General features: G+C 38.2%; 3 protein-coding genes and 1 non-coding gene across 6 annotated transcripts; 3 read left to right on the top strand and 1 right to left on the bottom strand.

Annotated features, from left to right (window-relative positions):
- The first annotated feature begins 230,551 nt into the window (after positions 1–230,551).
- On the top strand, positions 230,552–951,133 carry LOC114214759 (uncharacterized). The gene is made up of 8 exons (XR_015768493.1): positions 230,552–232,429; positions 377,656–377,704; positions 431,634–431,679; positions 526,161–526,234; positions 642,067–642,114; positions 759,855–759,954; positions 841,658–841,697; positions 951,032–951,133. It is a non-coding gene; the product is annotated as an uncharacterized LOC114214759 (transcript).
- Positions 951,134–959,688: 8,555 nt separating this feature from the next.
- ZBTB20 (zinc finger and BTB domain containing 20) lies at positions 959,689–1,000,684 on the top strand. The gene is made up of 3 exons (XM_088024574.1): positions 959,689–959,872; positions 987,679–989,283; positions 999,980–1,000,684. Exons 2-3 carry the CDS (start codon positions 987,699–987,701, stop codon positions 1,000,399–1,000,401), a joined length of 2,007 nt encoding a protein of 668 aa, XP_087880700.1. The 5' UTR covers positions 959,689–959,872; positions 987,679–987,698; the 3' UTR covers positions 1,000,402–1,000,684.
- Positions 1,000,685–1,030,362: 29,678 nt separating this feature from the next.
- On the bottom strand, positions 1,030,363–1,042,383 carry TIGIT (T cell immunoreceptor with Ig and ITIM domains). The gene is made up of 4 exons (XM_028110492.2): positions 1,042,124–1,042,383; positions 1,040,776–1,041,105; positions 1,038,654–1,038,760; positions 1,030,363–1,030,716 (listed from the first exon to the last, which is right to left on the bottom strand). The coding sequence occupies exons 1-4, from the start codon at positions 1,042,368–1,042,370 to the stop codon at positions 1,030,483–1,030,485; spliced, it is 918 nt and encodes a 305-aa protein (XP_027966293.1). The 5' UTR covers positions 1,042,371–1,042,383; the 3' UTR covers positions 1,030,363–1,030,482.
- Positions 1,042,384–1,119,849: 77,466 nt separating this feature from the next.
- DRD3 (dopamine receptor D3) lies at positions 1,119,850–1,152,756 on the top strand. 3 transcript variants are annotated; one of them, XM_028110693.1, is made up of 7 exons: positions 1,119,850–1,120,119; positions 1,130,238–1,130,350; positions 1,139,413–1,139,555; positions 1,146,807–1,147,003; positions 1,151,129–1,151,264; positions 1,151,364–1,151,411; positions 1,152,560–1,152,756. In XM_028110693.1, exons 1-7 carry the CDS (start codon positions 1,119,850–1,119,852, stop codon positions 1,152,754–1,152,756), a joined length of 1,104 nt encoding a protein of 367 aa, XP_027966494.1. The 3 variants fall into 3 exon arrangements, with proteins under 3 accessions (XP_027966494.1, XP_087880697.1, XP_027966493.1); XM_088024571.1 differs by adding an exon at positions 1,148,071–1,148,148 and having other exon boundaries at positions 1,151,066–1,151,411; XM_028110692.1 differs by having other exon boundaries at positions 1,151,129–1,151,411.
- The last annotated feature ends 677 nt before the right edge of the window (positions 1,152,757–1,153,433 follow it).

The following is a 1,153,433-nucleotide window of genomic DNA, read 5'->3' as shown; positions in this document are numbered from 1 at the left end:
TGGATTTGTCTTTGAATTACTCATGGCCTATGTTTTTATTGCCAGGTTCTACCTTATGGCCCACTATGTAGTTTCTTTCAGCTTTGCTTCTACTGTTAACTTCCCACCCTTATGTCTTCTAAATGATTGTCCCAATATGCAGAGTTGTATATTTAAGGGTAAAGGTTATAACATAGGGTGTTGGCAACCCATTCTTCTCAAAAAGGCTGTGGTTGGGGTAAGGGAAGAAAGAAAGTTAAAAGGTGAAATTCATAGACAAAACTGATTGTTATCCAACCTTTCTGGACATTAACAGCTTAACATTCCCTCCTCCCTTGCTTCTGCAAAATTTTTAATGGTCTTTACTTACCTCTGGCCCATCCTTCGCTCTGTCCTTGGCAACCACTTCTTTTTCCATTTACTCTTACGCATCAATGTTCTAAAGGTTCTGTCCTCGTTCCTACTCTCCTTCTAGAGAAATTCTTGAGCAGACTTCTGTATAATCAAAAGAAGCCCTTGAAACCAAATGTGTCTATCTGAAAAATAAATGTACTGTTTCCCTACATATGTATTTTAATTGTTTCAAATGTATGTTGGATTTTCTGTTGTAATTAAAACTTTAATGTTAAAAAGGATTTCTCATATGTAAAAAAGATTGACATTTGTACACCCTTTCATAGTAATCCCATCCTCATTCCGAGCTTTTGTTACTATCTGAAAGCCAGTGACTCCCAAATCTACATCTGACTTACTTAACATATATGTAGAGAGAAAGAAGTATGTGCCAGACACAGGGCTATTCATTGGGGTTACTGCAATGATTAAGATATAATCTCTCTCTCAAGGAGTTCATAGTCAGGTGGACAAAAATGATCAGTAAGCGGGTAATTATAGAGTGTGGTAAGTCCCCAATCAGAGGCAAGCCCGGGGGGTAGTAAGTGTCGGGACCTTAAGGAATCAGATCATGGAGAACTTTTCAGAAGAAGGGATAGCTAGTGGATATCCAAAAGATAAGCAAGCATTGGTAAGATCGGTAGTTTTAAACCATCATTATGCATTAGAAACATCAAGGGAGCCTTTGGAAAATATAGATGTTAGGGCTCCATACCCAGAGATTCTGATTTCATTACTCTGGGGATAGGTCCTCAGAATTGTTATTTTTTAAAGCAATTAAATAATTTTAATGGGAAAGAAGAGTTGCAAATCACTGGCTTAGGTAAAGCTGAAGATAGGCAAGGACACTTCAAGCTGAGGTATTAGCATGTTGAAAAGCCTGAAAGCAGTAAGAGCACTTACCTCAGGTCCAGTTGCTTAGAAAACAGATTCTGAGGTATATATTTGCATGAGGGTTATTTATAAGGGAGTACTTTCTAGAATACCACCAATAAAAGAATGAGAGTAGAGGATTGGGTAAAAAGAAAAACTGACAGAGATCTATGGGAGCTCAGACTTATGGGAGGTTTGGAGCTGGGATAGCCCTTAAGACTTATTTGCATCATGACAAGAAGGCTGAAACCCTGCACCTCTGCATCATCAAGTGATTCAATTAGACTGCCCCTGGGAGGGGTGTGTGGCCTTGGACAAGGCATCTCCCTTCAACCAAGGACAATTTCCAGAAGAGCGTATCAGCTATAGCCTATCCGCAACAACTGTGGGATGAATACATTCCTTCTGAAGAAGGGATCTAGATGTTACATCATAGCATCCAATATGGGCCACGTTTGCACCACTTAGAGTCACCTGATTCATATAGTAAGTCATTCCATCTGAAAAGAGCTCCTTCAAATGTCTGGGTAGTCTCTCTTGTTGGAGAAATTTACAAGAGGAAAGTGAGTAAGGTGAAAGTCAGCCTTTCCCAACAAGGTTGGTCTTAAAATTGAAATTGACACTCATCGTCTCCTTCCTCTATGATTCATTCTAGATTCTTTTCACCCTAGTCTGGTACTTCTCATGGTCTAGGTGGCTTACCTAGTAGGATGATTTAGAGAGTCATCACTGAGTTCCTGGGCTCCTGGTAACCATGCCATACTACAGCTGCTGCACTTGTCCATTTCTTTCTTTTTTTAAAGAAATATTTATTTATTTATTTGAGAGAGAGAGAGAGCAAGCACAAGTGGGGGGAGGGGCAGAGGGAGAGGGAGAAGCAAACTCCCCGCTGAGCAGGGAGCCTGAGTGGGGCTAGATCCCAGGACCCTGGGATCATGACGTGAGCTGAAGGCAGATGCTTAACCAATTGAGCCACCCAGGCACCTCTGTACTTGTCCATTTCTTGATTAAAGTCAAGATTTATTCTTTCTGGACCCTACTGTGTAGTAGTAGCCTTACCTCCTCCTAATGATCAGTCAATGATCCCTACCAATATTGTGCTTCCTGTCCTTGCTTGCTAGACTCAGCATGAGGAGATTTAGGTTACCATGTAGTAGTCATAGCTTAAAGTTTAACAGGACTCTTAAAGGGGGAATAAGAGATCCTTCCTTTAGGATCCAGTACTTAGTATAGACCCACAGAGCCATAAACACATGCTTGAGAATAATACATTCCTCAACTGAGTCACCGGGACTGATAAGAGGAGTCATATAAAACAAAGAGCCATATAAGGGTCTTTGTTACTGCACCCTGAAACATGGTGCCCCATCCTCATAGACTATCATCTGCAAGCCAATACCTCAGCTGCCCTTTCAAAAGTCAATTCCGTCATCTCTCAGACCTACAACTTCCAATTAGTGCAGAATGTAATAGGCCCAGCGGATACGTGGTCATGCGCCCACTGCTGCAACACCATTGTTTGGTCTGAGGCTGTGCTCTACAGTATATAGTATGGGTAGATCAAATATTCCTGTAAATCTTTTTTGTTTGTTTGTTTTTCTTGTAAACCTTCTTATGGTGGTGCTAGAAGAAGCCCTGTAGGAAGGAAAGGGAACCTATCCCAAAATATGTCACCTTCCCAGTTGAAATGAATCACTAATTTCCAGGACAGAAAGATTCCAATGTAATCAACTAATCACCAAGTAGCTGGTTGGTGTCCTTAGGGATGATTATCATAGAGACTCAGCATTGGCCTCTGTTGCTCGCAGGCTGGAGAATTAGCAATTAGCAATTAGCGATGGCAGTAGCTTCAACAGCCTTAGTCAGTGAGGACTGATACCATTGAGCCAATTCCTTGTGACAATCCAAGTCCATTCATGCATCCATTATGCCAGCACAGGAGTGGCCAATAACAGAAGCTGGATGACATCAGCTGGCCGAGTCATTTTGTCTACCTGGCTACTTAGTATCTCTTCCTTGGTAAATGCTCTTACTAGGGATTATCATGAAATGCAAAGACATTCAAACTTCGTCTGTACTGCCATAGACAGATGCACATGCCTCTTTTCAAGACCTCCTTTTCCCAGATTTATTTTTCTCCTTCCAATCCTGTAACCAAACAGGTCACTTCCTATAAGTTCCTATTTATCTTATTTCCAGCCATTTCTTTCTTTCTTTCCCTGCCCCCCAAAGAAGTAGAGAAGCAGCTGTGTCCATCTGAAGCTGTACTCAGTGGGAGGATTGCCCCATATTGCTGACTTTCAGGGCATCCCTGAAATGGAGCTATATTTTCAGCTTGGACCCACATACAAAGCCAATTCACCAATGAACCAGGTTTGTCCTTTTCCTCCTATGTCGGTGGGTCAGCCCCACTGGCTCCCAGGTGTATGGCAAGAGTTATTTTGTAAATGATATTTGGTCTCTAGCTATTTACTGCAGATGGCATGGCTTTGTTCTAGAATCTTAGGAGTCCATTTTGCAATTTATCAACTGGGGCTGACAACAAACCTCTAACAGTATCTTTTCCATCACAGATAACTACCATTATTTCTGCAGGACCATCTGTGCCAGACTTGCTGCAGAATTCTTTCCTGCTCTGGGCCTTAATCAAAGCTAGTAGTCCTTCTGTGTCTCACCACTTGGTGAATGGGTTGAAACAATATTTCCCAGTATGAAACATGCCATCCCCAGAACCCAAAGAAACCTTAAAAGTGTCGTGCTTCTTTCTTAGGGATGGAAGATACAAGATGCATTAATCTCTCCTTGTCTTTGGAAGGAATATCCTGGCATGTCCCCAATGACTATACTCCTAAAAACATACATGTCAGAGCCCTGAATTTTCGTTAGATTTATCTCCAATCCTTTGGAGTGCATGTGTCTTACCAAGGCCTCCAATGTATTTGCTATTTCTTCTTCATGCAGTCCAAGTGGCATGTCACAGATACAGTGGACTGATAATTTTCTGAAGAATAAAGGGTCTAGGTTCCTTTGGATTGTATTATACCAGAGGACAAGAGAGTTAGCATAGCCTGGGGCAAGACCATTATATATGGCTGTCCAGTCCCCACGAACACAAACTGCTTCTGATCCTTCTTCCTAAAAGGTATGGAAAAGATCCCATTGCCAGATTAATTGCTATATATTATGGATCTGAAGCTGTGTTAATCTGCTCGAGCAAAGATACCACATACAGCCATAGCAGTTGCAATGGGGGCTACTACTTGATGGAGTTTGCAGAAGTCCACTCTCGTCTTCGAAGACCCACCTGCTTTTTTGTAGAAGTCATACCAATGATTCAAATAGGGGACATGATGCCACCCATGAATTAATTAGTTTGCTCACAGATAGGAAAGTAATCTTGGCAGGTTGAAAGAGGGATGTGCCAGTCCAAAGACAAAGAACCAATATAGCAATTCTTCCAACTACCAAGTATGTCCCAGTTTTATATCTGGGAATCAGAGAAATAATTATGTAGTGAGTCAATGGACCTAGTGAACTCACTGTGAGATAGAACTAGACCAGGCTTCCACTTGTTAATTGGCTCCTATATGCTGCTACTCTAACTGATGCCACAATGATCCTTTAGGTCCCTGGATATCACTATTAACTTAGACCCTGTCTACAAACCTACTCAAAATAACTGAATATTCTCATTTTTCTCAGGGCATGATTATTCTAATAGTCATAGGTACCTGGAGGAAGTACTAAGGGAATCATTATCACATATGCTTAATAAAGGGTTGAAGGTCTCTCCCTCCTGGAGACCTGACTTCTCCTTTAAGCAGTGGGATCTGGGCCTGAGAGAACTGGCTCAGTGTCCAGAAACTGAACAAGAGATTTTGACTTTTTATTACAGTAAGTTCTCAACCTCCTGATTATCTAAATCTGACTCCTTTGATTGCATACATATAGCATCCTTTGTTAACTGCCTGTGGTACACTGTGTTTTATTAACCATCTCCTTGGTCCTGTGTGGGTCAGGCCTCCCTGGCTATTACTCAGACTGGCCATTTATGATGATCATTGTGACTACCTTGCTTTTGATAGTGAAGTGCCACCACCTGGCCTCTATTATCTTGCCATCCTCTTTATTGTTCTCAGGGTTCCCAATCCTGTGCCAGCATCTTCCACCGTCAGCCCTCGCCTACAGAGAACAGTCACCACTGAGTACCTCATTTATGCTGGTGCTCCTCTCATCAGTGCACCCTTTATCACTCCGGTAAATGGAGTGTTCAGTGGACCCTTAAGCTGGTTAGCAGATGGATTTTCTGCTTTGCATAGTACACCCACTCCAGCACATCCACTTCTCTAAACCTTTTGATCTCTTCTTTCATCATGTACCAGAGAAGGTCTGGTATATTTAGTTAGTGTGTACCAAAGCTATTTCCAAGCTTCTAGGAGCCATTCTAGCTGCATGCATGTCTCCTGGGTCCTTGACAGGGTATTAAGTCCTGCACCAATGGAGAATGTTCCATATAAATTCTCCCTTATCCAAACTTAGGTTTTACCCTCATTCTCCCACACTCGCCACCTTGACCCAGAACCTCAGGATCAAGTCCATACTTTCTCTCCTGGTCCTATTGATACATGTTGACCAGGTCTTGCAGCTCTTTGTGTGTACAGTTCCTTTCTTTTGCTAGTAGAAAGACCAAACTCTTCCCCAGCCAGTTACATTGTGTCTTGAACCCAGTTATTGGTCTGGTGGCCAAGAGGGAAGGTGGAGATAATGAGGGGAGGTGTGGGCGTATAGGTTATTTTGCTATCTTGCAAGCAAAAAGAAGTGATAACTTCCCTGTTCAGGAAGGAATAGGGTACTTCTCTGGGTGCAGGGGAAACTGAGGATTCAAGATTTCCAAGGGCATAAACCTAGATAATGCACCATCTTAAATCTCAGAGTCTCACTCCTTTGCAATTAAGGCCATGAACTTGGTAAGGCAGATTTACCAGGTTGACAAATTAATCTTCTCTGGAACTCTGCTGTACTTAAAATCATATTCTAGCTCTGATCCTCAGCTTTTCTACCCTCAGGCCTTCTGGCTCTCTTGCTTTGCCCTAACTTTGAGATTAACCGCTCTCAGTCCTTCATTGCCTTTCTCTAATGTCTGATAGCATTCAGCCAAAGCCATGGGATTCCATAGTCTCTATATTGACTACTCTCCTAGAACCTCTCAATCTCCTGAGACAGTACACCTGCCAATACATTCTCTTTCAGTTTCCATCCCAGTTTACCACTGATGATATAACTTTTGCACTGTTCCAGCATTCCAGGAGTTATCAAAATTCCACCTGCCACCAATAATGGGGTTCTCATTTCCAGCTAGCCAAAGGATAATATAGTTCAAAAATCCCATTTTAAATCTGGTAGGGACAAATCTGGTAAGAGCTGTTTTAGGTCAGACTTCCAAGGAAACAGACTGTGCGGCAGAAATGTGAATACAGATTTATGCAGAGGGCTCTTAGGAAGAAAAAAAAAAACTTGTGAAGGGGGAAGAGGAGCAGGGTTAGGCAGAGGGAAAAGTTTGAACAGCAAGGCAGTTCTAATAAAGACTCAGCCAATCCTATGGGAGAAGCTCTGACTTGGAATGGCCTTCAGAGTTGTCCATTTTGAGTATTGGGCTTTATACCCCCTGCACTGACCAGTCATGAAATGCAGGCTGCTTCTGGAGAGAGGTGTAACTTTTTTCATGGCAACTCCTTTTGGTAGAAGGCAATTTCTTTAGAAATTCTCAGCTATCAGTGGGCAATAGCCAGCACTTCTAGTAGTTATGAAAATGTATGCCTTGATTCCAAAGGAAAGATACATGTGGGAGACCACAGGATTTATCACAGCATGTGTTTTTGCCAAACTGTTAAGTAGTTCAGTAGGGCTCAACATAGAGAGGGAGAGAGGTATACAAGAAGGCCAGATGGGAAGGCAGTTGCCAGATCAGGAAGAGCCTTTGTCTTGCAGTGGCAGCCTCCAAAGAATAGCGATGTCCGAAGGGCACTTGGACATACAGTCTGGAGTTCAAGAGAAAGACCTTGCTATGGAGTTACTTATGTCTGAGACACTGAGTTGAGAGTCATTAGGGAAAAGAGTGACCTGAGTTTCCATGCCAGCTCTCTCCCTATTACCTCAAGTCCTCTGAACCTTGGTTTGCTCATCTAGAAAACCCTCACAGGGTTGTTAGGAAGAATGAGAGGGATAATTCATACAAAGCACTTCAATAGAGCTCTCTGAAAACATGAAACCTTTACATGGCATACCGAACCATTTCCAGCTTTGTTTGCAAGCCAACCAAAGAACTGATCCCGAACTGATAAAACTTCTATTGCTATTTATCCTTTAAAAATACCTATGAAATAAGTGTGTGTGCATGGTAGGAGGGAGCTTTATTATGTACTATTTGTCTTTCATAGCTGGAAAAACTGAAGGCTGAGCTGTTTAGCTCTTCAGTTGAAGTTGACCGCGGGATGAGTCAGGATAAACAATTCAGATCCTTAAACTCCTTGTGCCACTGGGCTCTGTAACAACCAAACTCATAACCCACTGGGAAGAGAAAAGGACACTGATGTATCATGTTAATCCTGTAACAGATGAAAGGAACTTCAGGGTCATCTTTCTGAGATGACTGCCTGGGGGTTAGGCCCCAGGTGTTAAGAAGAGCAGATATTATAAGGTTTATTGAGAAGAATGTGACAGGGATGCATTATCAGGTGACAGGGTGATGAGGTGGGTGATAAGATTGCACCTCGGCTCTGAGGTCAGTCTCAGGTTGAAGGAGGCAATGTATGTGTCACCCTGGTGGGTGTGAAGAATTTCCAGTGACTTCTCTCTGGAGCAAAGAGATGAGCTGATGAGCTTCCGGTCTAAGGCAGCAGCCTCCCTCTCCTGGGTCCAGTCAGTTTTTTAGTTTCCTGCCTTCTGAGAACCGCCTCCCCCCGTTTTTTTGTTTTTTTGTTTTTTTGTTTTTTACATAAATGTTTCAGGGAGGGAGGGTGCAGAAGCAGCCCTGGAAAATCCCAGCTTTGTCGTGTACAAGACAAAGCTACAAATATAACATAGATGATAAGGGGTGGGCATCCAAATAGTGCTGTGGGGGAAGGGGTAGAAGCACTGAAAAGAGAAGGATTGGCTGGAGGGAGAAGGGGAGGAGGAGAGACATGACTGGCAGCAACTATCAAACAGAAAGATTTATCTGTTTTCTGAGAAAAGAGGAGGCAAGGTGAAAGCAGAGCTTGCTAAATATAAATGTCAGCTGCGAGCCTGAACCTCAGAGTAGTGAAAATAGTCCTTGACAAAAAACGAAAAGAAAGTAGTCACCAAACTCCCATTTCCATCAGAGTTTTATTATTATTATTATTATTATTATTATTAATTATTCTAACCTCTCTTTTTGGTGTAGAGGAAGAGATACTGGTAAATAATATAAATCAGGGCTTCTCCCACCACCCTACCCCCAAAACCAAGAGTTGAACGTTTAGGAGTGCACAACTGATATGAATCATCTGGAGAGTTTGTTGAATATTCATATTTGTGGACCCACCTACAAAGATTTTAATCCAATAGGTCTGCAGTGGCAACCAGGACTATGCATTTTTAGCCAACTCCCTAGTGATGCTGATGTGAGGGGTCCAATGATCATACTATGGAAAACACCATTCTGCCTGGTCAGTGCCCATCTCAACCTTAACCCAACACTCAGGGACACTTAGAACAAATAAATACATGTTTACATGGCCAATCCAAATAAAAAAAACTGGATAAGAATGGTACTATTGGTATAGACACTTATCCTTTTCTTTGAAGGGTTTCTTCTAAACTAGGAATCTATAAAGGATAGCTCTTTCCAGAACAAAGGATAGTCTGCCTCCAAGTTAATTCCCATTTCTCTCCTAGGAGGTAACTTTGCAAGTCAGAAGCTTTATTTTAACCTTCAAAAAATACTAAAACTTAGTGTATACTCTGTTACAGGGACAGTGTCAAATCCCAGCTCAGACTGCTCTCCTCATTTCCCAAAAGCACCTGGAATTGCCAGATCCCTTAACAAAAAGGGTAAACTAATTTTATCCCAAAATAGTGCAGAATGGAAACATAAAATGGACAGGGTTGTTTCAGTAGGGATTGTTTTTCTCATCATTTTTCTTCTTCTATTTGATTTTATTTTTAAATAATAATAGTAGGCCAAATTTAATTTCTGTCTTCTTGGTTATTAACCACCCAGGAAAGCTTTCTCTTCTTCGATTTGATCGTTAAAACTAATATTGCATTAGCAGTTTGACGAGGAAAGCTGGATCCAGCATTGACCTTTTAATAACTCAGAGTCGTAACAGTGAGGCAATAACCAATGAAAACAGACACGCCTCCTGGGGCACGCTACCGAGACTGGGATCTTCGGGCCTCTGAGAGGTTCTCAGAGAGGATCCGTCTACCTTTGCACATCCGGGCCCTTGGAATTTGGGCCAGGCATTGGAAGGCTCATGGGCGATCATTCCATTTCATGTTCAAAAATGCTCTCATATCTCTGATCTTTGTAAGTGAAAGAAACTTTGTCTTGAATCCAAATCTCCTTCCAAATGCTACACCATTTCTTTTCTTCTTTGTACAACCAAACTTTTTTTCCCTTGCTTGCTCTCTCTCCTTATTGCTACCTCTTAGTTCTCAACTCAGTGCAGTCTAATTTTCAACCCACCACTGCTTTGAAACCTTTCCTGCTAAGGGCACTGATGTTTTCAAATCCAGAGGTTACATCTCCTACATATCTAACCTGACCTCTGGGCAACAGTCAATACAGTTACAGCTCCCTTCTCTGACTCTTTGATACCAACCTCTCTTGTTCTCCTCCAACTTTATGGCTTTTCTTTATTAGATTCCTATTTGCTGGCACTTCCTCCTCTGCTTACTTGGTCTCCTCTAAATGTGCGAGTTCTTTGGCCCTCTGCACTTCTCTATCTCCATTCTCCCAGGTGATCTCATCCAGCTGCATAATTAAAATACCATCTACGGCCCAATTAATCCACAGTCTACACCTCTAGTTCTGACCCCTTCTCTGCATTACAACCTAATGTATTCAACTTCCTACATAAACGTATTAGATCCAAATGAAACTCTCAGTCCCCCCAAATATTATACGCCTTGTCTTCCCTCAGTACAATAGCCCCATTCACTCACTCACACAGCCCCAGACCTAGTTGCTGTCCTCGATTCTACCTCCTTTTGTCACTGCCTGGATCCAGTCTCCCTAACTGCACTGCCTCACCTTAATCCAAGCTGCCAGCACCTTTCAACTATACTGCTGCGTTAGCTCCTGCCTGTCACTTCGCTTGTATCCTTGCATCCATATAATCAGCTCTCTACAAAGCAACAGGATGATTGTTTTAAAATCATATACTGCTCCCTTGCTTTGCACTGGCTTCCAAGCTCCTCCTCAAGGTCTTCAAGACCCTATGGGACTTTGTCCTTTCTAGAACCTCTCTCTCCCCTTGCTTCAGCCATATTAATCTTTCTGTTAATTCTCTTTAAAACTCCAAGCTCAGTGCACCTGGGTGGCATAGTCGGTTAAGTGTCCAACTTTTGGTTTCCGTCATGATCTCAGGGCCATGAGATCAAGCCCCGTGTCGGACTCTGCACTCAGCATGGAGTCTGCTTGAGATTCTCTCTCCCTCTCCCTGCCCCTCTCGCTTGTGCATGCTCTCTCTCTCTCTCAAATAAATAAATAAATCTTAAAAAGAAAAGAAAAGAAAAGAAAAACACAACCCTCCAAGCTCATTTCCCCTGCAGGGTTTTCAACTGTGGCTTCCTCTGTCTAGAACAACCTCCCCCTGTCTCTTCATGTGATCAAATATTTCTCATCATTTGGATCTTGGTTCACTTGTCACTTCCTCCAAGAGGCCTTCTGGCTACCCTAGGTAAGATCGACCCCTCACACCCTAGATGCACTGTCATATCACCCTGTTTTGTCTTCTGTGTAACAGATATCATGACCTGAAATCTTGTTCATTTTTTAATGGCCTATCTATCCCCCATGCCCACTAGATTGTAAGTTCCATGATGGCCGTAACCAGTGTTCAGGTCAATGCCTAGCAGATAATAGGGACAAAGAAAGTACTGAGTTTTAAATTCTAGAATGATGATACAAATCATATATTAGATTCAAAACCATAGAATATTGGCAATGGATGAGCCCTTTAGAATGTCTTTTATTTTATTTATGGTAGTGGTCCCGGTTGAGCCCTATCTGAAACTCAAGTAGTCTAAAGGACTATCATAAATTACTGGGTGGGAAGCTTCTTGGTGTCTGTTTTATTGATTTGCATTAGTGGAAGTTACCTGTAAAAAGGAAGTCTGTGAGAAAATCCAAAGATTTTGGGAGCAGCTATGGAGCGGGAGTAATGAGGTGAAAGAGGGAAGAAGGTTTCTCAGCCAAATCTGAAACGCTCGGGACCAAGGGAACTACTCCCATGGAAGGGAGTTACGAGTTTGGTTTTTGTTTTGCTTTGTTTTGTTTTTTGATTTTAGAAATTTGGTAAAGCAGAAAAACATAAGCAATGCTGATTCAGTCCCCAGGTGGCAAAGTGGGCCACTGCACTGGGAAAAAGGCACCTCTGCATCTCTGTTCCCCTGTGGCTCCCAGTGCAGTGTGGAGAACACTGATCTCTGGGACATCTGAAGAATATGCTGCTTTGGGAGACACTAGAAACAGTCCTCTGGGCAGAAAGTCAGAGTCCTCCCTTCTCGGCTCTGCTTCCTTAGGATTAGCTCTTGTCTTAGGCTACCATGTTTACAAATGACTATGGCAGAACCAGGCACTACTACCTCCTTTCTCATTCATGTCCAGGGGGAAGACTGTGAAAGTTCATTGCTAGGAATTCTAGGGAAAAAAATATCTCACTCTCTCTCCTCAGCTTTGACCCCAGTCAAAGGGGATGGGCATCCCCTAAACTAAGATTGGCAACAGTGAGAGGACTGTGGCAAGTGATTTCTTTTCATTCATTCATTGGCACTTATTGAGCACCTGCCATGTTCCTGGCGCTCGTCTAGGTGCTAAAGATGCCATGGTGAACAAAGTGTACAAAATCCCTTCACCTGTAACAAGATGCCCAAGATTTCCAAGCCACTGACTTTATGGTTCTATCTTGGGTAACCTACTCATTTTCTGGAAGTGGGGGAATGTTCCCAGGGTGACTCTTTTCCACACCACAGTAGAGAGGAAGGGACCGTTCAGTGACCAGTTCTCCTCATTTTTAAGTCTGGCATGATGTGACTCCCCTGTTACAAAAAGCTACAATCACCCAGAGCAAGTGCCACCTTTCCCCTGAACGCAGAGGTTGTCAGCTGCTGCAACTCTTTGTTTTCCCCCACTCTCCAAGCTGTACCCGGAGAAAGGAGATCGAGAGGCGAGAGGGCAGATGCATGGATGGTGGGATTATGGCTTCCTCTGGACACGAGAGAAACTTTGCTTGTGCCCTCCTGAGAGAGGAGCATTCACTGCATTTTGACAGAATGATATTCTCTGCAGATATTTCATTTTCAGGCTAGTGGACAAGTGAGGCATCAGAAGGAAGAATGCTGATGGAGGTCTGGGTAAAGGCAAGAGAGCTGATAAACATTTCCCTTCTGACAGTGTGAAAACACCCACATCAAGGATAAGTAGCTTGCTTGAGAAAAGTAAAAGTCAAAATGAAGTATGAATTATTGATTGTCAGTAAGTCAGGAACTAACATTCTACTTTTACCCCCACTCCATCTTCTCTAATTTTGGCAATAATTCAACAGCCTCTTTCACATCCAGAAGCCAACCCTTCAAATACCACTTCGCTATTTTCCTTTTACCCTCCTTTTTCATTCTCCTTCTTATTTTCTCTCCTTCCCTTTCATCCTCTCTCCCCCTCCCATTCGCATTTCTCTCATTCTCTTGCTCCCCTCTTTTCCCCTCTTTTTGCTTTAGGATGTATCCTAGCAACAGCGATTTCAATTTAAAAAGGTTGGGAAGGGCCACCAGTGTTGCCAAGGTTACCAGTATTTCCTGCTGTCATTGGAGGAAGTAACTCCTGTGCGGATCACAATGGAATCAGATGCCCCAACAGGACACCTTCCTTGCTATGCTGCCTGTCTCCTCAACATCCAGATAATGAGAGGGCCTTCCTCAGCAAAAAGTTTTGCCAAACTGTCTCACAGTATCTTGGATGTTATCAGTTAGTGAGAAACTATTCTATAACCCAGATGTTTATAGAAAAGTTTAGGGAAATGTAAAATAGTGATTATGGCAATAATAAGATTTCAAAATCATTTTAGAGGGCAGCAGTTCTATGCATTTGAGGTATACCATCAGATTTCCAATAGCAAGATAACAGTATTGTTGGTCAACAGAGCCCCTACGGTGATAATGACTCAATATCAGATAATTTGCCTTTTAAAAATATAATAGTCACAGTAATTTGTACCTATATACCATCATTGAGGTGCTATATCCACGTTAAAAGATAAAAATATCCAAAATTAACCATCATTATAAAAAAATAAAAACTCATTTGGCAGGATCTTTTCTATTCGTCATAAAAAGATAGCCATTAGTGTCCAGGAACTAATTTAAAGACTGTTTACATTAGGCCTAGAGCATAAACATGAGGCCCAGAAGACCTAAGACCAGCCTCCATGTGTGGCCCCAGGTCTGAACTCACATTCCCTAGATCACTCAGGCTAAAACATCTATGACTTTTCTATGTCATAGCACCCTACACTGGCATACCCCCTTACAAAACCCTCAATACTTCCTATTTCATCCCCACAATGGCTATGTAAGGTTGCACTTTCCCCATTTCACAGTTGATCAAACTAAAAGCCAGGGACTTGGAGTGACTTAAGCGGCAGAAGACCTGGTACCAGGCCTTCTGACTCCTAACTCATGGTATAGCACCTTCCTCCCACCAGATTCTGATGAAATAGTACCTATGCATGGCTTCTTCCCCTGCTTCCTTACTAGTTCCTCCTAGAAGCACTTCCTGCATAAATCACTTGCACATGAATCCTCCTCTGGGGTCAACTTCTCGGAAACCCAACTCCTACAACTCCTATCATAATGCTTTTTCTCCATGGCTCCATCTGTCCCTATTCCCTTCCCTTGACCCTTCATGCCAGGGGTTGGTAATGGTTCCCACTGTTGGTAGCTCTGGCATGCTTTCCCAGTCTTGGTGGTTCCCTTAACTCTGTTCACACTCACTCTTTTAGTTCTTTAGTTGAAGTTTCATGAGGTACCTTAGTTGGTTTCTGTTCAATGCAGATACCATAACTGTTAGAGCCTCTTCACTGAGCTCCCCAACTTCTCTTTCACCCTTCCTCTCCTTCAATCTCTTCTCCATAGACTGGCTGGAGTGATATTTTAAAATCTTAATTAGGTCATATCATTCCCCACGTAAAACCACCAATGGATCCCCACCATGCACAGACAATGGCCAAGTTCCCTGCCACCATGGAGCTCTTTCATGCTTCAGCTGGTATCTTCAGCCACAACTCTGACCACTTCCTTCCTAATATACTTACATCGCAGCAATACCAAACTCCATGTCATTCCCAACACAGACCAGGGGTGCATCTTACCTCTGTGTTTTGGTTCAGCTCATGCTGTTCTTGAAGTGTAGTGTGCTCTCTTCTCCTCCAAATGTCACTAACCGATTCCTCCAGTCCAAGCAAGTGTCATCTCTCCAGGAAGACCATGGTTGCTGGAAGATACAAATTCTTCATTTATTAATTTTTATACCATCCATTTCAGCCTGACACAGAATAGAAAGCATGTTGAATGAATGGCCTTTCAAGGAGTGAAAATGGCTACTACTGACTAAAACACCTTTATAAACCCTCAATGATTACTGGAGGTATCTCTAAAAAGTGAACCAATAATGTTAATAATTGCCATTTACTTGTGCCAACTCTGTACCAGACACTTAAAACATACTGTTATTATTTAATCTTCACAACAAATATAAGGTCTCATTATCCTTTTTTTAAAGCTGAGAAAAATAAAGCTCACAAAGATAAGAAATGTCCCTTAGGTCACACAGTTAATAAGGGATGGACTTGGGATTTGAGTACTGGCATGTCTCTCTTCATTCCTGGGACTGTGCTCTCCCCTTTAAAGAGAAGCATCTACATCATAATGTAAAGTTGAGCTGCACCTATGACCTCACGGGGGGCAAAGCCCTCACTCCACTTCCGTTCCCAGCCTTCCAGTCACCATGAAGAAGAGAGACATTCGTTGGTTTCATATACCCATGTTTATCTTAAAGTCACAAAACTTCAGCGTCATTACCAATGCTCTGTCTGTGCATCTATTTCTAGCTATTTTAGAAGGTGTTTTGTTTGGTGGCATTTCATCTAAAGAGATGGCAGAAGTAGAGACAGTCAGATATTTACACGGGACAAATAAATCCTTCCTATATGCCATACACAATAAAATACTCATGGAACATTGCTTCCCTGCAAGAGCTACTACTACAGCCCGCATCCTGTGAATGTCTTTCACTGGTTCTCTGTAGGACTCAGCAAGGTCCTGATCACATGCTGATCACACACACAGAGCCAGATTCAGACAATTAAAGTCATGATTTGTTTTCGCTACCATCAGAACTTGATAACTAAATGGTAGCAGTAGTTAATGTAGCATTTTATAAGCAACGGTGAATTACCCATGGTTAGTGACTAATAATAAATTAGTATGGTTATACTGGACACAGACAAAAATGTCTACAGATGGGGAGATCATGTCACAAGCTTGAAAAAGAGAAAGTCGGAATCAGGTTACACAAAAATCGCACAACAGGCAACTCAAAAAAAACAGATCTGCCTCCTTCTGACTTCTGCCTACCTCAGAGCCTCTTTCTCCACTTCACGATGTGGCCACCGCCACAGTGAGACAGCTCTTCTCTGCCCTCTGTCACCCCAGTGAAGGGACCAACTTGTCCTGGCTCTGCCTAGGACTTTATTGGTTTTCTTACTGAAAATTCTGTATTTACTACTGAAAATTTGACTTCTAGTTATGGTAATTGTGGTAGGCAGAGTAATGGCTTCCCAAAGATGTCTGAATCTTATTCCCTGGAACCTGTGAATATATTAGCTGACATGAAAGGGACTTGGCAAATGGAAGGATCTTGAGGTGGGCCTTATCTAATCACACTGGTCCTTAAAATCAGAGAACTTTTTCTGGCTACAGCCAGAGAGCCATGCGGCTGACAAAGAATGGTCCCGGAAACGCAACATTGCTGGCTTTGAAGACAGAGGAAGGGGGCCCCTAGAAACTGGAAAAAGCAGTGAAATGGATTCTCATCACACCTCCAGAAAGAAACACAGCCCTGCTACACTTTGATTTCAGCCCAGTGAGACCCACACTGGAATTCTGACCTATAGAACCGCAAAAATAATAAATGTGTTGTTTTAAGCTATAAGTTTGTGGTAATTTGTTATGGTAGCAATAAAAAAAAAAAAAAAAAACTAAGAGAGGAACCAACTCATCTCAGTTTGCCCAGGACTGGCCAAGTTTTAAAACTAAAAATCCCATATCCTGGGAACCCCTTCAGTCCTGGACAAACCAGGACAGTTCATCACTCTACCCCTGTTTTTCATTCCCATAGTTTCTCATTCAACAGATCAAGAATGAAGCCTCAGAGTTTGTATTTCTAACATGTCCTCAGGACATAATGATGTGCTTCTGAGGACCTTACTTTTCAACCACTGTCCTAAGAGACAAAGACCTCTGGGACAACCATGAATCGAGTTTCATCTGTTCACCCACATGCCAGGCATAGATAAAAATGAAATGGGTTTGTGGGCAGGTATCAACTACTAGAGCTGACCAAATACACAACTCTGAGATCTTCTAGATGTGCTAGAGCACATTTGGAACACTTCCATTTCTGCCTTATATAAACCTTTGGGCCCTGGGCAAGTTACCTACTACTTTAACTCTCAGAATTGGAGCTAAAATATGTAAACCAGGTGGCTTGATGTCTACCATATGACATTGCTCAATAAATGAATAGCCACGTAAGAAACCAGTCATTTCCAAAGTATCATTCATGCAGCTCAGACACCTAATAAGAATGTGGAAGGGGAAGGTGGATCTTTGCCATTCACCCTTGGTGTGAAGACCTGAAGTCTTGGTTATACTATTCAAATTCAGCAAATTCCCACCACAGTTTGAAAAAAAACATAGGTTTCCTGGATTCTCCTATTTTTCATTTATTCAGAGACATGTTTGAAGCCCCTCTTATGTACAAGGCATCAAGTTAAATGCTGTAGTCTCTTCTAAGTCTAGGATTCATCAATTATTCAACATATATGTATTAAGGACCCACACAGTATGCCAGACAATATTGTCAGTGCTGGCATTACGATGGGCAAGATGACAGAAAAGATCTCTGCTCCCAGACAAGTCATATTTTAGGGAAGCTAAACAGTAAAGAAAACAGAGGAGAGGAGAAAAGAGGGGAATGAGAATGTCAGTGGTGTTATGTACTATGACAAGATAAAACTCGCCAGGGATTGCCTTATAATAAAAAGGTAGTTTGAGATGTCCTCTATCAGGAGGTAGCATTTGAGCTGAGATCTGAACAACTGGGGGAAACCATTGCAAACGGAGGAACAGCTAGTATAATCTAAGAAGGAACGGAGTTTGGTACATACAAAAAAGTGGCCAAAGGAAGAACAATGTGAATGGATCATAGTATGCAATGGGGAGAGAGAGGAGATGGAAGGATTCTCTGAGTCTCTGATGTTGTAGATCCTGGGTTGGCATGGATCATCTTTGGCAGCAGGAAGCTTTATCAGGCAGAAAAAAAAACCCTGACTTTAAGGTGTGTTTTCCATCCATGGTTAGTTTCTTACGCCTGCTATTCGGATAGCTAATCTGGTTTCTGTTTGTAGGAGGCATATGTTATTGTCAGTCAAACATCTCTTTTTCCTCTTTTTCTAGAAGAGGAAGCAGTTCTCCTCCCACTCCCACCCTCTGGTTGGTTGGGGTAAGATTCCAATACTAGTGCAGGCAAAACCAGTCATACATTTCCTGGGATTTTCCTAACTCAGGTTAACTGGAACAGCTCTTTTTCCTCACAAGTCATGGAGCTATAAAGATAAAATCCTGAGGCAGGTTCGAGACATGGTTGCAGCCTCATGGGGAAAGCTGGTGTTAATGAGTGAAAAGAGAGAAGCAGAGCTGAAGTATGGGGAGACAGAGACAGAAAGCTGAGGCCTTTACTTCTCTAGATGAAGGCCACAGGACCCTTCCCCCACTAGTGCCATAGCTTGATTCCCTGAGCCAAAAGTTTCCTCTGTGGTTTAAGATAGCGTGAGTAGGGTTTCCATCATTTCAGCTGAGTTCTTACTGTTAAACTATTCATGATTTCACCTTAAACCTGAGTGTTTCCCAATTCCTGTCTTCCTGGCCTTGCCCCAGCCTTCCCAGGCATCCAACCTCTGTGTATGCAACTTTCCTTGATTCTCCCAATGCTGAGAAGGGGTGGAACATAGCTGTTAGAACCTGAGCTTTAAAGAAACAGATTTGTGACTGAACTCCTGCTCATTTTAGACTAACTACCTGGCCTAAGTCAAGTTACTGAACCGACCTGAATCCCAGTTCCCACCTGTAAGAAAATGGAGATAATACGAGTGCTTGCCCACGAGTAAGTGCAACCCTTTTGAACTGGGAGATGTGGTGGTTAAGTGAAATAATGAAAGTAAAGCACACAGCACCATACATGGTTGCCTTCATTATAACTCAGCATTCAGATGCTACTAGTGCCCCTTAACTTCCCTTTGGGGTTTGCTTTCTGCTGCTGGCCAAATGGAATACAATTTCTTCATTCTTTTCATTTTCTCCCCCCTACTGCCCTACCAACAGTGTTATCAGTCCATAATTTACAAAAGGAAAATTGGACTGTATGCCCATGCAGATCTAAGTAAAACTGAGGTGTGTGACCCTTGGTGCTGGTGCTGCGTACTTGAGATCACTGATGCTATTTGAGATGCTGTGTCATTGCTCTGCTCTGACATGAGAAAGAGTGAGACTGGCTGCACACAGTTTCACAAAGTGATAGGTGTTTGGAATTGAACTATGAGGCTGTTCTACTACTGGGAGTGTTGACAAGATAATATATGCAAAGCATTTGGTCTGCTTGGAAGGCAGGTATGAGCAAAATACAAAGTGGGATTAATTATTGATTATCTGTGGGAAGGAGGAATAGAGAAGCAGAAACCCATACTTCTCTTTTGGCATATTTTACTTTCTGCCTTGTGTTGCAATTATTTCCCTATCAGACTGTAAACTCTGAGATGAGGGGCTTTGCCTTATGAATTGTTGCATCCCCTATAATCCCTGGAAAATAGGAGGTTTCTGACAAATGTTGGTTAAATGAATGTTGAAAGAATAATTAGAATACATGGTTAATAACAAAACAACAATTACTTTGTGTGAAATAAAGAATAAGCAAGTAAGAAGGCAGTGTGATACTGTGAGAGAAGAAAAAGCTTTATGTTCAAATCCAAGTTCTTCCATTCGTTGGTTTTATAAACTTAGGTCAATACTTGATATATTTTATCTTTCTTTTCATCTAAATAATAGGAAGTTCAGTGCCCACTTGGCATGTTTGTGATCAGGATTAAGTATAACAATGTCCAGAACTGCTATAAATGATAATATAATTATCTGTAGAATCTTAATGCTCCAAGTTATATTCTAGGTAACTCTGTTTGTATCCCTCCGGTCAACCAGATTAACTCTCTGAATGGCCTTGGTCAGATGCTTCCTTAAAATGGCCTGTTTCCCTCAATTACAAGTGGAGAATATTGCATCTTAAACTATTTTTCTTTCTCTTATTTTAAATGTAATTAAATCAACATTCTAGGCCAAGTTAAAAAAAAAAAAAGACTTCACACTTACTGTACTACAACTGGGCATATCTCCTGCTTTGGTCAGGCATTCCAGATGGCTGCTGCATTCCCTTAGCTGTTCCTTTGCTTGTGAGGTTTTTCTGGGATTGAGTTTGTTCTTAAGAGGCATCAAAGCTCCTTGATAAAACATGGCAGGTGTTCTTTAAAATGCTCTTTAAATTTATCACTCAGTTAAAAAATGCATAGGAAGCAAATAAATCTGTTTGTGGATCCAACTCAGGAAGAAACTAGAGTGAGAGCACAGATAGTTCACCAGTAAGTTGCTCACTAGGCCCAGCAAACTCTCAATCCTCCAGATATTTTTGCTTTGACTTAGGAAGGCAGCAAGGTGTTGCCACCCCCACCTCACCAATATGAATGCTCCATATAACCAGCAAATCATCCACTTCTTTATTCTAGGCCAGTTCCAGAGAATTTCTGATGGGCTACTAGATGGAAAATTCAGGGTTTTGGAAGGGGGTGGGGGATGCAGGGCTTCCAGCAGGCTGGACTCGGAGTAAAGCTCATAAGAACTAAACACACATCAGTGGTGGTCGACTCTTCTAGTGAAATGTCTTTTTTGTACCTCATTATGGTAAAAAGAAATCATTGTCTTCAATTTTGAAGCACCACACAGGGGTGCCTGGCTGGCTCAGTTGGTAGAGCATGGGACTCTTGATCTTGGGGTTGTGAGTTCAAGCCCCATGTTGGGTGTAGAGATTACTTAAAACAAAACAAAACAAAACAAAACAAAACCAAAGTTGAAGCACCACACAAAACCTTCCTTAATATAGTGTCCCAGGTACAGGGAAAAGGGAATCTATGAATAACATCCTGTGTTTCTCCTTCACTCTCACACAGTTACCACACAATACTGCCACCAGAGGTGTGGACTTTCCGTATATCAAACAATTCTCTGATACCAGCTAGGGGTTCTACAATTCAATTCAATTTTGACACTATCTACCTGGAGTTAGTGTGCATCCCACAGGTAAAGGGCTCAAACTCACAAGATTGCCCCAACTTCAGACACCAATTGCAAGTCACAGGTTGTCACCTTACTTTTGACCAATTGGCTTTAAATAGGGACTCCCATAACCCCTCCCTGGGTTTGATAATTTGCTAGAATGGCTTATAGAACTCAGAGAGACACTTATTTATATTCACTGGTTTATTATCAAGGCCATAATAAAAAATATGAATAAACAGCCGGATGAAGAGATCTATAGGGTGAGGTCTAGAAAAGTCCTGAGCTCAGGAGCTTCTGTCCCTGTGGCATTGAGGTGTGCCACCCTCCTTGCATGTAGACTTGTTCACCAACCCAGAAGCTCTCCAAACTTGGTAACTTAGGGAATTTTTACGGAGGCTTCATTGTGTAGGCAGAATGGATCATTATCTCAATCTCCAGGCCCCTCTTCTTCCCAGTGGATGAGGGGTAGATCTGAAAGTCCCAACCTTCTAATCATGGCTTGATCATTCTGGAGACCAACCCCCATCCTGAAGCTATCTAGAAGCCCACCAAGAGTCACCTCATTAGAGCAAAAGACATTCCTAAATTCCAAGGGATTTAGGAGCTCTGTATTGGGAACTGGGGTCAAAGACCAAATATTAGAACAAATGTTCCTACTACTCTTATCACTTAGGAAATTAAAGCGTTTAGCTTTGTGCCAGAAACTGGAGACCAAGACCAATACATATATTTTCTATTATTTCACAAAATTTAACTATAAATAAAACACAAAAAAACAGAGTTGTTACAGATGAAATGAGAAAGAGTCCTTTAGATTCTGCCTTTAGCTCAATTTTCCAAAAGTCAGTCTCCCATGAACAAGCAATTGGTCAAATGACCAGCTAAAAGAATATATGTGCTGTGTGGTTTTCATTTGGTCTTCATACAGTGTTTTAAGAAACGTCCAATTTGTTTCTGACCAAGCTCCCTTCTGCTGCAGCTGGAGACAGCAGAGAATAGTGAGGTTTTTTTGGAAGCTTTCATGAGCCACAGCTGTGATGAAGGACCTTTCCTATAGCCAGGAGTTCTGTGGCCTGATCCACCTCACTCCCCACCACCATCACCATGGGTACAATGAGTCCACTCTTAGTGATAGGTGACTGTTTCCAGTGTAATATGTGGGTGACACCCAGTTTGGTCACCACCCCTTCCCAAGCTCCCAGGGCTCTTCTGCTATCTCATGGCTACCCAAGAATCTCAACCACAGCTGTCCATCTGGATTCTACCTTCCTGCCACAGCTGCCCATTTCCCTAGGCCACTTCCCCCAACACCCTTCTCTTCTCTCTTACCTTAGAACCTATTTGTTTTCCAAGGTGAAAGCTAGTTAAACTGACAAATGGAGTGTATTACTCCTTCCAGGAGGCATATTCATATTTTAGTGAGTGACTTATAGAAGAACAGCCTATAAATACTAAAATAATAAATAGCTCTCATTTATTGTGCATCTAATACACATCAGGCACCAAGAACCACTTTACATCCATTATTTCTGTTCTGTGCCACAGTCACACAGGGAGTATATTTGCCATTTTACAGAATGAAGAAACTGAAGCAATTTGCCTGAGGTCCCAGATCCAGTAATGGACAAAGCTAGAAAATGATTCTGGGTCTAGTTGGTTTGATCTGATTGAGCATCTCTAAGCAGGACTTGAGGAAAAAACAATAATCACAAAGCACTTTCAATGCCATAATTGTAAAATAACTTGAGGGTAAATAGGGTTCTCGATGACTTTTATATCACACCTCATTGTAGTTTCCCTTCTCCATCTTAGAATAGGCAGCTCTTCCTGTCAAGACAATCTTGACCTAAACTAAACACTTTACTGGTCATCAATCCCAAGGTAAACAGATCTAAAGAGTTCTCTTGACCTCAAATCCCTGTAGGTCTTGAACACAGGGTTTCTCTGCTTTCTCCAGTTTAGAAATGAGGATCTCACAGGACAGATCATAAAGGACTGAGAAGTCAGGTGAAAGACAGAATTCCATTAAAGCTGAGGATCAATCCTGTTGCGCTAAAGGTACAGCCCTCTGTGACCACGGCAATGGCCAGGCAACCCAGGAAAGCGCAGCTTGGTCTATGAGGAGAAATAGGGTGAGACGTGTAGGGAAGGTAGACTTGGTGAATTCTTAAGAAGGGAAAGATGTGAGCCAGGAATAGCAGGGCAGTGAATTCAGAAATGATTAGTCTTCAAGTGATGTCCAAAGCTGAGAAAAGTTGGAAGTTCTATTTAGGTAACTGCTCTTCAGTTTTATTACGAACAAAGATTCTCACACCCCTGGTAAAGCAGAGTTTATTATACCTAAGGCAATAATCGTGAGAGTATCTCTGCTGACATTATACTGGAAAAAGGATGAGAAAGAAGAATATTATGTATGTCCCCAAGGCAAAGCTAAAAAGGAGGAGGCCAAAGACACTGGGTTGTGGTTGTCAAAGGGCACAGACCCACATCCCCCTACTTGCCGTAACTTTCCATCCAACCACCTCCCAACACACACACACTCCCTTTCCCCATCCCCACCCCAGTGAACTGGAATCCACTGAGCATCTTTTCTGTGGGAGGCCTTGGGTTTGGTAACTGTGAGAAATACAAAGATGCATGAAACAAAGGCTTGGCTCTGTGGTATTTCCTAGACCCTTAGAATCACAGAGCTGAAAATACAGCATTTCAATCACTTTGAATTCTTGCAAGTCTCTCAAAGTCAACCTTTTTTTTAAGGGTCCCACTGCAAAGTCTGTGAACCTAAAAATAGCAGTCACTAACATTCTGAGACTCTACACTCTACTGACTACTTCATATGCATTCTCTAAGCCTCATAGAGACCCTCTGAGAGAGGTATTATTATTATTCCTATTATTTTACGGATGAGAAAACTGAGGCGTAGAAAGGGTAATCAGGCTGGAATATTCAAGGAAGTCTGACTCCAAAGCCCATGCTGATATTTACCCTACTGCCTCTCACTTGCTTTATACCAGAAGAGGTGAAAGCCAGAGTCTGGTTTCACCTTTATAACACTGGTACATGGCAGGCACCCCATGGTTTCCCCGAAATCCTAGTGGGTAGAAGGACAGGCAAGGCAACCACTCCATATAAGAGAAATTCTGGTCTTTTTAAGAAGGCTAATGCGATGATAACAAACAAGGAAATGGCCCAGGGCCCAGAATTACAAAGCGGGTGGAGTCAGTCTATTTTCTGCAGGCAATAATACACTAGATCCCTAAGGCAGGTAGGGTCGCCATGTGGAGAAGGTATGGAACAACTCCTTTTTGGAGAGCTGTCACGATGCAGACCATCTCTTGCTGAGTTCCAAATCTGCCACTTACTAACTGTGTGACTTTGGACAGGTCACAGCCTCTCCCAGTTGTAGTCTCCTCATCTGTGAAATGATTATCACCGTGCCTGCCTCAGGCCTGTGGTGGCACTCAACAGAATAACACATGCAAATCGATTAAAACACTGCAAGTGCTCTGGCAAAATAAGCTTTTTTAAGTTTTCAGTTATTTCCAGTTCCATGGAGATTTCCTTTAAGTTATACATCCCTGTTCTATCTCCCTGCCTCTCACTACGCCACAGTTTTCAACGTTCAAGGATAGAATGTGATTTCTTTGTGATAAATCATTCAAACAAGTGGGTGAAAAAGTGCCATGGAAAAGAGACCAGGATGCTCATATCGACAGCTATGTGGCACCTGTGACAGCCGCTCCGGGTACCACCTTCTTCTCACACCACGGGCCTCAGGAATCCTGAGCCAGGTGGCAGGGAATCCTGCTGTTTGCTCCTGGTTTTCATTTCTGCAGGCTGATGCTCAGGGAGAGCAAACTCCTTCCCTATTTGCCTGAGGGGGGAGATGCCTAATTATGCACCATGCTTCTGATTTCCCTCTGGAAGGCTGGCGCCAGGGCCTGAACTCAGCTCTCCCCCAAATCTCCAGAGACACAAGCTCCTGGAAAGCCTCAGCCATCGCCCTTCCCCCACCATGCATGCGCACATGCGCGAGCAGCCTGCACCCCGCCCCCCCAACACAGACAGACAATGGCTGTGGGCACCAGTCCAACCCCACCCAATACCACCACCCTGAGACCGGGATTGAGAGAGTCAGGAAGACATGAGGGGACTGGAGAGGCGCTGCTCTGCACAGAATAGCTCTTGGGGACCTGACCAAGCCTGTTTTAAATATTCCGTTCACATGTATATTCCACCACCGTACTGACAGTTTTTCCCTGGTGAGCAGGCCCTGATTTTCATATTTCTCCTCGCTTTTAGAGAGTTTGCCTTGTAGGAAAAAACTCCCTTCCCCCCTCCCTGCCTGGTATTACCCCTGAGAACATTCCTGACTAAGGCTGTTTCCAGCCTGCATTCCCTGCCCCCTCCTTCTATTGCTTGGAGAAACTATACAGTGAAAATTCAGAAAATATTTCATCCCCTTAGGAAAAAGCGATTTGAATGTTTTAGCAAGGAAATCACTTCAAAAGCATTTGCTTCCACTCACCCCCTCCAGCAGCCTGAGAAGCCAGGAAATGAAGGCAGATTCTACAGAACAGACACCATCAAAGAGTAAATCAACACCCCAGGGACTGCAGTGAGGGCCATTCTGTTGCATAAACACCCAGCCACAGCCCATTAAATGGAGCTGGTTTAAGCAAATCACAGGGTTTTCCTCTGGGCTTCTAACCCCAAGGGCTCCCTTTACTCCCGAGTGGCTGTCCACTGCATCTTTCCCTCTGGTGTCTGAAGATTTCATCCATATGGTTTCCATTTCTCTTTCACAAAATGGATAATGTTGACTCTACTAAATAAGAAGAGTCTCCCATCCAGTGTTGTGGCACCTGCTACCAGCATCACATCCATTTACAGCTTGATTGATTCTGACCACATATTACATTACCAATTTGATTTTCTTTTTTTCCCCTCCTCCCTTCTCTGCCACCCTCCTTCCTTCCTTCCTTTCTTAGAAAGAGTGGAGGTTAGAAAGAGGTGAAAGAGGTGACAAACTGTAACTACAGTAAAATTATGATCTGTTCCTTTCAAATCAGTGGCTCCAATTAGCCTTTAAAGCAAAGACCAATCTTGAGCTTTCTATGAAAGACTGTGGGTTTCTGTCCCTGGGAGAGAGGGAAACTATGGTCCAGCAGCACCTGGGCACTTGCTTAAGATGAAGAATCTCAGGCCCAAACCCAGACCGACTCAAAGAGTCTGAACTTGAACAAGATCCCCAGGTGATCCAAATGCAAGTTAAGGTTTGAGAAGCACCGGTCTATGGGATGGTGACACATCACATACACATACTTCCAGGATTTTTCCTCACCATAATCCCACACTAAGTCATAGGGAACAATCTCTGCTGCTCTGTGTATAAAATTACCAAGTTTAGAGTGGCTCTGCTGACAGTATATATACACAGGATTCTGCACAAGCTCAGTGAACTATGGGGGGCTGGCATGTGGGGAATGGAAGCACTAGGAAGGGGCCCATAGACTCTAGACTCACTGACTCTGGAAGCCAGTGCTGCCCAGTAGGTCAGCTTTAGCTGAGAAGACTCACCAGCAAGATAGGCTGCCCCAAGCCAGGTCTTATCAGCTGCTTCAGAGCCTGTGAGCCCCTGCTGACTCTAGCATCATGGAAGCAGCCCTGGACCAGAAATCAGCAGACCTGGATTCAAAGTCTCCTTTCATCTCATCCTGGTTTTGGGCAGGTTACTAGATCTATCCTCAGTTTCTTCATCTCTACAATGAGACTATTAATACCAGCCTAGTTTGCCACACAAGTTAGTTGTGAGGATCACATGAAACAACATATTTCAAAACACTGTAAATCATGGAGCAGTATTTAATTATTATTTATTATTGTTAATTAGTATAGAATCATAGAACAGAGGTAGATTCAGATTGGAAGAAAATTAATAGATCTAATCTCCCTTCTTAAATAGGAATCCCTTTCTTGCTAGTAAGAGAAATCACCAGCTGATTCTCTCCTGTAACATCTGGAAAAAAAATAATAAAAGGATGGTTGGATGAATGGACAAATGAACATCTGTTGAGCATGATTACTGGGTTAGGTGCTTTGCATATATTCCACAGATGTTCACAAGAGTGGGAGCACACAGATATCCTGGGGTGGATGCTGTGAGGTACCATCCCCTTCAGAAATGAAGGACTTATTCTTCCAGCTACCAGGAGTGCTGCTGGCAGAAGGCCCTCAATTATCAGCCCACTTTGGGGGATTACTTGGGCTAAGGAGAGTTGCTTCCCCCCAGGCTGCATCCAACAACTCCTCAACACGAGGGTATCAAAGGCCCAGCTCTCTTCTCCAACTCAAGATGGCTCCAAAGGGTCATCCCATCTGTGTTTTCCATTGAGGCTGCATCAAAGCTCTGTTTGTCCCTCTGCTCAGTCCTGCTTCCTTTCCTTCCCTTCTCTAGGGATTCATTCCAAGAGTACTCCCTAATAAACCACCTGCTTGATAATCTCCATCTCAGAGCCTGCTTCCCAGAGAAACCATGATAATTTCTTATGCTTTGAGCCTATCATGTCAACCTCACACATTCACTGAACAGCCTCAGGATCAGAGACTATCAGAGACTCACAGTGAAACAGAGACTATTCTTTCAAAGCTGAAAGAAAACTTGGGGATCATTTCACCCAACCACTTCATTTAATAGAAAAGATTGAGTTTTCATACTTTGACTAAGGTCACCTTGCTAGTTAACGACAGAGCCAAAAGTAAACCCCAGGCCTCCTGACTAATGATTTGGTATTTTTTTCTATTGCGCAAGAACACTGCCCTCGAAAGAGAAAAGGCCCAGCACTACACCTGAGGAAGAATGTAGCCCTCGACATTAACTTACAGAACTGAAGAACAAAGCATTCAGGAGCAAACTCTCCTGCCATAGTTTTTGGTACGTTTTCAAAAACAGATACAACAACATTTTGAAATATTGCTGGTTTCCTGTTCTTTCTTAAGATAGGTAACCAGATACATCAGTTTGGCTGGGCCAACCTCCATGGTTGATGACATATTTGGGTTGGGAGGTAACCCAGGACAGATTCAACAGGCTCTGTTCTCAGAGCTCAGAGGGCCTGCTGTAGGTAAACACAAACTTGAAGGTGTCGGAAATAATTTCTGTGAATTATTATCCTTATATAAGGCAAAATGATCATAATGTAGACTCTGGGTTAAGACACAGAGCAAGCCTGGAGAATGAACAATGAGAGCTCCAAGATGTTGCTAAGAAAAGTGGAGACACCTATGGTTCTTCTGAGCTTGTAAATAGGGCATGGCAACTTTTCTTTCTGTAATAGATGGGATAGTCTCTCCTCTGTACACCCATAGTACCCTGTATGGTCTTGACGACGTACTGACCACACTGGATTATGATTATTCTTCATAGCCCTACCTCCCCCACTAAACTGAGTTCTTCACAGTCAAGTGCCATGCTTACTCACCCGAGTGCCAGCCTGTGATTAGCACTGAATGAAATGTCTGCCAAATGCAGGGGTAGTTCAATGAATGAACAATGTTATGGTCTCCTCATTCTTTCCTCAAAATATCTCGCCCATAAAAGCTGTTTAGGGCCCAAGGATTTTAGGAGAGGTGGAACAGAGAGGGACTTTGAGAATTATCTTGCGTTATCCCAATATGTTTTACGTTTTAGGAAAGGAAGCCAGAGGACTGAAGAGGTGGAAAGATTGTGACCTTATGCTATCAAAAGAATCATGTTTTGTTAGGGTTGTAAACAGGATCCACATTTTAGTAGTCCATGTTTTTGTCACCTTCCCTAGATAAAGATTTCTAATTCTTTCTTAGGTTTTAAATCTCCCCATTGAAACCTGCAATATGCCTTGTGGTCTGAACCTCATGATAAAACTAGAGAAACAGGGCCCAAAGCTACATTCATAGAATAAGGGTCTTCTGCCATTGATCCTTCTGCTTGTGTGAAATGGGATGAAGAGCAGCTGGGATGCCTACCTCGGTCTTATTAAACAGGGAGCTAATCTGATCAGAGGTTCGGCTTAACTGAGGCTGACTACATTTCCTCAGGGTTTTTGCTGTCCCAGAAGAGGAGGGGAGTCAGGATGCAGATCAGAAATATAAGTGCTTTCACTGAGGCATGCCTAGATTTGCAATTCAATTCAGCAAAGAGAAGAAAAACAAAAACAAAAAAAGATGGAATAGACTACGGTGTTGAGGCTGAATGCCACAGGGTCACTGGGCTCCTTAGCTGTGACCGTTCAGAGGGTAGGGAGTCACGGACCTAGGGCAGGGTAAGAAGCACCAAATGTATTCTGTCACTCTGGAGAGAGAAGTGCCTCCTGGAAAATGGAGAAGATTGCCTCACTGGTTTGATTAGCAGAAGGAGCTGGCTGAGACAAGCTGGGGTAATCCTATGTGTTGCCATTTTCTCAAACACCTCCAGCCTCTACTATTGTTATCACTGGGGATTATCAAAGCCAAGCCAGGTGGAACTGGACAATCATAGAAATATTATCGGCCTGTTGTTTTTTGATTTTGTTTTTGTAATGTTACCAGGTTCCAAAAATATGCTTTGCATGAAAGTATTTTTTATTGCTAGCATTAATAACATACCTTTGAGGAGCTCGAAAGATAGTGCCAGCAAAGAATTAGCAGCAGGTCGCTGACAGTAAAGCTCAGAATACAGGTGGGCTTACAAAAGAGTAGAGGTCAGGCACCCCGGGACGGGGGAGCCCTCAGTAGTAGAAAATGAGGAATTAAGAAACTGCAAGATGAGAAGGAAGTAGTCGAGCAGAGAGAAGCCTTCTTTCGCATTAATTTAATCTGAGAAATAATTTAGGGATATTTATCAAATTGCCATTTGATAAAGAATTAAGTGGCATAACTTGATTACCTGATTATTAAACCCAAGAGCTGAAACATTTTCTACACCGGACCAAATGTATCTCTGATCCTAAAACTGGAGGGACCAGTATTAAAATTCCTCCCCCTGGGATATCCTAGAGCTGGAAGGTATACCTTAAATGTATCCACCCAATGGAGACGAAATGGCATAAACTATAATAACCTCACTTTGCTTAGGCAGAATAGGATACCAGAAGTATCCAGAATATCCACCTAAAGACCACAAAGCAAGTATAGTAAACTTAATTATGCCTAACATTTGAGTAACCCTTTACATTTTTCAAAGTGCTTTTGCGGCCCTCTTAGCTTCTTGCAGTTACTGCAGCAAGTATGACAATACTGTTATATCCATTTTTCCATTGTATCTCTCTCCCTACTGTCATGTTAATTAATGGCAAAAGCTACATAGGTAAGCGTAGGGTCCAGATTTGCTCATTAGTTCTTGGGCATTCATTTCTTTATAACACAAAGCCCAGAATTTAATTTTAGACATGGGCTTTTTGTACCCAAACTATGCTCTATGCACAGTGGAGAATCTGTCCACCATGACAGTTCATCTTGGGAAATGAGGACTCTCAGGACATCTGCCCCTGTCACCACTGATCAATTCAGGCAAATCACTGCAACTAAATACAGCCAGAGGAGCCAAAGAGGACCATTAGTGTTCTAGTCCAGGAGTTACAATATAACCAGCAGATAATTCACACCGTGTTGAATCAGCCAAAATAGAGCACACTACACTTCATCACTGTGGGCTTTTGCACAATCAAATGACAGGTCCTGATGCAAAGCCAGAGAGGCATAAAGAGGAGATAAAAAGCTGCCCTTACCTCCTTTCTATTTCATGAGACCTAGATAGAATTGATTTCTAGAAAAATCAACTTAAAGAGTCATCAGCCTCAGGACACTTGATATAACTCCTGTTGCCTTTAGAAATAGTTCTAAAACTCTTCTGTAAGACAACTTTCCTTAGATCTTTGGCACAAGAAAAAAAAAAGCTTAAAAATATATGTCAAATATATTTAATATTGGTTATATCTGGAGAATAAAGTTGTGGGGGCACTTTTCCTTTCTAATTGTTATATGGTTCATAATGTTTCAATTTTAAAATACTATGTATTAATCAGAAAATATCAATAAAGACTAGAGAGAGACAGAGAGACACGCATACACAGAGATGGACAGACTACATAGGTTCTAGGCCAATGCTATCTATTACTTTAGAACTAAAACTCAAAGTCAGAGAGATAATCTGGTTTGTCAAAAGTTACACAGCTAGTTTGCAGCAAAACTAACTTATCGAATTGACTCAAGCTATTGAAGTTTCTTCTTAGTGTCCGTGTGGTTAAAGAATGGCAGATAACTCTAAAGACCCTTCTTGCTGTAATAACCCATGGTTCTAGCAACTGGAAGGTAATTTGAAAATATCATCCCCCAAAGGGCAGTCATATTATCTCAAATGAGACATGTCTGTGAGTGACAGGGGACTACTATTAATAATTATTCCTAGACACCCGGTATAAACCAGAACCCTCTAGGCATACTGGGTCATATGGTGACCCTGTCCTTAACAGACGATCAAGTTGCAGGCCTTCATTAGGATTTCAAAATGTTTATGTCTATCTGCCAATATTTCGGAGAGCAAGAGGTGCCACAAAAGGAAATAAACTTTAGCCTATTAGTACCTTTCCAACACTTTTGGAGACATATGAAATAGGGGAACAAAACTTGGGCAGTTCACACTCTTTCTGTTAACTAACTGAGGTCAGAATTAGAATAAAACATTAAATGAGTTCTCGACTATGACTAAATGCAGTAAGGTGTGAAGAAGTAAAAACAGTGGTGGGGGAAAATTCTGGGTAGAAGAAAAAGGGATAGAAAACTGACAATCCATAATGAGTCTAGTCACATGATCCCCTCAAAGGTAGTATTTATAACAAAATCACAAAAATAATCGTTCAGGCAACAGGGTAAGTGGATGACATTGATAAAATATTATCAAAGTAAACATCACTCCTCACTGTGACAAGGGAAGTGAAGAGATGTAAGGATGCTATGCAGATATCACTTTCATATGTCCTGGCTTACAGGCTGTTAAATTCCCAGCCATGATAATACATATTAATGGGAGGTTGGAAGTTAAATAAATATAATTTGAGCAAGCCAATTCTCTGTGGTATGCTTTCTGTAATGGATAAAAAGCTAACTGAAATGATTAGTCATTGTAGAAATAAGGCATTGATCATGTAATAATAATAAGACTTAGCTTCCAAACAGCATGAAGCACTATTCAAAAGCAATCAAAGATACCATGTCATTTCATCCTCTTAGCAGCCTTGAGAGGCAGAAATTATATTGTTGTCTCAATTTTATAAGCGAGATGATGGTGGCCCAGGGCAATTAAATAACGTGCTGATTGTTTTACCTTTCCTGGAGAAGCTGGAACTAGAACCCACTTCTCCTGAGCCCCCATTCACCTCACAATCCAGTGTTCATTGTACCTGATGCCTAGAAAAGAAGTGACCTTGAGAAAGCTGTGGGTTTCATGACTTCTGATCATCCCTTTTGGCCCAAGTCCAACTTTTTGGTTTTCATATCCCCTAGGGATAATCCATCTCACTCAGCCCCTACCCATTCACCATCTGACCTGCCATGCTCTCTGAAAATTGCAACTGTGTTTTACCTTTGGAGTAACCAAATTCAATTATAGTTTCTGCCTTTGTGTTTCCTCAGCCTTTTTTCCTAAACAAATTGATGGTGACAGCAGCGATACCAATTCAATTACATACCATCTTCTGGTTCCCAGTAATGATTCTGAGTAGGTCAACAGAGACCAGCTAGGAACAAGAATGACCGTGAATTAAAAAGAAAGGATAAAGAGTGAAAGCCTGAATCAGAAACCCATTTTCACTTACTGGGAAAATTGAAGCCAGCTTCCCTCATAGAATAAGCAGGGTAAATCATGGAAAGAGAAATGAAAGAGTAGTTTGGTCAATTTACATAAGAGGATTTCTGGAAAGGATTAAGGAGCTTTTGCAATTGTCTTGCCCATGTGAGCAAAACCTAAGGGGTACCAAATGAAACAACATCCTATCAAACAAGTGGGAGTTGTAACAAACATGTCATGGATGAGTTGATTATTTTTGGCATTTCAACTCATTGAAAACCATTTGTGACCTGAGCTCTCACCATGTAGCAGGTCCTTCTAGAATAGAGATACTGCAGGGAACAGATAACAAAGTCCCTGCCCCCAAGGTGATTACATTCCACAAAGGACGTAGATGGTTGATGTAAATGCTATGAAGAAAAAACAAAGGACGGTAAAGGAGCCAAGAGTCACATGACAGAGACATGCTAATTTGGTAGAGGGGTCAAGGAGGGCCTCTCTGAGGAGGTGACATTGGAAAAATAAATGAATTGCGGGCCAAACAGGTAACACATACCACCAAATTCATTGAGGGCCAAACAGTAATAACATTTAATTGCTTAACCTTTGTGTGTTGCACTAGCACAGACTTTCAAGGTTACTATTTTTACGACTGTCATCTACCCTAAAAATGACTAAGAGGCCAAACAAAAAATTGTTGTCTCTCAAAAGCTAAACTGAACCCTCTACAAAAATGGAGGTGTTTACCAAATTGAGTGATTTTTTTTTTCTTCTGTGACAATCTTTTAGAAACCAAGTCCTAAATAGTCTCTCTTGCTCTAGTGGATATACCTGACTGTCTACTCTTGGGCAGCTACTTCCCTTTTTGTGTTTATAGACTATTTTTGTGAGTGTCCATATTGTTTATATATTTTAAAAAAGCCCAATAATTTGTTCTGTCATTTTTTTTCTAAATCAGAGTTTTGATTTGCACATAAGAAATCAGCTTATACTGCCATTTTATGTCAATTCAACAAATATTTCTGGTGTAAATACTATTAGCAGGATGTGTTAAGCACAAAATGGGAGAAAAAGATGAATAAAACACTATATCTTTGCTCTCAGACAACATACAATGTAGTATAATAGACAAGTACACAAATAGCTATAATAGGAAGAATTATTTTTCTCTCTCAAATAATTTTTTTTTAAAGTTGAGAGAAGTACAGATGAAGAACATAAATGATTTCAGGGAGGAGGAAAGATTTGAGATGAGCCTTGAGAGCAGGATAGGATTTCAAACTGTGAAAGGAGAACCAGGAGGCATTTCAGAGCAAAGGAGCACCATAAATATATTAATGAAGGTGGAAAGAGGCAGGGCATGTTCCAAGAAGGACAAATACTCCAGTCTGGTGGAAATGAAGGTCATTAGGAGTAAATTCGTGATAAGTAGATTAAATCGTGATAATGGGCTAGGACAACATTATGAAGAGCCTAGGATGCTAAAAGGCAATGGGCACCACCAAAGAGTTTGAACTGGGAAATGTCTCTAAGTGGATCTGGTATGGATTGGGAAGAAGTAGACATAAGATGGGAGACTGGTGAGGAATTACTTCTAAGGTGCAGATGCGAGGTGATGAAAGTCTGAAGTAGAGTGAGGGCACTAGGAAAAATAATTTTTTTTAAGATTTTATTTATTTATTTGAGAGAGAGCACAGGCGGGGGTTGGGCGAGGGGAGAGGCAGAAGCAGACTCCCCGCTGAGCGGGGAGCCTGAAGTGGGACTCAATCTCAGGACCCTGGGATCATGACCTGAGCCAAAGGCAAACGCTTAATCAACTGAGCCACCCAGGCATCCCTAGGAAAAATACTCTTTGAAGAGAAACACAAACTTGTGACTGTACAGTTAATGGATCTTGGCAACTGATCAGATGTGCGGCAAGACAGAAAAAGTATAAACGATAACTGAGAAGGGGCACCTGGCTGGCTCGGTAGAACACAGGACTCCTGATCTCAGGTTTGTCAGCTCCAGCCCCACGTTGGGCATTGAGTTTACTCAAAAAAAGATAACAGAAAACAATGGCCCCTTTGGGGGGGGGATATTAAGAGGAAATAAAGAGTTTCAGTTTTATAAATATTGAGGTATTTCTAGGTCATGCAGGTGAAGGTGAGCAGGTAAAAATCTGGGATTGGATCTTGGGGGAGATTTGGTAGAAAAAATCATTTCAGAGGTGAGAGTTGTGGCCATGGGAGGGAAGCAGTATATTGGGGAAAAAAAACTGTAGAAAGCAAAGGGTAAACAGCAAGTGTCTAATCTTAGGGGGATATTTTTTTGTTAGGTATAGCAGGGAAAAAAAAAAAAACAGAGAAGGGAAGAAATAAGGAGCTGTTAAAGGTAGGATAGCAACTTAAATATAGAAACCAAGGGAAATGACAGTTTCAAGAAAAAAGGCATAGTCAATTGTTTCAGATGTGACTTTGAGATCAAGGAGGCATAGAACTACAGGATTTACTACTCAGTGATGGAGGAAAGCTTGTTTGGAGTAGGGTAAGTATAAGCACATGTGTCCACAAAGGAAAAGGAACGAGAGAGCTTCTGTGAAAAGTGAAAGCTGGGTAAGAATTCTTAATACAGCACCAGGGGAAAGCAATCAACTAACATTTATCCCATGCCTACTTTGGCCCAACACCATGTAGGATACATTTATGTTTTATTATTTAGTTCTCACATCAACACTGTGAAAAAGGTGTTGTTATTATTTTCCATTCAAGATGAAAATCTAAGGTGCAAGGAGGTAAAACAAGTTGCCCAAGACACACATCTATAACCACAACAGGCCTGAAATTCTAGCCCTTGTGAGGCTAGAGGCAAGAGATTCTATAATGGTAGCAGTTGCATAACTGAAACGACCTACCACGTGTGATAGGCTGGAGAAGGAGCTAGAAGCTAGAGCAGGGCTTGGAGGAAGAGGAGTTGAGAGCCTGCAGGTCATAGGAATGAAAGAGAAGGAAAAGAAGGACACAAAGTTGTAATCAGAGCAGGGGATTTCGAGTTCAAGGTCACGAGTGTGGGGTCATTTTTAGTGGGGTAGCAAGAGTTGAAAAAATTAAAGTAAGGCACAAGGGTATTTAGTATAAAGTCTCAACCGCAATGGCTAAATCTTACAGAGGACTAAATCACAAGAAATGTGCTAGTTGAAAAAATATGAATAAGCAGATAAATGATAACTGTGATTCACATATTGAATTTGGAGGTCGAAGTTTTCCAGAATATGAGATTTTTTTAACAAGGAAAGAAAGAAGGAAGGTAGCATAATCAAATGGAAGAACCTTAATGAAGATGTCACCATGGGAGAGTGGACTAAAAGAAACCATGGGGAAGCAAGGACATACTGACCTCTTCTCTGGTCATGGGATGCACCTGGCTGCATTAGGAGAGAAATGATGTCCCTGAAGAAAATGACAAAAGATGGGACAAATCTCTGAAGGCAGGTTTGAAGACAAAGGACATTTATCCACAATCAAAGGACACAGGGAAAGGAACTGGTCGAGGGATGGATAGAACATAAGAGGGCCTTTTAATTGTGGCAGGTGAACTAAATAGGGATGCAGGTATTAGGGAGGAGAATTCACACATAGGGCTAGATCCAGAACAAACATTAGAGGAGCAGGGTCAGGAAGTAAGCTAGAGGGACTTCTTAGCAGTAGAGCTGGGTAAGTCCAAGTAAGTAGTGATTAATGTAGGCAATTGTGGAACTAAATAGCCCCAGTTTTCTAAAAGATTTTATTTATTTATTTGTGAGAGAGAGAGATTGAGAGAAGAGAAAACACACAAGCAGGGGGAGCAGCAGGCAGAAGGAGAAGCAGACTCCCCACTGAGCAAGGAGCCCGATGTGTAACTTGATCCCAGGACCCTGGGATCATGACCTGAGCCGAAGGCAGATGCTTAACTGATTGAGCCGCCCAGGCATCCTGCCCCAGTTTTCTAATAGAAGAGGCAAAGCAATAGGGAAGGAGAACCTGGTGCTTTACAAACTTTCCTCTCTAAGCACTTTATCATACTGATAAGGATCCACACTTCCTGTTGGTATATAAAGGGGGCTAAAGGAACCATGTGAAGAGAACCACATAGCTGTTTGATGTCTCAGGTGGTTAGGTTCACAAAAACAGGACAATTGTTCAGGACTTCAGCTCATGTCTCTTTCCAAATGATGTCACTATTACTTTTTCTTTATTAAACTTATCACTCCTAGCATCTTATTTATATTTTTTTGTTTTTTCATTATCTATATTCCTCTCCCACCCCCACCGCCCACTAAATTATAGGCTAAGTGGGGTCAGGAACTTTGATTAACTCACTGCTGAGTCGCCAGCACCTAGAGCAATGCTTAGTCTACAGCTGATAGTCAATAAATGTTGACTGGCATTTGATTGAATGAATTAAAAAATAAAATACTGGCCAAACGATAGGTGGTAGTCATATAAAAATGTCTAATATTCAGTCCCTGCTTAAATAAGGATCTCATGAAATAGGAGAAACACATCAATAAATAACATAGGACTATAGAGGCACGAAAGAGGACGTGATCGATTCTGCTTTGGTGGGAGTCATCAGAGAAAAAATTGCCGAGTAGAGAGAAACTGGTCTCCCAAATTCAGTGCTCTTACCCCAGGAGAAACAAGCCAGTCCATGGCGGTGAAAATAAAACTTAAAAACTTCTAATTATTTTTATTTCTATTTTGATGTAGGTTTTGATGTCTGTGTGTGTGTGTGTATGTGTATGTGTGTACAAGTATATAATTTTGAATATGTAAATTAACATACCTAGATTTCAGTTGCATGCTCTTAATTTTTGTCTCATGGGATGCACAACTGAAATGTCATCCATAGACTAGGAGATGAGAACTCTGAGCTGTATCTTGAAAGAAAACTAAAAATGTGCCTTCCAATTAGAAGTGAGACAGGGCATTCCAGAATGAAAGCAACAGCATGGATCTATGAAAAATCAAAAGCTATTCTGAGAACTGTAAGACATTCATATGTCTGGGCATTATGATGAGCACAGGGAATAGAAAATAAGCTGGAAAGCTATTCTACTGGAAAAGGGGGATTATCAATAGAGTTATAAGCAAAGGAATGGCAAAATGAGATTTTTATGTTAGATTATTCACATCAATGAAGAATGAATTTGAAGGGTAAAGAACTGAAGGTCTAAACACAAGAAGTATTTTAGTAGTTTGGATGAGAAATGATTCAGGCCTAAATAAGTGCTGGGTTACAAGGTATAGAGAAACAGATTTAGAACATATTTTGAGAGGGGCCCCTGGGTGGCTCAGTCAGTTAAGCATCTGCCTTCAGCTCAGGTCATGATCTCAGTGTCCTGGGATCGAGCCCCACCTCGGGCTCTCTGCTTAGCAGGGAGTCTGCTTCTCCCTCTCACTCTCCCTCTGTGCTCTTTCTCTCTCTCTCTCTCAAATAAATAAAAATCTAAAAAAAAGATATTTTGAGGTAAAATTGGCAAGTGTTGGTGATAACTGGATATGGGTTATTATCACTGAAAACAAAGTTCAGCTGTGAGAACAGAGACCTACAAAAATAAGTACTTGTAAAGAGGGAAGTGTACTTCTCTCACATATGATAGAATTTAGTCTGGGACTGGCTCACTCTCATTAGGAGCCCAGCTCCTTCTTTTACTCCACTACGCCATCCTTGATGTGGACCTTATTCCTCATCATCAAACATGGCTGCTGGGGCCTGAATCATCACTTCCATGTTACAGGCAGAATAATGGAGGAAGGGCAAAATTAGTGCCTGCTTCCTCTCTTTACAGAAGACTTTCTAGAAGACTTCTACCTACATTTCAGTGGCCAAAGCTCAGATATGTTGCTAGATGTAGCTGCAAGGTAGGCTGGGAGACAAAATCTTTATTCCAAGTACCAGAATAAACACTTTGGTTCTTCATTAAAGAAGAGAAGAGTACGGGTACCGGGTGGCTCAGTCAGTTAAGCATCTGCCTTCGGCTCAGATCATGATCCCAGGGTCCTGGGATCAAGCCCCAAGCTGGGTTCCCTGCTCAATGGAGAGTATGCTTCTCCCTCTCCCTCTGCTCCTCCCCCCGCTCATGCTCCCTCTCTCTCTCTTTCTCAAATAAATAAATAAAATCCTAAAAAACAAAAGAGAAGAGTAGATAGCGGATGGCAACTAGCACTCTATTAGGGAGTAAAGAAAAGAAAGAATCATGGATAAATTTCAAGCTTCTAGGTTTAGTAGTCACTAGATGGTGGTGACACCAACTGAACGAGATACTATAAAAGGAAGAGGAAGTTGAACTCCATGATGAGTTCATTTTTGAATGTTGAATTTACAGTGGCTGCAAGACATACAAGTAGAAATGTCTAACAGCAATTAGACACTGAAGAATGGTCCAGAATTAGTTTTGGATGTCAGCAATATATGAGCTCAGATGACCAAGAAAGAGTGTACAGAATGAGAACTGTGAGCTGAGGACAGAACCCTGGTTGTTGGGCAGGATGGGAGGAGGTTGCCAACACTTAAAGGGCTCAAAAAGGGAAAAGAGTCTATGGAGGAGCCATAGAGGCAACAGTCAAAGTTTTCAGGAGAATATTCTGTGCCATAATCCAAAGGATGGAATGGGCAGTTCTGTGAAATGCAGCAGAGAGACAAAATGTGAAGACTGATAGAAAGAAAGCCATTGAGTGCCCTGATTAGAAGTCATCAATAGCACGAACGGGAGCAATTTCATGGGAGTGGAAGGAGTAGAAGCTAGATGAGGTCTCAGTCAGACTTGAGGAAGTAGGGATAATGTCCAGAGCTTCACAAACTTTACTGGGCACCCTAGTCACCTGGGGATTTGGTTAAAAATGCAGACTGTGAGGACAGGCTCCAGATTCTCCATTTCTCACAAGTTTTTAATGATTCCCAGACTGCTGGTCAGCAGACTACACTGAGTAGTAAGGCTATGGACTAGTGGTTCTCAAACATTAGTGTGCGTCAAGATCACCTGTGACTTGCTGAAGCGGACTTCTGGACCCCACCCCCAAAGTGTCTGATTCAGTAGTCTCAGAGTGGGAGGACAGGGAGTTTGTTGGGATTTCTGCCTTCATTTTACGGTTGGTGAGAATAGTGCCAGTGTGTTCACACTCATTGTATTAAACACAAACATCCACTCTAGGCTGGTTTGATACATATCCTCAAGTTTTCTCTTTACATTTTCTCCACCTTAGCCTGAATCATAGACATACTGCAATTCTTATTTAGCCAACCATCTGCACCTAGTTTCACTGTCTATAAGTAAAATCAATGTGTAATACAAAGAAATTAAAATGTCCTAGTATCCCTAGCCAGAATAGTCTCCCCATCTTAAAGGGATGTTTTCTTCTCAGTTGGAAAAATCAACCTACTCCACTCAATCTCTTGTTTGTTTTCTGTGTCAAAATTATTGGGTTACCTACTGATTACCAGACCGGGCCAATTAGTCTGATTAACTCATCACATATTTTTCAACTTCTCCAGCTGTGAGAGCTACTTTTTATGTTGCCTCTTTCAATAAAGAACTCCCCAAGCTGAGACAAATGTTGAGTAAAGTGATAAACACCCACCAGCAGTTTAACCTGAAAACTGACGTAGAGTAAAATAGTGGTACAACTGAGCCATGGGATAGAATTCAGTAAATGAATTGCCATGCTGTATTTTGAGGCTCTGAAGAAGTCCATGGCTCTTGGCACATGTAAATGAAATTGGTGCTATTCAAATGGAATGCCATTATTATTACACTATAGACAGACAGATAGGATTACTCTGGGAAAATATCAAATGTCATTAGATTTATTTGTGTGTGTCCGTCCTCGAGGAGTAGAAATGAGAACGACGATCTGGCAAAGAAGTAGGATACAAAAATGAATAGGATCAGCCCCCTTCACAAGAATATATAACCTAATATTTTCTATCCCTTATTTCTACATCTTCAGGGAAAGACAGTGAGACAGATGAGGCCTTTCTGTTTTTCCATAGTTCTCGTCTATGCTCAGAGTGGACAGCAGGGTAGAATCTGTCAAACCTCACAGTTCCAGCTTTTCTTCTATGTGGTCTCCTGGTTTTTAATGGACAAAGTGGTTACGCTCCAAAGAGCTCCCCAGATAGAAAAAACTTAACCTGATGTCTTACATCTTTAATGAGGGCCACTTTCTAGGAATGGTCACTTTAGGCTTTTATTCTCTCCTCCCCCCCAAAAAAAAGCCACCTGAGAAGCTCCATGGGAAAAGAATCATCTTCGGATAGTTTGGAAAGCTAAAAATATATTTATTGTTGAGACCATGCCTGCATTAACAAGGTGGTTGGCAACCACCCTGTGCCTTGTTCAAAGCCTGCTATCTCTCCAGGCCTCCATCCTGCCCAGCCCCCCATTCCCAGCTTGCTTTCTGATCAGTGAGATTCTCTGTGTCTTTGCATAAAGGTCATGGAATCCTAACAGCTGTAAAACATTCTGAAGGGAGATTAACTAGCTTGATTCCAGCCTACTGGCGGCAATACATGACTCAGAATGAGAATCTCAGATTAGTACTACAGATCATCATCCCAGATGCTAGGAAATTCAGGCACCTGTGTAACCTCTCTTGGAAAACAAGTTATCAATATCATTTTCTCAAAGCTCCTGGGAAGAATAAACAATGAAGTGCTCAAAATTCCCTGATGGAGATGTTCAGTTCCAGCCACAAAAGTTCTAAAGACAGTTATAAGGACCAAAATTCATTCTGTGACACAATGTCTCTTAATTTTCTCGAGAATACATCTAAGATCAATGTAGGAAGAGACTGGATGTGGGCAAAATAAATTTAAAAAACCATAAGATAATTTTCTAAATTAATTAAAGCATAAACTACAGCTGATTTTCAGTCATTTGGATGAATTTGTGAGCTTGGTTGGATCAGGCAATTTGAAGTGTGGTATACACCTAAGGAGTTTGGGAGCAGTGACATGTTTATTTGTGCTTAAATAGAAACAGAGCTAGCTAGTCCCAGCAAGAACTTCCTCCACAGAAACTGCAAATAACCCATCCCCTGGCTGCCAACTAGAAGCTTATTTTAGCAAGAGTAAGTAGGAACAGGATGCCTGGCCAGTCCAGGAGAATTTAGGGGTGCTCTTCCCACACACCAGGCACTCATTAGCATGTCTACTCAGTTTCTCAACTGCCTAACAGCTGCAAACAGACAATAGTGGGAAACTGTCACAGAGAAAGAAAAAAACTGTACTGGAAAAGGCTGTTAATTAAGAAAAGATGGAGGGGGATGTTCTCTTTAGAAAGAAATACAACTCTTCAACAGAAGAAAAAGTTTAGTAACAGAGTTTTGAGAGAAAACAACTCAAAGGAAAAGAAATCACAGTAAAATATACTGTCATTCTGCTCATGATGTTGAAACCATGGTCACTCAAGCATTTACTGAACACCTACTAAGTACAGTGCACCATGCTGAGTTCTATGTGGAGAAAATTAAGTAGGCCATTCTAATCCTTCAGCAATTGGCATTTAATCGTGAGGATAAAATATATATAACCAACAACTACTATGCAAAATCATGAGTTTCAGTCACTTGTGACATGGAACATACCAGCCCTTCAGAACTGTTGCCTCATAAGGCACACTTCTAGGTGAGCCTAAAAGTGTGACAACTTAAGATGCTATCCTTGACTCTGGACAGAATGTTAAACTTTATTTTCATTTGTTTTTTTAAGTGGGCTCCATGCCAAGCCCAATGCAGGCCTTGACCTCACAACCTTGAGATCAAGACCTGAGCTAGGATCAAGAGTCAGATGTTTAAGAGACTGAGCCACCCAGGCGCCCCATGTTAAATGAAGATTGTAGACTCGGGTTGTCTTTTTTCATTCTCCTTTGCTTAAAACAAATCAGCTCAGGAAAATGCCCTTCTATTTGTTGGTAGTTGACTCCCACCACGAGCTATAGGTCATTCTCCCAACAGAGTTCAAAGTTACTATCTAGAATGGTGATAGTAAGAACACTAGGCAACACAAACCAAGGTAAAAGTAAAAAGAACCAAGGAAAGCACACCAAATGTAACTAGGACTCCTGGGGAACCTAATGGGAAAAAAAAGTTAACAAAAAAAGGGAGAGTCATTATAGAATTAAAAATCAGATCACATTTGATGAGAAAGGGAGAATAAAAACAACTTACTGATTGATCATATTACTCTCAATCACCACGTTATGAGGCAGTGATAGGAGTCCCATGTTACAGAAGTAATGGAGACTTAAATGGGTCCCTAAGCAGAGGGACAGGAAGTTGCAGAATCAGAATTCACCTAATAGCCAGTGAACCAACCACTATGCCATATGGACTCCCATTTTGTGGAAACTGTAAGTAGATAGTGGTAGCAATGGATTCCTGAGATTTCCATTCTATGCCCGTGTTTCTTCTCTTACCATAGGTTGGGCCATGCGTGTCAAGCTTCTACAGGCAAAGAACAGCACAGAGTCTGTGTTGGGGTATGTTCTGCCCAAGGGGTTGCAGACATTGCTATGCGCCATCATTCTCTACTTGCCCAACTCCATTATTTCCCTCTTTTGGGACAGTCATCCTAGAGCCTTTGTTTTTCTGGGTAGGCCAGAGTGACTTGAGAAAAAGAAATCTTAACAACCACAAATAATGCCCTGAAGCTCAGAGACCCAGCTCACATCTTCAAGAACAAAGTCCCTTCTTCAGAGTGGCTTCAGTACAACCAGCCAATAGCTACCTGCCCCTTTGGTCTCTGCAGGAAAGAGTTCAGGGTCCAGAGCTCACAAATGCCCTTAATTCAAGTGAATGGACATCCCGGAGGTTGTGGATGAGGAATGCAACATTCATCTGAGGCACGGAGCAATGCCACCAGTCTGTTTGCAGTTTTCAATGACTAACTTGAACCGCTAAGAAAATCAAGGTTGGAGACTAAGTAAAAAGCATGATAGGAAACATCCTGGTTTCTCACATTTTTTAAGACTGGCTCCGAAATTAATTTGCTTAGTGTGTGGATATGCATAAATGCTAATGTTTGAAAGAAGCAACTCCTGGAAATGAGGCTTTATGGCTTTTAAACTCCATGCTGAGTTTCTCTCCTAATACACCCAGAGAATGTATCCAAGGAGGCTGAGAAGGAGGGCACCAATGGGGTGGAAATGTGCTCAATGCAGATGCCACTAATAAATCACTGATAGTTAAGATATAGATTGGATGATGGGTGGCAGATGGAATGGAGGTACGTCAAATTGCTTTTCTCATATAGATTATTGGATTAACAAGAAAGCAGCAGGCAAGTGGTAAACTGGTGTAACAAATTACTATCATAAAAAAAATTTTTTTTTGAACTTATCCCAGGATGGTAATAAGGCTGTGAAGGCCATTAGCCCTCTGGAGGGGTGCCTGAAGCAGGAATATCCTACTGAAATGGTAATACCAGAGAATATTCTCCATACTTCTCCTCCTCTCCTCACTATTGTACTTAAGCACATCCTGGTGAGGGGAAGAGGAAGGGAGAAAGCCAGGCTGAAGAGGGAAATTAAATGTGGCTATCAGCAGGTGTATCCTGCCCAGTAAGTGATAAGTGAAGGTGCGTATCACTCCATTCTGGCAACTGATTCTGGATGCAACCAATACTGCCTCTTTTTTTTTTTTTTTTTTGGTCCCCTCCTTCCCTTCCACCTTTTTATTTTGAAAAATTTCAAACCTACAGAAAAGTTGCACTAGTAATGAGCACCTGATACTATTACAAGATTCACCAATTGTTAATATTTTGCTGTTTGCCTTCTCTTTCATTTTCCTTTACTCTTTTTGTTGAATTATTAAGTGGGAGACATCAAAAATGCTTTACCCCAAATGCTATAGTATGCATCTCCTGAGAACAGGGTCATTCAACATATTCATAATGGAATTTATCATTTTCAAAAAAATTTTTGAAATTTTTATTTCAAAAATTATATAATATACAATCTATGTTCAAAATTCCCAAATTGTATCTTTTATAATTTTGAAAAATCCAGAATACAAACAAAATTATGCATCAGTTAGTCACTGTGTCTCCTTAGTAATTTGTATTCTAGAACCATGCCTGCCCCCCCTTTTTCTTTTAACTTTTTAACTTTTAAGACACTGACATTTTGAAGAGTCCAGACCAGTTGTTTTTTGAAGACTGTTTCTCAATTTAGATTTTTTTTTCTGATCGCTTCCTTGTGATCAGAGTAAGGTTAAATATTATTGGCAGGAATAGCCTTCCAAGAGACACAGGTGATTGTAAGTTTGATCATTTGTTTAAAATGATGCTGCCAGATTTCTCCAATGTAAATGTACCATGTTCCCTCTATAATTAATAAATAGTTCAGGAACTGGGTGATTATGAAGACCAATATTTTGCATAATAGTTTTAGCACGCTTTGATGAGTTTTGTTTGAATCAATTATTACAATGGTAATAGAAAATCATTATTTTATATTCTTCCTACATTTATGGTTGCTATTCTTCTGTAGAAATAAAGCTTCCTTTCTTCTCTCCATCCAGTCCCATTGTTTTTGGTGCCATTATGGCCTCATGAAATTTTACAGGTAAATCTAGTATAATCCATTCCTGCCATTATTTATTTTCATATTCTAGTTGTCTCAAATGTGATCAATCTGGCTTTCATATTTTTTGACATCTTACTATCTATCAGTGCTTGAGCACTTCTTCACTTTTTGGTGCAACTCAATGTTACAGGCTCACCTTGCACTCCACTGTCTCAGAATAAAGCAGTTTTCCAGGGAGTCTTGATTTCTTTGCATGAGAAATGGTAGTTAGAAACCAAAATCAGGATGATACATTCATTCATTGCTACTGAGGTATAATTACGTCTAAGCCCTTTCTTTGAGCCTGGCAAGAGAATATGTATTTTGATAAAGTCATGAGTTCATATTCATACCTCCAATTTTAATCCAAGTTCTCCTTCCCCCTTTCCATATTTTTTTCTCCACTCCCCTACCATAAGAACTCCATCTCCCCAAAACATGAATACAGTTGCTCATTTGCTCAATTCTATAATCCACACAAAATAGTTTCAAACTACCAACAACAGTTTATCTGTGGAAAGAAAAACCCACTGATGATGGGATAGAGTCAGAGTACAGTGTTCAAAATTTACCTGAATTAATTCTGGCTTTACTTCTTTGTGTTCATATCAATTTGATATATAGTTCAATTCATATGTTTCTATTTGTATTAAACATTAGGATTTTACTACATACTTGGTGAATTAATGTGGTTTAACAGTCAAAACCAGGTTGAAAAGTAAATTTAGAAAAGTATCATTTCTTTTTATTATTGCTTCCATTTTATTTCCACCCATCCCCAACAGCCAACCAATCTCCCTAGTCTCTCTGTTAACTATCTTGTGTTCCTTTGGAAGATATTTGTATATATGTGTGTGTATTCTTATTTCCTTTTCTTTCTTACAGAAATGGTAGCATACTGGGGAGGGGGTTGGGGGGATGGGTTAGCCTGGTGATGGGTATTAAAGAGGGCACGTTCTGCGTGGAGCACTGGGTGTTATGCACAAACAATGAATCATGGAACACTACATCAAAAACTAATGATGTAATGTATGGTGATTAACATAACAATAAAAAATTTAAAGAAAAAAATGGTAGCATACTATTTTCTCCTTGCTTTTTTTTCATTCAGTATATTTTGAAATTAAAGCTGCTTTCTAAATCCTCTGATTCTGTTCTATTCAACTTCTCAGGTAATGAACTCATATCTCAGCTCTAGGTAAAATTAGTGGTTCCTGCAAAAAGGAGTTATGAATATGAAAGAGAGTGGATCTGTGTTAACTTTCTAACTGAAACAGGGATTTACGTGCATGTATTACACTTAAAAGAATTCTAAGTGTGGTTCAAATTACCCCCTGAAGTATCAGGTAAGGGTGCTCATTAAAAATTCTTATTCCAAGGCCCTACTGAATCAAACTCTCCATAGGGTAAAGCTCAGGAATCTGAATTTTAAAACTCCCAGATAACTGCATGGACCTTCAGAAAAACATAGGCTGTTATGAGTGGAGTAAATGACAGGGAAAGCCACAGACGTGACTTTATCATGACAAGTCTTTTCACGTGAGTGTTGACGGCAGCTTTTCCTCAGAGAATGGATTTTTTTTCTTTTTTTTGAGAAGTTGAGTTTCTTTTGGAGTAAGCTCTGAGCTCCTGTCCTCTGCTGGAGTCAGCCAGGTAGACAAACTCTGTATCCCTCTCAGATCTTTGAGACAAATTAGGCAGCTAGATGGAGCATACTGGAAACACACTGTTCCTTTCCCTAGCCAACAAATCTCAGGGTAGAGTTTCCAGGGAACATAGTGACTCTCCAAACGTTCAGATTCCAATCTCTGCTACCTTTCAGCCAATGGAAACAGGGGGGAACAGGTGGGTGATAAGGGTACGTATCACCAAACCCTATCACTTCCGCTACTTCTCCCACCTTCCCTAACCCCTTCATATTCTCCCCAAACAGTATGATTTGAAGATGCCTAAGGACACACAGTCCCATCTAAAATTAGCTGTTGTATAAAAGATATGAGATATTCTTTGGGGGAAGGTAGGGGAGATGAATCATCTATTCCATTTTGAGGTTGTGAAAACTGGGAGGCAGAGAGACAGTGGGGATGAGAAGATGACTGGCTAGAGCAGCTTCCTGTTACTGGGAGAGCCCTTTACAACACTGTCCAGTAGTAAACCAGTTCTTTAATAACTCGGTCTTAATAGCCAGTGTTTATCAAGCACCTACTATGAGCCAAGAACTTTGCTATGTGTTTTATCTACTTTAGCTCATTTAATCTTTATAACAACTCCATGAAGCAGATAATATCACCATCTGTCTCTTGCAGGTGAATAAACTGCAAATTAAAGATGTTGTTGCTTGCCCTGATGCACATAGCGAAGCAAGAGCGAAATCTATGTTGCTATCACCAGAACAAAGCCCAGGACTGCTACACAACCGAAGAGGGCCTTCAGAAACACGATTCTTTAGGATACTAACCCAGGCGCCCAGTGTCTCAACCTGCTGACTGCCTGTGTAAGGATCTCCACTTAACACTCCATAGGATCTATCCTTCCCATTCCAAGGAGGCAAAGGCCCAGGAAACTTGGTTGTGGCCTTAGCCAAGCCACCATGCTTTCCTTGGGCTCAGGGTCCTCATTTTGTAAAAACAAGAAGGATGGATAAAAATTTTTAAAATAATCATTTTCCCTTTCACTTCTGATAGCTCATAATCCAAATGCCAAATTCCTGTTTCACATTTTCACACTAAGGTTTTAATAGTTTTGTTTTCTTCCTCTTTATTGTTTTAATATTTTAATGTGCCCCTCTTTATTCCCAAAGGCATTTGAATTCCAAAATAGGCTAACGTATTAACTCTAAAAAAATGAGTCTCTAATAGTGGAAATTTCCAGGCAGACAATCCAACGAGTATTGGAAAGCTGTTGTATCCTGATTACATTTCTTTTCCCATTCTGAGATGACTGTGTTCAGGAAATGCTCTCTGAGAAAAGGCTGGATAAAATGGGAACCAGGCACAGCAATCTGAAAGAGTTGGCAGAAAAGAGGTGAGAAAACAGGGCCCACAAGCCAGCTGGCATAGATGGCAGGGGTCCCTCCCAGGCATCAGAGATTCAGGGGAACCATAGAAACCATATGTGTGAGAAACACTGGCAGAAGAGGGATAGCATATCAGAATCGTCTCCACATGGGGGCAATCCCAGGAGATTTGATACGATGGTGGTTTCCAGAACCCTTGTCTTCCAGTGAGGTGGGAGCAGAAACTCCTCTGCACCCGACCCACTAATGAGACAAGAACCACTTCTCTTGGCCTTACCCCTGCGTGGTTTCTCCTGGTTCAGGAATTCCCCAATGGGTGCTTAGCTGACCAGAAATGACCTGTGTTTCTGTCCACAAATTTTAAGTTTCATGAGGACAAGACAGACATATTGTTATTCTTCACAGCTCAGTGCTCTTCCATATAGCAGGTACTAACTGTATGCTGTATTGAAGGAAGAATAGAAAGTTTTAAGTTGGAGAAACCCAATTTATATTCCAGGTGAAATGACACAATGTGTAGACTTCGTTCTTTTTAACATTGCTTGTAATTCATTCAATCATTCAACAAATATTTATTGAGCCCTACTATATACCAGGCACTTCACTAGAAAATTGAGGCTACAGCAGTAAACAAGATAGGTACTAAGTCCTGCCCTCTTAGAGTTGGAACAGGGAATAAACATGTAAACAAATAAGAATTTCAGATGAGAATTGTGAATAAAATCGTGATATTGTGACATGTAAGAAAAATATATATTTGGTCATCTAGATGACCAAAATATGTTTCATATATATAGATATAGATATAGATATAGATATATAGTCTTCTTCCAAGGTTGCTGGCTCATGGTGCCCCAAAGTCCTTGGAATTTCCTAAGTGTTGAGTGCTAAAGGTATCTTTCATTATGTTAATGAGGTGGCTTTACAAAAGTACCTAAGGATGGGGACTGTTTGCCAGTGGAGCCAACCATATGGTTGGAAAATTGGAACTTTTAGTTCTACTCCCTGACCTCTAGGGAGTAGGGAGAGGGGTTGGAGGTTGAATCAATCACCAATGGCCAATGATTTAATCAATCCTGCCAATTTCATCAAGTCTCCATAAAACCCCAAAAGGACAGGGTTTGGAGAGCTTTGGTGAACACATGGAGAGTTAGGGAAAGTGGTCCGCTCTGAGACAGAATGGAAGCTCTGGGCCCTTTTCCCCTGCCTTGCCCTATGCATCTCTAACGTCTGGCCATTCCTGAGTTATATCTTTTTATAATAAACCAGTGATCCAGCAAGTAAAATGTTTTTCTGAGTTGTGTAAGTCACTCTAGTAAATTACTGGAACTTGAGGATGTGGTCATGGGAACCTCCAACCTGTAACCAGTTGGCTGGGAGCACAGGTAACAACATGGGCTCTTGCAACTGGCATGGAAAGTGGGGGTGCGGGACAGTCTTGTGTGGCATTGAACCCTTAACATGTGGGATCTGATGCCATCTCCAGGTAGATAGTGTCAGAATTAAGTTGAATTGTAGGACACTGAGCTGGTGTTCGGAGTACTGCTAAGGAAAAATAAAACCAGATACAGAAAATGATTGAGATAAGAAAGAGAAAGTACCTTAGGCAGGAGTATCTAGGAAGGCCTGTGAGCAAATGAAAGGCTAAGGATTTGTGAGCATGTTGAACATGGCCCCTGAGGAGGGGCTCAGAAAAAGTTGATGCTATTTCTAAATTCATCAAGAGCTTTTGATAATAGTTATAAAAGCAATATGTGTATTTGCTAAAACATTTGTATAGCATAGTAGGATATTAAAAAAGCAATATTCTCTTCAAACTACCACTTAATCCAATACTGTTAACCATTTTCTTCTGTAGTTTTATAAATATTTTCTATCTATGTACATACAGTAGTCCGTCCCCCCCACCAACCATGGTTTTACTTTCTGAGCTTTCAGTTATCCTAGGTCCATCCTGGTCTAGAAGCAACGATCCTCCTCCTGAGGAATCATCAAAATGTCGGTAGTAGCCTAACACTGCATCACAAGGCTGACATCGTTCACCTCACTTCATCTCATCATGTAGGCATTTTATCATCTCACATCACAAGAAGGGTGAGTATGGTAAGATATCTGGAGAAAGAGGGAGAGATTCACATAACTTTTATTACAGTGTATTGTTATAATTATTCTTTTATTAGTTCATTGTTATTAATCTCTTACTGTGCCTAATTCATAAATTAAACTTTATCATAGGTGTGTATGTGTAGAAAAAAAGCATTATATAAAGGATTCGGTACTATCTGCAGGTTTCAATGATCTACTGGGGGGGTCTTGGAATTATCCCCCACAGGTAAGGGCGGACTACTATATAAATGCATATATATGAATGGCCTTTATATGCAAATGGAATCTCATTCGCTTACTCTTCAGGATCCCTCAGATCCCCTTTCAAGAAAGAACTCCTTGCCCAGTTGCAAGACTTGATAAGCTAATAACCTCTAGCTTTAAGGTGGGCCTCAGCTCTTGAGCCAATAGTGGTTCCCTCAGTGACTGAGCCAGACTATGGTAAAAAGGACTAGCCACTTCTACCCAACTGAGACTTCTCTAATAAGGCACATTTATGTTACATCTGTTTTTGCTTTGCTTTGTTATTAAAAACAATGCAGCAATTAGCATCTTTAAACATGTGTCTTCAGGCAGGACTGAGTGCCTGTTTTTCTCCACCCTCTATTACTGTTCAGTATCTAACTTTTAATCTGTGCCAATCTGATAGAAGAAAAATGGTACTTCACTAACATTTTAATTTGCAACTTCCTAATTATGAATAGTGGGTCAGAATTATTTTATATTTTCAACGCACCATTTGGATTTATCTATGAACTTCCTCTTTGTGTTCTTTGCCCTTTTTCTACCAAGTTGTTGATCTTTTTCTTACTGATTTGTTGGAATGTTTTGTAACAGAAATGAACTCGTTTCCATAAACGTTGCAAGTATTTGTCCCTGTTTGTTGTTTGACTTTTAAATTTTTAATGGCATTTCCCCCCCCATTCAATAGTTTTAATTTGCATGTAGTCAAACTCATCTGTTTTTTCCAATATAGCTTCTGGGTTTTGTGTCATGATTACAAAGTTCTTCTCAGCTCTAATAATATTTTCAGAATTGGTCCTTACCTAATATCTTCAGCTTTTTTCCCTTTAAAATTGGGGTTTCATCTGCAATTTATTTTGATGTAAGTAGTGAGGTAGGATTTCAGCTTTTTCTCACCAAATTATCCTCATCATTTCTGAATATTCCTCTCTTCTACAATAATTCTAGGTTCCTCTTTTATAATAAACTAAAACCACATAAAACTATTTGGCTTTATTTCTGTACCTTATATTCTAATCTACTGACCTATTTTGTTATTCTTCACTGATACCAAAACTGTTTTTTATTATTATTGATTTATCATCTCTTAATAACTACTAGGAACTAAACCCTCTAACTATAACAGGACCAATGTGAGTTGGCTCCTTGAGGAGTCAGAAACTATACCAGGTGGAGTTGTCACCCAAACGAAACTTTATTTGCAGCAAATAAGGAGATCTGAAATGGCTTTCCAAGCCCTGACTCCCCAAGGGTGTCAGGATTCTTTTTATTTAGGGTTAGATGAATCTTTAGATAGGGAGGCCTTGTCATTGGATATAGAGGTGGGCATAGGGTGGGTCATGTTCCTTAATGAAACGTAGCTATACACACATTGCATGTTATGTAAATGAGGCTTATGCTCCTCCTTGGGTGGAGATTTTAGTATTATAATGAGGTAAAGGTAAATGTCAGTCATTCTAGAGGTCACTCCATGGTCCATCTGTGCAGGCCTGAGCTGGGGGTTAAGCTCAAACTGGTCTGGGTGGTCTGGGCTGCATGGAGGTCTTGTTGGGCAGTTGCTATTACTCAAGGGGCAGTTTCGCTTTCCATTTGCCTGAGTTAAAAAGGTAAGCTGGAAAGAAGAAATGGAGGAAAAATGTGGGACAAAGATCAGTGAGTATAAGCAGGTGCAGTACAAGCACGTGGGCAGTAAAGGTCAGGTCTTGGGGTCTAGCTGGTGAGATAATTTTTTAACTCTTTTTAAATTCTCTTCCTTCTTTAGGATCTCTCTGGCTAATCACTCATGTTTATTACCAATGTTAATTTTTTACATTCTTTTCTAAGGATAACTTTTGCTTTTGGGTGAGTAGTGAAAATGTAAATCTAAAACTAATTCAATTTTTCCTTTGATTTATTTTACCAGGTTGAGGTCAGTATTATTTCAAGTTCTCCCTCCAGATTTTACTATTTCAAATGATAGAATTGGATTTCTAGAGGAAACAAGTGCTCCCTATTATACTGTAGCTTTATAAGATGTTAGCACTGAGGGGAAGAAACTAGGTAAAATATACATAGGTTCTCTCTGCATTTTGTCTTATAACTGCATGTGAATCTACTATTACCTCAAACCTATAGCTTTTATTTTCAACTAGTACAATGTCTGATACATAGTATATGCTCAGTAAATGTTACTTTCCTGCCTCAACCCTATATCCCTTCAATACTTTTTTTTTTTAAGATTTTATTTATTTGACAGAGAACGTGCACAAGCAAGGGGAACAGCAGGCAGAGGGAGAGGGAGAAGCAGGCTCCCCACTGAGCAGGGAGCCCAACACGGTGCTCGATCCCAGGCCCCTGGGATCATGACCTGGGCCAAAGGCAGACGTTTAACCGACTGAGCTACCCAGGCGCCCCCTTCAACACAATTTCTTAAATGTATTCTTCAGTTTCTTGGGTAGACATTCATAAATATGTCTCTAAGTCAAATTCAGTTAGCTTTGAGCTAAACTATAAAATTGGTGTTATGCCCCCACATCTTCACAAGAGTGAACTGATTTGAAAAATAGCTATACCAATTAAGAAGTGAATATGCACCAAATCAAAATAACTGGCGACTGGATCATGGGATCTTCTTCAAGTTGGGTTATTTTAATCTTTGCAGCAATTCTTGTCTTTCATCTTTTTTTGCACTTTGAAATTTTTCTACAAATCAGTAGTACCCCTTTTCCTACCCCAGCTGTAGGAAAGACTACATGCGTGAATGCCATGTAGCTTTTTCTCTGCATTTTTAAAACCAGTAAACCTTTATATGCTTAGCACTGTACTATGAAAGACAGATTATTGACAGGGCTAGTCCTAAGAAAAATTGGGAGGTAAATAGCTTGGCTCAAGGCTTGCCTTGAGCCCCCACCCATTTCTCTTTCCAATACCACCTCCAAGGAATTCCTGGGGGAGGGGCTGCAGTTTCCTTTGGCTTCCTAGAATCCCTCTAATGTCAACTCACTGAAACCAGCTCTTGGTCCATGCTCAACATATATTTCCCCACCTGCATTACTTCTCTTCTGTCTGTGGAAATCTTACTTCAAAAACTGCTTAATTTTCTTATTTAAAATATTCTGTATAAGACATAAACGGTCCTTGATCTGAAGCGATATAAATGTGAAACCAGCTGCTGGTAACAACAATCTGGTAGGTTAATGGCCCTTCTATTTTTGGGGAATCAATTATACATATCCTGGTTAAAAAAAAAAAAACAACGGGGTGCCTGGGTGGCTCGGTGGGTTAAACGTCTGCCTTTGGCTCAGGTCATGATCCCAGAGTCCTGGGATCGAGCCCCACATCGGGCTCCCTGCTCAGCAGGAGCCTGCTTCTCCCCTGCCTGCCATTCCCCCTGCTTGTGCTTGCTCTCTGGCTCTCTCTGTGTCAAATAAATATATAAAATCTTAAAAAGAGAGAGAGAGAGAGACACTGTTGTTCTGCTCTGCTAAAGGATGAGGAAGGATAAGACATGATTTCAGCAGAAATACATATTGGGAAACCCCCCTAGTGTTGGTCAGATTGGGGATTAGTGCAGACAAAATCAGTGGTTGTGCCTGACTCATCTCACAAAGTGAACTGGCCTTTGGACAGAAGAGAGAGAAAACTGGAAAAACAAACAACCAAGATCAGGGATTGAACAAAAAGACTAATGGCCAATAGAGGTAACTCTCTAATGCTCCAAAGAGTTCATAATCTTAGAAAAACAGAGAAGGTACAACTACTGCCCCTAAAAGAAACAGCCCCAATGACCTTTGACACCAAAATAATCAAAGCTAAATCTCAAATTTCAATAGGGAATTAGACTCGGATTCAAGTGAACAATCTATCCAAAGCCTATCACTAGGTCAGGAGTAGATTAAGTTATGTCTAATAGTCGTTAGGAGAGTATAAGAAAAGTACTAGTTCCTTCCACAGGCTTTTATTTCTACAGAAAAAAACTTCAAACTTCAAGTTGTTGTCAAACTGTTATCACTCATACTAGCCAACAATAAGTTCAAGAGCTTATTAGAGCACATTGCCTTTGATATGAAGACACTAAACGGCCTGTCTCTATCTCCATTTATCAAGCCCAAATCTTAGGTACTGGGAAGACAAGGTAAAAGAAGATGGTCTTTGGAGTAAAAAAAAAAAAAAAAAAACCTGTTTTATATCATAGGTTACCTATTAAGTAGCTATGTAATCCTGGGGATTTTACCTAGACCACAGGAGTCTGTTTCTTAATTTATAAAATGAGTAGTATAAGGGGCGCAATTGGAAGAGCATGTGACACTTGGTCTCAGGGTTGTGAATTTGAGCCCCACATTGGGCATAGAGATTACATAAATGAAGAAAAAAACTTTAAAAAAATAAATAAAATGAGTAGTATATGACTAACCAATAATTTTTAGTGGGGGATTACATGCAGATAATATATGCAAAATGGTTAGTACCCTGTAGGCACACAACAGGGACACAGTGAATGGTTATGACTTTTATGATCTTGGCACATTCCAGTTCCCTGTGGCCAGACATTTGTCTCCACGTGTAGCTTCTTTAGGTCATAAATAAACCTGTTTTCCAAATTGATATAAAATTCAAAGAGTTATGTCAGACAATGCCACAGTTCCTTTCCCTCAGAGATGATCCTCTCCTTTCAACAGTTAAGGCAAAATTCCTGCTGAGGTAGTCATGGCTTCAGGTGTTAGTCCTTCTTTTGTATTGGCAGCATTTAACCAGATTCTCTTTCATTAATTCAGTCATTCAACAACCTATCTATTATGGCTCAGGCACTGCACTAGGTCAGGAAATACACAAATTAATAAGATCATCTCTGCTTTCCAGGAGCTCATAATGATTGAACATAAAGAAAAAAATGTCTACAGATGTTAATTAAGACATTTACTTTCTATTATAGAATTAAATCTAGACAAACAAATATGTATATATGTTTTGTAGTAAATTCACTTGTCTCATACCATGGGTCTGGTTAATAAAATAGAAACCATGCCAGTTATTTTAGTAGAATTTAATATAGGGATTTACTTAAACAGGTTTTGGAGGGATAGAACAAGGCAAAAGAGAACACTGAGATACCATGGAAGCAATGACAGCAGAATGCAGCTACCACCCATAGGGCTGGGGTAACAAAGGGTAACAGGTTCTCAGAACGAAGAAGTTTGGCGGGTGGCCCCACAGAGCTGAAACCAGCATTCTGAGGGAGAGACACTGCCCAGCTGGTGGCTAATGACTCGGGTGCTCCAAGGGATCCGTGTGGAGTTAGGACTCAGCTGGTATAGGCATTTGTGAGGGAGAAGGTTGAGTATGGGAGTAGGGAACAAACTGCTCCTAGACCTAGTCACTGTGGCTGGGACAAAGAACCATGCCCATGTGACAGCGAGATGAACAGGAAGCCAACAGGAAGAAGCATGACCCTTTCCTTTCCCTACTCCTGCCTTCCAGTCTCCCTCTAGAGTTCTCTATTGGCAGAGCCTCAGGGGAGCCAGCTGGCAAAGCAACAATAGGGTGAGCATGGTCCCAGCCACAGCATCAAAGAGCAGAGTATAGAAGAGTAAGTCTGAATCTGAAAAATAAGAGCTTAATAGCACACTATTTTATTTGTAACACTCTGTTATTTGCCTATGATTCTGCTCACTGTTGTCTTGGGCCAACTTCAATAATGATAAGTTTTTATGTATCAACTGAACTAGGTGAAAAAAGAAAAATTTGAAAAAAAGACTCAATAAAAGTCAAGACACCTTGATTCCAGAACTTGCCTTGCCAGTATGTGGTAAAGAACTTGACCCCAGAACTTGCCTTGCTGGTATGTGGTATAAGAAAAATAAAATAAAATAAAAACTTAAAAATAATATAAATTTTGTATTGTTTTGGAAGGAATCAAAGATCATCCAATCTTGTCTACTTGCTTTACAGAATTCCTTAGCAATTTGATACAATAGGAGTTATTTACTATCTATAGGTAACCTGTTTTGTTTCTCTGTGAAACAGGAGTGCGAGCATAAATGTCCAAAATGTGGTTTGTCCATCTCACCACTCTGCCACCATTCCCCCCACCAACCACACCCAATCATTCAGTAAATATATAATGTTTAGTTATATTAGGCAGTGTGCTAAGCCTTGAAAATGGAGTTCCTGTCTTGAGGAATACTACAATCTATAGAGGACACAGAAAGACAAGTAGCAGATTATGAGTGTTTTAGGTATTCTGATGGGATGTATGCAGAGAACATTAGGCAAACTAATGGAGGAGGATCATTTAATCCAAACTAAATGTGGAGCTTGAGTTGAAACTTGGAAGAATGAGAATTAGCTGAGGAGAGAGAGAACAGGAAGAAAAGAAACAGGAAGCCATTCCAGGGAGAAGGAACAGCATGTGCAAAAATTAGAACATGACGATGTTGTTTTCAGTCCCCACAGGGCATGAAGCCAAGACAGATCACAATGTGGGTCATTACAGTTTCAGTCGCAATTAAGAAATTCCTAGATAGCATTATTTTAAAAGCACTATTATTTCACATAACAAGAAATCCAAAAGAAGGCAGTTCTAGAATTGGTTAATTAGGCAGCTTAACAATATCGAGCCTCCTCCTTTGCAGGATTCTTCATGAATTCCCTCTTTTGTGATTCTCTGGCCTCTCTTTTCATAGCTGCAAGCATCATATCCTCAACACAATGTCTGAAAAGAAAAGGCAGACCTTTCTCCTTGTCCATCTCTTTCTTTAACCAGGGAGAAATATCCTTCCTCAAAGCCTCTGTAGAGTCTGAGTCCATCCCTGCCCCCAGAAAAAAACCAGAGTCTAGAATAAGAGCCTGCATGGAGCTAGTTATTTTGGGGAGAGGGACTGGGATAAGTGGAACAAGTAAGAAGTCAAGTCAATGCAAAGGAGCATTATTAAGCTTCCTACCACCATAAGCAGTTGTGGCTCGGTCCCCCTGAAGTCCTCTGAAGAACCATGTAGACTGCCCTTCAGGGTTTTCAGTCCAAGATAAAGAAGGGAACATTTGTCTACCAGCTCCTGTCCCCCATTAGACAAAGGCTGAACTCTGTTGCACTTCCAGTTGTATGAATACATGAATATGGCTGAGCCTAGTCCCAAAGTGTCCCACAGGGATGTACAGAGATGGTCCAAGGCAGAAAGCAAGAAACTCAGGGAGAAAAAGTGCTATGAGCTACACTTGGATGCACATCTGCTCGTTACAGAGATGGCCAGGGTGAGAAGGTGGGCTGGGAGAACGTGAGGCAGCACTTCCCAGTAGACTTTTCCTCAGTCTCTACTGGTAAGGATCATACCATGGCCCATCCCAGAACTACAAAGGAGGGTGGAGAACAGTGATAATACGGGGCTGCAGACTTATCTTCCAACGTGTTCCATCGATAGATAATGCCTAAAACTGAAAAAAAAAAAAAAGTAGCAGCAATTTAGGCATATTAAAAATATAGAGGTGTATCTCAAAAGAAACAGTTAAAAGTTCTGACAGAATTTGCCTCTGCAGAGCAGGAAATGGGGAGGAAAAACAATATAATTTTTTATGTCTTATAATCTTTGACTCCTTAAATAGAGTCCATGTTTAAATTTGATTAAAGAATTATTAAATTTAAAAACTGTATGTGGGAGCTGAAAGACACTGTGTAAGTTACATAATTCACATGCTTTATACCTTTGAAAGCCACTAGTGGCCCTTAAAATGGCCTTAGAAAGAGCAGAATATATTGTAGTGCCTAGCCTGTAGTAGAGAGTCAAAGATGCTTAAGAAAGAAATGGAAAGAGGGAAGGAAAGAATGGAGGGCTGAGGGAAAAAAACCACCAGCATCATCACCTCACTCCTCTGGTGCAGTGAAAAGGTATCCATGCACAACAAAACCAGCCTGGAGCTTTCAGTTTAGGGACTTTGCTATATTTTTCTTACAATAAAGACAAGAAGGAAAGTCTTGGACTTAGTTTTATCTTTTTGTTTTTGATTCCAAGTGGATGAAATTAAATAATGGTATAATGCTAGAGTCTTAAAATATACACATAAAGAACTTTAAAAATACACATAAAGAACTCCTCTGATAAACACTTATTGTCCCAGGCAACAAAACAACCAACAATCATCCTTGCCAGATCTTAGTTATTTAGTCTTCAAATGCTTCTACATAAATTCTTCAGTAAACAGTAGATGAAAAATGAAAAAGATGACAATTCTCTTCAGCGAAAGGAAAGTAGTCAATGAATTTCTGAATACACTGGAATATCCTTTAATACAATGACATGTTGAATTCCATCTTTGTGTGTTCAGTGCTAACTATGATGCCTTGCATGTAGGAGGTGCTTTATAAATTATTCCTGAAGTGACTTAAACCGTATTGAATGGTGGAATGAATTTGGCATGCTTCCCAGTTACTCTATTCCACATTTACTCTTACCTTTATTTATACCTTATACTTGTGTGAAGACTGGCAAGTTTTCTGAATTCCTTGCTGCAGACCTCAGTTATGAGGAAGAAGAGAAAGAAGAGAAGGAAGAAGAAGGATGAATGTGGAGAGGTGAAAGATGGAAGGGAGAAAGAAAGGGAAAGGAGAATGGGAAAGGAAAAGGAGGGAAGAGAAAGGGAACTGAAGCTTTGAACAGGGTCCTTGAGGAAGAACTGGGGGGTAGCAGAGAGTGGACTACAGGTGATTACAATCGCTCTCTCAACATTCTTCAGCTAGTGGATTGAAGGAAGCTACTTCCACTTTTACAACTTCTCAATATCTTCAAATGTCCCTGTCGCCTTCACACTCATTTTTTTAAAACTTTCCCAATTATGAGCTTTTATCTTAAAAAAGTCAAATAATTTTATTCTTTGAATTTTATTATCTTGATCTTCTAATTTCTTTACTTTTCAAATTCTTAGCAAAAAACTGGTATCAGATAGGTTGGCTTAGGTGCCATGGGAAAACAAGGTTTTACTTCCCAAGCCTGATGGAGTAGATTAAAATGCTATCTTCAAAACAGGCTAAATATGATTCAGCAATGGAATGATGTAAACAAAAATACTAGGCTAAAGAAAACTGAAGTATAGGGGCGCCTGGATGGCTCAGTCCATTAAGGGTCTGCCTTCAGCTCAGGTCAGGATCTCAGGGTCCTGGGATGGAGCCCCATGTTGGGCTCTCTACTCAGTGGGGAGTCTGCCTTTCCCTCTCCCTCTGCCTCCCCCCCCCAGCTTGTTCTCTCTCTCAAATAAATAAAAACTTTAAAAACAAAAACAAAAACCTGAAGCATAGTATATTGAATTGGATTTGAATCTTCTTTTTACTTTTAATAATGTCTACTTTTCAATGTCAATATTCCAATATTTGGAAGAACTATTCAAATTTTGGTGTCACAAGTGAAGTGTGATATGGGGCCCTTGGAGAAATTCAAGATGACAGAGACAAAAATGATTCCAGATTAGTGGAATGAGTACCAGTATGAAGTCCTAAAGGAGTTGAGATTTTATGTCTTAAAGAAAATGCAGAAACCCAAATTTTCACCAGTATGTTTTAGAAAACTCAGTGGACTGGAGAACACAAGTAATTCATAACTACCAGGGAAGTAGCAAAGCGCATCAAAGTGGATGGCATTCATAGGTTTCCATCTTCAGCCTAACTTTATCTCAGGCCCTCATGTTATTCTACTTAGGCTCTATGACTGATCTTTAATTATTACTTATTCACAGATAACTCTCAAATCTATATCCTTCCACTTACATTTATCTCCTGAGTTCCTGATTTAAACATCCAATGGAATATTTCAACTTGTCTTTCTAGATCTCAAATTCAGTTTGTCCAAACTTGGATGATTCATGTCCACCCTCTCCTCCATCACTTGTTCCTCCTTCTGTGTTTTCTACCTAAGTGAATGTCACAGGGTCCTCTACCCAGTTCTTTTTAAGTCATGAACTTGGTAGCTGTCTTACATTTCTTATTTCCCTTTTGCCCCCCTATATAAAAGATCACCAAGTTCTTTCCAATTATACTACCTTAATTGTTTTCAAATACATTCTTTTCTCCCCACCCTTAGCATTATTATTTTAAATCATTATTACAGCGGCACCTGGGTGGATCAGGTGGTTAAGCGTCTGCCTGCCGCTCAGGTCATGATCCCAGGATCCTGGGATCTAGCCCTGCATCAGGCTCCCTGCTCAGGGGGGAGCCTGCTTCTCCCTCTCCCACCACCCCTGCTTTCTCTCTCTCTCTTTCACTCTCTCTCTCGCTCTCTCTGTCAAATGAATAAATTAAAAAATCTTTTAAAAAAATAATTTTTACAACAGTCTCTCACCAGGACTCTCTGCCTCGACTTGCCTGTATCTTATCCATTCTCATCTGAACACAATTCATTCATTCAACAAAACTTCCTGGGAGCCTACCATGTGCCTAGCTCTGCTCTTGGTTCTGGACTTTACCTTGCATGCAGTGTGATACTACTAAAATGTGAATTTGATCATGGGATTCTCTTGTTATAAAGTCTTTAATTTTCCAGCGTCTAGGGTCCTTAGAATAAAATCCAAGCTCCACAGTATAGCTTACTGGGGTCTCCATGTCACGGCCCAGTCTACCTTGTCATTGGCAGTTCCTGCCATTCCCCCTCACCCCACTCCCACTTCATTTTCCAGTGATATTCAGCCATTTGCAATTCCTCCACTCACATGAATACTTCAAAATACACTGCTGGCATTTCCTCCCCTGAGAAACTTTTTTTAACCCCGTCCTACTGCCCTACCAGACTTAGGTGCTTCTCTCCTACTTACTCCCTACATCTGTGCTTACCTCTGACATAGCACATGCCATGTGTATTTGTCAGCTTATGTGTCTACCAGTCCCCCTAGACATTGAACTCTTTATGAGAACACGCCTTATTTTAGCATCCCTGGTGCTTAGCACATAGTTAAGTGCTTGATAAATATTTGTTCACTGAATTTTCAGATAGTTAAGTGTCTATGAGATGACATTGTGAATATCTATTCACTGTTTAAAAGGAAATATACTTCTTTCAGGGATAGTTTGAGATCAGTGGGGAAAATAAGCAAAAATAGATGAAGTGAAGCCATTTAAAACTGCTTATCTGTTTTTGTTTTGTTTTGTTTTTAAAGATTTTATTTATTTGACAGAGAGAGACACAGCGAGAGAGGGAACACAAGCAGGGGGAGTGGGAGAGGGAGAAGCAGGCTTCCTGCGGAGCAGGGAGCCTGATGCGGGGCTCGATCCCAGGACCCTGGGATCATGACCTGAGCTGAAGGCAGACACTTAACGACTGAGCCACCCAGGCACCCCAAGACTGCTTATCTGTTTTAATTAAAAAGAAAGTCACACCTTTCTTGTGAAAGAAGGAGAGGCATTAAGAAAGTAATTTGTGCCCTATTTTCACAGAAGTCTGAAGCAAACAGAAAAGGCAAGCTATGGGCGTTATAATAGCCCGAAGGAGAGATGGTATTGATGTTGTTATTGTTTCATATATATTGAGAACGAAGGCAAGTGATTAAGTTATGAGGGAGAAGCAATAACTTTACCCAGGTTATGATAGGTAGGGCTGGGTGCCCCCCAGAAACCTGATTATAGTCTTTTGCTATATTAAGTTAGCAGTGCTGAGCACAGTGCACCTGTTTTCCATTTCTTGCCCTAACAATTTGCTTTTTGCATTCTGGAGACTGCCTTTCCATGGGAGCACCTGATTAAGTGAGCAATGAACAAAATTAGATAATGATACAGCATCCAAATGAGTCAGTAAGAATTCAACCAAACCACAGTCTAAACCTTAGGAAAACTGTTTGCAACAACCCATATTTATGAGGAAATGGGGAGGGGTAGAAAGCATAATGTAATCAGTGTTCAATGTGATTGTGTTGGTTCAGATAGGAAAACCTTACTAAAGGTGTCAGAAATTTCATCAAACTTGGCATGAAGTAGATCTGCCATCTTCATTCTAATCAGCTGATTCTGCAGAACCATAAAACATGGAACTGAAACAAGCCTCTGGGATATCCTGGTCCAATTCTCTCATTTTAAAGCTGAAGAAACCAAAGCCTAAAGATGTTAAGAAGAGGTTTATTTGAAATTTACTTTGCATGCCCTCCTTCTATGGTCCAAATTAGTGAAAATTATCTCCTTACATTTCAAATGCCCTAATCTTAGTTCAGACAGTTAGGACAGCACAGTTTACAAAATCTCTCGGGTGATTTCTCTGCTCCCATCACAATGGCTATGTTTCCAAGCTGCCCCACCCACTTTCCTGTCTTATCATCATGGATTTATATATATTAAAGATTAACGTCAGACTAAATAGTGAAGCAGTGTGTGTGTGTGCACGCAGGCATGTGTGTGTGTGTGTGTGTGTGTGTGTGTGTGTGTGTGTCTATACAAATTAGTATTGGTAAATTCTTGTCTTTGAGGGAATCTTTACCTCTAAATGCTTAAACTTGGTTAGCCTTTGTTACTTGGAAGGAATAGCAGAACAAAGGAGTTTGTCAAGATCTGTGAAGGCCCAGAAATAAAGTCATGGAATAAAACGTACAGGCAACTGAGTAAATACCCTTTCCAGAACTTCTAATAGATAGCTGAAACTTCTAAAGAAAATACGCTGGGGTCAGAAATCAATGATACAGCTATTAAAAATAATCTCAACCCTGTTCTTCTCTTCTTAGGCTGTAATGCTATACTTGTAGGTAACTGAGAAACAAAGGCCCTCTTCTTAATCTTGGAATTAAGTCTTTTTAAAATATAGGCCTAGGAGAAGGATCCAGGCTAATTCTTCTTAGATTGGAGAGCCCAGGATATTAAGTGTCTAGTGTTAGAAGGATACACAGAGCTAATCCAGACTGTCAATGAAGTTTTAGGGAGTTGCTCAAGCCAGAAGAGGCAATTTGGATTGCAAATTCTGTTGTCTGTCCAGGTAGTGTCCTTTCTGCTGAATCCAGAGAATTCTTGCCAATTTGGACAGTCACAGTTTGTAGTGTGGATTTCTGCCCAGGGAAGCTGGATAGCTACCAATTCCTGATTCACAGAGAACCATCTACACTCCTGAGAAGTTTTCTCTTGGTCATGAAGCACACAAAATGAAGTTTGAAAGGAAGTTCACATGAGGAAAAGTAGTACTGGCAAAAGCTACCAATGGCATAAATAGAAAAGATGGACTACCAGATGATTTGAGAAGTACAAACTGGGTCAACTTTGGAAAAAAGACTGGTGCAGTGGTACAGGGAGAGTTGAAGTTTACCTTGATATCCTCCTAGCTCTACATTATACCTCTTTACTAATTATTGACGCATTAATTAAATAATTGACAAAAACTTATTAAGCATCAACTATATGCAAGATATAGCTGTGCTAGACACTATATGTAGTTCGAAAGAGGTATAAAAATAACTCCTGCACTCAAAGAGTACACTTGGATAGAAAAGACAAGAAAACATGCAAGGTAGAATGTGATCAAGATCAATAAGGTGTTATTTTAGGTGAGACAGAAGCTACAAGAGATTGTGTGTTTAGGAAAAGAACCATGGGACTGGAGCTAGAATTGAAAGATGGTGTGGCAAAAACACCAGTTGCCACTTAATATCCATTTTCCTCTTTACACTTAGGAAAAGAAATCTAATTCTATTTGTATGGAGACCAAATCAAGAGACATTTCCTAGCATACTATATACATAGTTGTAGCCATGTGATTACTTTCTGACCATGAGATCCAAGCAAAGTGGGTGTAGACTACCAGAACAGCTGCTTAAAATGACATGAATCAACAGGCAGAGGTACCAGTTTTTATACTTTTATCTTTTCTTCTTTCTCTGACCTGACACTTTAACATGATGGCTGAGTGATAGAGGCACTTTGAACCAGAAGATAGAAATCACCTTCCAGGATGGTAGAGCAAAAGGGGCATAAAGTGAGAATCTGCTGTCTTTCAAGGTTAAAAGTGTAGATATGGGGATTCCAAAATTATGTGTTGACCAATCATTCAAAAATTCTCAACATAGGGAAGGATGTGCTTTTATGTGTTTTAAATATAAAATTGGAAAAAATTCATCCCCCATTATGACTTAATGAGGAAACATCTTACCATTAAAAAATAAGATGTAATCTCATAACACCCATAAGTTGAATGAACTTAACATGAAGAAAAACTCACATATTGTCTTTATTTTTTATTTCAGCATGGACCAGCAATAATGCTTTTAGAGAGCAGAAGTCTATACACACAAAGGTTTGGAAAATTGCTCTTGGATTTTGGAAATTTAATTCCAGAATAGTATTTCCCCAAATGTGACATTTAGAATGATTTTGATTGGAAAAGAATTAACATTTAATAGATACCAGATGATATAATAAATGAGCTTATTTGGGGTGGTAAATAAGGTTTCACATTACACCTCAATGGGGCAAAAAATAACATTGAATCACATGTTGAAAAAAGTTATCCTGTCTTTTTCTGTTTTCCTTCAGTTCCTCTAATTGGAGGGAGACTTGATTTGGTACTAGTTCATCAGCGATCCAACACTAAGGTAACCTCCCATTTCATAAAGAGGAAGTGGATATCAGTATCAGAGTCTGGCAAAAGTGCAGGTAAGAATAGTTACAATTTAATTAACACTGCTGTTTCCATTATATTTATGTGTATAGTCACCTTTTTTCTAGTAAAATGTTTTCCATTTAAACTAGTGATAAAAAGTTCCCCTTTAAAACATATTTATATAAAGTCCTGAAAAAGTCAATCTATTTAAGAAAATACATTAAGTAGCTAATGTTTTCCATTTAAACTAGTGATAAAAAGTTTCCCTTTAAAACATATAAAGTTCTTAAAAAGTCAATCTATTTAAGAAAATACATTAAGTAGTTAATCATGTAATGGTACTTGAATATACCAAAACTCATGAAGATGTTACATGAATTATTGAGTAAATGGAAATTTAATTATGTAAGGGCCACGAAGAGTTACCTGGCAGATGGCTCTACCCTGGAAACCTGGACAACCAATCAAAATGAAACAACCTGGCTCAGCCAGAAGATCTTGTCTCACCTTTGAGTTCTCTTTGGCCTCACATTTCCTGACTCCATTGCCCTGATCTGGTTTGAACCTAAATCTTGTCTAGTCTTTATCTGAAACTCTGTATTGCTGTGAAGCCTGTCTAATCCTCCCTTGTCCAATCCTGGGCTGCTACCAAAACTGCTGCTGACTTAATTTATTCCTGGTAGGTGGATTGTGCCCTGTTCTGAGCTCTTATGGCCATCTGTACTAGCATGCTCACTCCTCTTAGTTAACTTCAACTCCATGCCAGGATTTACTGTCGATCTGAGACCTAATAAGTACTATTGAACTTCCACTCAAAATTTAAGAGGATAGGTTACAATTAACACATCTTTCAGAAAAGCAAGGAAAAAACATTTCCATATTCTATAACCTTACTGAACCAATCCAGTTCACCTCAGCCTAGTCATTAGCTGTATCATTCCACAAGCTATTTTCCCCAAATGTTATCTTATAAAAATAGATTTTGATTCCATGAAATAAAAGATCATTAAACCTTCCAGAACCAAACCAAAATTTCCTTCTAGTAGAGCCTAGAGAAATATTCAGCTTTCTTCTGCTTTATGAGGTCCATCAAAACTCCTTCAAGTTTTCAAATAAAATTCCTTTCAACAGTTGATTTTTCCCCCTTAAAAATACAGTTCTCTGACTCCAGAATCTCACACTTATTTTAATGGTGAATTATTTTAAAATTTTGTGAAAGTGGCAAGTCCAAACGGTCCTTAAGGTTATCTAATTAACTTCTCATGCAATGTTTAAACTTCTACCAAAAAGTGGAAATGGCTTTTACCTAAAGATATGCTTTACCACTTGAGAGCTTGATAACATTTTTTGTTTTTCTAAAAGTGATGAGATTGCACTGGGATATCTGCATGCTTAGGCTGAGGCTTCTTTCAGTCTGAAAGATGGATGGCTAGGGTTGATGAGATGTGGTATCTGTGGCAATGTAACCATTTTTCTTATTGGAGAACTGGCTGACCTACATAGAGATTAGCTGATGACTTGGCCTCTTTATAACTCTGAACCAACGGAATCACCTGGACCAAATACCAACAATTGTGGTAGCAAAACAGTTTTTTGGGGGGATTTATGTCCTGAAAAATTCAGATGAAGCTGGAACCATTTCAGTTATCACAAGGTTTCAATGTTGCATTTTAATAAAACTAAGTATTTGGCTATAGCTCCTGCTTTCCATTCCAAAGAGAGTAAAAGAGAATATTTAATTGATGCAGGTAAATATGCCAGGCATTTTCGTACATCTTATTTAACCATAACAGGTTGGCAGAAATTCAATTTGAAGTAATTTGCTCAAGGTCACATAGCTAGTAAATGGTTGATCCGTGACTCAAAAATTTAACTGTAATGGTGGATATATGACATTATAATTTGTCAAAATCCATGGAACATACATACAAAGAGTGGACCCTAATGTAAGCTATGGACTTCAGTTAATAATAATGTATATATATTTTAATCAATTTTAATAAATGTACCATATCAATTCAAGATGTTAATAATAGGAGAAATTGTGTGGGAAGTCAGAAGTGCACAGGAACTCTCTATACTTTCTGTGCAAGTTTTTGTAAACCTAAAACTGTTATTAGTCATTTATTTAAAAAATAATAAAAACAATAAAAGATTCACATATATTTAACTGTCTAAGCATTCTCCTCTAAACTCACTCAAATCAGGTTTTCCATGGTCCCAACCTCTCCATCGACGTTGACCTAATCATGGTCATCCAAGACCTCCATATTGTTACATCTAATTCTCAATCCTCATTGAACCTAATTTCTTAATGGAATTAGATACAGTAATCATAACCTCTTTATTGAAACACTTCTTCACTTGGCTTCAAGGTGTCACATTCACATGGTTTTTCTCCTCTTGCCTATACCCTCCTTCAGCCTTTGCTGTTTCTTCTTTTGTCTCTGATCTCTTAATGTTGGAGGATCCCAGAGCTTATTTCTTTTAGCTTCCTCACTTCTCTATCTACCTCACTTCCTTAGTGGTTTTATTTAATCCAGTGATTTTAAATTTAGATTATATGCTGATGATTCTCAATTTCTTATGTCCAGAGATTGGGTCTTTCCCTAACTTTAGACTTACATAAATAACTGTTTAACATTTTGTATTAGACTTCTCCAAAGAAACAGAACCAATCACTTGTTATAAGAAATTGGCTCACATGATTATGGGGACTGGGAGTCCAAATCTGCAGTGTGGGCCAATAGGCAGAGACCCAAGAAAGCCAATGGTGCAGATGAAGATGAAGTCTAAAGGCAGTCTGCTGGAGAATTCCCTCTTCGTCCTTCTGCTCTTCAGGCCTTCAACGCCCTTCAGGCCTTCAATGGACTGGATGAAGCCCACTCACATTATGGAGGGCAATCTGCTTTACCCAAAGTTCATTGGTATAAATGTCAATCTCATCTAAAAATACCCTCCCCAAGTTGACAAATAAAATTAACCATCACACATCTCAAATATAACTTGATCAAATCTGTTCTACCTGTTTTCTTCTCCTCTGCTGGTGCTTCCCATCTTCCTTACCCAACTTTATTTTTCTCCATATTCTGTAACTTGCTCCTTAGCTACACCGCCCATCCCCACCATTAAGATATAGACCCCTTGAGGGCAAGGATTTTTTCTATGTACTTACTCCACCAATTAACAACAGTGCCTTGCACCTGGCAGATAGTCAATCATTTATTAAATAAATGAACTCCAAAGGCCATGCTTGTTCTGGGCAAGCATGTTCAGACTGTCTCTCCAAAAATCAAAAACTTAAAGCTTCAGAAGAAACAGATTCAAAAGAAAGCCCTCATATAAACTATATCTAAATTCAGAAATGAATACAATTTTGTATTGTATTAGAAAGACAAATGCAGGTAATGCTTATTAAATATATATAACGAATGCTGCCACTGTAGTACGGTGCAATGCAATATAAACAGTGTGAGCTTGCTCTTATTAAAACACATACTGCATACAAAAAGAGAAAGATACAAATATTAAGTGTTAGCTGTGATGACTAATGGGTAATAAATACTCCTATATTTTCCAACGTTTTTATAAAAATATAAATTGGTAGGAAAGATTTTAATCTGTGCAATATAATTGTATTTTTGTTCTATAATGTCAAAATTTAAACAGTTGTAGTTCCATTTATGGTGTGCTAAAATAGAAATAAGCTGCTGCATTAATCTAGATTCTTTGTTTTAAATCTTAGAGCCCAGCTAGTTACTTCAAGCAGAAAATTGATGAAAGAGGAAGATCACAGGGGTGCCTGGGTGGCTCAGTCGTTAAGCGTCTGCCTTCGGCTCAGGTCATGGTCCCAGGGTCCTGGGATCAAGCCCCACATCGGGGTCCCTGCTCGGCGGGAAGCCTGCTTCTCCCTCTCCCACTCCCCCTGCTTGTGTTCCCTCTCTCGCTGTGTCTCTGTCAAAATAAATGAATAAAATCTTTAAAAAAAAAAAAAAAAAGAAAAGAAAAGAAAGAGGAAGATCACAGGCTCTCCAGAAGCTCACAACCAGAAGAATCAGGCTAAGGCTCAGCTCTGAGGTTGATTAGCCCTGAATTAGAGCCAGATCACTCCGTCAGTTTCCTGAAGGTGTGATCTGCCCATCTCAGAGCATAGGGAGACAGCACATTTCTCACAGCCTAGGGGACCCAGACAGGCACCCTAGCAACAGCTCCACCATGCCTCTGACTCCATGCCTCTCCACCACACCACCAAAACTGCCGGCAACAGAAATTCTAAGCAGCACCCCCTTCTTAGGTCATTACCTATAGCCAGTGGCAAGGGAGACTGGGAGAAGCATTTAAGAATCTAATATAGGAAATTACCAGAATATAAGAAAAGCATGTAAGAAGTATTGAGTAACCAGTTATGACACAGACCTACACTGAGTTGAGTCTGACAAACTCAGTCCTCAGACCCTCTAACTATTAGGTCTCTGGGTTCAAAGCAGTGGTGTGCAAGAAAATGTTTCATGGCTAGCTCTCAGGGCTAGGGGACACCTGCTTTCTAGCATTTGCCAGTTTCCATGCTGTCAATACTCCCAAAATGGCTGACTTCTGCTAACCACATGCCATCACTGAATTCAGGGTCTGGGGAAGAGATGCACAGCAGCACTCCTTTCCAAAGTGTTTCCACAGAGATATAATAGATATAAATATCCTCAAGAGCAGCACTAAGAATGAAACACAGTAAAACAGAAACCGATAAGCTTGGAGTACTTATTTTTGTTTTAAAATAATTTATTTAATTGAAAATTTATATAACTTAATAATTGATGTTTAAAACCTGGCTCACAGGATTTCTGAAAATTAAAAAATTAGCTCTTGAGAGTCAGAAGAGCCAACTCCAGCATACCACAGACTCAAAGTAGATGATTTTTTTTTTACACAGCTAGTATCTATATAGTCTTAGACATCAAAAATTGTAAGGTTTCCTTTTTCTAAACTAGATAATCTCTTCATTTAAGTATAAACATTCCTAATGTATTCTTTAAGAAAGGAAATGGAGTTCCTATTACCTTCTTTGATTTCTTCCCATCGCCTTTGGGCATATGACTTAATTTTTTGAGTGTCTAATCTAGGGCTTCATTTTTAATTTTCAGCTTCAGAAACTATCATTCTACCCAGCTCTGATGGCCAGTCTCTTCTCGTTCATTAAAGCCTGAAGAGTCAGGGGTTTGCATAAAACAGTGGGACTTATACTTCAGGTTAATTGGCTGTTCATACCCAAGACATCAATTGCTGAATTAGAGGCTTTTCTTTCTTTAGTACCTAACTTCTACCCATTCTCCAGGCCCCAGTTCAGACTTCACTCATTGGAAGAAGACTTCCCTGAGCCTCCCAAATCCTCCATGGTTAGAGGTCTCACCTCCATGTTCCCACAGAAATCCTCCCTTCCCTGTACCATAATGCCCAGGACACTAATCATAAATTTTGGAGACTATCATTTTACTTGTCTGCCTTTATAAATGCTTTGAGGTCAGGGAGCCCGCCTAATTGTCTATTGGCAGTACCTACTTAGCGTAGTACCAGGGACACAGTGGACTTGCAGTTCGTTCGCCCATTCGTTAGTTTATCCTTTCACTACTCAACACATGTTAAGCATCTGCTAGGTGCCATACGATGTTTTATGTGCTAGGCAAATAATAGTGAAAAAAAATCCTGTGATTACAGAGCCAACATTATAAAGGAGGAATATCTAGCATGGACTATGTTGGATGAGGATAAGTTCTATGGAGAAAAAAATGAAAATAATGAAAGGTATAGGGAACGCAAGGATGGACTAGGGGGTGTCGGTGGTGACGGTAAGCTGTCAGAGGAGACATCATTGATAAGTTGAACAATGGCCAGAAGGAGATGAAGAGGCTAATATGGGGATCCAAATACAATTAGGTCCCTCTTTACTTTCATACGACAGGGTAAAATAGGATTTTTTTTTCCCCCGCTAATTCTTCAGACAGGGATTGTTGGATTTTAGTAGGCCTGCATCACCAAGTGGTTGCCTCCTCCAGAGCAGTTCTCTCCACATGGTAGTTTCTCCTTTCTCTTCTTCCTACTTCTCCATTCAAACCCTGCCTCCTCTCACTGCTCTCTGACTCATTCTGCTCTTTTATTCTTGGTCATAATTCTGTGTTCTGACTCATTCAATTCTAATCAATGGAATTTACTTCCTATGTGGCCAGCACTATGCTAAGAGGACAAATTACAAAAAAGCACAAAAAAGCACTTCTACCTAAATATAGACAAAAGAGACATAAACAAGCCCCTCCCCCCAACAAACAACTGTGTCAATATCTTACGACCCATGAAGTGATCTCTATTTTGTTAAAAAAGAAAATGCATAACATCCAGATAAAAGGGGACATACATAATATACATCAAATTGGGAAGAGGTTTATTCACTATCAATGTCTGTATCTTCTGATTATTTTCCAAATCCTGCTCTTAAAAATGACATGATTCTAGCAGTTAGGTAGTAACTGGATATGCATTATTCAGGTACTCAAAGCATTTACAACATTTGTATTTTGGCAAAATACCCACCTCTATTCCACATCACACTGTAACAATTATGCAGTGGCTAAAAACAATGGGGTCATTGTTGGTGAGCAGTTAAGGGTCCCATAAAGGTGAAGTTTATTTTTATTGATTTAAAAAGAACATACAGATTTGTTCAAATTGGATTTTTATTTGTTCAAGTGTTTCTGATTTAAAGGGGCAGTGTTTTGCAAGCATGACTGTATGAGTCAGAGAGAACATTTCCAGCATCCTGGTTTCGTTTTAAAGAAAGAAAAAAATGGATTAGCACTTGAACCCCCATTTGGTGCCAGGCACCATGGCAGATACTTTCCAATATATTACCTTATCTAACATATGCTGTCTCCTGATCTATACACACACCCACACAAATGTGGGAGGGAGGTACTATTACTTGCCTCAGTTTAAATGAAAACAAAAATGAGTTACTCCGAGTTTGAATAGGTTTTTCAATGAGGCATACCTTGGGAGTAGCAAAAATGGGATTCCACTCCAGGTGTGTCTGACTCTGAGACCCATGGTTTTTCTACTTTTCATGAAAGCTTCTCTCAGGTGAGAGTATTATGCTGATAAAACCAAGGCCAAGCCTATGAGGTGGGCCATCACCTTGTATTAGCTTTAGTCCAGGTCACAGCGTACCCTACCCTCTCTCCTCCAGGTTCAGGCTAAAGCCTTACAGATCCAAAGTGTGATTTAAAAAGATACCAAATGAGAATATATAAATTAGATGAGTAAAAACCCATCCTGACCACTGGATAAACAAGAGTAAATACCTACGCTGATGATGGGTCCTCTTTGTTGTGTTCAAAGGCTAACACAACCTGACCTCTAGTTTCTCATAAATCTATGTCACTCTTTGTTCTTCAGTTGAAGGGCACTATCACTCACCATGTCAAAGGAGGAAATTATAAGGATTCTAGCTCTCTAGATCAGGAGAGGAAATAGCTAGATTCATTTTGACTAATCATAGCCGTCTCAGAATAACCAGAAAAAGTTGCCGGAGTTATGCGTCTGCTAATTCACTGCTGCCCTTTGAGGGCTGCCCTTTCAGTGAATCCTGAACTCCAGTCTCCATAGCTGCTGCTTTAGTGTAGAGAATGATGCTGAGTGTGTGTGTCTATGCTAATATCTGGATACACATATGGTAATAATTAGAGTGCTTAATTGATAACGTGATTTGAAAGGGTTCTAATGCTCCTTTAGGGGAAATAAATGAATCTGAATCCCAACAAATTAGTGGTCCTCAATCCGTGCTACAGCTTATGTGTGCACCAAATTTTGAGCAATGTATAAAACTTATTTTTACAATTGAGTGAACACACTGGTCCCTAATATCTGTCAAATGGACCACTGAGCTAGGTGGATTTTGGCACATTTTGAGGAATGAGGTATGACTTGATGCCAAGTAAGAGATAAGAGGTACAGCATTAAGTCAAGCCTGTGGCAAGGAGAAATAGTATGTTGACCAGAATATCTAGAACTTTATGTTGTAAGACAATGGAATCAATGTCACAGTGCTAATGCCCAATGAAGGGGTCTTGAAAAGGGATAAAGGTAAAGCTTAGGAGTGAAGCCAGAACTTACCTCTAGGGCCTAGGTTCTATTTACCATCCACTGATTCTATTAATAAATGTTACTAAGCATTTACTTTATATGATGAACGGGGACCAGTCGTGGATAGAAAGAATAATGGCAATAAACAACCATGGAGCTCAACCAGGGCCTGGAATCAAATGTGAAGAGCATCATAATGCACTGCAATTCTCCGGTCAGCATGTATGTGTCTCTCACCTATACAGGACCCACTGGGGACATTCAGAGTCTTGTAACTTTTAATTACTGATGAGCCTCTGGCAGGTGTGGCTTACCCTAATGGACTGAAGATGTACCAGGTGCTTTTAGTTCTATCTGGAAAAGTGCCCCAGTCAATGGCAAGCCTCTTTAATTGGGCTTTTATCAGGTCCTTTTCTGCTTCCTCAAAGAAGAGGCGGCAATTGGAATGAGATCAGTACAGGTTTTAGGGAGTGCTGACACATGCTTCTGAAAATGAATAGAAGGGGTGGCTTCTTTTGCTATCATTGAAAATCACTTGCTGGAATGAATTTGATATGGATCAGCCACAAAGGCTGTATTATTGATAGATGACACAAATGAATTCATAGCAGCATTTAAGCCTATTGATTATATCTCCTCTTTATTTTGAAAATATTGTATGGCCAGCAGCTTGAGGCATTACCTCTGTGCAGGACATTCGGGAGAATTGGCTCCGCCAAGAGTGAATGGGCAGCTGCTTACTGTACAACCACAGGTGCATTAGTTTGCTAGGGCTGCCACAAGAAAGTACCACAAAAGGGATGGCTTAAACAACAGAAATTTGTTGTCTCACAGTTCTGGAGACTAAACCAAGACCAAGAGTTTGCATCCTTCTGAGGGCTATGAAACAGAATCAGTTCTATACTTTCAAATCTCTTCTGGTATTTGCTAGCAGCCTTTGGTGTTCCTTAGCTTACAGAAACATTACCATGATCTCTGCCTTCATATTCACATGGTCTTCTCCCTGTTATGTCTGTGTCCAAATGTCCCCATATAATAAGGACACCAGTCATACTGTATTAGGGATATACCCTTCTCCCATATGACCTCATCTTAACTGATTACATCTGCAAAAACCTTGTGTCCCAGTGAGGTCACATTTTGTGGTACTGGGGGTTAAAACTTCAATATATGAACTTTGGCGGGGGAGATGTGATTCAACTCATAACAACAGGGAAGGAATAGATAGGGCTCACAGCCTGCTTCATGGAATGACCATGACTGGAACTGCACAGATAAACCTCACAAAATCTGCAAACCCAACTCAGATGTGTATGTAATACAAAATGAGTTATTTGCTCCTTTCCAACTTGTCAATTCTCTGTTGTGGCCATTGAATCCGATCTGAGAGATCTGTTTATTAAGGTTTACTTGTAGAAGTGCTTAACTAAATAGATTATTGAGGTGGAACAGTTTGCTTAGTAAATATTTATATTATATCCTGTTTTTTGTATTTGTTCCATTGTAATATCACAGGCATATTTACAGAAAACACTCATATATAATGAAACAAAACAACTACAGAAAATATTTATGTCACTTTCTCATATAAGATTTTTATTTAAAAATATTAAAGTAATCAAGAAACTCTAGTAAATGCAAAGAAGATTCTAACATGAAGCTGTAAAATCATCCCTGATTGTAAGTAGATTTATCGGCCTCTTACAGCAGTTCTCTTGGCAGTTTGGCTGAGATTGTCACCAGCCTCAAGCTACACTAACATTTCTAATTCTGCCTTCAAGATAGATATTCTACTCTTTCATATTTTACCTCATCATTTGAACTTAGTAGCTGCCTCCCTCAAATATCTGCCTAGGAGATTTGCAGAGTTGTTAGGAGATGATAAGACCTGATTTAAGAGCTGAAATATCTGATTCTTGCTTACCATTGGAGCTCAGCCTAAAATCTGCTGGGACATGTGGTTGTCTAGCAACCAACTAATGTCCTATAATGATCTACAAATTGATGCCTGTGCTGAATGAATGTTCTAGTCCAAACCCAAAGCTTTATATAGTTAATTGAAAGCTAATGTCCTCATTAGTGGCTGTTAAAGAGGCTCAACAAGTGTAGCTTGCATGTGCTAAGTGTTGAATATTTATTAGATATGTTGTTTGATACAGAGTAGGAGGAACTGGACAATCCATCTGGTGGCAACTGTGAAAATGAAATGGTAGTTTGGAATCGTTCAACACGTAAATGTGTTCAGGAGAGTTCATGCCCACCCTACTGTTCACTACAACTGCCTTAATCTACACTGCATCTTCTTGGATCCGGACTTTTTTTTTTTTTTCCTTATTAGGTTCCCAGTATTAAGAAGTCAGGACTGCTTCCAACCTGGCAGGTCGTGCTCAGACTTATATTCCCTGTCTGTCATCTATAGTTCATCGGAAAATTAGCAGAAAGAAAATGTACATTTTTAGATGGTATCTATAAGGTCCTGTGGTTGATATTAAAATAAGGGTAAATTTAACATACATTAAAATGTAAGAATATTATGTTTGCCTAATTTCTGTTCACACAACCACCCTGAGCTTCTAGGAGTCACCCTGACATATTCCTCTTTTGCTAGATTTTTTTAAATCTCTTTTTAAAAGAGATAACTACTTTAAGAAAAATCCACTAAAGCTTAAATAAATGATTGGTACTTATGAAATTACTCAGTTGATATACTGACCGTCTATTATGAATTTAGGATTATGCTAGATTCTGTGGGAGACAAAGGAGTATTCCATGCCACTCCTCCTCATCACCAAGGAACCCACCTTCTTGTCACAAACATGGAACAATTTAAAGTAGGACCCCCAATTATTCCCTTCTACCCTATTCCATAAGAAACCACTCCTTTAACAGTATTCCTACAGAACCTACCTCTATTATTAGCTCCATAATAGCCTTACTTAATTCCATCTGTTCTGGTAAGGTTTCTTCAGGTCAAGGACAGTGTTTTGTACCATGCGGACCTAGTACAATATTGTATTGGGTACAGTATAGTGCCCAAAACATAGTAGGTGCTGAAGTATTTGCTGAATAAATTAATAATGATTCTATTGTACTTTCTCATCCAGCCTGAGTCTATTAATACATTTGTGATGCTTCTAGCTAAGCTTAAAGACATTTCTATGTGAAATTAATGCCATTGGTTGGTGTCAAAACACTGCCTTATTAGTAATCTCAACTAATCAACCCAAATATCAAATCAGTCCATCAGCAAAAATATCTTTTTGGTTGCTCTGTTTGTAAGTACTGCCCAACAAAGTCTTCTGAGGTAATATAAAAGTTCTATGTCTACATTGTCCAGTATAGTAGCCACTAGTCATATGTGGGTGGTGTGACTGAGGAACTAAAGGTTTAATTGTATTAATTGTAATTTAAACTTAAATAGCCACATACCATATTAGCTCACACAGTTCTATATGGTTCAGAATGTGAAGAATCCATCACATTCTGGATGCACTAAATACATCCCAGTGTGTTGCCACAAATAATACACAATTTTACCTGCTTGACTTGTGATGGTCCATATTTCCAAGCATCTTTCTTTGTCTAACAACAGAGACATGGACTAGGAATAGATAGAAGTTTACCTCTATTATGGAAAACTTCCATTCTGTAGTCAGAATTTAACACTACACTTATCAATTTCCTTAATCCTCTAATGCCATTGAATAGCACCCTTGATTTGATAGCAGCTTTTCAGAAAAAAAGAGAAAGTCTCTAATGTTTTAATGACTTTTTAAAATTTCAGAGATATCATGATATGAAAATACTATAACTTCAGATTTTAAAATTGAAAATTATTCAGGCTTCTGATGTAGAAAACACAATAACTCCACTTGTATCTATCATTCTGTCTAAAGAGGAGTTTTAACAGCTACTACATTCTTGAAGCGAGCTCTTTTCTCATGTTTGAAAAAAGTGCAGTTTCAAAACCATAAATGCTGCAAAGGCTGTGCTTAAGCTTTAAACTAATTAGTAATTTTATTAAATGTCCTAGGTTTTTAACATCAGAATCTTTGGAAGCATTAGTGTTGTTCTCCTCCTTCCTCTCTATCCCTTTGAAACTCTCCTTCTTGCCTTTTTTTTACACCTTTCTCCTTCACCAAGTTCCCTAAATTCTCTCCATCTCTGAGGGAAAGTTTTATTATTGATTACTATTGATTGAGTTATTATTATTTAATTAGAACTTTGTTCTTTGATTTTAAACTGATAATTCCCTCAAAAAATAACTAAATTCCGTTGTTTTTTAATTCACATAATTTTCAATTAATTTTGTACTTCATCTCAGTAACCCTCAATGTTTTTTTTTTAAATTGTTCCTAAAAAGTCCTTTCATAGCAAAGTATTGTAGTGTAAAAGATGTATACTTTACAAATACAGAAAGAAAAAAATTGACTTCACTAAAGAAATAATTTGCCTAGACAAAGAATTTTTTCAGACACACCAGGGCTGAAGGCCAAGTATCTCTATGGCTTTTTAAATGTATTCCCTACCCGAAACACAAGTCTGAAATGTTACATCTGGCAATAAAGCTGTGCTCTTCCTAGATAAAGGAAATGACAACCCTAGTAATAAAATAATAATATACATGCTACATTTCCGGATCATTCTCTCACATATATATATATAGTACTATATATATAGTATTTGTCTTTCTCTGGCTGATTTATTTCACTTAGCATTATACTCTCTAGATACATCCATGTTGTTACAAGTGGCAAGATGTCATTCTTTTTTATGACCGAGTGATACTCCATTGTGTGTGTGTGTGTTTGTGTGTGCGCGCGCGCGCACGCACGCACGCACACACACACACAAACACATACACACATCTATCCATTCATCTACTGATGAGCACCTGGGTTGGTTCCACTGTAAAGTGTAAATAATGCTGCAATAAATGTAAGGGTTTTGTTTTAATGTTTTCAAATGAGTGTTTATGTTTTCTGAGTAAACACCTAGTAGTAGAATTACTGGATTATATGACAAGTCTATTTTTAATTTTTCCAGGAAATTCTATACTGTTTTCCACAGTGGCCATACCAGTTTACATTCCTACCAATAGTGCACGAAGGTTCCTTTTTCTCCACATCCTTGCCAACACTTGTTTCTTGTGTTTTTTTATTTTAGCCGTTCTGATGGTTGTGCGACGATAGCTCATTGTGGCTTTGATTTGCATTTCTGTGAAGAGGAGCGATGTTGAGCAGTTTTTCATGTGTCTGTTGGCCATCTGAATGTCTTCTTTGGAAAAATGTTCATGTCTTCTGCCCATTTTTAATTGGATTGAGGTTTGCTTGATGTTGAGTTGAAAAGTTCTTTACGTATCTTGAACACTAAGCCTTTATCGGATATGTCACTTGCAAATACGTGCTCCTGTTCAGCAGGTGGTCTTTGGTTCGGTGACTGGTTCCTTTGCCGGGTGGGAGCTTTTTATTTTGATGTAGTCCCAGTAGTTATCTTTGCCTTTGCTTCCCTTGCCTGAGGAGACAGATCTAGAAACATGCTGCTACAGCCGAGGTCAGAGAAATTACTGCCAGTGCTCTCTTCTAGGAGTTTTGTGGTTTCAGATCTCACACTGAGGTCCTTCATCCACTTTGAGTTTATTTTTGTGTGTGGTGTAAGAAAGCGGTCCAGTTTCATTTCTTTGTTCCTGTCCGGTTTTCCCAATACCATCTGAAGAGACCATTTTTTTCCATTGCATATGCTTGCCTCCTTCGTCAAAGATTAATTGACAATACGATCGTGGGTTTATTTGTGGGCTCTCTGTTCTGGTCTAATGGTCTATGTGTCTATTTTTGTGCTAGTGCCATTCTGTTTTGATTGCTATGCTTTGTAGTATATCTTGAAATCTGGGATTGTGATACCTCCACTTTTGTTCCTCTTTTTCAAGACCGCTTTGGCTATTCGGGGTCTTTTGTGGTTCCATACAAATCTTAGGATTGTCTGTTCTAGCTCTGTGAAAAATGCTCTTGGTATTTTGATAAGAACTGCATTAAATTTGTAAATTGCTTTGAGTAGAATGGGCATTTTAACAATATTTGTTCTTTCAACCCATGAGCATGGACTCTTTCCGTTTGTTTGTGTCATTTTCAGTTTTTCATCAGTGTTTTATAGCTCCCAGAGTACAGGTCTTCCTTCTCCTTGGTTAAGTTTATTCTTAGGTATTTTATTATCTTTGGTGCAGTTATGAATGGGATTGTTTTCTTAATTTCTCTTTCTGCTGCTTATTAGCATATAGAAATGTAACAGATTTCTGTATGTTGATTTTGTATCCTGTGACCTTACTGAATTCATTTATCAGTTCTAATAGTTTTTTGATGGTCTCATTAGAGTTTTCTATATAGAGTATTGTGTTATCTGCAAACAGTGAAAGTTTTACTTCTTCCTTACCAATTTGGATGCCTTTTCTTTTTCTTGTCTGATTGCTGGGGTTGTGATGTCCAGTACTATGCTGAATAAAAGTGGAGAGATTGACTTATTCCTGATCTTAGGGGAAAAGCGCTTAAGTTTTTCTTCCTTGAGTAGGACGTTAGCTGTGGATTTTTCATATATGGCCTTTATTATGTTGAGGTATATTCCCTCTAAACCTACTCTGTTGAGGGTTTTTATCACAAATGGATATCATACTTTGTCAAATGCTTTTCCTGCATCCATTGAAATGATCACAGGGTTTTATCCTTTCTGTTACTGATGTTATCTATCACATTCATTGATTTGTGAATACTGAACCACCCTTGCATCCCAGGAATAAATCCCACTTGATTGCAGTAAATGATTTTTGTAATGTATTGTTGGATTTAGTTTGCTAATATTTTGTTGAGGATTTTTGCATCTATGTTTATCAGAGATACTGACCTGTAGTTCTCTTTTTTTTTTTTTTTTTTGTAGTGATCCTTACCTAGTTTTGGTATCAGGGTAATGTTGACCTCATAGAATGAATTTGGATGCTTTCCTTCCTCTTCTACTTTTTAGAATAGTTTGACAAGAATTGGTATTAACTCTTCTTTAAATGTTTGTAGAATTCACCTGTGAACCCATGTGGTCCTGAACTTTTGTTTGTTGGGAGTTTTGGCATACTGATTCAATTTCATTGCTGGTGATTGGTCTGTTCAAATTTTCTCTTTCTGATTCAGTTTTGGGAGGTTTATGTTTCTAAGAATTTATCCATTTTTCTAGGTTGTCCAATTTGTTGGCATACAATTTTTCATAATATTCTCTTATAATCTTTTGTATCTCTGTGATGTTGGTTGTTATTTCTCCTCTTTCATTTCTAATTTTTTTTTTATGAGTCTAGCTAATTGATTGTTTCAAAGAACCAGCTCCTGGTTTCACTGATCTGTTTTATTGTTTGTTTTTATTTTCCGTTTATTTTTGCTCGTCTAATCTTCATTATTTCCTTCCCCCCTACCAGTTTGGGGTTTTGTTTTTCTTTTTCTAGCTTTTTTAGGTGTAATGTTAGGTGTTTGCGATTTTTCTTGCTTCTTGAGGTAGGCCTGTATTGCTATAAACTTCCCTCTTAGAACAGCTTTTGCTGCATCCTCAAGATTTTAGACCATTGTGTTTTCATTTTCATTTGTCTCCATGTATTTTGTTATTTCCTCTTTGATTTCTTGGGTGACCCATTCATTGTTTAGTAGCATGTTATTTAATCTCCATGTATTTGTGCTTTTCCTAGATTTTTTTTGTGTGGTTAATTTCTAGTTTCATAGCATTGTGGTCAGAAAAGATGTGGTATGACTTCAATCTTCTTAAATTTGTTGAGATTTGTTTTGTGGCGTAATATGTGATCTATTATGGACAGTGTTCCATGTGCATTTGAAAGAATGTGTGCTCTGCTGTTTTAGGATGGAAAGTTCTTAATATATCTGTTAGATCCCTCTGGTCCAAAGTGTCATTCCAAGCTACTCTTTCCTTGTTGATTTTCTATTTGGATGATCTATCCATTGATGTAAGTGGGGTGTTAAAACCCCTCACTGTTACTGTATTACTATTGATTACTTCCTTTATGTTTGTTATTGGCTGCTTTATGTATTTGGGTGCTCCCGTGTGGGGTGCATATTTATAATTATTATATCTTCTTGTTGGTTTGTTCCCTTTATGACTATATAGTATACTTCTTTGTCTCTTGTTACAGGTCTTTGTTTTAAATTCTATCTTGACTAATATAAGTATTGCTACCTGGCTTTCCTTTCACTTCCAGTTGCATGATAAATGCTCTTCTATCCCTTCACTTTTAATCTGCATGTGTCTTTAGGTCTGAAATGAGTCTCTAGTAGTCAGCAAATAGATGGGTCTTCCTTTCTTATTCATTCTGTCACCCTATGACTTTTGATTGGAGCATTTAGTCCATTTATATTCAAAGTAATTATTGATAGATAGGTATGTACTTACTGCCATGTTGTTACTTATTTTATGGTTGCTTTTATAGTTCTTCTCTGTTCTTGCTCTCTTCTCTCACAGTTTGCTAGTTTTCTTTAGTGATATACTTGGATTCCTTTCTCTTTATTTTTCATATATCTATTACTCATTTTTGATTTGTGGTTACCATTACATCTACATATAACATCTTAAGCATTTAGCAATTTATATTAAGTTGATGGTTACTTCAGTTTGAAGCTATTCCTTACTCCTCTTCCCTCCATGTTTTAGGTATATGGTGTCATACTTTACATCCTTTGTGAATCCCTTCACTGGTTTTTATAGATATACTTAATCTTACTGCTTTTGTGCTTCCTACTTTTCTTACTCCTCTTTACAGTCTATCCTTCCCACCCAAAGAGTCCCCCTTAACGTTTCTTATAGGGCTGGTTTAGCTGTCATGAATTCCTTTAACTTTTGTTTTTCTGAGAAACTCTCTTTTTTTCTATTCTGAATGATAGCTTTTCTGGATAGAGTGTTCTTAGCTGCAGGGTTTTTTTGTTGTTGTTGTTTGTTTGTTTCCTTTCTGCACTTTGAATATATCATGCCATTCTCTTTGGCCTGCAAAGTTTCTACTGAAAAATCAGCTGATAGCCTTATGGAGCTTCCCTTGTAGGTAACTGTTTTCTTTCCTCTTGCTGCTTTTGAAACTATCACATCACTACTACTTTTTGCCATTTTAATTTCTATGGGTCTTGGTGTGGACCTCCTTGTGTTAAATTTGTTGGGGGCTCTCTGTGCCTCCTGGATCTAGATTTTGGTTTCCTCCCCCAGATTCAGAAGGTTTTCAGCTATTATTTCTTCAAATAAGTTTTTTGCCCCCTTTTCACTCTTATCCCTCCGGGATTCCTATGTGAATATTACTATACTTGAAGGTGTCACTAAGTTCCCTAAGTCTCTTTTCATGTTTTATTGTTTTTTTCTCCTGTTCAGCTTGTTTTCCATTACTCTGTCCTCCAGATCACTGACCTGTTGTTCTTCCTCCTCTAGTCTACTATTTATTCCATCTAGTGTATTTTTAATTTCAGTAATTGAGTTCATCATTCTTATTGGTTCTTTTTTATGTTTTCTGTCTCTTTGTTAAGGGTCCCACTGAGGTCCTCCACTTTTTTCTCAAGTCCAGTGAGTATCTTTATGACCGCTACTTTAAATTCTCTATCAGGTATATTACTATCTGTTTTGTTTAGCTCTTTTGCTGTGATTTTGTCCTGTTCTTTCATTTGGGATATAGTCTCTTCATTTATCTAACTCTCTGAGTCTTTGGGATATAGTCTCCTCATTTTATCTAATTCTCTGTGTCATTTCTATGTGTTAGGAAAGTTAGCTATGTTTCCTGCTCTTGAAAGTAATGGTCTTATGAAGAAGAGGTCCTGTAGTGCCCTGCAATACAATGTCCCATTCACCAAACCCTGGCACTTCAGGGGTGTTCTCCTATGTATGTTATGTGTGCCCTACTATTGTGGCTAAGCCACTTTTGTCTTCAATGTAGTCATCTTCAGTGGCTCTTTTGCCTGTTGTGGAAAGGATTTAGTCCCTGTATTGTTAGTGGGCATGTCTGGGGCCACCTTGGGTTTGAGCTGAGTCAGACCAGGAGTTTGCCATTGATACAGTAGCACCAAAGTGCAAGGTGCTTTCCCTGTATTGTGCCCTGAGAAGTTTTGTTTTGTTTTGTTTCAGAACCAGCATACTGCTGGTGCTCAACTGGATTGGTGTGTGGTTGTTTTCCCCTCTCACCTGGAATCCTGCTGGCCCCTATTGGCGCTGCTTGCACACTGCCAGGCTTCTGGCACTGCTTTGGATGGCTCTAGTCAAATGCATATTGGAGGGGGTGGATCTGCAGGAGAACAAGAGGGTGGGGTGCATGGTGTTAGAAAGTTAGGTGGAGAGTGTTGTCACTGTGCTGGTTCCTGCAGGTGTCCATGTATGTAGGCTGGGGGATGGGGGAGGGAAATGGTACCTGCCAGTTCTTCTGTTCCTGGAGAAGTCTCCCAGTGATCCCTGTCCCTCCAGCCCATGCTTTAAGATTAATAAATAAATCTCCCTCCTGTATACCCCAGGTGTTGTTTCAAACTGCTGCTTCTATGCTCTATCTCAGTGGGGCTATTTGTTGTAATGTCTCATGAAGGGCAGGGATTCCACCCTCCAAGCTCTCCCAGAGTGAAGCCCACTGATTTTTAAATTTCCAGGTGTTAAACCCGACTGGCTGTAAGAACCCACAATATTTGGCCCCTCTGATTTTCAAAGCCAAATTTGGGGGGGAGGGGCTCCATCTTCCCTATTCCTGAAGTGCCTGGGGTATGTTTCTTTCTTCTCTTCACACTCACAGCATCTCTCCCTCCAGTGGACAGTCCCATGGGTCCATTTAGCTCCACACCATGTCTCTGTTCTTCCTACCCTCTTTAATGTGGCCTCTTCTCTACATTTAGTGGTAGAGAGTCTGTTCTGCTAGTCTTCATGTCACTTTCTGGGTTATTTACACTGATGTGGGTGTTATCTAGTTGTATCATTGGGAAGAGGTGAGCTTAGCATTCTCCTACTCCACCATCTTCCCTGGAAGTTTGAAAGCTTTTTTAAAAAATTATTTTTTTAAAGGTTTTATTTATTAATTTGAAAGAGAGAGAGAGTATGAGCAGGGGAGGAGCAGAGGGAGAGGGAAATGTAGACTCTGCACTGAAGGCAGAGCCAGATGCAGGGCTCAATCCCATGACCCTGAGATCATGACCTGAGCCAAAACCAAGAGTCAGATGCTTAACCAACTGAGCCACCCAGGCACCCTGGAAAGCTTTTTTTTTTTTTTTTTAACAGCATTGTTGAGATATAATTCACATGCCAGAAAATCCATCATTTAAAGTACACAATTTTGTGGGTTTTTTTAGTATATTCACAGACTTGTGCAACCATCATCACAAGCTAATTCCAGAACATTTTCATCACCTCAAAAATAAACTTATCCATTAGCAATTACTTCATTTCCTCCCACCCAGAGCCACAGGCAACCATTAATCTATTTCCTCTTTCTATGTGTTTGCCTATTCTGGACATTTCATATAAAGGGAATCATACAATATGCAGTCATTTGCAACTGGCTTCTTTCACTGAGCATATTTTCAAGGTTCATTCATGTTGTAGCATGTATCAATATTCATTCCTTTTTATTTTCAAACAATAGTCCACTGTATGGACATACTCCATTTTATTTGTCCATTCATCAACTGATGGATATTTGGATTACATCCACTTTTTTGCTACTATAAATAATGCCGCTATGAACATTTGTGTACAAGTTTTGTGTGAACATATGTTTTCGTTTCTCTTGGGTATAGACCTAGGAGTGAAATTGTTCAGTCATATGGTAAATCTATGTTTAACATTTTCAGGAACTGCTGAAATGGTTTTCCAAATATACTATTTTACATTCCCACCAGCAATGTATGAGGGTTCCAGTTTCTCCACATCTAGCAGGACCCATTCTTATCTTACCACATGAAAGTTTAATAAAGGGGAATTTCACACAGAAACATGAAATACAAGAAAGACTTTCCAAAGGTTAACTTGTAGTGCTGGTGAATTTTTCCACAATGACAAAGGAAGAGTTCTATATAGCTGACATTTGGCCAATTTGAGTCCTGCTCTGGAGAACATCTTATCAACATCAGAGGTTCTTTATCCAAATGTATATAATTATCACTATCATAGCCATTAGTATTTTTAAAAAACATACCAAAACTAGTGGTCATTGAACCATGTTCAAAGGTTACATTTTGTCATGATCCAATGTAAGATGGCCTTTCTGTCTAAATTTTCTATATGGCAGGCATTTAAAACAATGCTCTCCACATTTCTCTACCAAAACAAACAAACAAAAACCATCTCTAGGCAAAAAGTGTGTACATACTAAGTATCTGTAATCTCTAAATCTTTGACATAAAAATGTTTACTTTAGATATTACAGCATATTCCATGGTGCCTAGCAAAATGCTGCACATTAGGAACTTGGTAAACACTTACTCAATGAAGGAAGGAAGGAGGGAGAGAGGGAAGAAAAAAGAAGGTAAAGAAAAGGGAAGGAAGAAAGGAAGAGAATGAAGGAAGTCAATTAAGAAATTTAAGAATGCCCTTGGCAAACAGAAATTAATCCACTAGAGTATAAGTATATTCAGAAAGCCAGAGTGTACAAAAATTAAGTACCTCCAAAGTGTATTGTATAATACCATAATATGTGAAGCTTCATCAATATTTGCCTATGTATGACTAGAGATGAAAATAACTGAATTTAAATAACCTGATAGATACCTGTTTCAATGACTAATAGAAATCTTTAATCTAGGGAAATGATAATATATTATTGTTAGGACAATCACAAAAGCTTCTAGGAGAGGATTGGGCACCAAAATTAAACAGATGAGTATAAGAAAGTGTTAATGCTGAATGGGATAAAAGAGAGAAAGGTCTAAAAATTATAACCCTTGAGAACTTATAGAACTAAAAAAAAATTAAATTGAAATTTCCAGATATAAATCTGAGAGATTCCAACAGCCATCACGTTCAGTCTTAGGAAAACTCTCACCGTTAAGTTTAGCCTGTGTGAAAGGAGAAATAGACATAAAGTAGAGGCACAATGATTAAGGGATCAAGAGACATGAGAGTAGAAGAGAGTTCTCTCCAATACCAAAACTATAGAACAGACATCAAGAGATCATGAGTATGAAAAACAAGCCTCTCCCCAAACATCAAATGCCCACATCCTTTAAGCCAGTTTTCTCCTTTAGCAACCTTCCTTCATCTAGAGTTCAAACTGGAAAGAATTCAGTGAACTAATCTGTTTGAAGTACTATATTTACTCCTTTCAAGAGTATTTGTGTTTTATTTAGGGCCGGTATCTTCTGGCCAAGTAAATGATGCTCATTGGTACTCACCAAAATGTCAGTGAAGAGTCAGAGGAGATGTATTTTGAGTAGTCTGGGGAAGGAGTGTGGAGAAAGTGGCAGACAGGACCTCAAGAACTCCTGAGAGCAAACAGCATAGTCATCTTTTGCCAAGTAATCATTACACATGTGATTGGGGGAAAATATGCTACGTACCAAGTAGATACTGAAACTATCGATTAATTGTACTATAGAGACACGGTAGGATATTGAAGGACCAAGAAAATTTGAGGAAGTATAGAATGTAGGCAAGTAGGCTGGGGAAGAATCCATGGAGTAAATTCTAGTTCCTAGAGTCAGAGTCAGGAGATGTGGATTTGAGGCCAACTATGACAAAATATTTGTATAATTCATGTTTTGTTTGTGTTGTCATCTATAGTGTTAAAGCATCATTTTTTTAGAAGGTAAAATCATGTTACTCATACAAATATAAAATGAACCCATGTCCCAGATCTTAAAGAGGGAACCAGTAAGATAATACAACTAGTTCAAAAGAGAACTCAAAGTGCCACACAACCATAGTCAGATAAGGAATGCTGAATTTATAAACGCAAAACGAGTACAACTAATCTATAGCCATAGGGTGGTAATCAATTGCACTCTATCAGGTGCATTTCTATAGGCAGGAATTATTTGCTTTACTATCATTCTTTTCTAAGTTAACCTTTATCTTGGCAGAGTTGTAAAATATCCTTATCAAAGACAAGAACTAATGAGGGCACCCACCAAATTTTAGACTTTCACAATTTTTCCTTATAATAAGTTAGATAATCTCTCAGGCTCTTTCCAATTCTGATAGTCAATTAGTTTCCACAATCAATAAAGGGAAAAGTAAAGAGAAGAAAAAAGAGTAAGAGAAGCAATGAACTGAGAAGTCTCAAAAAAACTTACACACTGGTAATCTAGTCTTGTCAGTAATAACCTTCCTCCTGTCTCACATTCCAGAATTGTGTACTTATTATTAATAGATACCATACTAGTTTAAACAGAAAGGGGAAAAACATAAATCACAAGAGACTCTACATTTATTATACTCATGGATAAATGGCAAAACCTTCATCGCACATTCACTGGATGCCAATGAAATACCATGATCCTTGGTTGAAGTAAAATTTGTTCTTGGTTAGACTGACAAGGGTAATTAATGCTTCTATAGAAAAGCCGTGATCCCAGTTACTTTATGTCACATGAAAGAAAATTCCCCTATCCACTCCTCCCTCATCTGTGGTTAATATTGAGTTATGAATCACACAATGACAGCCCTGCAGAGACAGGCAAAGTGGGGGCTGAGCTAACCCCGCAACATGAAGCACACAGCCAGTGCTGCAAGAAATAGCACATTCACCTTCCCAGAGCACAGCTGAGCAGAATTTCTTAAAGAGGTTTTTGTTCAAGAGAAGGATATCCAGGCTCTTCTGAGGCCAGGGGTTATATCAGCATCTTTGTGCTATCTAGCCAGATAGACCCCTCTCCCATGCACACACATCCCTTTTTTGTTTCTCTCTCTCCAATCAGGGCATGCCATTTAGAAGCAGGCCACACCATTAGTGCTATGGCTGAAAGGAACAATTACATGGAGCTCACACAGAAGTTGTTTAAATTAGCATCTTTAAATTTGCTAACATTTATTAAACACTTCCTCTGCGTCAGGCACACTATATTCATTATCTCATTTAATCCACCCAACAAGCCCATGAGGTAGGCTCTGATATTATCTCATAAGTGGAGACAGTAATTAATTTGCCTGAAGTCCCACGGCTAATAAATGGCAAAGTCAGGCCTCAAACCTGGGTCTGGCTGATAGGAGACTCCACACTGTTAAGCACTGTGCACATAGCTTCATCCCCACCATTCCTCCCTAGTGAGCCCTAACCATACTCGTGGGCAGGTAAAGCGCAATCCTGTTTCCCTCAGAAAGATAAGTGGTAGGTTATTTTCTACCCCTCCGTGCTGAGCATGGCCAGGCATGCTGTCCAGGCTGCAGTAAACTTCAGACCAGAGGACATGTGTGCAGGGAGAAATAGGAGGACCTTAGGAGAGCACAGAACAGATGCTACTCTGCCTCCTGCTCAGTGTCACTTTTTCCCTCAAGGAGCCCTCCCTAATGAAGAGAGAGAGCAAGATTTGCTTCTATTTTTTTTAAGATTTTATTTACTTATTTGACAGAAAGAGACACTGCCAGAGAGGGAACACAAGCAGAGGGAGGGGGAGAGAGAGAAGCAGGCTTCCTGCTGAACAGGGAGCCTGATGAGGGGCTCGATCCCAGGACCTTGGGGATCATGACCTGAGCCGAAGGCAGATGCTTGATGACTGAGCCACCCAGGTGCCCCAAGATTTGCTTTTTTAAAAAACAAAGTATCTTCTGGGCAGTAGGGTTTTCCTTGGGCAGAATAAGTAGATACAATGAGGCCCGAGAGTTCTTCTCAAGATTTCACAATCCTATGTATTAGAATTCCATAATTCCCACTATAAAAATGCTTTCCTTTGTGGCAAGCATTTCCAGGCAATGAAATTAGATCAGATTTTGGAGGAAAACAAATCTCACCTGCGTCCTTTACCAACTGTATAAGTTCCTGACCTCTTCTGAGACCATTTTGTCATTTGTGAAAGGATAACCTAGTGATCAAGAAAAGTTGGGTGTTGGAATTTCCCCCCTTTAAATGCAAATTTATCAGAAATTACTAACACTTTATTGTGATTTAGTTTACCAGATAATCTTACTCTTCAATAGATCTTGGGGAAACGGCTGTTTTGGTAGAAAAAGGAAGACTCAAAAACTGAAGGAATGAAAAAGAGAGGTGACAAAAGTATCAAAGATACAGTTTCCCTAAATCACAAAAATCACCTCAAAAGGAGAGTCCTCCTCTTCAAAATCTACATCATATGTGATGCAGAGAGGAGATGAGGGAAAGGACTTAATACAAAGGATCTGACAATGCAAAGGACACTAAAGTGTATGTTTATTGCCTGGGCAAAAATCTCTTCTCAGATTGTGCAATATTACCTTCAGGATTTATGCACACCTTGAACACAGCAGATCTTCAGAACCACTCAGAGCCCTAGGGCAACATTATATTTAAATAGTCATCACTGTATCTTTACATAGTACAAAATGGAGATGCTGCATTGGTATTTCATTGTTTTTCACTTACAAAAAAGATACCTGGTACATCAACCAACTTGCAAAACAACACAGCTGTAGGTCAAAAGACTAACTACGAGCTCAGAAGACTATTGAGGTAAAAAAAAAAAAAAAGCAATATAGGAACCATCATCTATCATTTCCCCTTCCAGCCCAACTTGCCACCAATATCACTCCCCCCACACATACACTCATGTCCAGTATTTTTTACTATAACAAAGGAATAGAAGGCATAACTAAACTATGTGTATGGCTGTGTATGATTCACTTCTCTGTTAATTAAGACTGGTGTCTTGCATTGCTGGACTCCCAGGGATTCCCCAAGGCCCAACCTGTCAGTAGCTCTGTATCACTTCTTTTCTACTGCTCAGTGTCTTTTCTCCCTGATGCCCATACTGGAAAGAAATTAAAAAATAATTATAATGGATGAGTCTATTTTGTTTGTGCTTCAAAGAGCTTCTGGAAATAAAGCCCATAGAGGAAGAACATTACTAGGATGATTCTATATTTAACTAAGATCTGTGGACTCCCAACTGAGAAAAATGGCCTAAACATCACAGTGAATATTTATCGAGAGCTTACAGGTATGCAAATGCTGGGTTTTTATTTTTCCTGGCAGTCACAACTTCAGACAGAAACAAAGGCACCTTTTTACTGAGGAAAAACGTATTGGGGTAGGAGGAAAAACGCATTGGGGTAGAAGTAAAAAAACCAGGGATTCTCCTCCAGAACCTGATATATTTTATTTGAACAACCCCTTCTGAGTTCTTCCCTCTGAATTGGGTTTACCTGGCTGCCTCAAAGGGTTATGGTGAGAATCAAGAGAGATCCTATATAGAAAATGCTTTATAATCTGTTAAGTGTTAGGGAAATATTAAACTGCACATAAAATCATTAATATACACACCCTAGAACTTTAATGAAACCAAGATGAATGCCACTATTGCAAATAATTTCCATCTTAAAAAAATATACAAAAGCAATAGACACAAATCAAATATTTAAATAAGACTTTCAGGATCTGTGTAGTCAACTATGCTCACCCACTAGCAAAGCATCTCTCTACTCCACCTCAACCTCCCAATACACGTCTCTAGTTCATAGCTCAGAAAAAGCACAATATATGTCAATTTCCAGTATTGCTTATGAACATCAGAAACTGCAACATCAAACCCACTTATGTCAAAGGCTGAAATATGGTGGCAGAGAGGGTGTTTCCAGAGATAAGTCAAAAGCTGAAATATGGTGGCAGAGAGGGTGTTTCCAAAGATAAGTGTAATTAGCACACAATGTCAAAACTTCTCTGAAATTACGTCCACCAGTCTAACCCTTCCATTCTATCTCACAAGTGTGATATGGTGTGAGAGTGCCCTGGGGAACAAGGAGTATTTCTCACCCACCTCCAAATTTCCAAGGTGGGAATCGTGGGTATTCTAATTATTAGAAACATGCTTTAACTGTTGAAGATAAGTAAAACTATATAGACTGTAGCTAAATGCTATTTAAATTGCATCATTTAAAAATGCAACAGTTTAATCAAAGTAGAAAAATTTGTAATACTGAGAATTTTTCAGTATTTTAATAGAAGTTAAACCAATAATAACACTTTAATCACACCATTTCTACCTGGCTGACATTTTTCGTGCTATCTACACGTAACTGTCAATATATGTCATTTTCCCTCACTTGTGGCAAACACTCCCTTTGGGATAGCTTCATGGTTCACGTTGATTACTAATTGATAACTATACCCAACATACAAGAGTAGGTTCTATAAACTATGTCTATACTACGAGACCCTATCTCCAGTTGTATTTGATTAATCTAGTGGACATCTATACCTAAATTCCCTCCTAAGAATTTATACTTTTGAACTAACGGGGCAGAATTACTTTGGACTAAATATTGATGCTTTGAAGAAGTTGTCCATTAACTAAGTTCTCTAGAGCCTCCCTAGAACTTACTCCTCTCAATAGCTGCTTATTCGACTCTCCCTTGAAATTTGTGGAATAGTCTAGTGTGTGTCTAATGCATTCCTTTTCAGCTTAAGTCTTAAAGTTAACATAGCTACTTGCAATAAAAATAATTCTAATATAAAAATTGTTAGGCAAGTTTATTTTTCCTTTGCTTATTGTTGTTGGCAGAATTCTAAAATAACCACTCACGATTCCCACACCCTGGTATGTACTCCCTGTATAATTCCCTCCCCTTGAGTGAAAGTAAAACCTGTGAATATGATATCATTCCTATGATTAGGGTAGTAATCAGTTTACTTTAATAAAAAGGGAGATTATCTGGGTGTGCCTGACCCAATCAAGTAAGCTTCTAAAGGACACTGGGTCCTTTCCAAAGATATAGAGATCTGAAGGGCGTATGGAGAGGCCAGCTGACAATGAAGTGTGAGTGGTCTCTAGAATCTGAGCATAGCCTTTGGCTAAGAGCCAGCAGGAATGTGAGGGCCTCAGTCTTACAACCACAAGGACCACAAGACTTAATTCTGCCAAAAACCACATGAGGATGACCACAAGATTTAACTGGGCCAAAAACTACATGAGCATGAAGACGCCAAGCTCCAGGAAAGAATATAACCTAGTCAACATCTTGATCTTCGAGAAAAGACCTAGCTAACCAAGGCCCAGAATCCTGACCCACAAAAACTGTGAGATAATAAATTTATGTTGCTTGTAAGCCACTAACTTTATGAGAATTTGTTATACAGCAATAGAAAACCAATACAATTATCCATTGTTTTGTCTGAGATTACTTGTGCTTTCTTTTCCTATACATGCAATTATTTGAAAATTGCCATAGCTCTCAGTGGCTATACCACTGAAAGAATCTCTTACTTTATGCTCCCTCTCTTCTTTCCCCTTCCCCTTCTCTTCCACCAACACCTCTGTCCATACTTGGTTCAGCATCCCTGAGAGGTTGGGCCAATCAATCAGCCAGGGTTAGGAAAAAAGAAACAAACTGTGGTTCAGAACCTTGGACAGCAGCCCATGTGCCAGCCAATCCCTTCCTCCATACCTGTGCTCTTCATCTTGACTATGTAGTTTTAGTTCCCTCAAGCATATGAATTATGTTCTGCTGTCTGTCATTCTTTCTGCTTCATACTATCTGTCCTGACAACCTACAATCAGAAAACCAATGGAGGAATAAGACCACTACACAGGTCATTGTTTGCCTTTGTTCATCATTTACACCTATTTTTCCCAGGAAATTTTCTATACTAGTCCAGCCTGCACTGACTCTTCTCATACATTATGTTTTACAGTACTTGTGTACATTATACAGCTCACATAGATTACCTTAATCCCTTCCCCCCATTGACTGTTCTCTTTTCCTAAAATGGTTATAACTAATTCCTTAAGAGAAGAAATAATTTTTTGTACATCAGTATAACTTTGAATACAGATTGGTCTTTACTGGTTGATGGGCAATACATAATATCATCATCAACTTTAGTCTCAGAGAAAAAATTTTAAAAGATTAATGAGGAAGGATTTCCACCCACTGGTGTACACCTCCTATATAATCCTCTTGGTGTGGACAGGACCTGTGAATATAATGGGAATTTAAAAAAAAAAAATCAAATTATGATTTTGTGACACATCTATTCATTAAATTCTATCTTAGATCCAGGTCTAAAAAGATAAGGACTGGATTTGAGGAAATGAAGAAAAAAAAAAAAAACTCATAACACTGGCTAGTTCTATGCCCAAACTTTCTCAAACACCAAAATTATATGAGTAACACGGAGACAAAGGGTTACATCAGAGTGAACAAACTTCCCTGGGGACCCCTCCTGTTTCTTGGGGATGGCGTGTCTAGAGTGGTGGTGTTGGCAGTCAGCATGAGGAAAGGAATAAACCAGATCAGAGTATTTGAAAAAGAGTCTCCCAAGATTTTATTTACTCCCTATGGGAACGGCCATGGAAGTGCCCAGAAACAACCTAAGCTTCCAGATAGGGAAAATTATGCTCCTTAACAGGCAGCATTATATAGATTCATTGTAAGGGTTCTGAGTACTGAAAGTCTTGCTTATTAGGCGGATCCCTCTATTTCTGAACATCTGCCTCAGATTATGCAATTCTTTATCTGACTCTGCATTGCATGACCTCAGCATTTTCTATTTCTGTCAATTTAGGGGCATTCTGACAACAGGCATGACTATACTGTGCCATACATTTAGAGAGGTCAGTTCTTTACTTACTATACAATCTTTTCAAAGCTTACCAAAAGAAAATAAAAATTTGTCTTCAAGAAAAAGTGGTGCATGTAAACATATAATACAACATGAGAAGTGACACAACAGAAATATGAACAAATTGCTGTAGTAGAATAGACAAGGAGAACCCCAACCCCCCAACTGCCAGGGAAGGTTTTAGGTTAGAAGATAAATGGCAGAATAAATTGGAAAAAATCATACAAATAGAAGTTTAAAATTTAGATATTTGGTAGGGGATATTGATAATAGAGGAAGCTATGCAGTTGTGGGGACAGGGAGTATATGGGAACTCTCTGGCCCTTCCCAGTTTTGCCATGAACGTAAAACAGCTTTTTAAAGTCTTTATTAAAAAGCAAATGAATAAACAATTAAAATTAAATATCAAGAATTTGGATATTTTTACAAATAATACCAAACAAAAAAGAATTAAAAATTTCTGAACTGAAACATTTAATGTGGGGGAAAACCGAAAGTTTATTAAAAAGACTGCATGTGTCAAGGGCTTGTTAAGAACAGTGAGGGTAGGGGCACCTGGGTGGCTAAATTGGTTAAGGGACTGACTCTTGATTTCGGCTCAGGACGTGATCTCAGGGTCATGAGGTCAAACCCCACATTGGGCTCCAGGCTCAGCGTGAGGTCAGCTTGAGATTCTCTTTCCCTCTCCTTCTGCCCCTCCCCTCCGCTACCCCTCCCCTGTCTCATGCTCTCTAAATAAATAAACAAATAAACAAATAAATAAACAAAATCTTAAAAAAAAAAAGGAACAGTGGAACAGTGAGGGTAAAGAGTCCTGTTACTGGGGCGCCTGGGTGGCTCAGTCAGTTAAACGTCTGCCTTCGGCTCAGGTCATGATCCCAGGGTCCTGGGATCGAGCCCCGCATCGGGCTCCCTGCTCGGCGGGAGGCCTGCTTCTCCTTCTCCCTCTGCCTACCTGTCTGCCTACTTGTGATCTCTCTCTCTCTGACAAATAAATAGATGAAAAATCTTAAAAAAAAAAAAAGAGTCCTGTTACTGAGTTTAGAGTCAGATGGCATTGCCTCTCTTTCCCCAGATCATTTTCCATGCTTTCCATGTCCCTCTACAGGGACAACTCTGAGTGGTATCTTTTTTTGTTTTGTTTTGTTTTGTTTTGTTTTTGCATGTCAGACTAGGATGACACTGATCCAAACACACACCAACACAGAATTGCAGAGGAAGTCCCACTGAGTCAGTGCCGGCCAAGGAGGACACCAACAAAGGCACAGTGGAAGCCATGAAATGCAGGAAGTGTGTGGGCAGAGGTGTGTGGGAAAGGGATGTCAACACCATGAGTCAACGCCTGAGGACAGGTGGGGGTGGCCATACACAAAGAGAAGACAGAGGCAGAAGGCCCAGTACGGAAATGAATGGAAGAGAGATGAACTGAAGCACAGATGTACAGATGTTAAGTTACAGGATACAGAATAAGGAAGCGAAAGAGAAGCAAGCAGAGTCCAAGAAGTACATGGCAGCAGAGGTTCAAAAACAGAGACAGAGAGAGATTATCCACAATGTCAGTGCAGTGGGGCACAACTCCACAGCTGGACTCTGGGCTTCACAACACTGTCCATTCAGCATGTTCTATGGAACACCATGCCCTAGAAATATTTTCCACTTTTTTCAGGACAAGAACTTTTCTCTGCTTGCTCTCCCCCTCCATCTATTCTGCCATCCCTTCTCTCCATTATGAGATTTCAGCAATATTTCTCTGATCTTGAAAGCACACATATAACAAGTAACCCATTATGACCATTCCAATAATTTTAATGACTTTCATGACTTTCTGATGGGAGCATTGGAACTTGCAGAAGGGAAATGGTTGGCCAATTCTTTAAAGGTAACTGTCACCTGAGAAGAGAGGCACATTAATTATACTCTTGTGATCAAGCAACAATCGCTATTAGGATAGCCAAGAACTGGGCAAGCAGTATCTGCAGCTATATTTAGCTAAGAGCCAATTTCCACTTTGCACTCTAGTTCAGCCCATAATGCCAAAGAGGAATGGAATAGCAGCACCATCAGGACTCCTAAATGCAGCTACAGCATAATGTTGTGATCAGATGCAAGAGTCCTTTTTGGCCTTTGCAGACCTGCCACAGGAGAGTGGAGACAGCAACATAGCTTCTTACTAACAGAAAGAAACTTAAGTCCAGTAGGAGGAGACAGGAACAACAGAAAAATAACTTTTTTCCCCTTCTCTTTGCAATTTCTATAGTCATCTTCTTCTCTCCCTGGAACTTTAGGAAAATGTGTGTCTGTTTTTTTTTTTTCTTTCCAAAAACTGTAAAATCATACAATCTTCCAATGACATGAACCTATCTGCCAAGGTAATTTAGCCCATATCCTACTTACAGTAGAATATCATCAAACAGAAAAGAAAAATAGCCCATACAAATAAATAAAAAAGTGAATTCCTTCATTTGGTCACTAGATTAAATGATAACATACTGCTGAATTATTCTCCCAGGCTAGCAGTTCCAAGCTGAAGGGAAGGGGTAGGAGACTGGGCTGGACTCCAGGTGGGTAAAAATATGCCTAAAAAACTTTTGCAATATCACATCCCAGGGTGAAATCAAGTCTAAGAACCAATCAAAACATCAATCCAAAGGAGCTGGGGAAAGAAGCAGAAACAAGATAGGAAACAAGAGAATGGGGTCTATCCTAGGGGTGGAAATGAAAGCGATCCAGGGCCCTAAGGTATTGAAGTCATTCCTCTAATCCACCTGAGCAGAGAGAGAGCTAGGAGCAAGGGCCAGGTGGCACTAGGTGACTATTCCTTGAACACTTTTCACTGTCTAAAAATTACAACTTGGTCAGGCTACCTATTCCATTGCTAGACAACTCTGTTTACCAGAAAAGATGATCACAAGATAAGAGCCAGAAAGTTCTGCCTTCTCCCTATTATCTCATCATCACATTTATCTTTCTGCAGTGGCAGACCCGGCCTGTACTTTTCTTTTTTCAGTCCAAGCCTTATTCTTAGTTTTTGTTTTCTTCCCTTCCCCGCCCCCCACCAAGTGAGCTCCCACTGGACTTTTGCTTTCCTCAACTATTTTTCCAGGTGCCTGATCCTCTTTTTTTGTATTCATTTTTGACGCTCTTCTTGCCATGCTGAGTGTCGTTCCATTAAACAAGCTGAGTTTGCACACAATCTATAAAGCCATTTTAGTTTCTAACTAGATCCCTCTTTTCCTCCTCATAGAAATTATTCACAATTGTATTCAGAATTTCCTTTTTTAAGAGTTCCCATCCTTTGAGCCAAAGAATAATATTTTGTTAGATTGTTTACTATGGAAGCAAGGATAACATTGTTTCATAGTGAAAAAGACCGCAGGTCCTGAGGTGCATAGAGGGCATGGGTTGATGGCCAAATGAATACTACAATAGATGTGCCCTTCTAGGCGGACCCGGATTCTAGGCGGACCCGGAGACAGTCACCGCATAGAACAGAACAACAGCCCCGCATGAGAAGTGGAGGCTGAGCTGGGCCCACTCACTGGCTGAGTGGTTTGCTTCTGCTGACCAGGCTTTCAAGAGGAGGGATTCTAGTTTTTGCTTCAACAAAATCACAATCTGAATGAGTCATGGATATTTGGGTGGCTTTAGAGTAGGTAAAATCACAAATGTCAAGTCCACAAATGTTAAGAGCCTACAGCAGGGATGAAAACACAAATGTTTATAGGAGCCAGGCAGGAAACATAAATGAGTAACTCAGGATGGATGTAAGACAAGAGCAAGCAGTGAAGTTATGTTTAATTGGGAAGGAATCACAGTCATCTTCATAGCAAACATGGATATGGTACTTACTTAGTACCAGGCACAGGCTGAAGGGCTTTACATGTATTAACTTATTTAACCCTCAAGACCTTTCTATGAAGGGGGTTATTATCTGCAAGTTATTATTTGCCAACTTAAAGGTAGGAAAACTGAAACACAAAAAATTTGAGTTACAAGCACATACCCCCACATAAAGTGGGCATGTCGTACTCAAGTCCCACTAATTGTTGCCATTAAGATCACTGATCCAATACTGTCAAATCTGCTTTTATAAGGTAAGAATTCAAGTTTCTATGTGAAATCTTGGATTTAAGTTATGGATCTTAATCTTTATACACTTAATGGACCAAACGTGTGAAGCATTCAGCCCAAAGGACACTAGTCTATGTTTCTGGTATTTGGCACACTTTCATAAAGGGATCACCTCAAGAATGACATCTTGGCAGTTAGCACTTTCTGCATTTTCTTTCTGTAAAACTATTAGGAGAGACAAGACTAAGAATTCCTTATGAATGCACAAATGAAAAAACACATGAAGAAATGAATGAATAAAAGAAAAATGTCTGGGTCATAAATCCTTTGAGTAGATAGATACATATACCCCACTGCTGCTAAGTAAGAACCATAGTTTTGAAATTCCAGAATAGTGCCAAAAAAACCTATGTGTGTAGCCAATAGAAGGGCATCCAGTGAGTAATAAGCATCTTTATAATTGAGATTTTCAAATTCATTTCTGAATCTCCTACAACCCCACTGCATTACAACCATTTCCACTTGCTTTCCCTCCTCTGCTGCACTCCCAAATGAGGCGATGTTGAAGTCACAACACTGCCTTCCAATCCACCTATTATTCCAGTCCACTCCATTCCCCTGCACCAAAAAACTCTCCAACCACCCCAGGGGCTCAGTCCCTTCTGGATATCCTGACTACCTTACCAGAGGGGGGAAAATAAATTCCTCTCAATAAGAGCATATAATGTAAACACAGTAAAGTTCATGCAGTCCAGTTCCTTCCTTTTTTTAAAATTTTATTTATTTATTTGACACACACACACATACACACAGTGCAAGACAGCACAAGCAGGGGGGAGGCAGAGGGAGAGGGAGAAGTGGGCTCCCCGTTGAGCAGGGAGCTGGATGCAGAGCTCGATCCCAGGACCCCAAGATCATGACCCCAGCCAAACACAGACACTTAACTTGACTGAGCCACTCAGGAGCCCCTCAGCAACTTCCTTTTAAAGGTTAAAATAATTAAGGTGTACAGAGATAAATCAACTGTGCAAGGGTTCATTCTACAAGCAATCTGTGAGCCTCATTCCAGTATTCTATCAGATGACTTGTTGGTTTACTATTTTGGAAACTTGTGGAAGAATTTTAATGTATCCTGAAAGCAAATACAGGCAAAAATCCAGGTAGTTTTTGATTTCTTAATTTAATGTTTTTCCTTGACACCAATATCCCCCCATTTTCTTCCCCTGTCTAACCATTACTCATTGTTCAGGCACAAATTACGAGTACTTCCAATGAGCCTTCCCAGACACCCTCTCCTTATAACATGTTCAACTGAGATGTTGCCTCTTTGTGCTCTACTTTCAAAAGCATTCTCATTACACTGTTCCACATGGCTCTTTAGGTGTTTGCCCTGTTCCCCTCAACTCCTGCCTCGTGGGGACAAAGGATGGGCCTTTTATTGCCGTAAACCTGGGACCTGGCAAGCTACCAACAGATGCATAGTGAGCTGTCAGGAAAAGTTAGTTTAATGAATGGATGAGTAAAGGCCCTTTGGGAGACACAAGGGGGAGCAGATATCTCTACCAAGATGATGAATGTCTGGACAAGAAAATACTTCCTCAGTGACCTTATCTTTTGAGGAAGGCAAAAAAGTGAATCTCTCCCCCTAGACATCTTTCTCTGATGATGGACTCTTAAGGAAAGTGTGATTATTTTACCAAGGATGACTCAAGCACCTATAACACCCATTGGTTTTTACAGATAATTTGTTCTGTTTGATCATGGGCTCCTGTAGAAGGGTCATGGGCAGGATGGAAAAGAGCATTCTTCAGGCTTGGTCCTCATGCACAGTACACCTTAGAACTGGGCTTGCTTACCTGCTAAGAGGTAGCCACGAAAGGTCAGAAAGCTATACAGTGTTTGTCTGCTGTTGTTTTGAGGCACATTTGTTTATGTTTGCATACTTTATTTTGTTTCTCTTTTATTTTTCCCCTGGATCCTTCGGCAAAGTTCTTTTTCTATAATTCACCTGATCTCAGCTGTTATAAAGGCAGAGAATAGTTTTGCCAGTGCTTGTGTCATAAAGAGAGAGCAGCAGTGTCAGCAGAAATAAAAGAACCTCAAAGGCCTGAATACCTATCCTTTGAACACCAAGAAAAAACAGGGTAGAGAATATAGAAATGCGATTTCTCATATACCTCCTCAATATGTTTTGTATTTAGCACTTTCTTTCAATCCTCATGACCACAACCTCTATTCAGAATTGCTTCCAATTTGCATCATTCCATTATCTCCTCACTGGTCTCCCAGGCTCCAAGTCTCACCCCTCCCATCCTCTCACATCTTCTAATCCATTCACACTACGTTTTGTAGTAATCTCTCTGAAAAATTATTCTATTCGTGACCAAGTTAAGCTTCAGCACCATTCTCTTAAAATTCTTCAACATACTTCAACTTCATAGAAGTATGAGGCCAGTATTACCGTGACACTAAAACCAAAGGTATCACGAGAAGAAAAATAAAAAATCAAGATCCCATATAAATATAGATACAGAAATCCTTAACAAAACACTAGCAAACTGAATCCATTAACATCTAAATAGGATTATACACCACGAACAAGGTATATTACCACAGAAATGCAAGGTTACCACAACATATGAAAATAAATCAATACATGACACATTAACAATGGACAAAAACCATATGATTACCTCAGTAGACACACAAAAAAATCATTTGACAAATCCAACAAACTTTCATGATTAAAAATCAAACTAGGAATATAAGGGAACTTCCTCAATCTGATAAAAAAAATCCTCTGTTAAAAACCCATCATTAATATTGTACTTAATGGTGAAAGACTGAATGTTTTCAGCTTAATATGAGGAAGGAGAAAGTTATACATTTTTGCTATTTCTAGTCAAAACTGTACTGGAAGTTCTAGCCAGAAAAACTGGGCAAGAAAAGGAAAAAAGAGATATCCAGATTGGAAAAGAAGTAAAACGATCTCTATTTGCAGGTGACATGATCTAACATATAAAAAAATCCACCAAAAAAACCATTAAAATAAATTATTTTCAGCAATGTTAAAATGATCTTTTAACTAGTAAAATATCAATATCTAAAAATCAATTGTATTTATTATTTATTTTTTTTAAAGATTTTATTTATTTATTTGACAGAGAGAGACACAGCAAGAGAGGGAAACAAGCAGGGGGAGTGGGAGAGGGAGAAGCAGGCTTCCCGCTGAGCAGGGAGCCCGATGTGGGGCTCAATCCCAGGACCCTGGGATCGTGACCTGAGCCGAAGGCAGACGCTGAATGACTGAGCCACTCAGGTGCCCTCAATTGTATTTTTACATACTAGCTATGAGCAATATCAAAGAAAGCCATTTTTTACAATGGTACCAAAAAGAATAAAAATACCTGGGAATAAATTTAACATAAGAAGTGCAAAGTCTTGAACACTGAAAGCTATAAAACATTATTGAAAGAAATTAAAGAAAAACTAAATAAATGTATACATATCCCAAGTTTATGGGTTAGAAGATGTAATATTGTTATGATAGCAATACATTACAAGCTGATCTAAAAATTCAAAATACTGATAAAAATTCAGCTTTCATGCAGAAATTGACAAGACGGTCATAAAGTTCATATGGAAATGTAAGGAACAAAACTGGAGGACTTAAATGTTCTAATTTCAAAACTTTCTATAAAGCTATAATAATCAAGACAAAGTGATATTGGTATAAGGTGAGATACATAAATCAATGGAATAGAACTCAGATTCCAAAAATAAATCCTTACATTATGGTCAACTGATCTTCAACAAGGGTGCCAAGATAATTCAATAGGGAAAGAAGATCTTTCAACAAATGGTACTGGGAGAACTGAATATCTACATGAAAAAGAATGGTGCTGGAATCCTCCCTCATTCCATATACAAAAATTAACTCAAAATAGAAAAAAAAAAACTAGTATAAAATCTAAAACTATAAAACTCTTAGAGAAAAACACAGGAGTAAATCTTTATGACCTTGGATGAGGCAATAATTTTTTAGATATGGCATCTACAGTACAAATGACAGAAGACAAAAATAGATGAACTGGACTTCATTGAAATTGAAAATCTTGTTGTTTCAAAGGCTACCATCAAGAAAGTGAAAAAGTAACCCATGAACGGGGAGAAAATATTTATAGGCCCATATAGCTGAAAAGAGACTTGTATTCAGAACACATAAAGAACTACAACTCAACAATCCAAAGACTTATAACCCAATTTTAAAATAGTATAACAGACTGAACTGTGCTCCACCCCACCCTCCCCACCCCTGAATTCATATGTTGAAGCCCTAACTCTCAATCTGACTGTGTTTGGAGAGGGGGACTTTACAGAAGTAATTAAAGTTAAATGAAGGGGTGCCTAGGTGGCTCAGTTGGTTAAGCGACTGCCTTCAGCTCAGGTCATGATCCCAGGGTCCTGGGATCGAGCCCCGCCTCAGGCTTCCTGCTCAGCGGGAAGCCTGCTTCTCCCTCTCCCGCTCCCCCTGCTTGTGTTCCCTCTCTCACTGTCTCTCTCTGTCAATTAAATAAATAAAATCTTTTAAAAAAATAAAATTAAAAAGTTAAATGAAATTTTAAAGGTGGGGCCCTAATCCAATGGGGCTGGTGTCCTTATAAGAAAAGTTTTGCTTACCTAGCTTTCTCTCTCATCATTTCAACATACTCATCTATTTTCTCCCAGAAGTAGGCATTCTCATTTTTATCTTCCTGGAAATTCATTTTCATTCTTTCATACCCAGTTCCAGGGCCATTTTCTCTTTATTCCCACCAATCAGCAGACTTGATTACTTTTTAATTTGTGCCCATGCTGTATATTTTACATATTTCTGAGCATCTAAGTATTTTCCAAGGATGTTAGAAAATTTTTCCTCTGTGGTCACAGAAACGATGGGGTTATTCAAAAAGATTTCTTTAAAGTTCAACATTTTAAAAAATCCTGATGTGTCAATGATTAAATGAAATTCCATCATGTTTGGCATTTTTTGATAGTATACTACAAATGACCAGGTGATGCCATGGTGCCTTACCTGCACAATAAGGACAGACAGCGTGGATTTCAATGGAGAGACTGGAAAGAAATTTGTCAGAGACTACTTCATTTTATGAAAATATTGTAAACTTCATGGAGAATATGCACATGCTACTGAGCAGAAATAATGTGCATTGAAAGTTGAAAGCTACCATACAAAAAAATTGGCAAGTGCCATATTTTCAAAAGGTTGGTTACATTTGGTGTCTGCAGATGCTGTTCCAACAAATCCTGATCCTATGTGATTTCCCCATAACTTTATCTTCATATAAATCGGTATTTCCTGGTAAACAAATATATACCTTTTTAGTGCTGCATTATGCTGGTTGTATCTTTCAGGGAAAGGAGGCACACTACAAAGCCTGAATTTTTAGTATGATAGCACAGAAAATGTACTCATCGTATTTGCATCACTACATTTTTATATTTTTATATAATTTTGTTTTCCAAATTCAGGTCAATGATGAGAGAGAATTCATATTAATACATTTTACTTATATTAATTTTAATATATTCATTAACACAATTGACTTACATTAAAATCTTCTAAGATATAAATACAAGTCTTTAAGTGTGGCTAGGTAGACTGAAAATAAACTATTGATTAGTTTTCTAGGTACAATCAAGATTAAGAATAGTCATAACACTAATTTTTCTCGGGGTGTCTTGAGAACAGGAATCTAGTAATTCATTGATACACGAACTATTTAAAAGAATAGATATAAGAAGATCTCAAGTCCCCCTCCTCTCCAAAAGTCATCATAGGTAGTGGGTATAACTGAGCCATAACAGGGAACATTGTAAATACTGGATATTAGGAGCAGAGGCAGGTTTGACCTATGGGGTCTGATAACAGCAAGGTAAACATACTGATAATTGACACGTCTATTGAACTTCCAAGTTTAGAAGTCACTTTCACACACCTTGTCTCATTTCATTCTCATAATATAACCTCTGATATTAGTAATGTAGTAATGAAGTTGGGTTTTATCCCCATTCTATAGGTGAAAAAGCTAAAGCAAGGGAGGTTGAATAAATTTTACAAGGTCAAAAAGTCATCCACAGAACCAGAACCCAAGTTTACTGCCTCCTTTCTGGAGCTCTTGCCACTTCCCCATTGTTAAGCTGCAGAGCTGTGTGAAATGAAAGGGATGGCAAATGTGCTTAAGTACACCAGCGGTGGAGAATACCACCTGGAGATTACATTCAGGTACAAGGTACATAGTCCCTATGACTTGTCAGGCTCTGTTCTAGGTGCTGTGAAAACAGTGGTAAGACAATAAGATGATGATATGTTTTTATGTTTCCTTATGCAATTTGATATGTGTTATGATGGAAGGAAGCCATGGACCCACTGACAGGTGATATTAACATATACAGAATATTGAAAGGGTAATTAAGAAATAAAAGATAAGCCAAGGGATATACATGGGAAGCCTTTCCTTCTCCAAGACAAAAAAGGAAAAGTACCTTAAAACCAAACTCTTTGTGGATGAAGAGGATTACCATTCTTGACCTATCATTACAAAAATAACAGTAAACCTTAAAATACACTCATGTCCTGCCTACCAACAAATTACAAGTTTGTTTTCCGTAATCTACTATTGAGCCTGCTTTTTTTAAGGCTGAACTCTCTCTTCTCAGACTACTGAGTGTTGTAAGATCGCCACCTATTCTGTAAAGTGCTACAAACCTTTATATTTTTAAACTTACCATTTTGAGTTTTAAAAATATGTCTTAGTCATCTCAGGTTGCCCTAACAAAATACCTAGACTTGATGGCTTAAACAGAAATGTATTTTCTCACATTCTGGAGACTAGACATTCATAATGAAGGAGCTGGTAAATTTAATTTCTGGTGCAAGCCCCCTTTCCTGGCTTATGGACAACCACCGTCTCAGTTTGTCCTCACGTGGTCTTCCATGGTGCATGTGAGCTCTATTGTGTCTCTTCTAAAGAAGGATACTAAGCCTATCAGGATCAGGGTCCCACCTTTATGTCCTACTTAACTGTAAGTACTTCCTTAGAGGCCCTACCTCAAAATACAGCCACGTTGGAGGTCGGGGCTTCCACATATGAATTTTGGGAGGACATAAACTTTTGGCCTTTAACAGATACTTCCGTTTAAATATTGAATTTTTCAAAAATCATGTTCGGCCTACTTCTCTGATCTTCAAATTTTAAAACCTTTTATCTCATTTCCCTTCAGACTTGATCTTCCCAAGTTACAAGATTTATCATTTTTCCAAATCCTTTTTATTAATTTAGCATCCCTTCTCTAGACCTACTCTTTTTCTGATATCAATTTCATTAAAATATAATTCCCATATAACAAAAAGCACCTATTTTAGTGTACAGTTTAATGAATGTCACTAAATGTATACATCTGTATAACCACATCACAATCAACAAATAGAACATTTCTTTCATCCGAAAAACTCCCTAGTGTCCCTTAGCATTAATCGCCACACTCGTGGCACCAGGCAACCACTGATCTGTTTTCTCTCACTATAAATTAGATTTACCTGTTCTTCATTATCCCACAACTGAAATAATATTTACTTTTTTTGTGTTTGGCTTCTTTCACACAGCATGTTTTTGAGATACACCCATGTTACTGCATATGTCAGTTTCTGTGTCCATTACTGTATAGTTTTCCCGTATTTGTGTGTCATATAAACATCATATATATAGATCACAGTTTGTCCACTGACATGTTGATAGATGTTTGGGTTGTTTCTAATTTTGAGCTATTACAAATAAAGTCACTATAAATATTTGCATGAATCTTTGTGTCAACTATGTTTACAGTTCTCTTGGGTAACTATCTGGGAATAGAACTGATGGGCTGCAACATAAGTATTATCTATAACTTTATAAGAAACAAGCAAACGGTTTATGCAAAGTGGTTGTGGCATTTTATCTTTTCACCAATGTTTCTATATTATCCACAACACTTGGTACTGTCACCCTTAAAATTTTAGCCATTCTAGGGTCTATGTGGTAGTTTTTAATTTTATTTTTAAGAGAGAGCAAGCATGCACACATGCGTGAGCAGGGGGTTGGGGGGGTGGAGGAGAGAGAATCTTAACAAGCAGGTTCCATGCCCAGCATGGAGACAGACTCAGGGCTCGATCTCACGACCCTGAGATCATGACCTGAGCCGAAACCAAGGGTCTAACGCTTAACCAACTGAGCCACCCAGGTACCCCAACTTGCATTTCATGATGGCAAATAATACTTCACGCGTTTATTAGCCATCCACATATTCTCTTTTGTGAAAACTATCTGCAACTCATTTTAAATATATGTTATGCACATTCAGTATATGTATTGTGGATATTTTCTCCCAGTCTTTGGCTTGTCTTCCCATTTTATTATAAAGAGAATGAAACTCTAATTTTGGTGGTGTCTGATTATCAGGGTTTTTTAGTTCATGATGTTGTGCCCTAAGAAGTCTTTGTATAGTCAAGTTGTGAAGGTTTTCTCTTACATTTCAGTGGTGGTATAGATTTGGTTATGTTTAGGTCATTTTTGTGGATTGTGTGAGGTGAGAGTCAACTCTATTTCTAAATAAACATCTGGTTTTTCCAGTACCTTTTGTTTAAAAGAATATACTTTTCCCTCATTGAATTGCCTACGTATCTTTGAGGTAAGTCTATTGAACATCCGTATGTGGGTCTATTTCTAGTCTTCTGATCTATCTATTCATCCCCACACAACACCACACCATGTTGATTACTACAGCCCAATGGTAAATATTGAAATCAAGAAATGGAAGCCCTGTCATATTGCTAGTAATTTTAAACCCTGTTTTGACTGTTCTAGAACCTTTGAATTTCCATGTAAAAGTTATAATTAGACTGTTGATTTCTTCTAAAAAGTCTGCTGAAATTTTTGAGATCCCATTGAATCTATATATCAATCTGGGGACAGCTGGCATTTTACTGAGGCTTGGACATCTTTAGGGGCTATTGCTATTTCTTCTAAAAAGTCTGCTGAAATTTTTGAGATCCCATTGAATCTATATATCAATCTGGGGACAGCTGGCATTTTACTGAGGCTTGGACCTCTTTAGGGGCTATTGCTATTGCTATTAGCCTCGTACCGGGTGGAGGTGAAGTTTCCTTGTGGCTTTCTACAGCTTAAGCAGAAGGGAAAACTGCCTGGATTTTTTTTTTTTTTTTTTTACATTGTCCCAGTCTATGATTTTTTGTTTTTATTTAATCAATGTGCATGTTTCTAACTACATTACAGTTTTTGTCTGCTAATTCTTTCTGTATCTATTCTATCAGTTAATTTTTCTCCTGGTAGTGGGTCAGTTTTTTGTTTTGTGTCAGATCTTCCAAATTTTTGTTGGATGCTAGACACTGTTTTTTACATTGTTTAGCACCTGGATTTTATCACCTTTCTTTCTTCAGCCTACCACATTCATGCAAACATTTCAAGCAATAACTTTAAACATTTCACTGATTGGATGAAGAGACCTACGACTGGATTCCAAACCCAACTCCAGTCATCTCTTTGTATATCTAGAAGTTGAATTGATATTATCTTCCCTAGATACAGTTGAGTATAATCCTTTTTAATATTTTTCTCAACCTATCATCCCTATTATTACCTATAACACAATTATAAATAATCAGTGCTTATATTAATTACTACAGATAACTTATTCTTTCCGGATTATTCCAAGACTTGTCAGTTGCTTGTCATGGAAGGCATGCATATTGACAGTTTCACTCAGTGAGTTAAAAATCAAATCCATCTTCTTTACCAACAGAAGGTCTCATAAAGAATATTTCTTGTTGATTTTTTTTTATTTTTAGAAAGAAGAATTACACCCTAAACATGGTATCTTATATCACCCTTCTTTTATGTTATTTGGAAAAACATAGAGATTTAGTTTTATTTCTAGTCACTTTACAGTCAGATCTTTCAAATGTCTGTTTTTGAAATAAAGTTATGCTACCCCTGCAAAGGAGCTCCTTTTTTCTCCAACTAACCATTAAGTTCAATGTCATGGACTGAGAAAGTTCAGGTAGTGCAAAGATCCTAGTCTGTGGTCATAGCACTAGGGTTTCAGTTCTGCCTGCCATTTTCCCAGCTCAGGTTTCCTCATCTGCATCTATACAGCAATGCTGCTAAGAGAATTAAATGAAATAAGTATATTTTATGAACTATAAAATACCATTCAAGTTATAATCGTGGTTACCTTTGAGACCCTTCCTATAGATGTCTTTGAAACAGGGATTTATTTGATATGATCCTTTATTCATTGATTTGTACTTATTCACTAATTTAACACTTACTGAATGCCCACTGTATATCAGACACTGTTCTTGATGCTAGAGACACAAGAGTAAATAAAGTCAACCAGTCATTACCTCCACAGCCCTTACATTCTAATAGAGACCATTAAACTCTAAAATCCTACCCTTTAGAGACTTTTGCTAAGAAATTGCCCTTTTAGGAGGCTGTTCTATTCTGGTTTATGGAGAGTCACACATGCACTCATTTTTCATTCACTCAGATTATTGGGCATCTCCAATGTGTTGGAATTTGCTATGGATGTATTCATAAAAGTAATGGTCCCTTCCCTTAAATGGCTTAATCTAGTAGGTGAAATAATAATCCAGCAACACTACTACAAGAGAAAAAGAAAGAGGAGCTCCTAAGAAGGAGCATCCAGCCCATGCCAGGACATCTTATCTTCTCAGAGGTGATAATATCTAAGGCCAGGTCTTGAAGGACTAACAGGATTGGTGAGGGAGAGGTCAGACAGGCACTGTGGCAGATAACTGTCAGGATAAGTAGTTCCTATGGTCATTTGAGCAGCTGCAGGTGAGAACCTTGTGGCATGGGACTATGCAATTACAGGGCATTCAGATAAAATCCTCTACAAATTTTGGGAGGGGTTCTCCTTTCTATCCTCCCCAATAATAAAGTACTTAGCAGTCTCAGTTTAAAATTATTATCATCGGGATTTAAAACCTTGGGGGTTGACATGCTAAGTAAATGCCTCACTTCATATTCTAACTGAAGGACTGAATAGGGAGTCAGAATATTCTTGGTTAAGTCAGAAAGGCCTTTTTGACACTATCTTTGCTTGGTAAGACCAGGCAGGTTTTTCACTACAGAACTGTCTTTGATGTTTGTCTTGATACACACTTCTAAATGACTGACCTATAGTTTCTTATAATTCCCTTGACCAATAGAAACGGAACTGGAGCAGAGCTAAGAATGCTAAAGGAGAGTATATAGATTCAGCTGTACGTTTTGACAGCGGTAGTGACTAGAGCAATTCTAATGCCATTCACTCATCAGGTATTTTTCATTTCCAGTTTAGCCGATTCACACTGTATGACTTGAAAAGCTGCTGATTAACCTTGTATCCTTGGTTCTACCATTAGTTGAACTGTATATTTATTTGGGCAAAATATTATTTTTGTATAATTGCCCCAACCATATTTTTGTATACTTTTTACTCATCTTAGGATTCTACACGTCTTACATGTTGTAAAAGCTAGATACTGTAAAAACTGTAGAGTGACCAAAATTTATCTTGCATTATGTCCGGATTCTAATGTGGTTCTAATGCCCTTTCATGGCCTGTGTATGCTGGACTAAGGATTATCAAGAGTGTGGTGTTGGTAGAAATCTGACAGCTTTATTCCCTTCTTCAAAAAGACAGAATTATCTCATTTTTTTTTATGGGAACATGGGCAGTAATTACCCATTGGTTTGCTGACTGAATATAAAACATGCCTTTGTTATGACTCTGGCTTCTGTAAAAGTGTCATCCTTTGATTCAAACTTGAAGGGCCAGATTAAGCTAGTTAAGCTTGGTACTGAGTCTTGAAATAAATCACTAACCCCATAAAGTATTCAATGAGGGGTATGGTTTTAAGATAAGAAAGATCCTCTTCCCCATTCCTCTCTGTGGAGATGACTGTCATCCCTTCATCTGAAGTGTTAAGAATTGTCTTGGGTTGTGTGATTTATCATAAAAACTGGTTCTTGCTGCTCTTTCCAGTACTTCTCCTTTATTATCGATTGATCTGACACCCCCACATTTTACTGATATAATTTGTTCCATCCAGATCCTCTGAACCACGATGATTAGGTTTCTTTCTCAATTCAGTACATTCTGGGATTTAAAACTCCCTTGTTACTGACATAGTACACCAAAAACTATGGCACCAGAGCAGAGAGCATTTGTCACAGCAGAAAAGATCACCAATGCAGGACATTTGGACTGGACAGAGAGCTATAATACTCCACTGACAGTGCCAACATTTGGAGGAGACAAAACCTTTAGTGAGAATCATCTGATGAAGAGCTATCACTGCAAGGCCATGTTTCTACAGTGATATCACCAAGATGGCAGAATAGGAGCTTCCAGCTTCTGTCGCCCTACAAAGATCAACTAGACAGATATCCGGGAACAAAAATGGCATTGGGAGAGCTTTGGAAAGAGAACTTCCCAATTAGAAGCAGTTCCCTTCATGGGGAAAGGGAGAGTGAGGTGAGTTATCAGGCTCCCCAGCCTTTTCGGATACTGCACAAAGAACCCACTTCATTTTCACCCCAGGGACAAGCAAAGCTGAGATGAATAGCTAGGAACAAAGAAGAAAAGTAGGAGCTACCTGAAGTGCCAGAAGTGACTGCATTTCCCAATGATCAGCTCTGCAGACAATCCCATTGGCTTTCACTACTGAAGAAACCCACAGCCAGAACAGCTGCTATGGACCCCTCTGCAAATTTCACTGGGTTTTTGCCTGAGACATTCATATTTACTGATGTTAGACACCTGAGTCACTCCTTCATTCTTCCCGTCCCACCACTGGAGCCTAGGACCCATACAAGCAGCTATTCCAGGCCTCTGCAGCTGCCTGAGTATAAGATGACAGCTTACACTCAGGCAGCTGACCCCCATTGTCATGTGCACAACCATAGCAAAATCCTGCAGCCACAGAAATATGCTGATAGCCAAGGCCCCCACAGCCTCTTTTGGGTCTGGATTCAGCCCTGTCTCCAATCATCGGCCTGCACCACTGGCCTCACCTGCAACTAGCCAAAACCACCGTCCAGCTGTCCAACTGCATGCCTTTACCCAACCCTCATCACTGGCATCCACTGCAATTCCCACTTTCATGGGGAGACTATGCAGCCACAGTTAGTTCAACATATGAAAACCAATTAGTGTGATATACTAATAGAAGGAAAGACAAAAATCATATAATCACGTCAATAGATGCAGAAAAAGCATTTGACAAAATTCAACATCCATTTGATAAAAACTCTCAACAAACTTGGTATGGAAGAATTATACCTCAACATAAGAAAGTCCATATATGGCAAACCCACGCTAACATCATACTCAATGATGAAAGGTTGAAAACTATCCCTATAAGATCAGGAATGAGAAAAGAGTGCCAACTCTCACCACTAATATTCAACATAGTACTGAAAATCTTAGACAAAGCAATTAGGCAAGAAAAAGGAAAGGCATCCAAATTGTAAAGAAGTAAAATTGTTTCCACTAATGACATGATCTTACATAGAGAAAATTATAAAGATTTCAAAAAACTTGTTAGAACTAATCAATGAATGCAGTAGTTTCAGGATAAAAAGAATTAACAAACAAAAATTGGCTGCATTTGTACATACTATCATTGAATTGCCTGTAAAAGAAATAGAGAAAATAATCCCATTTATAATAGCATCAAAAATAATAACTAGGAATATACTTAACCAAGAAATGGAAAAAATCCATACACCAAAAAAATATAAGACACTGATGAAACAAATTGCAGACAACACAGATAAATGGAAAGATACCCATGTTCATGAATTGGAAGAGTTAATACTGTTAAAACATCCATACTACCCAAAGCTATCTATGGATTCAATGCAATCGCTATCAAAATTCCAATGCATTTTTCATAGAAATAGAAAAAAAAAATCCTAAAATCTGTATGGAACCACAAAAGATCCTGAACAACCAAAGTAATCTTAAAAGCTAAAAACATCATACTTCCTGATTTCAAACTATATTATAAGTTATAATCATCAAAACAATATGGCACTGGCATAAAAACAGACACATAGTTTGAAACCAGGCTTTCAAACCATATGATTTCACTTATATGTGAAATCCAAAAAACAAAACAAATAAAACAGACTCAGATATAGGAAATAAACTGTTGGTTATCAGAGGGGGAAGGAGTTGGGAAGGATAGAATGAAATAGGTGAAGGGGATTAAGAGGTACAAACTTTTAGTTCTAAAATGAAGTTGTGGGGATGTAATATACAGCATAGGGAACATAGTTAATAATATTGTAATAACTGTGTGATGACAGATGGTAACTAGACCTATGGGGATCATTTTATAATGTGTAAAAATATTGAATCACTGGGGCGCCTGCGTGGCTCAGTCGTTAAGCGTTTGCCTTTGGCTCAGGTCATGATCCCAGGGTCCTGGGATCGAGCCCCACATCGGGCTCTCTGCTCAGTGAGAAACCTGCTTCTCCCTCTTCCTCTGCCTGCCACTCTGCCTACTTGTGCTCTCTCTCTGTCAAATAAATAAATAAAATTAAAAAAAATCAAATCACTGTGATACACAACTGAAACTAATAGAATATTGTATGTCAACCATATTTCAATTAAAAAAAAAAGACACATAGATCAGAGGAACAGAATCAAGATCTCAGAAACAAACACATGCATATATTGTCAACTAACATTTGACAAGGGAGCCTAGAATACTAAATGGAGGAAGGACAGTCTCTTCACCAAATGCCGTTGAGAAAACGGGATAAACACATGCAAAAGAATGAAACTGCACCCTATCTTACACCACTCAAAAAAAAAGATTAACTCAAAATGGATTAAGGACTTAAATCTAAGTCTTGAAACTAAGACTCCTAGAAGAAAACACAGGGCCAAAGCTCCTTGCTACCTTGGCAATGATTTTTAAAGCACAGGCAACAAAAACAAAAATAAACAAGTGGAACAACATCAAACTAAAAGCTTCTGCATAGCAAAAGAAACAATCAACAAAATTAAAGTGTCTACCTGACACTTAGGCACCTAAGAATTGGAGAAAATATTTCCAAGCCATATATCTGATAAAAGGTTAATATTCAAATTACATAAGGAACTCATACAACTCAAAAGCAAAAAAATAAACAATCTGATTAAAAAGTGGGCAGAAGACATGAATATGTTTCCAAAGAAGAATATAAATGACCAACAAGTACAGGAAAATGTGCTCAGCATCACTAATTGTCAGAGAAATGCAAATCAAAACCATAATGAGATATTACCTCATACCTGCTAGAATGGCTGTTATCAAAAAGACAAGAGATAGCAAATGCTGGTGAAGGTGTGGAGAAAAGGCAACCCTAGCACTTTATTGTTGGGAATGTGAGTTCCAGGGGTCTAATGTATAGCATGGTTTCTATAGTTAATATATCGTATACTTGAAAGTTTCTATGAGTAGGGCTTTGATGTTCTTACCATAACAATAACAACAAATTACATAAGGCAAAGTATATGTTAACCAACCTGGTTGTAGTAAATATTTCACAATATACATGTGTATCAAATCATCACATTGTAACTTAAAAAATGTTATCAATTATATCTCAGTAAAGCTGGGGGAAAAGAATATAAATGATTAGCAAACTTCTTAACAGTGTGCAAAGGCAGGTCTTGAAATTTTTCGCAAAATATTTGAAATACCCCTTAGATAAAATTATTAATAAAAGCTGGAATTGTAGTCTATGAGGAGAAAAAAAGAGAGACTAGTTTCTGCCAACTAAAACTTGGCACGGTGCCGAGTAACAAAGGCATGGAATTAGCCGTTATGCCACAGTAGAACAAAATGGAACAAGAGCAATGTAGGATATATAGACGTGGGTCTGAACTAGAGCAGCATGATTCTTTTAGTCCCTCTAGTGAATGGTTATCATCTGTTCCTCCCTGAGGAAAAACTAGAAATTTAGATCAGATCTCATCATACATCCCTTAGTTTTCTCACGAAGGGTGTGTTAGTTTTCATTGTTGTAACACATTACCACAAACTTGGTGGCTTAAAACACTATAAACTTACTAACTAACAGTTCTGACAGTCATTAAGTCTGGGGCCGTGTTCTTTCTGGAAACTCTAAGGGAGACTATTTCCTTGCCTTTTTCAGCTTTTAGAAGCTGCCCGCATACTCCAACCCCTGCTTCTATCTTCACGTCTTCCTGGGTGATTCTGACCCTCCTATTTATTTCCTCTTACAACATTTATGATCACACTGGGCTCACTTAGACAAGTAGGATAACCTCCCAGTTTCAAAATCCTTAGTCACATGTGCAAAGGGCTTTTTACTACAGAAGCTAATGTATTCACAGGCTCCAAAGACTAAGACTTAGACTATCTTTGAGGGCCATTATTCAGCCTACCACCGTGGAGTGAACTCTCAGTTCTTTTCAGACTGAGGATTAGTTAGGAAGAGTCAATGAATCGTTCTTGTCATCCTTATAATCCACTGTGGCTCCACCTGACTCGGATTTGCTTGTGGTGTCCAAGAGTCAAATCTGAGCAAGCAACATCCCACGTAAAATTGTTTTAGTAAGATTTTTTTAAAATCTAAATCTCATGTGTGAATATATTCCTTCATTCAAGTCACTGATAGAAATTTTGAACTGCCAAGGACAGATCCATGTTCTAGTCAAATGAAGATGCAGCTCATTAAATATTAAACAACAGCTATTAGACAAGTTATTAATTCATCTAATAATCCATGAAGTGTTTTAAGCATCTTATCCTAAATAACATGAAAGAAAAAAATAACCAAATTCTACATTTAAATCAACAGGTACTAAACCAATGATACTTTCCTACTTTAAAATGACAGGAAATCAACATGTTTCACTCATACTTGGTGAATGCGTATTGGCTCCTAGTGATCATCACATTCTCCTCTAAAAGTGCACAAGCCTTCTACTTAAAATTTAATCCCAAATGCTGATAAAAATTAAAATTCAGTTGTTTAGTTAATACTTTCTGGCATTAACAGGTCTCCCTTTAAAAAGTGAAATGGCATATGCAAATCTCAGGTTTCTTACACCTCTCACTGATGCCATGGACCTATACCAACTTCTTATTCTACATAGTTAGAATAATCATTTGGTCATCTCTTTCTCTCACTCTAAAGCTTAACCCCATTCACTTGACCTGTGCTTTAGGCTTCTCAGTGTTTTTCTTATACTCCTATCATCCTTTTATATTTATCTTTTATTTTAGGTCTTTTATAAAAGTTTTTTATACACTGGATGTAGAATGGAATACCTATGCAACTACATTGTTTTCCTCAGATGCCTTTCCTTTCGCCTTTCTCTTTGAACTTTCCAAAACTTCTGTACAGTCCAAATTACATGTAGAGAGCTTTCCACCCTTCATCTATTTTCCCTTTCAGAGTCAAGGAAGCATTTTAACAATTGGCTTTTAAAGTCTAGGGCACATGAATAACTAAGCCCAGTGTTCCTTTTCTTTGGTATTAGGCATTTACTATTATATTAATTATCAGTTTTTCCTTCTAGTTTCCTTCAAGTCTAGGATGGTATTTGCCTATATTAAATCTTTTACTTTCTCAGTAATAAATCACCTCATAGTCAAAAATTTATTAGATGCCCTCCTTTTGACCAAATTAGACTTCCAACAGATTTCGAGGGAGCTGAAGTCTCCTGAAACACCAATATCTATCTTTAGAAGCTGGCATTATAACAAGCTTATTTTGCCTGTTGAGGAAGTCTGTGAAACAACACCTATTATCATTTCAACTTAGTTATCTTTCTGTATCATCCTACTGCCCCTTGCCCTGCTTATGAACTCAAGTTCATGAATTTGCATACAGTTGATATTTTTCATAGGAGGAGCTTCTCTACCTATTTCTAGTTGCTACACTCCTGTCTAGAATCTAAAAACATCAAACGTCTTAATGCCTAAAATTGTGTTTACTTCCTTGACAACATATCAAGTTCAATTTATTACCCATTTGGGGTCCTAATTACTTATCAGTTTAAGGCCCAAGTATCTTTTAGGATGTTTCTATGCTGCTTTCACTTGATAATCCCTGGTCACAATAATCATTTCTAAAAAGAGGTACCACTGCATACACCTGACGTTAAATAGAATCTGCACACACACGCAGACATCCCGCAAAGCCTACCAATGAGAAATAAATTCTGGCACATTTGCCCGGTGGAATATCATGGCTTTATAAAATAACAAGTTTGTGGGTGATGTTGACACATGGAAATAACCACAGCCCTGCATACATATGGGAAATGTTGTAAGCAGCAGATCACCACACTGATTCCAACTATGTAAAAATGAATACATGTAAATTAACCACAATTAGAACATTTGGAGAATGTAGTTGGTGCTTAGTCTTCAATAGCAGCCTCAAGGAATCAAGATTTTAAAACTGCAACTAAGTAACCAAGAAGACCATATCATATATGTACAATAAGACAAATTTATATAGTTGAAGTCCAATGTAATCATTAGGTTGACTCAGATGTAATAGTTGAATCACGGAAATTCTTGTGAAGTAACTGGGACCAAAGGAGAAAAAATAATTCACCTTTTATTTTTAATCTCTTATATGTATGTGTGTGCACACATGCGTGCACATGTGTGTGTGTATCCGGAAAGATCAAAGATTTTAATTGGAGGGTTCATGAACTCCTAAATTTCTCAAATGCAGCCAAAATTAACCTGCATCACACATCAGACTCATTTGGTGTTTTTTGTTTGTTTGTTTGTTTTGTTTTGTTTTGTTTTGTTTTTACATTAAAGGGCATGCCTGGTCCCCTCCAGGCTACACCAATCTTTGTTGACATTCACCTGAGCTGATTCATAGGCATCTTAAGTTTTAAGAACTATAACATTATCATGAAAGATAACAAGGGATCCATTAACTCCAAATCCTGAGTATATGATCATTTCTCATGGTTGTCATTAGATTTTTAAAGGCTAGATGGAGCCAAGAGAAATTTTGAGATACCTCTCTCACAAGCATACTTTTCTACGATAGATGTAGTTAAGTTACACTTTGAGAGATAAGAAAGAACCCTCATCCCCAACTTCCTTTTGAAGAGCAACAGTTTTCAAGGTATATTTGAGAAACAATCCTTTTCCACTTTTTGGCTCAAATAAGATATACTAATGGAATGAACCATCTGAAAGACCTATTTACCACACAGACTGATCAAGTTCAGAATTTGATTTGACATTAACAGGCCTGATTTTCTCAAATGAGAAGCCCTGGTATTTAGTAATGTAGAATGTAAGTTATGCCTACAATCTACAGATCTAAAAACCTTTCCATAATTAATGCAGAGATTAGGCAGTAATCTGTGTCACTGAGGATATCAAGAGTTTTTCTTTTAGAAACGGCAATTCTTAGATAGCAGATATCTTTAGCACAACCAAATCTATGGCTCTGAAAATGACCAAGTTTTGTTCCAAGTTACATTGAGACTATGAACTTCAAGCTTAATAATGATGCTGTGATGGGAACAACTTTGAGGGGAGAGAGTGAGCATATTTTGTATTTGGAGGCCAGTGAATAGTCTATGGTAGGCTGAAAAATGGAATCACAATATGTTACAGTTCGTAACATCAAGTAGAGTCCATTTTCCAACTCCTCATACTGGGTAATCTTATGACTTACTCTGACCAATAGAATTTAATCAATTCTGGCATCTGGGCTGCAGCTTCCATATTTGCCTTTGGAACACTCTACTTCCATGTAAAGAAACAGACTAAGCTACCAAATGAGATTGCATGGAAGAAAAGACCTGGCTTGCCAGCATCAAGGCCCTAGGCATGTGAATAAGACCATCTTAGACCTTCTGCCTGTGACGAAAAAAAAAATATGACTGCAGCTGCATGAGTGACCTCAGGGAAGACCAGCAGAAAAATCACCCAGGTGATCCCAGCTAACACAGAATTTTGAGAAGTACGAAATCACTGTTATTTTAAGCCACTAAAATTTTGGAGTGTTTTGTTATGTAGCAATAAGTAACGCATGTTGCAACTTTATGTTAAGGAAGTAGGAATAAAAACATAGGAAGTCTTAGAATATATTTTAAAACAGTAACTTACTGCAGTAGACAAGACTATATGCTATCCAGATCTCCCTTCAAGGACTTGCTGTCCAGGGGCATGCAGTTAGCAGACAGCCTCCAAATGTCAGCTCCTTCAGAGTTTATCTCAGCTGTTGAGAAATGCCTCTCCCAAGGTCATGCCTTTTCTAGGGCTGTCCATGTTCAGTGGCTGAATGAGATGGGAATACAAAGCCCCAGCAATTTCAGTCCAAAAGATGAAATGCTGATGGGCATCTCTTGCTCAAGAGCTTCCCACTGGGTTTGCCCAAGGCTTCTAAGTAAGTTTGTGAGAATGGTTGTATCAGGGAGAGTTTCTTTGAGATGTAGACTGTGATGGCAGACATTAGCCCCTACCTGGCCAGCTTCTAGGTTCACTCTGATGAGGATCCCCATCATATTCCCTTGAGACTACTATTACAAGGTATGATGGGGAAATGATGAGGTAAGTCTCTACTTACTGGCCACTGGCTGCCATGTTCTTGCCAATTAGGCAAAGAAGGCAGTTCTCACTACTTACATGGCCCCACTAGACTTTTCAGCTTTGTTACTCATAGCACAGGAGTGAAACAACAAGTCAGACCCTGTCTTGAGACTTGCATTGATTTGTTTAAAAAACAGATTAGCTTTATCAGAATACTGAACTACCTACCAAGGTTTTTCAAATCATTTAATCTTCACAATGACTCCTTAAGATGTATTATTCTCATTTGAAAAAAGAAAAAAAACAACAACAACAACAACCTGAAACTGAGTTACTCAAGGTCTTATAGGTATTCAATGATACGGAAAGATTTTAAGCCTGGTCTGTCTGACTCTTTAACTCAATGTTCTTTCTGCTGGCTCACCGCCCTTACAGGGAGGGCTGAGCGCTGACTGGAACAGGAGTATAATGTGCCTGAAGAGTGGGCATGGCCCAAAGGCCCACCATGTATAAGTCTCTTTGCTACAACTAAGTAAGAGAGGGAAAGGGAAAGACACAGGGAAAAGGAATGCACCAGAAAGGAAAGAAAAGTGGGGAGAGGATAATTAAACTAATCAACTCCACGGGAGGAAGAAGGAAGAGTGGCCATAACAGGAAAGGCTGTACAGAAGCGTATGAAGTCCTACAACAGTTGGGAGGAATGAATACAAGAGCCCCAAAACTCTGAATGTGAAGTGGTTGATTCTAGGACAAATAAGAAGTACCGCTTTATTGAGTAAGCGAAAAGAACTCATTATCCCATTGAAATAGTGGCTAAAAATATAAGAGTTATAAGAAAATTTCATGAGCATCAGATCTTTAATGATTTGGTGAAGGAACCCAAGAAATTTGGGGGGTGGCAGTGGAAAGAGAAACCCAAAATGCCCAGTTCCCATAGCCATCCCCTGGTCCCCAGCCAGTGGCAGAATTCTGGGTAGGATGGACCTTACCCTGCCCTAGTTTAGCATCTCCTATATTCATTTACCTCCTTCTGGGAGGAAGAATATGCTGCTTTGGCAAAATTTGTCCTGACGAGTCTTTGGATTCAATTTACAAACACTGAAAATAATCTCCCTTTCTTTCTCCCTTAAAGACAGAGTTTGTCTCCTTGTCTCAAGGTCGCTTTTTTGATGTGGTGTGGGTTAGGAGTATCCAGGGGCAGCTGAGCTCCTTCCTTCCTCGACTCCAGAGCAGCGTCCCTATAAAGTCCAAACCCTCCTAACTTGGGTTTAATGCCTAGATTTTTTAACTATAAACCTCATTTCAGCCCCTAAATTGTGCCTGTGGTGAAGGGGGTTAAATTTTTCATTCTCCCTCTACCATTGGGAGTTCAATAGATTTTTGTTCTATCTTCATCTCCTGCCCCGCCCCTCTAGGGCTGAAGGCTTAAGGTTTAAGTCTCTCTTGAAGAAACGGCCATGCTTCATTTAATCCTGCTGCGGCCAGTCTGCTGTGGATGTCATGCTTCTGATGAGACATTAAATCAAGGTAAACATTAATCCCCCAGGCTGGAGCATCTATGAAGAGAAGAAAAATGTGGCTTCACCTCACAAGAAACACTACAGTCAATCTAGACCCTCTAGTTTGTTTCCCAGACCCCCCAATCTGAAGAATATATATAAAAATGCTCCCTCTGGAAATATATTAGAAGCCACATTTAATTTGGTGGGGAAATATTTTCGCAAATCTTGCCTGAATACAAATGCTTCTGATGAGTAGACAAAAATAAATACATTTGTGCATCAAAACAGAGTACTTCTGCTTACAACAAAGAAGACCACTATAACCTATATTCTTGCATGACCTGGGTGCAGTACAGTGTAACGGGATGCAGACTATATGGGCAATCCTGCAATCCAGTTAAATCACATAAAAAGAGCAAATCTGATTTGAGAAAAGACCAAGGAGGTGCCAGCTCAGGATTGCAATTTCAGACTATCTTTCTCTAAATGTTTTAATTTTTCATATTTTGTTCTAATTCACCTGGAACTTTGATGATCGTTAAGGATATATTTTTTAAACTAATTTTACCAGCACCACTAATTGGAGAATTATTTTTAATTCTGACATAAAACATACATGCTAGGCCTGTATCTACGACCTCTATTCTGTTCTACTGCTTTGCCCATTGATTCCTACACCAGCACCACATTGATTTGATTATTGTGGTTTACTGTATGTTTTAATACCTTATACCCAAAGTCTATTTCATTTTTAAAATTTTCATTGCTATTCTCACCCATTTATTCTTCCACATCAAAAATTTATTTTGTCAAGTTCAAATAAATAAATCTCAATGGGATTTTCATTGAAACTGATTTGGAAAGAACGGACATGTTGCCCTGAAATATATCTCCACCAGGTAAGTCCTTTCTTAAAATGTTTCTCATTTAACAACTGTGAGCAACACCATCTACATTAGTCAAGATTTTTTTTATTGCCAGAAATAGAAACTCAAGTCATCTTTAAAAGAGGGGAGGGGGAGCGCTAGATGCAATTAACCCCAAATTGATCATAGTTCTAAATATAAACTCTAAAACTAAAGTGTTTAGGAAAGGAAAAAAAAAAAACAGGAAAATTTTCCGTGACCTTGGGTTTAGCAAAGTATTAGAGAGGACACAAAAAATATAAGCCATAAAATAAAAAAGTTGATAAATTGAACTTGTTCAAAATTTAAAGCTTCTGTTCTTTGAAAAACACCTCTAAAAAAATTAAAAGTCATGTCACACACTGGAAGTAAATATTTGCAAAACATAAATTTGATAAAGGACTTGTATCCAGAATGTAATCCTCACAAAATAGTAAGAAGCAAATAAACAATAAAAAATGGGCAAAAGATTTGATCAGACGTTCCACTAAAGATAAAGATATGTAAATGGCAAATGAGAATATGGAAAGATGCTTAACATCATTTTTCGTTGAAATCACAATAAGATACTACTGCATACATATTAGAATTGGTCAAATTAAAATATATATATATACATCAAATGCTGGTGAGAAAGCAGAGCAATGGGAATTCTCATTCCTGGTGGTAATGCAAAATGGTACAGCCACTTTGGAATACAGTTTGGAAGTTTCTTGTCACATTAAATATATATTTACCATATAGCTCAGCAATCCTACACTTGTTTACCCAAGAGAAATGAAAACATAGGTCCATACAAAAACCTGTATGCAATTATTTATTGTGGCTTTCTGCATAATCACCAAAAGCTGGAAACAGTCCACATGCCCATGAGCTGATAAATGTACAAACTGTGATATATCCATACAATGAAATACTACTTAGCAATAAAAAGGAACAAACTATTAATACTTGCAACAATGAGGATGGATCTCAAATGCATTCAAGTGAAAGAAGCGATACTCAAAGGTTATACATACTTACGGATTCCATTTACTTATCATTTTGGAAGAGGCAAAACTGTAGAGACAGGATAATAAATCAGTGGTTTCAAGGGAGAAGGGTGGAAGGAGACACACTACACAGAAGCATGATAGAACTTCCTGGTGTGACAGAAATATTCTGTATCTTGACTGTGGTGGTGACTATATAGTCTTTGCACATCAATCAAAATTCATGGAACTATCCATCTAAACAGGGTGAATTTTTAATGCATGTAAATCACACCCAAATAAGGATGTTTCAACAGGGGGAGAGGTATTTATTGGCTCATATTAAGAAGTTAAGAAGTCTGATGTTTTCTAGTTTCAGAGGTATTTGGGGCTGAGTACTTAAGCAAGGTCCTTAGCCATATGTCTCTCGCCCTGCCTTCCTCCATGTTGACTTACTTTTCCAAGTGGCCCACCAGTCACTCCGATCTTTCCATCATCTTTATACTTCATAAACTCAGAATGAGATCCTCTCTCTTTTCCTGTAACAATAGCAATTCCCCCAGCAGGACACTGATTGGCCCTACTTTGGTCTCACACCCATCTCTAGTCAATGAATATCTGGGTGCTGAGGAACTAGATACTCTGGTCACCTTGAGTCATTTGCTCACCCCTGTGGCAGGAAAGATGGGCACATCAGAATTGCTTGGTGTGGTAGAGGAGCAGTTTCCAAAGGAAGGGGAGCCAGGCAGACAAAATAACAGATGTTCTGACACCCTCATTCTTGATTACCACATGTAAGTGATCTGTCTGCCGCTCTTGTTGTGTTCAACAATACACAGGCCTCCCTCCTGTGAGCTGTGTTCAAAGGGATCTGTACAGCATCTTTTAGCGATTTCCATCTTGTAATTTTAGGTTCTCACTTGCAATACATCATCTGCTATGGATACGTCTCTTAACCTTCCCCCCTTTTTCCACATAAGCCCAACCCAGTGTCTGTGGGTTGGAATGTCTCCTCCATGCTGAGAGGCTGGCTTTAGGGCAGAATGCATTCAACCCTTTCCAGTTGGTGATGTGACCTGCTATTTTGGTGACAGCAGTCCTAAGAAGTAACACTGCTGTCCCAATTTGCCCGGTTCTCGATGGATTCACCCAGCGGTTGCCCTGATACACGGCAAGAGAGGACAAGGTCAGCAGGCGAGTTGGACTGACTAGGATAATGAACCTCACCACACAAGCCTACCCCATGCACATGCCACAAAAGCTCTCTTTCAATTGCAAAAACTGATTATATTGTGTGTGATTTTTTCTTAGGCCCCTCAAAAAGCAGTTACACTTTTGGAAGAAACTTTAGAGACAACTTAGTACGAAAGTCTAATTTTACACGTGAGAGAACAGAAACCCTGAAAGCTTCTTGCCTGTGAGCTGGGACTAGAGCCTGCTTCTCCTTATTGACCTGTGCCTTCACCTCTACTTCCTGATGCTTCTCTTTTTCTGAGATTTCCTTCAGGTTAATGATCTGCTCTGAACATTTCTACCACAAATGAATGTAAATGTTTTGAAATGTAAATCAGTCAAGGTTGCCACCGACTTAGTAATAAATTATAATGTTAGTCTGTTATCCTGGGAGGATGTAGAATCTAGTGAGTTTGAATTTCAGCCCTGGTTATAAAAGTTATTAGCTGGGTGACCTTTGTAACTTACTCGACCTTTTCTCACCTATTAAAGGCAAGATAATAGTATCTGCTTCAGAGGGATATGCAGAATAAATAAGATTTTTAGACATTTAGCTTAACACCTAGTATGTAGTCCCTACTAAACAAAATTAGTTATCCTTTTCTCTTTGGTCTATGCTTCTGTCCTAGTCAATAGAGAAGGTTTAGAAAGTAGGGAAAAGCAAAGAATTTTCCAGACAGTGACACTAGAACAAAAAGAGTGACTTCATTTAATGCTGCTTTAAGAAAATAATGGTGATTAACATAACATAATAATAAAAAAAAAAAGAAAAGAAAATAGTGGTCTCAGACTCCCTGCTCAGCGGGAAGCCTGCTTCTCCCTCCCACTCCCCCTGCTTGTGTTCCCTCTCTCGCTGTCTCTGTCAAATAAATAAATAAAATCTTTAAAAAAAATAATATAGTGGTCTCTATATTGCTGTGATAGATGTTAGGTGTTGGAACAGGCAGAGTGGGTGATTTTTTATTTGTTTGTTTATTTATTTGAGAGAGCGCGCACACATGGAGGGGAGGGGGAGAGGGAGAGAGAATCTCAAGCAGACTCCCCACTGAGTGCAGAGTCTGATACGGGGCTTGATCTCACGACCCTGAGATCATAACCTGAGCCAAAAATCAAGAGTGGGATGCTTAACCGACTGAGCCTCCCAGGCTCCCCCTCCCTTTTTTTAGTGATAGTTTTAGGACAAGAAAAGCTACTTTTTTATTTTGCTAGGTAATATTGAAGCTTACTTTAGTATCTTGAACTCTGGGATGATACAGTGGAAAGAAGGTCAGTTCACGATTTGGGCAGCTAAAGGGCAGAGAGGTCCAGGAAAGACTAACTAAAATGACACAAGAATGAAAGGTACAGAGGTATTCTTAGGTAAGGGAGGAAAAAGGAAATGGGAAGGTATCTTGGATTCAGACAGGTAAAGGGTCAAGCCTAAGGAGATCAGCTGAACAGACAGTTGGTATAGGTCAAGGGAGGATACAGTTGCAAGAACAAGTGGCAAGAATCAGAAAATTGACCATCTGAGTCTCACTTATGAGGATCTGGTTCAATAGGACTTTGGGTCATCTGATGGGAATTACTAACAGTGAGCCTGGGTTCCCCACTGCCACTAAGGCAAGAATTTCACACATGTCATGCCCAAGACTAAGACTGAGGTAGACTATGGCAAAATCTAGAGACAAGGTAAAGGGAGAAAGCATTTAGCCCATGATGGGTAGTGAGAAAACCACGTCCCATTTGTGAAGAAGTCCTTCACTGTTTTCTCATGACAACAGATCCATAGGACTTAAAAGAGAAATAAAGAACAGGAAAGCATGATTGTGGGATTTATAGAGATATTTTGATACATGTGCCCAGAGGCATTTAACAAAATATGGCCTTGTTTTCAAAATTAAGAAATTAAGTGAATACATTAGTGATAAAGATGGCATCACAGTAAAACCCAACAGATACATTTATAAATCATTTTCAAGAATACTCTAAGGCTATTAGGGTACAGGTTATTTAGTCAAGTGGGAAGAATTCTTTCAAGTAACTTGCAGTTATTCTATGTAATTCAGAGATGAAAAACTCTATACAGTCATGGACAGTTTTGGAATTTTGGATTTGTAAGGATATATAAGGACCCTGAAAGGGATACCTTTATTGCCTGATATAGCAGAGTGTGTGTGTGTGTGTGTGTGTGTGTGTGTGTGTGTGTGTGTGTGTCTATTTCTGTGTTTAGTAGGTGGCAGGTAGAGGCATGGAGACTACTAAAAAAAAGTTGAGGGACTGAGTATGAAGCAATGGATATGATTTCAGCAATTACGGAAATCATCTGATGGTTTTCAAACTGTGATTTACACAGATCTGAAAACTCTGAGTTGGGATCTCAGTGAATGATCTAAGAATAAAAAGCAAGTTTAACTAGAAGTCCCTGTACTCATTTCAACCAAAGTGATTCTGCTTTTGACGTGTGTTATGGAGACTTGATTCCATAGTATACCTGAAACAAAGGACTCCAATATTTATCTCAGAAGAATTGTAGAGGATTTTCTAAATGGACAAAAATAGATTATTGGGAGTCCTGTTAAGTCCTTTCAGGTTATTTTACTTGGAGAAGCCTGTACCTTCTATTGTCTTTGAGGTATTTTACAACTCTATCAGTTTTAAAATACTTACAGTAAAGCAAATGATTCTTGTCCATAGGAAGGCAAATTATTTGGGAGGGGTGTGAAATATTGCCTTGTGGATACAGACCAGCTTTGCATCTGTTTGTAAACTTATTTATCACCTATACAGTATATGTGTCTTTGAATTCATTTGGGGAACTAAATGTCACATCTTACTGGCTCCCACATTAACTGAGTTAAATAAAAGTCTCTGACATGTGCTTGTTTTATATTAGTATGAGATTCATAGGTTACTTTTTTTAAAAATTATCTTTTAAAACTTACAAGCAATTGGCAGTTGATAGAAACATAATTCACAAAGAAGCTGTAGCCTACTGAATCTAAGTGGCTTGCTGAAGTGACAGTAAATTGTTAGTGTCTGCACTATGACGGTAACTCAAATTTTACCACTCCCTGCCCAGTGTTGACACTGCTCATGTGAGATACTGACCATTGATACTTTAAATTTGATGAGGAAATTTAAACATCTGAATACACAACAATTTCCTGAATGTCGAAGTGTAAAGGTAAAAATTAAATTTGTCTTAGCTGAGAATATGTATACAAAATTTGATTTAAACTTTAAAAGGACATGTCTAGACTGAAAACAAATTATTCTTTACCTCCCCAAGGGAGGCCCCTGGTCCACAAGAACTCTTTGGGTCTAAAGGAGTGACCCTCATCCTGGTTTTTGTTTTTTTTTTTTCCTGCCTCAACACACATGATGGATGAGCCACATGTGTGACACTCCGTGAGCACAGATATGGTGGTCTATCCATTACATACAAATTCCCCATACACTGGCTGTAACTTCCCTTTCTTCCTACACCATAGGGCATATCAGAATGCAAATGAATGGCTGACTATTAAGGGTTTATTCTGAAATACATATTCTGAAAAGGCGTATCATTTGGTAGAATTGGGTATTTTACCAAGTGTAAGGAATAAATTATCTGAACATATTTCACAACCCTGGGACTCAGTAGGTTATTTCACCTTCATGGTTGATAGTCACTGGTTCAGAGAGAGGTTATCCTTTCTTTTGGATAAAAGGAGCAGAAGCATGCATCCACAAAGAAAGGAAAGTGGTAATGAGCAAGGAAAAAACAATGTAAGAGAAAACAAACTTAAAGAGACAATTAGAATGGAAAGAAAGTGGATTTCTAAGGGAGGGTCCTAGAGAAGAAAGTATTAAAGGAGAGAAAGAGAGAAAGGTAGAGACTACATAAAGAAGCCAAACCAGTAAAAAAAAAAAAAAAAAAAAAAATGGATTCCAAAGTAAATCTTTAAAAAATATTTTGTTCTGTTTTCTGATATAGAAAGTCTATACTACTGTTATGGATTGAGCTATGCTCCCCCTCTAAAAAAAAAAAACCCTAATATGTTGACATCATAATCCCCAGTACCTCACAATGTGACTTTATTTGGAGGTAGGGTCTGAACAGAGGTAAGGATGTTAAAGTGAGGTTGTTAGGGTGGGCTCTAATCCAGTACGGCTGGTATCTTTATAAAAGGGGGAAATTGGAAATAGACATGCACACAAGTAGAATACCAAGTGAAGATAAAGGCAGAAATCAGAGTAGTATTTCTATCCGCCAAAGAACATCAAAGATTGCCAGCAAACCACCAGAAACTAGGAGAGACATGAAATAGATCTCTTCCTCACAACTCTTAGAAGGACCAACCCTGATGACATATCGATTGCTGACTCTTAGCTCCCAGAACTGGGAGACAATTTCTGCTGCTGAAACCACCCAGTGTGTGGTGCTTTATTACGGCAGCCCTACCAAACAAATACACTTCCAAGGCAATTGCAGCGGTCCTCAAGAAGATGCGCCCATGTCCATTTGTCAGAAAAGATGGCTCTCTCTGCTATGGATCTAGAAATTGGGAGAGAATTAGGAGCTGGGCAGACAGGGAACCAACAGCTGGACAGAGACTGCCAATTAGTGTTAATTCAATGAAAAAGGAGGAAAATCAGACATTATGTGTATCCAAAACACATTAAAATAATGAGAGGGTTGGCAAGTGCTTCTAGGGTTCAGAATTACATTCCTAGCAGCAAACAGGTCAGGGAAGGTGGAGTAAACGATAAGCCTGGTAAGTCAGGCTTGTCCAGCAGTCGGATTCTCTCCAGGTCTAAAATACTGTCGAGAATGGGAATAGTTACAGCTGAAATGGTAATTTTCTGGGTAAAACAGAACAAAATTAAAATGCATGTTAACTTTTAACTATTCTCTTTGAAAATGTGACTGAGCTCAGCTCTACAAGTTTACACCAGGAATGAATAAAGAGTTACACACTCTTTTCTCACTTATAGGACTTCTGGCCATTATATCCCTACATAGGAGTCCTCACACACCTTTCAAACGGGGAGACGGGACTACTGGCATTATCAAAACTGTAGATTAAACAAAAAATCCAATGTGCATAAGAGTACACGAGGACAAAGAATATAATGATTCCTAAAGCTAGAAAACATTAAAAACAGGAGAGAAAGACTGAGCAGTGAAAAATGTATTCAACCATCAAAAGTATATGCATCAAGGGGTACCTGGGTGGCTCAGTTGGTTAAGCAGCTGCCTTCAGCTCAGGTCATGATCCCAGAGTCCTGGGATCGAGCCCCACATCAGACTCCCTGCTCAGTGGGGAGTCTGCTTCTCCCTCTCCCTCTGCTGCTCCCCCTGCTTGTGTTCTCTAATAAATACTTTTTTAAAAAAAGTATATGCATCAAGAAAGTACAAGAATAATCACATACAATTGTATAAAATAATTTGGCAAATGTCACATCAGATTACAAGGCTAGTTTGACAATACTGAGCTACTATATTATCATGTGAAAACTTCCTACCACGACCCATCCCTCCAGTCATCCCAGAATCTTGCTTTCCTGTAATAGTTCTGTACTGTCAACAAGGCATGACTGATATTCCCTTATGTAGACCATGGTCAGTAGTATTATGGAAAGCAGTGATAATAGACACACTGTCCTGCCTTGAAAATGAATATATGATTTTCTTGACTGTCAGTTGTCAAATGGTTGTTACCAAACTTGCATCACAGTTCCGGTTATGCAAGATTTTCTATTCTGGAATGTGCCCTACAGACATTATGCTCCTCTCTGGATCATTATCCCTCTTTGCTTTTCTCTTTTCTTTGATCTTCACTTCTTGTTCTTTACTTCTTTCTCCCTCCTACTTAGTTGCATTCACTTGCTAAATCAAGTGAATTTTATAGCCCATACTCCTGCTTCTCCAGAATATGGTCAATGGTCCCAGCACCTGTTCAGACAGACTCTCCCTTTTCATTAGGCCCATACCTTAGGTACCCCAACCTTTATTTCTCAAGAAGAGTCCTCTGATCCTAACAGCCTTTACCCCATTGCTGAATAAATAATTGGGGTATATGTCTGCTATTGGGGAGGAAAGTCAGGTTCCCTCCCAGTGTCTTTAAGCATCCACAGCCCCACTTCTATCTGAGACAAGTAAATAAAACCATCTTCACTTGCCCATTTCTACCACCTTTCTCTTCCCTTACTCTTACTACTCACTACTCTTGTCACAAAGAGCATGAGGCTGGAAATCAAAACCCTGGATTTAAGTCCTAACCTTTTTTTTTTTTTTTTGCTCTATCCATGAAAAGTCTAGGAAAAATCCTTTAGCTTTTTTTTAATAAATATTCTCACCTGTAAAGTGGGATTTTATCATCAACCCTACCACACAAAATTGTTGTGACATTGCCTAGAAAATGCCTGATCTGACTGAAAGTTAGGATTAGTTAGAAAAATTAGCATATTATTGCAATCTTGCCTGAGAGAAGTCTATGAGCTGGAGATAGGTGAACCAAACCTTATGTAAAAATTCAGAACAAGTCCAGGTAAGAGAATATTGACCAGAAAGTAGTGTCAGATTTTGAAGTGTTAAACAAATGAAAGAAAAAGATTGTGAAGTTAAGACTATCTGAGGACAGTCTGAGGAAGATGGCATTTGCCCAAAACAAATAAAAGCTTCAGATCATACCACTGCCCCTTTCTGGAATTCTATTCTCACTTCCCTCCGACTGAGCCAAATCTTTTCAGATGATAATTCCAGCCAACATTGATCTTGCCTCTCCCTGACATCCCAGTGCACAGATCTAGATCATTTACTTAGGCCCTTAATTGATTATTGCATATTGTCTTGATTTCTAGGCATTCTTTCATGTTAATATTCAAACACTTCTTAGGTTCCGATGATTTATAGCAGTCCATAGGGCTAAGCACAGTGTTACACATATTAAATGTTATGCCATCCATCTGTCTTTGCAGTCTATCCTATGATGCTTTCAGATTGCTGCTTCTCTTTCCTTGCCTTTGTGTTGTCGTACTTTCTAGGAGAAGCCAATCTCCTCAAGTTTTCCTCTAGACCTTGGAAAATCCTTTCCAAAGTATGCTTTTTCTTCTACATATTCATAATTGCATTCCCCTTTTTCTGTAGTGTTTCTCCGTACTCACCACATTGTCTCCTACTATCTCCCTGCACAGTTAAGCACTGGATGAATCCTCTTTTCAGATATACAACTGATCCAGGTTGATGTCTACAACCTGTGTTTCTATAAACTTCTACTGGGCTGAAATAGCCCACTTCCTGCCTTTCTGACATTCTAAACAGGTACTCCCCTGCTATTTGATAGTTTGCATCATACCATTCACTTTTACAAAAGACCTACAAAACTATCTGTTTTCATTAACAACAACAACAACAAAAAAACTCGAAAGGGGTTGTTTTTTGAAAACAGGTAGAAGGTAAAAATGGCATTCAGCACTTGTTTTGCAGTAAGCCAGTATAAAGGCACAGTGCACCCAGAGCAGCGAGAACTGGTACCGCCAAGCTTCTTTGCAGCATCAGGCTGCCATAGCTTTGAACTGTGTCTCTGAGCATCTCTGCTTTATTTTGTGCATCCCATAGCAAGATGTATCCTGAGGTACCAGAAAAGCCTAAGAGAGGTTATTTTTGGGGTCTGAGAATGCTCAAAAATTTTTTCATATAAACTAATTGTAGTTGCTTTGCTTTACACCATTTCTGTTTACAAAAGATTTCATAGAAACAGTATTGTTTAATTTTATTTATATTCAATTAAGATATAGTGTATTATTAGTTTCAGAGGTAGAGTTCAGTAATTCATCAGTTGCATATAATACCCAATGCTCATTACATCACATGCCCTCAATGCCTGTCACCCAGTTACCCCATCCCCCCACCCCCCTCTCCTCCAGCAAGCCTCAGTTTGTTCCCTATAGTTAAGAGTTTCTTTTGGTTTGTCTCCCTCTCTGATTTTGTCTTGTTTTATTTTTCCCTCCCTTCCTCTATGCTTCTCTGTTTTGTTTAAATTCCACATATGAGTGAGATCAAATGATAATGGTCTTTCTCTGACTGATTTATTTTGCTTAGCATAATACCCTCTAGTTCCATCCACATTGTTGCAAATGGCAAGCTTTCATTTTTTGATGGCTGAGTAATATTCCATTGTAGCTATACATACCACAACTTCTTTATCCACTCACCTGTCGATAGACATCTGGGCTCTTCCCACAGTTTGGCTATTGTGGACATTGCTGCTATAAACATTGGGGGACAGGTGCCCCTTCAGATCACTATGGTTGTATCTTTGGGGTAAATACCTACTAGTGCAATTGCTGGGTCATAGGTAGTTCTCTTTTTAACTTTTTGAGGAACCTCCATACTATTTTCCAGAGTGGCTGCACCAGCTTGCATTCCCACCAACAGTGCAAGAGGGTTCCCCTTTCTCCATATCCTTACCAACATCTATTGTTTCCTGACTTGTTAATTTTAGCCATTCTGACTGGTGTGAGGTGGTATTTCATTGGGGTTTTGATTTGTATTCCCTGATGCCGAGAGGAACACTCTAGTTTTAGATAGTGGGGGGAAACCTGTATACTAGCCAGCACTCTCCTTGTCTCTTTTCCTCAACTAGTAATATTATACCTGTGGAGACTATGCTTCCCATGATGCAATGCCTTGCCTCCCCAACTTCCATGTTACTTCCCCCCTTTTTTTTCTGGTATTATGGATTTTAACTGGATCTAAAAAAGAGGGGTCTTCAAAACAATGTGAATATACTTAACACTACTGAACCGTACACTGAAAAAAATGTTAACATGGTAAATGTTATGTGTTTTTACCACAATTCAAGAAAACATAAAAAAGAGAGCAAGCCCCTGACTGGGTTCAAGGAAAAGGAAAAAGAGAAGACAGCGTTATGGCTACCCCCCAAAAGCAGCAGATAAGTGGCAGAGGGGTAGCTGCCCAAGTTTTTATTTGAAACAAAACTAGGTTTGTGAAAGAAGAAGCAGACCATGAGGGTGAGGAAGGAGGCAGAAAGGTCTTCCTAAGTACTTTCAGTTGAGCATAACAGAGGTAAGCCACCAAATGAGTCTTTTAATATAGAAAGACAGTGTACCTATGGAAATTCCCTCAGATTCCAGCAATAAGTGGACTGTCTGTGTTACTGCAAATTTTCACCTTTTTCTCACCTTCATAGGGACATCTGTAAGGAAAAGACAACTTTATTAGGAGCCACTATCAAGTTGCTGTTTTACAGGAGAAGCCCCTTTTATTTTCATTTTTTTTTTTAAAGACAGCTCATTAAACAAATTTCAAATCAACTTTCCATTCATGTTGAAAATTTTTCAACTAAAAAAAAAAAGCAGCCTGCTACCAAATCCCTGAAAAATTTAAAAACGGATTAGAAAGGGGGTAGAAGAAGCTTTGAACTATCAAGATGGGAAATGAGATGTTCCAGGCATTTTCAAACACTTAAAGCATAGTCTAATAACAAGGGACAAGAAGACAACATTACAAAGAGCCATCCTGGTAAATAAAATTCTTTTGCAACCAGCTTAAGGGAATAACTGTCTTCAATGCTGGCCTAATGAGGGGTAGATTGTTCATTAGCATATAGCCAACATTCTGTTACAGTTTCCAGCTGTGCAGGGGCCTCGAAGAAGAGAATAAAACCATCTTCACTACTCTACTCTACTACTACTACTCTCTGGAATCATCAATCCGTGTATAAAGCTTATGGCTTCTAGAAAAAGATAATCACTCATTCCACAAATATTTACTATGTATACAGAATCGGGTTTGCCTCTTAAATGAGCAAATCAAGCAGCTACTTCCATGGTGTGTGATAGTAGGGAACTTCACCATTTATTAATCAGAAGCCACCTTGACTTTCCACCCAAAAGGCAATGCTCCCATTAATACCAAACCTACCAGTTAATACTGTTTTTCTCATATTAACTAGTTACTACCTTCAGAGGCAAGAAGAAGGAATCCAGTCAAAAGGCAAGTCACGCTAGGAGACATTTTTCTTTTATTTTTATCTAAGTTGGTTTTCCTGGGATCCTACCATATGAAACCATCATGTAGGTGCTGTGAAATATTCACAGAAGAACAAGGCACTATTCTAGCCCTCAAAGGACTTTATATTGGAGAAGGGAAAACTCACCTTGGCCCAAGAGCCTATGGGAGAAAACAACAGAAGGGGGCAGTTGATAGTGGATTAAATTGGTAGAAGGTGGTCTCAGGGTAGTGCCCAGGGTGCTCTCTTAACCCTTTCAAATCCTGGTTCAGCAGTGAGGACACTCTTAGAACATTGCTTTGATCTACCAACTGGAGAAGAGGCTACACAGAGGACTTGCTTTCAATTCCATTCTGGCTGCCCTCCTATCTCTACCAAAGCTGAGGACCCGAGGAAGGTCTGATCCTGGAAAATTAACACCTGGAAATCAGAAAGAAGTCCTGACACAGAGAACTGCACCCCCTTATCAGTTTTACAAGAACACAGACCTGCTTAACGCACTCAATTCCAAGTACCACAGAACGTAGCAAACGCCTTGCAATGATGCAAAATGATATGAGTGGTCTTAGGGAAAAGCAAACACGACTATCCACTGCCTGACAAGTTGACTCATTCACTCACCTCACTATTTGAGGACCTTCTACATGCCAATCACTGGATCTATGTAAGATGCTATATAAGCATACAACCTAGAGGATCGAACCAAACCGTCCAAAACAGATTTTCCAATGCTTTATTAGCCATGTCTCTCACCCTTACAGGGATGCATCTAGGCTGAAACAGTCTAATTCTCAGTGATTTGGACCTGTTCAGTCTTTGACCTTTGGCTTTTTTTTTATTGCTAGTGACATTAAGGATTTTTCAAGATATTGCCTGTGTTATTAGAAACCATTAGTCAAAAAATTAGAATTCATTAGCAGGCAGATAATGTGCTTGCTACTATGCTATATGGGACTATATTTATCCTGCAGTGTAACATATCTGCTTCATCAGTGCAGGAACAGCACGATCTTTCATCTGGATGTAATAGCCTTGAAAGCTTCGTCACTGCAGTGCCACAAAAAGCTACTAAAATGGTTCTTCCTAGCCTCTTTTTGCTGATTAAAAAAAAAAAAAAAGCCTGCACCACCTCCCAAGGGCTTCCATGCAGTTGCTATAGCAACACTATATCTGAGTCAGAACTATTAACAATCACCATGGCAACAAGTGTGTCTCACTTGCCATTTCCAGAAACTCCCTGCGTTTGGACTAGAATCATCACACCATGTAAAAAGGGGTGGAGTTTTCTTCTCACTAGGAAACGGGATACTTTCTCCAAATAACTTATCCAAAAAAATGTTTTAAATAAAAGGAATTATAAGGGAATCATGCTGTCATAAGCTGATCATCCTCTTTTTTGAAATATTATAGTTTAATGGAAATGGTTGATATGTTAATATGGTAGATTCACTTTTTCCACTAGGATTCCGTAGAATCTTTGGTATGTAAAAATTTCCTATTTTTTTTATATTCTCATAACTGTTTTTATTTCTCTTGCCCAGTTCTTTTTGTCTCTGTTAATTTCCCTTCCTTCACTCTCTCAGACACCCTCTTGAATATTTAGCAGAGCAAAATTCTTTAGAGCTCTGTGGATCACACTTGTCAAGTTAGACACAGCAGAAAGGATCACACATATTTCTGAAATTGCACCAATAATGGAGCGTGTGATACTCCATCATAAGAAATGGTCCTAGTGGAGCTGTGGGCACACCCTTTTCCTCTTCTTTATACACAAGATAGTGAGATGGTAAGAATGGGCAGCGTCCAGATTTTCATCCAGTGTGTGGCCTCCACAGTGGTTACATGGAGAATCAACAAACCACAGCTCCAGTCTGAGAACTATTGGATCATCTTTGCACTCCTGTCTCCTCACTTCCCTAGATGTTCCAGAACACCTGTTTACTTCCTGATCCCAGTGCCCTCATCATGCCATGTCATGTCATGTCACACAATGAATTTTCTTGGAATTTGCAACCTGGTTCAGAGCTGCTAAGGCCAGATAAGTTTGACCAGTAGCTTTCAGAACAGGTTTTCATGTGTATGGACCAAAAAAAATGTGCAAAAACATTTTCCAAAACCAAAAGCCAAATTACATCAAATTCCAAGTTGATCTTTTTTTTTTTCTTTTCTAAGTATCTTGTTTAGTGAAAACAGAGATTTCGTGTTCTGATATGCCCTTTCTTCTCTCGGAGCACTCATACCCTGGAGAATGAAGGCAGGCTCCAGAACAAGGAAACTTTAATGCAGAGACCACCACCGTACCAAGGATGGGAGAAGGGAAATGGAGGGAACTCTTTGTTTTACTGAGAATCCTAGGTTATTGACTCTTCATATCTAAGATTTGTTTAGAATAGAAGTTGGAGGAGAGAGGCAGGCAAAACTGAACTGTCTCAGTAAGCCAATGTGATAGGAAGTCCTTGAGGAAAGACTCGCCATCCTGCTGCTGAGAAGTTGGGACTCCAAGGTCAGGGTGACAGGAGGCTGAAAGCTGAGGGCTACCCTGTAGCCCAGGGTAAACAGTCATTCAGAAAGAAAAAAAGTGTTGCATTTTGTAATGGACCCACCTCTGAATGAGGCTCTCGCATGACTCCCCTGACCCTGGATACCCAAGAAAATACAAATTGAACCCCCTTCTCCAGAAAATGTAAGTGATACTAGAATATGTACATTTACAGTTTCCTCTGGAATTCTATAATTCGTTTACGGACTATTTAATTTTTCTAATAAATGTTTTCTCATGTTCTAAATGAAATCAAGCCAAAGGCCCTCTAGGAAAGAAAGCTGCAGTTTTTGTGATGGGGTGTAAGCTGTCAAAGTAATTGTTCAGCTACATAGTAGTCAGCGTAAAGGGCTTCGTCTGGGAGACTCCTACTCTGATTGGCATTTACCAGGGCTCCCAAAGTGTAGGCAAACAGTATAAGCACCAGCTTTGGATTCAAACCCCTTGTTCCTTTCTTTACTAGCTGTGAGACCATGATGAGTCATGTGACTTGATCATACTGACCACCTTTTTCCCTCGTCTTTGAGACAGAGCTAATAAAAATACCTAGTTCACAGAACTGTTCCAATCATTAAATGGACTAATGCATAATGCACCTAGAGCAGAAAAAGTAAAGGTGGTATTTTATAATGAACTGACCTCTGAGTGATACTCAAGACCACTGGCACTCAATAAATACTATCATATTGTAGTTGCATGCAGCTTGTCTACATACTCATTGCTTCCTATTCATACATATATAATTTTTTTTTGCTTCAAAAATTGTTCATTAACTGTATTCATTCATCTCTTCATTCAACAAACATTTATCTCTGAGGGGCAGAGACAAGATGTAGGCCTTGCCTTGTAGGAGTTACAATCATGAAGACTGAGAAAAGTAGGGAAAACTTCGGGAGGGAAAGCCTTGCAAATGATATTTCAGCTTTGGAACTCAAGTGGTTCTTTTTCCCCAGCTGGGTGAAGTAGTCCTGCATCAATCTTTGTGGACCACTTTCTCTAACACAACTTTTAATAGGTAAAAAGACCCATGGGCTTTTGTACTCCATTTGTGAAGCTATAGTATAGGTTGTCCCGATACTGCCATTAAAATTGCCTAGCATAGTGTGTTACTATTGGCTATAAAAATAAAAGTTCCCTATAGACTAGAACTTGGCAAACATAGCTTGATTAAGTTGGGCTATTTTTATTTTATGCTCAAAGGGAAGCAATGTGCCCTAGTGAACCAAGCTGTTTTGAAGTCAGAAAATGGGAGTTTTCATTCCGACTCTGCCACTGACTTATATTTGGAAAGTGCCTCAGTTTTTTCCCCATTTGAAAAAAGTGGAGAAGAGTTTCTGCCCCCTATATTTTATTATAATGAAGGCGAGTAAAAATGTTAAATGTTCTAATGAATCCAGATTCCGTCGCATGCTGTCTCCGAATGGGTACTGGGATATACTGGTTCTGCTGCTTTCTTGTTCTACAAAACAAGAGCAAGTGAATATAATCAATCCAGCCCGACGTAGGCACATGCAAAGAGACCTACCAAGTTCAGAGACTGAATCTTCTAAAAGAATTCAGACATGTTTGGCCACAAAGAAAGAGCAAGTCGGTAGAGAGCAGGGAGCTCCTTCTCTGAGCTCCAGTTCAGACATTTTGTTTTGTTATTTGTGCATTGCTGTAGATTTTTCACAAATTTGCTCCTCACAGAAATTCACATTAGGAAAGAAATTGCTCTGAGATAGACTTCTGCCTTCCATTTCTTCTTTCAAGGAAGCTCAGGGAAGACAGCAAACAAGATTTATCTTTGACACACACATACACAGTCCCACCCCCCTAAGGCCAAAATCATTTAGGTATCACCATCTCAAGTCCTTTTTGGTAGAGGCCACGCTGAGTAAAATCAGCTGTACTGCTGGCCTGACAAGGCCGTGACACTGTCCAGGTCCACCCTGGCCTGGGAAGTCCTGTGACATCAGCTGGTTGCTGGAAGTCAGCAGTAATTCTCAATGACAGAATTCTGCTTTCCTCCACAAAGTCCTTCCTGGTCTCTCCAGCTTGAAGATTCTTCCTTACAAAACCTTCAAATCTGTTTATCTGACAAACTCTTCAAAAAGGTTATTGGTTCTCTGTGGGCAAAAACTCTACCTTATGTTTGTTTTCCTTATAGCAGCTAAGACAAATAACTTGCATGCCCTTGTTAATAAATGTTTTGATTTTAGGGTCCTGTAGAGACAAAAAATTGAGGTACTTGCTGACTGCTGTTGATATATGGAGAAGGAAAACAATTCCGTCTGGGGACAGGGCTTTGCAGTTTCCTTTGCAACCTCACCTACTGAAAATAGGTTATGTTGGAGGGGTATATATACTGAATCAAGAGCTCTCTGGTTATTTTGCCTTATGTATATGGATCTTATTAAGGCCAAGGACACAGACGGCTCAACTCCATCTTGATTAATCAAGCTGTGACTAGATGAAGTAAAGATCAGAAACATGGGCAAAAAATTCCATTTTGAAGTATTAAGATTGTCCCTAGGATTTAGACATTCCCAATGTTATAATACAATATCCAAACTGACTGTTACTACCAGAGATCCACCCCAGACTGGATGGTCCCTCTTACCCTCTGCTAACTAGTCATCCTCAGCATTTTAGTTTTAAAAAAAACTTAGAGTTCTTTGGTTGCTAGCAACAGAAATAGCTCTGGTGAATTTGAGCAAGAACGGTACTATTGGAAAGTAACCAGGCAATGCACATAATCAAACAGAAGGCCAAAGAGCCCAACTTAGAACAATTAAGAACCAGGTAGCTCCCAAAGGTCTCAGCATTATTCCTGTAGATGCTTCAGATGAGTGAGTTTTGGGGTTTTATTGTTTTGTTTTGGCCAAGAGAGAGTGATTAGCTAAGGTTAGGGCACATGCTCACTGCCTGGCTATCCTGGAAAGAGCATCTAGGAGGAGGAACGTCCAGGAAGCCCACGATTCTATAGAAACAGGATGGGCAGGGGCGCCTGGGCGGTTCAGTCTTCAAGCGTATGCCTTTTCGGCTCAGGTCATGATCCCAGGGTCCTGGCATTGAGCCCCACATCGGGCTCCCTGCTCAGCAGGGAGCCTGCTTCCCCCTCTCCCATTCCCCTTGCTTGTGTTCCCTCTCTCGTGGTCTCTGTCAAATAAATTAATAAATCTTAAAAAAAAGAAAAGAAAGAAACAGATGGCACCTGAATTTGCCAACCCACCAAGATTGCACCCAATGTAGGGAGATAATTCACCCCCTTTTACCCGCCAAAATATCAAGAAGTTTTAAGCAGTGGGAAAAAGGATATTGTGTGCCTCCAAACCAACTAACATCCACTACAACCAACACCCCACTTTCTCTTCTGCTGTAGAGGTAGGATTGGACCTACTCTAAGTCTCTTAGCCTTTAATAGAAGAAGTGGGGAAATTATGTATACCTGCTGTTTAGAACATTGCTAATGAACTTGAGCTATCAGCTAGCCTAATTTTCCCAGTACGGTATTCCCACAAGCTTCTGAAATGAAGACTCTGCCTATTCTTCTTGTGCCCCTCTGTATCACAGCACGCAATCCAGGTGCTCAGTTTAGTAACATTTTGCAACATTGATACTATCCCCATCTGCCTTGCTTAGAAGAGGATGATAAGCAAAATAACAGTGGCAGCTTTTAATATTTTCCAAGCTTAACAAAGGAAGGAGGATTCTGTAATATTAACATGCAGTTGGACTGGAATAAGCAACTAAAGCAACTGGCCGTGCAAGGTTTATGATGTCTAAACTCCCACCAAGCTGCTATCATCTCTCCATATGCCTCCCGGTCATTGGGAGCCAAGTTTAGATTTTTCAAAAATCAGGGCAATGCCTTTTCTGGTCACCATACCTGTAAGCAAGCAAATAATGAGGATGACCTACTATTCACGAAATTGGCATGTTTAGTAGCAGTCATCCAGAAAACATGCCAGAGAGCTAAGACAGGACTTGCATTCAGACAAGGCTTCAAAAGAAAGATTCTGCATGTCCATGTTCTGCAATTTCTCTCCAATATTTACACATTAGAATATGACAGCATAATGTATATTTACTCTGATTACTGGGTCATTTTCACTTCCCAGCTATTTGGCTGATAATTGCTATCTACTGTGTTTCCTAAATGCTAAATGAGCAACACGCTAGTGCTGATGAAAGTTGTATGTGCCATTTTAGTGCTGTGCCAGGAAAAGAAACTGGAACCACAGGGGTGCCAATTGCAAAGGGTTTCTCTGTACTGACCAAACCTTAGATCCTCATTTTTTCATTCAATGTTTCAGAAGTTATAACTTCAGTTACACATTTAAAGGAATAAAAATGATATTGGGGATTCATTTATGCTCATGGCTAGCCAACAAACTAAATCCAAAAGATCCTGAATTATGTTTTAATTGGTTCTTTATAGTGAATACACAATCTAAATAATTGCCAACTCTTTCTTCTATTCTATGCATTTATAGGCCAAATTTTGGTTATCTTTCCTGCTGGTTTTCAAGGACTTCAGATGTCTGTACCAACCATAGGAACACACAGCTATGCTTTAAGATGTGGCATTTCCTGCCCAATAAAAACCCTTTGAAAAAGTCTTTCTCCCAAACTCTGAATTTAGAAGCATCCTATCTGCAACTTTCCAGGCCTAGGGGAAAAAAAAAAAAAAAAAGATAAAAGCTGAAAGCTGAGGATATCATGCCTGGCTTTGTTTCCTGAGGTTTGGGGTAAAGATCAGTAACAGTACTGCGCTGTCACCTAATGAGTTTCATCTGCTTCTGGTTTCAGGGGAGCATACATGCAGACATAGGTTTGCAGAATTGTGAGGAATAAAGAAATCAAACACTAAAGAGTTGAAGCAGAGAGTAAACCCATAGTCCTTCATAAATAAAGCTCCATGCTCACCTGTTCAGTTGTAGCCCAACTTTCCCAGTGAGGTACAGAGTGTCCTAGAATGACCAGGGGCCAAGGTATAATGTCAGGAAGGATAAAGGGGGCAAAGCAAGGCTTGGTATTTTACAAGTCTGTTCAAGGTAGGTTACAGAATGGATAATTATTCCCAGTCCTTGCCCAATGGGTACACGAATTAGGCAGATATTGTTAGGAGATAATTACAGGTGTTTCCACAAAACCAACAGGGAAGTTTGGTAGTTTCAGATTATGGTTGCAGAGGTGACTTGGCAGCAAAGAAAACTTAATGTAATTATTTTTTAAGCCACAGGAGAAAAGAGACAAACAGTTGTTTTTAAAAAGTGTCATAAATTGGGGTGCCTGGGTGGCACAGTCGGTTAAGCATCCAACTCTGGATTATGGCTCAGGTCAGGGTTCTGAGATGCAGCCCTGGTCCCCGGGTTAGGCAACATCCTCAGCTGGGAGTCTGTTTCTCTCCCTCTACCCTCCCCCAAGCACACACGTGCTCTCTCTCAAATAAACATTTTTTTTTTTTTTAAGAAGTGTCATGAATTCAAGAATAAGTATTCTGCCATACATGCAGTTTGGAAAGTTAAAAACAGAGTGGTATTACCGATGACAGCCACAAAAGCTACTCCACAACACTACCTTTTCCAACTTTTTCATTTCACCTTGCTTCTGCCCCCAAGTTCCTTCTTTGCACAGGACTGTTTTACCTGGACATACAGACTCTAATTACAAGACAGACATTTGCCACCTTTCACTCTGTTTTGGGCTCCAGATATTTCTGGTGCATCTTGATTTAACCCTTTGTCTTTGTTGTTGGTTTGCTTGTCTGAAACTTCATAGAAAGATAATTGGGCTTGAGTAAGAACATTTGATTTCCATTTCATTTTTACAAGTTAAGCAAGACATTAAATCTCCTTGGGCCTTGGCATCTCCATTTGTAGAATAACATCTAACATGCCCAACTCATAGGATTATTTCAGGAATCATGAGAGAGGGATATAAAATATGCTTGATAAATTGCAAAGTGCAAAACCAATGGGAGTTGGTTATGTTTGCTTGACTTTGGGAAATTTGGAAAATAAAGAAATGCAAACATGGACAACTTCTCTCAGATGCACAGCTTAAATCAGGGCTAAAAACTCTCCTTCCTCATTTCTGTGCACACACCTAGGCAGCTCCCCTCCACTAAGATGGTAGAATGTGTCACATTCATATCTCGTTTTCTGATTCTCTGAATCCAGAAAATCCATGGGACATGGACATACTACTGCTCAGATGCCTTTCTACATTGCTTTGAGTACACCTTCCAAGATGGAATGTGCCGTTCGTCTATACACACACACACACACACAAATACTTTCTATTCTGATGTTCAATTATTTCTGGATGTTCTCTCTGAATGCTTATAGATGGACTGCTAGGAAATCATTGTGTCAAAATAAGGACAATACAGAAAGCAGGATTCTATGGGGGACAGAAGAATACCTTGGATTTATGGTAGGCACAGATCCTGGTGATTGGTGGGTATTTTTCTTCAGGTCTTCTCTGGTCTGGACCTCTCATTTTGTTGGTTTGTTGATTTGTGTTTTTCTCAATCCAACTCCACCTGTGGCACAGGCAGTAGAGAGTACTCCCAGATATAAGCATCAAGGTGTTTAGCAGTCTTTGGTGTGTGGTTGAGCTGTGTTTTCACCCTTCCTGTGTACTCATAAGTATTTCACCATCAAATGAACATCTCTTGTAGCTAACTAGTAAAAGTCTCAGACTTTTGACTCAGAGGACAGGTTTCACTCATTGGTTTCACCCTAACATGCCTGGATTTGTAATGCCGCACCATCTTTGTTCAGGCATGTTTTCCGTGGTACCTAGACAGTGTTACTAAAAGGGACTTGGAGTGGAGGCCACGGTAGATGAAAGAGAACAGACCCTGGAAAACACAGCTCACTAATGCAGCACCCCCTCTAGGTTCCTAGTTCCCATTCCAATGCTCTTACTGTAATACCTGGCTTTCATTTGCTACATGTATCTCATCTACTAGATTTTCTTGTCTGAAAGAGGAATTTTAAAATCCTAGGAACAGAAAAGTTAAAGGCTTGATAATTATGCAGAAAGCAGGGTTGCTGGTGGCAGGGAGCCAGCACAGGATGAGCCCTTGTGAGCACTTCTGTCTTTCCTTGAGTAGCGGAAAGAGTTCAATCACATTCATCAAAGATTAAAGTGCTTTGAGCTGCCCCTCCAGAACACTTGGAAAGAGATGGCTTCTTCTCTGTCATCCAGAGCAGCTTAAGTTTTTCCATCTATTAATTTTCTACATCTGGTATAGTTTTTCCAACTTTCCACCAAAGCTTCCCCTTAAAAACGATTGGTCATTCAGAAACATCCACTTTTCCTTCTCTAAAAAAGTTTTGAGAGGCCTGAAGGGCAGGAAGGGGGAGTATGGGGTCTATCTGGGGGGAAAAAAAAAGTGAAGATACCTTTTGTTTTTAGAAACCCCGGTTTCCTGCTCTGTATCATGTACGTGTAAAAATAAATCTGTAAAAACTAAATAGAATGACTTGTGAGGAAAAAAAACATTCAAGCCTGAGACGATACATGAGTCTGAAACGGTTCAATCCGTTTCAACAAGTATTGATGGACTGCCTACAATGTGCCATCACAGGGTTAGCAGGCTAAAAAACAAAAAACCTACAGAGAGGAGAGTGATTAAGGCTCTCTCACCTACTGTCCTTGGTGCTCTTTTATACCTGAATCTTGACTGACAACTCATGAATTATGAGAAATTTTTGTGGGAAGTTTTGCCTTCAGAGTATCCATTTGCCCTACTCCTGGTAATGGAATAACAATTTTCCTTGGGAAAAGCCCCCATCTACTCTCAATCCATGACATTTGTTACAATGGATTCCATCACCAGTAACAGGGGAAGCAATGTGATGTGAGCTAAGGTGATCAGAGCATGACATTCCCCTAGCTACAGTGATTGGTTCAGGAGAGGGCCCATGCTGGTATCAGAGGAGCCTGAGCTAATCCTTAGACTATTTTCCAGAGCCACCAGGAGACACCCTCTCCCTGTGGAACTTTCTGAGAGCACAGACTAAGGGCCTGAAGCCGCTGGTAACCATATTGCCATTAAAAGAGGCTGCCTTCAGGCACCTGGGTGGCTCAGTTGGTTAAGCGACTGCCTTTGGGCTCAGGTCATGATCCTGGAGTCCCGGAATCGAGTCCCACATCGGGCTCCCTGCTTGGCAGGGAGTCTGCTTCTCCCTCTAACCCTCTTCCCTCTTGTGCTCTCTATCTCTCATTCTCTCTCTCTCAAATAAATAAATAAAATCTTAAAAAAAAAAAAAAAAAAGAGGCTGCCTTCAGTTGGTTAAGCGACTGCCTTCGGCTCAGGTCATGATCCCGGAGTCCTGGGATCGAGTCCCACATGGGGCTCCCCCTTCTCTGTGGGGAACCTGCTTCTCCCTCTGCCTCTGCCTGCCACTCCCCCTGCTTGTGCTCACTGTCTCTATGTCAAATAAATAAATAAAATCTTAAAAAAAAAAAAAAAAAAGAGGCTGCCTGAGGGACGCCTGGGTGGCTCATTCGTTAGGTGTCTGCCTTTGGCTTGGGTCATGATCCCAGGATCCTGGGATCGAGCCCCGCATCAGGTTCTCTGCTCAGTGGGAAGCCTGCTTCTCCCTCTCCCACTCCCCCTGCTTGTGTTCCCTCTCGCTGTTTCTCTTTAAAATAAATAAAATCTTAAAAAAAAAAGAGAGAGCCTGCCTGAGAAAAGACTTAATCCAGAGACAAGCACCAAGGAAAGAATCTTAAAGCCACTGTTTGAACCCTCAGAACTACGTCTTCCAAAAGCCACCCCCCTTGGAATTCCCAAATACTTGAATTTCTTGGGGTGTGCCTGACTGGCTCAGTTGGAAGAGTATGTGATTCTTGATCTCAGGGTCATGAGTCTGAGCCCTACATTGGGTATAGATATTACTAAAAATAAGCTTTTAAAAAAAAGAATTTCCTTTTTATAACCCGGCTTGAAATGGATTTATTGTCACTTAATATTTAGAATACTTACAAACATTCCTATATTTGATGAATTATCCCAAAGATATCAATTTTTCTCCCATTACCCTCAGTTAATTGAAAGAAAAGATAATTATTAAGAAATCCTATCTATGATTTTTATATATAGTTGTATAAGCATGTAATTTATCTTAATATACCTTCCCATCAGGAAGGAACCCACAAGTGAGGACCAAATCTCATTTGTTAATTTGGAGTAAAGGGAAGACTAAACTTAAAACCACTGAACAAGAATGTAAGTTCATAAGTAAGGAGAATGAATATTGGGGTGTGTGTATTAATAGGCACATTTGCCAATGGTTTTGTCAACCCCTTTTACCTGATACCTCTTCATAGAAGCACATCATAATATAAGCACATGTGGGTACTCCTCTCCCCCAACTATGGGCAGTAAGAGACTTACTGAATTCCAAGAGATGGACAATTCTGCTCACTTGCTCTAAAAGATCCTGAGACAATTATCAATTTTTCTACTGCAGTAGCATGAAGTTCACCATCCCTATAAACCTAAATTTATTACAGAATATTTACCATCTTCAAGCCCACCATTCCAAACACTTCAAAGAAACTTCACAAGTCCCTATTATGAATCCTATTAAAAATTAGAAAACTGAGGTTCCTAAAAATTAACTATCTTAACCAAAGGTCAGTTAAAAATGGAGAGCTGGCTATGAAACCATGTCCATATGATCCCAAACCTACAACCTCAACTATATTATTCTCAGCTCATAATATTCTCACCTTCTCATCTTTTGCTCACCAGATTGAGCTCAACAGAATCTTGAGCCAACTAATTCAATTCAGTTTCTTGAGGTTTTAGCCTTGTTCTGTCCCACACTATTCTCTCCTCACCTCAATGCTAGGATCCCCCAACTCTTCAAACTTCGAGGATTTAATCTATCTCTGAGAGCAACTACCCAGGGAAACTCAGCCTCATGGCGAACATAAAAGGGGTCCTCTAGCCCTTTGTAACCCACTGTCCTATTACAAACTCATTATCTTCCTCTTTAACTCAATTCCTCCTCTAAAGCACCACAGCTAAAGTTATTGGGACAGCTTCCTCAAATGAAGGATCATTTAACCAGGTGCTCAGTTCTGCAAATTCCCCTTCCAAAATTACTCCTGTTACTTTCTAATCTTACTACCACCTTTGTTGTACTACCTGTTCTCCTTAGGACTACTGTAAGTCCTTCTAGTTTGTTTCTGATCTTTCCCTTCTCAACTCCTCCTGGAGGGTAACCTAAAAGACACATTTTTAACACATTACCTGCCAGCTTAAAAAAAAACAAAAACAAAACAGAAACTTCATCTTCTCCCACTGTTTACCAAGTAATTTTTTTTTTTTAGAAGTTTTAACATAGTTTCTAAGGACTTCCATAAACTGGCCCCTTCTCTCTTCCTTTACCTCCCTCCCCACATAAACTTTTATTCTGGTTGCTGGCCTCTAAAACTCAGTTTGCTTTCTCAACTCTATGATCTTGTTTACATGGTTTACTCTGCATAAGATACTTTCCCTTGTCTCCACCCACAGTGATTCTATTTCATCCTTAAGGACTGAGATGACATTCCATTTCTTCTGAAATGCCAACCAAAAATTACTCTTCTTCCTCTGAACACCTAGGGAGCTTACGGATATCACCACTTCGATATTTATTCCATATTGTCCTGTACTACAACAATGCAGGTGGGGGATTTCATCCTCTCCACCAAGTATTAAACTTTTAAGAGCAGAACTGAAAACTTACACATCTCTATGCACCAATACAGCACATAGTCTAGTGCACTGGCTATAAGAGATACTATACACTACCTGAATAAATGAAATATATGGAATGAGTAAAATGCTAGGGTAGTCAAGATCCGAGATGGCCCCTAAGGATTCTTGCCTCCGGGTATTCATGTCCTCCTGTAATCCTCTGCCACAATGAATAACCAATAAGATGTTGCAGAAATGATAGAATGCAACTTCGGAAGTAAAGTCATAAAAGATATTGTAAACACCAAGTGACCATAATATAAACTATGGACTTTAGGTGATTATGATGTGTCAAGGTAGGTTCATCAGTGTTTTTTTTAAAGATTTTATTTACTTGAGAGAGAGAGTGCACATGCACATGAGAGGGAGGAGGGTCAAAGGGAGAAGCAAACTCTCCATTGAGCAGGGAGCCCGACGATGGACTCGATCCTGGGCCTCCAGGATCATGACCTGAGCTGAAGGCAGTCACTCAACTGACTGAGCCACCCAGGTGCCCCATCAATCGTAACAAACGTACCACTTTGGTGGGGTATGTTGATAATGGGGCAGGCTATGCCTGTATGAAGGCAGGGATTATATGGAAAAATCTGTATTTTTCCCTTAATTTTGCTATCAAACTAAAACTGCTCTAAAATAATTAAGTCTTTAAAAAAAAAGATACTGTGGCTTCCACTTTGTGTTCTCTTTCATCACTTGCTCTTGGAGAGGGGAGCAACCATGTCATAAGGACAGAAAGGTAGTCCTACACATTGGCCATATGGTAGAGATCCTAACCTTCCTGCCCATAGCCAGGACCAACTTGTCTAGTACACAAATGAGCCATCTTGAGAGTGGATCCTCCAACCCTAGTCAAGTCTTCAGATGACTGTAATGCCAGCCAACATCTTGACTATACTCTTCTGAGACAGAATCACCCAGCTAAGCTGCTCCAGAATTCCTGACCCACAGAAACTGTGAGATAATAGGTCTATGGTCTTAAGATCCTAAACTTCATAATTTGTTACAAAGCAATACATAACTAATACATTAGCCCATCATGGTAGTGATAAGCACAAGAATAAGAAAGTCCAAAAAACTTCCACTGGGTTTGAGAAATATCTGAAATATTTGAATATCTGAGTTGTGCATACAAGGTTTCTCTTTGCAAGAGACCATGAATGAAAGACTGTTTCTAATATCCAGATCTCTGTAAATGTTTCTGATCTGTGAGCCACATCTCTAGGCAATTTTAATACTAATTATCAAGCATATAATAAATACTGGGAACTCTCATTTGTTCAGCATTCCCATATGCCAGAAACTGTTCTAAGATTTTTTTCCCCAACAACCCCAGGATATAGGTACTGTCAATTATCCCCATTTTACAGAAGAGGCCACTGAGGCACACATTGACTTGCTCAAGATTTCAGATCTGGGAGGTGGCAAGGCTGGTTTTGCCTCTAGACAGCCTGGATTTATACCCCACACTGAATCGCTATGCTGTATGAAACATCATACTTCTTTTAAGGCTTGACAATATATGCAACATTTTACAGAAATCATTTAGAAGTATTAAAATTTTTATTTAAAATAAATAAATTTTATTTATTTTATGGTAGCTAGAATCAACTCCTAGATTGGCCCCAGCAATCTTTAGTTGGTTACAAGATGGTTTTACTTTACCTCTTTTAATAGTTAAAATCGTGAAGTAAAGCTGAGAGGCTGTCTCAATCTGAACTCCCTTAAGAGACTCCTCTCAAAGCCTTGAGTATATTTGTCTCCAACCTAGTGGGATTTGAAGCATCCTTCGATTCAAGTTGGGTGCATCAAACAGTGATGTCTGAATCCAGACTGCAGTTGTTGATTTTCTAAATACAGTTCAATCCATATTATTCTTTTGTTGAAATCTAGAAGGAACATGGTAAATAAAAAGAAAGTACAATTTGGGAGATATTTTCATTCAGCCTATTTTCAACAAATGCTATTCAAAATCCCAAGAAAGACCGGGAAATCTGTAAGACCCAGTCCTTAAGGAATTTATACTCTGAGAGTTATAGATTGATTATAACAACTTTTCATTATCAATAAAGATAAAAAAATTACCTCTTGGGTTTATATATATATACATATATATACATATGTATATATATATATATATATTTTTTTTTTTTTAACATTGCAAGCATCCAACAAAATCTTCTACAGAATGGATCATGGAGTAGAAAGTCAATAATAGATCCCTTTGCAATATTCTCAATACAAACTTATCCAATAAATGCAATAAGTATTTTGAAGATGTATTATTTTAAAATACTATATAGAAGATAAATACATGTTTATTAGAAGTAGTGAAAAAAGGGGGCACCTGGGTGGCTCAGTTGGTAAGGGTCTGACTCTTGATTTCAGCTCAGGTCATGATCTCAGGGTTGTGAGATCGAGCCCCACGTTGGGCTCTGCACTTGGCAGGGAAGCCTGCTTAATATTCTCTCCCTCTCCCTCTCCCTCTGCCACTCCCCCTCCTGAAAGAAAGGAAGAAAGTAGTAGTAGTAGTGGTGGTGGTGATGAAAAAAAAAAAAGATTAAAAAAAAAAGACAAAGTGTAAAAAGAAGACAAAGATATACAAAAAAAAAGTCTCTTCCCTCACCCTTCCTCCATTTCCACTCTAAGCCAACCAGTTAGTTTGTCTCTTGCCATACTTTGCCCCACACCCAAAGATTTTCAAGCAGAAGTATACATACACAGTGTTTTGTGGTGGCTGTCATTGTTTTATAAAAATGGGATCTCAAGAATTATAACCTTTCAGTGAGCATTGTTCCTTATAGTATATTATAGACATTCCATCCGGTCAATTGGATAAGACTGAACTCATTCCTGGTAAAAGCAGCATAATGGTCCAAAACTATACATTAGTTTATTCTGCCATTCTTTTGCTGATGGCCATTCAACTCTTCTCTAGATATTTTTGTCACTACAAATAGCACCACAGTTAAACATTCCTGTACATATGGCTTACACTCTGTTTTTATTTCTGCGAGATGAAGTTCTATGGGGGCAAGAGAGGTTACTGGGTCATGAATATGTGTTTTTAAGTTTTAATAGATATATCTAAATTATTTTTCATAGCTACAGTATAGTACTTCACATTGCCAGGTGCCAAAGCAATCTATGCTGTATCCTTGCCAGCACTAGATCTTCTAATTCAATAGCTTAGTTAATGTGGAGCAAAGGGGAAAGACCTGGAATCCCCCTTAAAGGGGATTCACATGGAAGCCAAACCTACAATTGCAGACTACCTGTGGCCATTCAGCTGAGAACAATACAAATGCTGAGGTCCAACTTGGATATTCTACTTCCTGCTGTAAGTGAGATCCTGCCTGACCTCTTGAATTGTGCTCATATCCTACCATAACCTGAGACTTCACTGAATTCCATCTGAACTTTCCAGACACCTGTAAGCCCCTGAAATAGATGGTGTACGCTTAGATACCCAAAAGCCAATTGGTAGCAGCTTGCATGGTGAAGTCCTCAGCACATGTATTTGGACAGGACTGGACAGTGTGAAAACCAACCCCATCACATAATCATTTTAAAAGATATCTCCAATGGGCCATTTAATTTCAAAAAAAAAAGTAGGTTACAAAGTAGTTTTAATGTTGTAAAGGCAATTATTATTTCAGTATAGTTTGAGAACTCAGGAATTCTAGAAAGGTATAAATGTCCATAGGGAATTAGAAGGGTTAACTTTAATATCCAGATGGTTGAGACACTGTAGCCAATTCATATAGTGAAACAGTGTTACTACTTCAGAATATTACTCAAACGGATTCTTTTCAGCTTCTAAAATACTTCTAACCAAATGAAAAGTTAAAAACAACCCGGTGACATTTAAAACATTACCAGCCTCTATCTTTACAATGTGTTTGGAGAGTTTTCTTTTAGAAAATATCCTTCTAATAACCAACAATGGATTGGGATTCAAAAGAAAAAAAAGAAGAATGCTTCAACCTAGAAAAATGTACCAGTCCCTGCTGTAGACAAAAAATCATAGCTTGGCCTTGGTCTGTATGTTTATTCCAATTCCAAATTGGAACACTAGACTATATTGTTCCTTATCTCTCAGTATGCCAAGAAACCAATTATGTTAAATAATATTGCCTGAAGGGATTTTTCCAGAGTCGCTGGAGAAAGATCAATGCAATAACCTAGGACCTTAAACGTCAATATTAGTTTTAGGAAGAACATAATTTTTAAAATATAGTTTTGTTAAATATTTTTCAAAACAGACTCAAGCACTAACATTTTATAACAATATTCCTGTTGTGATCCTTTGGTGTAGAGTAGTTGAAAAAATATAGCAGTACAATCAATAAAGTATAAATACCAAACATTTACTGAAATAATATTTCAAGGAAAACATAAGGCTCTTATCATATCAATCCAAAGGGACTTATTTAACTAACTACAACCTTTAATATAAATATCAATCAGATGGTTTGGATATTCACTCCCTCCATTTCCCACATACTGCAAAAAGCTATACATTTGTCTGACTCGCATAAATAATAAACTGTCCTTCATACAAAGATGAGCCTTTACTGTTTGATCCCTCAATCAAAATGCAAGTGCCAAAATGAAAACCACGTCCCCAGGCAAGAAAAGGTGCACTTTAGGAGATACGGGATTTAAAACAAAATTAATACTGTAAAGTACAAAAAGATTGAAATATATATCAGGGGAATAATATCTAAATAACTTAACATTAGCAAGGGACCCTGTGAGAAAATAATGAGCTATTTAAAACATATGTGCAGAACTCACCACAGGCAGCATTTCTTCAAAGGAAGGGGAAAAGCCTGATTTGGTCAGGGCGATGACCCTAATGGCGAAAGCTCCGGGTTCTATTTCACATTATGCCACTGAGATTGCTGTGAGGACCTGAAGCAGATGCTGTCTGTTGCCGGGGTCCCAAGTATTTTCCATGTACCCCTTCTCAGTATTCATCCACTTAAGCTATGCTATAAATAGCCCTGCTAAAGCCAAAAGCAGAAACATTTAATAGAATTCTCAGTAGGGAATATCCAACAAATACAGCCTATTCTTTAAGTTTGCATTATGCAAAAAAAAAAAAAAAAAAGGAACAAAAACAAAACCACAAACACATGCACACATGCAATGTCTGGAGAGAACGAGGTAACACTTGGCCTCTTCAAAGAGCTTCCTGGTTGATGGAAACATATGGATAGTCCCTCCCCGTCTATATCCTCTCTATTGCCCTCCTTCCTCCATATCCTCAAATAGGAGGAGATGGGCTGAACTAAATCCCAAAATCAATTAGGAATGGCCTCCAGGTTCCTTTTTGGACATTCATTGGCCCAGCAATTTGGAGATTTAAGATATGCTCCAAATATCCATACTCTTATCCACCTTACTTAGATCTCTCAACTTTGCATTGCCTTTTGCTACTCAAGGGTGTGTGAGGCCTGAGCTGTAATATCTAAGCCTGGGTTTTAGCTGGAAGGTGAAAATAATGCAAGTGAGCCTCTTAGCTTCTTTTGTTTTAGGCCATTCAATATACGTTGCTTAGGAAAGGACTTCTCCAGAGTCCAGCTAAATGCACCAGAATTCTGCACTGGAGTCTGGATCCAAAGCTCCAGCCAATAGCATATGATTTTTTTGATTTGCTTCCTCTGAAAATATTTCTTGGAGTCTTCCTAGGTGAGAATGTCCAGCAAAGATATGGATACGGATACTCTAAGTCTCTTAGCCAAATACCATCATTATGCTATTTAAACTGCATAAAAGCACAGTTAACTTGCATACCATTTTGATATGACTCTTGTACAAAAAATACAAACCATACTGTCAACATTAAATAAATACTTACAAATCCTCTAGGAGTTGTAGGTTGAGTCTTCTATTGCCCTAGCAATGAAGCTAGTGGGCCAATATTAAGTAGTTTCTAGTTGGATAGGGAACCACTTCTGAAACTTTTGCAGAGTGTAGACTGCCTGGAGCGCAGTTTTGTCTAAGGCCAGGAGACCAAAAACCATGCTAGGACAATTTCCTGAGCAACTGTGTGACCCCCAAGGAATGAGTCATATTAGCTAATAATATGCCTCCACTTAGACTTTTCTAGAGAATTATATAACTGCCAACCCCTTTCTGGTATTACTTTCTCGACCAATTATCTTACAATATAGATTATATTCCACAAATCTCCATTACTGAAAGTCTAGTATTTCTAGATCTCCAATCAACAGGCTGCTAATAGGAAGTCATCATCCCCTTCACCAAGTAGTTTCTATAAAAGCCAACCACAATTTTCCCCTAAGGAGATTGACAGGTCCTTTTCTCACTTTATGGTGATTTATGTCCATAGAATATCCAAAGAATCTCTGGCCTCCAAGAACAAATAGTCTTGGGGCGCCTGGGTGGCTCAGTCGTTAAGCGTCTGCCTTCGGCTCAGGTCATGATCCCGGGGTCCTGGGATCGAGCCCCGCGCTGGGCTCCCCGCTCCACGGGGGGCCTGCTTCTCCCTCTCCCACTCCCCCTGCTTGTGTTCCCTCTCTCGCTGTGTCTCTCACTGTCAGATAAATAAAATCTTTAAAAAAAAAAAAAGTCTTTGGCCCAATTTGGTAGTTCTTCCTCCTGTTCCTAGTGGTTTGGTTATTACTGGCTTCTAGTTTTCTTGCTTTTGGAGGCCTTCCAATTCCACAGGATGTAGATCAATGTCCCCAAGCCTTTTATCTTCCATATTACACATTTATGTCCATCAGCCACTCACATTAACATTCCCGAAGTCTCTCTTCTCCTCATTACTCAGCTTCCAAGTCTCCTGGCTATCCCGGTTATTCTATGGCTAAAGCTTCAGCTTTGTTAGCCTCTTGAGAACATGTATGTACCTTCTACGCCTTCTGAAGGAGTTTTGGGAGATGCTTTGCAATCATTCAAGAGTCACCAGGTAAAACAATTCCTCCTGGTCTCACATATTATCACCTCCCTATATAGGTGTTCCCTGATACGGCAACAGGCATAAACCCACTACTCTGGTTTAGATTAGAGTGATTCTTCTAGGCTATAAGGGTGCCTCGAAGGGCACTACAGTAGAGTCCTTTGCTATCTCTCAGCACCTTCCAAACCCAGACTTCCTAGGAGCTTGGCAATAAGGCCTTGTGAGTTGTCCCTAATATCTACTCTCCCTTTCTTCCATAGCAAGATTTTTACCTCAGTACCTGTCTACCTAAAAACCTTTCGTAGTCTTCATTGTAGATGAAGATGAATGTGTTCAATGTTACCAACTCAGACTCAGACCACTGGGATTTGAGAAGTGTTGTGTCCCTTCCAGGTCTTGTTTCTAAACAATTGGACAAGCAGTCTCCCGACACCTTCCTACTTCCCACTGGCTACCTAGGAGATAGAAAGAAATGGAACTTCACTCTTAAACCCAGAGATGAAAGCCTGAGGCTGAGTTTGGCAGCACTGTTTTACTGCTCTGGATGACAGGAGAAAGAGAAAAGAAACTCTTATTTAAACTACTGTATTTTGAGCTCTGTTTGTGACAGAAATTTTAATCTGCACATAGCAAATTTCCCTCCCATTTATGTTCATATTCACTCTCCAAATCTTGTAAGTAGGAGAGTTTTCCAAGACAAATAAGTAAGCCTGACTAACAATAATCCTTGATTATACAATTGTAGCATAAAGGACCTAGATGAAGGCTAAGAATAGTTTTATAAGCCTCTGGTCAACAAAGAAACAGACTACATTGCTTATAACTGTTGTGGATCTCTATTCTGCATGTTAAGCTCAAGAAGTTTTCAAGCATCCCATATTCTTTCTTTACAACTGGTCCAATTCAGTATCCTATTGTGGTAGAACTGTAAAGGAGTTTTCTTTACTAGATGTGATTGTTTGAAGAGAGAAACAACTATTCCTCTCTTTAAAAGAAATGTAGGCATGACCACCAATCACACATCCCCCAAACTAAACCTTAGAAGAGGGATTTGCTGAGCCACAGTGATGAAAACTGCCCCCATATAGCTTCTAAATTGTTCCTTTACATCTCAGGCTGAGTATGAAGGTTGACCCCCTGAAGGAAGACAGGCTGTAGTATTTTTCTGTCCATTGGTGATAAGGGCTGCTATTTTCTCTCTGTGGGGTACAGAAGGAGATGGTTTGCTGTAGCCCTCATTGTTTATAAAATAGTGTTAACCACATGCTCTCACCTGAAGTAATAATCTGCCTCGATAATTGTATCACATCTTTTTTTTACCCTTTCCACCTTCTTCCTAGAGGGTCTCATAACACACCATGTCATCCTAGAAGTGACCCATAACTTTTAGGCAGGCCCTCTGGAAGTGGAAGGATAAAACATGAGGGGACTTTTATAGCAGTTATGATCCAGGAAATATCGTGATGGCAACTCTTCAGGCATGTGGAGATATTCCCCCTGGGATTTTTTTTTTTTTTTTTTTTTAGAGGATCCTATGAGCCAGTTTAAGAACCACTTATTTAGGATACACAGACCATCATCAAACATTACTATCAACCATTGTCTGAATCTCAATCTCGCTATATTAGAAATTGTGATTGGAGACAGAAAATCCCTTACCAAGTAACTTTCAAAGGAGAGGAAATGAAATGTAAATTTGTTCTACATTCCTCAACATCTGCTTCAGACATTTAAGATGCCTTCTAGGAACATGCTAACATCCTTTCATCTCTCTTATCAACTTACTTATTATCTCATAACAACAACCTGGAGTTCTTTATGTCATTCTACATATCATTCTAAAGAAGCCACCCCTCCCTTTTTCACATTCTCCCCTCCTACTCTCTCCAATGCCATCTGTATTATACCAGTACTACCCTATAGATTGATCTGAAACACATCATTCTGTTTGTGCTGTCCAATCCATACTGATCACAACTGATATGCATCAATTCCAATATGTTTCACAATCTGTCATGCATATGCCATTTTACTAAACATTCCCAGTGAATGGAATAATAAATGCTGGTTTTTTTTTTTTTTTAAACACTGAGTACAAGATAACAATTACTGTTCTTCAGTTCCTTGCATCATGGCTGACATTAGACACAGATAAATTAGTACTCCACAGGGTGACAAGACACATTGGTATCATTTTGGAGACCATACAACCATAAGTCAATTCATTAAACCTCTTGCATTTCTATTAAACACTAATTCTTGGGAGGCAGACGGCCTTTGGCTGCTTTGATATATACTCCTTTCTGACTTAAGTGCCCTAGCACGATCATTCTAATGAAATGTTCCAAATGGACAAAGGCTTTGTGAAACCAGTACCTTCATTAACACTAAAATGACTACTGTACCCAGATTCACTGTGTATGATCCCTTAAAAACTGATAATCAACTCCATAAAGTAGGTGAGAGCCTATATATTGACATTCACACTCACAAACTTACAGGACTTTTATATTGTTCATCCAAGAACTATTCACTGTGCATCCCCTCCCCCTACCCCAAGCAGTATACTCTGCTAGAATACTGAAAGGCTGTACTCCTTTAGCAATCCCAAAACAATGTCTCAGCCCTATGGCATACTCTTGTTCTGCTCCTTTTCAACTCAGCGATATCTGAATAGTTCACTAGGTGATACCGGAAGGGAAAATAGAGAAAAACAAAATTCTCTGAGTTGTTTTCATAGTTGGATTTATAGAATCCAGAAATTAATGATCCTAAAGAATGTGCATTTTAATATGTTAGGATGTTGAAACTTTCAAATCTATACGGACACACACAGAACTGGAATACAAAGTATTTCCGGTAGGAAAAAAAAAAAAAAGAAAAAAAGGAGAGAGAACACAGTGTTTTGCTGCTTTTAAATGAGCCAGTCAAACAGCTCAGACTGAAAGGCTGTGTGTGTCAGCGTGAGATAATCCTGCCCTCTCTTCCTCTCTCCTGCTTCTCCAGGGAGATGACTCACACCTGGTCACTGCCCTTGATGTGATGTTTGATATTCTAAATTCCCATCAGCCCCACACAGCTAGAATGATGTCAGCACAGTTGACATTGTTAGATCCCTGCTCTGCTTACATCAACTCCCTGTCGCTCGGGCGTCAGATGAGTGTGGCAAAGGGGAGAAGGCATCATCTTCTTAGCAACCAAGCCCACATAGTCAGGCTCCAAAAATGACATCTGGCACTTTGCTTTGGGGATTTCCAGCACTTCCCAGAATCTCAGCCAGATTGGAATACTGCTGCTCTGAGTTAAAAACGTGTTACCTCTCTTCCCCTCAGGATGTGTATACTTTTACAACACTTGAGAACAAAATGCTAATCACCAGAGCACTTTTTACCATAGTCCTCATCCCATTATTTTCTCAATTCTTCTGGGATACCCTTCATTGACTATTTAGAAAGAATCTTATGGTTAAAAAATTTAAAAAATCATCCTTCTACCTTAAATCAAAGATACGTATAATATCAAATTGGATGGAAAATAGAAATGACTGGACTAATTCTATGAATAGTCTCTTAAAATTATTCTAGATACACTGTGGCAGTATTTTTGTGTCTTATATGCTATATTATACCCATTTGGCAAAAAATACAACACAATGAACTCAAACAATTGCAACCTTTAGAGACATTTAATCATATGTTGATTTACTTGGGGAATGGAAGGAGAAGACTTTAGAACAGAGACCCAAGAGGACATTTTGGAAAGTACTGAGCTACAGTGGAAGAACTGTGGTAGCACCATACCACCATTCTATAGCTGTCAGAATTTCCAACAATGGAAAAGTCTACTTTCCAAAACAAATCTAAGTGATTGTGGGTATCTTGACTACTTCATATCAATGGTCCCAATTATTTTGTAGCTCTCTGCTCACTTACTTATTCATCCAACAGATATTTCTGGGTAGGATCCCTGCCTCCATGACACATAGAGACAAATGGGAGAGTTAGGTAAGTAGCCAGACAATTATAGTACTAGGTTATCAGTGCTCTCATAAGAAGTAAATCCAGGGTGCTGACAGCAGGAATAACCAGAGCCCAACAGAGTCCAGAGCCTAGATATGAGAAGTCCTCAGGGAGGGCTTGAGTTTTCATAATTCTCTGTTGTAATACAAATGATTTTCTTAAGTCCTGACACCTTATCTATCAAACACTATTTCCAAGATTTTTAACAAGACAGCTCACTTGCCTCCTGACATGCCCAAGCTACCTTGAGCATCCACATCCCACAAAATGATAAGCAGGTATTACATTTGGTCTCCCATGGCAGGGAAAACGAGAAGACTTCAGAGAACTCTCTTTTCATATCTCAAGAGCTGAATAGGTGGGGGCTGTTGTTTGGGGGATATATACAGAACCTTGTAGTTCCCTTACCCCTCAGCAGATTACTTTTGAAGTCATGTTGTCATTGCTTCTTTACTTAACCCTCACCTTCAAGGGACTGAGCGCTTTGAAAGTATAATGATTCTATCTTATTTACCCCATAGTATCCTCCAGGTATCGCCCACAGTATGACCTAGACTCTGGAACACAAAGGTGCTCAATAAATATGGTTGTTGAATATTTTGTTTTATGCTTCTACATCTCTTCCTGATTTGAATCCTGGCTTTAGATTTAAAACTTGTAGTTTAGAGCAGTGTTTCCTAACCTTTTTCAAATACTAGCCTACAGAGAAAATGACTGGGTTCATAAGGCACCCTGTAGTAAACAGGGGAGGCTGCTCCAGACTGTTAGCCCCAGGCCCTGCCTGTCGTCCCAGGACCTCATCATCCACAGCCTACCCCTCCCCTCCCAAGGGCTCAGGGGATCCACATCAGGACATATTTGAAGTTCCTCAGTTGGGAAGCTCTTCTGGTTTAGAGAAAATGAGAGAACAAGTTAACCTTCTTCCACTTGACTTTTTGTTCCCCAGCTTTTCTTCTTCCACTTGGCTTTTTGTTCCCCAGCTTTTCTTTTCAACATTTTTCAGTGTTTTTCCTATTAATTTTCAGTTTTAAAAATAGGGTTTTGAAACTCTTGCTCCTTACTGGTTGGAATATAAAATGATGCAGCCACTGTGGAGAACAGTATGGTGGTTTCTCATATAATTAAACACAGAATTACCATGCAATCCAGTATTTCTACTTCTGGGTATATATCCCAAAGAACTGGAAGCAGGGATTGAACACATGTTTGTATATGCATGTCCATAGCATTATTCACCATAACCAAAAGATGGAAACTGAAGGGTCTATTAATGAATGACAGAATAAACAAAACATGGTACATACATTGGAATATTATTTAACCTTAAAAACGAAATTCTGACACATGCTACAACATGGATGAACCCTGAAGAAATTATAAGTGAAATAAGTAGTCACAAAAAAGACAAAAACTATAAAATTCCACTTATATAAGATACCTAGAGTAGTCAAATTCAGAAATAGAAAAAAAATGGTAGCTGCCAGGGGTTCAGGAGAGGGGGCAATTGAGAGTTATTATATAATGAATATATAATGAATATGGAGTTTTAGTTTGGAAAGGTAAAAATTCCAGAGATGGATGGTGGTGGTGGTCGCAGAACAATGTGAATGTGCTTAATGAACCTTACACTGAAAATGGCTAAAATGATAAATGTTTTATATATGTTTTATATATATGTTTTTATATATTTTATATATGTTTATACATATGCATATGCATGTTTATATATATAAACAAACATACCCACATTATATATAAAATATGTTACCACAATAAAAGATAGCTTTTTAAATGGTATATTCAAAACACTTAAAATGATTATTACTATAATAATAGTTCATTTGTCCAGACATCATGCAAGGCACTTTGTTTCTCGTCTTACAAAGTAGAGATTGTCAATAAATGTTCATTAGTCTCAACCCCAACCCCTGCCCATCATTACTACCACCAGTGTCTGTTGCCCAGATGGGTCCCTAATATTCTACACATTATGAAATTCTCAAGTCATTTCAAAGTGGATCTCAACTTGACTTCTTTGTCATAAGCACAGACCCACATACTTTTCCATTCTCACTCTTGCCTTAAATTTTTAATAAAATGTGATTGATTAACATTTAAATGCAAACACAAAAGCCTTGATTGACCTGCACTTACACTGATCAATGCTTCCAAGAAATGCAAAAGCTCTAGTCCCTTGAAAATGGAACATAGTTTTGGACTGACAGATTTTCATAGTGTGCTTAGCATTAGATTAACACTTTTCTCATGATGTGTTTACATAGCACAGCACAGAGTTTAACATGACTCAAAGAGCCTATTCTTTTGCTCATTTCACTTGCTGCCTTTCCAAGTAAAAATTACACGTTGTGTGTTTCTCTCTCACCCAGCCTCTATGTCTTCTTTCTCACCTTTATCTTAGACTCTTAATTTAGAGTCCCATTTCTTATTCTTGGATAAGAAAATCAAATTGAGGACAGGTTAAAGAATAATCTTGCTGAGGGACGCCTGGGTGGCTCAGTAGGTTAAGTGGCTGCCTTCGGCCCGGGGCATGATCCCAGGGTCCTGGGATCGAGTCCCACATCGGGCTCCTTGCTCAGCAGGGAGCCTGCTTCTCCCTCTCTCTCCCTCTGCTTGTGCTCTCTCTGTCAAATAAATAAAATCTTTAAAAAAAAAAAAAGAATAATCTTGCTGGGAGTCAGCAGAGGACAGAAACTTGACAACAAAAAGCATCCAATCCTAAAGCCACAAAAAATTCTATGATCAACCCAGGAAAAATGGCCAGGAACATGATTATCCTGTGCCTAAACATGAAGTTTAGCATTTTAATTTCTCGAAGGCACAATACATAATTGAGACAATGTCATCTGGAGCTTATACTTCTGTTGCCTCACCACTGTAATTTCAACCCCTTTCAAGCTGCCAAGCACACAGTAGGACTTCAATTCTGCTCCATAGCACCAGCTTCTTTCAAATCAGTGACAGTAGTCACTGAAAACACATTGCTTAGTAGAGGGAAATGTAATCAACTCTTATCTACAATACTTTCTACATCACTGAGACCTGGCCCTAAAGGATTAGAAAAGTTTCCCTGGAAGAATTACTATCCACATGAAAAAAAATCATCATCATCATCATCATCAAGTAGGAGAGGGTAAGAAGGGGTTTAAAATTTGTCTGGGCAATGGAGAACCATTTAAAGGTTTTAAGCAGGCAGGGGATATGACCAGATTTATATTTGAAAAGATCTGCCATTTGGAGATGAAACTGGATTGAAGAAGAAGACAAATATAGTGAGGTTAACAATTTTTTTTTTTTTAATACAAAGTACTTCTTGAGCAAAGTTTTGGAGGATAAAATTTTGGTCACGGGGAAGCCCTAAAGTTTCACTGGGTCTGGTAACTAATCGTGATCTATCTCGGACCATAAACAACTTCAAACCAGAAACGACCACCAAACTAGATTAAGCCTGCTCATACTCATTCTGCACCTAAAGCATTGGCCCAGCTCCCAGAGGGTATCTTCGCTTTCTAATTTCTTATGGGAATTCCTTCCTGTTTGTTCCATAGATGACTCAAATCCAACATGCTTCAAACCAATGGCCTTTTTCAGCCACTCTCCCTCTCAGACCACAGCTATGCATCCCATACTTTTTTTTTTTTTAAGATTTTATTTGTTTGACAGAGACACAGCGAGAGAGGTAACACAAGCAGGGGGAGTGGAAGAGGGAGAAGCAGGCTTCCCGCTGAGCAGGGAGCCCGATGCGGGGCTCGATCCCAGGACTCCAGGATCATGACCTGAGCCGAAGGCAGACACTTAACGACTGAGCCACCCAGGTGCCCCTATGCATCCCATATTCTTTATTTCACTGAATAGCATTCCCTTCTCTACCAGAGCCTGAAAGCTAGGAATCTTTGTTCTCCTAGATTTCTACACACACACTCACGCTATTTCATTCTATCTCCAAAATACCTCCTAAAATCCTTCCTTCTTTTCTGACCCCATTGATTATGCCATAGTCCAGACCCTGTCATCTTTAATTTCAACTATTATAATAGTTGCTACTAGGCATCATTGTGCTCAGCCTCTACCTAGAATCCCCAGCTTACATTGTTGCTGCATTGAACTTTCCCATATGCAAATCTGGTCATGTTGCTCCCCAGTTTAAAATCCTGCAATGACAAACCAACTGAACCTCTAATTCCTTCATACAGCTCTAATTCTTCGTACAGTTCTTGACCCCCTCGCTAAGCTGTTTAGCATCATCTAGTCACCCCCAACTTCAGCACACCAGCCTTAATTACCATCTCAGATTGAGAAACTTTTACTCAAAAGGTCAAACTCCACTTCCAATGTCAATTTGGAATTGGCCACTCTTTTTGCTCTGTTTTGAAAAGCACTTGGGATATGTTAGGTTCTAACATTTTTGCTGATTGTAATTATTCATTAACATGCCTTCCTCCTACCCCCCAAATCCTAGGTCTTAACTCTGGTTCCATTGGCTCCAGGATGAGTTTTTTGGGGGGCGGGGGGTTCCATGTGCCTTCAAATAGCATGCATAATTTTTTCTTTAAATATTTTATTTATTTAGTTGTCAGAGAGAGCGAGAGAGGGCACAAGCAGGGGGAGCGGCAGGCAGAGAGAGAAGCAGACTCCCGGCTGAGCAAGGAGCCCGGTGGGACTCGATTCCAGGACCCTGGGATCATGACTTGAGCCAAAGGCAGCCACTTAACTGACTGAGCCACCCAAGTGCCCCAAATAGCATGCATAATTCTGTGTGCAAATGTGGGTCCACATATACTGATAACTTTCATCAGCTCTCAAATGTGTCTATGACCTAAAAAAAGTTAAATATCCACTACTGCCCTAAAACAGGAGCCTTTTAAGGGCACTGAATATATTGTGTGTTTTTGTATAACCAGTTTATTGAAGAGTCTGATCTCAGCAGGGCATAAACATGAAACAGTTTTATTTTTCTCTAATCCTTACTTTGAACTATGTTCTGTCAAATCTTCCTTTCCTGCTCTTTGATGACATCTTGGATTTTAAAGCTTTCTGCTCTCTTCCAGTTATTAAAAAGACCAGTTCAGTTGTTTAGTTCCTGAGTCAAACAAACCAACTCTAAAAACACATCTTTGAAATAGCCAAAGAATTTGAATATGGACTGGTATTAAAGAATATCATGAAATTATTAATACTTAGTATAATAAAATTGTGATTATATTTTTAAGTTCCTATGCCTTAGAGATACATATAGAAGTGTTTTTAGATAAAAACTATGAGATACCTGGGAGTTGATTTATAATACTTCAGACAATATACTGATAATCATTAAAGTTGGAAAATAGATATATGGGTATTCCATCATTCCATTTTTGTGTATATTTGAAATTTTTCCTAAGGTATTTTTCTAAATTCAATCCAACCCTATCTAAAACTTCATTCTCACTTGTATCCAGTGGTGTACTAGTATATGTTTGCAAACCAGCTTTACAGGAAAAAAAAAAAAAAAAGCCCTAGTTTGAAGTCTTAGCCAATTTTCATAGTGTAAATACTACCATGGCCAATTCAAAGTTACCAATGTAATATCATTGAATTCAGAGTTGGGAAAAATGCACAGGAACACACTCTACTCAGCACTTCCAACATACCCAATACAGTAAACGTAAATAACAGCATAAAGTAAAATGCAGTAAAACAATTAAGAAGTGATGAGTTTTGAGTATTTATTGCCTTTGCTTTCCTACATTTTTATGTTAGCTGTTACTAAAAATTCAGTTGTATAACTGATCACAAGATTCCTAAAAATTTAATAATCTACTCTCACGAACTGAAATGAGCCAACACCCTCCCCTTTCTCAACCACCTGATACAGTAAAAGTTGAGAACCACTGCTCCAACCTGAACTGATACATCTCTTCCACTTCTTATTCATTGCTGTGAACATACCCAGTTCTTTTCAATCAGGCATAACCAGCCAGGGAAAGGGAGAGGCAAATCACTCCCCTCCATCTGCCACTCTCCCTTCATGTCACTCTGAATCCTTGAATCAGGAGTGCCCCTTGAAGGACATCCTGATTTGCTCCCTGTCTTCCTGAACCCTGTGTTTGTCTCAAAATAGTTATGCACATAACTACAGAATTTAATAAGCGTTTCCATCCCTCAAAAGTAATAGTTTAAGTTTTCACGTATTTTAAAGAGGAGGAGAAAAACATTTTTATTCCTAATAAACACTGTTAGGGTATTGATGCCTTAAATTACTGAATGAGCACTCTGTTGGCTTAAACTTAAGTACAACATAGCCATTCATTGTTTATAACCACTTAAAAATTAAGTAATCCAATCCATGCTGTTACTTACATTTGTCTTTTTCATATTCTAAATCCTGTGACTTCAATTTAACAATGAAAAACTATAATATGTATTCTCACATCCCAGTTGAGAGGACTAGATTTATTTTGACCACTTTTCCCCAGAACAGCATCATGCATTTTAGGTAGAAGGAAGAGACCCAACAGAGTTACACTAGCACAGAATTTTATCATCACTAAAACCATCAAATTTACTAAACAGTACATACCACACTTCCTATAATCTTTAGTTCATTTTTACTCAACTGAAGTAGTACAAATTTACATGGATTTCCATGGTATGAATCAATTCTGAGATGGCACCCTACACCACTCGGCTTTTGTAACAGGTGACTCATCTGTATCCATTGTAGACTCTCCTGACATAGTCCAGACTGACAATGCTGGACGGGATATCTAGCCACCATCTTAATCCCCAGGGATTTTAAAATAATTTCAAAGTACACACCCACACGACCCAGCTAGTTAGTAACAAGAAATATTAGTTAGGACGAGACCTATTTATATAAATCTCATTTAATACTCCTAATTCTGCTAAGTACTATAATACTCCTTTTGTAGAAGAGGATACAAAAGTTCAGTGTTTAAGTAATTTGGTCACACAGCTAGGAAGTCAGAGAGCCTGGATGCAGATAAAATCTGTCTGACCCCAAAGCCTGCAGTCTTTGCCCCAAATCAGGCAGTCTTCCAAATCCAGGGCTTCACTCTGGTCTGCTGATTCAGATGACCAGTCCACCACAACCAGCACCATCTTAAAAGCCCACATTTAAAGCTTCATTAGTGCAAATCCAAGAAGGAGCAAGAAACAAGTCCTGACACCCACTGAAGAAAGTAAAATCTTAAGCTCTTCTGTTCCCCCAAGGCTCTCCTACACCCATGTGAAACTGAAGGCAAAAAAAGCAGTGATCAATTTTGATGCTTGGTATTCTTAGCTGTTCTTATTCCCACAGGTCGGAAGGGGTCTATAAACTAACCCATACAGTGCAGGTCAGAAGAACCTGGTAGGCTTTTCCAGCCTCCAGCCTTCATCTCTGATTTGCTGCTGAAGCCCCACCACCTAGAACAATGCCTGGACCAGCATTAGGAGCTCAAGCAATGTGTTGACTGTATAGAAACTACTTCGGATGAGTAAGAATTTTAACATGGCAAGCTGCCTTACTTAATACAAGATACAGGGCTCCTCTTTTGTTCGCACATACTGATTTAAAAAGGGGGGGTGTCCTTCACACAAGAGAAGGCAATCATAAGCTCAACAAATGTGCTGCATTGCAGAAGCACAGGCTGAGAGGTTGAACTGAAAAAGCAAAAGAGGAAAAGTGGCTTTCCTTCTTGCAAATAAATGTTCCTTGCTTTTACGACCTTTATGCTGAAGATTATTTAAAATATTACTGAAGAATGCAGGTAGGCTGCTGTGAGATAGTCATTCATTTGCTGAGAATTCCCCAGAGGCTTCTAAAGAAGTATGCACAATAATTTTATGTATTTATTTTTGATAGAGGCTTTCAAGGTTTGTGCCCTTGTCCTCAGCAATTTTTTAATGAGTGTATCCGTTACCTCCGAGGGAGACAATTGCTACAACTGCTTGCAATGGTTCCTCATTGACATTCAGGAAGGATCTCAGAGACATTGAGCGTAAGAGAGAATCTGTACAGCCTGTCTTTTGGAAAATAAATGGCCCTGAGTGAGCACCAGGTTGTGGGCAGTTCTGCCCCAGAAGGTGGTGGTAAAAAAATCAAGGAAGGCATACAACATACTCTGGAAAATGAAGGGACTCAAATAAAGACAGGAGAGGTCATTGAAGTACTAATAATGGTGCCGAATTAATACATTTGCTATCATCTTTACCTTCTTTAAGACTTATTTTTGCTAGAGAAAGAGAGAAATAGACCGACCACGAGTAGGGAGAAGGAGCAGAGGGAGAAGCAGGCCTCCCACTGAACAGGGAGCCAAATGTGGGATTGATCCCAGGACCCTGGGATCATGACCTGAGCCAAAGGCAGACGCTTAACGAACTGAGCCACCCAGGTGCCCCTTCATTTTTTTTTTTTTTTTTTAATCAGAGACTAAAATGGAAACTTAGGCTAAAAGTCCAAGCAAAGGAATGCTGGGCTCTTACCTAAGTTGGTGCAGGAGACCCAGCACAGAGGAGCAGGGCAATTGTTCATCTCACAGGATGGCCATGTCACTAAAAAACTGATAGGCACAGTGCTTACCCTAGTTCCAGAGAATCTCACCTATCAAAAACAGAACATCAGCTTTTTTTTCTTTTTTTTTAAACCATACCTGGAGTGGGACTGGTATATAGGGGGACGGGGGCGGGGGGAGGGGAAGGATAGGTCAAAGTCATTGTCACTAAATCCTGTGAGCCAGAGCATTCCAATTAGAACCTAGTCTCTCTCGGTTAGTGTACAATTCTAACAAGTTTATCTTTATGGTTTATAAGACCATAGTATATACTATAAGCAACACATTTTTATCAGCAAGAGGACCTACTTGATCATCTACTATACACTAATAGTGGTAAGAAAAGGTGTGTGTTGTGCCCACAATATGAAAGACAATTAAGAGTGGATACACACTCAAATATCAGAGCAATCTAGAAAGAGTAATGTAGAAATGAGTGCCTGCTATACCCTGATGGCCCTTGAGGGCATCACTGCTCTGCAGAATAATCATTGATGTGCACAAGGAGGACCTGCAGTCATCAAGAAAAGGTTAAATAATGTTCAGCCTTCTTTAATTAAGAAGGCGGCAAAGTGTACAATCCATTTTAGAAATATTTCCTTAATAAAGACCTTAAGTTTTACATAAAATTTTAAGCAGATAAACCTGTTACCTAAAAGGACTTATTTCTGAATGGTTCCAACTCCCTGAAACTATTACAAATCCTGCATTGTAGTCTTCAACATTCCTAACCCGTTCTCAGAGCAGAAGACCATCTGTGTGTTTCCAAGCATCTGAAACTAGTTCTTTCCTTCTTGCTTTATCTTTTAGCTAAGTGATCCAGCCCTTCTCTTAAAACCTATCCCAGGGATCATAGTGCTTGTGGCCACCAAAGCTCCAGGCTATGTAGCTAGCTAGACCTACCTAGTACCTAGTAAGACCTAATCACTGCATCAGTGAGCCTATGGTGCTGGCAGTCATCAGGGATATGAAGGAGGGTGCAGGGATGGATTCGTGAAGGAGAAACCAGACAAGCACAATTATTGGTTATAGCTTGCTATGGGCTGAACTAGATCTGCCACCCCCCAACTCATAGGTTGAAACCCTAACTCCCAATGTGATGGCTTTTAGAGCGAGGACCTTATGGAGATAAACAGGTTTAGATGAAGTCATGAGGGTGGTGTCCTCAGGATGAGATTTGTGTCCTTATAAAAGGCCAGAGAGCTTGGTTCCCTCCCACCCCCCCACCATGTTTAGTATACAGCAAGAAGGCACCATCTACAAGCCCGAAAGAGTTCTTACCAGAACACAACCATGCTGGCACCCTAATCTCAGACTTCCCAAGCACCAGAACTGTAAAGAATTTGTCTAGTTATCCAACCTATGGTATTTGTTATAGCAGCCTGAGCAGGCTAAGACATAACCACTCCACACGACCACATCCAGAAAGCTTTTATTCACTGTTTGCTATCATACCTCTAGAGAAGAATCTCACGTTTTCACCTTTCTATTTGTAGGACAGCATGGGAAGGAAGCAATCTCCCCAGGGAGGGGGCAGGGCAAAGGAGTGAATGATGAGGCTCATCATCCCATATGTGTTTTCATCAACTCTGCTCCAGCAGGCTTTCACTCTATCCTCATATTCCCCTGTGGACACCAGCACTAGGAGTCTGGGCCTCTGTAGTACAGGAGCCAATAATAATGATCTCTATCTTAGGAGAAGGAAAAGAGCAAAACGTAAATACAGAGACAAATAGCGCTACTGGTAATGCGGCAGATTTCCACCACAGATAACAGTTTTTTCAAATATGATCAGATAATCAAAAAGATTCCTGAAAGGGATTACTCCTAAAATTAAAAATAAACTCAAATATTTGGGGTGCTCACTGAAAAGAAACCAAAGTTCAATCCATTGTGAGCCTCCCCTCAGGGTGAAGTCAGAAAAGGCTTGAAGAGCCATGCGGAAAAGCTGTATTCAGATCAAAACTGAGTGTTAAGGCAGCCCCATTTCAATTGGATCTCCTGGAGCCTCCAAGATTTTCAAATGCTCACCCCCCCCCCAAATATCCAAAATATTACCACAATAACCTGTTAATAAAACAAATCTCACTTTGGTGAGGGAGAAAACTGCCTTGACAGTCTTAGTAGCATTAAGATGGGAAAGAGAGAAGCTAGATTTATTGAGATTTTAGTCTGGTTTAAAACAGATCCTTCAGTGAAGAGGGTTAGAACTGGATAGGAATTGTCATATGGTGGTTTAGGGCTGGTAGACAAAGCAAAACAGGTACTTTAAAGTGAGGAGTTCCGAGGTCTTGAGGTGTAAATGGCATTTTGATATTTTCTACTAAAGAGCTGATGGGTCTTTCAGGAAGTTCCTGGAATGAACAATAAAGTAGTAACTTTTGTCTTCCAGGACAAGAGCATCTTGGTGAAGAGTAGAATGTGCTACCAAAAAAACATGGCACTTTGGCAGGAGTTTATTTTGAACTGTGGGCAATAGAGAAGCAGATACAAAGAAAAGCCCTCTTTCCTGCCCCTATTTGTCTAAAAGTAATAAATAATTTGTATTACCGTCACTGAAGGCAACTCTAGACTCATAGCGCAGAGAGGGCACAAGAGGAATCTATATAACTTTAGTAACTAGCCCTTATCTTTCATTAATTTCCCCATGTATTTACCTTCCTATGGTTTGCTTCCCCTAGAACCTCAGAGATCTTTATGTTGTCACTCCTCTAAAAATTGATTGTTCTTTTGTTAAGACACTACCTAAGCCCAAGTTCTAACCACCCACTTTGAGTTACTCATCAGAGTGCTCCCATTTGTAAGTGAAATGCAAATACAAAACAAACTTAATGTCTTTCATTGGTCTAATTTACAGGGCCTCAGCAGGAGAACCTAGGAGGGTACAGGGGAAAAAAACTTTCTTCCCTTACACAGGGGTAATAATATAATATTGATGACAAAAGCAAAGAGTAAACTCAGGTTACTGTAGAAATAAGCTCTGTGGATGATTTCCATTCTCACTCCACAATGCCCCTAATTGTATTCAGTTGTATACATGATGGTTTCCACCCAATAAATTGTAAGCTCTTTCAGAGCAGAGATTACACCGCCCTTCCAACATTGCCCTTTGTCTTTTCTGTCCCCCATATTGTTTCAGCTTCAAAATCATCATCTCTAAGACATGTGTAACTTCTAGAAGTTTCTAGAATTCCCAGCCCTTCTGGTAAGCAAAAAAAGCTACCAAACAAGATAAAGAGAAACACCAGTTGTGGGTTTTCCTAAATGAAAAACTGAAATTATCTTGGATTCCCTGAGCATGTTCAATGTAATTCATTCAGAGAGCACATGTTTTGAGCTAATTTTAACATGGATTGATTGTTAAGACTTCCCAATTGTTTGCAAAACACTGCTAAAATAAGATAGCTTGGGTATGTAAAAGTGTATTGTATTTTTTCCCCAGCAGAGCTAAGTGTTTAAGAATCACAATTGTAAAAATTCCATTTCAGTGTGTCTCTATTTTTATTACACCAGTTTGTCATCAGCAAAACACTGTGAAGTTTCCTGAGGAGAGAAGAGTTCCTTTGCATTTGAAACGCCTAAGAGATGTTTGTAATTATAATGGTTATTTCAGATCTCATCTTAGTCACAGGTGCCCCACAGATGACCTTTCCTATGAACCTTTTAGATCTTGTAAAATGCTTCTCTTTTAGGAATGATGTTGATCTTTTTCTCACTTTCATTACATTTTATGTATCCCTTCATCAATTATTATAATTTACCTCAAATTCCCTTCAAGTTGATGGGAGGTTTCTCAGAGATACCACGTGAAGCTACAACAAGAATGCGCCATGAAAACAATATTGGATCTTTTTACTGCCATATTTGCCACACCCAGCACTATGCCAGGCATGCCGGGCATTTTCTCAATTACTCCTTAAGCCTGTTTTCACATTCCAGATTTTAAAATGAGACTCTCGAGTAACTGTGCTGCAGAGAATGTAAACTTTACCTCTACCTCAAATCATTCAATAACCCTTCATTTTCTTAAGAAATCTGGTTAGGTGTCATGTTTGGGAGTCTAGGGCATGATTATAAGCCAGATTCAACACTGTTCTCCACAGTTGTCAAGTGATGAATTCTGGAGTCTCCTGAAGGCAGTGGAATGGTGTTATATGGGATTGCATAAGTCCAAATTGACCAAAAAACATGCCCCTGGCTCTTATATTTTACAATTTGTTTTCAGATCATGATGTGCACTTTTGTAAGTGTGAGAGGAAAAAAGGCAGAGAAATGCTGCCTCGAGAGATATGGGAGATAAGGTGATCCAGGCCTTTATCCAGCTATTAAAATCTTGAATGGTTTCACTACAATCTGAAAGATAAATTCCAACAGTTGTATTTCCCAAACTGTGGTAGATAGTAATCAATACATGTGTGAAAAGGGCACCTTAATTGCATAACTTTGAGAAAGCGGAATTAAACAAAGTTAAATAGATTACTGGATTTCTAGAGGCTTTAATATGTTCTAAGGGGGATTTCTATGAAATGTTTTCCCAGGTAATGTGTAAAATAGAACACTCTTTCACAATGTATTTCTTAGGACAACATTTAAAGAAAAACCACTGGAAACACAGGGATAAAGAATTAACAAATGATTCCAGGTAACTCTTCCATTCTTTATCAAAAGCAGATGAAATTAATCTTTTACTGAGTCCCATGACTTTGGTAGCAATTATCTAAATAAATATGGTGAGTTATATACCTGTCCCTCACCATTTGCTGCGGTGAGGGGGTAAAAAAAAGTATGTTTGGGGGCACCTGGGTGGCTCAGTCGTTAAGCGTCTGCCTTCGGCTCAGGTCATGATCCCAGGGTCCTGGGATCGAGCCCCGCATCGGGCTCCCTGCTCGGTGGGAAGCCTGCTTCTCCCTCTCCCACTCCCCCTGCTTGTGTTCCCTCTCTCGCTGTGTCTCTCTCTGTCAAAAAATAAAATTTAAAAAAAAAGTATGTTTGTTAGATGGCCTAAAACACATGCCCATTCCTAATGTTCCCACCTCTGGAAAGTGGAAAAGGCAACGAGTCAGCTTCACCCATACGGCTTAAGTGAAAAATCACTGGTTACTACATTGGCGTAATAACAACTGCCTTATACAATTGTCAGGATGAAATAAGAACGTATTTAAAGCATTTCAGCACAATGCCTGGCTCACTGGAAGTGGTAAAAAGAGTGGTAACTGCTATAATCACACCAACAGCACTGCACCCTTTCTACCTATTCAGGGCACGTCCTCTTTAGGCTTCTAATCTAGAGCAAATGCCTCCCCACTGACCTAGCCCTAATCCCATCTCCTAATTCTTCAAACTGCATCTGAATTTCAAAAATGCTTACCTGAGCATGCCCCTCACCTACTCTGTAGAATAAAGTTCAAATACTTGCATGCGGGAAGATTTGTCTAGTGAGAGTTTATCTTCCACCATCTGCCTGGTTCCAGAGCCTCTACATTTCAGCCCTACTGCACCTCATATACCTGAAGACACCACATATTCTCATCCATCGGTCTGTTTAATCAAATTATATGCTCAAAATGAGATCGGCTTCCCCTAACTCTTAACTGCAAAAAGCCTTCAAGGCCAACTACTATCTGTCCTTGATATCCCCCAACGTAATCATTTTCCCTTCTCCGCTCCCATAGACTTTTTTTATTATATTATAGCACTCCTCTATTATAGTACTCCTCACACATCCTCCTATAACAATGACTTGCACAGGTGTATTTCCATGTGTTACTCAGAACTGGTTGTTGCAGGTGAATAGAAACCCAATTTGAACTTGCTTCAGTAAAAAATACGGAGATTAAATTGGAAATATCCTGGGTCATTCATGTAATTCACAGAATAATCAAACTTCAAAAATACCAGAGATATATCCGGACTTCTGGGGAAAAAAATTGCAACTACAGACAAAAACGCCACCAGAATCTTGTTCCAAAGACAAACCTGCCTCACAGTTTTTCTCTGGGGGTGGGATTTCCTTTTCTCTGTGAGGTGAATGGAGTTAAAATTTACATACAGCAAAATATACCTGTTTCTGTTATACAGTTCTAGGAGTGGTGACAAACACATTCAGCCCTAAACCACCATTATAAGCAAAATATAGAACAGTTTGATCACCCTCCAAAACTACGCCCATGTCCTTGTACTCAAACTCTCCTTACAACCTCGGCCCCAGGCAACCACCGATCTGCTTTCTCTCCCCAGTTTTGCCTTTTCCAGAATGTCATATGAAACCATGTAGTCTTGAGTCTGACTTCTTTCACTGAGCATAATGGTCTAGGAGATTTATCCATGATGTTGCATGTATCAATAGTTTCTTGATCCTGCCTTATTAACTAGGAGCTCCTGCGTGATGTTGAATAGGAGTGGTATGAGTGCACATCATTGCTTTCTTTGCCAATCTCGGAGGAAAAGCATTCACTAATTCATTATTAAGTACAGTGTTAGCTGTTCGTTGTTTTGTACATGCCCCTCATGCGGGGGGTTAAGTCTCTTTCTATTCCTGGTTTGCTGATAGTTTTTGTTGTTTTATAAACCACGAATGGATATTGAATTTTGTAGTTTATAAATTATAAATACACCGTTTTTTCATTAGTCTGCTGATATGATGAATTATATGAATTAATTTTCAAATGTTGAACCAGCCTTGCATTTACAGGATAAACCCCATTAGTCATAATGTATTATCCTTTTTTGTATAATGGATTAGATTTTCTAATATTTTGATGATTTTAGCATCTGTTCATGAGGAATAATTTTAGTTTATTTGTAATATTTTGTCTGGTTTTGGTATTACGGTAAAATGAGCTGACAAACGTCCCCTCTTCTATTTTCTGGCAAAGTGTGTATAGATTTGGTAGTCTTTCTTTCCTAAAAGTTAAACTATTACATTTTAGTAGATACAGGATTATTCGGGTTATCTATTCTTGCAGGAGTTCTGCTAGACTTGCAAGACAAAGACTATGTCATTCAGTTATTGACTGAATGGACATAGAGCTATCTGTAATAATCCCTTACCCTTTTAATGTCTATAAAATAGTGACGTTTCCTCTTTCATTGCTGATATTAGTCATTTTTTTTTTCTCTTTTCCCCTCCCCTTAGCTCAGTTTGGGTTTATCAATTCTATTGATCTTCTCAAAGTACCAGCTTTTTGTTTCATTGATTCTCTATTTTCTCATTTTTAATTTCTTTGATTTCTACTTTTTATTTTCCCCTTCATTCTGTTTGCTTTGAGGTTTATCTTTTTCTAGATTCTTAGATCATGGATTTAAGAACTTTCTTTTGTAATATAAGCATTTAATTCTATAAATTACACATATAACATTGCTCTAGATGCACCCCACAAATTTTCATATGTCGTATTATTTTCGTTTAATTCAAATACCTTCTAATTTCCTTTCTGACTTTATCTTTAACCCATGGATTATCTAGAAGTGGCGTTTGTTTTCTAAAATGTGTGTGGATTTTCCAGATATCTTCCTGTTGTGGATTTCTAACTTAGTCCCATTATGGTTAGAGAATGTACTCTGTAATTTCAATCTTTTAAATTTCTTTAGGTTTAATAGCCCAGAACACAGTCTACCTTGATGAAGGTTTCATATGCATTTGAACAGTATGCATGTTCTTCTGTTGTTGGGTAGACAGTTCTATAAATGTCAACTAGGTCAAGTTGGTTTATAGTGTTTGTCTTCTATATCCTTACTGATTTTGTCTTCTCTCAGTTACTGAGACTGTTGAATTCTTCAGCTATAATTGTAGATTTTTCTATATTTGCTTCCAGTTCTAGCAACTTTTGCTTCATGTAAACGGAGATGTGTTAGGTACATATATATTTAGGATTGTTAGGACTTCTTAGAGATTAAATTCTTTGTCATTATGTAATATGCATGAGTAGTTTTAAAGTCCATCATGATTTCCTCACTGAGAGGTCATGAGCAATCCCAGACCCTGAGTTTCACATTTTGGCCTGCATTGCCAAAGAGTGACTCTTTCTCAAGTAAAATGGACTCAAACTGACCATAGTTTAAGTTAGGCACTCAACCCTGGAGCTGAGTCTATAAGAATATGGCATCTACTCTATAAATTCCATGGCTGGAATGAGACAAGGAACAGTTCATTGGGGGATGGATGCTGGGAAGACAGCACCAAAAGTATCTACCATACACTCTTCTAATTCAAAAAGTGCTAAAGTCGTGATGCTTGTCATATTGGTCATGTTCATCCTACAGAATCTAGCAAAATGTTTAAAGAAGGTTTGGCCAAGGCCTTTGTTTTGACTGCTTCTCCATCTGCCCAACCCTATTTCCTTCCCTTCCCCATCAGGTGTAAATGCTGGAAGCACTTCTTGGTATACTTCCTGCACACTAACCTCCATCCCAGAGTCAGCTTTCTAGGAACTGGACAAGTGATACAATTTAAAAATCTACTAAAAGATATAACTTTGCTTAGAATAATAAACATTCAATTTTATAAAATTTAGGACATTCAGAGCACTCAGATTCTCACCATGAATCCTAAGAGAACAGTTTAAGCCTCTCATTTTGCAGAATCTTAGGCCCAGAGGTATTTATAATTTGCCCAAGGTCATATGATGACTCAATGGATAAATGAGAACTAAATCCTTGTTTCTAGCCACGTAGCCATTTACATTTTCCACCATGTTGAAAAATTTGGAGCATTTGCCTATTTCTATATTTTTACTCAAATTAATAACCTATTATGGAAAACACGTTCCAGGCACTTTAATGTCTGTTCTGTATTATCTCATTTAATCCTCAGAGGAAACTTGTGAAGAAGACACAATTATCCCTATTTTGCAAATAAGAGAAATGAAGCCTTTCCAGAAAACTTTCTAGAGGTAGAAGAGCCAATATTTAGATCCAGTTGTTGCTCTATAGAGCCAGTTCTCAACAGCAATACTATATGTACACATTGGAAATGCTTTTGTGTAGAATACATTTTGATTTTCCCACATGTTACAAACCCATACACAAAAGCCTACACAAAATCTGAAAACCTGAACTCATTCCAAATGGTTGATTTATTAACTCAGCATAACTGAGCACTTACTACATGCCAGGAGCCTCAATCAATGGCCAATATATGGTCTCTGCCTATAATACAGAATTTAAGTCTAGCAGGGATATACACATTATTGTAAGTATAAATTTAGTTTAATTCATGCTGTTTCATTTTATATCAAATCATGGTCAAAAAAAAAAGAAAAAAAGGTACAGAATGCTAAAACGGCATTTAACAGGGGGACCTACAGTAGCATTAGAGGGTGAGGGAAGACTTTCTTAAGGGGTAATATTCACTCTGAGAACTAAGAATGAGTACAGATGAGTCCAGTGAAATGAGATGGGGTACTGTATTTGGCAGGTGAAATAGGGATGGAAGAGCAAGGTCTCTATTTCAGTGGAAGAGAACCAGGGTTGTACCAGGGTTCTGAGTGGCTTTGACTATCCAGGCCCCCATCTGTTCTGTTTTGAGCATGTTTTACCCTTTTTGTACCATGTTTTTACAATGTTTGTTCTCTCAGTACTATAATTACTCTGCTTGATGAATGGAAATGAACTATTGTTAATTCTCCTTTTCTTTCTGATAAAGGCACTCATCTCTGTAGGACTTGAAGAAAATGCTGAAAGCAGGCTTTATCCCACTCTACCACCTAACTCATCGACACACATGGCTATATTATGCCTCCCACTCCACCTCTTCATTCATTTAAGTAAGGATTACCTTCTATGGTCCTCATTTGGAAAGGCAAATCCTCCTAGGAGTGAATGAAGCCCCAAAATCTGGCCGAATGTTCTAATGACATCTTGTGCTTTCCTTAGGACCCTGATGAACAGGTGTCAGCAAACTGTCCCCTACTTTGGAAAGACTGAATCCTGAGGTAGCCCAAGACTCAGGACCTGGTTTCCCCTGCTCTGTAGACTGTGAAGGCTTCTCTTCGGTCTTTCGTACCGTGCTGTGTCACTCAGAAGAGTAGAATAGTGTTCAAGCTGTTGATAAGGGCATTTTCCACTCCCCTGCAGAATAGCCAGGCATTCCCACAGCCAGCCAAGTGACCTTCAGATCTAAGAATACTCCTGGAGCTACTCAATCACAAGCTCAGCCCCATCCCGGGCCCACTTGATGAGAAGGGCCATTTCTATTGCATGATCCTATGGTCTAAATTTACTGTGTGACCTGAAAATCCAGGAAAAGACAAGACATTGACAAGAATTAGGGAGAAAAAGGACTCTGCAGAGATATTTAGATTTTAAAAAAGATTCCATAAGGTAATGGAACTAGGTGGCCTCAAAGATGTCCTCCAGCTAAGGTGACCAACTTCCCAGTTTGCCTGAGGTGGTTCTGATTTTAAAGTTGAAAGCCTCAAATCCTAGAGACCCCCTCAGTTCCTGGCAGCGTAAGAAAGGTGGTCACCCAACTTTCTCGGCTGGTCTGTTAGGACGTCCTAATTCTTCCCTTGATACACACAGGTTTAAATTTATGTTTGGCTTAAATGGTAACAATCTCCACTTTTAATTTCAACAGAAATGCAAACATTTTTGTCTTCTTTCTCACATGGGCTTTTTCTTTTTAATTGTCCAGTGTTTTTTATTTTTAAAGATTTTTTTTTTTTTTTGTCAGAGAGAGAGAGAGAACCTGTGGGCGTGAGCACGCAAGCAGGGGGAACGGCAAGCAGAGGGAGAAGCAGGCTCCCTGCTGAGCAAGGAGCCCAATGCAGGACTCTATCCCGGGACCCTGGGATCATGACCTGAGCCGAAGGCAGACGCTTAATCAACTGCATCACCCAGGCGTCCCGATTGTTCAATGTTAGCACTCATTTGCCTAAATTAACAGAGTCAAAGTTTGAGGTTTTATTTTGCCTTGTGAAATTCTTGGATACACCACACGGTGTGGTTTGACTCCGTGTTACGTATGGCATCTTCTACAAGTGGCAAAGCACAGTGATATGACGTCATCAGTGATCTTCCCAAGAGCTGCTCTCCCAGCATCATTTATCTGACAGGGCAAAGCACTTCACTAAATCTAAAATGAAAGGTCACAGGTATTTGTAACTGCTACAAAAATTATCAGCGGTTCTTTATATTAACATGTTTCTGTGACTCTTCCAAATGCATTCCTAGTCTCCACTCAGAAAGGAAGCGCCGACCTCATCCTGAGCTACTATTCTGAAATCTGTCATAGTGACTAAAACCCTTGTTTTCTTCACAAAAGAGAAATCAGATGACCTTTGCTCTGACCCTTGACTTGATATTTACAAAAGCTAATTATGGGGTGGGCAAGTGTCTTTTATCATTCAGGGACCTTCCGTTAAGGTCTAGTCTTTCAAAAAGAAGAGTCGGGGTGCTGTTTAGAGCCGCATACAGTATGATGAAATCTAGAAAGGGATAGTTAATTTTGAATTTTGGCCATCAACATCAATTTTCTCAAAACCAATCAAGTAGAACACAGAGGCAATATAAGTCAGTCATTAAAATCAGTGTTTTGACTAACCAAACAGAATCAGTCATCTGGTGGTCTAGTGGTTAGAGGTCATAGAGATACTCAGCCTGACAGCTTTAGCATTAAACCGCTCATTTTCCACCACTACACCCTCTGCTACTGCATCAGCAAGACAACAACTGCAGGCAACTGTGCATTACTTAAACTCAAAAGGTTACTTGGCTAATAAAAAGAATGCCCTGAAGATCGAGTGCAGTCATAGATCCCCATAGTGCACATAGCTTATTTACCTTTAATACAATCTTTATGCTCATAAAAAGATTTTTAAAGAGTAAAAATTCAGAAGAGGGGAAAAAAAAAAGCATCTGGTAATTCCAACAATAATGGAGGCACACAGCATTCGTTCTCCCCAGGCTTCCCCTGGCGATTTTTTCTCATGGTAGAAGTGGAGGTCTGATTCCTTTTGTTCATTCCAGCCACCGCCCTTTAGCAATCTGAGTCTGAGCAAGACTGCCACGCCCAATCATGGGACAAAGGCAGAAATAGGGGAACTCTGGGCACCGAGACAGCCCGGCTTTATTTATAGACGTGTATTATATTGGTCTCAATGACATGAAGGTGCAAATCAGTTGCTATCTCTGCAAACGAACAATTAAAAACACGGGGCTTAAGATATATGTAGGTTCTAAAATGCTATCTGATCAAAGTATTCCTTTCCTAGAAAGAAAGGGATGTGGCCAAAGGGTTCTCTGATTTTCAGAAAAAGGGTGAATGCTGCCCCCTTTTGACTGTTAAGAGTCATATATACCATAAGCCTTAAACCTGAAACCTAATGCAATGGATAGACTGTGGGAATAAAGATCCTATTTCTGTCACGAGAAATCTGATTAAGTCTTAGCAACTGGAAAGCAGAAGGGGGCTCAAAGTTCATCCAATAAGACTCTAAATGGTCCCTCTCTAGCTTCCTGGAAGATTGGTCATCCTTCATCCAGCCTCCTACCTCAGTTAACCTCTTTTTATAGACTCAATTCTGCCTGGAATAGTCATTTGAGTTTACTACTCATGTTTCTCCCCCTGGTAATAGGCTCCTTGTGAGCTTGGGCCATGTTTTTTGTTTGTTTGTTTGTTTTGGCCTAAGTATCAGAGTACCTACAAAGACTTGTGCATAGTGGGTGCTCAAAAAATAGGTTTATTGAAAGCAAATGTCTGAGGTCAAGATCATAGTCTAGTTATGAATGGCTCTCTGAGCAAAGAGAAGGAGTCCATTTGGGCCTTACAGGATACTCACGTAAGTAGCATACTTTAATCCAGCAACTCTTAACTCTGAGCCCACCTTTCCAATAAAGGTTATGCTTATCTATAGATTACACAGATCTACTGAACTATTCTTTATTCAAATATACACAAAAAAATGGAGATGAAAAACTTAGTCGTATTACACACAGGCATAACACCGAGTGAAATAAACTAGACACACAAGAGTACATTTCTGTAGGAGTCCATTGATATAAAACTCAAAAACAGGCAAAACTAACATATAGCATTAGGAGTCAGGATTGTGATTATCTTGTTGGAGGGCGGTTAGTACTGACTAGAAGGAAAAATAGGGGTGACTTCTAGGATACTACTATAGTTTTATTTCTTGATCTTGATGCTGGCTAGGCAAATGTGTTTAGTTTGTAAAAATTCATTAAGCTATACATTTAAGATATGTGCACTTATCTGTATATTATACCTCACTAAAAAATATTTTTAAGCAGTATCTTTCTCAAATTACAGGAGATGGACTTGCATATTTCCTAGGGTCCATGCCCCATCCCCATCTGGGATATGTCTGCTTTAATTAACAAAACTAATCAGACTCTTTCAGCTACTAGTCAGACATCTAAAAATCCATATATACAAATCTCTAGCAGTAAAGTCTTTGCTTCAGCTCCCAGTTGTTATAGCAACTACAGGGCACCTATCCTTGGGGAAGGCTTGTTCATCTTCCTTCCTAAGATACTATTGCTGACTTGGGAAAGTCATTTCATGCATGTGAGTCCATCTTCAGGGGTGAAGGAGAATACTTTCACAATAAAGAACCTCAAGTTTGCCTCCTACAGCCTCAAATTTTTCATCTGTAAAATTGGAAGTAGACTTCATGGCTTTGTGGGAAGGATTTGCTACATTAAAATTCACAGAGGACAAGACAAGGACAACTTGTTGACTCTTTAAGAAATATTCTAAGTTAGGAAAAATGTCCTGCTCTCAATCAGACGACACAAAGCCATTATGGTGGAACCTTAGGTACAACACTAAATAGCTCTTAGTTACTTCACCTGGAAAATGACCAGATAGACTTTAAGTCACTAAGGCAAACACTTAGATGTGAATAAAGACTAAAAGAACAATACAAAACTCTGCCAGCCAGTGAGCAGAGGTTCAATTTATCCCTGCTGCATGATCAGAATTTTATGACTTGCTGGCCAGTTGCTTTCTTGGCTTTTCACTTTATTACACCAATTTCCTGTGATAGTATAATTTCCTGTTTTCTCCCCTGCCTTCCTTTTACCTTACCTAACCACATTGTGTTGTTGGACCATAAAGTTTTAAAGGAAAGGATTCTGAGGAGACTTGAAGCCCTTTGTGACTGACTGGTTAGCTCTAACAGGACATGTCCTCTGACACACTGGAGGAAAATTACGGAAGAGCAAACAAAAATGCTTTAGCCTGTGTTGAAAGGTACGGCAAAGAAAGGATATTTTAGAAGGAAGGATGTTATTAAATTTGCAGAAGCTAAGCAAAACAATACAAACTAATTGCTATAAAAAAATAAACTGGAGATGATGCTATTCAAGAAAAATCTGGAGTATTTTAAGCATAAGAAAGTCCAGCTTGAAAAACAGGAGCTTAGACCTCAAGTAGAAGTCTGCTTTTAGAGAATAATCAAGTCCTCAAATCAAAGAGGAATACTGCTCAAGGTAGAGGAGCACAGCTCCAGAAAATACACTGATGCCCAAACATAAATATTTAAAAATAATGCAAGTTTATGAAAAGATATAAAGGGGTCAGGAGACATAAAATTGCTGTGCACTGTTCAAGACTCTGGAATAACTGACTAAAGAACAAAGGACTATAGAATTGTTGATATTTAGCCTTTCAGATTTATCTCAATATTCTTGAGACAGTTGAGTAAAAGATTAGACTATATTAAGGACAGTGTGTTGGATGAATAGAATCGCAAAGAATATAAGAAAATAGGAAATTAGAGTAAGCTTTCAAAGACAATAAGAGTAACAGAAGCAACACAAGGTAAGTATCCCTGTAGAAAAGAAGAGATAACCAAAAAAAAGAAAAAAAAAAAAGAAAGAGATATTTTCACTGGGGAAGGCTGAGAGGCCAACGCATATGCCAGAACTGTCCACAAGAAAGGTCAGGGCCATGATGAGCAATGCCACCTCCCAGCTGAAGGGCAGTTGCTTTAAGCTTACTTTAGAGAATCCACCATTTGAAAATTACCTAGATTCAGGTGCATTAATTCCTTTAATAAATGATTTCTTCAGAGTAATAGACTTTGTCATGTAAAGGCAAGCTTTTTCTAGATGGCGGGAAAAGCTTATCAAGTCCTAAAGCTGTATATCCCATCAGACTACCCATGGGAAACACTGGCAAGGGGTGTGTGTGTCCCGAATGCAAAAGAATTATTAGGTGAAATATCTCCTATACCAGTGCTTCTCAAACTATATTGTAAATATGAACCACATGAGGATCTTGTTAAAATGCAGATCCTGATTCACCAAGTCAGGAGCTTGAGATTCCACATTTCTAAGAAGCTTCTGGGTGATGCCCATACCCAGATAATGGTCTATGGGCCACATTTTTAGTAGCAAAGTAAACATGCATTTTTTTAAAGACTTTATTTTTTAAAACTTTTTATGTAATCTTCACTCCCAACATAGGGCTCAAACTCACGACCCTGAGATCAAGAGTCATATGCGCTGACTGAGCCAGCCAGGCTCCCCAAATATGCACATTTTAAAGGGGAAAGAAACATCAGTAGTATGAGACATACCAAATCACCATTAATTCCAGCTAGAAGTTAAATGCCTCCATTAGCAAACAAAGGTAACTAGATATACAGTTGACCCTTGAACAACATGGATTTTGGGGAGTCAAGTTATACACGGAGTTCTGACTGCACCGGGGTCTGCACTCCTAACCCCCATGTTGTTCAAGGGTCAGCTGCAATTCCAGCCCTCCAGAAGTTCACTACTTGAAGAGCTTTCATTGTTTCTAGTTGTCCAGATGTTCTGGCACCATATAAACATGGTGCTTGCAGCACAGAGACCTGACTGACAAGGTAGGGAAAGAAAAATCAACAGCTTACATAAAACACAGAGGCCAGGAACTGTAGTTGCCCCACTGGCATCCCAGCTACACTCCCAGGGGTCAAACCCTCTCCGAGTCACTTTAAAACACTGCTGGCTTCCCCACCACTCCTCGGAGACTCCATCTTTTAGGTTCCTGGACCCAATTCCAACAGGCAAGGTGTATTTGTGGCAGGGGTGGGGGAAATGTCCCCACAGCACTAAGCTATTCTCCAGCACCAGCTGGGTGTCCTACCATTCAACTCCGTTCTGACACTATCTTCCCAGAGACTGCGTCAGATTCCAGAGGGTTCAGTTCGACAGGACTGCTGCTGCCGGCGGAGGTCAGTCACAAGCCTAGGTTGTTACCTGGGCTTCTGACCAACAGGCTACTGATCACAGGTTCCCATGAGCCCCTCCTCAGGTTCAATTAGCTTGCTAGAGCAGCTCACAGAACTTAGAACAGTTTACTTACATTTGGCGGTTTCTTGTAAAAGAATAATCAAGGATACAGATGAACATCCAGATGGAAAAGAGGCAGAAGAGGGGGTGAGGGGCACTTCCATGCCCTCTCCAGGTGCGCTGCTCTCCCAGCACCCCATGTACACCAAACTGGAAGCCTTCCGAATCCTGTCCTTTTGGGTTTATATGGAGGCTTCCTAACAGAGGCAAAATTGATTCAATCATTGGCCACCGGCGATTGATTCAACCTCCAGCCCGGAGATCAGGGGTGGGACTGAAAGTTTCAACCCTCCATTCCCGTGGTTAGTTCTGGCAATCAGCCCCCATCCTTAGGTGGGATCCAAAAGTGGCCTGATTAACATAACAAGACACCTTTGTAAGCTCACTTAGGAAATTCAAAGGCTTTTAGGCTCTCTGTGCCAGAAACAGGATGAAGACCAAATATATAGTTCTTTTTTTTTTAAGATTTTATTTATTTATTTATTTATTTGAGAGAGAGAGAATGAGAGAGAGAGAGCACATGAGAGGGGGGAGGGTCAGAGAGAGAAGCAGACTCCCGGCTGAACAGGGAGCCCGAAGCGGGACTCGATCCAGGGACTCCAGGATCATGACCTGAGCCGAAGGCAGTCGCTTAACCAACTGAGCCACCCAGGCGCCCCCAAATATATAGTTCTTATTATAAATCCCAGTATCACACTCCAGAACACACCTATCTGCCTCAATTGGGCAGAAGGTGGGAGGAGTTCCTGCCTCCTACCGCATGCGGGCTTTTGCCCAGTCCTCTGTCACAAGACTCTGCTCCCACTGGCATTGTCTTGTAAAACCTGAAATTAAATAGCCACTTATGTCAGGGGTTTTAAAATGGAGCTCAGAAGCCAATAAAGAGGTGTACCTTATGTACGTCCTCACCAGGTGGAACGTGAACTTTTGAACTGGACCAAACTGAAAATACTACAAGGAGTCTGCACAAACACCCGCAACTTGCTACAGTAACAGGCTTTTGCTTAGTGAGAGCCTTATCAACCAATTAAGTTTAGACAGGGTTAGTTTTCTGTCACCAACACCAATCAAAATTCTTTGTAAACAACATGTACAAGCATTCCCATTTTGTCCATAAAACCCCCTGACTTTTGCTCCCTAGGGGATCACTATTTGGGTTGCTGCCCAAATCTGTGCACCCTGAATTGCAATTCTTTGATCCAAATAAATGCATTTGCTTCTTTATTGCCTGACAAATTTAGGTTGACAGTCTTCCTTTGTGTCCCATCCTCACTCCCAAAGATTTGCTTCTATCCTTACCTCCTTTCCCTGCCCTCTATCACCACATTCAGTTCCCACTCCTACTTCCAGACCCTAGCTGCACAGCAAAATGCCATAGTAAGAACTGATATTGCCACAGTTAAGACCATCTTGTGAAAAGACCCGGTACCCAGCTGAGTGCTTTAAACGCATTAGAAAAAATAAAACGCTATGTATAAGAAGAAATTCATATATCAGACTCTCTACTAGGTATTGTATTTCAAATCCAGGATATATAAGCCATGGTAGTTACTAGAACTAGCCCTGGTCATAAGCACATCTTATTTATTAAGGGAAAGGAACTAATTTCTCAAAAGTCAACAACTTCTAAATGGACAAGTCCAGCATTTTTTCTTTTTACATTGGCTTTTGTGATACTAGACTCTACAAGTTCTCCTTTGGGTACTAGTTTTTCATTGCTGTCACAACAAATTGCCACAAACTTAGCCGCTTAAAACAACACTCATTATCTCACAGTGAGTGAGTCAGAAGTCTGGGCACAGAATAGCTCACCAGGATTCTCTGCTCCGAGTCTCACAAGGCAGAGATCAAGGGGTCAGGCTCAGCTCACCTGAAGGCTCAGGAGAAGATTCCACTTCCAAACTCATTTTGCTTGTTGACAGAATTCAGTTCCTTGTGGCTGGAGGGACTCAGTTCCCCGTTTTCTTGACACACAAGCCTCTTTATCTTCATACCCAAATGGGCATTTCTAATTCTTCCTTGGCTTGGAGCATCTAACTTCCCCCTTCTACCAGAAAGAGCATATTCTCTAAGGGCGCCTATGTTTAGATTAGGTCCACCTGGATATTGGGATAAGCTCCCTATATTAAGACCAGATGATTAAGAGCCAAAATTACCTCTTCAAAATCCGTTTTTGCTACCTAAGGTAAAAAGTTCACAAGAGTAACCCCCTGGGGTGAAGGTCATCATGCAGGCAAATTTTGCCTAATACATTCTACATCACTGCAACTTACTGTTAGTTCATTTCTACCTCTCCTAAGGTTTTCAGCTGAGTGCATATAATGATCACCTGGAGAGCATTACAAAAATCTGATGCCCAGCCCCTAAAACCAACTAATGTAGAATCTCTGGGAGTGGGACTTGCCTCAGCAGTTTCTAAAAGTTCTCCAGATTGTCCTAATGGCAGTCCAAACTGATCCACTGATCACTCTTTCCTGGATCAGTTTATCAATTGATGTGCTTTTAATCATCACTTCCATGATAATCCTTTTCTGGTCTGCGTCTTCATCTCTGGCCCTGCTTGCATTCCAGAACCAAATCTCCAGAACACCTACTGATGAGGAAATCAGCCCCTCTATGATAATTGGGACTTTATGTCACATGTTCTAAAAATGTCAATCACAACTGAAAATGATCTTCAGTATCTATAGTCTCCTAGGAAACTGCTTATTTATATGTGCCCTTATAACCTAACATACTTTTGAATGTATGCTGTCACAGTACCCTTTACAAAAAGACATTTGAAGTTTGCTTACCCATAACAAAGTCCTTCTCTCCTTTGCTATTGAGTAGCCACTTGGTTCCATATTTCCCACCTGAATGTTTCAGGAGAGCTTCCCACGTGCCTAATACAAACCAATTCTCAGAGAAGTCTGAGGATAGTTTTGTATAAAGAATGCAATCTGGACGTTTTGAGGAACCAGGGCATGATAGTTCCCAGCCTTTGCCAGGGGACACTCCCTCCCTCCTTGAGTAATGCCAGCCTTATGAACAGTAGTCTTGATTTTAAATTCTGAGTATGTTTTCCCCCAGAACAATCTAGAATGATTCAATATAGATATCTTACAATGCCTTCAAATTCAACATATCTAACACAAATTCACCAGCTAGTATGTGGATTATTCGATTGCCAACCTAGACTAAGTGACTAAAAGATTTTTACCAGAGGCTTAACTTACCAGAGCTCTCAACTGAGCCGAATGTTATTTGAAAAAAACAATGGGCATCCACTCTCGATAGATATAGGTTTATCTGTTTCATATTAAATTTTCAGAAAGTCACATATCCTCCAAGAAGCTAGGAACAATTATTATATTCTTCAGTTAACATTGCTTTTATACAACGAGCATGTTAATTTTACAATCAAAGAAGCATTATAGCCCATTGTTTAAAAAGCTAGTCCCACAACCAGACTGCTTGAGTACAAATTTCAGTGTCACTTCTTTGTGATCTCAGACAAGTTACTCATTTTTCTGGGCCTTTCCTCATCTGCAAAATAGGATAATAATGGTAGCTTTTTACTGGTGGTGGTTCTGAAGATTAAATGAGATAATGCATGATAAAGCACTTATAGTAAGCACTTTAAAAAGGGGGTCTTTTTTTTTAATAAAATGGGTTTCTTTAAAAGATTTTTTATTTTATTTGAGAAAGGGAGCACGTGAGCACACCTGTGAGCGTGGGGGAGGGGCAGAGGCAGAGGGAAACTCTCAAGCCGACTCCCTGCTGAGCACGGAGCCTGACCTGGCGCTCACATCTCACCACACAAAGATCATGCTCTGAGTTGAAACCAAAGTCAGACGCTTAACCAACTGAGCCACCCAGGCGCCCCAAGTGTGTGTTTCTTTTTTTAATTAAAAAAACAATGTTACATACTGAGACTTATTTAGCTTAACCCTACAGAAACATTATCACCAATTTGGGATGGCAGTCCAGCAGAGTAAAAGAACAAAACAGACTGCCTGGTTCAGATGCTGGCCCTGCCACTTATTAATTATGTGGCCTGATGTAAAAGTGCTTAACCATTTCCTTACCTGTGTACCTGGGATAATATTAAAAATTACCTCATGGGGCTGTTGGCAGATTAAGACAGTTAACATCTGTAAAGAATTTAGAACAAGACTTGGCACATAATAAGAACTATGTAACCATTTACTATATTTTAAAATGATTAATTTCTCAACTTTTTTCAAGGGTTAATAGAGTTGCTATAATAATAACTACATAATTTATAGATTCAAACTTATTATGAACTTAGTAACTTTTTAGTTACTTTTTTTTTTAAGATTTTATTTATTTATTTGACAGAGAGACAGCAAGAGCAGGAATACAAGCAGGGGGAGTGGGAGAGGGAGAAGCAGGCTTCCCGACGAGCAGGGAGCCCAATGCAAGGCTTAATCCCAGGACCCTGGGGTCATGACCTGAGCCGAAGGCAGACGGTTAATGAGCCACCCAGGCGCCCTTTTAGTTACTTTCTTAAAAGACAGAGTTTATAATTTCACATTTTCTCTCCCTTCTTATATTTTGGAGTTGGTAACTCTTTTTGAAAATTTCTTTCTTAAAGTCCTCATGATATAGCATCTAATTGAAAAATTAATGTTAATATTCTAATCACCTTAAAAACAACTTTGATTTGTTCTCAAGTTTCTATTTTTCCTTAAACTGATCTTTTTGGCTCTGGGATTTTGCTAAAAAATTATTTCATATATCTCTGGAGTAAAATATTTTTTCTATCTTCAGAACAAAAAGTTAGGTTAGTTAAAATTACCTAAGAAAAATGAAGCTTCATGTATTCCCCCCCTTTACCCCGAGAATGAGATTCAAAATCATTGTAATCTTTGTATCTATATAGTTTTCTCTACTTAGCAGATTGAAGTACATCTTTTAAATATTAAAGATATAAGAATTGATTGTGTAAGGACGCCTGGGTGGCTCAGTCAGTTAAGCATCTGCCTTCGGCTCAGGTCATAATCCCGGGGTCCTGGGATCGAGCCCCGCATTGGGCTCCCTGCTCCGTGGAGCAAGCTGCTTCTCCCTCTGCCTGCCGCTCCCCCTGCTTGTGCTCTCTCTCTGAGACAAATAAATAAATAAAATCTTTTTAAAAAATTGAATGTGTAGGAAGTCTTTTGTTGAGAATATCTTCTGATTGGAACTCAAATCTTGAGATAGCTTTTATTTCAATAAAAATGGCATTTGGTGATTCTGTAATATAGTTTCCGTGTTCTAGAATTGTTTTTCTTCCTCCAGTATTCCTAATTATCTTCAGGTCAAAGTTTCTGGTTTCTTTTTCTCTCCTTCCTTCATTCCTTCCTTCATTTCCTGTTCTGTTTTTTTTCTTGCATTACTTTGTTTTTGTAAACCAAAATGTAATTTTTGTTTGTTTATAATAATAGTCTTTATACTTTATTTTAGTCCATACATCGATTTTCTTTTTTTTAATGTTGAGGAAATATTTTATTCTTATCAATTTTTTATAGATGTAATAGATTTTCTTAACATTTTCACTTTCTATATATGCTCAGCACAGTATTTTTGTATTATATATTTTGTATTATATAATACCAATTGTTCCATTACTTAATGACTAAAAAAAAAAAAAACCTTGAAGTTCAGTTACTTCATTTAATAACATCACTATTTCTTCCTCAAAAATGTGTGTGTCCAATTATTGATATTTGTTTTACAGTTGTTTGGAACCCTTTTACTTTACAATATTTTTCTTCTCCTCTTCCTTATTAAAAAAATGAATTTAGCCAGGAAGGACCACTTTGCATCATTTATGACTACATTACTCTCTCAGAGATCTAGCCCACTTCACACATTACTATTTAAAAGTTATATGTTAAAAAAAAAAAAAGAAGAAGATAGCAGGAGGGGAAGAATGAAGGGGGGGAAATCAGAGGGGGAGACGAACCATGAGAGACTATGGACTCTGAGAAACAAACTGACGGTTCTAGAGGGGAGGGGCGTGGGGGGATGGGTTAGCCTGGTGATGGGTATTAAAGAGGGCACATTCTGCATGGAGCACTGGGTTGTTATATGCAAACAATGAATCATGGAACACTACATCAAAAACTAATGATGTAATGTATAGTGATTAACATAACATAATAATAAAAAATAATAATAAAAATTATAGATCCTCTTTACGTTCTTGGAGCATCTTCTCAAATTGTAAAATCCCCAAAAGAAAAAAAAAATAACGGTCATTTTTTAAAACAATTCTGTCTGTGGTGGCCTCCAGATGTGCCTCAGAGGCTTCTACCTCCAACTGTAGGGCGTGTAACCCACCAAGGGTCCAGCTGTAATGTTCCAAGCTCCAACTCTGTGGTTGTCCTGAGGCCATGCTTCCCAAGGGCTACTTCCAGTCAGACTGAACTGGTAGGGATACTAACTGGTCAATTCCTGCATCTGCAAGCCAACTTTAGCTCTAGAACTCCCCAGTGGGCCTTGCTTAGGCTGTTCTGCAGTCTAGGATGCTTTCATCAAACTTCCTTTTGTCCTTCACTTAGAGTCAGACTTGCATCTCTTATGATAGCTCCCACACCATTTTCCCACACCAGCCATTTCCCTAATTAAATACATTTAATGAATCCCTCCTTGTCTTCTGTGTCTTAGAGGAACCAGACTAACACATTGCCAAATATATAGATATATATTTGGAAATACCTACTATGTAGGTCTGATGCCAAAAATAATGGGTTCCCAGAAGGAAACCAGGAAAAAGCAGGACACACACTATAAAGCATTGCTCTACTTAGGTCTTTAGTTCATAATTCAACAAATTTATAACATTCTAAAATAATCTGCCTTTTGGGGGTGTGGGTGAATACCACATATGGTAGAGGGATAATGTCTGTATGATTTCCCATCCACAAATCAGTCTGCCTTTTATTAGCTTCCTATTGTGTTTAAAACATAAACTTCTTATCACAGCCACAAAGCTCTGCAAGGATCAGGTCCCTGCCTGCTTCTCCAACCATATTTGGAACCATTATCACCCTCACTCTCTGTCCTAAGCACACTGACCCTTCACTTCTTAGAACATGCTAAGCCCTTTCCCCTGCCTCAGAGCTTTCCTTCATGCTGATCTTCTGCCTGAATCCCTCCTGTCTCCACTTTTTGTCTGGTTAACTTCTACGTCTTTCAGCTCTTAGCTTAAATGTCCCTCCTCAAACAGGCTTTCCTTGCCCTTCCCCCGCCACCCAGCCTCACAAAAATCAGTTATAAGACCATCTTGCTTTTCTAATAGACTCTGTTGTCTTGACCTCTTAGCACTATTTGCTATTATAATTATTAGTATTTTATTGTGTGTTAAATGCCCCACCAGATTATAATCAGTGAGCTGTCAGGAACCATGACTGTTTTGTTTCCCTTTGTATAGAGTGACTTATATAGTTCCTAGTATTAAGTACCCTATCCATACATGTTGAATGAATGAATGAATGAATGAATGAATAAACAAATTTCTTAAAACATTTTGTGAACAACTAGGGTCATGTAGCTTGATGGAGTATTGTTCTTTTTGTGCTGATTCCACTTTCTGATAAGAAGGAAGAAAACCTTAATCACAGTATGGGATACATTTTGGCCTAAATCCCATGAAATGTATAATCTATGTAACCATGAAATCCTAGAGATACATATTTATCTTGTTAGTAACCAGATTACATGTTTCCACTTTTTCTGGCTTATATGAAAGTAGTGGTAATTGTTACCTGCTCAAATCCTTAGGTACTATTTTGGAAAAGCTTCTCCTCTATACTGATATCTGATATCTATCTCGTACTTGTCAATATTCCAGAGAGTAGACATAGCCTTCCAAATTGTTCTTAATTTGATTAACAGTGATAGATAAGCCCTGATAACAGTAATTTCTTAAAATCCAGCATTAAAAGATCATTTTCCTCTATGGAGAACATTTTAACAGTTCAGTCAAAATTGGAAAAGTACATGCCCTTTGACCAAGCAATCCACTGAGGAATACTGTACTGTCTTATCAACTAATTATTCCCATTTGAGTTATTAAATTTACCCTTTGCTGATATCCTAATCCACACAGGTTTCATATGCATCCTGGAATTGTCTACACAGCAACTCAATTAGCAGTCTTTCCTTCTAGGACAAATGTCTATCCCTGCCTTCTCTATCATTTCATTTTTGTTAATGTTGGTAATAAATTAGTGATGCTGCATTCGCTAGAACAAACAGTATTCCAATCCTGTAATCTCTAAGTGAGAAAAGTCTCAAGTCCCACTGTGAGAGCAAAAAGAATGGTTTCATCTCAACTAGGAGATTCTTAGCCCTTCCATAAATCAGCATTATTATTCTACATGTTTGAGAGTAGTAATCTTATCTCTGTTATGACTGTCTCACTTGTAGTAAACCAATAGGTAAAAGCTTGGACTTTTAGAAGTCCTCAGAGAGCCATATAAAGCTTTCATTTCCATCGGTGTTCTACCTCCTTCCCCAGAACACAGAATTGTGTAACAGGTTCAGTCCCACAACACAGCAGCATTCAAGCGTCTTCATTATCTCATTCTTTCTCAGACCTTCAGGAATGTGTCCCAACCCATGTAGACTCTGTACTCAGGCATGCAATTCTCTAAATAGCAGAAAAGAGGCAATGAAAGAATTAGCCAGAGAATTGGGCAAAGGGAATTAATGTGGCAGTAGGGCTGGTCTCAAAGAGGAGTATAAATTCATACCTAGTCCTGGCTATGTCGATATGCTTAGGGAACTCCTAAGAAGACAAGGAACTATACAGAGTCTCTGGATCATTGGGCAAATATTTAGGTTGTAGTTAGGTTAGTCCAGGTTGAAAGAAGTCCTGAAAGTAAGGACCAGCCCCCAGGAAAAGCAGATTAACAGAAAAAAGAAAGAGGATCAGAGCACCAGGTAATCCTAATCCACACAGGTTTCATGTGGATTAGGTAAATGGCGTAGAGGTTAAACCAAGGCTACCATCCCAGCAGGAAGCTGGACTGCACACCAAAAAGGAAGGAGAAACCCTGGCATATGGACTAGTTACATATGTTGAACATTACTGGGCAAATTGCCACTCACTGCAAAAGCAGGTGGCAATGAGCTTTGCCCAGGATACTAAAACTCAGACTACAGGCCACAGATTATTTCCAGACCCTATTCACTTGTTAATTTGAGCAATTAAAGTCTGGTTTCCACTGGTTCAGGTAGTTGCAGAATTGAGCCTATTGGAGAAAGGGCATTAGAGTTTTGCAACTGGACAAGACTGAGAAAGCAAGAACTAAGCAATTTATATCCCAGAGTAAATGAAGGCAAAAGGACTTGAAGATACATACATGCCTATAGAACTCACATATACCACTTCACAGAAACTAGAATGCTATCTTTCCATGGCAGAGGTATGTTGAGTGATTAAACAGAAAATCCCTGTTCTCTCTTTATTCCTTTGTCCTTGTGAACACACCCACATCTTTTAATTATAAGATTTCTCAGCTACAACTTCTTTATATAAAGTTTTTATGAATGTTTTGTGTCTCTATTCCCCTCCTGAGAACAGGCTTAAAAATGAATGATAAGCAATTCATTTGGTTAATTGGTATATTGCAAGCTATCCACTCTATTTCCTTACTGAAGGTACATAAGCTATCCATAGTAACTCTCTATAGTACCTTACAAGTACAAGTATCTTAGCTCAGGCTGCTATAACAAATTACCATAGTCTGGGTAGCTTAAACAAAAATGTTTATTTCCCACAGTCTGAAGGCTGGAAAGTCCAAGATCAAGGTGCAAGCATTTTCAGTTCTGGTGAGAGCCACTTAATTGTTTACAGATAGTTGTCTTCTCTTCGTATTCTCCCATACTGGAGAGCAGAGACAGAAAGCAAGCTCTTATACTGCTTCTTATAAGAGCACCAGTCTCATGCATGAGGCCTCCATGCTCAAGACCTAATTACTTTCCAAAAGCCTCACATTCTCATACTATCATATTGAGGGATAGGATTTCAAAATACAAATTTTGGAGAACACCAACATTTAGTCCACAACAACATAATCATCTGTCTGGCTGCTTGCCTTGACATCTCCCTTCTACACGCTGCTAAGGCCACTTGAAGGCCACCAAGATGTGTATTCCTCTGGCTGGGAAAAATCGAGAGGTTCAGGTGACCGGCAACCTACCTCACTGCTAGTCTGGCTCTAAGTTCTTTGGGAAGGGCCCTGAAACTTCGAAGTTGGGGGTAATTTTATATATAGTTAATTAGTGGTATAAGTGGTTAGTAGTATAAGTAATAGTAATAAATTAGTAGTAATAACTGAGATCCTGTCTCACTTCTGTGTCCAACCCCTCACTTCCTACCAGAGTTCTAGTAATTGGGTCTATCTTGTTTACTGTGTCTAATTGATTTTATTGATTATATATTTCTTCATTCGTTCATTCATTCATTCAAGAGCTAGTAATTGAAATCTAGTCTATGCTAAACATTATTCTAAGTACTAGGGATACAACAGTGAGTAAACAGAATCCTGTCCTTGGGACTTACATTCTAATTGAAGAGTTATTAGGGAGAGCAGTATAGCTGAAGCAGTGTGTACATGGAGGAAGGTGAAACAAGATGACATAAGAGAGATTTAGTAAAGGGTCAGATCACAAAAGGCCATGTAGATCATGGTAGGGAGTTTGGATTTTATTCTCTGTGGGATGGGAAGCTACTGAGCTGTTCTGAACATGAAAGTAACATGATCTAGTTTGCATTTTAAAAGAATCACTCTGGCTGTTGTGTGGAAACCTCGGGTGGAAGCAAAAAGAAGGATTAGGAAACCATTGCAGTTGACCAGGGAAAGATGGTATTGATTTAGACTAGAATGAGATGAAAAGTGGTTGAGATGAAAAGTGGTTGATTTCTGGCTGGATTTTTAAAGGCAGAACTGACAGAACTTGTTAATGGATTGAACATGAGAGGAGAATAAAAGAAATTGGGGATGATTCCTAGGTTTTTACCTTAGCAACTGCATGAAAAGATGTGCCATTTGCTATAGAAACATCAAGTTTGGGAAGCTCAATTTTGGATTTTGAATATGTTAACTTTGAGATGCCTATTAGACATTCAGATGAAGATATCAGTTAGGAAGTTGGATAGAGCCTGGAAGATGAGGGGAGAGTCATGCTGGGAAGAGATATTTGAGAGTCACCAGTGGTCTTGTATAAACTTTTAAGGAAATATATTTGTCACAATGTTTCCAGGGAAGAATTTATTTCTCCCTGTGATGTAAATATGGTATATTTCTTTGCAATACAAGTCCCAATACAGAGCCTGTAATCGTTATATTCTTTTGATTGCAGGCATCAGAAACTGTTTCTGGAAAGTGCAAACAAAAAGAGGAAATGTATTGAAAGGAATCTTTTGGTTCTCTCACAGAATGAAAGAAAAAGTTGAAATCTCAACTCAAGAAGGGCAGCGCAAGGCTTCATCTTAGTGGTAAGAGTTTGATACCATTAGTACCATTCAGTTCAATAACTTTCAGTCCACCAAGGTCCTAGTAATGCTTTGCAGAGCCATGTCTTCCCACATTCAATTCTTTCATCTATTGAACAAAAGGTTGAAATAAATCTTTGCTATTAAAAAGGTGGTCCTTGGACCAACAGCTTATTTGGAATGTGAATCTCAGGTCACACACTCTAGACTATCAATCAGAATTTTCATTTTAACAAGATTCCCAAGTGATTCATAGGCATATTAAAGTTTGAGAAACATAGAACTAAATGATTATCCGAACTGGTCAGGTGTTTCATATATCAGCTACACTGAGGAAGGTTCTTTGGATTTCTACCCATATAAATCTTATTTAAAATAGAATTATGGGGAGGGGGGCACCTGGGTGGCTCGGTCAGTTGAATGTCTCACTCTTGATTTCAGCTCAGGTCATGATCTCAGGGTCCCGAGACTGAGCCCTGCATTGGGCTCAGTCCTGAGCATGGAGCTTGCTTAAGATTCTCTCTCTCTCCCTCTCCCTCTGGCCCTCCCCACCCCGCCTGTGCTCTCTCTCTCTCAAAAAAAAAAAAAAAAAAAAAAATATATATATATAGAATTACAGGGGTGCCTGGGTGGCTCAGTCAGTTGTGTCCGACTCTTGATCTCAGCTCAGGTCTTGATCTCACGGTCATGAGCTCAAGCCCCACACTGAGCTCTATGCTGAGTGTGGAGCCTACTTAAAAAAAAAAAAATAGAATTACAAATGGTTTTGTATTAAATGATCATAACTAGTTAAATCGTGTGTTTAGTGTACACCTTGATTATATGCAGGTAGGTAGGTTATATCTTGCAGAAACATGATAAACTTCTTGCTATACATCTCATGACCCTCCTTTCCAGGAAGTTCAGAAATACTTTTCAGGCAAACTTCTACTTTGGTGATCAATCTATTTATTGTATATCATGCAGTCTTTTAAGACTCATAGATTTGATATTTTGGCTGTGTCTATGTGCTCTGAAGTAGTCCTTTATTTACACTACATAGCTGCTTTCATTGATCAGAATTCTGCATTTATAATGTTCTATTATTTATACTTTTTTGTCATACTCTTATGACATTATTCTTGAAAACTCACACTATCTACCTATTATAAAAATAATAGGAATGAGAGGAAACCTATAAACATTAATGCTGTTTGAGGAAAAGACATGACAATTGTTATTTGATGGAAGTAAACTTTGGCAGCTCATTAAAATTTTGGCTCAGAATTGTGGTCCAGAAAGCCAATGGATCTTGAAATGGAATGTAACCTGCCTATGAACTCACAGTCCTTAAACAACTTCCATGATCCCTTAAATAATCACGTCCAAAAAATTCTCTTAGAAATATATCTAGTAGATATGATTTAAAGAAAATATGTCAACTATTTAAAGTAGATTAGCTATTGAAACTTACTCCTTAGCACTGTTTGTTGAAACGTGGCCCTTAAATCTCTTATATTAGAATCACCTGGGAAACTTACTAAACTACAGAACAGACCTACCAAATCAGAATTTCTGAGGGTGGGGTCCAAGAATCTGCATTTAAAATAGGTGAGTCTTATCACACTAAAGATGGAAAATTACTCTATTAAACATTCGATTTTTCAAGTTTGGTTTTCCATTGACATTAGTGTCAATTTCCAATGGCTGAGAAGAGTTCACCTTTATTGTTTCACATTACATTTGCTCAGACTCTCCATGTTTCACAATGGAATGACATTTTGACAAGTACATGGCTTATTTTTTTTTCCAATTTTTCCAAAGGTTTTAAATGAATATTTCTTCTTGAGAACTCATTAAGACAATATGTATCAAGGCATAGCACTTCCAGAACACTAAAGAATATTGCCTTGGCCAGGATTGGGGATCACTTTTTAGAGAGGATCACTGATCCACAGTGTTGGGGAGGGAGAAAAAAAGAAAAGAAAAACCAGAAAAGAAGAGATCAACTTAATTTAATATTTTAAAGTAGAAAAGTATTCATCTTTTTAAAAATTTAAGAAAACTCTTTTCTAAAAATTGATTCAACTTTATTATTTTTTATAACACAGGCTTGTTAAATCCACAATAAAGGAGGTGGAAGTTTTCTCATTATTTTACACCTCATATAAAATAATATGAATATTTCTATAGTACTTTCACAATGCTTAGCACATAGAAAGTACACACTCTCTATGTAAAAAAATATATATATGCATAGTTTGAATAAATAAATGGCATATACATTGTACACATTTTTACACACTTTCTTGAAACTGATTAATTTCCAATTATCAATATACCATAGAATTTTTCTGTAGCAATAGAAATCTAACATTCTATTGTATTTGATGTGTCATAATTCACTTCACCAAGCCCCTGCTAATGGTCATTTACTTTCAATTTTATAGTGTTAAAGGCAATTCTGAAATAAACCATTGTACAATTGTCCAGTTTTTGAGGGGACAAATTCCTAAAGTGGAATTGCTGAATCAAAATTCACATATATATATAAAATTTTAAGGGGCGCCTGGATGGCTCAGTTGTTGAGCATCTGCCTTCGGCTCAGGTCATGGGCTCGAGCCCTGCATTGGGCTCCCTGCTCTGCAGGAAGCCTACTTCCCCCCTCTCCCACTCCCCCTGCTTGTATTCCCTCTGTCTCTGTCTCTCTCTCTGTCAAATAAACAAATAAAATCTTTAAAAAGAAAACTTTAATACATATTGTCCTCCTAAAATGTTGATCCAATGCCATTATAATTTATAACTGGCTATTCTCCCACAGTGGATATCTTTGTCAATCTGATAGTAAGTATAATCTCATTATTTAAATTTGTGTGTACCTACTTACTAATGAGAATATGTCCATTTTATAAATTTATTAGCCCACTTATTTCTTTTATGAATTGCCTGTTTTTCTAGTGGCATGAAACAGGAAATTTTAAATTCTAATTAGTAAATATAATACCATAGAAATCATAAAAGACGGAAGTTATTTATAACAAACTGAAATCAAATAAAAGTTGAAAAAGCCACATAAAATGAAACATAGAGAAAGAGAGAGAGAGAGAAGAACAAAGTCATATAAGCAGAGGGATGCATTGAAATGGGCATAGAAATCAAGAACATAACCGTATATATATTTACACAGACACACAGACACATCTCCGCTGTGTGGAGAGTTGCACTGATAAAAGCATAGACAGAGATCAAAAGTAAATGGAGACACCCAAAGAAAATACAGGGCAGAGCAGACACACATGCGTAGGCACAGAAAGTGATAGTAAGATGCATATACACAGCGGTATAGAGAGAAAAAGTCACCTAAAAACATACAGCACAAACACGTGGGGGAAAAATTTGTACACAAAAATATAGAACAGAGAGATGCAAGAAAAGATATGCAGGAAGTAGACTTAGCAACATGAAGATAGGCAAATCAAAGAGGTGCCTTTCCTGAATTAAAACCCTATACTATAGTTTTAAAAGATATGCTTACTAAGGCCTTTTAAATGTATGCGGCCTTATCATCCCTGGTAGCCAAAGTTAGTATGTCCTGCTTTTTCTTCTGCAGATCAGATGATCTCAAATCAAGATATAATCAGACTCAGATTTCCCTCTTTATTTTGAAAAAACACAAAGAGGTACCCTACTAATAACACAAACACTAAATTCTTGTTTTAGCTGTTCCAAATAAATACACGCATAATGTATTCATTTTCTTTCCTCATTTAGACATACTCATGAAACCTGAAAACCTTAAAAAATGGTGTAAATCCTATATAGAGAACCGTAGGTCTCACTGAAGCTGCTCCTTTTACTAAAGCCTAATGCCAAAATCATCCTGACAAATCTACCGTTTTCTGAATTACTGCTGGGAAGGAGATGAAGGAAAGAGCTAAAATAACAACTGGGAATCAAGCATCTGAAGAGATTACAGTAAAGTTAATCTAATTTGTTTATGAAGTTCCCTTCTCCGAGGAGGAAGAGATTTCAAACACTGCTGGTTCTTATAGCCACCTTACTATCGAGTTAATCAAATCAATGGCATGGAAATTCTATCAAACACTCATCAATCAACCATTATGAATGACCAAAACAAACAAACAAAAAGACTTCACTAAAAAACCATCAATTCAGCCTTGCTCTACAGACACCGCCAAAGTATTGCAGGGAGGCATAAATATTTTGAAATATGTTTAAATAATGTGTCCTGACTGCCAGTAAAATTTTTCCAAGCAAATGTTATTGAAAATGTTTGGGCTATCCACAAATGTTGTTACAAGCATTCCTACTAGGCAACTACTGAAGCCTCAGAAGAAATTCTGGCCAACAGGAGAATTCATAAGAAAGAAGTGCTGAGTAGAAGGTGACCTAAGGAAATGTAGTCAGGAATATCCGAGCTGTTGGGATGGTTCAAAAACAAAAGCATGTTTCATGAACGCTTTAGAAACAAATAGCTCTGGCTAAAAACAAACATTTGGACAGTGAGGACACACCCAACAAAAATGTTTGTTTGCTGATACAACATTTTCTTTGGCACATATTTGCCAGAGCAGAAGTGGGCAAAAATAAGATAAATGCAAACATCTCACAGAAGGCAAAATCACAGTAAATTTATAAGTGTAAGAAATATGAGAACATTTGTTTACTGAACATAGAGCAAAAAATAGATATTTATGGCTTATTTAAAGTAATGACAATTTTACCAGCACAAGATCAGAACCCCCAAAAATCCCTAAGTATTAATTCTGTTGTACGTTACTACAGCTTTTACATTCGTGCAATGCCGCATAGTTCTTTTCAATTAACTCACGTAGCAATTCTCTGAGATCAGCTGATGACAAGTATTATTATCTCCATTTCACAGATGAAATATATTAGCTAAATAGGGCTGTTCCTTACCTTATATCACATTTGCCTCCCAAAAAAGATTTATGCCATACACTACTGACTAATATTGAGAAAATAACTCGGATGGTAAAGGAGAGAAACTAGCAATTGTAGGAAAATATAAAAGCTTATTTACTGGTGCATTTCTTTAATAGCAATTTTTAGAATGCCTGTTGTCCACTCTTTTCATCCCATATCATACTCACCATCAGATTAAGTCTTCAAATACATAAAATCCCATTTATTTTTCCATTTTTCTCCCTCAATTCCTTGATCTAGCCAGGCCCCAATTCTAAATGCTGTAGACAGAGGCTCAGGCTCAGACACAGTTGTCTCCGCACTTCTCTGGCCTCGGGTTCCTGATCTCCTTTCCCTCTGCTTCTCTTTTCCCTCCTCCCCTTAAACGTAGTCAAATTCATAGGTCCTGGTATCACTTTTGATCTTCCATGCTGACTCCTTTGCTAACTCCAACCCCTCCCAGGCTTTGTGGCTGGGCTGGGAGGAGAGGGAGAGTACTCTTATTCCTGGTCCCACTTGTCTCACAGCCAAATCCTACATTTCCAACTGCATGATGGAGATCTCCATTTGGTGTTCTCCATTAGCACACCTAATTCAAAATGTCTAAAAGTATTCATCAACTTCCCCTGACAACAAGCCAAATCTCCTCCATATCCATGGATGGCAATACCATCAACTGAATGGTTGTATCTCCCCCAAATCCATATTGAAACCCGATCCCCAGTGTGATGCTCTTTGGAGATGGGGCCTTTCAGACATGATTAGGGTCAGGACAGCAAAACCCTCAAGAATGGGATGAGTGCCCTTACAAAAGAGACCCCAGAGAGCTCTGTTGTTTCCTTTCCAGGTGAGAACATGGTGAGAAGACAAACCCTATGAACTGAGAACAGGGCTCCCACCAGATACCAAATCTGCTGACACCTTAATAGTGGGCTTCCAGCCTGCAGAACTGTGAGAAATAAATGTCTGTTGTTTATTAGTCACCCAGTCTGTGGTATTTTGTTAGAGCAGCCCAAACAGGCTAAGACATCACCCTTCTAATCACCTTCTAAAAATCCCTCCAGCTCCCAGTGTCTGTAGATCTGATCGATAAATCCTATTGATCTTACCTCCTTGATATCTGTAACACACAACAGTCCCTCTTGATTTTCACCAACACTAACCCAGTTCAACCACCGATAGTCATCAACTTAATATTAATATCATTTTACAATTATTTCAATTAGTCATCTTCATACTCCAGCAAACTGAACTGCTTTCTACACTCAAAGCACATTCTACACTTTTCAACTTCTGTGTTTTTGTTTAAGGTCTTCACTTGAACACTGGAGTGTTTACATCTCATCTCCACTTGTCCAACTTCTTGCATTCTTTATGATATAAATTAGTCATTATATATTTGGTACATTCTTGTATAATGCTGTGTAATAACTTTCTTTATTCTTTTAAAATTAGGTTCTAAATATTTTCCTGTGTCATTAAATTTTTCAAATATATCATTTTCAGTGACTGCAAGTAATTTCTCACTTGCCATTAAACATTTTCCTATTGTTGGGCATTTATATTGTGAAATTTGGTTTTGCTATTACAAGTAATATTTTAGTGAAAATATTTTATTACATAAATACTTCTTCACATCACAGATTAATTCCTTAGGTTAAATTCCCAGAATTATTTTGAGTTAAAAAGATACGAATTTTTTTTGTTTGTTTTTATTTTCATTTTTATTTTTTTTTAAGATTTTATTTATTTATTCGAGAGAGAGAGAATGAGAGATAGAGAGCACGAGAGGGAAGAGGGTCAGAGGGAGAAGCAGACTCCCCACCGAGCAGGGAGCCCGATGCGGGACTCGATCCCAGGACTCCAGGATCATGACCTGAGCCGAAGGCAGTTGCTTAACCAACTGAGCCACCCAGGTGCCCTGTTTTTTGTTTTTAGATTTTATTTATTTATTGGAGAGAGAGAGAGACAGAGATAGTGAGAGAGAGAGAGAGAGAGCAGGAGCAGGGAGGAAAGGGAGAAGACTCCCCGCTGAGCAAGGGGTCCAATGTGGGGCTTGATCCCCAGGACCCTGGGATCATGACCTGAGCCGAAGGCAGACACTTAACCGACTGAGCCACCCAGGTGCCCGAAAAGATACGAATGTTTTTAAAATCTCTTTATACAGATGGATGGTCAAAATGTCTTCTATAAAAAGAGTTCTGATTTAAAATTTCAACAGAACTCACATTTCAATTGTGAGATGACTGTTTTCTCCACATCCTCACCAACATTGGGAATTCTTACTGTTTTTAATTTCCCTATTCCAGAAATTAAAATTAGGACTAAATTATTTTTAAATCTACATTTCTTTGGTTATTGATTGTGATAGCAATTATCACTGCTGAGTTTTAATATTTTATATATTTCTCAACTGTTTATAAATCTCATTTTACAAAATGCCTGTTAATGTTGTCTATTTTTCATTAGAGTATTCATCTTGTTCTGATTTTATTACAAATATTACTTTCTCTGAATTGTTTACCATATGCCTAAAATTTTTTATGTGCAAAATTAAAAATAAATTTTAATGTAGTCTAATTATTTGGGTTTGTTTATTGCTAAAATCCTTTGAAAGATTTTCTCTTACTACAATGCAGGCTAAATTTTCCTAAATAACCTTATTTGTCCATTTCTCTTAATCACACTCAAATCTCCATCATCTTTCTATTCTTGCCTTTATAGTTCAATCTTTATAATCTCATCAATTACAATAGTTTCCTAACTCCCCGCATACCTTTCTGGCTCCATCCTAATTTATTTTTCTCAGGGAAATCACAGAAATCTTTTTACATATGTTAATCTGACTGGGTCTTTCCCCAGTTTAAAAATCCCCAATGACTTCCCATTGTTCTCAGGGTAAAAACTAAAATCCTTCACAAGGTGGTATGCAGTATGTTACTTGCCTAACTCTAGCTACCTATCCCATCACAATCCCCACTGGTTTCTATTTCTAGTTGGCTTAACATCTTTCCACGGACGACCTTCACACGGACTGTTTGCCCACTGTGGTCTTTTTAACTCTTTTCCCTCCTATACCTACCTACCTAAAATCCTTGAGGTCTTCACTGAAATGCCATTTCCTCCAGTTAAGTCTTCTCTAACTCACTCAGTACAATTATGTTGTCGTTGTTGTAAACCACAGCTACTTTTCCAACAGACTGTAAACTCTGCAAGGGCAGCTATAATGTTTGACCTCCTCAACACTATTCTTAGTGCCTGCCAAAGTGATCAATAGTATGTATTAAAAGAAAAAAGGAAAGCATATTATTTTACCAGTGCTACACTATTTTAATATGTATAGCTTTATAATTTGTTGTAAAATCTGGTTGGATAATCATCAAATTTATTTTATTTTTAAAATGTAGCTTGAGTATCTTTGCCCATTTATTTTAACACATAAGACATTTTGTCCAATTCAAGAAGAAATATTATCGGTATATTTGGAATGACTTTGACACTATAAATACATGAAAAGACAACTTGATATTTAGCCCTCTGACCCAGGAGCATAACATGCTCTGCATTATTCAAGTCTTCTTTTACCTCCTTGTTTATTTAGAAAAATTGTTCATATAGATCCTGCATATTTTTTTAAATGAGAAATTTTATAGGCTTGTTGTTATTAAGAATGAGATCTTTCTTCTATTATTTTATAATAAACTATTTTACTTCAGTGGGGTTTTACATTTAAATAATTTATCATGAAGATAATAGAGTTCTTCTTTGCCTCACACTCCATCCCCTCTATTATTAACATCTTATATTAGTATGGTTCATTTGTCACAATTAATGAACTGATACTAGTATGTCATCATTAACTAAAGACCATGCTTTATTTAGGTTTCCTTTGCTTTTAGCTATGTCTTTTTTCTGTTTCACCATACCACATTATAATCAGTAGTCATGTCTCCTTCGGCTCTTCTTGGTTGTGATTGTTTCTCAAACTTTCCTTGGGTTTGATGACCTTGACAGTTTTGAGGATACGGTCAGGTGTTTTGTAGAATGTCCCTCAGCTGGTATTTGTCCGATGTTTCTCTCTAATCATTGGTTACATTAGGGTAATGTGTTTTGGCCACAGATGTTTTGGCCACAGAGCTTAAGTGGCATTCTCGTCACATCATATCAAGGGCACATACTGTCAATATGATTTATCACTATTGATGTTAACCTGGGTCACCTGGCTTGAGGTAGTGTTAGTCAGTTTCCTCTGCTGTCTAGTTACCTTTTTTAGTCTCCTTTTCCATACCACCTACTCTTTGGAAGAATCTCCTCTGATATTTTTACCTGAATATTTTTTATATAATTGAAGGTTATCCACTTTAGCATTTATATACTATTTTAAAGTAAACAGTTATCAAAACATTTATCATTTATAAAATATCAATGAGAAATTAAAGTACTCCCATAAACAATGCTCAAGGAAATCTAATTTTTTAATCTTATTTTACAAAAATAGGCTTACTTTGCTGTGGCTTAGCAGTATTTCTATAATTTCTGGAAATACTGAAATTGTGATTCCAATATTTAATTATTTTATAAAATAAGAATAAAAATTCATGGCAAATGCCAGGTTATAAGTCCCAAGGAAAGCCACTTTGAATAAAATTTGATTCATTTAGAAGCACTGATCCTGTATGTGAACAAAAGCAACTTATCCAGCTATGTGCCTAATGTCCTTATTGTGGTAGATTATTTGAGTCTTCACCAAATTTCTCATTTCCTCTGTATGAATTATCTATTGCTACATAAGAGATTACCCCCACAATTTAGTGGCTTAAAACAATAAGCATTTACTATCTCATAGTTTCTGTGGATCAGGAATGTAATGGTTTAGCTGGGTCTTCTGCTACAGGGTGTCACACTGGGCTGCAATCAAGTTGTCAGCCAGAGCTGAAGTCATCTCAAGATTCAATCGAAGGCAAATCTGCTTCCAAGTTCACTCAGTGGTTGTTGGCAGAATCCAGTTCCTTGTTAGCTACTGGACTTAGTAGGAGGCTTTCAGTTCTGTGCTGGCTGCTGGCCAGAGGTCACTCTCATTTCCTAGTCACATGGACTTCTCTAACATGGCATCTTGCTTCATCAATGTGAACAACCCAAGAAGGCAAGAGAAAGAATGAGAAAGTGCCAGCAAGAGAAAGAGTACTAGCAAGATAGAAGTGACAATTTTGTATAACTTAATTATGGAAGGCCTATCCCATTACTTTTGCTGAATTCTATTTATGAGGAGCCAGTCACTAAATCCAGTTCACACTCCAAGGGAAGGGATGACACAGGGTGTGAGTCCCAGAGAGTAAGACCATTAGGAACCATTTCATATAAGCTGCCCACCATATTCTCTCTGTGATGTTCTGCTATAGGAGGATTATACAGCCCTATCTTGTTGAACAAAGAAGTGACATGTTACTTGCTTTGGCTCATGTAACCCAGACAGAAATATCACATTTTATAATGTTTCCAAGCATTTAAAACCCTATGTTATGAAAACTGTCTGAGAGAGGCTGGGACTTCTAGAATGATGGAGTGAGTGGCTTGGCAATCCTCTCCCCAGAAAGCAACAAAAAAATCTAGACATTTGGGAAAAAATATTCTCAACAACGAAAATCAACCAAAGGCATACAATTAAGAAACATCTATTCAAGAAAAACTATCAAACCTTGGGTAAGTACAGTGGAGTTTATGGCATGTTAGCCAGGAGATGCTCCAACACCACCCAAAGGGCAGGCAAGCCATGAACACTATCATCTTCACAGCCCAAGCGGACTGACTTGATTTGGAACAGAGTGGAAAATCTCCATGTCCAGGGCACTGTCAAAAACAATAGTGATCTTGGTGACGATTGGGAGGGACAAGACCACAGGGAGCCTTAAGTTGTGATTAAGGTTAGGGCAAGCAATAGACTGGCAGACTTGTTAGAACTTAACGGGGTGAATGAAGAATGATAGAGCTTTCCTCATACTAAACACACAAATTAACTCAAAATGGATTTTAGACCTAATTATAAGAACTAAAACTGTAAAACTTCTAGAGGAAGATAATAGAAAATCTTCATGCCCTTGGGTTAGGCACAGAGTTCTTAGATGTGACACCAAAAGCATACTTTATAAAAGAAAAGAAAGTTGATAAATTGGATTTTGTAAAAACTTAACTTTTTTTATGCTTCAAACGACAGTAAGGCAATGAAAAAACAAGCTATAGACTGGGAAAATCTGCCCATCATATATCTGATAAAGATTTTATGCAGAATATACACATAACTCTTAAAATTCAGTATGAAGAAGACAACTTAAAAAATTGGTGAAGGATTTGAATGGATACTTCACCAAAGATATGGTTAATAAGCACATGAAACGATGCTTAATCACAGTAGTCGTTTGAACTAGAAAATATAAATTAAAACTGCAGCAAAATACCATTCCATATCCACTGGAATGGCTAGAATGAAAAAAGACAAACAATAACAACCGTTGGCAAAGATATGGAGAAGTGGAACCCTGGTGTATTGCTGTTGGGAATGTAAAATGGCTAGTCACTTTGTAAAAGTTTGGAAGTTTCTTAAAAAGTTACACATGAATTTCTCTTACAACCCAGCAAATCTACTCCTAGGTATCTACCCAAGAGAGATAAAAACATATACCCACGCAAATCTTGGGCATTGACGTATGCAGCAGCTTCACAGGCAACAGCCAAAAACCTGAAACAACACAAATGTCCACCAACTGATGAATAGATACAAATGTGATACATTCATACAACAGAAAATTACTTAGTAATAAAAGGAAGCAAACTACCAATACAGTCTACAGCACAGATGAACCTCAAATACAGGATAGGTGAAAGAAGTCAGACATGGAAGATACATACTGTACGCCCCCTTAATACAAAATGCCCTTAAATGGCAAATTTTTCGACAGAAAGATTAATAGTTGCCGAGGGCTGGTGGTAGGAATGTGGATTCGCTGCAAATGGGGACCAGAGATTTCTTGGGAGTGAAAAAAATGAAATGTTCTAACACTGGGTTGCAGTGATCAGTTGTACAGCTCTGTAAATTTACTAAAAATCATTAAATTGTACACTTAGAATGGGCAAATTTATGGTATAGAAATTATACCTCAATAAAGATGTTTTTAAAAAGTAAAAAGTCTGTGTGTGGTCCAAGTCTCTCTTCTCTGTATCAAGATGACCATTTATGTTCCAGATAAATGCTATTTCAACAGCCTGGGTTGCAAATGAAGACATATGTGGAGCAGAGCTGTAAGCAAACCATGATGGATTTGAACAAGAAAACAACCTTTGTTGTTGTAAGCCACCAAGATTTAGGCATAACAGAACCTATCCCGACTGGCACACTTATTTTTCTAAGAAATAAAATGTATTATGACATACTTATGTTAAATTCTTCCATGAAAAATTTTCATTTAAGGAGTAAAATTGTTACTAAATGTAATTTCTTTTGTGGGTTTCATGACTTCACGGTTCTTTAAAAATACAAAACTTTCTGTAATGGTTCAGTGTTTCATGGAACTCTAAATCATAGGAGAAAATTATTTATACATATTTGCCAAGCTCCTTACTTAGGGATGGGAATATTCTAATGAACAAAATCAACACAACCCCCACCTTCACAAAGCTTATAGTCTAAAAAACTGTTTATTATCTGTATGCTTTGTATAATCTATCACAAATGGATGTGAATTTTATTTTCATATTAATATCAATTCCTTTTATAAAATAAAGAAACTTGGTGATTGTCCTTTCAGTCTAAACTTCTGTGACAATCACTTTTTTGACTTACCGGGTAATTTTTATTTTAATTTGTAGTCAATTTTTATTTCCACCAGTAGGTGGAACCCTTTAGATTTATTTTGTCTCTTTACTTACTGACAGCAATGTATGTCTTCGTGATTTTTCATTTTTAAGAATTATTTTTTCTTTCACTTAATATTAATTTCTAGAATAGAAGTAAGTGATAGTAGGTAAGAATTGTGATTCCACATTCCAAAAAAAGTCTCTACATTAATAGAATGCACATCAGCATATTCAATTAAAGTTTTAAGTTCACGGACACTTCATCATAGAACATTTTTCATGGGGTAAATGCTTAAGACAGACTCTGTACTTGCAATGGAGAAAAAACACGTATGAGCTAATTTTTTTAAATTTATTTTTTTATTTAAATTCAATTAATTATCATATAATGTATTATTTGTTTCAGGGGTTTAAGTCTGTGACTCATCAGCCTTATGCAATACCCGGTTCTATGAGCTAAAATTTAAGAGGCTTCTTTTTTCTCCACCAGGGGTTGGCAAACTTTCTGTGAAGGATAAGATAGTAAATATTTTAGTCTTTGTGGGGCTTAGGGTATTGAAACTACTCCAGTCTGCTGTTGTAGCCCACCACAGGCAGCCATAAACAATGAGCAAAGCTGTGTTCCGATAACATTCCATCTATAATAGGTGGGCAGATTTGGTCTTTGGGCTATAGTTTATCCAGTCCTGCTTCAGGCCAGTGGCTCTCACACTTGAGCATGCATCAGAATCACCTGGGGGGGGGGGTGCTAAAGCACAGATTTCTAGTTTTGCATTTCCAGTTACTGATGACACAGGTCTCTGGAGGGGCTTCAGGACTGTATTTCTAGCAAGTTTCCTGGTGATGCTGATGCTGCTAGTGTCAGAAACATGCTTTACTCAAGAACCCCTACTCTGGCACTATTTCATAATTTCTGCTGCCATATTTTTACAACGTTTTAAAACAGTGAAAATAGACTTTTTCTTAGCATGAACACTATAAGATTTCTTAAAGAGATCATTTGTCAGGGAAAAAGGTGGGGTGGGTGGGAAGTAAGACTGTATTGTGATTTCTGATTCAGTCATCACCATTTATTATAGTGCTGAAGTATTTTGTAATTGAGGGTGATGCTATAGAAAATACATCTTGCATAGAGTCACAAGCTGGAAATGTGCTGACATTAGTGTAAAAAGAAGCACCCACTGCTCAGAGGCAACACTGCTTTCATCTTGATATAGTTTCTGCATTTTTAATGCATATTTTTACAATTAAGGTCATATTATTATATTATAATATTAAGGTCATATTATAAACAATATATATGAATGTGTAATTTGTAATATATAATATGAATATATTATAATATTAATATTATAATAGGATATATGATATAGATTATATTAAGGTCATATTATAATATATAGTATATAATTAATATGTATTATATAATTAATATATTATAATATATAGTTAATTGTATATAATATATACTAATTATATATAGTATATATGGTATAATTATATACTAATATATAGTATATACTATAATATATGATATAATATATGATATATTGTATAAAATATAATTAAATAATTATATAAAATATATAATAATTATATAATTATAGTAATTATAATACTTAATAAATATAATATATAATATACTATATATTATAATATGACCTTAATATTACATATACTATTATCTTAATTGTATAAAAATATATTACAAGATATATTAATTTTGTAATATGCTTTTTTAAGCTTAGTGATCAGAATAATTTCCCCTTGCTATTAAAAACTATTTGTAAACATTTTAATGGATGTATACTATTTCCTTATATATGAATATAAACATATTTTAGAACCAGTCCCACCACCTCCATAATTCTTGTGTTCTCCTCAGTCTTTCCCTTTAGAAACAATCTTGCATGAATTATCACCATTTTAGATTTCTTTTGAAAACAATTAACAGAAGTAGAATTTCTGGATTTTTAAAAAAATATCTGGATATTTTTAAGGCTCTTGATGGATTTTGGAGTTTTTTGGCTATAATTTCACCCTTATCATATAAGAGAGCCCACTTCACTATACCCTATCCAGCACTGGGCATTCCAGGCAGTTTTCTTAACTTATATATAAAACAAAAAGCGGCTGGAATGGGCTCAGTTTTCCCTATCATATTATAAAAGTGTCTGTTTATCCCTTCTATCTCCGGCACCAACCCTATCTCATATTCTTCTTCACCCTATCTCATTCTTCCCATTCCCACTACCATCACATACACCAAATACAATTGCAAGATACCTGGCTTCAGGCCCAAACACTGCCTAAGGCTGCATTCTCTCAGGTGTTGCCTTACCTGGCAGAAACACTTGTACGCCTCTCTGCAAATATGCAGAGCAAAAGCCCCACTCACGGGCAAAACTACACCAGAATGTGGCACTCCAAAGAATGGTCAAGGGACAGAGCTCTCCAGCGCTGTGGCTGTCCCTTCCCCCTGCATGCTGCAGAGGTTCAGTTGAGCTATGGTTGCTGGGAAGAAGCAAATCAGCACAGGGAAAGGATGATTGAGGTTCTACAAGAAGTCACAGATGTGATCCCACGGCTATAGCAGTCCTTGCCCAAGAAAATTTCTCCCTGAAGATTGAATAAAGAATAGGTGAACTTACATGCTTCTGCTTGGCTCGGCTTTGAAATTTGTTTTTGACAAGCTTATGGACAAAGCTTGAAAGAATTGTGTTGTCAGGAAAAATGAAAACTCAGAAGTGTTCTGTGCTGATAGACAACCGAAGACCAGATGAAAAAGAAGCTGTCCCTCAAGATGCCAAGACTGATAGATGACAAACTATGTCAAATTCTTTCTCTACTCCCTTCCCATGGACTACTGGAAGAACAGGGGTATAACCCCAAAGTGATTAAGTTTCCACCACTCAGCAGAATGGAGTCTGAAAGTTGAAATTAAGTTCAGTTGAGAAATAAGAGATGAAAGTTATATTTCTTGCAGCCTGGCTGTGTGGACTGAGATTCAAGCCCAAACTCCTGTTATTTTCTGATACTCTACCACCAGGTATGGCCCCAATCGCTGTGGCTTAAGCCCCCATGAAAGGGATCTTCAGAACTGATAATGGATAAAATCAACGTAAAAAACATGTCTCCACAGTATGAATGTTTCCAAATAACTGGCTTACTGGTGGAAACAATATTGTATTGTGTGTTCAACTGAGTTGATGGTTAAGGGAAGCCCAAACAGTTGATCCACAGGTCACTATGATCACATCCTTGACGGCCTGACCTGACCAAATTTATAGAGAATAACAGCAGCAGAACCAAGTTTCTGTATTTATATTTCTTGCTTGAACTTTATGATGAAAAACATAAAACTGTTCTGAGTTATTTTAACATTAAACACATTCATGCTTGGAATTGGAAAATGCTAATGCTTTCTATGTCCATATGCTGAATAAAATTGAAAGTAAACAGAGCTAGCATATTTTGGGAGTCGCTACTATAGTCATCAAACCAATTAAAAATTCACTTCAAGGTGGTTATTATACTAGTATTTGTTGTTATTTATGTCTGAAGAAGAGACACTTCTGTAGTAGTGTACTATACTACATATATTAACAATATAAAAAGAGCCGAGAAAACTTTTCTATTTTGTAAATGCCAGAATTGTTTCTTAAAGCCTAAACTTTTCAGAATCAACATCTTTTAAAAACATTTTTTAAGGGTTTTATTTATTTATTTGAGAGAGTGTGTGTGAGAGAGAGCACAAGCAGGGGGAACAGCAGAAGGAGAGGGAGAAGCAGGCTCCTTGCTCAGTAGGGAGCCCACCAGCCACTGCTGTGGAGCTCAGAGATTGATCCCAGGACTCTGAGATCATGACCTGAGCTGACAGCAGATGCTTTACCGACTGAGCCACCAAGGCGCACCCAGAATCAATGCCTTAGGGATGAAATCCTTTCTGCACCATTGTAAGTTTAACATTTTCAAATAATAAAATTATGTGTATGGTCATAAAAGCATAATATATTAAGAATAATAATGTTTGATTGTCTGACTCACATTTATATGAGTTTTTTATTTGACCAGATTGCCATAGCCTACTCATAAATTAAAAAGCTTTGAAAGAATTAATAGTACAGTTTGTCCTCGACTATAATATAGTTTATGGTTTCTAACATATTTACCAGTTTAAAGGAAAAAAAAGTTCTATTGTAACAACCTTACCTCTATTATGCTAAATATTACCCTAAAAGATTTTATAGACTAAGACTTTGCTAGGAATTTCCTCAGCCAGTTAACATTTTCCCATAGTTAATAATTGTTTTTATATAAGAATTTTGTCTCTTCAACTAAGGGTAAACACATAGAAGACAGAGAAAATGTACATTGTTCTTTATAGCTCTAAGCATCACATACTTCTGCAGGTTTGAGCCATACTTTGTGCCTGAAAAAAATCTCATTCTGCAAGTCAGAAAGCTTTACATGTACTCTTCTCTTTTCCTTGAAGACACATTAACCATAGAGTACCAAAAAGGGTTATTTAAATGAAAGCAAGCTAAAAGTATTAAATAGTGTATGAGTGGAAAATTGCAGTAGTGGCTATCATGCTTACAAATGTCCCTAACATACCAATGGTGGTCATTCTTACCCTGTGCCATGAGAAGCAATGGGTATAAAGAGTCTTTGTGTGGTCTCAACCTTCTCCAGGATACTGTTAACCGTTATACTGACATTCCCTGTCACCCTTATAAAGCCAAGATCTTCCCCAGAGGAAGTCGTCTTCTTGGATCCTGGATTCTGGCCCAAGTCACATCTGAAATTCCATTTTGCAATTCCTAATCCCATCAATTATCTATGTTGTCTTGCATTTTCTACACCTCTCCATGAGCGTTGTTTAACATTATGGAAAGGTATGAGAAAGTCTTGGCTACCAGTAAATTTGCCCTTCCAATAGATGCCTGGCACCTTCCCCTGTGGTTATACTGCCTAGTTTTGTAAACATTACATTGGCCTTATTAGCCCTACTTAAAGTCTAGAGTACCAGGGATTGAGATTTTTGTATATTGTATGTACTCACACAAGGAGATACATTCTTCCTTATTGGATTTTTGTTTGTTTGTTTGTTTGATCACTCTTTTGAGTTGTTTGCAATCTCTTTGCCTTGGGCTTTAAGGGGACCCTTTCTGGAAGGAAGTCTGTGGCACTTTGAGCCATTCCCACAACCCCATTCTAGTTGAAGCTTCCACAACCTCAGACTTATTTTGAAGAAAGAAGGGAAGTCTGTGGCACCTTGAGTGCCTGCCATTCCCACAACCCCATTCTGGTTAAAGCTTCCATGTCTACAGACTTTGAAGAAATTTGCCTGTGTCAGTTAGCTCTTGCTGTGTGACAAAGAACCTCTAAATCTCAGCAACATTTATTTAGCTCATGTGGGTTGACGAGAGGTTGGCTGATCTACAATGAGCTGAGGGGAGTGAGCCAGTTAGGGCACCTGTGCTCTGTAGGTCTCTCATTCTTTTCCTGCGTCCAGCAGAATGGCTCAGGTCTGTTTTTGCCATGACAATGACAGAAGCACATAAGGATTAAAAAAAAGAAAATGCAAGTCCTCTTGACCTATGCTTACCAGTGACTATCAAAGAATGAGAAAATATATTGTACCTTTTTAGCAGGAAGGATGTGAAGTCTTATGGCCAACAGCACAAATACGGGGAAAGGTAAAGAACTAGAGCCATTAATACAATTTATCACACAGCCACAAGCTTTTCCTTACCCACAAATTACCTTGTTGTGAACCCCAGGATTACACTACCTTTGCTTCACTGAGTTATGAATTAGCATCTAATCCAACAGCAGCTATACAGCCTTCATATATGTTCTTCATTAATTGTAACTATTATTATTAGGATCTTAATGCACATTAGATCTGACAAATGTTTCAAAATTCTGAGAGGAATAAGTCTAGTTCTCTAACAGTCACTAGATTTGTGATGTTAGAGAAGTTTTAAAACTTTCTGTGTCTCATTTTTGCCATTTGTAAAATAGCAACGGAAAAAATAGTATCTACCGCATGAGATTGTTGTGAGAATTCAAATAGATAAATATTATGGGCTTAAAACAGGAATCAGTCACTTTTTCTGAAAAGGGCCTGATGGTCAATCTTTTAAGAATTGATGGACCATAGGGTCTCTGTTGCAACTTCTCAGCTCGGTTGCTGTAGGGCAAAAGCGGCCATAGACAAATGTGAAAACAAATGGGAGTGGCTGTATTCCAATAAAACTTTATTTACAAAAACAGATAGCAGGCTGGATTTGAACTGGGCCCATCTGTAGTAGTTTGTCCAGCACTGACTTAGAAGGTGACTGGCACATAATAAGTTCTAAATAAGTGTTGGCAATTTTTATAATTACTCTTATGTAGCATCATAGCAGGTATGAGGAAGTAGACCAAAACTGATGAACAAAATGTTTCCATGAAACTTTAATGTTTGGTTTTAGTTACTTTCCCTTATAAATGAAGATGATGTTTCTCTGAGGCAACTTACAAAGACCAATGAAGAAAATGGAAATCTATATAGATAACAGGTCCTTTTCCTCATATTAGAAAGTCATGCCTCTGTTGAAGAAATGCCCAGGAATGGTACAGAAGCCTGTCCAATTTCCATTATATACCAGAGGTCACTGAAAGATCTCTTGAAAGGACAAGTGTAACAGTATTCTTGATGGTGCCTGGGGGATCCCACAATTCTGACCAATGTGGAGGTGCAACCAGAATTACAGTCAAGGTTCCTTCACAAACTTTGTTCAGTATTCAATCCTAGAGAATTTTAGCTAGGCATATCAGCAGGTCAGATTTTGAAGGAAGGAAGGTCAAAACTAAGCCCCATCCGAGAAGGGAGGCTTGATCATTTCTTTGGTGTGAAAGGGAAAATTGAAATGAACAATTTTTTTTTTGCATCTGCACAGTACTCCTTTTCTAAGTATTGACTCCCTCAACCCCTGCAACAATAAATTTGCAAAGAGAAAGATGCTTCATTTCTAAAATGGGATCCATCTCCTCGATTTGTTCGGGGGTAGGCTTTGGGGTGGGGGGTGCGTTTTGTCCTGAAAATTTTGTATCAGGGATATAAATAGAATATTTCCCATCTACATGCCTGGCCTAACTGTAGTAGGCAAGTACACATCTGTTGGCAAATATAGTTTGTATCAATGGATAGGGAAGCCAAGGAAATTTCTCTGTACTTTTCTTGGAGTGGTAGGGAACTGTCCTTCCTAATTCTTTCTCTTTGCTGGGAATTCCCCCACTTCCTCCCTTTTAGTTCATGTGAGGATGGCAATGTAGTCAGCGTGTGCTTATCTCCACTAGGAGATCACATCGCTACATAAAGATCCACTCAATTAGTAGGGAAAAAAACTGCTCCTGGCTTCCCCTCCACAACTAGAAAATTAGTCCTTAATCAGACTAACTAAATGCTATAAGTGTTTTTGGGTTCACAGTCAAAATTTTTAAAGTTATATTAAAAATGCATCCCAGTTACCATGGGTAAAGATAAAGGCTGTTTTGTAGCTATTACTCAGGCAGCCCGACACTTTTATATCAGAATCCCTTCTCCCTACTCTCTGCAATCTAGTTTCTTGCTCACCATTCAGGACAAAATTCACATCCCTATTTGCCATGAAGTCCCACTAGGCTAAGAATTCCACATTAAGTACATCCCGCCCTTCTTTGGTCTCGTACCGCATTTATTAGCAATATGTTTGAATGCTGTTTTCACATGGTTTATGGTGCCCCCTTCCACACACTCACAATGCCTTGTGGAAGAGGAAGCCCGAGGGAGGAGGGGTCTTCACAGATTACTCCTTCCCTCAACTCCAACGAACAGCTGACACATGTACCCTTTGGCCAATGGCTGGGTGAGAAGAACTCAAGGTAAATAAAGTTTGAATTAATTAGCTAAGTCAAACAGATTCTCTCTCAGGAATTTGACCTCGAACTCTGGAAAAGAGGGGACAGAGAGAAAGACAAAGAGAAAAATAGACCCAGAAAGTAGTCATATCCCATTAATGAATGGTAGACCATTGGTGCTGGGGTCCCATCAGTTGCCTTGAATCCAGGACAGGTCTCCAGCCCTTATCTTCCTATGACACCATGGCATGAATCTTCATCCTGGAGTTCCACGAGATCCCATCTCTCTTGTTACAGGAATTCTAATGAAAACCCCCAGTGAGTCTCTAAGACTGGAAATGAAAATAACTAACTAAAACACTAGCCATTTATTATATGCTCTCCTGTGTTTTTTACTGCAAATTGCATGCCTGTCTTTTTATTCACTGAGACTATCAGCTCTTTGAAGGCAGAGATATTATGTATCTTCCCAGAGGAGCTAGCCCAGTCTTCAGACACAGTGAGACTCCCAGGAAGAACATATATTAAATTGGAGTGACATCCAATCCCAACATTGTTTCTAAAACCAATTTAAAAATTATTCTAAATGTATCTGTTATATGCTATTTTCAATAATGACAGCTGAATTCTTTCTTTCAGATGTAGGATGTCCTACAAGACTTCTTCCCAGGCAGCAGAAAGAACAGAACAGTTTATCAAACCTATTATTTTCTCCTGCATTTAATTTACTTACACTAGAGACAAGAGAATCAGCCAACAACTTCCTTAAACCACTACTATGTATTCAGAGCACCACATGTTCTGCTGGCAAAACTTTTCATCCCTTGGTTCTTACACAAATAAAAATCATACCTGGAGGTGAAAAAAATACCATGGAGAGGAAGCGTGAGAAATGAGAATGAGCCAAAAAAATTACCAGTTAAGTGTATCCTCAGCTGTTTGAACTCCCCACCTTTAGCTACACCCACCTTGGGGACTAGAAGCAGGGGGGTGGGGTATTATCTCTAAGCCTTCCATCTCCACACTACGTTCTGACAGCACACTAGAGGCTCATTATATATAAGTTTACAGAGTAACTCTACAAGCCTTTAGTTTTCCTCAAGTCTGTGATGTTTTGGCATTTCAAACTATTAATCTTTAATAGAAAAGATAAATCAAAGGCAGGTTACCTTGGAAGGATTTTATTTAGCAATATTCTTAAATTACATCTCATAACTTTCATCCTTCCCTGGAAGTCTATACCTGAATCTGGAACTTTCACAAAATTTTAAAGCTTTAAGTTTAACTTTTAAAACACTCAATAAAGAAGCAAGAAAAGCAACCATGTATTTTTTAAATGTATGTAGGATCAAATTACTTGTACTATTTTTTCTAATTAATAAAAAGAAGAAAAATTGCATGAAAGCAGAGACTATCCTCTCCAGTATGTCCTTTCATTAGAATTAAGTCCCTCTATCAGCCACCACTGCATTTCTGCCTTTTGAAAGCCATGCTAATTCTTGCATTTTATGAAAAGATTGGGAGAAACTGTCATTCCTACCAATTTTTCCTAAAACATGATTTATTCTCTTCTAGCTTTTGTTTCCAGAAAAACAGACATTGTTTCTTTCTGTGTAAGAAATGCTATTGCTATAAATCTCAATTTCCCCCTCCCACTGGAAAATATTACCTAATCTTTTCATACTCTAAATAAAAATTCAGCTGCTAGTACTCAAGAAGTTTAAAATGTTATTTTTCTAGTCTGTGTGTCTATGGCAGGAGACAGGACCAACTTCCATCTAGAAGTTAAAATAGAGCAATTGTAGATGTGATTTGGAAGTATTTTATAGTACACAGCTATTGTTTGGCCTACTGCCAAAACTGGTCTCTGCCTGTGAAGACCCACTCACTCTCTTCTTTCAGTCTAGTGGGGCCTAGATAAGCCTGAGACAATGGAACTCTCCAATGGGAAACTCAATTCAAAACTTTTGCTGGAACAATAAAGAAATATGCATTCTGTCCTGTGGTTGTGTATATTACCTTTTCCAGTATCCTGTTACATAGCAGGCATTTGGCTTGGATGAGACCTTTACCACCCCCAACTCCAGACATGGCTCCTGATTAGTATGAGCCAATCAGAAGAATTCCTATCCGTCTAGCCTGAGATATTGGTTCCAGGATGGGTGATGATGTAAGCTAGTTCTCACAGAATGAAATGCAGGATTTCCATCCAATAATTGAGGGGAAAGATTTGTTCTCTTAGTCTGAATGATGTGCTATGCATCTGTGAGGCCTAGAACCCTAAGAAGGACTAAGAAAATCCTAGAGAGTTTGATTGAACCACATCCGAAACTGCACACTACATCTGGACTTCTATCTGTTCTGTGATCCAGTACATTTATTATCTAATCCAGTTTATGCTTAAGATCATGTATGCCTGAAGTTTTCATTACTATCTCTGCTGTTGCATGGAGATAGCCCACCTGAGAATAAAGCCAAAGTGAAGAAAAGAAGAACCAGGAAAGAGAGCAGGAGAGACTGCTGATAACAGCAAGGAGGTTCCTTCTTCATATGTAAGTTAATATAGTATCCTTTCTTATTTAAATTGATTTGAGCTGGGTTTCTTCTACTTGCAAATGTGGACTCCTGACTAATTCAGCAGTGTTTCTGATTTCTACAATTTATTGGCTCCCAGACTGGATTATTAGTCCATTGAAAGGGCCATCATAAGAACTGGATTTGAAAACAAAACAGAGATGAAACAAATATTATGATCTTTCAGAACGAAGTTGAATATAATATAACTATTGGTCAGAAAACCTTAATTTAGGTTGTTATTCAGGCAAAATCACCAATTTGCTATTTTAAGGGATAGTACAGAAAAAGTTCAAAAATGGCTTAGATAAATTTCATCACCCTCTCAATACCTCATTAGGTGCTCATTCTATATGCTCCCATTGGGTGATTATTACCTATTTTGTACTCCAGCCTCCAAAGGAGGCTCAAGGCCTCCTCTCTCTTCACCACCATGATGAATAAAGAAAGACTGCATGAATCAAGGCCGACAGCTCTGCTGGACTCCAGTGCTAAGGGATAAAACTTCCAATATGAAACAAGAGATTTGACATTGCTATGGCTTCATTCCTCTCTCCACAGTTATCTTTTCGCAATCTCCTCCTTGGGTGCTATCTTCACGGGGAGATCCTATTCTGGACTTTTCTTTTCTCGCATGCATCTGTTATTGTCATAGGAGTTTTGGACTCTTCTTTCCAAGAGTTTTTCTACTCCCATCACCCTTAGGTCCCCTCACAAATGGACAGAAAATCAGAGGAGTCAGACAAGAAGGCCATAAGCTCAATGATTAAAACACAGGCTGGAAGAGAGAGAAGCTATATTAGATGATATTTCAACCAGACTATCAAAAAATATCTCATGAATCAATTTAATCCCATAATAAAGGATATCTCAACAGTAACCTAGATGTCAGTCACAGTAAACTGTTTGACATTCCCTGAGAATTCACTGTACTTTTAAGCTTGCTGAGCCTTAATTCTTCATCTGTTTTAATGGAGATAATAATTGTACTTAACTCATAAAGCTATGGAAAAATTAACTGTGTATATATATATAGTCCTTAAGCATACAGTAAACATTAAATAAATGTTCAGTTTAAGGCATATCTCCACCATGGTCCTTATTAGATTGCAGTAGAATTAACATGTTTCTTTCAGCAGACTGTGTGATAGGTAGACTACTATGGACTATCATAGACTACATGAGGGTAGAGACTCATGAACATTAGTAATTTGTATATATGCACACAATATTTAGCAAAATTAGGAAGTTCTCAATAAACATGTTCGATACATAAATAACTGAATGTTTAGAGTTTAAACTTTGATTGGCCATGAGGGAGAATGCCTTTACAGATATTTTAAGCCATAAACAAATCATATTTAAATCATCATATGTGAATTCAAATAATATTGTAATAATGTGATAATTTTCAAGATTTGTGTTTTGCATTCCTAACGAATTCAAATTTTATATCATCTCTGATTTGAAGGGTAGGTAGTATGGACAACAAAGTATGCAAGCACTGACCCAGTATGTACAGATTAAAGTAAATCAGAGAGTTCTTAATGAGAATCAGGGAATAGGCCTAAATGCCTTTCCTTTTCTTTCCCTTGGTCTCTGGCCCTCTATGAAGAAACACAAATTTATCTCAGGCACATGTACTACTTTCTTACACTACTGATGGGATGTCTGAGGATTGACAGGAAGTAGAAGAGCTAGCAAGGGTTGTGATTCTATGCTCCTGGACCTTTTATTTATAAGCAACCACTCATTTGCTTGTCCCCCAAACAAATAATCCCAAGTTTCTGAGAATAAAACCCCTTATGGCAAGTGTTTAGTTCTTACAGTCTTTCAACAGTACCAGTCTTTCAATGAAATCTTTCAACAATTTTAAATCTTTAGGCTCTGAAACCAGCTTTCTCCCTCCCAGAGTGAGCTTCTCAGCGCCACCCATAATGACAGAGTTGGATGGATCCACTGAAAATTTTTCATTCAGAATGACAGTCCAACAGTCTCACAATGTTGAACATTATTTGCAAAGTGTATAGCCTACAAAGGCTTGAAGGAAATAGTAAAATTAGAGGGCAAGGAAAACATTTTTCATGATGACTTATTTAAAAAGTAGGAAAAAATCTTACCTTTTGGGGGGTTTATGATCTCTAAATAGGCCAAGAAAATCAAGTTAAATATTATGTGCTTACATATCCTTAAACAAACAAGTTTATTGTATATCTGTAAAAGGTGCTGAAAATAGGCATCATATTTTCAAATAGCCAATCTTCAAACTGAAAAGTTTATTGTCTTTTCTCCCTGTGGCTTCTGTACTTGCCAAAGATTTTTATGAGGATAGCTGTTTAAACCTGAATCTCAGGAAGGCATCCTGTTTTGACACTCAAAATGAAGAAAAAAATTAAAAAAAGAAAGAAAGAAACTCAAAATGTCCTTGGCATTTAGAATATCATTTATTTGGGTGCATTTCATAAACCTGGAAACATGAAAATTCTAATTAAGATGTTCAAGAAACAATGGAGTTACTAAAAAGAAGTTTTAAACCAATCTTCTCTGGAGATTTAATACAGAGCAGATTAACTTTCTGCACAAATAGTTTAAAGATGCACAGTTTGAAAAAAAATCTCTAATTTCCTTTCTGCTTTTCCCTATCAGGTGATGATGACTTTAGTATTTCTTTATCTAGAGGCATGATCCCCTTTCTGCAGGGTTCACAAAGATACTGACCTCTGTCATAAAGTCATATTTTTTTCAAGAAATAAACAAGTCACCAAAGGTCTTTTTGTTCCTTTCTGCAAATTACAGATAGACAAAAAATTAAATAGCTTTCTCTTAGGGTGTACACTTCTGAATTTGCAAAGGGGGACAAAGAAGGATCTTGGTGAAGCTCATGAACTTTCTTCTGACTCTAGCTTCCTGGCTGTGATTCTGGATTAGACACCAATGCATTTTCCACTGGGCTGTGAGAGGGATGTAATTAATCTTTGATAAACTGAGCTATTTCCAGACTTTTGCATGGTTTTGATGAACTTAAAAGAACATATTTTAGGACTGTTCTCTACGAAACATTTAGCAATGGAGAAATCCAACTTGCCATCTCTACCTCATCTACCCTAATGTCTACACCTTAGGAACTAGTCCAGAAATCCTTGAGCTATAGAAATTGAGTGGCTCAGTTTTTGGGTTTTGGAATTGCTATATAAAAAAGATTTACTCAAGGGCTGTTGCTAAGATTTAGGAAGTTATGTTTAGACTATTAAACTGGATTTTTAAAATGAGAGCCCTATATTCCTTGGGCTTTTTTGAGAATATAAGGTTGAGAGTGGTAAGAGGTTTTCCGTGATAGGATGAATATTTATCCTTCTGCCAGGGAGTTCCATAATCTAATCCTTATAACCTCTGAATGTGTGACAAAATAAAGGAGACTATGCAGATGTGATTAAGAATCTTGAGATGGGAAGATTACCCTGGATTATCCAGATAGCTCAATATAGTCACAAGGATCTTCACAGGAGGAAAAACAAGAGGGTCAGAATAAAAACAAGATCTTAGACAAAAGTAGAGAGAGATTGGAAAATGCTATGCTGCTGGCTTTGAAGATGGAAGATGGGACCATGAGCCAAGAAATGCAGGTGACCTCCAGAAATTAGAAAAGGCAAGGAAATGGGTTTTCCCCTAGAACCTCCAGAAGGAACAAGGCCTGTGACAACCCTGATTTTAGCCCACTGAGACTAATTTTGGACTTCTGATGTCCAGAACTGTAAGATAATAAATTTATGTTTTTGAAGCCACTAAGTTTGTAATAATTTGTTACAAAAGCAACAGTATCTTCCCAATGTATACCAGATCTATGGACATTCCTTAACTCTAAAATGGTCCACATGTGAACACTGAGGCATTCACTGAACAGTGGAACCTCAGAGAGGAAGAATTTTACTGGGTAAAGCACATTTAAATGATTGTTCTTTAGCATTGTTGTAAATTTTTCCCTAGCCAAAAATGTGATTTATCTAGGGACAGAAATTACAGCAGACCTTAGGACAGTGAAGAAAATAATTTCATTCCTTACTTGATGATTAGGACACAACGTTTGGAGGAAAGGGCTTGTTCTGGCCCAGCAAGTGGATGAGGCAAGAAATATTTCTGATGCCACCACCCATCCACTGCATAAATGCCAAGAGTAAACTCTCATTCATTTTTTTTTGAAAGATCTCTAGAACAAAAATCACTCTAAGATTTGAAGTCCAGACTTCTGAGTCCATAGATGATACTAACACAGGGAAAGCGGTTTGTACACCAGGACTGACCCCTAAGAAACCGAAGAGGGACCAGCTGTAGTGACATATGTGTTAAGTACTAAAGCATTATCTACCTTAGAGAGAGACCCATCAGTTTTTACAAAAATGCTGGATAGAAGAAACAGAATCAATAGAAATCTTCCCTAGTGAGTAAATCAGATATTTTGGTCATGATAAAATCAGTAGGAATGACTGCCTTGACTTAACAAGCATCTCTGAGAATCTTAGACTTATCTTTGGGACATCCTGAATTGGAATGAAGGACATCCTTACTCTATTAGATTATGATTATGAATATTTAATTTGAATATTAAAGGACAGGTAACCTGATTTTATAAGCTCAACATGGTAAAGTGATATATATTATTCATAGGGGTTCCGGTTATGATGGAGTAACTTTTATTAGACTAATTCTGTGCCAGAAACACCTATAAAAGCTGAATAAACTATAAATACATAATCTTATGTATTTATAGGACAGAGGACAGAGCCTGAGTAGAGAGCTACAGGAGAGGACATGGTCTGACTCTGCCAAAGTGGTTGAAACTTGAGGGGCAGAATTTCAGAGAGGAAGGAATGACCCACATAAAGCCAAAACTATGCATTCAATTTACCTTGAGAAGTCTGTGAACTTTTATGCTATATATATATACATACAGAGAGTAACTTGAAGAAATCCACTAGAAAACAGCAGCTATGAGGCTAGAGCTGAGCAGAAATTTCTTGCTTGGGAGCAGAGGATGGAGTTCAAAGATTGCTAAAATGGAGGATAACCTGTAAATACCCAGGCTTTCATTTGAGCCCCCAGAAAGGCTCTGCCTATGGGAATAAATCTGCCTCAAAGGGACATTCTTTTTTTTTTTTTTTTAAGATTTTATTTATTTATTTGACAGAGAGAGACACAGAGAGAGAGGGAACACAAGCAGGGCGAGTGGGAGAGGGAGAAGCAGGCTTCCTGCCGATTTGAGAGGCTTCATCCCAGGACCCTGGGATCGTGACCTGAGCCGAATGCAGACGCTTAACGACTGAGCCACCAGGCGCCCCTCAAAGAGACATTCTTGAATAAACACTAACACAAGCCTGCATCAGGATCGAAGTGATCTGCCTGCACTCTTCTGCCTACCTGAAGAAAACTTAATCTCCATAATTGTTCATCACAATAACAGCATTCAGTAAAAAAGTATATGACATACTAAAAAAAACAGGAATGAATGACTCAAACCAAGAGAAAAACAACAGAAACAGGCCCACAGGTGTGGGAATGTTACTTAAATAAGTATGTTTTACTAAATAAGTTTAATATGTTTAGAGTAACAGGAAAAGCTTAGCCTAGACATGACTCCATCAAAAGGAATCAAATGGAAATTCTACAACTGAAAAATATCTGAAATTAAAACTAAAATGTTAAATTCCTACCTCCAGGCAGGATGCAGAGATAGTAACAGGCCGTAACTCCCACTTGAACTAGAAAAAAAAAAAATCACATAAATTACAGAACTGTATTTTTAAAAACATCAGAAACTTGTGGATACAAAGAAGAATTGCAGAACTAAAATACCAGAGAGAAAAGAGCTTCTCTTGGGTAAGCTGAATTTGCCAACTACATTTTCCTGGGAAGTATCTGTTGTGTCTGTGCATATACTGAGAATAAGGCCTGCCGTAGTCAGTGTGACACTAATAATGTAAAGGGGAAACAAGTAGAGCTTTTGACATTTGTGTGATCTGGAGTGAAGCCCCAAACAATAGCTGGGAAGTCCAGTAGAAGGCCACTCAGCTGAACCCAGCACAAATTACTAACTCATATAATCAGGGGCAAATAAAACAGTGTTTTAAGCCACTAAGTTTTAGAATAGTTTGTTACATAGTAATAGATAAGTTACAAAATTCTAAAATTCCCCAGTGTAGGAAGATGATTCAGATGTCTGTAGTTAAAGAAATTAAATTACAAACAAAATTATATAAACAAATACATAAACAAATAAAATCATTTGCTCTCAAAAAGAAATAGACATGGTGCTGTCAAGGACACCGGTTCTGGCCACTTAAAGACGATGAGTGATTAAAAAATAAAATAACACTATGTAAATTAAAAAGTAAATTTGAAAATTTGAAAAAATCTTAATTTGGGAAAGGAATACTTTTCTAAGAAAATTTAAATTATCAAAATGATTCAGGAGGAGGTAGATAGGTATAGTGACCAAAGACTATAGATTTGAGAAAATAGATAAAGATGTATCCTTTAAAAAAAAAGGAATAAAAAGCATAAGTACGGGCGCCTGGGTGGCTCAGTTGGTTAAGTGACTGCCTTCGGCTCAGGTCATGATCCTGGAGTCCCGGGATCGAGTCCCGCATCGGGCTCCCTGCTCAGCGGGGAGTCTGCTTCTCCCTCTGACCCTCTTCCCTCTCGTGCTCTCTATCTCTCATTCTCTCTCTCTCAAATAAATAAATAAAATCTTAAAAAAAAAAGAAATTATAAAAAGCATAAGTATGGTAAAAGACATAATTTTCCCAACTAAGTCTACAAGGCTAGCCCAATAAAAATCTCAAAATTAGATAAACGCTGAACAAGTTTCACCCTACTTATGAATATCAATCTCTGAATTTTGCAAATTCTAAAATAAAAATATTAGTAAATTAAATACATTCTTTTTTTAAACAGTAATAAAATTAAAAAATTTATTTGGAAATGGAAGAATGGTTCGGCATGAGTAAACCTATCACCGTAATTCAACGCATTAACAGAATAAAGGGAAAATAACTATGATTATTTTGTACATTTAGAAAAGATATTTGATAAAATTCAATACTCATTCATGATTTTTAAGATACAATACTTTGGAAACTATAAATATACAGCAACTCTTTAGCAGAACTTTCTGCAAGAAATAGAAAGGCACAACATCAAAAATTGAGAAATAAGACAAAGATGCACCATACCATAACCACTATTCAACATTTTGCTCTGAAAGTCTGGTCAACAAAATAAAATAAGAAAAAGAAACTATAGATAACACTGAAAAGAGAGAAAAATTATCACTTAGAAGATGATATGAGTTTTGACATAAAATCAAGAGAAATAATGATAACTGTTAAGTGTTTGCTAAGATGTCTGCATATAAAGTCAGTATGTAAACACAAATAGTTTTTCTACATGCAAATAGTAAAAATGGTAATGGAAAAATTATCCTTGTTTACACTTGTGGAAAACAACTATAAACTGTTTTCGTGGTAATGAAATTTTGTGTGATCTATATAAATAAAAGTGTAAAATTACCAATGGACATCAACAAAGATCTATAAATGTCAAATTGCAAGTGACACAAACCCAATTCAAACCACCTTAACCAATTAAAAGCAAATCATTGACTTGTGATAATTAAGAATGATAAGGATATAGTTGGTCCCAGGCTCAACTGGGTCTAGGGACTTAGGGAAATCCCTGAGCTTTTCGCTATGCTGAACATTTAGTGTTTTTGTTTATCCTGTGCTCCTTTGCGGGACTGTTCCTCAAGGAATACAGTCATGTAATTTGGACAGAACCATCAATTATAGTGCCCACCTCCCTGTTGTAGATCAAATACATAATCTAGTCCCTATTAGGACCTTAAATTGATTTTTATGTATTTTTTTAAAAGATTTTACTCGAGAGAGAATGAGAGCTCGAGTGCGAGTGCACATGAGTGAGGAGGGAGAGACAGAGGGAGAGGAAGAAGCACACTCCTCTATGAGCAGGGAGGCTGACTGACAAGGGGCTCAATCCCAGGACCCCGAGATCATGACCTGAGCTGAAGGCAGATGCTTGACTGAGCCACCCAGGCACCCCTGATTTTTATATCTGCTGTAAACTTGAGATTCAATTTCCTTTATTCCCTATTTTCCTAATACCATTTATTTAATAGTCTCTTCTCCCAGTAATATGTGTTGATGATATGTAACATTATCAAAAGGCCATTTATGCATAAGCATGAGTCTGTTTCTGGGTTCTCTTCTGTTCCCTTGTTTGGTTTGCCTATCCTGGGCCAACCCCACACTAGTTAGATTTCTTCTTTTCCACTCCCTCTACTTTCCTTTCCCTAATATCACAATCTTTAGCCAAGTCCATTACATTTTCATTATGTAAATGAGATTTTGGTGGAAACTCATGGCTCTGCTGTGATTTTCCCATTTAAATCAATGGCTTGGGGCAAAACAGAAAACATGCAAGGAAATGAGTGTCTGGGTACAGGAACTTAGGAAAACACAAGCCCCTCCAAATCCAGTGAAATAATTATAAAGGGCTTCATGCTTCTATCATATTGGGGGGTTTGTCAAGGCAAATTTTAAATAAGCATCCAGGGCCTGAATAACTTCTATCACACTTGGGTTAACTGGATTTATTTTTTTTTTATTTTTCAAAGATTTTATTTATTTATTCATGAAAGACAGAGACAGAGAGAGAGAGGTAGAGGGAGAAGCAGGCTCCCAAGGAGCAGGGAGCCCGACGCGGGACTCGATCCCAGAACCCTGGGATCATGACCTGAGCCGAAGGCAGACGCTTAACCATCTGAGCCACCCAGGCACCCTGGGTTAACTGGATTTATAGAAATCTCCCTTTAGCTGCTTTGGATGGAAGTGTCTAACCTTCATAATCGGCATGTTGTCCCAACACACTCTGATGTTTAACTCAACTTTATTTCACTATGAAAGACTCATTTTTCTTTTAATATTTTTATCGGCTATTATCTGCTCAGGTTAATGGTGAGCACATATATAGAAAAGTGGTACTTATCTTTGAGTAAAAAATAATATCAAGTGTATTTCATATATAGTTTTATGTGAGGAGAGGTGCTAAGTTCTCTAACACATCCTGCAAAAACCATCTCAAAAGTCACTTCTTCCATTATTTTCCTGATTTCCTACTCCCCATTCCTCAAGACGTAAACAGTATTTTTTTTTCCGACCTCCCATAATCCTTTATTTATTCCATCATTAAGACACTCTTGTTTTGGCTAGTAATATAGTTTTTTTACTGTTTATGTCTAATTAGTGCCCTTATTAGAATCTAAGTCCTTTGACAGCATCATCTAATTTCATTAATTATTGTATTCAGTATAGTGATGAGTTCAGTGTACTGCAAATATTCCCAAATTCTTAATAGTTAGACATCCTTTCTTCTGTATTCCCATGTTGTATATATCACATATGTACATAGCATAGTAATTTATTCCTTTACTTCTCTCCTAATACACAGTAAACTCTTTGGAGAAAAATGCCAAATCTTGTGTATCTTGAGTTTCTAAGTTCCTGGGGATTTTAAATGCTCATGAATATATATGTTATGTGGAAATGCACTTAATATTTCTTGGATGAATGGATGAGTAAATGGCATAGTGAAAAAAGGAGAAGAGACTCGAGTTTTAAAACAAGTTCTGCCACTTGTGATGGGGATAAAGCATTCAAAGTCTAAGTGCCCTCATTTGTAAACTAGGAAGAATTCACTTACTGCTAGTTTGGCCTCATTTAATGCACTTTGAAACTTTAGGGAATATATACTATTTAAGATCTGTGAAGGCAACAGGTTAGGGTCCTGAAAGAAATTCCTTATAAAATTCTTCCCTAAGCCATCATCACTTTTTTTTTCATTTTCTATCAATCATGCTTTCATCACCCTTGCATTCTTTGTTACCACATAATTCTTACTGTATCCCTTTTCTCAATTCTGCTAATTGCTAAATCAAAAAAAAATCTTTGTTGCCCTCTGATACAATTATGGGATTCTTGCTGCATCTTTTGGGATGTTTGTACTACATCTGTGTGTGTATATGGGGTGAGGTGGGGTTGGTGGTTGAGGTCTGTGGGTGTGCAGTATAAATATAAAACTGAGGTATTCATTATAGACAGAGCATTCTAATCCCAGATTCTCACATCAGGAAAACTGGATATAAATTAGAATATTTTCCAAATACTTATAAAATAGAATATTAGAATATTTTACACTGCTTTCCTAATTTATCATTACAATCCTAACAAGTCTCATGCCAGTACGTTGAATAATACCTTTAAAAACTTGTTGAAAAGGATGAGTTTTAAGTAGCCATTGTCCCTTGGAAAAGTAAGGGATTAACTATTTAAATACCTTTGTTACATTTTACTGAATTTTCTCATGTAAAGCTAATTATTCTCTATGGAACACTTATTACAGTCACTACAGCACTTTCACTAAGATTTATATATAAATTCTAAAATATTTTAGCTTCCAGATTCAATAGCACTTTGTACACTTTAGTGGACTTCAGACTTGACACCTGATTCAGTAATTTTATAGATTCTGAGACGCTCATATTTTCCTCAAAAAATAGATCTAATTGTATTTATGACGTCAAGGCTTTGTACATTTTTTTTTACCAGAGCCAATTTATTTTGCTTAGGTCCTGCCAAAGACCCCAATCAAAGGCGGGCATCTGTGTGCTTCCTTGTAAAATCCTGTTTTATCGAGAACCCTTCTCAGTCAGTTTAGCAAGGACCTACCCCCAGCCCCCAATCTGATCACTCTTCATATATGATCAGGTTCATCATCCTCCACCATTCTGCAGGTGATGTGTGATCACTCTGGCCTGTCTTCAGCAAGAATTCTTTTAGGTTGGTTTAGCTAAAATTTCCACTTACCCCTAATGTTACCTTGTAGTAATTTTCTACCCACTGACCTTCACCTTGCTCCTTGGCTAAAATTCCCACTTGCCCATGATGTAGCTGGAGTTCAGCCCAATCTCCTGCTCCCACTGCAAAATTCTATCACAGTGGTCCTATCTATCTATACTTATTTCAATGGTCCTGAATAAAGTCGGCTTAACCATCTCTAACAAGTGTCATGAATAACTTTTTCTTTAATGCATGCTCTATGTCCCAACTAAGTCTAAGATAAAATTCAGGGATCTTAACATCAAATGCATGTTCAAACTTCAAATACAGTAAATTCTTTGTATCCATGGTATTTTTCATAAAGTCCCTTAATTTGGACTAAATTATTATGAGTTCCCTAAAAGGTGCAACTTATTTTCACAGAAAAAAAATTTTTTCCCTTTGTATAGTGAAAGGTAATCCCACCCACCCCCCCACCCCCGCCCCATCTTACCAACCTTTTTAGGAATCCTTCCTGAGCATCTTGCTGGCCTTGAGCCTCATTTTTTCCCCAATGCCTAAGTATTGGACTAACACTTGGTAAGAATTTGGCTCTGGGGAGTGCTATGTTGAGTGACAAATGGATGAGGATGAAGGTTTTATTGAAGCATCTGAACCGCATTTAATTTTCCGTGTTGCTTTATTTGTTCCTTCTGGCCCTCAGGATATTGAATTTTGTGGGCTCCGGTTGTGTCGTTGGTACTTCAGGCGTTTAGTAATAAGAAACATAATCTGTTTTTCCCGTTAGGATAATATCCTCATTTTTATTAAGGGCGCCTTACTACGAACTGTTTCACACAGTGTTTTTCTAAACCTCCTGAACGGACCAATTTTCCCTTTTGAGCCCTGGTGTTGCTTCGGCGGCCTCTGACCTCCGGACTTGGCAACCTGCAGCCTACCCCGCAGGAATCAAGCCTGATCCAGTGTGGCCTTGCGCGCCACCGCCTCGCCAGACCCTCGCTCCCGCTTTCCTCCCACCGTCCTAGATGCAGCTTCCATCCTGCTGCCTCAGCTGTCTGCGACAGCGACACCCCCTCCTCCCCTCCGCGGCTCCCCCCGCCAGCTCGCCGCGCCAGACAGCGGGTAACCGCCGCCTCCGCTGGGGCATCCCGGCTCCACAGGCCTAGCGCGCTCCAGACACCTGCCTCTCACTGGCCACCGAAGCTGCCCCTCAGCCCGCAGCCCCCTCGGTAATTGGCCCTAGGCCGTCCCTCGTCATCCTCGGCCTCGCCGCGAGTCCCGCCTCCGTCGCCGGGTCATTTAAGTTTATCACAAATAAATAAATAAAGGAGGAAATAGAAATGCGTAGAAAGTAAAAGCAGTCGGGAGGGGGCGGGGGTGGGGAAGAAAAGAGGAGGAGGAGCGGAGGAGTAGACAACCAAACTTGATCGTGTCGGTGCTGACCAATCATGGCTCACTCCAATCCGGTCTGACGGGCTCTCTCAACCAATAGCCTTCTATCTTTCGGATCACTGAACAACGAGATACGATTGACCTCTCCAGAGTGGGCGAAGGTGCGGCAGAGGTGGGGGAGTGGGAAGACTGTCGACCAATCGCCTCTTAACAATTCTCTGAGCGAAGTTTCCGTTCCCCAATGGGGGCTTGAGATAGCGGATTGGGCCTTTTCTAGCCCAATCGAAGGTGGTAGAGATGAGGAAAGAAGCAGATTGGGGCGGGGACAGGAGAGAGGAGGAGGAAGAGTGCATTTTGTTTATGGGCGGCAACCTCACGAGGGGCGTCCCACTCTTATTGGCTCACTGAAGTCAAGAGTGGCATAAGAACAACCCAATAACGGAAAGCGATAGAGGGTTCGCGGTGCGAGGCACCCAATGTGGGCCTTCTGCCGAAGAAGTAGGGGCGGGGGGAAGTTTAGGAGTTGAGGAAAGAAGATTAAAGAGCGCGAGGAGGTAACCCCAAAAACTCTAATTTGTTGTGGGGAGGGAGGGAGGGGTGTGTGCGTGCGAGAAGGATGAGGCGTATGCGAGGCACTGGAGTTGGGGGCCACGGGACGGGAAAGGAGGGGACTGGGGTGGGGTTGAGGGAGCGAGTTAGAGTGGCGAGCCCGCGGGCCGCTGGCTGGCCGAGCGCGCGCGCCCCCGCGCCCCGCCCCGCCCGCGCCCCTTCCCCCCGGGCGCCCCTCCTCGCGCCGGGCGGCGGCTGCGGCCTCGCACGACCCCGGGGAGGGAGGGAGCTCGGGAGGGTCCCGGGTCCCTGGAGGGGGCGGGCCGTCCCGCAGCTGGAAACGTATCTTCTGCCTTCTTTTCTCTACTCCCTGCGCCTGGAGTTGCCGCTTCCAAGAAGAGGAGCTGAGGGGGACTAGCCGGGGCTCAGGAGCTGCTAGAGGCGCCGGCTTGCCTTCCGCCCCCTCCCTCCTCGCCCTCCCCCGCTTGCCGTGGCTCTCGCGGTCTCTGGAGCGTCTTCAGAGAACGGGGGGGGGGGCGGGAGGTGTCCTGGCCCCAGAGCCGCTGGACGCCCCTCCAGACACCGAAGCGACCGGCCCCCGCCCGCTTCGCTGCTGCGACTCTAGAGGAGGGGGCTTGGGAAGGGAAGACACAGCTTTCCTTCTTTCCTCCTTTGGGCCCCTTTGGAAACATTAAAAAATGTTTAAGCTTTTCGATAGCTAAGATAGAATGGTTGGAAGCTTTTTGAAAGTTTAAAAGAAACGCACTCTCCTACATTGTTTAATGTATTACTACTGTTTGTGTGGCTTTCTGGTCCTCTTCCACCAACCACTCCACGGCCCCCCGCACTCCCTCTTCCCCGCCCCCTCCCCGCACCACTCCCCCCGCAGCTGTTACCCTTTTTGAGGATGCTGAAGAGGCAGGAGGCAGGGATTTTCTAAAAGTTCTATTGATAAACACACTTGCACAAACATATGCTAGGCACACGCATAAACTATAAACATTAGCGAAAAACACAATATGGCGTACAGCTACACTACCTAGTGCGGTAATCCGCTGATCTCAACACTGAACCCAGTTGAATGAGGTCACTAGCAGGATGACAGTTCTTGAATAAAAATCTCAATGAAACAGGAAGTAATTTTGGAAGCCTGTGGGTTAAATAACACCTTCAGAATCAGCATTGGCCTAAGCTAAATTGAGCACGTTAACTTTTAAGACGTGTGAAACTTGTCTTCACTACTTCTAGCCATTAAAAATACCAACATGAACCTAAAGGCGAGAGTTTTTCACTGCGTGGTCCTGTGTTAAGTTTCAGCTAATAAAATTAGCAGAGGCCACTTATCCCCCCATGTTTTCAAGCCAGTTCTATCCTAAAGTTACTATCGGAACTTGTTGCTATCGAAAGTTTTAAAACAAATTGTAACGACCATTTTGTTAATAAATTCCATAGCTGTAAACACTACATTTAAATGATAAGCAGTAACGTTAGCAAATTCAGTTCATAAAAGGTTTACCTTCTTACTTCTTGCTCCTAATCCCAGATACTATTTGCTGTCACATGAGAATAGTTAAACTATACCCTCCACTGCCCCTCATATAAGTTTGACCAGTCCAGATTTGGGTACTTTGTGCATTTCAGCTTTACATGTAGGTATTTCTATATTTCTAGGAAAAGAAAAAAAAAACAATTTACATTGATTTTTCAAGTCTTTACTCTTCTTCTTAATCAGAATGTATCAAAGTTGATGCACAAATAGTGCATGGTGATACCACTGTGCCCTCTTGGGAATGGTCTTTCTCAAAAAAGCTTTTGGAATTGCCCTTGAAGAATTGCGGATGTTACTCATTGTTCAGTGCTCAAGGTTTAATTCCTAAGATTGTGGTTGTGATTTCCATTGAGCTCAATTTTGAAGGGATTTAGGCTTAAGAATATATGGTGCTCAAGTAAACAGGTGAGAGGAAGAAGAAAAGTGAATTTTCTAGAAATATATTAGCTGCTCAGTGAGTCCAGCAGTTGGGTATTTTTGGTTTTGTGATTTCAGATCTCACAGACCAGTGGAATACATGCCTTTTGCATATGAAGATCAGGTGACAAGTTAACTGTGTACCAGTCTCCAAAGCAATACGCCCTTTCATGGTGAGGTCCCGATTTTAACAGACTAAAGAAAACAGTTTAAGATTAAAAAGTTGTCAAATTTTATCCATTTTTGGGAAGAAGTCTTTATGCTTATCTCTCTAGTTCAATTAAGATGCCAGTATTTTAAGATTACTACTACAGCAAGAAAATACAGAGATAGTTCATGTGTATACTCACTAGCTACTAAAAGACTATATGAGTTTAGAGAAAAGAAAAACTTCTGTGTGGAAGTTATAGTTCTGGGGGGTATGTTTAGAACTACTAGATGTGATGCCAGTTTACTATGTAGTTAGTTCAGAAAGTTTTAGTGACCCACGGATATCCAACTAATCTTGTCAAATTAATATGAATTTGACTACTTGGTATAGGAATAAAAATCTAAGGAAAAAGCCATTTTAAATGAATTATTTTTATCTCAGTAGTGAAGATCTGAAGAGGAATTTCTAACCAATTGGACTTCCCAGAAAAAAAGGCTTGACTGAATAATTAGGTCAATTTAGAAGAGCAATAAAAGATACAACTTAGTTACTGTAAAAGATCTAAAATTTATGAGTGAATTATAAATTATTTCAAATATTTTAGAATGAGTGACAAAGAGAGACTTCCTTAAAACATTTGGAATACAGAAGTGGAGCTTGATGGGCTCTGCTTTGTTATCTGAAATAATCATGCTTTTCTGAAATGGATGTTTAAATTCATGAAATTGTTCTAGACACTTGGGATGTAACAGTGAACAAGGGATAAAATAACCTGCCTTTGTGGAGTTTATGTTCTAATGTCACGTATAGTTTGCATACTTCAGATTGCTAGGAGAAAAGATTTTTGTATAAAATTTTAAAACCTAGCAGTTTTTTTCATTTTAGAGAGTACAATTTGAAAGAATTTACAGAAGTTTGAGGAGGAGCGGGGAGGTGTTTACTAATTGCCAATGATAAGAAAGGAAGAGCTAACTTTATTTATACCCCTTGTTATTGTCATGAAACATTCTCCATACATTTCAGTAGGTCTTTTTAACTGATAGGTTTTATTTTTTTTTCATAATTTTAAGCATGCCTTTGAAATAAATAAAATGTTACTTTATATTAAAAAAAAATCTGTGTCTTGGAATTTACTGTAAAATTCCGATGGAGCTTTTTGTCTTGTTAGCAAATTGTGGTAAAACGTAAGCTAGAATATCTTAATTTTTTAGTAAGAATTTGTTTTAGGAGTATGTCTGAAAAATTAAGTGCCTAAATCTTTTTCAGTTGTGGTTTTTTTCAAGAGAAGATGGAAATTTGTTGTAATTAATTTATAGGTGACATTAAAGAGAAAAAGAGAGAGGCCTGCAAAAAATGCTTTTGTTATTTAAACCTTTCTTTCAAACTACAAAAGCATTTGATTGGCACTTCTCTGATTTAATAGACCATTTGTAATGCAAGAGGAACATTACAGAAGATTTTAGCATTACTTTAATCATTCAGTCTGTAGGTGTAAAAATCCTAGGTTTCTAACAGAAGGAAACTTGGTACTTGGTTAACGGAGTATATGATTCAACGCTGAGTTTGTTGCTTTAAGTAGTGGGTGTCTCACCTTTCCAAAACCTAGTTCATAGTTCTCAAATAACAAGTTCTGATTTTCGTTATTTTTCTGTGTCACAGTGAGTCTTAATTTGTTAGCCAAATTGGTGTTCAGTTCTGAAGTAGGATAACTTTTTTTTTTTTTAACACACAATTCTCCCACCGCCAGTCCTCCCATCCCCTGCTGCGAAGGGTTTGAATTTCTATACTTACATTAGATCTCTATTTATGCTAATTTGTAGCATAATCACCTCTTCCAGAAAGGGTACTGTATTAATGCACTTTAGAGAACAGTCGAGGTTGCTTCTGGCTATTTGTATACAGACCTGCCAGCGTCTGAAAGCTATAAATAGGAAGATTTAGGAAGAAAAGCAGAGACTATAACAAATGGAATATATTGTCTTAGATGAAATCTTTTTTTAAACAGCAAAGTGGAAGAATGGTTGCTAGAATGTTAAAAACGAAGAGCTTTTCCTAATTCTAATGGGTGATTAATGTGTGTATATGTGTATGTGAGTATACATTTTTATATGAGCATTTTTGAATAAAGACATATTTCAGTATTGGATAAATAATTTCAGTCCTGCCTTGTGGTCCTTAACATGTTCCCAGGTGATTTTGTTTAGCTCACTGTTCCTTACCAGAACTTTGCTCTAAGCAACATAGAAACATAAGCTAATTAAATCTTTGTAAATTTTGTAATAATTTTGGATTAAAAGTTATTGGAAGTTTTTTTTTTTTTTGAAGTATGATTAGCAAGCAGCCCCTGAAATGAATGAAAACTAAAGTGAAGAGCTCTTAGAACCCTGTTTCCACATAAGACAGTTGAAACTTTGGAAAAGGGGTATTCATAGGGTAAAAGACAAATCTTGTTATCTGTCAGATTTTTATAGTAATAAAATAAGCAATAAAATAAAATGACTATTAATATTCATATTTTTAAGGTAAGTGTAAGTATGTGTACACTGCATTTTAAATAAAAATTTGGGGTGTTATTGGCTAGACACAGTCTTTTCTTTGCCAGAGATACTAGGCTGTGTGAAGGCTAACCATCTGTCAAGTGATAGAGACAAAGAAAGGTTTAATATACTAGTCTAAAATTTCTACAAACTTGTTTTGAATTGTATTGTCATTTTGTTTTAGCCTTCGTCCTCTGTGTTGAATATGTACTGGGTCAGTCACCCCACTTTGTTTTATGAACAAACTATTAAAGGTCTAGGTAAGGTTATCATCGCAGCTGATGTGATCCAGAGGCATGATAAAATATGTTTTGATTTTGCTTTCATGTGATGATCAAAAACTCACAAGTGGGCCACCCACTAGCAGTTGTACAAATGACTTCAAGCACACTTATTTTCACCCACCCATTCTGAATTTTGGGTGTCTTAACTCTTTTATATATTCAAGCCTTGTGTTTCAAACCCATTCCTGAGCTGTTTGGGGGTGGGGGTGGGGGGGATGTAGCAATAGGAATCCAGATTGCCTGTTTTAGGTACAATATGGTGTGATGTGAAATTGAAACAGCAGATTGGTGAGAAACTTAGTTTCAAACAAATATAAACTAGTTTGTTTAGTGAAGTCATACACAAAACAGTAGTCTTTATTGACAGGGCAGTGTTTTTTTCCATACCCTCCACATCATGAGGTTACGGTGGTTCTTTGGGCCAGCAGTCTATTTCCGAAGCATCATATAGGAAAAAGAAGCCCTAATGTTGCTGATTGTAATGATATACTTAAATATAGCAGACCGAGGAATTATTTATAGCAGTGCTAATTATATCAATAAAAATAGCAATATTAATACTGTGAGTGTCAAAATCCATTCTTGACAGTATGAGGTAAATGGAACTATAGTCAAACAAAGCAGCCAGCCTGTTTCTACTGTCAGCTCATGAATATGCACTTCAGGAAAAATATACACAATTGGTTTACTGATTTAATCTCTTTTTCAATTACTTTTGACTTTTTAAATTATTTCTAATTCAGACAATATTAAAAAGATTTAGATTTTTAGTTTTGAAATTCTTGGTACCATTTTCTTACTGTCTGTCATTAGTAAGTTTCTAGAGGCTTATGTATTCATAGTTAAGTACTTTATAATTAATTATCAGAAATTAATTTTATATGTATCCCCATTTTTGGAACACAGATTACCATTGCACTGGGAAATTGGAAGAACCTCTAACAATTTACAAAACCAAACAATACAAAACAAAACCTACGACTACCATACATGCACACACAACTAATAAATCTCTGGCTTTATTTAGACATTAAAAAATATCCGTTTCCATGTTTCTGATTTAAGGAAAAGCATAAATTTTATTTGTAGTTTTCATTACTTCCCATCAGTTTTTACAATTTTATGTTATTTAAAACTTATCTTCCTAGGAATACAAAATCATGTAAGTAGAAGTTCCAGGCTGGGCATGTCATATAATCTGAATCTCTGCCTTCTTCATCTTCAGGGTCTCTTTCAGCTCTGATAATTTGAGTATGTTTCTTTTGACACTTGGATCCTTATTTTAGCTTTAGGTAACATGACTGGAAGTGATATGTAAGGCACTGGAAAAGATCATATGTAAAATATTTGACTTTGCTTTTTGCTTTTAGTCCTTGATACAAGTTTCATTTTAGTGATACTTGCTTTCAAATATAGCATATCTGTACAAGTATAGATACATAAAAATTAAGTACTTATAATCTTTTGTAGTTCATAACTGTAATAAACTTACTATTTTTCATAAATTTTTCACGAACTCATTTTCACTCATGAAGATATGTTGCTAACAGAATTTATAAACAGGATTCCTTGCATTTTATTCCACGTGAGTTGCATAACTGGAGAAAGTGGGTAATAAGAGAATGGATTAACTCAGTCATTTTCTAATTCTATAAAATAGAGAAATAGATCTATTCTTCAAAGAAAAAAGGTAAACTTGGTTTTTGTGCTTCTCCAAGCAAAAAATATACTCTGAGTAATCAGGAGCCATTATCATTTTTAACTACTGCATTTGATTTTTGATCCTACATTCTACCTATCCAGGTATAGATTTACATAGAAAGGATGCAAGGGAGACAAAGTTGACTCTTATTTGATGAAGAAAAGTGGAAAGAATCTGTGTTAGAAAAGACCTTGCAAATACTGTGATATCATATATAGAAACAAACAGCCATATGCAATTCATATGTACCTACTTGTAGGTACTTATTTAATGATAACCTCAAAGTTTTCATTTAAAATTTCACTCTCAGTTTGTTTTTAACTGACTCACATTTCTTTTGCTCGTATGAATGGTAGCGAGAGGCTCACAAACATCACATACTTTACCTATTCACAAATGAAAACAGCAGCTGGAGAAAGCTATACAATTCCTGGATCCTTCCTCTTACCTATACCCACCCATAGCTGTAGATATTCTGGTACTAATTACAAACATTTTATAAATCTCCTCAGAGGCAGAATACATGTAAACTGTCCAATATAGTAGGTAATGCCAAACTATTCTGGCCTACCAACTATCCAGCCAATAGGGAGAAATGGCAAGAAAATTAAGATTCACCATAGGGCACAAAAGGTGATATGAGTGCTTCAATGAATTTAAATAGGGGAGAAAATATTCTAAGGGATATTTAGAAGGTAAGCTGATTTTAGACTATTACTTAACTGAAACCCAGCACATATATTGAGGAATTAATGTAAACGCTACTCTAAAGGCACTGTGCCAAAAGATTAGCAAAATTATTGGTGGGAAACATAGTGAAAATGAAATAAAATATATCTGTTCTTGTACTAAAACAATAATAACAACAGCAGCCAACATTTATTGAGCGCTTACTCTGTACCAGTAATTGGTTATAGCTGCATATTCTCCCATTAATTCCATAATCCTACGAGGTACGTACTTTTATTATGGCATTTTTAAAGATAAGTAAGCTGAGCTCAGAAAAGTTAAGTAACTTGTTCAAAGTCACACAGTTAATATATAACAGCTGCAGATTCAAACTCAAGTCAACTCTAGATAACCTAAATTCTTAAACACCACCTCACCATGACTCTATTCTGGGACCGTTTTCACTCAATGTTTGCCCAGATTAGTACTGGTAATTTTATTTCAAGAAAGGCATAGTGGATTTGGAGAAGGCTTCAGAGAAGGGCACAAGGTTAAAGAGCTATAAGTGGGAGGAATGGTTGCTATGGTAGAGTCTGTTTTTAAATATAATTCTCCAGTCTAGAATTATAAATGCTGAGAGGGAATTTGTCTAAAGGTTTTACAATGGATGGACTGGACTGGGTAGATGCTGCCTGATTTGGTTCTGTGGACAGTGGTGGAGCTGGGTAACATGTTAAAGGAGGCTGAGGAAATCTTGAGTAGGAGCAGGTCAAAGGAAGCATTAGATACTGGGAATTCTGGAAGGTAGAGGTCAAAAAGGAGAACTAAATCTAAGCAGATATTGAGTAACCAAAAACATACAGAAAAGAAGGATGAGGCAGAACAGAAACAATATCTTCAAAAGTGGACAGATTCTACTGACTTTGGAAGGCCCTTATGTATATTGTTTGTCCCCTTATGTTTGTTTCAGAAACCAACAGCTGGCTTAAATAGGGGCCATTCAGAGTTTGGGATACAAAGATTGCCCTGGTTTTGGCACACACAGAAAAACATGGTCGCCAGTAACAAGAATTAGGCAGTAAGTTTAGGTCTGTTACAAAGAAATGCAGTTAAACACAGAAACCTGTATGGTAAACCTGAGAATAGCTGTCATTTACTGAGTAGCTAGTGTGTGCCACTCAATTCTGAAATCACTGTTTCCAGGGACATTATTTGCTGCCTGCTGTCCAGTTTTCAAATATAAGAAGGCACCTGTTAGCTTTTCTAAGAATGTGAATGATGAAATAACTTATACTGTAATTTTATTTCATTTCATTATGTAACTTGGCTTTTGATCTCCTCCTTTCCGCAGTATTGGAGTTTTAAACAGGCTCCACAAGACTTAGGTGGAATAGAGTCTAGACTTCTCTTACGTTACTGTAACTTTTCCTTAATTTGTCACTGTACTGAAAGAAAGGTTCAGTTTTATTTGATAGGATAAGTGCATTTCTGTCAGAGTAATAGGCTCAAATGATTAGCCCCGGTAAAGTTAGCATACATGAGTTTGGATTATATTTAGTATAGTCAACATGAGCCAGTGAAAAAGGAATTATAGCAACTTTTAAAGTGAATTTTTGTTACTTCAAATAATTTTAAAGACATCAAACCAATTACAAACAGCTATGTATGCCAAGCCCTTTGTCTACAAGGTACTAGAGACTTCAAAAGTTTTTAAGAGATAAGTATTCATTGTTGAGCTATATTATATGAGTTGGGTCATTGGAATGAAAACAAAGAATAATGAAAGTGCTCTACCACTACTTATATGTCTTTATTGTTCCTTATGACAATATCTGCTCTTTTCTTCAGACTCTTCAGTGCACTAGGAAATATAGTATAATAATCATGTTGTATTTTTTAAATGTATACATCACTAAGAAAAATATACTGTGAAGGTAGAAAGATAATACTCAGTTTATGCATGACACTTTTCCCCTTCAGGTTCATTGTCATGGGTACTCTTGTTCTTCTGGCATCTTTTGGTACCTAATCTTTTTAACAATTATGTTGTTTGCATATCTTTTTAACAGTTATGTTGTTTGCATATATATATATGCATATGTATATACATACATACATATATACATACATAAAACCCTTAGAGAAATACCTTTGAAAACTCATGCTCTCAATAATCTTTCTTGTTCTAGTAAAGGTTTGAGAACAAGGCAATACTGTATTGAAATGGGTGATTTGAGCTGACAAATAGTATGGGAAAAAATGAACAGGATTCCAGGCTCTTCTGATTCAGATATTCTACATTACATTCTCAACATTTGTCATAAAACGAATTTCCAAAGTGTATAAAAGCCAAAAATAAATGGTTGTTGCTTTTCTATAATTTCATGTTATGCATAATACCTCTGTTTCTCTTATTTGCATAATGATGAGTTTTATTATGCAAAAATGGGTACATCCAGTATACAGTAAATTTCAGTTTCATGTTTTATATGCAGTTTAACTCATGACTGAAATTCTTTGATACTCATCACTCAGGAAAGGTAGCATTTAGAATTATACTACACTGAACTGCGCTTCTTTAAGGGCAAGTACCATGTTTTATTCATCTTTAAAGCCCTAGTGCTGAATATAGTACCTGGTACACTGGAGCGATTCAATGTTGATCAGACTCTTTTGTAGCTGTCCTAGGAAGATTACTTGGATCCTTGCTTACCAGGTTATCTATTCCCTTTTTTTCTGTTGACCAGTTCAAATTTAACATTGTTACAATTGTTATTACCTATTATAGGCTTTCTCTGTACTTTTCTAAGACCCAAACATTTTATACATGCTCATGATCTTTCATTCTTTTACTTAATGAAATTCTGTCATGGCAGAAGTTTCAATATAAAATTATATTTACTGTGTTTCAGAAAAGAAATATATCAGATATCACCCATCAATGGTAAGGCAAATCTACTACAATCAATTCAGGATATTGTGTTGAATAGAATACACAGAATTACATTACCTAGTGATTCAAGGATGAAACCCAAATTTCATATCCTATATGATTCCTATCTGGATAGTAGGACAAATAGCCCACAGTATTTTTTGCTGGCAATTGAGATTTTGAACATTTTATATGAGCTTCTTAATTCTTAAAAAAATGTTCATAAAAGTTCATGCAATTAAAAAATAGAGTCTTAGCTTATTTTACCTTATTATCTAAGTTGTTAGAAGTCTAGTCCAGAGAAACACTTTAATGTTAGGTGATATCATTAGCTCTTCTAGAAAGCAAAAAGATTATTGGGCTGTGAACAATGGTAATGGTAATGTGATGTAAACCACCATGCAGCTTGCACGTTTAATTCCTATGTAACACTGACATGCTTTTTCATATTTATAAGACTTGCTAGTTGGATTTTGGGAAACTTAACATGATTGGGCAAAGTCATAATTTGTCTTCCTGCTAATGGAAACTACAACACATTGATTTGAAGTTGTTTCTAAAACAAAAGATAATTATGTCCTGAAATAATTAAAGCTGGGATTGCATTAAAGCTTACTTCAAGTGATTAATAGCTGTAGTATATTTTGGGATCTGTATCTAAAAGCATAAAGAGAACACATTGTCATTTTTATATATTTGGGAATATGCTTTCTGAGGAAAAGTATTGATTCTTGATAATCATTGTAATGAAGTCCCAAACACACCCCAGATCCACATACCTCCCTTCCTATAATATTTTTAAAATTAAGGATTCTGAAAACAAAGTAACCTACGCATATGGCTATTTTCCCCTTCACTTCCAAACGTGACTGCCTTTCTGAATACAATTGCCATGACACCTCAAGCAGAGACACTGCTTTGAAACTTCTACTTTACTTGGGCAAACAACTAGAGAACAGTACTGGAGTTCAGAGATAAAGATCAAAAAACAGTAGACATCGAGAAGAAGAGCTTGGGCTTCAGAGATGTGTGAACCACTAGGGGAAAATATCAGTATTTCTCATTTAAGTATCTAAGTCTCCCCAAATGACTAATAAGCCAAAGTTCCTAAATGTGCTGGCTGAGTTTTCTCTGTCCATGAGACTGAAAAGAAATAGCTATGACAACAAAGATCTTCCTCCTCATGCCTTGGCAGGGAACTGACAGATTCTACCTTTGCATTTCACTGAGTGTGTCTGCCGTTGAGGATGCTACAACAACCAGAACTGAGCTTCAGTGAGCTATCAGTGAAAAATAACAATCCACTTAAGGGGACCTAGTAGTGAAGGAGCCAGGAAGATCAGGTAGGAAAATGAGAGTGCATACTCCAGGCAACTAGTGCTATTGGCAAAAGTAAGTGCAACCTGAATTTGGAAAAAAAAAGCATTTATGGGAATTCAAATTCAGAACAAAAAGAATTTCAAATACTAATTAAAAAAACATCTCAATTGAACAACTCAGTGGAAAAATTGAAGGACAACGTGATCACTGTTGAAATATGAATTAGTGAACTGAAAGACCAAGTGCAAGAAATATATCAAAGCATAGAACAGAAGTAAAATGTGATGAAAATCTTGAATAAAAAGGATGAGTCTTTGAGGTCAGATCGGAAGTCAAAATGTGAATAATAGGAATTATAGAGGGAGAGTTAAGAATAGATGGAGGAGAAGTAAATGATAGAAGAAAATTTCTCTGAGATAAAGATCAGAGTCTGGATTGAAAGGGTTTACTGATTTATTTATTTATTATTATTTTTTAAAGATTTTATTTATTTATTTGACAGAGACAGCAAGAGCAGGAACACAAGCAGGGGGAGTGGGAGAGGGAGAAGCAGGCTTCCCGCTGAGCAGGGAGCCCGATGTGGGACTCGATCCCAGGACCCTGGGATCATGACCTGAGTCGAAGGCAGACGCTTAACAACTGAGCCACCCAGGTGCCTGGGTTTACTGATTTATGATCTTGATTGAAAGAAAAGACACACATAGGGATATCCTTGATAAAAGTTCTGAACTCTAACAACAAATTGAACTATCTTATAAGCTCTCAATAGAAAGAACAAGTTTCTATAAAGGGGAAAAATAGAAAAGTGTCATAGAACTTCTTATCTGCAACATAGCAAGTTAGAAGATAGTGAAATGACATCTACAGACTACAAAGGAAAAATGACTACAATCCAAGAATCAACATCCCGAAAGTTACCATTTGCTAGTGAAGGTGAAAGAAATACATTTAGGGATAATCAAGAACTCAGAACATATAATTACTATACCCCATCTGAAAAAATGCCTCAGAATAGATTATAAGAAAACAACAAATGAACCAGAACAAAGACTTCAAGATGAACAAGATGAAGAAGAAAGAAATATAGTGGTGAATAATAAGCATTTTAATGTTATTGTGTGTGTGTGTGTGTGTGTGTGTGTGCACGCACGCATATAATTTCATTTAAGAGATAAAGATAGGGGCACCTGACTGGGTCAGTTAGTAGCATGTGACTCCTGATCTCAGGGTCATGAGTCCAAGCCCCATGTTGGGCATAGAGATTAAGTAATATTAAAAATAAAAACTATTTTAAAAAAGTGATATAGATGACTTGTAAATATGTAATAAAATATAACTTCAGACTTTTGAAATAAAAAGATCAAATTTCTGTAAAGAAACTTCTTCAAGTACTAAACTGTCTCATGAAAACTTAGTTGGGGGTGCCTGGGTGGCTCAGTCGGTTAAGCGTCTGCTTAGGCTCAGATTATGATCTCAGGGTCTTGGGATGGAGCCCTGTGTCAGGCTCCCTGCTTAATGGGGGAGCCTGCTTCTCCCCCCTCCCCCCTCCCCCCCGCTCATGCTCTCTCTCTCATTTCAAATAAATACAATCTTAACAAAACAAAACTTAGTTGATGGAGGGGATGGGCAGGAGGAAAGTAAAAGAGGAGGAAAATTAATAGTGGAGATAAGAGACAGAAGGATGAGAAGTGGGAGGAAAGTGAATGTATCCTAAAGATCTCATCTATTTAGGAGGAAAGGAAAAGGGGATAAAATCTCATGGTGGGGGAAAAATGTGTTCATTAGAGCAGAAAAGGGAGGTAAAGAAGGGACTACAATAGTGCACCCTATAGAACCTCAGTATTAGCAAGGAGAAAATAGAAGCCAGAGCCACTTGATCAAATAAAAAAGTATGAAAAAGGTAACAAGGAAGCAATAATGTAAAATAAGAAAATACAAGTAATTAGAAGAGATAAAAAAATGCATCAGTTATGTTTAATGTAGATGGACAAAATACTCCTATTAAAGACAGATGTCAGAATGAGTTTAAAAACATAAACCACTCATTATATTACAGGAATAACACCTATGACAAAGTTAAAGAGAAAGCTTTGTAAAATGGTGGATGTAAAAGACATCAGGCCAATTCAAACAAAAGGAAAATAGGAAAAAAAGTGACAGCATTGATACTAAAGAGATACTGTACTGATAAAAGGCACAGTTTATGAAGAAAATAACCCACATAAATCTATATACAGCAGGTTTATTTATAGTAAATAAGTACATAAAGCAACAACTACCGGAAAGGTCCAGACAGTTCTGTTAAATACATACAAATAATGACTAAGAGAAATGGAATATAATTCATAAAAATAACTTAATACATATGTAAAATTCGATGTTCTTTAAATATTTCTTTTGAACATCTCCGTTTAGGTACAAAGAAAACTTTGTGAATTTTAGAAAGATTTTACGAATACATTTTCTGATTATAAGCTAGTGTAAATAGAATTTAATTTAAAAGGTAACAAAAATTATTAACTACTTAGAAATTAAAAACTCCTACATAACCCTTGGTTAAAGAGGAAATCACTTGAAAAACAATGAAAAGGAGACTATTTTATGTAAAAATCTATGGAAAATAGCTAGAGGGGTAGTCAGAGGAAAGCTGATAGCCTTATCTGCCTTCATTATTAAGAAAGATAGAAAATAAAGGGGGCAATCTGCTAACTTTAAGAAATTATAATAATAAGATAGAAGAAGAGGGGGGGAAAAGAGGAAGTAGGAATTAATTTTTAAAAGATGAAATTAATGAAATGCAAAACAAAATATAACAAAATCAGTCTAAAAGCTGGTTCTTTGGAAAGACAAATACAATACATGAAGATGAAAAAACAAAAAAGAAAACGAGCCCAGCAATTCTTTAAAGCAGGAGATAATTGAAAGCATATGTTCACATAAAACTTGTGTTCACCTAAAGCAAATGTTCTTAACAGCTTTATTCATAGTAACCAAAAAGTAGAAGCAACTCAAATGTCCATCAACTGATGTATGTATGGATAAACAAAAATGTGGTGTGTCCATACAATAGAGTATTATTCAGCCATAAAAAGGAATGAATTATTGATTCATGTTACAACAGGAGGAACTTTAAAAACATTATGCTAAGTGGAAGAATCCAGTTATAAAAGGCCACATATTGCATGATTCCACTTATATGAAATGTCCAAAATAGGCAAATCCATAGCAACAGAAAGTAGATTAGTAGTTGCCAGGGCCTGGGGAAGGCAGGATAGGGAATGGCTGTTTAATGGGTATAGGATTAAGTTTTGTGGTGATGAAATATTCTGGAATCAGATAGTTGGTGATGTTTATACAACCTTGTGAATGTACTGAACAACCAAATTGTATACTTTAACATAGTTAAAATGGTGAAGTTTGTGTTATGTAAATTTTATCTCAATGATAATAAAGTTTATGGAAAAGAGAATGAGCAAAACTAGACACTAATTGGGAATGAGAAAGTAGATAAAACTGGAATATGAAAAGAATTTTAAAAGAAACCTAAATGCAACTGGCAATAAATTTGAAGCCTATAAGAACTGGAACATCTTTTTTAAAATGCAAATTATAAAATTGACCCAAGAAGAAATAGAAAATAGATACCTATTAGCATAGAAAAGATTAGAAAGATGACCAAATGTCACTTAAAGGAATAATTTTGATGTGTAATTTAAATTATTCTAGGTCATTGAAAAATATTGAAACCTCTCCTAATTTTACTTAAAACTTAACTGATAAGGATTGTACAGAAATAAATTATAGTCCAGTCTCACTTATGAAATAAATGCAAAATTTCTGTATAAAATACTAGCAAATAATATCAGCAATAGATCAGAAGAATAATATAGCAGGACATAGAGTTTTCCGTGTGTGTGTTTAAGCAGGAATTCAAGCATGAGTCAACAATAGGAAATATATCAGCATAGTTCATTACATCACTGAGAAATATATTCATCTTCAGTAGAATTGCTTGAATATAATAAAGTATTTTCATTCACACCCAACAGGAAATATAATCCAAAATGGGTAAATCCTAAAAATATTTCAATTAACATCAGAAACTAGATAAGGAACCATTTATCACAGTTATTTAACACTAACGAGGAGGGCTTAGCTGATATAGTAGGCAAATAATAGGGGTGACACTAACAGTTGTAGAGAAGAGCTTACAGTCTTTTTGGCTAATCTGCACCTTAAAAAATTCTAGAACTCTATTACTAAGATTAATTGAAAGGCAGTTGGATGGAAGATAATTGAATGAAAATCAATAGGTTTTCTCTGGAAGTAATAGGCATCTAGGGAACTTTTTTTTTCCAAATAGGAAAAAAAAACTCATTTCCCGTAGAAACAAAAGATGAAAGGCTTACATGAAAACAAAACAAAAAACTTGCTAAAAAATCTAGGAAACTATTTATAAAATCTTTATAAAATCTTTTTTTTTTTTTTTTAAGTAGGCTCCACGCCCAGCATGGGGCTTGAACTCATGACCCTCAGATCAAGACGTGAATGGAGGGGTGCCTGAGTGGCTCATTCAGTTTGCATCTGCCTTCTGCTCAGGTCTTGATCCCAGGGTTCTGGGATGGAGCCTGCGTGGGGCTCCCTGCTCAGTGGGTAGTCTGCTTCTCCCTCTCTCTCTGCCCCTCCCCCTCAGCTCATGCTCTGTCTCTGGCTTTCTCTCTCTTAAATAAATACATAAATAAATAAATAAATGAATGAATGAATGAATGAATGAATAAAATCTTAAAAACCTGAGCTGAAATCAAGAGCCAGATGTTTAACCAACTGAGCCACCCAGGTACCCCTAAAGCCTTTTTAACAAGAGTGAAAACTGAGAAAGTTTAAGAATTAACAACTTAATTACATAAAAATAAAAGCCTTTTATATAAAAATAATAGAAATCGTTAGGAAAATATAGATTTGGAAAAGTATTTGAATAAATGTTAACATGAAAGATTTGGAAGAGTTTTTGAATATATGTTAACATTGAATATCTCTTTGATATTGTTAGGAAAAAAAGTTATGAAACAATCCAGTACAAAAAGAAAGGACAATTCATAGAAAAGCAAATTCTGTTGGTTAACATATGAGAAGATGCTCAATTTCACTAGGAATTAGGGAAATACAAATTTAAGTAACAGTGAGGTAGTATGTCTTAGCATTTAAAATTTGTCATAGTCTGATAGGTTCAACATTTAGGGAAGGCGACTTATTTGTTACTGGTGGAAATGTGGTGTGTGTTAACTATTTTGAAATGCAATCTGGTAACACCTATTAAAAATTTCACTTCATAATATTCTTTGATTTAACAACCTCATCCTTGGGAATATATCCCATAGAAATATAAGTATCAATATTTAAGAACATATGTATTTTTTTATTTTGAAGTTGTTACAGCTTGTTTGTAGTGGTAAGAGTGGAAGAAAAAGTAATTCCATTAACAAGGTAATGCTAATAAATAATGTAAATTTACACCATGAATTATAATGCAGTCGTCAAAAGATGTGAATTACAATTATCTCAGGTGATCTGGAGGAATTTCCAGGAGTCATTTGATGAGTGAGAAGAACAAGGTATAGAAAAGTGTTTATAATATTAAATTTTTGTACAATGACAAAAATCCCTGAATATGTGTTTTATATGTAAGATATGTATATGTATATATCTGCTTTATAGCAAAGTTATTTGCAAAGGGAAAACAATATGGAAGGGTGCATACCAAATTGTTAAAATGGATTACTTTGGATGATAGGAAATGTAGAGGGAGAATAGCAGGTAGTCAAGCAATGAAGCAATGACAGGAAAAGAAAAATTGCACTAAAAGCATGTTCAAAATTCCACTTATGCTTTTTAATAAAATTAATTAAATTTGAATATATATGTATGAAGAAATTAAATTAAAATGTTTATAAATACTATGACAACTTTTGGTGGTAATGACTTCATATTTCTAAATATTGGCACCCTCAAAGTGATTTTTTTCTTTACATTTACAATTTCTTTAATTTTGTACTACATACTTCCAGAATTTTCTACATATTCTAAGAAGTCTTTAGATAATCGAGCATTTCAGGCCAAATAAACTTGTCTACAAATGATTGGTAGTTTGAGATCAAATCAAAGTATGAATCCTGTCCGTATCAGGGCTGACATGCAGCCGATATCCTTTGGTAAAACTTAGGTGATATATTTCAGTTTGTTCAAGTGTTCATTTTCTTTGGTTGGTACCTTCTGTTGTTAGTTGTTAAAGTATTTTTAATATTACCCCTGTCAGTGTTAAAAATTAATTATAACAACAATTATGCATGATTGGAAGTCTTGCACATAGAAGTTGCTTATTAAATACCTGCTGACTTGACATAATATTTTAGGTACGGTAATGATTTTAACAGGGTAACAAATGTGGAAATAAAAGCATTTAAAGGTATTTAAAAATAAAAACTAAAAGTTGGCATATATGATTTTTAGGCAAATAACTTCTGTGTCAAGAATCTTAGTATTTAAAAGAGTGTATTTTCCTCACTTCACACAGCCTTTAGGTCAAGTGAAGTAATAAATATTTAAGTGCTTTGAAAAACAATGCATTGTGCAAAAAGTGATGATAATGAAAATCTGAAGGCAGTCATATTTTATATTTAAGAGATACATATTATATTATATATATTTCAAGTTGCATGTTTGATGTTAAGCCTCTTGACATTTCAATAATAGAACATATTACTGATAAAGCTATCAAAGCCTCAGACAGACAAACCAGTGGGATCCATAGAAGGTGTGAATACATTTCATTTCTTAAAGTCCAAGATGAGTCTCCAGAATTTCTATATTTTCCTGATGATTGTGGGAAACTGTTTATTCAGGTATATCTCCTGATGACCTCTTCTTCTAATATAGAGATATTAATGTTTTGTGGGATGTCTGGGCCTTCATCCCATCTGTACATAATGATAATGTTGCATTGTGTTTTGACTTAATAATTGGCCTTGAACAGCTAAGCACAGCTGTGTAATCTGTTGTTATATTTTATTACAAATTCCCTTCTTGTAATTTATAGCTGCAATTACTAGTGACTATAGCATGAATACTTTAAATAGTAAAATCTTTATTATCTTTTAGTTGCCAGACACCAAATTTGCCATTGGCTAATTTTTGAGGGTATGCAACTATCAGGAAATACCTACATTATAATTTGTTAGTTAGAAAAAACACTACAAAAAACACATTCACATTCTTTTTTATAGAAACATAAGTATAATCTTAATTTTCTAGAATCTATACTGTAGAATACTGTTAAAGACACCTAAGTTCTAGTTTGGAGAAAATGGAATATGTGAACGTGTTTTTCTAAGTCAAAATATATTTTTATACCTGACTCTTTCCAAGAATACATCCTTATTTTAAAATTTTCTTGCCCCAATAATTTGGCTTTTCTTTTTTCTGTAAATAGTCTTCTGATTTCACTGGTCTAATTTCCTTCAGTTTCACTACTATTCTTCTAGTAATGGAGACAGTGTTATAAGAAAGCTGAAAAGGTAGATCTTAAAAGAGATAACGGTCTTTGCATTTCTTTGAATAGACCTTCTGCAGCACTAGAAGTAAAAACTACCTGAATTGATTCTTTTTGATACCATGTATTTCACTTAATGAACTCATTCTAATCAGGCATATTTGTATTTTCTGTGTATTATCTTTATTAAATATGAAATTAACAGAAATTATGGTATTTTTAAATATATCTCTCTACTCTTGTTTAGCAATACTAGTGTTGCTAGAGCAGTAGAAGTACTTTTTAGAATATGCTGCATGCATTCTTGGACATATATGCCATTGAAGTCATCTTTTGTTTTTCTGCTTCCTTTCAAGAAAATTTCTAATCACCAGTGATTACTCCCTCAAATACAGGTTGTAGTTTGATGGAGAACAGCGAGGGAATCTTTAAGTAAACTTTTATTCTCATCCTAAAGAAACCAAAGTGATCTTTCCTTAATTCTTAATATACTTTCAGTTTCTTATAACAGGAAGGAAGTTTCTTTCACTTCAAAGTAAACTCTGAATTCCAGTATCTTTTATCAATATCTTCTGCTTCACTATGGGATGGGGTGTAACCAAATCATTATTTCTTTTTTTTTTTTGTTTTTTGTTTTAAGATTTTATTTATTTATTTGACAGAGAGAGACAGCGAGAGGGGGAACACAAGCAGGGGGAGTGGGAGAGGGAGAAGCAGACTCCCCCCTGAGCAGGGAGCCCGATCCCAGCACCCTGGGATCATGACCTGAGCTGAAGGCAGATGCTTAACGGTCTGAGCCACCCAGGTGCCCCCCAAATCATTATTTCTTAATAGCATAATCAACTTTCCAAAACATGGTACCTGTCATTCCATTCAGTGGTCAGGTCAGTTTATTTAGTTTATCCTTTCAAGTCTCTGACTTTATTGAGTCATTGATGCTCAATCTTAAAACCAAGGTTATTTGTATTTTTTTTCTGTTTCTCTTTTGTTTTGTTTTTAAGTGATTTTTAATTTGACCAAATAATGCTTATTTGTTTAAACCATTACATGACAGGCTTAACATTTATTGTTGCCTTGAGTATATCAATCTTTTTAACTTTCATTGTACTTCATACTTGGAAATCAGTGGATAGTATAGATTATGGTCTGTAAAACTAGCAGCATCCCTCTCGTGCTCTCTATCTCTCATTCTCTCTCTCTCAAATAAATAAATAAAATCTTAAAAAAAAAAACTAGCAGCGTCCACATGTAGGAGCTTAGAATGTAGACTCTCAAATTCCATGCAGTTCTATTAATTATCGTCTTCATTTTTTTTAAATATATATTTTTTAAGATTTTATTTATTTATTCATGAGAGACAGAGGGGGAGAGAGAGAGAGAGAGAGAGAGAAGCAGAGGGAGAAGCAGGCTCCCAAGGAGCAGGGAGCCTGATGCAGGACTCGATCCCAGGACCCCGGGATCATGACCTGAGCCGAAGGCAGACGCTTAACCATCTGAGCCACCCAGGTGCCCCATCGTCTTCATTTTTAATAAAATCTCAAGAATGTACATTAAAGTTTGAAAAGTATTGTTAAAGTGTTGTCATTTTTCAAGTGGACTTTAGGTACACAGAATTGGCTAATTATGATTCAAAGTCATTGTTCCATTTATTATCCTCTTTTATTACATTCATTCATTCATTATTTTTAATTAAAATAAATACCTGTGAACCCAAGATCCAACCAAAGAATTAGAACATTAACAATTTACATCCATCTGTATACTCTTCCTCTACTCACATCAATACTTCCCAACCAGAAGTAACCACCGTTCTGAATTTTGTGTTTATTTTCCATTGTTTTTTCAAAAAATAATATATATAGCTATACCACTTATAAAGTTGTGACTAAATATATTAATATGTTGTATTTATCTTTCAACATTGTTATTGAGATTACACATGCATGTTTTTGTAAGTAATTATAATTCATATGGCTAATTTTCACTTTTATATGATATTTATGACAATGCCAAAAGATTTATCCTTTCTCCAGTTAGTGGGCATTTGGGTTGGTTTTCATTTTTTTGTTAATATGAAGAGTGCTGGTATAAACATTCTTGTGTATGTTTCTTGGTGATGTTTGCAAGACATTCTCTTGAGTATATACTGAGATTGGAATTGCTGGATCATAGGGTATATAATTGCTCAACTTTGCAAGAGACTGTTAAATTATTTTTCCAAAATGTATTACCCATTTATACTCTCACCAGTGATATATAAGATATCTGTGTTTTACACATTGTATTTTGTCAGATTTATTAATTCTTGCTACCTGAGTGGATAAAAAATATCTCACTGTGGTCATGATTTGCATTTTCTAGTTGACTATGAAGCTGTGAACATGTATATGTGTTCTCTCCTCTGTAAAATAGTTGTTCATGTCTTTTGCCCATTTTCTTCATTTAATATTTTGTGGGTCTTTTATTGATTTGCATGAGTTCTTTATATATTCTAGATACTAATTTCTTTTCCTGATTCATAGCTTGTCTTTTCATTTCTTTTAGGGTATTCTAATGAATAGAAAAATCTTAATTTTTATCCCTTTAGAAAACAACTTACACTTTAACCTCTACATAATGTACAAAAATCAACTCCAGAGTAAGCCACATTAAAAGATACAAAAAAGCATGAACTATAAAAAAATAATGAAATAGTAATAATTTAGCTTTCCGTTCTCTTACTCATTTGCCTTTTTCCCTTCTCAGATGTCCAGAGCTTGTACAGTGGTGTATTTGTCAGAGGATTGACAAGTATTCTCCTTAATGTAATTATTCTCTAGTAAAGACCCACTTCTTTGACAATTTAATCTGTCTCCTTTCTTAATCCTTTGTGTTTCTAGAAGTGTATTTGTTTTGTTTCCTATTCTCTGTCTATATTTTGATTTTTAAAATAAAAATATACAATCAGATAGGTAAATAATAATGTTTTACTAATAACTCATATATGAAAACATATTCAACTATTAATCTGCTGTTCTAGGTATTTGTTAAATTATGTGAAAGGCAAATGTTAAGGAGAAGTGTCTGTGGGATGGAATGAAAATGGGTGCTCACAAAAATATTAAGAGATGGTGACAAAGAGCTGATATATGAGAGTTTTAATATTTTTACTGTGTGCTGGCCAGATGTCTTTGGGGATATAGATTTAAGAAAGAAGAGGGAAGAACCTTCACTGAGTCACAGTGGATTCAACAGGGAGAAATGTAGGATAGCACAGCACACAGAACTAGCCTATGACAGATCATTTAGAAGGAGCAAGAGTTAGAACTTTATGGAAAATCATACATGTTTTTCATTGATGATTGGAATTTTGAGATGAATTACTAGGACTTTACCTTTAACCGATATATTTTCGCCTCAGGAGTGGGTATTTGGTATTAGAAATTAGTGTGTAGGGAAGCAGAATTTAGAGGGGTAAGCAGTAGTTGGAAAGTGTTCTAGGAAAGCTATGTGAGTGGAAAGGTGATTGTCATCAGGGGATGGACACTTGACATGCTTAAAATGGGATATAACCTATGAGGGGCAGAAATATATTAGAATGCATAGCAATTGTAGGATCTGTGGTCAGAAAGAATGAAGAATAGGATCAATATGTGGATGGTCTTTATAAACAAATGCTCTTTGGAAAAGCCTGAGCATAGACTTTTTGGAGAAACAGGGCATATAAACCATTATGAGGTTGTGAAACTTTTGAATGAATTAAAATCTACGGAGAACTAAGGATATCCTCAGAGATGTAGGACTGTATAGATAAAACTTAATTTATATGAAACATAGGAAGGAATTTTTTGATTGAGGACATTTTTATAGTTTAAGATTAGAGAATGGGGAGCAAGAAACAACTACATGTTAACATTTTGCTAATGAAGATGGAGAAAATAATTAGTTTCTGTTCATTGCATTTGCAATCAAAAGTCAAATGGGAGGGTTCACATTTGAGAAGGAGAATTTGTATATTGATAATTACATATGTATTTACTTATTTTTCAAAACCAGTGCAGCTTTATTGGCTCAGACAGCAGACACTCTCATTGTCCAGCCCACCCCACGCCTCCTGCCAAAACACCCACCTATCTTGATATTTAGATACATGCTTTAAAACTTCAGTTGGACCTTGCTAGTTATTTCATTTTAACTTCCCTTTTCTCGTCATTTCCCATCTCTACCTGCTAATTTTTGCCTTTTGTTTCATGATGAAAATTGAAACAGTTCAACATAATGTTGTTCATCTTTTCTTTTCAATGAAGATATTTTAGATGTATTTGCTGCACAGCTAGCTGCTAATAGTCTCTGCCTTCAATATTTAGACAAGAAACTGAAGTGAAATTCTAAATGCGTGGAAGAGTCCTCCAGGGCACAGAAATATATACTTTCATTAAGATTACAAAAAGACTGGGGCGCCTGGGTGGCTCAGTCGTTAAGCGTCTGTCTTCGGCTCAGGTCCTGATCCCAGGGTTCTGGGATCGAGACCCGCATCGGCCTTCCTGCTCTGGAGGGTGCCTGCTTCTCCCTCTCCCACTCCCCCTGCTTGTGTCTCTCTCTTGCTGTGTCTCTCTCTGTTAAATAAATAAATAAAATCTTAAAAAAAATCACAAAAGACCACTGAACTTGACAAAGTCATTTTATATTCTAATTTAAAAATTTAAAATCTAAAAATGGGAAAACTCTCAAGCACATAGAGACTTCATGGGAAATAAAATGTTTTACTATAAAAATAAACTGAACTTTCAAAATTAACTGAGTCTTGGTGATATTGAAATTTTGTCAATAGAGCCAACTATTCTTTTTATAGGTGCTTATTGGAATATGGAAGGTTTGTGATTGTGTGAATGTAAACATGATGAAATCAAATTTTGTGTTCCTCAAAGCTAAACTCATCTTTAAGAAACTATAATCTCAGTGAAGGTTTACAGTCATTCTTGCCCCACTTCCTTGTGTCAAGCTGAAGAAAAATTGGAAAATAGTTCTTTAAAATATCCTCATTCCACATAGAAAATAGTTCCATGGATTGTCAACTAACATATTTAGACTACCCTACTAACAGACTTTTACTTTATTATCCCTGGGTTGTATTTATTTGCCTCACAATCTGGAACCTTTCTGGTTTAAGTCTCAGTGGGTAACAGACTGAAAATATTCCTTCCATCTTTTCTTTTTCCTTTTCCCAAAGATGGTTCTGTTCTTTATCTTAAATCAGTTTAATTACTTCGGGGGGGAAATAGGTGGTGGTGGCGACTAGGCAAAATGTAGAAGGTAAAATGTTGTGAATTATTGAAATTGGATAATGGGTACAAGAGAATTCCTTCATTGTATGCTATTTTTGTATGATTGAAAATTTTCATAATAATTTTTTTAAATGCGGTCAGAAAAATAAAATTAGCCCAACCAACGATGGGTTTGTTGCCCAGTTAGAACTAGATATGAATTCGGGAACTTCAGGGTACGGACTATGAAATTGACCTTATCTCAACAGGTTATAATTTATTTTATTTAGTATGGTCAGTCCAGGCTTTAAGCACTTTGAATTATTACCTGAAAGGCAAAACTCAGATCTGAAACTACCAGCCAGGGAGCCTGCCATCACTTCCCATTAATTCTCACGTTTCATCCTTTGTCAAATGTCTAGTCTATTTTGTTTCTCTTCTTGTTAAAGTTATTTGTGGCTGTCCCTTGCCATACTAACAAGAATATTTGAGTCTGATTCAAAGGTTTTCCATTTTGTCGCTTTTTTCCCCTTCAGTTTACTTAATTACTGCCTTGAGTCAAACATGTTCTAGTGTGCCGATTCGTTATAGTAGAAAGAGCACTGGATTGGGAGTCCAGAGTTTTTAGTCCCAGCTTTCCATTGATGACTCTGGGTAATTATTTTACTTTTTAAAAGCTTCTAATCTGAAATTCTCTTTAATTTGCCGTTTGGGGACTCTTAACCATTCAAAACTACTTTTCTAAAAATGCCTTTCCTAGATTAAGGCCCTGACACTCTTAAGTCATTTGCCCTTCTGACTTAAATGCATCCTGGTGGTCACATCCCATCAAGTCTTCATTTTATATGTTTACATTCCCCAAACAACTTCTGTTGACTTTTTTAATTGAATTTTTGCAAATAGATATTATTTTTTAGAACAGTTTTAGATTTATAGAAAAAAAATGAGAACATAGGACAGAGTTATCATATATCCCATATCCAGTTTTTATTAATATTTTGTATTAGTATGGTATATTTGCCACAATGAAACAGTGTTTACATTATTATTAAGTAAAGTCCATGGTTTATTTGGATTTCCTTATTTTTTACTTAATGTCTTTTTCTGGTCTAGGATCCCATCCAGGGTACCACATTACATTTAAAGACTTTATATATTTAAAACAGTTTTTGTTTTACAATAAAATTGAGAAGGTACAGAGATTCCCCATATACCCTTTTCCCACATATGCATGGCCTCCCTCATTATCATCACTCACCAAATAGTACTTTATTTGTTTGTTTATTTATTTATTTATTTTTACCAAGCATGAACTTACATTGACACATCATAATTACCCAAAGTCCATTTTTTTTACTTTAGGGTTCACTCTTGGTCTTGTTCTATGGGTTTGGACAAATGTACAGTGTCTTATATTCCTCATCATAATATCATGCAGAGTATTTTCACTGCCTTAAAAATTCTTTCTTCGAATAATGGTGTTGAGTACGGTAAGAGCAAGGAATCCTGAACTTGCAATATTTGAGAGCTACTTCATTCAATTTAGAACTGTTAAATAAGAAATTGACACTTGGGTAAAGTAGAAATAAACACAAGCCAAGATTTATTAAATGCTTACTGTGTGCCTGGCATTGAGCTTATTGAATTTAGCTTCCAAGGGTTTATATTTAGAATTAGTCTGCTGGATTTAAATCCTGGTTTAGTGTATTAGTCAAGGGACCTTAGACCTCACTTTTTTCATCTATAAAAGGGATAATAATAGTACTTACTTGTAGGGTTTTGTGATTATTAAATGAGATAATATATGTAAAATGTTTAACATAGTGTTCATTATACGGTAAAATGTTTGATAAAGTTTGCTTATTACCAATATTTATAATATTTCATTTAATCATTACAAAAAACTTGTGCTATAGTTACTTTTATTTCCCCCAATTTAAAGAAGAGGACAAAAGGCTTAATGAAATTAAGGGATTTGTCTAAAGTAGTAGGGCCAAGATTTTAACTTAAGCAGTCAGAATCCAAAATCCACATACCTTTAATTTTTATGCTCTATTTCCTCCTAATAAGCAAGAAACAGATACAAGGGAATGTAAGGGTTTAAAGAATTAAGTCTTTAAGTGTAGTTTTGAGAATCTGAAGTCATCCAAGTGATTAATCAGCCGTTCTTTCAGAGTTTGTTGGGTGAAATGGTGATCTTGTTTTAATGGCCCACCCAATTTAGACATAGCTATTTTTCCAATATTATTTTGTGGGGTTCTTTTTTATAAGTAGGTAATTATTAAGTTATTTTATAACTATAAAAATAATATATGTACTACATAGAAAGTACTGAAAATATAGAAAAGTGTATAGAAAAAAGTATGATTTTAGTACTCAGAGACAATAGCTTTTTAAAAAAGATTATGTGTACTTTTTACTATTTTAATTTTTTCTCCAGCTTTAATAAATTATGATTGACAAAACGTGTATACTTAGATTGTACAAAATGATTTCTTTTAAAGAGGTACAATATGATGATTTAATATATATATATTTATAATGAAATGATAACGACAACCAAGGTAATTAACATACCTATCACCTCACATAGTTACCTTTTCCTTTTTTCCTTTGTGGTGAGAACACTTAAGATGTACTTTCTTAGCGAATTACAAACGTACAATACAGTATTATTAACTCTAATCACTATTCTGTACATTTTCTATCCCCAGAACTTACTCATCTTACAATATCATTTAGGAAGAAATGTGTTGATTACTGAGGAAATTTAGTGTATTACTGAAAAATATAAAATTACACTCTAAATTTTATTTGAAAGTCATTCTCCACCATGAACAACCAGACTAGCTATTATAAGTTTGTATATTTGTATATTTATATATATGTATATAAATATACACCCATATATTTGTTAATTTGGGTGTATATTTGTTAATTCACTGTTTTTTTCATAAAAAGCTATTTTCTAGGAAAGTGTTACCAAAAAAAAGTGTTGCAAAAATATTTGGCTATACCACTAGAACTGTACCACTAGTGATAATAATGTGATCGCGTCCTTACTGCACTTTAGGCCTAGGTAAATATTTTAATAATATGTATTATCATTAGATTTAACTTTCTTAGTATAAAATATTCTTTTTGTTTTGTTAGTTCTGGCTAGGACTTTTTTTTTTTTTTTTTTTAGTAATTGGGTAACCAGGCTTGATGGAATGATAGGTGAAAGTTCAGTTTGTAACTTACTACATGCAAAATCTTATATGAATTATTTACTCTCTTTGAAGCTCAATTTATTACTGCACAAAATTAGGATAATGTCAAATTATTTCATAGGGTAGCAGTGAAAATTAAATTCAATACTTGATGTGAAGAAATGTTTTAAGCTGTTATGTGATAAACAAATAAATATAAGTTGTTGAGAAGTCAAACACTTTATATCTGTTTTTATTGAATATTTTTGCTCAGTTTTTCCTAATGAGGAAACTGAAATTCAAGGAAAATGAGTAAATTATTTCAGGTCAGAACTAGTGAACGTGAAAGCTTGATTCAAACCCAGACTTGTTTGACTTTAAAGCCCATGTTCTTTCTACCCAAACACCCTTCCTTCTGTACACTTAAGAGATGGAGTGTACCATTCGTGAATGATGAAGAGAAAGATGAAAAGCTAATCTTTCAGGTTCTCATTAGGATACAGTGATGCCTTACATTTATTATTCCCTCCTTTACTTTCTCTAAATATTTTAAAATGATTTGCTTATTTTTTCTTTATAACAGCACTGTGAGTTGGGTAGAAAACTTCATGAGATTTTACATGTGATTAAGTATATCATCGGCTGGTTTTTCTCTACCTCAGGTCACTTATCTGGAAAAAAAAAGTTATGAAGAACATTAATGGTTTATAATGCATTTCACAAATGAATAAAATACAAAAAAAGAAAATTCTTTAGTTAAGCAAATGGGGTATTTCATGTCTTTTAATTGATTTTTTATAGTACCTAGGCAGTCATGATTTCAAATTCACTGATGAGAATTGCCTGCTTTTTACAGAAAATATCTCCATGAAAATCAACATTTAAACATTTCTTATCCTCTGGGGAGGGTTTGAGAAATGGAAAGTTCCATGTAGTTTGAGTAATCAAAGTGGTGTAGGTTACACACAAGAGTTAAATAAAGGGGTAAGATCACAGAAACCAAACTACATTCAACTTTTACGTCAGCTTTTCATAGTGTAGCTTATTTTGTTGCAAGTGCATTCTCTTGTATAGAACATTAGGCATATTCATAGTCTAATATAAATATAGAAACACATTTCAAAATCCAAGTAGAAATTACTTTCAGATTATCAATATCTTACTTTACATCTGTTTGTACAAATAATCAAGGGTTATTGTATTTTCAAAAGCTCTGGAGAGTGTTATCCTTACTGCAAAGGTATAATGGAGGATGTATAAAAACAGTAGCACGTTTTGCAATGCATGTACAGTTAATTGATCATTCCTGTCAGTAATGGAGTTGCCCGAATTTTTACAAACAATAAACAGCAAGTTATGGTGGCACGCTAGGTACATTTATTCAACATTTAATTATTGAGCACTTAATATATTGAAAGCATTCTATTTTGCACTCTATTAAGATATAAGGATGGCTACAACATAACTTTGCCTCCAGGAAATTTGAAATTTTATAGAAGAGATAAGCATGTAAACAACTAACTCTCTTTGCCCTAATAAATATTCTTGATTTTATACAATTAATGTTTCTCTTTCCTGGGAAATAGAACTAATTTTTTATCAAGTGTTCATTTTGTATAGACACTGTGCTCAAGAATTAATGCATTCAGTGGGCTTTGAATAATGCCTTCCACTTTGTAGGTGCTTAACAAATACTCTATTCTTATCAATCTGATATAATCATCAAAACAATTCTATGAGATAGCTATTCTTATTCTCATTTTATAGATTAACTATACAAAGACATGGATAAGTAACTTGCTGAAGGATACATAGCCAGTAAGTATTGTTCAGATCTGAGTCCAATGCCCATACTGTAGAACAGTGGTCTCAAAAATAGTGGGCATGTGCCCTAGGAAATATGCAAGAGGACATATTAGGGTTTGAGAAGATATCAAAACTTTTATGGGTATTTTTTATTTAACAAAACAAAGGTTAAAGTTTACTAATGTTTAGTTAAAGGTTAGTAATGTTTAGTATGTAAGTTGTTGCTGGCAATGTCAAAGTATCATTCACATGCATTGTATGTTATACAAAGCATCCTGAAGGGAGAGTGGGAGTTGATTTGCTCTAAGATTTGAGGGTACTGAATTTTATTTGTGCATTGTTATGAGGAGTCACAGATTAAATTATCCAGTTTTAACTAACTCTTACAAAACAGACAACTGACTGAAAAAATTGAATAAAGACAGAATAATAGTCAAGCATATTTAAACAAGAATATCTGTAATACATATTATGAACATGTTGTCCCCTATATTACAAAGTAAAGGCAATGATGATTTAATCATATTTGACAATAAGTCAGCCAAAAATAATGATAAAGAAGTCTATTTGAAATGTGGATTTATATTCACTTTCCTTAAGGATGAACCTCACCCTTGGTGTGTGATGTGCCTTGAGCCAAAGTGGCTGAAGAATGCATAAAAAATAAGGGGCAATGAACTACATCACATTTATTTGTCAGCAAGTGCTGTTAGAAGATGCATAGAAAACAATGCTGAAGATTTTAAAAAGTAAGTCTTTGAACAAGACTTACTGAAATAAAACTTACTTAAATGAAAGTATCGATATTTCTAATATTTCAACCAATGGTATTTGTTAGGCTGTATTTCACTAATACAAAGAACTTAATTTTTATGAATCGCTAGAAGGGTTACTGGGGGAAATACCTGTTAGGCATCAAAATACTCTTTAAGTAAAATAATGCATTCTGAAAAAAGTATGTTAACATAGTTTTGGAGTGTTGGAGTGGTTGGCTTGGGTAGAAGGGAAAAGATTTCTGGGTAGGATTAGAGAGGTACTTCTACACATGAAATTCATTTGCTCATCATTTATGAGCAAGCTATTTTAGCAAATCAGTTGAAGTCAAAAGTATACAAAGTGCTGTGGGATGTCATTGATGTGGTTAAATTCTTTTTAACAAATGCTTTATAATCTAGTAGAAAACACAGAATCAAATATGGAAGATTCTTAAAATTTTAGTAGAAGTTTTACAGTACTTTATAATAAGAGAATGACCATGAATGGAGTTTCACTGGTTATTCAGTGGCAGAGTATTGAGAAGCAAGATGAAATCTATGGCAGTTATGCATTTTTCTTTTACAGAATCACAGTAGTTCTAATTTTGCTGACCTTTTCTGTCAGGTGGCCGACAATACTATGCTCTCTAACATAAATTTTTGGAAAAAAAGAAACATACTTGATCACTTTTTTTTTTTAAGTAGTGATACTAACAATGAGTGAGAAGGTAACTACTTTTTGAAAGACCCAGGGTATGGGGAGAACATTTTCATATTGAATGTTTATAGTTATTTTCATTATAATGTGATTTTGTTGCCAAAACCAATGTAATTGTAAAACTCTAGTTTCTGCATAGTTGAAAGACTGTATAAAAATAGTATCTGAATACTTTTTAAAACTTGGAATAGAATTTTATAACTTGTTTCAAAATCTTCCAAATGAAACCTTTAAATAGACTTTAAAATTATTTTGTTAAAAATTAAAAAAAATACTGCATATATCTTTTAGTTTATAAGAACAACGGATTGACATCAGGAAAGATGAAAATTTACTAGACAAAGTTCAAGAAAATCTTTTATGTAATTGGTGGTTGGGATTGCAAATTGAGTATTGTGATCTAATAAGCGCCGCCAATGATGCTGTTCTTCCATCTGGAACTACTATTTTGTGAGGCTTTTCTCCCACCATGATGGCCATTACAGTAGGTATCACAATAACCTGAATGTAGTAACAGATTTTCAAATGACTATTTCACATGTAAAACCGATGAAAATATAAAGAATGGTAAATCTTTAACCAAATTACTCTAAAATTTTATTTTTTAATGAGGGCAAAAATGTTTTAAAACTGCTAATAAATACAATGAAATTAAAACTTATTTTAAAATACCATTTATTTCTTCTTTTCTCATTCTTTAAAGTAGCTATTCAATATGTTCTGTAATGTATTTAACATGGTAGTCTAAGTCTATGACTGATAAATAATATTGAGGTGTGGACTTATACTAACCAGTGCCCCGTCAGAAAAACAGAAGTGACTCAAAACAGAGGGACCTTAACCCAAAGAATTGGTTACAAATGTGTTGGAAAATCTGGTGGAAGGGAAAGAAGGTGGCAGTGATACTTAGCAACGAGTATCTACAGAAAGCAAGGGCAAGTTTTGTCACCCAGAGCTGATAGGCACTGTGCTGCTGCGGCAGCTGGAGCACCGCTGCTGTAGCTGTTGGAATCACCATTGCCACTGCTTTGGAGGAAGCCGGGCACCCGCCCTCCTCCCCTAATGGCAAGAGCCCAGCAGCCCACAGTTCCACGGATGCTGTTGGCCTTGCCAGGGCTGTTAGCTCCTGTTCTGCAACTGCAGTACCATTGCTGCCCTCAGCAGTCCTAAGTGCCAGATCCCAAGAGCTCTGTGCTGCAGTGGCTGCTGAAACACCATTGCTGAGATTGCTAGTGCCAAAAGCAGAAGGAGCGGTGGAAAAAAAAAAAAAGGTCTCTCTGATCTTTCGCCAGTGCTTCTCCTTCTGGCAAAGCAATGTGGGAAATGTGGTTTTCAGGTTCCACCACAGAAGAGTATGGGAGGGGTGGGAGTGGAGTTGAGAACCAACAGATAGATAAGTGATCTTTGTAGACTTCAAAATATTTTTAATGATGGGATGTAGAATTTTTAAAAATTGGAGAATCCATTGCTCTAGAGTGTAGTAAAACTACATCTTCAAATTTTATTAGCTTGTTTTAGAAGATGGATTCTGGTTTGTTATCTAAAGCTAGGCTTGTTACTCAGGAAGTAAACACTGGCACTGTATCATTTATTTACAGCCACTATCTGTCTTGATTAGTTACAGTGACATTTCTTACTGGTCTATGCCCATGCCTTATCAGCTATAAATATTTTGTATATCACCCACAACTTTGTAAAATTTGCTCTGATTTATTACTTCTATATATTTATTAATTTAAGTTTTGAAACAATAGTAACAGTGAAAATGTAGCACCTGAAAGACTTCAGAATTTGCTTCATTTATAATATCTAATAATGTTTCATAATACCTATTTATTGTAAAATATATTTTAATATCTGATTAAACTGCTAAAACACAAATTATTTAATGGCACAGTGAATTAATGCATTTATTGGTGGATAGAGTTTAGGTGAAGCTTAATTATTTTAGACAAAAACCACATGAATTTTTTATTAAAATAGTAGCTTAGGGTAGTTTTCAGTTTATTTCAGTTGCAGACTTCTAGATATGACATCATAAGAAGTGTGTACTTGAGTCCCAGACCATTAAATTTCTAAAATGAACTGCATAATGATGATTCATTTCTTTCATAGCCCTTTTCATAATTAATACAGATTTAATTATGGGTAGTGTTCTTCTTATTGATTACTAATAAAACTGTTTCCTCAACTGGTGAGATACTTATGTTCATATTCTACATAGGTTTAACAGATGTTGGGAGTATTATTTGTGTTGCAAAAGGTCCCATTATTACATTTTAAGTACCATAATGTCATCAGTTTGAAACAGAGTAAGACATCTTATTTAATTTAGTGATAAGTCTAAATTTATGGGTTTTCAACATGAAATAGAATTTTTTGATAATTTTATAATTTTGAAATACCTAATGTAATTGTTAAAGTAAAATTTAATCTCATATAATTTTAAAATTTCTATAAGAATCCTGTAAAACATTATACATTCTGATTGATCTATATATATATATACTATGATTGAGATATGTGTATTTGTTCTTAATAGAAATTAAAAAGATTGAGATTTTATGTGGATTCTTTTCCAAAAACTTGCTATGTCCTTACATGTTTAAAAGGTTATGGTTGTAAACCTACAAGTTACTGGGGCTAAATGAGCGTTCATAAATAAAAATAAGATATACTGTTTCTACCCATTTTGAATCATCCCCATGGCCTGTTGCCTCAGAGGAGTTAGCAGGCTGTTATCATGCTGACTCTATTATTAATAACTGGCTTCAATATTACTGGACAGATTGTTATTAATGTTTCCAACCCTTTAATCAAACTGGTTCATGGTATGTTTCTTTCGTCACTTTTGAAAGTTGTTTATATGCTGCTTTTCTTCATTATCCTTTAAATTTTACTTGGAGACAGTTAATATGCTTTTTCTCAAATATATGTGAAATATGTATTGAAATTATCTGGGGAATCCATATGCTCTCAAACCTGTTTCCCATCATTAGTCTTTTTTCAAAATTTCTTCCTAATCTCACCAGTTTATTATTCTAGAAAATTTTTAGAGTAATTTTGTCAAGCCCCTCCCTCAATCCCTCACTAATTCCATTCGGATTGATTTTAGGCCTTACTTGTAACACACTATTAGATACGAGACTTTGGGGCTCATTGTCCTCATTTATAAATGAAAACATTAATATTACCTTTCTTACAAGGCTATTGGGAGGATTAAATGACATAGTACATGTAGCACTAAGCACAGTTCTTGACACATGTAGTAGTGGTGACTTTTAAGAATGAATCTTTACAAATAGTAGTAGCAGCTTTTGTAGATAGGAAGAATATGTAGACCGAGTTTTGCATGTAGAATCACCAAGCAGAACAATGGGGATCTCACCAATTTGCTGGACAAATAACAAGCCGTAGCAATTAAAGATGCCTCTTTTATGTATCTTCTGTGACTTTTATTTTTCCTATAGAATACACTCCATAGTTTCTGTTTCTTTTTCCTTGGGTATTGAATATAACCTGTACATATGAATAAATTATTATGTAAGTGTTGAAACTTTATTTATTTATTTATTTATTTTTTTAAAGATTTTATTTATTCATCTGAGAGAGAGAGAGAATGAGAGATAGAGAGCACGAGAGGGAAGAGGGTCAGAGGGAGAAGCAGGCTCCTCGCTGAGCAGGGAGCCCGATGCGGGACTCGATCCCGGGACTCCAGGATCATGACCTGAGCCGAAGGCAGTCGCTTAACCAGCTGAGCCACCCAGGCGCCCCAGTGTTGAAACTTTAAAGACAGTTGCCAGCACTGTCCTAGATTGTTTAGGAAAGAGGACTGAGCAGGGAGCAGGAAGAGTTCATGTAGTATACATGTCTAAAACATTTTTCTAGAGCCAGGGAAATATTATGAATGACATTTTTATGTTTTTTAATCCTTCAAAATTTATCGTGTCATGAAAGTACTCTCTTCTCTTGTGTTTCTGAAGATATTCATATCATTTAAGATCAGTTTATGGAGGTACTAACAACAATGAAATTACAACAAAACTGTAATTCAGACATTAATCTATATGCTTCTTCCCCATATGACCATATTTCTTCTGTATGTTTGTGGAAAAAAGTGATTGACTCATATCCATATCTGAATCATTCTGTGTTAAAGATATCATTCACCATTTATTGGCCACTATTCGCAATGCCACTGGTCACTCCGTGGAACTCCTGTCTCTCTCATTAAGAAGCTTCTGTGTTTACAAGTGCTACAGTGTATGGGTGAATTTATAGCATACCTTCATTTTCCATCTTGTACTCCTCATTACACTACTAAACAAAGCTGTACAATATATCAAGCTTTCCAGGAGATTTGAAGAGAAGATTTGCATCGCAAAAATATAAATGTCTTAGAAGTTAATATTAGGCATCACTCTCTAAAAAAAAAAAACAAAACTTTTGGCCACCTCGACATTGGGAATTTCTCACTACCCACCTTTCTTTCTTGTCATTCTCCTCTCTTCCTCCTCCTCTCTCATCTCTGTGCTCCCCTACCTTCAAATTGTTACTAATTTCTTATGCAGCACACTTTGACCCCACAAGAAGAATTATTCAGGTCCCGCTTTCTGTACCTAACCAGCTTACCAAGGTATTTTTCTTCAAAGGGGACAGTTCCTCTCCTATGACGAATTTTAGGGCCAACTTCTGACTTATACTTGAACATATTTTTCAATAGAAGTGAAAGAAATAATGGGTACATGAAATGTGAAGGCAAGCTGAATTTTCTTCTCAGAGATAATGCAAATTAAAATTCTGCTAGTTATAGGGCAATACCTTTTTTCCCCAACATTTTATTATGAAATTTTTCATACATAGAGAAAAGTTGAAAAATCTTTTATAACCATTTTTGTTTTTCACAAGATCTTAAAGTAAGAATATGCTTTATATGTAATTTAAAAAATTTTAAATGGTATTTAGAGGTTTATATCATCCTTAGGACTCAAATTTATTGAAGTTTTTAATTAACCAAGGTTTATAAATTTCATGTATTATTGCTTTGTTTTTTCATTTGTTCGTTCATTCCTTTCATTCCTTATTTATTCATTTAAGAAAACTCTACTGAGCTTTAACTATGTTTCAGGTATTCTTCCAGATAGTAGGCTATCATAGCTTAATATGCAGAGTCCCTGTTCTGATGGGTCTCTCAATCCAGTGGCAATGGGAGGCATATTGAAGGACAGATGACTTTGGATAGTACTGCAAAGGGCATGATAAAGGTACTCCCAGTGATGTAGTTTTCATGTAATGTTGTTGTTGTTGTTGTTGTTTAAAACTTAAATATTTGTTGACTAGAATTGAAATGCATTTCTTCCTGTGTAAGGATCATACTACTGGCCTACTATTGGCAAATTATGATTTATCTACAATATCTTCTAGTTTTTCTTGGGACTAATGGAATACGATTTTAAAACGGATGAGCGAAATTAAAATTATCTTTTTTTAAAACATGTTTGAGAATAATCTATTGTCAACAGGGATACAAGATTATAGAGAGATGTTTGGTAAAGGGGACTCAGGGATCTGTTCCTGATCCATCTAATTATGCTGCATAGAATTGACTTTATGATGGTGGCCTCAATGACAAAGTCAGTACTTAGTATAGCACTTAGTCATTTTGGCCCATTAACCCCAATCTCTGCTTTTCACCCATGTACTAGGGCTAAAACTCCTGTTTTGTCCTTCATTGCAGCATGACTCTTTTTTTTTTTTAACTACTCCCCCTCTTTTGGAAGTGTTCTTATGAACAATCTTAAACTATTTCAACATTTTTTCCTGCTTAGCCTCACATGATATAAAAACATTAATGATGCCTGAAAAAGGACTTGGCAAAAGTATATTTGGGATAGTGGTAAATGCTTTTGAAATTGGTTGACTTTTTTTCTTTCCAAAAAAAAAAAAAAAAAGTTTCACCTTTCATGTACTTTTGGAAGTATTCATTTGCCAAAGTACTCTATAACTCTAAGATTAATGAACTTTTATGCTCCAGGTTAATAGCTATCACTGATTTCCACAATCATTTAAGAATTTCATGTACTGTGTATTTGTAGAAGACACTTTAGTAGGCACATTGGGGGCAGTGGATAAAGTGCACTCATTGGGTCTGTAAACCACACTACTAGAGAATAAACTATTTGTCTCCAATCTAACCTCAGTACCTCCCCCTGCTCCACATTTGTCTCCAGTCTAACCTCAGGACATTTCCCTGTTCCATGTGCTCATGCACACACACACATCTTCCACAAGTCACATATTGAACTTAGATATTTATATTTATTTTGTTGGATTTCATTTTTAGCTTTCTGAGGGAGAAGCACAAAGTTTAAGGCACTGCATTACATGGTATATCACATTATGGAGTGGCAAGATTGTTTGCTTACACTAACGTTGTTTACATGCGTGTCTCCCACCAGCCTGTGGAGTCTTCAAAAACAGAAACTAAATCATAACGTTTTATCTTCACTTTTCATCCCCAAGTTTCATGAATGGCACATAATGGGCACATAGTCTATGTTTAGGTAATGCACAAAGATCAGAGGAAGGGCAAATTCTTTCTTGCAGAATGAGTCATTAGTATCAGAGTGTTCAGAATATATCTCTAAATAATTCAAAGTTAAAACCAAGTGTGTAAAATCAAATGATGGTATTATTCAGCATCTCTTACAAATCATTTATAATTGAATCTTTGCTTTTTCGATGCTTTTCTCAGGCTATTGGGAAACAGGGTATTTTTTATTGTATTTTATTTTTTATTTATTTAGTTCTTTAAACAATTATTTACATTATACTAGATATTCGATACTTGAACTAAGGAACCTTTAAGGACTATGTAGGTTTTATTTTTATAAAAAAATTATTTTATTTTTTATTTTTTTAACGATTTTATTTATTTATTTAAAAGAGAGAGAAACAGCATGAGAGGGGAGAGGGTCAGAGGGAGAAGCAGGCTCCCCACTGAGCCAGGAGCCCGATGTGGGACTTGATCCCAGGACTTCGGGATCATGACCTGAGTCGAAGTCAGTCGCTTAACCAACTGAGCCACCCAGGCGCCCAAAAATTTATTTATTTTTTTAAACACAGGGCATTTAAACAAATAATCTGTGGGAACTATATATTATGCAAGTAGGCTTTATACATTGCTAGCACTATTGATTATAGCTTGTTTTTCAGTTCAAGCAAGCGGAAGCACATATTTATGGAAATCTGGAAACAAAGGTGATTGAGTGGAGTTGCTGGACTCTTAAACCAAATGTATTGAGAACTCTGTAAATTAGAGGAGCAAATTTGCACTATACTGTATTAGTGAGTGAGGTATGAGAAATCATCAGGATGTATTGGGTTTGACTCATAAGCACAGAATCTTATGGATAAATGGGGCCCTAGCTGTCATTAGATACTGGGAGAGAATAGGGTGCAAGGATTAAGCACATGAGCTCTAAATCAGACAGGCTGGGTTCAAATCCTATTACTGCTATGCTGTGTGACCTCAGGCAAATCACTTAACCTCTCTGTTTCTTTACCTGAAAGTGTCACTAAAACTAATCTCTACCTCATAGGGTCACTAGGATGTAATGAGTTAATAAATGAAAAGTACTTTGAAGAGGGCCTGGCAAATAGTAAGCACCTAAGCATTAGCTATCATCATAATAATTATTATGTTATCCACTTCAGTTCTTTCCTTTTAAATTTAATTTTATTATTTTTTATATGAAGAAATGGAAACTGAGGATGGTTACATGGCTTGCACAGGGTATACAAACTACTTGTGGCAATTCTGAGACCAAAACCAGTTTTTAACTCCCACTAGGATCCTTCTACCGGATGAAATTGCCCCACAGCATATCAACATACAAAACCACTTAATTTAATAACTATAACTTCCTGAGTCAATTAGGATTATTGTTTCACATGGTGCTATGGTTAATTCAATACATGGGCCTCCTGTCCCAGCAAGAAGAGTGTATCTTGAACTCTAGAAAGTACTGAGAATGTACCACTTACTGTGCTTGGAATCTAGTAAAGTGTGCAGATATAGAGAAAGCGTTGAGGTGTTGTGCATTTTTCATTAAGCCAAAATATTTGTTTTTCTTTTTTAAATTCAACTAGCTAGTTGTTCTTTAGAAAAGGTGAATAGCTTTCACGGTCCTTTACATTCCTTTTGACTCCTGCTGGTAGAACTCAAATAATGTCTTCTTATTCTCTTGGGTTAAAACAAAACGAAACAAAACAAAAATACCTAGAACCTTATTTTAAAAATGAGGACATAGTAATATCTAATTTGAATCAGTCTGTCAAACTGTGAGGCTTGTGTGCTTTTTAAAGTGGCATTTTTCTTCAAACATTTGAATAAAGCTTTAGAGAAACAATAGGGCAATAGTAGAAAAACAAAACTGCCAGGCTGAGCAGTAAGGGGCAAGATGCATGCTGGTACCTCAGGCACACTAAGTGTATTTTAGAAAGGTTTTTCTTAAGACGTGTGACCAAAAGCATATCCCTTTTACTTTATTACATCCCCTTTCCTGTGTATCTGTCCCCTCTTTATTAAGCAACCACCCTTGAGAGGGGCAGAGCACTATTGCAGCACCTGAGAATTGGAATTAGTGGTTTATAATGAGAGTAGAGGGCTGGACTCTTGGTTTCCTACTAGAATTTTCCCAGGAAAATTGTGCAATGTGTGGCTAGACATCATCTTCTAATTTCTGTGCTATAGGTTGTCTACTCTTAAAATAGCTAAAACAATACTGATCTCTATTCTGAGCACGACCCAAGATTTAACTGATTTTCTAAAAGATTTTTGTGACTCAGGTGAAGGTATAGTTGATCTGGTAGTTATATTTTGAAGTAATTAAGTTATATTTTATTAGCTAAAAACTGGCTTTTAAGGGAAAGAATTGATGCTTACATAATACAGTAGTTTTGTTTATGCAAAGGAACACATTCTAATATTTGAAGTATGGTAAAACCATATAAAAAGGATGATTTTACAATTAATATACTTAATATACAATTAATTATTGTGTCCAGATTCAGGGTTTGAATGGGTCAGATGCATTCACAGTTTTTTAATGTAAATTTTCTTTAGAATATTTAACCTCTATTGCGATGTTCCTAAGTCCCATCTAAATGACACACAGCCAAACTGTACAGAAATATTTTAAGGAAGGTGGTTGTCTAGCCAAGCAGAGTCTAATTTTAAAAAATTGGGGGACAAGAAGAGCTTGAAACTTGTTCTGTTTTCTGATGTTTGTAAACCCATAGCTGCAAATATATCACTTATGGGAGAGAAAGGCACCTGGGAGTGTGGAAAAGGGGTGGGGATCATGTGATGTGGTGGGGAGTATAATACCAGCATTATTTTGGTTCTGGCAAATAAAAAAAAATGGTTAGAGGTATCAGACAAAGAAAAACAGTTTTTTTTTCCTTTTAAGGAAGGTTTATTTAGAAGCATTGATTAATTTTATTTTCCCCTCCTAATAAAAGAACAAGGGATTTTTGCTATGGTTTCAGACCCATATTCTCTGAAATCTTGTCCTGCTTATGATAGACGCTCCTTATGGGATTTATTTTTGTTGTTGTAACATTATCTACTATATGCATTGCACCTGTTCATACAGAGTACATTGCATTGTGATATTTGTACAGATAGATGCTTCAAATAAGAAACCAATCTATCTTTTCTAGAGTACTAGTCTATTAGTTAGTTAATTAAACTTAATTCTGTTTTTGTCTGCAATTTTGCATATGGTCTTGATTTATTTACTGAAGAATGATTTCTTCTTTGCAGTTATCAGTTTTGTCTGAGATCAGTTTTCCTATTGTATGGAATCTTTTCTTTCAGAGCCTCCTTTAAGACTGCCTCTGACTTTAAAATCATTACTAGGCTTTTGTCAGAGCAGATTTGTTGACACTCTCTCACATTAAAAAAAAAAATTAAGAGATTGCACAAATAAGCTATGCATTTCACTATTTCCTGCTAATATGCAAAAATGTATTTATGATAATTACATGTACTGTGTGCCAGAACTGAAACAATACATTCCTCATAATGGAGCATAAATAAAGAAGGTGGAGCCAGCTGCTCTTAAACTGTTTATTTGCAAGCAGTAATGATATAGAGAATATACCTTTTTCACTCTGTTAGTCTGGCAATACTGAACCTGTTGCTGCATTAGACGAGTTGCATTTTGCTGGATAGGGGAAGGAGGGCTGTCTGCTGTCTGGTAGGAGGGCTTTGTCTGTGCCTTTCTCTCTCTGTTTCTTTCTGTTTTTCTTTCTCTCTCCTCTTCTCTCTCTCTCTCTCTCTCTCACTCGCTTGCTCTGTCTCTGTCTCTCTCTCCCTCTTTGCCCCCCCTCCCTCCCTCTCTCTTGCTCTCTCTCTCTCTTCCCGTCTCTGTGGTTTGTAAGGTAGGTTGCAGTGTGTGTATATACACAACATCAAGAGCAGGAAAATGGACTCATTAGGGAGGCAGGCAGTCATTACCACTCACACTGTACTTCCAGGGAGACACCGATTATGAGAAGAGAAACTCAGCGCTGGGGAAGAAGGTAGGGCAGACAACTTTCATAAAAAAATCCTGCTTCCTCAATCCTCTCTCTACCTATCATCTCCTTTAGCCCCCAATGCTTTTATTCTTCCTTCCTTGAATTTTAATTTCCAGATTTAAGTTTGACAGAGCTGTTGCTAGCTTAAAATTTGGAACATTTATAGGAGGCCTACCCTGTACTAATTTCCTTCATACTTATTTAAGGGTGTGCCCTTGTGATTCAGTTTAATTACTTTAAAAATAATTGCAAACAATCCTATTTTTCTCACTAAAGTACCAAATAAATCAGTTATCTTTCACTCTTTTATAACAGACCCCTCCGTATGTTTGTTAGTCTCTTTGCTTTTCTTGTCTGTTTATTCAATTCCATCTGTCTGTCTATATATCATGTTGTCCTTATTTATTGCTAACTGGGTGTTGTTAGTTATGTGCCAATGAGTTTTAGCTGCAGTGCCAGTGCGGGTATTACTAAAGTGAGACTCTTGTTCTTTGTTTTACATTGAAGTTTAAAGTCCATATTTACAGTTTAAATCCTTGAAGCAGGTTGAATACTTTTTGCCAGCATATTTATTTGATGGCATTGGCTATAAGGTGAGGGTTAGTCACTGAGGGTGGGTAAGAATCTAGTAATTATTTTTATCATCATACATTCTTCTATATTACATCTGGGGGGTGTATTTTGAAAGGAACAAGGTACTTTGTTTTGTAACTTTTATTTTGCAGATGGACTTTTGCATTTATAGGGACATCACTGGGATTAGTAAGAATGCAAACTTTCTTAACAAACAGTTTTTATCCTAGGACAGTTTCTTTTTAGTATGTTACTGTTTATTTATGCTTGGGGAGGGAGGAGTGGGGGCTGGTCATCTTTTTATGAAGTGGAAGCTATGAAGTGTATCAGGCCATCTTATGCAACAACTGCAAGTATTCATTTAACATTTTGGGGACTATAAATAATGCATTTGTTATTTCAAACATAGTTCTGAGGTGCTTTGTTTTTCCTTTATTTTTTTTCTTTCTTATGGTGGGAAAAGTTGCATTTCACAACTAGCTGACATTGTTGAATAGTTTTCCCATAACACTGTTCTTCGAAATTCAAAGGAGTAGTTAAATAGGTCCATTTGAAATGGACTCTTAATGGAGTTTTATTCAGATTTGTCCGAAAGTAAAACTGCCATTCATTTGATAAAGATTAAGTCAGATAGTGAGATACGCAGATGTTTTGAGCATATACAGGAGAAATGATAAAAAATGGATGCTGATCTATAGAGATCTTTGATAATAACAATCACCTTTTTCGTAATAAATTATTTATTTAATAGAAGTGGCAGACTTTTTTTTTTTTAATTCCATTAGGCCTCTCTGACAACACAAAGAAGTCTATAAAGCAATATTCTTAAGCCACCTGGGATGCTAGGGCAGATTCCCAAACATATTCTCAAGGTTCAAACCTAGTAAAATGTTTATTAAAAATCCATTATTCCAAGAGGGTGGTGAACTTTTGCTGCTAAAAGTCTTTTTTCCCCTTTCTTTTTAAAAATTTATTTGGAGACTTTTAATTTGCTTCTATTGCCTAAAGTGTCTTTTAAGCTGGAAAGGACAGCTTTGACCAAGAACAGAACAAATAGTAAGTACACTCAGGTCCTGTCAGAGATTTTTTTCCCCCAAAGATTTAAAGGGAAACTTTGGGGGGAATCTATTGAAAGCATGTGTTAATGTAGGTACACAGTATGTAGTGTTTCAAATGTGATTTTCTCCATTTTAAACTCTTGACCCAAAAATTTGTTTTAAAACTAACATGTTAAAAGTATGTGCACCTGTCATTTTCTTAACATTGTGAGTACTATCTAAAATTCTACCCTTGTTTTCAAAAGAAATCTTTCATGTATCTCTTGATCAACAATTCTCTTTTTCTGTATACAGGTACATGTGGGGATATCAATGTGCATATATGTGAATATATGTATATATTCTTACACGTATGGGTAAAGAAATCACAGATTCTTTGCAGATATGACATTAAAAAAATTTCATGTTAAGCATATTTATGTTAATGAGAAACAGAAAATGGAGAGGCTTTTAGGAGAAGATGAAAATTTCTTTTAACCTTCTAGGAAGAATAAAAGAAAGTAAAAATTTAGTCATATTTATGGTTGGCTTGATTTTTAGAATGTGTATATGTTTTCTTTTGCATTATAATTCTTAGCCTTCAGTAGATTTAAAATATTTTTGGTATGAAAAGTAATCTTGGCCTCTTTTGGGAGGGACTGTCACAATCTAAATGCTGCAGGGTATTGTAAAATGTGCATAAGTAAACCAGCGTACTCTGCTATATAGGACTTTGGAAAGCTGAAAGGCTTGTGTCACAGGAAGGCTATAGGGTGCCAGAAAACGTCATTAACTAGCTTCAGTAGTTATGGTGGGCCTTTCCTATCAGCACATGAATTCTATTGAGAGCCCCGAAGTCTTGGCCAGGTCACAGTGGGTTTCATTTTAATATTGGAGCGGACAGTTATCTAACACACCCACATGAGGAAGTGCTCTAAAGCAGTTATTTCATGCTTTGCCATGCCCTGTAGCTAAAACAATTTGGTACTGAATGACGTGTGTGTGCTTTTTAACTTCTATCCGGTAAAAATCAGCTTTGGCTCCTTGAAAAGGACCAAAACAGTGGAATAGCAAGACAGTATAATTCAAATGCTAAGCATATGCTAGTTTAAACTTTTTTTTTAAGGTAAGGGAAGAATTACTATGGTTATTTTTAATATAAACACTATATGGTAATTTCCTGGATTTTACTCATTAAGATTTCAAAACTTGCAGATACTTTTCTTCTTCACATTTTTCTCCAGAAGCCTACATTCATCAAAAGGATCACAGCTGCATACTTTCCCCTGGAATGTGAACAAATAAATGGCATTCCTGTTCATTTATCTATTTTTGAATTTTAATGATTAGTCCTTGTGCTAATTAACAAATTCCCGTATTCATAAAATCTGGCACTTTATAAATATCCAATTGTGTGATTATCTACACATGTCCTGGCTTTCTATAAATATAGAAATTATCAGTGGATGTGTTCATGGCCTTGCCCAAGCCTGAGTAGAGGCTGGCCATGCTGCCACGTAGGAAACCAAGTTCAGACCCTGAGCAAATGTGTTGTCCCAGGGCCTGGCAAGGTGTGTGGAAGTAGCTAACTAGTGATCCTTTCTGGCAAAGGAAGGACTGATGTTGACGTTCTTTGAATGCTGCTAGTTCCACTCTTCTTCAGTTTCAGAGGTGGCCTCTTTAGGTCTAAAAGTTGATAATGGATATTAAAGCTGACTTGCCTTGGAGGCCACTTTAGAAATGTATTTTAACAAACTACATTTTTCGGGAGAAAATATACTCAACTTATAGAAAAGAAATAAAATGCTATGTCCATCCCAGGTTCCTTAATCAGTGAGAATCTTATTAGCATGAGAAGTTGCATAGAGCTGAAAAGAAAATCTAAATATTTTTGTTTGTATGGCTGTGTAACTATTGCAAGCAAATTACAGAAGTCAAATATCACTTACAATAGGAATAGTTCATCTTCATCAAGGACAATAAGCACTAGCAGTTGAGCAAGTGCGTACATACAAGAGTTATCATTAAATTAGGAATCAACTCTTTTAAATGATTTTTTTTTCATATTGTGTAAGCCATTTTAGTTACCTCATACAATCATTAGGTATTATTTACAATGATTCAGGAGTCATCACTGGCCATTTGATTCTTTGCTCCAAACTTTCAAATCCCATATAGGATTCCTAGGTATTTGGCAAACTTGAAACTTACAGTTTTCTCTCCAACTTATGTTTTGTGCATTTCCAATGCTTAAGTAATTTCTAACATTTTGCAGAATCCTCAGGGAGTATAGTCAATGTGAAATAGCTAGTAAAATCCTTTTAATTCTTTACCAAAAACCCAAGGGCAGTATCTATATCTAGAAATTCTAGAGAATGCCTGAATTTGTATATTTTCCTGTAACATAGTTATTATACATTTAATCATCAAATAACATTGATGCCAATTACATTTAATGCATCAAAATTATATTCTTTGAGCTCTTTTACTTCTGATTTCAACATAGGCAAACTTTTGAGGCTGTGGGAAGAAATAATATCATCTATCATTACTGTCATGTATGTAGTAACCACTATAACAGATGTTGGGAACAACATTCAAGGGCCCATAAGAAAAAAGGGCTTTTCTGCAACTCTAGCTGTTCAACTGTAATAATAATTAAGTGGTGTGCAAATTATGCTCAAGTTTGGCTTCATAACCTCTCCTCTACTCTAGGATCAAGCCTTTGGTGATTCTACAGTTCACTTGAAAGTAATCAGTTTGACGACATGGTGCTTGCCTTTATGGAGTCTTTTGATACTCAAGTGAAACTCCAGCCGGGGGTGTTTTGTAGTTCAGTTAACCAATGCAACATTTTTATACCTGCTTGAACTCAGGGAAAGTTAACCACTAACTTCCAAATAAGACAAGGGACAAGGAGCAAGGGCTGAATTCATTGACCCACCCAGTTACTAGATGGAAACTGAGGATATTATTATTAATTTCTGAATATTCAGTCTTATCTTTGAAACTGATGGAAAGGGTGGTCATTATAGCATGTTTACCTCCTTGATATCAGAAGTAATTTAGCATTGAATACCTCTGTGTCTCAAGGTATGATGAATTTAATGTACATATCATATGTTATACATTTAAAATGTCAAGAATTTATTTGAAAACTTTCAATATTAAAAAGCTAATGTAAAGATTTGCATTCAGGGGTGCCTGGGTGGCTCAGTGGTTAAGTGTTTGCCTTCGGCTCAGGTCATGGCCCCAGGGTCCTGGGATGGAGCCCTGCATCAGGCTCCCTGCTCCTTGGGAAGCCTGCTTCTCCCTCTCCCACTCCCCCTGCTTGTGTTCCCTCTCTTGCTGTGTCTCTCTCTGTCAAATAAATAAATAAAATCTTAAAAAAAAAAAAGATGTGCATTCAATACATATAGAACTACTTAATGGAATTTGGAGTTTTTAGAAATTAAATAGATTTCCAATAAATTGAAACTAAAATGTAATAATTATGAATTTTATACATAATGGTATTGTTTTGTTCATCAAAAATTCTTAAATCTAAACTTTTTAAAAACCAGGTTTGAATTTAAATTATTTAAATTTTAATTTTATCTAATGGTTAGAAGCCTTTAGTTTTTTACTAAGTGAGCCTGGATATTTGCTATTTTTACCTCTCCTTTCAGAAGTGTTCTCTGAATTACTGTTGTAATCAAATTGTGATTTGTTGTTGGCAAATTCCTTTTATAGTATGAGCTTCTTTCCAGTAAATGAAATGCAACTGGGAGAAAATTAATGTTGTCAGTTTGCTCAGGTACCAAATTAAAACTTAGAAAAAACTTACTAGCAGGAAACTATGCATGTTCTAGGCTATGTAATTTTTCTGGTAGATGTATGTATGTATATGAAAACTGTATGGCTACTATTGAAAACAAAAACACCTTATTTAGACACCAAAGCATTTAAACAGTGAAAATATTATCCTATCTTTTATGTTTAAATAGGAACTAGGCAAATATAGTTGCAAGGGTGGACTTATACTGTGGGGTTTTTTTTGTTTTGTTTTGTTTTGTTTTTAAATACTGAACACACTACAGTGACCTTTGGCCCAGTACTTGGGGTCTGCACATATTTACTAATGTTTCCATCTTCTTACTCAAATGCACCTATCACCTGCACTTTAGGTTGGGTCAAAACAGCTTTTGACCCAAAAGAGCTGGAATAGTTCTTTAGTTCCTCAAATCAACAATGGTTTTATCGCCTCACCTCATCTGGAGAGAGGAGAAGAATAGACAAGATTGAGAAGCAAATGGAGACAAGAATAAAAGTAAAGCTGTGGGTGGAGGGGTAGGTGCTTTTGAAGCTACTAAATTTATAATAAAAGAAAAAGACTTTCTTCCCAACCCCCAGTAGAAGCCATCTGACCTATCCAACAAAACACTCAGTACCTTCTTACACCTCTTGACAATAGGTCTGCTAAATTCCTCCTCCACTCCAAGTTGGATTCCAGTGGTGCCACCAAAAGATCATAGAAGACAAAGTCATAACATCTCACATTTCTACTATATTCACTGCCAGGATTTCTTCATACCTTTTGCCTTTGAAGCCTTAGGTTTGGAGTTGTGAGAAGATTTTCATAGTTGGTGGGCAGATTTCATTTGTTTTGATAAGAAGCCTTCCCAACAAAGCATTCCCAAGGCATGCTGCAAACCAGCATCATGAGTTTAATTAAAATGGATGAAGTGATCGACTGTGTAAGTTTGTGTGTTTCCTCTCTTAAAATAAAATGAAGTCAAATACTTTTTATATAAAACAAAAAACAACTCTAAACTTCCTGTCAGGCTGAATGGATTTAGGTTTCTTTTTACAGAATGGCTTTCTGAAACCATTTCTGTGTAGTGGGTTTGACCAGCACATTCTACTCTATTCCCTGCCCACTTGCTACTTTGCTTTCTAAATGTTGAATGAGGGGCGCCTGGGTGGCTCAGTCGTTAAGCGTCTGCCTTCGGCTCAGGTCATGATCCCAGGGTCCTGGGATGGAGCCCTGCATTGGGCTCCCTGCTTGGCGGGAAGCCTGCTTCTCCCTCTCCCACTCCCCCTTCCTGTGTTCCCTCTCTCACTGTGTCCCTCTCTGTCAAATAAATAAATAAAAATAAAAAAAACGAAACAAAATACCCAGATTCTGGGTTGGTTAGAATTTCAAAAAAATAAAAAATAAAAAAATAAATAAATGTTGAATGGATGTGAATAGTTTGTTAGTTTAAAAAAAAAAAGAAAAAAGCATGTTCTTATAACAGGATCAGAATATATCCATGAAGGTGTGTTAGGACTTGTATACAATAGCTTCAATCCTATCAACTTAGCATGAAAATATGTGAATAAAAGTTTTAGAAACTATTTTTCTACTATGTTGAGAGAAACGCTATGGTGTGGTTAAAAAAAAAAAAAGCACTGTCTTGGAGAACAGGAGGCATTAATTAATGCCAAAAAGGATTTAAAGTGGTTAAATCTGGAGGCCTGGTTTCTAGTCCTGACTATAATGACTTTGAATAAATCATAATCTCTCTGTTCCTCAGATTCCTTTTTTATAAAATGAAGAGAAAGGCTCTTTTTTAGATTTTCTTTTATCTTAGAGAATGTATGATTTTATTTTAAATAGCTATATATGTAGGTAATTCTGCTTGCATTTTCTACTTATAATTCATAAACAGCTGAAGAGAAGTTTAGGTTGGTAATGATGGAAGAATAAAGGGATTTTAGTTGATCTGAGAGAGCACACGTACTTTATTTTTTTGGTTGTTGTCCTTAGCTTAAGTGGATGTCACAGTGCATTATTGGGTCTATTTAATGATTCAGTGAATGCAATATACCCCAAATTGCCATTTGTCAGACAAAGTGACATAATTGCCCATGGTTGGTTTGATAAAGGGGCTGCTTTTAACTGAGTGAAGCACTATGGTTCCACTCCTCCCCACTGGCCACTAGATGGAGAGGCGGTCCATGTCCACGGCTTTGCCCATGGTAAACAGTTCACTTCTGACTTTCCACTGGCAGAGGGGCACTATATTCCTTTGGGCATTTCCATGAACACACAACATGACACTTTGCAGAAACCATCAGAGAATATGTTCTCTTCTATACAGGCATCATGTGATATTCATGAAATGCAAAAACGATTTACTCCTTCCTCAGCCACCATTAATGCTGGTAGACCTGGGAGAAGGCCAGTAATACCACTCTGGTTTTAGTTGTCACAGTAGGGCCTTTTGCTTCTTTCCAAATTGTCCATTTAGAAAGGGCCCTGAAATGAATGTCAGCACGACAGTGCCACCTTGTGTCCCTGACACATGAGCCAGTGAAAAGGAAAGAACAGGACATTTGCAAAAATTTGGCAAATTGTTTCAAGCTCTGCTTTTGCAGTAGCTGCACAAAAATCTATGTTTTAGTGTGTTTGGCAATTCTTAATGCCAAAGGAGAAATTAGGATGTGTGCACTTTGCCCCTTCCTTCATCCCACTGTGTATTAAAAATACTTAAAAAATTTTAGGCACAAACAGGGATGTGTTCAGTTTAGAATTGGGGATGAAGAAGGCAGGGATTGTCAGATACGTGCCTAATCTTACCACTTAGAAAGCCTTTGGCCAATGATTCCAGACAGTGAGGTGTTCCTTCCTGCTCATTCTCAGAGCAACTTTTATATACTCTGGTAATATCACTTTCACGTTGTATTGTTTATAATACATTTTTATATTGTTTTGTATTGTTTGTAAGCGTATCTTCCAACTAAACCATGAGCTTGTCAAGGATAGAGTCTGTGTCTTATTCATCCTTCTGCCTCCAGAACTTTCCATGGCATTCAGCCCAGAGGCACTCAGACGTTTGAGATCTGAATGAATGATTGTCTGGTTGGTTTATAACTTCTTATTTGTTTTATTTTTATTTTTTTGTTTTTAAATAATTTTAGCGTCTTTTCTCTTTGGAAAAATACTTCTGATACTACCTCCTTTCCAAATTTCCTTTTATAAATTTACTTTCTCTCACATTAAAATGACTGTTTCTGTTTTTGATTATGAAGAAATTACATTTCCTATTTGCAAGTGTATATTGTAGTTGACTCTGGGGTAAAGATACTTAATTTCTAGTTTTAGCTTTATAACAAATTTTCTATGTTATCTTGGGTAAGATACTTAACCATTCTAGGTCTGTTTCCCATGCATAAAACGAGTAGGCTGGACTAGTTGATCTTAAGGTACTTTGGACTCAGGGTTTTTGTAGGGGTTGGACACATGTTAGTATTACTGTAGTTGTATATGTGGTTTAACAGTTTTTAAAGTACCATGATAGCTGAAAATTAAATGGCTAGCCTTTGAAAGTGCTATTTGATATTCCGGTTTTAGAAGAGGAAACTAAGGCACAGAAGTTTTTCTTATAGAGGGTTGAACTGCAAGTGAGCAGGGCAAATTGTATTATTAACTGATGGGCATTCCAATTTTTTGTTTAGCTTTTTTGTTTATTTGATTTTGGTTAATTGAGCTACACTTTCCTTCTATCCTTTAACCATAAAATAAAGAAATTACAGTATCTTTAAATAGTAAGATGAACCCAGGCTTTGGTATGGGACTATAGACTATTTGCAATTAAGGACTCTTTCATGCTATTCTGAATTTTTTTAAGCAACACTTACAAATGAGTGCTAAATTTTAAATTTCAGAATTATTGCGTGGAATTTACATCTGGGATTTCAGTCCATGTATTACCATAAACACCAGCAAACACCAGTCTGACTTTGGGCAAGTTGCTTCAGCTTTTTGCTTATTTGCAGAAAGGTAGTAATAAATGTTACCCTTCCTATCTACCTCACAAGGTAATTGTGAGGATTAAAGGAGTTCATGTATATAGAGTTTCTTCATAAATAGTAAAGCCCTGTACCAATATTAATAATATTTATCATTATTACTGTTCTAATTAAAGGAGGATTGGATGATAGAAACCTAAGTCAAAGCAAAACACCCAGACGAATTTTATAAAAAACACTGAAACTAATGGCATCTCTTGGAGTGTTTCTTGGTGATTGTAGGCTCTGGAGATAGATGTTATGTTTACCCTATTACCTATGTTTTGGTTTAAAAACCTGTAATAATAATAATGATAATGTTTATGAATGTAAAATTCATGTTTTCTTTGGATAAATTTTTTTTGCCTGTCATTCGTAAGTTCATTTTTGATGGTGATAAATTTATTAAAATAGAAGGGAAAAATTTAAAATAACCAAATAGGATGAAAAATTTTGTATATCTTTTTGATATTGTGGTATTGGACTCCAGTCTAGTGGTTTTTTAACTTTAGTGTACTCTAAAAATACCTAGTGTATTTGTTACAATTCAGATTTCTGAGCTCCATTTCTAATAGGTCTGGGGTGGAACTCAGGTATCCTGGGTTCTACCTGGTTCACACAGGTTAGAAAACACTACTTTCCTTGGCTCTTGTACATCATAATTAGCTGGGGGCTTTTTAAATGAACAGATTTCTAGCTTCTACTCCCAGATATCCTAAATCATAATCTTTAGATCTAGATTTGGGCATCAATATTTTGCAAAAACTACTTCACAGATTCTAATAAAATTGCAAGGTTTGGGAATCCCTGCTCTTGTTTTTATGGTATATTGTTCAACTATATTTACTGTTGCACCTGAGTTCATTCTCATAATTCACATTATAATGAAATATAATCTCATTTTACATAGAAGGACAAAGTTGATACAGCTGTGTAAGAAAAGTTCGGCCTTGAAAAACAATTACCACTCTTGCCCCTATAACCCTAGAATTAAGGAAAAGAGAAGTTACTGAGCACCTTTCACATAAATTGCTTCATTTAGTCTTTACAACTCTGTTGTATACCCTGGTTTTCTGCCTCTGTTACAGACAAAAAAAAAAAAAACCCACAAAAAAAACAATGAAGCTCATAGATAGCCAGTTTCACACAGCTGTTAAACATCAAAGCCAGATTCAGAGCCTGCACTCTATTATATCATATTATTTCCCCCTAATGAATAAATCTTTACCAAGTTCCTATTCTGTTAAACGATAATGTCTAGACTTGAGGACCACAAAGTGTATTACTGATATGGTGTAATAATTATTACTTTCACCATGTAAAATAAATTGATATATTTTTTTTATTCTGCCATTGAGAAATAACCTTTAGCCAGAGGTAGAATTCAAGTTTTCTGAATGGTCAGAAGGGGTCTAAGTAGTAATCATAATCATAATTATTGAACTGTTAAAGAACATTGTCTATGGGATCTCCTTTAATCCCCATACCTTTGCTATGAGGAGTTTCTTAACCCAGTTTACAGATGAGGAAAACCTGAATTGGGATGGTTAAGTGACTTACTGAAGATTGCAGTCTAGTAAGTGGCAGAACCAGGATTGAACTCTATTTCAATCTAAATTTGACAGCAGTTGGTGCTCTTAACCACCAGTATATGTAATTTTTGACTGTACAGTTAACCTTCAGAGTCAGGCTCTTCTTTTGTTTGGTAAGTACAAGCCACTGAATACTAATTAAACTTTGTGGGACTTAAATTCATTTCCTTTCTAGGGAACAAACCATTTGCCACACTTAATTAATCCAGTATTTTTTTTTAAGTCTTGTAAAGTTTGGTGTTAATAATACCTAATACTTTAGGGACAATCCACTGAAGTGAATAATCTTTTGTTTATATTTTTATTTGAGAGTTGTAACTCTGATGAACAGATTATTTGAATGAAAATTTTAATCTTATCTATTATGACATGCCGTTAAACACAATAATTTCATAGCATAGCCTTTGTTGTTGGTCTTAAAATAATTTATTTATATTTAAGATCCAAAGCAAATATAAATAGCGTCAATGCACAGTGCTTCCTAAAATCTAAAAACTGATTCCTGAGCATTTTTGATGTTCTTGTTAAAAAAAAAAAGCACCTCATAGTATAAAATGACAGCCTAGGTACACAGTAGTGTACAAACTAATACAATTTCTCATTTACTAAGTAAATGAATTGTTACAAATGTTATGTATACGTTTTTATAGATTTAATAATATTTTAAGTACAGTAGAGGTATTAATAATTTAAAGGAGCTCTGAAATTCATTTTTTAGGTGTAAAACTAATTATGATTTTATAAAGTTTAATATGCATATATTTGGGAGCTATTCTTAATGCCTCTATAATTATATTTTAAAAGATGCATTTTTTTAAAAGACCCACTAACCAGGAGATACAGTGTTGTCTTTAGTTGACTTTTGAGTTTATTGGAAATTTGGGTTCTATTTTAACTTCCTTCTCTAAGGGTGGTCTTTTCCCAAATGGCATTCTTTTAAACTCTGTCAAGTGAATGAATGCTATCATGAAGAAAGAAGGGTTAAAAATATATAGTGAAGAAGTTTACCTATACTCCTTTTTCATATGTAGAAATTAAAACATGATTTTTTAGAAAGTCCCATTTAGCAGCAGAGCATAAATTGGAAAATTTGGTCAGTGATTTATTTAGACTCCACAGGGAAAATCCTGTAGGGTGTTTTTGAATATCCTAAATTTATTTTGATTTGAGACCAGCTTAAAGGGCATGTCTATCTTAAAACAGTTCTCCATTTTCCTGAGAAAAATTCCAGTGGAGCTAGTTGTGGGAGGTAATATCCCAACAATGAACCTTTTGGGGCCAAATAAGCAATTTCACACAACTTACTCGCTTTCCTTAAAGCAAAACCTGTCTTGCCCAGTGGGCTTGTTTAATTTTGACTGCTAATTTTATTTCTCTGCAGAGGCAAAGGAGACAGGAAAAAGGAGGGAAAATAACGGATGGCATGTGGGTGAGGTTTTGGCTCAGGGAATAAATTTTAAAAGATCCTAGCCAGTGTAGGGCTACAGAAGGCAGTTGGTGTCTGAAACTTACTCCTGTTTTACAGATTAGGAAATGGATGCCAATAGAGGTTAAATAAATTGGCTAAAGTTACACAGTAGTTTCCAGTGTTGGAGTCGGTCCTGGGAACTATGTTACTCATTGCTTCAATAAGACAATTAGTCAGTCCACTTTCTCTGTAGATCAAGATGTCCTTCTAATATCCCTATTCCCTATTACTTTCCTCGTCTTTTTTCTTTTTTGCTGCTACTATTTTTTTACATCTAAAAAATTCTGCTTATAATTTCAGGTTTAGAAGCTGGTTGAACAAGTTTATTTTGACTATTAAGACCATTTAGAACTAGCTGACCTATAAGGGCGGTGTGTATCATGTCAAGCTTTCTGCCTCTATTTTATTGGTGTATGTAATGAACATGGAACAGAAAAAAAATGGTTTGAATGAATTAGTTCTGAGCTCATGGCACATTTCTAAACATGTAAAAATGTCATGGGCATCTCATAAAAGATAGGCCATTGTTTTTTTGTTTGTTTTTAGATTTACAAAAAAAAAATTGAGCAGATAGTACAGTCTTCATATTATTCATCCTCCCACCATGGATTTACCTTTAGTAACATTTACATTAATACAGTCCATTTGTTAAAATTAATAATTTTAATTATTATTAACTAATATCCATAGTTTTTTCAAATTTCCTTAGATTTTTAAAAATTATTATTCAATTTATTTAAACAACAACAAAAAAAGGAAAAACAGTTTAACCATTTCTCCCCCCATCCCCCACCTCTGGCAACCACCAATCTGTTCTATCTATAAGCTTAGTTTAGTTTTTTTAATTAAAAAATTTTTTTTAGATTCCATGTATAAGAGAGATCATATGGTATTTATCTTTCTCTGTCTGACTTATTTCACTTAGCATAATGCCCTAGAGGTCCATTCATGTCTCAAATGGCACAATTTCATTTTTTATGGCCAAATAATATTCCATTATGTATATATACCACATCCTCTTTTTCATCAATGGACCCTTAGGTTGTTTCCATGTCTTGGCCACTGTAAATAATGTTGCAGTGAAAAAAAAAAAAAGAATAATGTTGCAGTGAACATGGTGGTGCATATATCTTTTCAAATTAGTGTTCTCATTTTCTTTGAATGAATACCCAGAAGTAGAATTACTGTATCATATTATTGTAGTTCTATATTCATTTATTTGAGGAACCTTCATACTGTTTTTCATAATGGATATACCAATTTACATTCCCACCAACAGTACACCAGGGTTCCCTTTTCTGCACATCTTGCCAACAATTATTTCTAGTCTTTTTGATAATAGCCATTCTAACAAATGTGAAGTGATATCTCATTGTGGTTTTGATTTGTACTTTCCTGATGATTAATGATGTAGAGCATCTTTTCGTGTACCTGCTTGCCATCTGTGTGTCTTTGGAAAAATGTTTATATTCAGATCTTCTGCCCATTTTTAATTGGATTATTTGGGTTTTTTTGCTATTGAGTTCTTAATATATTTTGGGTATTAACCCCTTATCAGATATATGGTTTGCAAGTATTTTTCTCCCATTCAGTAAGTTTCCTTTTCATTTTGTTGATGGTTTCCTTTGCTGTGCAGAAGAAGTTCTTTAATTTGATGTAGTCCTAATTACTTATTTCTGCTTTTGGTGTCACATTGAAAAATCATCACCAAGGCCAATGTTAGGCAGTTTACTGCTTATGTTTTCTTCTAGGAGTTTTATGGTTTCAGGTCTTACGTTCAAGTCCTTATTCCAATTTGAGTTAATTTTTATGTATGGTGTATGATAGTGGTCCAGTTTCATTCTTTGTATATGACCAATTTTCCCAGCACCATTTACTGAAGAGACTCTCCTTTTCCTATTATATATTCTTGGCTCCTTTGTCATAAATTAATTGATCATATATATATATGTTTATTTCTGGGCTCCCTGTTCTGTTGATCTATGTGTCGATTTTTATGCCAATACAATACTGTTTTAATTACTATAGCTTTGTAATATAGTTTGAAAGCAAGATGCCTCCAGCTTTTTTCCTCTTTCTCAAAATTGCTTTGACTATTCAGGGTCTTTTATGATTCCATTCAAATTTTAGGATATTTGTCCTATTTCTGTGGAATATCCCATTGGAATTTTGATAGGGGTTACACAGAATCTGTTTATTCCTTTGGATAGTATGGGCATTTTAACAATACTAATTCTTTCAATCCATAAGCATGGAATATCTTTCAGTTTATTTGTGTCTTCATAAGTTTCTTTCATTTATGTGTTAGAGTTTTCAATTTACAGGTCTTTCACCTCCTTGGTTAAATTTATTCCTAGATTTTTTTTTTGTATGATTTTAAATGAGATTGTTATCCTAATTTCTCATTCTGGTAGTTCATTATTCGTGTATAGAAACACAACAGATTTTTGTGTGTTGATTTGTATTCTGCAACTTTACTGAATTTGTTTAAATTCTGACAGTTTTTAGATTATTTATTTGAGAGAGAGAGAGTGTGTATGTGCAGGGTGGAAGGGCTGAGGGACAGGGAGAGAATCTTAAAGACCACACTGAGTGCAGAGCCTGACGCGGGGCTCAGTCTCACAACCCTGAGATCAAGACCTGATCTGAAACCAAGAGTTGGCCACTTAACTGACTGTACCACCCAGATGCCCCAATTCTGACAGTTTTTTGATGCAGTCTTTAGGGCTTTTCTATTATGTCATTTGCAAATAGTGACCGTTTTACTTCTTCCTTTCCAATTTGGATACCTTTTATTTCTTTTTATTGCCTCAATGCTCTGGCTAGGACTTCCAATACTATATTGAATAAAAGTGGTGAGAGTAGGCATCCCTGTCTTGTTTGTGATCTCAGTGGAGAAGCTTTATGATGTTTAGCTGTGTGCTTATCATATCATATATTATATTGAGGTATGTTCCTTGTATACCCACTTTGCTGAGAGTTTTTATCATAAATGAATGTTGAATTTTGTCAAATGCCTTTTCTGTATCGAGATAATCATATGATTTTTATCTTTTGTTACAGTTGTATATCACATTGACTGATTTGCAGATGTTGAAATATCCTTGCATCCCTTGAATATATCTCCCTTGACCATGGTGTACGATCCTCTTAATGTATTGTTGAATTTCGTTTGCTAATATTTTGTTGAGGAATTTTGCATCTATGTTCATCAGGGATATTGGCCTATAATTTTCTTTTCTTGTGCCATTCTTGTCTGGTTTTGGTATTAGGGTAATGCTGGCCTTATAAAATGAGTTTGGAAGAGTTCTCTCCTCTTCTATTACTGGAAGAGTTTGAGGAGAATTGGTATTAATTCATCTTTGAGTGTTTTGTAGAATTCACCAGTGAAGCTTTCTGGTCTTAGACTTTGTTTCTGGGGAGGTTTTTATTACTGACTTTGCCTCTTTGCTAGTAATGAATCTGTTCAGATTTTTTATTTCATCATGATTCAGTGTCGGTAGGTTGTATGTTTTTAGGAATTTATCCACTTCTTATAGGTTGTGCAATTTGTTAGCATATAATTGTTCAAAGTAGTCTCTTATGATCTTTTGTATTTCTGTGGTATCAGTGGCAACATCTCTTTCATTTCTGATTTTATATATTTGAATCCTCTCTTAGTGAGCCTAGCTAAAAGTTTGTCAATTTTTTTATCTTTTCAAAGAGCCATCTTAGAGTTTCATTGATCTTTTTTTGTTGTCTTTTTAGGGTCTATTTCATTTATTTCTCCTCTGATCTTGGTTGCTTCTTTTCTTCTAATTTTGTTTGTTCTTTTTTCTAATTACTTGAGGTATAAAGTTAAGTTGTTTGAGACTCCTTTTGTTTCTTAAGGTATGCATTTATTGCTATGACTTCCCTTTTAGAACTGCTCTTACTGCGTCCCATAAATCTTGATATGTTACATTTCCACTTTCAGCTGTCTCATGGTATTTTTGGATTTCTCTTTTGATTTCTTCTTTGACCTATTGGGTGTTCGGTAGCATGTTGTTTAACCTGCAGATATTTGTGAATATTCTAGTTTTCTTTGTGTAATTACTTTCTAGTTTCATACCATTGTGGTCAGAAAAGAAGCTTGATAGGATTTCAATCCTCTTAATTTTATTAAGACTTGTTTTGTGTCCTAACATATTATCTATCTTGGAAAATGTTTCATGTGTACTTGAGAAGAATGTATATTCTGTTGCTTTTTTTGGATGGGATGTTCAATAAATACCCATTAACTACATCAGGTCTAACATGTCATTTTATGATGGATATTTCCTTATTAATTTTCTATCTGGATGATCTATCCATTGATGTAAGTGGGGTATTAAAGTCCCCTACTGTTATTGTATTGTTGTCTATTTCTCCCTTCAGATCTGTTAATATTTGCTTTATGTTTTTAAGTGTTCCTGTGTTGGGTACAAAAATATTTACAAATGTTATATTTTCTTGGTAGATTCACCCTTTTATCATTATGTAATATCTCTTTTTGTCTCTTACTACAGTCTTTGTTTTAAAGTCTATTTTGTCTGGTATCAGTATAGCTACTCCAGCTTTCTTTTAGTTTCTATTTACATGGAATATCTTTTTTCCATCCCTTCACTTTTCATCTGTGTGTGTCCTTACATCTAAAGTGAGCTTCTTGTAGACAGCCTATAGATGGGTCTTGTTTTTTTAATTCATCAGCTACTCTATGTCTTTTGATTGGAGAATTTAGTCCATTTACATTTAAAGTAATTATTGATAGATATATGCTTATTGCCATTTTGTTAATTATTTCTAGCTATTTTTGTAGTTCTTCTCTATTTCTTTATTCTTCTCTTGCTCTTCCTTTGTGGCTTGATTTTAGTTGTATACTTATATTCTTTTCTCCTTAACTTTTGTGAGTTACCATGAGGTATACATTTACATATAGTAAATACAAAGAGAAAGAGAAGGAAATATAAGCATACAAGTACACTTATGATGAGCACTGAGTAATGTATAAAATTGTTGAATCACTATAGTGTACACCTGAAACTAATATAACACTGTATGTGAACTATACTGGAATTAAAATAAAAAAAAACTTAATAAAAAACTACTAAAGAAAGGCCATTGTTTTTATAAGTCCTAATTACAGTTTATCATTGGATTTTGAAATGACATATGCTACATTTTAATACCTTTTCTCCTAAATTGATGTCATTATATGAATTTAGGGTGAAAAAAGGGACCTCGGTAGAAATATGAATCACAACCTTAGTCTTCCATAAAGGGTTTATAACTTCCCCAAATATTCCCTCTGTTTGGGCCCCATGGGAAAATTGCTCCTTGGCCCTAGTATCACTTTGCTGACATGGTGGGTATATACTGAGTCAATTTCTCACTGATATAATAAATATTTGCTTTAAAAATAGATGAAACTTTTTTGATGTTGAGGTGGCTGTTGAGTATTATCAACTACCTTTTAATGCCATTAATATGGTTCTAGATTCCAAACAAACTCAACTAGAATATGAGTTGTATTTGGTTATCAGCAACTAACTAAACAAGTATGCAACAGAGCACAGAAGTAATGTCATGATATCAGACATGCTACAAACAGGCCCCAGTGCACTAACAAATCCTGTAAATTTTTATTTGGAAATATTAAGAGTTATTCAGAGTACCAATACCCCAGTGTAAGTCAGGTATATGTCCTTATGTTGACACATCTGCAGACTTGGGTTCTATTCTAAGAATTGCAGTTTGAAGTAATCAAGATCAGAAGCAGCTACACATTTGATTCACCAAATGTGTCTTATCTACTTGTAAATAGCAGCTTATTTCCTTTTAGGATCTGATAAGGTGGTTGTTGTTTATATCTTAGTAATATGAGTCTTTGGCAGCAGCACACACAGGCTAATTGTTAGAATATAAAGCTTTGTTAGAAATGGGACATAGGCTTTTGGTAATATTCTTAAATTCACACCAGTTGGCAGGAAATTAAATATGGTTCTTTAGGAAATATATCACAGAAGGCTTAAACTAGAATTGGTTAAAAAAGGAAAACCTTCTTCATAGGCATTTAGTTATTTTCTACCCCTCCAAAAGTAATTTTTCTTTTATCGATGTACTAAGCCTTTGGATGAAAGGGGAGAGTGGCAGCCACAGAATGACAGTGACCTAGAAGTGTAAAATTATAGTTAGTGGAGTTTGGATAATCTTTAGGACACATAACCCAGGATATTTATCAGTGAGCTAAAAGGGGAAATGCTGTTTTCAGCATATTGCAAATAAAATGCTTAATTAAAATTCCTCAAAAATATAATAACTTGTTCCTAAGAAATTACTTTGCTTCTGAACAAATTAAGAGTAGGAAAAAAAAAGAAGAAAGAAAGAAAGAAAGCAAGCAAGCAAGCAAGCAAGCAAGCAGCTGGAAGTTATAAATATTATTTTTACATGTAGGTGCTTTTAATTTTTTAAAGAAATTATTTTTATTAATCCTAAATTCGAGTGAGAGGGAGATGGGAAAAGATTAATTGCCATTTAAATATGCAGTTCCAGATTTGTAGTCATCCTTCTGAACCAGGATGGAAAGACCATAGAAAAAATTATAGTGTGGAAATTATATTTCATGTGGTGAGACACAAAGTCAAGAAGTTTTCTGTTCTAATAAGGTGAAAGTGGTTACCAAAGAAACAAAAGTTTCTTATCACTGTGCCTGAGGCAAATGTGGCATATTAAGCTTAAAATGAATTCTCCTCTCCTGAATGCACACAACTCTTATTAATGTCTTGGAAATTATGCACACATAGGAAAAGAGGAATAAGATTTTCTGGATACATTTGAATAAGCATCCATTGGGGTGTAGGGGCTATCTAATATCTATGGATACATTAGTGTCAAAATGGCCCCAAATCAGTTTTTGCTATTTCACCATTTACTTGGGTTTAACTTTAGACTGAATGACTTGTTTTCCTCTTAAAACAGGCCTTTCTTTTAGTGATAGTTAGGGTCCCTGGTGGCCTGAAAGAGTTAATGCAATTTCCAAGAGTGTCCAACTTACTTCCAGGGAGTAGTGCGTGCATGTGAGAGTCTGGCTCCAGGATATTTGTTCACATCCCAAAACCAATTTGGCACAACTTAAAATGTCTGCTAGGGAGAGGATTCAGAGTGTTGTTAGGCCACGCAATTAGTGCTTTATTTCATGAGCACCAAATTCACCCAGTAGTGTTTTGTTTTAAAGAAGAGCTTGAAATTCACAATAACGGGTTTCATTTATCAGAGCCATATGGGACTCACCATCTTTGGATATATTTGTAAGGCTTTCACAAAGAAGACTCCTTAGGCATCTCAGATTTCACGGATTGGAGGGCAATCTGGATGAATATCTTTTTTGGAAATGATGAACTATCTTTTTCATATGTAGTCTTCAATTCAGTAATCCTTGAGAAGCTCAAGAAAACAAAACAAAACAAAACCAACAGGAAAGAGTTAAGTAAATCTTAGCTTATTAGCTTTTACTGGAACACAAAGGCCATAATTCTTAGATCTGGTTCAAATGCCAAGTATACCTTTGATGTTGAAATTTGGCTGCCTAATCTTTGCAGTTTGTGATGTGGTATTTATGAAAGGGAAGATGGGTTCTAAGTCTCAACCTATTTTTGCACTTTTTGCTAGTTCTGCCATAGTCATATGTCAATTGATCATTGTAAAGCTATCTGCAATATGCGGACTGATACTATAGCATGTGGGTTTTTTTGGTGTCTACTCAAAATTATTTCTTTGCTGTCTCCTCTTTTTCCATACTTTTCTGATCATTAGGGGTCTATCTTAATACAATATTTTCTTGAAAATGTCAATGTAAATTGATTTTTTGGATATATCTTATATTTTTCTAGTGATGTGTAAATTTAGAGATATAAAAATAAAATCAAATTGATCTTCATTTGGCAGTGATTGCTAAGACTTTGATTCCCAGATTCTGTTATCAATGACCTATAAACAAATATTTAAGTGTTTACTAATTAAAAATGAATATATTTTTAAAGCATAGAGTTTTCTTGTGTTCTGATAGGCAACCACTAGATTGTTAGGTATCAATTTTTTGTTTTCTCGGTTCTCTAGACTTTCTTGTAAAGGGCACACTTGATTCTGTTTGATAAATCTGGTAAGTCAGAATATTTACAAGTCATAAATAGTATGTAACAATGGCTATTGACATATATAAAGTCTATGTAAACTTCATAGGGATGATAATTTTATTTTATTTTAAGTTGTTATGGCAAGTTGGTAATTACTTGAAATAACTTGTTCATCTTTAAATACCATTTTACTGTATTCAGCCTTATTTTATTATCCTCTAGTTGATCTAAAAAAAAAGTAACACTGCATTTGCTAATGATGTTTATATTAGCATGTTTTAAGTTTCCCAGAGAATGTCCACTAAATTTTGTTCTGAGTTATGAACATGTTGAATAACATTAAATTAAAATAAATTAAATAAAACATTAAATTAAAATAAAATTTAGTATTCTTGGCCACCATTTAAACTTTATATTGATACCAATGTCATATATTTTAAATACTGTTTCATAAAGATTCAAAAATCTACTCTCTACCATTTCTTCTCTGTTATGCACTTAGACCTTTGTTACATAGCATACCTTTAGAGTGCACACTTATATTGCTATATGTCATTGGCGCCCATAATAGACCAATGAGGCTGCTAGACAATAGGTAGAACATTGGAATTTTAGAATGAGTTATACCTGCTTAAATTGATTTGAGCATTAATTATGCTGGATGGTTGAACATCTCCTATTCTCTCTCTATTTCATTCTTAGTGAAACATTCTTTTTTTTTTCTAAGATTTTATTTATTTATTTGACAGAGAGACAGCCAGAGAGGGAACACAAGCGGGGGAGAGGGAGTGGGAGAGGGAGAAGCAGGCTTCCCGCTGAGCAGGGAGCCCAACATGGGGCTCGATCCCAGGACTCTGGGATCATGACCTGAGCCAAAGGCAGATGCTTAACAACTGAGCCACCCAGGCGCCCCTTAGTGAAACATTCTAAAAATCATTTAATGAGTATAATCAATTGTTAAAATACTCTTAGGATTAAGTTATATTATTTTTCTTTTCCTACAAACATAGGTATTGTGACCCAATGAAGTTAAATGTTGTTTGTTTGTTTATTTATTTATTTACTTATTTTTGATGTAGTGGTCCATGTTCTGAAAAAGTCATTATGGAACTAAACGTGAATTTTTTTTTTTTTTTTTTTGTCCAATGCCTGCTGTTTTCCATAGGGATTTTGAAATATTTTCTTTGGGAAAATGATACAGTGTTGGTATAGTGCTCAGTAGTAACAAAGAAATTAAAGATGGCAGAAAGACTCAAGATAGAATGTGTGGACATAGATACAATGGTATTTCATAGGTCTTTTGATTTATATAAACTGTAGGCTGTGAAGAGAAGATAGACACATGAATCCACAAGAAAATGTGGCTGTAATGATCAATGGTTAATTCTTATGAAAATTCCTACTAAAGTACGGATGATGGGGGAAAGAAGAACAATTTGGTGGAATGTATGTGTGAATGGTAAAATAGTTGCATGTTGAGAGTGTGAAGAAAAGAGATAAGGATTACATGTAGTTTTGGGGCTATAATTGCCTACTTTTCTGCACTTACACTGAATTTCTGTTGTAAGGATGCATGGCTCTTATATATAACGTTCTTGCTATAAGTAGAATTCATAAATCATTTGGGTTGAGCAGGAGTTTTATTTGCTGTGTAGATAGACTTGTTTGATTTTGAGATGTGGTGTGCTATTATTCTTACCTTATGGTCAGCATAAAGTTTATATTGTTTTTGTTCAAATTAAGGATAATTATGCAGCAGATGTGTCAGTGTGTGTGTGTGTGTGCATGTGTACACATGTAAAGGAGGACACTTTCCCTTCCTTCTCTTTGTTTATCTTTGTCTTTCTATCTCTCCTGTGTCAGCTGCTTTTTGCTTGCCAGTTTTTCTTTGTGTCTATCATTTTTATCATTGACTCCATCTGGGTAGAAAATAAGATGCTTTGTTTGTAAATTTTTAATGATTTTTGTTGTTGTTGTTATTTTTGTTCTTTCAACTTGTTTGTACCTCAAGAATTAAGGTTCAAGTATAAGGTGTTTTATTTCTCACATTCAAGAGGTGTTTCTGTTTTCTTTCTTGTCCGTTTGTCCATATGTTTATGGGTCTCTGGTAGTCTCTGCAGTGAGACAGCAGTTTACTATCTGTGTGTGTGTGAAATTAGCTAATTGGTGTTAGCAGAAATATTTTCACATGTTTTATAAGCAAAGTGCAGCAAGGTATATAAACGTAGATATGATCCAGACACACGCATGCTCACGACTGTCACTGCTCATGCATAGGCGCTCAGAAGTAATTAATGTTAATAAGATTTTAATGTGCTTGTGAGATCATAATGAGGAGAAATGAATGCTCTGATTAGGAAAAGGTAACTGTGTGTGTGTTTTGGCTTAGAACAAGATTTCAATTTTTATAAACCGCAATTTTAGAACTTGTTTGTGATTGCATCAATTGGTTTTTATTTTCAAATTAGAGGTCTGTTTAGCCATTTGAATGATTAACCAAATAAATGGGTGAAACCCTGATCATAAGGAATACTGCAGGTTTTCATTTGCAAGGCAATGTTAGTGTACAGCGAGGCTGTGATCATGTCTTTTGCCAATGTACCATTTTTTATGTTGTTTTTTAAAAAGCTTTTTCAGAAACTAGTTGTGGAGATAGAACTCATTTTTATAAATGTAGGTGTTATCTATATGTTCCAGAGATACCAATCAGACACCGTAACTATTGTGTCTGAGATACATTCCTACCAGTCAGTCATGGCGTATTTGGTGTCCAAAGAATCTGTTATACTTCTTGAAATGTTTGTTGGGAAAAATGTAAAACAACCAAGATATTTCTTCCTGAGTGTCATCTTTATGAATTTTAGGGAATTGACATCTTTGATAGTGAAGAAAATATCCCAAAGTAAGCAAAGATGCTGCCGTCTCATCATGGACTCAAATGCTATGCATCAACAGCCGCACTATAGACTGGCTTGAATCCAGCTGGACACCAGGGGTCCTTCTCCACAACAAATTTTTTGAAGATATTGTTTACAGAGCTTTGGCATACATTTGCATTATTATTATTTTTAATTATAGGATAAATCTAAATATCTATTAAGGGCCCTTACCCTGTAGCACATAGAAATTACTTATACATTTGTTCATGTAAATAGTGGGTTAAGATATTCAGATTGTAATCCCTTTTAAAAGTAAGTATAGTGCTGAAATCCAGAAAGTCTTGGATATGAATTGGGATATCAGGTAGCGCACTTTATTTCCAACTAAATCCAACAGATGTGGTTTAGGTTCTTTCTCCCAGGTTTTGGTTGTATTAATACAATCTTTCTGCTGGGGTTTAAAAATGATGATGAAGAAAGAGAAGGTATTAGCATTTATTGTACTGAACAATTCTGCAATTTCTGTGATTCTCAGAGGTGTGGTGGATTTTGCTTTTCATACAGTCCACAAGAATGATGATCATCTGACCAAGAGAGGCATTTGCCATTAATAATATTTACTTGACTTTGTTGGGACTTATGTCATTGAGACATAATTTTACTACAAATTTTGCCCACTTGCAGTTTGTAAAGGAATTCATTGAAACTTGCTTCTGGTACTTGCATGGTTTCCTATTGGAAATTTTCCTATGCAGTCATACATATTTTTAGATTTTCTGTTCTGTGCCATGAGTCTGTCTATTCATATGCCATGATTACATTATTTTAATTATAGAGGTTTTAGATTATATGTTAATATCTGAAGTGTTAGCCTCCTTCCTCACCCCCATCAGCACACTTCTTTTTCAGGGCTTTCCTGACTTTCTTGCTTTCTTGTTATTCCAGATGAATTTTATAATCAGGTAGCAGGCCCCGGGGGAGGGGAGGAATCTTGATGGTATTTTTATTGGAATTATGATAAATTCATGAATTAACATAGGGACAATTAATATCTTTATGAGGTTGAGTCCTCTTACTCAAGAACCTGCTTTTTCTTTCCATTTGTTCAGTAGCTTTTGTGTCTCAAAAGTGTTGTACTTTTTCTCCTTATAGAGGTCTTAAACATTTGTTGCTAAGTTTGTTCCTTGGTGTTCTATGCATTTATTTAACTGGTTATTACTTTTTTTTTTTTTTACAAACTTGCCATCCTAAATTGAGTTTTCTCTTCCATAATATTTTCTAAGTGACTTTTTGTTTCTGTATAGGAAGGCTATTGATTTTTGCATGTTACTTTTGCAAACTCCCACTTTGCAAAAATCTCTTATTATTTATTAGCCTGAGGTGGGTTTGAGCCCTGCTTCTAGAACAATGTCTATGAGACTATGGACAAGTTATTCGGAACCTTTTTACTCTCTATAGAGCACAGGTAAGAAAACCCCAAACCCCCAGACTGTTGGAAACTAAACGAGATCATATAGTAAAGCACCTGTTTTGCCAAACATATAGTAGGTACTCTATTACTGCTATCCATTAATAACATAATGTAATGTGGTATGTTATAGTGTAATATAACATATTATTATTATTCAAGAATGGTTAATATGTTGGATTATTAAAAGTTTATCATCAGTTTTTACTATAAGAATGGGGTGAATTAAGGAAATGAAAAAAAAAACCTTAAACTTTCTGATAAACCTGGGTGATTTAAGACACTTAGGAACCAAAGATTAATTCTGAGGTTAGGGTATTTTATAGCTGTGCACGTATATTTCCATTACTTCTGCTTTAATTATGATTATTGCATGCAAGACTCTTTAGCCTTGGAGAATAAGTGGAGGAAACTTCTTGATCATCTAGAGTGATTATTCAAACCAATTCATGGAGTACATGCATTCTAGCACTTATTAGCTACCTAAGTGGATGTGAGCATCAATTTAAAGTCATGTAACCATTATGTTCTACCTCAAGAACCTGGCAACATTACTTAGTAAACAATGCACTAACTTCTGAATGAACTTTTGTGGAGTAAATATGGAACATATATTATTGATGTAAGCAGAATAATAGTGTTTGCCAGCCCATTATAACACTTGTTATGAAGTTGATGAAATAATAATTGATAAAAATGTAGTTCATTGTAATTGTCTCATGACCTCTCAGCATCTACTGTAATTTAATAAAATGGATACTAACTTAGCAAATACACTCTTAATTCATCTGACACAATCTATTGCTAAAAAACGAAATGCCAGAATTTCAGGGCTCATTTTATTCCTACCTCATGGTTGTTCTGAGTGTTAAATGAGATAATGCACCGGCATTATAATGCTGTTAATAATGATGATCAGGCAGGTGCCTGGCTCATGGTAAGTGTTTGAATATGGTAGTAGTTTTTGTTATTTTTATTTTATTATTACCTTGGCTGGCTCTTCACTCTCACCCCCACATACATATTTTCCAACTAGATATAATCTTAGTAGAAGTGTTGTTCTATGCTTAGAATAAATGTAGGAAACATGTCTCATAATGGTCATTAAAACTAAACATAAAATAACATATTTTATACAATTTTTCAATGTTGAAATTAGCTAAGGTGGAAGTAAGAACTCCATAGCTGGAAGATGCAAAAGCTATCATTGCTTGTGGATGAAATTTCTGAGGAGCTGCAAGGATGAAGAATGATTTTTCTCAAAGAATTATAGGTACATTTTGTCCATAGGTTAGAGTTTTCTAAGTTCTGGCTTAGCACTCAGTATAATTACTCCTCCACAGCCCCATAGAGCTCCTTTGTTCGTTCATTCATATGGAAAATAACATAGAATATGTATTCAGTATAAAACATTGTTCTGGGTAGTGTGAGATATACAAATTGCAAGATTAGTTACATGAACTGTCCCTATTCAAGGAGTCTAGTAGGCAGTTCAGACAGGAAACAACGAGGTTATGTGCAAGGATTTTGGAGCCAGATTATTTGGTTTGAATCCCTGTTCTGACACTATTTGTGTAACTTTAGGCAAGTTAGTTAGCCTATCTGTGTTTCAGTTTCTTTACCTACAAAATGAGGCTGAAAATAGTACCTACTGTTTAGGATTGTCCTGAGGATTCAATGATTGGATACAGGCACAGAATGTAGAGCAATAACATAAGCGCTCAATAACGTTGGTTAACATTATTATTACATAGAACAGAATAAAAAAATGCTGTAAAACAATAAAAACGAAGTAATGCAGTATTGTAGAAGCTGATAATAGTAATTTTCACTATGGCTGGGGGAATGGAATTAGAGGAGCTTTATTAGATGAAGTAATGTTTGAAACCTTGAAGCATGATTTCTGTAGGGCAAGGAAGAATGGAAGGGTAGGGGTAAGTTGATTTCTAGGTTGAACAAATGGTCTAAGCAAAGATTTAAAAGTGGTAGAGAAATAAAAAGTAGAACCTCTGGGACTTTGCAATCAGAAAGACTCATTTCTGGAGCCCAGCGCCACGTGTTAACAGTGTGGCCCTGGACAAAGCAGGCTCTGTTCATGTTCTCTTGTTCTGAGATGTAGTCTGGTAACTCTGTCTAGGCAGTAAGCAACAGCAGTTATAGGGCTGACCTTGGCATGTGATGCCCATTATCCAATGTCTGTAAACCATTATTTTGTCTAGTTTTTAGTAGTTTGTGGCAGGAGACTAAGTCCTGTTTCTGTTACTTCATCATTTTCAGAAGCGGAAGACCACATATTACTTCCACTTTTCTCCTCCTTGAGTTTGGGACCTTTCATCTAATTGTGTTAGCACCCTGCAGTTGGTTACCTTGTTCTGTACTCAGTGCACTGCATTACAGTTTTTAGCTTGCTTATCTGCATCCTCATCACACTGGCTTCTTTGAGCATAGGTACTACGTCTGGTTCATCTTTATCTCCACTACCAACCCACTACTCTTTGGAGTCTGGCACATAGCAGGCAGTTAATGGATATTTTTTTTACTTTGAATTTAATTACTCCAGTTTGTAGTTTTGTGCCATACTGTGAAAGACTTTGAGTACTACACTAGAGTTTGGATTTTATTCAGTAATAAACCACTCAGGATTTTTAAGGTGAGGGAAATTCCTTGAGCCTTTACGTTTTTGTTTGTTTGTTTTTTAAAGAACATAACTCTAGAAGCATAAAGATGGATGAAAAAGGTTAGAGGTTGAAAGTAATTAGATTACTTAGGATTTTAAGCAGTAACAATGGAAAAGAAAGAGCATTGGCAGGATTTGGGGGTTGTTTGGATGGGTGCTGCTAAAAGGAGTGGTGAGAAAAATGACTTATTTTCATAAATCAGTTCCTTTAGAATGAAATATTAGGTGATTTTGTCTTCTTTGGCGCCTAATTAAAGGATTTTATTGTAAAAATTTGCGAACAAAATTTCACAATGTAAAGAAGTAATTAATGGGAAGGGTTTATCTAAATTCTGTTTTAGTTTTTTACTAGAATAGAGCCTGAATTTAGGATATTTTATAATTCTTAAGGGAAAATGGATTATAAGTTTTATTTTCTTATGTAGGGATAATTTTCTATTATACTACAAATATCATTATCTTTCTTTATATACATTTTTCTTCATTATACTCCCTTTTCTTTGTTTTTTTTTAAGATTTTATTTGAGAGAGAGAGTGAGAGAATGTGCGGGAGGAGGGGCAGAGGGAGAAGCAGACTCCCTGCAGAGCAGGGAACCCAATGCAGAACTCGATCCCAGGGTCCTGGGATCATGACCTGAGCTGAAGGCAGATGCTTCACCGACTGAGCCACCCAGGCGCCCATAATCCCTTTTCTGTGGAATGAAATATCTTTCCCTGTTAGTTTTCTTTTTCTGAAAGATTGTTTCTTCTTGTCTTCAGAATATGTTGTTGGTAATGAACTTAGGGCTAAAAGTTCATTTTGTGCAGTTGAGTGGGATAGTATGTGTAGAATGACTTAGAGTGAGAATTAATTTTTCTCAAATATGTTTTAACTTTGATTTTGTAGTACCACTTCTTATCTCTCCCTTTGAGAGAAGTTAGAAGAGCTAGTGAGAGTGTGGAAGCAGTGGTAGAAGTGGCGGGGGGGTGGTGGTGGTGGTGGAACAAGAAACATTAAAACAATTATGGAAACCCTCCAGTGCCAACATTTATGTATACAATATAATAGTAGCTTTTTGAAAAGTTAAGACACTTATAACAAGAACATGTTTACAGTGGTCTGAAGGACATTAGTTAGAACTAATGGGTTGAATATGTGGAAGGAAACATTTCTTCCAATGAGTTCTATTCACTTTGGCATAATCCTTTAAGGAAATAATGCTTCTTAAGAAGGATGATTTAACCTAAGAAAAATGATACAATGTTCAAATCAACAATAGCGTCCTGACAAGGTAGGGGAATATTTTTAATATTATATTCCATTTCTCATTTTAGTTTCTGATGTGAACTATTTCTTACTCCTGTTATAGAGAATGGTACAGACAATGACTATTATTTATTGTATCACCCTTTGTGCTGGTAAATGAACTATGAGGTAAATATTATCTTATTCTTCACAAAAATTTCATAAGGCAGATATTATTTACATTTTATCAATGAAGAATCAAAGGCTAAATTAGATTAAGTAACTTTCATAAGGCAACACATCTAGGTACAGTGTAATTATTTAGATTCAGTGGTATAGCAGGTGAAAATGGATCACGAAGTCTGATATGTGTACTGTTATGTATGATGAAAGGCATTTCTCACTTTTATCCAGTAAACAGAGGAAGATGAGCTTTTTGGAACTGGAGTGGAAAAGGGCCGGGAAGGGAGGGCAAATGTTTGTGTTTTTGACAGTGTAAGTTTATCAGAGAATAAAAGAAGGCTGATGCCTCACAGTGGCTTGTCGAAATTTCCAAAGCATAGATACTGCTCTTGGTACTCCATTAGACAGTGATGGCCAGGGTACCTGAAAAACAGCATTATGCCTTGCTGCAGCCAGTTGAGAGTCCAGGAGCAATGGTGGCCATAGGGAAGTGTTCTTATAACTTTTAACTCTATTTGTAATACCTTTTTACTCTGTTAGAGCCCACGGGACTTTGATGCCATGTAATGAGTGCTGCATCAGTGTCACCACTGATCTGACCTCAAAGTCTTAACCACTGTTCTATTTTGTATAACAAACATACTATTCAATATACTTGCGTCACTTGCAGAAAAACCCAACACCTATTCCTGCGAACAGTGTTAAACTCCAAAGTAACATGAAGCTATAGCCCAGAGGGGGGAAAACAGTATGTAGAATGGTCTCTTACTATGAGTGGGGAACTCCCCAAATGTATAAGCAATTAGAAATTCTCTGTTTCTTTTGCTTGCAAGAATATTCACACCTAAGTGAATTGCGGAGATTAAAAAACCCTGACTCTCAAGTTCAGCTATAAAAAAAATCTAGTTATTTGCCTAAGTTTCAAAAGAATAGTTCCCTAAGTATTTCAAAATGTTCAACTGGCTGCCCTAGCCATTCTCTTTGGAAGCTTCTTTCTCATCCTCATGGCACATCCCTCTGGCATGCATGACCAGCTGCAAGCTAAGCCCTGTGGAATAAGAATTCTTTCATCCCTTTGTGTGATGTGTTTCATTTTCAGAGTTTGGATGATCCTCTTCGGCGGCAGCAGCAGGCATTGTTAGTTTCAATAGGCAGTCTGGATGCACAAGAACAGTCATCATAGAGAGACAGGCTCCAGGGTCCATCCCTTCGTGCCACGGTGCTGTGTTAGATCACTTTCCTCTGCTGGATTAATGGCCAGAGAGAAAGGGAAACAAACTGTACCCGAAGAAGTCCAATTAAAGTATTTGAACTTCACTGACATCCATCCTATTGTTGTCTTAACTTCCTAACCTTTGGTTAATTATTCTGACCAGTAGAAAGGAATAACATAAATAAGGGAATTATCTTAAATTCCCTATTTTCTTTAGTTTGACAAGCCATCAATATTTTGTTATATAAGATGAAATAATAGTGTGATTGGTAGAGTGCAACTTTTTGTTGTTGTTGTTGTTAATCTCTCTCCTAATATCTTCACCAAAGTCACTGCCAGGACTTATTGTATGAAACTGCTAAGCCTTTAAATATTTATCTCTGTTCATAGTCTACACTGCAGCATTAGTTCATTCTGGGCACTTTGGTTTCCTTGAATCTCCAATGGATCCCACTCCCATGCCTCTGATATTCTTTTCCTGGTTAATCAAGAATTCTCTATTTCTGCTCTGTCATCCATGCCACTGTAAGTAGGAAAGTAATTTAGGTTTTTGGCTCTCAGCCTCGTCATTTGTGAAATGACCTCCCCTGACTCTGAAGTTCTGTGTCCAAAATACAAACTAGGATTTCCAGTAGTAATTATTTATATGTATATGATGATTGATAGTCTGCAGAGTGTTGTCATATATTTTATTTATATAATTCTGACCATAGTTCTGTGGGGTGGATGGATCTCCATTTTCCGTTAAAGATACTGTAGCTCAGGGAGGTGAAGTGACTAAACCCATATCAAATAAGTGGTAACTGGCTGAACCTGAACTTTAAATTCAGAATTTTTCCTCTAGTAGGGAGGTTTCTTTCTTAAAAGTCAAATTTCTTCATTGATTACAAGTTTTTGTGTGTGTGAGTGTGTATGTTCATGCTTTGGGAAGGGGCTTCCTTGTAGTTAATTGAATTTGGGATACAATTTGTCACCCTAGTTTTATCAGTGAAGGAGTCTTCTAGGATTTCTAATTAAGAAAGATAAGAAGGAATGCGTTACCTTTCTAGTATAGAATTTTGGTGTTATTGTGAACTCCTCTATCAGATTTAATTGTATTTTTCAATTGCAAATCCATTCTGCCAGAAATCTAATATACCCATATACCTATTAAATAGTATTGTTTGCATTTAGGGAAGGTACGAATATAATAGAAGCCATCTTAGCCAATCCCTGCTTCAAACGAATAGGATACTCTCTGAAAAATGGTGTATTTTGTTTATCTGTTTACTTGCTGGTATGCTTACCTAGAGTCATTTGTGTTTGTTTTCAATTTTGTTTATGCCTGTTGAATGTGCAATTGTAATTTAATTATGCAGACTGATGAAATAGGAGTAAAAAAAGTATAAAGCATTGTTGATTTTAAGAAACCTAAGTTGAATGCTTTGGAAAGACATTTTAAAGTTGAATCACTAAAACACTACAATCTAAATAGGTGTGTAAGTAACTGTGTAAGATTGCCCAGGTTGGGGGTAGGGGACGAATGTAAAAAATCTGGAAGGATCTTGCACTGAATTTGCTTTGCCAGTCCCTTTAATCTCTCAGTGACTTTAAGGAATCCAAAACCTTTAAACTCTCACTGATTTTAAATAGGTGATACGATGTGGTACAGTTTAAGCAAGAAGAATAATGTGACTTAGCAGACCAGGAGTCAGTGACAGCCCTTGGTCCTTCATCAAAAGGTTTGAACTTTACAGGTATAAAGCTTTATGTTTTACCTTTAAATAAACTAAATACGTTAAAATTGCTTTAACCAGCTTCTTTCTGTGTCTCAGTGTCTTGTGTAAAATGAAGATAAAAATAATTTTACCTAACAAGGATTTTTTGGAGTGTGTGAGGATTAAATGAATAATACATGCATAGCACCTAGAACAGTGCTGGTCACAAGTACTAAAAAAGTTGTCTGTCTTCATCATCATCATCATCTGAGATTATCTGCTGTAGGGCTCAGGTATACTTGTATTGAACACATAATTTCTGGATCACTCCTGCCAGTGATTGGAATATTTTAGTAGCAAGACATAATAATTCTGTTTGAGTTAGCAGCAAAACTACTCATTTCCTACTTCCATTGCACCATTTTTTTTAGGATTTATGGGAAGAGGAAATTTGACTGTAGCTGTTCTCAGGAGAGACCAGAAACTATGTAAGTGAAAGGGCTAGGTGTAGTCTCAGCTGAAGACCATTAAAAGGAGAGTTTAACGTGTATTGGTGGAGTGGCGTGGAATGCGTACACAGTACCTACCCGTGCAGAACCTAGATCTAGCCCAGGCATTTCTCACTGAAATGAACACTAAGCTTCATGATTGCAGTCCTCTCATAATTGTAAATAGCAAACAAAGGAAAAGGAAAAAAAAAAGAGTGACAAAAAACCTGTTAGTTGAACTTGAGTAGTTGTGTGGTGGTCAAATGCTAACTGCAACAGTTGCACCCTACTCTATGCCCACAATTCTTAAATGTTTCTGCTAACTGATAGGTTATAGGTTTTCATTATTGAATCCACATTTAGAAATTGCTATTTAGAGGAGAATTAAGCTTTTACCTGTGTTCTTTCTGAATGCTGGCACACACATTTTCGTATCATTTTACATCCTATTTTTCTACCTAAGAATGTGCTCCTTTTTTGAAAGAAGCTCGTGCTTCAGGGTCAGAGACAACACCAACACTGCTGATTGTTTCCCCCTTGGTTTGGATATTATAGTGATTCCAGTGCCATTAGAGTGAATACATTATCAGCCATTTATTATTAATATTGTTATTAGTGATTTATGTAGCACTTCCATAATCTTTAAAAATAAAGCAAAAAAGCAAAGTGGAATTTAAGACATTTTCCAAAGTTGAAAAAATTTTGAGTGGTATGATCTAAAGTTATTAAGTACCCTTTTGTGTTTTAAAATAGTACAAATATCACCATTGGTCACTTTCAATGGCTATCATAGAATTAGGTCTATTTGGTTTTCACATGGTAGTCCATCCTTACCTGTCATAATGCTTTTGATTAAAATGAATATTGTTTTTCTACTTCATAGCCCATCATAACATTGGGATTACCTCAGCTCATACAACATACATTTTCCTACCCATGAATATTATTCAAATTTCTTCTCTACTCTTTCTTTCCTGTGCCTTCATTTCAATTATTATATGTCCTTTCAGTTTCAGCTGTCCTCAGCCTTTTGCCCTGAAGTGTATATTCAGATATATATTTTTTGCTCTTCCTTATGTAATCATTTGTTAACTTGTATCCCTCTTTCTTTTCTTTTTTTTTCTTTTTTTAAGTTTATTATGTTATGTTAGTTACCATACTATACATCATTAGTTTTTGATGTGGTGATCCACTATCCATTGTTTTCGTATAACACCCAGTGCTCCATGCAGTACGTGCCCTCCTTAATACCCATCACCAGGCTAACCCATCCCCCACCCCTCCCCTCTAAAACCCTGTTTGTTTCTCAGAGTCCATAGTCTCTCATGGTTCATCTCCCCCTCCAATTTCCACCCTTCATTTTCCCTTCCTTCTCCTAATGTCCTCCATGCTATTCCTGATGTTCCTTAGGTTGTATCCCTCTTTCTAACCTACACTTTTATTCCTTAGTTTGTTGATTTAAATTTCGCCCACTTTTTTCCTAGCTATGTTATTTCCATATAGTTATTTTACATGAAGAGAGTAGTAGAACTTATAAAAAGTAGGCAGTATCCCAGAAAATGGCAATGTTTATACCAAAGTACAATAGGCTAGGTATTCAGGCTTCTGTGCAGTGAGGACCTACCCATTATACCCTCTGGCTATACAAGATATTTTTAAGGAGATAGAATTCAAGAGAATTTCTTTCTTCACATGAAATTCCTGTCAGTCAGCATGATAGTCAGAACCCCTTGCCAAGCACCTTTCCAGGCAGAGAAAAGAGTCAATCTCAGTTTGGGTATGTTCAGAGTGCTCTGTTCTTGACTCATATCCCTGGTGACCAGCCCCTTGAGAGTTTAAATTTTAGGTTGTGGATTAAGGTATTTCTGTAACTGACTTGGGATGCTTTGCTAAACCCCAGGTGATGGGTTAATACCTCATTAGCAGTGATTTCCTGTGACACTAAAATTGAGGTAGGTAAGCAAGTTGATATTAGTGAATAATAGTGGTCAGAATATCATGGAACATGAAGTTGATATGGTAGAAGAAATGTAAAATTAGGCTTATGCACATATACAGTGGTGCTATTTCTATTTTGTTTAGAAGGAAGTTTGGATATCCTTGCAAATGGCATGAAATATGAAAGTCAGTAACTTGAACAAAATTCTAGCTAAGTTCTCATTTTTCTGTATTGTAGAGATGTAGGGAGGACAATCTAAAGTAAGAATATTAGCAATGGGAACATCCTTCTTTTACTTGTTTTTCAAATTTATATTTTTTTGTTATGTTGAAATTTTTTGCTTTGTTATCTATTGAATGATTGGACAGATGTTCAAATAAAGATCAGATTGATGTCTTTTGTAAAGATCTGCTGGATATATATACATTTAAAAATACATATTCATAACATTTGACTAAGTTGATCAGCTATTAAATTCCATTTAATTATTTGGCTTATCAAATAGCAGATAAGCTATTGCTACCTGAGTTTGTTGGCCTGATATCTATAATTTTATTTAATCATTCATTTATAGGCATTCATTCATTCATTCTTTCACTGGGTACCTATTATGTTGAGGATTGTATGTAGCACAGTAGGGATAGCAAAGATGATTAAGACATGGTCCCTGCCTACTGACATTTATAGTCTAGTGGTTTTTATATAAAACATTCTTAAATTTGGCCTTTACCATAATAATATGTTGGTCCCTTAACTATTTTATATCCAAAAGGTCTAAATACTGTTGTTATGATCAGATTTTTAATTTGCATCTTTAGTGTTCTGTATACTGAATTTAACGTAATGCTAATACCTTTATACAGATTATAATTCCTAAAAGTTAACAAAATATTATAAATATAAAATATTATGGTAAACAGAACTTTATCAAATACTTTTTATAGATTTAATACTGATGTTTAATCATATCACCCTCTTTCCTTTCATCTGATTCCTTCTTTATTTGGGAGAGGAGATGGGAAAGGACAATTGACATTTAGTAGTGCAAATCCAGTGTGAATAGAAAACCCAACAGAAGCCTTTTGGTTTCTACCTGGTTTCTAGTTCTATAAAATGCAAGGTTAAGAGCCACAGGAGATGAAGGTGGAGAGATATGCAGGTGCCTACCATAAAGTATCTTCATCTTATATATGCCATGCTAAGGAGCTAGAAATGAGGTAGGATTCACTAAAGGGTTTTAAGTGAGGAAATGAAATCTTAGTTCTGTTGAGAAAAAAAAAATTTTCAGGTAAAGAGAAGGGACTAGAGTCTGGAGACGAGATAATTAACAGTAATCAGGATGAAGTACAGTGAGGGCCTCAACTGAAACAGCTATGAAAGTAGCTATGAAGTTGTGAGGAACATCAAGAAGGATGGATTCCAGAGATTTTTAAAAAGTGGAATTGATTTTTAGAAGGTGGAATTTGGGGACTGCCTAGATTGGAGGTGGGTGCTGTTAAGGAAAAAGAGAAATTTAGGGTGACTCTCAAGATTTTTGCTTGAGGACCTGGGTAGTGCTATTCATGGAGGAAAGGATTTTTTAGGAGAAACAGGTTGCTGGCCATTCTGAGGTCAGGGAGAAGGTGATAAGGAGATATCTTCCTTATCAGGAGATAAGGAAGGATTAATTTAGTGGAGTTTCAAACATAAATTTACTTTGTTTTGAGAAATCATGGTGTGATCCTGTGACCTGAAAGAGTAAAAATTATGGTAAGTCTACCATGGTGAAGCAGGCTAAGGAGAGTGAACTTCATGGGAGAGTATTGATTAGGGAATTCTAATGGAAAATAGAAAGTTTAGAATCTGATATTTATTTTTAGAATCATTGTTTGCCAGATTTTCCTTAATGACAGCTTTCCCCCATTCTGATACCCAAAAGCTAGACTCGCCCGTTCAAATGTTTTAACCTTATGATGTGTCTGGGAGTCCTCAGGGAACAGCTACTTTAAAGAGTTCTTTATGTGAGGAGGCAATATGGAAATGAAGGCAAGTTCAAGTATTACCTTGTACAAACTACTTAACTTTTTTGAGTTTCCATTTTCTCACCTCTAATAGAGGGTTGAATCAGATGATCTCTGAAAAGCTTTTTAACAGTGAAAATCCTATGATTTTATGATCCTATGAATAACATGACTACACCTATAGGATTACCATCTCTGGAAACTTTAACAAACAACTTCCAGTGAAAGCGGGTGCTTGAACACATGTTTTTTCTTGTTCCCTTCTAGTAAGGAACTAAAATTATAAATAATAGACTAAAAAATAAAAGACTAAAAGAAATGAATTCACCAGCATAAGGAAGAGGAAGCAACTTAAAGAGACACAATTTTTGGAAGATATAAAGGGGATGGAGGAATTAGTAGAACTGAGAAAGCTAAATACAGGTGCCTGGAGAGTGTTATGCCAAGGAGAAAACAAGCCAGTTCATGGTCCAGAACTAGCTCAAGAATTGGAAGACAATAGCTGAAGTAAAAATAAATTATAATTACTGTGCTCAGAGAGATAGGGAATATAGTACTTCCATGAAACATGACAGGATGATAAAAAAAGGAATAATCAGAGAATAAGCATTCTTATAATACTGATGAAATAACTTTAATAGAAGGATCGAATTTTCCTGAGAGTAGAACAAAAAATGAGATAAATGGAAAATGGAGAGAAAAAACAAAATCAGACAAATAATATAACAAGCCCCAATCTGATTAATAGTTCCAGAAAACAGGGGAGAGCAAAGAAAATTATAGGGAAGGAATTGTCATAAAATTATATTCTAAAAATTTTCAGAATTGAAGGACAGTTTCTAGTTTGAGAGAGTCTGCTGGGTGCCCATAAAAATGTAAAGCAAATCTATATCAACGTCCATAACTGGAAATTTTAGACTACCAGCAATATATATATAATAGAACCTTGTAGTTAAAAAATATAGACCTTACACTTTGGCTTAAGAATGAGACTAGTATCTGATGTTTTAATTGCTACATTCAAAGCTGGCAGATGTGGCTTTAAAATTCTGAGGGAAAATCACTTTTAACTTGTAATTCTATAGCTAGTCAAACTATTAATCAGGGTGAGGGCAGGAAAAAGACATTTTTAGACAACTGATCTCAAACTTTACCTTCCATTGTTGCTTTCTCAGGAATCTTTTGTAGGGTGTGCTACATCCAAATGAGGAGAAACTGGGAAGGAAAGAGGAAGACAGAGGATTGAGGAAATAGGTGATGATAATGAGTTTAGAAAGGTCAAGGGAATTTCCTGGACAACAGCTGTGCATTAGTCTTAAGAGTAACCAGTCCTTAGTTGGGCAGGAATATGAGAAACTCCAGAAATGGATATGTTCAGAAGGAAGAATTAGAATTGACAGGATGCTTCATTTTAAGGGTGTGAACTATATTCAGATGGGCTTAACATTTCTGTTGTAGAGGCTTGGAATGTGGTCAAAGTGGCAATACTAACTGTAGGAAGGATACATTGTTACTCAAGGAAGGACATATATTAAAAATATACTAACTGGCTGAATATTGGGAGGATGAAAGGAAAGAAAGTGGGTGTTATAAGAGAGCTAAGTCTTTATCTTTTATGATAGGAAAGTAATAGATTATCTACAATTTACAAATAAAAATTAAGAATATAATTATATTATTTAGAGATAAAGAGATAAACAGTAGAAATAATTTTGATGGGGAATCTCAAAGGTTGGGATATGGGCTGCCATTTTTCTTTTTAAATCTTGTGGTGCTATTTAGTAAACTATATAGATGTATACTTTGGAAACAATGAGAAATTATAATTTTAAAATTTAGAAGATTAGGAATAGAAGCATTTTGAGTTTTGATTTTTTCATATAGAAGAGTAACTCTTGATGAAGTATACATATTTTAGTTATCTGGAGGAACTAAATAATTTATACCTGGTGTTGCTGATACTTGGCCATTCTGTTTCTTGAGAATAGCTATTATTTGGAGGGGTTTCCCCTTATCCCTACAAGGTACACATACTCTTTGCATGGTGAAAGTTATGGTGGGAAATCTTAAGGTTATTGCTACAATTCTCAGACCTTAAGTATATGTTCCAAATAAAAGACAGTCAGTGTTACTGAAGGCTAAGGAAAAGTAGAAACACCATGGGTAGACTTCCATTTGATTGGGTAGATATAGCTGTATAAGGCAAATTAAATATACTTTATATGTTAAACAAAGAATAACATCCCCTCATTCCAAGTAGTCTAAATGCTTAAGATTTTTTCCTATCCAAAACTTCACATGGTTAGTTCATGCATTCTCATGGAATGCTTTTAACTGTTCGCTGACTCATTACCTATTCATCTATAGCTAATATAAAATCACTTTTGCTGTGGTTTACAAAAATATGGAGGTTATGTGATTCAGTGCATGCAGCTCAGAATTTAGATTATCTTTCAATAATCAAAACATGCTTTGCCAAAAATCCAATGAGTGTGCTCAAAATATCAAGTGCCTTTTGAAGTTTTTAAATAAAAAACTCCAACAACAAAACCCAACAATAAACAAACAAAACCCCCCAGAACATGTCTTGTAAACAAAAGGGTTTAGTAGACATCCTTAAACCTTCTTGAAAGAATTTTTAGAACATAAGAGAGGCTAGAAACGGAGACTGAGGTAGAAAAAGGGAATTTCTCCTTGAATTTTTTTTTTTGAACCAAGGACATTTGGTGTTGAGAGGAGAAGGAAGAGAGAAGAAATGAAGAAAGAACATGATTTCTCTCAAAGATTTATTTTACAATTGATTATAGGTTATAAAGGTTTTCATTGATGGTTGTATGGGAGGAAGAATTCTAAGTTTCAATGCTGACACTTTGAAGAGTTGCCCTGTTGTTACAGCTGCATGGGCAGCCTTGCTCAAACATCAATGGTGCATTGTGGCAGCTTGCTCTGCTTCCCTGTTTCTGATGGACATTCTCCAGACAGTGAAGGGCAAAGGGGCTGGCAATGCTGGTAACTGGCATAATAGAAGTTGTTGGACCAGTTTGGAGTATATGTATGTGAACTGAACACTTAGTGACAGCTTCTGTATTATGATCAGTCTAAGTTCAGGGTCAGAAAGTACTTTCTGGTCAATTAATAGACATGGGAATAGATAGATAGAGATATAGATAGATCCCTTTTTGTGGCATAGAGTACGTATTATTTAGTTTTTGTGTAGTGGTTGGTAGAAGGGACTGTTTATAGCCTAAAACCAGTTCAGTAGGTACTCAGATATAAGTAAACTGAAATATTTCCATCATAAATATCTTTTAGTGTTCATTATAATTATTGATCATTTAGGTTATCCTAATTAAGCATTTTCTGCTATTTGTGAAAATCTGTTTCATTTTTTTCAGCTTTTTTCTGTTTGTCCACAATACTCTTAATTTATTCTTTTAGAATCATAACATTTTATAAGGGATAGGAAAAGTCACCTCATACTAAATAGATAAGGCCATTGCTTGGAAGAATATGGCATAATTTTAAGAGGTGATACAGAGAAGGAAGAATTGATGAAATTTACTTTGTTTATATTTTTTTCTGCTGAGGAAAAATCTTCAAAATGGAAGAAGGAAATGGAAATTAATGATTGAATTGGTTACTAAGAGGCTATTTTGGCAAATTTAAAATCAAAGTCCATAGGGTTTGGCAAATTCTATTCCAGAATGATAGTACTAACCATAATTTTGGGGGAAAAAAAGCACCCTGCACATTTATATAATGTGTTTTTCAAAGTGTTGTCAACATATTTTCACTAGATCCTTATAGTGATCCTGGGAAGTAGCCACTACTACTTTGAATAGTAGACATTAGGTCATATCTTTTTATTACTTCTCATTTACTACTCACTGTACCCAGGAAGACACTATTATCTCCATTTATAGATGTTGTTAACTGAAATTAAATAAATTTTTCAACTCATAGCTATCCATCAAAGCACCTGGAATCCAAACCTAAGGAGTTTTTCTCCAAAGGCTATGCTTTTTCCACTGAAATTCATGAGCTCTAGATATGATCACATTTGGAGAGTTGGAAGGTATAAAATACCAGATATAAGCAAATGTGTAAAATCTTAAAATAAAGATGAATTCTGTAACCTACAGAGTTAACTTTATCTCTAGCAAAATTCTGAAGTGAATTAATCAATTCACCCATGTCAATTAAATATCATTAAATGCTTTAAACAGTTCAATTAAAAGACAGAGATAGGGGCGCCTGGGTGGCTCAGTTGGTTAAGCGACTGCCTCCGGCTCAGGTCATGATCCTGGAGTTCCCGGATCGAGTCCCACATCGGGCTCCCCGCTCAGCAGGGGGTCTTCCTCTCCCTCTGACCCTCTTCCCTCTTGTGCTCTCTGTCATTCTCTCTCTCTCAAATAAATAAAATAAAATCTTAAAAAAAAAGACAGATAGACTAGATAAAAAATAGCCAACTATATGCTGTTTATAAGATTACTATATAAATAGAAAAACAGAGATAGATTAAAAATGAAAGGATGGGGAAACCAAGCAAACATTAATCATAAGAAAGCTAGAGTAACTATATTAAAAACAGAACAAAGTACACTTCAGGACAAAGAATATTGCCATAGATAAAGAGGATATACATATCTTAAAAATGCATGCATCTAATAACAGCTTCAAAATAAGGGAAGCAAAAAACTAATAAAAATGAGAGAAAAAATGGATAATTATACTTGGAGATTTAAACACACTTCTCAGTAATTGATAGAATAAATATAGAAAAAAACCAGTAAAGATGTAGAAGACTTAAATAACATTATCAACCAATTTGATTTAAATCACCATTTATAGAATTTTATATCCTGCAGTAGCAAAATACACATTCTTTTGAAGTACCCATGGAACATTCACCAAGATGATCATATTCTAGGCCTTAAAGCAAGTCTCAATAAATTTTAAATGATTGAAATCATACAAATATAGTTTATACAGAACACAATTAATTTAGAAATAGAAAGGTGGGAAGGGCTGAGATGGTAGAGTAGTAATAAGCTTGCCTTGTCCCTCAAACACAGCTAGATAAATATCAAATCATTCTGAATACCCAAGAAATCAATTTGAGGACTGACAGAACAAACTGCACAACTAGAGGGAGAGAAGAGGCCACATCATAGAAGTTAGAAGGTGTGGAGGCTTGGTTTGGGGGAGAAACGGATTGCAAGTGTTGCAGAGAGGGAGCCCTCGTTGCAGAGAGGTGTGTACGAGAGACAGAGAGAGAGAAGCACACAGGGGATTGCACAAGGAAAACACTTTCCCAAAGCCATTGACTGGGAAAATGACAGGGGCTGATTTTTGAGAGTTTTTACAACCATCAGGGCTCAAAGACTGGTTTTGGAGGTCCATGGCATGGCTGGTGTGGAGCCCTGAGGGCACTGCAGTGTTCCTGTGGAGGAGGGCAGATAGGCTGGGGCAGGTAGCATGATCTGAGGATCCCCTGGGATGCACTGGGAGAGAAGTTTCCTCTTTCTTGGAGTGCACCTGGGAGAGGTGGCATTGCCTCTCTGGGGACAAAAGAGCCAGCAGGCCCCATTTCCTTCCCCCACCCCTTAGCATAAACTAACTTCAGTAAGCAGCACAGCACCAACAGTGGCAGCCTAAACTGCTTACACCAAGCCTGGCCCCCCTGCACTCTGCTGGTGCTTCTTTTCTGGGGCAAGTGTGCCTTAGAACCAGTGCACTAGGCCCCTCCCCAAAAGACCAACACAAACATCCCCCCTCCTCTGCAGGCACCATGTCTACTGACCCTAGAGTTCTGCAAGGCTTCAGCTCTCCTGGAAATGGCAACAGGTCTCTTTTAACAGCAGACCAGAGCACACCTAGTTAAAACTCACCACATTCTGGCCAAGGTCCAAACACTGCCACTGCAGGAAAGGAGAAACTGCAGAGGACTTACCTGAGGAAAAGAGCAGCCAGAACACAGCAGCAGAATGCACAGAGCATACACCAGAGACACTTCCTAAAGCACCAGGCCCTGAACAGTACATAAAGCCATTACTCTCAGGAACAGGAAGCTTAATAGGCTTTCCTAACACACAGAAGAAGACAGAAACTTAGACAAAATACCAAGACAGAGGAAAAGAAAGAATAAGAAAAGGTTATGGCCAGGGACCTAATTGAAACAGATATAAGTAATATGCCTGATCCAGAATTTAAAGCAACAATCATAAGGATAGCTGGGCTTGAGAAAATCATGGAGGACATCAGGGAGACCCTTACTGCAGAGATAAGGGACCTAAATACTAGTCAAGCCGAAATGAAAATTGCAATAACCGAGATTCAGAACCAACTGGATTTAATGACAATGAATAAGTGATATAGAAGATAAAATTATGGAAAATAATGAAGCTGAAAAGAAGAGGGAAGGAAAAATATTAGAATGTAGACTTAGGGAACTCAGTGACTCCAGGAAGCATAATAATATTCAAATAATAGGACTCACAGAAGAAGAAGAAGAGAGAAAAAGGGGCAGAAGGTTTATTTAAGCAAATTATAGCTGAAAACTTCCCTAATCTGGGGAAGGAAACAGACATCCAAATCCAGGAGGCACAGAGAACTCCCATCAAAATCAACAAAAGCAGGCCAACACCAAGACATATCGCAGTTAAATTTGCAAAATATAGAGATAAAGAAAAAATTCTAAAAGCAGCAAGACAAAAGAAGTCCCTAACTTACAAGGGAAGACAAATAAGGGTAGCAGCAGATCTATCCACAGAAACTTGGCAGGCAAGAAGAGAATGGCATGATATATTCAATGTACTGAATGGGAAAAATATGCAGCCAAGAATACTCTATCCAGCAAGGCTATCATTCAGAATAGAAGGAGAGAGAAAGATTTCCCAGACAAAAAACCAAAACCAAAACCAAAACAAAAAACAAAAAACCCCAAAAAACTAAAGGAGTTTGTGACCACTAAATCAGCCCTGCAAGAAATATTAAAGGGGACTCTGAGGGGTAAAGAAAGAACAAAAGTGACAAAGACTAGAAAGGAACAGAGAAAATCTCCAGAAACAACAACAAAACAAGTAATAAAATGGCACTAAATTCATATCTATCAATAATCACTCTGAATGTAAATGGACGAAATGCTCCAGTCAAAAGACATATGTCAAAATGGATAAAAAAAAAAATAATATCTATCTATATGCTTGCCTCCAAGAGACTCATTTTAGACCTAAAGACAGCTGCAGATTGAAAGCAAGGGTAATGGACATCAAAAGAAAGCTGGAGTAGCAATACTTATATCAGACAAACTAGATTTTAAACCAAAGACTGTAATAAGAGATGAAGAAGGGCACTATATCATAATAAGGGGGTCTATCGAACAAGAAAATTTAACAGTTGTAAACATTTGTTCTCCCAACTTGGGAGCACCCAAATATGTAAAACAATAACAAACAGAAGGGAAATCATTGATAATAATACAATAATAGTAAGGGACTTTAATACCCCACTTATATCAATGGACAGATCATCTAAGCGGAAAATCAACAAGGAAACAATGGCTTTGAATGACACACTGAACTGGATGGACTTAATAGATATATTCAGAACATTTCATCCTAAAGCAGCAGGATACACATTCTTTTCGAGGGCACATGGGACATTCTCTAGAATAGATCATACACAGGTCAAAAATCAGGCCTCAACAGGTACAAAAAGATTGAGATCATACCATGAGTATTTTCTGACCACAATGCTCTGAAACTTGAAGTCAAGCACAAGAAAAAATTTACATCCTTAACTAAGGAATGAATGGGTCAGCCAGGAAATTAAAGAAGAAATAAAAAAAAAAAAACATGGAAACAAATGAAAATGAAAACATGATGGCCCAAAACTTTTAGGATGCAGCAAAAGCAGTCATAAGAGGGAAATATATAGCAATATAGGCCTACCTCAAAAGCAAGAAAAATATCAAATACACAACCTAACCTTATACCAAAAGGAGCTAGAAAAAGAACAACAAATGAGGCCTAAAGCCAACAGAAGAAGGGAAATAATAAAGATTAGAGCATAAATAAATGATATAGAGGCAAACAAACAAACCCAGTAGAACAGATCAGTGAAACAAGGAGCTGGTTCTTTGAAAAATTAATAAAATTGATAAACCCTTAGCCAGACTTATCAAATAGAGAAAGGACCCAAACAAATAAAACCGTGAATGAGATAGGAGAGATCACAACGAACACCACAGAAATACAAACAATTATAGGAGAATATTGTGAAAAAATTATATGCCAACAAATTGGCCAATCTGGAAAGAATGGATAAATTCCTAGAAACATATAAACTACCAAACTGAAACAGGAAGAAATAGAATACTTGAACAAATAACCAGCAAAGAAATTGAATCAGTAATCAAAAATCTCCCAGTGAACAAAAGTCCAGGGCCATATGGCTTCACAGGGAAATTCTACCAAACATTTAAAGAAGAGTTAACACCTGTTCTTCTCAAACTGTTCCAGAAAATAGAAAGGGAAGGAAAACTACCAAACTCATTCTATGTCAGCATTACCTTGATTCAAAAACTAGACAAAGACCCTATTAAAAAAAGATAATTACAGGCCAGTATCCCTGATGAGCATGGATGCAAAAATTCTCAACAGATACTAACAAGTCAGATCCAACAGTACATTAAAAGAATCATTCACCATGATCAGGTGAGATCTGTTACTGGGTTGCAAGGGTGGTTCAATATTTGCAAATCAATCAATGTGATAACCACATTAATAAAAAAGGATAAGAACCATATGATCATCCCAATAGATACAGAAAAAGCATTTGACAAAGTACAGAATCCATTCTTGATAAAAACCCTCAACAAAGTAGGGATAAAGAGAACATACCTTAACATCATAAAGGCCCACATATGGCCCATATACAAAAGACCCACAGCTAATATAATCTTCAATGGGGAAAAACCGAGAGCTTTTCCTCTATGTTCAGGGACAAGACAGGGATGTCCACTCTCACCACTGTTACTTAACATAGCACTGGAAGTCCTAGCCCCACCAAGCAGACAACAAAAAGAAATAAACGTCATCCAAATTGACAAGGAAGAAGTCAAACTTACACTGTTTGCTGATGACGTGATATTCTGTAGAAAACCTAAAGACTCCACCAAAAAATTGCTAGAACTGATACATGAATTCAGTCAAGTAGCAAGATACAAAATCAACATACAGAAATCTGTGGCATTTCTACACACCAATAATGAAGGAGCAGAAAGATAAATCAAGAAATTAATCCCATTTACAATTGCACCAAAACCCGTAAGAAAGCTAGGAATAAACCCAACCAAACTGGTAAAGTACTCTGAAAACTATAAAATACTTATGACACAAAGAAATGGAAAAACATTCCCTGCTCATGGGTTGGAAGAACAAATATTGTTAAAATGTCTCTATTAACCAAAGCAATCTACACATTTAATGCAATCCCTATCAAAATAACAACAGCATTTTTCACAGAGCTAGAACAAACAATCCTCAAATTTGTATAGAACCACAAAAGACCCCAAATAGCCAAAGCAATCTTGAAAAAGAAAAGCAAAGCTGGAGGCATCACAATTCCAGACTTCAAGCTATATGACAAAGCTTTAGTGATTAAGACAGTATGGTACTGGCACAAAAACAGACACATAGATCAATGAAACAGAATAGAAAACCCAGAAATGGACCCACAACTATATGGTCAGCTAATCTTTGACAAAGCAGGGAAGAATATCCAATGGAAAAAAGACAGTCTCTTCAACAAATAGTGTTGGAAAACTGGACAGCTCTAGCAAAAGAATGAAACTGGACCACTTTCTGACATCATACACACAAATAAATTCAAAATGGATGAAAAATCTAAATGTGAGATAGGAAACCATCAAAATCCTAGAGGAGGACACAAGCAGCAACCTGTTTGACATTGGCCAGAGCACCTTCTTACTACACATGCCTCCAGAGGCAAGGGGAGCAATCAGTAAAACTAAAAGGCAGCCTATGGAATGGGAGAAGATACTTGCAAATGACAAATCTGATAAAGGGTTAATATCCAAAATCTATAAAGAACATGAACACCTCTTTCATCCAATAAATAAGCAGATAAACCATGTATAAACATGTTAACAAAATATTTGTCTTCCTATGGTTTTGGATTGACTTCAGCTTTCTGTTTTAATTGAATTTTGTAGTAGCTTTCATTTTATTACCACCTTTCTAGTGTTACTCTTTCCTGTAGATAAAACTGCATATAGTAATATTCTAGCCATATGTCCATATTAGTTGACATATTGATCATAGCCTTTAATCAGAACTAGCATCCATACGTAAAAATTTTGTTGAAAAGTTCCCTAAATTTATATGCCAATTAGCCTATATTTGTGATACGGTATGTGCTTGAATATTTATGGCAGGGATTATAGAAGGTGAAATAAAATTCAAGAAATGATTGTGAGATGTAGAGGATCAATCATGTAAATACACATATTCCCAAGTTATCTTAATTTGTAAAATGTATTATAAATTGTTTGATAATGTAATGCAAATTTTGATTTCTAAGAGAGTATGGAAGAGAGCTTAGTTCATTCACTCATTTAATCATTTATTTGTCAAATTCCATAGATACCCCCAAATAAGATATCTGATTGTAAGTCAGTGGGTTCTTTTATCATGGAAAAAAAAAACTTTGGGGGGAATTTTGGATGCAATAGATAAATGTTTACTTACTATCTTGGTAATTTAGTAACATATACATGTATAATTAAAAATAATGTTACATAAAATGATATACTATTATTTTTTCAATTCTAATTTTACAGAAGTTTTGTTCAGATTCTTCACATACATTTTTAAAATTAGCATCTTTTTCAAAGTTTTCTTAAGTCTGTCTTTGGTTTTACTTAAGTTTAATTTAGTTATAGCATATTTTAAATCCAGGTTTAATGCTATCGTTTAAAATGTCATCATAAGCACACAAATGCCATTTGCATAACCCCAGGGAATTCTTTTTAACACTGTCCCTCAAGTGTATATCATGACCTCTATGACATAACAATATAATTCTTTGCTTTTCTAAGTGATGTTTCAAAGTCTTATTTACATTGACATCTAATATAATTGTGAATTAAATTGCCCGGAAGAAACACTAAACATGCATTAATTTTTTTGTCTCCATTTTTAACTATTCTATCAGAATGACCTGTAAGACCATCCAAAACTAATACTGATTGAGGTCATTTCTAGTTAATACATCTTTCCCAAATAGTACTTTGTTGTTTAAAATAAAGTAATTGGCGGGCGCCTGGGTGGCTCAGTTGGTTAGGCGGCTGCCTTTGGCTCAGGTCATGGTCCTGGAGTCCCGGGATCGAGTCCCACATCGGGCTCCCTGCTCGGCGGGGAGTCTGCTTCTCCCTCTGACCCTCTTCCCTCTCGTGCTCTCTGTCTCTCATTCTCCTCTCTCTCAAATAAATAAATAAAATCTTTAAAAAAAATAAATAAAATAAAGTAATTGGGAATGTGTTTGATAATACGGAACCTGTCTTCTGAGAAATAACATTGAGTAAACAGTTTGCCTTGTATCCTGATATTTACCATATTTAGTCAATACTTCCTAATTGTCCAGTTGCTAGAGGTATAAAAGTAATCACCAAATTCTCCCTGTCCTCAGATAACATATAGTATAGAGGGAGAGACAGGTAGGTCATCAGATATTTTCAAAACTGTACAATAATTGCTATTGAAGCAAATTACTACAGAGAGGTATTGAGGCATATAGGATGGGCACCTAACCCAAGCCAGGAAAGGCTTCCTCTAGGGCATGATGGGCAAAATGGCACTGAAAAGGTGAGTAGATATTAGCCAGAGGGGGAAGTGTTAAGGGTATTGTAGGAAGAAGAAATAGCTTGTTCAAAAGCTTGGAAATTAAAAACAAAAAAACAAAAAAACAGTGTGTGACAGGTCCATTGGTGTACAGACTTCAATGTGGCTGGAGTGAAGTTTGCAGGTGAGAGTGTGTGAACATGTGAAAGATGAAGTTATAGAAGTAAGCTAGAACATGCATGGATTACTATAAATCCCTTTTTAGATAGAAATCTTTAATATATACTCTTTTGTAGCTCATCCAAAATTACTATTTTAAGACAAGCGTTTAAGAAATGCTCAATTAAAATGTAAATAAAAATTTAAAAATAGTCACATCTTTATAAACAAAGGACAGATTATTGGTTTTACTTCCTGTGTGTGTGAGCAAAGACTGATGAATGACCTTTCACAGTAGTCCTTAATACTTAAACTCTGTGATAGTAACAGTTGTTGAGTTTGATTCATTTTGTGAAGCTTATGGCTGCTTTGAAATGTACACAGTAATAATCATCTCAACATTTGGTTTAATTCAGCCAAGATTATTTATTTTACCTGAAATAGCAGACACTTCTGTTGGGATATTATTACAATTATCATTATTATTTATCAATATATAAATCATATGAACCCAAGTCCCTGACTTTGGCAAAGGATTTAAACCATATTAAGTAGGGTGAAATAGATAAGGGGATTAGGAGTATACTTATCATGATGAGTAATGTATAGAATTATTGAATCATTATATTGTACACCTGAAACTAATATAACACTGTATGTTAATTATACTTAAGTAAAAAAAAATTCTAAGGGCTGATTCAGTACCAGGTTTTGTGGGGTCAACCTCCAGGAGCAGGAGCTCAGAGGGTATCAAAGAATAATTAAGCAGAGAGGTCCTCAATGAAAGTCCTCTAAAGAATCCAGAAGAGCAGCTTACAATGAGAAAGATAAAAGTAAGCATGTCATACATGGACATCATTAAGGACTCAGAGCTGAATAAGCAGCACCCAGATAAGCAAAAGGATTTTCCCCTTTCCTTCTATTTGCCTACCTACCTCCATCACTGATCCTAGAAAAGACCCAGGAAAAACAGGAGATGGAAAAATAAAGAATAAGAGCTTCATATTATTGAAGGCAATGGGGAGGGGAGGTGGGCAAGAAACTGTTCCCTGTATCAACTCTCATTGACTTGTGTCCATTTAATAAATCTGGTTGCATAATTTTGAAAAATAAAATAAAAAGATAACAGAACTTGAGATGGTCTCAGAATGGACATGCTTGTGTTGGGGACTTTTTCTTTTAGCCAAATTAATTCAGGAATAAAGACTAATTGGGTCGAGGGTGTCTGGGTGGCTCAGATGGTTAAGCATCTGCCTTCGGCTCAGGTCATGATCCCAGCGTCCTGGGATTGAGTCCCGCATCGGGCTCCCTGCTCAGTGAGGAGCCTGCTTCTCCCTCTGCCTCTCTCTCTCTCTGTCTCATGAATAAATAAATAAAATCTTAAAAAAAAAAAGACTAATTGGGTCCAAATAAAAATAATAGATTTATCTTGCGTGTGTAGATATACTTCAAGTAAAAAGAGAATTAGTATTTGATATCGAAAATTTCATCAGCTATTAATAATGATTTGTTTTGTTTATTCCAATATCATGATCGCAATGTTATAGGATTTCTATCCCCTCAGTATGTGAGGTTTTTCCGCATGCCGCTTCGAAGAATGAAGAGGTAGACCAGATGAAGAGTAGTGGGCAGCAAGGTAAAGTTTATTGAGTGATAGTACAAAGCTCCCCAGAAAGTGATGGGACTTGAGAGGGTTGCCGTTTTGGCGTTTAAATCTAGGGGTTCTTAAGAGCTCTTTTGTGGAACTATCCTAGCATCTTGAGTGTGGGCCCCTTGTGGATTGGCTGCTAAGGCGTGCCAATCAGGGCTTTGATCACGCACCCGTCCACCAATCGGGTTATTGTTCAGGTGCTGATAGTCTTTTGGGCTGACATTTGGAGACTAACTGCCTTAACTTGTGATAGTGACCAATGTTTTATGGTTAATATTTTTTGTCTCGGGATGTTTTGCTGAAGTGACTTCTGCAGAGGGTGCTAGACAGGATGCTATTGTCGTCTTGTCTAAGCTGTAAAACAGGCTGCTAGTGCTGTTTTGATGTAGCTGTCCCTACTTTATATCTTCTTGTTGGGGACTCTGGCCCTGACTACCTAACTGTCCAACTAACTCCTAACACTGTTATCTCTGGGATCAGGGAATTGCCACAATTCCAGATAACTGCACAGGCAACAAGAGTTGTAAACATCCAATTCCATCATATGTAAGGTAAACCTACATATGAGAGCAAGCTATTTACCTCCAATTAAATCATGATCTGTTTGTGTTGAGTAAATTGTGACAACATTCTGACATAGGTCCATATTCTTTTCCTTTTTTTTTTCATACTCTCTGTTTTTCTGAGTGTTCCCTGTAAAATAGAGTACTTCCAACTTTATATCAGAAAACCCTCAGAATTTTTTTTTTTAAAGATTCTATCCATTTATTTGACAGAGACACAGTGAGAGAAGGAACACAAGCAGGGGAGTGGGAGAGGCAGAAGCAGGCTCCCTGCCAAGTAGGGAGCCCAATGCAGGGCTAGATCCCAGGACCCCGGGACCATGACCCAAGCCGAAGGCAGACACCCAGTGACTAAGCCTCCCAGGCGCCCCAAACCCTCAGAATTTAATAAGTAGGGACATAAGTTATAGTCTGTACTCTTGAGTACATTTCTTTCTAAGGCAATTTTGGTTGCAATACATATAAGCAAACTCAGCAGGAGAAGAGTAGGAGGGAGCTTCTCCATGTTATATTTTTCCACTACCTATCTATAGAACATCCATATGTGGGACAGAAAAGTCTTGTGTTCCCAAAAGCAGAAACTTTTACAGTGTCCTGTTAGTGAGTAGAAACAAGTTTATTAACAATTCAAACATTATATCAATACTACAGTAGAAAAAAAATGAAGAAAAGAATTGATGAAAAGTAATACCAAGGGAGAAGGAAAGTACCTATGAGTTTTGAAAGAACCTACACTTCCTATCTATAATCTTCTTTGCTGTTGGTTCTACTACCATAGCCTCTTGGCCTCCCATTTTGCAGTATGTTTAAAGAAGTCATGGTACTGTGACTGAAGTGTGTGGCTGTTAGAAGGTGGGAATTTACATTAGGATTTGTATTTTCAAGTGGTACATCCATGCATGAGTTTGCTGTAAAAATAAAACTAGCATTTGGAAAGAAAAAATTTCTGAAATCATATCTACGATGTGGTATTCTATTCTGCTTGTTTGAGCTATTGCTCAAGAGAAGATCCTTTTCAGATGCCATACAAGCCATTCTGTACCAAGGAAGCCCACTTTATATAGACTAGACTAGACTGTGCATCTGAGTTTTATTACTCAAGAGATCCATTGAATGTGATTATGTCTGGTGCTTTCTTTCAGTGTTTCCTAACAAAGTATTTGGATGAAGCATGTTTCTCAGTCACAGATGAAGGCAAGGAGGATTGTTTATGATGTGAATGGGTTGCTATTGAAAGTGTCTCAATTGCTTACTTAGTTTTTTAATGTGCAGTAAAGATATGTCTTCTCTGCATCACCTGTCCTAACTCAGACTTACAGTTTTTGTCCTTTCATAAGAGTTTCCCTCATTTGTTGCCTGTGGACCTGGCAATTTATCAAGGGGCCCATGAATTTCGGTAGTTTTAGAGAAAAAAAAAAGGCAATGAAATAAATTTGTTCATGTTCATTTCACAATCACTTCACAACATAAGAAATTATATTTTCACAAGCTTTTGCATACATATACATATTATATATTGTTCACATATTCATATTGCAAAGAGTTTATCTCACCTAATAATGGGATACAGTATATGACATATCTTGGCTAAGATGTCTTTATAAAACTTTCAGATTGTTACTTTTCTGTTATATTCCCAGTTCACAGAAATGTAGTAGTAGTTAAAAATAGGTTCATTGAGGGGCGCCTGGGTGGCTCAGTTGGTTAAGCGACTGCCTTCGGCTCAGGTCATGATCCTGGAGTCCCCGGGATCGAGTCCCGCATTGGGCTCCCTGATGCTCAGCAGGGAGTCTGCTTCTCCCTCTGACCCTCCCCCCTCTCATGTGCTCTCTCTCTCTCTCTCTCATTCTCGCTCTCTCAAATAAATAAATAAAATCTTTAAAAAAAATAGGTTCATTGATGTATAAAAGTACAGGTGAAATTTTAAAATAATTCATAATATTATAAATATAGTGAATATTCTGGAACAATATGGAGTGTATATTTGGTATATGCTGGTAAAAGTGAACATGCGAGTGTGATGATTTCATATAAGTGCTTTAAAAGTACAAGTAGAAAAGCCTAATGATGGGTATCAGCAGTCCTCTCCTCCTAGTTCCTAGTGTTGTCTCTCTCAAACTTTGTCAGATAATCAAAGGAAGTTATTGAAACTTTTTTGTCCTTTTTAATGCTTTCTGGTACAAAACTTGATGACTTTTGTTGCTAAGGGTGAAAAGATCAAAACTACAGAGGCTTAATTCAGAGTTGTACTCCTCAAAGCAAAAACAGATACAAGTAATGCACAGGATTTCTTTAAAACCTGGTAAATCAACCTTAAAGTTAGTGGCAAACATGCTTCAAGGCAAAGGAGAAGAAACTGTTGATAAGATTCCTTTATCAAGGCGCCTGGGTGGCTCAGATGGTTAAGCGTCTGCCTTCGGCTCAGGTCATGATCCCAGGGTCCTGGGATCGAGTTCCGCATCAGGCTCCCTGCGCCTTGGGAGCCTGCTTCTCCCTCTGCCTCTTTCTCTCTCTCTCCGTCTCTCATGAATAAATAAATAAAATCTTTAAAAAAAAGATTCCTTTATCAAACCACATTATTTGATTTTGGATTACATCAACATATTAATGCATTGGGGAAAATAGATATTGTCTAATGTATGTGCTAGCAGATAATTAAATTTCAAGTTGGAAGGTCTAAATCATCTATTGGCATTTGTGCCAAGAATATCTGAGGGAGAAGTGCTTGATGACTTTTAGTTTTGCTTATCACTAAAACCCCATACTCTACAATAGAGATTTGTGTTTGTTTTTAGTAATGATTTTCTGAGCTGTGATGTTGACTGGAAGTATCATTGTTAGAGTATAGAGTAGGGAATCTTGCCCATAGCAAGGTGAAGTTTTGTTATACATGAATCAAAATGGTTTCTCTTGAAAGCCAATTCATAAACTACCTTGGCAAGTATGGATGAAGGGGAGCAATAATTCTTCATAATACTTATAATGTCTATAAAGACTATTCCTATAATTGCAAGTAGCATCATTAGGTTGTATGTATCGATTCTTAAATAGCCTTAACCTATTAATTTAAAGTTAACATGAGGGGCACCTGGGTGGCTCAGTCGGTTAAGCATCTGCCTTCGGCTCAGGTCATGATCCCAGGGTCCTGCGATCGAGCTCCACATGGGGCTCCCTGCTCAGCGGGGAGTCTGCTCCTCCCTCTCCCTCTGCTGTTCCCCCTGCTTGTGCTCTCTCTCTCACTCTTTCTCTTTCCCCCAAATGAATAAATAGAATCTTCAAAAAAAAGTCAACATGATTTTTAGTTGAGATAAGAAAGCAGAACTTTTTTAGAATACAAACCCTCGTGTTAATTTGTTTACAAATTTAGTTTTTGAAAAGTATAATTTCTTTGTATTATTTTGTGGATATAAATATTATTTATTTAATTCAAATGACAGTAATTGTTTTACTTATAATAATAATGGTGTGTGCTTCTTGTAGAAAATTAAGCTGCTATAAAAAATTATATAGGCAAAAGAAAAATATATATGCATATATAAACAGATATTCTTATTTTATATATTCATATATATTATTAGGATCATATGCTACATGTTTTGTGGTTAGTTGAAATTTGATATAGAGAAATAGAGGGAGAATGTTCAAGATGACTGAATGAATGGGATTGATCAGTTCTTCCAGAAAATTGAACCCTGAGTTCCACAGAGCTTTTGGTGATCCTGTGTGTGGCATGAAGATACTTCAGTGAGGTATCAGAGGAAGCCCAAATATGATTTGCTGCTTTTCCCCGTCTCCTGGTATAGCACACTGCTTGCTGAGATTGATGCTGGAAGAATATTCTTCCTTCTTATTCACAGGAACACCGTGTCCCTTCTGTTGCACTGATAGGCCCTATATCCATGCAGAGCAGCAAGAGCTCTAACAGCAATAGCACCAACAAATATTTGAGTGCATATTGTGTCAATGTTTTAGGCTCCTTACAAACATTATTTCATTTAACTCTCATCATATCCACATAATATAATCATTATGCCTATTTTGGGGTTGAAGAAACTGACAGTCTTATAGGTTAAAAGCAGGCTGTGTTCTTAATAACTGCTAAATAGTCAACAGCAACAACAAAATGCTATTCCAGGTATGCTTTAAACTTGGCTCTGCCGATTGAGATTCAATCAGTATAGGGTGGGGCGCTGGTATTAGTATGTTTTAAAAGGTTCCAAGTGATTCTTATGGTTAGCCGCAATTTGAAATCACTGACATAGATAATGACCAAAGTAATTTCATTTTTCTCACAATTTTAATAAATACTCCTTAGTGTCCACAAACAAATGTCATTTGGTTTAGCTGTTTCTTTTTAATTATTAAAAAAAATTTTAATGTTTATTTTTGCCTTTTAGATTAACCTGGTAATAGGACTGAAACACATTAGGCTTTAACTTCTCATTTAAGCTCTGAATCTTAGAGAAAGTATGTGTGATACTTATAAATAAAATGACTGTTTACCTCTGTAAATCAAAACCAGCTTTATGGATTAAGTGATTTTTTTTTTTCTCACTGGGGAATAAAAGAGGGTAAACCAGCCTGGCTGGCAACAACAGGTCAAAGTTCAGTCTTACATTAGATGAAATCTCTTGGAGAGTAAGTCCTGAAAGTAAGGCTTATGAATTTAGGACAGTAGAAATGATGGAGGAGGAATAAGAGACAAAATGTGCGGTAAAATTATCTCAAAACTATTCCGATGTGGTTGGTGATCTCTTCTTTTCTGGTTCCAACTACCTTTTTAGACTTCATTTAAAGAAGTTATCAATTCATTCAGAGATTAAAATACTTGTTTTAAAATCTACCACATAGAAGATGTGCCAATTCATTGTGATATAGAAAATTTGTAAGTCAAGATGTGAAATGTTGTTAACGTGAGACTTTATGGATAGAAACACTATTTTCAGAGTGAAGTAAGGAAAAGGATGTACATTTCTAGAAAGATGCAGCCAAAAACTGAGAAAACCAGAATTTCTGGAGATAGAAGGTAATAAAAATTTTTCAAATGACATGTGTTCAGTTAATTATTTTCTCCTTTTGTGTTAAAACCAAAAGGTTAGATTTAACTTGGTCACTTATGATCAAATATATTGTTCTCTATTCTTCTTTGCATAACTTTTTTTTTGTTTGTTTAGTTGCAAAAATGGAGTATGGTGATAAAGCATGGAAAAGGTGTAGCTTCCTGGTGTAGATCTCATGGACATTTTTCAAATGTTCAAAAAAATTACCTCTTATTGCTGGAATAAACTCTCTGAGAAAAGAAAGAGCCCTCTATTTTCACAGTCCAGGATGAGTTATTATAGGTTTTTCCCCATAGGAAATAGAGGGAAGGAGACCTTCTACACTACTAAATATACAAGTTCACTGTTAACTATTCAAATTTTTGCACATAAATTTAAAGGTATGATGACATGGGATAAAGAGAACTGATTTCTCCAAAAGGAGTTTATAGTCATTTGAAGTTTTTTTGGTCCTAAGCTACAAATCATTTATGTGTTTGCTAATTATCTCATCAACACATTTTCAACTCCAACCCCTTACCCCCCCCCCCAAAAAAAAGTAAAGAGATTCTCTAGTAAATTCCCTGATGGGCCTAAATATTGATCATCATTTTCTTTGGCATGAAAATTCTTCCAAAATGATTCTCAGAAAAGTATGCAATCTAATTTCTAGTATTTGCATTCTCTTTCTCTTTTCCACAGAATTGCATACAATCATTTGGTTCTGTCATCTCCTTGAATACCCATGTCATAGTTTTCAACTGCTTTTCAGTTGTGAAGCATGATAAAATGACTTGAGGACTGGACTTATAATCACAAACTAGAAGTTTGGTTTTGACACTCTCATTTATTAATTGTAACATATAAACTTGGCAAGTAACTTGATTTTTATGAGCCTCAGTTTTATTCCTGATAAAATGGGAATAGTAGTATTTATTCATATGATCATGGTGGGGATCAAGGCAGAGAGGAGAGATGGTAATATGAAATTGCTTTATAAATTTTAGGTGGTATACACATATATGTATTATTATAACTTCAAAATAAATGGCAACTTATGCAAGAGAAGTTTAGAGGCCCACTGAGCACACGATTGTATTTCTAATTTGATCCAGATATTTTTATCTTTCTTGAGTTAACTGCCTTTTTCCTTTTGTGCACCAGCATGGTCTTTAACTCTTCAAAAATGCTTATTCTTTTTACGGTAATCTGCTTCATACCAATCAGTCTAAATAGTGTTCACTCATTTATGGAATTTTTAAATAAAGGACTTATTTAAGTCAAAATACAGGCTCAGAAATAATAACTGATATTATAAAGAATTGGATGCTCCGTGCTGCCATTTGGCACTTATTAACTTACCCTTGCTGGTGCCAGTAGTTGGAGGACTCAACTCCCCCTGAAATATGTTTCAAAACAAAAACTAATATTTGAAGGAAATGAATTTCTCACACAGATGCTCATAAATTTTCTAAAATGCAAATCTGGTCATGTCACCCTTCTACCTGGAAATATCTTCCCTTTGCATTCAAGGTAAATCCAAATCCTTATATTATCCAAAGGTATTTAACCATAAACTGTTTTGTCAATTTTATTTATATTTTCTCCTTACTCCATATCTTACATTTTAGCCTTACCACATTTTTTGCCATTTCTCTTAAACATGCTGTGTACTTCCATGCCTCAGAGCACACAATGCTTCCTCTGCCTAAAGTACCATTCTCTTCCTTTACTATCCAGTGAAATCCTAATAAACTTGTAAAACCCAGCTCAAATACTACCTCCTCTGCAAAGTCTTCCCTGATATTCTGGGAAAGTTAAACACCATTTCAGTATGCTTCCGGAGCACGTGCTTCTAGAATAAGATCAGTACTTTATAAACTGATTTTTGTGTGTCTACTTAACCTAATAGATTATAAACAGAGGCCCTATTTTGTTCTCTCTTTTTGTCTGCCACCTTGGAGTCTTTGGCACATATCAGGCTCTGAATACATATTTGTTGAATGACTGACTGAGTGATTCAGTCAGTGAGTCATTTAGCACTTTGTCAGGCTGTATTTCTTGAAGTAGGAGAAAATCACAACTTTTGAAAAGCATTCACCGCTGTATAAACTACTTATTAACTTGGGGAAAGAACAATTTTTTAATATTTTGCTAATAAAAATCAAACAGTAGTAGATTGATAACTGCAGATCCAGACAGCATCAGAAAAACATCTATAGCTCAGCAAGATTAAATATTTTGGTTCTTAGCTTTGAGAAGAATCATTGAATCATATGGAAAAATTGCTCTTACGGGTAATGTAGTCCAACTCCCCACTTTCTGAATAAACACCTCCAGTCACTTATACTCACCAATGTCTCTGTGAGCAATTATGATGTTAAGTTCTTACTTACTTTGAATTGAAATCTATATCTACCCCATTATTTTAGTATATCCCTTGATACCATGCAGAATAAATCTAATATGAATTTTTCAAACATTTGAAAATGTTCTACTCTAATTATTCCCCCAATCCTGTAAGAAGTAACATTCAATACCCTTGGTTCTTTCAACCATTCCATGATTCTAGTCTTGCACTCTTCCTTGTCTCCTTTCTTAGAATATTATAGTGACTCTGGGTAATTCTGTATCACGATATTGATCATGTCATCTGACCATTGCTGACAAGAGTGGGACTGCTATCTCCCTCATTCTAGATAATGTTATTCTGCCAGCACAGTTTAAGATTTAATCTGATTTTTTTTAATGTCCATATCACATGGTTGAATCATATTGACCTTACTGGAGATACTATCTCTTCCTATCCAAGGAAACAGTAACAGGTCACTGAGATATTATCTAACAATGATGTCAGAGAAGAAACCAATGATCTTCAGTAAAGAGGGAGAATGCAAAAAAAAGAAAAAAAATTAGAAGGGTGAAAATTGTGTGAACTAAATATAAATATAATAAAATGGCTAAAAGCTGTTGAAAATATGCTAAACCTTTGATTTTGCTGCATTTATATTGCAGACATGTTAAGCAAATGTTGATAGTATTGTAGATTTTAGAACTACTGTCTAATTTAAATTACATTTTTTCACATTTCCTTTTAATATAACAACAGTGTTAGTTTATCAAAATCTATTTTTATGAAATTTGTGATTTCTCTAAGGTTGGATGAATTCTTTATATAGAGAAATAAACCTGTTTCAGGAAGACACACCTTTGATTTTATAATAAAAATTCAAGGAAAAATATTATTTACATAGCAAAAAATATATTAAGGAAACTTCACTGGGATGAGTTTAGTCCATTAAACAATTATGTATGTTATTTTTTTCATTACTTTCTTAAATACTTGATAATTTACTAAGTGTGTGAAGTATATTTACTCATTTGGCTGCTTGTGTTTCCATCTATTTATTTGTGATTTTTTAACTTTCTATTGTAAAATCTGTAGAGCCAAGTCAGTTTTCTTCTTGTGTTGTACTTGCTCTTATAGAAATTTATGGGGTTATGCACACAAGGAGCAAGTTTTGTTATTGAAGATTGTTAACTCGGTTTGTGAGCACCTTCAGAATGCAGGGTGTGTAGTACCCACCTTGCTCTTAACAAATGCATCTTGGATTAGTATGTGCTGGTTAACCAACCTTAAAGCTTACAGAAATTTTCCTTGTAGGTCTTTGAACCTATGACATTTATTGTCATACATAGGCTTTAAATTGGAAGTTTAACCCTCAAAAGCTGCTTTTAAAAAAAATACATTTGACTATAACCTGATAATGTGTGACTATGTAAGTGGTAGTGGCACATGTGAGAAATTTCACTGCTTGAATATAGCTAAATTTTCTATAGTTAGAATAACTAAATTAATTATTTAATTGTAATTTTCGGCTCATTTGTGCTGTTTAGAAATTAAAATAGAATTCTCTGTATTAAAATGACAAAGAATAGGGGTGCCTGGGTTGCTGAGTTAGTTAAAACTCTGATTCTTCATTTTATTGATTTTGGCTCAGGTCATGATCTCAGGCTCATGAGATGGAGCCTTAAGACCAGCTCCACATTCAGCATGGAGTCTGCTTGTCCCTCTCCCTCTGCCTATGCGCCTCACCTTCTGCCTCTCCTCCTGCTTACATGCATGCATGCACCTGCGCTCTCACTCTCTCTTTCTCTCTCTCAAATAAATAAAATCTTTAAAAAGATGGCAAAGAAGAAATGTTTTCTAGTGGGTATTTTTAAATAAAAAAATAACACGCAAAGCAAGACCTAAAGGAATAGCCACATTGAGGTACAGCTATGTGTTTTTTGTGCTTATCTATTAATCACTGCTTAAACTTCCCTACTCACCCCAGATTAAGTCGTCCAGTATATTCATATAAGTACTTAAGGCTAGTATGCAGGTCAGCTCCAGTTGTTCTTTAGAACACTTTAGCTTCAGGTGTTCTTGCAAGAAGATTTTTATTTTAAACTACTACCTAAAAGTCCTCTTTACCTAGTTAAAATCCTTGACTTTGGATTCAGATACAGTTTTAACAACCACTTTAGTCAGTTTTCTTGACCTCATGATCTTTGTTTCTAAAATTATCAGATTTCATCAGGCTGTTAAGAGAAAAAATTCTAATATTTTATAAAGAACGCTGAACATTGTGTTTGCCATTAGTAAGAGCTCAATGAATAGCAATTATCATAACTATATTACTATCCAATCAGATTTCTCTGTGTGTCATCCATCTAAATCAGTAACTCTCATCCCTTTAAGATTATCCTGAATGCACTGGTTTTCTTGTACACTTCCTTTGGGGCTGAAGCTGAGTTTTGTTTTGGATTGCGTGCTGTTAATTCTACAGAATATTCTTGTTTGTTTGTTTATTTGTTTATTTTTGTGCTTCATGATAAATTCTGTGAGGTCTCTGGGTTCTTTCAGAGGATTTTTTTTGTCATTCTCTAGGCCAAATTAGAAAAAGAAAATCATTACTATTTCTTCAGTGCGATGCTTAGTTCCCCACAATTTTCTTTTCCTTTGGAAATAGCAAGTAAAAAGTTACAAAGCTTTGCTACCATTTTTTTCCCCATTTTAAAAACTTTGGTAAAATACTTATAACATATTTGCCATTTTAACCATTTTTAAGTGACAGACATATTGTTGTGCAACCAACCCACCATTCATCTCTAGAACTCTTTTCATCTTGAAAAACTGTAACTCTATATCCATTAAGCAATAGCTTCCCATTCCCCTCTCCCTCTAGCTTCTGGAAACCACCATTTTACATTCTGTCTGTATGATTTTGACTACTCTAAAGTACCTTATATAAGGGGAATCATACAGTATTTATCTTTTTGTGATTGGCTTATTTCACTTAGCATAATATCCTCAAGGTTCATCCATGTTGTAGCATATGTGAGAATTTCCTTCCTTTTTAAGACTGAATAATATCACATTATATGCATATACCAAATTTTGCTTATCCATTTATCCATCCATAGACACTTGGGTTACTTCTTTGTTTTTTGTTATTGTGAATAATGATGCTATGAACATGAGTATACAAATATCTCTTTGAGATCTGGCTTTACATTCTTTTTAGTATATACTCAGAAGTGGAATTGCCAGATCATATGGTAATTCTATTTTTAATTTTTTGAGGAACTGCTATGCTGTTTTCCATAGTAGTTGTAACATTTTATCTTCCCATCAGTAGTGTACAGGGGTTCTAATTTCTCCACAGCCTTGTCAACACTGTTATCTATCTTTGTTTGTTTGTTTGTTTCTCATTCTTTCTCTCTGTCTTTTTCTTCCTTCCTTCCTCCCTTTTTCTCTTTTTGTTCCTTTCTTGTAGCCGTCCTAATGGGTGTGAGGTGGTATCTCATCATTTTGATTTGCATTTCCTTAATGATTAATGATGTTAAACATCTTTTTCATGTGTTTATTAGCCATTTGTATATATTCTTTTGAGAAATGTCTATTCAAGCCCTTTGCCTATTTTTCAACCAGGTTGTTTTTTTTATTGTGAGTTTTAAGTGTTCTTTATGTATTTTAGATATTAATCCCTTATCAGATACATAATTTGCAAATATTTTCTCTCATTCTATGAATACTTTCTTTTACTCTGTTGATTGTAACTTTTGATGCATAAACTTTAAATTTTTTCATGAAGTTCAATTTGTCTACTTTTTCTTTTGTTGCTTTTGGTGTCTTATACAAGAAATCACTGCCAAATGTGAAATTTTACCTTATGTTTTCTTCTAAGAGTTTTATAGTTTTAGGTCTTGCATCCATAAGTCATGGATCCATTTTGAGTTAATTTTTGTATATGGTGTTAGATAAGGGTCCAACTTCATTCTTTTGTGTATGGATATCCAGTTTTCCTAGCACCATTGATTGAAAAGACTGTATTTTCCTCATGGAATGAGGACAAGATATTCTGTATGGTATCTGTCTTCTAAAATCTATTGAGACTTAACTTGTGGCCTAATGTATGATCTATACTGGAAAATGTCTCATGTGCACTTAAGAAGAATGTATACTTTTTGTGGTTGAGCAGAGAGTTCTGTGTATGCCATTACCCCATAATTGTTTTTTGTATTACTAACACAAGTGATATGATAGCTTTTTATACCTCAAACATTCCCATTTTTATTCCCAGCAAATATCTAAAATATTTTATGTGCTTTGCTCTCTTTGTAGTGACTGTATAACATATCTTCTCCTGCCTTTCTCCCCTCCCTTCTATATCTACTGCATCAACACACTTTTCCTTTCCCCATTACTCAGATTTAAAAACGTTGGTTCCTCTAAGGACCTTTAAGCGATTTGTTCATAATAACCAATGATATCACTCATTCAACCAATAATTTATTATGTGTTTACTGTCAAGGCCATTTTATAGAGAGAGAATTCAGTCTGCACCATATTACATAAAATGGATGCTATTATTTTGCCTTTTATTTGAGGCTAAAAATTCTATAATGTATCATATATATTGTTATTTTTAAAGAAATAGAACCACTAAATAGGCCAAGAAGTCATGATTCTTACCGCTGTTTAACTCATTTAAACAATTTAAATTTTCCCACTTCCCTTGAAGCTCATAGGAAGACAATTTTGTCCTGATAATATGACACTATCTTATCTTTTGATAAGGATGTTAAAAGCAACCAGTCTGATGTACTCAGGGTTGGATAGCATGCCCTAATTTTTGTTGACTAGTGACCTCTAGAACGTATTACATTTGAGCCCACTTAATACCAAGTCACCTGATGGAAGCACATTTCTTTCCACCAAATCATTTTGTACTAATTCAGTACAATTTTGCCCATTTAATATCAATTGACACTAAACGATTTCCTGTGCAATGTCAATTGAAAATCACTGATTTCCTGCTAATACAGCACTTAGTGTCAATTTCTGTGTGCAGCAAAAGCATTTTTTCAATTAACTACACCATATAATTTTTTGTTTTTAGTTGTTTGCATGGCCTCTCTGATAATAGTTTTGTGAAACAAAGACATAAGAAGGAGAAAAAGATAACTTTCTTCCTTGGCGCTAAATAATTTAAATCTAATGATTTTAAGTCTATAGAAGACCAAATAGCTTATTGGAAAACTTTGGACTATATCAGACAATGTGGTAGTAAACTGACATTAGCTGTAAATAAGATTGTGCATTTTTGGGTATTGTATATACTAAGCTATATGTAAAAAAGTGTTTTGACTAATAAAAAAAAATCCTCACTAGTACGTCTTCTCATGATTTAGCTCAGGAAGACCTACTATTGAATACTTATTAGTGAAAATTATTCTTTTTATTGTAGAGAGATGAGCTAATTTAAATATTCTCATATATTCTTACTAGAAAAATGAGGTGACGTTACCTCCTCTAATTCATGAGAACTAGGAAAGCTTTGTGACCTGGCACAGCTAGGAGTAAGCATAGCTGAAGCTGTTCTTCTGATTAGGTAATATCACTCAGTAAGTGAAAGTATTTCTGTAATACTCAGTATATATCCACTATTCTAAATGTTACTAGGTAGAGGAAGAAATTGGAGTTGACTCTTCCTATCTTAGAGAATTAGAAAGTGCATGTGTGTGTATATTTTATATATATATGTATATATATATAAAATCATTCAAAGCTATAAATAAAATAAATATATATTCAATGATATTAAAGTACTAAGCTATTTAGCTAAATATATTATAGGATACTTAACTAGAATAAGGCATGGCCTCTTCCTATAACAGAGCTCAACATATGATGATAAAGAAGAGATTCATAAGTGAGAAATAATTAAGTAACAATAAACTTATGTGATAAATTGTGGGACACAGTCTGTAAGTAATATATGTCTTTAGATTTTTGAAAAGATCAATCTATACCTGGGATTCTCTAGTGTAAATCATTTAGTTGTACCCTGAAGGAAGCTTCTGGTATGTCTTGGAAAGATGTATAGAATGAATTCTCATTAAATAGCTATGTCTATTTTTTTTCTTTCAGACTTCTTATGCTGTTTGATCCTTCTTATACTGTTTAGCTTCCTGTTGACATTAGCTCTGTTTTGGAATATTAGAAGAGATTTTAACAATAATTCAAATCAATTTTTTTAATGTGAACTACATGTTCACAAGCATAAGTCATGCAGGGAGAGTAGAATATAGTTTTTTTTTTTTCTCTTGAGGAACTTCAGTCATATAGAGTGACATATATAAACAGACAATATCAGTATTATAGGACACTAATTTAATGGTGTGCAACATTGCACTATGAGCAAAGAAAGGGCACCTATTGTATTGTGATAATTCAGGCAGAAGTTCTTGTTGTCTGAAGAGATGTCTGAAATGATCCTTGAAAAATGAATATGAGATGAATAAATGAGAGAGAGAAGACTTCTTTGGTCAGAGGGAACTGCAAGAGTAAAACTATGGAGATTATAACAACATAGTGTGTGGGGGAAGCCATTATACCCAAACATACAAATATTTTACAAAGTTGGGGTCATAATGCATATACTGTTTTGTAATGCTTTCTTCATTTAATAGTATATGCTGGTCATGTTTCTCATATCCTTAATTATTTTTCATAAAACATTTAAAAATTGGTACATGGTATTCTGTCATATGTTTCAAATGATTTTCCTGAATTTATTGTTTGCCTTTTAATTTCGTTTGTTTTTGCTGTGTAGACCTTTTCTTTGTTTTATGTGTTCAAATCTACTATTTAAAAAAATCTATTACATTTTTTCTTTATGGCTTCTGCCTTTGCTTTTATGCTTAGAAAGACCTTCTCCAACTTAGATTAAAAATTTTCCTATATTTGCTTCTAGTTCTTTTATGGTTTCATTGTTTACATATAACTCTTTAAGCCATCTGGAATTTTATTTTGATATACAGTGCAAGATAGGCTCTAAATTTACTCTGTTCTAAATATTTAACCAGTTGTCCCAGCACCATCAATTGAAAAATCTCTGTTTTCCTCATTGGTTTGATATGCATTATTTATCATATGCTAAATACTTAATTTACAAATGGATTTGTTTCATGCCTTCTATTCGATTTCCAGCCTTTCTATTTTTTCTTTTAAGTTCTATCAGTTTCTGTATTCTTTTTGGGACTATGCTATTTTAATTGTTGTGGCTTTTACAATACAGCTGAAACCTATTCATGAGAGTTTCCTTTTATTATGTTTCATTTTAAAAGATTACTAACTATTCTTATCTGGTTGATCTTCTATAAGAACTTTAGAATGATTTAATTAAACTCCCTCTGTCCCCTCTTGTACAGCCTTCAATATCACTGGACTTCTGATAGGGGTTGCATTGGATTATGAATTGTTTTAGGAGAATTGACATATGTTTGTTAGGTGGAAATATTGGGATCCAAAACTTTAGATGACAGGTCCAGTAAAGTTCTATGTAACGATATATTAACCTGGAAAGAAGTGCCTACATTTGACAACAGATGTTTGTTGTTGTTGTTTTGTTTTGTTTTTTTGTTATTCTTATTGTTGCTTTTTAGTCTCTATATTTTCCTTTTTAAAAACCCACATATGTTTTTTATATCAAAAAATAAGTCCTTTGAGGGGCCACCAGGTAGTGCAGTTGGGTAAGTGTCGGACTCCTGGTTTTGACTCAGATTGTGATCTCAGGGTCCTGAGATGGAGCCCCGCATTGTGCGCTGAGCTCAGAGAGGATTTTGCTAAAATTTCTCTCTCCCTCTCCCTCTGCCCCTCCCTGTGTGCACTTTCTCTCTCTAAAATAAATAAATAAATAAATCTTTTTTTAAAAAGTACGCCCTTTGAATTTATTTTGTTTAATCAGTGAACAGAGGTGAGAAGAGGCAGAGCTGTTGCTAAAGAGAAGCACTGGGTCAAGGGAGATTTGTATTAGAGTGAAGGTGATTTATATGTTCTGAAAGTAAAGAGCCAGTGGAGAAGACATTGAAGATAAGGAGAAAGAAGTGATGATTGATAGATCAAATCATAGAGACTTTAGGAAATTACAAAAATCAAGTATACAAGTGGAGGGGGTGCCCTCAAGTAGAAGGATAGTGATCGTGGGTTGGAAGATAAATAAATGAAATTATGATATCCATTGAGTGCATCTGATTATCGTAATAGCTCTGTAATATAGGTATTGTTGTTCTACAGGTGGGAAAATTTAGTTTTAAAGATGTAGATGAAAAACAATTAATTTTCAGAAAACTTTGGTGAGATGAGATCTGGGATTTGTGCAGTTGGGGTAAGAGGCATTTACACATTATAGATGAAATGATTTCAAACTATCAGGAATAATTTGGGATAGATTATCAGTAAGTACAGTACAGTGAACATGCAGAAAGTGGATGAGGGGAAATTGTCATAAATAATCCTAGTCAAAATGGACCTTATTTAACTTACTTCAGTTTTCTCCATTTCTAAATTTCTTGCCTTGCCTCCCAACCGTTAAACATTAGTTATTTATTAAACTTTCCATAGAGCCTTGAAATCTGGAAAAATATTAATTCCTGCATCTTCCATATCTCTCTTAAATGTCTCTAGATATTTAGATATACTCCTGACTTTGCAACATTCATTTACATTAATGTGTTTTTCTATTCATGTAATCTTCAATCTATCCAGCTAAATTTTATTAAGCCACTTACTTTGGGTTAGACATTTTGTTAGTTTGGGGACACAAATATAAAAGAGGTTCCTATTATTTTTGCAGACTCTTCAATTATGATATTGCACAATCTATAAAATTTCATGTCATAGAAGAATTGTGATATATTTATGCAAGTATTACACATATATCAAGCTTGGAAACAGACAGAGTTTATTCTGATTTAAGCCCTTCATTTTACAGGGGAGGAAACCCAGGTTCATAAATATTAAATTATTTTTTCCTATAGATGTTATATCAAATAATCCCTGTTTTTCTCGATAGGTACAATTTTGATTTTGTGATTCCATGAATTGTTTTTCTTGATATATTTAAATATATATAATTTTGTTTTCTTTCTATTATTGCAGAATCATGTATTTGTAATTAGAAAACAATCCTAGGTTATTTTTATGTATCTGATGTAAACCTTCATAATAACATCAAAGAATAAGGGCAACTTTGTTAATTATAATCCCTATTTTAGTAACAGTAGTTTCTAATAGTAACTACTACTACTACTAACAGTAGTAATCAGATTCAATTGTATTTCTTAAGTGAACAAGTATGTAGCATGCTGTGTTGTTTAAAAAATAATAATGTCAATGCTATATAAAGGGAAATTTTATGTAGAAGACTTAACCCCTTACTGTTGTGATTGAAGTGTATGAGGAAGTTCTTCCTAAATTTTTTCTCCTAACAACTTTCTGTACGGTTCTTGTAATCCCCACTATTTAGCAACCAGTTCTTTTCAAATGGAGTGACTTATTAAAATGCAAGAGAGATGTGATGTACATGTTTTACTCGTTTAATATCCAGTGTGAGTTAATTTGTGAGATTGTTTTTCCAAGACACCTGTCCAAGAGGTGTACCTTGTGGGAAAATGGACTTAACCAACAGTTAAGTTTTAACAAGGAGAACTGAGAGGTGGGTTGCAAGTACAGGGAAAATCCAAGGAATAAAATAGAAGACTCTGACTACCCAGTTGCATAATGAGGATAGCAATCTGTTCTTACTTTCATTAAGGGCCTTATCAAATTATTATATTGCAGTTCCATTCCTGCCTCTCCACATAGGTGTAAACTTCGCTGTCAGAGAAGGCCTAACCAATAGCACCTACCATGGTTCCTGGCAAATAGTTAGGGTTCAGCAAATATTTATCAAATGAATAAAAGGAAAAAGGGGATCTAGGAGATCAGGTTTATTACAAGAAAGAAAAAGGGAGGGTCTGAACACAAACACCATCAGGCACATTTTTTTGCCTTGACCAATATTGCCTTCTGGCAACAGTAGTCCTTTGATTTAGTCCTGCAAGAAGTGGAGAACTACAGAAACTTTCTGTGTACTCTAAATCAGTGCATCATAGTTAGGAAATAGAATGTAGTAACAAATATAAATGGCTTGGTTTCTCTGAAAAATAATTTAATAAAATATGTTTATTTCCAAATTACTAGTCATTTAATATTTGATTCAGAAGGGAGAGATAACTTCGAATCATCTTTAAAATCCTAACTGAACCTGCATGGTGAACTAACAATGCTTGGAAATACTGTTTTGTAATGTTCTGTTGAAAATAATACTTACTTTTTTATTGTTATTTCCCCCCCTCTCTGTGTCCATCAGCAGTGTCATGTAAAATTAGGATGGAGAGAAAGAAAAGGGAGGGAGGAAAAAAAGTGTAAAATTTGGAGATAGTACAAAGAGATGAAATGAGAGAGAAGAAAAAAGGAATGAAAGAAGTATAAAGAGAAGTTGTTCGAAACTCCATATTGTAAAAGTTTACCCAAGTTTGAGTTTGTCTATGGGAAGTATTTTCAAACATGAGGTGAAAGCTGTTTTTTCCTCCTTTTTACATTGCTATCTCCTCCCTCCCTTCCTTTTTTCCTTTCTTTCTTCCTCTCTTTCTGTCTAGGAAGCAGTGTATATATATATTTCATTAGAAGGTAGCTATTGGGGGCTTAAGTGGCAAGATCTGACACAAACTCTCAGAAAACAAGTTTCTGTATAGTATAATAAGCCCTGGGGTTTATGCTTCTTTTCTTTTTTCAGTTTTATACATTAATAAAGGAAAGACAAAAAAAGAAGAGGGTCTTTTATTTGCCACAGTCCCCTTCCTTGGGTTCCATTTCTTTCTTTGTTCAGAGATGAGGATTCTGTGTGTTCTCACACAGAACACAGCCGATTTTTCTTTTGCTCTATTTTAAAGGGTATAGTATTTCTTGAACTGAGGGACACAATTTATAATGTAATTCCAAAGTGAGATTTTAATTTACTTGTCATTTTCATGGAAGATTTCTCTAAAATTTTGGCAAGAGATATTTGGTTATAATTGGTCACATTTATCTGTCTTTATTTCAAGGATCTCCATGGTACTGAAATTTCTGTTTAAAGAATTTGAAGAATGTTCAATTATATACAGCCCATGCAGTATATTTACTTATCCCCCCTCTATTGTGTCAGCTATTCCTTTCCAAATGTTAAACAAGGTTGCTAAAAGTTCTCTCTCTCTGTGTGTGTGTGTGTGTGTGTGTGTGTGTGTGTGTGTGTGTGTAGGAGAAACAGAAGCAGAGGAAAGTGGGCAGTCATTGCATTTGAACCAGTAGGCACATTTCTAGGGAAGGATTTTATTCTGAAGATTTTGTTTTTAATTCTACATTTTTAATATGTTTTTAAGGGGTTTACTACAATGTTGTTGAAACTAATTTAAATAAAAATTTCCACCTTTTTGGTTTATTTTTTGTTGTAACCACTTGGGCATTGAGTTAATGTCTGTTTAACTTTTGGATGACCCAATGGGGTGCCTGGGTGGCTCAGTCATTAAGCATCTGCCTTCGGCTCAGGTCATGATCCCAGGGTCCTGGGATTGAGCCTCACATCGAGCCCCACATTGGGCTCCCTGCTCCGCGGGAGGCCTGGTTCTCCCTCACCCACTCCCCCTGCTTGTGTTCCTTCTCTCGCTGTGTCTCTCTCTGTCAAATAAATAAATAAAATCTTAAAAAAAAACCCTTTTGGATGACCCCAAATATTAATAAAAAATCTAAACATTTTCCATTGCTATCTCAGAAATGATACATATTTTCGTATAACACCCAGTGCTCCATGCAGTACGTGCCCTCCTTAATACCCGTCACTGGGCTAACCCATCCCCCCACCCTCTCCCCTCTAAAACCCTCAGTTTGTTTCTCGGAGTCCATAGTCTCTCATGGTTCGTCTCCCCCTCCGATTCCCCCCCCTTCATTTTTCCCTTCCTTCTCCTAATGTCCTCCATGCTATTCCTTAGGTTCCACAAATAAGTGAAGCCATGTGATAATTGACTTTCTCTGCTTGACTTATTTCACTTAGCATCATCTCCTCCAGTCTCTTCCATGTTGATGTAAAAGTTGGGTATTCATCCTTTCTGATGGCTGAGTAGTAGTCCATTGTATATATGGACCACATCTTTATCCATTTGTCTGTTGAAGGGCATCTCGGCTCTTTCCACAGTTTGGCTACTGTGGACATTGCTGCTATGAACTTTGGGGTACATATGGCCCTTCTTTTCACTACATCTGTGTCTTTGGGGTAAATACCCAGTAGTGCAATTGCTGGGTCATAGGGTAGCTCTATTTTTAATTTTTTGAGGAGCGTCCACACTTTTTCGGAAAAAGTGGCTGTACGAAAACAATGAATCAGTGTTTGATCACTGCATCAAAAATTAATGATGTATGGTGACTAACATAACACAATAAAATAAAACAAAAATTTTAAAAAATGGTCCATGTTTTAATGCCAAAAAGTTCATATCCAACTGGATATTTAGTTGCTATCACTATTTTAAACTTGGGATGATCATTGTTTTTAAATAGGTGTTTGTAAAGAACTAAGATTTATTGAAACCTACCTCATTCCATGTACTTATCACACCTTGTGTAACACAATGCTCTGAACATCTCTTTGCATTAAGATAATTAACTCCTGTTGATAGACGATGAAATTGAGGCTCAGAGAGAGTAGGTGACAACTAAGGTGACTCAGGACCTGACAAACCTCTGTCCACTTCTCCATCTCCACTGCTGCTGTCTTAGTGGGAGTTATCGTGATCTCCATCTGGGATCATTGGATTAGTCTTCCTAACTTGTTTCTTTGCTAACTGTCTTGCTGCCTTCAACCATTCTGCATGAAAAGCACGTTTATTCTTAGATAATGTCCCTGAATTCCAGTGGCTTCCCATTTCACGTAGAGTAACATTCTTTATGGTCTCTCTCCTTTTCTCTTTAACCTCATCTCAAATCCACTGTCCTTTTAGCTCAGAACATTGTAGCCACATTGATGTCCTTTTTGTTCCTAGACAATGGCAAGTGCTTTTCTTCTTTGGAGCATTCATACATACTGTTCCCTGATCTGGCCTTCTGCATCATCACATTCTTCTCATTCTTGAAGTCTCAACTAAAATACCACCACTTAAAACAGAAACCCTCTCTACCTTGCCTGGATCTTTGTTAGTTATTGTTAGAGGACCTTCTTAATTCGTAATTCACTGTTTTGTTGGTTTACCATCTATTCTTCCCTCTTCTCCACAGTACACCGAAATCTTTTTGAGGACAGAAACATTCTGTTTTATTTGTTACTCTTATACAGTGTTCAACACTGTAGGTACTCAGTAAATATTTGCTGGATGAATAAATGACCAACTAAATAAATAAATAATAAATATGTTTTCATATTAATTAGATTTGTAGTCATAAAATTTATCCACTCAGCAGTATATATCATAGTCTTTACCATTTTGTGTATTTTCGTTGTCCTTTAGTAAAGTTTAGAATATGTGAAATTGTGGCACTTCTTTTATTTCCTTTGAATATTTTTCCTTGCTAAGAATATGTCATCCTCCTGCTTGGCCAACCCAAAATATATTGTAGCTTTATGTTTTAGAAAAATATCTCAAAGAATCCTAAAATCATAGTGTCATGGAGGTGAATGGCCCCTTCAATCCCATCTATTCCCATTACCCGCCTGGGGCCTGAGCCTCCTCTACAAATCCTCCACCAAGTGGTCATGGGGACTGTGCTTGGACATCACTAGGTCCAAGGAACTAAACACCTTGCAGGGAAACCCATCTAAATATTAATGTATTTTGGTAGTCTGACATTTATGTTTAGAGTTGTAGGTGTTAAATCATTCCAAGTTTCTCCTGTCTTGAATTTTCACTATTTATGCCCTTAGATTAGTTTGAAATCTTTTCAGTTTAACCTAATTTTGTTGTTTCTTTTTATTTAGAAATTCAGTTAAGGTGACTTTCCCCCTGAATTAATGTAGCAAAAAATTAGAAAATTTCTTTTTGATTCAGTCTTTTAGATTGTTAGTAAACTTAATGATGAGAGTAGGAGTATTTGGAAATTTCCTGCAAAATATTTCCATTTATATTTGTTTCCATCTCTCATTCTGCCAATTCTGTTCTTTCAGCCAGTCATTGCATTTATATCAGAATCAATTTAATGTTTTAAGTAAATTTCTGAAATAAATTTATGTTCTTCTTGGTTCCTCTGAAAAATAGGTCCGTTTTATTGATAAAATCAAGTGAAATACCATTTATGACTTCAGCCTCTTCTTTAGGTATTTTTTCCTATATGTGCTTCATCATTTAGTTTACCAAATAATGCCTACTAAATTTGAATAATGGAGGAATACCGTTTTCTGAATCAAAAAAAAAAAAAAGAGAGAAAAGGAAAAGAAAGAAAAGGAAAGAAAAGAAAATTAGAGAATATTTTAAATAAAGTGTGCTATGTGTGTTCTGAATGCCATGACACTTTCATTTGCCAGGACTCTGCTAACTCACAAATAGCGATAGAAAATACTTGGGCCTGGGTTGGTTAAGCAACCGCCTTCGGCTCAGGTCATGATCCTGGAGTCCCAGGATTGAGTCCCACATCGGGCTCCCTGCTCAGCAGGGAGTCTGTTTCTCCCTCTGACCCTCCCCTCTCTCATGTGCTCTCTCTCTCTCTCATTCTCTCTCTCAAATAAATAAATAAAATCTTTAAGAAAAAAGAAAATACTTTACAACATTGCTATTGTTCTATTACTTATCCCTTTTTATCAACTCTCTACTGAACCTTTTCTTCTTTATTAGCTCCTTCTTAGCATATAAACTTGTGCAAGTATCTCTCCCATCAAATATTTAAAAAAAACCCAAACAACAAAATAAGAAGGAAAGCCTTTTTTTTGAAGATTTGCTCTGTTACCACTTTCTTCTCTTTCATTTCTATTCAAAACCTCAGGAAAGAATTTTTATTTCTTCACCTCTCATCTTCTCTACAGCCCACTGAAAACTGACTTCTGTCCTTGAAATGTAATTTAAAGTATTATCACCAAGATTATAAATCATGAAATTGTCAATCCAATAGAATATATTTAGTCTTGGCCTTACTTTATTTCTCAGATGTTTTTAATTCTTTTGACAGTTCCTTTCATTTGCAACTGTGTCCTTCCATTGGTTTCATGATACTGTTTGGTTTTCTCATCTCTCTGGCCTCTCTTAAGATTCCTTTGCAGGTGTTTTCTTTCTGCCCCTACATTTCCTCCTCCTCCTCCTCCTCACCCTCCTTCTTTCTTTTTTCTCTCCTTTTCCTTCTTTCTCTTCCTCCTCCTTCATCTCCCATCTCTCTCCTCCTCCTTCTTCCCTCTCTTGCTCTCACATCATACCTTTTCTTGAGTGATTATATTAACATCTTTGTTTCAACTATCATCTTTATTTTGATAACTTTCAGATCTGTAGCTCCAGCACATATGTCAGCTCCATCATCCCTCTCCAGACTCACACTTACACCTGGCCACTAGATATTTTCAGCTGAATGTTCACTCCATAGGCACTTAAAACTCTACATGTATTTATACATATAACTGCAGATATTTATCTTCACTCTAAAATGTTATCTTTCTCCTGTCCTTTCCATCTCTTCGAATGGCACCATCATCCGCCAAGGTGGTCTGGAAGAACATGAGTTTGCCCTTTCTGTTATTTCCCTACAGTTGCCTTGTAGATCTGTATCCTGGGGTCAAAGACAGATTCAGGGGAGAATGTATGTCTCTGTTAGAGGAAACTTGCCATCAATATCCCACCAATATTGGAAAAATAACCATGGAAATGCTCCTGATAATGAGTAGGTTAAATACAAAGGACAATTCTTGTAACATTGAATGTTTGAGAGATGGAAGGGTTCTTGAACATTCTAAAAATCCCACACATTAATTTTACATATGGAGAAACAGTCCTTGAGGGAAGATAAAGACAAGGTAATGAAAGAAGATGGATTAAAGTCTAGATTTACTTCTGTAATTTTTGTGTCTCTTTAATCTTAGAAATAACTAATTCCTCCTTACCCCCAGTCTATGTAATGACATTTTTTTTTTTGGTAGGGGATAAATTAAGGCATAAGAGTATAGGAGGCAGAGTCTAAACAAAGTATATACATTCATACACCACACACACACACACACACACACACACACACAATATAAAATGTAAATTTCTCCTAATGGAATTTACCCTACATTACAAAATTTGAGAGTTCTTTTAAATTAATCTCCAAAAAATTTACACTGTTTGCTCACTTACCCACCATGTATGATATCTGTTTCCTATATGGTCACTAACCCTGAATATTATCCAGTTTTAAGAAATTTGGCAGTCTGATAAAGGAAAGTGGTATATCTATAAGATTGAACATATTCTTTGACTGCTTTTCTCCGGGGTTATTTATGTTTTTCCTTGAATACTCTTATGTTTCTTGGATTACTTTTTCTTCTGGAACATATTCTTCAGATACATTTTTTCAGGCTACATATTTTTTCTCTGGACTATTTTTAAATATTTGTGTCATTTAATATGAAATATACAAATCACTGTAATAGTCCTTAATTTATATGTTTAAAAATTGTGTGGGTAAACATTCCTTGATGCTTTCCCACCCTATCTGAATCCAAACATGTTAACATACCTTCTGAGCTTTTGGTTGAGGACCAAAATTTTACTTTGACAGAGCCAGTCAGCCCAGGTGTTTATATTTTCCTATTCATCTGTTCTCCCCACCACACTGTTTCATCCTTTTTCAGGCGGTGAGGACAAATCAGGTACAAATCATTGGGCTTTGCTATGATAATTATACTCTGTCTTAGCTTGGGCCGCTATAAGAAAATGCTGTACACAGGTTGGCTTATTAACAGAAATTTACTTCTCACAGCCCTGGAGGCTGAAAAGTCTGAGCTTATAGTGCCAGCAGGATCAGGTTCTGATGAGAACCTTCTTATGGGTTTCAAGCCGCTGACTTTTCATTGTCCCTCACATGGGGGAAGAGCAAGGTAGCTCTCTGGCCTCATCTTGTAAGGGCACTGATCCCATTCATGAGGGCTGCACCCTCATGACCTAATTACCTTCCAAAGGCCCCACCTTCTAATACCATCATATTGAGGGTTAGTATTTCAGCTTATGAATTTGGAAGACACAGACATTCAGTCCACAACAGTCTAAAAATGGCAAGTAGGGGCTCTGTTTGTGCCTGTTCATGTGGCTCTTCCTTCCAGCCTCCTTTTTCTCAGACTACTCTGTGTTACTTATTTTTCTCTTTTGTTTTACATTCTGCTAAGTGCCTATTTATTAGTAAAGGTAATTAGCTTTGGGAAATTATCATAGTTTTGTCTTCCCTTTCCTACTTTCTTCCTAGTAAAGAAAAAACAAAATGGTGAGCATTGACCATTTACCTTTCCCAGCTAAGGAAGTTTGAAGGGCTTTCTAGTCTTTCTCTCTCTCTCTCGCAAATAGCTGTACTCCCATAATAAGGTTTTCACACTTCTCATTAAATGTTTCTCCAAACTGGGGAGTATTAGTAAAGTTTTGGTTAGGATTTTGTCCACTCAATTTTTCAAACTATTTCTGATATAAGAGAATGTTGCAAATTAGGAGGTGTATTAATTGTCTCTCTTTTCTTGGCTACCACTTTTTTACAATTAAGGAAGGAAGTTGTGTCCCTTCCTTTTATTAATTATTGCTGACAACTGTTTTCTTTGGGGAGCTGAGAAAATGGTGGAAGCCTTCAAATTCAATTGATTTTATTTTGAAGATAATAAAATACATAATGTGTGTATTCTCAGTTTTTAAAAAAAGATTTATTATGAAAAATCTCAAATTTACACAAAAGAATGATATAATAAATCACTATGTGTATGTCACATAGCTTCAATAATTATCAGTAAGAGGCCAACAAACCACATCTACCCCCCCCAATTATTTTGAAGCAAATCCAGGACGTCATAGAAATTCATTTGTAAACATGTTAGCATTTCAGATATAGTTTTTTTTTTACTTTTTTTATTATGTTAATCACCATACATTACATCATTAGTTTTTGATGTAGTGTTCCCTGATTCATTGTTTGCGTATAACACCCAGTGCTCCATTCAGTACGTGCCCTCTTTAATACCCATCAACAGGCTAACCCATACCCCCTACCCTCCTCCCCTCTAGAACCCTCTGTTTGTTTCCCAGATATAGTTTTTAAAGTTTTTTCTTGATCCTTAAAAGAGGTTTCTAGAGAAAATCTCTTTGTTGGCTTTAAGTTGGATTACTACTCCACTTCATCTATAGCCTATTTTATGAATTTGTCTAATGAGAATACACAAAAAGTAGAGGAACAGAGAGCATTTGCAGTATCAAACTACTTGCCTACTTTAGACCTGGTCTGTTGTATTTTTGTCATTGAAGTATGTCTACAAATTAATTCATTTTAATAAATATTTATTAAGGTTTTACTGTGCATCATGGAGTTTCTTAGGTAATACAATTACTGCAATGAACCAAGATAATGCTGTCATGGAGCTTATAGTCTAGTGTTTAACTTTGAGAGGTGGCTCTAAGTTCAAAGTGTCTGTTTATCAAAGAATGTTTCTCAGTCTTTTTTGTTTTGTTGTTTCTGTTTAATTTTTTGTTTTTCATTTGAGGTTTAAAACATCTCTCATTAAAACATTGGTGTAAGCATGTCAAGGAGTCTGGTGAAACAAAACAAAACAAAACAAGACAAAAAAAAAAAACCAACTAGCTCTTCATTGTATGATCTCCCTTATAAATTTATAAAGTTGCAGTCACTTATAAGAGCCTGTGGAAAGAACGTCATGAAAACCTTATTGGCTGTTTTAATGACATCACATCTTGTAGTTCTTTTATGAAGGGCATAACATGCAAGGAGTAGGGAGAAGTTTAGCTAGAGCTATGTTTATTTACCTGCTGTGTGATAGGTCTCAGATGCCCTATATGCTATTGCAGGTAGAAATCATTGCTTATTATTTTAATGTAGGTTTGATTGGAATGTGACTAATTACATAAGAGAATTATACAAGAAACATTAAACAGGGATATTCTAGATCTGCTAATTAAGATAAGCAGTATGAGGTAAAAATAAGGTATGGTTTGTGCACAGATAAAGAAACAGACTGTTTCATTACTGTATAATAGGGTTGATAAAGCTTTTTGGACTGAATTGCCAATAAATATTTTCAAGAATAGTTTATGGTATAAATTAATAGCTTAAGATGGCGATCTTCATTGCAGTAGGCCAAGAAAAAGACAACAGTAAGCTGTCACAGAGAGCTGTAAATTGAACTACCTATTGAGGAAATACGTTATCACTGTTTCCCTGGGATTTCTTTTATATTAAGGATTTTAAAATTTTAAATTGTGCACTATTGCATTTGTATTATTACCTGCTTATAACTGCTTCAACAAATATATGTTGAGTAAATTCTATGTTATAAGCATTGTGCTGGAATTTGTAGATACAATGTGATAAAAGGAAGCATGGCTTGTGCATCTTACAGCCTAATTGAGATAGATATGTATATTTCCACACACACATATGCACATAAACATTAAATAATAAAAATATATTAATATTTACTTCTAGGTAATGCTACTAAGTTGTGCTTAGTTTTCTACTGGCAAGAAATATCTAGCTCATTGGGATTCATATTTCGATGATTTTTTCCAAAAATAAAAGTGCTTAAAGTTTTTTTTATGCCAAAAGCTTTTTTTTTCTCTTACACTTTCAATTACAAATTGAATCATTGCTGATTTGTATCCATGAAAGTTACAGAGATGTCTTATTTTGTAGGAAGTTTATAAGCAGTAATGTTTTCCAGTATTGCTAAAAGATGCCTTAGTTGCCTGGAATTTATGCCACCAAGGGAAAACAGTGAAGAGTGAGTTAAAGGATTAGATCATTGGGTTAATTATGTCCTGCTAGAGTATCATTACAATCCTTTAAATAAGAAAAAAAAAATTAAGTTAGAAAATTTTTAACAAGTTAAAATTAACCAGGGACTATAAAGGAAAGTAATTTCAGCAAGATTATTTATGCCCTCAATCAAAGTTTAACCCAAGCAAACAAACAAACCAAAAAAGGTGTGTTTGTGGTATCTTCTTATTTTTTGAAGATGATTCTTTCCATCCTTTGTTCTTTGATCTCTACATGAGGAGAAGCACATAAAGTGGCAATGGGGCCAAGGGTCCTAGATGTCTTGGCACTCATTAGTTATGGCAATTAGCACCATTTAGATTGATATATTTCCAAAATGAAAGCATGACTTGGAGCAGACAAACAAAAAATCATGATGGCATTTGTGAAGGTGGAATGACATTGACCAACACGAAACAAAAGAAACAAAGCTCATCTTTAAAGTCTTGGAATATTTGAAAAATTGATTACATGATAAGACTGTTTCAACATAACTACAATTCCCTGAGAACTTATTAATGCTTTGGTAGCATTAAAATAAAATGAAAAGACACCAGGGCAGTCTGCTTTAATAGCTTGCTGGCTTGAACCCCAATACATAATGTTCTTGTAATACTTTATGGGTGACTGCAATAAATTGGTAGTGAATGTTTTCCATTTTTTTGGCTCTTCGTATCAGATCTGCTCTTAGAGAACATTTTGTTCTGAGAATATTATGAAGGCAGTTGATCTAGTTTAAAAGTTGCTTGACAATTTTAGTATGGTGTTAACTTTTCTCCCCTCCAGATTGTGTGATTTTTGTCCTTTGAGCAGAGGTCAAATTATAGTTTGGACCTTCGCTGTTTACTCACTTATTACTAAATACTTTGTAAGTACTGCCACAAGGAAAGAAAAATCTATTTTTTTCCCAATGCTTTAGTTACCTATCTGTCTTTTAGATAGCAGTTTAAATCCATCCTTCTTCTTGACAGAGAAAACAATTTGAGATGGATTAATTTTGAACTTAGATAGTTTGTTGATGAATCGTTAATGATCATATTCAGAGGTTGTATTAGAAATAAAAAGAGAATCATGATTCACCAAAAGAAATTACTGTATTTTAAACAAAGTGAAGGCTGAGAATTGTCTGGGATTTAGTGAACAGAGGTATCTACTATGGGTGCCCTGAGGCACTTAGTGCATGCTCAATCAGCTTTTTAGTTTTTAAGCAGCAAATATTCATGCTGTACATACAATAAAAACAAGTTACAGACTTAACAGAAATTGAAATGGTCTCAATGTTAATATCAGACCCATGAATAATTAGAGGATATCTGCGTACCTTATTCATTCTTTTGATCTTCAGTGTGCCTAGGAACATTTGTTTCATATAAAAGTTATATTACAAAATTAACGGACTGAAGGTGGAAAGGGAATTTGGAGGAATGTGAAATAAAGTCTGGTTATATACTGAATGCAGGTGGAAGATGTCTGAGGAACATTTATAGAACAAAGTCTCTTCCTACTAAAGTCCAGGCTTCCAAAAGTGACAGGAAGAGTCCATGTGGTTATATAAAACTGCAAAGAAAATTCTGGTCAGACAGAGAGCTCTGAAGAGGTAGTACTGAAGCAGTAGAAGGAAAAACTGAGCAAATAAAAGAAGAATGTGGGGAGGAGCTAGAAATAATTAGAGAAGAAATAAAATGTCTCAAAAAAAATAGGAACAACAAAAATTCAGGGGATGTTGATACAGGCAGTCCAGCTGAAAAAGGATTTTAAAATTGTGTGTGCAGGAAGCAGACATGATTGGAAATGAGGTATTTGGTTTTTCCTGTAAGTTGACAGGTAAGGCATTCTGGGGGAACACACCTCCACACTAGGATTAGTTGCACTTTCGCAAATGTATTTTGAAATAAAAGGCTGGAAGCCAAATGTCTTCAGCCACCTGAAGCACCCAGAGTCTTATGTAATATATGTATGGCCTGTCATGTTTTATGGCATATACAGGAAGGACAAATTACATTTTAAAATTGATATGTGTGTGAGCAAGGTTATGCTGCATTTATGGAGTACCAAAAATAATATCAACAATATTTATAAAAAATATTTATAAATATATAAATAGAATTTAGTCAATTTAGCCTCCGTATTTTAAAAACCCTTCAAAATGTTTTGTTAAATCCCATGAAAGTGGTTTCGGTGACAAAGGTTTCAGATCTTTGCAAATGATAATGAATTCGGAGACACATAATGAGAAACACTGTAGTGAGGTCTAGACAGATTTAGATAAATTAATGACCCGACTAGTTGATGGCAGCCACAGTCTTCAACTTTGAGTAAAGGAATCTTAAAAGCAGCTCAACGAAGAAATATTTTTCTCTCCTTTTTCTTTTTAAAACATTTAATTGTCTTTTTAAAGGGTGATAAAGAAAAGATGAAATGTAGAGACTTCATTGTACTGTACTCATTATATCCTCTCTCCTGCCTTATACATAAATCTATTCTGCTTCTTCACATTGATTCACCTCTTTCTTTAAATGAACATATATTACACTTATAATATATACTTTTTTTATATGAAAGCATATGCCATAATCGTTTCCATTTATGCTCGTATAGTAAGTCTTTTAAAACATTTGTTGAAATATTTGTTTTAGGTGGATTTATTTTACATCAAATAGTTTTATTAAGAAGACTTTCCTTCTATTAAAGGGAAACTTCTTTTAATACCAGAATGAGGCAGAACATTATTGCTACAGTATAACTTTGTATGGTTGGATGCCCTATTGGTTGTAGAACTCTTAGTTAATTTAAATTTTTGCAGGCTGTTAAATTCAGTAAAGGACAGGGTGCAGTCATGGACTGCAGGTTTTTCATCTCTTAGTTATTTCTAGAATTAGTACTTTAATGGGGCGATTTTTATCTTATGACAAAAGTCAGCATTACATTTTGAGTGTTATTTGATTCTTCCTTCATGTATTTGGAATGCTATTTGTAATGTATGGTATTTTTAGGGGAAATCTTTAAATGTTCTTTTCCTGGATAATAGCTTGTATGAGTATAAAGAACTTCATGTTTGAACTTTAGATATAATAGTTCTGATTTCTCTTTGAAAAGAGGTTTAAACCTATGAAGTTTAGAAACAAAGACAAAAGCAACCTTATTTACTGAAAGAGCACTATTATTTTCTAACAGCTTACTATAAAGATGGGGACAGTATATATATTTTCCAATATTTTATATGTATAGCATATATGTTTACACACATACAGTTTATTAAAACCTACAATTATGTAACACTGAAAATATTACTAAATGAAGTTTCTGTGTAATGAAGCTGCTCTTTTCAATGATGTCTTATATTGTGAAAATTGGTTGAAAACTTTTTGTGTAATGAATGCAAACATGAACTCTATTAAAAATGAACATATTTGCATGTGTTCTGCTATACAAACTGAGGAGGCCTGTAAAAAGGATAATGCCATCATTCTGTTCTGTCATCACTGTTCTACTTTTACAATTCAGTTTACTCTCCTCCATACTCAGAAAAGTCACCATCACTTAAAAAATGTATATTCTTACAATTAAAATGTTTGTGTCTTTTTAAAACTGAATATTATGTTAAATATTTCACATATTTCCAAAGAATGTTGTCCTTGTCCTCATTAAAAAAAAAAAAAAGAAAACTGAGAAGAGACATTTTAAACATGGCTAGACTTTCAGATCAAAATAAATATTCAATCTACACATCAGTATAACGAATTTAGGAATTCACTGCATTTTGAAACTTTTTCCTTTAAGACACAGTATTCACAATATTTTGAATAAAAGGTAAGAGACATTTATCCAAAAGATTAGAATCTTTCCACATAATAATTCCTCCAGTTTTATAAACCTAATTTATGAAAAGTTAAGATTTGCAAAAAGAGATAAATTAAGGAATGGTGGTTTATGGAGTGGTGTTTATGGAGTTATGGTTCACAAAATATTTTAAAAGTATAATTTCTTTATAAAATTTGATTTATACTTATTTAACATATGAAAAGAATCAACTCCATAGTCTAAAATTCCTATTTTTTTTAAACAAATGCAACAGTCTATTATGTAATGGAACTTTATACATCCAAATTAGTATTATTCTTTGCAAAGTAGTCACCTTCGGAGATTTTTCTTCATTTAAATGGTATGGCCATTGCTCTAAACATTCTAATGTGTTGGAATTGCCTGTAGAGCCAACAACATATCATTTTGAATATTTTCATTGACAACTACTTTTTAATTTGATTTGATTTTTAGAAATAGTCAAGAATAATTTAGAACCATGTTTACTGAATAGAGCCAAGTTTATTGCCATAGCAAAACCTGGCCTATTCTGACTGGTACAGTTTTGTAAATCCCTTATCATTTCCTCACCTCCAACTGTACAACCTACTCCAATTGAGTGCCCTTTGTCATGTCCACTCCATTCCCAGTACTCTTAGAATTCTAGGACTACTGTTTTGCATGATCAACAAGGGCATTAAAAAAACTATAGAATTTATAAAGCCATTTATCTTGTGTGATTTTGTGCAGTCTCCAAAGGCAATTTCAAAAGAGATATAACTTACAGTGCTTTGAGAACGGTAGAATTACGGAATAAAGGTATTACCTCCCCTCCAACAGAAGATATTTAAGTCTTTGATTTTTGGATACCTGATATGTGTCTTCAGTTCAGTGCAGTAAATATTTATTGAGCATGTATATTATGCAAAACACTATAGTAGGCACTGAAGCAAAAATGCAAATAAAAAATAGTGAGGGAGGGGAATACCCTTCAAAATACCTTTTAGTCTATGACCTGTCTTTCACAGAATGGAAGTTTGAAATTTTAATGGACGTCCAAGACGTAAGTATTCTCTTGGAGTGACAAAGTACTACTTAAATATGGGAGAGGGAGGGATTCGTTTTAACTGGGGCATGACAGTTAAATTGAACCTAGAAGGACACAGATGGAAACCTTGGCAGGTGGGAATGGAAGAAAAGACATTCTAGGAAGAAGTAACTCTTTCAATCGTAGAGCATGATTTATATGTTTCAAAAAATGAAATTTTTACTTTCTAGTCATAGTAAATACTGTACCATTTTCAACTTGACCAGCACTATAGGATTTGCCTCGATTTAATTCATTTGAATCTCACACTCTGTCTTTTATTTCATCCTTCTATGCTGTGCCCTGTTTTTCTTAGTGGTCTTGTCTGTGTCTCTCTCTTACTCTGTGTCTCCTTCCTTTTTATCTTTGTCTTACCTTCCCTATCTTTTCCATTCCTTTCTCATATTCTCCTTTCCATGTTGATTGTCTGTCATAAGGAATTGAAATATATATGTTAAAATTGAAATATATATGTTAAGATTGAACTATAAATCTTTCCCTGTTCTTAATTTTAGAAATAGGTGGTTTAACTTTTCTTTTTAATTAATAGACTTTATTTTTAGAGCAATTTTAGGTTTACCAAAAAACCCAGTAGAATGTACAGAGTTCCTAGATACTCACTTGTCTTCCACCCCCCACCGCAGTTTCTCTATTATTAAATGGCCTAATGCATTGGCATAGTATATTTGTTACAATTGATAAACCAATATTGATAGATTATTCCTAACTAAAGTACATAATTTACATTAGTGTTCACTCTGTATTGTTCTATGTGTTTTGACAAATACATAATGTCATGTGTCCACCATTATAGTATCATACAGAATGGTTTCACTGACTTAAAAATTCTCTGTGCTCCACCTATTTATCCATCTCCCCTATACGCCTCCTTTCCATGCCTCCAAACCCTTGTTAACCTTTATAGTCTCTAGAGTTTTAGCTTTCAGAGTGTCATATACTTGCAGTCATACAGTATATAGCCTTTTCAGACTGGCTTCTTTCATTTAGCAGTATGTATTTAAGATTTCTCCATATCTTTTTGTGGCTTGATAGCTCATTTCTTTTTAGTGCAAAATAATAGGCCATTGTATGGATGCACTATAGTTTGTTTACCCATTCAGCTGTTAAAAGGAAGATACCTTGGTGGGTTCCAATGTTTGGCAGTTATAAATAAATCTGTATAAACATTTATGTGCAGGTTTTATGTGGACATAAGTTTCAACTAATTTGGGCACACACCAAAAAGCATTATTGCTGGATCATATGGTAACACTATGTTTAACTTTGGAACAAATTGCCAAACTGTATTCCAAAGTGGCTATACTATTTTGCATTCCCACCAGCAATGAATGAGAGTCCTCCTTGCTTCACATCCTCAGTAGCATTTGGTGTTGTTAGTTGTTTTGGATTTTAGTCATTCTAATAGGTGTGTAGTGTTACCTCATTGTTGTTTTCATTTGTAGTTCTCTGATGACATAGGACATTGGGCCTCTTTTCACGTGCTTATTTGCCATCTGTCTATTTTCTTTGGTTAGGTGTTTGTTCAGATCTTTTGCCAATTTTTAAACTGAGTTATTTTTCTTATTGTTGAATTTTAAAGAGTTCTTTGTATATTTTGGATACCAGTCCTTTCTCAGAAATGTGATTTGCAAGTATTTTCTTTTAGTCTATGACCCGTCTTTCACAGGACGGAAGTTTGAAATTTTAATGGATGTCCAAGTTATCAATTATTTCTTTCATGGATCATGTTTTTGGTGTTATATCTAAACATTAATTCCCAAGCTCAACATCACCTAGATTTTCTCCTACATTATCTTCTAGAAGTTTTATAGTTTTGTATTTTACATATAGGTCAGTGATCCATTTTGAGAGTTTTTTGACAGGCATAATGTTAGTGTCTGGATTTATTTATTTATTTATGCATGTGGATATCAGTTTTTCCAGCATTATTTGTTGAAAAGACTATTTTTGCCATAGTATATTACCTTTGCTTTTTTGTCAAAGATCAATTGAATATATTTATGTAGGTCTATTTCTGTCTATTTTGTTCCATTGATCTATTTGTCTATTTTTTCACCAGTACCATGTTGTCTTGATTACTGTAGCTTTATAGTCAGTTTGATGTCAGGTAGTGTCAGTCCTGACTTTGTTCTTCAGTGTTTAAGTTGGGTCTTTTGCCCCTCCATAGAATTAGTTTGTTGATATTTACAGAATAACTTGCTGGAATTTTAATTGAGATTGCATTGAATCAAAAGATCAAGTTGAAAGAACTGACATCTTGAGTCTTCCTATCCATGAACATGGAATATCTCTTTGTTTATTTTGTTCTCTGATTCCTTTCATCCAAATTTTGTAGTTTTGCTCATATGGGTCTTATACATATTTTGTTAGATTTATACCTAGGAATTTATTTAATATTTTGGGGCTAATGTAAATATTTTTGTGATTTTACTTTGAAATTTCAATAGTTAATCTGTGGTATATAAAAAAGCAATTAAATCTTGTATGCTTTTTTTTTAAAGATTTTATTTATTTCTTTGACAGAGAGAGACACAGCGAGAGAGGGAACACAAGCAGAGGGGAGTGGGAGAGGGAGAAGCAGGTTTCTGGCAGCTCAGGGAGCCTGATGTGGGGCTCGATCCCAGGACCTTGGGATCATGACCTGAGCCAAAGGCAGACACTTAATGACTGAGCCACCCAGGCGCCCGAAATCTTTAGGAATTTTTAAGAGAAAGCAAGAGTCAGGCATTAAAAGTATACAAGTAGTATAAATACACTCAGTTACTCTTTGCTTTCACATGGTTCCTGATTGTTCTATTTTATATGTGACTAGAAAAGAAACAGCCTCCCATAGTACATTCATAATACTGCTATTGGTTACAGTCTCATATTTTCATTTTCATATTTGAATGTTAGAGTCTGGAATGTATATCAAATATGGCATGGTGTATTTCCAACCACATTATATTAATGTATTCTATTGGAAATAAAAGAGCAGTTCTTTTTCTTAAAAGTAATTTATCTTGTAATACTTTATTTAAAGAAAAATAAAAGTACTCATTTTAACAAACCTCGAAAACACTGAAGAGTACTTTTTTTCAGAATTCTACAACACTGGTAATATTTTGGAATATAAGTTCCTGTGGTTTTTTGATCTGTGGGAAATGATATCGGGATTAGAGAGGGAAGCTCTACACATCATTTCTTCCTAGTAATCATCAAAGGTTGGGAACACATAAGATGAAAGTTTAAGCTAGTTCACTTAAATGTAGACGTAAGTAGTCTCTTCAATACTGCTAGTATTGAAAGAAGAGCTGTTACCCTATTTCTTTCTCCCATTTTGAAACCATTGTTTTTATTGTTTTTGTTTCTTGACTTCTCACTTATTCTTTTGATTATACTATCTATATTACTAAGTTTAATAGATACCGTTTTGAAACATTAACATACAATTCACATATCATAAAATTTCACCCATTTAAAGTGTTTAATTTGGTGGCTTTTAGTGTGTTCAGAAAGTTGTGTAAACATCACCACAATCTAATTCTAGAACATGTTCACCACCCCGAAGATTCCGCAGTGTTGTCCCAGCAGTCATTCCTGGAGATCCAGGGTATAATATTACAGTGATTTTATAACTAACTGCTCCTCTACATAATACTCTATCAAGAATATGTTGATGCTGGAGATTTCTCTCTCTGTCTTCTCTTTTTCAAGCCAACTCTCCCTAATTGTTTCAACTGCCCGCACTATTTCAGGACTTCTCACCATTTTCCATGTTTTTCTTTCCTTTTTTTTTTTTTTAAGATTTTATTTATTTGTCAGAGAGAGAGAACATGCACAAGCAGGGGGAGCAGCAGGCAGAGGGAGAAGTTCCCTGCTCAGCAGAGAGCCCGATGTGGGGCTCGATCCCAGGACTCTGGGATCTTGACCTGAGCTGAAGGCAGACACTTAATGGACTGAGCTACCCAGCATCCCTCCACGTTTTTCTTTATAGGCTTTTTGATATGACCATGTCCTTATCAAAGTGGACTGTCTAGAGTAAGACACAGTCTGTGTGGTCTGGCTAGTGAACATGGGTTAATTGCTGTCTTTTATAGCTGATGTTATTGATCATAAGGCCTTGATTGATACACAGAAATTCTGAAATCTGTCAACATTCCCAACACTCCCACAATATCTGTAGTTTCCCGCTTCTAAGGAGTAATAATAATTTAAAAAAAATATTGGGGCTGGGAGTAGGCAAAGGGAAGATGAATGTGGGGAATTGCAACTAACAAAAACTTGATGTACACCCAACATAACCATAAAGCCTCAGTTGATTCACTACAGTTGCACTTCTGAATTTGCTGGTATCCTGAAAAATAAACAGATTAAAACTAAGGTTGGGAATAGGTGTATATCTTGCAATAGGTCAGACATCTGTGGGGTTTGTGATAGTACTAAATGAGTAAGTGTTATATTTCTATAACGTGTGACATTATCTGCAGTAAAGGAAAATGAGCAAATAATTATATTTTGAAGGAAGGGGATAAAAATGCTTATATCCCATTTCTGCTGAGAGTTTTCCCAAAGTTATTAAATAAAAACAACATTTGTGACTTAGGGTGAAGCTTAGAAAATAGAGGTCTTTGCACTGATTTTTTTTTCTTTAAATGTTAGACTACTACCAGTGGATAGTTTAATGATTCTAAATGGAAACTGGAAAAGCAGGTCTAACAGTAACCAGATGTCCTGGGATTTAGAATGGTATGCAAAAAGTAGCTGCTTATATAAAGTCTTTGAAAACTTAACAATGCTTGTCATTTCTTATTTTCTTTTATGAACCATTTCAAAAATATAATAAAGCACAGAATTAATATAAATACCAAATACCAACACTCATTTAAAAAATGTTAGCATTTACCATATTTGCTTAAGAAAACTTTTACAGAAATTAATCATTACAGAAATAGTTGAAATCCCCTCCTGTTTACATTTCCCCATTTTTGTACCCAGAGGCAACTCGTCTCCTGAGGTTTATATATATAGTTTCAGTCCATATTTTTTTACTATTTATATATTGTAATTTTGCCTGTGTGACCCCATGAAAATTTAGGGTAGTTTTGGATACCAAAAAACATTTACATACATTATACCTCATGGTTTCCAATGTCATGGTTTCCAGTATAGATACCAAGGTGCTCCCAGAGTGCCACAGTGAACTTACAGGTGTGCTGTGAGATATTTTAAAATTTCAAGAGAAACATTGCAGTATTCAACATCTTTCAGACACCACATCAGCCACTATAGTGCTTGAGGTAGTTCACAATTTCAACATTTTAATTTCAGCACATTCTTCTTGATAGCGTTATGTCTTTGAGAAGCTGGTTTTTTGGTAAGTGCTGTCATAGAAAGCAGTATGAAGATTGTGTGAAAATCAGTACACAACAGGGAAAAAAGGTGGCAGTGTCCAATCTGATTTCAAGGTTTGAGAAGTTGTGAAGTGCTCAACAGGCACACACATCCCAATAATAACTAATTTAAGGATGGTTATGTAAGTATTGAATTAAAATATTTTCCTTGCAATTTGTGTTTATTATTTTTTTGTATGACCACTAAGTGTCTGGAACATAAATACTTATTGAGCTGTTTAGAACTAAACTACAAAATAAATGGTTCTGTTAGGTATATTTTTAGGCTAAGTTTGCTGAGAAAACATTACTAGGACACTAAGGGCTCTGTTAAAAAATAATAATGAGACACTGAGGGCTCTTGTGAACTAAGAAATACTGGGTCATTCTGCAACATATTTTGGTTTCACTTAACATTATGTTCATGATTATCTGTTTTGGTATGTATGGGCCCAAGGCATTTTAGCCTCTGTATATAGTGCTGTGTGTTATTCCATTGTGTGACTGAGCCACAATTTATCTATTTATTTCCTGCTGGTGCGCATTTAAGTGTTTCCCTTCCCATCCCATTCATTCCTCTCACTTCACTTCACTCTTTTCTTCATTTTCCTCCTTCCTTCTTTCCTTTTTTCTTTCTTCTTTTTTTTCTATTACAGTCAATTTCACAGTGAATATCTTTGTAAATATCTCCGTGTGTAAATGTGAGAGAATTTCTGTATTTGAATTGCTGGGTTTGGAGAATATACATTTTTAACTTTACAAGGTAATGGAAAATTAGTCTCCAAATTTTTCTGAGTTCCCCTTCTCCATACTTTTTCCAATAATAGATATTGATAGACTTTTAAACTTTTGATAAGAAGATAGGAGTAGTGTATCTATTTGCTACTTTAATTTTATCTTTCTTATAGAGTTGAGCTTCTCATCATATTCTTATGGGCCAATCAGGTGTTATTTTCTCTGATTTTTCCAATTTTATTCTCTCAGCAGTTTTTAACCTTAAAGTTATAATGCTTATTTCTTTATTGATTTGTTGCAGCTTGTTATATATTCTGAATAGAAATGCTTCACTGGTTATATATGTTGCAAATATCTTCTCTTAGTCTATTTCATGTCTTTATCCATGTTTATAATGTTTGGAGTTTTTTTGTTTATATTGAGAGAATGATGGTTTTTCTCATTTAATCTCTGAATATGGTGTGTATCACTAAATGTATTTCCTTTTTTTTGAGGCAAAATTGGTATATAAGATTATATAAGTTTCAGGTGTACAATATTATAATTTGATATCTATATACACTCCAAAGTAATCACCATGATAAGTCTAGTTACTACCCATCACCATAAAATTGAGCCCCTTGACGCATTTTGCACAACCCCTTCCCCTCTGATAGCCACCAATCTGTTCTCTGTATTATAAACTTCTGTTTTGTTTTGTTTGTTTTGTTTTGTAGATTCTGCGTGTAAGTTGAAATCATATGGTATTTGTCTTTCTCCATCTGACTTATTTTACTTAGTATAATACCCTCCAGGTCTATCTGTGTTGTCACAAATGGCAAGATTTCCTTCTTTTTTATGGCCGAGTAGTATTCCATTGTGTATATACACCACATCTTTATCCATTCCTCCATTGATGAACACTTAGGTTCTTTCCATATATTGGCTATTGTAAATAATGCTGCAGTGAATACAGAAGTGCATATATCTTTTTGAATTAGTGTTTTTGTATTCATATTTTCTGATGTTGGCAATTCTTACATTCCTGGGATAAATATTCTATAATTGTTATGTCTTTATGTGTATATGTACACAAATGCACATGCATTTTGCACATTTAGTTTGCTATTTCCTTTAGAATTTTTTCATCTAAGTTCTTAAGTGAGATTAGCATATACATTTCCTTTCTTGCGTTCTCTTTTTTTGTATCAATTTTGCTATCAATTATTGATCATAAAGTTACTCAGGCTTTATATTTCTTATTGTATTGATTTTGTTATGTTGCACTTTTCTGGGAAATTGCCCATTTGATTTCACTTTGTAAGTAGATTGCCCTTTCCTTGTTTAGTATATTCTCTCATAATATTTTAATGTTTCCTTTATCTTTAGAGATACATTCTCTTCATTCCTTAAGTTTAATTAGTGACTTTTTCTTGCATAATATTTAATGATTAATAATATTTTCATCAGTATAGATTGTATTATTAGGTTGAATTTTGACAGTTTCACATGGTTTAAACCAATATTTTACTGTTTTTTTAAAGAACCAGTTTTGGCTTTTTAAAGAACCCATTTTCACTCTCTATTGTATATAAGTTCTGTGTAATCTTTATCATTTATTTCCTTCTTTATTTGGTTTTATTCTGCTATTTTTTAACTTGCTAAGTTAGATCCTTAACTAATTAATTTTACAACTTTTTAACATGTAATATATGCATTTAAAGTCATAGATTTTCTAAGTACCACTTTAGCTGCATCCCACAGGTTTTGATATGTAGTGTCTTTATTGTTGTTTAGTTTTAAATATTTAATTTTTTATTATGATTTTTTGACTCATAGAATATTTATAAATGTGTTTTTTAGTTTCCAAATATATAGGGATTTTTAAACTGGCTTTTTGGCCTTAATTCCTGATATTACTGGACTGTAGTCAGATAACATGCTTTGTATGATATGAATTCTTTGGTGTTTGTTGAAACTTCTTTTATGGATCAGTAATCGTTGAATTTTATAAATATTACATGTTAGTTTGGCAAGAATATGCAGTCCTCGAGGGGAAATGTTTCTACACATCTACTACTAATTTTTTTTTTGCCTCATCTCCGGAAGTATCTTCTGCATCATGATTCACTCTTTTTCTTTCTGCAAAGTTCTGCAGGAATGTCATGTTAGAATGCATTTTTGTCAGCATTCTATCTAAAATAACTGCTTCTTCACAACTTTGCTCTCTTTTCCTTTATCCTGCTTTTTATTTTTGGCATTTATCAGTACAGGACCTTATATTTTATATTTTATATTCATTGTCTCCCTTACTAGAACATAAACTTGATAAAGACAGGAATGATGTTCTATTCACTACTGTATCTTCTGGGTCTAAAATCATACTTGCCTTCAACAGGCATTTAATATATAGTTGTTGACTGAATTAACAAGAAGAGCTGTTTCTGATATTATGGTGATCTTCTTTTTAGTTGAAGGAGGTTGTCACACGAGAGTTCTGTAGCTCCTTGCAGTGTTTTAGCATTCCCTTCTAACCTGTCACCCTAGATCTGTGTCCATAAGAGTCTAAAGAAATCCAGATACTTTTTGTGTTAATTTTTAAGCTTTGATTTTATGTTCTAAAAATAGAGTGTAAATGCTGATTCCTAAGGTGCCCATGGAACATATCTGGGTTTCACATTTCTTTCATGTGACTTTTTACCACCTAGAGCCCTACGAGGAATTCAAGTGTTTTTTATTGCTTCTCCATGCTAGTCTGTAGATTTTTTTCTACTCCTAATCTGATGGATTGGGCATCCATTATTAAGCATGTCTCAGTTGTTCCTCCATGCCTCTCTTTGGCTTTAGGTCCTGTCTGTTGTCCACACATTGGTGTTAATATTCCATATATCATCCTAAATATCTGGATATATGTGAATTTGATGCCCTAGGGTCCAACAAGGCTTTCCCCTTTCCTCCCCCCTTAGCTCTGGCTTTGAATTCTTTTTTTCTGACACTCAGAGATGTTCCTTTCTGTCTTTTATTCTAACTTGGCTCAATTTTTAATCATCCTAAATTATCCTAAATATCTGTGTATTTGAAGTGAAAGAGACATACAATCACATTAGTAGAATATTTACTGCAATTAATAGCATTTCATAGTAGCCTGACTTCTGATAGGTCCGTTAGGATCTTTATGTGAATCTTTGTCAAGTTTGTTTATAGCATGGTAATCCCCTTATAGAAGATGCATAGTAGGTACACTAATGTATCTAGCACTTGATTTGGATCATGTTGCCCTATTTCTTCACTGGATGACATCCTTCTGTGCTGTCATATCCATAATCATATGTGATTTTTTCCAAAGAAAATATCCTTTAACAGTTCACATCATGCAGTGTGTATTTCTGTGTGTGCGTGCGTGTGTGTGTTTGTGTGTGTGTGTGTGTGTGTGGTGGGAGGGAGGAAGAGGGAGAAAAAGAGAGAAGTTAAAGGGTTTAAGTGGGAAGAGAGACTGTTCCAAAGAAAACAATAGTTGAGGAGAAGAGGAGAGCTAGGGAGGAGATGGGAAGTGGGTTAGAATACAGTAAGATAGCTTGTAGTTAAACAAGACAAATCTTTGGCAAGGTTGGATTAATTCTTTTCACCGAGGCAGATGAACTGTAGTAGAGGCAGATAAATTATCCCAATGCCAGTCTGCCCTCCCTTTCAACTCCTTGGACCTGACATCTTTTCCTATGTAGCTAAACTGGTTCTTTTTGCTGATACATGAGTGAAGTTGAGAGGTTTGCACTTAGACTCAATTTTGGTACTTTGTGATTTGTGCTGTGTTCATGTCAGTAGGGGAGAATTAGTCCCTCTGAGTACAGAGCAAGTAGCTATCATCCTGATTGTATGTGAAAGCTTCTGTTCTATCATGTAATATTAACAGGAACCCAGGATCAGCAAACCTGTGTTCTTTTGGAACTGCTTTTCTTCAACATTCTCAATATATAGCAAGAACATAGGTAATAAAGGAGGTATTCATGTCTCACAAGTGAGACATGAGCACTTCATCCTCTTTTGCAAATATTGCAATATTTTGTGATCTTTCATATCAGAAAAGAGAAAGAATCTTCAGTTATATCTTTAATGAATCAGTTACTTTATGAAGCTTTTGAAAATGTTATTTTGCAGATAGATTCAACAATCTTATCCCTATTGTGTAATTTAGTGGTAAGCTTTCTGCATTTATCTTACCTGGGAAGATCAAGCTTTTTATGACCTCAAAAAGTCTGATCCTTGTTTTGTACAGACAATTACCTAAATGTTCCCATTATTTAGAATGGATATTTCAACTATCTCAAGGTTTACTTTTACTAGAATTCTCAAGTGTTTTCATTTATTGAATAGCGAATCCAACTGAAGCAGTTTTTATATTATCTAAAATCTTAATATTTTCTCATTTTATTTGAAAATTTGTGGTTATGTGACATGTGATGTAACTTAAGAGCAAACTTTACGTTTAAATGTTATAGCTTTCACATTTTTACAGATGTCTGGTTGAAACTAAAAAAATATTTTGACACCATAGGCTCTAGAGATTTATGTAGCCAGAAAAGATAAAGTGGAAATGGATGGCAGAAAGGTAGAGTATTGGTTATCACAAATAGAAGGGCTGATAACTTAATGAAAGCTGATTGGCAGTAGAATTTATTATAACAACTGTAAAGTAGAAAATAGAAAATGATAGTGCTACTGATTAATAAATGTTATCTCATGACAATGTGGATCAACATACTATCATTTAGAATCTTTACACACCAAATTTTAGTTTAATTGTGTAGCTATTTTGGTGTTGGAATATAATTTTGAGAAGCATAAAATGAGTTTTAGAATGCCTTTTGAAAATAGTTATCAATCATCATCAAGTAAAAGGGTATTTAGTACTTTGGATATATGAAGGTGTGTTTTACTTGAGAAATTTAGAAGACCTAAAAAAACTTGAGGAAGAAACAGTTCTTATAATAGATGTAATGAAAATCTAACTTGAAATGGCCTGACAACATTTTCAATAAAACACTGGAAGAGGAATCAGTAAACATCTTGAAGACAAAGGAATCATGAGCAACGAACAAAATGAGTTTATTACAAACAAATCATGCCTGACAAAATTAATAGTTGTTTAAAATAGAATTGCAAAATTAGCATGGATAAAGGGAATGTATTTTTTAAACTTCAACCAAGTATTTATTGTGGCTTTTCAAAAATAATTTTAATGTTAGGATACAAATAATATGATGGATTGGATATTTATGGAAAGATGATGATTCTACATAAGGCCAAAATGTCATGCCAAGAAAATGCCTAAATTCATTGTGGGAATAGGTGGCAGTGACAAGGGTGACCGGAGGGGCTTGGGTCCCCTGTAATTCCCATCAATCCCCCCAAAAAGTATTATAATTCATGTAAAAGCAACTTGTATATCTCACAAAAAGAGCTTCTAATACAAGTCCTCATAATACCCCTTATAATTAAATTTTGTTGCTAAATCTCTCCATTCTTTAGGCTTTACTGATGAGTTTAGACCAGAAGTCAACAAATCTGTCCTACTGTTTTTTTTTAATTGAGATATAATTAATATATAACAATATGTTAGTTTCAGGTATACAACATGATTTGATCACCACCAGTAAATCTAGTTAACATCCATCACCACACATAGTTACAATATTGTGTGTGTGGTAAGAACTTTTAAGATCTACTCTCTTAGCCACTTTCAAATATACAGTATAAGATTTTTAAATATAGTCACCATGATGTACATTACATCCCTAGGGCTTATTTATTTTATGACTAGAAGTTAGTACCTTTAGACCACCTTCACCCATTTCACATACAACCCAACCCCCTTCTCCACCCCTCCCTTGCACCCTGGCAACTACTAATCTGTTCTTTGTATCTATGGGTTCAGTTCTTTTATTTGTTTGCTTATTTGTTAAGATTCTGTAGATTCCATTAGATGTAAGCTCAGACAGTATTTGTCTTTCTCTGTCTGACTCATTTCACTTACCTTATAATGTCCTCAAGATCTATCCATGTTGTTGCAAAGAGCAGGATTTCCTTCTTTTTGATGGCTGAATAATAGTCTGTTGTGTATACATGTCACTTTTTTTTAATGCATTCATCCATCTATCAACAGTTACATTATTTCCATGTCTTAGCTATTGTAAATAATGCTACAGTAAACATTGGGGGGGGTGCAAAGATCTTATTGAGATAGGGATTTCATTTCCTTTGGTATATACTCAGAAGTGGAAATGCTGGATCATATGGTAATTCTATTTTTAATTTTTTGAGGAACCTCTATATTGTTTTCTATAGTGGCTGCACCAATTTACATTCCCACCAACAGCGAACAAAGGTTTCTTTTTCTCCACATCCTCACCAACCCTTCTTATTTCTTGTCTTTTTGAAAATAGCCATTCTAACAGGTGTGAGGTGATTTGGTTTTGCTTTGCATTTCCCTGATGATCCTACAGTTTTTGTAAGTAAAGTTTTATTGAAATATAGGCATGCTGATTTGTTTGTGTGTTTATTGCCTATGGCTGCTTTCATGAGATGATAGCACAGTTGAGAAATTGAGACAGAAACTGTATGACCTACAAAGCCTAAAATATTTCTCATTTGACCTTTTACAGAAAGTTTTCTGATCCCTAGTTTAAATGAATGATTTTTTTAACCTTTAGAAGCATTTAGAATTGTCAAATCTGAGCATGTTTGTACACTTTATGAAGGAGGTAGTGAATCTGTCCGTTACTACTCTTAGTTGTATCCTGACTCTTCCGTGTTTCATGGGTACTGACTCATCCATTTCAGCAATAAATATCCAAAATGAGATATGTGACACTGTCACTCCTTCATTCAGTTTCATTCAACCATTCTTGACATAAAAGTTGATGATGATGTATCAATAGGTTTAATGGGGGAATATGAAGGGAACTGTGGTTGAGAAAAACAATGATGTTAGTCTAAGTATCAAGACAGGTTAGGTGTAATTCTCTGGTAATTTATTTTGTTTAGAACTCTCTAAGTGGGGACACCTGGGTGGCTCAGTCAGTTAAGCGTCTGCCATCTGCCTTCAGCTCAGGTCATGATCTCAGGGTCCTGGGATCTAGCCCTGCATCGGGCTCCATGCTAGATGGGGAGTCTGCTTCTCCCTCTCCTTCTGCTCCTCCCCCCATTTGTGCTCTCTCTCTCTCAAAATCTTAAAAAAAAAAAAAAAAAAGAACTCTCTAAGTGTCACCAAATTTATCTTGGATCTTTCTCCCAAATGTAATTATGTTAGGGGCAGAACATTTCTCAGCCTGGGATTTAACTTTAAAAATAATCATCTTGTTCACTGTAAATGCTTGATAAATATTTATGGATTGAATATTAATGACTATTTTTGTATGTATTTATTTTTCAGATATTTGAGTGCTTACTATATGCCAGGCATAATGCCTAGGGGCAAGCAATTTGGCACTGAATTATATGTAGCTATACTGATAGGATCCCTAACGTAGGAAGATAGACAGTGAATGAGTTAATAAATAAAAAAAATGATTGCAGAGAGTGATATCCTGTGACAAAAAGAAAGCTGGTAGTAGAATAAAGAGTGACTTGGGGCAGAAAGTGTGGGTATCAGGATAAAGAGTAATGAGGTACCATTTGAGCTGAGATTAAATGATGAGAAGGGGAAGCCATCATGAAATGATCTGGGAGAAGCGCCTTAGAAGAACCAGTTTGAAAGCCCCCAACAAGTGTGGCCTGATAAAGGAATAGAAGAAGACAAATGTGGATCCTAGTAAGAGTTTGTGTGTGTGTGTGTGTGTGTTGTGTTAATTTAAGATCCACCATGTTTTGTGTTTGTGTGAGAGGGTTAGTGGGAACAGCACATAAGGTTAGCCCTCTGTATATATTTTTAGGTATCTAAATGATCATATTTTCAAAACTGAAATGTAAGTGTCTGAGCTAAAATGAGAGCAATTGAACTGATTATATCTGAATCAATTTTTGTTGAATCCAAAGGAAGAGCATGCATAGGTATTTGGATAGGAATAGGAGAAGAGTGAGAAGGGAAAGCATTGAGATAGAGTTTTGGAGAAATTGGAGATTAGCATTGGTTCTTTGGCTCCAAGACCATGTAGATTTCAATTACATGAATGCTCCTTAACATATTATAGGCCTGAATAAATGTTTGCTGAATCAATGTATATTGGTTTAATCTGATTGGATTGGAGGGTACAATTTCTGCATTAATTGGAAGAGAGGCTACACAATGGAACCAGATTATGGAGGACTTTGTAAACCAAACACATTGGATTTGATAGTGTAAGTGATTGGGAATCAGTATAGGGAATAAGGTAATAGCTAGATGATTTCCAAATATTTGTTTTATTATGGTATGTAGGATGAATTAGAGACAAAAGGAGCTGAGGATGGTATTTTATTCCAGATATACTTTTTTATTTTAACCAGGTTTTCATTCCCAGCCTGGCTTGGCTGCATTGGAATCAATTACTTCATTAAAAGTCCCTGGATCTAATGAAGAAAAGCTGCCTCAGTTACCAAGGTTCTTTCTTGTTACGCATTTTTGCATCTATATTCCTGTTTGCCCTTGCCCAGCTTTCTTTCCTGTTTATCTGATCTTTAACCATTTTCAGGACTCTGAACATTCGGCCTTATTTTGCCCTTTTATATTTGTATCTTACTGGTATCTGCTTGATTGCATTTATATGTAGCAAGTAATTCAGTAAAAATTAGATGGAACAAATTTATAACTGAAAACTTTTCTGTACAAACTATAAAAAAGCTCTTTTTTCTCCTTCCTTCCTTCCTTCCTTCCTTCCTTCCTTCCTTCCTTCCTTCCTTCCTTCCTTCCCTCCTTCCTTCCTTCTTTCTTTCCTCCCTCCCTCCCTCCCTCCCCCCCTCCCTCCCTCCCCTCCCCTGGCTTGTTTTTGTTTCTTTCTTTTCTTTTCTTTTTTCTTTTCTTCTCTTCTCTTCTCTTTTTTCTTTTTTCTTTTCTTTTCTTTTCTTTTCTTTTCTTTTCTTTTCTTTTCTTTTCTTTTCTTTCCTTTCCTTTCCTTTCCTTTCCTTTTTTCTTTTCTTTCTTCCCTCCCTCCCTCTCCATCCCTCTCTCTATCTTTCTTTCCAGCCTTTGCTCATATGGTACACTGAAAATACTAAGGTTGATGCACTGAAAGCAAATGAGATACAAATTTGTTGCTATCTCTGGGAGCACGCAATCCCTCTGTGAGAAGGATACACCAAGAAAATTTTCATGTTGCACCTTTAGCCACAGAAGCAACTTGGGGGCCCTCACCTTTGTGAACTGTTATTGTGACAATATGGGCCATTTATCCTGTTGTCTTGGTTGGCCCATAGACTATATAATCGTTCGATCTTGTATCTCACCAGAACTATTTTAAAAAGGAAATGGAGGGTCAGCTTTTATTGTAGGGTTCTGCATTTACTGAGATAGTGGTGCCTTATTTTTTCATCTGGGCATTTGATTCTGGGAAATTAACAATGGTATATAAGTGCCAGCTACACAGAGGTGGTACCAGTTTTGTCAGCAACTTACAAACAACTCCCCAAATGTGTATGTCTGGGAAAAACAGTATGAATGTGTCTTGCATAGTAGTGAAGAGGTGGACTTGTGTTACATGTGGAACCACATGAAAGAAACCATCAGCTTATGACGGAAACTGAAAATGTAATATTGTTTGTAGAAGTGTAGCCTCTGGCCTGATTGACTAGGTGTGAATCCTGATTCTACCATTCCGTAGAGGGGCGATCCTTGGGGAATCACGGTCATCTCTCCATGCCTCAGTTTACATATCAATAAGATGAGAATAATGACATCTGATATCTAGCTACCCACCTCCTAGTTTTTGTGAGGTTTAAATGAGCAAATACACATAAAAGTATTTAGAATACTTAGAATAAAACCTGAATACAGGGAATTTTTATATATATATTTGCGATTATCTGATAATCTTTAGAAGTAAAGGTGAACATTGAAGAGCTTTCTCTCTGACCCTGACTCCTCTAAGAGTTACAAAAGTGTAAGAAAATTGTTGCGGCTTCTGGAATGTGGAATGATTTGAAAACAGCGCTATTTTGTTTTAAAGCTCAAACTCTCTCTGGTAGTGCAATTATCCTAAAAGGAAACATGCTTAACCTTTAACCAAGACTAAATTAAGCATAGTTGTTTTTACACTGCCCTTTTAGAAGAAAGGAAACAAATCATAAGAAAATACTTCATTATTAGAGATGTCTTCAAAAAGCAACTTTAAACATCCTTGTTATGCCTGGGATGACTGTGTTGTCAGTATAATCCTCAATGTTTGTGCATTTACAATTTTGTAAAATTGGAAGGCAAAGGATCTTGTGGTTGGTCCCTGTGGTGTGAAAATGCTGGGGTTCGGGTTGTACTTTCAAGAAAGAATTCTTGAGACATCTTTAGTGCAAAAAGGTGATTTCTTTTAAAGCACAGGGACAGGACCCGGGACAGAAGGAGCTGCGCTGGGGTTGTGACCAGTGGTGATTAATACACTTCCAGGTTGGGAGGGGGTTAGGGATGGCCTAAGTCTCTAAGGAATTTTGGAAGCAAGGTTTCCAGGACCTTGAGGGGGCTAGCTCTTGTTCGGAAAAGGTCATTTATTACTGTCTAGTAAAACCTTAGTCATGAGACCCTTCAGATGTGTATCGGTGGGCCATGTGCTTGGAGGAAGATTGCCAACATGTATCTTGGAGTGGGGTGGGGTGGGGTAGAGAGAAAGGAAATTTCCAAAGGAAACTTGTTTATGTTTTGTATGTTGAAGTAGACTTACAGGATCCTGGGGCAGGGAGGGGGCAGAATAATGTTAAGCTAAGGTTGCCTTTTGTTCTTAGCAAAGCATCAACTTCGAGGCAGTTGAGTTCCTAGAGGAAGGTCATTTATGACCCCCCAAAAGATTAAAAACCATCCTCTATGGTTATAAATTTTTCATCTTTAATGAAGATATAATTATAAAACCCTATTTACCAAGGCAGGAAAATCTGCTAGTATATCTTAGGTTTTTAGTTAAAAGAATCAAGGCAAAAACTTTATTGCCTCTGGTGAACCCTTAGCTAACCAGAATTTAATTAACCAGCATTCCAGGTAATCGATATTTACTTGTGTCAAGCAGCAGTCATTATTCAATATATTAGCTGAGCTAGTATTTCATCCAGAGAAAATGATGAATTTTATTTACTGTTAATTCTTTTCTTTCTGTCCTTCTACTTTTGGGATTATTAACATTTTCCATAGTTTTGTAATTGTATATTTCTTATGATATGCTTAGGAATAAGAACATTATATAAATGTTCCAAAACCATTATTATATCCATCTCATTAATATAATTTAGTAGAGAGTATTTCTACTCATTCTGTCCAAATGTGTTGTGGAATAAAGTATCTCAAAGAGGATAAGGGACAATTGGAAAGAAGGGAATTTTACTGACCTCTGAAATTTAAAAGTATGTTGTATTTCTTATGCGTTATGCCAGTGTTCAAATTCACATTTACTTTGATGTTTTTTTAATTACTTTTATTAAAATGGCCTAAAAGAATATTTTAAAATAATTGATTTATGGATTCTTAGAAAGCGTACACATTCCAAGCTCAAAAACTTTAAAGTTTTTAGTTGAAGGAGTTTAAGTAGATAATTGAGAAATGCATTCTGTTTGCCTGTTAATAATTAACAGGTTAGACTGTGTACTTTTTATAGTCATTGAGTTTTAATTTATTTATTTGTTGGTGTGTTGGTTTTTTAAGAATTTATTTAAGGCATTCTGCTACTGGGAAATAAAAATGAACAGAGTAAAGCTGCATATAATAGAGGAAAGGGATTGGGTTACTTTTAAAGAGACAAGTGACAAAAAAAGAAATTGACTGGATTTTGGGATTAAAAGAAGTATTTAGTACATAATCTTTCTGAACTTTTCCCCTCTGTTTGGAGGGGAAACTGAAATACCTAACAGCAAGTATGACTGAGTCAAGTGAATAGTCTTTTGTTGTTGCCCCAGAGCCTGGTTCAATGGAACTTGATTTGATCTTAGATGGCTTCATTATGGGGTTTGGTCAGGTCACTTTAATGGATTCTTGGAGAAGTCTACCATAGAATTTATCAGATTCTCCAGCGCTTTAAAAACTCTGGTAATATCCAAACCCAGAATGCATATCTTCATTTTAAGAAGCACCATTATGGACTAGAACTGAATTAGGCTTTTCCAGTCTTCGAGGGACTGCATCTTGTCCTCTTGACCACGTATGTGTAGGTTCTTCCTGATGTTCTTTAAGGATTATAAATTGGTTTTCATTTGCCATTTTGATGATATACAGTCAAACTTCATGTTTAAAATTTTTATTTAATGAAGAATTGTTTTCTATAATTATCAGTAGAGGATAGCCTTTAGCAGTTTCTATTTATTTTGTTGTAAGGTATCATTTGCTTGCTTTTAATTTTTATTTATTTGAAATTGTAACAATAATAGTCCTATCACTGAAACTGATGCATGTTCTATTTGTTTTCTCTTATACTAAATAGCAGGCTTACTATATAAATATAGCTTTAAACTTCTTAAGTTTTCTACATTCCAGGCTGTGCATTTCTTTGAAATCTTAATTAAAGATGTGATTGATTAAAATTTGGCTTCTAGGAATCTAAGAGATACCATTATAGGTGGTTCCTGTTTTTGACAAATCTTATTTTTCTTTCTTTTCTTTTTTTGCTCCATCTTCTTTCTTTCGTTCCTCTTTTATTTATTCTTTTCAATAGAGGTGGCCTTCAAAAATAGGGACAGATAGACCTTTTCAACTGGCTTTCTTAACATTCAGGAAATCTAGTAATATGTCATCTAATCTTTTTCCTGCAACATAGACTAGGTCTTGTTTTAGTGACTTTAATGTTTATAAAAAGTAATTTGTGTTTATTGTAGAAAATTTGGAAAGAAATCACAAGAAGAAAAATATCTGCCATAATCTTAATATCTGAGATTAGTGCTAGGAATAATTTAGTATGTAGGTCCTTACATGCTTTTTCTAATGCATACACGTTTTTTTCTGATACATAGATAGACACATACATACAGATCTACATTTATTCACAGAACCCATTGTGCATAGTCTATATATGTATATATCATATCATAAAAATTATTATTAACATTTTGCAACCTGCTTTTTAAGCTTAATGATGCTTTGTAAATTTTCACTTGCCATATTTAATGAAAGCTTAACATATCACATATCATTTATTTAACTAGTTCACTGTTTGGAATATTTAGGCTACTTTAATTTGCATTCCTTTCAGTATAGATTAATTCTATAGAATATTCATTACAGATAACTATTACAGATTAATATTATTTTATATATATATCTTAGCTTGTGTTTCTTCTATTGTGAATTCCCTGTTCATGTGAAAAAGATGAGATCTTTGTTTTATTTATTTATTTATAGATTATTAACTCTACGATGTCATATACTTTAAAAATATTTATTTGTTTTATTGTTGGCCTCATATTTATTCAAGATATTTTTTGACTTTGAAAAATTTTTAATTTTAAGTAGTGAAATTGATAAATCTTTATGCTTATGTTATATTCTACTGTCTATGTGGCATTCTCACCTTGGAATTCAGAAAATTATATACATAGGTTTTCTTATAGCTCTTTGATTACTTATTACATTCAGATGTATCAATCTGCTTTATATTTTGGTGCCTGGTAAGAGGTAGGGAACAAAAAAAATTCTTTTCCTATGTAATTAGTCTCAATGCTGTGAAAATGCTACCTGTAATGCTTCCCTGTGGTCTGTTCTACTGATCTGTCTCTTCCACTGCCAATATCACACTGTCATCTATATTTCAATCTTTGGTGAAAACTAACCTTGTTCTCTAATCCTTTGCTGCGGGGTCAAAAACCAACACTTGATATTTTTTTTGTTATAACCTCCTTTTTGGTTTTATGTATTTTTTAAAAATTTGAACTAACTATAAAGCATCAGAACTACTAAAGATAATTTTAGTTCAATTTAGTTCAACAAAGACTTACTGAATGTTTACTATATACCAGTTCCTGTGCATGTATTAGGAATACATAAATGAATTAGAAACCTGTGTGGTAGAATCCTTGTGCTAGAAAAATGTATTAATCTGATGGAGGCAGACAGTGTATGTAAATGGTCAAGATAGTGGCCTAATATTGATAACTATTTTTTTCTGATTCTTTTTTACTTTTTTTAATCTATGACTTATTGACTCTAGGCATTTTATATGCTTTTCTTTTTTATCTTCCTTAAAACCCAGAAAAAATTAAGTGACATTGATTTAAAGGAGTTAGATTGACTCAGGCATATGAAATATGATGACATTTTTCATATTCATATAGTCTGTTTACTTTTTCTAATTAATGAACTGATAATTGTGTCTTCCTATTTTCAGTTCTGTAAATTTTTATTGAATATTTGCTAGGCACTATTTAAGGAGCCATAGGGAAAGAAAAATGTATGTCTTTGACAAATTTATAATTTAGTGGGGGAAATTCATTATTTATAAAATAATAGCAATATAATAAAATAATAGATATTGAGAGTATTGTTTGCTGTGTGTGTTGTACAAAGCAAGGTAATATATATTAACTCGTTTACCTCTTATAATAGCCCATCTAGTCCCCTAGATACTTTTTTGATGCTCTCTCTCTCTCTCACTTCATGTACACTTTTTCTTATTGTCACCTCCTTTGAGAAGCTTTCTTGTCCAAACCAATTTAAAATATCTGCCCATGTCAATGCTGTTACCTTACTGTTTGCACTCATAGTACTAATTACATGGCATTATAATTTTAACAGCTTACTTGCCTATTGTTTGTTTTCCACTGCTAGAATGAATATTGAATGGAAGACTAAACAATGGGTTGTAGAAGTTTGCAGTTGTGAAAGAGAAAAGTTTAATATATAAAATTTAACTTCTTTAAGTCTTAAATTTCTTTATCTGTAAATGGATGCAGACTTAGTGCTTGTTTTTTTTTAATGTTTTTTTATTTATTTATTCATGAGAGTCAGAGAGAGAGAGAGGGAGAGAGAGAGAGAGAGAGAGGCAGAGGCAGAGGGAGAAGCAGGCTCCCCGCCTAGCAGGGAGCCCGATGCGGGACTCGATCCCAGGACCCTGGGATCATGACCTGAGCCGAAGGCAGACGCTTAACCATCTGAGCCACCCAGGCACCCACAGACTTAGTGCTTGTCTTATAGGTTGATCAGGCTGTTCATTATTTCACTCAATAAATATTCATTGATCTTAGTATATGGCAGACACTCTTCATGAAATTGGGAATACAGTGAAAAAAGACAGTGTCTGTCCATATGGCACTTCCATTCTAGTGGGGGAGACAATAGATAAAAATTACTTTTATAATGTATCATGTAATGGTCAAATTAATTTTCTCCAAATTAAATTTCTCGACCTCATCCCTACAATCTGAACATTTTTTTCTATTTCTAGTTATTCTCTGTTTATCCATGATTAATGGTTCTAATCACATTCCTCCCAAAAGATTCTAATTTTCTAAAGTTTGGTGTTGCAGAGTAAATGTGATATTACTCATGTATACTGACTATAACAGGACTAGCACCTTCCTTTCCTCAGTCCCATTTATCAGTACAGCCTAAACTCAGGTTTGTTTTGGTTTACTGGTATAGTTTAATGTTTGATTTTTTGTTTTCCCTTCATAAAATATTATTTATGCATATTAAAGATCCAATCAGTTAAAGTCCTTAGATCTTTTTCATTTTAATGTTTTTGTTGTTGTGTTTTTTTGTTTGTTTTTTGTTTTTTTACTGTAGATGCACCGGCTAATAGGATTGGCTTATGTTTATGTATGCGTTTCCATTAGTAAAACTGCTTTTGAGATTTTGAATGGCTGAATCTCTGTGGAGATTATTAGTAGATATGACATCAAGGTCATCATTGAAATTTCATGGCAAATTTAGAGGGATAACTTTCCAAGGACATAAAATATCAAATTCAATTTTTAATAGGAGAATTGTTTCTAGTTAATTTTTTTTTATATTCAGACTCACCAAATTGGTTTTAAAGGCACCTCAACATCCTGCCTGCTTTACTGCTCCCAGTCCTAGGTTTGAGTATATACTATCAAACACATGTGGATGAAAAAGAATTTAAAAGTGACTCATTCATTTTTTGACATCCCTCCCTCCAAATCTGTGTAGGACCCTACAATAATAGCCTTGCTTGCTGAGACAGGAAACATAAAGCCATGTTCTAATGTCAGTGCGTTAGGTACTGTATACCAGTTCAAGCTATATCGAACATGTTACCCTCTGCTCCCTGTTTCTTTCCTTCCATTTACTTTTCATTCTCTGGATTATCTTCCTTTATGCAAATCTCTTTAACCTCACTCATTATTTTGAGGATAGGGCCTGTGTTTTATGTTTGTATTTTTTCTAACTCATCAGTACTTAACCAGTATATTATACCCAGTAGATCTTTGCAAAATCTCTGATAATAAAGAATAGACAAATACATGGGCTAAACTATTTGGGATTACCTTTTTTCAATTATACAAACATAAATGGAAAAACTTTAATTGTGTAAATTAAGAAAGCTTCTAATAATACTGTAATAAATACCCTGGTCTGCATCTAAACCCTGTACACACATTGATTTAAATCATGTATTTGTGCCATACTTTACTTTGTACTTGTACTGCACATACAGAAATGAATGTGTTAGCCTTTTTTTTCTTTTGAAAACTATAGATATTAGTTGGCACACACAAACTCAGCTACCTACTTCTCATGACTAGTTATAGACTTACTGTGGAAATGTAAATTGCTTCCTTAGAAGATTTCTAATTTTAAGTATTTTCTTTTTACAGTCACACAAAAAGTATTAAGGATTGCCCCTTGAGACTCTGAAGACTGAAGGTAATGTCCAGTGATATTTTCTTGAATGGGTTTTGTCTTCCTGAAAAGTTTCATAATATTTAAGGCCTTGGTTTACTGCCTCAGATCTTTATTGCCCTTTAACACATTAAATATCTTTTTCTATGTCTACCTAAAAAATAATCTGAAATTATAAGTCAAAAAAGAAGAACCCTTGTGTCATGTCAGAATGTCTCAGCCTAATTGGGTGTTGCTATACCTCTTCTTCCTTCTATATGGGAATGTATTATGGCCCTTTTCTGTTTTTGAAATCAGTTTGGAACTCTTCTGATTTTATACCTTGCCCTTTTCTTAAATAGACATACTGGCTTAAAACCAAAAAGTTAACACCCATTCCTCCTCAGGAAGAGCTTTACAACTAACTATACTAGATAAAAATGCATTTGTTATAGACAATAAAACTGTGCAGGAAATCGTGCAGATGAGATTTAGTGGCTACTTGTAGTCAGAAGTCCAGAATTTCAGGCAAGAAGTGTACAATAGATTTGTGTTGCTGCATTGTATATAAAGAGCTCATAGGGATTGAAGAAGGTTTCTGAGACAAGAGGGGACTGTAATTACTTTGTTTCTTACATGCATGGTTAGATCTTCCAGCGAGAATAACATGGTAGGGTAATTTATTATAGAAGAGTAAATCACAGATTACATTGGAGGGGGATGGGGTGCTGCGATCCAACCATCAGTTTTGTGAATACATACACTTAAGCATGTGTGATAGCTTGTTTTTAATTTCTTTACACCAGTGCACACCTCAAACATTCCGTTTAGCAGTGGGATATGCAAATTGTTCCAAATGCAGCAGCAGTACTTTCACCTGAATGTCAAAACTGTCAGAGAGCTTTAAATCAAATCTTTATAACATTTTTTAAAAACCAGCCAGCCCCGAGATTGAGGCACCAAACTCACTGCAAAAACTTGATTCCCATGCTTTCAAAATGCTCCAGTATGTCAACAGGGTAATGTCAAAGTTCTAATTCACCTGCTTTCTAATTTTAACCTTTTAAGGATTTTATTTTATTTGGCTTAATTACAGTATTTTCTACAAATTAATGATAAATGCCTTGATTAATAAAACCAAATGTCAGAGAAAATGACAACTTGATGAAAAAATAATACTCGGCAATATTTTAAGGTACAGAAGTACTAAAGATGTACTCTTAAACCTCATACTTCATCAGCTCTTTTTGAAGGTGGGTAACAGCATTATTCTTGCACGGAAGTTTCCATTGCCACATGTGTAGATGCATTTTAGCAATATAGTTCTCAGCTGTTGTTTTTACTACTAACTGTTATAGATAGAAATATATTCGTAATTTTTAATCTCTCCTTTTCCTGACAATATTATTTATTTTTATTTCACAAAATCAAGGTAAACTATATTTTAGGTTGGGTATAGAGATAAAGCTATCATATTAAGCATCCAAACAGCAACGCGGACACGTGCGCGCATGTGCGTGTGCGTTTGTGTTCGCGTGTGTATTTCAAGAAGTCTCATGGTATAAAATGTAGTAGTTTGCAACTGGATATCTGTTAGACTGTTATGAATATTTCACCTGGAGTATTTAAAAATTATTCAGTAAAAGTATTAAATACAAAGAGAGCACCTCCATTTCAAAGGGAAATAGATTTTAATATGGGGATTTCCCTTTTTTCAATGTTTTTTTTTCCTGAGGTTTCATTAAAAGACCTGAATACCAGTAAAGAGTTGTAACTTGTTTTTTTCCTATAAATTGTTGGTTAGATAAAAAAAACCCTAAAGATAAGAAATACGACTATTTTCCCCTTTTTACTGAAAATCATGGAGTTAAAAAAATTTTAAAGATTTCATGTATTTTTCCATCTTCACAAACATCAGGATAACTTTGGGGTATGAATACTTATTTGATTAAATGTTATGCAGAAATAGTACTGTACAAGAATTATAGTCTGTGTTGGTTTTTTTATTTTCATATTTCACAGATGAAGCTGCCAACCAAATGAGGGAAGGCACAGTGGTCTCTTCTGTGTTCTGCTTTTGTTTGGTTTGGTTGTTCAGGGATAAAAAGACCCACATAATGCACTGTCAGTGAAATGGACACACTTGGACCATCTGTTCATGTAATGACATGATGGCCCTACCTATCAACAGAAATTTCTGCCAACTAATGTTAAAATCACTCTTTTTTTGGTAATATGCTGGGAATTCCTAGATAGGGTTTCAGGCATGTTGCTACACATAGTAAGATAAATAGAGGTAAATGTTGGTCATTGGCTTGTAAATACAATTATGTTAATCCCAAGGGAAACATTCTCCAGTGGAGATTTCTGGTACTATTTAAAATTGGAGATGGGTTGTGCTGAACCTTCCTTTAGCTGGCTATAGGTTTTATTGTTTTTGTGTATTGTCTGGTTCCAGACATCTAGTCTGTACTGGTAAAGCTGCTTGATGAGTAGGGGCCACTGACACGGCTGCCCTGACTGCTCACATACCTGCCATGAATAATAGATTTGTCAGCTCGTTACTCATTGCATTGTAACTGTCTCTGTTCCTTCTTAGCTGATCACTGCCCAGAGAAGTTGAAGTTCCACTGTAGGACAAAGCTTCTATTATGTTTCTATACCTGCATTTATTTGTATACCAAAGCATCTATTCTTCTTTCTTCAAATACTGGTAAATAAGACATGCCACACTTCCTTCTCAATTCTTCAATTACATATTAAACAATGTACTTCCCCCCCTCGTTAATTATATTCATCTGCCTTTCACCAATTTACTTTCATATATGAACCAATTAACTTTTATTCATTAGTTACAGGATTTGGTCGAGAAAATACTGACACCTACCTCACAATTCACAGCTTTATAAGTTTCTCATTGAGATTCTAGTTATTTGGGTCAGTACTATAAGAGAATGTCATTTGCCCCAAAATGTTTATGAACAAAGGAGGTAGACTGAAACCCAAAATAATCCTAAAAGACTTTTGCTTGATGGGACATTGTTTGATCCTAGAAATGAGGACAACTGACCAAACCTTATACAGTTAGTCTTTAGTTTCAGGAAGTTGGAGTTGATTTTTTAAACTTTATGCTGGTGCGAACACACACAATGACCAGCAGATGCTCTTTGAAGAATCTAAACCTTATGGAAAATTAAACTTGTTAGACTATCTCTCATCCAACAGGAAAAGAAAAAAACCCTAAAAATAAGTATGTTTTCTAATGGACTTAAAATACATAAATTTCTGGTTTTAGTACTTATAATTTGACCATACCTTCTCTCTAAATGACTTTTTGGTCTTTTTGGAAACTGTGTTCTCTCCTTTAAGCTCACACTGTTTTATTCTGCAAGCTCAAGTAATTGAGACCTTACTGGTTTGAAAAGATTAAGGCAGCTTCCGGAGTTGCCCACTGTAAGGTACCAGTAGAATGATCCGTTTCTCAGTAGGATTCATTTACCTTCATTTCCTTTGCAAGCTTGTGTTTATTAATGAATAAACTACACTCATGAAACACACTGCTAAGTAGATCAATCAAAAGATATCAAGAAAAACTGTGAACATTGTCCAAGATATGTAAGGGATTTGTGTTTCCTGCCTAAATGCCGCTTTCATTCTTCCTCCCTATCTACCATCCCCTCTAATATCCAGGTCTCTCTTTGTATCCTTTAGTGATGACAAGATGTTTTTTATTACTCTAATGAAGTGGGAAACAGATTAACATGCTTTCTTCTTGGGAATTAGATTACTTATTGTAGTACTGTTCAACGTATCTTTGTAATACTCCCCCACCTCTACCCACAGCTAATTAGTGACTTTCAGAATTAGGGAAAATCTTGGTTTTGTGGTGGCTCTGTATTTACCAGTGATCAAGGAAGTGTTACTAATACACTTGTCAGTATTAAAAAAGAATTAAGTAAATAAAGAGCCAGATGGCCGAGCCCAGGACCTATCAAGAACCCAGTATGTGTGGGCTGGTCCAACGGAATGACAGAAGCATATTACCAGGCTAAGTGGAATCAAAGTTAGGCTTTCACTTATAAGAAAAAGGACATTTTTCAAATGTGTTTTCTTATGATAATAGTGATTTACATGTTCAGACCTCATTTGTACTAGTAACATTTGAAAGCATATAGTTCCCTGTATATCAAGAGACAGGAGTGTTTATGTGTATCAGAAAAGTCTCTTGGAACAGGACATGGTGGCATCAAAGCAATGCAATTATGATGTGAGCATTTTTCCTTGTTCAGAGAAGAATGCTGCTTTGTTCTCTCACGAAAGTCTATGTGTTTATTGTTATAACTTACTTAATACATTTTATTTTAATTGAATATTTGTCTCCTCCAATAGACTCTACTATGGCTTATGATATAAAGAACCTGGTTATGTAGATGTTGTTATAGTGTATGGCCAGATGAGGGACTAGTAAATATTCTCTATGTGTTTTCTTATAATAAGAGCATTACAATAGTGGTTATAATAAGATTAACTTAAAGTGAAGAAATTGAGAAAATATATTCCCTCCCTTTCCTATGATTTGTCTTTACACGTATACATATATAAATATCTTGTTTCCTACTGTAATTGCCATTTCCATTTATTTTATTTTATCTTGCAACTATGTACTTTTGGAAGCCATTTTAAATATTTGTGGTTTCTGGGATAGATAGATGGATCAGTGAATTGCTGCGTAGATAAACTGACTAAATAGAATGTACATTTTTAAAGATTTTTCTCCTCACAGCTACATAAATAATGGAGAGAATATTAGCTAACCATAGGCCTCCCATCTTTTTCTCTCCATGCCTTCTTTCCAAACTCCAGAAGATATTTAGTAAATGTCTGCTGTGCCAGGAATTTCCCAGGTGCTAGATATAACTGCTGAACAATAGAGACATAGTCCTTATTCTTGCGGGGCTTGCTGTCTAATAGGAAAATATAATAAACACATAAATAAACATTACAAACATAGATATGTAATTAAATGGATTATTTTGCTGGACTTCTAAATTCTGGCATGAGTTAGGGAATTTATAATGGAGAAATTATCTTCAATGATCTGCCGTATTAATAACAGTAGATCACTTCTAGATTAAAAAAATGCAGGTTGGCCAAATTATTTCAGATTATGTTTTATGGGGTGGGTGGCCTTGGGATGAAGATAGATAAAGCAATACTTGCTTTCAAGGTGAGTCATAAAGAAACCAGCTTTGTAAACCTGGCTTACTATATATGATGCAGGTGACCTCAATATGTGTCTTCAAATCTCAGATTGAAAGATCATGGGAATTTTTTAAATGATAAAATATGAACTTTTATAAAGATTGTTTATTAATAGTCCAGAGTTTACCTGTGAATTGGGTTGTAGTAATGGTGGTAAAGGAGTAGGTGATAGAAATGTATATTTTTCCTTCCTCTTTTTGGACATGTGTGTGGAATATTTTTGTCTTCTGATGAGATTGTTCATTATGCTCCCTTTGGATGTGTGTACTGTTTGGCCTTCCAGCCTTGCATGCTCATTCAAAGGCATTCCAAGTCATTATGCTGGACTTCAGCCTTGTTCAGTAAAAAGGCCATTTCCTCCATCAGCTGTCCACTTGGACATACATCCTTTTTATTTTCAAAAAGATTTTATATGCATTCAGAGTATATTAGATGGATTTGTGAAATTACTCACAGATAATCAGTTTTTTAAAGTTATAATTTGAGCTATGACCTCTCAAACTGTGAATTATAAGGTTTGACCCTTTGGTTCACTGTTTGACACAGCAGCCATTAATTACAGTTTTTAAAGGACATTTTATTTCAGTTAGAATTTGTGTTATGAAAACAGTTTAAGTATTTTTTTTCCTTTAACTTTCAGGAATAAATGCTGAAATGTAAATGTATGTATGTGTGTTTACATGTATATATTTATTTATTTATTTTATTTATTAAATATTATATGTAAATATTTTGCATATAATAGCTATTATATTTGAACATACAAATATAATAAATAGATAACTTGCATAAGCATGCTATAATCAAGTGTATTTATGCATTTATGTATTGATGCATATTTTTACCACCACATTAAATCTGTTATACATACCTATAAAGATTTTTCTGTAATAACCTGTGAGTTAACACTAAGATCATACTTATTTTATATAACTCTGGTGTCAGGAGGAGGTGACTTTTTAACTATGTTTATCAGGGTGACAGAGACTTTACTATTACTTGAATCTAGGCTTTTCTCTTTTCTTTTCCTTGACCAAGGGTACAGAGGTAGGTACCTAACTATGAGCGCCCAGTGTCTGACAGTAATTTGAAAGTCCTTTAGATGGTTCAAAGTAGCAAGATGAGGGAGAATATAAACTGGTCAGGTGGTTTTCACAGAGGTGCGTAGCTCAACGTACTGAGATGAAAAGGACATAGCAGAACGGTTGGTTTAGCTAAATGCAGAAAGACATCCAGATGTATGGATCTTTTTCTGATTAAGTATATAGCTTAGATTGTATTCTTTTCCATTTAGATCCATTGTTTGTGATTTTTAAGGAAATGTTTACCTCTATTTTTTTTCTAAAAGCAGAAGTAAAGGCGGTATATACTAACTAAATGTAGAATTTTCAAGACAGAAAATTTCTGAAATTAATTATAAGCAAATTTTTATTTTACTAAGTACATTTATTTTCAGATTTCCCAGAATGTCCTGGGATATGAATCTACCAGTTTTTCTCCCCACTAGCTTCCATTAATACATAATCAAACAATCTTTTAGATAGACACATTTTAGGAATTTTATTTTCTCATGGCAAAAAAATTAATTCTTTGAACTAAATGTAACAGCTTGTAAATACATCATAGACATTATGAAATTTGAAAATAGTTTTCAGAGATCAGTACGCCAAGAAAAATTCAGTTTAATTTTCAGGTTTTATAAAACTGACCTTGTCCTTGTTTGATAAAGAGATCTAGTCACCTTTTCTTATTCTTCATATTACTTAAGTTAGTACAGGATGACATTGAAAATTATTTTCAATTAGGTCCCAGTCTACTTCCTGAGCCCCTAATTTCCAAACTTCTCTCCCAGTTTTCCTATACTGCCTCACCTTCTTTCCCTAAGCACGCAATTCTTTGTACCCACACTGCACCGTTTGCTGTCTTCTTAACACACTATGTACTGCCATGTTTTATGTCTTTGCTCTTACAGTTCATTCAGCCTGCTGTGGCCTTCATGTGGCCCAGAAAAATGCTGTATCTATTCTCTAATACAGAAGCAGCACCTCTTAATGTTTCCGTCATATTTGCTCACATGAGTATAACCCTTATCTCATTGTAGCACAGTTTTTACTTATGCCTGTCTCCTTTCCCAGATGATAAGCTTCTTGAGGGAAGGGAATATGCCTTTTCCATCTTTGTGTTTGGCTCAGACCAGGTACTCAATAAATGCTTCTTGAATTGTTTAGTCTATCAATAGACTTAGAGAAAATATATCAGTTGTACTCAGAATTTATCCACAACACAAACATAGCAAAAAGGGATTCTTTAAAAAATGTGTCCTAAATTTCCTTTGTGTCACTACATGATTTCCTTTAGGTCTGATCTGAGTACTTGTTTTGGTACTTATATCTGTAGCTCAGTAAGGAAACAAAAGTTGTGTCCTATAAGCTGTAATAAAGTTAAGTACAACTTTAAGACAAAAGACGTTTATTAAGGAAAAAAAGAAGGAGGACCAAACCGGTGACTTGTCAAAGGAGTTTTAGATCTTCACAAGTGAAATAACATGGAAATGGAAGGATTAATACAGAAAGTCTTAGGAGTGTTTAATACTCTAGAATTTTATACCTACCACTATTGATGATTGTACTTAGTTTGAAACAGCTTTGTATATGTATAGACTTACCCAGGATCTGAAATTTAGGCAATAATTAGCCTCTCAAATGGATCTGTTTGGAAAGCTTTATAAAATAATAGCTCCCTTCCCAAAGAAAGATGCTGCTGTGTTCAGGCTGCACTCATTTAACGGTGTCTCAACTGAAACAGGTGCCTTACTTGCTTTGTTCTCCAGGAGCAGCTTTATAGGTTTAAGCACTGAGTATACAGTACACAGTGGCACTATTAACAAGTCAGAATGAGGCCAAGGGAAAACTCATCTAGGATCCACACACCTAAATGCAGTTAGTAAACAGAGACACTAACTCTCATTAAGCATAATTAAACCTAATATTGACTGTAAACTGTTACTTACCTTAAACTTCTCTGTAGAGAGTGTGGAAAGGGATTAACCTAGCAGATTGGGACATTAATTACTACCTCTTTCACATTAAAGTTACCATCAAGAAGGGCTATATTCATAAATAAAACATAGAAGGGATTGAGAGACTGAAAATATGTAAATTTCCTTTATAAAGAGGAAAGAAAAGCCTAAATTAAAAAAAAAAATAAGGGAGCTGTGAGCGATGCCAACCCCAGCAAAATGGAACTCTGGCTAATTACTACAAAAAAATAGGCTGAAATAATCACAGAAATGTGTCCTTGCCTTCTGACTGACAGAATCTCCTTCGCAGGAGACTCCTGTTCAGCTGAGTCCTCTCTTTTTTCAGGCATAGCTTCCTCCACTGCTGAATCTAATGTGGGGTTTGAGGAGCTGATGAAGGGACCTGGGAGAAATAGAATTTCTTTCCTTTTTTCCCCCTAGTCATTAATCGCCCTTTATTTATGAAATTGATTATAATGATTATATAAATGTTGTTAAATTTGTCAGCGAGAAGGCATAGTGCTGTTTTTTGTTCGGTCAAAATGGTCCGGTAACTGGTCTCCTGCTACTATTTAATAATCTCCTTCTTGGGGGCAATCTAAAGAGTATGTTGTGAAGGATATAAAAATGTCAGCTAAATTTAAGATCGACTGTTAGGTTTTTATATTATACTTCTGCCCCAAGGGGGGAGGCCAGGATCTGGGAGATAAGAATTTGAAGAGAAAAGCAAAGTAATGACAATACAAACTTATCTACCAGCCTTAGAATCATCTTCAAAATCTATCAGCCTGTCTTGCCTGCCATGAATGTATTCTGCTTTCTATTACCTGTTTTCTGTTTCCTTTCTGATAAGAAACCATATACTGTACTCATTTATGGACTTTCTTATGTCTTTGCCAGGGTGGGGCTCTAATTTTTGCAACTGAATCTGACCTACAACTTTGCTTATGGTTGTAGTATTAAACCAGAGTTTAGGTTTTAACATGTTGGGCTCCTAGCCAGGTCCTGGTGCTGTCATGCTATTTTATCTTTCAGGTGCTCATGAGCACCAGAGCAATATAGAAGTTGTGCATATGAAAAAGGGAGCCTAGAAATTAAGCCTGTAGCATGTATTCATTTTTTTAAGAGGATGTGAGGTTTAATTTTAGAATAAAACCCTTAATTTTTTCCCATGAATTTCAAGCTAGTTTCACAGCTCATGAGGTGAACTAATGAAACAGAAATAATTAAGGGACAAAAATCTATCCTTCATTTCCCCCCATTGAACAAAAATTCACAAACTGGTTGGATGACAGAGGATGAACAAAAACAATGAGAGTAAGAGTACTTCTATCCTCTGTTCTTGTAATGATCGTGACATTACGAAATAACCATAACAATGGCACTCTTATTAATCAGACATATTTATACAGAATTAGTGTTGGCTTCTGCTCTATATTACCTTTAGTTTTACATGAACTTTTATTATCTGTGCATATCAAAAGAGACATGGTGAATGAACAAAGAAGCCCTGTTATGAGACAAGTATTATTTGACATTTTGGGAAGCCCTTATTATAGGGTTTCCTCTTAAGTGAGAATAACGGGAAGGTTGTCATTAGTTGCACTATTACAGACACTCTGGATTGTTAAAAACAGAAATGGAGCCCACTTTTTTCCTTGAAGAAGATTCATCAGTTAGAACAGTTCGAATGATCCAGGACTTCTGTGATTCGTCCCCCCAAGTCTTCTTGTTTTATCATGTGAAACAATGATCCCATAAAGCATCTCTTTAGATCATTGTTTTTCCTTTGGTTTACAGAGCTAGTTAGCTGTATGGTTCTCTTATTTTTTTAAGATGCATAATCATTTTAGATTTCTGGAAAATCTTTGATTAAGCCAAAATGCAAAAGTTTTGCGAGGTCTATAGCCCTACTGCAAACCAGATGCCTTTTATTTTCCATACTAAAAGAGGGTAGCTCTAAGTAAGTTCTTCTGAGGTCTTGTCCCCAGGCTTATGACAGATCTGACTGGGAATTATGGTGAAAAAAGCATGATTATGGGTAATAAAGGATCTCCTCTTAAAATCATTGGACCTGGACTTTTAGATTGATCAGTAGTCATGTATTTGTTTTGTTTTTTCTTTCTACAGCTTGGGATAAAATTTTAAGTCCAAAGAATAAAAATAACACTGTTAAAAAGAGAACAGGTGAGTCACTACACTTGCAGTACATCAGCTGCCTGAATAAGAACAGTGATTCTGAAAGTGGAGGAAGTAGAGATCAAAATCAGCACCTCTGGGGTCTCTTCAAATGAACCTCCCCCAAATTGACAATTATTGGTGTAGATACTTGTCTAAGAGCCACGGATACTAGAAAACAGTTTGACAATTGATAATTTAGCTGCTTTTATCCTTTTGAAGTTTAAATATAGAGAATAGAATAGAGATTTTATTATTGCAGAATTTCCCCCTAGCCTCCATCACATCTTCCTGTCTTATGTTAACAGACACTAAGTTTGGGGGTTCAGTGAAAAAAACAACAAAACCCCTAAAAACATATGCTCTAAGGAAGAAAAAAGGGCTGCTAATTTTGGGATTTAAACACGTGTAAAAGCAAGCCAAGTTTTCTGAATGAGCCACACACACACTCACACACACACACACACACACACACACAAAATCATTAAACTACTCCTAATCAACCACCGATCCTGCATAGCAATAAGACAGGACCAAACTGTTTTGTACCTTAAAACACTTAAACTGAATCCTTTAAAAAGGTTGTTATTTACTTGCTTATTTGTTTTCAATTTCTAATGTTTTCTATTATACATTTTAAATTGGATGCTAGAAAGATAGGCAAAGTTATTTAACTTGTTGCTATTCTGCTATCTCAAAATAGGAAGATACTTAAAACCTATTTAAAATAGGAGAGATCATCCTTTTCTGGAGTCAGGAGGTCCTTTGGCTTTGAATTCTAGGTTGAAATGTCTTCTCATTTTAGGGACTTTCACCAAGCCATTTATTTAAGACAGGATCACTGTATATACTTTTCTCTTTTTTGCTTTTTATAAGGCACTTACTGCCTAAATAGCACTGGAAGGTGGCTCAAAGCAGTATATTTCCACATGTCTTAAATCCCCCACCAGATTATGAACTGTGGGGTCAGGGAATGTATTACTTATAACTTTATATCTTTATATCCTCGTTAGTGCTGAAGATATTGTAGGAATGTAGTGCATTTTTAGGTGATTCTTGTTTTTAATGTGGACAAGCTGAGGTCAGTGAGGAGAGTCACCAAATTGAAAGGTAATTCAGTGAACTTTTTTAATGCCAGAATGTGATTCATCTTAATTTTCAAATACATAAAATTTTCAAGGAAATAACTTCACCTGTGACTCACAAATCACTAGTTTCTCCTAGTAACCAATTATGTATAGCCCACCTATGACCTAATCTAAAGCTAGTTATACTTTGGGTTTGTACTATGTCCTTAGTAACAAATCCATCCTTTTATTCATTTAAAAACATTTATTAATGCTAACTATGTGTGAAACATACAGATGAAAATATAGGGTGTTTGCTCTCAAGACACCTATGGGCTGCTGGGGTCTCAAATACAAAAGAATTCAGTGAGTATTAATACCTTAAGAAGGGACTAAAAAGGTTACTATGGGAACATAGTAGGAGATCAAGGGAGAATTCATAAAGATAATACTGGAATGGAGATTTGAAAGCTGAATAGGAGTGTGATACATGAAGGAGGTGGGCGGGAGGTGGTGGTGGAGGAGGTGGTTATACTGGGGAGCATTCTAGGAAAATATTAACAGTGTGCAAGAAAGCCCAGAGGAATGAGAAAACCTGACTCATTCAACTGCATCTTAGGGTGGAAGTTAGAAGTAAGGCTACATGGGTAATGTCGGTCAGATTATAAAAGGCCATAAATCCTACACTAAGGAGATTGAATTTTACCTTATAACTGTTGGTGAGTCATTGGAAGATGAATGTAAGATGATATATTCAAGAAAGTGGAGATATAATCTATACCACATAATAATCAAATAGGTATGGAGGATGGTGGAGGAATCATGAGTGAGCCAGCTTCCTGGCTTTGGTGAGTTTTAGTGTCATTTATAAAAAGAAAATGCTGGAGGCACCTGGGTGGCTCAGTCATTAAGCGTCTGCCTTCGGCTCAGGTTATGATCCCAGGGTCCAGGGATCGGGCCCCACATCAGGCTCTCCGCTCAGCAGGAAGCCTGCTTCTCCCTCTCCCACTCCCCCTGCTTGTGTTCCCTCTCTCGTTGTCTCTCTCTCTGTCAAATAAATAAATAATATCTTTAAAAAAAAGATAGAAAATGCTGTTGGCTATTACCCTCTCTCTCTTCTCAACTACACTCAAATTCTCCAGAGATGTTTATCTTCTCCATTTCTGTTTCCTCACCAATACATTCACCAGTTTACCTTCTCTGTTTCAGAGACCTCTATCACTTCACCAAACTCTTATTGAGATCTCTTTGGACATTTGATCTTGCTGATCACTTCCTTCTTTTTGAAATGCTTTTTCTGCCCTTATTTTCCATGGTATCATGCCCTCCTGATTTTTTTCCTATGCCCTTTATTATTCCCTGGTAACTCCTTTGTAGGCATATTCTCCTATATACAGCTATTAAAAGCTGGTAATCCTCGAGGTTAGATTCAGAGCACTTCCATTGATGCCCAGCATTTTGGGTATCTTTGTAGCCACAACACATTGAGATTTTTAAAGTTCTTTTTGGAGGACCATGTTTCAAAGGTTATATTTGAATACATATTTTATTCTTTATTATAAGTGATGTATAATACTCAACACATGCCATAGGGGAACTCATATGGTAACTTTGGTTGTAATTGTACATCTATAAAATCTTCCTGATGTTTATGTTTTAATCTTAGGCAATGATTAATCCTCCTTGAATCTTGAATCCTCTTGAATCTTAGTTTCTTAATCAGTAGTATATGGGCAGCCATCCTAGCTCTTTAAGATTTCATGATGCTGTGGTTTGATATTTTACAACTTGAAAAGGATAGTGAACTCTAAAGGATGTTCAGATGACACTTTGAATTCCATAGTCAAAGTTTATCAAATGTTTGACAGCCTTTTCCACATCTACACTTCACACATTGCATCCTTTATTTAAGATAATTCCATGCTTATGGAAATACATATTCCTAATTCCATGTTTACTTAAAAAAAATTTCAGACAGTTTTTGCCATGACATTTTATCAAAAGCTTTTTAACAATCTGAATAGATTGTGTATTCTGGTTACTGCCCTTACAGATGCTTATTTAACCATACAGGAAGCCCAGATATAAGATGTTCAATTAACCACCTAGAGCTTAAGCTTTTGGGGGATCTTACCCTTTTGTACATATTTTCCTTGTCTCTCTTTGGTTACCAGTGTTGCTTTTAAACTTTTTGTGATTGGTTCCCATTGCCAATGTACTTTCAGTACTCTGTGAAAATGGCCACTTTAAGGACAGGTTAAGTTAGATATTCAGGGCACAGTATTATCCTTGGTCAGTGCCCATTTGATGCTAATGATTTATCTACATCTAGCTTATTAATTAATTTTAGAATGACGTTTGTATTTCTTATTATTTGAAACTAGAATCTCCTAATTTGTGTGTTCAAAATGTATTTGAGGCATGGGAATCTCCTTAATGTTTTCCTACTATAATATGTGTGTGTATACATACATATTTATTTTTGTTATTAATTTAGTAAAACTAATCTTCGAATTTTCCTACTTATTGGTAGCTAATTTATTACTTTGGCATACAAACAAAAACAAAACAAAACCAAAAAAACTGAAACAACAACAAAAGAAAACTCACTTGGTATTGGTATGGGTGTCCCTTGCAAATTTGGCCTCGTTTTTCTTGTTTATTTACCTTACCCAATATCTAACAGATGTTTTTTTCTCCCTTAGGGTAATTTTTACTACATACTTGCAATCCACCTATTATCCCCTCAGACCTTCCACTATGTGTCCTTCTTTTACTCATCTGAGCAATTTTTCCATTTGAAAAATAGTCTTTTCTCTCATATTTCTTTGTTCTTATCACTTAAGCATACAGTGTGATATTCTCCATTTCCATTTTTTTCTTCCTTTATGCTGAGTTTTTGGTCCTTGACATTTTATTGTATAAAAAAGTAAATGGTTGAGCAACTTGTGTGATTTTCTGTTTTAGAAATACTCCTTTAAGGTTTGCTCTCTATCTCTAATTGTCTATTAGTGTTCTTTAGACGAAGTGAGAGATCAGTTTGTCTTAGGTTCTGGAAGGAAAAGAGCTGAATAATTGAGAGCATTTATGACTTTTAGCTTATGGCCTCTTTAAAGTATAGTTACACATAGTTTGGTCCCAAGCTTGTCAGAAATGGGAGAGTTTGTGAAAAAATTAAGTGCAAGTTTACCATTTCTGTCTAGTTTATAAATTCAGATTATTTCTTTTGATATTTTCAAAATGTTTATTATTTCAAACTTAAAATCTATAGGATAAAGACTTTATTCTGCTCTAAATAAGTTACCCCACCCAAGTACAAATGTAAATATTATGCTGTAGTAGAAAGCCATCAGCTGATTTTATCTTCATTTAAAAATTTTTATATATTATTCTCTTCCTTGATTCTGTGGGTAAGGATGGCAGATGAAGCATTATGAGCTGTTTATCACTGCCACACAAAGTCAGTCACAGGAAGTAAAAAATATTTGAACTCTAAAAAAATATTACAATATAAATTCTTCAGACTAGAAACCATGGTTTCTCCATAGATCTTTTCTATAGAAGATCTACCAAAGAGTAAATATTCAGTCAACATAGATTGATGGTAAAAATTCCTAAAGTTTCGCTTTGAAAGGAGCTTTTAAAATAACGAATCTTGGTTAGCTTTAGGGAAAATCTCTCTCCTGAAATGCTATGTATTGAAAAGCACAGATATTTGTGTGGAGGCACTCAAATAGAGATGAGTCCGTTTTTAGTACACTGTGTGGGGAGTGACATGCATGGAAGTCCATTAATAGCAATGTATGTTTTGTTCTTTTCATTTTATTTTGCTAATGAATTTCGTATCAGATTGATGGGTGCTTGGAACAGAAGACAATTTGCAGAAGTAGTTAGAGCAGTGTGCATATCCCATCTAAAGGCCTACAAAGTGATCTTAATTAGAGGTCAAGCTCTAGATAACAAAAGGATAGGTGGAAACACGTGCTTCTCATCAAAGTATGAATTGAACTAGTAACCTTTTGTCTGTGGATTCATATTTCTTTACAGAGGGTGACATCATCTCCTAGGTAGCATTTGGAAATGTGTGGTTGTTACAGGGACCCGGAAGCACAATTGTATTTTTTTTAAAGATTTTATTTATTTATTTGACAGAGAGATAGAGAGAGAGCACAAGTAGGCAGAGTGGCAGGCAGAGGGGGAGGGAGCTGGATGTGGGACTCAATCCCAGGACCCCAGGATCATGACCTGAGCCGAAGGTAGCTGCTTAACCGACTGAGCCACCCAGGCGCCCCAGCACAATTGTATTTTAGGGGATAGGTAAAGAGATAACTTTAAGTCCTATGATATATCAACTGATTACTTAGAAGGGAAACTTGACCACTCTCAAAGCCAATAGCATTCTTGTAGAGAAGTGCTGTTTGGGCAATCAGGTAAGTATCCTTTAGAGCAGTAGTTCTCAAACATTTTCATAATAACCCACTGAAAGAAATAAAATTAAATCATAACCTAGTACACACAGAGACATATATAATTGAAACTAAAATTTCACAAGACAGTATTTACCCTTCCTATGTGTGATGCCTACAAATATGTTACAGTCTATCCTATTTTATCTCATTCTACCTTATGCTATTTTTTCCTTTTCTTTAAAAGTCTACAACCCACTATCTTAATTTCAAGACCACTTATAGTATACCCTACAATTTGAAAAACAGTGTTGTAGAAATCTTTACATTTCCTGGTAAGAACAAGATAAAGACAAAATAACTGAAGAATTGCCTCTAATATGACTTGGTTTCCTTTAACCCTAAGCAAAGCTTAAAATTTCCATGTATGACTATGGTCCAATTTCATTTTAGGAGAAGCTGGCCCCATATGCCAGTCATCCAGGTATAAAGCCTAATTGCCACCTTTCCCCTCCGTTGCCATGACAACAAGGAAAGAGACCCCGAGAACACTATCCCAGTTCACTCACAGCATTTGGATCCAAATACTCAAAGTTGCCTCTGTGGTCCATATTAGGAACTATGTGGTATTATGTTAAAATGAACAGGATTCAATGAGATGAGAGTGAAACACTCTGCTCTTCCTGTCAAATGAGTCATCTCTAAGTTGTGGGATGGTGACTTGGCATATTGGGCCTCTCCCTTGCATGTTGTTGATTGAAACAGATGTGAAGTCAAGTAGCCTGTGTGTTTTGGTGCAGTGCCCAATTTATCATGGTTGTATAAAGTTAACCAAATTCTTGGCTTCTCTTAGAATATTGTCAGAATATTGGCTTCTCAGTGTATTTTTAAGGGCATAGTTACTGATGGCAAGCCTGGCATTGCACCTTAATTTTCTTCATGTCCTTCACCTGAAGTGATTACACCAATTAAATCTAGTCCACTGTTCTCAGCTAAGGGAGGGAAAGGTTAATTGGGGAAAAAAGCAGTTTCTGTAGTGATTTTAATATGTTTTCCTAGTGAAGGACCATTATTTGGCTATCCAGGATACGTACCCTGTTTTCTTAAGTCATCAGGAAACAGGCAGAACAACATTTAGTCACACAGAGGTGAGTTGAGCATGGGCAATTTTCTGCTGTCATCTTTCTCATTCATGTGCTATTCTCATGAGCATTTGTCCACCTGCTTCACTGAAAAGGCTGGGATTTAGCTTCGTTCTTGATTTTGTTACGTTCATCCAGTGACAATTGTAGAATGGCTTAAGTAATGAATTGGAGATTTATATCTGTAGGATCTGGTTGAGCTCTATGAACAGAGCTCAGCAAACTGTATCCTGTTTATTTTGGTCCTCAACCACTTGGTACATGGATAGATATGTCTGACTTTTAGTTAAGAGTGTCCAGGTAGATAGCAGGAGGTATAGCTGTCTTGTTGCTGGCTATTTCCATTTAGGGACTTGCCCAGAAATCTCTAAGCTAAAGTTGTCAGAATTCATTCACAGTCATGGGATGGCTCATGCTACTGTACTAGTTACCCTGGGCTGGTGAGGGGCTGAATGCTTGATCTCCAACATCCAGGTAACCATAGTAGCAGTACTACTGGACCCACCAGCTCTGGTGGGATAGTTGTGTGGGATGAAGCACAGTCCAAGACTCCCACTTGTCAGCCATGGTAAAAGTGGTTTCCTTTGGAATGACTATTAGCCTTTCTATAGTAAAGGAAATTTGTCTACAGCAATGGCAGCTGCAATTGAAGGCACCTTTGTTTCTCTTGTTTCCCAGTATTAGACAGGTCAGGTCGAATCTACCTAGCTTCACAAGATGCTGCTCCAGCCAGGACCCAGTATCTATTCCTCTGATATTTTTCTCAGGTAGTGATTGGCTTCTCATAGTATTTGCTGTTGAGTGTACTTGAGGTGTCACAAATCTTCTTTTACTCTGGAAGAGACTTGTGACTATTCAGTTTTCACTTTCTCTCAGTGTTCTTATTGAAGCATGCTGGGACTGGCACTTCTTAAACTTACTCTTTGTTTGTGTGGATCCATCTTGACTCCATAGTCTCAGCTTAAAAGATACCTCTCCAAAGCAACTTTCTCAGATCATTCTAAGATAAGACCCTCTTGTTAATCCATACCGCAGTAGCATGGTTATTTCCTCCTTAACATATATGGCTCTAGGAAATTGTAGGAGTGTGTGTGTGTGTGTGTATGTATTAATAGTTACATTTACATTTAGTATAACTATTGACATGTTTGAATTTGTCTTATACTTTGTTTCCTGTTTTTTTTCCCCTCTCTTTTCCATTCCTCTATTTCCCATTTCCTGCCTTGTTTTGGGTTACTTGAATATTTTTTATTATTCCATTTTAATTTATTGATTATGCTTTTGATTATATATCTTTGTATAGTTTTTAGGGGTTCTAAGGTTTCCAGTATACATACTTAAGTTTTCATAGTCTTTTTAGAATCAGTATTTTATCACGTCAAATAGAATGTAGAAATCTTGCCACCATGTAAGTTTGTTTACTCTCCCAATTTTTCATTATTATTGCCCTGTATTATATCTACATACATTGAAACCCCATCAGGTAATGTTATATTTTCACTTTTAACTGTTAAACGTATTTTAAAGAACTCAAGCAGAGAATAATAGTTTATTATTTTTACTTATATGTTTATCATTTCTGTTGCTTTCTCTCTATTCTTGATGTATAAAGTTTCTTTCTAGTATCATTTTCCTTCTGCCTGGAGAACTTCCTTTAGTAATTCTTTTAGAACAGGTCTCCTAGCAACAAATTTTTTAGTTTTGTTTTCATCTGAGAAAGTCTATTTCACTTCATTCTGAAAAGATATTTTTATTGAATCTAAAGACTCTATGTTGACATTTTCTTCCTCTCAGCACTTGAAAAAAGGTGTGTTGTTTCCTTCTGGCTTCTATAGTTTCTTTCCTTCTTTTTTTTTTTTTTTTAAAAGATTTGTTTATTTATTTTAGAGAGAGAATGCAGGGGTGTGGAGGAGGGAGACAATCTCAAGCAGACTCCCTGCTGAGTGTGGAGCCCAACGTGGGGCTTGTGGGGCTCATGGGGCTCGATCTCATGACCCTGAGATCATGATCTGAGCCGAAATCAAGAGTCAGACACTTAACCAGCAGCCACCTAGGCACCCCTGGCTTCTATGGTTTCTGATGAGAAATCCACAGTCATTTGAATTGTCAGTCCCCTATAGGTGATGTGTGATTTCCTCTGGATGCTTCCAAGATATTTTTTTCTTATCTTTGGTTTCCACACTTTAACGTTCAAATAAATTGAAATGCTGTATTGGGCATGGATTATTTTTGTTTTTATCCTATTTGAGCTTACTACACTTCTAGAATCTGTAGATTTATCTATTTCACAAAACTTGGAAGTTTCCAAATATTTTTCAAATATATTTTTTAAAGATTTTATTTGTCAGAGAGAGAACTTTTCCAAATATTTTTCAAATATATATTTTTAAAGATTTTATTTATTTGTCAAAGAGAGAGCACAAGCAGGGGGAGCAGCAGGCAGAGGGAGAAGCAGGCTCCCTGCTGAATAAGGAGCCCAATGCGGGACTCAGTCCCAGGACCCTGGGATCATGACCTGAGCTGAAGGCAGACGCTTCACTGACTGAGCCACCCAGGTGTCCCTCAAATATTTTTTTCAGCACTGTACTCTTTTTCTCCCTTCCTTCTGATACTCTAATGACAGAAATGCTGGACTTGATATTACCCCATAGATTCCCGAGTCTTGTTAATTTTTTTCTCTTTGTTCTTCATATTAGATCATTTCTTTGATCTATCCTAAAGTTCGGTGACTTTTTTCTCTGTCATCTTCATTTTGTCATTGAAAGTATCTGTGATCTTTTTGTTGTTTATTTTTCTGTTTCAAGACTGTTCCTTGTTAGAGCATTTTTGTAATAGCTAATTTAAGGTCTTTGTCAGACAATTTCAACATTTGTATCATTTCAATATTTGTGACTGTTACTTGTCTTTTCTCATGTGAATTTGGATTTTCCTGGTTCTTCATATGCCCAGTAATTTTTTTTTTACTAGAATCTGGGAATTTTAAATATTATGTAATGAGATTTTGAGTCTTGCTTAAATTCTATGGAGAACGTTGATATTTTTGTTTTAGCAGGCAATTGATCTAGTTAGGTTCAGGTCAGAAGTTACAAGTTGTATTCTGTGGTTCCAATGCCAGTTTTATTTAAAGATTTGTCCTGTGTATGTACCATAGGTCAGTCTTGGACCTAGGCACAGACCTATGTGTTAATTTTGTTCTTAATTTCTTTTGTATGGTGATTAAAATCAGATCCATATATGTACAGCTTGTGGATGAGCCCAGAATTTCATAACAATTTTATGGGATTATTTTCCTGAGCCCTTTTCTCTTTATGATATCACTGGTATTTTGTAGTTCCCTGCAGCTGCCCTTTTTGGCCCTCCAGCTAGCAAGCAATGGCTTTATTTACTGCACTGTCATGCACATTTCTGTAACTGAGCCCATGTTCAAGGCCAAGTGGTGAGAGGACAGAGAGAGGAAAATAAAAGCAGTGGGAGTTTACCAAATCCTCATGGGACTATAACTATTTATTTTAAAGTGCAGAAATTATAAAAGTATGCATCTAGGTGAGTTTTCAGAAAGTGAATACCCATGCAAGCAGCACCCAGACCAAAAAGCTAAGCATCACCAGACCACAGAGATCTCCTCTTTCCTCCCTACTCACCAAGGGTAACTGCTATCATGATTTTTAATACAAAAAATTAGTTTTGATTGTTTTTGAGCAGTATAGAAATAGAATCATGTGTTGTATTTTCTTTTGCTTATGTTTGTGAGATTCATTTGTGTTATGTTGCATCTGTGTGTAGCTATAAATTTTTTGTAAAAAATTTTCATTGTTTTATGATATTCTTGTGTATGAATATAGTAAAATTTATTTTTTAAGGCTATTCTACTGTAGATGGAAATTTTGGTTGTTTCCAGCTTAGAGCCATTATGGATAGTGGTTGTCACATGCACATGCTTGTATATCTTGTTGTACATGTGTAAGTATTTCTATTCGATGTATACTAAATAGTCACATTGCTGATATACCCATGTTCAGCTTTAGTAGATATTGCCAAATAGTTTCCAAAGTTATTATACCAATTTCTGCTCTCAGTATTACTACATGACAGTTCCATTTGCTCTAATTCTTGACAACACTTAGTTTTATCTGTCTTTTTCATTTTAGCTTTTCTGGTATGTGTGACATGGTAGATGATTATGGCATTAGTTTGCATTTCTCTGATGACTAATGAAATTAAGCATCTTTTCATGTGTTTATTTTCTAGTTAGATATCCTCTTTTGTAATATGCATTTTGATGTTCATTGCCCATTTTATAGTTGGGCTTGTTACTGTTTCTGTTACGGAATTGTTGGTGTTCCTTTATATGGTCTGGATGTGTGTCTTTGTCAAATACACATATTACAGATATCTTCTCTTACTCTGAGGTTTGTCTTTTCATTGTGTTATAGTTGTCTCTTGATAAACAAAAGTTTTCATTTTAATAAAATTTAAATTGTCAATCTCTTCTTTTATGGTCATTTTTTTATATCCTGTTTTAAAAAGAAAAACCTCTGCCTACCACAAGATCATGAAGACATTCTCTGTTGTTGTCTTCTGCAAGTTTTATTGTTTGCCATTAACGTTTAGGTCTGAAATACAAATGTATTTTTTGTATTACATGTGAGGCTTGGGGGTTGGGTATACAAGATTCATTTAATTTTATTTATTTATTTTTAAATGTAGATGTCTAATTGATCAAGCACTATTGAAAGTTCTTTCCCCAGATACTTCAGCAGTAAATTTATCATAAATCAAGTGCTTACATAAATAGTGGACCTATTTCTGGATGCTCTATTCTGTTTCATCAGTCTGTTTGTCTATCCCTGTACCAATAATACATTACTCATTAGTGTAGATTTAGAAGAAATCTTGTACCTGGTGGTATAAATCCTTTACATATATTCTTCTTTTAGATTGTTTTGGTTATTCTTGGTCCTTTGTGTTTCCATAAAAATTTTAGAATCTGCTTGTCAATATCCACAAAATAAAATTTTCTGGGATTTTGTTTGAGATTGTATTTTGGGAAAATTGATATCCAATCTCTAAATGCATTATATTCCCCACTTATTTTAGTCTTCTTTAATTTCTCTTAGTAATGTTTTATAGTTTCCTATGCAGAAGATTGCTTACTTTTTATTGGATTGATTTCTAGTATTTGATTTTATTTTATGCTCTTGTAAATTGTATTTTAAGTTTCATTTTCTAAATGTGTGTTTGCTAGTATGTAAGAAAACCATTCATTTATACATACTGATTCACCTTGTAGCTGGGGATCTTGCTAAAATCACTTATTAATTCTATTAGATTTTGTGGGTTCTCTTGGAGTTTTACTGAAACAATCATGTTTTCTGTGAATAATTACAGTTTTATTTCTACCATTCCTATCTATATAACTTTATCTTATTTTTCCAGATTTATTGAGCTATAATTGACATTTAGCATTATATCAGTTTAAGGTGTACAATGTGATGGTTTATACCCTTAGATGTTGGAAAATGATTACCACAGCAGGATTAGTTAACACCTCTGACACCTCACATAATTACCATTTCTTTTTTGAGGTAAAACATTTAAAATTTACTCTCAGCAACTCTCAAGTATACAATGTAGTATAGTTATATTATATCCCCAGAAGTTATTAATCTTATAACTGAAGTCTGTGTCCTCCATATACCTTTAATTTCTCTTTCTTGTTCCATTAGCTAGAACCTGTAGTACAATATCAAATAAAAGCATAATATTTGCACTAAGTTTTTTTGTTTGTTTTTTAATTGCAAATGCCTGTTATCAAATTAAAGAAGTTGTTTTTAATTTCTCAGTTTTCTAAGTTGGCTTTATGTGAGCGAGTGAGTATGTATGTGTATGTGTTTAAATCATCAAGGGGTTTTGAATTGTATCACATTCTTTTCTGGATATATTGAAATCCTTTTTTTTCCCTTTAACATGTTAACATTTAAATTAAAATAATTTATTTTTAAATGTTAACCCAGTCTTGCATTTCTGGAATAAACCCAACTTGATGTTGATGTGTTATCCTTTTTTTATGGGGAACTGGATTGAGTTTGCTTATATTTTCCTTAAGATATTTCTGTCTGCATTCAAAAAAAGAGATTGGCCTATAATATGTTTTAAAATACACATACAAATATATAAATAGGGGCAACTGGATGGCTCAGTTGGTTAAGCATCTGCCTTCTGCTGAGGTCGTGATCCCAGGGTGCTGGGATCCAGCCCCAAGTCAGGCTCCCTGTTCAGCCCGGAGTGTGCTTCTCCCTTTCCCCCTACCACTCCCCCTGTTTGTGCTCTCTCTCTCACTTTCTCTCTCTCTCTCTCTCAAATAAATAAATAAAGTCTTTTAAAAAAGATAAATATATAAATATTATGTTCTTGTCAGGTTTTGGTTGCAGAGTTATAGTATTCTCACAAAACAGCTTAGAAAGTATTCCTCTCTTTCTATCCGTGGGAAAGTTTGTGTATGATTGGTGCTATTTTTTCAGAAAGAATTTACCTGTAAAGCTATTTGGGCTAGAAGTTTTCCCTGTGGAAAGATCTTAAATTAAATATTCAGTTTCTTGCATTGTGGAAAGATTTTGAATTAAATATGCAGCTTTTCCATTTCTTCTTGTGTCTGTTTTGGTAACATGTGTTTTTCAAAAGAATTATCCATTGCATCTAATTTTCAAATTTATTGATAAGTTGTTTACCATATCCTCTTATTATCTTTGTAATGTCTGCCTTTTCATCTGGGTTTTAAAATTTATTAATGTGAAATTGTTCATCATATCTTATCTTGGTAATGTCTGTGGCATCTATAGGAATGCCTCATTTTTCATTCCTATCAAGGTTATTTGTACCTATTCCTCTTTGCTTTAAAATCCGTATTTCTAGAGGATTATTACTTTTATTTGTCTTTCTAAAAAGGAATTTTTAGATTTCTTGTTTATATATTGCTTAATTTCAAAATATTTGGGGTATTTTATGATTAACTTTTTTATTAATTTTGAGTTTATGGTCAGAGAACATATGCTAAATGATTTAAATACTTTGAAATTTATTCAGACTTGTTTTCTGACCCAATTGAAGGAAAATTTTAGTAAATGTTCTATATACACCTGAAAATAATGTGTATTTTGTAGTTGTTGGGGATAGGGTTCTATACATATCAATTAGATTAAATTTGTTAAATCTTGGTGCTCAAAACTTTTGTTTCTCTATTGATTTTTTACCCCTGTATTCTATCATTTACTGAGATTTAAAATTTAAAATTTACTATTGTAATTGTGGATTTGTTTATTTCTCCTTTAGTTCTGTCAGTTTTTGCCTTTGAAGGCTATGTTATTAGTTATGTACTAATTTAGAATTGTTAACCATTTTTGTAGATTAACTAGAACTTCTTATCATTACTAAATTCATCTACTATATTAATCTTGATTAGATATAAATTTTACTCAGACTGGTGTTATAATGTATAGTTATACTAGCTTTCTAAAAGAAAATGTTTGGTAAATTCTTTTTTATCCTTTTACTTTCAGTTTTTCCTGTGTATTTATATTTGAGGTGTGTTTCTTATGAACAGCATATTGTTGTTTTTAACTTTCATTCTGACAGTCTTTGTCTTCCAAGTATAATATTTAGTCTATTTACATTAAATGCAATTAATAATATTTGTGGATTTAATTCTATCATCTTACTATATTTTTCTACCTGTTTTATGTTTCCCAATTCTTCTCTCTTAAATTCTGTTACTAGTCAATCTTTTTATTTCATTCTCTACATTTTACCTTGCTAATTATATATTTTTCATTTTTAAATGATTATCCAAATAAAGCCTACTATAAATTACACTTTTTTATCTTTCTCCAGCAAGGAAATTGCATTTGTCCCTCTCTCACCATTTATACTATTGTTGTCCTGAATTATAATCCTTCTGGTGCTCTAAATCCTATAAGAAATTATTTTTATTTTTTTTCTGCCTGTATATATATCGTTTCGTGTTTACTCAGATGTTAGCCTTTTCTGGTGTACCTCATTTCTTCCTAAATTTTCACGTCACTGTTAGCCAATTTTCCTTCTACCTGAAAGATATCCTTTAATATTCTTTATAGTAAGAATCTGTTGGTGAAATTTTTTTCCCAGTTTTATTTTTCTGAAAATATTTTTTATTTTGCCTTCATTTTGAAGGAAAATATTTTTTATTTTGCCTTCATTTTGAAGGATACTGGTTATAGAATTGGGGTGGTGGTAATTACTTTCTTAAAGTACTCTAAAGTTATTGCTTTGTTCTCTGATTTCCATTGTTTTTCATGAGAAATCAGCTGTCAGACTTATTACTTCTTGGAAAGTAATGCATTTTTATTCCTCTGGCACTTTTGAGATTTCTTCTTTATATTTTATTTTAAACAGTTTAAAAAAAAACAACAAAAAACTTCTGTCCTCTTGTGTCCATTTCTTTGTATTTATCCTGCTTGGGGTAACTTAGAGATTCTTAAATTTGTGGCTTGATATCCTTTGTGAATTTGGGAAAATTCTCAGCCATCATCACTTTGAATTTTGCTTCTGCACATTCTCTCTACTCTTTCCTTTTGGAATTATAAACATTTGTATGTTAGACATTTGTTTTCTAACCATGTTCCATGTGTATTTTTTCTGTATTTTTCATTATTTCTCTCTGTTTTAGTCTATTTTCTCTTTTTAAAAGATTTATTTATTTTAGAGCATGAGAGAGAAAGCAAGCAGGGGAAGGGGCAGAAGGAGAGAGAGAGTCACCAAGGAGACTCCACACTGAGCGTGGAGCCCATTGTGGGGCTCAATCCCATTCCCTGAGATCATGACCTGAGCTGAAATCAAGAGTCAGACACCTAACCAACTGAGCCACCCAGGTGCCACAGTCTGGTTTTTCTATTGATTTATTTTCAAGTTCATGAATCTCTACTTCTGTTTCTATTGAGTTCTTGATTTCAGTTATTTTATTTTTAATTCTAGAATATCATTTGTTTTTTATAGATCCCATTTCTCTGGTAATTCTCAATCTTTTCTTCTACTTTTAAAACCACATAATCACAATATTTAAAAGTTTCTGCCTGATGATTCTCTTACCTGTTACATTTTTCAAGTTTATGTTTTTTTTTTTTCTTGGTTTTTGGTTATTCAGTCATAGCTTCTGGCTTGCCTGATGATGATCTTTGTATATGAAAATTGAGAAGGTTTTGTGTGATACTGTGTTTTTCCAAGTTTGATTTAATTTTCTTCTTGCAGATAATTAAAGTTAATTTGCCTTGATTTGATCAGAAATTGATAATTTGAAGTTGGGTTTCTATCTTTGTGATAGCTAGCTTCTCTCTCTTTGGCCCTTATTCCTATAAATAATGATTTAGAGGTTCAAATAAAATTCTGGAATGATTTTCAACTGGTCCCTAAACTCTAGTTTTTGCCTTCTTGACACCGTAAGACTGTAAGAACTTGACACTAAACATTCTGTTTAATTTTCTAGGGTTCAGGTTGATGCTTTGTGCTCCTTTGTTTTTTTGTTTTGTTTTGTTTTGTTTTCTGTTTTGTTTATTTTTTGCAGGGGAGGGTGCTTTTCACCACATGAAAGGGAATCTGCAAATGCCGCAAGAGTTTAAAAGTGTGAAACAATATAGTTTTCACCCTATTGCATTTATCTGCTGTCCAGGATCTTGACTCCCCAAGTCATGGCTATCTTGACATCCCAAGTATAATTTTTGTTTCCACTCCACTAGAATACTTAATGCTCTGATCCAGAGCTTTGTGTTCCATGCCTCAGCCTAGGGCTACTTAGTATCACTAAATGCCTTAACTGCAAAAGTGGCAGACATCATAGACAAGGCTTAAGTTATTATTTTTCCCTTCACAATATCTTGAGTTTTAAGTTAAAACCACTTTGGTTGGTTCCTGGTCCCTTCATCAAACAGTTTTTCAAATAATTTTTATTTAGCTTGTATAGTTTTTCTCAGCAGGATGGGTGTTTTTTGATATAAGTCACTCTATGATGGTAGAACTGGAGGCCTTCCCATGATGCCATTTTGGTTAACAGGTTATTTGGGAGTGCAAAGGAGTGAACTATTTCATTACTTTCCAAAGTAATTTATGAAGATATACTGCTACTTTCAAATGCATTTATACCTCTCTTTACATGAATTCCTTACATCTGTTTGGACCTAAATATTATTTCTTCAGTATTTAAAAGTACAAAAAGTTTGTTAGTGAAGTTCATTTGACTTGTACAAATTGATTAGTCTCCATTTGAATAGTTATATTAATCTCCCTAGTTAATCCTATTTTGAAATTTAAAAATCGCCAAAAATGCCATTGCTGTTTTCTGAAAGAAAGTTGGTTATACCTAGTACAAAGGATAACTTCTAGTTTAGGTAATTACATGCATTCTGAGAATCCAAATAATAATGATAGTTTTAGTGAGCTATAATATTCTTCCCTACTTTGTGATGTAAATCATGATTAATGTTTTCCTTTTTAATAAACTGGTCCCAGTTTTCTTTTACAATGGGTTAAGGGGTTTATAAAGGGAAGTCAATGTTATTTAAAAACTCCCATTCCTGTGTATCTTATGGTGATAGCAATGAATAACTAGGCATAGAAAATAGCTTTGTAAATGGGCTATAAAGAATTTTTGAAACTATTTTGATTTACTCATTTCTTTTCCTGAAATTTTCTTGTCTCCCTGGATAACGTGATGAATGTAATATTCAGTTAGTAAAATCAGCAGCAGCAGATACATCAGGATTTGTCCTAGTAGATCCAGTACTGGAAATTTGGATAAAATGAAACTGTTATAATGAGAGTTGAACATTAAGGACCTGGAGAAGCATACTATTTAGATACCATGAAGATTTATTTATTGTTATTAATAACCCATTGTATTTTATAGTAATGAAAGCTTCAAAAGTTAAATACTTTCTGAAACAAAGAATAAAAAGTAAGTAAAATTACCAAGTAATTATTTCAGGGGCTATAGAATCCTTAGGTATCTTGTGACTTATCTTTCATTTGGCCCTGCCAATCAGAGACATATCTTTATTTCTGTCTTTCTATCTTTTGTCTGTATCATAAACTGCTGTGGCTGTAGACATTTATGGTTCTAAATGGTTTGTACATAATTTGGAAAGGCATTGCAAATCCTGGATTCTTTTCATTTGAAAGTATTAAAAAACAAACTCGGAAATAGGAGTCAGGTGGCCAGTGACTTAGCTCCAGGTACATGTTGCTGTCAGGCAAGGCTCTTATCTCCTCTGGACCTTCTTCATAAAATGAGATGTTGTAAAGCATTTACCTTATGTTCTCAGAGTCATTACGAGGACCAGTATGTGAAAATCTTTTCCCAAAGTAAGACTATTATGAGGTTCTTATTGTTAACCTCATCATCATTATTGGGGCCAATGATTATGGAGGTCTATAGCACTGCTCTTAAGCGTAAAACAGTTTTGAGACAAATTTTCCATAGTTTTCCTTTTGATAAGTATAAAATCTGCCTTCCTATCTGTAACTTATTAGTGTCCAGTGTATTTTTGTTTCTGTTTTTCTACTTGTTTTAAAAAATGGCTCCAAATTTGCTCTGTGGATTTTAGGAGATCAATCCAGTAACATGTTCGGATTACTTCTTTGACAGTAACAATGAGTTATAAATTCAGTGAATTTAACAAACTGGGACAGAACTCTATGTTATTAAGACTAGGTCCCCTAAGGTCTCTGAATGCATTTTACTCATTGTTGAGTGGAGAAGCAATAAGCTCCTTTGGAGCAAACTTACCGAATTACAAAGGGGAAATAGTTTATCCTTGAACCATTATGAAATGCAGGGGATAGATGATATTCACGCAAGGCCAATTTTGTAACATAAACATAGAAAATATTAACTTCTTTAAAGAGATGTGACTTATATTAACTCGTGTAATCATTAAATTAATTACTTGAAGATCACAGATTATTAGTTGATGGATTTTAAATGAAAAAAAAAGCATGCTGAATAAGATAGGTATGCATTACATCAGAGATGTCATGCAAATATACCTAGAAAACTCACTTGTTTAATTAGGGAGCATGACAGCAATCTATGAAACCAGTGCTTACGAATAAATAGAGTTCTGTCTACCCTGAGAGGGTTTGGCTCACTATAGCAGAGTTCAGGATACTCTTCACAGTCAAAAGAGAGTCAGAAATGAATGGATAATGTCTTCCTTTCTTCATTTATATGAATTAATCAAATTGTAATCAGGTTCTGTCACTCATGTGAGTATTATAGAAAAACTGAAAAGCAATGAAATGCATTGTATTCAAATGGACATATATTCTGAGGATGTGCATATATAAGTTTGAAGTATGTATTTCCTATAAACAATTTTAGAATACAGGCATGCCTCAGACATTGCGGGTTTGGTTCTAGGCCACCGCTTAAAGCAAACGTTGCAATAAAGAAGCCAAACCAGTGCATATAAAAGTTATGTTTACACTATATTGTAGTCTATTTAGTGTATAATACATTATATCTGATAAAACAATATACATACCTTAATTCATGTTTTTTTATTGCTAAAAAATGTTAGCCCTCATCTGAGCTTTCAAATAATCTTTGTAATGTTTTTGCTGGTGGAAGGTCTTACTCAGTGATGATAGCTGCTGACTGATCAGAGTGGTAGCTACTGAAGGTTTGGGTGGCTGTGGCAATTTCTGAAAATACGACAATGAAGCTTCTGCATCTCCCTTTCATGAACAGTATCTCTGTAGCATGCAGTGCTGTGTAATAGCATTTTACCCAGAGTAGAACTTTTTGCAAAACTGGAGCCAATCCTCTCAAACCCTGCTGCTGTTTTTCAACTAAGTTTATGTAATATTCTAAATCCTTCATTGTTGTTTCAACAATCTTCTTGGTATCTTTATCAGGAGTAGATCCCATCTCAAGAAACCACTTTCTTTAGTGATCCATAAAAAGCAACTCCTCATCCATTCAAGTTTTATCATGAGATCATAGCAATTCAGTCACATCTTCAGGCTCCACTTCTAATTCTAGTTCTCTTGCTATTTCTACCACATCTGCTGTTACTTCCTCCACTAAAGTGTTGACCCCTCAAAGTCTTCCATGAGGGTTGGAATTAACTTCTTCCTAACTCCTGTTAATGTTGATATTTTGACCTCTTCTCATAAATCACAAATGTTCATAATGGTATCTAGAATGATGAATCCTTTCCAGAAGGTTTTCAATTTACTTTTCCCAGATCCATCAGAAGAATCACTATGGTAGCTATAGCCTTACAAAATTTATTTCTTTTTTTTAAAGATTTTATTTATTTATTTGTCCTTTCTAGGTATGAAACTCCTAGATGCCATCTTCTTCCAATAGAAGGCTGTTTTATCTACATTGAAAATCCGTTATTTAATGTAGCCACCTTCGTGAATTATCTTAGCTAGATCTTATGGATAAGTTCCTGCAGTGTCTACATCAGCACTTGCTGCTTCACCTTGTACTTTTATATTAAAGAGGGAAAGATGGCTTCTTTCCTTAAACCTCATGAACCAACCTCATAGCTTCAGACTTCTCTTCTGTAGCTTCCTCACCTCTCTCAGTCTTCCTAGAATTGAAGAGAGTTAGGGCCCTGGTCTGGATTAGGCTTTGGTTTAAGGGAGTATTGTGGCTGGTTTGATCTTCTATCCGGACCACTGAAACTTTCTCCATATCTGCAATAAGGCTGTTTTACTTCTATCATTCATGTGTTCAGTGGAGTAGTATTTTTAATTTCCCTCAAGAACTTTTCCTTTACATTCACAATTTAGCTAACTGTTTGATACAAGAGGCCTAGCTTTTGGCCTATCTTGGCTTTTGACATGACTTCCTCACTAAGCTTAATCATTTCTAGCTTTTGATTTAAAGTGAGAGACATGCAACTCTTCCCTTCATTTGAACATTTGGAGGCCATTGTGATGTTACTGTTTGGCCTAATTTCAATATTGTTGTGTCTTGGGGAATAGGGAGGCTCAATAAAAGGGAGAGAGATGGGGAATGGTTGGTCAGTGGAGCAGTCAGAACTCAACATTTATCAATGTTGCTGTCTTATATGGGTGCAGTTTGTGGCAACCCAGAACAATTACAAAAGTATCATTAAAGATCACTGATCACAGATCAACAAATATAATAATAACGGAAAATTTTGAAATCTTGCAAGAATTACCAAAATATGACACGGGGACATGAAGTGAGAAAATGCTGTCAGAAAAATGGCACTGATAGACTTGCTCAGTGTGGTGTTGCCACAAATTTTCAATTTGTAAAAACCACACTATCTGTGAGGCACAATAAAGTGAAGCACAGTAAAATAAAATATGCATTTATAGGGCTAAAGCAAACATTTTGTCACATTACTCTATAACCTTTGATTTACTTGTATAGTGCCTGGCATATGATGACCCTCAGAAAATTGTTCAATTGTATGTTGAAAAATGAATGCAGTAATGAACACACACATGTACATATGCAGAAGATATTCCTTATAGTAATGATAGAACTCCTATACCGAATAGTCATAGAAGGGTATATGGAACATAAAGTTTCACTCAAATACCCAATACCATGATTAAAATAAAGACCTGCCCTTTCAATTTCCATCTTGATTTTGTTTGATAGTATGTTGGATCCACGAAGCCATTTTCTAGAATTCTTAAAGACAGTATTCTTCAAATTTTTATGTGTTTTCTTTGATTTTTCTTTCATATATTCATGTTTTTCTTATTTACTTTCCATTCTAAATCATTTTAAATATTATGTTTTTTTCCTTTCATTTTTCATACCTTATTCCTCCAAATAAAGGTTCCTTTATAAAAGAAAATTTGGAAAAATTTAAAAGGCTCTAATAAAGAAAAATATTTATATTACTGATTGGCTCACTTTCTCCCAGTCTTTTCAAAGGTTTTAATTTTAATGATTACACTATGTTGTGTCTTATTTTTTAATTTTACTTAAAATATAAGTACCTTTTTCATTTTAATAGTTACAGCATATTCTATTGAGTGACTTCATCATTATATTTGGATATTTACATTGTTTCCAGCTGCAACTATTTTTAAAAAGAATGTGATGACCTTTATGTGTATAAAGCTTTTTTCCCCCTAGATTATTTCCTTGAGATAAATTCCTAGATTTGGAATAAAGCCACATGTAGTGACCATGGCGGTGCCCTTTTTATTTTTATTTTTTATTTTATTTTTTTATTTTTTTAACGATTTTATTTATTTATTTGAGAGAGAGAAGGAGGAGTAAGAACAGAGGGAGAGGCACAAGCCAACTCCATGCTGTGCACAGAGCCCATCATGGGGCTCCATCTTAGGACCTGGAGATCATGACCTGAGCCGAAATCAAGAGTCGGACATTTAACCAACTGAGCCACCCAGGCATCCCTAGATCACCTTTCAAGATAAGCTATTCTGGAGAGCATAGATAATTGACAACTTCCAGCTGCCATACCTTTAGATTCACCACAGCATTCAGGCATCCACATGCTTCTCTTGGGCTGCTCCTAGGCAATGATCGAGCTTGTAGGAAGCACTCCTGCACAAAATGAGATTCTTCTAAGGGGTAATTTTACCTCAAGGACTCCCCACCAACCTGGCCGAGACTTTCTCAGAACTGCTCTGCATTTGAAACTCTTCTTCCCTCTTTCCTTTCATAGGGGTCAGACTTGTATCATGGTCTGAGTATTTTTCTTGCCTAAGTTCCTCCCTCTTATCACTCACAGTTTATTGCCTCAATAAACATCTTACATACCCAATTGGTGTTGGCGCCAGAGAACCCAAACTGACACAATATATAATTATTATTCAGGCTTTTGATACATAGTGCCTAATTTTCTTTCAAAAAACTTTGTACCAATTTGCATCCTCAGTGCAGTTTTTCAACACTGGATTTTTCTTTTCTTTCCTTTTTTTTAAATTTAACTCTCATTGATTTGATAGAGAAAGTATGGTATTTCACTTTTAAAATTTCTATTTCCTTCAGGAGATTAAATATCCTTTATTTTCCATTTGAGATCTATTAAAATTTATTCATTTATCTCACTAAAAAACTTTTCATGTAATTTATATTTATAATACTTCTTTTTAAACACTTTTTTGGCAGTGTATTTAAAAGAAAGTCTCATTCAATACTCATTTACTAGTAGTTGAGGTAAATTAAGGACATGGAACATATATGATCACTCATTTACTCGGGACTAAACTGAAACCATAGATGCTATTTATGATTTTCCAACAGCAGCAGTAGTAGAATCCAGATCTCCTGTATGTTTCTAGGAAAGGCATATAGTTTTTAACATTTTTGTAATTAAAATGTGTGTGTGTGTGTGTGTGTGTGTGTGTACATGTGCATGTACCTGTGCATCCACATGCATGAGTATGAGGATGTGTGTAAGTGTGCAGAGTTTGCTGGGTGAGAGGTAAGGCTTAACATTTCTTCACTTTGTTGTATTATATTTTTTTCTGTTAGTAATCTTGTTTTTTTCTTTTGTTTTTCTTCCACTGTCTTTCCCCCACATTTGTTTCTAAGGTGTCCCTGATCATCCAATACTTATTAGGTTAAATTATGCACGTGCCAATCTCTGTGTCCCCAACCACACATAGCTAATCAAGAAGAAAGCCATTTATTGTAAATTTACCTCTAGAATGAATTCTCCTTTCTCTGATTTTGAGGACGGATAGATGCTCATTATGATCTGGTAGAAAATTATAACATGTACATTTAGAGTGTAGGTGGATAGAATAGTACTCTGTGTTAGGTGTGAAGACTTTTATTTTACTCATTTAAAGATAAAGATTTAAACGTGCTTGTTTAAATTCAACAAGCCCTTAGAACCATGAGGCCTTAGGGGGTAAGAGGTGCTTAAAACCAAATAGCAGAGGAGCTAAAGAAGTAATTATATGCCAGACTGAAGATAGAGCTGAACAAAGAGTGAGCTGATCAGGGAACAGGGGATAGAAAACTGAATTATGTCCCAGGTATCCACAGACGAAGGAAACAGAGAAGGAAACATGCTTCTTCCTACATTTTACCAAATTTTATAAATGACTGCTTTTCAGATGGTTTGCTAATCTGATATCACCTTATTTTTGCACTTTTGCTTTAATGTAAATTTTAAAAACCTGAATTGGCAGGGTGTTTTTAGTGAAGAACAAAGACTTCATAATGTCACAAATACTTTGGATTCAAGGTGGCCGGAAATAAAAATAATTGGAGTGGAATTTCAATGTTCTTATCTCCCTGAAGACCAGCCTGTAAAAGCCACCTCACCTCCCTCACCTATCCCAAAAGGTGGCATGATGGGGAAGGGAGAAAGTGAGAATCACTCTGAACAGATTTCAGGTATTCTAAAGCAGTGAGCTTTATTTAATATTAAAGACTTAAAGGGCGCCTGGGTGGCTCACATGGTTAAGCGTCTGCCTTCGGCTCAGGTCATGATCCCAGGGTCCTGGGATCGAGTCCCACACCGGGCTCCTTGCTAGGCGGGGAGCCTGCTTCTCCCTCTGCCTCTGCCTCTCTCTCTCTCTCTCTCTCTCTCTGACTCTCATGAATAAATAAATAAATAAAAACCTTTAAAATAAAAAAAAAAGACTTAAAATATTTCACATTTCCAGTTGCTGAGAATGTGGTGGGGACGCAGCCAAGAGAATATATTCTTTGTTCCAAATCCCTTCTCAAGAAATCTGGCTTATGGCTTAAGAAATGACTCTAGGACTAGGTAGGAGGGTCCCCAAATGACCATAAGCCCACAATTTTTTTTCATTTCTCTTAAAGTTGATGGTTCATTTTTTGATGAAAATAAAAACCATACCTGTAAAAATTGATATTGACAGGCCTGTCAATCTGACTACAAAAAAAGGACGTTGTTTTATATTTTTTAGAAACATTTTCTTAAACAAGCTCACTGTGAATATACAAGTATATGTTCTTATCTATAAAATCCTTTAAAACTCAAGAAATTGTGAAGTTTTGATGTTGAGAAATACAGATTCCATTTTAGAAACCAGTGTTGAAGTCTGTTTCTTCATAGCATTATAACAGGACAAAAGTTCCAAGTTAGCAAGGGATTCCTGAGCTTCTGAGCAAATAAGCAAGTGCATTTTGCTCTGTTATTTTTTTTATTTACTAAACTGTGCAAATTAAAAAGAAGGTGTCAGTAGGATACCTTTTTATAGAAGACTAAAAAGAAAAAAAGAGAATGGAAAGAAGAAGGGCCACAGTATGCTTATATCGTGCATGCAGCCTTCACTAAAGTTACTCTGGAATGGTGAGAAGAGGAGAATAAAAGGGCCCCCATTCATTTACTTATCCAATAAATATTTATTATGCACCAAATGTATTCCAGGTAGAGAGCCTGTGGTTCAAAAATTTATAAGACAAATATCTGATTTGGAAGATCTTACATTCAGTGGGAGGAAAAGGAGGAATATCAGGAAAGGGGATATGCAATTTCAACATAGAGCAAACTACTGTGATGGGAGAAGCGTTATATTGGGAGAGTGGTAGACAGCAAGGTTAGAGAAGGCTTTCCTGAGGAGGAAATAGCTAAATTGAGACCTAAAGGCTGAAGAGGAGTTTGCCAGGGAAGCGTCTGGGGGATGGGTGAGGAAGAAAAGAGTATATTTCAGGCAATAAAAACAGTATGTAGGATTTCAGTAATTAAGTGGCTTGACCAGATTTGTGTGTTAAGAGAGAGAGAGAGAGATTGGGCAATTACATAAGAGAGGCAGAAGCCCTAAGGCAGGGGGTTTCAGTGATGGTGAGGTGGGGCAGGGGGGGGGGGATGAATACAGAATTGAGGTTGATCCTTTCCTGTGACTTTAGTAGGAAAAGGGAAATAGATGGATATGAATGCAGTTGGTTTGTAAATAAGGTACCAAAAAGTAGATCTAATGGTCTTTATTTTCTCACTAGGATGGGTACTGAATGGGCAGGGGTGGAGTGGAAGATTTCAGGAAAGAGGGAAGATTTGAAATAGATGTCAGATGCAGAAGTGGAGAGAGTTGCTTGGGGAAACCAAGGAGGATTGTTTTTTGTTTTTTTTTTTTAAGATTTTATTTATTTATTTGACAGACAGAGAGTACAAGTAGGCAGAGCGGCAGGTAGAGTGAGAGGGAGAAGCAGACTCCCCGCTGAGCAGGGAGCCCGAAGCGGGGCTCGATCCCAGGACCCTGGGATCATGACCTGAGCCGAAGGCAGACACTTAACTGACTGAGCCACCCAGGTGCCCCTAACCAAGGAGGATTGTTAAGGCACTTTGTGCCCAGCTGTGGAGGCTGAGGATGTGTAGCAGTTACATTCTGTGTGTTTGTAAGGCCCTCTGCTGCTCCTGAACTCTAGGAGTGGAGAAGGCAGGTGCTCTAGGATTGGATCTTCAGGGTCAGTGCTCTTTCTGTTTTTCCGCACCATTCATCTCTTGTCACTGAGGACTTCTTATGGCTGATATTTGTGACTTTCTGCCTGAGGGCTTTTTCCTGGATGTGTAGTAAATTTGGCTCAGGTTTTGGGCAGATTTGAAGTGCCAAAGAGTTCATGTCACTAGAAGAAGCTTTGAGCAAATAACTAATGGCAATTTAGTGGATAAATACCCTAGCACCCTCTGCCTTTACATGGGTTAACTGTGAGGCATGTTCCGCACTGTTTGCCAGCATAGTCCTTTAGGATTGAGCTCTAGTTCACCATAGCAGTAAGCTGCTTAATAAATGCACCCCTTAGTGACTTCCTGTATGTTTCATTTATGGCTGTATAACAAACTACCCCCAAACTCAGTTGCTTAAAACAATAAGGATTTGTTATTTCTCACAGTTCTGTGGGGTGGCTGGACTTAGCTGGGGTATTCTTCTGCTCTGCCTAGTAATACCAGAGGTCACTCATGTAGCTGCACTTGACTGCAAACTTGTTTCAATCAGGAAGGTCCACCCTGGCTTTACTTACAGGTCTGAGGCCTCAGTGCAGTGGGTGGAATAGCTGGGTTCTGCCTGGGCCTCTTTCTGTCCACATGGTTTCTTATCATTCATCAATCTACTCAGAGCTTCTTTACACGGTGTCTGCGTCTCAAGAAAGAGAAAGAGGAGGCTGCCAGGATTCTTTCAACCTTTGTTCAGAACTGGAACGGTGGGACCTCTGCAGCAATCTAGTGTCAAAAGGTGAAAGTCCAACCCAGATCCAAGATGGAGGGCAACAAGCTCTGCCTCTTGATGGGAGGAGCAATATGCAAGAACAGGGATCTGAGGAACTGTGGGTGGTCATCTTCACTGACAGTCTATTTTATTTCCCTTCTCTACCTCACTTCCTTTATTCCTTACTAGTGTTTCCTGGGGTTATGCCCCAAATAAACTACTTATACTAAAATCCTAATCTTAGGATTTCAATCAAGAGACTTGGTAAATGAGAGAGCAAAACCGGAAAGTGAATTGAGAGTATTAACAGAAGAATAAAGTGATGGGCCATGGGGTTGGCACTAGATTAGAAAGACAATATAAAAGGGGTTCAAAGAGTAGAAAATTTGTGAGGTCTAGGGTTTGACAATATCTGTGATACCAAAGAACTAGACATGGTATGTTTAGCTTGGAGAGAAGCCTGGAAGGAAAGGAGACTATGGTCGTAGGTCCAACAATGGTAGAGTGCACCTGGGGACTCCGAAGAGCAAACACCAGTGGAACAAGAATAAGATTTTATTGATCAGCCTCTGACAGGCTGCTGCCACCATCTTAGTTGTGAGGCTCACCACTTTTGAAATCAATTCTCTGGGTAGTACATTAGGCAAATACTCCTTCGTCTTGTTTTGTTACAGGTGATCCATGACACTAGCTCTAGAGAGGAGATGACCATTAACACAGTCAGTACATAACCCGACAAACAAGTTAGCCCAAAAACAGCTTGAGAGGAATCTCCTGCCTACCAAAGCTGCAATCCTAAAGAAGTATGCCACGTTTTAAAAATGGGACATGAACAAAAAAGGATATATGGGAAAGAGCAGATGCTTCAGAGTCAAACTGGGATCAAGTCATGGTGTCATCAGTTAGGTGGCACATGATGTCATAAAAATAACTTCGCATTTTTGAACTCCACTCCTTTCTTGCATCACACACTGTTAATACCTCATTTGATTGTGACAAGATTAAATAGTAAAACGTTTGCTAAGTGCCTAGGCCAAAGTAGAGTGTAACTAAATATTGGTTTCCTTTCTTCCATCCTTCCTTCCTCCATCCTATAAAGCAAGATTCATGGGCAAAGTATAACAACCTTCTCTTTCTGCTATTATAGCCTGTTTCTGAAGAAGCACAACATGGGTGACCCATAATATAGTACCCTAGTGGCCTCAAGGGTTCACTATATCTCCCTTAGTTCTTGTTCACTATGAGGCAGTGACTAGGGAGACTAACTTAGTGACAGTTGTCTAATCTGAGGAAATATTTTTTTAGTTTGAATGGAGAAGAGGATTCATTTGTACTAAGCAGCCACACAATCTGCTTGGAAGGTATTTGACATTCATGTGGATTTTGGCAAGAAATAAGCTTCATCTGAACTCTGTAGCACTCTTATTCATTTTGTTAAAACTGATGTTCAAAATATTACAGTTATATTCAAGTAAGAATAGGGAAATTTTCACCACATAATTTATGTTTGTAGATTTTTGTGAATTGTAAATTAAACTTGAAGCTCTTGGCTAAAGTATTTGCCTTTTCATTTCAAAGGAAGGAGTTAATATTCTTATTCTTATCATTAGTGTGATTATAGATTAATTTGTTCTTACTGCCCTTTCAGAACAAAATGAAGACCAGTGATATTTGATTCCAACCATTTCACTCTTAAATAGAATGATTTAGAAAGGATGCAACTGAATTGCACATATGAGCTATATAAATAGCCTTTTAGGGAATAGGAAGTTGTAAACAGGAACTTGAAGGTAATTTCGTCCCCATCTTCAGGTTTAACTTAGCCTGCCGGAATTCGTAAACTGATAAAAATTGTTACTTGTTCATATAATTTCTGCTTATATTGACGTGTTCATGAGGTGGAAAACTAGACAAACTCAAAATTCCTTCTTCTATGGTTTTGCTCTTATTTCCTCATCTTGGAAGAATCTTTTTCCCATAATAGAAAACTCACTCCACTTCTCTCCTTTCTCAACTCCCAGCTGCACAGAATCAACCTTGGGTCCCTTGGACACCTGTTAGATCTTCAACTCATTACTGGTCCTCTAGGTGCACAGCTCTGCCTGTGTTTCTCCAGGCTCCTCTAGCCAATTCACTATCTCCTGCTTCGCTAGCTAATCCTGAGTGTCTTCAGGCTGTGTGGTTAGCCACCTCCTGCAGTGTGATCCCCACTTGCTTAGATCCCTGCTGGGAGCAAAGCCTGAAGCACAGGGCTCTCTTCTCATTCATAGTATTTACCTCTTCCTGCTATGCACTATTATAATTTATGTCTGTATGCCTTCTAGTATGTATTGCTTCTGGTAAATTGTAAACTCCCTAAAGGCGGATGTAAAATTCTTTCTTATATGTATGTGTCTCACAGTGGACAGTATAGCACCTTGTACCAACCAGGTGTTTAATGCATATTTATTAACGTTATTTGGATGAATGTAATCTAGGCAGTTTGTAAAGAGCATCACCCCAGTTTTTGTTTCTAAGCAGAGTTTTTATAAGGAGATATATCTAAAGTTCTCAGAATCTTAAATAATATTATAATATCTTTTTTTGGAATTCATAACAAATTTCCAATTGCTTTGCCTTCACATTTAAAATTATTTTAACACACCATTCACAAAATTATCCCACTCACCTGAAGTACTGACATAAATATGGTTCCTGCCTTTGTAGGTATGACAACTTCAGATGTCAGTTGATGATTTACTTGAAATTGTATGTGGGAGCCTGCATTTTTTTTTTTTTTTTTTGTCTTCACTTTTCTAAAGAGGATAATCTGTCTCTTCTGAAATCTCTTCCATAGGCCTGGGATCTGAGGAATTTGCCAGACCTGTTATGCAGAAATCATACAATAATGCCTAAAACATTGAAGAACCCAGAAATAAGGCTATGTATAGTCATAGAATGCCACAGGTGGAGAGTGGAAACCATCTATTATTCTAGCCTCACATTTCACATGAGCAAACTGAAACCTTGTGAAGGGACTTGTCCAAGGTCCCAGAGCTGCTTAATGGTAGAACTATATCTACTCATGGCTGAAGGAAGGCTGTTGTTTTTCCATTGTACCCTGATAGAATTAGATGCGGAGGCATACCAAAGGAGGAAAGAATATAATGAAATTACTTCAAATGATAGATCTCTCTCTTTTTTTTAAGATTTTATTTATTTTTTGATAGAGAGAGAGAGCACAAGCAGGGGGAGTGGCAGGCAGAGGGAGAGGGAGAAGCAGGCTCCCCGCTGAGCAGGGAGCCTGATGTGGGGCTCGATCCCAGGACCCTGGGATCATGACCTGAGCTGAAGGCAGACACTTCACCGACTGAGTCAACCAGGTGCCCCCAAATGATAGATCTCAAGCAGAAATTAGATTCTTGCCTGAGTTTTCAATGAGATTTTTTTCTTACTATCTGATGTTATCATGTCCTATAATGTATCAAGTCTGAAAATGGATCTTATAATGATAGAGATGTATGGGCTCTGTTTTCATCTATAAAGTGAATGTGCTTTAGTTTCATTTAAAAAAAGTTAAATTTAAGTATGTGCTTGTTTTTAATTTAGAAAATATAATTTAGTTGGGAACTTAATCATTGTCAGTTCTTGAGATAGTTTTTCAAGCTTTGAGATGTGTTGTGGGTTACTGTAAATGTTGGCAAAAAAAAAACCACTTTGAACAAAGGTTCTTTTATCTGTTTTTCCTACTTCGGTTCTGAGATCTGATGAAAAATGTTGGTCTTGAAACATTTGACTGACATTTTTTTCCACTTCCAAAAATTTGAGGATCTGATGTATCAGAATTTCACTTTTATTCTTACTCATTTGGTGGCACATATTTCTTTAAATTTATTACCCACTTTATTGCCCCTTTTCTTCATGTGTTCACACCTCTCCCAGAAGCAAGTGACATATTTCTAGTGTATTTAGTATAATTTTTAATCTATACTTCCTGATACTTTTTTAGAGCCTTCTGTTCCCCCAATTAATAATAAAAGAGTTTTACTTCTTGTATGGAGAAATAAACTTCTAACCAACAACCCACTTGCAAATAACAACCATAAACTCGGAACAAAAGCAAAATAAAACAAAATACAATGATCTGAAGGTTTTGGAGAGTGGACAATAGTAGGGAGATTTTAGAAGAGAGCTGAAACTTGGATTAAGCCACTGGCATGGAGTGGGGTGAGTTTTATATTTTTGTGGCTTTTCCCGAGGGTATCTGCAGTTGTAGTGGCAACAGGGCAACTAAACTCCAAAAGAAAGCCCACTGCTTTCTGGAGGAAACCTGGCAAAGAGTACAGAGGCTATAGAGTGAAGGGCAACTCAGGAAATGAAAGAGATAGACATGAGGGACCTCAAATTCTGTATATGAACTGTGCTTAACTCTGGCTGACTCCTGAACAACATATGTATAGGACATACTGAAAGCAATCAACTGAGAACAGAACAGGACAGAGTTTGCAATTTGAGATTAACCAAGTTAATGTCCTGCTAAAACAAAAAATACCAGGACTCTCTGGCTCTGTATAACAGAATTCAGAGTATCCACAATTAACATTGACAGTGTCCCAGATAAAACCACAAATTAGTTCAAATACAAACAAAACAAAATGAAAAAGAAAAAAAACCCAACAAATTCTGTTTCTCAAAAGAAAGGAAAATCTACAGATGACAATCCTGAAAAGACCCAGATGTTGGAATTATCAGGCAAGAAAATTAAAATAGCTATTATAACTATGCTCAATGAGGTAAAAGAAAATATTGTTGAAATTAATAAAAAGTTAGGAAATCTCAGAGAAATTTATTTATATATATATATATATATGAACATATAACCAAATGGAAAGTTTATAATAGAAAAATACATTATCTGAAATAAAGTATTAATAGACTTAATAGCATAATGGAGGTGAACTTGAAGATAGATCAATAAAAAGCATCCTATCTAAAAAGGAGTGAAAGAAAGTATGGAAAAAATAAGTAGACTCTCAGAAGACTGAAGGACATTTAAAAAGATCAAGTATGGGCACCTGGGTGGCTCAGTTGGTTAAGCGACTGCCTTCGGCTCAGGTCATGATCCTGGAGTCCTGGGATCAAGTCCCACATCGGGTTCCCTGCTTAGCAGGGAATCTGCTTCTCCCTCTGACCCTCCCCGCTCTTGTGCTCTCTCTCTCTCTCTCTCATTCTCTCTCTCTCAAATAAATAAAGAAAATCTTAAAAAAAAAAAGATCAAGCATATAGGTAACTGAAGAATAAGAATGAGGCAGAAAAAATATTTTAATATTTTAAGAATAAAGGTCAAAACTTCCCTGTAAAGGACATACATAGATTCAAGAAGTTTAGTGAGCTCCAAACAATAAATTTGAAGAAAACAATGCCTAGGAATATCATAATAATACTGCTGAAAGCCAAAATTATATTGCATTAAAAATCAGATTTAGTGTTATAAAGACATAATGTTCTATTTGAATGTACTTTTAAAAAGATGAGGAAACAGTGGAAGGTAGTATTTAAGTAATAGGCTTTAGTCTGCTAATACCAAACTCTGCCACTTATTAGCTCTGTGACCTTGAGCCAGTTTATTGTCTCAAAGAGAAGAGCATCACTTGACCATCACTTTCTTCTTTTATAAAAAGGTGATAAAGATGAAAATGAAACTGCCTTACCTGGCATATGTAGAGATAAATTATATATACAAAACTCTTGGCAAAGCACCTCGTAGGAGGTATATAAATGATAGCTATTGTTATCTTTTTTCCCTGAGTGTTCTCTGCTTGGTTGTACCTCTTAATCTTCATTATTGCAAATAATTTTCCTTTCTCATGACACCTTTCTCTAGTTTTGATATCAATTTTTAATAGTCTTATACAATAAGTTGAGATGCTTTCCTGTTTTCTCTGGTAGTTTTTATAACATAGATCATAACTGGGTTTGAAGGTTTATTAAATGTCTTCAAATGTATTTGGGCCTGGTGTGTGTGTGTATATGTGTGTGTGTTTATGTAGGTTTCCAACTACTTAGGGAATGTTTTTATTTATAGTAGTCTATGTAAATTTTCTAGCTCCTCTCAAGCCAGTTATATTTTTCTTTTCTTTTCTTTTCTTTCTTCCTTCCTTCCTTTTTTTTTTTTTTAGGGGGGAGAGGGGCAGAGGGAGAGGGAGAATTTTCAGCAGTTTCACGCCCAGTGCTGAGACCAAGGTGGGGCTCGATCTCACAACCCTGAGATCATGAGGTGGGCTAAAATCAAGAGTCAGACACTTAACCAACCGAGCCACCAAGGCTCCTGCCAGTTATATTTTTCAATAAAATTGTCTTTTCATATAAGTTCTAAAATAGCTTGAATATTTAGCTTAAGTAATAGCATAAAGTTGTACAGAGTATTCAGTAATTAGTTTAAATCTCTAAGCAGATTTGTTCTTTTTTCCCTTTTTAATGCTGTTTATTCATACCTTCTCTTTTTAATAAAACTTCCCAACAATTTGTTTTTTAGTCTTTTCAAAGAATCAAATTTTATTTTGTTAACTGTTGTTAGGTCTGTTTTTTATTTCAGTTATTTCTGATATTATTTTGTTATTTTCCTGCTTTTACATTTTTGGTTTTACTTTATTGTACCTTTTCTAACTTGATAATTTTAGTTTTTTCTTTTTAACATAAAAATCTAAAGCTATACATTTTCCTTTGCTTTTCTTTTTAACATAAAAATCTAAAGCTGTACATTTCCTTTGATTTCCTTTGCATCTCTTGAGTTTGTTATATGTTGTGTTCATTTTCATTAAGTTTTACAAATTTTCTATAATTTTTAAATGTTCATTATTCTTTGACCTGTGATTTATATGAAGCTTTAATTTAAGGAAAAATTCCAATTATTGGAGGTATTTAGGGGGCAGAGCATGTTTTTGTTATTAAAATCTGAATTTAACTGTGCTTAGAGGAGATAATATAATGATTTTAATTCTTTAGTATATGTTGAGACTTACTTTGTGGCTTGATATAGGGTCAATTATTATACATTTTTCATGGGGATTGGAAGACATGTATATCTTTTAATTCTTAAGTGCGGGGCTTTATATTTGTTAATTAGATCTGCCTTATTAAATTAGCATTACTCTTTCTGACCTGCTTACTCTTGCAATTAAAGATAGAAATATGACCAAGTTTTCTATTATTGAGAAATAGAAATCTGACTGAGAATTTGCTGTTTGTGTTTTATGTATTTTACATCTATGCTGTTAGATGCTTAGACAGTTTATTGTATCTTGTTGATGAACTGTTTCACTTTCATTATTTAATGACCATCTTTATTCTTTAATAATGCTTTTACTTAGAATCTAGTTTATTAAACGTTAATATGCCTACCTTAGTTTTTACTATTCTTGTAGTTTCAAAGATTCTCTCTCATAAACAGCATGTAATAGGACTTTTTAAAATTCAAACTGCCTTCATTCTCAAATACTTTTTAGACACGTTAGATCTTTTTATTTTCTTTTATATCCCTTAATCTCTTATGTTTTTCATCTTTTTATTCTGAGTAAATTTCTTGGAATTATATTTCAGTTCAGTAATGCTTCCTTTAGCTGCATTTAATGTGATATAGCCTCATTTCAGGTATTAATTTTAGTAAAAACTCAATTCTATGGATGTCTTCCTTTTTTAATCAAATCTGCCTTTTTTATGTTTTTTTCTCATTTTTTTCCTTTTTCTTTTAAAATTTCTTATCATTTTTAGTGTTTGTCCCACTAAAGTCTGAGATTAATGTTCTGTCACGTCAGATCTTAAGACTGTATTCTGTTCATTTTCTAACTTAATGTTCATGTTTGATATAAAACACTGACTTATGGAAAAACCTTTCTTCATATGTTTGACATTTTTGATATGTGAATACTTCTTCATTGTAGGCTGATTTTTCTATTTTCAATCCCACATGGCCTGGGTTGTTGAAGGTGTCATAGCAGCGCAGATTTGCTTCTTCTAGGTCCTCCAGGTGTATTACTTGGTTGCCACTCTCTGTGCTCGCAGTTACTGTAGATCTTTGTGTCCCTGAGGTCCCCTGATTATTACTGAGTTGGATAACATGCCTGGGTGTTGTGGTAGCATCATCATAATGTGCCAGATGCCCTGTCCTTTATATTCCTTTTTCTTTCTATCATTTTGGAATTTTAACTTCTTTCTCATGAGATCAAACATTTAAAAAAATTGTTTGTATATTTGTTTGTGTGTTTTCTCTTTTAAATATAGCACCTCTGTGTGAAAGGAATATTTCTCTGTGACCCTAGCCTGATATTTTATAGGAAACAGAAGAGCATACTCTTTCCAGAGGGACTTTCTACTTCTCTTCCTTTGGGTTGAATACCTTTTCTCCAAGAATATCTTCCTAATTCATTCACTCATTTGTTTCAGGTCTTTACCTGAATGTGATCTTTCAATGATAACATCAGTGGTTACCCTATCTAAAATTTCATCCCCAATTCCCCCATTCCAACACTTATTTCTCCCTTTCTAGCTTTATTGTACTTCCTTAGCATGGACCATTGTCTATCATTCTATATATTTTTTTCTATATATTCTATTCTATATATTCTCTCTCTCTATATATATATTCTATATATTCTATTTCTATATATTCTGTTCTATATTGCTTATTGTCACTTGCCACCCAAAAATATAATCTCCATGAGCTCAGACGTTTTCATCTATTTTGTTCATTCCTATATCTTCACTACCTAGAAAAATCACTGGTACATAGTAAATACTCAATAAATTTTTGTTTAATAAATGAATGAAATAAATGACTGCATATTGGGTGCCTATCCCTCTATACTGGTGATGCTATAAAAGGAAGAAAAATAGGCACAATTTCAGCCCTCATGAAGATGACAGTCTTGAAGAGAACATAGACTTAAAAAAACATTTTATCACCACAGGTGGGCAAAGACTATAAATTCAAATGGACTCTTTCGATGAACTTTTTGATACCAGATGGGCATTTCTTGAGGTGGAAGTATGGAGGCACGGTGGTTACTTTTGGTATGCAATGCATCAAGACCTCTTATCCTCTTTCTTTCTTTTTTATTATTACATTATGTTAATCACCATACATTACATCATTAGTTTTTGATGTAGTGTTCCATGATTCATTGTTTGCGTATAACACCCAGTGCTCCATGCAGAATGTGCCCTCTTTAATACCCATCACCATCTTATCCTCTTTCTTTATGTAAGAACAGACCAAAGAATAACACACACACACACACACACACACAGAGAGAGAGAGAGAGAGAGAGAGAGACCAGAAAGATGATTTAGAAAATAATTTTACTGAGGGAGCTGACATAAGTCTGACTAAAGCAGTAAGAAAAATGAAAGCACTGAAGTGTGAAAAAAGAATTTCCAATAAAGTTTTCATGATACCAAGTTTCTTCTTCAGTATTGGTAACCACTGTCTGATAAGCAAAGAATGCAAAGAAAGGGCCCAACTCTACATTCTGCTGCCTTGTAATTGTACCTAAAGAGCAAGTACACATTTGCCTTTTATAAACTCTGCAGGTAGTACATACAGGAGGATATGCTGTTACTTTATCATAGTAAATAATAAAGTTCATGGCTATATTTACACAGGTTGAGTTTCTAGCATGTGAAATCATGGGAAGAATGTTAAACCTCTAATATGTGTTTAATGTACATTTCAGTTGATTTTTCTCCTAACTATAATAGTAGCAATTATTTTATTTATATGTGGGGATGGCTGTGTCACCTAAGGGAAAAGCTAATAGATTTCTTGGCAATTTTTCTATCATGTTAAAATCTCTTTCAATTTCTAACTGTTGTTACATTCCTACTACTCCATCTTATGTTTTTTAGTTATAGTCCCCAGCACCTACTTTTTTTTCTTCCTTTGAGCTCTTGTTTCTTCCATTTTTCTTTATCTAAAATGTCTGTTCCTGGGCTTTTAGTCAAATTATCTATCTTACTGAAGACTGGCTGGCCAATGCAAAAGAACTAATTTGTAATGAGCCCCTTTTCCTAAATGCCATAAAATATACTACCAGCTGCTTTCACATATATAACCTCATTCAGTCGCCATTAAAAACTCTGTGTGTTAGATAAAATCCCCCCATTTTAAATAAGATGAAACTGAGTACTAGGGCAATTATGTAAGTTCCCCTAGGATACACACTTGGTAAGCTGGATTCAAACCCCAAACTTCTGATTGGAAGTGGTTGCTGTTCTCATTATTATTCCATTGCTTCTCCCAGATATTCCACCTTCAGCCTACCTAGAATTGCTTTTGAAGTTTTCCTGATTTGCCAGTGATTGAATGGTATTTATAATAAAAGCGTTCTTACAGCACTGAGGTTTCCATGTGGTAGACAGAATTGGAATGGAGAAAAAAACGATAGGGGTAGCTGTTACCCACCTAATTTTACAATCTCTTTCGATTGAAAGCTGCTGCTCCAAACCTCATATTTATGCATCTGACTAATAGTTATTGAGTGGTTTTTGTGTGTCAGGCACTAAACTAGACCCCAGATACAGAATGCCAAACAAAATAATGTGGCCTCTATGGAGTGTACAACCTAGTGGGGCAAAAGAAAATAAACACATAAACCAATAACCATATGAATAATTCAAACTGTCATAGATGCTACAAAAGAAAATAATGGTAGGATCTGTCATCAGTTGGAGGTGGCCCCTCAGAGAGAGTAAAAGAACCACACAATTGTTCAGGGACTGCAGAACCCTTTCAGGGAACTCTGACTCCGCTTCTACCATACCATACCAGCTGTCTGTTAACAAGAGGGATTTGGAGCACTCACCCCTGCCCACCCTGGGGCCAAGCCAACCAGACTTTCTAAGCTGTTGTGAACGTTTGAGACTAGGACTCTTATCATTTGGTTTTGTACTGATTAAGAGGAAAAGTGGGATGGAAAGTAAAAGAGGTTCAGAAGGTCAGTCCTTTAATTTGTTTAGGGATGTAATTCCTTAGTTTTTTTAATACAGTGTGAATTTCTTTAATCTTCAGGAATAGATGGTAACACAATTCATTCAACATTTCTTTAACCAGTAATTAAGCCATACCTACTATTTTTTAGGTATTGTGCTAAGGACTAGAGATGTAATAGTGAATAAGACAGAACCCCTGTTCACATGCCTATAGTCTTCTGTAAAAGACAATTACACTGCAGTGTTATGCTTATTGTGACAAGATTAAGGACAGGACATCAGATGCTGGAGGAGGAAAATATCTAAACTGATACTCCAGGGATGTGTACATGCAGGTCCGTAGAATTTTCACATTGCCTGAGAATAAATCCTTTCCATAATCATAACTTCACTTATATTATATATGAGGATATATAATTCTTAATGTTTATCTAAATTCTAGTTTGGTTCACTTTCTTGACTAGCTCTTAAATTTTGATACAAGAATTAAAGTTTTAAAATATCATCTATTTAATAAAACTATTTTCTCTTTAATGTACTGTGAAGTGTGGATTACAGAATAGAGTTATTTACAGTATATTATAGATCAGATTTCTATGTGAGAGTTCAAATTCATCATATTTATACATAAAATTTGATATTAAACTTTATTAAATAGCATTTTTTATAAGCTTAGTTTTTCATACATGTAGTGGCTTTATTATAGCCAGTCTGACCTAAGGTGTAGACAGACCAACTGTGCTCTTGACCTAACGGGTATTTATCGTATGATTTCCTTTTCCTTCCTTATTGCCCTTTATCTATTTCCAGTTCACAGGGTTGATACTTAGATAACTGTTGCTTCTCATACTTCCTCTTTCTGATAGGAAGAGAGATTTGTTTAAGTGTGAAGGGCTAAATGTAGCTTAGTAATTTACAAAAATAAGCATAATTAAGTAGTTTTTCAAGTCTACTTTTAAAATTATAATTCCTCTTACCCTTATTAGGCTTTCTGTTCAGATAAAACCACAGAAATTAGAGCACCTCAGTTTAAAAAAAATGAAATTGGTTTTATTGATGATTAAATTCAACATTTTATAATAACAATATAATAATGATAGAGCACTCTCCTCGGCTCAGTAGTGGGTCCAGAAGTAAACACATATGAAATAAAATAAAAATATTTTGGTTTACAAAGTGTCTTTTCTCAAAATAGGTGACACTTAAAATGTAAAGCACTTAAAATGTTCCTAAGAATGCTCACTTGGTCACTGGGGAAGTAGTTTGTGGTCTAAATTTAGGTCTAGAGCTCTTTTATGGAGCCACTGGCCCCTACAGACTCTGCTGAGGCCCTTTTCAGTGCCTTAAATGAATTAGCTATTTGATTTATTAATGGCCCATGAGGCACCACTGAGTACCCCCGTCTTCCATCTCTAGCCAGGCCTAACCAGTATGGAGGGAAGATAAACTTTCCTGCACTTCACAGCACAGAATTGGACTTATTCAGTTCCCACTGGGGAATACAACTGTGCCAACCTGGAAGTAAAAAGAACTTAACACAAATCCTCTATAGTATATCTCCATCTGGAATGGTGCTGATAGCAACTTCACCCTCATGTGACCCAAACCATTTTAGGGATTATATCATCTGCATGGGATTCTGAAGACTTCATTTAACAATTCTGATCAGTGCTGTTCTCCAAATCAAAACAGAAATAAGGACTGTCAGAACAACATTATTCCTTCATTTACATATTCCAAACCAGGGGAGAAAAACTGACTATAATATTTTTTTAAATTTTTTATTGTTATGTTAATCACCATATATTACATCATTTGTTTTGGTGTAGTGTTCCATGATTCATTGTTTGTTCATAACACCCAGTGCTCCATGCAGAATGTGCCCTCTTTAATACCCATCACCAGGCTAACCCATCCCCCTACCCTCCTCCCCTCTAGAACCTTCAGTTTGTTTTTCAGAGTCCATCATCTCTCCTGGTTCGTCTCCCCCTCTGACTTACTCCCCTTCTTTCTTCCTCTCCTGCTATCTTCTTCTTTTTCTTTTTTCTTAAAATATGTTGCGTTATTTGTTTCAGAAGTACAGATCTGTGATTCAACAGTCTTGCACAATTCACAGCGCTCACCGTAGCACATACCCTCCCCAATGTCTATCACCCAGCCACCCCATCCCTCCCACCCCCAATATAATATTTTTTACTTCTGTTTGCAAACCATGTATTATTTGTGAGCTCAGGTCATTTGCAGGGTCTCTTTAGAAAACATAAAAAGGTGATTCTGCCACTTGTGATTGACTGTTAAGGAGCCCACAACACCTTGGCCTCATTTCCATTGAATCATTACGTTTATTTCATCCTTATTTTCTATTCCCTAATTGTTTCAGTAAAGTATGGAAAATAAGCCTTCATTTTTCACTCAGAAAAATGGACAGTATTGCTGCACATAATACTGAGATCCTACTGTCTTCCTCTTCAATAATAGGAATGGTGCTTTAAAAGGCTGGTTAGGGTTGCTTATTGTGGCTGTTACTATTGTTACAGTGTTTCCTGATTCAGAGCTACTCGGTGAATATCCAGCACCTGACTGGCTCTTGGATAAGCTGTGGAATATAGAGTGGTATCTTGAGTAAGCCATCTTTCTGTCTCCTTACTCCTGCTTAGGTTAGCACTTTAGCTTAAAGAGACAGATATCCTCTCCTTTTCTCAACAACTAGAGCAGTACTAATAGCTTCCCTTCAGCAATGCTTACTTTATAGCAGGCACTGTGCTAGTTCCTTTACATGCCTATAACATGTAGTAGGCACAAATAATCTTATAGAGTAGGTAACATGATCTTCATTTTACAGACAGGGAAAATGTCACTTGCTTGAGACCACATGATTGAAGAGAACTGGAATTTGATTCCAGGTTTGTCTGATGGCAAAAGCTAATCACTTAACCACTGTGCTACCTCATATAACTGCTGCTGTGCGGAACTCTGTGAGCTCCAGATCAACAGATCATTGATCACATGAGAAGTTTCTCTTCGTTCTTGTCACCACTTTGCACAAGCTGACCCCATTGACCAAAACTTAAAACCATTGTGTGTTGCTTTGGAGGGGCAAATGCTGGTTACGTTTATGGTTACGGGCCAAAAGAAAGCTGAACTGCTATTAAGAGAAGCTCTGTGCTGCATCACTTTATCTACACAACAAAAATGGTCTCACCCACCCCCATCACCACCTTTGGCTGTTGGAGATCCCCTCAGCTTCCGTCTGTCCACTCCTATCTCCTTTCCTTTCCCTGGTAGTGTCACAACAGTGTTTTTGGCAAGGTTAGCAAGTGGTTGTCAATAAATTATAGCTTGTTAATAATTGTACATATGTTTCGTGTGGCCTTAGATAATCGAAGACAGGCTTAGACATCTGGCATCTGAGGTTGGATTAATATGTCTCCATACCTGGTCTCCTTTATATAATTCTCTATTAACAAATAGTAGATCATATAAGAAACAAAATTAAATACTTAAAGGAATTTATTAGGCATTTTATAAGTGATTCATGTACTCATGACTCTTGAATGGTACCTAAATATCAGATTTTGTGCAGTAGTATGAAAGAATAAGCCTGACGTATGTTTTCTTGTTTTAAAATGTACCATATCTGTCACAAATACCTTAAACTGTATTGTGTTTACATCTCTATGTGAACTGTATGTACATATTTCTTGTTTTGGTTTTTTTGTTTTTAAGACTTTATTTCTTAAGGACAGTTTTGGGTTTCCAGCAAAATTAATAGGAAGGTATATGAGCATATTTTTTAGCACTTTTAAAATTTAATTTAATTTTATTATGTTATGTTAATCACCATGCATTACATTATTAGTTTTTGATGTAGTGTTCCATGATTCACTGTTTGCTTATAATACCCAGTGCTCCATTCAGTACATTTTCTAGCACTTTTAAATATTTAGCTCTATGAGGGTAAGATATGTTGTTTTATCTTTTAGCGTATAGTAATACCAAATACACTTTGCATGTACTAGATGCTCACTAAATATTGTTGACTTAGTGAATAAATTAGTCTGTAATAGGTTGAACAGATTTGCAGTCTAAATTGTTCTTGCCATCATTTCACTCTGCATAATTAAAGAAGTTTAAGATGATTAAAAATGTGTCATGAATTACTGGTGTAGATTCTGAAGCAGTGGGATGAAAGAGACCCTGGCTGTACCCCTCTGAGGAAGCAGGGAAGATGAGTTTCTCACTGTAGGTATGCTTAGTGGATTTTATGTGTGACTGAATTAATTTATTTCACTTAGGAAGGTTAGATTTATGATTTCCATATGGCACTCTATAACTTTTTTCTTTTATTCCTACCCTGCCAGCTAATATCTTTTCCTATTATAAAAGTAATCTTTATTGTAGAGACTATATGCAAAAGTAAAAATCAAAAATTAAAACTATCTGTATCTAATTATCTAAGATATAATCATTCTTAATATTTTTGTATGTTCTTTCTCTTTTTTCCTCCTCTACACAATTTCATTATGTCCATGCAATCAGTACCCTATATGTTTATATAAAATTATAGTACCACAAGTTACCTTTTGGATTGTTGCAAAACATTCCTTTACATGGATGTGCTATGCTTTATTACTTTTTCCACTGTTGGACATTTAGTTTGCTTTTAGTTTTTTGCTATCATAAACATTTTTCTTTTGTAGATTTATGGTTTTCAGTCATATAAGATAGATTCCTAGAACTAAAGTTACTGAGTAAAAATTTTGAACTTTAAGTTCTTGATACATATTACCCAATAGTTTCCCAGAAATTTTTTAGCAATTCAGTCCCATCAGAAGTGTATGAAGATAGTGTTTCATTGAATCACCATGAAAAAATTGATTATTTCCTCTACACACTTTTAAGCAAGTGTGTAGACCTACTGACTTTAATATGTTACCTTCATTAAGTATGCTTAGAAGTATATAAATTAAACACTTCAGTTTGCTTTCAGAAAGAATTATGGAATATTTTTAAGGGTCCAAGTAGTCCAGAGACCACATGTTGCAATGCAGTTTCCACCTACACACAAATATATTTCAGGTCTAATTGTAAAGTCTGTGTACTTTGAGCTGGATTTATGTTGTCTTCTGTATTGATACCAACTTCACTGGCAGTTTTCTCGAAGTGTGCCAGGTTGAGGCATTATATCTGGTGTGACTTTAGCATTCCCTCTTGTAGCGAAACAATCTCATTTCTGTTTGCTGTTGTAACCTAAAGTTAATGAACGTTCAAAGTTTACTTTTATTTATTTATTTATGCACGTTTGTGGACTGCTCTACAAAAGCACCTTTCTTCCTCACCAGTGTTCTATCCAAACTGAGTACAGATGAATCTGAGTGGTTTCGTTTTAGAGTAGCAGTCATATTTGTTTTAGGAAGGCAATAGTTTTGGAAGAATACCAACAAAAAAAAAAATCATTTTTAAGTGTTTGCTTCATCCTCCAGTGAAACCATTTTCATTTTAGGGGGCATGGTGAGTCTTAGTCCCTTGCTGGTACTTGTTTTTGATAACACTGCTAAGGGACGCTTTGTGTGTGTTGATTCACACATATGAATTTGGGGTGGTCTGAAATATCCGCTGGGGAAAATACAGATATAAAATTATTCACCTCTTTAAGGACTGCAGTCTTTTCTACTTCTCTGCAGAAACTGCCTCAGCATAAATACTGGCTCCACTTAGAAAATTAATTTTTACTTATATATTTGTTTTGCATTTCAGAGTGCCTGATAAATTGCATGTCTGTCTGTGCCCCATAGCTGCACAGGTATGTATATGAATTACCTATAGTTATGTAAATCTATGTATTAACTGACAAGTTACTAGTTTTGTATATTAAAATTGCTTATAGATTTCATAATGTGAAAATGTTAATTTTTGAGTACTTATAAATATTGACAGCTTCAAAGGAGAGTGCATTTTATACATACCTTGCATTTCACTCTGTTGTAAGAATCAAATAAACATTTCTAAGATTTGATGAGGCAGAATAATTTTAATTACAAAGCATTCATCTGGTGAAGAGATTAGAGTGTTTTATGGAACTGTATTATTAAAGCGACTGCTGATACGGGGTCAGAGACTATTGCAAAACCACTGTTTTTGACATTATTGTTTTATTTTCAAACTTTTTTTTTGTCACTTTGGAGTTTATTTTCTGTGGTGGTTGTTTTAGGTAAGGAGTGGTTGCAGATATACTGGTCTGCTGCAGTCTCAAGCACCAGAGGAATGGAAAAAAAATGTTTGCACCTGCTTAAAATCTCAACTGTGCAGTGTTGTGGTTCCTGGGCAACAGGCAGGAATTCTCAAAAGCTTGGTTGCACCTGCTCAATTGTTTCTTACAGCTGTGTCATATGAGTGAGCGCACAGAGAAGCTTGTTAGCAGTTTGCTCTAGCTGTTACGTATTTTGTGTACTCTGAGTTTGGAAGATTCTTATTTGATGTAGACCTTGAACTATTACCTGGTTTGTTATAAAACTCACTATTTTCTCTAAATCCTTCGTCCTGAGCCTCAACTATTATTATTTTTTTAATAGCTGTTGACTGCCCTAGATAATGTGCATGTTAACTTCTCTAAATGATACCTGGGGAAAGTAGATCTCTCTAGATTACTGGGTGGATAATAATTTTTGTCCTGGTAGAGACATTTTGTGTTTGGCTCCGTTTCACCATGTTGGCAACCCTACTATTTGAGACTGGATGTGTAGTTATTGATCCATTTAGCTGAACAGATTTGAAAGCATTTGGCTATTAGTGGACACATGGGGCATATTCAGAACATTTAAGCATATATTGTAAGATGATTTCTTGATTTGTGCATGTGTCTGTCGCAGTTGGGTGGAAGTGAGAGAGGAAAAAAAAGTAAAACTTACTTAATGGTAGTCCTAGAAAAGGGTCTAAAATCCGGATGTAGATTTTAAGGCTGGAATATTAACCTTTTGCCAAATCCTTGTCACCTGGTATTTTTTCCTAAGTGTTGATGTTTTAGATGTTAATAGCTCTACCTATTTTCTGATAAATATTTACATTTTTAGTGTAGACAAGCTATTAGAGACTATAGCTTATACTAATTAGGTCAAGTTCTTTAAATGCAATATAGAAAGTGGCAACTTAATATAAAAAGCATTTAAGTGAATAATGTATTTGGTAGTCCCAAATTCCTGATACTGAAAACTTATTCAAATAACTTGCATTATTTTCCTTAACAATGCTATATTAATAAAAGGTTAAGAAGCTGCCATTAGTATTTTTCTTTTTATTCTTTTCTTTTCTTTTTATTGTTCCATTTAAGCTGTTTTTTGTTTTGTTTTTTAATCACCGTAAAATGAACTTAACCTCTTTGGGAGTAGGAAACACAGGTACTGAGATAAGTAGAGCACTATCCACAGCCTTTTAATACAATGCTTTATACAGAGTAGGTGGTCAGTAAATGTTGAATGAATGCATATATGAATAAAACATGTCTGGAGTTGTATTAGAAATAGAGGAATAGAAAGTCTTAGAAATTTGTTACTTGTTATATATTCTGGATGGGTCTTTGGACTTCCTTTAGTTCTCATACTGCTGATTAGACAGAGATGAGACTACTGATAAATTCTGTCCTTAAAATGAGAAATGAATATGTAAGAATTGATCCTCATTATAATCAAGAATTTACATAACACTATTTGCAATATGCTTTATATTTATTTTTGCTGACTATGAGAAAAGTCTTTATGCCTATTTTTCACACAATGCTGAGATATTCAATGACTAAGTTCTTTCTCATTTTAGAAATACTTTGCAGCATATGAATAAACAAATCTTCTGTGTTAATATGATCAATGCCATTGGTTTCCTGAGCAATCACTTTCTTTCCATCTCTCCCTCTCCATCTATCACCCACCCGCCCCTGTATTTCCCAATTTCTACCTCACTGAAAACACAAAAATGAAATGTATATTAACTTTCTTCGTGTCAGATAAGATCTGTAACTGTTTTTGCTAAACATAAGTAATGGGCCCTGTGTTTACTGTATACATGTTTATAATTATGGTTTCTTTTATTCACTAAATTCTAACTGTAAATAAGTAGAGATGAAGCCAAGTAGAGGTAAAGTCAAAATAGGGTAGTTAAGACCTGCTTTGGATAGGCCCCCCAGAGATCCATTTTGTGCTACATGAGGCAATCACATGACAATGGCAGAGGCTGCAGAATGGGCCAGTGTCTAGTGCATCAAAACATTTTGTTTAGGGTTCTCAAATTTGATACCACTAGTTAATGTTAATCATGGGTACCTTTAGGCCTGGAAGTACCTTTCTTCTGGGAACAGTTTTTCTTTCACCTTATTTTATACCAGTGGGTGAGAGGCTAGTATCAAGGGCATTCTTTTTTCCCTAGAACTTAGTGTAGTAGAATAAACTACATTCCTCTGTTAGTCTCAACATTAGAAATTAAGAGATGAGGCAAGAACATCAGTTAGCTAGAATACTAAACCAGATAACAGTAGCTGCTTCACTGACTTGTACCAAAAAGTATAGTATAGAATCCCCAGGAAGGAGAAATTGCTAAGCCCCAGGATGCCTGGGCATAATTGTAGATTTTTCTGTGACTTCAGGGTTAAAGAAATAAAGGAAGAAAATTAACATTTATTAAGAACATAGCATGTCTAAATATACTTTCTTCTTCCCCTTTCTTCCCCTCCACCCTCCCTTCCTCATTTTCTTTCTTTTTATTCTACACAGTAAATGGAGGCCTACTATTTGCCAGACACAGTGTTAAGCTAAATGAATAAAGCAAAGTTCCTGTCCTCAGAGAACACACAGAGTAGTACAGGAAACAAAGATATGTCAATAGAACTCTTTTTGGTTTCACCACTTATTATAAGTATAGACCCAATCAACTTACCTAATCTTTCTGTTCCTTTGTTACTTCTTTGGAAAATTGGAAAAATTATAGTGTCTACCTCATCTATTGTTGTGTCGAGTTAAATATCAGATAGTACATGTAAAATTCTTAGTTCGGTGGTTTGCACATTGCAAGTGCTCAATAAATCTTAGCTATACTACTATTATTTCTATCACTACCATCACTGCTATAACTTAGAGGCCGAAGAAAGACCATCTCATTGCCTGAGAGCAGAGATCCTGGCCTGGGCATTGTCACATAGATTGTCTTAGAGGTTTTATCCAATGGTACTTCTGCTTCTTATACTTTAGAAGAGATTCTAAATGTCATATAGTGTTAGAACTTGAAGGGACCTTAATGGTCATCTATCTAACATCACTGTTGTATCCATGGTGAGGCAATAAGCTCAGAAAAGTTCATGCACTTGTCAGTGTTATATAGTCTAATAGGTGAGAGATGCAGAATTTGAACCTGGAGCTCTTGATTCTTGGTCTACTGTGATACCTCATGTAGAATACCTTCCTACTAGAGATCTGAGAGTTGATTGCTTATCTACAAGAATTAAATGGACTATGTCAAGTTGTTGGAATACTAATCATGAAAAAGCTGTTACTGTACTGAATCTAAAAGACCTTCAGATATTCTTTTTTTTTAAAGATTTTATTTATTTATTTGAGAGAGAGAGAATGAGAGATAGAGAGCACGAGAGGGAAGAGGGTCAGAGGGAGAAGCTGACTCCCTGCTGAGCAGGGAGCCTGATGTGGGACTCGATCCCGGGACTCCAGGATCATGACCTGAGCGAAGGCAGTCGCTTAACCAACAGCCACCCAGGTGCCCGACCTTCAGATATTCTTATAATGGGATTAATTTTATCTAAGTTGATTGAAGTTTGTTTTTGTAAATAACTGATTTCTTAAAGAGAATAGACTGAGATTTAGGAAGACATCTACTATCTATGTGACTTCAGATGCTTTAAAGGAGTCTGTGAATTGCAAATACCTTTTAGGATATCTGGATTGTAAACCTCTTGCCTGAGTTTGAATTTAGGAGCTTTGGAATCCAAATGGCCTGCATTGAAATCCCAGTTCTGCACTGCAGTAGCTATGTGACCTGACCAAGGTTGCCTAACCTTTCTGCACTGCAGTAGCTATGTGACCTGACCAAGGTTGCCTAACCTTACTAAACCTCATTTTTGTCTAAAATGTGGTGATAAGAGCACCTATTTTTTAAATGATAGATGTGAGGATTAAAGTAGATTAGGTATACAAAATGCTTTATTTGGTGTACAATATTCATTAGTATTCCCTACATATTTTTTTTTAAAGATTTTATTTTCTGACAGAGAGACACAGTGAGAGAGGGAACACAAGCAGGGGGAGTGGGAGAGGGAGAAGCAGGCTTCCTGCGGAGCAGGGAGCCCAGTGCGGGGCTTGATCCCCAAACCCTGGGATCGTGACCTGAGCCGAAGGCAGACGCCTAACGACTGAGCCACCCAGGCGCCCCTGGGTTCCTACATACTAATTTTCTTCTCTCCCCCCTTTTTTTCTTTTAAAGATTTTATTTATTTATTTGAGAGAGAGAGAGAGAAAGAGAGCAGGCACGAGTTGGGGGAGGGGCAGAGGGTGAGAATCCCAGGCAGACTACCCCTGACTGCAGAGCCCAACATGGGGCTTGATCTCACGACCCATGAGATCATGACTTGAGCTGAAACAAAGAGTAGGTCTCTTAACCAACTGAGTTACCCAGGCACCCCTAGACTCACCATTTCTAAGTCCACACGCTGTATGTCTGTAGAAGGCTGGGGCTATTTAAAGAAAAACTTAAGATGAGGATAATTACATCCACTTCAATGTCTGTGATTATGGAAATGTACCTTGCAATGGAAGGGCTTTGATACAACTCACAGACAACTATCACCCCTCTTTTGAAAGTCAGATATCTTTAAAACCAATGTCTTGCAAACAATGAAGAACACATCCTCCCCAATTAAACCATATACTCTTCCATGCATCCTAGTGAACTAGGTGGTTCTGTTGGGAAGGTTGTCACAATCTAAGCAGCCTCAGATTTGGGGTGCATAGTTGGCAATGAGTAAATGGCTGTATAAGTCTTTCTTTTTATCTTGATCCCCTTCTTGAGAAAGGAATTGGTGTGGTAGAATGTCCTGATACTCTCCTATGCAAACTCCCTCAACAGTAGGAAAGTGGATTATGAATTTGTATGTCTGATTTTCCCTTATCTTTAATAAAAACTAGATGATCTTAATTATAGTAAACCAGTTTTTTCCTGCCATCCTGTTTATGTTGTAGCAGTATCTGTCTGAACAACGATCAGAAAAGAAGGAAAAAGCACTAGATAATATATGGAATAGACTATTAGCAGAGTTCATAAAGTTGTCTTGCCTGATGTCAGGTGTACAGCTTTGACCATGATGAGTCAAGGTAAACATTGATGATTAATGAAATTTTTAATTAGTTGGGTATTAGTTTGCTAGGCTGCATCACAAACTAGGCAGCTTAAACAAGAGAAATTTGGTTCTCACAGTCCAGAAGTTCAATATCTGTTTTGGCAGTGCCAGTTCCTTCTGAGGGCTGGGAGGGAAGGATCTGTTCCAGGCTTCTCTCTTATACACTTAGAGATGGCTGTCTTCTCTCTTGTGTCTTTTCACATTCTCATCTCTTCATGCTTATCTGTGTGTCCAAATTTCCCTTTTTTATAAGGACACTAGTCATATTGGATTAGGGCCCTCTCTAATTATCTTATTTTAACTTGATTACGTCTGTAAAAACCCTATCTCCAAATAAGGTCTCATTTTGTGGGACCCATTTTACTTTGGTTAGGACTTCAACATTTTTTTTTTTTTTTTGAGGGGAGAGCTCAATTTAACTCATAACAGTTGGGTTAATAGTTAACATTTATTGAGTGATTTGTATTCCAGATGTTTTACCTGTATTATTGATAATCCTTACAACGTTCTATTAGGTGGATGTTATTCCCCATTTTACAGGTGAGAAAACTTAAACTCCGAGAGAAAAAATATGTCCAAGATTACACAGCTAGTACATGTTGAATTGCTAATATTTGAACCCATAGAATTCCATACTGCATTTTTGATGGATGAGCTTTATAACAACTTGGTCAAAAGCCCCCAAAATACTTCAAGCATTCACTCAAGATTCTTTTTTTGGGCAGGGGGGTCATCATTAGGGCTTGTGCCCAAGGACATTTTATCCATCAAAAATGGTGCATTGTGCTATTGTTAAATGCCCAGCATTGACTGCCTACATCTTCACTCCTGGATTTTTTGCTGATAGTTGTCTTTGAAGGCTTAGTGTTTTAGCTCTCCTGCACCTGATGAAGCTTTTGGACAGGATGGATTCTGAACATAGACTGCATGGGTTGATTCTGGCCCCAGTTGGTGTGGATGGCGCTGAGAGCCAAGTCATGCCCAGGGTCTGCTACTCAGCACATGTGCACTCTGCTCTCCTTTCTCTCTCTTCTCCCTCATCTTTGTTTTTCACTCTTTTTAAAAAATTTTTTAAAGATTTTATTTATTTATTTGACACACAGAGAGAGAGCACAAGTAGGCAGAGCAGCAGGCAGAGGGAGAGGGAGAAGCAAGCTCTCCGCTGAGCGGGGAGCCTGATGTGGGGCTCAATCCCAGGACCCTGGGATCATGACCTGAGCCGAAGGCAGCTGCTTAACCGACTGAGCCACCCAGGTGCTCCTTTGTTTTTCACTCTTAACAGGTAGTTTATGATTTTTTTTTCTTTTCTACAGTCCCTGCCATGAGTGATAAACACTGAAAGGGACAAGCTGTGAAGAATGACAGAATAGGAAATATCTCTGCTTCCGTGAAAGCTAGTGCCCCTGTAGGTGTTTACTGTAAACTGGCTGCAGCCTTGTTACTGATTCAGACTAAAGAGCAAGGGGGCATTGTGTACCTTATGTAAGTTTCCTATCTTACCAATGGAACAGTTTGTTTCTGACTTTGAAGTTTTAAAACAGAACTTGCTCATGACCCAATTTCACTAATAATTCTCTTAAGTAACCCTTGTACTCATTTATAAGATTTTTTTTCCACCCACTGTCTGTCTACCCTGGTTTAAAAATTTTATATATGTACTTTTAAAAAATTGATTAGCTGGAGAGCTGCCCATTCCTCTGTGCTGTATAATAAGGATTTAAAAACTGCACACTGAATTCTGTATAGTGTAATTAAAACTGACCCACATTTGGACCTGAGTACACCAGGACTTAGCCAAACTTGCCATGAGCTGAGTTCTGGTGGCAGATGGGAACTAATGAGGACACACTCCACTCCAGAATTTCCCAGCTGCTTGGCCCCTTTTTGTACAAACAAGGTTTGGAGCGAAGTCCGGATCCCAAGAGCATGTTCTGTAAATGTGCTGTACCCAATGATTTGGGAAATGTTCTCACAAAATCAGGCTGTTTCAAGGTATCCTTAAGACCTCAGCTACTATCAGATTTTAAACATGAAAATTACAAGAGGCCTTTTGTGCTGGCTCCAACCAATTTTTAATTTTAAAGTGAATTAAAATTGCATTCCCCATCCCCACCCCACCCCGGTCTTTTTTCCTATGCCTGGGGATAGAATGATCATTCATATCCAAACCTGGAGATTTGCAGGTGGTTGTCTCAGGACAGACTAGGTCTCCTTGCAACCTATGGATCCCTTCAACTGGTTTGATGTCCTGGGACTATTCAGGCAGATGTAATTGAATCAGTTTGAAGCAGCTGTAGCTGGCATGTGGTCTCTCAGATTGCTAGCACCTGCTTGTTTTTTTGCAACTCACTAGAGTGAGAGAAGTGCCAAAACCAGCATTGGTCTTGGAGCAGATAAAGCACTTCAGACCCTATATTCCATTCTCCTTCCAATCTAGCCACATCATCATTGGTGCCTGAATTAATAAAGCCCCCTTTCATCATTATGTCTGAGGTCTAGTTTTCCTTCTCACTCTTCTCGGTATTGGGATCCTGACAGTACTGACCATGCTAGTCCAAAAACATAAGGGAGTATAATGGAGATCAGGTGGCTTTGGGGCTCTCTTATCATTAGACAACTGGGTAGCCTGTGGTTTGCAGAATCATTTAAATGAACGCACCAAATTCATTTGCTGTTCCAGCACAGTCTTATTGGCACAGAGAATGAGCAGTTAATGTATAACAAACTGTGAGCTGTTATGGAATATGATAAATACATTTGCTTAGCAGGGGGGGAATGTAAAATGGAACTATTTCTCTAATGTAACTCTAAACTAATCGATATGGATTTCTTCAACACTTATTATGTGCAGAAAGATGCAGTCTACTAAAAAAGGATAAAAATTCTAGGACACACTAAATATATAAAATATATTTTAAAAGACACAGATTTGGAATTTTTAAAAACAGTTTAAATCCACTGAAAAATGTGTATTTACTTTATCTTCTCTTCATCCCACTAAATTATTTGATAGACATATATTTAACCTTCAAATATTACCTATTTCCTAATGTTTCATTTGAACCTGGAGATGACAAAGTATATTTCTTAAAGTTTATAGTTTATGTTACAGAGTTCTTTCTGACATGGTTTCAACATTGATAATCTTTTGAGAGAAACCAAGAGACAAATTGAGTTTATGAATAAGAGTAATAAGAGTGAATTCCAAAAAAAGTCATTTCATTATCATCAGTAGATGCCTACTTTGCAAGACAGGCCTAGACACTATGAACATAAAGAGTTATATATAGTCCTTGACTGTAGGACTCTTATGGTATTCTTGAAGAGGTGTGATATAAATAAATACAAATAAAATAAAAAAATTAAATAAAATAAGCCACTCTCAGTATTAAATGCATGCTGTAGACCTGGATTTGGTGTCAAATGAATGCTGTAAAAGTGAAAATATCAGCACTCCTGTCAAATGAATGCATTGGACCTGATGTCCTGCTCCCCTTCAGTGCCCATGGAGCACATCACCGATCCATCAGGGTTCTCTCTGCCACTAAACCAGAACTTGATCAGACTCCTCCTGAAGACAACACTTTAGACAACCATTACCAACTGATGGAAGTTGGATGTAAAATGAAACCCATTTGCTATTGCTGAATAAGTCATTAAGTACTAAAGATATTCCATGGAGATAGAGTGCTCAGTGAGCCGCAAGTAAGACATGGGACTTGAACTAGGCCTTGAAATAACATGAAACATAGGACAGAAGACATTTGAAAGGTGAAAGGAATCATTTTCAGGCTGAGTCATATAAACAAATGAATTAAGTATGGAATTGTGTGGATTATCAAGGATAATGACTAGTCCTCATTTATAAATATATAAGTGGTTATGTAATTATTAGTTGAACATTTTTCTTCTCTGCTATACTAATTCCATGAAGTATTATATTATTGTTTATTATAAAATACCTTCTTGGGGAGAACTTCATTGACTCCCCCTATCTGAACAACGCTTTCCTACATTTCTATAGGTTCCTATTTTTTCCCTTCATAGTATATAATTCACCTGATGGTTTGGGGAGCACCTTCTCACTGCCAATATTCTATATTTAAAATTAAGGGTGATTCAAAGAGGACTTTGTTCTCTTTATATAACATATATATATGTTGTTATATAATTTATATAACAACAACTTTTTAAAACCTGATTTTTATTTTTATAAATACTGTGGTACTCCCAACACTAATTTGGGAGATTTTAATTTTTAAATTTTTTAAATTTTTTATTTTTGGGTGAGATTTTTATTTTAACCAAAGGATTTAAGAATTTTGCTACATATTTCTCATTTCAGGGAACAAAGAGACAATACATTATAGTGGAAGGAATATAAGGTTTAGAAATAGAAGATCTTGGGGGGAGATCTGGGGGGCATCTGGGTAGCTCAGTCGGTTGAGAGTTCTACTCAAGGTTTCAGCTCAGGTCTTGATCTTGGGGTCATGGGATCAAGCCCAGGTTGGGCTCCAAACTCAGTGCAGAGTCTGCTTGAGATTCTTTTCCCATCTCTCTCCCACCCCCTCGGTTCCTCCCCGACTCACAAGCGCGTACTCTAAATAAATAAATAAATACAATATTTTAAAAAAAGAAATAGAAGATCTGGATTTAAGTTTCTGCACTACACCTTGTTGGCTATGAGATATTGGGCAGGCCCTCATGTACTTTTAGGCTCAGTTTGCTCATCTGTATATTAGAGATGACAGTATACTGAAGTACTTTAAAAATACAGTTAGCCCCTCTCCTTCCTCTTCTGCCCTTCCTCCTGCTCTTCATTCTTTTCCTTTATCCTCATTATTATAATTATACCCTAAAACCATGTCCTAAAGTGTTTAGCATGGTTACTGTATAGATCCTTCTTTCCCTACCATTTTTATCATTTGCTCTATCTCATAGTTTTATTGTGCACTATGAATTGAGCATACCTAAAAAAGAATTCAATAAACACTCCATAACCTACTCCTTACTAACATTTATTGTTGAATCATTTGCTCCTAAATACCAGTTCTCTTTCTTTTGAAATATAATTATTTGCTATTAATAATTTATATATTTAAAGTAACTTTTATGTTGATCTGTTTTATTTTTAAATTTTTTAAATTTTTTATATTGACCCATTTTAAACATTGGCTTTTTGTGTTTGATTTATTTATTTATTCATTCATTCAATGGAAATTGTTCTACCTATTGACATAACTGTATTCACTTTCTACCTGATTATATATATATACCTTAATTATCTATATCTTGCTGAGCTTATAAACTGTTAGGAGACCAATGTCTCCTAAAAACAATTCCAGTATAAATAGACTCATCTCTGAGTTGTTAGAACCATTTATTTCCACCTTTCGAATATTTGGTGACTCTAAGATTGATTAGAAGGTTGGCTAACTAAAATGTATTAACTACAGAAACAATTTCATTTACTAATAGGTTAAAAAAGAGAAAAACAATAAATGATGCTTGCGCTTTCCTAGAAGGATATTCCTTCACTATTTCCTCCTTTGAACATATAACGTTTAATGATGGATATCTACATGTACCATCCTTATGATTTTGAGGGTCTTTAAGGGAATTTTTGAAAATAATTTCTAATTTTTTAAATATATGCATTTCTGTGTATTTGGAGTAAAATAGGTGAATAGATCTTTTATCTCTCAAAATATATTTTCTTTAAAGTATTTGAACTTTTCACACTATTTGCTATTCTCAATTTTTGTTAAGAAGATCAAAATAATATTGTACTATAGGTCATAACTTTTTAAAAATAAAAAATATAAGTGTTGGGTGGGAGAGATGGGGTGGCTGGGTGATAGACATTGGGGAGGGTATGTGCTATGGTGAGCACTGTGAATTGTGTAAGACTGTTGAATCACAGACCCATACCTCTGAAACAAATAATACATTATATGTTAAAAAAAAGAAGATAGTAGGAAGGGAAAAATGAAGGGGGGGGTTGGAGGGGGAGATGAACCATGAGAGACTATGGACTCTGAGAAACAAACTGAGGGTTCCAGAGGGGAGGGGGTTGGGGGATGGGTTAGCCTGGTGATGGGTATTAAAGAGGGCACATATTGAATGGAGCACTGGGTGTTATATGCAAACAATGAATCATGGAACACTACATCAAAAACTAATGATGTAATGAATGGTGATTAACACAACATAATAAAATAAAAAAATATATATAAGTCAATTAGGGTATTTTGAATTTTGAGATTTAAGTAAGTATAGAAACATAATGCTGTATACAGAAAAAATAGGTGAACTGAAAATTACCTAAAAATGTTGCTTTCATAATGTCTTAAATTTATATAGCAAATTAGATAGCTGAGTTCAGTATTACTTTAAAAAATGGTTAATTTGGGATATTAGGAGACAAACAATTTTTAATCATGCTGGTCTAATGCCTCAAGCAAAGCAATGCATACTTACTAGTATCTTTGCCAATGTCAAGATAAGATATACCCTAGGCCAAAAGAAAATTTATTTTTTTCCCCTGTGTATTTGTCATACCTAAATTTCCATTAATCAAAATGTCATACCTAAATTTCCATTAATCAAAAATGAGTTTATTTACTTTATGAATCCAGTTCTTCAACAACATAAATAATTTTTAATTTGTTGGCTTATTTAAATTATGTTTACTTGGGGCACCTGGGTGGCTCAGTAGGTTAAGCAGTTGACTCTTGATCTCAGCTCAGGTCTTGATTTTAGGGTCATGAGTTCAAGCCCTGCACTCTTAAATTATGTTCACTTAAGTGATTTTAAGAATACCTTTGCTACTGACATAAAAAGGAATGAGATCTTGCAATGACATGGATGGAACTGGAGGGTGTTATGCTGAGTGAAATAAGTCAATCAGAGAAAGACATGTATCATATGACCTCGTTGATATGAGGAATTTTTAACCTCGGGAAACAAACTGAGGGTTGCTGGAGTGGTGGGGGGTGGGAGGGGTGGGGTGGCTGGGTGACAGACATTGGGGAGGGTATGTGCTATGGTGAGCGCTGTGAATCGTGCAAGACTGTTGAATCACAGATCGGTACTTCTGAAACAAATAATGCAATATATGTTAAGAAAAAAAAAAAAGAAGATACCAGGAGGGGAAGAATGAAGGGGAGTAAGTCGGAGGGGGAGACGAACCATGAGAGACGACGGACTCCGAAAAACAAACTGAGGTTTCTAGAGGGGAGGGGGTTGGGGGGATGGGTTAGCCTGGTGATGGGTATTAAAGAGGGCACGTTCTGCATGGAGCACTGGGTGTTATGCACAAACAATGAATCATGGAACACTACATCAAAAACTAATGATGTATGGTGATTAACATAACAATAAAAAAAGAATACCTTTGCTACTGATCATGTACCATCATAAAATATTTATTATTTATTCATGTCAGTATTTCACTTGGATTCTAAAAAAATAAATGTCATAATTTTCTTTTTTAGTATTTATTTATGTATTTAAAATCTCATCATTTTCTTAAAAAAATGACCAATACCTGTTTAGACCAGTCTGACTTTCTTGAAAGTATGGGATTAGAAGAAGTTACATTACTTTAGGATAACATCTATCTATAGGATTTAAGAGGGAACAACTCCAAATAGAGGATAGTATATTCCTTTTAAAGTTGACTTACTACTACTAGCAACCATCACTGCAAACTCCAAGTAATTTTTCTCTTTGTTCTTTCCTTATACTTGTATGTTCCTATCAGTTGGAGACTTTGACATCACCATTTACACATATGAAACTGCTGTATCAGCTTCCACTTTGTTGGAGTACAGAGAGAGTGTATTAGTTTTTTAGGACGGCTGTGACAAATTGCAACAAACTGGGTGGCTTAAAACAAATTTATTCTCTCATAGTTCTAGAGACCAAAAGTCCAAAAAGCAAGGTCCAGAATGGCCACGATCCCTTTGAAGACTCTAGGTAAGATTCTTTCTTGCCTCTTAGAGTTTCTGGTGGCCCCAGGGGTCCCTTAGCTTTTGGCAATATAACCTCAAACTCTGCTTCCATCTTTACATGGCCATTTCCTCTGTCTATGCCTCTCTGTTTTCTCCTCTTCTTATAAGGACATCAGTCATTGGATTTAGGGCTCACCTTAAATCCGAGATGATTTCATCTCAAGGGACTTAACAAGTTACATCTGCAAAGCCCTCATTTCTTAGTAATATCATATTCTGAGGACTCAGGTAGACATGAAATTGTGAGGGACACTGTTCAACCTACTAGAGAGAGTAACTTTATTTTTCTATAGTAAATATCTATGGAAGGTTTATTTACAAATTCACATATTAATCTTTTTCCCCTCTGTAGTTGACACAGTTTATCTGTTCAGCATTTATAGAATACTTGTTGCCTTAGCACCTTAGTATTTTTTATGGATTTAATTGAATCATGAGTCATTCTCTTACATACTCTTTTAAGCTACTGAAACTTCTCTTTATTATAAATGCTGAACTTGAGGCACAGAATAGGTATTAAACAGGGTTACAGTCTGTAAAATTCAAAACTGACTTTGGTATCATTCAGCTTTTTTGTGAAGCCACATGTACTGAAGTACCAAATATCTCATGAAGTACATAGAACTTAAAAATAACTTTACTTATAAACTAAATAATTAGTTACAGAAATTTTTTTCATAATGGTCTCCAGATTCTGTAAGCCAAGTATGCACCTGAAATTTAGTGTTGTAGAGTGACAAAGACATTGTACTAGATTTTAGCTATTGAAACCATGACATAGCTAAACTTATCTCTCTATATTTATCATAGGCAAGGTCTTTATTAGAGAATTATGAATCTGGCTATCTATAGAAATACACATCCATTAAGCGATAACTGGAAGTCACGAGTATCCAGGACCAGATTGAAAAGGCAGGGATCAGCTCAGAAAGGTCAATTTCAAACTTTATGTAGCCAGCTAGTGACCGAGATAGAATTTAAGCTCCGCTCTGCCCAACTGAAACACCTCCATGTTTTGTACTTCTTCTAAGTTGATTCTCAAGTTGTTGAAAGTGTTTTTTGTTTCCCATAAAGAGTAGACTACTAATAAGGTAAGGGTTGACGGAGCAAAATAGAGCCATTCCTAAAAGAATTGGAATAGAATTGGAAGGATTTGTTGGTCCTTTCCACCTCATGATTATGGGATATTACAGGTGTGTTTTCTTTAAGAATACTCAATAAACCAACAACTTGAATCTTAAAAATATATCTATAAGTAGAGTGATTATATGAATTATATGAAATACAAATTCATAATTATATGAATTATAACTAGGCTTATCTATTGGACAGTTCTTTTAAGTTGCAGCTCTTATAGTACACTTCTGTTCTGGTGCACATAATGTATGGTGCGCATAATTATGGTGCACATAATAGTATGCTCATAGGATAGAAAAATTTAGAAATAAGTATTAGACTTCCTTACCAGGAAAAGGATTAAATAGAAATGAAAATGAAAATCAAATAATCTCTGAAATAGTAATATAGATAAATGTGAAAATGTGATTGTGATTTACAAAACTGTGATTAGCACCCAAAATACATTAATTGAATTAACCCATCTAGTTTGTGTTGTTCCTGTTTCTCTAAGAACCAAAGAGAAGAAAGTCTCCTTCTGCTAAATTGAAGATTTCTCTCTGGTATGGATCACTCTACCACCACAGAGAAAGTAAGACCTAGTTCTAGGCACCAGAGATAGAGCTCTGAACAAAAAGACCCCGATCCTGTACCCCATGAAGTTAAAATGGCGGTGGGGTGGTAGTGTGTGTGTGTGTATGGAAGAAGACAATAAACAAATTCACAATAACATAAATAAGAATGCTTAGAAAGTGGTGTGTGCTATTCAAGAAGTACAACAACAACAAAATAGGATAGGGAATGGCTGGGGGGTGGGAAGTGGTCATGGGTGGGCTTTCTGAGGGAATAATATCAGAACTAAATTAATCTAAATTTGATCTCTATATTCTTACAGGTTGCTCAGGATTGTGGTCCCAAGGTGTATATGTATTAGAGCAGAGGGGCAAGGGGATGCATGCCCTGACTGTTAGCTATTAACAATGTATAATTAGGAGGTCTGCTTCAGGGACAACCAGTTGATGCTCTTCTTTATCCTGGTAGTAAACACAGCAATAATAAGCATTCAGAAATGGACTAAATGTGGTCAACTATATCTCCCTAAAATTAAACAAACTTGTTGTTTGTGAAAGCCAAAGTTAGTTTGGCCACAGAGGGATTAGATTTATTGCTACTCTCAGCTGTCCTTGTCGATTCCATTGCCTGCTCAGGTGCCAGGGATTGGTAGAGGAGCTACAGGAATTCTTGAACTATCATTTCTCCTTTGGCAAATAATTTTTTCCAGGAGAAATATCACCCCTTTCCTCTTCTATCGTGTATCCAGGCTGTAAATGAAAATGGAAGGTTGAACTGAATATCTTTAGATTTAAAATTTTTTTAACTATTAGTTTCATAGGAGGCCAAGATTAAGCACAGAACTTTTTAGGAATATGTAGTTACCTTTCCATATGTGAGCATAGGAAATCTGTTCATCTTTACTTTCATTCTGAAGTAGAAATTTCTCCAAATGCTTCATTCAAAATTAAATTGTTTATCTCTAACTAGACAAGGATGTGTGGTGGTAAATTATTGAAATTGATGAGATTTGATTGAATTTTCCTGAGTTAAATGTGTGTCATCAACATTGCCCTCATGGCACTGTTATTTTCCCATTGCTTGCTGCTGTAACAGATGACAGCATTACCATGACCCAGGCTGATACTATATGAAAAAATGCACAAGGAAGTAGACCATTTACTGTGGGCATTTGAAAAATGGAGGCAAATAACAGTTTCAGAAATCATTAAGTTTTTAGATGAGAGGGCTTAATTTTTTTCACTAGAGAAACTAAAAAAACATCTCGCAATATAATTTTTGATAGGCTTTACCTTCATTCCAATTTATAAACCAAACTGTGATGTGATTAATAACACAACATTGTTATCAGTTTTACCATTGAATCATGGTTCTGTTCTTATCACAGTCACGGAAACCAGGAATGGAGGAAAGAACTACTTTCTCAGAGAAAACACAGTGCAAAATTTCCACTGTGTAACTTAAGTGAGCATATTATTGTCATCCAAACCATGACTGAGATGTTTTGTTTTTATTTATTTATTTTTATTTTTGAGAGACTTTGCTTTTAAAAACAATGATCCAAATGACAAGAATATTAAATCACAATGGAAGAAGATCATTATCATACCGAAGCTTCAAATACCACAAATTAAAAAGATACAGAACACTTCCTATAACTTGTGAGAATGCACTATAATGTTATAGAATATCACAAACTTTTAAAGAGCACATATGGCAATATATACCTGAAATTATAAACTATTTTGACATTTTGTTCTACTCAAATTGTGTATTTGAGAGCATAGATCAAGGATAAATTCAACTAGACACCTGGGGCAAGGTTAGTAGTTGGCAGTAAAGTATATAAGAAATACATTTCTGATCAGTCTTGTTTGGCGTGTTTCAACACCTTGAGACCTGTTGAGACCCAGAAGCACTACTTGTATAGTGAGTATATTTAGTCTGTTCAGCTTGTCAAAATTTTCAGCATTATACATTGTTCTCTGTCATCATAAAGACATGACGACAGTCTGTCTACAAAGTACCAATACATTTGTTAATTGTAGTAGCTATAGATGCTCAAAGTAGAGACTGAAATCTCAAACATATTTTTCCACTATTCTGTACTCGATTCTTAAGACATAAAGTATAACCTGTAGAATTATAAGATAATTTACATACTATCTTTCTACTGTAATTCAATTATTTTACAGAGGAAGAAAGGGAAACAATGAATAGGTGGAGCCAAGTACAGAGAGGGATCCAGTGATGCAGTACTCTACTTTCTTATAGAGTACTTTTCACCATTTATCACTACACTGAACAATTGTTTTTGCTGTTTTTATCTTAAAAATGCATGCACATGGTAAAAAAATTTTGAAAATAAAGTGGTACTCAAGGATATAAAATGAAAAGTATTTCTTCACCAACTTATAGTGCTATTACCAGAGATAAACAGTTCCAAGTATATTTGTGTACAGAAATTTACCAATATACCTCCATTTTAAAAACCAAGAGGGAAAAACAAATAAATAAAAATGAAGAGCGAATCATACCCTTCAAGTTTTCTTTGTGTTTTGTTTTGTTTTCTGAATACCAATCTCAGAGATTTTATGGTGTTTTTACTATAGTGTATTATGCTATATCATCTTTTAATAGCTGCATAATATTTCCATTTTATAGATAAAACAAAATGTATTTAACCACTGCCTAATTTATGGACATTTGGTTATTTCCAATTTCTTTTCTATTCAAAAAATGTTGCAATAAACAACCTTCTAAATATATTTTGTATTCATTTTAGTATACATAATTTCCTAGAATATTTGTATAATTAAAATGTTTATAGCTATTAAAAATTTTCCCTCATAAACATTATTCTAATATATACTTCTAACAACAGTGTCTGAGAATTCCTGCTTTCCCACAGCCTGACCAAAACTGAGTTTTAACATTTTTTTCTAATCTGAAAAGTGAAAATGATATTCTATCATTATTTTGATTTGCATTTTTAAATTATGAGTTAGATTAAAAAACATTTAAAAATTTTCCTAGCCATTTATATTTCTTTTTCTGTGAATTGGCTATTAAATATTTTTTCACTTTTTCTATAGAGGTTCTTTTTAATCTTCTATTGATTTGTATAACCTCTTTGTACAGTAACAGAAAAGAACACTTTCTGTAAGAGATGTTTGAAATATTTTTTAGTTTTTAATTTGCTTTTTGACTTTACACTTTTTATGTGACTGTGTTTATCAGTCATTTCCTTTGAGGTATAGAAAACTCATCAAAAAGTTATCTATGTATTTTTCTAGTATATTGGTGATTTAGTTTCTTTTAAAATCTCCATCTTTAATTCAACAAAAAATTATTTTTATATACCATATATTTAAAAAATATTTGTTAACATTATTTTGGGGCATGAAAATAAACTTTTTATTTCATCATTTGAAATAAAAGAATCACTTTTTTGTTCCATTAACTTTTTAGGAAGCACAAAGCACTAAGTCCAAAAAAAAAAAACAAGTGTTAGAATAAGAACTGAAATGTCAAAATTGGCATATTTTTCTTTTATTTATCAATCACTGATGTCTATTGTTTATGACATAGGACAATCCCAAGAAACTTTTTTACTTATGAGAATAAATTATTGTATTTTGATAATCTAAGCAATGATTAAATCAGTGAAAGCATCATAGAATAAATCAAACCCCTAGAGAGATACTTTTAACAGCAATTCCAGTTCGTATGGTAATGTTAATTTTACTTACTTAAGAGAAGCACTTACTTATCAGTAAGACCTTATAACTGTACAAATAAAATCAAAATGGTGAATGTTGTAATTTAAGCAGGATGAAATAGCCAGGTGATAAATAGACATATTTGTACCTTGAAAAGTTCACTTTAAGTCATCCTCATTACAGAAGGGCAGTTACTTTGTTTGGTTTTCTAAGTTCAGGAAGCAGCTTGGAGACTACACCGGCTCTCATGGCTGATATTTTTGTTAAGTTTGTAAATAAGTAAAGGATCCATTCAGCTAGGAAAGTGGAATATTTAGCAATAAAAGAAAATTATCCCATTTACCATTTATTATATTCATGACTGAACTGACAAGGAGAGGTGAGGACAGGAGAAATGTGAAATCTAAGTGAGGGAGAGGAATTGGGAAATGTCATTTAACTTTTTCCCACCCTTCATTTTTAACAGAGTATTCATTTTTCAATGATTACTTTTATTATATTATTATTAATAACTAATATTAATAATTATAATATAATTACTTTTATAATTTCCAAAACTATTTGGAAAACACAAAAAAATCAGAGAAAAGACAATAAAATCACCCTTGATATTACTATTCCCACTTAGAAAAAGATCATTATTAACATCCTGATGTGTGTATGTATGTGTACATGCAAAAACATAGGATTATACTCTGCATGATTGTGGATTCTGATTTTTCAACTAGCAAAATATTGTGAACACTTGTTTGTGTTAATAATAATATTTTCTGTGGCACGATTTTTTATTGATTATATAGTATTCCACACAATGGATGTGTTATAATAAGTTAGCCAGTCTCTTATTCTTGGACATACAAGTTGCTTCCAGTTTTTCTCTATTAGAAATAACATATGATGAGTGTCATTGTGTACACATTTTTATGAACATCCCTGATTATGTCCTTAGGATAAATTACTATAAGCAGAATAGTTGAGTCACAGATATATGCAACTTTCAAGTTTTTGATGCCTTTACCTATAATACACTTACATGTTGCTGTGGCTTCGCCAGCAGTCTCTGCAAGTGCCTGCTTGTATCTCCATCAGTTCTTGATCTGTAACTTTATATGGCCTAAAGGAAAGCTATCAGTGGTCTGAGAAGGATGAGTACAAAGAGGTAGGAAGAGGTCAAGCAGAGTTGAGTGACGTTTTTGTCTAGGAGACGTTGCAGCTGCCACAGGCTACAGAGAGCAGGTCCAAAATGAACATGCATTTTCAGGAACAGCTCAGACTGTTAACCTGGCACAGTTGAAATGTCCTTATTTGCTTTGAGGCAGTGGCCTGCCCTTCAGGCACACCCCCATATATTCAGTGATTGAGACCACTTACTCATACTAATCACTGCACACAGAAAATACATAAAAGATTTGTATTCATCATTCAATATATTTTGCTCCTCAAGTGTCATGAAACATTCAGGGTATATTAACTGGCAAATGCACACCTGGAGTATGTTACTTAGCTTTAGAAACTGCTAATTTAAAAAAATCAAATATTTAATTTTGAGGAAAAAAATCAGTTTTGGATTTTGAGCATATATATCATCTTTCATTTTGGCCCAATTAACCCAGCAGGTGTGTGCAAATTAGGTCACTACTTTGTCACCGTGGTAACATGCTTTGGGGAGGTGGATCTTAACCACCTCCAGCACAGGTGATGTTGGCTGAGTAAGTATTAAGAGATGCTTTACAAACAAGGCAGAATTGGATCTGTTAAAGTGTAGAAAATAGGTCTGGTGCCGGGTACCAACAGATAATATTCTATGACATGAAAAATAAGTACAACCTCAAATTTATATCCACAAGAGAGATCTAACGAGCCTTAGAAACAGAACTTTCATGTAAAACTTACTGACCATCCCTCACGAGGTGATTGCTTCAGTCTGTCATCGAGGAAGGGGTATGGGGGTCAGGGTCAGTTTCGCTGGAATTTAAGGATGTTTTTACAGCTAAGCCATGGTTTTCAGAGGATCATCAACACTTTCCTTTCTTCTCATTATAGGGATTAGAATATAGTCAGTACCCAACATCACCTGTTCACCTGTGCTAAAAGGACAGTGTCTAATCATTTCTCTTAAGTGCTATTTTGGATCATTATTCAGAATTGCTTATGGGTTAGGAAGTTGGCAGACTTGGTCTATGCCAGCACTCCAGCATTAATACAAGTCTCTAACTCAGGCTTCTTCTCACCAGGTGGAAAATCAGACATGCTTCAAGATCGCTGGTGGAGATTGTGCAATCTGTTTGGCTGCTGAAGGTTCCAAACCATGTGGGCATTCTGCAGCCCCACAGAGTGGTAGAATTTCTTCACTTATCACTGACAAGTTCACACCTCTTTTGGTCATTAAAATTATAAATCTGCATTATCAGATGCAGAAAATAGGCCAAACTAATGATATTAAATATGTTTCTAAGAAAATGCATCTTCCATGACCACTTCCAGCACCCACTTATAGATTATATTTCCATTGAGCCTGTGGAGGCAATTCATATGTGGCTTTATGTTTTTTAGTTTGTCCTAGTACCTTGCCTTAAATGTGTATCATTTGTTATAATTTTGAAGCATTTTTATATACCATATTTCATTTTTTGTGGTATTTTACACATGGCATTTCAGAAATTAGAATCCCTCTAGTGTTTATTTTCGTTGGTTGTGACCACAGCTATATTACTTATTTTATGTGTTTTCAATAGTTAATATTTACAAAACACTGAACAAACTCTTCAAGATTGCTTTCTATAATCTCCTTCTCCATGCGTCAAAGATGAGAGGTACATTGAAGAGTCATAGTGACTTACCCTGTGTCACAGAGTATAGGAGTTCACTCTCAAATGAGGATCAAGAACCCCTGGTTTCCAGTTCTTTTTCTTTTTTTTCTCTTCTTCTCTTTTTTAAATTTCCCAGTAGTCTTCTGCGTTTGGAGATTTACAGAGGGGTGGTGTTGCAAAGTGGAGAGACAGTAGATTCAACTCTTTATTTCTCCTTCAGCATATATGTCCAGGTCCTCCTTTCACATCTACTCCCCAGTGGATGCTGGAAACCATTTCTTTTGAAGAGTTGGTTCATAGCATAAAGACCAGAAGTCTCAGTAAAATCTATGCTTACTAAGGGTAAGGGTATACATTTTTCACTGGAGAGCAGGATGTCATATCTACCCTGTCTGTTAGTGGAACAAGGTGGGTGGCAATACAAATTAGCATCAGAACAGAGCTTTATCACAGCAGAATCCCAGGTTGTTTTAGGAATAAGACTCAAAACAAAAATATGTGAAGGGATTGAATCCATCAAATCTAATAAAGGAAATTGTAGTAGATTCAGGGAACTTGGACCCCTGAATTGTAGTAACTACGCTGGGGAGGAAATGGACAGTTAAACAAAGTAGTGCTGTATCTTTCATTGTTTGATGAAATAATTTTTGCCCCTTTTAACTGCTATGTTAAAAAAAAAAAGTCTGGTATATCTGAAACAAAGAGCTTACACAGTCACTGAGCTGGTTGGTTTTTATACCTTCCTTTACTGAGTATTGTCCTTCAGTACAATACAGAGCCATTTCTTTGTTCTCACAAGCTAGCAGTTAAATTGTATGTAAATGTATGCAAATTAGATGCTGTCTAATAAAGAGAGTCATTAGATGGAAGAAATATTTAGTTTAGAAAAAAAAGCAGGTGTATTGTGTAAAAGAAAATGTAAGGCTACAAAAAAGCCCAAACTTTTGTGGACAGTTATAGAAAAAAATTATTAAAATAGATTTTTAAAAGACTTACGTCTTCCTGACCTTTCCTTTGTGCTTATATATATGTGTGTGTTTTTTAAATATTTACATATAAAACTAGGAGATTGGCTTCTTTCCCAGAATTACTGGAAGCACCTTCACCAGGAACATTTGGACTTGAATAATCTCCACAGCAGCATTTTCTTTCTTGAATTAAATGAATTGTAAAATGGATGATTGGCTCAGGAACACTGACTGCTTATGTGGGTTCCTTTCCTTTCGATGGAGAGGCTTATGGCTCCATGGTGGGTAGCTTGCAACTGATGATCTTGGCTTCTTTAAGGTTCCCCTTCCATGCTGCTCCACCCCGGCCTTACAGAGGCTACTGTAGGCTCCTTAAGAGATATGTGGACTATAAACTTCTTTAGAGGAACCAACAGTTCCTTTTGAGCTTGATCAGTGCTGTATTGAATGTTTAACACAATGCTTAGGACTTACTAAGCACTCACATTTATTTTTGAATGATTAAGTGAATAATTGAGTAAATAAATAAAGAAAAAGTAATGTGACATACATTAAACATTTTAATAGTCAGTAAAGTGGTTGTGGATATGTCAAATACCTTTGCAGTCCCCAGCAAACAGTGAAGCAATTGCTGATTTGCATATAGCAGTTACATGGTAAGTGCACAGTGAAAAACATACTTTACTGTCCAGTTTCCTCAAGTCCACCATAACAAGTGTGTAAGTGCTCACCAAGTACATCGCTCATTGTGGCAGCTATTAGGGGGACAAAGATGAACAGGGATGGTGGTTTCTTTCTGGGAGCTCCTCGTCTTCCAGAGGAGTAAGACACACACCAACTTAAAACACAGCAAACCGTACACAGTAAAGTTACAGAAAAAATTATCTGGGAGCACCAGAAAAAAGAGAGAAATTTAGACTGAAGAGCATCTGAGGTAGGTTCCTGGAGAAAAGTGGCACTGAAGAAAGCTTTGAAGGTCATCAGGAGCAGATGGTTGGCTATGGTGGGTGGAAAAAAGCAGAGTTGCAGAATTCTCCTCATTGCAGTCCCCAGTTAATAGAAACGTACTAGATTTTCTTCCATTCTCTTATGAATTTCCAGCAACAGCTTGATTTTAACCTCTGTGGAAACACAAATGAGGGCTATGATGGATACAACAATGACTAAAGTTAAATTATAACTCCAAGTCAAAATTTTAATCACAATCAGCTATTGAATAGGAAATAAGGTAAAGTATACAAAAGAATTTTATAACTTTTTCATTTCAAGGCATCAAAAATATAAAATTTATAATGTCTAAGGTTGTCCACTGTAGGAAATAAAATTTAGGGGATAAGAGGTTTGGAGACCTAGAATGGGGTATCTCATATATGTAGTACCTTATGGTTTACAAAGTACCTTCCTAAATTACTGTTTTATTCTGTCATCACAACAACCCTTGAGGCTTCAAAACTGACCTGATTTATTTCCATTTCACAGGTCAGGGAACTGAAGTTGTGAGAAGTTAAGTGACTTAGCCAAGGTTGCACAGTAAATGTCAGAGCCAGGTTTTCCTGAAAGGCTGTCCAGTTCTTTTCATATACCCCATTATCACCCGGAAACAATGCAGAGGATAATTCTAGAGCCATATAAGAAGTATACATCTTGATTCTTATTTGATTTCAAAGATTTTTATTGATATGGGGAAAATAATGCAGGACTGAAACTGAGGAAGGCACACATGGGCAAGAACGATTATTTTGATAACTGATATGGATATGAAAATCATGATGGGTCTATGGATTGAAAGCATTTTAATTTACTTTCTTGACTTTTGAGTTAAAGAATTCAATGTGAAAGTACAAAATAAGCCACACCAAACTCATCTTGGAGGTAACCAAAGGGCTGTGGGACTAACAGCTTTTGATATTACTTAGTGCTTATTATTGTTATTATTATTATTTCTTTTTAATTATGCAAAGTGCTAATCAGTTTGATTATGCACAGTGCTAATCAGGTTAATTATGCAAAGTGCTAATCAGTTCTTCTTGAATCACACGAGGAGAGCAGAGGTGCTGGCGGTGAATGACGTTGGTTGATGGGGGTAGTCACGGCAGTCATTCCTTATTAAGATAGGAGTAGACAAGATAGCAAGGGGGATTTATCCATAAAAATAAGGAGGAAAGGAAAGAGAACTATGAGCACACGGAAGATTGTGGTTTTGGCAGGATGGTGCTTACGGATAGAAAGCTGTTTTTCCCCCTGTTGCATAGTTTGGTTGGATAGTCTCTGCTATATTTTGAAGGCACTCATTTGAAGCCAAAAAGACTGCAGAGGGAAAGAAACAGAGTATTGTATAGCTAGACAAGTTGTCAAAACAACTTATTGTAGTTGGCAAGCACCAATTCCTGGGAGGACAGTAGAGGAAGTAGAATCTAATAGACCTATACATGAAAGAGGACATCAATAAAGAGAATTGAAAAATTAAAGGAGTGCCACTCTGATAAAATAAACAGGGCCATCTCAGCCCTGCACTGTTATTGGGATGGCCGTCTGTGTAGCAGGTTTCCTGAGGTGAACTGAGGGCTTCGTGATGCTGGCAGCGGTCTCCACTGAGAGTGGTGATGACGAATATGACAATGAGAGTTTTATGTAATAGCTCCTAGTTGGATCAGCTTTGTTACTGCTGAAATCAAAGTGAATTTTAATATTAACTTGCAGGTCTGTGCTTATTAAGCTGGGTGACTTCCTGTGAAGATGAGTTTATAGCAATATGTTCATATGTTTTTATAGAACAATGACCATGGAGCTCCCCTAGGAAAGCCCTTTTGATTCACTCCTCCTGTTCTATTCTGTGGTTTGATAAGCTATCAGTGAAATGCTGCGATACCTACTTGTTTGAATGTATTCAAAGAGCAGAAAGCATTTCAGGATTACTAAGTGAATATTCATTTTTTATAAGAAATACATTCAGTCCATGTGACTTTTCCTTGATTCCGGAATTTGAGCAGGAGATTTATAAGTACTTTATAAAAAGGAGGGTCTGCTTCCCCCTTTCCAACCTGGGGTTTACTTACTTTTCCTTTTCAGGCCTCTGCCTAAGTACAGCTCATCTTTACAAATGCCTGTAGTGAGCTTGATTTCTAGAAATGTCCAAATAATGCTAAGACTCCTGCAGAGGCAGTCATTGATGGTGTCTTCAAAACAGGGCACATTAATGAGTCATTTGTCCAGACAGCACTGGTATTTGGAGTAAAGACAGGCCTTCAGTTTTCATTTTTGTTTTAACCAGGACCAATTTCATTTAAAATATGAAGAGAATGACATAAATCTTTGGTTTCCAAGGAGAGTCTGGAAAGGAATAGATTGTTAGAGGACAGCGCCCACAAATTGAGAAAGCCTGTTGGGGGCCCTTTGAGAATTTGGCTGGAAAATTCTGTTACAAGCAGTCCTTCTGCTCAGCTTCATGGGAACATGGTTTTAGAAATGAAACATTGCTTTTGTGTTCCCCACCCCCCAAAACTAAGATAAAGATGAAATGTTCATATTACCACTTTATAAAAATCTTTTGAGTTATTTCTTGATAAGTTAAAAAAAACTTTTTGTGATGATTCTACCCAAAGGACACCATGCAAATTCCATTCATTGATGGTATACTAAACTCTTGATTTCTGATGAAGTCATTTGAAAGCAAAGATCTTGCTATATAAGGCATTTAAGATGTTGCTGGAAAATTTCAAGGAGAAAATGATGTGAACCAAATGGCAGACAAAAATTAATTTAGTAATATCCAACTAATATGTCCAAACTCCTGATTAATTACACACTTGCACCCATATCACACACACTCTCCCACACAGACCCACTCATCCCCTCATGAAACTAATATTATTTGGGTACCTCCTTTTGTAAAATGTGTACCACGTGCTAGTAACAGTACCGTTTACTGTCCTAGATAATGGAGATACAATTATTCAAAAAGAAATAAGTGCCTAGCATTATGGAGCTCACCCACACAGGATAAGATGGTATTTTTCTCATGATCTTCAGCTTTAGGAACAAAGAGTTTGTACTTTATTCCTTCTCAAAACTTTTCTCCTTAGTAATCTATATGATTCAATTAGTTGGCATTAGTATCTTCAATATTTGCAAAATAAGAGGTTGCACAAGATGGTTTCCAAGGTATCTTCATAATCAAATAGGTGATATTAGAGTTGATTAGCTGATTATACTATAAAATGAATTTATTCTTTATTACCATGTGAAGAGCCTTGGGATCATATGCAGTCTCTCTTAGACTTTTAACTTTGAGAAAATAAGGTAATTTTTGGCTAATTTTTGTGGACTCAGCCTCCTTGGATTTAGGCCAAAACTGAATAGATGGAGCGTGGACTTTGGAAACCACTCTTCCTAAGTTTGAATCCTGGCTCTTTCAGTTACTAGCTGAGCAAGTCATAACTGCTTTGAGCCTCTGTTTCCTCATAGTTCCTACCTCGCAGGCTGGTTATGAGTATTCGTTGAAATAAACTGTATAAATCACTGAACTCAATGCCCAGTGGCACACTGGAGCATAGCTTTGCTCCATAGTCAGTCCCTTTTTCATTTCTGGCAACTGTAGCCTTTCTGGCTCTTGCTACCAAAAATATCTTGAACTAATTCAACTTCCTTTCCCCAAGCTGCTTTTTCTTGCATTAAGCCTGTACTTCAATTAACTCGGTATTTTTTCTTTTCTCCCATTACATCTTTATAGTTGATTTCTCCTTGCTGTCCTTCTTATGTATGTTGACTACTTCCCTGCTTTTTGTGAGTCAATTTTGGGGTACCTGTATTTACCATATGTAATATAGCCTTGATTACAACAGCAACAACAGATATATGCAACTATAACCAGTCAGTTATATAGAAATATGCTGTCTACATCAGAGCTGGACTGTAGATGTTTATGATTTTGACTTCTTGACTATACTGGAAACTTCTTGAGGGCAAGGGTAGTGTCTTTAATTCTTGTATTCCCAATATTTATCATGTGCTCTATCAAGAAGAATCCCACAATCTAACGGCAAGAATTTTAAAGCAGTAACACATACGATCTACTAGTGGAGGAAGTGTTATGGAAGTGGAGATGTTGAAAGCTTCATGGAGCAGATAGTGGGAAAGCTTCCAAGAGCGAATGATGTCTGAGTTTGCCTACTTTATAAAAAGTTCTTAGTTTCTTTTTCCTGGTAGAAAGAGGGAAGAATAAATAAGTTTTATGCAGACATTAAGGGCTTAACGTGTACAACAGTTGATTGGTGGCAAGAAGACAGGGGATCAGGTGACAGAAAGGAAGACCAGAAAGTTAAGTTGGGAGAATATTCTGAAAGACCTATGAGTTGTTCAGTGTTTTGTGTGAATAATCTTAGCTTTCAGCATATGTGTATTTGTGGTTAAGAGAACACTGTGTTGCAAGAATATAGACATTAGCTTTTTGTGTGTGAAAAAAGAAATGGTAAGACTTAGCCACCAATGAATGCAGGAAAAAAACAATGAGGGATCAGGTCAGAAAGAAGGTCTGAATCCAAGTCCAAGCTCGATTCCATACATACTTTATGACCTTAAATAATTCACTTCATCTTTCTGAATCATATATCCTTTCACATCACTTTCTACCTCTCATTTAAATGTGTATGAGTTTTAAGTCACTTCTATAAGTCACTAATTACAATAAATTATAATTAAAGAGAGCTCTTATTTTGAATGCTTTGGATCTCAGAGATTGGTCTTGTTGAACAAGAAAGGTGAATTTTGTACTAGTAGCACAGTTAGGTTAAGCCAGAGGTAGATATTTGGGAAGAAAAGGAAGATGAATAAGAATAATACTGTTCTGACCAGAGGAAGGTGAAAAGTCCTCTAAAAATAAAAGTAGACTTATGGCTATCAGAAGACTGTAAGAAGGCAGAGATACTGAAAGATGTGTTTAATAGATTTTTGCACTGGGGGAATGGAAATAGACCCATAGACTGGAAGAAAAAAAGAAACCAGGGAGTATCCTAACTTCTGTACCCTGTATGTTGAAAGTTAACTCCTATGACTGATAACTAACCAAAATGTGAGACAGGAGAAGAGATATGCAGAGGAGATAATAAGAGGGCACTGGCACGTGGTTTGCAAAGCTTCGAGGCCTGCATGTTTTCATGTAAGGGCTCATACACCGTGACTTTCTTCTACCACAGAGGAGGACTCCTCTCAGTTCCCCTCCCTCCCTTCCTTCTGAGAATTCTGTTTATGCTGCTGAAGTGTCAGGTCTTTGGTAACATAGAACAAGGGGAATGGAAAACAACTGGGAAAATGACCTTGGCTGGAAGAGGGGGCAGATAACTTATCCTAAAGTGGCAGGACTTTACTAGAGTAAGAGGAAAAGAACAGAGATGGGAAGAACAGTGAACAGGCATGGGGACTGCTTGTGCAGGATAGACAGGAAGGAAAGAGGTCTGGGTGGGGAGGTAACAGTGAGTGGAGAGAGGTTCTGAGGCACAGTTGGTGACCGTATTCAGTGTGCCCAAGACAGAGAGGAAGGATTCTTCTCTACCTCTTTTTGGTGCTTTTTTGAGAAACTAAACAAAATGGATTGTTTTGTTATGTTTTTTAGTATGTTTCTAGCCTTGGCAGCTATTTTTTTGCATCAAAATTGGGTAAAACCTGGGCCACAATTTTGTTCTCACATTCCCACCTCCATTACCAGCACAACACAGTGAAGAAGTGAGGCTCAGAATTATCCCAGTGTTCAGGAATCTATAGACGTCTGTGATTTATGCTGTGTTTATCAGTTGTTCTTCATGTAAAGTTTAATCCCAGAAAAATATAGGAGTAAAGATGAGGGCCATCCAGTATGTGATTCATATCAGATGGTAGTTCCCTTGAGACGACCTAATTTCTAGTACATTTCACCTACATGTTGATCTTAATTCATGTTTTTTACTTGTTAGGGGTCAGGTCTACAAAAAAATTTCATATTAACCACAGCAAATCTGTGCTTAGGTTTAGAGGAAAACACTCTACATCTCAGACACTACTATGTTTTGGAATAATCCTTGGAAGATTAGAGAGGCAATTAATCAAGATTTCTATAAGAAATGTAGCAAGTAAACATTATCCAATAAAGCACTATTAGTCATCATTGTTATCTAGGAATTAGATATGGTTCAACCAGGGCAAGTGTTGTGTCATGAAGTCATTTTCTGTACGATTGACTACTGACATATTCGGACATGCTTCAGTTGATGTGTCTGGGAACTTGGTGCCACCCCAGGGCTGCGATTTCCAGGACTGTGTGAAGACTTCCTGACGTAAATAACATTTTTATGAGGTGAATTCTATACATTATCTAATGTCCATTTTGGAAACTTTCTTTTGTTTTTACTTTTGGCATGAAAAAGGAGCACAATTTAAAAAATCCACATTTATTTTATTGCTTTTAAAAAGGGATTCCCAGTGGATTATGTAACATTAAACATATGGCTACACAAGGATTAGAAAAGCTGCGGCCATCAGGAATAAATATTGGTAATAACCCTGATGGAATTTAACACATGTAGTTTAATGTGAGAAAAGTAGAAAGATTTTCACAGAACTTAGATAAGGGAATAGGCTTGGTTGTTAACAAAAATATAAATGAAGGCATTTGTTACTAAAATGGTAGCCTTTGAAATTGGCTTCCTGCTTTCACATAAGAGGAAACACTTTAAGTCACATGGCTTTCTTTTTCCTCTGATGAGAATGAACAATAACGAAACCAATCTATACACATTTTATTATGAAAAAAATACTTGGAAGAATTCTATTGGCATAAGCTAATACAAAATGCAGTTTGTTTATTAAAAAGTGTTTTGCATGTCCTCTTCTATTGACCATGTGCAACTGGTATAAACAAAGATCCTGTGTATGGTAGAGGGCTTATATTTGCATTCCTTTGCATATTTAGGCATTCTTTAGCAGGACTTATTTTTCTGTTTATTGACAGTACTCTTCAGATCTTGCTACAATTATGTGTACATCACCAGTGGCAACATTTGAGTGTGCAGTAAGGATAGGTTCTTCAGTCAAAGTAGCCAGAAGAATAGAAATATTCATTGTATTGGTTTTGGTGCTTTGGGTGAAATAGATCTGCTCCATGAGCTTCCCATTGCACAGAACAAAATGCTATGTTCAGAAGACATGAAGGCAGCTGAAGAGTCAAGAAAAGCTGTATTGGTTTTGTTTGGGGAGTGCTTGGCTTTTCATCTGCCTGGGGAAGGAACAGGCCTTATTGCCAGTTGCCAAGTGCTCTAATGCTGAGAAATATGTCAGCTGTGGTTACTCTGGGGATTTGGGTGACAATAAGCACTTTTCCTTGAGAAAATCAGCATAGATGCCACACATTGGAATTGGACAAATTGCTTTTATTTTCTATTTTCTTTAAAAATTAAATTTGCTTTTCCTTCTTTTCCCAGCTGTTGCAGCTTCCTTGGGTTTTTAGCTCAGATGGTGGGAGAAACACATGTTCTTTTAAGAGAAAAACCCACTTATTTTCTTTGGATGTGAACTCCTTGAAGTCACATTACTGGCTAACCCTAACTAAAGAATGATATTTAGAAGGAGATGTTCAGGGAGGGATGTTTGTGAGTAATGGCCACAGTGGATAGGAGTAATTAAATCAGTATTTCAAGGATGTAAGTGTAAATCACATGCATTAGGAAACTTGAATTTGCCATTTCTAGGATGCTTTTAGCTGAAAAACTTGGGGGCCTAACCTGCTCTATAAAGAAGTCTTTTTATTCCCCATAGTTTATAGCTGGGAACAAAGTTCATATGTAGGAGTTGGATTGGTTGGATTAGTGCACTGTAAGTCAGGCATTAAACAAACCTGACCTTTTCTGTCAATTCTTTCACTTTCCCTGTAACCTTTTACCTCTCTAAGGAGAAGTTCACATCTGTATTCCCACTGAGCTTGCCATCACGGTGAAGAACCAAAATTCCCTTCCAGGTTACTTAGGGAAAGATGCAAATCGCTTTTATTCTTAATGTCCAGATTAAAGTTTCTCTACCGTCTCTTATTTTACACAAATAAGCTAATCATCTGACCTGCTGCAGACTGTGTTTTAAAATCTCCCCCACTCCATTCTTAAGAGTCCAGGACCCACAGACTATTTATCCTTCTCCTCTAGACCTATCTTTGCTCTTGTTATTGAAGGAGGCTTTGTCATCTTATAATTCCTTTTATGTGGGCCCTCCTTGGGAAAGCAATTTAAGAAACATTTATTGACTATTTCTGTATGTCAGACACTGGGCACTTTACATGCCATATTGGTCAGGCTTCTGCAGAGAAACAGAACCAATAGGAGATACATATATATAGAGGCAACTTTATACATATATAGTTATTTTAGGGCATTAGTTCACATGATTATGAAGACTGATAAGTTCCAACCTCTGCAGTTGGCAAGCTAGAGACCCAGAAAACCAATGGTGTGGTTTTAGTCCAAAGGCCAGTAGATTCAATACTCAGAAAGGACCAGTGTTTTTCAGTTGGAATGTGAAGGAAGGAAAACACTAATGTCCCAGCTCAAAGACAGTCAGTCAGGGGGATTTCCCTATTACTCCAAGGAGGATCTGCCTTTTTGTTCTGTTCATCCTTCAACTGATTGGATGTGGCCCACCCACATTAGGGAGGGCAATCTGCTTTATTCAGTCTACCAATTCAAATGTTAATCCCCTCCAGAAACACTCTCATAGATACACATAGAATTATGTTAGCCTAAATATGTGGGTATTCTGGGGCCCAGTGAGACTGACACATAAAAGTAAACATCACGGGCGCCTGGGTGGCTCAGTTGGTTAAGCGACTGCCTTCGGCTCAGGTCATGATCCTGGAGTCCCGGGATCGAGTCCCACATCGGGCTCCCTGCTCGGCGGGGAGTCTGCTTCTCCCTCTGACCCTCTTCCCTCTTGTGCTCTCTATCTCTCATTCTCTCTCTCTAATGAATAAATAAAATCTTAAAAAAAAAAAAGTAAACATCACACACATGGTTTACCTAATTTAATCCTTACCAAAATACAGCCCCAAACTCCATGAGGTAAATACTATTGGTTATCACCAAATTTAATGATTAAATGTATGGTTTCTGTATTGAGATTGCCCATCAGTTAAATTCTGTCTCCACCACTTGGTGTATGACAAAATGCAAGTTACTTAACCTCAGTTTCTTCATCTCTAAGTTGGGGATAATAGTATTATATACCTTGTTGAGTTACTGTGGAGAATTAATGAAATAATACATATAAAACACTTAGCTTTGAAGACTGAACATAGCTTAGTACTCGGCAAAGTCTAGCTACTTTTTATATGCACAAAGAAATAAAGGTTCAGAGAGGTTAAGACTGTTGCCCAAAGTCATGCAGCTGGTAAGTGGTGACATTGGGATTTGAACGTATGCTCTCTGACCCCAAAATGAGGCATTTAATCATTTCTCTATGCTCATCTCTACTTTACAGGGAAGCAGTGTAATGTAGATAGTTAAGGCTCTAGCTAGCATTAGACTACATGAGTTCAAATCCTGGTTCTTTCACTTACCAAAAGACTTTAGGCAAGTTATATAACTTCTCTATGTCTTAGTTTACTCACCTCTAAGATAGGCATAAAATAGTACACTTCCCAGAGTATCAAAGAATCAAAAGATTTCTAGGGATATTGTCTTCATCTATAAATTTTAAGTGATAGAATTTTAGGTACAGGAAGACTGTAGAGGAGAGATTTCTTCAGTTGCCCTCGAATTATCCCAGCTCTTTCTAAGATGGGTAAAATTTATGAAATCTAGGAAAGTATTGAAAGCACATTAACATATTACAGATAGAATTGTTTTGAAACAAATGTCTTAGAAAACTTTCTTTGAAAGAGAGAGAAAATAAAAATAATGTTTTTCATTTAGAATAATTGTATATATATATCCTCAAAATGAAGTTGAAACCAATGGATAGGAGGTGAAAGGAGGCTAAAGAGGAATCCATTGTGGGATGAAAATCCCAGGACCTCTTTTTGGGACTCTCTTGCCTATTTAATAGAAGCCATGAAAGGCCCACTACCTGGAACCAAATATTTCTCTCTCCAGTATATAAGACAAGAAGACTCAGAATTTCAGAATGTTATATCTGACTTCTCGTCTGTCAACCAAAAGCAGCTGAAAGGCAAGAGCCCTGGAGAACTGTTTTCCTACATATGTATTTGTTTTTAGACAAATGTGTTTGTTTGAAGGTCTAAACACCATGGAAATGGGCACCATGGAAATGCATAGTTGGGGAGTAGAAGCCCTAGAAGTATTGACTCAATCCTTGATCCTTCTGTGTGACGGATTAAATGCCACATGCTTCAGTTTGCTGTGTGTGTGGGGTCCTTCAGCACAATTTATAATAAAGAGCAATCCAGTATGAAGGACATAAGAAACTTACTTTTTTTTCCAAGAGATTAATGAGAGGTTGGTTGTCATCTGGATGTTGCTTATGGAAAGAGAACTCCAGAGAAAATGATTGTGTGTCTTATTTTCTCCCTCACTCCAAAATGTTTATTTACACATGAAATCAGGTTAAAATTAATATTAAAGGCAGCCTTGAAAGGGAAACATAAAACGCATGTGCAGGTTGACGGGAATGCGGAAACAAAAGCGAGAAATGTGGGGCACCCTCTCTGAGGGGGGAGAAGCTGGAAGCCAACTGCATATCACCCTCAACACTTTTGTATTCTCTTTAATTTGTTTTTAAATTTAACTCCTGAAGCCAAAGCTGGAACCCTTCCTTAGCCCTTCCTTAACAAGTTTCTCCCTGAGTTACCTACCACCCACGTGCCTTCTACAATTTGGAATCTTCTGAAAGTAGGCAATAGTTGTGGATATCGTTATATGAAAACTAAGTGATGATGAAAATTTTATGGTAAACATCCGATGGAAATGTCTTCTCTGCTATGAGGCAGTGGTTACTTTATCATACCCTTTTTATTTTCACAGAATTATAAGGATTATTTATTTATTTATTTTTGGCAATTGAAATAAACTGCGTCACTGAAAGAAAAAAAAAATACTTCAGAAATAGGAGACCAGGAAGGAAAATGTAATTGTGTCTGGAAACCTTTTTGCCTCAGCTAAATAAATAAGAAATGATAAGAAATACAATAGTAAGAGATGAGAAAAACTGAGGTTCAAGCAGACAGCTTTATTTAATTCCATTTAATTTTATTGGGTTGAATTTGATAGAGACAATGTCAATGGACATGTACAGGAAGATTGGTAGTGGAATGCGTGGGGCCGTTGTATCATTGACATAAATGTGTATAAACAGAAAGGGAATGTTGATTAATTCTAAATAGAAGAGTGATTTTTAGATATCATATTTTGGTTTTATAAATGCATGGAGCAGCAGGTTGAAGCAGATCTGTTACCTGTATTTAGTTCTTGATTTTCAATATACTGATAATCAAATATATCAATATATTTTTTTCTTTTCTTCCTTTGCCAGCAAAGGTTTAGAATGTTTTCCCAGCATTGCTGAATTCCCAGCTAAAATATATTGTTTGGCTTTATTTTTAGAGGAAGAATTAACCTTAAGTAGGCTGCTAGCAATGGTTAAACATCAAACTTAGGTTTCTTACAGAACTCAGTTTCCATAGCATACCTGAAGGGTCAGTTTACAAACAGAAATCTTTGCAAAAGCTTGATTTCATATAAAAGCAAAGCCAAAAGAACTGAGATTGTTTTAGAGAGACCAGACATCTCAAGTGGATTATCAGAGTGAAATATATTCAAGTATGCACACTCCTCCACAAGCTATACTGTGGTCAGTTAGGCTTTGAGAAAATTTGTGTAGTGGACAGAAGGAACACATGTTATAGTCCCAGAGGGTGAACACAGGTGAGACTGCCAGCCTTTGTAGCAGGAACTTTTCTAATTAGCCCATGCATGATAGGGAGTTGGTAAGACCGTATTTATTTTCTATTATTGTGTGTACTTCTTTGTTTCTTTTCATTGAAATGGTATTATTCTTGAACTTATCCATTAATAGCTGCATCTGGATTCCAATTTGGGGCAGCCCAAATGAAACTAAAAACTTGTGTAGGTAAAGTTGAGAATTGACAACATAGATAGCTAAAATAGACAACTCGTACCTTCCAGAACTCACCCTGATGCCAAAATCAACTTTTCATACAGTGATTGGTTTGTCTAGGTAATTGTCAGATAACCACTCCTCTTTCTGGATATATGTTTTAATTAATCAGTACACTTACATTTTGCTATAGTTTCCTCACAGGGTGAATTATCAAAGCATTAGCAAGTTAGGGTGGTAAAATGATAAAAACAAACAAGAATCACTGGTTTATAGAAAGTTCTTGCCTCATAATTACATTATATACAAAGACATCCTCCTCTCAGACACATAAACAGTAATTTAAACTCTTCAACAGCAAGCACCTTGTCTTTATTTCTAGAGCCACTTACAATACCTGGCATATAGTGTGTGTTCAACATATGTTTGTTTAATAAATGAACTCTATTGTAAAAAGGCTCATTGTCACCCTAGAGTTAGTTACACACTGGGTCAAGTCAAACCTCTTCCTTGTTCCTCCACATTTAAGAGCAAGCGTTTATATAGGCTGTTCCCAACAAACAAACAGGTTGTGTTAAAAAATTTAGACAGTTTAGTCATTTGGAAGCAAGAATGCATCTCTCATTCATACATTTATTACCAGTATGGATTCAGTATGCATTCTGGCCCGGGCACTATTCTAGCTCTTGGGAAACAGTGGTGAACAAGAAACAAAGTCCCTGTTTCCACTAGCTCTTAGAACAGTGCCCAACACATAGTGAATGCTCAATAATTGCTCACTGCTATTTTTAAAGATTGACTCTACTCTTTTCACGGGTGTTTATTCAGAGTGCTAAGCCTCTGTATTAAGTTATGCTCAGCTTATGCTAGTTTAGGTATATTCTTACTTTATTTCATTAATCTTCTCTGGACACCCACTTTCAAAAGGGAAGGATCTTGCTCTTTATTTATTTATTTTATTTTATTTTTTTTGCTGTTTGGTCTTGGCAAGTTATGGGTCCTTCCATGTGATTCTCACCGGAAAATAATGAAGATGTGATAATATTCTAATTCACATGGAGAACACAGCAGAACTTAGTAAATTAATGTTTGCATAGTGCTTAGAAATCTGAGGCTAAATTTGCTAAGAGAAATGTACAGAACTATTATTGCCACTAAAATTATGATAGACATTTTTTCCTCTACCAAAAAATACCTTAGTTAATTGGTGTTTGTATTTTAAAAGTTGAATGCCACCTTAAAGAAAATGTTCAATGTGTATCTAAAGGAGAACAAATAAAGATCATGTCATTTCATTATTATGTGATATAAAAAATTTCTAAGGAATCACTAGTTTGGAGTAAGTAAATGGTATTCTCCAGTCTGGACAGATGGATGATTGCTTCTTTTAACATAAATGACAGGTGGCAGCTCTGGTGAAATGGTTTCCAAAGGTCTTCTGATTTTCGCCTCTCTTCTTTAGTTGTTGTTGGCTTAGAGTAAGTAGCAATCCACTCCAATTCCAACAGTAGGGAGGGCTTTGGTTTGGTTTGGGGTTTTTTGGTGTGTGTGTGTGTGTGTGTTTGTGTGTGTGTGTGTGTGTGTGTGTCTTGTCAGCTCTTTGGTTAACTCCATTCATTCAGTGGTCTAGCTAAAATGGCAGACTGTAAATGTCACACAGCAACAGACTGTGATTTTAAACCAGGTCTGAGCACACTCTTCCCAGAATAGTGATTCTTGCATGTTGACCTCATACATTATCTAGACTGTGAAGGGTCATTGTATGTGATACTCTCTCATCAGGAGATGAAATGAGTTTAAATTGTAAAATTTAAATCTAAGATTTTAGCTGTAAATTTTATTTATTTGACAAATATATAGTGACTACCTACCATATATATCAGGCACAGTTCTTAGCACTAGTGATACCACAGGGAATAAGACAAAGTCTGGCTCACTAAGCTTATATTTTAGTAGGGTAAGACAGATAATAAGCAGATAAATAGGTAATTTCAGGAAAGACAAATACTATGAAGAAAACAAAGCATGGTAGGGTAGGGTGGGGGTAGCAAGCTCTTTTAGATATTATGTTTGGTATAGGTCTCCTGAAAAGGTAATATTTTAATAGAGACCAGAATAAAGAAAGAGGGTGAACATGCCAAACTCTGGAGAAAAAACATTCCAGGCATAAGTAAGATGAAGTTCTCAGGGCCTGAGGTGGGACTTAGTTTGGTGTGTCCCAGGAAAAGAAGAAAAGCTTTACGAACTTTGACAATCTTTAAAATCCTAAAGAACCAGGTAGAAACTGACCCCCCCATATGATGCACACTTAATTTTCCTTATACAACTTATAGGGCTGGAGGACATTAAAAGGCATCCTTGCAGTGTGAGTTTCAGTCTTCGATTTTAAGGTGTCATCATGCTACTTTTGATTTTAGAAAAACCGTGGAAGGACTGAATGCCTTCAGTCAAGTGGCACAGGAGTAACTCCTCTGATAAGACCTGAAGTTTATTCCTCTGAAAGTGCTTTGGAAAAGAATGCCACGAGACAGTTAATACATCTCTTACACCGGTGGGATTAACCCTGCGTCACCGGTGTGGGAGATGCAGGGTGACCACAGGGTGAAATAAATGAATGCACAGCACTGTAGGTGCTTCTTTATTTTTTAGCCTTTCTCAACTTAGAAGACATCTACCTTCACAGGCACCTATAAGCACCTCCTGCCCATTAACTGATGCATGAATATGAGGAACGTCTGTTGTAATGTTGTAATCTGTAATGTTGTTCTGCCTCAGGAAACCTCTGAGTGTTCTGAAAATACTGACATTCCTTATAATATGGCAACATTTCTTAAAAAGTTTTATGAAAATAGAAGAAAATGGAATTTTGACACACTTGGATTTGCTGTCTCCTCAATGGAGGCCTATGGCAAATCATGTTGTGAAACATAGTCACATCCTCACTTTGTCATACAATTTCATAATTGTATATTAGGTATTCTCAGTGATAGACATCCGTGGAAACAGATTTTCTCTAGTACCTTCTATGGTATTGGAGCATGAAAGGCAGGTTAGTCCCTTGTCCTGTTTTGTCTGTTAAAGATTGTTTAAAGCCTCAGACTTGAATCTAGATATGTAGAACAGCAAGGGGCTGACGTCATTGGTGGCCCTGTAGTTGTGAAGTGCAGTTTGAACCTTTGCTTTCTCGAACTCCACTGTAGTTTACCCTGTGTCTTTACAAAAGTAATTGAAAAAAAGTAGTTCTTCACTGGCTATTGCAGTCTTTCATAAAAGACTACTTTGCTAGGGTGTATCACAGACTGCGGTGTGGAGTATTAGAGGCCAGTATAGGAGTGTTTGGAAATAGCTTGATACCTGAAGGATAGCTGTAGACTCCAAGGGAAAAAAAAGAATGCCATAAGAATTCACCCAAAATTCCCCTCTAAATCAGTGCTTTGTATAGTAAAAGCACATAGATTCTGAAACAAAAATATTATTTCCTTACTCAAAGTTTAATACCACCTCTCCCAAATTAGAGAAGAGAGGGTAGGGGGCTAAAAGGGGGAAGGAAAGAAGGAACGAAGGGGAAGGGAGGGACAGAGGGAAGAAAAGAGCGGAACGTAAAAAGGGGGAAAGAGGAAGAATGCTTCTCTTGGCATGTAAAATGTTTCTATTGAATTCTTCAGACATATTCTGTGCTTTTTTTTTAAATATTGTTTTGTCATTATAAAACCTTGAAAGTTTAAAGTTGACTAGTATACTGTAAGAAGCATTAAGTAAATGCAATTTCTATTTTTAATAACGATAGCTCAGATTTCATGTGAGCTCACACCAGCCCTCCAGTGTAATTAAGTTTATGGCTTTCTTAGGCACTTTCAAATATCCACAATGTGTAGTTAACGGTATTGTTTTTTTAGATAAGTATTAGGACACCGCAACAGTGATGCCGTAGTGGCTGGTATCTATAGTAAAGTAGATGCAACCTGGTAATGGAAATTACAACACTTTCTGTTGTAATTTGTCTAAAAAGGTTCATGACAGAGAAGTCTGTTTTAGCCGAATTTCCAAAGTGATGAAGGGCTGATGTGTTTGAATGAGGGAAAGGGGTGTGAGGCAAAGACTGTACTTTGAGGCCGCAGGCTGTCTGCATAGCACAGGTATTCCCAGAGGGCTCAAACGTAACTTTATGGTAGGGACTCAGTACAAGACAGACGTTAGACTAGTAGCTCCTAAAACAAATATGATGTCCCATGATTTCTTTTAACATCAGAAGAAGAAGAAAAAAACACACAAGTTGAAACTGCAGGTGCTCCCTTTTTATTGCACTATGTAAAGAGAAAATGTAAAATGGACAAGCTTTCGACAATCATGTTCTCTTCATCAAGCTGTTATTGTTATTTTAGTGAGTCCACTAAAAAGAATTATCTAGAGCTTCTTGTTTTTACTTCTTTGTGTACTTGATGAATATGATTACCATTTTTACCTCATGTATTTAAACCCCTCTGCCATAATCCCATATTCTGCCTAAAAGCCATGTCTCTGGGAGCTTTCCCTCCTTCCTTGCAATAGTTTTTAGGGATATGACTGCATTTAAGCAGGTGCACTAAATGCATTTTTGGCGATTTTCACTGTTGTATGCAAGTGCAAAACGTCTGACATAATTAAGCTGAGATTAATAGAGACTATTAGTAAAATAAGCTTGTTTTATGAATGAAGACCTCACACTCATTCAACATAGCCTTTCTCTGACAAATGCACTGCATTCACTTATGTAGCACAGAATTGTATGCCTGGAAAGTGAATAAACATTTGTCAGGCTACCTTCCAGAGTTTTCCATTAACCATCTTCTAATTCCCTTCTTGTGGTCTGCAAAGGGAATCCGATTTTATTTTTAAATGGAACAAAATGATTGGCCTAGCATCACAAAGGCCAGTGATTGTCAGAATCACAAGAAATCTTTAGTTAATTTTGGTCCTGAATTGTTCCTAGTCCTGTGTTTCTCTCACTTTAGAATTTAAAGCATCCTATTCAAAATGGCCACCATACAGAGGAGGAGGGAGCAAAGGAAAATATAAAGAACAGTGGCAACTGAGTTGATGCTGTATAAATAAGCACATTTGCTGTGTCTCTGTTCTGCAGTCTTTATGTCCCACTGATGAGAGAACTGGTTTGAGATGTAAATTGCTTCCCTTTGATTGAACCAAGGAGGAGATGTCATGTAACTCATCTCATCAGCATAGAGCATTGTGCGCCTTTGGTGAATTATAGGATAACAGAGCTAGGAAGAATTCCTTAACCTTTCTCAGCAGCCCTGTTCCAGTGTTTAATAACCACCAAAGGGAAGTACTTCCCTTCAGTTCACCTGCCTACCTTCTGTGGTTTGAGCTCATTTCTTCTGTTCCTGTCCTTAAATATTTTGTAAAGGATCACCAGAAAGTACCACTGTTTTAACTTGTCATGCATATACTGTAAATTAAAATATAAAGTTGTAGGGAGGCTTTTTTTTTTTTGGTCTGCTTATTTGTTTTAGGTAGAGAGCATTTAAAAGATCACTTTGGAAAATGAGAAAGGGAATGAAGAAATGACCCGAAAGCAGTATTTTCCACAGTATGTCTCACTTATCGAGCTTCAGATAAACCTGGAGGGGCAGCTCTCCGTGAAACTGAGAAGGGAGGAGGGGGTAGTAGTAGGCATGGAAACGGGTAGGAGCTCCCCGTGATATCCATGAGATTGTGTGCTATGTGAGCAAATAATTACTAAATTAATTTAAAACAAAAGAATTGGAAATAGGCCTGCAATCAGTCTAGCCTGATATCTCAACAAACCAGGGACTCTGTGTATGTATACACACACACACACACACACACACACACACACACATATGAAATTCAGGGCAGATATCACAACCCTATCATGACAGCACGGCCTTTTCTTCCTCCCCTTCTATTAAATCTACATTTTGAAGGTGGATGGTGCTGACTCATAAATTAAATTGGAGTAATACATACAGTGTATATATATTTCTGTCACTTTGTCTCAAATTAAACACGAACCTTCTCCCCTGACAAGATGATAGAAAAGTTAATTGCTCGCCCTGGCTTTAAATTGGAATTTGAATTTGCAAAATGCTAAAGGTTTATGAGATCTAAATCATGAGGAGCTTAAATTACATTCCTGTGATAAAATATTAATAAATCAATTAAAACATAAGCCGAGTATAATATTACTTTTTTTTTGGAGGAACCTTGAACACAATAATTCATTAGGGTGTAGTGCAGTAACAATTATTGTATCTTTTTTTAATTTTCTTTTTATTAGTTTTTTTTGATAAATACATCATCAGATAACATTCCACATGGTGGATTATCATTACCCCAACGCGGCATCCAGAAATTCTGTTGCACCCCTAAATAAGAGCTCACAACCTAAATTATCTGCTGTTACTTATCCTTGTTAGCATCAGCTGCTTCTTTTACTGAAGGGGTATTTTCCTCTTGGGAACATCTGTTCAATGCCAACTCTGCCATTTTGTGGTTTCTGAGTCTCTCTTCTAAAAATGGGCATAATCATGATAATACTACCTCAGAACTGGCATGAGGATCAGATTAGCTAATGTGGAAACCATTTGTAGGTGGTAAAGCACCATCAAATGTTAATTATTACTATTATAAATTGGGGAATTTTTACCTCTAGAAGGGCTCTTAGACATCACTTAATAACCACCTCCCTCATTTTAAATATGAAGGATCAGAGGTCCAGAGAGGTTAATCTACTTCTCTGAGGTCACGCAGCCAGATAGTGAAACTGCTGAAACTAAAATCAGGACTCCTAAATCCCAACTCAGGGTGTTTTCCACTCTCTACCCTATGCTACCCTACAAAAATTCTAGGAGGTCACATTAAGTTTGGTATGTTATTACTCTCCACATTGGTTTCCTTTTGAAGCTGGGTTTTTTAAATTGACTAAACATTAATAATTCTAGGAGTAATTTTCAGAGGGAGTCAGTGGCACAGACACGTTTCCCCACAGCTGTCAGGAAGGGGTTCATTTGGCTAAGGAGAAACCGCCTTGTCCTGCTGCTCCCCAAATGAAGACTCAGCGGTGTGTCTTCCTCTCCTACAGGTTCTGGAGGAAGCCTCAGAAGAGATAAGATAGTGGCCTTTCTTTTTAAATATTTCTCCCATGTAATGATGGATGAGGATTCACCCACAACCAATCCTATCTCCCTTACCTTCTTCCTGCTCTCTGGCCCTGGGCCTGTGGTTTTCCTGCTCCCCTTCCAAACCCCGAGTCCCGAGAATCACTGGGATTTGTTTTTTTTTTTTTTTTACTTATTTTGAAAATAAAGAGAACCACCTCTTTAATACCGAACAGATCTTTGCCAAATAATAATACTTGGAAGTGAATCTGTTTCTTCCTCCAATGCTAAGGGAACCCTAGCTCGACAGGGTATCAGCAGATCATAGAATAGGAGACTGAGTGCGACTCCTGTTTCTCCTGGTGGCCTGGGATGTGATATCTGACACGTTTTCATCGTTCCATCTTTGTCTCCTCTTCTTGCCAATAGTAATAACAAGATCAATCTATACTAGTGTGTTGAAGACCTCCATTAAATGTTTATGAAATGCTTGCAGAATGACAAAGGATTATATAGTTGCTATATAATAATATTCTGTGATCTTCGAGGAATGAAAAGGAATGAGCTCAGAGTGGATAAATTCTGTGGAATCAAGAACATTCACATGTATAAGCATTACCTAATAGTGGTATAGTTTTTACAGGATATCCACTGCATTGTGAACAGAGACAATATGGTCTATGTCCTGAAGGTTAAAATTAGGATGTGTTATTTTATAAGAGAAAGAAAAGTTAATGAAGACAAAAAGATGTTAATTGAAACAGAAACTTTGAGAACTATAAAATTAGTCAAGGACATCAACAGAAAGTAGATCATAAGGAAAAGTAGATTCTATGGAGCCATTTAGAAAAAAGTGAAATGGTTCATGGAATAGAAAAGCTATCGATCAAAGCATTGCAATAGATCAGTTGTCAAGTGTCATGAAATCTCAAGAACATAGAAATAAGCAAAATAGGCTTTTAAGAAAGTAAATGAGATTTGGTAAATTCCAAAAACTTTATGTATTAGATAGCCCTTCAGGGAATTCCTGATTTTAAAATCTGTTTATGGAGCCCAAACTATGTAGCAGAACTTATGTAGATCTGATCTAATTTTTCTCATAACAATACAAAAAACGTTCATTTTTATGGATGAGGAAACAGATTCAGGGATGTTAACTGATGAGCACGAGGACGGAACACCAGGATTCAAACCATGTCTGTCTGACTCCAAAGCTTCATTCTCTTGTTATTACTCAGTATTATCTTTCAGGGCAGATTTAAGTCAATGAAAAATACAAAGAAATAAACAAACAAGAACTATATAAATGTACTGGGGAAAAGGAAGCAGCAAGAGAAAAAGTGTTGTTTCTGGAGGCAGACTAACAGAAAGCAGTGAGAAGTGAAATGGTAGTTTAGAGTTTAGCTGAACAATCAGAAAAAGTGCACAAAAAGATCACAAAATCATATGTTGTGTCGGGTAAACTGCCCTGTGTATCTGTATTATCTTTGACAGTATTGTAAGTCCTTATTTTTATCTGGATCATCTTTTATTATTAAGTCCCTTGTACATTTCTGGTTGTTTATTAGTTTATAAAGCATTTTGATATATGCTATTTCATTTGCCACTCACAGAAAACCTATATGGTAGGAAAAGAAGGACTGCAATACCCATTTTACAGATGGGAAAACTGAGACTTGGGTAGCTTAAGTAATTTGCCAAAATTTTATTTTCCACAGTGCTTAGAAGTCCAGTGTACTTATTCCAGTATACTTTCACTCTATCATTTCTTTGTTTTAAAAAATAGGAAATAATTATAAAGATTTACACCTATGTTTAAAAGGAAGCTGTTCAGTCAACTTACTTTCTCCTGTTGTTCTTCTATTATAGAAAGAAAAGGAAAAGTGCAGTAGCAAAGTCAAGAGATTAAAGCAACTCAAACAACTTTACAACTTGCCCACATGAGATAATGGTACAGCTACAAATTGGGGTCCTCTACTTCCTTCCTATATCTACCATATTACTTCTCATTCTACAACCATAGCTTCATTTCATAGCCTCATCTGGAAGCCCAAAGTTTAGCATAGGGTTTAAATGCAAATATGCCTATGAAGGGAGACATGCAATGGTCAACTAATTTGAATACTGTAGTTGACACCTTACAGTGGATTAGCCCAGTTTGGGGGTCAGGGATGGCCAAGTACTTAATTGAGGAAAGGGTTAGAGAGGAGATAATAAGTGAAGTCTGTGAAGTCCTACTTTTGTCAATTAAAAGGACATATACATAAAAAAATGCAATCCCATTTTATATCTCTTGTGCAAAATGCAAACAATCAAACAAAGAAAAACAACACACATAAAAAGCCTCTTCATTTTTTAATTTTTTTTAAAGATTTTATTTATTTATTTGAGATAGAGAGAGAGAACAAGTAGGCAGAGGGAGGGGGAGAAGCAGGCTCCCCCCTGAGCAGGGAGCCCGATGCGGGACTCGATCTCAGGACCCTGGGATCATGACCTGAGCCGAAGGCAGCCGCTTAACCAGCTGAGCCACCCAGGCGCCCCAAAGCCTCTTCCTTTAGAAGCAGGCACAATCCCATATCACAAACCATGGAATACTATGAAATTTAGACTAGGTCAAGGAGGGGATGGTGAGAGTAAATTAAACACACGCAGAAGGCAGAACCTCCAAAAATAAATGGAATGACCTCAGGGGACACACGCTACAATTACTTACATGGAACAGGAAAGTTTGAGGCCACAGGTGGTCTGTGGAAGCATCCACGAGCCTTATTCTACAGCAGAGGTTAATAGAGAAGGTGGCAGTGAATGAAAAATGACAGCTTGCCACATGTACCAGAATTGGCATATGAGGGTGGGAAGGTGGGGAGAAGAAACCACTTCAACTTTGCCCTGTTGATCACATTCAGGAGAAGAAAAGGAAACACTAAATCATGACCCATAAAATGTGTAATATGCAGGACTTCATGAAAATCCTTTTGGGCTACTGTTAACCCAAGTGGGAAAATCCGTGAGCAGAGGCATATCCCTTGAGCAATGCACACAGTGGAGTTCGTGAGAAAGCTATGTTCTAAGAAAGACATCACCAAAATGAAACTTCCTACTGCTGCAATTCACTCCCCCAGCCTCTCTTATTCAGCAAATAGCTGATCAAATTGACTGAAAATTGAGAAATAACCAAAAAGAAACCAGCATTGGACCCATGCTTACCTAATTATAAGACAAAAGTAACATTAGGAAAAGCAGATCAAGATATATATACTAGGAGAAGATTTATACCAGAAAATAATATATATTTTCCATAGTGGCAAAGAAATAGAAGAAATTGTAGCATTTTTAAAATAAGAAGTCTGGGTGTCTCAGTTAAGCGTCTGACTCTTGATTTCAGCTCAGGTCATGATCTCAGGGTTGTGAGATCGAGCCCCGAGATTCTCTCTCTTCCTCTGCCCCTTTCCCACCCCACTCTCCCTCTCCCCCCCCCACCAAAAAAAGAAGTCAAAGATTAGATATGTAGGGTCAAAGAGATAAGACAACAAAAAGAGAAATAAAATGAGCTGTGAGAGAACAGGAAAGAAATGGAAGAGAAAAATAAAAATAAAACTGTTTTAGGACAAAAAGCCTCATTAGATGCAGAAAGTAGAAGGAAAGAACTAACAATACCCCAGAATTGTGGGGAAAAAGTTAAAAAAATAAAGAATTTAAAAATAGTTTTAAAATGATGGGAGAAAGTGATAATTATGATTGGCAACTCTTATCTCAGATAAAAACATTATCTCCCTAATAAATCAGAGTTCCTGCAAATAGATAAGAAAAAGACCAACAATTCAAGAGGAAAACACACAGGATATCCAAATGGCTCTTAAACATATTAATAGATATTTAATTCATATATAATGAGAGAAAGAATAAAATATGCATGATAAGAAGTGCAAATTAGAACTACATCAAGATGCATTTTCATCTGTCAAAACGCCAAAAATAACTTCAAATTGAGGTAAATGTTATAATATCTACTAAAATAACAAGTACATATACTCTTTGACCTATCAGTTCTGCTTTTAAGAACTTATTCTACATGAGTAAAAGAATACATACACAAGATTATTCACTAGAGCATTGTTTCTTGTTGGAAATATTGGAAACAATGTGAATGTCAGTAGGTGACTAGATTAATTAACTATTGGATATCCATCCAATAAATATTACTTTAAGTGAAAATTCAAGATGTGGATCAGGGTATGGAGTGTAAATAGTATAAATCTTAATGATATAGAAATAATAACATGGCAGAACCTGAGACCTTTGAAAGGTAAAGAGGGGGTAGGAGGAAGAAAGTGTGCACTGAATGCCTGTGTTTCATGGCAGGGAATGAGGGGTCAATACTGTCTAGAGCTGGCAAACTATAGAACCTAGAGATGTTGATGTGTTATCTAAAGCTATGAGGATGGCCACATGAAGAATTAAAAGTAAAAATTCAACCCAGGGCTGGTGGTGAAGAGGAAGGAGAGAGTGGAGGGCCAAAGGAAGTGTAGTGGAGTATTTTCATAATTTTCTAGAGAATCCGAAGTTGCATTCTAAAGTCATCAAATCAAAAATAGGACTTTACTTCCCTTCTTAAATGCATAAAGTTAACCATTAGAACAGTGTACTCGAGTTGGTATCCGACTGTTGGAATGAGTATTACAAAGGTATCTCAACTCAGACCTACTGCATCTTAGGGTGGAGAGGAATGAGGCCTGGAATCTGTATTTTCAGTAAATCCTCTAGGTCTGAGAAACCCTGCAATAGAAGAATTAATCTACGAAACAATTGCCAAACCATTAGGAAGAGAACTCACAATAACAAAGCAAATCATTAGGAAAGAAATGAAGCAATTTTTTAAAATACTGTAAAACAGGATGACAGAATTAAGATCAAGCATATATTTTATAGCAATAAGCATAAGGCTAAAGTCATCTTTTAAAAAGATACAGTTTAGTTAAAAATGTACAGTTTATTATTAGGAAGTCTGTCACTACAATTAACATACCAATAGATCAAAAAAGAAAAAAAAATATATGGTGCCTAGAGGACATTTGAAAAAATTCAGGCCATATTCTATCACAATGTAATGAGTTAGAGATTGATATTGGAAAGAAAAATTTAAAATAATATCTTTGTAAAATTTAAACTTGTAAAATCCATTTTTGAATTAAAGAGAGGTTACAGAATTTACAGAAAATAAGCACATATGGAGATAGAGCAGTGTTCAGAGGAAAATCCGTAGCTTTAAGTACTTTCACATCATATTAATGATGTGAAAAAAGTAATTATTAATATATTAGCATTCTCAGGAAGTTGGTTAAAAGGAAAAAACAAATCTGCAAAGCAGAAATAAAGAATTGATAAAATAATATCAGAAATTAATGAATTAGGAAACTGAAGAGAGACACTAATCAAAGATTTGGATTTTTCAAAGAGAATAACAAAGCAATATCACATGGTTTAATTACTAAAGGAGAAAGCCCACAAATGCACAAAATTAGCAATACAGAAGGGGAAGTAACCATAGAAATGAGGAAATTAAAATAATTATAATGAATACTTTACAGATAAATTTGAAAATTTTAGGTACAATGGATGATTTCTAGGTAAATATAAATTGATCTAAGAGAAATAGAAATTTAGAAAGTTTCAGGGCTAGCACTAAATAAAATGTGCGTGTGTGTGTGTGTGTGTGTATTTGCTAAGCAAATCAATTTGTTAACTTTGTTAAGAGAATATTTTTCCTTCTTATCTCTTAAATGTGTCCTCAACTTTTTTCTATTAGCACTGAGTAGTCAAGAACAGACTCCTCTGGCATTTCTCTTCTTTCTCATGAGGGGACATTTTTTTCTCATTATTTGCTTAACTGAGTTGTGAGGAGCTGAGTAGAGGCACTCATAGTCTCTGTATCCTTCACTCAGGTTTCTTCTGCCTCAAAGGCCCGCCCGCTGACAGAGTTAGGACTGAGAGGATAATGAGAGAAACCTTGGTTTCTAGGTTTGGTTCTGCTACTCCTTGCAATGTTTGCATTCATTGCTCTATGTGTGTGTGTGGGGGGGGGGGGGGTTGTTTGTTTGTTTGGTTTTGTTTTTAATCTCTCAACTAAGGGATTTGGACTAGATTCCTGGTTCATATTCTTTTCCCAGAAAGCTGTATCTGTCCATAAAATTTGGGGGCTTCACAATCTTCCCAGATCTCCTCTTCATTCCTGGAGATTTTTTTTTTTTTTTTTTGAGACCTAGGTGAGAGCTATGGTTGTTGAAAGGATCCCATTCTCCTTTTACACAAACCCTCCCACACCCATAGGTGCTTCCTCCTTCCGCCAAAACAAACTATTGCACCAAAAAGAAAAGAAAAAATAACTTCATTTATGTACAGTCAGATATAAAGACATCTCTTTTGACTCCTGTGCATATATTTCCTCAACTCAAGATTAGGGCATACAAATCAGGCTGGTATGCCAGACATGCTCTGCCCATGGCAGGGCCAAGGAGAGGATTCTAGAGCCACGCACTAGACAGTTTTAAATTGCTTTATAAGCCTTGGGGACTGCACAGCTTTAAAGTGAACACAAACCTCAGATGGAATGATTATCATTGTGAAAAGCAGAACAAACATGGTGATTGCAGTTCAACTCTGGAGCTAGACCACTGTAGTTTACATTTCAGCCCCTTTATTTACTTACTGCAAGACCTCAGGCAAGTTACTTAACTTCTTTGTGCCTTAGGTTCCTCATCTGTAAAATGGAGAAAATAATGGTACCCACTTCATAGGTTTGTTGAGGGGGGCTGTTAAATAAGTACATACGTGTGAAGTTCTTAGAAGAGTGCCCTAGCACAGAGGACACTCTCGACAAGTGTGAACTATTATTAGTGTCTGCCTACCAGTTGTGAACCATCTCTTTTCACGTTTTGGTCATGGCCAATATAGCACCATTCCCTGTGTGAACCTGTGATGGGATCCATGGCTCTGCTATTATCTAGTAGTTATGAGCATTGTCATATGCAGGATGTTTTGGAAGAAACCTTTTAATTCCAGAATTACCTTCCTTAATTTGGGGTTGTTTCTTAAGCATCTCTGATCAGTAGAGGAAGCAGTTGAAGTAAACTAGGGATTAACTTCATTTTAAAAAGAGAATTATTTTTTCATACTTTCTCTGTTTTTGTAAAGTTTTATTTATTGTGTATGTGTATATAATCTATGACCCAAGGATAACTACTTTCTTGGGAAAACACAATAAAGTGAAAATATAAAATTATGTTTTTATTTAACTATATTCAGCATGTATTTTTTTGGAGCAGCATTTAAATTTGAGAGCTTATTATATAAGCATATAAATATGAACTGTCAATTAGAAAACAAAAACAAAAAAATTAATGTATACAGTTTCAAGTAAGACAGATAGTTTGCTATGTCTTTATCTGCTTTGGTAGAAAGCATTTGCTGATTTACTCCTGGTCATAGAGAAAGGAACAATTAAGTTTCAAAATATTGAACTAGCTTATATGGAGCCAGTTTTATCTCAAATTTATAAATAGTTGTATAGAAAAGAGTCACATAAGTATCAAAGGCTGCCTTGGTTGTATATAGAAGATAAAAGCCAAGGTTCTCACATGAAAAGAAATGTTGATTTATGCTGAATTTCAAAGGAAATGATTAGATTATCTATGTTGCCTAGTTATCACAATTGTCTCATCTGCTCTGACCTTAGTTTATTTTTTTAAAAAACACAGTTAGTGCTTTTCTGGGGAGCCAGATAGAGACTATCTCAATACTATCTCATGTTTATTTTTTTACATCAAATTTAGTATTTTGAAAATGTATAAACCCACCATGACTACTTTCTCTACAGGTTTTACGTTGGGCTAGTGCCATCTGTGGTTGCAAAGCCAAGTGTTCTGTTGGGGCAGAATAATCAAATCAAAGTTAATGGGGTGACCATCTAAGCAGGGCTCTTTGTCATTAAGGTCCACTCTTGTGATAGTAGCACATTATCCTGCTGATTGGATTTGTAGGAAGGCATCCACCTGTGGCCACATTGGCAGAGAAGAGACTTGCTGTGAGGCAGTCCTGGCCAAGTAGGAGGTAGCTGTCCTGGGTAGCAGATTCTTTTGCTGGAAAGCCACAGCATGCAGGACAGCATGAGCAACATTAGTAGATGGGTGATTCACACATTATTTGGTTGATTTAGGTCCCAAACAAAGTAACCAAAAGCAGAGGAGTAGCAACTGTATCACTGAAGAGGAATGACTGGTCTTGAGCCGGCGAAAAGCAGGTATATGCTGAGACACTGAGCAGATGATCAGACAAGCTTTTGGTACGTGGAGCCCTTTACCTCCATCTCAGGCATGCTTTCCTCTGTTTGGACAAGAGCTATTGTAAGAATTTCCATGTCTGTTGGGGGCACTGAGGCTCTCACAGACTATGGCAAACACAATTTGGCTCACACGCTCTCATAATCAGGCTGACTTGCACTGAAACAGAGAGAGCTCTATAGCAGTGCCAGGCCTCTAGCGGTACCAACTGTTAAATAATAAACAGGCCCTGTTTGCTGGCAGCCTCTTCCCCTCCCGCCAACATGGAGTGCCCATTCTCTAGGTTTACCTGCCTGCGTGTGTCCAGACACTCCGAACAGTGTGCGTGGTGTGTGAGGTGGTGGCGGCATGGAGGCATCAGTCTCCATCTCATCTGCTTAGTTTATTCTCCTCCCAGGCCCTCGGGTGAGCGAGCGAGCACGCAGGGCTCTGGCAGCTGGAACAATGGCTATGCTGTCATTCTAGATAATGGTACAGGCTTTGTAGAGTGCATTGGCTAATTGTTTTTCTTAGGTTCATTTTCTCTTCATATTCTTTCTCTTCCTTTGAATTGGTTTGGAGGGAGTAGGGATTAGGAAGGGTGAGAGTGGTTCTGCCAATTTGCTACTTTACTTACGGGAAGTTAGCATTGGTGTTCATTGTTTTATTTTAAAAGCAAGATGTGTGTGTGTGTGTGTGTGTGTGTGTGTGTGTGTGTGTGTGCACGCACACGCGTGTTTTATTCACATTCATAGTGAATCCAGACATTCAGTCAATCAGCAGATAGGTACTGAAGACCCACAGGGTACACAGAACCCCACAGTAGGTGCTTAAGCTTAATTCATTGTGCTTTATTTACTCTGGTACTGTACAACTGCCTGGGTGAGGTCGAAGTTTTCTCTCAGACTCCAGATACCAAAGGACTGTATAGACCCTGGTAGAGCAGTTCAATAAAGAGACAGGCCAGAAACACACATGCACCCAGAAGAGAAATGGTACCTAAAAGTCCTCTATTTGGTCATGGAGAATTTTTCGCATTCTTTAGTCCCAGGGATGACAACCTCTGGATAGTCTTAGTTTTCTATTGCTTTTTTGACCAAAGGAGTTTGGTATGCCATGCAAATGCAATGCTCAAAAAAAGACTTTCTTAATTCCCAGAAACCTTCTCCAACCCCTGATCCCCAGGAAAGCCTGGGAGAAATAGTCCATGATACCAATCCCTGGGAGGAGGATTTTCATTGATCAGTGTAAATGAGGCACATTCAAAGTCGGAAGGCCAGGGCCATGTAGTGGTAAAGAAAATGTAACTATGAAGCAAAAAGGACTGGTTTTTCTCATGAACTAATTCTAAAGACAGTGCCCCATCTTTCAAATAATGACAGCATCCCTGGAGGAAGTTTCTCCCAGGATGACCACTATGAAAAATAGCTTTTATTAGAGGTCTATGTTATAATACATTTAAAAAACCCAGTCACATCCCTTTATAATGATGGCTCCCACATGAGCAAGCTGTCCTTTAGCTGGGATACCAAAACCATTTGCTTGAGTGAAATGAAACTTCTAACTCACTAAATCACTAAATATGCTTTCAGCTGTGGGGTAATCATTTAGAGTCTTGGACTGACATAATTTTTAGTCAAGAATACATATTTGAATTAACTCTGGTGATAGCTTAGAGGGTGTTGCAGAAAGTTAAGTTAGTAATCCCATATTCAACCTAATTTCTCCTGAGTTCATGCCTCAATGGTGTGTAATGGGTACATTGTGGTGTTCTTTTCCTTTTATGAGAAATGCAAAACCCTGTCTTCTCATTATCTCTTAAGAAAGATTTAGCTAACTTATAGTGTCAAAAGTGGTTTAAAAAATTCAGATAGTAATAAATTCATTCAGAATGGTTCACAAATACTTGGTGGTAAAATCGATAGGGAGACGCTCATTTAAATAGCAACCAGCACTGGGGCGCCTGGGTGGCTCAGTTGCTTAAGTGTCTGCCTTTGGTTCAGGTCATGATCTCAGGGTCGTGGGATGGAGCCCCACGTCGGGCTCCCTGCTCAGCGGGGAGCCTGCTTCTCCCTCTCACTCTGCCCACTACTCGACCTGCTTGTGCGCACTCTCTCTATATATCAAATAAATAAATAAAATCTTTTAAAAAAGAGAAAAAAAGCAACCAGCACTATATAACAAGATAATTAATTTGTATTTGTTATTAATCTCCTATTGGATCTATACCCCTTGCCACTGAGTTCTCAAAGGTTTCATCCAAAGGGACTCCCTGATTAATTATCCTTCATGCAAGAAATTTTCCCCATGTCCACTAGGCCTTCTCCTGACCAGCAGGCCTCAGCGCTCTCTCCAGGACACTACATGGATGGGCTCTGTTAGAGTGCTCATTTCTCCCTACATCAAGCTGCTTGCAGATAGTAGCAACCACAAGCTCATCTACACTCTTGAATTTGATCTGTTGTTGATAGAAAAGCAGATACCCAAAGATTTTAGAATTGTGTCTAAAATGGAGAATATATAGACTTTGAGTGAGGGTGTGAGGAGCTCTCTTAGGAGTCACACTCATCAATGTGGTGAATTCTGTTGATTGCCTGAGTATTTTCTCTCCTGTGTTCCAGTGAGTTCAGTTTTGATTTCAAACACACACACATACTGTATAGGTATATATAGTTGCACATGTTGTTATTAGTGATTTAGATGCTAAATCTATGAAAAGAAGCCCTTGGGTGGGGGTGGGGGGGCGCAGGGAGAGTATCTATTTAAGCATCACATATCCGGAAGTTCTCCAGGTTCTTATTCAAGATTCCACCAGATTTCATATGGTCAGGACGTGTAATTGAAGACCAATATAGTACATTACCTTATTACTTATTAGAAAAAACTTTAATGCCTACTACAGTGTTTTGCATAATATAAGAATGTTTTGGTGTATTTAATAAAAATATGTATATAGTTACAGTTGACTTTGGTTGTTGGGAAAATGGGATTGCTGGAACAGCACTTAAATAAAATGAATAGTACTGACCTACTTAGAAAAATTAATTATGAAAGAAAAAATAATGGATTATAGTTGCAGATAATGGTTTTGGGGACGCTGCTGGTTGAAATCCATCCTGAGGCTTATTTATAATTGGCACAATTAGAGTTTTCGAGAATTCAGCAGCTTTGATTTATTTACAGGGATTAACATAGTATTTGAGTTATTGAGGAGGTGGGGAATGGAAATGGGTAGGGGACTTACTGCTTTACATTGGAGTTCTACAGAATTTCAAATTAATATTTTGGGAGAGAAGGAATTATCTCCAGAAAAGCACCAGGTTCTTTAACTGAGAGAACTTAATACATTTGGGTCCTTATGTCAATAAAATTTTATACTAGATCAGATAACAAAAATTGAACATGACTTTGCACTTAAGACTACTTTATTTTCTATGGGGTCTACAAACTAAGTTTCCACAATTGCATTTCACTCCTTGAAATTTTTATTTTTTCATCAGATGTTTATTGAATACCTACTGTGTATTCAGGTACCATTCTAGATACTTGGGATCCACCAGTGAAAAAGATGAAGTATGTTAGAAATTGAAAAGTGCATGACCCATTTACTCATGATCCATAAAAGAATGAATTGGACTTAATCAAAATTAAAAACTTCTGCTCTTTGAAAACATTATTGAGAGAATGAAAAGGCAAGCCACAGACTGTAAGATCATATTTGCAAAGACTATATCTGATGAAGGATTTGTATCCAGAAAATATGAAGAACTTTCAAAACTCAAAACTTCAGGGAGAAACTGGGTACTACTTTATTAATTCCTGTATCCACAAAGTATCTGGCTTACTAGCTAATTGTTGAGTGAATGAACAAATGGCCTTAGAGAAGAGAAGATAGAGATGGAGAAGGTAGGAAGCTCAAAGTGTTAAGAAACAGTTCTCCAACTTCATAGTTTGCTTCAGATCAGCCCTCTGTCTCAAGAGCAGTTCCAAATAGAGAGGTTCTTGGTATAATACGTGCATAAAGCTTAACACCTTCAGAATCGACATGTATGCTATTGCCCATGCTGACACTAAGGAAGAAGCCGTAAGCCACTGATGCTTGGGAGTAGCGTAATGTCATGGAAAGAAAATAAAGCTGAAAAAAAAGAGGCCCAACTTCCAGTCTTAACATTGGCAAACAATGACCTCAGGTCCAACCTCTTGAAACCTAGATTATGATATTTAAAGAGTTATACTGCCCACCCTGCTTCTTCCATAATCTTATTTGAGAGCCAAAAGTTAGAATGGATGTAAAAGCAAGTATTGAATTGCTATGGGAAGGTAAAGTTTTGTTATGAAGGGTGACAAAGTCTCATAAAGGCAATCTTACTTAACCACTGCAGTATCAAAAATTGATGTTCTCAGGACTCTTTCTTAGGCTCTCTTGTCTCTCTGGACAGTCCTCCTGGTCAATCTCATTCACTTCCACAGCTTTGATTAGCATCTTCATACAGATGACCACCACATTTTTCTCTTCAGCTCGGACTTCTCTCTGAGCCCTGCTAATGCTTCCTCCTAAGTATTCTTTAAATCTGTTCCCTCCTCTACATGCCAAAGCTACCATGCTGATCTACAATATCATCTTTTTCACTGAAATTATTGCAATATTCTCCTGATTTCCTTAATATAATCTTAATAGGCTGGTTCCTGTCTCTGGTTCTAGCCTGACTCAGATCACTTTTTCTCTAGCATTCAATGTTCCAATCAAATTGAACTTCTGGTGTCTTCAGTGCACTCTCATTTCTGGCCTTTGCCTATGTTCTCCCCCTTGTTTGGAATACCCTCCATTCCTCCCTTCTTCCCCCTTCTGCTCAGATACACTTAAATAACTTAGCAAATCTCAACTTAAATCTCATTTTCTCTGGATGCTTTCCCTAATTCCCCAACTAATTAGAATTGCCTTACATTGTACTCCTATAATGTATGCTTTATTTTTACTGATTGTTTTGCCTAGATCACCTTTAAGATAGGGAATAGTAATCTCCTTCAAGGTTATATTTATGGTGCCTAACACAATGCCTCATATCGATTAGGCATTTAATAAATATTTGTTGAGTGAATGAATGAGTACATGGATACATAAATAAGTAAATTTAATAGGCACAAATAATGTTATGGCTAATCCATTACATTTTTCACTTTAATTTTTTGTAATATTTGCCCAGTTTGACCCTAGAAAAGTAAAAAGCAAACAAACAAACAGCATTTCTTGAAAATTTGTTTCACTTTATTATATGTATTTTGAGTGGATCTCACTAGAGTCTCAATTTTCTGGTATTAAGGGTTATTCCAGAATATGAAATATCTGAACTGCATGATTCCTATTTTTTTTCTCTAGGAAAATTATTGTTAGAGCTCCTTTTATTTTTTTTTATTTGCCTTAATGTTAGGGATAACTGAAGGTGTCCATGATTGGTATGAATTTGACAACTTTGTTCAAGAGATTATTATGCTGTTGTCAATTTTCTTAGACTAACATTTAGGAAAATTCTATTATTACAGTCTTTGCCTCTATATCTGGCTGTCTTAAGCCCCAGCTAGATGGAAACATTTTTCAGTAATACTCTGGCATTGCTTTCCATTATTTGTCTATAAGAAGCTAGGGAGGTTATTAAAGATGAGACAGTGAGGAACCTGACAGAATATGGTTCCACTGACAACCGAGGAGGTTGCTTAAAATGGCATAGTCAGTTTGCAATAAAGGTTTGTCAGGACATTTGGTATTGCACAACAAGTTTCCACATTAATCAATCCCTTATGCTGTAATTAATACCTTGCTAAAATGTTGATTCTCAAGGAAAACAACAGTTTTTAACTTTAATAGATATCTGACACAATTTTGAATTTATTATTAACAGGTTAATTGAGTATTGAATATTGAACAGAATAATATTCTGCTGTCAGAATGCTTCCAGCAAGTGAGGCACTTTACTTATCTCCATATCCCACAGTGATCCAACAATGAGAACTTACCACCGTTTTACTAAGGAGGATCCTGAAGATCAAAGATATAAAGTAACTTGCTTTTAATATCACACAACTCATATAGAGGAAGCCCAGGCTTAAATCCGAATCTGTCTTGCTTAGATTTTTTTTTTCTACTCTATTTCATTACCTCTCTGTGAAACAATGACTTGTCTGGTTATATTAGTTTCCCAGGGTTGCTGTAACAAATTGCCACAAACCTGATGGCCTAGAACAACAGAAATACTCTCACAGTTCTGGAAGCTGGAAATCAGAAATCTGAAATCAACAAATCACCAGGGCTGCAAACCTTCTGAAGACTCTAGGGGAGAATCCTTCCTTGCTCTTCCAGCTTCTGGTGACTCCAGCTGTTCCTTGGTTTGTGATTGCATAACTATAGTCTCTGCCTCCAGCTTCACATGGCCTTCTCCTCTGTGTCTTTGTCTTCTCTTCCTCTGTCTTTTATAAGGACTTGTCATTGTATTTAGGGCCCACCTGGATAATCCAGAGTGATCTCATCTAGAGATCCTTAACCTAGTTAGATCTGCAAAGACTCTTTTTTCAAATAAGATCACATTCACAAATTTGGGGGATTAAGATGTAGACATATCTTTTGAGTAGCCATCATTCAACCTAATATACTGGCTATTGTAGGAATTGTTTTGGTCTCAGAACAGTAGATATACCCTTGGAATATTTACTAGTCAAAACGCAGAAAGCTAAACTTCACTTACAGACACATGTATTTGCAAATGGCTAGTTGATGCTGATTTTCCATCAGGACCAGCAGTAGAAAACTGAATGTCACTTTCTCACTAATAGGACAAGAATGGTAACATCTTATAGGATGCTGTTTATGCTTTTGGAGGGGCTTCACTAAAGCTGTGACCCATCTTGCCTACTTGGTTGCAAATAGAGACCTCAATAAATAGGGTGAAAGACATCTAGTTTCCCTCCCTGATGCCACCCTCAAATCTGTATACCATCATCATCTATTTTGGTATATCTTCTAAGAATTTCTCCAACTACTTACTTAATCTTTTAATCTTTGCTACCTTTCAAGGTAGGCATTCTTTAAAATATGGAATAGTATTTCATCTTCTGACCCTATTTGTGCTTACCTGAACTTGAAGTTTATCCTCTAGTGTTAATATTCTAGGATTTTATCAGTAGTTCTGGGCTTACCCTCTTCATAACCCCATTATGTAATAAATCAGTGTTCAGTGATTTATTACAGACTGGAAATGCGTGTTTATACACGTTCAAAGATGTCTTAATTTTACATAAAAATGGAAAAACCTTTCTAGCTTGTTTTCAGCACACTTTATTAGGCTTTTTGGCCACAAGGTCATATTAAACCAGTATCATTAGTAAATAGTTCAAAGCTATTCATAGATTCTTTTTTGAGTTGTATCTGATATCTTAAATGCAATAATCTTAAAAATATAACTTGTGTTATTTTCTCCCAGAATGTTTGGCTCACATTTATTCTCATTAAGAATAATAGCCAACAAACAACAACAACAACAACAAAAAGAATATAACCAACATTTATCCAATATCTTTGATTTGTGAGGCCCTATATTAAACATTCCATATGAGCTACCTCATTAAAGCTCCAACAACATGGTAGAACTACTTCCTGTATTTTACAGATGAAGAAACTGAGGCTCTGTTGCTGCTACTTTTTACTATTCACACAACCTAATCTTCCTACTGCTTATCTCTTTGGTTTCAGTGGTTTGAATGTCACTACTTCGAGTAAGATTTTATCCACTACTTTCTCTTTTCAATCTTTGACACAGTGTTGAATTAGGATAGCTTCAAGTACTAATCCTTGGGAAATTCATTTATTATTCATCTGTTCCACTAAATTTCAGGAAGTGTTCTGTACACTGAGAGTATAGTGGTAAGCAGTTGTGATAAGTAGCTTCTGAGATGATACCCAATGACCTCCATATCCTATGTCCCGCCTCCTTGTGTAATTCCCTAGCCTTTAGTATTGACTAGATCTAGTGACTGGCTTCTAAAAAGGACAAAAGTGATAGGCTGTCACTTCCAAGATTAAGTTAAAAAAAAGACTGTGGTTTTCATCTTGGGTACTTCTTTCACTCTCTCGGGTTATTTTCTCTGGGAAAAGCCAAATGCCTTGTCATGAGGCAGCTCTGCGGATAAACCCAATTGGCAAGGGATTGAGGCCTGCCAATGACCAAGTGAATGAATTTGGAATTGGATCCTCCATTCTAGTTCAGATGAAACCATAGACCTTCCTGAGTTTGATCACAACCTCATGAGGAACTTTGACCCCGAGGCTTTGACCCAGACTTACCCAGGCTGTACCCAGATTCCTGACCCACAGAAACTATGAGATAATAAATGTTTGTTTTTTAAGCTACAAAGTTTGAGGGTAAGTTTTTGCACCATAATAGATAACTAATATAGCAATATGGCTAAGAACCTTACTCTCATGGACCTTAGACTATAGTAGAGACTACATACACACAGAAAAATACACACAATATTTGAGTGAAGATGAGAGTAGTTATTCTAAGAGGGAAATAAATCAGTGTACAGTGAGTTGGGGTTGCTTTGGATATCATGATCAGGGAAAGAAAGACCTCTCTGAAGATAACGTTTTAGCTGAAGGTAATGAGAAGGTATCAGTCTCGTGAAGATATAGGGGCCGGACAGTCCAAGCAGAAGAGATAATTAGAGTAGGGATAGTAGAAATAGGCTTGAATTGTGTGAGGGACGGAATGGGCCACTGAGGCAGAAGCACAATGAAGGGAAGAGTGGTAGGAGATGACATCAGAGAGGTGTGCAGGAAAGATAATAAAAGGACTTACTGATCCTGATTTTGAATTTGAATTTCATTCTTACTGAAACATATATACATTGTGGGTTTTGTATAAGGGAATTATATGATCTGTTTCGCATTTTAAGCTCACTCTGGCTTCTGTTTAGAAAATGGTTTTAAGAGGCAAGAATGGAAGCAGAGAAATTTATTAGGAAATCAAATAAAAGATAATCATGATTTAGGTAATAATAGCAGAGATGGTGAGAAATGGTTGGGTTTGGAATGTAGTTTTGGGGTTGAGTTAATGGTGTTTATTGGTGGATTAGGTATGTTGGGTCAGGCAAAAGGAATTCCAAGGCCTCTAATGTCTGGCCTGATCAACTGGATGGATGGTGGCACCTTTCACTGAGGAAGTGCAGTTTGATTGGAGGTGGAGGTAGCACATGGGTGCTATGAAATCAGGAGTTTGGTTTCGTATGTGTTATGTGGAACTAACAAGAGAAGTGCTCATTAATCTCTATTCTGTGCTTTAAGCCAGTTTCTTACTCCAGAAAGCCACCTCTAACATCCCATAGTATCTTTTCTCCTCCTAAGTTTTGTTTTTCTTTGGTAGTCTTTGTGGTCGAATTTTGACATAGGCTATTTGAATGCTTACATAACATACATTGACTCCATCCTTTCAATATAGTGAGTTAATCAGACGTAATTTCTCTTATAGAGTGCTACAAAATTCACTGAGGAAAAAGATCAGTGTAGTATGTTGGTTGTAATTTATCATAACATAAATACCACATTACATAAATATCACATAACATAAATATCAAATGCAAGTCAGTGCTGTCTCCTTGATCCAGACTTTGTTATAGCTTCTAATCATGCCTTTCCCTATTCATTAGTGATTTCTTCATGCCGCCCCACTCAGCTTAAAAGTTTGTCACAGTTTTGCTAAAACTCCCATAAATGCAGTGGGGAATTTGAGTGGATAATTTTTCCCTTCCTCTACAAATTCTATAATGAGAATAACCACAGTTACATACACACATTTGTCTCATAAGACAAAGTGATCAGAAAACTCCAGAGAAAATGCCTAACAATGCCAACAGTAATGAGAAACTGAGCAAACTCAGTGTCTTATAGAATTTAAAAAAAAAAGCTAAATATCATCTAGGCTATTTGAATATCAGTGCCCTGCATGAGTAGTTAGAAAAAATATCTTTAGGTATCTATGTGCTGCCAAATATAGAGTGATTCGATAGCACACTAGGAAATTTAGAATTGACTCTCAGATACTAAAATATGAAACTGAGGGGCATAGTCTTGATCTGCTAATTCTGAGCCAATGTATTATAACTGCTGTGTATTGTGAGATACTAGTATGAACTGGTATATTATAAAATTAAATTGTATTGTATAGTACATTGTATTGTTCCATCAGATTTTGATATCCTCACTTTAAATAATTCATGGGAAGAAATGATCACTTCATAATACCACAAACTCACAGCAGGCAAAACTAATTTTACACAATATGAAAACAGATTTTATTTATTTAAAAGGAATATTAAAAAAAACAACAACAACTTTTTTGACACCAGCTGCTGAGAAATAAATAGAATACTTTATGACAAAAAAATCTAAATCTATAAAAGCTGTTCCTGGGAGACCAAGTTGGGAATTGTAAAGATACATTTAAATGCCCTGGTCAATGTTATAAGCCTTATTTTGAGGAAAAGGAGCTCTTCCATCTTGCTCACTCCCTGGGGGAATAAATGGTATTAGGAGAAAATTAGCTTTACAAAAACCCTCCTGACACCTACAACATAATGCCAAGGAAGTGGCAAGCTTTAGTTATCACTCCAAGGATAACCTCCCCTCCCCCATTAGTCCAAATAAACATCTATAGGTAAATGGTAACTAGCATCCTTAACTACAAACTAGAAATTACTGCTTAGTTTTGTCGAAACCAGATCTTAACTGGAAATGGAAAGAATATTTTGGAGTGACTACAATAATTTTACTGTGGCTTTAAGAGTAGAATGAGAAAAAAAGGTGAAAATATAAGACTATTTTCTTTGAGAGAGTTTATTAGATGGACATTTTTGTATACAAATATACGTTTTTACACAAACAGTAAAAAATCTGGGCTTGCTGTTCAATTTGATAATAACTCCCCATCTGACTCCATCAGATACTGGCTTCAGACAAAGAACGGGACCCATGCCATGGGTGGGTCTGGGTTTAATCTCAGAAGCCTGAGGGTCCAGGCATCCAGGCGGTGTGCAGCCCTCTTCCCTGAAGCTTCAGAGAGACAAGTATGGAGAGGGGCAAGGGTTGGAGCAACGGAGCTAAGAGATGGACGAAAGAGAGAAAGATGAGAGCAAAGTCGAAAAGAATCAGATATGTTCACACCAAAGCAATGAAAATACATTCTTTTGGTAATATAAACATTTTTATTGAATTTTTACTTTTAAAAAGTGTTTAACTGAAAAACTCTTGCTGACAGCGGGAATGTAAATCTGAGGCTAAGAGACTGGCTCACCAGCAGAAGTTTATTATTATCTCTGATAACAGCTGAATTCCAGTCTTCTTTGTGTACTGTAAAATGGGGCAGATCTGTGTATCCATGGCATCATAGGCACCCTTAACGAAGGGCTTGTCTTTGGTTTTGTTATAAGTTTCCTCCTTGAGGGGTTATAAGTCAGGAGTTAAAAATTTATTTTAGATTTCCGAGGGTTACAAATGTGAAGGGAGGCAAATTTGGTGCTATTATTCCTTAACTCTTCAAGATTTAAAATACTTTTCAATGTAGCTGAGATTTAAAATGCTTAATAGGTGTTACCAAACTCTGATGGGATAGTGTTTTTAATACCTTTCTGTATTTTCAAGGGGCAGTAGTTATACAGAGATAATGGGTTTCCTTTATCCTTAGTATGTCAGTGCAGTCTAAAGTATACATTAACAAGGCTGCTTTGGGAATAATAGGAAGAGCACTGAGATTCCAATGATCTAAGTTCAAAGTCTGGTTTCATTCTCTTTGCCAGTTTTTGGCCTTATGCAGCTCAATTTAACCTTCTGTGCCTTATTTTTTTATCTGTAAAATGGGGTTAACAGTACCTACCTATAAGGGTCTCTAAACATTCAGTGAAATAATAAAGTTCTTAGGGAAGCTTAAAGTGCTATGAAAATGTTGATTTAATTTTTTGATGAATATTATATAAATTTTATTTCTAAAGGCAGCCATGTTGCATTTTAAGGGATGGCTTTGTACATATGTAATGCAATATATGTAAAAATGACTCCGTTTCTGCTGAGCGTTTTGCTAAAACACCACCAGTTATCATGCAAACATTAACCAAAACAAAGCTGGTATAGCAAAATTAGTATTAGACAAACAGTAATATTGTAATGATTTTTTGGTGAATGAATATATGTCAGACTATTTTCTTATGTATAGAAAGAAATAAAACCAGAAATTCCAAAATCTCTAATTTCGTTTCTTTGATTTTTCTAAGATTTCTACTTTCCAGAATATAAAGTTCAGATCCGTTTTACTGAAATCTTTACTTAAGCTTCAAGCTTTTCTTCACAATGAAAGGGATACAGATAGAATAAGACTTAAACATTATTTAAGCAGAATTATTTAAAGGCATATTAAGTGTTATGAAATTGTAGCAATCCTGAAATAAGTTGTCACCTTTTTACCTGCTCAAACAGATGCTATAAATCAGTTATCAAAACAGAACACACACATACACACATGCAAGCAAAAAAACAAACAGAAAACCAAATAAAACAGAACACTGGCCTAAAATATTCATCTGTTTTATGTAGGAACAAGAATGGTCATACCTAAGTGGAGGAGGGTAATTTAATGCACAGATACAGTATTTAAGATTTGAAACATCATCACTGTCCATGCAATTAACAACACTTAATTAAACTTAATTGTTAACCTTGAACATAGAGAATTTTAGAAATAGAAAAGATGCTGTTTCATAACTTTTAAGAATACAGTGATGTCGTTTTTATTGATAGAAATGCATTGTGCTTAGTTACAAAATGTTAAAGATTTTGTCATTTGTGAATTTGGGGTTGTTGCCACTTGCCATCTTAATGGAATTTATTTTGTTAGACTAGATTGTCACACTCTTTGAAAGACAATTGATTTGATACTGACAACTGTCACCATGCTTTCATTAGAGATAAACAATAGGTATGTGAGTAGCACTGGTACATTCAGCCATAACAAAATTAGCTGAACATTATATATATTACAGAATAAAGTGATTTTAGGGAGGGAGGTGTCCAACCTGGATTAACTTTTGTGGAAAAGAACACTAATGACTGTGTATCAATTTGGCATTCCATCCAAACCTGGGATTGTGTTTATCCACGGGGCTGCTCTGAGATTCAGCAAAATAACTGAGAATGGACTGGGCCAGGTGGGGTAGGGAGAGGGCAGGATTCTGCTGAACTGGCAGAATAGGGTTTTGGGTTGTCACCTCAAAAATAACATTAAATCCCTTTCTATGCAATTATAACCTCTTTCATTTTCCAGGAGACCCGTCTATAGAACCTAAGAGGCTTATTCTCTTTCATGGAAATAATTCAGCTAAGCTGCTTGAAATCTCAACAGATTAATATAAATCTTCAGATAAAAAGTTAGTATTTTAATGGTAGTCCTCAGACATAATTAGTAATGAAATTTAAGCAGAGCCTGGGAGAATAGAACTATAGAATCCTAGAATCCTAGAAAAAAAATCATATCCTTTTAGAAGGTAGAAGGATGGTCCTTTCCCCTGTGTAATAGATGAGGGTAAAGTGACTAGTCTAAGATCTTTAACTTGGAGTATATGGAAGAGCTAGAACTAGAAGCCAGTCTCCGGTGTCTAGTCGAGTATATATTCTAGTAGAACTTGGCTTTTTTTTTTTATATCTGGACAATAAAGTCAGTATCTTAAAATGATATTGGCCATATATTTTTTTCTAAGCAGTTAAGTGTTCACCCACTCTTACAGTATGAATAATAATGGTAGACATTTATAGAACTTAAAACCTGCTAAGAAGGACCCCAATTGGTTTACTTAGAGTCTCTCACTTAAATCTTCATAAGAGCCTTATAAAGTGGGTACCATTGCTATTTTCATTTCATAACTGAAGGAGGAAACTGAAGCACAGGACACTGAGTAAATTCACCAAGGAAACAGACCCATTAAGTGGTAAAGCTTGGATTAGAATCCAGGCAGTCTGGTTTCCAGAGCTTCTGCCCTTAACCACTGTGCTATGCAGCCTCCAAGGCATTTATTAGTTATGCCTGCTTAGAAATGACATGGATAAGTTCTCAGTGCTCCAGAAGAACCAGTTTCAAGAAAGAATAGGATATATGTGAACAGCAAACATATCCATTATATAAAATAAAAGGTTCCAAGAACTGGAGAATTTTACCTACAAAAGAAGAAACCACAGGAGGAATGTGTTAGCTATGGGGAAATGGGATTCTTACAATAATTTTCAATGACAACAGAGCAACACTAGGACCAATGGGTGAGAATTATAAGGAGATAGATTCTGGCTCAGCAAAGCAGTGCAGTAATCAGAATAAGCAGCCTTGGTGGTAAGTTCCCTGTCTGTACATACAGACTGCATGTCTGGTTCCTCTTGCTATAGACAGGATTGCTGCACTGGGATAGTACATCAGAGTAGAGCTATGCTCAGTTAAGTGAGAGGTAAGGGGCAACATTCAATTTCATCTGAAACAATGTTGGAGGGAAGATCAGGGCCAGACCTCTAGACGGATCTGGCATTGAATTCTGGCAGCAACATTTTAATAGGTGCATGAACTTAGCCAAATTACTTAACTAAGTACTCTGAATCTAACTTTTCTGAATCCAAATTTCCTCATCTATAATTGGGAAATTGTAGTAATCTCCTAGACTTGTGGTGCGGAGGAGTAAATCAGATCATTACGTAAAATGCTTAGCACTGTGCCAGGCACATAGTAAGTGCTCAGAGTGAGAGATTCATTAAATTTTTCAAAGATGAACTACAGTGCTAATTACTCTTTCATATGGAAAAGGAAGCTTGGCCTAGCAGGTAATAAGTGGTAGGACTTTATGCCCACCAATCTTTCACTGCGTTTGGGTGTGGGACCATGGACTCCGGAATGTGAAAAGTGCTTGGAAGCTTTGTAATACAACTTATTTTGAATGCAGTAGAGCAGCTTATGATTTAAAAGCATCCTGTGGTGAATGCTTTTATAATGTGAATAATCACCCCCTAATTTATCTGTTTGGTAAGTTCGGAATTTGGCTTATTGAGTCTTCTTAAAGCAAAGAGTACACCTGCACTCTTCTTCCCACAAGGTAGCAAGATTTTCATGCTGGGCTGACTTTCAGGGAAATAAGGGTGCCTCCAGGATTCAGAATCGCATAGGCTGGGTAACTGCTAAAACATACCGAGGGTGCTGTAGTCAGGGAGAATGTTAATTGTACTTTATGATGCATACATTTTTAATGAGCATAAAAGTTCATATAGGTCAGCTGACCACTAGACTGTTGCACATAGGGATGTTGCCTAAATTGAAGAGTTGGGTACTTAAAAGTCATTTTCCCCATATCTCTTTTTCTTCCTCTGAAATTTCAGTGGGAGTCAACATGAAATTATGATATGATACATAAATCCTTTGGGAAAAACTAAACAGCATTGGAAGAATGTGCAATAGAAAGATCACCGGGTTAGGATCTCTGAATGAGACCTGCCATGTACTAACTGCATGGCATGGGATAGGACGCCATTTATTTATCCTGTATCTTAGTATCCTAATCGTAAAATAATCAGGTTAGACTTAGATCTGCTGTGTAACATCTAACTAAACATTTTAGTGCATCTGATTCATACAATGAGGTGGAACTATTTTGTTTCTTTCCAATAGAAAGACTAGAATAGGAAATCATAGAAAGAATGCTTATGAATAGTTAAGAGGTTTTCTTATTGCCAATCAGCAATACTTGTCATCTGCCTCAGCTTGAACCCTCTTTTGCAGATGTGAAGATTTATAAGACATTTTATTTTGCTATGATATAGAAATGAATATGAATGTGGGCAAACTCAAACCAAATAAGTCTTTTCTCCCATCATCCAGCAAACATTGACCTGTGTTTGGAGAAACTTGAATGTATTTGAGAGAAAATGACTTCACTCACAAATTAATTACATCTAGGGCTAAAATAATTATATCTTTTCATTGATTCCCTTTATTTTCACAGTATTCATGGAATTTTGCCAATTCTTTATAGAGTGCTTTAAACTTATTTATAACCAACTTGGATGAAGCATACTTTGAATATATGCTGGGGACTCTGTCCTCTGCAAGTTGAATGGAGGAATAACATGCATCAGATATGCATGCTTAAACTTTCTGGTGCTTCTCGAAGAGGGCCCCTTAAAAGCTCAGAATCCACTTAGAATTTTCCAAACTTTTCATGCTGGTTGCCATCCATGCAGGATGTTGAAAGGAGCCAGAATTTATAAATGGCACTGAATTATCTTTTATCAAATGAGAATTTAAAACACATTTCTATACAGATTCATGCATTATAAAGGGCTACTATTCAGCCCTGAATTTCTTATTTGTCAGAAGCTTCAAGCCAATTTTTGAGAGAAACTGTAAAGCTTAATTCAATTAAAGAATAATGAAACTTCAAATTTAACCAGATTGAAAATACAGACAAAGCCTTAGTATTCCATAGTCATCTTCAGAATGATCCTGTCAACTCTAAAGATGCTAAAACCATCAAGATTGCAAGCCTGTGTGATGAGAGGTCACCATGATGCCAGGCATAATGGCCAGTGACCATCAGTGGTTCAGAACTCTTTACATTCTGAAGGTGAAGAAGAATTTTATTTAGACTTTCATTTTGATTCTTAAGAAGAACATTGTCATGTATGGTTATATGCCATTGCATACTTTTTAATATGTAGGCAAAAAACCTGCTCAGTCTTCCTAATAAATAAAAAATAAACATTAAAAGTTAATCACAGAAAACAATTTCCATGTTCCATTTTCTCTTAAGAATGTAGCAAAAACAGGAAGCATATAGAAAGAAGCTATCATCGGAAATAATTAGAATAAGTCATTTAATATAAATTCAAGAAAGGTGAAAACTATAGTTATAGAAAAATTATCTAACATATGGAGTAGAGATTAAGATTTAGTTATATGACATCTGATCAGGAATATGCTACAGAAATTTTTCTATGCAAAGATACAGACATTTATTGAGTACTTACTCAATGCTCAATATTTGATGTGATTAATACAAATAATAAATACATAAATAATTGGCTCAGATTGATTCTATTTGACAGTGAGATTACATCTACATGTCCTATAGAATAATGAAAATTCTTTCAATAGATATATAAATTATGAACCAGTTACAAGATAAAAATTGTGTTTGCAAAAATACATTTGCAAAAACAGCTTCATCGGTTAACCCCATTTAAGCTCATTTTGCTATCTCGGGACGTTTCTGTAGTTACATAATTAGAATGCAGACTTTTGAAGACCTCTGAGATCTCTTGTGGGTCTTACGTTTGTGAGGTCTACAAGTTTAATACCAGAAGAAACGAGTCAATTTCAAAGGAAAATAAGAACCAGGATTGGGATTTGCTTGCGATATCCTTACATCTATATTGAAGTATTGGATATGGGTTCCATGATGGAGTCCAACTTATGCTAAGGCAGAACATTTTCTAAGCAATACTTGGTTTTCTTATTGGAGAACTGACAACTCATAAAAGCCCAAGAGCACCCTCTAGTGAAATTTCTGGAGTAGACCTAAGGGGTTTGCTCTTGACCTCAGCTCTCCTTTCAAATGACCTTTGATCGCCCGCAATATAGAAACTGGATTTCTACTATCTGATTTTATCTTCAAACAACTTCAAACAATTTCCAGATTATAACGAAAGTGGTATGCTTGTCAAGTAGTTCTAGTGGTAGAAATGCTTAAACGCTGGAACCTGATATTCCATGTTCCCATAATTTTTTTTTATTTTACTTCCAATACCAGCCTGCTGCACATGACCTTTCCTACAGTCATATGTTAAAATAGTTTCTGGAACAAATATAACTAAATGAATAGTGGGAAGCATGAAAAATGGTACTGAATGATAATACTCCTGCCCCTACCTCCACCTGTCTTATGCTTGCCACTCTTGGTTCAGGTACACTATATCCAGGAACTTCTTTAGTACTTGGCAATATTAGAGGTCAAGGGGAGCAGGCTGAGATAATAAGTAGAGGTCAAAAATTGTAGGAGAGGTCAGGAAGATTAAGTCCAAGTATTCATGCACTTCTGAGTTTTTATATTATTTGATTACTGCCAAGATATATTTTTGCTTAAATCTTGAGCAGGAATGAAAATGACATATCCCACAGTGTTCAAGATAGCACCTTATTATATCAGAGGTGCAGTTAGAGAGATGATTACAAAGCAGGCCCAATCTTTGCTGTAAATTAGTTAAAGCTGTGAATATAATACCACTCATTTACATTAATAACTGTTATGTAATAAATGAAACAAAGCAAATCACTACTTGACTTTGTAGATAGCATGCTATAGAATGCTATTGTTGGAAGGAAACTTTGAGATCAGAATCTCCCTATATTAGAAAAAAAACAAAAACAAATGGATGCACTTAAATGTTAAGTAACTTGCCCAAAAATTACAATCTGATAGTGGCAGCTTCAGGACTAAAATATAGGTCCCTTGTGCCCACTCTAGTGTTCATTATGCTGTAAGAATCCACTTATTAAAGAGCTTACAATGTAATTTCAAACCATTTCATTCTCATTGGTTATTGGTTTTTATGCCTCTACTAATTTATGAATATGTCTTCACACTTATAGTGAGAAAAAGTGTATGTACCTTCTAATTTCATCCCTTTTCTATCTCTGCTTTCATGTATGGAAGAATAAGTTACTCTTTCGGTTACTATCAGGAAGAATACAAAAACATAATCATGTGATATGAGTGATATTATTCTTGAAACATGGTGCCATGCTGTGTTAACTTTGCACACTGAAGAAAAATGGGGGGACCCATAAGTCAGTTTGATAGTCTAGCATTACTGATAACCACCTCCATGATTCTGTGTTCTAATAGTACTTACTCCCTAGTGTTGATGGAAGGATTGTATGAGTGAATGCAAATAAAGCACGTGCAACATAGTTGACGTTAATTAAGTGCAGTGTCTGTATTAAATGTTAATATCTATTTAAAAAAAGGAATAAAAATAAGAATACTACACTCAGGATTATCCAGTAGAAGTCAGAGCTATGAACTCTGTTAAATACTTTTTAGGATTATAGTCTGATTTCTTGAAAATAAAAACAAAAAATTCCAAGATGTCTGCAAGTTATTGTTTATAATTGAGAATGATTGTACAAGAAATTGCCATTTATCAAGGCATATCACATATTATCTTGGTAGAAGTTTATACTTTTTTCATTTCTCAATTAATTATTATATTTTTAGTCTTGGCTTTAACCTTAATCTTACCACACATGACCTTAGTATTTTACCTTTCATTCATATTATTGATGATGTTTAGTAGGTGAGGTGGCTGTGTATGGCAACTCAAGGCACAATTACATAACTTTAAATTTGCTATAAAGTTAATAATTTAATAAAGTTCTGTTTCTTGCTCTTTGCCTACTTTGCTACTCCTCAACACTCAGTGTTGGTATTTAGAATCATAAAATCAACATATATTAGGGTGGGAAGAGATCATAGAGATCAACAGGTCTGATTCCTTCATCATACAGATGAAGAAACTGACACCCTAACATCAAAGATAACTGAATGGGTTTTATTCCATATACTGACTGTTTTAGTAATAGAAGATCACAGTTTCTTATTTTATTGAATCTTTTCAGTTGATTGTCTAATTTTACACTGATACTCTGAACCAATGGATTGACAATATAAATCAATGTTACATGTGAATAGACCATACACAGTATTTTAAGCCTATCTATTCAAGTAGGACAGTAGGCCACATATGCTTGCCAGTTTTCTAATTCCCGTCACTTTACAATGATGTTAAAGCCCATACTGAAACTTGTAGGTGATTATCTTCAAAAAATTCTTCTCCAGCCATGCAACTAAACAGTCTGGGTAATGAGACTACATGGTCTCTGCATGGTCTACTAAATACTTCTAGGAAGTGGAACCCCCTTCTGGAGTTATGAGAGAAATATCACTTCTAAAATGCCTTGAAAAGTGCTCCAGCAGAAACATTACACTGGAACATTTCATTAGCTTTTTGAGAACAATAAAGAAATGTGGAGCATAATAGGCTCATATGTTTAAGTGGCCTTGGTAGAACCCTACTTAACTCAGTGGGATTTTCTGCAGCATGCAGAGGTGGAAAACCATTCCCTACATATTTACTGTGTAGGACTGCCTCCTTCTTTATTGCATGCAGTTTATATCAAAGGGAAGTGACTTTACCTGTAATTCTAAAATGAAGAAAGTCTCAAAATACAAGTTTTAGGAAAATCAATATTTAGATATGATGATGGATAACCAGCAGTGCTAGCTTTTGGCACTGGGGCTATCTGTCAATAAAGATGGAAGAGAGGCCAAGTTCAATCTCATTGTTTCCTAGCCTCATAAGACTTACGTAGCCATCAGGGTATTAACATTTGTGAAGTTTCTAAATTCCTGAAGAAAAAGGCAAGATGTAAGCCAAACCTCATTGGTCACAAACTGCAAAAACTAATTGAATTGATAAAAATTTTCAGTTGCCTAAGTCAGCAATAAAACTTTTCTGCACAGTATTTTGAATTAAGTAAAATGATAAGTTAATGAAAAAATGTCAAATGGTAATTTTATGGTTTTATTAAAATTCCAAGGGACTGCACTGAATATATTGCTGGACTTGCAGTATGATCCTTCCCAATACTCTTTATCTCTCTGAGCTTCTATTTTCTCTGTTCATTAATTGGGACTCGTTAGTCTTAGGAACACTGTGATCATTGTGATTTTCCTGAGCTTGTAGGGAAAAAAATTGGTGTAAATTAAGCCCACAATTATAATATTTTAAGTAAGTTCAAATAGACATACATGATGACAAATTAAAAGTTTCCCTATAGGTGTTGGTTCCCTTTGTGTAGACAACTTGTCACCAAAATTTATTGAAAAGTAAGAATTCCTATTTGTGTGGCATTGAATTAATGATACAAAAAAAACCTCTTGACTGACAGCTCTAGTGGCTGAAGTGGCATATTTAAACCATTATGTTTGTTTGTTTCACTTACTGTCAAACTCTGTCTTAGAAATACTATCAACTGGTTATAATGATAGATGGAATCTGTCTTTCAGTTCCAGGATATGTTTTGTATCAAAGTTTCTCTTCATTGGTTTTTGGAATCTATAGGCAAGATAATACATAACCACAAATGTAAATCCCAGCTGTAATTGTTTCTCAGCATTTGGTGACATCATAAATCCCTTAAGATTTATACTCATATTGTATTGTAAATAACTGTATTGTAAAAAAAACCTAGAACCGTTCAGTAGGAGGATGAAAACTCTAAACAAAACTTGAAAAATAATGCATATGGTTCTTCTCACTATGAGGAGCATTTCCTAGCTACTCTATTACTCCACTGGAATTTTACAAAAATGTTCCTGGCTCTCAAAGTTGCTCTAACAAAGAATCAAGTGGGTTTAATTTAAAAATCACCCCTAAATATGTTTGCTGGTTTTGAAATTCTGATTTTGTGCTTATGTAATACAAAAACAACTTTGGTTTTAAAATAAAAATTGGCCAAAAAAAAATAATAGTGCACTATTATGTGTTCTAATCACGTATGGTGTTTTGAAAAAAAAATTCAAAATTAACAAAATTATTTCAATGGCATTGCAGTTCAAATGCATGGCTTTTCTTTCCTACAAGTTGCATAAAGTAAAAATAAAATCAACAAATATTTCTTAAATGAGTAGTATATGAACTTAACTGATTTTTGTAATAGGTAATCTAACAACTGCACTATAGACAAATTTTCATTGGGTGTTTTTGTATCCTTTGCCTTACAGAGTTTACTACATTGCAGTTTATGGTCAAGTCTGTAATGTGCTTTAGCAACAATTTTAAAGTGTCTCGGTTTCTCAAAAAAGTTTCCCCCAGTGATATGGATAATGCTCAAATTCTGGTATCAGTGGCCCAGCTTTCTTTGATTTTTCTTATAAGTGCTTTTTTGGGTAAAATACATAAACTTAGAAAGAGAAGTTTCCTTGGCTCATATTACACTCAAGAGACAATGATGATACTGAAGTCCTTTTCATAATCAGGGTCTTTGTAGAGATTGTCCAGGTAGTCTTAGCCAAAATATCCCTCTCATTGTACTCTACTCCAGGGCAACATGTGGCGTGCCAGCTGGATGCCCTCCCTACATGCCTCAGGTGGCCACATTTCAATGGTGTCTATAGAGCACAGGCCAAATTCTCATTCTCTGTGTTAATCAGTGGGAGAATTCCCATAGAAAATGGGATGGGAGCATATTTTAGGAAAATTCAAAGAGATTATCCAGATGATTAGGCCAGGACATTGTAAATTCAGGTTTTATGTAGAATTTCTATAGCATTATCTTATTTCACCAAAGAATGCTAGAAAATTTGGATATATTTAGAAATTAAAAATAATTATGCTTTTTATTCCACTGTGCTTTCTCCAAAGAGAATCTACAGAAATTTTCTTTAGATACAATAGAAGCTCATCTTGATTCATAACATCAAAGACAAATGATGTACCTAGTAATATAATTTGATTGAACTTTTTCCCATGATCTTGAAAGGACCTGAATTCTACTTATAGAAGTCTCATTATACCTCTCTTTTCAATTAAGTTCTAATCAATTCTACAAACATTTAGTAAGTGCTTACTATGTACAAAGCACTGAGATAGATGCTCTCAATAATTCTGTGTATGATGCTTTATGATGTGTAACATATTTTCACATTCATTATCTTATTTGTGTGGTAAAGATTCACCTTATAATCATTACTTGTTTAAATTGCCTAGGTGATGCTGTATTTTGAATTTAGGGTAGAGTTTTGTTTTTGGTGAATCCAGAGACCATTCTAAAAATACATTTAGTTTTCCTTAAATGAAAGATAAAGTCAAATCATTGTATTATTATATTAAATTGAATTGGGATGGAAACAACGGTATTTCCTGAGATTTTCTGTTGGTTTTATATGTCACTAGGCTCAGTCTAAAGTGCATTTTTAAGGACCTAATTGAAAAGATTTGTCAACATGTTCACAAAAATAATTTATTTACAATTTTAAGGCAATATTGATTTATTTCATTTCATATAATGTCTTTTTTAAGATAAAAAATTTTGATTTCTCTAGAAACTACTCATATTTAAAATTATGTCAAATTCTGCTGTTCAACCACGAAGACTGTAAGTGCTATACAACTTCTGGAGAATAGGTCTGAAAGCTATTATTCTCCATTTAGCATGTACACTATACTCTAATGTTGTTGCATCTAATGCCTATTGAAATGGTCTATTTCTCTATTAATATTACATTATAAAGTCTTACTTCTACATATTTCTGAGATTTTTTCAAGTCATTTTCTCAAACCTACTTTGCAAATACTTTAAAACAACCTCAGTTTTATTTTTATTTATCTTATTTCTCTTATCCATAGTGTTGAAGTGGAATTTATCATTTAGCATTTTTAATATTTCCAAAAAATTTAAAGGGAAATTATCTTCATTTTAAACACTGAACATATTCTTTTCACAAACCCAAAACTCAAAAACTGGTAGGAACATCTTTATTTGCTTTATTTCTAATATCAAATGTGCAAAAAGTCACTCTCCGGGTAACCTTCATCTATGTCACTCTGCGTGTTTGCCAGAGGGCAGTCATGTTGACCCCATCTGCAAAGGCTGGCTAAACTAGAATCTTGGACTATTAGAATCCCATTCATCAAGGTCCACATAAAGTAAGGTAGGTGGGAAGCAGGAGCACAGATGGTAGGGTCGGCAGCAAGGAACTTGTTTGTTGACATTGATATAGACCCTTCTTCTTGCCAGAGTGACTCCATGGACTTGTTTTGGCATGGAAGACTAGGCCAAAGCTATCATCTTAATAGAAGGTGAGCTGCAGGCAAACTGGAGAGATCCATGCACAGTAGGTGTTTAGGGTTGGCTTAGATTTTGTCTATCAGCTTGACTGTCATACATACTTGATTGATGTGCAGTGGGGCTTGAAAGTGCTGCATTGATGTTGAGGACTGTGTCATAAGGTTCCTGATATGGTGCACATGTCTGAATGGAGTTGGACATTGACTATCCTTGCCTATGCCAAACAACACCAGACTTGAGTGCATTATTCTGCAGTTGAGTAGCAGATGGTGAGTGCAGACGTTTGGAGGGGGTGTGCCTTCAAACACAATATGGAGCCAGCAAACTTACTTAGAAGGTTATTGCATGTCTTGACTTTGGCAGCTATTTTTTAAGCACTGATGAAAAATCCAAGTCCTATCCATTGTTACTCTCAGAATATTCAGCATAGTTGGTGTTCCAGCAAAGGAGACATGAAAATCAAATGCACTATTCACTGTGTTGGTCACAGTTGGTTGAGGGTGACTCCTGGGTGTTGGCTAAATGGGCTAAATAAACATTCTCAGACTGAATATTACTGAACTTGGTACCAAAATAGTTACTAACAAAATAGGTAAACTTCATCTAGAAGTGGTTAGAGAAAGAGCCATCAAAGCACTGGAAGAACACTGAGGTCAAATATGGTACTTAAGAGTGACTTTATTTTCTTTGGTTTTTAATTCAGGGAAAGTATTATGTTCTTTGGAAATAAAAATAAGAAAATCAAATATCTCAATAGAGGTTCCTTATACACAGAATTATGGAGATCCACAGATGAATGAGCAAAGTAATTCCATATGTATAGGAAAAGTGGTTTTTATTGGTGTTTGATTTTTTTCCCCTGAGTGGGTTCTGACTCTGAACACATATAAATTCATTTTAGGTTTAAAATAAAGGTTGTTTTTTTCTTTAAGATTAAAAGGTAAAGTATGCCTATTGCATATAATTATGGAAATAGAAAAAGTATATAGTACTTAAATTTAAATCAGGTATGAACAATTCTAAGATTGTGCTCTGCTTCCTTCCAATTTTTTTACATTTCTAAGTGGATATGTTTATATATCTATTTTTTGACTATCTTCAATTAGCGTTAATTATATTACTAGTTCTCAGTCATAAAATACTCATTTTTAATGGTTGCATAATATTATACCTTATTTATGTACCAAAAAATTTTAAACTTCCCCATATTTGATATATAGGTTATTTTCCACCAGTATTCCTACTGCTGAGGACCATTCTTATACATACACTTTTATCTTGGACTATGTTTTCAGCATGTTTTTTAGGTTGATTTCTGGGTTAGAGGATGTAAACTTCTCACGGTCCTCTTGTCAACTCCTCCCAAACTGTATGTGGGAGTGCTTTTCTAAGTACACTCTTACCTGCTTTGAATAGTATTATTTTACAAATATTTGCTAATTTAGCAGGCAACAAAAACCTGGCTTATTTTAATTTACATCAGTTTTATTAATACAGATTTGGAATGTCTTTCAAATGCTTATTTGCCATTGTTTTCTTCTTTCTATAAATTGTTTGCTCATGTTCTTTACTCATGTTGTCTTGATGATTTGTAAGATTTTTTAAATGTTAAATCACTACTTTTGTCAAATGTGATGCAATTCTCCCAGTTTTCATATGCCATTAAATTGTTTTTGTTGTTGTTAATGTGAGAAAGTATTAATTATTTTTTTAAAGATTTATCTATTCATTTGAGAGAGAGAGAGAGCATGCATGCTAGCACACAGTGGGGAGAGGCAGAGGGAGAGGGAGACAGAGTCCCAAGCAGATTCAGTGCTGAGTGGGGAGCCTGACACTGGGCCCACAACCCTGAGATCACGAGCCTGAGATCACCTGAGCCAAATCCAAGAGCTGAATGCTCAACCGACTGTGCCACCCCGGTGCCCTGACAATGTTAAGTATTTGTACAGTCAATTCTATTGTATTTTTTTCCCTATGACTATGGCTTGTGCTTTTATCTTCTTTTTTATCAGCTTGAATTCAGATAAAAATTCACCATTTTTTCTAGTATCATCATGGCTTTATTTTGTATTTTTAACTCTATTCCTTCCAGAATTTAGTTTAGCCTAAGGTATGTGATAAGCATCTTGATTTTGCTCCCAATAGTTAATCTTCAGTTGTCCCAACACCATTTCCCCATTGGTGCCATCTTTATTGCTTACTAATTTTTATCAACATTAGGATCTATTTTTGAATTATCTGTTCTTTCACTGGTTCCATACAGTTTCCATTAGAGCTTCACAGTAAGTTTACACATCTGCTAAGTCAAATCCTTCCTTTTTTTTCTTTTTAAAAAAATACTCTGGCTATTGTCACCTATTTACTCTTCAAGATTAATTTACCTCATTCAGTTCATAAAAATGTTCCATTGGAATTTTTATTAGAATTTTATTAAATCTAGAAATTAGTATGAGTATCTTTGTGATATTTAGTCTTTACATTCAGAAACATCATGTTTCTATTTATATAATGTTTTATACATAAATAAATTATGTCTTTCTATTCATATAGGCCCCAAATTCTTTATTATATTTTTCTCTTATACTTATTTAAGTATAGGCATGCTGTGTTCTTGTTATTGTAATTAATTGTGAATATTCCATTTTCTAATTATTTGGTAGAAAAGCCGTATCTTCTTTACAATAGTTTTGTTATGATTTGATTTACATAAATTTTCAAATGATTACAAGAGGTTCAGCTGACATCCATCATTTCATAGATACAATAAAAGAAAAGAAAGAAAACGCAAAAAAATTTTTTTCTTGTGATGAGAATTCTTAGGATTTATTCTCTTAACAGCATTGCTATACATCCTATAGCAGTGTATGATATTTATTTTCTAGCTACCTTATTCAACTTTCTTAATAATTTTAGTAATTTTTTAGAGGTTCTCTCAAGTTTTTAAGGTCATTAAATTATCTGCAAACAATGATGACTTTATCTTCCTTTTTTCCTTCTTATTTCTGTTTAATGTCCTACTTCATTTACTAGAATTTCCAAAACAGCTAAGTAACCACGAAGATAGGAAGTATCCTTGTTCTTGATTATGCGGTAATGTCACTAGTTTTTTTTTTTTCTTCACAGTTTTAAGGTGGATGTTGTTGTTGATTTAAGACAGATATTCTTTGTCATATTGGATTAGAATACTATTTCTAACCCTTTCTTTATTAAGAATGATTGTTGAAGTACGTTACATGCCTTTTTGGATAAATATTTTTAAACTCTAACTGATGAACATAGACTTTTATAGTGATGTCTTTTTCAATTCAGATCAGTTCTAACACACATTTACTCAGTACTTACTGTGTGCCAGAAATTGTTTGCTGGACATTGGAATTCAGATACATATTCCCTTTCTTTAAAAATGTAGGATTATTCAGAGCATGATAATTCAGCAAGGGATTCATAATAATTGATTTCTCATTATTAAATTGCCCTTGCATTACTAGAAAAACATCACACTTAGTATTTTATGAAGAACACTTTGAAGGCTTTTATAACCTAATTGTATACCATGTCAAAACGTGGATTTTAAAAATTGCTAAAAGTAAAATTACTATTTACAATCAAACTTACAGATTTTTATATCTGAAGTAATAGTGTTTAGATTCTAATCAAAAACATCTATAAAGCTTGATAATGCCTCAGAAATTTCATAGATCTCTATAATATAGATTGTTTACATTCTATATAATCAGGAAATTGGAATTTCCAATCATACTTTATCACTTCTTATATGATAGAAATAATATGAAATGTTGGGACCCATCACTTTCATGATGCCAACATTGTGTTTTAATTTCTCTGGGAGTCTTCTGCATTATCTGTGGGATTTAAGTATGCATTTACATTGATTTATTTTCAATTGAAGTTTATTTTTTTGTATTAATTTTATTGCTTCAATGTAGTTTAGCATAATCTATCTAGATTTTCCATTTGTGTTATAATTTATTTTATTTTTCAGAATTCTTTATTTTGTTCTTTTATACAATATGCATGAACATCTGATATTCAAAACTATACCCTTTTGACCTCATTCTTTATATTTCACTCAAATCAAAACAGCAAGTATTGATCAAGAATCAGTTTTCCAGTTAGCATCATGCTACTTGTTATAAATTGTAGTACAGAAAAATGTAAATCACATACTGTCAGGGAACTTACTTTCTAGTTGGTAGATAAGATACAAACAAGAAAAAAAATGCAAAAGCACATCCTAATGAAATATTTATTTTTACAGTAGCTAATATAAATACAGTCATATTCTTGTTTTATATTTAACCAAATGTATTAGAATTCCCAACATACCTTTTGTATATTGACCTCACCCTGGCTTCTTCATGCTTTTCCTATACTATTGTACCTTTACAATTATTTCTTCACTTGCCGCTTAAAAATTGTATTTACTTTTGCAAGACTTTTAAAATTCTCTTTGGAACAACCCCAGATAGACAAATGTCATGCACATTAATTTCTGAAATATTACCAGTGATAATTTGTCTCACACAAAGGTGACCCTGCTCAGCATTTAGAAATAGGAGTAGTGCAGGCTACTATAATTGTAGACTGAAAATCATTGCTTTCTGAATCTCTTATTTCATTAAAAAACTTGCCCTGATTTTTAGAACCATTCACAAAAGAATTAACATGTAAAGTAGGAGAAATCCAAATCCTAACATGAAGTTAGCATCTCTACTAAATGGGAATTTTAGCAGTAATCTTTGGTATATTAAGGCAGTAGAGTCTTCTACCTTGGGCTTTGATGAGATTTTTATATCATGGGAACATCAATTTTAAATTTTGTGATTTGATCTGTGTTCAAGTTATAACCTTAAAATTTTATCATATTTTGGAAAATTTATATCCCCCTCAATTTTTAATGCCTGCATTGCAAAATGTTTGTCACAGACCACAATACCTATCCCTGTGGAACTGTTATCCTATCTTAATTCAGAAGTAATACTATTGACTAAATGATACTTAGAGCTTCCAAACTTCAAGGCATTTTTTGGCCACCATTCTCCCTAACCTCACTGTGAGCTTCCTGTGTGGTATCATTCATCTGAGGTCTTATTAAAATGTAAATAAATTACACCCAGCACACTTCCTCTATTTGCCCAGCTTGTTACTATATCGAAACAACTGTCTTAATGAAACACATATTGATGTATTGTGTATTTCCGTGCTAAACCAAAGTGAGAAGGAAGTTATGTGAATATATAATAGAACCCACTTCATAACAGTTTTTGTTAGAGCATTTTATGAATTGGAGATAATCTGAGCCATGGGAGATGATGTAATTCTACATGACAGATCATAGAAAGAGGATAGCTCCTTAGATAGAATTGGATTAGACTCTTGAGATACGTGCTTTCAGCCTTTTATAGAGCTTTACCTTTATAAGCATAGCTAACTCTCAGTTTTCCATACTAATACTATAGTATTGTGGTAAATATAGTAAAAATAAAAATAAACAACTTTGTTATCTAAAGTAATTTCTCTTTGGCCTCCGTATACAATATTTGACTTTTTGACATCAAATTTACCATTTTATTTTTGTTTTCCATGGGTTAAGGAAGCTATTTCTAACATCCACATTATGGAGTGAAAATGGTCTAACACTTGTGTAATGTTATACTTTGTTATATATAACAGATAATCTTCATAGGGCATGACTGGATAAAATCTAACTCATGTAATAATGAGCAGTAAGAATGAATAATAATAAGCATGAATAATAATAGCAGACCTATGAAATACAATAATACTTGGTTAATTGTTAAATGAGTTTGTAGAAAATAACTATTATTGCTTGAGTACATACCAAATAGTGGGAATAGGAGGCAACTGAGTGGTGTGCAGGAGAAAAAGAAGCCAAACTGGGATTAAAATTTTTCACGTTTGAATGAAATGCCGACATGACAGTAGTAATTGATTGTCTCTGTGATCAGACTTTCTGGTGTTTGTAATTTTTTTCTTATATTTTCCTTTTTTTTCCCAAGGGCATGTGTTAATTTTGTAGTCAGAAAAAATTAATGTAAAAATGTGTTATGTTATCCCCATTTGCAAATAATTTGTTGAGTGAACTATATAAAGTATCCAAGGGAGAGTGGAAGCCACGAACTAAATTTAAAGGCAAAGTGTTCCATTACGCAAATAATCCATTGTCTCAGAACTTATTGAAGTTCTGTTATCACTTTCTCATTTTTTGAAAATTCCAAACTGGAGACAACTTAATTAAGGAAATAGTAATAATATGAGTAACATTATGTTCTGCTTTTTAACTCTGCTTAGGAAGAAAAGCTTCACTATGTTGAAAATATGAACTGATATATGTTGTTGTCAGCTTTGGAGAAAGACAGTGTTAGAAGCATTCTTTTTCTCCTGCTCTGTTTCAAAGTTGGTCTCCCTGAGAAGAGCTGTATATATGATTAACATCTTGTTTAGCCCAAATCATGGAAACTCAAGTTCATGTGGTGAGGGCATTATGAGGAAGCTTACCTGAATATTTATGTAACATGTAGCAGTTAGAGAGCCAGCTAAATATTAATGGAATTAATTATATTTTGTTAGAAATACTATAGAAATATGTTATACTGGGCCTCTGTTACTTACATAGAGGGTTAGTACAACTTAGATGACCTATTTCAGCACAAATTATAAAAATAATTTGCTCCAAACTGATGTAGCTTGGGCCAGGGAGCATGGCTTCTAGAGTGGAGCACACCCCTAGATTGGGTGCCCTTTTATAGGGCACAACCTACACACTCAGTCATAGCTGCCCTATGTTATATGCTTTATTAATGGTTTGAAAATAGTTGCTGTTGCTCCATAGGTTCCAAATTGTTCTTCTCTTGCACAGAAAGCCAAGAATCACCTTCAGGTGATTTAGCAAAAAGATGCTTATCTAAGCTTTAAGTTAGTCTGGGACCCTGATGATACAAATCCATTACTTTGCTTCAGACATCTGATTTGAATAACACTGAGGGTAGAAGGAAATGAAATAAAGTCACCACAAAAGCATAGATGAGTTTATCAAGTCTGGTTCCTGGATGATCTAGGTTGCATTTGGAATTGCATCTAAAATTTTGGGGTATCTTACTATAACTTCAGATGGCTTGATATACAAAAGGGTAGATAAAAAGAGACATAGATCTCCTTGTTCTGAAAAGAAAGATGGTTTAAAAGGATACACATATATATGTTAAAAATATATATATATTTGAAAGTAAATAAAATATAAATGAAGTATATGATATAAATGAAGTAATTGAAAACTGAAACAAGGGAAAAACATAAGAATTAGACCTATGTATTAAAAAAAATCCTATAAAGAGTCTTATATACATTTACAAGTTGGATTCTTAATCATATGTTTTGAAGAAATACATTGCTCATACTCAGACTAGAAAGAAATATCATCCTCTGATAATCTTCAGTATATAAAGGGGTCACCATATTATATCATGGATACCATGATCAATATTCACTTTTATGAGGAACAAAGAGTATTTTGTAGGTATACTTCTGTTATAGCTCTCAATATAGATTGATAACATCTCAGTGATGTGCAATTTGGTATTTTCAGTCTTATAAGATACAGACCAGTTAGATGACACTCCATTCTGACATAATTCAAAGGAAGATTTTAGAATATACCTAGATCTAACCTCCAATAGAAGAACTGCAACTTTTTATAGATATTGCTTTTCTAAGTTATGCCTCTAATTTTTATTAGATAACAGTGAATTCTAGATTGTATTACTGGAAAACAGCTATTTTTGTTAATTAATAGCAGAAACAGTAATCAAGTTAGGGGTTGGGTTGAAGTTCTCTTATAGAAATGCAAAGCCTGGCAAAAACACACAGCCAAAAAAATGTTTACCTGAGAAATTAGCTGGAGAAGTGTCATTTCATAGGACCAAAAAAATCTCTGTAAACATTTGTTTTCATTCTCCTCTAATATACAGACAAATGGGAGATGGAGGCTCCAATTTCTTCTTTTCTTTAGCTTGGATATTGCCTAATTCTCATATTACAAGGTGAGGGAATTTTATCATATACTCCATCACCAGACTTTCTTGTGTCCTTAAGCAATTTATGTGATGTTCCATGCTTTATTTTATGGGTTAGCTTCCTTATTTTCCAAATAGAAGTAGTAATATTTACTGTTACAGGTTCTTGGGTTAAAGGTGAATTATTATGACATTTTCATGAGATGAAGTTTGGTGAGTACTTTGATTTCTTTGACACTTTGTAAATGTGAAGGATTAATGTTGACCCAAAAACATCAGTAAGATATTCAAAGTTAATGCACCATACATTCTGAATTTCTACTGCACAACGTTTGCTGATTTTCCCATTCCTTTCAGTCTCTATGAAGAAAAAAAAAGTTTTGAAAATCCTAGAAGCAGATACTACATGTTTATCTCATTTTATGTCATGTGTGATTTTGTAAATCTACTCATAATTTAAATGCTCTAGGAGAATCTGTTCTCAAGGGAATTTTATTGATCATTATGTAAAGCAAAAATCATTTTTAAAGTGCATATTACTCCCTGTTTCAATATGGGAACTTTCTGATTTACAAGAGTTATTTAAGTGCCCAGGGAAGCATATCCCTTTAGTATGTTCCTAAGGAGATATAGCCTGGGCATGCCACAAAACTGTGAGGGAATAAGTTGGAAAATACTAAGTTGATTCACTTAAGTATTTGGACCTATTTAGAGAGATTACTTAGCTACTATTTGGTATGAGATTAAGTCTAGTTGATATGTTCTCTACAATTGCTTGGAATCGGTTTATTCTAGATCAGTCCAGCTCCATATTTTCTAGCTACTAATTATGAACCATGAAATGCTAGCTCTTCTCATTGTGTGGTTTCTCTCAGCACTGTAAAGTCATGTAGAATTCTTTATGTCCTGTGGGGGAAGTATTGCACCCTCATACTCATCCTCCATCTACCTCCCAATCCTCATGATTGGCAGAAATTCCTAATCTCAGAACTTGCAGACTTCTTAGAGATGTAGTGGAACAGGCAGTTGAGGATTTCACATACACATATAACCATCATGGAAACTTTCATTCATTGGCAGTTGGACCTCCCACACCCACCCATACACACACCCCTGCAGCTGGGCCTCCAAATCTTGCATTATAAGGAATAGAATTAGGCAGTGGTTATTTGCTGAAGGAATATCAAGTTTTTTATGGTCACTATATAAAAGGAGATCATAAATTATACCACCCAAACTGGATTCTTCTGAGAGTAAGAGAGGACATTTTAATTAAAGATTCTGGTTAAATGACAGGCATAAGTGAGATCTGGTATTTTAGCTGGGACTACCTCCACTGCTTACCCTTCCCCAAACTCCATTGGCATAATAGATCTACCAGGGCAGGCCAAGCCACGAAAACTCACAACCTCCTGCTGAAATGGGCTGACTTGATGGAGTAAAACATGAAAAACCACATGCCCCTAGGTGTCATAAACAGTAGCAATCTCAGTGGTAAACAGGGAGGATAAACATTACAGCTAGCCTGAAGTTGCAGTTCAGGTTGGGGCAGGCAATAGACTGGAAAATTGCCAGAACTTTAACAAGGAGAATTGGAAAAGGAGACTGCTATAGTAGGCATTGATAAGTACATATCCCTGGTGGTTTGGAAGTCTACACGTATTACAGGAAAGACCAGAGAGGGTCCAAGATATCCACGTACCCAAGGATGACCCTAAGGCCTTGTGCAAAGAGGAGAGAAGAGTGATCCCAGTAAAAAGTAAGAGCCAAGGAAGACATGTAAAGTGCCTGAACTTTGAATGCATTTCCAACCCATACACATATATCAGCAAAGGATGTTCTCTTATTGCCCTCAAGGTGTTTGAGGAGAACTCTAGACCAATCATTACATGTGAACTGCAAACTGTGCTGACATAGGGGCAAGGTTTAGCTAAAAAATAAAAATAGGAATTATAAAAACTGACCAGAGACATCAGCAGCTGCACAGCATGAGGGAGACAGACTCCACAGAATTAGATTGGTAAATCACTAAACAAACAAGTAAGTAGCAATAACAGCAACAATCTCCTGGAAGGAAAAATCAGAAGCCAGAGTTGCTATTAAACATTGTATAAAGTGTTAACTTGCAAGAAAAAAAAAATCATAAGACATGTAAAGAAACAGGAGTGTGACAAATACCCTGTTACAAAAGCAGTCAGTGGAAACTGCCTCTAGGTTGGAGGGGAAAGAGCAGATACTGAATTTAGCAAAGACTTGAAGGCAGCTATTATAAATATATTTAAATAACTAAAGGAAACCTTGTTAAATAATTAAATAAAATATTAATATACTTTTAAAATAAAGAGTATCAGTATAAAGATAGAAATTATTTTTAAAAGAAACAAATAAAAATTCTGGAGTTTAAAAGCACAATAACTAAAATGAAAAACGTTCTAGAGGGACTCAAAAGCAGATTTGAGATGGCAGAGCAAAGAATCAGTGAACTTGAAGATAACTCAGTAGAAATTATCTAATTTGAAAAACAGAAAAAAAAATGAAGAAAATAAACAGAGCTTCAGAGATCTGAGATACCATCAAGCATACTAACATGTGTGTAACAGGAGAAGAGGAGAGAAGAAAAAGAAAGGGCAGAAAAAAATATATTTGAAGTAATAATGACCCCAAACTTGCCAAATGTGATGAATAACATTAATCTACACACCTGAGAAGCTCAACAAATTCCAAGTATGATAAATGCAAAAGGATCCACACATAGACACATTCTAGTCAAACTTTGAAAGTCAAAGAAAAAGATAAATTCTTGAAAGCACCAAGAGAAAAAAGACTCATTCAATACAGGAAACAACATTCTGATTAACATTTGACTTCTCATCAGAAACAGTTAAAGTCAAAAGGCAGAGGGACAACATATTCAAAGTGCTTAAGGAAAAAGATTATTAAAGTGACCATCAAGAATTTTATATTCAGCAAAACTGTTCAAAAATGAAGATAAAAGAAAGATATTCCAAGATAAACAAAGACTGAGGCTACTTGTTGCTAGCAGACCTGCCTTACAAGAAATACTAAAGGAAATCATTTAGATTTAAAGGAAGTAACAACAGTAACTAAAATCCACCCAAAGAAATAGATTGCACTTATAATATTATTATGTAGATAAATATAGGTACGGAATAAATATACAACAAAATTCGGTTCAAGAAAAAGGAAGAAAATAAAAAAGGTTAGGCCAGAAATCAATGAAATAGAAAACAATAAAATGGTAGAGAAAAATTAATGAAAACAAAAGTTCATTCTTTGCAAAGACCAACAAAATTGACAGATGTGTAGCTAGAATAACAAGGAAAAAGTAAAGAAGATAACAGATTACTGAAATCAGGAATAAAAGCGGGACATCACTACCAATCCCATAGAAATTAAAGAGATTAAAAGGTAATACTATGAACAAATATATTCCTAAGACAACTTAGATAAAATTATCTAATTGCTACAAATGCACAAATTACTGAAACTGATTCAAGAAGAAATAGAAAATCTGAATAGATCTATAATAGCAAAGAGATGGAATTTTTAATTAAGTCATCCCACAAAAGTCCAGATGCAGATATCATCACTGCATCCTATCCATTATTTAAAGAGAAACAATACCAATATTTCACAAACTTTTTCAGAAAATAGAGGGAGAAGGAACACTTCTTAATTCATTCTATGACAGTAATATTATGCTGAAACTAAGCCAGACAAACATATCATAAGAAACCATTATCCCTCATGAATATAGACACCAAAGTCCTCAACAAAATATTCACAAATCAAATACAGCAATCTTTAAATGCACTATACACCCTGACCAAGTAGGATTTATCCTAAGAATGCAAGTTTGGTAAACATTCAGTAATTAACTATCTAATTAATTAATTAATGTAATATACCATATTAGTAGAATAAAGGAGAGAACCCTGTGACTATTGCAATGGATACACAAAAAGCATTTGAGAAAATCCACCATCCATGACAAAAACTTTCAACAAACTAGACTAGAAGAGGACTTCTGTAACCTGATAAAGGGCATCTCTGCAAAATCTACAACTAACATCATACTTAATGATGAAAGACTAACTGGTTTAACCCTAAGATTGGGAACAAGGCAAAGTTGTCAGATCTCACCTCTTCTATTTAACATTGTACTGGGGTGTCTGTCCAGAAAGATAAAAATAAATAAATAAATAGAAAAAGAGAGGAAAGAAAACAAGAAAAGGAGAGAAGAAAAAAAAAAAAAACAGAACAGAAAAGAAAGAAATAAAAGGCATCCAGATTAGAAAGTGAAAAGTTAACACTTTATTTGCAGAAAATAAGTTATGTAGAAAAGCTGAAGGAATGCATTCATACACACAAACGAGTTCAGCAAGTTTATAAATTATATCTTATTTTGTAATTATACAAAATTATATATTATTATAATACAAAATAAATTATATATTATTTTGTGATTATACAAAAATTAATTGTGTTTCCATATACTAGCAGTGAACAATGAAATTAAAAAAACAATTCTATTCACAATAGCATCAAAAAGAATAAAGGCATATTTGTAGAAATTGACAGGCTGATCCTAAAATTCATATGAAAATGCAAAGGATCCTCCAGAACAGTGAAAATAATTCTGGAAAGGAAAACATAGATGACCTATGTTCCTGATTTTAAAACTTACTATAAAACCTATAGAAGGAAGAGTATAGTACTGGCATATACATCAATGGAATGAAGTTGTAAATTCAGAAAATTAACCTTTATGCGTTTGGTCAATTGATTTTGATAAAGGTGCCACAGCAATTTGATAGGGGAAGGAATAGTTTTTTTGTTGTTTTCAATAAATAGTAGTAGGACAATTGGTGCTAAGACTGTATGAAATATAAATGAATATCCATGGTGCTAGAACTATATGAAAAAAATAACTTTATAGCCTTACCTTCCACCATACACAAAGATTAATTCAAAATGGATCATGGACCTAAATATAAGTGCTAAAACTATAAGACTTCTATTAGAAAACAGGGGAAAATCTTCATGACCTTGAGTTAAACAGGGTTCTTAGATATGGCACCAAAGCATGATAAAAAAAATAAAAAAACATAATTTGGATTTCAATAAAATTAAAAACTTTAATATTTCAAAAGATACCACTAAAGAAATGAAAAGAGTGGGAGAAAATTTGCAAGATTTATTATTTTTTTTTAGACTTTATTTATTTTTAGACAGAGAGAGAGCATGAGTGTGAGCAGGGGAAGGGGCAGAGGGAGAGGAAGAGGGAGAAAAGCAGATTCCCCACTGAGCAGGGAGCCCAGTGTGGGGCTTGATCTAATGACTTTGAGATCAATACCTGAGCCAAAATCAAGAGTCAGTCACTTAACTGACTATGCCACCCAGGTGCCCCTGCAAGATTTACTATTTGCAAATATATATCTGATAAAGGATCTTTGTCCTCATAATATATAAAGAATTCTTCAATAATAAAAAGACAAACAACCCAATTAAAAGTTGGGCAAAATGTTTGAATAAATATTTCACCAAAGAAGATCTAAGAATCACTAATAAGAATATGAAAAGATGCTCAATATCATCAATCCTTAGAAAAAAGTATATTAAAACCATAGAGAAATACTGCTTTATGCTAACTAGAGTGAATACAATAAAAATAGGCATGCAATAACCAGTATTAGTGAAGATGCTGATAAATTGGAACCCTCATACATTGCTGGTTGAAATTTAAAATGGTACAGCCAGGGGTGCCTGGGTGGCTCAGTCAGTTAAGCTGCTGCCTTCGGCTCGGGTCATGATCCCAGAGTCCTGGGATCAAGCCCCACACCAGGCTCCTTGCTCGACGGAGAGCCTGCTTCTCCCTCTCCCTCTGCCTGCTGCTCTGCCTACTTGTGTTCTCTTTCTAGCTCTCTGTTAAATAAATAAATAAAATCTTAAAAATAAAAATAAATAAAATGGTACAGCCACTTTAGAAAATGGCTTAGCAGTTCTTAAAAGTTAAAATAAACTGGGGCACCTAGGTGGCACAGTTGGTTAAGCCTCTGACTCTTGGTTTCAGCTCAGGTTGCGAGATTGAGCCCTGCGTTGGGTTCTGTGCTAAGTATGGAGTCCGCTTGGGATTCTCTCTGTCTCTGTTCCTGTCTCTTTCTCTCTCTCTGTCTAAAAATAAATAAGTAAATCTTTAAAAAATATATTTAAAAAAAGTTAAAGTAAACTTACCTTTATGACCCAGAAATTTCACTTCTTGATATCTACTCAAGGGAAATAAAAACATGTGTCCACACGCAGACGTATATATATGTCAGTGTTCAGAGCAGAATTATTCATAATAGTCAAAAACTAAAAACAATCTACATGTTCATTAACTGATGAGTGGATAAACAAAATCCACACAATGGAACACCGTTTGTCAATAAAAGGGAACAGGCTACTGCTACATACCACAACATAGATGAATATGAAAAGCATTATGATAAGCCACATGCATGACACCGCATATTGTACGATTGCACTTATATGAAATGTCCAGAAAAGGTAAATGTTTAGAGACAGAAAGCTGATTAGTTATTTTTTGGGGCTCTGAGTAAGAGTGGGTTGACTACCTAAGGACATGAAAGATCTTTCTGGGGTGATAAAAATGTTTTAAAACTGGACCCTGGTGATGATCACTCTAAATTTATTTAAAATCTGTAAGTTGTACACTTAAAAAGGTGAATTTTATGTTATGTAATTACACCCCAGTAGACTGTTAAAAGTGAAATTATGCTAATTGAAACTAAGAAGAGGAAAACCTGGCAGACACTCTGTTAACCAAATGACCAAGATTAACATCCCCAGTGATAAGTCATATGGATATCATGTACCCCCTGATATGATGTTACAAAAAGAGCTCTTCATTCATTCACAAGCTAATCATGAGAAACATCAGACGAATCCAAATTATTATTTAGATTAGTACAAAAAATATCTGACCACTACCCTTCAAAACTATCAGGGTCATAAAAAACAAGAGAAGACTGAGAAATTGTCACAAATCAGAGAAGAGTTAGGAGAAATGGCAACTAAATGCAATGTGGTATCCTAGATCAGACCTTTGGAATAGAATAAAGATATTAGTGGAAAAACTGGTAAAATCTCAATAAAGTATGTAGTTAATAGTATTGTATCAATGTTCACTTCTTCCTTTGACAAATTTACCATCGTTACATAAGATTTTAATGTTAAGTAGTGAAGAAGATACAGGAATTCTCTGTACTCTCTTTACAACTTTTCAATAAAAGTGAAATTGTTTCAAAATAAAAATAATTTAAAAAACAAAAGAATGGGAGACTTATCAGTTAAAAGAGAATTATGATTTAAATGTAATGTGTGGATCTTGTTTAGATCCTAATTCATACTAACCAGCTATAAAAATGAACAAAGAACAAAAAACATTCAGAAGTCAATCATTTGACCTAAGATATTTAATAACATTAAAGAATTGCTATTATTTTTGATGTGGAATGAGGATATTATGATTTTCAGAGGCCATTATTTTTTAGTACTACATACTAACATATTTGTGGATAGAATGATATATCTGGAATTGTCTTTAAAATGAGCCAGTGGAAGAAAAAGTGGGTGACTATAGATAAAAAAAAAAGATGGCCCGTGGGTGATGAGTACCTGGTAGCTCATTGTACTATGCTCTCTACTCTTGGATGTGTTTGAGATTTTCCATAATAAAAATTTTTTTAAGTGAAAAGAAAAAAAGACTAAGAGAAATAATTAAAATATTATAATTTCCCTCTACGCTGACCACAGCAGGGCTTGTCTCTTAAAAATCATCTGAGCAATGTCAGAATGAATAAATTATAAGAGAGGTGAGTGAACTCTCAAAAACAATCTGAGCAAGATAAAATCGATGGTGAATAGTTGGGAGAACATTAAGAGAAACGCCTGAATTAGCATAGACCTCCTAAACTAGAGTGCTTTGTTGTTCTTTGCTTGAAGTTTTTTGACCTGGTGATATCTAAAACTCCTATGCATGTGAGGACTTTTTAAAAAGTAGAGTGTGGTCAGAAGCAGCCCTGTGTTACTAGTCAGTGTTACGATCTATAGTTCCTCACCCCCCTTCAGTTTTCTTTATTGTCTAAGGCTTTGTTTTTTGGACTTGTGAGTTACAGGATAGGTTACTGTAATATAATGCATTTGCCACTTCTCTGGAAAGCCATTCAGAATCTCTAACTAGTGCAGAATGTACAACTCTTTTGCTAAAGGGTCTCTGCCAAGAGAAGCATTCTTCCGGGCTTTGTAATTTGCATTGATTACTGACTGAGCTGTTTCCCAGTGCATCACTGGGTGTTGACTGTAATCTATAAAGCTTTACACAGTTTTGTCCTATTTAAAAAAGTCTGACACTGGTGATCAATTTCAATAATGACCGAGATCGATCTGGGTGACTTTAAAAAATTTTAACAGATTTTGGGACCTGAAATGTCAAGAACAAGTTATTCTTATTGATCACACATAGTCTGGAAATCTACTATTTTAAAGGTGGGTACAGTGTACAGTACTGAACTTGTAAAAAACAGGAAGTTGAAAAGTAGGCAGTATTGCCAAAAATGTTCTAGCTCTGACTTTGTGCTCCCTAAACTAATCCGACATGCTTTCAGAATATTTCACTTCCTTGATGACCATTTTTACAGTTTCTATCCAATACTTACCCCCACATAGTGACAGAGTTAATGATTATCTCATGAGGCAGATATGAATAGGAACAGTATTCATATCAAAGACAACTGGTCCCACTTCCAGGTCCATCTTTGGGCCAAGATATGTAGTCGCCAACAGTGAGTTGGCGACTGTATTTTTTGAGTCCTGGCGCAAAGTAAGATCCATCTGTTTTGCCCAGCCGTTTGCCTGAGTGCCACAAAATGGTCCTGTTATTAGTCTTATTTGTGGTCCTATTTGAGGTTAAGGGATAATATAAATAAACTTTAGTCCTCCTTGTGATGAATGTAGCATGGGAATTAAAAGTGGTGGTGTTGGTAGTGGTTAAGTGATGTTGCGTCTCTATTTTCTCAGTTGCTCTGTTTTCTTTGGATTGGGAAACAGACATTTAAGAATGAGTTTGTCATCTGGAAGGATAGTTGTGACCAAGTTTCCCTCAACAGGATACAAGATGTTATTTTTGAGCTTCATTACCCTCACCAAGGGGAAAAAAAAAAAGAGAGGGAAAAAATAAGGAAGAAAGTGAAAGTAAGGAAGAAACATGCAGAAACAGAAGTGAAGAGAAAGGTCAAAGAGGATGAGGAATACATGAGGAGACAAGAAGAATGTAACATAGCAGACTGCCTATTCATAGAAATTACTTTATTATTTTGAACTGATAGTTCAGTTAACTCAACATCTGGTGAATTGAGGAAAAGGAAATCTGACTGATTAAATTGAACTGCTAGTTGTCAGTTAAATAGTTTATATATTAATATGCAGCCTAGTTTTCATCATATTTTCCCATATGAACTAGATAGTGAATCACTTTTTCACTAACCATATTTGAGCGGTGAGTAGAACAATACCAATCGGTGATTCAGATTTATGTAGAGGTGGGCAGTTTTTATATTTCTGAATTGATTATTGGGGATTATTGTTATTCCATATAATTTCTGAGCCTGAGTTATTTTTGTCAGTTTCTTTTATGAATGTTTTGCTACCTTATAAGGAAATATGTGCACTCCCCTCCTCTCATTCAATTGTCCCTGACCGCCTCCATAATTTCTGTCTTTACACTGGTGCATTTTTAGTCTAACTCAGGCATGTGAGAAGCAGGGGAAAAGTTTAGTCAGTCAATGTCAGTGATTTTTTTTCTGATCCATTCATGGATGGATTTCATGAATCTGTACTAGTTTGCATTTAAAATCTATATATATCAAATAGACACAATACCTAAAATATTCTTCCATATACTTGAAGGGAAAAAAAATAGAATTCATAAGTCAGATGAGATGCATTTTCTAATAATAGATGCAATTTCAGGGGTGATTTATGATCATGCTCCCATATGTAGAGATATTAAAATATTACCTTGCACTGATGTGAAGTAGGACATAAACACACCACATTTAGTGCTACAAATATATAAAAAATGTACTGGCATGCTGTGAAGTAAAAGAAAGATAATTGTATTATCTTCATTTTACACGAAAAAAGGCTATATTTTTCTAAATCCTGTAGTGTCAGTTATCTAAAGCTAAAAATAGGGATGACTTAATCTAGTCTGTTTTTTTTTAAACTGTTATCTTATTTAGAGATGGTGTTGTATGAAGAAAGAAGGGATTGAAAATATAGTGTGACATTTTAAGCCCAAATATTTATGACATAGTTGGAGATTTTAATGCCTGCACTCTTAATTTGAAGATTAAAAATACATGTTAAAAAATGTGGTTCGGTTTTTTAAAACCAGGAGGTCCAGTTCAAATCCTGATGGTCTTCTTGTGCTGCTTCACACAGCAGTGGCTGCATCTAATAAGATATATGTATATATGATGTGGTATCCGGCATGCTAAGCCCACCATACATTGCAGTGGGCATTCTGTATTGCTAAATATGTTCATTTACCTCTACTTCGCCATCTGCCTCGCCACCAATGCAGCCACTTGAAAGCAGTAGATCTAACATTTTTTTTCCAATTCTATTTGAAATCATAATTTTCCTTCAACATGTATATTCAGATAATAGATTTTCTTCTTTATTCTCTAAAATTAACATTTTATGTAATCTTTAGGCTGTGAAATTGTTGTTGAGTAGTTTTTTAAAAATCAGATAGAATTTAGCTGAAATTCAGAGGCACTGAGCTTCTAGTCATATCATTATAAGTCCTAAACAGGGAGGCATATTTTGTTTTTCAGAATTGCTTTTTTTTTTTTTCCTCTTTAGATCCTTTTCTTTTCATTAAAAAACTACTCTGGGAAGAGGGTTTTTTTTTTTTCCTTAACAGAAAAAAAAAAAAAAAAAGCCACGCTTGACTGATAATGCATTGCTTTGGATGGTGAAACATTATGAAAGTTTAATTTTTAATTAAATCTGAAATACCAATTATAACTGAAAGAGATTTTAACCTGTTTCTTTTCAGACTGCCTGAAGTTACATTTAGAGACTGAAATCACTGCACCTTAAAAACAAAAGATTGAACTGCACTGCATTCCTGTAAGTGAAAGCTTCCTGTACCTTCCTCCTCTGTGATTCTGTGACCAACCCAAGAAAAGACAAAAACATTGGTAACATAGTAACCAGGCATGAGTAAAAATTTGAATATCCCTGAAGAAATATATGTTTAAATGATTTCCTTCTATAAAAAAAAATTTGTTGGGCTCAATATTCAGTATGTCTTTTTTATTCAACCTAAATTGTGAATCCTTTTTTTTTTCCTGGTTTGAATTGCATTAGGGAGGGTGTCACCCACTGTGCATCCACACAGTGACATACACCGTGACAGGAGGGATTCTCACATTTTTGTTCAAGTCCCATTGAAGGTAATGGATTTCTTATGGAATCAAAGTAGATTCCTTTTTCCTTTGTGATGTCATTAGAAATTTTTAGCCTTTGTGTCAATGGAAATGGAGAGAAAGAAGTTCATGATGACATCACAAGATTCTGTTGCCTTGAGGACTTTGGGCAAAACTAAGTAAAATGCATAATTCCCTTGTGTGCGTGTGTTCCCCATTCTGCTATGAAGCAGTCAAAATAGCACATCTTATGTCTTCCCGTGAGCTACAAGGCTGTCTCTCAGAGCCCCATTGTTCCATAAATGCATGTCAGAGTCTACCACAGTCTGGTCTACCCTTATTTAGCTGCTGTTTTGTCAATGTACTTGGAAGAACAATTAACACTTGGGATTTCAATGTCTGAATAACAGGCAGTGAATAGAACCCGAGCATATAAAAGAATCAGACGCCCAGGGTAAGAAAACAGAAGCTTATAGTTGGTGGGGGAAAAAAGAAAAGCATTTTAATGCTGTGCTCAAAGGTTGTGAAATACTATGAGAAAAGTCAATCTTTTTTTTTAAAATTTTAGATCAAAATGTATGTTTTGATAATGAAATCCAGAAGGTTATGATGTCTTCCTAAGTTTTGCAGTTTAATGTGTTGCAAGGTCTTTCCTTAGAGAGTCTTAAAACACTGAAATAACATCCATCTCCTTGAGTCATTGTTGGAAGGCTGGATGCGGGGTCTAGTGCACCGTGGCTTTCAGAGTGCCACCGTGTCTGTCCCACAGAGTGCAGTAAAGGTGTTTCACTTTCTTCCATTTTCACTTTGGTTCACTGTACTCTTTCATTATTGGCTATAGTGCTTGTGTATTGACTGCTGATAGTCCAGAAGTTGTTTAAGTATCTCTATGTATGGTGTGAATTTCTGCTAGGTCCCTTTTTTGGTGGGAGGAGAGAGATGATGCATGGACAGAGCAAGATCACCTCACTGTCAGGGTAGCTGATGAATGGAAAGGGAGCTTATGCATGGTGCCCACTGAGCACAGTGCTTGACTGGAGTGAGGGAATGAATGATGCTTGTTGTTATTTTTGTCATAACTGCAACAGTTCAAACCCATAGACAGAAAGGTCTCCAGAAGCAGGATCTGTTTCTTACTCGTTTTTTAATCTCCAGTGCTTGGCATAATAATAGTAATGACGAAATATTTACTGTTATTAATACAATTATAAAATGTGTTCATAGTCAGAACTCTAGGATTTATTCTGTCAGAGAATATTTATTGTGGAGAGGCGTTGAGTAAAGTTCTTGACAGTCAGGAAGACAATTTTAAAGGAATTTGTCAAAGGCAAACCAGCTGTTCATCACATCACATTAGGCATCCGTCTCTTGGTCTTTCTCATTTACTTTACACTTCCTTCTCATCACCAAGATGAGGAGGGCCAATTCATACCATATCCTTTTTTCTGTGAAATCATCTCCAGCAGTTTTCCACTTAACTTATGTGTCTTAGATCCCATACATTGAAGTTGTCTCCAAAGATGAATCTACCTGACTCCAGGATGGGCTCTTCACCTGTTGGTGCGGTGAATTGCCGTGCGATGAATTGTGCTTCAGGGAAAGAGGCATATAGAGGCACATGTACGATAGATATCGGGGCAACAGGCCTAGGAAGTCACCATGAGAAGCCTCAACTTTCAGTGCATAAAAAGCCAGGACCAGTTTCTCAGTTTCTCAGCATGAATAAGACCACAACATTCTTTAGAACTCAGAACCATTTGACCCCTGCTGACCCCTTCAATATTTAGCTTTCTGGTGGTTTGGGGGTTTTTTGTTTTTTGTTTTTGTTGTTTTTGTTGGTTTTTTTTTTGCATAAAGTTCTCTGCCCTCCCACACCAATTTTAATTTATTTCCAAAAGGGGTCCCTTCATTTTTATTCAATCAGCTGCTGATGATGCAAATTAAGGCTTTCATAAAACGTGGCCTCTGAGGCAAAACTAAAATGATAAAATTTAGGCTTAGTGAATTGTACCATTATCATGTTGAATAACATTTAAGGACATCAAAGAACTTTATCAACACATTTCATATTTTTTAAGATTACAAAATTGAGGTGAAAGGGATTTAAGGGTAAAGCTTCATCAAACATTATAGGTACAAAGGCTGTAAGAAGCAGAAGTCCTAATAATCTCATTTTGAAATAAGTATATTGAGGCCCAGGGTAGTGTATGCAAGTTACCCAAACCATAATGATTACCAGTGCAGATCATCCTTTAGTCATCTAGGCCTGGGGCTTTGATCTTTCCTCTACACTCAGGGTCTGAGCGGTGTTTTCTGAGGAACAAATTGCCCTAGATTCATTTTATGAGACCCTTTGAACTGTAGTTCCCTCCATAGACTACCCCAAAATTAATATATAAGGGGTTTTCTGGAAATATTCATAGTTACCAAAAAATGTGAGGTTTTTTTTCATTTTTTTCTGTACATTTTGATATCATGCCTCTGGTTGTACAGTGAGTCACGTAGACGCAAATTTACTTGGTTGACTTAATATTCTTTATGACAGTTTACAAAGTGGAGAGAAGACCATTAGAAACTTCAGTAGTTTAATTGTGCTTACAGGAATGATAAAACTAGTATTCTGAACAGAGCCATTGTGACATGGAATTCAGACTTCCCAAGAGTGTGCATCACGCATGGTGTCAGAATGTCACTGTTGCCAGGGATCATTTCTGTCAGAGAAAAGTTTTTCAGAGTCTGAAAAAAATGAAATAAACGTTAATAATTTAAAATGAATTACTTGCTCTAGTAATTTATTTCAGGTTGCCTTTATTGGATTCTGTCATTTAGCAATCTGAAGAGACCAGTGTAGGAACTTTTCTCTTATTTTACCCAGAGTTAAGTCCTGGATATATCTTAGTTTCTTCTTCAGATTTATTTTATACCTTCCCAACCTTCCTATCCCCATGTGAAGAAGCTCAAGTTTCTATGTACGAAATATGAGTGCTTATGTCTTTGTGCCCCAAATGAGGAGATGGTGTTCTGTCTTAAAAAATCCCATGGAGGGTGCCTGGGTGGCTCAGTTGGTTGAGCGACTGCCTTCGGCTCAGGTCATGATCCTGGAGTCCCTGGATCGAGTCCCACGTCGGGCTCCCTGCTCAGCGGGGAGTCTGCTTCTCCCTCTGACCCTCCCCCCTCTCGTGTGCTCACTCTCTATCTCAAATAAATAAATAAAATCTTTAAAAAAAAAAATCCCATGGAAGCTTTGGCATATAGAGAAGGAAGAATTGAAGCATAAGGATGCCAGAGCAGGGCCTTGGATGTAGGTGCACAATAAGGTTCTCTCCTCAGACCTCTTCTCTCTTTAATAATAAATTAAAATTTATTCTGTGCCTCTTATGAACAAATCATTTTACCAGGGTAAATAACGTATACTTCCTGTCATCAAGGACTTCATAATCTGTTTGGGCAATAAATACATCTTTCTTAAAGACAGAATGTTGTATGGGTACAGTAAAGTAAATAGGTATCATTTCCTTTGGAGCATCAAGAAATTATCTGGGGCACCTGTGTGGCTCAGTTGGTTAAGCGTCTGCCTTTGGCTCAGGTCATGATCCCAGTGTCCTGGGATCAAGCCCCACATCGGGCTCCCTGCTCAGCGTGGAGCCTGCTTCTCCTTCTCCCACTCCCCCTGCTTGTGCTCGCACTCTCTCTCTCTCAAATAAATAAAATAAAATAAAATAATTAAAAAAGAAATTATTTGATATTGACCAGTAGCCCAAGTAGAGGGAGTAATGAAAATGAAAGCTGAGGGAACAGTGAAGAGTGATGGTGTGATCTGAGAATAGGATGCTGGTTGGAGCCAGTGTTTTCCAAAGTGTGGGTTGCAAACCATTCATAGGTCATGGAATCAGTTTAGAGAATCATAGCCAATATGCTTTTAATGAAATAGTATCAAAGGGAGAAATTTATAAAAAGAGTGTGTTACATATTTTTAAGACAATGGATTGCAAAATAAATATATTTCTTACTGGGAATCATGCCACCAAAATATGAAAGCAGATATAAAGAAGATCAGTCTTTTAAATACTCAACTCACATAATCCTAACTAAGGGATAATATTATTTTCCACCTCTTTATATACGAGAAAGTGGAGGGATTAAGCAATTTGTTCCAGGTCATACAACAGGTGAATGTAAAAGATAGAATGTGAATAGGTCTGTCAAACTCCATATTCATCCTCTTCCCATGATCTGACACTGCTTTTCAGGGTTGTATGACTTCAGTTATTACACTACTGATAACTTACACATCTACATCTCTCGTCCTGATATCTCTCCCAAATTCCAGTCCTATATTTCCAATGTCCTTATTTAAATCTTCAAATAGATATCACACTAGTTTTCTCCAAGTCAGTACATCAAAATTGAATTTATCCTCCTAGTGAAAATTAATCATCCTCCTTTTGACTATATTAATTTTCTGCGTCTCAATTGTCCAGGTCATCTTGACTCAAAATATGTCATTCTTGCTTTCCTCCACCCCCCAGGTGTCCAATAAGTGGCCGGGTCTTGTTAATTCTCCTTCCTTGGTACCTCTGTCTTAGGTTTTCATTTTCTCTTGCCTGCAATAATCTCCTAATTGAGAGAGACAGGGGGAAGGGAGACCAGTTCATCCTAAACACTGCCGCCTCATTAGGTTTCCTGAAGCAGGAGTCCTAAGATTATGTCACCCTTGTTCAGACAAAACTTTTTATTTTATTTTATTTTATTTTATTTATTTTATTATGTTATGTTAATCACCGTACATTACATCATTTTTTGATGTAGTGTTCCATGATTCATTGTTTGCATATAACACCCAATGCTCCTTTCAGTACGTGCCCTGTTTAATACCTATCACCAGGCTAACCCAATCCCCCTCTCCCCCCCAGAACCCTCAGTTTTGTTTTTCAGAGTCCATCGTCTCTCATGGTTTGTCTCCCCCTCCGATTTCCCCCCTTCATTTTTCCCTTCCCACTATCTTCTTTTTTTTTTAACATATAATATATTATTTGTTTCAGAGGTACAGGTCTGTAATTCAACAGTCTTACACAATTCACAGTGCTCACCATAGCACATACCCTCCCCAATGTCTATCACTCAGCCAGCCCATCCCTCCCACCCCCCACCAATTCTAGATTAATCACCAAACCATTTCTAACCAATATTTATGACCATCTAAAATCTAATTCTAACCTCATTTCTGACATTCTTTTTTTTTTTAAGATTTTATTTACCATTTGAGAGAGAGAGATGGAGGGGCATGAACAGGGAGAAGGAGCAGAGGCAGAGGGGAGAAGCAGGCTCGCCACTGAGCAGGGAGCTGGCTGCGTGACTCAGTCCCAGGACCCTGGGATCATGACCTGAGCCGAAGGCAGACGCTTACTGACTGAGCCACCCAGGCACCCCCTGACTTATTCTTATGTTTTAACATACCACACACAGAACAAATTTCCTCACCACCACCACCCCCCTTTATTAATATTGTTCCTGCCATCTTGGATGTCCATTATTCTGTTTTTCCATATGCAAATCTAACCCATCCTTCTGGGTCTATTTTAAATGCTATTAATTCCATGAAACCTTCCCTCTTTGACCTAGCCAGAAATAATTCACTCTCCCCTGTTTACCGAGCTCACTTAGCACCTGTAGTGGCTCTGCTGACAATTTGATTTTGCACTTCTAGCATTCAGAATTGGGAGAGAATATATTTCTGTTCAGTCAACAAGTTTTGGTAATTTGCCACAATAGCCTAAGAAACTAATGTAGCATTTATTTACACTTTTTTTTTGAGACTTGAATTGCTTTCTATATTTTTTAATGATACTTATGTTCAGGCTTTATCTCTTTACTAGAAAATGAATTCTTTAGGGATAGAGTCCATATTTAATTAACATTTCTAAACTCTACAAAATCTATCACAGTAGAATCATTAAATCATTGCCCAACCATGCTTAATCTGGGGAATATAGAAACGATCCCTTAGGCTCTCATGGAACTTATAGTGTCCTAAGGGAATCAGACATTAAATAAGTAAACAAATAATTACAAAATTACAAATTGTAGTCCATGAAAAGAGCTAATAGATATGCAAGACAGTAATGCATGGGAAAATCTGTTATACTATCCATTGAGTAGTCAGGAAAGAATTCTTATACAAAGTGTAATTTAAGTTGATAGTTGAAGCACAGGAAGAATCAGGCAGGTGAAGAATTTGGGGTGAGGATAGAAACATACAAGGAAGAGAAAGCTCCAGACAGAAACAGGATAGACAATGCCCTGAAGCAAAGACAAACTTTGTGTTTTCAAGGAAATAAAAGGATTCCAGAGTGGCTAGAGGGAAGTAAACAAAGAAGAGAATATTATCTATATTTTATTTGACTAGAACAAGATGAAAATAATTCAAAGGTAAATAGTATGTACAAGCTCATAGCAACTATATATTTATTTTGAATCCTTGCCAAAGGTTTACTTCTAAGTTTGAGGGGGGTTTGGATTTCTGAAACTGAGATCAGTAGTTCACAACGTATTTCCATCTGCATACCCAAAGTAGATTCCTGACAACCTTTAAGATAAGGTCAAGTTAATTTTATTTCCTTTCTAGTTAATAATTATTACGATTCTGTTGTTGGTTAATGAATCTCTTATTTTTGTTTATTTTTAAGTGCTAATTGCACAATGTAGGAATGAGGACCAAAAATGTGTTTTATTCCTAGGATGTATTTTTAACATGTTACCCTTAATCTTATTTTTAATTTTGATGTATTTTATCATGTGCAATGACCAGGGGCCTGGAGGCATAGAAAGCCTTGAAATGAATATCATTATCTTCATTATTACTGAATTTCGGGATTAAAAACAATCCAGATTATTTTAAAGTATGATGCATTAATATCATGGAATACCACTAAATCAGAATGGAGGTATTGGTTTGTTTGCAAAATGGTAGAAATTATGCCCTTTTGCCAGATTAAAAAAAAAAGGAAAGAGAAGAAAAAAGGAAAAGAAATATAGTAGAGGAAATGTGAAAATTAAACCATAGAGAAGTAGGTTAAGTTCTAAAGATATGAGGATTTATCTGCTTTAACTTAGTAAAAAGACAGAATCATAAAAAGAATCATAAAATATTATAGCAACAGGGAAACTTAGGAATTATTTATTCCAGCCTCCTCATTGTAGAGATGAACAAAATTCAGGCCTAGAATTCCTTTCTAAGACATACAGTTAAATAGTTAATGGCAGGGATGGGACTGTAACCCTAATTCTTAGGAGGTTTATTAACACAACTAAACCAGCTAATCAGTTATCGACACCCCTACCATAACTCTTTCAAGGTCTTGGGTGGAGAAAAGAATATTAAGTACAGGAGATGAGTCTACAGACAAGCTTTAATTAATAAAAATCTGAACAATATGTATTACTCACAATCTGTTTACTTAATGTACCAGATGCTTTGTGAAAGTTGTCTTTAATCCTTGCTACCACACTCAGCAACCACTCTGCAAAGTAGGAATCATTTCCATTTTATAATGAGAATACTGAGCTCCAGAAAGATTAAGTAACGTCCAAGATTGCAAAGCCAGTAAGTAAATTTGTACTGATGCCAGGCCTAACTGATTCAAACTCTGTACTATCTCCTGCTTGTTGTTTTTATCTATTGCATTTTGTTATCGCCTTAGCTCATGTGGTCACACAGGTCATTAGTTCTCTAATACTCCAAACATTGAAAAAAAAAGTTAGGAAGAAAAGAAAGTTAGATTTAGCAGGTACCCTTTCTGCATAAAGTTCTTCACATTTAATTCCATCAATAGTACCTCAAGATTAATGTTACAATCCTTAGTTTAAAATGTAGAAAACCAAGGGTCAGTGAGATGAAATTGCCCCACACATCTTAGTAAAAGCCTGAGCCAGAATTCTAACACAGATCTGTCTGATCCCAGGTGTTCTTTCCATTGTTACATCAACCTCTAAGTCTGCTCTTCTCCTGGATGCTGGTTAGTCTTCTATGGTCCTCACACCTCATCTCCTTATCTGGCAAAATAGAATCGTAAGGCATGCTCTCATAGACTTCTCAAGAAGGAAGAGAGTGTGTTGAAAGTGTGCTTTTATAATTAAGTTTTATTACCTTGTCTGGAAATAAATACAATGACCCATATATGTTTCCTTCTTTGAGAAATGAGCTGGGAAAAGAGGTTGAATCTGTGACATTACTCTTCCATCTCTACATTATCTTGACTCACTCTGTGTCTGTGCCCAAGACCCCAATCATATCACAGATAACAGTACTACCTATATCATACTTGAGTACACCTTTGAAAAATAAAAGAAGTAAGATTATTATATTTATGAGGCGAATACAAAGGAAGAAGTTTTGTATTTTCCTTCTCAAAACTAACTTATTTGAAGCCTTGGAAGCCTGATTAGAGATATAGGTCAATGAAAGAGCTTATTGTTAACTGCTTCTAGAAAAAGTGCAAAACTGAAAATCCAAACACACTTATGAATTGTTAGATTGTTTTCTAATGACCAATGAGGACTACATTAGAAGTGAACTTGGTGAAAGCAAGAGAGAGAGAGAGACAGAGACAGGGAGAGGGAGGGAGGAAGGGTGGGAGGGAAGGAGGGAGGGGGGAAAAGGGGAGGAGGAAGATATTGGAAACAGTTTTTTAATGGCAGCTCCCACTCAGACATGATCCTGAATTTCCTGCTATGTGTCATCTTTAGCAGCACTGCATGTATACACCTTCATTTCTGAGAAGGTCATTTTCTATTATCAGATAATATACTTGAACAATTATTCTAAAACCTGTTGTCACTATGGAATGGCACAATATACAAAAGTTTATGGTGATTAGAAGTGATGCTTACCTGTTAGGGTTCTACAACTGTTACTTTATCCCTCTGTTTCTTGAGTTTGACTTCCAAGTCGTTCTATGTGAAAGGGTCCATTCAAGTCTTTTAAAATAACTCCGTGAAAACCATCTTTCCTACTTTGCAGAAGGGACTTTGTTCTTTGGCTCATCCTTGCACTTTGCAATATGTTGCTAGTAGCCCTAAAGCAGAAAGTACATTAATATATCATTTGAACTGCTGGGTCTCGTCAGGAAAAAAAAAATGTTCTCAACAATCTTATAATATTTTGTTAAAAATTCAATTCTGGTTCAATGTTTTGTTCTCGAAGGAATTTTGAATGAAGAAAAGCTTTTGTAAGAGGGAGGATGCTTATCTAATCTCTTCAAGACTGGTGAGAAACAATCAGGAGACTTGTGACTCTGAAACAGTAAATTTCCAGGGAATTAGGCACACGTTTCTCAAGAACAATAGTTTTACACGTCAGGTTGCAGCACATTGGCCCTAAATGCACCCCTTCATGTATCCCAAATGGCAATGTGAAAGCACCATTCTTTGAGTCAAGTGGAGAAGGGAAGAGGCCATGCTAAACTGACATTCTTTCAGGAGGTCATGAGAAATTGAATACAGAATGAACTCAGTCTAATGATTAGTATCAGATTCTCAGAATTATAAACCTCCTATGTTAAAATGTCCTCAAAGATATAGGAAAATAAGTTTGCTCATGTTGGTAGTTATAAGGACTAGAAAATTAAGATTCTTGACAGTCATTTACTTGTTTGCAATTGCACTAAACTTGACCATATGAAATTTGCTTAACCTTTGCTACAGTTTTATTGAACTATTCTTTGCTTAACTTATTTGAATATTATAGGACGTTATTAAATAATCAGTATATGTCTAACATTGTTATCATTGCCACTGTTGTTACTATCAGAATTCTCTTTTCTTCTCTGGACTAGGGCTGGCAGGAACAGCCAAGAACCTGGGTTACACATTTCACACTGTATCTGTCTTAGCTTCCTGCGGCACTGGAAAGTGGGAGGGGCCAACTAGACTGGCGGCTCTGTAAGTTAACTTAGACTTACCTGGAAAACTTGTCAGTGAAGCTTTATTCATAAGCCCTTTTAGCAGATAAATAGTTTGCATGAAAAAAACCTTGTTTTTTAAATAAGTACTAACTCATGCTTCATGAGACTTTCTGATTGATTACATCATACTATCCACATTATCATTGCAGTTACCACGAGGGAGGCAGCAAGTGTAATGGAAACCAAAGAGTATGGGGCTGACTGTCTGGAGACTTAATTCAGGCATTGTCAGATAGTTTTGTCTTAAGATCATTTTCCTTATCTGTAGGGGACACTTTTCTCGATCCGTGCAGACATTATACAAAGAAGCCAAATGATATATATGAAGTATTTAGAGCTCTATGGAATAAGGGTAGTTCATAAATATCATGTAGTACTATTACGGTAAAAGTATTAGCAGAATTATAAATCACTTTGAGGTCTCCAGAGTAAGGTACTTTATCTGAGGCCTTCCTGCTTAGAAATTAGTTTGTTTTTTGAGTTGCCATATAGGGAGGTACTCTGTTGCTGCTAAGCACTGTTCATACATTGGAAGCAATGACTAAGAATGAATTGCCAGTAATATGTTACTCTTTTTATTTTTAAAAATTTTTCTTTATTATTATTTTTTAATGTTATTCCTTTTAAAGATTTATTTTAAAAGCATTCTTTACTATAAATTCTCTGAGCAGTTTTTCTTAAATTAAAAAAAAATTAACTGTTTTATCTCTCATATTAGAGAGTGAATTGCTTGAGGTAAAGAACCATGAGTGATTTACTAATTTTTTCAGTTACTAAAACTGGTACCAGATAGATATTCAGTGTTTGTTCAGTATCTTGTGTAAAAATTTAGTAAAATTTTAATAAACATTTTTTTGAAAAGGATATTGAATTTATTAATTTGACTACATATATACCATATGATATGGACAGATGTTATTGAAGATTATACAGCCATTTGAAAAAGAATGAATTATATCTATCGCTATTGATCTGGGAGGATGACCATAATTTATTAAGTGAAAAGAACAAATTTTCAGGGTAATGACTATTTATGAATAAATTTGTTGCACATGTTCTATGACCATATTCTTCACAATGGTCATCTCACAGGGTTGAGAATAAAAAGGGACTGATGGAAGATTATTAATTTTTTCTTTAAACATTTTTATTGTTTCATTAGTTGTAGTGAATATCTATTATGAAAGTAAGTTTGAAAATGAATATATAAAATTATTTTTTAAATTGCTTTTTTAAATTTTTTAAAAGATTTTATTTATTTATTCATGAGAGACAGAGGAGGAGAGAGAGAGGGTGAGAGAGAGAGAGAGAGAGAAGCAGAGGGAGAAGCAGGCTCCCAAGGAGCAGGGAGCCCGATTGCTACCTTTTGTTTCTTGGAAAATCATCCTGAGAAAAATAATCATACAGAACTTTTAATTTCATTGTGTTGCCTCAACCTCCATAATACAGAGTAAAGCACATAATCTAAATAGAGTAATTCATTTACTCAACAAGTATTTCCTGAGCTCTATGATGGTACTAATTCTTGTTAATAAGTATGATGTATATGTGTAAAGCTAAGCTCTTTCATGATACAAGGTTCATACATGGAATCATATACAAAGAACTGATAGTTGAGCAAGCAAAAGTTTATCATTTATCTGAATATATAACCTATAAATTCACCAAAAAACTTTTTGGGTTTCGTTGGTTTTTTGTTGTTGTTGTTTTGTTTTTTGCCATCTCTGTTATCTACAATACATCTCTCACAATAGCTGCCCTGAAGTTCCTGCTGCCTTTCTCTCCTCTTCAAGAGCTCTCACTAACCCTCCTTGGCCCAGGTCAACTAACTTTTCTGCTCACTTCCCAACTCCTTGCTGGGTCTGTCTTTTTCTTCCCTTTCTGATGATAATCTCACTAGACTTTCAGGCTTCTTTCACTCACTGAGGAGGACAAGAAATAGAAGAGAAGAGAAGAGAGAAGAGAAGAGAAGAGAAGAGGAAAGGGAAGGAAAGAAAGCAAGCAAGAAAGAAAGAAAAGGAAAGAGAGGGAGGGAGGGAGGAAGGGAGGAAGGAAGGAAGGAAGGAAGGAAGGAAGGAAGGAAGGAAGGAAGGAAGGAAGGAAGGAAGGAAGGAAGGAGGAAGGGAGGAAGGATAGAGAGAGAAAAGAAAAGAAAAACACCTCTGCAAGATAAGGTTTCAGGACTCTATTCCCAACAGAAACTTCACAGGAGTTATAAGTAATCAAAGGGGCAGACCCAGAAGCCTTAGGTTAAAGATAAGCACCGAAGGCCCCCTTTAGAATGTACATAAATAGATTTGAGCCTGTGAGTTGGGCAGTATATCTGAACTGGAACCAGGCAAGAGAGGACTGTATATTCTGAGATACTATATTTCCCAGAGTCAGTACATTCTACATCCCATCACAGAGTAATGCTGACAATGACTGACCTTTTACAGATAGAGAACAAAGGCACCATGAGCTAAATTTAAAACACAGAAAAGTTGTAATATGATAACCACAACTAATGATACACAGGCGTACTTTACTTCATGTTATAGCTAGTTATGATAGAGGCTTTACAAAAAAGGGAGGGAGAGAGAGGGAGGAATGGAGAGAAAGAGAGAGAGGAATGAAGGGTGGGGAAAGAGAGAGAGACACACAGAGAGAGACAGAGAGAGAGAGACAGAGAGAATCCCTCCTCCCAAATAAAAATGAGAGCAGGTGGAGAGTGGAAGAAGGTGCTTGGTTCGGAGATTAGGAAGCATGAAAAAAATAAAACAAAATGTATTTTGACACTCCAGCCATTTCTTTACATCTGCACAAATCTTCCATGGTCCTTCATGGGTCCAACCCTGGGTGGGCTGGCTCTGCTTGGCACTTCCAACCAGCCAGCTGTCTTCTCCTTCCATTTAGAGAGTGCTGACTCAGAGTAAACCATTTACAGGTGTGGTGAGATCTCTCGACTATGTTTGCAATTATATTTGTTGCTTCTAATGCCAGGGAGCTGAAGAAGTCAATAAGCAGCTGGTCCTGGAAAGCTTGCCCAAAGGTGTAGGGCCCCAGTTCAAGGGATTTATACAAAGAATGTGGATTCTTGTCTGTTATGTGACTCCTACCTGTGCCCCAATAGTCTGGTGAGAACAGTAACTCTAGCTAGAAAGATGTCAGGTAATAGAGGTGTGATTAGAAAAACAGTGTTTATGAAGAGAGTTTAATGAGACAAGAAATGCTTATATAATGTTTAAGTGGGGAAAAAAAGCAAGACACAAAACATGTTAGTGTTCATTTCTGAGAGGTCATTATTCATTTCTTTTCCATTCTTTTCATTTTCCAAAAATGTCTCACACACACACACACACACACACACACAGAGAGAGAGAGAGAGAGAGAGAGAGAGAGAAAAGAAAAGGAAAGGTGCTGTTGGGATATCCTTCCTTGTCATTTTGTTTCTTTGCTTTGATCAATGTTAATTTTAATAGTGGTACATCTTATAATGAAGAGATTTCACCTCAAGTTTGAGTGACATGATATTGTTGCTGAAAATTTTTTATAGACTGCTATTGTCGTGAAATGTTCTGGTCATTTTTAATGCTCAAGTAACCCTTCAGCTCTGGTGGAATGATTGAGGGAAGAAGGTTGTGAGGGAGATGACTCATTATCTAATTACTGGTAATGGATTAGTGTAGCACAAAGAGGACTCTTACCACTTCACCTGTGAGTAGCCCAAAGAAGCAAGGTAGATCAATGGATAAATTCCAACTACGCTTTTGTGTATAAAATAAATATTTATTTAGATGATAAATTACTTCATGTAACACCTATAAAGTTTAGTTAGTACAAACATTTAAATGGAACAAAAACTGTACACAATTGTATACAATACAAATGTATACAATCAAGAAAGTTGATATTTCCAAAACTCTATAATCTGTTCCTCTAAATATTTACCCATTTAACTTGTTCTCACCTTATGACTTTCTCAGGCCATTTTCATGGCTTAAGTTCTAGATTAGGTCCTGGAGCTCTTTAGAGCCTAGATGTTAGATGTTAGCCTAGTTAGAACCTAAATGTTAATTATTCTTATAATTGACACCTCTCCTGCTCTTCTGTTTTTAACTAAAAGGCTACTTAATTTCTCCCTGTTTGAGTGATTCTTCTGCCATTTACAATTCTGAATTTCTCCTCCCTTCATTTTGTTGCTGCAGACCCCAACTCCTTTTTACAGGTGCTTTCACTTGATTACTCTTAGCTCTCCCTAACTTGGGATCTCTTTCTTTAGCTCAGAGGTTCCTAATCCTGGCTGCATATTAAAATCACTTATAAAGTAAAAAACAGACACACATACACACACACACACACACACACAAACATCAAAAAATGAAACATAAAACAAAACAAAAACAATGCATTGGCCCCACCCCAGATATTTTGTTTTCATTTGTCAAAGGTGGAGTTTAGCAGCAAGTTATACCTTAAAGGGATGAAACTCTAATTTCATCTCAAAATTTTCAGTTTAGGTTTGGTTTAACCTGCTGCTTCACTCTAGAAAACTGTTTTTCTAGATAATGACTACCTTCCTAACCAGACAATAATAAAGCTTTAACATTATGCATAATACAGCTGTAGGCATCTCACAGACATGCATGTCACACACACATTAAGCTAATGACCAAACTTGAACAAATATTTGATAAACATAGAATTGCTATTACCATAATTATTAGTTAGAAACTAAGTATAGCTGACCAAATTTTAAAAGTTCTCTTTAAACCTGACTATTGTAAATGAAATGTCTTGCATTGCTCAAGGATATCAGAATATGCCTTGAGTCTGATTTGGTGGGGCAGAGAAACGATGGCTGACAACAATGTCAAAGGGATGTACCTTTTTGATAGTCAGAAGGTGGAAACAACTCAAGTGACCATTGGCAGGTGAATGGATAAACAAAATGTGGCATATAAATACAACAGAATAGTATTCAGCCTTAAAAAGAAATGACATTCTGACACATGCTACAACTATGGATAAACCTTGAAGACATGATGCTAAGTGAAATAAGCCAGATACAAAGAGGCAAATGCTGGATGATTCCATTTATATGAGGTACCTGGAATAGTCAGATTCACACAGAAAGAAAGTAAAATAGAGGTTACCAGGGGCTAGAAGGAGGGAAGAGTGGGGAGTTATTATTTAATGGGTACAGAGTTTCATTTTGAGAGATTAAAACAGTCTGGGGATGGATGGTGGTGATGGTTGCACAACAATGTGAATGTACTTAATGCCACTAAACTGTATACCTACAAGTGGTTAAAATGGTCAGTTTTGTTATATACATATTACCACTAAATAAAACAGAAGGAATAAAAATAAATAAATAAATAAATGGAATGTACATTTAATAACTTTTATGATATTTCAGTAAAAATGGATTGTAGTTACTGAGTTGAGTTCAGAGGCACAACTGAAATGAGTTTCCTAGGGGCTCCTGGGTGGCTCAGGCAATTAAGTGTCTGCCTTCAGTTCAAGTCATGATCCTGGAGTCCCAGGATCGAGCCCCACATCGGGATCCCTGCTCAGCTGGGAGTCTGCTTCTCCCTCTGATCCTCCCCACCTCTCATGCTCTCTCTCTCTCTCAAATAAATAAATAAAATCTTTAAAAAAAGAAATCAGTAGTCTATTTACAGATTCATTAGGGCTCTATGAAATATAATAATTTATTAGTTTAAGTAATAGTCTTTACTTTGCTATTGAGGCCTGTCATATGTATGATATTCAAGTGCTGGTATTATCCTTGATTCATAAGCAGTAATGACTGTAATAAACTACAGAGACTAAATTCTAAATAAATAGGATTATTATTAAATGCTTGGAGCTGTACTAGAATTCTCATTTTTGTTAACTGATGGGAGAGGCAGAGCTGCAGGTTTCTTTTCACCAACAATACTATCTCTTACCAAATTATTTTCTTTTTAGGAGAAGCCATCACTTTGTTTAAGTCTATAGTTTTAAAATATTCCTTATTTTCCAATAATTCAGTATGTACGCCAGTTTCTTCTTTTTTTCTCCTGAAAATGTTGACTATTTTTGTTAACTTTTACACATTTCTTGGTTTACAATTCTATGAATTTTAATACATGTATAGCTTTGTGTCACAGCTGCCATCACTGTCAGGATACAGAGCTGTTCCATTACCTCAAAGAACTTCTTTATGCTCTTTATCCCCCCCCCCCCCACCAACCACCAACTCCTGCAATCACTGATCTCGCCTTTATCACTATAGTTTTGTCTTTCTGAGAATTGTCATTCACATAAATGGAGTTATATAGCATGTAACCTTTTGAGACTGGCTTCTTTCACTCAGCATATTGCATTTAAGAGTCATCCATGTTGTTGCATGTATTAATGGTTTGTTTCTTTTTATTGCTGAGTAGCATTCCCTTGTATGGTTGTACCAGACTGCTTATCCATTCACCCACTGAAAAACTTTCAGTTGTTTGTTTTTTACTTTGTCTCATTTGAGGGCAATTATCATAGAATTGCTATAAACATTTGTCTACAGGATTTTGTGCAGACATAAATTTTCACTTTCTAGGGTAAATACCCAGGAGTCAGTTTGTTAGGTCAGGTGATATATGTGTATTTAATTTTATAAGAAACTGCCAAACTGTTTTTCTAAGTGGCTATATCATTTTGTATTCCCATCAGAAATAGATAAGAGTTCCAGTTGCTCCACAACCATGATAACACTTGGTATTGTCAGTATTTTTATTATCTTAGTCATTGTAATAGATGTGGAATGGAAACACTTTTTTCATTTTGACTACATATTTTAAAGCTATAAATGACAATGTGATTCTGGGGTCATAATCTTTCCTGACTCCTATTTTTAGAGATACTCTATTCCTATGTACTTTCTTCCCGCAGGAAAGGAAAGTATGGTCTATTATTTTTAGATTTCTGATACTGTTACTTTTCTCCTACTCTTCCTAGAATTGCTATTTTTCCCTATGATTGTGCATTCATTTAATTTTTCAGAAGTTTCTTTCTTGAAGATCTAAAAATATGCCTCTTTATATCTAAATTCTAACATAGTCTAAAATAGTGTATGTACCTATATAAATGCTAACTATGAGGCAATTGAAAATTACTTTACTCATTCAGTACATGTTTTTTGAATGTTTGCTATATCTTGGCCAGTTAGGTGAATAATATATGATACAACAGGAAAGGGCAATCTGAAAAAAAAAGCAAATTATAGTTCTGTTTGTACTTCTAATGTTGAGACAAATTATATTTAAGAATGTGGTTCCTGAAATAAAATTATTTTTTTAATTTAATTTTTTTATTTTTTAAAATTCTTTTTTTATTTATTTATTCATGAGAGACAGAGAGAGAGAGAGAGAGAGGCAGAGGGAGAAGCAGGCTCCCAAGGAGCAGGGAGCCCAATGCGGGACTCAATCCCAGTACCCTGAGATCATGACATGAGCTGAAGGCAGACGCTTAACCATCTGAGCCACCCAGGCGCCCTGAAATAAAATTCTTCAAGATCAGCACATCAGGTGTTGAATGGGCCTTAGTCTCTACTTTAAAATAACATTTTGGAAAAATGAAAACATATTTATGTTAATGAGCACACATTTTCTTTTTGAGAAGAGCTCTGTTCTGGGAATTAGAAGACCTGCATCTCCCCTCCACTTCTGCCACTTTGTAGCTTAGTTGTTGAGGCAAGGTATTTCCCCTCTCCAAATTTATTTCCTTGCCCATAAAGTTCTCTCCAGCTTAAAAATAAAGAACTAACATTGTGTCTTTCCAGGATTTACATCTAGCTACCACAGATGACAAGAAAGGCAACATTTTTACTGTTCTTAACAAATACTTTCTATCATAATGTAGCATAATTAACTAATTTGTTTCTTATTCCTTGCGGCAGGACATTGTCTGTACCCTGATATAGAGGCCTGTTCTCATGTTATTCAACCTTTCAGAAGCATTTCAAAATGTGATCTATTCCTTTTGTGTGCAGGTGCGTGTGTGTGTGTGTGTGCGTGTGTGATGATATCTACCCTTGGCTTCTGTGACTTCACACTCTCCTGATTTCCCTCCTACCTTACTGATTTGTCAATCTCTTGTGTTAGATCCTCCTCTTCTCCATTATACACCCCAGATGAGCCCATCCAATCCAGTAGATTTAAACATTCTCTATATGCCGTTGATACCAGATATTTACCTCAAGTCTGACCTTAACCTATCACCTGTCAAATGGGCTCTGGAGCCCAGGTGATAGGTAAGGTAGGAGGGAAATCAGGAGAGTTTTTTTGACAGTGGATTCTTTAAACATTTAAAATACCAAGCAATTTTGTTAATAAAATAATGACCACTGTCAAAAAAAGTTTCTCAAATGAATGTATCTTAAGACCCAGTCATCCACTTGTAGTAATCTTTCCGTAAGAAATACTTGCACATACATCACAGTTTTCCTTGTAGCTTTATTCATAATAGCAAACATTTCAAAGCATATTCGATTTCCATCAAGAGATAAATGGTTGAAAATATTGTTATATTAAGCTATATCAAACTATTATAAAGCATAAAATGGATCCATATATTTTGCTCTGAAGAGATTTGCATAACATATTTTAAGTGTAAATAGGAAGTTGTAGGTTAGTATAGGTAATTTTCTTATCTTAACTTCGATACAGAGTGAAATACAACTGTCTGAAAGATACGGGAAGAGTATATTCCAAACTGGTTATCTTAAGTGGTGACTGAGAAAGATAGAAGGTACAGAAGGAGATTCTTTTGCTTCTTGTTAAAATTTATTTTTAAGTAGTGGGATTGTTTGTATTTTTTTAAAACTTTATCTTTTGTATGTTTATGGGGGGAGGGACAGTTTCAAATAAAAGCTTTTTTAAGTTAAAAAAGCCCCTGTCAAAATGAAAAATGTTGCCTTGCAAGAGCCATTAGAAAATATATACAAAATAGCATTAATTGATTTGTTGATTCATTTTACCTGGGAAAATAAAATGTTGTATTTGGGGAAAATATAAAAGTGAATTTAAAGTAAGTGAAGTTTTTTGAACACTTAACAGTTTTACTGGGACCAACCTTAGTTGGGACCATCAAAAAATTTGCATGATAGCACCATTTTATAGATCTTTTAGTCAATCAGGAACCAGACACCAAAAACTTACTCCATCTATAAGTTTCTAATAAGTCTTCCAGAATTGTTAATTTTCTGTTATGTTGATTATTACAGAAGTGCTCATTTACGCCTTCAATGATTGACAAATCATGTGACATTTGACCTCAAGTATCATAGATTGACCTTTTAATTTTTTTTAAATATGCAGTTGAGACTAAATGAATGTGTGAAAGTAAGTTCTTGATATTTTTGCTCTTAGTAAGGCCAAGAAATCTCTACTTCTTTTAGTTTGTGTTGAAAAGATTCTGTGTATGTTGGAAGCCATCTGTTTTTACTACCTCCTATGAAAACTGACAAGGAACCTAGAAGCTTCTTGGGAAATTCACGTGACTAACCATAGGAGTTTCAATAATAGTAGTGATAACAACACGAACAACAACATAATAATAATAAAACAACATAACAACCACAGTTGGCAAATCCAGCACGAATTCATGTGAAGTATGAATTTAGATTATTAGTTTAAGATACCAAATATTAGTATAGAAACACAGAATTAAATCATATGGAGATTCCCTTCAGTAGGGAAACTATCTGTATGTTGTATTTACTCTTTTCTTGTTTCTCTGTAAGGCTAAGCTGATTTTCTCCCTGCCTCTAACATACCACTCAAATGCCTTTTCAAAAGAAATGTGGAAATGCAGTGAAATCTAAATTGTCCTGAGTAAATTAAGACAACAATAATCTTCAAGGCAGATACAAATATTTGATGCTACAGTTGCATTCATCTATCCACTTAATTATTAGAACATATAGAGTATAGATAGGATTTATAGATTTCACTTTTTATCGAAATGTACTGAAGGCACTGAAAATCAAAATTATTATGCTTTTAAAGTAAGATAGTACTATAAAATCTTGAAGTTGGAAGAGTTCTGAGAAATAATCTGTACAGTGACTTTGTTTTCTAGACCAGGGGTTGGTCTAGAAATAAGCCAAATCCAGCTTGCTGCTTGTTTGTGTATGGCCTGTGAGGTAAGAATGGTTTTTACAAATGAACATTTGCAACTGATTTCATGTAGGGATGCTGTTTTTGAACTCCAATTAAGCAAAATGTTATCCTTTAAAAAAAAGAATTCTATTATCACTAGTAGACCTCATGGCAAAAAATATTTATGTATTTAATTATTATATTTTAAATTTTATTAATAAAATAACAATTGATTTATGTTACATAACTACTTAAAATTAAATTTTTAACTGAAATATTTCTAAATGAAATAATTTTTAAAAATATAACGTGCTTTGTTTTCTTGTTATATAAGTACCAATATAATAGAACATTCCTGATTTTGCCCCTTGACCCACAAAGCTTAAAATATTTATGATCTGGCTCCTTATAGAAAACATGCACCCACCCCTATTCTAGATGAAGTACCTAAAGCCCAGAAAAGCTCAATAATGTTCCCAAGGTATTGGTGAGACCCCATTCATCTCTTTGAGTCCAAATATCCTAATGTTGTATGGACTCTGGAATGTCTGGTTTGTTTCCTAACTCCACTTTTTACTAGCCTGTTGATCTTCAGCAAGTTACTTAACTTTTCTTTGCCTCAGTTTCCTTATCTGTAATATAGTGTTGTTGTGATCATGAAATGAGATAATATATGTGAAATGATTGCAATAGTGCCTTGCACATGGTTATTGCTCAATAATTGTTATTGTGACAATCAGTGTCAATGTATTTAATTAGTAGGCAATCCTTAAAAGAAGGGACTAATCCACATTTGATCCTATCTTTCATTTTCTTATTAGAGGAGTGAGGATATTCCATCTCCCATCTGGGGAAGAATTGGCATTTCTCATTCTTACTGCATGATTTGTTCATCCTTTACAATAGCTCCACAAGTTAATCCAAAAAATTATGAACTTCTAAAATATGAACATGCATACATAATATATAGGATTGATGGGAAAACTTAAATACAGAACAGTTAAATGACAGCCACACAGCACACTGGCCCTGAGCCCAATAGATGAGAGTGAGACTTTTTTGCTCTCTCATCCTGCATGTCCTGTGGACATTTTCACCATATTTAAGACTACTTGAACTGGTAACGTTTCTTTCAATGATGGAGCAGAGGGTCGGCTGCTGTTGTTATTCTCTTTTTTTAAATAATCATATTTAATTGTATCCAGTGCAATGGTGAAGTGTTGTATTTCTATTCATTCTTTTCTGTGCTGTTCACATAAAACATTATTTGCCCAGCTTATTGATGCTTTTCATCTGCTGCTTAGACTACAAAGCCATGATGCTGAACTAGATGAAATCCAGTGAGATAAATGCCCTACGTACTAGATCATTTAGTATTTTACCATGTTAGTCCCCCAGCCCGTGGCAGCTCTAGTTAAGTATACTTTTTCATGCAAAAAAAAGGGGGGGCAGTTTTCTTCCTTCCTAAAGTTGAAATGAAGAAAGACCACATGTTGTCTGCTTTAGTAAATCTTGAGTTCTGGTTTCTTTTTTTATTTTATTTTATTTTATTATGTTATGTTAGTCAGCATACATTACATCATTAGTTTTTGATGTAGTGTTCCATGATTCATTGTTTGTTTGTAACACCAGTGCTCCATGCAGTACATGCCCTCTTTAATACCCATCACCAGGCTAACCCATCCCCCCACCCACTATCCCCTCTAAAACTCTCAGATTGTTTCTCAGAGTCCATAGTCTCTCATGGTTCATCTTCCTCTCCGATTCCCCCCCCCCACTTCATTTTCCCCTTCCTACTATATATATATATTTTAACATATAATGTGTTATTTGTTTCAGAGGTACAGGTCTGTGATTCAACAGTCTTACACAATTCACAGTGCTCACCATAGCATCTACCCTCCCCAATGTCCATCACCCAGCCACCCCATCCCTCCCACCCCCTACCACTCCAGCAACCCTCAGTGTGTTTCCTGAGATTAAGAGTCTCTGATGGTTTGTCTCCCTCTCTGGTTTTATCTTGTTTCATTTTTTCCTCACTTCCCCTATGATCCTCTGTCTTCTTTCTCAAATTCCTCATATCAGTGAGATCATATGATACTTGTCTTTCTCTGATTGACGAATTTCGCTTAGCATAATAACCTCTAGTTCCATCCACGTCATTGCAAATTGCAAGAGTTCGGTTTTTTTGATGGCTGTATGATATTCCATTGTGTGTGTGTGTGTGTGTGTGTGTGTGTGTGTGTGTGTGTGTGTCTTCTTTATCCATTCATCTGTTGATGGACATCTTGGCTCTTTCCATAGTTTGGCTGTTATAGACATTGCTGCTATAAACGTTGGGGTGCACATTACCCCTTCAGATCACTACATTTGTATGTTTGGGGTAAATACCCAGTAGTGCAATTGCTGGGGCATATGGCAGCTCTATTTTCAACTTTTTGAGGAACCTCCGTACTGTTTTCCAGAGTGGCTGCACCAGAACAGTGTAGGAGGGTTCCCCTTTCTCCGCATTCCCGCCAACATCTGTCATTTCCTGACTTGTTAATTTTAGCCATTCTGACTGGTGTGAGGTGGTATCTCATTGAGGTTTTGATTTGGATTACCCTGATGCCGAGTGATGTTGAACACTTTTTAATGTGTCTGTTGGCCATTTGTCTATCTTCTTTGCAGAAATGTCTGTTCATGCCTTCTGTCCATTTGTTTATTGGATTATTTGTTCTTTGGGTGTTGAGTTTGATAAGTTCTTTATAGATTTTGGATATTAGCCCTTTATCTGATATGTCATTTGCAAGTGTCTTCTCCCATTCTGTCAGTTGTCTTTCAGTTTTGTTGACTGTTTCATTTTCTGTGCAAAAACTTTTTACCTTGATGAAATCCCAATAGTTCATTTTTGCCCTTGCTTCCCTTGCCTTTGGTGATGTTTCTAGGAAGAAGTTGCTGCGGCTGAGGTCGAAGAGGTTGCTGCCTGTGTTCTCCTTTAGGATTTTGATGGACTCCTGTCTCACATTTAGGTCTTTCAACCATTTGGAGTCTATTTTTGTGTGTGGTGTAAGGAAATGGCCCAGTTTCATTCTTCTGCATGTGGCTGTCCAGTTTTCTCAACACCATTTGTTGAAGAGACTGTCTTTTTTCCATTGGACATTCTTTCCTACTTTGTTGAAGATTAGTTGACCATACAGTTGAGGGTCCATCTCTGGGCTCTCTATTCTGTTCCATTGATCGATGTGTCTGTTTTTGTGCCAGTACCATACTGTCTTGATGATGGCAGCTTTGTAATAGAGCTTGAAGTCCAGAATTGTGATGCCACCAGCTTTGCTTTGCTTTTTCAGCATTCCTCTGGCTATTCGGGGTCTTTTCTGGTTCCATACGAATTTTAGGGTAATTTGTTCCATTTCTTTGAAAAGAGTTGATAGTATTTTGATAGGGATTGCATTAAATGTGTAGAGTGCTCTAGGTAGCATTGACATCTTCAGAATATTTTTTCTTTCAGTCCATGAGCATGGAACGTTTTCCATTTCTTTGTGTCTTCCTCAATTTCTTTCATGAGTATTTTATAGTTTTCTGAGTACAGATTCCTTGCCTCTTTGGTTAGATTTATTCCTAGGTATCTTATGGTTTTGGGTGCAATTGTAAATGGGATCGACTCCTTAATTTCTCTTTCTTCTGTCTTGTTGTTGGTGTATAGGAATGCCACTGATTTCTGTGCGTTGATTTTATATCCTGCCACTTTACTGAATTCCTGTATGAGTTCTAGCAGTTTTGGGGTGGAGTCTTTTGGGTTTTCCACATAAAGTATCATATCATCTGCAAAGAGTGAGAGTTTGACTTCTTCTTTGCTGATTTGGATGCCTTTGATTTCTTTTTGTTGTCTGATTGCTGTGGCTAGGACTTCTAATACTATGTTGAATAGCAGTAATAGTGGACATCCCTGCCGTGTTCCGGACCTTAGGGGAAAAGCTCTCAGTTTTTCGCCATTGAGAATGATATTCGCTGTCGGTTTTTCATAGATGGCTTTTATGATATTGAGGTATGTACCCTCTATCTCGATACTCTGAAGAGTTTTAATCATGAAAGGATGCTGTACTTTGTCAAGTGCTTTTTCTGCATCTATTGAGAGGATCATATGGTTCTTGTTCTTTCTTTTATTAATTTATTGTATCACACTGATTGACTTGCAGATGTTGAATCAGCCTTGCAGCCCAGGAATAAATCCCAGTTGGTCATGGTGAATTAATGTACTTTTAATGTACTGTTGGATCCTATTGGCTAGTATTTTGGTGAGAGTTTTTGCATGCATGTTCATCAGGGATATTGGTCTGCAATTCTCCTTTTTGATGGGGTCTTTGTCTGGTTTTGGGGTCAAGGTAATGGTGGCCTCATAAAATGCATTTGGAAGTTTTCCTTCCATTTCTATTTTTTGGAACAGTTTCAGAGGAATAGGTATTAATTCTTCTTTAAATGTTTGGTAGAATTACCCTGGGAAGCCATCTGGCCCTGGGCTTTTGTTTGTTGGGAGATTTTTGATGACTGTTTTAATTTCCTTAGTGGTTATAGGTCTGTTCAGGTTTTCTATTTCATCCTGGTTCAGTTTTGGTAGTTCATACATCTCTAGGAATGCATCCATTTCTTCCAGATTACCTAATTTGCTGGCATATAGTTGCTCATAATATGTTCTTGTAATTGTTTGTATTTCTTTGGTGTTGGTTGTGATCTCTCCTCTTTCATTCATGATTTTATTTATTTGGGCCGTTTCTCTTTTCTTTCTGGTAAGTCTGGCCAGGGGGTTATCAATCTTGTTAATTCTTTCAAAGAACCAGCTCCTAGTTTTGTTGATCTCTTCTACTGTTCTTTTGGTTTCTATTTCATTGATTTCTGCTCTGATCTTTATTATTTCTCTTCTCCTGCTGGGTTTAGGCTTTATTTGCTGTTCTTTCTCCAGCTCCTTTAGGTGTAGGGTTAGGTTGTGTATTTGAGACCTTTCTTGTTTCTTGAGAAAGGCTTGTATTGCTATGTACTCTCCTCTTAGGACCGCCTTTGCTGCATCCCAAAGATTTTGGACAGTTGTGTTTTCATTTTCATTGGTCTCCATGAATTTTTTTAATTCTTCTTTAAATTCCTGGTTGACCCATTCATTCTCTAGTAGGATGCTCCTTAGCCTTCATGTGTTTGAGTTCTTTCCGACTTTCTACTTGTGACTGAGTTCTAGTTTCAAAGCACTGTGGTCCGAAAAGATGCAGGGAATGATCCCAATCTTTTAGTACCAGTTGAGACCTGATTTGTGTCCTAGGATGTGATCTATTCTGGAGAATGTTCCATGGGCACTAGAGAAGAATGTGTATTCTGTTGCTTTGGGATGGAATGTTCTGAATATATCTATGAAGTCCATCTGGTCAGTGTGTCATTTAAAACCTTTATTTCCTTGTTGATCTTTTGCTTAGATATCTGTTCATTTCAGTGAGGGGGGTATTAAAGTCCCCACTATTATTGTATTATTGTCAATGTGTTTCTTTGATTTTGTTATTAATTGGTTTATATAATTGGCTGCTCCCTTGTTGGGGCATAGATATTTACAATTGTTAGAACTTATTGTGGATAGACCCTTTAAGTAGGATATAGTGTCCTTCCTCATCTCTTATTATAGTATTTGGTTTAAAGTCTAATTTGTCTGATATAACTATTGCCACCCCAGCTTTCTTTTGATGTCCGTTAGCATGGTAAATGGTTTTCCACCCCTTCACTTTCAATCTGGGGGTGTCTTTGGGTCTAAAATTAGTCTCCTGCAGGCAGCATATCAATGGGTCTTATTTTTTTTTATCCAATCTGATATACTTTGTCTTTTGATTGGGGCATTTAGCCCATTTACATTCAGGGTAACTATTGAAAGATATGAATTTAGTGCGATCGTATTGCCTATAAGATGACTGTTACTGTATGTTGTCTCTATTCCTTTCTGGTCTATGTTACTTTTAGACTCTCTCTTTGCTTAGAGGACCCCTTTCAATATTTCTTGTAGGGCTGGTTTGGTGTTCACAAATTGTTTTAGTTTTTGTTTGTCCTGGAAGCTTTTAACCTCTCTATCTATTTTCAGTGACAGCCTAGCGGGATATAGTATTCTTGGCTGCATATTTTTCTCATTTAGTGCTCTGAATATATCATGCCAGTCCTTTCTGGCCTGCCAGGTCTCTGTGGATAGGTCTGCTGCCAATTTAATGTTTCTACCATTGTAGGCTACAGACCTCTTGTCCCGAGCCACTTTCAGGATTTTCTCTTTGTCTCTGAGACTTGTAAGTTTTACTATTAGATGTCAGGGTGTTGACCTATTTTTATTGATTTTGAGAGGGTTCTCTGTGCCTCCTGGATTTTGATGCCTGTTTCCTTCCCAAATTAAGCAAGTTCTCCACTATAATTTGCTCTAATATACCTTCTGTCCTTCTCTCTCTTTCTTCTTCTTCTGGGATCCCAATTATTCTAATATTGTTTCTTCTTATGATATCACTTTTCTCTCGAATTCTGCCCTCATGATCCATTAGTTTTCTATCTCTCTTTTTCTCAGCTTCTTTATTCTCCATCATTTGGTCTTCTATATCACTAATTCTGTCTTCTGCCTCATTTATCCTACCAGTTAGAGCCTCCATTTTTGATTGCATCTCATTAATAACCTTTTTGATATCAACTTGGTTAGATTTTAGTTCTTTTATTTCTCCAGAAAGGATTCTCTAGTATCTTCCATGCTTTTTTCAAGCCCAGCTAGTATCTTTATAAACGTCATTCTGAACTCTAGTTCCGACATCTTACTAATGTCCGTATTGATTAGGTCCCTGGCAGTTGGTACTGCCTCTTGTTCTTTATTTTGAGGTGATTTTTTCCATCTTGTCATTTTGTCCAGAGGAAGATAGATGAATGAGAGAACAAAATGCTAAAAGGGTAACAACAACCCCAGAAAAATATACACTAAGCAAATCAGAAGAGACCCAAAACCAGGGGAAATAAAAAGGGAAAGAAAAAAAAAATATGATCAGGCCGGTGTATAGATCAGAGCCACACACTAGATTCTGAGCGTATTTTGGCCTGTTAGATGAAACTGCCTCCCAAAATTTTAAAGAAATAAAAATTTATATATGCACAAAAATAAGGGTAGATACAATGAAGAGATGATATATGACCGTAAAGATGAAAATTACAAAAGATTTTATAAAAGGAATTGGTAAGATAAGAAGTTGGTTGTAAAAAGAAAGAAGAAAAATTAAAAAAAAAAAAAAAGGGAGAGAATGTGATCAGACAGGAGACTAGAACAAAGCCATACACTAGACATTTAGGGCATATTTTGGTCTGTTAGAAGAAACTGAATCCCAAAATTTTAAAGAGAGAAAAACTTATATATATACAAAAAATAAGGTTAACTACAATGAAGGGATAGAATATGACTCTAAAATTGAAAATTAAAAAAGATTTTAAAAAAAGGAATTGATAAGATGTTGGTTACAAAAGGGAAAAAGAAAAATTAAAAAAAATAGAAAAAAATAAAATTTAAAAATTAACTTTCAAAGACTAAAGAATATTGGGGAAAAAAACCATGGCTGGAGTTCTGCTGTTCTCATTGATTGGTAAACTTGGTCTTGGCTGGCTGTTCTTGCTGATCTTCTGTGGGAGGGGCCTGTTGCAGTGGTTGTCACATGTCTTTGCCAGAAGCAGAATTGCCCCGCCCTTGCTGGTCGGGCTAACTAATCTGCTCGGGTTTGCTCTTGGTAGCTTTTGTTCCCTGCAAGCTTTCCGTACAGCTTTGGAGGATGAGAGTGAAAATGGTGGCCTCCCAATCTCTGCCCCGGAGGAGCTGAGAACTTGGGGCCCCACTCCTCAGTGTGCCCCCAGAGAAAAGCAGTCAATCACTCCTGGCTCCCCGGTCTCCGGCCACACTCCGTGCTCACCCGGCCTGTGACCAAGCATTTCTATCTCTGGCACACGATCCCGTTTGGAGTCTCCAAACCCAGCAGATCCCTGCAGTGTGCTCCTGTGCTGCTTCTCCTGGGGGAGGAAGGGGAGTCTCCCCGAATCTGCTGCTTGTTGGGTCCCTGCTGGAAGAGCAGTGGCCCGACTGTGCCACAGATCACGGTTTATGGCAACTCTGAGCTGAGAGCCCACTCCCGGCTCTGTCTTTGCAGCCAGCTTCCCTGCTTCGATACCTGGGAGCTCTGCCACACTCGGGCATCCCCGGTCTTTCTGTGACCCCGAGGGTCCTGAGACCACACTGTCTCAGTGAGGGTTCCACCCCCCCCCCCGCCCCACTTAGCCACTGGAGCAACATCCTTCAGCAGAGCCGACTTCTAAAAGTTACGATTTTTGCTCTGCTGCTCTATCACTTGCCAGAAGCGGCCAACGGAGGCCCCCTCCCCCACCATCTCTCCTCCCGAATATCACCTCAGATTCACTTCTCCCATGTCCTACTTTCCAGAAAGTGGTTGCTTTTCTGTTCAGATAGTTGCTGCTATTCTTTTCTTCGATCTCCTTTTGGGTTCGTAGGTGTTCAGAATGGTTTGATCCCTATCTAGCTGAATTCCTGGGACCAAATGAAATTTAGGTCTGCTACTCCTCCGTCATCTTGTTCCTCCTCCTGCGTTTTGGTTTCTAAGGCAGACCCACTGTATGGATGACAACTTTGGGGGAAATATTTATTATAAGGTATAGGTTATAACTTGAATTTGAAGAAGAATCACAAACAAAGAGACCAACTCAAACCTTTGATAAGATTTATATAATAAGAATTGGTGTTGCCTATAACTACTTCCTCTGACTTCTGTTTTGTGTTTGTTCAATTTAACAGTCTAAACTAGATGTTACTTTTCTGAGGCCTGTAGATATAATCTCACAAAAGAGAGCATATTTTTTTCTGTTTCATACATTGTCACCATCATCTTCTTGAGGTTGCTGTCATTTATAATAAAAGATGTACCTTAAGGGAAAAAAGAAACACCGAGGTAGGAAAAATGCTGCCATGCTTAGTCTTGAAGAGATTAAGAAAACAAACGTATTTGTCCTTGATGTATCCATAATTAGTTTCAAAAGACAAGATTTTGAATAGCAAACAGTGTGTAAGACCCACATATGGCAGTCTACTCTGTAGATTAGCAACACCAAATCAGATGAAATCCAATGTCAATAAAAACCACTAGCACTTTATATTTGCCCAAATATAGTTCTGCCATATTTCTAGAATGAGTTCAAGTATAAATAGCTTACAAGTATGTTTTCCCATAACATCCAGTTCTTTGCTTAACATAGAATATATCATATTGTAATTATTAATTTAATTGTCTTTATCTACTTCTTGGGCAGAGAGCCTATTCTGTCTTAACCACCATGATATCCAGTGTAGTCAGCATAGTTCAAAATCTGATATGCAGTAGGTCCTTGTATTAGGTTGAAAGAATGAATGGATGTATTCATTAATGGATGAATTTTCTAAGGGGCATTATTATTATTTTATTTACTGGCTGATTGCCATTACAGAGACATATACATCAGCTAATAGCCAGCTTTTCATATATATTAATACTTTGAGTTGGAAATGCCTTTGATGTTTATGTCATTCATTCACAGATATTTTCACATGTATTTGTGCATCATTCAGTTTCCAGAGCAATAGTATAATGCTCTATTTTCACACGTTTAGATTAATTATTATCAAGATTGAGCTCAAATATAGCCCCCGTACTAAAAGTATCTTGATTCTTCTAGCTATAAGTAGTTACTTATTCTCTGATCTACCACAGCACGTTATCTAGGACTCTTTTATTGAACTTACTTTCAGACATTTGCCATGGTTTGACAGTCTGATTATATTTGTACCACACGTTGCGCTTAGTTCCTATGACTTGTTAAGTGCTACATAGTAGATTCTCAAATACTTGTGAAATTTTTAAAAAAGAAAGTTATCGTTAAAAAAATTTACAAAACTTATAGAAGTTTAAACTTCAAATGTATTTTATGCTTACTGAGAGCATTTGTCTCTAGTACAGAGGTCAGGGATCCATAACAGCCGGTCACTTCTACCTCAACACTTCCCTCCATTGAGTCGGAATATCTCTGAGAGCTTTAGCTCTCCTGTTATAGTATTAACTAGTTAATTAACTAGTTAAGTCATTCATTCAGTGACTATTTTACTAAGCAACTATTGAACAAAAATAAATGGAACAATTTTTGTCCTCAAGCAGATCACTGTATAATCGAAGAAAAAAATGTAAACAGATAATTACATAGTAGAAGGTTAATTGCTTTGAGACATGCATAAGATACTGTGGTCATATAAATGGGGCATTCACTTGTCAGAGAGTCAGCACCTTCACTTTTTTCTGAGAGTGTTCTCTCATGCTCCCACAACATCAGAAGATATATGCATTCTGCTAAGCCTCCCCTGCTCCCTCATTTTGTCCTTTTCCTTTTGAGAATCACCTCTCAGTTACTTTAAGCCAGAACCAAATGCAGCCTTTTAGCTTATTCCTTTCAAAAGGATGATAATCCCTGTCTCAAACACATCTAAGCAAAGTAAACTGAGGCTTTTCCTCATACTATTTCATTATTCATACTGAGATGGAATATTGGCATAAATTAAGTAAGGCAACACATTGAAACACAGAATACTTAACAAGTCTTATTAATGAAAATACTCTTACCCCCTGAAAATGTTTAACAGCCTTGTATACATTAGTAGTAACAGCTATTTATTGAGTAATTAGTATGTGCCAGTCCTTGTTCATTTATATGTAAAGACCTGTGATTCCAGAGTCACTACAGTTCTTTTAAATAGTTGCTACTGTTATCCTAATTTTATTGGTGAGAAAACTGAGGCACAGAGGAATAAACTTGCTCCTTGCTCAAGATCAAGTAGGTGACAAAGCCAAAATTCAGTCCCAGGAAGTCCGATTCCAGAGTTTACACTTTTAACAAGTTTACATACTCCTCAGTAGCAAGTATCCAAATTAAAATTTATCCTTATACAACACTAAAAAGTATTCACCTTTCTCTGTTTTTATGGGATAATCTTTATTTTAAAATAGATTTTGAACATCGTCTTTGTGTTTCCCTTCAGTTTGCATGTGCTGGGGAAGTGAGTGGTGATATACAGTATAAATGAATCAAGAGTTACGATGTTAGAAATATGGATCATGCTTGCTTATTTTTGAGGAGTCATGTGATTCCAAGAGATAAACCTGTCTACACTGTTTATATGTTAATAATCTAAGCAATTCTTTTAAAAAAATGGATGCTACCATCTTTGTAATATATAAGCCAGTCTCCAGCAAAGACCTGGATGCATATTAAAGAATGACTCTCTGCTTAGTACTCTACTCCATGAAAAACCCCTTCTCTTTTCTTTTTCCTCTCTCCTTCATTAACCTTCTACTGTTAAGTCTTTTTCTGCTTTTCTATTCATGTAACAGCCATTTTGTCTCAATGCAAATCTTCAAATAGGATTTATTAAAACACTCACATATTGTTTCTTCATCTGTAAAATGAGGCATTGGATTAGATGATCTTAAAGTTCCCTATGGGAAGACTGATCTATCTGTATATTTGATGAAGATCCCATTTTATTAAGGAAAAAAATACATTAATCTATAACCAAGACACATCATGACAGTCATTGATGTAGAACATTTTTATCCAGAATTTAAAGTCTGATTTTCTTCATTATGGATTTTTTTAAATTCACTAAACAGCTTCAAAGAAAAACATATTAGCTTTACTATTTTGTGTATGTATGTAATTTGCCTATGTACAAGGGGCTGTATAAATCTACCCAATTTGAAGATCTAAGTACAGAATCAAGGGGTGTTTATTGGAAAATTTATACTAAGTAACTGATAATCTGGGACTTTGAGTAATTCAGGTCCCAGGAACATGATGACTAAAATACTAGAGATGAGTCCTTGTCCTTTTAAAAGTTACCCAAGTGCATCTTATATCTTCCTAAATGTCCTTGATTCTTGATTTTTAAAGCCCGATTCATCTCAACCATTTCCCCACTGTAGCAAACTATCACACTAAACCCATCCTCCTGTATTTGTTATGGCACAGTATATTTGTTATGGAGCAGTACAGATTATTAGCTTTCAGGATTATAATAAATGCTAAGGGAGTTAAGGTACTTTTGTATTAGGATTTTTAAAAATCCTTACATGTTTGATCTCTTCAGCCCTCAGTGTTTTATCACAAAGTTTGCAAAACCAAATTGGCCAATCCCAACTGATCTTGGCCATCCATACACCTGTGCCTTGAGTTATATGCCAAGTAGTTACTCCTTAAGAACTTACTAGATATTGTAGAGCTAAGGGGAAATAGTTAAAATTTTAAAAAATATATATATATTGCCTGCTCTTTAGGATCGTATAGAAACAGGCGGGGTGCTGATAAATGAGAATGTTAACAATTGCCTTCTGTGTTGTCAGAGGTTTAATAAGTGAGTGAAGAGCAATTGTGGTTATATGGTACTGTGAAAACCTGCACTATACTCAAAACAAAGATATGCATTCTCTTCTTCCAAAGATAAGGTGTACGTAATGTTAAAGCAAATAAAACAATGAGACATGGGAGTATGAAAGTGGAATTTGTATTGATTGCACTTCACTCCAGATTACGAAACTCTGAAGTCCTGAGACCTTGAACTGCCTCAGGTCAGGACACAGCTAGTAGTGGTAGCAAATGGAAAACAGCAATGCACTGAGAATCTCATTATTGTTGCCTCCCCAAATGTATGTGCATGGGGATACTACTGGTTTCTTTAGCCTCCTGGTAGTTTGAATGCCTTGGGATATATTTCTTCAGTGCAATAGTTGTATTAATCATCAGATTATCATTTGCTTATTTTGTTAAAAATTAGATTTCTTTCTCTTTTTAAGCCCATTGTCCAATGAATGCTCTGTGGTAACTATATGAAAGTAGCAATAAATAATGACAATCTTTTACATATTCAGTGTTTGGAGTGTTATCCTCAAAAGGGGAACTCAATCTCTATTTGCTTTTTAAAGGTATTAGAGAACAGAGTCAGCATTTCTATTTAATTTTCTCAGTTCTGCTCATTTGCTGATTGATCTAGAATCTCTTCAGGCCCTCCAGAACTTTATTTCTTCATCTGTATCAGTGGTCTACAGACGTCATGTTGATTATGAAGATTAATGATTTGGTTGTTGAAAAACCCAATAGCTGAAAGAATCACCAGAACTGAGGCGTCTTCCTTGTCTTTTTTAATGATGCAGCTTCTACAGATTTTTTCTGATGATCTAGAAAAAGTGATAAACTGGGTGATTTGGTCACACAACAATCATTTTGCTATTGAACTTTTCGAGATTTAAGTTATTATTTTAATACATATATTTAAAAATTCTTGGGTTTAGGCACCAAATGATCTGGGTTAATCTTTAAAAATCTATTGTCTTTTGAATAGCTAAAGGAAAGTTACCTCAAGTGCTGACAGAGGATGTTCATTTTGATAGTATAGTATATATGTGCCAAATATAGTATATGCATGCCAAAGCAAGGGTCACTGAAATTCACTGTACTGGCAATTTAGGGAGAAAAATGACTGGTAATACATTATATATAAACATTTATTTTAAAGGGAAAATATGATAGACTTGTCCTTCTTCATAAAATATGCAAATATGTATTAGAAAATTGGAGCATTTACATTCACAATCCATACAATCTGTTAAATGCCCCCATGTACTCTTTTTGCCCTATTTACTTTCACTTATGACTTGCTGTAGATCAAGAGTTGTCTTAAGAACTCTAGCATCCCTATAAAGAATTTTGACTTAAAGTCTTGGGACCCTATTTTCCACTCCTCCTTGAACCCAAGACTTTGGTGATTTCAGGAATGTGCCCAACAGTGGGGTCTTGAAGTTACCCTCTGTTTTCGTTTCCCCATGGCTATTTGAACAAATTATGACAATGTTGGTGACTTAAAACATCAGAAATTTATTCTCTCAAATTCTGGAGGCCAGAAGTCCAAAATTAGTATTGTTGGGCTCAAATCAAGATGTATTTCTTCTGGAGGCTCTGGGGGAAAATGCACGTTCTTTCTTTTTGCAGCTTCTGATGACTGACAACATTTCTTGGCTTGTGGCTGCATCACTTCAGTCTCTGCCTCCATGCTCACACTGAGTTGTCCTCCCATGTCTGTGTGAAATCTCCATCTTGTAAGGTTACATGTGATAACATTTAGGGCCCATCTAGATAATTTCTCCAGCTCAAAATCCTTAACTTAATTATATCTATAAAGTCCTTTTTTTTTTTTCCATATAAGGTAATGCTCACAGGTTTCAGGGATGAGGATATGGACACCATTGTGGGGAAGGGGCATTATTCAGTCCAGCACATCATTTTTACCTGTGCACCTACCTTCCATTTCCTGCCTTTCTCCCTTCTCATGTCTACTAGCATCCTTAGCCAGGCCAAGAAAATACAAGAGATGTCCAAAGACTTTACTTTCCTGGCCACTCTTTATACTTACTACTTCAGATAGAACAACTGGACAAGTAATATGACAGATCCAAGTATTAATACTTTATAGGATTAGGTAAGACTAGGCCCGTGAGCAGTGGTCTGCAGATTTGTATATTTTCTTTGACACGGTTCACATAATTTCCATCTTAATTCTAAGGACACTTGCCTAAGGAGACCCAGTCTGCCTTCCTCAGTGTTAACCTTCCTCCATCATTGTGCCTAAGGCAAGGACATCCCAACAGCTCAATCAAATGTCAATACCCTGTCACACTCCATTCAGGAAAACTGTATACTGTAGCAGTGGGTCTTGAGTGTTTATTCTTATGCTACATTAATGAAGAGGGACATTGCAGAAAGGTGGCTGTGGGGAAAACATCTGGAAGAAATAAATTTCCTAGGATCAAAGGGCTCCGTGTGCAGCCCAGAGGGTCCTCAGGGTGCTCCTCAGAGCAAACAAGCAATTCTCTTGATGAGTCACTGCAATTTTTTTTCTGCCAAAACCCAACATGTGTTGCAAGATCTCAAGGAAAGGGGTGGAGTAAGGAGAGAGAAGGAAAATTAAAGAAGGAAAAGCAAGTGATTTTAAAAAGAATTTAACCATATGAATAAAAGAAATCCTCAACATTGTATCACTTCTATTGCTGCAGAGTAAAATGAAGTATAACAAAATAGTTTTTAAAATGCAGACCAAAACCAGCGGGCAAAGAAGGATGTTGGCGAAGAATACAACACTCTGAAACAACATTTTTTTTTGCTCTAATACATGAAAACTGGCAGAGGAGGGTGAAGCCCAGGACTATGTCCCAAACCCTAGCCAGTGGCATTTTACTGAGGAAAAAAAGTTACTTATGAATCAGTACAGCCATGCTTTGTTCTGCATGAGTGTTTTAATAGAGCGAGTGTAATATAAGGATCAGGTGGGCTCGTGGGAATGGAACAAAAGGTTTTGTAAAATTAAAGCAAAATAATTATAGCTCTAGGTGCAAAGCGAGCATACTCCAGCAGTTGATAGCAAGGACCTGCTCAGAATGGAGAAGGGAGGGAGCATGCTGGAAATTTTTTCTATTTTTTTTTCATTCACTAACAAAGGCTTTTAATAGGTAACAGTTGTAAAGCATCTTTGAAAGTAATTAATGCACCCACACAAAAATTTATTAAAATGAAAATTTAAGGAATTGTCTAAAGTGAATTAATTAACAAAAAAAGAACATCCTGCCTTTCTTATTTTTTAAAGGAGGAGAGAAGGTTAAGCAAAGCAGATTTTTGTGAGATTGGATTTTAAAAAGTTCCTGGTTTATTTAGTATCTGAATAGCCCTAAAAAAAAGAGAGTTGGCAGGATTTATTATCCATCACCTTTAGAAATATTAAATTGGGACAGACATAAAATGGGGATTAATTTGCTGTATGTGAGCCTCAAAGGTCCCTCAAAATTATGATATTTCCTTATAAAATGACCAAAGTTTTTAATAAGTTTTCGCAGGTGTGCAGGAAGCAGAACATAGTGTTCACAAGTGGAGGGAGGTGTGTTTTTTCCCTCCACTGGCCTTCTCCATCCTGCATTGCTCTTAACCACATCAGTATAACTGTGCTTCCTGTTGTGGCCCATGGAATACAAAGGGAAAGCTGCACAGTGTGTTGTTAGTAATTTTTAGTGTATTTTCTGTCTCTACAGAAAAAAACAACTGCATTTATCCTGTTTCTATAAGAATTTTTAATCACTATATTTGTTTTTGTCCTATTTTCTTTTGTATTATTTCATACTGTGTTATAATTATAAAGTAGGATACGTACAACCTGCTGAGAATTTACCCTTTACCATGAGAATCATTTCTAGTTGATTATAAAAGTATCCATTTTCAGCCTGTTGTTATACCTAAAAGAGTTTTAGGTTATGACCTTGAGTAAATCTTCCAAAGTCATTTTCTAAACCTACCATGCTAAAAAAAAGTCATTGGAAATTACTGCCTTTCTTTTTTGTTTGTTTGTTTTACAAACAACTTTATATATTTATTTTTTATTATGTTATGTTAATCACCATACATTACATCAATTAGTTTTTGATGTACTGTTCCATGATTGTTTGTGTATAACAACCAGTGCTCCATGCAGTACGTGCCCTCTTTAATACCTGTCACCAGGCTAACCCACCCCCCACCCCCACCAATCTAGCAACCTCAGTTTGTTTCTCAGAGTCCATAGTCTCTCATGGTTCATCTCCCCCTCCGATTCCCCCCCCCCTCATTTTTCCCTTCCTGCTATCTTCTTCTTCGTCTTCTTTTTTTTTTAACATATGTATTATTTGTTTCAGAGGTACAGGTCTGTGATTCAACAGTCTTACACAATTCACAGCAGTCACCATAGCGCATACCCTCCCCAGTGTCTATCACCCAGCCACCCCATCCCTCCCAACTTCCCCACTCCGGCAACCCTCAGTTTGTTTCCTGAGATTAAGAATTCCTCATATCAGTGAGGTCATATGATACATGTCTTTCTCTGATTGAGTTATTTCACTCAGCATACCACCCTCCACTTCCATCCACGTTGTTGCAAATGGCAAGATTTCATTCCTTTTGATGGCTGCATAATATTCCATTGTGTATATATATATACCACAATTTCTTTATCCATTCATCTCTCGATGGACATCTTGGCTCTTTCCATAGCTTGGCTATTGTGGACATTGCTGCTATAAACATTGGGGTGCACATACCCCTTCGGATCCCTACATTTGTATCTTTGGGGTAAATACCCAGTAGTGAAATTGCTGGGTCATATGGTAGCTCTGTTTTCAACTGTTTGAGAAACCTCCATACTGTTTTCCAGAGTGGCTGCACCAGCTTGCATTCCCACCAACAGTGTAGGAGGGTTCCCTTTTTTCTGCATTCCCACCAACATTTTCGTTTCCTGACTTGTTAATTTTAGCCATTCGGACTGGTGTGAGGTGGTATCTCGTTGAGGTTTTGATTTGGATTTCCCTGATGCTGAGTGATGTTGAGCACTTTTTCATGTGTCTGTTGGCCATTTGGATGTCTTCTTTGGAAAAAAGTCTGTTCATGTCTTCTGCCCATTTCTTGATTGGATCATTTGTTCTTTGGGTGTTGAGTTTGATAAGTTCTTTATAGATTTTGGATACTAGCCCTTTATCTGATATGTCATTTGCAAATATCTTCTCCTATTCTGTCGGTTGTCTTTTGGTTTTGTTGATTGTTTCTTTTGCTGTGCAAAAGCTTTTTATCTTGATGAAGTCCCAATAGTTCATTTTTGCCCTTGCTTCCCTTGCCTTTGGCGATGTTTCTAGGAAGAAGTTGCTGCGGCTGAGGCAGAAGAAGTTGCTGCCTGTGTTCTCCTCTAGGATTTTGATGGACTCCTGTCTCACATTTAGGTCTTTCAACCATTTGGAGTCTATTTTTGTGTGTGGTGTAAGGAAGTGGCCCAGTTTCATTCTTCTGCATGTGGCTGTCCAGTTTTCTCAACACCATTTGTTGAAGAGACCGTCTTTTTCCATTGGACATTCTTTCCTGCTTTGTCAAAGATTAGTTGACCATAGAGCTGAGGGTCCATCTCTGGGGTCTCTATTCTGTTCCATTGATCAATGTGTCTGTTTTTGTGCCAGTACCATACTGTCTTGATGATGACAGCTTTGTAATAGGGCTCGAAGTCCGGAATTGTGATGCCACCAGCTTTGCTTTGCTTTTTCAGCATTCCTCTGGCTATTTGGGGTCCTTTATGGTTCCATACGAATTTTAGGATAATTTGTTCCATTTCTTTGAAAAAAGTTGATGGTATTTTGATAGGGATTGCATTAAATGTGTAGAGTGCTCTAGGTAGCATTGACATCTTCAGAATATTTTTTCTTTCAGTCCATGAGCATGGAACGTTTTCCATTTCTTTGTGTCTTCCTCAATTTCTTTCATGAGTATTTTATAGTTTTCTGAGTACAGATTCTTTGCCTCTTTGGTTAGATTTATTCCTAGGTATCTTATGGTTTTGGGTGCAATTGTAAATGGGATCGACTCCTTAATTTCTCTTTCTTCTGTCTTGTTGTTGGTGTATAGGAATGCCACTGATTTCTGTGCGTTGATTTTATATCCTGCCACTTTACTGAATTCCTGTATGAGTTCTAGCAGTTTTGGGGTGGAGTCTTCTGGGTTTTCCACATAAAGTATCATATCATCTGCAAAGAGTGAGAGTTTGACTTCTTCTTTGCCGATTTGGATGCCTTTGATTTCTTTTTGTTGTCTGATTGCTGTGGCTAGGACTTCTAGTACTATGTTGAATAGCAGTAATAGTGGACATCCCTGCCGTGTTCCGGACCTTAGGGGAAAAGCTCTCAGTTTTTCGCCATTGAGAATGATATTCGCTGTCGGTTTTTCATAGATGGCTTTTATGATATTGAGGTATGTACCCTCTATCTCGATACTCTGAAGAGTTTTAATCATGAAAGGATGCTGTACTTTGTCAAGTGCTTTTTCTGCATCTATTGAGAGGATCATATGGTTCTTGTTCTTTCTTTTATTAATTTATTGTATCACACTGATTGACTTGCAGATGTTGAATCAGCCTTGCAGCCCAGGAATAAATCCCAGTTGGTCATGGTGAATTAATGTACTTTTAATGTACTGTTGGATCCTATTGGCTAGTATTTTGGTGAGAGTTTTTGCATGCATGTTCATCAGGGATATTGGTCTGCAATTCTCCTTTTTGATGGGGTCTTTGTCTGGTTTTGGGATCAAGGTAATGGTGGCCTCATAAAATGCATTTGGAAGTTTTCCTTCCATTTCTATTTTTTGGAACAGTTTCAGAGGAATAGGTATTAATTCTTCTTTAAATGTTTGGTAGAATTCCCCTGGGAAGCCATCTGGCCCTGGGCTTTTGTTTGTTGGGAGATTTTTGATGACTGTTTCAATTTCCTTAGTGGTTATAGGTCTGTTCAGGTTTTCTGTTTCGTCCTGGTTCGGTTTTGGTAGTTCATACATCTCTAGGAATGCATCCATTTCTTCCAGATTACCTAATTTGCTGGCATATAGTTGCTCATAATATATTCTTGTAATTGTTTGTATTTCTTTGGTGTTGGTTGTGATCTCTCCTCTTTCATTCATGATTTTATTTATTTGGGCCGTTTCTCTTTTCTTTCTGGTAAGTCTGGCCAGGGGGTTATCAATCTTGTTAATTCTTTCAAAGAACCAGCTCCTAGTTTTGTTGATCTCTTCTACTGTTCTTTTGGTTTCTATTTCATTGATTTCTGCTCTGATCTTTATTATTTCTCTTCTCCTGCTGGGTTTAGGCTTTATTTGCTGTTCTTTCTCCAGCTCCTTTAGGTGTAGGGTTAGGTTGTGTATTTGAGACCTTTCTTGTTTCTTGAGAAAGACTTGTATTGCTATGTACTCTCCTCTTAGGACCGCCTTTGCTGCATCCCAAAGATTTTGAACAGTTGTGTTTTCATTTTCATTGGTTTCCATGAAATTTTTTTAATTCTTCTTTAATTTCCTGGTTGACCTATTCAAAAAAAAAAAAAGAAAGTTAAAAAATTAATTAACTTTGAAAGACTAAAGAATCATGGGGAAAAAAACATGAATTCTATGTGCAGTATTCCCCTAGCACTGGAGTTCTGCCGTTCTCGTTGATCGGTAAACTTGGTCTTGGCTGGCTGTTCTTGATGATCTTCTGGGGGAAGGGCCTGTTGCAGTGGTTCTCAAATGTCTTTGCCGGAGGTGGAATTGCCCTGCCCTTGCTGGTCCTGGCTAAGTAAGCTGCTCAGTTTTACTCTCGGGAGCTTTTGTTCCCTGCACGCTTTCTGTACATCTTTGGAGGACAAGAGTGAAAATGGCGGCCTCCCAATCCCTGCCCCAAAGGCACCGAGAACTCGGGGCCCCACTCCTCAGTGTGCCCCCAGAGAAAAGCAGTCAATCACTCCTGGCTCCCCGGTCTCCGACCTCACTCTGTGCTCATCTGGCCTGTGACCGAGCATTTCTATCTCTGGCACATGACCCCATTTGGTGTCTCCAAACCCAGCAGATCCCTGCAGCGTGCTCCTGCACTGCTCCTCCTGGGGGAGGAAGGGGAGTCTCCCCAGATCTGCTGCTTGCTGGGTCCCTGCTGGAAGAGCAGTGGCCCAATGTGCTGCGGATCACAGTTTATGGCAACCCTGAGCTGAGAGCCCACTCCTCAGCTCCATCTCTGCAGCCAGCTTCCCCGCTCTGATACCTGGGAGGTCTGCTACACTCGGGCACCCCTGGTCTTTCTGCGACCCTGAGGGTCCTGAGACCACACTGTCCCAGTGAGGGTTCTACCCCTTGCTTAGCCACTGGTGCAACGTCCCTCAGCAGAGCAGACTTCTAAAATTTCTGAGTTTGTGCTCCACTGCTCTATCACTTGCTGGTAGCGGCTGATGGAGGCCCCCTCCCCCACCATCTATCCTCCCGAATATCACCTCGGATTCATCTCTCTGCTTGTCCTACCTTCCAGAAAGTGGTCGCTTTTCTGTTCAGAGAGTTGTTGCTATTCTTTTCTTCGATCTCCTGTTGAGTTCATACATGTTCAGAATGGTTTGATCCCTATCTAGCTGAATTCCTGGGACTAGATGGAATTTAGGTCTGCTACTTCTCTGACATCTCGCTCCTCCCCGCCCCCCAGCAATTATTGCCTTTCTTCTAATATTGTTCTGTTCTGTTGAGGCCACAATCTGGCTTTAGAAAAAAAATGTGATTAAGAAAGAAAAATAATTTTGGAAGGTACTTTGAAAAATAGCTCTGGTGATGCCATATAAAAATACAGAATTGTAATTTTGAACCTGATTTCCTTTAAATGTATGGTTATAAGACAACTCATGTAGCACACCCTAGTATACATATAGTCTGTGAATTTTGGACATTCATTTTGGACATTTGCTTGGATTTTCTTTACCTTCTTTTCATTGTTTCTTAAATGACCATTATCATCTTGTCTTTATAAACCCTTGACTATTCTAAGATTTATTTTCACTTTTTAAAACTATGGATTTAGTTGGTATGAGTAATGTAGCATTATTGGGATAATGTTCTTGCCTGTGAGGAAAAGGCATATTTGTGAAGCGTCTTGGTGAGGACATTTGGCACTAAGTAGATATACACACTTCATGATCTTTGTTCTTCAGTCCTTTGTTATTTCACTTTCTCTAAGGATGTGACTATAAAAAAGAAAATTGAGAAAAAAATGTGTTCGTAGTATACCAAGAACCTATGGTGTTTGTAATAGTGGTTCCTGTTCCAACTCTTTACCATATAATTTTAAACTATTGTATCTATTGGTTATTGAATTGGAATGGTATATTTCTTTTCTATTGCTGCTATAACAAATGACCTCAAATTTAGCAGCTAATAATGGCACAAATTTATTATTTCACAGTTCTGAAGACCAGAAGTTTGGGTTGGCTCAACAGATTCCTCTGCTCCAGATTCCATGAGATGAAAATTAAGGTGTCAGATGGCTGGCTTCTTAAGTAGATGCTCTGGGAAGAATCTGCTTCCAAGCTCATTCAGTTCCTTGTGGTAGTAGGACTATGATCCCCATCTCTTTATGGCTGTCAGCAGGAGGACATCCTTTGCTTCTTGCACACAGGTCCCTACATCTCAATGCCAGCAAGAGTGCCTTGAATCACACTTGGAATTTCTCCGGCTTTCCCCTCCCCCCCTTTTTTTCCCCAAATTCCAGCCAGAAAATGTTCTCTGCTTTTAAGGTAATTAGATTGGACCTATCTGGGTAACCTAGGATATTCTCCCTATTTTAAGGTCCACAATCTTAATTATATCTGCAATGTCCCCATTTCCATGTAGTGTAATGTTTTGCCATGTACTAGAAGTTCTGGGTATTAGAGAGTGGATAGTTTTGGGGTGCAATTATTTTGCCTACTACAGATGAATTTTAGAAGAATGGGTCACCTCTATTATATATTTCTAGATATATTTCTAGAGTACTCTGAGTATTCTTTTTTTGCTCTAGAAGTAGAGGAAAAGTCTCAGTATGAACACTTACAAAATCTGTTAGTACATTTTCTCCTAACAGCTTAAATATTGATCCTTATATATCTCATGGAATTTGGCAATAGTGTTTTTTTTTTCCATCTGATAAATAGAACACAAGAAACCAAGTTGACCATTAGGAACTGAGCTAAACTAGAGCTTGTGGTACAGATTTTATTCATGAGCGCCCTTTTATTTTCCACAAAGCATGCTAGAACCATAGTGGTAACCCAACTGGGAAAGGGAAGTAAGCCAAGATTGAGTGGGAAATGGGATTACTGAAATATTAGTAGAGATGTTTTACGTGGAGGGCTGAGATAAATGCAGTTATAACTTGCCAGGAAATAGGAAAATCTCAAGTCTCTCACTGATATCTAAAAAAGTGTGCTCTGGTAAGTGCAGGCATGACACAAGGCAGAGTGAAATTAGTCAGATAGATGGCAGCACTTCAATTCAGGGATTGGCAAGGTGGGCTAAGGACATAGTGGTAGGAATCCCAGTTAAATAAGGACCTCATTTTACAGCTGTAATTAAAGAGGAAGGTTCTAGCACCCCAGGAAAAAGAGACCAGAAATAAATCTTTTGATAAGTTTGAAGAAAGGACTAAGAAGATCAAAAGGAAACAAGGTCAAAGGAAGGTAAGGGAGAATAACTGGGGACAAGGTTCATCTACACTTAATATTTTTGGGGGTGCCTGAGTAGCTCAGTTGGTTAAGTGTCCAACTCTTGATTTCAGCTCAGGTCATGATCTCAGGGTCGTGAGATCGAGTCCCATGTTGCCTCCATGCTGAGTGTGGAGCCTGCTTAAGATTCTCTCCTCCCTCTTCCTCTGCCACCCCTCTTCCTGTTCACACATGCACACACACACACACACTCCGTCAAGAAAGAAAGAAAGAAAAAGAAAAATTCACAATTTTTCTCCAGGTGGGTTCTGATATCTGGGCTCTTAAGACAGATTTGTAAATTATTTGTCAACATGTGCCACTACTGAATGCAAGATTAATAATAAAGTGCAAGTTTAATTTGACAGTATTGTTTTCTAATAGGATAACTAAATACACATTGGTTCCCAGACACACAAGCCTGGACAAACACATAGACATGTATCCACTGTAGAGTTTACATAACATATTCAGTATACATTTAAATATATCTATGTGCACCTCTAAAATAGCTAATATACTTTCTGTTTCACTCTATTGCATCCAACAAATCCTGGTGTGGGAAATAAATGGCATCGATATGAACTCATTTGAGGGTATATAGCATTTTCCTTATTTTCAGAGTAAGACAACATGGGTGCCTAAGTGAGTTATGTGTAATGGACATATTTGAGTGAAGTATAGGATAGTAGAAAAATCAAAATACTGGGGTTCTAGTCTTAGCTTTTCCACATGTTACATATGTGATACTAAACATGTTATTTAATCATTTATAGCCTCTGTTTTATCATTTATAAAATCAAAATATCACTCCTACTTACTTTCCAGTGTTGATACCCAAATCAGATGAGCTGAAGATACCCTAAGGCATTTAAAGATTATGAAATAGTATGAAAATTATTATGTTTTAAACAAGTATCAACAACTCTCATTACAGTTTTGCATGGTCTTTGTCTTCAAATATATACAGTCTAATTAATATGTTGAAATTAGTTTATTATTCTTTTTTTTAATTTTCATTGCTAAATCTTCATGTCATTTCTTGTATGTCTGGTGAGTTCCTATTCACAATATTAAGTAGCCCTGGTTTTCAATGCTATTGTATATATGAGAGCTAATGTTCAAAATCAGGACAGTATTACATGTCAGTGCATTACCAAAAGCAATTAATAGGGAGGAATGTAAAATTAATGATTAAAAACATGCAAAATCACTATAATATTATATATCTTGCTTTATGCTTTTCTTTATTTTTGTTAAATAGTTCATTAGTGAAGTCATAATTTTCTGTGTTCTAAGTTCCAAAAATAATGAAGATAGAAGCTTAAGAGTTGATTTGGGGACAAAAAGTTGGCACCTTTTTTATGTGTGTGTTGGTTGGTTTTATTTCCCATTTCTCCATGTCCCTATCCTCACCTATGTATTTTGGCTTGGTCCTAATTCTAGAGCCAGTGGTTCTTTACATTGAACTAATGGATGGTTGGATTGTAGGGATCAGTTCAGAGTTTATATGAACCCTTTGAAAATATATGCAAATATACTTTATATATATGTATATGAATATGTGTATGTATACTTTATATGCATTTATAAATAAACGTACCCTTTCTTTTTCCCTTGGAAAGGTTCATAACTTTTTATTCTCAAAGGAGCACATGAACTTAAAAACACTTGACCTACTGTATTACAAATTTTATACCTAAGTGAACATTAATTGAAAGGAGAAATTTTCTTCCCCCATTGCCTTTTCAACTATCCCAGTTGTGTTCCAAACATTTGGATCCGTGAGGAAGGAAGGAAGGAAGGAAGATTAGAGGGCCAGCAACTAAGAAAGGGATGAATGAGTACCTCTATTAGTGACTTTCTCTCTCTTTCTTTCCTTCTTTCCCACTTTCGCATCTTCTTACTTTCTTGCTTTATGCTCAATCACTTGATCATTTTCCCTTCCTTCTCTCCCTCTTTCCCTCCTTCCCTCCCTCCTCCGTCTCTTCCTTCCTTCCTTCCTTCCTTCCTTCCTTCCTTCCTTCCTTCCTTCCTTCTTTCCTTCCCCTTTCTCTTTTCAATTACTCTTCTTCAGAGGAGAAAGCTTAAGTAAGCATTATTTTGAGTAAAGGCCAAAACCACTTTTTTTAATGCTGTAACATTCTCTCTTTGCTCATCCCCTTCTCATTTCTTTTCCCATTGATGTGAATTTATTCATTTTACTACCATCTCAGTTTGGAGAGCATTCTTTCCTACCCACCAGAAGTAGTAATGCTCTGCAGAAGGCATTTCTATAGCAGAAATCAGTAGAAAGAAAAGGTAATACCCACATAAAAAATATCCCTCACCTTCCTTTTCAACATTTTCGCTCCCTATTTGAACATCATTATCTAAGCTAAAATTTCCCCAATGAAAAAATAAAACAAATAGTTAAATTGATTTGTGAATTGTTTAAAATAAAAAATAGATTAAATTAAACTGTAATTCTTCTATTTAATGATATAATTGGGTTATTTTTGAGATGTGGACAGGGCCAGCTCCAACTTCTATGAAGAATAGAAAAAGATTACAGTTTTGACCATCCTGAGTAACAACTTCCTATTACCATAAAGAGTGAATAGCTCTCGTCACTTTTTTATCTCATCCAAGAACATCTCTGTACCATCATTAATGTTTTTTTAGAGAGAATGAGTTTGGGAAAGAAAGAAAAAGATGATTGTTATTATGGATTTCTGTTGGCAGTTGAAAATTTGCTGTGCAGAGTTTTCCCTGCACCCTGTTCTTGTAGGATTTGAATTTTGCAGTTGGATTGACTTGGCTGTCAAAAAGTCAAGTTGATTTTTATTTCCCCAGATTAAGTTGATAATTGGCTGAATAAAATGTTAGGAACAATTAGGAGAGGTAAGATTCTAAAGCCATTTAACACAACAAACAAACTTTATGGGACTATTTTGTCCTTGTCCATTTTTTATTTTTATTTTTTGTAACCTCTCCAGGGAACACATTGTATAAAGTTATACTTTCCTGTTCTGTGAAGTATTTCTTCCTTGACCTACCTGCCATAACTGCTTAGTTTATACTTAAAGAGAAAAAAAAAGTTTCCATTCCACAATTGAATCCTTTTGAAGAAAAATTAGGTACAGTCTTTCTTTTTCACACAAAAGCATTCAGAGCACTAGTTTTAAAGAAAGCTTAATTCTTGGGCTAGATGTTTTTGACTCTTCCTTCTTAGAATACAGGAGGGCTACCACCTCTTGTCTTTGTTACCACCTCCAGGGATTTTTATAATTTTCTGTGCCCATTTCAGATTGTTTACTCTCAATATCAGCTAACCTTCTTTCATATTCCCTCTACTATTGTTTCCACTCTTCCTCCTTACCCTTCCTTTGCCTCAGTTTTCTTATTTTTCCCCAGTCTTCCTCATACTTAGGATTGTCTGTCTTCTCATCTGCATGAATGTCTCTTAATTTTTTATCTAAACTCAAATTCCATTTGTTAATAGTTCCCTTCTATGTAGGCAGCCTCTTCCATACCAATAGCTTCTCTTGATATCCATTCCACCCTCATTAGGCTATGTATTTTAAACAAATAAATAAAAATCAGTTAATATTTATCTACCTTACTAGTTGAAATGCTCATTACAGGTTAGGGACTCTTTCTTTGGTGTCTTCTATAGAGTATGTATCGCTTTGTCTTTTTAGTGAAGGTAGCAACATTTTGTTGAATTAGCAAACATTAAAAACTGTACATTCCATGTATATTAGTGATCTAGTTGCCAAACATTAAAGGATTTATTTATTTAAAGCATATTAATGACACTTTTTCTGCAATCTTATATTTTTTTAACCTTCTTAAACAAAGTGTTCTAACATGATTTGATCATCATGTAATGATCCCCCAATCATCATTATTGTATTAGTTTCCTAGGGCTGCTAAAATAAAGTACCACACACTGGGTGCCTCAAACAACAGAAAGGTATTGTGCCTGAGTTCTGGTGGCTGGATGACCGAGATGAAGGTGTCAGCAGGGTTGGTTTTACTGAGGGCTGGGAGAGAGAATCTGTCCCATACCTCACACCTAATTTCTGATGGTTTGCTGGCAATCTTTGGTGTTCTTTGGCCTATAGAAGCATCTCCCTGATCTCTTCCTTCATCTTCATATAGTGTTCTCCCTTTTTGCATGTCTAGATCCAAATCCCCCCCTTTTACAAGCATATCATTTATATTGAATCAGGAGACCACCCTTCTCCGATATAACCTCCTCTTAACTCATTACAGCTGCAATGACCCTATTTCCAAATAAGGGCACATTCTGAAGTACTGGGGGTTAGAACTTCAACATACAAATTTTGAGGGGACAACTCAACCCATAAGAATTATGAACATTATATTTTAATGTAAAGCTCTACCATATTGATTTGTGAGAGATTCAATTATATCTCTTCATTCAGAGATACAGGGTGGTTATTGCTTGCAGTTATCATTGGGCTTTCTTCCCATTTAACATGAATGGAGAGTCCCAATAACTGTTACTATGTATTAAGGAAGAATATATTGGTTCCAAGGTAAAGTCTCACTGATGAGTAAAGATGAATTTGGGCAATAGTGTATACTTTATAACATCCTTTTAAGTTTTCAAGGGCTCTATTTTCTCTTTTGTGGGTTGTCGACCATGTTAAATTGAGACAGGCCTGTAAGTGAATATTGAGCATGTTGGATAATTGAGGTATTAATGTATTATTTTCTCACAACAGATATGAAAACTAAAGAAATATATCTGATAAAAAAAGAAATATTTCTGATAAAAGTACTGGAAATTGAATTATCTTGACTACTAGTTGCCCGAGATTTTACCCATTAATGTAGGAAAATCAGAGTTCTACTTAGAATCCTGTAAGGTATGAAATCTGAGTAGAAAGGAATTATGCTTTTGTGTGATTTGTATAGTATCTCTCATAATGAAAACATTCAATAAATATAATTCTAGCACAGAATTATGTTGATGTCAAATGCTGTGAGTGGGTAAAGAAATGAGCACATTTAGTTTTTAACAGGTAGTCTTCCTAAGCAGGATGAGGGGCTTGCACCCCCAGGTGCAGAACTACCAGGAATGGCCCATGTGTTTCTCAGGGCACCATGCTGATGAGCCACCCATTGTGGCAGACTCCAGTTTTGGCAGGCATAGCCAAATCGGCACTTTGATCCTTGGAGTGGCTCCTGCTACAGTGAGTGCCTCTGTTTAGTTTGCCCCTCCCTTTGGTCATTACTGTGCCCACCTGGCACTATAGGACAAAAAAATGAGAGGTGGGAGGGGGGTTGTGAGGGGACACTTGAGAAACACAGCTCTGCCAAGTATGAAAAGCTGCTTAAACAGTTTGGGTTCTACAAGCACATGTATAACATTTCTGCCAACCCATTAGTGAATACATTTTATTTTCTATATCATTGAGCAGTCTGCTAAAAATCACTTTCCTTGATTCTGTTTTCTCATTCCTGGATTCTAAGATCTACCATAAAATGCAGCCACACAAATAAAAGGATTTCTCCCATTCTTTTAATAGTCTTGTTTCTTAAGTATCTGAACGTGCTTGGAAACATTTACTTTATTTTATGCCTCAGTATTTTAAAATCAATTTCTCTGCTATATTTGAAAATCAGTTTTGGTGGCTTGATGATATTGGTCAAAATTTTTACATTGTATGAAATTTTTGTTGAAAGTTTTAATAGATTATACAGTAGTTTCTCCATTGCAGTACACTAATGGAAAATGTAAACATGACTACACCCATTTTATAGCTGAAAAAGTAGAGACAGTGAGGAGCTAAATATGTTATTTAAGATTGTACAGGGTGTTAGTGTCTGCCAATTTGATACTGGTAGTATCATTCAGATATTCTGGAATTTAGGGTTTTAGCTTATGCTCTGTGAGATGATCAAAATATTGGATCCACGTTATCTTCATAATGTTATTTGGGTAACATAGATAAGAAGACAGAAAATTGAGGGGTGCCTGGGTGGCTCAGTTGGTTAAGTGTCCAACTCTTGATTTCAGCTCAGGTCATGATCTCAGGGTTGTGAGATCGAGCCCCACACTGGGCTTTGCATGTGGTGGGGAGTCTGCTGGAGGATTCTCCCCCTCACACACTCTCTCTCTCAAATAAATAAATAAGCCTTTTTTAAAAAAAGAAGACAAAATTGAGACATAGGAGGATATTAAATGACTTGTAGCAAATCACATAGCAAGGTCACAGGAAAGCTGATAAGATCTTGGACTCCTTCACTCTGTGTACTAGCCATGACTAGTTCGCTGACCAGAAACATTTTTCTCCTTCAGGAAATCCCAATTTTCACATTTGTAAAGGTTGGGGATTTTCACTGAGAAAGCAGTGCCTCAAGGGATTAGGAACTTTTGAAAAAACTCAAGGTTTTTAACCTCAACCTAGTACAGCCAAATATATTGATCAACATTTAACAATTTCAGAATGTTAGAATTCTAAAATTCTTGCTTAGACAGAAATCTAAATTTGAAACTAAAAGTAAATCATCTTTCTCCTCCTTCATTATTTAGTTATCACTTAGTAAAACATTTAGGTATTAGGTATTTATATATGTGTTCAAAAATGCATAAGTTTGTAAATTATAAAATATATGGGATTTATTTGGGGAAAGGTTATAAAAAATAGCATCTACTTTGAGATGTTTCTGTAATAACTTCCAGTTGTCATCATTTTTGACCAAAAGATTAAATTTCTTATACGAGACTAAAGACTCAAGCAGTTAGTAAGGAAGCAGGGACCCAACCAGACCAAAATTTTACTAAGTCATTGCTACCAATCTAGAGGAAGAGCACATGAAGCAGTTTTCCATACTTTAACTTTCTACCAATTAGGATTTCCAGTTGAGAAATGAGCAGATTCTAAAAAGCTCTGGCTGCCCAGGTTAGTATGGCACAGGCAGTCTCTATCCTCATTAACTCATCTGCTAGTTTTCCCATACAAACCTGATCTCAGCCAGAGGCCATAGTCTAAGGACCAATAATGCAGGCTCTAAGCATTCCCTTATCCCAAAGAAATCCCCAAAGGAGAAAATTTATATACACATTCAAGTAAGTGAGAGCCTTCGTGAAGCCCCTCCATGAAATACTCTGTGTCACCTAGAAACAGCTTTATCACCATCAATAAATACATGTTCCAATAATATTTGCTCCAATAGGGCAGGAACTGGAGATGGCTGGACTTAATTAAGGTCCAAGAGAGAAGAAAGTATGTGGAGAGGGCATCAGAGTCCTTGGAGTTGGAGAATGCTGATAGTTATCTGAGGAGAGTGAATGGTTGTGCTGAGTGCTGGCTTCCCTGGTGAATGCCAAATAGGGTTTTCCATCTCCATGAAATAAAATGTAATATTGTATTAATCACTTGGAAAAGTAAGAATTTTTTTCTATTGTTAACTGGTAAACTCCCATGTCATCTATTTTTCTGTCAGCTGTTTTCTTAAATAAAACCATTCAGCTCTATTATAAACATTCTCAAAGGAAATTCTGCCAGATTACCAACTCCGATGTGCATTAGTAAGACTTATTTACATTTATTGTCTAAGGCAGGCTTAGTTAATGTATGTGTTATTTGGTCCAGAAATAGTAAATCTTAGTTGTATCTGATAAGCTTTAACTCTGGATACTTGAAATGCCATATATTGTACACCTATTCAGGGCTAGTTTCTATGCTATGTACCTTATGTAAATTATCTCCTTTAATTTTCCCCAACAAAACATTTTAGAGATGAGAAAATTGAGCCTCAGAGTACCTAAATAATTTGGAAGGATGTACTGCTAGTAAGTGGCCAAGCTAGGACTCGAAGTCCTCTCCCCTCTTTTTAAGCCACTCACTCAATCTGCTTCTAAAAATGGAGAAGATTCTGAATTACCTTCTATGAGTCTATGGCGTTTTAATAAGGAGAAGGGGGATGCCAAAGCATGTGGTTTTATGGTGCTAGTTTTTATCACACAAAACATGCCTGATTCAAGCTTGTTGTCAATTAATCTCTCAGTGCAGCCCATGAGCCTGTTGATATCATAAACACTATTATCTAAGTCTTATTTTGTGAGACATGCCTCACAGTAGGTACAGTTTAACTTAATTCTCAAATTAACCTCAAAACCACCTTAATTTTGCTAGATTAAAAATAATAACCTAAGCCTACATGTGACTATATAACTATAAGGTAATGGAACTGATTTTTGATGGGCATTATTGGCACTGGTCTGGTAATTTAGAATGAATCCACATAGTGCATATCCATATTCACTACCGATGAGTTTCATAATCTGTTAAATGGAGATGATACTAGTACCTACTTCATAATATCACTGTGAAGATTAAATGAGATAATATATATAAAATTCTTAGATCAGTTCCTAACAAATAGTAAGCACTCAATGAGTAATAACGATTACCATATGTGAACATTACAGAAATAAAAACCAAACAATTACTGGTAGGTACTTAATACATAGCAAGTGCTCAATAAATATGTATTGAATGGATTAATACATTGTATCAGTTCTTTAAAATGGCCATGTGTTACTTATCTATGGTGAATGCAGTATTTGGCCTCACACTGTTGAATTTAATACAAAATAAGATGTTCAATGTCATTAAGAATTATGCACAATTTGCAGGCGCATTTATTGATTCTGAAAGAGCCTTTTTGGGGGGTTGAGGGTATCATTTATTTTCCTCAAGATTTTCATGCTTTTTGTGACTAGAGTTATATGTGTGACCACTAAATGGATATAGATTTTCCCCTTCCTTTAATGGTCATGTAGATATGATTTATCTTATGGTACAATGAAAACAGAAGCTGTACAAGTATGTACAGTAAAAGAAGATAAATGGCCTGTAAGGAACAAAAAGGCAATGTGTGTCACAAATGCTTCCCACTTGTCTGGCCCAACTGAAACTCACTGAAAGTAACACACTGAAAGTAAGAAAGACATATATTGTCACTGTTTGTTCCAGTCCTGGAGATGCTGCATACTTTTCTGATGACGTGCAGATATTATAGTTTGGGGGAGCATTTTTTTTTCTTAGGAAATTTATTTTGAAATCCTGAAATGTTTGCCGTTATGGATCTGAAATTGTCATGCTCTAAATACCAGTTTCTAACTGGTCGTCTAATTCCAGTAAGAGTTTTAGAAAGGGTTTGAATGTTGCCTCTCCCTAGAATATTCTTCCTACCAATGATATTCCCACTCTACCTTTAGAAGTAGTCCAAGTAGCTCTGCCTCCTACTTTTATGCATATTTGTGTCATTGCTCTTGCTATATAGTATTCTTGTGTTTTCTGCTTAGCTATGTTTTTTTCTCCTTTAGAGTCTAGTGACTAAATTGTGAGCTTCTTGAAGACAAGGGCTGTGTGTTTGTTTTTAACCTCTGGATACCCAGTATTACTTAGTGGTTCCTAGAATAAAGTCGGTATTCAATAAATATGTATCCAATAAATTAATGAACTTGCAATCATACACACACACACACACACACACACACACACACACACACGTTAGATCAGGGTCATGAATAAAATTTCCTATGTGTGTTTCTCAACTGCTTATGAATGTTTTAACTTGCTTATGAACAGATTGATATGTTTCTGAGTTCTCGAGTCACATTGAGGGGAATTTTCTAATCTTTGAAAAAAACCTGTTCATACTCTTTGTTTTTACTCTGAGCATTTCTTTTGCACATGGACGCAAGTGTGCTGTCAAGTACTGATTACTTGGTTGAACCACACAGACAGTGTTACGAATCTTTATTTTTATTTGCATGCTGTTTGGTGGTGTTGTTCAAGCAAATTATCTGTATGTTTAGAAAAAAAATACATGGATTGTGTCATTTCACTGGAAAAGTCTTACTTCCATAAAAAATTCTCAGCATTTAATACAGTGGTTGGCATATAGTTGGGATTCAGTAAATGTTTGTGGAATGCATGGACAAATCAGCCATTATTATTAACTGTTTTGAGGATGAGGTATGAGATTTCTTTTAAAAAGACAAAATGAAATGCCCAGCAGGATAAGAGGGAATAAGAGTGAATCTGACACTCATAATTCTTACCTCTGTGTTTCTAGACTGTTACGCAGGATCACTGAGAAGTGCCTTATATGTCTGATTTCTCAACTTCACCCTGCAGTAAACTTTTGCAATCTGGAGGCTAGAGACCTCTTTTGTAAATGTTGTCTGCCCGAACTGCGTTGGCACCGAGGAGGCCTTAGCAGATAAAGTGGAGGAACATATGGCTCCCATCTGAATACAAATTGGTGGACATAACGTGGTAATTCAGCTGAGATGTCCTCTATATTGTAAACTGAAAGAGTATGATTAGAGGTGTTTATAAACGGCGTCTGATTTTCCCCCACACACCCCTCCCCACCCCCTTCCACTGTAGTTTTATCGGCCTGAATCATAGCCATCCAGCGTCCCAGTCTCACTGCATTATTTGTTAAAATGGCCAGCATGAGGAATTATTAATTAAAGCTAACAAATCACCCTGAAGAGCTGTGCCCTGGCATGGCTGAAGGTTGATTGGTGAAAGTGTTCTCCTTTGGAGAAAAGACTTTTTGTGCTCGTGACGCAGTCAGGGACGGATTATTGAATATGCAAGTTAGAAGAAAAATCACAGGACAAGCAAATTGAGTATTTACTGGCAAATAATTGCTCTCTTAAGCTGTGGCTCTCTTCCTAAATTCTTAACATTCCCGAGGGTTAGAAAGAAACACAGAAAAATGCATCGGTACAGAGTACATTTCAAAAAAAATACATAGACTGATGTTTCAGACTTGTGCAGGTAAGTGTGATTGTGTGTGCATGGAAAGTGAAAGAACAAGGGGATGCAAGGGAAAGATCGGGGGAGTTTTTAATCTGGTGGGTTTTTGAGAATCAATTTGTTGTTTATTGAAATACTGCTCGGCATATTTCTAAGTTGACTGAGAATTTAGCTTCAGTGCTGCATTTACTGTGAAAGTTAGAGAAACGAGAGAGGGTTTTCTCAGAGTTACTTCATGTCTTTATTAGCAGAAGGATATGTTAATGTTTTGCCCCAATAAGAGTTATAAATTTTGCTCGGATATCTGTGGATATATGTATAAAATTACCTCCTAAGTTAGGGTTCTTTAGTTATTCTCAACATTTAAATATGACCTGTTTTAACAGTGTCCCAAACACATTTGGGTACAACTATTGCATTTATTTTTCCAAGTAAACTCGGTTTTCCATTTGCACCAAGCTAGTCCTTGTTCAGAATTTCGAAAGGGACATTACAGTTCTGAAGTAGTTACTTAAACTTCAGGCTTCTATAATAACAAAAGTGTCCTTTTTATCAATCGTATGGTCTTTTTATCTGAAATGTTGATCAGATTACTGAGTGTTGCGGACATTGTGAAGTAAGTGAGAGTAGTTTAGAGGCTATTTCAAAACCAAACTTAAACACATCAAAATGTTAAGTGTGGAAATAAAGGCTCATTCTATGTATAAAATATAGACATTAAGAAACAGAGATACCCTCCTAAGTATAGCTAGGTTATGTGAACAGCATTATCAAAACATGCCTATCCATTGAAGATGAATTTCATATTCTGAAAACCTAGAAAATTTGCTTTCATTGACAACAAACTGTTTTTGAAATGAGAATAATTGGCTGGCGAAATAGCCTTTTAGAGTTATAATAACTGTGAATAACATGGATTTAAAACAAAGGCATAAACATAATTTAAACTAAATTAGCTGATTAATAATTTCAAAGTGCTTTAACAATAAAACATCTACATGATAGTAATAATAGAATAATAATAAAAATGGAAAATCTGCCAATCACCCAGAAATTAGATCAGATGACTCTCATAAAGTTTTAGAGAATCATAAATTTAAAATATAAATATATAAAACTTATATTTTGCCTTCTAATCTATTCCTTGAACTGTGCAATATTGTGCTGGTCAGGATTTTTCTTTACTATACCCTATTTTATTAAAAAGCATAGTTTGTCTTAGTATGTAGAATAAAGCTTATAAGAAAGTTTAGAAAATATATTTTTTAAGGTTTAATTCCCACTGGATAATATTCTATTCTCGGTTTTCCTCCTTAAAGTTTCTTGTGACTATTTGAGGGCACAGTTTGGTCCATTATTTTGAAATAGCAAAGGGGGCATTTAAAGCATATGTTCAGGGACCAAACCATCTGCCGGTTTTATTATGAATACCACAGAATTATGAGGACTTGGAAAGGCTCAAAAATTGAGCCAGAGTTCTATGCAAGATTAAAAAAACAAAAACAAAAATACAGCATTTTGATTTTAAAAAGTGTTTTGCAATCACTTACTTTTGCTAAGTGTTTTCTTTAGTCTTCTATTGGAGAATAGTATCATTACACCCTTTTGATATATGAGGAATGCATGGCAAAATATAGTTGAGTGACATGAACCTATGGAAAGGTAATGGTAATATTTTCTCTCTGATTTAACCCACTAAATTTAAGTGCCTTTTGGAATTTGGGGTAGACTTGTCAATAGTGAAACTCTCAGGGAATTGGAGAAACATAAAATGGTGACCGCTGGAACAAAAATGAAGTCCAGCTGCTAGCTTCTGGACTATCTACAAGTGAGTTGCAAGAGACATGCAGAGGTCAGACTAAAGAGCAATTCTATAATCCAATTGTGATGTAATGGAAGTATGAATCAACTGTTGGTTGCCCATGCTGGGGGGAGCCCATTCCCCCCAAAATGAGCATAATTTGACATTATTCCAGGGTAGTACTATATTCTTTTAGCGTCTGGAAGGATATGAGATCTAGAAATTAATACAAAAACAAAAATTACATTTAAATCCCAAACATAATAGTGTTTCAGCCCAGAGCCATCACATAAAGACAAATCAAGATGAGTAGCATCGTTAAGATGTCTAGTGCCCAGTTAGAGTTCTCTTAACTTTGCCTAAATTTTACTAAAATCAGTCTGAGACTAGCTGGATCATTATTAGAGGAAATGCAAAAAATAGGCTACTCCAACTTGAGGATGAGCTTTCAGAGTTGAGATGACTTATCCTTCTTTGTTGCTTTAATGAAAATTATTTAATTAAAAGAGAATAATAATGAGGCAAAGGACTGAGGTGTTTGGTTTGAGGAGTCTAGGTAAAATGTGTGTGTGTCTGGGTGTGTAAAATACATATAAGGAAACACATATTATTGCATGTATACATGTATAATTTCTTAAAAGAAAAATGTTTTCAGAATTGTGCACTTTGTTAGACTGATTAAGTCTAGGACTGTTTCTTATACAGTCAGGCTAAAGACTGAATACACATGTTTTAACATAGCTATAGTTGGCTTTCGGTACTTGAAGGATGTCAGATTTAATGACCTGGTGCTGAGAATACCTATGTTGAATTTCATATGGATTTTCTCTTAAAGGTATTTTAATTTTATGCCTCCCTAAGTTGCAATCCTCCCTAAGTGTAATCAAGTGAATCTATTAGTCCAAAGACTACAAAATGTCTCCATTATTTCAGGAGGTTAGTTTTTGTTTTATATTTTGGGTGAGTTTGATATATATAACTAAAAGACACACACACACATACACTTTTTTGTTTTGTTTTCTTCATTTCTTTCTGCCACCTTGTTCCAATGAGGGAATTAAAATGGCTGACAAAGGAAACAAAACAGATAGCACAGTGAAATACATGAATTAGAAGTAGGTAAGAAAAATAAACAAAATAAAACAAAACCATAAATGAGGGCAAGGACATAAAAGTGGATCCAGAAGTAAAGTCAGCATACAAATTACATTCAGTGAAGTGTTATACATTTGCCTTTAAACTTCCTTGCAGCCAAGACAAAGAGAAAACCATGACAAGTCATGCAATTTACAACATTCATAAGAATAATAAAATAATTTCCATCATTCATTACTAAAGCTCTTAAAAAATGACAAACTCTGAGTTTTTAGAAAGCTCAGTGGTAAGACAACTCCCATTGAAAATAATTAGAGGCTGCAGAGACCTAAAGGTCAGGGCAGAAGCAGAAGCTGTACCTTCCCTGGGACATGTGTGGAGGAGTAGACTAATCTCCTTTCAATCCCAGGGGATAAGTTTCAGGGGGTTGGGCAAGGAGCTACAATTAGTGCAAAGATGTTAGCAAGACCAAGATCTTATGGCAAATTAGGCATTAAGGAGGACATTTTTAAAATCATTTCATATAAATATATATGTGTATATTTTAAGAGTAAGCCAAAGATTTAGAAGGCATCCGCATTTATAAAAACCATTAAAACGCATCTTACCAAGTAAACCTCTTGAATCAACATTGCTTCCCTGAGTTGATCACGAAACATTGCTGCACTTCTGCCATTCTTCTACTTTTACTTTAAGCGCCCTGCCAGTCTTTGTCAAGTTTTAAAAAGAACCCTTTCTAGCTTAAAATGTAATGTTTCTTGCCCTTGCATCCTCCCTTCGTTCATTTTCAAAAGTCTTAGAAACTGCCTGGTCTTTTCACAGGTAAATTTGATGGTTGAGTCACATTGAATAGGCTAGTTTTTTCTCCATATTGAAAAGGTGAAGCATAAGGATTTTTTTTTCACATTATCTTTGTAACCCATTCCATAGTAAGTTGTCCAAGGACCACCTGCATCAGGATTTCCTAGGCTGCTTGTCAAAATGAAGATTCCTGGGCTTCATTCCAGAATTTCTGAATTAGAAGCTCTGAGGAGGGAGTCTGGGGATCTAGAATTTAGAAAGCTACCCAGCTTAATAATGCACACTCAAGTTTGAAAATCACTGTTTCAAGAATTTTGACTTTAAAATTTCTGTTATATGAACATAAAATGGTAGGATTTCCGTACCACAGTTTATGAGAGTTTATTATATTAACACGAAGACACTAGTGTTCAGTAATACGTGATGAGTGCCTTGCTAATAAAACTGGAAAGATCAAGCTTAGAAAAGCTCTGCTTTTGTTTGACCCTTTAAATCATATCTCAGCATTGTATAAAACATTCTTTAATTTTTTTATCTCTCATTTATTGAAAACTACTATATGCTAAGTCATATGTTGAGTCTGGGTACTAGAGATACAAAGATGAATAGGAACGAGACAGTCGGTTGTCTGAAAAAACTCAAAATATAGGATAATTTATTAGAATAGTATCTTCTCCATACTAGGGAATTGCCACATAATCTCCTCTTGAGTAAAACTCAAGATTTTCATTGTATTATATCAGTATAAGTATACATTTGCTAATAGCAATTTCACATAGTAGGATCCTGCTACAATTTGGAAGCTGCAAAAGGTAAGTAAACCTTGTAGGGTCCTTCATCTTCCCTCTCAACAGGAGTCTGTATCCCCCAAGTCTGGGATGGGAGGCATCACTGGGGCCTTCTAATTCCATTTCTACTATCATCACCCAGTGATTTGTTACCACTATCCTCTTTGAGGATACCTGATAATAGGAAAACTTCTGTATCTCTTTCCATTGCCCCTCTAGGGGCTCAGCTGACTTGTAGGAAATACTGGAGTCTGTATGACAGCAGCCTCCATAGTTGGCAGGTAGGGCAAAATATAGAGACTCTCAAGCTGCTCTCAGCTAGTACTCAGTAGTGCCAGGAACTGGGTAGGCTAGCAGGGACATATTGTACATGAAGGAATTTGATAGTTGGTCTGAGGAACAGGATGAGAGCTTGCAATTTCACTGCTGATTCATATTTTTCTGGAAAAGTACTGAAAACACCCACCCCTTTTATTATTTCCAGAACAATATGAGAAATATTGTGAAAACTTCTATATCTTTTTCTTCCTTTTTTTAAAAACATGTACTTCTTGAATATTTAGTGCCGTGTTCTCTTCTAGGAACTCGAGATACAGTGGTGAATAAAATAAAGTTTATACCGTCATGAAGTTTATATTGGGTATATAGTATATTAGGGATAGAGAATAAAATTACTAAACATAAAATGTTAAGTAATATAAAGATTAAAATATGCTCCATTTTTGGAGCACTGGGTATTATACGCAAACAATGAATCATGGAACACTACATCAAAAACTAATGATGTAATGTATGGTGATTAACATAACATAATAAAAAAAAGATCAAATTAGAAACTAAAAAAAAATATGCTCCATTTTTGAGACATTGCCTACTGCATTCACCATGACTTCCAATTATATTCATGATATTTCATAATGTGTTTGTATGAATGTGAGTATGTGTGTGTGTGTGTGTGTGTGCGTGCGCGCGCGCGCGCACACACGTGCGCATGTGTGCCTACCTTAATGGATTCATAAACTTCTCTGGGAACAAACCAGTCAGTTCAGGATATTCCTGAATATTGTTATGGGAAGCACTTTTTAATGGAGACCTGCACACAATGTAAAGGGAGAAACAAGACACATGCAAGGACCAAAAAGTGTGCAGTCAACCACAAGATCATTCTTTTTCATTTTTTTTGCTTGTTTGTGTGTGGCTGCATGTGTGTGTGTGTGTGTGTGTGTGTGTGTGTGTGTTCTGAGTTGTTTGTTTTTAATGAACTAAATGCAAGTCACTCTAGATGCCCAGGGGTCTAAGAGGTAAATAAATTATGGAGTCAGTCTTCATGGGACTAAAGGTAGAGGTGACAAACAGTTAACAGTAGTATAAGGCTTTCATAAAGTTCTGTGGAGGACAGAGTAAAGAGTACCATCCTAGAATAGATCAGAGAGTAGAGCAACTAGAAAGATTTCCCAGAGGGAATCATTATTTAACTGAGACTAACAACCTAATAGTAAAACAAAACACAAAGAATTTTTTTAAGTGAAGTTCTAATTCTTCACTTGCTCACCTAGGTACCATATGCCCTTGGTGAAAATATTTTAGACAATTGGACAGCATATTTTCTTTAAAAGAGGGTGGGAAGGGAAATCACCTATTAACTCAGCACTTAGAGAAACCATTGTTAACATTCATCAGATACTTTTTTGAACATGTATTATGTTCTAGGGTTATGCCAACCAGCCACTGTCTTCTCAGAAGGGAGCATTTTAATTAGCAGGCAGTATGAATAGCAGCAACTCAAATTTTAACTCGTGTTAGCTGTCTTCAGATTTGAGCTTACAAACCAGCTGGGTCCCTGTTCTGGTTGATGTAGACAGAAGAGCACAAATGCAGTATTCTTGGGCACACACATCATAGCGCCTGCTATTTTGCACACCTAATATAGGTGTGAGAGACAAACTCACTGGATTCAAAGTTTGGCTCTGCTTCTTCTCCATCTGTGTGATCTTGGGCAGGTTATTTGACCTCTCTGTGTCTCAGTGTCCTCTCTGTTAGATTATTAATAGTATATACCTCATGAGATATTTTGAGAAATGAATAAAATAATTCATGTAAAGTGTTAATCACAGTACTTGGCACATAGTAAAGTATTCAACAAATGGTATCATTATTATGATGCTAATTACTATTATTATTATTATTACTATTGCAGTTATTTTCATTACCAAGGAAACTTGCCAAAAATATATTTTGTCCAGTGCAATTCCATTATCACTACTGACAAAACAACTCAAAACACATTTCCTAGTGGGGGTAGGTCAAGATATCATCTTTGTGACACACATTAAAAATCAGGGTTTATAGCTGAAAATTATAATATAATTTAGCTCAGTAGATAAATGACATTATGCAGACTAATTTTCTGTTTCTAGGTAGAAATGATGTTTAAATCTGCCTTAAATGACCTTCATGTTACAGATTTTGTTTCAACAATTTGTGACTAACTAGGTTTGTTTTATTAAAAGGAACTTTTAAGTCTAAAGCTCATGTTTTTCACATGGTTCTACATTTCTTTAGACCATCAGTGACTGAAAAGGATGAGAAATACAATTTTAGCTGAAGAGTCATCTTCAGGAAGGAAAAGATTCTACATTGTAGATCTGTATTTTAACATGATAGCAAACAAAGATATCTAGCCTAGCATGTGCCACATAGTAGGTGCTTAAGGAATGTTTTAAATTGAATTACATTTAAAAAGAAAAGGCATGTGAACATCAGTATAGATATTCTGTGGGAGTGTAAATGATTTTAAGAGAATGATGACACAGTGGAATAACATTTATGAGAACAAAGCAGTTGTGTGAAATCCTGACAACACATTATGGTGACTTTCTAAAACTGTAGGCTTGCCTGTAGGCAGAACTACATGGTGAAAAGAACGTAGATTCTGTAGTTGCACAGCCATGTTTGTGGTTATCACCTCCCCGTTCAAATCATATACTCATGGATATGCTATTTCTTGTGTCTAAGACCTCAAATGGAAAATGGAGCAATAATGGCCTCATTACACAGTATGTGTGTACAGCACCTGCAAGAGTTCTTGGAACATAATAGATACTCAGTAGATGATATACATTAATGACAGCAATAAAAACAAGATGACATAAGAGCTCTGGGTGCAATGAATATAAACTCACCATATGTGTGTGTGTGTGTGTGTGTGTGTGTGTGTAATATGAATTATATGTATGTAATTCATCTTCATTAATATAAAAATACTAATACTTAAAATTGTCTTGCTTAATGTTTGACACACAGTAGGAACTCTGTGAGTAAACTTTACCTGTTTAAATGCCTTCATGCAAAGATTTGCTTTAGCTATTCTAGTTAAGTGAAAATAGAATTCAAATATCTGAAACTAACTTTTATCTTTTGAAAAAAAAAAGACAATAAAAGCGAAAGCAACCAAAGGATTTGTTACTAAAATAGTCAAATAATTTGGACTTGATGCAAATAAAGATCAGGGATAACACTCCAATTGAAGTAGAAGAAAAAGTGAATTAACATGAGAAACTCTTAGGTGACCCCTAATTTGAATAGTATTAATTGCAAGTATTTTAAAGATCAAAAGGCTATTATTGCTCGTTGCAGTGGTAGCTACATATGGAAAATGGCTGCAGAGATTCACAATACAAAAATAGTTCATTGCTAAATTCGAAATTCTGTTAATGTCACAAACAGTGGGATGTGAAACACAAATGAATTGTGATGACAGTTGAGTCCCAAGCTGCCTATTTTTTTCCCCCTGAGCTGCCCATATTTGGCTTTATATTTTCCTCAGTCCTGATTTAACCCATCAATATTTGTATTTTCTGAAGCTAGCACCACCTTGGAACATCCACTTAAGGATTTTATTCCTAAATGCTTCTCAGTTCCTAGGAATTTTGCTCTCACTGCTTTTCTTCCCACAGGTATGTGTTCTTGAATCCTTATCTCTCACCTCAGAGTCGGAGTTTCGATCACTTCTTAACAGTCTTCTAGGACTTGATATTGCTCTTTACTCCTCCATTTCTCACAAGTGTTTCAAGTGTCATTCCATTCTTCTTCATCTGCAGGGCAGATTTCTTCTCCCTGTTACTTTGACTTGGGGGCACTTCCTGTCATCCTGATCATCTGCACTCATTTCCTACCATGCTTTTAAGAAACCTGGTTTTCTAAGTGTCACTCTTATCTTTTATGGTTGAAGGTCTCTATGATCCCAGATTTGGGGGAACAAAACCAGATGCACTATTTTATGAACTGAATAAAGCCCTCTTTTAAAGGCAGCAATGCCATATAACCATAAGTTAGCTTGACTTTTGGGAAATGTCATTAAAAAAATCTCTAAAGAGTATGGTTAAAATGACCAAATTATTTCAGCTTAATGGATTTTGTAGCATGGACAGCAGATCTACCTCCCAGAGCAATAGTCCTCGCTAAATATGTTTTATCTGGATTTTACTTCAGGCAATGATTTGGTTGCCTTTTATTGAGTGACCTCTCAAACCAAACATTTTACATTTAATTCTTAAAATAATCCTGTGAGATAGGTACCATTATCTTAATAGATAAGAAGACTTTGACATAGAGAGGTTAAATGACTTGTTAAAGGGTGGAAATAGGATACAAACTCAAAGTTCTAAGGCTCTAAAACCCATCCTTTCTCCATTACCGGATGCTTGTGCCTGGTTTTATGTTTACCTAATTGGTAGTGGGAAAGAAATTTGTAGTATAATTTGATTGGGAGCTTGGCCAATTTTATCAAAGCAAAGAAAGTGATGATGAGATTTTACTGTGTTATCATTTAATAGAAATATGAACCCAGGACTATGGATTCGCTGGATCTCCAGAAGGGTGAAGCACATGAGTCCGGGAAGCTTTCTTTACTGCCTCTTTTGGTTTTAGGAGACACGTTGTTATTACTTCTCATAGACCAAGGGGTTTGACTTCCCATGAAAGGACTTCCATGTCTTTTTCCCATCTTTTTCTCCAAAATAAAAATCTGCTGCTTCTTCCCAACAATTGTATTCTGTAGGCCCTTTTCCCACCAACTTTCTGGAAGGATTAGTAGTAGTACTAGTAGTATTTAGTATTTTTATAAAGCAAACATTTAAAATATTTTTAATCCATTCATCACCATTCTATATGTTTCTCTCATGAGGCATTAATATCACTTTACTTTTAGATGCCTTTTACAGTTTACAGCTTGAAAAATATATACAAAAAAATCACACATTGACTTTTCCTTAGGTTCATTGAAAATAGAGATATATAATTTAGCCATGGTTTCCACATACAGTAAAGCAGTGGTAGGACTACCCTTCAGATTGAGAATCTTTATTTTCCAGGGTAGTACTCAGGCCTGATTTTCTGTTCCTTTCTTTTTTTAAGATTTTATTTATTCATTTATTTTAGAGAGAGAGAGAGTAAGAGAGAGAAAGTAGGAGGAGGGGAAGAGGGGGAGGGAGAGGGACAGGCAGACTCCCTGCTGAGCATGAGCCTGCTCCTGGGCTCCATCTCACAGGACCCTGAGATCAGGACCTGAGCCAAAGCCAAGAGTCAGAGGCTTAACCGACTGAGGCACCCAGGTGCCCGGTAGACCTAATTTTCTAATTTGCGCTTGTGCAGTCGGACCACTGAATACCAGTTTGCACTCTAAGCCCCAAAACCTTGCTTTAAGCAGGGACTTGGGGCTTAGTAAAGATTGGCTGAGTTTATCACTTTACCACAACCACTTACTTCATCTGGGTCAGATCTTCTAAGAGGAGCTCCTAAAATTTCCCTAGAATTTAGAGTGGTATTTTAGCTGAAAGAAAGAAAAGAAAAGAAAAAGAAAAGAAAAGAAAAGAAAGAAACTACAACAAAAAAACATGGAACCATCTTTCTTCAAATACTTCCCTGAAAAGAAAAATAGACAAACTTTATTATACGATGTTGAGTTTTGGATTACACATCATGAGGTTTTCCCTGGGCTGTATCTCTCATGTTCACCTTTCCTCCAGTGGCAATGAATATTTCAATGTCCTTCTCTCAAATTTGAGCCCTTGTCAATTTTGATTTGTGTCTTCACTATTAATTATCACTCTAAATTTAAAATGAGTTAGATGTTTCATTCTTTCACTTTTTGAATATTTAGAAAGTTTTATTATGTGTTTATCAATACTCACTGTAAAACTTGGCCCCAAATCCTGGTTTTTTAAACAAATATTGCCATTTTCTATAAATCTGAATACCATTGCCTATTTTCACCCTTTCTCTTAGTCCCTAAATTCTTCAACTTTTATTCTTCTCTGGAAAGCATTGAGTCCTGGTTAAGTGAAAATTAAGAGTTTTAGAAGATGAGCATAAGAAAGAGCTATTTTCAGTTGTTTTCAAAATGGGCTTCCTGTCATGCTGTTTATATCATTTTCACAAATGTGATATTGCATGGATATTACATAGACATAAGGCATATTCACAGGTATCCATTATTAAAAATATGGAGGAAAATCCCACATATAGATGTCCTCCCCAAATAATGAATTTTGAGCATAAGAAAATGTCTTTTCAACAGTGGGGTATCATGTTGTGCTTGGTGAACTCTCGCATTTGTATCCCTTGGTTTTCATGTTTGTGAAAAATCTTGAAGACTTATGACCTCTTTTTCCTTTTAGCTGCACAGTCTCAATATAATACATTTTGAGATTCAATATGGTTATAATCCCAATCATACCACATTTAAAAGAAAAGTTCTAGACCGTGTTTCTCTGCCAGCATGACTCCTCAAAGAAAACGAAACCAGCCCTAACAAAGTCCTTAAAACAGAGTAAAATGGGACTTACAAGAGCTGTTTTGAAAAATGGTTTGAACAGTGACTAACAACCAAGTTTTCAGACACCATTGTAGCCATTTCAGGCTGTAGAGTGGACAGTCCACGGGGGGGAATCAATAAAGGGAGAAGATCTCTGTCACAGAAAAAAAAAAAAACAAAAAAAAAACAAAAAAAACCCTAAAAACACCGTTAAGACCGATTCCCTCTCTATGAGTCTATTATTGCATTCCACTAAAAGGTGTTGAAAAAAAATCGGCCAACTCCTACTAAAACGAAGTGTCCAGACAAGCAAGTCTGTAAATAATTAAAAGAATAAACTGAGTAGAAAAAAAGGAATGGGGGTGGGGTGGGGAGGAGATAAAGTACTTAAAATGTTGAATGTACCAAAGAGCAGAAAAACTCAGGGAGAGAAAGAACTTGTTCTTCAAAAAAAGATACTTTCATCCTTCACCAGTAACACAGAATTGATAGTCTAATAAGAGAAGCCCTTTGGGTAAGGTTGGTGGGAAGAACACTGTCTTCAAAAAGGCTTCACTAAGGTATTCAGTTGCCCAGGGCAGTCTGATCAGAGTGTCCTTGCTTCTAGAGTTGAGTAAAATAAATCAGGATGAACAACATATGGTTTAATAGTTAACTTTTAGAACAAGGGACAGGAAGATGCTTTTATGCCACAGTCCCAGCATTCGTTCCAATCTCATTAGTAAAGTCTGTTCTGAGAGCATTTACAGCTTTCCAGAGAGTCTGACTTTGGCTGAATCCTGAAGATAGAAATATAACCTTAATGACCTCCTTGTCCTGGAATCTCCCTTAAGGCAGGTGACTCTTTGTGATAAAACATGCTGCAGGTTCCCAAGTATTCTATTAATATCATTATTAATAATATTATTACTCCTTTCTTATGTTGGTAATTACCTCTCCATTTTCCTATTCTATTCTATAAATAAGAGAAAGTTTTGTGAATATGCAGAGTTGCTTTCTCTAAGTTTCTCTGAGAAAGTTTATGTGTCTTCTTCCAAGTTGGAAATTTGAGATATTTTGAAATATAGCTGTATGTGCAGGTCCAATCCTGCTTTTTAAGACCAGAGACAGAAAAGATTTTAGAAACAATCTTTTATTTGACAAAGGGAGAGGACAAAGGAAGGGAGAGAATTGTATTTTTTGGATGATTAAGTTTTCACTGCTCGGTGTTGTTTGGCTAGTGGTGTTTTTATCAAGGTCTCTGCTTTCTCAGAATCCTAATCAGACTCTGCCTCTATGACTAAGAGAACCTCCCCAACTCAGCATCTTCTGCATGTCTTCAAAAGTAGAATAACCGTGGGCTAGGATTTAATATACCTAATGAATGGGCCTTGAGTTATGAATAAGTACTAAGGGTGAAAATAACGTGAAAATCGAAGGCAAATTCATGATAAGCATTGAGGTTGGGAAACTGTTGAAAAAATCTGGTAAGGAATTGCTGTTAGTGATAGAGCTAAGAACTAAACAGCAATAATAACAACAAACAAAAACCCATACTTGTCACTCCCCTCTCCCCAATTCCATTTAAAAAGAACCACCTCTATAACAACAGCCCAGCAAAGAGACAGCACAATTCTGTATTTTTGCTGTGTGACCACCGTGGATACTCTGCCATACAGTAACAGAGTTACTTATCCCTCATGTTTCTCAAAGATTACCTTTGTGCATGTCTCCAAAACTGTCCTGCCAGTGTTACTATTCCCTCCTCTCTTCTTCTTTCCATGCGAGAAAAGAGGCTCTTTCTCTAACCTCTTTAACACATTCACCATTTCATTAGGACAGATGGGTGTTTCTATATGATGTCTTTAAAGTGATGAGATAGTGAGAAGAGATTTTGAACAATATTTTACTAGTATTATGGAAAAATTAGCAACCATATACACATGCAAAAGCTGCATAAAATGCAAATTCTAGTCATGTCTGATCTCTTCTGCATTTATATAGTGACTATTGCTGTGGCATCTAGGCACTTTATGTTATTTCCTCTTATTATTATTTACCAGCTGATCCTTGCAAAGTGCTTTTAACAATCAGAGAATTTCATTAACAACCCATTCGCTCTCTCTTTGTTTTTATGTACCCTTGCATGTGAAAGTATCTAGCATCTTAGTAGCTATATCAGATAAATTACAGTAAAAAGATAGAGTGCTGCTGACAGAAGCATGGGGGAGAAAACCATCCCCAAGCATCTCCTAAAATCCAGTTTATGTTTTGTAGTACCCAAATAATATTATAGAAATAATTATAGAAATTATAGAAACATTACAGAGTTGAACCCAACCACTAGCTGTGCACTTTTATTTATCATGGTTTCCACCACTGTAATGTTCAGAAATAGGAGGTGAGCAAGGGGAGTACGGTCTGCACTTCACACATGGAGGGGTCTGGGCAATTGCACCTTCTCAACTGTAGAAAGCTGATGACTTCTTATTGCTTCTTGACGTGCCTCTAGCCCAGAATCATACAAGTCAATCTGTTTTAAAATTCGAAAAGGTACTGTTAAAAATATTTTTAAGCTAAGAAGATCAAGATTTGTTTATAAAAGCTTCATTGTGATTATAGATGAAAGTGCGTGGTTGGTACCTTAACAGTTTGATTGAATTAAAATCAAGTTCACTCTGGGGTTTCCTTCTTAGTTCTACTCCTTGCTTTCTCTTTGACTCCAAGCTAATTGCATAACCTCTGGTTGACTTGTTCCTCGTCTACACATTCAAAGTGAAATTCAGAAGTGAGGTTATTAATCTAACTGATGTAGGCTATAACATTATTTCTCTAAGTATTTCTGTGAAAGAATTGGAGATTTCTGACTTAAGCAGAGAGTAATAAAAACTATCAATTTTATGCACAACCTCCTCTTATCCTTAGACAACAGCCCTATGGAAGTGGATGCATCAGAATCACTTGGAGGCTTGTTAAAACGCAGACTGCTGGGCCCCCCTCCTAGAGTTTCTGATTCTGAGTCTAGGGTAGGGACTGATGATTTGCATTTCTAACAAGTTCCCAGATGATGCTGGTGGGAGCCACACTTTTAAAATCACTGCACTAAGAGAGATGTAGCTTATGTACAGAAAAGGAAATCGAGGCCGAGTGGTCTCAAGTCATGGCAGTAAAGTGACAGAGTACAGTCAAAAACCTAGGATCCCTGACTTGAAATCTTTTTTTTTTTTGAAATCTTACTATCTTTCTACTACACACATTTTTCTTTACTTCTACTACTTTTATGTTTTGAATGACTTTCAGTTGCCTTGAGATCCTGAGTGAAATATCTTTGTAAAGGGATGGTAATTGGATCTTTTCCCCTTGGATCTAGTAGCTATTCTTTCTGGATTTGTGAAAAGAGAGGAGGAGGCCATTCCAAATTTTAGTGACTTGCTTTGGTATGAAGGGCTTTTAAGACCAGCATTATACTTCCCTTTTGGGGATAAGTGTAATAAACTTGAGTCTTCTTTGTGTTCATTCATCATAGCCCATAGATAGATAGGAACAGGTTCTCTTTGGTGGACTTATGACCATATTCTGCTGTGACAATGCTTTGTAAAAATTTCTGCCTGTATATTACTTCTTCAGATAGTCATGATGAATGAATCTGGCGAGGAATACATGGTGAGGCAGGGAAAGAGCCACGGCAAGGGGATTGAGGACACTGTTTCCAGTGCTACCTCATTCTGGCCTGGGTCTACTTATCTTCACGGGGAGCAGGACCGCACAGCGCAGTGGTTTGTAATCCGGCCTGCACATTACAGTCATCTAGGGGAGCTCTAAAACAAGCACCCATGTCTGGGCCCCATGTGCAAGAAATTCTGATAAATTGTTCTGGGGGTAGAGTCTGAGCATCAGAAGTTTTAAAAAGCTTCCCAGAGGATTCTAATATGTAATCTGGGCTAAAAACTACTGGCCTAGTGCTTAAGAGCCTGGATTTTGGAATCAGAGGGATCTGAATCCATATCTTGGTGCTTCTATTTAGTTACTCTGCAAACTTGAACAAGTTATTTAATCTCTGCCAGCTTTAGTTTTCTTGTCTGTAAAATGCAAATAATGACACTTGCTCTGTAAGATATTTGTGAGCATTAAATGAGATGCTACGGTGAAACGTTTGACATAGTTCCTGGCTTGTGGTAAGGACTCTAGTTATATGTCTACATATATAACACAATGTTATATATACATCTACATATATAACACAAATGTTATAATGTACTTTGATTTCCTTATCCGTACAGTGAAGGGGCATTTTAACTTATGAAATGAAGGACAGGTATTTTAGGATTCTCTATTTAGATGCTTGTCTGTCACCTTATCCATAGTATCCTGCTCCTTTCCATCGTACCCTTTTGTTCCCTAAATATACATGTTTTGTAAGGCACAGTCTTTGACAGACTCAACCATTATTACTATATTTTACCAACTATTACTAATCTGTCTTCCTCCTTCCTATCAATACTAAAAACTTGAAAAATAAGACAAATCCACTGAAATTCCCATATGGGGTGATAGAGGTATGATGTATGGTTGACAAATAGGTTTAAGAAACAAATGGCAAAACTTTGTGAACATGTACAAAAAGATGGCCTTCCAGTTGATTGCTCTGTTTTCTGCCATCACCCACTTGAGGAGTTCAATCATTGGTAGCTTTTGTCACAGAAGAAGAAGGGTACTCACACCCCACTTCTTAAAGATTGCAGTTGCAATTCCCTTCATTTCCCCTGATTTCTTCCTCTAAGTCCAAAAGAAGCCTTAATACACAGATGAGTAGTGACAATTTCTAAAGGCAGCCATGGTTTTTCTAAGCCTGTTTGCTTGTCTTTACCTGTGTTGACTCGGTTATACATTTCAGATCATTTTATATCACCAATTCAAAAAATTAGATCTCTTTTGAAAAAAACTCCCCTTGTTTCTCCCTTAAAATATACAAATTATGTTTTTGGATGGACAGAGAGGAATTATTTGACTGTCCAATAAACAGATGGTTCCATTTTCCTTGACTCAACTCACAGCACACATTAGTCAGGTCACATGCCTATTTGGGAATTTTTGTAGCACTAGGTCACTTGCCGAGCTTTGGGGCACATAAAAGACTATTTGCCTGGCTTTTAAGTTTGTGGATCTTACGCTGTGCCTGGCATGGAGATAGGAAGGACATTTTTTTCCATTAAGCTTTTTCACTGTGTTTTGAAAGGAAAAGTTGAAACAGAGTCCCTACTGAGATTTTAACATGTTCCATGGTGGTAACCATAGGAAATAAGGAAACAAAATTTTTGGACAGAAGGAAGCCAAGGAGTCCATCTCAGCCTGTCCTCACCTCTCAGATACCAGTTGGATTCTACAGTATTATTTTTATAGGTGTATATCTAATGCTTTGTATTTCTATAGCTTGCTTTCTGATAGAAGGGAAACATTGCTACCGATCATCATGAAAAAGATTGCTCTCTAAACCATACTCAGTTCCCTCTTCTGGACAAATCAGTGGAAACATTCGTTCAGTTGTTAATAAAGCTAAATCATGGGATTTTTTATTTGGAAAAATCCATTTTGATGTTTAAAGGGATTCTCAAAGGGTGTTACGATAGAGCCTATGTAAACTCCAGTTATGGAGAAAAGTACTTGTTTCACACAAAGATATATAAACACAGAATAATGACATTTTTCTTCATTAAATTCTGGGTGCTTAAATTCACACACATGCACACACTCCAAGCCCCCCCAACCCAAACACACACATTCTCTACCTACTCTTCTTTTCCTTAGCTTACCCCCTGCTCTAACCTCCAGGGATCAAAATATACTAAAATCTAAATCTACTCCCTTTTGTGAAAGATCCTATAATGCCACTTAAGTAAAAGTGCTTGACAAACAGATTTATTGGTCTTCTTCCCTGAAAACTTAAATATGAACATTCTGATATATGCTTGTGTGTGTGTGTGATGTTCTTCCTACAGACGGGAAACATTTTTCAAATAATCTGGTCTGATAAAGCTCTACTGAAAATTCACCAGTTCGTTAACATTATACCTATGCTGAGAGTTTCTATTTCCTTTCATTATATAGCACTTATTATGCATGAGATTCTAGAACACGACTTTCCATGGTTACATTCAAATAGTGAAATACAGCTAACCAACTAGTAGTCAAGGCCATTAGTAATTTTTTGATGTACATTCAACATGGCAGCAGTTATATTTTCTTTCTTAAATCCACACTAGCACCAAACCTTAAAGTGAATTATGGAATTCCAAATGATAAGTATTTTTAAAATCAAGCTCTTACCAGGTCAGAAATAGTACCTCACAACACTGGCACCAGCATTGCTATTATTGCTGTTTTAAACTGAACCACCCCAGATTGCAAAATCCTACAGTAACATGGTAATATTAGTTTTTTTTTATAATGCCTTTTTGAAAGATAAACACCGGTACACAAAAGTATAGGTGAAGTCTCCGAGCTACAGAGCCCATAAAATGGGCATTTTTTCCATAAAGACAGGAGGTTTGCTCAAGGAGCAGGTTGAAAGGCAGGGTGGTATAATGTTAGAATGTCTACACTCTAGTTAAATGCTACCACTTAATGAGTTTACCTCAGTTAAAGGATTTAACTTCCTGTGCATCAGTTCCCATGTCTGGCTCGTGTCCACCTACAACCTCCTACACTTTAATAATGATGAAAATTATTAAGGCCATCAAATTATTTTGAAGTGTTCAACATTATATACAAATACAGTCTGTTAATGGTCAAGTTTTAAATGGAAATTGGGACCAAATCCTTGGGAAAAGGTTCCTTGTTGCAAATGATGGAGGCTAGTTGGGTGATGTCAAAGCCTGAATGTTTTGCACAGGTTGACAACAAAGGTAGAGCCAGAGAGAAGGGGCTGCCTTAGGCAGGGCAGTGATGTGGACCACAGTCCTTAAATTAATAGGAGAAATGGGAGATGCTGGAATCTTTGAGGAAGCATATTATTTGATCAGATGTGTTATGTTTCATGAATTCTCCACTGTTCAATTTGAAGTATGAGTCAAAAAGCCTTACCTGACAAGGGGAACCTCTGGTGAGAAGCAGGGGTTTTGGCACAAGATATTCTCAAACTTAATGCTACCTCAGAGGCTGGCTGCAAATGCAGATCTAGAGTCATATCCCTACAGATTCTGATTCCACCGTAGCTCTTGGGCGGGCCTGTGATTCTTCATTCTAACCAGCTCTGGTGATTTGGTTGCTGATGTCCCGAGACCACTCTCTTGAGTTTCCTGCAGTAGCCATGCAGTGCTCTAGACTTCAAATTATGTGGCTTCCGGTTAGGGGGAAAACAAAAGGAGTCCTTTAATGCTCTGCAAAGGCCTACAAGACAGAAATTTTTATTTGTTTTAAGGGAAATTCCATATCTGAAATTCTCTGTGTTTGTTCCTACTAAATTTGCATGTTTTAGCATTTAGGAAAGAATACAAATAGATCTGTTTGGTCAGAATTTTTACTTAATTTGGCACTATAGGACCTATCAGAATAAGGAGTCTTTTACATATTTTGTTATTTTTTGTCCTCTTTTTATGCATGTGCCCAGCTGTCTTCATAAAACTAAAATGAATTTTAAAAACATAAATGAACAGTTCCATTTAATATGTTTATTACATGTTGTCATATGAGGTACTGGTGCCATCTGATCTAACCTCTCTAAAATTCTTGAGTCTATAAGGATAAGCAAGATATATCCCCATTACTAAGAATTTTTTTTGTCATATGAAAGAAAATCTCTCTCTTACTCCACATATTCAATTTCCTTGTCATTTTACATTATAAATAAATAACAAACCAATTTGGCACATGCCCACCGATTAAAAATAAAAGTTGTCAGAGTGAGAGGGGAAAGACAAAAATATGAATTATTAATTATAATATTAAGCAGCACAAAAAAGCCTAACATGAAATGATATCACCTAAAAAGAGTTTTTATCAGAATCAAAGTGGGACAGTGATATAGTCCTTATCATACAATTTGCATTGTTGTCATTTTTAAGCCAGAAATATATTTACTATATCTGGTGCATTTATATTAAATTTGGTGAAAAGATATTTTAATCATGGCAGAATAGAGAAGTTATTTATAGAATAGTAGGATTAAAGGAAAGCTCAATTTTAAAGTCATACATTAAATTATCCTATTGATCTGGTGGTTATATTCACTATGACATCATACCCTTGCATATTGTTATTTTTAAAATGTCCAAAATGTCCAACTACTGTAAAAAACAAGAATACTTAATTAGAAGAGAGAGTGATTTTTTAAGATGATTTTAGGAGTTTACATAGCTCCTATTAGAATGGGGATGAATGAGTTTTGGTAGTTTGTTTTTTTTTTTCCCTAAGTGGAGATTTCAAGTGAATATACATTGAGTACTGGTATATAATTAAATACGGGTTTTTAGGAGAGAAGAGTGATTTCTTCTCAAGAAGGGACGCTATCAGGGCTTTAAGGGAAATGCTTCCAACTATGTCTGTCTAAGTCAGTGTTATCCAACATTTGTGAGTGACTTAAGTTTTCTTTTCTTAATTAGGCTAGCCTTTTGTTTTTGGTAATTTGTTTTTGATAAGGTTTCACATGTTTCATCAAATGCCTGTAAATTTCATTTGGGAACAAGGGCAGTTCTGAAAAGAATCTCCACATTTGGAGTAATCTCCTAGGAGTTGTCTGCATAGATGCATAGATTCTGAGAAAAAATAATTCACTTGTTATTCCCATGAATAGCAACTTTGGTTCTGCTTAGTAGTGTTTTTGTTTTAACGCTATAGACAGCTTCCTTGACCTGGGTTAAGTTTGCTAGTCCCATTTCAGCTGGTTTTGCTCATTGCCTTGATAGTTTTTTCTCTCAGGCATGATGTTATAGTACCATCTCAATTTCCTTGGCAGTATTTTTGTTTTTAGTTTTTAACTGAATTTAGTGTTTATGGAAGTTGAGAGGCAGGTCCATATCTAGGTACAAAGCAAAAAGCCATAATTCTGTATGCATCTTTGCAGTAAACCAACTATTTGTTTGTTGTTGTTGTTGTTATTGCCTAGGTGAAATATTTTTCAAATCACTAAATCCTTAGAGTCCTATTTAAGAAAAGCTTTCGTGTCATAGAATACCCAGTCACAATGTCTCCCGAATGGGTTCTAATTTTAATTTATCTTGTTCATGAATTTCTAACTTTGGCTCTTAAAAATATATCATTCTCATTGCTGTTGCCATCATCCCCAAGCATTTTTTAGGCATCCTGTCTGTATCAGCATCCACGAAGATGTCTCCTCAATGCAGGTGATGCAGTAATGAAGTCAAATGCAGTAAAAATTTTCATTTGTCTTACTTCTCATTCTGTTCTTACTTTCCGTTTGATCAGAGAACACCAGACCTTTCAGTGTTACTATCTTGTGCAAATATTCATCCAGAAATCATTTCCCTGGCTCCCGTACTCTAAAGTATCTGTTCATTAAGCTTAGGCTTATTTTGTAAATCATGTAAGTTTCATGGACTTCCATTTTTTTCTTTTGTTTCTTTGGGGTTCACTGATTCCCACCATGTACAGCCATTTCACAGCTGCTGTCATCAGCTGCTCTCCCTTCGTGTGATTTATTTTTAATAACATCCTTTTTTGCCCAATTTTGATAACCATTAATCTTAATAAATTCCTCATAATGTTTAGTTCTTCTTTGAGTTTTACTTTTTAAATCACTGAGTAGGAATGAGAAAATAACACAGGCAGTGAGAGAAAAGCAAACACAGAACTACCAAAATGAAGCCCTGCAATCCTGAGAACTGGAGTACAGGTGGTGAGATATTAGCCAGAGAACATTCTAGAAACAAAAAGAAATCTAAATAGAACATCATCCAGAAGGGAAGAACAGATAGTCAATAAGTTATGAGTAACATCAGGTCATAGGAAAAATGAGAAGCAAACAACTGGCTTTTAGGTGCTTAGCAATTTTAATAATTACAGTTAATATTTATTAAGAGTGTTTTATGTGCTAGGCAACATGTTAAGCAACTTTCATTCATTATTTTATACATTCATTTATTTCTTACTACAAATCTATGAGAATCAGTATTTTTATTATTTCTTCCATTTTACAGAAGTGAAAGCTGAGGCTTAGGATTTTAAGTAATTTGCCCAAGGTCTCATATCTAGGACTGTGGAGCCCAAACAGAAACATAGGTACATTTGTAACCTGTATACTATGGTACCTTTCAAGTCATAGCCTTTAAAAAATAAATACACTCAAAAATTCTGGTTTGAAAAAAAATTCTGGTTTCACTACTATGTAGTAGAGACCATGAAAGACCTCAAGTCAATTTATTATTGACTTATGCTTCAGTGTTAAGAAAGTTTGAAACATCTCCATAGTAGACAATAGTTCAGGTTTTGGAAAACGGATCTTTCAAATCAGGTTTGCTAGTTTCATTCTTTGTAGTGGTGGAAAATCATTTTGGTTCACTCTTTTTTTAACATTAAATAATGACTGGTTAATGTTAGGAAAAAGTCTTCTGGAATCTTTTGATATAACACATTTTGGGTAAATGTAAAATAAATGAATAAATGTCCATGTATTATGTAATTAATAAAAGCAGTGCTTCTTAAATAAAGAAGTTTCCATTGACTTATTTTTTGGTTAATACTGTTAAATTTTAAACTAATATATTACATTCTGATAATCTGGCATTCTAAGAATATCTGGTAAATTTCCTGTACTGAGTAAACTTAAGACAAGGTGACTTCTTTTGATGCATGATGCTTTTATGATAAATAATCAATTCCTCAATGTAAAAATATCATCTTTCTTAAGCTTGAAGGGATAGTAGCCAGTATATGAAATCTAGTTTGGGCCCAATTTATCTGCTGTATACAATGGCTTAAGACAGCAAGTCACTGAATTCAGAAATTGAGCAGTCTGGAACCAGAATCATGAGAATTGTATGACCTCGAATTAGTGAGATCATATAAATATTTTGATCTAGAGATTTTTCATATTTCTTTTAAACAACAGAATCCTCTAACACTGGGTATTATATGCAACTGATGAATCATTAAATTCTACCGCTGAAACTAATAATACACTATATGTTAAGAAAATTGAATTTAAACAAAAGTAAATAAATAAACAACAGCAGTTTCTTTTCAAAATAGATATGATTGGAGCCTTTATATATGAACTAGTAAGAGTAATATTTTATTAAACTCATTTTATAAATTAAAATTGTTTATCATATTAATATTATAAAAGTCAGTTACTAAGAATATAAAGGTGAATATGCAAAGAAATGGAAACTCCAAACTGGATTATTATATCAGCCGAAGCTTAGTGTATTTTTGTATGAGGGATTGAGTACTATATGGTGTTGAGAAAATCATGAGACACATAAGCAGTTGCATGTATCAACAGTTGCTTATTTGTTTTTAAACAGCTTGCCTTCCAATCTCAGTGCCTTAATTTGAGGCCTACATGAAAACTATTAAACTTATTGCACATATTTAACTATTAGCCACACATCAGTCTCCAATATATTTTTTTAAATTACATAAATACATTTAACCCAGCTCCTCCCCTCCCCACCCACTTCCCCTCTGGCAACCCTCAATTTGTTCTCTATACTTAAGAGTCTATTTTCTAGGGGCGCCTGGGTGGCTCAGTAGGTTAAGCGACTGCCTTCAGCTCAGGTCATGATCCTGGAGTCCCAGGATCGAGTCCTGCATCGGGCTCCCTGCTCGTCAGGGAGTCTGCTTCTCCCTCTGACCCTATCCCCTCTGATGTGCTCTCTCTCTCTCTCATTCTCTCTCTCAAATAAATAAATAAAATCTTTAAAAAAAAAAAAAGAGTCTATTTTCTAGTTAAATGGGTGATGGGGGCTAAGGAGGGCGCTTGTGATGAGCACTGGGTGTTGTAAGTGATGAATCACTAAATTCTACACCTGAAACTGACATTACATTGTACGTTAACTGGAATTTAAATAAAAACTTGAGAAAAAACTACATAATACCATTTCATTTGCATGTCATTTTTATCACAATTATAAATTGATACAAATATATAATTTTTAACATTCACATTTTAATTAAATATTTAACTGCTCAGTCATCTCTTTGTAATCATCTGTTTGTGAGCTTGGAGACCATGAAGCATAGTTTGAAAACCACTAATTTGGTTCAAAATTTTAGGAAATAGCCTAATTTTTTCTCTCTGTTCCTCTATTATGTAAGGACAATTCAACCCTTTGGGGATGCTTTTTCTTGTGGGTTTTGGTATATTTGAATTCTTTCTTCAACTAGAGGTTAAAGTCCTAAAGGGCAAGAATCTTGTTTTGTTTTTTTGCTTTGTTCTCTTTGCGAGACTAATATTACACACTGTGCATAGACACGGAGTTTGCCCAGTCACTAGTTACCATCTGTGCACACTAGAGAATTTGAAAAAAGGGCCCAAATCTCACAGTCAGTCCTCCTCTCATCTATCACTCTATGTCTCTACTTCTGTTTCTACATGATGATGTTGATAACAAAAACAGTTCAGTGAATTCTCTGGGCTTCTGGTTTTTAGAGCTCCCAAGATGGGCCTGTGAATTGACAAATTTTGGCTGTTACAGGGTGGAACTTTGAAAGAATAAGAGTGGTAGAGTGATAGAACAACGTTCAGGGACAGGACTTTCTGATGAGCGAGAACGAAGGAAAGGAGGAAGAGGGGGCTTCGAGGTCGAGAAGAAATGAAAAAGTTAGGTAAATGCTGGTGTAGAAGAAGGAACAGTTTAGGTGCTAGAGGCAAGAGAGTTCTGGTACTATTAGTGCCTTCTCTGAAAGCTTTGAAGTACACGAAAGAGTGACCAAAAATCAGAATTGACCATCTGGGCCACAAATAAAAAATCAAGTCCAAAGAAAGAATGTGGTATAAGCTGTGACAACAACCAAATGACATCAGAACCAGAATAAGAAAAATGTGTGTAGAACCCAGAATACTCTGCTGCTTTTTAACCTTCCATGAGGTTTTTGGTGTCCAGGTAGGCTTGGCCATTAGGCAACTCCCTAGTATGAAAGTCATGCCTTACTGAGACCACTACTTAACAAACCAGTGAGGAAACAGAAGCAAATATAGTATGCTGTGAATTCACAGAATCCAGACTAAATCTGTTTTTACAAATGGGTAGCATTTCTACTAACTTACTTAAAAAAAGTCAGTTTCTATAATATAGGTGTTTACATAAAACCAATAAAATGTCTTATGTGTGTTAGAACATTTTGTTTTCATGTGGTAGACCATTTACCTCCTCTTCAGAGTCTGTTGAAACATTTATTTTATATTCTCTATTTCATTCCTGTTGCAGCATTTATGTGTGATTTGTTTGTTACTTTTATCAGTTGATCTTGCCCTCCCCATATGCTCATGTCTGACTGGCCTAGTTTCCCACATTCAAGTATGTGATCTCTAGCCCTTCTTAAATATTAATTAGTGTAATTGAATTCCCTCCAGTATTTCTAACCTCAGGCACCTGAATCTTAGTGTTTTTATTAGAAGTGATTTGTGCATTTGAAGTCCAACCTGCCTTCCCATTTCCATCCCCCCCCAACAACTTTTCTTGATTAGGTAAAGGTCGGGGTACCTGCCTGCCTCAGAGAAAGTCTTCATGGGAAAGTAAAAGTATTATATATCACAACCTTTCTCAGTTAAAGACTGAAAAATATAAAGCTTTCTTGAATCTTTGGCAAAGGAAATCATCCAGAATGAATAAGAAAAGGATGTAACCCTGTCCAGGTGCACAGCTACAAGTCAAAAATAGAGGAGGCCAGGCAGAGCCATGCATGGAGGTGAAAGCAAAGCCTCACCTAATCACAGCCCATTCTCCTCTGCCGGCACAGCCAGGCCCAAGGACAACACCCTAGGTTCTCCCTACTCTTCCAGTTTGCAGATCTCCCTCTGACCAGCATGCCATCTCTGGATGCAGTCCATGATTACATGTGAGTGACTCTATTCCTTGGCAGGAAACAGGAAAAAGGAAAAGGAGAAGAGCCTGAAAATAGGGCTAGAGAACCATAAGCTAGTGAGAGGATTTGTCAATAAGATTACTAATGACTGCCATTCATATCTGAGGAGAAGCAAAAAAAAAAAAAGAAAAGTTAGATGACTAGGGGTAGAAAAAACTGTTCTGATTTTTAGAAAGAATAAGAAGGTAGTTTATAAGGACAAACAACACAATGTCTGTCCTGAGCAAAGGCCTAGATGTTTTATTCAACAATAAAGCATAAAGCAGTGGTTTAGGACTCCCGCTAAAGAAGTGGTGCTTGCTAAAAACCAGAATGGCTTCAGTGAAAGCACCTCTACAATATGTGATCTGATCTCACCTGGTTAGATGAACAGATGGATTAGTAACTGGTTGAATGACCACACTCTTAAGTGCAAACAAATGGCTCAGTGTCATAGTAGAAGGGAATCCTATGGAATAAGTCAGGAGTATCCTAAGCCTTATCTTGGCCACCATTTTTTTTATTATGTTATGTTAATCACCATACATTACATCATTAGTTTTTGATGTAGTGTTCCATGATTCACTATTTGCGTATAACACCCAGTGCTCTGCGCAGAACGTGCCCTCTTTAATACCCATCACCAGGCTAACCCATCCCCCTACCCTCCTCCCCTCTAGAACCCTCAGAGTTTGTTTTTCAGAGTCCATTATCTCTCATGGTTGGTCTCCCCCTCTGATTTTGGCCACCATTTTTTTTTCAATTACTTGGATGAAAGCTCGTCCATCAGAGTTGCAGATGACATGAATCCAAATACATAGAAAAAATTGTTGAATTAAGTAATCATGTTCCAAACATCTTGAAAGATGAGAGCGATGGGATACATCCAACCAGAGGAAATTTCTAAAATGGATAAAGGCAAGATTTTGTCTTTATATTTTTAAAAGACTGTTCATGAACTATATGAGTGATATATTGCCTTAACAAGTCAGTACAAGAAATCTAAATGAATAGGAACATCTTCAGAGGAAAGTGACCAGGATGGTAGGGAAATGAAATGTGTGATACGAGGAATGGTTAAGGGAACTAGGAGTGTTTAGAAATTCACGAGGAATGAATATGATAACTATGTTCAAGTATATTAAAGACTGTCACATAGAAGATAAATTATGTTGTTTTCTGTGACTCCAAGTAGAACACAAGCCAGTGATAAAACATATAAGAATAAAATATTCAGACCAGTATAAAAACTAACTTTTTAAATTCTTATGTTCTCAAAGGTGGAAAACAGACAAGAAGGAAAAAATATTAGTCTGGCGGACAAACCTAAATTAAAACCTGGTAATGCCACTTATTGATTCTGTCTCTTGAGACATGTTTCAGATGTCCATAATCTGTGTCTATCCCTATAAAGTAGATTTAACCAATTCCTACTTGGCAACTTGTAGAACTTTAATGCCTGTATTAGTTTGCTAGGACTTCCATCACAAAATATCATAGACTAGGGGCTTAAATTACAGTACTGTTTTCGTCTGTTTGGGAGGTCAGAAGTCCAGGAATGAAGGTGTCAGCAGAGTTGATTTTTCGTGTGTTCTCTCCCCTGGGCTTGCAGATGGCCATCTTATTGTGTCCCCTCAGCCCTGGCGTCTCTTCCTCTTTTTATGAGGACACTAGTCCTCATGGATGAGTGCCCCACCCTTATGGTCTCATTGAACTGCATTTATCTCTTTAAACACCCTATCTCCAAATACAGTGATATTGGGGCTTAGGACTTCAACATGGGAATTGGGAGGCGGAGGAGGGGTCATTTTCAGTCCATAATAGTCCCTAATATCAACAAATATTAACACCCTGAGACCAGGGTGTTTAAGCATGGACAGCCACTCTACAGGGATGTTTTATAGGGTGTTAGAGCCTGAGACAGATAATTGTCATATATAATTTTAATGAACTCCCAACGCTAATATTCTGTCATTGTAAAAGTAAAATCTCCATTGGAGCATCAAGTCTAAAATTCTGCAATGCTCTGAAAATGCTGAGTTGTGAAGTAGTTGTTCACTACATACAATCTTCTCTAATAAATGTTTTCATTTAGTATTCAAAATTTCAGTCTAATTTCACAAATATTTACTCATATGCTAGACCTCCCTTAACTTCATCAGCATGAATTCCCAAGATGCATTCTAGGTGAAAGCTCTGTGTCTTTTGTGGGAAGACATTGCTTTGCCAAACCTTTAAATGCTCTAAGTCAGAAGTTGCACACACGTAAGTGAAGAGAGAATATAACTGTCTTAAAACAAGAAACAAAACAGGCAAGTTGTACAAGTAACTGCATGTAAAAACTAAAAACAGCAAGTATAGTAATTTAGTCCAGAAGTTTCAAAGTCTGAATCTACAGCTTTGGGACTTTTGAATTCAGAACAACAAAATGAATGATTTATTTTGTTCATACATCTTATGCTGTTATTCCTCATTTTAATATGCATAGGTATTGGCCACATATTTAGAAACTAATAGTTTAGGGATGCCTGGGCGGCTTAGTCAGTTAAGCGTCTGCCTTCGGCTCAGGTTACTGGGATCCAGCCCCATGGCAAGTCCCTGCTCAGCAGGGAACTGGCTTCTCCCTCTCCCTAGGCCCCTCCCCCTGCTCATGCGCTTTCTCTCTCTCTCTCTCTCTCTCTCTCTCTCTCTCTCACTCGCTCTCTCAAGTAAATAAATAAAATCTTAAAAATAGGAAAGAAAGAAACTAATAGTTTAAAGTTGAACCTATGCCAGAAGCCAACCTTTGAGGTTGGTCAGTCTTTTGGTTTGTCTTTCGTATAATGACTATTTCAGTGGAAATAGGGCTGTGCTATCCTTGTGTCTGTGGATAGTTGGACTGATTTTTAAAGCCAGTATTCTAAGCCAGTGAAATAATACATTCTCTTCTTTTTCTCTTGACAGACTAAGTAGTATTATAAACTTGCACATCTTCTCAAGGAGTGTGTACCTTTTTTGTCAGATGAACTAAAAACAAACAAAAAGCCTGGACACTAGTAGTGGTTGTAACACTTGGCAAATGAACAAACTTCCTCTTGAGAGGGCCAGTTACTATAACTAGACATTTACAACTGAGAGTCAAGGCTATGGTTTGGAAAGAGCATGGCATCTTGAGCTGGATTATCTGCATTCTTGCCCCCTAGCTCTGCCATCTGTGACCTTGAGCAGGTATCAGATTCTCTCTGAGCCTATTTCATGTTATGTAAAACTGTATTTGGGCTTCTTTTCAGGTCTGCACAGAGTTTGACCCAATGTAATTTATTTCCTTCTTTGATCCTTAATTCTCTCACCTTCTGATGGGTATAATATTAATACTTTCCCTACTTACCTATCCCACGGGATTGTTGAGACAATCAAATAATATGATGTTTGTGAAAGTGCTTTATAAACTGTAAAACACTATACAAATGCTATTTCTTTCTTCTTATGAGTGGATGGGGATGCTTAACTAGAAATGGAATTGGGACCAGCCAGGAATTAACACTGATACTGTTTCCTAAGAGACGTTAGAGGCCTCATGTTTTTGTCTATTTAAATTGCCTGAACTGATCTGTAAAATGAAGATCTTTAACAAGAGGCATTAAAGTTTATTGTCTATTTTTCTGTGGTACTTTCCAGGGAACATAGGAAAGATTTTTTTTTTCTTTCGATTTTTTTCCCTGTATTATTGGGCTGCTGTCTGTTCTTGAAAATACTAAGACAAATTCTTATCCTTTGTAACTATGGGGATCTGGGCCCATGGTGCTTACTATCATTATTTCCGTTGTACTTGTGGTAATTGTTATTATTATTAATTATACTTTGTAATTATATAGTTTCTTATTTTAAGGAAAGATAAATGGCTAAAAAAATAAACAGGCTGCTGTTATTGAGAGATTTTTGGAGTCAAACATTTTAAATCCACTTTTGGCCTTTTTTTGCAAAGGCTTCTGCATGAATCTTCAAACAAATTTTTTTTTTTTTTTGGTCTGCCATTGAAAATAAAATACTAACTAGTGAGGTAGAGCCCTTGGAGTCAAGCATGAGAAAATAGAGTCAGAGCCTTTCATTTCCTCTTTCTGCCTTTTAAAATATTTCTTAAAGTATAGTTACTAAATAGTGGAAGTTTGTTTAGGAGAAAGAGTTTGAAGCAGGAGGTGGAAATACTTGAACAGTGATCCAGGCTGAAGTAAAGAGGTCTTATTGCTCCCGCTCGCTCCTGATTGCCTGTTGAAGAAAAGAGAAAGGTGAAGGGTGACCTGAGGGGCTTGAAAATAGTTTGTGGATTATGGGGCAGGCAGTCAAGTGTAACCCAAGTACAAAATGTGCAGCATGGATTGATAGAAGCTCTTTGGAATAAAAAGTCCATCCACCATCTTTAATTTCTTGGCTCTATTATTTCAATTCTTGAATATTCTTAATGCTCATGAAGTGTTCTTTAAGTCTCCAGGATGATTGGCCTGGAGCCCCATGATTGGCCTGGGGCCCCATGGATGATGGGTCTCCTCATTCCCACAGTTATAAACCTGAATACAGTAGTGAGAGTAAGAGGTCAAAGTAGGCACTTGTTTTTCCTTAGGTAACCTCCCTGTAGGTTCTTCTGTGACTTAGTGTGCAAGTGGGGATGAAATTTTATAGGAAATAAAGAAGGTTATTCAGTTATCCAATTATTTCTCACGTTGAGGAAAACCCCCCTCCATCCAACTGTCATCATCCTCTAAAGCAGTGGTTCTCAAAGTGACCAGCAACATTTGCACACCTGGGAATATATTATAACCCAAACTCCTGGGCCTCACCCCAACCTCCTGAATGTAAACTTTGGGGTGGAGTACAACAATATGTGCTTGAACAAGTCCTCCAGGAGATTCTGATACATAACAAAATTTGAGAACCACTGTTCTAAAAAGATGTTGAATTACACTGGGAAAATATTTGAGCAATTGAAAATTCTACCAAAAACCAAAAGTGACTTTTGGAATTTAGAACCTTCTATTGTTTTACCCCAAATTATCTTTTATTGTTTTATCCTAAACTATTTAACACTTTTTACCTCTGATCTGAGGTCATACCAGCATCTACCCCCCCCATCCTAAAATGATCTCTGTCTCACTTTCTAGACAAATCTTATTTATTCTAAATTATCCAACTCAGATATCACTCCTTACTAAAACTTTACCAGTCATGTCAACCTTCTCTCAATTTTGGGTTTCCTTAATGCTCAGTGTCTGTACCATTTGTGTAAGTCTTATCCATGACATATTTTGTATAATAAACTGTCAACTATCACAATAAACAACAGCTTGCATTTATTCAGTACCCACTACGGTCACCACAGCCTTCTGAGAGAAGTACTGTGCCTGAGTTTCTGAGAGCTTAAGTAGCCTTCCCTAGCTCTCACAGTATGTATCAAAGAGAAGATTCTCCTTTTAGTAATACTGATAAACATTTCTCATATTGATATGTTTTTTCTCCACAGCTTAACTGTATGCCCAATTGCAATTAAAGACCATAATTCTCTTATCTTTACAATAACTTTTGAATATAGAGAATTCATGCACATCTCTTAGCATATTGTACTACAAACTCTAAACATATTTCTGGAATTTGTCTTTTCCTTAGGAATATCTTGAAAATTTTAAAATTTCTTTTTAGATCCAGAACAGTCTCCATTTGTAGGTTGAGTATCTTTATTTTAACAAATTAATTTATTGATTGCATTTAAAATATTCAACTTGCCATTGTGCATTGATTTTTTTATCATCAATTTTGATAAATGCATTTCAAGAATACTTTATAATGCCTTTAAATGAGGAAATAGCTACTCTTGTTATTTAAAGAATTTACCAATTTTCAGGAAGTTAGTTTATTCTGTAAGAAGAAAAATGAGTTGAAAATGAATTGGACCCATGCTTGTATACTTGCATGTACCCAGTGGTGATGAAAAAAATGGAAGATAGTATTAGCAGCTAAATACTAACTATTCAGGAAGTGTATTTTAATTGAAAAAAAAAGATGTTTTGTTTTGTTTTACTCTATAAACATAACATAGTCTGTGAACATGTTATATTTGTGCATAACTTAAATCCACCTGACTGAATTCTGACCTAAGGAAAAGAAAGCATAGCCTCTTCCAAATCAGGCCACACTGTGTGGCTATTTGGGGTATAAATACTTGGCCAATTTCTCTTCCTTTATACCTGTTTTATCAAAGTGGGGATCCTCGACCCTGAGTCAAAATCACATGGATGGCTGCTAAAATGCATGTTCTTGGATTCCACCCCTACATACTGATTTACAATCTCTGGGATTGGAGCCCAGCAAGTTACATTTGTAACAATCACTTCCAGGTGATGGGAATGCACAATTAAATTTGAAAGTTGTTCTTATTTGGATTCCCTTTTTCTTTCTGAGGGATCAAATCTTCTAGAAAACTGAGCAGTGAGTCTCAGAACTGACGTCTTTTAGGCACCAAGCCTCAGTGACAATCTTACGTTATTATCGTATTTGCCTTAAACAGATTTTATTTAGTTCTGATACTTTTGTTGCCATGTACTCTTATCTAAATAAATCAATTCAAAACTCAAATTGTTCTATGATATAAGTATTCTTGGCCCCATTTTAAAGATGTGATCACTAAAAAAAAAATAAAAAATATAAAGATGTGATCATTGAGGCTTAGAGAAGTAATTACTTTTCTGAAGGCCACCCAACTAGTAATTAGATTCAGTTTGACTCCAGAATGTGTGTTCTTAAACTCCAAAACAGGACTGAGTCACAATTTGAAATCAGATCTTTTCAATCCTGCCTGTTCTCTTTCTAAAAAGACAGCTGCGTAGTAAAGGTGACAACAGCTAATACCAAGTTTGTATCCAAACTCTGAGATATTATGATGTTAGTCAGTAGTCATCTTAAATTATTGGTTGGTGGCTGATGGGTTCAATCAGTAAACCATCACCTTCAATGTTATCAGATGGATCAGTGGAAGCATCATCAACTAAACCTGTTTAGTTTAGTCTTCTATTGTTCTTAAGAGACTTGATATATGTTCTATGCAAAGGTTACTAGAAAAAAGCTTTTTATCATTTTATTAAGGGATTTTCTACAACAATATCAGGCTTCATTTCCCTCAACAATGATTTGTTTTGATAAATCTTTTGCAAATACAGCTGGTACACTGTAGAGCTGACTCAGTGGTTCTTAACCTTGGCAGCATATTCAAATCACCTATGGACTTTAAAAAATATACAGATGCATAGGTCTAACTCCTACAGATACTGAATCATTGGGTCTGGAGTGAGGGCTAGATGCTGATTGTTTACAAAGCCTCACAAGTGCTTCTATAGACATCCAGGATTGAGAATCACTGATCTAATTCATTACTCGATAAAGAATTTGAGAATATCTTATACATTAAAAGAGCAATTGAAGGAAGGAAAATCCCTCCATAAATCCTACAGTGAGTCCTTTGAAATAAAAGTGGAACTCGTGAGCGGCTTGAGAAACTGTTGCTTGGGCTATCCAAATATTCAGATTTGACTCTCAGATAATGAAAAGGCAAGAAATAAGAAGCCATTAGAGCATGGTACTAAGTGGAATTATGGGAAACCATCTGTAAAATGCTGTGGGGTTTGGAAGGACCTGTTCTTTTTAATAGACATTTTTGTAATAGAAAACAGGGTAATGGAAATAGCATATTTTAATCTATCTGCATTTCCCTCAGATAAAAATAAAATAAAAAGGAAGGGCATAACCTTGCAAATGTATCTTGATCTGATATTATTTTTGCAAGTTAGACAGATATGGGGCCACTAGTCAGCCCATCTCAGGACTAGCTATCAAATCAGAGCTCACTCTTCAAATCCCAGCACTAATCGAGATGATAAAGAGCTACCTTTCGATTAATCCTGCTCTGGACTTTAGACGAAAGATACTGCAGTTTAATTACTGAGTGAAATTCACTTTGTCTGATCTGCCTGTCTTTGCTGTAATGTCATAATATAATCAGCATCACCCCCATCTGAAACATGGGGCTGTGAAGTCCAAGGACCTGTGTGAATGGAAGAAATAAAATGATGCTCAAACAACAACCAGCCGCAGTGCAGTAATTACTTAAACCTTGTTTTCATCCTTATGTCATTCTCCTATTGGCTTGTCATGACAGAAACTGAGAAAAGGATGGGCGAGCGTGTGATTGAAAGGGAGATTGACCTGAAGGAATCAGACCAGGTGTGGGAGGGAAATGCCAAGCTGTATAAAATCTTAAGGCTAATTAAACTTGGTTTTTCTTTAATATATATCCCACTGGCTGCTCCTGATCCCACAAGTCCAAGCTAAACCATTCAGTTGATATGTCTCTCTGCAATTAAAATCTCCCCTTCAGTTGAAACTCTATAGTTTTTACTTCTCTGAAAATAATTTATTTTTCTTTTAAAACTAGCAATTACTTGACAGATGTTTTTTTCTGTAAGTCTCAACACAGATTTGTAAATTAAACTCAATAAGAGAAGAGGGTTCAGATTTTCTTCTGTCAGAGATAATGGACTTTGCAGGCATTCTTTCTAGGTTGGCATGGACCCACTGCCTTACCTAGAAGCACTGAATCCAGAAAGGTACCTGGCTTCCCTGTGAACTGTTACCCTATCTTATACAAAATGTTTAAAGTAACTTGCCCTAGGTCCTTTAGTTAGAGAGTGGCTGAGCCAGAATTCGTCTAAATCTGAGTCATACTCTTTTGACTCTACTCTCCTTCCTCCCTTATTCTCACTAATTTATGGTTAATACCACTCCAGTTGATTCATTTAACACATTGCTGAGCACCTCCTATATGCCAAGCGCTGTTATACTCCACATATACATTAGTGAAACTTGGAAGGAAGAATCAGCTGGTATCTGTCTTCAAAGGCTTTTAAGTTTGGTGGTTCAGTTGCTTTTGAGACTTTTATTGTAAATTGACATTTTAAATCCAAAGAGCAATTGGACCATTAAGAACAAATGTAAAATATGAAGTCCAGAAGTTCTTTTCTATTTCCCTGTTTTTATTCATAGTATCACTGTTCTACTCATCACCCCAAAAGTCTCAGAATCAAGATTCCCAAGAATCTTAAGGTCTTATGACTGATTATATATTATATATATATATATATGTATATGTATATGACAGTATTTGACAGTATATGACACTATTTTATAAACTGCAAAAAGCTCTACAACCATAAGGTATAGTCTATAGTGTCTAAATATTTTCCAGTAAGCACATAGTCATGAATTAAATATATAATTAAAAATATCAACAGGTCTGATAAGCTATATCCTATTTCTTGTATCTAAATAAGATATACATGTGGATCTAAGGATTGTTCCTTCTACATTCTTACATCTCCTCTTTATCCATCTAATACCACCCTTGTCTTGAGCAACTCACATTATTTGACCTCACCCCATCTCCAGGGCGGAGGGGAGTCTTCCTTAAAAGACCTTCACTAGAAAGAGTCTTTTTTTTTTAAGATTTATTTTTTTACTTTAGAGAGAGAGTGTGTGCATGAGTGGGGGGAGGGGCAGAAGGAGAGAGAGAGAGAGGGGAAGCAGACTCCACACTAAGCAGGGAACAGGGAGCCCAAAGTGGGGCTTGATCTCAGGACCCTGAGATCATGACCTGAGCCAAAACCAAGAGTTGGATGATTAACCAACTGAGCTATCCAGGTGCCCCTAAAAAGAGTCTTTCTTAATGATGTTTTGTAAATCAGCAAACAAGATTGATCTTAATAGACTGAGAAGAAGAATCATAACAGTTCCTAACTACTCCCGGAACAGCATGAAAAATAAATCAACTCTATCCTACAGCACAGAGATCAAGATTGTGCAAATTATCTGACCATGTGGATTTTCTTGAAATTTTTTGAGTCAAAAATCTAACCAGAGGACAGTATTTATGAGAACACCATTCAGACATTGGTTCAACTGACTAGATCCAATTTTTCCTTAGATAGTATGTTTCTGTTAATCAGGGAATGAATTGATGGACAGTGATAGTGGCTTAGAACTTGAAATCACATGCCCTAACAACCTAGTACTTCACAGAGACATTTCAGCTTTTATTTTATTATTACCAGATGGAACAGGACAGGCAGATCAGTCTTCATTCCATGGTTTCTAATCAGAGAGTGGTTCCAGAATGTTCCACATGAGGTTCAGTGGCAGGCAGGCAATATGGACCAGCCAGCCTTATATGGGGTAGCTTACCTATGTTTAAGAAAACATGTGTCCATATTCTTGAAGCACATAACTTTACTGTCTCTGAATTCCTGTGGACATTATCAGTGGATTCATATTCCCATGAATTTTCTGTTCAATGAAGTCTGACCCCATTGCTCTAAGTTTTGAGATTTTGATGATAATGTATTTCAGACTCCTTTCTTGCTTCCCCATATCTCACCCCCAATTCTACACATCATCCAGCTGCCACCAAAATACTCCCCTGCCTAATTCTGTCACTCTCTTCCAGGGGGATCTGATATATCAGAGGCAGTAAAATCTTTACTCCCTCCTACTGGCCTTTTGGCTCCTCCTGCTTGTTTGGAGTTTTGAGTTAAATTTTTCAAGTTAATATTTAACTCATGAGATAACTATTTACAAAATTGTTGGTTGGCAATCAGGGATTTTTTTTTCCCCTGTATTAATATGGTTAAAGTTTAACTTAGTGGAATAGCTCATAAAAAATAACAAATACATGTATATAATTAAATAAAAATATTAACTCTGGGAATTTTGCTGATATGTTTTCATGACTCAAAATGGAATATTTGTTCGGTCTAGATAAAAGAAAGACCTTGGTTATAGGCCTGGCAAGCGGACTCTGTGGAAGAATTTAAGCAGAAAGAGAAGCCAGAGTCTACTCCTGGGTGGCAAATGACATGCAAATAATGAGAACATCCCTTTTTTTCTTAAGAAAATACCCTTTATTCATATTCTTGGTAATATCACATTCAAAAGAAGTTGTTGGGATTCTCTCCAAATAGAATATTTGTATAATTTTAGGCTTTGATCAGTCCTGTGCTTTCTTGTGATATTTTGCATTGTCAGTAACCTTATATGGTACAACGTTATCAAAACTTAGAGACAGATGTGGGGCAAAATCACTCTTTGCAGGTATTGCCTGTCAGCCATATTCATAAGTCAGAAAGGACTGTTTCTCCTCCTGAGACAAAGACAAACTCAAGCTCCATTTGATGATTGCTAGAGCATACCTTGTGTTCTTATGAGAAATCTTCATGCTTTTGCTAGGGTTCATGGGTACAACCTAGAATTGAAACCATATTCAGGTTACTTGGGTTTACTAGGGAAGGGTTTTCAGCTTCTTGCAATGTAGACCTCAAGGAGCAATTGTTGGAGAAACTGGGTGGGGCAATTAAGTAAATCTGGTAGAACTATGAGGGGCTCCATATACGGGAACTTCAGGTTTAACATGGAGTTCTCTGAAATTCTGTGCCATTGAAGATACTCTGTGTGTTGGCCATATGTAGAAATCTGCTTGGCAAGTTTCTAGTTAAAGGATCATTTATGGAAATTCAGAAGTCAGTTGTTAATAATTTTTGCTATAAGAATAAATGGGCTTGAAACCAAAACAAGAACTAGATTTTCTGTTCTATTCTGCATTTCGGAGTCATAAAGCCAGACATTCAAAACCCGGATATCTCACAAACACCTTCCAAGAGTTTGTTGTTTTGTCAAATATGCTGTGTTTATCCCAAATCAGAAGACACTTGAAAGAATTTTAAGTAATAGATTTCAAATTTAAAGAGACTTAAACATTAGGTTTTAAGTGACCAGTAAGGTAGTAGGAAAAACTAGGAAGAGAGGTGTCCCAGAAGATAGCCACAGTGTTTCAAGTAGGAGGACATGGTTAACCATGTTAAATTGCTGCTGAGAAGTTGAGTAAAATGAGAATGAAAACGTGAACACTGGATTTGGCAAAAGCAGACATGGTAGAGTGGAATGGATAAAAGCCTCATTGGAGTAGTTTGAGGAAAGAATAGAAAGTGAAGATATGGTAATCGCTTATATAGACAATTCTTTCAATAAATTTTGCCAGAAGAGGAGGAAGACAAATGGAAAGTAACTGGAGAGAAACTTGGAATCAAGAGAGTATCATATAAAGATATGCAAAGCATGGCGGTTTCTTGTCTTGTTTTATGTTTTGTGTTTGTTTAATCTGCTTTCCCAGTTGAAAAACAACACAAATAAGAATCAAAGCCTCAAATATGGAGTAAAAAAAAAAAAAAAAAAAAGATGAAAAAGGCAAAATCAGTCTGGTAAATGTAAAAGGTATTGGCTAAAATTCAACAGATTTTGTCTAGGTCAAATTCCCCCAACTACCAGTAATATGGCCCTAAATAACATTTCTCTATCAGCCTACTTATTTATTGATAACATCTAAGTCCATTTATGATATTCTAGTTCCAGAAAGGAAAAAATAACAGACATATTTCAGAAATCCTTCTCTAGTAGAAATAAAATTTATGTCACTTTTAACCATTGGCAAAGCTCTGTATTATTAAGAAAGCACTCACATCTTGTTAGTTAACCCTCACAGGACTGCTATAAGGTAGATGTTTATATTGTTTTACTTAACAGGTAAGGAAACCAAGGCTCTGAAAGATTAAGTAGCTGGCAAAATCATAGTGTGTAAATAGCAGAGGCAGGACTGAAACCCAGATTTTTAGAATATAATTCAAAGGTTCTTCCCACCCCACAGTGTTCCCTCTCTACTTCCCCTGTAGTGTTTTGTCTTGTTTTGCTTTCCCCCCTCACTTTTCAGTGAATCCTCCTTTTTAAACAATTTTTTATCCTGTTTCCATTATTTTTATTTCTTTCCATCCTGCTTCCCCAGGGATTTCTGAGTCTGACTACCTCCCTAAATATCTGCATTTCTCCATAAGACAGAACCAAATGCATAGGGCTGGGGGGTCTGTATTAAGTGCATAGGAAGAACAATCCCACACCAAAATGTTTTACTAGTCTAGTAATAACTGTGTTTCAAACAGCCCGTGGAAAATCAATGGTCTGACCACAATGACCAGTGTTCGTGGTGGAAACCCCTTTGTACTATCTTATCATTTGGCCTTACTAGTTTTTAAAACCAAAGAATGGGAAGGGAAGAGCAAGAAAGTAGGAGGAGAAAATGGGAAATGGGAAGTAGGGGAAGAGATGGCATAGAGGGTACAAGTGTTGCTTAGTGTAGGCCCTGCAGACCAAAAATTATTGTGTTTCTAACACTATTGATTTTTTTCAGCAGCTGATATTTCAATCTGGGTGCAGTGTGTCTGTGAGTCTACGCACACTGTCAAGAAGAAATATGATAGTGTCTTAAAAGATTAATAATATCGCTGGTCCTCTGGAGGCCTGTCTTAATTCACTGGCCTGTTCCCTGGCATGTACTGTAATTTATCTAGTCTGATTTGAATAGCAAATGGCAATCGGCTGCCATTAGGGAAATGGGCATCATTCTTATTGATCCAGCATGGGCTGGATTTTATTTAAGGAGAACTGCAAAATGTTATTACCTTCAGGAAGAGAAACGGAAAAGGGAGCTTTTCCCTCGTGTATTTTGGAAATGTTCTACCTTTAAAAGGGGGGGAATGGATTGTGGATTTAGGAGAACAGAGGGAGATGATGATCCTATTGTGTGAACAGGGACATGTACAGGCTGTTTTCAGCATAATTGTTTACCAGCAGGGAAGAGTGCTCGTGATTATGAGAAAGAGGCCATGGCCTCAGAGGTTAGAACATTGGAGAGTTAGTCAGATCTGATCTGTTTCATTGTTCAACTTTGTGAAAAGCCCCGAGTTGCTTGGAAGCCATTTGTCAATCTGTAAAATGGGCTAAAAAAAAAAATCTACTGGCCACGTGTAAGGTTTACGTAGCGTTTGTTTCACATCCTGAGAGCTTGGATAAATGGTGCTGTGGAATAAAACAGAAGAAACAAAGAGGGACTATTTGACATTGGAGGGTGGGGTTTCAATATTTATTATTGCTCTTCTCTTAGAACTCTTGAAGGGACAGGTTATGCACTGAGTGGAGCATGACGAACTAGCCTCATAATTCTCATTAACCATAACAGGCATCTCTCAGGTTAACACTGAATATATTGACTTTAATGTTCACCTGTTAGGGGCAGATCTAAACCTGCACTTAAACCTTGTTCTACAGAATCAAGGAAAGCTGTCAGCATTATGGTAGCAAATGTGGGAGACAGTTAGACCCATTCTGCCAACTCCTTACCTGCTTTGTCACAGGGGTGGGGGCTGAAAGTGCCATTCCCATCAGAGCAGTGGAGATTTGCTGGGAAGGAGCACATACTCACCCACCCTATCCCCAACCTGTTTTAGCAGCCTCTGAAGGGGAGAGAGGTCTGACAAAGGTGGCTAGAGGAAGTGCTCATTGCTGCTGAAATTCTTCTCCATTCCACCTCGGGTTGTTATGGAAAGAAACGATAATGTGCTACAGGAAATGGCCAAGTATAAAAGCAATAAAATAAATTGAAAATGACTTTGTTTTTTTGAGCGGCAGTAATTGCTATATGTTGTGATGTTTGCATAAGGAATTAGTTAATGTGTAGCAGAATGGCATGTGATACTTTTTATTTGCCTGATGACTATAGTCTCTGAGTGAATGACTTATTAAGGTTAATAAAGAAAAATTTGCTTGTGACTTGTAATGATCCAATTGCTAGAATTTAGCATCCCCTTATGCATTGTTGCCTAAAGGGGAGAAGGAAAAAAAAACCACACATATTAATGGCCGACTGGCTATGATTTTTTATAGTGGTGTGAGAACAAACAATGTCTTCTAAATTGTTGGTCTGTCTATCTTTCTGCCTGCCTGGGCAGGAACGTTATGGCTTTCTTAATTCTCCTGTGTGATTTATCATCCTAAATTCATTGTTTTGCATAACTATGCTCAAAATGAAGAAATGTCATTATTTTGCAGCGAAAAAGTTGTCATTTGCATAATGCCTGCCATTAATTATTGTGAGACTAATGCAGTTGTTGATATTTTTAGGGCACAGTGGTACAGCCTGCACCTTGTATAATGTCATTCTGAAAACATTGGTAGTTAATAGGTGCCACAACATTGCACAAATGGAAAAGAAGATGATGAAGAAGAAGGGGACACAATGGAACAGGCTGTGATCTTTATTTAGCTTTTTTTTTTTTTCTTGAAATGCTTGGTGAGGAAAGACTATAAAAGGAAGCGAATAGAGCAGGGAGCTGTGACATCCAAGAGAACAAAGGGATTGAAAAGCAGAGGTTTTCTATTTAGGCTGAATTAGTATAACCTGGGTTCCAGCCAGTTTAATGGAGGAAGTCATGCTCCTCTGTTCTGGCTTACCTGCTTCACCAAAGCTCCAAACAGAATGGAGGGTTGGGCTTTTTGAAACCAACAGTTCAGATAAGGGTTTGCTCTGAAACATGCTCATCTTGTGGGAGAATTCTCTTAGCTGGGCACTTGGCCAAAGTGAAGAGGACACGCCACAGGTTCATGGAAGAGAGCTGAAGACTCTGTTTCTCAGGTTTTGCTTCATCAGTCCTCTGCAGTTCACTTATGTCAGTTTTGATATCTAGAGCCATGGCTTTCTTTTCCTGCAAAAAGCAGAGGAATACAGGAGCAGCATATTAGGGTGAATCTTTTTTTCCCCTGCTGTTCCTTGCAATAGAACTAACTTTTGCATCTGATTCTTTAGGGCAAGAGCCTACCAAAGCTTTCTATTTCACAGGTAAATGAAAGTCAGTTATAAAAATTCGATCAGAGATGAAACTCATTACACTGAGTCTGGGAGGCATAAATATTACAAATGTAGGTAACTGTTGATCTTTTTAGTCATGGGAGCTTAAAAAAAACAGGCTTACATCAAATAGAATTTTTTTCCTAATTTCACTGTTTCATGTGTATTATAAATTTAGATCGTTCCTCTTTATCATTAAATTTAAAAGACATAAAAGAAATGGAGACTCAAAAGTAGGTCTAGTTGCTAAGACTGACCAGAGATATTTAGAAAGAAGATATTGCCCTTCAATGTTTAAAGCCTGGCACTGTAAACACTGCAAAATGCAATACTTTTTGGACTGTAATCCAGATTCTGATGACTGTTCCTTGCCCAAAGACTGGCTACTATTTTGGACCTCCCTAAGACCAGATGATGCTTGTGATTGGGCCATAGGGATGTGGAGGAAACCATGAGGGGCTGTCCCAGTTTGTCTTACAATAAAACCTCAGCAGAATTCAGCCTGGGATCCTTTTGGTAGATCTCACCTTGGATTTTAGAACTTAATCTGCATGTGTTCCGTTCTGGAATATGTAGAAAACACACATTCTGGGTGAGGAAAGTTTTAATTCCCTACAGTGACATCACCATCATAAATTACCACATTTGAGGTTGTAAAAAACAGATGAGCCCATGCGTCAATGGAGACCGGTTTCCATTGCTGTTCTTACTTTTCCCTTTCTTCTGGAGAAAAGGAAATTGTCCTAGCACCCCAAATTAATACCCTTTGATTGTAATAAAATCATTACAAGCATAGAATTTTAAAACATAAGAATGATGTCCAACATAGGGGGTCATGGACAGAAAATAAAAAAAGGGATTTGCACTTCATATAGTACACTGGGACAAGACAGGCAGACTCCTCCTTAATCCTCTCATGTTTGTGGCCTGATAATGTCCAGTGTCTATGATAGTCTACATACACATATAAATCCTACATATTAACATATGTACGATATGAACACCTGATAATTAAATTAACAAGTTATGTCATGATTAGGTGACCAGCTCATCTTGGCTAGCCCAAAACTTTCCCTGTTTTAACACTGACGTCCCATATCCTAGGAGTCTTCTCGGTCTTGGGTAAACCAAGGCAGTCAGTTACCCTAAGGCCTATTGATTTAATAGTTGTATTATATATTTCATCTTGTATTTGAAAAGCCTTTTATGTTTAGTGAACAACCTGCTGTTAGGAACTATTTTTTTTTAATAACATCCATTTGCTGAAGCGTTTTACCTCATTTTAGGGGAGTTGAGTAAAGAGGTGTAGACTTTCATGCATTGAGTGTCTAGCACTTTGATCAGCAATATTCTGGAAAGTAGCAGTCTCATAGTAAATAATCAGCATCATCTCTGATCCCCTGTGTTCAGGAAATAATTTTAGAGCTCAAGTCTTCCATAGAAACAGGGTAGGAATCCATATGTTAGTTGGCATGATTTTCATCACCTAACATCTGATAATCATGTCAGACTGGCATTCTTTAATACTCACTGATTACTGCCAGGACTTCTAACTTCTCTATCCTTGCTTTGGAGTTTTTCTTCTTTTACAGCCAGACATCCTGCTAAGAACCAAGGACACAAGATGGATAAGACATGGTCCTTCACAAGGAGTTTTTCAGCTTGACCTATGAAGGAAAAAAAAAAAAGCTGTGAGAATGAGTTTTATAAAGTATCCATCTAATTGAGGCACTGAGTGAGATTAGTTAATACCATCACAAAGCTTAAGACAGAAGACCAGCACTTAAAATTGTTATTGTTTATTTCATGGATCGGTCTGTTCATTTGTTTAATAAACATTTATTGAAGCTCTACTATCTGCTCAGCAATGTTCTGAACATTGTGGATACAAAGATGAGTCATACTTGGTAGTTTCACAAAATAGAGAGTACAAAAGGATACCCCCACTCCCTCTCCAGATTGGGAGTCCTTCAAGTGCAAGATTGCCACTTCAGCATTCCACGGCAGTCTAAGACATGAGGACCAGTTGGGCTGGGAAAAATTCTCCCTTTATAGACTCAAAGGAAACATTATTTTTAGTTAACTATCTAATTTCACTTCACTTTTCCGAAGCACTGTATTCTAAGACCTGAGCTGTAGCATGTAGGTGGGTACCCAGATTGGCTTGTGCAGTCAGATGGAAAGAACAGAGGCATCTGGGACAATCCAGAGCAGCCACTACACGATGCAGAATAAAAATTTTCTATTTAAAGATGATATGAATGGGATGAGAGTTGGAACACTTTATTCATCCACGTATTCATTCAGTCATTTAATGTCTATCAACCACCTATAATGTTTCAGACATTGTTCTAATTACTGGGGATATAGTGAAAAACGAAGTCCCGTAGAAAGTTTACTTTATAATGAAAGAAGAGAAAAACAATAATTGAGCAAAAATATATCATTTTAAATAATGATATGATCTAGGCAGAAAACAAGGCAGCGTATGGGGGTAAAAAATGGATGATGGAGAGAGTGCCCTTTGAGATAGGGCAGGTAGGGAAGGTCTCACTAAGCAAGGGACATTTGAGCAAAGATTAAAATAATGAGAAGGAGCTAAGCATGTGGTTGATCAGGAAGAAGAGGATTTGGGGCAGAGGGAATAGATACTATAGAGTAGGTAAGAAAAACTTGAAATATTCCAGGAAAAGCAAGAAATGTGTGGCTCAAATGAAGTAAAGCAAGAATGATCACATAGATAGGTATGGATCAGATCATACAGGCTATGGTAAAGACCAACAGGAAGCTGTTAGCAAGTTTTAAAAAGGGTATGTGCTCTTGGGGTTCCTGGGTGGTGCAGTGGGTTAAGCATCTGACTCTTGGCTTCAGCTCAGGCTGTGATCTCAAGGTAATGGGATCGAGCCCCATGTTAGGCTCCATGCTTGGTACAGAGTTTGCTTGAGATTCTGTCCCTTCTGCTCATGCTCTCTCTCTCTCTAAAATAAGTAAAAATAAATCTTTAAAAAAATGGTATGTGCTCTAGTTTGTAAACTAAAAGAGATCTGTGGGGACTATGTGGAGAATAGGCTAAAAGGGTCAAAGGCAGAGTAGGAAGACCAGTCAGGAGTTGCCGTAGGAGCCCAGTATGTGATGGGCAATGGCAGCAGAGGGTAGGAAAGTAGTTCAATTCTAAATAATTTGAATGTAATTTGAAAGCAATCGCTGAGGGTCTTGATGTGGTCTAGATTAGAAAGAGATACATCAGGTGTGGTAAATCCTAGGTGTTTGCCCTGAGCAGCTGGATGAATGGTAATAGCATGAACTCCATGGAGTTGGGAGCTATGGGGGATATGGAGGAAAGAGCAGATTTGGGGACAGAGATAATTATGAATTAATTTGGGCCATGTTGACTTTGCAATTCTTGTCAAGTGAAGAAATTGAGTAGGCATTTGGATATATGACTCAGGAACTCAGAAGAAGGATCAGTGCTAGAGATACAAACCCTTGCTTTTTTTTTTTCACTTCTACATATGTATTTTCTTTAGAATGTAAGCTTACAGAGTGCAAGGCATAGATTCTGAGCAATTTTTGAGGTAAATATGTATCCCCTATGTTATTTGATGATGAATACACAGGTGCTACTTTCATTCATTCTGCTGTCTTTGGAAAGTCCCAGATGTATATAGCAAAGAGGTCCCAACGAAAACATATGAAGACTTCCTGAGGATTCATATGGTTTATGATCTCACTGAGATGTAAGACAAACATAAATTATTGTTTCCATAATGATATAAGACAGAGGGGAAAGCATATACTCTGTAGTTTATTAATGGAGGTGGAATGCATGTGAGTTAGAAGGGAAGTAAAACTTGAACCCAATTTTGGAAGTGGGGAGAATTTAAACAGGCAGTAAGGGACATGCACGGTATTTCAGATCAGGGAAGTCAGGAGCAGATGTATGAAGACATAAATTCACTTTCTCTTTGGGGGAAAGCAAGGATGGAGAACAAGGAGACTGGCCTGGCAAGAGCAGAATTTTTATATTTGTGAAGTTAGGGAAGATGAATTTATAAAGGTTGAACTTAACAGTGGCACACTGGTCCTCATCCCTAGGGTATTTCAGAATCACTTCTGGAGTTTTGAAATGTGGATGCCTGGATATCACTTCTGGAAATTCTGATTCCATAGGTCTTGGAAGGACCCTGGCATTTGCATTTTTCACAGGAAGCTTGTTCTGGAACATACTTCCTAAAGTTTTGATTATTTCCTAGGGAAAATAGACCTACCAGACTCCTAGGTAGAGTTCTCTCCAGTCACCATTCTAGTGGGGGCTCCCAAGCTGGCTCTTCTGGTTTCCACATGTTTATTTCACTACTCATGCAGAAACTGAAGCTTGTAGCTTTCTCTGTCTTTTAGTTATGCTATAGACAGAAGTTTTTTTTATTTCCTCCCCTTGTTGATCTACATTACTTGTAGAGAATATTTGGAAAGTTCAAATTTAGTTTGCTGCCATTATCCGGTAGAAACCCAGAAGTCTGCAGATTTGTTTCAAGAGTAACTTCCTGCCTAAGTAAGTGGTTGCCACACTGCCCTACATCTCTTGTACATCATTTATGCCTAAATTTATAATTCCATAGACTTGACATAGAAACTTGTGATGCTCCACTTTAGCTGTTTGAAATTTCCACAGTGAAATCAGAAACTCAGGCTTAAAAAAGTCTGTTTTGGATTCTATTGAAATCTCAAAGTTTGGATGTCAGATGTTATTGGGATTATTATTTTCTTTAAAGGAATAGAGACTCAGTTTGCTCAGTGATGGGGATGTGTTTTTGAGATATATATGGCACAATAAAAGAGTTCTCAGGAGAGGTTCTGTTGAGGACATTCTAGATGGAAGGCTGTTCCAGGGACCTTTGTGGCAGGGCTTCATGGGATTTTAGTAGACCGGGTTTCAGGGCTTGGCCCTTCTTCACATCTCCACCCAATTCTTCTGTTAGTACTAATAGACTATATGTCCTTTTCCTGTTTTATGACTTGAGATTTCCTGTGACCTGCTATGGCTCCTCCATTTTCTTACTACTTAATAGTTCCTTGCACAGTAACCTATAGATGGGTGTGGCTGTATGGGTGAGTAAAAACTGTGGAAGGAGTGGTATCTCTTACAAAGAGCTGTGGGTGCAAGAAACACCGTGATTATTACATCAGACACTGCATAGGGAATTAGATTGCATTCAACTGAACTCCGCCTTACTTGGCCAAACCTATGATGATTTTTCCTGAATGACTGACTATGTTTCATATATTCTCTATAGCATCAGCATCTATGAAACAGATATAGCATTGGTGAAATAAACAAGAGTTTGGAAATCAAAAAGGGCAAAGTGTTACACTGTGGGCCTAAGTAATGTAACTTAGTGATATGAATTGCTATTATGGAGCCTAAATTGAAGGCAAAATTTAGGACTTCAGGAGAAATAGATGCAGTAGCCCTGTTCTGATTCCTAAGATTCCACATCATTAACTCACAGGTCACTGGAATTTTTTCTAAGGAGAAGCCTAAGACTAAAATCATAGACTATTAAAGGTTTCTATTTAAGAGGTAGAGTATCTATTATAATTACATAGTCTCAAACACTTCAGATGTTTGAAAGTAACACATAATACCTACAAAAACAGGAGAGAGAAGACTTCTAGGTATAAAAATGCTCATAGAAAGTCACTTTTTAGGCATTTTGGGAAGGACGTTTTGTGTAGATTACTATTTTAAGTAATGTTTTGCTGTACAAGTAATATGCTTTCATTATGGAAAAGTTCAGAAGAAACAAAAATTATTTAAAATTTGTCCTGTCCAGAAACAACCACTTTTAATGTTTGCATACATATTTTCCCGCCTTTTTTCGCTATGTGTGTACACATTTATCATATCTTAAAAAAAAAATTTAAGTTGGCAAGATTTACTTAAATAATAGATCAACCTTTCCATATTGTTGGTTAATATACTTTTTAATTTAACAGTATTCCAAAAACATTTTTCATGTCATTAAGTAGTATTCAAAATATGATTTTTAATAACTGCATAGTATTCCAGTATATGGATATACAATCATTTACTTACTTAACTTTCTACTGTCAGACAAAGATTCCACATTTTCACAATGGTAAGTACTGCCATGATAAAAACTCTTGATTCTAAATCTTTGTGTAGATCTTTGGTTATTTCTTTTAGATAAACTGCTAGATGTGAAATTTCTGGCTCATTAGTATTTCGTATCTTTTTAAGTTTTTGGTGCATGTTGCTAAGGTGCTCTCCAGAGAGTTGTACCAATTTTATTCTGTCTGTGGTAACATCTTAAACTTGCCTTTTAAAAGAAAACTCCATTTAAAGCTGTGCCATTAGTTTTCTCAGGTTCCTCTCTGGTCCACCAGTTACAGCAGACAACTCTTACCTCAAGGTTATATTTAAAGTTATACAAACATGTTTGTAGATCAGTTATGCTGCAAATGAGACAGTTTAAGGAATAAAATCTGACAATGGATTAAAATGTGTTCCTGTCTTGTGCCTGCTGTGTGCAACCATTCTGCTTATCCTGGTAACAATCAGACAAAGAAAAGCAGGGAAAAGAGGAGGAAGGAAGGAGGGAGGCAGGGAGGAAGGAAACCCACCTCTCTTATTTGGACTGATTGAACACTCACAGTATGTTAGGCACTGAACTGAACATGCATGAGACATGAGTCCTGCCCTCTGCCTTACAATTCTGTGCACCGTGATTCATGAGGCATCACACATGAACAGTGGGCTTCTAGGCCGTATGGAGCAAGCCAACTAAAGGACACCTGTGCTCCACACTTGCAGGTGGACTGTGTGAGTAAGTGTTCCTATCTGTGGAGTCTGGGAGAAGGGGAGGTTTGGGTATCTGTTTCAACTCTATAATAATAGAGAAGACTCGAGGGATTCCTGCAGGGGTAAGTAGAGATAAGTGGTAGACCAGAAATAAGTGATGGCATGGGGAGAGAGAAAAAAATTCTCGTTCCCACTTTCCCCACTGTGTCCTCTCTGGGGGAGTCTGTGCCACTGGGAGGGGGCCAGGTTCCTCCATGTGGTAGCTTTGAGTTCCTGAGGTTTTCAAGCCTGCTCAGGGAAGGCGATGGCACGAATATAGACACTGTTTTCTGGTGAGGACAACGGGATGATATTTAAAACTGGGCCTCCTGTGATTAATCAGAAAGGTTGCTGTGGATCTGGGACATCCTGGAGAGCCGGTACTATAGAGCCAGTGCGGTATGTCACACTGCAGGGAGATGTGAGGGGGCTGAGGACGGCTTGATTGAGAATTAAAGAAGCCGGAGTGCCTGTCCCACTGCATGGACTGAACAGGCTTTGTGACAGTTCCTTGGTTAGCTAAAACTGATGTGAGTTAGAGGGATGATTGTAACAATGACATAAAAATTCCAAATAGCCCTGCTGCACAGATACACATTTAGAAAATGCATAATAGATGACATATAGTGAAAATGTAAACAAGCCATTTAATAACATTTTAATGCTTGATTCTGATCTCTTAATTAAAATGTGCATAAAAGAAAACAATGGTGGAACATCTGTGTGTGTTATTGGGATAGCAGGATTTATGCTGCACCCTGGGCTTTTTGTCCGCCTCTCAGGGTGTGTGCACGTGGGAGGGTCTCCTCTTTGAAGCACAGTTCCCCGCTGGAGCCCCACCGGGTCCCTGCTCCCACCCACCATCTCTAGCCAGTGGCTGCCTCTTCTTTTCTCTCCTCCTACATTGGATACTGTATGGCTTGTTCACTGCTGCAATAAGACCGTTCTCCGCATTTGATCTGAAAGCCACTCTTCACCCCACCCCTATAACCTGAAACCCTGACCTAACCCTGACTCACCCTTGTTATCTCAGCAGATGTACACAGCATTACCTAATGGTTCTGGCCTCAGTGAATAATCTCAGAGAGCTCTGGGGAGCCATGGCCCTTTGTATCTGTGACCTTGCCACAGTTATTACTCAGCTGGACACTATGTGGTTTAGATGTTAAAGACAGAAATTCTACTCACCCCTGGTGGTGATTTTTTTTTTAAATTATTCGTCCAGGGGATGTATCTCTGAGCTCCATTTGGCCCAATTGTTAAATGAGAGTAGCCACAATCACAGAAGTCGAGGATTGTTAAGCGCTTTAAGATCTTCCAGTGAAAATGTTACGCCATGAAATGCTTTTATTTCTATCATTACTTGGAACATACCTGATCACCAAAAAGTTTGTCTTTGATTAAACCAGCACAAAAAGGACCTCACATGTTCTTTTACTCCCAAAAGAACTGTGTATCATTTATGCAATAGAAAGCCACAGCCAAAAGGTCTCCTTAAACATGTAATAGTTAATATTTAATGGCCCCCTTTATGAGAGGGACATTGCTGTGGGACTATCTCTAATCCTCACAATGTTCCTACAAAATCTGTGGTTTTATTCTTCATTCCACAGGTAATGAAACTGAGATTCAGCTCCATTTAAGTGAAGCGCCTGAATCTATATTGTTAATCAGTGGAAGACTTGGGATTCAAATTCAAGTCAGTCTCTCTCTCTCAAGGCCATAATCCTTCCAGACTATCAGGCCCTTTCAAGGACAGCTCCCATTTCCTGGAGACAGTAGCAAGATGGTGTTCTGAAAGAGTTAAATAAAATGCACCCTGTTTGTGACAAATGTCTGAAACTTGTTTTTATAACTTGGATTTAATTCACAAATAAAGAGTAATTATCAATATGTCACAGATGAAGAGCTGCATGTATGGATCAGTGTAATTTCTGTTCCTTGGCTTCTGGATGCAGTATGCCCCAGGGAGTTTCACAAATCCACATGGCATCTCCTAGTGCTGGGTTCTGTGTAAGCTGAACAACGAGTAAAACTCCTGTGTGTCGGGATAGCTCACCACTGGTTACTATCTGAGGAAATCTGTATGAAATTACCACAGACATGGTTGCATTTCTGAATTTGCTCTTAACACTTAAGTGGAGGTGAAATACCAATTTTTGGTACCGGCTTTGTATTTTTTTGATCCATGTTTATTTTGGAAAGTGTTGTCCCAAGAGAAGAAGACGAGTCTGGTTCTTTCTTTCTTTTGCTACCCTCCCTTTGCCTTCTTGCGCCTCTATTTCCCATCTGATTCAATTTTATCAGTTCGCTCTAATCTTTTGATGAAAAAGACATAAAATGTTCATACACTAGAAGTTATTAAGACTTTAAATCACATAAGACTACCCTTGGGTGATTTTTTTTTTTTTTTTGGCCTGAATTTTGCATGTTTCGGTTTTCTCTTCGAGGGCCTGTGTCGTATACTGGGGATGTGAAACAGGTACCTGTTCCACTCCCTTTATTTTTCTCTCAGTCTGACAAAACCTCTACTTTAGGTTTATTATGCTTCAGACCAGTTGTTAGATTTATATGATGTTTCGGCTGTGGTCCTGGGGGCTTCGCAGGGCATTCAGATGTATATCTTAGCGTCATGATCTAGCGGGAAAAACACAGGCTGTGGAGTATCAGAGGACCTTGGCTTCCTTGCTCAGTAGCTGTGTAGCTTTGAGCGAGTTATTTAACAACTAGGCCTCAGGTGTTTTCTCTGTCAAATGGGCATGAACAAGAATACCCGCTTGATAGAGCTGTTGTACAGATGAAATGATACAGCACATTTAAAACATTTGGAACCGTTCCTGACCCTCATTGAATATCAGTTGCTCCCATTTCATGCAATAAAAAAAGGGGAAAAACAGGAAGGGTGGAAATTAGAAGATGATGTTGGGTCTGAGAAAAATGTTTTCATCGTTTCAAGCCAGCATAGTGGAGGATTTATCTAGAAGGCAGAGGCCTGGGTGCAACTTCCAGGTCTGCCACCAGAAAGCTGGCTGACCTTCTCTCTAAGCCTCAGTGTCTCTGTTCCTCCTCTTTAAAATGAGGAAGTCAGAACAGATGATCTCCATTTCGTTATACAGTTTTGCTTTCTGAAGAGTTTTTCTCCTTCCCAGAGTAGTCTATGGCTGTCACTGCTGAGTGTGTAAGTCTCAAGGATTGTAGACAGGCCTATTGTCGAGATATGCTTTTCCCTTGTACAACTATGTTTACATGTACATTTATGTTCTTGGTCTATTTGTCACGTGTCTGAGTATTTATGCACCTGCATGCTTGTTGAAATAAGCACACTAGCATACATTCATACATTTTTTGTGGGTATGTGTGTTTATATATAACCTATATATATATATATACAGTATGTGTGTATATATATAAATATATGTCTGTGTGTATGAGAAACAGATGCACTGTAGGCAGATAAAGCAGATAAATATAGATCCAAATAGAAGCAAAGCATATAAATATAGATGTTATATAGAGTGAAAGCAAGCAGATCAGCACCATTTCACTATTGCTTGAAGTCTTTGTAATAAAAGAGTTGAAAATCAGTAACTGACATTGAAATTATTGATTGAATGACACTGTCAGATCAGAAGGCACGGTGTAAGGTAAGAAAATAACCTGTCTTTCAACTTTGAGGAGCAATTAGCAGGAAGATTTGTTACTTTTAATTATTTGATTTATGAAAGTTTTTAGATGCTTTGTAGGTGGTGTTTGTTAAGAGTACAGATATTTCCTAGAAATACTACCAGGCAACAAGGAATCATGCACCGGGAAAGGACGCATATTCCAGTCCTGAGAAAGGACTTGACGAAGGTGACAGGATCCCTTTTGTTTGCAGGCTGTGATTGGCAGCCCTTTCCTGTTTCTAGGTCCGGACAGACAGTTGGTTTCACGTTATTTTTCACACGCCCTTTGAAGTCTGTAAGGAAACTCACCTGAGGGAGATATTTTGAAGCAGAAGGCCAAAATCACCATTGTTGAGTTATTTTTGTGGGGACGCTTGCAATTGTGTTTAGTGAGTGTGTTGTGTGAGTAAAACTGGGCTTTCCATCTGTTACTTTCATGTCACTGTTTTCACCAGTCAAAATAATTGTTTGTGAGTTTTTGCTTTATTTTGTTTTGTTTTAGTGGAGAGGGTATTGTGAATTATTTTTAGCAGGTTTGAGTTAACTGTAATTTTTTTTTAATGTTGCAAGTTGTATCTTGGTCATGCATTTAAATACTGTTTGAAAATAAGGAGCACCTCCTATTTCCCCCCAAATCTCATCTATTTCCCTAAACAGATCGCTTCTTCTTCTTCAGCTTTGTTGTAAGACCATCCAGAGAAGCTAAGATTTGAAGAAAGCCCTTGAAGTTGTGCTGAAACAAATCTTGCTTTTGCCTAAGCAAAACTGTCAAAGTTGTTGTTGTTGCTTTTTCTGTTTAGTTTACTATTGCTTTTCCTTATAAGGATGAGAAAAGAAGGCCCGGAAGATGTTTTAGTTCTCTGTTCATTTGTGCTTCTGCTAAGCCAGAAGTTAGTGTTTCTTCCTTCCTGCTCCAAGTCAACTTTAGACTTAAAGCACAAAAGGAGGGAAGGACAAAGCAATAAGGATGTATTAAAAGTTGAGGAATAAATTAGCACTGCCCAAGGAATTGTTAATCCATCCCTTCAAGTCTGTTTGGCTACTATTACTTTGTTATTACGTTCTTCACCAAATTATGATTTTTAAATATATATTAAAAAAAAAATCTCAGCAGTCGTGAGAATAGGACATTTCTCTCTCTGACACACACACACACACACACACACACACATTCCTCTTCTTTTCTTTGTTCTTTCCTTTTCTCCTGCCTTGACATACTTACTGTTTAACTTTTGTCAAGTGCTTTATATAGTAAATTACCAGAAATTTTGACAAGGAAAAAAAAATTTATATACACATACACACATGCCATACACACCCCTTTACACACACATACACACAGTCATTAAAATTCTTAATGTACTAATCATCTGATTTTATATGCATTATATTTTTTAAACTATTATCTAGTTATTTAGTATAAATCTTTAAAGGGATTTTCATAAACACTCAAATGTTGGGTCTGATTTAAAGGTTCCTGGGAAATTGTGCATTTTCTTATCATGACAAAAAAACATTTTCCAAATATACATTTAGAAAACAGGGACTTATCAGAAGCAAGAGCAAAGCAAGAACCTATTTCTTTTTAGGAGTCATTTACACTTCCCATTGCCTACTTGGAGCATGTGGCAGCTCTCTTCATTGGCACGAAGGTTTTTTTTTGTTTTTGGCTAGATGGCTTCATATTGTGGTCCTGACTTTGTGGTACATTACAGTACCTGTGGGCCTGAGAGTCAAATAGGTCCTGATCCTCACCCACACAACTTTTTAATTAGTTCAGTGTCCTAAGCAGGTCAGCTAACGGCTCTGTAACTAGGTTGCTAATCTATGAAACTTCAGCCAATCTTATTTACTTCACAGGGGGTTTGCATTAAATGGAATAATGTTAATGAAGTACATGGCATGCAATATGTACTGAATAAATGCTAGTTTCCTCCTGGCCTATTAATTTTTATGTATGTCCGTGATTTCCTCCTCCTGTCCCTTCTCACCACTGCGGCAGAACATTGTACTGTAGCCGTTAGATGTCATGGCCAGTGCTAGAGAAATAGGAAAAGTGGGTTTTAAAAAATTATTATCTAATACCCACCCTGAAATAGGCATATGAGGAAAGAGATCTAAGGAAACCATCAGGAATTCCTGCCTCCTATAATTGTAAGTTTTTCTTGCTAGCAAACAGGAGTGGAAGACTTTTCAACACAGTGTTGCCAAAATCCTATTCACATCAATAAAGTGGAATGAAATATCTATCCAAGTGATGCACATTAAACCTTTTAAAATAATAGAATGTCCTTTTATTTTATTTCCCACTCATATACCAGGTTAATGTCCTTCATTCCACAGTGGATGTTGTTCACCTTAGCTCACTGTAGATTAGCCTCCTTAATTAGCGCTACTCTTAAAAAAAAATTATTTATCTATGAGAGAGGGGCAGAGAGGGGCAGAGGGAGAGGGAGACGTAGAATCTTGAGCAGACTCCATGCTCAGGGCAGAGCCTGATGCAGGGCTTGATCTCTAAACCCTGAGATCATGACCTGAGGCAAAATCAAGAGTTGGACACTTAACCAACTGAGCCACCCAGGTGCCCCAGCACCTAGTCTTTTTTGGAGAAAGGTATGTGGTCAGAATCCAAATGTCATTGACATTTCTGAATAGTTGCTTTATGTATTCTCTTTTAAGGAATAAGGAGGGGAAAAAAATACTTCCCGCTTGAAGATATTTGGAACTGTGTTCAGCCTAGAGCTGATCATTTTAGCTGAATTGTAAACCCCATAAGAGTTAGCATTTTATAAGGGAAACAATGATACAATCTTAATTGCAATGATTCTGGCAGCAACATTCCTGTTATCCAGGGACCTCTTTCTCATGTCCGTGTAGCTGCAATTTTTGCATGCAACTCTTTCTGACTTTTTTTTTTAGAATTGAGAGAGTTTGGCCAGTATCATGAAGCCACATTAAGCCACTAGAATTTCTCTGGACCTTCTTCTGCTATGCCATAATCAGTCCAAAAATAGTTGTATCTCTGGAATGGAAAGAAAGAACAGGGAAAAGAAAGGTGACATGGTGAAGTGGAAAACAAGTGGCCTGGAGATGGTGAGCTCTCCATCTGATGAGATTGCTTGTAACATAGGCTCCAGTCTCATTGACAGGGCTGGGGTCTAGACAGCTGTAACATCCCTTGGCAAAGCCTATACATTGTCAGTATCTTGTTGCAGATTTTATTTTTTAATTTGAGTATATGCCAAAGCCCTGTTTATTGTATAATGTTAAATGTAAAATTTTTCTTCCTTTATGACTTCTGAGGATCTCAAAGCACATTAACAAAACAATGATTTTTATGAGGAAGAGTAATAACTAAAAGTTGGAGAAACAGATGCAAAGTGAGAGAAAGGGAAAAATTTGAGGTCAGGAATGGGTGTAAGTGAGCTAGAAACAGAGTTAAAAGTGACTCTATCCAAAGATCCAAAGAATAAGAGGAAGAATGGAAAGAGGAGGAAAGAGTAAAGATAAAAAAATGAAATATAACATAGCTTTAATGAGAACATTGTTACATAATGTAAGGATTCCTTATCTTATAAAAGAATCTTTTCAAATCTTTGTGGCATTTAAAATAAGATTCATCCTGAGACTAATATTATGCTATATGTAAACATGCATTATTAACTTATTCTATGCTGTGGCTAGAGGAACTGGGAGCTTTAGATACCAGTCCCAGCTTTGTCTCAAAATACATATCCCTGAGAATATTACCTTCTGAGCTTCAGAATCTTCATGAATAAAATGAGGGGTCCAGGCAAGTTCTCATTCATTTTTTTAGAATCCATGAAATAAAATAGTGCGTGGGACGGTCTTGTCAATATACTGCCAGGATGCTTATTTAAGGAAGTTGCTGAATTTAATTAGATTATATCATTGATCAAAGTTACAAAACAAAACAAAACTTTTTGAAGGTTTTGACTGAAAGGTATGTGCCTAGTCCTAGATGAATTAGCAAGATGGTAGCCCCACTATTTAAAAATTACTATGGCTGCCACTGCCAAACATGCTTTTAGTTGAATCTTCAACTGGAATTTTTGAGAGATTGCCCATGCAACTTTTCCTCTAAAGTTCTCATTCACCAATTCACTAGAAAGATGGCATTTCTGACTTTCTAATCCAGAAATTTTTTTTCTTATAAAACTCCTGTTTAACCAAGGAAATGAAAATCAGTACATTCTTGGTTACCCTGCTATTAATTTAAATTTGCATAACCTAATCAAAACTCAACCTGCCTTGCCCTTCAACAAAAAGCTATATTCTCTCCCATTACTAAATGGCTATATTCTTCTCAGTATTTTTTAAAAGATGAATTATGTTGATATCCCATGACTTTTCCTTTAGAATGTGTCCATGGAAATTAAAATGGACTTTTCTGTGCCCAAGACCGAAATGAAAAATAGTCCAAAAGGGCTAGTGGAAATGAACACAAAACTTTGCTGATGCTATCAGCATTCTAATTTTTGTTAAGCTTTTTTCCAATAAAATGGAACTGAACTCAACTGTCCCCAAATAACTGTCTGATACTTCCTCTACACCATCATTTTGTGTCTACAGATAAATGATTGAGTAATACAGCTTAAGATTTCCTGTAAATCATGGGAATATGTTTTCCTGAGGCTTTTCTAGCTACTTTTCCTACAGAGATGTTCCTCCCATAATCATTTTCTGTTTCAACAAATACTTGCTGAGCATAGAGAATGTGCCAAGCACTGTGCTAGGTGCTCAACACCCAACACTGATATTGAAGCATCCCCGACAAATGGATGAGTAGGCATCTGTTTAATATTTAATACACTAAATTGGGTGAAAAGAGATGATGGGACGATCAGAAATGAAAGCTCACACTCTTGTTCTTTCTTTTGGATGTGATGTTTCCTAGTCATCATTTACAAACCCACATTCAGAAAGGAAACAAGCTTTATTAGCCTTGCTAATAAAGAGAACTTCTATTTCTCTTCCTCATCTTACAAGTTGTTCTCAGCCATAGGAGGGCACTCAGGTACAGGGAGGTCCTGTGTCTAGCAGCAGAACCAACTTACCCTTACTTTCCGGCCTATGATTTAGGAACTCATGGCAAACGGTGAGGGCTAGGAATGTCTATCATTGTCCTGATCAAAAGTTAAATTTTAAGTGCTTTCCATGGGCATAATATAAGAAATTCTTTAAATTTCCTTTTCAAGTGTTGTTCATCAGTTTAGAATCTTTCCTCCTTTTGCCCATTTCTTTCTGATTATCCTGTATTATTAGGCAGTTCTGTGTAGCCAAATAATTTGTGGCCTGTCTTCTTCCAAAGTAAAATAGTGACCCTTTCAAAGATTTCTGAATGCATTCTTCATGCAATTTTAAAAGGAGATGGGTAAGGTAGAACATATTTCTCTTTGCCCTGTGTGTCTTTCAAATAGTATTTGTGGCTAGGTAAACTAGTTGGACTATAGCATCAGCTATCACAGATACAGAGTCATAAATGCATAGAGAATGATAAATAGGTGCATATGGAGAAGTCTGACAGTTGAGGGGAATTGCTTTCAAGTAATTTGACACATTAGTACTTTCAGACATTCACCTGCCAGTAATCCTCGTTAGAATAAGATTGTAATATTGGGGTCACTAGCTCAAAGTCCATTTTTCTGAGATCTGAACAATAACCAGAAGTCAGAGCTAGAGGGAATAAGAATGAAACTATTCTAGGCTTTAGAACTGTTTCTCTAAATGAGCTTTCTCTCTTTCCTCTGTTCCTCCTTTCTCCTCTTGCCGTCCTCTCCTTTCTTTTTCCTCCCTCCCCCCTCTTTCCTTTCTTTTTAGTGCTATGAATTCATTAGATGGCATAGTGTAAATCAATAGTAAACGCTAACCGCCTACTCTGTACTCAGTTACGCAACATCACATAACCGGTACACAGAGACAAAAAGGGAAAAAGCACACACAGCCTTTACATTCAAAAGCTCTTGCATAATTTTACTTTTCCACAGCCAAAAAGAAAAAAAAAAGGAAATAACAGATGGGGAAACTTACAGTTTTTTTTTCCCTTTTCTCAGACTGTTGAAGAGGGAGTTAGTTAACATCCGTGGCCATTTCTAGTTGCCCTAGGCTGCAGCAAAACATCCCATAATTGTCAGTGCCTTCACTGACTTTAAAACAGGATTTTGTGACCCTCCATGATGTGGTGAATTTTCCAAGTAATATGAGACTGAAATTATTCTGAGGTGTTTAATGCTGACTTGGTTTTTACTTGTTTTGTGAAAAATCAACAACATTTAAAGTATGAAATGAATTTTAAAATAGAGGATAAGGAAAATGGCTGTGTGTGTGTGTGTGTGTGTGTGTGTGTGTGTGTGTGTTTTCATTTGAAATGTATCCTGATGTAATATTTATGTAAAAAGCCAGTTATATAAACCCTTTCTCTCGCCTTTTACTTTGGGGGTTGTAGAAAGCTCTAATTTTTTTTTTTCTCATGACAAACTCCAAGTCTTAATGAAAGAGAAAACATCTAGATGCTATAGCACAGACGCTTAATTCAAACTCCCTATAGAATTCATCCCCTAAACAACAGTTCCACTTAGGAGCCTGCAGTTTCTGGAATTTTCATTTAGAACTTTCCGTCATACTCTTCCCTGGCACAGGGAATTCATTGCACCACCTTTAAGTCTCTGTCCCTTTGTAGCTCTTCACTCCTTTCCCACACCCCCCACTTTTTCACCAGAATAACTCCCTTCCCAGTTTAAGTGGGAACACAGTGAGATTTGTATGAGGTCTATCAGTCTTCTGTCCCTGTTTATAATATTTTATTTCATTTAACAGACTGATGTCCTCCGGGAATCAGACATGCACCTGATGAGGGAAGTTGGAGGACTTTTTGGTTTTGTTTTATTCTTCCTTTGTAGTTTCTGCCTCTCAACCGTCATAAATGGGTGCACAGGAGTAGGCACTGTTGGGTAGCTGCTAGGGGAGAGTAAGATCAGGTGTGTTAGAGGTGGTGCTGGTGATAGTTCCGGTCGTTCGTAATGCAATCCAAGAGAGGGAGGCAAGGAGATGAATCTCCTTGTACTGGAGGTCAGGAACATTCCTCCAGGTCATACTTTTCTTCTGGATGGAAAATCAGATGAAATTGGTTCATCTGATTTTACCGAAGGAAAGAGCTAAGTGTTCCTTCACTTTTTTAAAAAAAGATTTTGGCTATGTCCTAGTTTGTTTACCTTTCATTTATGCATTAGCTATTACATTTAGGATTCCTTTTTTATAGAAAAAATCTGCTGCATAAAGATAAAAATCAAAGCCAGGAGAGTTTTATCTGGTTTTTAAGGTCTCATTGCTTCAATGTGTGTCTCTCTTGCAACAACCAAGTGATCGAGAGGATTGGGGTTATCATGTCTTTGTATCTGTGATGACATGGGGGCATCTTTAGTTGTCTTAATGAATAATGAGTAAGCTAGTATATAGTTTTTAAGTATTTTATCAGTGTGCTTCCTGGTTTTTTTCTTAAAAGGATCTATAGCTCAGGTAGATTTGTTTGTGGAAAAATAAGGAAAGTTGATCAAAATACTCTGGTCTGTCACCAGGAAATCATATTCCTATGTATACATTTTCTGAGTGTCCCTCTCCATGTGTTATGGCTGAGTTCGGATTCCAGGATGCAATTCTGTATGTATATACCTGCATTATGTAAAATACCATACTTTTTAATACAATTTGAACATGATCATTCATCTGTAACCAAGCACTTATTTTTGGTGGGCAGTTCCATATACAGGGAGTCTTGTGTATCCTGATTTTCAAATGGGTTGCCTGGATTTAAAAGAAAACTTAGAACTCTATAGATAGAGCATTTTCTTGGTTGTCAAAAAGAGTTGGAGGCGTGTATTATAAAAGAAATAGAAGAAAATGTCTTCAAGTAAAATATCTTTGAACTTTTTTTTCTGCTTGTTTCTTAGCTTCTGTTTTCATCTCAGTAGGTTTTTACACTCTCTGAACCATACTTAGGGCAGAATTGACCTTTCAGCGTCTGATGGCTGCCAACTGATTCTGGTCCGCCCTCATTTTCAATTGTAACCAGGACCCTGGACACATATAGGCTACTTCTAGTTTTTCTTTGGTAATGTGGGATCCGGGCTTCGAAGGGCCGACAGGCCTAAACTTCCTGTTCCCAGGGCATCCAAGAAGCCAGGGAGAGTTTTAAACAGTTTCTAATTTTTCAGAAGTCCTTCATAACACTTTCAACCTAGCTTCTCCTCACTGTTGGCAGTAGTAATAGATATTTTTAAATGTTGCAACAAGAACCTTAGCCACTGACTTACCTTTCCAAGCAGAATTACTCTAGTTGTGCCTGGCATATAGTAGCCCCTTCATAAATATTTAACCACGTTTTGGTGAGCTGGTGAGGGACCTTCAGTGGCCATTCCTTCACAGTGCTTACACAGGTGAACAGTGAGCCTTGAGAGGAATAAAGGGGTAAGATGAAATCAGATGCAGTGCTCTTCAGGTCCCAGCGATGGACAGATCACCCCATTTTATAAGAAAGCCCTTATCATCCTGTCTCTGTCTTTATAAAAGTAGCAAATCACAGAAGGCAATTTTATGCTTCCTAGAGGTCTTTTTCAGTGGTCAGTGCTGCATGGAACAGTGGATCATTTAAAAAACATAATTTTTGGCAAGCTACTTTGATGGTCCTCATTTAGTTTCATATGCAAATGTGTTGGGAACTTCGGATTCTGGGCCTCAAACATATTCCTCTTGCCTTGTACCACAGGGTCTTTGAATCTTGGCTTTTCTCATTTTCCCTGGACAATTGTGTTTCAGACTCCTTTTATTTATATAAGTGTTAGAATGATGACTGTAGACAAATTTATATAAAGTTCTTTCTTTACATAGAGTTTCATTACTTTTAGTTACAATAATTCCGGATCTTTCTAAATCAATTTTGACTTCAGTTAGTTATGCTGGTTATTTTCAAGGCTTCATTCTGGTGGTGATATTGGGGGTGGGAGGTGATCTCTGGTAAACCATCTATGGCTTCTAAATTATAAAAGCAGCGAAAAGACAAGCATGTGGAATTATTGATAGACTGCTGCTAGTTAGGCAAGCAGTTTTAAAAATGCAGATTATATAATATTGGGGGATTTTGTTGCTCCACAGTAGAAGCTTTTTAAATGTTAATTTGGGGTTTGTTTTGTTGCTCTGTGACTTAGCATAAAAGATTTTGGTTTTAAAAGGTTTCAGTTCAGTCGTTCCATTTGTATTACAGGACTTGGAATATAATACTATACATTTATTTATGCTCATGAAGGAGAATAAGGCCAGTAACTCACAACTCATGAAACCAGGGGTAAATAATCCATAACTTGTTCTCCCACCATTGCCACAATATTTATATCCAGAACACAAGTAACAAACAACCAAAAACAAGAAGAAACCAGTTGTTTTTATTTACAAAATGTTTAATCAAAAGTACAGTAAAGTTCAAATGGAGCTGCAAATCCTGGTGGCTCACAATGGTTTGATTTATTTTTTCAAACAGACCATGGATAATTAAGCATAAAACATAACTTTCCCAATACAAGTTACAGTGAATTGCAAAAATGGGCAGCAAGTCATTCACAACTGGTTGCAACTGGTTCGAGCCCTTAAAGCTGAACATGCAGACAGCTACACACACCACTTTCCCAGTGCACACTTGTATGTTCCTTCCCAAAAGGAAGTCTCCTTTACTCTCCGTATAGTATAGTATCACTGAGTCAGCATCCCAAGGTGAGAAGCAAATGGGTTATTTTCCATGATCACCATGTTGTCATGCATTTATTAAGTGCCCAGCATTTATGATACTCTTTTCATTTCAGAATGTTTCGCCATCACTAACTGGATATTCATCACAACTTTGCTGTCGGGTGAGTAACTTCTGTTACCCCTAAATGGCAGTCCACAATATTGAGGTGCCAAGAAGTCAAGTATGTTTCTCCCAGACTCTGAAAGAATTCAACCTAAGGGCTGTGGTGTACTAAATTTGAATAGAAAGTATTTTGACATTGGTGAAGGCTACAGATTTTATGTCCAGTTTGTTCATTTGAAATACCATCATTTAGAATGATTAGAAACATGATTCCAAGAACCTGTGATCACAGATTTCAACCAACATTTCACGATGATTTTGCCACGCAGAGATGGAAGTATTCAAAGGGCTTGTTTGGCAGACTCTCCGGAGATACAGATTTCCAAAGGAGACGCCTGAGTGGACAGAGAGGGTGATGTTTCCCATGTGGAACATTGGATGCTTTGGCATTAAACAAACAAAGAACCTTCCAAACACATTTTGTGATGCTTTGAACTACTTATTATTATTCTATGATATGCTAAAAATTTGAAGCACATTTGCTTCATTTGAATCAATCTTAAAATCAGACATGATTGCTCTTGTGTACACCCACAAGTGGAAGGGAAAATGTCCTTTTGGAGCATGAATATAGATAGCAACCTCTTTTACGAGCTAAGAGGACCAAGACCAGAGCTGTGAGTGAGCCTAGCATTGAAAGCTTTGAGGTCCATGTGTCTTTTAGTGGAAATTGGTGAAGTTTCGAAAAGGTTGATGTTGTGGCCTCCTAGAATTCTTGAGATTTCAGTGGCTGGGAGGAGAGTGCAGGTCAGGACTAAGGGTCTTTTCGAAGAGCATCATCAAGTCAGAAAGAGCCTAAAAGAGCTGTGTTTGCTAGAGGTTGGCCGGCATTGAAATGTCCTGGCAAGTGTACTGGAGAGGGAGGAGGACCAGAGGGGGTGACTTGCCTGGCATCTGATGATATTCTGCCTGGCTCCAGCCAGGCCTATTTAGTCATGAACATCATATTCATCCAAACCTTTTAAAAGTTACACTCTTGACTTCACTTTATATGAATGTACATAAAATGAAGAAAATAATCTCTTGGGGTAATAAAGATAGTTTTCTAACAGGGACTTTCCATATCCATTGCACAAAATCCACAGTTGTCACTGTATTTTTGTTTCTAATTCTGTCCCACATCTACCTCTGTCTCTCTGAACATATCCATCTCACCAGTGAAGGCCTGGAGCCTTTAGGATTGTAACCACTCGCACCACCCCACTCCCAGTCCCGTGCTTTATTTGTCCGGCTGACTAAAAAGAAACTCCTGTGGGTGTGAGCGGCAGGACTCAAGGGACAAGATTACTTGGTAACTTTAATTTGTTGCTCTCATTGCTTTCATCGCAAAAGGATCTCATTACAAAATGGCCTGAATTTCACACTCTTTGGGGCTTGCAGAGAAGCCAGTTCCTCCCCTATTTCTGTCCGACGCACAGAAAGCTCTTTATGTGTCTATGATCAGATAAAAATCTGTATTGACGTTTCTTTTCCTGTGGGTGTATTTCACTTCTAGGTATGAAGATTTAAGGTATCTGGGCAAAGCTGTGTGTTTGCAGTTTCTCTGTTTTAGTGAAAAGCTCCTTGGGAAAGGAGAGCACATCTTATCCACTAATGAATAAAAATTTATTTTCATTTTAAAATGATACATGCTCATTAAAAATAATTTGGGAAAACACATAGGAGTAAAATGAAGAAAAATACAAGTAATTATTTCTATAATTTAAATCCAATCATTAATAACCATTTGATGTATTTCTTTACTCTCACTTTCCCCTGGGGATATACTTTTTTAAAAAACATGTTGTAAACATACCTTGTACATAATTTTGTGTCCTGCTTTCAAAATTTAACCTAAAAATTTTACATGTAATTACATGGTTCTTATAAATGTCATTTTACATAAATATATGCGACTCCTAAAGAGGAATAGCTTATTTAATCTAAATATGCAACAAGAGCATTTTGGGGGTTTTTGTTTTGTTTTGTTTTGTTTCAATTTTTACGTCCCCATGTCTTGCATATAAAGAGTAAACGAATCAATCAATAATGACTGAAGGAGTAAAAGTTCAAATCAGTATATATTTTTGAATTTTTAATTATGAAATCTTTCAAATACATGAACGTAGACACGCTACTCCAGTGAACTCCCATGGACCCATCCCCCGGGTTGCCCAATGATGAACTCATGGTCTGCCATTTCCCAAGCTACTACCATATTATTTTGAAGCAAACCCCGGACATCACAGCATTTAGTCCATCAAGATTTCAGGCCCATAAGGACTTTTTCACATGTTAATGATATAAACATTTAGATAAATAGTTCTAATCATTGTATATAGGAGTATTTTTCTTCTAAGTATACTGCCATTATATTTCCTAAAATGTAACAATTGATCATAAAGTCTCATCAGAGTGTTTTGTAATATTCTTGGGTACATCTGTTATCCAAAGGGCAATTTGGTTGACCAGAGAGACATTTCACAGATTTGGCTAGGCTTCTTGGGGACCTTTTTTTTTTTTTTTTGGCACTATTTTTACTTGGCTCAGAATGATAATTTGCTGCTAGTTTTATCATTATGGGATATACACTGTGTTTTATACAATTCTGTATCTGAGGTAAAAGGGAAAGAGTGCTCTGACTACTTTAGGAGCCCATTGTGGCTACAGCTAACCCGTATGGCCAACCTACTTCAACCAAACATAGCACTAGATTTAAAAGCATCATTTTTTAAAGATTTATTGGCAGAAAGGAAAGGTTTCTTCCTAAAGGGGCACTTACAAAGTCTGAAAAGGAAGGGATTACATATTAATAGTCTGAATAATTAAAAAAACAAAAGCACTGTTTGGGGAAGTGAGGGTCAAAAGAGACAGTATATTGTTGAACAAAGGGCACTCCCTATGTGCTTCTAAGTATTGCTGTAGTTTACTCTAAGAATATTTAAAGAACCTAGTTTTCTGTAACTAGACTAGATCCTTTGCACACGGAGCTCCACAGATGAAGAGGGCTCTGTGCAAATTAGGCTCTCCATAGAGAACCTATAGTTAGGGTTTAGTCCTGCCTTGCCGTCTTTGAATTACAGTCAGTGGCAGTTCGGTAGTACTGTGTTGTCCAAAAGGTGTATTCCACTCATCAGAAATTCAGGATGTGAGTAACTATGTAACACACTGCATCACTATAAACTGGATTTATGTGTTACTCAGGTCTATTTAATCTTAGGAGCACATTTTCCATTGGCCTCGAAAGTGAGTAGCTAGAATATTGATATGCCTAACCCTTGGGGAAGAAAAAAAAGTGCTTCTCCACTACACTAAATCTCTACAAAAATATGAGGGTTTACAGTATGGACACATACAAAGTATTTTCAGCCAAAGTTGGTAGAGGAAAGCACGTGGAGAAAAAAAAAAAAAAGAAAAGATAAGAAATAACATAAGCAATAAACTATCCCAAGCAAACAGAAAGCATCTGTAACATTTGCCAGACTGGATGGTGTAAACAATACAAACTTTTTTTCTTTCCATTTCATTTTTTCCCTTTCAGTCTTCTGATCCTCTCTGTTTCTCCTTTACCCTGGTTTGGTGTTACCACCATTAAAATGTCCTCAAAAGATCAGGAAAGGCTCTGATGGCTTGGCATTGAGACAGGCTTCCAAGGAAGGATAGGTAGGATCTAGCCACTAACTTTTTTTTGTTGTTTTTTATTTTATATATTTATTTTCTCATTAGTATATAGAAAGAAGTGTCCAATGACAAGTTCTATAATTTAAATATATATTTTGCGCCACTGTTTTAAAGCCACAAGGATATTTTACCATACCCCATAACACCCATATTTTAAAACAGCTAACTTTTTCATCATTATTTTTAAGATTGATATTAACAATACAACAACTGAAATAAAGGCATAAGTCTTCATCTCTTCCTGCATCATTTTCTTGTGTGTGTTAATTATGTAGCTCATGTCATATAAACCAGAATACAAACTGCCTTTTAAAGATAAGAATAAGTTTACCCTTGGTTCTTTCTAGCTAATGTATTATACATTATACCCAAGTGAACCATCAATGCCCCATCCTGATAATAGCTATAATAATTATTATTATTATTAATGATAGTGTTTGCTTCTTGGTATATGTGTGTGGGGTTTCCTTATGCTCAGCCTTTGGGTCTGGTGTTTGTTCCATTGTTGCTATTTGTGACCATATGTATCCTCAAGCTATAAAACAGCATTTCTTGGAATAAAGTAGTATTCCATATCCTCTACTTCCTCCTCTCTAGGTGAGTTCAGAATCATCGTTGCATGATTGATTCTGCTTCTACAGGGCAAGGAATCCTTTGTAAATGCCTGCATCAAGCCAGGATTTTCATTTTAGACCAAAGACACAGAGAGGTGCCAAAAAAAAGGGGGGGTTATTCATATCATCAGATCCATGTTTCATGAAGTTGGCATATTTTCTGGATAAACTTTATCAGATATGTAATATATCATCATATGCAATTACCATGAGGATAGGAATTATGGCATTCTCTTAGTGAGATCACTTGGCTGATCCTGCTTTACCTGGAGTGGTGAGGGAAGACTGAAAACCCCATTCAAGACAGACATTCAAGATGCTTTTGCATCCAGCTCAGTCCTTTTATATTGGAAATGCTGAAGAGAAGTCTTAACTTTTTCTTCCTTCATTAAAGATGAGTCAAAGCCTGTGATATAAACAACATACTTTGGAGAATGGTCTTCTCTTTGGGGGACTGCTCCATTTGCAAACCATGCTAAGGTGCACAGAGAATTGGTTCTGTTTGTTTTATCCCACTCTGTGAAATATTCTTAACGTGCTGTTGATATATACTTTTTGGTCAAAAGTAATTTGCTTTCTGGTTTTTGATGGCCACTCTGAATCAACCTAATGTATTTGTGGTGTGGGGATCGGTAACCTCTGAACACTAAGTTTAAAGACTTTTATAATTAATTATTTAAAGACATTTTAGCCCTTAACTCTTTCTCTCTCTGTCCATGAACAAGATGATTGGTTAATCATGTCTTGTTTATTTTTATTGTTATTACTGTACAAGTTGTACATGAAACAGGAAAGAGAAGAGCTGTTTATAAGAGCTAATTATAATGGCAAAATTGTACTTTCTTTAACTATTCTTATTTTCTTTTTGATTATATCAAGACCTGCACTCTAAGAAGTATGTTTCAGTTTTGCTGGTATGACAGAGGAGAAAGATAAATCCAGTTCTATAAAGTGATGGCAAGCATAACTTGGCACAACTGCAAATATCAATAGTTCATTCAAACCTTATACCTCCACTCCTGGAGGACTTTGATTTCTGGCCATCCTTTGATAAAGATCCAGAGCAAGAGACTCTTGGAGGTCGTACCTTTTAGGAGGAGATGACGGTTCTGGTGGATTCTTAGAGCCTGAGTTACTTCTGAGATGGCATATCTAGCCCTTGGTAGAATCAGAACTCAAGTTTTCTATAGATCAAATAAAAAACCCAGGGGCTGAATCCTTAAGATAATCTCCAGGTCATTGTTTGAACAAATTTTTACTGATGCTTACTATGTGACAGGTAAATATGAACTTTCTTTCTTTCTTTTTCTTTTTCTTTCTCTTTTTCTTTCTTTTCTTTCTTTTTTTTTCCTTTTCTTTCTTTCTTTCTTTTTCTTTCTTTTTCTTTCTTCCTCTCTCTCTCTCACCTTCTAACTCCTTTAATTTTTTTTCTTCACTTAAGCAAGGAGAAATCTCCTTATAGATTGCTAAGGGCCCTGTGCGTATCTGCATGTAGCCAAAGATTCTGTCCCTTCTAGGAACTCTGGTTGTCAACCGGTGATCTTGCCTTTGTCTTTTCTTATAGTTCTGCCTGTGGCGCCTGTCACTAGCAGTCAAATAAGGACAATTTTACCATTCTCTCCTGCTGCTCTAATTTTTTTTTAGTGCCGGTACATGAATTTGTTATTCTTTATAATTCCCTTTGAAGTTGGAAATCCAAGGGGAATCTAAAACCGACCAGATGTTTCTGCTGCTGGAGAGGGAAGAGAGTAGGATTAAGTTTAACAAAAACTTGGTCTCTCAGAAGAAAAATCATTTCAGCTGGAAATCATCTTTAAATGTACTCATTTGCTACATATCTGTTAGTTAATTTACATTTACTAGTCCTTTGTAGACAATATCGCCTGTCGATTTACTCAGGAAGATTCATAAATTTTGTGAACAAATAGACTCATGCTGTGGTTTGCTCAGGCCTATGTCCTTTTTGGAGTTTTAGTTCTCTCCATTGCTCTACATATTCCCCTTTTACAGTGAGAGTTGTCTGTTGTTGTGGTTGTTGATGTCGTTGAAGGATCCCCATCATGTCACATCAGGCAGGGAAGCCAGTTCTGCAAACTGTTGCAAGAGGGTGAGGTCAGTGCAGCCTGCGGTTAGGGACGGAAGGAAAGGAGATTTGCCAAAACGCTTCGCCTTTCTTTATGCAGAACTTCATCCACTTTAGGGATGCGTAGATCAAAACAAGAATAAAACTGATGAAGACCTTCAGGGTAAAAAAGGAAAGTTTTGTCGTCCCTCAAGGATTCAGCTGATGTTGCAGACAGCATGAATAAACAGATTGGGAGATGAAAAATGGGAGAGAAAGTGAAGTACATGAGAGCACAAGAGAGAAAAGGGCGTCCGTGAAGCAGCATTTCGGGACCTCTCCCATGGGGCGTCCGTCCAGGGCTTCAGGCGCCTGCACGAGAGGGAAGAATGGTTAAAAAATCAAATTGGAAGAGAGTCTTAGAAACCAATCAGAATGGTTTGCTGGTTTGCTTAGCACTTCACAAAAGCGGTGGATTGCAGAGATGCATTTTTATTTGCTGGCTTCCTGCACGACATCTGTCATGCTGGCTCCTTACGTTGCTGTCAGGATTTCCTCGGTTTACCTAGGTTTCCGGGAGGACAGAGAGCCCTGTGGATAACTGCTTGACACCCCTCACCTCGCTCAGTGGACTAAACGTTTGGAAACATTTTCCACACCTCCCGAGGGATGAATGCTCACAACTCATAGTTTCTATTGCCCCAGCCTATCTTCGTTTTAAATAGAAAGTCTGAGTCCTCAGTAATTATATTAAGCTTCTTAAGCAGCACATATCAATTGCATATACCATTTTAAGCATTTTTTTCAGCCTCTCAAAAGAGAGTGGGGAAAGAGACAGAGAGAAATCACTTAGCAGCTGATTCACTTATTTTAAGCAGCTTTCCCCATTTTAAAATATAAAAAATTCAGGTCCTGGAACATTGGGTGATTTGAATGTTCTGTAAGGGTTTGAAAAAAGATTTTTAAAATATCATATGTCCTACATTCAGTTTTCAATTTAGTTCTGAAAACAAAACAAAACAAAACAGGTTGAAATAAGGGAGTTTCAACCTAAACAGTTACTCCTCTTTCTTTTCACTATTATTATTTATTATTAGCAGTAGTAGTCAGATGGTATGGAAAGCATTTATGTTAGTCTCACTGCTGCGACAGAGCTTAACCTAATAATCCAAGACTTGGAACTTGATGTTTCAATAAAGGAAACACTGTTTGAGGTATTTTCCATTCAAACCAGCATCAAAAGTTTTTTAATTAACACCATCAGAAATTAATGGGCTACACGCAGGACAGGGTTCCTCCAGACCCAACTGCTGGGAACAAGACAGCAAGAGGGACCCATTGTGCATGTTTTTATTTTATAATGTATTTTTATTTACTTGTGGAAGCAGAGTCCCAGCTGCACATCGTGTGGCAGAGCCACAAGAGCGAAACCTGTTAGGGCTGCTTCACTCCAGCAGTTTCATTTTGCTCACTGATTATTGTCCTGAGTTCTTTGTGATTGTAATTGGTTAGAAAGTTTGAAATTAGCAAGTCCTTGTCAGCCCCTGAAAGCTTTGAAATCATGAGGCTCCATACAGCTATCAAGCTGGCTGAAGCCTAATCGCCTGTTGGGTGAAGAGCCTCAGAGGGGTGAGTGCCCCTCCTCAGGCTTTGCTCCAGTCACAGTCCTCCAGCCTCTGGAGCTCCCTGTGTTGGACGATGGCTTTGTTTGAAGTCCTTTCCTTTCCGTCACTGAAGCCTCTTTCAGGATGAATGGATGGTGGGCCTGGCTAATGGGTGTGGGGGAAGTGAGTGCAAATGGGAAAAAGGGTAAAGGAGAGGATCAAGGGAATAGGGAGGAAGGAAAAGGAGAAGAAAAGGCATAAAAGAAAAAGGAAGCAGGATATAAGATGGAAAGAGCTTTGTAAATATTGACGTTTGGTTTCTGTGCAACTGGATTTGATGTCTTGGGATGGAACTCACTGACAGAGCCTAAATGGTCCCTGGGGCTTTTCTTTTTCTGTTTCGGAACTTTTTTAAAGACTTTCCCACTCGTTGTCAGAGGGAAGCCACATATATTCATATAAGGGACCATAACCTACCTACTACCACCACCACCTTTCCTAGGAATTAGGAATCCAGTTCTTTCCTTTATACATTATAATTAAAAAACGAGGGGTCTATCAATTCTTCTCCTGTAACCACAAAAGTGTCTATGGTTTAACCTTAGGCTCTGGGCCTCCAAACCAAAATTCCCCAGAAAAACTCCTATGCTGCTTGGTGAATTGCAAAATAAATTCACCTTCACCCTTACAGCAACACAGGAACTGCTTGGGCAGGGTTACCTAAAGTGGATCTTGTCAGCAGTGATGAAATGTTTATCGAAGCTTAAAGGTCTGAATAACTTCCTGTAAACCTTCTCATTTATGTTCAAAGCCTTCAAGCTTAATACATTTAGGTGCAGTTTTACCTTTACCCATTTCTCCTCTGCTTTAATACAAAACAAAACAAAACAAAAATGCAAGCCAAATACAACAACGTAGATATTACTGCCATGAATTCAGAATTTCAGGAAGTTTTTCAATAGGGCCCATCATGACAAAATGATGCAAAAATGTATCACCATTTTTGGAAAAGCTCCTTAGAGCAGTTCAAAGAGTTCTTCCCTGAAACATAGGGAGATCGATACATATCAACTTCCAGGGGATAATTGGTGAATGAGTGTCAGGATTTTCACAAGAATTGCTGAGTCCAATCTTGACATCCTAGCCAGAGAATCAAGTAAGCCGATTAGCAAATCATCATTTTTCTGTTTCTTACCTGAGCAGTGTCAGGATTTACTGTCTCAAAGTTTGACTTCTTACAGGAGTCAGAGGCACTTTATGTGGAATATAATTAGTAAAAAGATGTCATTCTAACGTTCCCCAGACCATCCTTTAGGGACTGCAAGATCAGACTGCAGTAGATTATGCCCCACTCCCCAGAAGTCTTTGTAGGCTACTCTAGCAAATGTGTCTGACACTTAGCCCCTCAGCTCACCTCTGATTTCAGCAAGACTTGAAGCAGTTCTGTGTTAGCCCAGACTCCCACCTCAGGAGTGCTTTCCCAGGACCTTTTCCATGGCTGGGGGAGCTCAATAAATCTACATTAGATAGGGGAAAGAGAGGGGTGGGTGCTTAATGCCTTGGAGCAACTCTCAACCAAAGGAGGAATGGGACTGGAGAAAAAATGTTCCGGCCTCTGTTTCTTTCAGACCCATACCTCGGATACCGCTGGAGACATTATGCACAAGTCTCAGAGATGCTGGTTGAATTATGCTCCAGTTGGTACACTGGTGGCCGGCCCCTTTGACACATTTTCATCATTGCCTTTTCCTCTGCTCTGACTCACTCACCACTCCTCCATGCCTCCCTTCTAAGATCACCTTCCAAATTACAACCTGTACCCACATCCTTGTTGCAAATTCTTCTTTGGAAGGAACCCAAAGTGAGATGGGTACTCAGATTGTTTGTTTGTTTGTTTGTTTGTTTTAATTAGTCAGTTCACAGCATCTTCTTTTCTGCTTTCTACTACCTCCAGTGAATCACTGCCCATTCATATCCTGGTTCCCAAAGTCCAATAGAAGCCCAATTGCTCACATCAATAGTTGTTAACACTTGAAGAGAGAGACATTGTATTATTTATCTGTGGTCTCCTGTATCTAGCACTGTCTTGACACATAGTAAGTGCTCAATTAATGTTTGTTGGATGAGTGAATAATGCATAATTTATACCAGTGACTTCTATTGTCGGTAATAAGAAATTACTCGTGTGTTTCAATCAAGTGTGAGATGTGTTACAATAAATTTGTTATGAATAATAAACTTATGAAATATGTATTTGATTTACTCTTTTAAAAATTAAATTAAAACAAACACAAGATTGTTCGTTTTATTTATAATGAAGTTTTACTCATATACTTGTGTTTTCTAACATGCTTTATTAAGTGGGAGCCAATGGGTAATGTTTTAGTTTATACTCCAGGAGTTGCAAATAACTCTAGGTAAATTAATGAGAATGTGATGGAATCTAAATATCATCTTTCTTGTACATCAAGGTGGAGAAGAAAAGGTTGAGGACTTCAGGGTCATACTGTAGGAATGGTGGCAGTGTCTGCTACCATTTGAAGTATCTGGTCAAATTCAACAGGCTTTTGAATGATTCTTGTTTGGGGATATTTATTGCTATGATCATGTGAATCCAGTCTGGAATGAGACTTGGCGAAGTCTTCTTGGTGCCTGTTTTCCAGACAGAAATGTAAGATCCACTATATCCATAATCAGCACCAGGGAAGAGTCCACCTTCTGTGAGAGAAATTAATGTGGCTCCAGAACACAAATAATGTGTGGATGAGATGGAAAGTTTGAAACTCTCTTCCTGCTTCTCAATGTCCAATTTTAAAGCTATTCCCAGGGTGTGGTGACCAAGAAGATCACCCTAACACCACAAACCTCCTCCTTATTACCCAATGACCCTGTCTGGACTGAAGAAGGCAAAGGATGAAGAAAACTCCAGGAAAAGACATCTCAATTTTCCAAGTAGTGCATCTTGTCCCCATGGGAGTACCTGCATGTTAGCTGTATTCCTGGAGGAAAAAAAAATATTTTCTTCCCTACTTTTAGAAAAATTTTTAAGCTTTTAATCTGGGAAGATAAACTATTGGCAGTACCTGAATTTGTCCCAAAAAAGAAAACAAGTATCTGTCTCAGGAAGAAATGGCAATTCCCATTTACTTTGTTAGCATCCATTGTGACACCTGGAGATGTCTAAAGTTATAAAAATTTAAAAACATATTCTTCAAGAAAAGTCAACTATCTCATCTGCCATTTCCTAAAGTGGCCTTGTTTGGAATTTACACTACACCTTCCAGCATAATTTTCTAAATACTCTCATCTTTTCTGTAGTGGTTATTGATCAACTGCCTAGGAAACCCCTTTACACACTCGTGTTGTTTTCCAGAAAATATCAGCTCAATTATGAAAGATCTGAAATGAGGCTCAGAAACAGTGATGGGAATTGGTGATACTGTTTGTGTTCTGTAGGGTTTGTGGTTGTATCCAGTGTGTAGTTCACCAACTTATGTGGGATGGGTATGGATCTCCTCAGGGAGACCTAGTGACAGCGGGAGCCCAAGGGTTACTCATATATAGCCCAGCAGAGCCTCCTCTAAAGCTCCAAATCTCTCCTAGTTTATCCCAGTGAATAAGGCAATATTACCCTTTTCTTTTTTTTTTAAGAGTTATTTACTTATTTTAGAGAGAAAGAGAGAGCACGAGTGGAAGGTGTGGAGGGAGAGGGGGAGAGAAACTCAAGCAGACTCCACACTCAGTGTGGAACCCCACGTAGGGCTCGATTTCATGACCCTGAGCCGAAACCAAGAGTTAGATGCTTAACTGACTGAACCATCCATGTGCCACTACCCTTTTCTGTGTATGCCATGACCTGAAAAAATTTGAGAAGTACTAGTGTTATGGATTGAATGTTTGTGTCCTCCCAAAATCCATATGTAGAAGCCCTACTCCCAACTCCCATGTGATGGTATTAGCAGGTGGGGCCTTTGGGAGGTAATTAGGTTTACATGAGGTTATGAGTGTGGAGCCTCCATGCTGGGATTAGTGCCCTTATGAGAAGAGGAGGAAGCACCAGAGCTTCCTTTCTCTGTGCCGTGTGAGGAATGGTAAGAACGTGGCCAACTGCAGGCCAGAAGGAGGCCCCTCACCAGAACTCAACCTGCCAGCATCTTGATCTTGGGCTTCTCATCCTCCAGAACTGAGAGAAATAAATTTCTATTATATAAGCTAACAAGTCTATGGTACTTTATTATGGCAGCCTGAGCCAACTAAGACAACTAATCTAATGGATTTTAGTGGAGTAGATGAAGTATCAAAAAGAGAAAATAGAGAAATAAAGACAAGTTTGCTGTTAGAAAGCTACATTTCAGAAAGTGAACATATATGTAAAGTTTTTCCATAAGCGAGTGCTGCAGGGTCATAAGTTTATCAGTAATATGTTCATACAGAATGTCCTGGATTGTTACATTTGCATTGCTTGAGTGGGACTCTAGTACTCGTCATTAGCAGGCATGTCTATATATATATGTGACTGAGAATCTATACTCACCATTAACATAAGGGCTGTCATTTGATTTGTTTGCAAGGCCCATTTCCTTTGACTCTTCTGTCTCTTATGTGAATTGTTTCATTATAAGATAAAGATAAACATTTCATCAAAATTATTTCCATTCTCACTTGCATACTGGTCCAGACTATCTTCCCTGTTTGTGGCTGTTTCCTCCATATGGCTACCACTATCTGTCCTCTGCGCCTTTGCTACTCAGAGTATAATAGTAATATCAGTACCACCTAGGAACTTGTTTGAGATACAGAATCTGAGGCCTCACTCCAGACCTAACTGAATGAGAATATGCATTTTAATAAGATCCCAGATGATTTTTTTCTATGCGGTAAAATGTGAGAAGCACATATATGGCTAACTAAAAAGCATAGGAGCATAGTAGCTTCTCCACTTATGAACTTTTTTTATTATGTTATGTTAATCACCATACATTACATCATTAGTTTTTGATGTAGTGTTCCATGATTCATTGTTTGCATATAACATCCAGTGCTCCATGCAGAACATGCCCTCTTTAATACCCGTCACCAGGCTAACCCATCCTCCCACCCGCCTCCCCTCTAGAACCCTCAGTTTGTTTTTAAGAGTCCATCATCTCTCATGGTTCGTCTCCCCCTCCGATTCCCCCGCTTCATTCTTCCCCTCCTGCTATCTTCTTCTTCTTTTTCTTCTTCTTTTTTTAACATATAGTATATTATTTGTTTCAGAGGTACAGATCTGTGATTCAACAGTCTTGCACAATTCACAGCGCTCACCATAACACATACCCTTATGGACTTTCAACTGACAACCTTTTCTCATGTATATGTGAATACATATGCTATCTGTAGTGTCAGGTATCTATACTTGTGAGATACATAGATAGACAGACAGTAGATGTATACTATATATATAGTATTTAATAATAATAATATATATAATATATACTATATATATAGTAGAAAACCTGCCACCATGGATTGCATTTATAGTTGTTTGTATATTAGTTTGCTATTGCTGTGGTAATGCTGCATAACAAACAACCCCCAAATTTATGTGGCTTATAATTGTAAATGTTTATTTCTCACTTATAGGTCTATGTGGCATCTGGGTACCTCTCCTTCAGGCTGCATTTGGGTTCATATCTTCTCCACATGCTTCTTATTCTGGGACTCAGGATGAAGAGACCAGATACTTGAGACAAAGTTTTCTTATTGCAAATTCCATGGGCATAAGAAGCCAAACCAGATCACTACTCATAGCATTTCTGCCAACATTCCCTTGGTCAAAGCAAGTGACTTGACCAAACTCGAAGCTAGGGGACAGAGTTATAGTCTGTTCCCCACATTAACAAACACTACTGAGAGTTACAGTAAAGTCATGTGGTGTGTGTGGATGTATAGTTCTATTATAGAAAGAGTGTGAAAATTAGAGAAAATCAGTCTGCCATATATAGTATCAGTTTGGACTCAGAAACAAATGGCTTACGCAGTTGCATAAGCAACTTAAGAAGCCTGATGTGCTGGAACACCTGTGTGTGTGTGCGTGCGTGCGCGCGCGCACGCGCACACGCTCATAGCACATTTTCAATCACAGTATCTCTAAACCACCCTCCAGAGGGGTCTTCTTCATAGATTACTTTTGAATTCCTCATAATGATAACCACTGGATAGAGAATAGGGTGTAGGAGAAAACACACTGTGTTAGAAATGAGGAATTTTGGGTTCTATTCAAGCTCCATCTCTAAACATGTGGAATTTTACACAATTCTAATATAATATTGCCGCTCGGTGTTATATCAATAAATTAGGAATGCTTGTGTCCCAGCTATTCTTTTTTATTTTTCTTATGAAAAGCACACAGGGGCGCCTGGGTGGCTCAGTCAGTTAAGCGTCTGCCTTCAGCTCAGGTCATGATCCCGGGGTCCTGGGATCGAGCCCCGCATCGGGCTCCCTGCTCATTGGGGAGCCTACTTCTCCCTCTCCCTCTGTCTGCTGCTCCACCTGCTTGTGCTCTCTCTCTCTCTCTGTCAAATAAATAAAATCTTTAAAAAGAAAAAAAATGCATACATAGGCATGGTAGAATATGTAGAATGAAATATAAGAGGACAATTAAAATCATTCACAATCATCCAGAAATAATTTCCTTTAAACTTCAGGGATATACCTTTCATTGTTGTTGTTTTTTCTGTGCCTTTTAATTTTTGGTAAAACACTGTATACGGTGGAATCATACTTTGTCACTTAAATCTATATTATGAGTAACATTTAGCAGAATGTTAAATACTTTTCAACACCATTTTAATACTAGTTTACCATATTCTACATTCAGTGCTCTATTTTTGTGAAATCGGATATTGTTAAGTCTTTAAAAAGCAGAATATACTTTAAAAATAAAGGTATTATTACAATTATAAAATTTTAGAGATTGAAGAAAAAGAGAGACAGTAACATTTAATAAAGGCCTACTCTGTGGCATGCCCTATTCTTGGAACTTTATTTAAGCTGTCTCATTTAATAACCTTTTAGCCTAAGGCCCCTGGGTGTTGCAGTCGGTTGGGCAGCTGACTCTTGGTTTCAGCTCAGGTCATGATCTAGGGTTGTGAGATCAAGCCCCAAGTCAGGCTGTGCACCCGTGTCAGGCTCCCCGCTCAGCGCAGAGTCTGTTTAAGATGCTCTCTCCTTCCTCCTCTGCAGCTCTCCCCCACTCTCACTCTCTCTAAAATAAATAAATAAATCTTAAAAAAAAACAACTTTAGCCTAATGAGCAGTATACCTGATGGTTAAATTCTGTGGGCTTGGGGCGCCTGGGTGGCTCAGTCGGTTAAGCGACTGCCTTCGGCTCAGGTCATGATCCTGGAGTCCCGGGATCGAGTCCCGCATCGGGCTCCCTGCTCGGCGAGGGGCCTGCTTCTCCCTCTAATCCTCTCCCCTCTCATGTACTCTCTCTCTCTCTCTCATTCTCGCTCTCTCAAATAAATAAATAAATCTTTAAAATAAATAAATAAATAAATAAATTCTGTGGGCTATAGTCTGACTGCAGAGCCACTTACTAGCTTTGTGACTTTTTTGAAAGTTTGTTGTCTTCTCTTCCATACTTTAAAGTGATAACAACAATATTACTCACCTCCAAAAACATTGTTGTAAGGATTAAATGAGTGAATATATCCAAAATGTTTAGAACAGTAGTATTCAATAAATATTAGCTATTCTTTTCTGTCTTTTGATGCCTACATTAAGGTCTTCCATAAAACTTTCTGTTAAAATATAAATCCACATTGATTACAACTTCTTTGGTTTAGAAATATGTTCTAAGAAGTAATTTAATATAAATAGAAAAGACCTAAGTAAGGGCTTTCAGCTTTTTAATTCTGGCTCCCCCAGCTTCTTAGTAATGTGGCCTCTGGGAATTTAGTTACGATTCTCACATTCAGTTATGTTTTTATTTAAAATGGATAAATAGTAGCCATTTTAGTGTTTTTATGAGTATTTAAATGAGATAATATATGTTTGGAATCAACTACCTGCCCTAGACAATAAATAACTTTGTAAATGTTAGTATTTTCTCCCTTGTATTGCTATGAAATTGTTTTATTTCCTTTCAATAGCATCTCTGGGCAGGTGATTCATCTACTTTTGCCAGTACCACAGGCACTCTCATGTTAGCATGAAATAGTCAGTAAATACCTATAGGCTATATGGAGGCAGTGATGTTAAGTGGTGAGCTGGTACAGTCCTCAGTTTTCTATAGTTTATAACCAGTTTTTCTGACTCTAGCTTGGAATGTACTCTGTAGATATACCCATTGTTTATTTGATTCAATAATAGTAATCATAATATAATAGACTTCTCTGTCTTAGCCTCTTGATTTATAAAAGATTTTTCTTCAAATGAACAGAAAACTTTTTTATAAAGCAGTCTTTAGTTTCTTTTGTGAACATGTAGAATTAATGAATGAATAAAAAAGTGAGTGAGTGAGTGAATGATCGAATGAGTGACTCTATCCATCTAACAGTTACTGAGCATTGGTTATGGCAGGGTAGCATCTGGATATCATTACTTGGCCAAGTATATACTCTGTGCTTCCTTTCCTTTTTTTGTTCGTAAAACTTAGGTGAAAGATTAAGGTCAATACCCTCAGTTGCTAACCTTCTAGATTCTAGGAGAGAGACTTGGAAACAAAGAGCTTCAGTATAAAGTAGAACAAAAAAGATGCTGATGTAGAAGAGAATAGGTGAAATGCTGTGGGAAACCAGAGAAAGTGGTTGAATCTAAGGTGAATGAGAAGGAAAATTCAGAAAGGCTGTGATCTTTCAAGCAATATGGAGAATGAATGAGGTTTTCACCTGGTAGAAAAATGTAGACTGAGGGAATGTCAGGAGAACTGAGGCATGAAGACAAATTAGAATCTGGAATGGTGAGGAATGGACTAGTGTGACAAGCTATTAAGGCATTATGGAATTTAGGGGGTGAGGCTGTACAGTTTTCAGGAGCAGATCATGCATGCCTCAGAAGGAAGTTCTACTAACTAGTTCATGGAAATCATTAAGGATGACTTTTTTTTTTAAAGTAAAGAGTAGTGGCATCCAATCTGTATTTTTCAGAAGCCAGATACTTCTTAATTCATAGTGGGCTCCATTGGCAATGAACTCTGGATCAGTTCCACCCAAAAAATCACATCCTTGTGGGATAGTATAATGATACCATATCAAAATGAATGCAACACCAAAGTTACCTTTCTAAAAAAAATTCATCATATCATTTCTCACCTTAAAAATTTTTCCTCATTACTTATAAAATAAAATATAAACTTTATTATATAGCATTACAAAGCCCTTTATAATCAATCAACACTTTGATTTTTCACATCTGTGAGAAGATTATACCTATGCTGCAGATGTGGTATGAAGTGGTTCATATTGCCTTGATATGTGACAGGCCCTCAGCTCATGGCAGCTATGATTGTAATCACTTTATTATCTCTTCCTTGTTCTCTCTCACCAGCCCCATTTATACCCCTGCTACTATTTTTCAGGTCTAGTTGTTTGTTCTTTGTATTGTCCTTGTCTATTAGAATGCCTAGCATACAGTAGGTACACAATAAATGTATCTTTAATGAATTAAATTATGCTAACTTCTGAAGGGCATTTTTCTGCTCACGTACTCTAGATATAAAATACTCTTCTTTGGCATTATATTTTAAATAATTCTGCTGAATTGAACCATTTCATGACAGAATTTCAGGAGAGCTTTCTTCAAGCAAAAGTCCCTCCTTTTGAAATTATCAACTCCATACAACCTAAAGTCATACATAGCAAATAATGATTCTTCAAAGTGTACCTGAACACTACCAGTTTTAGAATTATCCACTCCAAACCCTAAGTAGATATGTTTTAAGGTCACAGACAAAATACCACCTGTACCTTCAGTGTAGAGGTGAGGAAGTATTGACAAGGTCTGCTAGCTACTGGAGAGTTTGTTACAGCAATGGTTTGGTCTTCCATTGCCCTGAAATATTTTCTCTCCTTAAGACAGAAGGCTTGGTGTTGTGTGAGTTCTACATATGCATTTTTCAACTTTTTTTTCAACCTTTTTTTAAAAACAGAATAGAAACCCAGTTTTCAGAGTGATACTGACACTAGTTGAAGATGCCAGGCGCCCATGAAGGGCGTGTTTTTTAAGCTGAATATGTTCTTATTTTCTGGTTTGTTGATTTTAAAGCCAATCTAAACATGTGAAGAAAAAAATTCAAATTTTGCCAATTTGAAAAGAAGGAAAATAGCTAAAATCTTCTTTTAAAATTTCTAAGCCATTATGAGAATATTACAGACAAAAGATTGTACATGAAAGAATTTTTTTTTTAAAAAATCAGGTTGCTTTGCCTTTCTTTAGTCACTTCAAAAGTCTTTGTCAGATATGAAAAGGAAATATACTCAAAATGAAGAGTAAATATAATTAAAATGGTACCTTGCCTTGACATATAAGCTTCTTATGGGTAAAAATCTGTATAAATTGAATACTATGAAACTTGGGTTTAAAAGAAAGAACAAGGAGTGGGCAGGGAAGGAAGGGGAGAGAGGAAGTTCGATTTTTCTAAGAGTAGGCATAGCAAATGGGGGTCATGAAATTACATTAAATTTTAATTGCTTTTGATGAGAAAATTTTAGATCCATAGTGCTTTTTTTTTTATTGCCAGTACTTGGCATGTGCCTGGCACACAATAATCTCATTTTAATAGTTACCTAATGAATGAATGATATTGCACAGGTCACATTAGTTTGCTTTAAGCACAGTTTCTGGTGACAGAAGGAAGTGACTCAATTGATTCACCATGAAGACCAAGTATTTATGAAAACCTGCTTTGAATTCATTCTTTAGAAGGTAGTAAAGGGTTGTGGTTAAAGGTTCACATTCTTGAGCACAGGTATGTGACCTCTTTGAGACTTGGTTTCCTCCTGTGTAAGGTGAAGATTTTGAAAGTCCCTCTTTCAGAGGATGATGGGGAGAGTTACATGAGACAATGCCATCATGCGCTTGGTAGAGCTCTGGACACACAGTAAGCGTTCACTAAATTTTAGATATTGCTATAAATATTACATTACTTATAATATTCTGAATTAATATATGTCCTGATAGAATTGTTATGAAGATTTAATGAGTTAATACATGTTATTACGGTGTTATCTAGGACATCTGTGAGTTCAACAACATATATTAAGCATCTGGAAAACCATATACAAAGCAATGAGGATTCATATTGATAATCTCTCCAAAGAGAAATACAATCTAGTTGAGGAAAGGAATCCTATGTATTAAGAGATTAAAATCAGTGATAACGAAGCTAGCAATTATTAAACATCATTGACCCTCCACTGAGCTCGAATGGGTATTCTCCCGTTTAACCCCCACAACTACATGAAATTGGTATTATTACTTCTGTTTTACACAGGAAGAAACTGAGGCACAGATATCAGTAGAGGTAAGCAGTGCTGATATGTGGGGATAGACCTTTTATCTGTCTCCAGAGCCTGAGCATTACACTACTGTGATATTCAAAGCAAGCTGTGTGCAAACAGGTGTGTAAGTGTTCAGAAGGGAAAGTGAACGCTGAGAGCTGCTCAGCTGAGGAATTGCTTCGGGAAAAGTAAGGAGCACTGGGCTTTAGGGACCAAATATTCACTGTATAACAGCATCTGGCTCCCTCAGTTTGCATCCTGACTCCTCTACTCACTGGCTGTGTGATCTTGAGGAAGGTTTTAATCTCTCTGTGCCTGTATTTCCCCATCTATAAAGTGGGAGTAATAATAGCATTACCTCGTAGAGTTGTTGTGAAGATTTAATGAGTCAATCAATATGTGTGAATATAGTGGTACCGAGAACACCTACGAGTTCAATAAATGTTAGCTTTGCTGTTGTTATTAGTGACCGCAATACTTTGAAATTTTTTTCCTTCTTAATGAGTTGGCATTCAAAATTTAAGGAGAGAATAATATTTCAAAGGTGTAGATTATTAGAAGATTTAAAGCATGTTTTTTTTTTTTCTACTTTCAGCCAAATAACTAAGTTTCAGTCTGACATGATGGGAAAAGAAAATGCATTATGTCAGAGATTCCATTACATATTTGGGTGAAAGAAACTCAGTAAGAGGGTATGTTTGCTAGCCTCATATGGTTTTTTTTTCTTTCCTTTGTGCCAGTCCATTGATATTTCTATTAGCCTTCTTAAGAAAACAGTAATATCAAGTAAAAAATTATTGTCATTTTTACTTTTTCTGGACATACAAAGATTGTTTTTAAAAATATGCACGCAGAAGCCTTAGAACAGAATCTTGGGAATGCTAAACCACAGCTCACACTGTCACGTTTCATCCATTTCATTAAAGGAACAGTAATGTGCTTAGTGGCTAAGTGTGTAGAAATAAAAAAAAAAGTACAGTAACCTTATTCGTGAGAAGAATATGATAATATTCATTGACAGGGGAACTACAAGGAGCAATTATCCCAAGCTGTGTCTTTCAGACAATGCTGTCAGTTTTTCTACTTTGATGAGTACAGCTGGGCTTGTGATGCAGAGCAAGAAATTCCAGTGTGGCTAAAGGACCAGGGTACTGGCTACCATATTAGCTATATGGAAGGAAAAGCATCAGCAAAGGAAAGATGGATTTTTAAAATGTTTATAACAGAAATGATTATTGGCAGCACTTGGCTGAACTTGTTCTCTGCTAGTGACCCTGGCAGAAGCAGTTTATCAGAAACCCTTTGTCTTCTGTCCTTTTTAGAGGCCCTTTGAAGCCAGAAAGACCCATATTTTTGACATGTGTGTGTGTGTGTGTGTGTGTGTGTGTGTGTTTTGTATGCATGTGTTTAGACACACATCACATTTGGAATATTTTGTTGTGTTGGGTATTATGTATCATATGACTTTTTATAAATCAAAAGGCATTTTTAATATTTACTACTTCATGCAAAGAAAAGCAGTTACAACTCTGGCTTTTAGATTTTTGACTTTCTGTCTTTCTGTCATTTTGTCTTTCTCTCCCTACCCTATAAACAGAGTAAAGCTTAATTTCAGTATTTTCAAGGTAATTTGAGTTATACTGTTTAACTTTATGTTCTAGTACTCATTCACCTTAGTCTGCACCTGTTTTTACTCAATACTGGATTTTTTTAAAGTGTAAATCTTCGAGGCTATGAGTTAATAATTAAAAATAGAGCAAGGTACCACATATTCATTCCTCTCCTTGCTTGCTTTCTTTCCCTTTCAAAATACTCAACTGCAAACTTTATTGCATGGAAGTACAGTACCTCTTTACATACACATCGAAACTACTTTGTGTGGGAGCTGTAAAACAACTAGAATTAAAACTTGTCCAAGGCCCCAAAGCCTGTTCTTCACAAAGAACCTTTTTTGCCCGATTTAGAAAGTGTTTTGAATGATGCATAACTAAGTAGAGTAACTAAACAATTGCTTTTGAGCATCTGAAGCTTGCCCATTAAGATTTCTATAGCCTTTTTTTTTTTTTTTTTTTTTTGCTTTTTGTGGTTTAAGAAGTGATTCATGTTCAGTATATGAAAGTTCTGGGTTCAGCCCCTTGAGCTTTTGGTGGAAGGGCCTCCATGAATCTAATAAATAAAACAAATAATATAAGAACTGAGGGTAGTTGAGCTTTCGTGAGTACATGCCCCAAAATATTTTTTTCCTGGGAAGAAAAGGTATCTCTCATATGTTTTAGTTTCCTAAATTTAGAAATAGAAACACACCCTAGTTTTCTTAGGAAGATACACAGGAATCAAATTTAGTAAACAGCTGGTTCAAATATTATCTGGAACTTCATAGAGTAACATCAATACTTTTTCAGATAGCAAAACGATTACCTACCAATAGGGGTAAATTATGAACATATTCCAACTAAGCAAAATTGTGGTCAGGTGCCTTACTCATACTAAATTTTAGATGTTGCACCAATGAGATATATTCTATACAAATAAAAGACCAAAGTGTATTAGACCTCAGGCTGTGTGCCTGAGTTAGAATTACAATGCAGCAGTCACTTCTGCATTTCCTGGCTTTCATGAAACAAGACTAGTGATCCTCTGTCATTTAAGTCAGTGAAGAACATGGATTTATCTTAATTTTCAACATTTGTTTCCCCTTTTTGTGATAACAGTTATGAGATATGATGATGTACAGTGTTTCTACTTAACATGGTTTCTGCCTTGTCCCTTGGCAGCCTAAATCTTCTAGCTAATTCACTGATCAGTTAAATAGTCAAGCTTATTATTATTATAATTATTATTTTACATTTATATAGCACTTTACTCCAAGGGGCTTGAGGCATTTTACACACAGTAAATTACCAAATAGGAATTAATCCTAATATCGCCCTGTGGGGTAGGTACAGTCACATAAATGAAATCCTACAGAAATCCTGCCTGTGTCACAACTGAGCTCTACCCCTTCCCCTCCCTCCCCGCCCCCCCCTCCCCCAGTCAACCTACCCTGACTAACTGAAGATAAAGTGGAATGCTTGAGGCCTGGCAGGGTATGGCTCAAAGCGAGATCTGTGGGAAGATGGTCCTGTGTCCTGGCTTTGGTGCTTTGAGCTACCCTGGAAAATAACAGTAGTGAGAGAGCAGCTCAACATATATGTTCTGATTTGCAGTTCATAGACATGTTTCACCAAAATGGTTTAATTTAATCCTGACTCGAGACAAGTTAGAATGTGGCTCTAAAACTTTAATGTGCAAAAATTATTTGGGAAGTGGGTTTCAAATGAAGATTCCAAGGCTTTCTAGCTTGCAAAGAGTCTAATAAGTCATAAAGGAGCCTTGGAATCTGTATTTTCACCTGTGGTGATTTTGAGACAGGTGATGCTTACCCACGCTTTGAGAAACCTGAGCTGACTGAAGAAGAATTATTAGTTCCCATTCTGCATATCAGAAAATTGACGACTCAGGAAAACAACATGTCACCGTATTTGGCAGAGCTGGAACTAGAAACCAAGTTTTCAGATTCCAAAACCTGTGTTCTTTTGATGCTACAATGCTTCCCAGAAAAGGAAATCACAGAAACAAGTAAAATGGGATTTAAATGTAAAGGAAAGAAGAGGTTAGTTCAATGTGCATGTGAAACACTTTGCACTATTATGGACTGGTGTCAGCTGGCTCCTTTGGAACCTCAAGTTGATTTGTGATGCCTGGACCCGGAAGACCAATATCTATAGGACATGGCTAGACCGAATGCAGCCTGTTCCTTGATCTCAGAGCCACTTTGCTCTTTCTAGCCAAGAAGTCAGTCAACTAACTAATCCGGTGGGTGCCTGATCGATTTGCAATGTTTTGATTTTTCACCCATCCCACAAAGAGTCCTCTCCTTAATAGGTGCTGCCACTAAAATAAAAAGTGGGCTTTGCCAGAAAACCAGGAAAAGCTCTTTTAATAAGCTTCCTGTTTACGTGAGTGGGCCCTTTATGGGATGGGATGGGTTTTACATTTTTTATTTGAAGCATTCTTACTCCATTTCTAAGACAGAGAGAAAAAATATAACAGGAAATGGTTATGAACAATTTAACTATTATTTTTCAATTTAGTATTCCATTTGGGGTAATTTCACTCATTTTTTCTTGAATTAATTTTTATTCAGTTTTCTTCAAAAACTGGGACAAGGCATTATAGGAAAAACTGCAGACATAGTGCATCTAAAGATTTTATTTTGTTCTGAACCTCTTACTCAGAAGTGTCAGAATTCTGTGGTGGGGTTTAGAGGTGCTTGTGGATTTTATTTGGGGTTTTCAGAAACCAGAAAACAGACACGTGGTGTTCCTCATGGTAAAAATTCCCACAGTCTGCATAGACTCACCACATTTTTCAGTAGGTCCTACTGTAAATTGTACTGAGAGACTTTCCATGTCTTTCCTCTTCTCAAATGCATGTATCCCTTAGCTAAGAATAATAATTATTACTGTTTTAGTGAAAATTTTGTGAGTCTCCAATATACCTTTTATTCTTAGGAATTATCTTCTACCTTTGAATTTTTTATCTTAAAAAAAAGGCAAAATGCTCTGATTATTCCCAGTCATTCAACAGACAAAGTTTATATTTAAAAGAATATAGTAACCTTGTAACAGTGGGGTAAGATGGCATCTATTCTTTGGCAGGAGTGGATGGCAGAGACAATAAGAAGGATACATTTGGAAATGTGATTTATATATCCTTGTAAAAGTATATTTTGTACCCTTCTCAGAATTGGCCTTTAAGGACAATCAGGTTTGATCCCTTCAAGGTTATTTTATACTCAGAGTAAATCAAGATTTTGCCAGAAGCTTAAACTGTTTGGGAGATCCTCCTTAAGAAAAAGAATACAAAATTATAATCACAAATTAACTTATAGGCATTTGCAAGGGGCCATGCAAGTGAGGATCCTGAAGTTTAGGCTTTATTAAATTCCCAGTAAATGTACCTCAGCACATCCCCATTTTGGGCTTTATAGTAATAGTAAATATAAATATATAAATATTACTGTTTTATGTAATAACAAGATTATTTGAAGATAACATTCTTTAATGTCTAGTCTTTAGGTTAAAAGTAATAAAACATTCTAAAAAAAAGTCAAAAAAACATTCTAAAACATTCTAAAAAACATTCTAAAAAAAATAGTCAAGCCAATTTGACTGTTTCCGTGTGATGTTCATCTCTGTTTATTGAGGCTAACCCTAACCTAATGCAGGTCAACAAATACCGTTAGAGCAGACATCTCTGTGTGTAGCTTGGTATTTCAAGCAATACTTGAGACAATAAACTACAGGGCAGCAAAAAATGTCAACAGTTCCTTGAAGTTCTTTGTAATGGGATTATAGCTGAATTATGAAACTAATATCAGAAACTAGAGTAGGTTGCTTTTGACCCATTGTCTCTTTCCTCTGAGTTGGAAAACGTGTACGAGGCATGGCTTTCCCACAGCATTTTGCTTCCACCACCCATTTTTACACTCAATTGTACTGTTTCCTATTGTTCTTCAGTTATTTTAATTCATCTTTTTTTCTATAGAACAAGATTGTAAGCATCATGAGAGCAGAAGTCAGATTTTTTTCCCCGAATCTTTCATAGTGTTAGGACACTGCTGTTTCCTTTTTATTTTGTCCTTTTTAAAATCTCTTCTTTTGCTTTGTTCTAGAAGTAATTGTTAGTCGTGGTCTCTCTCTCTCTTTTTTTTTTTTATGTTATGTTCATCGCCATACATTACATCATTAGTTTTTGATGTCCTATTCCATGATTCATTGTTTGCGTATAACACCCAGTTCTCCATTCAGTACATGCCCTCTTTAATACCCGTCACGAGGCTAACCCATCCCCCCACCTCCCTTCCCCTCTAGTACCCTCAGTTTGTTTCTCAGAGTCCATAGTCTCTCATGGTTCATCTCCCGCTCCGATTTTCCCCCCTTCATTTTTCCCTTCCTGCTATCTTCTTCTTCTTTTTTTTTTTAACATATAATGTATCATTTGTTTCAGAGGTACAGGTCTGTGATTCAACAGTTTTACACAATTCACAGCACTCACCATAGCACATACCCTCCCCAATGTCTATCACCCAGCCACCCCATCTGTACCACCCCCCACCACTCCAGCAACACTCAGTTTGTTTCCTGAGATTAAGAATTCCTCATATCAGTGAGATCATATGATACATGTCTTTCTCTGACTTATTCTGCTCAGCATAATACCCTCCAGTTCCATCCACGTCATTGCAAATGGCAAGATTTCATTCCTTTTGATGGCTAAATAATATTCCAATGTGTGTGTGTGTGTGTGTGTGTGTGTGTGTGTGTGTGTGTATGTTTGTATACACCACATCTTCTTTATCCATTCACCTGTCAATGGACATCTTGGCTCTTTCCATAGTTTGGCTATTGTGGACGTTGCTGCTATAAATATCGGGATGGACGTAACCCTTCGGATCCCTACATTTGTATCTTCGGGGTTAATACCCAGTAGTGCAATTGTTGGGTTGTATGGTAGCTCAATTTTCAACTCCTTGAGGAACCTCCATACTGTTTTCCAGAGTGGCTGCACCAGCTTGCATTCCCACCAACAGTGTAGGAGGGTTCCCCCTTCTCCACATCCCCGCCAACATCTGTCGTTTCCTGACTTGTTAATTTTAGCCATTCTGACTGGTGTGAGGTGGTATCTCATTGAGGTTTTGATTTGGATTTCCCTGATGCCAAGTGATGTTGAGCACTCTTTCACATGTCTGTTGGCCATTTGGATGTCTTCTTTGGAAAAAAGTCTGTTCATGTCTTCTGCCCATTTCTTGATTGGATCATTTGTTCTTTGGGTGTTGAGTTTGATAAGTTCTTTATAGATTTTGGATACTAGCCCTTTATCTGATATGTCATTTGCAAATATCTTCTCCCGTTCTGTTGGTTATCTTTTGGTTTTGTTGACTGTTTCATTTGCTTTGCAAAAGCTTTTTATCTTGATGAAGTCCCAATAGTTCATTTTTGCCCTTGCTTCCCTTGCCTTTGGCGATGTTTCTAGGAAGAAGTTGCTGCAGCTGAGGTCGAAGAGGTTGCTGCCTGTGTTCTCCTTTAGGATTTTGATGGACTCCTATCTCACATTTAGGTCTTTCAACCACTTTGAGTCTATTTTTGTGTGCGGTGTAAGGAAATGGGTCCGGTTTCATTCTTCTGCATGTGACTGTCCAATTTTCCCAACACCATTTGTTAAAGAGACTGTCTTTTTTCCACTGGACATTCTTTCCTGCTTTGTTGAAGATTAGTTGACCATAGAGTTGAGGGTCCATTTCTGGGCTCTCTGTTCTGTTCCATTGATCTATGTGTCTGTTTTTGTGCCAGTACCATACAGTCTTGTTGATGACAGCTTTGTAATAGAGCTTGAAGTCCAGAATTGTGATGCCACCAGCTTTGCTTTTCTTTTTCAACATTCCTCTGGCTATTCGGGGTCTTTTCTGGTTCCATACAAATTTTAGGATAATTTGTTCCATTTCTTTGAAAAAAGTTGATGGTATTTTGATAGGGATTGCATTGAATGTGTAGATTGCTCTAGGTAGCATTGACATCTTCACAATATTTGTTCTTTCAATCCATGAGCATGGAACATTTTTCCATTTTTGTGTCTTCCTCCATTTCTTTCATGAGTATTTTATAGTTTTCTGAGTACAGATTCTTTGCCTCTTTGGTTAGATTTATTCCTGGTATCTTATGGTTTTGGGTGCAATTGTAAATGGGATCGACTCCTTAATTTCTCTTTCTTCTGTCTTGTTGTTGGTGTATAGGAATGCCACTGATTTCTGTGCATTGATTTTATATCCTGCCACTTTACTGAATTCCTGTATGAGTTCTAGCAGTTTTGGGGTGGAGTCTTTTGGGTTTTCCACATAAAACATCATATCATCTGCAAAGAGTGAGAGTTTGACTTCTTCTTTGCCAATTCAGATGCCTTTTATTTCTTTTTGTTGTCTTATTGCTGTGGCTAGGACTTCTAATACTATGTTGAATAGCAGTGGTGATAGTGGACATCCCTGCCGTGTTCCTGACCTTACAGGGAAAGCTCTCAGTTTTTCGCCATTGAGAATGATATTCACTGTCGGTTTTTCATAGATAGCTTTTATGATATTGAAGTATGTACCCTCTATCTCGATACTCTGAAGAGTTTTAATCATGAAAGGATGCTGTACTTTGTCAAGTGCTTTTTCTGCATCTATTGAGAGGATCATATGGTTCTTGTTCTTTCTTTTATTAATTTATTGTATCACACTGATTGACTTGCAGATGTTGAATCAGCCTTGCAGCCCAGGACTAAATCCCAGTTGGTCATGGTGAATTAATGTACTTTTAATGTACTGTTGGATCCTATTGGCTAGTATTTTGGTGAGAGTTTTTGCATCCATGTTCATCAGGGATATTGGTCTGCAATTCTCCTTTTTGATGGGATCTTTGTCTGGTTTTGGGATCAAGGTAATGGTGGCCTCATAAAATGCATTTGGAAGTTTTCCTTCCATTACTATTTTTTGGAACAGTTTCAGAAGAATAGGTATTAATTCTTCTTTAAATGCTTGGTAGAATTCCCCTGGGAAGCCATCTGGCCCTGGGCTTTTGTTTGTTGGGAGATTTTTGATGACTGCTTCAATTTCTTTAGTGGTTATAGGTCTGTTCAGGTTTTCTATTTTGTCCTGGTTCAGTTTTGGTAGTTGATACATCTCTAGGAATGCATCCATTTCTTCCAGATTACCTAATTTGCTGGCATATAGTTGCTCATAATATGTTCTTATAATTGTTTGTATTTCTTTGGTGTTGGATGTGATCTTTCCTCTTTCATTCATGATTTTATTTATTTGGGTCATTCTCTTTTCTTTTTGATAAGTCTGGCCAGGGATTTATCAATCTTGTTAATTCTTTCAAAGAAACAGCTCTTAGTTTCATTGATCTGTTCTACTGTTCTTTTGGTTTCTATTTCATTGATTTCTGCTCTGGTCTTTATTATTTCTCTTCTCCTGCTGGGTTTAGGCTTTAATTGCTGTTCTTTCTCCAGCTCCTTTAGGTGTAGGGTTAGGTTGTGTATTTGAGATCTTTCTTGTTTCTTGAGAAAGGCTTGTATTGCTATATACTTTCCTCTTAGGACCGCCTTTGCTGCATCCCAAAGATTTTGAACAGTTGTGTTTTCATTTTCATTTGTTTCCATAAATTTTTTAAATTCTTCTTTAAATTCCTGGTTGACCCATTCATTCTTTAGTAGGATGCTCTTTAGCCTCCATGTATTTGAGTTCTTTCTGACTTTCCTCTTGTGTTTGAGTTCTAGTTTCAAAGCACTGTGGTCTGAAAATATGCAGGGAATGGTCCCAATCTTTTGGTACCAGTTGAGACCTGATTTGTGACCTAGGATGTGATCTATTCTGGAGAATGTTCCATAGGCACTAGAGAAGAATGTGTATTCTGTTGCTTTGGGATGGAATGTTCTGAATATATCTGTGAAGTCCATTTGGTCCAGTGTGTCATTTAAAGTCTTTATTTCCTTGTTGATCTTCTGCTTAGATGATCTGTCTATTTCAATGAGGGGGGTTTTAAAGTCCCCCACTAGTATTGTATTGTTGTCAATGTGTTACTTTGCTTTTGTTATTAATTGGCTTATATAATTGGCTGCTCCCATGTTAGGGGCATAGATATTTACAGTTGTTAGATCTTTTTGTTGGATAGACCCTTTACGAAGGATATAGTGTCCTTCCTCATCTCTTATTATAGTATTTGGTTTAAAATCTAATTTGTCTGATATAAGGATTGCCACCCCAGCTTTCTTTTGGTGTTTATTAGCATGGTAAATCGTTTTCCACCCCCTCACTTTCAATCTGGGCGTGTCTTTGGGTCTAAAATGAGTCTCATGCAGACAGCATATCAATGGGTCTTGTTGCTTTTATCCAATCTGATAGCCTGTGTCTTTTGATTGGGGCATTTAGCCCATTTACATTCAGAGTAACTATTGAAAGATATGAATTTAGTGCCATTGTATTGCCTGTAAGGTGACTGTTACTGTATATTGTCTGTGTTCCTTTCTGGTCTATGTTACTTTTAGGCTCTCTCTTTGCTTAGAGTACCCCTTTCAATATTTCTTGTAGGGCTGGTTTTGTGTTTGCAAATTCCTTTAGTTTTTGTTTGTCCTGGAATCTTTTTATCTCTCCTTCTGTTTTCAATGACAGCTTATCTGGATATAGTATTCTTGGCTGCATATTTTTCTATTTAGTGCTCTGAATATATCATGCCAGTCCTTTCTGGCCTGCCAGGTCCCTGTGGATAGGTCTGTTGCCAATCTAATGTTTCTACCACTGTAGGTTACATATCTCCTGTCCCATCTACTTTCAGGATTTTCTCTTTAGCTCTGAGACTCGTAAGTTTTACTATTAGATGTTGGGGTGTTGACCTATTTTTATTGATTTTGAGGGGGGTTCTCTGTGCCTCCTGGATTTTGATGCCTGTTTCCTTCCCCAAATTAGGCAAGTTCTCTGCTGTAATTTGCTCCAATATACCTTCTGCCTCTTTCTTTCTTCTTCTTCTGGGATCCCAATTATTCTAATATTGTTTTGTCCTATGTTATCACTTATCTCTCGAATTCTGCCCTCGTGATCCAGTAGTTGTTTATCTCTCTTTTTCTCAGCTTCTTTATTTTCCATCATTAGGTCTCCTATATCACTAATTCTGTCTTCTGCCTCATTTATCCTAGCAGTTAGAGCTTCCATTTTTGATTGCTCCTCATTAGTAGCCTTTTTGATTTCGACTTGGTTAGATTTTAGTTCTTTTATTTCTCCAGAAAGGATTTCTCTAATATCTTCCATGTTTTTTTCAAGCCCAGCTAATATCTTTAAAATTGTCATTCTGCACTCTAGTTCTGACATCTCACTGATGTCCATATTGATTAGGTCCCTGGCAGTCAGTACTGCCTCTTGTTATTTTTTTTGAGGTGATTTTTTCCATCTTGTCATTTTGTCCAGTGGAGAATAGATGAATGAGAGAACAAAATGTTAACAGATTAACAATGACCCCAGAAAAATATACACTAAACAAATCAGAAGATACCTGAAACCAGGGGAAAAGAAAGGGAAAGAAAGAAAAAAGGAAAAGAAAAAGATAAAACAAACAAACATACAAAAACAAAAACAAAAAAAAACAGAATATGATCAAATATGATCAGGCTGGTCATAGATCAGTGCCACACACTAGATTTTGGGTGTATTTTGGTCGTTAGAAGAAAGTGCCTCCCAAAATTTTAAAGAAAAGCTTATATATGTACAAAAATAAGGGTAAACGTGATGGATGGAATATGACTGTAAGGTGAAAATTATAAAGTTATAGAAGATTTTATAAAAGGAATTGATAAGATGTTGGTTGAAAAAAGAAAGAAGAGGATTTAAACAAAAGGGGGGGAGAGAATGTGATCAGGCAGGAGACTAGAACAAAGCCATACACTAGAGATTTAAGGTATATTTTGGTTTGTTAGAAGAAACTGTATCCCAAAATTTTAAAGAGATCACAACTTATATGTATATACCAAAAATAAGGTTAACTACTATGAAGGGATAGAATATGACTCTTCCAGAAAGTGGTCGTTTTTCTGTCAGAGAGTTGCTGCTATTCTTTTCTTCGATCTCCTGTTGAGTTCATAGGTGTTCAGAATGGTTTGATCCCTATCTAGCTGAATTCCTGGGACCAGATGAAATTTAGGTCTCCTACTCCTCTGCCAATTTGCTCCTCCAAGTTCAGTTGTGGTCTCTTGATAGGGGGTTTTTAACAGTTTTAAATTGAACTGCTATGAAAACCTGTAACCATCTCTACCCTCCCCACCACTATCTTTCTGACTTGAGAACTTCCCCTTAAGGGAGAAAAAACAAATGTTTTGAAGCTAAATCCAGAAATTAAAAAGGAAAACAAGGAGAGGAAAAGATACTGGCCACTCAGAAATTAGTGAGTTTCCATTCTTTATGTGGCTAAGCCAATTTCACCTCTTGTTTCCTCATCAGTGAGAAGTGCCTGCATAGGGAGCAAATTCTTGGGGTTCTAAGAGATAAGAAATAAAACCCAATTTTTCTGAGGCCCTCAATACATTTTAATTTCTGGTACCACTGACCAAAATATAATTCAGAAGCAAGAGGGTGATTGCAGAGGTGACACTCACCCACCGGGAGTGTCCAGATGCTCCCCTGAATGTCAGTTTCAGGCATCCTCTTTCATCAGAAAAACATGTGTTGCCTTGGACGAGGAACCTCTTAAAATTTAAAATGGCACATGTTTGAATCTTAACCATATTAAAAATAATTTTCACATATTTTATTTTCTTAATTTCCAAATTTCATTTTTATTGGTTCTTCCTTTTTATATGTAATCAGCATCCTTTAACAGTAGCAAGGAGTTAAATGTTTGCAGAATAGTTGTGGCTCACTGAAAAAATAAATTTCACACCTACCTTAGAGCTCATGTTGTATTCCCTTTGCTGAAAATGACTCTTGCATGGAAACCGTTCTCAAACTCTGAGCTTTAGCCTGATTTGTCTTCTGAGAGAAGCAGTGTTCCAGTGTGGGCTGCAGTCTGCACAAATGTATGCTTGTGATACATATGGAAAATACTGTGTGTAGAAATAACCTGCCCAAAATCAATGACTCCTAACTTTTCAGAACTCATTTGTGCCTCTTTTTTTTTTTTTCAGTGTTTTCACTGCTTTTTAGAAACCATTTCAAACGATTTCTGTGTCAGGATAACATTGCATTCGTCCATAACTTCATATTTTTAGACCCCCTCTAATTAAAAAAGGTTGTTAATCTGGTTGACTCAGTAATATAAAATTATGTTTGTAATGTTTGACATAATTAGCTACCAAACAACTCATTTTACCAATTCTTTCCTTAGCACCATATCCAGATTTGCCAAATTGTATATTTGAAGTGGTACTCCTTGTAGGCATGTTCTTCAACTGTTAAACTATCCCATAGATGTAGTCTCTTAAATGTTGATGTGGCCAGTGTGGTTTAAGGCCAGTGTCTCTGGGGTAACAGGTTAGTACAAGGTTTCTCAACAGCAACACTATGGCCATTTTGGACCAGGTAATTCTTTTGGGGGTGTGGGTGGGTGCTGTTCTGTGCATTGTAGACATTTAGCAGTCTTCCTAGCTTCTACCCACCAGGTGCCAATAGCACTCTTCACTTGTGATCATCAAAATTGCTTCCAGACATTGTCAGTTGTCCTTTAGGAGGGAGGGGGCAAAATTGTCCCCTGGTTAAAAACCACTGAATTAGCAGTATGCATTACCTACAACCAGAACCATGGTTTTTGTTGTTGATTTGTTTTTGTTGTTTTTAAGGGAGAAACTTCTTATCTGGATGAAAAAAGTTGGTAGTTCTCAGCTGTGGATTTCGTCCATAGAACTGTGATGGGTTCTATTTTAAATGTCAAATTACATAGGCAGGACTCAGAGTTTCCTTTAATGATATGTGTTAGAGAAGGGGTTCTAAGATTTGACACAGATGTATATTTTATTCTTTTTATTTATTTATTGGTCTCCTTATTATGGTGATCTTTCTGAAAGGCAGATCAAGCTGGCACACTGCTATTGACTTAACTAAATTCCCCTTTCAATATTTACTTGCTTCCAACAGTTTAATAGTTGATATTTTACCCTTAGTAGCATGTAGTTAAAGAGAGAGTCAGTGAAAACTAAAACCAACAGGTAAATCCATCCTGGCTTCGAGACAGAAAGATGGCAAATAAACAAGCAGAGATTCACTCCACTCATTTCAGAAGGTCAGAGACCAGAAGCAAAGCTTGGAGATCACTAGCCAAACAAAGAGACCAAAGTTTTGCTTAACTAACCTGATTTCACTAACTTTCAAAGATTTAGAGAGGCAGCCTCATATTGACTGTATAAAACTCAGCCCTCGCAGTAAGCACGGGAGGCCTGCACTGTTGTTATGCCATTCTCACAGATGAAGACCCTGGGCTACTGAGGTCAGTGGCTTCGTCAAAGTCACACAGCTGGCAAGACGTAAGTGGAAGTTCCAAATTAGCCAGTATTCCATAGTTGTTGGTCTTCTGAAGTCCTTTACATTATTTCAGAGATGAAAGAGAAACTGATGGGCTGATATTTCAAGCATCCATGAACAGGATAGTTATGCAAAAGAATAAATGAAGGAAATTGACCCTTCAGATTTAGGGAAGGGAGATGATCAAGAAAAAGGGCTACTTACATACTTAATAATCAGTTATGTTATTGTATGATGCTATTTTTAAAATATATAATATTTACAAAATTTTCACAGAGTATCTGTTCCATCCACAGCATCTCAAAGTGTTTTCTAGTGCCTCATTTCCATTTGCAGATTGAGAGATTATTTTGCTTTTGAGCATGGTTGGCCTGTAACAGCTAATTTCCAGTCTCCTTCATTAACTGTCAGATAATGCTCTCTCATAAATACTTTTTCCAGAAAACACAAGAACTTAGACCATAAAGAAGTCAGATGCCATTACCTTTTTTAATTATGAATTTCCAAGCATCTTTTTTTATATACTGTACCCACTAAAACATTCATAGTTCTGGAATACTGTGGTTGAAAAATTATCTTGATACTTAAAATTTTCTAAGCATCAATATTAGTCAATATGTAAATACCCTTAGCTCTTAATTTATATCCTGTAACTCACTAAAACATTTGGGTCACTTCTTTTGATTATTTGTAATTTAAAAAAATAATGCCAAAATGATGTTTCATTCACCCTGTTCTCTAATTTACTGGCTGTAGGTAAGGCTGCTGTATTTTGTGCTGGAAGAGGAGCAGAGGGGTGGGCACTAGAGTAGACCCATTTCTTCCCAAATGTGTTTAATCACAGCAGCCTGCAATTAGATCACATTTTGGTTGATATCAGAATAAGCTGATCCAATCCACTGGTTACCTTCAAGTCTAATGACATCCATGTTTCTAGAAATAATGAAATTAACTATGTAGACTCATTCTTTTAAAAATTATTTTGCTTACAGTTGCGCTGTGCTTATCAAGGCCATTCTTCATGAACCTAGCAAAGTTACTTTTGATAAACATTTTAAGAGGGTGATTATCATGCAGGAGGGAAATTCTGATGTAAGTTAAAAAAATAAAGAGCTTTTCATTTTTTTCTTGTATATATTTCATAGGTAATCTAAACTATCTCAGTAGCTTTGATTATTTTCTACCTATATTTTTTAGTTATCTTGCCCGCTCATATCTGCTTTTAGTATTTGCATCTCACTGGAAAAAGTATTGCTAGTTTGTCTCTTTGTAAAGCATTGTTACAGATTGGATTTCCACCCATGGATCACCAGAGTCTGTCCTATTTCTCAGAGAACCTCATGGATAGTTTTTGAAAAGAAAGCCAAGAGTTTATCATGTTATTCTAGATACTCTAAAACCCCATTTAAGATGCCTGCTTATTCCTTGCAGATGAAGAGAACAGTGTCTCCTCTTTTATTTAAGAAGTCTTCAGCAATTTACCAATCCCTAGCATGTGTAAAATCACAGAACAGAATCACTGTTCTCAGATTCTGAACTCGGAGTTCCTGATAATTGAACCATGGTTGCCAAATAAGAGAAGAGTTTTGAAAGCTATCACCACTTACCAGAAGTTTTTATAAGCAAAGAAAATCATACTTCTTTGTCTGCATACAAAAAGAAGTGGCTAATTAATCTTTGTTGCTAGGTGAATTAAGTATATCCAGAAGAAATAGGCAACTTGTAGAAAGAAAGTCTAATGGGTATTTTAGAATTCTATCATGATACAATTTAGTAACTGATGTTGGTGAGTAGATTGCTATTGTGGTTTATAACAGGAGAACCACTGTTAACTTGTAACACATCTACTAAGGGAGAGATCAAATCATTCTTGACTGCGGAAAGTATATTGTACCTCTTCAACAAGGCAATGTGTTTGGGGCTGATGGAGGTCCACTCCAGATAGCATTATGGCCACTGCTAAGAACTAGATAGACTCTCTACTCCTCATAGGAAGAGAGACATAGGGTAAAAGGAAAATAAGTGGGAAAGAAACTGGGATCAGGGATCTGGATGTGTGATCATGATAGATTACCACAAGTAAAAACCAGGGAATTTAAGGGACAAAAGAGGCATGGGGTCCATTTAGGATAGTGATAATATCTAAAGCATCCAGTCTGATCTCATCAGGCTGGTACAGCTGAAGGAAGAACTCAATAAAAGTTTGTTGAGTGGGTTAATAAACAAACACCCATTGCTGCAAGATCACTAGTCCATAAGCTCAGCGTGGAGAAAATCAGACTTACTAAGAAGATGCCATGGCAGCCAGTTATTAAGAAATGTCAATATGATGTCGGCCAAATAACGTTTATCAACAACCATGTCATTTGCATGTTTCTCATAGTCAATGAATTGTTATGATGTCACAAAATAACTTGTTCTCTACCAACTTATATTAATCCAGTTTGAATTCTTTAATGACTGCCTTGTGTAAGAAACTCTGGAATGTTACATCATAGGGTCGTGGTACTCTAAGAGCAGAGGGTTTTATATAAAGGAAGTATAACTTTTATTTTCATTACTTCTCTTAACAGTGACTAAAATTATCAAGGCCTTTTTGCCTGAAAGAGCTCAGTGGCCTTCAAGTCCCTTTCTTAGTTAAGACTTAAAGTTATCCTTTTTATATATTTGGATATTTTCGTTGTCTATGTTCACACTGCCACCTTTCTGCACACCTGGACAAGTACTGTGCCCCCTCAGCTTAGCTTTTTTCTGCTCAGGGAAATTTAATTCTGTCCAAGTATATCCATACTTGGATAATTTATTGTGGACTTCTTGTTTCAGATTATTTATCCATGCATTCAGCAAAACTTAACTGAGTTTCCACTATATGCCAGGCAAAATATGGGATGCTGGGGTGACCAAGTCATTTATAAATGTATTAAGCAAGGTTAGTCCTATTACCAATTCCTAAGGAATCCTAACTTTTCTCTATGTTCTCCGCTGTCCATTAGCCTTTAACTTGATCTAAGCTTATTTTGTTTCCTTGCAATATTATACAAAACCATGGTGACACCAGTTTTCTCACTTTGACCTTCTACAGTGCATATATAAAGCAGTTGCTAAATGGCTCACAGACACAAATTTAACTCAAGAGCCACAGGCCTAGTCTAGTACTATATGTGGATGTGTGTGAATGTGTGCATTTGTGTGTGTGCATGCGTGTGTGCTTTCAGAAAAAGGGTGAGTAATAAACCTATGAGAACTGTTTCCCACAAATCCAGTTCAAGTAATGCTTCAAGAATTATACACAGGTGTTCTCCATTGGTGCTGAGGCTGTCCTTTGGATAGTTTTGTTGTAATGATGGGCTTCGTAGTAATATATTGATTTAGTACTACATTTGTTTCTAAACTCCAGTATTATTTAATTTCTTCTCCTTGAGGTTGGTATATTTTTAGGCTCTTAGTTACTTGGTTTTTAGCATTCATCCTAATGTTCTTTCCAAAGTATAGTAAAGGTTTCCTTGTGCTTCAGTTCACTACAGTGCTTGAGAGGGAGTCACCATAAGTAATGATTTTGCTTTATTCCTTGGCAGTGCAACCACAAACTAAACAGTGGTTCAAAATCTCAGGTTTTGCAAGGGATTGTGGGAGATTATATGCAGCCTCAGGGAACTGCTAAAGTGTCTAGATTAATTGCCTAGATTCAAGTTCATGAGTCTCATGAACATTTACCTTTGAGTTAGAAAAAACTCTAAAATTACTAAATCACTATTAAATGTCAGGGTAAACCACAGGGTTTTATTGGAGGAAAATGGCATCCATTAAGAAGCAAAATTCTAATATCTAAGATAGAGTTAATGTGGAATAGCACATGCAAGGGCAGCTGAAACCTGTGGCAGTAATTTTGGCCTCTGGAGACTGTTCCATGTAGCTGCTCTTTCCTTTTCCAAATTCACATTATGGACACATTTTTGTTTATTCACATGAGTAGACAAACTCATGAAATGGTCTCAAGCAGCAAATGGTTTTGGAAGTCAGAGAGAGTGAACTCATCTTTGTTTATAAATGTGCTGTGATGCTAAAGAATGGCTACATTAACAATCAACTTTAACAAGAAATCAGGGATTTGAGGATAAGAAGCTGCAGTGGGTAAAGAAGAACAACAATGCTAACAGCAAATGACATGCCTGAAAAGCAAACTTCATCATTCGAAGGAAGATTATATAAAATACAGCTTGAAAATAGTGAACGAGAAGGCCAACTTGGTATGTTTTAAAGAGAGTCAGTTGAGAGAAGGCGTCAGTTTAGCTATGACAGTGCTATTGCTAAATGTGGAGAGAGTGGAGTTCACATCCCCCAAAACCACATCTTTCAATTTTTATTTATGCTGAGCAAAGATAGGAAGAAGGTATATTTTCCTCCCTCATTACGAGTCTTTTTTTTTCTTTCTTTCTTTCCTTTTTTTGTCCCCAGACTGTAAATCAGTTAACTAGGCAGGGTCATTTTGGAGAGCATTCATAATGCCAAGAGACACCAAATTGTGAGGTAGATCAAAGGGATAAAGAATTAAAGAGGCATTGAGCCACTTTCCTTAGGACCCTGAATACAATGTGAACAGACTGCTGAGCTCCAGGCCCCAAACCAAGTATTTTGCAGCAGACCCAGCCTGGATTTCTTGGGAAGTTCTCCCTGTTGCTTTTCATAGTTTAGATAATCCACATGAACAATCCTGATTAAATCAGTTGCCCCCAGGCTATGGACAAAAGCATAAATGGTTTTTAGGACAAAATGGTCCTAAAGCCTGTCTCTATGTGTGTGTGTGTCTCTCTCCCTCCCCCTCTCTCCCCTCTCTCTCTCCTTTACTCTCTTCTCTCTTCATTATCTGTATATATCCTTGTTTTTCAGTTACTCAGTTCCATTTTTCCTCTAAAATTTTCTCTATCTAATGTAACGGTAAGTAGAGGGTATTACTGAGGAGGTACTTCACTTCATGATTCAGGTTTTGATTTTGAATTACATTTACCTGTCTTGTTGTGATGATTATGAACAGTTTTCTGAAAGGCTGTCATCTAGAGGGTGGTTATCCAACAATATTATGGAAGGTCACCAGGCATTTGTCTCTTATGTCTGATTCTTTTTAAACCAGGCAATTACTCTATCATTTAATAATCCTTACCTCAAAGTTCACTTGAAAGAAAGCTCATAAGATTTGAGGGGAAAAAAAAAAATCCCTAAAAATAAAAGTTAGGCTAGACTAGGCCAGGGTGGGAAATTCCATTGTGGCTAGAAGCCCATGGCAGGTAGAGTGGAATTTAATGAAGGAAACTGCTGTGTTTTTGTGTCTTTCTGTATGTTTTTCCTTTAAAACCAAGAGCTGGGCAGGCATCCCATTCGACCTGACGTGACCTAAGCAAATTGCTTCTTATATAAAAACAACTGCAGACTCTGAGAATGTGAAAATGCACTGTATCCTTCTCCAACTGAGGAAAAACGAAAGCCTGAGAAACAGGACGGCCCTGTCAATACTCGTTGAGCAGAACTATCACTCAAACCTGATAAAGGGAGATTAGAACAGGCTTCCTTATGCCAGAGGAATTCATTATAAGTTGGGCTTTTTTATTTATTTTTTATTTTTTTAAAAACAAGCTTAGCAGTAGATGGAAAATATACTTTTTTAAGGCAGGTTTTATGTAGGAAATGATAGTATGCACAATTTTTAAGTCTTTTCATTGAGCTAGCATTTTTTAATTAAAAAAACTAATATTAAATTTAAAAAGACAAAGAGAAGCATTTTCCTTTCCTGCCACAGTCTTGGACAAGCAAAGAAGAGATTCAGGGTGTGTCCACTGATATTGCATTCAGATGTGTTGTCTTGGCTTGTGTACTGACAGATTTATTTTAAAAACAAAGTTTAAAAAATGCATTGTGTGCTAGTGAAGTCACTTCATAAATCTTTTCCTTTATGAATTATTTTGATCACAAGGCTTGTTGTTTGAATCACTGAAGGACTATTCTCCCTAAAAGAAAAATGCCTTCATTTCCAAACTGTCAGTTCAAAAGCCAGCAACTTCCCCTGAACAGCATGCAGGGTTCCAGAAGGGCAGAGAAAAGGGGACCACATGAGTTCTGACTCTAACATAAGGCATAATCCAGTTTAGATTTGCTGTGGTTCACAGAAGAGCCATGTTTTGAAAATTTGGACCCAGACTCCTTACTTTTCTAATATATGACTTAGTTTGAAATCGTGATTCTGCTTCAGGGATAAAACAAACAAACAAGGGAACACAGCCTTTGATGCAGCTGGTCCGTCAGAGGACGGAAGGTTAGAATTAGAATACTCTTCAAGCTGTTGCTGAATAATGAAGGGTAGGGCTTCCTAGCTGGGCAGTGACCACAGTCCTCTGGGAGTACAGAGGACAAATATTACCTAATGTGTACAAAGACTTTAAAAGTTAAGTTGATTACAAGCTGAGTGAGGAAGGTTGGATGAGGCAGCAAGGACTAGTTGCAGCAGAGAGAACTTATAGGAGTCACATGGCTCCACTTTGCCCTCATTCTGAGGGTTAAAGGTTTGGGTACCAATAGGAAGTCAGTGAGGTTCTTGAAATGAAAAACTTGCATGAAATCATTACAGAGAAGGAAGAAAAATAAAACAACATTTTGGAATATATGTATACATAGAGATTGATGAGATAAGTTGGATGAAATTTACACTGTAGATGATGGGTAAAATTTTCCTAACCAAAGTGTAATGTGCTCATGGCTAAGGACCTTGTCTTGTTCTTCATTTGTTTTCTAAACAGAACCTTGCCTATTATTAAAACATAAAATTAAATAATTAATAATTGCCCTGTGATATCAATTTGCCAGGGTAACTGGTCAGATGGAGTGGTAGGTGGTTCCAGGCTAAACACTGGAGGCTCTCTGGAAGATATGAATTTCAAACTGATTCTAAAGGACAAGAGAGGTGGGCAGAATTAGACAGGCTGTTTCAGATTCACTGATTCCAGAGGTATTTCTCCACCACTCACTGCTTCAATCTGAGATCTCCATTTTACTGCTGCTTCTTGAAATGAGCAAGAATTGTACAGGAAGGATGGAGAGCAAGTTTGCATGACAGAGAAGCAAGTTGCTAACATAGGAGATGGGAAGAATATTAATAGGAGATACATATTGTCAAAACTAGTGATGAGTGTTGTGAGTGAGTTTGATCTTAACTCTGAGTAAGCAATAATAAGGAATGGTTGGAATTTAATTTGGAGTCTGACTACCTGGGCTACTTTATAAGTTCATCTGTACAAATTACTTAGCAAATATCTGTCTTAGAATAAGGCTTTAAAAATGGTAAGGATGGGGTTGCCCATTTTCCCTGGATAGCTATACCACATTTTCAGATTCTCTGTTATAATCAGAAATATCACATACCATTAATCTCCCAAGCATGTTCCTTAAGGTGATTTTCTTTACTTGTAACTCTATTTCATTTCACTCATCTAGATTATTCTGTTGAATTTAACTATAAAGACACTCATTGGCCTTACTTAGGTAAGTGGAATACATATAATTTTCCTAGGCACTGTGAATGATTTTCTTTAAAAAATTGTTTTTAAATAGTATTTTTTCAAATAGTATTTTCTCTTTGAGTTTAGAGTAAACACTCAAAATAGTATTTTCTCAACAAGCAGTCTATTAGAAGAGGAAATCCCATTGACACTGATTTTAATGTAATTTTCCAATCAACTTCTAAATACTATCCAAATACGATCTACCATAAAACAATTCTTTTCATAGTTCTGATTTTGGTAATGAAGGAATAACTTGTACTATTCCAGGACAAACATTTCCTCAGATGGCAATACCAAACCCTCGTTATGATTCTTTAAAAACAACTAAATTGCAATCAAAAACTAACAAACAATTATTTGAAGGCATTGGAGAGGGACCAAAGGCAGACAAAATCTGGAGTAAACTGTTCTGGGAGGAATCCACATTTATCACAGCTTTTTCTCCAAGGAACTTTCTAATCTATGTGATGTGGGGCAGTTAGAATTCGAGAAGCAAGTTACAATCTTATTGGTTTGAGAAGATTGAGTTTGAAGTTAGCAGAGTGATTGAAATTGAGGGAGGAAATCTTGGGAAGACTGGAGCCACAGAGGGAGGTTACCCATAAATCTGCATATAAACTCTCCTAATGCCTTGGTTGACTTGTGAACTGTGCGTGTAGAGGGGAGGCTATAAGAACCTGGAGAAAGGAACAACTAGGAGGCTGAAAGAGCTGAGCAAATATATCTTATGAAGGGAAGACAAAACTAGGAGTTTGAGTTTTACTAAGGTAGAAGGATTTGGTAAATGTCTAAGGCTTTACTTAAAATCCAGAAGGGCCACACCTTAGGAATATAGATGATTACCAAGGACTAAGAAATAAATTCAAGAAAAAAGGATAAAATTGCAACACTGAAAGGCTCTAACAAAGCATAAAACTAAGCCACCAGAATGTCAAAGTGGTCAATCAGTAATTTAAATGTTTGCTAGAATAAAAATACATTATTTAGGGAAAGATAACAGAACACAGAGTCTTCTACAACATATCATACACAGGCCCAAATGCAATTAAATAATGACTGGACATGGAAACAGGAAAATGTAACCTCTAACTTAAAAAAAAAAAAAAAAAACAGGTAATAGAAACAAACTTTCTTTTTTTGTTTTTAAAGATTTTATTTATTTATTTATTTGACAGAGAGAGAGAGACAGCACAAGCAAGGCGAGTGGCAGGCAGAAGGAGAGGCCTATGCCTGGGCTCAATCCCAGGACACTGGGATCATGACTTGAGCAGAAGGTAGATGCTTAACCAACTAAGCCACCCAGACACCCCTACACAGGAAACTTTCATTAGGGTAGACAAAATCTGGGCCATCAAATGAGTTTCAGCATTTTTCAAAAGATTTGAGATACTACAAAATGTATTCCTTGATCAGAATGCAATTAAACTAGAAATAAAAAAACAATAAAGAATCTAGAAAAGACCATTTGGAAATTGAATAAGTAAGTTGTAAATACTTGCATGGATAAAGTCATGAGAGGAATTATAAAATATTTTAAGTCAAGTTATATTGAAAATTCAGTATGGGTTAAAGAAGGGCTTAGTAGAAATCTAGAGTTTTTATACCCAAATCAGAAGAAATAAAAGTTTAAAATCAACAACATAGGTTTCCACTTTAGTGAAGTAAAAAAAAAAAAAAAAAAAAAAGACTGAGTTAAACTCTAAAGTAGTAGAAGAAAAGAAATAATTAAGGAAAAAATCCAGAAAATAAAAGCAAACAATAAAGATTTACAAAGGTAAAATTTTAAAATCTAATAAGCCTCTAGCAAAAATAATCAAGAAGAAAAGATACAAATTATCACTTTCAGTAATGAAAGAGGGGATATATAGTATTACATATCACACAGATATTGAAGAAAATTTATGAAAACACTATGCCAATAATTTCAGCAACTTTAATGAAATAGGTAAATTCCTTGAAAAACATATTGCCAAAACTGATGCAAGAAACATAGAAAATCTGAATAACACTATATTTATTAAATAAATTGAATTTGCTATCAAAAACACTCGTAAAAAGACAACCCCAGGCCCAGATAGTTTCAATGGAGAATTCTATAAAACATTAAAGGAGGAAATAATATTAATCCTACATAAATTCTTTGAGAAAATATGGTAGGAGAAAACACTTCCTGAAATGTTTTAAGAGGTCAGAATCATCCTATTAACAAAACCTGAAAAAGATATTATCAGAAAATTACAGGCCAGTATTCCTCATCAATCTGGATACAATAATCTTTTAAAAATATTAGCAAGTTAAGTCCAGCAATATGCAAAATGCAGATAACTCATAACCAACTGGAGTTTATCTCAGGTATTCAAGTTTAGTGTCACATTTGAAAATAAATCATTGTAAATTCACCATATTACTAGAATAAAAAAGAAAAATATGATCTTTTTTGAAAAAGCATTTGAAACAATTTAACAGGCATTCATAATAAAAACTTTCAGAAAACTAGACAATATAGAAAATTCCTCAGTCTGATGAAGAGCTTCTGTGAAAACCTACAATTAATATCATACTTAATGATGAAAGACTAAGTGAATGCTTTCCATTTAAGATTTAGTATAACGGAAGGGTATCTATTTTACTCTTACTGTTCAACATTGTACTAAAGATCCTATCCAGGGTAATAAAGCAAGAAAAATAAATGAAAGGTATAAGGCTGGGAAAGGAAGTAAAACTGTCTGTATGCACATATACCATAATTGTTTACATTAGAAATCTTAAAGAATATACAAAACAACTGGAGCTAATAAGTGCATTTAGCAAAGTCACAGGATTATTATGCAAAAATTGATTATATTTTTATACAGTAATGGCAAATAATCTGAATATGAATTTTTATTTAAAGTCAATTTACAGTGGCAAAAAATACATAAAATACTTAGGCCTATAGGCCTTCAAAACTAAAAAGGCCTTAGAGAAATATCCATTGTTCGTGGATGAACACTCAGGTTGTTAAGATGTCATTTCTCTCTAAATTGATTTTGGGGTCAATACAGTTTGAGTCAAAATCTCAATGGGATTTTTTTTTTTCCTAATTTTTGGAAAAAACTGTTAAGTTGATTTTAAAATTCATGTGGAATTGCAAATAACCTAGAAAAACAAGAACAAAGTTGGAGCACTCACACTATCTAATTTCAAGACTTTCTATAAATATATAGTAATAAAGACAGATTAAAGCAACCTCCCCCCAGGTATCAGCTCTAAATATGCAATCAATTGATATCAACAAAGGTGACAACATAATTTAATTGGGAGAAGGAAAATCTTTTTGACAAATGGTGCTTGAATAACTGGAAAAAAATATGGGAGAAAATTAAACCTTGGCCTCTGTCTCACACTACACACTATAATTAATTTGATATTTAGGAACTTAGTAGGAACTAAGATTATAAATCTTCTAGAATGATGCATAGGGGACAAAACCTTATGAGTTTGGGGTAGGTAATTATTGTTTAGAGAACACAAAAAGCCCTAAACATAAAAGAAAAAAAATGATAAGTCTTATCTTATCCAAATTAAAAACTTCTGGTTATCAAAAAGCACTGTTAAGAAAATGAAAAGGCAGGCCGTCTGGGTGGCTCAGTCAGCTAGGCGTCTACCTTTGGCTTGGGTCATGGTCCCGAAGTCCTGGGATTGAGGCCCACATGGGGGGCTCCCTGCTCGGCGGGGAGTCTGCTTCTCCCTTTGCCCCTCACCCCACTTGTCCTCTCTCACTCTCTCTCTCAAATAAATAAAATCTTTAAAAAAAAAGAAGAAAGAAAGAAAATGAAAAGGTAAGCAATAAACTCGGTGAAAATATTTGTAAAATACATCAACAAAAGACTCATGTCTAGAATATGTAAGGAATGCCTACACATCAATAACAAATAGACAGATTTTAAAAATGGGCAAATGACCTAAATAGGCACTTCACAATAGAAAATCCAAGCATGGCCAATAAACTCATAAATAAAGGTGCTCAATATCATTAATCATCAGGGAAATTCAGATCAAAGCCACAGCAAGATTATAGTCATGCTTACCAGAATGACTAAAAGAAAAAAGACTGACACATTAAAGTGTTGGCAAGTATGTAGAATACTTGGCATTCTTATTACATTTGCCACTGGGGAATGTTCCGATTTGGAAAACTGGGTAAATAATCTTATAAAATTTAACACGTATACCTACCCTATGATTTGGGTGTTGTGTTCATGAGTATTTAACAAAAGGAAATGAAAACTGTGCTCTCAAAAGACTTATACAAGAATGTTTATAGTAACTTTATTCATAATTGCCTAAAAATGGAAACACCCAAATGTAGAAATGGATATACAAATTGTGGTGTATTCATAGAACAGAATACTAATAAGCAAACAAAACAAAACAAAATAGACTATAATACAGACAACAGTGTGGATGAATTTCAGAAACATGTTGTGCAGAAGAAGCCAGGACCCAAAAAACTACCCATTGTATGATTTTGTTTATATGAAGGCAGAACTAATCAATGGTGATAAAAATCAGAATATTGGTTGTTTATGAGAGATGGGAATTGACCTGAAGTGGCAACAAAGAACTTTCTGCATCTCTGTTAGGATGGTGATTACACAGGTGTATATATTTATCAAAATTCTGTGCTGTGCACTTTAAAATCTGTGAATTTTGCTTTATATAAATTTTACCTCAACCTCATTAAAAAAAAAAAAACCAAAAAACCAAGAAAACAGTGCTTGACCCTAATCAACTTTTTCCTGAGTATTTCATCCATTTTGCTAACAGTTTCCCTGTACCCTGTTTTAACTGACCTGCAAAGCTATATGAAAACTTTTTTCTGCCAACTGCCTTGATCACAAGAGATGTGGGTAGAACATAAGTTTTCAAGAGGTGGAAACCAAGGGAATGTTCAGGGTTAAGGAAAGAGGTATCTAATAACAAACCCCAGACATAGATTTGGACAGGCATTGCAACCTCAGGCAAGTTTTCTCTGCTCATGTTCAGTTTTTTTTTTTCTTTTGCAAACGATACTGTTTTCTAAATGTGCTTCATTCATTTCTTAGGCAAGAAGAATAAAGTCCTTCACATTCACTTTTTGTTTGATTACATATTGCAAAGTTAATAGCAAACTCTAGCTTAAAAACTTCAAAGAATGTCAGGGTCTTCAAATTTTTCCTTCTTTCTACTATCCAACCATTAGTTTTGTTTATTCCCTGGTTTTCTCTATACCTTAAAATAGTCATAGTCAAGGAAAAGAATAATTGAATATTCAAAACTGACAATACACAAGATTTCAGGTTTTTTCCTACAAATGTAGGCTTACCACTTCCCTGTGTCTGACTGTGAAGCTGGTATTCTGGTAGTATCATCATACTTGAGAATTCTGCTTTACCTAAAACACTTTTTTGTTTTCAGCTTCTATAGGTGTCATCAGGTCTTGTCTGATTTTACTCTTCTCCACCCACCCCAACAAACCTGTGAATATCTTTAACAAACATTGTCCAAGTCTGACTTGTAATGCAGCCTTTCTTTTGTAGTGAATATTTATTAAAGCACTTAGTACCTGAATTATGAAATGTAGACAAGAGCACATTAACCTGGCTGAGTTATTTCCTTTCTTATTTTTTTTAAATGTTTTATTTATTTAGTCATGAGAGTCAGAGAGAGAGAGAGAGAGAGAGAGACAGAGGCAGAGGGATGCGGGACTCGATCCCAGGACCCTGGGATCATGACCTGAGCCGAAGGCAGACGCTTAACCATCTGAGCCACCCAGGCGCCCTCCTTTCTTATTTTTTTTAACACATATTCTAGCCCAGTCTATCAACGCCAGATGGCAACTACATTTTGATACACTGAATATTTACCAAGTCATGTGGTATGCTTTTGAAGTTTTTTTTTACCCTTTCCGTCAAATGAGCTGACTCATCCCTCATTCATTTGTTCCTGCTTTTAACAAGTTGCATTTTTAGAAACTTGACCTCAGCTTCATCAAAATGATAAATAATGTTTTAAAATGATGCATCAGAAGTTCTGAAGACCTGACTATATCTTATGTCCTGTAACTATTTTGTATATTGTTTAATTTTTAAATGTTAATGAAGTACCAATTTCCCTCATATATTTTAATGAAACTTTACTCCAACTGCATTAATGTGTTAGCACAGAGGAATGTGGTGGGAGTATATTTGTACTTAGACAGCTTTGGGATATTCAGGGAATTAAAGCATTTATGCTTGAAATAACTTAAAATGATCATGAAAATAACAACTGAGCAATTGATATTTATGTCCAAGTCCTAAGTAAAGAGACCTGTATTTTGTGTCTAATGAAAGATACAGCCTACTAGAAATAGGTGGTAGACCTAAGAATGGTAATAAGAAAAAGAAGAAAAAAATAAAAGGACATCAGAATACTTTAACTATCATGCTTTCTTCTTGTTTCCTTGGTTTCATAGGAATATGCATTTGTAGGCACACTCTCAGGATATTTCTGTAAATAAATGCTGATATTCCTTAATCTAGGGATATAAAATAACAAGAAATTTTTGATGGATAAAAGTATTGGACATTGAAAAATATGGGTGGAGGCCAATGCATGTTGTAAGAATTCTTCCTGGCCTAGTGATCTCTGAAGAATATTTTCAGTTATTATATAGGTTTTTATGGCTACTTGTCAGTGATTTTTCAGAAATAGTAGAGAACATTGTGTGTCTTAAAAGTTAACCATCATTGCTTTTATATAAGAGTGGCAGTTTTCTTTGTATAATTTTTTTCAAAATTATTGTAGTTTTTTTTTTTCTTTTTTAAAAGCAGACATTAGAGGTATTTGGAGAGATTCAAACAGAGAAATGTGAAAAGACCTATTATTCAGTTTTACCAAAAATCCCCCATGATATTTTTATCCATTATGTTTTCTATCTCTGTTATATAATTAAAATTGCTTCTATCTTTTGTGTGTGTGTGTGTGTGTATGACACATTTTGTATGGTGCCTAGTCTGGAGTAGGTTCTCAAAAGCATTGATTGCTTTATTAATTTATTAATGCATGTAAAACTCTCAGCAAAGGACCTGATACATGGTGTGTATTCAGTTATTATTAAAAAAAGTTATCTCATTTAGCTTATCTTTTTTATAAAAGATTTGAGAAAAAAAATAAAAATTTAAAAAAAGATTTGGGAAATATACAATCTACCTAGTGTAAATTTACTTTTATTTATTTATTTTTTACCTAGTGTTAATTTAAAGTTAAATAAATGTTAGTTATATTCTAGAGGCAGGGAAAAAAAGACCAACAGTGGTACTGAATTCGTTAAGGTTTGGATTAGAATTCAATTTTTATATGTATATGGAACTTGAGATCAAATACATTTTCTCCCTATGACACATGTGGAATTTCTTTCTCTGTAGACTTTGTCAGCTTATTCACCTATATGACCCTCCAAAAGAGGAAGTACATCCTGCTGAAGTATACCCATGAGTCACAAGGCAGGGGCTTGAGCCCATTGTGTATTCTTGCAGGTTTTGTAGATCTACAGCATTGTTAGTGGTTTCTTTAGAAAAGAATCTCACGGAATTGCACATTCTCTTATTAAATGAGCTCAGAAGATTTTCTACTAACCCTTTCACTTTTTTTTAACCCTTTGACTTTTAATGATCCTTTTCTGTATAATCAGCTTCTCAAGAACTGGAAATTCTGGCATCTACTTATCTTTATTTTATAAATTTCACTTGAATGTTACTAACTACATGGAGACTCATGTGATTGAATGGTAACATTTTATATTCAGTCAGCAAGAGAGTTACTTGTACAAGCATTGTGGTGAACACACACACACACACACATCAGGTTTTCCATAAAGTTTATATTGTTTTCCTTACCCTGACATAAAGTAACAGTGAAAGAATATCATATTTTCTTTGATTCCTCTGCCAGATTAAACTGTGGGTTAATCAAGTTCTTATATTATTTGGAGAGATAGGAAATGAATGAGTGTAGGTTAAATTTTTGAACTTAAGACACTTCAGATGTAATGAGGATTATTTTATTTAGTAACATATTGGTCAACTGCTTAAAGTTGTACTATTTTTAAATCTTTAAATATTTAATTTCTGAGCCTGCTGGTTAGTCAAAAGAGTAAGAGCTGAAATAAATCATGATATTTGCTTTACTTTTATTTTAGGAGGCACTACTTTCTATGTCTGCATTACTTCAGCCTGTTGCCTTTGGGTTGAAACTTAATGATAATCCCCCGACAATGTCAATGATCTTTGCCTATTATATTTATGAACTCTGAAATAGATTGGGACAAATTCCAGTTAACCTAAAGTGTTCGGTTTTTCTAAATTCTCTCTATATTTCAGATAGAATTTCGTTCCTCTATTAAGCTGTTATTCTAATGGATTCTTGTGTACAATTTATCAAATGCTATCTTTCAGGAGCAGCCTTTCAGTCCTGTGTAATGTAAGATTATTATTGCATGTAGCACAAGCTAGTAAAGCAGTTAACAGTACACTTTCAGGAATGACACTTTCTAAATTTAAGATATTACCATTCTATTCTATCAGTGCTTTTCTTTAACGAGAAAAGATCATCATGTCTCTTCATTTATCTACTGCTACTTAGCTCATTAGGTCTTTGAAAGTATTAACTGAAAATGTATACAAAATGCTTAGCAAAATGTGGTGTACAATAAACATTCAATAAATAGTTCCTATTATTATCCATAATATGTTTATAGCTCTGAATGATATTAAAAATACTAATAGTGTGATGAGTACAATATAATAATAAATAATAAATATTAATTATGTTAATTAATAGGTCCCTTGGTAAATTTTTTATTAACTGGGGTGCTAAGACAATAATGAAGGGAATGTCATAGCAAATCCAATGGTATAGGTAAAACAACTAGTCAAAACATAGCACAAAATTTAGTTAAAATTTACACTTAATGTACTTTTTACTCTTCTGCTAGACAACCAGATTAAAGTTTAAGTAGAGAATATGTTCTATAATGTTAGAACACTAAACACCATATGTTTGTGAAAAATCTCTGAAAGATTAACCTTAAAAATAATCTACTATTGTCTTCTGTTTCTCAGTTCTGATTGTTAGTTTTTTCCAAGTGATGGAAGTTAGAGATTAATCTTTTTTCTTCCACTCCTAACATTTCATCAATTAGTAAATGAAGAGATGTCAACAAAGTACCATCTGGTCAATCATCAAATGACTGTTACAGACAGCGAGTGCTCTCACGATTAAATGTCTTTCCTTTCTTTCATATAAATGTCTTGTTTACTAGCTCCTTACTCCAAATCCAGTTTAGAGAGATACTAGAGAAATACTGAGTACTGACTGAGTACCTGCATGTTATATGTAACACAGATTCCATACATAATCATCATTTTAGAGATGACTAAACTGAAGTTTAAACAGGTTGGTTAACTTGCTCAAGGTCACACCGATAATAAGTAGTAGAGTTTGGCTTCAAACTCATGGCTGCCTGATCCTAAACCCATGCTTTTCCTATCATGTTGCTTTTTCATTCAACCTAAGTAAATTGCCAAAAGCCTTTTCCAGAAGTTAAACCTCACTTGAGACTTCCCAGTTGTCCCCTATGGCTTATGATTGTGAGGTCTTTTATCTTGGAGTCACCAAAGGAAGAGCTGTGGAGGTGGAAGGAAGAAGAAAACGAAGGGTGTGTGTGTGTGTGTGTGTGTGTGTGTGTGTGTAGGTGAGGTGGAGGGGAGAGATGATGAACATTCCTCTCTGGCTTCCTCTCCATGATAAAACTCTTACCTTTATTCCCAAGAGGAAAAATGTAGAAGTCCTCCCTTCCTGGGAAGTGTAAAACTGTCTTGACTAAGTTCCTTTCCATCAGTGATTGACTAGCAACTCTAGCCCAGAATTCTAAATCATTTCTTTTCCTTTCCAAGGTAATTCTTAAACCTTCCCTTCTACTTAATCTTCATATGGTACTGAGGTTATTTATCTTGCAACATTTTGTAGGTTCCCCTAGGAATGTCCTTAGCAACTGACTTCCATACAAACTTTCTGGGAAAGTTTAAGGGGATCAAATCCCTTATAACTAAACAAAATAGAGCATTTGAATGGAAATTTGATAGCAAATTAGACTGGTGTCATTACAGGAGGATGAATGAAACTTTTGGGTTGTTTTTTTTTTTTTTTACATTTACAGTATAAAAGTCAACAAACTCTCCATTATACAATAGACTAGAAGAAAGAGATTATTCTATTTTGGCTTATTGTACAATATAGCTTGTTTTCACCATATCAACCTACAAAGCAAATCTTAAGCCTGATCTCTCTTTCCAATTGCCATTGCCTATTGCCTTGTGCCTTGACTATTTGCAAATATTCCCAGTGGAGTGTTCATTAGGAAGGAGAAGTCTTCATTAGAAGGAAGTAGACTTTTCCTTCGCCAAATACAAACTCCAGTACAAGGAAGAAAAGATACTTGTCTCACTATCTTTAAACCAGGGCTTCCACTTGTTTTCATCCCCTTATAAAAGTTTTCCAAATTTCTTCCATCTACCACAAGAGAGAAGCAATCAAGACAGGAGCTGGCTCGGTAGCCTCCTTTTTTGGCCCACAGACTCCTATCATCCTCTCACTTAGTTGCTTTTCAAATAGTCCTTCTTTCTTGTGTAGAGGTTTTTGGAAAACTGAGAAATTTGAGAAAAATGTATTCTTAAAATGTGTATGCCCTATTTTTTTAAAAAAGGGGTCTTAAGGAAATGAATAAGGAAGAAAAGGTGACTCTTCTCTATCAGTACTTCTGATCACCTTCAGTAATTGTGCTAATCCTCTGCATTCTTTTCTGACTTGCTCCATGTTTTGGACTTTATGCCATATTTGAGGGTGCTATTTCATCAATATTTCTTTTCCTTCTGTTCCTTAAAGCTACATCATTTGTTTAGTGAAGAACTGAGAATGAAATATCTCTTGCTTTATAGATAGTTTTCACACACATTCTTAGTAATTGTGTCAAGTCAGAGAAAAGTGTTTGTGTCTATTTGGTAAAGCCAAATAGCTAAATAGATCCTGATTTAATGGATAAGGTTAATTTGGCTTCTCTGTAACAAAAGTCTACTTGTACTGGAAGTCTGTTTAGCTTAAGGAGACATACTAAATCTCCATGAATCAACATACCTCCATGAGGCACTGGTGGTGGGGGTGGGGGTAGGGGATGCTGGGGTACTAATAATAATATTAAAATAAAATAACTTTGACATTCAACAATACTATCCATTGTAAACCAATGTCAGCCAGAAAGATATCAAAAAATAGTTAGCTGAAACAAATACAGTTGTTTCTGAAATTAACAAATGAGGCTAGTTTCTGGATAGTGCTGTCAAGACAAAAGAATATGCTCTTTGAATGATTGGGAAGAAGCTAAGAGGTGGGATTGAGAGACCCTCACCATTTGGATATATAATTAATTAGACTTGTCAGTAATACTTTAGATTGTATTCATAAAGATTTGAGGTAGACATTAAGTAATCATATTTAGGAATTCTTTGATAATGTGTGTGTGTTTGAGAACTGTTGGTAGTAAAGAAAAGTCCTGTACATAAATATTATTTACATACAAATGTATTTTTTTAAAGATTTTATTTATTTATTTGACAGAGAGAACACAAGCAGGCAGAGTGGCAGGCAGAGAGAGAGGGAGAAGCAGGCTCCCCGCCGAGCAGGGAGCCCGATGCGGGGCTCAATCCCAGAACCCCGGGATCAGGACCTGAGCCGAAGGCAGATGCTTAACCGACTGAGCCACCCAGGCGCCCCTACATACAAATGTATTATATGAATTCTTAAAAGATAGATCATCTTTGTTATTCACTCACCAATGTAGTCTCTAGCAATGGGTCCTTCAGAACACTAGCATTTTATTTTTATATAGGCAACTCTTACTATATTTTCATACATCTTTGAACTTTATAATATTCACTTCAACAAACATCTGTAGAATCCATAGTTTTTGTGTGTATATAATAGACTATTATATTTAAAATGAATGTGTATACATTACTAAAGTATGCTATTATCCATAGGGAAAGAATTCTTTAACTTCTAAATTAATTTTCTGGGTTTTTTTATGCCTAGAGCTCATTAATTTATTTAAATTACATCCTAAATATGCTTTATTCTGCCCACCCACAACTACATAATTCTGTGATGTAAGGACTTATTAGTCTTGTTTTTTTGTCTTACTGACTACCTTGGCAACATCAATAAGACACAAAATGAACTGCAGTGATATGCAACAATGTGGATAAACCTTAACAATTTAATATTAGTGAAAATAATTAAATCTCAAAACATTATAAGCAGCATAATAGGATTTTATGAAGTTAAAAGCAATCAATATATGTACATATTAGATACATATTACTATATATACATATGTGTATATACACAAATATAAATTTAGGCATACCTATAGACATGATAAAGCTATATGAAAAGGAAAACAAATAAATAGTAAACATAAGAATCAGGATAATGGTTATCTTAGGTGGGAAAGGCAAGAATATAAGGTGGGGTAAACTATATGAATAGATGTAAGTTATTATAAAGATCCTAGCTCTTCTTTTAGGGACTTAGTTTGCTGGTGTTCATTAATTCATTAAAAAAATAACCAACTATATGCTATATGAATTAAAGTAGGCCAAGCATGGACCAATAATGAGTATGCATCATGTACCAAGGATTATGATTAATCCAGTTCTGTGCACCTGAGGGGTGGGAGTGGGGGGAAGCCATAATCACTCTATTTATTAGTTATCTATTGCTACAAAAAAAAAATCTCAAAACCGAGTGACTTCAAGCAATAAGCATGTATTATCTCTCAGGGATCTCTCGTTATCAGGAAATCAAAAGCAGCTTAGTGAAGTGATTCTGTTTTTAAATCTTTCATGATATTGCAGGCAAGATGTCAGCAGGGGTTGTAGTCATCTGAAGGCTTGACTGGGCGAGAGGATCCACTTCCATGGTGGCTCACTCACAAGGCTTGTAAGTTAGTCAGTTCCTTGCCATGTGAACCTTTCTATAGGGACACTTGAAGGTCCTTATGACATAGGGGTTGGCTTCTCCAGAGTGAGTGATTGAAACAACTAAGAAGACGCAGTAATGGCTTTTCTGACTCTGCATTGAGAGTCACATACCACCACTCTTACCACATTATATTGGTGACACAGGCCAACCTGGTACAATGTAGGCAGGAATATGCAAGGATGTGAATGCCAGGAGGCAGGGATCAGAGGGGAGTCATCTTGGAACCTGGCTACCACACAAATCAAACTGACTTACCTTGACTATCTAGCTTTTTTTTTTTCAAGATTTTATTTATTTATTTATTTGACAGAGAGAGACACAGCGAGAGAGGGAACGCAAGCAAGGGGAGTGGGAGAGGGAGAAGCAGGCTTCCTACTGAGCAGGGAGCCTGATGTGGGGCTCCATCCCAGGACCCTGGGATCATGACCTGAGCCGAAGGCAAACGCTTAATGACTGAGCCACCCAGGTGCCCCAAACATCTAGCTTTTTTATCTACTGCAACTCTTAAGTTCCAAACATTTCTCCTATTCTGTTCTTGGTAGCTTTGGAGAATTTGTTCTCTCCAGAGTTGGAGCAACAAGAAACAACTTTCTGCTTTGATATAATAATACCAACTAGCATTCTAATTTCAGTCTTTCCATTTAATGTTTTAATAAACAATATAGCAGCTTTCTTCTGCATGTGCTTTCAATTGTGTTGAGCTGTATTATTTTTTTCTTTTCCAATTCTAGAATTTCTCATTTTTAACCTTCTAGGTTACATCCTTCCTAAATATCCTTGGAATTATTAATCATTTTGTTACTATTGTGGATGTCCCTCCAACCTATAAATTTATTAATTTGCCTAGTTAAAAGTTTCCTATTTTTCACTTCTTAATATTTATCCAGGTGGTTTTTCATGCATTCAACACATATTTATAGAGAACCCATCATGTGTCAAAACTATAGAGTCTCACTGTCAGGCTGAATTGGGAAGGTATGGGAGTGAAAATATGTAGGGAAAAGAGGTGGAGTGTTATAAGGGAAGATAAGGGCAAAATATAAAGTAAAAAATCAAATTAAATAGCTGGAAAGATTCTCAATTGTTTTACAATCTTCTTTGAGTATTTGTAAGAACTATTTGAAAGAACTATACTTCACCCATGCCAGTTCAGTAGTTGTCTGTCACACATAAAGGTCAACTGAGAATCATGTAACAAAACTCCGAGTTCAGGCTTTGTGAAATTTTAATACCTCTGGGACTTTTCATTCCTCCTTATGGGTGAGATACCTTAAAATGGGGGTTCACTGATCTGATGGAACATAAAAGTGTGTGTATATTTATGTTTAATAATACAACGAACTTGTCTAGTACTTTATCGGTAACTGAAATTAGCCACACAGAGTCCCTCTCCCACTATGGCTTCACTGCTTTTCAAAATGCATTCAGGTGAATAAACCACAGAGGGATCAATTGAAGAATGTGCAACATGCTTGTTGTCCTCCAGTGTCCTATATCACTTCCCAGCCCACATCTATGAAGAAAGGGATTTTCATTAGAGGGTTTCTTTTTTTTTCCTTATTAGAATTCATTTCATTAACAATAGAATAGGAAGAAAATTATCTAGAACAAGAAGCCATCAACACAACAAAAAAAGCACATGGAACAACTAAGAAAATTCTGTAGCCTCAAAAGAGGAATACTCATGAAGGAATAAGCATGTTCCAACCATATGTTTTCATGTAATCATTTACAAATGTATCCAACCACATGAAAACTAAAAATAGCCATTTTGGCGGGAAAGATGACCCTTTTTCTTAACATTGAAGATTTTAGCATTTTTTTTTCATATAAACGGAGAGATGATTAATGATGTTATGTCATAAAATATTTTTCCTTGAATTTTTGCTTAGCTAAGACTTGTAGCTTAAGTCACTTGAAGACTAACTCAAATTTTGTAGCCTTTTGATATCAGGTCAAGTACCACTTACTAAAACAGTTATAGAAATAACATATCTTATAGTCTTCTGAAATTGCTTACAGTATGTTCTAGGATTACATACCATAATCTCCAAAGAAGTGAATGGCTAGCAAGATAATGAAAAGGGACTACCCCACATTCACTTATTTTTGAGCTTCAGACCTGGGAGGTTGAACTAGAAGAGTCTTAGAACCTAAGGTTGTCAAGTTTTAGAGATAGTGAGAATTAGCTAGAAAGGTTTCTAGAAAAGACTAAACTCAATTAACTTGCTATGCCTAAGTATTTAAAACCTGAAGTTTGTAGTTTTCCAGACTGTTCTGATCTCAGCCAGACATTGGCAATCAAGAAAAATGTTCCTTTTGTGGTACTCCAGTAACTGCCACTCCCCTAGATGAAAATTATAAAATATCGGGGTGCCCTATTGCCCACAGATGAAATCCTTACCCTGCTGCCTCCAGTCCCACTCCACCAAAATTTCCCTTTTCCGCTTGGAGCTATTTGTTCATTCCTGGATTGCCAATATCAGTTAAGTGTTGGTCATATTCTAGAACATCAAAGTAATTAACAGTAAGGTGTGAAGGAGATTTACAGGTTCACGAGGCAGATTTGCATTCTTAAAGAGGGTCTTGTTAAACACAAATGAACTTCTAATAGATGGAGTGTGTGAGAGAGCTTTTTCTCTCCAAGGGATGGGAGAAGATATCTAGAGCTCTGTTATAGCCCAGGGATACCTGTTCCTCTCTTACAGTCTCTTGCCATTCACTCCTCTTTTTGTCCTACCACCTTTGCAAGCAGAGTATATTTAAAATGGAGAATCATTGGCTAGAGGGTTAATTGATAAACGCTTGTACAAACTGAAAGATCTTTGAGGCCTCAAATTAGGTACAAGAGCCCCAGTGTCAGAGGCGTCAATTTAAACATACAAAAATGCCCTGCATTGTAGGATTAGCTCTCCTTTTAGGGTATTTACCTAATTATTGGGGTGAAGAATAATTCATAAGAACTTTTCCTACAATTACTGAAAGCTCTAAAGAAATGTCTTTTAAACAATGGCAAGGTGGGAGAAACTCAGTTTTTTAAAAAATAAAATCATTGATTACATTCATATAGATGAAAAACTAAAAACACTCCCCATATAATTTTTGATGTCAAGTAGATTAAAGGAATTCAGAGCACCCAAATGTTTTTCTGGGCCAGAGAATTTAGAATTTCAGAGAAGAAAGAGCAGAACATGAACAGGAAGAAAGAATATCCAGGAATATCTTAGAAAAATGTGCCGAGTCATAAGAACATCTTTCTGCTTCACGAACTAGCCTTTCTACTCCAGCCCCTTACTGCCATGTTTCCCTTTTCTTTTGAGAGAAGATTATTTATGTCAGAAACTCATGAAACCTCTGATAAAACTTTTGACCAGAACCCTGTGCTTTAAATTTCAGCCTTTTGGGGAACCTGGGTGGCTCAGGCGGTTAAGTGTCTGCCTTCGGCTCAGGTCATGATCTCAGGGTCCTGGGATTGAGCCCCACATCAGGCTCTCGGCTCAGCAGGGAATCTGCTTCTCCCTCTCACCCTCTCATTCTCCCTCTGTGCCGCCCCCCAAATAAAGTCCTAAAAACAATTAAAAAAATAAAGTTCAGCCTTTCATTCTCTGGCCTCAGTACATAAAGTCCTTAGTCTTTTCTCCTTTGATCTTTATGGGCCAGTTTAGAGGGGGTTAATAATGATGTTCACAGAGATTATTTGAATTTGCCAATTGAGGAAATAGTTGAGTTAGGATTCAAATCCAAGATTCAAAGAATTTCATTTCAGATCTTGTGCTTTTTTCATTATAGCAAATTTTAAGGGGAAATAAGCCTTCTTGCTTGAAATAAGGCTAACAAAAAAGGCAATACTACCTAAAATTTGGTATCCTAAATAATTCATTGAAATATGATTTCCCAAAATTACTCTCATCTTACAATAAACTTTTAGATGGCAAAATCTCTCCGGGATTAAAGTAATAAGCTTTTAGTTCATTTCTCTCTTTACAGAAGTTGACCAATAGTCATTATTTTAATTTGCTCTAAAGAGAGTGATTATCACTGCAAATGATGCTATAAATAACTTTTCTTAAAGCTTCTATGTAGGTAGCCATATAATTTATCATCCAAACTGGGGCACGTTTGAGAGTAAAAGTGACCACTATTAAAAACTGTGCTTGAACAGTTGGAACTAGAATTATTCTGAGTAAACTGGGAGATATGGTTACCCAATTTACAAAACATAATCCTGAGTCTGAGAGTGATGTGTTTTGAGTGAAAAAAGGCCAGCAGAATGAAAATCCATGTATCCGACCTATAACTTATCTTGATTTCCAGCTCCCATGGGGTTGGTTCTTAATAAGCACTGTTCAACACTTCAGCCTCATGTTCTGCCCAAAAGGTGACAGATTGTTGCATCCATTTAAGACCAACTCAGAAGGAAGAGTGTCACCTGCTGAGATTCAAACCCTAATTTTTTTATACGACTTGATAGTTGGGGGCTCCCCTCTAAGCTTTGACTATGCATAACCCAGACTCTCAGACCAAAAGACATGTTCTATGCAGTGTTCCTCAGAATACTAACCACTTTTATGAGGGTCTAAGCGACAAACATTAAACCAACATTTGAAATGTTAAAAGGGAAAATCTATTCAGCAGTTAAATCATTTTTACAGCTGATCAAAATAAGATTATATAATGGAAAGGTCTTAAGTTAGTAATTAATAAAAATAATACACTGCTAAAAAAGTTAGTAATTAATAAAAAATAATTACACTGGTACATTTTTATATACCAAAACTAAGTATGATAGCATAGGGCTGTGTTTAATCTTAGAACATCTTCATAACAGGCACAAAAATAAATTTTAATTTGAAAAAATATACTATTTATGAGAATGTATTGCTATGCATCATCAACGCAATAGTCTTCTTTGCCTATAAAATGCTATGTTGAAAGGTGACCCTCAGAGAGTGGTACAATCAACAGAAAATGTTAGATCGAGAGAGAGTTTGACAATTATTGCTAACTGTTGCTGAACTATTTGGAAATTCTTCAAATGAGATTAATTTTCTCCACCTAGCTTAAGAACTATTTCCTCAATCCATATAAAGTTCAATTTAATTGCATTTGGTTCCTGAAAAAAAAAATACCCATTTTTTTGCACTTTAAATTTTTATTTGAGGTAGAAAGTTTCCCTTCTGGACAAGTTGCAGCCTGGAAGTGGTAAAATGTCTAGGGGGTAGGGGGAGGACTAATGAAACTTTGTTGTGGAATAGTTCACAAAGGAATACAAGATACGTTACATAATGCAGCCCTTTGTTTGTGGAGCCTCTGACAGAATCCTGCAGTTTGTGCTTGAGCTGAAAGCCGCCACCAAAGTCCTCCCTAACTCCAGGCAGCTCTGAGTCTTTCTCCCCACCTCCTGCTATGATTACTCTGGCTTCTGATTAAATCACACCTTATATTTAAGGTCACTAACCTAAAACGACCCAAAGCTACTTATTTCTCTCAACAGTTCCCCATTACTTGTAATATTTGGAAGGCTTGAAAATAGCTTCTGTCCCAACTTCTGTAGTCTTTTCTCCAAAAGCAAGTGCTGTAACAATTTCCTCATGCGTGAGTTAAACTTCAGGTGAAAGATTTTGGAAGCTAATTAGCATGCTAAGGACTTGAGCATTTGGGTGAATCACAGTCATGCTACCTGAGGGACAGAGAAAGTGTCTCGTTACAAGTGATGTTTAACAAGTGCTGATTCCTCACTTAGTTTTAATACAGTTGGAACTGCATTGCATTGTCTTCTTTGTATTTAATAGAAATCTTGTTTATATGATCTCTTCTTTAAAACATCCATCCCTTTGGGGCGTATTCTAATGTTTTATTTCTTAAAATAAATTTTTCCTAATTTTGGAAAACTTTTAAAAGTTTCTTTTATTATATGAGTAACAGAACTAGGTTGTAACAAATTCTTCTCATAGAACTTCTTATTTTAGACTCGAATTTTTTTTTTCTTTTCGAGCTGGTCTAATTCTCTTTTCATATCTTAGTACAATTACAATTTTCCCCTTTGATTTCAGAGTGAGAATTTCATTACATGTATTGAATGTCTAGTATATATAATCAAGATGTGAAGCAAATGATTATTTATTAAATGCCAAGAATGTAACCAATGTTTACCATTTGGTTAAGAAGAATAGTCCAGATAATTTAAATTATGAAAGTTATTTCTTGGTTAGAAAAGTGTTCAGTAGCAGAAATCCTGAGTTGAGTGGCTTAAACAAATAGGGGTTTGTGTTTCTCACAGAACAGAAAGTCCAGAGGTAGGGAGTCACTGGTGTGTGATAAAGCCAGGGCCAACATCTCTGGGGTTCTCTTTGCCTTTTGTTCATGCTTGTTGCTTTAGGATCACAAAACAGTTGCTGCAACTCCAAGCATCATGTCTATGTTCAAAGAAGGAAGAGGGGGAGGAGTATCAGGTGTTGTAAGGAAGTGTTGAATCACTATATTGTACGCCTGAAACTAATATTACACTGTGTGTAAACTAACTGGAATTTAGATAAAAACCTAAAAAAAAAAAAAAAAAAAAGAGGGAAGAAGGGAATGCCAAAGGATCGTCTTTTACCTCTACCTTTATCAAAAAAGAAAACGCTTTCTCAGAAGCCAGCAGATTGCCACATAGATCTTACTGAGTAGAACCGGGTCCCAAAGCCACCCTTGGTTGCTAGGGAGGCAAGGAAATCAGGGAACAGATTTGTCATAATTGGCTCAGAAATATCATAACTCATCATACAGGACTGGGCACATTGCCATTCTGAACAAAATAGGGGTCTGTAGCTAGGAAGAATTGGGGGAATGGGTATTGGGTAGGCAAAAGTGTCAGTCAACTCTAGCTGTGTAGGCAAAACAAAAGGAAAGTTAATGTGGACGACAAAAACTACAAAATGATTTATGTGGAGGTAGAACACAAGATAACTAAAGCAATTAGATCAATAAAAGAATAACAATAAGACACTCTAACTAAGGGAATAACAAAAGCTTAAAAGCAGGAACATCTATCCTATATTTGAGAAGTAGCCACTACATTGTGAATTCCTTAGTTCTTTGAAGGCAGGAAGTAAGCCTTATTTCTATTTATTTTCCTAGTGTCTCACACACAGTAGATGCTTATTGAATCATAGTAAATGAATGCGTAATATTCCAACCCAGAAATCCAGACATGACTTCACAAATTATGGAGTTAACAGAAAAGAAAATTTAAAATTTAGGACTCCCTTGACAATACCAGGATAAAGGCAAACACTAATACAGTCCGGCTATACTCTAGAATACTTGTTGGGAAGGATTGGAACCTGGGATGCCTAAGAAAGGTAGAGCAAGAAGTGGAGGCTGAAATGCCAAGTTGATAAATTGAACTTGACCTGTGAAAGCCCGATTATGTTTCTGGAATCCAGTTTCGGTAACACACAAACAGCAGTGTTCGACAGGCCCTCCACGTGTTAGAAGTACCAAGCCTGCTGCTGTTGTTTGCTCTGTTTGCTCAAAGTTCTGCTGTCTGTGTGACCTTCAGGGATGTCCAGTGTGCTAGGGGCTTTGGAAAAATGAAAAGTAGCTCATTGAAGGTTTCCTAGATGACTACAACAATTGAAATTTTACATTTGTTCAGTGGCTGTTGTATGCCAGTCACCCTGCTGCAGTTTTTTAGGAGATTATGAAAATAACCCTGACTGTAAATTGTTTACATTCTAATTAATAATTTAAATGTTTTGATTGATTTAAGATAAAAGAAAGGAAAAAAATTAATACTGTTCCAAAAAAAGAAGAAGAAGAAGAAGAAATAAAATCAATCAAAAGGATAGTTTGACTGGCTTTTATTGTTATGGTGCTAATTCAACCAGACAACTGAGCCAAGAGTTAAACAACTTGTTTCTGCAAATACGATACAAGTAACTTCCACTGAAGGGAAATTGCTTTTCTTGCTATAGGCCTGCTTTTTTTTTTTTTAACAAAGAATAAAGTGTCTTGTCCTATTTTATTTCCCAAAACCTAGAATTTAAATTTGGTTTACAGTCTACAATATGGCTTAATAGTAGACTGAAATAATAGGTGAAACTAATTTCATTTTTAAATTCTACCTTCATGAATAATTTCAAAGACTGACATTACCTTTTGTTTGTACAACCTTGATTTTACCTAAGAAATATGCCAACAGGTTGGGGGATAGGCACAGTATTAAAATAAGCAACTTTAATTACTTGGCGTTTCTAGCACACTTATGGTTTATGGCCATTTAATGAAGTTTACTTGTTACTTTAGGCTTCAGCCTCCCTGGTTAGATCAGAAGACTTCAGATTTATTTGAATTGAAGAGTACTTCTTATTTAACAAAGGAACATCTATTTTGTTTTAATTGAGTGATGTATTTTCAGTGGCAGATCTTTAACAACTCCTCCAAAGACTTGTAACATTGCTAATATTGTACTTGAATAAGTTATTTAATTTATCTGGGCATCAGTTTTATCATCTGCCAGATGAGTTAACTGGACTTGTGTGATCTCTAGCTACTTTCAGCTCTGAAATTGTATGATCTCATTTTTCAGTTCAATTGAAGAAATTTTAATAGAACACTTACATAATGTAAACCAATATGGTAGAATCTAGATGGATACAGAGGTGAATAACATGATCTTTTTATGTAAGTAGCTTATAATTTGATTCATTCAAGGTTGAGATGTCTATTTCCCAACACATCCTAGCTCCTTATGTTTGGGATGTCATTTATGAAGGAGGGTATATAATTTATTCCCAAAGGGGTACAAATTTAGTCATCTGTCAATGTTTCTCATATCTAGACTTGAAGAACCAAAAAAAGGGTCTGAACTATCATGTTAATAACATTGTGCATTTGTATCCCACCTTCACTTCAAAGAATTTAGAGCATTTCAGAACTATTATCTCATTCATCCCTAAAGAAGCCCAATGCATGTGGAAAAGGATAAATATAGTTATTCCCATTTTCGTAATTAGAAACTGGACCCTAGGTTTCCTGGAGTTCTGTACCGAGCCAGTGAGTGAGAACAGTGCTGTCATCCAGGACTGCACAGCCAACTTCCCTTGGGTGGGAAAGTTTCTTTTGGCAAATTCTATAGGGCCCCACGGCTAAATTGTCTTCCACACTGGATCCTTCCTTATTCCCTGTTCAAACAGCAGCTTAGCCATTGATGATTTCAGTTGTATCAACAGAGAGAAAAAAGGTTTAGGGGAAGAATGGCATGTGTGCAGCAACACTTGTGATAAGCAAGCAGTGATACCATATGATATAATGTTTCAGTGTTAGGTATACATTAAAATTAGAAGTGAAAAGGGGATGCCTGCGTGGCTCAGTCAGTTAAGTGTCTGCCCTAGGCTCAGGTCATGATCTCAAGGTCCTCAGGTCATGATGCCAGGGTCCTGGGATCAGCCCTGCATTGGGCTCCCTGCTCAGTGGGGATTCTTTTTTTTTTCTTTTAAGATTTTTTTTCTTTATTTATTTGACAGAGAGAGAGAGAGAGAGAGAGAGAGCGAGAACAGGAACACAAGCAGGGGGGGTGGGAGAGGAAGAAGCAGGCTTCCCGCCGAGCAGGGAACCCGATGTGGGACTCGATCCCAGGACGCTGGGACCACAACCTGAGCCGAAGGCAGACGCTTAATGACTGAGCCACCCAGGCGCCCTCAGCGGGGATTCTGCTTCTCTCTCTCCCCCTACCCCTGCCCCCCTGCTGGTGCTCTCTCTCTCTCAAATAAATAAATAAAATCTTTAAAAAAAATAAAATTAGAAGTGAAAAGAAGTTGGGGGACTCCTTCATCGATCTAATCAAACTACAGAGGCCCAGCAGCCATAAAGAAACCTGCGCTTATGCTAGGTGAGAACATCGTTCTAAACATGTCACCCTGAAAACTTTGTCTCTAGTCTTGGTATCACTAGGATTTTCCTAGCCTGTTTTCAAGAGGAGTCAGGAGCATAAGAAATTTCCCCCTTTTTTTTTTTTTTTTACAAATCTTGCTAGATTATATTTCCTTCCTTACCTAAATTTTCCTAGGTAGTAAAAAAGTCGTATCTGTGTTTCGTCTCATGGTTTCCTTAGTCAAAAAATTTGCATCTGAGGCCTAGGAAGATGTTTGGCCCTCACAATTGAATGTTTAAACAGGTGCACGCCACACTGGGCTGGCTGGGGAAAGGTGGTCTCCTCCTTCTGGAAACCCTGACGTTAAGAGAATGATTCTTGTGTGGGCTTTCACAAGTGCTTGTAAAGGAAAGTTCAGGTAATTCTTAAATCTTATCACCTGGTTACTAACCAACGTGCCTCCCCCCATTTCTGCGTTCTCATGAAAAAATTGATTTAATAGATTCAAGATATTATTAAATACATTCTGCATTAATATTATATGTCCTCTTTGAATCCAAGTGGCAATACAATAGAATTTCATTTTATAAATAACACCTTTCAAGCTAACACCACAGGGCACAGTACAAAAGAATCAAAATAGAACACAAATGCTGTAATCAAATGCAGACCCCGGGAAGGCTGATTAAAAAGGCATGTTGCTAGTTAGAGCAGGCGACAGGGTAAGTATAGTGGGTCAGAGCAGAAAAGCCTGCTGAACAGAAGGGCAAACTAAAATAAAATGGACTCGCCTGCCTGACTCACATGGACTTCCGGCTCTCCTTTGTCATCATCCCCCTCTTTGGACTCAGGAATCACAAGGGAGAGGTGTGTGTATGTGTTTGTTGGGGAGGTGGGGATCAAACGTATGTCAGGTCATTAGGTTTATCCTCAGTCCTTACACACAACCCAAAGGAGGGGCATCCAAGAGACGACTGTTCGCAGCTAGCCAGGAGGCTGCCAGTGATTGTGACACAGCCTGACTGGGCTTGCTTTTCTCCATGAACCACTGGTTTTCAGAGAACACAACTGTGAGGAAGCAAGCGGGTCCTGCCCATAACGTCAAGCACAGACAGTACTACTTCTGGCCAGGCATGGGGGCAAATGGATAAACGAGTGAGACGCGTGCTTTGTGGCCTTCGCCAGGCGACAGTCTCCTCTCCTCTCCACAGGACTCTCTTCTCCCCAGAACTGCTTTCTGTGCCTCCGGCCTCTCACCAGCACAACCTTTCCTAATGTCAAAAGTTTGTGTTTTAAAACCCTACCTCTAATTAGAGAATAAAAGGTTCAGGCCTCTTTTTATTTTTTTATTATTATTTTTTAAAGATTTATTTATTTATTTGAGAGAGAGAGCAAGCGTGAGAATGGGGGTGGGGGGGAGGGGCTGAGGGAGAGGGCGACTGCCCGCTGAACAGGGAGCCTGATGCACAGCTCCATCCCAGGACCCTGAGATCATGACCTGAGCTAAGATCAGGAATCAAACACTTAACCAACTGAGCTACACCAGGTGCCCCCAGGCCTCTTTTTAAAGGAATTTAAGAATTAGGTGAAACAGGGTTGGTATTTTGGCAAGATACCTCCTTATCTTTATGTAAAACCAGTTCTAAGAGTGATCACTGTATACCTTGAGGAATGCACCAAATTGGTCATTTCCTGATGCTTCTCTATTTGATATTAAAGATATAACAATGTAAGACAGGAACCATAGGAAAAATTTCCTACTAAATACATATTTCTTAAAAATAGCAACCTATACTTAACAGCCTCCCAAAAAAATGAGTCAACAGCAAATATGGATTCTGGAGTCAATAAAAAGGAAAGGAAAAAAAAGTAAAAATGATAATTGAGATAATTTTTACCTCTCTTGAAGCTGTGGGTTGTGTGTAATGACTCTCTGATTATCTATTTAGTTGAAATTCTGGACTGGGATCACTGATGCATAAATTTAGGTCAATAGTTTAGTATTTCTGTACATCTTTTTCTTAATCTGTAAATTATAAACAATTAAAATACATGTGGGCAGCACTTGAGGGAAAAGGTTATTATACAGATACTAATATTGCTACTTTTTTTAAGATTTTATTCATTTGAGATACAGTAGGAGTGGGGGGAGGGGCAGAGAGAGAGAGAGGGAGAAGCAGACTCCTGGAGGAGCAGGGAGCCCAACTCGGGGCTCAATCCTAAGACACTGGGATCATGACCCAAGCCGAAGGCAGACGCTTAACTGCCTGAGCCATCCAGGCACCCTGAGTATTGCTACTCTTAATAGAATCTTATTTTCCTTAATTCTGACAGTATTTATTTAGCTATGCAGAGTCAATTTATTAGTAAAGGTGAACAGTATTATAGTAAGTTGAGAACATTGGATTATAATCAGCAAAGTAAGTATTTTTATAAAATATGTGAGCAAATAATAACTTTGACTTATCAATGCATTACCTCTCCAGTCCAAATTTACCCTTCCTTACCTTCTCTACAAAAATGTATCTGAGTCCTTTAAATATGTTTCTTTGCCAAGCTGGTGTGAGTGTACTTTGTTAGTAGGGGGTTCGGAGAGACATTACAGGAAGAAGAGCTTTTCCTTGCTGGTTCCTGCATATTCCTTTGGCAGATTCCAGCAGTATGCATAGCTTCTCCAGGGCCTGGTTCCTGCAGCACACACAGCTGCTTTGGTGTCCAGCAGCTGAAGGACATGTAGCTTCTCCAGGCCCAGCGACCCGCAGCCTCCCCCAGCACCCACCACACATGTACGCACGCACATGCACACATAGGGCTGGAGGGAACTCTTCCTTGGGCATTGTATCTCAGCCCTCCAAGTAATATTTGCTATTCTTATATAATTTAGAATTCTCTTTACTTCTTACTAGCTACTCCCTCATTACTGCAATCCGCTGTTATAGTTAATAATTCTTTATATTAAACTTTTCCTGTTCAAATTGCTGTGTGGTTTCTCTCTCCTAATGGACCCTGACTAATACATACCCAAAGAATATTAGAATAATCTGTATTCTTTAGGAGTATGGAAAAGTAAATACGATAAGCCATCTCTTTATGGAATTGATTAGCATTAGTACAAGGCACCTTATCTAGGCCCGGCTATTAGATGAACAAAAACTTTTGAGAGGGTGCCTGGGTGGCTGAGTTGGCCCCAGGGTCCTGGGATTGAGCCCTGCATCGGGCTCCCTGCTCTGTGAGGAGCCTGCTTCTCCCTCTCCCTCTGCCACTCTCCCTGCCTGTGAGATCTCTCTCTCTCTTTCTAATAAATAAATAAATAAAATCTTAAAAAAAACTTTTGAGAATCTGATGCTAGATTGAAAGATGATATAATATGATGTTATGTACTATTTTTAACTACATACTGTTTTAAGGACCATTTTAAAAATATTTTACTTGATTTCACTGAGAATTTCTTATATATGAACTGTAATAAAGCAAACCACAAAGGTGTAGACTCAAAAGTAATTCGTTGACCTTGAAAAGATGTTGCAAAATAACACTATGTTGTAAACTGGTAGATTATTAATGCTAGGATAATAATGATACCCTTCACTTACTGAGGACTCAGAAAGTCCTTAGCACTTTACATTAATTTGTTGAATCCCCATAGCAATAAAGGTGGATACTGTTATTACCCCCATTTTACCAGTGGGCAAACAAACGCTTGGATAAGTTAAGGAACTGGCCTAACATGCTATGTGTGGTAAGTTTCAGAGCCAGAATTTGAACCTAGATTTTCCTGTGTACCCTGGTTCTTAACCACTGCCCTCTGCTTCTAGAACACTACCACTGAAGCCGATAGCAAGTTACCTGGGAGAATAAACACAAAACCTTGTTTTTGTTGTTTTCATAAATATCCAGGAAAACAACAACAACTCTGAAGTATCCCTAGAAGGTCCACCACACCCTGCCCTGAGCTATTTCTGAGACAGGCAATCTTGTCCCCAACAAGATATGGACAAAACTGGACAGACACTGGTGACCCAGTCCCCAGAACCAAAGTGTTAACCATGTATCCAAAACCTAGCAGCCTTCATTCCGAGCCGAAGTGAAGGCAGATGAAATATTAACAGCAGTTCTAGCAGCACGAAATGAAATATGAGATCCTGTATCAGAAATTATTAGTAACCTGTTAAAAGAAATGCTGAAAAATGGCAGTTACCAAATTAAAACTGGGAAACAGAGCCCAAATGGGAAATTTTCAAAAGTTTGGAGGAAAATAAATGACAGATTGTCCTCTTGGCTCTTATTACTGTGCCATCCTAAATCCTACTTGGCAATACGTGGTGGAGGTAGAATAAGAACTGCATCACTGAGATTGATTAGAAGAGTAGCTGGAACTTGGTAGCATTTAGTGTTATTGAAACTGAAGGGTCTGGGGACTCTTATTATGAAAGGCTTCCTCTCGTTTGTGAATTGGCCCCTTTGCTCCACTTTTGGATGGCTGGCTTCCTCCATGCCGAGCTACACTGAATGCTCTACATGGGAAAGCTATTCTCCTTAAACGCCTTCACATTTAAAGCATCTATCTGGTTAGGTTCATGTTTCTGACTCCAAATAGCTAGCATCAAAAAAGAGTTGGGGGGGTTACAAATACCAAATACCGGGTAGTAAATGAAGGAGCTATTTTTCCATCAGTAACTGAGAGCAGAGAAAGGACTATAAGCAGAGTGGTTGAGCAGTTGATGCCAGCGAGAAAAAGGAAATGAGCTATAGGACCATAGAATCTTAGTGTTGGCAGAGATTATGGAGTTCATGTGGTCTTACCCTATCATTTTTCAATGAAGAGACTGAGACATGGGGAGTTAAGGGACTTGACTTGCCCTAGACACATAGTTGTTTACTGACAGTCAGGCCAAAAACATTTCCCAGTTCCCAGTCTGGAACTCTGCAGTTCAGCGTGCTATTGCCATCCTCTACCGAAAATTAACACTAACCCAGCCTGGAACAGAGAAGAATTCAGCATCTGTGGGGAACAAGAAACATGATGAATTTTGAGATGGAAATCAGTCTGGGAAAAAGAGAGGGGAAATGGATGATCCTGCTTGGTTGTGACTCATTGGCCAAGCTTGTGCAAGACAGTTTGTGTCCGATTACTCCCCCGTGCCTTCCCACGAAAAATAATAAAACCTTCGGTTGTAGTCCCCCAGGGTTTATATTTATGCATTCAGATTTGATTTGCTGGGCAAACTCTCCTGCATGCAGGTTATCTCCAGGTATGGATTGGTGGCATTGCTATTGATCCCTGTGATTTACAGGAGCCTAACTTTCCTTCTCTAGCAGTGAAATATGTTCCAGAGTCTTCTCCGTAGGACACTCCTAACTGAAGATCAGATGTAGGTTCAAGATATAAGAATTATCTTCTATTAACCCTTGTATTCTATTAACCTCATGGAGAACTTGGGCAATATATGGGCCTTTTAATCAGGCTTATGAGTTAGGTGAAATATAGATCTAGAATTTGTAAGCACAGATTAATTTAAAGCAAAAGAGTAGCAAAGAAAATACAATAAAAAACGTCTCAATAGGATTCCCTGTGAAATAGCAGTACAGGTCTTTTAAACCAAATATTTTTCAGAATAGAGCAACCGGAAATGAGAGAATCAGACAGTATGATGAAAACTACAGATGGAATGCTTTGCATGAAAAGTGATTATAGACAAGAGAGGGCTCAGGAGTGGGTAGGCGTGGAGTTGAGAAGGAGGGGGTAACTGAAATAAGAGAAGATAATGCTTGACCAGGTCTAGTAAAATATTCCCTGCCACAACCACTGTTCCATGAAGAGATTGAGCCAAGAGGCCTGAATAAACTAACCTTAAGTTCAGAGTTGCCATTATTGTGGGAGGCATCAGGGAGAGCACATCCGGATTTGTGTTACACAGTAATCACTGCTGGGTGTCAGCATTCATCAGCCAGATGGTCAGACCCACAATTAATCAATTAGGCTGGGATGATCAACTGGACTAAGTTTCCCCTTTGGTAAAAAACCCTCATCATGCGGTCAAGGCCAATAGCACTTTTATCCTGTTGCTTTTGGAGAACCTTCTAAAAATCCCTCTTTTCTTTTTTAGGCTCCTAGTTACTAGACACTGTTAAGCTTCAAGCTGGTTTGACAATATAGATACCCCAAATTGGGAATTTAACATAATAGATTCTCAGCATGCTCTGTGTTCAAGAATAATGTTTAACACACCCAGACAGAAATGAGCTTTTTAAAGCAGTGTTCTCTGAGGAGTGTTACCCAACTCATTTTACTGGATGGAGCCTTCATATGGGTTCCATTCAATCCAGTGGAACAACACTGGAAATGACTCTTTCAGTGGGCACTTATGAAAATATGATAATCAAATAAAAACAATAGCAGTTTATTGAGTGCTCACCATGTGACAGACACTGCTATGATAAGGACTGACAAACACTGATTCAGTCCTTATAAATAATTCAACAAGGGTGATAATATTCCATTTCAAAGACAAGAAAATCGAGGCTAGAAAGTTCATCTGCCCAAGGCTGAGCATTTGTTTAATAAAGATGTGTTGAAATAATTTAGTACACTCCGGAATGAAACCTAAATAAAATTTACTCTCCATTTTCTTACACATCTTACATATGTATGCATCTCTAAGAGATAACAATTAGGAATGTATAGTGGGTCCTTATTATTCCTTGTCAAAGAACTTTAAAGAAATCTTTCACTAGTGTTGCCCAGCTCTGCAGATCTTACTCTCTTTCCATGCCATTCTTGCTGCACACCATCTGACTTGGAGATTCCTTTCTTCCTTATTATGAGGTCATCACTATTATTTACTGATAATTCTCGGTCTCCACCTCAATCTCCTTATCCAGATGTGGTTCCTCTAAGGTTGTTTCAGATACTAAGATTTTTTCCTTATCCGTTGGCTCATAAGGCAACTTGCCTCCTCCCAAACAAAATGTCTATTACTGACTGATTTTTTTTTATGTTGAACCTTGTTTTTCCCTCTGATATTTTATTTTCCCTCTCCTCTTGCTGTATTACAGCAACACTGGGAGAGATGTTGGAAAGTCCTGTTGGTGGGAAGTCTCTGTTTCTGATGGACATCTATGCTGACCCCATTGAGTAGAAGTACGGACACCATGTCATATGTCCTTTGCATTTTGTCACTGAGCTTGGCCCTCTCTTTTCTCTCAGCTCTTCTCTACCCCCACCCAAGCTCGACTTAAGGAGTACTTCTCTTTAGCCATTCTGTATGACCAGTATTTTACAGGTTATACAAAGACACTATGGACTCAAATGTACGTCTTTGAGATATCAGTCTTTTATCTATAATTACATTCTTCTTTGGAGTAGGACGTTTCTTGTTATTGAACGGCAGGGCTTTGCTTTTATTTGTTTATTTTGCTACTTACTAAATTGGGATAGCAATACCAAAATGCCAGGATCGTATATAGGTAACCACTGTTTCTTAAATCAAGTGCAGGAGCACATGGGGAAAAAAAAAAAAAAAGGTATTCCAGAAATCTTAACGAACCTCTCTTCTCCTCCAGGGCTCTGGCAGTGCCCTTTTTTCCTGCCCCTGGTACTCCAATTTGTTCTTGTTATGTTTGGTAGGCAGCTGTTGGAAGTTTTTCCCTAGCTGCTCCTTTTTCTGCAATCCTACAGTCTTCACCCCCGAGCCGATGAGGCTCTTTCATTTTGACCTGCAGTATCTCTGTGTATTGCAGAGCTGAGCCCTGCCATCTAGACTGCCTTTCTGCTTCATTTTGCTCCTGACCTAAACCCCCCCTGCTATTCCAGGCCTGGCCTCTCATGACCAGAGACTGCTGACTCATCCTGGCCTGTGCCAAGCTGTGCAGTCGCTTAGCGATGTGGACAGGAGTCGAAGGACTAGAATGAGATCACTGAACTCATTTCACTTGTTGCTTACGGTACAGTCCAGCATGAGCTGGAAATGTAGGAACCTCAGCCTCCCGAGCAGAAAGAGTAAGTAGATTACACACACTGCATCACCAAGTCCTCAACAAGCAGTGGTCGGGCGGTGGGTGGGGGCCGGCTTTCTCATGGCCGTGGCCAGGGCATTCCGGTTCATCAGGAGTGTTCCTTTGTCCTCTCTTCTTCCTCTCCTCCACAGTCGTACCCTCCCCCGCTTCCCTGAACTTCCCTTCTGAAAATGTCCGGATGGCACAGCAATGATCTGGGCAGAAATGAAATTTTGCTAATAAGCAGGCTCTGCAAGAAATCCTGGAACAGTGACACTGTTGAAACTGCTTCGTTTAGTTTGTCTACTGGGAACTCACATGAACTTCCCAACAGAATTCAAGGGGATAAAAAAATCATTTTTGGTGTTTTGGTTTTTTTTTTTTTTTTCTTGATTCTCTTTTTCTTTCTGTTTTGAGGGAGGTACTTTCAGGAGACATGGCTGCATTCTGGTGTGGTGTAAAGTTTTCCGTCGGGAGACAATAATGTACATTCCTCTGGCAGGACGGGATGGGGTTTTTTTGTTTCTCTTGCTGTTGTTTATTTATAAGACATTTCCTCTCAGTTAGTGGAAGTTAGATCGTAAGAGGCTCCAGTGATTTTCCTTCCACCTCCCCTCCCTAATTTCTGTGCTTCAGCACTCTGGAACACTGTGAACTCGACAAACTAATCAGAGCAGGGAGCTTAGCAGCCAGGCCTGGACACTCTCAAGAGACTGTGCTGATTCTCAGTCGACACTCCTTGGATCAGGAACCACAGTCCTGGTGAGTGGTGAGGTTCCAGAATTTGATGTGTCAAGGATTCTATTCTTGGTGTCTCTGAGGCAGTCAGGAAATAAAGGGTGTTTAAAAAAAAATACAATTTTTTTTAAAACGCTACCAAACAATCCAACGGAATGATGAAGATTTTCATGTGCACAGCTGAGAGCACTCTATAGACAATGGCAGAGCCTTGAGTCCGTTCTCAGGAGGATCCTGCAGGCATAGGCTTCATGCTGCCACCGATGGATGTCAGCCTTGACATGCCTAGCAAACATGCTTGTGGGAGGAGGAAGGTAGGTGAGTGTGTGAGGGCAGGGAGGTAGCTTTTGGGGTGGTAAGAGGGGGAAATGAAAGTGGGACTCATCGTTCATTTGGAGTTTCTCTACCAACTTCACGCATCTCTATTCTGGACATTTACATTCTGCTCAGAATACTTACATCCCCAGCTAAGCAGGAAAGAAAAGTAGATGCATAGCAAAGGAATATTGTTAATACTGTTCTTCTAAAGATCGCTTTGCTAAGAACTGGTTGCTTTTAAATGTGAGGGAACCTCCCCTTACCCGGCCTTTGGAAAAAATTATTTGTCACACCCTCTTCTTTATTCTTCTGCATTCAGGGTATCGGATAGAAGAATGCAGTGAGAATCCTTATTTGGTTCCAGGGAAATTTATCATCCTGACATAGGAAAACTAGATGACTGTCCTCACAGTATTAAACCCAAATATAGTATTGTCCTCAATATAAGAGACTCTGATTGAGTGTGCTCTGGGAAGTTGTCGAAGGAATGGAATGGGGGTGGTTGCATCCTGTTTGATATGAGACTAGCAGAGGAGTCAACGGACGAGCTTTCAGAGCCAATGTGTGCCTTCCATGTCCTTACTGATAACTCACAGTCTCCCCGGAAGTGGAACTTCAGCTGGAATGTATATTTGCCCTTTGCCATCAGGTACCTACTTAACTGCTCTTTCAAAGGTTTTTGATCTTACTGTGTTTTCTTGTCTTCCTTCCAGTTTCAAGAATCTGGCGTATTCCAAAATATTAAAAGTGGAAAAAACAAAAAACAAACAAAAAAACATGGTGGCCTTAAAAGCATTTGAGTGTGTGGCAGCATCTGAAGTAAATTGCTCTTTGGAAAGAAGGAGGAGTCTTTGATGTCCCCAATATGGTTCTCATAGGATAAAACTTCCAAGAACCACAACCCAGCCTAAGGGGCACTTACTCGATGTCCTTAAATATTTGGAAAGAAATGCTATTTTATTGTTTTAGTTGTCCTTGCTGTTAACACATTGCCAGGAGATTCCTCCTAAAAGTCGAAAATGCTTTAGCAATAGTTGATTTTACATTGAACCAGATGTGTATTGTGTGTGCCTGTTGTGTGCACTCTTGTCCAAGCTAGTGTAGTCATCCAACATATTACATTGGTACTTAGCTTTCGAATTTTGTTTGCTACTCTGGACAATTCAGATTCTTAACTCACGCTCATGCTCGTATATCCCAAGTTCTCTGCAGAGACTTACCCCTGCTACAGCCTCATCGATGTCTTTCATGACCTCTAGAACAGTTTCAGGTTCATATAACGATACCTATGATTTGTGAGGCACCTCAAATTCCTTACCTGTCATCGTGATAGAAAGCGGTCTCCATGGTTTGTTAGGATGAGTATGATGAACATTTCAGTGGTATGTAACGGTAAAGTTTGCCTATTTCAGTTAGACATGCTAGTTATGGTCATACTATTTGTATGTTATAATGTCTCTTGGGGATTTTCCATTAGTCTCTTGTTTTCTGAAGAAAGAGGTTGAATAGGAAGATGGTGTTAAAATTTTTAAAATATGGTATAAAAAATGTAACTAGCTGTTAGCCCATTACCACCAAGGCCGATGCAGGAGGTTGTGCTTCACTCAGTTAACACTCAGGCTGTAGACTCCCAGGAGAATTATCTGTAAGTCTCTGGTAAGGATGTCTATTAGGACTACACCAAAGGCAGGCTGGATCTCCAACACTTTGAAAACATTTTGATGTTGAAATCTCCTACATCTAATATATAAAAATCTCTGAGCATCTTTAAGCAGAGAATAGGTAAACATGAATATCTAAGAGTGTATCCCAAGAGATGACATTTTAAAAATATAAGCTGCCAGAGAGATTTTCCTTATTATTGGCAAGATCTGGAGGTCCACATGGCTGTGGGAGAATTCAACGGCTAAGTTGGGAGTATATAAGTCCAAATATGATCAGTATAGCTCTGAAAGGCAAGATAGTGATGTGTTTCTTTCTGCTTAAATTGTTTTATTAATACCTGATTTTTCTTAATGCCTGTTTATAAACCTTAATAGTATACTATCAGTAGTTCAGGTTTTCAGTGCTCATCTCAAAAAATTATAATGTCATTTCAGAGGATGCATGCTGTAGAATGTATATTTTCCTGCGTGTACATTTTAGCTATAAGTGCTTCCTGCATGTTACATTCATTTAATTAGGCAGTCACAATTAGACAAAAATGACATCGCTAAATAACAGAATTATGATTACACCAATAAGAAATTATTCTTTCTTATTTATATAAAAATGCTTTTTGATATTTATGATTCCTTTAAAAAGGTACATATTTTCAAAAGTTAAAAAAGAAGGGGTTGATTTATTCTATCATGTGTCTGTGTACGTATGTTAGCTTATAAGTGCATGTATACTTACATAATGACAAAGCTATACTCAACTATTGAAAATACGACCAACTACTAGGTAGGCTTACTTGCCTTTAAATTCAATCAGATGTTTTGCAAATTGACCTTAAGTGAAATGTAGTTGACATTTATCACATTGACAACACAGAAATTTTGTACAAATATTTATGAACAGTATCTACAAAAGGTGAGATTTGGTTAGCCAATAAGATTAGTAATTATCCTTCATCAAATATACATGTTAGATTATAGACCTAAATTCTATTATGCACAATCTCAAAATAATAATTGCTGTATGTATAGAGTAGTTAAAATTAAGTAGAAAGAAATTAAATTGCTATTAATTATCTTAAAATTGAGGCTGTATTTAATGAATTCGCTTTATTTTGTAAGAATGAATCTATATACAAATGTCCCAATTGATTCCAGTTTCTCAGTTACTTAGCTGTATGCTAAATACTTTGATGCTGTATTTACATATCAGCATCGGCAACTATAATTTTCCAGACACCTTTTCAAGACACCCAGCCATATCACTTCCTTGCCGAGTCACACTTGTTTCTCTGAAGCTGTTTATGATAACCCAAACTAAAAGTTAATTTCCCTTCTGACATGGATAGCATTTTAAAAATCTCTGGGTTTCAGTGGGCACTTATCATATACTGCTTTGAACTGAAGTTTTTTGTAGGTATGAAACTACAGGTGGTTAGAAGGCAGGTAGTACATTTTATGTTTATCTCCCTCCCAACCAATGTCAAATTGCTCAGTCTGAGTGGAGGATCGGTGAGTAGGTGATTAATGAATATCTGTATGTCAGCGTATTGACAGTGTATATGTTTTATTTATCATAACAAAAGGAATATGTCCAGAAAACAAATCAATAGATTCTTCTCTATCTGAACCCCTTAAATTCCCATATCAGATCTTCCGACTCGCTAACAGCACCTGCCGCTGTCTGCCGAGGTACCTTCTCAAATTTCCACAATGCACAGGGCATTCCTGACGGAACATGGGGTCTTGAGCTTGCAGTCGTTCCTTTCGTTTTCCAGGACTCTTGAGGGTGGCCATGTACCAGCTTGTTGTGCTCATGCAGTCTGAAAGGACCAGACTCACCTAGAATGTATCATATTGACCAAAGTCCTCCCCAGCTTCCCAGTTAATCACTTACAGTCAATCAGTGGTTCTTCCTTTCCTCAGACCCAACATCTAAGGAGCTCAGGCTGATTATCAGATGTGGACAGGCCTGAAGACTGCCTCTGAATGCCCTGTGAACTAGGCAGTGGTGGGGGGGGTGGGCAGACAGCACAGTAAAGATAGGAGCAGAAGGACAATCATTCGCCCTATCTTAAGGCACTAGTGAAGTGCCCCTTTTTAGGCAAATAGTAGCTGAAAATAGCTAAATGCAATTGTTTCTCATGGATGAGTAGAGAAATTGGTGGGATTTCTTGGTGCTGCTTCAGTCATTAAGCCACAGGACACTAAGGCCCCGTTAGTGCTCTGGGGACGTCAGAGGAGAGGAGAACTTCCAGCACCTTACATGTCACCTGGCTGACATGAATTACATTCAGGGAGTAACTTCATATACTACAAGCCAACCCTGATAAACAATAACTGAAAGAAACAAAGATATTGTGTGGAATGTGCTTTTAGTCTGTTGTCAATGGTCAGTCAACTTGGCAGTCCGCAAACTACATCTAATTCTGTCTCCTACACCGAGTTCTTTTCTAGAGCTTCTAATATATATAAATGAAATGTACTAGGTTCATTTGCATCTTTTTATTTTCCCTACTTATCCTTTAGCAAACTGAATTCCTAGATGTAAGCAGCCAGAGGGAGAAAGAGAAGTGGTTCACATAATGGATAATTAACCCTTGAACAATGGAAAGTTAACTCTCCGTAGACATGCCAAAAACTGAAATGTTTTGTTGTTGAATTTGTTCTCCTTTGGGTGTTAACACATTAAGGACACCTCCATTAGCACAAACTTGGCATCAAACAACCTGTTCATCCTCAAGATACAAATGCCACACTCACCTTCCAGTTCATTCTGGCAGGATTTGTAGCCTGATGTCCTCTTGGGTAGCCATGTACAAACCACTCCGAGGGGCAAAATTGTATGAGTGCCTAATCCACTTTTGAAAATGAAAGAAAAGGATCTGTCTTATGAAAGGCACCTAATAAGGAAAGACACAAATTGTAATAAAATGTATTAGTACCTTGCACCTCCCGTTAATTGCCTTCCTAGTCAAGAGGAACCAAAATAGTGTAATAAATGTTAGAGCTACATCATGAACAGAGTGCAAAGAATTGTCTTTACCTTTTAATACTGAAATGAAAAGAGTAGCAAACCTTAAACTACCCATGCAGTCTTAATTTAGGCTCCTAACCTTTCAGTTACTTCATTTGTCTAATAAGAATAATACTACCCACTCAACTTACTTACTGGTGTTGTTATGAGGATCAGATTACAAAGACTGTTCTTCAACACATTCACAAAGCATGGATTTAACATTAATTCATTCACTCACTCATTTATTAATTCAAGAAACAGTTTTGAACCCCTACTCTGTGTCAGGTATTATTCTAGAAACTAAAGATTGATGCATTTATTAACAAGTATTTATAGGGGAGCACATACTAAACACCTGTAACTTTTGCAAGGGCTGGGGATACTACAGGAAACAAAGCAAACAGAAGTCTCTGTTTTCATAATGCTTACTTCTTAGTCAGAGGAGAAAAATGATAAGCAAGTACATATGTCAAATATATCATGTTGGATAGTGATAACTGCTATGGAGAAAAGTGAAGGAGGAAGGAGAGTGAGAGTGTGTATGTGTGTGTGTGTGTGTGTGTGTGTGTGTGTGTGTGTGTGTGTGTGAGGGGTGAGGTTGCAATTTTAAATTGGAGAGAGAGGGAATACCTCATTGAGGGGGCAACATTTGAGAAAGGTGAAGAAGCAAATTTTATAGATATCTAGGCAAAAGCATTTTGACAGTGGCACCAAGTGCAAAGGTCCGGGACAAGAATGTATCTGGCAAGTTTGAGTGATAACCGAGTAGTGTTTGTGGCAGAATCAGAGTAGGCAAGGAAAAGCATGGGAGGGGGTAATGTAGAGGAGGCAGTGGGGCCTGAGCATGTAGGCCTTTATATGCTGTTGTGAGGGTTTTGACTTTGTCAGGGACAATACAAAGATGAGTAAGACATGACCTCAGGTTGCTCCACAGGAGAGACAGATAGGCAAACAAGTTGGGATGATGCCATATGCTCAGTATTGTAATTGAAGGATGTTCAAGGAACTTTGGAGGCGCAACAGAGTATGTTCAGCTGAATGTACCTTGGGGCAGAGGGTCAGGGGAAGCTTCACAGAAGAGCTAATGAATCCACGCTGGGCCTTGAAGGATTCTCCCAGATGGTCAGAGGGAGGAAAGGCTGCAGGGGCAAAGGCACTTCAAGAGGAAATAGTGTAGCGAGCCAGGGATCAGTGTCACTGATGTTTAGCAGAGGAGGGGGGAGAAATGATGCTGTAGAGGTAGTCAGGGAACAATCATGTTGGGCCCTGATCACCAGGCAAAGAAATTTTAACTTCATCTTGTGGCATTTGGGGAGCCATTGAAAGTTTTAAGTAGAGAAGGTTAATGATCAAATTGTGTTGTGGAAGATCGCCCTGGCAGCAGGCTGGAGGATGGATTGTAGGAATGGGAGAATGGAGGCAAGAAAATGAGTTAGGAGGCAACTGAAATTGTTCATACAGGAAACAATGAAGCCCTGAACTAGGACAATAACTATGGGAATAGAGAGAAGGAGAAACGTTCAAGAGATAAGAGGTAGAATGAGCACAATCTAATAACCTTTGGGCTGGGTATCGAGAGAAGAAGGCATTTTTGGATTGCTCCCAGGTTTCTGCCTTACACAACTAGGCAAGGAAAGCTCTGAGGAGGGGGAGGAGCAGGTTTTATAGGCTGGGGAAGATGATAAATTTGCTTTTGAATGTGTTTATTTTGAGATGTCAGGGGGGCATCCAGACTTCTGGTAGGCTGTTGGACTTAGTCAGGAAAGCTGAAGATAGGTCAGCGAGAAACAGAAGTTGGGCAGTCATCTGAATTGTCAGCATCATGGTTGTAGTTAAAATTATGGAGTGGACTTTTCTCAAGGAAAATTTATTGACAGAAAGCAAAAGAGAGCAGATCCTTAGAGTATACGACATTTATGGAACAGAGAGAGGAAGAGGAGCCTTAGAGAAGATGATTATTATGAGCAGCTATCATAGGCCAGTCGTTGTGCCAAATGGTGGGGGAACCAAGATGACTGGCACCCAGATCCTGCTCCGGAAATACCCACAGTTTGCACAAGTGGAAGAGGTTATCCTTACTATCACCAGCAGCCATGGGACAGTGCTAACAGAGGAAATGCCTGTGCATCACGGAGAAAATCGTGTGGAATGCTTAATTAGCATCAAGGAAGATTATTATAAAGGCAGACTCCTATAATGTTTGCTGCATGCATTTTTGCTATACAGTTCATTTCTGATTTCTCTAATACTCGTATGTGTATGTTCCACTGTTAGCATGGGTTCAAGCTATTGGCAAAACAAGCCAGGTGTAAATTATGGTAGAATTGAAATCGATAGCGCTTTGAAGCACTGGAGTGCCCAGTTCACATCAGGGCGTGCGTCTGTGTTCACTGAAACATGGCTATCAAGTGCACCCCGAGTCATTAGATGTGTTATCCAGTGAATAACAGCATAATGATATTTTAGCAGAGCAGCCTTATGATAAATTCTGCTTTAGTGAAACTCCATATACAGAGCAATTTCTCCTGGCCGTGTACATTGCATGACAAAGAAAGGATATCCTGCTGCGTATCAGAAGGCTGTAATTTCATTTAGGGGTTCTATTGACATCGTAAACTGCAAGATCAGAGCTCAAGTGGCTATTTAAGTCATAGGAATTTCAAGCTAAAATTACTGCCTGGTCCTAATCGCCACCTCCAGGGGACTCCTGCCTATACATATGTGCTTTATATTTCTATCTTTGTGTCTATAAATACTCGATCACTCGGGGGACTGAGGTGATAAGCTGTCCTAAAATATGGCAGGTATTAGTCACCTTTGTAGCTAGTACAGGCTAAGGCCAAAAGCGGCTATATTATTCGTTGAAGGTCAAATGCTAAAAGGGGCCAGAAAACTCTGACGAGTTCAGAGGTCGGGGGTTCCCGTTTATCTGCTTTCAAGATATTCTCTACCAAATTTAAGGTTGGGATCTTCTAGCATGTTGAGGCTAGAAAGTAGGGATTTTAGACTTAGCCCCTAACAGCCGGGTTTACAGCCAATAAGTCCTTGCCCTACTTTCCCCCCTCCTTTCTGTTTTGACGCAGATCACTTATGAAAATAATAGTACTGAATAGTCTTAGTACCTGGGACGATATAGGTTATACAGTGCCCCATGAAAGTAACTCCCTAGATGTCTAAAGGGGACATTTTGTCTTAAGATATAGTCAAGCTGAGAATTAGAAGCAATAATAATTGACTTGAATGTGTCTGATGCTTTAGAATTGATTCCAGGAAACCAAAAAAGAAAGAGTCAAAGCTAAGTGTGGATTTTTTTGTTTGTTTTTTAATGAAGATTTCATGTTCATAGCCCTATGTTAACAATCAACTTTGTCAAGAGTAGTCACTACAAAACTGGACACTGGAGTCCAAACTTCTGCAGCCAGTAGGGTGCTGATATTTTATTTGGTCACTCTCATTCCTGGGCTTGGGATTCATCATGCTGTCTTAATAAGAAATTCCAGCAGAATTATCACGGCTAAGAAAATCACAGTAAGAATAGAACTTATGAGTCCTCATAAGGTAAATGTGTTCTATAGTCATCTTATTAACTCTTATGTTACCCTATAGAGAAATGGAGGATGCAAAGGTAGAGAGCCGAACCCACACATCGTAACTGACTGAAACTAAAATTGTCACTTTCCATATTGACCGGCCTATTGTTCTACTACTTCAGCACAGTATTTCTTTATTGCTTAAATAGTATAGTAAAAATTAAAGTCCATGAGAGCCAAATCTCTCTCATCTGTTACCACTATACTTTCATTTTATCCTTGAACAACAGAATATGCCATTGTTAAACATTTCTGAGAAGGGCTACTGCTCTAGTAAGAGTATCCTCAAATCATTTATATTTATGGAAATGTAAAAAGATATTATGTAGACATAGACAAGCTCTGATCTGAGATAGTACAATTCTTCTCTTGTTCCTCTGGATTTAGGCAGCATAGCAGCATGATTAAGAGGGCAGACTGCCTCGGTTCTACCACTCACTAGCTGTGTGAGCTTGGAAAAACTAATTCTGGGTGCGTTAGTGTCTTAATCTGTAAAATGGGGATGATGATACCATCATCATAAAATTATTGTGGGGAGTAAATGATCTAATGAATGTAAAATATTTCAACCAATATCTGGTATACAGGAAGCATTCAGTAAACATTAGCTGCTGTCATAATCACCATTATCATCCTCCTCATCATTTATTCCTTTCCTGTAAAGTCATGGTTAAGACCTATTAGGGAAAAACTTACACAACAAGTATGTGCATGCCCACATATAAACACACACGCACACACAGACACACACACACACACACACACACACACACACACACACATACTCCATCCTCCTAGGAAGGCTTGCTTACCCTAGCTGTGGGCTTAAGCTTCACCTTCATGTTAATCTCAATGTCTTCTTAAGTAGAGAACATATGAAGAATTCATACTTTGGATGCAGTGGGTTTGGTTCTAAGTTTAGCCTTAACACTGGTTTCAAGTACTTGATGCAGAATTACTCAGATGCTGGACTCACTCCTATTACCTACTCATTGCTGTTGCTCTCATCTATCACTAAAGTCCTTACTAAACTATAGATTCTGTTAAGCGCAGTCTAATCCAAATCTATTGATCAGTTCACCATTATAGCTCAATAAATTATTGTATCAGTTCAATAAATAAATGTGGGACGAATGAGTGAATGAATGAATGAATGAATGTTCTACTTCCAGCCTCTTCCCTTAGGTCCTAGTCCTGGCTACCTGATGTTCTAACTGCTGCCCTCATTGTCTACCTAGGTCACTGTATTCACTATCCCTGATTATTATTTTCAGTTTTCCAGTCCAAACTCTGCTAGTTATTTTTGTCTTTTTTTTTTTTTAAAGATTTTCTTTATTTATTTGACAGAGAGAGACACATTGAGAGGGAACACAGGCAGGGGGAGTGGGAGAGGGAGAAGCAGACTTTTTGCAGAGCAGGGAGCCCAATGCGGGGCTCGAACCCAGGGTCCTGTGATCATGACCTGAGCCGAAGGCAGACGCTTAACAACTGAGCCACCCAGGCGCCCTATTTTTGTCTTCTTGCCTGATTTAAAACTCTCAGTACTCATATCCAGTAAATATAATAGGCCTACCCCTCTATCTGCTTCATTTTTTCCTTCATGGAACCATGAGCACCATCTTTAGAACTGTGTTCTTTATGCTTCTATCTATTCCCTTTTCCCATTTGAAATTTGAATTTTAATCTTACAAGTGATTCATTATCCATTCACAATTTAATCTGATGTCCTTGGTTCTAACCTTGATTTTGATCTTCATATCATGTTCACATACCCCTTTCTGTATTTATTATATTTTGAGATAAATATGCTTATATCAATAATAATAAGTGAACGCTGATACCAAGCCCTACCTGTAAGAAATAGCATTCAACTACGTGTTTTACCATTTGCTATGCTTCCCACAATGGCCCTTATCTTAGCTTCTTGATGAATTTTCAGAGATTTTATGTCCTGAACTTGGTCTCAGTTGCCCTATAGCTGCTCTGCCTCTAGGTTGGTGCTATCAACATCCAAATCGTAATTAATGTGAAATTTAATTGGGCAAGGTTGGCATTAGTGTAGAGTGTGCCCAATAGTAAATATCACATGTGAGAAGGAGAACAGCAAAATGCAACATTGTTGCAGCCAGTAAAGACCACTAACCATTATTAACCATTATATGTTGATATATTTATTGTGTCCCCTTTATTGTCACTATTTTTTTTGACTCTTAAAAAAGGGGGAGGAGGGGTGACTGGGTTGCTCAGTCGGTTAAGCGGCTGCCTTCAGCTCAGGTCATGATCCCAGGGTCCTGGGATGGAGCCCCACATCGGGCTCCCTGCTCAGCCTGCTTCTCCCTCTCCCTCTGCCTGCTGCTCTGCCTACTTGTGCTCTCTCTATCTCTCTGTCAAATAAGTAAATAAAATCTTTAAAAAACAAAAAAATAAAAATAAAAAAGGGAAGAGATACAATTTAAATTTAGAAACAAGTATGATGATAATCTTAATTAGTATCTGTTAAAAGTGTTACTGATTATCAAAGATACAATACCTGCTTAAAAGGAGCTTATAGTTTGTATAGTCTTGTGGCAAAGATTAGTAATTAGATCCTAAAACTAATTAAGTGGAAATTACTAGTCTATTATTATGCACCAAAATGAGCAATAAAGAAAGGTAGTCAATGCTATAAGAATTCTCATCGGTGTGGCCTCTACTAGAACGTGGAAGGCTTCATAGTAAAGGGAGAGCTTTAGCTATGTATGTATATGTATATATGTATATGTATACATATAAGAATATGTATAAGCTGAGCATTGAAGAATGGAGGGAAAAGGGTCTTTTAGGGGGAATGAGAGATGGACTGCCATGGTGTGATGTCAGAAAATAGGGAAGTAGTAAGAATGAAGAAAACTTTCAAACTGGAAGAAGGCATGGCAGTGAGAATGAAGTTGGTGTTCACAAGAAGTAATGAAATTAGAGATGAGATAAATGTTTGTGAAAATTAAGATATGAATTTAGAAAGGCAGATGGAATCCAGAATTTATTCTTTGTGGGTGATGAGAACATACAGTTGTACAATTAAAACTCAATAAGGCCTTGCTGAATAATTGAGCAAGCAAAAGTAATGAAAGCAGTGTTTTAGGAGTTGACCTGGCTATAGTGTGCAGAGTGGTTTGAGAGGAATGAGTCTAGTCAGAGATGCCAGCTTGAAGGAAATCGTGGTCATTCAGATGTAGAGCAATCAAAACTCAGAGATTTTTTGGAAGGGGCGGGCAGATATTTCAAAAACACATTAACAGCACTTTCCTTGTCTCTTCCCTACCAGCCCTAACCCTAGTCCCACCTAACCATCACTTTAACTGGAAAATATCTCCTAACTGTAGGGTCCTCCTTACCTTTTGGTTTGATTTTAAGTGAAGTTGGTTACTATTTATAAGGCAAAACCAGATTGGGGAATGGACCCTCAGGGTCACTCAAGCCTCTGACCAGTGAGGGCTTCATTATATCCCTGAACAACAGTAATTAAGCTCTCGAAGTTTGACTGCTCAGGGAATAAACTCAGGGGACACACAAACTCCTCTGGGTTCCCATTTGTGAGTCCTAGATATGCACAAATCTGCAGGAAATCTCAAATATCATAAAGTTCTGATCTGCTCAGGGGGGTTCAGGAGGAAGTTTCTTTTGGGGTTTTTTTTGTTGTGGTGGTGGGTGGTGGTAGTGGTTTGGTTTGGTTTTGGTTTTGTTCCATCTATCTCTGTGCTTTTTCCCCTCAGGGGGAAGGTTCTATATAGTTCCTAGCTTTCACTGCCTGAATAGCAATAAAAACATTTCCTTTCATTTTCTCCCTTCCTTCTTCAGTTCAACCAGATCAGTACCAAAAGACTATATGCTAGCAGAAATCTCAAGACCATTCCAAGCTTTGTCTTCACCTGGAGGCAGTCTCAGAGATCCCAAGGGTATGCTCATACTTTGTTATGAGAAACAATGCTCATTAACTTGTCCTTTGCTGTGTGCCTAGTTTACCCATCATTATGAATCATGTTCCCAGTTGGCCTTTCTTTGGACAGTATTGACACTTCTTGAAGAGTAATAATTTGGCCAATATATCACATCTATATTCAACTTTCCGTTGACCAAAAATTGTGTGTACCTATTGCTGTGTTCTATTCTTAAAGTAAGTACACCATTTTATACTATAGTTATTTGAGTATTTTCTTGCCTACTCAGAGCTCCTTTTAGATAAGACCATGCCTTACTTTTCTATCTTTTGGGGTTAGCATAATATATACTGGTGGCCCCATGGTAGACCACCGGTATACATTCTTGGACACTCTGGATTTCATGCATTTTTTGAAGTAAACTCTACACCCAACATGGGGCTTAAACTTAAAACCCCAAGATCAAGAATCACATACTCTACTGACTGAGCCAGCCAGGCTCCCCTGATTTCATGTATTTTGAACAGGGACAACCCTCCCTGAAGTTTTGACTCTCTAATGTAAAAAATACCTCCTAAGTATCAAACTCTCTTGCCTCCCCAGCCAGCAGTCCCAGATACATACTAGGCCTAATTTTTCCCAGGGGTTGGCATAGGGAATGCGAAATTGATGGCTCGGCTTGTCAAACCTGTCTGTCTGCACAGTGTAGAGTAGCACCATTTAGAGGAAGGGTGTTTAGAAAATTAAACAAGGACTGTCTGAATAGGAGACCTATCAGCCTGCAATGGAATGACAGGTTTCTGCCCACAAACTGGGGTTAAGACCTGAATATTGATGCTTCTTTTCACCCATTTGTGAGTAATGGGTCTCACCCCATTAGTGGGTGAATGTGTTACACCCCTGGAAGTTGTTATGCATTCTCTGTAGGTCTGTATGAAGAAGCCGTCGATATACATAAATATGTACTTGCCGACAGATCTCTGTATTTATCTGCCTGTCAGTGGGAGCAGACAGGGCAAGCTCTTTGATGGGCAAGAACTGCAGGTCAAAGCTGTGCTCTTGCTCTTGCTTTTGCTCTTGCTGCTGCTGTGGCGACGGCTTTATCATTGGAGTCCCAAAGGAGGCTAGGGGCAGCTTGTCAGTTGTCGTTCTAGCCTAATCTAGGAGGCCAGCTCTGGTCACTGGCATAATTAAAGAGACCTTGCAAATGTTGACTGCCAATGTTGTTGTGGCCAGTGGAGACGGGCTCTTAAAGCCATGGCTACCTACCATCTATAGTCTTTCAGCTGTGCCTCGAGAGTCCCTACCTCGCCGCTACCTCCAGGCACTGTCTAATGCTGTTCTGATACTGTCTGATCCTCCTGGATTCTGACAGGTGCATTTCCTGCTGCAGGCTGTACCACTCTCTGTCTCTTAGCCTCTACCCCACTCGAGAGACACACCCTCTCGCAGTTGGAAAAAAATTATTGTGCTGCAAGTTTCTAAGGGAAATAGTCTACTAAACTAGGTGCTTATTTTAGCAGCATCCACACCCCTACAAATACATACATCACTGAGCGTGGGCTTGATCATCTCGTTATATAATATTGAGAAACAGAAAAATACTTTTTCCCTCCAAAGTAGCAACACAGTTGTGATAGCAAACTGAATTTATTATTACTTTGTATATAACTGAGGAAAATGAGCAGAGTAAACTTGTGTTTTTAATCTAGGCCCGTTTACCAGTTTAATTTGATAGTGGGAATTAATTGTGCAATTCTTAATATAACTACAGTACAACCACAATTAAAAGACATTCTTTACAGTCATTGCCCCTCCCTCTCATGCTTATAAGAAGGCATGGACCGTTCTTTTCCCCAAAATTCAATTTTCCTCAAGATTGTGGAATTATTGCAAAAGAAGTGACAGGAGTATTTTTGTTTTTTTGGTTGGTTTGCTTAGTATCCGTTTAATAAGAGTCTGACTGAAAGACACAAGGAAGAGAGCTCATGTTAGACAGTGTTTCCTGACTGTGCCTTTTTCTAAAAGGTAGTTGGAAGAGCAGAAGAGTTTTGTCTCAGCCAGAATTTGGAAGGAAAGAGAATAACTCATCGAGAGAGGTGAGATGATGTGAAAGGGCTTATTTCTGAGTTTCAAAAAGGTGAAAGACAGATGTTTCACTGAGCAGGAGGGGTACTGGGCTCAAGTGTAGAGGTTTCTATTCTCAGTTATTTTCGTTTGGTATGTTTTCTTCTTTTACTATTCTTAATATGTCTGGGATGCAACAAAAGCAGACTGATTTTTCTGAAGATCACCTCCAAAAGGATAGAAATTAGTAATTTGATCCACCAGATTGACAGACAATTAAAAACAACAACAAAAAAGAAACTCTGTTTACAATTAAGGATGTTTACGGAGCACAGGCTTTTTTTTTTTAATTAATTAGAGATTGATATTTGGGTGTTAGAAGTTGATGCTTCAGTGGGAGTGAGCTAGTTAAGAGCTCCATTTGGCTTTTTGCTATTGCTAAAAGCCCTACAACTCAGTAAATATATCTAAAGTTATTTTAAAGGAACATGAGTTTGTAGTTTTGTTCTGAGAGTGTGCACCTGCTTACCATGTTGACATGCAATGATTCATTAGGAATGAAGTATTTTTTAGCTGCTGTTGCAAAGCTTTCTCTGGGACAGCGTTTCCAAGTGTGTCCTTGATTCTAAGAATCATCAAGGTTGCCTGTGAAATATGCACATTTCTGGATCCGACCTCAGACAGAGAATCAGAAACTTCCATGAACAGTCTCCATATTTGTATCTGACGTAAGAAACCTAGTCGATTGGCATGATCAGGGAAGTTTGGGAAACATTACTCAAAGAGATTTTTTTAAAACACATGGAAAGAGGGAATGATGTATCAATTTATTCCATATAAAAGTGATTCCATATATACCTTTCTCCTGTGTTCTTCTCAGAAATTCAGAGGCATTTCAAGTGAGTGTGTCTCTAGATCAGGGTTTGTTTTGTTTAGTTATAGCATCTCATATCTCTCCTTGTCCCTCCATATTGGTGACCCTAAGACTTTGTGTTCTCCTCCTTTCTACTCCTTATCCCTACCTAATAAATGGTCATGTAAAATAGAAGTTCCTCGATTAGGAATTTGGAGCTTGAATTCTAGTTCTGGATGCAACTCTGAGCTATGTGACCTTATACCTCCTCATAACTTAAGTGTTCACATTAGAACAATAATGAGGTTGCACAGAATGTTATTTGTGAACCATCACCAGCTCAACATTGTTACAAATATTAAATAACAACAAAGTTGTAACTTTGTTTATGGACCATAACCATAAATGATGATTTTTGTGCTTGATGGGAATGTGTGTGCAAGTTTAGACATGTGCATAAATATTACTTCCAGACATTTTACCTATTTCTGAAACTCAGTTAAGTTATAGTTAAAGATAATAAACTTGGGGCGCCTCGGTGGCTCAATTGTTTTAAACATTCCACTCTTGGTTTCAGCTCAGGTCATGATCTCAGGATCTGGGATCGAGCCCTGGCATCGGGCTCCCTGCTCAGCGGGGAGTCTGCTTGTCTCCTTCTCTCTCTGCCCCTCCCCCCTGCTCATGTACACACTCTCTCTCTTTCTCTAAAATAAATAAATCTTTTAAAAAAATAAGATAATAGATTCTTTGGAAAACTTACATTCTGCTTCTGACTGTTAGAAGCATCTTCCAGGGAACATTATTGACAAGGGCTTGTCATATTAAAGCCACATCGTGGTTAGTGATGTGTTAAAAGAGTAAGATAATTGAATGAATGAATGAATGAATGAATGAATTGAACGAACAACCTGGTGCAGGTGCCTGTTCTAGGGGCTAACACTTTGAAGTCTATAGAGGCAAGGAGAATTAGACCCTTCAGCCAAATGTTGGAGGACTGGTAGTGAAAATAATTTTTAAATACATATAAATGGCCATGGCTTCGGACTGTGACAAAGCTATATGAAAACTACTTGGATTGTAGGTGCAACTGTAAAAATAGGAAAGGGAGAAAATGCCGCTCCAGAGTTTTGAAGGTGAAAACAGAGAAGTATAGTGGTAGAGGTTTACGTTTCCTAAACTCCCTTGTCAGCTCAGCATGTCCTCAGTGTAAATACACATGTGACAGTGGCCTATGCACTCATTCACACTTCAGAGAAGCCCTTGGTTTCCTTTTCTCCCTCCATTTTAGCAGTGGGCAGCCTGCAGCCTTTTGATGCAGCTGACTTTGTACATTACATGACTGAACTCAGCTATGCCAAACATCCTCGAGGAAGTTGACATTTGTGTACTTTGAAAGAAAAAAAAAGAAAAGTGAATCCCAACTGCTTCCTCCTGCCCTTTTGATTAAGAGAACGGTAAGTCAGCAGGAGAGGTGCTGCTTTGAACAAGCAGGGGTGTGCAGAACTGATTGGTATCTTTCTTTGAAAAAAAGTAGAAAAGATTGATGTTAAACAACACTAATCACAGTTGATTACAGGGACTGAATGAATTCATTGATGGGAAAGAGCTATGGTTCCAGAGACAACAAAAGAGATTAGATAATAGTCAGGGGAATAGTATTTGGAATTGTTCTGCTCATCTCTGACATCCAGGAATCAGTGCCCCTAGCTCTTTAACCACTCTTTGGAATAGACTTATCTGCACACTGAGTGCTCTTCTCTGATGGGAATGCTCTTCTCCCTGAGCTTTACATGGCTGGCTCTTTTTCTTCATCCAGGTCTCAGCCTTCCCTGACCATCTTATCTAACGTGGTGCTTCCATCACAACCTGGGTGGGCCCTACCCACCTCTGGAACCTCATTTCCTGCTATTTCCAAACATCACCTGGTACTCTGTCAGGAACCACCTGTGGTTCCCTGAGTAGATTATACTCTACCTTTCTCTGTAATTTAAAAAAAATTTTAGTTTTATAATTTGTATTTTTGCTGTTACCATGACCTGGTATTTCTTTCCATCCTCCCTAGTCTTTGCCTGATCAACTCCTCCCATCACACAAGTTTTAGCTCAGGCATCATCTCCTCTAAACTTGTTATTGAGCCTTCTCATTAAAGGTTAGGGTCCCATGCCTTGTTCTCACATAGCCATTTATGCTGAATTCAAGTATAGCAGCTATCATCCTATGTCATAATTAGTTGGATTTTACTTTCCTTTCTCCCCAAAAGACTGAAATATTTGAGGGCAGGCACTGTTTCTTTATCTCTGTATCTTTAATGCTAGCAAAATACCCAGAACATGTCAGATGTTTATTAGTAAAGAATCAATCAATCAGTACTTCCTCCCTACATTCCTCCATGTTTTTTTTTTTCTCCATGTTTTTAAATAATTGCCTGAAATAAGTAACAACTCAGAGGAAGAAATTCTTACACAGAATGGATAACTCATCAGTTATCTGTTTACCAAAAAAATAAAAGGACAAAAGAAATGGGGAGTCAAATTTAGGAGCTTTTACAGATTGTTCCAGATAACACTCTGACTGTAAATGAGGAAACCTTTGGGGAAACAGCTTGTTCGACTAAGGCTGTAATTTCTGACCAGTGAGTAAATGTGTTGCTTATTATACAAAAATTAGGCTGTTGTTATTAAACTTATAATTAATTATAATATACTGTTTATATAGGCTTCTCCTTTAGGAACCCCCGAGTATTCAGCATACATCATCAGCCTGATGCTGTATTTTTGCCTCATGTTAATAATCTTATGCATACTGATTATACCACCTGAGTACCTTAGAATCTGGATAGATATTATCTAGCAAATGAATATATTATACTCATTATTTTTAATAATCTCATACATTTAAACTCCCATAGAAATGTGTTGTCTTCTTATACAGCGACAGGTGGGTAACCAGATCTCCATTCAACACATGGAAAGTAGATCATATGGAGAATCACCCCAGGCTTTTACTTTTTAAAGATTTATTTATTTTTTTACTTACTTACTTACTTGAGAGAGAGAGAAAGAGAGAGTGCAAGCAGGGAGAGAAGGCAAAGGGAGAGAATCTTCAAGCAGACTTCCCTCTGAGCACCAAGCGTGACTTAGGGCTTGATCTCATGACCCATGAGGTCATGACCTGATCCAAAACCAAAAGTCAGCCCCTTAACCAGTGGAGCCACCCAGGCACCCCTCATCCTGGGCTTTTAAATGGAATTTATCCCAACAAGTTCATGATTGCAACATTTTATTTTTTATTTTTTTAATTCTAGTTAACTAACATGTAGTGTGATATTAGCTTCAGGAGTAAAATTTAGTGATTCATCACTTGCAACACCCAGTGCTTATCACAAGTGCCCTCCTTAATCCCCATCACCCATTTAGCCCATCCCTTGTCCACCTCCCCTCCAGAAACCCTCAGTTTGTTCTTTATAGTTATGAGTCTCTTGGGGTGCCTGGGTGGCTCAGTTGGTTAAGCGTCTGTCTTTGGCTCAGGTCATGATCCCAGGGTCCTGGGATCGAGCCCTGCATCGGCTCTCTGCTCGGCGGGAAGCCCGCTTCTCCCTCTCCCTCTCCGGCTGCTTGTGTTCCCTCTCTAACTGTCTTTCTCTGTCAAGTAAATAAATAAAATCTTAAAAAAAAAAAAAAAAGAGTCTCTTATGGTTTGCCTCCCTCTCTTTTTTTTTTTTCTTTTTGCCTTTCCCCTATGTTCATCTGTTTTGTTTCTTAAATTCCACATATGAGAGGAATCATATGGTATTTGTCTCTCTGGCTGACTTATTTTGCTTAGCATAATACACTCTAGCTCCATCCACATTGTTGGAAATGGCAAGATCTCATTCTTTTTGATGGCTGGGTACATCTTCTTTATCCATTCATTAGTCGATGGATGTTTGGGTTCTTTCCATAATTTGGCTATTGTTAATAATGCCATGATTGCAACATTTTAATGTCATTTTAGATTTGACTAGTAACTCCACTGGGCCTAGAAGGGAGCAGCTATTTAATAAAATCGTAAGAATGCTATTGAACTGGGGAGGGAAAAACCTGAAGCATTTTATGGCTCAGTGTGATAGAGTCCCAAGGAAGCCAAATACTGGTTTACCACATCTGCTGAAATGTTAGTTGCACCAGTGGCTACAAGATGGGGGAGCTCAGGAACCATTTTATCATTGCCGTGAAACTTTCATTTTCACTTTCATACGAGAGAGATTATTCTTGAATTGGTCAATCTCACATTTTTCAATGCATCTCAATCTTACATTCTCCAGTATATCTTGGAGATCTTTCCATATCAAAACAGGGAGAGCTACCTTAACTTTTTATTCAGCTGTGCAGTATCCCATTACTTAAATGTGTCGTAGTTTATTCTCCCAGTCCCTACTTATAAACAGTTTTCGTGATTTCAAACAATGCTCCAGTGAAAAACTTTGTACATTAATCATTTTGTAGATGTGTTGGCTTTCAGCAGGATAAATTCTCAGAAGTAAAATTGCTGGTTTGAAGGGTTACATTCATCCTAAATTTCGAGAAATTTTGCCAAATTGATTTCCAGAAGGGTCGTATTAATGAGCAGTCCCATTGGTAATAAGTGAAAGTATCCCTTTACCCCCAGCCTCAACAAAATAGTGTCTTTTTAGACTTTGGATTTTTGCCAATTATATAGGTAAAAGATGATATCTCACTATATGTTTAATTTGCATTTTCCTTACTATGAGTGATTCTGAGCATCTTTTAATGTGCTTGATAATTTGGGTGTTAATTTTTCTAAATGTGTCTGTTCATCTCCTTTACTTCTTTCTGTTGGATTCTTGGTCTTTTTCTTATTGATTTCTTGCTATTTATACATTGAGGAGATAATTCATTCATCCATATGAATATTGCAAATTCCTTTATCTACATGAAAATACTGCAAATATCTTTCATAGTTTACTTTTTAAAAAATACTGTTTATGGTGCATATATTTTTGCTATACAGAAGGGTTTTTTTAATGCAATCTTTTCAATTATGGCTTCTAGATGTTGAGTCATAGGTAAAAAGCCCTTCCCCATGCCAAGATTATGAAAGGATTTACGAATGTTTTCTTTTAGTACTTTGATAGTTTGGATTTTTATATTGAAAAATATGATTTATCAAATAAGAGTTTTAATCCAGAAGATATTTTCAGGATAAAGGAGGCTCTGAGGAAAGAGAAGCTCCAGCTGTGGTGGATCTACTCTCATTTGCATAGTATACTAAATCTCATTCCTTTCTGCCAGTAAGATACAATACAATTATGATGAAAAAGAACAATCTGGATTTTAAAATTAAACTTTAAAATGACCATGTTTAGCTTTCAAAGGTGTTCACCTTTCTTCTTTCTATATTGCTCTTTATTTTATTTTTGTTTGTTTCATCATTTCTGTGAGAAGACTGTCTACTAGTAGAGAGGCCATAAGCTAATAGCATTATTTATTGGTTTCAAATTCTAGTATATTATGCAATTCAGCACTAAACCCCTATTGCTTGTAAAATACAAACTGGTATAAAATAGTGTATAGAACCTAGCCCTTGGAGTCAGAGGCCCTGAATTCATTTGCTGTATCCCAGAGCGTCTCTCTTTGCCATGATTTCCATCTGTATAAAATGGAAAGAATGAGACCGTTATTTCAATAACAGTAAGAAAGCAAATAGGTGCATTTTGGAAAGTGCTTTGAGTTCTATAGAAAATGAGTTCATGAAGTTATTAGTTGATGGTATTTTCAAATTATATGATATATGAATTTTTGGAGGGAGGCTTTAGTTAGAAAACTTTTTCCCCCCATACTCCAGTTAATATTTGCTTACAATTCTTCTATATTTTGCTTTCATTTTCAAAAGTGGCCTTCCAACAAGTATCTGTTCTAGGTTCTGAGGTAAACAAATTAGACAAATACAAAAAGTCGTTATCTTCAAAGAGCTAGTATTTGGAGGGGAAGGGCAGAAAATAAACAAATACACACATAAAATATTAAGTATATTACAAGTCAGTAAGTGCAATAGTGAGCAATAAAGAGGGAAGGAGATGGGAAGTGTTGTGAAAAAGGACATTTCTATGATGTCTAGAACCAAAGAATTCTACGCATTTAGGAGTGGACCTTAAAGGATATCTCAGGGTTCCAAATACACTGAAATGACTATTTATATCATAGGGAAAACCAGAACTAAATATAGGTGAGTAACCAATCCTTAATGAAATATTGGCTCTATTCAAGGTCAAATGACAGCTTATGTCAAACTTTTTTACAAATATTTTACATGTACACAGATACTCACCTCTCTCATCTGAGCCAGACTCACCATCAGCCTTTAAACAACTCTATAGGATTTGTTGAGAATGAAGGACCAATGCTGATGTGATTAGGCGCTGATGAGATTCTTAAGTCATGTGATGTGATTAACCTCAATAGATGAAGCATGTTAATCTCAGCTGGAGTAAGACTCATTAGATATGAAGACCTTTTATCTACCACTAATGTAGCATCTCCCTATGATGTCCAAAACCTCAGAGGCTGTGACAGGTTACTCTTCACTGAAATTACGATGCTAGTGGGTTGTTTACTGAACTTTCTTTGGAGTTATATTCTTGACAGAGTAATGTTCTTTGGTTGGCACTTAAGTTCCCCTGTTAATCTAGTCCTAATTTACCTAAAAATTATCCATTTTATTTCTTGCTACTCCCTTTCACAAACTAAATGATTTGCTTTACCCAATGCATGATGACCTTTTTGTTCATGTGGTTTATTCTGCTTGTAATGCTTTCTCTTTCCTTTCCATATTTTGAAATCCCATCTATTCTTCAGTACTTCTGCATCTGGAATTTCCTTCCTTAGCCATTTCTTAAGGTCATGATTCATACATATTTAATCCAGTTAGCTATTTATCTATTTACCCATCTATCAGTTTATCAACTATCTATCATATGTCTATCTACCCATTCTCCTAAGGTACTTGGTATTTATTGTATAATAAATAAATGGATGAATGTTCGTGAAATGGGAATAGAGGACAGCTATGGAAATATGAACGAGTAGTAAAATAAAGGTGATCTCGAGTAGCTCCTATAGTCTGCTTATGACAAAATATTAAATGAGATATAAATTTACCTTGTTTGAATTGGTCTAGAACCAGGGAGGCTATCTGGCGGTTTCCCAGGCTGCAATCATGTGTAAAATAATCTGGAACAAGGTTTCCTCTTAGAATTTATAAGGAATACTTCTAGCTGATGTGTCCAAGCTACTTCATAAGAGTATAGACTTTGTCAACCTCTCTCACTTGATACCTGTTGGCATGCTAGGGTTGGATCTTGTTTCCTACCTGAGCTTTAAGCATAAGAAAGCTAATACATTTAATAAGGCTTTTATGCTCCTGATTAGTTGAACCTAGTGTTTTCAAACATCATTGCTTTTCTCAGGATCTGAGCAACAGATGGTCTATTTTTAAAATTCCATTCTTTCTGAATATTTTCCATAAAAAAAGGATGTCCTGAGAGAGGAAGAACTGAGGCATTAATTTAAGCATAAGTTCTAGTTCTTCATGAAAAAGCAAGCACCAAGATGCAGCTGGTTGTTAAAAAGAAGTGAATTGTGGGAGCATATAGCTTGGCCTCAGTCAGTAACATAACACACTCATGTCTGATGAGACTAGAGAAAGAAAATAGCACTTCAAGCCCAGAGTCCGGTTTAGTTATGAGTTGAAGGTGAAGTCAGTACTATTTAAAGTTTCATTTTATTTATAGGACTCATTAGTAAGTATAGGGTTTCCAAGAAGGTAGAAGACGTGGTTCCTGACCCAGAAGGCTTTCAATATAATGAATATGATGAATCATAATCAAACATACAAAGTAAGTAGGTTACTAATGAATTTATCTAATTGTAAATCTCAAATTTTCTAACTATTTTATATCATGTGTGGGATAGGGCTGTCAGGTATTGTTTCATACAAATTCCACTGGACCTCAAAACCAGCTAAAAGAAAAGAATGAAATAATCTCTGGAAACTGATGGAGTAGATTCAGGAATTACCAGAACAAGGAGGCTGAGGAGAGGGAGACAAGAGGCTCTAGAAGTGATGCCAACACACAGACTGCTTCCAGTATAACACTCATAGACAACCTTCACCTAAACCCCTGCCTTACATCAAGTCTTCATCACAATCTGTTAGGAATCTTTTTCTATGATTTTATAATGTAATTGCTCTGTGATTTGATAATAGAAGTTAAGCCTATATATTTCCATAATCACCTTCTCTAGAACACATCCATTATGCAAAGGAGGGAAACATGTATAGCAATAATGATAATGTTTTATTTTAGGTGTACTAAGTGCTTTCACTTGTATTATCTCATTTGGTCCCCATAATAAATCTCTGAGGTAGGTGCTATCTATTTTAAAGGTGAGGAAAATGGAGTCCTAGAGAAAGAAATTTTATAACATTTTATTTGGAGTTCTCTCTCTCTCTCTCTCTCTCTCACACACACACACACACACACACACAGTAATAGAAAGATAAGAAAGCAAAAAAGAAAGCTCTGGGCATGGTTTGCACTTCCGAGTAAGAAGTCATGTAAACCTACTCTGAAAAAATGATCTTAAGGGAGGTTTCAATCAGTCCAAGGTAAATGTGAGTCTTATCTGCCTGTTAATGAATTTGTGACATTTGACAAGTTTTTCAACATTTCTAAGTTTGGGTTTTCTCATATATAAAATAACAATAACAACAACAACCAGAAGAGTGAGATTTTGAGAATTAAATAAAAATAGTATAAGTAAACTGCCCAACCCATAAAATCAATCAGTGAACATTAGCCATAATAAAAATAATTATTATCATTATTATCTTATTTTCAAGAACAGCAACAACAAAGGTGGGAAAATTCTTAAATTTGTTGAAAAGAGGATAAGGTACTTAAAAGATGAATGGTAACACCTAAATGTTTGCATGGAAGAGAGAGTTAATACCCATCCTCACACAATAATCCTCAATAAATAAAGTACTGAAAGGTATTATAATCTATAAGTCAATTACCTAAGAAATAATACCAAGTATATCACCTCTCTATGTTCTTATTTCAACTTCCTTAGATTTGAAGAAATTCTAAGGCACAAGTACCTTGTAGGGAAGCATTTCTATGTTCAGAAAACAGAGCATTTCTGAGCCCTCCAGAAACTATTTTGGTACAAACACTATAATAATTGTAGAGCATCATGATGCTACTTTTGCTTCCAACTCCATGGAGATCACAAGGTCTCTATAATGAGATTCCAGATACTATTATGAAGTGGTGCAGGGTTCATGAGTTTCAGGGAGCAATACCAGGAAGGAAGACCTGTCCAGTTTTGAGAAATGTTACATATATCCTGTGCTGCTCCAACAGCATCCTAGCAATCAAAAACACTTTGCTGATGGAGGGTGTCCAGGAAGATATATAGCAGAACAACTCATAATGCTGTTCTGGGCCCCTCCACCTAAAAGAATGTAAAGAATCTTTCTACTTTCCCCAAAGCTGAGGTGAGAAAAGACTTCACAAACTGGACACCAAAAATTCAACAGTGGTTATTGTTGAGCTAGAGAATTACAAGGTTTTTTAAGGCTTTTTTTAGTGCTTTCAAATTTTTTACAACATGAATTACTTTTATATAATCTATTTTAGAGATGATTCATTTTAAAATATCATATAAGTTTTTTAATACAGAGCAAAAATAAAGAAAATATTCCTTATAACCTTGTCACTGAAATATTCTTACTGGCATTATTTTTAAAGCATATAATTAGAAATTCAAACAGAGGGGCACCTGCGTGGCTCAGTCGTTAAGCATCTGCCTTCAGCTCAGGTCATGATCCCAGGGTCCTGGGATCGAGCCCCACATCGGGCTCCCTGCTCCATGCGAAGCCTGCTTCTCCCTCTTCCACTCCCCCTGCTTGTGTTCCCTCTCTTGCTGTGTCTCTCTCTGTCAAATAAATAAATAAAATCTTTAAAAAAAAGAATTTCAAACAGAATAGAAAATATATATATAACCAAAAGTAAATATCTCCTTATCCCTCCAATCAAAAGTGTCTTGTATATTCTCCATGAAAAAAATGTTTATGTATATGCCAGTATATATACACATATGTCTTCATTTTATTCATGCAAGAGGATTTATTATATATGTCATATATCTTATCATATAACATATAAATCTATCTTATTCTTTTTTGGCAACTTCATAGTATTCCTTATAGGGGTGGACCACAGTTGTTTAACTAGTCACTGAATATTTGGGGAACACTATTATGTTTATAATCAGAAAAATTTAATATTTTTTTATGTGTTTGCTAGACCTTACCCTAGAGTAAACTAAAAGCTTTCTGTTTATTATATAGTCACAGGAGAAAAATCACTCTATGTGTATATATTTATGTGTGTATATTTGTGTGTAACATATTAGAGATGATTGCCTTGATCTATAATTTTACATTGTAAAATGTCAGAATGGCCACAGGCAAAGTGGATAGTGTTTCTTTGTAATCCTGGCTGAATTATGGCTTCACATGAAGTTGGCATACTTCTAGAGACTTTTAATGCAGTCACTGATTACAGTGGCTGAGATTTTACTGTGATTTCCATTGAGTTAAAACTCATTTTGTCTTCAAAACAAAAGTCTTTGGACTTCTGCAAGATGGCAGTATAGGAAGATCCTGAACTCACTTCCTCCCATGGACACATCAAATCCACAGCTTCATATGGATCATTTCCCTCTGAAAAAGATCTGAAAATTATATTAACTGTTCTCCACAACAAAGGCTAAAAGACCACATTGAGATGGATAAGAGAGGCAGAGACATAGTCTCACCAAAAACCCCACTGCTGGTGTAGCAACCCAGAGTAGGAGGGATCTCACCAGTCTGGCACTTCTCCGAGAGAAGTGAGGGGTTGGTGCCCCACATCAGATGCTCCAGCCCCTGGGATCTGTACAAGAGAGATGAGCCCCCCAAATTTCTGGCTTAGAAAACCAACAGGGCTGACCCTTTTAAAGGGTTCACATGCTATCTCATTTGCCCTGATATCCAGAGGAAAAACAGCAGTTTGAAAACACCTGTACTATAAAGACATTTATTGGCTAATTTGAAATCCTATGCTAGAGTGGCAGGAGTCACTTGAAATATGGCCAGGTGGGGGCCCTGGGAGATAACTATTTTTACACTCTCCACCAACCCTGTAGCACAGACAGGTTAGCTCAGACATGGCACCCTCCAGCCATCTTGATAAGACAGGCAAGGCAAGTGGTCACAGCACTATTCTGCTGCCTTGCTGAAGCAGGAGAGTGCAGGTGGTTGCAGGACTACCTCATTCCCAGACTGGGACTGGTGAGCACAGTTGTAATATGCTCTCAGCCTAAAGTTGGCACATAGACAAGACACTGTTCCACTGCATTCTTGAGGCCATGGGTGTGCCCAGTCAAGACATTTACCTGCTGCCTTTCTGAAGCTGGCAAGTATGCCCTGTCCTTATACTCTCCAGCTGCCTCACTAAAGCCAGTGGGTGTACCAATCCACACAGGGGATGTCCCTTGATGGCCTGGCCCTGGAGGCCAAGGATGCTGGCATTCTTGAACTCCATGGATTCAGAAAGATAGTTCTTGACTGTCCACCACTCCCAGGGCACTGAACAGACAGCAGACTGAAACATAACCCCAGTCTTCCTGTGTAAAAGGCCTATATACTTATCCTGAAGCTTTAGCCTAAGGGATAGGCTTTAGTTTTCCTTGACATCTAGAAACTAATACGGTGCTCCCAGGGAATGTAAGCAGGGAAGCACCATCCTTGTACACCCCCTTGGCCTCACTACAGATTGACAAGACTCCAGAAAGGAGCCTATGCACTCATTTGGAGCCCCAATGTTTGCAACTATTGGCCAATGGACACCTCCAGAACTCCTGGTCTGGAGACCAGCAGGGATTATGATTGCAGAGCCAAAGGACTATATATGTTTATATACTTTAAAAGCTACTGTCTGAGGGTCTGGCTTTCAATCATCCTGAAACTAGGTGCTCAATTAAATTCCTTTCCTTGGAACACTGACAGGTCTTGGCGTTCCTTCAACAATGGGGACATATCAAGAAAATCAAGTGGTTTAGAGAATCACAAATGTTTGAGGGACAACCAAGAACTAGGGCAGAGTTGAACAATAAAGTTTATTACCCACATAGGCCACTCCTTTAAGACTGAGGGAGATAGCTCTTTTGCCTTATACGTAAAAACAAGCACAGAAAGTCAAGCAAAATGAAGAAACAGAGAAGAGGTTTCAGTGAAAGAACAAGACAAAACCCCAGAAAAAGACCTTAATGATAGGTAGATAAGTAATCTACCTGATAAAGAATTCAAAGTAATGGTCATAAATATGCTCACCAAATGGGGAAAGAATGGATGAACATACTGAGAACTTAAACAAAGATAAAAAATAATAAAAGAAAGTACCAAACAGAAGTCACATAGCTCAAAAATATAATAGCTTAACTGATAAATACACTGTAGGGATTCAACAACAGACTGGATGAAACAGAAGAATGAATTAGCAAGCTGGAAGACAAAGCATGGAATCACCCAAACAGAGCAGCAAAAAGAAAAAAATTAAGACAACTTAAGGGGCCTACAGGACAACATCAAGCAGAATAACATTTGCATTATAGGCGTCCCAGAAAGAAGAGAGAAAGTAACAGAAAACTTATTTGAAGACATAATGGTTGAAAATTTCCCTAACCTAGGGAAGAAACAGACATCCAGGTCTAGGAAGTGCAGGGAGTTCAAAATAAGATGAACCCAAAAGGATCCACACCAACACATTATAATTAAAATATCAGGAGTTAATGATAAAGAGAGAATCTTAAAAGCAGCAAGAGAAAAGCAGTAACATTACAAGGGAAACCCCATAAGGTTATCGTCAGATTTCTTAGTAGAAATTTTGCACACCAGAGGACAGTGGAATAACATATTCTCAAAGTGCTGAAAGGAAACACTTCCAACCAAGAATACTTTATACCCAGCGTGGCTATCATTCAGATGCAAAAGGGAAATAAAGAGACAAGCAAAAGCTAAAGGAGTTTGTCACTACTAAACTGGCCGTACTAGCAAGGTTAAAGGGACTTTAAGCTACAAAGAAATGGCACTAATTAATAACAAGAAAACCTATGAAAGTAAAAATCTCATTGGAAAAGACAAATATATAGTAAAGTAGTAGATTTATCACTTACAAAGGTACTATGAAAGTTAAAAGACAAAATAGTAAAATTAAAACTATAATAGTTAGGGGAGACATAAAAGATGTAAAGTGTACATCAAACATATTAAATGGTGGGGAGTAAAAACATAGAGCTTTAGAATGTGTTTAAACTTAAGTTGTTATCAACTTTAGACTGTTACACATATAAGTTGTTTCTATAAGTTTCATGGTAACCACAAAGCAAAGACTTATAGTAGATACACAAAAAATTATGAGAAAAGAATCTAAGCATACCACTAAAGAAAGTCATCAAACCACAAAGGAAGAGAGCAAGAGAAGAAGGAAGGAACAGAAAAACTATAAAACAACCAGAAAACAATTAACAAAATGGCAATAAGGATGTAGCTATAAATAATTACTTAAAATGTAAATGGACTAAATTCTCCAAACAGAAGACAAAGAATGGATGAATGAATAAAAAAAAAAAATAAGACCCATCTATATGTGCCTACAAGAGACTCACTTCAGTGTAAAGACACATGCAGACTAACAGTGAAGGGATGGAAAAAGATATTCCATGCAAATAAAAATAAAAAGAGAGCTGGTATATCTATACCCATATCAGACAGGGTGGACTTTAAAACAAAGACTGTAATCAAAGACAAAGAGCGGCAGGATGGTACATAATGATAAACAAAGAGGTCAACCCAGCTTATAAACCCATGCAAATGTATATATGAACCTAACATAGGAACACCAAAATATATAAATCAAATATTAACAGACCTAAAGGGAGAATTTGGCAGTAATACAATAATAGTAGGGCACTTTTAACACCCCCACCTATATCAATGAATAGATTACCCAGACAGAAAATCAATAGGGAAACACTGGCCTTAAACAACACATTAGACCAGATGGACTTAATAGATATATACAGATATATACAGAATATTCTATCCAAAAGCAGCAGAATACACATTCTTCTCAATTGCACATGGTACATTCTCAAGGATAGATCATATGTTAGGCCACAAAACAAGCCTCATTAAATTAAAGAAGACTGAAATCATGTCAGAAGTCTTTTTGGACTACAATGGTATCAATTACAAGAAAACTAAAGAAACTACAAGTACCAGGAGACTAAACATGTTACTGAACAACTACAACTATGGGGTCATGCAACAAAATTGTTGCATTTCTATACACTAATAATGTTATACCAGAAACCAAAATCAAGAGAAAAATACCATTCTCAAAAGGAATAAGATATCTAGGAATAAATTTGACCAAGGAAATGAAAGACCTATACATTGAAAACTTATGTAAAACACTGATGAAAGAAATTGAAGGAAACACAAGTAAATGGAAAGATAGTCTGTGCTTGTGGATTGAGAAAATTAATATTGTTAAAATGTGCATACTACCCACAGCAATCTACAGATTCAGTGCAATCCCTATTAAAATTTCCATGGCATTTTTTCACAGAACTAGAACAAATAATTCTAAAATTCATATGGAATCACAAAAGACCCTGAATAATCAAAGAAATCTTGAACAAGAAGAACAAAGCTGTATGATATTGGCATAAAAACAGACACATAAATTAATGAAACAGAATAGAGAGCCCAGAAATAAACCCACATTTATATGGGCAATTAATCTACAATAAAGAAGGGAAGAATATATAACGGGGAAAGGACAGTTTTTTCAATAAATGGTGTTGGGAAAACTGGACAGCTACATACAAACAAATGAAACTGGACCATTATCTTACACTATATACAAAAGTTAAAATGGATTAAAGGCTTGACTCTTAAGACCTGAAACCATAAAATTTCTAGAAGAAAACATAGGCAGTAAGTTCCTTGACATTGGTCCTAGTGATGGTTTTTTGGATCTGACTCCAAAGCCAAAGGAAAGAAATGGGACTATATCAAACTAAAAAGCTTCTGCAGAGTGAAAGAAACCATCGACAATAGAAGGCAACTTACTGAATGGGAGATGTCTGCAAATCATACATCCAATAAGGGATTAGTATCCAAAATATATAAAGAACTCATATATCTCAATAACAATAAAATAAACAATACAATTTAAAAATGGATGGAGGACCTACATAGATATTTTCTAAAGAAGATATACAGATGGACATCAGGTGCATGAAAAGATACTCAATATCACCAATCATCAGGGAGATGCAAATCAAAACCACAAGATATCACCTTACATCTGTTAGAATGGCAATTATAAAAAAGATAAGAAATAACAAGTGTTGGCCAGGATATGGAGAAAAGGGAACCCTCATGCAGTGTTGGTGGGAATGTAAATTGGTGTAGCCTCTATGGAAAACAGTATGAAGGTTCCCCAGAAAATGAAAAATAGAGTTACCATATGATCCAGCAGTTTCACTATTATCTATCTGAAGTATCTATCTAAAGAAAACAAAAACACTAACACAAAAAGATATAAGCACCATTATGTTTATTGCAGCATTATTTATAATAGCTTAATATGGAAGCAACCTGTGTTCATTCATAGATAAATGAATAAATAAGATGTGGTATGGATACATGATGAAATACTATTCAGCCATAAAAAAAATAAAATCTTACCATTTGCAACAACATGGATGGACCTTGAGGGTATTATGCCAAGTGAAATAAGTCAGAGAAAGATATCACATGATTTCCCTTGTATGTAGAATCTAAAAAGCAAAACAAACTAAACAAAACTCAGACTCATAGATACAGAGCACAGGTTGGTGGTTGCTAGAAGGTGTGGGTGAAGGGGATCAAGAAGTACAAACTTCTAGTTATAAATTAAATGGCATGGGGATGTAATGTAAAGCATAGAGAATATAGTCAATAACATTGTATTAATTTTGTATGGTGACAGATGGTAACTAGACTTACTATGGTGAACATTTCCAGTGTATACAGATGTCATATCACCACGTTGTACACCTAAAACTAATATGATAATGTATGCCAATTATGTCTCAAGAAAAATAAATAAGTCTCTTAAAAACAGAAAATAATTTTATTTCCATGGCAGGAAGTCTTAATTCCTTTCATTTTATCTCCTAACATAAACAAAGAAAACTACTAAGAAATCATTAAAAAGTTGGTGCAAAAACAAAACCCCCTTTTGAATATATGAGCTACATAACTTTATTCTCCAAGTACTTGCTAAGGTCCCAGGTACCCAAGACAGAGCCAGATGCAGGAAAATAATTCATACCAAGACTTGTAATGCTGGTAAAAAGGCAGTTGAAGCTTTTTGAAACCATATTGCTGCAGGTTGAAAAAAAAATTAACCTGTGTGCTTTTGAATAGAAGGAAGAATTTTGTTTGTGGGCATTGGCATGATTGCTCTATGTAAAATGTGGAGATTGCACAACTCTAATACAGAAAAGAAAATGTGCAAGCAAGCCATATTCTAACCTTGAATATGTGGTTGCTTTTAATGACACAGTGCATCGAGGTCAAGAGAAGGTGCCCTAGGCAGATGGAAGACTTTCAAAGTGAAAAAGTTTCATTTACATTTAAAATATATTGCATTTCACATGATTTCTGAGGAACACTTGGTTGTTCTAGTTATAGCCGTGGTTCATTTCTGTATTCATGTGTCAAGTAACTGACTCACCTCATATGCTTCCCTGGGAGGTGTTTTCTGTGGAAAGGCAGGGAGCAAGGGGTGGAGGAAGGTATTCCTTAATATCTTGTTACAAACCCACTAGGTGTCACTGCTTTCAGTAGGACTCTGGAAAGGAAACTGTCAGAGGACATGTCTGTGTCTTGGCAAAAAATAGACTTCATGGCACCTTGACTTTTAACCTCTAAAATATGTGGAGAACTGCTTAGGAGACGTTCTCATGTTTATTTTTGCCTGTGGTTCTTTCTTTTGAATTTTTTCTAAGATTGAGTTTTGCAGTATTTATATTTGAATTCTGTTTTGTTCAGAAATAGTTTGTTGAAGCTATTCTAAAACAAGTATCCACCTTAACTTTTTAAGTACACAGTGGAATTATTAAAGGCATTTGAGTGCTTTGGTAACACAGAATGCATTCACAAGGTTTGATCTCACATCATTTGCAAGGCGCTTTAGATATGAGATGCCGCATGCTTTCATGCCAGTGGTATGGAAGCGATTTTCTTCTTTCTTCTTCTTATCCTGCCTCTCATTCTGTGTTCTTTTTCTCTTCTTGCTCTTCCTTTCTCTCTCCCAGTTTCATGAAAATTCATTTATCTGTGACATTTAAAGACTCTGTCTGAGAGGTGTCTGGAGCTGTGGCTGGCTGTGTACATCAATAGTTTCTTGGAATCTGGCATTCTGTCAATATTTGGGGGCCTCAGTAACCGCACTTAAATGCACTGCCTGCCAGCCATCACTCTCTTGGTGTCTCAGTAACGAGTCCAAATGAATGGATATTAGCATGTCAACTTCTTTTACAACTGGCAAGACTTTGTTGACAGTATGTGGGCATCTTGCACTTACCTGCTGCACCTTTGTGTTTGTGTGCTTCGTTTATATGATGTCATTTTCCCCTCTATGTACAAAAATAGGAATCTTAAAACATACTATTATGAAACCGAAGTAAATGGCATCATTGTACAATCTTGATTTGCTGGGTTTTATAGTATATAGCTATATGCATAAGCAACACAGTCTTTATTATATTCTAGGTACTTCTTTCTTGCTTGGGTTATATTTGGACCAAAATTGTTGTTGCTATTTTATGGTAGAAATATATATGTTGAGATTTTATAGGTGAAATCTCCATAGTTTATGTATGAGCCTCGGGTGATTTAGCTACATAAAGAAAAAATACTATTAGGTTGGAAAGAAAAGATTATTCTCTGAAACAAAAACAATTTATATTTTCAAACATTTCTCAGTTATCCTTTCTACTCGTCAGTGAAATGGTCCATTTATAACTTAAATCATTAAAGCGTTATTATGTCAACTTTCCCATGAACTGCCCTAGATAATAGCATATTGGCCTTTCAAGGTTTGTAAGAGAGACCACTAGCAGGGCAACATTTTAGTTACTGAAATTTTGTGTGCTCTCAACCCATGTGTAATCATGACCATATCCAAAATGAAAATATGTCAGGAATCTGGGCTTTAAAGAAAGAAACATGGCAGATGAGAGTTTACCAGCGACCAGTCTTACCTTGAAGATCTGCATCCAACCTAGGATAGGTACAAAAGGATTTGCAAGCTTTAGGTCATGCTCAGATTAAATAATCCAGGTTTCCTATATCCAAGAGACTATTCTGGAACTATTAATGCCTCTGGATGGGAATTATTAACTGCTGCTTCCTTAGACTCATTGGACCAGTAATAACTCCTAAGTTGAATGAATTCACTCAAGCTTCATTTCATTCACAGATCTTTCCCATTCTGGATTTTCAATTCAGATCCCTAACATATGAGTACTTGTTTTCATATAGGATCTGCTGTATACCATGGCAAATTTTCTTGTTAGTACTGAAAAAACAGTACCTAATGAACAGCATTAATGCAGTTTCAGTACAACTGAACACAAACTCAGGACTTCTAGGGCCTTTAGTTATATTTCAGAGAAGGAAATACACATATTTATTTGCCTCATAATTATGAATCATATGTAAGGCTAAAAGTTCACTTGATCAGCTATAAATGCTGCCTCCAGATTTTATGTCATAATATGTAAATTGTTGTTTAAGTCCAATCAGTCATCATCTTCGATAGGATGAAGGCCTCTTGGGAGTGTCATATTAAACTAGACAGCATGGGTGGACAAAGAAATGTCACAAGGACTCCAGCCACCAAAAATCATCTGACAGTATAAGCGCAGGTCTTGAATTCAAAAAGGAAAAACAGGCAAAAGGATTGAGAGAACAGGAAAAAGGAAAGCATAGGTATACATGGATTTGTAACATGGCCTGCATCAAGGAATTTAGTATTTTTCTTCATAATTCATTTACAAAAAAATATAGTAACATGTATGGATCCTAATGAAATAAACATGCTCTCCTGCCTCTGTCTATACTTAGATTGTTTTTGTGGTCCCACAGAAGAGGGGGAAAAAATCCAATATATGGCAGTAATCATAAGATTTTTATACTACCAAAACTTCAAGATTTAATAGAGAACATTTTCAGCACCTTCTATGAACGGATTAGAAACATCTCTATTACTATCAGTAAGACTCATCTGCTAGGCTAAGAACTTAACCTCCTCTTGCTGTGGATTCAGAATTTTATGAATATACATTATATCTGTTCTTTATTATATACTGTTTGTTTAATGTTAGACACTAATCCTTTCTGGGACAGAGGAAGAAACCAGAATAAGATGAGAACGTAGAATCATCCTGCAGAATTTATAGCTAAGGACAGAAGGAATTTTGTTTTCTTTTGGATCACTTTAGACACACTTTGGAACTGTAGTTGAAATTTGATGGGCTGCAATTTAACCATCTCTTTCCATTAATACTAAAATGTTCTCGCCTAAAGCAGGAAAGATTTGGGTTCTTCTTCCTTAGAAATCCTAGCAACTTCTTTGCTCTTCCTTAGAAATCCTAGCTTTTTCTTTGCTGGTGTATATTTTGTCTACTGATCACAGAATGAAGTGACAGAAATGAGGACAGTGAGACAGAAGTCCTGAGGAAATACCTCTGATCCCACCTCAGCAAGGAAGGTGCATAAATTGACTCTTCAGCGTTGGCTACCCCTGGCAGAAAAGAAATAGCTGCCTGCCTGGATGGCTAATAAGCAAAAGAACACTTGAAGGGGTTGTTTACATAAAGTGAAATCTACTGTTGTTATGGAGATGAGGTATGTTGGTGATAAATATCACTCAAAGAGAGACCCACAACTCCCACCCTAAATGGCACAAGAGGTAAATGGCCTATCTAGTTTTAGTTTTGTTATGACCCCGTCTCAGGGACATCGTTACTCAGAAATCTGTCTCCCTCTATTTTTTAGCCAATAAATTGTTTTTCTTATTCTGAGTTTAAGAATGACTGAATGATTTATATAACGATTACTACCTTGACCTTCATAAAAGTCTATTTGCCAACCTTCAACTTAAAAGGACCCTAGGTAAGAAGTGTTAAGGAGTACTTTTTAGGACTCACCTCCAGATCTAAAGAAATGTGTAAATGTGTAAAGAAAAAGCGAATACGGAATTTTGGATGTACATACAATACCACACACAGAGTGGGGACCATTGCCTTTGTTCTTTTTGAAAAAAATGAGCTTTTGAAATAACTATATGCTTCTCTATAATCAAAGACCTCTTTTTCCCAATAATTACAAAGTATATACTTTTCAGTTTCTACTCATGTAATAGTGACTTAAAAGCTACCTGCTTAACTAGCAGTCATGGATCCAGTGACCATATATGTGTCCAGAAGTAATGAATGTTAGGTTTTGTATGTGAATCTCTTAGAATTGTATGCTTGGAATAGACTAGATTAGGGCTTAGATTAATAGATTAAGTTAATTATAACAGATATAAGAATAGATTATGCTGTTAGAAAATATACCATAGACCTTTATAGAGTAAAATTATATAAAAAGAAGAGGCTAGTAAAAAATTGAGAATAGGTTGAATAAAAGAATAGATAGGACGAAGTATTTTAGAGGAAGATTCTCTAGAAATTTAATAAATGAGCTGCTTATTTAGAACATTGTTATATTTGTATTAAGTGTAATTTAAAAATAAGATCAATATAGAAATTCAAACTTTTGGCCATAAATGGTGCTCTGTGGCCAATCACCTAGGAAGGCTGCAGTTATGCTCTAGCTCAGCTTGTGGGTGATGACACTTTCACATCTACCTTCATTGTCTCTTCTCTGCCAAAATGAAACTTACTATTTGAGAAACTGTACCTGAAAACAACTATTTTAATACTTCTATCTGCAAGTTGACATGGAATCTAACAATCTAATTTCCATGCAAGGAAATATCCCAGGTAAACCCTGGTAAACTGATTTGTCAGTCTTCTGACAATGCTAGGACACTAGGTAATAACCAACCCAATGCCATCCTAATGTGTTTCCTTTCTTGGCCCAGTGAGAGTTCTGGTGAACTAAGGCAAAGCTAGAGTTATGGTTTCACTCCACTTAACTAGCAGAGCTTTAAATTTTATCTCAAATGACAATCAATCAGTCAAATTTCTAATCTATTTATTTGGTGCCAGGCACTTTAGAATTCTAAGGAAATGTTTTTTAGGGGACCAGTCAATATGGAGAAATGTAGAAATGGTATGCCATTGGTGTCTGTCCTGCATTCTGGTCTTTGATTACCTTGATTATCTAGACACATGGTTTCCAATATGAACAAACTCAGTGTGGTCTAAATTATCAGTAGCATTTCGATATATCAAAACAAAATCCATTTTAATTTAAAATTATATTTTAAGAAGGAGTAAGCAGGGAAAAGTGATGCAAAATCACATTAACAACAGGACACCAGAGATTCTAAATGGTTGTAAATCACTATTTTAGATGTTGAGGACAGGGAATACATGCTTTTAAAGTATGGTGCTTTTATGCACAGTGGCCAAATAGCAATAATTTGAGACTTCAGAGAGAAGACAATCATTTGAAATAAACAGTAAATAAATAGAATGTCATTAAATAACGATTAATGTTAGCATTCTTCACAAGAGGGAAAACAAACCTCCCAAGTGGCAGTTCATTCCACTACTCCCATCACCACATATAAATATATAGAGAGAATTTCATAATAACTGTACTAGCTTGCATATGTTAATAGCTGCTAAACTAATACCACACACCTGAACATACATATCCATGTTGCTTACTTTATGTGGGACATTTCTTCTCTCTCCACAAATTAAAGAGTCTGCAAGGGAAGGCATTTAACTGTGTTTTTTCTGAATCTTCTTTTAAGTCTTGTATTTTCCATTACCATGATGGTTTGGTAAATGTCACTAATGGACTGAAAATAAAGAATGACTAGCTCTGTGGGCAAAATAGCATCTAGAAGTAGAGCATAGAAAGTTAATAAAGAGTGTGAGAGGTAAAACAGAAATTTAAAAATAGCTGTAATAGTGAAATGTATAAGAAGCATGTAAAATATAGACATTTCTACTATTTCCTCTGAGCATAGATCAGACACTTAATCATGCTTGTTCTGAATTCACTAAAATTTGAATGAGCATCTTAGAAAGAAAGAGTTATAAAACCCCTCCCAATAAAATTTTTAAATTTAACATTTTGAGAAAAAATGTTCTTTAAGGAAAAGTCAAAGACATTGAGACTTTTTTACTCATCTTAGAAAAAGGAAGGTTGAGATACTGAGCTAATACCAGTTTTTAAGCAAGTTAAGGGAAATAAGAAATGAGACTTTCTCTCTTTTCTTCACTGAGGACCCACTGTAATAAAATATGCTTATCCTATGACAGAAAATCTATAGGTTTGATAATGAGGTAGGTTCTTGATAATGAGGCTTCTGAATACTGAAAGGGAAGTTGTGGGACTGTCTCCTGTGAAGCTCTTTAGCTTAAACCTGATCGTTTCACATCTTCTTGTAACAGTCTACCTGTGTCAGGGAGAAGAGAAGGAATGATTTCTCTAGGTGGTTCACATTTTTCAGGAGTTTCCTCTCTCTCTCTCTCTCTCTCTTTGAGAGAGAGTCTTATGCAGACTCCACACTTGGTGTGGCTCGATCTCACAACCCTGAAATCATGAGCTGAGCCAAAATCAAGAGTCAGAAGCTTAATTAACTAAGCCATCCAGGCACCCCAACTTCTCTCTCTTTTTTAAAGTCACTGTTATTCAGAGGCAAAGCTGCTGGAAGCCACAGGGACTTCTAAATGTGCTTGGCATATGTGAAAGCAATAGCAGGACCACCAGGGTTTTAGTGGACAATTCTCAGGAATCACAGGACATTACCTTTGTTACATATGGTCACATATGTCGCCATCACACTATGTTCTGATCATTTCCTTTAACAACTGATTTACTGTAGTTGCTGTAGTACAGCTGCTGAAAAAAATGTGCTTGTGAACAAAGAGATTAGAGCATATTGTTCAGTGTTCTGTGAAAAGTTATAAACTTTTAGTGGAAAAGTTATCACATTTCACCCTCTGCTTGTTGCTGTCAGTACTCAAAGTCAAACCCATTACCATTAAACTTACATCATTCCCTTCCTACTGTACTAAGTGAAGTGTTTTTGATTCATCCCCCAAAAATGAAGCCAGTTAAGTGTTGGTGGTATCTGCTATAAAAAAAAGGGCAGAGGCCCACAGAATGTGATTAGGGGAAAGACATCCTCAATTAGGAAAAAAAAAAAAAAATCTGCCACACTCTTTCTACTTGCCAAGCCCTCATCTAGGAACTGGAGGTACACAGGTAAATAAATTTCTGTCAGTAAAGAGTGCTCACAGACTAGTGAGAGAAACAGACATGTAAATAGGTAACTCTGGTACAAAGAGATATGTACTGGAGTAAAGGCATGTGCAAGGTACTGTATAGATTCACCTAGGACAGTTCTGGCTTGTGACTATGGTCTTGATATAATTATTCACAGAGGCCTTTCACAAAATATGTCCTGGTTTGGACAATAAATTATATGGTTACCCTATAAATAGCTGTAACCATCAAATCTGCCTGATGTTGTCTAGCAAGGTTTTCCACAGATTAGGACAGAAAATCAAAGAGATTAAGAATTCTTTGCCACACATGTTGTCTACATCCAAATGGAAATGAAAAACTTAGTAGACTGACTGACTTTCATTTCTTCCAGCATTGTCAGAGGAATAGAGTGGGAATTTAACTCAAGGGGGGTGAGGAGAGAAGGACAAAGCAGAACAATCTAAAACCCACTTATTGGTATATGATATGCTCAAGGGGTATCTTTAAATGAGCCATTAAATTATGGATCCCCTAAAGCTCTCAGGATTGAAAGGTGGTGTGAGAAAAGACTAGAAGCCATGAAGGGAATTTTAGAAAGACAGCTTAAGGTTCAACATAAGGAACCTTATTTGGTGCCAAATTTTGTACAGAAGGGTTCTAAAGCAGCATTGGGTTGCCTATGAGGCTGAGCCCCCATGTCCCCTGTTGGTGTGCAGCAAAGGCTGAATGGCTACCATAAGCAAACTCAGGCACTAGGTCAAAACTCAGGCCACTGGTTATTTAGGGCTCTATACACATTGCTGATCCTATTATTTTACATTATGCATGGGGTCTTTTTGAGTAGCTTTTAAGTAAGAATACTATGCTTGGGAAAATGCCTAGAAGCTAAAACAAACAAACAAACAAAAAAGGTAGAAATATCATAAAAAACAAACAAAGCACAGTTTGTGTGAGCTAAATGCTCTTGTGACCCTCTCTGAACACACACTAAAAAGAGACCAGGGAATGTCAATACAGATTTCACTGAGCTTATTCTTTGCCACTCTTACAAGGAAAGCAGCTATTAGACACATAATATTCAGAGGACACACCTCCCTCAGAGGTTCCTACCTCTTGAACACATACTCATTTGCAGGCCAAGTTGCCTAGAAGTCTCTCGATTACCAGTTTGATTTGCATAGTTCTGAGTTACGTAAGGATGGGACCTGTGGCAAAGCTATCATTAAAGAGAAACAAAGCAGAAGACTGAACAAAGGATACATTCTGTGCAAAGTTTGAAGTTTATACCATCTCAGCAATCCTTGTCATGGTAAAAAAAGGTGTCCACCCCTTCCCCCACCTAAAAAGAATAGCAGAGAGTGACAAAAGGAGGCTCCCTGGAGGTAATACGGGAGCAAAGAGTAGGGGAACTAAAGACTGTACACATGAAGAGAGAGAAGGGAGTTGGCATGGACACAGGAGATGCGGCCAAACACCCTGCCTTCACAGCAGAGATACGTGATTAAGTTGGAATCACTTTCACCTCTTTCCCAGGGTATGCAAGTAGGAATAGGTCAGGCTGGGGCAAAAGGAACGACATCTTGACGAGGCTCAGCTTTCCCAGGGGCCTAAGAAAGGTGGCAGTACAGCTAGAGCCAGAATATTCTCACTGGTCTTTTATATGAAATCTTGAATATCTACATTTACAGATTAAAATGTTTTCCAGTACACCAGAGAGAGAAAAGTCTTCTGAAGGCAGTGGAAATGACTTTAGTTCTCCAGTGGTTAAGAGTATAAGGGCTTAAGAGTGAGGAAAGCTAGTTTCAAATCTGGGCTACTTAACAGATTTATGGTAACGTTATTTAAATTTCTCTAAGTTTCAGTTTCCACATGTTAAAAAAATTATAATGCATATACCATTGAGCTCATGTAAAGACTATATTACACATGTAAATTGTGTAACACATGTAGTGTCTGGCAAATAATTATTGACAATAAAATTTTTATTCAATGAGGACTGTTATCCATTTCGTAACATTGTCTGGTCACCCATACCAAGCTCTGCCTCATTTTACGTCATTACTTTCTGTTCCGTCCCTGACATTCCACACTGTTTCAGCTTTGACCTACTTCCCCAGATACTATGGTATCTGTCTGCTTCAAAACTTCATGCTTCTGTGTTCTTTGAAAGGTCTACCTACAATTATTTGTAAATTCAGTGCTAACAGTGTGCAAATATTTTTAAATCATAAAAAAATACATGGCTTTTAGGAAATACTATTCTTGTCCTTGAACTCTGAAGGCACTCTTCATCTCTGATAATATTGACCCTGAGCCCAATTCACATTGAGTGAACAAGGTATTATTATTTTATACCCTCTTCCCAGGAGGTTAAAATGACTCACCAGAAGTCACTCGGTGATCTCAGATGAGGAATCCAGTGAATCAGTCTTGAAATCTTAATCTGAAATCTGCCAGGATCTCCATTTACTGAGAAAAAGTCAGCCTAGAGAAGATGATCCCCAGTAAATTTTATATTATGATATTACTTTTTTTTTTTTTACCACATGCTTAAAATGTTTTCTGGGTCTGGACTGGCCCTCTGCTTACCCACAGAATACAGGGAGAAAGCTGTGTAAGTTCCCTTCTCAACAGTTAAAGCAGTCCTTGTCACCAAAACTATCATATGTTAGATCACATGTCAGTGTCTGTGACATAGTCAGGCCTTGGCTTCTCAGGATCCACTCATTACAAGTGAATTTATGTGCCTTGAAGCATATGGCCTTGATATATGATCCCAGAGCAAAAGAGCAAGGTATTTCAAGCTGGCCACAATTTTATTGACTCTCACAGGCTTGCTTTGTAGTCATTCCAATAAACTAGACGAGAAATTCCTGATGCTCCAAGCTATCCAGTCTACAGGACTCCATTTCATGATTCAGAGTCCAACTAAACAACTCGAGTGCTTTTGTGTGACACTGTGACCACAGGAATAAATAATTGCTTAGTAATTTTCTTTGAGGCAGAAAATTCTAAACATGGAGGAACCATTTCCCCTTAATGGGAGCCAGAAATCCTGTAAGTGCTTGAAATGGCATTCACAAGTCTGAATGGTAAACAGATAAAAACAGGAGCGCACCAGTTGCACAAATGACTTGCTTGTCACAAACTTGTCATTGCAGTAATCTAACATTTCTTTCCCAGAGCCCGATGGAAACGATGGAACAAACAGGCCCTGCTGACGTTTTGGCTCTGCTAAGCCTTCCTCGGAGCTAAAGCATCTGCAGCATCTTCCTGTTCTAGACCCTTTATCTGTTGAAGTTAGCTGATACTGTACATGTCAAAGAAATGTTTGACTATTGCATTAACAAGTTGATGACAAGCAAGTTATTCCTGCAACTGAAATACTGCTGCTGTTAGTGGGCTGCCATCTTGACCTTCATCTTCTCCTACAGAAGAACCCTAACAGAGCGGAGCACTAGGGAGATACCAGTATTGTTGCCCTCGGCTGTACAGATAAACAAGGACCACCTGTTTGGAACCTAGGCACAGCGGTATTGGGGGCACACCAGGCAATTCCATTCGGGTTATGGATAGGATTTCCTGGTAAAACATAAACGTTGCCAACACATTGCACTGTCCCAAGGATTCTCTTGCTGGAATAAAGGGAGCTGCACAGAAATTCATTTCCTACTGTACCTCCTCTATTACCCACACACGTGGGGGGGGACCCATATATACTTTATAAAATGTTAATAGCTGGGAAAGTTAATGAAAAGTATATACCAGCTTTCAAACCTCGTTTTTGCCAGTTCTTGGAGTTCCTCCCATCAGTAGCTTCTCTCCTAGCCTCCTCCTCATTCAGGATAGCATCTGGAACTCTCTAGACCTAGTCAGAGCCATGCTCTTGTCCATGAAAAGTCAGCTGGGTCCATTAGCCTCCTCACAGAAACCTTCGACAGCCCCCTCTAAGACACCACCACTTCATCTCCAACCTCAGCTGCCAGTAGGGAGTGCTCATACACTGTACAACTTCCAATTCTTGCCTTGCTGTTTGAGTAGCCCTCCTCCCTTGGGGGACCCATCCTTGGTGTTCCTTGAGTGTGCAGTGTGGTGGGTCCCAGGCTATCAGCACACAGAGCTGAGCTGGAGCCTGTAACAGGAGCCTGGCCTGTTGTGCCAGAGTATTGTGTCTCCGCTGGTGCCCTGGGCGTATAAGCCCTGGGAACAATGGAGCCTTCACCCTCAGACTTGGCCTTTGCATAAAGCTAGGCGTCTCTTACTCATCAAGGTGTCAGGTGCCCTGTATTTTTTTAGACCCTCAGTTAAAGGTACATTGATATTGTCTTGTCTGGTTTAAATATAGACGAGAAAAACTTGCATTCTCAGACTTATTTTCTCCTGTTGCCTCAGGTGCTTTCATTTTTAAAAGTCTTGGGTAAAAATGGTTATCATCGTTCAGCCATGAGAACCCATATTTCTTGCCAAAGTAGTGACTGGGCTTACCTTTCTTTTAGATTTGGTGAACTGACCACAGTGCTGTCTCCCAGATGAAATGTTCTACTCCCATTCCAAATATCTCACACTGCAATCTATACCTCCGCTTTGTTACCTCAGAAGACAGGTGGGAAGGGTATGAGAGAGGGTCCTGTTTTTTCCACAGTTAAGGATACTACCCCTGGAAAAGGAGGTGAAGGTAGTTTGAGGTAGGACACCTATATTTTCTGTAAAAGAACACATGTAAATGAACTATTGGAATTTTAAATGGAATTCTAGTTACTTTTTCTTTTTAAAGTTCCTAATAGGATTTCTGTAATGATTTTGTGTTTTATTTTTTTAATAGAACTTAAATGGCAAAGAAATAATATGCTATTTTTGATTCAGGAAAAAAATAAATAAAAGTCTTTTTTTATGGGAACTCTCTTTTTAAATACATGTTAGGGAATAGATAATGGCACCAACAATAAAAAATGTTCTCTCTTCCTAGTCTGAGGGATAGCTGATTAGTGTATGTGTATGTGTTTTTAATATGTATTTACTTATTTGATTGTTTATTTATTTTAAGAAAGAAAGGAAGGAAGAGAGAAAAGAAAAATTCTTATGCTAGAGTAATCCCATTAGATTCATAGGGTTTTAGGGCTGGAAAGGAACTCAGTGATAGTCTATGACTTTGTATCACACTCACGCTTGAGAAATGTGGATACTGAGACCCAGAGATGTTTAATAATGTGAACAAAGATATACAACAAGATTGTGGCAGAGCTAGGCCTAAAAATTTCTTTTAAACAAACAGTGTCATTTGAATAATTCACAATGATGTACTTAAGTCTAACGGGGCATTTGTTTTTGGAATAACTGGGGTTGTGCCCTGGCTAAGCCAATTTAGGGATGTACATTTGAATAGTTTGGAGACATTTCTTCCTAAGCTGTAGTTTATCTGAGTCACATAAGAAACCATTACAATTTCAATTAAATGTTTTCTCTTATAAGATTTCAAAGAAACACTTACCCCATTCCCATTTTGGCGTCTGGAAACATTTTTTTTTAATTTTATTATGTTATGTTAGTCACCATACAAAACATATATTTTTAAATGGGTCTGTTCCTTTAATAAGTATTCGTTTAAGTAGGTCATATTCTAACATTCTTGAATATAAAAAATCTTTTATCAGATTAAAAGAAATCTGGTTTTTATTCCCACTTTTAGCCACGTTTGAGTTGTTCCTTGTTAATTGTCAGTTTCAACAAAACACTGATTAAGTTAAAACATCAATGTTTTTGTTCATTTTAGTTCTTTTAGTTTAGCACAAGGGAAAAATAAAAAATGCATTTACCTTTTTGCAGCCATGATAATTACATACTCTATTTTTCATTTATGCAAAACTTTGTTTTTGAGGGTTTTCTTTTTGTTTCATTTCTCTGTTTTTGCATTTTCCAAACATCTGTACCGTGGCTGGTGGCGAGAGTAGCAGTGGCTGACACTTTTCCTCCACGCTTTGAGAGGAAGAGAATTGGCTGGAATAAAACCTTGCCTTCCACATGGTCGACTTGAAATACAGCATTGAAAAGGTATCGTCTCTTTTTTCTTTTCTGAAACCAGAGGTGAAATGCATGAGCAAATAGCAATGTTGATGCCCAACCACCTGTTGATTCATATCAGAAAAGTCCTTGGCAAGGCACCCCCCACTTCATCTTTTGAAACCCTGACTAGATGATTTCTGTGCATTGGTAGCATCATATCAACAATATGTACTGCTGGTGACTCACTTAAGAAAGCCTAGATTCTACACGTAGTCAAGAGATGAATTGAAAGTTTTGCTTTTGCTTTGACAAAACAAACACTTTTTAAGTATGTTTGGCTGTGAAGTGTTTGCTGATTCCTGGAGTATTGGGATCTATTGTCAGGGACAGTGAAAAGAAGGTGACGCTAGAGCTTCCTTTCACCTTGATTAATTCTAGTTAGGAAGAGCTGTAGTCTTTGTCTTATCAATTATTTTAAAATAAAATATTTCAAGCACATAAAAATATAAAGAATAATGTGAACACAAAAGAATCCACACCCAAATTAAACAAATATTTGGCACACTTATTTCTAAACCTGTTTTTTGTCTTTTATTATTCTAAGTTACATAAAATGATGTACACAAATTAAGTATATAGCTTGATGAGCTTTTACATAAGTATATATCCATGTGACAACACCCAGTCCAAGATACAAAACATTCACAATACCTTGGAAGCGTCCCTTGTGCCCTCTTGAGTGTGATATTCTCCAAACCTTTAACAAAAGGTTAAAAACAAGCAAAACTATTCTGACTTCTATCATTATGAATTAGTTTTACATAAGCCAATAGCCATAGTATGGCTTATATAAAATGTATTCTACTATAGATATCACTAAAATCTGTTTGTTGAGTCTCTTATTGTTAGACGTTATTTCTAGTATTTCCCAATCACAACTAATACTGCAGTTAACATTTTTATACATGTTTTTAAATGGAGGAGGAGTTGCTTAACTATAAGAAACATGCATTTTCAATTTCACTAGGAATGTAAAATTTCTCTCCAAAGGGGTAGTAGCAATTTATACTCATTAGCCATTGTGAGAACTTCTCCACATACTTCATAACATTGGGGATGGTTAGACTTTTACATTTTTTGTCAATTTGATAGGTATTAAATAATATCTCATTTAATTTTTTTTTCTTTTTTTTTTTACTTATAAACCATTGGGATTTCTTTGTGTACGTTGCCTGTTTGTATCTTTACCTATCATTCTGTTAGGTCATTTGTTTTGCTATTGTTATTTGGACCGGTTTGGGTTTTGGTTTTGGTTTTGGTTGTAGTGTTCTGGATTCTCGTCCTTTGGGCAATAGAGATTACAAATATATTTTCTTAATCTGTGTCTGTAGTAGCTTATTTTGGAAAAGTTTCTAATTTTAATGCAGTTAAGTTATTGATATTTTAACCTTTATAGTTTGTGCTGGGGCACCTGACTGGTTCAGTCAGTAGAGCATGCAACTCTTCATCTCGGGGTAGTGAGTTCCAGCCCCATGCTATGTATGAAACCTACTTAGAAACACACACACACATATATAATGCTTTTATGTCATTTAAGAAATCCTTCCATATGACAGCCTTCCTTTATTTTCTTCATTCTTTTATTTTCTTCTAACAGTTTAAAAGTTTGGCCTTGTACATTTTGATCTCTAAACTTCTTGGCATTTATTTTTGTATGTGATATCTTACATGTACCCTATTTTATTCTTTTTCCTGGGATAATCCAATTATCCCAGCACCATTTAACAAGTTAGCCATCCTTACCCACTAATTTGTAATGCCATCTTTTGCCTACATTAAATGTTTTTAGGATCTTTATTTCAACCAATAAACTGTTTCTCTATTTTTGTGCTGACACCACAGTGCCTTAATTATCATAACTTTATAATATTCTTGCTGTCTGATAAGGCAAATCTCTCTACATTGTTCTTTAAAACTCTCTTGACTCCCCTTGCCTTCTGCTATTCAATATAAATTTAGGATTAGTTGGTCAAGTTTTAGAAAAGCCTTGCTGAATTTTATTTGTAATTACATTAACTTTAGAGAATAATCTGGAGGAGAATTGACATTTTTATAAAATTGTGTCTTTCTACCCATTAACAGACTATATTCCTCTACTAAATCAGATCTTCCTTCATGTTCTTTAATAATGTTTTATGAGTTTTACCACAAAGGTCTTGCTAGAAGCTATCTTGTTAGATTTCTTCTCGTATTACTTAGATTTTTGTTCTTTCATGTGTAGATTCTGTTTTCCTTTTCATTGTTTATTGGTCATTGTTGGTATATATTTAGCAACTTTGCTGAACTCTCTTATTAGTTCTAATAACTAAACTGAAAATTCTCTTAGATTTTTTACATAGGCATGTATATCATCTGTAAATAATGACAGCTTCTCTCTTAAATTCTAGTTAAGTGTTCAATTTCTTTTTCCTGTCATATTGCATGACAAAGAACTCTATATAGTATTGAATAAAAGCAATGATATTATGAATATCTGTTCTATTTCTTACTTTAATGGTAATTTGGTGAACATGACTTTTGCTTAGCATTTTGATAAATCGAAATTATTGTGTTAAGGAAGTTTCCACCATCTATTTATACTTTGCAATGCATTTTTAATCAGGAATACCAGTCAAATTTTATCCAATGCATTTTCTGCATCAATAATATGATAAAATTACCCATTAATATGGTAATATTTTACATGATATTAATACATTTCCTGATATTAAACATTTCTTACATTCCTGGAAAAAAACTTTAGTTGGTCCTGGTGTGTTTTTTTTAATCCACTGTTGAGTTTAATTTGTTGATATTTTATGTAATATGTTTGTACAGGGAGATTAATTTTTAATTTTCCTTTCTTAAACTGTTATTGTAGAGTTTTGGTGTCATGGTGATATTAGCCTCATAAAATAAGTTTAGCAACATTCATTTCTTTCTTTTTCTTTTCTATTTCTGAAATAGTAGTCATATTAATAGGATTACCTATTCTGAAAATGTTGTTAAACTTGCCTGAAAAATCATCTGGACCTGATATTTTCTGTCCATAATGGGAAGGTAGAGTAGGGTGGACTTCTGATTATCAGTTCAATTTCTTTCATGATTATTGGTTTATTCAAATGTTCTATTTCATCTTAAGTCAATTTTAATACTTTTTTTAAAGAAAAATATACAATTAACAGTTAATCTACACTTTCAAACTTACTGCATAAAATTGTTCATAATGGTCTCATGATTTTTAATTTTATCTTCAATAGGCCCCCCTCTTATTCCCAATATTATTTATCTGAGCCTTTTTTCTTACTCATTGTTAGACATTTTTCTGTTTCATTTACTTTTTTTAAAACCTGTCTTTTGATTTTGTTTATCTACTTTATTGTGTGTTTGTATTCTATATCATTACTTTGTGCTTTATCAACATTATTTTTTTCAGGCTACTTTCTTATAGTTTAGACCATTTTTCTTTTTCTAGATTCCTGTGTTAAATTAATACTCATTTAATTTCGATGCTTTTTCTTATTTTCAAAGATGAATTTTACTCTCTAAGTTTTCTTCCAAGTTTTTCATTAGCTGCATAGCTTGTTTTAGTTTGTAGTTTTGTTCAATTTTAAATATTTTGTAATGTCTGCTTGATTTATTTTTAACCCTTGGGTTACTCAAAAGTATGTTTTTACTTTCTAAACATAAATTTACTCTATTTTTATTACTGATCCAGAATTTAATTGCATTATAATGAGAGGATGTGTTTTATATGGGTTCAGTTAAATTTATTTTTAGTTTCTTTGTGACCTGTGACATGGATTTTACTGTTGACTTGAAATCTGTAGGTGGCTTATCTATTTCTCTAGTGCTCATATTAAAATTTTTATATGTATACCTTACTATATATTTTTCTAATAAAAAATAATCCACCTTTTAGTATTTCTGGCTTTCTCCTTAATATAAAAAAAAGTGCCTAGCATGTTTTATCTATTTACTAATTATCAATCTGTTATAATAATTGAATGGAGTTTTAGTTTTGTCTATTTGTTTTAAAACATATGCAAAAGTGGTTATCATTGATTTTAATAGTTAATGCCTAATTATATTTACTCATATATTTAAGCTATTGCTGTGTCCACCCTTATTCTTGGATGATATGGCTTCCTTTCTGGGTTCACTTTTCTTCATGTTGAATTACATCTTTTAGTAATTCTTTTGGGAGAGTCCTGGGAAGTATGCTCTTTTTATATATCTAAAAATGTTTTTATTTTATCATTTATCTTAAATGGCAATTTATCTGGGTTTTTTTGTTCAGCAGTTGAGGATATTACTCAATCTTACACAGTTGTTCTTTAACTATCATTACTTAAGAGAAATCTGCTGTCAATCTAGTTTTCATCTCGTTGTAGGTATTCTGCCTTTTCCCTCTGGTGACTTTTAAAAGTTTTTCTGTATCCTTGATGTCTTATAGTTTCTCTCAAATGTGTCTAGATATGGATTTATTTTGAATTATCAGTCATGAACTCAGGGTTTACTTTCTAATCTCAGGTCTCTAATGCTAGAAAATTCTCAGTTATTATCTTTTCTTTTATTGTTTCTTTGTTATTACCTCCATTTTCTTCAGGGATTCTTATAAGATATATATTGGTGTTTCCTAGTCAATTTACATATCTCAATTGCTCTTTCATTTTCTAAAAATATATTTTACTTTCTGTGATTTTTTTTCTGAGTGCATTCCTTAATATTACCTTCCAACTCACTAATACCCTCTTTGAAATTGCCCAATCTTAAACTATCCTATTTCATTTTTAATGTCAATGAACATATTTTTCATTTTTAAGATTTCTGATTGGTTCTTTATTCACCTATTCTTATCTTGTTGTTCTCTGTTGTTATTTAATAATTTCTTATTCTAAGTATGATTTTTTTTATCTCTGAGCATTACAAACATATTCATGTTGAGGTCATTTTCAGACAATTCTATAAAATCAAATTCACATGTAGTGAATGTTCTAATTATTAATTTTGTTGGTTGTTTTCTTATCATTAGATTCCTTGCTATGTTTTAGAATTTTGTTTTGCAGGTTAAGGTGGGTCATAAGGCTTTTTTTTTACTTGTCTCTTAGTTTTCTTTCTTCCTCTTTTTTTCTTTCTTCATACATCCCTGACTAGTGGTTTTGGAGTTACCTCTATTGGGATTCCTGGATTCCTAGCCCCAATCCTAATGTTGTAGTGGTAGTTTTCAGCTTTTTCTCTTTAAGGGTATTTGATCATGAGGCTGTGTCTTTATCCTTCCACCTGTCAGTGCCCACAGCTCTATAAGCTATTGCCCCAGGTAGCAGTTGGCCATATTTTTTGCAGCCTCTCACTGAAGTAGTGAGCCAGCCTCAGGTCCACCATTTCATATGGAGCCTTTCAGCCTCATTACTCTAAGAACTAGACTCCCAGCCACCTCTGTGTGTTTCTGGGTCCAGATTTGAGTAGGCTTATAGCTTCAACCCCCTTTGCTGCTTTTAGTTTCTTTGTAAAAATGATCACTTTCTTTTTTAAATTTCACTTTGCTTCTTCAGTTTTCTCATTTTATACTATATCAATTTTTTTGGTTAACAGTATATCTTAAGTGACACTCCTTTGATTCTCACCTCTCTTTTATTTAGATATATCATTTTAAAACAAGTATTATAAATAATAGTTGTTATTGAATGTTTAGTTGGACTAGACACTGAACTTTATAGATACTATCTTATTCAATCCTCTCTATAATCAGTTACTTTTATTCCCACTGTATAAACTAGGAAATTGAGGCAAATAGGCTAAATAAACTCCCCTTTAGGAAAGAGGTTATAACTGGTCAATGGCAGAAGTAAGATTTGAACTCAGGTTTCTCCACTACCAAAACTAGTGCTCTTAAAATACCATTATATGTTTAAATTTTGTATTAAAAAAAACTATGCTATGGTGTTTGTTTTTATTTTTAATAAATTAACTATTATTTATTTTTGTAAAAATATATCTGGTCCTACCTCAGAAATTTTATTTTATATTGTCTGTGTTTTCATACTTCCTTGGTCATGTCTCTATCCCCCTCTTTTTTTCTCTCTTTCTCTTTTCTTCCTCTTTTGATATATGATGGTTCTATTTGTTATTAATCTAGCAGTTTAGAAGTTATAAAGCATAGTTTATTTTTCTAATAAAAATTACTATTATTTTTAAAACTCCAGTCCTATTTTCTTTAATTATCATCATTAATGAAATTGTATGCTGTATGAAATGAGAAACTTAGGATGCCATTTCTTCATTTCTCCTCCTATTCAATTTCTCTTTTTTTTTTGTTATATTACGTTATCAGTTATAGATTATTTTTAGTTTTACAATACAGCTGTAAAGGAGGATAATCACAAAAAGCTAAATCACTTATTTGGGTAGTAGAGAGCTTCTAACACAGAGTGTAGATACTTAGTAAATATGTGTTGAGTATGAAACGAATGTATCTGTTTTATGTATACACACATGCATACAGAGAAAGAAAACAGCTGCAATGTCATTAAGTCTCCCTCTGCTGAGCCACCTATTCATTTAAACTTTGGATTTTATAAACTGTTGGGCCACCATATGATTTAATAAGTACTCTTTCTTTCAATTCTTTTGTTAGGCAAACACATGCTTTGTGAACCAACCCTTTGCAATCAATGTGCCTCTATCCAAGTTAGTCCCACTCATAGCTAGTTCCATCTTTGCCCCTTCTATCCTACCCTACCCCTGTAAATAATAAGTATATCTGGCAACTCCCATTCTCACATCAGTAACTACCCTTAAGTTTTCATTTGCCAAGTACTGTGTGATTCTTGAATGTGAAATAGTGATTAAATATCAATAATATCATATTCAATTGCTAATAGCCTGTGTTCTTCCAGAATACTTCATGTTGTTTACTCTAAATAGAAGCATTTTTTAAAGAATTTTATTTTTTTAAGATTTTATTTATTTATTTGAGAGAGAGAGAATGAGAGACAGAGAGGGAGGAGGGTCAGAGGGAGAAGCAGACTCACTGCTGAGCAGGGAGCCCGATGTGGGACTCGATCCCGGGACTCCAGGATCATGACCTGGGCCGAAGGCAGTTGCTTAACTGAGCCACCCAGGCCCCCCTAGATAGAAGCATTTTGAGTAGTTCTTATTGCTTTATTTTTTAAGGATAGTTCTTAAAATCCCCAATTACAGTCAAAGGAAATTATTTATAGAAGATGCTAAGAAAATTGGATTTTCCTTTGAATACCACTAGATATTAACAAGAAACTTAATGATGATCTGTAACTTGCTAAAAAAATATGATGCTTCTATTGTAGCAAAGTAGATTAAGTAAAACAATGTAGGTTAACAAGAAAAAAGCAAACTAGTATAAACTGGATCATTGCTAGTGTGAAAATTTTATGGAAATTTTAATGGCACATTTGATCAATTTATAAGAAGTGCATATTTGTGTTTATAAGAACACTCAAGTTTCCTATGTGGCTGATTTTAACAATCTTTTATATGTAAGAACAGATTGAAATTAAACTGTCTTCCTAGCTGTTTCTATTCTTTAAATTGTAAAAATGATTTTTGTTATTCTCGATTTAAAAGTCACTGAACTGGGAATCAGGAGGCTTGGTTTCTGGCCCCAGTTCTGTCATTTAACTAGCTCTATTCTCTTGAGTAATTTATTGAACTCTTTGAGTCAGTTTTTTATTTGTAAATATAAAGAGTTGGACTTGATGCTTTGTAAAGCCCCTTCCAATTTTCATGTCTAGTATTCAGCATAGTATCTGTCTGTATCTCTATTATATATTAATACCCACACATAAAAATTTAACTGCATATAGGTTCCATACATCAATAACCTAAGTTAAACAGAATTCTTCAGGAAATATCCAAGAATGGGATTAATTTTCTCCTGAATAAGGCAGTTGAATTTAGCTGATAGATAAATAACTGAGAGCTATAATAGGTCCTTGATCTGGATAAAAGCAGCATGGTATTTTCAAAAGTACTGTTAGGCAGCAATGTATAGAATGGATCAAAATGGAAAAAATCTGGAATAGAGACAGGCAGAATGATGCCATGGTTCAGGATGAGATAAGGAGAGTCCAGAATGTAGTGATAACATCAGAGATGGAGTAGAAGCAAAAGATATGAAGATACTGAGATAAGTATTTGTTTAGAAAAATCTAAAAAGATTATGAAAAGAAAAATCACAGAAGAGGAAATACAAATGTCTAATAAACATGAAGAAGTATTATAATTCATTAGCATTTAAAGGCATTATTTATTAAAATAATACTTCTCAATGCAAGTAAGTGTGCAGTTAAACTGGCACTCATATAGTGATGGTGGGGATATGTAATGACATGAAATTCCACAAAGTAAAATGGCATTATATTATCAAGAAACTTTCTTTAAAAATGTATCTTTTTGACTCAGTAATTTTACTTCTAGGAATCTATCTATCGGGAATAGAAACTCTAGACTGAGATTTATGTATAAAGATGTTCATCACAATGTCATTTACATAAGTGGAAAAAGAGAAAAACAAACCTAAATATTTAATTGGAGAAATTATTGAACAAATTATGGGACATCCATAGATATCACTGCATATATAGATATCATTGCATATATATAGTTATTAAATTATGGGACATCCATAGATCTCATTGCATATAAGATATTTTTAAAAATTCTTTTACTAGAAAATGTTCATGAAATAATGTAACAGAAAGTACCTGATCCAAAATAAACTTATACACCTAACATGATCCTAAATTTAAAAAATGAAAGTGTATGGTTATAATCGAAGGAAATACATTAAAATATGAACAATATCTGTGTGGTGGAATTAAGTGATATTTTATTTTTTCTTTTTCTTAATTTTAAGAAATCTTAATTTTTCTTAATTTCTGAATGTTCTAAAAATACTATAATAGAAAAATAAAAATTTTAAGCAAACAGCAAATAATTTAAATAATATTAATTCCAAATTTGATGCTAATTCAATTTAAGAGATGGATACATGTTTACTACTTATCACCCCTTAATGGAATTAAAATGTTTTGCTTTTCCAATTTATTAAGCTTTTGAAATATCTGTGATACAGATTTTTGGAATCATATATTGAATATGATATGGAATGTATTTTCTGAATCGGACCACATTGTTTCTATTGCCCAGTCCTTCTCAGAGTCTGTTTTTTTTTTTTGCCTCCGGTTATCAGTTTGTGCTCTGACATTCTAGAACCTCATTTTCCTTAGTCTATCAGTCAGTTCTGACTGATAGACTCACTCAGAGCACATGTACCATGTATATGAGATTATCAGAAGGGAAGAAATCTAGATCACTATGTTTTCAATTGTTTTTAACTTCTAAATTTCTCATCCTATAGAAATTTCATAATCTAATAATAATAGCATTTTGAGTAATTGAGACACATGAAAATGAAGTAAAGGACACAGCCAGTATGTCAGTATAAAGTCACTTTTATTGGTAGAATAAACTACTACTGATAAAATTTATCAAGCACCCATCTCAAGAATAGAATCTTGGCTACTCTGTGTAAGAATGAATAAACATAACAACTTACTTGGCTCTGTCCACAGAACTTAGCCAAAAAAGAAACCCAGTTAGATGCCAGGAAGAATGAACCAGATAAAGTTTTATTGGCTCAAAATACACAAGTAGAATTTGTCCATTCCTTTTCTAACAAAACCGTTTAAGTAAAAATGCAATCTTTTTTAAAATCTAAATTCTTTACACTAGCCAATGGCAAAGTACTGGAGTAACTAAACATTTCCAGACTGCACCCTCTTTCCCTTCTGCCAGATGAAGGAACCACTCTCTCTCCAACTCAGGCCTCCACTGACTACAAGTTAACCCAGAACTATTTATACACAAGCTCATCTCTTTTTCAGAACGGTAATTCCAGTGAAGGTAGAAGTTATGTCCTATTTATCTTTGTTACCTCAGGTTCTGGCCAAGTGCATGATTGTTGAATGAACTAATGAAAGATTAGCAGCTTACTTTAGATGATTTTAGGATCTTTAAAGATAAATGAAGGAAAAGTTAACTTGGTTTCAAATGTTTGCACCCTATGTATTATTATATAACCAATTAAGTGATCAGTTAAGGAGCCCACTCTTGATCTCAGGGTCCTGGGATAGAGCCCCATATCAGGGTCCACACTCAGTGGGGTGTCTCCTTAAGGATTTCTCTCTCTCTCTCTCTCAAATAAATAAGCAAATCTTAAAAAAAAAAAAAAACCCACATACTTTTCTGCAAGGCACAAGGCTAAGAGTTAAAGTAGTGTCATTGTTAAGAGCTCTTGCAATGATTAGTATGAAACCCACAATAAGCTACTCAGTCTCTGAATTTCAATTTCTTCATCTGAAAGATAAGAATAGTAATAATGCTTATTTCATAGCCCTTGCTCTGGAGACTGGATGAGATCTTGCATATCAGACAGCATCATGCCTGGCTAAGCCCTTGGGCTATTATTACTAGAATTAATTCCTCACAGGACAGCTGGTTGTACTTGCACATGTATCTTGACAACTGGGACAGAGGGTAGGTGTACCAGCAGGGCTCACACTGGATATAGAATCAGAGAGCTTAAGTGGCTATGCCAGTGTGTTTCAAGCTTTAGAGTCTAAGAATTACTTGGGAAGCTCATTTAAAAGGAAGATCTTTGAGGTCTTCAAGACATGATAATTCAGTTGATTTGCTCTGGAGTGTGACCTCTTTTTAACATCCTCCTCAGGTGATCTGGTGTAGCTGGTCCCATACCAAACTATAGGTAACCCTGCCATCATGACTCCATCACAGCCTAAACTGCATATCACCTCCAGCCTTATGGCATCATTCCCCATGATTTACCCTGCTGAATACTTATGTGGCTTTGCTACATAAGTATAAGTACTCCTTTGTCCTACCCCATGGAAAGCAGAAGGGAAGAATAGGAAAGACAAAGTCAGTCAGGAAAACTTGAGTAGCTGCAGTAAGTTATTTGTTATTTTGCATTAGTTGGACTGATGGTCTTTTGCATTAGTCCAAAATGGAGCTGACTTGACAGGTAAGCTTGAACTTTAGAACAGTAGTTTTCCTCCAATAACTGTAAAATGATTGGCCATAGTGAAGTTTACCTCCTGTTTTTTCTTGTGGAATTGCTATCTGTAGAACTTAGATGAATAAGCACAATTGAAGTGCAAAGTGTTAAATGCATGCTTCGATTTAGTCAATGCATTTGCACATTGAAGTAATTAGGATGTATTTAAAAGCATTCTGCTTGCAATACTTTGTTCTCCATTTCCTACAAATCAAATTAGTGAGGGTAGATTTGATTTTGACATCATTTTGAAAATATTTTCTTTTTCTTTTTTAAATTTTCTGAGTATTACATTTTTGCAAAGTTCAAAACACAACCAACTGTGACCAAATTCATAAAAACAAAACAAAAAGTCCGAAGTGCAGGAAAATGAAAAACAGCACAGAGTAATATGCAGTAGAACAACATAAATCATACCTCACAAATATAGCTGTAATAATACACCTTATCCATATCTGATCAATTAATAACAGAAACATATTCATATAGCAAATAGCTCATTCTTTTCCTTTGATTGAGAGCCACAAATTTAATTATTCATCTCAGTCCAAAGAAATATGAAAAGGTAGCCAGACCTTCTAAGAAAAATCTTAACCATCTCCTATTTTCATTGTAGTATTTGTAATGCAATGAATGAATGTGAAGAAAGACTATAAAGAGTGTTTTCCTTGTTTGCTAACAAAGCATTCAAGTAAGATTATTTTTTAAATAAAGTTAGACTTGGTAGAACCAAGAAATGCTTATGGAGCTATTTGCACGAAGACAGACCTGAGTTTAAATCCCAACTCTGTATACTGTCTGTATGATCTTTGACAAATTATTTCACCTCCCTGAGCCTCAGTTTTCACATCTGTAAAGTGAGGGTAATAGTATCTACATTGCAGCATTACTTTCTTAACATGCAATGATGTATTGGAAGTGCCTGGAATTTAATATGTGCTCAACAAATGGAAGTTATTATTATTAATTCAGGAAAGAAAGTTTGAAGGGATAAGAACCCTAAATCTGCTGAGGAAAAAAGACTAAACGAAAATATTCTGTGTTCTCACTTTCTCAGAGGCTATTTACAGGAGTCTCAGATTTTGTCCGAGAATTTTATCTACAGAAGAGATAGTTTTACCTTTATAATTTTCTTGCCACCCAAATTGTTGTCCTTAATGTAAATCAGTGACCTCAAAACACATGTTAAGAAATACCATTTATACTTTTGAAGTGCATATTTGAATGACTATAATTTTCTAATACAAATTATTATCATATTCTTTTGTTGAAGATAAACAGTACTTTGGACTGGGTGCAGATTATGTAAATCCAATTCCTCTTATTTTTTCTATACCAAACTTGTAGTTTTAGAAGTATATGTGTTTATGCATAGAAGTGAAGGGGAGAGAGAGAATGGACAAGAACAGTAGATTCATTTGTGCTTCATAGGAAGCAGAGAAGCTATCTTGTTTAATCCTGTTATCAGTGACTAGCTCTGTGTTTCATATATAGAAAGTGCTCAATAAATGATTGTTGAATTAATACATGGGGAGAAATAAAATGCTAAGAAAATATCTGTGTAGCATAAAGGAGCCAGCTCAAAAGTAGCGTATACAGGTAGTAAGCAGAAAGCGTAAAACTTACAGATGGGTGTCAACACTCCTTTAGTTAGGAGGGCTCCATGTGGAACTGCTGGTAGCCATCTTTATTCAGAACCTCTAATTTTAGCTAGAGAAAGCAGCAAAACCAGAAGAGCCAATGGATCCTCAGTCAGAGAGTCATGACATGACCTTCATAGAGCTGCAAGGAACCATAGAGATTTGCTAATACAGGATCCTCACTTCCCAGCTGAAGGAAATGAATGATTTCTCCAAACATTTGGTGACAAAGTTTATTGATACTCAAACTTCGGTTTCCTGATTCTGGTCCAATTCCATTTATATTGGACCATGTTGCCTTTGTGTTAGCAGACTGTCCCCCTGGGGGTTCCCATATATCTACAGGGGCTTCTCATCTTTTGTCCAAGACAGTGCAATGAAACATCCAGCAATGCCTCTGATTAGAATCTTCTCACCTTGTCTGGCAATTCCCTTAGAGCCTAAGAGGTATCAAAAAACAGATTCTTCCTTTGACTCTTAAATTCACTTTTTTCAAATCAAGAAATAATCTATATTAAATTATTATTAACCATAAAAAGCTCATTCAAACTATTTTAGCTCCTTTCAAGTGATTATTAATTGGAGCTAAAAGGAATGCAGAAGAAAGAACCAATATAATTTGACTGGAGGAAGTGAAGGAAGAGTTCTGTCCTTGAAGTGTAGGCTAGGGCAAGACAAGGCTGGGTGGGCTATGAGGGGGGAGGGGGGAAGGGGATCCAGATTACCCAGGAAGTCACTGAGAGATCTGAATCTCAGAGAAGAGGGGGGAGAAGAAGAGGTGAAGGGATAGAGAGAAGAAGTAAAAGGGGGGTGGGTGCTGCAGGTAGACTTATAATTTGGTCTTTTGCTTCATTATTTACTGTATTTGTAACCCTTGTGCTCAAGGTGGGAAACCCTGGGTTCAGGTCATTCGCGTCCTGTTATAATTAATATTGCTACTGTCAAGCAATAGCTAGAATGCCTTGAATCAAGTATTAACGACATCCATGAAAGAAGAAATAAAGCATTTAATAGGTAAATATCTTCCCCTTCCACCTAAAGAATGAAGGAAGTGTTGATGGGCTGTTGATGGTGAGTTAAACTGGCATACCAGGAATTTTTATAAATGGTTTTCCCATGCTCCATTGGATCTGTGGCTGAGACTTTAGTTGTATACCAGCTGTGCGTGCAAAATCTCATAATTATTCTTACTGTATTAAGCATTTTATAGCAATTTTAGCTCTAAAATGCTATGCAATAGTTTTTATGCAAGTGTACCAGACATGTAAGCTGTTCCAATGAAAACATTTCCTTTCATTTAGACACGTGGTTTTAGGTTTCCAAACTTAGCTCTTTGCATTGATGGAAGAATCTTTAGGCCAGACATCAGGTTTTCTGGTGGGGGGTTGGATTTTCTTGCACATACTTTATTTCTCCAGGCAGCCTCATCAAAAAAGGGGCATTTCAGTGAGTATACAATAGTGATATTAGCGAATATGCTGCTGAGTACTAGCTCCTCCACAGCCCGTCCTGTTGAGAAAGGCACTGGAGAGGAAGGTAGGGTTATCTCAGCATCCCTCTGGGGCGTAATGACAAGCAGGCAGAAGGACTTGGACTTAACCTCTCTGCAGAAGGCTGACACCTTTAACACTGCCGCACATGCTGCTGCGCCCTGCAGTGGCAAGTCTTGGGCCCGAGCCCAAAGCTGGTGTGGAGTTTGAACCCTTGGCATTCTGGCCCAGGGCCAAGTGCTATCAATGGAACCCCACTGACACCTTTAGTTATTCTTCCTGGATTAGGATAGTAATTTACTTGTCTCTTTGATTTCAAGTGTCTGGTTTTGTTTCCAGATGCCTCACAGCTCATCTGTATTCCAGGGGTTTCAAAAGATTTTAACCTCATTGGTTCTTTCCTTTGTCAGTTCCATTTGGTGAACACAGGAGGGATACAGAGACTACAGAGAGGCAAGGGAGGGGGCGGTGTGTGCATGATGTAGGGGGCCTGTGGGGAGGGCTTGGTGAGACTGCAGGAATAAATGAAAGGCATATTCACTTTCAGAACATCAGCTATTGTACCAGAGCAAGTCAGGGTGGAATATAAGAGGTGATGTGTAGGACAATGTAGTGAAAAGTGTCATTAGATTCATGTGTAAAAGCCCTCCAAACAGCAGTAATCTCAAACTCCCCCAAATGACTGCAATACATGAAAGAGATGGAGAGACCAAAGAAATTTTATCCCAATGCCAATAAGGTAACAGCACTTGGATTTTAACATGCTATGGTAGGAAATGGCATTTATTCAGGGGTGTAGTTTCATGTTTACAAGGGCCTGTCTAGCACTGTTTATTGATTTTACTGCAGTTCTTTCCCCAGGACCCTGTAGATGGATAATTGCTAGAAATGTCCATCATTAGCAGAGCAACGAGTGCAACCATCACAGTAGGAAAAAGATGCACATAGGACCCTGCAAGCAGCCTTCAAATGGGGGTAGGAGTCACACAATAATGCCTGCAGCTATCACTCCAGGCAAACACAAACACAACACCCTGCGTAGCCATTGCACTGAGAAAATACACACAGCCCCCTGTACAGCCATCATACATCAGGAAAATACACACATGACACCCCTATGCAACCATCACACCAGGCAAAAGCACAGACATAAAATGCTAAGTCAATAGGAATGAACAGCTCATAAAAGCCTACTGGAATAGATCACATCACAGCCAGGTACATCTGTTCTCAGCACTAACCATTATCGTTAGCTTAAAATGCTTAAAATCACTGTGCATCCTCAGGTCTAGGGACAGATTATTCCAAGAATATTCTGCTAAATAGATCTGGCAATGCAGTGAAGGGGACCTCTTCTACATTAAAGTGATGCATTTTGCATCTCAAAGGCTGTCAACTGTATTTAGAGGAACTCTGTGATTGAAGAACAATGCTCTAGGATGGAATAGCAATTTTTCCAGCCCTTCAAAATCTGGGGGTGATTTTTACCCCAACTTGAGTTAAGTGTACAACTGAATGGACAGCTATCAGATTGGGAGGTGACTAATAAAAGCAGAATTGGAAACAGCTTTCATCTGTGCTGCAAAGTAAGCCACTCCATCCTGTTTTAAACTGGAACTCTCAGGTGGGATATCATATCCCGAGGTCTTCATGAGGTCAGACTTCAAGCCATCAACTGGAGATAAATAAGTAGGAACTATAGTCCTTGCTTCAGAGGGTTGTCTGCCCAACTGGGGGGAATAAAGAAACCACCCACCTCTTCTTTTGCCAGAGCCTCCTCTTTATCCTCTTGCCTTGGTCTATGATGTTATCCTAACTGTGTGACACAGGGGTTACGGCACTGCAAGGGAAGCTCTGTGTGTCCTTCTGAAGACTGGCCCAAAAAAATAGAGTTTCAAGCTTGCAGTTCCATGTTTCAATTACAGTGGCGTTATATGTTTCTACTGAGTGAGACAAGTTTCAAGCTAGCTTGTTAAGAATGATTTACACCATAATTCGAGGAAAAAACAAATGTGAGTGACTGAGATTTGAAAGGGAAGAGTAGGGGGGAAAGTGCCAGACTAAACGAATCCTAAGTAAATAGGGTGGGGTAGGGTGGTGGGTGTTTTTGTGTGTGTGTGTGTTTTGTTTGTTTGTTTGTTATTTTGCTTTTTTAGAAAAAAAAGAAAGAAAATGTATGTATTGTTGGTAATTACTTCCTCACCTGCGTGGAATGAAGCAAAAGAAAACAGAATTGCTCCACTTGCTCCTTAACCAAATTTTTAAGAGAGGACAGGTGTTTCTCTTCGTTCGCATGACATCTTACTGGGAATGAGCAGTACTAGAAATGAGAACTAAGAATTCCACTTCTTCTTCTTCTTTTTTTTTTTTCAAATGTGGTGGAAAGGTTTTGTTAGGGAGAGAAAAGCGTTTTCCATAAAACAATGCAGTAGTGACATGAGGTAATTACATGGTGACTGGGACACACCGCATGGCATACTGGAGAAATTGCATGATACCTACGTGATAACTATAGTAACTCTAGTTATCGCTACCGTATTATCTCCTGATAACTATATAATTAGTTTGTGTCACAAAAGCACCCTAAACGTATGCCTGTTCCAGCTATTCTGGTAGGAAAAAAAAATAAACTTTTTTGCAAGGGGGAAAAAAAGCTAATGAAGAAAGTTGCCAAGAACAGATATTTTGTAATCTGTGCTAAATCTCTGCTGGAAAACATGAACAGTAACGAAGCTGAGAAGACAGTAAAAGAAATTCGGGGCAAGGTGCCAGACGCCCAGACGGAAGGAGAATGTGGACCAAAAGATTGCGACAATCGGGTAATTATGGTTTATGAATTTCAGCTTTAATCTGTAGTTCAGTGAGTCCTGATTAAATATCTGTTAAACACAATTAAAGTTTGTTTTTGTATTTCACCGTCTTGATCAGAATAATTAGAGACTGCGTGTTTCATGTCAAAAGTAGCAAGAGGAATTTTAGTGAATGAACATCGTTTTTAAAAGCCATTTGTAGCACCAGCTGTTGGCATTATTTTATATTTTAGTGTTATCAGCATAAAGATGGTCCTCTGGATGCTGAATAGTTTCCAGCAGGACAAGGATGTTAGGCTGTCACGATGGGCCCATGCTGCCGAGGCTTCAGTGTTGGAGGGCTCATATTCACAGGAGGGAGTGGACAGGGGAGATGTAGGTCAGGGAAGCAGATATTTTAGGTGAGAGAAGAAGGAAGACATTTGAGTTACATTTATCCAAACAAGGAGCTGAAAGAGGGGATTTCTCATGGTGTAGTCATTAGCGTTAACACCTGAAAATGCTGGTGAGCCTGTAGAGACAGGTTGTATATACGTCGTGCCCAAGAAAAGGGCACAAGAAAGGTGTGATGAGATAGGCTGGAACTCTGTCCTGGTTGGCTCTTAGCTAAGAACCTGGATCTTTTATTCTTGGAGTTGGTAGAAGGTAGTGCTGAGAGAATTTGCCATACTAATCATTCTCTGGCTAGGGATAGCAGTATGAATTTTGTAAAAGGACAAGTTAGAATATAAGAAGGATTAACTAAAACTGGGTAAAGGAGCAAAATAAGACTCTGCAAACCAAAACTAAGACTATGATTTCCATACACATGGGCCAAAAGGGAAGCTGGGGAATTGTAAATTACTATCTCTTAAAAATTCTGTGAGGGTATATGTGATTACTTTGCAGTTTACTGTGATACAAGCTTTAAAGAAATAAAATACTATCTTGCTTGCTATTTGAAATTTGGGTACCTGGAAGATTTTGATCCCTGTGGTAGACAGAATGATTACTGCCCCCCCATCCTAATCCTCAGAACCTGTGAATATGTTACCTTACATGACAAAAGGGACTTTGCAGATGTTAGTTAAGGATCTTGAGATGGGAAAATGATCCTGGATTATGTGGGTGGTCCTAATATAATCACAACAGTCTTTAAAGAGGAAGAAGGAAGCAGTAAGGTCAGAGTCAGAAGATGTGATGATGAAGTGGAATCTCAGAGAAAATGAGACAGAAGATGTGGCACTGGTGCCTCTGACGATGGGGGAAGGGCCACGAGCCAAGGACTGCAGGCTGAGTCTAGAAGCTAGAGAAGACATGAAGGGGGAGTCTCCTCTAGAGTCTCCAAAAAGAATGCAGTGCTGCACCTTTATTTAAGGACTTCTGACTTCCAGAACTGTAATCATTCCTGTTTTGTAAGCCATAAGCAGCAATAGGAAACCAATACAGAACCCATGAATCTGCTCTGTGGATTTCATCTCCACATAAAAGTTGTCCAGTTAAAAGTGCATCTGAGGATGAGAAAAACAACCAGCCTCTATGAATTGCATCTTCTAAAGCCCATTCTCCAGGCTGTCTCTGTGGTGTCACTTGGAGCTACCTGCCTATGTATTATAAATTAAAATCATGGGCAAATTCAACCCCACCCTCCAATAATACATTCCACATGAGTAGAAATATTTACAGGAAGAGAAGGCTATAAATGAAAATAATTTCTCCAACAACAATAGCAGTTGACATTTGAACACTTAACCACAGGTTAAACCATTTCTCTTTGTCAGTTTCCACCTCCAGAAATGGCAATTTCATATGGTTCCACATACCCAGTTTTATCTCATTTAAACCTTCTAGAACTAAGATTAAAAATTTCTCCCAAGATTGTAAAATTAATAAATGTCAGAGTTACGTAGAGATTAGGCTACTAAATTGCTTATGTGCAGCATATTCAGGTAAAAATGAGATTAAATCCCAACTGGCCAAAGGTGTTTTCTCAGAGTTGAGGATGCAGACGTGTCTCTCCTGTGCTATTCCACAAAGTGACAGCTTGAGTCATGAGAAAGCTGTAGGGTAAAATGAGCATAACCCAAATAGACAAAGACAATGATTGAAATTTGCTACCTACCATCTTTGTATTCAACAGAGCAAATACTACCACAGAGGAAGAGGGTATAGCAGGTGCTTTAGAATGGTATTGCTTAAAGGATTTCTAGTTTCTTTTGGTTTAAGGCTTCCACTAATAATCTCATGAAAGCTGTGAACCCTCTCCCCACAAAAGGACAGCATCTTGTCAAAGGATTCACAGGCCCTCTCAGACTTATTGATGGACCTCAGGTTAATTACCCTTGGTTTACAATTTGTTCCAAGAAAAACACTGTGGGACTGACTGGTCTGACATGATTTAAGACCAGAATTATGCGATACTTACTTACCACATGATTTTGGACCAGTCATCAATGTATACTCAGGTCCAAGCTTTTAATTAGTAAAATTAGTACTTTCGATGCTAATGTGCTAGGAAAGTACATTTTTGTTTTTAAAACATTTGAAGTGCATTTAAAGACCCACTGAAAAACACTGATATTGCTCTTGCTTGCTGTCCATTCTTTTATCATTTAGTCATTTATTTATTCATTCATTCAGCAAATATTTATTGAGCCCTTACTGTTATAGGCACTGGGAATATAATAGTGAGCAGGACTCACAAGTTCCTTTTTCCTCATGGAACATTCTAGTTAGAGGAAATAGTTAATAAATATGTAAGCATCCTAACACATGCCAATGAGTGAAAAGAAGAAAACAAGAGTATAACCTAATAGAAGTAGCATGGAAGGAGATGGCATATGGCTGAGACTTGAACAATGTTAGAAACCAGCCACATGAAAATCTGGAGGAAAAGCATTTCAGGTAGAGTGGAATAGGAACTATAAAGACTGAGATTAAAATGAGCTAGGCATGTGAATTATGAAAGAAAGTCACTGCATAAGGAGAAGTATATTGGAGAGGTGATCAGAAAAGGAGTCAGAATCCAGATTATACAGGCTTCATACTGAACGGCTGAGATTTTATTCTACTTGCAATGGGCAATCATCAAAGATTGATATGGAGGGTCTGATTTCACATATAAAAAAACATTGTCATTGCTGTATAGAGAAGGAAGTATAGAGGAACAAGAAGAGAAGTAAACCCAACTAATAGTTAAGAAGATGCCCAAAGCTGAAGATAGCAAGTAGTCTCATGGCCACATAATATATTGCCTCATAGAAGATTTGAGATGTTAATGTTGAGCAGCCTAGAGAGCAGAAACTGATTTATTAAGTATAGCATCTCTTAATGTTTTCGGTCTATTAAAGAATTGTTTTGGCCTAAAAATGTTTTCCTGAGAGGAAGAGGAAAAAGAAATCTGAGCATAGTCTAATGATATTGGCAAATGAAGCAGTTATTTGGTGGGGAGAGGATTGTTAAGGTAACTGAGAAAGTCCCCAGCAACCAGGAACCTCAATAGATAAGGGTGTTATTGAGGGTTTGGACCCATTTCTCTAAGGTTCATTACAGGTCTGCTTCTTCGGTTTTCCTGAGGTGGGCTTAAGATCACAAGTCTTCCAAACTCTCTTCTGCCCCTTTTAAATATGGGTTTAGGGGCATCTGGGTGGCTCACGTCAGTTAAGCATCCGACTCTTGATTTCAGTGCAGGTCATGATCTCTGGGTCCTGAGATCAAGCCCCACATCGGGCTCCATCCTCAGTGTGGAATCTGCTTGAGATTCTCTCTCATCCTCTCCCTCTGCCCTTCCCCCTACTTGTGCTCTCTAAATAAATAAGTAAATAAATAAATAAATAAATAAATAAAATCTTTAAAAAAAAATTAGATTTAAATGTCCTCCTTCTCACTGCCATCTACCCCTGAAAGTAGTCCACAGAGAAGATCTACAGGGATTAGGGGCAAATGTAGTATAACTTGAATGAACATCAGGAAAGGAAGAAATTCTGTTGTTTATAGGAATTTCCCAATAGAATTAGATATTTGTGCAATGTATTGGGGCTTTAGTGAGTCATCAACATTACTTGAAAGAAGTTTAGTTCAATTATACTTTGTCAACCAATTGAAATCCCTTAATAAATGGTGAACCATAATAAATACACCCAAGAATAATGAATGACCTGTAGAAAAATAGTGATGTATTGTTAGTTTATGGACAACCTGTTTTCACTAATAAGCTAGAAAATTATATAATTCATTGCTCAATGACATTCATATATAATGCAAATTAGTAAAATATGCAACTATATATAAAAATATATCTAGAAAAGCACTCAGAGGGCAAGGGGCAGGAGTGTTTTCCAACTGGCATTTCTGTGAGACTCTAAGTTACAGCTTTGGGATTAAGTGTGATGAGGTGAGAAAACTGCCCTAGAGTGAAGGGTAACCAACTGAAAGTATGTTGAATTTCATAATCAGGGTTTCTAGAATGAATAGAATGCAGATTATATTTACAGGGAAACATGAGTATAATAGTATAGTATTATGGAAAAGCCATATTCCATGGACTAAAAACAATTAGGTACTGTATGTGAAAGACCTGTTGCAAATACAACATGCACGGAGCTTATGTTAAATGAAAGCTTAACAAATGGTTATTACTGTTGTTGTTTGTTGTTGTTGTTGTTATAATTAAAGCTGAATTCCTCTAATAGAATTTCCTGCCCTTTTGCCACCTCAGGTCTTTATGCTGTTTTAAACCTTTCCCTCCATTCAGTTCCCAAACTGCCCTTTCTCTGAGGAACAGAATATAAATTATCCTATCTAAATTTTGAATATGACTATTCCCATGTGAGAGAATATCAAAGCTGAGAAGAGAATACAGAACTCTTAACAACCAGTACTATTCATGCCAGCTCATCTGCTACCTCCTAATAAAACTGGTTGTTAATCTTCCCTGATTTGTCTACATCTTTCAGGTAATAAAAGTGTCTAAACCATAATGCATTCTTCCAGAGAAGATAATCAGGTAACTTAATACCTCTCTGCTCAGCAACACAATGTCCCTTTGTATCCAGTCCTGAATTGGATTGACATTTCTAGCTGACGCTTAACATCAAAGGTCATTTTGCTCAGTTCACTATCTGATCTTTTTTATTGTCTTCTAGCATATTCCTAATTCTTAAAAAGATTTCTTCATCCCTGGCAGTATACTGAGAGCTCCCAATTTCATTATCTCATTGGTATATTTCATTAATTATTAAGATCTCTCTAATTGTAAGTTTCTCTTCTCAGGAAAGTGTCTGAGTCCCATCATTAGAAATATTAATAAGCAGAATTTTGTGGACACCCAAAGTGTGGTTAAGTTGGGCATAACCCTGAACTGCCAAGGGTACAGAGATCTCCCAAGTAGAAAAAGCTCTTTGAACTGTAATGATTTCATAAGGGTGATTCATTGCTTAGTAAATTTTCTTAAAAATGGAGTGAATCAATGTGAGTAAAAGATTTGGTTTCCTTCATTTATTTATGTTGAGCCATTCCATTCATACAGGTTGGAAAACAATTCCCCAGGCAAGACCAACTAATGTTTTGTGAGTTCATATAGATGCTACATCCTGAAGGATATCATTTATTTTCTCTTCAGTTTTGGCTGTCCCTATTTTACCCCCTAAAAAAAGGAAAAGCATAAAATATTATGATCTAATAAAATAACAGGATTTTCAAAATTTATTTACTAAAAATTAAACTGTAGTCATTAAGTATTTAATACTATCAAGGTTGTTAAAAAAGATTGGACAGGAATTAGAAATCAAAAATATACTAGGAAATCACCTCACAGAAATATGAAAAATACCCTTTCTAGAATCTGAAAGCCCTGAAGATATAGTACTACTACTAGAACTAAGGGAGATAGGATCAAAAGAGAGATCACAAGAGAATATCCAGCTTTCAAAAGGATGTCTGAGAGCTGAGGAAGAGCTATATTTTGGATGAAACTTTCATAGTGATGGAGCATTTACCAAGGTACGAATAGTCTATAGAGTGCAAGATAGCCTGTCTCCCAACAAGATTTGGTAGTAAATGCAGTTGAGACTAGGAGGGTAGGGAGGATTGAAAGAAAAAGGTCGACATAGGTTAGATGAAGAAACAGACCTGTGGGAGATACTTTGAAAATCACGAGTTCATATTACATAACTGTTCATCTTTATCCTACTTTGTAGAAAAAATGTGTGAACAAATCCAGAGGTGGAGGGAAGCCCACAGGAAGGAAACAGTTAACTTCTCACTGGCATGCTTATTCTGTTCTTTAAAAAAAAAATTGTGTTTATATTGGATGGTGGGATGTTGTTACCTTCCATTGAGAGAGGATAAAAAAAGGAAAAGCAGAAGGAGTGGAAGGCAACAATACCTGTGTTATCTTCCAGCGTATTTTTGAATGACTCTGATCTAACTTCAGTTTCAAGCTGTTTAAATCTATCTCACTGACGGGTCCAAATCTAGTGCTCACATGTTTGGGACAATTAAAATCAGCAGGGTCTGTGGCTCCCTAACCCAGGCTTTATTGTATGAGGGGTAAACAGCCACTTGTAATTTAGTGAGTAAGTGCAGGTCTTTCATGATGCACATACCAGCCCCGCTGAAAACCGATCAATTTCTGTGCTTGGCAGTGGCATTCATAAGGCCCCTATGGAGCATTATCCCATGCCTGAGGGTCATTACTCTTCCACAGAAGCACTGACAGTTGTGATGAATGGCGGTACCTGGGAAGAGGAGTGTTTGGATGTTTAAACAGATTACATTTTCCTTTTAGAGCAGTAGACATTAGATCACATCTTAGACTGTCTACCCATGTGGACAGTGAGGATGAAATCAGAGCAACTCGTATGTGACCCAGTGAGATTCAGGTGTACCAATCATCATTTCTACTGGGGGAAATGGACTTGACTTTGCATCCTGTCACGATATTGTATGTGCTGCCAAGCAATGGGTGATAGCCATATACAGCTGCTGAGATGCTAGGCTGTCAACAGGCATGAGATTCCGTCCATCACTATTATCTACAACAAGACTCATTACCTGCCAGCCAGTAAACATCCCATTTACACCATCTGCAATGAATTAAAAAGTGACGAAAAGAATCAGTATCTGTTTGAGTTGCAACATGATTGTCAAGTTCATTTTCATCTCTGGAAGCCCTTCAGTTCTATGAGAGACTTTGGGGAAAAATATATGATGAAGAAACCCAGGAATAGCTGGCAGTGACAGTTGTCACTGACAATTGTCAGGTTTTTTAACCAGGCATTTACAAATACAATTAGCTTCTTAAACTATAAGAAAAGTCCAGGCCTTTGTCAGTTCCCTTTTTTCAGTTGTTCCCTCTCTGGTTTTCTGGTGTACTAGAACTAGAACTCAGTGTTTGATACTCCTAAATTGATGCTGACTACAGTGAGAAATATTTCATAAAAATGTATATTTCAACATAAACTCTGAGGCAAAGCTGCCACTGTATCCAGAGAGGAAGTGATGATTAGTTTCTAATTTACACGTGCAGTGATTTCTTTGGCAAGTGCGAATTCCATGTCCTACAGTAAGGTTCTCTGTACTGTTCCTACTTGAGGCAGTTATGGAGGTATTAAAAAGATGCAGAGGTCTACGGGAACTTGAGGCTATTCAATTCATATGTAAGCAAACTAGCTGTCTGTCCAGATTACATGTGTGGGTGGTCAGGTGGTGGGAACTGCAGAGCAAAAGATCAAATAGAGGTGTCACACACAAACCACGTGAGAAATAGCGGAAAGATTTGACATTTATTCATATGCATCACCTTTTATTAGCAGAATCTCTTGGTTTTTTTTCAAATCTTCCTTTTACTTCATCAGCTATTCCAACAGCAAGGAAATGACTTTCATTCTTACCTTAAGGATGGGGGTTTCTCAGTGCTGCTCAAGGTACTGCTCTGAGCAAAGAGACCAATTCTGAAATGAGGGTATTGATGATAAGCCCTTCTGAAAATAGCCCTGGCTATGCAGTAGGATTTCACTCCCAGAAATCCATCTCTTTCTACCACAAATTGCCCTTGTGGTAGTAATATAGGAAGGAGATTATATATTACCTCATCTCCTTACAGAGAAAAGGACAAGTGCTATGGGAAAGCTTTGTTTCTTTTAATCATTCCAGGCATCCCCTGCCTTCAATATTTCACTAAAGAGGTCTTCAGTTGCCTCTAGAAAGACACTCTAGTGAGAGAGAAAGAAACAGAGTAATGAAAATGATGACCTCATCTGGAAAGGCTTTCTAACCCAAAGGGATAAGCTAGCTGTGACCCCCATCCTCAAATCTGTGAAACAGACAAGGATAGAATGGTAGCATGAACTGTATGGTGACTAACATAACATAATAAAAAAAAAAAAAGAAAGGTAGTATGAAGTTATGACTACCTCCTCAAAATTGTGCTTGGTAACTGTTCAATCTGATACTACAGTTTAGCAGGAGACATCTTTTTCTCACAAGCTCATCTTTATGTTTTTATGAAGGGGCGAAGACACAAACCTCTATCTAGAAGATCTTTAAGGCTACTGACTTTGTGCTAGAAATAAGGAAGAGAAATGTCACATTGTGGGAATAAGGAAGCTATTTTACAGAACCTAGGAAGGGAGTGAATAAGTTTCATTCTCCCTTCCTCTTCTCATCTACCCATTCCTGAACTTGTACACTGTATTAACTCCATTAGGGCAAAGTTAATTGCTGATGGAGTCTTTGCTTCTCTTGAAATAAAATCTTTTTATATTTGAGTCATTTCAGTCCCGAACAGCACATTTTCAAACTATAAGTAGAAGGAATGTACCAGATAAGTTATACCGTGAATTTATGGTGTTCGTTTTAAATAATAAATTTGACCAGTCTAATAGTAAGGTTGGGTTAGGAAAGCTAGAATCCATTTCTAATAGTGTCAGAAAAAGGAAGCCCAGCATATTTGTAGTAAATGTACACATAATCAAATACAAAATTCTATTTTCACTGATCTGCCAAAGATCAAAGAAGTACTTTAAGAAGGATGGTGAGAAGAGGTTACATGTTTGGGAAAGTAAAGTTAAATTATGCTTTAATCTGCTATATTTTTCCTAAAAATAGCTTAATGTACATGCCAGAAATTAATAAAACTTGAGCTACTGTGTTCATAAAGTGTTGACTAACACTTTGCATACCACATCATACATCTATATAGAATACAACATGGTGGAGCTCTTAAAGTCTTTTATGTGTCACTAATATCCAGTTGTTTTGGCAGTCCTATGGTAAAGTCTGGAACTGGATTGCTTCTCAAGTCTAAATGCCCAACTGAACATGAGGCATTACTCCCAGTTGTTTTATTGGCAAGATACCATATAAGCATGAAATAATTTGGAGAGAAGAAGGTAAATTTTTGAAGCTACCTTGAGAGCACATCTTTAAGTGACCCAATATCAGTAGTCCAACTGGGCTTATTTTCTGTGTTTATATTAAATGGTGTTATTGAAAACAATAATTCTGACAAAAATCTAATACAAAGTAATACGTACCATGTTCACATGTATCAAACTTATCAGCTTCTGCCTTGAGAGCAAACAGAGAGAGACCATATTGGAATACCTGACCTTTATGCCTAGCTTTATCTTACTCTACCAAACACAAGAAGATTATATGTAAGAGTGTGTGTGTGTGTGTGTGTGTGTGTGTGTACACACACACATGTATGTGTTTTAAAAACAACTACAAACATGGATCGAATTGTCTGGTAGGGCAGCCAGTGGCCAGATCTGCAGCAAAGACCTTTTTGTGGGAGCTCCTAAAGCTCATAACCATGGAGTGAACCATAATTATATTGTTTAGAAATCCATGTCAGAGAAAAAGCTCTTTTGACTTTAACCATTTCCTCCATTAATTTGGAGCTGTTTGGAAACTGGCCATAGGAATATTTACTGGAGTCTCTGTAACTTTTCTATTATTTCAATGGTTCTAATGTAGAATTGATTAGTGAATGACTAAAAGAAATAAAAAACCAGGAGAAGTCAAGTAAAACTTTAAAAAGGTACCACTGTCCTTGACTTCATGATCTTTTTGGATTAGATTTGATAACCCTTGATGTCCATTCCCCAGAGAACTTTACCTACAGACAAAATAATAAGGAGATATGGTTAAGTTGTAATAGTAAATAGATACCCAGTTATCTAGAATGCCCACGTTTTTAGCTTCCATTTATTTATAGAATTAAAAGTGTTCTAAAACAGTAAAACTTCTATGAGCTGTATTTCCTTGAAGACCATATTGAAAAGTTTACAAAAACATCTGGCACAATCAGGGTTTGTCTAGTCACATTGTTACGTCTACTTACATCCTTTCTGACTTCAAAAGCAATGCCATTATAGGCTGGAAGAATATTTTACATTGAATACCATGGGATGAGTCGCAACTCTGCTTAGAATAATTTGTAGGAATAAAATCCAAAATATTATCTCTGATTTCCATAGAAGAGCCTTTTTTTTTTCCTGAATAGCCCACTTTTGATCTAACACTCTTTACTTGGTTGTTTGTATACACCCTTATCTTCATTTCTCTGTCAAATGTTATCTATCCTTCAGACCCATCTCATATGCCACTCCTTTTATGAGGCTTTTCTACCTACTTCTCTTCACCTCTCTCTATAGCAAAAGTCATTCTTCCTACAAATGACCCCCAACAAAATTTTGGTGAAATTTTCTCTTATGAAACTTAATACTTAATTTGTATCATCATCTGTAATTTGTCTCATCCCTCTGCAAAATATGATTCCTCAAGTGAAATAACTTTACTTGGTATAAAGTCTTTTTTTTATTATGTTATGTTAATCACCATACATTACATCATTAGTTTTTGATGTAGTGTTCCATGATTCATTATTGCGTATAACATCCAGTGCTCCATGCAGTACGTGCCTTCTTTAATACCCATCACCAGGCTAATCCATCCCCCCACCCCCTCCCCTCTAGAACCCTCAGTTTGTTGGTACAAAGTCTTAGAGGAGATTCTCAATAAATATTATAACTCAAATTGAATCTCTTTCAAATTGGAAACAGAAATTTTTCTTGAGAATTTCCCGTACTACTTATAAGACAGACTTGATAAATAAAAACATCTTTAAATTCAAAATTAGACAATAAAAATAATTTTTAATTCTTATGAGTCTACAAGCTCCCTTTGTTTCAGATGCTCAGGCATCTTTTACTCCAGACCCTCTTTTAAGAAATCATCTTAAGACTCCATATGTTCAAAAGATAACTCATAAATTATGACTCTTAAAAAGGATAACAAATACACAAACTGGAAGAAAATTAAGAGATTAAGAATGGGACCAGGGCAACCCCTTTGGGTCCTCTCCCTCCTTGGGAGCTTGTGCTATCACTTTGCTATCACTCAATAATTCTTGCTTCTCTGCCAAAAAAAAAAAAAAAAAAAGAATGGGACCAGAAAATAAGAAATTATAATTTTCTTCCTAACGGGTAAATGAAAATCCTTAAAGACAACAAGAAAGGAAGAAAGGAAGAAAGGAAGAAAGGAAGAAAGGAAGGAAGGAAGGAAGGAAGGAAGGAAGGAAGAAAGAGAGAGAAAGAGAGAAAGAAAGAAAGAAAAAAGAAAAGAAGAAAAAGAAAGAAAGAAAAAGAAAGAAAGAAAGAAAGAAAGAAAGAAAGAAAGAAAGAAAGAAAGAAAGAAAGAAAGAAAGTAAAAGAAAGAAAGAAAGAAAAGAAAAAAGAAAAACTAGAATGCTAAAACAACATACTTGTTGTCTTCAAGGCTTCCTCCATAAATGAAGAGGAAATAGAGTTGAAGAATGGCAGACTTGTCTGGTATCATGCGTACACAGAGCTATAGACAAATTGACTTGCAATTTGGATTTCAATCCATTTACAGTGACTGTGAATCAGTTTGATAAATGTATGTGCTCTATTCAAGTCATCAACCAAACTATGGAATAGTGATGTAAATACAACTGACCACTGAACCAAAATGTACCCAGGAAATATTTTAATTGCATAAGAAAAATAAGATTGAATGTGATAAGTGAGGGAAAAATAATTAAAGAAGATATAGTTATATAGAAGTAGAAAGACTATTTTATGGAGGGAAAATTGAGGAAGCACAGTGATAAAAGCAAAATAGTAGAAATGGAGAGGTTGGGGTCCGTCACTGAAACAAGAAAAATGTCAGGTTTGAGGTGCACTGCTTAACTTACAGGTTCACCAAAGTCTAATATCAGCATCAGTGAAAAATAAAATAAAAATTAAAAATAATCAACTTGTAACTCATTATGGAATCAACCCTGCCCACAGATTTCTAGGCAAGAATATTCTTAGTATGATGATTAGAGAAATGAAAAACAGAGAAGGCTCAAAGGAGGACAGCAGTAAATTGTTTATGTCCTAAATCGGGCATCATTAGCACTTTTATAGTTTGGTAAATTGCTGTGTGAAAGCCAAATTTATGTTTACAAAAAGAAAATGATGCTGGATTGTACTGCATGGATTTAAGATATGAGGAGCCATCGTGGTACTAGTAACACTACCATGGTGAAAAAACTCAGCAGTGAGGAAATACATTGAACATTCAACAGGATTCTGTCATTAATTTGGTAATACTCTAGTAAAGTAGGTAGAAATATAGGACTGATAGAAGAATTGTATATAATTGTCCCACTCTACTAGGTCATATACTACAAAATTAACACTAAATCTATCTTAAAGAAAGTATTTAACACACTAACACACAACATGACCTGCTTAAGAAAAGGTATTATTTGTAGTTATAAGGACTGGTGAACAAGACTATCTAAAATGAATACAAAATTCTCTTTGGTTGGATAGATATTTAGTGAAAATTCTTAAAGGAATTTTGTTTCCTCAAATAAGAGGAACATCTGCCATTATATAGACTAGCTATAGAATTGTCATCCATTGGGTTTTCTCAGTAGCCAAAAGTCAGAAATAAATATAATAATGCCTTGGTATATTAAGCAGCTTTCATATGTTTATTTATTTCTTTGGGTACTTTTTCCTTTAACTGCTGTGAAGAAGTGTTTTCTTATCCATGACTGATTTTCTTCAAAGTAGGTTTCAGGTCTTAATAATTATGAAGAAATGAGATTCCTGCAAACATTTTCTGTGCTGCTTTTGCTTTATATTATTAAGAAATAATCCAGCCATGTTTTTAAAACTTGGTTTCCTCTTGGTGCACTTGTAGATGAACTGAATTTTGAGACTAACTGATCTCCTGGACCACTCTAGTTCCTTAGATATCATTTGCGTGAGAAGAGTGAGATGATATAAGAGATCAGTACTGCAAGTAGACTTCCCACAAGTTTCATCATACCTGAATAAAGGATGAGCAGAAGCTACAGCCATTGGATTCCTGCACAGTGCTTTGTGCAAAATAAGCATGAATTTTCCTTTTGCCTTTCACCCCCAAACAAGCAGGAATCCATAATATAATCGACAGTAGTTCTGATTCCATGGCAATAAGTCCAAAATCTGAGTGAGGCATAGAATATGCACATACACATGTATCCCTTCCAGGTAACCACATGGTTTTTGATCAGGACTGATCTGCATGTAAATTTAAACCTGCTGTAAAGGCACCTTATTCACTGGTTTCATGTAAAGGCATAAGTGCTATTTGAGAAAAAAGAAGATCTCTAAGTACCCTAAGAAAAATTACTTGATTATAAATTGTCCTGAGATGGCACATCTGTCATTGATGAAAGCACTAATATGTCTTTGGCGTAAGAATTACAAACAATAGGGATGCCTGGGTGGCTCAGTTGGTTAAGCATCTGCCTTTGGCTCAGGTCGTGATCCCAGAGTTCCTGGGATCAGTCCCACATCAGGTTCTCTGCTCAGCGGGGAGGCTGCTTCTGCCTGCTTCTCCCTCTGCCTGCCACTCCCCCTGCTTGTGCTCATGCTCTCTCTCTCTCTGTCAAATAAATAAATAAATAAATAATCTTAAAAAAATTACAAACAATAGAAAATAGTATAAAAAATGAAAATGCACCCTTTAAATAATGTTGCAATAAGGTTGAAACCATTTTCCATTTAATGGTGGAACTTTTATGCCTCCTTACTGTAAGCCTTAAGCATCATCTTCTTGTAAACCTTACATATAGTATAGGCACTTAATAAATACTTGTTTAATAAAGAATTAGGTAATTTGATGAAAGTTGTAAGCTGTTACATAACATTAGGGAAAAGGAGGCATTACCCCTAAATCTGACCTGCATGTCTGTAGTTTACACACACACACACACACACACACACACACACACACACACACACATCCCATCACTGCCCAAAGCATCTTCCTCTCCAGCCATCCATTTATCCATTTTCTTTCCCTGTCCTTAGGCCCTAGCACTAGGATCATTTTAAAAGTCTCTTCTCTTGCCCCTCATTTCCCATTTAGTCCATCACTAAATTCTGCCAGTTGGCCCTCAACACTATATCTTCAATTGGCCTCTCTCTTTTCATTTCCAGTACATCGCTGTGGGCCTTGGAAAAGGTAGCCCTTATCTCCTTTCTGAATTTAGAAATAGGCCACCCTTGCTTCAGGATATTTTCATAAAATCTTTAAGCATCTAAAGTAATTGTTCCCGCCATCATTTTCCTCATCTCATTTCTTGACCTAATAATCATTCTACCTATAAATTAAAATCTAAATTCTTCATCCGGCTCTCAAGTTCCTCTATTACGAGTTACTCTCCTTGGCCTCGTTTTCTTCCCAATCTCCAAGGTCCTCATCAACTTCTGTTTCCTCTAAAGTAGAATGAACAAGGACTTCAGTTGGACATCTTGGCAATCTTTGTGAGCCAGTTGAGTCAGTCCCACTTACAGCTCCATGGCACCTGCAGTGACGCTTCTGATCCTCATTACTGTGCTTTAGCCAAGTTGGGGGACTCACCCTTTCCCACTTCCCTGTCCTTGTTTATGCTCTCTCTCCACTATATCATGCTCTTCTCTCGCACTTCAGAAAATGTGTATCCACCACTCCCACGTTTTTTTATCCTATTGATTACCCTAAAGACTTAATATATTCTGTGCGCACTCACTTTTGTGTTGCTCTGGAAGTGTTAAGCGGTTTTGCCTGTATAGATTATGTTATTTCCTCATTTGCAGCAAGATTATAAGCCTCTTAAGGGAGTAGAGAGCATTTTCTTAAGTATGATACAGAACTCTACATAAAAAAAAACTTCTTTAGTAAATGTTTGCTACTGACTTCTTACTGTCTTAATGGTCACAAAGAAATCTGTGACCATTAGATCTCAATGAAACATTTGGATTCTTCAGTTGTGATTAAAAATAGTTGTATGTTGCAGTACATCCATAACCTATTGGTCCAGACCAGGAGCTTAAGAACATTTGAGGAACAGGACTCTTAGGCAGGGTGTTGAGTTGGAAGGTCTTGAATGTGTTCTACTCTGTGAAGAACGTCAAAGCTCCTATGTTTCCTGGACAAGCAATAGTTCTCAGAGGCAGCGGGGCAGGTTCACTATTTGGTAGAGGAAGCTTGGCAAACGTTGTGATCCTATTCAAATGGGTTTCTCCTTAAACGAGCACATCTGAGGTGCATCCCCACCCACGCTGCTCTCTGAAGATGTAAGTGGGCAACAAAGCACTAGTGTGACTCAGTCAGCTGCCAGAGACTGACTGGCTCCCAAAACATCCACACCCACCACTTTACAATGAGCGAAATGGACTAGTTTGCTCTCGGTGTGCCAGCCCAATGCTTGAAATTTATCAATGAATCAGGAAAGGAGAGAGGCCATCAATATTACAGATCTCAAACATTCTTCCTTAGAAAATTTTAACAGACTCCCCAGAGGTCCCATGGGGACAACTGCTATGTAAGGAAATCTCCTTCTGACTCTATTTTAGCCCACCTAATAAAAGCTGATGGCAGTGCATGGTTGCTTCAGGGAACATAGTTTTAGGGTTAAAGAAGAACTAGATTAAATTTTATATCTTGCTTCCAAAGAAAAACTGTCTTTCTGAGAGTATATGGAAAGGCCTTTTTGACCATGAGTTAAAGAACCATTTTAGGAAGATGGTTCAGATCTAAGATTTGAAAAGACCATTACCTTAACTAGAGGCTTGGATTATTCTTAAGTAATGACAAAGACCACCTTCCTCCAACCTGATGAAGAAAAGCAGACTATTGAGAAACGCTTGGTGTCCATGCTATGGATTATCAATGATAATAACACTTTATACCATATCTAACCTCTACTTCACTGCAACGTAGATATTATTGTACCCAACTTATAAATAAGAAAATCAAGGCTTAATGTGGTCAAGTGGCTTATACACAGTGTACAAGTATGTAAGTGTCTTTGATAAATACCCTCATCTCTCTGGTGCCAATGCCAGTGCTCTGAATCCCCACAGTGCTGCCTTCCAGCTAACAACACAATGAACATGAAAGCATTTTACAAGCTATAAAGTGGTATACAAATTGTAGTTTATGTAGGAGACTAAAAATCCTGAGGACAATTTCCAAATTACCCTGAAAAGAGCTTTAATAAGTGACTTCTATTCTGAATACTTTAAAGATACTAGCAGCCCTTTTTGGTTACATACAGAAGGCCATAAGTTGTTCTTCTGTGGTATCCAGACCATCTAGTAACAGCAGAATTCCTATTGCTTTTTTACTAACCTAGCCAGGAGTATAAATATCCAAAGTAGGTTTTCCCCCCTTCATATCCAGTGACACTTATGGATAATGCCATCCCAAGGAGAAAGAACGGGTATGAGAAGAATTCTTGTATTTTAATATATGCATCAAAGTCATGAGCCATTTCATTTTAGTTTTCTGATAGGATTTCTTCATTATAGCCACATGAAATAGGTAGTCATTCTTCTAAATTTATGGTTGGATAAAATTAGCTCCTAGAGATACTATCTCCCATGTTCTAGATACTAAGTAAATACAGATTGAATGAATGAGTCACAGAGTTTTTAACATAGCTGGAAGATACCCTACACATTTGAAAATCTAGTTTTTAAGAATACATCATGTTATGGACTCTGAGAAACAAACTGAGGGTTCTAGAGGGGAGGGTGGTGGGGGTTAGGCTGGTGATGGGTATTAAGGAGGGCACGTACTGCATGGAGCATTGGGTGTTACACGAAAACAATGAATCATGGAACACTACATCAAAAACTAATGATGTAATGTATGGTGATTAACATAACATAATAATAAAAAAAGCACATCATGTAATTTTATTGGCCTTAATGTGCCTTTTTTATAAAGTAGATTTCTTCCCCAAAAATCATTGTTTTTTTTATTGATTTGCTTTCATTATTTCAAAAATGGCTCATTTGTCAGTGCTCAGAATATTAGCAAGAAGATAATATGTAAACAAACACTTAAAATGATATAAGTAAACTTTATTTCAGAAATTCCTTAATGAGATGAAACTTAAATGCTCCTGTTTTGAACTTTATTTATCTCTATGACCAAACTCAATAAGCCTAACTATGGCTAGTCTTTCCTCAGTGATGGTAGGAGATTGTGTCATAACACTATCTGTGAGAGCAGAAACCCGGACCTTCTTTTTCACTGCCTTGCCTGGTGCCAGACATAGCAGGTGCTCAATAAATAGTTGCTGAATTAATGAATGAATGAATCACTTCTAATTTGTTTGTCATTTAGTTTTGTAAGGTATTCTAGAGTGAGAAGGGAAGTGTTTAAATTAACAATATTTATCTATTTTCTGAGACTTTTCATGCTTGTTCTCAAAGGTAAATTTTGCATGAAAATCTTTAAAGAAAAAGACTTCAAAAGACTTTTGAGTTAAGCTATTATAAAAAGAGAACTCTTTCCTTTCTTAGAAAATAGTTGTTACTTTCAATTTCTGTTTTTATGACCATTGAAAACTTACCTTTTTTCTTGGTCTTAAAAGTATAAACTGTATGATTATAAATATACGCTGATGTTGTTAAAAAGCTTGGGAAATATAAATCTTTGGGTGTAGACAGCTATAGTCCTTGGCTTATTCTGGAAACAGCCCATTTTCTAATAGAATTTATATCCACCTAAAGGTTTTATAGTGAATTCACTACTTGTTGTTTAGAAAATGAAGTGCCAAGAAAGTAGGCAACTTGGTCCATTATCATAGATAGTCAAGAGATGATACGTGATGCTGACCTCACTGATCCAATTCTTCCCCCTGTTCCTCTGTTCAAAATCTCCTCTGTACCATTTATTTAAGATAGGAAAAGCCAATAGGACTCAGAAATTATTGATTATTTATGTTTTTCTGGGTATTGTATGTGTGAGATTTTTTGGTTTCAGTCATTGTTACCAGTTGTGATTCATGGTTTCAGTATTGATATCTCTGCCTTTCATTTAACCCTCCCCCTTGCTTTTTTTTTTTTTTTTTTTGCATTGTAGTACTCCCAGGAGCAAATCCTGTCTGTGAATGTGCCAGGAACTATGCAATAAGTTATCTGTCTATTGAATAAAGCTATTGAGAAATCAGTATTTATACGTTTGGAAGGGAATTTGGCTGTGTTATTCTGAGTGGGTCTAATTCACCTGAACCCTGCCTGTGTACCTCACTGCCAAAGGAGAAAAACCAAGTAGGTGGAACACATGTATCTTTTGTGTACCAGTCTGCTAGACCTCAAACAAGATTACTGTTGACAGGGAAAAACAAATTTCCTTTTCATTCCACAGGATAACTTAGCTGCTTTCAGATGCAAAAGCCCTTCCCCCACAACCTCCATTCTCCCTCCGGAACCCCCTCCCCTTTAATTCCTGTCTGGAATGGATTCCGCCCAATGAGGATAATCCTGCCTTAGCTGTTTACTCACTTGATTACCTTCCTGGGCTCTGCACCGTCCACAACAGGCTTTGCTGCTTGTGTTTATTCCTGCCAGAATGCACTTAAGAGTTTTTATTATTGTTTTGGTTGAGGTGGCACTTTAGCTTTAAGCCCTTATATTTATGATTTATAATTTTCTGTTGAAATTGCATGTTGGACTAGAATTTCCCCAGCATATTCTGTTTAGACACAAATGTTTCATAAAATTTGAAGAAAACGTTGGGTATGGCAGCCCAATATTCAAGAATTCATTTCACTCACCTGCCTTCGGAAGTAGCTGATGTACCTCAATGCATTATGTATTGAACATATCTGGACACTCAGTAATAAGCCATAGACACATACCTAACCTTAGGAAACTATGATGAAAAAAAAATCTGTGTACCTTTTAATAAAATGAATTTTCAATGATCATTGTTTTGTGTTTCAGAAGTACCCTATGGATAGCTACATGATAGTTAAATTATGGTTATTCATTCTTTAATGGTAATAGTTGGTATGGTGCTATAAACTCTGAGAGAGCTTTGCAAAGCCTGTCTCACATATATTACTTCATTTCATCTTCATAATTACCCTACAAAATGGGTATGATTACTCTTGTAACTTGCTCAAAGTCACCTTGGCTGGCAAGTAATTTGCTCAAAGTCACCTGGGTTGGTAAATAGCATTAAAAGGATTTGAATCCCTATCTGCCTATCTCTAGAGCCTTTGCTTATTCTATTAGATGTAACCATAAACCTGAGGAGTCTGAGTTACTTATTCTTCTTAAGTAATAGTCCCCCATGAATACCATGAATACCTTTTGTCATGTGTTGAAAGAACTGGCCCACATGTACTATCACAGCCCACAGGTTGTTTTGTTTGTTTTTTTAAACAAACATCTCCCAGGGATGGCTAGTTTATAATCAGAAGGGAAGGTTAAGGGATTTATAGGGGAAATGGGTAAATTCCTAAACAGGAGTATGGTAATCACTCAAATGGGGCATCATATTTAAAATAATTTAAAAATAATTGCACTTTCCCGGTGTTGTTGGTTACATAAAACTCTAAGCAGACATCTACAAATTCAATCCTAATCTATTGTTTTATATTCTTTCCGAGGAACTCCATCACTGACACATTTAAGTGAAACGTATATTGTAAAAAATTATGTGAGGAATGTTGTAGAACTGACAGAGAGTGGCACTAGAAACCTTAATTTTAAATTTCATGACTTTTGTGCAATTAGAAGCTCAACCTTAACATTGCATTAACTTAGCTTTTTTGCATTTAATTATAGATATTGGGTTAAAGCTATGCAAGTTAATATTTTAAGCCTCCATTAATGGTTGTAATCGATTTTTTGTATTATTTTTTGCTATAATAATCAAAAGAGCACTTAACCTGGACAGGAAATAAATCTGGGATTCTGGAGATTAACTTTAAATCTGCTAATGTATTGTCCTACCATTCCCTGGGAGCCTAGGTTATCTGATGCTATATGCCAGAGCTTACAGGTGACAAGAGTCTCTTCTAGGTTTCAGTATTTCTGTTTGAATTGTCATAACAGCATTGGTTTTTTTTTTTTTTTTAGTTTCACAGTGGGATATATTTTAAGCAAATGGAGGGTGGGGATTCCAAGATGAAAGGAATTGACATAAAAAAACTAAAGGAATTGCTTAATTTGTAAATTTAATCCTGTATCATGATTCCTCATTAGGGATATTTGCTGTTCTGATTCACTACCAAGCACAGGGGGCAAATGGGACAGAAAGGGCACTAACTGTATTGAAGATGGCACTAGAAATTTGGAGGGCTCTTAATAATTAGGTACTTAAGCTCACCTAGAGAAGTGATTAGTGTTTAGAAGTGGAGACACGGCTACAGGAACACAGATAAATTAGAAGGGAACAAAATGTCCAGTTTGCCACAGTTCTTTTAAACAATTGTAGCCTGCACAAGGGATGTGGCAACGCTGTCCATGTTTCTCACACAGCCCTCACAGGCTGCTGAGTCCCAGTACCTCTGACTGTGTGGCACAGAGGCAGCCTGTGCATGAGGATCCCTGGCTTTGTTTTTTTTTCTTCTTCAGGTTTTTGTCACTGACTCACTGGATACTCTCAAATAAGCTGTTCACTCTCCTGATTTTCCATTCTTCTACTTGTGACATGGATGAAATGCCTTCCTGTCAAATAATACATGAACATTTATAACATATTCTTTAAAAGTATGGGTCAAGAACAGTTTACAACTAAGAGAAGATGAACACTTATAGCTCAGAGTCACTGGGCAAACACGTAGTAGGATCTCACCAGAGGCTTCGAGGTAGGAGTGGATGAAACATTGTCCTTGAGTAGCTCTAGTGAGGGCTGTGTGAACCAGAAGGGTGGATACAATCTAGAAAGAGATCAAATAGATATGACAGGAATGATATCAGTGCAGTGCAGAGGAGGGCCTGATGGTGGATATTTGAAAAGCAAGAATAAGTAAACAATATTAATATGATGTAGAAGAAAGAATGCTGGAATAGGAGTTCGTTCTGGCCTTGGCTGCTTACCATGCATGCTCCAGAATAATATTCTCTGTTCCTGTGTTTCTTTATCTATAAAATGGGTGTACTGTCTGATTGCTTGTGCCACAACAAGTCAAATCAGAACTGTGTCTATGACAGCACTTTGAAAACCTCACAGTGCTATGTGAATGTCTAGCATTATAACATTATATCATATCACCAAAAATGGTGGAGAATCAACATAATTCAATAGGTGATGCAACCAAAACTTACTTCTCCAAAAATGCCAAATAATTGTGGCAGAAGTAAACGTTGATGCTTAAATCACATGAATAATGCCTCTGACTGAAATTTTGTTGTATGGAATTGAAATGTTCGGGCCACAGATTCTGACTTGCCAAAATTATAATCTTCTGAAGCTAGAAAAGAGAAACTTAAAAGTGGAGAAATCCTGGACACTTATACATTAAAAATGACAGGATGGAAAAGAAGGAGAATTGTGCTTTTCCAAATGTCAAAATTTGAAATGCTAATAAAATCCAATAAATAGGATATTTACCATGGCTACACCAACTAGCAAAGGTTAGCATGGACAAGGACTAGAAACCATTAAAGGTACTGAAGGACAACAATCAATGAGAATGCCAACCCTGGAAGAGTTTTAATCTCACTGGCATGTGCTCAAGTCATGGAGCATCTTTCATAGACTGAATCCAACTATAATCATTATTTTGAAGAGATTTTCTAATATACATATTATTTCCTTACTGTGCTTTTTTTTCCATAGCAGAAGTTACTTTTGAATCAAAGTAAGAAAACTGTTTTTACATGATTTAACTCCAACAGTTTGAGTCAGATGACAGAATGCTCAGATACAAACAGTACCTGTCTCTACACATCTTAGCCAGAGAGCAGAATATTCAAACATGTGTATCTTGCACTTAATTTAAACTGTGTGCTTGGTTACCTATCTCTTTGGCAATTCAGTATAAAGTTTTATTACTGTGAAATAGAATAGGGTAGGGATTTATGTCACACAAAAATGAATTTCCATGGATGGGAACACACATGAAATAATATAGGTAAGCAGTATGTCAAATGAAAATTTAAGATGTTAGAGCTGGTAGTGCAAAGGGAGGAAGCAAAGAGGAGGTTTGTGTAACAGATGATAAATATATCACCAGGGAAAGAAAAAGGACCGCAGTTGCTCTAGGAAGTTATTACTAATGTTGAAGAATTGTGGAAAACATTGAAGAATGAATTTTAGGACCAAGAAATCAAAGCAACTGATTAGATGAAGGGAAATCTCATTTGAATGTCAATGGAAAACGTAACACTTAAAATAAATGCAAGCCTTTATAGTTAGATCCAGGAATGAATGAAAACCATGGGCCTAAAGGTTCTATAGGTTTAGCCATTAGAGACATTCCTTTAAATCTTTTTTGCAAAGGTTACTGAAGGAATGGCGATGAGCAAAGCTCCTGTCACCTCTGCAAAAATCCTTCCTTTCGTTGATTCAGTTTTGTTTTAAAGCAGTCCCAACTTTGAAAAATGGAATATGAGAATGTTCACTCTCATGGTTCTCTGCTGGTTTATAATGTAACTCAGGTGTGATGGAAGGGTAGGAAAATCTACTTTTTGTCATTCCATACTTCTTGCCTTTTTTATATGTTTGTGTGAAGAAATTTGTAGTAAGTCTCTGACAGTGTGGTAAAAGAAGTCCTATATTTAATTGGTCTTCAACTCTCCAGTCTTCAAACCTAGGCTATAAGTCTCAAAAGAACCATAAAGACACTTATTAGGATTTAGAACTTAATTAGCTAATTTAGATAAGGGACAGAAAAGGAGGATAAGGAAAGTTTAAAGTGTCTAACTTGATGTCATCTGCCAAGAGAGATAACATGGGAGGAAAAAGAAGTTTGCCAAGAAAGGCAAGTATTGCTTTTGATTTGGGACTTGTGTTTAAGGTTGCTGCAAGATGTTTAGGTTTTCTCAAAATATCCAGGGACCATAGACAATACAGATCTGGAGCTCCAGAGAAAGTACTGGGCTGGAGGTAAAGATTCAGGGTTTACTTGTCAGGAAGTGGTAGGTGAAGTCATATAAGACTGGATGGCATGATTCTAGAAGTTGTGAGGAGAAAACCCAGTGCAAAATACAAGGAAATTCCAGTACTCAAGGAGTGGACAAGAAAGTAGAGCCAAAGAAAAAACAAGAAAGGACTGTCAGTGACAGAGAGTGAGAAAACGAGGCCAGTATTGAGGAAACCAAGGGTGAGGTGTTGCAGGGAGGGGCTGTGTTGAAGCCAACTAAAAATAAAACAGAAAATGTCTAAGGAATTTGGCTCAAAAGAAGTTAAAACTGACACTGAGAATAAGGTACCAAAAGTGTAGTGCTCTATTTGGGATAATAGTTTATAGTGATAATTTCATTAGTGGTAGTGGTGGTAGAAACCCCGTAGAACTCACCACATTTTTTTTAATCCCTTATTTCTGTATTTCTCCGTTTATCTCTTCACTTATCCCTCCCTTTGGTATTCTTTTAACTTTTCAAAATATTTAATGTGCACTTTATTTGGGGAGCACAGTTCTTAGGAAGGTAGTCCACAATATATATTAAGAGGTTATGGATATCAAAATTAACATTTCTACGCCAGAAAAACCCATCATCCCTACCTTCTACCTAAATAGGAGAAGACAAAAACTAGAATTTTTTTTAACCACCATCTATAATTTCCAAAACAGTTATGTTCTATTCGTTTTTTCAACTAGAGTTATGTGGAGGATGAGAAAGTGAATAAAACATGCACTGTCCTCAAAGATCTTACACACCAGTAAAGAATTCACTACATAGTGAAAACATGGTCAAAGAAACATAAAGTGTCTTGGAGAAAGAGCTAATCTCTGGCTTAGGGGAGTTCTTAGTTAAGGTAACATTGGTTTTTATAAGACATAAACCTCCAAATCTTAGTGGCTTAATTTAATAGAAGTTTCTCTTTTGCTCATGTAAAGACTGGTCAACGATCCAGGTTGGCAGAGGTTCTCTCATCTTCAGCACACAGCTTCCAAGGTCACCGTGGGTGTGACTTCCAGTCAGAAAACTTTTGAAGAGAAAGAGCGATTAATTGCAAAGAAATGTCTTTGGGGCCAGGGCAGGAGCAGCTCACGTCATGTCTGCTGACATCCCACTGGCCAGAATTTGGTCACAAGGCTGTAGCCATCTGTGCAGAGGGCTGGGGAATGGAGTTGAGCTATGTGCCCAAGAGGAAAAGGAAAGGGCTTTTTTCATATTAGCCAGAGACTGCTTGGGCTCAGGGAAGGTCCCAAGGGTAGGATTTAGGCTTATAGGTAATGGGGGAATCCATGGAAGAGTGATACCGAATGGGAAAAGGGAGGGTTGAAGGAACGAGCTGTTCCAACTTCACTTCCATGGGTAGGGTCCCAAAAGCAGTAGGGCCCCATTAGCTTTCAATATAAGCTCCTCCTTGACAACATTGTTCTCTCATCTGAGAGAATTCGTCTATTTCAGACGTATGCAATGCATACTAATTTACTTCATTGGATATTAAACGTTAAAGCAGAGAGGAATCATAGGCTTTCTCCTTAAAATTCATTTCAGAGGTAAGGAAAAAGAGCCCAGGGAGCGCATGCCCTCTGGGTCTCATCCTGTGAGGCATTGTCGAAACCAGGGTAGAAACCAGGGTAGAAACCAGGCCTCAGCTTCTGTTCCAGAGCTCTTTCTAGGAGGGAGGTACAAGTTGTAGAATTTTTGCAGGGGAGGAGCGAGGGTTAAATTCCAATCACCACAATTATATGGAAATAGCCATGGAGCTTCATCATAAATTGTTTCTGTCATCGTATTTTAAATTCCACTGCCAAACTAAAGGAAGTCAGCTAGTGCTGATGTAAAAATCTCTTCTGTGGTAATCAGGATAGTCCATATTTACTTCTTACAAGAAAAAAAAAAAAGCTTGCTTTTTTAATCTGAAGGCCAGTGTACCTGTCCTCTTCTTCTCATGTCTCATGTCCAGATATACAGAGCCAGCATAGATGAAATCAGCATGTTTAATGTTAGTCTCTTACCTAAATTTTAAAGGAAAGAGGGAATCAAATGTTAGTGGTGAGTGGGTTGGATGGCTATAATTGAGTTTGTGTTGCTTTCATTGTTAAAAAATTTTAATTGGCATCAATGCTTAAATGTGTATCAGAATGCATGTCACAGATTTTGTACAGCAATACAGTTGACTTTAGAACATATTTTCTTAAGTGAAAATGATAAATTATCTCAGAACTTCTGATTCTTTACTTTTAAAAATCATAAGGTCAGTTCTTTAATTAAAAGGTAAAGAAAAGTGCTCAGTGTCCATGTAGTCAAATCACTTATATCAGGATAATCTGCTAACCAAAAAAAAAAAAAAAGATAAAGAAAAAACATTATGAAGGGAGGTATTCAATCTATCTTCATAATAATTTGCCTCAGAATGACTTCTTTTATGGTCCCATGAGATCCACTTTTTGAAGCCTCCCTTTCAGTGCAAGAAAATGGAAATGATACTGGGTACAACAAAGAATTTGTCCTAAATTTACTCATGTCAGTTTCAGTCATGAGGCTTAGTTATTTTTTTTCTATTAAATAATAGGTCTAATATAAACATTCTTTTTTCCAAAACAACATGAATATATTATCAGCCTCTGGTATAGAAAATATAGGTATAGGAGAGGAGCACCTGAGTCGCTCAGTCAGTTAAAGCATCCGACTCTTGGTTTCGTCTCAGGTCATGATCTCACTGTCATGGGATGGAGCCCCACTCCATGCTCAGCATGGAGTCTGCTTGAAATTCTCTCCCTCCCACTCATTCTCTCTCTCAAATAAATAAATAAATAAATAAAATCTTTAGGGAAAAAAAAAGATATAGATACAGGTACAGATCTAGATAGATATATACAGAGATGTAAAATACTCAATTGGATCTACTGGTAAATATATATTAAGTGGTACAGAGTCGAGCTATGTGTATTGCCTGCCCAGCCTATTTGAGAGTCTTCTCCATGTGTTTTTTTTTTTTTTAAAGATTTTATTCATTTATTTGAGAGAGAGAATGAGATAGAGAGCATGAGAGGGGGGAGGGTCAGAGGGAGAAGCAGACTCCCCACTGAGCAGGGTGCCCGACACGGGACTTGATCTCGGGACTCCAGGATCATGACCTGAGCCGAAGGCAGCTGCCCAACCAACTGAGCCACCCAGGCGCCCCTTTCTCCATGTGTTTCTACAGAGGCATATTAGACAACTACTTTTTATACCTTTGAGATTATGCCAAGTTATTACAAAGACCATTAGATAATGAAATACAGCAGAACATTTATAAACACCAGAGCTGAGAATGTTTGTTGATGGAAGTTTTAAAATCCAGCTACATCTAGGTATGTGAGTATTGTGATGACAGTACTCTACAGACCTTGCTGTTAAATTGCTTCCCTGTGAAGTAATGTGGATGTTGTCTTATCCACCCAATGTTTTGATAAACCAGTACCAGATTGAGTGCCAGAAACCTATTTCCCATGTAAAAATTGCCCTCCCCTGAGGCCCCAGTCAGATTTTTGGACCCGCCATCTAGTGGCCACTGCAGTAACAAGGCAATTGGCACATTGTGGTCTTCACTTGAAGACTGGAGTTTAAATGTGACTATCTGCAGATAAATAAGGAGGCGCTCCAGCCATTAGGCATAGTCCCCTCTTTTTTCATTAGACATACTGCTGTTTTAATAGAGCAGCTTCAAGTAGAACATTTGTTATATTCACAGGAAAACAGATTTTTCACACAAAATTATATACTTCCCACCTGAAATTTAAGAAAGAAGAGATCAAGAGAGAGAAAGAGAAGAGAAAGAAGGGAAGGGAATGGGGAGAGGAGGGAAGGGAAGGGGAGGGAAGGGGAGGGGAGGGGAAGGGAAGGGAAGGGGAGGGAAGGAGAGAGGGAGGGAAGGAGAGAGGGAGGGAGGGAGGGAAGAAGAGAGGGAGGGAGGGAGGAAGAAGGAAGGAAGGAAGAAAAAAAGTCTTTCATTATTGAAAAGAGCTGTGGAGTGCTGAAGGGAAAGGGGAGGGGAGAGGGGAAACTGGAGAGCAGGCACATTTTCTGTCAAGTAGTTCTACTTGTGAGACTAATTCTTACAAACTGTGCACCCAGCAGAGTAAACCTCTTATTTTGCTGCTTTTGCTCTGATCCCCCACATAGCTGTAATGTTCTACTTGTTTTTCCCTGTCCTATAAACCACATAGGCATTTGATATGATACATAATGTTGGCAAAGGAACAATTTACAAATGACTTAAGTAGGTAATTATTTATTAGAATATCGGTCTATAGAAGTCTATGTTACTGTAGCAAAACCTGGTAAGTGGTTAGTTTTGTCTCAGTGTTTTTATTATAATCCTGTTTATTAGTTTTCCTTTTTCCAGGGACTTATGAGTGGAATGTAAAAATGCACAGTGGGCTATTATTATTATTTATTATTTGTCAAAGAAACATGAATATACAGAGCAAAGGCCAGTTTGTGAACTATGCCAGACAGTCTCTAGCCCCAAAGACCTCACAATACAACTCTTAAGCAGGTCCTGAAAAATGCAAGACAGAATGAAAACAGATGGATGAATGATACTTATTCAATATCTTAAATATAGAACTCAGTGGTGCAGGTGCATCTTCAGATGTTATTTGAAAGAAGAGACAGAATATCTTGGCATTGTGTCATTTATTCATAAATATTATAAATTTTATATTATTTGAGAAACTATTCTAAATATAGAGGGTGTTTTGAAAGAAGGTGTGAAAGCTGATTCCCTCAAATGAGACAAAGGGCAGATCAAGTGAAAAGCAGGGACCGAACATAGTTAGAAAAAGTGGAGGAGAACCAGACCAAGGATAGAGCCAAGGAAAAATAAACCCCAAGGGGATACATAAAGTTGATGAAAAAGAATTGCAAGGATTTTTTTTTTTAAAGAAAGAATCAACCAAGAAGAAAGATGATCTTGGCAGCTATGTCCTGAAATACTAAAATTGCCAAGAGACTCTAGGAACAATAATGGCAAAGACAATGGTTTAGTTACGGAAATTGCAATGCAAGCGTGTAGAATTCTGTGTGGTGGTTGGAGGGCCTGGTTTTGAACACAGTATCTGTATAGCAGGAAGAATAGACTTAGCTAAATGCAGTAAAAGTAAAAGGTGGGCCAGGAGTCAAGACTGTCAGATTGTTGAGGAAGACAGAAGTCAGTGAAACTATCCAATGAAGCCGTGGTAGTTTTTTGAACATCCCTTATCTGTCCTACATTATGTTAGTTATTTGGGAGTATCCTATAGATGTAAGTCAGGACCCCTGAGCCAAAAGTAAACTTATGTTCAAAGTGAAAAGATGAGATTGACACACCTTCAGCGATTAGAAAAGATAAGGCTGCTGATGTTATTAGGCATAGCAGAATTTTCTGGAAGAGAGAAATCAGCCGGCCTTAGAGTCATCATGGAAGAGTCATCCAGGAGATGAGACCCAAGCTGAGACTTGAAGAATCAATGTATGGGGAACTGACATTAAAAACAGGGAGAAATGTGATTAAATTGTCAGGATGGAAATCAGCACGGTGTAAAATGCCTCTGCTGAGTGAGATGGGTGGTTTGAGCAGCAGAGTAAGGAGAAACAGGTAGGATGGTAAAGTGGGACCAGTGTGTGAAACAGACAATGAGGATTCCTCAGAACATGATGGGGCCACCGATGAATTCATTCTAGAAATATTTATCGAGGGTATATTAGGTTTCAGGCACAAAATAAGGAAGGCTCTTACCCTTATGGAACTTAACACTCTAAGGAAGGAAAACAGAACCTCCCTCCAGCAAAAAGCAAACAAATAAATGAACAAGATAATTTCAGAGAGTGATTAGTGCCATGAAGAACATTAAACTGAGTGACGGAAAAGAGCATGACTGACAAGAGTCATGATGGCCCAAGATGGGGAGAAAAAAAGTAAATATTTGAAAGTGAAAATTCATAGGACTTGGATATAATTTAAAGAGAAATTACAAAGGGTGATTTACACAGGTGATTATAGCTCTCCAGGCCGGGAAAGTAGAAGTTTGCTAATGCCAGTCATATAAACTGGGAAGATGGAAAGTGAGGGAGGAAAAACTCCCTGCTCCCATAATCCCTCCTTCTTGCAGTGATCCACTAAGCCTTGGTTGTCACCTCCAGTTTCTTACAGATTTTAGCCACTGACTCACGAGCACTCTTTTTGTTTCTCCCCCATCACTATTCCTCGTCATTTCTGTGTTAAAATATATAATCCTCCCAACACCGTGCGTCTCAATTCCTTAATTGTCTCATGATCTGTCCTCCATTCCAACTGTTTACTTCTGTGGTTACACTTTTGACCTTGTCATTACTAATAATCACAACTTTTCCATAATCTCAATTTCAAGCATCCCACTCTTCAACCACCACCTCGTATTTTCACAGGCCCCTTATTGCAACAACTCCAGAACCTACTGGGACCTCTCATGCATAAGTTCTACCCTTAGCCCCTCATATTCTCACTTCCTTATATAGTTTAGATTCCTTGGACAATGACTGTAATCTTTTTCTTGCACACACCCTTAACTTCTTTGATCTTCTCTTGCTTCACTGTCCTCTCCTGGCAAATCCCAACCATCGTGATCATATGCAACTCCATGCCTATTGTAGGCCTGCATGCCAGCTGACTGTGGATGGAGAAAAACACACAAGTAAACTGATGACTTTCACTGTAAACTCCTGGTCACTCCAAGAGGTTCTTAGTGCTGCCCTGCAGTAATATTGTGCTTCCCTATCCATTCACTTCCCCATATCTCCACAAGAGCATTTCATATGTTTCCCTCTCTCAAACTTCCAACATCTCCTTCCCTATTCTTACTCTCAACTTATGACCTCCTTCCTACTTCACTGAGAAAATAGAAACAGTCAAAAAAGAATTTGCATGAACACTGGCTCTCCAGCACACCTACCCTCCCATCTGCATGCATGCCCACACGCTGCCTTCTCCTCTATAACTATGGATAAACCCTATGTGTTCCTGTCTCAGCCCACCGCTCACTGTGCCTTCAGTCAGTCCCACTCTGCTCACACACTCATACACCGTGCTCCTGAAAAATCTCCCCTTTCTATTACTTTATCAATTTTTCCCTATCTTCCAAATACAAACATGTTGTAAGTTCTCTCAATCTAAAAAATAACCTTTTCTAACCCCACACTCCCTGCCGGCTCTTATTCCCATTTCTTTGATTCTCACTATAGCCAAGGTTCTGAAGAAATGCCTATAATCACTACAAACACTCTCTACTTCTACTCCCTAATTCCCTCTCGATCCTTCTCTAATTAGTGTTTGCACCCACCATTAAGATTCACCAGTAACTTCCAAGTTGCCAAATCCACTAACTAATTCAGTCTTCATCTTTCCCCATCTGCCAGCATTGTCTTCCGTGGCTCTTTCTTCTTTCACCATTAAAACACTATCTTTACTTGGCTTTCAGTCCCCCACATTGGCTTGATTTTTTTTTTCCCCCTCTTCCCAGGCCATTCTTTCTCCGTCTCCTTTGTGGGTGTACTCTCATCTCTGCAACATGTAAACACCAGAGGGTCCTAGAGCTCAATTCTTGAACCTCCTCTTTTCTCTATCTCTATTCACTTCCTTCAGAGTCACACCCCAGCTTATGGTTCAAGCTTGCACCTCTGGTCCAGGCCTTTGCCCTGAATTCTAGGTTCACATGTTGAACCGCCTACTCAACATCTCCACTGTGAGCCTAATGGACATCGGGGACCCAACATCCCCCAGTGGAATTCCTTATTGTATTCAGAAAATACGGTTTTCCCCACCTTAGTAAATAGCACCTCCATCCTCAGAGCTGCTCAAATCAAACGTTTCTCTCCCAGCTTTTTATTTCTGTCACAAATTCAACTAATCAATTCATTCTGCAGTTCTACCTCCAAAATACATTCAGAATCTTACCACTTCTTATCCTCAACACCACTACTACCCTGATTCAAGCTACTATCATCTCTTGCCTGGATTATTGGAGTTGCCTCCTAATTATCTTCCCTGCTTCTGGCCTTGCCACTTACAGTCTATTTGCAAAACAGTAGCCAGAGTGATTCTTTGTAATGTATGTAATGTAATTAAGTCAGACTGTGTCACTTCTCTGCTCAGAACTCTCTAATAGTCCCCATCTACTCAAAGGAAAAGCCAAAGTCTTTATGGTATTCCAAAGGGCCCTACACATCGTATCCCCTGTTAATTTCTGTGTTTTTCTTTAGCACTCACTCCTTTCAAGCTTCATTGGCCTCTTTGGCTTCCATACCTACTGTACATGATTTCACCCCAGGGTCTTTGCACTAGCTTTTTTCACTACCCACAATGCATTTCCCAGATAAGTCTTATTTGTTCACCACCCTCAAGTCTTTGCTCAATTTCCATTTCTTTTTTTTTTTTTTTAAGATTTTACTTATTTTTTTGAGAGAGAGAGTATGAGCAGGGGAGAGGGGCAGAGGGAAAAGCAGGCTCTGCATTGAGCAGGAAGCCCAATGTGGGGCTCAATCCCAGGACCCTGGGATCATGACCTGAGCTAAAGGCAGATGCCTAACTGACTGAGCCACCATGCACCCCTCAATTTCCATTTCTAAGTAAGGCTTTCATAACCACCATATTTAAAATTGTACTCCCCACCTCCCACTTTGCTTCATTTCTCTTCACAGCACTTACTCCATTCAGGTATATGTTTTATTTACATATTTACTTCCCCCTACAATGGAATATAAGTCCAATGATTGCAAGGTTTTGTTTTATGGTCTTCGGGGTTTTTGTCTGTCTTGTACTTTAAGAAACCCCCAGTGTCTAGAACAGTACCTGGTGTATAAAGGTGCTCAGGAAATGTTTGCTGGATGAGTGAAGAAAGAATGAGTGCTTCTTTCCCTGAGTTTGCAGGTGTTTTTGTTAAATGCAAAACTTAATATTGTGGCATGGGCCCCATGATTCTCCATGGCAAAATTTTCAGATTCTTCAAAATTAATTTTGAAAGTAAGTGCACTTTGTGCAGGTTTATCCAGAATATTAGATAGGCCACTATTTCTATTTAGCACCCAAAGCAGCAACATCTTAAGTACTTATTATTTTTTTCATTTGGTAAATGTTTATCAGGGAATATGAGCATTCTAGACACAGGTAGTGACACGTGCAAAGGCTCAGAAACATGAGAGAACATAGTACAATGGACTGTTACAATATCACAAGTGACAGATAACAGAGACCTGAGCTAATGTGGTGCAATGGGAACAAGAGACCTAGAAATGTGAGAAACATCAATAAGTAAAAGGTCACTAGAATGAAGAAACCTGGTTGCTGGGGAAAACAAAATACTGCCTATCTTTATCAGGCTATAAAGTGGAAAGTGATTGCGAAAGAAGTAGGTAAGAGTGGAACTTGAACTTAGAAGACATGAGTTGTAAAAGTCCCTTTGTAGGATACAGACTTAGAGTCGCTCATTGTTATGGTTACTACAAAAATATTCAGTGTGTTCATTGGTGACCTTGTTAGAATGATTCCAAAAGGTATTCCCAGAGCAGGCCCTAACCCTCATTTTTCCAACGCCCTGACTGACAGATGAAATAGTTTGAGGTTCTAAATTTTCTACCTAGTGACCTCACCCTTTCTGAAAGATTTTTTCTTATTTTATACCGAAATTACTAGACCAATAGAGCAATGTATATGTGTACAGAGAGGTTCACACACACACACACACACACACAATAGTTTTAAACCCAATTAACTGTAAATATCGCTTTCTATGCACAAAAGCCTCCTTCAGTTATTAAAAGAAATTACATTAGAATTACAAATCTGGTGATTATTTGAGGGGTGATGAAAAAAGCAACAGATCGTTCCCAGGTATACGGCTTGGGCAGATGGGTGAATGGTGATGCTATTCGCTCACATAAGGAACATAAGAAGAGAAACTTGGAAGGAGAAGGTGATTCAGCTTTGGACATGTTGAGATATCCAACTGGATTTGTCCAGTAGGTCTTTTGATATAGAGAGCTAGAGGCCAGGAGAGAACTAATGGCTCAAGATACAGATTTGAGAGATATTAACATATTGATGATAATTAAAACTGGGAATCATGGGTATCCAGTGGGCAGTGGACGTAATAGTGTGAGTATGTGTAATAGAACATTGCCAGATGTGACCTGGACATCAGGGAACTTCTAATCACTTATCTGACATTTTCCTAGACTAATTTCCTCTTAAATGCACTCCCCTTATCCCCTACACCAGCCCACATCATATCTCCAACCTTCTTTTTATTTAAAAACATCCACAATTCAACACCTGAACCCTTTACATTGCATACATGCCTGATCTCTGTAACAACAGGACACCTCAAAATTGAATGCAGAGAAAAAGAACATACGTAAGATCACACTGTTAGTGAACTCTAAGCTCTCATTATTTTAAGGAACTATGGTATAAGCCTATTTGCATCATGAACAATGTCCCCTAATTTATGTATTCGCTAACAGTTTTTGTCAGATTTTCTTTGACTGGCATGGATTATATTCATCTGTCATAACACAAACCATTGGGATATTTAAGAAGAACTCTGTTAACAAATAAGAGGGAGATCATCTTTATTTTTTTTTTTTTCCTTTCCACTTGCAGTGAAGGAAACAGAGGCACTCAGAACTTAAATGACTCCCTGAGGGCCAGCTTCTCTGTAAGTCAGCCATCCTACAGAAATATAACTTCCAATTTTATTGTGCTTTTAGATTACTTACTTTTTCCTTTCCTTGAGTTATTTAAATATTTTTTTCTGGCCATACCACTTTTGTCACCTCTCTAACTTGGTAGGTTCATTTATTTACCTTTTTATTTTAGAATGTTTTGTATCTGTTCTTTCTCCTCATACTTGAAATTTTCCTGACAGAGGCAGCCTTTGAATGGAAAGTGTGTGTTGGTTTTAGTGTAGTAGTTGTAATCTCTGTTGTCCTGAATTTCTAGAATCTATGATTGTCAGAGACTTCTCTTTGCTGTGCTCTTTATTGGCAGTCTCACTTTCTTTCTTGTGTCTTATCTTTATCCCTCCAAAAAAGCTTCTGTGAAATGTGTCGTCCCCACCAATCTTAATGCTACACTGTTAGTGTATGCAGTCTCTATGGTAACTGGGACACATGCCACAATACCAAGATTACTGGAGCAACCTTCATAGTGGGGAAATCGGCACATGTACTCCTTTGGCACCATGGAGGTTTCCCCATTGAAACTGGAATCAGATAGCACTATTTTAATATGCAGGGCAAAGAAGGGAGCAGAGGAAATGTTACGAACCCAGTCTTTCTACAGGCACATTATTGGGTTTTGTTGGAATTCGTGAAGTTGATCTTATTTGTCATGAATAAAGCTAGACCGGTGTATAGCTTCTGACCAGACATGGATAAACTGGTTGAATCAGGGGAGGATGACATTAGAGATACATGACTAGTCTGTAAACAAGCTAATTTTACTGAAATTAGGATATATTCTTAGGTAAACTCAGGGAGAATTACCAGTAAGCTATAAAAATTATTTACTACCATTGTAGAGACAGACTTTTTCAGGTGGTTTCCCCAACAACTGCATATTGACCCAGTGGGGGCAAAAGGCAAAACGGCTGTCTCCCAATGTGCCTTAGGGTGGAGGCAGTTCTGTTGGGAAGAAGGAAGGACAGTGAAGCAAGAAAGCTCTCTTGGTTGCTCCCTGTAGGACTCAGCTTCCTATCAAATATATGGAGGATTGGACTCCCAGGCACAACCCAATAGAAACAAAGGGCCTAAAGCAGCATTTTACAACCTTGGCCCTGTTGACATTTGGAGCCAGATAAATCTTTGTTGCTCAGGACCGTCCTGTACATGGTAAGTTGTATAGCAGCATCTCTGACCTCTACCCATTAAATGCAACTTCTTCAGTCTTGACAACCCAAAATGTCTCTAGACGCTTCTACATGTCCCCTGGTGGGGGCAGAAATTGCCCCAGGGTGAGAACCTAAAGTAAGATGTGGTTTGGGTAAGAAAAGAAAGTTGGAGAATTCCTTCAAAGGCCCAGAATATCCATTAAGTGGGACTTCATCGCATATTTGTTGACTCTCGACTGCCTTCCAGGAGCTCTTCTGTGTATCAGGGCTGCAGTGATGAACAAAGCTCCTGATCTCGTGGAGCTTACATTCTAGTGGATGTGTGCCACATGTTCCCAACAAGCTGGAACTCTTTGCCTTGACACAGCCTAACAGCAAATGCTTCAAGACGACTGAGGGCCAAGAAAAGAAAAACCAAGTTCATATTTGAAGACTCTTTCTCAGTTTATGAACCTCAAAAACGGCACTGATTTAAAAATGAAACTTGGCAAGTGATTAGTTCATATGTTTTAGTTTATAATATGTTTTAATCATTTTGGGTGTTTTCAAAACAAATGGTGAGATTAGGGTTTTTTTTTTTCCTTCTATTTTTGGCCTCTTTTCCTCTGGAGAGTCCTTCTCTTGTGTTTAGTTTTGGTGTTCTTAGTATATTTGAAGAATGCTTTTAAGTGTTTGAAATGTGTGCACGTGGGTGAAAGGAGATGAGGAAGAAGAAACATAAGACTTCGTGATCTCTAATCAAACAAATACCCCTACCCCAGCCCCAAAGCAGTGTTCAGGCATCACTTCCTCAAGGAAGCCTTCTTACAAAACCCTCATGGCAAAGTCCCCCACCCCCAGGGTTCTCCTAACACTCTTCATATATCCTTATCATAATCAAAATTAAGGAACGGACTGTGAAATTAGTTGTTCGGGTGTTTCCCTGTCGATTATAAGCTCAGTGTGGCTCAGCATCATGCCTTTTCCCTACCCACAGTTCTACCGTCTTCAGCACAGGGCTGGCACATGGTAAGTGCTTAAGAAATATATGTTGACTGACTGAGAAACCCAGCTTTTGAGGGGTCCTGCCCACACACTTAACCCATGCACTGCCTGTGGATTACCCTACCCCCACTATCAGACTTTATTGTTTTGATCATTATCTTGTAGACCCTAAAGTAACATGTAAATTCCTAAAATCACACTTATATCAGAAAGTCTAGAGAACAGCTTAAGTTCATTAGTTTTAGGGATATTTCAGGCTTATTTCGAGATTGTAGGAATGTAAGGGAAAGAACAGGGCATGGTATTTAGGAATATTTTAAAGCATTACTGATGCTCTGAGCATTGTTCAAGAATTACAGGGTTTAGAGGATAACTGTGTATAATTGTCAATGTGGGGCACAGAGAGAAATTATGTGATTTACTTACTAGTTTTCTTCACTGATATCTGTTTCTCCCACTAGATTTTAAGCTCCATGAAGTTGGAGAACTTGTCCTCTCAATAACTTTATCCTCTGTGCCCAGAATGGTATTTGACACATAGTAAGTATTCAGTAAATATTTGTTGAATGAATAAGTGTAAACATTCATTAAATCAATCCTATATTGATTGATAGATTAATTGCTTATTACTGCATCAAAAATACAGGAACACAATCGAGTTCTTATTCATTCATTCATCAAATATATTTTGATGCCATGCATCCTAACATCCTAGAACAGTGTCTAGCACGTAGTAGGCACTCGTATTTGGTAAGTGAATGAGATAATGAATATTCACATATACTCAAAGATGGTTCATTTACTAAGTGTGTCCATTTACTAGGGCTGCCATAACAAAGTGCCATAAACTGGTGGCTTAAACAAAGAAAATTATGTCTCACAGTTCTAGAGGCTAGACACCCAAGATCAAAGTATCCACAGGGTTGGTCCCTTCTGAGTACTCTAAGAAAAATCTGCCCCATGCCTCTCTCCTAACTTCTTGAGGTTTGCTGGCAATCTTTGATGTTTTTTGGCTTGTAGAAGCATCACCCTGATCTTTGCCTTCATCTTCTCATGGGTTCTCCCCGTGTTTGTGTCCAAGTCCAAATTTCCCCTTTTACAAGGACCCCATCATATTAGGTTAGGGGCCCACCCCACTCCAGTATTACCTCATCTTAACTTTATTAGTCACATCTGCAATGACCCTATTCCCAAATATAGTCATATTCTGTGGTACTAGGACTAGAACTTCAACATATGAATTTGGGGAGGACACAATTCAACTCAGTAACACTAAAATAACAAATCTTAAGGTAGTACTATTTTGATGGTTAATTTCTATTTTGAAAACACCAACTTATCAAAATAACATCTAGTTTCATGAGTCTATATGGAAATTGATATGATGATATTAATAGCATCTACTCTGTTACACAAAACTTGTATGTTTATAATATAGAGAGGGAACATGAAGAAAGTCCAAGAGGCATGAATGTACATAGAATATTTTGTTGAATAATGTGTGACCAACAATAGGTTTTGTGGGGAAGACTGCTAAAGATTCTGAAGGAAATTGTATATGAATCAAAGGCATTTGGTCTTTATTTTACAGACATCAAGGAATCAGCAGAGAATTCAAAACTTACTGAACTATAGAAGGGTATACAAAAGGGTGAATTGTATGTAAATTATTCATCAAGGAACCTGACTTTAAAAAGAAAGAAAGAAAATGATGAGGTTGAAGAATGGACCTTGGAAACTAGCAATTCAGAGGTTTTTGGTGACCTTGGCAGTTTAATTAGAAACAGCTAGAGAAACCAGATTTTAATGCATTGAAGAATAAATCTGGGTTTTAGGAAGCTTGGAGGTGGTACAAAGGAAGGAAAGATCAGGTCCACAGAAGATGATTTGTTATTTGTTAATTTGTTATGGTTGCTATTGTTTGTTTTAAATGAGGGCAGCTGAAGCATGTTGGCAGGCGGTAAAAAAAAAAAAAAAAAAAAGGAGAAGACAGGAGTAATTGATATAGTAAGATCCTGGAGCAGGTCATCAGTACTAGAGAGAAAGGTCTCTGAGATGTGATAGGTGGGTTCTGACAGAGGGGGAGGTTAGAGATGCTATTTGATGACCTCTGCTTCTGTGTGAAAAAAAGACAAGGTTAGTTGAGAATGAAAAGTAGGAGGTAAGTTAGAAGGAGTTAACTAGAGTGATAAATGGAAGATGGGGAATAAAAAAGGAAAATGACTGGGAACAATAAAGGAACTGTAAAGCAGTTCTGAAACACCAGCTGGAAACCAGGACTCTGGAGAGGCCTCAGGCTGTACAGTTTGGGAACTCCAGCATTGTTCAGCAGCCTGGGAGCTGAGTACAATACACATGAGCAGGTTCATCTGGGCTCAAGAACTAACTAGGTACACTTGAGAACCATAGATGAGGGAATTAAGGGAGCTAGTAGATGTCTTTAAAGTTAATGACGTTGAGGTCCTGGTTGGTAGAGAAGAAATTGAAGATTAAAAAAGTCTGGGGGAAAAAGTGAAAGTCGAAAAATCTTTGGTAAGAAGGTACAGTACTTGTTTTCTGGAGCCATGTATATCCCATTAAGGAAGCCTGCCCCTACCATACTTATCTTTTGACACTGGTCTGAAAGAAATCACGGAAAGTAGACTGAACATTTTGGAGGGCATAGACTAGACCCAGAAAAAGCCTGCAGGTTAGGATTTCATCCTCAACTCTGCCAAATAACTTAACTTCATGTAACTTAATGACTTTGCCATCATTACCACCATTGTTGCAGTTTGTGGATCCTTAGGGAAAGAGTGTTACTTGTGTATATAAAAGTACATAAAAGTAAAATAAATGGGGCAATGGTGATAATAACTGACAAGAGGCAAATATTTTTACTTTTTGCCTCAGATTCCAAAAGCGTACTGATGTTTCCCTCAAAGCATGCTTGTTTATTTCTCTCACTCTAAGATTCTTTATTTATTCTGTTAATGAGTCTCCAGAGCTGGCACTCACTCCTTTGGCACTCACTCTCCCTTTCTGTGTCTCCTTTTCCTTGTTTCCTCCTGCCTTTAGGCATTGAATGTGGTGGTTTGTCTCAGCAACCTTCCCCCGACCCAGTGACCAAATATAGTATTCTCATAAGCTTTGGATTGGAATTTTTTTTCCCCAAGAAGACAGGGCTAAAAGGTTGGTGCTTGGTTAGAGAATACTTTTAGGTACCTCCCAGATGACACTGTACAGCCAACCCCTCATGCCGTATGCATTCAGACGAATCTAGGTATCTCTCTCTGTTATTCATAAGGAGAGCCCTGTTCCTGTGGACCTAGTCTCCATATGTCAGACTGGCGAGACAGACAACCATCTTATTCACTGTGAGATACCATGCTCTACCTATCCTCTACTTGCCTGAGTGACTGTGGTGAACATTACAGTGGGTTTAGTGGCTTCCTAAACACTGTGAGAATTTTTAAGCTCTTTCTCTTGATATTGTCTATGTATAAGTTCAAAAAATAATTTGGGGGGAATTTCAATAAACGACCCTAAAGAAGTTCCTTACAAATATAAATCCCTATAAAATTCCATTTTTTCCCCTACTCATGACTCTATTAAAGCTCTTCCCAGCACTGCTGAAAACCAGCTGGTCTAGAGATTAATATGACCAGACATATCATGAATTTTTTAAATCTCAAAAGTCCCAGTTTCTAGTTCTTGGTCAATCAAATATAGGTTGTATTTGCTTGTATATATAATGTAAAGTATACTGTCAGAAGCCTTCTCCAAAGTCTTTTTTGGTTTTACTATCCTCTAAAATTGTCCCTACATGCTTCTCTGTTATAAGGAGGTAAAGGAAAGAACTTGAAGAATGGAGGGCCAGAGTAGGTAGTGATGGAAAGAGAAAGCACACTAAGGAAGAAGGAAAACCAATGAGGAGATGGAATGGGTAGTGATTTCCCTTTTCCCTAGTCCTCTAATAATGCTTTTATGTTTGGTTTTGATATTGCTCTCACATAATGCCCCAAATGACCTCCTCCTAACCATTTGTTCTACAAAAATAATGTTTTCACTGCCAGCAAATATCTCCTACCTACCCAACAGGTCAGAATCTCCTGCTCTAGCAGCTTAACATCCTCTCCAGCCCCTCAAGCCCCTTACCCGCTGACTCTGGGGACTTGGACCCACTGTCATTAGGCCCTCCCTCCCCCTATCCTGTGCCGGCATGGAGAGTGTTAATGGCTGTTGTAAATCTGAAAAGAACTCTACAATAATTTGGTTTTACTTTATTAACATTCAAAATATAAACAGGTAAACTACAAGTTGAATTCATTAATTCTTCCTCTACTATTTAGAAAGATGAAAACCGCATTTTTAAAGAAAGGATTGATTGGTGTCATGTACGTATTTGTTCACTTCTGTTTATACAAGATAATAAGAGTATTAACGTAGAGGTGAAACAATGGTATTTGTAATTCCATCACCACTGTTTATAATAAAAAGGAAGCATCTGAAAAGAAGTGGGGAGAGAACACTTGCTGCTCTGCACATATATTACATTCTTCCATTTTTGTTTAAAAGGCGTATGAGGAAGAAAAAGTTTAATAAGCTGAGGAGTTAGTGTTCTTTATGTCATGTTCATTGACACTGACCTACTATTTCTAAGTTTAGAAAAGACTAAAATATGATCGAGGGATACCTCCTTATAAGGAGCATAGAGACCAGAGACACATGCTCCATTAAATCTTCTCTGAGACCGAGATTCCTTGAATAAGACTGGGATCCTCTTTTGGTTGCTGAAATGTCCTATCCTAGAGAGTAGTGAGTGCTGTGTCTGGCAGACCTGACTCATAATTTGCCTGTAACTCAAGATACGCTTCCTAGGGGCTGAGGCCCCATTAATTGTTCCAAAAAAAGAAAAAATAAATAATGTTTCAAATAAGTTTGTAAGGACCCATTTCTAACACTTAAATAGTTCTGGGCAGACTTTTATAATATTTTCTTAGCTGTTTGAGAAAGAAAATGTAATTGGTGGTGGGGAAGGGGTTTCTTACCTAAGTAGGAATTAGCAGAGTTGATAAGATAGACCACAAAGAGGTCATTCATGAGGGCTTAGTGGATGTCACAGGGCAGTTGACAAGAATGAATAAGGAACAAGAAGAGAGGTTATGTTTATGATAACTTACCTAAGTGGGCTAATAACCTGTCAGTGATAATGGAGGCATAACTTTCTAAAGCATACATTACAGTGAAAGGCCCTTGAGAGCAGGTGTGGAGTCTAGTTAGCAGAGTGATTAATAATAGACTCTGAAAAAACATTTTTAAATTAATGAATTAATACATGCCTCCATCTGGGCAGTTCTTTGCATAGTCTCCCTTATCGGACCAATTCTCAAGAAAAGTTCAGAAACTTAGTTAGGTTCTCCAATGAGATAGTTGAATTTTCACAAGGGCATAAAGTCACTATTTTTTATTGATTTATTCATTTCAACCCCATTCACATTCCTGTTCTTTTTCACCCATCTAGGTAACCACGTTCTATTGGTAATTGGACCAATTTTACATGAAAGTGATGAGAAATGAATTCAGAGAGGTAGTGAGGGCTTGGGCCTCATAGGCCATGGTAAAGGCTTCAGAATCCCAAGCATCAGTGATGCTGGAAAAGTCTGATGGGCAGGAGTCTTTGAAATCACAACAACCTGATGTAGGATTACCAGATGAAGCAGTTTCAGCCAAAGGCTGGAGGCACACATGTAAGAGCTTGATTTAGGCTATATGTCAAATATAAAATTTCTGACCACTGTAGATAAAAACAAAACAAAACAAAACAAAAAAAAAAAAAACTGTGCCTCATTGGACCCCCTTCTTTGCCTATTGAATCAGTTTTACCCCCCTAACACTCCCGGTGGGCAGCCATACCTACAAGAAGCTTAGGGAGCTATAGTGAATGTGTTTTAGAACTTTCACAAGGTCTTTGGTTCCAAAACATAGTTTTTAAGACACTTCAAATAAGAATTTTAAATATTAGATAGGTTTCCCCTTGTACTGACTCTGCTGTGCTAAGAACTATGGAATTATTGGGCATGTACTAGTGTGTGCATAAATCACTTTGTAGAGGAAAAAGAGGTTGAAAGTTCACACAAGACGTGCATGCTCTATGACCAAGTCATACCAGAATGAGCCAATTTGGCACACATGCTTTTGAGAATATGAGGGAGGTGATAGTTTGCCTAAGATGGGACATTCAGGGGAGGTCATTTTCTTGTCCATTGATGTATAAATCTTTAAAATTCTGAAGCCATAGACTAGTATAACCGAAGGAAATAGCCCAGAATTTTTCTTATCATGTAGCAGAGATGACAGACTTAAAATCTGATGGCTCTTCGATAGCTCCTAAACGAACTAGGACTTGTCTGGCTCCATTTGTCTGCCTGAGAAGTATTTCCGTGATTTATCCATGAGGGTTTCTAGCAGAACCTTACACTTACTGTCTAAATTAATGATACTCCTTTCTTTTGCCATGACAAAAACCACTCTATGCTATATACATTATGTTAAAGACTTTTTTTATTTTAGCATGTGGACATATTCTGTAAAAGTGTTTTCAGTTTCATCACATTGACAAGCTGATTCCATTAAATCACCCACCATCATCATGTTCACTTTTTTATTTTTTGAAAAGTTAGAAAACAGTGATCATCTCAGAGTTTTCAAGGCATTCACTTCGGCAAAAATAAATCTGGGAAAACCTGGGCCTATTCCTTGAAGTGGGAAAAAAAAAAAAGATGGGTTATATCATTCTTCTCACTGGCCCTTTTCTTGAAGCTGCTAAAGACAAGGAGGAAGGTTGGGTCTTTTTTTAACTTTTCTAGTAAAATGAGATGTTAAAAAAAATTCTGGATATAGATCAAACTTCTCTACCTCTGTATTTGTTACGTATTATTTGTTATTTAAAATAGAAACCTCAGTACATTGAATGAGTAACATCAAAGTGTTTAATTCAAGCATTTTTGAGCATTTCTGCACCCTCTGATAAAATGTTATTTGGTAATATTTTCGGGTTACACTGCTGTTTTGAATTAGAGCAGATCTATCCTAGCTCTCCCATCATTGTGCTTTCCTCACTGAGAAGAAAAAAAATCATCTGATCATGCTACTGCTGGGTCATTTAAAGCATTGAGTGGATGTGTGAAATGAGGGAAAAAAGCCGCTCAGTATGGGGTTAATTAGCTCTGTGGAGTTGTGGGTGGGTCACTTCCTCAGGACCAAATCATGCAGGAAGAACCATGCACGTGCAGACTTGTAAAATTAAAAGAAAGCTATGAACCCTCAGACTCTGGAGACACAAGTTGATTGCCTTTGGAGACAAGAAAGGAACCCTTTTGCACAATGAGTGCTTAGGGTTTCACTGGTCAGAGAAGAATGGACTTCCCTCGAAGTGTCTGGTGTAGGCCACTGTCCGGCACTGAAAATGAAGCTGCAGTTGAGAAAACCTTGGCAAATCTGCACTTTTTGCAATTGACCTCCACTGGACTCTTTTTAAAATCGTATTATCTTGCTCGCTTTCTTTAACATGGTTTATTTTCTGGGTCTCATCTTGGAAACAAAATACTTTCTTCCTGAAAGTGTGGGCGAATCCTTTCTATTTTCCTAATTGTGTTTCGCGGACTGCCACAGGTTCCATGGCTGCTGAGACGAGCTCCGCCAGAGTTGGGCCTGGAGGATCCGCACCAGCTTGTTTACAGTCTGAGCCCTTACTGAAGTAGGAGGTGTAAAAGCAGGCAGGAAATATCCTCAATACCTAGATCATTAATAGGTGAATCCGAGAATTCAGGTATTTACAGGGAGATTTCACAGGCAGGGTTTTCTAGGGAAGAGAGATATTGTGAAAAAGACTCCTTGAGCATATGCTAACCAAGGGCCAGGAACCAGTGGAGATTTTTTTTTTTTAAAGATTTTATTTATTTATTTGACAGAGAGAGAGAGCGCACAAGTAGGCAGAGCAGCAGGCAGAGGGAGAGGGAGAAGCAGGCTATCCACTGAGCAGGGAGCCTAACGTGGGGCTCGATCCCAGGACTCTGGGATCATGACCTGAGCCGAAGGCAGTCGCTTAACGGACTAAGCCACCCAGGCGCCCCGAACCAGTGGAGATTAACTGTGAGGAAATCACTACCGAAGAATATGCTAGTGAAGTGTCAATGCAAAAATCCCTGTTTTCTTCTGCTTCTGCCTAAACCACTCTGACATCAGTGGGAACAATTCTTGAGTGTATGGACAGAAAAATCCCAAAATATTTAACTTTTGAGAGAAAAAAATATATGTGGTGCATGCACATGAATATATATATCTTTGCTTGCATTTAAACTATAAGCTACATTTGTTTCTTGAGTTGGGGAAGCAGTAAAATTGAAAAATTTGAAAAGTCCAAAGCAGAATCCACCACCACCACATACAAACATAATTGCCATACCTCCTCCATTGTCTGTGGAAAAACCTGAATCTAGATCTTGTAAAGACAGTTAAGAAAATGCAGATTCCCCTGGGAGGAAGTACTGAATTAAATTAATAGATTTTCAGATAACTGAGAGCAAGTTGAACTTGAGGAGGACAGAGAGCTGACTGAGAGTGTCCACACAGAGGCAGTCCCAGTCACATTTGTTTCTTTTTCTTCAACTGCCTGATATGATAGGCATGTGGAGGTGAAAATATGGATGTGGGAATAAGAAGAGATGGAGGGAGACAGGCCATGAGTAAGTTCTATAAATTCTTTTTTTATTGAAGTTTAATTGACATACATTATATTAGAATAGTATATTGGTTTCAGGTATACAACATGATGATTCAATGTTTGTATATATTGCAAAATGATCACCACAAATTTAGTTGACACCTGTCACCATGTGTAGTTACAGAATTTTTTTGTGATAAGAACTTTTAAGATTTACTCTCTTAGCAACTTCCAAATATTCAGTAGAGTATGATTAACTATAGTCACCATGCTGCACATTATATCCGCATCACTTATTTATTTTATAAATGGAACAGTGTACCTTTTGACTACCTGCACCCATTTTGCCCGCCCCCTACCCCCACTTCTGGCAACCACCAATCTGTTCTCTGTATTTATGAGCTTGGTTTTTGTTTTGGTTTGGTTTTTTGTTTTTTGAATACAACATACAAGTGAGATCACATGGTATTTGTCTTTTTCTTATTTGTCTTATTTCACTTAGCATAATGCCCTCAAGTTTCATCCATGCTATCACAAATGTCATTTTTTGAGATGACTGAATAATATTCCATTGTGTATATATACTACATCTTCTTTGTTCATTCATCCACTGATGAACACTCAGGTTGTTTTCATATTTTGGCTATTGTAAAAAAAATAATGTGTTGAACATGGGCATGCATATATATTTTTGAGTTAGTATTTTCATTTTCTTCAGATAAATACCCAGAAGTAGAATTGCTGGATCATATAGTAGTCCTATTTTTAATTTTTTGAGGAAACTTCATGCCAGTTTCCATAATGACTACACTAATTTGCATTCCCACCAACAGTGCGCAGTGGTTCCCTTTTCCCCACATCCATGCCAACACTTATTTCTTATCATTTTGATAAATAACCATTCTAACAGATGTGAGGAGATATTTCATTGTGGTTTTGATTCGCATTTTCTTGATGATTAGTGACACTGAGCATCTTTTCATTGTACCTATTGACCATCTGCATGTCTTCTTTGGAAAAAAGTCTATTCGGGGTACCTGGGTGGCTCAGCTGGTTAAGTGTTTGACTCTTAGTTTCAGCTCAGGTCATGATCTCAGAGTCATGAAACTGAGCCCCGTGTTGGGCTCTGTGCTCAGCATGAAGTCCGCTTGAGATTCTTTCACTCCCCTTCTGCCCCTCCCCCATGCATGCACCTGTGCCTGCGCACACACACTCTCTCCCCCTTTCTTGAATAAATAAAATCTTTAAAAAGGGGAGGTACAGATCTGTGATTCAACAGTCTTGCACAATTCACAACGCTCACCATAGCACATACCCCCCCAGTACAGATCTGTACCTCTGAAACAAATAATGCAATATATGTTAAGAAAAAAAAGAAGAAGGAGAAGATAGCAGGGGGGAAAATCGGAGGGGGAGACGAACCATGAGAGATGATGGACTCTGAAAAACAAACTGAGGGTTCTAGAGGGGAGGGGGGTGGGGGGATGGGTTAGCCTGGTGATGGGTATTGAAGAGGGTGAGTTCTGCATGGAGCACTGGGTGTTATGCACAATGAATCATGGAACACTACATCAAAAACTAATGATGTAATGTATGGTGATTAACATAAAAATAAAAAAATTTAAAGGAAAAAAAGAAAGAAAAAATAAAAAGGGGGGAGAAATGTCTATTCAAATCCTCTGCCCACTTTTTTAATTTTATTGTTATGTTAATCACCATACATTACATCATTAGTTTTTGATGTAGTGTTCCATGATTCATTGTTTGTGCATAACACCCAGTGCTCCACGCAGAATGTGCCCTCTTTAGTACCCATCACCAGGCTAACCCATCCCCCCACCCTCCTCCCCTCTAGAACCCTCAGTTTGTTTTTCAGAGTCCATCGTCTCTCATGGTTTGTCTCCCCCTCTGACTTACTCCCCTTCATTCTTCCCCTCCTGCTATCTTCTTCTTTTTCTTTTTTCTTAACATATGTTGCATTATTTGTTTCAGAAGTACAGATCTGTGATTCAACAGTCTTGCACAATTCACAGCGCTCACCATAGCACATACCCTCCCCAATGTCTATCACCCAGCCACCCCATCCCTCCCACCCCCACCACTCCAGCAACACTCAGTTTGTTTCCTGAGATTAAGAATTCCTCATATCAGTGAGGTCATATGATACATGTCTTTCTCTGATTGACTTATTTCACTCAGCATAACACCCTCCAGTTCCATCCACGTCGTTGCAAATGGCAAGATCTCATTCCTTTTGATGGCTGCATAATATTCCATTGTGTATATATACCACATCTTCTTTATCCATTCATCTCTCGATGGACATCTTGGCTCTTTCCACAGTTTGGCTATTGTGCACATTGCCGCTATAAACATTGCAGTGCACGTACCCCTTCGGATCCCTACATTTGTATCTTTGTGGTAAATACCCAGTAGTGCAATTGCTGGATCGTATGGTAGCTCTATTTTCAACTGTTTGAGGAACCTCCATACTGTTTTCCAGAGTGGCTGCACCAGCTTAAATTCCCACCAACAGTGTAGGAGGGTTCCCCTTTCTCCACATCCCCGCCAACATCTGTCGTTTCCTGACTTGTTAATTTTAGCCATTCTGACTGGTGTGAGGTGGTTATCTCATTGAGGTTTTGATATGGATTTCCCTGATGCCGAGCGATGTTGAGCACTTTTTCATGTGTCTGTTGGCCATTTGGATGTCTTCTTTGGAAAAATGTCTGTTCATGTCTTCTGTCCATTTCTTGATTGGATTATTTGTTCTTTGGGTGTTGAGTTTGATAAGTTCTTTATAGATTTTGGATACTAGCCCTTTATCTGATATGTCATTTGCAAATATTTTCTCCCATTCTGTCAGTTGTCTTTTGGTTTTGTGGACTGTTTCTTTTGCTGTGCAAAAGCTTTTTATCTTGATGAAATCCCAATAGTTCATTTTTGCCCTTGCTTCCCTTGCCTTTGGCGATGTTTCTAGGAATAAGTTGCTGCAGCTGAGGTCGAAGAGGTTGCTACCTGTGTTCTCCTTTAGGATTTTGATAGACTCCTGTCTCACGTTTAGTTCTTTCAACCATCTGGAGTCTATTTTTGTGTGTGGTGTAAGGAAATGGTCCAGTTTCATTCTTCTGCATGTGGCTGTCCCATTTTTCCCAACACCATTTGTTGAAGAGCCTGTCTTTTTGCCATTGGATATTCTTTCCTGCTTTGTCAAAGAGTAGTTGACCATAGAGTTGAGGGTCCATTTCTGGGCTCTCGATTCTGTTCCATTGATCAATGTGTCTGTTTTTGTACCAGTACCATACCGTCTTGATGATGACAGCTTTGTAATAGAGCTGGAAGTCCAGAATTGTGATGCCGCCAGCTTTGCTTTTCTATTTCAATATTCCTCTGGGTATTCGGGGTCTCTTCTGGTTTCATACAAATTTTAGGATTATTTGTTCCATTTCTTTGAAAAAAGTGGATGGTATTTTGATGGGGATTGCATTGAATGTGTAGATTCCTCTAGGTAGCATTGACATCTTCACAATGTTTGTTCTTCCAATCCATGAGCATGGAACGTTTTTCCATTTCTTTGTGTCTTCTTCAATTTCTTTCATGAGTATTTTATAGTTCTCTGAGTACAGATCCTTTGCCTCTTTGGTTAAATTTATTCCTAGGTATCTTATGGTTTGGGGTGCAATTGTAAATGGGATCGACTCCTTGATTTGTCTCTCTTCTGTCTTGTTGTTGGCGTATAGGAATGCCACTGATTTCTGTGCATTGATTTTATAGCCTGCTACTTTACTGAATTCCTGTATGAGTTCTAGCAGTTTTGGGGTGGAGTCTTTTGGGTTTTCCACATACAGTATCATATCATCTGCAAAGAGTGAGAGTTTGACTTCCTCCTTGCCGATTTGGATGCCTTTGATTTCTTTTTGTTGTCTGATTGCTGTGGCTAGGACTTCTAATACTATGTTGAATAGCAGTGGTGAGAGTGGACATCCCTGCCGCGTTCCTGACCTTAGGGGAAAAGCTCTCAGCTTTTCCCCATTGAGAATGATATTCGCTGTGGGTTTTTCATAGATGGCTTTTATGATATTGAGGTATGTACCCTCTATCCCTATACTCTGAAGAGTTTTGATCAAGAAAGGATGCTGGACTTTGTCAAATGCTTTTTCTGCATCTATTGAGAGGATCATATGATTCTTGTTCTTTCTTTTGTTAATGTATTGTATCATGTTGATTGATTTGCAGATGTTGAACCAGCCTTGCAGCCCAGGGATAAATCCCACTCGGTCATGGTGAATAATCCTTTTAATGTACTGTTGGATCCTATTGGCTAGTATTTTGGTGAGAATTTTTGCATCCATGTTCATCAAGGATATTGGTCTGTAATTCTCCTTTTTTTGGGGGTCTTTGTCTGGTTTTGGGATCAAGGTAATGGTGGCCTTATAAAATGAACTTGGAAGTTTTCCTTCCATTGCTATTTTTCGGAACAGTTTCAGAAGAATAGGTATTAATTCTTCTTTGAATGTCTGATAGAATTCCCCTGGGAAGCCATCTGGCCCTGGGCTTTTGTTTGTTGGGAGATTTTTGATGACTGCTTCAATTTCCTTAGTGGTTATAGGTCTGTTCAGGTTTTCTATTTCTTCCTGGTTCAATTTTGGTAGTTGATACATCTCTAGGAATGCACTCATTTCTTCCAGGTTATCTAATTTGCTGGCATAGAGTTGCTCATAATATGTTCTTATAATTGTTTGTGTTTCATTGGTGTTGGTTGTGATTTCTCCTCTTTCATTCATGGTTTTGTTGATTTGGGTCATTTCTCTTTTCTTTTGGATAAGTCTGGCTAGGGGTTTATCAATCTTGTTAATTCTTTCAAAGAACCAGCTCCTAGTTTCGTTGATCTGTCCTACTGTTCTTTTGGTTTCTAGTTCATCGATATCTGCTCTGATCTTTATTATTTCTCTTCTCCTGCTGGGTTTAGGCTTTATTTGCTGTTCTTTCTCCAGCTCCTTTAGGTGTAGGGTTAGGTTGTGTATTTGAGACCTTTCTTGTTTCTTGAGAAAGCCTATATTGCTATATACTTTCCTCTCAGGACTGCCTTTGCTGCATCCCAAAGATTTTGAACAGTTGTGTTTTCATTTTCACTGGTGTCCATGAATTTTTTAAAATTCTTCTTTAATTTCCTGGTTGACCCATTCATTCTTTAGTAGGATGCTCTTTAGCTTCCATGTATTTGAGTTCTTTCCGACTTTCCTCTTGTGATTGAGTTCTAGTTTCAAAGCATTGTGGTCTGAAAATATGCAGGGAATGATCCCAGTCTTTCGGTACCGGTTGAGACCTGATTTGTGACCGAGGATGTGATCAATTCTGGAGAATGTTCCATGGGCACTAGAGAAGAATGTGTATTCCGTTGCTTTGGAATGAAATGTTCTGAATATGCCTGTGAAGTCCATTTAGTCCAGTGTGTCATTTAAAGTCTTTATTTCCTTGTTGATCTTTTGCTTAGATGATCTGTCCATTTCAGTCAGGGGGTTGTTAAAGTCCCCCACTATTATTGTATTGTTGTCAATGTGTTTTGTCACTTTTGTTATTAATTGCCTTACATAATTGGCTGCTCCCATGTTAGGAGCATAGATATTTACAATTGTTATATCTTCTTGTTGGATAGACCCTTTAAGTAGGATATAGTGTCCTTCCTCATCTCTTATTACAGTCTTTGTTTTAAAATCTAATTTGTCTGATATAAGGATTGCCACCCCAGCTTTCTTTTGGTGTCCATTAGCATGGTAAATGGTTTTCCACCCCCTCACTTTCAATCTGGGGGTGTCTTTGGGTCTAAAATGAGTCTCTTGCAGACAGCATATTGATGGGTCTTGTTTTTTAATCCAATCTGATAGCCTGTGTCTTTTGATTGGGGCATTTAGCCCATTTACATTCAGGGTAACTATTGAAGGGTATGAATTTAGTGCCACTGTATTGCCTGTAAGGTGACTATTACTGTATATTGTCTCTGTTCCTTTCTGATCTGTGCTGCTTTTAGGCTCTCTCTTTGCTTAGAGGACCCCTTTCAATATTGCTTGGAGGGCTGGTTTCATGTTTGCAAATTCCTTTAGTTTTTGTTTGTCCTGGAAGCTTTTTATCTCTCCTTCAATTTTCAATGAGAGCCTAGCTGGATATAGTATTCTTGGCTGCATATTTTTCTCCTTTAGTGCTCTGAAGATATCATGCCAGCCCTTTCTGGCCTGCCAGGTCTCTGTGGATAGGTCTGTTGCCAATCTAATATTTCTACCATTGTAGGTTACATATCTCTTCTCCCGAGCTGCTTTCAGGATTTTCTCTTTGTCTCTGAGACTCGTAAGTTTTACTATTAGATGTCGGGGTGTTGACCTATTTTTATTGATTTTGAGAGGGGTTCTCTGTGCCTCCTGGATTTTGATGCCTGTTTCCTTCCTCACATTAGGGAAGTTCTCTGCTATTATTTGCTCCAATATACCTTCTACCCCTCTCTCTCTTTCTTCTTCTTCTGGGATCCCAATTATTCTAATGTTGTTTTGTCTTATCGTATCGCTTATCTCTCGAATTCTGCCCTCGTGATCCTGTAGTTGTTTCTCTCTCTTTTTCTCAGCCTCTTTATTTTCCATCATTTGGTCTTCTATATTGCTGATTCTCTCTTCTGCCTCATTTATCCTAGCAGTTAGTGCAGCCATTTTTGATTGCACCTCATTAATAGCCTTTTTGATTTCGACTTGGTTAGATTTTAGTTCTTTTATTTCTCCAGAAAGGGTTTCTCTAATAACTTCCATGCTTTTTTCAAGCCCAGCTAGTATCTTTAAAGTCATGATTCTGAACTCTAGGTCCGACATTGTACTAATGTCCGTATTGAATAGGTCCCTGGCTGACGGTACTATCTCCTGTTCTTTTTGCTGAGGTGATTTTTTTCGTCTTGTCATTTTGTCCAAAGGAGAATAGATGAATGAGAGAACAAAATGCTAACAGGTTAACAACATCCCCAGCAAATATACTCTATACAAATCAGAAAAGACCTGAAACCAGGGGAAAAGAAAGGGAAAGAAAGAGAAAAGAAAGAAAGGAAAAAAAAAAAAAACAAAAAGATAAAAACAAAAACAGAAAAATACAAAAAAAAAACCCCAAATATGATCAAATATGATCAGCCTATTGCATAGATCAGTGCCACACACTAGATTTTGGGCATATTTTAGTCTGTTAGAAAAAAGTACCTCCTAAAATTTTAAAGGAAGAAAGACATATATGTACAAAATAAGGGTTGATACAATGAAGGGATGGAGGATGACTATAAAGATGAAAATTATAAAAGATTTTATAAAAGGAATTGATACGATAAGAAGTTGTTTGAAAAAAGAAAGAAGAAAATTAAAAAAAAAAAAGGAGTGAATGTTATCAGGCAGGAGACAAGAACAAAGCCATACACTAGTGATTTAGGGTATATTTTTTTTTTTTTAAAGATTTATTTATTTATTTATTTGAGAGAGAGAATGAGAGATAGAGAGCATGAGAGGGAAGAGGGTCAGAGGGAGAAGCAGACTCCCCGCTGAGCAGGGAGCCCGATGTGGGACTCGATCCCGGGACTCCAGGATCATGACCTGAGCCGAAGGCAGTCGCTTAACCAACTGAGCCACCCAGGCGCCCTAGGGTATATTTTGATCTGTTAGAAGAAACTGTATCTCAAAATTTTAAAGAGAGAACAACTTATATGCCAAAAATAAGGGTAACTACTATGAAGGGATAAAATATGACCCTAAAAATGAAAAATAAAAAATGTTTTTTTAAAAAAAGGGATTGATAAGATGTTGGTTGAAAAGGGGAAAAAGAAAAAAATTTAAAAAAAAACGTTAAAAAAATTAACTTTGAAAAACTAATGAATCATGGTAAAAAAAAAAGCCATGAATTCTATGTGCAGTATTCCCCTAGCGCTGGAGTTCTCCCGTTCTCCTTGATCGGTAAACTTGGTCTTGGCTTGCTGGCTGTTCGTGCTGATCTTCTGGGGGAGGGGCCTGTTGCTGTGGTTCCCAAATGTCTTTGCCGGAGGCGGAATTGCCCCACCCTTGTCAGTCCAGGCTAAGCAAGCTGCTCGGGTTTGCTCTCAGGAGCTTTTGTTCCCTGCAAGCTCTGGTACAGCTTTGGAGGACCAGGGTGAAAATGGTGGCCTCCCAATCTCCACTCGGAGGAGCTGAGAACTCAGGGCCCCGCTCCTCAGTGCGCCCCCAGAGAAAAGCAATCACTCCCGTCTCCCTGGTCTCCGGCCGCACTGCGTGCTCACCCGGCCTGTGACCGAGCGTTTCTATCTCTGGCACCCAACCCCGTGTGGGGTCTCCAAACCCAGCAGATCCCTGCAGTGTGCTCCTGCGCCGCTCCTCCTGGGGGAGGAAGGGGAGTCTCCCCGGCTCTGCCGCTTGTTGGGTCCCTGCTGGAGGAGCAGTGGCCCGACTGGGCCGCGGATCACAGTTTATGGCAACCCCGAGCTGAGAGCCCGCGCCTCGGCTCCGTCTCTGAAGCCGCCTTCCCCGCTCCGATACCCGGGAGCTCTGCCGCACTCAGACACCCCCGGTCTTTCTGTGACCCCAAGGGTCCTGAGACCACACTGTGCCGTGAGGGTTCCCCCCCCCCCCCCGCTTAGCCACTGGAGCGACGTCCCTCAGAGGAGCCAGCTTCTAAAAGTTCCAATTTTGTGCTCCGTGGCTCTAATATTTGCCAGAAGCGGCCGACGGAGGCCCCCTCCCCCACCGTCTATCCTCCTGAATATCGCCTAGGATTCACTTCTCCGCACGTCCTACCTTCCAGTAAGTGGTCGCTTCTCTGTTCAGAAAGTTGTTGCTACTCTCTTCTTCAGTCTCCTGTTGAGTTCGTAGGGGTTCAGAATGATTTGATCCCTATTCAGCTGAATTCCTAAGACCAGACGAAATCCAGGTCTCCTACTCCTCCGCCATCTTGCTCCGCCCTCCCCTCTGCCCACTTTTTAATCGGATTTTTTTTACTATTAAATTGTATTAGTTCTTTATATATATTCTGGATATCAACCCCTTATCGGATATATAATTGGCAAATATTTTCTCCCATTCAGTACGTTGCCTTTTCATTTTGTTGATGGTTTTCTTTGCTCTGCAGAATATTTTTAGTTTGACATAGTCCCACTTGTTTATTTTAGCTTCTGTTGCCTTTGATTTTGGTATCAAATTCAAAAAGTCATTGCCAAGACCAATGTCAAGGAGCTTACCACCTATGTTTTCTTCTAAGAGTTTCTTCTACATTCAAGTCTTTAGTCTATTTTGAGTTAATTTTTGTATATGGTATAAGGTAGTGGTCTAGTTTCATTTTATTGTGTATGGCTATCCAGTTTGCCCAACACCATCTATTGAAGTGACTGTCCTTTCCCCATTGCATATTCTTGGCTCCTTTGTCATAAATTAATTGATCATATGTGAGTGAGTTTATTTCTGGGATCTCTATTCTGTTTTGTTAATCTAAGTGTCTCTTTTAATGCCAATACCATACTGTTTTGCTGTTTTGATTACTATAGCTTTGTAATAGAGTTGAAATCAGGGACCTTCATGCCTCCGGCTTTGTTCTTCTTTCTCCAGATTCCTTTGTTGTTTTTGGGCGGTCTTCACATTTCCATACAAATTTTAGAACTCTTTCTTCAATTTCTGTGAAAAATGCTATTGCAATTTTTATGAGATTGCATTAAATCTGTACATTGCTTTGGGTAGTATGGACATTTTAACAATAATAATTTTTATAATCCACAAGTACAGAATATCTTACTATTTATTTGTGTCTTCAATTTCTTTCATTGATATCTTATAGGGGTTTTCATTGTACAGGTCTCTCACTTCCTGGGTTAAATTTATCTCTGGGTGTTTTATTCTTTTTGATGCAACTATAAATTGAATTGTTTCCTTACTTTCTCTATTTGATAGTTTGTTGTTAGTGTATAGAAGAGCAGCTGATTTCTGTGTACTGATTTTGTATCCTGCAACTTCACTGAATTCACTCTTAGTTCTAACAGTTTTTTTGTTTTGTTTTGTTTTCTGGTGGAGTCTTTAGGATTTTCTATATATAGTATCATGTCATCTGCAAATAGTGACAGTTTTACTTCTTCCTCTCCAATATAGTTGCCTTTTATTTCTTTTTCCTGACTGATTGCTCTGGCTAGGATTTCCAATACTGTGTTGAATAAAAGTGGCACAAGTGGGCATCCTTGTTTTGTTCCAGATCCTAGAGGAAAAGCTTTCAGCTGCATCTATTGAGATGATCATACAATTTTTATCCTTTATTTTGTTAATGTGGTGTATCACACTGATTGATTTGCAGATGTTGAACCATCCTTGCATCCCTGAAATAAATCCTACCTGGTTATGGTGAATGAACCTTTTAATATATTGTTGAATTAGGTTTGCTAATATTTTGTTGAGGAATTTTTAGTCTATATTCATCAGGGATGTTGGCCTGTAATTTTCTTTTCTTGTGTTATTGTCGTCTGATTTTGGTATCAGGGTAATGTTGGCCTCATAAAATGAGTTTGGAAATGTTCCCTCCTCTTTGGTTTTTTTAAAGAATTTGAGAAGAATCAGTATTAATTTTTCTTTGAATGTTTAATAGAACATTATCACCAGTGATACTGTCTGGTCATGGACTTTTGTTTGTAGGGAGTTTTTAAATTACTGATTCAATCTCCTTACTAGTAATTGGTCTGTTTGGATTTTCTATTTCTTCATGGTTCAGGTTGCATGTTTCCAGAAATTTATCCGTTTTTTTCTAGGTTGTCCAACTTGTTGGCCTATAATTGTTCATAGTAGCCACCTAGATCCTTTGTATTTCTGTGGTATCAGTTTTAATATCTCCTCTTTCCTTTCTGATTTTATTTATTTGAGCCCTCTCTCTTTTTTTCTTGGTGAATCTAACTAAAGATTGTCAATTTTGTTTATCTTCTTGAAGAACCAGCTCTTGGTTTTATTGATCTTTTCTATTTTTTTGTTTCTATTTCACTTATTTCTGCTTTGATCTTTTCTATTTCCTTTCTTCTACTAACTTTGGGCTCTGTTTGTTCTTTTTCTAGTTCCTCAAAGTGTAAAGTTAGGTCATTTATTTGAGATTTTTCTTGTTTATTTGAGATTTTTCTTATTTCTTGAGGTAGGCATTTATCACTATGAATTTTCTCACAGAACTGCTTTTCCTGCGTCCATAAGTTTTGGTGTAAGTTTTATGAATTCTAACAACTGATGTTATTGCTTATTGTACCATAACTTTTCAAAATTCAAGTTGGTGGTTAGCTTGATCCTGTAATTTGAAACAGCATAACCAATGGCTACAAGCAGCAACCATTATCCTAGTTCGCTTGTCAAAGTCAGCTTAAAGCTTTTTTTTTTTTCTGTAGTGATATTGAACAACAACAACAAAAATGTTTCTTTTGAAAGGTCTTAGACCTCTATCCTTCCAAATCCTGATCACAGCATAACCAGCCTCAAGAAATCATTAGTGAAGACTAGAACAATATCCTATAATAAGTTAGCTATGATGAAATTGGCATAGTTTATCTCTTTGATTCATGTTCTTATGAAAATAATGTGTTGCAAAATAAAACTGTATTTCTTTCTCCCAATCTTTTTATTTAACCAGATTATTAGAAGTTATATTGGTACTGATATTTTTCCTAACAAAGTTGAATAACACTCAAAGTCTTTAGTAGCCAAAGTTCATCTTTAGAAATAGCTTTTTTCTATAATGTACTGCCAATTTCTTATGTGTGTGTATTTTGACCTTCCTGATGCCTCTGCTATGGGCTGCCTGTTGATTGGTACATGTTAGTGCTTTGCTTATAAGAGTTGGGCAATAGTTCAGTGATCCAGTCCAAATGTGGGCCATAGATAGAATAGGCTCATCTTCTATTTAAGAAATGTAGCAAACTGCTTTAAATGAAGTTGGTTCAGACAAGGTCATTGGAACTGTTCATCTAATCCTGTGTGCTGTATGTAATGGACACTTATGCTGAACTCCAAAACTGCAAGGTAAATAAACAAGAAAGTCAGTAACTTGCCACCCCTGTGAGAGCTTTCTCTAAGTCTGTTATTAGATTTACATTCTTAATCATATGGGGCCCTTTTTGATCATTTAAAAGGACTTGTTCACTGATTCTCCTGATGTCTTTGAAGAAAGTCCTGGGAATAATAATAGTGAGTTCTTATATTATTTTTCTGGTCTTTTCTAATTTTTTTAAAATTGGAAATAGAGTTTATATGCATATTCATACCAGGTTTATGAAATATTCAGCTACATTTCTTAGACATGAAAGAATTAATTGTTAGAATGTTTTACTCTAGCTAATCATATGTTTAAACTATAGTAGATTCAAGTATATTTTTCCTCAATTCTATTTGTGACATATACACTTGGCAAATTGAATCAAGATGTAAGCATTATAGATACTATTTTGAATTTAGTAACTTACAGATTTTTTTGTATTGCCTAATCCTCTTCAAACTGTAGAATGTATTTTACTCAACTGTGTTGTGATTCTGTACAATTTTTAGGATCAACATGTTATAGGATTTTGTAGCCATAAAGAGCTAATCACGATGAAAAAGTTATTGAATCCATCTCCTGACTGGAGGCAGAGCTGCATTTATTCCATCCAGAATAGATGAAGATCTTTCCTGTTTTTAAATAGCCATGAAGATAGAAATTTCATAACTGCTCTTAGCAATCTATTTGATTATTTACCACTTGCACATTTAGGATGTTCATCTTTAAGTCTTAACTTAAATTCTTCACTGGACAGTTTAATATCATTATGCCCTAGGACAAAAATGTCGATCATTATTTATAACAACTCTTATAGTCAGAAAACCATGAAGATATAACTCAGCTTTTTCTTTCTGAAGCAAAATTATCCCAGTGTTTTTTTAAACATTTACTTTTGTTTTTATAGCTCTTTCTGTACGAGAGTGGCAAAGGGGACTATTTTAAAAAGTTCTGTCATATATGATGCCTCTGAGAAAGACACTGCATATTTTAATTTCACTGAGCTGATGTGGAAATAGGCACAGCTTTTTCATTATATGCTGATGGACAGAGCATTTGTGTTCGTTTAACCTTGAGGTTGAAACTTGTTCCCAAAAAAGTAACTGACTCATAGCACTGGCTAGACCCAAGAATAAAGAGCATCAGTTTTCCTAATCTTAAAGCTCATCTTGCCCACACTCCTAAAACGCACTAAAATTAACTTTTCCTTGACCTCTCTCTTGTGCTATTTATTTACTGATTTAACAACTTTTTTCTATCATCTTTGTCTCCTAAAATAGACAGACAGCATTTATTCAACAAATGTTGGAGTGTCATGCTGTGTTTAGGACACTATGCTAGGCTTGGGAGATTCAAGTGTGAACTGTTAGCAAAGGCTCAAAGACAAAGACGTCCTAGGCATGTTCAGGGAGGAGACAGTAGCCTGTCACAGAATATAAGGAAGCAGCATTGGTGGGGGTGGGGACAGAAACAAACAAACAAACAAACAAGAACCAAGAGAGGTGGATTGGGGCCAGATTGTGAAAGATCTTGAATTCTCTAAAGCAAATAGTTGATGGTGACAAGGACAAAAGTAACATTTTTCAATCTGTATTGTGGAAAGCTCTTTCCAAGTCTTTAAAACACATACTGTACCCATGCTGTCTTCTTGGTTTAGTATCTCACAGATCATTGGGTATAAGTACCTGCTTAATTTGTATCTTTTGGTATAAATTTTATGTCATGATTTTTCCCTTTGAATTAAAAAAAAAAATTTGAGGGAACCATTTGAGTAAAGACGGCCTTCTGTTCACACTAATCTGGATGTTTCTTTCTCCTGCTGTGCCCGTATTTATTCCAAAGCCCTCTGTACCACTAACATGTTACTTTCTGTGTTTACACACTGAGGAATCTCAGGATGAGTTTCCCTTGTAATAGTCATAACGTTTTTGTGCCAAATGGCATTAATTGTGGTCTGTGAGCAGCATTATGACCAGGTATTTCTAATTGACTGGACTACATGATAACAATGCCAGACCTTTTTAACATCCCCTAAAGGATATCAATGTACCACAGTAAATGGTCCTGGTTTACCAATCTGTTTGAAACCCATGAAGCTACAATTTCAGAAGTTTGAGATATAGAAGGAAAGGTTGTTTGAGATCAGATTGTGGAGAGCTCTTGACTGTCTTCATAACAGAGTTAGGTCTATTTTAGGAGCTGTAAGAAATAATCCTGAATGTATGAAACAAATTCAGGCCCTGACACTTCCTCCTGCCCTGCTCTGCCACCCCACCCAGATCTCCAGCTTTTATTTCATTCTTATCTTTCAGGTCCTATACCTGTAAGAATCAGGAAGACTCGGGAGGATTTGTATGGGGTGGGGTGGGGTGTCAGGTTGTCTTAGCAATGTCTCAGACCTAGGAATAGTCCTAGACCTAAATGTTGAACTTTAGCTTTTGAATTCTCTTTTTATTGATCATTATTTCATTACCTAAATTTTTTTAAGGTAGACATTTTTCATATTAAGGAGAGGTAAGGCATCATTGATTTCCTTATCATTCTTCTCAAGATGGATCCAAAAAAAATGGGTGGTCTTGAGAAGCAGACCTTAAGATATGAATGACCATTTGTGGCATTTATAGTCGTCTTAAGACTGACCAAAAGGAATGAAAATACTTCAAGAGACCCCAAAATCTAGCTAGTGGGAGATTGCACATGCTCTGTATGCACATCGAATAACCCTTCCATCTGACTTTAACTTGTAAACCTTTTGCCAGATAGAAAATAGAGAATTAAAAACCTCTGAATTCAGGGCACATGAAATGTCATTAAATCTAGCATAAAATTTCTTGAGTCTGTCAGATGAAGGAAATCATGTATCCATAGAGAAGATGGAATATCAATTGACAGGAACCTATGAAGCTGGCACTTATTCTGAGAGACATATGAATCTAAAAATCCAATAGTGCCTCAGCCTTTGAAAACACGGAAGCCAGAAAGGTATTAGGGAAATCAATAAGGTAAAAATCTTCATCCTACTATTTGGAATGACTCCCACATAAGAATTAATTAACACAATACTTCTAGAACATTAAAAGGATGTTAAAATGTTATCTCTACCCATAGAAAACAAAGATAGAAACCCACCTAACTTCTAGAGAGAGGGTTGAAGAGAAAAGATTTGGAAGATTAAAGGCGCATGTAAGAGGTCATTTCTGCCCTGTTGTCACACCATTTACCCTCTTCAGATAGAAGGATAAGTGTTGAACTTCAGTTCATCTGAATTCCTCAGCTCTGTCATCAATGCTGTGACACATTCTAATTTTCTGATTCATTTGTGATGAATAAGCTCTCTCTTTTCTATTCACAGTGCTAAAAGTAACCAATTTTTGTGAGTGAGTTATATTACTTATTTTCCATTTTTGTATTGCACTATTATTTTCCCTTTGCAAAGTTTCTCTCACTCTTTCTCCACCAGTATGAATCCCATGTACAAAAAAGCCCTTGGACAGTACTACTGCCTAGGCTTCAGTCAGTCAAGAGGAATGAAAGACTGACAACCCGATTCCGTTTTTAACCTAGCCAAATACCTCGGCTGGCAAGTGGCTCAGCTTCCGCACCATAAAATGGGTATAATAATAGCTTTCCCTTAGCACTGTGAAATATTTAGAATACAAATCAAGCCAAACCTGTCTCCTTCCACAGGAGAAGCTTAAACTAGCCTACAAAATCCTGAATGAGCCCTCATTTCAAGGGGAAAAATAAAATGGGAAATACCTAGATGTAGTGTAATTTAGTGGTTAAAAATATGTAGACTTTGGAATAGTACAAACTTATTCAGGTCCCAGCAGCTGTGGGATTTGGGGTAAGTTTCCTAATTTCTCAAATCTCCCTTATTCTATAGTAAATTGGAAATTAACGGTATTTGCTCTTCTAGTCAGGATGAAATGATCTACTGCTAATGCTGCTTTTCAAACTCTTCCGTGTAGGTGATCCTCAGGTTAGAGTGAGTGATCCAGTCAGTCCTCAGGGTGCGGGCCATTGCCTGAAGCAGTCTGCCACACATGAGACTTTTCAGTGAGGTCTCAGGGTTCATCCTACAGATACACGCACATTTTGCATTCTACTCCTCAATATGCTCTTACTTGTTTCACTGAACCAGAAGTTCCATGAGGACAAGAACAGTGGCTGTTTTATTTCTTCTATAACATCCAAGAAATAGTTATCAGATAAATAAATGTATGTACAAATAAAAGAGTTTAAACTGCTTAGCCACAAGGACAATTGACCCTCCAAGAAGACAGCCATGTCTTTATTATGTATTCTGTAGCCTGGTGCGCTCCTGTTAACATTGCTCCACATCCCTGGGTATATCCACATTCAAATTTGAGAAGCATTTACTTAGCAGGATGCCTGCAGCCACAGAAGGTGCTGAGTAAATAGCAACTCCTCTCATTTCTCTGCTCACTACTCCTCTTCCTCATTGTTCCTAAGCCTCTGTGGACTTTTTTAAAAAAAGAAATTGTAAAGAACTGGGTAAGTCAAGAGTCTGGGAGGCCTTTAGAGGAGTCTCTATGTTCCTAGCCACATGCTCCCATGTAGAGCTCTATTTCCTATACATTTGTTTGCTCCTGGCTCCAGGTCATAGTGACTTGTTCAGCTTCCTAGAGGTGATTAAGCAGTGGGATTGCATGGGCATTTTCTCCCCTCTCCCCTAGGCCAAGGGTGGCTAAACTGGAATTCGTGGATGATCTTCATGGAGTCTGGAAGATTCTTGAAACTTGGTGTTTTTAAGAAGTTTTTTGGGGGAGGGATTCTCATAGGGATCTGTATCACCTCAAGATGTTGGAAACCATTGCCCTTGAACATTACATAAACTGAAATCAGAATTGACTAATCTTTATTAATAATACATTTAATTAATAATACATTTGGTTCCTTAGAGATTGATACTATACAATAATTTCTACTGGGAAATCACAGAACACAATTAGACTTTACCATAAACCACCCCTCCCCACTACTCTTGCCTCCCCACCATGTTTTAAGGTCCTGATTCATTTGGGCTTTACAGTTATATATTCTTTGCTAGATATTTATGCTTTGAGCCTAGCATGCTAAATGCAAATGTTTTTCATCGTATGCAAAACTATCATGGATAATTCTTTGCATTTCAGATGAAAACAACTTACAGACATATAAGGTGAATATCACTTAGGCAGAAAGGGCACACATATCAATAAAATAACAATTTGAACTGAAGAGGAATAAACCTATGTAGATTAATACATATTCTCAAAATTGCAGATTGTAATTCAATCAAGAAGTAGGGGCCTTTTGACGTTTATGAACATTTATAAATTGTATAAGAACTCTGAGATTGAATTTTTAGCCTTAATATTAAATTTGGGATAGGTATTATTGTTTTTCATTAATATATAAAGACGACAATTATATCCAATAAAATCGTCAATTTAACTTGGCTTTAATTTGTCTTAGACTGTGACGTACACACTGTGATTTTTCTCTCCATCTTGGATTCCTGTCATTGACAGCCTGTGTGTCACTTGACATCCAAGAAAGATATTTCTTCTTCATTCCAGACCTTGAATGTATTAGTCAATCTGGGTATAACTTACATTGATCTCTTTTGATCACATCAAAAATTTAACTTTGACTGATTAACTTTTATGAATAAATGCTCCTTGAAATTTGAAAAGGAAAGTTATGTGCTCAGATATAAGAACACAAATGCTAAGTATAGTTTTAAAAAAGCGTAATGTATTATTGAGAGTTATTGGGTTTATAATGTGCAACAGAGAAATGATAAGTGAGCATATTTCATAGATAACCACTAATCACATTTTATACTTTTTCCCAAAGGTTGGGGAAAAAAGCAAGCTCAGAAAAGTTGGGAAGGAAGGAAGGGAGGGAGGATGGAGGGAGGAAGGAAGGAAGGAGATTTAAAAAATAGACTGGTGCAATGGTCTAGGATCCTGGCTTGTAGAAGGGACTAGAATGTAGCAAAACTTAGAACTTAAAAGTCTTTGAAGACTAGTCAATCTTTATATATAGTTCAAGTTTGCATGTACTTTCAATGAATCATACATAATCTAATTATATTGCTTAAAGTTCTCATTAAACTTTTCAAAGTTTTCATCAATTTTGTGAAAAAAATTGAAAGCAGTGGAGACTCCCAGCCTCTCTTGTGTTAGCATACCTTGTGATCCAGGCTGCAGATTTTCATCTTAACTCTTCTTGTTCAAGGAGGGGAACAACACCATCCTTCACACTTACATGTGCATGGACAGGGTTTCCCATAGGTGATAAAGAGCAAACTTTTCCTTTGGAGGAACCTCTATGATAGTGCACTTGTCTAGAAAACTTGTTGAGAAGTGAAATCTCTTTGACAGGTTTGTTTGTGTTTGCTTTAGCCTTATTGTATGCTAACTTATATAATCACAAGCTTCTACTTGATCTCTTTTAGTATGATTTGTTTCGCATATTTCTGGAAGCCTTCTATGAAGTGGTTAAAATCATGGTGTCAGAGAGGCAAGAATTCAATCAGCATATATTGAGTCCTTGATATATTTGAGTGGGGTGTGGGTAGAGAGACCTGCTTTGTTTTTTCAGTATCCCTGTTTGGTTTATTAATCTCTCATGGATCTTCTGTTACTTCTGTTTTATTTTTCTATAAGAGAAGCTGTCAAAACAGTGGTGAGCAGGCCAGTCCCATCATAGCTTATTTGGCTTGTGAGTCTAAGATTACAAAGAAGAATTATCTGATTTGAAATACAGAAGGAGAAACTGTTAAGATCAACTCCCTGCAAACCTGAGGTTTTCATCATTAGAGATGTGTTTTGGGAGACAGATGTTTTCATTTAAAATCATTTTGTCGGAGGGGACATTCCTGGGCTGGAGAGAAGGGGCAGAGGAGGCGGTATATGGTCCTCAGTCTGCACCAAGCCAACCTGAGGCTGCATCGCATCAGGTTGTCAGCTGAGGGGCGATAATGCATGTAGGTGTTACATCTGTCTAGAGGATCTTCTGGGCATTAAACATACTGAATTTACCCTTAAAAGAGCCAAAGTTTATCAGAGTTTTATTCATCTTTATCAAAATTAGTTAAAATTTGTCCTGTACTACACAGTAAAGATTTTACCTATTCTAGTCAGTTCTGCCCGATAGATATTTATGCAGTGATAGAAATGTTCTACCTCTAAGGCAGCCACCAACCACAAGTGGCTATTGAGCACTTGAAATGTGGCTAGTGTGACTAAGGAACTAAATATTTCGTTTTTTTATTCAAGTTTAACTAATTTAAATAGATAAGTATAGATAGTGGCTACTGTATTAAAGAGCACAGCTCTAGAAAATACCCATTTAATTCGGATCAGAATGAAGTTTACAAAGAAAGAGATTGGCACTCCTCGTGCCTGGAAATACTGTTGGTCATATAGCAGGAGACTACACCTTTGGAAAATTTTATGGGGCTGGATCTCTTTTTTTTCTTGGGCTACAGGTAATAAAATAGGCTCCTACTGCCCATCCTCAGGAGCAACCAGTTCTGTCTGTGACTTAGATTGGTTTTCCTTCTCCCTACAGTATCACTGGGTTTATTTTTAATTCCTTGTTTTTGTTTTTGTTTTTCCAGTTCCGTGACCATCAGTCTGTGGCCTTCCCCTTCTCTTTATGTAAGTAAAAGTGGTTTCTTTACTTTTCAAGAAGGCGTCATATTTGGGAAATTCGGATCTTTATTGGCATGTTTTCTGGTTGACTTTGTTGTGGTTTCCAGCACTTCTGCACTATATATTAGCTTCCTTTGGGTTTGGAATCGGTGCTATTGGTGGTGGTAGTAGTTGCCATCCATGAGGGGATTGAAAAGACCGGGGCCTCACGCATTGGACGTCTATAAAGACTGCCTTTTACTCAGTCGCAGCTGCTGTTTGCAGAAGTCACTGCTCCTCTCCACTAGAGCTTACATGCTTCAGCCAGATATCTGCAACAGTCAGGCTTTTGCTCCACTGTCAGTCAGTGGGTAATTATTTATTCTTCAGTTATACCCCCATCTCTAGGTCCAATAGTTTTTAATTTCAACTTCTGGGTCAGAGCTTTCATTTATGGACGAAATCTCCGATACCCTTTTACTCAAGAAGTACAAGCGTGAACTCTAAGGCTTGATCCATTTAGGCTAAAATTGTGCCTGTCATAGCAAGTCCAGAAAAAAAAAAAAAAAGAGAGAGAGAAATCCGGGATTACATGTGCCAAGAGGGCTATAGAAGGTACCGTCCTTTTTTAGAAAAGATGGGAAGTCATTTGAAAAGGGAGAAATAAAAAAGAGGAAACTTGATTTCAGATGAAAAGAGGGAATATTTGCTCTTTAAAGCCCAAACCAGGCTGCACAGAATGGGTTGGGTAAGTTTTACCTCGGGCTGCTTGTAAGAGGTTCTACAGCAATGAACCCAAATAATCATAGTCACTCAACTACATGAGACATCACCCGAGACATGCTACAGGTAGGGACAGTCACCTTATGTGATAAATAATCATCAGTATCTTCCCAGCTGCTTTGAACTCTCTGGTGAACGCTGTCCCTTATTCGCAGCATCTGTCTTACTTCACTGACTTCTCACTCCGAGGTATTTCTTGTGTGGTAATCATTTGCACAGAAAGGGGGTTCCCCTGGCTCGCCTACATGAGTGTGGCTTCCACTGACATTCCTAGAAGATAGTTGCAAATATATTCAGGAGAGCAGAATCCCCCAAAGGACAGACCGTAAGGCTAAAGTCCAAAGTGACAGCCATTTGACAGAGAAGGGAGATTGGGGACTGTGTGTAATGCATTTATACAGCAGGGGTGGATCCTCCCTGCTCCTGACAAGTCTTGTTATTCCTTATTCTCTGTGTTGATAGATCAGGTCTGTCAATGCTTTGGAGGGTGTCAGTGTGCATGCTTATGGTTACCACTTTATGTTTCCACATCCCTACTTCAGTTACCTAGCACTGCATATTTCTAGTCCTCTGACTGGCAAATCATTTTCGTTACAGTTCTTTTGTGTAAAAACAGTTCACATAATAGCTCTGTGTTAGACAAGGCATTAATCCTCACATCACCGGGGATGAGTCAGCACAGTGCACTCCTGCCCGCACGGCTCAGCTATTATGACGTCAGCACTGTAGGGCAAGCCTCAGACACAAGCAGTACAGGGGACTGGAGACCTGTGTCACAGATTAGAAATCGAGGGGGAGACCTTTGAGATAAAAACGTAATTGAAAGGCTGTTTCTGGCTCATAGGAAAATGTGAAACTGATTCTATGCTACATCAACCATTAATCAGGCAGCTTCTAGAGAGATCCTAGTTTTTAACCAGAGACAGGGCTGAGAGAATGACCTATAATGGGCTGACAGCTCATTCCTCTACCCACTAACCTTGTCCCACCCCCGGGCCAGGCTTCATGCTTGCTTGGGTTGTTCCAAATCCTGAGGCTGCTTTTATTTCAAGGGTGACACGGCCTGTGACAGTCCTGCTGTCCTCAAGTACCCCACAGACATAGCTGATGGCTCCAGGGGTGGTGCCCCAGATACCTATCAAAGGGAAAAGAAAAGTTTCTTGGGAACAGATCAGAACATTATCTCCCCAGTGTTTCTAGCTCCTAGTGCCTCTTCAATGGCCTTCTCCAGTCAGGTGCAGAATTTTGCCTTCTCTCCCTGGCACTGCATTTAGTCCAAAGTCCCAATCTGGATTTGACACAGATTTCAATGGGAACTGAATAGCTTCCAGATGTTCCCCCCAAGAGTTTTCCATCCCATTACTCTTTAGCAGAAACAAAGAAGAGCCCTCTGTAGCCTGCCACACTGCCTTAAAGCAGGTAGCACAAACTTAGCCTATTTGAGAAACCAAGTTATTACAAATTAGACCTCTCTACAGTTCAGGCTCAGATTCTTTCTCAGAATAATGCCTTTCAGTATTGAAAACTCAGTATTGAAAAAGCTGAAAATTCATTGCCTCACTGACATTCTCTGCTAACAAGACATTCTTCCATCACACCCTCTATCCCTCACTCTTCCTCTCACCCAGTGATAACCGTCAGAAAGTGCCTTACTCCTGCAATCTTCTGCCTTCGTTAGATTGCTAATAGGCTCCATGCGTAGCTTATAGAAGCTAATGCTACTGCTTGGCTTAGTTTTGATTAATATCATGCACAGCTCTTTATTCAGTTTCCAGTCAACAAACATTCGTGGAAAGCTAGTCACTATGCTTGGTTCCTGGAACTCCAAGATAAATAAGAAATGCTCCCTGTTGCTAAGAATCTCAGAGTCTGGTAGGGATGATAAATAGTAAATAAAGGCTGTGGCATGTGATGGACATGGCAATGGAGGCATAAACAAGACGTAGCAAGAGGAACAAGAAAGGAGTGCCCACCTGCCCACATAAAAGCCTACAGAACGAACTGCAGTTTACTAAGTCAATGTAGGGGAAGGGAAAGAAAAGGGGATCATAATATGAAAAAAGAAAGAGCCTTTTCAAAGCCAAGAGGTGTCAAGCAGCAGCCAGCTCTGGAGGACAGTAGTTCAGTGTGACTGGAGCATGGTGGTTGAAAGGGGAGCCTGGGAGATGAGGCTGGAAAGTGGGGAGGGGGCAGATTGCAGAGGGTCTTGGAAGCTGTGTGAGGGAATTCGGATGTTGATGCGTCAGGCTTGAGGAGGCTTTGAAGAATTTTAAGCAGATTTATGATTTAGAAAAAGAGCACTCTGGCCAGTAGAGATGGATGATTGAAAAAAGGGAGACCAGGTCAAAGGTAAAAACCAAGGGCCTGGACTGTGCAGTGGGGATGGGAGTGGAGAGGAGAGGCTCTCTGGTAGTGTTGACATAGACACTGCCATCTGCGTAATGCTAGCATATCTTGGCCTAGTGCACAATCCTTGCCTTCTAGGAGAAAGGTTGATGTGTTGTGTAGGGCCAAATTTCAGACCAAAGCACTCTTTATAGGGGTTTACAGGAGACCAGAATTTGAACTTGACCTCACTCTGAGCTGCTGCCTGCTGGTGTGACTCCTTCTCCCACAGTAGATTTGGGGAGAGCGTCAGGCAGATAAGGAAGAAGCCATTTCCAGTGTCCTGCTTTTCATTTCTTTCACCTGAAATCGAAGTATCTCTTAATAATATCCCCCTAAAGTCAAGCAATACCCAATTTCCTATCATCTTCCTATGCTGTCTTTTTCTAAGAAGTTTCAAGCCATTGAGCTGAATGGCAACGTATATACTGCTGGTGTTGAAACAGTTCAGTATGTCTCTTACTTCTTTCTGAATTAGAGTTCACCATAAATGTGCTTTTCTCTTGTTCACTTTGGGCTGCCAGGACAATTTAAAGGAAATTTTCAACAGCTTATGTTTCATGGACCATGTTCTCTTTTGCAAATGGGAGGGGATGTGTGGGTGTGTTTAAGTCTTCTCTATATTGCTTGGTTTGAGAAGATGAACAAGATGAGGAGTAGAGACCTATTGAAAGCCCAGGTCCCCCCAGTGACCTGAATGCAGACTGTAGGCTGGTGATCAGATGGTCAATTATGTGTTTGTCAAAACATAGTGGGCTGTATTCCAGACTGCCAGCTTTGGAAGCCCAGCTTCTGCCAACCAAATGTCATCTGGGAACATGCAACACTGGGCACTGTGAAGGAGTTTGAAATAGACCATGCCACAGCCAACCTACTGCCAGTCTTATAGCACCAATATGGCATGCACAGCCGGGCCCCATGTTTCAGAGCTCAGGAATTCACTGTACTAAATTCAAGAGGTCAGATGGGTTCATGTTTTCAAAGCCCCTGTTCTCTGCTTTGAACATTGTGACTTGCTCCTCAGTGATTTCCAAGTGATTTTTCTAGTCATATCTCTGTGGAAACCACCCTTTTTGTGATAGTTATGAGAGCTTGTAGAAGTCCCAGAGGAAAGAAAAAAAATAAACTCGCTCTGACAATGACTGTGATTCCAACAGAGGGATTCCAACTCTTAGGAAATTACATTAAAGGTGCATAGCTTTTAAAATATCAGGAACCACCTTGGCAACTTATAAAAAGCAGAAGGGCTTTGCCTATTTTATAAAGTGATTTGCATATACCTGCATAAATAATGTCCCCACCTGTACTTTTATGCATTTAGGTTGAATAAATTAAATTCAGTGATCTTTTAAATACTCACTGTCTTTCATTGCTCAGATACCATTTTCAGGACCCTTCCTTTTAATTTTTTTTTTCCTGTGGTAGGAGTGGCTATTTTTTTTCAATCTTTTGACTAATTCAGAGAATCAAAACACTCTGCAGACTAGTCTACCACACCTAAGAGCGTTACCTCCCTCTACTTGCATTTCTCTTAGCCTTTCTGCCTATCAGACCATGCGTTCCATATGCTTTTCATAAAGGAAAATGGGAGTATGTGACCAGGATGAAAACTCAGCACATAATAGGATCAAGCTTCACTACCTGTCTGTATCCAGACTGTGCTTTACACAGCTCAGGGACATACTCATCGTAACCTTTTTTTCCACTATTTGGCCTCTGCCACCATCCGTTCAGAAACCATCCAGCCACTAAACCACATTAATTGTAACTTGATCCTTCAAATCACAGCCTGGTCAGTGGGCTGTGTAATAATAAGATATTATTAAGCATTTACTACACCAAAAGAATCGTGTTTAGTAGGGAACTAAAACATAAATCTAGGACATTGCCCTTGCTTGCTCTTAAGGAACTCAAAATTGGATTAGGGAAAGAATTTATACTATTGAGTATTCTGTATGCATATCAGACAATAAGTGACAATTCCAAAAGGAATGATACAGTCCAGTAAGTACTATAGGATTTCATTCATGAAAGAGAACCTTGAGGGCTAGAAAGCTTCATGTAAAATCTGATTTAGCTAGGTCTTGAAAAATGGCTAGAATATAAAAAAAGATGAAGAGCAAAAGAATGATATCCCAAGCAAAAACATAAACCTAAGTGTTAGAATCTTTGAGGGGGTCCAATAAATGGCACTGCTCTTTCCCACTCAAGTTCTAAACCCATTGAAAAACAAGACAAAAGAACTGATAGCTGGGGAACAAAAATTTTTTATAAGGCTTGGTTGAAGGATGTATGACAGGTAAAATGGGCTCATTGACTCCCTTCCCTTCTATCTAAACTTTAGAAAAGCCCTCCCAAGGGAAAATTTGGATCTGCATAAGAGCAATACTCTTCCAGGTCACTAACTCCCACTTGTCTAAGCGGGAAGAGAAGGAGAAAGAAGCTAAACTCCTGCCCTTGCAAACCTCAATAGATCTGTTCCCCTAATTAAGAGACATGGAGCAATGGCTGTCTTACCAATAAGATGATTCACCTCCATGGGGAAGTATAAGGAATGAGACAGAGACAAGTTGTGTTTAGAAAACTTCTTTCTGGAAACTAGGATTTGGGAAGAGGCATTCCTACTAGTCTTCTGATCTACAGGCTGGAAAACAAGAAGCAGAAGTACTGAGTGAGATGAAAATGAGAACCATAGCCAAGAGGCTAAACAAGGTACTCATCTAAGGAGACATAACTGGAGTTGGAACCTGTAGTTATAGAATTATTGGAGATCTAAACTAAGGGTTCCTTTTCAGACTCTGGGAATTACCTGAATCAGAACCCCGGGGAACAGGCAAGAAATTAAGATAATGGGCTAAAACCTCATTGGGAAAAAAATACAAAAACTCTTATCTTTAGTTAAACTAATAATCACAATAAGAAGTAGCATGTGTTGAGTACTTGCCTTGCTTTAGGCACTGGGCAAAATACTTTTTAACAGCTATCTGATTTAACCTTTAAAACTACTCTAATAAGTAGATGCTGTTGTAATCCTAATTTTGAAGATGAAATGGAGATTGAGTATTTTGAGTAATTTTTTCAAGGATGCCTAGTAAGTAAAATAGAACTTGAATCCAAAACTATCTGTCTTAAAAGCCTTGGCCAAATTTCATCAAACACAAAGTGAATGTCTACTAAAGGCTGAAGATATAATGGCAAGCAAAACAGACATGGTCTCTGCCCTACTCGACTTACAACTTGGGGGACGGAAGACATATTAATCAAATGGACATACAAAAGAACTTATAATTACAAACTGTACTTGCTGCCATGAAATAAAAGTTCCAGGAACTCTAGGAGGAAATTTAAGAGGGGGATCTAAGTGAGTCTACGAGCTTTTCAAGGAGCTTCCCTGGGAAGTGATATTTGAGCTAACACCTGAAGATGAAAAACAAGAAATGAGATTAGGTGGTGGTAGAGGTTTCTAAGCAGAGGGTACAGCATAGGTGAAGACATCAAATATAGCTGGATGGAGAGAATTTGGTGAAGAGCTGCCCCTATTGAGGTTGAAAAGTTATATAATGATGTCAGAATCTTTGTAGGCCAGGTTAAAGACCTTCCTCAGGACAATGGGAAAGCAAACTTAAGAAGGAATGTAATATGATCAATTTCGTATCCTAAAAAGATCACACTACTCTTGCACATTTATCACAAACAGGTGGAAATATATCCACACAAAAACCTGTACACCAATGTTTATAACAGCTTTTTTCATAATATCCCCACACTGGAAACAACCCAAATTACCTTCAATGAGTGAGTGGTTAAACAAACTGTGGTATATCCATACCATGGAATACTTCTCAGCATTAAAGAGTAACCCTCAAAACATACAATTTAGATTAATCACAAAGGTATTATGCTGAGCGAAAAAAGCCAATCTTCAGATTACATACTTTATGATTCTATTTATATGGCATTCTTGAAATAAAACTATTAAGATGAAGAACAGGTTAGTGGTTGACAAAGGTTAAGGAGTGGGGGAGAGATGGAACTGCCTGTGGCTATCAAGGATGGCATGAGATAGCCTTATGATGGCACTATTCTGTATCTTGACTGTGGTGGTGATCATGCAAATCAGTATCGGTGATACAGGTGCATAGAACTAAATACATGCACACATAGCCACACACACACACACACACACACACACACACACACACACATGCATATAAAACTGGTGAAATCTGAATAAGATGGATGGATTGTACCATTGTAAAACCAAGGTCAATTTCCTGATTGTGATATTCTACTATGGTTATATAAGATATTACTGTTGGGTGAAACTGGGTAAAGGGTATACCACCAGATCTCTCTGTATTAACTTTTACAACTGCATGCTGATCTGCAATAATCTTAAAATTTAAAGTTAAAAAAGATCAAGCTAGTGCATTGTGGTGAATGGTTTTGCAGGAGCAAAAGTAAGGAAGCTATTGTAGCATAGCAGATAAGACATAGACTAGGCTAATGACTGGGAATGGAAGAAAAATAAATGGAACCGAGGGATAATACAGAAACAAAATATACAGGATATTCTCATGGATTGTATGTGGGAGATGGAGGAGAGAGAAATAGCAACTGTGACTACTGGTGTTATGCTCATAAAACTGTATGGAGGTTGGTGCCATTCATGGTTATATGAAATACCAAAGAAGAACGGAATTGAGGGAAGATTATAAGATCTATTTTTGAGATGTCCAGTGTGAGGTGTTTTTGATAAAGATAAGTGAGCATATTGACTAGACAATTGAATATATACAATTGGAAATCAGACGTAAAGTGAAGGCAAATGAGGCTTTTGGCATGGATGATACACCTAGGGTGAGGAGTAGATTAAGGAGAAGGCCCAAACCGAGACTTGAGGAACTCTTACTATTTAATCAGCTGGGAGCAAAAAATGAGCCTGTGAAAGAGCCTCAGAAGGAACAGCTACGGGTAGGAGAAAAACCAGAAAACATTGGCACAGAAGCCAAGAGAAGAGAATGTTTCAAAGAGGGTGGTCAGTAGTGAGACGTGCTGCTGAGAAGTCAAGTCAGTCAGGGACTGAAAACTGCATTTAATATATTAATATGGAGGTTGTTGCTGACTTTGGCAAAAGCTGTTTGGTTGAAGTGGTAGAAGCAATAACCTGTTTGTAATAATATGGGGAAAGAGTGAGAGGTGAAGAAATAGAGACCACAAATATGGATAACTCTTAGAAGTTTTCCTGTAAAGAAAGGACAATGAGCTAGTGTAATGACTTGGGAATAAGGGAGTGAGGTCAAAAGATTGTTTGAGAAAAATGGAAATATTGGTGTTACTATGCATTTGGGAAGCATACAGTAGAGAGGAGAGATTCAGTTTATGGAAGAGAGAAGAGGTTGGGATGATTAGTAGTGTAAGATTCCTGGTAAGGCTAGAGACTTAGAATCCTGAGCATAAATGGAGGTATTGGAGGAGGGACATCTCCTGTTGTTACAAGAAAGAAGAAGGAAAGGATGGGGGCAGGTGCATGCCGTGTACTGAGAGATTGAGTGTTTTTCCAAATGATAGCTCCTGGGGGGGCAGGGTCCCACTAAGAATAAGTAAGGTGGAGATTTGAGGAAAGTGAAAGCTTAAAATAGTTCCTGGGACAAATGGGATAGCAAGTTGACCAGAGAAACCTAGTAGGATTCTCCGTGGCAATGCGGAAGCCCTAGGTGAATCTGCTGGGTTAATCACCTATGGGTGATTTTTTCCAGCAGTTCGGTGACCAAGGTGAAAGTTCAGAGGAGATGTATATTTGAGTTCAAATTAAAATGGGGTTTTAACTAGTATGTGTGAAAAGACATTAGGCATTTTAGTTTCCTTTTTTTTTTTTTCCCCTCACCGAGGCTAAAATAAAAGGCAGTAAAAAGCTCAGTTCAATTCTCCAAGTAGCTAGCAAGCACCTACATCACACCAGGCACTGTGTTGTATACAGAAAAAACAGTTGAATAAGGTACCATCCCTGCCTCAAATAGCTCATAGCAATGGGAAGCTTGAAAGTTGCCATTTGGTCCAAAGGCCAGGAACATGGGGTTAGATGACTTCTGTCAAAAGACACAGAAACCCACATCGATCCTTCTTTAAAAATTCTGCCTACTCCTTCCTCCCATCCTGCAATTACCTGGTTATTTTCTTGCTTTCTCAAAAAATATCTACTGCCTGACTTATTGCCAAGCCTCGAACATGCATTGTATACATATGAGTGACAATTCTGACTTCTCCCATCACCATTTTGCTAAAATATGATCATTTAGGAACAATTAGATGATCTACTTGAAGCGTGGTATTGGTACTGCGTGAATTTGCTCTAAATTTTAAGGGCTGGCGTCTAACTGTACAGAAAGGCTATTTAAAAGAGGGAGGGAGAGAGGAAGAGTGGGTAGGTAAGTGGAGGAAAGAAAGAGGGAAGGAAGGAAGATGGGAGGTAGTAAGGGAAAGGAAAGAAAACTAATTAATTACAGAAGATCTTATGTAGCAACCTATCCTTGTTTTTCAAAGAACTTCCATTTGAAATGAATGCTTGAGCCTCCATTTCTAGTGGTAGCCTCCACCATCAACCTCCCAAAACGACTTCCAGACCTAGAGACATAGCAGAGTACTATAGAATAATTAAATTCTGGCATCTGGCAACATAGGACAAGATATGAAGAAGACCTGAAGAACGTGGAAATTCCTAATTTCCAGTAGAAATAGGATTCCTTACTCAGATTTATTCTAAGCATTAAGAAATGGTAACAAAGAGGAGGTGGCAATGGTAGCTTTCCTTTATTTGAACACATCCCATTCTGCTAGATTCCTTTAGGAAATGACATTAGGGCCATTTGACTCAAAACTAAATTGCAAATACATCTGGGGTAGGATTTGGCAGCTGTTGAGCAAAGCAGCTGTATTTTTTTTTAATATTTACTTCTTTCATGACTCTATAATTCACACATACTGTAAAATATTAAGAAACTATAGAGTACAGAGAAAACATCTATAATGCCACTATACAGAAACAACTATTATTAACAATTTTTTAGATCACCTTCTGGTCTCTTCTCTGGATTTTAACATAATTGGTCATACATTGTATGTATAGAGTTGTATCCTATTTTTTAACTAAATATTATATGAGTGCTTCCTGGTATAATTACAAACTCTTTTTTTTAAATGCCACTGTAATATCTGAATAATTTTTGAAGTATTTTTATTTATTTATTTTTGCAAGAGAGAGAGAAAATGGGGGGGAGGGGCAGAGAGAGAAGCAGGCTCCCTTATGAGCAGGGAGCCCGATGTGGCACTCGATCCCAGGACCCTGGGATCATGACCTGAGCCCAAGGCAGACACTTAACTGACCGAGCCACCCAGGTGCCCCTCTGAATAATTTTTTATCAATCATGTAACCCCCTAGAATTTACTGAACTGTGCCCTTGATATTGATATTTGGGTTATTTCCAGTATTTCAGTTTTAAAGTCCTATAAGTCAGGAACTACAATGTATCACCTGCAGTTGTCCAACCTGGAGGAAAGTTGAGGCAGGCAGTGATGTCACCCATCAGAAAAATGGTCAGGCAGTGATGTCATCCTATTAAGAGAGTTACTAATTGCTAATGACGATGAAACTCATATTTGAATTTTTAAGAGCTGTTGCAGGGTTTATCTAAGCTCTTTTCCCCCCCAAAGTAAAAGTTCTGACTTTTATTTCTAAAGAGTATACACTTAGTTTTGTTTGAACTTGCTACAATGATGATATAAAAAGAAGAACATAAAATCCATTCAAAATCTCACCTCCCAGAGAAAACCACTATTAACGCTTTGGGAAATATATTTCCATACTTATCTATTCATCTGTCTCTTTTTCTTTCTCTTTGTCTTTCTCTTTCCAAAATGAAAGGAGGAGTTGCTTGCTGTCTGGTAATCTGCTTTTTTACTCAACATTGTAATAAGCATTTTCCATTTCGTAAATACAGATCTACATTATCTTTTTGATAGCTACATTATAATCCAGTTTATGGATAATTTATTGAGTCAGTGACTTATTGATGGACATTTAGGATATTTGGACTTTTTTTCTAACTAAACATCGCTATGATAACTATCTTTATACACATATACATTTTTTAAATGCACTTTCCTAATTATCTCCTTAGGATAAATTTCTAGTAATGGAACTGTCAAAGTAAAATTTATCTATTGCTAAACTGTTCTCAAGTAAACATATATCAAATTAAACCCCCACCGATGAAAAAAGATATTGGCCATTTCCCTGCATCTTCACTAATTTTATAAGTGCCAATTTTTGTAATTTTTGCATATAAGAGTATATTTTCATGTTGGGTGTATGGGATGCTTTTTCCAAGCATACAACCAAAGTCTAAAATCTTTTATTTATTTATTTTTTTTATTATACTATTTTTAGAGAGGGAAGGGGGAAGAGCAGAGGGAGAGGGAGAGAGTGAATCTTAAGCAGGCTCCATGCCCAGCATGGAGCCCAACACAGGACTTGATCTCACAGCCCTGAGATCATGACCTGAGCCGAAATCAAGAGTCAGACGCTTAACCGACTGAGCCACCCAGGCGCCCCAAAGTCTAAAATCTTAAAGAAAATATATTAAAATTTATTATGTGAAAATAAAAATCACTGTGGTAAAAAAAAATATTTTTATACTGGGAAAAAATTGTGACATGTCCCTAATATTTTAAGAGTGATTATAAATCAACAATGAAAAGGTGAATGACCCAATAGAAATTTGGAAGGGCAAACAAGCAGTCTAACACATGTTTAGCTGCTTAGTCTCATTCTTTACGGCAAAGGCAGTGCTCCCTGAAGTCCTATGAGGGCACCTCCAGCACTGTTGGTTATGCCCTGGTGGCATCACCCACCCTCACTGACCCCCTGAGGAATATGGTGGGGAGCAAAGCACAAGTCAGGGGACCTGAGGATCTCTGGGCGGGGGACAGTTCGTGCTTCCCTTGATTACATATATTTATGTTTATTTGGCATCACCATCCCCCAAAGAGGCCAGCTGATTGTTCACTCACATGAGTGTAAAAATGATCATCTAAGCTCTGCCATCAGACTCCAAAATCGGTAAATTATTGGGAAGGGAAAAACACACACTGGCAACTTTGCCTGATCCATGTCTCCAGGGCAGAATTGACACTATTCTACTACCAGATGTACATAGAGATTTCTGGATGTTCTCATAAATAAAGTGCTAGAGGCCATGTCATCAATGTCCTCCACCTTTCCCTCTCTCGTCTGACTCCCATGTGTATTACTACATACTTAATGACAGGGAATACTTTCCAGCAACTTCAGGGAAAGTGAAAGATGCTGGAGAGGCAGAAATGCCGCACTGACAGCATCAGCCCCTGCCTCCACAGTACAGACTGTGACAGGGCGCCTTCCCTGTGTTTTGCGATAGGGAGCGTCTGGGTTCTTGGAGTGAGTTCCCCGAGTCTTTCAGAGGAGCAGGAGTTGTGCAGAGCTGCTCTACGTGGTGACTGGAGCATTCTTTCAGCACGAGAAGTTCATTTGCAGATGATAAGGGACGGCATGCGCTCCAGGGCATTCTTTCTCTGTCCTCGGCAAAAAAAAGTGTACAAGGAAGTTGTGTGTGCCTTAAATCCTTAGACAGTGTCCAGAAAGAACGGAGGAGGCAAAACATGTTAAAGATTCTATGGGAGCCCCTTTAGGCCAACCACAAATGAAGGTGAGTGGTGGGAACCAGGCCTAGTCAAGAGTTTGTTCTCTACCTGAGCAGTCAAACTCCCCCAGGAAGTGTGAGGATGTGGTTAAGAGCCAGGTGTCAGTGGTGCCCAGGGCTGTTAGAGGCCACCCAGCTGGCTCAGTGTTCCCAGGGCTCAGAGTACTGGATATCTGGCTTGCTTATGCTCTTAGAAAACGTCACCTATTATATACCTGCCTCTATAACATAGTTTATACTCAGATGCCAGATGGGGACACCAGTAATGATGATTAATGTTGAGTGCTATTAAATAAGAGTATGCGTATTCCTCTTGTTCTTTATCACCCTTCTCTTTTCCTCCCCAAACATCATGGTTGCCAGCTCAAAGGTGGGCAGGGATATATATATATATATGGTACATGTATGGATGCCTATGTAGGCTATACATATACAGACTACATAGTAGTCTACATACAGAGATGGTGCCTACACAACCTACCTATTCAGAGAAGCTTTCTACTAGGGCACTTGCAGAGGCATCTTGTGCAAGAGATCTTTGTGGTGATAATTAAAAATTAAGGTGTTTTTTTTTTTCTTTTATGCCTTCTTTCTCTAGTCTGTTTGTAATTCCTCATTTTTCCTAATGTGGGGATACTAAAGACAAATCAGCCATATCCCAGAGAATCATTTCCAGGTATTTATTTAGAATGGGCCACGCCACCCCGCACATTTGGTAGGCTAAAATGGATTCCACCTTTAGTTCCTCCTTGTAAATTTCTAGGCTTTTGGTATGTGGAAAATAATTATCACCTCTAATTTAAAATTAACCCTGTATTTTAGGTAAGAGAAGCGTGTGTCTCAATGACAGAATTTGAGTAAAAGGTACACCTAAATCCTTTAATAATGTCCTTTGGTCTGGTCTTCACAAGCAAGTCAAGGATGCATAAGAGAAGTAATAGGAAATCTCCAGTTAAAATCCTCTTCTGGGGGCGCCTGGGGGGGCACAGTCGGTTAGGCATCTGACTTTTGGTTTTGACTCAGGTCCTGATCTCGGGGTCATGGGATCGAGCTCCACGTCAGACTCCATGCTCAGCTCTGAGTGTGTTTAAGTTTCTCTCTCTCACTCTCCCTCTGCCCCCGCCCTCAAATAAGTAAATGAATCTTTAAAAAAAAAAAAATAAAACAAAATCCTCTCCTGGGATTTGTTTCCCTTTCTTGTTTCCATTATCACAAGGCTTAAACAATGTCCACTACATTGGTTCTTCACTAATAGCTTCCACATATTCCTCTAACCAGTTTTATAACAGTACATTTCAGTAAACATTAGAAAGAATCTTAATACTGTTTACTTTTCCCAAAATGCATGAAGTATCTGTTAACAGGATGTCTGCATACTATCTATCCCTCTATGTATAAAGAATCCATTTCTTCATCATCTTATTCCCACCAGTCATTGGCATCACTCATCTAGAGTAGGGTCAGAGGCCTGCCACCTCATAGCTGCTGTGTGGCTGCCACTCTGCCTTAGCGCTGTAATATACCTAGGGAAAGAGTTTCAGAAATGTACGCTAATATCCAGAAAACTACTTCAGAGATCTGAATCTTGGTGCAGGAATCCAAGAGAAATCTTCTTGGCCACTATTATTTGGAATTTTTCCCTTTTACCCAAACAACAAGGAACTACAGCCAAAATACTTAGAAGAATTCCTTTTGAGCCATTTTGGTGTTGGATTCTGGCTTATTCCTTCTTATAAAATGGGGGATTACATTTAAATTCCAGATAAATGTTTCTACCTAATAAGAAACGAATGTGTAATTTTTGACTGTTGTAATAAAATGATCTTTCATGAAGTGCAGCATCTAACACTCATCTCTACTCTTGGATGACCAAGAGATGAAGGGATGAAGGTCTTCTTTAGAGAGGAGACAGAGAGGGTAGCTCCCCAGATGGATGCAGACTTTGAAACAGGAAGGGATGCAACTAGAAACCAGAAAAACAAGAGAGTACTGTGTGCACATTAATAGTACCAGCAACCCTAAAATGAATTGGGCTTTAGTTAAGGTGAAAGAAAAACATGCACTCTAGATACTCATCCATTTCGAGGATTGTGCAGAGTTTAGTTTCTCCTCAACTCTTAGCAAAATTCTTCTTGTAAAAATAACTTGATCTAAGAAGAAAGATTTCCCCACACCATAGTCAGATTATTTCATGGGAACAGTACACCATTGGCAGACCACACTGACTTGTGGACCAGCCTGAGGATCCAGGGAAAATAGACTGAGTGACCCAGAGGGACAGAGTCAGGGCCAGCTGTGCACAGGAGTCTTCACCATCTTCTGAAACCTACCCAAAATCAGCCATTTATTTCCTTTCACAACAATAGGCATTGGAATACTTAAAGATCAAAGTTCCTTTTAAGGCCTGAGCTATTGATGTATTTATATAGAGATTATTTCTAGGTCAGCTGTAACTACCTCTTTCTGTGGCTCAGGACCTCAAAGCAGTCCCATACAGGAACACAGGCACACATATACACACGCACACCCCGTCTACTGATATGAGCTTTTCTCCTGCCTATTAGATGCATTACAAATTTGCTTTTAATGGAGCCTCTCTGCATTCCAACAGAAATATTTCTGGATCTCTCCTGGCTCACACAATATTTGCTGGGTGCACATTTAATATGTTTTAGCTTTACTGCCTGAAGATGGAATCAGGGACATCTACCTGCACATGACAGTGCTTTGGCTCTTGCAGTTGCAGAACTTAATGTATGTATCAGTAATGAAAATCTTAATTAAGAAAGCTGCATCATTGTCCATGAACACTCATTTTTCTCCCCCTGCAAAGCCCTTTGTGTATTGCAGTATATACCTGGTCCAGACAGACAGAGTCCTCGAAGAGCTTGTCTGGCAGATCTTCTCTTGATTATTAACAGCCAGCAAATGACAAAGTCTTACTCTCCTTTTGTCTTGAAGCTGAGGCTTGGAACAGCAGAGCACACAATGTACTGTAGGGTTTGTTTGTGTTTTTTTAAACTTGCTTTTATTACGTTGGTGGGTTTAAAAATCCGACAGTGTTGATCAAAACTAATTTAGGTAACTTAGAGTTGCCAAAACACTAGCAGATGCATATTTACACATATACTCTCAGAGAAATGTAATTTTCCATATAGAAACAATGCACAAACATAAGAAAGGACGATTTTAAGCTGTCTGCCCATGTTTCTGGTGCCTTTGGCCTCCAGGGCTTGAAGCCTGCCATATCCCTACTTATGTGACCTTAGCAGTTACTTCTTTCCCTGTGCCAATGTGCGTGTGCCAATTTGTCATTTGTGCAGACAGTAAGAAGCTTTGGAAAATGGAATAACTTTAGGGAGACAACTAACTATACGCATAAAAAATTGAAAGAATTATTAGGAAGGTCTTTTGAAAAGGTGGCCTATAATTATGTTTATGAACCCATGTCCAATTATAATATTTTAATAATGCCCAAATCATAATTTCCAAAACATAAAGTTAATTTATTTAAAATTCCCTTAAAGGAGGCGCCTGGGTGGTGCAGTCAGTTGAGCATCCGACTCTTGGTTTCAGCTCAGGTCATGGTCTCAGGGTCGTGGGACTGAGCCCCACCTTGGGCTCCACGCTCAGCACGGCATCTGTTTGATGCCTTTCCCTCTCCCTTTCCCTCTGCCCCTCCTGCTCTCTGTCTCTCTCTCTCTCTCTCAAATAAATAAATAAGTCTTTAAAAATAAATAAATAAAAATAAATTTCCTTAAAAGCCTCAAAGCATTTCACTCTTCAAAAGTAGCAAATCCTACTATTAATTGACCTTGAAAGTGACCTTGAACCATGACCTACATCATGAGGAGAGAGATGAATGTGTCATCCACTTGTGTATTGTTCAGTCTTCTGCATTTTCTAAGTCTCTAGTCTATAGCATTAGCCATTTTCTGGAAAGGCCATGTAAATAATTGAATTGGGCTCTAGCCATATATTTATATATCACTTCTACTAGAACAGGAGGGCATGGCCACCTAAAGAAGGTCTAGTAATAAATATTTAGGACCTGTCTTCTTACCATATATATACACTGTCCTCATCAAGAGGGGAGCAGACACACTGTCTAATGTCACTAGTGTGATCTGTTTATTTACTCTACTTCTTAGAACTTAACATGCTTTAGCTCATTTATTTTCAAAATCACTGTAAAGTAGGTAATGGTCAGTTTTCTGCATTTCTGTAACACAAAAAAATTGTATAAATTTTCTCTATGTATCATATGTGAGGAAGACCTTATGGGAAAGTTGTAATTGCACTCTGTATTTTTAATTAAGCTTAAACATAAAAAGTAAATATAACTAGACTTCTGATTTTATACTAGAACCACAGTAAGAGGTTAGAAGAGATGCTATCAGGGCTCTTGGTTCCTAGATAGGAAACACTGTGAACAGGTTGTTTTACTCAGGAAGATTTTCCTTTTCAAGAACCATCTGGCCAACCCTGCCATAAATCCTAAAGCAACTGTTAAAGTAATTGGGCTAGAAATAAGTTGCAGGTATGTAGTGTGAGGCATATAGTTGGCTATCAATAAATGTTTGGAAAATGAATAAATTAATAAATTATGAGTGAATAAGGGAAAAAATGAATTTGTTGGCATTTGAAAGATGAAAGCAGAAGAAGATCAGGTACTTTCCTTAATTTTGGAAAGTCCTTGATTAGAAGTTTGATGTGTGCTGAATTTCTAGACCTTGATATTTAACTCTTCAAATAATAAAATACTCAAAAGAATTATGAAGAATCTTTTAAGATTTAAAATTTGGGTAGATGAGTTACTTTCTGCCTCTAAAACACACACACACATACACACACACATCTTTATTTCAATGAGATAGATCTAAATGGGTGGATGGATAGATAGATAAATAGATGATAGATAGATAGATTGATAGATAGATAGATATCCATGTATGTGTGTAAACAATCAGTGGATCACAATGTAAAACCTACAATAAAAACATTTGAAAAAAAATTGGGTAGATCAAGATAATATCTTTTCCCATTCAATGATCTATAATTTGCTTAAAACTGAAGAGTGACTAGGCCCATTAAAAATGGCAGGTGGCAGGCCTTCTGATGATGTACCTTCATCTCTGCCTCGCTGCTATACCTCAGTGTGTTTCTTCATCATTTTTGTGCTTGAAATACCATATGTTGTATCAACTTTGGCCCAGTCAAGAAGCTGAAGAATCAAGCAGGTTTGGGGCCAAGAAGTCTCATGCAACTGGAGTAAAAGGTCTTTCAAAAGCATACTGACTATAAAGATGCTCTTCAGTTCAAACCGGGCCACCCTTTGCTGTCACCCAGAAATACATTCACTAACAGGATTATAAGTGATCCTGCCAGCAAACGTGTATCAGTGGCCCTCCAGAACATCATATTTATGTTAGCGCTCAATGAGACATTCCTAATGCAACAGTTTATTGTATTTAAATGCCTATGACTTCTTTATTTCAAAAGCAAGTACCTTTAAACATAGTAATGGCATTTCTCTATATGCAAACCTGTACATAAAAAGGTTTACATTTTAAAACAAACATGTTTTTGAGTTTTATCCAAATTCAAAAAAAGCATCTGAAAAATTTAACAGCTGAAAAACACTTTCTCCTTGCTGGGAAAACTTAAACCTTGCTAGGCTTTGTGCAACTTAAAAAAAAAATCACTTCTGTGCTGAGAACTAGCATGAGAAATCTCAGCATGAAATGTTGTTGGAATTTTTTTTTTCTTCATAGAGCTAAAACCAATCGTTGGTTTTAGAGTGATACCACAATATGCATATGCTTTGTCAGGAACAAATATGATCTAATTTCAAGGGCATCCTCACCAAAAATTAGGTGCGGGGGGGGCGGGTAGGGGGATGATAAAGGCTACTTAAGCAGCAATCCAGTGTCTGAAAGCAAAGGTTGAGGATATCATTGACCGTCAAGGTCTAGAAGAGCTGCTATGAGCTGGTTGTTACTGTTTGAAAAGCCTATAGGTCTCTGTTTCGTTATTGTCTCAGGCAATCCTTACTTAGCCGAGAGGATCTCACAAGGAAGTGCTGCGCTGTGACGCTCTCTGAGAGTTTGTTTTCTATTTGCTTTAGCCCGGCAACAAATGGTCTGGTACCTGCCGTGATGATCGGCATGCAGTTGCTGAGCAGTGTTTCAAGTCAGAACAAATTATATGGCTGTGTTTCTAGAAAGCTAAACCACTTTCAGGATAGTATGGAATTGGAAACACACATAGACGTGTCCACGGAATGGTGTGTTTATACTGGACACATGTGTTCAGGCATATTCAGGCAAATAGCAAACAAGAAAACAGAGTGGACGATGCAGACATAGGATACACGTGCAGCTCATGCTCCTAAGTGTCTACATATGTAGAAGTGACTTTCTAAAGAAGGCCCACACTCAAGCATAGTCCTCTTCATACTCCCCTGGGAAGAAAGAACACAATGTAATTTTTTTTTCACAGCATATTGGCTACCTTTAGATTGTGATACTTTGGGTAGTGACTTCAGGGACCAGGGATGGAGAGGAGACGCCAGCACACTTCTGTTATCGACAGGGTGATTTTTTTGAGAGAAACAAGTCCTTCCTTGAAGACAGGCTTCGATATTTCAAGACCTCCTCAGAAAAATTTTTCAGCACCTTCTGTGCTCCAAATTGAGGCAGTTTGTATCATGTTTCAATATAACTGAGTAACAGGCTGGCAAATTCCCTGCTTTCTTATTCACCAAAATCCAAAATAGAACTCACAAAAACTCCCTCTTTCAAACCCCCACCCCACAAAAAACACCCTCACTGCGGCCCCCCAGGGAGGAACAGACCAGTAAAAAACAACCGGTAAATAGAGCCAGCCCTGAACGACAAATCCCCAGCTGTAACGGTGGCACTCTGCTCAGTCCTGTGAGCTTGCTAGAACTGGCACGTTTTTGATCATACAGATGCATGAATGTGCTGCCTGAGGCAGAGGGGTGGCAGTGGCACCTTCGGTGTTTCTTGTCTAAGTATATCCCACCCAAGTAGCCTCCCCCGACCCAGAATAAAAGACTTAATTTGCCATTGGACTTTTTTTTTTTTTAATTACGACCTGTGACTTAATTTTCACCATCTTTGGAGGAAACCACCTTTTTCAGACTTTCACAGCATTTTCAAAATTCAGACTTTCACTGTCTTTGTCTTACACAGACGCACGTACACACGCACATTTACAGATTACATATTTAAAGTGAAATGTGTCAATATGGACCACTTGAGAGGTTTCCTAAAGGGCATGTATATGTGTGTGTTGGGTAATGAATTATTTTATAGTGAACATAAGGTAATCAGACCAATGGGAAATCATGGTTCAAAACCAAGATGGACATTAATCTTTCTGGACCATGAGATTCACATTCTTGAAAGGGCAACTTATTTACAGAGTACCCCTTTTTTCTTCTCTAAAATTATTTTCTAGAATAAAATTTTTAAAACAAATAATGCCAATTAAAGTGAAAGGAAGGAAAAATGTACTCCAACCACAGATCCAGTTAAACTTCCAAAATGGGGCCAGAATGTTGCCCCAAATTCAAATCTGGCCTCTAAAGGATACAGATTAGAAACGCTGAGGTCTGTGCAAAAGAGCCCAAGGTCCGAAGACCATTTCCAAGAGCTCAGGGACAAATTCCAGGGGCTCTGAGTTGTGTTTGACGACAGGCCCTGCCTGTCCCTGTGTCCTTTGGGACAAGTCGATTAATCTTTAAACCTCAATTCCCTGAGCTATAAAATAAGAATAGTAATAGTAATTCCTTCACAGAACTCTTGTGAAGATTAAGTGAGATGATCCTTGTGAAGCGTTTAGCCCATGATCCGCTACATAGAACAGACTCCTCAAGGGTAATTATTCATCCAGATTATTTTAACCTTGTCAGTATCTTTGGAGTAAGTGCCCCTCACCTGGACATGGAGGTGATGCACACTTTAGTTATTTCTGCCATGTTTCTCAGTTTATACACGGTGATTTTTTTTTATAACCACCACACATACAGTGACGCAACCAGCGTTTTGTCTTTTCAAGGTGATATTCATTACCCACTAACAGCGTGCAAGGCACTGTGAAAGGCATTTGTGCACACCATCTCATATAATGCTTACAGTGGTCTTCTAAGTTACCATTACTATACCCATTTTGCAGATGAGGGAGCTGAAGCTGAGAAGGCATTAGCCACCTGCCACAGTTTCATAACTACATAATAGTGGAGTCAGACTTTGAACCAGCCGGCTAGTACTAAACTCTAAGAAAATAATTACATAAACAGAAACCATTGTAAACAAGATGCTTATCACAGATAAATAGGTTTTTTACCTTTTTATTGTAGACATTTCAAACATTTACCCAGGTAGGAAGAACATCATAGTGAACCCTCATGAGTTCCTCACTCAGCTTCCACAATTTATCAGCACACAGCGAATCCTGTTAGATATACCTATATTATGAAACTGGAAATAAACTATATATTCAACTCTAGGGGACTGGTTAAATGTATTATGACATATCCACTAGATAGAATTTTTCGAACCATTACAATCTTGATAAAGAGCTTATAATAACCTGGACTTTTTATGCTACATTTTAATTAAAGGTGACATACATAATTTACATATTGTATAATCACAACTACTTATTTGAAATAATAGATTGTGGATCTTGGAAATTTAAGATTTTTTAAATTGTTTTGTCTTACTACTTTCTGACATTTCTGAAATTATATATCATGGGCATATTTCATTTTTAATGATACAAAAATTATTTCCCCAATATTTAGGAAAATGTAGGCATACTCGTGTGTAAAGAGAGAAATTACTTATCTGACTTCACTATGGAAATCAGTTTATGTAACAGAATATCCCATATAACCGATAAACAGAAGTTTATCTCCTCTTCATTATCAAAAGATTTTTTTATTTTATTAATATTAAGTTTTGATGTATAGTGTCTTAAATTTATGTGCATATCCAGCTTTATGATCATATGCTTACCATAATTCAAACATTTCTTAATGACTCAGGGTCATCATTCTATTTATTTCTTTATTTCTTTATTTATCTTTAGGGTCATTATTTTAAACAATAATTGTGTTGTGTGTCTACTGGTGCTAATGGGGATGTGGAAGTATAAAAATAATGCTGTATATTTGAATATTGCTTTGTGGTTTCAAAGCAGTTCCACATGGCATTAACCATTAGTCCTTAGTCTATAAGATTATTTGCTTCTGTGCTTATTTACCCCCAGACTGCTATAATATTTTTAGTCCTCATCTCTTCTTTTTATAGTTTTTATTTATCTTCTTTAGCTATCAAGTTACTTCTTGTTGTGCAAGGCTCTAAGATCCTCATTCCTTCCCGAATGCATTATTTCTAATCCGGTTTGGACTAGGGAAACAACCAACCAACACTGTTTGGGTTGCATATAAAGCCCATGCATCCACTCCTTCACTGGACAAATATTTGTGAGCAGCACACTATGTATTCAGCAATGGAAAGGATACACAGATAAACAAGGCACCGATCCTGCCCTCAGCAAGCTTTAATCTAGCAGCAGAGCTGAGACATGGGCCTACTTTGCTAGCATCCATAGTAGGAGGTGCTGTGCTCTATGAAAGTAGCACAAATAAAGTGTTCCTGGAATTCAGAGAAGGGCTAACTGGGGGATTTACCAGAAGAGCTGATACACTGGATTTGCGTCTTAAAAGGCAAGGAGGACTTGAGCACACAAAGAGAGAAAAAAAGAACATTTCTGAAACCATGAGCAATGCCTGGAAGAATCAGAGGGGAAAGATTCTGCAGAGAAGTAGTTGAGTTTAACTAGAGCATGTCGTGTGTAGAGGCAAGTAGTGGGAAATAAAGTGGTGAAAGCAGATCGAGACCAGTAAGTGAGAGGGCTTGATTAGCAGGCCAAGGAATTTGGACTTTATTCAGTAGACAATGGGGAGCTATTGAAAGTTTTTAGTAGGAGAGTAACATAATCAGAGCTGTGCCTCAGAAGATTAATCTGGCAAGAGTGAATAAAGTGGATCCGAGTAGGGAGTGACCAGAGGACACAGGTCAGGTAGGAGACAATCTCAGCAGTACAGGAAAGGGCAGTGAGGGCCCTAACTAGGGCAAAGGCAGAGGGAGGGAACAGAGCTGGTGAGCTGATTTATGAGACATGGCAGAAAGAGGAGTAATCCATCATATCTGGGGAGTAAGGGGAAGGAAAGCACCGAAGGCATGGCTATGATTTTGAGCCAGAGTGGGACCATAAACAGAAGCAGAGGGCTAGGGAGCAGGAGCAGGTGTGGGAGAGGAAGACACAAGTTTCATTTTGAGCACACAGTGAAGCTACTAACTGGGATCCATGAGAGGTCCTCTGGGCTTTTGGGGACACAAGACCACAGGGCAGCAGAAAGTCAGGCTCGGAGATGGAGATGTTGAGCCATCTCTGTCTCAAAGACAAAAGAGGCAAGAGGCAGAGCCCATCAGAGAAACTTGAGGGATTTCTGTGTGATATCCCTGATGTCAGTTTGGGCTGCTTGTGGGTCTTTTCACATCCTTCCTCTTCTTAACAAGATTTGGAATGCCGCATAAGTAGCGTGCAGATGAAGGAATTATTGCATTATACATACAAACATACAAAATATATTCTAAAGTAATGAAGTAATTTGCAATATAGCTAATGGGGTCAATTTCACATTAGCTACAGTCTTTTATCTTCATATATAATATATTCCTGTGTGACCTTAGAGAAGTCACTGTTCCTTTCTGGGCCTCAGATCCCTTGTCAGTTAAATGAAAAGGTGGATGAAGATCCTCGGTCCCCATAACTGGCTATAAGCCCCCCAAACTGACATTTTATCAGAATCACTTGGAGAAGAGAGGGGAGGGGGGCCAACGCTCAGGATCTGTATTTTTTGAACCTCCCTAGGTGATTCTAATATGCAGCCTGGGTTGGTAACCACTGGGCTAGGCTTCTCAGCTCTTACATTCCAAAGTATTCTCAATATTTAGACTGAATGTGCTTTTTTAGCCACAACTCACAAATAAGAATCCAAAATAACAAATTTACTGTCAAATTCAGTTCATCTGTAACAAAATACTCCCCCTCTCCCCTTTAAGTTAGGAGTAAAATATAACGTGTATTTGAAAAGCACTGAATTTAGAAGTCTCTGTGATGTTATAAAATGCGAAAGCCGTGTGTATGGGGAAGATGGAAGGCGAGGAAAACCAAGGAGGATGCAAGGAGCACAGGCTCTGCATGCCTGCCCTGGCCACATCCGGGCATCAGCCACGTACCCAGAATTCAAGTCTGCCTGCGCTCCAGAGTTGGTTTTAATGCTCCAGCTGTGCTTGTGTGGTCCTTGTGCTGGCCCTGATTGTACCTATCAGATTGTATATGGAAGCATTTCTGCAGTACCTGTGCAGACTTTCTTAGTTGTCCAGGATGCTCTAACAAAATACCACAGACAGGGTGGCTTATGAAAAAAAACAAATTTATGTCTCGCAGTCATGGAGGCTGCAGGTCTGAGATCAGGGTGCCACAAGGTCAGGTGATGGTCCTCTTCTGGGTGGAAGACTTCTGTTTGTATCCTCACATGGCAGAAGGGGCCAGGGAGCTCTGTGGGGCCTTTTTGTTAAGAACACGAATCCCATTCAGGAGAGCTCTGGCCTCATGACCTGAGCACCTCCCAAAGGCCCTACTTCCTGGTGCCATAACACTGGGCATCAGGATTCCATCATGTGAATCTGGGGGGACTCAAACATTCACACCATAGCGCAGACCCAGCACAGGTCCGGAATGAGATAGAGGAGCTTAATGAGATTCTAGTGGGGGCAGATGAGCGTTCTCATTAATGGGCTCGTCCTTAACGTATCCCTTTGTTAGGTTTTCATCATACGCCTCACATTTTAACTTTTATGTAGCCCCATCATTACAGCATTGCCTCAGCATTCATAGGAGCTACCTTCTGAAGTCCCCACAAAATCTAGAGCATGCAGTACTAGGCCACGGAGGCAGAAAGAAGAAGAGGGCTGAGGTATCAATTCTTTCTCCACTTTCTATATTCTTTCTCCCTTCCTCCCGCAGAGGAAACAGTTTGCTGTACCTGACAGGTTGGGCTGGATTAGCCTAGACTGGAGGAACAGGTTGGAATTTGGGAAACCTGAGAGTTTCCAGCTTCCAAACTAATTTTGACATCCCATTTGCTCAACAGTTATTTATTGAGGAACTGCTACAAAGTAGGGCAATCTGCTCAGTATTTACATCAGAAATCAGAAACCAGTTGTGATTTTGATTCCGCCACAGGCTGCTACCAAAATTCTAAACACAAGTACAGAGTAGATTTAATGATAATGATGCTGGTACTTTACATTTACATAGATCTTAACAGTATTTGCACAGAATTACATGTGGTGCCCTCCCACTTCCTAGGGAATCACCGCCCAGACCCTTCTTCCATGCTTCAGCTCTGGTTATCCTTATCTGTTACCTTTCCCCAAACTGTGGCTTCTCAACTTTAATTAACACTCAGGTGGCCTGGTAACCTCATTAAAGTAGTTTACTCCAAGGTGTGAATGACGTTTGACCCTCTTGGAGAAGTTTGTATTTTAAAAAAGAAGCTCGTTAGACAGCTGGGTTTCTTCCCCCCTCCAGTCAGTGACTTGTGAAAAGAGTTGTTTCTTTCTGTCCTCCAACACACAAAGCTTTACTTACATTTGTAAAAGAGAACAACATAGGCAATCAGCCAAGCATCCCAATTTATCTCATCTACCACCCCTACCTATCCTCTCTCTCTATTCTCTCTGTCTCTCTCTCTCTCCTGTGCATGTTGCTAAACTTTTAATGTCACATGACACCCCTATATCTGACCTCATGACCTGCCCTACATCAGACACCTGCTGACCTCCACCATGCTGGACTCACCACTTCATTCCTACTCTGTCCCCGCTCGGAATCCTGAGGCATGCTCCATCTCCTATTTATAATCTTGTAACTGCTCTTTAAATTTACCTTTTTAAATCTTGTTCTCCTGCTTTGGGAGATAGTTTAGTAAAATAAGTGAGGCTTAAACACTGGAGACAGATGCTACTTACTAGGCACATGAATATAAGCAAGTTAATTATCATCTCTAAGCCTCTGTTTTCTCATATGTGAAATGGGCATATTGTGAAGATTAAATATGATACATGGAATCGGCAACATTTCGTTAAGTCTCCAATACATGTAGTTACTACTATTAATATCATTTATCATCTCCACTCCCCTCAGCAACTTTGATTTGGATTCCCTCTACTGGTTCTACCTTGGAGGATCCAATTCTTCAATGTTCTGTACTGGTCAGAACTAGTTTCCTGGACCTTTTTGGCTTTACACACAAAGTAGATGATGAGAGACCTTATTTTCTGAACATAGACAGGACATAATTTTATAAATATAAGCATATTTGTGGGTATAATAAAAGGCAAGATTTGAAACCAGGTCTGTCCAGGAAATCAGAGACTTAGGAATTCTGCATCTTTTCTTAGAATATGAATTTTATACAGTGGATGAAGATGAATTTCAGAATCATAAGGTAATGCTAAACATAATTAAGAATGTGACCTCTCTGATAACCTTTTGTAACAAGGAAGCAAGGTCGATTACACAAGGAAAAGTGTCTACATTTTCAGGGAGACATTTTTATTCCCCCAAAAGAGAAAGCAGAGGCTTTGAAGTCAGATCTGGGGTTGCCTCCAAGCTCCACACTTAAAATCCATGGACAAAAAAGACTCTGAACCCCCTATCATTAATCTGTTACTGATAAAGAAACTGAGGCTCTAATAAATCAAATAATTTGACCCAGATTAATGATATGCATCTTGCAGACATATTATGAAGATTAGAAATTATGTATAAAAGCTTGGTATGTTGTTTGGTCTAAAAAAATACATTTCCTGGAAATCTAGAGCCAGGTTTCTCTGCAAGATGAAAAGGGACTGAAATTATGCCCATGTTCCATGTAACCAGGTTCTATATTTAAAAACAAACAAAAACTTAACTTATGTAGGGTTTAACAGTGGAAATAAACATTTTCCACATGTATATTTTTAATCTCAATTTGCCCGATAAATATATTCAGATAGGTTGAATATAAACTGGGTATTTTGCAACATTGACTTCTAAAGAGAAAGTTTTAAAGGATTCCTGATGTACTTTAGCAGTATAGAAGTATGTTTTGTATATAAGGGAAACATAGGGTGATCTGAGACTGTGTCATAAAAAAGCCATAAAAAATGGTCACTTAACATTTTATGGAGAAATATGGAGGCACTTAGTGAAACCTCACAAAGAAGAAACTCTGTCTTTTGATATATTTAATGTCTAATTTCCAAGTAGAAATATTACTCTTATCTAAATAAATCTTGACCATTTTAGATAAGTTAAGAAATTGTATGCCAAGTGGTTTTTGTTTCTTATTTCTAATGAATCAGTAATTTTGACTTGCGTTCTATATGCCTCTTTAATTTATGGTGAATAAAGTCATACTGATTTTTCAAAGATTAGTACACAATCTCAAGTCACAGAGTTTCCAAATTATGATATTTCCAATGGCAAATGAATAACATGCTGTCCGTGCAGTTAGTGAGTTGAGGCAATTTGAACATCATGATAAAAGTAGGAGGGGGGATTACAGGCAGTGTTATAATTAAAGGTCTGTTGATTCTTCAGTTTAAATGCCATTGTTGAAAGATTTTTCACTCAGATGTCAAAGTCTGTGGCCAGCCAAAACTTGGCATGCTAGAACTCAGCCCAGGGAAACATTGTGTTCTACAGATTTAAAAACCAAAATCTGTTAAGAACAGAAATGTTGGGCTTGGGCTGATTTCTCATGAATCAGAACCAGAGCATAGCCAAATACCACCTCCTCTTTACAAAAGGAAGTAGTGCAGGTGGATGTTAATGGGAAATGTTTGTTCAGATGGGAAATTAACATTAGATGTCATAACACAGAGCACTGGGTTAAAGTTTTATGTAATTAAAGCATGTTTCCTTGAGAAGTTTGAAACATTTTAGAAGCTTCTAGTTAATGGGAAGCAATATTTACCTATCTTACAAGATTTGCGTATTGAGGTTCAGTTCCTCCACGTCGCATCCCTTGTTACTGGATAAACTTGAAGCAAAACTTTATTTGCTTAACTCCCTATATACTCGCTATATAGAAATGTTTTCCAAACACCATGTTTCCCTTTCTTTAATTTGAAGGTTATAAACCAGTGGCCTGTGAGCTGCATCTAGCTAGTCTGTAGCCTTGGGGGTGGGGGCGCGGTTTGAGGGCATCAAGTATCTTAAAAATAATTTGAGAGTTTGAGCCAACCTTTTAAAGATCAATAGATCTTACCAAAAAAAACCCCAACTTTTTTAAACTTGTCCTGATAATTTGGAGATCTGGCAGTATTATTTGCATTCTTACATGGCACCAATTATCTGTACCCGAGCAGGGGCTGCTCTCTGCAAATAAGCCCTGTCCTTTCCAGTTTGACAAAGTCCCTGTCACCCCATATTTTATGCCATACCCACTTCACTCATTTACTCTATCACTCTGGCTCCTAGAAGCATTTGACTTTTCTTTCTTTGCTTATGGTAGTTGTATTAAGCAAGTCCCTTCCTCTCTTTGCTTGTAGTATTAAGATTTAAAGCTTCCAAAAATTTCTTCCCAGTAAATAATAGCATTGCAAATGCTATGCACAATGGTAATCAACAAAGCATTATTGAAAATGATAAAAATTTGGAATGTAACCAAAATGTCCAAAATTAGGGAATTGCTTAAATATATGTTGCTATATCTGTAGAATGGAATACTATGCAGGACTTAAAAATGTGTCTTAAAAAAAGAATGCAGGTTACAAAACAATGCATACAGCAAGATTCCTACTTTTTTTAAAGATTTTATTTATTTATTCGACAGAGAGAGAGACAGCAAGAGAGGGAACACAAGCAGGGGGAGTGGGAGAGAGAAAAGCAGGCTTCCCGTGGAGCAGGGAGCCCGATGCGGGGCTTGATCCCAGGACCCTGGGATCATGACCTGAGCCGAAGGCAGACGCTTAATGACTGAGTGACCCAGGTGCCCCAAAATTACTATTTTATAGGAAAAAATTTTGCATGTAAGAAAAAGGTTAAAGTGATGTCCTGGGGCATTATTAGAAAAATATATACATATGCAAATTTTATGCAAATAAGCTAGTAAATAAGCCCCAAGGGTAGCTTTTATAGATTCCCTTCCCCAAGGCTTCCTTATTGCATTTTGACCCAACAGTTGGAACATATAGTGAACTATTTTTCAATTTTCTTTTAAAGCGATTTTTTTTTGCTTTTATATTTTAGAGGATACAATCAAGAATAAGATTTCCATAGTTGTTTCAAATACTTGAAAAATATTTCTGCTTGACCACATACTAGACTATCATCATGGCAAAGCAACAGAACCAATTCCTGTGTTGGCCTGGAGTGGGTTTGTTCTTCTATAGCACCTTTTGCTAATACCAAAAGTTATTCAAAAATGAAAAAAAAAATCTTGGAACAGAAAAATTACACATAAATATGCACTTAATAACATGAACATAAACACTCTTAGGGGGCCGGAACTGAAACTCATCATCACAAAGGCATCAATTTTGTCCCATTTGACCACCCATAGGAAGCCAAGCTCACAGGTAAAAGCCATCTACTCATTTATGGAAATTCTTCTGATGCCAGCACTTAGCACAATGCCTGGCAAATAAAAAAGGCTCCAAAAGTATTTGTTGAGGGCGCCTGGGTGGCTCAGATGGTTAAGCGTCTGCCTTCGGCTCAGGTCATGATCCCAGGGTCCTGGGATCGAGTCCCGCATCGGGCTCCCTGCTCCTTGGGAGCCTGCTTCTCCCTCTGCCTCTCTCTCTGTCTCTCATGAATAAATAAAATCTTTAAAAAAAATAAAAAAAATAAAAATAAATTTAAAAAAAGTATTTGTTGAATAAAATATGAATAAATTTGCACTCCCACCAAGGAACAATTGACCCACACATCAAAAACTCAGTCACCTTTTAAATAAAACTTGAGCAAAAAAAATTTGGACTTTACTTATAAAACTTCCAGATATAGTTTGAGTTAATAATGCCATAACCTTTTTTTTTTTTTTCCAGAAAAGGGAAATGTTCGTTTATGTGTGGTTGAGTACACATATGAGTTTGGGGAGAAAATATAAAGGCATCAGAGGTGGTCCGTTCAAGGACGGGTATAGTGATGTAGACTCCAGCTCTTAAATATACCCCTTCCTCCTGCAGTGCTAGCTTTACTGTTTCTGTTTTGGATGTTTGTCCATCTATCTCCACTTCTGTAGAGCGTTCTTTACCTTTGGGCTCCACTGCATCTGTTTTCATAATTCTCCTATTCACATGAATGATCCTTCTTGCTCCTTTATCCATTCTCCCTTCGTGTGCCCACAAAATGTAAGTTTGCCCTTCTTTCTTCCCTGACTGCATTCTTGTGAAGTCTGTGGGCAGTCTCATTGAGCCCATACAGCTGCAACCAGACCTTCATATCACCTCCCTAAGGATTTGAGTATCTAGTTCTAATCTGTCAATTCTAGTACTACGAAGATGGGTTTCCAGCTGCCACTGGATACTTCCACTGGATGTGCCACCCACAGCGATCTCAAACTCCTACTGCTATTCTTTGAGTATTCTAGAAGTAATCAAATCAACCCCAAATATACCTTGTACTTCCCTAACCCCATGCTTTTATTCTGTGTCCCTTGCCTAAAACCTCTCTTCCCAAATTCTAACTGTTGGAATTTTCCCCATATTCCAAAGTCCATCTCAAACACTGCCTTCTTCAGGTAACTTTCTTCAGTGTCCATCATCCAGTGATATTCCTCAAGCCACTAAACCTACAGATTTCCGTTGGCAACCTTTTATGGTATTTGCCTTATTTTGTTTTGTATTTTAGTTATGTGGTGTTTATTTCTTCCAGATTCTAAATATTAGGTTTATGGCTTCTTATTTATCTTTGTAGCTATTTTCTAGAGCTTAGATCCTAGCAGAGTCCTTTGTTCATAGCAGGTCCTCGTTAAATATTAAATTGGTTTTATGTAATAAATTAAATTGTGTTTATGTATTAATGGCTGTACACGTGTTATAATTTGAAAGACCCAGAAAGTCCACCCACCCAGTGTCTCCCCTACTTTCTGAGCCATAATATCTTGCTTTAGGGACTTTCTCTTCTACAAATGGGGATTTTTCCACTAAGTTGTGTCTTTTTGATCCCTAGCAATAAATTATTGACTAGTTAATACTTGAGCTCCCTACCTTCTAAGATTTACTCATTATCACCTAAGAGGTGATAGATAGAATAGACCAGATGTCAGGTATGTTCTCAAGGAGGTAACAAATAAGTAAAGGTCCATGAGAGAGGTGGGGTAATGGAAAGTACCCTGGGCTGTGCCACTTACTAGTTGTATGCCTTAGTTTTCTCATCTGTAAAACTAGACAATAATAATGATTTCTACCTTATGGAGATGTTCCAAGAACTAATAGAACTAAATACTAAATAGCAAAGTACTCAGAATAATATTTGGCACACTGTAAGTGCTAGTAAGTATTGGCTCTTAAGTATTCATATATATGGTATATACATAGCATATATGATCATATGTATAGTAAGTATGTATACATATACTTAATGGGTAATACATATACAGATATATTTAACAAATATTATAATTGTTTCAATTGTCATTTCACCCCATGTACCCAAAGGCAGATGCCAGAGAAACTCCTGAGGAGCAGAGACCTTAAGTATCTGGGAATGGAACATTTAAAAGAAAAGAGAACAGGGGCACCTGGGTGGCTCAGCTGGTTAAGCGTCTGCCTTTGGTTCAGGTCATGATCCCAGGGTCCTGGGATCGAGTCTCACATCGGGCTCCTTGCTCATCGGGGAGCCTGATTCTCATTCTGCTGCTCCCCCTGCTTGTACTCTCTCTCTCTCTCTCTCTCTCTCTCTCTCTCTCTCTCGCCCTCTCACTCTATCTGACAAATAAATAAGATCTTAAAAAAAAAAATAAAAGAGAACAGGCTTTGCAGACAGATGAGTGTTTGACACACAACTCTGCCACCTCTAAACTGTGCACATTGAGGAAGTTACTTAAACTCTGTGAGCCTCGGAATTTTCATCTACAAAATCTGAACACCTATCTTTTACATTTACTGTGAGGATTAAGCGAGCTTTTGTTCTCCATAATCATTTTGAAATTGAATCTCATTCTTTTGGTGATTCCGATCCTTTTTCATATGTATGTCCTTGACAAATCAGATTCCAGACTTTGTGCTTTGGACCAAGCTTAGAAGAAATGTGTAGCATTGCTTTGGGAAAACGGTGGCAGTACCAGCTAATAATTTCAAATTATTAATAATTTAATGCAGTAGTGAAATGTTAAAATATGTACCAATTAATATGCACCAAGCCTGATAGAGAACAAATACTTAACCAGATTGTGGCTAAATCCTTAACCTAGAACAAATTTAGCAGTCCGACCAGGTTTGTTCATTGTTGTTTTTTGTTTTTTTTTTAATGAAATATGTTCTACCTATGGCAATAATTAACTGTACTAATCCACAGGTTTTACAGTTGGTCATTTTTTTAAAGTACAAGAATTTAGATTTTCACTGAAAAACAAAAAGTCCCTTCTACGCAGTCCTGCTTGAAAGGAGTGCGTGGGGGTTGGTGGTGGGGTGGGGAGAAGGAAAAACAAAGGAGAAAAAAAGCCGTCATGAAACTACCTATAAACTCCTGGATATTTGGATCTGAAAGAAAAAGAACTCTGTAATGTACCTTCTCACATTTAGTCCTGTTCTTGTAGTGCTGTGATGTGGCACTTAATGCTCTAGGGGACCCAGAGCAAGTGTTACAAATGCAACCAAAAGTCTCATGAAAATGAGCCTCTTACCAGTGTGTGAGCTGGTCTGCACGGCCTCCGGAACCCCCCAGCTATTCACATCCTTTCCTCCACTACATTCTCTGCCTCAAGGGGAACCTCAGTTCACCTCCTTGACCAGAATCGAGCAGACAGTGATGTGGTTACCCGGTGTTTTACTTATTCCTTTATTAGTCTTCATCATTTGTATCCCACTGGAACAAAAGAACGTATCTTTTCTTTGCATTAATTTAAGTGTAAGGTTGTGCAAGTGTGTGTTTGTGGGAGAGTGCATATTTATGTTTGTGTAAGTTTATGGGTAGCTTGCTTTAATTTAAAATATTTTCCATCAAAGCTGTGGTCCTTAGAGCCTCACCATCACCATCATTGTACCGAATGACTCTCCTTGACATACTAGCTGAATTCCTAAAACCGTTGCACGGAAAGTGAGCTCTTTAAGAGAGAATCATGTTTTTCTATTCGCTAACATAATTAGTCAGGTCAGGTGTCACATGGGAAAAATAAGTGGCCCAATGCATAATTTTAAAAAAAATAAGAATCACAACTTTTACCTCAGTGATAATGATGCATTTATCTATGGGCATTTTATGTGTCTTAATTGCCCCCAGGAAAAGCCAATGAGAAGTGAACCCAATTAAACAAGAGAGATGTTGGAAGCAAATGCTATGTATAAACCACTGGTACTGGAAGCAATGGGAAATTCTGAGAAGTAGAAGTCAGTGTTTATCCTCAGGCAGCCTATCGTCTAGTTAAGGATACATGACAGAAAAAGTGGAATTGCACAGAACAACAACTGAAGATTTAAATAACAGTTCAAGCTCACATGTGTTTTTTGCATAGTTATATTAATAGTTTGTATTAAAATATACCACACAGTTGATTTCTGTTCCATTAGAAGGACTCACTGATTGGGTAGCATCTATCTGTATAGCCACCAAAATAGCAACAGTCCATGAGATCTTCATTTGAACTTGAGTCACAGATTTGTTTAAACAGAGTTAGGACAATTTGGAAATTCAAATTTGCGTTGTGGCAGAGTACATGTCCCTGTCCTTTGAAATGTTGAACGTCTGGTAGCTTTATAACAAATTTTCCTTCAGGAATGCTCGTTGAACTACAAGATAATTTCTAAGTAGACATTTGATGTTAAAGAAACCAAGGAATGGCCTTTGAAGAGATTTTTCACTACTCCATACCAGCTTTGGATGCCATGCTTTCTTCAATTTTATAATACTAAATTTGTTCTTACTCAGGGAATATGTTCAAAGTAGAGTTGGCCAGAACACAACCATAATAAATTCTGCAGCAGTTTCTATTTAATGTATAAGTGATCGTAATCAACCCAGAGATCATACAGGGACTTAAAGGAAATAACATCATTAGTTACCACTTTAGTCATAACCTGACAAAGATTCATGTACATTCAGAGGAAAACCGTGGAGGTATGCACGACTTAAGTGTCTAAAAGTATGCAAACAACCATGCCCAACATTTCTGTACCTACCTTTACTCTTCTGCTAAAGTGTAAATAATAATAACATCAGTAATGCCAAGCAAACGGGATCCTTAGTTTACAAAGCATCCTAGATACATCATCCCTTGTGATCCTCAGTGTGTGATCTCAACAACTTGTGAGACTGGCAAGGCACATATTATCCATTTCCATTTTACAAACGGAAAATCTATGAAATTTAAAAGGACAGGTGGCTTCCTTAAGGACACAGAGCTCTTAAAAGGCGCAGCTGCTTCTGATGCTCACATTGTGACTGGCTCAGAGGACACAGCAACCCAGAGCCTTTGCCTCACCACAACTGTCCTGCAAGGTACACAGGAGTTGCCAAAGTGCGACCTGTAGACTTAAATCTTCAGAAGGTGGAAGAGCCCTCAAGCCAAAAGGCATACCTGCTGTGGTTTCATACAAAAAGGAAAAAGGATGGTTAGCTGTCTTTTATAAAGTGTTTTTTGTCCCCTCCCCCCACTTATACAGAGTCCTTGGTAAATTCTGAGAATTTCCATACTTACTGATTGGATAAAATCCTAATGATTTTCTATGAAAATCATGGTTGTGTCTGATCTAGTTGTATCAGAGTTTTTTCCAGCCCCCTTACGAGCTTAGGATTTGATATCTTTAAAAAGTTTCTTTTTTTTAAGTTTTTATTTTTATTTATTCGAGAGAGAGCAGGGAGCCTGACCGGGTCTCGATCCCAGCCCCGGGATCATAACCTGAGCAGAAGGCAGACACTTAACTGACTGAGCCACCCAGGTGCCCCTAAAAAAGTGTTCAATTCTGATCTAGGTAGTCCCAAGATTTATGTCTTTTCTGCTGAGAACTTTGTGAATAAAATCAGTTGTCTTTGAGCTGGCTTCCTGGAGCATCTTACATATTTAAAAATATGGTATGGAAATGATGGAGATCTTGGGCCACTTTACTAAAACTGATTGTCACTGGGAAATTGATAAAGAAGTGTGGTTCTGAATCCCAGAAGCCACAAGCCTTCATTGGCAATATAGAATTCAGAGCTGTCACTAAATTTTGCTCCCTGATGAATAGAAAGGTGGAGTTTCAAAGCAAAAAATTGAGCACTTAGTTCCAGAAACTAATAACGTCAGTGGCTCCTCCATTCAATACCACATCCTTTACAAGTCTGCAGACTTCCAGCCTTCATTTTGGCTTGCAGAATTAGACCTGGCATCTTGAGCTTCTTGAATTTTTACTATTACTACTTCAGAGCCCCAGCTAATGTAAAAAAGCAAGGCAACATCCCCAACACCTTGGTCTCAGGGCACTCATGATCCAAATTAATGTTTCTTCCATAATGATAGCCCCGCACTTATAACATGTTTTCATATTCATGATCTTATTAAGTCTTACATTAGCCTTATGCATGGACAGGGGGCCTAGTAGTAGTAGTAATCAATATCATCATTCCCACCTTGTAGATGAGGAGATAAACAGACTGAGAACATGATCTGTGGTCACATTGCTGGTGACAGAGCCACAGTTATACCCAGGTGAGCAGGTGACCTCACTCATAGCATATGTTTTTCACCAGGCTTGCCAAGGCTCATAGATTTGCCCCATGACAGTAGTTCTTAGCCAGGCTTTAAAATTACCTAAAGGGAATCTTTAAAACATAGTCACTGACATATCCACCTCTGAGTGTCTGATTTGCCCAAGAATTTATTTTTCCAACAATTTTCTAGGCAATGCTGATGTTGCCAAGGAGCACTGTTTTAGGAGCCACATTCTACAGATTGTATGCAGTAACTGAATGGCAATGATACATTAAGGCAAGATAGTCTTATAAGAAGGAAGTTTATTTTGCATGATGCTGCCTCACACCTCATTCTTTTCTCCACTTCTGACTGCCACTGGGAAAGAGCTGAACAAATGGCGGGAGAGGGGCTGGTAAAAGGGCACCTCACTGTATCGAATGAGTTTAAATCTTCTGACACTTAAGAATTAGACAGCAAAACCCTTCAGTTTGCTTCTAACTAGAACCTACTATGGTAGATTGACTTGAAGGTATGATTGCCAGTACAGCAGTGAAGAGCCGCTATAAGACTGGACATGGGCAAATGTGATTAGATGGATCTGTAGACAACAGATCCATTAATCAACAATCTTTAGATGGATTTCTCCATGTCATCCTAGAAGGATGTTCCGAGAGAGAGAGAGAGAAAGAGAGAGAGACCCATTCTTGACCTATCCTAGTCAATATTTTTCTGAAGACTGGTAAGAAGTCCTTATATCACAGGCTCAGTTTGAGTCAACAAGGTAATACATCTGCTAAATATATATAATATAAATACATATATATGCTAAACATATTATTTAATATATATTTTAATATATATTAAAAATAGAAGAAGCTTGCCTTTTCTAGCTTCTGGAGGCCATCTGTACTCCTTGGCTCATGACCCCTTCCACAAGTAACTCCAACTTCTTGTCTCCATTATCATATCTCCTACAACTAGCTCTCATCCTCCTGCCCCTCTCTTACATGAACCCCTGTGATTACATTTACAGCCTACCTAGATGATACAGGATAATCTCCCCATCTTAGTATCCTTAATTTAACCACATCTGCAAAACCCCTTTGCCATATAAGGTAACATTCATAGTTTCTGGGGGTTAGGACATGGGTATTTTTTTTTGTGGGGTCATTATTCAGCCTACCATAGTCCCTTTGTGATGTGCTTCTCACACTACATTAAGAATATGGGACTTCTTTCTCGGCATGAGTATTTAAGAGGTTCTTTAACAAAGAAGAGGACGTGACACCAGGAAACAGAAGAACTGCGTTCCAGTACTAGTTTTGCTTCCACCAAGTTGTGTGACCTTAAGCTCGTCTGACAAAATGTCTCTGGAGAATGTTTCAGCTCTTCTCTGTAAACTGACAGAACCAGAGAATCTCCTAAATCCTTCCTATGTCTAAGAGTCTGTGCTTCCTTAAATCTATCCACCTGTTTCTAGATGATATTTCAATTTAAAGGCAAGAACTTGCTTACCATCTCTAATATTCAGAATAAATCTTGTTCACTTTTCTTTTGAATTCAAAATTCACCTAAATTTTGAATTTAGAATGTGCTGTCTGAGGACTTCTTGCTGTAAAAATCGTGGCAAGGCTAGAAAAATCACCAATACAAGTGATTTTGCTATTTAATTCTTAAATAACTTATCCAATAGTATTACTTTAGTCAAAGCATCAAATCACCAGTCTTGTACATATTGGGCACGTGAAGCACAGAAAGAATACATTGTAATTGCACCTGAAGAACTAAGAGAGAACAGTCGTTGCTGCCAGCTCTCCTGAGATACTGGCTAGCACCATGGGCAGGTACGACCCTGGGCAGTAACGTTACATGAGCCAAGCAGGGTTTAAAGACCTTGTCCCAGAGAGCTCAGTCTCAGGGCCTGAGTGACAAACTAGAGGACGATCACTGAGTGACTGCTGTCATTACAGGGGTCAAAGAGGTGGCAAAGGCCCGGGGTTTTATTCCTTTTTTTTTTTTTTCAATTTGTCTTCTTCTCAGATAAGGGCATGGAACGTGACCACTGATTCTCAAAAGGAAATAGGGCTAGTTTGATACAAATTTCTCCACAGCATTAGAGTCATCCCACAAACACCAATTTTAAACGATGATTTACTGAGGGCCACAAAGAATAATTTGGAGGAAGTTTATAGGAAGGAAAGCTTTGAGAGCTGAACCAGAAAAGGTGCTTGAAAGTAAATCAAATTATGGCATACATTGAATTATGGCATTTATTATTATGTGCAGAGTATGCATGGAATTTTGAACTAAAAGCCAAAGAAGCAAAGGTCTAGAAACTCTCATGCATAGTAAATAAATTAACCCTTTATTCTCTTAACTTTCTACACTCCCTATATTTGGTGACTTGTTCATACAAATGTACACTGAAAAGGACTAATAAGCCATGCTCTACCACGGATACATTCAACTATTTGTGCACATGATTCAAATACATGCCTGCAGGAGATTTTCTTCAGTCTCATGTAGACACAGTCGGTGTTTCAAAGACCAAGAATTCTTTGGGAAAAGAAGAAGGGTTGTGTGTGTTTATAACCGTCAAACTTTCCTAAGCTTATTAAGTTAGGATCCTTTGTCCTTTCCTTCTATAATTTGAAGATTATTCTAGTAATATGTTTGGCAAAGAAAAAACCTGCCAAATAAGTCAGGATCTAATAACTGTATTAATGACATTCTAAAACCCATGAGTTCAGTATACTATACCATTCAGAACCTAGTGTTACTTTCTACTTTAAAAGATCAGTTTCCATTGCTATTTTTTTTTTTATGCTAGAAACTATATAGTATAGGGAAATCGGCTTATCATGAGCAGGTCATCAGCTCTTGAAATTTCTGCCCATGAGAAAAAAAATATATGATTGGAATCCTGTCACCAAGGAAATGGTTTAAAAATCTGTTTATTTCAAACATTAGCTTCAACTATTTATCTTTATTTTGCAATGACTTCAATTCTTTTGCCCATTCATTCATTTGTTACATGGCCACTATACAGTAATCATTTAGAAAAAAAAGAACACCCTATATTACTATGCAAACCTTAAATATAACTATATGTTTTTGTGTGTTCACATGCTTTTTTAAAGAGCACATTTGTGACAGGAAATGAAGAATGGCATAGTCGGGGAAAAATTAAAGAGACACGATGTAATTATCCGAACTGGAATTAAGCCAATTAATAACCCGTGTGCTAACACTACCCTCAAAGTGCTGAAAATGCCGTCAGATATTTAAATGCCCTGGGTGGTCATAGGCAGCAATCTTCGCCTCATCCATTTTCAGCACCACACAGGGACATGGCTCACCCTGGCTTCTGAGGAAGGGCTGCCACCTGAAGTGAGCTGCCGAATAAATACAGGTACAGATTGGATAATCCGAGCACAAGGTTCTCTCCAGTGATTGCGCACAGATTTCCACTTATTTTTTAATGAAATCAAAACACATTGGTGTTCTATGCACTTGCTCATTTATTCAACACATAGTTACTGGGTAAGACCTACCATGTGCCCCATCCCCCCAGCATCATGGCTGAGGATACGGGCTTCAGAGTCAGATTGCCTGGATTTCCTCCCCAGCTCCACCCATACTAGCTGTGAGCTCTTGAACACGTGACCTAACCCTTCTATTCCTCAGTTTCCTTTTCTATGAAATGAGGCTTCATTGTGCCTAATTCTTCGGGTTGCTGTGACACTAAAGTAGGACACAAATGTAAAGTACTTAGCAGAGTGCTTAGCACAAATCAAGTACTGGGTAATATGTTGGTTATTATTATGAGCTGGGAAATATACCGACGTCTGGGTAAGAAGAGATCAAACAGTCCTCAGATCTTTGAAGTTTAAATTCTAGAACTTTTGGATTCTAAACTTGATAATCTCTCCTGCCAACCCTTTCTAATGGAAATCTGTGTATTAGACCCTTGCTTTGCTATGAGTATTCCTGTCCTGAACCTACATGCTTTGAATATAACCCACTCAGCACATCCAGAGTATGCAGTTTTATTTATTTACACCCTCATTTTATGCCTGCCTCAATAGTAATTACCATGTAATACCATCCATGGACTTTATATATGTGAGCTCATGTCATGCTCAAGAAAACCTTATGGGATTAATATTACCACCTTTTATGGATAGGGAAACTGAGGCTCTGAGCATGGCCATGACTTATGCAATGTTATAAAGATCTGTTTCACTCCAAAGCTCCTTCCCATTTTCACCCTGTTCACCCAGCACAAATTTACTGAGCAGGTCACTGCTCTGCTCTGGGCTCTCGCCTATCGGGTGCTTTGAGACGTGCAGGAGGACCCACCAATGTCAAAAGCAGTGGTCCCTCCTCCCCCTAAATTGACAGACTATGGACCATGTGTTTCAGACAGGTCACAGCAGCCATTGTTAAAGCAGTTGATGTGCAAATAAGCTAAATGACTCTGGCTCTGGGGCCTCTCAGCTCACTTGCCCTCCAGTGGGCTCAGGTGCCTGACATTTCTTGCAGTTTTCTTGTTCCACCCTGAGTAGCAACATCGTCACTGAAGTGTGACTGAGAAGGAGTTTTCGCTTTTATATACACCATGATTCTTGTTTTAGGACAAGAGACTTAATCTCTCCAGTAACATCTGATGGCACTGCTCTCTTCATAAGCACCTCTTTCCCCTTCCCCCTTTAAAAAAAATGTACCTTCAATTATCTGTTGTCAAGAGGGAGAGCCTTACTTACTGAATATGATCATATGTGCCCCCCCCAAAAAATATACCATCGACTGTGTGGGCAGATAATGCCGTTTCCCCAAATTTCCTATTTTAGAAGCTCATTTCAATCGAAATATACAGGAAAAGTTGCCCACAGCTAATCTTGCAGGTAACAAATCTCATCAGTGATTTAAAGGGCATTGTAGGCTGAAAGCCTCAATCTCTTTCACCCACAGTGTGCCTATATTTTAAAAATGAGTTGTAGGAAAGAACGACATCTTCCTACATGGTGATATATAGCAGATGATATACATAGAGAGAACTGCAAACTCTGGGAGAGATCTTTGTAGATGGATCCACTGGCCTTCTTTAGCTGGGAGTGTGGCAGGACCAGGCTCTGTGTTGCTAAGACGGGGCCTCTACAATGCTCTATTTTTCTGCTTTGCTCTGAGACTGAAGTAAGACTTAAATCCCTATCCCTAGAATTCAAAATGGACAAGAAAATATTTCCATGTAGCTATTTAGACATTTTAGAAACTGGAGGTTTGTGCACTAACTACAGAGATGGAGGACTCTTGTTATTCCGGAGACAAGGGTGATATCCATACCTGTTGGGCCAGGGTCTGTGAAGAAACCTGGAGGTTAGCTGGTCTGATAGAAAGAGCACCAGCCTGGTGGGCCGCTGGGGCCCTGGGTTCCAGTGTCGACCTCGCTACTGCCTTTGTGATTTATTAGCCTGAGTCTCTGGGCCTCAGTTTCCTCGTCTGCTAAATGAGGGCGTTGGGGAGATGGATCTCCGTGGCTTTCTCCGGCTCTGGTATTCTCTGGGTCTGCGAGTCGCCTTCAGTGTCTGCCATAGTCTGCCTTGCCAGCTCTGTTTGTCACAAAGATTAATCCATTTTAACTGTACCTTAGAGTGCTCCCGGGAGAGAGGATGGATGGATTGTTTTGCACCTATTATTGCATCAGAACTTTTGCCTTTTTAGACGAGATCGTGCCGTGCCTAAAATCTGTCTGCCTGTCTGCCCACTGACTTCGTCTGTGCTGATCTCTTGCCACGGTGCCTCTTCTTTCAGCATCCATCTCCCTCCAAGATCTAGACTCAGCATCTGACTGTACCTGTCTTGTTCTCTGCAGCATCTGTCGGCTACACTCCTAGACCATCGTTAATAAACTTTCACACATTACACGCAGACCCTAATATGTTGGCACCTGCACATAAATATCTACCGTTCATAAAACTAGGGGGGAAAACTCCATTTTTTTAAGACCTCTATCTAGTGCCATTTGTATTTGCACTTTTTGTTTAGTTGTAAGTTTTAATAGTTCCCCCTTTGAGGATTTGTCAGTACGAGCAGTATTGCTTATCAGAACACACCAACAGTCTTTTTGTAATATTCGCTTTTCCCCTTTGGTTCAGCCGAGCCTGCTGACAGATCATTCAAATTCAATTGTTTTATGTCTAAGCCGAACAGCTAATTAAAGTAGGGATGATTAACCTGACTGGCAGTGTCGCTCTCCCTCGCGCTCTCTCTCCCTCTCCCTTTCTCTCTCTCCCTCCCTCCTGTTCCAATCAGTCTTTTTCTCACACTCTCTCTCTCTCCTTCCGTGTGTGTGTGTCTCTCTCTCTCTTCCTCTCTCTCTCTCTCCCCCCCCCTCCCCCCTCTCCCTTCCTCTCTCGGTCTCTCTCTCCCTCCTTCGGTTGGTCTCTCTCTCTCTCTCTCTCTCTCTCTCTCTCTCTCTGTCTCTTGCTCTACTGTTTTTTTTTTCTCTCTCTCTCTCCTAAACGTGGTCTGCTTGCTGATGGCAGAATGGCACTCGGAGATTTGTGCATTGTGTCTGGTTTCCTACGGGCAGGCTGACCCAGTGCCTCCAGGGACTTATCAATAGACCACTCAGAAGAGACACAGACAGGAGAGAGGAGGAGGGGTGGGGGGAGAGAGAGAGAATCAATATCAAGAATAGAAGGAGCTCCGAAGCCATTTTTTTTTTAAAGAAGTATCGGGACTTGGGAGAGGGTGACAAAGAAGGTTTTTCAAAGAGGCAGTGGAGGAGGTTCTAATAAATTTGGAAGGAAACAGTTCCCTGTCTTGGGAAAAGGAGAACTCCTGACTGATTAGCATTCACACCAGGTATGAGATGTTCGCTACCCCTTATCACTGTGTCGCAACCGAGATGGAAAAGGCTTTTTTTTTTTTTTTTTTTTTTTTTTAGGAGACTGAGGGAGCATGTATTTTGCTGTGTTTGTTGTTGGGGGGTAAGGGGGGTGGCGTGAGATCTGTGGGCATTTGTGTATGGGAGCAGAAAGAATGGAAGCAGTACAACGGGGGGTGGGAAAGAGTATGGAGTATGTTACTGTCTTCCCTGTCTTTGTGCACCCCTGGGGGGTTACCCAAGTTCATTTCTAGCAGGTGGATTTGGACGGGAGTTACTTAACGCTTGACCGCCAGTTTTGAAAAAAAAGAAAAAGAAAAAAAACGTTGCTTCCTATGTCTATTAAAGGAAGCTCCAATTTCTCTCTCTCTCTCTCTCTCTCTCTTCCCTTCTCTCTCTCTCCCCCCTCTCTCCCTCTCTCTCTCTCTCTCTCCCTCTGCCCCCCCATCTCTCTTCCCCTCTCTCCCTCTCCCTCTCTCTTCTTTTTTTCCTCTTCTAACCAGACAGCGGGAGGGTTCCTGGCTCCCAGCCAGCCCAAAAGCCTCTAAGTGTTTTGCACTTGTTTCAGGGAGTAGCTGCCCGGGGATTTTTCAGCATTTTCACTAGAGAACAAAGAGTTCTTTACAAAGGGAGGGGGGGGGAAGTGAGCTTAATGTCTGATATATGTTTTTCTATTTTTATTAGTTTTTCGCCTAAAAAGAAAGAGACAGGAACAGAACATTCACTCTATAAAGACACAAAGACATTCAAAAGAAATCCAGTTATCTTTTCTCCCCATCACCCCAATATATATACATAAAAAATAAAAAGGAAAAAGACTAATGAAGTTGGATATGTTGCTCTTTTCTCCTCTTTTAATCTTTCTAAATCCAACTGTTCTTATGCTCACTCTATGCTATTTTTTTTTTTTTACTCACAATAAAAGTTGCTCAGGATGCATCTTCTCTTAATCATCTCTTTACCCCTTCTGGGTCCCCAAAATCCTGTGAAGGAGAGAATTGAGAGTACACCAAATAATCAATGTAGTGGCGAGAACATCTTCTACTTTTGCCACTTGGGTAAAAAGTTAATTAAAGAATTTGGGCTCCCCAAATACCAATGGGGTGCATTAGTTCATCCAGCCTCACAAGTTCTTGCATCCATCTGTTTAAAAGGTACCGCCTGTGTCACTTGTCAATTATTAAGAAAAGGCACTAAAGGAGCAGATACTTGTATTTTATTTTTGTTTCCATCTAATTACGTAAATGACAAAAACCCCCAGAGAGATTACTTGCCCCATCCATGGTACACTAGTTCAAGCGAAATGTAGTCTAGACAGAGATTTTTCTATGATTCTGATTGCCATGTATCTTTGTGTTCTCCACTTGATTTTTTGCCTATGCTTGTATATTTTTACCATGAATTTGTGTTTGTAGCAAACATTCCAGAATGCTTATCATTTTCAAATTAATGCTCCGACAAAAAGAAAAAGAAATCAGCGTGTGAACTGTATGTGCAAAATGTACTAAACAATTCCATCATTTATAAATGGATTTATATCTTTATTCTAATATTCTTGAATTATAAACTCAAGAAAATGTTTTCTTTCTAAAAGTTCTCCCCCTAATGCATTTGTATCTCGACTGTCATTTGGAAATCTTCCTAAGATACATAATAAACATAAAACTAAATGAGGGGAAAAATGCAAAAGCACCAGAAAAATGCTTAAATATATTTTATGTATAGTACCAAAGTACAGATAACTGTTTTACTAAGTGAAAATGAGCTACAACAGTTGTTTCAAGATTCAGAAACTCTTTTCTTTCTTTTCTTTTCTCTTTTTCCATTCACTGAAAATATAATCTATTCCTGTCCCTGGGGAGAAAAACTGTAGGGAAGATATAGATATATACATTTTTCTATATTTTTAGAATGCCTTTATGTAACTGTTTCTTAAGAGTGTAACACATATCAGGGCAGAGTGTGATGTCTACTAGTCAGTAAACCCTTCTGGCTGGGAGGTGTGAGTGCCTTATGTTTGAAGTAACTTGATAACAAGGAGTCTTTTCGGGAAACCTTACTGTGTATGTGTTGCCTCAGTAATGACCCTCAGAGAAAAAAACAAGAGCTAGGTGGCCACTTGAACTCACTGAAAGACATTAGATTTAGGGGAACTTTTGACAAATCCAAAATTTTTTAGGGTAGCTCCCTTCTTATAGTTGTGTGTTTTCTTCAGGAAAATTCTTGTATTGCTTCCAGACTTTTCTGTCTTTTTGTACAGATTTTTAATGCTTCCAATAGTGCTTCAGGAGAAAAGGATCTTTAAAAAGAAAGTCATCAAAATAAGAGAAAAGAAGCTCGGCCTTTCAAAAGTTTTATATTGAAGGCAAGAGCATCCCCCCTTTGGCTTGTTTCTGATTTTTTTCCCCTGAACTCTTTTGTTGCTGTGGGCTGTTGTGCTTACATTTTTGGTTTTTGTTTTGTTTTTGCTTTTTTTTTTTTTTTGCTCTCTTTTTTTTATGTGACCAAGGGAGTCTGTGGACGGGGCAGAAGGGGTATGGTAAGAGGCTGTTACTGAAAGCTGCCCTAGCCCCTCTTGATCCCAGCTCAGGCAGCTCCTATCAGCTATAGTCGAACCGCCAAGAGTACAGTGAAAGGTAATAGCTGTCATTCTGGGATTCCTCGTGGATCTGACCTGAGAGTAACACATTCACAGTCGAGGAGAAAAGGGAAAAAAAATAGAGGAGGAGGAAAGAAAAGCTCTTTGAGCTGGAATACACTGGCCCTTTCTTCCTGTAGGCAATCCGCTCCAGTTCTTGGCGACGTGTCCTGCACTATCAGATATCATATGACTTTTTATTTAGATTCCTTTTCGGAGAATGGCCTGTTAGGACTCTGTTTGTTTTCTTTTATTTAATTTCCTTCTCCCCTCACCCGCTAGTTTTGTGTATCTGCGTGTGTGAGAGTGTGTGTGTGCACGCGCATGCATATGTGTGTGCAATTTTTATCTTTGTTTTTGTTCTGTTGATCTGATGCTTTATTTAAGGACAAAGCTTTAATTATTTCAGCATACTTGTTTAATCATTTGCCAAAAAGAAACCTCATTCTAGGCTTTTTGGGGGGTCCATTTTTAAACACGTCCATTAACACAGGAGGCTAAAGATCCTAAATGCCTGCTGGTCGGCCCTTGGCCCACTCCCTCACCTTCACTTAACCCTCCCTTCATCAGTATGCACGGCAGTGTGAGTTAGGAAACACCTGTGCTGAGTTCAGAGGGAAATAAAAGTAGAAGCAACTTCTTCAAATCTGCACTCCTAGTTTCACTTTAATAAACTTTTTTTTTAATCATTGGCTTTTTTTTTTAGGGGGGGGACCCTCTGTTGAGTTTGAAAGCATCAGAGATCCTGAACGATGTTTCTGTGGAGCTTTTGTGAGGTCAGCTGAGCACCCCTGGAAAGTAGAGCAAGGGCTGAAAGTCATTCAGAGACTTCAGAATTAAGTGGGAGATTTCAATAAGATCTGCGAGATCTGTGGGCTGTGCAGGGTTTGGTGATAGATGGTGAAATGGAATACTTGGGGATCCTCAAGGATGAGAAAGAGAGAAATTGCCAGGCAGGGGTAACACAAGCATTCCTGCTGCATTAAGTACTTTGAGAATCATAGTTAATCAAATTTTTATTTTGTGTAACTTGCTGTTTAGCCAATTGATATGCGATTGCCTTCCCTCCATGCTTCCTGTATAAAATAGAGGAATTAAAGTAACATTATTACAGGATTTCTCCTAAATTTTTTATGTATTTCTTTTTCAGTTTTGGAGAGTTCAGATTTTAGTGAGCAAAAGAAAAACATAACTTCTCTAGGTGTGTAAATAGTTGCCTATACATTATTCTCATCATGATATACCTTATCTATACATGACATGATATATCCTGTTTGTATCAGGATTTTTTTTTTACAGTAACAAGCTAGACTGCTCTGAACGTTCAGATAACTATTACATTCTTTAAACCCATAGTTCTTAGTTCCTTGTTACTTTCTCTAAAATGATTTTTCACAGACCTTAAATTTCTAATGCTTATCTCAGCCAGAGGTGAGCTCTGTTGAAACTTGGAGGGAAATTTATTCCACCCCTTTAAGAGTACCAAAAAGGGAAGGGAGAACTATTTTTCGTTCAACAAAAAATTTTAGAAGCCTTTTTTTCCTCCAGCGGAAAACTCCAAAACAGCTTTGTCTCAGAACGTTAAACTTGGCATGGATAAGAAATGTGAGTTTTGCTTTGTTTGAGGAAATTTGTTTTTGAAACAACAATGTTATAAATATTTTTAAATTGCCTGCTGAGCATGCGCTGTCTCTGACTTTATTCATAGTTTTAAACACACACCAAAGTGCAGTCTTCTGAATGGCCACAGGTAAGGCTGTTGATTTGTATGATCTTTCTCAGAGCTACCTTCAGTGAGTCTACTCAGTTTTCCAGAAGGGAAAAGGGTGAGAGCTGAGTTTAGACCTGGACTCCCTTCTAAAAATCATAGAGCCAAAGTAGATTCCCCCAATAAGGCTTGCACAGTATACTTAGGGTAAGTACTATTCAACTTTCCTTTCTTACAGGAGTCGCTTGCCTTAACTTTTCGGCTTAATAGTAGCAAAGTAAATTAGGAAAAAAATTTAACTCAATGAGGTATTTGGCTGAAGTAGGAAATTTGCAGATTTTTAAGGGCATCTATTGTGCATAAATTTGGAGATACGAGAATTTGCCAGTGAAATGATAGCAGCTCTGTGCTTACAGAGCAAAGATGTGCTAGTCTGAACATGCCTGATCTCATCTGGAATCGAAAGCTAAATCTAGGTGGGCCTGTAATAATACCAGAAAAGGAACACATGTATCTTTTGTGCAACCTTTTTTTTTTTTTTTTTTAAGCCTGGCTTCCAAAGGGAATGACAAAGAAGTAGGTTCTCCTCTTGCCTAATAAGCAGTCATATTTTGCTTCTGGAGATATGTGTTTCCAGTTGTTTGGGGCTGTTTTGTTTTGTTTTGTTGTTGCCACTGCAGTTGAAGTATATTCTTTCCTGTCAGTGATTGTTAACACTTTCCATTTTTCAGAAGGGCTTTATCTCCATTAACTCCGTTTGATGTTTCCTCACTTGGTTACCTTTCTCAAGTCTGCGATGACCCTCCCAGGCTTTGCAATTCTGATCGATTCTTGCCAGAATATATTTATTCATTAGCTGTTTGTTATAGTTAAGATGAGATAATCCCGTTTTTCAGGCCTTTATAACTAGGCAAACAAATTTCATTTTGAGGTGAAATTTCTCATACTTGTTCTTGACTCAGAACTGAACTTGTCTTGGAAAGGCTTAAAAAAAAAATGCAATTAGCCGTTTTGGTTTTTTTTTTCTTTTGAGAACTAAATATTTTAATAAATGCAGAGGAATTATTTTACAAAATATATACTGATATGCAATGTTTTTCCAATTTGTCTTTCTTTTCACGCTTTAAAACAGAACCTGAAAATTAAATGTATAAAAAAAGAGAAAAAAAAAACATGCCAGGTTAACGCTGATATTTTAAATGCCCAATTTAAAATAATTCAAAGTTTTGATTTCTATGCAGCATATCACCTTTCAATGTCAGTCAGTAATACTTTGTTCAGATATACATATCTATACACACATGTACACATACAGAGACGCAACTCCACTTTACATTTTTATATTAATTTTATTTTTACATAAAAGAGGATCAGCATTAATGCAAACTTTTATTAATTCATTATATTCTATTTTTCATAATTTAAAAATCCAGTTAACTGTTGCCTTCCTCTGATTATTTAATATATGTATATACTTATTAATGTATTCTAAATAAGGTATCTTAATTTATAGAGTGTTTTTATAAGTCTTTCACACTTGAATTTTATGCAGCTATATTACCATTCGGGTTTATTCAGATGCAGTTTGCTTTGTTCCATATCTGTTCCTGTGTTAAAAAGTTTTTCACTTTCCCAATCTAGAAAGACTATGGCCATTTTTCCCTATATATGATTTCTGTGTATCTTCAGTATTCTGAAGAAGAAACTTTCTAACCTTGTGATGTCCTGGAAAGCCTTCAAACAAGTGGGAGAAGTAATCTTTACCTTGCTATGCCCCACAACTCCTACAGTGTTGGGCCTCCCTGTACCACCCCTCACCACCTGAAAAGAACAACAGTAATAAACATGAAATGATAATTTTTCTGATCGCAGAACCAGGAAATACCAAAGAAAATTGTGGCATATGTAGGCAAATGCCAAGAGCTCCTCCAGTAAGATCAGCTGTTTTTGTACTTTTTTTTTTCCTCTCCTGTATTTTGTTTGTGACTTTTTTGGCTTGCTGAAGCATATCCCCATAATCTTACGAAGCCACAGCAAATTCCCAATGCCACAACAACACTGTGCAGCTGGGGAGAGCCCAGAAGACCTGATCCTGGGTGGCTGCAGACTTCCCCAGCAATGATGCAAGGCAGGAGGAGTAAGTAGGCTATACTTCTCTTTGCTTTTTACCTGGGCTGCTCAGCTGACCAGGTAGAGCGATTTTCTTTCTGTTGCTTTCCCCTTAGCCATCTAGGGCTTTTCCTTCAGTAACCAATGGCTTCCTGCCTCTTTCCAAGGATGGTTTATATAGCAAAGCATCCCATTTTTCTTTTATTCTGAAACATAGGAAGCTTTGGAGATTGGGAAGGGTGAAGAAAAGGGGCTCAGAATATCTGGGAAATACTCAAAATGGCCTCAGAGTCAAAGCGGTTTGGGGGCTGTAACTTTTTCACTCTCTCCAGAGCCTCTAAGAGGTCGAAAGTAGTGAATGGGATAACTGTAGGGTGCAAACTATGATCTAACTGATGCAGTAGATGGAGCTCTTCCCCCTAAGTCTGTATTTAAATTAACGTCCCACTCCAGTTTGTGGGGCTCTGTGTTTCAAGGTGTGTCATTACTATACATGTAAAATCAAGGGCCCAGAGAGCTGGAGAAGAGATTCCCTGGCACTTTTCAAAAGAGATGAAGCATTTGTTCTGAAACACAAAACGTAGTGCAGGCGAGAAGTAAGACTGGGATGGGAAATGAAGTTACGTATCTAAATTTCTCCCGATGTTTGTTGATAGTCCTAAGTGTGAAGTTAAATCCTAACACTTATTATACAAGTGATTATTACTTTAAATGCAGAAAATGTATGGAACGTGTAGGATTTGGGCTGTGTTCGTCACCGATCTTCCAGACTATCTGAACTGTGCAGATCTCTTCTCATTTGATTCTGCAAAGGAATCTTAACACTGTAATGCAATTGTTTCATCCAATTAGTCTAGAGAACCTGGCTGAAATGTTACAAATTCTGAATTGTGACAGCGCAGAGGAGGGCAAAGCTGCTGTGTTAGTAAGGTGCCTTTATGGAAGCCAAAATATTTTCAGCAATAACTGAAAATAGATCTCCAGGATCTGTTTTAATATGGAAAGAACTACTTGTTTATTTCTTTCTAAATTAACTGAAATGAATAATTGCCATAAAATCCGTGTCAGTGTTGTTATTCTCAGCACCAATAGAGTAAGTTCGATCGTGTCCCTCCCTGCTTCCAGGAGGGAAAATAAATGTATTCTGTATGTAGTAAATTATCTTCCTTAGTGAATGTCTGCTCACAGATTGGAGATATTACTGCATATCTCTCGTTAAATCTTGATAAGATCATTTGGCCAAAGTAGAACTCAGCTTGGCTTTAGTACCCAAAGAAATAGCATTTTTAAGGGACTTGGATTTCCTTTGCATACCACGTGTCTGAGTCCGATACGGTCCAGGAAAATAGAGAGGATGAGACAAAATTATTCCTAAGCAGCCGCCGTAGGCCAAACACTGAAACAGTGCCAACCTGGACCAATCAGGCCGGCTTCTCAGAAGATACATGCTTTTGTCGAACACTTACATGAAGAGAAAGAGGGAGGAAGCCCTTGAAATTGCATTCATATGAATGATTCCTCACTAATTTCAATAAAGTCCATGGTAATAAATTCATGATTTTTATTCTTTTGTAAAGTAGAAAATGGGAGCTTTCTTGTCCAGCTGAGGATCTCTAAAGGTTGTCCTCTGACATCTTTTGAACAAAACTATCCTTTTGAATTTAAGCAAGTGAAAAACTTCTCACAGAGCGCGAAGAGTAAAATTGATGGAAACTCAAAATCAATTCCAAACCCATTTCTGGCATGATGAGAATAACATTTGTGCTGTGTTTAAAGCAGTTTAAAACAAGAAAATGATAAAATGATCAATATACTTAAAGCCAAAAATAACCAGGAGAGAACAATCTGTAATCCATTCCCATTCCTAAAACCCTCACTTTTGATCGAACATGAAAATAAACGAATGTATCTTTTATAAGGTGGCATTGTCAACCTTATAATATAAAGCAATGATGAAATGCGAAGCTTTCAAGTCTGTTAGGCTATGTTTTCAGAGTTTAGCCAAATTCCTAGCTTTAAACTATTGTAGATTTATTTATTTGTGCATACCCTGACCCCTGACCATAGAAAGAGCAAAGTTGAGGAATATATAGAATGTCACAGCAAACCACATTGCTACTTTACAGTCTATGTACTCTCTTTATTAAAAAAAAAAAAAAGTTTAAGCCATAGCAAAAAAGAGTATTTTCAGCTCTATCTGAAAATTGGTGAATTAGTCAGTGTGGAGCAGGCTAGAGATTTCTTTAAAAATACCTGACTCTCGACGAGTTTATTAAATTCAACACACACATAAATACAAATCATGCATATTTTATGCTTATTGCTTTAATAGACTGAAAGACTAACTCACACTAATAAATTTTGGACCTGTGGATTCAAGGTCAGTGAAATGCCACTGTCCGGGTTTACAAAAACCTCTCTAAATATAAGACTTTGCCCCAGTGAATGATTTTCTACCAATTTTCCAGAGTCATTTGACTGGCTAGTTATATATTGATCAGATAAAATAAATTGTCCTTCTGGATGAAGAAGCCCTAGCTAGAAAAAATTAAAATGACAACAAATTGCATAAGCACGTTTAATCCCGTTGACCTAGGGTGCAGTAGAAATGATGATAATTCTAAATGAGCACTGTGACGAATGTCACTACAAAGAAGCATGTATGATTACATCAGTAAGGGTGAACTCAACGGGCAGGGTTAGGAGGGTGAGACACAGGAGCTGCAACAGAGTGAGGGACTAGTGATTAAAGTTATTGGAGATGTTTCCAGCCTGTGGCTGGCTGGAAAATTAACATCCCGAAAAAAAACAGTCGGTCAGTTTTATAAGTAGATAGGAAGGCAATACTTATTCCGATAGGATATAATTAACTGAAGAATTCACCTTTGCTGAGAATTTTAACAACCTCCTAAAGCTTTGGCCGTCCAATGTGATACTAGTTGTAAAGAGCTGTTGTGCACATCTGCTTAAAGATTCCTATAAGTGTAATTGTTATAGCAACTTGTTATGCTATTGTTTGAAGTTGAAAAGCTCTGCTTTAAGTGTCGACAAAGCAAATGTCAGCATCATAGAATCATAATCATTGCATCTTAGAGCTTGAAGGAGCCTTAGATATCTCAATGTGGGTGAGTGGGTTAGCAAACTCGCCAGAAAAAAATACCGAATACCTGGTTGCAACACCCTGTAGAATTTGAGAAAATATATATTTTTATGTATTACAATGACTTATATTTGGAAAACAATTTAAAAGGAAAACTTGAGAAAATAGAGAAAGGAAAGCTCCACAAATTCATCTTCACTAGTGGTGCTGTAGAATGTATTCTGTGAACTAGGGGGTCTAACTAGAGAAGAGTGAAAAAAAAATTCAGAAAAGCATAAGGTTTTATTTTCATCAAAAGGTATGGGGGGTGGTTTAACAGATTAAGAAATGCTATCTGGGCTGAAACCATTTACTTTGCTGACAAGAAAATTTAAACAGAGAAGGGACAAAACTTTCTGGAGATGCGAAAGGTACATCGTAGTAGAACCCAGGCTTTCTAGCTACTGCTCCTACACCACATCCTGACCCCTAAAACAATTTTTATAAAAATAAAAAGTAGATGATATTCCAGAAGTAATTGAGGAAAAGAACAAAGGAACCAAGCCTTTCAGGTTCCTACTGCTATACCAATAATCTTACTTTAATTGGGCAGAGGCAAATACGAGTGCTAAGGATCAGGCGTTCTGGGGAATAAAAGAAAATGTACCCAGATCTTGCACTTCTTGGACACCCTCTGCTGTTAACACTGCTCCCCTCACACTCACATCTCCTCCTGGGTAACTCAAGGTAACTTTGTATTTCATTTTTCTTCTTCCGTCTGCCCCCACCAAAAGAGAGAGAGAGGAGGAAAAGAAAGAAAGAAAGAGGGAGAGAAAGAGGGAAAGAAGGAAGGGAGAAAGGAACGAAGGAAGGAAGGAAGGAAGGAAGGAAGGAAGGAAGGAAGGAAGGAAGGGAGGGAGGGAAGAAAAGAAAAAGAAAGAACAGAAGAAAGAGAAAGGAAAAAAATTACGAGAAATAGTAGTCAGATCTTTTGGAAAGAAGTCCTTCTTCCTAGAAATCTTTTTGTTGGGTGTATCTTACTATCTTATCAAAGTATGAGTTCTAATCAGAGGATGCTGAGTCAACAAGTTTAAATGCATTACAGACCAGGCTAGTCCTTGTTTCCTAAGCACACGCCACATTTTCACATCCCTGTTCCTTTTCCCCTGGTGTTCTCTATTTCTACAATACTCTTTCTTTTAATGGCTCTTGTCCTATTCTGTCTTATAGATTAGTCATCTGTATTTATCTGTAATGTGAGTATTTATAACATTAAGGAACAGGTCTATGTAATTTGGGCCAATACACTTAATTTCACTGGGACTCACTATCTACATCTGTAGCTAGGAAAATGGTAACTGCCTTGCTGAAATATTGTAAGAATTTTATGAAGTGGAGTGTATAATGTGGTTGGCACAAAGACTAGCATGTGGCCATCATTCAGTATCATTGTTGTTGTTACTACTACTATTATTAATATTGCCTTGTCTGCAGTTCTTTCCCAACAGCGTTCTTCTTGGGATCATAGGCTGATCTCATTGAGTTCATTATCTCCTCAAGCAACAAACACAAACACAATGACTTTTCCATAATAGGAACTGAATAAAAATATATTGAATCTGCTTGAGCAAGTCCATAGGGTCTATTACTTCCTTGTGGAGATCCTTATGTTGTTTCCTGGGCGTTTAGAATAGAGGCTGCTTGTGGCCAGTGTCTCATTCTCTTTTGGGTTCCCCCCCAGACCCCCCAACCACCGAGGATTGCTATTCGCAGCATCCCCAGAAATGTCAGCTTATAGTTTTGGTTCATGTGATTAATGAGCTTGTTATACCTCTGTCTGTAGCCTGAACTAGAAACTTTCACTTTGGAGAGCAGGTCAAGATATCGAATTTAATTTTAGTTGCATCTGTTATAAGCCAATTGTGTATTCATTACATTTATAGATTCCCTCTCCAGCCATATATTTTCATGGCTGTTGAGAGCACCTGAATCTGTGTTGAATGTCCTTAAATTTTACTTTGGGGACCCGAAAATGAGGCAGTGAGACAATTTTGATAGCTAGCTATCATCTTTGGCATTTTTTCCCTTTATGTCTAATCTGGTCTGTTTGAAGAAGGGGGCCCATATAGGGTTTTTTTTAATCTAACTTGAGTATGGCATGGTAATTCTGTATTAATGATGGCTATGGTCAACGCAGTTCATCTACATGTTTCTGTTTGTCCTGGCATGGAAAGGGGAAACTTCTGAAAAATGAAAGTGAGAAAATAACTTGAGGCAGGCATTAAATGCACAGGCTCAGCTGTAGTGCCATGGTGTGCAAGGTGGACTCGGGGTGTGTACGGACCTTGCCGGTCCTTCGAGGTTCCAGCGAATGATGAGAACATTTTAAAGGAGCGGATCACATGACCATGGCCGAGGAGAGACTGACAGCAGTGTATGCTCAAGTCAGAAAGAATGTTGCATCTTTCTCAGCCAAAAGTTCCATTTCTTTGCAAGTGTGCTGGTATTCCGGAGGGGAAAGTGTCACATTTAGTAGAACCGGTAATTCAATAAAGGGTTCTGACTTTGCCAGAGTAATGGTGTTGGCATCAAGAGAAGAAAGTTTTGCAGATTTCTGTGTGTGCACTTGCTGTTACTGGTGTTCCTGGTGGGTGGCTGAATCATCCTGATGGTATTCAACAGGAACCAGCTGCTGAGAATATTAAAATGCAAGCATTTATTCCTCTAGAGAGACAGTAGCATCTGCAAAGTTTTCCTATCTTGATAGTACAGATAATCCCAGGGAGCATTCTCTAGTAGTTTTAACTTTCTATTTATTTATACATTTTCTTTTCATCATTATTGTCAGTATCTCAAGTTCTAACTGGAGAGAAGAGTGCCTGAGTCCACACCAGGTTGTAGAGACAGACAGTAAGCCCTGAGCCCAGGACATGGTATTGCCTCTTGGGCTTTACCTTGAATTCGGATTCTCAAGAGGAGAAATGGGCATTTCCCTCCCTTGGCCTGTCTTCACGGCAAAGGGCCGCCCAGAATCCTAGTCCTCAGTGAGCCACACCAGCAGGAAGGGAAAGCCTCGGACTTCCCCTCCCTCAATGCAGGCTGCTTCTTTGGAGCTTTCCTTTTTACTTGTACAAATTGTGAATTTGTTGCTTTCCCTGTGTGATTTGTTGTTGTTGCTGTTGTTGTTTTGAGCTAGCATCAACAGTTGGGGGAAATGGAGGTGCAGAAAGGCGGTTTGGACTCAGTAATCTACTAGGTCTTTTCCATCTCTAATATTTATGAATAATGTATTGAACTGATGGAAAAATGTTGAATATGTTCATTATGAATTATATTCACCGGCGTGTTGCCTGGAATATAAAAGAGCAAAGCCGTTGCAGCATAACTAGTTCCTTGCAGTAAATGTACTGGTGCGACAGAGCTCTGTGTCCCTTCCTGGCCCATTGTGCGTCGTCCCCACGCACACGCTCTCCGCATCTGAGCGGCAACTGCAGACTGGGTACCTGATGGGATGACAGCCAGCCGAGGTTCTGAGGGGACCAGGGACACCCTTCCCTTCACGGAGTCTGGGTCCTAAACAGAAGCAGCTTTCTTGAACATGTTGATAGTGCAGTGTCCTCTAGGAGGACTTGCCGAAGCTGGCTTCACACGGCAGATGGTGCTCAGGGGCTAGTGTGCTGCAGGGGTTAGAGTTCTTGTCACCAGAAAGGAAACTTGTAATTCTGTCCCTTCGTTAAAAACAAAACAAAACAAAACAAAACACCACCTTCATATGGATAACTACTTCGTCAGTGGTGTTACATTCTGATGATATAAACGAGTGAGAACGGCAGATATTTCAGAATTAAGTAACTTATTACATTTTGCTTCAAAATTCATTATCTGTGTTCTTCTCTCTCAGTCGTCTTTCACAATTATGTTTTGTTTAGGATGTATTAAAATAAAACCGTATTCCCTACGCATGTACCAGATAACATGGGAAGAGGCAAGAAACCTGAATTATTTTTATTCCCACAAATAATCAACAAAAGAGATAATAAGGAGTTAAAGAAGAATACCAATACAGTCTTTTCCTGGCTAAATAACAGTCAGGCCCATTTTTTTAAATCAAATATAGCACTGTAAGTGACATGCAAATACGTACCAAAATAGAGAAGGACTGTCTAAGGTCAGGGACTTAGAGGATGCAGCCCTGATGCACAGTAGAGAGCAGTTGCAAGTTGAAGCAGAAAGAGGCAGCAAGAGCTCTGACCCTCAGCTGAGACCCCAAGAGAACAACAGCGAATCGAGCCAGTCCTGCCTCCGAGAAGCCTTGGCTCCTATTGTATCCCTTCAGAGCCATGGACTAGCTCTTGTGAAAGGGGAGTCCAAGACCTCACCTGTACCACTATCAACTTTCATGAGGGATGTTAACTCAAACTAACTGTCCCAGCTTGATTTATCATTATAACATTTTGGAGGTGATTTTTTTTTTCTAATGCCCTCTTAAGAGCTAAAACCCATCAGAGCCCATGAAGAGCAAGGATAGACGTGGAGCAGCCACGTTTATCAACAGTTTATAATAATCTCAGAGGGAAGAGAGAGCAAGGAAGTATGAGAAAGAGAAGAAAGAGTTAAACTTTTTTTCAGAAAATTGCTTTGCCCAACCTTTCGATCAGGTAGCCCAAAAACAATTAGTGGCTGCCCGATTCCAGAGTGGTATAACGTGAGAGCAGATGTGACAGGGTTTTTTTCCCCCAGTTTTTTCCTCCACCCTTCCTTACGGGACAAATCACTTAACCCAGCTATGTAATAGTGCATTTGTCAAATAAATAGAAAACCATCTATCCTCATCTCCCTCACAGCGGTATTGCTAAGGCTGATTGTACACATGTATATAAATGTATATATTATAGCTATCTATTTACAGCAGGGAAGAATGATTTAAAAATAAACAAATCGGGATTTTATAAATGCAACTGTTGTGAAGGTCAATCACTTTTTTTTAAGACCTTCTTAGCTAATTACCAATTGTTAAAACACTTGCAAATGATGACTGAGCCTGTATCACCTCTGTGAAATGGAAGACTTTTGGAAATCTAAGCATGAGTATAGAGATTTGAACACATTTCTATCTACTTATGGATCTGTGTGGCCTTACTAAAGGCAGTACAAGCCTACTAAGCAAAATAAATGATCAGCTTTGCCAATAGATACTGTAAAAAAAAAAAAATCCTAAATCAAGGTGTAGTATCAAAGTACAATTCTGAACTGGTTCTCTATATTAGACAGTTATTTTTTAGAAAATGGGACAAGGATAAGTAGAAGATAAGCTTCAACCTACACAGACATTCTTAGGCATCTGCCCAGGCAATGGGTCTGTCCCAATGAGCATCAGACTCAGTATATATAAAGCGTCTCAGATCATTGGAAAAGAGGCCACATTCATCTATTTTGTACTGCTACTGTTCTTTTGGTGTTCATTTGGCTTCTTGTTCAATCTCTGCTTTCTATATACAGACCTCAATGGAATGGCAATGACATGAGGGGGGCAGGTGAAGATAAATAGATGTGATGTTATTAACATGACAGGTACCCTCTGCTAGCTTTTCTCTGGTCCATTGCAAGCATCCAGGAAAGAGAAACTGGCTTCCATGGAAAGTGAAGTCACAGTTCCAACTTAGCATAATAAGGAGAGAGGGGGAGCAAACATACTGTTAGTGAAACAAGGAGTTTCTACTGGGCTATGACCAGGTTCTCCTGTTTCCTCTATTTTTCCCCAAACTGAAAAGAGTCATTGTGGTAATTTACCTGTGCTTTGAGCTCGTGTGCAATTGTCCAAGAACTGCTCAAGGTAAGGCCAGAAAGAAATCAGGGACAGGACTTACATCCAGGAAACTCCGCTTCTTTTTAGTAACTTCTGCTTGTTTTGGGGTGTGTGTGTGTGTGTGTGTTTAGAAAATATGTTTCAATTCCCAGACATTGATATCCTGGGCATCTTTGGGTTGTGACAGAAGTGGGGATTAGTGCCTGTGATAAATGTAGCAGAAGCCAGTGCAGTTGCAATCTATCAGACATGTTGGCAGACCCCAGATTTTTCTGATCCTTGCTGCAGGATTCAGTTGCGTCCTTACCCTAGGAAGAGAGGATTCACTGAGAGTTTTGAGATCAGTGGTGCACCTTTCTTAATTTTGGTCTTGGTAACTATGGGACTGGCATGGCTTAGTGGAAATAGTAACTGGAATCAGGACCACCTTCCTGAGAGGTACAACGAGCACAGTTGCTCACAGTCCCATGATTAGGAGAGCCATGTGCTTGGTTTAATGCTCTGCTGTTGCTGTCCTGAAATTCTTAATGATTTTTAAATAAGGGGCCCCAAATTTTCATTTTGCCTTGAGCCCTACAAATTATGTAGCTGGTCCTATCTGCAATTTCAATTTTCCTGGCATGCCCACTGAAGGTAACAGGCACATCTTTTCTTACTGAAAATGATCCTCTTTTGATTCATCAGAAGCTAATTCCTGTGTTACACTTGGAAGATTTCTGTCCATATAATGTGGTTCCAAAGAACCCATCGCTCCTTCCATCCTCCAGACAACTTGAGATGATTTTAATCAAGATGGTCTTGTCTTGTAATCAGAAACTCAGTAGTAGTTGTCTCAGCCAAGTATCTTTTCGCTAGAGGATGATACTTGGAAGAAACAGTTGTGGTAGTGAATTCTTTGCCCTTTATTGGATGATTAAAATAGGCGTCAACCATTACATTGGGATTGAAAAAAGAGCATGGAACATTCAGGTTACCTTGGACTAGAACTTCCCAAGCATTATGCTATAAAACACACGAGGGTATTCTAAAAACAAGTGGATGTCCCAGCTCTGGCCCTGGTTTTCTGCCTTTAGACTCCCACCATTGTGGGCCACTATAGCTCTGTGTCCGGTCCTCCTCACTTCCCCTCCTGCCTTCAGCCCATAGCAATCCGTTCACCCTTCTTACTCCAAACTGGCATCAGGAGGATGAAGTTCCTCTCTTTAGTCCACATATGGCATCTAATAAGAATGATTTTTGCTAAATTTTGTACATACACACTAACCCCTGCTACTACCTTGAAGAGTGTGAATGACAGAATTGTAAGATGGGTCTGGATTAGACCGCATGGAGATGCATGGACCTGTCCACAGTGACAGTCTGTTAGAACTGGGCTTGCACTAGAATAATCTAAGTCTCTGGACTCCTAGCCAGGTATACTTTTGATGACTCAGGGCATCCTCAATGTTCCTAAAAGATCTATTCTAAATGGCCCACAAACCAATTTCTAAGTGTCCTTAAGCAGGAGGAGGAAGAAATATGCAGGAGGAACTAGGAACAGGGAGAGTTAGTGTGAAAAAGAAACTGACTGGTCACCTGAAGCTAGCTAACTTCTCTGAACCTATAAAAATCCTTCTTACCGCTAATAATACCTCCAGGGTTGTTGGGAGGATCCAGAGAGAGGTTCGCTTAATGTGAAGCCTCGCTCACAGCAGAAATCCTGGAAGGGCTATCTTCCTCCCCCTCTCCCTGCTCCTCCCCCCCCCCCACTCTTTTCTCCACATCTATTCTCCCTTCCTGCAAAAGGAAGTAAAGTGGGAGGAATCTGGTGGAGAGGTCCTAGACTGTATAGTCTTTGCAAGTTTAAACTGTAGATTAGAATAACCCATCCTTGCTGAACCAGGTAGGCTGAAGTTTGCAAGTTTTTAAATCAATGCTGCTCTCTGTCTAGCACCAGCACAACCCTGGCACCACAGAAGAGCCAAAAGTTTTACTCATCAACCATGGCATCTCCAGACAAGGCCCAGGGCAAAAATGGCAAAGGAAATTGAGTCCTTTTCAGTCATGACCACTCCCTTCCTCCTTTCCTCTGCCTCCAGGGCACAAAGTCCTTGTGTTAATTTGACTTCCTTCTTCTACCTCCCCATCCCTCCCCCCAGCTCCAAAAAAAAAAAAAAAGCTACTTTGGAAATTGAAATGTACCTCATTCACAAGGGGGCGTCCGCTCCTTGCTTACTGTAGGTGGCTGTCCCATCTGAGCCCAACTCCTCTGCCTAGAATCCACCACATCCTGATGCAACTGTACGCACCCACCCCCATCTTTATCTTTGGTCACAAATGTGATGTGAACTCAGAAAAGCAAACTTTCTTCCTAGGAGAGAGAGAGGGGAAAAAAATGTAGGTTTACACAGTGAATAATCAAACCCCAGATGATTGCAGAGGGTCTCTGTTACAAAAATATGCCACAGTAACATTTTTTTTGATATGAAAATAAGTTTCTATCTTGGATAGTCAAGGCCCTAATGGGTATGGTTATGAAAGTAGAGTAAATAAGTTTAAAACTGACTGCTTTGTGATAAATCAAGGCTCCTACCTCCTGTGAACTCAGAGCATTTTGCAGATTTGAATAATCAGTCACCTTGAGTTTCCTCTTTTGCAGAGATGAGTATTAAGGCTTAGATGGGATGTGGTTTTTTTCCCCTGGTCACCCAACTCACACACAGCGCTGAGTTTGGGGCCCTCAGGTGCAAGGAAGATGTGGCTCTTCTATCCAACCATTGGGGGAGCTCCTAAGAGCACTTCCATCTGCCGCCCGTGAGCTTCTCCATGTTCTAGTCTTTTCTCTTCAGTAGTTGTTGCTGCTGTGATGTGAGCGAAAATGTTAGCAGGAGAATCAAAGGCAGGCGACGGAGCATTAGGAGAACATTAGCAACTATTGAAAAGACATTTTGACCTATTTCTGTAGTTATCAATTTAATAGTATTTGTTGCCAGGAAATGCGCTGATGGCAGGTGGGAGGTTGGATTGCACTAGCAGCCTGCTCTCAGGGGCCCTCCAGTTACAGGAGGTGGTAATTCTAGTTAATAAAAGGGTGAACTTCAAACACATTTTAACCAAATCAAATTGTAGCGGGAAATATCATATTACCGATGTTCAAGCCGACTCACAGCTGGTAACATTAGTCCAGAGATAGGCCCCAAATTCTGACTTTTTAGAATTTTCAGATGAGTTTCTGGCAGTGAGAGAGTTCCCTGGGCACAATGTTATATAGGAAGAGGAGATTTTTAACTAATGTAGGAGATGGCATAAATGAAAAATTCTTTATTCTTGTTAGACTTTCTATAAGATTGTCAGATATTCAAATAATATGAAACGAAGCCAAACTTCAGGTGGTGGATAGGAAATCTCCTAGAGCCAGGAGTTTTCATTTTTTTGTTGTTTTGGTTTTTTTCTATGACATGTTGGCAAATGATAAAAGCGGTTCACTCTGCTAACCAGAGATGCTGGGCAGAGTTCCCCCGACACTGATTCCATGCCACGAAAAGCACAAGGCACGGCAAAGAGCACAAGCTTTGTGTCCCACCGCTCAGATTGGAATCCCAGTTTAGCCCCTACTAACTGTGTGGTGGGAGGAGAGTCATCCAACCTCTCTGAACCCGAAGCTCCTTACAGAGAAAATGGGCAAAATATAAATCTTTCCTAGTTGGTATGAGGATCAAATAGAGAGCATATGTAAAGAAATCCCCATATAAAAAAAAACTGCTGATCATTGTTACCCTTCTACCATTTTTGCTTCTGTGGTTTGCAAGGGCTTTTTTTTTTTTAAGAGTTTTTTTTTTCCCCCAATAAAATGCACAGCTTTTAATGTGATAATAAAAGCGACGGGGCACCTGGGTGGCTCAGTCAGTTAAGCATCTGCCTTCGGCTCAGGTCATGATCCCAGGGTCCTGGGATGGAGTCCCACATAGAGCTTCCTGCTCAGCGGGGAGTCTCCCTCTCCCTCTGCCCCTCCCCCCTGCTCCTGTGCACATGCTCTCTCTCTCTCTCTCAAATAAATAAATAAAATCTTTTTTTTTTTTTTTTTTTTTAAAGCAAACACTGCTGCAGCTACCCTGCAGACTGATCTGGTCAGTTCTTTTGGAATGAATAGCTGTTGGCCACTTTATCTTGGCCCCAGTTAGCCTAGACTTCCCTTAGTTAGCCTCCTCTGGGTTCACGCAGTCAGACCACGGGACACATATGAAGTAAATCAGCTGGACCCTCTCTAACAGAGACCCCAGTTCTATGGGTGCAGGTGAGACAATGGATCATATGAGGAGCTGGAACTCTCCATGCCCCTTCCTTACCTGTCCTAGTCTAGCTCACCTGGAATTAAGAAAGATGTCAGACAGCTTTCTGTGGGATTGCCTCTTGCCTGGATTCTTTTCTAAACTTTTTCCGTGTGGCCTGAGTCTCCATTTTCACAGAGATTAATTCTGATTTGGTTCGCCTACACTTTTGAAGCTCTAAAAGCTTTCCATTGTGGGCAGATTGTCTCAAATACTGTATCTGAAGATGGAAAAAGAAAACTCTGCCCAAATGTAAGCACCATTGAATCAAAGAAACAGTACTTTGTTTTCAATTGCATTCTTTGAGGATTCAGACAACCTTGAATCCTTTACAAAAGCATATCGGTAATGCCATCCTCCCCCTTAAATAGACACATACACGCATACACACACATATACACCAACCACAGAAGGCCACTATTCGTGATACAAAGGGCTAGAGTATCCAAGAAGAAGAAAAATTGAAAAAGAAGGTGATTCTATAGATAGAACCTAGACCCCGAAGCCACAACATCCAAATTCTGTTTCCTCCTGCATGGGACCTGCCTTCCTGTATGGACCACTGCACATATGCTGTGGCAACCCTCCCTCCACCCCGCCCCATTCCATTGTCATTATTTCTAGAGCGCATGCGTTCTGACTCATCCTCCTGAGGGGCTGGCAGGGAATTCATTTGTTGCTGTTTGGACAGACACTGTGACACCTGTACCATGGGCAAAGTGTTTCCTCACTTAGAAGGATGAAACCCTGACTCGCACCTTCCATCACTCTAGAGTGGATAAAGCACTGAAGTTTTCACAGTGGTATGGGAAGAAAATCTTGTCATTACAATGCCAACTTCTAATAGGGTATTAATAATCATTAATCTCTAGGACTAATCCAGGACCACTGACCTGGCCTGTCATCCATATGGACTCCTTTTTCATCCATACATGCTTTTGGTAAACATGAGTTATAGGGCAATTCAGTGTGAGAGGTGTTGTGAACACAGAGTACATATCCCTCCCCTCACAGCCTAGCAAAATCCCTATGTGCACTGATGGCTAGTTAACTTGAAGCTTGGTCCAGGTCCCTTCCTTTTTGTACACTGAACCATTTTAGTAAGTCTGTAGAAGGGTTGTTCCATAGCCAGAAGGTCTGACTTCTTCCCAACTGTTAAAGCACTTATTTATATGTCTCATGTGGCACTGATTACATACTGTTCTCTAGTAGAGTATGTTTATATGTGTCTCATTCCTCCTACCACTGCACAGTCAGCTTCATAAATACAGAGATTGTGTTTATACACAGTTTGTATCCCCTCCAACACCTAGAAAGTACCAGCACAATTAAAAGGTACATAGTAAATACAGTAATTTTAATGAGTCAAATTAACAATAGCATATAAGTATTTGGCAGCAAACTCTTTTTGGACTCCGTTAAATGCCTGCCCAACAGCTAGCCTGCAGAGAACAGCACTCGGTTATATCTGTAAAGTTTAAGGATTTTTTTTCTAACTTAGTATTTATAGGTTTCATTCTTCCCTACTCTTTGCTGACAGTATTTGCACATAGTAGGTTTCTAATAAATGAATACTGACTTATTAAGTTAAATCATAGAATAAAGCAGCAATTTCCCATTTCTTTAGGGATGGGATCCCCATCTTTGATCCCCATCTACATCTTTATGTTCAGACCCTGTCAACCCCCACAATACAAATGTCCTAAGATTTCATTCTAAGTGGTACCTGGCATAGGCTTAAGAACGGTCATGAGTTTCAATGTGGCCTCTTTATCAAGCCTCTTACAAGGTAGAGGAAATTTTTTTTTCTGTCTCGTCTTCCTCATAGAACTGTTATATAGTTTAATGAAACCTATGTCTGTATAAAAAAAATCTTTTAATTCCTGGAACAAACATAATAAATTCATAATGTCAGACTGAGGAAGCTTTGGCATCCCAGCACACCAAATAATTTTGTACATCCTATGTTTTGAACTTTTTCATGGACCTTAGGGGTGAGGGGCTTATTACTCTAAGCTATCAGGTTAGGTGCATCTGATCTGTACCAGCCACATTAACCGTGTCCTCAGCCCAAACGAGATGGCCGATTTAATAGGATCTCTCCAGCCACACAAAACGTCACCATCCCTCTGTAACTTGATTAAATCCTAAATTTCATCCACACAAAATGATCTGACACCAGTCACTTTTGTGCTAAGGTCACAGGACGTGACATGGCAAAGAATTCCAAAATAGATACAAATTATTCCAGTTTTTCCTGAGTTCTTCCTCAGAGAATCTGTCTCACAGAAAGCCGGGGGAGCCAGTCCCTCCGAGGCTAGACATTCTGTTGAGTCATGTTTACTGTCCCCCTCAGAAAGGTTCCAAAAGCAAATGCGAGAGGTTGCCGAATGCAGGGCCATGTGGCGTGCACGCTACTGAAGTGAGAGGCATAGCGCACACCTGCTTTTTGGCTGTGGCAGGCCATCTTGACTGTGCCATGCCACAAGTTAGCATTTTGGATGAGCAATTGCCATTCTGTTGTTTTCTTCTCAACACATGGTGTTCAAAAACAGTTAAAAGAAAACTGTACCCATTTGCTCATCCCAGAAATCTAAAATTTCAAAGAAGCATGCCAAATTAATTTTCACATAATATTTTCCAAGCTTTCTCTTTGCACTAAGGAATGATATTTCACTTTTTGAACTTTTGGTGTCCCGGCCTGAGGTAAATGGGTGCAGTTTCTCTTTAAATGGCATTAAACATATCAAAGCAGGATTATATCTGTCACCGTCTTTTTTTTTTTTTTCTAATGGAATCAAAATCCTTCAGGGAGTGTCCTAAATCCACATTAATGTCTTTGAGTGCTAATGTTTCCACTGGGACTTTTACATTAGCAAAATACAAGTGTGTGGTTCCCCCCCGCCCCCACCGCTGCTATCTGTATAAGAAAGAGACAACTGCACATCCGTTATTCTCTACGGCCTTCAGCTAACCCGTGTCAAGATGGTCGAAGATGACGGGAGATTTTTGGTGCTAATGCTTCCTTTTCTACCCTTTCCTTCCCACGCATGGCTCATGTGCAAAGCTAATGTGAGTGCTGTTTCCAGCATGGATGACTCTTTGGAACCCCCACCACAAATTTTATTCAGAAAAGGCTTACCTGCAGTAACCGTCAATGCTATCTTTTGAGGGCCTGTTACAACCTAAATTTCACATTTGGCTCTCACTGTAGAAAAATTAAACAAAGACCCAGGGTTTTAGGACCTTGCTATTGACATTTTTGTTGTTGATTTGAGGATATCGGTCATACATTATTATTATTGCAATACAATTAATTCCTGTCTACCTCAGTTGCTCTTTTTTATTCCTTTAACAAGGCAGTGAGAGTGGCATGTTGTCAACTCTTGATTTCCAAGGGGCAATGAAAGCCTGCGGTGTCATAGTTAGATAATAAAGGATTGTAACATAATAAATAATAAATTATTCTCACGTCACATTTCATCTTAGAATGCACCCTTTTCTTGCATTTGAAGATATTCTAAAAAGTTACAGTATTTCCAGAATAATTATTTTTATATGTGGTATAGAAGGGGCTGGAAAACTGTGTAGCATCACCCGGCAACCTCTGTCCAGTGCCTGCCTTCTTTCCGTGGCATCCTGGCCACAGAGGACCTGATGGAGGCAGCCATCCCAGCTCCTCACCCCCCTACCCCCCAGCCTCCCCACCCCCCCGCCCCGACCCCTGGGTTGCTGGGAGGTACCCTGCTGCCACAGCTCACTCTTTTTGTACTTTCACTTCATGCAGCCCTCTGGAGATCACCACCACTTCCCATGACTCTCGCCGCCCTATCCCTTACTCTTTCTTCATCTTCTACACCCTTTTGTGCTCTCCTTTCATTCCCTTTCTTTTTCTACCCTGCATGAAACGAAGCGAGGAAGCTTGTGTCGGTGGTGGTGGAGCCCAGGCAGGAGGGGATCTCCCAATGCCCCAGCCTACCACTAGGAAAGAAACTTAGTGTTTTCATTTAAACAACCTTTCCCCACAGCTAAGCCTTTATTATGTGGAAGAAAACCCCAAACCTTTCCCTTTCCATGCTTTACGAACGACAAGGTAAGGAGAGGCAGTGATATAACACGTGGACCGAACGTGAAGTGTTAAGTACAAACTATAGGCTCACCTTTAAATATTTTTGAAGATAAATCCTATCTATTGGCAATTAATGAAGAATTGACTGTGCTAGATTTTTGTGGGGATTGCGCATGTTTTTCTGGTGTTTAAAGATTTTGGGGGGTTTTGTTTGTTTATGTTTTTAAGCATTAGTTGCACAAAAGCTTTGCAGTGTCAGGTAGACGGTCTCTTTTTCTTTCTTCTTTTTTAGGTAGACGGTCTCTTTATCACTGAAAAAAAATACCCTTTTGTACATGAGTCATTTGAATTTTCCACATTAATATTCTTTTTTGATGGATCCAATGTCAGTTTGTTCGTGTTAGCATATTTAAATGTTAAGGTGGCAGAAAATATATGTTTATATTTGTATAAACTTCTGCACACCATTTAGCACCAGATAGCAGACACTCACTAAAAATACTGCCAGTGGCACTCACGGTTGTTTCATCTTTGGGTTTCCCTCTTTGTAAACTTTGGCAAAGAACACACGCTTTGTAGACGGACAAACTTGGATCCACACGTGAGTGCCATGAATTGCATTCTGCTTTGTGAGTCTGATCAAACTACAATCTTGCCGAGCCTCAGTTTCTTTACCTGAAGAAATGGGGATGATAATCTACCCTGGAAGGTTTTTATACGGATTAAATGAGATGATATGTGTGAATCCCCTAGCATAGGCTCTGAACATGGTAGACACTCAAATGTTACTACTCTCCTCCCTTCTTTTTTTTTTTAAGATTTTATTTATTTATCTGAGAGAGAGACAGAGACAGAGATAGCGAGAGAGAACACGAGTGGGAAGGAGAGGGAGAAGTAGGCTTCCTGCTGAGCAGGGAGCCCAACGCTGGGCTCGATCCCAGGGTCCTGGGATCATGACCTGAGGCAGATGCTTAACCGACTGAGCCACCCAGGCGCCCCTCTCCTCCCTTCTTTTTAAGAGGAATGCCTGGGTGACATGATCACTTCATTGGTCTTAAGCTTACTATTAGCAATTTTTCTCCATAACCAGATTACTTCAACCCAGCATATTCATTAGGTTTTAGCCACTCAGCTTCTGTTGATCTCGAAGGAAATCATTGTGCTCTGCCATATACTAAAATATAACTGTAAGTGAAACGACTTAGAGGTTAGGTAGTGTGCTGGAGCTGATAGATGCAGGCTCAGCCAGGTTCCCTGCTTTATCCCCAGCTCCACCCTCATCCTTGACCTAAATACCCTCTCAGAGACCAGGCAGAAGCAGAGCAGCAAGGCCTAAAGAGCCCTGTTTGCAAGCTACTGAGGGCAGTGAATTTGGTAGATTCTGAAGGGAAAAACATGGCCAAGTGCTGGGAACAGCTGAAATCAATGGCTCAACCTCTAGATTTGTGGGGTTAGAAACATTCCAAATTATTTCCAGTCTCTGCCTAAAGGATAATGCAGAGTTTATGCCTTCTCTGATTCAAAAATCAATGATTATGTTTTATATTCATCCAGAATGGCTACTCGATTATTTTAGGTGGTTGTGTTGCAGATGTAAAACTCTGAAACAGCACAAACCATACCTAATTGTACACTTTTCACTTTCATAATATTTGCATGTAACTGGAGCTCAATAAATGTTTGTCTAATGAATAAATTAATCTCGCCACTGACTTCTTGACCACAATAGTGACAGCGTTACAATATGGGATCCTATTTTTACTGCCCAGCAATATATTTTATACACGCATATCTATATCTATAAATTTCTCCCCCTCTCAGTGTGTGTGTGTGTGTGTGTGTGTGTGTGTGTACATATAGTTTGTTTAAATAAAAGGCCTTAAGGGACCCAATTCCACTGGATCACTGATAGTCCTGAATCCATCCGTGGACTCATGACTGATAAAATTGCCAGCTACATAATTAATTCTGTGACCATTGGCAAGTCCTCAGTTTCCTTATTTACAAGATGACTAGATTGACTAGATTAAATAATCACAAAGGTAGGAAAGCCTTCCAGCTCCATAATTCTATCCGTTCTCTCTAATGAGAAATGTCTTGTGTTTTTGAGAGCTGTGCTATTGTTTGAACTTAGTGGTGCAAGTTTTTCCCCTAATGCAAGAATCACAAATGAAATCTACTAGGGGGCTGGAAACTTGTACTTGCTTTTTTAAAACTCAAGGCAGCCATTGAAACAGGTGTCTTTTCATTTCAATTATTTATCATTTAGACAGGGACTCAACATGGTGCAGCCAGCCTGACCCCCAGGGGAGCCTGCCCTATTTCTGCCATTCCAAAAAGGAGACACAAAGCTTCTAGATCCCCTTTCTAGAATCTTTAAGTGCACTTCCTCACTGGTGGAAGTGAGGTCTGCCAGTTCCAGTGTAGATTCACAGATGCTCTTTTAGACTCACAGAGCATACTTGGTGCTTGATATTAATGACACAGTCTGCCTTAGTCAGCTCCACCATTTCCAGAGTAGGGTGTTTCTGGTGTTTTTTTTTTTTTTCTTTTAATACCTGTATATTTAATGTTGTGTGTGATAGAGCCTGATTGTCCTCATCAGACAGGTAGGTTTTCATGTCATTAATACACTGATTTGGCTCATTAAAAAGAGAGCAAACTGCCCCGTATGGTATAACACTTCTGGGTTTTTTTTCTCCCTCTCCTTTTTTTCTCTTCCTTTCACTAAAAGAAAAAGACCCTAAATTGTGCCCTTTGGATTATCGGCTTCTCCTTGTGCATTTGCATTTCAAAATCCTCTTTAAATGAACCATTCTCAAGGTTTCCATTCTGACAGTTGCCTTTGGGTGTGTCCCTGGTGACTTTATGGCTGTGGACACGTCTTCCTTTCAGCTCTTTGTGAATACGCCGTGTCCTGGCCCTCTCAGAGTAACACCAGCATTCAAACAATAACTTCTCCCCTCCCTGGTGCTTCTTGATTGCCAAAGTGACCATGCCATCTCTATTGATTATCTCTTTTCCAAATGCTCCCCACATTCCTGAACAAAAAGAAAGTCTTAACATTTAATTTCTTCCATGAGAAGTTTTGATAAGCACCCAAGTCTTTGATTTTGATGACTGTCAAGGAGAAGACCCAGACAACAGACACCAGATCTTATTTTTGGAGACTGCTTTATAATATAAATGTACAGCACTAGGGAGTACCTAAGTCTTGCACATTTGAATGAAAAAACAGGGTTGCTGCCTCATCTGTGTCAGGATCTCCTCCTCTCTGGCCTGCAATGCAGTCCTGCTTTGGTTTAATTAATCCATTAAGGTCTATCTTAACCCTAGTCAGTAATGATGGAGGGGCTCACCGGAGCCATCTAGAATGGGAGAAATTAGATGGATAATGATTTTTGTGCTGATGATGTGTTCTGTCTTTTTATATAGTTGATCCCGTGAGGGGCATATTTCTTTGGTGTATTCCTGCTGATGTTCTCAAGACAGATATATTACAGAGAAATAAATCAGACTATGAGATTTTGCTAGTGTCTAATTCTTGGTGTGTAAATTTAGTGTTTCAAATTCAAAGCTATTTTTAAAAGTATATTTTTATCAATATAATATCAATCAAGAGGATAAGAGAAATTTGAGAAACTCTTATTTGAGTATTATTTTTCATTACACTTAGATGTTATTATGGAATATTTATGTTAATAGTCTTCTTCTGATTACTCCTTCCTTCATGAGTAAACTGTTTAAAATGATTCCCCCTCAATCCAACTCAACAAGTGTTTATTGATACCTACCACATACATAGCAGCTGACAGTTCTCAAAATCAGGAGATTTAAATGGCTTTATAGGTCTTAAAGTAACAAAACAGGACAGTTGGGGTTTTTATATATAGCTATTTGAAATCAAGACCTAAGGTTGCAAGGCAATAAATTAATCATAACTATTAGTTGAGTACCCACAGTATTTTTCCTGTTGTCGATGGAATTTATAAGCAACTACCATATACATTTAAAATACAATACGTTTTTTAATTATGATAAGGTGTAGGGAGTCAGTTTTACTTTGTTTTCATTGACTGCTAAGTAATCTTGGAAGTCTTTCTCGGAGAAGCAGGGTTTAAGTTATAATTTGAAGGAAGGAAAGATGTTCTTGAGTGCATGAGGGATTATACCACAGATGCAGGCTTATGGCAGAAAGGTTCAGAGATGAACTTTCCCCGCATAAAGGGAAGAGTCTCAATGGCAAGAAGCCAGAAGGCAAAGGAGATTTGCTTCGTGGATGTAAGTGGGCTTTCGTGGCACCATTTTCTGACAGATCAGATGAGCAAACCTAGAGAGGGCTTTCAGTCCTGGGAGTTTGGAATTCACAATTGATCGGAAGTAGGATGGAAATCCACTGGAGGACTGAAAAGGGAACTATGCCAGTCAAACCACTGAGAATATGTTTGCCGTGAGGAGGCAATTTTCACGTGTTAGATACAGTGTAATCAGAAGCTGCCCAAGGATAATATTTTAAAATGTATATTTGAGTTAAGATCATTATAAGAAATTTTCTGGGGGTGCCTGGGTGACTGAGTTGGTTAAGCATCCAACTCTTGATTTCAGCCCAGGTCATGCTCTCAGAGTCGTGAGGTCGAGCCCCATGTCTGGCTCCGTGCTCAGCGGGGAGTCTGCTTGTCCTTCTCCCTCTGTCTGCCCCCTGCTCTCACTCGCTCACTTGCTCTCACTCTCAAAAAAGATGAAGAAATAAAATCTTTTAAAAAAGAAATTTTCTATATTTGATAATTGCCTAATATATGAGAAGCAAAACGTTTTAAAATGTGAAAGTTTAGCAGAAGTTTGGGGCATTGGATCGTGTCGTGGCCTGTGGTTACATAGAATTTGGGTTGTAGAATGATTTCAAAGGAGAGAGAGGATGCTCGAGATGGAATTCGAGTTGCTAGCAAAAGATCTGATCAGAGATATTCTGAAGAGGAAGAGTTAATTAAGTTAACCCTAACTAATAGACGTAGGCCATAGGAAATGATAGAGGAGTGTGCCAACCCCTCAAACACATGACTGTCAAAAGAAAATACTATGGCCGTGGGGGCTTTTTGTGAGACAGCATATTTAGGAGACAGTAGAGGAAGAGTGAGGGAATAATTGAAGATTGAGCCAAGATTTTAAACTATAAAACCAGAGACAAAAAAAGGAAGCCGTTTTGAGAAGCTTTTTAGGGGAAAAACAAGCTTGAAGGAGCCTTGCAGGATCATCTCAGCCAATGCCCAGATTCTGTGTCTGGGGAAAAGGGGGCCTAGGAGAGAGAAGTGGGAGAATTTGTAACTTGTAGAAGAACCAGGACTTGGGCACAGGGGTCTCCGACCGTGGTCAGGGGCTCCTGCCACTGTGCTCTGCTGCCTCAGTGAAGGACTTGTCCACTCACCTCTCGCAAGTGTCAGGAGTTAAAGAAAGGCTGAATCTGTAGGCGGCCAGGCTAACACAAAATGACTTGTGTATATCCGTTGATGCGAGAAAAGGAGAAAGTGATATTAAAATCTCTGTCACTATCTCAGCTGTGGCCAGGATGGACACCGGAAGAGGGGAATGAATCCTTTTGAGTATTTCAGAGCAACTTCTCATTCCCCGCCAATTATCCGTACCACGTGTGTAAGAGGGCACTTAGAGAACCACAGCTTTGCAAGCGCAGAGGCATATTTATATTTTGTCTAAATATCACTCTTCAACTTGGTCCTTAGTAGTGAGGGAAGATTCTAGGGGTTGTTTGAGTTGTTAAAATTGAACCTAGACTTAATTGGTTAAAACAAAACAAAACAAAAATGACAGACACTGAAGAAGGCTTCACTGGAACCTAAACTGAGAAACTGGTTTGCTTTGGACCTTGACTGGCTTTCTTCAGTCCAGCCGTGCAAAGGCTCCGCCAACATATAATTCAGAAAACATGCTTTGCTTGCTAAATATTTTTAAGTTGGCCCCTTTTCTTCAGGAACACCTCCTAGGTTTTGCCTGAGAAAAGACCATAAACTTGAGCCCATGCTAACTACAACTGTTAAGGTTTTCCAAGGGATGGAGGAGATTCTGCGCTACTGTGACACATTGAAGGGGGCTCCCCTGCATAATGTGATCTATGTCTTTAGGAATAGAGCTATGCTCCCATGTTAATACATTCTGGAAATTGCTCAAGAGGCAGCTTTGGCATTAGAATAGCAACTTTCAAAGCAGTGAACGTCAGCACTTCTATTTCTCCTTCTTCTTGGCGTGCATTACATGAAGCTGGAAAGACTAATTGGCTAAATGAAGGGACTCAGTGTCGCAGAGTTGAAATCCTGGCATGTACGTGGGGAGGTGGGGAGAGACTCTGCATGCATATCTATATGGCCTCCCTTTGTGAATTATCATAATAGACATGGTTCTGCCCCTTCTCTATTTCCCTGCGAAATGAGTTGGGGTGTGAAGTGCATGGCACAGAAATTTACCATGCTTTGTATCTATGATTACTTGTCTCTGTGTGCATCTTTTCTACTCCTCAATTACATGTTTACCTGAGGTTGCTGAATAATACATTGTTTTAAAAGATGTGTCCCTGAATTAAGGTTATTGTATGACAATTATAATATGGCTGCATACAGCTGAATACTATAAAGGAAAAAAATCAGTAAATGTCATTTTTTAAAGCAAACAAGAAAATCTCTTAATTTGTTTTATAGGTATTAAATTTGTTTCCTTGACCTCTGCCAAGCATTTATAAAGACTGATCAATAATGGAATCAAAACAGTTCGTATGGGATTGGTTCCCCGTGACAGTAGTCAACTTAGCATACAGGCTGTTTCAGTCATTGTGTCCCATATATGCTTTTCGTGAAAGAGTATTTCAAGATAAGCTCTACGACTCATTTTTAATTTTTATAAAAAGTCAAAGTCTAGAACTCATTTGGTTCAGCTGCCCTGCCTTCTAGCAACACTTTACCTAAATTGTCACAGACAAAAGGAGACCAAATGTATTTCATAAAACTTATAATAGGACGTCACAGTATTTCATATGAGGATTTAACATCTCCTGAAATATGTCAGAATTTTATAACTAAACCAAATCCCCGATGCTTCTTAAGCCCCCTTTTTAAATGTTTAATCAGAATTATAGATAAAGAACATCTATTAACACATCATCTTACTGATTACCATTATCAAATCACCTCTTAAAATATTTTGGGCAAGAAAGGGAAGAAAGTTCTTTGCCCTTTGCCCTGAACCCTCTCTAAGCTTTCCCCATTTCCATTAATTATAGAACTTTGAATCCCAAGGTTGATGTAAAACACAGGGTGAATTTAAGTTTTTCATTTCTTGTTAACTTTTGTCATCATTTTATTTATAAAGCACGTTATGATTAGTGAAATTTATGAGAGCTGAACCTGATACAGTGACGGTCTGTCATATAAACACCTCACAAACTAATAATTGTTAAGCTGTTGATCATTGAGAAAATAATTCAAAGTCACTGGGTACCGTTGTATGAAAGTTTATGGTTCAAGAACGTTCCATGGCAGCTCGATGTTGAAAGAGGGTCTTGGTGACTTAACTGAAAGCTAAGTAAACTTTAAACATCGGTAAAACCCAACTTGAAAATGCTAATTTTGATTCAAAGATCAAATATTAAAATGTCACCCTTTGACCACGGAAGAAAAGGGTTTGCCTTATGGGTAGGGCCAGGTGCTTGCAGCCGTCAGACAGGAAACACCATTTCTACCAAACAGGATAAAATGCAGTGAACTTTGACCAGTCATTGGTCACGACACTCTAACTGTGACTGACCTTAAGTATATATAACAACTTTTTGTCTGGTAGCTATCATATAATTTCATTCATTTCACCAGTACATGAATATAAGTATGAGTAAATATGAATGGACAGATATCATGCTCCCCAAATGTGAAATGGGAAAGCTAAGGCTCTGCAAGTTTGCATGCCTTGTTTACTGTTACCTGTATAATCAAGAGTAAAATCAAGACCAACACCAGGCTTCATGTCTGGAATCTACAGAGCGTTGTTTCAAGGGCCAAGTGGAGCAAGTTATGTTTAGTTTGATTTTAATCCACTTCAGAATCTGGACAACATCTTATAAAATGTCTGACTGTACCCTGTTTTTCCTGTAGATTTCTAGAAAGGGAGCCACAATGGCGGGGTGGAGGGTAAACCTATTTTCTGACAACGAAGTGTTTTTGCTCTCATAATCTCATTAGCGGAATTACCAAAAAATTCCTATTCTGTGTCAAACTCACATAAGGGAATGACAGAGAGCAATAGATCCACAAAATATACCTTCTCTCTGTGGGTTCCTCACACGTCAGACTACAATGGCTTTCCCAGAGCTCTCACTGGTGACTATAGGAGGTCCTACTTCACTACCATGAGGTTTGTCGATCTTGGACACCAGAGAAGTGGCAGCAACAACTCCAGAGGGGCCCCTCTGCCCTTTGTTGCCTTAGAGCAGCTTCCTGGTGTGCCCTGAATCCCATTGTGAGAAATCCCCAGGACAAGGCAGGAAAGCCACAGTTGGAGCAGAAGATCCAGTGGTCTACACAAACTGTACTTAGTCTTCTATATCTCTTCATTTTTTTACCCTGCTGTCATGCATGAGGGAGAGAGAAAACAGATTTAGAAAGGACAAGAACTCCTCCAAACTTTGTCCACTTGCTTGTTCACCAGGGCTAGGGAGGGGGCTACAGAAGCTGTGGGACAGAGATACACTCACGCTCGGCCCATTCCTTGCAGCAGATTATTCTTCTGGCCATCCTGTGAGAGATGGCATGATGATACGGGCAGAAGCAAAGTGGGGGTAGGTGTGGAGGATAAGAGACAGATGTCAACCAGATGAGGGATGTTGAGGGAGAGGGAGTATTTTCCTTGAGAGGTTCACCAACCACAGAGAGTTTAGAAAACAACAAATGCAGTCTTAAAAATGACTATAATGTCTTATTTTTCCCCTTCATCAGGAAATTAGCATTCTGAGAGTTATGTTTCTGAGTGTGTCTTGATGTATGTCTAAATCACGAGTGCATTTTTATGGCAGATTGTAAAACCATCATAATAGTGAGGGGTTAAAATGGAATGCCTTCAAAAGATAACCTATACCTACTGCAGGCTTGAAACTCGATTAGCCCAGCTATTAAAACCAGGAGGACAAACTGTTTCTTCCCTGGATACAAAAGCTGTTAGGCTACGGCCTGACCCAGTACAAAAGTTTTCTGAATCTCTCTCCACTTTACAAAACGTCGGCTCATTGCTGCCGGCTGCAGTGAAGCTGTTTACAGCTTTGTGCTAAGTGGAAAGTTCAAATCAATTATTGTCCATTAGAGTTTAGGTATAACTGATGAAATATCCCCAGAGGAGTATTGTAAATGTATCAAGACGTCCTTCCCCATTATAGAAATGGGGACGCATAGTGAATTACTTACCTTCTCTCTTACCCTTAATGCCTCTGAAAGGCTGCTGGGCAGACAGAGTTTATCTTGTCTTGCTGGGGTTTAAAGTAAGGACTTTACCATTTGGCGCACATGTATACTAAGCTGACAGAAATTCCAGCTTCCACCTCCCTTTATACCGTCCATAAACTTCCTTGTGGACAGAAAGGGCTACGAAACAAAAGATATAAAAGAAAACCCCCCCAAAAAATATATGAAAACTGCAACCCAGAAGTTTCCTACCATCAGATTCTTTCAGAAATAATAAGTTTCTGATTAACAATCAAATGGTGAAAGCTTTGACTCCAAATCCTCAGCAAGTGACAGTGAGATTTAAGGCCAGACAGCTTGTGCCAGGATGCTTTCTTTCATAACACGAGGTCTCTACATCAAGGGTCAGCAGGGCAGAAAAGGAGACCCACTCACTGCTCATGTGTGAGAGGGATTAATTTCCCAGATTCTGTTCTTCAGTTACAGAACCAAATAGTCCTTTCACCCTGTCAAGACCAGAACTGCGAGGGAAAAGAAGGTCTGATTTGCGATCTGCCATGACAGGAGATGGAATAGAGGCTCTTGACTTCCTTTTAAAGTTGTCTTTACTTACTCTCTCCCTTAGTTCTGCCCCATAGCAATCTCTGTGTCCTAGAGATCTGAAGGCTGAAATACACGTGGCCTCATCTTGTCATGGAAAAGCTTGGATATTATTCCTCAGACCAGTGTGATTTTTCAAAAACCAGAACGTGACAGAGAAAGGTCAAGGAGACATCATTCTCCTATGTCAACCTTGCCTTCATCCACGTGTACAGGTGGGCAAGCCATCTTTTTATTTAGAGCTAGCCCTGTTCAGCTCCAACGGCTGGACTACAGGGAGGCAGTGGAACACAATTCCAACACAATTCCACAAACCAGTCATACTGGGGAGAAGACGCATCTTTAAAACGCAGCACTGATGTCTTTGGGTAGATCTCTAACTCCCAAGGATGTTTCTTTCCTCTGACAGCTCTGTCCGTGGTGCTAAGTAGGAAATGGGCTGTATCTCTGCCCTGTGGCCCACCCATACTGCTTACCCCCAGCTCTTCCGGGGCTACCAGTCACCTGTCTATAGAGATGCTAATTGCTGTATGGAAATCTGGTTGAGATGAAAACCAAGCTTCCTGGATATTTATTCGGTCAGATTTTCTTCTAGGTCACTCAGGTAATGAGAGATTTCCTGAAAGAGATTTTTCACTTTCTCTAGGTAGGTCTGTTGCCTTTTTTTTTTTTTAAGTTGAAAAGGAGAAGTCCTTTGGAATCTACCTTTGATAGCTAAACCATCACTCCTTGCCAGATCAGGTAGTGTAAAAACTGTCACTAACTCCAAGGGAGCAGTCTGACTCCATGCCCAACTAGGTCCGCCTCCCCTCAACTATACATCTAGCCCCACATCACCAGCTTCTAATAATTTATGATATCTAAATAATTAGTCCATCTATTTCCTCAACATTCACAATAATGGCCATTGGCTTGCTGCACGAGGCATGCTTTGGGTATGTCTGTCTTCATTCAGATTTCATTTACTCGACCCAGTATATCAGTTGTTTTTGCAACTCAGATTGTACAATTGTGTCCTCTCAGTATTTTAGGAGAATTATTTCCCATGCTAAGTTTGAGACTTAAATTTAGTGATCAAAATCTAGATCCTTTAAAATAATTAATATTATACAAAGAGATCTGCCTTCAGATTTATCCTTCGACTTAATGACAAAATGCCACAGAACTATACAGATCCATATCTTTCTTTACTGTAGAGTAGAGCATCTGGATTCTATACCTGAATAGCAGCCTAAATATGATAGCATTAAATATATACCTCAGCACCAAATGTGTGTTTAGACTTACTTTCTTGCCCCGTTACTATAGATAAGAGTGTGTTTAGTCTGTCCTTTTCAAATCAGCTTCCCTGTTCTGAAGCCTGTTTTGCCTGCCCTCTTCTGAGTCTCAGCCAGCATACCCATAGATTGCTAATATGCTTGCTTAGATTTAAGGAGCAGTCCTGATTTTCAAGTTTCTTCTGGCCATTATTTGTGTTCCAAATTATCTTACTGCATCTGTATTAATTTTCTGTTTCCAAAAGTAAACTCCATGTATTTCAAGGCAGCATGGTTTCTTTTCTACATTTTCCAGGGAACTGGTGTTTTTAATGTCATGTGAGGACAACATTACACAATGGATCTTTGGCAGGGATACACAGAAATGAATACCGTGTGCGAACAAACATTAAATGGCAGTCTTAATTACAGAGTTTGACTCTGTTGTTTTTAATGCCCTTCAATTTTATAATTTGATGGAAAATGCATCAACACAGCTATTTTCTTTCTACCCTAAATGATTAAGGATTGATATACCCCCAAGCCATGGTAGCTTGTTAGATCGGTCTGATCAGGTAGGTCTTACATTTCATCCACTAGAGGGCAGTAGGGATACACATCCACGCCAACCAATATGTGCAACATATGGTCGATGTGGAAACATAGTAGCCATAGCTTTGGTGTGTATGAAAAATTCCCATTACAGTGTTGCTTCACTTATAATTATATTGAAAGTAAACACTAATTCACAGACGGACTACGCATATTTTATTTCAACATACCCCACTAGTGTTTTGTCTGTTATAGTTTAAAATGCCCTGAGTAATGAAACTTCCCTACTTCCCCTGGGAAGTTGTATCAGAAACCAACTGTTTTCACTGCTTGATTTTTTTTAATATAGTCAACATCTATTAGTGCTCCTTCAGGTTCATCTAGAAATCTATTATGCACCCCCTTTTCCCTTACGATAAGGCTAGTTCTATTCTAGAAAGCAAGTGTTTATCGAGCTTCTACTATGTATAAGGCATCACTAAGTGAATGAATGGCTACAATTAACAAAGTTTGCAGCACTGCACTGGAAGGATTTGCATGAGTCAGAAAGCTAAAGGAGAAGCATTCCCAGGTTAAACATCCAAAGGAAAGTTGGTCTAAATTCTAAAATGAGTGACATCCATAAAGCTGTCACAGCTTGGGAAAATTTTTATTTGTGCTTCAGTTTCTGCGTCAGAACTCAAAAGGTACTACAAATGCATGATAATATCAAATATCACCTGGAGAACTGTGAGTGTGCAGCTGACATGGCAGTAGATTCATGCCAAGCAAATGACTTGGATATTTACTAATGAAGGTTTGATCCTTCTTCCTTTTGCAGCTGGTTGTCAGAATAGCCTAGAAACTTCAGAACCTATACTGGGTCTATTTATCCCCATTTATGAAGGATAGGAAATGTGTCTTTGAATCTCCCCAAGATAGTGGCACCTTGCTGTATGTCATGCTGTATTGTCTCTTCTCTGTCATTGACTTTCCAGATCCAATCTTAGTCACACTGTACACACTACACAATGGAAAAGAGGTCCAAGTTCATGTGCAATACTCTGGTTTGCATCATTAGTTTCTTGGCATATACTTTGATTATTAAGTATCTGAGAGGGAGGTTGGAAGAAATCTAAGCCAAGAAAGTTCCTTTAAGGCTAGAACTCACAATTACACAGTTGTTAAAAAGTCTTTTTTTTCCCCTTACATTAGAGACATAGCACAATTTTTTGCTCTATTGGGTATATTCATCTGGAAGGATTTCCATAAGCTGTCCCGATCACCAAGAGCAATCCCCAGATAGACATGTATGCAAACAAGAACTGTTCAGACGCTAAGAGCAAAAATTGAACATTGCAAAAATTCTAGAAATGATACTATTTTCTATTAACATCCTTTGAGCCTCTGTACGAAGTAACCTATTCTCCAGAGTTTTTGAAATAAAGTGCTTTCCTTTGCCAATTAAGAAAGCAAGAATGCAGTTCCATAGACTGTCTTTCTTTAGGAAAATAATAGGGAAGGGTAGAGAGTCTACACAATCCCATAGCCCAGGTTTCTATAGCAAACAAAGCTTAGACTTGAAATTTATGTCACCTGTAATAAAATCCACACGGGTATTTTATATGGAAGTAATTAAGTACAAATGGTGCAACAGCCATTTTTGTGTTTTTGTTTGTTTCAAAATACCAGAGGTGATTAGGCCATATTATGAACTAATTACTTACTTAATTTATTTAAGTTGAAATGAGTTTTTGAGTTATACAGGGGCCAAAAACAAGAACTCATTAATCCATTCTGCACATCACTGAAAGGAACAAAACAAAGAAGTTAGCGCCTTTATTTTATTATGTTACAACACACCAATATTTTGAACACTGATGAGGACCCAAGTGGTCAAAACATCTGTATTTGGTAAGAAAATAAAACAAATAAACTCTTTTTTTTTCCCACCATTTGGTCCTTTCAGTGGCGTGCTGAAATTCAGAATGAATCATTAAAGGTATTAAAATGGCATGTCTTTTTTAGTACATTTTCCTATGGAAAGTTTAAAAGACTCTTCAAACATAGGTGAAAACAGTAAATAAATAACCTACAAAACTCAGTATTTTCTTAAATTTGGAAGCAAACCACAGTCATTCTGGGGCTTGGGACTCTGTGCACCAAGTTTCAAACCAGAGCATATTTTGGTATTTTGATGGTTGAGTTACAACCCCCTGAGAAGAGGGACTGCTTGTGTGCAGTAAGGACAGCTGCCTGCGGAATTACAGCAGGGCTACTAAAATAAAACCAGTGTTTACTTGTCGCTGCTGACCAGGAGATGGGACACTCAGTAGATCAGTTCTGCAGGCCGTGAGAGGAGCTCTGTCAACACCGTGCGACTGGCGTTCACCCTCAACATCTGTACTTGGCCAGGTTCTGGTAGGAGAGGAGAAGGGGACCACGATCCACTCATGGGACCCAAAACAAAACCCTAGTTGTTGTACGCACACTGAAGATGTCAAAGAACATTTATGACCCCAGGTTACTTGTTCCAGTGCTTGAGTGTTCATCTTTCCGGTTCTAATTCCTCTTTTTAGTTAGTTTTTAAAGGATAGCCAAAGAATTCAAATTATGGTATATCTGACCACACTGATCAGGTGGTTGATACTATTGTCTCAGTTACTTTATATGTTTATGTGTCCTTTTATGACATGATTCTCATTAGCTGAGGCACATGATCACTGCCTGAACCACTGGGGATCCTGAACACAGGCAAAGTCTATGCTCAAGTATTTTACAAAGAGGTAGAGCTTTAATACTGGTTGACTTGTTTCCCATGTCTGTAGGAACTAAGGTGACCTGCAGTGGAAGCAGCCTTCTCTTTTCCCACAAGAGAAATGGAGAGGAAAATATCTGTAATTTGCATACCTCACTCAAACATGAGGAATTGATGAGCTGTTTGTGTAATCTTAAATTCAGGGAATTCTCTTAGGATTACTGTAATGTCTTTGGGTTTTGGGACGTGTACTCTCAGCTGATCTGAGGAGTAACAAATGGTAACCGCCACTAGCCATAGCAGTACCACCGGCTGGACGTCAGCGAGACCCGTGTTTTGAATTCTTTTTCCCAGGGGCTCAGATGCACTGGTACCAAGCCCTAGGGTCTCTCTTGACAGCTCTCCATTTTAACCTAAATTAGAATCTTTGACTATGAAATAGAGTTTTTCTTTATACCAAGACATTTATTCATTGAACAAATATCTATTGAGCCAGTACTATGTGTGAAGCACTATAAAGAGCCATCTTATTTGTATGAGAACTGAATTTATGATGTTAACCTCATGAAACCCACGTTCTGACCAAGAAAACCAGCCAGACAAGACTCACAAAATCAGAACTTTAGATTTGAAAGGAGTCCTTCACTTTGCAGGGGAAAGCATTTAGCCTAGACAGTTCAGTCATTTTGTCCATTTTGCCCAACACATCTAATTAGCATCAAGAGCCAGAACCAAGAGCTCAGAGCTGCTGGTCATCGCTCTAATGCTCTGTCTGCTAGACACCCCTCCTCCCCCAAGTCAAAGGACATGAGCCAAGCAGAGACCAACCCCAGCAACTTAGCGTTGTCAGGATTCAATCCCAGGGGCTGAGCTAACCACTCTTCATTGGGCTTTTATCATTAGGAAGAGGCTAGGAAAATTAAGTATTATAGTCAAGATTACTGCCTAGAAGGAGAAGGGAGTCCAGTCAGTACATGTTGTGAGCCTTTTAATACATTTAAGGCCTTCTTTGGGGAGTTTTTTTTCTGGGTCTAGACAATAACCCCTGATATTTTTCTCATACTCTCTTTCTTCTTTGGCACTGATCAGTTCCTTTAGTTCAGTTAAGCAGTGATATCATGACATAGCCTGGCCAGGCTCCATAATGCCACAATCCCAGGCCTCTCTTGCAGTGAGATTGTAAAATCTGTGGGGAGGGAAAGTAAGTCTTCAGGTAGGAAGTGTTCTTAAAGAATGAAAGAATTTCTGCTCAGAGAATTATATCAGTCCTTTCTAAATAATATCAAACCACACTGATTTTTCACCGGCCAAGGATCGTCACTATTTGGAGAGTCCAGCTCTGAGGGGAAATTGATGAAAGCAATGAGTTGCCAGTCAGTGTTACAGAAACCTGTTCCACCTGTGCTAAAATCCTGGTTTTTGGGGAGGGGGGGGTGAGAGGAAGAAAAGAAAGGAAGCAGAAATGTAAAGGAAAAGGAAGAGAACCCTGCAAAAAGATTACAGATGCCTTTACTTTTACCTGAATTTTTCATAATATGCATAAATGGCTCCTATTCATTGTAAACATATACAATAATTTTGAATATATTTTCTAAAATGGCCTCATTTTACAAGGCCAGAATTTAAGATACAAGTATTCACCAACATGTTCAAAGGCATAAATAATTCTGAAAGGCTTTTTATTTTTGTTATGAGGGACAGAAAGCTCCTTAAATATGTTATCACAGCCTTTAGGCTAGCAACACTCTTGCATCACAAAACCTCCTGCAACTGAATTCAAACTCTTCAGAACGTAGAGAAAACCAAGCTCAGGAGGATTAAGTCACCCAGAGTCTGGGAAAGTAAACTCTGGATTTTTCTCTAATTTCTCTTGTCCTCCCAGTGCTTCTCCTCACCACCCAGACATTTCTTAAACTTTTCATCTCCCATTTTGATAATTCATTCAACCTTAGAACTCGTCAATCAAGGAGGTTTTTGGATCCATGATATTCACTCACTTCCTGGATGTTACTTTCATTGAAATACGTGAGTTTAGGTTAGGAAAACTAAGAATGAATCTCTAGATGAGCTGATAGAGAAAGTTGCTATTCATTTACATTGTAGTCTGTGGTCCTCTCTGGCAATCCATAGCTGCACGTGTTGCTAGCTACGTGTTTTTACCTTCTCATGATCTGCTTGCTTCTCTGGTTCCCTCTTAATGAGAGCTGGAGACATCTTAAGGTAAAGCTGTAGATGTTTACATGGTTTCTTAGCAAGAAGCTACTGCACACACTGTTTAGATACTGGGGGAAACGAAGAACAAGACTTCATACAGCTTTAACAGGTTACTCAGTCTACTGGGCAGAAAACAGAAACAGTATAGTAGGATAACTTTGGAAACAGATAATCCTGAGTTCAAATCCCAGGTCTGTCTCCACAGCTGTGTGTCTTGTCAAATTACTTTTCCTCTCTGAACTTCTCTGATCCTTTGTTTTCTCATCTGTAACATGGAGATAATCACCATTGCTGCAGAGAGGGAGTGGCATGACTTAGGCAGTATGACGTGGGGCTGTAGGTGCAAGAATTTGTGGCACTTCTGGGCCCAGCATGCCTCAAATCAGCACCTCAGTTGGCCCCGAATTTCTTAAGACTGTATGGTTATAAGAAAAGCCCCCATTGGGTCAGTCCCCTAAATCTTTTCAGTTCAACATTCACCTTCTGATTACAGGCCCAGGAACTTGTGATATAAGACACAATTGTCCTGGTTGCTAACTTCAAGAATTGGGGTGACTTTCCTCCAGACATCTGAGTTTCCATGAGAAAACCACTATCGACTTATTATCCATGAGTTTAGCTAAACCTTTGTGATACTGTTTCTGTCATCCACCGTTAACAAATTTTAATAAGTTTACTGCCTACTGTGTCAAGTAGTTTTTTACTTTGTCTTAAACCCTTTCTTTTAAAGAGGAATAAGATGACTTCTAATTCACATATATTAGAACTGGATAAACAAATCTATATTCACTTTACCCAAGCCTTTCCTTACCTTGTAGACATGTACAATATCCATTTCTGGATTTGATCCTTATGAATGGGAATCTTCATCTTATATCATGGTTATCTCATTGATTCTGAGCTTTCTCCTGTCCATGTGTATGTGTCTAGGCATGCATGTATGCATACACCGAAGCACTCCATCCAGAAACATTGTACTATGCATGGGCTGCCGCTGGCTTCTTCCAGAGCTGTTGTGACTTAACTCTCCCCTTCCTCTGTCAAAATTATATCCTAAGGAGGCTTTGGGCTCTAACCAGAATCATCTTGATGTGAATGCAATTATATTTGGGCCAAGGTTCAGCTTACAAGGAGCTGGCAAAATGTTCAATCAACATGACCAAAAGGAAGAATGGTAACGGCAAATGTGATTCTGTCTGTAGCAGAGTGAGAAACTCGCCTTAAGGAAAAGGTAGAGACTGAAATTTGTCACTCGTTTTGGAGATCCTAAAGAAGAGGTACAAGACAATGCTGGCCTAGCCAGTTGGTCCCATTGGAACTTGGACTTGGCACTCTCAGGGGCCCAGAGCCAAGTCTAGATTGGTTCTAGCTGATCTGTGCTGCAGTGAGAAGCTGGGGCTACCATTTCCACAGTGCCAGCAGAAATCTGCCACTAAAACCCCCGAAACTACTTACTTCTACATTAGCGCTGCTAGCACGAAGTAAGATTTGAACTTTATATGACTCATTGTGAGTAGGTGGCAACTACTGTGGAGGCAGTCTGTGAACCCAAGGTCAACATCCCCAGTGAGAAATCCCTGCTGGTAACGAGTCATACAACCAGTCAGCACTGAGATAGGAGATCCGAGTCCCCCTCAGCTTTGTCAGAGCCTTTTCTGCTTTGTTTCCAATCCCGTTTCTAAGCACGTTTGGCAAACTGTTTGGCCTGTACCGGACACCACAGTCTTCAGGAAGCAGGAATGTCTTACAGGCGTACAGTGCTTTAGAGGACACTTTTACATAGACCGTCTCACTTCCCAACTCTGTGCATGTGCCCATTTTATGGATGAGGAAAACTGACTAAATTCTGTATACCAGTGTAGCTAGTAAGTCACAGAGCAAGGATGGTCTAGTGATACTAAGTTTTATGTCCTTTTCTTGTCACCACCACATGATAACCAGGTCATCTCTGGACACCAACAATAGACTTTCTTCCATTTTCCCCTGAATGTATCACATTATCCTTGCTTTCTACTAAAGTCAATCTGAACTCTTTTGGACAATGGCAAGGCTCATGAGATCATCCCGAAGACGTGACCTTTTAACACCTGGAATACCAATAACACAGAGATTTCCCTGAGTTCTACAACATCCATACCCTGTGGAGAACATCCAGTAAGCCCAGGATCAACCTTGTGTGTGGACATTCAATCCAAAGAGGAGGTCATTGTCTTCTTTTCCTGAACTTCCTTTCCATAGGCAAATCCCACTCCCACTCCTTAATTCAAACGTGTTCCAATATTATTTTAATAACTGAGAGGCAGCTGTACCTTACATCTTTCTGCACCCTTCCCTTCTTCCTAAGGAGCAGGATCCCTGCATGATACTAGTAAGTTCTGAAAAGCCTTAGAGGGGTAGATAATGGGTAAAGATCATTGCATTTCAGCTCCCCCATCCATTACACTCCCGCCTTTCACCAACATGCAGAGTGTTGTGTTTTTTTTTCTAACAGAATAAATTAAATATGAAAGAGAAGGACTAATGTAATTCAAATAAACATGTTAATGACCCTATTTTTCCATTTGGTAACTAGACCGGATGTGGTGGAATGCCAGTTTTTTACTGAGCCTGTAATTTAAAACTTTCAACAAGGACACTTTTTTTCCCTTTTATTTCCATCCTCCACTCCCACCCCCTTTTCACTCATACAGACACTCCTTACTGTCCAATTAGTTTTGGAACATGAAAACTGTCCTCACTGCTGCCTGGAGTCATAGGGGACCTGGGGTGGTTTATCTCTGTAGGAAGGCTTGTAAATCTCCGGTTTCACTGGCAGTAACCCTGCCAGAACTCTGTGCTGTTTGGGGCTGTGGGCAAGGAGGTGACGGGTGCATTTCACGAACCTCCTCTCTGGCCCCGAACCCCCCATTTTGTGGATTTTTTTTTTTTTTTTTGCTTTGTGTGTACACGCTTGCTGAACTTGGGCATTCAGACTCAGGAATGGAAGAGCTTGAAGTTTTTAACCCTGCAAATAGCCATCCGTTCCAGCGACGGTTTTTTCGAAGTCATAACCGTGTCCTGAGAGCGTGTTACCATCCAAACTGAAAGCCTGACTAGTGTGCCCCAGACAGCTCCCTAGTTTATTACCTCTGCTGCTCTCCTCTAAGACACTTGTCCCCCTCTGCACCGCGGAGTAGTCATTTACCCCAGCACCTCCCAACCCTCCTTCAGAAAATGGACTGCCCAAAATGAAGCACTTCCTTCTCCTCCAGAATTCAAATTTGCCACCTGTCTGCTACATTAGTTAGCTACAGAGTCTGACTTTTCTCCAAAGCGTGCAGGTTTAATTCCCAATTTCTCTTCCACCCCCCAAATCTGATGTCCCTTTGACATTTTACCTGCTAGACCTAGCTCTCCCATATTTCTTTTACTTTGGTCACTTCCCAGCACTTAAAGGAAAACTTTTTGATCTGAACGCATTTCGGGTTTGGTTTTTGGTTTTGGGTTTGTTTTTTGTTGTTTTTTTTTTTTTTTCCAGTTTACCCGAGAGGGAGGAATGGAGGGGAGAGGGGGCTCTGGCCCTGTTACTTCCTGTTTGTTTTTGTTCTGGAGAATGCAGACCATCTGTGTCTCTCACAAGCCCATCGACAGCCATCATGCTGATTCTGATATTTAACTTAGTTTTTCCCTCATTTCTCTCTAAATAATTTTCTCTTCCTCCTCCCAAAACTCCTAAGCCCCTCATTAAATCTTTCTTCCTGAAATTTCTTATCTTAATAGTACCTCTGGACACATTTCAGTGTCCATTAAGGCCAAGATTCAGATTAAGTAAACAATAATGAGAGAGAAAAAAAAGAGAGAGGAGGGGGGAGGGAGGAAGCAGTAGGCACAAGGAAAAAACAAAAAAATAGGTTCACTTTTTAAAACTGGATTTCACCAATTCCCAGATCCAATTCCTGTGTCCTGGGATCCATTTTGGAACTACAGCTTCACCTGTCAGGTGGACTTTGCATTTTCTGAAGAAACATCCGCGGCTCTTAGGTCTCTTTAAAGAGTGACCTGAAGGAGTCCCTCCCTGGCATATTTTTCCAGCCACACACTTTGGTTAAGGTTGTACTTTCTCATGATAATCCAGATGGTTATTGCCCAGAACTACTGGAGATCTTCTCACTTTTCTGTGGGCTGCCGAGTGAATCCCAACATAGAGTCACTCTACATTAAAGTCCTATATTCTTTCTTTGTTTCTTTTTCATGCAATTTCACCAACCAGTGTCTCTAACTAGATCCCCTTCAGGTAGATGACTCTCTAACTGTAACTTATGAAAATGTAACTTTTTCATAGTGCAGTTTAATAGGCCAGTTTCTGCGAAGCCAATTTCCACCTTCATTTCTGATGTCATTGCAACTTAGGACACAATATTATAGTCCCCCATCCGTATTTTTAAAAAAAAATCAAAGGACTTTGATTTATGCCTCCTTTAATTCTTAAGGTCAGAATTAAAAAGCTTAAATGAATCCCAGGTTTCCAATGCCCAGAATCATACTTCAGCTTGTTCAAGTGTGCTATCTGCAGTCCACTGGCAAAGGGCTGGTACTTGTGGCCTTCACGGAGTACCGAACGCAGGGTAAGCCTGTCGGCTTTCTGGAGCTGAGGGCTTTGGTTTCCCGTCTCCATTCCTTCAGCAGCTTCTGCTTGTTCCTGCTGTAGTGCCTTCAGCCATGAACATACCATTTAATCAGCGGTGTATTGAAATGGACCTGGTACACTCAGCAATAGCGAGGCCAAAATCGATTGGCTATTTTTTAAAAGGAAAAAAAAAAGAGGACCGAAAATTGCTCTTTTAATCTAGGTAAATCAAATCATGCCTGCCCGCTTTCTACCTGTAGCTAAGTGTGGGTAAGAGCATTCAGATTGATGATAGTACTTCTTTGTGCTTCTTTATTCATACTTATCCACTTGGGGTGAAAGCACCAGGGTACCTTCAGAACTGAGTTTTCACATTCACGTGAGAAAGCTTGTGCTCTCTTTCTTTTGGAAAAAAAAGTATCTTCCCTTTTGCCCTCTCTTAGAAGATTTGAATAAAAGCAGAATACATTCAACCTTTTCTGCCTTTTTGTTTTTTTCCTGCCATGAAATCATATCTGACTGTGACATCACAGTGTGTTGCTTTGGGCAGCCCTGTGATGTATGAAGGCGAGGACCTTAATTGGGTTAACAGAGCACACCAGGAGCCGTGGCAGCCGAGCGCCGCTCTCCCACTAGGCAGTTCTCTGCTTTAGGCGGTGAGAAAGGAGCAGAGACCAGCCTGGGAGGAGTTCTTTTTCCCACGAATTGGTTTAAAAAAAAAAAAAAAAACTCGGGGGCTTTCTCTTCTTTTAGTATATTACTAACTAACCAATGAAATTAATTTTTAAAAAGAAAACTGCTTTGTTTCTCAAACTCCAAAGTGGGGAGCAGGGGAGGTGGGAGTGTGCTGACAGGTTTGTTCTATAGCATTGATTTGTAACCACCAAAGGAAATGTCTACTTATGAGACACAAATCAATGCAACCAGACTGCGAAAGTGCAAACAGAGATGTGAGAAAATTATTCAATTATTAGTCTTCTATGGAATTTGAAAACGTGGAGTCTTTTGATTGTTTCAAGGAAAGAAAGAAAAAAAAGAAAGAAAGAAAGAAAGAAAGAAAGAAAGAAAGAAAGAAAGAAAGAAAGAAAGAAAGAAAAGAAAACAGAAAGTGAATAACTAGAAGAAAGGAAGAAGGCAGGACATGACAACTGGTTTTAATTTTGTCAAGGTTTTTCTCACGATTATGGAAAGATCAGGCAAGGTTATGAGATTCCTAAAAGATTAACAGTGTTGTGAATGAATTTTGGAACTCATTAACCATGTCCTCAGATGATGATGTGGAAAACTGGTGGAAGACCAGTTTATGCCTGAATTTCTGCTTTAGTCTGCAGTAACCTTGACTGCTGTAAAATCGACACTTTCTTGCAAACTCTTTTTATCCAAAAATAATCTGTAACAAATAGACCTAGCTCTGACATAGTATTTTTAATTGTATAAACACATTACAAAAATTAACAAGTCAAACAAGTAAAAAATGTAATTCTAGAAAGCTAAAGATGTTTATTTTGTAAAACTTCACCAGTTCAGACCTACTGGGAAATAGACAACTGATCTGAATTCTCTGAAACTATGAATCCTCATGGAGTATTTTTATGTAGTTTGGACTGAGATTTCAGAGTGTTAACAGAATTTCTTAAGAACTGACTTCAAAATAAGAATTATCAGTAGCTTATCAGTTATGTGTATTTTAAAGTATTTAAAAAGGTTTCCCCCCTCCTTTAGGTTAAACATCGTTCTCCCTTTTCCTTCCCCTACAATCTTTTTTTTAATATTTTATTTATTTATTTGAGAGAGAGAGCGAGAGAGTGAGCGCACAAGCAGGGGGAGCGGCAGGCAGAAGGAGAAGCAGGCTCCCCACTAAGCAGGGAGCCTGATTCGGACTGGATCCCAGGACCCCAAGATCACAACCTGAGCTGAAGGCAGATACTTAACCAACTGAGCGACCCAGGTGCCCTCCTTCCCCAACAATCTTAAACACTGTTTTCTTAGAAAACTAAAATCTCTATTGCTTAAAAAATCTCTATTTTCAGAGATAGGGAAAAGGTAAATTTCAACACAATCCCTATCCTAACTATCACAGATTGTGAATTATGCTGATTTGCCCTTGGGGGAAAGGGAGAAAAGATGATCAGATGTTACTTTTCTGAACACTTAATATAAATAGCTTCACAATTTTTTTAAATCTTTTCATTGAGTTCAGTAAGGCAAGAGTCCTCTTCAAAATCTAGGGAAAAACTGGAAGTCCAGGGAAATGTTCTAATTTGACTATATATTTTTGCTTCCGTCCCTATGATGGATTTTCAAGACTCTCACCTTACCCTAAAAAGTGTACTATTTCTTTACTTCTCAAAGTTATCATGTTAATCACATTGCCTGCAGAAATCAAGGGAGTGAAGTGGAATGGATCAGAAACCTACAAGTAAAGAAATAAGAATGGATTGCTGAGGGGCCCCTGGGTGGCTCAGGTGGTTAATCGGCCAGCTCTTGATTTTGGCTCAGGTCATGAACCCCGTCATGATCTCAGGGTGATGAGATCGAGCCCCACATGGGGCTCTGTGGACCCGGGCATGGAGCCTACTTGAGATTCTCCCTCTCCTCTCCCTTTGCCCCTCCGCCTGCTCTTTCTCCCTCTAAAAAAACAAAAAAACAAAAAAAACAAAAAACAAAAAAAAACTTTAAGAAAAGAATGAATTACTGAACAACTTCTTTGTTGTTGTCGTTTTTTAACGATTTATGTATTTATTTTAGAGAAAGAGCGAGAGTGCGGGGGTAGAGAGGGGCAGAGGGAGAAGGAGAGAGAATCTCGAGCAGACTCCCCATTGAGTGCAGAGCCCAAAACAGGGCTCTATCCCACACCTCCGAGATCATGACCTGAGCCGAAACCAAGAGTTGGCCACCCAACTGACTGAGCCACCCAGGCACCCCAACTGAGCAACTTCTTTGAAAATAAGAACACTTGCGATAAAAGAGCATAAATGTCACACTCTTGTTACACAATAACACCTCAAAGTTTGATTTCTGGCAGTTCAGACTCCTGAATTACAACGCCTAACAAAGCAGTAAATAAAGACGTCTTCTTCAAACACCCAAATGAGTGCCCCAAAGTCTCTGACCAAACCCTGCTTTCAAGCAATATTGTCTCTGTAGCACTCATTTACCTGACATTCCAATCCAAAATAGACTAGAAAATATATCTAGCATAGAGGTTTGGAAGGAGATGGCTCTTAAAAATGGGGACAGTGACACCAGTGAGCTACAGCAGTGAATAGTGGGCTGCAGCTTAGCTTATGGCTGTTATACTGAGCAGTGAGGGATGAGTCCGATTCTCAAGAAAAATAAAAGCGTATTACTGAAAAATGGGAGCAAAGAGTATTCACAAGGATGAGCCTGTATACCTGTATCATATGAAAAAATGTAAATGATATCAGCATCTCTGTTTATAAAAACAGGGATGTATAAAAGTTTTCCAGGGGAAAAAAGTATAAAATATGGTTTATTGCTTTAAGAGGCAAGTTTATGTCATTAAAAAAATATATATGGGACATTTCATTCCCCAGTATGGTTTTTCTTGTTGTTGTTCATTTTTTTTTTAATTTGGAAAAAATTGGAGTTTTGCAGTGACATTAAAAGCCTAGAATCTAGTCAGAACTACTCAAGAAAAACACCTTAGAAGGAAGGCTGTTTATTCTTGAATATTTTTTCAAGTCCAGATCTTTTAAAATGAAAATGTTTGCTGTCATTGATCTTAGTTATATAATGTACGGTGTCATCTGGAGTTAGGCACAGTTGCTCATATTTAGCTGGTTTACTTTGTAATGCGTCATTATAAGTGACCAAAAACATGGTACAGGAAGTTGTTTGTGTGTTTTTTCATTGCTTATGCAACTTCCAGGCAGAAAATGTTCTTGAGACCAGATGGTAAAGAACAGTCAAGTGCAAGTTCTATTCTCCAGATGTATTGATGTTTCATGTCTTCTTGAAGCCGGTTCAAATACATTTGTAAATTCAAGTCTTAACTTCCAGTAACCCTTTCACTTCTGCTAACCCCTATTTCAATGGACAAAGAATTGGGCTGGAATATTTAATTACAGGCTCTCTAAAGCCAGCTGAACTGTGGAGTGGCAATGCCATGGCGACATACATCAGCTGAGTAAAAGTTGATCACATGTGCTTTGGCCCCTATGTAGTCACTGTGCTATAATGATGGCTGTGTGTTTATGTTTATGGTACCAAACCTTTTTTCAACTTTATCCTTCCCAATAATGCACTTTGTAAAGACAATTAAAACATGCGCACGCGCATGCACATACACACACACACACACACACACACACACACACACACATTTACCCAGTGTTTCTACTTGGCATGTGGGTGGTTTTTTTTTCTTTTTTTTTTTTAATCTGCTCAGCAATTTGGGAGTTTGCTTGGAACACAGATGAGTTAAGATAAAAAGCTGTTTTTCAAAAAATGTCCCTAGTAAGTAAAAATGAAGATACTATATCTGAATGAATGTGAAAAGTTGTCCCCTTGTATATTTTTAAAGCTTCCCAAACCATCCCCAGTTCTCAGCCAAACGCAGCCTACCCAGATTGTCTTTAGGAAAGTAGCAATTCACAGAGATTTGCAGTGAACCATGCATCAAACTGCACTCTCTCTTCAGTTCCTGCTCACAGCTCCACCATTTTAGAATATGGTGAGATATGCCAGAGCCCTACCATCTGTTTAATGGGCTAATTATGTTTACCACATGCCTACTTCACAGGAATACCATGAGTGAGGTTGCCAAACATCATACAAATATATATGTTTGTATATATAGATATAAAAATATACACATAAATAAAATCATATACATATATAACAGCATCGAGCATTCCTGAGCTTCATTCTATCTTTTACTATCAGAATATATCATGGCCCATCACTTAAGCCCAGCTAGGCACTGTTAGAGTTTATCATAATTCACGGTGTGGCCATCAGACCGAGGGGGCTTGGGGTAGATGAGGTTCAGATTCTATACACATACCTCTGTCTGCCTATTTTCACTGTGCCCCCATATTCTCCCTGTTAAAATCTTGACATTTGAGCTTCATAATTAGTACAGTCAAACTTTATGACACTATATGTTGCTATATGCAATGTCTCAACTCCTTTTAAGAAAGAGTATTTCTTTTCCTTTATTAAAAAAAAGAAGAAGAAGAAGAGAAAAGTGAAAAGAAGGGCCAGGCCATTCGAAAACAATCCCTTCTGTACAAGGCTACAACTTTCCTTTACAAGGCCACAACTTTTATTTACAAGGCTACAGCTTTTCTCTTATGTACCATGGCTCCTATATTGGCCTTGTTCCTAAAGCCTTTTTTCCTTTTATGAGGACCCTGCAACTCTTAACAGTTTTTTTCCTCTGGTGTTCTCTGAGCGCTTCCTAGATAGGTGTTCTCAGTAACTCCAGTTGTCATGTGGGCTAGTTGTCACTTGCCAGCCATGAAAATTATCCCTGGGTCCCAAGTTGGGTCAACCCAAGTTGCTTCTTGGAAATGGGGTGTGAGCTAAGTGGGTCTCAAAAGATAGGAGGAATCTTGGGCAGGAAAGGCAGGCAAACAGAGGGCATTCTAGGTGACGGGAATTAAACCAGCAGAGCAACGGGAGAGAGATGGAAAAGAGCGAGTCATGAGTAAGGGCAGTGCCTAGTCAGGATATGATACAAGCTCCAGGTATTGGTTTTTCTGTGTGGCTCCTTTGTCTACGTAAAGCCAGCTCAGCAAGCTCTGGGCCTCCTTGGCATCCAGGATGCAGTGGCCTGAGGAATATTGGGAGAAATAGCCATGTCTGTACACAGACTATAAACCCAATATGTAGCATTTGCTTTGAAAATGAAAAACGGTAACAACAGACGAAACTATCATTGATGTAACATTTTATTTGGTCTTTTCTAAGATACAGGAGTATTTTAAAAAGCTTTTCTTTTTCCCTGAGTGTTACAGTGTTTTCTTACATTGCTTTAACTGAAGTAAATTATTCAGACAGAGCTGTTTTGTTTTATTTGTTTGTTTTTGTTTTTGCAGCTTTATGCTTACCAGGGATTTCAACAAGTTGAAAGAGAAAAAAATAGCCAAGATGTAAATATAGAAATAACATAGATAAGCTCGCATAAGCATGAGTGAGGGCCTGTGATGAGGATGAGGAAGAACCTTCCTCACAGACAGGACGATCATGTTTTTATTCAGCGTGTAAATCTGATTGAGAAGAGACATTGACATAGAAAGAAAGGGAGACTCATTCCCTTATGATTTTCCCACATATACAAAGAAAAAAAAAATGACATGATTATTTACTATGTGACATCCAGAACCCAGAAACCTAAACCTAAACCAAACCACATAGACACAGATCAGGAGAAAGCAACGTGCTTACCAAAATGAGAGGAAGGCGGAATGACTTTATCATCTTGCCTCACTTTAAAATCAGCAAATGATGGGGTGCCTGGGTGGCTCAGTTGTTTAACATCTGCCTTCGGCTCAGGTCATCATCCCAGGGTCCTGGGATCGAGCCCCGCATTGGGCTCTCTGCTAGGCGGGAAGCCTGCTTCTCCCTCTCCCACTCCCCCTGCTTGTGTTCCTGCTCTCACTCTCTCTCTCTCTGTCAAATAAATAAATAAAATCTTAAAAAAATAAAATAAAATAAAATCAGCAAATGTTAAACTGGAAAGAAACTTAAAGACCCTTTAATCCAACACTCCCATTTTACGGATGAGGAAGGTGAAGTGAGGCTCAAGAGATGGTTATGACTTCTAAGATTACGCAGCAGTTGACAAACATGGCTGGGGACCCAGGTCCTCTAATTTATAGTCAGATGCCTTCCAGCCAAGCCACTCTGCCATTTCTTCAATTTCTCTGAAACCGGTTTAGAGAACTCTTAACTTTTCCTTATCCCACCAATATTGCTTTGTGTCTCTTAATTGTCAACGAGCATCTCGAATAATAGCTTTGAACTGAAGTTGACTTTATAATAATAAACTCTTGGATTCTTATAAATGATTCTAAAAATTAAGACAGGTTCTCAGAAGTATTCTGAGTATTCTACAAATAGGGAGAAGCTCACTAGATAAACATCTATGCCTCTTTTTCATAAGAATCTTAGCATTCCTGTAAACATGGCGTGATCATGTTATTTTAAAAAGTTTCTGGAGTTCCAGACATTGGTTGGAATACATAAAGCAGACCAGACCTGCTCATTTACCCCCTCCGAATTGTCCCTGAGATGTTCTTAAACTGCTGTGCCTTTATAAGGATACCATCCCCACTGCCATCGGTATCACCAGCGTCTACCATCAGCAGCATGGTCGTCACTATGTACTGATTGCCTATCTGGTTCAAAAAAAAAAAAAAGCTGTACTTGGTTTTACTGATATTTCATTCAGTGTTAGAAGAGAAAGAACATGGTGAGAGCCTGGCATAGCCCAGCTCCCTCCTGTGAATAAAGAGTGCGTCGCTGACAATAGGCATTCAATAAATACTTCATTAAGGTGGGGGGGTGGGGGGAGCATCCACCATTTCTCTTTTTCAAAAAAAAAAAAAAACCTCTAGGTCATTTGAAGAGATGAACTCTAAGCTTCTGATACAATGTCATGTGGTTTATTGCACTACATATGGTTATTATGATCTAGTTGTCAGCAACAATCCAGAAATACTCGTATCATTGCAATGCAAATAATATAATAATCCACTTGTACATGTTAAATGTGTCTGGCTCACCGGGTCCTTGCTCAGGTGCCAAACACACCACTGGCTGATGTAGTGCCCTGAAACTTCAGGTATGTGTAATCACCTCACAAATGCATAGGAGAGGCTAGTTTGTGAGGCCAGGAGGAGAAGAGGCAAACCCCCGCCTCTTCCAGAAGCAGGAATTGTCCAGCAATATATTCACAGTAGTTAGAGGGGAAAGACTTTCACGAAGAAAACAGTGGTGTACCTGTTTTTATTAAAACATTTAGTCAGCCATTGTACCAACTCTTAAGATCAGTTGACTTCAGTCAGTTGTGAATGAAATAAGCAGAAGATTCTAGCCCCATCAGCCACATCCCACCACTGTGGTCCTGTTGTTATGTGGGGTGATTTAGTGGTGAAGATCCCTCCTGTTCTGCATTTGTATATTTGTGTGAAAAACCTAGAACTCATTTCCTCCAGCAGCCACATCCATATGGCACAGAGCGAAGACCATCAGAGAACAGCAGTGGAGGTTTTATTATGCAATCCAGCCAGGTTTGCAAGTGGGGATAAGGAAACATTAGTAATTTTCCTTTTTCTTCCTCCCTCTTTTCTTCTTTTTTCTTCTTTCTTTTCTTTCTTCTATTAAAAACTCTTTTGCTTATGGACTTACAAAGTATTCTAAAAGGAAAATAGGCAGAGTAAATCCTATTTGGGGGGAACACACACCATTTTGACATATAACCATATCCAAATGCCTTTTTTGTATCGCTAAAGAATGGAGTAGCAGAAGAGACCAGGCCCTGGTCTTCAAAGTGGGTGTTTCCAAGGACGTTCTTAGGTTTTAACGAGCCTCGTCCACCGTTTCATGTTATCGAACAATCAAAACAGAGAAGAAAGTTTTCCTTCTGTACTCCTGGCCTGAGTGGCAGGATGTAGCCTCCATCTGTAATTTTCCATAAAGTCCTCCCCTGGTCCAATTTACACGATATCTAGAGTTACAGGACTCCTGGGGCCGCACGTGCAAAAAATAATGCCTTCAATGATTGTTCTTAGGTTGGCCACGATGAGGCAGTGAGGAACTGAGAACATGCATGTGGCAAGTTGATATGATTTTTCCCTCATGCACTTTTTCACTTGCTGTCTGGAGCCTAATTTTTTTTTTTCTCACATGGGAGGTTTAAAGGAAAACTCACCTTTCTAATTTTCGAGTCCTTTTTTCAGCCTGTCCTGTTATTTGCTTTTGGTAATCACCTTAACGGGTGCCTGAGTGGGGATCGTGTATGAAAAGACCTCATCATGTCTTACAAGGCAGAGATTATGCTCTGGAAAAATACAAGTCTTCCCATGCAGGGTTCTCTCTCCCAAAGCAAGGGGCTCAGGTTACAGTGCCTGATACAGTGTCACCTGCATAGTGGGACACTGCAGACGTGTTTTCAGTTGCTTTTCACTCTCTGGAATTTTATGCAATGACTATGGCCAAGAACCTTTGGACTATCTCTCTCTGGTCAAGCAAAAAGGATAGGAGAAAAAGTCCTTTGAAAATTAAACCTACCTGGTGCTAGCTGGTAGCCAATCCAGTGAAACTTCTGACCCACCTCCTACCCCTTAGACCCTGCCTTCATCTTTGGGGTTTGGGGTTTTTATACAGTCGTAGAGCGGCAGAGAAGGTGTCTGTCTGGTGTGTGTAGGGCTTCTTGCTATTTCAAATTCTTTGAAGAAGAATGCTTGTTTCCTTCAGTTTATTAAACTAGCTCAGTTAAACATACCAGTCTTCAAGCCCTGTGATGCATGAGTACTCAATGTATTTTTAAATTAAAAAAAAAAATCAATTGTGCTGCCCCCTTTCTCCCTCTGCCTCCTCCCTGTGAGACACTGAGAGTAGAGTGTGTGTGAGTGTGTGTGTGTGTGTGTGTGTGTGTGTCTGGGAGGAAGACAGACTCCCTACCTGTAAATGGCTTGCTATTATTAGACGTTCAGTTACCAGGGGTTATGTAAGACAATTGAAGCTCTGTTTTTTAACAGAGACATGATTCATGCTGCTTGTAGTAACAGTAACCACCTCCAAACGAGACAGAAACCAGACGCAGACAAAGGCTGGAGAAATCAATGCCGACTCGGTACAGCCATTCTGCTGATACCCTCTGCCTTTCAATCAGAGCAGCACTTAGGTTATCAGGAGAGGAGGCTCCTGCTTCTTCTGGGCCTTTTCCGGCTCCTGGGGCTGCCAGGTAAAATCATGTGGGCTGGAGAGGCGTGTAAGAGAAAACCAGGCCTTGGGAGCAGTGCTGTCTGACCTTCCTCCCCAGCTCCCTGGACATACTGTCCCCAGGGTCTCCCCAGTGTTTCAGACACACCTGGAGGAACAGGGATCGCTCTGCCCTGTGGCTCAGAAACCTCTGGAGCTTCTATTCAGAAAGGCTGGAACTTGGAGGTGTGGCTCACCCACTCAAGTAACTTTGCTCGACTGATGCTCTGCAGCAGGCTGGGAGAGGAGGGGACAGAGTGGGATTAGACTGATTTATTACAGCTTCTCCCAAAACCTGAATGGAAATGGACTGGGCTGTCAGCTCCCACACACGCAGGGGACCCATTCCTCATTCTTCCAGTACTCATTCTTTGAGACTCTCATGATTCAATACTTCCACGTGCTCAGCTTACTTTAGCCTCACAACTTTATAAGATAGGCAAAGCACACATTTTTAATCAAGACTATTTTACAGGTGAGAGGTTTTACAGCTGGAAGGTAATTATGCCATTCATTGATTCCTTACTCCTGATTTTATAAGGGTCAGAAAAGTTGACTTGAGGGGCGCCTGGGTGGCTCAGTCAGTTAAGCGTCTGCCTTCGGCTCAGGTCATGATCCCAGGGTCCTGGGATCGAGCCCCACATCGGGCTCCCTGCTCAGCGGGAAGCGGCTTCTCCCTCTCCCACCCCCCCGCTTGTGTTCCTGCTCTCATTCTCTCTCTCTCTCTCTGTCAAATAAATAAATAAAATCTTAAAAAAAAAAAAAGAAGCAGCAGCAGTATGCTCTCTAAAAAAGAAAAAGAAAAGAAAAGTTGACTTGACCATGGTCACACGTCTGGCTGGTTCTTATTCGATCTAGAAGACGAGGCAGATCTTCTGATTCTCCACCTAGTTCTCTGCTCCTCGGATTTTCCACAAAGCTCTTTGGCAGCCATGGTGTTTTTAGGGGGAAAAAAAAGGTGGGAGGAGGAGGAATTTTCTTCTGAAAACCTTGGTTTTAGATTAAGCTTTACTGCTCATTATCTGGGCCACTTAAATCTTTTTCCCCCACCTCAATCTTCTCACCTATGTGACTCATGATAGCGGGAACTCATTTTTAGAGAGTGTCCGTGAAAGTATGAAAGTACCGCATAACCTTTAATGTGTCAAAATCAGTGAAATGCATTGCCAGTAGTATCCCCCTGCCTCTGCCACAGGTGACATCCTGGGGAGAGATGCAGAGATCTCAGGTTTCACCCAGAACATTAACGTAAAAACACCTATTCTTACTACAAAAAGAAGAAACTAAGATGTTTTACCATAGAAACAGCCCACGGCTCTCAGAAAACAGCCACCTTGCCCCAGTGGCCTATCACACATCCAAAAGGCAGGCCACCATTCATTTTCACTCTCAAATGTGTAAATTGTCCAGAAAGACAACTCTGAACAGGAGCATGGCAGAAAATATCGAAGCCATTTAGCTTCACTGACCCAATAAACTCCCACAATAAAAATTCCAGTTTTAAAAATATTTCCTTATTGATTACTACTACTAATGAACACTCTACTACATTCTTAGGAATTTTAACTTAAGGACCAACACAGAATTTTCTATTACAGAACTTTTACCATTATCCTACTATTTTCACACATTACATAATACAGTCTCTACCTATTATAAAGTAAACAGAAGTAAACATTCCCATTTATAAATAGTTTTTAACTAAATCTTTTGTTTGTAAAACACTTTTTATCCAGGAAGGTAGCAAGACACTTCACAGACTGTACTTTAATTAAATGCATTTTCTCTTTTGCTAAAAGATGAAAATCATTTGTTGCTGCAGTTTTAGGGAAGAAAGCCATACTGTCTTCTCTCACATAATAAAACTCCCTAAGCATCAAGAGATGAAATTTCTAGTCCTAGCCTCCTTATGAACTCACTATTAGAGAACCTGTTCAGACCCAACTTCAGATAACATCTAATCTGAAAAACTCAAAGCCTTTTAATATCTGGTTATGGCACACTTGCCTAAGACAGACAGTTGCTGTGTGCTCTTATGGGCTCTAGCAGTGAAAGAAATTTATGGGAAAGATGGAATTCATTGTTTTCAGGGGGTTGCATGTTGTGCTTCTGGTAGCCAGGCTGCCTTGACTCTTCCGATGTAATGTGTCTGTACACTGACCCAAAGCAGGAGAGTTGGAATATGAGTGGAAGGAGGAGCACATTCAGTCCTGTGACATTCTGCAGGTGGTCGCTACATGCTCTGTACACCAGGCACATTGTAAGCACTGGATCCTCGTATAAGACTGCCTGACTTCCCTGGGTAGGAGAACAACCTTCTCTTTTTCATCAGGTTGCCATGGTTTAATGATCATGAGTGGTAATTTCATCATTGGTAGAGAGGCAATCCAGTGGTCCCTTTCATGGGTCCTTTGATATTCCTAGATGACTTTACCCTTCTCCGCATTGGGTGTCAGCTAATGCAAATTCGTATTTTCACCTAGGGATAGAGCTGCCTTTGCTCATCTAGATCTAGACTTCCATCTCCTCCAAGCATGGGTGTTATCATTTGAAGAGGTGATGACGGTGATGGTAGGTGGTATTTCTTCCCCGACAAGGTGATGGTACATTCCATCTGGGTCTTTAGCATAGTAAACTATCCCAATCGCTACAGAAATCAAATTCTGATGTATCATGCCCCAATGTCATCCATATCTACCTGTGGTAACCTTTTTTTTTTAATTTAATTATGTTATGTTAATCACCATACATTACATCATTAGCCTCTGATGTAGTGTTCCATGATTCATTGTTTGCATACAACACCCAGTGCTCCATTCAATACGTGCCCTCCTCAATACCCATCACCAGGCTAACCCATCCCCCCACCCCCCTCCCCTCTAGAACCCTCAGTTTGTTTCTCAGAGTCCGTAGTCTCTCATGGTTCATCTCCCCCTCCGATTTCCCCCCCTTCATTTTTCCCTTCCTACTATCTTCTTTTTTTTTTTAACGTATAATGTATTATTTGTTTCAGAGGTACAGGTCTGTGATTGAACAGGCTTACACAATTCACAGCACTCACCATAGCCCATGTGGTAACCTTTAATATGGTTATAACCGCATAGTGTGCCCTAGGGATTGCCGGGTGTGCTGGAGTTTCTATAATGTATAAAACAAGATCCATGCCCTACAGAATAGACATTCTCCCCAATGACACAGAAAACAGGCATTAAACTCTATCCATTTATTTTAGTGCTCATTGTGTGGCAGAGCTCAATATGGGCCAAGATGGTTTTCACAAGGAAAAGTTTCATAAGGAATACATCATTTTGTATGTGTCTTGAAGAAGGGGAAAGGCCTAGATGAGGAAAAGGTGATAAAGGCACTCTACAGAGCCAAAATACTATGTTCAGGGGCTCAGAAATACAAATGTGCTCAGTCTTTTCGACACCCTGAATGTTAACTGGGTTAGACCAAATGGAGTATTGACAGAAAGGAAATCTGAGAAGGCTTATTTGATATAGATTCAGTGAACTTACATACCCAGGCTCAAGTATTTGGAACCAGAGAAATCCATTAAAGCATCTTTCTCTAAGTATATTATGAGGTTGATAAGTGTTCCATTAAAAAGGGCTGGGGGATGGTCTATAATCGAATAAGTTTGGGCAGTGCTGCAGTCTTCAGCACCTTTAACATCCTCATGTGCATTATAAGTTTGCAAGAGAAACATATTGCATGCAGTGTTTCCTATATTTCTTTAAACAAGGAACTTTCTTTGAGGTGCATCTTGAAGTTCTAGTGTTCTATAAAACTCATTTTAAGATATACCACCCAGAAATATTTTGAAGGGCAGGAGTTGAAGGCGGGGCAAAATGCTATATTGTGATGATTAATCTGGGACTATTTTGAATGGATATGTCATCGACTACAGAGAAGAAGATATCATTGATGAAACCAAAGGGAAGGAGAAAGATCAGAAGTAAAGAGGATAACCTCCAAGATAGGAAGAGAATGTGAAAAGAGGTATAGATATATCCGGAGGAAACAAAATGATGAAAAATCAGAGATATTGGGCAAGGAGATGAGAGCCAATAAGCTTACCACACTGGATGGTCTAGACCGTCTTACCAATGTAGGAGGCAAAGTCATAAACTGAAGAAGAGAATGGAGAACAACCTCGGTAAAGTAGGACATAACAAGAAAAACTACTGTAGGCTTGTATTTAGAAGCAACCCTGAGCAGGAGTGAGGGTCCAGATGACATGCATGTGTCACATTTTGTACTGAGAGCAGGAGAGAATGATGTGGTGATATGAATTCATGGTTGAGGAACATGAGAAAAGACTTTGTATACAGAAGGTCAGGGAGCAAGGAAGTCTGGAGGGTTATTGAGAACAGCGTTGAAATGATTGATCATAGAGTAAGGTCAGGCTGGACAAAGACATCCAGTGAAGCCAGCAGGAGCTGACTAATGGGCCATGAGGAAAGAGGAGATTCCTTAGGCATTGAGAAAGGGGAGTTCTCAAGCTGGGATTGGAACTACTTGATGTCAAACGTGAAGCAGCAAGAGTACATTGGAATGAAGATGAGGGAGACAAAGTAGCTGGAGAAGATGATGGTAAAGCTCATGGAGAACATGGTAATGAGTTTTGTATTGAAGCATCGATCAAAGTAGAGAGGGAAAACATAGGTCAAATGTAGAAGATTTTGGAGAAAGGTAAAAACAGGTTCAAGAAGGCAGCAGAGGACCATGATGGAGTCTAATACAAACCTCTGGCAAGGACCTCAGTGAACAAGACTGGGATGCAGGCCGGAGAGCACAAGCTAGCTGTAGATGAAGACGTACGCACTGTGATTAAAACCTGGCCTTAAAGCCCTGCTTTGCTACCCTCTGGCCTTATGATCTAGGGTAAATAATTCTACTTTCCTAAACATCAGTTTCCTCATCTATAAAATCAGAATAGAATTCCTACCCTTAAAGAGTGATTATAAGAAATAAAGGTAAACAGGGCACCTGGGTGGCTCAGTCGGGTAAGCATCTGCCTTCTGCTCAGGTCATGATCCCAGGGTCCTGGGATCGAGTCCCGCATCGGGCTCCTTGCTCAGCGGGAAGCCTGCTTCTCCCTCTCCTCCTCACTTGTGCTCTCTCTTGCTGTCTCTATTGCTATCTCTGTCTCTCTCTCTCACATAAATAAATAAAATCTTAGAAAAAAAAAGAAAGTTAAATAATGTATGGAAAGTGCCAAGCACAATACCTGCCACACAGTCAGCATTTAGTTAATGGTCCTGTGGAAGTGATAGAAGCAGGAAAAGGGGAGTGATGTTCACTTTGGAGACAGTGATGGTGTGTTCTCCAGAGTCATGTCATTTTTATATTTCTTGGTACCTGTTTCTCCATTTAGCCACAAACTCTAATGACTAGTCCAGAAAACATCCTCAGTGCAATAAGCAAGGTATAGATAACTCTGATATAACACAAGTAATGTGCTGCACCATAAATCGTGTCCATGTTGGAATCCTCATTACATAGTTTAAAATGACCTTATAACCAGGACGTGTGGCAGGCTTTCTGATGGGGAAGATTCCGGTGTCAAGTGACTTAGAGGAGTTTCCATCACCAGTTACTCACTAAAGCCAGAAAAATGATTATCATCAGTGTATGTTTGTCTGCATATGTATATATGACATGTATGTATGTATTGAGATAGATATCTCTCACCCGATCCCAAAGATCTCTTATTTTAAAAACAAGAATCAACTGTACCTGCTACCTCTAAGTCTCCTGGGACATGCAGGTGTTATTAACAGAGTTTGTAAATTGTCAAAGAGGAATCAAGAAATCTCTATGGGGAAAATTAACATAGATTTAATGTGACAAACAGCAGGACCTTCTATTGGCAGGGCCATCCCAGGGGTCTTCAAGCCATCAGAGGTATTTCTTCTGGACATGGGTATTAACTAGTGGTTAATCAAAGAGCTAAAATGTTTTTTAAAGGAGCTAAAATATTTTAAAGTAAAACATTTCTTATAGCATTGGAAAGCTGAAGATGGGGTTGATGATTAGCTGGTCTGGCCGTGATGCCTTTGGTGCCTTCTTCGTTAAATGGTTTTTCTCACCACTTTCCAGAGAGGTGGGGGGGCCGGAGGGGGCTGTGGGTTAGTGTTGTAGGCTTGGGAATTCATTTCAGGTAATTAGTTAAAAAGTTAAAAGTCAAATAGATTTCTTTACAGGCATACTGGTTTAACAGGTTGATGAGCTACTTAATTCCCACATCTTTCTTCTCAGGGACTATTAGAGTTTTAAGGTCCCTTAAACGTCATAAAATCCACATTTTCTTACAGATGGAAAAGCTGAGCCACCTAGAGGTTAAATGGCTCATCCAAGGTCATCCAGCTAGTTCTGTCGTCTCACTTTCTCTTTTCACCCTCTTATCCCCCTAACGCTCCCTCCTTTCTTCTCTCACCAGTCTCTTGTGCCCTACCACCACTTCTCTGCGGATTACGCCTTCGAGTTACCCTACCTTTACCAAATTTCCGATGCCTCAGATTATGAGACCGTGGGTCTTTGCCAATTAGTAAACCTTCACCACTAATTCATCACTACATATGGGGCAAAGAAAGGAGGAAAGTGGAACAATTTTAAATTTACTGTGATCTTTGAGACAGCTTTAGCTACACCTGGGAATTGCTGTTAGACAATTAAGGTTAGTAAAGCTCACTGAATCTCTCAGAGGAAAGGTGTTATTTGAATTATTACCAGATAATTATTGTTAAAAATAACAATAATATAAAAAATAGGAACGTTACATGTTAGAGACATTATCATTTTAATTTCCAGTGCGGGGGTAGTAGAGCCCTGGGGGATCTAGGAACAATTTTTTTTTTTTCCCATGATGTGCTCTATGCCAGAAACTTCTTGAATTCTGTCTGATGCCTGATGACCTGACAAACTGGCCCAGAATCAGAAGCCGGTCGTGCCGTGTGAGCTGTTAGCCAAGTTATTCAGCTTGAACTGCTCCTTCAAAAACAGTAGGAAGGCGAGTATCAGACATAAGACCTGTGGTACCCAACCCAGTGTCATCAGTATCACCTGGGAGCTTTCTAGAAATGCAGAATCACAGACTCAGTCCCAGACATGCTGAATCAGAAATCCTGCATGATTCATTTGTTCATTAGAGTCTGAGAAGACCGTTAAAAGATGTTCTCATCTTCAAATAGAAAGGAGTTAGGAAGGAATTCTACTTATTGATTCTGAAAGAGTTCCTTCACCTGAGGTCTGTGCTGCCAGTCTGAATCATCATGGAAATAGCACAAGTGTCTTTCTTGTGCCGAGGTCACAGTGGGAACTAGGAATGTGTCATGCTGTGTTGGAACAGCTGTTGTATAGGAAGAAAAAAACAACAACAAAAAACAAAACACCCCCACTCCCCGCCTAGACTTAAAGTAAGAGAGATCTGGCTCAGATCTGACCTTGAATTCTGACCTCACTATCCACAGAATGGATAATTGAGCTCTCTTAGTCTCACTTTTCCTCATCTGTAAAATGGGCATGCTAATACCTCCAACACGACATTGCTATGAGGATTCAGTGAGAATGTATTTACATGTAAAAATTCCCCCCTGCAGTCCCTGACAAAACGTAGACATCTAACAAATGGTAACTATTATTGTTACTATTACCTTTTTTGTGAGCTTTCATCACAAAGGCCCCATCTGTCATTTTAGGATGATCTGGTGTGATTTCCGAAGAATGGGAAGAGCCACACTGAAGTGAGACCTCCACAGAAAATTCCTTGTAGTGATGTGTGACAGTGTGTTACATAACAGTTCTGCTCTCTGAGGGCTTCCAAGACAGAGCTGCAGAGACGTCAACAATAAAACAACTGGGATGGAAATGACCCACTGTCTCTTCTGCCTCTGACACCATCAAGAACGTTGCCAGCTGGGATCCAAGAACAGATTCTTTATTACAGTGATGATGTAAGAGGCAGAGAGAACAGCTGGATTTCCAGACTCTGGGAAGAATGTGTAGCCCCAGCAGCCTCTCAGAATTATCTTTTGACTTAAAAACTGTGTACATTGGATATGGGAGTCATTGCAATAGAATAAATATGAAACCTCATGAAGTCATTTTCAAGGAGTCTTTTTTAGAGCATACCCACCCTTTAAGCAATAAAACATGACACACTAGGCAGTGGTTCTGATTAATAGACCCCTAGGTGTGTGCTGAGGCATGTGGGGAAGTAAGGAGAGGGGGAGAGGTGACCGTTTGCCAAAAAATGAAAGGAAGATTATAGCAGCGGGATGTGGGGAGGAGTTTGATTAAAGGACAGAAAGATTATATCTCCATTTAATTATAAAATGCACAATTTAAACCAAATGTTAGGCATATTTAAAATGTACATTTCTCTAATTACACAATGGATTTGTATGCTTCCAGGTGATTTTTCATTGCAATGCACTAGACATATCGGTCAGTCATATCCTTTATCATTTTAATGGAGTTGCCAGGGGGAGAAAAGAGAAGGAAGCCGTGTCTGGTGAAGTGTTGATAACCTGTCCAGCCATAAGATGGTTTAGTAAGAACTATAGAGAGCTCTTGAGCCCCATTTGCTGTTTATGTGGTGCTACTTGGATGTTGCTATTGAATGGATGTCTCATTGCATAGCTTGGCTCCCCCACACTGGCCAAAAAGAATCTGATTGATAGTACCAAGTTTTTCCTCTGGTAAGTAACAGTAAGTACTCGCCTGGGAGAGGCAGATGAAGTCCTGTAACTGGAGGCTAACATTTAAGAGCTGAGCTTTTCTGGCCAAGTAAACACTACCGAGATTCCCTAGAAAAGTCTGGTTTTCTCACCTAGGTAAACGCTGTTATTCCCATATTTTCGGGGGGGGGGAGGGAGCTTTTCATCTTTGGGCAAGAGGAAAGGATTCTGTCTGAGGAAGAGGCTAGAAAGGAGATTAAACAGTGAGTACTTCTATCATGGGAGGAAAAGAAGGGAAGAAAGTTGGGAGCCTTGGGAGCACTCGCTTATGCGTTTCCACAAGTAAATTGGTGATACAGTGAAAGAAAAATCCGTGAAAATTTAAACAAACTTATAGGATCAATCCTGGGCAAGACTAGGTGGAGAAGACACACAGACGTGTGTTGTGTCCTAGCAGGACCACCAATGACCTCTGTTTCCACGAGGTCAGAATTTAACCATAGAATTACTGTGGCATGTTTTCACCAAGAACTTCAGCTGAACCCGCTGCTTTTCTAAAGCATGAGAAATTCCTTCATCCTGCTTTTCACCCTGAGTTTATCACCCCGGTGGCATTTGCAATATTGTCATAACTGTTTCTGCTGACAGTGTTAGAAAGGTTTGCTTCCTTGTTCTTTAAATCCACCCTCATTTTTTAACATGATTTGTCTATAAAAGGATATTTATTATTTCAGTTTATTGAAGTGAATCAGTGAAACAAATTTCTTTGTCTTTTGGAACCCAGTATATCCTTGCTGGCTGTGTACCCCGTGAACCCCTCACTCTCTCTGGTCTGGTGACTGTGGATGGTCTGCTGGGCCTGTTGGTGCGGAGCAAGCGCTGATAGATATTTAAAGATCTGTGACCTTTTCTATCAGTTATTGCTGCTCAGCCAAGAGGAAGGATGTGGCCTTGAGCGAGTCAGTTCCCTTAATCTCATCTGGAAAATGAGAGGCGATGAGCTTTCAGGTCTTTCCAATTCAGTCTCAGTTTCCATGACTCTAAGCAAGAGTCTTGATTCCTTTTAACTTTGGTTTAGCAGACATCGGCCGAGCACAAATCTCTGTGCAAGGCAAGGTATTATAGGGTACACGAAGTAAAAATTATCTCTGCTTCCTAGGAGCTTATAGAGGGGGGAGCCAAATTACACAAGTAATTATTAGAGTCCATAGAACATGCAAAGGGAGTAGTGCAGAAAGTGCTTGAAGACTCAACTAGGGCACTTTCCTTGGGGAGATGTTTTATAATGAGGTGGCATTTGGATGGGAAAGAGTGGGACTTCTCTGTGGTGTGGAAGTGGAAATTAGACTGGGTCTATATTGTAGGGGCCTTGAATGCCAAACTGGGAAGTTTAAATTTAGTCTAGTAGGCAAAGAGCAAAGGAATGATATGTTTAGAGTGGTACTTAAGAAAAATTAATGTGGTATTGATGTAAAGGATGGGCTAAAGATAAAAAGAACCTGGAAGAAGTGAAGCCATTGGGAGGCTCTCACAAAAGTCCTGGCACAGATGACAAAGGGATAAATAGGTGTTGGGAGAGAGAGTAGGTATTGATTTAGGAAGCACAGCCTCTAATCTCTCTTGGCAACTGATTGGATATGAGAAGCAAAAGAAAAGGAGGAATTAAAGATGACTCCTCCATTGTAGGACCAAGTAACTGGGTGAAGATGGTAGGAAATGGACCATGGCAGGAAATGGGAACATATTTTGAGGGAGAGACAATGATTTCTGTTTTAAACTTCCTGAATTAGAAATGTCTGTGCGGTATTTGATGAAGGTGTGAGCTTCTCAGAGCTAGAGGCCCTGTCTTATTCATCTTTTCCAGGTGCCTGAGCGATGCTATGCAAACACTGAATGAATGAATGAGTGACTAAATGAATGAACAAGCAAATGAGTGAATGAACCAATAACCAGAGGTTATTAATAATGTGGATCTGGAGCTCTGCAGACAAGCAGGAACTAAAGATAGCCATGTGGGTGTTCTCTATGGAGAAGTAATTGTTGAGGTCATGCAGGGTGGGTGTAGGCAAAGACTGAGAAGAGAATCTTGAGGAAGATCTACATTTAGGAGAATGAAGATGAGCCAGTAAAGGAGGCAGAAGAGAGAGCTGAGTGGTGGAAGGAAAGTCAGGAAAATGCGGGGTCCCAGTGAGAAGGGAGGACAGTTTCGGGAATAATGTGGTCATCAGGGCTTGGTGTGGCCAAAAGGGCAAGGCCTGGGGAAGGACCTCTGGGTGCGAGGCTGGAGACAGACAGCGGTCAGCCCTGCAGCCCCTAAGGCTGAGCGCCACGTGTTAGAGGACACGGGAGATGGCGGAGACTTTGTAGTGAAAGGCAGAGACGCCGCAGGAACTTCAGAACGTGGCCAGGTCAGCGGCGTTTCCAGAGCAGGTAAGAACTGGGTGCTACAGCAGGAGAGGCTACAGTGGAATCAAGAACACCAGCAGAAGCGTCGGCTGTGGCAAGGTTGAAGGCCCCCCGCCCTCACCCTCCACCTCGATTTCCATGTCCCCACCATCAAATGCACTGCGTCCGCACAAACAGGGTGCTGTGGAAGATTTCGAACCACCCCCGCCGTCAGATGGGCATGCTGAGAATGGAGCCCGGGCGACATCCCCTCTTCTGCCTCGGCCTCCCCTGGCCGGCCCTCTCTGGTGCAAAGGTGCAGGACCGGACTGTCCCACCCAAGTCCCACAGTTCTGTCTCCATCAGCGGGACTGATCACCATCACCTGTCATTTAACTGCCTTATCTTTCTTCCTTGTCTGCTCTAGATGCAACCGCTCTCTGTTCCCTGCCCCAATGAACATCTGCACTAGGCCCAAGCCTTGGAGTGATTTACCTGAAGAGTGACACCATTTATTTGGAAACTACTGTGAGTACATTACGCCTCCAGCAAAAGGCTTCTCAGTTCACTCAGTTTAATTTGGAAAAACAAAAAAACAAAAACCAAACACCCTCACACAATTGTAGACGCAGATGCAGCGGTAGATGGCTTCAGGTCTTGATCGCGGTGGGGCCGCAAGACTCAGGGCTGAGGAGCCCGTGGTGGCCCTCAGCTGCCAGCCTGCAGCGCCCACCCGGAGCAGCAGCACACCTCCTCACCAGACGCGGGGCCGGATCCCGGCGTCCTTGGCGGGGCCTGGCGCTGTTCTGCTTGGTCGTCTGAACCCGCACCGGAAGTGGTGGCAGCTCCCAGCCGATCTCTTGGCCCCTTGTCACCTCCTGAGCCACTCTGTTGAATCTCACCGCAACTTGTCATTTCATGCCGCCCTGGTCAGGTCCAGGGGCCAGCTTTCCTCCTCGGCATCTCTCTGTTGTCTGAGTCACGTCTTTGAGCTAATGCCCTTGCTCCTTTAGGGGGGCCAAGGCCCTCCCTGGGGACTCAGGGCTCCTTCAGCCGCATTTCTCACCCATTGCTTCCAGCTCAGCCCTGCCCTCTGGATGCATGGCTCTGTGCATGTGGTTGAGTTCCCTCTATGTCAGGCATTTATGTCCGAGAATACAGGGCAAGGTGCACAAATAGGTTGAGATAGGAGGCATGATGCCTACAGGACAATACTTATGAAAGATTGATATCAACTATTCATTAACCATTGCTAAAAGTAACAGATGAAGAGATGCTTTTTTTTTAACCGAAAAAGCTAGAAAGTTAAATTATTTAGAGGCTATGCATGCAAAACAGTTTAATTATACATTTTAAGACAAAACCTCTTTCTAGTTGTATTCTCAGGTCTTCCTATCTACGGTATGAGGCAGGTCATGGGATAGTGTTTTATAGACCTCTCTGTTACTGGAAAATGCTAACCCTGGGAAAGTAACATCCCTGTTAAGCTTTCAGGTAGAATTTTCACATTCATATTTTCTATGTCTTTAGCTATTTGGGCATAAATCATACACAAAGGGACAAAGCCAGAGTTTTTGTTTTGTTTTGTTTTGCATTGCTGTTCCCCTTTAGTGCTTTTAGTCACCTGGATCGTAATTAGTGGCAGTGGACGTGTAGGTGACAGGCAGGCTTGCCTGGTCAGCATGGAGATGGGGGCCACCAGAGTCATCTGCAGTACTACTGGGTTCAGGGGCTGGGGACTAAAGACAAGACGGAAGATCAAAAATAGTTTCTCCATACCCATGCGAGGAGCTTGCTTATACAGACACCTTCATTCATTCATCCTCAAGTTGAAGTGCAAGGAGTGCCTTAGAAATTCCCACGTCTGGATGGTTTTCTGGGTTTCTCTGCATTATGGGGTAACTATACTAGGGCAAGTAGCACAGCTGTGCTAGGGTGTAGCCGGGGTCCCCAGGATCGGTAGCCTTTGGAAGAGGGAAGAGTCTTTACCGCTCCTACCTTCCTGCAGAGAACTCAAATCCAAACCCAGGAATCAGGACCTACACTTTCCTGAAAATCATAGGGAGTCCCACCAGTGAGCATCTCTTTCTGCCCTAGGAAGCATTTTACCTGTGCCCAACACCAGTACCTGCTTTCAGGCTTTACAGGTCCTACCGGGGACAGATTAGGCTCTAATCTTTGCAAGCTCTCCTTTTCAGAAACTCGGCTGTCTCATGTATAAAGAAGAAACAAAAATAAAGTTTCTGCACTTGGCTAGGTACAAAAGGTGAATAAACTATAAAAATGTGGACTAATTACAAAAATGTGTCCAGGGTTGACAGTGCCCTGGACCAGGTCTCAAGGCTTAGGGATGGGAAGGGAGGGGACAAGTGTTAGATTTTAAAACCTACCCACTCCCATACCACTTATACAACCATGCTCAGCAGCCCTGCCTACTTCTCTGGATTGTTGTGATAATTAAACGAGATAATATGCATATAATGTCTGGCATAGCAGAAGTGAATATATTTACACCACCCGCTGAAATTCACTGGGCAGTTTACTCTGTATCAGACACTGTTCTGGGAACTAGGGATGTGGCCGCCAACAAAACACACAAAAAATCCCTGCTCTCACGGAGTCCGCATTCAGCTTTCTCCCCCATAAATGGCAAACAGACAAAATAGGTACATGGACGCTGAGAGAACTGACTTCACTTTATTTTGCTGTGTCTTTCTTTCCAGAAAGTAAAGTTGAGAGGGAAGGGTGAAGGAGACGGAGAAGGAAAAGAAGAGCTCCACTGATTAGTATCCCCTCCATACACACACAAAACCCCAGAGCCCTTCTCTGCCCTGATATGTGGCCCAGGAGGCCGGCCTTTCTGGACTGCACTCCCAGGCTCTCTCCCCCTTTGAATTGGGCCAAAAGGAACATCAGTAAAGGATGTGCTGGTAGGAGGAGAGTGAGGGCAGGGTACCCCCTTCCTAACTGCAGTTCTGACTAGACTCCGAGAATGCCATGCCTTCCTTGCCCCTTGGACTTAACAGTTGAAAGCTGACATTGTCAGCATTCCACCGCTGCTAGCCCTGGTGCTTCACCCCACCTTGAGCACCCCACTACCTCCTCTGTACCTCACTATACAGTCCTTATATTAAACTCTCTCCAGCTAAAACCTTTGAGTGTGCCCACTGTTTCTTGCCCGGATCCTGACTGATACAGTGAGATGGAAATACACTGAAAAACATTATAAATCGGCCTTGCCAAGAAGATTTAAAAAATTGAGAGAATAAAATGTTTTAATTACGAAAACATCTTTTGATCTGAGAACATTAGACCAAGTAGTAAAAGGATAAATTGTAAGGAGACATGATAAGCGTGAGTACCAAAGGTTGGCTTCGACACACAGACCATAGTGCCCAGGTTTGATGGGCTTCCAGGGCCCAATATAGCTTGCTTGACCCTCAAGTTTGAGAGGGGCTCTTGGTGTAGCAACAGCAATGACAAACAAGTGAACAGAAAGACAGTGTCGGGAGCGTGATACAGTAAGATCGAAGTGCTCAGGAAGAGATTGCTTATCCTTACATTCTTTTGCCTTTGCTACAATGACAGTCCATTTACCCCTGCTGAAGTCTAGACATTAAAAAAGATTACTAAGGTCGAGGAAGTGCCTCCTTATAACTGACGAAAACCATAGAACTGATGCTCTCTCAGAGCTACCATCATTGAGCACTGACCATGTGCCATCACTCTGCCAATTGCTTGACATGAATTATCTCATTTAATCTTCACATCAGCCCAACGAGGTAGGTATTATTACCCCATTATTTCCACTGAGGCTCAGAGAAGCACAGTAATTTGCCTAGGGCACGCAAATACTTGATGGTAGAGCTGGGTTTCACTGGCAGTGGGGGGGTGGGGGGAGGCATTGTTACACCTCTACTCTCTGATCCCCTCCCCAAACACTCTCCTGAGCCTTTTCAATGTTTTGTCGGGAAAGAGAATAAAGAAATGGTTAACATTCAAAAAAAAAAAAATTGGGGGAGAGGGCATCGTGGATCTAAATTGTCATGATTCAATGACTGAGTAATTATTTATCAAAAGGAGGTTCTGACTAATTCTTTCCTATCCAATAGGCTGATAAGTGGAAGGCATGTTAATGTGCAGGAGAGGTGGAGTGGGGGTGGGGGGCAGTGAAGAGAGAAAATTGGGAGAGGGAGATAGAAGAGAGCACTCTCCTCTCAACAGCCCCGGGAGCCTGATAAGAGCTCACACAGATAAAATATTTATTTTCCATATGTTGTAGAAAGCATTGCCATCACTGTATGTGTGCAATATGTGCAAAGAAGCATGAAATATATACATCAAATGCCACCGATCTGGTTAATTTCCACGCATTTAACATGCCTAATACCTACCATCTCATCAATATGTTTCAATGCATATTTCTTTCCACATGCAATATGTCTAGTAAGGAAAGAGCCAACATCATCCACAACCTCACTCACTGCTATGTTTCAGCCCAAAACTTGTTGCCAGGACCAGCACAATGAGAGTTAAAAAACCAGCCACCAGTCACCTTAAAATGCCTTTCCAGTTCTTGAAGCAGCCCTTTTTCTCATAAGAGAAATGTTTGCAGTGGGGAGATGAAAATGTTTTTGTTCTCTTTGGACAATTGGGAGAGATTCAGTGAGGATGTCAGAACTGACCGTTTGAAAGGCAGGTGCCTGCACTGCAGCCACACTTTTTTTTTTTTTTTGAACGAAGAGCTCCACCAGTGTGGCGGGAGGAAGTGCACAATGATTGGTCTGTTTCTCTGTGGAAGTGTTCAGGGTACACCCAGTTTTGCTTTGCATATATTTACGAAACATCTGCCCTTTTCTTGTTCTTAAATCCTTCCCCCTCACCAGCCCCCTTTCCCCTTTCTCCCGGTTTCTTTCTTTGTTGTTGTTGGCTTGTCTAACTTTTTCATTGGAGCTTTCATTTTCCGGTTGAGGGGCGACTTCATCAGAGTGTATAATTTTAACATTTGGGGAGGGAGGGAGAGAGGGAGGAGAGAGAGGGAGAGACAGACAGAGAGAGAGAGAGAGAGAATGAGAACTGAAAAGAAAGAAAGAGGCTGAGCGGCCAGAGCTTGGCAAACCAACCTTTGGCATGGTGACCAGGAGGAAGGTTCTGGTCTGGCCGCGAGTTTGCCTCGCCAGCATGCTGCCCGAGTAGCCTGTGTGCTGCTGCCCTCTAAAGGCTCCAGGGAATAACGCATAGCCATGGAGGCTTGGACAGACTTGCCCTCAGATGTGCCATGTTTATACGATTCTTTCTACACAACCTAAGAAGGTATTTTCAGTTAATTACTGCAGGACTTGCTTTTTCCTCCTTAATAAACTATCAGCTGCAAAAACGGGGTCAACATCACAGCACCTGTGCATGTCTAGACAGACTGCTGCTACGTTTCAGTGTTTCTCGGCTCCAGGAAAAGGAGTCCAGTAGAACTCTCAGAGAGGGTGAGATGAGAAATGGATTGCTTCTAAGGACAGTCAGTGGCTCTCCGTTATCTGTGCAGGTGGGAAAAGCCCAGTGGTATTAGGATGAGCAAATGAGGGGGTGAACTGGAAGGTTGAATTTTCAATATTTTCATTGGTACAGGTGGCTTCCAATGCCTCTGTACTGTGAGTGTTCTCCATACGTGATCCTTGAGACAACAAACAGGAGGGTGTGGAATAAAATGCCAGGTAGGAAGCAGGACCGCATTCAGGGAAGGAAGCAAGAGCATTTATATAAAGAACAATACCATTTTTGCAGTGTTAGAAAAGTAATGTTGGTTGTTTGGTCATATACTCATGTTTGAAAGAGGGCTTTTTCAATTTCCTGAAACAGAAATCCAAAGCCAGCCGAGGCCTTGTCTGTAAGCATCAGAAATAAATATTTTTAAAAAAAGTTTTTCTGTTAAGTGATATCTACCATTGATATTTCATCCTGATATTTAAAGGACTCATGAGGACCAGTCCAGCTTTGTTGGGCAAAATGGTCCTACTCTTGGGGCACCTGGTGGCTCAGTCAGTGAAGCATCTGCCTTTGGCTCTGGTCCTGGGATTGAGCCCCACATCGGGCTCGCTTCTCAGCGGGGAGTTTGCTTCTCCCTCTCACTCTCCCTCGGTGCTCGCTCTGTCTCTCTCTCAAGTAAATAAAAACAAAAAACAAAAGAATAGGGAAACTTAATTGGGATTTAGACTATGACTATTCTCAAAATATATCTTGAATTCAATTCTGCTTCACTCCATCAACAAACAAATATTGAATGACAGCTTTTTTAAAATTTTTTAAAGATTTTATTTATTTATTTGACAGAGAGAGAGAGACAGCAAGAGAGGGAACACAAGCAGGGGGAGTGGGAGAGGGAGAAGCAGGCTTCCCCACCCCCGCTGAGCAGGGAGCCCAATGCGGGGCTTGATCCCAGGACCCTGGGAAGATCGACTTCGGGATCTGAGCCGAAGGCAGACGCTTACCGACTGAGCCACCCAGGTGCCCCTTGAGTGACAGCGTTATCGAAACTACTCTGCTTGACAGTACACACTAGAGAGGAAACTCCGAGAGGCTAGCAACCAGGCTTGCTGCATTCCCTAACCTATGCTGGCACACCGTAGGGGCATGATATTTTAAGATGAATATGTGACTAGATGAATGGTGGGAGGGAAGGAGGAAGGAAAGAAAGGATGAACACAGGGAATTAAAAAATAACTAAGACATTTTCTCTCAGAGAGTTTACAGTCTCATGGGGGCGGATAACCAGGTAAATAACTACTATTGAAACAAAATTTAGCGAGTAAAATATGGAGAAGTATAGATTTTTTTGGAATTTCAGAGAAAGGTGGGACGGAGTTGAATTTCAGAGAGAAAGAGACGTTCCATCTGGTAGAGGTAAATCAAGACAGTTACAAGATGGAGACAACCTTTAATAAGTAAGAAGGATAAATATGATTTCAACAGAGTTGTAAAAGGGACATTCAGAGCAAGGGAACTAACTTGAACAAAGATGTAGAGCCAAGGATGTAGATACCCCAAGACGTTCTGGGAATTTTCAAGAACTCTGAGAGTCAGTCCTGTGTGGGCAACAGGTGGCCTATATGCTAGAGCATATATAGGACTCATTTGGGGTGCTGGGCTAAACTGATTTTCTCTGAGAGGTCAAAGAGGATAGAGAGCCAGTAAATAAACAACAGTCTAAATAAAAGTGTTAAGGTGATAGTGTGGAAATGGAAAGGAAACATGGATTTGAAAAAATATGAAGGAAACAGAATTGTCAGGAATTGATGAATCGGCTTTAAGGCAGAGAAAGGTGTTGCTCACCTACGGTTTCCAACCTGATGACGAAGCCGGTGACAGACAACAGTGATGGAAATAGGGAGGGGTCTGAGAGGGGGCACTGGTTTCCAAGAATAAAAAAGAGTTGAGCTTTGGAAACTTTGATCTTGGATCTCTTCTTAAACTGAACACCAGAAACCGGGCTTTGGAGGTCCATGTAGACACTCAAGACTTGGGGTTGGTTCCATTGTCACCCATCCAACAAACAGTTGGTAAAGCATTGCAATTTGTTGCTTCTCTGATATTGGCCTACTCCATACTGAAAAATACGTCTGAAAGCTTCCCCTCTCTCTGCATCTTTACCATGCTATCTCTGCCTCCTACCCTCTGAAAAACCAGATTTGATTTCACAACCTGTTGGACCAGAAACACAGCATGCTAATCATAACACCATATTCTGCGAGGGCAGATTTCACTACCCCGTACAGCAAATTCCGATACAAAATATTCTGTATGACAAGTCCATTGCCAGGCTTATAGAAACAAGAAAAACATGGAAACAAAGCTACTTACAACAAATTCTGTTGCACACATAGTCTTCCACCGAAAAATAAAATAAAATAATTTCTCTGGTCACCATCCACATAATGTAGAAAGAGGCACAGAGCCAAGGAAATTGGAGGGCATGTGCAGGGTATGACTAATAACCCACCTTGGCTGGGACCTAGGGTACATGCAGTGTAAGCTAAGTATTTCTGTGTTTATGTCAGTTTCATTGTCCCGGAGAGGAAGGACACCAGAGCCGACTGGTACCTGAGCTCTTTTGCTTCCTATTCCTGACCTCAAGCAGCAGTGGGCAATAATTACTTTCTAGTGCCCTTCACTCATCTCTTCCTCCCACCCCAAACACACAGTCACACTCCCATACTCCAGAGTCATGTACTAAATCAACAAACAAAGGAAATCTTCAGCTTTGGATGAGTAAAGATGTGGAATAGAGGATCTCCGCGTGACACCTTACCACTTTACCTACTAGAAGCTAAACTCATCTTTTCATTTTTCATTTGCTACTTTAACAACAACCTCCATCACTACCGTCTCATCTATGTAGCCTGCAAATTTAGATTGTGATTGGAAATTGTGTTAATCTAAAGTAAAAGCTAATAACGGCAAGAAAGTTGAATGTTCCATAATGTGTTCCATGAATAGAAACTTCAAGCTGGAAGGAACCTTTAAGGCCTTCTAATCCAAGCCCTTTATTTTACAGATGAGGAAACTGAAGCCCAGAGAGGTGAAGTGAGGTGCCCAAGGCCACACAGCAAGTTAGAGGCACAGCTAGTACCATAGCTCAAGTCTCCTGACTCCCAGTCCAGTGCTCCTCCCATTACTCCACGGGTCCTGTCTCTAAGCTTCCTGACAAATGCTAGAACGGTAAACCTCCACTAGTATTTTTCCAGACCATGTTAAAACTCTTAAGGGGGAAAAAAGGATGCTTTCTTGGATAATGTCAGCCATACGTAGCTCAATCTGTCTAAAGTTCTGGGACAGGGTCTTTTTATGCAGCCAACAGAGTCCAAATGTGGTGCTGTTTGCTTGGCCCATATGCTTTCATGTGTTCCCAGTTAGGCCATTACTGGAGGGAAAAAAACAAGAATCAGCTTGTTTTAAAACAAGGGACATACTGGACTCCCTCCCATCCCCCCTCAGAAAAAAAAAAATCAAGTTATCTTTAACAGATTCTAAAAATGCCTTTTCCCAAATATGCAGTCAGTTCCTTCAAAGGGCCCTTTGTTTATTTTCAGGAAGAAACCCAAGACAGCTGAAAACCAGAAGGCATCTGAGGAGAATGAGATTACTCAGCCGGGTGGATCCAGCGCCAAGCCGGGCCTTCCCTGCCTGAACTTTGAAGCTGTTTTGTCTCCAGACCCAGCCCTCATCCACTCAACACATTCACTGACAAACTCTCACGCTCACACCGGGTCATCTGATTGTGAGTACACCAGTAAGGTGATGGTGTCTTCGCGGCGCTTGGAGCGTGCTTCCCCCCTGGGTTCTGGCTTTTTTTGCATTCCAAACAAGCCGTTTCCATTTGGTCTTGTAGAGTAGTCAAAGGGAACTTGCCTCCATTTTGATTCAGCCACCGTCCATATTTTCAAAGCTAGAGTGTATTTTAAAACCAGGTGTCCAGCCACTTGGCCTCGAAAGGCTGATTCATTACATGAACCACATTTTCTTTCATAACATTCACTCAAAAAAAAAAAAAAAAAAAGTTGGGTTACCGTTTTCTAATTATTCTTTTGTCCCCGCGATCTGAATAACAGTACTTCCACCATGACTAAACTGAACCACCAAATATGGACCTCAAAAAGCCAGTTAGACACAGGAAACATCCATTTTGAAATTACATAATACAAGTCAGCTTTGCATTAGTTATTGGAGTCTCATTTGGCTTGGCTGAATTTCCGTCCTTCCAGTTTTTAATTTATTTTGAAGTGGTTAAAGGATAGCATAAATTTACAGAAGAAAAGAGAATGGCTTCCAAGAATTCAGAATCCACCCAGACTTCACGTAGCCAATAAGAATTCAGGTTAAAAATATTTTTTAATTAAAAAAACTGCCTACGGGCTAAATTTGGAAATGGGCAGCTTAATGAGATTGTCGCCGTTGAAATCACTCCATTGCTGTTTATTTTTGCTGTCTTCCCACTAATCGGGGAGTCACTTCTTCAAATTCTATTTTAAGAAAGTTGATAAATCCTGTTTCGGAGCTTTTCTCTTTTTGAAGTGTAACCCAATACTTCAAAGAGAAAGGAACATGTGTGGTGACAGTGGAAAGGAATGGAATAATTTTGGGGTCTGACCTGAAAGAATATTCCTTTTGGTGTTAAGATACCCAACAAGTGTTCTGAACTGATCTCCATTCAGGATGTCTAGTAACAGGCAAAGAGCGGGCATGTTCTTCTTTAGAAGGAGGAAGAATAAGACTAAGTCGGTTTTGTTTTCAAAAAAGGACTCCATTTATCCTGTCCATGGACACAAGCATCATTAATTAGGAAATGAGAGTCTAAATCTCCTCTTGTTATTTTTCTGACAAAACAAATGTAACACTCTGCAAAGTGGGCAAGAAGCGGATGCGTCTGGGAGATTCCATTCCCTACTTGCTTCATCATCATAGTGTCTTAAGTAAAGGGACAAACAACCCAGGGGTTGAGGTCGGGGTGAAAAGGAGCTTGTTCTTCTGGTGGCTGCTCCAGCTGTCACTAGAAAGTGAAACGAGAAAGAACGGGATCCGAATCGCTAGAGCCCGTGTGATTTGTGCTTAGTTGCTGCTTCCTTCTGTAGAGAACTCTGGGGATCAGGAGCAAGGACTGTGTTCTGTGGACCATCGTAATAGTAACATCCTTGGCCCTTCTTGCTTGGCAGTCTCCAGCCTAATAGTAATTACAGGAAGAATTGGAAAATCGCATGGCACAGCGCCCGTAGGCATGTGCGTGCTGTCCCTACCTACCAGGAAGGTAGCCCATTCCTGTGGAGAAAGGCCTGGAGCTCCTGCACGCACACCTTCATCGCCTGGCCTTCTGCCACACCTTATGGGGAAGATTACATAGAATGGCCTTAGCCCAGAAATCCCCTGTTGCAGCAAAATGAATGTTTTGCTGAATAGAGAAGGCACCAGGCTTCAATTATTGTACTTTACCATAAGCATCCTCCAGCCAGGTCTCGGCATTAGCCTGGAATACGAACAAGAAACTGTATGAGCGTCATGCTGCCGTACAGCTCAGAAGTGACCCAGAGGAAGCCAGGAGATCGGAGCTCACAGTGAGGTATCTGAATGCAGTTGGAAGGAGAACAGATAGGGAGGAGACACCTAATCTCCAGCTGTGTAGAAAGTCATTCTGATTTTGCCATTAAGATACGTACGTCCTCTCTATCCTAACCTGTTGATGAAATCGATTATGCTTTTCTCCAAATGTATTTGGATCGTAGTTTGTCCTGATTTGAGCCTAGACTTAGAAGAAAATTGTTTTTAGGAAAGATTCACAGAAATCTGTCCATTTGGAGATTGCTTGAGAGAAGACAGGAAAGAGGTTTATTTTAAGCTGTTAAATTTTTTGGATGCTCTTCTTGCATTCAAGAAGATTTTTTTTTTTTTACTTTCAAATGTCATTCTTACCATAGATTAATTTAAAAGCCTAATTTCTTTAAGGTAAAATATTCTGTTCCTATTTAGAACTAACAGATTTGGGGCATTTAAAAATAGTGCCCTTGACTTGTTAGTCTCTTTAACTTCAGAAACATTCCACCAGTGTGTGGTGTTCCAAGCTTTCACAAGTGCCCGAATTTTTATAGCACCTTTTTATTTGTTATGTGTTTAGCAAAATTATTCTTAGTCATGCTCTAATGCCCATTTCCTGTCAGTCATTATAATTCTTCCCAATTTACGGGTAGGAAAACTGAGAACATTGACACTTCTGTCAATGAATGACTTGCTCGGTAGTTAACTCATTCAGATACTGAGGGATGTTTATGGATTTGCTCTCCCTGTGAGCAGCCTGAATTCTCTGTTCCAAGCCCATAAATGGCATTCTGGAAAATGTGCAACTACTCGTATTGGTAACTGAGTTCTAAAACACTGTGGATCAGCATCCCCACAAGACAGTCAGCTCTGCCTATGAACCAGTAAGAGCGGGTGAGCCGTAGTGTTGTCGCATCTGAAGGACGCAGGCAAATGTTTTAGATAAGTCTGACCCCTAAAATTCTCAGCTGGCTACCTAACCTGCCCAGCGACTTCAAATTTTCCCAAAGATCCCAGTCATATCCAAACCAAGAAGGAATAGGGTTGAAAAATGCTTCCCCTTGTGAGATGGTGAGGTTACTATTGCCACGGAACTGGGTGCTGCTCCGTCGCCCACCCACTACCAATGACCTCCTAGCGACATTCCCCCACGACCTCCTAGCTTGCGGCCTCTTCACCATTTCCAAAAATCCAGTGGTAAACAAACTCCAGTGACGAGAAGGCAAGGCGTTGAGATGAGTTTTGGAATGCAAAGGGTACGAAAGCCCTAGGTGTTTGACAGAATGGTTCCCTGCTGAGGAACAGGCTGAGGAAGAGCTGAGCCAAGCTCTCTCTTCAGACGTGTAAAGAGGCCTAACCCGAGTCAGCGGAGCAGATGAAGCCCTCCCTAGCCTGACAGCTATCAAGCTGCGGCACGTCACAGTCGTATACATGTGGCCGACTCGCCTAGAACTACGACTCGCGTGCTTCCTCTGTTTTGTTTTCCCCCAAATAAGACTCCCATCGAAGGGAGAAGCGGTTCCCCCCCCCTTTGGCAGTGCTCCTGACTTTTGGCCACGGAGCCACCTATTCTGATGTCTTTGTTTGGTTGGAAGCCGTCTTCTGTGGTGACTTACCTTCCGGTGTTTTGCACTGGCCTCAGCAGGCTGTCTCATTTTCTGTGTCCTTGCCAAGATGCACTTATGCATTAACAGTTTTTATTTATTTTTAATTTAACCTTTACACATTACCAAACTGTTGTGTGGGTGGGTTTAACTTTAGCTCTGTAGGTAGCATGACTCTGCTGGGGCTGAGCACTGTCTGAGGAGACTGCTGGGCCCTTCCTTTCTCTCTCTGGCCTTCCACCTTCGCCGGTCTTCCCCCTCCCAGCCCTTCACTTCCCTCCTCCCCCCCCAACTTCCATCACCAGGCCAAGTCCCCGAGATTAAAATTTTTAGTACACTTCGTTCAGTTTGAACTTTTAAACAATTTTTTTTAAGAGAACAAAACAAAGAGGATTTTTTATGGCAAACTCCATTAATGCCACATTAAGGCTGACATTTTAATTACCCCAAAGTCAGGAAATGCAAAGTTCAGGTTCCCACAGCAACAGAAACTGTCCCCTTGAGTGCCAGCACCACAGCCGATTCTTTCTTTCCCTGATTACACAACACCAGGCGTGGGGACATTGTTTTGTCTCTGTGTATGTGGAAAGGAGCACGGTTTTTACCCTTTGTCTCTTTCCTGTAACTACAGTTGAGGATATGGGTCTTTAGCTTCCCTCCCCAGACCATCTATATGTATTATCCTGGAGCGGAAGACTGTTATGGCCCTACATGTGCACACGGACAGAATTAAAGTTGCCGTGGGAACATTAACTCTGATTTCCGGACTTCCGTGCCAGTCACATTTAAACCATAATGTTGTAATTTTTGGCATGTAATAAATGTGCATTTCATGTACACAGACAGAAAGAAGCATAAAATGTATTTTAAAGAGCAATTAATTACTAACTTTGTGATTAAAAAACATTTGGTGCATGTTCCTTCCCATTTAGCATCAGCTGCTGGTCTTAGCCAGGCCTAATAGATGACATACTGCGCCTCATCCTGTATTTCAGATGTACTTACTGTATGTTCCTGTTCTTCAAGATAATTAATTCCCTTAGTAAAGCTGTAGGGGGAAAACAAAATGGAAGGAATATGCAAGCATGTAAATAGGGTAAAGGATATTTTGAAGGAAATGATTCATTTCTGCAAATAAACCTCTTAGTCCCTGATAAAGAGCCAGAAATCTGCTAAGTGGGTGTAGACAAAGGTTTCTGGCCACCTTAGAGCATCTGGTCCAGGGCTATAGGAACAACTTGAAAGCAGATTTCCCCCTGAATTCCGGGCATGCCCAATGGGGGAGTGAGTTTACTCTGTAATAACTTTTCAGGCTTCAGGCTCAAAAAGTTATTTTACTCTGTCTCTGCTCTTCAGTTTATATTCAAACTGGAAAAGAAACGTTGTAGGGAATCAGATAAAATATGGGCTTTGCCAAAGAACCGATTTAGAACGTAGTGTTGTCTCTTCCTGGATTTGAATCTGGTTGGCCCTTTTGTGTCGGAGAAGGACTTGTTTCAACATAAATGTTTGAACAAGTTTGTATGTAAAAGGAATGGGTAGCAAGACACTGAAGGTACAGTGTCTAAAATCACAAATGCTTGGGTGCACATTCAAAACTGGGTGAGATAGCATCTCACTGAGAGGATGTGTCACTTGAACTCTCTGGTAACGCTTTAAGGGGAGCACACTCGTGAAGAATTTGCACCTCCGTTCTTGCTATTAGTTCGTTCTCTCTCCTGTCACGCATTCCTTTTTGTTCAGTTTGATTGCGTATGGTATTTAACCTTTAAGAAAGACACTGCAGTTTTACAAGGCTCTGATTTGCTTTCACTTGGGCTGTCTGTATGTGTGAATGTATGTCTGTATGAGTGAAAACTGCTCGGGCAAGTTTGAAGGTCTCCTTGGCACATTTGACTGTGCGTTCAGAAAGTTTCCAGTCAGAAAGCTGATGCAGTGTAAACCTTCCAAAAACTTCCTGAGGCACCTGTTCACATGAAAAGATTGGATTTCTGCTGGAGGTGCTCAGAAGGCAGTGTTTATAACCGAAGATCTCTGTTTGGAGTGCCAAAAAATGAAAAACATTTTGGCCCCCAAAAAACCTCCATAAATGTTCAAAATGTATAATCAAACAAAAGCTTCATTTGGATTCAAATGCGTGTATCTCAGCAGATGTGTCTAAACTAACTGGAATCCCACAGGAGCAGATGAACTGGATTTGGGTATGTCTTGATAACTGAGTTATTCTTAGGCTTTGAAAGGACAAAAATGGTCCATCTGTGAAGAACCGTAATAGAGACATGGCAAAAAACAGCATCCTCTGAAAGAGTTTATTTATGGAATTTAGGACAAGTTGGACAATCCTGAAAACATTATGGGGTCACACTAATTTGCAGAAGAAATATAATCAAAATGGGCTGGAATGAGCAACCACAGATAGCTATTATCCTATGGCTTTGCTATTAATTTTCTGCTAGATTCCGTATCAGTTAAACAGTAAATAGAGCATCTTTGGTATAACTGAGTGTCCTCATTGTCCCCCCGAGTGCCCTGCATCCCTCTTTATTCTACTTCCTATAAAGAATGACATATTTACGTTTTCATAGCTAACAGTTTCAACTATCTTTCTGCTATGTCGTTAGCCAAGCAAACCTCTTACCTATTAAGTGTGGACTCATTTCTTTAAAGATAGTCTTGCCCTTTATAAACAGTCACCTTTCTGCCTCTGAGTTAATTGATACATAATCTCTTACTTTTATTACTTTTGATGCCCTCTTATTTAGAGGTTTCAGTGCTTAGCCCAGCACTTGTGCATCAGAAGGCCAGTTAATGTTTTTATTTGCTCTAATTCCTAGAGCTACTACTTGGCACATCTAGGAACACATTTATTGTTAAAAGTCTTTTTCCTGAAGTTTCATGTCACAGTCTACCTCTTTTTATAAAATTGTCCCTCCTTTTAATAAAACGTGTTGTGTCCCTACACTGCTAATTTAACTGGATGTCTTCCATGGTCACTTCATGCAATAATTTCTAATAGTCCTGTACCCTTCATGCACGCATTCCTTCATTTAGTCATTCATCAAATGCTACTGAGCCCCTGCTTCTATGCCAAGTCCTCAATGAGCGCCAGAGGTAAAGACACCAACAAGACTCCGTCCCCCCAATTTAGGAGCTCAGTGTTCCCAAACGCCTGGCTAAAACTAGAAAACTATGACGGGGGGTGTACAAATGCAGTATTAAAGTGTTCCTGAGGAGGGGGCCTGAAGCAGTGGGAAGGGGACATTAGACCTGGATCATGAAAGAGCAGGTGTGTGTAAGGTGAAAGAAGGGGAGGGGGAATGGTATTCCACACAGGAGGAACAGAAGCAAAGCCACAGAGACAAAAAAAAAAAAAAAAAAAGGGTGTTTTCAGAAATCAGAACAGTTCAGTTATGATACTCAGACCTTCTTAGGCTTCATCTCATTTTAATATAAACCCGTGGGGCACTTTATATTTAGGTAACATTGCCTGTCATGAAAATTCAGGTGGGCTGAATTGCATATCCTTTCTAGAGACATTTCCTTCCCAATTAAAAAATAAAGCAAGACACCCACTTATTTTCTAATAGGCACAAGTGCCCTCTTTCATTCAGTCAGTAGATGTAAGAAAGTATTGAGGGACCTAGTAGTAACTTACTGATGAACAGATTTCAAAATAACTTTTCTTTTTGAGAAAGGGTCGTTCTTGGAGCCACAGAGTCCCCTGTAAGTGTCACACTGGAATTCTGTCATTGACTTGTGGTCTCCCCAGGTTCTAGCAATCTGTCCTCTTTTGAAGTCCTCCCAGTTCCCCTTGCAAATCTGGTCTCATGACCCATTGCTTCAAGCTGCTCCATGCCATATTGCTCTCCCAAATATTGCATGAGGGTGCCTATGATTGTCCACATATAATTGGTAAGACTTACTGCTGGTTTTAGGGCTCTGTTCTTCATCTTGCCATCCCATATCTTGCTAGAATACATCTTTAATTCTTATCTGCAGCTGCTAGTGACAGTTTGATATGCGCTTCCTCCACGCCTGGCAAATTTCATTATATAAAATCCATGTTCCTCCATATCTGTCAGGGATTCTCACATCCTGACTTAAAAAACAAAAATTGCCCTCAGAGAGGGATCATTTAGGATCAGCTGAGAGCATGCATGAAGACTCTCAGAATTCCTTGCTTTAAGAAATTTCAAGTCAAATCCGTCCACCAATCACCTCACATCAAGTTCCACAGTCAATTCAACCCCCTGTTAACTGATCGGCTGAATAAGCACTTCTCGCTTTTCTCCTGCCTCTATATTCTTAGTTCCCTCTAGGGAATGTGTACCGGTGAGTCCTTTTTATCAGCATTGGAGGAGGTGAAATGTTACCTGATCTAAATCCACTATTATTCTGATGAGGAAACTGAGGCCCACAGAGGGCAAGTGTCCTACCAAAATGTTTCCACATAGTGAGTCGAAGAGCTAAAAACAGAACCCTACTCCTTCTCCCACCATACTATGCTGCCAGCTACCCAGTTGGCTTTAAGGAGAACTTACATTTTCTGAACAGAAAGAGAGTCAGGGCTGTTCATCTACCAATTTACTGAATGCTTTCAATGTGGAAAACCAGGCCTATGTATTGTGTAGGATGCAGTTTTATAAACTGGAACCCTATGTACAGAGATTTGGAATCTCGTAGAGAAGACCAGATACCTTCACAAACAGCTACCTTGCAGAGTGGTTAAAGATACATCCTGTACACCTGGATGCACCACGCTTTGATTCATTCACTTGGCAAGCATGTGTAGGGTACATCTTATGTGCCTGGCCCTACACGGACTTCTATGGGGATACAAAGGTAGAGACCACCAGACCTTGCCACCAAAAATCTTAAAACTTAGTGCATGTCCTCAAATCACCATTATCTGAGAAAGAAGTTGGAAAGTTCATGAAATACATTATAATCCAGTTTATAGTAATATCCAGTTCAGTTTATCAGGAAAGGTTCCATTTGAGCTCTCTTGAAAAATGAAAAGAATTTCTTTGGAAGTAAGGCATGAAGGTAAGGGATAAGGAGTCTCCGTTTTGGTATAAAACTGTGGACAGGTTTTAAGTAGGGGCTGCCATCCTCAAGACTTTGCTGTAGGAAACTCTAATTTAGCAAGGGTGTGGAGGGTGCATGGATGTGGGAAGGGGTGGCTGGAGGGAGGAGAGAGCCTGGGAAGCTTTGTCAGCAGTTCAGACTTTGGGTAACCTGAAGGAGGATAGTGATGAGCCAGGTTCAACAGACTTTGCACATGAGGGTAGACAGCTCTGGGAACTGATTGAGCGTTGGTTAAGAGAAAGGAGATCAGCAGAGCCAGCTCCAACATATCAAAAAGAGGAGACAAAAGGAAATGTTTAGAGGAGTAGAATACAGTTCAGTTTTAAACAATGCTGAAAATGAGACACCAGAGGTAGACCCAATGGAGACAATTAACAGAGTCACAAATAGGGTAGTGGAGTACAGCAGGAAGATTTGAAATTAGGGCTAGCGAATGCTTTCACCAAGAAGCCAAACTTGACGCCATGAATATGGGAGTAAATTCAAAGAAAACTTTGTTGAGAGAAAATAGAGTACTTACAGTGAGTGGTAAGAAAGAGAATGAGGAATGAACAAAGGAGGAGAAGAAAAGAAGGTCTGAGATATAGGAGAAACAGCAGGATAGTCCAGAAAGACCCTCAGGGAGAAGGGGGCAGCAGTGTTGGGTGCTGCAGACACCAAGGATTGGTGGCTTCCTGGTGGCTGTTAAGAGAGCAGAGTCAGATGCATCACAAAAACACCAAAAAAGGGGGTTCAAGAGCAAAGAGAAGATCAATGAGAAAGCAACAACTCGGCACTACTTTTTAAAGAAGTTTAATACTTTACAAAGAAATAATGAACAGGTAATACAAAAGCAGGGTAGGGAATATTTTTATGATACAAGAGTCTCAAGCCCATTTATAGACTAAAGAATAAAAACCAGTGTTAAGGGAGAATCTGCAATTAAATAGGTGAGGTGAGAGAGAATTAGATCTTCCGTATACACAGCAATTGGAATGATAATATATGAAAAAGAAATGTAAAGTCGCTACCCAAGCCCAACAAATCAGTAATTGTATTATTTTAGTTCTTTCTCTCCTCCTTTCCAGCATGGCTTTCTCTTCCTTTCAGCTAATAAGAACAAATGCTCATGTCTTCTTCAGATGCCTTCACAAATATTCACTAATCCTTGGTAATCTCTAAGCAATAGCCAGAGGACAGGTACCATATATTTGAGCACTAAAATTTTCCCAAAATTTTTTAAAACAAGTTCTCTTAAAGCATAATCTTTTTGAAAATGTCACATTCTGAGAAATTCTTTTATGACAGGTTCAATTCAAGTAGCTCTGTATTACTGACAACAAACTTATGTGTTGTTCTCATGTACTTCTTCATTGTCACAAGACATCCTCAAGTTCACTGTTTTGCGGAGATTTTTTTAAACTTTTTACTTGGTCTATATTGTTCTCTTTGATGGCTGAAGACATCCCTAAGGCCGCTGTCACCTGGACACACAGTATCTACAATTACTTCCACTTCAAGGCGCTGTTCTGGAACCAATTAAATCAAATGTTACTTTCCTCTGCTATTAAATTACTTCTAAAACAAATAAGAAAATTATTTTATCGCTGATAGAATACAAAAACAACTACATGGAAGAACTGTGAATATGAGTCTTTATCATTTCACAAGGAAGAATGAATTCATAGTTGATGCCAAAATGGACCTTGAGTTAGTCTCCAACTCCAGAAAAGAATTTCTTCCTACTCATTTATCTTCAGTGGTTTTAACTAGGTTCATGCTGGGTGGTGGCTCCCAGTGGCATGTAAGTAAGGTGGCATGCCTTACTTCCAAAGAAATTCTTTCCGTTTTTCAAGAGAGCTCAAATGGAACCTTTCCTGATAAACTGAACTGGATATTACTATAAACTGGATTATAATGTATTTCATGAACTTTCCAACTTCTTTCTCAGATAATGGTGATTTGAGGACATGCACTAAGTTTTAAGATATTTGGTGGCAAGATCTGGTGGTCTCTACCTTTGTATCCCCATAGAAGTCTGTGTAGGGCCAGGCACATAAGATGTACCCTACAGATGATTAGGCGAAAGCTCCAGCAAACCTTGAAACAAGAAAAAGGAAAGTTATCGGTTTTATACCAAGATCTCATGCAGTATTCAATCAGGCATACATGATTTTTAAGAGTGCTTGGTGTGATATGAAGAATACCACATGAAGAATTGCAGGAAGTGAAATTAACTTTGTCATTAATTTTTTGGTAATCATTTTCTTTTCTGTATAATCACTCATTGTCTCTTTGCCTCATATCTCAACTGGGTACTTAGATATAAAGGAGACAGTAGAAGGAAGGTATATATGCATTTGAGTTACAGAGCAGAATTCCGTGTCTCCTGGAAAATACACATGCAAATTCTGAACTTCGACCATTAGATGATAACTTCAGGGGAAAAGATGCGTAGCCTTTCCTCAGGGAAATACTGTAGGTCTCTGCATGGCAGGATGGAGTGGTTAGGATTTTTTCCCTCAATTTTAAGGAAACCCCCAGAAATCTGGTTTATTCCATTTTATTCCTGACCTAAGGGTCCCAGAGGAAAGGTTGGATTCTGGGTTTCTGAAGTAGACATTAATCCTGGGTTAACATGCTGAGAGGCATTCCAAGCAGACCTGGGCACTATCCTTGGGCAGTGATACAGGCGGAGCCTTCATACGGAGGCTACCCTCTCCCTCCAGAAGAAGGACTCCTCTAGAAGAAGAAATGTTGACCGAAAGTCTTGGTATTATGGTACCATGACCGGGCCTCCCTCTCAGAGTCTATGAACCTCCTAAGAAGATACACACACGGGCATGCTTGCCTATGTGGGTATTGTTCTGGGACACAGTATATAGCTTTCTTTAGGCTGGGGTCAGAGAACGAAAAGAAGGAAAGAGCCACTTCCCCAGGATATATCCCAAATATATATCTACATGCTCAAACCTGGCCCCCAAAAGTAAACTAAGAAGCAAGTCTCATACGAACATCCAAACGTGGACTGGTTCCTAAAGAAGTCCTTTCAAGATGCCTGCAGGGCAGAGGCAGGTGTAATAACAGACTTCTAAAGCTATTTCTTCATTATCTGATAATGGAATAGATTTGGACCATGTGTTGCTCAGAAAATGTGTTCTCACCCCCACGGTCTACGTATGTGCTCTTTTTAACGTGAACTTCAGCCTATGAATGCATTTTACATGTCTTATCTAACCTCCCTATATTTCCATTTCCTCATGTGCATAATGAGAATGCAAATAGTATCTGTCTCCCGGGGTTATTATAAGGATTAGATGAAATGCTATATGGAAAGCTCCTAAAACAGCACCAGAAAGACAGCCAACACTCAGTGAATTTGAACATTAGCTCTAGTTTAAATGTTTTAAATTATTAAGTAAATATGTACTAAAATTGATGTAACATAAATGATGTATGTCATAGTAGCGGGGCCTGCATCCTCCCCCCCCACCCCCAGAGTGACTGAGGAGAGGCCCGCATCTGTAGGAGCGCACATGGGATGGTGACCCTCCTCACTTCAAGAAAAGGCCAGTGCTCCTCTCCTTTGCCCCTTCTCGGATTCAGGCCCAGGTAGACTGAGAAGCCTCTCCATTATCTTTTTGTCTTCCTTCATTCCCTCATTTGTCTTGGTGTGGGTTTTTGTCCTAAAATTGGAAGAGAACTAATATTTACTAGGCATCCACTGTGTGTCAAGTGCTGTCATTCTTACAAAATGTTCCATTTTAGAGATAAGGAAACTGCAGCTCAAACAAGTTAAAAAAATCTTTCTGAATGTTTTCTTCTTGGTATAGGGAAGGTTTAGAGTATTATTAAATGACGTGACAGTAGGATAGTATTGACCTATTAAGTTCCTTCTTGTCCTCAAGTGCGTTCCAGTCAATGAGAGATTTTCAAATTATAGGGAAGGGATCTGTGTGCTGTCTTAGCTCAGGATAAGTCGTCCTAGAAGCTGGACCCGGCTCTGCTGTGCATCCTCCTTCCACGGGAGCCACCACCCAGCACTATTGCTGAAAAGGCCAAAACAGCAGGTCCTTAGAACAGGCAAACGGCCGTGCTGCCACATCCCAGGGCCCTCTCCAGAGAGACCTACTTACAACTAAAGAAACTCATCTTTCATCTTTTTGAAAGACGGTCTGCCTGATGGCTTCAGAGTATTTTGAAATAATTGAAAATAGAGGCAAAGTTAGAAGAGTAAATGTGTTTCACTGCAGAGAAGGATTGCTCTGAATCACCTAGCTCACTTACCTTCTTCCAGTCCAAAGCAGTTTGCAGGAGTTGAAATATATATATATAATCTTAAGAAATTCAGTAAGACTTGTTGGCTCATTGTACCGCGTAAGCCTTTCCTGCCCTGTGGTGCCCACATAGTTTTTGGTAATGGAGATCATTTTGGACATTTGCTTCTCTTAACCCCAGAGCATTTTCGCAGCTGAGTATAGCATTCCAGGGACACGTGGGTATGGAACTTGAGCTGTAAGTCTCTTAGTAAGAGGTGCAGATCAAATGCTATCCTAGACTGTATGAAGTCTCTATAAATCCCAAGTCAGAGCTTTAAAACAGTGATGTACTGAGTTGTGATTTCTGCATCTTATATGCAGTACTCCTTAAATCATATGTTGACACCTAATCAGCAGAATCCAAAGACACAAATTAGATGGTACACTATTTACAGGGAAAATATATGTGTAGCTTGAAACGAAACAATTGCTCAGGGTTGCAGTCCCACCAAAAGAAAAAGGAAAAAGGTAGCAGTTGCAATCTGAACTCCCAACATTGTAGCCAAGAAAGGAACGAATATAATAGAATAAGAGAGAGTCAAGACAGAACATCTTAGTTAAAGGAGTCTAGACCTTCAAGAAATATGTTTGAGAAAGATTGAGAAGAAATTCTAAGTAAGACAAATCATCCCTGTTCCTCAAATAACATGCCGACAGTTAAATTATTAAATGCTTATTTGGACCAGGCAGAAGAACTCATGAGGGCAGAAGTCCTATCTTGTTCACTGCTGGATCCTTAGCACCTAGCAGAGTGCTTGGCCATAGTGGGTGCTCAGCGAATATTTGTTGAATGAATAAATGAATGAATGAATGTGGTGGGGAAGAACGGAGTGAAAAGAAGGGTAGATCGTGTTTGTGAGTATTTTGCCTGTCAGTGAAAGTTTAAGTACGGGTTTTTTACTGGGTTTTTTCCCTTCAGCAGACCTACAAAACGAAGTGCATCACAGATACCCTCCAGTTTTTATGCTGGGAAAACAGAATGGTTTTCTGTTGGATGTAGGCTGCTACATGTTTTGATTCTAGTAACAATATGGCAGGGTTAAGGTCAACTTTGTAGTATAATCTGGTGCCTGTTTTTGATAGATATCATGAAAATAGATACTTATTTTCAAGATGCTCAAACAGATGATTAGGCGAAAGCTCCAGCAAACCTTGAAACAAGAAAAAGGAAAGTTTTTCCCACTCCCACCTCCCATTACTGTACCATCCTGCAGAGTTTTCTGCAACCCCACGCCCTCCTCCTTGTTTCACCCTTTTCCCTGGTCTAATCCTTGTCTAGAGGACACCGCATGTGCTGTCAGTCTAGCAAGAAGGCAATTCTTGGGAAATCCACACCCCATGCAGTGCTCCCCAGTTCCTCTCACAAGACTGGCATGATTTGATCAACAGCAGGCAGAGCTGGCCCAGGGCGACAAGCGCTTGGCTTAGAATCCCAGTGTCCTCCTGCTGGAAGGGCCCTCCAGAGAGTTCTTCACGCCCATCCTCCCTCAACTGGCTGGACACTAGAAGAATGTGTAGGAAAACAAACTCCTGGCTGAATGAATAGTGGATTAAATGAATGAGAGATGACTTCATTCCTCCAGAGTCTCCACCATCCTACTTGAATAGAAAGCTAACTTTGAAGCCACTCTGTTCTCCATGGCACGATTTTGTATATACTCAGCTTTAGAATATGGTTGCCATCTGTGGCCAGTGCATAGGACTAAGGAAGCACTGGGGTGAGTAGGAGGGGGCCAGGAGGGAAGAAAAGAGACACTTAAAATGAGCTAATGATCTCCTTTGTGTTGGAGTCTAGGTTTCAGAACTTCAGTCCTGTACTTCAAGAACAAAACACCAGTGTGTCTGAGACCACACCAGGCGCCGGTACATCAGATAAAATCTGCGCTGTATGGTGTTCAGTCACTGAGCCTCAAGAAGTTCTGAAAGTGAAATTAAAGGAACAAACTGGGGAAACTGAAAGGAGTAAAGGCTTAGGGAAAAACACAAGCAGGAGGGCTCTGCAGATATGTGTCTTTGGGGTTACAGTAGTTCAAAAATGAATCTACTAATTAAAGAGTCAGAAAATGCTAGAAATCCCAGGAATTTAAGGATCTTTAGAAGAAATGAGATACTTCTCCATATACTCTGTGTACATTGTGATCCTTTAGTACAATCTCAGGGTTCAAGTGACCTGGCTATTGTGCATTGTTGCACGTTTAAATGGTTGATTATGAGTTACAGACAGCTCTACTAGAGCATTGGGCAGGTGGTCTTTTAAAAATAGAAAAAAACTGTAAAGCAAAGTCAAATAAGACCAGTGAACATCTCTGAAAGGCAGTGAATAGCTCACAGAGCTTCCTAGTTTCCCTGATCTTATCTGTATAAATTGTTGGTTATGGCACAGAATCATACGGCTGATTTATATACCGAAACGACATGCCAGAGAATACGAATTCAGCTGAGGATATACACTAGAGGAGAAAATGATTGCATCAGAGTTAACTTTGCTTTTGAAAAAGGTTAGCTAGCTGGTTAAGTGTAGCATCTGAAGGCAAGTATTGTTATATGTTTAGCAGTAGTTTTGTATCTCAACTTGGAGAAATTTCCAGGGTAGGGGGATGGAAATCCTGTTGGCCTTGCAAGGAAAGAACCTCGTCAGAGATATATGTAATAGAAGTTTAGAAGCACTGACAATCCTAGGCATGCACAAATCACTTTACAGAGCACAAAGTGATGACCCAGCAGGGCATCACACTGTTGCCTAAGAGCGGTAAACATTTGTTGGCTGCACGTACTCCGACCTTGACTTGCCACCGTCTGCCGTCCGGGACGAGACACACAACTGTGACTCGATGACAATTAGAATGTTAGTACTGCCCTAAAATCTGTCAGGTATAGTTTCTCTTCCTAGGATCCCTACGTGCCTCCGTATTTTGTTTTATTTCCCCTACTACATCCCTGTGAAGCAAATGCATCTTCATGTTACAGGTAGGATAACTGGTCCACAAAGAAATAACTTAGTTCTTTGTCTTTAAATTTGAAATGATTCAGAATCACTATATGACCCTGCTCAATGTACTGTTTTTCCTCATTATGTTAGGTTTCCAGGAAAAGGACCTGTTTTGTCTCTCTCATTATTATTTTTAATTGGTTTTCAGAGAAGTTGAGATAAAAACAGAATCTAACAAATATCCCATGGAGATATTTGGTGTTCTCTTTTCTTTTAAAGAATAAATTAAGACCTTCTCTGCTCCTCTCTCCTGGCTCTCTACGCAGATAGTCAAAATCCCATGCCAATTTTCAAACAAATAGCTGGATCACAGTCCCCTCTGTTGAGGAAATGGCCTTGTAAATTCTGTCTACAACCTGCAAAAGTTACTTCGGTTGTAAACCTTAACAATTTTACCTAAGCATTTATAAACAGTACCCATATCTGACCTGGCTCTAAGTTCAATAATACATTTATACCCAGTATGTGAAAGGCCAAAGAGAAACCTAGTGTCTTTTATTTCCTCTGGTGACCTACAGTAGTGTGTATTTACTTATTTACTTTGTAAATGAGGACACCCAGTGGCCACCAAGTGAAAATATTCTAAACAATCTCCCTCCGACATTGTTTATGCAAAAATACATACCCAGTTATCAAAGCTAATTGATAGATATCTCTGTAACATCTGCGAGCAAGCAGTTTAGCTTCCCTAAGTTAGGCAAGAGTGGTGGGAGTTTGGCCTGATCATTTTTATATCACATCAGAGCTTGATTGTCTCTTCTCACTTTGGGTTATAAGGTATTGGCTCTGCTTTGAGCTGCATTGACTCCTCAGCTGACAGGAGGACCTAATGAGCTGTGTCTTGGGAGAAATGGAATCCAGGAGATGGGAACACTAAGGCCTGTGTCAGAAACCGTAAATGCGTGAGCACAGTTTGTGAGAAACTCAGTGAACACATAAAAAACCCACTGCTTTAGACCTTAAATTGATACTGAAAATAGAACTATGACTATTATTCCCTGATGAGAGGCAGTAGATAGTAAAGGAGAAGGCGAAGAGCATTACAAAGAACTTCAAGACAGAAAGACCCCCTGGGACTACCACATGCAGACATACCTCAGAGAAGGGTATGGCACTGTTACATGTAGACATACCTCAGAGAAAAGGTGCCACTGGAAGTTCCCAGCTACACTGTCAGCATGTTTGGGAAGTTCAATGGAGACCTGACCTAACAAGTACTCAGGACCTCCTCAATGTAAAGAAACGTGTTGGGCAGTGTGAAGGGTCCAATAATCAGTAGTTGTAGCTGTAGTTACAACAAGGTAAAGTACTAGCCTGCGGGAAGCTTGGACTCTTCTTGTAGACATAGACAAGCACAAATGAAAAGAGATAATAATCAATAATGTACTGAATTATGTGGTATATGCATAAGAAGTTCAGATTTACCTTAGCTGGGTTTCGAGAGGCCCCTCACAGTGGTCCTTGCCCCAAGATCATCACTGTTCCTCTCAAGGCAGTACCTTTTTATGTCCAGCCTCCAGATGTGTACCAAGAAATTACCCCCAGCTAGAGTTGTGTGTAAGCAGAGACTTCAAACTTTATCAGTTTCCCCATTTGAGGGAGGGGTAGTTGATTCTTTTTCTCCCCTGTCAGGCCACCTCAGTGTAACTCCAAAGCACCAGCCTCACCCTCCTCACCTCACAATTAAGCTAAAAAGGGCCTAGCTTAATTCTCCTTAGAGGGCCTAGATTCTAAAAACAGAGCCCTCTGTCTTGGGGCTTTGTCTTTAAGGCCTAACTTCTGATTTGGACTCTGAGACCACAACTTCCTGAAGCAAGGGAGCCCAGAACTATGTACAAGCTTAGCCTTTCTTAATTGCCTTATTGTTATGAAAGTTTTCTCGTTTAATGGTGGGGGGGGGAGACCAAAACAGAAATTAATGTTTCACTCTATTACCTCACCAACCAGTTGGAACTAAGAAAAGAGAGAACTTGGGATGGACTCCAGCAATCGAAGAAGACTCCACAGAGAAGAAAGAACTTTGAATAGGGTTCTCAAATGGTACATAAGGTTTAGTACGTAAAGAAAGCACAATATTTCAGAACTCAGGACAAATTCAGCAGAAGAGAATTAAGAACAAATGCAATACATGCAAGGGATGGCAAAATGTCCAACTTCTCATATTAGTGCAGAGATTTCATTTGAGTAAATGGGAAAATAAGATCAAACCAGTGAAGTAAGATGAGATCATTAGAATGTTACCTATAGAATACTCTCTTACAGCTTAATATCTTTTCTCCTATCACATGTAAATAATATAAAAATATCATATGAAAGAACATACAAAGAATACAGTAAAAATGAATCTTGTTCCTTATTAGAATAATTTTGAAGTATGCCTTCTACTTCATTTACTTACCAATGTCTCCCAAGGTTTTGAGTTCCAACAACATTTATCTAGGATCTTCTTCATCTTAGCATGAGCTAAAAGGACTTACATGTTATTCTTTCTTAAGGAAATCGTGTGCCTGGTTTTATGATGATCACCCTAGGTGGGCTGTTGAGATGTAGTTTCAGCTACTTGTCTTAAACTAGCCCACATCAAACTACCTCTGTGCTTCTCACTTAACTAGTAATCCAGCAAAACAAATTTACCTTTTTCCCTGGCTTTTCCTTGTTGCTTTGAGTTAGAAGGTCTTCATTTTTTCGGTAAAACAATCTATCATGGCTCAAGCCCACGCCTTCTATACAGAAATAATATAGCCCCCTTCTACCGACAAACTATGCTTGAAAACCAGTTGTCACATTGGAACTTGTTTTTTCTAGGAAGACATAAGCAAAGAGAACATTTGAGCATAAATCTCAAGAACTGCTTTAAAAGCAGTTTCAAAACAGTGCAGGAACAGAGGCCCAAAGGGGATTCTGTGGACTGGGAAGCTCTGTGATTATTTTAGTAAAACAGCTTTTTAAAAATGACACGATGGGGTTCTGTTTTCTCACTTGTTGAAGTTCAGATAAAAGTTCTCCCAAAGTCGAAAAATTAATTTCTTACATAACTATACCCTAACACCAGTTGATATTTTCCAAATCCTGGGAGTTATGCTGGATCTTTGAACTCACTAAACATAAAACTTTATTTTTCCTTTAAAATAAGTATATGATGATGTAGAAATCAAAAGAAGAACAGATTAGTAAGTAAGAAGATGCTGGTTTTAATATAAACACTTTTTAAATTTATCATTTCTTTTGAAGCAGAAAAAAAGGACCAAACTTATTAACTATAAATTTGAATATAAAGAGCCTTCTTTAAGGCCTCTCCAAAGCCAAGTTCAAACTGCATACTTTCACTGTGAATTTAAGTAGATCCCTTTGTTCATTTTTGTATCCCACCCACGGATGCAGCATCTCTGTGTTTTTGTTCCCCAGATTTAGTGAACAAAAGAAAAGGTTACAATAGGGCAGCAGCTAAGTTTGTAAGGAAAGAGCTTTATAACAAAAATCAAACTCCTAAAAGGTGTCTCAAAAGGTTTATGATATAAGAGGATTTAAAGGCATCATCCTCAGATTTCATTGACTTTCCTCCTTAGTCCCAGCAGGCCCTCCCTCCTCAAGAAGAAGCCATTTCATTTCAGCTTCAGAATGAGGGCATAGGTGTCTTTCAGAATGTTGTCTAGAATTATAGCTGTCCAATGCGTTTGTTCCCAGAGTTAAAACTTAGCTTTCACAAGTTGTACTATAAGAGAATAAAGAAAGTGTTTGAACATTCAGAGTTTTATGCCACTGGAATCAGATGCTCAAAGTGTAGAAATTCATAAACATGTAGCTTGATAATACCCGAAGCTGAAGTTTTAACTTATATTTAGAATGGGTTCCATAATGTTGATGTTCAATTATTTCCTGATTGTTTGATTATATCCTTACCTCATAACTAAAGGGATTTCAGTTGGCTTAAAAGGATACTCAATACATTAGTAAATATGTAGGACAATACATTTATACATAACTATAAAAAAGAAATCAGCGTTGAAGTAAAATAAGGAATTGACACTTGAATGAGGCTAGGGGGTAAATTTTACTTAGAAAAGCATACCATGAGGTCCCACATGATTGCAAAATGTGAAAATGCGACCTAAATTTTGATTCTGAGCTCCAGGTATGATTTTCACAGGGTCCACAAAGATAAAAGTAGAACCAGCTTTTCCTGGGCACCAAGGTCTGAGAGAAGCTGATTGATTAATGTACGTTTCAAATATCAAAGGTCCTTATGGATGAATTTCTTCCACTGTTTGAGATTTCAGATCATCTATGGCCTTATGGATCCATTTACACAAGGGTATTCTCAGTAAATGTTTCACTCATGAATTGATGAAAATTCAAATGACCCAAACAGCTTCATATATCAGTTTGTTGTATTGGCAATGTTAGATGCATAGTCAGGCATTTCTCAGGCCCTTCTTGGAGGTAAGAGCAGAATGAATGCGGAATCAAGCAAACCAAAGGCCTGGGCTATCTGAGGGAGACTGTGAGAGCCTCCAGAGACGAGTAAAAGGGCTTCCCTGGGACTTTTCCTTTGGCCCTGAAAATCCCACCAGTATTATCAGTCTCTTCTTATCCTTCAGACAAAATGTAAAGCTCTTACTTTTTGGTAGAGGGAAGGACAACAGGAATGGAGGCTTGATCCAGATTTGGGGATGGGCCTGAAGATCACAGGGCAAATGTGTTCCTACTTCACAATTTTGCCCCCTTGTTCTCCATACTTGAAGCTTAGGAAAACTTAATGGTGTAGCTGAAGGAAAGAAGGGAGGGGAGGGAGGGAGGGAGGGAAGAAGGAAGGAAGGAAGGAAGGAAGGAAGGAAGGAAGGAAGGAAGGAAGGAAGGAAGGAAGGAAGGAAGGGAAGGAGGGAGGGGGGAAGGGAGGAAGAGAGGAAGGAAAGAAGGGAGAGAGAGAAAGAAAGAAAAGCCGACCACCAGTTTGAAGTACCACAGAGCTTTCAGGTGAAGTCTGTCTTGTTGGCTAGATTAGAAGTACATATTAACTTAAAAAGGAGAAGGAAGAAAGAAAGAAAAGAAGTGCATGTTAAGTTTGTATTTATTTATATCACAATATCTCATTTTTCACAGTCAAAAAACATTAAAGGATCGTTCCTAGTTCTTCCATGGATTTGTGTCAACCGTTGAAGGGGATCCACCCTGATAAAGACCTGTGTTTGGCCTCACTGTCCAACTATCTAGCTCTGTTACATTCCTCCAGATCTCAGCTAGCATCGTACTTTATCATTTCTGTTCTCTTCTTTCTCTCTTCCTTTTCAATCCTCTTTTTATTTTTAAGTAATTCTCTTCAGAAAGGTAACTGCTGTCACTTTGGCTAGGACTGTCGAGTTGATCACATAACTAAAGTAAATGGGAAGTACCAGGCTCCCAGCCTGCTACATCAGATGCAGGCATGAAGGTACCATCAGTTTCAGAGGCTCTGATTACTCAAAGTAGTTAAGAGCAGCCTAAGGAGAGATACTGGATTCTCAATTCATGCGTCTTAATTTGGGGAGGAACACAGCCTCTTTGAGACTCTAAAGAAAGTCACTGACCATATTATCCCTCTGAAAGTAGGAATATGCCCATTCATGAAAAATGGGGATACCCCTAAAGCCCACACATACACTTCCTAAGGAATTTTCAATACTTAAACTGTACTCCAGAATGAATGAAAATTCTTAGACGTATGAATGAAAGTTCAAGAAATAGAAAAGATATACCCAACTACAGTACTGAGATCATAAATAGAATGGTGTTGTAAACACTTTAAGCAAGTTAGGAAGTTGACTCTTTCTGTCCACCTAAAATAATAAGCAGTGGCTACAAAAGTATATACAGACTGTTCCCTATGTTCATAGGTGGTGTCTTCCAGAAAATATGCTTAAAAGTCAAATTTCTGAAAGTTGAACAATTGATTTATGTTTTATGAGAACTATTCTGTTACCAATGGTTAGAAAGAAAAGAAGGGAAACAAAAAAAAACAGCCTCTAATGGTTCCTGTACCTTGGGCTTAGATGATCGGGAAGATAGAGGTCAAGTCTCACCACCAGGAGACAGCCCAAACACCCCTTTTACACCCAGGAGGGGTGCGGTGCATAAGGCAGTGCAGCTCTCCTTCCCGCAGGCTGATGACCCTGCTGGTCCACCTCCAGCGATAGTGACAGCTGGGCTATGCTAGGAGTATGGAGCCAGGGTAAGAGGAAGAGTCTTGTCCTGCCTGCCACCTTCTGCTTGTGTAAGTGATTTCCCCAGTGCCCCTAGCCACCCTCCAAATGATGCTGGCGGGTCCGTTCATGGACCCAGAGGCAGTCCCGCAGGATCAGCCAAGAGGGTCCCTGGCTGCGCTCAGGATAGAAATCAAATGCAAGCCAGCAGGAGGTGAAAGCAGAGTTAATGGAAGGTATAGAGAGAGTGCAGGTACAGTCAGAGTGTCTGGGAGACTCAGAAAGGAAAGGAGGGAGTCTTGTCTTTGCTTTGGGTCTGGGGGCTTTTTACTGACGATTGTGGTCTGATGCACGTGTCCTCTCAGGCATCTGGGAACTGGTCAGAACAAAGACAGAGTTCAGGTGTCCATCATAAGTCACTTATTCCCTGGAGCCTGGGGGTCTTGGCGTTGAGATAATCTAGTGCCAGTGGTCTGGAGTACGCACACGATGGCCTTGCCTGGTCACTCCTTAGATGCTATCTGTTGTGCTGGGAGACTCCAAAGAAATCACTAACTCCTTGTCCCTTATAAGGGGGACATACATTAAGGCACGTGTAGGGCAGGGGTACAGGGCCTAGCAAGAATAGAATCAGGAAAGGGAGCAAAAAGCAGGTTTTTCTGGAGTCCTTCAGTTTCCCTGTCTCACAGAGATTGTGAAGATGCCAGTGAGATAGAAAGCATGCATAGGGCCAGGTGCTTCCGACAGTGAAAGCTGTGAATGAGCAAGCTCTAGCCTCCTGTCATGCAGAGGCTCAGCAGTTTGCCCCCACCCCAGCATATAGGTGAAGTGGACATGACCGAGGTCTTGGCCTTGACAGGGGCAACAGATGTAGATTTGGGGAGGAAGGGACCTGAGTAGCCACATGCATCCCTGCTTCTTCAGGAGAGGAATGGGCCTTTCCTAGCGTGACCAGCTTGGTCTAAGTAGCCAACACACAGTAGCTTAGGACCTAACATCACCAATCCCCTAACATATGAAAGGGCAACCTCAACACAGTAAAGGCATCAACGTGCTATGTGGGAAAGAGTGTGATATGAGAGACGGGGCTGCGGAGGCCTGGCCACCCCAGCCCTAGTTCATGAGCTGACCCACTTACCTCATGTGAGCCTGGTGGCCCAGATTGAAAGCTCCAGGGCTTTTCGGCCCTGCCATTTGACTTAGACGTGTTGACTTGACCGGAATTCATGTGGGTTTTAATTTGAGAGCTGGTGTTTCCTCCCAAATCATAGAGACTTCAGATTCCCATCTCCCTCTGTAGCACCTCACCCTTGCCCTGGTCTCATTTTGTATATCCGGGCTAAGGAAGAGCTGGATTTCCCACCTAATTAAAGGAGATTGTATTGCCTGATGTTTCCTTTCGTGTTCATTTTCCCCCTGCACACAAGCAGTTTTTTATTCTCGTGCTAAGCCTTATCCCTGGACACCGGCAGTTTAAGAGACAGGCAGGAGCTGGGTTCCTATAAGGCGGAGCCAGGCCCCCCATCACCTCTTTCACCATGAGCCGATTTTCCCTTCGGTCCTCGCCCCGCTGCAGCCCCATCCGTATTGTGCTTGCTCACAGAACACAGTCATTCAGAATACATGACCACTCTCGGTGGTAGGGTTCCTTGCATGTTTCTAGTGAATGCCATCTCAGGCTGACTCTATATTTTTACTCTAGTGGAAAGGAGGCTGGTTATTATTTTTAAACACACGGAGAACTATTTTTATCACTCTTTTCATTTTATCCCATCGGTTCTATGTTCACACCACCGTGGGGGTATTTTTTGGGTGAGGTGGCGTCCCCAAATATACATAATCTTTGTAAAGTTGTATGGTTTTGTGGAGTTGAGAGAGTGGTTGGTGTTTTCTTTTTTTTCTTTCTTTCTTTCTTTTTTTTTTTTTTTTGAATAGCCCAAATGCCTATTCAGTGCCAATCTAGGAAAGAATGGAGTTAGCATTTTCACACCATTCCTTCCTATACAGTCCCTGAATAACCATCTAATCAAGATTTGTTTTCAATGGGGAACAAATCTTCTACAGTAGAGTATTTCAGATTTATTCCATTGGAATCTATACATTAATGCCCATTGGATGAAAGGACCTGCTTCACAAAAGCCTGGACATTGCCTTGCTGTGGCAGAAACTTTTTCCCACTGTATTAGTGTTAAATATAAAAGAAAGCCTGGGAAAGAATTGCTTCAGCATTGTGTGCGGGAGGAACCAGGCGCGCCTGAATGGAGAGGCAGGGTCCCCCATCGCATCTGTACCCGTATCAGCAAAGCCCATTCAGCCTTTCATGGCTGCTCGCTGCAGTGTGGGACCAGTGTACTCAAGGAGATGTTTAAAAATTGTGTCTATAAAAATCCAACTAGGCTTGCCGGGTCAGGTTGTACATGTGTGCAGGTTTGAGTTTGTCTCGGTGGTTTTTAATGAAGTTGGTGACATTACTGCAGTAATCATAATTCAGACCGTTTCACAATTTTTTGTGATTATCTCTATAGGGTTACATAATTGTTTAGATAGACTCAGCCAGTTCAGTCAAACAAGCACTTTGAATTTTTCTCATGAGATTGTGTGTGCGTGTGTGTACGAGTGTGTATAGTATGAGGACACCTTTTGCTTGACCATTTCCCTCTCTAAAGCAACCTCCATCATCACTTTCAGTGTTTTTATCTTTTCTTCTATGTCCTGAGGATTAGGATGGCCTTAGATCTTTAGGCAATCTGAGTTTCATTCTTCAGCAATCCAGTGTTACGGAGTGGAAAAAAAAAAAAAGCATCCGGGGTGTGGGTTCTAATCCCAATCCTGTCTCTTACTAGCTGTGTAAAACTTAGGGTAAGTCACTTAAACACTTAGATAGCCTCAACCTTTTCTTATATCAAATAATAATAATAGGACTTTCCTAAGAACATATAGGATGCTTTTAAGGAAAGACTAAGATGTTGTATGTGAAAGAGTTTTGTACACTATGAAATGCTACATGGGTATTATTAGGATACTTGTAGAGTTTCTTCCCAGAATTATCATAAGGAAGACAACTCTTCATCATAAATGACAAATCTAGTGATATTGCTGTGACTGGTGCTAAGAGCAAATGTGTGTTTAAAGAGTGTTTTCACCTGTGTGGAAAAAAGTTACTTTTAGTGCTTACTGTTTTACTTAAATAAAAAAAATTCAGTGATAGTAAAACCGTATCTAGAAAACTCTACATTTTAGTGCCAGGACATGATGTTTTACCTCTTGAATTGTTCCATTTGTAAACTTAAAAAAAAAGATGTCTCTATGTTAGATTTACTGAGACTATTTTGACGTCCCAAGGCCTAGAAACATGAACACCATACTAATTCAAGGGTAGGTGTAGAAGCAGCTGGAGAACATACTGAACAGACTTTTTCACAGAGCTTTACAGTGGACTTATGGACACCCGGGGGCCAGACTTCATTTAGGGCAAAGCATGCAATACAATGAAGCAGGTAAGAGTGAAAATTCTAGAGCCAGACCGCTGAGCTCAAATGCCAGCTCTACCACCCATCGCCTATGAGGCCTTGAGAGAGTTTCTTAATTTGTATGGCCTCAGTTTCCTCATTTTAAATGGGGATAATAGTACTACCTACGTGGGGCACCTAGGTGGCTCAGTCGGTTAAGCATCTGCCTTGGGCTCAGGTCATGATCCCAGGGTCCTGGGATCGAGCCCTAGGTTGGGCTTCCAGCTTAGTGGGGAGCCTGCTTCTCCCTCTCCCTCTGCCACTCCCCCTGCTTGTGTGCTCTCTCTCTCTCTGTACCAAATAAATAAGTAAAATCTTTAAAATTATAATAATACCTACGTGATAAGAGTTGCTGTGATGATTAAATGAAATAATCTGGTAATACATAGTAAGCATTAAAAAAGGAATGTTTGCTCTTGTTGTGCATGGGGGACTCAGGAAGGACTTAGAATTTGGTCTGCTGACTGATTTCCTGAACATCTTCCTGGGTTATTGGGGCCTTCCTCTGGGACTGTACTTTGTATTAACACAGTTAGAGAGGATTCACCATGATTCTTTAATCTGGCAATGACAATTTGTTTTTACAACAGTGAAAAAAGTAGAAACTGGAGCCCAATGCAATATTTTCAGCACATCACAGACCTAATGGAAATCAGGACAAGAAGGAAGTCTCTTATGTAAAAATCAGTGCAAATCCTATGACTGAAAGTGAATATAGAGCCTCTAGGCATGTATTAAGTTAACTGGATATATGTGAGGCCTACTAAATGTAAAGACGGGAACAAAGGAAATAAATGAGTATGTAAAAGGATGCGGTCACACCCACAGAGCTTAGGCAGCATGAGGAGATTGAGTGCAGCGAGGTAGAGCTGGTGGAGCTCAGACTTTCCTGAACTGGTCCTCTGTCCTAAGGCAGAGGAGAAAGAACCTGAGGATGTGGGCATTCCTCCCATCTGCAGGTCATTACCTCTGGGGGTTACTTCTCACAAGACACGGGGATCCCGGTCACAGGCCAGCAATCAGTGCTTGGGCCACCTGATTGTGAAAGCCCACTTACTTGGCCTCTCTCAAGCTGATTATTCAGTTGTGAAGGCAAGAATGGGGAATATAAATGAAGAATGGTTCGGAGAGAGGGATTCTTTAGAACCATTTGAGAAGTGAGGTAGAAAAATAGGAAAGCCCTAAGCCTTAGTGTTCTAGCCACCCATTTCAATTCTCAATCTGTGATCCAAATGTAACCGTTATCCCTTGTCTGCAGAGCCCGGGGTATAAGGGTGGCAGTGGGTCAGGCTATGGACAGCCTCCACGTAGCTGACGGCTGTCTCCCCGGGGAGCCGTTTGATACTTCCCTGTAGCAAGTGCATAGAACACAGTATTGCCTAGGGGGATCACACAGCCCATTCCTGGTTTACTCCTGCTGTCCTCACCTAATTATCAACAGTGCTCCCTTTCACTCTCAGAAGTGCCCAGTTTGAACACTAAATGTGATCACCTGGTATATTATACTCTCCCAGTTCAATGCTGCCAATCTCCGACCTTTTGAACATTCCTTCCTTGTTAAGCTTCAGGAAATGCAAAAAACGAACCATGTCACATACGACCACTTTAGAAAGTCCTCAGACAGGTTGTCAGAGATGACAAGAGTGTGTAAGCACCCCTTTAGCCAGCAGACAGCATCCTAGAGCCTGTGCCTCAAGTGGAAAACGTGGAGGCAGCTGCTTGGGGGATATCTTAGTCTGGATTGGATTTTCCAAGGGTTTTTGCGTACATGGTGTGGATTGAGAAATATACATATAAAGTAATAAATAGGAAAGGAGTTTATTTTTTTAACTATGAATATTGTTGCTATGAATAAAATCAGGAACTCTGAAAAACTGGGGAAAATGTAAGCTTTCCCAAAGGACCTCGGCTTCTACCTGTCTAAAGTAGAGATAGAGCATTCCAGGAGAACCAGTCTTCCATTTGTTTCTCAGGTCTTATGTGCTGCAGTTTTAGGAAGAGCAGGCAAATGACCCATCTGTTTATTAGGCTGTCCTACTTCAACTGGCAACCCTGGCTGAAGCTCTAGGGCATTAATAGGGATTCGGTACCCAAAATAGCAGGGGTATTGTTGGAGCCAACTCCAAGGCATCGTTCCCATAGGCCATCATACCCGCAGCTGATCCCTGTGCAAAGCATGTCCATCTCGCCACAGAGCCCGCTTGTGTCTGCAAGGTCGGGGGTGGGGGTGCTTTCAGGAGCCATAAGCGTGACCCACCTGAGACCTGGGTGTTAGGAATGCAGTCAGCTAGCTCTGACCCACACACCCTGTCTTGTGTCTGTCTTGCCACCGTGCAGGTGACATCAGTTGCAAGGGGATGACCGAGCGCATTCACAGCATCAACCTTCACAACTTCAGCAATTCCGTGCTCGAGACCCTCAACGAGCAGCGCAACCGTGGCCACTTCTGTGACGTGACGGTGCGCATCCACGGGAGCATGCTGCGCGCACACCGCTGCGTGCTGGCAGCCGGCAGCCCCTTCTTCCAGGACAAGCTGCTGCTGGGCTACAGCGACATCGAGATCCCGTCCGTGGTGTCGGTGCAGTCGGTGCAAAAGCTCATTGACTTCATGTACAGCGGCGTGCTGCGCGTCTCGCAGTCGGAAGCCCTGCAGATCCTCACGGCCGCCAGCATCCTACAGATCAAAACAGTCATCGATGAGTGCACGCGCATCGTGTCACAGAACGTGGGTGATGTGTTCCCGGGGATCCAGGACTCAGGCCAGGACACGCCACGGGGCACCCCCGAGTCAGGCACATCGGGCCAGAGCAGCGACACCGAGTCGGGCTACCTACAGAGCCACCCGCAGCACAGCGTGGACAGGATCTACTCGGCGCTCTATGCATGCTCCATGCAGAACGGCAGCGGGGAGCGCTCCTTCTACAGCGGTGCAGTGGTCAGCCACCATGAGACCGCACTCGGCCTGCCCCGTGACCACCACATGGAAGACCCCAGCTGGATCACGCGCATCCACGAGCGCTCTCAGCAGATGGAGCGGTACCTGTCCACCACCCCCGAGACCACACACTGCCGCAAGCAGCCCCGGCCCGTGCGCATCCAGACCCTGGTGGGCAACATCCACATTAAGCAGGAGATGGAGGACGATTATGACTACTATGGGCAGCAAAGGGTGCAGATCCTGGAGCGCAACGAATCCGAGGAGTGCACGGAAGACACCGACCAAGCAGAGGGCACTGAGAGTGAGCCCAAGGGCGAAAGCTTCGACTCGGGTGTCAGTTCCTCCATAGGCACCGAGCCTGACTCGGTGGAGCAGCAGTTCGGGCCCGGGGCAATGCGGGATGGCCAGGCCGAACCTGCCCAAGCCGAGCAGGCCACGGAAGCTCCTGCTGAGGGTGGCCCACAGCCGCACCAGCTAGAGACAGGTGCCTCCTCCCCAGAAAGAAGCAACGAGGTGGAGATGGACAACACGGTCATCACTGTCAGCAACAGCTCTGACAAGAGCGTCCTGCAGCAGCCTTCGGTCAACACATCCATCGGGCAGCCATTGCCAAGTACCCAGCTCTACTTACGCCAGACAGAAACCCTCACCAGCAACTTGAGGATGCCTCTGACCTTGACCAGCAACACACAGGTCATTGGCACAGCCGGCAACACCTACCTGCCGGCCCTCTTCACTACCCAGCCCGCGGGCAGTGGCCCCAAGCCTTTCCTCTTCAGCCTGCCACAGCCCCTGGCAGGCCAGCAGACCCAGTTTGTGACAGTGTCCCAGCCTGGCCTGTCGACCTTTACTGCACAGCTGCCAGCGCCACAGCCCCTGGCCCCATCCGCAGGCCACAGCACAGCCAGTGGGCAGGGCGAAAAAAAGCCTTATGAGTGCACTCTCTGCAACAAGACTTTCACCGCCAAACAGAACTACGTCAAGCACATGTTCGTACACACAGGTGAGTGTGCAGGCCCCTCTGGAGGCCCGGAAGCAGGCAGTGGGTGTGAGGGGGCTGTAGGAAGGGAGGGGCAGGATGGCAAGTACAGGGGAAGGTTTGGAGACATCGTCCAGATTTGAAGGAGACCCCACTGCCAGCCATCTTCTAGAAGCCCCAACAATACCCCCATTGTAGGCATGAAGCATCTGTCACCAAAATACAAAATCACAGAAACCCAGTGGAGAAGGGCCAAATGGGAAAAAGTCTGACGAGGAATTTGCAGGCACAATATCCCTTACATACATTGAACTTTGTAATACGGTCTTTGATTCTAGGTGTTTACAACTGGAAATGTCCTTGGAGAGTATATACTCTAGTCACTTCATTTTACAGACCAAAGTCATAGAGGCAGAACAGAGATGAGAGTTTCAGTCTGTAGTAAGTTCTGTATGAACCATCAGCTTGAAGAGGCTGCAACAAGGCTGATGCAAGCTTATGCTGAATTTGTGGTCCCCGAAATGGAGAAGTGATAGACTCACTCTATTTTCTATTGCTTTTTCTCTATTTTCAACATCTAGAGACCACAGTCTGGTCTGGGCACTAACCTTTTAAAAAGACAATAGACTGGGACATAGAGGAGTATAATTAGGATGATGAAGGAATGCAAAACCATGGCATATCATGGTTGAAGGTCTGAGGGCTGTTCAACCTGCAAAAAAGAAGACTCAGAGCATCATATAATATCCAAGTATTTGAGCTTCTGGGGCAGCATATGTAGTAGTTAAACTGGAGCTCTGGAGCTACACTGCCCAGGTTTGAAATCAGACTTAGCCACTACTGAACTTTGTCACCTTGAGAAAATTACTTAATCTTTCTACACTTGTTTCCTTGTCTGTATAATGGGAATAACAGTAATACATCTTTCTTAGAGTGTCGTTTTCAAGATTAAGTGAATTAATATATGAAACTCTTAAAACAACTCCTGGCGCATCATCAGCACTCTATAAAAGGTAGCTAACATTAGCACAGTTAGCTTTATTTAAATAGTTAGGAGGAGAGAGACGTTAAGCTTGTTCTGTTTGGCTTCAAAAGATAGAACTGGACCAATGATTGAAAGCTATAAAGGAGATTCTTTCAACTAAATAAAAGGTTTGTTAACAGTCTGAGCTGCTCTAAGATGGGATAGACAGCCTCCAAAGGGACTGAGTTTCTATAATTAGAGGTGTTCCAGGAGAGAATGGATGATCATTCCATAGGGATGATGTAGAGGGGCCTCGATCATTAGATGAGTAGTTGGGTGAGATGGTGTTTCATCTCTGGATTCTGTGATTCTAAGCTAAGATCTCCTGATCACGCAGCTAGTGCCCTTTTCCAGCTCAATAACAGGACAGACATAGAAGTGAGAACTTCACGGATGCTCCTCCATATAAGTGACCATATATATGATATGATTTCACATAGATTCTCTCATATCTGAAAATACCTACCCCAGTGATGATCACCGTATTTGAAATTCCTATCATGAGTCCCTCTTCTGGTGTACCTCTGGTTCCAGAACACCCCTGTTAAATGACAAATAAGTTGCCAGAGAAAGTTACATAGTAGAATTACAATACATGAAAACAGATTAGTTCCTCTGAGCAACCTTGTTTCTCAGATCAGCTAACAGAAATCTAGGGGATAGGACATAAGGCAGATAAATTTAAGTTGGTAAATAGAAAGGAAGGAAAATAACATACACTGAGACAAGATACCCAACATAGAGGTGAACAACTAAAACAGAACGTGACTTTCGATGAACTTTGCCTTCTTTGCAGTCAACTTAAGTCAAGACATTAGGTACATCTGTGTATGTGCCTTTGTGTGAATCAGTTGTTCTTAAGAATGACGGTTTTCACAACTCCAAATCAACATAGTAACTCACTACTGAATTTAGGAAGAAAATCAGGTAGTGGTAAGTCACTATGTTTATTTAGGGTAAATGTGAATGCACTGATAACCTGAGACCAATCAAGGGCAATTTTCTATGTGGTATGGGTATCATCATTATTTGGTAAATTGATCAAATAGTAGTATTTCTAGTTATGTGGCACTTTATGGTTTACACAGTGCTCTCACTTAGTTTTTCCTTTCTTCTTCTGAATAGTTGTCATATAAACCATCAAATTAAAGATTAGGGAGGAAAAAGAGACCAGTGTCTCTTTTAGCCAAAGTGTCTTGTTAGCCAAAGTTCACTTCGCTGGTCTTGGATCCATAAACATTTCTATTCTCCTCCCCCCCTGCCGCCCCCCGCCATCCCTGTGCATCTCTTCTAGTAGACCTAGTGGAAATAAAATTCACATACTCTATGAGATCACATATTGAAATAAGGCTTTAAATTTGCAACACAAAATTTTCAGGGCACTATGAAAAATTGTCTTTTTGCTATATAAACACATTCATCCAATGAATTCACTAAAGAATTCTGTGGTTAACCCAAATAACTAGATTTGCCCATGAGAAAACCAGCAATGGGTTTGTACATTTAGACATCATAGATACAAAAGCTACAAGTAAAGTCATTTTATAAATCTGAGTTAATGCTTAAAGTGTAGCCTTCAGATCTCTAATAAACTATGAAGGTCCTCAGTAAAATATGAAGGTTTTGTATTGGTGTGTATAACATGGCCACATCTGGGAACAATTAATAATACACAGATATCACTTGAGCACCTCATTTAAAAGAAGTGAAAGTCTTCCCATTCACCCTGAATTAGTTGGCAGTGGCAGTTTGGAAGGGCCGTCTGTCTATCAAGACTTTTGTCTAGCTGAAGGAGTCCATAACCTAACAAAGTTAAAGAACAATTGGTCTAGATTTTTCAAAAGGCAAGACAGCCTGAACATATGGAAGTAATTCAGGACCTGGATTCATTGCAGCCTCCATTTCAAAACAAAGTTCTCTCCAATTTCTTAGGAAAACATAAAAAAAACAGGGCCTCCCAACTTCACAAGAGCCCAGTGGAAGTGATAAAAATCCAGAGCAAAAAGTCTAAATGTTAGTCTAAAAAGATTCTAGAAAGTACTAGGGATACTGGGAAGAGTAGGGATGGCTTTGGTATTCTTACCGATAACCTAATCTAAAAAAATCTTACTAAGAAAGAGTAGCTTGATAGAGCTACAAGGAAAGAGATTTGGGTTCTCTGCACCATGGCTATTACACATGCTACCTAGATTTGCATTTCAGTTGCTCCAACTTTAATGTCAATAGTACTTACTATCCACAACTGCAAAGAATCTATTCTGAGACGTGGACTCCAAATAAAATTCTGTGGAGCTCTGTGTTAATGATCCACATATTCACTGAAAGGAAGTGTTTGAAACAAGTAAGTAGTCTTTTGTATTGACTTTGGAGCTAAGCTCCGCGGTAGAGAACCAGAAAGCCCTTGGCTGTAAAACATATTCCATAATGGTTATAACACTGAAACTTAGAGTGGGGACATAAGTGAAAGACAGTTATACTACAATTTGATTTTTTGGGTTCAGTTTTGGTCCCTTTAATTGGCTGTGTGGCCTTAAGCAAATCACTTAATTTGATAACCCTCAGTTTCTTGTGTTTATAATGGAAATAATAATTTTCCTGCCTTTTGAGTAGCCGTAAAGGTATGGTGCATTTAAGAGCTTTTCATAGGGGCGCCTGGGTGGCTCAGTCGTTAAGCGTGTGCCTTCGGCTCAGGTCATGATCTCAGGGCCCTGGGATAGGCCCCACATCCAGGTGGCTCCCTGCTCAGCAGGAAGCCTGCTTCTCCCTCTCCCACCCCCCCTGCTTGTGTTCCCTCTCTCACTGTCTCTCTCTGTGTCAAATAAATAAATAAAATTTTCTTAAAAAGGAGCTTTTTATAAAAGGTAAAGTACTAGTTAATGTTTAAAAAAAAAACCCATCGTCATTATTACCTGAGCCCCCTCCACCCAAGAGACATTGACTTTCTTTGCTCTATCTCATATCTCTGAATAATAAGCTCTTGACAGATTTCCTTCCTCTATGGAATTCAAACACTGAAGCCACGTGATACTTCTTGGGTTTCCCCTGAACTTCCTTTATAACATCAGCATTTTTTTTTCACTCCTTAATGATTTTTTTAAGAGTAAAAGAGTATCTCTCACCTAACCACTCTATCTCCTCCCAGACAAACCACAGTGGTACTCCATTTCTCCTAGGAGTGTCTCAAGTTCACTCTACTACAGCTTCATAAAAGTTGTGAGATACGAAACCAAGAGTTAAGAACGTATTTGAAAATAAGAGAATCAGAGAAAAACAGATGACACAAACCATCCTGTCATGGAACCAAGCAGGCTCCTCTATGTCCCCTCCCCTCAAGAGGAAAAACAATTCAAAGGAATGGGAATGGAAGGAAAGACAGAGGACAGAGAAGGGCAAGCTTTGGTGTCAATGTGGATACGGAAGGCAAGCAATAGGGAAAATTCTAAGATAACCCTGGAGCAGTAGTCCTCACGGCGTGATCCCCATACCAGCAGCATACAAATTCTCAGGCCCATCCAGACCTGAATCAGAAACACTGTGATGGCGCCCACCAATCTGTTGTTTCAATGAGCCCTAATTCACAGTAGGTTGGGAATCATTTCCCTAGAAGGCTGGGCAATGATGAGGATGACATCAGGTTGCTTTGGTTACATGACATTGTTCTCTAAAATTCCACTCATAAGAACCTATGCATTTGGAAAAAGAAAACCAGTTGAAAATAACAGCTTGATTTTATAGTGGATAAATTATATTATGGAGGCAAATACCTCATGAATGAGAGGTAAGCTAAGTCTCAAACTGCACAAGTACCACAGCAAATGTTCGCCTTCAGGCACTTTAAAGTACCTACGTGTACTATCATTACATGGTTGTCCCTGTACCTCCCCATTATAAAGGTAGAACTCTCTTTTAAGACCGAATCTTAGGACTTTTTGCTTTAAAATCTATATATAGGGGTGCCTGAGTGGCTCAGTCGGTTAAGCATCTGACTCTCAATCTCAGCTCAGGTCTTGATCTCAGGGTCGTGAGTTCAAGCCCCACATTGGGCTCCACGCCCAGCATGGAGCCTACCTAAAAACCAAAAAAATTAAAAATAAATAAATACATACATGAAATCTATATATGAATACAGGCTAGCATATGTAGTTGCTTAACAAATACCTTTTGAGTGAGTAAGTGAATGAATGTTCAGAAATGTGGGCATGCTTTCCAGGAGAATTTAATTCAAGGGACTTATACATAAATGCATTATTTTCTAGCAAGACTTAAGTTTCTCTTTCTTTTTCTTTTTTTATTTGCTGCAGAATTTATTGTATCTGCATTTCTACTTGTGTTTTCTTCACTAACAATGGTAGATGTTTGGGCTTTTTTCTGAGTCATACTATCAACAGCCCATTTATTGATGACTGTTTTGGGTCCATTAGTGTCCTCTATATAGGTGACAATTTTGTTTGTTACCTTGAAAAGCTCAGCTATTTCAGCCATGAATTTGATATAAAAAGATATAGGAATAGTAGTAACATAAGAATATCAGAAATAGTATAAAAATACTTGGATCAAGATAATAATGTGATGATCCTCATCCAGAATTTGGGCTATTATTTATATCAAGCCAGTGGAGCACTCAACAAGTATGTGATGTGAAGTAAGAAAGCCTTGGTTTGACCACTCTCTGAGTGACCTTAAATAAGCTCCATAGTCAATCTGAGCCTTAATGTTTTTGCCACAAAATATATAGATCTTAATAATATTTACATGGTTGCTCTAAGAATCAAATAACATTATTTCTGAGAAAGCACTTAACCATAAATACTGTAAAATCGTCAAAGCCATTTAAGAACATATATGTTATAGTAACATCATACATCTTGCAGCAGAATCCAGAGCACAGGAAATCGTTAACAGGAGGAGGAGGTGATAATCTGGCGAGGCTGGTATCATCCTCTCATCTGTTACTGACTTGTTGGATAACCTCTCTAATGGAGATACCATCTTCTGGGGACATTCATGTCTACCCCACTCATAAAGGTATAAAAAAAGTTAAGTAACGTAGATGAAGTTCCCTGAGATCTTCAAAATTCTGCCTCACACCAAAACATGTTAGTTGTCCCTGAAGCCGCAGATGTTGTGTGAATGCAGCGTGTCCCCCAGTAGGCAATCCCTCCTCCCAGGTGGCCCCACAGTCCACACAGGCCCCCAGGATCACACCCTCAGAACTGGAGAAAGGCTGGCAGGGAGTCACCCCAGCCATATCTCGGGGGCGTAGGCCTCCCTTCAGCTAGACCTGTCCAGTGGAGAGCAGACTCTTCAGCCAGTGAAAGCTCTCTGCGACTCTGTGTGAGCGCCCTTCCATTCTTGCCGCTGAATGTTTCCCATTTTCTGTTCCCACCTTGACATTCTCCATTCAGGGACTCCTGCTTTCCTCACCGGTGGCCATCTTCCCCAACCCATACTTTCCTCTTCCTTCCCTGCTACCTGCCTTCTCCCCAAGCTCCCAGTCTTAGCTTTCTGGCCCCTCACCAGACTCACCTGAAGAGGAGGGAGTTATGCTAGAGCAGATGATGGAGAGGCCAAGAGAATGGGAGACACAGGTGGGAACAGTGCTTCTGAAAAACGTCCCGCCGACAGCATTCACTGTACTTTCTGCAAGCCAGGGGAAGCCTGGTTAGAATGAGAAAGAATCAGCAGGATCAGTGGGTTCTTGCTGAGCCCCCCACTACAGAAGTCACTATTCAGAATTGGGGTGTCTCAGCCCAGTCGGATACCTTTTACTTGAACTTTGGCAGGCCCTCTGTATCTGCGAACCTAACAGGATGTCTCTTCCTTTTTTTCTTCCTAACTTGTCAGTCTTGGTAGAGTGTCAGTGCTGGTCCACAAGAAGGAGTTGAAAAGAGGCTCTTTAGAGAACAGGCATCAAAAACCAGAGAAAAGTATCTGCATTGGCCACTCCCCCCACACCGCTGGAATTGTCAAGGACGCTGCTGCCCCTTTAGTTTATCCCCTTGCTGTGCTGTTTCTTGGGCTCCAGAGCTCAGTTGTCACCTGCTCAGAACCCCTCTGTCAGAGCTACTTACTGACATTTTATTCATAGTACCGCTTCTTTGATTAGCATATGTGAGAGCAGACTGTACCCTTAACTCTGAATCACATAGCTGCGATACAATCACTTGCTTTATTGATTATCTGAAAGTTTTTTGTTTTTTTAAATCCTGAGTTGGCTTCCCCATGTAACCCAAGTTATATCTCAGTTGCTTTCATTTATCATCAGTTCGTTTCTACTGAAAAGAACGGTTGATTTTTTGCCTTCAAATGATCACATACTCTGTGCTAAGTGCTTTATCTCTTTAATTTTCAAAATACCTTCACAAGACAGGTACTTACTGTATTATTCTCAAGTTACAGATAAGGAAACTGAGGCTTATAGAGGTTAAGTAACATACCCAAGTCACTCAGCCAAGGAAATGGAATTCATATCTGACTCCCACAGCTGTATAGCCCAAAATAGCGCAGTTTAAAGTGAAGGAGCTTATATGACCTTCTCCCTTATGTTATAATTCTAGTGTCTGCTTTGGACTTTGTGTCTCTTCCTAACGCAACGATGGACTTGCCATTCCTGGCTATAAGTTCAGACCTGAAAAGCCATCGACTTCCACTCATCTTAACTCCATTTCTCCACATTGAAAGCAACAATTAGCAGACCTCATCTGTTTCATGTATAATGTTGAAAGCCCTTTTAGGGTCCCTATAAGCAATATGGAGGAAAATAACAAGAAAGAAAAATATTAACATTTCTACTGAGTGATACTGTTTCAAATCCACACATACATATAAATGAAAGTTGTGGCTGCCTGATTAATCTGAAAATAAGCCCCATTTAGTAAGACAGTTCTTGAAATACCTCTGCTCTACCAGCACAGCACCTTAATAATTATAGAGAGCGTTTTCCTTTAAGGAGCTCCCAAGTGCTTTGCAAACATTTTTCCTCATTAACTATCACACCATTTTCTGTGGCAGGGAAGGGAACAGGGTACTTTGTCCTATTTAAAATGTGGGACTGCTAATGCAGTGAATGATTGAAGCAGGTTGCCCTCAGGTCATGTGCTGACAAGGCCTAGACTAGAGGCCTCAGGGGTTGTGGGTCAGGGTGGGCAGAAGGCCACTAAATCTGCAAAGGGCCATGGCAAGTGCTTGGTCCAGCTCCTCACTTTCAGAAGGGGAAACAAACCCAGGGAGACTTAGAAAGCCCAGGGTCACGCAGATAATGAACAGCTGAACCAATACTACATGGATGCAAACAGCATACAGATGTATGCTATGAAGGGGAAGGTAACAACTGTGAAGAATCAATTTATAGTCAGATTAGAAGGTTGTGGAAGCAAAAAGCCTTCAGAGTGACCTTGCCTAGAGGAAAAACACACTGTAAGAAGGTGAAAGTTTCAAACAGCAAGAGCATTTTAACATAAAGTTTCAACTTCCTAACAGCCAAAACACCATCTGGAACTTAAGAAGGCAAGCTGCCCATTAAAGGTGACAGGTGGATAAGTTTTAAAAGATAGTTGACCAGTCTATCGTAGCCTCTAGAAAGTATACTCAAAGCACATGGATGGCAAAGACCAGCTTGAGTTCAAGCATGTTTACAGCTGACAGAAATGTTCCGACTAAAAATAATACTCATGACTCTCTCTCTTAGGGAATCTCTCATTTCCAAAGAATGTACCTACATAAAAACCATACATAGCCTAAATGCATCATTTGGGAATGAGGCTTCCCCAAATTTGCCCGTTTGTCCAAAAGTGAACTTCTCTTCTAACCCTGTGATCCTACTGACCATACTGTCCCATCCGTGAGAATGAAAGGAAAGAAATCAGAGAAGAGTCCAGAGGAGAGGGAGCTAGGCCAAAACGTTTGTGAATAACTAAGGGAAAAAGAGTTCAAAGACCAATGACATTGGTTAAGAAATTTGTGAAGGGATTCCTGAACAAAACTGCCATTTCTTACTATCATGTGCTTCAGAACATATCCTTTTATGTTTACAAACACAATGAAAAAAGGTTTCTGAAGAGATAAGTTTCATACAACAGATCATGAAGCACTAACATTGAGCCTGACACATACTAAGCACCAAATACACGCTGATTGTTTTCATTGCCATTATTACCATGACACCTCAAACCTCTTCTGCTTCGTAATAGGAAAAATGGAAACATAGTCAAGGCCCATGTTTTAATTGGAAGTTAACTCAATTTTAAGAAATAGATTTCCTACCCTGATACAGAGTCCAGATGTTGAACAATGACCCTAGAGAGGTTCAAAGGCTTTGGGCTTTACTCTGGGTTATGGAAGAGTACAGAGGAGGACTTTCTTCTCCAAGGTGGGTGCCTCCACTGGGCAATCAGTAATGAGGTGGGACAGATGGAAACACCCTAATGCATCTCATCTCACCTGTCAAGAGCAGGGCTGAGAACTAACAGTACCAACCAAAACGAGACTCTGTTTATCCAAAGAGATGTCACAGGCCCATGGACATTACTTATAGAGGAATACTTCATATGGTCAGTCAGTAACAATATTTTTATTTACCTTACTCCTTTTCACAAGCTTGGACATTTGGTTTCTAAGCCAACAGCAAACCGAAGCAGTAAACTGAGGAGAAAGAAGGGTTTCAGCCAACAGACTGAGAACAAAGAAAGAGAAAGCTATTTTTTAAATTGACCTGAGAGTTAAAAAATGCGTATGGAATCGTTTAATTGGGGCGGGGGGAGAGGATAGTTTTAAAATAAGAATACCATGCAAGTGTTCCCACACCACCCTTGGTGGTCTGCAAAGTGATTGCATATGTATTTATGTCAACACCAGCACAGTGAGGTAAGTAGGACTGTATACCTCAGAGGCATTTGGAGATTTGTCAGAGTATCCATGCCGAGGGTTGGCGCCCGGATTTGAACAGGACCATTTGACTCTGAGATCATTGTGTTGTCCACCACCTACTCAACCTCCACACCAGACAAGGCCAGTCCGTAGCTCAGGGCACTCAAGATGGAATAGCCAGTTAACTCTACCATTACATTGCAGGAAGATTTCTCTCTAAAATAAATAAAATTGAGAGGGTAGCTCTCCAGAACGACTTGCTCCTATGTTGGCCAATATTTCCCAGACCTACCATGGCAAAGTGCAATTACTAGGCAGAATACTGGAAATGGAAACTATCCCCAAAGAGCCAAGCTATGTAACTACTGTCCTTAGTTTCTAGAGATTCTAAAGAACCCGAATGCTTCCAAGATCTTTCCTCTCTCTTATTTCTTACATGTGTTTGATAAAATTAATGGGAAGTACACAGTTAAATCCACATATTAACCATGATGCCGAAAATGACCCCATAAATGTAGCCCTCCCTTTTCTCCACAGAATGACCTTTGAAAACCTATGGTGGGTAGTCTCTTGTAGCTTTCCAAGAGAGCTGTTTTCTGGCATGGGGAGGTGGAAGACTAGCCTCTCCTGGCATCCCCCGAAAGCAAGGATTCTCAGAACACGAGAGGCCAGGAAGGACTGGATCTTTCCAATCAAGGGTGAACCAACCAGATTTTTTTTTTAATTTTGTTTTTGTTTTTGTTTTTTGTCGTCTTGTTTCTCTGTCTCTCGTTCTCCCTCCCTTGTTGTGTCTTGCTCTGTTCTGCTTGCTGTCTCTTCCCCCATCAACAGGTGAGAAGCCCCACCAATGCAGCATCTGTTGGCGCTCCTTCTCCTTAAAAGATTACCTTATCAAGCACATGGTGACACACACAGGAGTGAGGGCGTACCAGTGTAGTATCTGCAACAAGCGCTTCACCCAGAAGAGCTCTCTCAACGTGCACATGCGCCTCCACCGTGGGGAGAAGTCCTACGAGTGCTACATCTGCAAAAAGAAGTTCTCCCACAAGACCCTCCTGGAGCGGCACGTGGCCCTGCACAGTGCCAGCAACGGGACCCCTCCTGCAGGTACACCCCCAGGTGCCCGCACTGGCCCCCCAGGGGTGGTGGCCTGCACGGAGGGGACCACTTACGTCTGTTCCGTCTGTCCAGCAAAGTTTGACCAAATCGAGCAGTTCAACGACCACATGAGGATGCATGTGTCTGACGGATAAGTAGTATCTTTCTCTCTTTCTTATGAACAAAACGACAGAAAAGAAACAAAGCTATGGCACTAGAATTTAAGAAATGTTTTGGTTTCGTTTTTCTGTTTTTGTTTTTGTTTCGTTTCATTTTGTACTACATGAAGAACTGTTTTTGCCTGCTGGTACATTACATTTCCGGAGGCTCGGGTGAATGAGAGTTTTCCCAGCCTCCCTCGGATGGTGGCCTTAAGGCCTGGTAGTGCTTCAAGAGGTCCACTGGTTGGATCTCTAGCTACTGGCCTCTAAATACAACCCTTCTTTACAAAAAAAAAAAAAAAAAAAAAAAAAAAAAAAATCTTAAAAAAAAAGTAAAAAAAAAATTTTTTTTCACTTGTGAAGAGCACTACAAAAATATATAACAAAATCTAAAAGGCCTACTGTCTTTAAGTACACCGCTTGCAGTGTTTCAGTGGACATTTTCACAATTCTGGCCGCTTGGACTTCACAGTAACCAGTTAAAACTGTGGAATATCAATCACTTCTGGTTGAAAACCCAGAGGAAAGGCCCTGCTGTTTTCCACCTACCACATTGTCTGATTTCGTAAAAGGGCTGGGGGTGTTGGGAAGGGGCAGTGGGTCCGGTGGTGTGGGGAAGGCGAACGGCAGGCTTCTCCCCCAGATTCTACTCGCGTCCACACACCCTGGCCCACCTCCTCCATGTCCCCCTCTTTCAGCAGAAGCCAGGAAGACTTGGACAAGCGTCAAGCAACAGTGGCTATATCGTATTTATTCAGTGTCTTCGCTGAGCCACAGCCTCAGCACAATCAAGAGGGACTTTCATGAAAGGCAGGAATGCAGATAAAACAAAGATAGAGGTTTGCACCTACGTTTCTAGGTACAAGAGAAGGATTATTTCCCACAATCTTTGCAAAAAACAAAAACAAAAAAAAAAGTGTCAGGATATATTCTTGTGGAACAGAAAAAGAAAGAGAAATGGAGGGTGGGGGGAATAATAAAAAGTTCTCGAGGCTTTTTTAATTCAAAATTTTATAGAGGGGCAAAAGTGACGTTTACCAGATAGAATGCTGATTTTTTTAATATATTTACAACAGTATTTGTGTAAAAAAAAAACAAAAAAAGTGAGATTGTTAAAAGTAATTTTTTTTCGTTTTGGTTTTGCATACACTGCCACCAGTCCCTTCTCTTTTATTTTATTTCACACACATATATATATTTTTTGGTAAGTCAAGACTGTTAAGGTTAGCGATACTGCTTCCAGATAGAAAGAATAAAAGGCAATTAAAGTTATATTTGAAAGAGAGGAAGGATATTTTCTTCATATTTTTTTTATTTTTTTCTTAATTTTTATTATTTTAAGTATTGCCTGGGTTGATGAGGGCCTCTGTGGCCAACCCATCCCTGCTGTAATTTGAACTGCTGCTTTGTATTTTGATATGTAGTTCTTTGACTTTTAGCAAGCTTAAGTTGCTCCACTGACTTTTTTTTTTTCAACTGATCCATCTAGAATTCTGTTCTTTTTCATGGGAGGACTTTATCTTTCAGAAACAGATTTCTTGCTTCTCTAAAAGTTCATTGAGGTCTTACGATTCTAGAATTTCTCTTGACTTTACTTCTTTTCTTGAGTGAAACACTAGTAGTCTAGAGGTCGTGACAAATGGGTTTTCCTTTTGTGGTCAGCCAGAAGGATGAGTTCATGCCTCCTCACCCTTCACAGCTGCGAAGAGCAGAAGCCTGGTACAGATCGGGATGCCTTGATGCCAAAATTACTTTCTTCCTTTCAAACACCACCTTCTGACTATTGCCACCATGGCTGAGAGGGCTAAATGAGATGATCATCCTTTAGAGGATGTATTAACCCTTGCTTTTTGGAAAGGTTTTAAGAAAATTAACAAAAATTTCTCGGATACCAACATCCATCATTCAAAAGGCCACCAGTTCATTGCATCATCCTAGATGGCGCTCTCTCTTCCTAGTTGGGATTTCTCTCCTCGGTCCTGATCAAAGTATTGTAATAGGGATTTTTCCATTATAGACAGTGTCCTGAAGGGATTCCAACTCAAATATGAGAATTCTTAAACCTAACAAAAACTCCAAAGGTGATTTTATTGCTGGGCATGTTTTAACACTCTTAAGGGGGAAAAGTAAATCTTTAAACAAAGCAGAAACACCAAACTGTAATTTTAAAAAAAAGAAGCAAAGATAGAATTTTAGTTTCAAAATTACTTTGCATTTTAATTTTCCTGTCAGCAACTTATTTGCAAAACTGTGCAACAAATGAGGAGAAATCTTCCAAGGGAAGCAACTCTGTAGTGACTAAATTGGTTTTACTCATATATTTTAGATATTGGTTAACTTGGATCTTTTCCATAAGTTCTTGGTGATGTTTAGTAGGGTTAATGCAACTGGAGTACATGTGGGTTTTATTTCGTCCTCTGGTAATATAATTTGGTAAATATTTTGCTAGAAGTTTAATGTAGACATGGATGGTTAACTGATTATTGGGTATCACTCATCGTGATTTCGAAGAGGAGTCCTATCAAGAACTATGTGTCCAAAATTGACCTGTTTTAAAAGTTAGTGGGAAACAGCTTCAAAACTAAGAAAAAGTCCATTTTTCTCTTGCTAATTTTGCTTTTTAAAATAGCAATGTTGTAGGACTTTAATATTTCCACTTACCACCAACAGAGGGAGCATTAGTTAATTAACCATGTCCTGGGATTGTTTTGATATCCTGAAAAACAAGCCATTCAACCCATGATATAAAAAAGAACAAATTGACATTAAGGAAAAAAGTTGTTTAATCTAGGGGAAAAATGACATAAAATCCCTCAGCATATATTACAAATGAAAGCGGCCAAAAGCCACTTTAAATTATTTTCAATTCTTTGACAGTAGCTGATTTAAGACAGTGTCCTTATTCCAACCTTCGCAAAGTAGGCAGAATTTATAGTACCTCTAGAAAAGTTGATCTTGGGTGCCATTATGGGCCACATTTAGCTATCTGCTTCTCAAATCAGAGGGAAACCCATTTGCCTTAATGTTGATTTGGCACATGGAAAGTGAAGCAGTTGGGTTAAAATAAAATCCACATTTTGTTATAGAACACATAGAGGAAAAAAATTCCAGTTGGGTTTGAAACACTAATATTCATTCTTTCCCTTCAAATGAAGTATTTCTTTTTTAAAAATGTTGGAGAACTCCCAAAGAATTCTTGGTGAGGTGTTGCAATCATTATAACCACATGGACTATCCAGGTTTGCAACGCAGTAGACTTTTTCTTACCGTATGTCTATTCCTCTCAAACATTCATAGTCTAAAATAGTTGACAGATTTGTTCTCTGGAGAGAGGGAGAAGCTAGACTGCAGTGGAAGGTCTAATCTGGGGAGCAGTGAACTTGCTGTGGGGTCATTACTATATGTTCTGACCTCCTGAAAGGGCGACTTTCCCAACTGATGTAAACCAGACTGGACCTATTTCAGAAGGATAGAGATGCTTTTAGATTGCCAATCCTCACTTTTAAATTAAATAATTACCAACACCTTAGGAAATGGGGAAACATTTTTTGCTTCAAGAATAGAGGATGAACATGAATCCTTTTATTTTTTTACTTTCAAATCCAACAATCTTCTTACATTTAGAACTTCATGCTAGGATGCTATGAGTGCTAAAAAAAAATTTTTTTCAGTAGTCAGGGGAAAAAAATAGATAAAATGGAAACAAATGTTCCAGATTTAAGACCTCTTAGGATGAATACAGGGAACAAGAACTGGTTTGGAAAAGAACATTTTTTTTAGTAATTTATGATTTAAAAGTGGGTTAGCTGAACAAGGGAAAGGAAAAAAGTCAAAGGGGAATATTTATGTCAATACATTTAGATACAGTTTATGAAAAATAAAATTTCCCAGCCCTGAAAACATTGGTAGCATCCCAGCGTGGTAGGCAACTTTCCCCCATTACTATAATAAATGCCAATATTTGTACTAAAAAAAAAAAAAAACCCAAGTGGTAAAATATGGCCCCCAAAAGGAAGGAATTGGAAGAGATGAATCTGATACAAATCTACACGTGGGAAAAGATTAAGAAACAAGCCAGGCAAAAATAATTTGAAATGAAAGTCTTGATATCAAAATGGCTTTTACTATACCTTTTAATTGAGTTGTAAACTTTAGCTCCTGATAATAGTATATAGACTTTTTCCTGCCCAAACTCCTAATCCTCTGAAACTGTGCCATGAGTAAGTGTGGTGGATAACTTCCTTCTTGTGTTCCAGCTTTAGTCCATTCCTTCTTCATAGGCATCTTGGAGGTCACAGTAGCTCCCAGGCTTAGAAGAAAAGACTTGGATTTGCTTTGTTGAAAAGTCATGGGTTTTATTTTGTATCATCCCAATATTCTTTAAGGACCAAGAAAACCCTTTGGAACCCATGAACAGTTACAATTTGTGCGTTCTGATAGGAGAAGAAAAAAGATTTCCTCCGGGTGGGAGAAGAAAAGATTTTCCTCTATGTGTCAAGTAAGTCCTAATGCTTTGACCTACATGTACCTCCATCATACAAGCACACCAACAGTGTGTGGCCAGCCCATACATACCCCAAATCTGTTTTCCCTCAGCAGTTCCCTCAAATGAGGCATGCTCCTTATAAAAATCCCTCAGGTCCCTGACAGAACATAATATAAGTTCCTGTTGCTTCCTAGATGTGCTTCCTCCATTATGCTCCCAACAACCTGTTGCCTTTAGGAAAGGGAGCAGTGAGGTAGACCTGGCCAGGATTCATACTCAACATGTCCATGCCGGAGCCTTCCTCGGTTGTTATGGAAGATGTTATTTAATTAGCTGAGGCTGGGAGCAGAGGATATGTGATTCTGCAGCAAAGGTATCACATAACCAAATCAGGTCTGCCTCTGCTATGCAGAAAGAACCAAAACGAAGGTACAGTGTAAGAGCAGACACAACCTTAAGATGCCCTTGGGATTTGGGAGAAGGGGGGGTGCCCTTTTTGCTACGACCTGACTCTTAAAAGAAACCCCCTGAAAGAATTCTTTAATTTAGTAATGAGTTGAAGTCCAGGGTAATGGAAGCCCTGGGGAAGAGAACAAAAGGACTGCAAAGTGTATTCAGCACCCAATAATGCGAAACCAAAAAACATCCAATCGCAACACTAGGAAGTTTGGCAAGAAGTATTTAGAGAAATCTCTGGGCTTTCCATGGGTAGTAGGGTCGACAGACTTTCTTTTGAGTGATTTCTGGCTCTGAGAAACCTCTTTACTCACTAGAAAAGAACTTTCTTTAAATGGCCAATTTTATCCCCCAGAAAAAGAAATTTAAAAAAATAAAATAAAAATAGGACACTAAAGACAGAACCATGTGACCCGGTAACAAACAAAAGGAAGGGCGCACTAGAACTTCAGTAGACTCCCTAATTCCATAGACAAGGCAAGGCAACCCAACGCCTCTCCCTCTGCAGTGCTTGAAGAGAACACTTGCGCTGACCCAGCCACCCGGGGCTTTCTGAGGCTCCATATAACTTCCCCACTGGGATGGCGGCAGCCCCTTTCTCTTCGTGTTGACATGAAGAAAAGGACTGTTCTGTTAGGTGCCCAGGAAATAGACTGCATGGGGCAAACTTTCAAAAGCTATCTGTACCCTGGTGCTCAGGCAGCATATGGTGACAGAAGAGGGGCACAGAGGAGCTCTTGCTCTCGAGTGAGAATATTCTCGTATCCCCAAGGGCTCTCCGTGTGGAGTTGCCATTTCTAAGACCGCTTAAACCTCCACAAGAGGAAAAGCTGTGGTGACTCAGTGTTCGTATAAACACAAAACGTGGAAATTACTAACCCAAAGCATCATTTCTAGCGCTAGGGATTAAGGTGATTAGCCTAACCAAAATTCCCCAAAGATTTTTCTAAGTCTCCGAATACATGTTTGTTTTTTTCCCCTCGAACACTGAATCCACAGTGGTCAGCAGTGTACATTAACAGATCCCAGAAAATGGTTTGGAACACCAGGGTTTGTTTTCAGTTCTTTTTAGGATGAAGAAGTAGAGGATGAGGGTTGCACAGCACGGGTTCTTTTTTGGAACTATGTATTTCACTGAAAAAGCGGTAAAAATGCCCCAGGTTGAAACAACAGACTGCAATCCCTGGATTCCAGTTGTTCCTCAGGCCCAGCCTATTGCTCCATAAACTCAATCCCTTCAGACTAAAATCTCATCTCAAGTGACCTCAGTTGAGGGATTTTCACCAGAAGCCACTTACAGTAAAGAATTATTGCCTTAAATCAGAAAGCCCAGGGAAGAGAACAGAGGACAGAGAAGTTGGAAGGGTGTGAAGACATAGACATTTCTTATTTTTAATGGTTGCATCATCATCAAAATGAGCCCTCTTCCTGCGTGAAGATGACGGAAATAGTGGCTTTGCAGGGACGCATCGCACTTGTCTGGAACTGACAGTTCTCAGGAAGTGGTTGCTCTTTTTTCATATCCTATTTCAGTGACAGAGGTCTGGGCTGGGTGTAAAATAGGCATCATATTAGTCAAAGAGTAAATCCCATAAGACATGATCACAGGTGCCTGGGATGCCAGTTTTCATCATTTCCTTCATAGGGAGAACAGTCTCTAGAAAAAGCTTTCTTTCCCTATACAGTATATATTTCTAAACTTGGTTTTCCTCAGTTTTTGTGAGCATCTGCTTTATCTGGTGATTCTTTGTTTAAATGCAAACTCACAACTTCCAATCAAATCTTTAAGGAAGGAGCACATTCTGCAGATCATAGAGGAAATCTAGCCACATTTGCTGGGGGTCCTGGCTTTTGAGATACCTAATTAGGGTATAAAAAGTTCCTACTAGCCCTCTTTCAAATTCAGGGCTTTCCTTGGTTCAGATGCCTCAATGAGATTCTGATACACCTAAAATAGAAAAAAAAAAAAAATTAACCCCGTCGGAGACATCTGTTTCCACTACTGTTACAACAGAAGTTCGTTATTGCCCAGCAAAGTCACTGTAATTTATACATAGATTCCAGTAATGAAAAGGACTTAACCCAGCTAATATGTCCCAGCTGCTGTCCAAAATGTCCAGAAATGAGTACACGTTCTGCATGTACACACGCTGTGTGAGGTGCCCTCAGTACAGAGCTGTTCCACATTCATATTCCCCAGTGAAAAGATAGATTCTGGAACTTCTAGCTAGTCCAAGGTCTTACATATCTCCTGGCTGCTTCTGCTCTGTTGCCTTAGTTTGGTCCGCTATCTGTGAGGAGGTTCTAGGGCATTCTGAAGGAGCTCAAGCATTTCTATGTACCTGTTCCATGAGAAACTTGAATATGCCATGTGGAGGAGAGTGCACTTAACGAACTCTGCACTTCTGCTAGATTGACTGGTGTGTGTGTATGTGTGTGTTTGCGTGTGTACTTGTAGTCCGGGAATGTGTGTGCCTCTCAAAGGAAGCACACACAGGCATAGGTCCTGGTGCATAGATGCAGTTGCCTCTTCCTACCGTTGTGCTCAAGACTTGTGGCTCCCTTCCCAGGAAGCAGTCACCTGCCCACTCTGTTGCTTTTCGTAGCGTTTCAGAGTTGGGAGAAACAAAGGCAGCTTGTTGGATCCACAGCAATCCTACAGTGACAGGCTGTTTTCCTCCAGAAGAAGGTAGACCAGAAGTACTGAAGTGGCAAGCAGACAGAGAGAGCAGCAGTTCTGGGGCACCTCTCCAGGTCTTCTGGGGAGGAGGAGCACCGAGGCCAGGGAGGCAAGGCCTGCACAACCTTTGATCTGAGCCAGTCCATGGCTGAAAGGCCTCCATCGCTCTCCTGTATGCAACCCAGAGTGTGCCCACAAACACCTGCTCAGCTGTAAGTTTCACGTCCACACTAAAGCTTCCCGATCCTGCCTGTATCTACAGGACGTCATCATAATTCCAAACTGTGTCTCCTGACACCAACGTGGCCTTTGCCCAAGTCTTTCCAGGAGTGGGTTGTTTACCATGTCTAGCAAACCAGTAGACTCTCGGGGGGAATCATTTCTGGTAATCTCTAAGAATTGATAGCTCTGGCCCATTTCACACAGTAAAGTAGAATGCCGCTCTGGCGCACTACTCTGAACAAATGGACCTCGCTCTCGCAGCTGACCTTAGAGAACGGCCTGGAAACAGTCGGATCCAGTTTGCTCACTCCCATGCCCTTCTTTTACTAGGTGGTTTATTATTTTTTTGTGACACATAGATGATTTCTGCTAATTTACAGAATTCAGAGGACATTTTCTTTCCTCTTCTATTTTGATGACTTTCCCCCTACCCCATTAAGCAAGGCTACTTACAGTTAGAATCTTTTCCTTGTTATTATTTTTAAAAATGTATATTGTCTTTCTATATCCAAAAGAAGTCTGTGACTGTAACCATAGGTATTTCTTTTTACTGGAAAAAAAAATGAGTTTGTTGTTTTTTTGTTTTTTAATTAACAGTACTAGTGACTTTGTGGAAGAACATGAGTTACATTTAGGTATGCTTACTTAAGTACAGTACACTACATTGCAGTATTTCTGAAAGCTAGAACATACACATTATATATAACAACTCTATATTGAAATATATATTACATTATATTCATTTTTAACTTTTGAATCTGCCTATGATCATGAGTTGATTGAAATATTATTTCTTTGCATTTATCACCCATCACCAACTTGCTGCAGTTAATCTGGTGCATTTAATAATAATCATGACTGCTCTAGTTTGCTTTTTATATTATCAGCTTCAGTATTGTCTTTACAGGATTTTAGAATTTTTTTAAGCTCAGACTTAGCAAATGTAGGAAAGTGAAAACATTTTTTAAGAAAACATTTTTTTTTCTGGCGTGGCCAATACAAAGAGGTTCATATTCAAAGTGATCTTGTTTAGCTGACCCTCTCAATATCTGAAGAACAAAAGAAGTGCATATGAATGTATCTGTGATTTTCCCTTTTAGGACTGTCACTGTCTATATTTGCTTTGGAAAATATGTCCAGGGGGCTGCTTAACCTGCATATGACCTGACCAAAAATTACAGGCTGCCATTCAAAGGGCTGCTCATCTGAGAAGCTAAGGGAATGAAATGCCTAGCTGTCCCAACTGGATTTTCAAACATTGATTTTCATTGCTCCTTTACGGACTACTTTCTGTTTTCAGTGTGCTCTACGATTATTTTAACTAGTCTTCAATGCTCCCCTGGAGGCAGCTTGGCAATATAACATTCATTTTCCTAGGAGATTTTCTTTCTTAAATAAAACCGGAATTTGAGGAACTTTTTCATGACAGAGGCTGATAGAAATAGAACCGAGAAATAGCTCATTTTTTAGCCCACAGAATCCATAAAATGGTGGCTCTTGGGTCTCCGGCCCTCTGTATCGCCATTGGTCTGTGAAAGTGGGGATTTGGTGCCTTTCTTCTTTAGCCAGGCCATCATGGAAACTTCAGAAATCAGGCATCCTGTCTTCCTAGCAAGAAATATTTTCAAGTAGATAATGAGTTTCCTCGGCTTCCCTTAGCTACCCAGTGCCTGGAAAACTCCATAGTTGGATAAACTTTACATCCATCCTGGAGACCTAAAGCAAGATTCATTCTCTCAGTTCTCCATTCAGGACAAAATGACAACAGTTGTTTACCGATACTCAGTGTGAAAGCCCTTCCCACACTGGACCAATATGAAGGCCCCTCATTATAATGCCAATTCTTTCCTTTCTCCTCACCTAATAGATTTTTATTTCCAAATCCCATCCCATTCTGCTGTGCTCCCCCAAGCCCTGCCCACAACAAGTCTTTCCTAACCTCCCCTTATTCACGCTCCCAGCAGTGCCCTCCACTTGCGAAGCCTGGTAGACCTACTCCAACCTACTTCGAAGGGGCTAACATTAAGTCTAGTAGCAAAATTAGGAATCTGTTTCTCCATAGTTTTCAATTAAATATATTTCTACAGGACAGACCTAATTGTGAGTTGGGAGTCAGTGAGGCTGTTGCTTGTCCAGGGATCACATAATACCCAAATTGTGTCAGTTTCATTATTTTCTTCTTTCCTTTTCCTAACCATGTACCTTTATTTCTTGTTTCCCTTTAGGACTACTTTAAATTACCTTTTCTTCTCCTCACCACCTGAGGAATTTGAATACTTATGACCCCTGAGTGCTCATTTCCCCCCTTTCCCCATTCTGTCCTGAATGTCCTTCTCTAAGTTTTGTGTAGCTCAAGAGCGTTGACAAGAGTCAGCTCTTCAACTTGAGACTCGTAGGCAGAGTGAAAAAGCATGTCTTCACTGTACCTTCAAAATTTAAAAGTTATCAATATTCTTTTGAGAGTGGGAGGACCTGAGTCACAGTTTTAAATGTCAGCTGTACTAGTGAGGTCATTAATTCCTTTCACCTTCGCATTTGGCCAAAGGTAAAGAAAAAATATTTTTTTTCTGTTTTTTTTCTTTTCTTTAAATATCACAGTTTTCAAATTTCTGATATGAGTAGACCATTTCTGAGAGGGAAAAAAAATTCATCAATGTTGACTCTTTCAAGTCCTGCTAATATTTAGCCAAATGACATATTTACCCCATAACTAGATTTACAGAAATCTAATGAAAGAAGTAACATTTTAGGATAATTTTGATAACTGTTCAAGCCTTAGTGAATGCTTTTAAAACAAGTTAAGCCACTTCCACTAAAGTAGGAGGAAACAACTAGGAAGAATTTTTTCATTTGTTATCTTTCTGAAAAACAAGTAATTGTTGATTGATTTAGAACTTTAAGCAGTAATTTACTGAGGGATGAAAAGATCCATGAAGTGTCTAAAATGTCTATTTTGCAAGCAGTTGTTTTTTAAATATAAACCAAACATATAAAATAGGGCTGACTGGATACTTGAAGGGCCATGTAATACACTCCCCAGTACCTAAACATTCAGCATATAATTTAGTCATCATGCTAGATCTCATTTCAATGAGTCATAACTGTCTGGTTGCCAAAATGCTACCCAAAAGACTGATACCATTCTGGATCTGTCCCTTTACAGGGTGTTCATAATGTAATACCTTCTTTCGTCACTTCCAGTCCATGACTCTTGCCAAGCTCCTACATTGCCTCTTGGCTCTTACGAAGATAAATTCTGCGGCATTTAGAGTACTACCTGGTTCTAAGTGCACAGACGTGCACTATTTTATTTCTTGCTTTACCCACTGACAAATAGAATCAACATTTAGGATCAGAAATGTATTCCTAATGTGACCAGATGGCTTGACCCATCTCCCACCTCAATTAAACCAGTTTATAACATCAACTCACACCACAGAAAGCAATGAAATAAAGAGATAGTTCAAGACCTTCCTGAGTTATACATCTAGTAGAAAACCAACATTTTGTAAAGCCCGTATTTCTGTTGCCTAGGATGGTGATCTTCACTTGGCATGCTTTCCCCGTCAATCCCATCTTCTCTTTCTTTGTCCGTTCTCCCTCTATCTCTTTTGCAAAAGTACCCTTCATCTAAAGTACTCTTCTCCTCAGGCTTTGGCTTCTGAAACAGTAGAAGACTCTCTTTTAAATCCTCATGACTACTGTTGAAGGTGTACTGTGGAGTAGGAGAGGGTCCAGAGCTGACAGGTCCCATTTGGTCCAGTAAATCACAAGGATTTCTCCAGGATGCCTTCTTGCCATTGTTCCTTCTGGTCCCCCAAGAGGAGCTCTAACCCCGAGACCAGGATTTCTTACCACAACCTCTGCATTAGTCCAGATTAATGTGTAAATCCTGCTAGTATTTGAAAGACTCCAGGATGTGAATTTCTTATTGTTTATGAGCCTCCTGCTTTTCTAAACTGACACCTGTCAGGAACACCAAGAGCCCTACCAGTAACTAATGCAGCAAAATGATGGTCAGAAACATTATAGTACATAATAGGGAGGATGAGAAGAGATTTCTTTCTTCTTTTCCCCCATAAAAAGCTTGCTTCCGCACCCCACCCCACCACCACCACGCATTTCAGAAAGTCTGCGTCTCATTTTATAGATATGTAGTTTTAGGATTCGCAAATATAGCTTAGGAAATGTTCTTGAGATTGAAGCTGGTAGCGAACCAGTTTATTTTCTGCACTGGACTTTAGGACAAGTGTGCACAGATACAATTCCTTCAAAGAAAGTGAAACTAATATAGTAAAGCAAAGGGATAATACTTTTACACATTAAAACAGTTGTTTGCTATCTGTAAACCTTGACTTAAGCATAATTATTTTTTTTAGAAACCTGCAACTGGAGGAATGTGCATTTTAGTAAAGTTTGTTGTCATTTTGTTTGTTTCCCTTTATCTCTTTCTTCTCGAGATAATGAAAGATTTTGATTCTTTAATTTGATACTGTCCCTGGCCACAGGTATCAGTCAAATAATGCCCGCCCTTACCATACTCTTTTCCTTTCAGAATGAGAGCCTTTCTTCCTGCCATTAAAGACTCTTTTCTCCTTGAAAATCTTATCTTCCTTTTCGGTTAGCATGTGAGAGCTTTGAGGAGAGAGATTCTCTCTGCACTTTGAGGGCAGAATCGTTAAAAACTATTTCTTGAGAGAAACCCCATTTACCCAAACTTACAGGTCTGAGGCCAAAGAGGGGAAATTGATTGCAGATGAAGGTCATATATTTTACACTACAAATCCTTATTGACTTCAACTTTTGGAATAAGGCTGGGAATAAATTAATTTAATGAAAACCTGCTTTGAATGTTTCTTACTAACATCTAAAGCAGAATACCCAGAAAAGACAAAGAAGGGATGCTATTTAAATGCAAAGTCAGTCAATCTATAGATTTCTATAATTATTCAGTTTCTGTTCTACTCATTTCAAAAATATGCGTCCATGAGGTCTTAAATAGAGAAACATCCAGTTCTCCATTGCTTCTCATCTCCCCCACCTGGCACTGGAGGTGAGAGTCACAAAGGGAGACCCGCGCCGCTTCGCCAGTCCTCCACTCATCCGTACCCCACCACCACCACAAAATAAGGAAAAACCAAATTAGAAACTTTTTTTTTGAAAAAAGGGAAATTGTAGTGCTTCATTTGAAAGCGTACTGTTTTTAACTCAACTCAATTTACAGATAGCCTGACAACGTTTTTATAACCTGTCTTTTGTGCTATAATTTGCATTTTTAACTCAATCTTTAAAATAATTGCAATTTCAATTAAGTGAACAGAGGAAAAGCGAAGAGGGGAGACAGGGCAATGTGATGGGGCTAAATCTGATACAGTTCTGGATTCAAAAAGCCAGTTTTCAGGGTTACCAGGAAAAGCTAACACCACTCACTCTTTACCATTCTTGTCCATCCTTACTATTATAGTCTTAAGAATTGGTCAGAAAACCTCACTTCTTTATGTTTTAAGATTTTTCTTATTACTGTCAAACCCATTCAGAGAAATCATACACACCCTTGATTGCCCCTGTATCTAATCTTCTCTCCAGGGCACATGCAGAGAGACCTGAAAATAAAGTGATGGTTCAAATTTGATACAAGATTTAGACATAGTCTAAAGTGCTTTGTGTAAGTTCACTGCCAAAAGGTTCATTGAAAAATAAGGCCAGTTTCTCTGCTCCTGCTCTCCTTGGGACAAACTTTGATTTGGAACCATCTGTATATAGATTTGTAGGAGAAAATTCTCAAAAGCATTGTAAGCAGTTAAACTCCTTCCTTAGTCCCATTGATTTGAACTTCAATTTCCCTGACGGGCCTATTGAGATAGAAATTAAGGGTAACTTTCACACATTGAATGAAAAATGGTTTTTTGCCCTATTGTTGAAAGGATTGTGATTTTCAAAAAAAAATGAAAGCAGAATTTCTTAGTAATCCTCATCATGGCAAACAAAGGCAAGAAGTTGATAGGATAGAGAAAAACCTATGGTAACTTTATGTTTTAAAGTAATTTGTGCTGACCCCACTATGCCAAACACCTTTGTTTCTACAATCTATTCTCAACCAGGGATTGATTTCTCCTGAGACTTCCAGTACGCATGTGTGGGTTTGAGCAGACACACAGATTTACATTTGGAGAATGGAGACCTGGACAAGCCAAAAAGATCAACTCTTAAGAGTATCAAATACAAAGCATTTGTCCAGAATCACTCAGTTCTGCCGTATCCCAAACCAATTCCAGACTAATCTTAAGCGAGAAGTAAGCTCCATAAGATATCCTACTATGAATGTTTTTTTTTTTAAGGAATAATACAAGAAGAGGTACAATGCAGATTCTTAATTTGGGTGTAATTATAATTCACTTTTATATTTAATAGTTGTACTTTTTGTGTGAGTGTGTCATTGAGCTATTTGTACCAGTTTTCAATCTATCATCCTGAGAGGGCCTTGAGAATTTCTGCGTGTGTGTATGTAGATCTGTATTTATGTGTTGTCAGAAAACAAAGTGAATAGGGGAGGAACGAACGAGGGGAGGGAGAAGGTGGTCAATGTTAACAAGTGAGTGCTCCTAGCGTCCCTGTTTCTGTTAGGTCAGGTGGCTGCAGCCAGAAGCCCTCCAGGAAGAGTTGATTGCACGATTCTAAAATAAGAGCCCAGCACTGTTAAATTCAGAACCGTGTTTTCGGAAGCAGGAAAGTTTTATCTTTTTCTGTACCCATTCTCTTTAGTATCAGAGCCATTTGACAGGATGAAAACCATTCAGTAAAAACCACTACTGACCTTTGCATTAAATAGCTATTTTCCTCTTCTAAATACTACCCCTGGTTTCAACTCATCTACTTCCCTTTATTTTCTGCCTATTGATTTTACAACTTACCAGAAGAGTACATAGGTACCATGCTAGTTGTTTCTCTCTGAGCTGAAACAAACAGGGGCAACAGGAGATGACTCATAGAAGAGTGAGGTAAAGACTGAATTTCCCACTTGTGTGGCACTGGTAACCTTTAGTAAGAACTGTTTAGGGTTGAGCTTGGGTCTATAATAGGGCTTTTTTGTTTGTTTGTTTGTTTTGGGGGGGTTGTTTTTTTTTGTTTTGTTTTGGGTTTTTTTTTTTTTTTTTGCACTAAATATGACTGCACTGCATTGCACTACTGAAATGTATTTACTTGTACTGGGAGAGAGTGTGTGAGGTATGGGGAAGAAAGAGGCAGTTATGAAACAGGAAGCATCACAAAAACGGAGAATTATTTCCATCGTGCTTGGTCTTAGCAGGGTTGCTGAGAATCTGTGGAATCTGCTAACTCTTGATCAGGCCCAGAAACTGCCATGCTGATAGGATCTGTTGTCTTATTATAAAGAAGCTGGGCTGGTACAGTAAATTGAAGATGTTTAAGGAAAAGTTTGCCCAGTGTTGTCTCTAGCTAAGCTTCCAGTATATTTACAATGGTAAGGGAGCCAGCCAAGGTGAGGTTGAGCCTTCACCTTGGCCTCCACCACAAAACCCCTTGCTGACACACATTCCAGTGTGGCAGAGGGCCGTGGCATGCCCTGCTTTCAAAAAAAAAAAAAAAAAAAAAAAAAAAAAAAAAAAAAACACAGCTTTGTCTGTATTGGAGATATCCTTTCAGCCTGAGCATGCTTTTCCATCCCTGGGTGAGACCTAGATCAGGCTAACCAAAGAGGAAGGCCATGCACGTGGTAAGGCAGTAAGGGAACAGTGCAATAAACACTGAAAACCAGTGAGGTGAAAGGTTTATTTTGAAACAAGCTAGGCCAACTTTGAAACTGAAGGAAGGGTTGGAGAATTGTCAGAACCTACTTACTAGCTGCTCCATCATAGACTATCCTTTATTAAGCAGAAGACCTTAACAGTGCCTAAAAGTTTAGCTTTGAATTTGCTGAATTTTTTCAATTTTTTTATTGGATTTCTTTTTATTGCCTTTTTAAGCCTGAGAAGTAATTAGTGCATGACAGCTCTTCAGTGACTATTAATAAAAGAATCTTGCACCACAGGAAAAGCAATCAGTTGTGTAGGGCACAATAACACAAGAGTGAGGATGCTGAAGAGCTCTTCCAGAATCCAAGGTGACAGCTTGGAAGATTCTGGTTCCATAAGAAAGGGTCACAACACATATAAATGGCTAATGTTGAATTTCTCTGAACACTATCACATGTGGGGACATCAATTTGGAAAACTATCAGTTGAGGTCTCTCTCCTAAGATTACAACGTTGATACCTATCTCATCCTCTCTCTCTCTCTCTCTCTCTCTCTCTCTCTCTCTCTTTCCTCCTTAGCATCCGCCCAAGTCTACTATTACAAGGTAAAAAATTTGTAAGGGAACTGTCAGCCTTGCAAGTCAGAAAAAAACACCACTTAGGGCTTTCAGAATAACGTAAGCAATCCCTTAGGCACTCAAAGCATTATCTCAGTTTTAAATAGGAAACTCTAAATTCAGAGCTCTTAACAGGTACTTAGAGATGTGTATTGCATAAGCACTAAGCCGGTATTGACTGCATCAAACCAAAGGTATAGAAAGAAATAATTGGCCTTTTAAGATACATTCACATTAACCGTCCTAGGATACTTCTCTTGAGGCTTTGGGGAAACAACTTCTTTTGTGAAACTTGCATACCCACTGTGGTTTTGTCACCAAAGATTTTAATCACCAGAGCCTAATCTCCTCTCTCCCAGACAAAAATAATATGACAGGCTCGAGGGGTATGCTTTGGTGGGATGACACTTTGGTTTTCATTCTGTTCACAGTGCTTTTTACAGGAGACTCGTTATTAGAGGAGCTACTGAACTGTCTTCATGACTTAGGGTTTGGTCAGAGGTTTAAAAAAAAATCGGGAAAAAATAAACAGTAGTACTTTGACACTGTAAACTGGTCTTTAATAGAGTCATGACCTGAAGACTGATGGAGAGAAAGAAACTTCCATGGAAGAGAGTGAGCTAAATCACATAGAACCAAACAAGGATTGTTGGTGAAATGGGGGGCAGCATAGACAACAGAGCAGATTGCTGCTCTTCATGGCCAGAGCCCACAGCAACGGCCAGAGAGAGAGTCAGACAACTGGCAAGCGAATTCGAGTTTTGAAAAAGCCACGATCTGGGTTTCAGTGTGGTCACCGGAGTGGTTAAAATGCCCATGCGCATGGCGAGGACAGCGCTGAGGCTGACCTGTTGTGATAGTGCCTTTCTTACAGCGAGTACTCGATTAATAATTTGTTCAGTTAGGCTTTTCTGGACCATTACCCCCCAGTCTTCTGAGGAGGTCTGAAGGGATAGTGTTCACTTAGGATGAAGGGACAGGATTTGGCTCCTGGGATGACGTGATTTGATGATATTTGCACTAGATTCTGAACTCTACTTAACTGGAGCAACTGAATGAGAGAAAAACCAAGGATGGTTCAATGTTAAAAGAAACCAAAAGCAGTATTTTCTAACTGATGCCTCTTCTTTTTCTTCTCCTTATTCTTGTTCTTCTCCTTCTTCGTTTCTCTGGAAGGAAACTTCATACTTGCTGATTACCAAGCTCAACTCTTTTCCTTCCTACGTTTTTCCCCCACACTGAATCTTCGGTGTGAATTAACCATCAGGTAGGAATGGCTAATGTAAAGGCCATCTGTCATTACAACTTTGCACCCCCTCCTCTGCCTCATCAAGGACATGAGGCAGTGGGGGCGAGGGGGTGGGCAGTGAGGCTCCTCCAGAGCCACTAGCCCTTAGGAAGGCTGAAAAGCAGAGATATCCTGTGGCAAGCTGAGCTGACACTTATTTGCCCAGAGGACATTGGAGCCTGCAGTTAATCCTAACAAATGCTTAGAAAGAGAAGGAAACCCACGTGTTGAAGAAAAACAAGGAAGGTGGTGCCCACAGTTTGCCTGTTTCCCCTCTCTCCTCTTTCCCACCTCACCCACCCCCCCCCCCGTCGCCTCTGTCAGAATTATATTTCATCTCATGTATTTATGTTACCAGAAGAATTATTTGGTTCCTTGGTTTTTCTTTTTATCAGTGGGCTGGAAACTCTTCCAAAATCAAAAACAGATAGCATCAGCGGCTCCCCTGTGGCCTGCCAGTTTCTCGAATGCTGTCCACCTGGTCTTGACCCAGCCAACTAAGATAACTCAGAAGCTTTGGCTGGCTCAACCACCTGTCACTTTATTTTCATTTTGTTTTCATTTCCATTTGAATTCTGAGTGATCCTATGGGAAGGTGGAAATCACAGAAAAGGTTTAGAGGCTGCAATTCTAGGGCATAGCTTGTCAAGAGTTTGTATTATCCAAAATATAGCTTTCTACTCCTGTTTTTCTGTTGAATCTGTTGCCCTGATTATAATTTCTATTATATTTGTGGTTATTTTTATAAGAATAGAGTCCATTTGCTATGTCTATTTGAGTACTTTTTTTCTATTTTCCCCACATGGATGCAGTACCAACCTGTTAATGAAATATCTTTTTATTATATTATTAATATGTAATTCTACTGTAGACCAAAAATATAAAAACAAATTTGCTCATTCTAAAGATATAAAGAACTAGTGAGTAAAAGATTAAGAGTTGAAGGAAAAGACAGAAGAGCAGTGGTTAACTATGTTGAGTTAGAAATCTAAGAGTAGCCTTACCTATTTTTTAACCAGTGCTTGCCAATCATACCATAGTTGAGATTATATAGTCTTGGCTCCTTCATGCTTATGTTCTATAATTTTTGTTTGTCTGTTTGTTTTTCTTTGATGTAATTGAGGTTGCACATCATGCTATTTTTGGCGATGCCTGATTTTATTATATTGTACTTTTATCAGTCATTTCCTTTAGAAGGATGGGGGGAAAAGTTTTATTTCTTTTTTTAATTTAAAATTTGTTTAATGCACTGGAAATAAAATTGGACACATTTCACTGTTCAAAAATTCAAAAACAAAACAGAACAAAAACCACAAAGAAAAAACCAGCAACCAAATAAGCAACAGGAAAAAAAAAAGCTATGAGAAAAACCACCTATTCCTACTGAATACACATACAAAATCTATCTCACACAAAAGAGAAATAACATCAAATAAGAAAGATAAGTCCTAGAAGTTACACTGCTGAAAATATAAAAGACACTCAGTGGGCTCAGTGTGCTCAGTGGGGATGGGAGAAATGGGGCATTCCTTTGAGATCTGAGATCTTGCCATGGTTCCAGCTAATGCCAAAGGGGTTAAATGTGGGAGAGGCATGACTCTAGAGGAAATAAACCCAGCACTTCTGGAACTCTCTATCACCTTTTTATCCTATGCTTGGGCTCCATTTTGATGGGGAGGAGGATGGAAAAGATGTGCTATGGTTGAAAAACTGGCTTGTATCGAGGTCTGGGTCCTCTGTCCATGTACTACCTCACGTATTTCTTTTCTCCGTGAGGATTGCAACGAGCGGGCCCACAGCACGGAAGGCCGTCCGTGACTCGTTAGAACGTCAGCCAGTGCTAAAGAACCTCTTGACTCTAGGCCCACCCCTGTTCTTCAGCATCCCCAGTACCAACAGAGCCAGCTAACTCATACAAATGCACAGTGAGAGGAAAGACAGAGATAATTTGCCTAGCCAAGTGGCTGTATCATTTGTTTAATGTTTGCTGGGTTTTTCTGGTTTTGTCTTGTTTTGGAGTCGGGGTGGGAGTGGATGTAACTACACAATCCTAATACAGTCATTGTTTTGCATTTTCCATGTTTTATGCAAAAACAGACATTTAAATCAATAACTAATTGTGCCCTAGACTGAAAGTTAATGTTTAGGAGAGGAAAAAAATTGTTGGAATTTTTTCTACATTTTTTTGTGAAGAATCTTTTTTGGAAAGGAAGGATACATATTTTTGTTGTGTAATATTTTCTATTTTTGAATGCATTTTATTGGTACAAGACTGTTTTTTTGGTGAAGACATTATTTAAAAAAAAAAAAAGAAAAAAACTAATCGAAAAGTTTGCCCTTAAGGATATGCTGCAGTTTTGAGGTTAAAAAAAAAAAAATAACTGATTCAAGATGCGTGTTAAAAGTTGGGATTATATTGTTGTTTTTTGTAATTGTTACAAGAAGAAGTTTGTACCCACTGCTGTTTATTTTGTTTCAGATGAGTAAGTAAAGGGATTGTTCTTGTTTTATTCTTTTTTTAGAGAAAAAAAAAGCTATTTATGAAATGTCAAAAACACTGGACTGTGAGTTTAAGTGTGGAAGCATTTTACCACCCTGTGTCTTCGACCAATTATGGGAAACCCCTTTTCTCTTCCCCCCCGCCTTAGCCTTGCCAAATGAGAAAAAAATAGAACAGCTGTCAGATGATGCACGCCCCTGAAGCCCTGCTTTAATTTTTACGGTTCAAAAAAGTCAGAAAACCAAAGTTCAATTTGTTTCTGAAATCCCATTGTCCGTAGCCCTTTTCTGTAGGACACAGCCAGTCGGCTCTGCCTCTCCGTCTTGGATCATTGCCTTCTTCAGGACTGGGGGCCAGCTGTGACGCAAAGAGAAGCAGAAGGGCTGAGGTCTCATGAAGTAGATATGAGTGGGACTTCAGCCTCTCAGCGGGCACCTGGGCTTCCCCAGCTTGTGGCCAGGCTGCTCGAAGGGCACCCGGCTCTGCTGCCAGAGGAGGAGAGAGCCTGCCCACACCTCTGCCCTCCGCTTCTAAGACCCGTCTGTTACCATCGCTCTCCAGAATGGCTTTGCCTTTCTCAGCAGCCCACATTCCGTGGACGGGCTCAGGGGAGGAAGGATCCAGTTGAAAGAAATGGGGAAGGTAGGGCAAGGGACCATCTAGCACAAGGGATCTTGTCTGCCTCATCTTTGATTCTGTGGATTGTCCATCCATCTGCTCACTGTGAAGACGGAGAGGCAGAGCGCCCTAGGGCTGTTCAATAGCTTTCCATATTTTTTCAACATTGAAAAAATAATTTTTAAAAACTGTGATTTTTTTAAATCATTTGGCTGGAGGGAAGGGAAAAGGGAAACACCAAAAGCTGTAACATGATTAACTGGAGATATTTAACTGGGGGCACTTTCTAGACCAAGACAAACAAATTCCATTCTGGACCCTAAAGCAGCCAAATCTTGAGACTGTCAATGACAGAAAGCTGAAGAGAGGCCTCCATTTCCTCCTTTCTCCTTTCTTCTCTCTGTCTCAAAATTCTCTCTTGTTCTCCTTTTCCAACTTCCCTTGGACTACTGCCCCAATGGCCCTCAGACTCCCATTTCACACACACACACACACACACACACTTACAAAATACCATTTTTCTTAAGGATTGTGGGACCGAATAAAATCATGTGCCTTCATTTTTTCCTTTTATAGCTAGATGAACCTCTTCCTTTTTACAGTGCTTAAAAAAATAGGGGAGGTTGAAGTGTTAGTGGAGGACTTGGGCATCATTTGCAAAGTAATTTTTGTTTAACACATTCCCCCTAAATATTAACACAGACATGTCAACCCCTTCATGATGCTTTTTGGACATTTAGAGCATTACCTAACCAGATACATGACAGCCTGAACCCTAATTTGACTAGGGTTCTAATTTGACTTTAGAGCAATTCCTGACAATTCTCTCTCATACACTTCTCTCATTTTTATCACAAATGAGGTGAGCAATGGCAAGCAGCCTTGTTCTCCGGATTTGGTGCTTTTGAGTGTGGCGTGGGGTGGGCCTGGGGGTGGGGGAGTGGGTGTGTTTCGATAAAGGGTGCATTCCTATAGATCTCTGGTGCTGAAGGGCCTTGAGTTCCTTCCAGAGACTGCATTTGACACACTTTAAGTACACACAAATGAATGGTATCACATGCAATATTTTAATGGAGCAATGGGAGAGGCTCTTTGAAACGGGGTTTTGCATCTTTTTGTAACATTTTGATTTCTCTGGTGCCTTATTCCTACTTGATGCTGGCACTCACATACCCACAGGGAACGGACACGGAAGTCAGCCTGGGGAGTGGGGACGCTTGAGCGATGCTCGAACATGCGGGCCCCGGGGTGGGGGGGGGGGGTCGTTGGGAGGTTGGTGTCAGTTGGCAGGGAAGGGACTAGATGGCATCTCTTAGCCGAAGCCAAGCAGGAACTGCACAAACCCATACAAAGTGAACAATTCCAACCTGCAAACACACCGAAAACCCATCCTTCCTCATCTGAGCTTTCCTTCCTTCTTCCTCTTTGACCTCCGCCTTCTCGCAAAGGTGCTGCTGCCGCTGCTGCTAGGTGCCCGGGGTCCAGAATGCCCAGCAATCACTCAGGCACAAGCCTGGCACTGCCACGTCAGCCCCCGGCACGACCAAACCCAGGTTTCTCTTGCTTGGGGCTGAGAACCGTCAGATTTTTCTCATCAAAAATGTTTTCCAAGGAATCAGTGGATTACAGTTATTCTGCATTGAAAATGCACTTTAAAAAATAAATAAAAGCTCCAGACTGTTTAAAATGTCCAGAGGGAGCAGGGGAAAGATAAACACGTGCTAGTGTCTGAACCCAGTTCAGTTTATCTCCAGTTGAAACAATATACACTATATTATGTATAAATGTATACACACTTCCTATATATATCCATATATATATAGTGTATATATTATACATGTATAGGTGTGTATATGTGCATATATACACACGTGCACATAACAAAATCAGATGCTCATTATAAATCCAGATGCTCATTACAGATGCTACACGAACAGCAGCAGAGGAAACAAGGTTGGACTCTTGCAACAGATCACAAAAAATAAAAACAGCCACTTGCAGTGATTTTGGTTACTTCTGTATGTTCACAAGGAATGGATTGTAACAAAGAAAAAAAAGGAACAGTGTTAGCAAAAGAGGAAAAATGGGCGCAACCATCTTGATCCGATGGGAATGCAGTAATGTTCTATATCATTTCATCTGTTATTTCTTTTAGTTATGTTGATTTGATTTCAGTTTTTGGCCATTAAAAAAATTCTTTAGACTCAAGTGACCCACAACAAACTGAATAAAACTACAGTGAAAGCCCTTTTCAGTGGAAGACGTCAGAAATCTCAAAACCCTTGGCCTGGCTCAGAACTACCATGTGCAGATCAGTACTCTTAATGTTTGAAATAGAAACTGAAAAAAAAAAAAAAAAACTTTTTTGAAGCACCTTAATGTGGCCATCCATTCGAGGAGTGGGTGCCACTTTTTTCTTTGAGCACCTTATTGACGTGTTTTGCTATCTGCTGTCTTTCTGTTACCTGTTGGCTGAATGGCTAGCTGTTAACACACACATGTGCGCAGACCACTTGTCTGGCCATGTGCGTTCTCAATGAAGTTTACCGTGGTGACTGCTGAAAGGTGAACCCATTTCCTGAATTTCCCGCCACAGTGTTGTGATAAGATTCAAAGAAACCCTATTCCCTGCACAGAAATGTTTCTTATCACATTGTATCTTAGTATGGAAAGGAATATGGTCCCTTTTTTGCAATTGCTACTGTACACACGCACACACACACACACACACACACACACACGCACGCACATGCACATATTCATTCGTCCAAGTGGTATTTTCAACGTCCGTGTGGGTGTCACTGTTCATGCAGTATCTATTTCCCAGTGAACTTTGAACGGAGGGCAACTTTTCTAACCAGATTGTCTTTTCAGACCGAAGACCTGGGAACTGGGGAAGAGTTTGGAAAGAGGGAAAGGCAAGGGAAGAGCGAGCTTTAAACTGAAAGAATAATTTCCCAACAGGAGCTTGGGCTCGATGACTGCAGATCTTTGCAGGTGGGCATGGAACACTGCTTGTATCAATCTGTGTACCCTGTAAACCCATGTATACACAAACACACACATCCATCCATCCATCAGCATATGCGTGGTTTGGGATGAGCAGGTCAATAGTTTTGAGAGGGAGTTTGTTCCTTTTTTTTTTTCCTCATTATACTCTTAAATTGTTGTCAGTTATCAAACAAAAAATTGTTTTGAAAAACCTTGCATACGCCTTTTCTATCAAGTGCTTTAAAATATAGACTAAATACACACATCCTGCCAGTTTTTTCTTACAGTGACAGTATCCTTACCTGCCATTTAATATTAGCCTCGTATTTTTCTCACGTATATTTACCTGTGACTTGTATTTGTTATTTAAACAGGAAAAAAAAACATTCAAAAAAAGAAAAATTAACTGTAGCGCTTCATTATACTATTATATTATTATTATTATTGTGACATTTTGGAATACTGTGAAGTTTTATCTCTTGCATATACTTTATACGGAAGTATTACGCCTTAAAAATACGAAAATAAATTTTACAAGGTTTCTGTTTTGTGTGGAAGAGTAATTGATGTTGCTAAGAATGATGTTTGTTTTTTGGGGTTTTTGTTGTTTTTTTTTAAATGTTACCAGCACTTTTTTTGTAAGTTTCACTTTCTGAGGTATTGTACAAGTTCACACTGTTTGTGAAGTTTGAATATGAAGGAATAATTAAAAAAAAAAACTCTTCTCTGGGTTTCCTATTGCGTCTTCTTTATGTCGTGGCAGGGTTTCTGTTTCAGATGGTCCTTCACATTCTCTCATACCCTGTGATCAAGGTCTAGGTGGAGATTATCCAAATTGAAGATTATACCTAAAAGGCCAGAGAAATTCTCAACACATCAGTTCTCTTGATACAAGACATAAGAATCCCAGAATTGCTGATACTGAAATCACTTTAGGGATACGTAAGGCAAATTTGGGCATTTTCCTCCTCCTGTCCAAAACTCACATGTGATCATGTGGTTCATTTACTGCTAAATTGATTCACTTTTTTTTTCCTACCCACATGCAAATCAGTATCTCTTTGCCTCCTGTGGAAAGAACCGTGTGACACTACGCCCTTCTACCCTTGTATCCAAGGAAAGCTCGCAGCTCAAAATATGTCCCCATTTGATGACTTTGGGGACCCCCAAGAGGCTCCTATCTCCTCCATAGTCCCTTTCTCATATGCAGCCCTACCCATAAGAGCGCTCTAATCTCATGATCCTCACAGAAATTACTGGTGTGCTGGAGAAAGCATACATCTTGTTTGTCCCTAGGGCAGTTAACCAGACTGAAGTAAATTCACCAAGTCTTCAGTGAGCACCTATATTTCACTCAACATTGTGCAGTTTGTGAAGGGAATGAAGAAAACTACTTTAACCCCGGTAAGCCTTGAAATCTAACAACTAAGAATGAAGATTCCTATAAGATCAAGAGCTAGGTTGTTCCATTCAGACTGTCAGTGCCACGGAAGTTCATAAACTAACAGAAAGATATACAGGCAGGGTACGTCAGAGAAGGGTCCAAGGAATAAGCAGTTGAGTTTGGGGACTCCCAAGGACTTGCAGACCTTGTGTTGGAGGAGGTGAGTGTGGACGGACATTCCCACCAGGGTGAGGAACACAGATGCCTAGGCAGGGGCTTGGGATGGGGAGAGTCTTAAGGAGAACTCTGGGCTGAAAGGTGACCTCTATGAATTTAAATGTTGACTTATTGCAACTCAGTTACTGAACCCGTAAGTTCTCCTGATACTCTAGGAAGTAGAAGAAAATAAAGAAAAAGCAAACATTTCACGATGCACTGTTTGCCTGTGTTTGATTTTTGTGAACCCGAACAGCATCTTGATGGATTATTTAATAATTTAAAATAATTTTATATGTCGGATGATGCTTTGCTGCTCATAAAGTAAGGGGGACTGCCTGCTTTGGCCTTTGTCGTTCTGAGGAGACCATCCCTATAGTGTGCAAAGTGAAGACAACTCTCCTCTGCTACCACTTTCCTACTATTTCAACTACCACAAAATCTTCTACTATTCCACCCTCCTGGAGCAAATGAATCATCTATGAGTTAAACTTCCATGTCTTCAGATCAGCTTAATTGTAAACACAAATATGAAGACTGAAGGCAACAGCAATGCCCTGTTTAAAAAAGTCATCAATATCCAGGATATGTTTGACTGCTTAAAAATTTATCTCACTTAAAACAAAATTTTAAAATACAGAGAACTTGCAGACCCCAAGGATACACCTGCAATTCTTAGCATTCCTTCCATCCCAGTCTTTAAGAGTTTGGTAATTCCAGATGCCTGGGTTACTCCCAACAAGGTTTGATGCCCCCTCGGGGACTTCTGTGGCATCAGCAGCAGCGCCAGGCACAATAATGAGAACATTAATTCTGCATTTTAGAGCTTACAAAGACTCAACCACATTTTCTTCATCTTCCCAAGAACCTTAAGAAGTAGATATTATTATAACCATTTTACAAATGAGGAAACATTTATAATGAGGAACAGGAGGTTAAGTGACTTATCCGATGTCATAAAAATAAATAGCAGCACTTAGCACTTAACCAAGTATCTTCTCCGTCCACAACACATCCTAGCTACTTCTCTCTTGATCTCTGCAAAATCAATCAGACTTTTAGCACCAGAGGAAGTATTCTTCACATGGAGTCAGAATGACTGTAGTCCAGGGCAAATCCTCTTGCATAACACCTACAAGTTGCAAACCTTTTGACAACTATGACCTTGTTTACATGAACTGGATCCCTTAGCTACCTTAGATACCTTTTGGGAAGAGTCTGAAACAAATTCACAGCCTGCTTTTGGCCTCATGCTTTGTTTTGATCAAAGGAAGAATACAGGAAAAAAAAAAAAAAAAAGGAAGGACACAGGAGAATAGAAGATCGAGTCCCGCATCGGGCTCCCTGCTCAGCAGGGAGTCTGCTTCTCCCTCTGACCCTCTTCCCTCTCATGCTATCGCTCATTCTCTCTCTCTCAAATAAAGAAATAAAATCTTTAAAAAAAAAAAAAGGTGAATAGAAGAGGACTTCCACGTTTATTCCTGGTGGTAGCCCTTATAAATGCACAGCATCTGTAGACCCATCCAATGGCTTGTAAACATACCTCTTCTTCTATGTTTTCTCCATATGCAAGGGAATTACTAGAATTGTGATGTCTAATATACTAGTCATGTCATTATTTACATTTAATTGAAATGAAATTTAAAATTCAGTTCCTTAGTCACAGTAGCCCCATTTCAAAGGCTCAATAGCCACATGTGACTAGTGGCTGCCATATTGAATGACACAAATACAAAACATTTCTATCATCACAGAAAGTTCTATTGGATAGTTTTGTCCTAGACTCTACCTTCTGCAAAAAAAAAAAAAAAAAAAAAAATTCCATCAAACATCAAAGTACCTAATTCTGCTTTCCTGAAAGTCCAGGCTCTTGCACACATTAAACTCCTCTGGGCCTCTTGGTAGGTGTACCTTGGAGTGGATGTAGAAGTTTACTAGTTACAGTCATGAAGCAGGACTGGGAAGAACCAGAAGATGGAACAAAACTCACACCCCACAGCTGGCAGCCACAGCCATGCTGCTGAGTCCCTCCTCTTTGTGGGTACAGTGTGCCCACCAGAATGCTGCCATGTGTATGCAGCACGCATAACCACCCTGCCTGTCCAGCTCAGCACTGATGGCATCTGTATGAACCTGAATGTGTGATGATGCATCTCCTAGGGCTCGCAGGTGAGAAGGAACGAGTGGTGAAATAAAATTGCACAGGAAAACCCTGTCTACTCATGAAGATCATCTATCTCAAAGCTCCATGACTCAGGATTTCTCATATTTGTTCAGGGTAATTCTCTGGATTATAGATCAGACTCTATATGCTCAGGCTTAGAATGTGGAGTAATAAAGGGTGGGGAATCAATACATTTATTCCTCCCCAAACTCTCATTCATTAATTCATTTATTCTCTCCTTCTCCTATCATGAAATCCAGGAGGGGATCCAAGAGAGTTTAGGATCACTCCCTGTGTGCACTTAATAATCTCCCACCTCCATCTCCCCTGTAATCCTTTCCTATAGCCTCCTCAAACCCTATCATGAATCAGAGAAAAAGAGAAAGACCACCAGTCAGAGATAGACACCCCTCCCTGGTGCCAGCTTGGCTTGGGTTTAAGGTCTAATGATGCATGGTCCAAGAAAAATGTAATGGGAGCCACATATGCAATTTTAGATTTTTTCCAGTAGCCATATTAAGAAAGTAAAAAGGAATTAATTTTAATAACATTTTATTGAACCCAATATATCCCAAATACCATTATTTCAACATGTAATCAATATTTTTAAATTATTAACGTGATAGTTTATATTCTTATTATTCTCAATAAACCTTCAAAATCTGGGGTGTGTGTTACACATGTAGCACACTACCTCTCAGTTCAGACTAACCACGTCTCGCACACTAGATGGCTATCCATGGAGAATGGCTGGACAGGACGTGTCTCCAGGAACCTGGCTTTTAGGGGACTGTCTCTTCTGGTTCTCCATGGAAAAGCCAGTTTGGTGAATTCCACTTTAAAATTTATTTTCTAATTCAATCTCATTTTAGTAACCTGACTAAACCCATTTATCACATCTATGGGTCCTTTTGTACTTTTATCACCATCCAAATGGTATCTGTAGATATTTCCTGTTACTATAATCATGTTAAATAACACTGTAACTCTCAGTCTAGCCTTGACCCAATAGACATCTCCTCCCAATCAAACTGCCATTCCCTTTTTGTCATTACATTTTAGTTCATCTCCAATCCATGAATTGTGTTCTACTCGCAAGCAGTTTGCACTAGTTCTGCAAGAAGAGTGTGGTGAACTGCTGTGGTACCTAATAGCACTTTAAACGTGTCCATCTGTCTTCCAGAGGACTCAGCGCTTGGGACAGATTTCAGCTCATCGCTCCTAACCACATACCTATTGGTAGAGAAGTGAGAAAAATCAAAATCAAAATCCAAGGAGTAGGAGTTGAAATGTCTTCTTGCTCAGCCTGCCTAATTCTTAGGGAGCAGGGCAGTGCTTGATTCCAGCCATTGGCAAACAACAGCCTTGCTTCACATTCTTCCTCGGTTCCTCTGCCCAGGAAAGAAAACCTGTCACCTGTGAGCCCAGCCCCCTCCTCACTCCTATAGGAGAGGTGGTGGTGGGATAAAGACCTGAATGCCAGTTAAATGGAAACCAGTGCTTAGATGCCACCCAAACCCCAGCACGAAGAGCTCAGGGGATGGATTTGAGGGTTCAGAGCAGCTAAGGAGAGGGCATTCATCTTTAAACACTTGATCACCCTCTTCCCCGCCCCACACCCCTGGAAGAGTCCCTATTTTAAATCCAGGTATTCCTTTTGGTGGGACACAGATTCTTTCCTCACTGGCTCAATGGTGGATTGATAGAGAAAAGGTGGGTCCTGTCCTGGCCAGGGGCTAGGATGCAGCTCCCACAGAGGATGCCACACTCCTGCGCATGTCCCCGGCGGGCATCTGGAAGGCCTCGGATCCCCTGCAGCCAGCCATCCCCAGACTCCGAGCACACTCAACAGAAGGAGACTTGAATTATCTGCCCAAGGAATAAAATCCAAAGGCCTGCTGGCTCCCTTGGTGCCGGGATCTTCCATGTGGGAATTTCAGCAGTTCTGGTCAGTTTCTCGGTCCTCCCTAGACAAAATTCCCAACCTCACCACCCTAGCCTCCCTGTTCCCTCCATCCTCCCAGGCCACTTCACCCCAGACAAGCCTATCCTGACTACTTCAGCCTGCACCAGCATCTCTTCCCAAAGGCCTAGGTCTCGTATCCCTGTCTTCTTACTACCTTTAATGGAAATGGCATTACCCCACTTAAGTGTAAGGTCTAAAAGGGCTCAGATCCGAAAGCACGATTTTAGTCATGCTCGAATCTCCCCCATGGAAGCCGGTACCATGCCTTGTTCATAAAATGCCTTGAATGTGTGAATGTTGATGAAAATGACCGTGAGAAATGAGATGAGTCATACCATCATCATCATCGTCATCATCATCATCATCATCATCATCATCCACAAAACTCTGCCCGTGCCCAGACCACCAAAGCCCCACCCAGTGCTACGAGGGGGAAGGCATTTCTCGGAGCCCCAGGGTCTGCTCAACTGCTAGATTCAAAACCAAGTCATTTTTTTTTTTTTTAACTGTGCATTCAGAATCAAGATACAAGCTGCTCCCTCTGGGTCTGCCACAATGGAAGGGAAGGGGAGAGGCAGAGGAAATACGGTGAAGAGAATGACCCTTATTCACTGAACATATTCAACTGAACATATACTTGCATGCACACACGGCGGTGACAAAGACCGCAGACCCTTACACATCCACCTGTAACCGCAGACACAGGAGTGCCTCTCCCAGATGATGCCTCGGGCAGCTAACCCATCTCAGCCAGGAAGCTGAAGCTTCCAAGGCTCCTGTAGCTCAGGACATTGAAGTAGTCATGTGGCTCGGCATAGTCCTCTCCCCTTTGCTCTGTGTAGAAGCCCACGGGTGCCGTCTCTGCCTGCCTGCCACTTCCAGCCGATGACAGAGCTTGGGGGTTCCATTCCTCCTGTTCGCGTGCCAGCATCCTGAGGCCACTTTCCGCACAATGGACTCTGAGAGATTTCTTGTAAAAACAAACAAACTACTAAGTGAGGATGTGGGGATGTTATTCAGAAGTTACTCCCCAACATTATACATAGTTACAATGATCTCTCTCTCTTCCTTTCTTACACACACACACACACGCTCACACACACACACACACACACACACACACACACACACACACACACGCTAGGTTGTGTTCTTACCAACACCAGTTCCCTAACCCTTAATTGCTCAACCTCATCACAGCTAGATTTCAGGACTAAGCACCCCAGTGAACCTACACTCGCTCCACATGCAAGGAGCCCTGCACCCCATTACTATTCACTACTCACTAAGCCCAGTGAAGCAGCTTTCTGCCTCAGCTCTCTTGCTCTCTTTACTGCATCTGGCACTGTTGACTTCTGCCTTTTTGCCGTGTTCTCCTTCTCCTTCCCTGGCCTCCATGGCATCACTCTCTCTTGGTTCTCCTCTCCCTGTGAACCCCCACCTTCCCCTTTAGCCAGGCCTGTTTATTTCCTGCCGCCACGTGATCTCCCCAAATAAAGGGGTTCCCCAGAGCTCTTCCCTCTGTGTCCTCATACTCAACACTCTGAGTCACTTCATCTATATGTCCCTCTTATGAGCACCCTCTGCCCCCTGAAGATTCCCAGATCTCTACCCAAACTAGCCCTACAAACTTCTGCCCCAAGCTCCAGACCTAGGCCATCACAGCAAGCCCAGACTCACCGTGTCTCAAATGAGAGCATCATGTTTCCTCCGCCACAAACTGTTCCTGCCCCTGTATTCTCTGTCCTCGTTCGTGGCACAAGCTGACCAGAAACCTGAAGCCCAGTGTTAAATTCTGATCAGCCATAAAACCCCGTCCAGTTTCATTCCTCAAATACTCCAGTTTTACTCTCTCTAAAATCACTTCCCTCTTCTCTGTTCCTACCCCCATGTCTTATCTCCCCCCGTGCTTCTACATCTGCCTGCCTCTGGACGCCCTCTTTCTTCTGCTCTGACTTCCACATGGCCACCAGCACAGCGACAGTTTGGAACTGGGAGGTGGATCGTGCCACGCTTCTGCCTCAAACCCTGTGACAGCTCCCCTTGTCTACCGAAGAGTGCTTCATCTCCTATAGGAGCCACAGGTGGATGTCAAGGGGTTTGTAAAACCCCGCAAGTCAGTCCATAATTTCGCTACATTCCCTGCAGGAGACTGTGTGTGATGTCTCCCAAAATGCATTTTGTGATTTGGTCGCATTCACCTTTCCAACTGCATCCCCTGCAGTGCTTCTCCACCCAACACCCCAACTTCTGGTATAGAGCCTGGGTGCCAGAGAGACACCATTTATTGCGAAGCTGCTGTGAGCACGCACTGGCCAGCTCCTTTATGTAATCTCGGCAACAACCTCATTGAAGCTTCTACTTTTGAATGAGCTAATAGGCACCGACAGGTGAAGGCCCTTGCCCTGGACCCAGTTCTGACACGGGGCCAGGCCAGCCTCTTTCTCCTCAGCCAGACCGCCCCTCATCTTACAGCTTCCTGAATGCCGTGCACTGATTCCCGCCTCCCCTATTCTGTTTGTGCTACTCCCACTGTCCGTTCCTTGTAGTTCCCCAAAAAGTTGTTTCCTCTTTCCTCCAGACTCAGCTCCATAGCACATTGTCCAAGAAGCCTTCTCTGACCCTTCTGGGAGAGCGGCATTCTCCCTGGATCCTAGAACATGTTTCTGGATGTTCTCTGTTGTAACACGCAGTGCTGTCCAGAACTCAATATTACCCCTCTCGCCTCTTCAGGCCCCAAACTGTGAGCTCCCTGAGGGAAGCATCTCTGCCGTGTTCCTCTTTATAACCTCACAGCCCACAAGAGACTTACAGTATGTGTCTTAGGACTGAAATGTGTGTGTACTCACACATGTGTGCACACACACATGCACATGCACACGTTCTTCCTCAGCCCCATACCTCAAAGAACAGGGATTTTCCAAACCCAGGTAGGGACGCATGGTCAGATATCTATGATTGCTCTTATGGGAAAATAGGACAGATAGCAAAATTTGTTTGGGAAAATAAAGGGTATGGAGTCAGCCATTAGCCCCATAGGAGAGCATCGCAGGTGAAGGTTGTGCTAAGCCAAGGAAATCAAAGACCTGTAGGCACAAGCAGGATGGCCGAAGAAATGCCAAATGACACCCACTGCAAAGGTGACACCCTCTCTGTCTTACTGGAGACTGCTCTAAACATGTCACTTACCCCCACCATAGGTCTGGAGGACAGAATCCCAAAAAGCCACACACAGGCCTGGAGAATCACAACAAACACAAACCAAATCTCATTCTTCCCACCCTCTGTGGCTTCCCAGGATAGGAAACGGACATCATCACTGGCTAGTGTCCAGCTCAGCAGTGCACGAATATAGGCTAACAGGACGGGTGGGTGGGCTGCATGCATGTACATCATGAACAAATATCAAAACTTAGGGCTGGTGCCACCCTGCAGGCCCTGAGGAACTGGGCCCAGAGAGAGGCCATGGTCTCAAAAACACACACACACAGGAGTCAGGTGGTCTGTCCCCACTCACTGTTTTGTTCATTCCTTTTCAATAGCAATGGCTGCTCTCCCTTCCCATAGGTATGAAGGAAAAGCATGGTCATCATGGATCATGCTGATGCTGGACTTGAAAAAAGTACTACATCCCTTAATGTGACCCAATCCATTTAATAAATATAAATATCCAATTCCTTCTCAAAGAACTGATTGTGACCTTTGATGCTGGTATGTTCTTGCTTCCATTCCTAGATGGGCCACCCTTGCCCTGGGATCTTAAAACCATTTTGGTTTCCAAGGTGTTCTGGGAAATGTAAACATGTCTGAGATGGGTCTCTCAGCTGTTCGATTTTCATTTCATCCCGCATAGGGGACTCTGTGATTGTCAGTATAAAACACAAGCCTGGGGCTGATTTGTCCTAAAGGACCAAAGGGAGCTACAGAGATTGCAGCTGGGCCCTAGGAGGACAAACATTGCCCCCTGGGAGAATGTGAGGAGGAGGGACAGTTGGCTGTCATTGACATGGAGCTGGACACACCCATCTCTCCTTTCCCTCACAGAAGGTCCCCCTAGGGGAACTGCTTAACAAACATCCATTCGTTTAGTTGTAATCAATCCATGCAGTATCAACATTTTTGAGTACCAAGTATTATGAAGTGCTTCAGTAAATAAAATTTATGATAATTACAAGAACTTCACAACCAATACTTATTACTGCATGCCAGGAAAAATGCTAAGTGCCTTACATGAATTATTTGACTTGAGTTTCCCCACAACCCTGTGAATGCAGCATCACAATTATTGGCATTTTACAGACCCTACCACAGCAAGTCAAGTGGTAGAGCCAGGATCCAAAACTAGGTCTGTCTGATTCCCAAGTCCATGCTCCTAAATAATGCGATCAACAGGCTCTCCAGGTCTGTGGGGAATGCTGTAGGTACCCTGCTCAGATCCTCCCTACCTGACCAGTGCTCCCATTCCCCAGACACTGGGACTATGGGCTCTCGGTGGCTCACAGCTGCCCCTTCCCCAGAGAATTGCTCTTGGGCGCTCTCTGGTGAGCAGCCAGTGGTCAGTAATGACTGAGGTGAGTATTCAAAAAGCCAGCTCCCTGCCTCAAGGTACAACGAACTGCATACAATTCTTACTGCAGCCAAGTCTCCAGCTGAGACCACATCAAGTTGAGCTTTCTTCCCTCAGCCCTATCCTGCCTCCCTTACTATGCTTCACCTGAGAGTCCATCCCAATAAACTATTCTCACCAGAATTCACATGTCAGGCTCTCTTTCTGGGGACCTGATCTAACACAGTTGCTCCTGGCAGTGGCCCTGTAACACCCTCACTAGGCCCCCAGAAGAGAAGGCTAATACATTGCTGTCAAGAGAGATGCTAACACTGCTTTAGCAAATTATGCAAGAAAAAAATAAAATGCTCAGAAAAGCGAGGCTGCTATAATGGATGTATGTGAAATCATAAGGAATATATATATATATAGGTCTGTATCTTCTGTTTCTATTAATGTTTGATCTTTAACCCTGGTTCCTGACACAATGCTCCTTAAACCCTTATAATTTCCTGAATGATGGGAATGTCTTACACAGGGCTCCTAAATCTCTTGGAATCTCCTGGTGATAGGAGTCTTTTGTTCCAATGAGGTAATGTTGGGTGGGCTCCTGGATGGAGGCTGGTGACCAGAAAGACCAAGCCATGATTCGAAACTTGGAACTTTCAGCCTCACCGCACCCCCATTCTCCAGAGAGAGGAGAGGGGCTGGGAAATGAGTTCATAATCAATCATGCTTACATGATGAAGTCTCCAGAAACATCCCCCAAGTATGGGGTCCAAAGAGCTTCCAGATTGCTGAAAACATCCACATGCCAGGAGAGTAACACACCCCAACTCTCCAGGGACCAGAAGCTCCTGCGCTTGAGACCCTTCTTGACCTCATCCTGTGTATCTCCTTCATCTGGCTATTCATCTGTATCCTTTATCATCTTCTGTATTATGTAATAAGCCAGTAAATGTAAGTAAGTGTTCCTCTGAGTTCTGTGAGCTGTCAGCAACTTATCAAGTCCAAGGAGGGGGTTGTAGGAACTTCAGTGTAGAGCCGGTCAGTCAGAAGTACAGGTGACAATCTGGGACTTGCAGCTGGTGTCTGAAGGGAGGGCAGTCTTGTAGGACTGAGCCCTTAATTTGTGGGTTCTGATGTTAATTCCAAGCAGATAGTGTCAGAACTGAATTGATTGTAGGACACCCAGATGGTGTAGAAGAATTGGTCAGTGTGGGAATAAACCCACCCATCTGGTGTTTAGAAGTGTTCTGTGCAGTGTTAAGAGTAGAGAAGAGGAAAAAACAGAGTTTTCCCCAATATAACCTACTAAATCAGGGACTGGCAAACTAAGGCCCATGGCTCAAATCTGGCCCACCACAGATTTTTGTACTGCCCGGGAGCTAAAAATGATTTTTATATTTTTAAGTGGTTGAAAACAAATTCAAAAGAAGAATAATATTTCATGACACATGAAAATTATATGAAATTCAAATTTCAGTGTTTATAAATAAAAGTGTGTTGGAACACAGCCATACTCGTCCATTTGCATATTGTCTCTGGTGCTTTCATACTACAGTGGCAGAGTTGAATTGTTGCAACAGAGACCGCATAGCCCACAAAGCCTCAAAGATTTACTACCTGGCCCTTTACAGAGAAACTTGGCCAATCCCTGTACTACATAATTTTGAAAATCCAATAGCTGATTATGGTTCTAGGGAAGATCCAGAGGACACTCTTTCACAAAGGTGGAAAGGAATGTGCTAGTGAAGAGAGCACCAGCTTCATTAGGAGGCTTAGTGGCATCTCTCCTCTGCATGCTGGGGCTGAATGCTTTTATAGAACTGGGTCCCTGGTAGCAACACAGATGAGGAGACCCCAAAATAATATAGGGGCAGATGGCGGAGCTTAAGAAACAAAGTGGATGTAATTACTGCAATGGCAGCCAGGGAAGCCTGACCCACAGGGATATGAAGATGGCTAATAAAGCAGTGTTCCAAAAAGAAATATAGATGGACAGCCAACAGGGGCATTACTTATATACGTAATCAAGAGATCAAGAATACACGAGAGAAGGCTGAGGCCAGCATCCCCTGCAAAGTCAAGATCTCTTGCCCAGTTTCCGGGTCTGTGAGCTGCACTGGGGTGGATACCATCTCTGTTCACCCCTCAACTGCACTCTCCATCCAGCCTTCTGTTTCCTTCCATCCCGATTGTCTCCTGAGGAGACTGAATTATAGGTACTGCATCAGGGGGCTCCCTTGCCCTCGGGCTTGAGTTTGGGTTCGGCCAATGCAGAGCAACGGGGTGGGGGGGGTGAGGAATGGAGGGAAGGAGAGTACATTCTCTCTGCCACGGAGGGCGTTGGACTGGCTGTAGCCTTCCCTCAAAGATTCCAGTACTTCTCAAGGTGGTCCCCTGCACAAATCTCTCCTTCCAGGTTCTAGTAATCCCCCTCTCCTTTCCCCTAAAGATGAGGGGTGACACCAACACGCTGCTACACTTCCCCTAAAGGTTTCCTTATGTGTTGCCCAGTTCTTCGTAAATGTCTCTTTTAAACTGTCCTCAACCTACCCACCTTGAGAGCACTATGCATTCCCTGCCATATCTAATTATGTTACTGTGCAGTTGCTGAAAATCAAAGAGAAAGAAAATTTTTAAAGAACCATAAGAAAAAGCCATATCTGCAAAGGAGCAAAAATAAGACTCACATAATTTCTCAACAGAAATATAAGAAGCCAGAGACGATGGAAAAATGTTCTCCATGTGCTGAAAGAAAACACTTGCCAACATAGAAGTATAGACCCAGCAAAACAGATACATCACTTTTAAGTTAAGGAAAAATAAAGATATTTTCAGGCAAACAAAAACCAGGATAATTCATCGCCTGCACAAAAGGAAATACTAAATAATATTCTTCAAACAGAAGGAAAATGATCCTACTTACAAGATAGGACATGCAGGAAGATGTGGAGAGCACAGAAAGGATAAATCGAAGTGAATATTGACTCTCAATACTAATTTCTTTCAGGGTTTAAAAGAAAACTAAAATACATGGGGATAATAGCAATAAGTTGGGAAGGAAGGTAAAAAAAGTTAATGTGTCCTAAGATTCTTGCATAATCCAAGAAATGATAAAAGCACTAATTTATGCTAGACTTTAATAAGTCAGGGGTCTATTTCGTAATCTCCAGTGTAACCACTATAAGAATAGCCAAAAATGCCTCATTACCAAAGAGATCTTTTTTATAATAATAAGTACTTAATTCAAAAGACAGCAAGAAAGAATAGGGGGAAAACAGGCAAAACAAATATGAAGAAAATAAGGTGGTGGCTACAAACCCACTTATATCAGTGATAACAGCAGCATGTACATGGTCCAGAGGAAGCAAAGTCAGGGATGAAGAGGTGGGTTGTTAATTGAGCGGAACCCGAGTTGGGGGGAAAGTGAATCGGGAACTAGGGAGCAGGGTCTAAGATGAGGTGGAAAATAACATTGGCAATCCCAATCTCGCCTTCCCCAAAATGTTTGGTGACTGGAATTAAAGTGACCCGGGATAGCTTAAAAAAGTCCAAAAGGGCAGACAAAACAAATGGTGGAAATTCTTTCGCTAATCGGTAGCTACCAGTTAACAGCACAAGCACGTTAATATTTTTTTCACTGTTTACAAAGCTTTCACATGCAATGTGCCACCTGTTCATCGCAACTCTGTGATAGAGAGCAAGCAGAATCACGGGCATCCCCACTTTCTATCTGAGGAAATGGAGGCCAGGGAGTTTCAACGTCTTCCCTGTAATCACACTCAGTGCTGACCTTATGGTCAGCACTACATCATCCACTTGCCCATCTAGCACGCTTTCAGCTGCGTGACCTCTTAAGCCAGAGGGACAGAGGATTTACAGCCTACTGATCTTGCCATGTACCTTTTACTCCTAAATTTGGGGAGTGTTTATTTCTCATCCTACAGAAGTGCTGGGTAGCCCAGCAATACGGAAAGGTTATTAAAATCAAATAAGCTCATATGCACAACTCCCTAGCACAGAGTGGATGCCCCAGATGCATCAAACTCACAATAGATAAACTCTCCAGGGAGTGGCTTCAGGGGCAGGCAGGAGCTGGGAACTGTAGGTGATAGCAAGATGGGAAGCATACAGGTCCAGGCTTTCTGGGTGGGGTTCCCAGACCAGGAAGGGGACAGAAGAAGAGCGTAAACAACTTGACCGAAAGGCAGAGCAAGGGCCATCGAAAAGCATGAAGAAAAGAGGGCGGGACCACATCTTGGTCTTTCTCTGGCTAGGACAGGGACATGAAAGGATGGCACGGGCTGGGGGGGGGGGGGGTGCCCATGACTGAACTGTGCAGCCAGAGTTATTACCTTTCTGGTCAGTGTGACCACCATGATGACTGCCACACAGATGACTGCCAGCACGGTGGCCATGGCTCCCAGCAGTGGGATCTGGAATGCAGCGCTGTGCTCAGCCACTGGAAGGATGAAAAAAATGAAAATGAGGGGGTGAAAGCCAGAAGCAAAAGGCAACCATCACACAGCGAAGCCTCCATGTCAGGGCCCAGAGGTGGGGGCTGGCCAGGCCTTTCTCGAAGTTCTGGGGTCGTTAAGCCCGGCTCTTTGGCCAACAGAGCATCTGCCTGGCCCGTCGTGAAATCAGCTGCTGACCTCTCGAGCACCTCACACATTTGACCCCAGAGCAGACCACTGTTAACACTCCCTTCCTCTAGTCGATAAAATCGCTTTCTATAATAATCATGAAATGAAACAATGACATCCAGAGCAAAAAAAAAAAAAAAAACCCAGAGAGTGAACATTTTCTTTTATTAAATTTCATATTTATAATCATACCAGGAAAAAAGTTTAATTAAAAATTAAAATAAAATTAATATTAAAGTACTAAAAACAGGGCAAAAAGCACATAACCTTTCGCCATAAGCCTATCACATTATTCCAGCTGGGGGATTCTGGCAGGGGAGTGAGGTTCTAGAGCTTTATCCTTTACGTTTTCTCAGCACCTGGCACATAGCAGGTACTTAATAAATATTCGTGATATGAACCAAAGCATGAAAAAGTGAACTTCTATTAAGATGTAAAATGTAAGGAGGAGGAGCCAAAAGGGGGTTATGAAGAGAAGTGGGATAGCTGATCCAAGGAGAGTGGGAAAGAAACAGGACAGGTGCCCAGATGTGAGCTATGCCGCAGGTGGAAGGGTTTCCAGGCTGCCGTGTCCCATCCCCGCCTCCTTTCCAGGAGCTCAGGCGGATCCCAGGTGTCCAGGGAAGTCTTGAAAGAAGGGGATAGCAGAGGCTGGGCCCTCTTCCCTCTAACTAAGGGTTTACACTGTGGGAAAGATGGCTAAAAGTGCAGTCACTTGGGGCAAGGTAGTGCTCACAGTACCCACGGGATACCAGGGGGAGGGAGCCCAAGCTTCCAGAATGAGTTCCTTCTGCCCGGCAGACTCAGCCTCTTGCTTTGGCCGCAGGTGGGGAAAGAGGGCAGATGGGGAGCAAAGTGGTCATGGAGAACACAGCTTCACGAGGCAGAAGGGCTACGGCGGGCTGTCCATAGAACCAGAAAGGATACGGGCTCCTACCCGCGTGCGGCATTGACCTTTGTCCCAGCCAGCCAAGAAGTACCATTTTAAAAAGAAACTTGCGAGTAGCCTTATATCTTCTCAGCCTCCGCCCCCATCAGATAGTTACGTGGGAGGGGCTGGCATTCATAGCTAACACTTCCTTAGTCCCAGCCCCTGTTTAAGGGCATTTTCTTGCAGTAAGGAATTCAATACTGTGGTAGCACCTCGTAAGGTTACATTTATTTTCATTTCACAGATGAGAGAAGAGATACACAGAGAAGCTAAGTGATTCTGTCTGAAGTCAACAGCAGCACCAGGATTTGGGACCCAGTCTGGCTGGTGTCAGAGCCTGAGCTCATAAGCAGTCTGCTATACTGTCTCTCAGATGCAATCATCTTTTCCCACCTTCCAGGGAACCGCTTTAAGTTGTTCAGGTGGATAATGAATGTGAGAGCATTCTGGAAACTATGAAGTACCAAACAAATGTAAATTGCTGTACGTTTTCACTTAACACACACTGTGTTTTAATCCTTTATAAAACTTAGAAGCTAATCCAATTTGCATGATTGATGCTAAACTAATAAACGAGAACATTTCCCAAATGACCTTAATGACTATTCTTCCCAACAAACGCACATAAGATGCACTTCTTACCCCAAACAGTGGTTCTCAGTTCTGGCTGCACATTTGAATCACCAGGCTTTTAGAACCTATTACCTCCCAGGTTTGCCCCTGGAGATTCTGATTAAGCTGGTCTGCAAAGGGGTACCGGCGTCAGTATCATTAAAGCTCCCTGGTGATTTGAACGTGAGCCGAGATTGAGAGGCCCTGCTCCGGCAGAGTGTTTGGCAGGAACACATTTCCTATTCTGGAGGATGAAGTTCATCAGCCACCCTGCCCCAGAGGGCATACCTGAGCTGTGTAGGACCTCCAGAAAGAATGTCCCTCTGTAAATCCCATCAGGGTAGGTGTGATAGGTGCAGAAGTATTCCCCTGTGTCATTCCTGGTCAGCGACTGCAAGGTGAGGCCCAGGTTGGGCCCCGGGGCCACGCGCTCCCTGAAGGCTGGGTAGATGTGCCACCCCAAGTTAGCATGATGAACGGCCAGAAGTTGGTCCTGCTGCTCCCAGTTGACCTGAGTCACTTTGGCAGTGGTGGAGGAGAGGTGACATTGCAAGGTGACAGAGCCACCTTCCTCTGCAGAAACGTTCCCCATTGTTACTATCCTGCCTGACACAGCTCCTAGGGAAGGGGAGAAAGCATGCATGAGTCCTGGGGCAACAGCTGTCCTTAAAACTTCCCACCAAAATCCCAAAGGGCTTTGAGGCCACAGTTGGTTTCTGGAATGACAGACTCTCCTGTCCATCCCGTCACTCCCCACAGAGACTATAATTGCTACACCGCAGAGCCCATCACCCACTCAGGATATTCTGCTGTAATCTAGCTTCATGACGAGCTCGCTGATTATTTCCATGTACTTATTTTCTCTCCCTACCTAGAATATAAGCCCTGTCAGCCACCACTTCTGTTATACTTTAGCTTCCAGCAGCCAGTTCTGTGCTGGGCACATTATCCTTTGAAATGAAACCTGGTGGTTTGGTTGGCTGCCATTTGGGGTTGCCTAGAAAAACTTTCAGGAAAGCCACAAAATCCAAAGGAAAGGAGGGTTGAAGAGAAACTGTTTCTCCCACACAAAACCACCCTCCTCAGCACTGACCACCCCAGCACTGTGGGCACAGCTCCACCTTCAAATGATTCAAAAAACAACATAAAAAATAAGTTAGACTATAGTTTCTCAGCATCTGTGTGCTTCCTCAGAAACATTTGTCTGTGGTTCTTAATACAGAAGAAAACAGATCTAGTGTAAATTCAATCTATAACGGTAGACTCTCTGGAGTCTGTGAAGAAGACATTTTTGATCCACAGAAAACATACAATGCCTTTCTAGAAGTTTCCTCAAGGACAGAAGACAGAACGATGGAGCAGGACTGAACTTCTATAAGGGAACTGAGCATCCTGCCTCCTTGTCCCTTTCTTTCCCCTGTTTCCTTTCTTGGGTTGGCCAGTCAGGCACCCCAACCCCAGGGACTTCATCCGCCAAAACAGAACTGCACCTCCTACCCAGGGGCTGCCTTTTCTCACACGAGGGGACACAGGACTATGAAAACCATGCGTTTCCTTCCCTCACTCCCACTTCCACTCCCAGCCTCCCTTTCCTGCTCCTCTTCCTCCAATCCCACGCTGGATTGTCAGGCCTTACCTGAGACTGGGAGGGGAGCCTGCCTCAGGCCCTGGGCCCAGATCAGGAGGAGATACCACCACATGCTTCTGCCCAACGGGGGGCCCACAGGAAGCAGCCTAGGCCTCTCCTGCCACCAAAACTGGCAGGCTGCAGCTAGCAGGCCAAAACCGAGCCTATGAGGAGAGAGGGTCTTGGAAGAACTGAGCTCAGCAAAAACCAATGTCAGAGACAGAAAAAAAGCTCTCAACAAGTACACAAACTGCATAGGGTGAGCCACAAGAAAGACCGTGAAGGAAACACACTAAAAAATAAACAAAAATGTGGTTAAAAGCACATTGGTCTTTGGGTTACTATTAGTCAATCTACTGTTTTTAAGTTCTGTCTTAATGTGCCTGTTTTGTATCAGCCTTTGTCTCAGGAGCTCAAGGTCTCCGTCTATCTGTGTCATGCTCAAGATTCTGAAGAACTGGTTACTGATGGAGTTCACTGGGCTCCCCCTGGCTTCATCCAACTAAGGAATGTGCACCCATAAGAGAAACCTACGTCTGCACACTTACAGACCAGGACCTGTGCTTGAAATCTAATGAACCATGAACAAGAGGCAGTTACTTCAGAGACAAGATGTAGGCAGGACAAAAAGTCTTGGACAACAGGGCAAGTTGCCTTTGAATGAGGTTCCTCTTCTTGAATCGGATTTCTTCAGTCTCGTGTATCTGGACTGAGACTTTGTTGAACCTTGGCTTAGTTTCTCTAACCCAGTAGAATCAGAGGAGACCAGAGGAGTGAGTTTTCTTGTGACTAGTGACACCCATGAAAACCAGCAATGCAGAGAAGGGTGAGCCCCAGTTATCTGACCCTGGAAAGGGGTTGGTTGATGCTTGTCTGGAGTCCCTAGCTCCTGATCAAGTCCTACTGTTGACCCATCCTTCTTCCTGCCCGCCCTCTGTCTGTTCCTGCATTTATTTGAAAGTCCTGAGGGCCTACGAAACACCAGACTCAGCACCAGGCTCTGGGGAGACAAGGGTGAATAATCATGGACGCTGCCTTCAGACAGTCCAAGCTTGCTCTCTGGTGAATCCACACTCTGGGGAAAGGAGGTGGAGGGTCTCTCTTCACCTGCCTCTAGGGCTTGCCTCTGCTACCCTGGGCATGTTTCATGGTGTACGTCCCAAAAATCTGCTCCTCTACCAGGGGAACATCTAAAGCCTGCTGTTCTGCCCCTCCATTCCAGGCAAGCACCCTGAGCCTTCCACACTGTCCAGGCCCCTAGCCTCCCCCTCCCCCCTGCAGGATGCTCCATCTCACACCAGTTTCTTCTCCTCCCTGGGTTCTGCTCATTCCTAGCTGGACATCATGACCCGTGCAGCCCCCACAGCCCACCTCCAGCCTCTTAGACAACATACACCTCATCGACCTCTCTCTGCCCTAATTCAACCTGTCCCTCAAGGCTCACATCAAGACACATCTCCTCCACCTCCTTCCAGTAGTCACAGGGCCCGCAGCCGGAGAAGTTGTAATCCCTAATGTGTGTCCCAGGGAGGGTGCACAGCTGGAACGGGCAGAGTGTTTCCAAAAACTGGCTGTCGAGGCAGAGGAGCCGGGGGTGGGGGAGCTGGGAGCAGCTAGTGGAAATAGAGCACAAATAGGGGGCACTGGGGTTTGGGCTATAACAAATTTCCATAGTTCGTACAGGTGGGTGAAAGCCATACAGGCAGGACCTGCCTTATATAATGAGAAATCCCAAGAAACTTAAACTAAGTTTAAAAAAAATGGTTAAAGGATTTCTCTATTTGTTTCCAAGTAATCAGTCTAAAGAGGAACACGGTCAAATCTGTTTTGACCAATGGTGTTTTCCAGAGATATGAGGGTGATGATTAATAGACTGTGGTTAAAAAAAAAAAAAAAAAGACACGTAGGTCCAAATTCAGTTTGCTTTGGTGACCTTTAGAAAACTGCTCAATCTCCTTAAGCCTCAGTTTCCTCCTCTGTCAACAAGAACAGTAGTGCCCACTGCCCCCCCCCCCGCCCCACCTTGTAAGCTTATGAGGATTCAGGGAATGAATTTGTTTGGTAAGCTGTTTAGCACAGCACTTGGCACATAGGAAGGGTTCAATATATTAGTGATAGTATTGATAATAATATTAATTAAAGAAGAAAGAGGAAAATGGGAGGAGACTATCCCTGAGCCTTTGGAGCCAGTTGTCAGTCCCCACAGCACAGCCCCTGCAGCACAGTGTGAACCTCTGTGGTCATTCAGGTGCTAACTCACATCTCCGATCGGAAAGTTCTAAAAGGAGTCACCACATTTTTTCTCCCCTGACTTTGACAGTTGTGGGCTGGACAAGCTTGGTCAGCCCTGAGGCAGTTGTACAGGTGCTGGGAAAGGGACTCCATTTGCATCTAAAGGGGGAAGAAGTGCTGGCCCAGAATGTAGAGCACTCCCCAGACGCCCCAAGTCCTCTCACAGCCCAGCCTTCCCCTCGCCCTGCAAGCCCACTGCCGCCGGCCCACCTGCTCCAGCTAGAAGCCTGTGGCCTGGCAGGATCACAGCACTGGGCGAAGGGGGCTGACCGTGGACCCGCTTCCCACAAGGCCCGCAACTTGTACCCAGGAAACACGACCTGGGGCACAGAACAATTTCTCAGCGGTGCCCTTGAGCTTCAGCCTCTCCAAAGTCTTCCCTCGGCTCAGAAGTGGTGGGGAGCTCCAGGGACATCACAGCTTTCCTCTCCCTCCTCTTCTCTGCCTCTAATCAAGAGCAACATCCTGCAGCTGCAGAAGAGGGGACTTTTGTAGCCGAGTGCTCCCACTCTCTACCTTACAGACCAGCACCTCCTGGTGGTAGGCGGTGTTGGGGGAGGGGGAAGGAGACCCCTGCTTCCTGCAGGTGCACAGAGGGCTGGCAGAGCAGGGAAACAGGAAGCAGGGGAAAGATGGGGCATGGACATTCAGGGCACCCGGAAGAGTCTACCCCCCTCCACCATTTGCCATAGCAAAACCACCTCACAGCAGAGCTCTCTGAACAGTGGAGTGGTTGTTTCAGAGCCCTTGTGGAGAGAGCTGCCTCAGAATATCAAAAATTCAACATGAAAGGAATGTCTATGACCTCAGGATTTTTAATAAGTCTGTGAGCCCCAGGGCTTGTTGGCTGAAACTGGCTCAGGACAGATGCAAAGGAGGAGACTTGGGGGGGTGGGATTGCTGACTGTTAGTCTAAACTCTCTCAGGTGAGGTGACTCTGAAGACCTCCCCCACAGGGGCTGCCAAAGAGTTCAGTGGCCTGTGGGAAATTTCCTTTGCATTCTCAGCTGTGAAAATAAGACAGAGATCCCCCCCCCCACACACACACACACACCCCAGGAGAGGTTGGAATGCAGAGTCAGAAGAAAGATCTTTGGGAAGAAGCAGCTGATCTCTCCTCAGCTTGGGCCTCCCCAGCATCTATTCACCGGCCACCCACCCACCCACTGGCTTCACTCCCCTCTTGTCCCTTCTCCAATCCACCCCCAGGCCCCATCTGTCTTGAGAAAGGTATCCTCTGCCCCTGGAGCCTTACTTCCTACTTCCTGCTACCTGGAGCCCTCAGCATCCCCGACGACAAGGATGGGGAATAGAAGTACAAGAAGACACAGCATTCAGAAAAGCTCCAAACCATCAAGAGCTCTCCCTCCCCAACTGAAAAGAATGCCAGGCCTGAATGCTTTCACAGGGGGACTACAACAAGCTTCTAGAGAGCAGATCATTTCACTGTTACTTAAAACATACAGACATACAACACAAGAGAAAAACTTCCAAATTAGTTTTATGAAGTGAATTTCAAATTGATATGCAAATGATTAAGGCTGCACACAATAAAAGAAAATCAGATCCTAATCTTTTATAAATATTGAAGGAAAAATTCTAAATAAAAATTGTCACACAGATGCCAATAGCATATTAAGCAAAATACACAGGACCAGGTACAATCTATTCCACGATTGCAAGGATCATCCAATACCAAAAATTCATTCACATTAAGTACTATAGTTACATAGAAACAGCAAATGGTCATTTCCTTTGACGCTGAAAAGAAAATTCAATCCTGTGACTGATTAAAAAAAACACCAGTCAGCAAAATAAAAATCGATAAATTCTTTAATGTAATTACACACACACACACACACACACACACACACACCAGCCCCAAAGCCAACATCCTTTTTGATGGGAAGACACTAGAGGTATTCCCACTAAAGTCAGGAATAAGACAAGATACTTACTATTGCTGCAACTAGTTAACCACTTATCAGAAGTATTAGCCAGGGGCACCTGGGTGGCTCAGTCAGTTAAGCATCTGCCTTCGGCTCAGGTCATGATCCCAGGGTCCTAGGACTGAGTCCCGCATCAAACTCTCTGCTTAGCAGGGAGTCTACTTCTCCCTCTGCCTGCCAATCTCCCTGCTTATGCTTGCGCACTCTCTCTCTCTCTGACAAATAAAATAAATCTTTAAAAAAAAGTATTAGCCAATTTGAATAAGAGGAGCAATTAGAGGCATAAGAATTAGAAATAAGGATATAAAACTAGAGTTATCCATGTTAAATTGGCAAAATATAAAATCAATATAAATAAGCAAATAGTCTTCCTATATATAATCATCAACCAGTTAAAAAGATATTTGGAAAAGAACCCTCATTCACAATAGCAGCAAAAAGAAAGAAAGGAAGAACGGAAAGATACTGAGTAATAAATTTAACAAGAAATGTGCAAAAGCCACACACACATCTTTCCTAAATGAATCGGCTATTCAAGCATACTTTTAAATTAAACCGTACAAATACTAAAAGAAAACATGGGTGAATTCCTTTAAAACCTGGAAGTGAAAGCAACCTTTTTAACTGTGACTCAAAATCTAGAATCAGTAAATACAGTTTGGTGAGGAATTTGACTACATAATTTTTTTTAAAAGGCTTTTGCATTAAAAAAAAAACCATAAAGGTGAAAAGACAAATGACAGAGTAGGAATAAATATTTGGAAATTATTTCACAGCCAAATGATTCATCTCCTTAACATAAAGAGTTCCCAGAAATCAAAAAAGAAAAAGACCAACAACCCTGAACATGCCAAAATACACGAACCGATGGTTTATAGAAAAAGAAATACAAATGTCCTTTAAACATATGGAAAATGCCTCAACTCCAGTTGTAAAAGGAAAGATGTGCATTAAATCTACACTGTGAGGGACACCTGGGTGGCTCAGTCAGTGCTCCCGACTCTTGATTTCGGCTCAGGTCATGATCTCAGGGTCCTGAGATCAAGCCCCTCATGGGGCTCTGTGCTCAGAGGGGAGTCTGCTTGAGATTCTCTCTCTCCTTCTCCCTCTGACCCTCACTCCGTGTGTGCCCCCTGCCACTCTCTCTCAAAATAAAAATAAAATAAAACAAAATACACTTCCCCCACCAGGTTGGGTGAAGTCAAAATTGTAACAATCCACTTTACTAGTGAGGCTGTGGAGAAGCGAGTACTGCCATAGAATGTTGTTGGGAATAGGAAATGATATCATTCATTTGGAGGAGAATTCATCAGTATCTCTGAAGGTCACAGCTGTGTTTACCCTTTGACCCAGGAATCCCACTTCTGGAAATCTAATCTAATGATATAACTTCGCAAATATGAACTGCTATACGCACAACGTTATTTGCTGAGGCATTATGTGTACTCGCAAAGAAATACGAAATGGCTCAAATGTCCACAAGAGTCTAGTTGAATAATCTATGACACCCAATCCCTTACTGCCTAAACTCTGGCATCTTCATGTGATGCACAACTAGGCAACCGTGAAAAGAATGAGAGTAATCTCCATGTATTAATATGGAGTTATCGGGGCGCCTGGGTGGCTCAGATGGTTGAGCGTCTGCCTTCGGCTCGGGTCATGATCCCGGGGTCCTGGGATCGAGTCCCACATCAGGCTCCCTGCTCCTTGGGAGCCTGCTTCTCCCTCTGCCTCTCTTTCTCTCTCTCTCTCTGTCTCTCATGAATGAATAAAATCTTTAAAAAAAAAAAAATATGGAGTGATCTCCAGACTTGTGAAACGAAAAGGTGTGGTCCAGAAAGTGTGTATAATATGCGACCCTCATGGGAAAGAGTAAAGGGGAATAAGAATATGAACACAATTTTGCCTATGTTTGTAATAAGAAACACTATAAGAATTAATCAGAATTTCATTTTTTAAATCAGTTAACAGATGGCAGAAGAGGAGGTAGGGAAGGAGGGGCCTGGGATGGAAGAGAAACTTCTTTGGGTGTAGCTTTTAACTTCTAGGGTGCAAATGTTTTACATATCTAAAAATACATATTATATAAAAATAAAAACAAAAGGCCACCCCTAAAATTGAAGGAAAAAAGAGAAAAAATTAACCTAATTGCATTAAAAATTAATAGCGGAACCACACAGAGAACATAGTTAACTGAGTTTAAAACTTAGTACTTTGTATTGCCTTGGTGGGATATAGTCTAGGATAAACAGATATATTCTGGCCATTCAGTTTTCTTATTATTTTGAAAAAGCAACATAACAAGTAAGTAATTATATTAATGTTGCTAGAAACCAAACTTTTCAGCATATACATAATAGAAGTATAAATTCAAATAATTAAATAAAGCTCTGTAATGTTAAAATCGAATTTAAACTGTCAATACAATTGATTTTAAATCAATACATGATTTATATATACACATAATATATGAATACATATATTTTTGAATGAATTCTGGAATCAATGTATATAATATAGTCTTTTAAATCATATATTTAGCCAAATATACATATTCTTTTAAATCATCTCCGGCAAGCCAAGGAGAGAAGCCTCAGACGAAACCAAACCTTCGCCCACCTTGACCTTGGACTTCTGGTCTCCAGAGCCATTAGAAAATAAATTTCTGTTGTTCAAGCCACCTAGTCGTGGTTTCTGGGGGTGTTATATGAGCCCTAGCAAACTAATACAGTGTGATAATGACATTGTGGTTACATAGGAAAATTTTTTAGAGATTTTTACTGAAGTTTTTAAGTGTGAAATGTCACAATGTTTGTGATTTTTAAATCCTTAAAAAATAATTTTAAAAAAGGTACACAACGTTGACTGTAAAGTACAGGTGATAGGAATATGGGTATTAAGTATTATCTTTCTACTTCTCTATAAATTCAAAATTCGTAGTAAAAAGTCAAAATTGAAGGACAGGAAACATTCAGGTACAACTGGCAGAAGGTAGCTAGGACACCAGGCAGGACGCATAGGCAGGATGGAGAAGCCCAAGGACAAAGAGCCATGCTGGGGAGGGAGCGAGGGCAGGCCCCTTATAAGGAGGCCCCCACCTATTTCAGGATTGCACTCTGGGGCCTCTGTCTTTTAACCCACCTGAACATGATGTAGGGTGATTAAAATTCAAGTACGAATTGCACCAGAGGAATTGCCAATAGGAAGGCTGGGAGAAAAGAACAATTAAAAATTTTGAATTTGGTTTGGCTGCAATACATTCCTAATCTCAGTAGCTTACATTAACCACCAAACATTTAAGTATAAATACCATTTAGCACAATAATAATTATGCATAAAACTGAAAAATACAGTTGGAAATATATAATTAATTTAAAATGTCATAATAACTAAAGGAGTTTTTCAGTATTTAGCCAAATTCCTCATATTGGATAGGCAGTTCCTAGTCTGAGCTAAGGCTGCCTGATTCTCTGTCATAACAAATCTAGCAGCCCTAACATATTTCTTCATGTCAATCAATCAACAAATATTGAGCACTTACTTTGCAAAACTGCTATGCTAGGCATTATGGTGGATACAAAAAAGAAAAAGTTTATTCAAGGAGTTCACAATCTAAGTAGAAAGTCTTAGACCCAAACAAACATAACATAAAATATAAAGTAGACTCTACGTGAGAATGATCGGCAGGGACCAGCGAAGGTAGATTTAGAGGATAGTCATTTGTATTAGGTAAAAAAAAAAAAAAGAAAGAAAGAAAGAAAAAGGTAGTTGGGTGGTTGAAACAAGGCTATCTAATCTCAGAGCGAGGAGATATATCTAAATGATCCAAAGGCACATGCAGAAACAGTCTAACAAGTGTTGGCATGCGGCCAAATGCCTGGACAGAGTCGCGATGACAGTGTTAATTCACATACCCAGATTCGTGTGCTCCTAGGCAACACTTTAGAAATATGACGGGATACTCGGGCATGCTTAGACTGAATGTTTACAAACATATACTATGACAACCAAAACATTATGGACGTGGATGGTGTCATGGCTCAAGGGAAGATATGATCAAAGTCACAGTACAAGTGGGGACGATTGATTCATAAGGCCCCACCTGATCTCACAGGGGTTGATGTGCAGAGCCTGCTCCCTTGGTCAGGCAGGTCAAGTGGTAAACACAGATGCTCCTTGAAAAGTAGCTGGGTATATCGTGCCTCCTGTGGGGCTGGAGGGTGAGTGGAAGAGTCAGACTGTGGCTCACAACAGGCACACATTCTCTTGGCCTTACAGAATCCAAACTACCTTTCCAGAGTGTTTGAGAAGACTACAAAAGAAAGGAGAGAATGATCTGAGGAATGAATAACCAAGAGCATGTAGAATTCTGCCAGATGGGGGAAAATGGTCACAACTGAGGTGTGGCCTCCAGAGCTCAATTTGGCTTTCCGAAAGACCTTCCCCAACCCTTCCACCAAGCCCAACCACCTCTTGCCTCACCAGAACGGTCTGCTGTAAAGATCATTGCCAACAAGGAGACTGCACACAGGGCTAAGCCCCGCATGGCTTATATTCCTGTTCATCTGAACCAGCACCCTAAGTCCAAGGCCCCTGAGTGAATGCTTATAACTTGGGCTCTTCTTCCTTTAAGGCTTGCATCTGAACCAATTTCCCACGCTTCCGGCCCACCCCACTCCCAAACGCTTCTAGTCTGCCCTCTGGATCTAGTGGATTGTCATCAGCAAGATCCCTTTTATCTTCAAAAGATAAAATTCTTCTTTAAATCACTTGTCTTCAAAGTGTGAGCCTAGTCCAGCAGCATCGCATTGCTTAAAACTTGGAAGAAATGAAAATTCTCGGGCGCCAGCCCAGCCCCACTGAATCCGTCTCCGGGGGTGGGGCCAGCAGTCCCCCCAGCTGTGAAATCCTCCTGCAAGGACTCTCCTCCCAGATCCAAGAGCAGCCTGTCTCACCGCCTTGATCACTGCAGTGGCCCACCTCCCTTCTTGCATGCTAATTAACATATCCCACCCTAAAATAGCAATGAGGTAACCTTTTCTACTTTTTTATCTTCAGCTCTAACTTCTAATGTCACCACCACCACCCCAACATACACACACTACTCCTACATCATCCTGTCTGAATTTCTTAGAACGAGCTCTCTTTTCTTTTACTCTGAAACAATGGTCTCCACAGTTTTTGCTTTTAATCAGTTAAAAAAAATTAAACAATGACCTCCCAAATGTATATGAAGTATGTAGACTTAGGGCTGTAGTAATATATTTTATACATTATAAAACAAACCCTGAGAACAGAAAAAAATAGATATTATATAAAAATATTTCAATAACAACTGTGAGATCTTTTTTATGTTCCCCAGTGACTCATCTTGTACAAATTATGTTGCAGACATCAGCTTTGCAGGAATTGAGACATTGCAAGGGCCATGCTTTCACAGGTTTCTAGACCCAGAGACACATGGGCCCTCTGGCTAGGAATACAAGTTAGATTTTTGCAGTTGTGTGATATTATATAGTGAACAACAATGCTCCTAGAAAAAAATCCCAAGTTTATAGCCTCTGTCAATGGTAGGGGTGTAAATACTCCCACGGTGGTGATTTCCAGCTGCCAATACGATGTCACTGAACGTGAAGTCTGAAAAGTGTACAAGCCTCTTGAACAAGCCAGTACAAGCCAGCTCCTGTGCTGGATTTTTGTGCCCAAAACTTCTTGATTAAGGTCTATTTTTCAATTAATTCCCTTTCTTCTAGGGAACTGGTTTCCTAATTAAGCATTTTCTAATTAACATGCTCCCTTTTAATTTCTCGAAGCCCCGGCTATGGCTGGGGTAGATCTCCAGGCTTTCTGGCTCGGTGGGGCCCTCCACACCTGATACAGGAGCAGATGACGGCCTGGGATTTGTCCACTTGGGGGTGAGAGCAGTGGGTGAGAGAAAAAGTGACAGCCATGCCTTGGAAATCCTAGTCATGTGGCCCTATGTCAAAGACATGGGCTGATGCAAACTCACCCAGCCTATACAGAGGGATGCTGAGGTTTAGATTTCTCCAAATCCTATGCTCTTTAACTGCAATCGTTTCTGCCTCTCTGTTCCCCTCCCCGCATGCAAACCACAAACCTGACAGCAGCGAGTAGGTAGGAGCTCTTGAACTTTTAGAACCAAATGGAAGTAAAAAATGTATAATTTTTAGAGAGAGTTCACACATGCACACATGAGCCCATGTGCACACACACTCATGCAGGGCAGGGGCAGAGGGAGAGGGAGGGAGAGAATCTTAAGCAGGCTCCACGCCTAGCTCAGAGTCCTACCTGGGGCTTGATTCCACGACCCTGAGATCATGACCTGAGCCAAAATCAAGAGTCGGGAGCTTAACCAACTGAGCCACCTAGGTGCCCCTAAAAAATAATTATTAATGTGAGAACTTATTAATGTGAATGAAGCTATAAAGCCAATAAGAAGTAAAATTTGGATTTGAACCCAACCAGGCCAACTCCAGAGCCCATGCTTACAGTAACATATTCTACTGTCTACCTCTGCTATCCGGTGTCTTTGGGGTAGCTGGTACTGAAGAGGGCTCTGCATGGGGTAGAAAACCCAGAGCAGTGTGCCCCTGTCCTCAAGATGCTTTCCAAAAGCTTACAGAATCCTTAAGAAAGCAAGACTAATGTAAATGAAGTAATTAGAAAATCTTAGCAGACAGCCTGTAATTAGCTGTAATGTACTATCCCCCATGGCTAAGAAAAGTGCTTCCTGGTGGAGACCATGAGACTTAACCCCTGCCTCCAGAGCTATAATCACTCTTTTAAAAAATCAGAATCTAGGTCAGACGGGGCCCTCGGCCTGCAGTCTGGTACTGTAATTCTCTCTCCTAAGGAATCCCACCTGACCGAATAACATAGCCAAAGAATAACGATATGAAGTTGCATTTTATGCGTGGTTTTTTCCATTTTTCTCAGACTAATGAAAAAAAAATATTTTGAGACCTCTGTTTAAAAGTTTCTGGTTCTCACGTGCCACAGAAGCTGTAAGTCTGAGCTCTGACCTTTCACCCCACCCTCTCTCTCTCTCTGGGAGTATCAGTTCTTGAAGGCTGCCGCTGTGGTCCATCCTAAACTAACAACATGGTTAGCAGCTAGATATCCCTGGAGGAAGAAGGAGTTTAGAAGCCCAAACCCATTCCTATTCCCATTGCTACCTGAAAACTCAGTGACTTAAAACGGCAGCCATGTCTGTAAGGTGAGAAATTCATAGCTGGGTGAGTATATTAGTTTGCTCGGGCTGCCGGAATAAAGTCCCACAGAGCAGGTGGTTTAAACAACAGAAACTAATTTTCTCACAATTCTGAAGGCTAGAAGTCTAAGACTAAGGTATTGTCAGGCAAGGTGGATTTCTTCCGAGGCCTATTAAAGTAACCAGATTAGGTCCAAGATGGTGTCAATCATGCTAAGCCCCACATCAGCAAACCAAAACTTCACTAAGTTTCTATGTTGGGCTCTCCAGAAAAGGAAGGTCTAGATCAACCAACCAGCACAAGTTACCTGACCTGTCTCCAAGACTTATCTTTGCTCCATGTAAGAAAAGCAACCCTGCTTTGACCAGTCAGCAAATGCCCAGTATAATGTCCTTGTTCCTGCTCACGCTGGTCTTTAAAAACACTCTTGCATTGCACAACTCTTTGGAGCTCCTTTCTAGCTTCTAGACTGGATGCTGCCTGATTCACAAACCATTGACTAAAAGCCTACTAGACCAATAAACTGGCTTTTGAAAATATTCTCTTAACAGGCCTCTCTTCCTGCCTTGTAGGTGGTCATCTTCTCTGTAGGCCTTCACACAGCCTTCCCTCTGTATGCGTCTGCATCCTAATCACCTCTTCTTAGAAGGACACCAGTCATTGGATTATGGCCCACTCATGTAACCTCATTTTACTCTTATCTCCACTTGAAAGACCCTCCCTCCAAATATAGTCACAGTCTGAGGTATATTCTTAAGTATTGGTGGTTAGGATTTCAACATCTGAATTTGGCAGGGGGATACAATTTGGGCCATATGAGTAAGTGTTTTGTTTCTGGTGCATTCACTGATGTCATCCCTTGGGACTCCGTTGGCAGATGGGTTGGTCTGGAGGGTCCAAAATGGCTTCAGTTGCATATCTGGCATCTTGGTGAGGATAGGTAGAAGGCTGAGCTCCGCTGTGCCTATTGACCAGAGAGCCTTCACGTGGCATATTCATCCTGGCCATCTTGGGGGTGGTCAGATATTTTACATGGATGCTAGTACCTCAAGAGAGCCAGGCATGACTTTTTATGACTTAGCTTCAAAAGTTACAGAGCACTACCTCTTTGGTCAAAGTAGTCACAAACCTGCCCAGATTTGAGAGGAGGGGACATAGACCCCACCTCTCAATGGAAGGAGTCTCAAAGAATGTTGGGCCATTTTCTTAATTACTGTAAGTTATTTATAGTTCAGCCATATCATCTATAAAGTTGCCTACCACTCAGTCATCTTGACCCAAAGGAAAAGAGCTCGATGAACACCATAGTTATTCTCAGTCTTGTGGGTTCTTCTCTACTTCTTGAGGGTGGCTTTGGTTTATAAGAACCAAATGGTCCTTTTCTGGCCCCACCTGCCATCTGACCTCATTAATTCTTCAGAATCTTTCCTTGTGGTCCAAACACTCCAACTTTGGTGTAGTGGATCCTTGTTCACTAACTTGAATGCTGTGCCAGGTCATAGGAAGTCCTGATCTCCTATAGTCTCCATCCCCACTCCATCTCTCCATCATACCTGGAAGATTTTGTGAGGCCCTCTGTTTACTTTTTTTGAGCTATTTTACTGGACTCAGATCTGTCACTCCTGTATCTCAGAGCTACCAATTTTCTAACTTGCATGCCACTTGCCCTGCTCCCATCTCAAAATACTAGCCCCTTCTTTTTATGGTAAAAATTGGCATTTACGTATGTCTGACCCAGGTGAGGCAGGTCTTCCAAGAAAGACTGGAAAATCTGCTGCAAAGACTGGAAGGCCCAGGAGACGAGACTCTGTATAAGAAGACGGCATAAGGCACTGGCAGTCTGATTTAGGAACAAAGACTCAGTTTTCAGAATCTCTACTCCTATCAGTTCTTGAATGTCATGTGTCACTCGGATCCATCCTAGCTCCCAACCCTTAGACATAATCTGGATCCTGGATCCTGGATCCTGGTGAGAGCAAAAACTTTAAATAGAAACAAAGACCTATTCCCCTTCCTACTTTAAGACTCCCTTCTGGCCTGAACAACTGATGATATGGGGGTAATTCTCTACCTGGGTGACCCAGAGGGACCTAAAACTCCCCATGTTCAAAGCTGAATGCAATATTTCCACCCCCCAACACACTCATTCTTGTGCTCTTTATCTTAGTTGGTGGCATCCATCTAAACAGTCATCCAAGTTAGAAACCTAGAAGTCATTCTTGACACCTAGGTTTTCTTCACCACTACCCAACATCTAATTACCAAGTCCTTAAATTTTTGGAATCTTCCCCCACTTCCACAACTCCAGTGTCCCTGCTGAAATGGAAGCTTTCATTATCTCTCACTTGGAATACTTCAGCTGCCTCCTCTTAGCTCTTCATGTGATCCACCTAAAACTCAAATATGAACCTGTTGTTATTTCCTTAAATCATATCTGCAGTGCCTCTCAATCTACAAAACAGAGTCCAAAGATTTTCAGTGCTTCATCTAACACTCAAGCTCCCCCACACGTGTAGGCCCTGCTTACATCTGCAGTCTACCTCTCTTCATTCACTCTTGTACTTTATACATCTACTACCACAAATTGATTGCTCTTTTTCCAGCATATTGGCTATTTATTAGCTGGAGAAAGCCAGGTGGTATCAGAAAGATTTTCTATACCTCTAGGCTGTTCTTTTGGCTAGAAAAAGAAGAATTTTCTTGGGTTTTGTGTTTGTTTATTGTTTTGGTTTGATTTGGTTTGGTTTGGCTGCCTGTTGGGGGTTTCAATTTGAAGACTTCAGCATCCTGCAGTTTGGGATATATTGGAGGCAAAATCAAACAAACCAACCAGGGAGCTCACCATTATGTCATTTCTCAAGTCTTGATTTCCAAAACAATACATCTTTTCCTTTTACCTTCCAGAGTCTCTTAGTGTTTGTTGTGTTATGTGAGAAATTTATTAGCTATAAGAGGGAGAACTGGTGAGAAATGGAGCTATCCTATCTTGGCCAGAACCAGAGTCCATCAATTAAGCTTTAATGAATAAATCAAAGAGGCTTCTTGAGAAATATTTAGGGACCACCCCAGTTGGGTATTTTGAAGGATTATACTCTTCTATTATGGAAAATGTTGAAGAGAGGTTTCCCCAAGGAAGCGCTACTCTGGGTTCTGAGATGTACTCTGTATGTCGGAGTGAGCTACTCTCTATCAACTCCTAGGGAAGAATTTCAAACTGTGAGCACAATAAAACCTATAAAACTGAGCACTGTCTTATGAAGAATCTAGAGAGACAGTGGGCTGGAATAAATCAGGCTGTCTTGTATCAGGCTAATTCCAGAGAGCAGCACCACAAGTAATCAGTCCTATCTCTACCAAAGGTCAAAACAGTTCTAGGACATTCCCAGATGAGTTCCATTTACTCCCAGTGTGAAAGGGTGGCTAAAGAATCTTCAGGACAGTTGACGGTCTCAACTAGTAACAGCCATACTTGTCCAGTCACTGATAGAAGAGACTTCAGGTTGGCAGCTTTGGGCAGCCTTATGGAGCAGCCTTTAATGGATAAGAAAAGAAGAAGCCTAGGACAGCTGAGACCAGGAAAGCGTGGTTAAGGACTTTGAGAGTTTTGAGGTGGGGAATCCTGAGATATATTGAATTAAAATAGAACATAGTGGTCCATGTGATATTTGCTCTTTAAATCCCAAATTGGAGTTATAAATGTAATTAAGGCTTTATGAATTCATGAATTCTGCTTCTGATGGCATTTTCTCTTTAATATCTCCTTCCTATTCTGAGATTTATGCATTTTTTTCACCCTTGGATCCATTATGTCCCATATCCCAAAGTCTCACTGAAGACTGAGATAGCCCAAAACTGGTGAGGGGGATATTCATAGATCCAGATAATGTGAGCTAATCCTTCATTTTCCAAATGAAGAAACTGAAGAGTAAAGTGAATTTCCCGAGGTTATCCAGCAAGTCAATCCTATCTCAAACCTAGACTTCCCCATTTTGAGTTGTCAAACCCTCCTAGACCAAGAAACAGTAAAGCTTTCTCTCTGGTTTCCTAGTCCTGAATCTTTTTAGTGGGCTAAAACAGAGTGAGACTTTGACATCTCATGACAACCTGTGAAGGATTTGTTGTTGGCCCGGTAATGGGAAACATGCCAACAAAGAAATAAATAAACTTTATTTATTTATATATACATATATGAATAATTGAGGAGCCGGGCAACCTGTCAGCAAATGGTAGACAAGTAGAACAGACATGAAGCACATGGGAAACCTCCAGTCAGAAAGAATATTTTCTGAGGAAAACAGAAACTCATCCTTCCCTACAGCAACCACCATGGGGAGGGACTGCAGAATCCACTGGGCATCTGAGAGGCAGGTGTTCAGCCCTCGCTACCGCAGCTTCAGGGCCCAGAGGCAACTCCCACAGCAGTGAAGGAAGAGGAGCTGGTCCTAACTGGCAGGAGTAACAACTGGCTTTTGCATTGGAAGTGGGCTGCTCCTTGGTGAGGCTGAAACCAAGCTGTCCCACACAAAGGGAAGCTGGCTTCCCAAACAAAGAACCAGTGGCTACACCTCACTGAGTTTTATGTTTTGGTATTTTTCTTTGTTGTCTCTTAGACTGAATATCGCCTGAAGGAATAAGCAGTGGTAAATGACTTCTACATGGGCAGGTCATTCTCCCCTCTGGGCCACGGGAACATAGTCAGTAATACCATAATAGCTTACTACCAGGACAGATGGTCACTAGACGTTTGTGGGGAACATTTCATAATGTAGAAAAGTATCAAATCACTGTGATGTACACCTAAAACTAATAGGATATTGTATGACAATTATACTTCAATAATAAAGGGGGTATAAAACACCTTTTTCTGAATTACAAAAGGAATCAAATTAGACAAGACGTGTATTCCCTCGAGGACCACATGCAAGGCACAGTGTTTCCTACTCTGGAAGATATAAAGATGAATTCAACAGGAGTCCTGCTCCTGTGAGCTGGGGGTGTGTGGGGAAAGTCAGGCTGAGCACAACATTAGCCTTATCGCCAGGCAGAAGGCGAAAAGTGATATGGGATAAAGGGTAAAGGATTAGGGACCACACAGGGATACAAAGGAGAGTTCTTCCTAATGTGGAGAATCAAGGAGAATCCACGTTTTTTAGAGGAAGGGCATTTTAGGTGGGCCTCGCACATTTAGAGAAGGAATAAAAACGTGCCAGGCAGAGGCAAGGCCCAGGCAAAGAGGTAAAGGAAGAAATCACACATGAGTCTGGAAAGGATGAGTACTTTCTAACAGGAGGAAGAAGAAAATTGAGTTAACAAATTTCTAGAATCTGGCTGGCCACCAGAAGTGCCTGGGGAGATTCAGTTGTTTCTTTGTTTCCTTTTGCTTTAAATAGAGTCTTAGGGTCCCATGCTTCCTTCCTCTCCGAGCCTGGGCTGGGGGAGGAGAGCAATCCAAAGACACCCCAGCACTTAAAGCTGTTTGAACTCACCTCTAAAAACATGTCAAGACCTTTCTTTTCCATTGGACTTTTCTTCTGGAGGCAGAATATGTGCCAGCAGTGAAATATATCACTCATGTCAGTCTCTTTAAAAGTCACTGTTTTGATTTTCCTTTCCCCGCCTGCAGGTCAGGAGACCTTGTTGTTAAGAGCCCAGGGCCCCATCAGGTTTTTGAGTTGCTCTTCCCCCATCTCCTTCTTGAAGCCCTGAACGGGCAGCCAGGCAGGCTTGCTGTGGCGGGAGGGGTGGGACTGTGCTGCATTCAAGAAATCTGCGGGTGTGCCTGAGGGCAGGTGTGGGTGCCCCGCCAGGTATGGGGTGTAGGGTTAGCAGCAGCTGAGGGAGGTTCTAAGCAGGGCTGGGAGCCTTCTGGTTCTCTTCCATCTCCCAGGCCTATTCCTGACCCCTCTGCCCCCCTACTCTCTATTAGCATGGAGTGAAAAAGGAAGAGGAGGTTTGGCTCCCCAGCAAGGCCTGGATGTTTTCACACTGTAAGTTCCTTTTCTTCCTCCCCCTCAGTGTTTTATGCAGAGCCATGATAGATCTGACCAGGTGAGAGACAATCTCTCTGGCGTGAACATTTGAATAGGATAAATTTGGAGAAGACTCTAGGTTAAGCAGCACGGATGAACCTATGAAGGACCTGGGGCTGAGTAGGAAAGAAATAGACGGGCATCCTGCCATGTTCAGGGACTTCCCGGGTGGAAATAACCTGCTCCAGGTCTCCTTAGGGAAGGAACTGCGATCTTTTGCTGCTATCTCTGGACCCAAGAATCAGATTCTAAATTGAAATGATGAGAACATTTCTATTTCTGCTAACTGACAACAGAACAAATCTGGAAAATAAAACACGTATTTTCTAGAATAGGTGAAACACAGCGTTCACCAGTGGAAAATTCATCACATGGAAACACCTTCTAGAGAAGTAGCGGTCACAGATCTGCTGTAGTTCCAAGAAGCTAAATATTCTGTGTGGTCCTATGGAACTTTATCTGCATAGCAGACAAACGTGGACCTCAGCAGACCCTGTCTGCAGCAGTGTGTCCTTTCTGAGTATGGATTTAGACTCTTCAAACAGTAGCAAGGCCGATGATCTCCACTCACTCCAGGCTTCTGGAAGGAGATCACCTCAGAGCTTGTGGAAATGCTGCCCGGATCACACTGTGGAGGTCTATGTCACGTGTTATTTAAAACAAAATAACCTAGCCTTTGGGAAAGTTGAAATGGTAACTCCATGTTTCAATTTTTGAGGAATGACCAGAATATTTTTCCAAAATGGCTGCACCATTTGACACTTCCACCAGCAGTGTATGAGGTTTCCAATTTCTCCACGTCCTCGCCAATACTTGTTCTTGTCCTTTCAACTGAGTCATCCCACTAAGTGTGGCATAGTATCTCATTGTGGTTTTGATTTTCATTTTCCTAATGGCTAATGACATTGAGCATCTCTTCATGTGCTATTGGCTATTTGTATGTCCTTTGTGAAGAGATAGCTTTTCACATTCTTTGCCCATTTTAATTGGGCTTTTTGCCCTTTGATGATTAAGTTGTGAAAGTCATACAATTGTCAATATACAATTTGTAAATATTTGTTCCTATTCTGTGGATCATCTTTTCACTTTATCAGTGGTATCCTTTGAAGCACAGAAGTTTTTAATTTGAATGAAACCCAGTTTATCTATGGTTTCTTTTGTTGCTCATGCTTTTGGTGTCATGTCTAAGAAGCCATTACCTAAACCAAGATTACAGAAATTTACACCTATTTTTTCTAAGAGTTTTATAGTTTTAGCTCTTACATTTTGGTCTATGATTCATTCTGAGTAAATTTTTGTGTATAATGTGAGGTAAGAATCCAAGTTCTTTTTTTGCACATGGATCCAGTTGTCACAATACCGTTTGTTGAAAACATTATTCTTTCCCATCATAATCATTCTTTTTAATGAAAGCAGCTCTTTTTTCTGAGTTTTTTATAAGGACAAGTCAGATTAGTCTAAGATCTACCCTAATGACCTCAATCTTAACTTGATCATTTGCCAAGATCCTATTTCCAAATAAACCACATTCATATGTACCTGGGGTTAGAACTTCAACATCTTTTGCAGGAGATGCAATCAACCCACTAGAGTAAGTATGTATATTTTATATAAATTTTGCTCTATTTTGTCCTAAAGGGATGTACTAAGGAGACATAAAGTAATATTGTATGAATGGGGGCAGAGTTTCCACTAAAGGAAGTAGATACTACACCAATCAGTCCTTAAAAGTAAAAGGCAGGAACAGAAAATGGGGAAGACAGGCCTAAGATGGAGTTGAGAAGGAAACCCCTTCCTTTCCCTGCCCCTTGACTTGGGCCTAGATTCTGGGGAATTAAGTCATGTTTGAGGTGTTTCTGGGTGTTGGAGAAAACCTGGGTTCTTCCTTAAGGGGGAAGAATGTGCTCTGAACAGAAATGCAGTCCTATGGAGGCCCCAGGAGGACAGATTAGGAACTGAGAGCTTTAAGAACAACCATAGCTAGTAGCCAATGGTAAGTTATTCTTTGTACGGAAGCCCCTTGCCATCGCCAGCCTTCAGCAAAGTCTTATTAAACTCATGGACTAGTCTAAGAAAGAAAAAGTCTATATTCATGCATGGACTACAGTGCTAAAGAGAGGCAGACGAATAGTGGTGGACACTCTCCCCATGGGGGTGTCCAAGGACCAAAACGTGCAGGTGACAGTCTGCACTCACAATGGTTGTCGACTGGAGTAGCCCCAGCTGACACAGGAGCCTCGTGAGAAGCCCTTGAGAACTGCTAGTAGCTGACTTTGAGTATAGCATAGCTTCTGATTTGACCTAATTTGTACCAACTCCCGGCTAAGATACTCAGGCTACTTAAAAGCATTGTTACTGATGGCTCAAATGACTGCAAATATTAATCATTTCAGAAACTGCTCTATATTATTGAAACCATATACTGAAAGATAGATTCACTAAAGAAAAAAATAGACTTTTCAAGAAGCAAAGCTAACTCATTTTGTAATTGCCCACACTATCATAGTTATGATGTCAGTATTTAGCGGTCAGTCTTTCTTGAACTCTTAAAAGTGGATGCAACTGAGACCAAGGACCACACTTGGAGAACCACTGCTGGAGAGAACTCTGTCTCAAATGTGTAGCATCCTAAGACTAATGGGGTCACCTGTCCTGGGCAAGACAGTCCAGCATCTGTTCAGACCAGCTCATGCATAGCTGCCTTCATCATGGCCATCTACTATTGCCTCCCATTCTGGGGAGGGTCCCACTGTCTAGAAAATACAGTTAACCTCTCTGCCTTGTATCCTCACTGCACTGACTTCCAACAAATTCTATGGATGAGAAAATTCTACTGGCTTTTCCCAGGTGATGTGTTTGTCTAGTCCCTTATTTGTCTAACCCTAATATTTACATACGTTCTGAAAGTGATCAAGCAGGTGATATCAACACAAATCCATATGAAATGTAATCTCAATTATGAGATATTAGATTTTTTTTGACATCAGGAAAATGAAAAGAGCATCTGCTATCACCCCTTCTCTTCAACACTGTAGATGGAGGCTCTGGCCCGCACAGAAGACAGAAAAATAAAACAAAGTTTGAGTATTGGCTGAAAGTCACCTTGTCAAGCCATTTCACTGGGGGTCCTGTAATGGTGGTATCTTTAGCTCTCTTGTCTTGAACTGGTCATACTCTCAGAGACCATTCAAAACAGCTGCAACAACAGGCAGAAGTCCCAACACTCAGAGTGTCAATGACCCTCAGTCCTCTTCTTTCTACTGCTTACCAGAACCTTCAAACTAGCCTCTCCTTCTCTAGTTCCCAGATCCACTCTTCATGGTCATAACCAGTTCCAGCTTGGGCAGGGGAGGACAGTGGATCAGGGTCCTGCTCAAACTGCTCTCACCATCCTCCCCATGATGGCCTCCACTCCTCACCAGTTCCAGAGGGACTTGGCACTGCTGGGCTCTTAACTTTCCAGGATTCTGCAATGTCAACTGTGATGCTTCCAATCCCCTGCTACAGCCTAGTCTAGAACAGTCTCCGACTGCTGAGTAGTGTTCCATTCTGTGGAGAAGCTGTTTATCCACCCTCTTTCCCAGACTCCCTCCAGGTGTTTGCTGTTATAAACATTCTTTTTCTTTAAGATTTTATTTATTTATTTGACAGAGAGAGAGAGAGAGAACAAGTAGGCAGAGTGGCAGGTGGATGGAGAGGGAGAAGCAGGCTCTCCGCTGAGCAGGGAGCTGGATGTGGGGCTCAATCCCAAGACCCCAGGATCATAACCTGAGCTGAAGGCAGCCGCTTAAATGACTGAGCCACCCAGGCACCCCTGTTGTAAACATTCTTGTACATGTCTCCTGTGGAACACGTGGAAAAGCTTCTCTTTGGAAAGACTGGTAGGAAGCAAAGCCAAACTTTTTCAAAGTAGTTTTACTAATAATGACAGAACCATACACGACATAAGAGATCTTGAATTTCCATGCCTTCTCCAACACCCGGTATTTGGACTGGATTGACTTTAATACCCAGCCCCTGTGTACAGTTTTATGTGGGTCAGTGCATAGAATAAAACGGCAAGTAGGACTCGCCCCATTCCCTGTATGACCAAATTCCTTGCATGCATGTTCACATGCATATTTGAGTGCGTGTTTGGAGGTTCTCCCTGGCCCAACTGGAGTGCACTTCCTACTGCATGTATGACCTTCCTTCCAGGGTGACTGAGGGTTCAGTTCCCAGAAGTAAAAAAAGTGAAATTGAAGCCCCCTGGGACTTGTAGTCCCAAAGCTGTGGCTGGGCGCAGGGCTCTCTGGTATCTGTAGTGGCAGGCACGCTCTGCGCTGGTGGGAAGTGGTGCCATGTGCACCTTCTGTCTTATTAGATTGCGGTGGTGTTCCAGGCAGCAGTGTTTGGACCTATCCATGACCTTCACTTGGGAGGAATGAGGGCAGCTAGACCAGGCCCAGAGCGCCTTATTCTAGGAAGTACTGCTGGAGACCTGCAGACCCCTAGTCTCACTGGAGCATGCAATTTCCAAACCAGTGTCAACCTCACAGTTTGAAGCACCGGTAAGAGACAGAGAGAGGTCTTTGCTGAAGCACCTGTCCAGGTTACAGGTTAAACCCAAGACCAGCCTGCTTTGCCTTAGGAGGTCTTGCTTCAGGGAAGACTCGGGAAGCCAGCAGGTCTGCTGGGGCAAACCAGAGATCAGGGGGGTTGTTGGAAATGCAGGAAAGGCGCTTGAGACCAGTTACAGTCTCCCACAAGGAGGCCCTCCTAGAGAAGTTGAGCCTTGAACACAACAGGTTGGGGACAGATGAGAGTCTGCATTCAAGGGTTTTCCAGAATCAAGATGCTGCAGGAGATGCTATTCATGACTGTGACTCACAGAGACCAAGTAAAGACACTGGTTCATGCAGGGAAGACCCTCTACAAATGCAAAGAATGCAGGAAAGTGTTCGACAAGAATTGCCTCCTTGTTTAACATCAGCGGATTCACACTGGAGTGAAGCCTTAGGAATGCCACATGTGAAAAAGTAGACTTTGCTCAACACATGAGGATTCACGGTGGGGAGAAGTCCTCTAAGTGCATAGAGTGTAGGAAGGTCTTTAACCGGAGGTCACACCTCACACTCCACCAGCAGATCCACACTGGCAAGAAGCCCTCTAAGTGCAGTGAATGTAGAAAGACCTCCCGCTATCACTGTTTTTGTCCAGCATTACCTGACCCACAATGACAAAAAACTCTTTGGGCACGAAGAGTGTGGGAAAGCCTTTCACTACGACTTTCCTTAACTCGACACAAGAGGATTCACACCGGAGAGAAGCCTTACCCGTGCAGCAAATGTGGAAAGACCTTCCCCTTCCACTCTGACTTTATCCAACACGGTAAGACCCTCACTGCACAAAAGCCCTGTGAGTGTAAAGAATGTGGGGAAGGTTTTTCCTACAGCTTCTCCCTCATGTGACACACCAGGAGTCACACTGGAGAGAAGCCCTGTGAGTGCAGTGAGTGTGGAAAGGCGTTTGCCTACCACTCTGCTTTCGTCCGGCCTATGACCATCCACACTAGAGAAAGGAAACATTGAGTGCAAATAGCATGGGAAAGCCTTTGAAACAGCTTTTCCTTCCCTTGACACTTGAGGAGTGGTGCTGGGGAGAAGCACTCTGAACCCAGTAAGTAGAGGAAAGCCTTAAGCTGCGGCTTATCACTCACTCAGCATCGAAGAATTGATGCTGGAGAGAAACTCCTTGAGCATAGGATATGTGGGAAGACCTTTTGCACCTGCCCACCTCAGGCAACATCCAAGAACTTATACAGGGAAAAGACCTCTTGAATAGAACTACTACAGAAAATCACTAGGTCACAGGAAACATCATACTTGGCATCTGAGAATTCTTATAGGAGAGAGACCTCTCAGTTATCGCGCACTTAGAAGAAAGGTCAGCCACACATCTGCCCATAGGCTGTGTCACTAAGCCGTCTCAGGATTATTTCAAAGAACAAGGTAGAGGGAGCTGTAGAAGAGAAAAGAAAAAGAAATGAGTGCACAGTCTCTCAGACATCTCTGAAAGCCATGAGTATGAAAATGTGCATACGTTTCTTTCTTTGGGGCTGTCTGAAAGCTAACAGGGCCTTGCCCTTTCCCTTGTCCTTTATCTCTGTATTCACTTAAGTCAAGTGACAAGAGAGTTGGACAGTGGAGAACAGCTCTACAAAGATTTGTTGAAAGCACTGCCTATGGCAAAATTTTGTCTCTAGTCTTGATGAGCAGAAGTCTGTGAGAAAAGTGAAGGCTGAAGTCATGAAATACTTGAAGTTTGTAAGAAGTTAGAATATTAAAAATACTGCCACATAAGATTATTTTATATTTAAGGAAATAAGGATTTACGTATGAATAGGCACATCTTACTGCATCATTTAAGACTATTGAAGGTTTTGGGCGCCTGGGTGGCTCAGTCGGTTAAGTATCTGCCTTCAGCTCAGGTCATGATCCTGGGGTCCTGGGATCAAGCCCTGCATCAGGCTCCCTGCTCAGCGGGGAGTCTGCTTCTCCCTCTGTCCCTCCCCCCCCCCATGCTCTCTCTCCCTCTCTCTCTCCCCCTCACAAAAATAAATAAATAAATAATCTTTAAAAAATGACTATTGAAGGTTTTAATTTTTAAAAAATCTTTCTTCGTGTGGTTTTGAACACCCAGCCCTCTCCATTTTTCTTGACTTGTGTTACCCGTTTTGATTCATTTTCTCAGGGATGCGGGGATGGTCCTGGAGCTGTGTGACTTTCACAGGCGAGCTTGGAATCTTCCCTCCCACTGGTTTCTCAGCTTCTTCAGTCCTCTGTAGAGGGGCTTCTCCAGCTTCTTCAAAACCATGTCAGCAGTTTTCTAGAGGTTAAACTGGAACTAAAACAAACAAACAAAAAATAGAGCTAACTTAAACTAATGAAAAACTCAGGAAAAAATTTAAAAAAATTTTAAATGAATACAATGTATTAAAATGTAAAACATGGAGACCCTTTGGCACATTAAAGCAATTTCTAGAAATCTAGTCAAGAGAAATATTCTAACAAATGTGCCGAGATATGTGTACAAAAATAATTGCCAAAAACATGTTTTCATATATGAAACAGTGAAAACAACCTAAATGTCTATTGGTAAAGAAATAAATTACAGCACGTCTGTTCTATGAAATACCATGGAAGGATAAAATATCTCTGTGTGTACTGAGGTTAAAACAGAGACAGTGTTAGGTAAAAAAGCAACATGCATAAAACTAGATCCAGAGGGTGAAACCTAACACCGTTAACAGTGGCTCTCAATGAGAAGTGGGGTGAATCAGGGGTATAGGGAACTTTCAGTTTTTACTTTATATACTTAAATATTATTTGCAAGTTTTAAATAAAGAGTATGTATTATTTTTGTAATAAGTGTTTCAAATATTTTAATAAGAATGGCACCTTGGAAAGAAAGTGACTCCTATTATTTCTTTTAAGGCATGGATTCTACAGGATTTTTCAAAATCCTGGTGTTATTATGCCTTTAAAAAAAAAAACCCTGAGATCAAGGATCCAGAGCTACTTAACCACATTTAATAAATGATAAGGTAGTTTAAAAACATTGAGCCAACATTTATATAGAATAACACATGTAAAAAAACCAAGAGCTCAATCAACACAGGCTACTCTTTAATAAACATTCATTTTCCTTTAAAATCCTAGTAACTTGTAAATGCCCTTTTGCAGGTGGTTAGATTTTAGGTGTCAGGTTTTTATCTCCTTGGAGTTGATCACAAGGGAAGTACTCTGATTGCAAGTAATGTCAATGTATCTTGTGTATACACACACATATACACACAAATGTAAAGACGTTTGCTGGCCACTGCTGATTTCTAGATGTTTGCCACAGCAGGAATGTGGTTAAGTACACTGGATTTACTTTCAGTCCTCGTGATACAGGTCAGTGTTCTGAACGGAGAGAAGTGTGGCTGCTTCATTCCAACATAATATTCATGCCAAGCAATCAGACCTACTTTCCAAAAAAGGAAAACAAGTTTGATATCTACTGATCATACTTTAAGATTTGCCTGCACCCTCCCTCACAATATATGTGAATATTTGTTAACATCGTGCAGTGGGAATCATGTACCATCAGACATACTCTCCCTATTTAGAAATAAGCAAGGAGTGAGATTTTCACACAAGCATACCTGTAACCCACAGGTACAAGTCTGTTCAGGCACTTCTGTTGTAGTAGTTTGCCTGGTAGAGTGGTCCCACAAGAAATTGATTGTGTGAGTTTTGTTCTCCTTTAGCAGGAGAAGTTGGCAACTGTGTCATCATATACGTCCATTCTGCCCACTTGAAGTCAGTCGCTGAACGTGGACTGTGAAGAAGGGAAAAGACCTTTTAGCTTAGAAGAATGTCTTAGTACAGGTTGCTATAACAAAATACTATAAACAACAGAAATTTATATCTCACAGTTCTGGAGGCTGGTAAGTCCAAGATCAAAGTCCCAGCAGTTTGGGTTTCTGGTGAGACCACTTCCTGGTTCACAGACAATTGTCTTCTCACTCTGCCTTCATGGTGGAAGGAGCAAGGAAGCCCTCTTGGGTATCTTTTCCAGGGGCACCAATCCCATTCATGAGGCTCCTGCCCTCGTGACCTAATTACCTCCCAAGGTTCTCATTTCCAAATACCATCCCACTGGGGGTTAGAGTTCAACATGGATTTCGAGGGGACACAAATGTTCAGTCTATAGCAGAGGAGAAATGATTGCCTTGAGAAGATCCCATGGAGGTCATCGAGTAGTCCCCCTGGTCATATAAGTGTAGACTAAGCAGGTGTTATGGCCTTGGGAGAGATGAATACAAGATCTTTGGTATTTCCTATGGTTTTAAAACTCTGCCTCCACCCTGAGAAGGAAGGTGACTGCCCTGAGAAATAAAGACAATAGTTTTGCATCTGAGAATGGTGCTGGTGGTGGTGGTAGTCAGTGTAACCCACTGTTCTCCAGGAGGTTATGATTGTCACTCAAGAAAGTTATAAGTGAAAGCGATTGTGCAATCATCTGAACTCATCAAAATGCCCTTGTAATGGACAAATATCCACAGAACTCTTCAAGGCCAAATTCAACTGCAATACATAGGGCAGTGAAAAAGTAACTGCATGGGGTGATATAAACTGACCCAATTTCATTTTCCTTTACATCTGGCATTAGAAGAGGACTAATCCACTTTGGAGTAAGTATCCAGTATTCTTAGCCAATTCAATTTAAGGGGCATGTGAACACTAAAAGCAAGATGCTGAGCTTCACGATAATGAAGCACTTGGGACATGTGAGTGATCAAGTGGCTACATGAAAACATAGGGGGAAAAGTTTTGTATTTCAAGTTTGTGGGCCAATTCATTCCAGTTATGGGTAAAAAGGTGTTTTCTTAAGGCTAATACAATGTAAGCCTTTTGAAGAGCTAATTCGTTAGATATTACATTTGGCTTGTTACCTATTTTTCAGTGAAGGATTTTGAATGTATATCTCTCCTTTAATTTCCATAGCTGCTGCTGAGAAGTCAGCTATCAACTTATTAGCATTCCTTCATAGCTTATTTTTCTTTTCTCTGTAGCTTTTTCAACATCTGTTTATCTCTACATTCTATAACTTCAATACAGTGTGTCTAGGTGTGGCTTTCCAATTTATCGGATTTGGTATTCATAAGGATTTCTAAAGATTCCTCTATTTCATCAATTATGGAAATTTTCCCTTCATTATAACTTTGGGCGTGCATCTCCTTCATTATCTCTATTATTACTTTCCGTAATTCTACTTAAATGTATATTGTACCTTCTCACTCTACCTTTCCTTTCTCTTACCCTACCTCTCATATTTTAAGCCCCGTTCTTCTATGCTTTCAGAGTATTTCATATCTATCTTCGAGTTCATTAACTCTCTAAGTGAAACTTCTAATGCCAGTGGTTATATTTTTCATTTATATAAGTCCTAATTGGTTCTTTTTAAAAAAAATATACTTAGCAATTTCTTATACTTTTAATACCTCTTTTTATATTTTTGTATCCAACATTTCTAATATCTGAAATTTTTAAACTTCTGATTTTGATTCTTGAGGTTTCTCTTGATATCAAGCCATGACATCTTATTTCTTCATATATTTTATGATTTTTTAATTTTGAGCTAATGTTCATTGGAATTATATCTGTAGGAATTCTTTAAGGCCAAAAGTCAGATGCAGAGAAGTAAGAAGAAGAAATTTTCAGAGAAAATTTACTTGCTCCTATCAGGCACCTGGAGACACTACCCAACTCAGACTATTTTGGATTCTCAGCTGGGGATTTTCCAGCTCATATTAGTAATGGGAATTCTAGCCTTAAATCCAGTGAGAGTGACTCATGGTTATGAGTTTCTCAGGAGAAATTTATCCTTCCTAGCATCCCAAGGGCAAGATGGGCAGTTGTATTTACTGGGCTTCCACTGAGGGGCACTTTTATCCCTACTTTCTCTTTTCACAAAGGATATCACCTTTTGGGAGCACTAGCTTTAGGCAAAAGTCTTTGATCCTATTTCCTACATTGCTTACACCTTGAGATTTGTCCCAAATGCAGTTTTCTCTGATTTGTGCTTTCTTTTCATTTTTGGCCCCTTAAAAATTTTCCTTTCTTGCCAATACAACTAAGCATTTTTTTAATATATAATTTTTCCAATTTTTCTTTCTTTTTAGGGGTTTTGCACTAGAGGGACCGTTTTTTAACACCTAGTATTCCATATTGCCAGAAACAGAACTTCTAATTTTCATTTCATTAGCTGCAGCAGGTTCCCCCAACCTTTTGAATATACCAAACAGTAAATTGTAACCAAAAAAAGAACTGACAGACATAAGCTGGCCAACTTTTTATTTTGTAAAATAATAATGTAAAAACAAACAAATGCCTAACTACCTCTTACTTTCACCATGATCTCATAACAAAAAGTTGAGAAGACATTATGAGAGAAACAGCCTTTAACTTAAATTTATTTTGCATTTTGCTGAGATTGGTGACAACTTTGTCATAGACCATCATTCGTCCATGGGCTTAGCAATTGGGAACCACTAAGGTATGTCAGATGCCATGAAGATGACTTTATCTAAAAGTGTACTCACCATAATATCTATTAACTGGAAACCAACCACCAACATCAAGCCAACTGCCAACTGGGCTAATGCCATTAAATTTATTTGTTTGCAGTTGAGCAAATAACTACCAGTTTATGAAAAACAGAAAAAAAACCATGGGATGTGAAGGCTGAATCTTGAGTCCCTCCTCCACTTGGGAAAATCACTTCAGCTCTCAGCCTCATTGTCTTCATCTGTGACAATACATACTCAAGTGGATATTTTGAAGACTGATAAGAGGAGTGTTCTTTGGAGTGATTAACTTCTCTATTATTCCCCTCCCTTACAAAATACAAACTGAATTCCCCCAAAAGGAGTAAACACCAAACTCCACACAATAAAACCCTTTCCAATATGGATCTAGAACAGGAAGTGTGTTCCATTGGATCCTTTCATTCCTATCACGGAGGAAGAAGTTAGGGCAAACTACGACTTCCAGGAGAATAAAATTTGCTGACAAGAAAGATAACCCCACCAAAATTTAAGCTCCACAGAAGCTGAGACTTTGTCCATGACAATATCCCCAGTACCTGTAACAGTGCTTGGCACACTGTGAATGTTCAATGAATGAGGAATAAGAAAACAGATCAGAGTTTTACAACAAAATGAGCAACAATGAAATGATTATTAACATTACCCAACAGGAGCAGAAATCCTGTGTCCCGCTTCATAGTCTTCCCCCTCATCAATCCTTTTCCCTCACCCCTCCCCATCCTCCCTACCATGCAGTGCTTCTCCAACAAGTTCTACAGTCCCAGAGACAGAACCTGGCTTTAGGAGAAAAAGGCAGACTCAAAGAATATCCTAAGCCACCTTTTTAGAATGCTTGCAATCTGTGCACAAGCCTGTCTTGCAATAACTGCTTTGTACAGTGCTCTGTGGTGGCTCTGAAGGTCTGCAGGACCATCAGCCAACTGTGTAGAGGATGGTCAGATAATATCTATGAATAACAATACTAGTTAACATTCATCAAGCGTTTTCATTATGCCAGGCTCTATGCTAATGCCTTTATATGGATTATCTCATTTAATTCTCAGAGCAACCCACCGAGTTTGGTACTATTAATCCTCATCTTATAGACACTGAATCTGAAGCTTGGAAAGGTGAAATAGCTCCTCTGGGGTCACATAGCTATAATACTCTGTCTGCAAAATCTGTGCTCTTAACCATGGCACTATATATAATACAGGCTGTATAACACTTCAAAGTCTTTGGCATGGGTTATATGTAAGCATATCCATATTGTGATGTGACTTTTCTTAAATATAACTATTCCTTTTGGTTTTGGTTTTCTTATGCTAGTATATAATATGAAAAAAGAAAACCAAGTCTAAAAATGAAAATAGTATTTGAAGTGACTAGAGAGAAAAGAACAAAACTGCTCCTTTCTTATATTGTTTTCTTCCTCCCCTAAATATCTAAATATCTTTACCACCACCGCCTTCTGTCTGATTATCATTTCTTACCTTCACTACTACTACAAGGCTTTCTACCTCATCTTCTGTACCCACGTTAGCCCCTCCCCATCTCATCAATCCCTCAAGAAAGAAAGCATGGGATAATAAAGCATCATCTAATCATGTCCATCTTCTTACCTAAACCCCTTTTCAATGGCTTCCCTATACCCTTAGGAGAAGGCAAAAGTCCCCAATGGAGCAAATAAAGCCATGCCCGTCCAGCCCCTGCCCATCTCCCCAGCCACGCTGTCCTTCATTACTTTTGCTTCAGCGACAAGGCTTATGCACATCCTATTCTCTCTCAAATGATATGCTCTTCCATCACTTCTCCACCTAACGGAGTCTGACTCATCCTTCAGACTGTTTGCCATTATATCACCACGCAGACTGTGCACATGCCTGCTGCATTACGGGGGCTCAAGAGATATGGTTGAGTGAGTGAATAAAGGGAATGAACCCATGGTGGTCCACTAGATGCCAGGTCTCTTGGCATCTAGATTTCACTCTGAATCCTCCTGAATGATGATGCTGAAACTCTTTCACCTCCTGCCTCTGCCACAGCTGACTTAGGCTCTGGGTCAGACTGAGCCTGCAGGTGGATCTCATGACCAAATCCCATCGGGGAAGACAAAGCCTATCTCAGAGGAAAGCTGCTTGGTGAGGTAATCAGATGGAGTGATCTGCATCTCTCAGGAAATCCTGAGGCTAAAATCAACCACTGAATGACCAGAAAGTTGGGAAGACACTTGTTGGTATGCACACACACCCCTAATTAACCCAGTAATTGGTCAACATCATGACTTCTAGCACAATTAGAATAACCAGGTGAGCCATTCCTGAGTTCCTGCTCTTGAAATCTCAACTGCTTTCTCTGGCCTCTGAGGCTCAGCTACCACTCTGAATTCTTACCTCCATTATTCCTCTCTCATCTCCCACTGCACTCCAGAGTATTCTCTGTTGGCTGTGGCTGGCCCTTCCCGTCACATCCTCATCAGCTCCTTGTCCTCATCCAGGTCCCACAACCTTTGAAAAGGTACCCAAATCCCTGGCCCTGCAGGGCCAGAAGGATCCAATATTCCATCCCCAAGACCCTCATCCTATTATTAAGATGGTGGGAGTTGGGTATGTTCTTTGGTTTCAAAGCTATCAGTTGTACCTGATTAGACCTGGGAGGGATACACACCTGTAGCAGATACTGTAATTAGCTTGCTCCAAATTTATTCTAGCCTCCTCCTAGTGTGCCTTCCTGTGCTGAAGAATGCAGAAAGCCAAAAACTATATTTCCCAGGCTCCCTTGCAGCTAGGATTCCAGAAAGACTCCAGTTGCACCACATAAACTTGAAAGGAAGAAGACAGAAAGCACCCATCCATTTGTTGGCATGGACTGAGGCAGAGGCAGCATATTCTGTAGTCGGCAGGCCCCTAATTCAGTGGCCTCTGCAGCAGAAATGCAACTGCTTGGATTGTGGCTGAGGTTTATATGACTTTGGAGCCTGGAAGTGTTCTTGGCAGCTCAACCTAGAACCAGATCTTCTAGCCAATATCTGGTAATATTAGTATCTGGTAATATTTCTGCTTAAATTCACTAGAGTGGTTTCTGTTGTATGAAGCTGAACTCACCAATACCAAGTTCAGAGTGACTACAAGCCCCTGGGGCACCAGGCACAGACTTGTTCAGTCTACTTGACCTTGTTCCAGGCCCGGGCAGTTTCCCATCTGTGAGCATCAGTCCCTGGGCAGCACTGTTAAGACACCATGCCACACAGCAAACCCATGTCCAGCCTTACACCAGACTAAAGGATCATTCCCAGGAATGATCACCCAGAGGCCAGTCCTTAAACTGCTACCTCTAATTGCCTTTTTTGCTGTCCCTATTTATGGACTCTGCACTTTTTGTTTGTCCCATGAGTCAGCTTATGGACCCTCCCAAAGAACTCCTTGTTACCCCTTCTTCTTAGGGCATGAAACAAAGTCTTAAACTACTTTAACCAATCACTTCAAATATAACTCAATATCCCTCTTAGGAGCCCATAGCTCTCTGTATCTGCACCAAGGTGGAGTTTGTCACATTGTGTTATAATTACCTGTTCACTTCTCTATAAGTCCCACTAGACCGTATCTATAACTCCCACTAGAGTGAGGTCGGGGTCTGTTTCATGGAGTATTGACTCCAAGTGCTAAACACTATGCTTGGCACGTAAATGTTCAACAAATAGTTCTAGAAGTTGTTGATGAATACATAAACATGTGATGTTCATGTGGTGTTTCTTGCTAAATTCCAGGGTCTTTCCCCAGTTCTCTGACTAAATCCTCCACCAATCAACAAAGTACTACCACAGGGAGAGAGAGAATTGCCAAAAGTCCACTACTTGGACAAATAGACTATTCTGGAATTGATCAATCATATAAAAATTGCCTAATTTCATGCTTCCTCTGGGAGATATCAAAATTTCATGAAGGTAAGGTATTGCATAACCTCTACAGAGCCTTTTCTCTGTGTTATGATTGTCTTGGGCTGGGAATTGAATATATCTTACTATTGTCTATTAAGGCGTAATGAGATTTCTGAAATGCAAAATAAAATTCTTTGGCCATATCAAAGCCCTCCTTGGCAGCTCCTTGTCTTGAAGATTGGCATTCACAGATCTCCAGTTACACCCATGTTCCTGCTCATAGCAAGCAACACAGAAACGAATAGCAAATGGTGTCAGAAAAACAATCCTGAACACCTGTGTGTGTTTGTTTGCTTTTGGCATTTCATTCAACTGCTAGCTATAAATTAATTATCCCAGTCAAAATTAATTTCTCCCTCTTCTGTTGCCCAATAGCACTTTCTTTATTCTGCAGTTACAGCGCCTAGCACATTTTCCCATGTATTACAGAATTAGGTTCACGAGTATATTTGTGTAGGAAATGTTACACCATTTACTCAAAGTCTGGAAGAGAACCACAAACTATCATTGAGATGAGGGTCCTAGGTGGTTAATTAGCTTTACCCACTAAATAAGTGGCTAGTTTTCACACACCAGGCTCAAAGCACTTGGATTCAAATTTATTCAACAGCAATATTATAAATGACACTCATTACATTCATATAAGCTGTAGGCTTACTACACTGTTACCCAAAGACTAGGTCTCCAGCCATTTGAATCAGAATCACCCAGGGTTGTAATTAGTACATGCAGATTCTCAGGCTCCATGGTGGAGCTATGGAATCAGGGGTCCCATCTGGAAGAGGGAACACAATAACACAAAATACATTCTGGGACCAGTCTATTGGGTAGTCCACTGTTTTACCAATCCTGGGCCTGCACATTATAGGTGTTCAATAAATTGTTGTTGTTGTTGCTTTTACATTCTCTTGCCCACCGAGGGCTACTGATTAAGTGTATGACCCACCACAATAAGAGAAGTAAGTATAAATCATAAAAGCAAATAATAAGTAAACAAAATGTTACTAAAATAAAAAAGAAAATAGGACAGATAAGTATGAACAAAGTCTTGGGAAACACCAAGGTGGAGGCAATCAATTCTACGTAGGTAGTAGGTAGTTCATGTAGTAACACCACATGAACATCACATCTAGAAAGGCTCTAGAGCAGATTATAGTAGAATCGGGTCACTCAGAATGCCCTGGAATTAGCCAATCAGAGAGGCAACACAAAAACACTGTGGATGGAGAGCATGAGCTGGCTTGGAGAGAGAAACACGTCTTAGGTGTCAGAGGCAAGCAGGTCTCTCAAGATAGCTTAGGAAGCAGGGGGCAGAGTGTGGGGAAGGAAGATTGGGAGGAGGTGAGGCAGGCTGTAATGACTGGGGCCAGACTGTGAGGCGTCTTGGCCATCTGCGCTTTCCCTTGTATTCTCAGAGCTGTTGGGGATCTCAAGAGGCAAGCTGACATAGCTGCTGTCTCACCTACCAACAGGGTGCTCTCAGACACGGAGCTTCCCCACACTCTGGGGTTTTCAGTGTGTCATTGGCCTTCTACGGCCTCCAGGTGACCATTTGCAGTTCTTTGGAGGCCGGTTACATTAACCAGTCAAGTCAGAGAGCCTCCATACGCTGAAATCTGCAGTGGCCACTGTGACTTTCAAACATACTGGATGTGTCTGGTTTATGATTTATCTGAAAAGGAATCGCAACTGTGGCCATGAGTTATTTTCAGTGTCTGTGATTTTAGGGCCCAACAGTAAATTCTGAGAAAACAATTTCCAACATGGGCAGAGCCCAGCTCCTGGGCACTAATCATTTGTTCAAGCTTCAGGATGAAGAAAGTTGAGGAAAGATGGGGTAACGGGTGCGGCCTGACCAGATTTGCTAAGGGCATTGTAGATCTTGGCAGAAAGGGTGGGCTCCCTTTCTCCATGCCTCCCAGCAGAGGAGGGTAAGGCTGGTCCCCTCCTTAAACATTCAGACTTCAGTCCCAGGAACTCATGCAGAAGTGATGGCTGCAGGAAGAAGGAAAAATCTCTCTGCACCACAAGAAAAGTGGGAAGGACTCAAATTGGAGGGTTATTCTGGACCTTTTCCCTGTGGCTCCACCAAGAAAGGAAAAGTACCCTCAGCAGGGTCCTGACACAATTCTCATCTCCTCACTGGCATGTTTCTGCCTCCAGGGGGTCCTGTCCCGCCAATCTTAGACGGAGCCAGTGAAGCATAGTCCTTTGCTCAACAGCAACCTATCTACATATGCCCTTGAGCTAGATCTTTCCCTAAGGAGGTCCACATTCAACAATTCCTAAATCCTGACCAGACCCTCTGCACAAAGGGTCTCACTGAATCCTCCCAACAATCTCTTGAGGTCCAAACTGTTACTATTTCTGGGTTACAAATGAGGAAACTATGACGCAGAGTGGTGACGTCATCCATCCACGGCCATCAGCCACCGCTCGCAGTACAGTGGGGCTATGAACTCAGGTGTTCTGACCCCACAGCCATAGGCTTAGCTTCTACATGTGGTCGAGCTACCATATATGGCATGCTGCTTCCCCGGCAGAAACGAAGCTTGCTCATGAAAGCAACACAGATCCATTATGGAAAATTTGGAAAAATATTGAAAAGGTCCAAAAAGGAAATAAAAATCACCCACAATCCCACCACTTCTACCTTTTGGGGAATGGTATAAATTAAAAACTGAAAATTCCTTCTTATCTCTAACTTTAGCTCTCAAAGATATCCAACTGTCCTTCCAGACTTTTTTTCTTTAATGTTTACACAAATACGAGTAGGTATATACATACACATACAGCAATTTTTAAATAATAATAAGTCTGTGTTCACACATTACACAATAAGATTATTCTGCACATTGCTCTTTTTGTCAGTTAATATAACATCTATTCAAGCCTTTTTTAATGATTGCATACTAATCCACTGTCTGCTGACCCATAATTTATTCAACCAGTCCTATAATAAATATCTTTGTCCATATATCTTTATGTACCCATGCTAATAGTTCTATAAGATACATTCCAACAAGTGGCTCACAGAGCATGTGCATTTTTCATCTTGCTAATTGTCAGATTACCCAGTGGATCTTTAATTCTTTACTCTATGATGGCAAAGAGGGCGTTGTTGAGAATGAAGCTACATTATGTAATGAGAATCACACATAGTTTAGGGAAGCATTGTATATGGCACTGAATGAGCGATATGGAAGGGGTTCCTCATGGACATTTCAAGCTCTTTGTCACTAAGAAACCATTGGAGAAATGCCTTCCTTGTCTTGCTGTGGGTAAAAGAATGTGTCTCTTTCTGGCCTCTCTGGAATTCTCTCTGCTGGCCACTGCTGCTGACCCACGTGAGCCCACACTGAGGTGTGTCTGTCTGGTGTATGTGACTTTATTTACTCTTTTCTGACAAAGCATTCTTTTTTTAATCTTCTGATTTTATTTTTTTTCAGTACCTTTTCTTTTTTTAATATTTTTTAGGTTTCATCCCATTTTTTTATTATATGTTAATCACCATACATTACATCATTAGTTTTTGATGTAGTGTTCCATGATTCATTGTTTGCGTATAACACCCAGTGCTCCATGCGGTGATATGTAATGAGGTGGGACACTTCCACACTGCTGGAGTAGTGTGACTAATACAACCCTTTCCTAGACGGTCACATCTCCAAGGAGGGGAGAGTCAGGACCTGCAATCTTTAAATACTTGTTCAACTATGAGAATTCACCTTGCCAGCCTTCCCCATTTCAGAACCAGGATCAGGGAGGGGCGCCTGGGTGGCTCAGTCGATTGACCATCTGCCTTTGGTTTAGGTCATGATCCCAGAGTCCTGGGATCGAGTCCTGCATCGGGCTCTCTGCTCAGTGGGGAGCCTACTTTTCCCTCTACCTCTGCCTGCCACACCCCCCCACTTGTGATTTCTCTCTGTCTTTCTCTCTCTCTGACAAATATATAAATAAAATCTTTAAAAAGCACCAGGATCAGAGAGTGATGGAGCTGAGGTCAGGTGGTTGGCCAGCTAGCTGGTGTGCAGGCATATTTGCAGAAAGAATACTCCAGGCTTGTCACTCCTCATACTGTCGTTCCCAACCTGGGGCGGTTAAGAAACCTTTTGGTTATTGCTGCACCTGTGAGGTAAGAAGCTCTATTGACATTAGTGAGGCAGGTGTCTCAGGTACTCTATATCCTCCATTGCTTGGGATAGTCCCATCTAGTGAAGAATTGTCACACTCCCCCCCCAGTTGCCAGTAACAATCCCCTTGAGAACCATCTGTAGGGCTTAGACCTCAACAAGGCATTATTACTGTTTCCCATCCCAGTGAACTGGGGGAGCATGGTGTAAGCCATCCGGACCCCCTTTGCCCCTTTAGCCTGGAGGCTGGGTTAGAGTTTTAGATACCCCACTCCATGCCTCCTTCCCTGGGCACCACATCAGTGCTCACTGGACTACCAGCACAGAGGGGGCATAAGGCAAATGCATATTGTCTGATCTATAAAGTTTGTACTTCAAACCCCTATGTCATACTCTTGCTGGTGAACTGCCATTTGGCATCCTGCCTACAGGCTTAAAAAAAAGTCAACCCAGGGAAAAACTCCAGCCACTGAACCTTGGGTGTCCCAAGGGAAATATAACCCACTAGCTCCACAGCCTTATTATGCCCCTGATTCTCTCTCAGCTCTCTCTACCCCCATCCCCAGGGCTTGGAGTATGCCAAATATGAACGGCCTCGAAGTCTTATCAGAAGAACCCAAGAAAATAATAGTTAATGAGCCAACACTTTCTGAGTCCTTGCTGTGTGCCAAGCTCTGGCATTCCACATACATTATCGCACTTAATCCCAAGTAGCGTAAAATACAGCTCACATGAGAGAAAAGCAATGTGGTTTCCGCTAATCCCGCCCCTCGGCCTTTGTGGGTGAGTCACTCTTGGACTGAAGTTGTGCTCCGAGCCTCTGCACTCCCAGAATCCCTCAGGTGGCTCAGCAGCTCAGGGATCGGGGGCCCACACAGGGAGGATTTATCTCCCACATGTCTTCTGCCATTAACAGAGATAAATCCAGGTATTGTCATTACGGTAATGGCCTCTGTGACTAAGAGGAGTTAAATAGAAAGTCAGTGAATGTCAAATATCTTGAAAAATCTATTCACCATGAAGTCACCTTCTAATGTGTTCTGAGGAAACAATAATATCCATTTTCACTCCAGACACTACTCTCCACGGTAAATAATATCACTAGGTGACTCTATCCTGTAAGTCCCCAGAAATTGTTTCTAATTATTGTCAGAGGCACATCAATTACCAATAGAGCCTCCAGGCAGCCCTCATCGTGGCTCTGATTAGAAACATGTTTTACTTCCATTTCTTCTGTCAAGCCTCTCAGCCCTCTACATATTTAATTGCTCCATCTTGCCTGCAGGCCTGCTTTGCTCATGCTCCTCTTTCAACCCACGCCTCTCATGGCTCAGTCGGCATCACCTGGTCTCAGCCCCGAATCTCACCTTCCCTGAGAAGTTCCTCGGCACCTGCCAAGGACTCATTCTGTCCCTTCAAAACAAAAAAACAAAACAAAACAAAAAAAAACCCAAAAAACCCAGGAGCTCTGGTGACCCAGATTGAAGCTGATAAAACTGCTTCTATTGAAAACAAAGAAACAAACCCACGCTGGGCCGGGATCTCTGATAAGCACATTTCATACATTCTCATGGAATCCCCAGAACAACGCTGAGAGGGAGGTACAGTTACTATCTCCATTTTATGTTTGAAAAACTAAGGCACAATGAGGTGAAATAACTCTCCCCGAGTCACATAACTAACACATGGAGGACCAGCTACCCCCCAAATGGAGTCGTCTTCACTTCCATTTCTCTCAAGCTTCTCTCAAGCCAGACGGCGAGTTGGACTTCCTCTTTCCTGTCCCTCTCCCTCTTTATTCCTCACCTCTGTATCCCTCCCACATACTCTTTGAAGATTCTACTTTAGTTGGGCTCTTTCCAAAGCCACTTCTGTCATAATTCTTGGTGCTTTCCACATCCAACTGGACTTCACAGAGTTGGGCTTCAGGGAGCACCACCATGTAAACTACAACAGGAAGTTGATTTGGTTCTACCCCACCTCAGCTGGCCCCCATGTTCATGCTGCTGCCTAGACGTCACCACCAGCTACGACTGCAACTGTACTCTGTTTCAGATCTCCCTCTCGGACCACGGCCTCTTCTCTTTCCAGCTCATCTTTTCTAGTGTCCCAGCTCCCACAATTCTTGGACCACACCAGGACCTACGAACCATGGTTCCTTGTAACCCTTTATTGTCTCTCACCCCTTCATGACCTCCTGCACTCCTAACCCAACTTCCGTGGTCCATCATGGTGTTACTCCCTGTGTATACCTGTCTCAACCCACTTTCCCCTCATTGTGCTCAGCTGGTAAATCCCTAAGCTGAGTTCAAGCCAACTCTCCGCTTACTCCACGCCTATATGCAGGCAGCCAAGTCCAACTGAAGAAAACAACCACACCGAATGGTCTCCCTTTAGCTGTTACCACAGACCTCAAGTGGACCCGGCGCCGCCAGGCAGCCTACAGTATTACCATGTCTGTTCACCTTCCCGGTACTCTTTCACCTCTTCTCCCTCCAAACCTCCAACACCTTCTCTCTCCCCTCGGGAGCTCGCAGCTAACAACTTCACCTCCCATGTCACTAAGAAACCAGAGCAATCAGAAGAATTTGAACAGGTTTCTACCATCACGTCTGCCTGTCTTTCTACATTTCTGCCCATGTGCTTTTCCTGCCCTCTCGATGCCCTGGGTGGACTGTCCATCTGCTCCTAAAGCCAACTCCTCCACTTTGCACTTGATCCCACCCCCTCATGCCTACCCAAGGATAGTGCTTTAGTACCAGCTTCCTTCTCTCGGAATCCATATGCAAACATGATATTATTTCTTCAATCAAAAACACAAATAACTTCCTCTGATTCCACATCTAAATCAAACTGCTTCTCCATTTCTGTTCCCCTTCACAACCAAATTCCTTCAAATGGTTGTCTTTATGCCCTCTCTCCCATTCCTCTCTTCTGTCTTTTCTTGAACACATCCCAAGTAGGCTTTTGCTCCCTCCCTTCACCTGAAATAGCTCTGTCAAAGGCACCCGTGACCTCCCATTGCTGAGGGCAGTGGTAAATTCCCCTTCTAACTTGAACGGCCAGTAGTATTTGACTCAGGTGTTCACAGGTTCCTTCTTAAGATGCCTTTGTCCCTTCCATCCTGAGACACCACTCTCACCCGTTGACCACCTCAGTCTCCTATGCTTATTCCTCCTAGTCTCCCTCAACAGTTAGATGTTGTCATCTCCTAGGGTTTCAGATCTTTCCCCTCCTCTAACTACAATCATTCCTCGGCTGACGGGTCCAGCCTAGACCTCTCCTTTGCCATCCAGACTCATGTGGTCAACTGGGCTCCTCACTGTTCCTGGGACACACTGAGCACACGCCCACCCCCGTGGCTTTGCATCTACTGCTCTCCCTTCTTAGATTCGTCCCCTCAGAGAGCTGGTCCCTTTCAGTGTCTACTAAAGAATCGCCACAGAAGTGAGCTTTGTATTTGCAACAACAAGAATAGATAACCCTAGAGGGTATTATGCTAAGTGAAATAAGTCAGACGGAGAAAGACAAATACCGTATGATCTCACTACCATGTGGAATCTAAAAAAACAAAACAAATGAACTAACCAAACAAAAACAGACTCACAGATACAGGGAACAAACTGTTGGCTCCCAGAGTAGGGGGGAGTTGTGGGCCTGGTGAAATAACTGAGGGGATTAAGAGGTATAAACTTCCAGTTATAAGATAAATAAGTCACAGGGATGTAATGCACAGCACAGGGAATATAGTCAGTAATATTGTAATAACTTTGTATGATGACAGATGGTAACTAGACTTATCATGGGGATCATTTCATAATGTATAAAAATATTGAATCACTGTGATGTACACCTGAAACTAATAGGATATCGTATGTCAATTATACTTCAATTAAAAAAAAAAGAAGTGAGCCCTTCACCACCTAATTGATCTAACATTGAACCACTATTGTCTTCACCACCTGTTCTCGCTAGCCCCCACGCCAATGTATTTTTCTCCATAGCATTTATCCCTAGAATCCTATATATTCAGTTGCTTACTTATTTCCATTTGTCTCCCTTCATGGAACCCAAATTACAAAGAGAGCTTGGACTGTTTTTTCCTTAGCATCTAGAATAGTATCAGGTTCCTAGTGGGCATTCCTTTTAAGTGTATTTTGAATGAATGAATTTGGGATTGGAACCCCTGCAGTCTACCTCCAGTGGCACTGAGTCAGAACAGTAGAAGAGGGACATCCTTGCCGCCAGGGCTTCCAAGAACTATTCAAGAATATGAAGGATTGGAAGTTCCACCTGCTAAGGGCAGAGCCAAAAGAACAAAACAAAAGCTGTTTATTATAAACTTAGTTCTGCCCTGTCTGGCAGGCTGAGAAACGCCAGTTACATATCTGTGGTATTATAAGAGATTCAAAACACCCTTGTATCCTGAGAACATCGTTTGGCCTGACAGGTAACTGCATCCATAGATCACTGTGGGTTTCTTATGAGCCTTTTTTTTAACTCAGCAGTCTCCATTCCAACTGCCATATGTTCACCCCACCTCCAACCTGCCCTGAGGTCTTCGTCCCCATCTGAGCACACCTGTGCGCGTCCATGGGTAAATCTGCATCCACGCGGACAGTGACATCTTGCCTGGCTTCGATGGGAAATGCATCTGTAACACTATCATCACAACTACCATTTGAGCAGAGCTAGGTGGGATCAGAACACTCATTGGTCCATTGAAATGAGGATGGGTTTTTCAGCCCTGCTCACTCTTCAAAAGAAAACACTAACTTCTTCCTTTTTTTTTTTTTTGCATTCACCTAGATATTCATGCCAGGACTTGCATGAGAAAAACACTTCTTTCTGACCCCTGTAGTGATCAACCGATGCCTTGAGGCAGGAAATTTGATTGCCCTCATCTCAGGCTGTCTCTGTTTACCAATCACAAAATGACTCAACCCCTTTTTAAAAGCCAGCTGTGACCATTGACACTGTGACCTCCTGTGGTGCTGAACTCAGTTTAAAAAATAATAATGATAAAATAACAAAGGTTATCGAAGCTATTATGCTTCCATCCCCAACCCTTTGGGGGCAGGAGGAAATAAGCAAGTCGGCCAGACCTGAGGAGTTGATGACACACATTTCCCTCCTCCAGAAGCATCCTGTAACTTGTCCCACACCAGCAGTGACTTCCCAGTACGGCTTTCCTCCCTGCTGTTCCCCATCAGCAAGAGTGTGCTGACACGCAGGCTGATGAGCGGCGCCGAAACTTATCGAGTGTGTCCTTCCTGCCTCAACCCTCACAGCCTGTCAGCCCCTGTTGTCACACGGCTCTTGCTCATTCACTCGCTGCTCACACTAATCTAGAAGATGATCAAAGAAAGACTCCACTGACTCATCCCTGCCTAGACCAGCATGGGGATTGGTCAAGCATGTGCGTTAAATAGGACCAGATTCAAATCTATTCTTTTCACCCGGCTCACTGGCTCGTGCTCTCTCTCTCCCTCTCCCTCTCTCTCTCTCTCTCTCTTTCATTTTTCAAAAAATAAATAAATGAATTCTGGGTTGGCTGAAGATTTCAGCAATGTGACTGCTGTGCAGATGGATCCTGCTGAAGCTGGTGCTGGCTCTCTGGGGAGTAGCATGAAATGCTGGTTTTCAAAACCTGAGCAGCGTGTAAATGGCAGCTAAAAAGGAAATGCAGATTGGTGCTGAGTGTTAATTGTCTCTTCCTCTCTTCTTCACACACTTCAGAGACTGTGTGGTGGCAGAAGACAGGGAAGTGGGCCTGCCCCCTCGTGGGGTGGGCTCTTTTTTTCAAGCTGGACTGAGAGAATAACACCTAGAGTCCAAGTCAAAACATGGAACGGGATTTTTTTTTTCTTTATTCTTTTTTTTTTTTTCAAGATCTCATCTGATGAAAGTCAGGGAGGTGGCACCAAGCTTGTAATGAAAGTAAGATTCTGCCGAGAATGAGTCGATGAGATGTGACACAGAAAGGGGAAGCAGGATGTCTTTGTTTTGAAATGACAGGCGATAAGCTATGGGGGTGCCTGGTGAGATTTTAGTCCATAACTAGGTAGCAACCTGTCAAATGCAGGCCCTTAAATGCATCACAAGAATTCTCACTTGAGATGATTTCAATTCGAGCTGCGTGTGTGTGAGTGTGTGAGTGTATGCACGCACGAATAGCAAACATAATTGAATGCCAAAAAAATACCGCCATGTCCTGTTAAGGGTACAACTGTAATCACACTGGGACAGGGGCTCGAATTCCCTCCTTTGCCTTCCACCGTTAGGCAGTGACAAGGTCAGCCTTATGACCACAGCCCCGGCTCAGAGCCATTTATTTTCATCCCTGAAGACTCGTATTAGCTTTCTCCCGAGACGTTAATCAAGCAGATTCTTGATTGACTGTCTTTTCCTTTTATGTTTAGATGAAGTGGGATTATTTGAATTTGTGCAGTTTTGAATAAGAGGGGGGCCAATAGAGAAGCAACTGGGAAAATGGACTATCAGTTGGCCAGGGGAAAAGAAGAATCTAGAAGCTTTTTAAAGCCATGAAATCCCTGTGCCCCACCAGAGCCATTGTGCCCTGTACCTGCTGATGCCTTGTCTCTCCAGGCATGTGTGAAAAGGCTAGGACTCCCTCCTGCTGTTGCCTGAGTGCCAAGTCCATTCGAGCTTGCCAGTTGGAGGCAAAGATAGGCAATGACAAATGAAAACAAGTTACCGTCTGGATCTATTCTCTCTTTCGCAACCAGGAATGTGTAGGTGAACTGGTCCCCACCCCCGCACTTCACTGGTATGACCAAGAAGAGCATGTAGTGAACACTTTCAAAAAAAAAAAAAATGCCTCTCTCCTGCTGCTACCCCCATCTTGACGGAACAGTGTGCTCCACACTCCAGGCTCTCCTAGCACCTCTCCTAACGAGAGCAGAGAATGGGCTCAGTCTAGGATGGGAAAACTCTGAGCTGGATCTTGCTCCAAGTACAAAAATCTTGCTCCTCACTCTAGCTGTGTGGGTGAAGGAGGCAAAGAATATCCTTTCAAGGAACTGGCAAGACAGTTTTGGGGTGGAGGGAAAACATCCTGGCTGACCCTACCTCCTGAATGAGCTTCCCTGGCTAGAAATAGGCCTGAGGTAAGGGACACTCTACTGGGAAGCCAGGCATCTCTCCTGAGAAGCACCTCCTAAGTCTGGTCCAGTCAATTACCTGCCACTTTCTGGCTATTGTCCAATTTCTCAGACCTATTTCCCTCCCCAAAATGGAGTGGCCCCCCCATGCATGTCACCCGAGACAGAATCGCCACAGAGTCACCACTAATAAATGGGGGTAGTGGTGGTTGCCATTGAAGATGATGATGATGGCTAATGGACATTAAGGAGTAACTCATCTTCCCATCCCCGTATGCAGGGGAGAGTCTGTGCCTCAAAGAGGAACCCCAGAGTAGATATCTATGCACTTATAGCCCACTCTCCCCACAGGTGGAATAAGATGGGGGTAATATTTTATCTGGTCTCAACATTAACTGGATTCCAGTGGTATGTTATATGTGAGCCAAGGAAAGCCTTAGGCAAGGTCTCAAAGCTGTTTAAATGTCACTCACTGTCTAGTGAATGCAGAAGGGAGTTGTCACAGAGACAACGCCTCTGTTCAGTGATAAAGTTGGCCGACCGATCCAAGTGGCTCATCTGTAGCCTGGCCTCAGGTTGACCATGGCAACCAGAAGAGATGACACAGTCACTGCTACCTGTCCAACTCTTCCCAGAGGTGACCCAAACAGTACCACCATAAACCAGTTCTCCAAATCTATGGGACAGGAATCAGAACTGAGGTTATTTGGCAGGAGGATGTGACCGAGGGGCCTGGTGGAGAAGGAGGGGGAGATTGATTGAGAAGGATATGAAGTGATGGAAATGTTCCTGGAATGATGGAAATGTTCTACACCTTGATTGTGTATGGGTTATATGAGTATCTACATTTGTCAAAACTGATCAAATTGTACATTTGGTGTCTGTGCATTTCACTGTATGTAAATTATACTTTCATTATAAAAAAGCTATTCTGTTTCTCTTACAGGAATCCAATATAGGGGCAATTTTCATACTCCTTATCTCCAACTTACCTTTCTGGTACCAGCTGGCAATTTTCATACTCCTTATCTCCAACTTACCTTTCTGGTACCAATATAGGGGCAATTTTCATACTCCTTATCTCCAACTTACCTTTCTGGTACCCCAGAAGTTCCATTCCTGGCTCACTATACCCCACTATGTGCAATGGTAGATGGCACCCGGGACTTGGAGTCTAAAGCCTGCATCAGAAGCCCCCATCACCAGCCTCTACCACCACTCACCAAGTCTATGACTTTTGGAAAGTCCCTTGATCTCTCTTAGGCTCTGCTTCTTCATCTGTAAAATAGAGGGTAATGATCCCTGCCTATGCTATGAGAATATTGGAGAAAACAGAAAATGTTTCATAAGCTGGGAAGAGCTGAAGAAATACAGAATGTACACTGTCTCAAAAAGATCATCACTGTTTAAACACATTCCTGAAATGGACAAGCTCCTTGGTATAGAGTCAAAACTCCAACTGAACAATATAATACAAACCTTCCACAAATAAAGATACAACTAAAAATCATAAATCGTGGTATGAAGTACCCCACAGCACCCAGTTGTTAAATAATGTTACAACTTTTTATTTCTTTAGTCATACCATCTATTCCAAGCTTTCACTGGCCTGAGAGGCAGGAGGTTTACTTTCAATCAGTTTGGGGGTACTCTGATCAACTCCCAGCATAGACATTGCCTTCTGATACCCTTAGATCACTTTCATACTATGTTCTTTACTCTCTCTGCCACCACTCCCACAGTGAAGATGGTACAGTAAGACTTTACCACAGTGCTGGCTTCTCTTTACAGGGTGGGGAAATTAGATGTTAACACTTGTTGGTAATGGTATACATATGTGTGTGCATAAACATAACATATATAAACATATACACATATGTGTAAACATAACATTAGCAACATCTTCTGCAGCATCTAAAGCCCATCACTGACAAATCAACAGTACAAACTGATAGAAAGGTAGACTTAATGGATGCATCTCATTTCAAGAAGCATTAAGTGAGAAGAAAAACACTCTCCTTAACTGTAGATAATCAGATGCTCTCAGACTGGATGAGATGAGGGAGCTCAAAAACATGACACAAACAAATTCTTAAAGTAGCTTGAGAGCTTTCTTCAATTATTAGAACGGTTCCCAATGTGGGAGAAGAAAGATAACAACCCTAGGATTGTCCTAGGGAGAGAACAAAGGCCAATGGGTGTAAGTCACAGAAAACACAGAGAACCTGAAAATAAAAACTAGAAAAAAAAAAAGGTATTTCCAACAAAAGTTGTCCAACAATGGAAGAGGCTTTCTCCATTGGTGATAGAAACTCCTCAACACTGGAGAGTGTCAAGAAGACTATGATAAGATAATAGAGATGTCGAACTAAAGACCTTCTACATTCAATGTTGTTTATCATTCTGACACTAGACGAAAGATTCAAATTTGCCAGAGTCTCTTCTTGGGATTATCAGGAATGTTTAAGAGTAAATGACTTTGAAAGAGAGAAGCAACAACACTGAGGAGACTCACAGCAGGGAGAATTTAGACTCCACTGGCTGGACCAGAGGTCCTCTTAGGAGGTGTCTAGCCATCCCAGGCACAGTATCTTGAGAGACTATGGCTACTTTGGGCCAAGGTGAGTTGCTATCAGTATCCAAACAGTCCAGTCTGGTGATCTGAAAAACAACAGGAGGCTCTAGACAGCATAAAATGTCCACCCTGATCTGAGATTCAAGGCAGGAGTAAGCACGCCAATAAGAAGCTCAAGCAGTGGTTCTTCACTGTTTCAGGATCCCATACCCCTTTGAGAATCTATGAAGGTTATGGCCCCTCTCTGTAGAAAAATGTACATTTTTACAAGGACACACCATCATACTTATAATTTCAAGGGCCTCTTTGAACCCCCTATAGTTCATTCAAGAACCACAGGTTCATAATACTCATCACCATCAATAGTTGTTACTGATTCTGCTGCAGCTCCTGCAGCTGCTGCTGCTGCTGCTGCTGCTGCTGCTGCTGCTGCTGATGGATTGACTTTCTTCCCAAAGCCTGAACAACTCTAGGGAATAAACATTGTGGTTACTATCCAACAAGTTCTAAAGTAGAAAGAAATCATAACCCACTTATCCCTCTCCTTAGTACCCTTCCACCCAATGGTAGAACAAAGAGAAGCCAGAGAAGTAGGTAAAGATATTTCAGAAAATAGCTCTTCTGTGCTCCTAGGAAGACGAGAATGTAGGCTGAACCTGAACTATCTAGAGATCAATACACAAATACATTTTCTGTATACTATTCACAACCACAGAGAGCTCAACTACTCCCACTTCCCAATTTAGCTCTTCTTTAGGCTGGCCCTGGATATTGTGCCCAAACAGGTCCACAGAGATTACTTGCTTCATTATTTTCTTTAAAGTGTCTTTGCCTGGCATTTAAACCAATTTCAAGTCCTTATCAAAAGAGCCATAAGCATGGTATGTTAGTTATAGGTTGATGTATAAGTAATTACTCCAAAACTTAGCAGCTTAAAACAGCAAACATTTATTATCTCACAGTTTTTGTGGCTCAAGAATGTGTGCACAGGGACACCTGGGCAGCTCAGTCAGTTAAGCATCTGCCTTTGGCTCAGGTCATGATCTCAGGGTTCTGGGATCGAGTTCTGTGTCGGGCTCCCTGCTCTGCAGGGGGCCTGCTTCTCTCTCTCCCTCTGCCTGCCACTCCTCCTACTTGTGCGTGCTCTCTCTTTCTCTCTTTCTGTCAAATAAATAAATAAAATCTTAAAAAAAAAAAAAGAATGTGGGCACAGATTAGCCAGAAGCCTGTATCTCAAGGTCTCTCACAAGGCTACAGTCAAGGTGCTGGCTAGGACTGCAGTCTCATCTGAAGGCTCGACTGAAGGAAGATCCACTTCTCAGCACTTCACACAGTTTTTGCCAGAATTCAGTTCTCACAGTATTCTGGGCTGTAGGCCTCACCTCCTCACTGCCTGTTACCTAGAGGCATCCCTCAGCTCCTTGCCATATAAGTCTCTGTATCACATAGCTCACAACATGGCAATTAGCTCCCCTCAGAGCAAACAAGCAAGAGAATGAAAGAGAAGATGGAAGTCACACTTTTCTGCAACCTAATCTCAGAAGTGACATTCCATCTCTTCTGCTGTATTCTATCCAGTATAAATGAGCCATTAACATCAGCCCACACTCAAGGGGAAGGGATTAACAAGGGCATGAATACCAGGAGGAAGAAATCATGGGGAGCCATCCTAGAGACTGCCTACCACACATGGGTTCAAATTCTGGCTCTGCCACTTATTGTAGGATCTCAGGCAAAAACCCAACCTCTCTCAGCCTTGGTTTTCTCCTTTTTGAAGTTAGAGTAATAATGTCTAATTTGCAGGGCTGTGATGAAGATTAAAGATACTGAATGTAACTCCTATAGCTCAACAACAAAAAGATGACAACTCCATTAAAAAATGGGCAAAAGCACTTGACTAAGTATTTCTCCAAAGAAGATACACAAATGGCCAATAAGCACACAAAAAGATGCTCAACATCATTAGTCATCAGGGAAATGCAAATCAAAACCAAAATGAGATACCATTTCATACCTACTAAGCTGGCTATCAGTTTTTAAAAAGGGAAATAAGTGTTGGTAAGGATGTGGAGAAATTGGAACCTTTGTACAGAATAGGCAGATTCATAGAGGCAGAAAGTACATTCGAGGTTACCAGGGACTGGGAGAAGGGAGGAATGGGGACTTATTGCTCAAGGGGCACAGAGTTACTGTGTGGGATGATGAAAGTGTTTTTAGAAACAGAGAGTAGTGATGGTTGCATGGCATTATGAATGTAATTAAAACCATTGAATTGTACACTTAAAAATGATTAAAATGACAAATTTTATGTTATATCTATTTTACCACAACTTAAGAAAAAAATAAATATAGTATAGTACAGCAGCTGCTCAACAAATTATAGAATTAAATATTTAACCATTAGCAGAGGCCATACAGGCAATAGTATGGATACCTTGGACTACGGTCCTGCTGGATCTGCGAGGTGAAAGAGTTGTAAGGGGGAGGGCAGATTTGCTTCCACCAACAGCTACTCCCTTGGTTGCCATTTTTGGAGGACTATATTTTCCACAAATTCTTAGCTCTAATAATTGGGGAAGGAATTAAGGGAGAGACTACCATATTGCCTACAATAACTTAGGGGATAGGTAAATTTATACAAAAAAATATTTGACTTCGTTAGATCATCCTCTTTTCATCTCAGTTTCCCTCAGGATTTGAAGTGATTCCACAGTGTTCTAAAGTTGCTCAGTTACAGTGGCTACTTTCTTATGGCAATCTAAATCAGTGGTTAAGGGCTCAAACTTGAAGCCAGGTGTCCTGGGGTTCAAACCCTGGCTCTCCCGCTTCTTGAGAGAGTGATCATGAGCTGGTTACCCAATCTCTCTAATGCTTCAGTCTCTTTCTCTGTAAAATGAGGATAACAATGCCTAGCTCATAAGGTATTATAAAGTATAAATGAAATTATGCATATAAATTATTTAGGAAGGGGCGTGGCACATATCAAAATGTACATTAAATGACAGCTAATATTATTTTATAGCACTATTACTTTCCTACCAAAGCTTATAAACATCTGTCTGTGCAACTTTAAATGAGGGAAGAATTATTTAACTTTAGTTTACAGGTACCTGATGAATAAAATAGACCATTCATTTCTCCATGCAAATATTTAATGGACACTTACTATGTGAATGGTATTCTATTGTACTATCATGCAATCTTGTTTGTTCAACTAATGAAGTGGGGGCAAGGAAGGGAGGGAGGTACTAATTGAGTAATAGCCATGACTGGAGTAACTGTAAGAGTTAGATGAAATCCCCAAAGCAATTAAAAGCCTCCAGGTAGGGGCACCTGGGTGGCTCAGTCGTTAAGCATCTGCCTTTGACTCAGGTCATGATGCCAGGGTCCTGGGATCAAGTCCTGCATCGGGCTCCCTGCTCCACAGGAAGCCTGCTTCTCCCTCTCCCGCTTCCCCTGCTTGTGTTCCCTCTCTCGCTGTGTCTCTCTCTGTCAAATAAATAAATAAAATCTTTAAGAAAAAAAAAGTCTCCAGGTAGTTTCTAGTGTCCAAATCAACTCATGCTTACAAATGTTTTTAAAAAGTCAATATGACTGTGCCAACATCTTTAGATAAAGCACACTGCTTCCTGAGTATGACTAATTATGAACATCAAGTCTGTTTTAGCCTTTCTTGATAGGAAATAAGACTCATTTTGGTACTGTTTATGATGATTATCTGATAGCTAGACCAGAAGGCAAGGAACACCTGTCTGAGTGTTCAAATTGTGTAACACTCCAACAGACAGCTTTTCCTTTAAGAACATAAAGAACTAGCAAAAGAAAGATGAAGAGTTGAACATATGAACCCTTCTAGGTTCTGAAAGCATGCCATGAGCCACCCCATCACAGTTCAGATTTCTCCTACAGGGATAATTTCAAATTATTTTAAAACAGGTATTTTCAGTTTCATATGCTGATTGTTTCAAATAACTGATTGTAATCAAATACTTGCTTTTTTAAAAAAAATGTTCTAAGACTCTATTCATGCCTCCTTCCACCAGAATATTCTAAAGACATTACAAAATGTTTACTCTAATTCTTCAATCCTTGCTCTTGTAAAATACCTACCCATATTGCAGGGGGAAAAAGTCTCCGTTAATTCATTCATACAATGAATTCAATAAATATTTGTTTATGCAGCCTTTAGTTATTCAATGCCTATGTGCCAGGGAGAATGCAGTAACATATTCTCCCACCACCTCTCATAATAAAAGTAGAGGTAATAATAAGAAAGTATGGATGATCATCAAGCTTCCATTTGAATGATTCCAGTGATAAACAACTCACTATACGTGAGATCAAACTCAGTATTGGCAAGCTCTAATTGCTAGAAAGTTAATTCATATACTGAGCTGAGAATAGGCGAGGCTTAAGTTCCAACATAATATCTGGTATAGGTTGCCCTGCCAGGCAAAAAATCAGAAACACTGCTAAGGTTATCCCATACCAAACACAAAAGAGAAACCCTTTGTCACAGAGGCAAAATTCCCTGTAGAGTTTGCTCCTGGCTCCAGCTACCTCTTCACTCCCGTGAGCCTTCAGCATCTCTACACTAATAACACAGATTTACAAAATAAGTAAACTTTCACTTTATACTTTTTTCTTCATTTTGCACTTAGGGTTGAGAAACTGACCACATCAACCTCTTAAAGAAGCCATTCCAACTCTTGTTTTACAGTAAGCTAATAAATGTCAAGCATAAATTGACTTCCTAAAGATGAGTAAGCACAGGAAAATTACTGTCTTTATAAAGATTCTGTGATTCAAAAGAAAAGAATTTGGTTCCAATTCTGGTTATGACAAAGTAAGTTCCAACCAGACTGATTCTCTTGCAGATGACAGCTATAAACTTTGCACAAAATACAAAAAGTAAACTATCTGAAGGCACCAGAGAATGAACAAAAGCAGTCAGATCCTGGAGGAGTGTTAAAGGAGTGTAAAAAGAATGAGCACATGTCAAAGTTCCCCTTTTGATGGTATTTAACTTGAAGGCGGACTGCAGTGAGTAACTACTCAGAGCAGCTAAAACTCCAGTAGAAATTCATAATCTGTCTGGTCTGAAGAACCAGATGACCGTGTTGGAGAACCACAGCCACTAGAAATTGAGGGATGAATCCCAGAAAAAAAGGAGCCAGAGTGGAAAAATCTCCAAGTCTGTGTATAAATTCAGTCTAAATCTCTGGTTCACTCCTGAACCACACATGTGTGGGGCAAACTCCAACTAAAGATTAAAAAAAAAAAAAAAAGAATTAATATTGAGTTGCCACCTAAAAGACAGCATTTCCAATTTTAATACAATCAGGTCACTTGCCTAACTAAACAATACCAGCAAAATAAATTTGTAGAAGAATATGACAGAATCCATACCTACCATTCACAATGTCAAGGATGAAATTACTCAACACACATAAAACCAGGAAAATGTGACTTATTCTCAAGAGAAAAATAAAGAAGAACAACTATAAAATGACCCAAATGTTGGATTAGCAGCTATGATAACTATGCTTGATGAGTTAAATAAAATCATGCTTGCAATGGAAAAAAAAATGAGAGGAACTCTCACCAGACATATAGAAACTATATATTTTTTTTAAGATTTTATTTATTTATTCATGAGAGACAGAGGGAGAGAGAGAGAGAAGCAGAGGGAGAAGCAGGCTCCCAAGGAGCAGGGAGCCCAATGCGGGACTCAATCCCAGGACCCTGGGATCATGACCTGAGCCGAAAGCAGACGCTTAACCATCTGAGTCACCCAGGTGCCCTAGAAACTATATTTTAAAAACCAAATGTAAATTTAAGAAATGAAAAATTAAAACATGTTTTTAAAAAACTCACTGCATGGACCCACAATAGAATGGAGATGACAAAGGGAAAAATAAAGGTAAGTCAATAGAAATTACTCTATCTGCAGAAGTAAGAAGAAGTTTTGGAAGAAAAAATAACAGAGCTTTCAGAGACCCATAGGACAATATCAAAAGGCCTAACACACATATAATTAGTGTCTCTGAAGGAGAAAAGTGTGAAAAGGGATAATAAAAAATATTTGAAAAAATAATGGCCTAAAGTTTCCCAATGTTAGTGAAAATGTAAATTTACAAACACAACTTTAGGCACATTCAACTCTAAGCAGAATAAACACAAGGAAAACCATAGGTAGCAGTATTATAATCAAACTGCTGAATATCAAAGATAAACAGAGAATCAATCACTTCAAAGTCCTGAAAGAAAAAAAAAAAAAGTCAATCCAAGATTCTATATCCAGCAAAAATATCCTTCAAAAAAGAAGACAAAATAAAGTTAAAAGAATTAATCTGCAGTAGAGGTGAGCTATCAGAAAGTATAAAGAAGTTCTTCAGGCTAAAGGAAAAATGAAACCAAATGGAAATAAAAATCTTCAGCAAGGAATAAAGAGCTTTAGAAGTTGTTAATACCTGGTAAATATATGGGACTACTTATTTCTCTCGTCTCCTTAAAATGCATCAAATTGTTTAAAGCAAAAACAATAACATTACCTTGTTGGAGTTTATAATGCATGTAGATGAAATACATATAACAAACATAGCCTATGGAATACGAGTGGGAATAAATGGACCTTTATGGTTGAAATATTTTTACATTTCATGTGAAGTGAATATTATTCATGTTAATATTAATTGTAGACAGGCAATGAAAAGTTACAGATGTATATTATAAACCCTATAGCAACCAATGAAATGCAAACCAAATACATATGGCTAAAAGACAATAAAAAATTAAAATGCAATTCTAAAACATATACAAATAATCCCAAAGAAGATCACTCAAATGGAAGGGGAAAAAAATGTCTTCTTTGAAGGAGAAATTTTGCCCAAATATTCTTGTTTCTTTTAGAAGTCTCAAGAAAGAACATTTTATTTATGAAACTAAAACCATTAATAATAAAGAAAAAGCAATATAAAAGAAGGAAAGATTTCATGGAGACTTGAAACAAGCAAGCCGTTATTGTGAGAATTAAAAACAGTCATAAAAACAAATGAATAGCTGATTAAAATTCAGCTATTCATATTGCAGAAAGCTGAAGGACAAAATTGAAAACATTTCAATTACAAGAAACAGCAATGTGTGGTATCTGGAGGACAAGCATAAAAGGGAAGACGTAGGAAATCCTCTCTAGGAACAAGGGTCCTGAAAAGCAGGACTGGGCAGAGGTACGAGTTGAACTGTACCGTATCTCCATGTCTGCTTCCCAGAGAAAACCACCCAGAGTACTGTCTAATAAAAAAGAATTGCTATTTGCTGTTTTTAGAAGTAATAGTAATTCCAAATGTAATTCTTTAGTCAGAAATATAATAATCTAAAAGATAACAAAAATAATCTGAATATAAGATGTCCAATTTTATTAATAAAATCTAGGACTCGGGAGAGGAGACAGGAAAGAAACAAAAGAATGATAAATTTCTCACCCAACACAAAGGTTGCCAATATATATGTCTTTTCTTCTTAAATAAAAGCCTGAGATATAATTTTATTTCAATGTGACAGAAAAATATGACCTAAAAGGAAACCTTAGGTATCACTGAACTTCAGAAAACAATTTCTTTAAAACAAGAACTATTCCATCCAAAAATGTTTTCTTCGATGTTAAAAAAAAAATTAAAGAAAAAACATTAAGAGGGTTAAGTGGTTGTGTGAGTTTTTCAATATGTGTTTCTAAATGAGCATGAGTTTAAATTTCCAAGAAGTAACACTTCATCAAATGTCTCTTAAGCATCTGAAGATACTGCTAGTATTAAAACAGCAAGAACAAAAATATTTTTCGATTTAAAAAGGGAACAAAGCTTGAAACTTTGGAGGAAATTAATAGGAACATGTTTCTCTGAAAGAAAACATAGCTTATAAAAAAGACAAATTAGTTTCAAGAGGGAAAACTAAACACATCATAGCAATATTATTAAATGTAGTAATTATGACAAGTCCAAAGAAACTACACGTGAATACAAAACATCAGTTGATCCTCTTCATCTTCCTGAAATATCTGAGATTTTGCTTCATTATTTCAGAAAACACTGCTTTTCTATTTCCATCAATTGCTCGGATCATACAGTGTAATTTACTTCACTGTTACAACATGACTTTCTCATGTGCACTTAGTTTTCTCTGAATTTCTAATTGTATTTCTCTGTCGCTGCTCCTGTCACTTCTCATTCATCACCTTCTTCTCATCAGTAACATACTTTGTACTTCCAGGTTCCTAACAATCAATTCATAATGTATATGCCTCTCTTTAAAGACATTCTTCATGGATCTGCTGATTTACGTTATAATTTGGACTGTTTAATTTTTGGCCTGCTAATCAGTTGTTAAACCAAGAAATTTTTAAATGTCACTCAGGGGTTAGTTCTAATAGTTATTAACTCCCTATAATGAAGGAGGGGAAAATCAATCAAAAATGACCCAGAATTGATCCAGATATTAAATTTGGCAGATAAGGACATTAAAATCATTATTACAACTGCATTCTTGATATTCAGAAAGTACAGGCATGCAAAGGAAAAAAATTGAATTTCTAGACATGAAAACTACAATTTGGGAGATAAAAAAATGTATTGAATGGGATTAATGGCAGGTTAGACATCACAGAAGAAAAGATTAGTAAACCTGACATTAAAAACAGAAACTATCAAAAATGAAACACAGTACAAATATTTATTTATTTATTTATTTATTTATTTATTTATTTATTTAGAAAGAGAGAGAAATAAAAGTCAGCCAGATTGGAAAAAAATAAAACTGTCATTATTTTCAAATGACACAATCACTATTTATTAAATCCAAATGAATCTATATTTAAAAGGTACTAGTACTAAAAAATTACTATTTATTAAATCCAAATGAATCTATATTTAAAAAGTACTAGACTAGACTAAACTTAACAAAAATTAACTCAAAATGTATCATAGACCTAAGTATACAACCTAATATTATGAACTTCTAGTAAGTTCAAGGTTGCAGGATGCAAGATCAATGTATAAAAAACAATTGGGGGTGCCTGGGTGGCTCAGTCATTAAGCATCTGCCTTCAGCTCAGGTCATGATCCCAGGGTCCTGGTATCAAGCCCCGCATCAGGCTCCCTGCTCCGCGGGAAGCCTGCTTCTCCCTTTCCCACTCCCCCTGCTTGTGTTCCCTCTCTCTGTGTGTCTGTCTCTGTCAAATAAATAAGTAAATAAAAATCTTTTTAAAAAAATTGTATTTCTATATACTACCAACAAACAACTGGAAATTGAAATTATAGAATATCATTGCCAATAGAATTAAGAATATAAAATACTTAGAGATACATCTGACAAAAATGAAAGATACATACATTAAAGACTAAAAAATATTGCTATTATAAACTAAGACCTAAATAAATGAAGATATATCTTTATTCATGTGTTGAAAATTTCAATATTGATTTGTAAGGAAGACCTCAAATTGATCTGTGGAGTACTTGTAATTCCAATCAAAATCCTTGCAGACTTTTCTGGTAAAAAGTAAAAGCTGGTTTTAAACTTTCTATGGAAATGCAAAGTACCTAGAATAGCCAAACAACTTTGAAAACTAAGAGCAGTCAGAGAGGTCTGACATGACCTGATCTCAAGCCTTATACAGCTACAGTAATCAAGACAGTGTGGTCCTGGTGTCAAGATAAACAAGTAGATTAATGGAATTACAGAGAATCCAGAAACACACCTATACATATTAGGACACTCATTTTTCACAAAGGGGCAAGAGCAAATCAGTGGAGAAAAAAATAGCTTTTTCAACAACTGGTAGTAGAAAAAAATACGAACTCCAATCCATGTCTTGTACCATAAACAAAAATTAACTCAAATGTATCATAGACCTAAGTATACAACCTAATATTATGAAACTTCTAGAAAAAAAAAAGAAAAAGAAAATCTCTGTGACCTGGATTAGGCAAAATTTCTTATATAAGACACCAAAATACAATCCACTGAACATATTGATAAATTGGACTTCATCAAAATTTTTAACTTTTGCTCTTCAAAAGACAGTATTAAAAAAATAAAAGATACAGACTGGAAAAATATATTAGCAAAGCAAATATCAGGTAAAATACTTGTATCCAGAATGTATAATGAACTTTCAAAACCCAATAATCAGAAAATAAAAAGTATAAAATGAAGAAAAGATTTGAAGGGACACTTCACTGACATGAAGAAATACAGATGGTGGGGCATCTGGTTGGCTCAGTTGGTTAAGCAACTGCCTTCGGCTCAGGTCATGATTTCAGGGTCCTGGGATGGAGCCCCGCATCAGGCTCCCAGCTCAGTGGGGAGTCTGCTTCTCCCTCTGACCCTCTCCCCTCTCATGCTGTTTCTCACTCATTCTCTCTCAAATAAATAAATAAATAAAATCTTTTAAAAAATTAAATAAAAACAAAAAGAAGAAGAAATACAGATGGTAAATAAGTCCATGAAAATATGCTCAACATCATTATTCATTAGGAAAACACCAGTTATCATATCAACATCATTATTCATTAGGAAACACAATGAGCTATCACCTCACATCTACTGATATGACTGAAATAAAAAGACTGGCCATACAAGGATCAGTAAGGATACGGCAGAACCTAGAACTTTCATATGCTGTCATGGGAATGTAAAATAGTACCACCACTTTAGAAACAGTGTAGTACTCTTTTACACCTATCACATAATCCAGCCGTTCTACTCTTCCTAGGTATCTGTCCATGAGAAATAAAGCACATATCCAAACAAATACTTGTATGTATATGATCATAGCTGCTTTGTTTGTAATAATCAAAACCTGGAAATGGACAAACAATGGGATGCTACCTGGTGTTAAAAAGAAATGAATTATTCATACACACACAACATGAATGAGTAGAGAATAACTATGCCGAGTGAAAGGCAAAAAAGAATGCATGCTGTATGATTCTATTTAAAGAAAATTCTTAACAACGCAAGCTAATTCGTAGTGATAGAAAGCATAGAACTGTTTGCCTGGGAATGGAGGTTGAATAAAGAAGGGGCTAGTTGGGAGGGATTACAAATGGGCACAAGGAAACTCCTGTGGGTGATGAATTTGTTCACTATCTTGATCATAGGGATGTTGGCAGGGGTGCCACACTTATGTTAAAACTTATCAGATTGCATACTTCAAACATGGGCAGTTTGTCAATTATACTCCAATTCAAAAATATTTAGGGGTGATCACGAAGCATAGTTAGTGTAAGAGACACTGTGTGAGTCATTCATGGTGGCATGAATACCCCCACCAACAGGACCATCTTGCTCAAAATGTGCTCTGGTTGCACATTCCAAAGGTTACCTGGACAATCCGGAGTACAAAGAGAACATTCTCTCCCTGGTTGTGTAAACTTTTCCTTATACAGCCTAAGGTCACATAGTTTTGAAGTTTTGTGGACATTTCCTTTACTTTAATCAGACTGCTAAATCTCTTTCAATTTAAGATCCAATCAATCATTCTCCACAAAGTCTTAGTCCCATAAGTATCATCAAGTCAGATCTTCTACTTAGATAAATTGATATTTTATATACAACTAAGATATTTTATTATTTTAAGCTGTTTTTATAGTATAAATAGAAATGCTTTCTATTTAACTCTTTGAATTTTAATTGCAATAACCAACATTGCAATATACTAGCTACCCCTCCCCACTTTGAATTAACTTCAAACTGGAAAGCAAATCTGTCTAGATTTTCAATCACAAGGCCAATAACTTTTAAAAGTACTTTATGTCTTATTGTCTCTCTTTGCCAGTTTCTGTTATAAAGACTGGTATGGAACTTAGTTACTTTGGTTAGCCAATTTGCGAATAATTGAAGTCTTTCCATAATGTTGTACATTTTATCAACTATGTGATTGCAAACATTTAACACTACCTACCTCATTTTGATGTTCATGTTTTTACTAGGGTGCATCATCATCCTTGGACATGTCAGCTTGGCATCCCTTAACTAGACTAGGGCTGTATGTACTTGGCCTTCATTTTACAGAGATATCTGAAAATATCTCCCAGTTATTGAAAATAAGACAAAAATAAAACAAAAGTAACTTACATGAAATAACATTCTCCTTCTTAGAATTCAGGGAGTTTTCTCCAGAAAAGGCTTTACTGGTATTTAGTAGCAGATTCATAAACCCCTCCACCGCTCCCCTTCTTCACCCACCCTCTTTCCCTTCCTCCATGCTCCCCAAAAGGCCTAAAGCACTTGACAAGCCTCTGGTTTGGCCTCAAGTGGTTCCTTTAGAAGAAAAATCACTGATGAGTAGATTAGAGCTGATTGGAGATACCTGCCTGGGGGAATTTCCTAAGAATTGAGAGCAGATACGCTTTTCTTAGGAAAATTGTTCCTCCTTCAAGAAGCAGATTTTGCTCTGAACATTAGTGGCGAATGACTTGAAAGCAAGAGGAGATTTTGTTTTACTTGATGATTTCAAAAGAAAAAAAGCAGGGGCAGGGGCGCCCGTGTGGCTCAGTCTATTGAGCATCTGACTCTTGATCTCAGCTCAGGTTTTTGTCTCGGGGTCATGAGTTCAAGCCCTGCACTGGGCTCCAAGCCCACTTAAACACACACACACATTCAAAAGAGAAAAAAAAAATCTTTGCAAATAATGTAGTTCCAAGACTACATTAGTCTTTTCTGTGGAAGGAGGCAAGGTAAGAAGTGACTTTTGTGAAACAACACCACATGCTTTCCTTCAAAGGAACAGAGAAGAGCAGGTTCAGTCTCTCCAAGGTCATCCCTTGGAAAGCTGAGGACAGAATGCACCATGGTTTTGTAAGATCAGAAATTCTGGCATTCCTGACATTTCTGCAGAGGTGTGGAGGACAGAAACTACAATGGATTCAGGATTCAGGGGAACCTGCCAGGGCATGCTTTCTGAAACACAACTCAACAGGAAAACCACCATTTGGATGGAAATACAATGAGGAAACTGAGTCTAAAACACTGACTTGGAGCAGAACAGAAAGTCACACTGTGTCATTTTGGGATATCATTTAGGGCATGCAACCTCAGTCACTGAGGTGAACAGGGATAGAAGCTGATTGACACCTTGACCATATTCTATAAATCAAAAATCAGAATACATATCTGACAGATATGAATTTACTTATGGGATAGAATATTTTAAATTAGAACTGACTGAGAGTATGGTAGCAAGAGGAATAGGGCAATAAGATAATCTAAGTTATATGTACTTAGTGAACTCAACAAAAAAGCTAACTGAGCCTTGTTCAAACATTCAAACTGTGTATATATTCATTTATCCACAGAAAAACTGAATAAACAAAATTTAAGATGCATATTTGAGGATTTTTTTTTCTAGACTTTGATATTGTATCCCTCTATGTCTTGTGTAAAGGACTCTAAGGATTAGATACACACAAACTCCAAGAACAGAAGGTGCAAGTGTTTGAGATAGATTCCAGTTAGGGTACAAGGAGGGAGTGTTCCTCTCCTCCCAGCTTCCCCACCCCACTTCTGCCCACCAAGCCAGAAGGGGCTCTCATACACAGTAGGGATGCTCTGTGTTGGTAGAGCTTGAGAAACAGAAGCCCAGTATAGGCTTGGTTGACTGAGAAACGCTTCTGAGAGATAGGGAGAAGGAGCCTTCAGGCCAGAGAAGTTGCCACTCCTCAGTCCCCTCAGCCACTGTCTCCAGCCCTACATGGAAGCATTAACTGTTTGTTATCCTTTTTATTCCTCTTTTCATTCCAGTTATTTTAGTACTGGCCTCTCAACTTCCCTAATGATTTTCCCCACTTCCAATTTAACACCAACCACAGATAGCCAAATACACATCCCTGACCAATCACACAGGACACCCCGCTCCAGCCCACGTAGAGCTTCTCTAGACCAACAGCCTCCTGTCCAGGCACACCTAAAGCCTTCCGTTTTTCCACTATAAAGCTGCCTGCCTTTGAGTCTCTGCCACAAAACTAGTGACAATGGCTGACTCCGTGGCTGTTAGAGAGCTCTGAATAAATAACTTTTGGTTTTCTCGTTTGGTTGGTCTTTATTTCCACAATATACTTACTTTTGTTTGGAGAGCTCAATGCTGTGATAGAGCTTCCATAAGCATTTCAGAGAAACCAGCACATTCTTAATAAGTGAGTCCAATTCTGTCACTATCGTGGCAACTCCATTTCCCTCACGGCCACATCCAATCTATCATTAAGTCCTGTCAACTCTATATCCAAAACACAACCCAAATGTAATCGCTTCTCCCCCATCTCCAGTACCACCACTGGAGTCCAAGGAGCTCCAATGTGCTTCTGGATTGCCACACTGGCCCCTTCACTGACCACCGCTTCCTCTCTTGCTCCTCTTGTGACCCATTCTCATATATAGCAGCCAGAGGGCTCTGCATATTAAATATATCATTTCTCTGTTTAAGCCTTCAAATGTCTTCTGTCCCACTTAGAATAAAATCCAAACTATAGCCATCTGGCATATTCCCTCTCCAGTCCCACCTTGTGCCACCCCTCCTGTCATCCACTACATTCCGGTGACACTGGCCTCCTCAAATGTGCCAAACATGTTCCCACCTCAAGGCCTCTGCACCAGCTGTTCTCTGCCAGGAATGCTCCTTTGCACGGCTGGCTGCTTTCTGTTGTTCAGATCGTCGCTTAGCCATCATATCTTCAGAGAAGCAAAGAAAGCACCTACTCTGTTGTGGTCACCCAATCACTGTCATCACATCACCCAATTCTACCTCCCTCCGCATAATGCTAATCACTACCTGAAACTTTTCCTTTGTTTGCTGGTTTTATTCTCGGTCTCCCTTATCAGAGCAGGGATTTGTCTGTCATGATAACCCACTGTATCCCCCAATCCTAAAACAGGCCTGGCATTGAACTGATGCTCAATGAGTATTTGTTGAACAAATGAATGAATGCATGCATGCAGGACTGGGGAAGTGAATAATTGAACTTCCTGAGACTTTGGACTCTGGTATGTGAAACTTTTCTCCCTTACTGCGTCCTAGCTCAAACCTTACTCCTAGGCTCTGTAACACTCAAATCAATTCCCAGCTTCTCTGGAAAGTCTTATTCCACTCAGAAGATGTGCCTGTCCCTCTTCATATACAGCTCTGTCTGTAGGATTCCTTTGGATTTAATCATATCCTACCTTGACGCCTCTCCCTTGTAGCCTGCTGCCTAGTCCTGTTAAACTCATCCCCTGCTTAACTCAGCACACGTGCATATTCTCCCTACCCAAACACACTTCTTTGCACCTTCTATAAAACAGTGTAGTAAACATAGTGGAGATACAACTAGTTTGTTGGATAAATTTTTTTAATGCCTATGAGGTAACATTAGGATAACATAATGCTAAGTTGTGCAGGACAGAGCCAACAATAAATGAAGTTAAAACGGTGACCTCAGAGCACTTCCTTGGGTCCACATGGATTCCCTGTTGCTATAAATAGCCATGTTTCACATTGCCCATTCATTGGTTTGCTCTGTACAAAGTCAATTTCATCTCTTTCGCTGTTCTCTCTCTTTCTCTCTCTCTCTCTCTCTCTCTCTCTCTAAGATGCATTCTGTCCTCCAAAGGCAGTGCTATGGGTGGACTGGGGTAACATTCACTGAGGATAGGCTTATATGCCCTGTGCACAGCCAGCCAGAAATTGCAGTTTGAATGACATTTTTTTTTTTTTTTTTTTTTTTGCCTGGCAAAGAAAGAGTTGCCTCACCACCTCAGAGCTCAAATACCAGTTCACCTGGTTGTTGAAGGCTTCTTGTTATTTTATTGAAATTACACTCCTGAAAACTCATAGAGTAGTCACTCGCCTAGAGCCCAGTTTGTGATACTGGCTCTTTCTAAAGTATGTAAAAGAACTAAAATAATGTTTTTAGGAGTGAATTTTCAAAAAGGATCAGCAATTCCACAGGTTACTCCGGCTTTTTTCCCCATCTGCTGTGACAGCAGGTGTGATTTCACAAGCCCACTCCCATCAATCATCCTCTCCAACCTGTCTCTGGTGCCTGACAAGGTGTTTATGTGCATAACATGGAAAACATCACTGGATCTTGCGAACAAATAAGGCTGCCTTTCAACAATACTCCAAATGAAAACTTCCATGGAAAGCTAGGTGCTGAGTGCAGGTGGGTGATTCATTGAATCACCAGTCTCACCTTCTTCCAGGGGTTGCAAACTCAAAGGCCTTCAGGGGCAAGACAAGGACTATGAGACTATGAAGCATCCTTATGTAAAACAACAGCAGAGAACACTGCAGTCTAAATGGATAGTGCATGTTCTATCTAAAAAGTACTTGCATTTACTTTACATAAAAATGAGCTGGCTAAACCCAAGTTTTCTACAGGTATAATGTGGCCACCAGTGTTCAATCTTGATGCCTCTAATAAGTCAGTATTCTAGCCTGAGGCCCAAGCACTCAGGCTTTTCAGAGGATCTTAGAATTCATAAAATTATGGATAACAGGAGCTGGAAGTGATCTTAGATGTTATTTATTCCAAACTCATTTTTTCCAAGAAAGGAAACCGAGGCCCCCAAAATTAGTAAGTCAGTGAAAAGGAACACAGCCAGCTTGTAGCAGGGTTAAGACAAAACTCTTATCTCAGACTCCAAGTCTGATGATCTCTCAGCTACTTGTCCTTGCTCTTCCTAATGTGCTGATACAAACCTCATGCTTCATGTTCATTTAATACAAATATCCCTTACAAAGTTTTCTGGAAGTTGTATTAATCATAATAAAAGGTTCAAATGATAGAGGCTGGATTAAAATCAACTCAATAAAAGAGAATTTAGTCATTAAAGGTGATAACAATAATGTAAAATGTGTACAAATATTATTCACAATAATTTGCATGGTAAACATAGACTATAAAATTAAGATTTCAACTACGTAAAAGTATACAACATGTGGACAAAGACTAGAATGAAATTTGCATAATAAAATTAATTAAGAGTGGCATGATTGTTGTTCTTTTTAAAATCATTTTAATGCTACTATAGGTGATTCTCCTTAACAACAGTGCTGGGGGTCCATTTTAATTTCAAGGGTAGCCATTCACCACATCCTACCCTTTTGTTTGCTAACAAAACTTCATATTTTGTTCAGGCACCCAGTCTTTTCCCCTGTGACTCAGGAATGTCCTGATAAATGTCAATAGCTGTGTTCTCATCTCTTTGCTAGTAATTGGTTCAAACATGGGCATGTGATGTAAATCTGACAGATGAAACATAAAGAGAATTTGCTGAGGGGCTTTGGGACAGGGCTTCTTCAATCTTTTTTTTTTATTTTTATTTATTTATTTATTGAGAGATTTGAGAGAGAGAGTGAGCGCAGTGTGGGGAGGGGCAGAGGGAGAGGGAGAATCTTAAGCAGGCTCTAACCCAGCACAGAGCCAGACACTGGCTCGATCTCACAACCCTGAGATCATGACCTGAGCTGAAATCAAATGTCGGACACTTAGCTGACTGAGCCACCCAGGCGTCTCAAGGCTTCTTCAATCTTATAAGCAGGTCTCTTTCTCTACCTGTTGTGCAAGAATATGAAGACCTAGAGCTGATGCAGCCATCTTGTGACCATGCAGCAAGCCAGTCTGAGGACATCTATATGCTAAGATTAGCAGAACAGAAGGAAAGAAATGATTCCTGATGAATTAGTGTGAAGTCACCTACCTCTGAACTTCTGTAAGATAATCAACTTCTTATCATTTAGTTGAGCTGAGAAGGGGGATTTTCTGTTAATTGACAAAGCTCCAGCCAAAATAATAAACTTGATTCTTCCCTTTGTATATTGGAAAGCACAGTTGGATACCTTTATGAGCAGGGGGATATACTCACATATTTTCCTCTCCTTTTCTATTCCTAAGGCATAGGCAGCATGACTACATTGATATTGTCTAGTGTCTCATTTCAGAAGTGTGGTCAGCATGGATATAAGCACAATCCACTTCCCTAAGCTACCAGTTATAGTTCTACTAAGTACCCTAATATAATCAGAGCCTGATGACCATCAGCCCTTTTATATGGCATACTAAACACAAAAAGAGTTGAAACCAGTTTGAGAGAGAAAAATCTTCTCTTAAGAGAAAATAAGACAGGAAAGAAGAGGAAATAGCCATTTCCAGGAATAAGGATACCATCCCAATAAATTTGAGTTTTTAACTCCCTCAAGAGCTCTAACAACAACAAATACCCTTGTTTTGATGGTTGCATTTGACCTTTTTCAAACCATCAATTTTTAATTGTCCATCATTTTTCTCTGGAAGTGACCATATTTCAATCAGAGCAGTGCAGTATCTGGACATCAATAACAAGTTTGCTAAGGGGCTGTGGAGGGAACAAAAACTACCACTGAATGTGAAATTATTGTCATTAACAGACAAAATTCTACAAGTCATGTCTGCTGGTAAGAACTAAACTTTTGAGGATTAGAAAATGTAACCTGTAGAGAATGGACTATAGATATACTTCATACATGCTGAGTATCTTGAAAAATCAGATATGAAGATAAAGGGGCTCCTTTGTACTCTCGGGCAGGGATCAAACCATTATAAAGTCACTTACCCAAGAGAGGCATGGTGTGTGAACACTCAAACCCAACTTATGGCAACAATAATAATAGTCTATTTCCGATCTCAGAGAACATTTCCTCCTGGGAATTCCTAAAGGGCTTTAAAACTATTTTTACAAAATAAACATATATATTATTTTCAAGACAAGCACAGTCTATTCTATAATAGAATGTTGTCAATTATGAAAAAAGTAAAGTACCTCTACTATCTCTCCATCTTATTCTCCATAATGTCCCAAACCCCCAAGAGTAAAACAATTGAAACATACCTCACACAATCTAGAGTCTCAAGGCTCCTTTTGGGCTCCCAGGTCCTCACTTCCCAGCCATTTCTACTTCTGTCGTAACATTTGTCCTCCATCTCCTTCATCTCCCAACCCTCCACACATACAGTTGGGGTGGCAATAAAAGCAAACAATAAATTGTCTAGTGTCTATACCTGCAACCTGTTTTACAAGCTTGTTCTTTATACCAGTGTTTCTCAAACTTTAATGAATATCCTAGGCATCTTATTAAGATGCTGATTCTGGATTCATTAAGTCTGGTGTGGGACCCAAGATTCTCCATTTCTAGCAGCTTACAAAGTGAAGCTGATGCTGCTGGTCCTGGTCCGTGGTCCATACTTTGAATAACAAGATTTTATAAAACTTTTAAGAGAAACAGCATCTGAGACTCAAACAAAACACACTAAATAACAAAGTGGTAATTGTTTCAAAATGTGATGGGATTTGATAGAATTTGAGACATGCTTTTCTGAACACTAAATACAACAAGTTCTGGAAAGATTGAGTCTCAGTGTATCTATTATCTATTGCTACACAATAAAATTAATTTTTTAAAGATTTATTTATTTATTTATTTATTTATTTGAAAGAGAGAAAATGAGAGAGAGAGAGAGAGCACATGAGAGGGGGGAGGGTCAGAGGGAGAAGCAGACTCCCTGCTGAGCAGGGAGCCCGATGCGGGACTCGATCCCAGGACTCCAGGATCATGACCTGAGCCAAAGGCAGTCGCTTAACCAACTGAGCCACCCAGGCTTCCCCACAATAAAATTATTAAAACAGTATCAGCCATTTATTTTGCTCATGAATCTGAAATTTGGGCAGAGCTTTGCCATGACAACTTGTCTCTGTTCCACATGCCCTCAACTGGGACAGTTTAGTTGGAGATTGGAGGAGGCACTTTCAAAATGACTCACTCTTATGGGTGGAAGGTTGGTGCTGGTTTTCATCTGGAAGCTCAGCCAGGTCTGTGGGACAACCATCTTGGTTCCTCTCCATGTAGGCCCCTCCCTGCGCTGCTTGTGTTTTCTCATAGCATGATGACTGAGTTCTAAAAGCAAGTGTCTCAGGAAAACAAAATGGAAGTACATGGCATTTTCATGGCCTGGCCTTAGAAATAACATAATGTCCCTTTTGCCATTCTTTATTAGTTGAAGCAGTTACAAAAACCTGCCACGTTCAAGAAGAGAGACTTGAGACTCCACCTCTTGATGGTGAAGTGACAAAATTCCAGAAGAGCATGAGGGATGGGAGATACTATTGTGGTCATCCTTGGGAAATATAATCTGCCATACTCACCAACCCAAAATCCTTTTTGAACAAATAATAAGTTAATCATGATACAAATTTTCTAATTCTAGCCCAACCCCATTCCCATTTAAATGTATTTTGGGGAAGAAGAAAAGAAATATAGAGCACATGGGAAGATATTGAGGAAAAGCTAGAAGAATAAGAGATTATCTGATAAAGGGTAGGATAAAACAGGAAGAAAATAGTTAGAAAATGAAGAAGGATGTATATATATAAAAAAGGACATAGGATACAACACATAGAACAGTAGATCTGAATATAAAAACAACTATCACTTTCTTCCCTACCCTCACTCTGCTACCTGTAAAAGAGTGGAGTGGATACTAACCTGATTGGTTGGGAAGCCTAATATGTTACTTACTGCCATTCTCTGGTAGGAAGGAATCAAGATTGGAGCCTAGTACTGGCCAATAATAAATGAATTGATCTATTTTTCTCTTTTGAAAAATTTATGACAGCAGCAGAGTGAATTCAAACATAAGACCTAAGGCTTTCTCAGATAGTTCTCATCTAAGGCAAGACCACAGTGTCATTGGAGAGGAATAGGGCCTGGGATCAGGAAGAAGCAACCATACTGTCTGGACCACTTACTGCATTTGCCAACTTACATTTGCACCCTACAACATGAGGTCTGATTCCAGTGAAAAACACAGCAACGGGCTAGATCGGTACTCATGCAGTTGAAGATCATCATAATCGAATCTTCCAGTTCACTGTGAGAAATGCTACTTGTGGTGAGACAAGGAAACAAAATGTTCTTCTGTTCATGCAAGGCCTTCTAAATTGGCTCCCCACACCTCCACATTTGGTCTCCACACTGTCTTGCTGGGTGTGAGCTCTGTGCAAGTTTAAAGTGGTGCAAAAACGGCATGTTGCCCTCGATCTTTGGTGCTGAAAGTAAGATTCCAATGATGAAACCAAACAATTGCTGCCCTGGAACAATACTGCAAAAATGAGAAGGGAATATTTCTACCACAGATTTCACAACAATTCCCTTTGAAACAAAACCACTGAGCACACCTATGTATCAGAAACCCACCGCCTCTTAACTCTTGCTCCAAACCTCCCATTGCAGATTCAAGAGATAAAGACTTCCCTCATGAAGCACTGTTGGCTGGTATGTGAGAAAGTTCCAGTCATGCTATTGAGATGGGTTCCTGGAAGGAAGTTGAGGAAAATGATCTGCATTTTTCTTGATTTTTGCCCAAGTATGTCTGTTCTGTAGGCGTCCTGGAGTTCTTCCCAGAAGGCAGATCTCAAAATCTTCAATGCCAATCATGAATAAGAGTTCCATTTACTTAACATAATTAAACTTGTTCAATGTTGTATGAATGAAAAGTGTCAGATTAAAAGGAGCAATTGCTGATCTTCACCTACATGTTTGTCCTGAGAGAAAGGACTGCCTCACTCACCACCCCCTTTCATTTCCTATATGAATTCCCTTCTATTCACCAAGGCAGTCAGGGAGTCTACCAGTGAGCCACCTGATCCAGCCTGAGGTGACTGCCTAGAGCTGTGACTTTGGGCATGGCAGTTAACTCCTCTATCTGTTGCTCCTATATAGAATTGGAATAAGAATGTTTGTCCCCCTTTATCTTCCTTTGAACTTTGCCTAAAAAAGGCACTACAAAAATGTGGAGGAAATTTTTGCCAGCAACATTTATAGCTGCCCTGTGAGGATACACCATGGGATCCCAACATAGAAAGTTTAGAAATGTGGCCTTCCCTGTTACATTCAGGCATTATCAGAGCAGCATTATCATTAGACACAATATTTTCAAATGTTAAAGAAAATAAACAAAGGATACTCGAAGGTGGAACAATGGTACTAAAAATGAGCAGTTAAGACCTTAAACTTTTTTTAAAAAATGATTTTATGTATTTATTTGAGAAAGAGAGAATAAGAGTGAGCACGAGTGGGAGGAGGGGCAGAGGGAAAGAGACAGAGGGACAAGCAGATTCCCCATTGAGCAGGGAGCCCGATGTGGGATTTGATCCCAGGACCCCAAGATCATGACCTGAGCAGAAGTTAGATGTCTAACTAGCTGAGCCACCCAGGTGCCGGAGACCTTGAACTTTTAATACACCACTGCTTCAATCTACTCGCACCCTCTCTGATTTTACATATCAGACATGCCAACCCTGGGCAGTACAGGTTCTCTTGATCCCCTAACCCACAGAAGAAGAAACTCAGGGTTCACATTCAAGCTGGGAGTTCCAGTTTTAGGGCACATTCAATATCACTATGCCACATAACAATGTACGTATGCCCTATAAATCATAAGCAACCTTCGATATGGTGTCTACTCTCTCTACTCTACTCTGTATTAGTTTCTTAGGGATGACATAGCAAAATGCCTCAGATTGGGTGGCTTGACCAACATAAATTAATTTTTTCACAGTTCTGGAGGCTAGAAGTCCAAATTCAACATGTCAGCAGGTTTGGTTTCTCCTGAGGTCTCTTTCCTCGGCTTACAGATGGCTGCCTTCTTGCTGTGTCCTCATGTGGCCTTTTCTATGCATGTCACTCCCTGGTATCTCTTTGGCTTCTTAAAAGGACACCAGTCAGATTGGAGTAAGGACACTATTTTAACTTAGTCACCTCTTTTAAGATTTTATCTCTAAATATAGTCATGTTCTGAAGTTAAGGATTTTAATATGTGAATTTGGGGTGGGAATGGGGGAGTGGAGGGATACAATTCAATCCATAACAGTCTCTGTAAAGATGGGCATCATGAGGATTTCTGTAAGATGGGGCAGACAAGAACATGAATGAGAAAATGCTTTATAAATTATAAGTCACCATACAAATATTGTATCATTGATATCATCATTTTGTCATTATAATTATTATTCTCTATGACATATTGTCAGTCTCCTGGGAAACCTAAAATTTTCACCTTTTGAAGAATTATAGCACGGTGGTTAAGAGAACTTGCTCCAGAATTAAGATGTCTGGATCCAAATCCAGGCTCCACTATGTGTCAGCTCTGTGACCTTCAGAAATTATTTTAACCTCTCTAAGCCTCAGTTTTCCTATCTGTAAATTAGGGATATAAAAATAGTACCTACCTTTTAGGGTTGTTGAAAGGATTAAAAGAGAGCATGCATCAGAATGACTGATTAATAGTATATGCTCAATTAATGTGGTTGTTAGTAAAAGCCGTATATAAACCTTGCTGCGGCTGCTCCTTTTTCTCAGCCAGCAGAGGTCTCCATCATAGTCAAACTAGGACTAGCTTCCCCACGACAGTCTGCACTGCAGCTGCCAAGCACATCCACGGTTGGCAGAGAAAGGAGTGAAAGAATTGCCACCCTGTCTGAAGGAAGAAGAGCAAGAGAACAGGGAATAGTTAAGATTCCATGGTAAGATGCTATATGAATAGGTGACCATAGTAAGATTAAGTTCTAGTGCTGCTTCAGAGATTTACTGACATTGTCCTTAATTGCATCCCACTTTAGCTAGTTCTAAAGTTGAGTTAAGAAAACTTACTCACATATACCTCAGAAGAGCAGTGAGAATGAATCAGCAAATGTTTTTGTAGAGTTCTCTAAATGCAAGGAGTGATGTTAAACAGATATTTAACATTTCTCACAGTATTAAGCTTATCTCATCTTTTTATCACCAGTTATATTCCATGCCTCAGTTTTGCTTCCACTGTAATATATTTCCTTTAACCTTCTTTTCCCAGACAGGCTTACACCTCCAAGTTCAATTATTCTGTCAATTGTGTTTTAAATTGTACTGATTTATATTAACCACTTGTGGTATCAATTTGTTGATCTGTTGCTTCTTCTGTACCAATCATCTTTACAACCCACCAAAAGCTGCCCTGGCAATTAAGCTGAGGAAGGTTAGAGTTATTCAAGAGAAATTAAAGCATAGAAGGAAAGACAGTGGAATGACTGGGATAAAAAGAGCACTGAGGGGAAAACACACATGTACTAAAAAAGCATAGCACGCAGCAGATAGAGGCTCAGAGGGAAAAGAGGAGAGCGAGATAGAAAACGGATCCTGCTTCTGCCTGCTACACCTCGCTTTCAGCACCAAGGACAGAGCCTCTGAAGGGCTGACCCAAGCACTGATCAGTTTAGGGTCCCTCCCAAATCCTCTAGAGAAAACGCATGAATTTGAAAGCAGCTATGAAGCATGCAGTAAGGTCTAATAGGAAAGCTGTAAGAGCAGCCCACAAGTGATTTCACCTTAGAGGCAAAAATGGGTGATTTTCTTTTTGTTCATCTCCACAGTTTCTGTATCCTTGGAAAGGCAAAGTTTGCTTTGCTTGGCCATGTCTGCTGTCAGTAAGTGACTGCAGGAGCTGAGGTGCTAAACTCCACAGTCTCCAGAAATCAGAAGAAATTTTCAGGGTAAGTAATTTTTCTTTTTGTTTCTAATTTAATACACAGCATTTTCCTGGAAGGTTATTTAACCAGCTTGGGGTTCTGTGGTTCTCTAAGAATATGCATTAAAACTCTGTACCTTCTCTTATTTAAAAACCTGAAGCCCAAAGGAAACTGTTTTCATTTTTTCCTCATTTTTTGACAATAGAAACCTGTTCTCTTTCTCTTTTTCCCCCAAAATTAGATCTTCATGGGCTCTAGAAGCTATATCTAGAAGGCAGAATTAAAAGATGGAAAATAAAAAGCTGTTACTATCCCTGGGATTTGTATGGAAGTTGATTGTATTCCCCTTAAGGGTCTTACTTAATTGTAAAGGGTCTGTTATTTTAAACTCCCCAATTTAGCATCCTGGTAATCCAGGGCTGAGGGTTTGGAGAGGCACTGTTTTCAATGGTCTATTTAAAGACAGGCTGTTTCCAAGTCAGAATCCAATTATTCCCAACAGAGATATGTAGTACTTGAGATGATGATTGTTTATGTTTTCTTTAATGATAGCATATGATTTTGAGGATATTGTTGTTTTTTAATTGTTGGACTTTCATTACTTATTGTAGCTTATTGGGTCAATGGAAGTCATTGCAATTAGGCATTTGTTCCAGCTCATGCATTTAGTTTAATCGAATACTATCAAAATGTACACACAAATAATAAAGCAGCAATAGCAAAGTGGAACTTGGATTCTAAACTCATTCTGCATGTCTGTTTGCACTTTATAGGGGAAGCCCTTTGCTTACTGATGCTAAAAGGTCAGTAAGATGTCTGTCCTTGGGTATGAGTGAAGAATCGCTGCTTGACACACCATTGGATCTCTTGTAGCCAAAGAGAAGCAAATATGAAAAAGATCCTTGCTCAGACACTTGTTTATTTTTAGTTGAACATTTTCAAAGGTCTGCATGGTTAGCAGTGAGCAGGCATGTCAAGCAAGGAAAATACTGACAGTATCCAAATGAATGCCTGATATTAAAGCATCTATACAGAAGGCTGCTTATTATGGAATATGAATTAAAGCAAATACCAAATGGACCTTACTCATTATTAAATTCAATATCTAATGCACTGAAGTTTGCCATTGATTAATATTTGCTTATTGATTGACTGATCCATTGAGTTCCCATTTTATCTCTCCTTAAAATGATAAAATGTTTGGTGATTCAAAGTTGTTATGGAAAGTGGGAATTCTCTGTTTTACAGGGCAGGTTTAATTTGAGGGGAAAAAATGTATATAACCTTAGCTATTGGATCTCATTGGCCAGCTATGGTTTTTCTCTATACATTTGCCAACAATGTAAATATGCCCAAATATATAAATGTGCTATGTATTTTAATGCCCTTGTGGATCTTCATTAGGAAAGTAAACTAGACAGCAATTTTCAAGAATAAAGTGCCATAGAAATGCTAAAGACTACCTCTAATAATAATGACAATGTACCTCCCACTGTTTCTATGTGCAGTGTGCACCTGCGTTGACTTCACGGAGCTTGGTCAGGTGCTCTGAAAAGGCAAGGTTTTAAAATGAGTCTCCATTTCAAGTTTGTCTCCCTCACCTCAATAGTGGAGTAGTTAAGAATGTAAAGTCTAGAAACAGGTAGATCTTGGGTTGAATCAGCTCCACCATTTATTGTTGTATGACCCCAGCAAGATAATTAACCTTTCTATTACTTACTTTCTTCATCTGCAAAATGGGGGTAATAATAGCACCTACTTCCTTTATCAGGTTGTTGTGAGGTTTAAATACGATAATGATTATAAATTTTAGCTATAATTATTAACTTTTTCAGACAATATAGAAAGTCTACACTGAAGCCCAGAACCAGAAAAGCTTTGTAGACTAGAGGTCAGGATGTAACTGATGGCAGAAGACAGGGATCTGATGCAAGTGAAGATCTGGTCACAGAACCCTGCTTTTAAGGTGTTCTGTTCTGGGTTTAGGAAAAACCTTCTCTTATCGGAAATGACTCCATACATCAATGTCCACCCCCAGCATAGACACATTAAATAAGTTGTGAGTTTGATATTTAAGGAGACCCAAAATCAAAGCTAGGCTCAATACAGCCCCCTACACATTATATAATCTTGAGAAAGTTACTGAACCTCTCTTTGACTCAGTTTTTTAATCTATAAAAAAGGGATATCAATATCGAACTTCAGGGCTGCTATAAATATTAAAATGAGATAATATGTGTAAAATACTAGTACCCTGCACATGGTAGTAAACAGGAGAGATGGTGACCACTGTTTTCAGAAGGAGATTGATTTTTTTTATGTTTGGCTTTTGCCTAATTCAATATTCTTAAGGAAAGGGAACAAACAATTAAAACCTGGTAATCCTTGATGAGTATCTTCCTAACATGCCTGGTATGGAACTGAGTGCCAAAGAGGCACCCCACAAACATTCCAGGCAGAATGTAGCTCAGCACTGAGGGACTGAGTATCAGTGAAGCCAGATGTATGCCATAGCTGATGGGGACCTGACTACTCTCTGTACCTCTGCTTTTCACAAAATAAATTATGCACTCACTTTCAGAGATGCTTGAATAAACTATAAAGACCAAGATAAATCAATACTCTGTAAGAAGTTCAAAGGCTCATTAAAATTTGTGAATAGTGCTATATATAATGAATCTTAAAAGAGTAAGGCCAGCCATAATCTTCTAGTCCTTGCCTTCTCCACTTTCTCACCCCTCGTCCATCCTTAACTGCTAACACTCTTTGCTGAGGTCGCCAGTAATCTCCTAATTTCCAAGTCCCTTAGCCACTCTGCAATTGTAGCTTACTTGACCCCTGCACTTATTCCCACTTCCCCTTTAACAATAAAAGCCACAGTACTTCAAGTGCTTGTGCCAGCATTATGTTAAAGCCATGATTCTCAATTGGAAGAACAATTTTGTCCCCCAAGAGACATCTGACAATGTCTGGAGACCGTTTTGGCTGTCACAGCCTGGGCGACGGGGAGTGCTCCTGGTACTAGTATGTGCAAGTCAGGGATACTGCTAAACATCCTATAAGGCGCAAGACAACGACCCCTCCAAAAAAAATGATCCAGCCCCAATTGTCAGTAGTGCCAAGACTTTACATATACAGTATTACTTGATCTTCACAATAACTCCACGGAGTGGGTATGATATCCACATTTTGCTGACGAGGAGACCAGGCTATCAGTACGAATCACTTAAAGAGTTGATTATTAAGTAAACAAATTCTTCAGGCTTCCTGCTTCTTCCTACCTGAAACCAGTTTGCTATCTGGTAATATATTTATCAGAGGGAAAAAGAAAGGAAAAAGCCCAACCCAGCTCTGTGTTATATAAGCAATGCTGGTTTGTTTTTGTTTTTGTTTTTTTTTTTAAGATTTTATTTATTTATTTGAGAGAGAGAGAATGAGAGAGAGCACGAGAGGGAAGAGGGTCAGAGGGAGAAGCAGACTCCCCGCCGAGCAGGGAGCCCGATGCGGGACTCGATCCTGGGACTCCAGGATCATGACCTGAGCCGAAGGCAGTCGCTTAACCAACTGAGCCACCCAGGCGCCCAAGCAATGCTGGTTTAAAAAAAAAAAAAAAAAAAGACGAAAGAAAGCTCTAAGGAGGGAGAGAGTTGAAACAATTAGCTGAGAAGCGGGGAGTAATCCAGCCTTTCACTCACTTTCTGCTTCCATCCACCACAGCAATCATCAGGAACTGCCTGGACAACCAAGGCTTACACCCACCTAGTACTACACCAAACCTAAGACCAGCGACAAAGCAATGCAAAAATAATAATACATCAGAAATCCAAACAAATATGATTCCAACATCAGGCTCACAATCAATTTTCAGAGTTGAGGGTTTCCTTTTGTTTAATTAGCCATTGACACTAAGCTGTATGATCTTTAAGTAGCTGTCAAACCTCAACAGAGTAAAAAGTCCAAGATGGTAACAAACATCCCTAAGGTTTTGTGCTTCCATCTTACCCATCAGGCAAGATCCAGCTAAGACATCATTAGCCAACTGCAGACCCCACGAAAGACTGATTTCTGGCCACTGTTTTCCCAATTGGTCCAGTTGCAGAAGGAAAGGTGTTCTGGGTTTGAGCTGGCCTCAAAGGTAGAAATATCCGCGAAAAATCAGAAGGCATTGTATTTTTCAAAAAGCTCTTGGCAGCAGTGTTTCTATCTCCAGGGTAGCAGCTGCCCTTTCCAAATAATTATAATTATTATCAAAAACTATTATTATGTTTTAAAATTTATTGAGTACAGTGTGCCAAGATAAAGAACAATTTTCTTTAAAACAATTCTCTGAATTCATTCCAAGTCGGCCCCTTACAATCATTTGTTCATTTTAACACTTACACACATTCCAGGATGAAACATTTCAAAAATGAGGCACAAAATGACATACATGATTAGGCCAATTCCCTCATCGACGGGGGAGCTGCAGATCCCAGGATTGAGAGCAAAGCCTGGCCACCAAGGCAGCCTCTACCTCTGCCAGGGCCTGGAGCAAGTGTTCCCATGGAGGCCCATATACTCCTTGTCTAAGTATTTTAGTTATAACCAACAAACCAGTGAATAAAATGTTTAATACTCCTGCCTTAAAAAATATACCTCTGTGACCATCTGGAAGGCCAGGTTTGAATTTAGGATTCCTAGGTCCTTAAGAGTTCAAAACAAAATGTGAGAGGGCAGGAGAAGGTCCCTTCCACCCCAAATCCTTCCCCAGGCACTCCATCCTCTTCTCTCCCTACTTCAGGCTGTACCCAGGCTACTCATCTGAGCTCCCCCAACGAGCTACCTCTTGAGCTCAGGGGCCCCAAACATACATGACACAGTCTACCCTCAGGTTGACAGATCCAGAATAGGGCCTGTGTTTTGGAAACAGGCTCCATGCAGTTTGGACAGAGAATTCTGTGATCTTGGTGCCCAGAGTGTGGTTTAGAATAAAGCGTGAACTCTTGGTGGACCTGCTCCTCGGTGCTGTGGGAGAGCAATGACCTCATCCCGTGGGGAGGACATGACAGAGGGGGTCCAGAGTGGGACCCTCTAAAGCACAGATCCCATGGCAGGAGTCCGTCTTCCAGCACACAAGGCTTTAATGCACAGGCATTTCCATATTTTTCTACAGGGACATGGTGATTTTTGTTGCCTTCCCTCCCCACCCCCACCCCAGCCCCAGACACACACAAATCTGGCTGTGAGCCCAGAGTCCCTTGTTTAGGGCTGGCCCCAAGAGGCTGGTGTCACAGGGGAAGCTGATGGGTTCTGATACCTTTCCTACCCTAAGTCCAAAGTCCCCACAGTTTGAGGGTTTTTTCATCCCAGTGGGATGCTGACAGGTCCGTTGTTATGGCTTTCAGATGCCAAAGGAGAATTTTGGAAGAATCAGAAGGGCTGCATGCCAGTTCTGGCTCTAATCAGCTTTATGACTTAAGATATGTTACTCATCTCTCTGGGTCTCAATTTCCCTGTTTGAAAAGTGAGGGCTTTGGATCACATCAGAAGTTGAAAATTTATGATCATGGGTCATTGGCCCATGGACATGGGATTTTGGGGGTGGGGGGAGAAGGGACTTCATAGGGCTTAAACATCTTTTTAATTAGTAACCAATCTTTTAAAATTAGGAGGTTTCAAGTAAAATTCCACACATGGATTTTTCCCTAAGTATAAAAACAACTGCACTGCCTCTATACTCCATTACTCTTGAGTTTTTCTCCCACAAGCCAGCATCCCACACCTACCACGCCCCACTCAAAATACAAGAGAGATATGGGAAACTAAAGGCAGAGACAGAGGGAGGCAGGGCAAAAGGCAAATGGGGGCCACAGAGAGGGTAGAGAGAAAACAAGGAAAGGGGGATGGGAAGCTCAGAGAAACAGGTAAGAGAAAATAGCTTTCTAGGTATCATAGCTTTCAATATCTTACATATTTAACAGCTCACTTAATCCTCACAAAAAAACTTATGGAATGGATTCCACTGTTTCCTCCACTCTACAGAGGAGGAAAATGAAGCTCAGAAAGGTGCAGTAACATGCCCAAGGCCCAGCACTAGGAAATGGCAGAGCTGGGATTCTCATCCTGCAACAGCTCTCCATCAACAGCTCTCCACTCAGAATCCAAGCATAGCTCTTTCAATGGTCCTACACAACCTCTCCATCCCACTTGGCTCCAGCCACTCTGGTCTCCCTTCTGCCTTCCACACACCAGCTTGTCCTGCCTTTGTACCTGCTATCCCTTTTGCTTGGACCACTCTTCCTGCAGATATCTGCATGGTTGGCTTCCTCATGTCCTCCAGGTCTTGACTCAGTTGTCACCTTCTCCACAAGGCTTCCTGATTACCCTGATTAAAAATTTCCCTCAGATACCCTAGGCACACACACAAAATCCTCCCCATCTCCTTACCTCCTTCTCTGATTTATCATTCTCCAAAATGCATATCACCAAACATACTACATCCATTATTTATCTAGTTTCTTACTATATTCTCTTCCATACTACATCCTTTATTTATCTTACTTCTTACTGTATTCTCCTCCCCCAGTGGGCCCCAACATGAGGGCAGGAATTTTTTTTTCATTGCTGTATTTCCAGTGCATAAAACAGTACCAAGCATATAGGAAGTGCTCCATAAATATTTGTTGAAACAATACATAAAAATGTACCCAAGCAGCCAAGCTCCAAAGAGTCCAGTTTTACCAACATTGTTTTCTGTCTCCTCCCAGGAAATCCACTGGGGTCACTCTTCTCCCTCTGGGCTATGGCGCCTCTGAACCAGCTGAGCAGCCAGATCAACTCCACCTGTGGGGCAGAGAACTCCACAGCGGCCAGCCGGGGCCACCCACATACCTACTATGCACTCTCCTACTGTGCGCTCATCCTGGCCATCGTCTTCGGCAATGGTCTAGTGTGTGTGGCAGTGCTGAAGGAACGGGCTTTGCAGACCACCACCAACTACCTGGTGGTGAGCCTGGCTGTGGCAGACCTGCTGGTGGCCACCTTGGTGATGCCCTGGGTGGTGTACTTGGAGGTGAGTGAGCCCCAGCTGCAGGCTGCCTGTGTGACCATACTTGTCTTTGTCTTCCCTGAGTTCCTGGCCTTCTGGGCTCAAAATGCTCCCTGCCACGATCCTGGGACTAGGAAGGAAGGAGGGCTCCTGTCATTCTCCCTTTCCTAAGGGAACTGAAGGCCTGAAAACAGCCATTATCTGACATCACTTGCCTACATCAGAACCAAGGAGCCAGGAATGATTGTGTTCCTGGGTCTCCAGCATCCAGGTGACTGGGCTTGAGTGATGCTACTCATCATAAAAATGCATCAGGTTTAATCTCTGTGCCAATCATGTCTCAGAGATGTGGGGGGTTGAGGGAAGCAATCCGTGGGCATCTTCATCAGTTTTTCAATGTATATAGAGGGATGGGGAAGTGCCGGAAGGATGCAGGACAACAACGAGGGTGGAGGGGGATGCAGAAGGAATTATAGAAAAACAAAAAAAAATTTTTAATGAATAAGAGGAAAAGAGAGAAAAAACAGTCTGCAAATAGATCAGACTTCTTTTGATAGTTTAGTTACCCTTGGACTCAGCTCTTTCCTCCTGGGCACCAGCTCTTTACAGACTCTGCTACCAAACAGACCAAACCTTCACATTTATATTTTTGATGCCTCCATTAATAGTACAGAGCCCTTGCCAGTCAGATAATGCAGCAGACCCTGGAGAATTCTTCTGGAGAGAAACATTTCTTAAATTTGAAAGTATTTTCATTTGAAAGTGCAAAACAGAGTCAGGAGGTGATCAAGACAAAACATCCATTTACTAACAAAGGAATCAGGGTGCCTACACCTGTTCAAGAAACAGATATTCTTACCAGGAAAACATGCAATTACTAAAGAGTTTTTTAAAAACACTTTAATGTACTATTAATATGTCCCTCCTGCACTGTGTATCATGTATCATTTTAAAGAAGTATCCAATGAAGGATCAAAATGATGCTATGATTAAGAGAAATTAAAATTCATCAAATTAATATCTCAGTTAATATTAATAGTGAAGGTGACAGTTAATTAAGTATGACATATCACAGGAGAGCAAAAACATCAAACATAGACCACCTAGGATGCTACCCCTATTAAAGAATGACTGGGAACTAAAATTAGACTTATGATCTCAAAGGGGAAACATAAAGGAAAGAAATCAAGAAAATAGAAAAGGAAAGGAAAAGCAGAAAAACATCTAGTCTGATTGGGATAGATGTAAAGGCTAAGGGAAGAGTTGGAGAAAAAAACCAAGCATTAATTTTTCCCTGTTAGGATAAGCCTGATGGCAAAAGATCTTGTAATTATCTTGACTTTTCTGTCAACCCAAACTGACTGAGACAACCTTGAAGTCAGAAGCTATGTCTTTGTTCTTTTTTTTTTTTTTCCTATAGTCTAAACACACTACCTGGCACATAATACGTGCTAAATAAATATTTGCTATATGAATGATTAAATGAAACTTTTCTGTAATGTATGCATTAGATGGGCAATTCCTGCTTATACCATTTGCAGCTATATCTATTGTTTCAATGAACTGTTTATTTTTTTTTACATTCAATAATAATGATACTGAAAAGGAGTTGGATAACGTGATATTTCTGCTCGAGAATAAGGCAGATTTAAAGTGCTACAAACCACTATGGATCAGTTAATGATTTATAACACCACCATCCCACACCTCAGTGTTTATGTCCACCCCTATACATTACAAGGATTCTTAAGTTTTTCAGAAGGCTGAATGCCAGAAAGAAATACAGGATGGAGACCTTCACTCTAATAAACATTTTAATTTAATTGCCTCTGAAATAAAACCAGTCTTCTGGTAACTATAACAAAGGCCACTCAAGGTCCCTCTTCAACTGTCCATTTGGGGTTGCTTCCAGGACTCTGGATAGACCATATTGGAAAATCTCTGTAGATACTGGTGTAGGATATTGACATTATGATTTTCCCATGCTAGACACCCACGGCATCCACTGCTAGCCACATCTGCCAAAATTGATGATGTCCCCCTTCTGCTGAGCATAGAAGAGCAACTGAGCCCACAGAGAGCCAGCATGAAATGTTACCAAAGGCTTGCTAGACTCTCTGCAGGATGGATTTATGAGTTCTCTCCTATGACCTCTGGTGAAGCTCTTGGCTCTCCCTCATAAAAATGAATATGCATTCTGTCCAACAGGTTATTTGGTGCAAGGGTTCAGTAATCAAGAGCATGGTCAAATAAGTCTGCAATCACATAAAGAAGATTTGGGAGACATCTCTCCACTGGGAAATGGGCTTTGGGACCTCTTTTTGGTCTTCCTTACTTACTTTAAAGCTCTAGTCAATGCTATTTAATATTTCTGTACCACTTTCGCCAACAGTCCACTAAGGGTCTCTATCAATAAAAGAATATGACTTAAAGCAACCATAATTAACAGACAACCAGTTATTAGAAGGTTCTATTCCAAAGGAGTGGGTCTCCCTAACCCACCACAGTATATGCTTTTTTTCATCTTAAATACCTGCTTGCTTTCTGTGGACCTCAGAAGCAGACAGGGTATCTCAATGAGAGAAGAGTACCTTGAGCCCTTAAAAGGACTGTGGATATATAAGTCCATGTGTCTCAGAGAAGAGCAAAGTATTACTCACAGGAATTTGTCCTAACGGTGGTACAGTTTGAGTAACTGGTCTAGTAATTACATGATTATACCTAAGGGCTCCCTTGGAAAGAGGAAAGGATGCAGTGTTGACCATAGCATAGAGACTGCTGTAGCCTTGAGGGGCCCCAAGAGGACAGCACAGAAATTAGAAGAACACCATGCAGTGGCCAAATTAGCTGCCAAATTCACAGCTTCCTATGCTTTGATTTGAATACATCTATCTTCTTTGAAGGAAATATTGGCTCATACTGGCCAGATACCTTCCTTCGAAGGAAAATTGCCTAATTTTGCCAGGCACCAGTATGTATGCTGTAAATATTGGAAAACTTTACTCGCTATGGCTTAAACAAATAGGTGTTACTTTTCTCACACAACCAGAATTCTGGAGGAAGGGGATTGTTGGTGTTGATTCAGCTGCCCCATGGTGTCAATCTCTTCCATCCTTGGCAAACTGGCTTACTTCCTCATGCCGCTCACAGGATGGCTGCCATGGCCTTATTTAAAAATAGGATGGGTGGGGACAGAGGAGAAAGAAAGAGAGAGAAAGGGGGGAAAAAGCCCTTTCCCTGGAGCGCCTCAAAGCATCTCCTAAGGGACTTCCCTTAAGTTTAATTAGCCAAAATTGGATCATAAGGGAAGGATACAGGGGAGGATAGAAAAGAAAGTGAAAATGTGAGTTTTATTTAAAAAGAGGATGTAGTATGAGGAATTGATGTGAGACGGGCAAATAAAATGTCACAGAACACTGTGCTTCTGGAATTCACCGGGATGAATATCATTCCTGCACAGGGTTATGCTATGAGAAAGCCTCAGAACTGGAAGTCAGAAGACCAGGAATCAAGTGAATAAAATGGAGGTGATAAGTATACTTTTCCTATCTCATAGGCTTGATGTTAGGCTCAACTGTCATCAACTGAGAAAGTGCTTTGATAACTCAAAGGTGTGAACTATAAATCTGAGTTAAGACACTTTCAGTAGTGAGTAAAAGAAAACTTAGTTCCAACTGACCTAAGCAATAAACAGAATGCATTTTTCTTTCACACCAGGAACTTTAAAAGTCCTGTGGTAGGGTAGGCTGCAGGCACAGTTTGAACAGGGCTCCAGCTCCATTTCTCCACAATTCTCTCAGCTCTCTTCTCTGTATTGGCCTTGTCCACAGCACAGGGTAAGTTATAGGCACGTATGTACACCACACTATTCACACCAGGAGAGAAAATCTGTGTCCCAGAATTTCCAGTAGAAGTGCTAAGGTATACTTTGATTGGACTGGCTTCTGGCACATGATTTTCTCTGAACTAATCACTGGATAGAAGAGTTGGTTTGGCAGAAATGATATGTTCCTTCCATGGCACACATCAAAGACCTGCTCAGGAATTTCATGGTTTCCCAGTGGAATCCAAGGACTATCGGAACGAAGGCAGAGGACAGCCAGCATGGACACACCACAGTGGCTTTCACGGCACCATCCTCTTCATTAAGGCACATGGGAGCCTGGGCTTGCGCAGAGGGACTAGCAGGGGCTACTCACTGACCTTCAGTTTTCTTTGTCCTCAGGCCTCGCAGAGAAGTTCAGGATAAAAATCATGCAGGTGATCTCAGAGTAGGTTATATTTCAGCGGGCTCTGTCCTGGCTGTCTCTTTAATTCAGTTTGCAGCATTTTCTCGAAAACTCTTTTCTGGGCCATAACAAATAGTTCTCTCTCTGATTCCCTCTCAAGTTTTTAATTTCCTGCTTTAGAAGCTGCAGTCTGTGTGGAGCTCACTCTCCAAGCACAAACATCCCATTTTGTTCCACTCGGTTAAGCACCTTTTGTGATGTTTAATGCACTTATATCAGGGCAGAAAGGCAACGTAAGCAGCCGGAGGAACCTTTAGAATAGTAAACTCAGACCACTTGGGTCCCAGTGTGGACAGGAAAAATGATGTGAGAACTGAGTACTGTACACCAAGCAAAAAAAGAGCAGGGGGGTAACATTGAGGCAGGGAAACTCACCACAGACAGTGATCAAGGTCAGATAATGATGGGAAAGAACAAAACTGTTTTGGGAGAGAGGAACCTTTGACCCTTGTAATGACACTGATTGTAAAAATAAAGGAGAATCTGCATTTTCAATGGGTTCTTCCATGACTCTTATGCATCTAAACTTTGAGCAGTTCTGAGCTAAATCTTCATTACAGAGAACTGCTTGTTCAAAATACAAACTACTGGCTCTACCCCAGATCTACCAAACCAGAACTTCCAGGGATGGCTCTGGAAGTCTATAGTAATTGTACCAGCTCCACTGCCCCAGCCCCACTCCTACCCTAGGTAATTTATGCAAGCAGCTGGCCACCTGCTACAAACTGACATTTAGGAACCACTAATCTGTAAACTGGCCCCCATTTCACAGATAAGGAAATTGGGATTCAGATAACTGGATCCCCTATCTTGCCTCACAATCCCCCTGCACCCCAAAAAGATTCCAAACGTGGCAAACAAAAATGGAATGAAGAGGCTAGAGAAGTAATTCCATTTTTGCCCCTTAGACATCTCCCCAAACAACTAAAAATCCATCCTTAGAGCAGGAATTCTTCATCAGGACAGTCCATCAACTTGGATGTAAATAAAATTACTTCTTTATTTTCACTAAACTGAAACTTAGCATTTCTTCAGTTATGAATGTAGGCATCAACCCACAGCAGAAGCAATCCTTAGTGTCCCCAATAGAAATCACAGATATTTATATTTTCAAATCCCATCAGAGTTGTTGTGGACACCTTGAAATACCACCCACACTCACGAGTACTTTGAAATTACAGGGCTTTTGGACCTGCTGCCAGTCTTTGTTATTTAATGCATTATTAAAGAAGCACATATATTAAAATACTTTGGTAACTATATTTCAGTATAATTGGTATTCTTTGTGATCCACTGTATTTTATTGTACGCACTTAAAAATATTCTTCTGAGAAGGGAACCATGAGACCAAAGGGATCCGTAGAACACAGAATGGTCAAGGAGCCCTGCTTTTAGGGATGACCATTTCTGAAGACAATGTCATGCCTGCTACCTTGACCCCCACATCCTCAGACCAGCATTTCCCAAACCTCCCAGGCAGTAGAGTAATCACTGGAGGGATTTATTATTCTGAGTGGGGCCTGAGAATCATTTTGTTTAACAAGAGCCTCAGGTGATTTGGGAAACGCTGCCTTATAATCAGTAAATTTGGGAAATGCTGCCTTAGGCTGTGTCTGTTGGAAATCAATAGCCAACTTCAGTACCTGAAGACACTTTCTTGCTTACTCCCACCTTCTGCATTGCCAAAGGGAGTTATATTCATTAGCAAGTGAGAGTAACACCACCTGGCTGCTGCAGAATTCTGTAGTGAGTTATTCATTACAATTTAGGAGAAAGGTAGAATCATGTCTCTAAAGAACCTTAAATCCATCAGATTTTGGTTTTGCTTTTTTTTTTGCTTTAATTTCAAAACTCCCTTCCCCCCCTTTTTTATAAAGATTTTATTTATTTATCTGAGAGAGAGAAAGCTTGAGAGAGAGCGTGAGAGGGGAGAGACTCAGAGGGAGAAGCGGGCTTCCGGCTGAGCGGGGAAGCCTGATGCAGGACTTGATCCCAGGACCCTGGGATCATGACCTGAGCCAAAGGCAGATGCTTAACGACTGAGCCACCCAGGCGCCCCCTCCCTTCCCCTTTTATGTTCCCCCCACACTTTGTCCTTACCTCACCATCAGCACTTTTCCCATTGTATCACAGTTATTCTCTTGGTGTCTCTCTCCTGGGCCCTCAGTTCACCCACACCCACTCATATATGAGTCTCCCTTATGTGCTCACACTGTATGCTGAGGCCCTGGGGACAAAAACAGGTTTCATTTATTTCAGTATACTCACCCAAGCAAAGTACCAGGCCCTCAAAAGATATTGGCTGTGTGGTGGATGGATGGGCCAGCACCAGCGCCCCTCCCTCCTATAATGGCAGAATGCAAAGAACCTGTAGGCTTCCCAGCAGGGGTACAGCAGGGTGCTAACCTGGACAGGCAACATAGAGCAATCGTTAATATTAAGGGTTTGAAATTCCAGCTTCTTTTACTAGCTATGTGTCCTTGGGCAAAGCACACAACCATTCTCAGTCTCCATTTCTTTACCGGTAAGTTGAAAATAATATTTGTCTCATCGGGTTGCTCTGAGACAGCTATGAGAGTTACTTGGGCATGGTCATGGCCCTTTGCAGCTCTATTGATTGCTCACTCTTATTTACTCCATGTGGAGGACTCGAGTAAAAAAAAAAAAAACAAAATAAGTATTTTCACTACACATCCACCAGTTAAGAGACTTATTTTAAGGAGTAAGCTCCAGGAAAGGCTAAGTGACGCACCTTAGTGGGAGTTACTTCAATCCGCTGATCAGACTGTTTTCTTTTTGACACTTTCACTGAGATCAAGGAGAATGGAGATTTTCATGGTGGAATTAGAGACGGGAGACGAGGACAGCCAGAACTTGGGGGGAGGGGGAGGGCCACAGGAGAAGCCAGGGGGCGGCTTGAAGGGCTTTGGCCGTGAGGGGCTTAAGAAGCAGGGTAGCAAAAAACCTGCCGGGTGTGTGCTTTCACTAGACCCCAAGGCCAGCAGCCACCCCTGTCTTTTGCACTGTTTTTGGAACCCTGTGATAGAGGCGATCAGAAAGAGGGTGCCTCATTTCCTAGAAGGGAGGTGATGCCGTTTGTCACACAAAAATCCTTGCTGAGCACATGGTTTTCTCCCTTCCCCTTGAATCTGCCCACTCCCATCCTTTTCTAGCACCTGCCCCTCCCGACCTGATGCTCCCCTGGAGCAGGGCAGGTAGTGACCTCCTTTTCTGTGGGCTGTCTGCTTCTGCTGGCTGTGCCACCCTGGGTGGGGTGCTGACCCTCTCCCAGTTTCTGGCCCTTTCTCTGCCGTGAAAACAGTAGCCACCCCTCACAGGATGAGAAGCAGCCAAGAGGCCATGTATGCAAAGTGCTTTGCAGAACATCAAGACTTAGTAAGCATTCAATAAATGTTAGCTATTAGTATGAATACAGAGTAGGTCAGAGACCATTCACTCTTCCAGAATATATCTGTGTACTGGGCCCTGCTCTAGGAGCCTGGGATGCAGCAGCAAACAAGTCAGAGTCCCTGCTCCTACAGAATTAAGTAACAGTCATTTACTTTCCCATAAAATAAGTGTATAATTTGTCCCCAAAAAGCTTTAAGAGCACACACAGTAAAAAAACAAATTCAGTTTTCAGAATCTAAAGTTTCAAAGCTGTAGAAATTCCCGAAAACGGGTTATGTGGGCCAGTGACCCATGTAAAGTAAGTTTTCAATAAATGTTAGATTGTATTAAGAGTGTTTGGCCCTCAGGATGATCTCTGGTTATTTTATTTAAGAATGCCTTGCTCCTCAGTTACCATATCAGTTCTTCAAGGCCAGGGTCCGAAGTACATTTTTAAAACCTCTTAAAACACATAACAAACCCTCCTTCTATGAACTAAGTATTAAGGGCTTCACAACCCCTTGCTTTATGAATGAATGAATGAATGAATGAACAAATAAACACCCAGCAAGCACTGGAGTTTGCTGTTGTTGCAACCATCCTCTTGCACCTACATTTTCACCCCAGCTCACAGACACAGTCATTCACAATTTTACAGAACAAAAAGTGGGTTTTATCCAATTTAAGACATATATTGCATAGTAGGCATATGTTAAAATGAGATTTCATATAAAAACCTGCCGGGTTTTTATATTCATTGCTTCTGCAAGAAGCTTTCACAGCATACAACCATCCTATGTGCTGAGAAAACCATCTTTCTTCCCCTGGCTCCCATAAATCAGTGTGCTATTATGACTGTATGCCTCCCCTTTTACGAGTTTCTCATTCTCAGAATTCTTATAAATTCATATTAGGCCTTATTTCTATAGAGCCAAATGGTTGAGCTGAAAGAAAGTAAATCCACAACCTAATGAACAAAAACAATTACTTCTTTCCTAGTTTGAACTTTGCCTTGTTGCTTTCAGACAAAATATCTTTTTTGGGTTTCTCAAAATAGTCTGGAGATGACCAAATACAGGGATAAAATCAGATGCTGAAAAGAAATAAATCGAAGGGGAAAGAAGTGATTAGGGGAGAGAGGCTCTCCGAACCTTTCTTTAGTGGGATAAATCAAGAATGAACAGGAAAGGGACCCGGACAGGTAACAAGAATCTTGGGTGACGAAAACAAACCAGAGCAACTGCACCATCTTTACGCGCTCTCCCATTTTCCCTTGAGAAGCTACTTTAGAGGCTACTGTACCTATTTTTCACTCCCCTTCCCCTTAAACAGCCACCGGGCTTGCCCAGCAGGGATATCATGCACATGCAGCTGCAGCTGGGGCACCAAGCTTCACGGGGTTTCTCCTTGAGAACCATGGTCCCCACAGACAGGAAGGGGCAAATGCCCAAAAGCCTTGGGGCCCAAAGATGGAGTCTATGGACACTCTGAAAGTGACAACCCTGACACACCTCTCTGGTTTGATTAGGTTATATAAAAAAGCATTTAAAACAAAATAGAAATGTGCTAGAATCTAAATTAAATTACATTAGCGGGAGGAAGTTTCAGAGCTTGGAACCCACATGTAAATGCGTGAGATCAGGACTGTCCTCCCTGGTGCTGGAAGTGGGAGAGAGGACCTGCGCCCCTTTCCAATGCCCTGCACCCACCTTTCCCCCCCACCTCCTGGGGACTGAAACCGGGGTGTCCAAGGCAGGCAGGCTGCCACAGACTGATTTCACATAGGTTCTTACAGATATTGTCCCAGAATGCTCCCCAGCTTTAAAACCAGCAGCCAGATAGATTTTCATCTTACAGGTAAGTTTCATGGAGAACGTGTCTTCCGCTTATTCCCTGGGTACATGGTGAGCTCTCCACTGTGCAGAGGGCTTCAGAAAGGCAGTTTGGGCCCAGGGCACACATCTGGCTCTTACCCAAGCTCTTTCACTACCAGCTGGACATCTATGGGCCCATCACTTAACCACGATGAGCTTTAGTTGCCTCCTGAGTTTGAACAAGATCGGTTGAACAAGATCTCAAACCCTGGTGTACTGGCATGGGGGCAGGGGAGGACTGGAGGGGGTATTTAAAAATGAAAATGCATCAGATCCAGATTCAGAGATTCTGACTCAGTAGGCCTAGGGAAGGGTTCAGAAATGTGCATCTCTAAACCCCACTGCCGACCCCACTTTGAGAAACACTGGACAAATTCCAGCTCTAATGTTCTCACATTCCATGAATTTGTCCTCTCTGGGGTGACCATGTTGAGCCGCCTGGCACGCCCTCAGCGTCTGCCTGCCCTTGGCAGCAACGGTGCCAACCACAGGGAGGGCACGTCCGCATGTGCAGGGGAGCCGCGGGAAGGCAGCAGAGTTGACTGGGTCGTGAGGGGAAAACACTGACCACCTTGTCTCTGCCGCTCAGGTGACAGGTGGAGTCTGGAACTTCAGCCGCGTTTGCTGCGATGTTTTCGTCACCCTGGATGTCATGATGTGTACCGCCAGCATCCTGAACCTCTGCGCCATCAGCATCGACAGGTGGGGCTGGGATTCCCCTGCCAGCAGATGTTGGCTGCCAGGCGGTGTGGGAAACCAGCCTGGGGAAGCTGCTCCTGCTGTTTGGGGCGCCCAGGCTTTGCGTTTGAGGGCACTGGGGTCTCTGCCAAGTGGAGCTTAACCCCCGGGACATCTTCTTCTCGCTATTTTTCTTTTAAACTATCCTTTGCAGTAGAGAAGAAACCCCTGTGGCAGGAGAAAAACAATCATCCCATAAGCTTTCCTAGGCTTTCCTTCCTCCCAGAGCCCTAGAGAGGATTCTGGGTTTGCCTTTGGGGGCTTTTGTGATTCCTAACTGGGGGCAAAGGGGGAGGGGGACAAGGAGAGAAGGGGAGCTGACAAGAGTTGGGAGGAAAACTTCCTGTTATTATGTTGTTGTTTTTTTTAAGAAGGGAGGGGAAAAGAGGAAGAGGGAGAGGAGAGAGAAAAGCTTGGGAGGATTTGCAAGGAAGGGAGAGAGGACAGAAGTGGATGGGGAGAAGGGCGATTTTAGGAAGTACGGCTGTGGTCTATTTATTTATTTATTTATTTCCTTCACAGAGTTTAAGGCAAACAAGTAAACAATGATGTCTCTTTAGAATTGCTTTTCGGTTGCTGGAGTGGATCTCTGTGACTGTGACTGAAATCTGTGGACGTTCCATCTGAGTGGTATCTCTTTCCATCCCCAAGAGTGGGCTGCCCTGGCCCTGGGTGCCTCTGTTGCTCGCTTCTCCTCTCGTGTGGTTTCCTCACCTTTCCCCCTTTCCCCTGCCTGGGCCTTGGACGCACCCATGGCTCCCCTGGACATTTCCAGGCCCACAGAGAGCCCTGGGGAAAGAAGTTCACCCTCCAGTCTGAGGCCTCTCTTGCTACTCAAGAGCCTCCACCCTTCCCTTCTCTGAGTCCCCTCCTGCCTCCCTCCCCATCCACTGACCACCTCTTCCCTCTCCTCCACCCCTTCTCCCAGTAGTACCATCCACCCTCTCCTTAGCTTGAACGGGGAGCCCAGACAAGGTCTGCCAATCATTGAGAACTTACCTACTGTGCTAAGGCTTTGCCAGGCACTCCCTCATTCCATCTTCACAACAACTCATCTGCTACTATTATCTTCATTTCCGCTTCTCAGGGGGATTAAGGAATTGGCCTAAAGTCACACCCCTCCAATGGAGCAGTATCAGCATTGGAATTCATGTCTATCTGACTCCAAGTTCATAATCTTGGGCTTTGTGCTAAGCCCCCTCAAATCTCCAGCTACACCCCTAAGATCTCCCCTGAGTTTCAAAACATATTACCACCTAGACAGCTCACTGGCTCCTTGACACATTAAAAGCCAAACGATCAAAGCACCAAACCATCTTGCCTTGATCATCCCTTATTGGCAGCATCATTGCCTTACAATCTCGGGTTTTGTCCCCTTCCTCTTCTTCATCTCCCACATCTAAGCAGTCAAGGCTTATAGACTCCATTTTTGGCCGTTTTGCCCCCAGATTTGCCCCTATCTTTCCTTTCTTACTGTGCGTGTTTACTGTTGGTTCCTATGACCTGTCACCAGACTTCTGCCACAGCCTCCTAACTGGTCCTACACGCCACTCTCTGAATCGATCCCCCAGCAGTTAAGTTCAAATGTCCATTGCCCTCCCCAAAACTCTTCAGCGTCTCCTTGGCCTGGGGAGTAAATATCAGAATTACCTTCCCAGCCTAAGATTCAAAGTTTGCTGCACTACAGCCTCAGTCTATCTTCTCAATCTCATCTCTTTCCAGGTTGCCCCATATTCATCTCTTGCTTCAAGGTCTACCCCACCTGCCCCCTGTCCCACAAAGCCCTTGCAAATTTCTACAACTTGTTTCAGTCATCCCTGAACTCTCATAGTACTTTCTCTTTAACTATCTCAAGGCATCTCCAGGTCCTAAAGCAGGTCCTCCTCGTTTCCCAATGTTTGACGTTTGCATGACCCAGGGTTGTGCCCTCTCTATCAGCAGCCTAAACTCCCTTTCATGTGCTGAGATGGAAATCTTGAACAATAACCAAAAAATGGATCCGAAACCCTGCCCTCTAGTGATACTGCTGACCAATCAGTCAACCAGATAGTCTTTTGACTTTTACCACTTGCACTGGCTCTTCAACTGAAAAGGAGAATTAAAGAATGTGTCCATAAGGCTGGAACCCATACCATTAAAGAATGTGTTTAAAAATAAAGGGAGATAGGCACATGATTCTATAAATACACCCCAAAACATTGAATTACACACTTTAAGTGGAATGCATTGTGCGATATGTGGATTATATCTTGATAAAGCTGTTTTAAAATGAAGGGATAGTTAGGGATTTTATAATATATTTCACTCTTTGAGAATAGAACTCTGCTTAGAACATGTAAGTCTTTTGTGTGATTTCTGGACACTTAGTACCTAAATATATAAGTGATATAAGAAGCAGACTGCCTCTGGTTTGCTTATTATCACCTCTACCACCCCAAACCCGTACACTAGTCCTAGCTCCTTATCACCTGGGAGTCTCCCTGCTGTGCCTGTTACAGAAGTTGAACAAAGAATATTAAACGGAACTGAGTGGTCCTTGTCTGAAGGTAGCCACTGTTTATAGTACAAAGATGCACCTTCAGAAAGAACATGAGCCAGGGGGTGAAGATCAAGCCTTGGAGCAGGGAGCCGGGAACTGTACAAAGAGCTACTAGGAGAGGCTCTTTGGCAGCCCCCTCCTTGCCTCCTGGTTCCCGGCTCTCCTCTCTACCCTCTTGAGAGGGTGCCTACACACTCCACCCACACACATCCACATGTGGGGTGCTGGCAGGTGAGGTTGTGCCCTGCACAAGCATCTGGGAACTGAATTCAGCCAGCCTTTCTCTGCAAATCTGGAGTTGGCCAGGAGAGGGTGCCTCTTTCCAACTGCACAAGAGCATCCTTTTACCGGCGGCATCCATGCTTGACATTCACTTCCACCTTCCACCACAACCAAAAGAGTAAAGCCTGAATTGGCTTCTGTGACCTAGAGGAAAAGCCCCAGAAGGCATTGCCCTCACTACCTGAACTCAGGAACCAAGCCAGGCCTTAGACCCCAGTGGAGAAGGATGCTTTCTTCTTGCCTTGTGTGTCGACATGAACCCATCCCCACCAAACCTCAAGATGGAGGCTCTCCTCTGTTCTAGAAATGAAAATCGGCCTTGGAAAAGCTGTCTCCATCATCCTTCAGGGCCGTATGCAGTACACAGCATTAAATTCTGTTCATGGGATGCCAAATAGCTGGTCAACTCATTAAAAATGCAGTCATTCATGCAGACCTTTGGTCTGCACACAATGCTACTCACCAGTCTGACAAACTTGACCAAATGGATTCAGCATTTTTTTGGCCGTGAAGCCTTGGTATGTACTAACAGGGTAGTAAGAGCTAGGAAAGGAAACGAAATGATAAAGAGAGGTTTTGAAAGCAAGTAATACCATTGTCATTAGATTCTTAGGCATAGCCCTGGATGCTTGCATTAATGCTGCCTTTTCTTTTTTAAAAAGCACAAGCCCCTTCTCCCCCCACCCCCCTCCTTGGCGCCTTGCCTCCCCAGGGGGCCAGCCCCCTCCCACAGCATCCTGGGTCAGAGCTAGCTTTGGGGAGAGGGCTGAGAAAGTGTCAGGGGAGGAGGACACGTTCTGAGCGGTGAGAATTCGAGTCCTCCGCTAGGGGCCCGGGAATAATGCGACCAAATTCATTCACCAGAGAGTTCTTTAAGTGGCTCTCAAACGGCACCCGTCACACAGGCGAGCCCCCGCTCTTTGAAGCAAGCACAATAGGTACCAGATGAGTCACAGGCACCTTGGATTTTTCGTTTGCATCTAAATAAGCACTTTATATTTGCAAAGGCCTTTCCAGTCATTTGCAAAAAGCTTTCTCCTTCAACAATTCCACGAGGGGAGTCCACAGAACTAAAGATTTATTGAGCCCCCTGTCTGACCAAATAAAAGGTGGTGAAAAGCAGCCCTCACAGAGCCCTGGGGCTCATTAAACCCAGGCAGGGAGTTAGACTCAAGCCCTCCCACCCAGGCCAGCCTCTTTCCTCCCCCACGGCCAGCTTCCCAAGGGGGGCACCCATATCAGTCTCCAACCCCCCCGACACACACACACACACACACACACACACACACACACACACACACACACACACACACACACACCTCCCAGCCTAGGACAGGGCTTCAGGTGGAGGTCACGTTCCACCAGGGTCCTGAGACTTTCAGTAGAGTGACAAGCCTACAACCCCCCAGTCACAGAACTGGGAGTCAGAAGGGGCATTATAGTTTAACTCATTTGTGCAGAAATGTTACATGTTGTAGGGGCTCCCGCAGCCTCTGAGACAGGTCTGGGACTAGAACCGGAGTCTCCTGACTCCCGCATAGTAGAAGTAGGGATGGGGCACCAAGAGCGAGGCCCCTGGCCATGTCAGCAGCCGCCACTATAAGTGCTCTTTCCTTGGAGTAAAGGAAGCATATTTCCTATGTCTTCGGTGCCCTGGCTCCTCCTTGGTAATCTGCACTTGCATGAGTCTAAAAGCAGCAACCATCAAATAGCTACCATTTCTGTAGCATGTACCATGGGCCAAGCTAAGAGCTTTTCATTCTTGCAGCACCCCAGCAAGATAGGGGTATTAACCTCATTTTACAAGTGAAGAGTCTGAGGCTAGACCGCGTAGCCTACCCGGATCACACCGCCAGGAGATGCAGGAGTAGGAATCCAGTCACCCTCCTTCTTCTACAGCACGCTGCCTGATGCAGCAGCACCTTCCACACTCTGGGCCCCTAGCTCTGGAGCCCCCACTGCCTGGCTACAACACCTGGCTCTACCATCTGATAGCAATGTGAGCTCCGGCAAGTCAGTTAACCTCTCTGGGCCTCAGTTCCCTTACCTGTTTAGTGAAGACCATAGCAACAGAGTTATCACAAGGATGAAATGAGTTAATATTTGTAAAGCACTTCAAACAGCTGCTAGCATATAGAAAGTGTTATATACTTGTTTGATAAATAAATACATTTAATGTTCCGTTTAATGTTCCCAGGAACAAGGGGCAGATACCCATAAACGTACTGATAAGGATAATCACAGATCCCTTGGGCTAGCACAATAATATGACAACAGTAATAATAATAATAATACTGTTTTGGTTTTTTTAATGCTTAATAGGTACCAGACATTGTGCTAAAAGACTTCACAGAGATAATCTTATTCAACGTTCTTAACAGCCCTATCCGGCTGCATCATTACCCCCAATGTACAGATAAGGAAATTGAGTCTCAGGGCAGCCAAATTCTGGCCCAAGGCCACGCAGTTAAATGGAAGAACTGGGATTCAGACACTAATCAGTCTGTTTCCAACGGCCACGGACGTAACCACCTTGCACGCTGCCAGGGTTCTGGCCATGTCAGAGAGAGCCGGGTGAACTAGGAGCTCCCAGGAGAGGAGGCGAGGGAGCGGGAGGGGTGCGCGCAGAGTGGAACAGCGCGGTGAGCGCCGCGGCGGGTCCCAGGCGGCCCAGGCCAGCCTCCCGCTTGCGTCCCTGCCCTCGCTGAGGGCGGTCACCTGGGGCCCATTCGGGAGGAGACCAGATTCTGCCCGGGTGAGGATTCAGGGTCCCCGCAGGCCTCCGGGACCCCGCCGAGCCGAGCCTTCCCGCCCTGCCTCCGCACGGGGCCCGAGGAGCCAGCAGGTGAGCGTGAACTTCTCACCCGCCGCGCCGGCGGCTCTCGCTGCATTAGGGCGCCCTCTGCTGGCTAGCTCCGGAACGGCACCTGCGTCTCCGATCCCGCGGCTTGGCTCCCTGGCGGGGAAAATCCCGCGTGCGGGCGAATTCGGGGGCCTCGTTTGTAACAAGAGTTTAATCGTGTTCGGGAAACAATACGAAGAAAAATGAATCGTAACAATGATCAGTGTAGTTTCATCTCTCACTTGTTACCCAAGTTAACAAGAATTTCTGACCGAAATTTCCCTTAAGGCAGAAATTTTTCTCAAATTTGCTCTTTTGTAAGATGCCCTGGCTTGTTCAAAACGCACATTTCTGGGTTCCACTCTGGAAGTACTTAATCAGAATAGCTAGGGACGTGGCCTGGGAATCTGTATTTCTAACAGGATACACACACACACACACACACACACACACACACACACACACACACCCCGACCCACCCCCTCCCTCTCAGGTAATTGATAGACTCAAACTAATTGGGGAACATTCTGGGAATCCAAAGTGCTCTCAGATAGAAACCACCCTTTAATGCCTGCTGTCTTGAGGAAGCCCTCGTCCCCACCCGGCCTCAGAGACTTGACAGTGGCCTTGAGAGGGTGAGGGGCACACAGGAGAGACACTGGCCTCAGAGGTGGGATACCCGGGGCTTCCACCACCAGCTGGGGGACTTTGGGTTCATCAAGTCACCCCTCTCTGTCTCCGATTCCTCCTCTATAAAAAGGAGCGAGCGTTCCCTACACGTACTGAATTAACAGGAGCGTTCACGGAGTTGCTGAACATTAGCGTATACCTAGGACAATTTGCTCAGCGGCGCGCTTGCAGCCAGCTCATGATGACTAGCAAGAGCTGAAAGGCAAAATTTTAGGAATTGTTTGGGCTGGGTATTAAACCTTTGGTGTAGCTTGAAACGGGCAACGGTGGGAGTATTTATACCATGAAAATAGACAAATGGTACCAATTAGGACTGTTTTCACCTGGAGAGCCAGTTGTTAGCTATTTAGCAGCACACCCCTGAATGTATGGGGCAGTATCAATGGACATTATGTAAATAGAAGGCCGGGGCACAACAGTAGGTCTGGAGAGAAGGAAGTGGGTCATACCTTTCCTCCCCGTCTCCCAACAGCTGTTTGGTCACCATAGCCCTTTGGGCTCAAGGCTCAGCCTCCCCTCCAAGGCGCCTCAGGGACCACTGCTAGGGGCCAGACATACCTGACTCAAAGCCCCAGCCCACTGCCCCAGCAGAGTCCAAAGTCCTGAGGAGAGTGACAAGCCTAGAGGAACACCAGGTGCTACTCGCCTGCTCCTTGATCACCAGTTTAGGGACTCAAGGAAGGATTTGTAGCATCTGTGCATCAGAAGAGGGGAACTGAGTTCTCATAGTCCTCCGTTGGGGTGGATGGTGGGATCTTAATCTGACCTTATTAAATAAAGACCTCTATTTCTCCCTCTTGAGAAAGAAGCCACCTCTGTCACACATCATGGTACCAAGCCCAAGTCTTGCAGAGTCACTAAAGCTGCTCTTATGGGAATGCAAATGCTAACACATAAACTCTAAGGCCAGATACACACAAGGTGGGGATTTGGGCAGCCTGGCTCACAGAGGATGATCATGTGTGCCCCACCCCCTCCAGCCCAGGGTCTGTTCTCCCTTTCCTCAGCCCCAAGCCTTGCGGGACACAAGAGGAGCTAGGGAGGATCCTGCTCTGAATCTGACCGCTAGCTTCCCTGGACACTGAGAAGACAAAACTTGAGCCTATGTAGACACAGCTATACACACTAGATTCCTCGAGCGTGGCTAGGATTCGAATTGTCCTCTTATGTGGAAGGACTTCAGGATCCACAAGGCAAGCAATCAACAGCCTTGTACTACTTGCATGGTGCAAGGACCGCTGAGGAATACCAAGTCTACAACATGATTTGAGTCATCAAGTAACAAATCATATGGGATCTATGTCTCTTCAGCCATGAGGCATGCAGTTTCTCATTATTGAACTTGTCCAGTCCCTTTTAAGGGCTTACCTGGTTAAGCCAGGCCCACCCTTTTGATTAACTCAGTCTATTGATTAGTAATCTAATCACAGCAGTGACATCACATGGTATTCTCAAGTTCAGCCTCCATTCAGTGTGGGGGATTGTACAGGGCAGGCATCTTGGAGGCCATCTTAGAATTTGCCTTTCTCAAGCGGTTTCCATCTGGGGGATCCAGGATGGGGAGGACATGATAAAATCTACTTTTAGAGCCTGGCAGCAGGGACCAGCCAGGAGGCTGTGGCCATCACAGAGAGCAGCTGGTAGGAAAGAGATGCATGGATAAATGGGGAAGACATCATAAGTAAATGTATAGGATCAGCTATCTTTTGGCTCAGCAGCTAGAAATGTGTGAGAGGAGTTGCCACGGAAAAGACGATGTCCAGTAACACAAAGAACTGTGCGTTGACCATGCCAAAGCATGTGCTGTAGACCGAATATTTGTGGCTCCCCCAAGTTCATATGTTGATATCCTACCCCCCAAAGTGATGCTATTAAGAGGTGGGACCTTTGGGTGATAATAAGGTCATGAGGGTGGAGCCCTCATGAATGAGATCAGTGCCCTTAGAAAGGAGACCCCAGCCCCTTCTGTCATGTGAAGACACAGTGAGAAAATAGTCCTCTATTTTCCACAAGGAAGTGGGGCCTCACCAGACACTGAATCTGCCAGTGCCTTGATCTTGGACCTCTCAGCCTTCTGAACTGTGAGAAATAAATGTTTGTTGTGTAAGCCGCTGAGTCTCTGCTATTTTTGACAGAGCTGCCTGAATGGACTAAGAGAGCATGAAAACTGGATTTTGAAATAAGCCTTCACTAGATATTACTCACCTCTATTTTTAAAATCTCCACCACTTGGAATAGTTGTCACTAGGAGGGTTAGAATTTATATTAGGATACAAGCAGGGGTAGACATCCTCTTTGGGCACAGTTCTAGCATTGTCTGGAAAACCGTGGGAGAAAGTAAAGGCACACAGACCAGCACCCAGAGTCTTGGAGATTCGGGTATGCAAGTACAAGTTTCAGGTGTGCGGGGAGGAGCCTGCCGGCGGCCCAGTCCATTACTTTACTAACTTTATTCTTCTTTCCCCCTTTCCCTGCTCAGGGAGTTCTTCATCTCTCTTAGCTCAGCCTTTCTACATTTTCACTCAAATACCCTTTCTCTCTTTCTCCAACCAAACTCTTTTGCTCCTGCCACATGGATCACCTAGATTAGTTCTCTAGGAACATCTGTCCACTTTTGGAAAGATTCCCCCACCCCTTCTCATCATGGTCATCCCTCCCTGCTTCCTTTCACAGGTACACTGCGGTGGTCATGCCAGTTCACTACCAACATGGCACTGGACAGAGCTCCTGTCGGCGCGTGGCCCTCATGATTACAGCCGTCTGGGTACTGGCCTTTGCTGTGTCCTGCCCTCTCCTCTTTGGCTTCAACACCACAGGTAACAATGATGGCCCCTCTCACGACACCCATGTGATTCACGGCACACCTGAGTGGCTGTGAGTGGTGCTGAGCCTGGAAGTTTCTGACCCTGATCAGCATACTTCAGAACCAAATAAGGATGCCATAGGCTGCAAAGCTTTGGGTTTTGATTCAAGTACAAAGCAGAACCTCATCAATTATTGGCACATAAAGTTCTTCCCCAGTTAGTGAAAATTCTGTCCTATCCTTATTTTGAAAGAAATGTCATTGTATTCATGGGAAGCGATGTATCAGTTAGAACATTAAACTATATTAATAATTCAGGTGAGATTTGCTAATGAAAAGATGACAATTCATGATGGACTTCCAAGACAAAATAACACTATAAAGGCCCTCAAATGGGATATCTATTTCTAATTTTTTACTAAACAAAAATCATTTCTGGTGTTTGGGAATTGATATAGATCCCTAAATTATTGGAGAGTATATTTTTATATCTTAATATACAAAAATTCTGGCCATGATGGTTGGCACATGGTACATCTTCTATCGGATGGATGGACGGACAGATGGGTGGATGGATGGACATATGGATTAACAATGTGAATGTCTGAGATGTTTGGTTTTTAGACACAAGACACCGATCCAGATTTACACCTCATATGGATCAATGCCTTCTTTGGCTATTCCATATACATCTTTCAGCCTCAGGGATTTCATGTGTTGAATGAAAACTACTAGCACATGTAATAAAGTTAACAGGTATTGACAATGAACACTGAGTATTTGCTGAGAACTAATTGAGTCAGGTTCTAGTGTTCATCTGGATTTGTTTAATTCCTACTATCTTCCAAGTTCATTAGTTTCTGGTGTATATGTACAAGTCACATAGCTGTGTATTTATATGTATACAGATATTATAGGTAACACATTGCATATAAATACAGGCAAATCCTAACTTATGAATAGTCATCAAAGAGTCATTTCCTGGCCAGTGATTTAAAAGTCAAAACACATTGAGGAAGACAGATAGAGACTCTGGAGTCAGAAAAACCTACATTCAAACTTCAGTTCTGCTACTTACCAGTTGTAAGGAGTCTATATATTTAAATTTGCTCAAGTGTATGCTTCAGTGTATTATTATCCCAAAATATAAAGGCCCAGTGGATATTAGCTACCACTCTTGTTGCGAAAAAAAAAAAGCTACTTAGCTTTTCTAAGTTTTCTTATTGATAAATTTGGGATAATAATACACTGAAGCATACACTTGAGCAAATTTAAATATATAGATTAAGTCTATATATTTAGGTGGAAAGTTTCCAGCATTTATTTTTTCATATGGCCCCCCTGCACATAAGCCCAGCAACTTCATTTCTGAAACTGCATGTTGTGTTTGAACTCTTTACAATATATGACATGGTAATGTATGTATCATACATCTTTTCTCACTACTCTCCGGGGCTCTAGTAAAACCATGTATATCTTCGTATGTGATTCAGGAGATTTTTCAAAGCAAATTTCAGGGCTAGATAATGTTCACTTTAATCGCTGACTTTAGAATCTGCCACTACATATGATATAATTCCACTGTACTTGCTTCATAGAACTTTTTCATAATTAAGTGAGGATTAAGTTGGAGTAACATATGTAGACCGGCCAAACACACACCATACGCTCAAGGTCAGGTTTCTTTGTCAGCTACATTGAAGGTTAAGTCAATGTCATGTTGAGTCATCCAATGAATATTTGCCTAGTTAACTCAGGGTGTTCCTAAAATATGATGTTACTATCATGTTTGCGTTACTCTTTACCATTCGTTACTTTGTTATTTTCATTGAACGACACTTTATACACACAAACATGGCTGTGGACACACACATACTCCCCGAAGCAACATTCCCTAACACAACTCTGAGAGGCTGCCCGGCATTAAAATACTATTTTTGATGAGTGTTAAATATACTTTTTGGGTTCATCTGCTAACTAAGCCACCTTCTATATCTTAGTATCTACACAAAAATACATTATTCTAAGTTGGAATGTGTAGTATGGGAACTCAGTACTACTGGCAGACCCCGGCACTGCTTACCCCTGGTCAGCAGCAAACCCCCACCAACATTCAGTCTGCGAAGTGGCTCCTCTTACTCATTCCGGGAGGTGGGGGGGGGGCTGTTTTACTCATTCTCTCTCTCTCTCTCTCTCTCTCTCTCTCTCTCTCTCACACACACACACACACACACACAAACACACACACACCCTAGTAACAGTTAAAAACAGTCTCAACATCTGACAGTAGACCGAGTTCCCAGTTAATGTCAACATCTAAAGTGAAGATGAATGATGAGCTAATTGCAGTGGTGTTGCCACCAGTGAGATCATTATTATTCCAGAAACAAAACTCAGAAAACTGTCTCTCCAAGTGGATTTTCAAATATAGCATTGAGAAGGCAAAAATGCTCGCTTCTCTCTCATCTCTTTCAATCTCTTACTTTAAAGAAGTACATGATTTATTCTATTGCAACTTTTTTTTAAGTCATTCATTCATTTATTTATTGTAGTAATCTCTACACCCAACGTGGGGCTTGAACTCACCACCCCAAGATCATATTCCTCTGACTGAGCCAGCCAGGGACCCCTCTCTCTCTTACTTTTAAGTTTATTAATAAGACTATAGTAAGCCCTCCATTTATTCATATGTAGCATCCAAGTGTCAGGTCCATTGTAAAGGCCCAGTGGATATCAGCTACCACTCTTGTTGTGATTACTGTGTGTTAGAAAAGGGTTCTGTACGTCCAAATTTAACTCTGCACCTGCTCCAGAGAAAATCTGAGTAGCAGCAGTTCTGCTGGTGGTTATAGAGACCAGTCGCCTCGTCCTAGAACACAGTTCAGGGAATTAGTGAGCAGAACTCAAGGCGAGGCAGCCCGGCTATCCTTCTCCACCTCTGTCTGACCTTCAGAGTACAGCTTCATTATCTTGATGGATGTCGGTTCCTCTAGCAGCTCTTCCAACTATAAGGAAGCTCCCAAGTTCATTCGAAAGCCCAATATAAATGACTCCTCTCAGCCATTTGTTTCTACTCACCCTGTGAAAAGTAGAGGAGGAAAGGGCAGGGTACCGCCAATGACACCTGAGAGTGGAAGGGGCTGGATTTTCACTAAGCAGTGCAACACAAAGGAACTTCCTGGCAGAGCTCTTTTTAAGGAAATGAGCTGCCATATGGGATTATGAATTGTCAGACGACATAAGGCAGAAAAATGTTGAACTTCAGTTTCCTTCATCTTGGCGTTGTTCTTATTGTCCGAGATGCAACGTGCACTTCTAGATATGCACATAAGGCAGGATCTTCGGTCACAGAGAATTCCAAGTTTGGGGGGCCCTGGCTGATCAGTGTTGCCCCAGCTCCCAGCAGGGGCCCAGCAGTCTAGCTAAATACCCCATCATTGACAGCATGCAGTACCGGTACTAAAGGAAACGCTAAGAATCCCTGAATGGACAACCTAATACTTTTATTTCACAGGTACAAGACTAAATAGTCTTAATTTTCCTTTGAAACAAGGAAATGGAAGACTACCATCTAGATTTGAGCAATAGAATCCCTCACCTGGCTTTCAGAACACTGGAGCTGGTGGAAGCCTGGTTGAGAAACACATAGTTAAAAGAATAACAGGCTCATCCTGAATTCAGGTGCCTCAGGCTCTCTTGTCTTTGGGGACAAGGTGAAGACAAATCCTTCCAGGAGCTTTAAGTTCATGAACCTGTCAAGTCAACCTGCTTTTGGCCTTGCCCTTCACATCACTGTGGGGCTCAAGCTCCTAGGCTAGCCCGCAAAAGCCTCTTCCACCCCTTTGTGGAGCTATTTACTGTTTTTGTCGCCCAGCATGGTGCTTGGAACAGAGTAGGTTCTCCATAAACTTTTGTTGAATGGGTAAGTCGATGAGTTCTTCTTATCATCCTTTCTTCCTTAAATGTTAAGATTAGTTGGGGTAAACATCCTCAATCTCAGAGAATGAGGCATAACCCTCTGGTTTTCCCCATTGTCTTCCAGCCAGCGACTGCTTATGTGCTGATGTAAAAGGCTCATTTGTCCACTTCACTCATGTATTTGTCATTTTCATATTCATCCAATAACTACTATACTAATAGCACAGTACTGTCTTGGTTAAATAATCATGACAAGGCAGCTCATCTCTGGGTGGGGGTTGGGGGAGGCTCACTGCCCTCACCACCTCATCTGGACTCAGCAGAGAGAAGCTTCCAGAATTGCTGCCCCGCCAACAGGACACATACCCAGACCAGGCCCAGTGGGAGCCGGGGCAGGGTCTCATTCACTGGCCACCAGCCTCCAGGGTCACTTTACCCATTGACAGGCCTCACAGGACTTCGTGGCCTGGAGAAATTGTGGGAGAGGCCGCAGAGCTCAATCTAAGGACGGGCAGCAGTTTACTCAGATAAGAGAGGCAGAAAGGGATGACTGTGCAGGCTCAGTGATTGTACGCGGAGGGCCTTCGGTGGCCAGCAACTCTGAAATAGCTGTGTTCTCTCTTCGCTCTCTCTCGTGTGTATGCTTTCAATATTTTAATGGAAAAATAAATACTTGCCCATAAAACACAAGGTATAAGGGGTTACACAGGCACACATATATGTAGGCCTCCCTTCTACCTTAGATCGTTAGCTGCCCCATGACCCTCCCCAGAAGCAAACACTAATCATCTTAAAGATAATGCTTGAAACAAGTATGTATACACACACACACACACATACACACACACACACGTGTGTGTGTGTGCATTGTGTGGGTGTTTCTACTTTTTACAGAAATAGAAGCATACTACACCCACTTTTGCTCCTGGCTTTTTAAAAGTAGGAGTTAATACCATTGGGTATGAAGGAGCACACTTGTTGCGATGAGCACTGGGTGTCTGTCATATGTCAGTGATGAATCACTAAATTCTACACCTGAAACTAATATTACACTGGACCTTAACTAACTGGAATTTAAATAAAAATTTGAAAAAAAAAGTTGGAGTTAGTATATAAAATCTAGAGATCGGCTTCCCAGAACCCAGAGGAAAGTAGAGAAGGGTAGAAGGTATATCTGGAGGGACGAATGGGGCATACCCCGCACACCCGCAATGGTAACCAGACGAATAGTGGGAAGGAATCTATCCCTGCCACCATCCTGGCCCCCTTCTCACTAGCACAAGGTGCTCAGGCATCTCCTCACAGGAGGCGTTTAAATCGTGGCCAGATGCTGACAACAGGGGAGCTGATTTCAGGAAGAGGGCTGATCACTGCCTACATGACTCCTTATAGATTCAGAAAGACCAGCAGCGGCCACCCTATCCTACCTCCAACCCCGTCTCCCCCAGAGTACCAGAAAATGCCCATTTGGTGACCACTGCTTGAAGTTTTATAAGCCATTTTCTAAAGGTTGTTGACAGAGACTTGGTGAGAGGACATTAATTTTTCCTGAATTTTACCCTCCTCCCAAGAGAATCAAAAACTTTGGGAGCAGCTCCTAAAGATCCTCATGTCAGTGCTATCATTAAAAGGCCTCGCTGAGAAGGGAGTACACTTTTTGTTTTAATTCTTAGCTGTTGCTCCCCTCCCTCCCCCACAGATATTGTTCTTTATAAGTCTCTCTACAGGTTTCCACTCCAAATGATACCTTGCCTTTTAAGTTCAAACAGCTCAGAGGAGGTATATAATAAATAATAATAGTAAAGAGTAAATAGTAATAATAGCTACCATTTATCCTCATTTAGTCTCATGCGACCTTATTTTTATCCTTCTTTTCAGATAATGAAGCTGAGGCCTAGCATAGTTAAGCAATGTGCTCAAGTTCACAGTTAGTAAATGGCAGACCTGGGTCTCCCACCCCAGGCCTGGCCTCTGCCTAGCTCAGAAGACTGAAAGGCAGAATGAGGGGCCCAGATGGCTGGCTACAGCCCTCTCCTCTACAGCTCACACCTGTGACTATACCCTCTGAGGCCAGATTTGGGGTTGTTGAGAATCCCCTGCCCTTTATAAAGATTGGTTGGGTATCCCAACAGCAGTTGCTGCCAGTGCGGGGCAAAGTGTAAATTTGCCATTCCCGGGGATGGGGGGGGGGGGGGCAGCCAAAGTGTAGAGGGAGGCAAGTCAAAATCACAGAAAGAACACTGGTTATAAGGTCAGAGTGACTGGAGAAACTTATCCAGGCTCTGCCCCTTTCAGGCTATGGGATGCTGGGCCACTTACTGAACCTCTCCGAGCCTTAGTCTGCTCGCCTGAGAATAGAGTCTGTGATGGCTCCTATGTCACATAATGTTGCCACAGTGATTAGGTAAAATGATGTGTATAAAGGCCTTGGCACACCATCTGGAAGATATTCGTTTTCTTCCCTTTTCTCTTCCAGATGAGGCAAGTTACAGGCCCTATTCTGGGCATTGGAGGAATTTCAACATCTGCTAGCAAAAACAGCAAAACCACAAGGACTCTCTAAAGTGTAGGGACAGGTGCATTTCAGGACATAGGGCAGGGACAAAGGTGCTCCTCGTTTCACATTGTCCACAGTGACAGTATCCTTAACACCCGTTCCCCATCCTACCCCTGATGGGTCCTGAGATTCCCCAAAAAACAGAATTGCCTGCATTCAGCCACCACCTGCCCTGTACCTCAGATACATGTTGGAGACTTGGCGTTCTCAACAAAGAAGCCTCCCTCTCTTTGCCTTCAACAACCCCTTAGTGCCTCCGCACCAGCAGGCCCTTTTCTGGGGGCTGCCTCGCCCCCAGGAGCCTCTGGCCTGTTGCTCTATGACACTCCCCCCAGCCTCCCAGGCCACAATCCTCTGTGACACTTAACACGGCCTTCAGGAAGATCGCCGGTCTGTGTAGACTGAGCCCTTCAAGGACAGACATGTATGCAGCCCGGTGAAGAGCAGTGTCGGGCATGGAATCACTGGGTAATTTTCTTTTTAAGGGAACTGTGAGCAACACAAAGATGAATTGGACCTCCTCCCCTCAGGGAACTGACAACATAATCTCTCCCGTCCCCACAACTTCACAAGCACCCGTGTGTGCTAATAACACCGAAGAGGCAAGGCGAGGGCTGGGGGGCACAGAGGAAGGAAGAGTTACTTCGGGCCCGGAACCCCTACTTCCCAAAGCCCCGTGTGGCTTAAATGGTGGAGACACCACACATGGTATGCGGCCAAATTGTGTGCTCCCCTCCGATGTCTCATATTGGCAAACTGCTTTGCTTTCTCCTTTTCTCTCACTCACAGGAGACCCCACTATCTGCTCCATCTCCAACCCTGACTTTGTCATCTACTCTTCAGTGGTGTCCTTCTACCTGCCCTTTGGAGTGACTGTCCTCGTCTATGCCAGGATCTACATGGTGTTGAGACAGAGGAGACGGAAACGGATCCTCACTCGACAGAACAGTCAATGCATCAGTGTCAGACACAGCTTCCCTCAACAAGTAAGCACCCTGGAGGGGCAGAAGGAGAACAGTGCCCAGCCCTGTAGCTTCCCAGCCTTGTGTCCAGCAGCACTTGCTTTTGCTCGTGCTGCCCCACTGGAGACACACATCTCACACCCACCTTCTAATCTGCTGGTATTGGCTATGCTTTAGAGTAGGAAATCGAATCCAAAAAGCGCATTGTGAGTCTTCCCTAGAGTTCACATTGCTTAGCAAGATGATAGGATAGTTTCTGGACTTCTTCTGCTTTCCATCAAAGTTTTCCATTGCCCCCAAATGGCCAATGGTACAAATATCACACCAGATCTGCCGTTGTAGGGTGGCCTCTGTACCATGCACTGCTGGTGGGTCCCGAGGATTGGCTTTTGAGCAGACCACTTATTCCAAGAATCACTGGGGTCCATGGAAAGCTTTTTTCCTTACTAGATCTGCCCCTGTGTCAAGGTGCTGACCAGCTTGTGAAATGGAAAGCTGATGATACGTGTTATTGGGCTTTTTGACTCTCTGAAAAGGAGAGCTGCCTCAGCACTGATCTTTGCTTTGCTTGGGCTGGAAAGCCTGCTCATCCCAGTGTCTGGTACATGCTTGGAATCTGCTAGGGAAGGGACATCCAGAATATTATACAGTCTCTGCCTTCGTGGAGCTTAGAATCTAGACAAGCAGATAAAGCAACCCTCTCTGAAGTTAACTAACAGCCCCAGGATGTTTGCGAAATGAGATGAAGGCAATTAAGCACCGAAATAGAAGTGCCAAAGAGGCTATCAGAGAAGAGGTCGATATGCTCAGGAAAGGGCTTCATAGACAGAGTAAGAACTGAATTTGATCTTGAAGGCAGGTCCAGTTTGGATGGCTAGATTAACCTATAATGACCTGAGTGAGAGTCAGTCTCTCAAAGTTGAAGTCCCACAGTTTGGGTAGAACAAGAATATTTGTTCCCGTGAAAGAGGAGGTAAGGACCTGAAGCTGAGGATATGAACAAACCTTGAGGATATTCAAAACATTGGCATCTATATGGTTCATCCACGTAGACCTTAACCTACAACCGTTTCTCCTTCAACCCACCCTAGTCTTCCTGTCTGAGCCTGCACCCCATTCCGCAGTTTTCAATAAGGGACAGATTTCCATCAGATGCCCCGGGGCAAATGGTAAGTAAGCCATGTCTTTGATTAGAGGGAAAAAAGAAGATACCTTTTCTCAACACTCTGACTTGACTTGCTTCCACTTCCACCCCAAAATGCAATGGCCCTGATCCCTTACTTGTATCTTTTGTATATAACAGATATGAGATCCTGGTTTGAGCTTTAGAATAGGAATCACCACTATTGAGCTAGATCCCAATGACTGGAGCCTGTGACCCTCGGACATGGTATGAGGATGCCCTCCAGAGTCACCTGCCTAGAGGGAACAGGGTGTCAGTGAAACACACATGGGCAGAGCCAAGAAAAGCAGAGAAGAGAGGCTAATGTGAATCTTTCAAGTGTCCTGTTTCCCACTGCGTATGGGGGAAAACCAAGACAATTTCATGGTCACCCTTATCTTTGTCCTTTCAATTCAAGCCAGCCCTGCCTCCCCAAGCAAGCTGAGTGAAGAATGGAGGTGTTAGAAGATCAATATTCTTCTGCCTGAACTCCAAGTAAATATTAGGAATAAAATTTTAAGAACTCATGATGATAAAGATCTGAGCTTTGTGCCGTCTCTGTACAGCTAATTAACCACTTTTTAGACAGGACTTGTGAGGCAGTTAGAGATTCTTACTGTAAATAATTTTTTAATAGGTAAGAATTTTCAAGTTGCCTATAGCAGATCTAAGGTCTGAGGAGGCTCCAAGGCCAAAAGGAGAAAAGTGGAGACTACAAAAGAGAGAATAGAGAGGCAAGAGGCTGGCATTGCCAGGAGCTTGGAGAAATAGGTCTGTCCTACAATCTGGGAGTGGAGGGCTCTGCCAGCCAGACCCAGAAGAATCCAGTGTTTCTTCATGCCAGTCATGGAGGTAGTGATGAGGGTTTGCAGAGAGCTGAAAAATACACTCAACTATATGTAATCTGGGAAGGATCACTTTTCTTCTTTAGGACTGAATTTCCACATCTGGAAAATAGAGACAAGTTATGCTAGATCAATTTTCTCAAACCTGAGATTTCATAAGGACAGTCAAGAATTTGTCCCCAGTCCCTTAGTTTCCAAAATAATGCATTTGATGTTAAATATTATCACTTTTAGAAGATTACTAGATGCCAGCACAATCATAATCTTGGTTATAAATGGCCATTCACACAATATTCTTATATTAATTATTTAAAAACCCCATCAAAATGAAAACCAAAATTTTTTAAATTATACTAGACTCCCTATGAATACTTCTGTGGAGCACAGTTTTAAAAACACTCTATCATTTTAAAGGTCCATTGCACTGATTCATTCAGCAGTGTGTCGGAGTATGTACAGTGCACTAGCCCTGTGATTCCTGGAACTAAGGCAAGAGTAGGGAGCATGTTGTTGACACTAACATATAGACAAAGGAATTTACTGGAAGGATACCAAGTAGCTCAGACTCAATGAGAAGGCTGGAGAATAACTTCAGACAATGCTATTCATGCCTAAGGAAGAATCAGGTTGGAAGACCCTGGACACTGGACACTGCCTGCCATCACTGCTAGACAAATTCTGAAGTCTCCCTACTTCACCAGCTCCAGTCCAAGGTCTTAGGTGCAAATCTCTAATTGGCTGGGCTTGGTTTATGTGCCAGAGCTCTAGATGACTGGTGGGGATGTGCGGAGAGTGAATATATGGCTTTTATGGCTTTCCGTAATGGGAGCTAATGAGAGCTAACCTGCCCTGCTACTCGAGATTGACACAGTGTCCAATTCTTCAAACATGGAAAGAAATTCAGATGTTGAACACACACACATCCCCACCAAATACCAGAAACGTCCACATACTCTCAGGGTCCACTCATCCTAAACCTATTTTTTCCCAACTTCTTTTCTGTTTTACAAATGAGGCTCAAAGACATTTAATTAACTTGCCCAAGTATACATCTAATAAGTAGGAAAGCTGAGGTGAAAATGCTGGGTTTTCTTTCCCTTTCTTTCTTTCTTTCTTTCTTTCTTTCTTTCTTTCTTTCTTTCCTTCCTTCCTTCCTTCCTTCCTTCCTTCCTTCCTTCTTTCCTTCCTTCCTTCCTTCCTTCCTTCCTTCCTTCCTTCTTTCCTTCCTTCCTTCCTTCCTTCCTTCCTTCCTTCCTTCCTTCTTTCCTTCCTTCCTTCCTTCCTTCCTTCCTTCCTTCCTTCCTTCTTTCTTTCTTTCTTTCTTTCTTTCTTTCTTTCTTTCTTTCTTTCTTTCTTTCTTTCTACTTTTTATTATGGAAATTTTCAAAAAATAAAAAAGTAGAAAAACAATTAACTCACGGCCAATCTTAGTTCATTTCATCTGCACTCCCCCTACACTCACCCATGCCCATTGGATTCTTATGAAGCAAATCCCAAACATCATAACATTTCAGCAAAAATATTTCTGTAAGACTCTCTAAGGAAGATTCTTTATAAAATGTGTAACTGCAATATATCACCCTAAGCAAATAAATAACTCCCTAATATCATTAAACATCCAATCAGTGTTCTCATTATCCCAGTTGTCTTGTAAGTTTTTCATAGTTGGTTTATTTGAATCAGAATTCAAATAAGACCCATACTTTGCAACTGGTAAATGGGATTGTTGTTGTTGTTGTGATTTATTTGTTGAAAAAACCTGAGTCATTTGTCTTACAGAGTTTCCCACATTCCAGATTTTGTGATTTACATCTTAGTAGCATCATTTCACATGTTCCTCTGTACATCCAGCTCATTCTAACTCAAAAAGGCCAGGCTATAGTCCTATACAACCCTCCTCAAGGGACTATTGTGATTCTCAAATGTTCTATATCTGGTAGGTGTTTTTTAGTTGTGAAGTCAGAAGCAGATTTCATGTACCTTAACTTTTCATGATCCCACTACTCTCAGATGTGCCCTCAGTAGGTTTCACAAAATGATGATTTCCTCTAACTTCTTTGCATGTTCTTTCCTTTTCAGGAACATTCAGAAGATAAACAGTATCCCCAGAAATGTCAGGACCCTCTCTTGTCCCACCTGCAGCCACTCTCCCCTAGCCAGGCACACATGGAGCTGAAGCGCTACTACAGCATCTGCCAAGATACTGCCTTGGGGCGATCAGTCTTCCAAGAAGCCGGAGGAGAGTTGAAAAGGGAGGGGAGGACTCGGAACTCCCTCAGCCCCACCATGGCACCCAAGCTCAGCTTAGAGGTTCGAAAACTCAGTAATGGCAGGTTGTCGACATCTCTAAAGCTGGGGCCCTTGCAGCCTCGTGGAGTGCCACTTCGGGAGAAGAAGGCAACCCAGATGCTGGCCATTGTGCTTGGTGAGTTTGGGTCATGTTGAGTTGGGTTGAGTTGGGTTGAATTTGGTTGGGTTGGGTTGAGTTTGGTGGAGCTGGCAGAGGGTACTAAGGAACCACATTTGTCAGAAATGAAAATTCAATAACAGTAATATTTATAAATGTTTGCGATACAATTGAGAAGAGTTTGCATATCAATGTTAACTCTGGGGAAAACTCAACAGATCTGGGCTGAAAATATGAAATACAAAGTTGAACAAGTGACCTAATTGAACTGCGTTTATCCATTGTGTTTGTTGTCTATCACGTGAGATTATAATGGATAAATCAAATAATAAATAAGATAGTAATTCAACAAAAGTGTCTGGCACATATTGGATATTTAATAAAGGCTTATTTATTCTAAAATATTAAGTGAAAAAATAAGGATGCAAAAAACTGCTGTCATATGGTGTGATAACATCGAGATTATTTCAAAGAAAAACATGAAAATTAATTCACCAAGATGTCAAAAGTGATTGTCTTTGAGTGGTAGGTGGTTATTTTTCTTCTTTCTACTTCTCTGTATTTACCAAGTTTTCCATAATGTACAAAATCAGGGTTAATTTTTATAGTAGAAAAAATAAAAAATGTATTTGAATAAAGAAAAAAATTGATAAGTCACACATAGCATATAGAGTTACTGAAGGCAATTCATCCTGTTCACTGCCACTGACAAACCTCACTTTCTCATATCTCAGGGACTTTATGAGAACACCTGGATGTAATCTCAACAGCAGGAACTGTCAGGTCTTTAAGGTCTTCTTCCCTATCGGTGCCTAGGATCATGTCTCACACGGCTAGCCATTAAATAAATATTTGAATTGAACTGAGAAGTAGAAAAGACTAGTAAAGAGCTACCTAAATATCAAACTAGAAAATTGATTTAGGAACAAAGGCCTGAGATGAATCAAAGATGTAAGCATGTAATTTTCTCATCCAAAATAAAAGAAAAAGAAAAAAGAAGTGGCTAATCACATCTACTTCATAGGGTTGGTGTAAAAATTAAATGGGTCTGTAAAATTCCAGCATGGTGGCTGGCACAAAGCAAACAAACATGAGTCATTTTCATGTTATAACAAAAGGAGTAAGCATTACCCCTGACCCAGTTTCTCTCTTCCTTTGCAACCCAGGGGCCTTCATTGTCTGCTGGCTGCCCTTCTTTTTGACCCACGTTCTCAATACCCACTGCCGAGCCTGCCACGTGTCCCCAGAGCTTTACAGCGCCACCACGTGGCTGGGCTACGTGAACAGTGCCCTCAACCCCGTGATCTATACCACCTTCAATGTCGAGTTCCGTAAAGCCTTCCTCAAGATCCTGTCTTGCTGAAGGAGAAGAGAGCGTACTCCCTGTGCCCACCCTTAGCTGCCAGGCCATTGGGCCACTGGCCAGGGTCTGCTCAAAAAGACTATGCTGTGTTCTCTGGCGTGGGGTAGGAAGAAGACTCGCGGAGGCAGGACCTCCCTGAGTAGCAGGTATAACCAACTGCTTCCTCCTAAACAGAATGTTCTACCTCCCCAGCTAAAATCTGACTTCATCCTCTCAAGCTCCAAGTGGTTGGGAGGTCCCCGAGTGACAAGCAATAATTCAGAAAGAAGCTGATAAAACATGACTCTACACACACACAAAATTGTCATCAGAGGCATGATTCATCACAGTGAAGAAAAAATGAACAGATCTCATAATTGTCAACTTGCCGGGGGTCCTTGAAATCTCAGCCAGTAAACCATCTTGCAGAATAGCCAGACTCTCTTCTATCAAGCCTCTAATTAAACTGTCAGGCTGACCTTGTACTGTTGTGGGCCCATACACTTTTGGTCATTCCTTTTGTTCACTGTATGCTGAATTATAAGGGCATGGCCAGTGCTTCTACCTCTCTGTAGAATCTGGATGCCATTGGTGAGGGAAATTCCTCACCCTGAGCGAGACATTGTCCCACATTGGGACCCAAGCTTCCTTTCAAATCTTGCTACCCCTGCACTGTAGTTCTCACTAAGAAGGCCCTC

Source organism: Eumetopias jubatus, unplaced genomic scaffold (assembly GCF_037043125.1).
Source record: "Eumetopias jubatus isolate StellerSeaLion01/CBP00866 unplaced genomic scaffold, mEumJub1_p1.0 scaffold_1, whole genome shotgun sequence".
NCBI lineage: Eukaryota > Metazoa > Chordata > Mammalia > Carnivora > Otariidae > Eumetopias > Eumetopias jubatus.
Note: the sequence above shows the minus strand (reverse complement) of the source record. Positions and strands in the feature narration are given on the sequence as shown.

Coding starts and splice junctions, on each gene's coding strand:
- TIGIT (XM_028110492.2), bottom strand. CDS start 1,042,370: ATGCAGTTTGTGTACTTGTTGAGAGCTTTTTTTCTGTCTCTGACATTG. Junction 1,041,106..1,042,123: donor GGCTCCCCTCCCAGTCTCAG/GTAAGGCCTGAC, acceptor CCCCTTCCCTAG/GAGCTGTGTCAGGCAGGATA. Junction 1,030,717..1,038,653: donor TGGTCACACTGACCAGAAAG/GTAATAACTCTG, acceptor TGTTTTTACAAG/AAATCTCTCAGAGTCCATTG.
- DRD3 (XM_088024571.1), top strand. CDS start 1,119,850: ATGGCGCCTCTGAACCAGCTGAGCAGCCAGATCAACTCCACCTGTGGG. Junction 1,130,351..1,139,412: donor TGCGCCATCAGCATCGACAG/GTGGGGCTGGGA, acceptor TTCCTTTCACAG/GTACACTGCGGTGGTCATGC. Junction 1,147,004..1,148,070: donor GACACAGCTTCCCTCAACAA/GTAAGCACCCTG, acceptor AACCCACCCTAG/TCTTCCTGTCTGAGCCTGCA.
- ZBTB20 (XM_088024574.1), top strand. CDS start 987,699: ATGACCGAGCGCATTCACAGCATCAACCTTCACAACTTCAGCAATTCC. Junction 989,284..999,979: donor GCACATGTTCGTACACACAG/GTGAGTGTGCAG, acceptor CCCCATCAACAG/GTGAGAAGCCCCACCAATGC.